This window comes from Cetorhinus maximus, chromosome 27 (assembly GCF_964194155.1).
Source record: "Cetorhinus maximus chromosome 27, sCetMax3.hap1.1, whole genome shotgun sequence".
NCBI classification, from domain to species: Eukaryota; Metazoa; Chordata; class Chondrichthyes; order Lamniformes; family Cetorhinidae; genus Cetorhinus; species Cetorhinus maximus.
In genome coordinates, this window is record NC_135905.1 from 17,396,119 (window position 1) to 18,503,042 (window position 1,106,924).

The window sequence follows — 1,106,924 nt, forward strand, 5'->3', positions numbered from 1 at the left end:
TTGGTGATTGAGTAAAGCAAAAATAAAGGAGCTATGTAGAGCACTGAATGAACTAAGCATGTTTGGGTAGCGTGGGGAGTTTTGGGAAAGGAAGTGGTAACATGAAATGATAGGAGGGCTTCTATCATATTGTTCGTGTCCTTCAATTTACTGTGTGTGTTTTGAGGCTATAAAATAAAACTTTTTGTTCCTTTTATAAATAGTGTTTGAACACTCCAGCAGTCCCAATACGCTACAGTCAAACTTTGAACTAGATCTCAGATCATGTGGCCCACAAGCAGGAAAGTTTGGAGTTTAGGCAAGGGAACAAACATTCTGATCTGGGTTATCAAGTAGCAGATAATTGTACAAAAGAAATGAATCACCCCACGTTGTCTCTGTGGATTTCCCAAACATTCTACAGGAGTTGCTGATCTTCTTTGGATACTTTTGGCACTTACTACATCTCCATAGGAGTAGAAGCAGTGCACTAGACAAAGTGTTTTGACAGCCTCGAGGTAAGAAATGGTAGCATGGCGACGGGACTGAATGTAAGAAAATTCATTTAAAGTGCACTGCAGTCTGCTCTGATTATCATCAGTCCTTTTGCCAGTTAAAAAGCTTTCTCTAGTTAAAATCCCAAGCTGATGCAATAACAACATTGTATGTTTTCACTTTTAAACACATGGTCCTTCAAAGGCACACCAACTAACACCTTCACAAATTACATAACCAGTTGGAAACAATCTTTATAAAAGATCCAGTTGCATTCAGGTTTCTAAGACTGGAGTATGTCAAAAATAACTTAAAGTGTCATACTTTAAACTCTGAGCCAAACTTTGCTTTGTGGTAAAGGAAAATAACAGCAAATGTCTTTCTTGATTAGTCATTTGTTTATCCTAAATCATCTATATCTTGCTACCTTAAGCCCTCTGATGTGGTCTGTGCTTCCTGAGTAATGTAGCCCCAGTTTGAACACATTTCTAGTCGTGCTTGAATTTTATTAAGTCCCATCACTGAAGGGCCCACATCATCTCAGAAATCTTCACACTGTTGACCTCTCCTGGGCTCTGTCAAAAATGTACAGGATTGTAATAGCTTCTCAGTCTTAATACTCAGCAAACGCAAAAATCCTTGAAGTCGGAAGACGCGGATAATGTAATGGTGTCATCCACCCTTGCTTTCTGTCTGGTGCAAGGATTGTTTCACAAACATGCCCCATTATTTTAGAATTTAACATTTTCTGCTGATTTAAAGTGAGGGGGTGTAAATGTTGGGAGGCAGAATGCTTCTCAAAATGTTTTGCGCTCTGACTACACATCAAGCATGTAAAGGTTGAGCAAAGTTTGCGTTAACTTAGGGTAAATCCCTTTCTACTGTACCTTAACCTCCTAACTTCTTATGAGGAACTATTATTATTATTATATAACATAATAGTAATATAATAATATAATACAAGAGCAGTGCGTTATTTCTATTGCTATCACATGTCACCCTTAAACTTCACTCTTTGGCTGCCATTGTTCTTCATTTGCTAGCCCTCTTTGTATTGTAGCATATTAAAATCACTAAAATTTACATAACTCACATTAGCATGCATTCAATAAATTACTCACAGGTCTCAGCCTCTTTTTAAAAAAAACCTAGAGCAGAATTTTCCCGTTGGTGTGCAGGGGCAGGCCCCTCACGTCCACGTGTAAAATAACGCGCGGTGACATCGGGCGAGTATCCCGACATCATCACACGCCATCACGATATTTCGCTGGGTGGGCGCACAATGATGTCCGACACGTGCCCGCCATTAATTACCGGGGCCAAGGCCCTTGACTCACCAATTCAAGCCAATTTTTTGGCGTCCTTGCAATCTTCGGATCGGCGCACGGGCGCAACGGGCAGGCGGGTAGGACACATTTGTATCAACCTCATCCACAGGTGAGATAAAAGGGCTCAGTGGGGTCACGAGTGTGCTCAGTCAAGTATTTATTTTTGAAAGTTTTTGAAACTTGCCTGTGTGATCTGCAATACTTCAAAACACATCCCAGCTGCTTTTTCTGGACACTTAACCCTCAGGTCAGCTCTCTGCAGTGAGGAATCTTTTCCGGGCCTGCAGGTTTCAGGAAGCCTTCCCATAGCCTGGGAATGGGAGCTGAACTCTCCACTGGAGGCAGCTCCTCTGAGGAGGAAGGGAGGGCTAGAAGGGGGAGGAGGCCAGGAGTGCACATTCAGCCTCCAGGGGAGCCACCTTTGGGAGGACAGGCGCAGGCACAAGGGGCGCAGGGCCAACAGGAAGTCCAAGGCGGAAGGACCGCAGAAGACACCACTATCCTGCTGCCAGGGTTTACAGGCGGCGAAGCAGCTACCTCAATATGTCTGAGGTGCAGTGCCGAAGGAGGCTCCGTCTCTCAAGGGAGACAGTCAACTCTATCTGTCAGATGATTTGGCCTGAGATCTCCGCTAACTGTGTGGGTGGACACCCCATGCCAGTGGCTCTAAAGGTCACAGCTGCCCTCAACTTCTATGCCTCTGGCTCCTTCCAGGGCTCGGTGGGTGATCTTTGTGACATCTCCCAATCAGCTGTCCACACTTGTGTCAAGCAGGCTACAGACACTCTATTCAGGTGTGCATTGACAGTGCACTGTCCACTTCCGCTGCAACCAGGCAAGCCAGACACAACGAGCCAGAGGCGTCGCGGCCATTGCTGGCTTCCCCCGTGTCCAGGGTGCTATAGACTGTGCACATGTGGCCATCAAGGCACCAGCAGGTGAGTCCGGTGCCTTCATCAACAGGAAGGGCTTCCACTCCATGAACGTGCAGATAGTGTGTGATCACAGGATGCTGATTCTACAAGTCTGTGCAAGGTACCCAGGCAGCTCCCACGACGCCTCCATCCTCAGACACTCCCAGGTGCCGGGGCTCTTCAGTGCTCCAGCCCAGCTGGATGGATGGCTGCTGGGTGACAAGGGCTATCCCCTCAGAAGGTGGCTCATGACACCTCTCCGACATCCAAGAACAGAAGCTGAGCTGTGCTACAATAGAAGCCTCCACAAGGGCTGTGGTAGAGAGAACCATCAGTCTTCTCAAGATGTGCTTCCGATGCCTGGACCACTCGGGGGGCGCACTCCAGTACCCCCCAGATCGTGTCTCGGTGATAGTGGTTGTATGCTGCACTCTCCACAATCTTGTGCTGGAAAGGGGGGACGCAGTGGATGATGAAGATGTCGACACAGTGGCTGCAGCTGCACACGATGAGCCCAGCAGTGAGTCCGAGGATGAGCATGCACAGGGAAATGCTGAGGGGGTTAGACGCTGACCCGGGCAGACTGCAGGAAGGCTTTAATCCAGCGAACCTTCAGCTAGCACAACACAGATGGATCTCCAGGACAAGCCTGGGCTGTAGGCTCCATACTCGACACCTATATGCCAAATCTTCCAGGTTAGGAACAGTAACTAAGGGCCTTGTTAATAAAGCTGAATGTCCAACAAAGCACACATTACAGTTTTGGAAACCATACACGTGCAGAAGAAAAGAGGCACATTCAGCCACGGTGACATATCTGAATTTAATACATCAAGCAAAGCAACTTATTCCAAAAAAAAACAAGTGTTACAAATCAAAACAAATCATAAGGACCTCATCTCGGGCCAACACAGAAGCACCAGTGATAAACCCGTGGTGTGTCTAAGGTGCCTTATGTTTACGTTTCTGGGAGCTACGTCTTGGTACTGCCCCCTCGCTGGGAGTGGGACCTGTGCCAGCCTGCTGACTCTGCTGTCCTGTTGGCCTCGATGACCTTGGTTGTCCTCTGGCCCGTGGAGCCAGTGCTGGCCCCGCCTGGGAGGGAGCTGCCAGTTCCACAGCTGGCATCTCCCCAGTCACCGCAGCCTCACCGGATGCAATGATCACTGGGAGAGGGGCGAAGGAGCTGTCGCCCTGAGAGGTGCCCGCAGAGATGCCCAGCAGCTGCTGCACTGACGTGAGGTCGCTTAGGGCCTCCCTGCTCACCGTGGATGGATGGGCACCGAGCTGGGAAAATTGATGCCCAAACCATGTCCCACACTGGCACCGACCAGCTGAGATCAATGCTGATTTGAGGGCTTGCTGGTCAGAGCACATCCCCAGGAAGCTCTGAAGGGTCTCCTGGAGGAGCCTCTCCACGAGAGTCGCCACTCTCACCATGGAGGACACATGGCGCTTGGACATGTGGCTTATTTCTTTGGCGGTTGCCCATATAGATGACTCCACCATAGAGACCAAGCCAAGCATAGCCTCATGTATCTCCCCCAGATGCTCCCACACACCCGGCCGCATTTCCTGCCCCTGCTGTGTTGCGGACGACTCCAAGGGCAAATCATCAGGTACCGACTGAGCATCTGCCTGGTCCCCTGCAGTACTCTGACTGCTGGCACCATGGGCACTCTCTGTCTCTGCCAGCTCCTGCAGCGACTATGAAGTGCCCTCACCGCTGTGCCCCGGGACACTAGCCGATGTTCTAATTCCCACCGAGGTGCTAGTATCTGTGCTGGTACCTGCCTGGCAGAGATGGTGTGACGCTGGTGACACTTCAGGGCCCTCAGGTGTGAGATGGGGCCTCTGCTGCTCCTCCTCCCGGCCCTGCTCCACTGATGCTGAAAGGAAGAACAAGGACAGTGGGTCAGTTAAAGTTGAGACAATGTCAAAGTGCATCATTATGCGATCATCCTTCTATAACCAATGGTCAAGCCATGTTGCAAAATTAAATCATTTAACATTCAGCAGTGCTATGGCTGTTGGGAGAACAATACTGACCTCACTGTTGGGCATAAATACCTGGCTGTGGCACCCCAGTCTCACCGACGCCAGTGGACCTGGGTGCATGGCGCCTCTCCAGATCCAGGGCTTCCTGCTCGAAGCGGCTGAGGATGGCGATCTGCGCCTGGCCGCCGCCAGTCCCCACACGCTCTGCCATGTTATGAACATTCTTCTCCTGAAAATGAGAGACGAACATTGATTTGTGCAAATTGTACATGGACTCTCTTCACACACGGCCCACCCCAACCAGAGTGGGACATATCAGGGCTCCAGTGCCTCCTCACCCCGCTGCTGACAAACACTCACACAAAGATGCTGGGCCTGTTCCCCACCCCACCACCCCCCCTACCTTGGCCAAATGCTGCTTACATCACATTAGGCACCACATGGTATATCCTTCCATAGCAAGGAGGCGCAAGCACATGGAGCGCAGAGGGCAGCAGATGATTCATTGCCATGCCACCTTGAAGCTCCCCTCCCAGCATCTCATCACCCTGACTTGGACATGTCCTGGAGTTCAAACACTGTGCCCAGGTGCAGCTCCTCCAGGCTTCCCCCACACCAGTCATGTGGGACTCAGTGTAACACATGCTGCGGGGGCAAAACCCATCTCTTCCTCACCCTCTCAGGCTGACCTTGGCATGGGCAATATCTGCTGGCCCTCCCAGCAAAGGACACACGCCGTCAATAATTCAATGCAGTCACTACACTCGTGGGGGAGGGGGGGGGCAGCAGGGGGGAAAGCTGACCACCTGGGTTACATGACCAATGTCAACATGGTCCTCACCCTTCCTGAGCACAACAAGTCGTTGAAGCGCTTGCGACACTGGATCCAGGTGCGCCGCACCACATCGCGGGAGCTCACAACTCCTCCCAGGCATGTTTTGTCATGTGGGGGGGCCTCCTCCCCCCATCCTGGGGAACTAGCACTTCTTGCCATGTTGCCACCTCTTTGAGGAGGGCAGCAAGGCAGTCATCTGAAAAGCAAGGGGCACACTGGCCCTCCCGCCCTACCTTCCAGCCTGGCTTGTCCCATTGGCCTACCCTCCATCCTAGCCTGCTTCACTGGCCTACCCTCTGGACTGGCCTGCTCTCCAGAAGCCCTCTGGTGAGCCCTTCCACTTGCCATTGTGAGCAGCCTTGCAAAGGCTGCCAGCGCTTCATATAAACAGGCCGCCAGGTCGCTATTGGACCCAGCGGACAGTGCATTCCTGCTGCCGCCTGCCCACTCCCGCTACCCTCCAGAGTCGCGCATTACGCTGGGCGGGCCTTAATTGTGGGTCTGTGCCCACCCGTGCTCACTCCCACTCCGCACCCCCCTGCCAGCCAGAAAATTCAGCCCCTAGAGCTTGAGCTAGTTTTGAGCTAACACTTGCTCCCGCAATTCCTAGCATATTGTAATTTGAGCATGTGAACTGTGGAGAACCTCCCAGAATTCATCAATAACACTGCACAACTGGATAGTTATATTCTGGATCATTAAAGATATATATATATTTGCAGACTGGGAAAGTATCTGATCCAGGTTTTAAGCCGTAGATATAAGCAGACAAGTTAATTTAGACGTAGGCACAGAACTGGGAAATGCAACAAGATCTGGGCTAATTTAGAAGTGTACTTTTCTTCCTCCCAAAGCATTTAGCATATTTATGGGCTGGTAGTTGCTGATGTGCCTATTAACTCCTTCAAAAAGAAATTGGGTCTGGTTGCAATTGGTGGTTACAAAGCTGGTATGGACTTAAATGATCAAGGTCCTTGTGATGTGAAGCCAAGGAGATGATGGTGTCTTGGCAAAATGGAGATGCCTAAATGCTCCTTTATCTTTGATTACTTTTGGTAACGAGGGAACATTAATATGGTGATGACAAAGATAGGTTCAGATGAAGAACACTATTCCCTCCACTTGACCTCATTCCTTCAGAATACTAGAAGATGAAATTGGTATTTTATACACAATTCTTGTAAGCAAGGGGCTTTTGATGGCTATTTTCTCATTGTATCCTAGAAGTTCCTAAGTATTTTTGAAGACAACTGCAAAAGGCTTCTCTGTTTTCTTAGCGGAACTTGGAGGTTCCACCAAATCTTTTAGCTAATGTTTCTAAATTATATAGACTGTATGTTTTTTGCTAAGGTTTGGTTGTGCTGTTTCCTGAAATGAAATGCAAGACAGGCTCTTGTTATTCTTTTCAGACAACCCTCACTTTGACTGTCAAGTTCTACAGAATTCAAATTGATTACACTCAGTGGCAATTTTTCTCAGGTATTAGCAGCAAAATAAAAGTTCTATCTAAATCTTTGCTGAGGCTGCAGTGTGTTGATTTTGACAACATGCCCTTTGGTCCTCCATTCCTGTTTTGATTCAAAGAATTTATCAACTCTAAATTAATCTGCTCCTTTTATCATTTAAAAAACCCAAATGATAATCCTTCTTGTTTTACTGTAAGGAAAGCAACTTAGTGTCCTTAACCTAGGAATCATCATTGTCAAGGTCTGGTGTGCATCTTATTTATACCCATCATGTATTGTTCCAATGCACTTAAAGGAGAGGATTCAAAAATCCCCAAACCATAAACATGGCTAATTGTCTCAAATTTAAATTAATATTTTTGATAAGAAGCACAGCCATTTAATTTCATTTGTTTTATTATTATTCTGTCCCAGACAGAGTAGCAGAAGGTTGTCAATTAACTGACAACTTTTACAGAGAAGATGATTTCTCTTTGGCAAACATAACAAAATGTAACACAATCGTGCTTAAATTCACGGTCAAAATAACACTCCACTAATAAACTGGCTCTAATAGCTTAGAAGGTCAAACAGAGACCAGCGTGTGTTCTGTCAGAAGCAAATAGAAAATACTCCAATATCTTATTAAAGTGCGTGACAAGATCAAAACATATTGGTTAGATGTAGCCTCACAAATAAACCTGTTCACAATGGGACTATTCAATTTATAGCATTTTAATTAATTTTAGTTATTCACCAGGTAAAAATAAACAACTTAATATGCTTGGTGCTTTATATTCCAATATCAAAAGGCAAGATAAGTCCAGATACTAATTAAATCATTTTCATGCCAAAGATTATTAGGGAAATGAACATTTGATTGCACCAACTTGTTTATTTCTTCATGTATAATAAGAACCTGAGTGCCACAGACCCTGCAGCACACTGTTTGACTACACCTTCCCCACCTGGAACAAATAGGTCAGATTTTGTGATCAATGACGCCTGCCATTCTGAAGAAACTGAGTTATTCATGATATTTGTATTTGTCCACATCATAATTTTTTTTTAAGAACGTGTTTTTATCTGCATCATTCGAAATCCTCCTCCTCCAAGAACTCTACGTTCCTCTAATTCTGGCCTCTTGTGCATCGCCTGCTTCCTTCATCCCATTATTGACAGTTGTGCCTTCAGATGTCTGAACCCTAGGCACTGAAATGCCCACCCTTAACCTTGCTACCCCTCTATCGTGCTCTCATCCTTTAGTACATCAATTAAAACTTACCACTTCCCACCAAACTTTTGGTCACTTGTCCTAATATCTCATTATGCAACTTGAGGTCAAATTTTGTGGTAATATACCCATAAAGTGCCTTGGAATGTTTCACAACATTAAAGGTGCTCTTTGAATCCAAGATGTTGTACACACATCCACATTAAGCACAATTCCTCTATCAGTGGCCCAGCCATTGAGCTTTCTCTATTTCCTTTTGAGCATCATGTATACCTGATTCACATTTTGCCACCTTGCTGAGCTGTTCCAGTTTCAATCTCCTTGCGTAGGTGTTTTAGTAAATTATGCTAAGTATTTATGCAAGTAGTGATATCTAGGGATCAGCATTATTCCCTTTCTTCAATATAAACTTATAACTGCTATCCATGTCCTATTGTCAAATTATCCATTTCACAATTTTGGCACTAATTCCATGATCGCTTATTTTTGCTGTCAATCTCTTCTCAGTTACTTTGCCAAATTCCTCTTGCAAGTCAAATTATGTATTTTTGGTTTGCTCCCATCTAAAACCTTAGTCGCATTTCCAAAAAAATGTGCAGTGAATTTTGTTAGGACCGGGTGAGAAGGGTTGAACTGGCTCCCTTCTATTCAACATCCTCGGTTGGTCCCAACAAATGTTTAAGTTCCTTTTTCACGAGGATATGCCTTTTTCAAATCCAAATGTATTTAACTATTTAAGCTGTGAGCAATAAGGAGCCAATCAAACAAGGCTTGAGTCTAAGATCAGCAAATTTATTGACCACTGAACCCAAGGGAAAAAATAATAAAAACTCAACTTCACACACAAACATATCAGAAATAAGGGAGGTTAGCGTCCAATAAAAAAAAGGCCAAAGAATATATTGTTAAATATACTTTGATTCTCCTTGAGACATAGATTTTTAAACATTGCGGCCGATTTGGATTAGCTGGTTTCGTGGATGCGTTCAGATGTAGAAGATGTTGCAATTATTACGAGATCTCGGTTTGCTGGTAGATTTCTAGTAAAGTTGTCTTCTGAACCAGGTAATACATTTGTTCCAAAACACTGAGAGGGAGAGAGCAGCAGCCCTCAGCTTGTGTCCCCTGCTAAAAGCTTTTTTGCAACCTCCCCGCAGTAGCTGTGGCCTGGCCTTGAAGTATTCTACTCATTGTGTATTTCCCAGAGGATAGTGGTTCCGCTATTTAAGGGTTGTAAAGATAAGCCAGGGAACTACAGGCCAGTGAGTCTCACGTCAGTGGTAGGGAAACTATTGGAGAAATTTCTGAAGGAGAGTATCTATCTCCACTTGGAGAGGCATCAGGGATAGTCAGCATGGCATTGTCAGAGGGAAGTCATGCCTAACAAATTTGATTGAATTTTTTGAGGAGGTGACCAGGTGCGTAGATGAGGGTAGTGCAGTTGATGTAGTTTATGTGGATTTCAGCAAAGCCTTTGACAAGGTCCCACTTGGGAGACTTATAAAGAAGGCAAAGGCACATGGGATACAGGGTAATTTGATAAGGCGGATTCAAAATTGTCTTAGTTGTAGGAGGCAGAGGGTGATTACAGAAGGATGCTTTAGTGACTGGAAGCCAGTGTCCAGTGGCGTACCACAGGGATCTGTGCTCGGTCCCCTATTATTTGTCATTTATATAAACGACATAGATGACTATGTGGGGAGTAGGATTAGTAAGTTTGCGGATGACACAAAGATTGGCCGGTGGTTAATAGTGAGGTTGAGTGTCTTGGGCTACAGGGAGATATAGACGGGATAGTCAAATGGGCAGATAAGTGGCAGATGGAATTTAACCCTGAAAAGTGTGAGGTGATACACTTTGGAAGGAGTAATTTGACAAGGAAGCATTCAATGAACGGCATGGCACTAGGAAGTTCTGAGGAACAAAGGGACCTTGGCGTGTGTGTCCATAGATCTCTGAAGGCAGAGGGGCACGTTAGTAGGGTGGTTAAAAAGGCATATGGGACACTTGCCTTTATCAGTCGAGGCATATATTACAAAAGTAGGGAGGTCATGTTGGAGTTGTATAGAACCTTGGTGAGGCCACAGCTGGAGCACTGTGTGCAGTTCTGGTCGCCACATTATAGGAAGGATGTGATTGCACTGGAGGGGGTGCAGAGGAGATTCACCAGGATGTTGCCTTGGATGAAACATTTAAATTATGAAGAGAGGTTGGATAGACTTGGGTTGTTTTTGTTGGAGCAGAGAAGACCGAGGGGCGACCTGATCAAGGTGTACAAGATTATGAGGGGCATGGACAGGGTGGATAGGGAGCAGCTGTTCCCTTTAGTTGAAGAGTCAGTCACAAGGGGACATAAGTTCAAGGTGAGGGGCAGGAGGTTTAGGGGGGATGTGAGGAAAAACGTTTTTACCCAGAGGGTGGTGACGGTCTGGAATGCACTGCCTGGGAGGGTGGTGGAGGCGGATTGCCTCACATCCTTTAAAAAGTACCTGGATGAGCACTTGGCACATCATAACATTCAAGGCTATGGGCCAAGTGTTGGTAAATGGGATTAGGTAGGTAGGTCAGGTGACTTGATGGGCCGAAGGGCCTCTTCTGCACTGTGATTCTGTGATTTGAGTGTGTCTGTCTGTGGCAGCCATTGTTTCAATATCCAGCACTTTGCATTTTAATGTCTCTTCCTTAGACAGTGACGAGTTTTGATGGGTCTTTGAATTATAGGAAATGTCTCTCTCTTCACACTCCCCTGAGGGCGGTTTGTTTGTTTTGCACTTTCACCTTGGAAGGTGACCTTGCATTTTTAAATAGTTTGTTCTGTCCCATTTCAAATTGCAAACTTTCCAGTCAGTTGGAAGTTGAAAAATCACATTTTCAAAAATAAAGGGGCATAGCCTCGAGACAATTTGAACAGTTTAATCTTACAAATATTGACTTTCATTTATCAGATTTTTTTAGGCATTCCTCACAATACTATGTAATGTTTTTTTTTTACTAACATTGTTGATTATTTGCAGGGCTGGTTCTCTTATTTTGTAAAAGGTCATGCAACAATCACAGAGTACTAATGTTTCCTGGAACGGTAACAAGCAGTGTGACACACAACTTTCCAGATTGGCCAGTGGAACCGCTTAGAAATGTACTTTTAACATACCTCATTGGATTGGCTTGCAAGCCTGAGAGGAGATCTCAAATGGTGTCTCTCAATGTGTGGGAAATCAATAACAAAAACAGTAAAGAAGAATAGTGGGATTGTTCTTCAATCCACAAGCAAAATGAGTGGGACATTAGGGATTGTGTAGAGAAGACAATTTTTAAAGAAGATGATGCCACTCGGGGAGTACATTCAGTATGAAGGTTGTTTTATTATTGATTTTTGTCCCATGGGTTTCCTTCATGATCCGTTTGAAAATTATCCTTTATCTGTGACTAGATTCTCATTCGCTCTTTTGAGGCAGATACCTATTATGAACAGAACCAAGACATTTCTTCATATTCTCTTTTAAGTCTATCAAAATTTATTTTTATGATTTCTGGTTTTCTGCCCTAAAGGATATTGTTGTAATCCTCAGCTGGTATTCCTATTTTATTTTAACTTCTTATTTTTATCCACTATATATATATATATATAGTCCACTATATTTCCTTTTACCTCTGTTCTAGTGTAAATCTGGCTGCCTTTTACTTTTGCTTGTCAGTGCTTCTAACATATCATGTAGGCAATATTTACCTGCACATTGAAATGATTCTGCATTGCCTCCAGGCCTACTGTGTCGAAACCGTTTGCTTGTATTTCAGGAGTGTTTCTGCAGCCAGATGAGCTGGAAAATAACTATCCACTGGCATTTGGTTTGGAATTATTAGTTTCATACCATTATCTTTGCCAAGGCCAGTACTGGTAAAACCACTGAAAATCCTGTGGCTGCCTTGATGGCAAGTGTTTGTGATGCAAATAGATTTGCTGCTGGTTGTTTAGGAACAATGTGGAATATCATCTATTTTGAAAGCGCACAGTTTCAAATGGCATCAGCACTGGTGCAGATGGAGCGAACTCCTGTTACAAATGGAATCAACCAACATCGTCTCATGGAACATTAGGTTTTTCCCTTTAGATGCTCTCGTGATCTGCCATTTCCTGCTTCCAAGGTTACCCTCATAAGATTGAAATCTGAACTTCTCCAAGTGTCTTGCAGCCGAATTCAAAATGTAAAATCCGATGTCATATCAACTCTGCTCTACTAACGCATGTATTGTATTAAGATCCTCGGTTATAGTTGTCTAGGTTCTAAGCTGTCAATTTCTTCCCTGAACCTCTCCATCTCTAACCCCCTCCTTTAAGACACTCCTTTAGTGTCTATGTGGCTCCGTGTCAAATTTTGTCTGATAATGCCCATGTGATGCACCATGAGACATTTTACTGTGTTGAATACTACATAAATACAAGTTGGTGTTGTTGCTTCTCAGTGGCCTATGTTCTACTTCACTTTAATACCAGGCAGTTGATGTTGTTCATAATTACAATTGTTCGACTTCTATTTTCCTTTGGCATTTGTTAAGCAGTTCCAGTTCAGCTTGTTTATTTGCTCTGTTATCTAGAACAATTGTGCTGCTCTTGTTGTATTCAGCCCTAATTGATTAGGACATTGCAACTTACAAGGCTACATTTTCCATTTCACTGCCAAGTGTTCCCTGACCAGCAGAGCTTCTCATCCATCTCTCGTTCTAAGCATTTTAAATTATATTAAATATCTTTCACAAATTATGGTAAACTCTTGTATAGATTTTCAGGTCTAGCACTATTGATTTTCCTATGCATCTGGACACAACACCCCCGGTTTTCTCTGGGCGGAATCGTCCTGGATTTGTACCGTGCGGTAGTGGGCGGGAAAAAGAACGTTTTATCCGCAGACTGCAATGGCAGCTAATCACACCGTATCATCCCAATCCTTCCTCATTGATCATGCATTCCCGGGAAACATGCTGTTTCGAAGGCAGTTTGGTGCTCATTCACCTGCCACACTGTCACCTCGCCATCTCATCACGCCAGGCGCTATATTTAAAGTGCAGCCGCGTGCACACCTCTCAGCGCTTCCAGCCCAGGACTGCTGCACAGTAGACATGGCCCTGAAAGGCAAGAAGACTGCAGCCCCCTGGTTCAGTGACGCACCCCTGGAACGCCTTTTGGACGCCATGGAGACCCGCCATGACATCCTCAAACCCCCCCTCTGGCCGCAGGAGGGGCAGCAACCTTACCAACCCAGCATGGCAGGCAGTGGCAGCGGTCGTCAGTGCCAACGTCCTGTATGAGGATAGTCACCCAGTGCCAACAGAGGATGAAAGGTCTCATCCGTTCTGCCAGGGTAAGTCACTCTTCTCATCGTTCTCAGCTCTCACACTCACAAACCCATTACACATCCACAGGGCCTTCACTGTGACTCTGTCACATGAGCTGGGGCATATTATTAATTACATTTTAAATTTTTTGTTTTATTTTTATTTGCTTCAGTAAACCTCATCCCGCCCGTGGATGAGATTTCCTAAAAAGTACAAAGGCCGCTTGGCCTTTTTAACTTTAACTTAATTGATAATTTAATGGCCTTAACAGGCCTTTTAATTGTCGTCTGGTGCGCTGCCGATTCCTGCATGCGCCAGCAACCAAACTATCGCGTGACTGCACGTTGATGTCGGGACGCTTGCCTGACATCAATTCACGTCATTTGACGCTCGAGTGGGTTGGGCACGCGCCCACCTGCCGAGCTAAAGGTTTTGCCCCAGGAATGTCCGGCACATCTGAACCCCCTCTTCCTGTGACTCCAGCTCTGCAGGCCGGGGAAGATGCCATTGCCACACAGCAGGACCCCGAAAGCAGGCTGACGCCCTCCAGGTGTCGGCTCTCCAGAGGATGCCCGCCAAGGTCATCACAGACAGGGCGTCACAGTCAGCGGGCTGCCTTCACCTCTGCTGTGGATGTTGGGGCATCACCAAGACGTAGCAGCAGGGTTAGGAAGGTTAAGAAGACGTAGTTGCACAGCCTGGAGAGGGATGTTAATCACTTGTACGTAATGTTCACTATTGTAAATAAATTCCCAAGAATGTCTCCTTGCCTATGGCTCCTTGGTCTGATGAACAGTATTTGTGTCACTCGGATGTGAAACCTTGGTTCCTGCACAAGATAAAGGCAGGTGTCTCAGTCCAGAGCCTCTTCCCTTTGCAGCCTTCAGACCAAAGCAATGGTCTGGCTTTACACTCACTGGACACTGGACACACAGTGATGCCTGCACCTCGGCAGTGCTGGTCATTGCTGCCAGAATGTCACGGGCAGGTGCCACAGAGTTCTCTCATTCTCTCTGTGTGCTCTCAGCACCTTTAAGGTAGGGCTGGCCCCCATCTCTTCAGCATCTGTGACTGGTGACACTGTGATCCTGAAGGGGTCAGGTGCTGAAGACAGTCAAAGGATCAGATGCTTCTAAAGTTTCATGGCTTGCACCTCTATAATATGACCCTGATCACAGAGCACAAGCAACCTACCCTCGGCCAGACAGAGGCTATGTGAAGATCTATGGAGTATCCTCACTGTATGTCGCCATCATGCTTCTGCAATCGAGCAACTATTAGGGCCTGCGCTGCATCTCTATGACAGAACCCTTATCACAGAGGGGATGTGCGCTGCCATCACCCAGAGTGGAGTCAAGCATTCACAGGTACAATGTGAGGGTCTATGGTGTCTCCTCACTGCATGTCGTCATCATCCTCCACAAATCTAGCAGCTACGAGGGCATCCCAAGCGTGCCATCCTCATCTGGTCAGTGCGATGGCCTCATCACCATCATCCTCGCCTTCGAGGACCTCCTCACCCTCATCCCAGTCAACGTCCTCCTCATTGGAGGAGACACCCAGCTCCTCCATCTCCACCTCAGCCAGCTCCTCTCCCCATTGCAGTGCCAGGTTGTAAAGGGCGCAGCAGATGATGATGATGTGTGACACCCTCTGTGGATTATATCGCAGGGCCCCACCGGACCAGCCCACGCACCGGAACCTCATTTTCAGCATCTCGATGGTTTGCTCCACTAACGTGCAAGTTGCAGCATGAGTCTCATCGTACCTTCATTCTGCTGCAGTCTGAGGCTGCTGCACGGTTGTTATCATCCACATCCTCTGTGGGTAGCCCTTGTCCCTGAGGAGCCATCCCTGCTCTGCTGACCCTGGAAGAGATCAGGGACCTGAGACCGACTGAGAATGTGGACACTCCATGGGAAGTGCGCACAGACCTGCAGGCTGTGTTTTCAGTGGCCACACACCAGCTGAACATTCAGTGAGTGGAAGCCCTTGTAGTTGATATAGTTGACCGCTTGTTGCCATGGATATCTGAGTACCATGTGAGTGCAGTCGATGGCACCCTGCGCCTGTGGAAAACCTGAGATCTGGGCAAATCCCAGCGCTCTTGCGTCTGGTCCCATGTGAATGCACAAATTTGTGTGTCTTTATTATGATGGCGTCCGTGGCCACATGGATGCATTTGTGGGTGGAGGCTTGTGATATCCACAGAGGTCGCCTGTGGAGCCCGGAAAGGAGCCACTGGCATAAAAATTGAGCGTCGCAGTCACTTTCATATCCACGGGCACTGGATGCCCTCCATGGCGCCAAATCCTGCTGCAGGTGGCAGATGTGACCGACCAGTTCCCCGGACATGCGTGGTCTTCGGCGACACTGGTTCCCAGTCATTTGCAGGAATGAAAAGCGGCATCTATAGGCCTGGGTCTAGCTAGGCATTGACAAGCGATGGCTCGCTGTGGATCTTCAGCGATGTGTGTGGGAGCCCCAGCCATGCCTTCTTCCTGAAGGTGCTGCTCCTCCCTCTGCCCAGCCAGGCACCTCCGTTGCTCTCTTCTCCTTTGTCTCCATTCTTTGTATTCCATGAGGCATACAGCTAGGTCACTATGCTCCATGATCCTGATGTTCTCCTCCTGCAGGATGAAAGAGAGAGACGTGTGGGTTAGCTTGGGTGTTCTAAGAACCACTCTTGGTTAAGTCTGAAGGCCCCTTGACGCATCCCAGAGAGTGCTGGCCACCACTTGGATGACCAGAGTTTAGTGTGTTGCATGGCTGCCTGAGACCCCACCCACCTCCATCCCACTCTATCTGACCAATTGGCAGCAGCTTTGCCCATTGGACTGCATGCTGTACTCTCAGCTCAGACACAGGCATTCTCCTAACCCATGCTGCAAGGTTGCACTGTTAGCTTGAACCATGAGGGAGACTGGTCCAAACCAGGATGATGACATTGCAAGCGGCTCTGAGCACCTCCACCAGTGACTGCTCCATGGCCAGCGTTAGCAAGGAGATTGTACAACTTGCCCAGTCATCCAATTGTTCTGCAGTCCACTAAAACGCTCATTAGTTTACAGTTTGTGCCCAAGTGGTGAAAAGCCCTGGAGCACTTGGTGGCACTTTCATGACTCTGTGTTGCTTGAGTGGGCAGATAAGCTAGAAGCCTGACTCCAAGCATATCAATGTGGCTGCGTCTGAACTGCCTGAGTTGCAGAGGAATGGTCACTTTATACAAGGTTTCCCTAATGGGTGGCTGCTTCCCTCTCCCACCCTCCCCCACCCCGCACGTGCTTGTGGGCTACCATCAACCGCAGTGCAACCCTTTCCCCCCACCAAGTCGCCTCAACTGCAGTGCAGCCCTTGGCCAACCCCCTCCTCAAACCACCTCAATCGCAGGGCACCCCTTGCTTCCCATCCCTCCCCAAGTTGCCTCAACTGCAGGGCAGCCCTTGTCCTGGCACCGCACACTGTCAGACAGCCGGGGAAAAGCGACTTGCCTGTGCCCTTGCCTGAATGCTCAGCACCTCAACCTTGAAGTCCAACAGGTGACCCTTGTGAGCATTGCGCAATGTTACCGTGCACTCGCCTCCAAGTTTTCCTCAAAGTACAGCTCACCAGGTGCACAATTGCACGCTGACGTGCTTGGATAATCCAGCATGGGGTGGAGGGGTGGAGGGGTGGAGGCGGGGGGGTGATTCCAGTGAGCTGGGCTTGTAATGATACACAGATGTATTACAATGAAGTTCCCGACATCCGATGTTGGGAAACATGGCCCGCCATTGAAAGGCAGAGCAGGCAATTACAAACTGGTTTCACCACATCATGAAACAAATTTTTGGCCTTCTCGCCATATTGTCCGCTCATACCGCCGAACATGCCCACCGCCAACGGGCATGGAAAATCCCACCCTACATTTATAAATTTAAAATCAAGAACTCTTATAATATCTCACTACCTTCCACAGTTATTTCAACATCTCAGCTTATGATTTTGTTTGTGTCTATCCTACTACTATATCAGCTCACGCCCACAGCTTCTCCAAGTCTGGACTACTGAAAGCTCCCCCACCCCATTCCATTACACTCTTATCAGTGGCACAACTCCTTTGCTGTTATGGTTTGCCCTCCAGAATTCTGTTCCCAAGTCTCTTCAGTGTCTCTCCCTGCCTTCAAAAGCCTCCTGGAAACCTGTTTCTTTAACTGCATGCCAAGCAGGCCAGTAGTATTGAAATCCAATCTGTAAACAAGCACAACAAAATCAAAAGTGATCCCAGAAACACTTTCCAGCCTAAAGCTGCCTGTATTATCAAAGGTAAGGTTTAAAATGTCATTGTTTCATCAGTAACCCAGAATATTACTTCCAAAAGAAAGTTGTCATTTTTTGCACAGCCTCCGATCTTCCACATGAGGTGTGTACAACCTGTGTCCATAAGGCCACATGTGGTGTGTACAACCTGTGTCCATAAGGCCACATGTGGACCCCATGAGCTCTGAATGACCAATCTTCAAACTGGAGCCATCTCAGGCATATTTATATTTAATCTTAATTCAGTATTTATCCTATTTGAAGTTTGTGGGTGTAGAGGTTTGAAAAAGGGCTGTTCTTGGTGCAGTTACTTCATTGGATCAATCCTTGATCAGAACACCCAGATCTTTTAGTATCAACAACTTGAGATATAAACAGGTTAATGGGAGACTCCTTAGGTGCCATGCTATACATCTACATGGCCCACAAAGACAAAGGCTTGGACACCCAGCCCTAAATAATTAAACTAAAGCTCATCCCTTTAAAGACCAAATGCACTCTGATTCCCCTCACTGCCCTGTCAATGCACAGACAGCCACAGCACACCAGAATCTCATCACTCACATGTCTGTTTCGGTCTCTCCTTGAAATCTCTTCTATTGCTGTGCTTCCTCCTTCATTCTGCCATGATTTTGCTTCTTGTCCTCCTCCTGTTGTACCTCCTTTCTTCTCTATCTGATATCAAAATCTCAACCCTATTACTGAAATCTAATGCTATTTAATTCCGACATTGCTTCTTTCAGCCCTCCCAACTACTTCTTATCCTCTGACACACTTTTCTCCCCTTCTTCTCATTTCTCTCTCATTTCCTCTAATGTGCTTTACATTCCCCATTTCTCTGACTATTTTCCCCTCCTCACATTATCGGATCTCAGTCGTGAATCCTCCATTTCTCGTTCATCCTGTCTTTTTATTTAATTCAATGGAATCCCTAAATCCCTACAAATGCAAATTCCTTTCCATTTTAGAAATACACCTTTATAAAGCTACACTTACATGTTAATTACAAAATGATTAAGAATTTATGCATTTTTGGGACTTTATGAATGGATATGAGTTGAATAAACCTTGACAGTAATTTTAAACTGTCCATATTCTAGAATGTAAAAATTATGAATACAAATCAAATGTTATTTCATCACAACACAACTATGCAGTGCACTGCAGCCTTTATAATATCCTAGTCACGTACAATAGAAATATTATTTACAAATACAGATATATGAGCAGTAGGTTATTCCCATTTTCTCTTCCTGTTGGCATTTTGATGGTTAGATTTTCAGGCTTTGATTATATTATCTACTGTATTTCTTGAAAATATCATTCCTCTTTTTCCTTCAAAACCATTCCGCCCCTCAGTTTCCTTCCTCTTAGTCAATTGTGGTTGAGAAAGCCTTCATATTCTTCCATTCAATCCTTCTCCTTACCAAGTAATGTTAGCCACTTCGGCGCAAAGGGTTTTGCTTCCTTGAATGCTCTCAGGTCCAATTTTCTGATTTGCCTTCCAACATTTTGCGTGCTTCTTCTGATAAACTGGACAAAGTGGCAGAGAATGTTATAGTATCAGCTGTGAAGGGCCATTCCTTACAACAGTGTAGCTGATTGAATTAAAATAGAGTGTAAAAACTCTCATCTAATGAACTATGTTCTAAACAATACAGAAGAAAAGGATTAAACCCATGTTGTATTGATAATGTCTTTTGAATTCCAGCATCAAACACATACACTGGCCAGTGATGGATGGGTTTGTATGTGTCTCGCTGTAATTTGATGCTGTCTGACTCATTTCCTGGTTTAACCCAAACCGCGGTTTAAACACTCAGGAGATCAAGTTCAATTCAGATCTTTCGATCTGATCTGAACTGAATTTAATCCCCAGCGTAAATGGGTAACGCATTTACCTCCTCTGCCAGGCTTGTCTTTGTACTACTCCCCTCTGTTCGTTTTGGTAACCCTACACTAAACTTGACTATGACCCTGCCCTCCATTCGTCCCTTGATTAGTTACAGTTTCTGCCTTGAACCCATTGAAGATTCCTTGTCTTAAGCACCAAATTAATGTTGTACAATTCAAACAACGAAGTAACAGAATAAAAGCTTTTTAATTAGTATCCTGCACAATATCATTTTCATTCAGAAATATAACGTGTGAATAACTGGAAGAAAGGGATTTTTATCTTTCTCATTTCAGTTCTATTCAGAATTTGAGAAGCGATACTTGCACAAACAGCACTGTTCTCTGGGGTTTTTATGATTACCCTTCTGTGCGTTACCTGCTTTTTAATAAAAAATGCAAATATTTCTGTACAGATTTAAAACCTATTGAACCTCTTACTGTAACTTTGACATTGTTCTCACACAGTTTTCTAAACAACATCTCCAGCAGTCTGAAAGCCTGAACACACACACATACACATACAAATAATTCTGAAATGAACAGTCATGATTTATCAGTTAGTGATGGCAGTGAGAGGCAATGAAGCTCATTTTGAATGTAGCTCATCCTATAAATCCCACTGCAGTTTTCTTTTAAATAATTGTGCTATTATCAGCTGCTGCAGATGTCTAGTTAAAATAGAGGATTTACATGTTGTGGAGGCTATAAATTTCTTCACTTAATTCAACTCACTGTCTTTCCAACGCTGGGACCCAGCTTTCAATTCCCTCTCAACTGATGAAACAAAAGCCCTTACTCTCTTTCAAACATACAAGTCTCATGTGAAAAGTTTGGGAATGACACAACACAGTTGCTAGTCAGTGAGAGTTCTCAGCAAATACAAAGCATTCATAGTTTTCCTTTTAAGCTGTGTAATGAGAATGAAATGTCTACACCCTCTTCTGTACATTCTGTGGTCCAAGCTGTCAGGTAGTGACTTACCTCGCAGTGTAACCTAAACAAGTTGAAGTCAACTCTCACTGTTACTGGGTACCACAAGGGCACCATTCACTAAGCAGACGTATGGTGATTATTAGGAGAAAGCAGCTTGATGACACTGCTGATTTGTAGCACAGGTGACACATTTGCTGTGCAAGTGATCGATAAATTAAGTTCAGTCAGCTGGAGCTGTTTGATTATGTGTCCTCTTACTCCACACCACATTCATGATTTTACCCACATTCAGGATGTCTCAAAGACCTGGCCAGCATGTCTGCCATGTTGAGCACTGTGCAGCTGCTCCTTGGTCTTCCCGAAGGTTTAGAAGCAGAATTTATCAGAAAGTCAGCTGCTTCTAAGCAAACACCTCTGAACAAGTGAGCCAGGTGAATTGCAAACAGATTATGGTGATCTGAGTCCTTGCAGGTGAGTGCCTCTTTAAATTTGCTTCCAATGTCATTTCATGTAACATTGGGCATTACAGCAGTGCACATCATTTTTGTTTTTTTCATCAGAAGGAGCGGTAATTATAATACCATGATTTTCAGTCTGCCACCACCCCATTCCAACCGGGCAAAGTGACTTAAAATCAGGTCCAGAGGATCAAATACCACTGGAAGCTTGAATGAGTCAAATAGCTTATGCGGTAACATTCCACATTTCTATGATTAACTTCTTTCTAATCCTAAGTAACACTTTGCACATTCCAACTTATGAGCCTTACCAATTAGTCAAGTGATTTAAGTAACCTGCTTACGCTAACATTATCACAGCCTGGATCATGCTCCAGCTTCATCTTTCTTTACCGAAATGAAAAGAAGTCCAGTTCTGTAAGATTCTTCTCATACCTTCTGCATTCCTTCTCACCGGGCTCCTTGACACCCTATTCAATGCATCACTTTTGATGGGCAGGTGCCCAAATTGCAGTAAGTATTCCATTTCTAAGGATTAAAGTAATCTGTTTTCACTTACACTAATACTTTCAAGATGAGCCCCAGTTGACCATGCCTTGGCCATCGAGCCTCATTGGCTGTGAAAATCCAGGTCACTGAAATTGTCAGCTTCAGCCTGCAATTCAAATGGTTCATTGCATGTTTCCAATGTAAAGTACTTAAACAGGCATTTAGAAAAGTCTTGATTTTACATGGCAGGTTGCAGCTAAATAGGGTATTCCAAAACTAGCATGGGTCTACAGGAAAGATTACAGATGGTATGAGATTAAATAAAGGTGATGTTGCTATTTTACAAATTGAAAACGTTTTACAGGGAGCTTAAACTTTGATTAGATTAGAGGAGAGACCAAGGCACAGAGATTGGATTGCCCTGTGCCCATTTTACAGAGGTAAAATGCATGTCCAAGGGCCCAACATGGTGGACAGCATGTGCACAGCCAATCTGTGCTGAAAGTGCATATCCTGCCATATTGGTTAAGGTTCTCTGAGTGGGTCATGAACACATGCTTGAAACGGGCATTAGGCCCTTTACATATGCAAATAAGGAACCCTGCACCTTTTTGAACCCTGCTTTTCAAAATTTGATTGTGTCATGCATAATGTGGCCAGTTTCTGGCAATGAACCAACAGTCTATAAAGGTCCATAAACTCCTCCCAGCTCCACATTTATCCATGGACCACTGCCAACCACTGCTCTCTCACCCCTATCCCCAATCCAGCCCCACCGAAATTGCCTGCCCCACACCTCCTGCACTCCTCTGTGGATTTCATCTCACACCTGATCTTGTTGGCTGCATGGATGTGCCTCTGGGCCATGGCTGGTGCCTGCAAATGAGTCTGACAGACCAACGTGCTGTGATCCTCCCAACAGCCTCGTCAGGCACTCGCATTTTGCACTACACCAGGATTGTACCATAATTCAGGCACGATCCAATTTTTAGGCCAATGTTTCTAAAATCAAGGGAGCTGACGTAATTTCCCGAGCCCTCTGGCGATGGGTGTGATAGGTGATGTGCGTGGAAAATATGGCTGGACCCACTTCAGGGCAGAGTGAAGGCAGGTCGCGATTGTCCACTCAGCCCGCCAACGGCAGGCCGCGTTTCCCGCCGTCGGTCGGCGGGAAGCTAATTGTAATCCATTAGCAGATAATTAAAAGGCCATCCCGCCAGGCTTTTGGAACCCCGCCATATCGTCCGTCCACGTTGGTGGGAAAACACACCGACGTGTTTCACAACAGCGCGCAGGCAACGTGCACCTGGCGGCCTTCACTTTGGGGGAACTGAGGTAAGTGAGCAGCAGCGTTCTCCACAGCTCGCCTGTCGTTTACAGGCCTCAGGGGCACCGGGGGGGGGGGAAGCTGATGCCTGGCCCCGCAGGTGACTGCTGAGGGGTGGGGGGTGTCTGGGGGTAAGTGCTGGCCCGCCCCAGGGGGTGGAGGGGTCAAATGCTGCCCTGGTGCTGCATCCCATGGACAGGCAATCGAGGTGGTGGGGGGGCAGGGTGAGTGAGAGAAGCAGCCACACATTAGGGACACCTGTATAAACTGACCAGGCCTTTACAACTAAGACAGATCAGGCACAGCCACAATGACATGATTGGGGTCAGGCTCCTAGCCTGCCCACCCACGCAAGCAATGCAGAGGCATCAAAGGGCCACCAAGCGCTCCCATCCTTACCTCCCCACCCCGCTCCCCACCTCCCAGCAGAGACTTCGACCCTGCCACCACGTTACTGGACCGCGGAGCAGTTGGACTGCACACGTTGTACAATCTCCTCACCAACACTGGCCATGCAGCAGTCACTGCTGGAGGGCTCACAGCCCCTTGCAATCTCAGCATCCTGGTTTGGACCAGTATCCCCCATGTCGCAGGTTGACAGGGCAGCCATGCAGCAAACTCATCTCTGGCCATCCGAGGGGTGACCAGCACTCTCCAGGAAGCATTAAGGGGCGGTCACGCAGGGCCAGGAAAGGGGCTAAGTACAGCCATGATGGCCACGTCTCTCTCTCTCGTTCATGCTGCAGGAGGACTACGTCAGGATCATGGATCCCGGTGACCTAGCTGTATGCCTGATGGCCTACAGAGACCGTAGGAGACAGAGGAGATAGTGACTGAGGCTCCTGGCCATGCAAAGGCAGGAGCAACAACCTCATGAAGAAGGGGCAGCAGGAATTCCCGCACACGCTGCCCAGGAGTGACAGTGAGCCATGGCTGGTCAGGGCCTGGTGACACCCAAGGTCTATAGAGGCCACGTGCCATTCCTGTGGATGACTGAGAACCAGTGTCACCGACGACTGCGCATGCCTAGGGACCTGGTGGCTCACATCTGCCCCTCACTGCAGGACTTGGCGCCAAGGGGACATGGAGGGCATCCACTGCCAGTGGCTGTGAAAGTGACTGCGGTGCTCAATTTCTATGCCAGTGGCTCCTTTCAGGGCTCCACAGGTGACCTCTGTGGGATTTCACAATCCGCTACCCACAAATGCACCCATGAGGCCACGGATGCCATCTTCTCCATTGCAACAACTTTGTGCATTTTGACCGGGACTGGGACAGCCAGGATGCAAGGGCCATTGGATTCACCCTGATCTCGGGATTCCCACTGGTGCAGGTTGCGATTGACTGTCCTCATGTGGTTCTCAGGTCCCCATCGCTACACTCAGTGGACTTCATCAACCACAAGGGCTTCCACTCACTGAACATGCAGCTGGTATCCGACTACCAGAAACGCATCCTGCAGATATGCGCACAGTTTCCAGGGAGTGTGCATGATCCTACATCCTGAGTCACTAGCAGATCCCTGCAGTCTTCCAGGGTCCACAGAGGCTGCAGGGTTGGCTCCTTGGGGACAGGGGCTACCTTCAGAGGCCATGGCTGATGACTCCTATGCTCCTCAGACACCTCAGACTGCAGCAGAGCGGTGCTATAATGAGGCTCATGCAGCAGCTCACAACGTGGTGGAGCAGACCATTGGGATAATGAAGATGTGGTTCCAGTGCCTGGACCGGCCTGGTGGAGCCCTGCAATACAGCCCACAGCTGGTATCACACATCATCATCGTCTGCTGCGCCCTTTACAAACTGGCGCTCCAATGGGGTGAGGAGCTGGCTGAGGAGGAGATGGAGGAGCTGCACGTCTCATCCCATGAGGAGGACACTGATGAGGGGATGAGGGTGAGGGGGTTCTCGATGGTGACGATGACGGGGTTGAGGCTCTCGCACTGGCTAGACAAGGGATGCGCACTCGGGAGGCCTTCATAGCTGCCAGATTTGTGGAGGATGATGATGACATGCAGTGAGGTATCCCCATATATCCTCACATCGCAGTTCTGAACATTTGACTCCTGTTTGGCTTATCGCAGCACCAATACCCTCTGTGAGAATGCTCCTGTCATGGAGATGCAGTGGAGGCCCTAATAGTCACTCAATTGCAGGAGGATGATGACAACGTGCAGTGAGGACACTCCATAGATCTTGACATAGCCTCTGAGAATGTCTGACTCCTGTCTGGCTGAGGGCAGCTCGCTTGCGCTCTGTGATCAGGGCCATCTCAGAGACGCAGCCATGAAACTTTAGACGTATCTGATGCTGTGTCCGCCTTCAGCACCTGAGCCCTTCAGGAGCTGGTGCACAGCATCACTGGTCACAGATGCTGAAGAGATGGGGGCCAGCCCCACCTTAAAGGTGCTGAGAGCACACAGAGAGAATGGGAGAACTCTGTGCTGCCTGCCCACTATATTCTGACAGTAATGACCAGCACTGCCGAGGTGCAGGCATCAGTAATGTGTCCAGGGAGTGTGCGGCAGGACCATCACTGTGGTCTGAAGGCTGCACAGACACAGGGAAGAGGCCCTGGACTGAGACACCTGCCTTTTATCTTGTGCAGAAAGGTTTCAGATCTGAGTAACAAGAACACTGCTCATCAGAACAAGGAGCCATAGGCAGGGAGACATTCTTGGGAGTTTATTGACAATAGTGAACAGTCTGTACATGTGATTAACACCCATTCCCAGGCTGTACAACTAATTATCCTTAACTTTCTAACCCTGCCGCTATGTCTTGGTGCTCCCTGGATGTCCACAGCAGTGGTGGAGGCAGCCTGCTGACTGTGACGCCCTGTCCGTGATGACTTTGGCGGGCATCCTCTGGAGGGCCAAGACTTGGAGGCCTCGGCCTGCTTTTGGGGTCCTGCTGTGTGGCAGTGGCATCCTCCTTGGCCTGTGAAGTCACAGAAAGATAGGACTCAGATGGTCCAGTCACTCCCAGAGTCACCTGGGTGGATGGCCCCAGAGTGTTCACCTACTACACCTCCTCCCTATGGGTGCCCGAGGGCTTCTGGCTGACTCTGTGAGCAGAAGGGGCAGCTGGAGTGAGGTCGAGCTGCTCAGCACCCCTCTCGCGTACACACTGTTAGAGGCCACTATGGCATCAACGATGGAGTTAAGCCCGTGCAGCAGTGCAGGAGTGACGTCCTGGACCAAGGTCTCCATGGCAGCCGCCATCCTGCCAGTGTTGACCTCAGTGTGTTGCAACACCGGCGCTATCACCTCAGCCTGAAGAAGGATGGACTCCTCCATCGTGCCTTGCAATCTGAGGAGCGCAGCGGACATCTCTTCCTGATGTTCCTGAGCTTGGCCTTTGTGGCTCCAGCAACTGTGACATGACCAAGTCCAGAGGCTCATCATCTGATTCTGACTCAGCAATGTTCTGGCCTCCAGCAATCCTCCGAGTGCCGGGGACTTGGGAAGCCCCTGCCTTCGCCTGCTGTGGATCAGAAAGTGCAATGTGCTCATCAGATTGTGACCCCGAGGCTACTCTAAAACTAAGCTGTGTGTCTCTGCACTGGTGCAGGGTGTGGGCGAGCGCTGTGATGGGACTTCAGGGAGGGTGCCTTCAGATTCCTCTTCAGAGGTTTCGTCGGAACTTGCTTCAAGGCTCTGGGTTGTGGACTCCATCAGCTTCTTCCCAGATGTGCCTGTGAAAGCAAGGAGAGATAATTAGCACATGGCAGTGACCTGTGAAAGAGGACACATCACTCACGGTATGGTTATCTGATGGATGTTGCACTGCTGGATCCTCACTTGGTAGAGCAGCGCCGACCTCACCATCAGCACAGGACCGGTCCCGGTCATCGCCGGCCAGCTGGATGGCTCTGTTTTCGAATTCTGTCAGAACATTGAATTCTGGCATCCCTCCACCTGTCTGTGACCTTTCCCTCCTGTTGTGAGCCAGTTTGTCCTGCATGGATAGAGATGGGGAGAGTGGATCAGGACGCCTGCCGGGCCAGATGATAAGTATGCCTGGCCTGTGTGGGTGGTGAGTGGTCCCATGGATGGGATGAGGACAATGATGGTGTGTGTGGGAGAGTGAATGATGATGTTCCTTTACACTTGCAGTGAGTGAGGGCCCTGTGGATGTGTGATGGGTTTGTGAGCGTGTGAGTTGAGAGTGATGAAGAGTGACTTACCCTGGTGGAACGGAGGAGATCATTCATCCTTTTGTGGCACTGGGTGGTTGTCCTCCTCTGCAGGGCGTTGGCACTGACCACCACTGCCACCGCCTCCCAAGCCGGGTTGGTGACATTGCTGCCCATCCTGCGGCCAGAGCGGGGGTAGAGTACAACCTGGTGGGGCCTCCACGGCATCCAGCAGTCGCTCAGGGGACCCGTCATTGAAGCGGGGGGGCTGCAGTCTCTTTACCTTTGCTGGCCATGTCTCCCGGACAGCGGCGATGAGCTGGTGGCGATGAGCGCTTTGCTGGCGGCTGCTTTTTAAAGATGGCGGCTGGCGTGATGCAACAGCGGGGTGATGGCAAGTGGGCGAATGAGATCCCGGCCGCCATGGAAACGGCGTGTTTCACGGGAGTGAATATATAATGAGACGGGCTGAGAAAGATGCGTAATGAAAACCCGCCATTTTGATCGGCGGGTAGGACTCCATTTTATCCGCCCGTTACAGCACTTTGTGCAATTCTGGGAAAATTCAGCCCAATGTGTCTGCAGAGGTTCTCTCTGCTGAACCATACATAGAACTGAGCAATTTAATTAACTATGAAACGTTGCACTAAATGTGCCATATGGAGCAACGACTTGGCGTTGCTTATTTATGGAATAGATAATCGCCAGGTGCTGTAGCCTTTACCCCATTGATAATATCCCAAAAAAAGATGCATGTAAATACCTGAATTAAGATAGAATAAAGGTGTGGTCTGTCCACTTGCTGTTTATGCACCAAGACAGCAAGGGTGAGTTGGAAAGCTGATGTCACTCCTTTGTTCCACATGCTCTGTCATATCTAACATTCTGCTTTAATTTATCAGCAGCTTTGTGGACAGTAATCATGAATTTAAATTATTTATTTTTATTTTTTGTTTAACTACAGTAATGTCATTAATACTTTCAAAGAAGAAACAAGATCAAAAAATAAATCACTTGTAATGTGATCCTATAAACCGTTAATCAACAAGCCCTAAATGATAAGGTGGCATTTAGTAAAATACTTAAACAACATTTCAATTTTTTTCTCATAAAGACCATCAGTAATGTTTCTGGCAGAAACAAACTTGGATCTTCTCCAGACATGATTATTGCTACTGGTTATTAATTAAATTCCAGTCAGCTAGATGCAATTAAAATAGATTTAAAATCTACAATGGCAAGGGAATTTAATTTTGTTAAATTAATGATTAGGGCTCCTGTAGTGTAGCATAAGCAAAATATTTGCCCTGCATAATAAAGAATGATTTTGCAACGATGGTAATGAAAAATTAGACCAGATGAAAGTATATAAAATACACTTGTCAAAACATGGTTGACGTATCAAACTGACAGTGATGAGTTCTGTTGATGTTTTTATTATAATCTTCATTTAAAGGAAGGTAATCAAAGTAAGCATGTTATTACAGGTCTGCTGTGATAATTAAAACATTCCACTGGCAAGTGACACATTATAAATTGCCATCTTTTTCATCTTGCCATATATATTTTTTTCCAGCATAATTCTGATACCAACAATTGACAGAGATCTTGTGCAATACCTAATATCAGTTAACCTGCAAGGCCTAATGGCAGGAGGATTTACTGGATCCTTGGGCTGTATAGAGTAGAGACACAGGGCTTGGTTCTCTGCATTCTGCTCATCTGCAGCATGTCGTCATTCTCAGCTTGGGAAATGGTCGGATTTCATTGCAACTGCTTTAAAAAACCACAAGCAAGCAAAATTTTGCAAGGTACAAGGTAGCATTCTCCTAGCTCCCAACGATGCATTATCAATGAGGTGCATTTTGAATGCCAGCCTTTTCCTCATAAACAAATCCAAACTTTGCCAATTCATCTGAGCAGCACAAGGTGGTCAATTTATCTGAAATATCCAAACTTCTTTAGGCTCTAAATTGATCATATACTTGTACAAAAATATGTATTTTCCAATGTTTATGGATACTGATGGCTGGTAGTGGATTATTCAATTGAAAGGATTAGGTTAGAATGTTTTTCCTCAGGATTTCAAAGCTACAAAACTCTTTACCTCCCTTGGTCTCTCAATCTCCCCTCATGTCTATGCTTTTAGTACCCAAACTTGGTGTCACCATTTCTTGCTTTGCTTTGACTTCTATCCTTCTCTTTTAAACCTTATTTGCAAGTTTGGTGTCCTATCTGACTCAAGCTGAGCTTCCGAACCCCAACTTTCTCCTCCAGAAAGATTGCCTTCTTCTTTCTCCATAACATCACCAACCTCCATCTCCAACCTCAGCCGACCTTCTGCTGAAGCCCTCATTCATGCCTTTGTCTCCTCCGGTCCAGCCTATTCCAATAGTCTCCCAGCCAGCCCGATATCTTCCATTCTTCAACCTCAAGTTCATCCAAATCGCTGCTACACATATCCTATTATCCCACATGAAATCCAGAATGCCCATTGGCCCTCCTCACTGATGAACATTGATTTCAGATTCCCCACCATCTCAAATTTAAAATTCCTAATCATCTTCCCCTGTGGTGAAGGGACTGGGTTTACCTCTACTTACTACCGTTTCTTGTCATGTTACCAGAGGTCAGGAACTTACTGTATGCTGTGTGATATGTATCAAATGACATTGATAACTGAACACTTAGATGATATTGCGGGAGATGGTGATGTAGTGGTAATGTCACTGGACTAGTAATCTTGAGGCAAAAACAAAAACAGCTGGAAAAACTCAGCAGGTCTGACAGCGTCTGCGGAGAGGAAAACAGTTAACGTTTCGAGTCCGTATGACTCTTCATCAGAACATCATGAGAGCATTGCAGATGCTGTCAGACCTGCTGAGTTTTTCCAGCTATTTTTGTTTTTGCCTCAAGATTTCCAGCATCTGCAGTATTTTGCTTTTATCTTAGTAATCTTGAGGCTCAGGCTAATGCCCTGGGGACATGGATTAAAATCCCACCACAGCAGATGGTGGAATTTAAATTCAGTAAATTAAAAGAAATGAAATCTGGCATTTAAAATAAAATAAATTAAAACAAACTCTGAAAGCTAGTCTGGTGACCATGAAACTATCATCGATTGTAGTAAAAACCCACCCAGTTCATTAATGTCCTTTACGGAAGGAAATTTGCCATCCTTACCCAGTCTGGCCTACATGTGGCTCCAGACCCACAGCTGTGTGGTTTACTCTTAACAGCCCTCTGAAATGGCCGAGCAAGTCACTTAGTTCAAGGGCAAGGGATGGGTAACAAATGCTGGCCTTGCTGGTAATGCTCACATCACAAGAAAGAACCAATAAAACAAATATTGCAGGGCATTGGAATTTAAAAAAAAACCCCTAATGCAAAACCGCCCCTTAACTTGTCACTAGTTGACACTGAATTGATGTTTTCTGTCACAGATGCCAGAGGATGGCTACCATGGGAAATGGAATATTGTTACAATGGTAAAATAGGGGTGCTGTTGCAAAATGGGCATGTCTGGCCTAGGAGTGATCAGTGCTGGAACTGGGTACATAAAATAGGTAAGTGTTCCTTTCTCAGCATTAATGTCCTTTCACCTTTAATAAGGCGATTAAATAAACAAAAGGAATTCACATCAAAATGCTAGCATGTTGTTCTGCAACATCTTCTTTCACTACAAGCTAAGGGTTTAAAGATTCACAAAATACACACTGCTGTCTTGAGCTGAGGAGGGAGGTAAGCTTTAGTTTTTCTGGTCCTGCTGAAGGATATGCAGAATTGCATTCTTTCTCCTTTCATTCTGGCTTTTAAACTGAGAAGAGCCTGATCAATATGCTAGTAAGCCCATGAGACTTCCATCAAGACCCTTTATGTTGCACAGAATCTCATTCGCTATCATGGGATAGTACCATCCATTTACACAATTAGAAAGTCTGATTATCCAAAATGCGTTGTCTAATGAAAAACCTATATTTTATTAAATCTACTTTCAGACGCCCCCTGCTTCAAAATAAGCCTATGTACGTAGAGATTACCGGCTGTCTCATTCTGAATTAATGAACGTGAGCTGACAGTCAAAAGCAGGTCATTCGAAAATGGTGCAGTTTGAAATTAAATTAAGACATGTATAGTATGTGCTACTTACCAAGGAATCTGTGTCTGGAGAGCAGGAAAAAAACAGCTTCCAAAATCTTATGTTCACTTACCACTGTGCTAAACAGCAGCTATTTAGTGATACAGAAAAGATTTCTCTACTGGGAAATGGGATTAGTAGATTGAGTAATTCTCCTTTTCAGTTAATCCTACGGTTCAATACAACATTTTATGATATGGGAAGGAGCAATTGCTGCCAATTTGGCCGCATTACATCCTCATTTTTCCTTTCCCTTATTAGCCTTTGTTACCACATTTATAAAGAGTATTTCAATGAAGGTAGTTAAAGCAACATTATCCCTAGAATTACAAACATGGAGCTTCTGTCTGAGGTGTACGAATTCAAGGAGATAAAGTGTGTGCAGTGGTAAAAATTCAATTTTTCTATGTATTTGCTTATAGTTCAGAAAAGAAACATTTTCAATGTGCATTTGATGAATTGAAATCAGTGCTGTTGGTTATCATGCAAAAGATGAGTTAATACTACCAAGCTGAAAATCAAATAATATAGATGTGAAAAGTACTGTACTAGAAATTTCATTTTTTGTGTGCAGTCAGCATGGATTTTATAAATGTATGCGCATATATCCATTTACTCAGTCTGCATCATTTCCTTTATGTGACAACCAAAGCCATTTGTGATGTTGGAGTAGACTTTTATCTGTTCAGATTCAATTGTCCTGGATTGCTGCATTTTTAAACTTTTTAAGCAATTCACTATTTAACACTTTCTGAAAGCTCAGTGCTCATGTAACAGGGATCAGGTTTCGTTAAGCATTTCTGGATATATTACGTGTGCGTACAAAGACAGAGGGAGATATTTTTGTTAGCTGGCAAGTGTCAAGTTGGGGAGGGTGGGGAAGCTACTGTGCTCAATCATTACTGCAATATCATCCACATATCTTTGTGCTCCCTTAGCAATCCAGTAGCCCTTATTTTAACTGACGGGGTGACGTTTTGGCTGTATGGATAATTTTCTCCTTGAAAGTGGGCGGTGTAATGGGTGGGCCATACCTGTCTGTCCTTTGTACATTTCCCTTACATATGTAAGAGATGTCCCTGTGCTAAAGTTGGATACATTTTGCAGTCAAAGCAAGCATGGATGAAAGTATTGTCAATGAGAAATGCACTGGTATTCACGTTAAAAACATTCCAGTTTATTACATTTTGTGCTGCATTTGTTTTCCTGAATTAATAACACCACAAGACATGCATTTTAAGGAAGGGAATGTGCAAGGAAAACTCGCACAGGAAACATCTCAAAGCATCTTGCATTCAGGAGACAGAAATGTTTGAATTTAGGGAAAGGAAAGAAATAAATGATCAAAGAGAAGACTTTAAGGAGGCCTCAAAAAGCAGAGAGGGAGATGGCACTTACTACTTAGATGCTCAAAGTGGGATTTATTTATCATGCAGGGCCAATAAAATTCAAACGCAATATCATCAGCCATTGAAGGAAATTTTGGACCTGAATGGTCTGGGGTGAATTTTGTTTTTAAAGGAAGAAGATGTCCTTTTAAGCTTTTCCCATTCGTCCAGGCAAGTATAAGTAACAAAGGGGAAAATATTCACTTAGGCCCTTTAGCAAGATTGGGTACTGAGATGTTAGGCCACATCTGGTCCAGTTGAGGTAAGTAGTTTGCATACTACCTTGAGCTGTCTGCCCATCAACATGATTGTTTTGTTATTCATTCTCGGGATGTGGGCTTCGTTGGCTGGGCCAGCATTTATTGCCCATCCCTAGTTGCCCTTGAGAAGGTGGTGGTAAGCTGCCTTGAACCGCTGCAGTCCATGTGGTGTAGGTACACCCACAGTGCTGTTAGGATTGTAGCATGAAGTCCAGCATGAAACACACTACTGGCTGCATGCTCAATATGGGGCTTGCATGGTTAGCATGACCTTCAACTAGCCTCCACTTCTTAAAGGCAGCCTGCCGCTCTTCATGGGGAGCTACATTCAGCTTTCAGCAACTGGTGCAAGTCTCAGAAAGGCTTTGGTGGAGGGAAGAAGACTGGCCAGAGAAAGGGCTCCTAAGTGCTTTAGAGGCTTTAGCCCAGAAGTCAAAAGAAGAGATTTCAGGCTTCCACAGGAGGCCAGGGAGCCCTCAAGTCATATCCTGTGAAGGGAAGGGGAGCAGGTGGCCAGGAAGGAGAAATCCTGTAGTTTGGCTCCAATATCCTGGTTCCAGTGCCAGAAAAGTTTACTGATCTCAAACCAGTGGCTGAAGTTAGTGAATGCATCTTCAAATTACACCCATCCCTCAAACACTTAGCACTGTTGACTACTTCAGATTAACATCTCGCAGCATTTGCATACCTCCAGCTATTCATCTATGGCAGGTACATCACCCAAACACATTGCAACTCACTGACATTTTGTACTATCTCTTGCAGGACAAGATTGCACAAAATTGCAGAGAGCAGCAGAGAACCAGTGGGTAGCAGACATGCCTGCATTCCCTGAGGCATTTGTAGTAGACGGCGCTCTGCATCAGGGAATGGCAGAGGCTGCTGCATCCTATGTCACCAACAACATTCAGGATGGACAGGATGTTTCTGCCTTATGCACCTTCTTAAATCCCACTGGATTTTCATCCTCCTACCTGGCATGAAGTGCAAACTGCAGACGGTGTGATCACGCACCCTTTGGATTCATCCCACCCCAATATTAATCAACTGCATTTATCTTTCAGACACCCAAATGCAGCCTCACCATAAAGAATGCAAGAATGGAAGACATCTGATTCAAGCTATAATGCAGGTACAATTCATGCTTTAGCAGATATACCATGTCAATTCCTGCGGCATATAGTAGTCAGAATTCGTGTTTGATATTGAGTGCTGGAGAATATTCCATGGTGGAGCATTTCAATTCAGTTAAATGTTGTCCTTGCATTTCTAGGATTGGTTATCGGAAAGCAATCAGGAGTGGAAATCTTGGATCACTTTCCCCTCTTACTTCATGAGGACCAAGGCCAGTTGTAGATGAGCTAACTACTCAGTGTAGTCAGGAGCTTGCACGAGTTATTTGGCTCTGGTATTCAAGGAGCCACAGAGGAGACTAGGCACTGACTCTTTATACCAGGAATTTATTATAATGAGTTGGTGGTTAATTTGTTATGGGTTACTGCTGCAAATTGCAATAGCGACCATAGGCACTGCTGAAAGAAAAATTGCTCACAGAATCTTTTTTTAATACAATTAAGGAGGAAAGCAACTGATCCATTTAACATATTAATCTAACATCATGTATTGAGCATTGCTCACAACAGGAACAGAATTTAGAGGGGTTAGTAAGAAATGTAATTACCACTTGGTGTATAAATGGATGGGACAACTAGGATATGTAACCGTAATAAGTGTGGCCTAGACCAGCTGTGAACTTAAATGAACATTAAAATAAGATCTACTATTAATTAAACATTGTAGATGCTAATTAATAGTAGATCATCATTTGCCAAAGTATTTTAAACGTTATCTTTCTCATGTTCAATGAAGTTTACTTTCAACAGATGTCTTGCTTCGGTAAGGTTGTGTCACAGCACAGTATAACTTTATATGTGTCATAAACCACAATTAGGCAATTTAAGCTTATATTTTGTAAATGTTCTCTTCACAGTTTCACAGACGCTGTTCAGTGTATTTTGTCTTGGCATTAATTGTTGTTTTTTAATAAATAGTCTCTGTGGAATGCTTGGTTCATAATCGGAATGAACGGATTGTATGTGTGCTGACTTCACATTCAAGGCGTTTGCTTCACTGGTACATGGAAAATGTTACCAACAGTTTTACTATATCCTGCCTTATGCTGTATGGAGCATAATTCTGTAACGTGTCAGCATTGGTGCCTCTCTTGCCTCTGTAGGCTGTGGGAGTCAAGCCTCACTCCAGGACTTGAGCACAAAAACCAAGGTTGCCATTCTAGTGCAGTACTGAAGGAGTACTGCACTGTTGGAGATGCAATCCTTCGGGGAGTCGTGATACCGAGACCACATCCGCCCTCAGGTGTATGTAAAACATCCCATGGCATTATTAAAGAGATCAGCTGAGGAATTATACCTGGGGCAGAATCTTCTGCCTGTTGGGCGGGCCAATCGGGAACGGGCGCAGGCGGGTGGGGAGCTGATCGCCGTCTGCGAGCTGCCATTTTACGTGGGCGGGTGGCGGGCCCACCCAGCGTGATGAGCACCCGGTAGTGCTCAGCACTACCTGTGCGGTCGGGGGGGGAGGAGTGAGAGTCGGGGCTTGCAGAAACCTCCCTGAGGCACAGAGCTGCCTCAGGGAGATTAAGTTCAAATTGAAAGCTTAAAATAAAGAAAGATTAAAATGATTTAGGCATGTCCCCTCATATGAGATGGGACATGTTTATGAAACATGTAAAAAATATTTATTTATTTAATAAATAATTCAGGAAACCTCAACACGTCTGCGGATGAGGTTTCCTGAAGAACGTGAAGGCTGCTTGGACTCTTTGCCTGCCCACCAACCTTAAGGTTGGACAGGCAGCCCTGTCAATTGTCTCAATTAGTCTCCTAATGGCCTTAACAGGCCTTTGACAGTTCGGCAGGCGCACAGCTGCCTCCAGCCCGCGCCTGCTAAACAAAAGATCAGAATCTGGCCCTAGTGTCCTGGCCAATGTTTATTCCTCAAACTGCACCATAAAAATGATCTAATCATATCACATTGCTGTTTGTGAGAGCTTGCTGTGCACAAATTGGTTCCTGTTTCCTGCATTACAACAATGACTACACTTCAAAAATAATTCATTAACTGTAAAACACTTTGGGACATCCTGTGGTTGTGAAAGGTGCTATATAAATACAATTTTTTTCCCCTAAGGTGCAAGAATCACAACTTTTATCATAACTTAACAGAATCCATACTTTTCATCTGTCCTTTCAGTGTAAACATGCTAATTTTAAAAGTGGTACTATATTATTTTGCCCTCAGTTAAGCTGTAACATATCTATCCCTAACTTACTTTAATAATCCTCAACACTTTCACTGTTTTATATTGCTCCAACTATTCTATCATCTTTTAAGAGAACATTTGAATTCGCTGATCTCAATCATGTCTATTGAGGTTACATTATGATTGACCTTGGCTAAGGAGGATGAAACTCAACCAAGGTTTCAAATTCTGACTGCTATCCAGTGGCTTCAGTTGAAAGATTGGATGGGAAGAGGGTAAAGTCTGATGTGTGGGGGAATAGTCTGCCAACCCTCATTACCTAGGTTCACATCTCAGGGATTGGCTGCTTGGGCAAGCACTGAGGGAATGCTGTTGCCTAAGGAACCATAAGCCAACATTATTCACTGATGTGATTGGAGGAGAGGAGAAGGTTGAGGGTAAAAAGCTGAAATTCCCTTGGAGCTGCTTGCGTGCTGGTGGTGAACAGACTTGTCGGAAACACTTGTGGTGACCTTGCGGCAGCAACTCTGAGGTAAGTCCTGGCAGTGATTCCATTCTACTGAGCATTGCATGGCCAAGATCAATCCTTGACTTTAGAGATAACGTGCTAGTGAATGTTCATCTCCCCTTACCAGTCCCATATCGCCTGTAATCGGATGAAGTAGCACTGCTCTTTTTTTTCACAATTCTTCTGCTGGGAAACAATAGGACGGACCTAACTCTGGAAACTCAGAGATAATAAAACACTCACAGTGGGAAGAATTGATTCTTTAATAACATCAATTAGTTTTTTTGTTGTTGCATTCATTCTTGGCAAGCTTTTCATCCAATAATGACAGTGCAGTGTATGCACTTGCTGTGAGTCTTAGCTTACCAATGATTGGTACCGAGCAAAGATTGTTGAATATTTCACATTCTCTCAAAATAATTGCTTCTTTCTGCTTATACATTTCATATTTTTGCAGGTCGCTTTAGAAATATGTAAAGACTGGGACATTGTTTATTTTAAAATTTGACATTAATTTTACCAACAGCAACAAAATGGCCAACTGCATTAAATGGATATATTAGTGACAGTCCCTGTGTAATGCTGCTTCAATGCTTGCCAGGTTTATATTAGCAGGCACCTGTCTTAAGCAGCCAATTTTAGTCATAGATTTCATTACACAGGGTTTTATGTATACTTCTGGGAGCGGTTAGCTATGTTCTTTGAGTTTTAAGTATAATGATCTATTGTGTTGTGTGGATGTGATGAAGTTGACAAGCTCTCAGCCACCTGCTTAAACCAAGTTGTTGAAAAGCCTGTTCATCATCTTTTGTGCAGTGGAATGTTATATGAACTAATGATGTATCACCTCATGATAGTCTCACAAAATATCAAAATGTGCTTTCTTAAAGGTTACTGTTATTACCCTATAACCTTGAAAAAGAAGAGGGGGAGTTAGTCTTGTGCATAGTGTGTCCATGACAATTAAATGAATAAATAAATGTTACTTTTACATATCTAATTTAAAAAGCACATTGCTTCATTTAGAATAATTGGAGAGATAATTCCCTGGGCCTGCAAAAGGAATCGTAAAATGTTTTATATATATGTTATCATTTTAATACTTGTAAAGCAGTATGTCACTTAAATAGTTTATAAATGTTTTAATATCAAATATATTCTTTAAGTCATATTTACTTATTTTCCTTGAAGTAACAGTCTTTCCCAGCCATACTGTACACTTCTTTCAAAATGCACTGTCAGATTTTAACACTCTTCTCTCCCAAATCATTGACTTTTTTGAGCTTATTAGAGCTCTGTCATTCTGTCAAGCTTCCAGTAAATGAAGATAAGTGAAAGCTGTGTCCTTTATTAGAGGCTGCCAATTACTCTCTCTCCATTCAGAAAGCACTTATCAGTTTCTAATTCTTGCTTATCAGATGCTATGGATTTCATACCTATTACATGGACCACCAACAGTGGCATTAAGGCTAGTACAGGCTCTACATTGTCAACTGCCAGCTGGGCACCATGGGATGCCAGTGACAATACGTCTGCTGGAGTATTCAGGCTGTCTGCACAACACACCAAGGTGCTTTAGGGAAGGAAGATCTGGATACAGAGAGCGTAAGGTAGGGACTTAGCGATACAGCACATCATGAAAGATAATAAAATAATAAGGTTGGGTTAAGAAACATAATAAAATAAAAATATCTAGGATTAAAGAAAGAAAGAAATAGTACATTAAACAATTGTGGCTCTGTGATTTTGTACTTAAATTCTGTTAATCGCCCAAGGTAAAGATTAGCTGCTCTTGTCAATTTAATTCAGCTTCAAGTAAAGCAACAAGGTCACTTTTTCCAGCAACGAGGATTGAGTTGTCATGTAGTTCTAATAGGCAGCACAGGGAATCATTAGTCCACCTCAGCTCAATGACTGATGGGCATTTCACTTCAATCATCTGACCATGCACCAGTGGCCCAGTACTATTGACACCATGTCAGTGCCGAAAGAAGATGCCTTAATCCGCTGAGACACTCGCCGAATTGATTTGACAATCTGCCGTAATGACCTTCTTGTTTTCGTAAAGAATCACTGTTTATCCAGGGCAGTGCTGGTATACTAAATACATTCGATTGTCATGGAAACTCATATCATCACAATCAGAAGCCCTTGAAGTTTCCAGCTGATAATGTAGGTGTCAGACAGTGAATATTGCTGGCATGTTGACAGGTCGCACCAGCAACTAAGTGTGCAAAATCACTAATAGGCTGCATGATGTGCTACTTCTTTCCAAGGTGAGACATAGAGGCAAAGACAACTCCTGGCACTCAGTAACAATAATACAAAAGACAAAGAAAGTGAGATAAGGCTCCTGCTCAGAACTTTGCCTAACTCGTGTATCTACGTAACATGCTGTCAAACAAGATTTCTCAACTTCTGTAAAGCTGGAGATTAAAGAGACAGTATGGCTCTTCTTGGCCTATAAAGGCTGGATTGAAATTTTGCTGAAAAATCAAATTGACACAATGGTTCTTTTTTCTTGCAAACCTTGCCTTAAAATGTGAAGTGCTTTCAATAACATTACTCAACTGAAGGGGCAGTCAAATTTTGGAAGTCAGCTATGGGCTGTTTGGCTCTGTAGAAGGGAGCGACCACATTATCAAATGTTGCGTTATCTGGGCAAGGACCAACAATGTTTATCCCAACTGGAAGCTGGTGGATGTGAGTGGCAGAATTAAAATGAGGACCAGTTTTGGATAGCCAGTGATGCAGTTGTTAAGCTAATTGACTGCCACTTTATTGTACTGTTGAAGGTTAGTCATCGGTAAAAAAAAATGGTGTGAGGAGCTTTGCAGTTGTACCTTTCAATGGGACCAAAAAAAAAGAGCTGTCATTTTTATTCTGTTAGTGGCACTTGTTTAATTACTTGTGAACCAAGTACCTCAGACACACAGGCTTCAGTGGCAGCTGATGTCATCTGACATTTTAAGCAATTGTTCAAAAGTTTCCTCAATGTGTGAAACAGATACAATGAAATATTTATGCAGATTGGAACTTTGAAGCTCAAGCAAGAAATAAAAGTGTGAAGCTTCAGAATCCCAGAGATGTATCTGTCAGTTTAAATTCAGATTCCTAAATATAATACAGATGTCAAGGTTCCTTCTGAACTTGGGCTGAGTTGCATAGGTGATAAGAAAGTAAGAACTTGAGAAATGACAGCAGGAGTAGGCCATCTGGCCTCTTGAGCCTGCACCACCATTCAATACGATCATGACTGATCTGGTTGTGGCCTTAACATCACTTTCCTGTCTGTACCCCATAATCCTTGACTGCCGGGTAGATCAAAAATCTAATGAATGTCAGATGAAGTTCAAGTCGTTGAGTGCTCACCTCAACCAAAATCATGGGCTTGAGCCCATCCACTTAAGTTGGATGAGTTCTATCGATTAATACTTGAAGTTGCATCACAAGAGGTAAAGTATTATATTTTACCATGTTAAAGTTGTGATTTTGATGATGCTCAGCAACCACATGCCAAATAGTACACAACTACAACTTATTCAGAACCCCACATCCTCATAGTCACCCATACTAAGCCTTTCATTCTCAACACCGCTATCTCTGCTACGTTTCATCAGTTTTTCATGAAACAAACAGTTGATGTCAAGATCCTTGTCCACATCTTCCGATTCCTCTATGGTTTTGCCTGAAGGTGACCTCCTTCAGGCTCCCGTGCACACCTTGTGCTTCTGAGACACTGGCTTACTACTCTCAAACTACTATTAGTGTTCTTTCATTCAATATGCCCCAGTCCTCCAGAACTCCCTCCCTAAATTCCTCTGCCTCTCCATCTCACCCCCTACTTTTAATAGCCTAAAGTAACAAAGAAACATAGAAAATAGGAGCAGGAGTAGGCCATTCGGCCCTTCAAGCCTGCTCCGCCATTCATTATGATCATGGCTGATCATCCAACTCAATAACCTGCTCCCGCTTTCTCTCCATATCCTTCGACCCCTTTCACCCCAAGAGCTATATCTAACTCCTTATTGAAAACCTACAATGTTTTGGCCCCAACTACTTTCCGTGGTAGCGAATTCCACAGGCTCACCACTCTCTGGGTGAAGAAATTTCTCCTCATCTCAGTCCTAAATGGTCTACCCCATATCCTCAGACTGTGACCCCTGGTTCTGGACTCCCCCACAATCGGGAACATCCTTCCTGCATCCTTTTGTTCCACTATGCTTTTACCTCCGATCCAGCCTATATGGTCTCCTGCATCCCCATCTTTCTGCTAGGTACCTATTCTTTTATTCTATGCCCTATAAAACATCCTGCAATGTATTTCTGTTTCAAAGAGGTATTATAGAAGTGCAAGTTGTTGTTGCATGTACTATATTCCCAAATGGTTGAGAGGGCTTTCTTATAGTCCTGGGATATTTATATATTGATAATAAATTCCCCAGTTGAAAATGTTCAGGCCAGTTGATCTGAGGTCATGCAACAGCATCTGAGCCATTAGATCCTTTGAGCTCCGCCATTCAATACGATCATGACTGATCTGATTGTGGCTTTAACTTCACTTTCTAGTCTGTACCCCATAACCTTTGACTCCCTTGTAGATCAAAAATCTAATCTATTCTAATCAAAAATCCAACAGCATCAAATGGGTCAAAGTTAGGGAACTGTAACTAACTTACAGCAGATGTGAGCTATGGATCTTGATTATTCAGACTTCCACATCTTATCAGCTAAAAGCGAATTTGGACAGTGAGCAACAACAAAGGGAAAAAAGATGATGAATGTTCAAATGACAATTAATGCAGAGTTCAAAACTGGTTAAAAACTGTTACTGCTTTCACACTTGATCTATCTGCCTCCCATCGATATCTGCTACACACCGAGTGTGTTTCATGATGGAGGAACCAGTGTGTGAAACAAAGGAGCTACTGCTCAATTTTTTAGCATCTTGCACAGGAACAGCAACAAATGCTGTTTCCAGCATAAATGGCATCTTTCTCCTTTACAAACCTGGAATGATGGGACTCATTTTAGTGTCCTATACATATCTTATAAAATAAGCCACGGGAAAAAGGGATAGAGCAAATTTAACAACATGATTAGGTAGTTGAACCATTAAATTGGAAGGACTTTTGCAATGCGTTAACATTATTGGTTCATGGACTTTACTCCATCTATATTGTAGAGCAGAATGAAAGCGATACAGTGTTCATAGCAATCCTAATTTTACGAGGGTCTGGCAGCATCCTGGGTCTTACAGACTGTTTTCACTTATATAACCAACTCGCTCGCTCGACTTTCTGACAGGAAATTTGTGGCCAAAAAGTGAAAATACCTCACAACTGTGCATCTTTCCAACATTTAAATCCCATCATTATAGATTCCTTTGATTCTGCTCCCACTGCCTTTTGAGGAAGAGTTCCAAAGACTCACGACTCCCTGGGAGAAAATTTTTTTCCCCATCTCTCAATCACTTTTTAAAAATTATTCATTCATGGGATGTGGGCGTTGTCAGGTAGGCCAGCATTTATTGCCCATCTCTAATTGACTTTGAGGAGGTGGCAGTGAGCTGCCTTCTTGAACTGCTGCAGCACCCACAGTGCTGTCAGGAAGAGAGTTCCAGGATTTTGACCCAGTGACAGTGAAGGAATGGTGATATATTTCCAAGTCAGGATGGTGAGTGGCTTGGAGCGGAACTTCCAGGCGGTGGTGTTCCCATGTGTCTGCTGCCCTTGTCCTTCTAGATGGTAGCGGTCATGGGTCTGGAAGGTGCTGTCTAAGAAGGCTTGGTGAGTTCCTGCAGTGAATCTTGTAGATGGTACACACTGCTGCTACTGTGTGTCAGTGGTGGAGGGAGTGAGTATTTGTGGACAGGGTGCAGATCAAGCAGGCTGCTTTGTCCTGGATGGTCTCGAGCTTCTTGAGTGTTGTTGGAGCTGCACTCATCCAGGCAAGTGGAGAGTATTCCATCACACTCCTGACTTGTGCCTTGTAGATGGTGGACAGGCTTTGGGGAGTCAGGAGGTGAGTTACTTGCTGCAGGATTCCTAGCCTCTTGTTTTAGTTTACCAAATTCAGTAAGTTTGGTATTTAAAGCCTAAAAAAATATTGTGTTACCTTCAAAAACTGAAGAGAACCAATAACTGAAGTAATCTTAAAAAAATTGTGTTCCCTGCTTATCCTGGGCATACGATGAAACTCAGCTAGTGAAAATACTCCTGAGTATGTAAACACAATGGGCTGAATTGAAACTTAAGAGCCTTAATTGGCCTAGGACCAGGAAGGCTGACCTCACCCATTCCCACGCTGGACTTATTGGGAGAGTTGAGAAAATGCGCATTCTCCACCCCATTAAATGTCCTCACCCTTGCCTCCCAACCCAGTCCTGAGTGGGTATTAGTTTCTGCCCTATGGTTCATTGCTGAGAATAGTTCTAAATACATTTTTCTCCATGCATTCAATAAGTTGGTGGGTTGTCATTCCCACTAATATGATGTTGTTCCCATGGCAACACGAATACCCAATTATTTTTGATTGCTGCTGACCATTGAAGTTGTACCTCGTACATATATTGGTATTCATTTCCTTTATTCTTTCATGGGATGTAGACGTCACTGGCAAGGCCAGCATTTGTTGTCCATTCCTAATTGTTCTTGAACTGAGTAGCTTGTTAGGCCATTTCAGTGGGCAGTTAAGAGTCACCCACATTGCTGTGAGTCTGGAGGCACATGGGAAGGATGGCAGATTCCCTTCCCTAAACAACGTTAGTGAACCAGATGAGTTTTTTTTTAACAATAATTGATGACAGTTGTCATGGTCACCATTACTGAGGCTAGCTTTATTCCAGATTTATTAATTTGAATTTAAATTCCATCAGCTGCCAGAGTGGAATTTGGACCCGTGTCCCCACAGCATTAGCCTGGGGTTCTGGTTTATTGGGGCTGGTACCACTACACCACCATCCCTCCCTAATTTGAGGATTTCAAATGCGTAACCTCATTGAATGTGGATAACATATTTGTCAGCAGATGCAGTTTACTGACCATAGCCATGTTTTGGTTGCAGCTGTCACAACAAGGGACCAGAATAGACCAGCCTCCCATATTCATACCTGTGCACATCAGAGGGAGATCTAACATTACTGAATCGGTTTCACTTGATCAGTTGCCACCAACTTGTGCCATCTGGTACACAATGACTTGCAGAGAACATCTGGATCAGGGACAATTCTTTCAGTAGAATTTGAAGGTTACCACAACGTGGAACTTTCCTGCTACTGGATCATTTCAAGCTCAGGAGACACATTTCACATCACACAGTATTTACACCTATACAAAATAAGCGATGAATGTTATCTTAAGAGGTGCCTCCCCCTCCAAAAGGACATGTCTTTTCCATTGAAAAATAGGCATCAACTGGATAGGATGCTGGATGGCAGGGTTATTTAAATACAAGATGTCCATGTGGCCACCAGGGCTCCCTTATACCTGGTATCCATGAATAATTACTATTCAGATGACACCTGACTACAATAATACCAGTATATACATCATGGCATTGTCCAGGAGGTAATAATGAGACCTTCATTGTGTGGCATTTCATGACTTTGAATTCATAGCTTTGTGAGATTTTCTGAAAATACTAGCACCACTTTGGTTACATTGCGGCACTGATATCTCTGCTGACAAAAATATAGCAAAACGCAAAAATGTCTTGTCCTACATAGGACCAGATATACAGATACATTAAAAGAGCTAAGAACACGGTTCTGTAGTAACAATCGAGCAAGGATGTTGGGCAGTATACAGGATCTGTATTCATAAGCAAGCTGTTTGACAGAAGCTCAGGTGTGCAAAGGCTGGCAGTTCACATTTAAACCTTCTTACCCAATGTCACTGCAGTCAATAATTGCCCCCTTCATGATCATGCAGCAGTACTGATAATGGGTGAAGCTTTCACTACAAAGCCACTGAATAAATAGTGTCTGTCACCACAGTTCTCAGGCATCAGTAGAGTCAAACACCTGAGCAAAGCTGAAAGCTCTTTCAAGCTCATTGTGTATCATATTTACCCCGAGGCCAGTGGTGGAAAGAATCCGCACTTTAAAATAAGTAGGAGATTCTCCAAAGACATTGAATCTCTGATAATTACTGAGGTTTCCTATTATTAATGTGTACCATAATAGCCACTTCATCAATCTTGAGTTTATGTCTGAATATCTTCCATGCTGTACATTTGCAAATCTCGAACATTTTGAATAGGGTTCTATTAAATCTGTTCAGTTAAGGGTGGGGGCGGGGGGAGCATGTGGTGTGGGGCTGGAGAGGAAACAACAATCCTTGTTTAGACATAAATAGGATAAAGGTGGTGCTTTTAACCTGTGCAGTGCTATCTCATAATTCAATGACTTAAATGCACATTTCTTTGACTCAGATGAGGGTGGGGGTCGGGGGGAGATTCTCTAGTTTAACTATTCTGTGACTAATTGCTGTGCGTGGCGTTGGGGTGGAGTTTGGGGGGAGGTGTTTGATGACAATGTTAACCATGCTTTCCATCATCTTCATAATAATGTTTTAGCTGATTTTTTCTTGGAGACGTTTATACTGACTGATGCAGTAGGCCAACACATCATACATTCACCATTCTTTGCCTTGTTTCATGCCCTTAAAGAGGAAATGCATTCTATTCAACTGCAAATTAATCCTAAGGAAGAGTATCTGGACACTCAATGTTTCAGTCACCTTATTGCAGGTGGTCCCAGGCAGTGTGAGAACAGATTTTAGTAAATTTGGAATTCTGCCTAGTGAGATATTTTGAAGTTCTGCTCGAATAATATGATTACTGGCAAGTGAAAGCATTGGGCAGCCAGAATTCCATTCATTCCTGGTCAATAAGTGTAGCAAAATTTAATGATACAATCTGACTTTGATTCACACAGTCATGCTTTATTGGAATCCATTCTGTGTGTCTGTTTCTGAAACTGAACTTCCTAAGGGCCAGACCTCGCTTCCCCACCTTCTTGCAGCTCTCACTTTCTCTCCCCTCAGCCCCCACTTTCTCTCCCCTCAGCCCCATTTTGGAGTCCCCATCATCAAGACCAGTTGCTGCTGCATAATCTGAAGTGGTTGGGCATGGCTGATGCTGGGGGGGGAGGAGGAGGTGGTGGTGGAGTAGTAGCATGGATTGGCGAGTGATAGGGACAGTGCCAGCATGATCTTGGGGAGGGGGGTTGGGTGGTGTGGTACAGGGGGAGTACCAGCATGGCCCGGGGAGGGTGGGGTGGGGTGGGTGGGGTAGTGCAGGGAGTGTGCCAGCATTGACTTGGGGAGAGGGGGGCAGTGCCAGCATGGACTCGGGGCCAGGAGAGTGCTAGCATGGACTGGGGAGGAGAGAGAGAGTGCCAATGTGGTCTTTGGAGTAGCAGATGAACTGGCAGGAAGACATGGGGAATACCATGGGAACGAAGGGGACACGAGAGTGCCTACATAGATGGGAGGACAGGGGGAGTGTTGGATGGGCTGGTGGGTTGGGGGGAGCAGGAAAAAGGGGGGAATACCAGCATGGACTGAGGAGGACAGGGGAATGCGAGCATGGACTGGTGAGGGGAGCACAAGGGAGTGCCAGCATGGATTGAGGAGGGCAGAGGTTGTGCCAGCATTGGCTGGAGAAAGAGGGGGCGGGCACACAGATTTCAATTTACAACCATAAACCTCGGGGGAAAAAGTCCAGTCTGCCATCTTGTATTATAGTTGCACAATAATCTTCTCACATGTTTTCAAGGTACAGCCTGTCATGATGCCCCAGTTTTAAAGCATAAACAGTGGAAGAGGAGATGAATAAGAGATACAAGTAATGATGTATAGCTAGTTCCTTTTGTGACATTTAACTCGACAATTCAATGTAATATTTTAATAGATCAATAGTTCCCCTTTGCTCCTGTCTCATAATTTACTCCATGTTAGTGAAAATTAAAATTAAGCATCCATTTGATTTCCCTCATCTTACTTTACGCACAAAAGCAATTCTATTATAATGTCAATAATGTCTAAATTTAGCATACAGATTCCTTCCTTCTAGCCTGGAAAAGATTGGAATGCTCAATTATTGTAAAGCTCTTGGAAACATTGTAATTACCCCCGGAATATATTTATGAAGAAAGCACTGGTAGTTTCTGCACTGAATGTTTAAAGAAATGCAACAAAACTTCACCGAAGCTGCTTTGGTTACTGAGAAAGTTAAAATGCTTTCCAGGTACTCAGAGTGAAAACAAATGCTATGCCTTTAAAAGGATTGAGATTAGATTTGTAGGCTCTTCACAATATAGCTCCTGTTGTAGTGAGACAGTGACATGTGCACAGTGCTGTCAATAAACCTGCTGCCAGATTAACCAGCTGATCAATCATCTTCAGCTAAATCGATCAGAATTGGTTCTGCCTGCATGCACATCCTGGGGGCCAGTTTATTTTCAATCAATCATTTTTAAACCACCTCACAACTAGGTTTTAAGCAAATGATTGATTTGAATTGATAAGCAACTTTTGTGTGAGCATAGCAAAGTGATTCAGCTTAATTCTTAGAAAAGAACCAAAGGATGAGGTTATAGGAATTCTCTCCATCATAGTCACCACACCATTGGACACTGACGAGTGCAGCATAAAGGCAATCATCGTGCGCAGTTGGAGCATCTTTCTTTTCTGCCCCCAGGGGCAACATCAATTTCTCTGAGCATAGAGCAGGCATAACTTCCCATTCATAGCTCCAATGATAGGCCTCAGACAATGGGAGTGTGCAATCACCTACTTCTACGTCTGTTCCTTGTTTTACCTCTTTAAGCAGATTGTTAATCTCCCAACTAGAGAATTGGCTTGATGCAGTCCAAACTCTTTGGGTTTTCAAGATGCATCAGAAATGCACCATGGCTTCCTTCTGTTAGCTGGCCTGAATTCAAACCTAGATTCCCAGGGAAAACAGAATTACCTGGAAAAACTCAGCAGGTCTGGCAGCATCGGTGGAGAAGAAAAGAGTCGACGTTTCGAGTCCTCACGACCCTTCTGTTGACCTGCTGAGTTTTTCCAGGTAATTCTGTTTTTGTTTTGGATTTCCAGCATCCGCAGTAGTTTTTTGTTTTTATCTAGATTCCCAGGGGTTGTGGGTAATAGCCCAGTAACTGCATCCCATTCAGTCCTCTCTATCCAGTTGTTTTTGAACAGGAGGGTATGATGCATATGTAACAGTGTAATTTCTGTATGTAAGATTGAAAATCATGGGGAACGTTTGCCTTTCCAGGTTTTTCCAGGGTCAGGATTGAAATCTATACTGATAGAACTGAACCTTCCCTCATCAGAAGTTGAACATCTGCAATACTTTGTCATAGATCATTTTACTTTTAAATGGTTTTTAATTTTATTGCAGAGATGTATTTACAGATGGTCCAGCTTCAAAATTAGCCCCGGTACACTGAGAACACTGGTTGGCTAATTTTGAATCCAAGGAACTGACTTGAAATTGCCAATTATAATATGGATGTTCATAAAAGGAGAATCTGATTGGCTAAAAACTGGGCTAAACCCAAGAGAAAAGAATCAATGGTCTCTGCAGAAGAATAAAATTATTTTGTCAATTAAATTTAATTTATAAAGCAACAAACTTCCAGTGACAATTATAATCATAAAGTCTTTCTCACCCGAGTGTCCATTTTAGTAGTGCACATCACTTTATCAAAACTGAAGCCCAGATACTGTTTTAAAATGAAAAGAGTTCAGGCAGAATGTAATCTAGCACTAATTGGTTATCATACTGACAGGGGGCACAGGAATGACTGGCATGGGAGATGAAAATGTAACTCTTTTTTTCCATTATTAAATGAACAGATCTTTACAGTTACATGAGTTGTCATTTTGATGAGGTGAAGAGACTTTTAAAATGATAACCTTTGTGAATAAGCTTTTATGTCATTGGTGCAGGAAGGACTGTTGTTCTTAGATTGGGGTTAAGGTGCTCTATTGGGGCAATGCAATCTTCATCCAACCATGCCACATGTGGCATATCACCAGTAAGTGCTAGAAAGGAAAATGTTCAATTCACTGTGCAGTATCATTGAATACCTCAACAAGACCCAGAAACATGGAAAAATAAACTTACAATTCTTAAATAGCAACCAGGAAATGCAGACTTGAAATCCTCTCGAACTGTGCATTTGATGATGGAAATGGCAAATGATTCAGCAAATCATGATTTACCCAACAATTAACTTTGGACTTTGCCACAGTAGATGTCACTAGGGAAACAGTGTTCTTACTGGATGGTGGGATTAAGCCAAAGAGACAATGCTGCACTGAATTTGTATTTCATATAAATTGGTGGTAAGCTGCACTCACTAGATCTTTTTTTTCTGGTCACTACATTTTGACTGCTGTCATCATTCATAAGAGGGAGAACAGCCTTATAAAGGGAATGAGTTTTACAATAATAGTCACAATTTACATTTACTGCTGCAAAATAAGGATAGTTCGGCATGGGAGTGTGGTACCAGGCTGTAACACATTCAAATGTTTTCACCGATTGCAACAAAGCCTTACAACCTCAAAAGCATTTGAAGTTTTTTTTCTTAACTTGTGCTTTACGAAACCAATTCTATACATTTAGTACTTTCCTTTCTCTACAGTTTTCAGAAACATACAATGATACATTGAGCTCAGGTATTAGTAAAGCTGTGTGTAATAAGAGGACAAATATATTTTGTATAGTGAGCATACTTGGACCTTATGGTGGACAAGAGACCTGTGTTTATGAACAACATAGGAGCAGGAGTAGGCCATTCGGCCCTTCGAACCTGCTCCACCATTCAGTAAGATCGTGGCTGATCGGCTGTGGTCCACTTTCCTGTCTACCTCCCAGCCCTTGTCTGTCTTGCCTAACAAAAATCTGTCTAATTCAACCTTGAATAATTTCAAAGACCCAGCCTCCACTACTTTCTGGGGAAGAGAATTTGACACCAACGACACTTTGGGAGAAAAAGTTTCTCTCATCGCTGTCTTAAAAGGAAGACCTCTCATTTTTAAACCATGTCCCCTAGTTTTAATCTCCCCCACTAGAGGAAACATCCTTTGGGTATCCACTCTATCAAGTCCCTCCAGGATCTGAAATGTTTCTATAAGACCACCTCTCATTCTTCTGAACTCCAATGGGTATAGGCCTAACCTTTTCAACCTTTCTTCATAAAACAACCCCTTCATCCCACAAATGAATCCAGTGAACCTTCTCTGAACTGCTTCTAAAGGGATCATATCTTTTTTTAAATAAGGAGACCAAAATTGCCCACAGTATTCCAGATGTGGCCTCACCAAGGCCCAGTACAGCTGTAGTAAAACCTCCTTACTTTTATATTCCATTCACTTGCAAAAATGCCAACATTCCATTTGCCTCCCTAATCACTTGCTGTACCTGCATACTAACTTTATGTGATTCATGTACCAGGACACCTAGATCCCTCTGCACCACAGATTCTGCAATCATTCTCCATTTAAATAGTACACTACTTTTCTGTTCTTCCTGCCAAAGTAAACAAGTCCACATTTACCCACGTTATACTCCATCTGCCAAACTTTTTTCCCACTCATTTAACCTGTTTATACCCTTTTGCAGACTCCCCACCTCCTTTTGACAATTTACCTTCTTACCTATCTTGGTGTCATCAGCAAATTTAGCTTACATATATTTGCTCCTTTCATCCAAGTCATTGATGTAGACTGTAAATAGTTGAGGATTCAGCACTGATCCCCGTGGCACTCCACTAGTCAATCCAAAAAAGACCCATTTATCCCTACTCTCCACTTTTGTTCTCTCTCCGCTGAAAATTTTCAAATTTTACTTTTCTCATAAATTTTGAGCCCACATGAAGCTGTGGCTCCTCAGAGTTCTCCCTTAATCCAGGTAAGTGATCAGGTTCCTTCATTGATGTGCAGGTTTTTCAAAGCTGGAAAGGCAGCTGGTGCATTCTGTCACCAGCTGGCCTCTTCCTGCGGTTCAATGAAGACCACTTTGTGCTGGGAGAAAGGAAGACTTCATCTCTTTTACTCAGCCATGGGTTTTGAGGGAAGGCTGCCTTCTGAGCAATTGGGAATTTTTTTGGAACTGCTCCTCTTCTATTTTCTGGTCACCTGGACACATGTCAATGGGATTCCTGCTATACTCCAGGGCAACTGTGGTGATGGAGTAGCAGCAGCTCTGAGAAATTGCCCATATTGTCTCTCTCAGAGAGAGGCATCTCAGTGATAATGTGTACAGTTTGGTCATTTTAATCAGTGTATGTATATGTCCTTTCCAATGTCCAAGCTTTTATGCTTTGAATGCAACCATTGAGATTTGTATTTTGAATCATGGCTGCTAACCAGCACCAGCAGGGCAGTTGAGTTTTGTAGCCATGCTTTTGTCACAGTAGGAAGATAGGGTTTGCAAGGTTACTATTTCTGTATTTTAATTTTTATTTCTCCTTTCTCCCTCTGATGAAGGCATTAATGCAATTGGCAAGAAGAGAGTATTTCAATTTTAAAAAATAGCCTCTCCCTTCCTCATTTACACTAGACATAGATATAATGCTATGAACAATTGCAAATTGGCTTGGATTCATTCTATTGAAGCAGCCTTGAGTTGACATTCAACTCCAAAGCCACCATATATATCTCAGTAATGCACTTTTGATCATTAATTATTTCACATTTCATACACTATATATTAGCATGTATTAGGGCCTAATGACATTGCAGTATTGCTGTTTTTTTTCAAGTCCAGTAAAAGAAAGCTGAAATACTCTGTTTATATTGTGGACCCTTATGTCCTAGTAACAACTGAAAATGCTCTTTACATGAGTTTTTAAAACATGGAGATCTGTTATTGCAACATTATCACATGCTATTCACATGTGTGAATTTTTTATTTTTAACATCAGGTTTGTAGTAGTAAAATTACTAATGCCACCTGCACAATAAATATTTTTACTAGATGTGATTTTTTTCAGGATTTGTCACTGGGCTTCCTTAACTTCCATGATAGAGATTCAGTAAGTGATAAATGACTGGTGGTTACATAGCAACAAAAATGCCAAATGAAATCTCTCTAATGCTTTTACTATGATTGTGCATGGTTATCAAATTTAAAGCATTTTCTCAGCTGCAGTAAATGTACAATATTTCGAGGGCTGGTTTCAATATAATAGAAATGAATGAATTGTTGTTTAAAAAAAGGTTACACAAGGAACCAGTTAGTGGCTATATGAGTCAATAAAACATCAGATGAATGACATTAGAATATTCAAACATAAGTTACTATTTACTTTTGATTTATGTCCAGTTCACCAAGGAGTCGCTCAACACTGATAAATAAAACAGGCACCATCAATGCCGTTCTGGAGCTGGGCAGTAGAGGGTGCATTTACCTATTGACTTTCCCACTGCAATTTTTATTCTTTCTCTATATCCCACAGGAAACTTCTTCAATGACTCCATCAGCAGATCAGGGTTGCAATATTCAGACAATCCCAAGCTTAAAACTGAGCCCCATTGCTCCTTTGCACATCTTGTTAATGAGTTGGTATTCAGAAGCATTACCCCATTAGTTAAATTTTGGGGTATTTAGAACTATATATTCTGAACCAAACCAACTTTAGTTAAAAAGCCATGAGTTGTCACTTCTGAGCAAGTAGTTTTCTAGTGAATGGATGCAATTCATAAGATGTATTTATACAGTGGCCTATGCAGAACAGAAAAATCGAAAGGGTTTTGAGACTACATACAGAGAGCATTATTGTAAATATGAATTCGAACTCATTGAGCAGACAGCTGAACATGTTTCCCACCAGTTTAGTACTTATCCTAGTTTATATCTGAAGGTAGGTGATTTGGTTCCTTAGAAATCTCAGATACATTATTGGTGTTACTTTTAAAAGAATTCATTCTTGGGACGTGGACGTTGCCTCACAGTTGATATTAATTGCTCTACTCTTGCTACCTGGGAAAGGTTGTGATGGTTGCTTTTCTTCCTGAATCACTGTTAGCAGTTTTGACACAACTGAGTGGCTCCAGGTCTCTTCAGAGGGTAGTTCTGGAATCACATATAGGCCATTGCGGTAAGAATAGTGGGTTTCCTTCCCTAATGGACTTTAGGAAATTGATTGGGTTCCATCTCTCCTGCCACCATCTCACTCCCAGACCCCACCCTCTCCTTCACATCCACCATCTCTCCTACACCCCCTGCAATCTCTCCCTCTACAACTCACGCTGCCACTATCTATCCTTCACTCACATCCATCTCTTCTTAATCCCCAACATTTCTCCTTCCCCAACATATTTCCTCCAACCCCCACAACCATCTCCTTCCAACTCCCCATCTTCATATCATACCCAACTCTGTCCCTTACCATTTCTCCTTCACCCAACCACCGTCTCTTTCCATCGACAACCATCTAATTCCCCCACAACCTTCCGTCCTCCCCCCACCATCTCCAAACCCACCATCCCCTCCACTTCCACCATCTCCCCTTCCCCCCACCATCTCCGCTTCCCCCCACCACCTCTCCTTCCCCCCACCATCTCCCCTCCATGTGGATCATCCTTCCTCCCCCGTCATCTCTCCTCCCTACCCATCACCACTTCTCCAAACCCCACTCTCCAGCATTTCTCCTCCCCACCCCCCACCATTTCTCCTCAGCACCTCCCAACCCACCAACCCCGGTGTATCTCCTCCCCACACCGCACCATTTTTCATCCCCACCCCCCACCATCTCTTCTCACCACCCCCCACCATCTCGTCTCACCATCCTCACAATCCCTTTACCATCTCTTCTGACCATCCTCACTAATCACGCTCCCATCATCTCTCTTTACCACCACCACTCTCCACCATCTCTCTTCATCACCCCACACCAACTCTCCTTACCACCCCACCCCCACCTCTCCTCACCACCCACGCCCCCACCATCTCTCCTCATCACCCCCCCACCCCCTCTACCATTTCCTCCCATCCCCATTCCCCAACTCATCTTGTTCCTACCTACAGATCAAAAGAAATGTGAAGTGCTGCGACTGGCTTTACAGCTTGGTAATTGGGTTAAGTGGCCAATAGTTCAACTCCTGTTTGTCTGACAATCTGATAAAGCTAATTTATCTGATCATTTGAACTAGAGAATGTGAATTTGTATTACTCAATCTGTATTGAATATTCATCATTTTGGAAATGGAACTCAATTGAATCATCAACTGTTCCATTAGGGAGCTTCAAAGAGTAATTTACCAGAAAGATTGCGGTGGACATCTGATTCACGAACCTTGATATCACAGTTCTACAGCAAAACTCTTTAGTGACATCCATTTACCACTTCACCCTTCCCTCCACTGAATACGCCATTCCTCTGATTTCTGTCTGCTGGGCACCTTCCCTCCCTGTGTCATATTCTGTGCCTCTCCACCTCTCGAGAATGTCTTGAAACCAACTTCAGCTGACCCTTTGGTCACCATACCTTATCACAGTGTTTGCTTTGCTCATATCTATCTCTTAAGTTGCATTAGGAAGGCAAGTGGTGAGGATGACACAAAGAGTCTACAGAGGGATATAGACAGGTTAAGTGAGTGGGTAAAAACTTGGCAGATGGAATATGATGTGGGAAAATGTGAGGTTATATACTTTTGTAGGAAGAATAGAGGAGCTGAATATTAGTTAAATGGAGAAAGACTGCAGAAAGCTGCAGCACAGAGGGATTTGGGAGTCCTTGTGCATGAATCCCAAAAAGCTAACATACAAGTTCAACAGGTAATAGGGAAAGCAAATAGTGTTGGCCTTTATTTCAAAGGGAATGGAATATAAAAATAGGGAAGTCTTGCTAAAACCGTACAAGGCACTAGTTAGACCACACCTAGAATACTGTGAACAACTTTGGTCCGCTTATCTAAGGAAAGATATTCTGGCATTGGAGGCAGTCCAGAGAAGGTTCACTAGGTTGATCCCAGGTATGGAGGGATTTTTTTATGATGAGAGGTTGAGTAGGTTGGGCCTGTACTCATTGGAGTTTAGCAGAATGAGAGGCGACCTTATTGAAACATATAAGATTCTTAGGGGGTTGACAGAGTAGATGCTGAGAGGTTGTTTCCCCTTGTGGGAGAGTCTAGGACCAGAGGGCATAATCTCAGAGTAAGGAGGCACCCATTTAAGAGAGAGATGAGGAGGAATTTCTTCTCTCTGAGGGTAGTGAATCTGTGGAATTCTTAACCGCAGAGGGTTGAAGAGGCTGGGTCGTTAAGTATATTCAAGGCTGAGATAAACAGATTTTTAAGCAGTAAGGGAATCAGGGGTTATGGGGACAAGGCAGGAAAATGAAGTCGAGGATTAGCAGATCAGCCATGATCTCAATGAACGGCAGATAAGACTTGATGGGCCGAATGGCCTACTTCTGCTCCTACGTCTTATGGAAGTTTTTTTTGTTCATTCATGAAACGGGGACAACGCTAGCATTTATTGCTCCTCCCTAATTGTGAACTGAGTGGCATGTTGGCCCATTTCAGAGTCAACCAGATTGCTGTGGGTCTGGAGTCACATGTAGGCCAGACCAGGGAAGGACAGCAGAACCAGATGAGTTTTTACAATAATCGACAATGGTTTCATTGGGCAAAATTTTTACCTCAGTGGGCAGGTGCGCGCCTGACCTGCTCAAGTGTAAAATCACGCCCGTTGAAGTTGGGCGAGCGTCCCTATGTCAACGCACAGTCGCGTGATATTTCAGATGGCGGATGCCACCCCCAACAATTAAAAGGCCTGTTAAGGCCATTAAAGTCTCAGTTAAGTTAAAATTTTTGCTGCCCGTCCAACCTCACAGTTGGCGGGCAGGCGAAGAGGCCAAGTGGCCTTTGCATTTTTTTTGGAAACCTCATCCATGGGCGGGATGAGGTTTCCAGCATCAAATAAAAATAAAATGTTTTAAATTTCACTTTGTCACATGATTAGGGACATGTTTCATAACATTTCTCACACCTTTATTATTTTTCTGAAAACTCTTCATCTCCCTGAGCCTCTGTGCTCTGTGGAGATTCTCAAGCACATTCACGAAGTTCCCGCTCACCCACACAGGCAGCGCTGAGCGCTGCTGCTCACGTTTCACGCTGGGCGGACCTTAATTGGCCCACCAGTGTGAAATCGCCTTCAGGCCTTGATTGCGGGCGGCAGTCAGCTTCCTGATCGCCCCCGCCCAACAAGGGCTAAATTCTGCCCATTGTCATCATTCAACTTTAATTCCAGATTTTTTTTTATACTGAATTCAAGTTTCACCATCTGCCATGGCGGGATTCGATCCCTGGTCCCCAGAGCATTACCCTACGTTTCTGGATTACCATACGCCACCATTTCCCCATTCTCTCTATTAATAATGCTTATATAAATGGGAAGATTTCATTTGTAGTTCAATCAAAAATATTGGAAACCTGGAAAAAATGGACACGGAGATTATTTTGGTTTAATGTCCTACATTAATTTAAAAATTAACAGGTTGGTGAGTTTCTTTCTGAACTGTAGTAACCCTCCTTTAATGATGTAGTTGCCAATTCACTAAGCTAGAATCAGTCAGTCAATGGTGCTTATGTACTTGAACCAATATGAAGTACAATGATCGGCAGGTGAATCGCAGGACTATAATTTAACGTAATAATGAATGATTGTTCAATAGAATTCATATGTAATGTCATTAAACGCTGCTAATTAGTTGACCAATTTCCTACCACTATTTCACTATATGTACACTGGCTGTCCTTTTCAAATTCTTACAGGAATTGAAATAAAACATGACATGAGCTCAAATAATTTGGTTTGAGACTGTAACATTTCCAAATTGCTGCCTCATTCTGCATATCTTCTCCCTCTCCCCCAGAGACCATTCAAGGGGCTATTTTAAGGAGCTAGTAATTCTCTCTATCACCACACTGACAAGTACACAAATAAAAACAAAACCATTGACCTTAAAGGGACACTGTATTTATAGAAAGGTACTTGAAACTCTTATTTTGTATGTGGGAGAAAAAGAGATATGAATCACAAGTGGCCCAATGATTGTGTTTTGACAGGATTTATGTAATTGTGTTGTTTTTGTCAAACAATTCTGTGAAAAGTTTATGCCCCCTTAATGTCATTCCATTAAACCTTCCAGGTGCTAGTGGAGAAAATTGAAACTTCCCCTGTCTTTTGGCTGATGGGTCTGACAATAGACAGGTTAGTTTAAAGTAAAGAACCCCATATTGCCTTTGTGCAAGATCCATTCAGGATTTTAATAGAATTCTTCACTTTTTATACACTGTACGAGTTCGAAATGTCTACTGGTAAACATATTTCTCTTTTTAATAGCTTTGTTCTGGAAGTTCAGAATTGTGTACATGGCATGGATTTTGTGGTCAATGGTGAAGGTGTGATGCTTGCTGATGACCTTGTAAAAAGCTGCCCTCAAAGATTAAGTGGGCTCCAAAGGGTAGATGTCTTAATTTCTGATATCCACTTTTGAATTTGGTCTCACCTATAAGGAATCTGTGGCATCCAACGACAGGGTAAACTGATCAGGCAATCAGATTGAAGAAATCTCACAGACAACAAAGCAAAAAATGAAAAAGCATTCAAAATAATTCACATTCCAATCATTGCATTGGAAGCGAAATTAAGATTAGGACAGGCGCATGGTATTGAGTGAGAAGTTTAAACATCTTAGACAATCTAAAACAATTTTTTAAAAATCTGGAAATTTTTGTATGTTCTTCTTCACACTTGTAAAACTATATTTTCAGGATCGGAGCGGTTATTCAGCAATAATTATAAATTAGTATGAAGTTAAAACTCAGTTGTTCCTGATATATGCAGCTGCCGCTGAATCCAGGCATGTACAGAGGACCTCTAAATCTGCTTGGCGTGTAGGCCTCCCAGCCTGCCTCCAGGAGGCTGCCAACAGACAACTAAATTGTCCCCTGATGCCTGCAGGGTCCTGGAGGCTAACTGGAAAATCCCAGTCGACCTCCGACAATGGGCCTTTAATTAGCTCAATAGGCTCTGTCACAACCATACCCTCCCCCATCCTGCCTCGAGGAAAATGGCCTGGAGGCAGGATGGAGCTGGGAAACTGGCACATGGTGCAAAATTGCACACCCCCCATGCCTGTAATCCCACCCCTAGCAGGGGCTAAAAATCCAGCCCCAGGTATTTGCACCCAGTGGCGGGTAAGTCCACATAAACAACTTCTGATGTGCAGACATGTTATCCACCCATACACCAGTGCAGAGTACAGTCCCATGAAAAGCAAACATAATGTGGCACTGCATTGAAATGCCAGCCTAGTTTAAGCCCTCAAATCTTGGCATGGGATTCCAATGCCCAACCTTCTGACTCAGGCAAGAGGGGTGCCACAGACCTAAGGTGACACTTAGATAGGCAGTGTTTGTATCATTCAATTGGTAAGATTGTGGGTAAATATTTTAGAACACAAAAGTTGCATTGTTTAGATTGTGCTTCCTTGATTAAAACTCAAGTGAAGAACTGCATCTTTCCAATATCTTAGTATTTATGGGAAACATAAATTCAGTAATATTCCCTTTGTGGTTGAAGTTTAGCGCATCTGGTTGTGCTCTGCTCAATTTGAATGAGCTGAAGTTGGCTTAATGATTCCCTGAAGCCCACAAGTTACTATAACTGTTGGAAAAGAACATTAAAACAACATTTTTTTGGATGAAATAACCACAGCAGTTCAAATAAAGTACAATATCTTTAGAATTTCCATTGAGGGATACTAAAAACAAATTTCAGGAAAAAGGCTTTCTAACTTTAATTTCTAGATTGTTTATCCACACAATTATGGGCTTAAAGATAAAATATCTGCCACATCTTCATATTCTAACTCTGACACTTCAAACATCTATTTCATACTTTTTATACAGTTCCATCATAATCTGTCAGCAGTTGCTGGTGAAAGAGACATTCAATATGATAAAACTGAGTATCATGCATGTATGAATGAACAAACTAATGAATGGATAAAATAGTGAAAGCTTTACAGCTTGGAAGGCATTTAACCATGCTACTGTTCCATTTATCATCTTAATTTTTTTAGTGCTGTTCATTTTATCTGACTGGTTAACATCACACTGACATACACAGATATTGGAACATTTGTTGGAGCATCTGAAGCCTACAGTTGACAGTACAGTGAAAGAGTTGTGTGCTTTCTTCTGTTGATAGATTGAGCGCAACCGGGCCTTGATTGTGTAGCAACATTGTGGAATCTAAAGCGTTGGTGAAACCCTGATACTCTGTGTCAGTTCCTGAAACTAGATGCGAGACATTAGCAATCCTAAATTTGCATGATTCAGAAATCTGCCCAGGTTCAAAGAAAGCCCATCACAATGTGTTCACATTCATTCATCAGTCAACTGTCAACTTTCCAAAGTACTTTTCCTTTTACAGGCATTGTTTATAACTTTTCACAGTTCAAGCATAAATGTGAAAACAACATATCAAAGTCATCCTGGTTATTCTAGTTTCCTCCTGTTCTAGAGATATTGACTTTTTTGTAGGTAGCAGTCTCTTGGCTATCTCATCCAAGCAGCCATTGTTCATGCATGAGTCTAGGCAGCAAGTGTTTGAGGGCTATTTGTAAGGACATCAGGGCTGAGGTCAATCCTAACCAAATGACCACATGTGCATCCATCAGACAAAAGCTGTTTGGCTAGCACATTAATATTCTGTTGATATGTTGTTTATGCTTTATTAATTTGTGTCTTCTGATTATAAAAATGACAAATCACTTTGAATGTAAGAATGCATAAATGAGGAAACAAGAAACTGATTAAAATATTGGATGACAGTAATTTTCCACAATCAATTCCCCAATGCTTGTTTATAACAAATGTAGAGTTCTAGCTAACCACAACTTGCATTTATATCGTGCCTTTAGCATAGCAGAACGTTCCAAGACACTTCACAGGGCCACTATCGGATAAAATTTGGCACTGAGTCATGCAAAGAGCTACTAGGACATTGGTCAAAGAGAGATTTTGAAGAACCTCTTAAAGGGGAGAGGCAAAGAGGTTTAGGGAGGGAATTCCAGAGCTTAGAGCCTTGGCAATTGAAGGCATGGCCACCAATGGTGGGGCAAGGGTAATTGGAAATGCACAAGATGCCAGAATTGGAGGAATGCAGATTTATCAGCAGGTTGTAGAGCTGAAGGAGGCTCTGCGTTCAAGTTTACCTTACATCAATTGTTGACCTGCTGTAGATATTGAAATATTTAATGTTATGACAATTCTGGTTTTGTTTAAAACAAATTCAAAAGAAGTCCCAGTTCTGTGCCAGAACAGAGTGGTTTTATTGCATGTCCATCTAGTCACACAATAATAGTGACTGGATCAAAACCTCCAGTAACTCCCATTGTTGTTCTGCTAGGCCAAAATTCCTCTAACCAAAAAATTGTCAGAAATTATTGGGAGAAAGCTGAAATTATCCATATACAAAGTGACTGGTGGGATTAGTATTTAGTCACATCTGTATCACTTATTAAACCACATGGAATATCTTATTCAGCGGAACAATTCCAACATTGTATAAAATTGTAAAATTTAGTTAGGATTTTTCAATAATAGAAATTTTAGTTGGAAATATTTATCTATTTTCTATCATAATTATCTATATATGATGAAAATATATGAAGAACCAATGAAAAGGTTCAGAAGGGATGTGAAAAAGCAAATACGAGAAGCAAAGAGGGATTATGATAAAAGATTGGCAGCTGACATAGAAGGAAATCCCAAGGTATTCTATAAGCTCATCAATAGTAAAGGGTGGTAAAAGGAGGAGTAGGGCTGATTAGTGACAAAAAGGGGATTTACACATAGAGGCAAGAGGCATGGTTGAGGTGTTAAATTAATACTTTGCATCTGTCTTTACCTACGAGGCAGATGCTGCCCAGGCCATGGTGACAGAGGAGGAAACTCAGTCACTAGAAGGGTTTAAAATTGATAAGGAGGAGGTATTGGATACGCTGTCAGTACTTAACATTGATAAGGCACCAGGACCAGATGAGATGCCTTCAAGAATATTGAAGGAAGTGAGAGTGGAAATTGCAGAGGCACTGGCAATAATCTTTCAATGTTCCCTGGATTCGGGGGAGGTGCCAGAGGATTGGAGAATTGCAAACATTACACCCTTGTTCAAAAAAGGTTGTAAAGATCTGCCCTGCAACTACAGACCAGTCAGTTTAACTTCAGTGGTGGGGAAACTTCTAGAAACAATTATTTGGGATAGAATTAATAGTCACATTGAAAAATGTGGGTTGATTCAGAAGAGTCAGCAGGGATTTGTTAAAGGAAAATCATGTCTAACTAACTTTCTGGAGTTTTTTGAAGAGGTAACACAGATGGTGAGGGAAAGGCCATTGATGTGGTGTATATGGACTTCCAAAAGGCGTTCGATACAGTGCCACACAACAGACTTGTAAGGAAAGTTATAGGTCATGGAATAAAAGGAACAGTAGCAACATGGATACAAAATTGGCTCAGGGATAGGAAACAGAGAGTAATGGTTAATGAGTATTTTTCAGGCTAGAAGAAGGTTTGTAGTGGAGTTCCCCAGGGGTCGGTATTGGGACCCTTACTTTTCCTGATGTATAGAAATGATCTAGATCTTGGTGTGTAGGAGACAATTTCAAAGTTTGCGGATTACACAAAGCTTGGGAGAATTGTAAACTGTGAGGACAATGTAGAACTTCAAAAGGACATTGACACATTGGTGGAGTGGGCAGATAGGAGGTAGATGAAGTTCAATATGGAGAAGTGTGAGGTGATACACTTTGGTACAAAGAACATGGAGGGACAGTATAAAATAAAGGATACTATTCTAAAGGGTGTGCAGGAGCAGAGAGACCTGGATGTATATGTACATAAGTCATTACAGGTGGCAGGACAGGTAGAGAGAGCTGTTTCTAAAGCATACAGTATTCCAGGCTTCATTAATAGCAGCATAGAGTATAAGAGCAGGGAGGTTATGATGAACTTATATAAGACACTGGTTGGACCTCAGCTGGAGTATTGTGCACAGTTCTGGGCGCCACACTATAGGAAGGATTTGAACACATTAGAAAGAGTGCAGAAGAGGTTTATGAGAATGGTTCTAGGGATGAGACACAGTTATGAGGAAAGATTGGAGAACTTGGGACTGTTTTCCTTGGAGAGGAGAAGGCTAAGAGGAGACTTGATAGAAGTTTTCAAAATCATGAGGGGTCTGGACAGAGTAGATAGGGAGAAATTGTTCCCGCTCATAAAAGGATCAAGAACAAGAGGTCACAGCTTTAACGTGTTTTGCAAAAGAAGCAAATGTGAGGTGAGAAAAAACTTTTCACACAGCGAGTATTTAGGGTTTGGAATGCACTGCCTGGAAGTGTGGTAGAGGCAGTTTCAATTGAGGCATTCAAGAGGGCATTGGATGATTATTTAAATAGGAACAATGTGCAAGGTTATGAGGAAAAGGCAGGAGATTGGCACTAAGTTAAAATGCCCAGAGAGCCGGTGCAGACATGGGGCAGAATTTTTCGAGTCGGCGAGTGGGGATGGGATTCCAACCCCCCAACACCCTCCCCAACCCACCCCCACTGCACAGGGAGCGCATAGCGTTTCCGTGCGGACGTCACACTGGGCGGGCCTTAATTGGCCCACCCATGTAAAATGGCGCCACCCCCCCCCGATCAGGGGCGCCGATCAGAAGTGCGCCCGTACGCACCCGCCCATCAACCCACCCCCCCCCACAACGGTGGGGAAAATTCAGCCCATGATGGGGCGAATGGCCTCCTTCTGCATTGTAACAATTCTTTGATTCTGTGAAAACTGAACAGCTTTTAATAATTTCAGGTAAACAACAAAGACCCGACTAACGCAAAAACAAGAGCAAAATACTGCGGATGCTGCAAAATGGATATAAAACAGAAAATGCTGAAAATACTCAGCACATCAGGCCATATCTAAGGAGAGAGAAGCAGGATTAATTGGCAGAATGCTTCCGTGGGTATCAGGGCCCCCGATGTTAGGCCCATATGGGGGTCGCGGTCCCGAGCCTGCACTTGACTACAATGTGACTGGCAATCCTCCAGGAGGTGGCCTTCTAATTGGCTGCCCCTGTGCTCACCATCCCATTAAGGATGGCAGCCTGGCTACTGAAGTTGCAGACCCAGTCAGAGAGCCAGCAGTTCTAGAACCTTGGCAGCCCCACTGGGAGAGGCAAGTGCTGCTGAGACAGGTTGGGTTTGCAAGGAGACCTCAACATGGAGGTGCCCTCGCTGGCCTGCACACAATACAGAAAATAAAGACCCTCAAAGCCAATAGGGCAGGAAACACCTTTGCAGGATGAAACGTAGCCATGATTGCAGCCTTTTATTCACTTAGCCCCATCATTGGGGCATGGAGCTTCCTCTTCTGATCACCAATGTCCTCCTTAACCTACTGCAAGGAGACTGCCTCCAATAATCTGGCAACCTCCACATGTGGCAGGGAACTGTTCTGCCACTGGGAGAGTTCTAGTGACACTGCAAAACTGCCCTAATTAGGGTGTTAATCACCCTAGTTGGCTGTCTGCCTCTGTGGAGTGGGAAGCTGACCATGTTACCAACCAGACCCCGGGAAAGTTCCCCGGAGGCAGGAATGTGTTTCAACCTCTTCAGAATGAGCATGTAATCGAGACTGACACTCGGGTAACAATGCTCTACTCTGGGCGGCACGTTAAACTGTCTCCTTTGGTGGTTCAGATGGGTGTTAAAGATCTCATGGCATTGTAAGTGGTCAAGGTGTGGGACTTACTACTGCAGAAAGAAGAGCCTAGGTGCACTTAAGGGAAAGTTAGATTGGCACATGAGGGAGAAAGGAATAGAAGGACATGTTGATGGGCTTCGATGAAGAGGGGTTAGGAGGAGGGTGGAATGGTGCATAAACACTGGCATGAACCTGTTGGGCTGAATGGTCTGTTTCTGTGCTGCAAATACTTGGTAATTATTCACAGAAAATTAGAATTATCCCAGTGTCTTAAACAACATTCCTCCCTCTACATGTACAACTAAAACCAGATTAACTGATCATTGTTCTCAACACTATGTGCATATTTGCCTATATAATAACAGTTATTGAGGGTCAAAGTAGTTCAATGCGTGAAAAGCTGTTGAGGCCTTTCAAAGGATATGATTAAGTGCTGCATAAATGGTTTTCAGTCTCTCCAATCAACAAAAGACTAATACCTTGACTCAAATTAACTGATCCTTGTCAAATTTGATAGTCTTGGCAGCCCTTAAACTTGATCTGATTGAACTTAATCATTCATAAGCTTACTTTTGTTAACTTGGAGGAATTTATGTGAAATAGAGAAACATGTTGCCAGCTGTTGTTCCCAAGAAAAACCTGTATGAAATGAAACTCATTTTTCATACATGTTTTTTAAACTGAAATTGAACGAATAAATGTGATAATCTTTTGTTGCAAAAAATGTCTAATTTCATGATTCATATGTTTTAAGAGTATGACTTTTAGTGGGGCTTGAAGTTTTTAACTGTAAGATAATAGAAGCACCTGGCTGGTAAACTGACCTAATGTAATTGCCATTGTCCAGGTTTACTTAAAGAGGTCAGAGGTGGAAGTATGAAAACACTAAACAATTAGCAAACCCTCTGAGAGTCTTGGTGGAGATGAAATTTCTACAGCTGTCTCCATAAGGGGTTTAAAATATTCATGTGGGTCCCAGATCAAAGAAAGGTTGAAAGCAATGGGCAAGCAAAGGAGGATCTTAAAGTATCCATATACTTTGCAGATCAAAAGACAGGTTTTAAAGTTGGAGGTAATTGATTTAAAGTTCTATTTGGAACATCCCAGGTATACCATGTTGCTGTGGAAATATGTTAGGTGGGGAGGGAGCCTTTTGTTTTGTGCGTTTTCTCACAGAAGCTGTTAGTTGGAGCCAGAAAGCAGCTTTGAAAGGTAGAGAGGTAATTTGCCAGAAACTGTAGACCAGAGCAAAGGACTATCAGAAATCAGGGGTATTTCTGAGTTGGAATCACTAAACAGAGTGCAGTATAAGTGTTTATATGAACATGCAAATGAACATATGAAGTAGGAGCAGAATTAGGCCATTCGGCTCCTCAAGCCTGCTCTGCCATTCATTAAGATGATGGCTGATCTGTTTGTGTTTTAGATTCCATATTCCCATCTATCCTTGATAATCTTTGATTCCTTTGCCTAACAAGAATCCATCTACTTCTGCCTTAAAAATATTCAATAACCCCACCTCCACCATCTTCTGAGGCAGAGAATTCCAAAGTCACACAATCTTCTGAGTGAAAAAATTTCTCCTCATCTCTGTCCTAAAAATACAATGCCTAATTTTAAAACAGTGCCCCCTAGTTCTGGATTCACCCACAAGAGGAAACATGTTCTCCATGTCCACCTTCAATCAAGTCACCCCTCACTCTTCTAAACTCCAGTGGAAACAAGCCCAGTATGTCTAACTTTTCCTCATAAGACAACCCGTTCATTCCAGGTATCAGTCTAGTAATAAAAACAGAAAATGCTGGAAAAACTCAGCAGGCCTGGCAGCATCTGTGGGGAGAGAAACAGAGGTAACATTTCAAGTCCGCATGACTCTTCTTCAGGGCGAAGGAGAAGTAGAAATAACATGGATTTTATACTGTTTAAGAGGAGGTGGAGTAGGTGGAACACGATAGAAGGTCAGGCACCTCAAACCTGTTTGACAATTGCAAAGCCTGAGGCTCCTCCACTACTCAGTCCCATTACCTGTCTCGTGAAGCATAGTATTGTGTTAGTACTGGCTTTGTTTAACTCTTGTATGGTAAAAGCTTTTGATTAAAACATGAAATTTTGTGGCGTAATTTGTTTCATTTAATAACTGGGAGTTTGAATTTCTTTTTAAGAGTTAATGGTTTTCCATGAAATCAGAACGCTTTTTTGGTGGTGATGCCTCGTTAATGAGGGAAAATGTTGCATATTTAGTGGCTTTTGACATGACCCTCTAAATAATGAGTTCCCTCTTATTAACTTTAATGAAATCTTTCAACAACTGAAAAAATCAAAATCAAAAATCAATCATTAAAGTTAGGCAAATTGTCCACTGGTTTGCTCATGATTCAGAAGCAGGACTTCTCATTGAAGCACATAGGCCCAACTTTGTATTGACAGAAATGGAAACAACACTAAATGCAGACTGACCAATCAACCAGCCATTTGATTGAGTTTATTGGTTAAAAACAAAATGGTCAATGGGCATTTTCAGTGGAGTTGTAATGAGTTTAAAAGTGTCCTCGTCAGTTAGATAGAAAATTGTTGAATTTGATTTAATTTCTGCAAGATAAGGAGAATTCCACAGTAATGAAATTTCGCAGGTAAATAATTTTGAAAATTGTATATACACACATACATAGATCAAGGTAATATCGTCTTGGTTTGGAATATTGGGTTGGTGCTGACACTAGGAACACTAATACTGAAACAACTGCGTTTTTAACAGTTAAATTTTAATAGTAGGATTCAACTGTCTTGTTAACTCACTGCTGGCATCAAACAAATTAAAAATGACACTTAAAAAGTTGCAAGGCATGGCCTGTCCTGTAACTTTTAAAACTGGCTCCTGGAGGTAGTCTCAGATTTCTTGCCTAAATCTGAATCTACTCACTTCACTCCAGATTACACTGCACTGTATTGACAAGAAGCTGAAACTACATGACTCAAGCTGTGCCAGGTCTGACCTAGATGTAGGCTTGGTGATTGAAGTTTCTGGACAAATTCTCATATTTGTAATTGTAAACATCATGTTGGAATAATTGTTCCCAGTTTTAAAACAAATCCCTCACACTATGTGCTTACATTGTATCTTATGCAGGTTTTGCACTATAAACTCTAATATTGTGCACTTTTCTTATTGTTAAAGGGAAACTTAGTTGCTATAGAAACTTCGCTAAATATGCTTTATAACATTTTTTATGTATCATGATTTTAGGTGCTTTGAAACATATTGTATTATGTTAAATGATATTATCGAAAGGTAGACTGACATTTCAGTAATGTGCAGTAATTCAAGTGAGAAATGCATTAAGTATGAAGTTGGTCAGGAAGTCCTGGCTAACAGAGATTTCAGTCCATTGGGAAAATGACTTTGGTCAGGGGTTAATACTACTTAAAGAGTTTTGTCGAAAGGGTTCACTCCATTGCATCAAAAATAGTTCTCCTTGATTGACAGCCTGTCAGGCATAATGCGATAGGAGAGTAAAAATGTGTCATGCAACCATGTGTCAAAAGTAGTGTGCTTGTGATGATGGTGATCAATCTAATAGTCCCCTGTGGTATGTGCATCCTACACATATTCACAGATCCTACGTCTGCGGCTGCAAGTCATGTTCACAGTGTTTACAGCAACTATGCCCCCAAGTACTTGAAATACATTCCCAATTCTTGGCCAATGAAGCTGAATTTCAGTGTGACTGAAAAATGTGTCAGTGCAGCTTAGATTTAAATTCCATGTCAATTCCCCATTAAAAGTTTTATGCAGTCTTTTTGTCATTTCAATTCAAATGCAAGCAGCTATTGCAACAACCTTAGTGAGATGGTGCTTATTTTGTATTATTTTCACTACATTTTACAAGCTCCACTTTCTCCTCAACAGAGATCTCTTGCACGGTGCCCTGTAGCTATGGGGTTGGATTGCCAATTGCCATCTGCTATTCTAGCCGGATCAGCGAAATGGTTCACAAGTGAGAAAATGTTTGCTTTTGTTTCCCTCCTGCAGCACAGCCATTCATCAGCACAGGTACAAACTGATGAACCTCACTTTAATAAGATAAGGATTTTCGAATTCTCATTTCTTTTTTCATGTGGACCTTGATGAGATGATGGCTGTGGTAGGGAGAGGCGGAAATTGTCATGACTCCATTTTAGGGATTAAACTTAATACAATATTTTATGTTGGTTGAAGAAAATGCTAACATGATTATAGTATTATATAATCATGGACCTGATTTCATAGTTACTTGCAGTTCTGTGCAGCATAGTAATAGGCCATTTGACCCAACATGGTGAGCACTTGCACATAACATCCCCCTCCCCCATTTAGACTCCTTATACCTGTCTGAGGGATTAAACACAATTTTGTTTCAGTGTGGCCTTCTTTTTGCTCAACGGGAGGTTGATATCCATCATCAACCTAATTGACATACTAGTCCTCAGAGATATGCTGAGTCTCAACTGGCCAATAATTAGTGCTCCCAACCCTCAATATTTGCCTTGTTGAAGCCAGTATTTCAGAAAGGGGCCTCTGCTGTTTTCTGACAGATTCCATCGATTTGCTACTGGAATTATGGCCAGCAGAACACCTTGATTTTCAGAGGCATTGGGCAGAGTTTTGTCAGTGGTGCACTGTTCCGAACAGCGGAACTGGAAGGGTGCATCGTTTCTACCCTCTTGCTTTTTGCAAGTTCCCGCGTGATGACGATTAAAGTTGAAAGTGCCAGCGGCGTGCATGGGAAATGTGTGTGACTCTGCAGTGGGGTATGCTTTACAGTGGTGAAACCATTGTCAGCTGACAATGCTGCAGCTCTGGGTGGACCTGGGTGGACTATAAAAGAGCCTCCTGGTCAAACAGGGAGGTCCTACATCACAGCCCAGACTTCACTGCCCAACTCCACTGCCATTAACATAAGACTGATTAAAAGCACAAAGGTGGCATGAATACTTTTTTCAAATTTAAATTCTGCTTGTAAATAATTCACATGACAATGGTTTCACTTTATTCATGTGTTCATCATCATTATTTGTTGAGACTCAGTCAGAAAGCTAAATGTACTGGCACGCCTCGTGATTAGTGTGCATTGATGGTGAGTGGGGAGAAAGGGACATTTCCTTTATTGTGGAAGAAAGAATGTTGTGATTTTTTTGTTCATTCTTTATTGAATGTTCGTGTTAGTGTCCTTTGCTGAACTCACCACTCTGTGGAACATGGCTGAACTTACAGGCTCAGCTGGCTCTCGCTTCTATGCATTGTAAAGAAAAATTTGTTTGCGATCACTCTCAGTGGGGATAATTGAAATGTTGTAGGTGAGCTCAAAGCCCTGTAAGGACTGCCAGCCCATACCCTGAGATGGACACACATTTGGACAGTACTGACACCACCCTTTGGGCCCCTCATTTTCCTAGCTTGACTGACTGTCCCCACCACACCCAGAATGCCAAGCCCTTCCCGCTTCATTCCATGTCCCAATCCCACCCTCTGCCTCCCATGGATTCCCTCTTCCTCCACGTCCCTGATCCCACTCCACCCCCTACCCCCTCCTCGCACTCCCAACCACCGATTCACCCTTGCCGGTTCCAAGCCTCAATGCAAGCTGCCATTCTCCTGCTCCCCTCCCTTGGTGCCATGGAGTTCAACAATAAAAACTGCTGACCTCCGACGTAGCTGCACAAAGCCGACTGGTGGGTGACCCCTTTAAAAAACATGAACCAGGTGCAACCAGATTCTCATGTGCCGCTGACTTTATCTTGAAGGTATGAGTTTATTGAAAAAAAGTTTTACACTAGTGAGTATTCATGGAATGCAAATGTATTACAATTACAAAATTGCTACAGGCTGGCTGGGGGTCCGACATGCTGCAAACACCCTGCCAACTTTATCTCTGCAACTCAACCTGTTGTCAGGAAATCCCGCCTAATTCAGTCACCCCACACTCCTCAGTTCTTGCTTTTGCAGGCCTCATAATATATCCCCATCCTGTCCACTGAGGTTTCTTATTATGGTTTTGGACAATGTGACAGCAGGGATGGGATCTTTGGCAGGTAGGAGGTTAACTGCAATGCAAGTGAAAACCTTCATGCAGTGAAGAAGCCACCCTGGATTAGGTCTTCTCAGTGACAGTCAGGTGAACAACCTTAGCGGTATTAAAAGGTACTTCAGAAGTCACAGCTTCTCCTGCATCTTGATGCTACTGTTCACTGCCTTCCCTCTCTGGGTGCTCCATATTGAGACCTGCATGGAGAGTGGAATTCCATAGAATGCAGCAGCCAATGAAGGTATGGGAGAGTGGCTGAGCCGCATTGAAAGATGCCCAGATCTACCTAGGTACTTGAATCTCTGTTCAGCACGGTGTGTTTTTGATGCTGACTCTGTGCATGCTGGTCATTTTATCTGTGCTGAACACATGTACACAGCTGCTGTAAAGGTTATCCTGAACTTGGCTGTCTAGCCAATAATGTTGGGGTTTTTTTTCTTAGTCCAAGGTGGGATTTTTAAAAAATTCCTTCACAGGATGTGGACATCACTGGATAGGCCAGCATTTGTTGCCCATCCTTAATTGCCCTTGAGAAGGTGGTAGTGAGCCATTGTCTTGAACCACTGCAGTCCATGTGGTGTACGAACACCCACAGTGCTGTTAGGGAGGGAGTTCTAGGATTTTGACCCAGTGATAGTGAAGGATCTGCGATATAGTCCCGATCCCAAGTCAGGATGGTGTGTGGCTTGGAGGGGAACTTCCAGGTGGTGGTGTTCCTATGCGTCTGCTGCCCTTGTCCTTCTAAGTGGTAGTGGTCGTGGGTTTGGAGGGTGCTGTCTAAGGAGGATTGGTGAGTTCCTGCAGTGAATCTTGTAGATGGTACACACTGCTGCCACTGTGCATCGGTGGTGGAGGGAGTGAATGTTTGTGGGCGGGGTGCCGATCAAGCTGGCTGCTTTGTCCTGGATGGTGTCGAGCTTCTTGAGTGTTGGTAGAGGTTGCAGGTTTGGAAGGTGCTGTCAAAGGAACCTTGGTGAGTAGCTGCAGTGCATCTTGTAGATGGGAAACGGTGTGCACTGCTGCTTGAATCTAAAGGCCCCATGGCTAGGAAGCTGGCAAACACCTGTGCCTTCTGTGAAGGACATCAGAGATGGGCTGCACTGACTGGAATCATTGCCCACCCACAGCCCTGCTCATGTACCCGTCTGCTCACCTGCCTGTCCCACACTCTCCCACCCCACAATCGCCTGCCTACCCCTACTCCCCTACCCACCCTCCAATCATCTGCCCACCCACTCACTTGATCAACTGCCTTCCCAACCAACCAACCAACCCCCACTCATTTAACTGCCTGCCCCCCCACCTTTCGCCCACCACCTACCCACTCACTTGCCAAATTGGTAACCTGCCAAAACATACATTCGGCTGCCCACCCACACACCCACATGCTCTCCTGGCAATCCACATGATCACTTGCCCACCCTCCTGCTTGCCTGGTTGCCCACCCAACCACCCACCTACTCACTTGCCCATCCGCTTGCCTTCCATTCATTCATTCACCCACCCACTCACTTGCCTGCCTACCTGGCCACCCACCCATTCAGCCATCCACTTGTCACTTGCTTGAATGCTCAGTCACTTGCCCGCCCACCCAATCGCCCTCCCCGTCCACTCACTCACCTGCCCACCCATTCATTCACTCGCCTGCACACCCACTCACTTGCTCACTCACCCGCTCGCTCGCCCACCCACCCGCTCACTCGCCTGCACACCCACTCACTTGCTCACTCACCCGCTCGCTCGCCCACCCACCCGCTCACTCGCCATCCCACTCGCCCGCCCACCCACTCTCACACTCACTCATCCAACTGCTCAACCGCTCACTCGCCATTCGCCTGGCCCAACGAAACACCCTCCCACCACTCGTCTACCCTCCCTACCAATCGCTTACCCAACTGCCATTTGCCTGCCTGCTCACACCCATCTACCCACTCACTCACCCACTCATTCACCTCACCCACCCACCCACTCACTTACCCATTGCCTGCCCACCCACTCGCCCATTCACCTCACCGACTCATTCACCTCACCCACTCACTCACCCGCTCCCCCACCCACCCACTCATTCACCTCACCCACTCACTTACCCACTCATTCACCTCACCCACCCACTCCCCCGCCCACCCACCCAACCACTTACTCTACCTCCTGAAAGATTTGAGGCCTTTTAAAACTTACCGGAATATGGCAGCTAATGTTGTGAAAAGGGGGCATGTCCTCTCTTTGCCTGTCCTTTCTAGAGCTCATCGGTCTTCCCCTTGAAAGGCTGCGCTGACTCGATGTTTCAGCAGGAATTGCAAGCCCCGGCTGAAAAATTGCAAAAGCAGTCAGATCGTGTAAATCTTCACAAGCAGCGTCAATGTGCACAGCATCGAAACTGACTGGAAGATCTGGGCCAATGAGTAGGAAAAGAATTGGAAAACGTACTTAAAACTTGCAGACTGTCCCTTTAAACCATTTTGAACACACAGACATAGTATGGCAACATGGACACCAGTTTATATGAATTAAATTACAAAGGGGGGTATGCATTATAAAGGGCAGGAGGAGTCTGTTTAATGCCATCACAGTATCCTATTGTTTTAATTCCAGCAAAGCCTTACATGGGAATTCAACACTTTATGGCTGATGATGCCTGTTTCATGTTTAAGGACAGCGGTACTTCTTCAGTGTGTACTCAGTGAGAACCTTTTTTTGAACTGACCTAAGATGTCTGCCCCCAGAGACAGAGTGCCTCATGGCAGAGGCACATGACTATGGCAAGCCAGTTAGCCAGTGCAGTATTGCATTTCCAAAACCCAAACATTCCCTTTTTCATATTCAAAAAAAGATACAACATCCTCTTTTTTTAACCAGTGACCAAAAGACACATTTGCATGCACAATCCTGTGTGACTAAGAGTTGCCCAAGTTACCCACTATACACCCACTGTTCTTATGCATTGACAACTGTTTGGTCTACTGGTCAGTCTCTGCACATGCATTGCACACATCATCTTTAAACCGTGCAGGGCTCTTAATGGAACACGTGCGCATTGACACTGGCTGTTCCTTGTCCGGAGAGTGTCATTCCCATGGCATATTGCTTTGGTGACTGTTGGTGTTCCATTGCTGTTGTTGGGGACTCAAGGACCTCTGGGATTGAGCGTAGTTTTGTACTCAGTACAGCTGGTGAGATCCCTTCTCCCTGACTGGCTGATTGCGGTAAAGAAACAGCTTTGCACTGTGAGGCAGCAGCTTCACTAGTTGTTCAAATATGCCTACAGTTGTGCCGGTATGTTTGGTCATTCGCTTCCACTGCATACGATCAAGGTGACAATTTTTCTATGCATATGCCAAGTTTCCACGTAGGCTGACTCTTGTTGAGAGCATTGAAGGTTTGCACCTTGACTGGCTCTCCAATACTCAGCTCTGGTAATGGTTTGGCAATCTTGTCAAACTGAAATTTGACTTTCTGTCATTTCACCTTGATCTTTTCACTCATGCCTGTTGCTACTTCTGATTTCAGTGGCTTTTTTGCTTTTGGAAGAGTAGCTTGTGGCATCGTGAGATCAGTCTCTGGACAGGGCTACTTTCCATGCCTTCAGTCGGTGTGATCCACTCAAGGATTGCCTTATATACATCAGTGCTAGATTTGTTCTATTTCTTGACAAGTCCTTTGGCGATTTTTACTGCCACCTCAGCCTTTCCATTCGGCTGTGGATAGTGCGGAGATGATGTGTAGGGCTAAATTTCCCAATCCTTTGTGAATTGGCTGAATTCTTCAATTGTGAACTGAGGGCCATTGTCACTCATCACAATGTCTGGAATGCTGTACCAACTGAAGCGGGCTTTCAGGTATCCTCCTATTTCTCTCATTGCTGAAGTCATCTGGTCTAACTCCCAGTAGTCAAAATAGTAGTTGACAGTGACAAGGTAATCAGTTCCTGCCAAAATAGAAAGTTCATCCAGCTTCATCCGTGGTCTGTCTGGGATGTCATGCGTCATCAATAGCTCTCTAGCTTGACCAGTGTGGTCTTTAATTTCATTGCTCATGTTTGGCCAATAGAGCACATCTCTTGCCTTTCTCAGAGTCAATTCAATTCCTTGATGGTTTGCACGGATATGCTTCAGCATCTCTCCTCTCATTTCCTTAGGGATGACGAATCTATTTCTTTTATACAAGATGCCACCTTGCTCTGTCAATTCATCTCGGTATGCCCAATAGTCTAGTGTGACCATGGGTGTGTCCTTGATGCTGTCAGTCCATCCTTCCTGTAGCACTTGTAAAGTTGCATCTTGTTGGGTAGTTTGTTTGATGTGAATAAGGTACTTGTCTGTCAGATTCAATGCATCTGCTGGGTTGATGGCTTCTAGATCATGTCTTGTTGCTGCTTCACGTTGAATCTGGAAGATTTCGCATTCTGTTGTAGCCTCAACTTTCTTCATGGGGAGCGCTGCTCTCAACAGCATGTCTACAATATACATCTGTTTTCCTTGCATGTATGTCACATCTAGATGATATCTTTGTAAGCGAAGTAACATTCTTTGCAGTCACTTTGGAGCAGATAGTAACGGTTTGCGAAAAATGCTTTGAAGGGGCTTGTGGTCGGACTCCACTGTTACTTTGTCTCTCCCAAGCAGCTACTGATGAAAATGCTCACAGAAAAAGTCAATAGCCAGGCATCTTTCTCAATCTGAGAGTAGCAACACTCTGTTTGCATTAGTGCTCTGGTTGTAAATGTGACTGGTTGTCCTTGCTGCATCAGAGTTACTCCCAGACCCATCTTCCTGGTGTCACACTGCAAGGCGACTTCCTCATGGACAACATAGTACTTCAGCACTGGATTGTCATCACTAGTTGTTTGATTTTAGTGAACACTGCTTCTTGTTCCCAATACCACAGCACCTCCTTGGCAGTGAGCTTGTGTAATGGTTCACACTCCAAAGACAAATTAGGCAAAAATTTTGTTAAATAGTTCACGAATCCAACAAATTGTTGCTCTGTTTTTCGTATCTGTCATCGTTGCATCACTGCTACAGCTCTCACCTTGTCAGGATCCGGGTGAAGATGTTTTGCTGTCAGTACATATGACCTATGTACTTGACTTTAGGCATCTTTCAGTTGCAATTTTTTCCTGTTCAACTTCAGGTTCATCTGGCGAGCTCCCTCTTGCAGTTGTATTAAATTCTGATCATGGTCAGCTATGGTTCTTCCATTGTGTCTCCACATCCGTAGACTAGTAGATCATCCACCATGGCTTCCACTCCGGGAAGATCACTGCCTAGCTCATGCTGCCTGTGTTGATAGTCTTCTGGAGCTGTTGAAATGCCAAATGGCATGCGCAACCATCTGTATCTCCCAACCAGCATCCAGAATATAGTTAGAAAGCTGCTGCTTTCATTCAGCTTCACTTGCCAGTAACCATCCTTCACATCTAGGGCAGTGAATGTTTTTGCCTTGGCAAGTTGCAGCAAAATTCCTTCAATGGTTGGCATGGGGTAGTGAGATCTCGTCAGTGTTTAATTTAGATTCTTTGGGTCTAAGCATATTTGCAGCTTTCCAGGTTGTTTAACTGCTACTACACTGCTAATCCAATCTGTAGGACTTTTTTGATTACTCCCCTCTTTTCCAGCTCTTCTATCTTGTCCTTTAGGCCTGACCTGAAGTCAGCTAGAATTCTTCTCGAGAGATGCTGAATTGGTCTTACATTCTCATCTACTTTTAGATGATATTCACCTGGTAGACATCTCAGCCCTGTAAACACATTTTTGTACTCCGCCAGGAACTGTTTAGCAGTTAATGGTTTTGTGTGCTTTGACACGTTGTAAACCTCTGTTGGCATGTTTAGGGTTACCAGTCCAAACTTTAGAATTGCTTCAGCTGAAATGAATGGTTGTTGTGTCCCATCTATGATCTGAAACTCTAGATCTTCTTTCTTGCCATTGCATTGGGCTTTCAGACTAATTTGGCCTCTCAGTATGAGTATCGTCCTATCATATAGCCTCAACCTTACTTATGAGGGTTCATTCTTGAATCGCCATGTTGAGTTACTTCGCACCGGTCTGTGAAGGTCATTATGTTGCATAACACACCAGTATTTATCTGACATTTCTTCTTCACTTGATACTCTCCTTCTGGGGTCATCATTGTAACAGTCACAAATCATTTGTCGCCGATAGACTTGAGTGAACCAGCCTGTTGTGTCGTGTATAGTTCTCCATCGGACTTGTCTGCTGATATCTCTCCAGTGGCCATCTGCATAGGCTTGTTGTGCTTTTTTCTGGTCAAACACTTGTGTGCAAAATGATTTTGCTCCCTGCAGTTAAAACACTGCTTTCCCCATGCTGGGCAATTCTTCTTCTCCTGTGCATAGTATTTGCATCCTGCCCTTTGTCTGCCAGTGCTTCTGAACTGTGTCTCAGCATAACGTACCTCCTGGTCTGCTCTGCCATACATGTGCTCTAGCTGACGTTTCACAACTTTTGCATTTCGACACATGTCTATTGCTTTCTTTAGCATCAGTTTCTCATCTTTCAGTAGACTTGCTCTCACCGAGGGTTCTCATGCCTAAAACTAATCTATCTTTAATCAGATCATCTTTTAGCTGTCCACATTCACATGATTCTGCTAGCTGCATCACTGCTGTGACATGCCGTTCAATGGTCTCATTTTCACTCTGAACTCTAGTGTTGAATACATAACGTTCATATGTAACATTCACTCGCAGTTCAAAACGTGCATTCAAGGCTTTCAAAATCTCTGTTGTCTTTTTCTTTGCTCATCTGTTAGATTTAGAGTGGTATACACCTTGTAGCAGTCCTTCTCCAGCAGTGTTAACAGTGTGGCTACTCTTATTGGTTCAGGCTTGTTCATTAAGTCTGTTGCAATCTCATAGTTTTGCCATTGTGAGTGGAAAAACTGCCAGTTTTTCATTTTTCAATTATTCTGGAATTGGGATTAGAAAATTTACTGCAGCCATTTTTACTCACTCAGTAATTTACTTGCAGCCAGCCTCTCTGTGTTTCTTTTGTTCTTTTTCTTGGCAGCCAGTTTTCACTTGCAGCCTGTGTGTGCTTTTCCTTTGTCCTTTTCTCTGTAGTCAGTAGGTTAACTTGCAACCTGTGTGTGCTTAACTTTTGTCGTTTCAGCAGATTTTTTTGCAGATTTGTACTTTTCTGTGTTCCTGGGTTTTCCGTGTCTTCTCTGTTCCTTTTGCAGGGTTCAAAAATGTATTTTTTTCTTCACTTCTGACACCATGTTTCATGTGTAAGAACAGCTGTATTTCTTCAGTGTGTACTTTGTGAGATAGTTTATTGAACTGACCTAAGATGTCTGCCCCCAGTTAACCAGTACAGCATTGCATTTCCAAAACCCAAACAATGCCCACATTTATCCTCTGTTACATTTCAATGACATTTATTTTGGGGGGTGAAATCTGCCCATACGAGCTTTTCTGAAATTGTCCTTGTGAAGGGAAAAAAATCCATCACCAACTTAGTATTCTGAGTAAGCTATTCCTATTATGTGCAAATCCAAACATAAAAAAGCATTTGTATCTATTGTTGTTGATCTGACACTTGGTTAGGTTAAAACAGAGACTGAAAGGAACCCACGACATTGCTTCATTGGACACAAATACAACAATTTTAATCTGAGAAAAAATACAAAATGAAACCATGTACAATATATGTACAAACTTTTTTTTTGTATAAGACAAAATATTATCACCAGATATCATATATGACAGAGCCAGGTAGATCAGGTCTGAGCACCATCATATTATCTCCTCTAATTACTGAGCAAAAAAAAATGCAAACCAAAAATAAAAATTGAGAAGGACAGGTGACTCCCTGCAATGACTCTCCATCTTCAAGGTTGATGATGAAGAGGTGGGAGCAAAGAGAACAACAGGGAGTTAAGAAACCAAAATTGATTGAAATAAAAGTGCACAAATGCAGAACAGAAACATGCTAAAAATAATGAAAACGTACATTTTTCAGTAAGTGTAGTAAAGTTAGTTTTTGTTGTTATATAATCATCCACTGAATTCCCAGACTCTGGCATCATGAAAGAGTCGAACTGAATGGAAGGTGCTGAAGCGCAAATCCTTAAAACAGGCTAACAAGATCACCTTGTTAACAATCCAATTAATATTAATATATTTTATTCACAATTGTTTCACTCTACTTCCTACAAAATTTAACAACAAAGTAATCACAATTCAAAAATCACTCCAGAACATAGTGTTGTTGGTTTGCAGTATGGACATGTTCAGTGCTGCAGCCAGAGAACAGACATTAAAGCTGAGATAGTTTTAGCTAAAGTCAGAGCCTATAACTGGTGGAACTGACACAGCAGGGTGTGCAGAAACAATAAGGTTCACTGCCATGTATCTTTTCCTATCCCAGTGATGTGAGTTTGCAGTAGGTCCAGTCTAGCTCGCTTTTGGTATTGCTTGTTTCTCTCTCTTAAGACCATGTGTTGCTGGAAAAAAGTAGATGTCAAGGTGAGGGAGGTGGGGGCCACACCAAGAGTCAAGGATTGAACTTTTTCGATCAATAAGTGTTGCTTGAAACTATATAATAGGCTAAAATGGTGTGCAGGCTTGCTTCAGACAACTCCGCATTAATACTTTCTACCTCATTGAGTTATCATTGATGTCTCTTTATCCTCCCAGGATATACTGCAAATTATGATCTACAGTCTCTGTGATATGTGTTAACTACTTTGTGGTGTCTCAAAATTCTCATTTCAAAACAAGTTTAAGAATGGAGAAAATGAACAGTGTAGAAAAATAGCACTCAGCTTGCAATGTTATCTATCCAAGTAGACTTTGTAGGTTTATATTTCATCAAAGCAAAGAAAAAAAATCTAAAATGGATAACGAAAAAAATGGTGTTATAATGTGGAACAACCTTTAACACAGGACTTGGTCTATGCCCTATCTCAACACAAGGACAGATAACAGCATATATTCTGATAGCGCTCACATGCTAGTCATCAGGCAACAATGGACGCCTCATTTGCCACTGCTAGAAGTATACTGTTTTTATTATTTTGTTGATTCAGGGATTGGGTACATTGAATTAATACTTTTTGTGACCTTCATCCTCCAAGGCGAAACAAAAGAGGAACAAAATAAGAGTCTGGTCACAAACAGAAGGAAAGAGAAGCTACAAAGTAGAAGATGACAAGGTATCGCATTTATAAAATAATTTTTTTTTAAACATAAATGGCCATAATATTCAGTCTGCATCGATTGTCTTCAAGTCATCAGTAAAACCATCCAATAAAACCTGTGATTCCATGCTGGACAAGCAGGTAATTTTCAAGGGCAAGATTATTACTTCTTCTTGGTGATGTAGCATCCATGATTCCTTCACCTGTCTGTAATAGCACAGTAAGATCCATGGAGCATCAAAGCCAGTGTCCTCTTGAAGGAGCTTCACAAAGTCTCTCTCTCAGACTGGAGTTCAAACAGGTATCAACATTCATCTTCTACCTCTCTGATGGGTGGGATCAAACTGCTGGTAGATTTGTACTGATTGATTTGATTAGCCATGTGAGTGCTCATTGGTTTTATCTGAATGTTCCTAGGGAAGGTGTTATCAGTTTCATCTGTAAACCATTTCTTTTCTGCAAACAGCAGGAAGGACCCACCGAAGAGCAAGAGAAAGAGGAGGAAAGAGAGAAACAAACATTGTGGTTAGTTTTGTGGGCTGGAAAAAATGTTAACACTGTTGCATGTTTGACAGATTGTAAAATTGGAATTCATGACATGTTACCTCCTCTACTGTGATACTGACTGATTAAGTGGTTTAAATTATTCCCTGTGACAGAATGATAAAGTTACAATCTGTTCTGACATGATCTACAGGTTGCCAGCATTCTGCAGTGTCCATCCACATTCATCTTCACGTCAAACAGACATTTTTTTGTAGCTGTAATTCAATGGAACTTTTAAAGTAATCAGAACACCTGAATTATTGATACGGTTTTTATGTGCAGGGTTCCCAGTGGACTGGAGTTAGAGAGAGAGAGAGAGAGAAAAACTGCTTTTTTTCTAGGCTTAGAATGCAGTCTCCCCTAAACTGGTTCAATTGCTTTGAAACTATAAGAATATGACTCAGAGGTACTGTAAATGTAAAATAAAATCAAAGCAACAAAAGAATGACTACATTTCACTTTGACAGCTTTTGCAAAAACCAATAACAGCATGATGTCTTGTTTGATATTGTGAGATCGTTCAATTTTACAGGCAAATTTCTTTTCTCCTCATTGTACTTCTTCTTGCCTCTGTGTGTCCTCCTATATAGTAGGCCTAATGGGACAGTGCAGATTTAAATACTTCTCCAGACCAACTGTCAGGGCTGTTTCCATGTCTTGCTCATCAGATTGCACTATTCAGCTAGTGAATGAGACAGTTTACGTCTATGTCAGCTTTTTCCTACCTCAGAGATGGAATACTTTACTATTCCACAGTGTGTCATTTGCTACTCTAGTTAATAGCCTGGCTGAACTCTGATGAGATTCACTCAACTGAGGCAAGCAAGCTGAAGTGACAGGCCACTCTAGTAGTTGGGTGCATGACTTCCTGGCTGGGAGCCAAGTATTCAACCATTTGGGTTGCTGGATGATTGTACACAGACATTTGTAAAACATCCAAGTCTATCACAAATGGAGAATGTTATTCTCGCAGGATTAAACATTCAGATGGGTGTAGACAGATAGTGGAATTCAGGAGCTACCTTGGTAACTTTAACCTAGCTCCCCCACCCAGCAGGAACAAAACAGGTTAGAAGCCTGTTTTATACTAGGCCCAAATATATGCTTCATAGCGGAGAGTTAAAATTGAGTGGGTTGTAAAACAGTTGCCAAACTTGAATCCAGTCGGTTACCATTGGTTTAAATTACCCCATCACTGTGCGGCCACAATGCAGTTAAGTAACTCTTGCACATTTTTTGAGAGAGACATGGTCTCTAAGTAAAATTAAGCCTCACTTGTGATCTTGCAATGGACTTCTCAGCCCTCCGGAGTTTTTCCCTGTCAATCAGATTGACAATTAAAGCCCAGGGGAGGAGCTGGGAGGCCATTTTCTCTGAATGATATGCATTAGCTGTACACACAGGATGAAAAGTCAATAATGGGGAGAGGATAACTCTGCCTCTCATTATGCCACTTCCTTTTTTAATAAAAACAATATTACTGCATTGGAAAATACTGGGCAATTTTTTTTTAAGTGCTCTAACCTGATAGAAATTGCCAATCTATATTAGTTTATGCTGAAAATACATAGCTCATTATATATGTATATATATATATATATATACATACCAAATCTCTTGATTTCTAAAAGTTTGACTCTGGATTTATGAGTTAGTGAGGTTACTGTAGGTAATCAACAGTTTGGATTGGCACGATCCCATTTAATACAGGTACTGTCACAAATATATTTGCCTTTTAAGTATATAGTTTTAAAACAGCTTATCATGTTAAGAGCTGGAGTCAGTTATCTTTGGAACTGAAGATTTCACAAAAGTACTGCTAGATATTGTTGTCTGTAAAGCCGTGTTCGGCTGGACTATGATATTATTAAATTTGACGAGTGAACTTTTTTTCACCTCCAGCTGATGTTGGGATCTCGTGCCCCTTAAAGACTATGTTCTATAACTTAGGTATAGGCCCTTTTGAGAGAAATGAAGCCATCAAATAAAGCAATAGGTTTATGAATCCAAATCCTATGTAAGATTACATTGCCCAGGTATGGAGCACCATGACATTATGTTTATAGCCTCACAGCAAGAGATACCTTCTTGGCTAGCACAGATTGTCAATAATTGATGCAGGATTGATATTCTGCCAATACTTACAAGCAGATTTAATCAATACTGTGTCATTTTCGCAAAGCAGGAAAAAGACAATGGCAGGATGGTGGGGGGATGCAGACTAAAACATTTGTCACCATGTTATTTTTCTTTATAGATTATCAGCTTCCTGGGAATCATGATCCATGAACATCATTCATCTTTAAAATGCTAGGAAGAAAAGCTACGAATCTAGATGTGAATCGTCTATTTTTGACTTAATTTAGAGCTTTATAAGGAACTCTTAGCACTTCCACCATTCCCTCCCCCCCCCCACCCCACCCCACCCCGAGTGGTGGTGTAGGGTTCCAGAAAAATCAGTTAAAGCTGAGGCAACTACCTTCTTTAAAAATGTTCTGATAAGTAGCTGTTTGGGAGCGATTGTAGGTATAGGTGAGATGATCTTAGGCCACAATTTTGTTACTGTCTTATAGGGCAGGTAGTGAAGAGCAAGCTAGGGTTGAAAGTGTAAGGTGGAAGATATTGTGATAACGTTTGGGTATAGGTTTTCAGCCTGGATTGTTGTCAATGGGAATCAGCTGTTGGTACTCTCACCTCTGAGTCAGAGGAATGTGGATTTAAGCCCAAATTGGATACAGCTCTCTAGTTTATTTGCCTCTCCCAGGAGGTGGGGGAAGGAGTTGGAGTGCATGGGTGAAATCAGATGAAAGATAGGCAAATGTGTATGGGCCTGATGACTTGTTCTCGTCCTAGAAACAGAAACATGAATAATAGTGAGGCAGTTCACAGTGCTTCCCAAGAAAATCCAGCCAGTACGCCACCTCAAAGGCCCAATTTAGGGTCAAGTAAAGGCTTCAGAATGGCAGAAGGAATGAATGAATAGCCTAATAACATGTTTTGGCACTGAAGACTTCTGCTGTCTTATTTCTGAGAGGTTCTTCCTTGATTCCTGTGCGGTGTCAGAGCAGTATGGAACTCCTTCAACATCCCAGGGACCTGCCTGGCCAGATGCTACTGATGATCGCGACCTGACTGAGCTAATAAGCCTGCAATTGGGACAGAGTTGGAATCCCTGGAAGTGAGTGGATTTCTGTTGCCTGTGTGGGGCCACTGGGCTTTCAGTCTGTTTAGTTCAGCGAGTCAGCACAGACATGCGCACCAGTGCTTATCTAAATTCACTGTCAGCTGCTGTTTGGAAATAAAATCTACCTTGTCCACTTCAGTTCATTGCAGCAGGCTAGCAGCGTAGGACTGGCACTAAGCACAGAATATAGCAGACCGAGGCACTGATAATCCGCTCTGAATAATGGCAAACACGGGTTTTATGCTTATGAAGTCGCTGACAAGGAACTTCAACAATATTGTATGTGTGTTTAGGTAAGTTTGTGGAAGCTTGAAAAAAAATTATTTGCTTAGTAACTCATATTGTGCAGAGAATTGAGACATGGATATCAGCAGGTGGGATGAGGAGGAGGTTGGCTCCCACTATGGTGACGGGCTGGAAGGAAAATAGCTCAAGTCCCCACGGTTAAATACTTCTGGCTTTATAACTGTGGAAAACATTTCCAAAGATCTCAGACTACACAGCAAGAACTGCATAAAAGTATAAGAATATTTTGAGAGTGTTCATTTTATTAATTTTACTCTAGGTTATCATCATTCAATCAATAAAAACATTGGACTGAACCCCTTCAGGCAGTAAAATAGTGTAAGCGAATCCTCCTAAATGGAAGTGAGTGATGGGTCCAGCCTCATGTTCCAATCAAAGTAGATTCTTTGCTGATTCTCTCAAACTTGGAATTTTTCCCACAATCTAGTTAGAACCAAAGCTCTCACTTTTAGAAGTGGAGAATTCTTTCGCATGCTGTGCATAAAACAGGGAGCTAGTTAGAGATCAGGAAGGGTCTCCATATCCTATACATTCCTAGTGTTCACAGAAAGCTGACTAGGTATTTTGCACAGCATCTGTGAATGTATGAACTCTTATCACTATGGAATGGTTCGTATCAGTATTTCAAAAATGAGTAACAATTCTAATAAGCAGAATCATGGACAGAAATTCTGCTTATGATGTAGTAAGGAGCAAACAAACAGGAGAGCTAGGACTGATCAAGCTGACCATTGTCCACTATGTTGTGGACAGAATTGCATTTACAGAGTGCACACCCAGTTTTTTTTTATCGGCACGATACAGTAAATGGAAAGCAACCAATAAGATCAGTTTACAGGGAGCTCCAGCAAAACAACTTCCTTAGTTTTGTCAGGTAGAATATTTTAGTGTATGATGATGGTTTCACATTTCATCATAGTCCTCCACCTCAGTTACAGACAATAGGAACCACAAGGCTACTTTCAGGCCTCAGTAATCAAGCAGAAAATTATAAACAGATAAATAGGAACCCACAGGGCTCTTAAATAACCTGAGGTTTAATAATTTACCATCGATTGCATAACATTTCCATTTCTTCAGACCATAGCCTTTCACACAAGATGACAAAGTAGAAACAAGCAGGAAACAGTTTACGAGAGACTGTTTTTCCACAACAGTCGTGACAGTAAAATGCTCTTGTAGTATCACTTCCAATCAATAGAGTACATGGATGTGAAGAATTCCATGTAAAATTGGATCATTATGGTTACAATTCTGTAAGGATTTCACAACAATGACTTTGTGTGCCTCTTCTCTGCAAAGAACTGTGAAACTGTTTTTAATAGATTTCAAATGTTGTCCTTATGTTTCTAAGTTGCCTGCAAGTGTTTTTTTTCATTCAGGGTTACCACTATAACCTAAGGGATGATGGTGCTACTGAAAGCCATGGAAGCGTGTGTTTGAGATAATGTAATGCCCCAGGCAATACTTGCCCATCATTGTGTTAAATAAGAGGAACAAGTGGCCAAATTGACAGCTCCACACAACGAATGTACTGTTTCACTTTATAAATAAGAGCATGTATTAAAGGATAGATAAAAATCTTCTGAGAAAAATACATATGCTTTGGGATTATTTGTTTACAGGTTTATGTGCCCTGTTACAATGTGGGTAGAATTGATATGATTACATAGGGTATTACATAGGCATAAAAACAGGCCACTCAGTCCAGCCAGTCCCTGCTACGCTCGAGCTTCCTCTCATCTTTTCTCATCTAAATCTATCATTGTAACACTCTATTCCCTTCTCCCTCATGTGTTTTTCTAACTTCTCCTTAAATGCATCTATGCTATTTGCTTCAACCACTCCCTATAGCAAGTTCAACATTCTTATCACTCCTTGGGTAAGTAGGTTTCTTCTGAATTCTCTTTTGAATTTCTTGGTGACCTCTGGTCATGCCTTTCCCAACAAGAAGAAACATTTTTTTCTGTATCCATGCTGTCAAAACCATTCATAAGTTTAAATGCTTGTATTAGGTCACCCCTCAGCCTTGTTTTTTCAATAGAAAAGAGTAGCTTGTTAATCTTTGTAATTTTTTTCTGCAGTCCCTCCATTTCCATTCAATATGGTGACCAGAGCTGCACACAGCACTCAAGTGTGGTCTAACCAAGATTCAATACAGGTTTAGCATAACTTCACTACTTTTCAATTCTATCCCTTTGCTTATTTTATGGCCTTGCTAACCTGTAGTATGACATTTAAGGATTGGTGTATTAGGATTCCAGATCTTTCTGTTCCTTCAGCTTACCTAGACTTGCACCTTTCAAGTAATAAGTGACATCCCCATTCTTCCTACCAACATGTATTACTTCACATTTATCTGTGTTGAACTTTATTGGCCCATTTTGTAAGTTTATTAATGTCCTTCTCAATATTGACTGTCACCCAATTTGGTGTCAACTGTAAATTTAGAAATATACATTAAATATATGTGAAGTTATTTGAATTTCAAGGCCACTGTACTTTCTGTTATCCATAGAAATAGAGGGTGGAAAGATCCCAAAGCAAAATACCAAAGATGCTGGAAATCGAAATAAAACAGGAAATGTTGGAAATACTCAGCAGGCCTGGTGGAATCTGTGGAGAGAGAAAGAGAGTTACTATTGACCTGAAATGTTAATTATGTTTTCACTCTCCACAGATGTGGCCAGGCCTAAGTATTTTCCAGCATTTCCTGTCTTCATTTATGAAAGATCCCAGTGTTGATTTGTGTGGGCCGTGTCCTGTAAGAATTAAATATTGAGGGACCTCCGGTAAGGCACTTTTCTGATGCTTTAGAAGGAACATTAGATATATTTGAAGATCTTCTCAATGTTATGTTGTGAAAAGTTAAGGAACAAGAACCATAGTGCAGGACACCAAGTTTGAAAAGAGCTGAACATGATATAAAATAAGTAGCAATTAAGTTATGGCAAGCTTTGATTTTATGCCCAGTGGTTAAGGAAGGGAATACTGAAGGAGGTGAGATGGTCCACAGGTTTGAGGTTCTACAAGTAACAAGATAGTGTAGAACATATTGTGAGGACTCTTGATTGCAGTACAGCAAGGAAACAGAGTGAATAGTGTGTAGGCCAGAATATTTGGAAGATAAAAGGAAAATACAGAGGAAGTGTGAGAATATTGGTATTTATAAAATAAAGATAGGAAAAGCTGTATTGGAAAGCAATAGATACTATAACTGAGAGAAAGATTGATAAACCTTTCCTACTTTTATGTCCAGGTTTATGGAAGAGGGCATAGAGGACTCTAGAAAAAATGTGAGCCATTTACAAGTCTTGGATGACTTGTACTTTGCAAATAAGGTGTGGACCATTGATGATAAGTACTGAGAGATGAAAAAACTGTGCCATTGAAGAACTGTACAAAACTGAACATCCTTCAGCGAGTCATCAAAGGCCATGGAGGCAATTAAAACTTTATAATAAAATAAATGGAGGTGATGTACTCTGTGCACATGCAATCAGAAATAAGTTGTTAAATGCAGGAGTATCAGTAAAAGTGCAGAATAGGTACAGTGAAGAGCATAGGAGATCATCAACACAGATAAAACAGAGTCATAAACCTCTGAGCTGATGGAAAAAGTGTTAGAAGATCACTGATGCAACCATTTGACAGGAAGCTAGCAAGCCTAACTTTAGCTGAAGTCTATAAAAATGATAATTGGTTTAGAAGTTGTCAAATGTTTTGACAATATTCCTATACCATTGAAATCCTAGAGACAAATGATTAAAACGACCATGCACGAACCAGACAAGTGTTGTAGAAGAGATGGGAGGATCTTTATTGAGGTTAGACTGAGAGGAGGGAGTGAACCACAGCATAGCACAGAATAGTGCTGTACAATATATCATCCACTAGACACGTGGCTAAATGGGAAGTCAGATGTGGCTTGTTGCAGTTCTGATTAAATACAAAAAGGGAAATTGATTTGTCCTTGGCCATGTGATTTCAATACTTATATTCGGAAATGTGTGTATATGCTGATGAAACGGTAAGATGAAAAATGTATGAGTTCTGTATACTGGTTGATGATTTTAAAAAATTCTTTCATGGGATGTGGACAGATATTACCCATCCCTAATTTCCCTTGAACTTAGTGGCTTCTTAGGATATTTCAGAGAGTAGGTAAGAGTCAACCACGTTGCTGTGAGTCTGGAGTCACATGTAGGCCAGACAAGGTAAGGATGGCAGATTTCCTTCCCTAAAAGGGCATTAGTGAACCAGATGAGTTTTTACAACAGTTGAAGATAGTTTCATGGTCACCATTACCGAGACTAGCTTTATAATTCCAGATTTATTAACTGAATTCAAATTCCACCAGCTGCCATGGTGGGATTTGAATACATGTCCCCAGGACATTACTCTGGGTCTCTGGATTACTAGTCCAGCAACATTACCACTACATCACCATCTCCCCACATTTAAGTACATGTACGTGTAAAGTACATTTACCTGTTGTGTGGGTGTTTTATGGCCTTTTCTACTAATATTATTGCACGTGGCTAAAAAAGTGTCACTGTAGCCACACCCGTAACCAATTTCCATTGGACAACACAGCTCTAGGAAACGTATTCTGTTCTTAGCCTCCAGTCTTCTCCCTGAGGTTGAACCAGAGTGTTTACAACTTTTGTGTTATATTTGACCCTGAGATATACTTCTGGCCACATTTGTGCCATCACTAAGAGCCCCCCTATTTTCATCTCCATAATATTGCCTGATTCCATCCTGCCTCAACTCAGCTGAAAAGCTCATTCATGTCTTAACTGTTATTTCCAAACTTGACTATTCCAACACGTTCCTAGCCGGCCTCTCACATTTTACCCTCTTTAAACTTGAGGTCATCCAAAACTGTATGGCCTTTTCTTTGCCGGTACCAAGTCCCATTTATCCAACCCCCTGATGTTTGTTGACAAACACTGGTTCCCAGGTAAGCAACGCCTCAATTTTAAAATTCTCATCCTTGGATTTCAAATTCCTCCATGACCTTGCTCCTCCCTATCTCTGTAATTTTCTCCAGCTCCACAACCCCAATTTTAACTGCTCTACTTTTCCTGGCTGTGCCTTCAGCTGCTGAGTTCCTAAGCTCTGGAATTCCCGCTCTAAATGTCTTTCCTCCTTTAAAATTATTCTTAAAAAATTACTTAAGCATTTGGCCATCTGCTCTAATGTCACATTGCGTGGCTCGGTGTCAAGTTTTGTTTTATAATACTCCTGTGAAGCACCCTGGGATGTTTTACTACACTAAAGGTTCTATATAAATACAAGATGTTGTTATTGTAGTAGGAGAGCTAGTAACTGAACCATTCACTTAGATCAGAAGAGATAGAAGAGCAAGAAGCTAGCACTTGGTGTTTCTTTTCAAGAAAGTTATGTTTAGCAGCTCTAAGCGTTGGACTTACAGATGAGTTGCAGACTGACCAAGACAGCTGGTTAGGTAGAACCTTTGAGAGACTGCAGAATGGCAGCCACACTTCAACTAAGCTGCAGTGTGGGTCAGGAATGACTAAAATAAGAAAGCTTCCTGCAGAATGAGAATATCATTTTCACCAAAGGAATAAAGTAAATGTAGTATTTAGATCAAGCAAGAACCAAAAGAATGGGGTGTTGCAGTATAGAAACCCTTGCCGACAACAGCAGTTTAGCTAGTCCCACTCCACAGCCCTATCCCTATAACCCTGCAAATGTTTTCCTGTCAGATGCTTAACTGATTCCCATTTGAAAGCCATAACTGACTTATCCTCCATCACCCTTTCAGGTAGTGCACTCCACAACAACCGCACTTCAAAAGTATTCAATTGGCTATAAAGCATTTTGTGATGTCAGATGGCTGTGAAAAATGCTATATTCCTTTCTTTCATTCCATGATCCCATGGGCAGGATCTTCTGTTCGGCCTGTGGGGACGGGCCCTGCACACCGACACGTAAAATGACACGCAGTGACATTGGGCGTGCATCCCGACCTCACCGTGTCATCGGGCGTGCATCCCGACCTCACCGTGTCATCGGGCGTGCATCCCGACCTCACCGGAGTTGGCTGCGCGCCCGCCGAACTGTCAAAGGCCTGTTAAGGCCATTAATAAACTAACTAAGCAATTTGACAGGGCTGCCTGTCCAACCTTAAGGTTGGCGGGGGACAGGCGCACAGCCCAGGCGGCCTTCGCATTTCTCATGAAACCTCATCCATGGGTGAGTTGAGGTTTCATGAAGGGTTTATTAAATTAATAAATATTTATTAAACATTTGATAAACATGTCCCAGCTCACATGAGGGGACATGTGTAAATGATTTTAAACTTCCTTTATTGTGAAGTTTCAAATTCAACTTAATCTCCCTGAGGCAGCTCTGTGCCTCAGGGACATTTCTGTGCTCCATGTAAAATGGCGGCGCACAGCCGATCGTGGGTGGCGACCAGCAAGATGCCTGCCCGACGGGGAGGAAATTCTCCCCCATAGCACTATTCAAGAAGCAATTGGGGTTATCCCTCATGATCAGGCCAACACTTAATTCTCAACCAACATCACATTAACAGATTTTCTGGTCATTATCTTGTTGATGGTTGTGGGAATTTGCTCTGTGCAAATTGGCTGCCTCTTTTGTTAATTTACAAGACTTCACTGTATTCAATTGGCTGGAAATGGCTTTGGGATGGCCTGAAAAGCATGATATAAAAGATCAGAAAAGGCCCAAAGTATGGCAGAGGGATCACAATGCTAAATGAGCCATCCTACACCACCCCTCTAACTCCCCACCCCCTCATCCTTGCCATTTTGGAAGCAAACAGCAATTATACTGTCTCCTCAATGACATGTTGCTAGCAGTAAATGCACGGCTGAGGGGTTCCTCTACTCTCCTTTCACCCTTTCCATTCCTCTTCCCCTCGTCCTTCCCTCCTGCCCCTCCCCTTCCTCCCCCAGAATGGCACTAGGCTGACTTTAAGGCCTGGATCTTCAGGGGCCCGGCTGACACATAAAATGACGCAGGATGACGTCGGGCGGAACTCCCAACGTGATCCCGCGCCATTTCAATTTTCAGGTCGGCGGAGGTGCAGCCGAATCAGCTGTGCACCCACCAACCTGTCAGAGGCAATTGAGATACTTAATGGACCTGCCTGTCCAACCTTAAGGATGGCGGGCAGGCCGGGAGCCTCTGGCAGGCTTCAGAAAAAGCATGAAACCTCATCCACGGGCGGGATGAGGTTTCATGAAGGTTTTAATAAATCTAAGCTTTAAAGTGATGGACATGCCCCAACTCATGTGACATGTCAGGGAAATTTCATTTTATTTTTGCCCCTTCAGCATTTTTAAATTTGGCGCCGATCTCCCTGAGGCAGCACTTAGCCTCAGGGAAATGAGTGCGCTCTTTCGCACACACGCATGAAAGAGCGCACTCTCGGCTGAGGGAATCTCCCCCGTCCACACAGGGAGCGCATAGCGCTTCCTGGCAGACGTCACACTGGGCGGGCCTTAATTGGGGGGGTGCGCCCGCCCGTGCCTGCACTTCCCTCCTAATGGGGCGGGGGGGGGTGGAATTCTTCCCTAAGTATTTATTGTTGGTTACAAAGCCCAGCTGATCTCCCAGCACTTTGTTAAGATGAAAGCTGTCACTCATGTTCAGGCACATACACTATGAGCTGACATACTGGTGTCAAAAACTGAACTCAACCAAACATGTCTTTATTTGCGTTCATCTCTAAGGCAACATTGCTACAACAGCTTAATTTGTCATTATCCCATTGCTATTTGAGGGACCTTCCAGTGTGCCAATTGGCTGTTGTGCTTCCTACATTACAGTATAGTGACTACACTCTAAAAGTCCTTTATCGGTTGTAATAACACTTTCAGATGGCCTTTTTTTTATTGTTGTCAAATAAACATTAGAGTCTCTATGACAGCTCGTTTTAAGATAAACAGATGCTTCTGTTGACATGCATTTCTTACGTCTGTAGTAATTTTACTCCTTATCCCTTTAAAAGGGGTTTAATTTCTTGCATGGAACAAAAATCATTGCAATCATTTAAAAAAACTGATTTTCAGGCTTAGGCAGGAGAGGAATTTTGTATTGTTGAGTGAAGCTGACTGACAGTCTCCATTGAGTTGTGCAGTCTCTTACATGCTTATTGATCATTAATGTCACTCCTCACATTTCCCTGTGAATGTTGACTGCTCTAATACATATACTATGGGCTTGTACTCCAGTTACTAATACAGCAACAAATGGACCATAAGCCTATAACCAAACTCCAAAGAGGTTTTGATGTTACAAACTTAATGGGTGCTGCTTCGCACAAAAAAAGGGCACAAGGCCCATCATAGCAGTATGTTCGACCCATGACAAGAACGCTCAAATAAAGTCGATGAAATGAATTTGCACCAGGCTCATACTCCTACAGGGATATCTCCAACTGTCTCTTTTCTGAATACAAGCAGCTGGGTGTTGGAAATTTGGTGGGGTAGTATGCAGATGGAAACTGTGGCCTCCCCCCTGACAAACCCACAATGGACTTTCAAGGCCAGTCCAATGCAATTTTTAGGTAAATGGGCGTACAACAGAAGCACAAGCTGTAGCGCTGATATACATTCTGAGTTGGAAATGGGCAGAGTATTCCTCGCTATCTGATCAGGCTTTAGGAGCCATCAGTGACAACTAATCAATCAGTTAGAATGCACAATGTTATCAAGCATTTTGGTTGAATGCAGCACAATCAGACATCACTTTCTTCCACTGTTGGTTATACACAAACTTAAGTTGAGCTGATGGCTCCTAGAGCAATAAGTGTGTATATTATTTGTCCTTAAAGCACTGGGTACTTATGTAGTAACACATAGACTTAGGCCTAGATATTCATAGAATCTGCACCAGTTTTACAGGCATAAAACATACATCTAATATGAGATGTACAATTACACTGAACACATTCTGCCCTGGAGGTGCACCACCCATTATTTTGGTGACATCTCTGGTATTGGGGGCCAGGGCCTGAGCCCAAAATAAGTGATAAGCCCTTTGCAAAGTTGGGCAGCTCTGACTGCTGTCAGTGTCCTCTGGTGGTGATGCTTAAAGGGGGCCACCACTAAAAAGGTACATTTTAACTTAACTGAATGTGAAACAGTTGTGCTCCTCCCAGCTCTGCAGCAGTCCCAATCACCTCCCCCATCCCCAGAACCTACTGAAAATGTTGATCTGCTTTGTTGGTGAGCCTCCTGAGGATGAGCAGTTGATGGCCTCACCTCAGTGGATGTAAGCTACTGAGTGGTCTTCAGGTTCTTAGTCCCTGCACCCAATGTGTGCCAAGAAGCAAGCGCTATCCAATGTCACAACCACTACCTCCCTGCCACCCCACTGCCCCTCGGCATCTTCCTGTCCCCCCAGCAGCCTCCACTCCACAAGTTCAAATCCACAATGACAAATAGTGGAATTCAGTTTGATAAATGTGGACTAGAGAGAGGAAAAAAATGACAGTAGTTGCCAGATAGTCATGAAAACCCCATTGGTCATTCACCAAAGGGAATATCCCACCCCTACCTGCACTGGTCTACATGCTGACTCACTCCAGGTTAAAGCTTCCTGAGGTGGCTTAGCAAGCCACTTAGTTTCAACAAGGCTGTCCCCCACCATCACCTGTTCAGGGCAACGAGGGATGGTCAATAAATGCAGTTCTACAAATCTTGCCTATAGCCTGAAAATGAATGAAAAAAACACCATGAAATTACACATGCAAAATGTAAACAGGCTGGCACATCAATGGAAAGCATCAGTTTAAAGTGCTGGATGATTGGCACACATCTGTAAATGAGATGACACCACTGTTGAAGAAGCCATTCAAGAGGCGGCAGTTGTTTCCTCCTCTGGAGGTAAACAGCTGCCGTTTCTATCTGTCTCTGGGTAGGCTTTCACATCACACAAAAAAAATTAAACTGTCAAGAACTGTGCATGAAGAAGGTTATGGATGCGTTTTTTTTTTGGCTATTGGTGCAGTGGAAGCCAGCCTGCAATGTAAATGAGGCAGCCTGTACAGCAGAGTCAGCATTGAGCAAAAACACTTCTCTTTCATTACTCAGTAACTAGAACAGAGGGAGCAAATAACTTCACAAACGTTTCCCCAAAAAAGTAAAATATTCAAAGAAATAATATTATGCACAGGGACATTTTGTCTTCATATTCCTGAATTCCACCATGACTTATTTCTTTAAAGACACAGTCCACACCAGTGTTTGTTTGGCCAAGATTTCTCCAAATTAATTGACGCAGTTCAAATACACAACCCACAGCCCATGCCAAGCTTTGGTGGCATAAAGACAAAGAAAAACTGGGAAGCAAATCATTTGAAGGAAAAGCACAAAAGGAACAACAGAATTTATTTCCTTTGATTAAAGCACCACATTTTTGAGTAACTGCTTCCTGTTATCCTGATGTTGGACAAGGAGAGAGTTATTACCCTGCTGTGATTCTACTGAAGGCAATAAGTGCTCCCAGGTCAGTAACAGAGGCCAGAAGCAATTCTGAGTTCCTGTGCAGTGACCTGAGAATGCAGCCACCTGCTCCATGTCATTCTGACTAGGGAACTGAGCTCCAAATCACACTTTGATCTCGCAATTGTAAAAATTCCAAACATTGGCAGATTATTTTTCTGGGGACGGGCAGAAGGCTGAGGCCTCGGAGTAACTCGAAACAAGGTGGAGATGGTGAGGGCCACTTCGCTGCTGACTCTAGAGCAATATTTGATGAGGGGAGGCCTCCTTGGGTTGAACCACAGTGCAGTTCTCCAGAGTAAGGATCACCACACAAAGGCCAATGCCACAAGAATCAAACTAATTTCCACAACAAAGATCCACCAGATTAAAAGTCAGTATTAAATCAGTATTGCCACTTGTACCTTGCTGTTCGTCATCTATTGTGCCTCAGGATTAATGTTGTCCCTAATGTCAATCTATTAACAGCACCACTGTTAAATATACTTGTTATAGGCACAAAAAAAATGTTATCCTTTGGGTAATGGAAGCCCATGGATTATTAATAGAATTCTGCTCAGACCAGGAAGACTTCAACCTTTGCTATACTTTAGCACTTGAGTCAATGTGACAGTTTTCACATATGCACAGACAAAAATGGTGGAAAACTAGGGAGAAAAGTTGTTAATCTAATCGCACATCCAGGGAGCAAGTGGTGTGAGACCGCACTGAGAATGTGGTCTCAGCAGTGTCAGCTCAGCAAGAGTTACACTGTAACTGCCTGGGAACATTTCAAGTTTTAATGCATGGAGCCGACTGTCCATTCGGACATGAGCGGTATTAATAATATGAACCATTCTCTCCTGCTGGATCAGTATGTGGTTTAACCATACAGACCACCACTATCTCAGGTGCTGTGTTAACAGTGGCAGTAGGGCTGCTACAGTTCTCCTCAACAGCCTTGGGTAGAGAGAAAGCCTGTATCCCCAACTCCTGCGAGTGAGTACATATTTGAACATCAGACAAAAATAGGCTTAATTTCCTGGTGGAATAATTTATTGACTGTCAAGGCTCAAATATTAATTAAAGCCAGTTGGACACCGGGAGGTGACTGATGCCCATGGAACTGTGGTCCAGCAACGAGTCACCATCTTCAGGAGAGGAAGCAAGGGAGGGGAATATAACAGTGACAATATGCTAGCAAATGGTAACATTGAGATCAAGTTTAGCAACCTCCTTAAACTATATCAATATTTGTACGAAGTTCAAAAATTCATTCAACTAAACACAGATTTTCAGGCCAGTTCACATATTTGTTTTTGCCCTAATCTACCATTGACTGAAAAACTGTAAAAAAAGGACTTGCATTTATATTTTACCCTTCATAACCATGTCTTAAGGTGCTTTAGAGCCAATGAAGTATTTTTGAAGTGTAATCACTGTTGAAATGTAGGAAATGCAGAGCAAGCTCCCGCAAACAACATTGTGATCGTTACCAGGTCATCTATTTTGTGGTATTAATTGAGGGATAAGTATTGGTCAGAACATCGGGGATGGCTTCCCTGCTCTTCAAAATAATGCTGAGAGATCTTTTATGTCCACTTGACAGAGCTGGCTGGGTCTCTGATTAACATTTAATCTGAAAAACAGTACCTCCAACAGTGTGGCACTCCCTTAGTACTGTACTTGAGTATTGGCTGAGATCTTTGTGCTCAAGTCCTGGGGTGGGATTTGAATCCACAACTTTCTGACTCAAAGGCAGTGAGCGGAATTTTCCGTGCTCACTGACGTAGGGCACGATCGGATGATACAGCGCAATCGATTTCACCACGGCGTGAAACCAGTTCCCGATCGTCCGCTCAGCCCACTGCGTTTCCTGCCATCGGACGTCGGGAACCTCATTGTCATACATCAGCATATCATTATCAGGCCAGCCTGCCGGAATTGTCCCCCACCACCGCGCCCCCCCAGCCACTGGATCATCCGTCCACATCAACAGGAAAGCACGGCGATGGTGCTTAACAACAGCACATAAGCGACATGCACTTGGTGGCCTGCACTTTGAGGGGATCTCCGGAGTTGAGCACACAGTAACGTTGTACAGCATTCGCCAGGGTCACCTGTTGGACCTCAAGCTTGAGGGGCGCTGGGGGGGTCGGGGTTAAGGGCAGTCCTGCCGTTGAGGCGACTTGTGGAGGGGGAAGGGGAGGGGAGGCCAAGTGCAGCTCTGCTGTTGAGGCAACATGGAGGAAGGGGGCCAAGGGCCTGCTGTTGAATTTGCACACAAGCATTTGGAGTGGGGAGTTAAGGTGGGCGAGAAGAGTGGCCACACATTAGGAAACCTGTATAAAGTGACTCTGCAACTCAGACAGTTCAGGCGCAGCCACATTGATATGGTTGACGTCGGGCTTCTAGTTTATCTGCCCACTCAAGCAATGCAGAGGCATCAAACAGCCATCAAGTGCTCTGAAGCTTTTAAAACCCTCCCCCCCACCTCCCCAAACCCATGGCACAGACAGCAAAGTCATGAGCATTTTAGTGGACTGCAGTACAGTTGGACGGACTGCACATGTTGTACAATCTCCTCGCTAATGCTGGCCATGGAGCAGTCACTGCTCACAGCCCCTTGCAATGTCAGCATCCTGGTTTGAACCAGTCTCTCCCTTGGTTCAAGCTAACAGTGCAGCCTTGCAGGGTGGGTTAGGAGAATGGCTGCGCCTGAGCTGACAGCACAGCTTGCAGTCCAGTGGGCAAAGTTGCCGCCAATTGGTCCGGTGGACTGGGGTGGAAGAGGTGGGGTTTCGGGCAGCCATGCAGTGCACTGATCTCTGGCCATCCAAGTGGTGGCCAGCACTCTCTGAGAATCGTTTAGGGGTCTTCACACTTAACCAGCACAGGTTTTTAATACACCCATTCAAACCATGTGTCTCTCTCTTTCATCCTGCAGGAGTGCAACATCAGGATCATGGAGCCTGGTGAACTAGCTGTATGCCTGATGGTCTACAGAGCACGAAGGTGACACAAGAGAGAGCGACTGAGGCTCCTGGCTGCACAGAGGCAGGAGCAGCAACCTCAGGAAGATGGGGCAGCTGGGGCTCCTGCGCATGACGCCCAAGAGCCACAACGAGTTGTCGCTGGTAGGTGCCTAGCAACACCGAGGGTCTATAGACGCCGCCTTTCATTCCTGCAGGTGACCGAGAACCAGTGTCACCGGACACTGCACATGTCTAGGGAACTGGTTGATCACACCTGCCAGCTACTGCAGGATTTAGCACCACAGGGGCATGGAGGGCATCCACTGCCAGTGGCCATGAAAGTGATGGAGGCGCTCAATTTCTATACCAGTGGCTCCTTTCAGGGCTCCGCAGGTGACCTTTGTGGGATCTCACAAGCCTCCACCAACAAATGTATCCATGAGGTCCCGGATGCCATACTGTGCGAAGTCACACAATTTTGTGCATTTCATCCAGGACCGGAAAGCCAGGATGCTAGAGCGATTGGATTCACCCAGATCTCAGGTTTCCCACAGGCGCAGAGTGCGATTGACTGCACTCGTGGCGTTCAGATCTCCATTGCAACACACGGTGGACTCCATCAGCCGCAAGGGATTCCATTCGCTGAATGTGCAGCTGATGTGCACCAGAAACACATCCTGCGGGTGTGCGCACGGTTTCCAGGGAGTGTGCACAACACATACGTCCTCAGTCAGTCACAGATCCCTGGAGTCTTCCAGGGTCCACAGAAGCTGCAGGGATGGCTCCTTGGGGACAAGGGCTACCCACAGAGACCGTGGCTGATAACACCTGTGTGGTGGCCTCAGACTGCAGCAGAGCGACGGTATAATAAGGCTCATGCAGCAACTCACAACTTGGTGGAGCAGACCATTGGGATGCTGAAGATGAGGTTCCGGTGCCTGGACTGGTCTGGTGGAGCCCTGCAGTACAGCCCACAGAGGGCATCACGCATCATCATCGTCTGCTGCTACAACCTGGCACTCCAACGGGGATAGGAGCTGGCTGAGGTGGAGATGGAGGAGCTGGAGGTCTCCTCCAATGAGGAGGACGTCAACGGGGATGAGGATGAGGAGGTCCTTGGGTACGACGATGATGGGGATAAGGCCCTCGCACTGGCTAGATGAGGCAGGCGTGCCTGGGAGGCCCTCATAACTGCTAGTTTTGTGGAGGATGATGACGACAGTGAGGTGACCCCATAGATCCTCAAATTGCATCTGTGAATGTTTGACTCCAGTCTGGTTTATGGCAGTGTGAATACCCTCTGAGAGAATGCTCCTGTCACGGAGATGCAGTGGAGGCCCTAATAGTCGCTCATTGGAGGGGGATGGTGAAGACATGCAGTGATGACACTCCAAAGATCTTCACATAGCTTCTGAGAATGTCTGACTCCTATCTAGCCAAGGGCAACTTGCTTGCCCTCTGTGATCAAGGTCATATCATAGAGACGCAGCCATGAAACTTTAGAAGTATCTGATCCTTTGTCCGCCTTCAGCACCTGAGCCCTTCAGGAGCACAGCATCAGTGGTCACAGATTTTGAAGAGATGGGGGCCAGCCCCACCTTAAAGGTGCTGAGAGCACACGGAGAGAATGAGAACACTCAGTGGCGCCAGCCCACTACAGTGATATTTCCAGGGAGTGTGAGGCTGGACCATCACTGTGGTCTGAAGGCTGCATAGACACAGGGAAGAGGCCCTGGACTGGGACACCTGCCTTTTATCTTGTGCAGAAAGATTTCACAACTGAGTGACAAGAACACTGCTCATCAGAACAAGCAGCCATGGGCAGGGAGACATTCTTGGGAGTTTATTGATAATAGTGAACAGTCCGTACAAGTGATTAACACCCGTGCCCAGGCTGTGCAAATAACTCTCCTTAATTTTCCTAACCCTGCCTCTACATCTTGGTTCTCCCAGGATATCCACAGCGGAGATGGAGGCAGCCTGCTGACTGCGACGCCCTGTCTGTGATGACCTTGGTGGGCGTCCTCTGGAGGGCCAGGACTTGGTGGGCCACAGCCTGCTTTGTGGCAGTGGGACCCTCCTCGGCCTGTGGAGCTGGAGCTGCTGAGGTCACAGGAAGAGGGGAGTCGGATGGACTGGACACTCTCAGGGTCACGGAAATGGGTGGGCCTGGAGTGTGCACCTGCTGATCCTCCTCCCTATGGGTGCCTGAGGGCCCCAGGCTGATTCCTTGAGGAGCAAGGGAAGCTGGAGTGAAATCGTGCTGCCCAGCACCCCTCTCGCGTGCACAGTCTTGGAGGCCAACTATGGCATCAACGATGGAGTTGAGCCCGCGCCTCAGTGCAGGAGCAAAGTCCTGGACTAAGGCCACCATCCTACCGGTGTTGACCTCGGTGTGTTGGCATGCCAGCGCTACCACCTCAGTTTGAAAGTGGACGGACTCCTCCATTGTGCTTTGCAATCTGAGTGCAGCAGACATCCCATCCTGATGTTCCCGAGCTTGGCCTTTGCAGCTTCAGCAACTGTGACATGACCGAGTCCAGATACTCGTCATCTGACTCGGACTCAGCAAATTTCTGGCCTCAAGCAGTTCTGAGAGTGCTGGATGCCAGGGAGCGCCCTACCGCTGTCTGCTGTGGATCAGACAGTGCAATGTGCTTACCAGATTGTCTTCCCGAGGCTATTCTAAAGCTAGATTCCACCGAAGTGTGTCTCTCTGCACTGGGGCAGGGTGTGGGTGAGCGCTGTGATGGGACTTCAGGGAGGGTGCCTCTAGATTCCTCTTCAGAGGTTTCTTCGGGGCTTGATTAGAGGCCCTGGGTCATGGACTCCACTGGCTGTTTCCCAGATGTGCCTGCGGAAGCAAGTGGAAATAATTACTGCATGGCAGTGGCCTGTGAAACAGGACACATTACTCTCAGCACAGTTGTCTGACGTGTGTTGCACTGCTGGACCCTCACTTGGTAGAGCACTGCCGACCTCACTGTCAGCACAGGAATGATCCAGATCCTCACTGACCAGTTTGATGGCTCTGTTTTCAAAGTCCATGAGGACCTTGATTTTGGGCATTCCTCCACCAGTCAGCAATCTCTCCCTCTTGTTGTGTGCCAGCTTGTCCTGCATGAATAGAGATGGAGAAAGTGTAAGCAGGGCGCCTCGACCAGATGATAAGTATGCCGGGCCTGTGTGGGTGGTGAGTGGTCCCGTGGACGGGATGAGGACAATGATGGTGAGTGTGAGAGAGTAAACGGTGATGTCCCATGAATTGGCAGTGAGTGAGATCGCTGTGGATGTGTGACCGTGAGAGCTGAAAGTGATGAGAAGAATGACTTAACCTGGCAGAATGGAGATCATTCATGCTCTTGCGGCACTGGGTGGCTGTCCTCTTTTTAAGGGTGTTGGCGCTGACCACAGCTGCCACTGCCTCGCAAGCTGGGGTTAGTGCTGTTGCTGCCCATCCTGCGGCCAGAGCAGGATTAGAGGACATTGGCGGGCCTCCACAGCATCCAAACCTGGGGGCCACAGTCTTCTTCAGTTTCAGGGCCATGTCTTCCGTGCAGCAGTGGTGAGCTGGAAGCCCTGAGATATGGCGCCCGGTGTGAGGCAGCGGCAGGGTGATTACGGGCGGGTGAATGAGAGCCTGCTCGCCATGGAAACGGTGTTTCCCAAGAATGCGTAAATAATGTGGCAGGTTTGGGACGATACGGTGTGAAAACCCATCACTGCGGCCAGCGGGTAAAACGTCGTTTCACCTGCCCGCTACCGTGCTTAGTGCAAATCTGGGAAAATTCCACCCAACATTACCAACTGAGAACAGCTGATACGTACTGATAAAATAAATATCCAAATTACCCTCTGAAGTTATATTAACATGAGAACTCTGCTTCCATATTTTGGCTGAGGGTGGTGGGGGATTGTGGGGGAGGTGGCTTTTGTCCTAGTCTTAGTATTTGAGACCCTGCACTGTACATGCTTTGTGTGCTTTCCAATTGAGGCACTCAGTCTCCTAGCAGGCCTGGATTTTACTTGGTGGCACAAACACTATTAAATTGTGTCCGAAGTCACTAACAACATCCAGGGCTGTCCTACTGTGCTTCAAAGTAAGCAATGCCAGTCCTATTAACTACCTTGACCGTAACCAGAGTTATTTTTTACTAGAATCTTGCTCAGCACTTTTTATAAATATTTCAAGGTGAACTCAATTTCACAGTATTCTACTGATGCTGGTTTCCTTAGCACCTCTAGATTAAACAGCATCAATACAAGGACTATTTTAGCATTTCATCACAACTTGTATTTATATAGCACCATTAATGTAGGAAAATATCCCAAGGCACTTCACAGAAATATAATCAGATAAAAATGGTGCCGAGCTTTAGGAGGAGATACTTGGAGGTAGGTTTTCAGGAGAAGGGAGGTAGAGGGGTTTAGGGAGGCAGCAGTACACAAAAAAAAAAAAGAGTCTGAGGAACCTGGAGTCCTGAGGCGAGTATCTGGAGCTGAGGGAGGGCGAGGCCAAGCAGAGATCTAAACGTCAGGATGAAAATTTTAAATTAAAGGGGTGGGGGTGGTCTTGGAGTCAATGTGGGTGGTCTTGGAGTCAATGTGGGTGTGATGAATGAGCAGGACTTGGTGAAGGATTGAATGCCACAGCAGAGTTTCAGATCAGCTGGGCCAGAATTTTGAGGTCCGCAGGCGGGCTCGGTTGGTGGGCCTGGGAGTGCCCGGGAAATGGCCCGTTGCCTGCAATCGGCACCCGATTGCGATTTCATGCTGGCGGGCCAATTAAGGCCCGCCCAGTGTAAAACAAAGCTCCTCCCTGGTCAGGAAGGGGCACACGGGGGCGGGTGCCTGTCAGCTGCCGGGTCCAAAGGCGATCCGGCCAGTTTAAAAACGGCCCAGGCTGCCCCTGGGGGGCTACCATGGAAGAACGTCTACTCTGCATCTTCAACATTCTAGTAATGGAGTCGAGTGCGACTGGACACAGCAGGTGGGAGGGCAGGTCGGGTGGGCACTCGGCCCCCATTTTTTCCGATGAGTGTCTCGCGGTCCTCCTGGAGGAGGTGGCTGCCAGGAGGGATACCCTTGTCCCCAGAGATGGGAGGAGGGGGCCAATGCAACACACAAAGAGGGCATGGGAGGAGGTTGCAGCACTGGTTAGCAGCCATAACGTGGTGCGACCAGCTGAGCTCAGGATGGGCAAGTACCATGTTGCCATGGGACTGTGTGCAGAAGTGTTAAGGTATGACCCTTCCCCCCGTGGACTTCAGGGGCACTAGGGTCTGAGTGCCAACTGTCAGTGAAACTGGAGCTGGCCAAGGGGGTGAGCCCTGGCTGCTTGGGCTGAGTGCCTTGCAGCTCGAGGGCCATGACTCAGATGTGCCCTGTGAGGTGTCCTCAGCTGGAGTTGGCCAGGCTGCAATGGTGCTGCAGGTAGACAGTGGATGAATCAATGCTCCTCTGTTTGTTCAGGAGAAGACAAGCCATAACCAAATGGAGAGCTCATGGACAGGAAGAGGCCGGCCCAATCTGCTGTTGCTCACCAGGTTCGAGTTGGACGCCCTTGAGCTGGAGTGCCGGCACACTCCACGTGCAACAGGGCGTGGAGAGGTAGGAGTGCCAGACGAAGTTAAGAGTGCAGTGCACTGAGGTGACAGTTTCACATTGTGCAACCATTCTAGTGTAGTCTCTTCATTGATGGGAGCCTCAAACCTGGAGTCCCCATTGATCACTGAAAGACAATGGCACCATGATGCAGATCTCCATTGTCTCACCAGGGTGCCTGGCATGCACAGTGACAGTGTGATGACTTTAACTAATGACATGGCCTTGTTCTCCCTTAGATTCACCAGCACACAGTCGCTCTCTGGACCTCGAAGGGCCGCCCCTGATGCTGGAGGACCACCGGTCTTCATTTGTACCTGCATCACACCTGCTCTCTGAACCAGACAGCAGCGCAGATACCAGCATCTCAGTGGGCATTAGATTGGCAGCTAGAATGTTGGTGCGCATTGGTGAGGGCACTTCACACCCGCTTGAGTGCGCCCAGGGCGCCGACAGTTGGAGGACAGCTGGAGACCACGACGATGCTGAGTCAAAGGCAGATGATGAGCCTCTGGAGTCATCCATTAGGCAGCAGATGCTGGATGTCCAGCAAGATGTGCGGGAGGATCTGGCTGAGATCCATGAAGGTCTGTGTGTCATGGTCCCCATTATGGACCACGCGGAGGATGAGCACTGCGTTGACCCTCATGGCCGAGCACACTACCTCCTCCATTGAGAGACTGGCGACTCTCATGAAGAGGCAGCCCCAGGGACAGGATGAGGGGTACCTGGGGTTGCGCTTGGAGCTGCAAGTCCTCACACAGGCAATTACCTCAGGTGGTCAGTGCCAGTGTGGGAGATGAATGAGGCACCCAGAATCCCAGCTAGGTGCCTGTCCATCAATGGTGAGCAGGGAGGTCCAGACTGCTCTCACGTTGGCGCACGAGTTGCTTGTCATCTTGCTTGTCATCTCTGCGGGCTCCTCTCAGGGCACTTTGGATGACGGCAGCAGCTCCTCCACCCCTCCGCCAGTGACCGTCGCATCTGATGAGGCTGCGATGACTGGGGAGATGACAGCTGTGGCACTGGCCGCTCCCTCCCAGCCGGGGCCAGCACAGGCTCCACTGGCCAGAGAGTGACCGCCAAGATCATCAAGACAGCACAGTCAGCAGTAAGTGTCATGGAAGCTGCCAGAGTACCTTGCACAGGCATGCCAAATATACATCCTGTGGTCACACACTGTCTGCACATTCATGGAGTGGAAGCCCTTCCTGTTGACGAAGGCACTGGGCTGATCTACTGGTGCCTTGATGGCCACATGTGTGCAGGCGATGGCACCCTGGATGCGGGGGAAACCAGCAATTGCTGCGAAGCCTCTGGCTCGCTCAGCCTGGCTGGCCTCATCCGTACGGTAAGGAACAAAGGTCAGTACCCACCTTAACAGAGCTTCTGTCACCAGTTTGACTCAACTGTAGACAGCTGATTGGGAGGCTTCACACAGATCCCCCACTGAGCCCTGGAAAGAGCCGGAGTATTAGAAGTTGAGGGTCACTGTGACCTTCAGAGCCACTGGCATGGCGTGTCCACCCACACAGTTGGAGCTGACCTCAGGCCCAATCATCTAACAGATGGGGGTCATGGTCTCCCTTTTGAGGTCTCCTTCGGCACTGCACCTCGGACATATTGAGGTAGCTGCATCACTGCTTTTAAATCCTGGCAGCAGGATAGTGGTGTCTTCTGTGGCACCTTCTGTCTTAAGACTTCCTGCCAGCCCTGCACCCCCTTGTGCCTGTGCCTCTCCTCTCACAGGTCCCTCCCCTCTCACAGGTCCCTCCCCTGGAGGCTGCAATGGGAGATGTGGCCTCCTCTCCCTTCTACCCCTCTCTTCCTCTTCCTCTCCACCAGCGGAGACCACAATCCCCATTACCAGGGTAACGGAAGAATGTTTGATACCTGGAAGGGTCCACACTGTCTGAATCCTCCAGGTGCTTTGCAGATACCAATAAGTCCTGAAACAAAGCCTGGAAATGCTAAAAATGAAGCCCCGAACAGAGATGAAGCCAAGTTCAAACAAGCAACCAGCAGCAAACTATCCACCAAACTCCTCACTACTCACACTGCTGCTGGCCCTTTTTATCCCACCTGTGGATGAGGTTTTTGAAATTGTCGGCTGGCCGCCTGCCCGTTTTGCCCGTGTGACAAGCACGAAATCGCACAGGCAACGAAAAATTGGCATCAGTTGACTTTTTAATGGCCTTAATTGGCCTCTGCGCCCACCGAGTGAAATATCACGTGAGTGCGCAATGATGTTGGGATGTTCACCCAATGTCATCGCGGGCGCTATTTTACACTCGAGCGTGTCGGGCGCGCACCCGCACGCTGAGCAGAAAATTCTGGCCCTGAAGTTTATTGGATGTGGAGGATGGGAACATTGCAATAAGTGCATCTGGAGGCGAGAAAGGCATGGATGAAAATTTCAGCAGGGGTTGGGCAGAGGCAGGCAATGCCATGGCAGTTAAAGTAGGTGATCTCTGTCATTTAAAAGCCACAATTCCTTCTTTAATATCAGTACATGGATTCCAGATTATGAACATTTGTTTCTACTTAAAGAAGAGATGTCTAGAATGACAGTGGAATATTTTCTCTCCAAGTACTCCACCAATCTCTACTGAAAAAGTAATGAAAAATGGATCTATTACCTGCACTGAAGTAACAGGGATTCTGTCATCACAGGGAGACCTGCAATGCTGCATTGCCTTTTATCCAGAGCCACAGGTTATGGGTGTTTCCAATTGACTCTGTTCAAGTCAATAGGGAATGAGTGATTCAGACTGGCCTTGGAGCCAAGTCACAACTTCAGAAATGTTGCCAGTCACTAACTGGTCGTGCTTTATTTGGTTGTTGGGTGGCTCCAGATCAACGGCAAGTTTAACAAAGTAGTATTTCTACATTTAAAAAAAAGTTTGACATTATTGTGCTACTAATGTTAAAGATCACTACTATTCCATAACTGAGTTACTAAAGAGTAGGATTTCACTGTGGACCCACCTTCAACATAAATATATGCACCTGAATAAAATTGTTTTTTTAAGTTAAAATGCCAAACTCACATAACAGCGTCTACTTCTCCTTCGCGGAAAATTAAATTTTCACATTCAGCTGGCACAACTTTTGGTCGGGCAGGGAAGGGATTCAGTTGGTTGGTTACAGTACATTCATCAAAGGTTCCTTAACTTTACCTCATATGTACAAGGTATACAGTAACATGGGATGTCACTACAACTGGGACTTAAACAAGGAAAGCAAAAGACACGCACGCACATACACAAAACATGGGAGTGGTTTGAAGAGGACAGGTGACATCTGAGCAATAGTGTAGGGTAAAAAGCATCATTGGTAATTTGGGCCTGATAATACAGACCGATGCTCAGCCCAGAGCTGCACTATGATGCTTTTATCCATACAATGCTGCTTACTGTTATGGATCCCACAATTACACTCCTTCTTGACAAATTATGTAGAAACGTGTTGAGGGACAGATACACGATACAGAATGACTGTTCACTAAAACATAAATTTCAGCAAACTGAATTTTCAAGGAAGAATGAGAATAGAGGCTCACAAAACCACTGTATGAACAGGATGATTAATTGCTCAGCTGACATCAACACAAAATCAAATGATCCTGTCGGTCTCAGACAGAACAATGAGCTGAATGATGGAATCTGCATACAGTGACAGATTCCAATTGGTCACAGGGCAATCACATGAGCAGCAAGACACCACATGCAAAGGAGCAGGAGAATGATGGACACACAGAGTCACATCTGTCATGGACAAAGCAACAGCGACAGCAGCAGACAGCTCATTTCGGCCAGAAAGCATAAACAAACACAAATTATTTGATTTGTTTAAAAAAAAAGTCTTTTTACTAAATTTTATTTAACAAAGTTTCACAAGGACAAGTATGGAAAGAACCCACGGCAATTGCCATATCATGCAAAACCATTGATAGTCATACCTTGGCTCATTCTAGTCATCCTTGTAGCACTTTAGAGAAAAAGTAAGTAAATATTCTAGGTAAGTTTACAATTTTCTTAAACTATCACATTTTGGACTCAACACTTTCACTGGCACTGTCTGATGGAAAATTAAAATCTCCTGTAAATAAGACGGTGTCAGTGAAAGTCTACTTTGGTTAGTAGTCTTTTAATCATAACACACACCCACTAGCAAGCCCATGCTATGAAATAGTGGTATAGTGTAAACATTGTTTTAGGAAAGCATACTGAATGGGGGAAAAAGTAAAATCATCTTACAAATGTTGGCTTCCTAAAAAAAATACATTCCCACATAACACCAGAAAGCAAATGTCCTGCTTCTATGAAAGATCAATAGCGTGTATATGCCAATTGTATCTATGACAGTCACACAAAAGGGTGCGTTCAACTGTCTTCATGAATACAAACTGCGGTATGAAATGGCTACTGTATAAAAGTGCCTGACATACTATTTTCTTACTTTTTTTTGTTTTTCTGCCAAGATTCACATCATTGAACCATCCCAGGAAAACATGACTGACTTTTTATCTTAGGAAATATAAAAGTTAATTTTAAAAATAGTGCGACATCAATTCTCAGGAAGAAAAAAAAAGTTGACAATGTAACAGTCAAATCAAGGAAAAAAAGAATGTTGTGCATGTCTCGCTAAATTCTATTCATCACTCCCCCCACCTCCCCCACCAAAGCTCTTCCAGCTGTGTCTGTGCTTATAGGAACGTGCTATTGATTCAGTGACAATGCAAAAATGTCATGAATTTAAAATGCTCTGCCCTTATCACCAACGGGACAGTAGTCATTTTTGCTAGGAGTTGCCTGTTTGGATATAAGTAATTTTCAGTTTAAGATAATTATAAAAATCTTACCCTTTTCTGTACCCTAATGCTGTGCATTAAATAATTACTATTATTATGCTCTGTGTAAAGTAACAAACATTAAGTGTTTCAAAAAGAAGTATGTCAGTAGTTACTGCTGATAGTTAACTGGTGTTTGGTAATGATTGGCTTTTAGGTCCATCTGGTTTGTTGCTGTTGTGCTGCAGGAGATGGACGATGAAATCTGTTGACAAGCACATGCATACAGACGAACATGTGCAAACATACGTGATGCAGTCCGTGACAAAGGAAAGCTCTGCGTTGGGGAATGGACAGAGGTGGAAATTCACAAACAGTTTTTCATCAGACAGCAGGGTCAAGCACATACTTCTGCTTTTCCCGAGGATCCCGAATCTTGTTGCGGTTTGGACGGTTGGTGGTAGTTGGGATGGAGTGCACAGACGAGCTTTTCTTACTGGAAGAGTGGGAGGAATGAGATGAGTGCGATAAGCTGCCACGGGATTGGCCAGCGTTGTGGTCAAATTGCATCAGACAGAAGATCACATCCGTTGAGACTAGTTCAAATTCATAATGTGGATTAGCAATCACATATCTGAAAAGGAACAGGAAAATATAAATGAACCATGCAAGCAATCCTAATACTGGAACATTATTATGCATGTAAGGACCACAGTATTGCAAACTCATGTTTAAATTTTGCTTTTGCCTAAAGCTGTAACATGATGACAAAACCTGCATCAAAATGCACTGCCCAGAAATGTCACTGTATTAATTGTGTATGATGTTATCGCAGTTGCAATAAAGGAGGTAATTTTAAGCTAATTCACTGAGCAGGATTCCCAGGGGATTGGTGGAACAATGCTTTTATATCCCACCTGATATTACTCTCAGTTGACTTCAGTGGAGTGCAAAATTGGACATGGTGTAAAACCAGCTTTTCACTAGATCCAGGTAGTTGATCAAATTAGGTCAAAACTTCCCACCAGCACTTCTACAAAATGCTCCAACAAGGAAAGTTGAAATGCACAAGGTCCATTGATTCACTATTGTAGCAGATAACATAAAGTATCAGGAAACTTGGGAATTTATCATTTACCTGTTATGATGACCTTGTACCCAGTATCACTACTATAAGGAAAATTTGTAATTTCTTTAATGTCTGTGGAATATGTAATTTTTTTAAAGAATGTTTGAAAAGGACTTTTAAGAGTTTGCATCAATTGTGCAGGGGATCAGCTGTCATTTTCAGGAATAAGAAACACTGGTCCATATGACCTGGCAACCCTTGACCTGGAAGCAGTATCAGCAGGAAACAAGATATAGAAGCCATGTGGGCAGAGACAAAGAAGAACTGCAGCAGGGGAAGAACATAGAAGACACATTTATAAGGAGTTGTTTGCACAGTTAAAAAGGACAGAAAGCTGATGGCAGGGGGGTTCCACAGAAATCGTGAATTAGACAATTCTACAGCTGTGCTTCAGTTTTGTCAGAGTTCACCAGGCCATTTAACGAGGTTTATTAAAGGTGTCAGCTAATGGAATTGCTAGGGATTCTGTGCTATCATGACTGTCGTGAGCCTAGCTAAGGAGGTTCTGCGCGTATGCCATTTGGGCAACAGTAATCTTTGGGGGCTTGGATGGAGTTGCAGGTAACTTGAGGACCAAATCCATTAAGTGAGAAGATCCTGTATTCCGAAGGCTGAGTTAGAAAGACTTTGAAATTACAATTGGTGCCACATGTGTGTGGGGAGTGATACAAATTTTTGTAATCTCATGAGACAGCCTTTGATGTATCTGCTATTTTATGTGTAATTTATAGTTACTACTGATTTTTTTTTGCTCATTAATTCATGTTTAATTTACGTGGAATGTGTAAAAGTAAAAGCAAAAAACAGTGGAATCCTTTTGGTAATTTCTTCATTTGGGGGGCATTTAGTTACAGTTTCCCCATGGGGATCATTACACTGTGAAGCTACAGTCACATTTCATAAAAGTGCAAATTCAACTTAAGTCAGATATTACCTTGTAAGCAAGGTCTAAGGCTATCTCCTCGCAGCTGAAGTGAACACCCAGTGAACGGTGCTTGAGGAATTCAGAACATGTGGGAAAATAAATAAATGAGGGGACTCAAAACCTCTTCATCATGCATAGAGAATCGTCAAGTGCATAGCTGGAGAATGGGGATCAATATAATGACCTTGGCTGGAACTTTGTTTTGCTTTTTGGAGTAATATGTCTAAAAGGTCATTTTTGAGGAAAGCTTCAATAGGATAATCTAAACTGAAAAAGATTCTGGCATTAAACACAGTGATAATATTAGGCTGCAATGAGATTGACAATACTTGTATTTGTACAGAAGCCTTTCAAATACTAAACTTGGACAGAAACCTTGAGAGCTATGTTGTGAAAGCCTCCAGTAATCAATGTAGTGCTGAGCTCCACCTATCTCCTGGTTTCAGATATCAGCTTGTTGTGCCTTTCCAGTATTTTTAGATTTCTAATAATTGTATTCTATCCTTTTAATCTCAGTGAGATCCCAATGCCATTTAAAGTTGTAGAGGTGCTGCCTATCAGATTAAACACGTTGTCGGGGATGGGTGGATTTTAACCACAAATCTGGTTGGGTAAAGAAGGTAAAAAAAAATTAAATTCTCAAACTCCTCTCTAATCTTACTTCTGGTTTTAATGATGGCAGGTCAATCAAGCCCTCCTGAGGATGCAGATCAGTCACTAAAATCTTGCTCTCATTTTAACTCCATTTTTACTTTAACGCATGAAGACTTGGGAATCCTGACAAGGGAAAGAATGCAAGAAGGGTTTGATCTATGATGTAAATACTTTTATTGCGCCGCTTGTGGGCCAGGACGAACAGGAGTGATTCCATCAAACCCAACATACTAACAAGCAATTGGAACTCCATGATGTTAATCCCCACACCTCACAATGTCTGACCCTCTCGTGATGTCAGACTTACCCCACTATCCACTCCTTGCTGATTTCCAGCCTGAAAGGCAGTCACAGACTGCCATTCCAGCTGAAAAAATACAAGCAGCTTCATCCCGTTAAATTCAGCAGGACTTGGGGGAATCCCTTACCTCTGGGTTTTCGGTCTAGATTTTCTCACCCACCCACATTCTTCACAGCTTCAAGTAACTTTCAGGAGTATCAGACCCATATAATCACTAACTATAACCATGACAGTACTTTTTTTAATATATCTAACAATAGCATGTGATGGCAAAAACAAACTAAAGCCTATTTGCTGGGAATTGTGTCATGACAGCAGGAAACTCTCCATATTTTATCACTTTAGTGTTTGTTTCCACAAGTTAGTTTTGCTTTTGGATTAAAACAAGCATGAACAATCTCTGCTATTCTTAGTCCTTATCGCTTAAATTGGCTTCATTAAACTGACCATGTTCATTAGTAGAGTATGATTAGTGATATTGTTTTAACAGAAGACACAGGCAGCCTGATAGCACCTCTACCAATGGTGCACCGATTATTGGGCCTGATGAGGAAAGCCAGAGCCCAACAAAGAAGGCTTCGCAACAGGTGTGTCCACCAACAGTTTCCCTTTCACTTCAGTAATTTTGCAAATTCATAAGTGAAGAGCAGCAAACAATTAGAAAGTACAATTTTGTTTAGACCACAGGTTCTGTAGAGAAAAGTTGTTATTGGCCAACTATCTAAATCAGAATCAGTATAATCACGCTTGTGTAAACCTCCACCAGTAAATCTTTGCTGTTCACTGCTCCAGAGTTCAACATACTGCCAGTTTCAGATTATCGATACTGTATAATGCATGCTCTGCTTCTGAGAAATCAAATCTACCTGGGAATTTAAGTATTCACCTCACCCGTGCTCATTGAGAGCTACTAAAGAGATCATGGGACTCATTTCACTCAGCCAATGTCGCTTAATAGATGTAGGCATAGCCAATTCCTATTGGCAAGTGCACCATTCAGTAAAATTTTTTTTGCTAAAATTAATGCATGGAGCACAAGACAGGACTTCAAAAGAACATCATTAAGTGATCATGGATTAGCCCCTGTATTTACTGTCATGTCTATGTTAGATGAGTTATTCAAAACCAACAATTTTAGAGCTGTGAACTTAAACATGGCTTCAATTGAGGAAGTGCCTACATGAAAGTTGATCCAGTCCCTACACTGTCAAGTGAGGAAATATAGAAAGTCAGAAAGGTCATGGTTCAATATTGTTTCCTTTGCCACTTGTGTTTATGCTAAAGAAAGTTTTGGTGAAAAAGAAACAAATGTTCTAAACTTTAGACGTGTGAAGATATACAGCATGATAAAGAACATTGTAATACCAAAGTGTGTCTATTCATTGTTTTGGGCTAGAATGATCAGCTGATTGGGATTGATTTCTTGGCAGTGTTTTAATGTTAAATTATGTGTATAATGTCAAATTGTGTTGTTGTACCCTGGGATGCCATTGTTTGTGTTCATGGCATCTGTCACAGCATTTTGTCGTAAACAAGTCAATTTGACTTAATCCAGCTCTGCTGTAAGACAGAAACAAATAAATACCACAGATAAAACTCTCATCTCAAGTGCTCCCAGTCTACAGTGAATGACATACTGCCAGCAATGCAGTTTTGGCCATTTCCCCTTAAAACTGGTGTTGCTCAACTAGAATCCAACTGAACTAATTCTTTCAGCAAACTCTTTTTCTGACAGCAAAAGCCTGCAGACGGAATGTGCTTTCACATTAGTTTTGTGACACTAATGTTATCATTCACATTGTACCAGCAGCAAAATAATTTAGGTTAAAGAGACGCAAACATTATAAATAACAATTAAGGAGCCGTGAGAAGCTTGTGGCACTTACCGCTTAGTACATTGGTTGTGTGCGCGTAAATGTGCATCTCTCAATCGGTATATTCCAAAGCAAAGCATGTTGTATGTTTTTAAGGCCTTGCAGAACAGGTCTCCATAACAACCACCATCCTGAGGCAGAAAGAAGGCAGAAGAGATAATATCAGCAACAGCTTAGCTTCCATGGCAATATTTGCACCCACCCACCACTGCACCCCCAACCTCCCATACCTTCAACTCAAGATGTAGCATTTGGGGAGAAATGAAAATATGTCAAGAGTCATCTGAAATAAAAACACAAAATGCTGAAAAAACTCAGCAGGTCTTGCAGCATCTGTGGAGAGAGAAACAGAGTAAACGTTTTGCGCCTATATTACTCTTTTTCAGAGCCAAAGAGAAGTAGAAATGTGATTGATTTTATACTTTTTAAGAGGGGGTAGAACAGATGGAGCAAAATAGTTCAGGGATAGGTGGGAGCTCAGGAGAAATTTGACAAAGATGTCATGGACACAGGACAAAGGGAATGTTAATGGTAGTGTTAAAGACTAAAGAAGGTGCTGATAGTGGCATAAAGGTAAGGTAGCAGAATGTGTTAATAGCAGAAGAACGATCAGTGTTCTGTGAAAGCAAAACATTAAAACAAGTGACAGATGGCCCTGTCTTGGGTGGGGGGGGGGGGGGGGGGGGGGGGGGGGGAAAGAATGTTTAAAAATGAAAGAAAAAAGATTAAATAAATAAAAATAAAAAACTAAATGGATTAAATACGGGGTAAAGATGGAGGAGAGAGTTCATGGTCTGAAGTTGTTAAGTCCAGAAGGCTGTGAAATGCCTAATTGGAAAATGAGGTGCTGTTCCTCCAGTTTGTGTTGAGCTTCACTGGAACATTGCAGCAGGCCAAGGACAGACATGTGGACATGACAGCAAGACGGTGAGTTGAAGTGGCAAGCGACAGGAAGGTCTAGGTCATGCTTGCAGACTGAGTGAAGGTGTTCCGCAAGGTGCTCAGCCAGTCTGTGTTTAGTCTCCCCAATGTAGAGGAGACCGCATTGGGAGCAGCGAATACAATAGACCAAATTGAAGGTGGTGCAAGTGAAGCATTGCTTCACCTGAAAGGGGTGTTTGGGGCCTTGAACGGTGAGCAGGGAGGAGGTAAAGGGGCAGGTATTGCATGCAAAGGTGCTGTGGGAAGGGAATGAGGAGTTGGGGGTGATGGAGGAGTGGTCCAGGGTGTCACAGAGGGAACAGTCCCTATGGAATGCTGACAGAGGGGGTGAGGGGAAGATGTGTTTGGTGGTGGCATCATGTTGGAGTTGGCGGAAAAAACAGATGATAATTTTTTGAATGCGGAGGCTGTTGCGGTGGGGGGGGTGGGGACTTTGCCATGGTTCTGGGAGGGAGGGGAAGGGGCACTTTACTTGCACCTCCTTCAATTTGGTCCACTGTATTCACTGCTCCCAATGCGGTCTCCTCTACATTGGGGAGACTAAACACAGACTGGGCGACCGCTTTGCGGAACACCTTCACTCAGTCTGCAAGCATGACCCTGACCTTCTTGTCACTTGCCATTTCAACACACCAGCTTGCTCTCATACTTACATGTCTGTCCTTGGCCTGTTGCAACGTTCCAGTTTAGCCCAACTCAAACTGGAGGAACGGCACCTCATCTTCAATTACTCACTTTACAGCCTTCTGGACTTGACATTGAGTTCAATAACTTCAGACCATTAACTCTCGCCTTCATCTGTACCCCTTTTTTAATCCAATTTTTAGAATTTCTGTTTGTTTCTTCGTTTATTTAAAAAATTTTTAAAAATCCTTTTTCACCCACCCCCCCAGAAAGGACATCTGTCACTTGTTTTAATGTTTTGCTTTCACAGAGCGCTAATCCTTGTTCTGTTATTAACACATTCTGCTATCTTACCTTTATGGCATGATCAGCACCTTTAGTCTTTAACACTACCATTAACAATACCCTTTGTCCTGTGTCAATGACATCTTTGTCAAATTTCTTCTTAGCTCCCACCTATCCCTGACCTTCTATTTTACTCCACCTGCTCTACCCCCTCTTAAACAGTATAAAATCCATCACATTTCTACTTCTCTTTAGCTCTGAAGAAGAGTCATTTGGGCTCGAAACGTTAATTCTGTTTCTCTCTCCACCGATGCTGCCAAGCCTACTGAGTTTTTCCAGCACTTTCTGTTTTTATTTCAGGTTTCCAGCATCCACGGTATTTTGCTTCTAACACAAGGCCATCTGTTTTATAAAATGGATGTGAAGAAATACAATTAAGATATTACATGACAAAGCAGCATCTTCTGACTTTATTGGTCTAAAAATAACACAAGTGTGAATATGTCTGAGCCAGTTGTGGAATGCTACAACTCTGCCAACTATGATGAAGCTGATCACACTATTGAGCAGCATCACCATGAGAGATATTTCCCTATTTGCTAACCACTTGTAAGAGTCATCATTCCTAGTTTCAAGCAAACAAATCAATTCGAGCAACACAGACTGTGAATACATTTACATTCCACATTATAAATTATGATGTTGTGCAGATCAAGGCGAGTGGCCCCTCAAAGTGTCTCAAAGAGTCGGCCTCAAATTGTTTCAGTTTTGCAGCAATGTGGATTTCCGAAAATTTTAATTACTTTGGCCAAGAGTTTTTCCTTCAGGTGCAATCCGGGAGCAAACTGCTGAAATTTGAACTAGTTTTGCATGTGGCTGGTCTTGTTGTGGGTCCAGCTTTTAGTGTGATGTTTTTAAATTAGCATAAAAGTTAGCAGAAACTCAATTTGCACTGGACTTCATTCTCTCGTGTAATTCCTCAATCTTTTGCACCAGTTTGGCCAGTTTTGGGAGGAATGTGCTGGAAATACTAACACAAGCTAGCAGAAACTCCAGGCATTTAGCTTTAACAATTTTTAATGTTGGTGAAGAGCAAATTTTCCCATTGGCTCTTCCCTATCATTCAAACTGAACTGATATTGAGGTGCTAATGAGTGCTTAGCCTGGCCAGAGAGCAAGGTGAAACTGACAATGTACTTTTGAGTTTTCATTGCTCTAAGACGGCATCAGCCTCATGCTCAATAACATGCTTAGAGTCAGGTGAACATCTCCAAAGGTATCAATAACCCTTCGTAACATCTTGTCGGGTGAGTAATTCTTATTGAAGTACTGCCTTCAAGGTTTTTTTAATACGTATATTATACAGAACTATTACTCAAAAGAAATAATTTCCGAGAATTAAAGAGAGTATATTGCCATCTGAGTCTCTTAAAGAACATATAACTAGAAATAACCAACTTTTCCCCTTTTTTTCTATTATTATATAAAATATTTTGGTTTCAGTACGAAGCTTTGATTAACACCAACATGAGAAAAGGAGTTATTGCCCATGACACTGAAGGAGCTGAATTAACTCAGTCAGAATGACATGATTGCTAAAGCTCTCTGGGTTAATGACTGTATATCCATTAATGTCAATTCAGAATGCTCTCTTCACTGAAACCTTTGTGATATTCTTTTTCTATGGGATTGAACGATGATTTGATGGCAGTGAAATTAAAAACAGTAATCCACTGTGGTGGATTGGCACTTAAGAGGATCAATTCACAAGGAATATTCTAAAGCGCATTTGCATTCTAATGATATTCTTTACAGAATAGAGAAAATATCAAATAATTGATGGCACATTGCACCCCTACGTTCAGTAGATCTTGTAAACTCAAAAATAATAATTTATTTTAGCTTAAAATAGCCTCATTCTTAGTACATTCAGGTCCACCATTTCCACAAAAAAGACACAAGAGAATTAGCCTCTTGTGAAGCTATTTGCACAGTTGTGACACTTCACGTTCATGAGTTACATGCTCCCTCCCCCCATCACCACCACATGAAGCAACTTTGGTAATACTGCATCAATGGTGTATTATAAGGAAAATACCAATAGAAATAATTTTCAGCAGAAATATTTGTTTTCTCTCCATTCCATTCTTGCATGGGGCTCCTTCCCCCAGGAAGGGTAGACAGATGCCATTGCTGTTATTGGCTCTTCCTCAATACAAGACTGGTCCCATACAGACTATGCATACCTCTTCCCCAACTGAATGAAACGTTCCATTTCAGTGTTCCATTCAGCAGCTTAACTATTGGGCTTCAAACATAGGAACTGCAGCTTGGAAAGTCAGATTCTCAACTGCTGGACTTTCCATGCATTATAGAGGAGTTTGACATTGCCATAATACCAATTTTGCTCCATTTTAGAATAACAAAAAATAGGAGCAAGAGTAGACCATACAACACTCAAACCTGTTCCACCATTCAAAAAAAAATCATGGCTAATCTTCTACATCAACTCCACTTTACCATTCTATTCCCTGTCCCTTGATACCCTTATCGATCTTAATGCCTGAGCATTCACAATCCTCTGGGATAGATAATTCCAAAGATTCTCAACCTTCTGAGTGAAAAGATTTCTCCTCATTTCAGTCCTAAATGGCTCACCTCTTATCCTGAGTTTATGACTCATGGTTCTAATCTTACCTGTCATGCCTACTAAGAATTTTATACATTTCAATACGATTACTTCTCCCGTTTCTAAACTCCAGAGAATATAGGCCCATTCTACTCAATGTCACCTCACAGAACAACCCTCTCACCCCAAGAATCAATCTGGTGAGCCTTTGTTGTACTCCCTCTAAAGTAAGTATATCCTTACTTTAGGTAAGGAGACCAAAATTGTTCACAGTTCTTTGGGTCTGGTCTCACCAAAGACCCAGATAGTGCACATTATAAGGAGAATGTGTTGAACAGAAAGACCATGAGAAGTGGTTTCCAGGGAGGTACTTTAATGACTACATTGAAAAAAAACACAAATATAATGTTATTCTTTCCACTTGGGATGAAGGTTTTATTCAGTTACTGCTGGCTAAAAGAAAGATTGAACTGAACTGGCAGCTACCTAATTCACATCATGCATGCGATGGCTTGTGTTGTGTAGTTCACCAGCAAAATTTTTCTAATACGTAAAATCGGGGTAAGGGAGAAAGTAACAACATCTAAATCAGGGTTACTATGCATGTTTGTGAATGCATGGAGTATAGTAAATAAGATTGAGGAGTTACAGGTGCAGATTGCCATGTGGAAATAAGTTGTTGTGGCGATAACAGAGACCTGACTCAAGGGCAGAACTGGGTGTTAAATATTCCCAGGTACAAGGTGTTCAGAAAAGATAGGAAAGGAAGGAAAGGAGGAGTGGCGGTATTGGTTAAGAGAGCCTTGCAGAGCTGGAGAAAGAGGATGTCCCAGAGGGTTCAAGGACAGAATCAATTTGGCTAAGGAACAAAAAGGGTGCAATTACACTGCTCGATGTAGTCTATAGATCGCCAAATAGTGAGAAGGATGTAGAAGAACAAATTTGCAGGGAAATTACAGAGAGATGTAAGCATTATAGGGTAATTATAATGGGTGACTTTAATTACCTGAATATAGGCTTGGACAGTGGCAGTGAAGAGAGGAAAAAGTTCCTAGATTGTGTCCAGGAGAATTTTCTATAGCAGTATGCGTCCAATCCAACAAGAAAAAATGCACTGTTGGACCTGCTTCTTGGAAATGAGATGGGCCAAGTAGATCAAGTGTCAGTGGGGGAACACGTAGGAGACAGTGATCATTGTATTGTATGTTTTAGGATGATGATAGAAAAGGACAATAGGTAATCCAGGGTAAGAATAATGAACTGGACAAGAGCTGATTTTGATGGGGCAAGAACGGAGCTGGGCCAGATAGACTGGAATGAAAGATTGGCAAGAAAAACTGTAGATGAACAATGGGCTACCTTCAAAAAAAAAAGAACTGCTTCAGGCACAGTCAAGGTATTTCCCATCGAAAGGGAAAGGCAGGGCAAACAAATCCAGAGCTCCCTGGATGAAAAAGAAGATAGAAGTCAAGATAAAGAAGAAAAAGTGCACTTATGACAGGTGTCAGGTAGAAAATACAATTGAGAACCAAGAGGAATACAGAAGGTTCAAAGGGAAGATGAAAAAGCATATTACAGAAGCAAAGAGGGATTATGAAAAAAGACTGGCAGCCAACATAAAAGTCTTCAATAGGCATATAAATAGTAAAAGGGTGGTAAAAGGAGGAGTAGGGCCGATTAGGGACATAAAAGGGAATTTACACATGGACAAAGCGGCCATGGCTGAGGTATTAAATTAATACTTTGCATCCATCATTACCAAGGAGGTAGATGCTACCCAGGCCATGGTGACAAACCAGGAAACTCTGTCACTAGAAGGGTTCAAAATTGATAAGGAGTAAGTGTTGAATAGACTGTCAGTAGTTCGAGATGACAAGGCACTGGGACCGGATGAGATGCATCCAAGGATATTGAAGGAAGTGAGAGTAGAAATTGCAGGGGCACTGGCCATTTTTCAGTCTTCCCCAGACTCAAGGGTGGTGCCAGAGGACTGGAGAATTGCAAACGTTATACCCTTGTTCAAAAAGGTTGTAAGGATAAGCCCAGCAATTACAGACCAGTCAGTTTAATTTCAGTGGTGGCCAAGATTCTAGAAACAATTATTTGGGATAGAATTAGTAGTCATATGGAAAAATATGGGTTGATAAGGAAGAGCCAGTATGGATTTCTAAAGGGGAAACTAACTTGCTGGAGCCTTTTGAAGAGGTAACAGAAAAGGTCGACGAGGATAATGCTGTTGATGTGGTGTACATGGACTTTCAAAAGACATTTAATACAATGCCACACAACGGACTTATGAGAAAAGTTATTGCTCATGGAATAAAAGGGCAACATGGATACAAAATTGGCTGAAAAATAGTTAGTAATGGTCAATGGATATTTTTCAGGATGGAGGAAGGTTTGTAGTGGAGTTCCCCAGGGGTCAGTATTGGGACCCTTGCTTTTCCTGATATATATATATTAATGATCTAGACCTTGGTGTGCAAGAGGCAATTTCAAGATTTGCGAATGATACGAAGCTTAGGGGTGTTGTGAAATATGAGGAGGATGGTATGGAGTTTCAAGAGGACATAGGCAAGTTGGTGGAGTGGGCAGATAGGCGTCAGATTAAGTTCAATGTGGAGAAGTGTGAGATGATACATTTTGGTAAGACAGACAATGTAAAATAAGGGGTAAAATTTTGAAGGGGGTGCAGGAGCAGAAAGACCTGGGTGTATATGTGCATAGATCGTTGAAGGTGGCAGGACAGGTGGAGAGAGCAGTTAATAAAGCATATAGTATCCTGGGCTTTATTAATAGAGGCATAGAGTACAAGAGCAGAGAGGTTATGCTGAATTTATATAAGACACTCATTAGACCTCAGCTGGAGTGTTGTGTACAGTTCTGGGCGCCACACTATAGGAAGGATTTGAACGCATTCGAGAGAGTGCAGAAGAGATTTACGAGAATGCTTCCAGGGATGAGAAATTTCAGCTATGAGGGTAGATTGGAGAGGTTGGGACTGTTCTCCTCGAAGAGGAGGCGGCTAAGTGGAGATTTGATAGAGGTATTCAAAATCATGAGGGGGCTGGACAGAGTAGATAGGGAGAAGCTGTTCCTGCTCATAAAAGGATCAAGAACAAGAGGGCACAGATTTAAAGTGATTTGCAAAAGAAGCAAATGTGATGTGAGAAAATCTTTTTCACACAGCAAGTGGTTCGGGTCTGGAATGCACTGCCTGGAAGTGTGGTGGAGGCAGGTTCAATCGAAGCATCAAAGAGGGCATTAGATAATTATTTGAATAGAAACAATGTGCAAGGGTACAGGGAAAAGGCAAGGGCAACGGCACTAGGTCATAATGCTCATTTGAAGAGCTGGTGCAGACACAATAGGCTGAATGGCCTCCTTCTGTGCCATTAAAATTCTGTGATTGTCAAACAGAATTATAAATATACTCTGACAGAATACAAAAAACTTTGTCCAGTGGGTTATGATGACAGGCACTCAGTGATTTTATTTTATGCCCTTCCAGTGGGGAAAGCACTGTCCAACTATTGCTGTAGCTTTGCTGGTGTATTTGATCTTGAAAGTACAATGTATTGGATAGAAACTGGCTATTATTCATGGAAAATTAACATTTCCTATTTACAATGCATTTTCTATTCAATATTTCAGCTACTGGCACAATCATCAGCAGTATTTTCACATTCCCATAGAGGAAACTTTAAAATGTGCTTTTTGCAATCTTTCCCTCTTCTCTCCTAGCCTTGTTGGACATGATTCCATGGCTGTCAGCTACCCACACATCCATTCTTCAACTGTGGACTCAGTCACTGAGTAGGCTATTCACCAGGAGGACTTTGCAGGCAATTCTCTTCCTGTCCTCACCGATGTCCAAGATGCTTATGATTTCAGCATAGGCTGTGAAACAGGGGTTGGATTGATTTGCTCATCCTTAATCCGGGACCTCCCGGCCTGATTGTCATGCCCTTTGCCATGACGGTATCCTCTTAACTCAGCATATGCTAGGGATCAAACTTGGGACATTACTTAACTGCACAGGTAAACCCCACAGTGACTGTATCAACTGAGCCACTATGGATGCATTTCTGGATCTTGTCTCAATATATTTACTCCCCGTTCTTATTCTCTTTATGCCATGTGCAACTCCATTCTCTGACGGAGAATACACCCTCTCTGGCTGAGAGGGTGGCGAGCCACATGCTCCTAGACCTCTCTCTCAGCCCTTGATGGTTTCTTGAGGTGTCCATAGAGGTAGCTTAGTGAGATCAGTTTGCTGGTTTTCCCTTTCTCACTGGGAGGGCTGCCTAGCCTTGGCACTGCTGGTTCTTTCCCAGAGATTTCCAGATGAAGAGCTCCATTACCAATCCCCATGACACAACATGTTTAAGCACTGGTGGGTCAGTGCAGCCAACCGTCTCATAGTACAAATCCACATAACAAACACCAAATAATTTTTTATAAAGTGTTAAATTACATAGAATTTACTGAACAGAAGCAGGCTATTTGGCCCAACAGGTCAATGCTTGTATATATGTTCCACATGAACTTCCTCTCACCCTACTTATCCAACCTTATCCTCTATTCCTTTCTGCCTCATGTAATTTTCCAGCTTACCCTTAAATATAAAGAAATGGCTGCGCAGGGTAGAAGTGCTGGATGTTTTTCTTTCAGAACTGTCAGGGATAGAGTGACATACTGAGCAAAACAACAGATTCACCTTACCCCAAGGTCTGCAAAAGGGCCATCGTACAGAGCCAATTGTGCGACTCGACACCTGTCTCTGTTTGATAGTGTTTGCGGAGTGCTGTATCCACCTCTCAAGGCATTTTCTTCAGCTAGCATTGATTCCAGCTCTGGCGTGGCTCCCCCTGTTACTAATGTCCGTATCAGAGTCAGGATATTGTCATTGAAGTATGTCTGTGGAGATAAAACAAACTCTTTAAGTGAACACTATTAAAGTCATCACCAAAGAAATTCAAATTACGCTTTCCAAGGACTTTGTGCAGTTAAAACTAACGTGCTGTCACTTCACATATTTTATCTGGGAAGTGAAAAGACAGCAGACTCCAATTACTCTGTTTTAGTTGTATGTCCCATTAGGTCCTTTCACTATATATCTTTTCTTCCACACACAAATTCAGGTCAGTTTTCTTCTAGACAGAAATTGTAATGATTAATTCCCTCTATAATTGCTGTTAGTGGTGATGCAAAGTCTCCCTCTCTCAGCGTTAACTTCACAACCAATATGAGGCTGAGAAAGATACAAAAGTAGAAGACTCTGGACAGGTTTAAAGCCTGTACGAGCTAGAGTGCCTTTTTTCCTCATCATTGATTCAGCTGGGAACAGCCTTTATGCTGAGAATGTCGCTGCACATTACCACATGTATGCTCTCACAGTCCTTTCCTACTAACACATCCTGCAGCTTTACGACATGAGCTGACAGAAATCAGACTTAAGTATGTATCAATTAAACATTTTGATTATATTTTAAATAAATGGATGATGAGGGTAAAGTCCCAGGTGGTCTTGTTTAAAACACTCAAGTGTGCTGGCAAGCACAATTTATTAGGTGCACAGCTACTTCAAGATGACAGCCTGCCAGCATCTATAACCATTCCATCCTGTCAGGTAAACAATCAGTCTTAGAAATATTTACTTAATGTCAATATAATAAATTCAAGCTTCATTAAAGATGATTGTTTTAGTGAAGGAGGCACCGTCCCTTTTCCAGGCCTCCATGGACCAATATTTGATACCTGAATCTGTACAACATCCTCATTACAAAATGCTCTGGCTTTCTCACAAAGTTGCTGGGACTCTCAGAACCATATACTTAAAAAAAAAATACATGCAGGGCCACAGGGCCCAGTTCCACAGGCACCAGCAGCCTTCAGTTGTTTTACGCAAGTCGACCCTTTTCACGTATTTGTTTGGAAAGAATGCTAAAGTGAGATATTTTCCCCATTGGAAGCTGTACAGCCCAATTCTATCTTAACCTGACATCTGAAGATGTATACTCCGCAGTAGGAATTGTTATTTGAATAGTGGATGAAAGGAATTTCCTTTCTAAACAAGGGGCATGCAGATAAACTGTAGTGTCCAAACACTTGTCCTGGTTTATTAGGTAACAACCTTGGGGAGAAAAGAACAATCCTTTAAAAATTGCCTACTTAATTGTTCTTTTTCCAAATATAAAAAAACTATCATATCTCTCATTATTCTGCTGCTAAATTAAAGATATGTCATGTGAAAGTACAAAGTCCAATTGTTGCTAACTAAACAGGTCAGTAATTGCAGTTTGGGTAAGAACTGTGAAAAATGCACAGAAGCAACCGAGCATTAAATGTCTGTTTAAAAACAAAAAGAAAGTCAAAGGCTGTTTTGTATCCGTGGGATGAAAGTGTGATGTCCGGTGTGTAATGGAGTAAACATGTGCATGTTGAGCATGTTAAAGACTACTGGGCTCTGCTTTTGACTAACTTTTTAATTGAGGCTGTGACACGCACTAAAAAGACAGAGCTCTGATTTTAATTTGGGGCACGTTCGTAGCGGGTGGGGAGTGTGGAGAGCAGTACAAGAGGGGAAACCCTGCGGAGAGTGCATTGTTGAGACCAAGGCCATTTTAACTCCTGGCCTCTTATGAATAGTGCAGCAGCAATGACTCCTGCCAAAACCAATGGAAATTATATCACAGACAGCAGGTGGCATTGGGAAATCAGGTAGATCATCTGCGATAATTGGGGATCTAAGGGAACAACTCTTTCTTTAAGGTTAGTGTTGGGAGTTGGGGAAGTGGAGGGGCTGGGGCCTTCAATGCGCTCCCAGTGGTGGGAGGGAAGGGCAACATTTGATGATATACCAGCATCTCAATCTTCTGCAGTAAAAATTAGATAGCAGCGCCAATGACATATCAGACCGTGCCTTTCAAATCTCACGTAAGGCCATCGGCTGCTTGGGACAGACTGCTCTCTCAAGGGGCTCTCTGCTAAGTAAAGCTGGTGTTGGGTAGGAACGTGGGAATGCACTAGTAATGCAATTCAACGACTCCCCCACCCTGCGCTGGTCACCATTTTAACTATCCACCAGCCCAGTTCACCCCAGCTGGGCTTGGTTAAAATTAGGGGAAGAATTTTCCCCCTGTTGGGGACGGGGGGGGGAAAGTGCAGGAGCGGGCGTGTGCAGGCGTGCCTCTAATTGGCGCCCCCAATTAGGGACGCGCCGCCATTTTACGTGGGCGGGCCAATTGAGGCCTGCCCATCGTAACGTCCAGCAGGAAGCGCTATGCACTCCCTGTGCGGGCGGGGGGTATTCCCTTAGCCGGGAGTGCACTCTTTCATGCATGCGCGCGAAAGAGCGCACTCATCTCCCTGAGGCTAAGTGCTGCCTCAGGGAGATCGGTGCCAAATTCAAAAATGGTCAATGCACAAAATTAAAATTTCCCTGACATGTCCCCTCATGTGACACTGTCACATGAGTTGGGACCATGTCCATCACTTTCATTCAAACTTTTATTAAATTTTTAAAAACCCTCATGAAACCTCATCCCGCCCGTGGACGAGGTTTCGTGCTTTTTCTGAAGCCCGCCAGGGCTCCCGGCTTGCCCGCCAACCTTAAGGTTGAACAGGCAGGTCCATTAACCAGCTCAATCACTTTTTAAATGGCCTCAATTGGCCATTGACAGTGGGCACACAGCTGATTCGGCTGCGCACCCGCCGACCTGAAAACTGAAATGACATCGGGATTTCCGCCCAACGTCATCCTGCGTCATTTTACATGTCGGAGAGCGGGTCCCGCCTCCCCCGCTCGCCGACCTCAATATCCTGGCCTAGGAGTTTAACATTGAATGCTGCTAACTCAGTGATCTCTCCAGAGATAGAAAATTCCCCACGTTAGGTTATTAGAAAAGTTTCTATTTTGCAAAAATCAAGTTTCTATTGTGTTTACTTTTGAAGATACTTCAACATTGCTCTTTTTGAAAAAGGGAATCTGGATCGTAAAATCCACTCCCTTTATTTCTATGAGCAAAACACACCCTGTGACACCAATAATGCAGCACTAGTTTTTGACTCCATGACTGATTGAGAAATGGAGTAACTAGCGTTGCAAGAGAGGTGTCACCAAAAGCAATAGCACTGCCATCTCTTGTAAGGAGAGACAGGACCTGTAGAATATTGAGCCATGCTTCATTCATACACATAGCAACACCCTGAAAACAAAATGCATTCAGAGTGGAGGGATTTTGCTGAATCAGACTTGTAGAAACAAGTGGAGCTAATCATGGAAGGAAGCAGTTACCAAACAATTAAAAACTTTGGCTTAACTTATGTAGCAAAAATACAAAGGATTACCAGTTTCCTTTCCCACTATCTAGCTTCAACATTTGCACACACTTTAGCTTTGATTGTAACCCACTTCCATCCCCCACTTCCACCCTTGATGGGCAGGAAAGGATCAGGTGAGAGTCAGGTTAAAACCCTAAAAATTGAGATCCAAGCACCAAGTTCTCAACCACTGAAATAATAATGCTGTTGATTCAAGGCACTGGGTGACAATCCTTCCAAAAGGATGTGGGGCCCACTTAAGATTCAAAGGTCGTGGTACGATGACATAAATTTAAGGTCAGAGATGGGGTGGGGGTCCTGAAACATGACAGGAGGACTAGACGGGCCAGAAGAGACCCAGCCAAGTTACTAAACTGTGCCCATCATTGAACGCCTTGTAGTCCCTCCAGGACCCTCAGTGAGTCCACAGGCTTTCCCAACACCAGTCTCCCCCTCCCCCTGATCCTGTGGTTGCCCCATGAACAGCCTGTTACATTATATTTTTAAAAAATCACCAGCCTCCCTTGGCCATTGCCATTTGAGGGAAACCCATCCAATCAAATCTTCCCACCCACCAGCTAAGTAGACAATCTGGCTTGTGTAGGGCAAGACTCTGCTCAATCTATTTCAATGAGGCCTGGGCATTAAGATCAGCAGGACACCCACATCCCTGACTTTGCTGGATTCATCGCCCTTTCTGTCTCCTCTCCCACCCTCCCCCAATAAAAATGGATATTTTGTATCTGGATGAGGAACTGTCAGTATAAATACTGCAAAGTGCCAGGATATTAAATCTCCAGCACCTGAGGGTTGCAAAGGATAGAGTTAGAAATATTTCAACTTTTCACAGCTGACAGAAGAGAACTTTCTCCTGGTGAGTAGTAAGAATCAAATCTTTGAGACGAATGGGCTGTCTCAACGTGCCTTTTTTCAAAAAAACAGCTTTTTTTGTTAACTTCAATCCAGCTTGGCCACCTTGTGCTAAGGTGCTGGCTGGGACTGCAGCTTTCCTTCAGCTGCCCTCTGGATGTGCTGACCCTGACACCTACCTATTTTAAAAGGTAAGTTCAGCTTTATTTTTGTGTTTTTACTGTATTTTGCTCACCCTTCTTGTGATTTGGCCAGGTGTATGGGCTCTGCCATCACTCAGGTTCTTATCTTCACCTACACAGTGGATTCTTCTTTTTTCAACTTTTTTTTTCTCTTGAACTTTGCTCAGTCTTTTTTTACGATCAGGCCAGGTTCCTTGGCTCTACCTTTTTTTTTTATAATCAGGTCCGGCAATGGACCTCCACATGCTCTGGTGGAGTCCTCCAGCCTCCACGTCTGTAATGGAGCTTTCTATTTAGTCAACCTCCAGCTGTGTCTTCAATTTTGCTGCACTTCTCTCAGGTCAGGCTTCGGTTTCTTTAGTTTTTCGTGCCTTGGGATTTGAGGTCCTTCTCCAGCTGCTTTGTGATTCTGGGTTCATGCATTTAGCTGCCACCATGTTGTAAAGGTTCGTTTGGTGTCTCACTAGGAGGTCTGAAGACTTATATGTTTAAACATAAACTATTTATTGTTAACCCATAACTATGCACATTTCCCAGGTACTGCTATGCATGGGCGTTGCCTCCATGATGGCTCCCTCTAGACTCTACTCCACAGTCTACTATCATGTGACTCTCTACATCATGCCATGGGCAGTACTGTTCTCCAGTACCACCTTAACCCTTGCTCTGCCGAACACCTGCTGCTACCCCTTAAGGGTATATACAACACCTACATTCAGCCCTGCTGTATGCGAAAACCATTGATACCACAGGGTTGTTTCACCAGCAAGATGAAGACAACCACATTGTTGGCAGAGATGAGAGATGGTTGGCACTTGCTGGTCACAGCCCTGTCACAATGCCAGCTGTACTTTGAATGGTATCGTGTATGAAGACTGCTAGCAATGGGATATAAAAAAAGTGAGAAATGTACAAACGCAAAACATTTTCTCATTATACAGGATTTTCCTTGCTTCACTTTGAACAGTGATGGAAGACACAAACAACATAGGTCCCACGGAAATTATTTGACAGAGTCTGCTGGCAGCCATCTTTATCTGCCCCGACCAATGCAAACCTGGAATCATCTGCCACGATCTATAATCAATAAGGACTTCTATAATTAGAAAAGATGGAACAAGTGAGACTCTCCAGAAATTTCTGATGCTTAGAGAAGCAATTGGGAACAAGATCACCTGATTTTATTTTGGGAATGAGCGGAGGGAAATTCAGCTCCCAGTGCTCAGCCAATAAAAACAATGAGCAGCTCCAGGGATTGTATTGTGATTATAAGTGAATTACAGACCCACGGCTCTTAGTGAAGCAAGCTCAGCATTAACATGTGGCAGCTATCTGTGATTTTGACAATGCTGTCAACCAGGATGACAGATGAGAGTTGTCTGTTAATCATCAACACCTTTGTTCAATGTGAAATGTTGCCTGAATGATGTTTTGTTCTAACTGTTTTTCAGAACGAAGAAAGAGGCCAAATTGAGACATCAAACCAGCAGAGTGTTTCAATGCCCAGAAATCCATCTCCTCCTTGCTGGCACCTTTTAGACCACATCAGCCAACAAAAAGCACATTACTCCAGTGCCATACCCACAAGCCCACATAGCTTTCAAGGATTGTTATTTGGGGAACTCGGTGCTGCAGTGACCTTGTTAAGTCATCTAATGTGCTCAGTACAGCTCCATTTGATGGCAATGTATGTGAAAAGTGTGTTGACAGAAACTTCACTTGGCTGATACTGCAGCAAGTCGGACTGTCTGATCAATCTGACAGATTCATTTATAAACTTTCGCCTATTAGTGCAACTTGGATTCAACTAAATTTGCATCTGGTGCCAACACTGGATATATGAATTCTCTTTTTTTGTTGTTATTGCATGGTACGTTACTTCACATTTCTTGCAGCGAATGGTTTAATATTGAATCTCAGCAGCTGTGGAAAAGGCTCTGGAAATAGTGCAGTGTTTTGTTTCAAAGAAAAAAAATCTCCAAAGCACATACACCAAGTTATTTCAATATTTCATGCTCAAGTTCACAAATTAAGGGTCTCTCTGCATTTTGTTTTAAAATCCACATGAATCTGTAGCCCCGGTGCTCATACTCTGCATAAACTAAAGATCATCTTTAATGCCAGAATAATGGGGGCTATACTTCACAAATTGTCAGTTGCATTTAAATTTACGTTAAATGGAAATGAAACCATGTCCGTTCTGCTCAGTGGAGAGCTCCAAACATCCGTGATCTGAGGGTGAAGCAAATATTGAGGAGCAAAGGATGATCCCATCCATTACAGCCAGTTCTTTACTATTCATATTTAGTATTGTGTCCAAAAACTTCTTTCTTTGTCTGACTCTTACTAGTGCATGGTTACTCACACTACGCACTATCTCACCCTATTAGTAATTAAACAACAACAGCATGCAGATATATAGCGCTTTTAAACCAAGATTTAGGGAGGAAATGTCAGAACTTAGGGCATTGACAACTGATGCTATGGCTAGCAATGGCACAGCGATTTAAATTAGGGATGATCTAGAATTAGAGCACAAATATTGGAAGATTGTAGGGCTGGAAGAGATTACAGAAATCGGGAGAGATGAGGCTGTGGAAGGATCTGAAAACAAAGACGAGAATTTTAAAATGGAGGCAATGTGTAATCAGGAGCCAATGTAGATCTGCAAACAGAGGAGTGATGGATTCAAAAGATTTGGTGTGAATAAGGACTCAGGGTAGCAAAGTTTTAGATGACCTCCAGTTTACAGTAGACTGTGGTAGACCAGTTAGGAATATGTAAGAATAGTAAAGTATAGAGGTAGCAAAGGCAAGGATGAGGGCTTCAGAAGCAAATAAACTGAGGCAGGGATGGAGTAGGGTGATGTTTTGGAGGTGGCACAGGTTGGAAACTCATTGCGGGCATATGGCACTAAGGTTATGAACAGTCTGGTTCAGCCTCAGACAGTTGAAGGAAAAGTTTAACAAGATTCTCTTTGGCATTGTGCAATATGTTTCTTGTTTTATATTCTTCATTCACTACCTAAAATCGCTCTACTGACTACTGTCCCTCTAACTCTCTCTCTTCTTTCAAATTGCGCCTTAAAACCTTCCTCTTTGTTCATGCTTCTAGTTACCTGTCCGAATATCTTTCTGTATTAAATTTTGCCTGAAAATGATCCACTGAGGCACCTTGGGACATTTTTAAAGGCACGTATAAATGCAAGTTGTTATTGGTGTTGAGTATCCTGTGTGTGCTGGGAAAGCCTTAAATGGCTGCTGAATGAAATATTTAATGTTCAGCAAACTCAGGCCTTGTCCTGACACAATGAGAGGATGGCTGTCAAAGGTGACTCTGCCAGCCATTACATTTCAACTACATTGGAGCACTTAGCTAACCGAGTTCCATTATTTCAGAAATCCATTCAGTAAAAATCACCAGTTGCCTTAACTGTAGTTGGCTCTTATTATTTTGAAGAGATGCTTTGAAAGCTTTTGATCGTTTTCAAAGTAACCCCAGCTTTCTTATACTCAGTGCTTTATTTTGAGAAAACAAGGGCCGCCCTTAAAAACGCAGGTTTTGTTACAATCAAAGGCCTCAAAGGATTGATCCTGCAGTATATTTAGCAGAGTTCAAAACCACCATAAAACTCTACACTTCAATACTTTTACAACAAACCGTGTTAAACTAACAGACCGGTTACACTCCACAATTTGCATCAATTCTGAAGGAGTTTTGGCTTCAAGTTGATGTGAACTGCAAACTACAACAGTGATGCAAAGTTGTCCAAATTGGACTGAGACCAGCAGTGTGAATGGGCCTTGAGGAGGTGTGCTCTCACACTGCTTCAGCATCCCAGCAGCTGCACCATAACAGCAGCTGGCATGAAGGGAATTCTAAACATTTCCCTGGTGGTTGAACTAACTGCTGGGGAACTTCTAAAAAAAAAACTTTATTTCCACCTTTTAATGTGAGGAACTAACCCGTCGGCTCTTAGTTACCATTAAAATTTAACTGGCGTTTGAATGCCTGTAAGCAGAGCTCAAGTGCTCCAGCTTCCTTGGTCAAGGAACAGTGGGAAGCCAGCTTTACAGCTTGCATTGCTGATCCCGTAACACTTTGACCAGGCGCTACCTGTAATATCACGCTGCACCCATAAAGACAACAACACTGTTATTTTCGTATGAAATAAAAGGACAAGCTATTTTTAAAAATGCTTCTTAATTAATAGAAGGGATGTCTTCATTTCACATATAGTTCTACATTGTTACTTGCAGTTTACTTTGACTGCCTTGAATTGTAGCAGCACACTTATTAAAACACACAGCCTGTGAGATCTTCAAACGTCCAAAGGCTTGACCAAATCCTGCTAAGCTTTGGGTTTAAAAGACCAATGGATCTGTCAATGAGTGATTTATAAGGAAGGGTCTATGTTTAAAAATTGTATATCAGATGGAGCCTCAGAATTCACGTGCAAGCAATGGTAAGAAAAGACTATCATGAAGAAGAAATGCACATTGGCCTGCTTTTACTTACAGCACTCATTAGGGAGTCTAACACACTGACAGCGAATGCTGTCCCACATGCGAATGGCTGTGTCAAATACAACTCAGTATCTGGGTCATCATCATCATCTTGGTCCAAGAATTGAACGTTCGAGTCATTCACTGGAAGGATCAAAAGGAGAGGCAACAAGTTATCAGCGTACACTGAATGGTCAGGGGAGGGACATAAATGCACGATGGAAGCTATTGAACAGTCAACAGCAGCTTTAAGAGATTGGAAATTGTAATCCCTGAACTTTCTGCTCTAATTTATTTAATATTTCAGTGCAAAGTGCAAAGCATAGCAAGCAAAGTAGAAGTTATTCTTTCTTTTGTAACCCCTGAACTCTGTCTTCAGAGTAAATCTAGCAAAAATAAACAGTTTGAAAGAAGGTTTGATTTGAAGTCTTGTTTTGATTTTTTTTCCCTCTTTTCAGACTTTTTGCGAGAGCTGTGGAAAGAACTGTCAATCAATGTGACAGAGGCTGATGAATAGGCTGAAGCTGCAAAAATGAACTGCAAGCAAAATACTATGGAAACAGCTGCAAGTACAGAACAGTGAAGTCAAAGGGCAAGAGATACTCTGTGAAAATAATAATCGTTAAAAATAAATTAGAAGGACACAACTAAGGCAGCCAACTTCAACCATAGCCAGCAAAAAAAAAGACAGACACTGAAGAAATCTCTCAGCCAAAATGAAAAGAAGAACTGATAAGTGAAGAGAAACTGTGGACAAAAGGAGAAAGGGGCTGCTTACCCAACTCAGTTATCATTGGTATGTTGGCTCCAATGTTTTTTTCCTGATTGAATGAAACCAAAGGGAGCAATTTGCCAGGTTTAACTAATAATGAATGAGAAATTGGTAAACAGGAGGGCATAAAGACACAAGAAGTAACATACAGGTAATACTTTCAAGAGGCACCAAAATAGAGAATCATTAAATATTTACCGTCGCAAGAAACAGTTTCTAAGAACAAGTTTTCATTAAAATAAATAACAATGACAATAGATTAACAGATTAAAATAACAGTAAAGGTTTCTGTTTGAACTTTTTAGGAACCACCTTATATATCTGTTAGCCATTAGGAAAGATTACTTTTTAAAATTATCCTTCCAATTTTCTCTTTCCCTTTCTTGAAGGCACAAACTATGGCTCCTTGGCACTGCCCACCTTGCTGTGCCTGACCCAAGTGGTACTTCATTTTTGAGCCCAATAAGTAAAGCAGATTGTTCAATTAGAGGGCTTCACATCCCAAGTCTTCATCAATGACAACATGTGAATATTCCAACAAGAGCCAGGGGTTGCTGGCCAGATGCAGGGATTCTGGCCAACCTTTCCCCTTCCTAATCATGTCAGCTGAAATTAACTGATGACACAAACCAGGAATGCTGCTGGGATCTTTCTGTTCTAGATGAGTCCTTTCCACAGCAGGCAGTGGAATCACCAGGATGTTTTTCCAACACCCTCCCTTCCCTCCCCCACCACACTCAGGAAATACAATAGTTTTACAGAAAGCGCTTGTTGTCCTTGAAAGAAAAACTTCAAAGAAGTTATTATTATGAAAATTACCATTGTCAGCTAGTTTCTGTCAGCAGAAATCACACATCACATATGTATAAACAACCCCTGCCAAAAAGCACAATATTTAATAGTCAGGTGCTCAGTGCCTTGCTTTGCTACTGAGAATACAGATTGTGTGTGTCAATTTATGTGAATTTGAGAAAAATACCATGCATGCATTTACAGAGTGTGAATATTTTGGGTTGGGAGCGTGCTATTTATTGTCCACATAATGGTGACAGCTAAGGGCTCTTGTTGTGGAATGATTAAGTAAAGGTGGCCTGATCACAGGAAAACATGCACAACCCAGGACATTCATCTCTGTTTACCAAAGGAAACTTCCTGTTTTGACAGAGAGATGCTTGGCTCACATATCTGACGAGTAGTGAATTTTATTTCCTCAGTTCAGGTGCCACCTGGCTGAAATTCAACATGGAATAGAGTGCCAACCTGAAATTTATTGGCTGATGCCAGCTGAACTGGTCTCTGTTGAGGCAGTGAAGTTCTCCTTTAAATATACACTTTGGAAAGCCTCTCCAGCAATGGAGGCAAGATTTCTTTATTTGATTACAATATAATGGAAGGAACAGTACAATATCCTATTGTAAGTCAAAATGAAATAATAATTGACAGGCTGTGAACAGTCGCTTCGTAAGTAATATTTATGATTCGAGTAAGATGGCAGTTTCGTTTGATTGGCCACGTTGCTGCTCGTCATAAAGCGTGAATTGTCTCTTTCTCTTTAGATTCAACAGGTTGTTTTCTTCAGAATTCTTTTAGTGGGGAATGAAATATTAAGCTCACTGAACATTGTCGATGTCCTTGAGCGAACACGCAATCCCATTACTCCAACTTGAACATATTTTGTCAAATGTGCAGTTGGCTGCCATGGAAGAAAGGTTGCTTTGTGGCTCTCATTGATTTAGCCATGTGCAACTGACAGTGCATTAATACTGCTGCAGCGCACTCAAATGCAGCAGTGATCAGAGATGAAAAAGTAGCTCCCATTTTAATGTTATCAAACCAGGTGAGAAACCTTTTGCAGCTCACTGGAGTGTGACACCAGCAATTTTATGTCATTTAACATCTCTGCAATTTTTGACAGGTGACAGGACCTGACGTCATCTCCATCATGTAAGGCAGAGATGAGTGTAAGTGCTGAAGCACAAAGGTGAATAGATTTTGTATCAAGTTGTTCCTGCGCACGCAATTACAGCCTATATGCACTGAAGTTTCAGACTTGCGACAAAGCTACCAAAGGATTGTGATTTTAGTACTGTATGACAGTGATACTATCTGATACACAATGCATCATGTAATGTACCCATGTTGTACATGTGACCAGGTCATCAATACGCTACAAGTGATCTGGATTGTAGATACAAAGAACAATAAATCAATTGGAATAAAAAGCACAAGGGGAAAGTTCACACTGGTGGAGATTATAGTAGACACATTTCCTCAGTTGCAGCCAGTCTGTTAGAAGGTGGATATGGAGATATCTGTGCATTATAAAATGGGTCATTGTTAATTCTATCGTATACATAGGATCCAAGTTTTGGTTAATAAGAGATTAATTTTGCTTATAGGCACTGAGGTTCATTGGTGAATACCATATAAATACATTGGCAATGTCACATTTCAGGATTCTTTGTCCATTTTCCCACAGAATGGATCTAGATATGAGTTTTTAAAAAAATATTTAGAGTTAAAGCTTGCTTTAAAAGGGTTAACTTCTCAGGGCAACTCCATGCTGGCATACGAATCTAAAGTCAGATGAAAGGAAGTTAACATGCTAGTCAGAAGCTGTTTTCCCCGGAGTCTAAAACGTTAAGTAAGTCGGTGGTTTGTCTCTGTAACTGATAAATGCTTCACGCCTGTTGTGTTGAAAAGTATTTTTTTGATCTCTTCCAGAAGGTTATTCTGATTTTTATGGGAATGAGATGTTGTATAGGCAAAAGGCTATGAAACACAGGAAACTGGGGAGAAAGTAAGGTCTGGCCCAAGACTGTAGCACAGAAGTAAAGGAGTTATCATGTTAAAGTTGAGTAAAATGGCTCACTAAAGTGAGATGGCATTGGGTGAGTTCATTATTTTAATATGTCATTATACAAAGCTAAGTTGAATCTGCTTTTAACTTATAACTATGTATGTTCACCTCACTGTGAAATAAAGCCGCTTAAAGATTCAAACAATGCTTTGCTTCAATTAGTTTAACTTGGTCTTCCTTTGTACAGAGTAAAGAAACATATGCAAAAGACATGACATCCAGTCCAAATAACAAGGAGGTTTGATTATTATATTGTGGATTAACGTACAAGTAAAAACAGGGGACTGTTAATCAACTCCCATACAGGCTGGACTCCCTGATTGCTTCTGGGAGTGGCTGAAGCCAGTGAACCCAGAAAGTAACTACAGCAGACTGAATTTATGACAAGAAAATAAACTCAATCGTAACACGCCTTCAATGTTTGACGAAGTTTTCACTTCACAAAATTGTCCTCAGGACAGAAGGTCTGACATGAGTCTAGAGATTCTGGATGAGCTGGATATCGAGAGGGTTTGAATAAAAACAAAATAAGTCATGAGCTACTTTCAGTTTAAAGAATAACTTTGCTAGCTGGTTTGTGCCATAGATTGCTACCAAACACAGGAGATGATGTTCCTGTTTAAGTATTCAAAGAGGAATTGGATCGATTACTGATTCAGTGACGAGTAGAGCAATGCAGGATTGGGTCAGGAAATGGCACAAGGAATATTTGTCAGATAAGGTCCCAAAACTGAGCCATAGAGATTGTCTGAATGCACCGGTCTGGTTTCTACATTCTTAAATACTTAACATAGACTGGCAAAGTCAAGCTGCCGTGGTTGATAGACAATGTACAGCTTCATCAAGAATACAGTGCTAAACCTGCAATATTCCAATAAAGGTAAAGTTACTTCTTTATTTTGTGCTTAGTATCCTATTTTTAACTATTTTATTTAAGTCAGCTAAGGAAAATAATTAAGAAGGAAAAGCTGCAACAATTTATAGACATCATTCTGTTAATTAAGAGCACGTTTGACCTAATGACTGATTTTCTGGGAATATGACCTGAGGAATAATATAAATAACTTTTTTTCCGGGGATTCTAAACTAAGCATCTTTTCTCCAAGAATAACCTACTGCTATTCCTTTGATATATATTGTCTAAGGTTGCCTTTCATGTTGTTTCTTAATTAGGTTCAAGCAATCATTCATGTTAACTTGATTTTCACTCTCTAATTTTTTTAATGGCTTTTGTGAGAGGCAGCTGCAGTGAAACTGAAAACGCTTCACTTTCAACATCAAGCACTCCCAGGTCAGATGGAGCACAGGTAATGAGTTAAGATGATGTAAAACTCCCTCTTAATCTACCAACAATGGGAGCTGACTGCCTGTGTGTGCTGTCTCTCGTAAAATCATAAACTCTCATGACTTCACTACATTATTGGAAGGAAAGAACTTCTCCCCACTATCGTCAAAAAAGCGTCATCACCGTTTCAGTACAGGGTTTCTACCTTCTGAACTTTTGCCATCAGGCTGAGATGGTCAGCTGCTATTTAATTATCAGTACTTTTGGGCCCATGTCCACAGGAGGCGGGTGGGGCTGCCTCTAGCAACATTCTCCAATGAAACAGTCTTCTGGAACAATATCGTATTTTGTGATTTTTGGTTTTTTTTTAAAAAGTGATTACAGACAGTAAAATTGGAATCTCAAATGGCTTATGTGTTTTTATTTCCACCGCTGAAGGCTTTATGCTGATTGGTATTTTAAATATAGCAGGGAGGAGAAATGTAGGATATTGGTGGTTCACCTTGGGTCTCTTGCAAGCCAGTAAGATGAAGAGGCTTTCATTTCCTCAGTGTGGGATGGGTTTAGATCATTGATCTAAAGGTGAAATATTGGTCCAGAATTTGTTACGTGCCCCGTGAGTTGGATATTTGTTCTCACTGTTCAGCTCAAATTAGTTTTATGTTGCAAACTGGACATCGAGATGATAGCAATGGGGTACCTGGGACCTTGGTGAATGACAGTGCTAAGGAGGAGATTTTACTGGCCCCCCAGGTGGCAGGCTAGGAGGTGGGGGTGAGGGAGGGGTAGTGTGGTGTGCGTGGAGGTACAATGCCATGGAGCTGCATTAGGAGGGCTCCCCGATGCAGTCCTGTTGCCGGGCATTTTACCAGCGGAGGAAACCACACTGTTTTGGCTATCTGCTGAATGGAGGTCCAATTAAGGATAATTTTCTCTGGAACAGCCTCATGTTGCATAGGCAGGCCACCAGCCGCATGGAGGAAACCTCACACTGGCTTTCCTTGGTTGGGGGGTTACCTGCCTGCCTGGCCCCATCAGAGAATATGATTTTTTACCTCCCCTGCTGAGGCACCCCAAAATGGATGCATCCACTCATTTTCCTTGCAACCTGAGCAGTGGCTGCCTCTCTTGGTGGTGCTGCCAAGGCTGCAGAGCTACTGGTCTTCTGATTGGGTTGGCAGTGTGGAGACCCAGCCCAGCATCCTTAATTGGAAGCTGGGCTTGGTAGTGGCCAATTAAGACGACAGCTCCAGGAAGATTTCTGCCATGGGCCCTGCAGGCTTGAGGCCCATATCTGGTCCCAATGCCAGGACTTAAAAATTTAAAGGTAAAATTTCAGCCTAAATGTTTATTTACACTCAAGGACAGAAAGAAACAACTGAATGATAGAGCAGGAGATCAGGTGAATTAAACACAAGATACAAATTCAAACTAGATACACAAGAGCAATAAAGGGAAAAAGCAAAAAATTGGATTGAGAAAGAAAACACAAAGGAAAATTAATGAAAAAGTGTAACATTCATAATGCCTCTAGGTACAATTTTCCACCTGTGGAAGTGAGACTCCGTAATTTAAACTATTCCCTTTCTGGGTGTCCAAGGTTGAGTTTCACGTCAGGTCCATAAAAACTCCATTCTTATCATGTGAATTAGCAGCCCTAACTTTTTGCAGCAAATCTAATTGCATATACAGCACAATGTCTTGTTGACGAGCTCCCATTTTGTGAGGCTAATGGTGCAAATTGTTCGGCAATTTGTGGCGATTCGCAACTTAAGGATAACTCTTCTCACCACAAATTGCTGGGTTATTTATGCACGAGTAACTGCATACGTTTCATTTTTCCAACAAAGTCTGGACCAATGCTACTCACTATGCTACCCAGGCACCAGATCATTAATGCAAAGACTCCAGAAGCTATTGTACCTTTAAAAGAAAGTCAGAAGGTTACTGTATGTTTTCATCATGATAACCAGGTTCCACATATGAAGGGAAAAAGGATTATTACAATTATAGTAGATTTCATATGACATGTTTAATATATACTAGACAGAGCCTTTATCATAACTAACTACAATTATCTCCTAGTGAACTTGCAGTAATCATGTCACGGTTGTTAACCCCTGGTGTAAATACTGACATAAGTGACTGCACTTCAAAAAAGTAGTTCATTGTCTGAAACACTTAAGAGACATTTCAATGTGCAAAGATTTTAAATGCAAGTCTTATTACTGTTGTGTAGAAATGAATCAAGGATATGAAGCAGTGTTAATGCCAGGATTGTATTCAGAAGAAGAGTATAGAGGTGAAATATTTTGGGATTTCTATTTGATTATAGTAGGATTGCAACATAATTTATTTCAAAATAACAATATTATGTTAGCAATCAGTTTGTAAGTGGTTAAATCGACTAACACAGCTCCAAGCAACACTAATTAGATCTAGATGAACCTGTTGGTGAAGCGTTGCTTTCTGCACACCATTTTAGCTTGAGACAATTTAAGTTCATTTAAACATACCACAAATAAGAGAACAAAGAATCACTTGGCCTGGGAATATCTTGAAGACCTAGGAAGTGAGACAAATTCAAACAGTAGCAGCATTTTACTCAAGGTAGTGCCTATCAGAGGAATCACCGGGCAGAAAAGTTATATTTAGCCCATTAACAGGGACAGTTTTATTATTTTCTATTTTACAAGGAATTTACCGAAAAATAGGTTGTAATTCATTGTAATCATTACACAGTTTGTGTTTGTGAAATGTAGTTCTGCCTATGGCCTCATCTTATTTAAGTGTTCATCAGACCATCTTTCAGAAGATTGAAGAAGTGTGCATGGTGGATTATAGATTCCTGTTCATAAGCCAAGGTGATCCCTGGGTCACATCATCTTATAACTAAATATTGGGCATTAAAGATCAACCTCAGATTGTAAAACTTCTAAGAGCTGCTTATGTGAAAGATTGATAAAATTGAACCTGAGAGATACGTAATATAGACCTAAAATTTGTAACAATCCCATATTGTGAATATCAATTTGGCAGCAAATTTGCAAACATAACTGATAATCTCCCAATCACACCATCAGACATTATCCATTTCCAGCATAAAAATGCAATGATAACTGCTTATTGACCTGGATTTTGCTGTGGTCATGATGGCAGCGTTCACCATCATTACTCCACTGAATCTGATTGAAATGACTAAAGTCTGCAAATGCATAGAATAACATGGAAACCTGTTAATGAGTCTATGCTCCACCTAAGTTCTACCCCTTCTTAAATCCCTATACACACACATACAACACATAAGGCACACAAAAACATGGGTTTTAAGGGTGAGATAAAACTGTTCAGTAGCACCAATTCTGGAGTACAGGGTTCAATAGGTTGATTTTGATCGATGTCTTCCAAATACCTTCCAGTCTTTGATGACACGAGGTGGTCTTCCAGCACTTTCAGTCTTCAGTTCACTGGTTGAGCACTTGTCTTTCAATGTCTCTAACAGTGTTTTTCCCCTTTGCCTCTTGACATGGGTTTTCAGAGAGAGAGCAGGTTATAGAGATATTAGGGAAAAAAATCCAGCTAGGTATTATTGTAGAATTACTGGAATCTTACACACACAGGAGACAGAGGTTTTAGGCCTTGTTTCTTTCAGGCTAGGAGCTATTCTGTGGCACTGCTCTCACACAAACCCTGGTGTACAACTGAAGTTTCCACAGACTGCAATCTCTGTTGCAATTATGAATTGATGTGAAACCTCTAGATTTGACTGTTCCAACACACTCCCGACTGGTCTCCCACATTCTACCCTTCATTAATTTGCATTCATCCAAAACTCTTGCTGCTTGTGTCCTAACAAGCACTAAGTACCATTCACCTATCATACCTGTGCTCACTGACCACTGACTTCTGGTCAAGCAACATTGATTTTAAAATTCACACCCTCGTGTTAAGGACAGAGATTGTGTGGCTCTTTCCAGTCTGTAATCAGGATGATTGTATGCAAGGTGTGTTTATTTCCTTACCCGCAGACTGATTTTTTTTCTCATTTAAAATAAATTCCAGCAGTAGGCTTTTTGTGACATTAAAAGTAAGGAAGGTTGTTTATGATCACTCACTTACCCTGGATGTTTAAAACACAATGGGCAGAATTTTGCCGTAGGCAAGCAGGGGACGGGGCCCGCTCGCCGACGCGTAAAATGACGCAGGATGACATCGGTCAGAACCCCCGACGTCTTCCCGCCCCATTTAAATTTTCAGGAAGGCGGGGGCGTAGCAAAATCAGCTGTGGGCCCGCCGGCCTGTCAATGGCCAATTGAGGCTATTGACAGGATCACTTATACAATTAAAGGACCTGCCTGTCCAACCTTAAGGCTGGCGGGCAGGCCAGGAGCCCCAGCGGCAAATAGATAAAACATGAAACCTCATCCAGCGGCAGGATGAGGTTTCATGCAGGGTTTCAAAAATTTTAATAAAGTTATTAGGTAAATTATGAACATGTCCCATCTCATGTGACATTGTTAGGGAATTTTCATTTTTTATTTTTAATATTTTTCAAAGTGGAAGCGATCTCCCTGAGGCTGCCCTTTGCCTCAGGGAGATGTGTGCTCTTTCGTGCACATGCGCGAAAGAGCGCACTCTCGCTTTTGGGGAATGCCCCCACCTCCCGCAAAAGTGCCGGATATCACGCTGGGTGGGCCTTAATTGGCCCACCCACTTAAAATGGCAGCAGGGCCCACTTCTCCAGCGGAGAGCAGTGCAGCAGAATAGCTCCTAGCCTGAAAGGAACAAGGCCTAAAACCTCTGTCTCCTGTGTGTGACAGATTCCAGCAATTCTACAATAATACCTAGCTAGATATTTTCCCTCATATCTCTATAACCTGCTCTCTCTCTGAAAACCCATGTCAAAAGGCAAAGGGAAAAATCACTGTTAGAGACATTGAAAGGCAAATGCTCAACCAGTGAACTAAAGACTGAAAGTGCTGGAAGACCACCTCGTGCCATCAACAAAGAATTGGAAGGAATTTGGAAGACACAATCAAAATCAACCCATCGAATCCTGTAAGAATTGGTGCGACTGAACAGTTTTATCCCACCCTTTAAATCCATGTTTTTATGCGCCTTATGTGTCTTGTATGTGTGTAAAGAAATTTAAGAAGGGGGTAGAGTTTACGTTATAGAGTTAGAAATTAGCAGTTCATATTTCTTTCTTTTGCCACTGGTTAAAGGCAATTTGTTCAATAAACAGTTATTTACTTATTAGGTTTACTAAGCTGGTGCTTGTAGTCTGTTAACCTAAATTAACCAATTAGGTGGGTTGAACAAAATTTTTCACATTTGTCGCGGCTCGGGGAGCAGTGGGGTTTAATATTGCAGCGCACTATCCCCAGTGAGTGGTGACACTGTGAAGTAAGGAAAAAACACACATTCGTTTTGCACACACATTCTGGCATTCACACAGGAGTCTATCATTGTTACTGTTTTCCCTATAGGTTGAGTCCCCGGCTAGCTTATACTCTGGATAGAACGTAAGCAATGACATTATTCTTTCCAACAATATGTGTAATGTTTAAATTAAAAGGCTGTAAGAGTGAACTCAAATCAAACCAATCTCACATTGGTCATTTTAAATTTCTCCAGGAACTTCAAAGCGTTATGGTCTGTGTATATTAAGGCCCCTCGGAGCCCATTGCTAACACAGGCCTTGAAATGCTGGAAAGCCATCAAGAATGCTTCTTTGTTGACTGTAGAGTACTTTCGTTGATGCTTATTTAGCTTTTTTGAGAAATAGCTAATCAGGTGTATAAGTCCAGGACCATTTCCTGGTGTAGGACAGTTCCCACTCCGACGTCACTGGCATCGATTGCTATTGTAAAAGATTACTGAAATCTGGGGCAGCTAGCAGGGGTTCATTTGGGAGGATGGCTTTTAATTTCTCAAAAACCTTTTGGCATCTCTCTGTTCACAATACCTTGAAGGTTTTCTTCAGCAACTCTGTGAGTAGGGCAGCTAGGGTGCTAAAGTTTGGGACAAACTTTCGTAAAACACACATATGCCCAGAAATCACAGGGTCTTCTCTCTTTCTTTTGGCAATAGGAAAACTGACCAGGTGGTGTATTTTTGCATCCCAGGCTAACACTTGGCCTTGTCCCTAACACGTGCCCTGGGTAATTACCTTTGCCTTAGCAAACTCGCTTTTAACTAAGTCCATTACAAGGTTAGCCTTCGTAGACTCTGGAACCATTGCCTCCAGGTGGTCTAAATGATCCTTCCAGGTTATCACTGTAGATTAACAGGTCATCCAGGTACACTGCACAGTTGGTTAATCCAGCTAGTACCTATTTTGTCAATGTCTGAAAGGTTGCTGCAGTATTTTTAAGGCTGAAGGACATGACTTTACCCAGGTATAGGCCAGCTGGGGTGACAAAAGCCAAGATTTCCCTCACTTTGGGGGTCATGGGAACTTGCCAATACCCTTTAAAGAGGTCTATTTTACTGAGGCAGGCAGAGTGACCTGCCTTATCTATCTAATCTTCAATGTGATGGATTGTATATGAATTGGTCCTGGTCACTGCATTAACCTTCCGATAATCAATACGGAGCTGTTTTGATACATCTGGTTTTAGAACTAATGCAATGATGACATCAAACTGGGTGGGAATATAAAGTTGTGAGGAGGATGCAAGGGGGCTTCAAGAGGACTTGGGCAGGCTAAGTGAATGCGCTAGAACATGGCAGACGGGATATAATGTAAATAAGTGTGAAGTTATTCACTTTGGTAGAAAAACAGAAAGACAGGATATTTCTTAAATGTAAGAGATTGGGAAGTGCGGATGTCCAAAGGGGCCTCGGTGTCCTTGTTTGTGAGTCACTGAAAGTTATCATGCAGGTGCAGCAAGCAATTGGGAAGGCAAACGGTATGTTGGCCTTCATTGCAAGGGGATTTGAGTGCAGGAGGAAAGGTGTCTTGCTGTAATTACATAGAGCTTTGGTGAAACCACATTTAGGGCAGGATTTTTCCTATGGCGGGCGGGCAAGGAACCAATCACCGCCCGCGATCGGCTCTGTACCGCCATTTTACACGGATGGGCCAATTAAGGCCTCCCACAGCGTAATATGCGACCGATAGCGTTCAGCGCTACCTGTACGGGAGGGGGGGGGGGGGGGGGGGCGAGAGTCGGGGCCAGCGCTCTTTCACGCATGCACGCGATAGAGTGCAGCAATCTCCCTGAGGCACAGAGCTGCCTCAGGGAGATCGAATGGGTACTAAAACAATTAAATAAATGATTAGAACTTTATTAAACATGTCCCCTCACGTGACTGTATCACGAGTTGGGACATATTTTTAAATTTATGAAAATTTATTTATTTATTTGATAAAAGCTTCAGGAAACCTCATCCCGCCCGTGGATGAGGTCTCCTGAAAAACGCGAAGGGCTTTTCACCTGCCCCCCGCCAACCTTAAGGTTGGACGGGCAGTGTTCACAAGCACCTTAATTAATTTCTTAATGGCATTAATAGGCCGTTTACACTTTGACAGGCGCACAGCTGACTCCGGCGTGCGCCCGCCGAACAAAATATCACGATGGTGCGCAATGACGTCAGGATGCAAGCCCGACGTCATCGTGCATCATTTTACGCTTCGGCATGTCATGCCCCTTCCACCCCATTCAAACTGATGGAAAAATCCTGCCCCTAGAGTACTGCGTATAGTTTTGGTCCCCTTATCTAAGGAGGAATATACTTGCCATAGAGGGAGTGCAACGGGGGGTTCACTAGGTTAATCCCTGGGTTGGTGGGATTATTTTATGAGGAGAGGTGGAGGAGACTGGGTCTGTATTCCCTAGAGTTTCAAAGAATTAGGAGTGATCTCATTGAAGCTTACACAATTCTTACAGGGCGTGACGGGGTGGATGTAGATAAGATGTTTCCCCTGGCTGGTGAGTTGAAAACCAGGGGACATAACCTCAGAATAAGGGACAGGCCATTTAAGACTAGGGTGAGGAGGAATTTCTTCAGTCAGAGGGTGGTGAATCTTTGGAATGCTATACTCCAGAGGGCTGTGGAAGCTCAATCATTGAGCATATTCAAGACAGAAATCAATATGTTTCTGGGGACTAGTAACATCAAGGGATATGGAGATAGTGCAGGAAGTGGCATTGAGGTAGATCAGGAGTGGGGAACCCTCGGCCTGGGGGCCGGATCTGGCCCGTTGCACTTTTTCACCCGGCCCACAGCGAGGTTTCAAAATCCAGCTCCGCTACCCCCACTGTGCTGCACTCTGAGCCAGACGCCACCACGTTCTGAGACCTGAGCCTCGGCCGCAATTACTAGAGACCCAGGCTATTGGGAGAGAGCAAAGCCAGGGGCAGGAGCGCAGAGCAGGGATGGGGAGCTTCCGACTGCCGATCGGGTGGTGAAGTGTGAGTAACCCGGGGCGGGAGGGAGAAAGGGAGCAGGGCACCCAACTCCATCGACAGCTCACCCCTCCTCCCTTTCCCAACTCTATTGGTGTCCCAGGACAGGGGCTCAGCCTCTGCATACTGAGGAAGGGCTCCAGGTCCAGGTGTAGCCTCAGACTGGGAGTTGGCCAGAGCCTTGGCTTATTGAGTTATTGCCCTGGGCTGGTTTGGGGGTGAGCCACAGTGGGAAAGGAGAGGGAGAGAGAGGGAGTGAGAGGGGGTGAGAGGGGGAGAGAGGGAGGGGGAAAGGAGAGAGAGATACAGACAGACAGAGTGGGAATCGGAGAGAGAGACAGGCAGAATGGGAATTGGAGAGAGAGAAACAGACAGACAGAAAAACAGAGTGGGTAGAGAGAGAGAGACAGAGAAAGAGAAAAGCCAGTTGTGAGGAGGAACATCATCGGTACCAGCAGACATAACAAGGCTCATTAAGGGAAAGCAAACTCAGCCATTACATTGAAGCAGTGGGTGAGCTGAATGTTTCTGTATTCTCTCTAAAAAAGATAAGTGAAGTTGGTTTTTAAGTGTGTGTGGCCTGCGACTGATTTTGCCTATGTGAACGGTCCTTGATAAGAACAAGGCTCCCCACCCGAGGTAGATGATCAGCCATGATCTAACTGAATGATAGAACACGCTCGATGGGCTGAATGGCCTACTCTTGTTCCTATGTTCCTAATGGGGGTTCTCCAGCTGGGCTTGATTATACCATTGTCTAGCATACATTTGATTTCTTGTCTGACCTGAGCCAGCTTGTTGGGGCTCAGTTGGTAGGGATTCTGCATTATCGGTGGGGTGTCTCCTATATCCATATCATGGTTTGTCAGTTGGGTACACCCTTGTTGATCACTACAGATTTCTTGAAAGTCCTTGAGTTTGTTGGCTCTGTCCTTCCTCTGTTCATCTGTCTGGTAAGTTAACAGGGCACTTAAAATTTCTAGAATTTTGGTGTTTGCCAGCCTAATAGTCAGGGGTTTGACCTGGGGGTCCTCTATTCCCTTCTCCTTGTCTGATTTCCTGGCTGTCCTCTGCAAACACTTACATGTTAAATAGGCTCTCGGCTGTGATATTCCTTTAACATATTAAGGTGGCATAATCAGTGTTTCTTCCTCTGGTTAGAAGTTATGGATCAGGTAATTTACCTCATTGATCTTTTTAGCTACCCGATACGGACCACTAAATTTGACCCTTAAAGGATCTTTTTGCAGTGGCCGCAGCATGAAGACCTGTTCTCTCAGCTGGAGAGTTCAGATTTCAGCCTGCCTTTTCATAGAATCATAGAAACTTACAGCACAGAAGGAAGCCATTCGACCCATTGTGCCTGTACTGGCTTTTTAATATTGAGCAGTCATGTTTAAGCCCCACATCCATGCTTTTTGTCCACAACTCAGTAAGGTTCTCACCCTCAAGTACCCGTCCAAGTCCCCTTTAAAAATTATTTACGGAGTCAGATTCCACCACCTTTTCAGCTTTTCGGTTTAATTTTAGTGGAATTCAATCAACCATTGGATAGATTCAGGTAAATATATTCTCAGAAACTGCCAAATTTTCCCAGAATCTCTTGTGATTAGACTGCTGCTGTTCTTTAATGATTAAACAACACTCAGCCCAGGCCATTGCCCTGTTATCAATTGAACAGCTGACCAGACAGACAAGATTCTGCATTATTATTAAGACCATAAGACACAGGAGCAGAAATTAGGCCATTCGGCCCATCGAGTCTGCTCCGCCATTCAATCATGGCTGATAAGTTTCTCAAACCCATTCTCCCGCCTTCTCCCCGTAACCTTTGATCCCCTTACCAATCAAGAACCTATCTATCTTGGTCTTAAATACACTCAATGACCTGGCCTCCACAGCCTTCTGTGGCAATGAATTCCATAGATTCACCACTCTCTGGCTAAAGAAGTTTCTCCTCATCTCTGTTCTAAAAGGACTTCCCTTTACTCTGAGGCTGTGCCCGCGGGTCCTAGTCTCTCCTACCAATGGAAACATCTTCCCCACGTCCACTCTATCCAGGCCTTTCAGTATTCTGTAAGTTTCAATCAGATCCCCCCTCATCCTTCTAAACTCCATCGAGTATAGACCCAGAGTCCTCAAACATTCCTCATATGTTAAGCCTTTCATTCCTGGGATCGTTCTTGTGAACCTCCTCTGGACCCTCTCCAGGGCCAGCACATCCTTCCTGAGATACGGGGCCCAAAATTGCTCACAATATTCTAAATGTGGTCTGACCAGAGCCTTATAAAGCCTCAGCAGCACATCCCTGCTTTTATATTCTAGTCCTCTCGAAATAAATGCCAACATTGCATTTGCCTTCCTAACTACCGACTCAACCTGCAAGTTAACCTTAAGAGAATCCTGGACTAGGACTCCCAAGTCCCTTTGCACTCCAGATTTCTGAATTCTCTCCCCATTTAGAAAATAGTCCATGCCTCTATTCTTCCTACCAAAGTGCATGACCTCACACTTCCCCACGTTGTATTCCATCTGCCACTTCTTTGCCCATTCTCCTAACCTGTCCAAATCCTTCTGCAACCTCCCCGCCTCCTCAATACTACCTGTCCCTCAAGCTATCTTTGTATCATCTGCAAACTTAGCCAGGATGCCCTCAGTTCCTTCATCTAGATCATTAATGTATAAAGTGAAAAGTTGTGGTCCCAACACTGACCCCTGAGGAACTCCACTAGTCACCGGCCGCCAACCTGAGAAGGACCCCCTTATCCCCACTCTCTGCCTCCTGCCAGATAGCCAATCTTCTATCCATGCTAGTACCTTGCCTCTAACACCATGGGCTCTCATCTTACTGAGCAGCCTCCTGTGCGGCACCTTGTCAAAGGCCTTCTGGAAGTCCAAGTAGATAACATCCATTGATTCTCCTTTGTCTAACCTACTCGTTACCTCCTCAAAGAATTCTAACAGATTTGTCAGGCATGACCTCCCCTTGATGAAACCATGCTGACTTGGCCCTATTTTACCATGGACTTCCAAGTATTCTGAAATCTCATCCTTAATAATGGACTCTAAAATCTTACCAACGACCGAGGTCAGGCTAATCGGCCTGTAATTTCCCGTCTTTTGCCTCACTCTCTTCTTAAACAGGGGGGTTACATTAGCGATTTTCCAGTCCTCTGGGACCCTCCCTGACTCCAGTGATTCCTGAAAGATCACCACTAACACCTCCACTATCTCTTCAGCTATCTCCTTCAGAACTCTGGGGTGTAATCCATCTGGTCCAGGTGATTTATCCACCTTCAGACCTTTCAGTTTTCCTAGCACCTTCTCCTTGGTAATGGCCACCATACTCACCTCTGCCCCCCAACTCTCTTGAACTTTGGGGATGTTACTCGTGTCTTTCACCGTGAAGACTGATGCAAAGTACCTATTCAGTTCCTCCGCCATTTCTTTGTTCCCCACTACTACTTCTCCAGCGTCATTTTCCAGTGGTCCAATGTCCACTTCTGCCTCTCTCTTACCCTTTATATACCTAAAAACACTCTTGCAATCTTCTTTTATATTACTGGCTATTATTTTGCTTATTTATTTGCACACACATCCGTGCCATGTCAACAGCCCGGTGTCATTTGCAAACTTGGGTTCCCTAGGAGTAAGCATGACTTGCTGCAAAGCTTTTAAATATTACTTGGCCACAGCACAGGCACTGATGAGTCGTTCCCAGAACGTGGGCACATACTGAAGCAGTGAGGTGTCCTCTCAGCTTTCCTTTTACAGGTTTCAGAGGGCCCTGCACCTCATGTCTGTAAATTAATTCAAATGGACAGAAGCCTCTGGACTCATTAGGGGAGTCCCTTGTGGCAAACTACAAGAAGCCTAAGCCTTTATCCTCGGCACAAGGGTATTCTAAGCACTAGGTCCGAATCATAGTTTTTAGGGTCTGGTGATACCGCTCTAACGGGTTTGAGGGTGGTGGGCTGATGATTTCAGCTGTGTTATTCTTTGGCTGTGAACAACCTCCTGAAACATACAGGGCATTAAATTTGTCCCCTGATCTAACTGGATCTATTTTGGAAGGTTTACCAGGTAAATAACTGGGTCAGTCCTTTGATCATGGCTTTGGGTGTGATCTTTCTGAGGGGAATGGTCTCAGGGAATTGGGTGGCCAGGTCCATTACGGTGAGGAGGTACTCATAGCCTGTCCTGGTTTTAGGGATGGCCCTACATAATCTATCAGGATTCAGTTAAAAGGTTCACCAAATGCTGGTATGGAATTGAGAAAGGCTGGTTTAATGGTGGCCTGAGGTTTCCCTGCAACCTGACAAGTGAGACAGGTTTTGCAATATGCTGCCACATTGGACCAGAGGTGAGGCCAAAAAATGCGCCTGCTTATGTGGGCTAAGGTTTTGCAGGCAACCACATGTCCAGCCAGCAGAATAGCATGGGCAATTCGTAAGATTTCTTTACGATATCCTGGGGGTTCTACAATTTGGTGGAGCACTGTCCATTCCTCATTTGCCAGCCTCCCAAGGGGTCTCCACTTCCACATTGCTACCCTGTCACGCAAGTAATAGTGCTCAGGGATCTGGCGGCTGATCCTCAGAGAAGGCAGTCTGTGCTACGTGCTTTAAATTGAGATCTACCTGTTTTGCTTTAATTAGGGAGCTTCAACTACATGCCTCTCTCCTTCAGACGGGTCTGGTGATACCACTTTAATGTCCCTCAAGTTCAAGAGCGGTAGGCTGACGATTTCAGTTATTTCAGAAGGTTACAGCTAACCAGATCTCTGGCTCATGCAGATGGTTCCGGTGCTGGTTTCTTCTCATTTAAGTTTGCCTATCTGACTTAGGACCGGGTCACTACACAATCAGGAAAATCCCTGGGACTTGCCCCTGTAGTTGTGGTCTCTTCCAGTCCGTAGTCAGGATGTTTATATGTAAGGTGTGTGTATTTCCTTCCCAGCAGAGTAATTTTTCTGATTTTAAAAATAAAGAGGGTTATTTATTATCACACACTTGCTCCGGATATTTAAAATGTGCCGTCTCAATCACTCATCTCATTCACACTGTCACACTTACAAGGATTAGATACAGATGAAGTTAAAGCCGTAAATATAATAATGGAATTATTCGTTAAGTCTCTATGTCAGTTCAGCCCTGGTGTCTTCGTAGTTTAGTTAATACTTTAGATGAAGTAAAAATCTTTTAGAAACAAAGAATTCTCATGAAGCTGTGCAACCTCTTGCAGACAAATAGCCAGGAGATTGGTTTTCAGGAGGACTTGGAAGCGGGGACAAATACAGTATTTTGGCTGCATTAGCAGACTTGGATGGTTCAGTTGTTTCAGGTGTTTCTCTGCCGGATTTGCATTGTTCAGGTATTTTAAATTACAGTCCCTGAAAGTCAGTTTCAGTCACATGACTGCAGGGTTAACACTTCTGGGGTCCAGATGACCACCATACAATGACAGTTGACAATGGTCATTCGCTCTTATGTCTGTCCCAACTTGAGCTCAAATATTCTTCTTTGTTCAAATATGGTAACCGGAGATCAACAATCTAGAGATCCCATATTCCTCAAATGCTGGATCATCCTTAAACAATGAGATGTGTGAACTTCACCGGTGTCTGTGAAGTACCCTTATTCAGGTCCATGTTTAACTAAATATTGGCTGCAGCATCAAATACTGACCACAGTTTAAATGCCTATGGTCACATATTAAGTTGCAGCCATCTTAACAGATTTTGTGGCCTCTTTCACAAATCATGATCTTAAAGTCCATAATATCTAACATCCTCATGTTTGTACTGAGCATGACATTTGGTGTTCCATCCTTCCTTGTGCTTGCCTTACCCTATCTCTGTAACCCCTCCAGCCCCACAACCTTTCGACATATCTGTTCTCATTTAATTCTGGCCTCTTGAACATCCCCTATTTCACTCGCTCCACCATGTGTGGCCATACTTTCAGTTGCCTAGGCCCTAAACCCTGGACTTAAACCTTCTTAAAGCTCCCTGCCCGTTTACCTATTTGAGCAAGAATTTGGTCGTCTGGCTTAATATTTCTTTATGTGGCTCAATGTCATTTTTTAAATAATACTCCTATGAAGCATCTCGGAATGTTTTATCGTGTTAGAAGCATTATATAAATACAAGTTGTTAAAGGCACTATATAAATATAAGTTGTTTTTGCAGTAGAGCGTCCACTTGCACTGTTCAGTCTCTTTAAAAACTCTTGAAAAAATTACACCTTGTTGAAAAGTTACACCTTGCTAAAACCTTACACCTTGTTGAATGAGGTGTAAATAGGCTTTTAGTGGCATACTAACTTCATTATTACTTCTAAACGTCCTCACTGGCCCTGAAAAACGTATTTTATGTGATGAAATGTCACATTTATCCATGACAAAAACGCCATATGTTTTTTAAAACAAAATATTTATCTGTTTTCAAAAATTTGTTTATTTTTATTTTAGCCTCTATCTTGATGCGATCATAATTTATTTCACTATCTGAAAATTTAAATTAGAAGTGAAGAGATTCAGTTGTTTTACCTTCCTGGTTTGTTGTGTGTGAATACGTCAATGTGATTGGTTGTGTATGGTTGGTTATGCTTGTGATTGGCTGGCAACAACTGGCATCAACCGTTGCCAATTGGTTCAATTTCCAACTGGCAACTGGAATCAACTGTTCCAGTTGAACTGATTTCCCCATTCTGCTGCCGCATGTCAAGACATCCCTTTGACTTGAAGCCAGATTTAAATGGTCATCGGAAAAGGGCAAAATCCCACACAGAGGTCACCAGCCCTTTGTTGGCAGCTTTCTTTGAGATCAGCGGCGAGCACCCTTACTTCCCCACTGACCACAAGATGAGGGCCATTGGAATATCAGTAAATAATTTACAGATGCTGTAGTCACACTGACTAAGTTAGAAAGATGACTGTTCTTCAGGTTCAACAAAATCCATTTAATTCACACCATTGAGAGTAGAACTACATTTGGTCAGCACTGCACTTTCCAACCTGATTTGTAAAAGGTAAATGCGTGACAGGTTATTGAGGCGTAGTGACTAAGGATCGGTTGTAGGCCTGTGCTGAATTGGCTAATCCCAGTTTGGGTGGTTGCAGTTGTCCAGATAGCATCCCTTGGCGAGGGGAAGAATAGAAATTGGCAAGAGTCGAACCTGGGACCTTCAAGGTCCAATGACTCAGTACCACTTCCCACATTTACCCACAGGCCATTAGGGGAGAGGAGGCAGTGCTGACTGGGCTGGTTATGTCTTCAATAACGTTCGAAAGTAATATGGATTTCCTTAAGAAGTGAACAGTCGTCTTTTGACCTTTGATCAGTCAGGTTGCAACAATCTGTACATAAACATTACAGCAGAAGCCCTTGAGCACAATGGATCTGAATTCTGTCCATATCATTGAACAATTAGCTAGAATAGTAGTCAGTGGGAATGCCAACCATTGACCAACATGTCTGTGCTGCAGTCCCCAAGGTTTCAGTCTTGCACTTCTATTACATTTGACCCGAGAATCTACAGCCTCCAGCTCTTGTCTTAACTAGAATAGCACTGTATGCTACACTTTTTTATGAAACCGTTGTTATTAGGTTTTAGGAAACATTCTCAACTCAGGCATTAAGAATATTGAGATATAAATAACTACCTTTTTTACAACACATGATTTTAGAGCTACATTGGTAAGTTCTGCTGTGAGGTGAAACTAAAACTTATTACCAGAAAATTAGAATGCCATTTTTTTTAAATCCTTGCTTCCATCAAGCAGGGAACTTCAATTCCAAAAATGTATTCTATTGTCTAATGTCATTTATTGTACCAGGCAGAAGTAAAAATCAAGGATAGATCTTCCTTGCTATTAATCAGCTTTCTTTTAAATCATCCATTTGATGTGGGTGTTGCTGGTAAGGCCAGCATTTATTGCCCAAGGTATCTCTGACAGCACCTTCCAAACCCATGACCTTTACCACCAAAGCTAAGGGCAACAGGAGCATGGAAACCAACAAGAAGTTCCTCTCCAAGTCACACATCATGCTGACTTGGAAATATATCACCATTCCTTCATCGATGCTGGGTCAAAATCCCTAAATGCCCCCGAGAAAGTGATTGTTAACCACCTTCATAAGCTGTTGCAGACTGAGTAGAGAAGGTACACCTAGAGTTCTGTTAAGTAAGGAGTTCCAGGATTTCTACACAGCATCAATGAAGGAATGGCAATATATTTACAAGTCAGAATGTTTAACGAACCTTGTAGAGTTTTTCGAGGAGGTTACCAAGAAAGTAGATGAAGGAAAGGCTGTGGATGTTGTCTACATGGACTTTAGTAAGGCCTTTGACAAGGTCCCACATGGGAGGTTAGTTCAGAAGGTTCAGACACTTGGTATCCATGGAGAGGTTGTAAACTGGATTCGAAATTGGCTGTGTGGGAGAAGACAGAGAGTGGTAGTGGATGATTGCTTCTCAGACTGGAGGTCTGTGACTAGTGGTGTGCCTCAGGGATCTGTACTGGAACCATTGTTGTTTGTTGTCTATATCAATGATTTGGATGACAATGTGGTGAATTGGATCAGCAAGTTTGCTGATGACACTAAGATTGGAGGCGTTGTGGACAGCAAGGAAGGCTTTCAAAGCTTGCAGAGAGATCTGGACCAACTGGGAAAATGGGCCAGAAAATGGCAGATGGAATTTAATGCGGAAAAGTGTGAGGTGTTACATTTTAGAAGGTCAAACCACGGTAGGACATACACAGTAAATGGTAGGGCACTGAGGAGTGCGGAGGAACAAAGGGATCTGGGAGTTCAGATACATAATTCCCTGAAAGTGGCGTCACAGGTAGACAAGGTTGTAAAGAAAGCTTTTGGCATACTGGCCTTCATAAATCAAAGTATTGAGTATAGGAGATGGGATGTTATGGTGAGGTTGTATAAGACATTGGTGAGGTCAACTTTGGAGTATTGTGTGCAGTTCTGGTCGCCTAACTACAGGAAGGATATCAGTAAGATTGAGAGAGTGCAGAGAAGATTTACTAGGATGTTGCTGGGTCTTAAGGAGTTGAGTTACAGGGAAAGATTAAACAGGTTAGGACTTTATTCCTTGGAGCGTAGAAGAATGAGGGGAGATATGATAGAAGTTTACAAAATTATGAGGGGTATAGACAGAGTAAATGCGAGTAGGCTCTTTCCACTTAGATTAGGAGAAATAAACACGAGAGGACATGGCTTTAGGGTGAAAGGGGAAAGATTTAGGGGGAACATTAGGGGGAACTTCTTCACTCAGAGTGGTGAGAGTGTGGAACGAGCTACCATCTGACATGGTAAATGCGGGCTCACTCTTAAGTTTTAAGAATAAATTAGATAGATACATGGATGGGAGAGGTCTGGAGGGTTATGGACTAGGTGCAGGTCAATGGGACTAGCGGAATAATATTTTGACACAGACTAGAAGGGCCGAATGGCCTATTTTCTGTGCTGTAGTGTTCTATGGTTCTAATGATGTGTAACTTGGGAGATGAACTCGTTGCTGGTGGTGTTCCCAAGCACCTATTGCCCTCATCCCAGGTGGTAGAGGTTGCAGGGAAGGTGCCGTCAAAAAAGCCCTGGCGAGTTCCTGCAACGCATCTTATATATGGTGCAGACTGGAACCACACTGCACTGGTGGTGAAAAGAGTAAATGTTTTAAGGTGGCAGATGGGGTGCCAATCATCTATAGACAGGGTATGTGTGTGGCTATGCTGGTGTATTTCCCTTGGGCAGAATTTATGTTTGCAAATACCAGCCAAGGAAGGAGTCCATGAAACCTAATCTTAAACACTTTACTTGAGGCAGCTGTTGTTGGCTTGTGACAAATAGCAAATATGTCAAGTGACTGACACGGCAACATGACTAATACACATCTCATACCTGATTAATGGCTTTAAAAAAACATAGCCAAGAGGAGGAAATTGACCCTCTTACCTAGCTCAGTCATCATTGGGATGTTGGCCCCGGTGGTGACAGAGGTCTGTCGGACTAGACCATGGACTGGACTGTTGTCTGGCGAAGTTCTGTCCATTCCCGGAGGTGTGAATCCTGGGCAGTGAAGAAATAATTAAGTCAGAAAATCTACCTCTAGGACACTTAGCTGCTTTATTTAGAAAAAGAAAAACCAGGTGCATTCTTGCTCGAGAATGTGACCCGAGTCACCTGATCTTCTGATAGTCACTCTGTTGAGGCATTTCAGTGCAGGAAAATCTTCTTTGTTAAGAGAAACTGACCTCTAGTCATGCAAGTTTGATTAAGTAGTACAGGTGAAAATGCAAATTTTTGATTTTTTTTGTAGAAAACCATAATTAAACAGCACATGTATAACGTTAGCTCAGTTGTCAAAATGTAACTTTATCTGCGCTCCATCTACAAAAAGATCAGCTTGAAATTGAGAAACTGAGAAGTAAAATACTATAGCAAGCTCTCATTATAAAGCTCTCTGATGTGCCACAGTTCGTGATACAACATGCGTTGCTGATAAATAAAGTATACACAAACTCCCTGAGTTGCTAGAGTCCCACCACTGAAACATGATATTTGTATGGCTCCCGAAGGGAGCGTTATAGTGAAGGGCTACAGTACAAAGGAAGCTGTCAACATCTTAAGTTCAGAGAAATGACATGTGCTTTAAAGCCAAATAAAACCCCCCCAAAATTGTTAAAAATTCTAATTGAAGTGATAACATCAACTGATCAGACATTCCTCAATTTGGGAATACGTGAAGAACAGTAAAAATCAGCTCCTGTACCTTCTCTTAAAGAGTTCCTCCCCTCCTTTCTAATCTTGGTAGATCAGAAACTCCATGCTGTAAGCTTTTATTCTCAACTCATTTTTGGTTTGGTGCTCACATTAATGTTTCACCAGACAAGCCCACTAGCAGCAACCTGAAATAATTTCATCTATAAAGGTCACTTGATACTTATTTAGTATTTACAGTTTCCCATCATGTTGCAGATATTAATTTTACATGTTCTCCATTTGGGTACTACATAGTGAACATAAAACCCTTTTTATCAGAAATGTTAACATTCAGAATCCTAAACCTCCCCCCTCATAAACATGCCATTTCTTTGAAGTCATGAAACTTGACATTTTTCATCTTCCATGTTGACAAGTCAACACCTAAAGCCAGTAATGCTGTATACATAATACATAGACTTCAGGTTTTTTTTTGAGAGGGCTCCAGGCCATTAGTTAATGCTGACACAATAAAACCCAAGCTGCTGGTTTTTGAATTGTTATCTTTTTAAAAAAAAATCTGAGTTTTAAATAAAACACATTCTTCCAATTGTTTTAAGTAATGCAACCTGAAATTGCTCTTTTCAAATGGAAATCTTCCTTAGATATTAATGACATACTTCATGTTTCCAAAAAGCTTCGGCTTAAAAGAAGAATGATATTCAATGGAATGCTGAGGGTGAAGCTTCTCCAGAGATGATCGGGTTCAGTTAAGTCAATCAAAGTGTTACATTTATTCAAGATTTTGTCTTTTTAAATAACTTGCATTAACAGTTGTTGTTGAAGGGGACCTGTAATGTATCTTTCAGGATTATAATAACAAAAAGAAAGCAAGGGCCTTTATTGTTTCATGCAAATTTCTTGGCTGCAGTTTTGTTCTCTATATGTTAGAGCTCAGTGCCGCTTGAAAAACTCAACGTATACAAATTGCCTGTAACTACAGGAGAATAATACACAAAGGAAGGGTGAGTGAACGAGGAGGTCAAAATACCTGGAAACAAAACAATTTAAATCAACTAAACCAGAACAAAATGAAATGTGATTTTTTTAAAAAGAATCAAATAGCTTGAGCAGATCGAAACTTGATTGCTATTACCTTTCACCCACTGCCTTATTTCAAACAATTGTTCTCTGTTTAATTCCTTTCCTGTCTCAATAAAAAAATGAAGTTACTTTGAGTTCTGAATGCTGACAGATTCACATTAACAAACAAGGGATTTTTAAAGTCTCCAGAAAATCCAGGACTCAATGAAAAAAAAAACACATACATGCTAATGCTTACACAGCTCTTCTGCATCATATCAAAACTAACATTTCACAGTTTGTCCAAAGCACATTTAAAATTCTTGGTGCCGTTAGAATAATTCAGTAGAGCCTCCATGCAGATGTAAAGTGGTACATGTAGTTGTGTTGTTGGAAAGTATGGATGAGTCATGGCACACAGGACTATATTTGTATTATTATTCTTCAGGCCTACTTGAGAGAAGTCTAACCATTTATTATTTTTAACGCTTTAGCCCACAGAGGATTCCTGTAGAAGATGCTGTCTTATACTATGTACTACACTGTTCAGACATTACAACTCCCATGTTGTTTGAGACTTTTAGTTACTGTAGTTGTGCATGAGAGCTAATATGGAAATAATAAAAAAGGAAGCTGACAGTGTGCCTCTATAGGATCGGTGACAGGCATCCCAGATTATCTAAGGATACTTTTACGGGGAACACAGATCAAGATATCAACTGACATATTTTAAGATGGTAATGATTGTATGATGCTCAGCAGATAGTGAACTAAAACAATTGTCAAACTGAAGAACAATCAGTGAACATCATGATAAATAAAACTCAATGACTGGATTAAATACTTGTTAATATCGCATTAGTATCTCTTGCAACATAAATTATGTAAATTTCACACCAAAGCTTATGTGAAAATTATGCAGATTATAACTTGATTAGGCTTTTATCATGAGACCCAATTTGGCTTTTTTATCTATTAAGCTTCAATAAATGAGGCATCTGAATAGCTCCCCTGAGCAGCTGCAGTAATAACTACACCAGCGGTTATTTCAGCTTTTGATGTTAAAGTAGTTCTACATGTACAAAGAATGGGAGGTGTGAGGGGGGGGCGGGGCAAAGGATTTGTCATCTTAATGTACACGTTTATATTTCAGGTAGTATAATCCAAAGTGGTTTTGACAAATCTGGATCATGGAAGATGCTTTAAGGACACCTCAGGTATTGCAGAATATACATGAAATAACTATATATTAATGCTGATTTAAGTAAAGGTGATTGAAATACAGACCAGCAGACTTGCTGCCAGAACAGACTATCAAATGGTAATGTAGCCATTATTCAGCTGAGCGGCTCTATGTTCAGTATGAAGCTCTCTATAATCTATTGGGGACTAGTTTAGCCTTTGTTGATTCCTCACTTCATTAAAGCATCTCACACTCACAAAGACGAAAAGCACCAGCTACTGAAAGGGAGAAGTGTTGTAAAACCAACTAAAAGTATGTTTAACATTTGCATTCACAATAAAAACAATGTTTTCCCCTAATTAAATATTGGCTCAGATCAATTCTTATATGAGGTAAAATCTCTTCAATGAAGAGTTTTTGGCAGAGCTAAGTGAAAAGCCCACTTCAGTCGTGCTGCATAAAAATGTGTTGACGACAACTTCTATGCTATTGTACCTACTTTGTTGAAAGAGTAGAGGGATGAGGATTGAGGTTGGGGATTGACATTGATCAAGTCCCTGTGTGATATGCACCTTGTTCAGCTACATACTCCTTATCTGATTCATTCAGTGGAGGAGCTTTTCCTATTACAACTCTGGTGTCTATGTCTTGGAAATTCCTATGTTTCCTTGATGGCAATCATAGGGAGAAACATGGGACTGGATCTCGTCTGGTTTGTGCCTTTTTGTAACTCCCATTTTAATGTGGAGACGAAGGATATATATGGGTGATGAATTATATACACACACAAAACACTTTGTACTTGTAAAAAGCTATTAAGAACATTTTGATGTTGCAGAACAAAGCAAATTATATTTCACATACCAAGATGCCAAGGCAACAAACTGCTGCAAGGAATTCACATAGCTCCAAACAATCTGTTTTATATCTTCAAAGTCCAAACATGCAGCTCTGCAAATAGTTTCTCTTGAAAACCTTAAAATGGATATTTTGTCTGAGTAACTTTTTAGCATGGAAGCAAGATTTGAAGGAGGAGTAATGTGGAAGAAAACCATTACCACTTTCTTCCCTTGTTTACTTTCAGAAACCTTTCCATTACATTTCACATTAAGAGGCTATTCGCATTGTGCGCTATCTGATGCAAAGTGACCATAAAGTTTGGTGATACAACATAATTCTTCAAATAGTATCATGGAATAGTACCATTGGATCTTTTACATCCTATACAGCAGACAGGGCCTCAATATGATGATTCATCTGAGAGATGGCACCTCCGATGGTGCAGCACTCCCTCTGCACTGAAGTGTCAGCCTGGATTATGTGCTCAAGTTTATGGAATGGACCTTCAACCTAGGACAAGCGAACTGAGAGGCAAGATAGCTTTTACTGAGTCAAGGCTATAGAAACTACTCAATTTTAATTTTCTTTGAAATTAGTGGAAATAAAAATCAGACAGCTTCTATAATGGGTGGCTCATCCACAACAACAGATTGATGCCTTGGCAGAAGATAGAAAATCTAACCCCAAGAGTCTACCACATCATGTAGGTCTGGAGTCACAGGGCAGCCAGGCTGGAAATGGTGGCAGGTTTTATTCACTGAAGGGCATTAGCAAACCAATTAAATCAGGCAGCTTTCATGGTCATTTTCTGGTGCCAGCCCACAATTGGTTGAATTCCATTTCCCAAGGTGATGTGCTGAGATTTTAAACTCTCACCTTCTGGGTTACTAGTCCAATACCGCAGCCACTAGGTTACTGTACCATGTGCTCATTTGAAATAGTTTACAGATTTTGATATAATAAAATGGCAATTAGAAAACAAAATCACAAGAAATATAAATTGTTACTCTACACAGAATTGGCTATTTTTCAACAAGATGAGAATATTTCAGATACTCTATCACACTTGGCAATGTGACTGCAGACCTTTGAACCAACATCTTATGGAAAAACCTGATGGGTCAGTGTGAAATGTTGGGAAAACAGCCAGGAACAAAACAAAAAAATGTTTTTGCAACAACTTCACAATTGTGCCATATCAATTCTAAACTGGGTCAGCAAAGCCATAGGGATTTATTTTTGTCAGCCTGTGTTTGTTACAGAATGCAAGGTAAAGAGGGAAAAGGAGAAATAGGAACAGTGAAAAGAAGTGTGCAAAAGCTAAAGGGAGTGTGAGATAGAGAGGACAAATAGTAAGGTAGAGTAAATCAGCTGAAAAATAGTTACAGGAAGAGGATATTTTGCCATAGGAGACAAACAAGTTATAGGTGGAAAATGACCAGATTCTACCAAAACAAACAGGCACCAAAATGTTAAGATCCCACATGCAAAGGTGGTGAGTGTTGATAATGAAACTATTGCTATTTTCATTAAAATTTGGATCTTCAGTTCAAAAGGAGAATTGAAATGTTCTAAAAAGGAACAACAATAAAAGATCTGAAGAATTAGTTGTTACAATGAACCCAGGTATGTGGATAAAGGTACTAAACATATTATCAGCTCACATGCTTTAATCACCGTAGATACAAGGTGAGTCATTAGCATTTCTGACACAGTATGAATAGAATATTGATCTGATTGTAAGTGTAGCTGAAGAAAAGTGATTTAACTCCTTCACTGACATGCATATTTAAATTATAATGATATATTATTTAATGCAATGGTACTTATGGTCTTCGTGAACCACATGACAGTAGTTTAATATCGATTGCACAATAATGCAGGCAAGCAGGATAGGTTAATAATCCGTGATCAGATGACAACCAAAATGAGCTTTGACGAATATATTTATTCCATACTCTCTATATGTTGGAAATGAATAAAACATTTTTCACATAACTCATTCATTACTGAAACTAGAAAGGTGAGCAAAGCCCTCAAAAGTCCTCCTGTAATGGTGTTGACAGGAAAGGTTATGGAAATCATTTAAAAGATAATCAAAATGTCATGAAAATATATTGAGACGTGCCAATGTCATAGTCAACCAAAAAGGCCCCCCGTTCACAGACTGATATATATAATATATATATCTTGTTTTATTTTGAAACGTTTATTTAGGATGGCGGTTATGACGTGAATGTCAAGTATTTGCCCATTTTCTAAACATTGCAGGGTAAATGGAGAATAAATCAACTAGGGAATTCAGGAGAAACTTCTTTACTTGAAAATGGTTAGAATGTGGAACTCACTTTCACAACGAGTAGTTGAGGTAATTGCAAAGGGGCATTTAAGGGGAAGTTGGATAATGACATGAGGAAGAAATGAATAGAAGGATATGTTTATAGGGTGAGATGAAGAATGATAAGAGGAAGCGCCTGTGGAGCATAAACACTGGTTGGGCCGACAGAACATTTCGCACAGACACAGGCCAATGTAATAAATGGAAATTAAGAAAAAAATGATTTTAAAGTAGGGAGCTAGTAGGGAATTTTCATCATCTTAATACCTCAAATCAAAGTGGTATGATTGGTGATATCCAAAGGAAATTAGTTCTGCCAGATTACCACTAGTTTGGGCCCTGCAGTGAAATTCAGTCAAGACTGGGGTGGGTTTCAGAAGCAGACGGGAGCTTCCTTAATGTACACAAAAAGGGGCAGACCAGGCTATTTTACAACCGACAAATCATGCTAAACGCCAAATCCCAGTATGCCCGGAGACGTCTGGTGGACCTGCTACCAGGAGATCCTTTCAGAGAATTGGCGATTTTAAATGCATGGATTTGACATTTGAAAGGCCTTTCTTGTAACTTTATTTGTTCTTTTCAGTATCCACATCCCCATTTCTGAAAGTTCACCTAGACCGCCATTGTTTGTGGAGTTTCACCCTCCTAAAGGTAGCTGTGCCAGCAGATCCGTGGTGGTATCACAATGGGATGTAAATGCTTCCATGCTTTAGATGGTACTGTGCAAAATGAGCACATGCCAGGGTGATCAGGAGCTGGTAATACCCATTTGGTTGCACTTGCCAAGGTGCCAACCTTATCAGCACTGCAGGTCGTACAAGCATGGTAAAGCCAAATGAGCAAAAGGACTGGAAGCAGGAGATGTTATTACCTCCCTTTTACCGTCCTTTGTTGGGGCAGGGAAACAAGAGTGCTCATTCCCTACCTGGATTCTGCACCCCATCCCCACGCCTCACCATAATCCCCAAGTATTCACAAGCTGGCAACTACTCCTCATTGACAAGCAGTATGTTAATGAGGCTGGGTGATTACATTTGTCATGGTCTCTGCAGCTGAGCAGGTGGAAATCCCACTAAACCTAATAGCGGTTTCAGCTCTGAAGAAGTCATACGGACTCGAAACGTTAACTCGATTTCTCTCTCCACAGATGCTACCAAGACCTGCTGAGCTTTTCCAGCATTTACTGTTTTTATTTCAGATTGCAAGCATCCACAGTATTTTGCTTTTAACTTTCCTGCTGGAAATGTGCACGCAGTTAAAATCAGCCCCATGAAAATTTTAGCAGGAGGGAAAGACTGATGGAGCAGACAGTGCAATGATTGCTGCCTTAAACACAGTGAGGATGCAGGGAGGAGGGGGTAACAAGGAGGACAGTATTTTAGGAGCTGAATGGATATAAGAGAAACAGTGATTCCAATCATATTTGCATCAGTAAAAGAAAGAGACAAAAATAGTTATGACAGAATGCAGTTTAAAGCTGAAGGTGACAGACAGATGGCCCATCAATCATAAGACATTCTATCTAGTTCAGGGAAGTGAAAATGCTACTGCGAGTGTGTCCCCTCTCCCACCCAACCCCACAGCACCAAGCCCACCCCCCCAACACTAAAGTGAGAGCAACCTTCAGTGGATTTAAACTTTATAAAGAGTTGAATTGCTGAGGAGAAAAAAAAATCAGGATTCACTCCTTATACAAAGGTTGTGTGCACTGAATGTGTGCAGTCTGAAAAAAGTGATGAATGTAGAGTGAAATTATTAGCAAAGGTGAGGCTAAAATTTGGTTGTTGTGTTAAATCTGCACCATAGCTTTATGACCACTAAAGGTTTTGTTCTGATTCACAAGGTACAGTAGGGCTAGCATCTATCTGCACAAGTCAAGAAGTTTGAAAAAGGGATTTTATTTTTGCATACCTTACTCTCCCCTCAGCTCCCCCCATCCACCAATTTTCTCTGCTGGTTTTTTTTTGGGGGGTGGGGTGGTACTGTGCTTTTCTAATGAGTCCATTAAGTGGTGATTCCTCACTTGTAATTCAAAACAGTGAGAGTCTGAAGGATATTTGATAACTACACAGGATTATATACAAATTACAGCACCAAAACAGGTCATTAAGCTCAACAAATGTTGCCGATGTCAATGCTCCACATTAGCCTCCTCCCACCCAACTTCATTTAATTCCATCAGCATTAGCTACCATCCCTTGCTCCCTCCAGTATAGTATGGTATAATCCAGCTTCCCCTTAAATGCATCTATGCTAGTCGTCTTAACTACTCCTTGTGGTAGCAAGTCCCACAGTCTGACCACTTTTTGGGTAAAGACGTTTCTCCTGAATTCCCTATTGGATGTATTGGTGACAATAATATATTTATAAACACTGGTTTTTGACTCTCCACAAATGTGGAAATATTGTCTCCACATCTACCCATCAAACTCCTTCATAATTCTAAAGATCCCTATTAGGTCATTCCTCACCCTTCTCTTTTTTACAGAAAAGATAAAGTGGGGGTCCAGGAGGCAGGGAAGAGATTGCAACTGTACCTGATTGTACATAGCCAAACCCTGCTGGGTGTGTGAACATGCCTGAGTGTATATGTGCAAATGAACATTAAATGAGATATGATGGGGTTCAGCAATGATACTCCACCTCCTGCAATTGAACAGCATGATGACTCTCAGGAATCTTGTGAAGCTCCCTCCACCACCGACGCACAGTAGCAGCAGTGTGTACCATTTACAAGATGCGCTGCAGGAATTCACCAAGGCTCCTTAGACAGCACCTTCCAAATCCATGACCACTACCATCTAGGAGGACAAGAACAGCAGATAGATGGGAACACCATCACCTGGAAGTTCCCCTCCAAGTCACTCACTATTCTGACTTAGAAATATATCGCCGTTCCTTCACTGTCACTGGGTCAAAATCCTGGAACTCCCTAACGGCACTGTGGGTGTACCTGCACCACATGGACTGCAGTGGTTCAAGAAGGCAGCTCACCACCACCTTCTCAAGGGCAACTAGGGATGGGCAATAAATGCTGGCACAGCCAGCGAAGCCCACATCCCGTGAATGAATGAAAAAAAATCATAAAATGTGCTGAGTGGGGACACTTAATTGAGTGGGAGGCAAATGTTGGCTTCCTAAAGGTAGGATGAAAGTTGGTGGTGAATTGAGGGTGGATTGCACCTCCCCACAACAAGTGACAGAACCAATCTTTAATCCAATGTATGCCCACTGAAGGACAACTTCGCCAGATTAAATTATACCTTTGGAATTAAGTATACAGCAAACAAGAAACACATGCCTTGAGATTCACGACTGGTTAAAGGTGACATGGAGTAGGCGAGGTTGTCCTCCTGGTAGATTTAGACTGAGCAGGAGCTGCTTTTCTTTATGGGGAGCTTTGTTGAACCAGCGGAGAGGAGGCATTGATGCATTGAGATTGGGTGGCTGCTGCGAAAGGGGTAAGAGGCATGGCTGACCGAGGGAGAGAGGGAGGTGGGTGACAGAAGGAGGAAGCTGCATTACACAGGAAAGGTCAATGTTAACAGACATTAGGTGAAGCATGATTGTGGGGAGATAAAGGGTTATACAGGGAAGGTCAATGGTGAGGTCCTGAGGGCTGAGGGAAATAGAGAGCAGTAAAGGATGATAGAAGGGACAAGGATATTGGATGGCAGTTCCAGTGTGCTGGGAGGGCTGACTGATGGTGATGAGGGGAATCTCTAGGGTAAATGTTAATTGGTCAAGAGTGATGAAAAGTGGGTTGAGGCAGGGCAAGGGTGGTGGAGTGACATGCTAGGCAGGCTGTGACACTCTCATTGCATCAAGATTTCAGCCAGAATGAGGCTCCTGTAAGATCTCTTGATCTCCTCACAAAATGTCACTGTGTAAGTGCCAGCACATCCAGGGATTACAAACTCCTCACAAACAGCCAGGCAGATACTGCTAGATGGCAAGGAGTGAATGCCTGTTCGGGTGCTGTTCAAATATGGCGCCATAACCTTCAGCTCCGTGAGGTAATGACCAGTAACTTCCTACCTGTCTCTGTTGCATGATTGGCCTGGGCCCTCGCTTCTGCATATCTAATTGGTTGGATGCTGCATGATTGCGTGTGACCAGCCGCTCCACCTTGGAGTAGAAGTATCGCCTTTGGGACCCTCGATGTGAGAAGATGATTCCATCCTCAGGTTCACATATTTTATTCTTTCATGTGATGTGGATGTTGCTTGCCAGTATTTGTTGTTCATTCCTAGTTTCCCTTGGACTGATAGGCCATTTCAGAGGACAGGAACTCATGTCCCTGGAGCATTATCCCAGGCCTCTGGATTACCAGTCCAGTGACAATATTACTGTGTCACCGCCTCCCAATAAACACGAACAATGGTCACTTAGGCCTGGCTCTGCAGATCAACCAGCACCAGTGGAACAAGCAAGATGTCAATGTCTTTCGCAGATTAGTCAAGGGGAGAAAGATGGAAAAATAAGCAAATTAATTTGCTCTGAAGTTCTTCTGATGGGACAGTGAGCAGATTCAATGTCTCAGGTGGTATATGGCATACAGAAGGTTCCAGGTTTGGTTTCCAGTGTGTGAACCAGTTGCTCTCAGCTGCATAGCAGCAGGGCCACAAGAATTGCCCCTAGGGACTAAGCATTTGAACTGAGGGGAGGGGACATAGGGAAAGTCTGCCAAATTGTTGCCACTCTTTGTCGGTGTCCAATGGTTTAGCAAAGACCAGAAAAGTGGGTTTATAGAAATTACCGGATTGTGATCTTCCCCACAATTCAATAGACTTCCAAAACTCACTGTTCAACTCACATGAAACTTTCATGACCTCAGAATGTCCCAAAGCTTTACTGCCAATGAAGCACTTTCGAAGCGTAGTCACTGTTGCAATGTTGGAAGCCTGTCAACCAATTTATGCACATCATGTTCCCACAAACAGCAATGTGAAAATGACCACAAAATCTGTTTTTTAAAAAAGTGACAATGATTGAGGGATAAATATTGGCTAGTTCATCGGGGTGAACTCATCAAAATAGTGTTTGGGATCTTTTACGTTCACCTAAGAGAGCAGGCAAGGTTTCGGTTTCATTTGAAAGACAGAACCTCCAGAGTCCAGCACTCCCTCAAACCTGCATTGGACTGTCATCCTAGATTTTTGTGCTCAAGTCTCTGGAGTTGGACGTCAACCTTCTGACTCAGGTGAGTGCCACCAACTGAACCATGTAAGAGTAGCCACAGACGAGGTTCTGCAAGGCTAGCTACGAAGCAGCACCCGAGCAAATAAACCAAAACTTTCAGGACAAGTGAAGGAAGTGGAAAGATTAATTGACAACAACAAAAATTCTTGCAAATGTAAATTTAATCCTTTTTTTTTAATTCGCTCATAAACAGAAAAATATAAATTAAGCGGCAGAAAGTTGCAAATAACTCACAAAAACTAATGAATATGGAACATCTTTAATCATCTACCCACTATAGTTATGCTGCAGCACATGAAATATTTTCATGCTCAGAAAACTCCTGCACAACAGAATTGCTGTCATGTTTGTGAAATTATACCTTATTTATTCATTTAAAAGGTGAAATAGTCAACATTACAAATTATCAACACTCCCTTTATATTCGTAGAACAACTATATTACATAGAAATAAGTTAAACCTGAGTTTCATGTCACACCTGAAAAAAATTAGCATATCTATCATCAACGTGAAATGTTTTGTGTATATCTCGCTATTTCTCAAAACGCATACCGATTCCTTGTTATACATCATTTTGTCCCCTTATTGCTACAGAGCCATTTTCTTGGTGTGTCCAGTTAGTGAAACAGAATGTGTTACAGGTATGTACATCATACCATTTGTACAGCTCTGGGAGCTGACAATAATGATCTTGCAATTTGCATTGAACTCCAATTTAGTTTTAAAAATTAAATCTACATTCACAGTGCCTTCGATACACTTGTCTGAAACAAAACCCGTCTTCTATTTTGGAAATGCCCAGGAATAGCATTGCAAAGTTGAGGCACACGAGAGGCAGTAAAAATCCTGGAACTGAACAGTGACTAGATTCCTATTCTATATCAATCTCTTTCACCTCTATTTATAATGCATTTTCCAATACACTTCAAGACTAAAATAAGTGTTGGATAAATTCAAATACCAAAAGAAGTGTCCTGCTTTTGCTTCAGGGTTCATTTGTGAAATGTGGGAAACATTAGTTCAAAGATGCAGCATGTGAGCTCCAACTAATTTTTCCAGTTCTAATGTGACATAAGCAGTGGTCCCGAAAGGGATCACTGGGGGCCCCTGAATAAATGGTATGAGAAGCTCGTCATTTTATTTCCCCTTTTGTGGAAGTGGAGGAGGAAGAGGAGTGACCCTCTCAACTCCACCGTACGGCTGTGAGGCCCATTCTCAGCCTTTCTCCATCTCATTCGTCCATGTATTGGTGCTTGTGATGTAAAATTAGGGCCTGCAGCTCATTGGCTCAGGGAGAAGCCTGCTTGTCTCTTTGTTCTTCATTCATCCAAAGTTAACAATCCTTCACTACTTAACCAGAGGAAAGTTCCCAGGTTTCATTCATCCATTTATTGGCTGCTCCTCAATCTGCACCATTGCCACTCACCACATAATTGCTGCTCCCTGTTTTATAGGAAATGTTGAGTCCAATGGCCAAGCCACCTTAGTCTCTAGTTCTTCTCCCATTCCACATAAGTTCCAAAGTCCCCAGTCCTCCCCATGTTGCTTGAAACCCAATCAGGCTAAAGGCCCAGTACCTAGTTTTCCTCCACCAGGCTCCCATAATCTGACCTGCATGTCCTCCAAGTCCTCCTCTTCCTCCAAGCCTCCATCGCTGAACCCTGGCCCCCTGTTATTCTCTCTCACTCCTCCAAGCTTTGATCACCTGTCCCCCACCCAAGTCCACCCCCACTATTATTGTTTTGAGAGGCCCTATGATCACAGGCTTCTACATCTAATGCCCTGGGCTTTTAAGTGGAGCCTTTCCTGAACCTGGGCAATTTGGCACGTGAACACTTTTGCATTAGAACTATTTAAATGAGGCCCACATGAGGCTCCTGACCCCTGTCCCCCTTCCCAAATCATCTACTGAGAAAACAGAGGTGCTGACATTCAGGCACGGAAAGTCACATGCTCAATTTTCCGATTGTACTGCTGTCTGAGAGACCAAGCACTGCCAGTGGGGGCCTCAACATCCCTCATTTTAATAAAGTTCGTTCACTTTCTCGGAATGCTGAAGTTAGCTTATTTCCTCTTATTTTAAAAAAAATCCCTTTATTTCCAATCACTGCACAGCAAAAGGACAGCAAGAGGAAATGGGGCTAAATTACAGCCCTGGGCACATCCCACTGCTGGGCAGGACTGGAGTCTCATAAAGACACAAGAACTGCCAAGAGCCACAGGTGAAGGCAAGGCACACCCCAAATGGCGCCAGACTACACTAGGCATATTGCTGATTTGTAGATTATAATAAATAGCACTTGTTGAATAAAAATAAACAGGCCAAACAAGACTAAATCCCCTGAAGGAATCAGCAGCATTTCTAGTCATATGATAATCAACATATGTTGGGTATTAATGTGTTCCTTCTCCATACTAATCTATTTCCTTGCAGTAATTCTGCAGGGCAGAGGGCAAACTTTTAGTAGTTAACATATTTAAATAACCTTTGCTGCAAATTTCCAAACCAAATCATCCCAAAGTTCCAAGTAACGTTCCCATTAACTCTCAATTTCAAGTAATTTACTTCTATTTTTCCACCACCTGTCAAATTTTGATGACATTTTGATTGGAGCAGCGAAGCCAAGTCCTAAATCCACACCAGGGATACCCCAATCAGAAGATCATGCAGAGGAAATGGAATCTTAACTATCCCTTGCACTCAGTTATCATCACTGGGAGATGGCAATTATATCTGAGCACTTTGTATCGGGGAAGAAAGGTTAGAATAACAGCATCTGTCCATTCAGTACAAATATCCCTCAGCAGCAGATTACGAAATGACACCATCAGAAGGTCAGTCCTCATCCTGCCCTACAGCTCAAACAGAAGTACAGGAGAGGAAAATAACTTGCATTTACATAGCATCTTTCACAACTTCAGGTTGTCCCAAGGGCTTTACATCCGATGAAATACTTTTGTGTAGTCATTGTTGGAATGGAGGAAAGTGTGGTAGTCAATGTGTGCAAAAACAAACAGCAAAGATATAAATGACCAGGTAATTTGTTTTGGGGATATTGATTGAGGTAGAAATATTTGTCTGAAAGAACACCAGAGAAAATCCTCCTGCTCCTCTTCAAATAGTGTCACAAGGTCTGTATCCATCAGAAAGTAAGGCCTTGGTTTAACGTCTCATATGAAAGCCTGCAGCTCTGATAGAGCAGCACCCCTTCAGTATTGCATTTCTCTTTCCCCAGCAAGCACAATACCATATGCAGTATCTTTGGAAAAGAGAGGATTTACACAAGATTAGTCTGCCTCCACCACCCTATGTGTTCCCTAATCCAAAATGAAAATGGAATATGATTTAAGATGTGTTAAAGGATGGGAAGGGAAAATTGTAAAAAGGTTGCCATTCATTGAGTTTGGAAAAGAACATTATAACAAAGATATTTAAATAATAAATGAGAACATTTACACTTGCTGTTAACCGTCCCATTTTAAATTCTTATATCCACATTTATAATGAAAATTGCCTGTGTAGACGTCACAGTGTAATTACATCAATCCCCAATGGAGGTACTGTAGCACCACCACTAGAGGGAGAGACTAATAACAGTGTGACAAGTTTACATAGGCTCTTCCCAGGATCAAATTATAATGGTAAACTGGCAGAAGCTGCTACTTGAAAACAGGGTCTGAATTACATCTCCATGTACTAGTCCAGTTATGTCACACAATAACCCCACTCCACCTGATGAGTACATTGGGTCTTAACTCTTCAGGTGCAGTACCTCGAGAGATTGCCTCACATTGGGCATGTAGGTTTGAAATTTGGGGGGCAATTTTGACTCTGCCTGCCCAGTGGGAGCTGCCCAGCTTGATTACCCACTTTGGAGCTGCTTGGAACTAACAATTGTCTACTAGGCTGGTGGCAAGGCCATTCATCCAAGGCCAATGGAATCTTTGTTCACATGTATGTATCAGATCCTGATGATGACTGCAATTTTAACAGGCTGGCCTGAGTGGAAAGCTTGAGTGACTTTGCTGACAAAACAATGACGGTGGGGAAAAGAATCTAGGGCTGGTAAAGGTCTTAAACTGGAGCGGGAATGCTCCTCAGGGCCCAGCAAGGTGACCTGCTGAAGACTCACCCCCTGTGCCCCCTTCCTCACCATTCTCATCACGAACCCCGCAGGACTGTCCCAGCAGCCAAGCTGGCACCTACCTGGGCTGCATGACATTCCCTCACTTTCTATCCAAAATGGATGGAAGATGAGAACGAAGAGTTAAAAATAGCCCAGGCTTGACTTTTGGAATGCTGGGCAAACTTCTAACTTGCAAAGAAAATGATTCACAGTTGAAATTGGGCCTTTGACCATTGCACTCAGCTGCTGTTGTTTGTACTAAGGCAGACAAAGTTAATTCTATTTCTGGAAGTAGCTGACCTGCTTTCCTTCCTGTCAGTTTGTCTGCTCTGCACAAAGCTGCAGCACATGCTGCTGCAAATCTTTGTCTCGCTGCAGTGCCTGGTCTGAGAATCCTCTTGTGTTGTTTCATGTTGAACTGTTTTGCACAAGGACTCAAGTCATCTGATATTCATCGCAATCTCATTTAACTGCATGCTTAGAATCTTAAAAGAAAAGAAAATGGATTTTGCTGTCTGTGATAAACCTGAGGCGACGGAACTTGCCACAGAAATAAATCTGAATCTTATGAGGATTTGTAAAGGTCACTTTTATGAGATCTCGTATCTCTAGTTAACATGCTACATTCCCCAAGTTGCTGGTTTAACATTCTGGTCCAGATGAGTGCCTCTGACTTACACAGCCTGTCCTGAGCTTGTTGATGCGATTACTCACACTGTCCAGGAAGTGGACACTGAGGCAATCAAAAACACACACGAGATGTTTATAACTTTAACAAGCTGTTGATGACTTCATTAGCAGTCACATGACAGCCAGTATAACCCTGCAACCAACAGTGTGACCTGCACTTAGCAGCTGGCCACTTGCCGCCAGATTTATGTGGCACAGCCTGGATGGGAATTCAACCCCCCACTGAGGTCATATGCAGAATACATACACAGTAAATTCATGGTCGACATTATATCAGTGAGTGTAATTAGCCTAGTAAATCCCAGAAAGCTGCCTTTGACAGCTATACTGAATGCTTGCAAAGTTTTATGCTTGTGATGTAGGCTTAATATAAAATCATACCCTCGGCGAGCCACAAGCATTATGTAGCTACCTTTAGGCTCCTTAAGCACTTTAAAAGCTGAATTATGTGAGTTTTTCATTTCTTTCACTTTGATTCACCAACAGGGTGGAAACTTGACGGATGACCATGAATTTGAAACAACCACCAACAGTTGAAAACAGCTCAAGGGGACCTCTGCTGTTTTTTGACTTTCCAATACCATGCCACCACCCCCCAGCATGCCACCAGCCATCCCTCTCCTGAGCAAGCCTCCAATGAATTAATTCACTGCTGGTCACTATTTTATGGATTGACATATTGCACTTGATGGCTTCCCTTTGTTCCGGTTTCAGGGGAACACAGGATTGCAAACTATGCTTGATGTATTCCTGAAGGTTCCACTACATGACCACTCACCTCTAGCTGCCTCGTTCAAACAGGCTTTATGCCATCTCCAAATATTTTTACTACTGATGAATAAAGTGCTCCATAAAAATGAAAAGTGGGCAAACAATTTATATTTTTAAACCACCCCTACAATTTTTCTTCCAATCTTGTTTGCAGCAGTCTCTGGGAGATTAATCTTTAATGCCCTTCCCTAAGGCGAGTTTGGTGGGAGGATGTCAGGTGGGGATCCTTCAGGCTTACCAACTCTACCCCAATTAAATCTGAGCCAGGAAGGCTTGTGGACGGCCTTCCTACCCTGCTGCTAATTGAGGCCTTAAATGGGCAATGAAGGCCCACTTAAGGGGCTCATTCACCCAAAGCAGCAGGTGAGGGAACGTGCCATGCAGGAAGCCTGAAAAGCAAACCTGTTGGGGTTATTTGCGGGCTTCCAGCTGGGAGGGGGGGGGGGGTGGGGGGGCGCAGGGTCCCTTGTTCAAAGGAACTCAGTGCCTGGCTGAAGAATGAGGCATCAGGAAGCAGGGGCCCACTAAGAGCTATCACCACTGCCTTTCTTCTGAACCCCCTCACCACCCCTCCCATGCAACCACCCTCCTGCCATCAATCATCTGCGGCCTGCATCCCTCAATGGTCATGGGCCTTAGGTGGGTGCATTGCTGGCAGCAGCCACTACCTCCGATGGCACTGCTAAGCAATGAACAACTCCTGGCCTCTGATTGGCCAGCAGCTCTCAGGTGACGGAATTTCCATCCCCAGGGTCGCTAATTTTGAGGTAGGCCTGCCGCTGCCCAGTTAAGTGTCTGGTTGGCACTTGGGCTATCCCTAAAGCCGGTGACAAGGGGTTCTCATCAGCTCTCCAGCCAGCAGGTGAAATGTCCATCATCTACGTTAAATTCTGCTCCTAAATTATGGAACAAGATGCACTTGATTTAACAGCAGATTCTCATACCCGCAATTTTAACAATACTTCTGTAATGTTGGCTGCGATTCTCTTAATGTAAAAATACCAAAATCTCAGTTCATCATTTTCCTATCCAGTTCAAGGGATGACATGTCTAAGGCTGCCTCACGTCTGACTGAAATGTCACATTCTAAATGTTGGCCATGGCAGGTTCACTGCAAAGTACAATATTTTGGCTTTGGCTACAAAAAGGTTGAATCTTTTGAACAACAATAGTCTTCCCCACCTGTTAAGAGTATTCAAATATTCCAAAGTGGATTATATGAATCAAAGGTGCCTTTGTTTACTTACATTGAATATTCAGGCAAAAGTGCTTATTCTTTCAGATAAATCTACCCCTTCAGCAAAGTTGCTGCAGTTTCTATCTCCACTTAAACTGGAACAAGTATTTTCATGCTTTGCAGATGCTTGAAAATGTAAGATTCAAGAGCCTAATGGTAGAAGTGCTGTCTTGATTTTCATCTTGATTACCACTTGTGCACTAGCTTTTAGTGAATTGTGTACACTAACATCAAAATCCTATTGCTCCTTCACTGCTCCAATAATCATCATAAAATGACCAGATAATCTGTTTTTCGTGGTACTGATTAAAGAATTGCTGTTGACCAGGGCACTTCCTGCTCTTCTCTACTGGTATCTTTTACATCCACTTGAAAGGATCTATAGGATCTCAGTTTGGATGCCTCATCCAAAAGTCAAGTACCTATGATAATGCAGCACTCCCCTGGTACTGTAATGAAATGTCAGCCTGCATTCTGCCCTCCAGTCTCTGAGTTGGGGCTTGAATCCATGACTACCTAATGCAGAAGTGAAAATGATATCACTGAGCTACACTGTCACATAAATAAGGGCCAGAGACCGATAAAAGAGCTGAATTTTAATAGTTGTTGAAGGTTAACAGATATTTGGTAAAAGTGATGGTAATCAAAAAGGGGATTTGAATTCAAATGTGAGGAAGTGATCCTTCTGTAGTAGAGTCTTGGTCAGAAATTATCTGGAGTAGTGCATTTAGTCTTGGGCGCTAAATATTAGGAGAGATGTACTGCCTTGGAGGGGGTTCAGCATTCAGCGTACATTCACAAGAATGCTACCTGGGTTTAAATAGTTAGGTAATGAGGAGAGGAAGTGGTCCATCCAGGTGTTTAAAAGGATTAATGGATTTGATAGGATAGGTACAAAGGAGCTATCTCCTTTAATGAGGGAATCGAGTACAGGAGGAGAACTCACATCCGAAGACTGCAGATGAAAATTTTAACAACTGGGCCTCATTTGAATCTTACAGTGAAGGATAAAAATTGAGCCACCACCAAAACCAGAAGATGGCCGTCAGCTGCAAGGCAAATCTGGGGTGAGGGCAGGGAGGTGTCTGTAGAGCCTTGGGCTTTCCTTGAGGAATATTACTCGTGTAAGGAAAGGTTTTCTTATACTTACCTTCGCGGACTTTACCAGCTTTTGACAGGGAGGAGTGGGCATCCCACTTAGCGGTCAATTAAAATTCCATTGCCGTGCATGTATGGACATGGGACCCTGATTTGCATTTATCAATGGGACTCTGGCTGGTAGGGGCGGCATCTGCTGCCAAAACAAATGGTGTTAACAACGCAGATTGTTGGAAATAGTGCAGGAAGTGGAGCCACTTCTTTGTAGTATTGGACCCTCTTCATTCCTGCTGATCAGGGAAGAGTTAAAATTAGCCCTAACACATGTGAAAGTTTCACTTCTGGAGGCACAAAGCGCAAGTCTGACAGGAAACTGGTTAAAAAAAAAAACTTCTGTTAAAAATAAATTTAACTCAAGGATATAATAAATATTGATGGCAGTTCAAGAGCTATAATTAGTCAATTACTGCCTTCAGGATACAGATGTAACCTTAAATGTTCAATAGGACTTTCACCTTTGCTCACTATAATGAACTCTCATTGACCCTTTGTCAATAGTTCACTACTGTACCTGGCAACGTCAGTTCATACTTCTATACCACACAAAATCACTGCACCTATTTACATGTAAACCAGTTTAGTTGAATGTCAAAGCATTTCATATCCAAACAACATTCCGCAGAAAGGAATTTCTCCTTGCTCCAGCTCGCAGTCAGAATAACAACTTATATTTACATAGTGCCTTTAACATAATGAAACATTGCAAGGTGCTTTACAGGTTATAAAGCAAAGTTTCACACTAAGTCACATAAGACGATATTGGGGCAGAGCCAAAAACCTGGTCAAAGAGGTAGGTTTTAAGGAGCGTCTTAAAGGAGGAAAGAGAAGTAGAGAGGTTGAGAGGTTTAGGGAGGGAATTCCAGAGTTGAGGGCTTAGGCAGCTGAAGGCCATCAATGATGGAACAATTAAAATTTGGGATGTTCAAAAGACCAGAATGAGAGCAGCACAGAGATCTTGGAGGGCTGTGGGGCTGAATATCTTTTTCCCTATTAATACCATCAAAATCTTAACAAAAATGTCTGTTAAATCTCTTGTTGAATTTTTCTGCTCCAATCTGTTAAGGCTTTATCAAAACTATAGTTTCCCATTAGCGGAAGCAACCTGAGCTTCTGTACGCTATGTCCTTTCGATAATCAGCTGCTGAATACACATAGGACAGAATTTTTAGGTCAGTCGGTGGGCACATGCCCGGCCCAATCGGACGCAAAATCGTGCAAGATGATGTCGGGCGAGCGTCCCGACGTCATCCTGTGCTCACGTGATATTTCAGTTGGCGGGCGAATACGAGCATCGGAAGCCCGCCCGCTGACAATTAAGAAGACAATTGAAGTTGTTAAAGTTCCAATTGTCCCCGATTTTTCGTGGTCCGTCCAACCTTACAGTTGGCGGACGGGCGAATCTGCCAGGCGGGCTTTGCATTTTTGATAAAAACTCATCCAAGGGTGGGACAAGGTTTCCGTTATTAAATTTAAAAAAAACGTATGGACAGAATTTTCATCATGTATACGTTCAGGTGACTGATTGTGATGCATGGATATTTTTTTCCCAGATTTAAAAATCATTCTTTAATTGTTTTTAAGTCTTCAGCTCCCTGAGGCAGCTCTCTGCCTCAGGGGGCTTTCGTTCCACGCTCGCGCTTACATCAGCGCCTGCCCTCCTCCTGCCCCCCACCCCAGCAGCGCTGAGCATTTCGACGTGCACTTCATTCTGGCTGGCCGTTAATTGGCCAGCCAGCAGAAAGTGATCGCGGGTGGCGGTCCATTCCCCAGCTGCTCCTGGGCCCGCCGATTGCGCCCGCAAAATCCTAAAAATCCTGCCCATAGTTCCCCAACTGTGTCCATACTAGTACAAAAGCAAAATACTGCAGATGCAGGAAATCTGAAATAAAAACGGAAGTTGCTGGAGGCATTCAGCAGCTCAGGCAGGATCTGGAGAGGCAAAAAAAAAAAGAGTCAACGTTTCACGTCTGTGACCTCCATCAAAACCCTGTTCTGGCCTTGTTAAAACTTATTACCTTTCGGTCTTTTACTCTTTTGTCCTTGCTTATGAAACCCAAAATGTTACTGGCCTTTTGCTTTGTGACTTCACAATTTGTGCTCACATTTTCAGAAATTCTGCAATGAAACTCTTATCATTGTTGTGGGTCTTAGACAAGTTTGTCCATGGTTAGGATTTATAGATATTGCTGGAGGCAAGGCTGTTGGTAAACTTTACCTTTTATTGAACATTATACTAACTATGTACAGTACGAGGCTCAGCATGAGGCTCTACATAGAACTATCTCTCAGCATACACTGTTGCCATGTGATCTTACATCACTAGTGATATAGGCTATCAATTTACGTATTTAACATTAGCCCTTTCTCCCATTCCCTCGTCCCCAGCACAAGTCTCTGACTCCATTAAATACATTATTTAAATTATCCTAGATCTCCTCCTCAAGTCTCTGTTTTCATCTCTGGTTCATAGAGATAAGTGTTGTGGTCGTTTCATCAATCTCCCCAACCTTGTTCTCAAATCTCTCAGAGGTTGCATAGGATTCAAGTTCTCCATATTCTCTCTTGAATCCTGTAGAATAGTACGTGAATCATCAGAGACTATTTGTTCTCTGTTTAGGTTGTCTTCCTGGTCATATGGGTAGTTTGTCCATTCCATTGTTAGGCGTCATCTATAAGTGCACTTCTATTTCCCCTTACTATTCCATTTTCAGTCTCAACAAGATCGCGGATTTTGTGTTTTTTCCAGTACTTGGCCTTCTTAATTCTGGTCATGAATCCAGACTGATTCACCTGGTTGGAGTTCTGGTAAATCATGCACTCTATACCACTGAAAATAGTTTCTGGCTTGTCTTGCATGATACCATCTACCTTCTCCCTTACTCTCTCTATATCTGTTACTTTGACAGAACGTATAAGTGCATGTGGAACAAAAGGAAGTTGAATATGTAGTCGCCTTCCCATCAAAAGTTCTGACGGAGCCAAACCATGGAGAAGAGGATACCAACAGTGGTTCCCTTCACTCCTGGCAATGGATTGTGGTGATGCATCTCAAAACCATCTCTTGTACTGAGTTTGAGATCCCTGGAATTTCAGTCTCTAGCATGACACTTTGTAATGCCCAGGTGTCCCTGGTGTCGTATGGTTGATGGCTGGATGGAGTCTTGCTTTGGCCACAGTTCTGTGTTTAAAAGAATTGAAACTCTTGCTCCTGTGTCTAATTTGAAGTTTGCTTTATGTCCGTTGACCATAATGTCTGCGCTCCAATAGTTCCCATTTGATCCTGTCATTTCTCCCATTGTCTTCATTGTCTTCTTCATCTTCAATTTCTTGAATGATTTAGGTTGTTTCTCCTTTAATTTTTGGTGTTCGGAGCTATTTTCTGTGGCATACAGATTTAAATTTTCCTAAAAGCAAAATACTATGGAGGCTGGAAATCTGAAACAAAAAAAAAAATAGCTGGAAAAACTCAGCAGGTCTGACAGCATCTGTGGAGAGGAAGACAGAATTAGCGTTTCAAGTCCGTATGACTACGTTCTGATGAAGTCATACGGACTCAAAACATTAACTCTGTCTTCCTCTCCACAGATGCTGTCAGGCCTGCTGAGTTTTTCCAGCTATTTTTGTTTTTGATTTAAATTTTCCTCTCTTCTTACAGGAATGAGACTCTGCATTTTTGGGTGGAGCATTCTTCGGACCGGTGTAGCCTGTTCTCGCCACAGTTAGAACACTGAATAATGGTGACAACCGCACCCTCTTCACTGTTTCCCTGTTTTGGATTAGGTGCGCTTCTACAAACTGCCCTGTATCAACTGTTTTTCTCCACAAGATCTCTTTGGCATCTCTAGTAAATAATGATTTTGCTTTCTCGCTTCTGCCTGCCTTGCTAACTGCACAGCCTTCGATAAGGTCAAATCTGTCCCCGGCTGCTTTACCAACTGAGGATCCTACAGTGCAACATCGATCAGACAATCATGCCATGAGTGATGTGTCCTCTTTCACAGGCCACTGCCAGGCACTAATTATCTCCCCTTGCTTTCGCTGGCACACCTGGGAAGCAGCTGACGGAGTCCATGACCCAGAACCTCCAAGGAAGCTCCGAAGGAATCTCTGAAGAGGAATCTGAAGGCACCCTCCCTGAAGTCCCGTCACAGCGCAAACCCACACCCTCCACCATCGTAGAGACACATACCTCATGGGACCTAGCTATAGAGTAGTCTCAGGATCACAACCTGGTGAGCACATCGCACTTTCTGATCCACAGCAGGTGGAGGCATGGACTTCCTAGGTGTCTGGCACTTGGAGGACTGCTGGAGGCCAGAACGTTGCTGAGTCTGAGTCAGATGATGAGCCTCTGTACTCGGTCAAGTCACAGTTGCTGGAGCTGCAATGGCAAGCTCGGGAACATAAGGAAGGGATGTCTGGTGCACTCCTCAGATTGCAAGGCACGATGGAGGAGTCCGTCCATCTTCAGGCTGCGTTGGCATTGCAACGCACCGAGGTGAACACTGGCAGATTGGCAACTGCCATGGAGACCTTGGTCCAGGACGTCACTCCTGCACGGGCTTAACACCATCGCTGATGCCACAGTTGGCTTCCAACAGTGTGTACGCGAGAGGGGTGCTGGGCAGCTCGATTTCACTCCAGCTACCCCTTCCACTCACAGAGTCAGCCAGGGGACCTCGGGCACCCATAGGGAGGAGGATCAGCAGGTGAATGCTCTGGGGCCATCCACCCAGGTGACTCTGGGAGTGTCCGGCCCATCTGACTCCCCTCTTCCAGGGACCTCCACAGATCCAGCTGCACAGGCCGAGGAGGGTGCCACTGTCACACAGCAGGACCCCGAAAGCAGGCCGGGGCCCTCCAAATCTCAGCCCTCCAGAGGATACCCGCCAAAGTCATCACAGACAGGGCATCACAGTCAGCAGGCTGCCTCCACCTCTGCTGCGGATGTCCGGGGAGCACCAAGGCGTAGCAGCAGGGTTAGGAAAGTTAAGGAGAATTAGTTGCACAGCCTGAGCAAGGGTGTTAATCACTTGTACATAATGTTCACTATTGTCAATAAACTCGAGAATGTCTCCCTGCCTATGGCTCCTTGTTCTGATGAGCAATGTTCTTGTCACTCAGATGTGAAACCTTTCTGCACAAGATAAAGGCAGGTGTCTCAGTCCAGGGCCTCTTCCCTGTGCTCTGTGCGGCCTTCAGACCACAGTGATGGTCCAGCCTCACACTCCCTGGACACATTACTGATGCCTGCACCTCGGCAGTGCTGGTCATTGCTGTCAGAATGTAGTGGGCAGGCAGCACAGAGTTCTCTCATTCTCTCTGTGTGCTCTCAGCACCTTTAAGGTGGGGCTGGCCCCCATCACACCAGCATCTGTGACCAGTGATGCTGTGCACCAGCTCCTGAAGGGCTGAGGTGCTGAAGGTGGACACAGCATCAGATGCGTCTAAAGTTCCATGGCTGCGTCTCTGAGATGGCCCTGATCACGGAGCGCAAGCGAGCTGCCCTCGGCCAGTCAGACGTTCTCAGAGGCTCTGTGAAGATCTATGGAGTGTCCTCACTGCATGTCATCATCATCCTCCTGCGATCAAGTGACTATTAGGGCCTCCACTGCATCTCCATGACAGGAGCATTCTCACAGAGGGTATTGGTGCTGCGATAAGCCAGGCTTGAGTCAAACGTTCACAACTGCGATGGGTGGGCAGGCTAGGAGACTGACCCCAATCATATCACTGTGGCTGTGCCTGATCTGTCTTAGTTGCAGAGGCATGGTCAGTTTATACAGGTGTCCCTAATGTGTGGCTGCTTCCCTCGCTTACCCTGCCCCCCCAGCCTGCACGTGGGATGCAGCGCCAGGGCAGCACTTGACACCCCCCCCCACCTCAGCAGTCGCCTCTGAGACTGGCCAGCACTTGTCCCTGGACACCCCCATCCCTCAGCAGTTGACTGTGGGGGCCAGGCATCAGCTTCCCCCACCCCCTGGCTCCCCTGAGGCCTGTAAATGACAGGCGAGCTGTGGAGAACGCTGCTGCTCACTTACCTCAGTTCCCCCAAAGTGAAGGCCGCCAAGTGCACATTGCCTGCGCGCTGTTGTGAAACACGTCGGTGTGTTTTCCCACCAACGTGGGCGGACGATACGGCGGGGTTCCAAGAGCCTGGCGGGATGGCCTTTTGATTATCTGCCAATGGATTACAATTACCTCCCCGCCGACCGACAGCGGGAAATGCGGCCTGCCGTTGGTGGGCTGAGCAGAAGATCGCGACCTGTCTTCACGCCGTCGTGAAGTGGGTCCCGCCATATTTTCCACGCACACCACCTATCACCCACCGCCAGAGGGCTCAGAAAATTCCACCCTCAGGCTCCCATAACAACGTGATCCCAAATTAATTCGTCTTTCAGGGCTCCATATTCACAATTCTCAGCTCGTCAATATAAATCGTTAGTGAGGGAATCTACATTCTCTCCTGGTCTTTGGGTATGTCTACTGAACTTCGCTCTTTGTATAATGGTGTTTCTTCTAAGGCTCAAATAAGTGTCAAAGGCTTTGATAACCTCTTCGTGTGTTGCCGTTTCTTCGTTTATGCCATCTGACCATTGTCGTTGGCTGCACCACTGCCTTTGGCACACAGTAAGGTACTGAACTGTTCCATGCTAGCTTTCTCTGCTAGTCCTGAACCTGGTAAACTCGCGGTGACAGTTTTGCCACTTCTCAGCTTGTTGCGGACCTTTCGCATGGTCGAAGCACTCTGGGAAACGTAGGATTTAAAGTCTTTAGCAGAGGAAAAAAGCTGAGGGCTGCTTGCTCTCTCCCCCTCTCTCTTTCGGAATATAAGTATTGCCTGGTTCGATAAGCCAACTCTACCAGAAACCTACCAGCGAACCAAGATCTTGTAATAACTACAACATCTTCTACATCTGGCCCCATCCAAGAAACCAGCTAACCTAAATCAGCCAAGTGTTTAAAATCTATGCCCAAGGACAATCAAAGGAGACTTAATTGTGTATTTATTTACATTTTTTTTTACTAGATTTTAACTCTCCTTATTTCTGATACGTGTAGGTGTGTGTGCACGTGTGTGTGTGTGTGCACATGCGTGTGCGCATGCGGTCAGAATTTTGCCCTTGGCGGGCAGGCTTGGCGGGGGTGGTTGGGAAGCCGCCCGCGATTGGGATCGGACTGCGATTTCACGCTGACGTGAAATTAAGGCTCGCCCAGCGTGAAACGTGAGTGGCAGCGCTCAGCGCTGCCTGTGCACGGGGAGTGGGAGGGAGCAGGCCGAGCGCATGAGACAGTGCTTCATATCCTCCCTGAAGCACAGAGCTGGGGGATGAAGCGTTTTAAAAAAAATAAAGAAAGAAAATAGAAACTTCATAAAACATGTACTCTCTTGTGACTCTGTCGCACGAGCAGGGACATGTTATTAATTCATTTTTAAAACTGTTATTTTATTTTTTCATTTGCTTTTGGAAACCTCATCCTGCCCGTGGATGAGGTTTCCAAAAAACTGTAATGGCCATTTGGTCTTTTCACCTGCCCGCCAGGTTGGGCAAGCAGCGAAAAATTTAAGTTGATTGATTATTTAATGGCCTTAACAGGCCTTTTAATTGTTGGCGGGCACGCTGCCAACTTTGGTGCGCGCCCACCGACCGAACCGCTGCGCAATTGCGCCTCGACATTGGAACATCATTTCACGCTCAAGTGGGTCGGGCGCCCGCCGACTGAAAATTTCTGCCCTGTTTGTTTACATGTGTATGTGTGTGTGTTCGTGTGTGTACTCATGTACGTGTACGTGTATGTACGGGAATGTGTGTGTGTACGTGTGTGTATGTACATGCGTGCATGTGTGTGTGTGTGTGTGTGGGTGGGCCCGAATGATTGCATGAGGGCTGAATGCTTGATGTCACATTTTTATTATTTTTTCAGGTTTAGTGGTTAATAAATTTGCTCTTTCTTTGACTCAAGAAAACCTTGGTTAATTGGCTCCTTATTGCTCACAGCTTAAATAGTTAAATACATTCTGATTTGGAAAAGGGCATTTCCTCATAAAAAAATGAAACTTAAAGCTTTATTGTGGCCAACCGAAGAGATTGAATAGAGGCAAGGTAGTTCACCCCTTCTCATCTGGTCATGACACTAATTATAAAAATCTCAGACATGGGGGGTTTGGGGGGTGGGTGGGGAAGGATGTTTGCCAGGCTGTCAAGGGTAATTCAATCAAGTAATGAAGAATCCATTCACATTCTGATTGGCATGGGAGGGTGGTACACCACACAGATGGGTATATTGGCCAACCAATGGTTGAGTGTGGGGGCAGGAGGATGTTATAACAGCTCCGGGAATATGTCCAACCAGAGTTAGCAGTCAATGCTAAGGGAATGTCTACTACTATGTACATATTTTTCCAGTTTCTGGATTGAGAAAAATGGCTGCCTTTAGTTTAACACCTTTTCTAACAACTGAGTTAGCTCTGATTAATAGGGATGGAGGATGATAAAATTGGCTTCAGAATTCGGGAGTTAGGGAGCTAAAAATCAGCCAGGGTATCCCCTCTTGATCACTATATAGACATTAGGCAAGGATGGAGTTCAACTATAATACTCCAGGCAGATGACTTGTTGAATCCAGTCCCTGGACCCACACTTTGAAAGGGATTACTTGTGAAGTCCATGATGTCCACCCTTCGTCCCATGCTCACTGACCTACACTGATTTCTGGTTAAGCAATGCCTCAATTTTTAAAATTCACATCCTGGTTTTCAAATTCCTCCATGACCTCAAATCGCCACCGCCCCCGCCCCCCCCACCCCCCCCTCCCCTCACCCCGACCCCCATCTCTATAATCTCTGCCAGACCCATAACCATCCAACATTTCTGCACTCCTCTAATTCTAGCCTCTTGAGCACCCCTGATTTTAATCATTCTACCATTGGTGGCTATGCCTTCAGCTGGTAAGGCCCCAAAGCACTGGAATTCCCTCCCTAAACCTCTTCGCCTTTCTTCCCCCCTTTAAAACATTCCTTAAAACTTATCTCTTTGACCAAGCATTTGGTCGTCTGTCTTAATATCTCCTTACGTGGCTCAGTGTTAAATTTTATTTGAGCACACTCCTGTGAAATGCCTTGGGTGTTTCACCATGTTAAAGATGCTAAATAAACAGAAGTTGTTGTAGTTGCTCTCTCTCTCTCTCCACAGATGCTGCCAGACCTGCTAAGTATTTCCAGTATTTTCTGTTTTTATTTCAGATTTCCAGCATCTGCGGTATTTTGCATTTGTTTTCCCACCGTTGCCATTGTTTAAGATATTTGGGATCTGCTGGCACTTGGAAGGCTGAACGTAAGAAAACCAGGAGTTTAGGTATGTGTATGAACAAAAATAAATTAGTAATGCTTCAAAATGGGGCTGAATAATGCAGCCCTCACTAAGGCAATAAATAATAGCCTTTACGCTACTTAATATAGGCTCTCTGATAAAATTCCATATTTTAATTTTACAATATAACCTTTATGCGTCTGAGATGATGAACAGTGAAATCGCATTCCAAAGGGATTTCAGTGTTTAAAGGAAGACTGGTAGTATTCTATTTTCAAGTCCAAATGGGTGCAAGTTACTATTTTTATTCACAGTATGTGTAATTGTAGTGTTGAATTGCAGAAAGCAAAATAAAAGTGAAATGCCTCATAAATCAGAACCTGTCACTTTTAACTTGATATAAAGGCTAATTAAAACCTAATTCACTTCATTGCTTGGGCAAGTTTAATGAGAAGTAGTGGTAGCAGCACTGGAATGCATTAGCTTTAGCCTTGCATTGTTCATGACAAGATCATGGTGCAAGCAGAAGAACAGAGGGCAACACACATGTCTACCAAATGTGGACATATTCTATATACTTAACAAAGTTAAGAGGGAAGTTTGTTACTAAACCTGCAATACAGATTCATATGAAGTTCTGGCATGGCATTTTCTGAGTACCATTTCATTTTACAGGCAAAAATGCAAAAGAAATCAGGTAAACCTTCATTAACAGTTTTAACCACCTGTGTTTTTTTTCTAGATTTCCTTCCTCCTTCCCTGACTGCTACTGGGAGGGTAATTCCAGGATGCTGGTCTGAAAACAGGAGTTAGACCCCTGATCTACATAGTTAAATGGCCTAACGTCTGTTTTAGGTGGTCTGAAAAATCACCCTACCAATTTTGGTCAGACCTCTTCCTGGTGCCTTTTGGGGACAAGATGTTGGTTCCTAAAATTGGGCCTTGTTGCCCCCATTTTGCACCTCAGGTGCAACAATGAATTGAATAAATGCTAGTTCTTCTTTCTTTCCTACTTAATAAACATTTGGAATTAACCTTGCAAGCAGGATAATAAAGCCAAAGATATTAGATACTGGACTGAGAGAATTAAATCAAGAGCTTTGATGGGTTGAATGGCTTTTCCTCATACTTGACATTTTCTTATATTTTAATTGTAAAGCCCATATTGCTGTCCAGCTGGGATCAGTGATCTCAGCTCAGACTGGCAATCAAATCTGGAACCTGTAGGGTGTGCAAGGCTCAGTACCACACTACATGATACATTCACTCACAAAACCATCAAGAAACAAATTGGTTATAAAAGTAAAACCACCAACTGGAGAACTGAGTCATGTATTCCCAAGGACGTTCGTGTGGCGACAGTGACAACTTCTGAAGGGACGCTCACTCATTGAGACTAAGCTAGGAGGGGTACACACTTTGTGTGACATAAGCAGGGGAGACAGAGCCAAACTAACATCCACAGTCAAGTTATCTGCAGCACTAGCAGATTTTTAATTGGACCTCTGCATAAAATAACAATTAAATACTCTTGCAAATGAAGATAAAAAGCACATTTTACCAGAACTCACTGCAGGTTTCAAAGCATTTTTTTCACAACTCATGTGATTGAACAGCAAAAGAATGGTTGTCTAGGATGAGTACAGTGAGCAATAAATGTAAATGGCAGGAATTTGGAGGTAATGTCTTTCTGAACTATTCCCTTAAGGCCGAGCTGTAAAAAAAAAAATCCTACATGTAGATACCAGGCTAATGTACTTCAACCTGCAATTAGAACATTACTGGAACCATTACCCACTTAAACAATAGCATCTGATGCAGTCCTTGTAGTCTCATTAGAATTTTAAGGGTTATGTGGTTTACTAGCGTTGTGTTGCTGCTACGAGTTTGCAATTAGTAAATATAAACCAGCAGGGTGGTTAGCCATGTCATGCCAAAGGTGTGTAAAATATTAAAATTAGAATATCTAATTCTTATTTGCGAGTAAGCGGTTTAAATGCCATTCTCCTAGCTATTGCAGCCCTCATTTAATTAAGATTGCTGAGCCACTTAAGAAAACATCAAAGGGCCAAAAGTCATTCTAATAAGGCACCAAACACAATTACTGTAATAATGATAGACCTCTAAATCTATTCCAGAGACTTTTAAAATATACTATATTCACATCAAATGTCTTACTGGCATGAGAGCTTTTCAATCTATTCTGAGGGAAATTAAGGACAGGCATGGAACAACCAGTCCAGCATTAAAGACTCAGAACATTTTAAAAGTCTCAAAGGAGGTATAAAGTGCTTTTATAAATATTTCAGAAGTACAATCATTTAAACGGTGTTATTATCTATTGCTCTGTTAGCTCTCTAATACCACTACTTGAAGTTGGTGAGTGTTATTTAGCAATTGTTGCAAATCGATTTCAGTAATTTTATAAACAGCCTTAAGCAATGGTTGATTTTCTACCTGTTGCCAAGCAACCGCTGTAATGCATAGTCATCTATATAAATCATTACATTCGGTTGGAACAAACATTGATCCACTCGTACATTTTAATTAAATCATAATATTCTTTTCAGATTCAAAAAGGTATGACACAATGTTATACAGAACCCAAGTCAGAATACACTTCAATCAATTCAATGTCTTAAGGCAAACACAGGGATTAAAATATTTATAACAGGGGCTAAGAAACAGTAAATAATTGCCTTCTGCACCTATATGCAGATGTTATCAAGCATATATTTGCTGATTTTAAAGGTCCCATGTCATTTCTCATTTTCAAGAAGGTAGTCAGCTTCAAGCCCCATACGAGAGGAAAACATATCAGCGGTTTCTAATATGTTTACGTCCCTAGATAGTAGTGTGTAAAATATTTCCACAAGAGGTACATTACTGCACAAACAACTGTACAATCTGACAATGAATAGAATCTAAATCTTTTCAAACAAAACGTTTTACGAGGTCAAACTGTTCCCTGCCTCACTCTATCATCAAATAACCCAGCAAGGTTGACGTGCAAGATGTTGAGGCCTTAAACAGAGCCAGCGCTAAAGGGTGATTAGTCATAGCTTGGAAAAGACGCAATGTGCATTTCAATATTTAATCAATAATGGCGTCTTCCTGAGCTAAACAGAAAAGGTAAGGAACGTCCTCCAAAACTCTTTAGGAAACTGCAGAGCTGAAAATATCCCAATAATTCTGCATATGCCTTGACCCTCTGAGCATCAACAAAATGTTTGAGGAAAGCAAAAAAAACAATTGTTGCAAGAGAAATTACCATTTATTTTAAAAAGATATTTCTTTGTCACTTTTCTGCTCTTTTCTCTCAATCAGTCACAAAAATGGCCACCTATAAACCATAAATATGAACCCTTTTAAACACTTAAGTTTAATTATGCCCTGCCTACATTAAGACTCAATCCATTTCAAAATTCTCCATCAATCCAAAAGCTATTCCTTTCGATTGCTGTTTATCTCCGTCCTGTTTAAAACATCATAGCAGTCAGTTGCCCTTATTGTCAAACATACCAATCTGAGACTGTTTGAATTACTGAGTGAGGGATATTCTTCTTGCCAGCTCCTGTCCCCTCCAGGCATAGCAGAGAAGTATTATAGGGCAGTCCTTACCTTGGGAATTAGCCTGCAAGACCCCTATGCTGTCATCAAACTGCATAGATTTGATGTTGAGTGACGCCAAGATGCATTCTTTGTCCTGCAGCGAACAATCGTCGATATTGTTCTGATTGGCTGATAGAATAACACACATGTCGCAGAGGTTGATGTTGACAGCTCTTAAATCAGCTCGACATAATGGCGTACCCTTCAGCGAATAAAAAATAGAAAAACAAATTAAAGATCAAGACTGCAGCTATGGGACAATACTTAACAAGTAGTCTTTTATTCTCCAACATTAAACCAATGTAACTATGTGCTGGGGAATTGGAGATGTGCACTTATCTGAAAGGGTAGATGGTGCTGATGGCAACTCTCCGGTTCATTGTTTATACTCAGTGAAGCCATTAAAAGCAAATAAGAGACAGGCTCATTGCCAGCTTTCCACATCTGAGTCATTGATGCCAAGTCAATAACTGTGAGCAATCTTTTCTAACTGGCAAACACTGGCATTCAGAATGCGTGAACTAAAAACCAGGCTGCTCATCACTGCAACAAAATGTCAAATAGCCACTTGCGGCATTCTGATTTCCAAGAAACTAAGGGTGAAGGAAGTAAAGTAACCTAAACATTCGCAGTTATTTGCAAACACCTGCCCTTGCTATTGTACCTGCGCTACAGATATGCTATATTATCTGAATTGTACTTCTGTTGGGAGTTATAGATGTTTCAAAAGTAAAATCCTCAATTCAAGGAAAACATTTCTGTCATCATGGGAAATGTTTTAAATTGTATTTTGATGAATTTGCACTCATACGCATACTTTTGTGACTATTGTATATTTGATTACCTGGTGCATACAGGAACACCAATATCTTCTTAGTGTGACTGTATTGGAACAACTGTGGGCTTAATGGCTGGACTACTTTGTTATTGGACCCTGGCACCCATTGGGATAAGGAATAAGGGGGACCTGCCTACATGCTGCCTTTTGGTTGTTGTCTTGGGTCCTTGTTGGTCTATGAATGAATCATATGCTGGCCCTACTTAGCATGCATAATCACGAATGCTTATTTCTCTTCTGGTAGTGGCCTGTTTTTTCCTTCTCATTGAGTGCTTTGTCACCGAGAACATTGCACCGAATGGGCCTCAAAGAACTGACCAGATTTTACTTGATGTTTCTCTAGTTTCAACTGATATCTGTTGTTCATTATCCCATAGGTGTTTCGGACACATATTTGCCATGGAGAGGCTGTCAGAACTCTTTTTTGCATGGAGGATAGGGCAAGAGGAATGCACCTTTTTGCAGCCAACAGCAAAAGCTGTGGCTAATCTATTAGGGAGCCCCCTTACTCTCTATGGGACCAACGGTCATTGGTCTGGGCCTTCTGAAATGTTGAGACCAATTGATATGATCTTCTGGACTACTGTTCATAATGACAATGCAGGGGCCTGACCAGGATATTAATAGAAGGGGGTGCCCTACTGGCCATAAGTTCCTTAGCAATAATCAGCCCTACTGCATGGTGACTCCAGGGTATATATAGGTGATGTACTGCAGTAACTTATCAATCTTAGTTTAGCAGCACCGATCAAACCCGTGCCCTCTACCGGTAGATCAGAAATAGCACGGGATATTGTTGTTCCTTCATCATCACTGGGTCAAAATCCTGGAAAGGCCTACTAAATATCATGTGTAGATTATTATGGGCTATAGGAGGTGGAGGCAACTGTGAACTGGGCAGATGTTTTACTAAACTGGCTGGGTAAAAGCACATATGATGAGATTGGAAAATAGGAAACTTGTTTTAGGCATGACAGAAACCTGTTACAGAAGTACAAGAACTCAATGACAGTGGGGTCCTTGTAATAGTGCTCATAAGATCATTCGGAATAGGAGGAGTAGGCCATTCAGCTAATTGAGCCTCCTCTGCCATTCAATACAATCATAACTTATCAAAGTGTGGCCTTAAGGCTGCTTTCTTGCCTGTCTCCCCTTGACTCCCACATCTGTCAAAAATCTGTCTAACTCAGCCTTAAATGCCCTCTGTGGAAGAGAATTCTAAAGACTAATGACCTTCTGCGAAGAGAGATTCCTCCTCGTCTCCTTGGGCGCATATTACTTGGGGCAGACTGCATGACCCCCCGGGAACGCAAGTCGGCCAGAAGCCGACAAGCCCACCCTGCAGCCAAAACAAGCTGGGGGGTGACGGGCTAAATTGGTTGAGAGTGGGGCTTCCGCCTTTCAGTGAAAGTCCTACTCTCGGAAGCTGCTGGCAAATCCGAATGGGCGACAGCTCCAGCAGTCCTGACAGTGCCAAAGTTCAGTACTGGGCACTGCTGGGACTGCAGGAAGGAGGACAAAGATGATCATGGCTGCCCCAGAAAGGTGAGTCCCAGGGTTTTAGGGTGGGGAGGGATCCTGAAGTCTAAGGAGGGGGGAAGCAGTGGGGGGTTGCGGCTGGATTTTGGAGGGCAGGTGGCACAGAAGGCAGGGGTAACATCTTGGGTGGGGGGTGTCCCATTGAGTGCAAGGCATCCCCTGAATGAGGTGCCCTCTTTCCTTCCCACCATTTTTCATGTAGGCCAAAAATAACAACCTGCCCACTTCAGCCCACTTGCCTACGCCAGCCACATAATGACGTGGGCAGTATATTATCCAGGTCAATTGGCTTGCTAACAAGCATAATTTTATTATTTATTTACATACGGTCGGCAGGCTACTGATTTCAGTGTCCCCACTGCTGAAAACACATCGGTCGGCGGGGACACATAAAATCCAGTCCCTTATCTTTAAACTGTGCTCCCTAGTTCTAGATTTCCCCACGAGGGGAAACGAGCATCTACCCCGTCAAGACCCTTCAGAATCTTATATGTTTCAATAAGATCATCTCTCATTATTCTGAGCTCCAATGAGTATAGACCCAACCTTTCTTCATAAGACAACCCCTTCATTCCATGCAGGAATCAGGGACTTTTTTTTTTAACTGTTTTGCCCAGTGTAACCACTCGTGCTTTCACTCAGCGAATTATCAACAAGATGGTGAAATCCACTGCTGAATTAAACAAAAGCCACAACAGAAACACATCCTTCCATGTAATGGAATACAATGCATGTTTGAAGACATAAATTCAAGTGTTTGCATTACCACATGTACTAGGGAGTGACTTCTGAGGCTGAATCAGAGTGACTCAAACTGTTTTAAGGTATTTGTTCCTTTCTTTGCTAGCTCAGTGGTGTCCCAGAGTTTGGAAGTTGGTAGAACTCACCGGCAATATCGATACTTTGGGGAAGTTGTGAAGTGTCTCCCATTCTCTTGTTAGGTATTCCAGTGTCCCAACAAAAACAATGTGCTTCAGTTCGTGATAATGGAAATTGCTGGCTCGTAAAGGCATCACTAAGTTGCGTAAGCCAACCAAAGCAGAGTTCAGATCCCCAAATATACACACGACCACATGCCCACTTAAAACCGTCATGGCAGCTTCACTCCGGGTCTAGGAAATAGAGACCTTTATTAGTGACAAACAGACACGTTCATTCAAGTGTGTAAAAAATAACCACAGAAGAATTAAATAGTATCTGTGCCAGACCTGGGCTTTATTCCATGCAGATGTAAGGGGCTGGTTGTTTTACCTTTACTGTACCCTATATTTTTTGAAAAATAGATGCTCATAATCAAGGATAGCTGCCCTATTTTTCCTTCCAATTTCCCCATTCTGCCCACACAAGTGCTAAGATCTTTGATTAAGTACATAAGGAAACATCATTTCCACTGGCAGGAGGGTTGGTATCCAGAGGACACACATTTAAGGCAATTGGCAAAAGAACCAGAGGTGAGATGAGGACAATTTTTCTCCTAAGTTCTGATGATCTGGAACATGTGGCTTAAAATAGTAGAAGCAGATTCAATGCCAACTTCCAAAAGGGAATACTTGAAGATGAAAAATAGCAGGGGTATGAGGAAAGAGCAGTAGAGTGGAACTAATTGGATAGCTCTTTTACAAGAACTGGCGCAGGCAAGATGGGCCAAATGGATTCCTTTCGTGCTTTAAAATTCTAAGCAACTGAAATTTGAGTAGGTGCCGAGAGGGAAAAATGGATTCATAGCTGCAAAGTCAGTTAAACCCACTGTAAAACAGGACAGTGGCATGATGGGTGCTGCAAAATCTCGGCTTGCACTTCTTCAGAGTGATAAATCTGCTAGCAGTCCTCAAGCTGTTATCCTTATTATTTTACTCTTCACCCTGCTAAGTGTTCTTTATGGACTTTTCCTGTCATATGGCATCTGCAAAGCTGATTTGCTATTAATTTCCAGAGATGAGTGTTATTAAACTAGAGAAATGCACGGAGCTATATTGCCGTTAATTGACAGTGCATTTTGAACAGACTGAAAATTTCTAAATTGAGACAGAAATACCAACAGAGCTACCACAGGGTTAATCAAATCACACAAACCTGATCCAGCCAGCTCCATGTTGTCTAATGAAAATAGTGAAAGTTCTTGATTCTGAAATTAATTATCACTTGTATCTTTCTGACAAATGAAGTTTAATGGTCCAGGTCTACTACTAAGGGTGGGCTTGAGACAGGAGCTGATCCAATCTGAACAGTGTGCTGGAAATGAGCCACAAGCAAGAATGGCTGAATTCAAGCTCGAGTACTTTCAGGTATTTAAACAATGGGAGTTTTGAAAAAGCAGGTTACATAAAAGTTTCCATTCCATTCTGGTATGAAATTCATTACAGGGTGTGAGCAGCAGCACAGACAAAACTAATTCTCCTTCTCCAGCTCTTGCAGCCCATCATCCATGTTCAGCATCACTGGGGACTTATGACTGGTTGCATGAATCTGATGTACCAAAAATTGCCTTATTGACCACACTTCAGTTGTTACTGCATTTGGGAAGACAGGCATTTTTTTTCATTATGTAAGAACATAGGGCTTAGGAGTGGGATTAGGCCATTGGGCCCTTCGAACCTGCTCTGCCATTCGATAAGATCATGGCTAATCTGGCTATGGTCTGAACTCCACTTTCCTGTCTGCCGCCAAAAACCCTTGACTTCCTTGTCTATCAAAAATCTGTCTAACTCAGCCTTAAATAAATTCAATGACCCAGCCTCCACTGCTTTCTGGGGAAGAGAATTCCACATACCATCAACTCTCTGAGAGAAAATAATTCTTCTCATCTCCAACTTAAATGGGAGACCTCTTATTCTTAAACTGTATCCCTTAATTCTAGTCTCCCCGACAAGAAGAAACATCCTCCTGGTCTCCACCCTATCAAGTCCCCTCAGGATCTTATGTTTTTATAAGGTCACCTCTCATTCTTCTAAACTCCAATGGGTATAGGCCCAACCTGTTCAACCTTTCTTCATAAGATAAGCCCTTCATCTCAGGAATGAGTTGAGGGATCATTCAGCATAAATAGAGCCATAGATCTAAATAGTAATAGTCCCTCACAATCTAAATAAGTTAAGGCCTAAAACAACCCTTGGATTTCAGCCTTATGAAAAGGATTTTCAAAACGGTGCCTAATTTAAGGCTCTCTTATCCTGGGATGCCAGCTTCTAGCATCCTGAGCCAACTTTCAGACTGACTGATTACAGCGCAAGCAGAGGTCAACTAAAGGCAAGGTTCCCTCTCCTTCAACCTATACATTCTTTGGTTCCATTATCTTATTGTTCAGTTCTTGTTCCATCTCATTGCTTCGGAAAGAAAAGTACTTTTAACCTGGAACAGCAAGAACATGCAACAATGGTAATAACAGCGAGCATCACATAGAGTCAGAAAGCCTTGGGCCCAGAGCCTTCCAACCTAGGCTGGTTAAAGAAATACCTAGTGGTAGGTAAGCATCAGAACAGTAAGTGAAAATTATGTTTTTGACTCTCTTTGATAAAATTCTTAGAGGGCTTGACAGGATAGGTACTGGGGAACTGTTTCTTCTCGAACTAGGGGCCAAATTCTCAGGATGAGGGGTCAGCGATTAAGGATTGAGATGGGGAAAAATTTCTTCGCTCAAAGGGTTGTGAATCTTTGGACTTCTCTACCTCAGAGGGCTGTGGATACTCAGTCAAGTATGTCCTGAGGGAGATTGATAGATTTTTGGATCGTAATGAAATAGATATAGGGAAAGTGGATTTGAAGTAGAAAATCAGCCATGATAGTATTAAATGGTGCAGTAGGCTCAAGGGGCCATATATGGCTTACCCCTGGTCCCATTTCTTATGTTCTAGGAGCAGTCACTCCAAATCTCAGTGACCAAGGTGCTTTAATTTAAACATAGTTTAACTTAGATTGGGTGAATGTGCAACACATTTGCTAAAATACAAAAAATGTAGCAAAATTGTCTATATTCTGCAGCTTACCTAAGGATTTTGCCTAGTAACCTATGAATAAAATTACCTGCTCTAACTATTCTCTTCTTTTCCCCACTGCACCTAACAACAAGTCGCACATGGGAATCCCAACACTTAAAAAATAATGTTAATATGCAAATCACTGGTGTTAGCCGCAAAAAGTTCACTGACTCCTTCAGCTCATTCCCTTAAGTCCTTTTAATTTGATTGATTGATCAATCCCTAGGACGAAAGCCTCCAATCCTCTGTGTCCAGCTGACAGAGACCAGCAAGTCCAAAGTTCATTTCCTCACCCGGGTTAAGTGAGCTCAGTCATGGAGCAGAGGGTAAAATACAAATTTATGGTTGCATCCTGGGTCAGAGGGAAACATAATTGCCTATTTCAATTTAAATGGGTTAATGCCGCCACTAAAATAGCAGGCAAAATTTTGTCACGAGTGCATTAGCCATTTTTCCATTGGCAATACCGACAGTCATTTGTGGGCCCTGGTTTTTAATCAAAAAATACAGGCATGGAGGCGACACGAGGCCATGATCAGGGTTGTAACAGTCCCCATGATCAAACAGCCTGCTGATATTCATTGTCCAAGCTCAGTGACATAACCGTCTACATCAGTTACTGCAGGTGCTGTGTGATTCACTGACTGCAGCCCAGCAAAAAACCATTGCCTTTGAAGAGAGGGAGAAAAAGGGAAAGAAAGAAAACCACAATCATTTTGAATGACAAGTAATTGTGATAACAAAAGTCCATAGATTGGTACAAATAAAGAACAGAATTGCAAACCTATTCACTACAAAGCTATAATTTCCTTCTTACTTTGTCCTATTTGGCAAAGTATAATCAGAAAATCATTTTTAAAACAATTTGTGATAGATTACATGTTGTACAATGAATAAAAGATCAGCGCTCAAAGGGAAGCAGAAATCCAATAAGGTGATTAATGGTTGGGTATCAACAATACCACTGCAGTGAACAGTTTACTACCATGGTTCAAACTCATGGCACCCATGCCATTCTGTTTACATAAAACTATTTTTAGGCTGCATTACCTTCTATGATGTCACACATCACCTGCATTGGTGAAGTTCCCCTGATATTAATACTTTCATACTGACGTTTTGAAAATTTGAAACTATTTGCCCTTTTGAAACTATTATTCATTTATTCTTCTGTTCACATTCATGATAATGTAACATTGGTGCATCAATGAAAAGCTGATCACTGAACATGACCAACAGTGTCCGTAATGTTTCAATCCTCTATCTATGCATTGATGAAGACCAATAGGTAAGGGCATTCTCTATTGTGGAATTGATCCATTTACACCAAGTTGGTCACATGTACAAATCTCTGGCCCAAGCTGAGTTAGCTACCTCAACAATGGCTGAGATCAAAGAGAGAATTCCCTGTGTGCGTTTAGGATAAAGAAGAGTAAGCTCATCCAGTGGCACCCTGCAGCTAGAAAACATGTGTATCTGGACGTTAAGTGGGACGAGGACTGAATGATTCCCCTTAAGTCTGAATATAGTGCCAATACTTGCTGATGAATGGGCACTTGGGTGAGATGCTAAAAAACTCCCCATGGCCATCAAGGTGTGCACAGTGCAAGTCAGATGATTCGGAGAGGTAGAAAAGAAATTGCTTTAAAAATGATAGCTCAACACATGTGACAGCACAATGTAGCCTGGGGGGGGCGGGGTTGTAACACACCGCAGGTGTGCCTGACCAACTGGGATCTCCCCAACACCAACTCCAAGCGCCCCTGACTGTGCCAACCTCCAGCAGCAGCCTGCCCCTGTGGGAATGCTCCGTGATCACCGTCCCCAACACTGCTGATTTTTCCCAACAATTTATGTGGGGAAAATCCACACCAAGTCTGCAAATCGGAAAATTGTCTACGATGGACAGAAAGTCATCGACTTCCTGAAACATGTGCTAGGGCCGTCCAGAGTGAAAATTTTACGAGTTTTGTGTTGCTTTGGTGTGCTGAATCATGGGGAGAGAAGGGAAAAGAGTGAAACAAATTGTTTCACTGGCATTCCTGTATCAATCTGATTTCAAATATGTCAATGCTAGTCTTATTATTACAAGTTTCTTGTAACAACTTCCAATAACATAACTGTTTTCATTACAGTAAACAATACTAAAAACATTGTTAATGTGGAGATATATAGTGCCTTTTTTCCGTTTTCTCCTATGCGGAGAATCATTCAACTATTCCAGAATAAGGAGAAAGCCATAAGGGGCACTTGGAACAGAGAAGTACTGGAACAGAATGATAACATAGCTGCAAGAATTCATTATTCACAAATGAGAACACATCAGTGCTATAAAGCGTGTCACAGCTGACAGTGAGACTGAATAAAAATCTCCACTTGTGAGGCTGCTCAGAGCTCACTAGTGATTTCACCGCTTGCGAGGTGGATTCACACGTTGAGACATTTATCACATCACATGGCTGGTCTGGATCCCACATATCCGTTCAGATATGCAAGGGGGGGCGAAAGTATGGAGCTTGTTCCGCTACAAATCCTTGTGGGTTGGGTACACCTACTACCCTGTGACTGTTGCTCTTTCTCTGCATCGGGACTGCCTGTCAAACAGGCTCTGAAGCTGGTCTCTGTGAAGAAATCAGATCTCCAGCAGAGACTGCGCAGGTTAGCATGTATTCAAAGCAGGACTGCCACATTACTGCAAATCAGCACAGTGATTTTACAAATGAGAAGTGGCATTTATGCAATCAATGAATGCAGCATCATTTTGAAGACCGGCTGCTGATAGGCAACCAGGCATCTAAATGCAGAAATACACACCTCTGATTGTTGGTCTGATTGCAATTAAATAGAAAATTTACAGTTCTAATTGTATTTGCATGGTTGAAATATTTCAGGGGCTGTCTATAACTAGGTGAGCCCTATTAATATCAGGATAAATGACCCATGCCCAATGCATGTTGTTTCAGTGTCTCAAACTGAGCGCGGTCAGCTTCGTTCGCAAGACGTGGACTTGTTCCTAATGAAGCAGAATCTGATTCATCACACTGATAAGTCAGCTAAAATCAACAAACAATGGGTTTGATCAAGAGACAGTGGATCTTAATGAGGGTCAGGGCTGTTGGTGGCAGTTTGTAAAACATGTCACTTTTGCTCTTACAGGACATTGAAAAGCGCAGCATATATGGTTGTCAGATCCTACTAAACAAAAATGTCGGTTACAAGTAATTGAAGAGCCATGTCCCCTTGCGCCATCCAAGGTTACTGCCAGTTTGTGATACCCACCAGAATGACCTTCTCCATTTCTTTGGCTGGGCACCAGTGAAACATCCCAGTGGAATCATATTTCTTCACACTAGCGTCCATTTCCTCTATCTGATCATTTCCTGGAATTGACAAGGGGTCATGCCTGCAGAGACAAGAGAATCAAGACAAGGAGTTGTCTATCAGCCTGACACCTCACTCAATCTGCTTTGACCAGTTGACAAGTTACTGCTGGCCAGGAACACACTTAGTGAACGCAAGTTGTTTAATTTACAAGCAATCGCATTACTGTAGTACTTACTCCAACCACCACCCCATCCACACCCTCCCTGCCCCCCGCAAAAAACATGATCAAAAGGCAGACATTAACTGCTGCAATGAGGTGAAATAGATAGAGACAGAGCTTCATGCTGGCTGAGTGGCATGAAGATGAAAAGCCAATTACAGGCTTTTACTGCATACAACTTCCGATGCTGTTCTCTGTGCAATAAAAGCTTTAACAGGGTACACTTGATATATTTTAGCAATTTTACCCCCATCATATTTTGCTTTTTTGAAAACTGGAAGCCATTAAAGTTTCAGAGGATGTCAGCTCGGAGCAGATTGATTAATTTACATCTACATTGCGAGCAGATGATTTTTCTCCAGAAGAACACTGAGTATAAAAGTGGTCCTCAGCAGCTGCCACCTGGCCATCAACGCCTGCACTTCTAACATTTCACTGCATTCTGCACATCCATCATTCGCCAGCAGCTGTCATCCCAAGTCTCTGTCTTGAATAGTCAGCAATAGAGCTTTAAAAACCCCTTTTCATCTTGACCTAGCTGAAACTCTACCAGAATCCCCATTACTTCAAATTCCATCACTTACGGGGTAATTACACCTGCGGCATACCTCTTTTTTCAACCTACATAAGTTTCACTTAAGAAATGCTTAGAAAATTTTCAATGTACACAGCAATCCTGCTCAGGCACTTGAAACTCTAAATTATTTCTGAGAAATAAATCACAAATTTTTAAGGAAACTAGATTATTTTCCATCCTAAAGCTGCAAATTTAAAAATTCCAGTACTTTATTTATTAGTAAATGAAACATTGTGCACGATAGAATATTTATTTATGTGTGCAAGCAGACATTAACAATTCTGCCCCTAAAAAAAAAAAGAGGATTCAGTAAATACGAAAAGAACTGACTGCTTAACCCTTTCACCTGGAGAGGCTCACACTGTGAGTCCTTTCTTGACCCGGGAATTGTTGTGTGTAATGTACTGTTTGTACCGCAGGCCTCTCTTGTGTAATGCTTTGTTCAGTGCTGATAGCTCCCCAGTGTAATGCAATGCTTCATGTAGTCTGAGGTGAGCACTGCAGACATTCGAGAACATTTACTACATGGAATTAATTAGACGGTGGGTGAAAGCACCTTTGCAGAAGTACAGGGTCGAGACTGTCTGTCAGGGCTTCAATGGGTTAAAAACTGTAGCTAAGAGTTAAATTTCACTTGCTCTGCAAGGATTTAAATTAACTTTCTTTGAAAGCATTTTGACCGTAACTTACTAATGAATTGTTCTTGCTATGTTTAATTTTTGTACATTTTGACATATATTTTTAGTGCCCCATATTATAAATAGTTCCTTACTAATAAATATGTCACTGGAAATAGTGTCCTGTAGCAAGCCAGGAATGTGTTGTCAAATCTGCTACTGGCAAGGGCCTGTTTGGAACATCGCATCCAACCATGCAGCTCAACGACGAGTAGAAATTGTGGGTAATGTACTATGAGTGCACACTAACCAAGCTGCTTCACAAGCAACAGCCAGAAGCAAAACCACAATCCCATCCAGTAATGTTGCTGGGGATAGATTTTCTGCAGATCCGACAAAATATTGCTTCTCGCTTGGCATTTCAGTCATGCCTGCTCGAAACCTCGCACATTTATTTAATTTCCCCCCTCGTTTTCTGCGTTCTACATTCTCAGTCCTTCACAATCATCATGACAAAACATTTGTCTATTAAAATGTTCGTCGCCTAGATGCATGCAGTCACTGCAGGTGCTAATAACTGCGAAACCATTTAGTGATTTTACACCATGGCTGAATATTTCATGATGCTCTGTGTGTTTCACGATTTAGTCAATGGACCTCTGTCACTTCAATCTTTGCTGACTGCCTTGACTGGCGCAATAAAGCTCCGCCAAGATAGCTATCTTTCACCAACTGTCACTCACTGCAGCCTGTCATTGGCAAACTCTTGTTGAACGCTGCTACTCACAGGGAATAACTACGACATTTGTTACACCGTAATGCTCTGTTCTGATGGATTAGAACAAATGCGTTGTGATTAATAGACCCAACATTCACCGACTACAATTAGAAGCAAGTATCCGATGACCCTCTGAAATCCAACAGAATGGTATTAATTTCATGTAAAGAATGTCAGACTGGCACTCGTTAGAACTTGTTATACTGAAGGCTCAAACAGTTCTGTGCTTGGTGTTCAAGCTGCGTTTAGCAATTCCAATGTGATGCTGACGAGACAGCACTAGCAGGGGATGACTATTCTTGCTCAGTCCCTCTCCACCAGGCAATGAAAGCAGGCTGCTCTTTGAAATTTTCCATTCTCATCATGCAAACTGACAAAGGCATGCTTTTCAAAACCCACTTCCAAACTGTTGATCATTACTTATTTACAAAGGCCTTGAGGCATGTGTGCCTGCAAAAACCATATTTGATACAATACATACCAGTTTATTCACCCTTGTGCAATAAGCACCCCTTAGGCAGACTTAAACCGGCACTTAATATTGCCCATAAAACGTACCTTGTAATTCCAAAATATGTAATATTTAAGGTATAATATTTCTGCAGGAAAAGGATTTCTGAAGGGTTCGGTGACTCTGTGTTCAGTAATTCTATGTTTTGCTGAGGGCTATGAGTTGAAAAAGCTGCACCAAGCATAGACGACCTGTCATTTCACTACCCAAGGGCCACTAATATAAAGGAGTACCCTACAGCAGCAAAACTTCGGCACAGCTTTGAAGCGTATGAGAACAGCAGAACTTGCTCCCTAGAATTATTACTGCATGCAGATCAAAAGAGCTGATGCCTATTTTACATGGTAAACAGGGACCCACTGCTCATCTGCGAAATGTTTGGAGTTTCTGTAAACCTGAAGCAATCTTCATGTAATATTGTTTCATATGCTAAGTGGATGAAGCTGTTTACTTGTCTAACATTGTACGCACTTTAATCCCTGACACAGAAGCGGTACATTTTCCATCACAACCCTCCTTCTACCTTACCCCACCAATTATTAGCTTTTCTTTCCTTCCTCGAAGTCAAAATCAATTAATGCCAAATTAATATAAATGGACAAGATAAAAGGGATATAAAAAAATTTGGGTTCATTTTTCATCGTGCCGCCATATCTCACATATGGCCTAAAGTACAGAAAACAGGACTCGAAGGGCTTCGCGCAAACGGTGAATAGCCTGAGGCAAAGTAACCGTATGAGTCTCTCTGATTGGTTACTGCTGTCATTAGTGCCATTGCTGTTTAAGAAGTACATGCGGACAGGCTGAGGTGACAGCTGAGACTTTAAAGGCTGCGTTTTCTCTAACAGCTTTTCCTACCCTCTTTCATGACAGAAATTTTTCAGCTCTATCATTAACTGCTGACAGGCTGACAGAATAAATACTTCAGCCTTTAAGGATTTCTCTCTTGCTCGCTCACTCTCTCTCTCTCTCTCTCTCTCTTTAGACACAAGAGTTCTTTAAGCTGTCTTACCTCATCAGTTTGGGTGAACTGTTGGGTGAATTTCGCATACCTCCATTTCGCTGCTTTTTTTTGGGTGACAGAGCTGATGGGTTTTCATCTTGAACTGCAAACATATGGAAGATGGGAGATTAGGAGCCATTTTAAGTCTGATATGAAATGAAAATGGAATATTAAAAAATGCATATTAAACAGAAAGTGACTCATTATGAAAGTTAAAGGTCCCCATTACAGGCAACTAACAAGATTTGAGAATAAGAGAGCAACATGGGGAAAAGCATTAACCAAAATGAGTTTAAAACCCTATATATCACATCTAGGGTTATGTATTATTCAGTATTATTCAGACTATGGTGCTATAAGGACAGTAAAACAGATAATTAAAGGAAAATTGAAAGCAATACACATACAAACAAAAAGTAAAGGAAAGCTCTGAGTGGAAGCAGCCTAAATTTGGGTGGTTAGGAATACAAGGCATCACCTGCCACTCCAAAAATACAAGTAAACCACACTCAGTATAGATTTAATATATGTAATGTTCTAAAGTAATTTATTAAAAAATAAATCAAACCACTCAGTTAAAGATGGTGTCATTCTGAGCTTGCAGTTTTCACAAATGGGCTCCTGTGTTCAATCAGCAGTGGCTGATGGAACTACATATGCACAACTTGCAGCACTAGGCAAAGCATACAGGGTGAGGGAAAATACTGCAGGGTGCGTCCCTCTGCCTTTCAAACAATGGCTGTTCAAAAAAAGGTAGACAAAGTTTAACTGAAGTATTTAATCTATTATGAAAACGCTACTAATTTTGTTAGTCCACTCAAACAGTATGTGACCGCTCTGAAAGTGTTAAAACCCACACAACACTGTGCCTGTATATCTTGCTTGTCGTTCTGTTCAAAGGGATTTAAATGCATTTAGGCAAATAACATATTTTCAGTTACTCTAACATCATCTGACACCTTATTTACATATTTATTGAATCACTGGAATTCAGTTGGAATCGTTAAAACAGGTACTGAGTTAAGACGTTACTGTGATCTTTGCAATCTGTAGCTTTAGTTTTGTTAGGGTGAGAACTAATGTTTCATATGCACGTTGGGCTATGGTGTGAATTCAGTGACTCATGCAAGGACTATAACTAGGATTATCGACAGACAATGGAAACCTGCAACTAATTGAGGAATCTTATAGAATGACAGGTCAGTAAAGGGCGGGTGGATCGAAGGTATGGGAAGAGGAGTGAAAAGATAGAGGAACGTAAGAGGTCGTTTCCAATGATTGGAGTAATGGAGTACAGGAAACAAGTGCTGTGGGAAACTGCAGCAAGACATTACAGTTTTGGGGTCTGCTGAATGTGCCTTTCCATTTATCATCTGCTGTATGCCATTAACCCTTTCGGTTTGTGCAGAATTACTGCATTTTATACAGCAGGAGCACACATAGAACCCATGATAAGAATACTCCCCCAGCCTTCAATACTGAACTCAATGACAGCAGCAACAACAAAAGAAGATATTTCTCTCTAAAGTGCACATTGGAATAAATTGAGATATTGCAACTGCTCCAATATTTTTGACACAATTGAAAAAGGCTGCCAGATTCTACAGGAGAGCTCGATTTCACTGTGGCTGTCAGACTATGACGAACACATCAACCAGCATTGAACACCACTGTCTAGAACACAATTAGCAAGAGATTAGATTCTAGTATAATATGCTTCTTAAAATGAAACGCTTGCCAAGGGTTCTGGAGGGCTGCAGCAGTGACGACAGTGTTAGTTGGAAAGAAAATAATTCATGGGCTGTTAAATCAGGGTGGACTGAGATATTGGCTGATTTGAAATGTTAAAGAGCAGGGTTTTGGCTCAGAAATTTTCAAACATTTTCTGGAACATGTTTAGTCAAACTTCAAACTGTTATTACTGGCAACTGATAAGATGACACAGTCCCCCAGACAGTGATCCACAAAGCCTGGAAAAGCACATTCTTTACCTTTAAAGCTGTAATATTACTGAGAAACCACAAAGTGTTTTCATTCCTCATTTGTATGTAATTTTATAACTTATTTGAACATTCATTTCTTTAACATTAAATCAGCACAGGCAGGTGGTTCTGAAAATGTAGATAGGCTTCATCCATTTGTGTTACTTATAAACAGCAACACACACAATAATGGATGTGTACCTGTAGGTGCATACAGCAGTTACTGGGGCTGCACAATATAATCTGTAGCTAATAATAATTCTGCATGATATACTGAAAAATAGGCACAATCCCTGTTAAAGAATTTAAGAGCATACCCTAACAGATGTCTGCTGCATTTATCCATATTATTCTGAAAGTCAGAACATTTCTGCTCATTTCTAACTAAATAAATTCAGTAAATTGTACTTATTCTATCCAAATCTCATAGCCTATCAACACTACAAAACCTGAGTTTTAAACTCTCAAACTCTGCAAATGGCTGTTTTTATTAAGACGAGTCCTTTTTGTGTGTCTGTATGCCCTTGTAGCTTGAAAGTTAATTGTATTTATTTGAGTTTGTTTAAATGCTGCAATGAAATGGAGACTTAGTTCAGATCAGAGAATAAAAGGATCACTTCTGGGTGGACTGTACTCCTGTCACCACTTGGCAGATTTTCTGTCTGTGTGCTCGTTTTTTTTTAAGTAATGTTTGAAAGGAGTAAAAAAGGCACCCCAAACTATACTGTCATGCACAGCTGTCAGCACTGGCTGCAGAATGTGGCCAAGGGCACCTATGGAGGTCATTGAAAGCAGAGCGGATGGGCTGGCATCTGTATTTCATGGGCAAGCTTAGTGCCCGATGCAACTTACACTGGACAACACTTCCCTGTCCCTCACATTCAGCAGACTTAGGCGACTGAGTGAGGGGGTCTCTGAACAAGTAAACGTTCCCTTTGTTCCTGTTAACAAGCAGCATGGATTCTGCCTCTTCTGGAACAGGTGCAGGCTTTGGCAATACCATGTGATCTGTGGAATTGTGGGCTTTAAATGACTCACTTAGTGAACCTGCTTTAGCTTCATCCTTTACTGACAAGTATGAGAGAGGAGATACATTAAAAACAAATTTGAATGTAGCATCTGCATTGTCAGAAATTATTTTTGGTAACATTTTACAACTTCTTTTCCCCTGTTCTATATAAAAAAAATACTTGAATAAAATTTTACTGACAAGTCTAGGCTGACTAAAATATATAATCAGATGTTACAGTGGTACCAGTAGTCACCAGCCAATAGGGATGCAGAACTAATAATCTCCAACGAGGTAACAGTCAAGAAAGCTGTACAATGCACCTGTGCTTGTAGTTCATTATCTGGGATGCTGGCAAGTCACTCAGAAGCAATCTGCGTTAGTACAAATTGTACAGACAACAACACACTCGCTACCTTATGACTGTGTTGCAAGGTTTTAGTGCTTATAATTGAATTGATGGTAACAACTTACACATCTGTTCCTTAAGCAATCTTTAAACAACCTGAACAATATGATGTATTCCAGGAACATAAACGGTGTCAAACTAGACACCAACCAAAGAGCAGATTTCCCAAATTCTGTTTTTAATATAATTGACCGTTTAATGAGAAATCAAATCACGCGTAAAAAGAAACCTATGCATTTTCCCACTCCTCTCACCACTTTGATATTCTCCTATTGTCTGCAAGTTTTTCAGTCTCTCACTCTATGCTCCGATTGAGAGGATGAGTTCTTCAAGGGTCCTAAAAAAGGTGATCTGGATCCATATATTAAGGGACAACCTAGCTGGAAGTTTCAGGACTTTCATGCTATTTTTTTTAAACTTGCTATCCATTTGGGAAGTGCCTAGCCACTATTCACCACCTATATCTCAGCGTGGCTAAGCTAGGGAATGCAGTGTGTGCAAAAAGCCAAGGTCCAGCCCCATTTCCTTCAGTTCTGTGGTGCAGTAGACAGAAGATTAAAGTGATTTGCTACCAGGAAACCAGACCCTTTATCCTTATTTACTCAGCAGTGCAACCTTCTCTCTTGCTAACTTCAGCTCCCATGCTGCATCCTCAACACCAAGGAGTTAACATTGTTACCTGCAAAATGGGCAACTAAGCAGCAGCGAGATTTCCCATTGAAAATGAATCTAGCTACAAGCTCTCTAAGGTTGCAAAATGTTGTCCTCTGGTTTGCTAGTCAGAATTGTATTTAGCAATATCATGCTCTCCACAATGGGCCCCCACCTTGAAAATAATAACCAGTACGGAGTCACAAACTCTGCAGTCTATGCTTTGTGCTGACACTCATCATTACAAGCTCAATTTCTGCACAGCAGCAATGGAATGCACTGATTTAGTGGGAGAAACCCCATTGAAATTAAACTGGGTTAGTGCTCTCCTTTAATACTGGCCAGCGTGGCATACAGACCTAAATCTTGAGCCGAGGTTTCAGTCACATGACCCCCTCGAAGACTCCACCCCCTCTCTATCCTACCTCCCATCAAACACACAAGATAAAAAATGGCCAGTGGCATTGAGAATACTGAATAAAAGTAACTTCTGAAAAGAAAGTGTGCCCGTCCATCAAATAATTTTAGCTGAAATTAATAAATGGTGACGTCAATTACAGTTCGATTGATGCCAAATCTTAAGGTGCCTTTCCTACAATCTCTTGGCAGGATAATAACAGGGCCTAAGTGGAAATAATGTGTGACTCATGCATGCTTCATTAATGTGTGCAGTAATTGTAATAAATAGTGCCCTGTGAACAATAGCAAATTATTTGGGTTAATTTAATATTTGGAAAAGTGCTTGAGAGATCGACAATAATACAAATAAATATTTACAGAAAACATTTTGCCGTATTTAATTATGAGCATCTCCTCATGAATGACTTGTTAAAAATAATTCTATTGCAGTATTTATCATGTTCCACTAATGACTTTGCAAATTCGAAAAGAAGTTGAGCACTGAGGGTTGAAAACTCAGATCAAATCCTTACAACAGACTGGAGTTCTGAACCAAGCATCCAAACCTGAGGAAATGTAACGTGTTTTAGATTTCTCCTGTTACTGGGTAATTATACAGGGTTAATTCATTTCATCTGGTCATTATTACAAATCTTACTGAACTGATTGTCAAGCATCAGAAAATGTCAGAATAACTTATTGAGTTCATTTCACTTTTAATATAAGCCAATGGCTTTTTTGAAAAATATTGCACTTCCACATTAATGAGGACACTTCCTGAAATCTTTGGACAACAGCAGCAAAATCCCCAAACTAGCTTAGAGCAATCCGTAGAGGTTGATTCTAACGTCAGCTGCTGCTTAGATTCAAACCCCCGCACCGATAACTCCTGGATTCATCTGCGTGTTGTCAAACATGTACAGCATTAGTTTGAGAATTCGCAGGGTGGCAGTTTCACTGAGGATCCAGAATGATCCAGACGGCTGCTGTCTATTTACGCACGGTAAGGCAAATGATGTGCTTGCCGTGCATTTTTTCTCAGTTATGCAATGACTGGTTAGCAATTGAAAAGATAACATATGAGAACATATTCCTATTTTTATCAGCAACCATGCTTCCTCGGCCTCATTATTTATATTTCCCAGTTCGTTCAATTTTGGAGTTTAAAAGCCTTTGTCTCATCACTGGTAAAGGGAATGATGTAAAACATTGCTAGAGAATATCTCTCTGGATATGATCAGCTACAATCATTTAGATGTTGTGCTTTATAGGTGTTGTAGATGGACTGTTGCAATTCGCTATATGTGAAATAAGAACTGGTCACACTCTGATGTCCATTCAAATCTGGGGTCCATCAGTTATATTCCTTTGTACAATCTAGAGAGTTAACAATTTTAACATAAAAAGGTTTCAGAAAGGTACATTGAGATCTTTGATACTGTACTTAGGGTCAAATGCTACAGAATGTTCTTGTCACTTGTCCAGAATAAATAGGAGGTAAGGAAATAAGCAGTCTATTTACTCTAATGTCAAAGGGCATATGCCCGTGTGAGAGACTGTGTGTGTGTGTGTGTGTGTGTGTGTGTATATATATAAACACAGGGTTCTCTGATGCCTTATTCCTTAAGTAGTAGCACCACCTGCTGTTTATTACATTCATCTTATACTCTGCCACACTCCACCATCTATTGCTTTAAGTTTAAATGAAAAACAATTACTAGATATGGCGGCAATGGTTACATTTGACACAATGAGGCAGTGCACAACACTATTAAGTGAAACAGTTCCATTTAATTAGTTAATTTTTTAAAAAGCATAATACTAAACTAAAAAGTACAGTGCACTGATTACTTGAACAGCTAATGGCTAAAATACTTAACTATTTAAGTATGGGTGGAATTTTACGGCACCTCCCATGGGCGGGCTTTTCCAGTCCCGCCGAAGTCGATGGGCTTTTGAATGGCTTGCCACATTTTCTGGCCCCACCCCTCCTATGATGGGGCCATAGAAGTCCACCCTTTACTTATTTTCACAAGGATTGTTTCTTTAGTGCGCATCTAATGTCCTATCCCTGGAACATAGCCTTGTGAAATCTAAATGAAGCATTCTAAATGATAGATAATGCATATTAAAAACATTATCCATATTTGGGGTTGCTGAGCAGTCCTCAAACAATACCATAGTCCATGTCATTGCGCTTTTTAGCTCAACCACCACATTGTTGCTCTCACACTACAACAATGCAGAACTGTAAGAAACCACACACAGCTTTTAATGTGGCAATAAAGAGGCACAGGCTATCAAAAAAGCAAATAGACAGGAGAGAGTAAATCCAATCTTTGGTCCCAATAATGTTCATGGAAACATCTGAATGCTGCTCTCCTCATGGTTTTACTGACACCATTAGAAACACTTGCTCTACCTGCAGGATTGTGGCTCTCTCTCAGGTACCCGTGTAACTGTCTGGACTCCATTTCAGCTTCATTCAAAGATCATTTTTAGAACCTTTAAGATTACGCTTCTTGTGTAATATGTTCGGAGAATGAGCAGACTGGAAATCAGGATGGAGTAGTGGAAGTGACAGAGGATGGCTCAGCAGGCATTTCAAATACGTCCAGCAATTATTTTTGATCAATGGGCAGAACAGCACTTGAAGACTAGCCACAAGCGGCAGCTCAAAGGAGCCAGAGCTTTGCTGACGCTGCTGGCATCTGCACTTGAAGATTCGGCAGAAAGGAGCTGCTGATATAGATACTCTTCCTCTGCATGTTTCACTTACAACTTCCCTCCACTGTGCTCCCCAATGCCTCATTACAATTCTCCAGAGAGTAGCTGAAGCATAACTGCTAGGAAGGTCCTGCGTCTGATCCCAAGTCTCTGTCGTGTTAACTTATTTCAGGCATGTGGGCGACCCAAACACTCTGGTTTAGAGAGGCACAAATTGGGTTTCCGTTATTGATAGGGGCACGTGTTTAAATGTTGAGCTGGGGACATTATGTGATTGTTTCCCACATGCATGTTCATACTCCCTGTCAAGATAAATAATAACCACTCGAATAAAACACTGGAGGGTGACCAGCACCTGTGTAACCATACTGTGTTTGGACAGAACCTTAAAGAATTGGGGAGAAAAAAAATCTAATTTAAAGGCCAGTACTTCAGCTAAAGGGCCCAGATATTTGACCTCATTTGTGTCGACTCAGGCACAAGCCAGTGACATAAACGAACAGGCTTAAGATTCAAAGGATCAATATCAGCCATTTCTTCTGAGCGAACCTTGATTATGGCTGATCCTGATATCACTGAAGTCTAATTGACAAAGTGGTTGCAAAAAAAAAACTAAAATAGGTAATCACTGCACTCCAACTAGAAGGATAAATCTAAGGGAATGGAAGCAAACCATAGACGGGCAGGGTAGGTGGGTTAAGGGGAGTACACGGGGAAAAATAAGTCAAACAGGAGGCAAAAGGTACAGGGATAAATTAATTGTTGACAAACCAATGACTTACTTGAGCTGATATATCCGTTATAGCCATATTTTGCTAAAGACAATGCAAAAAAATGACAGTTAAAAGATGCGGAAAACAAGAATCATGTTTCATGAAAGGTCAATGAGAAGCACAGGGAACTTTAAGTTTCAAAAAGTCAGGATAGGTAATACTCTCTGCCCACTGCCCCCCCATATATGTTGTATTGCTTTTTGTGCTTGTCTCCATATACAAATTAGTTCTTAAGCCAAGTGATCACTGATGTATAATGGGCAAAATTCCCAATAATATATTCAACAGTATCACCAAAGGTGTGCTGAAAATGACATGTCGCATATCCTATAGTGAGCATCAGTGGTCCTAGAGCCAATACAAACATTCTTTCACTGGATCGGTGCCATTGAGGAGAAATGCCAAGGTGCGCCAATCTCTATTAAGCTTGTTGTAAAGTATGGCAAGCGTTTCCATGCCCTATCCCTTGCCCCTCGCCACGTTAATACCAACAGGTGGAAAGGGGCTTATGATGCTGGGCAGCAGGCATAGCACCTTCTGAAGTCAAATCAAACTATGTAATTGCACCACAGCATTTCTGTCATTTACAAACTGAACCAGAGAGACTGCTGGGGAAATTCCTTAAAAGTAGAACATAGAACAATGAAGGGGTTGTGAAGAGGAGAAAAATATGTTATTTTATAAAAGGAGTAATCTCTACGGTGAAGCAACAGGTCATCTTTCTTAAAGGCCAAAACTGAAAGAATTCTGATGGAAAATGAGTTCAAACCCAATTATGCTGAAGAAACTTAACGATAGAGAACAGCAGTGCTGAATTGACCAAGTAAAGGGATAAACTAATTGTTTACAAACCAATGACTTACATGAGCTGATACATCTGACAGATAGCACCACATCGTTCCTTTGCAATCTAAGTAGCTTTTGCTTTTCTGTATGGTGTTCCACGCTGGAGCTAATGTTAGCAGAAGAACTGCCTCACTAAAATTATTGAATTCAGTGCTGACAAGTGCGATTGCTGTCTGCATCTAGATAGCCTGGGTGGAACTCTGTTTCTAATGCAGGCTGACTTGAGGGAAGGAACAGGAGCTGAAATTTGCTTTGAGCCTGCTCTGGATGAAGGTTTGTGCTTCTCCATAAAAGCTTTTGTTTTATTCACAAAAGGTCACTCTTTGGACTGAAGGCAGGAATGTGACAGAAATGTTCCTGGGAAACAGTTCTTGTCCTGGCATCTGTCGCTTGGAATAGTCCGGAGTGAAAGGGCTCTGAAAAATAACTGCTGAGCATCTGTCTTGCACAAAAAATGTTGCAAGAAGAATCTGCTGCCTGGTGGTAAGAAACTGTCAGGGTGAGTTTCATGACAACCAGCAGCACTCAGAAAATGAAAACGCAAACATAATTTCCATGTCACCACATATAAACCCTCCACTGAATTCACAGCAGAAGATGCAGACAGCATCATTTCCAGCCTGTCCACATCACAACAAACCACTCGTTGTTTAGTTTCCAGTGACCCTGGTAAGAAACACTGTAGTAACAAGCCCACACTAACAACCGCCTTCAGCAATAGAAATTCCTGACCTCTCTTCTTAAAGCTCCAGTCTCTCTTCCAGTTGGCTTACACAGGTTGTCTCCTTAATGTCATTTTGATGTAATGCTCCCTTTAAAATGTTTGCATGGCATTAAGAAGAGGTTTGCAGCGCATAGAAAGAAAAAGGGCATTATTTCCCATAGTTTAACTGCACCGATACGTCATGTATCTTTTGGATAACAAACAGTACCAAACAGCTTGAAATTGCTTTGATCTATTGTTACACATGAATAGGTGCACATACTAACGCAATCAAAGTTTCCCTCCAAGAAATACTCTATTCTCACTTGGCTATATATGGAATTCCATACTAAACACCATCATTGTGAAGACTAACTCAAGGTGCCCCATCGCCACCTTGTTAGTGTATCTACAGGAAGGGCAACAAATGCGGCCTTGCAAAAGTCACTCACATCCCGAAAACAAACATTACAAGATAGGCTCATACAAACAAAAAGGCACTTGGGGTTAGCAATTTCATCTTTGCAGAATGTCCTCTTCCCATTACAGTGTTTACCTGTTTTTTAACTGAAACCAAAAAGCTGGTCCATCCTCAGCCATAATCCCTGCAACCTATTCCAACTTTGTATAAGAATGAAAAACAGAATACTGTGCATGTTGGAAATCTGAAATAAAAGCAAAATGCTGAAGATGCTCAGCAGGATAGGCAGCAACTGTGAAGAGAAATAGAGTTAACATTTCATACAGGTCTGTGGCCTTCCATCAGAACTGGGAAAAGTTAGAAATGTAATAGGTTTTGAGCAAGGGGAGGGTTGGGCAAAGACAATAGGAAGGTCTGTGTTAGGGTGCCACACAGGAGAGGTTGAATGATAGAAGTTTGTCTTAGGGCCTAAGGGAATGGCCAAAGGGAATAACCTAGCCCTTGCTCAAAACCCATTAAATTTCTAACTTTGTCCAGTTCTGATGAAAGGCCAGAGGCCTGAAATGTTGACCTGAATTTTCGTGCAGATGGAGAATCTCTACATCTTTGTGAAAATGGTACCAGAGGCTCAAATTGGAAGGCCTGCCCCTGAACCTGGTCCTCACCATTTTCGCAGAGGGGGGCAATAGGGGCAGGTCAAACTTTGCACATCCATAGTTCACAGGGGAACTGATTTTCACTAGGAGGGAGTGGGAAATAGGACTTGTGCACGTTATAGCTGGCAGGAAAAGGTCTAAACTTACAGGAATTATTTGGAGAGGCAGGGTACCCTGTTGAATATAGTCCCTGGACACCTTTGCAAGAGATCAGTGCCCTTTGGGAGAGGTAAAGTGCCCTTTGGGATTGTTCAAAGTAGACATGAATGTGTGTAAAAAGTGGATAACTCATTGGAACTGTCAAGTTCATTGGAGCTGTCAAAGGGAGCTGTCAAGGGAACTGTCAAAGCTCATTGGAACTGTCAGGCTGTCAAGAGATTTAAATATCCAAGCCTTGAAATTAAAATAAAAACAGTCTGCAGGTTTAAGGAAAGTCACTGGATGCTATTTCACTCTGTCTGTCAACACAAGCCTGAGGGTTATCATTATTAATTATAGAATTAGTGCTGCATGACTGATTTCACAATCTATCACCACCACAGTGGGGTGCTTGTCAGTTCATAGTTTGATTGACAGCTCCATGTGGTTATAAAGTCTCTGATGTGGGGCTGTGAAAACAAATGCTTGTTGTTATAAGGGATTAAATGGCTGAGGGATTTTAATGTAGTTAATGGTTTTTTTTATCAATGAGCGTGTTTTTTGTAAATAGTGAATTCATCAATAGACACTTAGAACTTTATTTTATTTTCCCAACATGGGTCCTGAGGTCTGCCCATGCTAGATACTGGGTGAGTTGGCACGGTAGAAGGGCAAAGGATGGTGTGTGGGAGGCATGGGTTGGCACTAAGTTGGCATGGGGCTATAATGGGTCATGGGGAGTTGGTAGAGAGGCATAGGTTGGCATGGAAGGCATGAGGGGACAGGGAGTTGTTAGAGAGGCATGGTTTGGAATTGAGGGTATGAGTGACCAAGGGGATGGGTAGGGCATGAGGTGGCATGGGGAATGTGTGGGGGTTGAGGGCTAGAGGGCTGTTATTTGTTTTATTGCTTTGTTTGCAGCTAGGGCAAAGTGCTGGATCACTCAGGCAGCCATTTGCTAGCTCACCTCGGCATCCAGCAGCACCTATGCTATGTCTGAACTGTTTCCAGGTACAGTGGGCCCGACTCCTATATAACCTGGCCACCCCGGAACAAAAGTCCAAACTTTGGGGGCACTTTCTCCCAAGTCGTGTTTGTGGAGCCGGAATTCTCTCGACTTTGCACTCCCAAATCAGGAGCGAAAATTCAGGCCGTTAACTCTGTTTATTCTCTCCACGGATGCTGCAAGTCTGCTGAGTTATACCAGCATTTTCTGATTTTGTACAAGAATGACTTGCTGCCATTTCTCCTAAACAGGTTCCCCACAAACTGGAACCATAACCAAAGCACCTGATGCTTTGACATGTGCATAACATGGAAACATAAGCAGATAAACCCACTCGAACTTCTTGTGTAAGAAAAGCAATTGTTTGGAGTTGAGTTCTTGGGATCATCTTGGGAAATTAGAGCAACAAGCAGAGCTGTTACAGCATTTATTCATCCCCAAATCCTATAAGCATTTCCTGTATCTTATAGGTCACATTGGTACCCCAGATTTAATAAGTAAGGGGTAAGTGAACATATGAACTTAATATTCACATTTGTACAGCATATGCATGTGAACTCTAACCTTTTTATGTATTTATTGCTAAAATGGTAGGACAAAAGCAAAGTGTGCTTTTTTATCACTGTGACTGCTTTACTTCCTTGATTGCTCAATGTCGGTAGATGCTTGTTAAGTAAACACACAGTAGATTCACCTGTATAATGTGAGTGTGTGCAAGGTGTCTTCTACTAAAATCATATGGTGAAACAGTGTTGCTGTAGCCACATCTGTGACTAGTCAGCACTTTTTTATGCTGCTTTAAAAGGTTTAATAAGAGATGATCGGGGGACGAGATGAGGTTTCTGTAGCTAACACTACTGCTGCTGCACCCTGTTGATATGTGCTAGCATGTTGGTATGTTTGTACCTCTGCAATATGATATATTCTGCCACCTGCCAAATATTTTGCACGCTTGACAAAATAATGAGTTGCTCTCTATGGACCAATAACATTTCTACAGTTTAACTTATTCAGAGTTCAACGGCATAATTGTGTTGACGAATACACCTTTAGCTTGTGCTAATGCTAAAGCATTTGCATCAATCATTCCAACAGGAATTACTGTGTAAGTAAAAGACAGAAAGACAATGCTGTGTGACTATGTTCCTGCTCATCCATTTCCCAATAGCCTCCCTCATTTCCAATCTAGTATAAAATAATGAAACGTGAGTCAATTATGATTTTAATCTACTACTAAACTAATCCATATTCATTTGAGGGCAGGATTTGTTAATGTTGTACTGCTACAGCAACAGTACCATTCAACCAAGTCATCTAAATGTCAGTGTGATTAAAAAATTACTGTGGAACTGTGAAAATTGTGAACTGGGTGGAGCAATTAAATAGCCCAGTGCCCTTCCAACCATGGGTCGAAGGATCAAGTCCAACCTAGGCTGCTGGGATAAATGATTTCCCTTCATAGTACTTGTAATCTCAACCAAGTTCTCATTGGGCACGAAAATGGACAATAATTTGGACAACTACTGGCCATCACACCAAGTGTGGGAGATGACAGCTACTATGCAGGTAACTGTGTTCTGCATGCTCAGTGCTGACATCCTTCATCACAATGAGCATAAAGACTCAATATTCTCCCTATACCCTGCACACCGAAAGTGAAAACATTTTTAATGGAAGAACCAAGTCTTGTATGGGTAACATTTATTATACGAAATATAATATTGTGCAAGAACTGGGTGGATATATGAATTATATCTCCGGTGATTTATGGCCTGAAGGCAGTAAGGAAGGAATTGGTTTTGTGGCATGAACAAGCGTGAAGTGGATATCTTAAAACAGAGCCCCGAGCTTCATACCAAATTGGACATTTTGAGCCTCACCTCCATAAAACTGGTGAACTGCAGACGCCAATCGGGCATTGTAACGCAGCTCATCAGTCAGAGAATTCCCAAAATTGTCCCATTATGACAACAAGGGCCTGTGGGTACGTTCTGAAGTGGGGAGGGTGAAGCCAAAAGTATTTCTGTTCCTCCTGGCTCGACATTGAGGCAAGCTTAAAAAAATAAATTTTCCTTTACATTCGCAGCCCCCAGTGGTCACTTTAAGGACCTCTGGCTAGGCTGTATTGCAACTGGAAAACCTGGGCAGACCAAATGTAGTGCACACTCCACGATGTTTTGGACAAATTAGCCAGGGAGATCCTAATATTGGCAATAGGCTCCTTGATCAGCAGAACCAAGAGAAGGAAATCAGCTGCCCTTTCTTGGTCTGGCCTACATTGGACCAGGTCCCCACATTACATGCTTGAACTGCCCTCTGAAATGATCTGGCAAGCAATTCAGTTATATCAAACTGATAGAGGGTATCTCAGTACCACTATCTCAGGGCAAGAAGGGGTGGGCAAAATATTGAGGCCTTACCAGTGACACCCACATCCCAGTGGGAAAAGAAAACAGGATTGATGAATATTGATCAATGCTTGGGACCTTGATGTATTCTGTCCCTAACCCAGGAGCATTGAGAATTAGTAGAGCAATTGTAGTATCCCATTAACTGGCCTGGCTGAGCTCAAGCAACTCCAGCACACTCTGTTTTAAACTCAGAACTGGACCAGGGATCAGAGCAAGATCTCTCTCCTAGCAGTCCCTTGAAGTGAGGAGGATGCTTGCCACAAAGCCTGTGGCATGAGCTTGTGTGAAGAGTCTTTTAACGTGGGGAGGCTGTTTTGCTGCAGCTACCACATGGTTCTGGCTAACCAGGAAACTCTCCCATTTTTACTGCCAGCCATAGACGTTTCGGAAGGATTTGCAGTTAGACAATCAACCTGCTAGGCCACACCACAAATGCACCTTTCATGGCCGTCAAGTCCTGGGGTGGGACTTGAACCCAGAGGTAGGGACACCACCCAATGCACCACAAAACCTCTGTAGAGCAAGATCTACTTGATCCACATAGCTCATTGATTCACTAGGTAAACTGATGAGCCACTAGAGAACTACCCTGAGTGATTTTAAACAGTGGTGCTCGGATGATGGTGCATGTAAGTAGAAGTTTATAGAAAATGTCATATTATTTAATCTCTTTGTAATGTTTGTTCTTTTCAGTTCTTCAAATGCTAACAAAAATGGAATAAAAGTCAGATTGAATAAGATTAAAATAAAACATTGGCAGTTGGTCTAGCATCAAGACTAGCTCACTCCAACTACATGCAGTCCAATCCCAATAAAGACATAACCAATCTGCCAAGTACTGCTCTACTTGGCTCAAGACTGTGCTTCAATCAGGGTTTCCATTTAATAAGAGTGGATAGGAATGGTACTCTGTAATCATCTACTTGGAACAGGATTCCTGAACAACATCAACAAATGGAAATGGTAACCATAAGGGTAAAGGTTCTTATGCAACAACAATGAATGGGACTGACATATTGTAAGGACATACATACAGTAGCTGTGGTTACAGACTGTACACTGTAACTCTGCAGCTGGGCAGGGTCTCGTGTACAATAATGGTAACTGGAAACGGTACACTGCAACTCTGTACCTCAGTCAGTATTCATAAGTAATAGGAATTATAACCTCCAGTTCTGCACTTGGAACAAGGTTTGTACACAACATGAGTGTATTATTGGAAGTTCATTAATGTGTCTTCACTGTTAGTAGCCCACTTTTCTCTGATTAGTTTTCAGCAATTTTATTTTACTATAAATCGGACATAAATTCCCTCTCTATGATCCCATCAGAAAGTTGACTACAGCTTACCAATCCCTTTGGCAACATGTAGATAGGATTAAATATTGTTGTTTCGCTTCAAGAGCCCTTGACAGGAACTATTTATTCACAATGTGTTTTTGGAAACTGATTTTCTTAATTGGCCATGGTTTTACTCTTCTCAAAGCTGCCCACTATTTAACAAACATTCTTGTCCTGCTCTCGCTGAGACAAGAACCATCAGGGCAGAGAGTGTGTATGGTCAACTTGCTCCCAGTCCACTCCGAGTTGCTCATAACCAACCACCAGGAAGTGTCCAAGTGAACTGGTTACAAGATAGAAATGTAAGGAACAGAATTAGGCCATTCAGCCCCTCAAGCCTGCTCTGCCATTCAATGAGATCATGGTTGATTTGTAACTCAACTCCATTTTCCTGCCTTTGCTCTAAATCCCTTGATACCATTATGTTACAAAAATCTATTGGTCCTCCCCGCCCCTGAAGGCAGGAATGAATTTGTGTGTGTGTGGTGGTGTTGGGGGTGGGGGGGTGAAAATGCTGGCACTGCTGTCGTGGCAGTTGCAAGACGTCTTCCCGGCGCTGGACATTTCGCAAGAGCTGAGTTTGGAGCCTGGGAAGGCAGCCCACCCCCATGAGGCGGGTAGGCAATCAGGTGCATTAAGAGCCTCGTTGAAGGTAAGTTTAGGAGGCTGACTGGGATTTTCCAGTCATTTCCTGACGTGACAGATCAACAGCCTGGCAGGCACCCAGTGGCATGCTGGGGTGCCGGTGTCCCTGGCAGGGCTAGAGGCAATGCTGCTGTCTGACTGGGTGGGGTACAGCAAAAGACCACCCTGAGGGACTCCCCGCCCCTCCCTTCCCACAGTGGTGACCTGGCTGTTTTTTTCCCGTTTTTTTTAATTAAAGTTTTGAACACGTGGCTGAAAGTGTACCTTCTTGTTTAAGCGCCCTCTAGGTTATTTACCTTGTATTACAGCTGGGTGCTTCTCTGAAGTCAGAAGGCCGCTAGTTGGCTCTCCAGCTTTGAAATTCATTCCCCCACCCTTCATTGGATAGGAAACCTGTCTCCATATCAATGAGGGGCTCACCCATTTGAAAATCCCATGGGCAGGTTTTTCAGCTCGGTGTGTAGACACACGCCCGACATGCACGAGCGTGAAATAGCACATGATGATGTCGGGCAAGCGTCCCGATGTCATTGCACACTCGTGCGATATTTCAGTGCGCGCGGGAGTCAGCAGCGCGCCCGACAATTATGGGAGCTGTTAAGCCCATTAACCAATTAATTAAAGTGAAATTTTCCCTGCCCGTCCAACCTTACAGTTGGTGGGCAGGTAAGTAGACCGAGCAGCCTTTGCATGTTTTGCGAAACCTCATCCACGGGCAGGATGAGGTTTTGAACAGCGATTTTTAAAAAAAAATAATAATTTTTTAAAACTCATTTCTAACATGTCCCTGCTCATGTGACAGAGTCACATGAGGGGGCACGTCTTCCTTATTTTTGAAATCTTTATCTTTAACATTAAAAATCTTCGGCTCCCTGAGGCAGCTCTGTGCCTTCAGGGAGCTTTCACTGAGCGCATCCACGTGCATGCGCACTCTTCAGTGCTCGCGCTCCTCCTGCCCCCAGCCAGACAGCGCTGAGGTTATCAGCGCACGTCTCCCGCCAGCTGGCCGTTTATTGGCCAGCCAGCATGAAATCGCAGTCAGGGACCGATTGTGGGTGGCAGACCGTTTTGCGGCCGCCCCCAGGCCCACCCACCGTGCCTGCCCGACAAGGGGAAAATCCTCCCCGTGTGTTTCCCCCAGATGATGGATCTGTGACCCGAAAAAACCTAATTCCTGTTTCCCAGAACGAAAAAAAACCAGTAAAAACTGGGCAGTAGGAATGCTGGTCCAAACTGTTGTTTCCTTCTGGGTCCCACCTCTGTGGCAAAAATTCAGCCTTGCTTGTTTCCATTCTGCACTCATGTTTATTGGCGTCATTGTCCTCCAGTCTCTAGGCATTAAATTTGGCATGTTCTAATGTTTACGCTTGCTTCTTTTTAATTTCTAGGTTTGGAGTTATTTTGCTCCCTCTTTTAGCATACTGTCTCAACACAAAAGAGGTGAGTGGAAGATACAGGCTGCTAATCTGCTGCTAGGTCTCTGCCAATGGTGCTGTGTAACCAAGAGTAAAAGAGCAACCTGGACTGACCATTAATCCTCGATCGTTTAGGAAAGAAGCACATTGCCTCTATGCTGTGCTTCACGTGAAGGAGAAAAAGATTAAAGAAAGTGAGGAAAGGGCTGAGAAACAAGATTAGAGGAGTCATCTCTAATAAGTACCAGCACAGGTACGATGGGCTGAGTTGCTTCCCTCTCTGCAGCTTGTCTGTAATATGCTCTCTCCTCACTCTGGAAGCTCAGCTTTGAACACAAACTCATTGTGTGGGGTACAGTAGGTACACCGATGCTCTTACTACCCTAAGGCACAGGATGCCATGTCCCAACTCAGGTGGTACGCAGTACTGGGGAGGACCGGGGAGTGAGTTCTTTGCTGCAGCTGCTAAGAATTAATTATAAACCTCAACAATTAAAAACCATCACAGTGTGCAGGAACATGTGAAAAAATATAATTTTGATTTTAAAAAGGACCTTCCAACAATTTTTGATCTTAAACTTTTTCAGACAGCTATGCAAACAGTTGACTGTCCAATCCAAAACAGGCAGGTAGTAATCCTGAACATTTCCTCAACAACAACTTGCATTTCAATAGTACACTTCACATATAACAAGCTGTCCCAGTCCATTTTAGGCAAAAAAAAATAAAAGCTGAAGGGAAGATAATAATAAAGGACTGAGAATTTATGTTGGGGCAGGGGGAGGGGAGCTCAGCACAGTAGGACAGAATGGCTTTTTGGAGGCATTTGAATGGTTCTGATAGAAAGTTCTAGAAGTGGCAAGGCTAGGAGGTTTAGGTGGAGATTCTCAATAAGGCAGGAATTGATTGAAAGAGCATCTGGTGATAGAAATATGGAAATGCTGTGACAGCAGTAGGCCATTCAGCCTCTCCAGGCCATTCTGCCATTCAATTAAATCATGGCTGATCCCCATTTTAACTCCATCTATCCATCATGGTTCTGTATCTCTTAAACTCCCTGCTAACAAAAATGTATCAATCTCAGTTTTGAAATTTTCAAATTGGCCTATGCTCAACAGCTTTTGGGAAGAGAGAGTTGCAGACTGCTTCTATCCTTTGTGCAGGATAAATAGAGTATGAAGGTAGAGTGAAGAGTGTGTGAAACAAGGAACAAACTGGTATCACAGATCACCTAAGTGGAAGGTGGCAGAGGCAGGGTAGAGGGTGAGGCTACAGAGGGATCTGAAAGTAAGGGTATGGATCTTAAAATCTAATTGTGGTGTGAAGAACCATTGGACCCTGCAAAGGAGTTGGGCGATGGGTGTAGGCATCTGAGATGGTGATGACTGTGTGGGGTTCTGTGGCAGCAAAGGTGTAGACCAGGGCATTCTGAATGTTTGAAAGAACAAACAAGAATTAGGCGTTAAGGAAGAATTAAGCCTCAAAACACTTGACTTTTGCTCAGAATCCTGACTCTAACAATAGGTTTAGGATCTGCAATCTGAGCACTAGAAACAATAGGGTAAGCATGAAACAGGAAAAGACGCTTCAGACTCATGCTGACTTTTCCCCACTCACATCAGCAGCAAGCGTGGGCCCGGAGTAGTTTCCTGTTCACCTGGCATTCTGGCTTCCTTTGCAGAAAAAGTTTACTAGTACAGGCGCAATCTGAAGTGTCGAGGACCTAGATTTCAATATGTGGATCCTATACCCAACAGGATTTTGGCAAACTTAACTTTGGTCTTTATTTAATTAGGTTGAGTTACGCAGAGAAATGTGCACCACAGTTTGAGAAATTAGGTGCAGCTTTTGTTTTCGTATTTCATTTTTCCATGTTTTACTCTCATTCATGCCAACTGCCACTCTGCTTGCTTTCTAGTTGTGTGAATATCAGCTCCCAGCTGCCTCTCCGTATTGTCAACAATCCTGTTTGCAAAACGCCCAAATCCCCTGGACCAAGACTGCAGTGTAAACATGCAAGCTTTTCTTTAAATGTCACTAAGATGTGTGGTTGTATTTGCTGTAAATACAGGGAAGAAGCCCCTCTTGAAACAGATATCAATTTCTACAAGCTAAAATACAGCTCTGCTTGGGGACCACGCCTACTCACTGTTCAGGGAAAAGGAAATGAAAGAAGTCAGAAGTATATCTCAAGCTTTCTAAGTTGTTTGCTTAAATTGCGGCTCTTCCCCATGTGTTTGATGTTCTTAATATGAAAGATTACAACATACAATCGTGGACCTGGAGTAGTTTTTGTTCACCTGGCATTCTGGCTTCCTTTGCAGAAAAAGTTTACTAGTTCAGGCGCAATCCGAAGTGTCGAGGACCTAGATTTCAATATGTGGATCCTCTGACTTCCCTTTGAAATGCAGCATGTACATTGAGGATGGGCCAGGAAACGTCCAAAGTAATTATTGTGTTTGCCAATTTGTGGAACCAGCTATGTGATCTTACTGAAATATCAAAATTATGTTGTAATGAAAGAAAATTATCTTGACAAAACTATGGAGTGTGCTAACGTTACTGGGGTCCATACTGAAACCAAGCCAAGTAATGATATAATGGGCTTTAATGAGTATCTAGGGAAGCAATCTAGTACCACAGTGAAAGACAAAGGGCAAAAAGCATCATAGCTGAACTGACACTAATTCAAGCTGATTGTCAGAGCAGCTGAAGAATGTAAGAAAGGAAATGTGATCTGTACGTTTGACCTCTCTTTGATTCCATCCCCCACTGCTGCCATTTCTAATTGTCAAATAGTCAACATTTCACATCTGCTCATATTAATTTAAAGAAAATCTGAATCTCACCACTCACTGTCCTTTCTTTCCCCCTTGATTTCATGAACTATTTGTAAGCAGGGTCTGGACTAGGCTGTTTATATTGCGTGCATGTGTTTTGTTCCTACTGGATTTACAGTATCCAACAACTGTTTATCAGTCAAGCAATTGGAATCATTCCCACTAAAGCAGGAAATGTTTGCGGTTCATCAATAAATAGGTGTAAACGAAAACAAGTTGCACTGTGCAGTCCAACTAAAACGGAAAGCAAAGTAATAAAGTTCACAACTAATGTCAAGTTAAAAATGACATAGGAGTTTTCATCCTAGATATTTACCCTCAACAGATTATGAAGATCTAAGTACATCAGTTGGAGTATAGGCCACAGTTTGAAAACAGTATCTGTTTAGTGAATTGAGGTTTATGGTTGTTACATGTTTCAAGTGATGTGGATCTGCTTAATGCAGTGCAATTTGAGGTTGGTAACTGCTTAAAAAGTGCTGATTTGCTACCAGTGCTTGCATAGTGGTTTGAGACTGGTTCTTGATTAGAGTGATGCAATTTGGGATTGATACCTGACATCCCATCATCCACTGAAAGGCTCATTCAAGACTTTGTTACCTCCTGACTTGATTTCTTTAATGTTATCTTTGCCAGCCAGCCTGCCAACCTACAAAACTTTCAGCTTATCAATAACTCTGCTGCCCAGTTCCTCACCCACAACAATCCCTGCTCATCCACCAGCTCTGTCTTTCCTTACTATTGCAATATCCATGTGCTAAAATTTAAAATTCTCAACCTTGTATTGAAATCCTCACTTGTCCTGAACTCTGTAATCTCTTCCTGCTCCTCAATTCCCTTCCAAACCATGCATTCCTGCCAGTCCATTCCCCTGTGTATCTTTGTGCTCTCCCCTTACGCTCCAAAATTAGCAGCTGTTCTTTCAGCCAGCTTGCTTCCAATCTCTGGAATTCCCACTTTGAACCCCTCTGTTTCTCCATGTCCCTCTCTCCTACATTAAAACCCTCTAAGAAACACTTCTTTGATGATGCTTTTGGTCACACTCCCTGATATCATCTTCTCTAGTTTCCTCATGCCGCAGTGAATCATCTTGGGACATTTTCTACATTAAAGATGCCATATAAATGTAATCTGCTGTACAGTTGTGCGGTTTGAAATCAGTAGATGTTTAGAGGAATGGAGTTGGAGATTTCTATCTTCTCATAGTGATGCAGAGCTGGCTGATTCAAGTTATATGCCAACCTCCTCATCATCCTCCAGTAAAGGAAAGTGGAGCACTGTACACATTGGTGCAGAGCTGTGTTCAACGGTTTCCAAACATTGGCTATATTTTAATATTCACAAACAGTGTAAAATTAAAAATGTTAAAACCTATATTTAACGAGTACAATGGAGGCCTGATTATGTGATTAACTGGCACCAGTTTCCATTATGGTGCAGCCAACATAAGGTCAAAGGGAAAAATGTGATACAAGTTGATTTCACATCACTTACCTAAATTAAATTTTGGTAACTGACACAGAGTTACACTGCACATCTTTGCATTGTTTCCTGGCATCAATGCAAAACATGCAGGTATAACTGTTGTATTAAACACCAATGTTCAGTTCTGTTCAGACTACATTTGGAATCTGCTCTACAGGTTTCAGAGGCGGCTTGCTCCAGCTCCAAGCTGAAGTAAACATCCTCCCCTTCCAGTAACAGTTTAAAGTTGGTCACAACTCAGTGCATTTGCAGTCTCTCTTTTGTGAGCAGCTAGATTAAGATCTCTGGCAACTTTTTGCCTTGGGTAAAACACCGTGGTGTCAGGCTGGTAATTTCAAACCGTGAACTAACTGCAGGCAGAGCCGAGTGTGATTGCCTAAAGATTTGGCTTAATTCAGAGCAACCTGATTCAATCTAAATGTTACCTCCTGGTGTAAACAGAATATTATGTTGTGAAATAAGCTGACAGAATTACTGCTTCTTAAAGGGGCTCTGCCATTCTGCAACAGAACAGGCTCAAATATTTCAATTCCCAATTTCTGCAGAGTTGCCAAAGTACAGTGTAAAACGAGTTAAACTTCTAGGGTAGGGGATCCAATGGTGGTCTGAAAACTTCAGGATATCTAGCATGGCATTCAAATTCCAATTTTACAGATATTTTACATTCATTTGGCCCACTCATTGCTAAATTATGGACACAGTGTCAGTGTTTGTCAATGGCTTTAAAGGGTTTTACATTCCTTCCCAATTCCCGAATGGTCCTTACGATGTTTTTGATCTTTAGTGGGTTAATTCTAGAGTAATGGTAATTTGGTGTTATATACTGGGAGCGGTTCCATATTTACTAATTCATCACTAATCTGGAAGTTAAGTTCCACTAGTGGTTATTTCACCAATAGGAAACTGGGATGACATTGAATGCTGTGGCTTTTAGCGCTAAGCATATAGAATGGGATGTTCAAGTTTGTTATGCCATGAAGTATTGCACTGCTCTGGGCTCATGTAACTGGGGTATTGTATATTTGTGACAGAAAGAGATAATGAAAGAACATTTATAAAATTAAAACACAGCAATAATTAGAAATAAATCAGCTAAATTCAAGAGAATATTCCTCCCACCCCTCTCCCACTCTAGTCATGTACTTTAACTTTAATGAAGTCACTTCTCCATAGTTTATCCAGAATGACATTTAAAGACATGGAATAACTTCAATACCACACTGTACCAAGAACATCCACATCAAAGCGGCACTGTGGGTCTCCCATGCTAATCCATAGACCCATGTTCTAGCAAAGCACACATAGCCAACTTTGTCACTAGGAAGCTCAAATGAACACGGCAGCAGTGGCAACTAAAGTACAACTTACTGGACCACAGAATACAACACAGAAGGGACCACCCCACATAGGACGGACATGGAACAGCATGGTGTTAAACTTACAGGCACGTAAACTGGTGGAGCAATCATTAACAGAGACAGAAGAAAGTGGGAAGGTTCTCTCAAGGGTGTCCAAGTTACTATGTATACTGTCTGACATGCAAGTGCAGTCACGCTCACAGCGTCCGCAATCAAAACAACATGCGAGTTTCATTCTCTTGTAGATGGACATCTTGGCTATAATCATGTTTTCGATGGAAGGAGAGGAAGAGGAGCAGGTTAATGGCAAGGTTACTCAGTCTGACAGTTGGAAGGAATTAACAAGGGTTCTAATACAGGCCTTAGTAATGTAAGCAGGCTTGACAAGGAAGAAGAGCTAAGACAATTTCATGAAAGTAGCGACAAGAAAATCATCTTTAAAAGTTCAAAAGAAAGAGTTCAGAAGATAACTTTGAGTATACAATTCACGTTCTTAAATATTTTCAAGTTCATGCCGCACGGGACACTATTCAACAGAAACACAAGAAGTTGCTGAAAATTTCAATTGTAGACCTGCTCATCATATCCCTTTTAAAACAATTTAGTCAAAGCAGGCAATTGACAGAAACAGAATTGTATTTTAGTGATTGTTCTTTTCGCTGCTCTCCATTGTTTTTGCACAAGCATGTGGTGCTGGCAAGAATTTGGTATAATTAGTATTTTCCTCATAATTACAACTGTGCTAATGAGCATGTCAAAATTTAGGTAGCACATAAAATACAGGTCCAATTCTTTCAAGCACACATGATGCTGAAATGGTTATTGTGCTAATTGGTTCACTTGTTCAATGAAATTTGTAATATAAATAATATAAAACCATATTATTTGATAATAAACCTAATGTACTGGTAATGAGGAATAATTTAAGTTTCTCATATCAAGTAAAACAAAATCAGCCTTGGATGAACAAGCCATTATGCCACGTGAAGGACATATTTAAAGCTCTCGACTGAGTCAAGCACTGACCTAAGGCCATTTATATCAAAATTACTGGCCAAGCAAGGGTCACGCTATGATCGAGGAAAAAAAGGCTTTGGAGGGTGATGAATGAGAGGCATCTTCAGTAGCATCCCCATTTCTCTGCAATCTTTTCAGCGGTTAGTTTCAAAACATTAATTTTCAGCAGATTTTTTTTTAGGTTATCCGCTAGCTGAGAAAAGAATGATCATATCATGCAGCATTAAGCCTGTTCAATGCACGCAACAAGACTATTCGGTTAGCACTGGTATTTCAATGAAGAAAGTAGCATCAAAGCCTCATAAATGCTGGTGATGCTGGGCAGCATCGGCCTCTTGTCTTCCTTTGAATGATGCCAATCTTTTCAGTGTGACATTAATTGAGTCTGACAAGTCTTTAAAAGGAATGAAATCTTGAGGGAGATGAACCGTTTTTTGATCTTGTTTCTTGAAATGAAACCAAATACTTCAGCCAAATTATTCTTCCCAATCAACGGGGGAATTGTGCAGAAGACATGCGGGTGCCTATTTTTTGTTTTTTTTTTAAAAAAGGAAGACTTGAGGAAACTATTTCTGAGTCCATGCAGAACTACCAAAATAACAGCATGCTGATAAAAATAACAGGCTTCAACCTTGGCAATAATGAATAAAGTAACAAAAAAATTCAATAAAGGTTATTAAGATTGAAGCATCCATAAACATTAACAGTCTAGCTTGTATCTCAAAAAAATCCATGCTGTAATAAATACATTGCATTCATTGTGGAAATAAAACGCAAACAGTAATAGCACTTTCAGACAATGACATGTTGGGAAATGTTAGTTGTTGATGAGATGCATGTAGTTCTACACACGAAGGACGTGTCCACTAACTCGACACACAAACTGCTATATGGACTCCTTGCAAAAACATGTTTATACTGCCATTTTTATTAAAAAAATATATTTTTTGAAAAATCATCGTCAAGGAGGACCCGAAATACCACGCGCTGTTGGAGACCAGAGGAGGAAGAATGAGAAGGTCTCTGACGACATCTAGTGGATGGGCATCACAGAGCACCATGCTCAGCAAAATGTGGAAGCTGTCAGGGTCCAGTCATGGGTAGTGAGTAAAAAAGGGCCCAACTACCAAGAAGAATTGAAATGGTGACAAATTCATTTCAATTCGATATCTGGTGATGATCATATGCATTAAAGAAAAAATGGAATGAGCAGTTGTGGGAATAAAAATATTCTTTTGATCGGTGTTTAGTAAACTTTTTCTACTGATTATAGTTTCTCAATTTGTGGGGCTTCCCATAGAAAATGGTCCATTCAGTGAAAATACAGCAGCAACATTAAACTGAAGATTGAGAGCACTCTCAAAAAAGTGGGAGTACCCCAATTATCTTCATAGTCTTAGGATAAAAAGCCTTACGACAGGTTTGCCGCCTCTATTTTTCTATGATTGGATGAGGGTGTAAGGGCCAGGGCTGCACTTTTGTCACAGAAAGATTAAAAAATGCTTTGTTTCTTTTGCTAACTTGTAAAATGGGCGTTGGATTGGGCAGCTTGATCTAGATTATTGGTGTAGAATCAGTGAGACATATCTCCTTTGTCTGCCTATCCTCGATTTAAACACTCCTCAAAAAGACTGAAAAATAAAAATGCACAAACAAAACATTCCTTCTGGCAGATCTTAACCTTCTTTAAATACCCTAGACAGTTTTCTACAAAAAAATGTTCCTACTTCCTCTCCGGAAGGCTTTTCTTTGTGCAAGGGGTAATTTCAAAGGCGGCGTGGCCCTCACCAACTCACTAATGAGTATTGACAGACTATTCAACTACATGGGCAAGTCTCATATGATGGTTATACATGCACACTTTGTATCAGGGGCTCAAGGATTTTCAGCTATCAGCAGGAACCTTTGACTGTTGTTTGCCCCCTGCCCTTACCCTAACCTGCGGATATCGGTATTGACTGTAGCATTCTAACTATTGTCTTGGGTGAGTTCAACTAACTGAGAAGACCAAATCTAGAACCTGTACCTCTTAATGTAGAGTCTTTACCCAAGTGCTGTGCAATGGAAACTGCTGATCTTTTCGCCCTTGACATCAATGCCATACTCTTGGCAATGCCAATGATCAGATTCTTAGGCTTGCAGTCTAACTGAAATCTTCAGAGGAAGAAGCCAGTTGCCTTTGCCCCACATCTGAGGCCACCTGTCCTGTTCACTTCTCATGTTGCCTAAAGGGAGCTGCAAGGGCATCCTGGTGACAAAAATGACAGCATGGTTGCCATCCTCTTTTGCACCTCTAGTATAAAGAAAAGTTGGAAATGTTGCAAGAAGGTTTTGGAATGAATGCAATGTTCATTTTATCTTTCTTCGCTCTGTTATAGTCAACCATTACCAGGGACACTTGACTCCAGCTCACTGAGCTCCAAAGCTGACTTCCACTCACTTCCTTTGCTTTAACTGAATCACATTTTTATTTATGCTGGTATCTTGCCGTTGGGCTGCTGTATTTTCTACAGATTCAAAGTGATCTGTGGGCAGTGCTGAAGATGATGTGTACGTATGATGTAACTGCTACACATGCAACATAAAAATCTCTTGCTCAAGGTAGACAAGTTGGATCGCACTCTGGGCAACAGGGAACCCGTTTTTACTCACAATAGATCACTACCAGTGTGCAGTTAAATTATAGAGTTTCATGTTCCAGGGCAGCAGGGAGAAAAATAAATTAAAAATACATCAATCATCAAAAGGTACTTGCAATCATTTCATACATGGATTCTCATGTGCCTGAGTTCCACGGAAAAAGGTCTATATGTAACTGTGTTTTGTGCTTTCTCTTTTCCCCATTACATTTTCTACAACAGTGAGACAAACCTAGAAGGGGTGAATGCTTAAGAAATAAGTTCATACATACAGAAGAAATACAGATATAAACCAAACTTTAGCATTTTTTCTAACAAATCATCCCATACAACTCTTCAAAAATCAAAACTGAAATGGCTTTTGCACTTCCTCCCTCCCCGCCTATCTAGGAGAAATTTTCTTTGCAAATTCTGGACCATTCTTTGAATAATTTAGGTTACAATGAAAAAATAATGATACTTTTAAGCTGAATTTTTGTTTTGCTTTCAAGCAGCCAAGGTTTTCTTTTTAAAAAAAGATAAAGCTACTCACTTTAATTATTCTTGACCTCTGTGGATGCACCAAGTTTTTTTTGTTTAAATTATTAATAATGGGCCTAAAAGGTTTGGACAAGTGGCTAAGTAGGTCAGGTATATGTTAACAATGTGACATGACTAATGCCAATATAATGATAAATCTGCTGGAATTTCATTCTAAATGTGACAGCAACTACTAAGATGTGTGCCCTTATCAAAAAAAAACCCCAGCATTTCTGGTACTGTACTCAGGTACTGCATATTGCATGCTCCACCATTAAGGGCTGTGAAATACAATGCATTTGGCAAGGATTTGTCTTTGTTTTTCCAGCTGACTTGGAGCATTACCTCCAGAGTTTTCAAACAGCGGCAGTTTAGTTCTGACAAGCTCTTTCTTCAGCCTCACTAATCATGTCATTTTATTTATACATCTGTTCTACATCACATCATTAATAGACTGAAATTTGGACTCCTCATTTTAGGCACGCCGTTATTCTCCAAGTATATTTTTAATTTTTTGTGCGCAGCTTAATCACATTAATGCTAATTATTTTTCGCTCCCCAATCTGCAGCGTTCATTAATTTTCTCAGATTTCCCATTATGTATTAATGGCATAATGTTAATCTAAACCTGCCTTCCTTTCAGGTAATTAAACTTCCTTTCATATAGTCTGAAAAATATTGCTCTCCATTTAATTTCTCTTGCCTTAGTTATTCGACTAGGTTAATGAGCTGGTGAAGGGCATTGGTGGCACAATCACACTGCCACGGGCAAGTGACCAACAGAGGCCAGGCACTATGCCACTTGGTAAGTAGGAAGCTAAAGTCAAAGAGAGCTATCCCGCAGCTACTCTTCAGCCTATTTGGTTGACCAAGTTCAGGGTTGCATTGGAGCAGGTTATTGGTCTACTCTATAGGCTGTAGCAAGCAAGTGGCATGGAGGAAAACCTTAAAATAGAGTTTCTCCTTTTAAAAATTGAAGTGGAAATCAAGTTCTGTGCGTTCTGATGCAGTTTACAAGTCAAAGCATTCATTATGTTTTTCCTTAAAATGATAATTTGACTGCTTACAGGAGTCTGAATACTACCGTGCTTTTACAGCAAAAAGGGTTGACTTAGAATAATTATGAAGAGTTGAATTTTCAGCACACTGACCTCTGTCCATATCCTATGTCAAAGATTTATATTCTGTAGCCAACTTTATTGCTGTCAAACCAAACTCTGTCAAATAGGGACTACAATTAATGGTGGAGCTGCAATAAAACGTGCACCTGTATATTTGAGAACTGTTTAAAATGAGTGTGTTGCTGCTGGATAGCAAGCATTTATAGTTGTTGTTTATATACAATGTTCATCGGGTGAGTAAATAGAAGTTTAACTACTATACTGTACTCCATTTCTGATCATCACTGGCAAGCTATTAACAGAAAACCTTTGATGTCTGGCAAGCCGTCCACAATACACCGTTGGCGCAAAAACCTCAATATTTTAATGCATTCAAGGTGTACATTTGTTGCAAATTATAATCACTAAAAACAAGGTACTGATGGAAAGATGATGAAATTATTACTTACGTCGTTTACAGCCACATTTCTTAATCCTTTTTGTATCTGTGATGTCATCGTGACAAGCTTTGCAGTAGAAAAATGCCCTGAAGCAATAAAGTACAAGAATGACCATTTAACGGACAGATGCCTTTGCTCAGGCTACAGCGCCACATTTTCTACTAAACGTGGTTTATTCCAATGGAGAAAGACAATGCGCTGTCTTAAACAGCCAACCTTTACACAGCGCGTGTAAATTCAGAGTGACAAAATGGCCAGACTTTAAGTTCCAAATTACTGAGGAAGATATGATATGATTGTTCGGGACTAGTGGGAAAATGGAGGTGAAAATATATTCAAAGATACATAAAAACATAAAAGTCCAGTTGCCTCATCAATCCCACTCCTTTCACAGCCATGCACACTTTCTGCTATTGTGGACTCTACCCAACATATTTAATCTCCTAAGGGAAAGTTGTATGAAATTTCTCCCTGTCCCCCTAAGATAATTGACTGAAACTCCAGAATATAAATCTATCCTAACAAGGCACATTATTCAATCCTGACCAGCTGCCTCCAACCAATGACGTTTCCATGGCGTCGGTGTCACAAGAACCATTGTGTTTCCGAAAGTCATTGATCATCTCTGTCTGCACATATCATTATAATCTTCAGTTCTACCTTTAACTAGATATGTAGCCGCTCCTCTTAAAGGAGTTAATCAGCACAGCCTGAACTGCTTTTGCTAAGAGTCTGTTCCAATATCTACACTACTCTGTGGGGGAAAGAACGTTCTAATCTCTAGTCCTGCCTCAGGCTTGTTAATTCTGTTCTCATTTCCTGTAGTTCTGCACTCACCATCCAAGTTAAATAACCTGCTTACATCCATATTATCCATGGCTATCAGCATTTTAAAGATCTGGATCCTTTCCTGAACTTACTTCTCCAATGACAAATTCAGTTTGGAGAGTCTCTTTTCATAAATCGCAGCCCTAAGGCTCAAATCATTGTTGTTTCTCTTTTTAAATGTTTTTGTTGGTGGAATTTTTCTGCTCATCAGTGTGTGGGTTTCTAAATGCTGGGAATGCTTTTACCTGGCACCCAATGTCAGCATTAAACAGGTCAATTGTGGATGTAGAATGAAGCTCTCTCTTCTCAACCAACAGCCTGCATTTAACTAGCACCTTTAATGTCGTAAAACATTCCAAGGCACTTCCCTGGAGAGTTATCAAGCAAAACTCGACACTGGGCCACATAAGGAGATATCTGAACGGATAATCCAAGGTTTGGTCAAAGAGGTAGGCTTTAATGAGTGACTTGAAGAAGCAGAGAGAGGTGGAAGGGCGGAGAAGTATAAGAAGGGAATTCTAATATTTACGACATAGGCAGCTGAAAGCCTGGACATTAATGGTGGAGCAATTAAAACAGAGGATGCGCAAAATGGCAGGAGTGGAAGAATGCAACCATCTCATAGAGTGAAAGATGATTACAGAGATAGGGGTGGCAAGGCCATTGAGGGATTTGAAAATAAGAATTATTTGATATAAGAACTAATTGGCGTGAATTGGTAGATTCAACTCAGTAAATCTGGGAGATGCTTGTTAGGGTGAAAATTCAAGCTGATGCAATAGGGGGTGCTCTTCTGTGATTAGGACTGAGGAACATGAGAGATATTTTCTACTGTTAGAAACAGATGTGTCAGTCTTGCCTTTTTTTTGTGTAGGAAGATATGCTGTTGAGAAACACAATGCCCATGAATGGAGTGATTCTCATCTGTTTAAATGCAGGTGAGCACAATCCATGAAAATTTGAGACTTAGTAGTAGTTCATAGGATTGGTGCTCAGTCTCTCGTAGAACCTGCACTCCAAATAGCCTTCTCCCACCAACACTGAGCCAGTTTAAAGATTGCAGCAAAATCCACATTGAACAGTATCATTCATGGTGAAAGGGTTCAGTTGCTGCATCAATGAATTAAGTCCAACTCGGTAAGTGAGTGGATTCCTACCAATTTTTTAAATAAAAGATCAATACAACATTAACAGGCATTAATAAGTATTAGCATTTCATGGAAGAAAATCTTGAATGTCATTCCCCTCTTTTGAGGGGTGAAGACAGGGAACACCATGAAATGGCCAGCCTAGAGGTTTCACTTATCTCCAGTTTTTCACTAACTTCAGGGTTCAGTTCTGACTCAATGACATTGAAAACAATTTACATTGTTGGGCTTGAGTAGAGTGAGCTTTGCTCTGTATCTTGACCCTGTTATAAATAACCAAGGGGTCTTAATGCTTCCACTGGGTACGCTGAAGAAGCCTCTCAAAGCTTTCTGATATTATTTGTTGCATGAATGCAACTGTATCCCTTCCTGATTATGCAATTATCTTAATTGCTTTTCTGATATTAATATGTCTTCATTCAGAAGGAAAATTGTTTGGTTTTTAAGATCAACACACACTATCCTTCCTCTGTACAGATTCTGACTGGCACTAATTGCCACACTTCCAATACTAGCCAAGGATGCAGGCGTCTTTGGGCCATGTACTGTACTCCACAACCACAGTTACTGGCACTCTGTGATCAGCTGGCTGGGAACACTTATCATCATATAGGATTATATCTAGCAGTGTGTTTCCCTCCTCCCAAAGCTGACACTCATGGCTGGACAAAGAGAGACTGTGCATGCAGCAAGTCTCATCATATCTCAACATTAAGAACAGACAGTTGAACTTATTGGCTCCCTTGCTTGTATAGGATGATATCTCAACAGGAAAAGTAGAATTCCTCCCTCCCACTCTTCCAAATGAAAGATATAGGAGTGTTTATTATTTGGCATATTTCATCATTAATTAGAAACAGATTATAATTGCATCCATTTTTCATGTATCAAATCAAACAACTACCTTTTCACTTCTTTGGCATCACTTGCAATGAAGAATCCCAATGTGCCTTCATGGATCTTGATGTGGTTCCCAGGATTGATTAATATGCTACTCAGTGAAAACACAAAACACCAAGTTTCTGTTAGCTGCTGCTGGAGAAAAGCATTGTCTTGATGGCACATGAATTAAAGGGGAATGGTGCACCCATCCCCACTGCAAAGAAAATTACTCTCATATGAACTGCACTTATATTTCAGTACCTATAAATATTCCAACAGATGACTGTAAATGACTCAATTAATGACTGAAAGGAGCTTGTTTATTAGAGCCATAATATTAAGATGCATAACAAGCAAAGCACCATCTGCTTAAAAACATACACCCTTAAATAAATTCTCAGTTTACCTAATTTGAAAGCCTTCTGATAACAAAGCAAAGAACAGGCTTTATACTTTTAATCTGGATGATGTAACTCATTGTTAATCACAATCTGAACCAACAACGAAAGTGGAGTTTAAAGGTTTCAGGCTGATTTTTCTTCGAGGGATTACAGTTGCTTCACTTCTACAGGGAGGTGGTGTTTTTTTGGTGCAAACTTACTTGTTCCGATTTGCCATTACTTTTTCTCTTCATTCTATTTTGTTTAGGGTCCCACTCCCTCTTGCTGGTACTAGGATGTGTTTCCCCCAGCTAAGGTGGCCCCGCGGTGCCTTGCTCTCAACCCTCACCCCCAACACTCTTGAATTGGTTAAGAGGACATCTCTGAAGTGAATTCTTCTATAGTTTTTATTCAGTGTTTCCTCTGACAATACAGCTTGTGATGAGGAATTTGCAACCTGAATAACTTCTGACAAAGCAGGATGGATATTGGATGGGGTTTGACAAACAAATTAGTTATATTTGAACCACTAACCAATCTTGCATAGGTAAAATAGATTTTCACAGCACTATTTTGTTGAAGGAACCATGGACAAGATTCTTCACCCATTGACCATACATGGATTGAAAATCTAGCCCTATATCCTTAAAATGAAGCTACTATTCACATATAATTTAATAGGACATTAGCTGCAGTGTCAAACAAACAAGTTTCAGTAGCTTGTACAGTTCCCCTGTGATTGGAAAACAATGTGCGCTCCCATGTAACATCATTAACTGCAACTTATCAATAGTTTAAAGTAACAGTCACAATCCTTTAAAGGTAATACACGTCAAGCGTACAACTACTGCACGGCACAGCTGTATGCTAAATTAGTTAGCTGACCCAAAGGAAAGAGATGGCTGGTACATGTTATCGACAAGAATCCCAATCCCTCTGTTTAAATAGTCTGTTGTCTGAAATCTTCCTTTAGTCCTGATTTTTCCAATAAACATCCAGCTCTTTCCTCTGGGCTCTCTCAAACTACTTGGTTTTATATAGTTCTACTTTCATATCCAAAGGCTTTGATTTCTGGTAGACAAGAACAAAAAAGATAAAAAGGAAAGGTAGCAGTCGAGAAAGTGCACTCAAGGCACATTCACAAATAAAGCACAGCGAGATCTGAATTGCTTCCAGGGATGAACTCCTTGCAGTTGTTGATTTACAAGTGTTATCAGTAGGGCAGCTTCTCTTGGTTTGCTGGGATGATGCCAGCACCACCTCTCCTTAGATACAGCTAAATTCCACGAGGATTATTCAATATCCTGAGGTGATTACCAGACTTTTCTTTCAAACTTTCTTCCTATTCGCTCTGCCTCATTCTTACAATCATTCATCACTTAACTGCTATTCCTTTGATTTACATCATCCTTGCCTCCTACTGTTTTAAACATTTCTTGAGTCCTGTGGAATAGGCCTTGGCCCCTCATTTTGCTTTCTCAATAATAAAAAAAATTCTCAGAAATAAACCTATTGTTGTTTACTGCAAGAACATTTCTAAATAGAATGGTGATTCTGCTTTTAAATCAAAATTCATTCGGCAGAAATATAAAGAAAATCTGAAACAAAGCCGAACAGATCCATGAGCGGCAAAGCTAATGAGTTTTCTGGATATTTTTTGTTTTTATTTTAGATTTACCACATTGACCTTGACTTTTCGGTTTTCCCCATTTTCTTGTGTGCCTTTTTAGCTTCTTAGCTATTTCCATCTTCTTTGAATGTACTTCTACTGCCTCACAAGATTACTTTTTAATTTCATCTAACAATTGCTGATTTTCAATTAAGCAGTTTACAAATCACTTAACCATTAACTTCCTCTCTGTGATTGGAGCTTCTGCCCTTTGTTCAGTGTCTTTTACCCCACTTCCCCCTCAAACTTTAGTAAGCTGCTTATGTGCCAGTTCTCATGCCGTGTATTTCCAACATTTTCCACTTTTGTTAAAAGTTACTGTTTCATTTCCAACATAAAATACATAGAGTTTCCTGCTGCACATATCCTGGATTGTCGGGAAGCTGCTAGTATTATTCTACTTCAAGAAACCGATGGTTTATTTGAAATAGCCTAATTTCACAGCAACTAATAAAAAAAGCAAACTTTCATTTATGTAACACCTTATCACGTCATTGAAAAGTCTCAAAGTGTCTGATGCAATGAACCATACTGAAATACAGGCTTCATTTAGGTAGGCCTCTAACTGGTGGGAAATAGCTAATAATGAACTCGTGTTTCAATTGCCTAGTTCATGAAATGAATTCTAAAGCTTGATTTCAAATATGTTGGGTTGCAGGTATCCAGTTCTTTGTTGGAGCTTTCTAACAGTTTTTTTTAAAGAAAGCTACTTTACAGTTGATGTTTTTGATCAATCAAATATATTCGGGCCTTCCATACAGCACTATTGTTAGACATAGCACTAAGAATGTTACACTAAAAGATGCACTACAAGGTTTTTCAAAGAGGAAAATCTAAACAATGCATTTTATATTAGAAACCATGGTATATCTAAAAACATCAAAGCTAGTTAGGGGAAAATGATATGTACTCCTTGTATATACTATTAAGAGGTTTACTAATAATACCAAGCTATGTATAATATCCATGGTACTAACACACCACTTTTCTGTGTGTTATCGTTTATACAAAGTCCTGGTACCATAATCCAGGCTTAATCTGCATTGTTGGATTGAGTAGAGCTGTTAAATGTATGTGTCTTTACCATTTAGACCACAGCATGTGTACATTGTAAACTGATGTATGTGCCTCTGTATTCACATAAGCTTTTCTTTCTTTATGAATGGAAATCTGAGTTCTGCTGACATCAGATTCAATTTAATATTCAATTGGCAATGTAATTAGAATATAAATTAATAAAAACCAAGTCTCAGTATAGATTTCCATATATCAGAAACTCATACAGTACATGATTGACTTATTAACAGATTAAATTTTAACTAGAAAATCAAGGAGTAATCCCAGGAAGCAAATTTCTGTTGGTAAAGAGTTCAGTTCACTGTGACAATGACATGCTTCCACCACAAACCACACAGAGTAACAATATACAACAAACGACTGCAAAAATAGAGGTACAACCATTGCAAGCCACGTATGATTGCAGTAACTGTTGTTGGATGGCTGAACGGCACTAGAAACTCTCTTATTTTTGTTGTACATATATCACTGCACACAAGCTTGGAGTCAGACAAAGGAAGGAGGTGAGGGACAGACATAAAGCAGGATAGGGGGAAAGAAGGGGCAATTCTTGGGACAAAAAGAGAATAAGCAAATAGCTACTAAGCTAGTTGGGTCAGCGATTAAATGACGCTTGAAAAAATTGAAACAAAAATCATGAAAAAAATTCAAAGATTCAAATTGTTATCTTTGGACTAAAAGGATACTGCCAAAACATTAATTTACATCATGCATTAATATTTCACTCAATGTCAAGCAACAAACAGGGTTTGTGGCGGGGGGGCGCAGATGAGAAGTGGTTGTCTTTAATAGTGGGCTGGGAAAAAATGTGCAACCTCGCTAAACCAAGAAAAACTAAAGAAATGGTAAAAACTGCTTCTGAAATATGTTTTTCTTCCATATTTAGTGAATTGACTGTGTAAGCATGGAATGTGATCAGTTACCATCAGGGCATATTAAAATTATCATTGTAAAAAAAATCATCAAACTCATTAATTAGCTAATGAAATAAATTTGTGACAATTCATTTTTTCCCTTTCTTTTCAATGAATCCACAGACAACATGAAGTACTGCTTAAATGTACAAAAATCTGAAGACAGACAATGTGTAAGACATCAGTTGAAGATTTTGACAAGCAGACAGCATAATAGCACCTTGGCTGACTGACATTTACATTACATCATCATGGGGGATGGGGAGGAATAAAACTTTATGCCAGCAAACGTTTTAATATGGAATGGTTGGAAACACAATCTGTGAGACAGCAAAGAATGAAGGACCATCTAGAAAAATATATGTAAGTATCACTTTTCCCAAAGAAATTAGTGTAAGGACAAGAAGTTTTTTTAAAAAAAAATACTGTAAATGTCATATGTTGACTAAAATGTTATTCTATTTGATGTGTTTTTAGTATTATCCTGCTGACTTGGTGAGAGTAAAAGAATGAACACTCGAGGAAATGAGTTCCAAAGCTGGAAGATGTAAAGAATTGAAGGGAAAGTTGAGATTGGCTGGGAGGTAAATGAAGAGAGCTTTACCGCTTGGCACCTCTGTAAACAACAAGAAAACATTTCAATCAAACGCCATGGTAGGAACAAACAGCTCGCAACAAAAACAAAAGGAAACATTCCAACTTGGCAAACATAAAACAAACAAAATAGTTTTGTTTCTTCAAAAACACGAATGTGGCAAAACGCAAGAAAACGCAAAAAGAAATCTTAGTAACAAGAATACAAAGTCGAACTTTGTTCTATTTTCTCTGTGGTGTGAAACAATTATGAAAATGAAATGCCAATGGATTTTGGACGCTACTCTTGGACATTCACTAGGCTACTTTGCAGCATTTATGTATTTCACCATAAGATGTGTTTGGCCTGTCAGTGTTCATGATAATTGAGAGTTTTAATAAATCTTGCCTTCAAAGAGCTAATTGGGCTTCCCCATCTTCCTTCCACACAACATAAAGATGAATAATTGTTGTGTTTTAAATGTTCCCTATGTGCTCTCAAATTAAACGAGAACTATTATTTTCCTCCATAAACTTTCAGAAAAAATAACTAATGAATTAAAAACAGACGATTCTGGAAACACACAGTAGCTTGATCAGCATCTGGTGTGATGTTTCTCACTAAAACTGCTTGGCTGAAATGAAGGATCCCAACTGAACATTAACGTACCTTGCCTCTTTTAGCTGATTGAGCTGCTGTGCTTCCCCAACATTTTCTTAAATAAAGTGCCTTAAGATGCACTTGTTACCCGATTACTCCAAATTTAGGCTTTACAAAAGTTTCTGTAACATGGAATGTAATCAATCATATTTTTAATGGAAGAGAGTGGACAGGAAATGTATTTTACATTAGGCTGGCATATAACATTGGACACATAATGACAGTGAAAGGCTTATTAGACTTGCTAATTAGTATTGGTTGATACATAGTTCTTCATGTGAGCAGTTCATTATGTCTTACTGGTGTTTGATGTGTGCAATATTGAAGGTTAATATCACATTTAAATGAAATTAAGATCAGTTACCAGTTCAAATGCCAAACAATGCTATCCTAGAAAGTTATCAAGTTCTTCAATTGGATATCTTTGAGATTATCTTTTAATAATAAAGGTTGCGTTCACTTGCGCATTGTGAACCTTTCATTACTGGCAGTGTTAAGTGCATTCATATTCTGTCAGTTCAATGAACAGTTTAAGAACTGTACACTACAGACCCTATTATGACCCTGTTTGCAGAGAATTGGATCTAACATGAACATGAGACACTAATTTGACCTCATCTACTGCCTTTGAAGACCTGATGCCTTGGGAGCAGGAGTTGGTCCTTAGCTGAGAAGACAATACTGAATGGACTGGCCAGATCTAGTCACGTGTTTGCTTCGGTATAGTTTAGCACACTTTAGGTAGTTTTTAACTAGTAACATACAGCTAGCATGATTATTTCAATCAGTTTTACATGATCAGTTGCTGCGCAGGCAATATATCCAATTTGAAGGAGCTATTAGAATGATTGTCTTCAATTTAACACCTAATACATATCCACAGCTGTGAATGGATATGTAATCTTAGTTCTTGAGAATTTACAGTGTATATTACTGCTAATTGGGATTAGCATCGAGTCAATAATGTTTGCTTAATGCAAATAAGTGGATTAAAGAACAGTTTGCTTAACATGAGGCTTCCATTAAGTGGCTTCTACTGTGTTAATGAGTTTAAATCAGCATCATTTATCCCTTTCACATTTAACGGCAACTATATCTGAAATGCATTCACCTTATGAGATATATAATTCCTTGTTTCCATTTCAAATCTAATGTTACGTGGAAATATGCCTGAACTGACTCTGAATGGTGTAAACTGGCACTGGATGGGATGGGTTATGCTCACAGAGTACTTAACTGCTGCCTATGGCCAGTGGCGATTATCCCATTCCAATACTGACTAATGAGCAAGAACTTTCTGATCATGCATCACATAACCTTCAAAGATGTCAATAATGCCTGGACAGCACTTCACCATCAATCAAGGTGCCAGCAGGGACTAAATAAGTATCTGTAGGAAGTAACTTTGAAATGTAGGGGCACTTCTGATAAAAATTGTGGTAAATTTGAAGAATGTTAACATTTGACTTTAAAGAATTAACCTTTCTCAGCTCTGTTATAATAATTTTATTGAAAGACATGTTTTACTAACAGTGTACTGTCAGAAAGGTCATGATATTCTCACTGGAAATAACTGGAATCAGCACCGCCTTGGAACTACATTTTATATTGGTTGCAATGATAAAAGGACACTACTGTCAGCCTTTTAATATTCCTCTTCCCCGAATGCAAATCAGTGGTAGGCAGTTCCCTAATCACCACTGGAGCTCTGACCCATTCTCAGTTCTTTGTAAGTTATTACCTCCTGCAGGAAATCAGATTATTTCAAAACTGATTGAAATAATCATGCTAGCTGTATGTTACTAGTTAAAAACTACCTAAAGTGTGCTAAACTATACTGAAGTAAACACGTGACTAGATCTGGCCAGTCCATTCAGTATTGTCTTCTCAGCTAAGGACCAACTCCTGCTCCCAAGGCATCAGGTCTTCAAAGGCAATAATAAATAATTATTGAATTATTTCATTCGATAATATAAAATAAGCAGAATCCGTCATTGGCGAGCCAGTGACACAGTTGGTGTGACTTCTTTATCTACTTCAGGTTCTTAAGGCACATTTGTCAGGCATTTCAAAAGGTGGAAAAAGACTAATTGTGATATACTTTTGTAAAAATAATGATATGATTTAATATCTGCCTGTTATGTATCAGTTCATACGTGTTGCATCAAATGAGATGGCGTAACAAGTGAACCATGTAGGATGATATTGATACAGCCAACAAATTTGACATTCACTGACTTTTGAAGAAATATTTAGATATTTGATGTCCTTTTAGTTAACATTCCTTGCAGTGCTCATGAGCACAAGTGGGAAGAGCCAATCCCTCAGTGAGGTAAGGAGACACACCAGCAGAGCTATAGATCAGAGTAATTATTTCAATTGTACAGCTTCTTTTTAGTCTTTCTTCAACTCCACCGTTGACTCTGCAACCAACATGGCAATGGAATAAAAGGTATTAACTGGCTTTTAATCAGATTTAAACTGCCAATGTGAAATGGAGTTGGAAGATGCTGAGTTTGTAGGAACAACTGAATGTCTTTGTCAACATTTAGTATTCTCTTGACAGTTTGGTCAATTAGGAAGACTTGTGATGCAATTGATACTCACAATTCACAAGAAAGGCTGTGGTACTCACCTGCTTTCCCTTGTATCCGATTTGTATTCTATGGCTAACAGTAACAGCTTCAGCTTTACAAAACACAGCCTGCGTATGGAAGGCAAAGAACCAGTTACCTCACATGGTTACATCTCTAGCAGGTAAACCATTTCACAAATAAAGTATATTCTCTGTCAGTAGGTCATATTCTCGATATGGGGAATCATTCTGAGCTTAGACAAATTTGTAAAAGTTGTAAAAATAGTTGGAAGAGTATGATCAAAAAAGAACAACCTTAGGAAGCTTCCTGACTCATTGGACAACAGGATTGTAACATGTGGATGCTCAGATTATTCTTCTACTCTCCCTGGAGTTGGTAGAGGATGGATGATGTCATGGATGGGAGGGGGATATGGATCAGGAAGGAGAGTGTGGCATATTCAGGAACTACAAAGCCTTTCTGCTGTCAAATCTCCAAAATGTTTTCTCCAAATTTTCCTTAGTAATGTGGGGAAAGCTTTTCTGAAAACAGGCCCCTGAAGGAAATATACACGTGTCAAGTGAAAGAAGCTCTGCCACATTGTTCAACTCTCCGTTGTAACTGGTCTTGGTACAGATCAATCCAGCTTAAAATGTGATTTTATCCCAGAGCCATATAAAGTAGATCTTGTCAGTATCAATGATTGGACAGTCTAGAGAATCTACCTCAGGGCCAAGCTGCATTATTTGACCATCATGTCCAAACCAGGGCATACCAGAAATTCAGAATTATACTTAATGTTACACCCAATAACAGTTTAATTTGATTTCTTCAAATCCAGACAATTGCAAATCATGTTCACAAAGCAGTCTGTCGTAAGTGCATTTGTATTAACTCTATGCCCAGTAAACCGCAACTATCTTCTTAATAGAGAATGAATCAAAATATAAGAGGATCATCCATATAATTTCTGATTGTGTACAACAACTTACTTATCAATTAACACACATGAAGTGTCAAGTAAGAAAATATTTCCAGCTCTGGTCCTATCATCCATCACTTTGCTCTCCTAATTATAGTACATTTACTTAGAAAAAAGTCTGAAAATCAATTTTTATTAGTTGTACGATCATTATTAATTAAGCAATAAATATTGAACCCAAGTATGAAGAAAAATCAGTGTAAAATTAAATTTATAATACTTTTGTCACTAATATGTTTACAGCTGAACCTACACAAGTATTTATTTTGTGTGGTATAAACTGGACTAAATGGAAATTGAAATAAAGCTCAATGGACAACTAATCATCAACTTAAATTGGAAGTCGATCATAATTATTAATCATTCTGAAATTTTAACAGTCATTGACTGTCTTAAAGTCTTTAAACATGGCTACAGTATTAAGGTACATAGGAACAAGAGCAAGCCATTCAGGTCCTCAAGCTTGTTCCGGCATTAATTATATCATGGCTGATCAGTATCTCAACGCCATTTACCTTGCTTTGACACGTATCCTTTCATACCCTTACCAAATAAAAATCTGTCAATCTCAGTATTGAAGATTTCAATTGACCAAACATCAACAACCTTTTGCAAGAGAATTTTCCATATTTCCACTACTCTTGGTGTGAAAAAGTGCTTTCTGATTTCACCCTTGTATGACCTCTCTGCTTTTAAGATTGTGCCTCCATGTTACGGAATTCCCCTACCCGAAAAAATATCTTCTATCTACACCATTGACTCCTTTTGTCATGTTAAACACCTCAATTAGATAACCCCTTAACCTTCTAAACCTTATAAATCAAATGTATGCACTTGTACTCATAACTTAGTATTTTTAGATCAGGTAATATTAATAAATGTCAGTTTGTCGTTTGGTACTATTATACTTGAGTATTGCTGAAAAAGGAGACATGTACAAGCTTTTTGTTTTGCACTCATCAGGATATTTCGTAAGAATACCAATATAAGGGGAAAACATTGGGTTTAATACAAATATAAATTGTTGTTTCCCCTTATATTGATATTCTTGCGAGTGTCCCGATGAGTGCAAGATGAAAAACTTAGACATGTCGCTTTTTTGAGCAATACTAAATGTCAATTTATTGCTAGTAGATAACAATATGGAATAAAATTCTCTGTCACTACTTGCAACAACCAAACACAATAAGCCAGATCCACAGTCAGAAGCAAAGCACAATGCTCATCGCTGACCTTGAAGAAAGCTCCCCACAAAGATCTAGTGATTACTATGGCACGGATTTCCTCTTTCTCAATGTTCCTTACATTCCAACATCAGTTTGCACCCAGCAACAGTGGGGTGAATTTTACAGAGGGATGTATTTTACATGGGAGCGTAGTTTACATGAGGACGCATTGCTTGCCCACCTGGTAGAAAAGTCAGTTGGCAGCTCAATGACTTTAAAAAGCGCTGTCCCGCAGCAATAATACACTGGGGGCAGTCTTAACCAGATTCCACCCCCTCAGAGACAGGAAGGCCCACCCTTGAGAGCTGCCAGCCAACCAGAGTGGCCACTGCAGGAACTTCAAGGGAGTGCTGCGAAGATGATCATGGAAAGCTTTTTGGTCAGGCAAGAATCGGGGACCCTTACGAGGCGGAGTTGGGTTCGAGAGATCGGTGGGGGGAGGCCCAAAGGGGTGGGGTACTGTTTTGGGGAGATTTCCCTCAATGGGTACAGAGTACCCCCTCAGAGGAGGAACCCCCTCTTCCTTCCTGCCATTTACTCCAAGTTGGGAAAGTAGCGGACAGGCCACTTATCTTTCGCTTATCCCGCCCACTATATAATGGTCGTGGAGGCGGAAACAGGACCTCAAGTGGCCTTTAATTGGCAACTTAAGGGCCTCAATAAACCTAAGGATGGGCAGGCTGGCTGACACCATACACCATAATATAGGGAACATCTTGAGGGTGGACGGGAAGGCTGTGAGTTAGCCACACATTTTATTTTACGTGCACCGCCCCCCCACCCCCTCCCCCACAGCCCCCAGCCTTCATATATGTTAGTTGGGGCTGGAAAATTTTGCCCTAGTGATGTCATCAAGCGAGTTAAGCAGCCATTGAAGAACTCTCCCAGGCAGCAAAATCAGGAAGTTAAAAGCACTGATTATCCTTCACATTTTTATCATTTTACAGAGAGCAAAATAAAGATTGGGACATATAAATGGGGTTACAGTAGAAACTTAAATATCATAAAAGAACTTTAAAAGTTATTCTAAACCTATGGAATTTTTATCATAATGGAGACATTTGATATTCCACAAATATAAAATTAGTTTTTTCAGAGCCAGTGAGATTGTTCATTAGCAATTATGAATTCAGTACACCATTAAAAAACCAGTTGCACCTCACTGAACAAGACATTACTTATCAAGGATTTTTACAGTCAGACCAAGTGTAAAAGTGGAAGCTCACATCAATTCAAGGAATTTCAAAGGATTTTCGTCTGCTGGTATGGGGATGACATATTGGCATAGATAGAAGATTGGCCAGCTAACAGGAAGCAGGGAGTTGGCATAAATGGATCTTTTTCTGGTTGGCAGGATATGACAAGTGATACGCCATAGGGATCAGTGCTGGGGCCTCAACTTTTCACAATTTATATAAATGACTTGGATGAAGGAATGGTTGCTAAATTTGCTGATGACATAAAGATAGGTAGGAAAGTAAATTGTGAAGAGGACATAAGCAGATTACAAAGTGACATAGATTGGCTAAGTGAGTGGGCAAAGATCTGGCAAATAGAGTATAATGAGAGCAAATGTGAAATCGTTCATTTTGGCAGAAGAATAAAAAAGCTTATTATTTAAATGGAGAGAGATTGCAGAGCTCTGAGATTCAGAGGGATGTCTGGGTGTCCTAGTGTATGAATCACAAAAGGCTAGTATGCAGGTACAGCAAGTAATTAGGAAAGCTAATAGAATGTTATCATTATTGTGAGGGAAATTGATTACAAAAGTAGGGAGGTTATGCTTCAGTTGTACAGGGCACTGGTGAGACTACATCTGTATTGTGTACAGTACTGGTCTCCTTATTTAAGAAAAGATGTAAGTACGTTAGAAACAGTTCAGAGAAGGTTTACTAGACTAATACCAGGAATGGGTGGGTTGTCTTATGAGGAAAGGAAAGGTTGGACAGGTTAGGCTCGTATCCCCTGGAGTTTAGAAGAGTAAGAGGCGACTTGATTGAAGTCTTTATGGCCCTGAGGGGTCTTGACAGGGTGGATGTGGAGAGGATGTTTCCTCTTGTGGGAAAATCTAGAACTTGGGGTCACTGTTTAAAAATAAAAGTCGCTGATTTAAGGCAGAGATGAGGAGAAATTGTTTCTCTCAGAGGGTTGAGTGTCTTTGGAATTCTCTTCCTCAAAAGGCGGTGGAAGCAGAGTCTTTGAATATTTTTAAGACAGAGCTACATAGATTCTTGGTTAACAAGGGGGTGAAAGGTTATCGGGCTGGCAGGAATGTGGGGTTGAGGTTACAATCAGATCAGCCACGATCTTATTGAATGGCAGAGCAGGCTCGAGGGACCAAGTGGCCTACTCCTGCTCCTAATTCATATGCTGGAACTTAGCAACAGCACTCCCTGTGGAGAAGCAGGGAATCACTGACTGCAGCTTCTGGAGTTCCGGATTTAACTACGCATGTCTGGGTGCAAGATGTTGCTGTCAGTTTCACAGTTGTAATTACGGTGAATGCTGTAGTTTCACCATCATTACAACTGCAAAATCCAGGCCATTAAGTTTTACAGTAAAAGAATCTGGAAATAACTCCAAGCGGTCCTACAGTTTTAAAGCAAGTTATCCAACCAAATATTTCAGAATGTCCGGCACAGAATCCACATCGTACAATCTCAATGATTCTTCATCCAATGATTTGAAAATAATCAGCTCCAGTGCTTATATTTTAGAACTTTTCATCTGTTTAATGATATCTTGGTCTTTCCTAACATGATTCTATAAAACAGCTGTATTTACAGTAATGTTAACATGGATTAATTTGTGCAACAATATACAAGGGGACATATTGATTATCATAGGGCTTAATTAAAGAGAATTGGATAGCATTATCCATCTAACACTAGCAAGGACATGAGAACGTGAATAATGAGGTCTCTTTAATTTAAACTAGAAAACAGGATAATTGAGTCTCTAGGCAAAACCTATGTGTCAAGTGAAGATTTTTAGGCGATTCCTAAATCTCATTAGAACATCTGCATTCATTGATCATCACTTCCTTGTGGCACTGCATCATTAGTCGACAATAACAACCCCTCCTTGTTTAAATCTCATTAACCCCATGAGAACAGATGATGCGAGTTTTCCAAGCAGCCATTACCATGACAAGGCGACTGTTGTTTGGTATATGAACATGACTCTTGTAATAAAGTAATCTGCTTCTCCCGAGGGGAAATCCAAAATCTGAACTGTAATTACCATACTAAGACATTAACTGCTTTCATACACTCTACTTACATTGGGAAGCCCAATCCAATTCCATTTGTTGAGCTCAATTGAATTTGATTTCTTCTTCACATTCATGGTTATCTTTGCCCTGACCTAGGGCATGCCTTGCACATCACTGAAATACCTACCCATCACTTCTGATGACATATTTGGAAGAATCATCATCAATTAGTCTATTTATACTAGGCACTATACACAGCTGTCTGCTTTGGAACCCAGATTTATTTTAATTGTGCATCTTAACTCTCCACAGCGGGTTGAATGGGGTTTCTTACATTCCTGTTCCAACATTAAATTTCATTAACCTTTCCAAATAGAAAAATAATACCTTATATTAGGTGACAAGTTGATGCTCCATGCTATTTTTGAGGAGGTCAAGAAGATAGCTGTACATTTTTCTTCCAGTAACATTTGGCAGTTACTAGGAGATTCACGAAGGAGGTTGACTCAACCTTACAACCTTTGCAACCCAGTTCAGATTAGGCACATCATACAAAGCACAATGAGACCTATACTTAACAATGTGAGTAGCATATCAGTATACCAACATACCATGCTACTAAACCACAATGTGGAGGATACAAACTACCTCCTATTTTAGAACATTACCCTTTGTGAGTAACTGGGATATGTAGAAATTCTCAGTACTGCTGTGTTCTCCTTATAAATGGTTTTTCACTGCTGTTTTATGAAGGATTACTTCAACATTTTTGAGTGAATCAGTGTAGTTAACTTGACAGATAGTAGTTATTGGAACCAAGCAGGAAAGTGTGATGGATAATTTTTTTGCATCTTGCAAATAGCTCATTCTCAGATTAAATGTATAGGCTGTCACATTTAATGTGTGACTGTTATTCACAGGACTTTTAATTATATGTACTAATGGATACGGAACAGTAATTGCCAGAGAGGAGAAAGTAGTCAGAACAGTACTAGGCAGGAGAGAGAACAGCAAAGGTGGGGAGGGAAGGGGGCTGATGAGCAGTGGAACTGACATTGAGCAGAGAGATAATAGCAAGAGGAGGTAGACATGGGGCAGGATTTTACAGTCCCTCCTGCCCGGTGGGATATTACAGTCCCGCCGAACGGAATGGAGATTTAAATGGCTCGCCGCATCCGCCGGGGGGAGACACAATGTGGCGGGGCCATAAAATCCTGGCCATAGAAGACACAGAGTGGTAAGGGGAGAAGGAGTAGGAGCTTTATTGGGTAAGGAACAGATAATGACAGGACCCAACACCAAGCGGAAGAGAGTGATGGAAGCAGCACTGAGAAATGATGAATCGGGTGGGGGGGGGGGGGGGGGGGGTGGCAAAGTCTTTAGATAAGGATTGAAATGAAGCTAAGAGGGTCTGATATGGAACTTGAAAATTGTCTGGTAGCGCAACCAGGAAACAGGTCTGCCTGACATAAAAATATTGCCCTCTGTCTCTCTTTAACCTAATCATTTTGGTCAATTCTGTTTGTTCTTAACAGGACAATGAATCCAAGAATCGAGAATAGATAATGTTCTCACTTTAGGCATTCTGGGTCAAATAGAGCTTGGTGAGATTCAGAGCTCTAATTTACACCAGCAATATGCCTTAGCCCCATTCTCAGCATAGTGTGACATCTTTATTTCACACATAAGGCATTCTCACAACTTTGGGGTAAGACTGCCAATTTCAAGAAGGCAGCTCACCACCACCTTCTTGATGGCAACTAGGGATGGGCAATAAATGCTGGCCTAGCCAGCGAAGCCCACATCCCATGAATGAATGAATTTTTAAAAATGACAATAGAGAGCATAGTTCTGTGTACACAGTTAAAACTGGGCTGAAACAGTCTAAACTCAATTCACATTCACCTCTCCCAGCCAGCAGACAGAGAAGATTTTAATCCATTTGTCTGAGCAAGCCTTGAATTTGGGTCTCAGTGGTGAAGGATAATGCTTCACTTACTGAACCATCTGATCTCCATATTGCTTATTTTCTCTCATCTACCCAGTTCTACATTAAATGAGCACATAACCTTGTCACTAGAGTACTGAGTGATTCTATAGCACTGTCCCTACTTCTGAATTTGTCCTGACATGTCCAGTCCAAACTTCAAGTTAGGGCAAATCTGGAGATCAAAGTTTCTACATTTCACATTGAATTAACAGGAAAATGTGGAGCTGTGCAGACGTAAGGGTCTGTCTTGAATCAGACAACAGCAGCTTAAATTTTTATTGCGCTCTATATGCAAGGAGGTGTCTTAAACCCCTTTCCAGGGTGATGCATAGCCAGATGTTGAGTGGGAGAAGGTATACATCCAGAGTTGAAGATGAGAGCCATAAGCAAGTGTATGAAGGCAGGTAGGAAGAAGAGATACTGAAACTGCCAGCTCCAACAGCCAGGAGTAAAAAGGCTAAAGTAATGGTTATGGCTGGTGGTCAATGTTGAGACTGTAGGGTATACACAGGGACACAAGTGCTGCTCATGTAAATGAGGCTTGGGAAAAAATCCAAGGTGTGCACAGGAATTCTTGGATCAAATACTTTGCACAACTGAAAAAGTTGATAAGAGTGTTCTGTCAGTCACTGCATTTAGAGGGGTTAGTCAGGGCTTACTAATGAGTTTAAAGCGAGTGTTGGAGATAATTGTCAAAAATGCTCTTATTTACTTACTCACAAACTGCAGGAAATGACAAGCCTATGAAGGCACTGGACAGATACTCTGTGTACATCTCATTTGCTACCCCTTCTAGGTAGTACTTCTGCCAGGTATCCTCCTCAATCTAGAATGGAAAGAGAAATGGAATGTTGACATCTCATTTAAGGAAAATCAAAGTTTGGATTTTACTCAACCATCTCTATACAGGTCAATGCTGTATTTCCAATGGTGACATCTGGGTTTGAATTTTGCTTGGATTGACAAAATGAAAGTTCTACTAAAGAAATTAGATTAAGCAGTCGAGGTTTTCACAAAAGTAGCCATCATGGTGAAGTAACAGGATGCCACAAAAATTAGATTAGGAATGTTACATTGGTCCTGTCGGAGGCATTCATTCTGCCTACATAACAATCACTACCTGCTGAACAGTAAGTCAAGGTGTGAGATATTGGCAGGCGTTTGTGGTACTGTAATAATACACTAGAAAAATGCAGACTGCCCTTTTCTTTCTTAGGTTAAGGTTCAAGCACATTGATAGACAATGCAGCTTCCATCTTCACCACACCAGGACAAATCCATCTTAATGCTCATGTGGAGGGGAACATCCTTACCTTGGCAAGCACAAAATATTCCACAAATGACCTCAAGAAGAATAAACAACATCATAAGCTGACTAGGTTCAAGGGGGGCTATCACTTGTATATTAGATGGCCATCCACTAACACTCATTCCAATTCTACTCCAAATATTAACACCAAAGTTCCTGTGGCTCGGTCACCAGTTTTCTGTCCAAATCGTGTTATTTCTCTTTTGTGTCACTGATAGTACAATGCAGGGTTATTCTGTCAAGTTAATGAAAGCTCAACCAAAGACCCGGTTGTGTTTTGGTCTTGCAGACAAAGCTATTTCCCCTAAATTTTCGTCTGAGACGTGACCACAGCTGGTTTTTTTTGTCCAAAATGGTGGCATTTAATCCAGCCTTTATAAACATGCCCTTCCAGATTAGAACCATTCTCATTTTTCACTCTGTTGCCAAGGCCTCTCTCAACTAAATCTCACTAACGAGTAATTTTAAATTGCAAACTTGTGATTAGGTCATTGAAAATGCATTGTTTCTCATTATTTTATGACAGTAGAAATGGATGAGGGAGAGAAATTACATATTTTATTTTTGAAAGAGATTCAATATTAGAAAATGAAACCTGAACGACTATAACCTTGGCTACCCTCCAAGCCTGCTCAACAGAGACTTTGCTATAAGGAGCCATGGGCTCAAATTTGCGGCACGGGATGTTGGTACAGCAGCTCTCTGCCACTAAGCCTCCTGGAGGCTCTTCCTTCCAAATTTAGTTATCTTTTGAATAGAGCAAGGAGCAGCTGAGAAAGGAGGCAGCATCACATCTCAGGAGTTAAATAATCTCCACAAGCCATATCTCTTTGCTGGGAAAATTTAAAAAAAAGCTAAACATGGATATATTTTGCCAGCTATTTTGTAAGGTCTTTAGATGCTGCTATGACACTCACCATTTCATAATGGATGGGAAGATGATCAGCTCCCAGCTTTCTGCCAACACCTGACGACTTGAGTACTGGGAAGTGTGTGGCATTGTTTCTTATACCAAAGAAAAGTGCCTCTGTTCTATCTAACACCTCTCCATTCCACAAGGCTGAAATCAGACTTTATTATCTGATACTCATGGGGAAGGTGTCTGAAGTAGCGTGCAAGTGAGCCAACAAAATGTATTGCCAACCAACCCCATTTATCTCAGAAAAAGAATTGCTGGGAAAGAAAAATAAGCATATGTCTTCCACTCTCAGTTAATTATAATCATCTGGAAAGTTCCAGAATATTTCATTGTACTAAGTGGAAATAGAATGCCAGCAAGTTCAAATTAGAGCTGGCTTCTGTACAACATGGGAAGGAGGGGGGTGGGGTGTGGGGGTGGGGGAGATGGGAAACTCTTTCGACAAAGTTAGTCACACTCACCAACTGGACGCATGAAGAGAAAAATCACTGGTCCATTGGTCTCCCAGGACACAATTGGAAAACTACATCTGATAAACCAACACAACAGTGGGACTAGGACATGGGTGGTTAAACTGTTCAAACATCGTGGGATCAGAATGTTAATATGGTTCAAAATTTTGGTACAATTTTCAAGACTTTTAAAAAAAAAAAGCATGTCAACTTTTTCTATCTGGTGCTTTTAAATGACACAAATAACACTCATTGTGTTTGATGTCACCCCATGCCTTGTCATACTTCACAAACAATTTTAAACCTGTCGCACATAACTGTGCAGTAAGACCCAGAAGTTACCAATGCCATCACCCAGTGGACTCTGTCTCTGTAGTGCTGACCAACATAATACTGCTCAACAGAGGACCCACCAAAACATATACCAATGGGCAGGTGTGTAATGTGCACAGTTGCTTAAACTCACTGTTTAATTTTCTCTTGTCTCCAATCATCTCATGCAACCTTTCTTACTCGACACCATCTTAGATTACTACTATAGTTAGTGGTCCTGTGAACTTTCCTCACTTGTTCCTTCTCATTTCCAAAGATGCCATCCAACATGCTCTTTCCTCCCTTCCACGTCCTCACTGTGTTGAAACTATGGGCAGAATCGTCCGGTCCCATTGGTGGTGGGCATCATGGCAGTTGTGAGCGGACAATAAGGCTAGAAGGCCAAAAATCGGTTTTACACCATTGTGAAACCACGTTGCGATCGCCCGCTCTACCCGTCAATGGCGGACCCTGTTTCCCACCACCGCACATCGGGAACCTCATTTCAATACTTCAGCATCTCATGATAAGCCCTGCTCGCCAGAATCATCCTCCCCACACTGGATCATCCGGGCACGTCGGTGTGATTGCACGCCGATGTACTTCTCAACTGTACTTAAGTGATGTGCACCAGGTGAGCTGCCCTTCACTCGGGAATTCGAGGTTTGTTTGCCTACTTTGCTTCTGACAGCACTCACGATCATCAGCTCCAGGCTTCGCAGGTAGCACCACATCACTTTTAGGGGGGCTCACGGACAGGTCTCTACCGACCAGATCAGCTGTAAGGTGGGTTTGGCTTTTCAATTGCTGCAGGGCTAGGGCTTACTTGGGGAAGGGGAGAAGTGGCCTCAGGTAAGGGAAGAGGCTGCAGGGCAAGGGGCAAGGGCTGTACTGGGGAAGGGGATATCCCAGGATGTGCGCAGAGGCACATGTTGATCTGTGCACGTGGCCTCAAGGTGGTGAGGGCTGAGGAGGCAGCCTCCAGAGGAGATGAGGCCAGATGGAGATGTGAGGGTGTGTGTGAGAGAGTGAGTGGTGATGTACTTTGAGCTGGCAGTGAGTGAGATGCTAGTGAAGGTGTGATGAGCTTGTGAGTGAGAGAGTTTAGAGTGATTAGATGGTTACTTAACCTGGTGGCAGCTGAGCTCATTCATCCTTTTTCCGCACTGGATGGCTGACCACTTGTATGCAGCGATGGCCCTGACCACCTCTGCCACCTCCTCCGAAGCCGGAGTGGTGAGACTGATGAGCCTCCTGCAGCCAGAGCGGGGGTACAGGACACTGTGGTGGGCCTCCACAGCATCCAGAAGGCATCCCAGGGGTGGGTCACTGAATTGGGGGCTGTACTCTTCTTGGCTTTTGGGGCCATGTCTTCACTGGAGCAGTCCTGGGCTACAAGCATTGAGAATTGTGTGCACGACTGCAGTTTAAATAGGGCACCTGGCCTGAGGAAGCGGTGAGGTAACAGCATGGCGGACAAACTGGAGGCCGCCCGCCAGCGAGATGCTGTCTTTCCTGTGGCTGCATAATTAACGAGGCTGGAAGGGGAGGATACAGCGCGAAAACCCGCCATTGCGGCTGGCAGGTAAAACACCTTTTTTCACACTTGCTACTACACTAGTGCGAATCTGGGACAATTCTGCCCTATGACTCGTTACCTTGTCTCCTACTCCAACTCATCTCAGTTTGAGGTTCTATCAAATAATATGTCTCCTACCTTCATCAATTTTCCTCCTTCCTATATCCTTCAAAATTTTAAAACCTCTCTCAGTTGCAACTTATCCATTGCTGACTTACCTTTTTTTCTCATTTACTCTTCTCAACTTTGGGTGATGTTCTACACTTTGAAGCCTGGCCTTCTCCCTTTTTTTCTTAATTTAAAATTAGAAATTGACTCATGGTTTTGACTGGAATTCAGGATCAAGTTTCTGGGACTATTTCCCATGCTTTCAACCAAAGAAAGAATACATTTGTACAACATCTTTCCTGTCCTCAGATTCTCACAGCCAATTAAATACTTTTCAAATGTAGTCACAATTGTTTTGGATGTAAACAAGGCAAGCCATTTGTGTACAGTAAGTCATGGGAAAGCAAATGAAAAAGAGACAAATTGATCTGTTTTAGTGCTTCAGGTTGTTTTTTAAATGTTGGCTAGGACCCTAGAAGTATTGTGCTTCATTGACAAGTGCTTAAAATGTTCCTGAACAGGCTGGAATACATAATTTGGAAACAATTAAGGAGTTATTTTGGACTTGATTTTTTTTTTTTTAAAACATTCCTCATCAATGGATTAAACCAGAAGAAAGTTGTCACATTAATGAACATTTTGCAGAATGAGGCAGCAATGAAAAGGTCATTATGAATAACTGGCAAGAGTAATGCTAGTGAAAAAATTAATCCAGATGTGCTTAAGAATCTCCGCACGTGAATGATGACGAGCACCCCCAAGTTACATACGCTACCTCGGACACAGCAGCAATAAATGCTTGTTGATGTAGCAGGTCACAGGGATCTTTCCCTAGTAATCAAGTTTGTACGAGCTGCTATGATTATTTATGAGGAGCTAAGTTCTCCAATTTGGAAAAATTAAACTTTGTAGTGATGACGTATATTTTCAGCTTTCAAAATACCATTAATTCGTTCTACAGCCTGCAGAATGAATTTGCAGTGGCTCATGGTGTCTAACTGGCTCCACACTGGAACAGAGACTAGGATTTACCCACTGAGGAATGCGATGAGTTTGGAAGGCAGCTGGTTAGAGGATAATAAAATAGGCATTAATTAGGAATCTGAATTTGACATCTGTACTGAAGTACAGCAAGGGCATTCTCCTGAGCATCCTGGCCAATATGTATCCCTCAACCATAGTACTGAAACAAAATATCTGGTCATTATCACATTGCTGTTTAGGGGACCTTGTTGTGCACAAATTGGCTACCCTGTTTCCCTACCTTGCAACAGTGACTAGACTTCAAAAGTATTTAATGACTGTGAAGTGCTCTGGGATGTCCAGAGGTCTTGAAAGACACCATAAAAATGCAAGTTGCTTCTTTTTTTTCTTTAACACTTCATTATTTTTTTCTGGCGTAATGTTTTGCACTTATTACAGAAATATGACAATTGTTTCTGTCTCTAGGAATTAACAACTTTCAAAGGACAAATGCATTCTAATAAATAATGATATAAATCAAAATGTTGTTAAAAGAAAGTTTTCCCAATCACTCATTATTGGGGGCAGGGGGCAACAAAGAGTGGTATAAAAGTGTGTTCTAAAGTAATAATACAGTACAGAATATATATTACCTTGCAGGCTTCATGGCAGCTGTGCACAAATTGATGGCTCTACATAGCTGGGGGTGGGTACTTGGATGGGTTCAGAGTTGGCAGGCCATGGTGGTCATTCCTAGTCCAGGCGTTCAGGTCACGATGGAAGGTGGAAGGAGCAAAAGAGAAGGGTCTTTTGATAGCATGTGGTCTCTATGGTGGGGGGGGGGGGGGGGGGGGGGGTCAATGGGGTTGGCATCTGTCCAGTCAGGCATCAGCCCAGTAATCTCTTTGGCTAAGGAGGAGCTTGGGATCACTTGATGGTGAGGTGGTGCCCATGCAAAGGAAGTCTATTCCTTGTGGTGCCTATTTCAGCTCCAGGGACAGCTTGTATGTCACTTGAGCTAACTGGAAGATCTCCCACAGTTCAAACTGCTGGCTGGAAACAGCCTGGAGCAAATACAACTGATAGCCATCAACAGTTAGACCACTACATCCTTCCTGTAGCACTAAGTGGCAAGTTATAATTCAGTAAAGCCCACTTCCACTTTAAATCCTCCTGGCAATCTGTCAGCACTCTGTCATGAAGCCGTTTGACAATTAGTGACATCTGATTCACCAATCTAAATCTTTGTTATCCCACTACCCACCAGAGATAAACATTGAACAGCAAGCAGAGGAAAAGGCAGCCAGGGCCTTACAACACTTGTAACGCTCTCCAAATAAATACCTATAAAATATAATCAGACTTCTGGAGCAAATCAAAAAAATCCAAGTGTTTTGCTCTATGGGTGTTTAGTGATACAACCACAGCAATGAGACATGATAATTATCACCAACAGCACTTCTGAATCTGCACTGCAGCAATCTTTTAAAAACTAATGATCGTATATCAGCACAGCTGCTTCTTCCCTCCTGAGAAAGATAATTCATTTGTTTTCACATGTAACAAAACTATGCACTATTACTTTGCCATATCCTGTAACAATCCTCACAGGTTTAGAAACCTCTTTAGCAATTGAGAGTGAATACTTCTTGAAAGTGGGGTTTCATTTATGAATGAACATGGAACTCAGGCAATAATTGTTTTGAAGTGGACTGATTCAGGTGGAAGGTACTGGAGACAGCCGAATTAGGAGCTGGAGAAGGTCTGGGCCTGTACAAATTCACATCCTAAAAGTTTTCTCTAAATGTGGCAGCTATCCGAGTGTAATAGCCGGCTGCTATAAAGCTGGGTGTTGAACGTTCTTCACCTTGTTGGGCAGTGGTTTGGAGCCTTTTCATGATCTAATATAATAGGCTAGCACTTGATGCCTGGTACTCTGGTTGCAGTAGGTGGACACTCAAGTCTTAGGCTATGAGGAACTATGACCAGAATTTTCCAGCCCCGTTGGCATCGGGTGTCATGGTGGGCGAGGGTGAAATAACATTTGGCAAGGCAGCCAAAAATCGGTTTCATGCTGTTGTGAAACCAGTTTGTGATCATCCGCTCTGCCCATCAATGGCAGGCCATGTTTCCTGCCGCTGCATGTTGGGAACCCAATTTCAAAACTTTAGCATCTCATTATAAGCCCTGCTTGCCACAATCATCCCCTCACGCTGAATCATCTGGTGTGATTGCATGCCGCTCTGTTTCACAACTGTACATAAGTGACATGCAACTGGTGAGCTGCACTTTGCTCGAGACTTCGCGAGTTGCTTGCTTTGGACAGCACTAGCAATCATCAGCACCAAACTTTGCATGCAGCACCACATAACTCTTAGTGGGGCTTAAGGGCGGGTCTCTACCTACCTGACCAGCCGTAAGGCAGGGGTGGCTTTTCAATGGGTGCAGGGCTAGGGTTTGCTTGGGGAAGGAGGAGAAGTGGCCTCAGGCAAGGGAAGAGGCTGCTGGGCGAGGGCTGTGCTGGAGAAGGGAGGTATCCCAGGGTGTGTGTGGAGGCACATGTTGACCTGTGCAAGCGGCCTCAAGATGGTGAGGGCTGAGGAGGCAGTCTCCAGAGGAGATGAGGCCAGATGGAGATGTGATGGTGTGTGTGAGAGTGAGTGGTGATGTCCCTTGAGATGCCAGTGAATGTGTGATATCCTTACGATTGCGAGAGTTTAGAGTGATAAGATGATTGCCTCAGCCTGGCGGCATGGATGAGATCATTTATCCGTTTTCTGCACTGGATGGCTGACCTCATGTGCAGCCATTGGTACTGACCACCTCTGTCACTTCCTCCCAAGCCGGAGTGATGAGACTGATGGGCCTCCTGCGGCCAGAGTGGGCAGTAGAGGACATCGCGGCAGGCCTCCATGGTGTCCAGAAGGCGTCCCAGAGGTGTGTCACTAAATGGGGGGGGGGGCTGCACTCTTCTTGGGGCAGAATTTAGCCCTTGTCGGGCAGGTTCAGCAGGGGCGGGTGGGGGCAGTCGGGAAGCCGACCACTGCCCACGATCGGGGCCAGAAGGTGATTTCACACTGACGGGCCAATTAAGGCCCATCCAGCGTGAAACATGAGCAGCAGCGCTCATCGCTGCCTGTGCGGGCGGGGGGAGTGCGAACTTCGCGCACGCGCGCTTGCAAATAATGAAGAATTGAAAAATGTTATAAAACATGTTCCCTCATGTGATTCTGTCACAAGAGCAGGGACATGTTATTAATTAAACTTTAACATTTTTATTTTATTTTTATTTGCTTTTGGAAACCTCATCCTGCGCGTGGACGAGGTTTCCTAAAAAGCACAAAGGCCACTTGGTCTTTTTGCCTGCCTGCCAACCGTAAGGTTGGACGGGCAGCGAAAAATGTAAGTTAACTGAGACTTTAATGGCCTTACCAGGCCTTTTAATTGTCAGCGGGCATGCTGCCGATTCCCTTGCACAACTATTGACCGAAATATCGCGCGACTGCGTGTTGACATCGGGCCACTCGCCAAACGTCAACGTGTGTAATTTTATGCTCGAGCGGGTCGGGTGCGCACCCACCCATTGAGGTAAAAATTTTGCTCTTGGATTTTGGGGGCCATGTCTTCACCAGAGCAGTCCTGGGCAGTGAGGAAGCGGTGAGCTAACAGCATGGTGTGCAAATCAGAGGTCACCCGCCAGTGAGACAGCATGTTTCCTATGGCTGCATAATAAATAAGGCGGGACTGCGATGATACGGTGGGAAAACCCGCCATTGTGGCTGGCGGGTAAAATTAAATTTTGTGCAAATCTGGGACCATTCTGCCCATGTCTCCAAGGTTGTGAGGAAAAGGATTACTTAGAACAAGAACACAAGAAGCTCTGCCCCTCCCAATTGAAACTTAAACTTTATGCTTTCATTGCCTAGATTTCAAAATGTGTAAAGCCAATATCTGAAATTATACAACGACAATTTTGCCATAGTTGAGCTTGCTTGGAACCATTTCAGGGAACTATCTTCACCACGACTCAGACCCGCCTATCATAGAACCACAGAAAAGTTACAGCACAGAAAGAGGACATTCAGCCCATCGTGCCTGCACTGGCCAAACAGAAATTTTTTTTTAAAAACTAGCTGCCCATTTTAATCCCACTTTCCAGCACCTGGTCCGAGGCCTTGCAGGTTACAGCACTTTAGGTGTAGATCCAGGTGCCTTTTAAATGAGTTGAGGGTTTCTGCCTCCACCACCAAACCAGGCAGTGAATTCCAAACACCCACCACTCTCTGGGTGAAGAGGTTTTTCCTCATGTCCCCTCTAATCCTTCTACCAATCAGCTTAAATTTGTGCTGCCTGGCAATTGACCTCTGCCAGAGGAAACAGGGCATCCCTGTCTACTCTTTCTAGCCCCCTTCATAATCTTGTACACCTCAATCAGGTCAGCCATCATCCTTCTCAGTTCCAAGGAAAACAGCCCCAGCCTATCCAATCTTTCCTCATAGTTGCAATTTTCAAGCCCAGGCAACATTCCTGTAAATCTTCTCTGTACTCTCTCCAGTGCAATTATGTCTGTCCTGTAATGTGGCGGCCAGAACTGTACACAAAATTCAGACAATCTAATACAGTTCTACACATTGATACCACCCTTCTTATTACATGCAGTCACATTGGACAAGTAGCGTTAACCATTTCTATTCCCATACAAGTTAAGTACAATGGTGCCTTTTATAAAGGGTTAATAACGCAACCATTTCAAGCAGGAAACTCACAACTGATTGGAAGCTGCAGCCAACACCAATCCATACTTCAGCAACAGCTGAGGTGCAGAGATCACAGCAGTGGTGATTAGCATCATTGTTCATTACACTTGGTGGAAATTTGCATAAGCACCATCACACCTGCCAGAAGTGGTGGCAACTGTACTGGGAAGCTGGTCACGGTATCACATACTTTTGATTAAAGTTTCTATCCCTGCCCCCTTTATTTAATGCAATGTCTACTTTATATTGAAAAGAGTGGGACAAAAGAACACAATCTAAGGGCCTGAAACCCGATGGAACATCCATGAAAGAGTTATGAGTACAGGAGTGTTAACTATCTCACTATTGAAAAGCTGAAGTGCGTGATACAGATTGGTATTTTTTTTGCCAATAAGCCATGAATATTTTTGTGCTGTGACACCTGTGCTAAGACATCAGAGATTTTACAGAGAATGTACAAATCAAACATTAAAAAGATGTGAAGAGTCCAAAACTCAAGTCATGACATCATTGAAGTTTGAATTGCGATTGGAAGGGAGAGAAGAACTTCCATTAAATGGGCATAACAAGTGAAGGAACTGATGAGATGACAGTTACATAAACAGCACTGGGCTTTCAAAATAGCCACTTTGAGTAAAGTTTTTGATTCATATATTGGGCTGTCATTCTCATTCAAATGAAATGACAGGAGTTTACTACATTAGAATGAAATAAAGACAAACTGGGAGCTAATAAATTTGAAGTCCGCGTGTCTTTGTGCGATCATGGATAAAGAAAAGAAACAGCACGTGTGGGGGAGAACTGGTGCCATGGGAATTGTGGCCATTCTGGAAGAGGTGCCAAATTAACTGGAATTTATGATGCTGATTTTTGAAGTTGTGACTGAGGTAATAAATCAATCAGCCATGGAACAGAATCAAAGTCAGAAGTATTTGGTGCAAAGGCAAAAAAAAAAGTGTGCTTCAATTAAAAGTGGTGCACTACAAGAATTCCTGCCATGAACTGAAGGAAAGGCACCTTCTGGCTTCAGGTACATAAGAATTCTCCTCAGACTTGGGTAGATTTATGTGCAGATTAATGTGCTAGGGAAAATGTATTGCTTGAACAATGTCCAAATAAGCTTAATACTGTTTTTAATAATTTGCATGTGTTTTTGGAGTTAGCTTGTACAAGTACTAGCTAAGCAATCCTTTAGACTGGTACTTGACTTTATTTTTAAGCCTGGATTTAATGCAAAATTACTCTGAGAAATGTATGAAAATATTTCAACATGAACACATAATTTAGTGATTTGTCAATGTATTTCTGGCACTTTATCAACTCTGCGTTTAATATGCACCATTTATTTTCAGACTTAATTTTGAAAGATGAAATCAGCACTTGGATTTCGAAATGCTCCATAAACTCCCTTCACACCAAATTCTTGAGTGACAACACAGAACCAAGTGATTGATCATTTTCAGGTTTTCTTAACCCTCGAATGAGATTTTGATTAAAACAAATCATTTTTCATCAACGGATCACCAGGTGATTAGTTATTTCAGCAGAACGTAAGTAAACAAACAGCAGCTGTGATTAATAAAGGCGATGGACAGGATCCAACTTCTTAATTCCCAGACAGGTTCAGTGTTCCTACAGCCAATTGAGGAAGTTTTATTATTCCCCTAATCCCTAAAAGCTTTGGCCTGCACAACTGGTCCTGTTAAAAGCCAAGGCCCTGGAGACTCTGTTATGCCGATTAAAAGCCAGAGGAACAACAGTAAATTATCAAATACACTTTGGAAAAAAATATAAAGTCTATTCTCAACTTGGTGACAGGTATGATGTATGTATGTTTTGAAATGATGTGAAACCTTACCTAAACTAATTACTTCATTCATGTTAACAAAGCACTCCTCAGAGTCTGATAATTAACTAATTCATGCCCAATGCACTGTGGAATGGAACATCAGAAAAAAGTTGCTTTCCCACTAACTAAAAAAAGTTAACATGGCAATTTCTTATATGTACAACACAAATGGCAAGTTTTAATTGCTTATGGCTAAACATGCATACAAAATCTGAGATTTCAAAACAATTCAGGATACGTTGACTGCCGCACCACAATTCATTTTGCACCATATCCAATATCACTGAGAATTTGTCCTTTCATAATGTATAGCAGTTCTAGGAGTTTTAGTGTCCTCTGGGGGCAGAAGATACATTCACCACAGCAGAGCAGATCTGCGCACTTGACCAGTCTCTATTGCATAAATGGGGAGGCAGAACCTCTGGGGTGGTGGCCTATAAGAACCTCCAAACAGCAAGTGGCTTTCATTTTTAACCACCTCCCCAGGACATGAAATGAAAGAATTGTATAACAAACTCTTATGTTCCCTTGAATATATGGACCTTAGCTAATTTAGAAGCTTAAGAGTTTCCAGTAAGTAATTTTACAAGTACCAGTAAAGGAAAGGTTAGTGTCTTAGATTCGGTTTTAGTACAAACAACGGAAAAAAATGAATGTATTCTTTTAAAGTCTATCATCATTTAATTGTTAAGTGGTTGCTTTTCTTTTTCAGGAATGTATACACTGTTACTCTCCACAAATGACAGATATGACCATCTCCAAAGATAGAGCCAACTGCAGCTTGCATACTCTTCTAGCTAGAGCTGGTGGTATCATAGGCTCCCTATGAGCAGCCAAAGTCATTGGTTATACATTTAACTGAGACAATCTCACCAGGGCTTAAAGCTGTGGGCATGGAAAGTGCAAGACACAACTTACCGGTGTATTAAATATTTTTTCAATCATTTATTTTTCTAATTTACAATCTGGCACATACGCAGCATGACTACACTACGCTAGGATAATGTGTTACAAAAAGAAATCATGCCAAAAAAAAAATCATGTTACACAGTTGAGCGTGCAACACATCAGTCATATCAATAATGAGAAACACAAATTTCTTAAAGCAGTTTTGTTGCAGTCGAAAGAAATCATTAATTCTCCCGTTGACTGGCGTTTGGACGTTTTTTTTTTACAAACAGTAAATGGCATCAGAATTATTCAGATAAATAATAGGTTTTTTGTAATTTTTATAGGTCAGTAAAATTTTTACATTCGAGGTGGCAGTCACAATCATTACGAATGAGAGGTGCATGAAGGTCCTTGTACTGACCATTAAAATGAATGCTATCACTTCTGGCCTAATTGCATGACACATAAAAGAGAGCTAATGATCCATCACCATCCACCAAGCCACCCCAAACAACAGAGCTCGACCGCACCCCTTCCCACGCTCCCCCCCCAAAAAAATGGTGAACCAGCAATAACAGTCTACTCTGAAGCCCGTGTCAATGAATTCAAAGTGATTCAATAATTCAATTGTTCAGCATTATATTTCCAATTAACTGTGATACTTAAGTTGCTTGATTTTTATTTGACATTTTGAATTGTTTTAGTAAAAAACATGACTTTGAATTATCAGTATGGTCCAAGAAAAAAGAAAGGCTTGTACTTGTATAGCTCTTTTCATGACCACCGGATATCTCAAAACACTTTACAGCCAAGAAGTACTTTTGAAGTGTAGTTACTGTTCTAATGCAGGAAACGTTGCACTCAGCAAGCTCCCACAAACAGCAATGCAATAATGCCGAGATAATCTGTTTTTTGTGATGTTAACTGAGGGATAAATATTGGCCAGGACACCAGGGATAACTCCCCTGCTTTCCTTCAAAATAGCATCATGGGATCTTTTCCATCCCCCAAGCAGGTGGATGGGGCCTCGGTTTAGCATCTCATTTGGAAGATGGTACCTCCGACAGTGCCATGCTCCCTCGGTTTCTGCACTGGAGTGTCAGTCTTAATTTTTGTGCTCAAGCCCTGGAGTGAGATTTAAACCCAGAATCTTATCATTAAGAGGCAGGTGTGTTACCAACTGAGTTACAGCTGACACTAGGTCATAAAATGGTAAGATATCTCAATGATTATATGTCATCTCAAGCCCTTGATGTGTTATTGCTGTCGTGTATTATGCTCCAGGCTCCATGTTGCCCTCTATTTAATATCATTTCCTGTGCAGTAGAATTCTTTATAAAGAAATTGGGTAAATAAAATTTTTGTGTTACTACTGAAATCTCCAATTGCAGTAAACTGATTTTGTATAATTTGCCTCATTAGACAAAACATATGAATGTTCCACTTCATGTAGAGTTGAAGAACACTGATTCCCAGGTGACTGCATATTTGAGAATTAAAACAATTATTTTGGTTGATGCACTTCTCTATCGGTATAAAGGACTGTGTCCCAGTGCACATAGATGAATGTTAATCTTAGTGACCATGGCCAGCATCTTCTGATTGGTGAGCGGGGGCGGGGCCCACTCGCCGATGTGTAAAATGACGTGGGGTGACATTGAGCATGCGTCCTGACGTCACCCTGCGTCATTTAGATTGTCAGTTCGGCGGGTGCGCATCCGAGTCGGATGGGCACCCGCCGACCTGTCAACGGCCTATTAAGACCATTGAAAAACTAATTAAAATCATTAATGGACCTGCCCATCCAACCTTAAGGTTGGCAGGCAGGCCGGGAGCCCAGGCGGGCTTGTGAAAAAACATGAAACCTCATCCACGGGCGGGATGAGGTTTCATGAGTGATTTAAAAAATGCAGAATATTTTACAATAAAAGTTAAGAACATGTTCCAATTCATGTGACAGTGTCACATGAGGGGACATGGCAGGGATTTTTTTTCTAATCTTTATTGAAAGTTTTAAATTGGAGCCAATCTCCCTGAGGCAGCACCTTGCCTCAAGGAGATCTATGCGCTCTTTTGCGAAAGAGCGCACTCCCAGCTGGGGGAATCCCCCCCCCATCCGCACAAGGAGCGCATAGCGCATCCTGGTGCACGTCACACTGGGAGGGCCTTAATTGGCCCACCCACATAAAATGGTGGCACGCCCCCGACCAAGGGCGCCAATCGGAAGCCCGACCGGTCGCGCCTGCTCCCGCACTTCCTCTTCCCCCACCAAGACGGGGGGGAAAAATGTTGCCCTATGTCCCAATAGCTGGAGAAAACTAGATTTTCAGTGTGTGCAAACACTGCTTTTCTGCAGATGGTTCATGGCACCCCTCTTACGGTCTAGCTGAAATAAGGTTAATTCTCATCTTCTGAGAGGTCCTCATTCAGGTTAGGAAAGGAGATGAGAATGCCTCTTACTATCCCATTAAATAAATTACTGATGATTTGTCCACCAGTCATAGTACAAAGTATTTCAAAGTCCTTGATCTGCAAAGTATCAGGAAGTTCTTAAGAATACATTTTGGGGTGCTCTAAATAGGAACATGGGAAATAGGAGCAGGAGTAGGCCATTAGGCCCTTTGAGCCTGCTCCACCATTCAACTGATCATGGTTGATCATCTACCTCCTCGCCATTTTTACTTACTATCCCCATATCCCTTGATGTCATTAGTATTCAGAAATCTATTGATTTCTGTCTTGAACATGCTCAATGAATGAGCTCCCACAGTCCTCTGGGGTAGAGAATTCCAAAGATTCACCACCCTCTGAGTGAAGAAATTCCTCCTCATCTCAGTCATAAATGGCCTGTCCCTTATTCTGAACCAGTGTCCCCTGGTTCTAGACTCACCAGCCAAGAGAAACATGCTATCTACATCTACTCTGTCAAACCCTGTAAGAATTTTGTAAGTTTCAATGGGATCATCTCTCATTTTTTGAAGCTCTGGAGAATAGAGGTCCAGTCTCCTCAATCTCTCCTCATAGGACAATCCTGCCATCCCAGAGGTTAGCCTGAAGAACCTTCATTGCACTTCCCATATGACAAGTACATCCTTCCTTAGATAAGGGGAGAAAAACTGTACATAATATTCCAGATGTGGTCTTACCAAGGCTCTATACAATTGCAGCAAGACACCTTTACTCACATACTCAAGTCCCCTTGTGATGAAGGCCAACATAATATTCATGTTCCTAATTGCTTGCTGCACCTGCCTGCTAACTTTTAGTGACTCATGAACAAGGACACCCAGGTCCCTCTGCACATCAGCACTTTCCAACCTCTCACCATTTAAGAAATACTCTGTATTTGTTTTTTCTACCAAAGTGGGTAACTTCACATACTTAGCTACATTATATTCCATCTGCCATGTTCTTATCCATTCACTTAGTCTGTCCAAATCCCCTACTTGCATCCTCCTCACAAATTACATGCCCACCTAGTTTTGTGTCAGCAAATTTGGAAATGTTACATTTGGTCCCCATATCCAAATCATTTATATAGACTGAGAACAGCTGTGGCCTGCACTGATCCTTGCGGTATCCCACTAGTCATAGTCAGTCACCTTGGCAATAACCATTTATTCCTTCTCTCTGTTAACCTAATCCTCAATCCATACTAGTATATTGCCCCAAACCCCATGTGCTCTAAATTTGTTTACTAACCTCCTGTGTGGGACCTTATCAAAAGCCTTCTGAAATCAAAATACACCACACCCACTGGTTCTCCTCTATCTGTGCTACAAATAACATCCTCAAAAAACTCCAACAGGTTTGTCAAACATGATTTCCTTTTCATAAACCCATGTTGACTTTGTCTAATCCAGTTGATGTTTTTTAAGTCAACAAGGGTTTATGAAAGGGAAATCATGTTTGACAAATGTCCTGGAGTTTTTTTTTGAGGGTGTAACTGGCAGAATAGATAAGGGAGAACCAGTGGATGTAGTGTATTTGGATTTTCAGAAAGCTTTTGATAAAGTCCCACTTAAGAGGTTAGTGTGAAAAATTAAAGCACATGGGATTGGGGGTAATATATTGGCATGGATTGAGAATTGCTTAACGGGCAGGAAACAAAGAGTATGAATAAGTGGGTCTTTTTCAGAATGGCAGACAGTGACTTGTAGGGTACCACAGGGACCAGTGCTTCAGCCTCAGCTATTCACAATATATATCAATGATTTGGATGAGGGAACCAAATGTAATATTTCCAAGTTTGTTGCCAACATAAAACTAGGTGGGAATGTGAGTGGTAAGGTGGTTTCAGAATGAAATATATCGCTTTCAAACTTAATGTAAAATTCTATCATATTATGCTCACTATTTCCTAAAGGCTCCTTATAGGGTTATTAATTGGCCCTTTCTCATTACACAAAACTAAATCTAAAATAGCCCAATCCCTAGTTGGTTCTTCAACATGCTGCTCCAGGAACCCATCTCGTACACACTCCAGGAATTCATCCTCCACAGCATTAGTGCTGATTAGGTTTACCCCTATATGTAGATTGGAGTCACCCATGATTACTGTATTACCCACATTATATGCAACTCTAATTTCTTGATTTACACCCTACATTACCACTGCTGTTTGGTGGCCTATAAACAACTTCCGCCAATGTTTGCTGCCCCTTACTGCTTTTTAGCTCCACCCAAATGGATTCTACATCTTCATCTTTCGATCTAAAATCCTCTCTCGCTAATGTACTGATTTTATCCCTTACTAACAGTGCAACCCCACCTCCTTGTCCTTTTTGCCTATCCTTCTGAAATGTTGAATATCCCTTAAATATTGAGTTCCCAGCCTTGGTCACCCTGTACCAACATCTCCATCATGCCAATTAAATCATACCCGTTTACTTCTATTTGTGCCTTCAAATCATCTACCTTGTTGCAAACACTGTGTATTTTAGATGGAGTGCCCTTAACTTTGTCTTTTTATCATTCCGTTTTTTGATCCTATTTTGACGCTTGCCTTTGCTTCATTTGCCTTCCAATTTCACTTACTACTTCTCTACTTCCTGTTGCCAGTTTTGCTTCTCTCCAATCTGAGCTCCCTCTCAGGTTCCCATCCCCCTGCCAATCTAGTTTAAACCCTTCCCAACAGCACTAGCAAATCTCCCTGCAAGGATTCTAGTCCCAGTCCAAGGTGCAACCTGTCCATCTTGTATAGTTCCTACCTGCACCACAACTGATCCCAATGCTTCTGAAATCTAATGTCCTCCCTCTTACAGCATTTCTCCAAATATGCGTTCATTCACCCAATCCTCCTATTCCTATGCTTACTAGCATGTGGGACTGGGAGTAATCCTGAGATTACTGCTTTTGATGTCCTGTTTTTAAATTTCTTTCCTAACTCCCTAAAACCTGATTTCAGGGCCTAATCTCTCTTCCTACCTATGTTGTTGGTACCCATGTGCACCACGACCCCTGACTGTCCACCGTCCCCCCAGAAGAATGTTCTGCAGCCGCTCGGTGACCTCCTTGTGACCCTGTAACTAGGGAGGCAACACAACATTCTACAGAAACAGCCGCTTCTGTTCCCCTCACTAATAAATCCCCTATCACTATTGCTCTTCCACTCTTTTTACTTTCCTCCTGTGCAGCTGAAGCACCTGTGGTGCCACGGACTTGGCTCTTGCTACATTCCTTTGAGGAACCATTGCTGTCACCTGTATACAAAATAGAAAACTAGTTAGCAAGCGAGATCAACTCAGAGGACTCCTGCACTACCTGCCTGGTTTTCTAGACTGCCTGGTGGTCACTCATTCCTTCTCTGCTTGCATGCTCCTAGCCTGCAGGATGACCACCTCCCTAAACATGCAATCCACGTAGTTCTCAGCCTCATTGATACACTACAGTGACTCCAGTCACTACTACAGTTCTAATACTCACAGCTCAAACTTCTGCAGCTGGTGACACTTCCTGCAGATGTGTTTGTCTAGGGCACATGGTGTGTACACGACTTCCCATACCCCACAGGATGCAGATTCCACTTGGCTGAGCTACCCTGCCATACAATAAATAGTTTGTAAAGTTAAAGGTAAGTAGAATAACTTACCAGTTACTCACCAATCAGCTTCTTCCCTGTGTCAAAGTAAGTGCCTATGTAAGGATTATTTATTTTAAAATATATACTTTACTGTACCTAAGAATAGATATTTACAGACTACCCCTTATAGAAATATATACAAAAATATGAAAAAACTTACCTTTTAGCCCAATCTCTAAGAGCACATACCCAACAACCAATCAAATCACAGCCTTCCTGTGATGTCACTCACTTTTTTTTAACCTATTTCCAAACTCAGCAACAACAACAATAGCAGCAGGCCGCAACTGTTCTGGGTCCCTCCTAGGTCTGGTCCCAACAGCCTCTCCTCCTCCTGGTAAATTAATAGAAATGAAGACCTGATGTTCACCTAGCAGACACTTATCATTGAACTTGAATGATTTTGCAAGTACCAGGTTGAAATCATACCTAGCACGAAGGATGATTGTTGTGGTTGTTGGAGGTCAATCATCTCAGTCCCAGGACATCGCTTCAGGAGTTCCTCAGGGTGGTGCCCTAGGCCCAACCATTTTCAGCTGCTTCATCAATGACCTTCCTTCCATCATAAGGTCAGAAGTGGGGATGTTTGCTGATGATTGCACAATGTTCAGCACCATCCGTGTCCCTCAGATACATAAGCAGTCCATGCCCATATGCAGCAAAATCTGGACAACATTTAGGCTAAGTGGCAAGTATCATTTGTGCCACACAAGTGGCAGGCAATTATCATCTCCAAAAGGAGAGAATTCAACCAACTCCCTTTGACATTCAATGGCATTACCATTGCAGAATCCCCCACTATCAACATCTTGGAGGTTACCATTGACCAGAAACTGAACTGGTCAGCCATATAAATATTGTGGCTACAAAAGTAGGTCAGAGGCTGGGAATTCCGTGGAGAGTAACTCATCTCCTGACTCCCCAAAGCCTGTCCACCATCTTTGAGGCACAAGTCAGGAGTATGATGGAATATTCTCCACTTGCCTGGATGGGTGCAGCTCCAACAACACACAAGAAGCTCAACACTATCCAGGACAAAGCAGTCCGCTCAATTGGTACCTTCAACATTCACTCCCTTCACCACCGATGCACAGTGGCAGCTGTGTGTACCATTTAAAAGATGCACTGCAGCAACATACCAAGGCTTCTTCAACAGCACCTTCTAAACCTGCAATCCCTACCACTTAGAAGGACAAGGGCAGCCGGTGTATAGGAACGCCACCCACCTGAAAATTCCCCTCCAAGCCACACACCATTCTGACTTGGAACTATATTGCTGTTCCTTCACTGTTGCTGGGTCAAAAGCCTGGAACTCCCTTCCTAACAGCACTGCTGGTGGGCTGTAGTGGTCGAAGGTGGCAGTTTTAAAAATTCATTTATGGGATGTGGGGGTTGCTCGCTAGGCCAGCATTTATTGCCCAACCCTAACTGCCTTTGAGAAAGTGGCAGTGAGCTGCCTTCTTGAACCGTTGCAGTCTCTGTGGTGTTCATCACCACCTTCTTAAGGGCAACTAGGGACGTGAAAGAATAAATTTTTAAAAAGTACTACAAACTTTGGTTTCCTTCAAAAACTCACTACCTGTGAGGACAAAATCAGCCATCATCTTAATCTAGGTGAGAAAACTTATTTTCATTTTGATATTCAACAAGACCTATTTAATGAAGTTTATGGATTTTATGACTCATTCAAAATCTAGAACATACTCTACCCAACTATAAGTGGTAGGTGATGATCCAGTTTCAAATGCAAACAAGTGGCTCAATATAATGTCCCTAGTGACTCTTATTTCTGGATAACAAGTTTGATGGACTCAGCAGCAAACTGTCCATTCTATTAGTTGCCTCCTTAAGAGCTGTCCTTCTCTGGCAACCTAACCAGGCCAGGTCATTATCTTCCTGCCTCTCAGTTTCCTCAGATCCCAAGTCGGTCACCACATGTTTTGTGACTGTAGCAGATAGTGACCATAGTTTTTAACTGTGTCATGTTCTCTAAGTAAAAGGCAGGTAGATTTAAAGATTAGTGTTCGGAGTAGAATAGCTGTTAGGGTTTACAACTCAAGTCGGTTGCTCTGCTGCGCTGTATTAGGATATGGACCAGGGATTTAATGATTTAGGTTATTTTAGCAAGTGATAATATGGAAGGGTATGTATGCAATGTAGAATTAGGTTCAATGGACAGTCCACACTTATCTTCAAGCCAGTTCACTCAGCCCTAATGTTAAAAGCCTAATGGCTAAGTGTCTCCCTCCAGGACTGAGATGTTTAACAAATCCTTGATCAGACAGAAGTTGTCATCTTTGACATTTTTTTCTCCGGGCTAAAGGTATCATTATTTTCAATGGCTAGACAAACTGAGTTATATAGGCAGTGCTACAAAAACCTTAGTCCTCCTTTTCATCCGTTTTTTAAAAAAAATCATATGGAAAAACAAGTTAGGTTGATAAAGTACATACAAGCAATACGTGGGCTACAAATGTCCTTTTGGAGAAGACATTTGTGTTCAAATTTCATCTAATTGTAAATCCAATTTGCTTAACACATGGTACATCAAACACTATTTGAAATGTTTGGAAGAACTGCATTTTAACCCAACAGTTCCTGATTTTAAGATACTTTGGCCCTGAAAAGCAGACAAGAGCATAATTATAATGTCTTTCAGGGGTAAGAGTCTGACAGACAAATTCTACTGAAATTATTAGTCATTGTTTCGTAAAAAGATTTTTTTATTATAAATGTATGCTGAACTTTACAAATATATTAGAAGTCAAATTCTTTTTCATTTCTTGCCAAATGTGAAATAAAAATAAAAGGTTCCATATGAATACTGTAGAAAGTAGAGAAATAAATCAGATGATTCTGGTTTCTGTGTTTGCTTTAAATGAATAATACAGCAGGCAGTCAAAATGAATCATACTGTTTAAGGTCCAACATAATGGGTAAGGTCTGTTATATTTTCCTAAAATTGCAAAACCAAGACCTTGGCTGATGGGAGCTTCAGGCACATTAACCAGTTATGGGAAAGGGAATGCCAAGGTTGGAATGTAAAATTCAGTTAGCGCGAAATCTGGGACGGAATTTTTCAGAGGACCTTCAAAGTCTGTCTGCCAGGGCCAAAAGTGGGAGGTGGTGGCCACTGCTGAGGCTGCAGTGAACATGTCAAAGAGCAAGTAGGTTTTTGTGGGCAAGCCAGAGCCAGGCAGGCAGGCAGGCTTTGGCAATCAGGGGAGGGGAACTGGGTTGCGGTGCAGTGGCACCTTGGGCACAGGGTGAGATGTCCCTTTGTTGGCCATGCAGTGACCATCCAGGAGGTACCAGCTGCCAACAGCCCACTAAGAGGCCTCCAGGGTTTACCTAGAAGTCTCCCCATGAAGCAACAGGCCTTCCCCTTCATTGGGCCAGTAAAGTGGCTCAATTGTTGCACCATTAATGTTCCCGCTGCTGGTGATATGTCATGGTGGCAGAAAGATGTTGGGCTCCCTGCCTGACACCTTCCCATCATATTGCCAGCCCTCCCGCTTCCCTGCCCATTAACTTCCCATTGGTGATGGGCTGGGAAAATTCATCTCCCAGTATATTGGCTGCACTAGTTATGCTTATACAGTCTATCCATAACACCGAATACATTATACCACCAGATAATGAACAGCTGGAGGAAGGTATGATTAATTGCTGAATTTTATAATATTTGATCACAAAAAAACCTGAACTCCAAAACATGAGGGAAAGATTTCCTTTGGGTGCCCTGCAGAATGAAATCATAAATATGTTTTTTATAAACAGGTTTATGGTTTTATTATCCGTGCTGTTGTTACCTCCAGATTCAACCGTTACAATGTGCTTACAATTGGCCCCTGACCCAGGAATGTCTTCAATTGAAAATTCTCATCCTCGCGTTTTCAAATCTCACCCCTCTTCATCTCTGTAACCTCCTCCAGTCCTACAAGCTTCCAAGGTCGCTGTGCTCCTCCCCTTTTGGCCTCTTGCTCATCTGTGATAGCCGCCAATGGTGAAGCGATGGCGGTGTCTTCAATTCTCTTATCCTCAAGTTCTGGAATTCCCTCCCTAAACGTGTCTGTTCTCTTTCAAGATGCTCCTTAAAACTGACCACTTTGATAAAGCTTTTGGTCACCTGTCCTAATACCTCTTTTTGTTTCTAGATGTTACATTTTGTCTGATAGCACTCCTGTGGAGCGTCTTGGGATGTTTTTACTACATTAAAAGTGCTGTATAAATGCAAGTTGCTGTTGTTGTTATGCATAGCACAGGGAGGAAAATTCCCTGCATTATTAGTGTGGATACAGGTTTCAGAATAAATACTTTGCAACTATTAATAACAATGCAGGATTGGCAGGAGTCAAACCAAGTTCGGGCAACATTGAGACCCATTTACGGGTCCAATAGCTCAGCACATCTCTGCACTACATGGAGGAGAAATGAGCCACACCAACCAAGTAAGTCCAAGGGTCTGTGCTGTCTTACCTAATCCAATCACACGAACAGCAGTGTGGAGGAGAGGGGAAGCTTGCTCTGAAATATGCATGCTGACATCAGGTGATGAGAAAGTCAGGCTCATCAATCAGCACAACTGAATAGCTCACAGGCTTTCAATGACGATGCTTATGGATGAAGAATGATTATTTAGACAAGGTACCAGAAGATAATCAGCAGCAGTAGCACCTCACCCAAAACATGAGTCAGTACCTTGGTGACAGGAATGTATCAAGGGAGATTTTCAAAAAGTTTCAAAAAAACAAGTCACTAAAACTGTCAGGAGATACTGTAAGGAGGGAGGGTGTTGGAAATAAGAACTTACTGAACTAACTCCAAGTCAGAACTGACATTAAATGTCCTGTTTTACCTTTAACATCTTAAATATATTAAAAATCTGCAAGTATTTCTTATCCATTTATGGCCTTCCACCAATGGGGGCGGGTGTAGTATCCCCGTTTTGTGTTTGTCAATGCCTTGACCTTTGGAATGCACAGCTTGTCCGGTGGGTGAAGAGGCCAGAGTGATTTTGAGGACCTGGCTCATTCACCTGGAACTAACAAGTTGCCTGCCACAAAAGGACATCCCAATTCAGGCTGCTGCAATATCAGGCAGAGAGCCTGGAACCAGTTGTTGTACTCTGCACAAGGGTATGCAACAACAGTTCAGGAAATATATCTGCCACCGGGGATAGATGCTGGTGCTCTGACATTTCTGGCATTATCCCAGAGCCTAACGGAGGAGGTTATTCATGTGCTTTATTAAAATGTTACATAAAAGCAGCAACACTTCTGCACGTGACTCAGATGTCGTCAGGGGTTCTGGGACCAGCATCCAGATCTTCCATGTTCAAGGTAGCCCCAAATCTGGAGCATCACCTTTTAAAGGATTGTTAAAGTGTCTGGTCCTTCAGACAACTAGCAATTTGTAGATCTGTGAATAAAACAAAGAGATCTTTTTACATCACGTATAAAGGTAAATCATAGATTACCATATGAGTAAACCAGTTTTACCATTTATTTTGACATATATTCCAATAGCAACCAGAAATTCAATATTGCATGGAAGACCTTGCATTTCATCTCCTTTTTACTTGCCTTATTTAAGTACAAATGCTATATTATGAAGATACAGATACAAAGCGTAAGTTGCAATACTGTACCTAAAGGGATTTCTTTTTCTTATTTGTCGCTGCTCTCTTCTTTCTTCGTGCCAGTTTTCCAGTCTCACTTCACGTATAGAACTGAATCCTTCAATATCTTCATTGTTCACTCTCCAAGATACGACTGCAAATTGCTATCATGTTCCATCACTTGTGGTGTCTTAACCTGCAGGAACGGATATCCTTGTATTCATGTAGAGGATATGGCCTGGTCTAAGTGCAAAGTTTAGTGCTAGTGGAGTATGCCTTGCAACTAACTGGAATATTAAGCATAAATTAAATTAAATTGATCTATGCCTTTACTCCAAATATTTGGCTCCAATAGTGCTTTCAGCTCCCACTTTATGAAAGATTGGCCAACATACTCTTGAAATTTATGAAACAACATTAACATGGCTCAAAGTAACTTCAGTCAAGAGAAAGACTTGCATTATATAGCCTTTCATGACCTCAGAATGGCCCAAAGCATTTTACTTGTAATTAAATAGTTGTGAAGTGTAGAAACTGTTGTAACATAGGAAATGTGGCAGTCAATATTTGCACATAATGTCCCACAAACAGCAATGAGATAATGACCAGATCATCTGTTTTTTTAGTGGTGTTGGTTCAGGGATAGGTATTGGTCAGGACACCAGGGAAATCTCCTCTGCTGTTCTTTGAAAATTGTCACACGATCTTTTACGCCCACATAAGAGGGTAGAGCTGGCCTTGGTTTAACATCTTACCCAAGAGCGTACAGTGCTCCATCAGTATTGCCCTTGAGTGTTGGCCTGGTTTACGTGCTCAAGTCTCTAGAGCGGGGCTTGACACTTGAACCCACAATCTTCTGATTCAGAGGTGAAAACGCTATCCACTGAGCCAAGGCTGACACCTTGCTATTTTCCACATGGTATGCAGAAACATTTAACAGTCTGAGTTTCAAGCTCAGAATGACTGCAAACAGGTTGGTATAAACCTGTGAACTTCAACATTAGTTAAGTAATCATGAACAGTGAATGACAAGCCTGGCAAATCACTGCCAGCCTGAAGTGCTGGTACTCTGTACTACAAAGAGTTTATCTGCTTCATATCATGTTTCGGAATGCAAGCACTGTGCGAGTCACAGTGGTGCAATGCACATAGATTAAAGAGCAATAACACATGCAATGATTTTATTAGGGACGCATCAACTTGTATTAAACTAAAACTCCAGCTTTGCTTCCCCAGGACAGTACTTCAAACTGGTGGCCTGAGTTTCACATTGAAAACCTTATAAATTGCCAGCTGAACATCTTGAAAGCTGCATAATAAATGCCCCCAGCAGCATACTGCTGATTGCTAGAGACTGCATACAAAAGAACCATCCTTTATTGATCATAAACGCAGCGGAGTAGCTTATGAATCAAAGGTGCACAAGAATCATTATAAATGCATTATGGTTTACTTAAGTATCACATGTAGCTTAGATTTTTAAAATGCCTGCATATTTATTTATGTTGAATACACTTTCTGTCAAGGCTACAAGATAAGAGTGGTTTGATAAATGTACAGTCCTTCAATGGAACCTGCAATGTAAACAACATCTGCTAAGTCCTAACAACAATTCACAATCAGTGGTCATCCTGTATCATCCTTCTAAACATATATTTTTATAAGCTACTGATTACTTTGGGCAGGATCTGTCAGAGTTTTGAAAGTATTCTAATTGTGTTACATGTTACATTTGACCATAAGACGTAGGAGCAGAAGTAGACTATTCAGCCCATCGAGTCTGCTCCGCCATTCAATGAGATCATGGCCGATCTGATAATCCTCAATTCCACTTTCCTGCCTTGTTCCCATAACCCTTGATTCTCTTACTGATTAAAAATCTGCCTATCTCAACCTTGAATATGCTTAATGACCCAGCCTCGACAGCCCTCTGCGGTAAAGAATTCCACAGATTCACTACCCTCTGAGAGGAGAAATTCCTCCTCATCTCTGTTTTAAATGAGTGCCCCCTTACTCTGAGATTATGCCCTCTGGTCCTAGACTCCCCCACAAGGGAAACAACCTCTCAGCATCTACCCTGTCAAACCCCCCAAGAATCTTATATGTTTCAATAAGGTCGCCTCTCGTTCTTCCAAACTCCAATGAGTACAGGCCCAACCTACTCAATCTCCCCTCGTAAGAAAATCCCTCCATACCTGGGATCAACCTAGTGAACCTTCTCTGGGCTGCCTCCAACGCCAGTATATCTTTCCTTAGATAAGGGGACCAAAATTGTTCACAGTATTCTAGGTGTGGTCTAATTAGTGCCTTGTATAGTTTTAGCAAGATTTCCCTATTTTTATACTCCATTCCATTTGAAATAAAGGCCAATATTCCTTTTGCTTTCCCTATTACCTGCTGAACTTGTATGTTAGCTTTTTGGGATTCATGCACAAGGACTCCCAAATCCCTCTGGGCTGCAGCTTTCTGCAGTCTTTCTCCATTTAAATAATATTCAGCTCTATTCTTCCTACCAGAGTGCATAACCTCACATTTTCCCACATTATATTCCATCTGCCAAGTTTTTGCCCACTCACTTAACCTGTCTATATCCCTCTGTAGACTCCTTGTCATCCTCACCACTTGCCTTCCCACCTATTTTTGTGTCATCTGCAAACTTGGCGATAGTACATTCATTTCCCTCATTTGGTTTTGGGTGTGATTTAACTGATGTAGTTACATTATTGCCCAATCCAGATCTTCAATGAATTTCACAGAATTGCATCAAATTTACTGCATAGAAACAGGACACTCAGCCTAACTGGTCTGTCCCAGTATTTATGCACCACACGAGCCTCTTCCCATTTCATCTAATTCAATCAATATATCCTTCTATTCCAATCTCCTTCATGTACTTATCCATTTTCCCTTTAAATACATCTAATGCTCCTGCAATGAGCTAGTGTTTGACCACAGTGCATGGCACTATCGGGAGAGAAAGCACCAAAGCGAAGCATATGCACAGCAAGGATACTGAAAATATGCCATTGTGTTTAAGGGACTGGAGTGGGTGCTGTCCTGGTAAATCTGCATTTTATTAAGCACATGCACCATAAAGATGCATCCCTCAACAGGAATACAGTAATAAATCTCCTTAAAGGCATCTCAATCTTTTGTCCCTGACAAATATAGACATTGTTGAAATTTGCTCATTACTGGACCATACCAGACTGAACTTCTTAATGACTCCTCCCACAATGGAACAAGCACAAAGGCATGCCAGATTGATTCCAACAAGGCTTTGCAGATTGAAGCACATGCTACCATGTGATACTGTCCACTAGAATACCTTTTCTGTGCAACTGCCAACATAGATGTCAAGCATGATATCAAAATCCTTTAAAACCAGACAAGCTTATATTTATATTGAGCCTTTCATGACTCAGGTCTGAAAATGCTTCACTGTCAACGAGTTATTCTGAAGTGCAGGCAGCTGACTTACAGACAGCAAGGCCTCACAAATTGTGAGCCAACCGACTATTTTGGTGGTTATTGGTTGAAGAATAAACGTTGGCCAGGACACCAGGAGAATACCCCTGCTCTTCTTTGAATAGTGCCACAGGACCTTTCACATCCGCCTGAACAGGCAGACAGAGCCTCAGTTCAACAATCTCATCCAAATGCCAGCAGCAATGCAACACACCTTCAGTGCTGCACTGATGTGTCACACCGCATTATGGAACAAGTTCAGCTCTGATGGGCTGCAAAATGGACAGTAGCAAATTGTCCACCCTTTATACACCCCACCGTATTTTCATTGCTACTGGCTTCAAGATAATTAGACTGCATTTCAAATTAATTCTTTTGCAGTGAAGCATTTTCAGACTTCCCAAGGTCATGGACTCAATATAAATGGAGGCCTGTCCGTTCTTTCTTAAAAGGGTTTTATTTTTAGGCTTGGCATCCATGATAGTCATTGGGATGGTTGAAAGGGAATCCTGGAGGACAGATCACATGGTGGCATGTGCTTCAATCTGCAAAGCCTCAACTGAATCAGTCTGGCATGCCTGTGTGCTTGCTGGCAGACAGTTGGCTACCACCCATTTTCTGCTCCCAGTGAAGTTGCATTTTACCCCTATGCTTCTCAATTTTATAATCCTTCAATACAGTACATGGAGAGTTATTTACCTTTGTGCTGCAAAACGCTCATTGTTAATGATACAATCAGTTTCTAGTCACAACTTTTCAGTGCCAGGCTTTGCAGAAGGCAACACATCACTTTTAGGGGGGCTCATGGGCAGATCTCTACCTACCAGACCAGTTGAAAGGCAGGGGTGGCTTTTCAAGGGCTGCAGGGCTAGGGCTTGCTTGCGGAAGTAGGGGAAGTGGCCTCAGGCTAGGGAAGAAGGCTGCAAGGTGGGGGCTGTAATGGGGAAGGGGGGTATCCCAGGATGTGTATGGGGGTTCATGTTGATCTGTGCAAGAGGCCGCAAGATGGTGAGGACTGAGGAGACAGTCTCCAGAGGAGATGAGGTGAGATGGAGATGTGAGGGTGTGTGAGAGAGAGTGAGTAGTGATGTATTTTAAGCTGGCAGTGAGTGAGATGCCAGTGAATGTGTGATGGGCTTTTGAGTGTGAGAGTTTAGAGTGATGAGATGGTTACTTACCCTGGCGGCATGGGTGAGATCATTCATCCGTTTTCTGCACTGGATGGCTGACCACTTCCTTGTAGTGTTGGCCCTGACCAGCTCTGCCACTGCTTCCCAAGCCGGAGTGGTGAGACGGGCCTCCGGAGGCTAGAGTTGGGGTAGAGGACGTTATGGCGAGCCTCCACAGCGTCCAGAAGGCATCCCAGGAACGCATCACTGAACCGGGGGTCTGCACTCTTAGTTTTTGGGGCAATGTCTTCACCAAAGCAATCCTGGGCTGCAAGCAATGAGAACTGTGTGCGCAACTGCCGTTTAAATATGGCACCCGGCGTGAGGAAGTGGGCAAATCGGAAGTCGCCCGTCAGCGAGACAGTGTGTTTCCTGTGGCTGCATAATTAATGAGGTGGAAAGGGGATGATACGCCGCGAAAACCCGTCATTGCAGCCAGCAGGTAAAGCGTCTTTTTTCTCACCCGCTCCTGCACTTAGTACAAATCTTGGACGATTCCACCCTCTGTTTCAAGGCTGTCATCATGAGCGCTGAGAAAATTTTCACAGACAGAAAGACAGGCTTGCATCAGTACAGTGCCTTTCACAAACTCAGGATGTCCCAAACACTTTACAGCCAATGAAGTACTGTTGAAGAGTAGTCACAGTGTCATGTAGGAACCACGGCAGCCAATTTGTGCACAGCTAGCTCCCACAATCAGCAATATGATAATGAGCAAATAATCTGTTTTAGTGCTGTTTATCAAAGAATAAATGTTGGCTAGGATTTCGGGGATAACTCTCCTGCTCCTCTTTGAAATAATTTACGTCCACCTCAGAGAGCAGACCGAGCCTCAGTTTAATGTCTCAGATGGCACCTCCAACTGTGCAGCATTCCCTCAGTACTGCACTGAAGTGTTGGATTAGATTTTTGTGCTCAAGTCTCTGGAGCGGGAACTGAACCCACAACCTTCTGACTCAGCAGCAGATACAACCTGTTATCTTGTGCCTTTGGCAAAAGTGGATACTACCTTGCATCTTCAATCACCTATGCACCACAGGTTTGTAACTGGTGCAGGGAAATCAGCGAGATGGCCGCATTGCAGATCTGCAGGAAAAGAAGCATAGAAAATAGCCCCTTCTGGGTGCTACGCATTTCAATGGAAACCATAGAGAGATCAATCAGAGATGAGCACAGGGTCTCCTGACAGTTTGACTCTTGTTATTGTGCAGCTTGTGATCTACAAACACATCTGGTTTTCGCCCCTTAACTGCTTATTATTCTATACGCTTAACAGCAAACTTTCTTTAAACACTGCACCAAATATATAACTCGTGAACTGTTCATCTTAACTAAATTAAAGCCCAAGAAAACAACATCAGATTCACACTTCATTTGGATTACTATAGCACTGGCACACATTAAAAGCTGTGGTATGTGAAGGGCACCTGCTGTTAGAAAAAAAAACATGGTAACATCTTCCATCTTTTGCTTTTTCCTTCGAGATATATTCTTTATTCAAAAGAATGACAAGTTGGATGAATGTTTTGTCAGGCTTAATATGAAGAGACAGTACTATACCTTGATAAACGACCTCATGGAGAAGAGGTTGGCCAGCATTGTGGAGAGGCCTGGAGCCAGGCAGCTTTGAGCTATAAAACCCAGCTTCAGTTCAGCTAGGCAGATTGCATCATCCCCTTCCCTCCAATTCCAGCTGGGTATGTTCAGCAGATGGGCCTGATAGCAGAGGAAAGCAGAAATAAAAGAGAAGTTACAAATTCAATTCCACTCGGTCTGCTCCCAAAAAAACATCTTGAAAAATGCACAGTGCTTCATGAGATGTTACAACAAACTGTCTCCTTTATTTTCCCTGGGAACCCCCCACAATAAAGTGGCACCAGAGCGGCATGCAGCAAACACACTGTACTTCAATCTGCATTCACATCTGTTGCCCATTCAGAGCGAGCTCCCCAGGGCCGCTCATACCTTTCCAATATCACTGGTTAAACATTTTGTTTTATTTTTATATTGTTCATACAAGAGTGCCAGTGTAGCATTTCTGTTCTGTAATGAACTACAAAACTACAAGCAGCTGCAGCCCTTCCATGGCATGCTCAGAAGGTAGACTGGATATAAAGCAGCTCCCTTGCTCACCCTGTGCCTGGGCTGTCAGTGCTGCATTTTGCTGCCTGACATTTTACAGGTTTATGAACCCTAGATTTTAAGAGATGTACTTTATGGTCATTTTTAATATATAACATGCAAAAAAAAAATGACAACAACCTTCCAAAGCAAAGAACAGAGCTGGTGAAATCAAATTTCAGCTAAAATCAAATTCACCGATTCATTTTGGGTTTAAGATGTAGGGGAGCCTGTTTGTTTATTTTTCAACCCCTGATTTCTGAGCAACTTCCTTCCCTGTTCTTCAGGGGGCAAAAAAGATTATCTGTAAGTAGGGAATCATGAATGTGTTAACAAAGAACAGATTTACATTCTCATCATCGCGTACCCCCCTGGAGACCACTAGGATAGAATATCTCACTGAATTGGCCCTTCTTCACTCAGACAGCAAACGTCAGTAGGTAATTTATCCACGTTGGTCAAACAAAATTCTGTCATCACCCGACATCCACTTTCTATTGAGGGCACATGGTTGAGGAGGTGGATGGGGAGGAGGGGGTCACTGGATGGTCACCAGGAGTCGGAAGCCTGACTAATTTTTCTCCCCTTTATTGTTTTAGGAATTGCAATTCCCTGAGTGTTGCTTTAGCTAAGTTCAGTTGACCCAGCACAGGGGAAGACAAACTTGGAGCCTCCTGTGCGATTACCTACTAATAAAGTGCTCAGCTCCACAAATCCCTTTGAGGCAGGATGCGCAGGGTAACAAGGGCCAGGGAACAGTTTGGATGCTGTTCTGTGATCCACCAACACAGAATTTAGGAATATCGGCACATAGGACTTAGGGGCAGGGGTAGGCCATTCAGCCCTTTGAGTTGTTCCGCCATTCAATAAGATCATGGCTTATCTGGTTATGGTCTTAATTTAATTTTGCTGTCTCTTCCCATAACCCTTGACTCCCTTGTCTATCAAAAATCTGTCTAACTCTGCCTTGAATAAATTCAATAGCCGAGCCTCCACTGCTTCCTGGGGAAGGGAATTCCACATACTAATGACCCTTTGATAGAGAAAAATTCTTTATTTAATTAATTGATTTTTTAAAATTAAGAAATTAGGGGCAAGTCCCTCAAGCCCATCCCAGGTTGAGAAACCCTTTTTCCCAGATTGTTAGTGATTTCATCTCTTCTGGAGATCTTCCCTCCACAGTCTTCAACCTCATAGGCCGGAACTTTCCAGCCCCTCACGCCGGTGGGATCTTCCATTCCCACCGAGGTGAACGGAGATTTCAATGGCTCGCCAGCCCCGCTGCAGGGGACCCCGCAGTGGTGGTGGTGCTGGGGGTGGGGAGTGGGGCTGGATAGTTCACAGGATGTGGGAGGCACAGTAAGGTCAGCATTTACTGCCCATCCCTAACTTCCCTCGAGAAGTGTTTCTGTTTACAGGAGGCGACTTTGAGCAAGTTAAGAGAGGAGAAGAAAAAATAAAAAGAGGAAAAGAGCCAACAGTAAAGTGATGCACCAGGAGCTGGACAGATTGCTGTTAGTTATAGGAATGGTATCACACTGGTCAAATGTTAATAGCTTTCTCATTGTAACCTATTACCACCCAATGCAATAATCAGTGAATCCACAATATTGTTAGCTGAAGAACCAGAAATAATTTTGAAAAACATTGGGTTGTGCAAACAAGAGGCTTCTTCATTTACATTAATGTGAAATATCATCTCTGGGTATTGTGAAGGGAACAGCACTCATAGGATAAGTTAAAAGTGAAGAAAGAACGTGTATTTATATAGGGCCTTTATGATCTCAGGATGTCCCAATATGCTTTACAGGTAATTAAGTACTTATCTTTTTAAGTGTAGTCACTATTGTAATGCAGGAAATGCATCAGCTAATTTGTACACAGTAACATCCCACAAATAGCAATGAAATAATGGCCAGATCATTTGTTTCAGTGGTGTTGGTTGAAAAATAAATATTAGCAAGGACACCAGAGAAAACTCCCCTGCTCTTCTTCAAAACCATGTCATGGGATCTTTTATGTCCACTCAAGAAGCAGACAGAGCCTCAGTTTAATATCTCATCTGAAAGGTGGTACTTCCGGTAGCGCAGCACTCCCTCAGTCCTGAGCTGCAAGTGTTAGCCTAGATTTTGTGTCCAACTTTCTTTAGTGGATATTAACCATCAATCTTCTAACATATAGGCCAGAGTGTTAATGATTGAATCATGGCTGACTTATGATATTATAAGGAACATATCTTTTTATTTTTGTTGGACTGTTGTAAAGAACATATCTTTTTATTTTCTGTTGGACTATGGACTAAAATTACAATGGCCGCAGTTTGAAAGACATGTCCACTGGAATAGGATAAGAGATATATACAATGTTGCAGTCCTAGAACAGAGTGTGCCATGAAAGACAGGATGGTGCTGGTAAGGAGTCTTGGACCAAGGGAATTGTCCAGCAACAACGTTTTAATTGGCTCCTGACCAGGTGACTAGGTTTTGTGTGAGGGCAATGCAGCTGAATAGCTCCTACCCTGAAAGGAACAAGACATAAAACCTCTTTCTCCTGTGTGTGGAAGATTCCAGTGATTCCACAATAATAGCTAGCTGTTTTTTTCTCTCCTCATATCTCTATAACCTGCTCTCTCTCTCAAAACCCCTATCAAGAGGCAAAAGGGGAAAATCACCGTTAGAGACATTGAAAGGCAAGTGCTCAACCAGTGAACTAAATACTGAAAGTGCTGGAAGACCCCCTCGTGTCATAAACAAAACTAAAAGGAATTTGGAAGACAGCGAGCAAAATCAACCCATCGAATCCTGTACTCCGCAATTGGTGCTACTGAACTGTTTTATCCCACCCTTAAAATCCTTGTTTTTGTGTATCTAATGTGTCTTGTATGTGTGTGTATTGGGATTTAAGAAGGGATAGAGTTTAAGTTATAGTGTTAGAAGTTAGCAATTCATATTTCTTTCTTTTGCCGCTGGTTAAAGACAATTTGTTCAATAAACAGTTATTTACTAATTAAGTTTACAAACCTGGCGCTCATATTCTGTTAACCTAAGTTAAACAGTTAGGTAGAATTGGGGAAATCTGGTGGTTTGGTCAAATTTTTTCACATTTGTCGTGGCTCGGGGAGCAGAGGGGCTTGATATTACAGCGCATTATCCCCAGTGAGTCGTGGCAATATTTACACCACTTAAAGAACTCTACCTATCAAATCAGAGTGGCTGAGTCAGAAATCCACAGAGATGTCTGAATGGATGCTGAATGGTTGAGAACAGCTGGGTGCTTTTTAATAATTTTTTCCTTTTTAAGCTGTTATGATAATATTACTATACAAGGTCAGAAGGATAAAAATTTACAATATCTACCTTATTTTCTAACATTCAGGATGAACATGAGGTAATTGTCAATCAACATTGAACACACCACATTGCACAATAACTGGCAGCTGCAACTAAGATAGATCCCACAAGTTTCTTAGCAACCCACCCAAATGTCAGTGTTCACTGAATTACAGTGCCTCATTAAAACTCTGTCTCCCTTACAAGGAATTGCAAGTCTTCACTCTTTTTCCTTTTGAAGATCCAGCCTTGGAATCCTCTCCAAAAGTTGCTCCAGCTCCGAATGCCTAAAAGATGGCTCACCTCACAGGGTTTCAATCTTGTCTCCCAAGACGCCATTCCCCTGGATTCCCAAATCTGCACTCCAGCACCAACTCAGGAGCACAACTTCAGCTCTTCGGTCGTGCCGAGAAAAACATTACTGCTCCGAGAGGATACATTTGCCCCAACAGCCCTCAGCACGGAATCACCAACCTTCTGCTGCCTTCTCTAATCTCCAGGGCTTCTCCCAAGCCCTCACCACTTAAAGCCTGCCAACTGCAGCACTTATGCTACATGGAGCCTCTTTTCTTGCTCCTCTTCCCAGTGATTCCTACCGAGTATTCTCCTCCTTGGGTGGCTCCTTCCCACGTTCTCTCTCTTTGTCTTCCTGTCTCCTCTCCCTCTCTGGGTCTTCCTTTGGGATCTCTCCCTGACCCCTGCCTCTCCACTTCTCAGTCACCTGAACTAGTTTTTGCACTGATTTTGTTTTACACAGGCGCACTGGGCCTGTGTCCTTGGCCCGAAGAACTACAAATGCCAAGCTGTGCATGCATGGAAACTCCAGAGGGCTGTTGGGACTCGTAGTTCCCGACCTCTGTCCGATGACAAGGTAGGTCGGGATTCTTAACAAAGCCTATTGACTTCTTGCCGAGTCTGGATTTCATGGAGATTATGTGCCCTCAAATCATAACCACTCGGGTGGGATAGTGATATGTGAAGCGTGACTTTTAGACTGTGCAGAATGTCAGAACCAAGTCTGATCTGTGCATTATATAACAGCCACACCGCTCCAGCAGGTTACTGTAGAGTCAGAGGACTGGGGCACTGGCTATTTTCCTTAGCCTAACTTAAGTCACATCAAAGAGTTCAGACTGGGAATTGAATCTAGATGTAAGACACTGGGTTTATTCATTTTAAACGCCAAGGAGGACACATCTGGTGTCCTGTTGTCTTCAGAGGATTTATCTTGGATCATTCTAAAATGAACAACACGGGCTCTTCCCAAAACTAATAAGAGCATCTGATCCACTTCCACTTGGATTAAAAAGTTGGATTCTGAAAAACCACCTCTATCGACCAAGTAAGCATTATCCCATTGAGAAAAGTCATCCATCAACACCAGTGGATGATGAAGCAGGAGCGAAAGATGGTGCAGCACAGTTTAATTGCATTGAATTGCAAAACAGAAAAGGGATTTAGTAGTTATGCCTGTTATTTCTGACACAGTGAACTCTTAAATCCAGTCATGTTGTGAGGAGAAGCCATGAGCAGAGAGCAGAGGAACAGGGTTGGGTCCTTCAGCACCCTGAACCTGTTAAACCATCCAATTAGATCATGGTTTAACCACCTTAACTCTATTTAGCTGTATTAGTACGGGCATTTGAAGGAAATTAATTTCCAGGGCTAGCAGGATCAAACAGGGGAATGGGACTGACTGGAATGCTGTGCAGGGGAGCCAGCATGGACTTGATAGGCTGAATGGCCTCCTTCTGTGCCGTAAATGCCTCCGACTCTATGACTCTAACCCTTAATATGCTTGCCTAACAAAAAATCTATCAATCTTAGCTTTGGAATTTTCAATGGAACCCCCAGCCTCAACATCTAATTTTGGGAGGAGGGTGAGTTCCAGATTCCCACTACCCTTTGTGTGAAGAAATGCTTCTTGACATCACCCCTGAATGATTTACTGACCATTTTAAGCTTATGACGTGCTAGCCTCCCTCTTCCTCAGGAGTTGAGCTCCCAATCCCAGTCGTGATGAAAGGGGATGACAGGAGCAGGTTTAACTGTGCTCTCACGAGGAGAGCAGAAAATCTTCTGGGTTCCTCATAATAAACCTTTAAGCAATAGAGGAGCAATAGACCTCAGTAAAATATTGACAGGAGCAGGAGAGTCTGCTGCCCTCTCAAAGTTGGAGAGAGGAAGGGAACCTAAAAATGGAGAAGGAAATCTCCATCATGGAGTAACTGCTGTAACACGTACTCCTTCTTCAAAAAGTAGCAAGTTACCCTAAGTGAGCAAGGTTTACTCTCTGCAGTTCCAGTAGTGGCCAAAGAGGGGAGCAACTGCTACCTGAGTATTTACAACTTGTACTTCACGCGCAATGAGATTCACATAGAGGCAAGTGGAAGGGTTGAGTTTAAAATGCTAACGGAAACCAAACTGAACATCAAACTCTCCTTAAATTCCACTATGCCTCATGCTTCTTCGGGTCACATTTTAAGTGCAGCGAGAAAATATCTTGTTTTAATTTATTTTTTCTCCATCAGACTGAGGCAATCCAGTGCCAGCAAGAGAGGGAAAATATATTAAAAAAAGAGAGGAGCAGAAACATCTGCTGACAGTCTGCAGCTTGGATGCAAGTCAGGTCATGGTCAGGAAACTATATTGTTGGCAAAGACATATCATATCAAATATCTCCTTGTCTCACTGCCACATGCCATGCTGTCAGTCTTGAGGAGGAAAATGATACTAAACATACATAGAACAAGTAAGTTTCCATCAGACTATTTCATCTCTTTCTCCCTTTCTCTTCTGATTCTGCCTGGGAATCAGTAACCCAGGCAGCAGGAAACCTCCAGTATGCTCCCCCTGCACTCCCCAAAACAGTAGCATTCGCACACATCACAGTCAAGTTTTATTCCGAAGTTTTAACAATCTCAATCCCGAGCAAGGAGGCGGTTGGTTCTTTAAATATTATAATGAGGCTGCTGCCTCACATTTTTACCTGAGCTCCAGGTTTAACAAGGCATCTGAAGGGTTGCTGCATGGAAGAGGTCAGTGCTTTTATAGCTAAAAACAAAAAGCTAAAAGCTACTGCGGATGCTGAAAATCCAAAACAAAAACAGAATTACCTGGAAAAACTCAGCAGGTCTGGCAGCATCGGTGGAGAAGAAATCAGTTAACGTTTCGAGTCTTCATGACCCTGAAGACTCGAAACGTTAACTGATTTCTTCTCCACCGATGCTGCCAGACCTGCTGAGTTTTTCCAGGTAATTCTGTTTTTGTAGTGCTTTTATAGCACTGTTTGTGGGTCAAGAGGAGCTGGAGTCTGTCGTATAAGGGGATAATTCTGTGTGGTATGCTAACGAACACAGTATACATCATCACAGTAAGTGATGTAATGTCTCATGATCCTGCTCTCTCTTGTAAACCTCAGGGCAAGGAAGCCAAAGTAAGTTGTTTCTTAATAAAGTTAACGTTTTCCTTACCTCAGCAGACTGTAAAAATTCTGTTAGCACAACGAGACCAAGATTATTATATGGTGGCTACGAGTGAAAGAACAAGCATGGAAATGTCTCAGCCATTACCAAAAAGCTTCAAGCAGGTCACAGGCCCTAGTCAAGCAGAAGAATGGCTGAAATGGCGCCGAAGATTTACCAGATATCCTACTGCATTGGGCCTCGCTGTGAAGCTGAGCAATGAGCAGGTCAGTACACTATTATACACAAGGGGTGGCGCGTGCGGATGATATCCTAGTCAGGGAAGAGATCAAACACAAAAAAGCCACATATGATGACATAACAATAGCACCTGATGCCTATTTCAATCTGCGAAGAATACCACTGTTGACCGAGCTAAATTTAACAAGCATACCCAACAACAAGGGGAAAGTATTGATACATTTATCAACAATCTGTATAGACTGCAGAAAACTGTGAATATGGCAGATTAAAAGATGAAGTAATTAGGGACAAAATTGTTGCCGGAGTCTTGGATGAAGCATTGCCTGACCACTCCCAGTCGAAAGATGATTTAACCTTAATAAAGGCAATTTAATTGGGCAGGCGAGCTGAGGTCAGGAAGAAATATCAAACTGTGATTCAGGGTGACAGGGAAAATCATATCCCAAGAACAACTGACTCAGTGGAGTATGTTAAACTTGAAAACAAAGAGGTGGCCATGCAAAAGCAGGAGAGGCAGGGAGAGTGTCTATCAACTGCCTCAGCTAACTGTAATCGGTGTACGGGGGGGGTGGGGGGATAACAAAACACAGGTGCAAGTATCAGCCCGAAGAGAGACTGAATGCCAATTTTGCAGCAAGAAGGGTCACTTTCAGGCTGTGTGGTGGAGCAAGAAGCCTGTACAGAAATAGCAAAAAGAAAAACCTTCAATAGATGGCAAGATCCATTAAATAGAAGATATCAATTATATTGAGGTGCCTTTCCTTGGAGAGGTCCAGGGACCAGATGAAAGCTACTGCAGTGCGGATATCCTAGTACAGGAAAACTAGACATGCTTTAAGTTCGACTCAGGTGCAGCAGTTTTGGTTCTCATTGATGCTAAACCAGGGTTGGAGAAAAGCTTTCATCAGCAATCATGCATAAAAACTACACGGGCCAGGAGGTATAGAACTCAAGGTCATAAGACAACTGCATGCATCCTTTCAATTTAGAGGGGGGAGAATCACGAAACTTTACATGCGATCCTGAATCGGAACTATCCACTCCTAAATAGGAAAGCCTGTACCAACTTACATCTGATTTGCAGAGTAGTGGAACTGGAAAGGCGAGAAGATCAGCCTAAAAACGTCAGAGCTGAATTTCCACAGCCGTTCACAGGACTAGGAAAGCTGAAGCCAGCGTACCACACCACTCTACATCCTGAAACAAAGCCACTGTGTCCACTTACACCCAGAAAAGTTCCTCATCCACTCTTGCTAAAGGTGAAGAAGGAAATTGATTTACGTTGAAGGGGTTATTTCACCTGTTACAGAACTAACCAGCTGCTGTTGGGGGATGGTCCCAGTGCCAAAACACAATGTATCTATCAGAATTTGCGTAGATCTTACACAGCTGAATAAAACAGTTGAACGTGTATTTCATCTGTGGACGAGAGTTTAGCAAAGTCGGGAAGAGTTCAATCTTAATGAAGCTAGATGCAAATAGTTGTTTTTGGCAACTACCCCTCGAAGAAAAGTCTATGTTGTTCACAACCTTCATTACAGCTTTTTGGAAAGTTTTATTTCAACAGATTACCCTTTGTCATCACATCAGTACCAGAAATCTTCCAGAGGACAATGTCAAGTACCCTAGAAAGACTGGATGGAGTCATATGTCACATGGGTGATGTCCTGATCCATGGATCCACTCAGACAGCCCTCACCATCCTGAAAATTCAACAATACACTCAACAACAAATGCGAATTCTTGTAGCCAACTGTCAAGTTCCTTGGGCATGTTTTGGATGCATCCGGGTCAGAGCTGATCTACACAAGACAAGAGCAATCAAGAGTTCCCAACTTCTCGCAATGTGACAGACCACCAGAGATTCATGGGTATGGTAAATGAAGTTGACAAGTTCTTGCCCAACCTAGCTGTTTCAATGAGTCACTACATCAGCTGTTACAACAAGACCTGGTGATGAGAGGGAGGACAAGAGGGTTTTGAGAAAATCAAAGAGCTGGTATCACCTGATACTTTAGCTCACCATGACCCTAAGCTACCCACTATCATTGCTGCAGAGGCATCTTCTACAAAATTGGGAGCTGTGCTCTTTCTATCTATCTATATCTGAAAACACAGACCAGTTTGCTACACATCCAGTTCACTGAGAGAGACTGAACAGAGAAATGCAATGATAGAGAAAGAAGCATTAGCTGCTACATGGGCTTGTGAAAATTTCACAAATTATGTTTCCACTTCAAGATACAGACAGACCATGAACCCTTAGTGACAGCATTAAATTCTGTCTAAGGAGTTAGCAATGATTTAAGCCAAGGGTGATGAGGTTTGATGCAAAGACAGAGTACATTCCAGGAAAGCAGCAGGCTACAGCAAATGCTTTGTCCCATAACCCAGTAGCAAGGCCTCAACAACATGATGTAGTTCTTGTCAAAGAGATAGAAACCTTCACATCACCACCAACTACAAATCTACCAGCAACAACTCAGCAACTGAATGAAATCAGAGATGCACAGATATCTGATGCAGAATGTGCTCAGGTCAGAGAGTGCTGCGTCAAAGGACAGCCAGCATTCATGCCACACAATCCTGTTCTCAGACAGTACTATGAACAGACCAGACGTCCCAATATAGTTGATGGTTTACTCATCTATGATGAGAGATTGGTAATTTTAAGAGCTCTATGGTTTGATATATTGTTACGATTGCACCAGGGACATTGAATATCATAAAATGTTGAGCCAGAGCAAGATGTTCTGTTTGGTGGCCAGCTCTCTCTAAATCACTGGAAGAGATGATAGCGAATCATATTACTTGTGCTATTCATCATCAGGAGACAAGATTACTACTCCAGGTGGACATAAGTCAAGCAACTGTGGGGTCACACTTCTGAAGCAGTGATTACATCGCTGAAGGAGATATTTGCAACACATGGAATCCCAGACCTTGTAATCACAGACAATGGACCGCAGTTTGCCAATGAATACTTTAAAGAGTTCACAACATCATATGGATTTGCCCATACTACCAGTTCACCAAGATGCCCTCAAGCTAACCGTGAAGCTGAATGAGGAGTGCTTACTGTGAAGACATTGCTAAAGAAAAATTATGGCATCCAACTTGCACTAAGTTATCATTCAATTCCACTTCAAAATGATTTAGCACCATATAAACTCCTCCTGGGAAGGCGGCTGAGGGCCCAACTTCCTACTGTCCCACACATGCACGTGCCGCAAATACAAGCTGATTACTTGGACAAGGTGAGGGAGAAAGAGGATGAATATTGTTCCAGGCAGATGTGGAACTATGGCAAACATCACAAAGCAAGCAAACTACCAGACTTCAAACCAGGAGAGCCAGTTTGGATCCAAGGCCAAGCTCATTATGGACAAGTGGTTGAAAAGACATCATTTCCACAGTCCTACCTCATTCAATCCAAAAATGGTAGTGAGATGGAACAGATGTGCACCAGCTGCCCCACAGAAGCAACCTCCCCAATTGTATAATGGGGAAGGATCAGAGGCTTAGGGGAGATGTAGTATAAGGAGTTAATTCTAATTGTGTGGTCTGCTAATGGGACACAGCGTACATTATCACAGGAAGTGGTGCAATGTCTCATGCTCTCTCTGGTAGACCTCATGGCATGGAAGCCACAGTAATAATAAATTTATTAATAAAGTTAACGTTATCCTTACCTTTGCAAGCTCGAAATGTTCTGTGTTAGCACGATGGGATCAAGAATATTATAGAGTCCCTTCTCCAAGATAGCCAACCCATCGGCCCAGGATCATTGCCTACATCCCCACCTGCCCTGCCAAGATTTAGACCCGCCCCCAACAATATCTGGGAGGGCAGCGGAAGCAGGTTCACTGGCTTTTGGGAGGGAATTAGATGGGCATTTGAGGTGGAACATTTGTCAGACCTTGCGGGGAGGGGGCAGGGGCATGGAACTGATTGGATGGCTCTTTCAAGGTGCTGACATGGACATGACGGGCTGATGGCCTCTCTGTGCTGTAATGTTCTACGATTCTATAGTGACTCAACAACATGTTATTTCATTTGCTGAATGCTACTGGGAGGACCGCTATAGGTGGCACTGCCCTTTGCAAATTCAAACAGGTTTGGACTCACTGGAGTCTGTCAACATAGACTGTAAATACAGCCCCCTCTCCAACAGCAAAGTTTGTAAACTATTAGTTGGGTCAGGAGAGTAATAAAAGCATCATTGTGAATCAATACCAAAAAAAAGGATTCTGACCTTGTTATGATACTGTAACATCTGTGTTATAATTCTTATCTTTGGATTGTAATTTTTGATGGATATTACCCTGAAAAGAAAAAGGAAAATGTTCATTAGGCAGTGCCTTCTTTGTTACATTCATAGGCTAAACCTTCGAATAATCATGTCATAGACAAATAGAACACAATCCCCTCAACAGTTACAAGACAACTACAAAGTTGTGAAGAAGTTTACAAGGTAGTATTATTCAGTTTTGCATTTGTAGAATTGGGTTTGAATAAAAGTGAAAGGAATCATTCATTTTAAAAATGATTGTGCCCATTTTTGTTTCTTCAGCAACGATTTAGTAATAAGAAAATAAGAAATAGGAGCAGGAATAGGTCGTAGGACCTCTTGAGCCTGCTCAACCATTCAACAACATCATAGCTGACTGTTCCTCGACATCTCAATGGGAACCTATCCTTACCTCTGTGACTATACACACTCTGCTGGTTGTATATGGGATTACACAGCATAATTTAAAAACACACCACTCAACAAAGCAAACCTTGGCTCAAAAGAATGGGGCGAATTTCCTTGAATCTTTTCCCACTGCACTGGCACAAACTCCATTTACATATGAACACATCTGCCAAAGTTACAGAGGTAGAGTGGATGGAGCTCCAAGCAAATTCAACACTAAAAGATTTCCTGCTGTCCAGTTCATCAATAGGAGTTGAATTTCTCCGGTTTTATTTGTGCTGGTAGCCCTCCCTCAGAGCTATGGCATTATTCCTGAACTGACCAGTTATCTCCTCCCCTTCAGTCAGCTATTGCTGCCCTGTAACCATTCACAACTAGGTACAAGAGGACATCTAGGATAACCCGGGCCTCTGATATTCTGCAGGCCACGTCTCTCTACCGACAGGTAGCACACTGCTCGCTTTCATTTTAAGATATACTGCAGATACCACATCATACCTAATGTCACCCAACACTTTTCATTAGGATGCTTGAAATTATATTTATTTTCCAAAGTTGTGCCTATCTGTTACCTCTGGCTTGACAGATCCTGTAGCAAGATAGTAATTTTTCAAAACCCCCGAGTTGAAAAATAGTCTACAAAAGATTTTTGTTCAGGTGCAAGAATTAAAAACTATAAAGTCAATCTTTTCCACACTGCTTTTTAACTGGGAACTGATGGTAATGGTCCCTAGTGATGCCTTAGTCAAGACGACTCTGCACTGATATCACACGCCCGTCACTGCTGTCTGCTGGTGTCACACGCCCGTCACTGCTGTCTGCTGGTGTCACACGCCCGTCACTGCTGTCTGCTGGTGTCACACGCCCGTCACTGCTGTCTGCTGGTGCCACACGCCCGTCACTGCTGTCTGCTGGTGTCACACGCCCGTCACTGCTGTCTGCTGGTGTCACACGCCCGTCACTGCTGTCTGCTGGTGCCACACGCCCGTCACTGCTGTCTGCTGGTGCCACACGCCTGTCACTGCTGTCTGCTGGTGTCACACGCCCGTCACTGCTGTCTGCTGGTGTCACACGCCCGTCACCGCTGTCGCCTGGTGTCACACGCCCGTCACTGCTGTCGCCTGGTGTCACACGCCCGTCACTGCTGTCGCCTGGTGTCACATGCCCATCACTGCTGTCGCCTGGTGTCACACGCCCATCACTGCTGTCTGCTGGTGTCACACGCCCATCACCGCCGTCTGCTGGTGTCACACGCCCGTCACTGTTTTCTGCTGGTGTCACACGCCCGTCACTGCTGTCTGGTCTCATACGCCCGTCACTGCTGTCTGCTGGTGTCACACGCCCGTCACTGCTGTCTGGTGTCACACGCCCGTCACTGCTGTCTGTTGGTGTCACATGCCCATCACCGCTGTCTGTTGGTGTCACACGCCCGTCACTGCTGTCGCCTGGTGTCACATGCCCGTCACTGCTGTCTGGCGTCACATGCCTGTCACTGCTGTCTGCTGGTGTCACACGCCCGTCACTGCTGTCTGCTGGTGTCACACGCCCGTCACTGCTGTCGCCTGATGTCACACGCCCGTCACTGCTGTCTGCTGGTGTCACACGCCCGCCACTGCTGTCTGCTGGTGTCACACGCCCGTCACTGCTGTCGCCTGATGTCACACGCCTGTCACTGCTGTCGCCTGATGTCACACGCCCGTCACTGCTGTCTGCTGGTGTCACACAACCGAGATGAACAAATATCCAGTGTAGTTTTCAGGACAGAAACAGAAATCCTTTCTCGAATGATTCATTTATGATGAGTGCTTTGTGCACCACAACACACTTGGATCCAAACTCGAGAACACTTTGTCATTATACTCCTCAAATAAGCCCACCACAATATAGATGACATTTTAAAATGCAACAGATGAAAGCAGTTAAAAAATATATTTTTTATCAAACCAACCCCACCTTATAAGACCTCTGTTTGTGATAACATTAGACTTGAAAAGAATGTAAAAGAATGTGTAGTTCATTTGAGATAGAAACATAACTAGGATAATTTAATTTTATGGTAAAAAACAGGTGATATCAGATAGATCGCTCTTTATAAACATCTTTAGTTTTTTTTAAGTCTTTCTGCTGATGAAGGTGAAATTATGCTCAATGGTAAGCACTGTCTTGGGAGAAGCTTTAATGAAGAAAACTAATGCACTCCACCTCTGTTTCCTTCGCATCCTCTCTGCTTACTGACAATCTACTTCCTCTTTCCTCCCAATTATTGGAATGTCTCCTCCTACATGTTGAGTCTCTCGCCAGCTGCCTAATGAGCTCAGTCCACTCATTTTTTCATAAAACTACATCGAGTGTACAACCGGCCATTCAGCCAGGCTCCATGCCAATGTTTATCCTCCACGTGAGCCTCCTTGCACTTTATTCATCACCCCATCAACAGATTTTTCTAGTCTTTCCTACTTCATATGCTGATCTAGCTTCTCCTTAAATGCACCAATGTAATTTGCCTCAACTGCCCTTATGGTAGCAAGTTTCACATTCTAACCACTCTTGTGGGTGAAGAAGTTTCTCCTAAATTTCCTATGGATTTACAACAGTTGGAATGGGCTCACTGGTGGACCTTCCTTCTTGTCCTGTGCAGCTGGTTGTATCAGTTGGTTACAATCTCTGGCACTCCAGTGCCCAATGGTCTCTGGGGCTAGAAAGCTTTTGTGTTGGTTGATTTATTGACTACACAGGACAAGCAGGATTACTGGCTAGTAACAAGTTTCCAACAATAAGGCAAAGGCAATCATTTCTGATTAGGAAAACTCTGCAATCCCAATATTACCAGTAGTGGAGCTACAGTTTCAGAATGGGGAAACATTATATTACACACCACCACCCCCCGCCCCCCCCCCCCACACCCTTCCTGCCCCTCTAGTGTTAATATTAGGGATGCAGTTGCTCCTTAGCTCCCCAGGATGGTGCTGCTGACCTCAATACTACTAAAAGATATTACTATCCTTAAAGGCTCAGAAGCGAGCAATAAAGATGATTCTTGAAGTTAAGAATTTGAGAATAGATTCAAGAAATTGGGATTTTCTTTGGAAAAGGGGGCTTTGGTGTGGCCCAACTATAAATTTCAAGGCAATAAAGGGGGCTGGCAAAACTGATCTAAGCAAACTGTCTCCGTGAAGAGGTCAAATATAAGGATGCAACTTCAACATTGGGAAGTTAGGAGGGAGTAGGAAAATCAGATGCAATTTTTCATTCAAAGGCCTATATGAATATTGGAATAAGTTACCTGAGAAAACCACTGTTGAGGGACGATGGGTTTTAGTGGCAACGAGCTACAAAATTGACAGATATGACATGGATAGGTAGAGGCTGTTTATCTATCGAAAAGGGAATGGGGCTGTTGAGCTGAGTGCCATTTTGATGTTTCTAAAACATCCTGCATTTTTACAATCAAACCAGTTACTCATTACCATGAGCACGGCGCACACAATGGGACAACCTGCTCATCATCTCTGAACATAAGCTGGGACCTTATCCCTTTGCAGGAATATGAGGTTGCTCTCAGTAGTAATGTTCCATCCTCCACTCTTACCTCATGATATTGGAGGCATCTTCAGCATCAGGATCAGGACAGTACTTGTTTGCTAGAATTAGACATGCATCTGATGACTCTATCTGAGACACAGGAAAACATGAAAAGCCAATGAAAGGTGTGGATCAGAGGCAAAACCCAACATCAAATTAAAACACAACTTAAAAAACTGATGTTCAAAAGATTAACTAGATTTTAGACATCTGAGTAAATATTAACCCAAGATCAAGTTTAATCACCATCACTCCCTTATTTGTCAAATTTTGTCTTAGAAAGCTGTATAAAAGAAGAAAGTGAAAATAAAATAAAATAATCCTGATCAAATCATTCTAATGACATTTTAAAATGAAATGTCATTCACAAATGCCATATCTCAGGTTTTTCACAGAGGATCATTCATATCCAGAGAAATCCCACTCTTTATTTTAGAAAAGAGAAAACACTTGTCCAGCTTGGCATGCAGCAGTATCTTGCTGCTGCTACTCTTTATTAGACTGCAGCATTGACCAGGATAGCAAATCTCGACCTCTGCTGACCTTCGTTGATAATTTGGCTAATGGTGGGCCAGCAGTTGGTTGACCTAAACGGCAGATTGAAAGCTGGGGTTTAGCTTCACAGTAAATGGAAAAGAATACCTACAGTGGTGCTAGTAGAGGCTGTCATCACTGTCTCACCATGGACACTGACCAATACCTGATGGTTGTAAAAATGAGCTGGCAGCTGTGGATAATCATGTTTGCATGTTACGTAAATGGAGTAATTAAAAGGCAGGATGAAATTCCGACTACCCAAAACACTCAGTGTAGTTTGGCCCAACTAAATACTCATCCATTAAACTTTCATCGTAAGCTCATCAATTCACTGGTCGGAGATGCTGGGTGTGCATTTACTTTAATATTTTCAGTCAGCACTGGTGTTCAGTATTCCCAGGCAAAGTATATCTAAATACAGAGTTGCAATAGAACCCTCTTCTGGCCATTCCTGTGTGTATGGATGTATATAAACCAAACTGGGTTAAACTAGGTTCACTTTTGCACCAGATGCCATGCTGTACACAACAGTGCTTTTGTTCTGCGGAGATATCACCGTCTGGCAATGAGGGTGGGATTGCAGATTCCCTAACTGAACAAATTTGGGCTGGAGAAGCTTCCAGCAAACCAACAGAGGAACTTGTGAGTATTCTTTCTGTGAGAGAAACACTTAAAAATCTGGTCTAGATAGAAATGTGTTGGACGCATAGGTGGACTGACTTTCGAAGATGGTATTATCAGGTGACTCGGGAAGTACAGCCGTGACTGAAAGTCTTTGGTACATGGAGCAGTTAGAGATGTTTTTCACTACTAACAATATCCTTGAAGATCCTGATAATCCAGCTGTCAAGCAGGCAGTGGGGGAAAGGAAAATAGGCAAGATTTTTGACTGAAGTAGGCCCAGAAGTGTATGAAATGCTTAAAAGCCAGCAAAGCCAAAAGACGCCGCTGTTGGACATTTTCAACCCCAGCAGAAAGCTATCAGTTTGGGTCGGGACAAGAAATCGGCTGCCCGGTGAGGACATTGGAGAGTTTATCATGGCCTTGAAAAAGAATCTTTGAATCCAAAGTCTCCAATATCCACCTTAGCTGCAGCCCGAATGCAGAGGTGGACTATGATTTATGCATATAGGTATAGCATTAAGTACAGACAATCAGAAGATTATTATAATGCTGATGTAATGTCTAGATAACCATCACCAGAAGTAGAGTCCAACAGGAAAGATGTATTTTTCTTTTCGCACATAGATGAGTTGCCAGTCACAGCAGATGACATTGGTAGAACAACTCATAGGGACCCCAAATTGGCAAGAGTTTATGGCTATAACACAAATGGGTGGCCAACACAGATAGTGAATGTAGAAATCTGGCCATTTTTTGTGCATAAGAATGAGCTGTCAGTTGATACAGATTGTGTCATGTGGGAAGCCAGAGTTGTAATTACTGAAGAGTACAGATTGCAGTTGCTATGTAATCTACATGATCAACACTTTAGGGGTGAGTTTGACAAACAGTCCATCTTTGGTGGCCAGGGTTAGATAAGGACATAGAAGACAGTGAAACAATATGGAGTATGTTAGACGTTAGAGCTGCAACTGCCATCAGTACCTTTGAAACCATGGAAATGAACAGATAGAGTGTGGCAGAGGTTACACATAGATTTTGCAGAATTTGAAGGACAACAGCTGTTCATTGAGATAGCCATTCAAAATAGGCTGAGGGGTTCCCAATGAATTGAACAACAACTAGTTAACCTCCAGCTAATTTGCATAGTTTGTTTGCTGCTTATGGGTTCCCAGAAGAAATTGTGTATGACAATGGATCTCAGTTTTGTTCAGAAGGGTTTGCACAATTCATGAGGATGAACAGGGTAAAACACACTAGAGTTCTAAATCATCCTGCTTCCAAAGGAGCAGCTGTGTGCACAGTACAAATTGTTAAGTGTGTTCTTCTTAAGTAGATGCTAGGTACAAATCTGAAGAAACATCAGTTTTCACTGGATCACAGGTTGGCAAATTTTCTGTTTATTTATCGCAACACACTTACACTGCTATCAGCAGAACTCGGCTGAATTGTTTCTTAGAAGACCGTCCAGAATGAAGTTTTCATTGCTGAAGCCACATTTAGCAGTCAGTAGAAGAGAAAGAATCAATACAGAAAGAGTCGTGATAGGAGTATGGTAAGAGAAAATAAGTCTGAAATTGAACCAGAAGGTTAAAGTGAAAGATCACTGCCATAAGTGGTTGAAGTGGCTATCAGAAAGAGTCATGAAAATATGTGGTCCCTGCACGTATTTGGTCAAGATGTTTGGTAGTGAAAAGGTTAGATTTTACGTATAACCATGTAACCTTCAGAGGCTCATGAAGGAGTAGGAAATTGGGAAGAATCAAATAAGCTGATAGTCAGATAGTTGGGATACAGGTAGAATACGAACAGTTATTCCAACACAAATCATGCCTGAAATCAGTACAAATCCAAGTCAGAGACAGACAGACAAGTTTGATGAATTGGAAAATTCAATTGAAGGCCAAGGTCAAATCAATCTTTGTTGGAGAAAACGTCTCCTCAGACTCAGGCCAAGGGTCAAGGTTCTTCCCCAGGTTCTGAAAGTTTGGGTCAGGAAAGGAGTATCCTCTTAGGAAAGCAGTGGTTAAGTTTGATATGTAAATAAATGAAAAACCAGAAACATATAAAAGTTGTGTGGAGCTGGAACATTGTGTAACTTTTTCATTAAGGAGGAAGGAGTATTTCGCACCATCTTGTGTATCATTTGTGTATATAAACCAAACTGGATTAAACTCGTTTCATTTTTGTATAAGACTTCATGATGTATACAGAAGTGCTTTTGTTCTACAAAGATATCACAAGAGTATGCTTCTTTTACTCCACATCAACAACATACCTTAAGGGGAAAAGCATTCTCTGCTGCACTAGCAGGACAAGCTCACTCAGCCACCAGTGTGACAGCTCTGAATGAGATCATCAGTTTAGTAGTAATTTCTCCCAAACTCTGGGAAGTTTTGTATTTTGGATCCATGTCCATTAGCAGTGGACTCAAGATGATCTGAAACTCATTTCAGGATCCTTACACCTCTCAGCAGACAAGATTTTGATTTCACTAGCCTGAACTGAATTCTAACACAACTCCCAGACCCTAGACATAGGGTAGACAACATGCAATGGAACAGAACCCAGTCTCACTGCAGCAGAAATCAAGTGGTACAAAATTATCATTGCCAGTTGATGCCTGCCACAACATCCAACTTCCTAGAGTTTATATTGGCCCAGAATTGGCTGTGAAAATAACAAAGAGTTTAATGAAAAACCATTATTAGTGAGTAAATAACCCAGCACTTTGTGGCAGGGAAACAGGTGTGCTCTGAGTTGTGAATCACCACAAATTGCTGGACAATTTGGACGGATCAGTTTTGCAAAAAACAACCTTCCATGGAGTTTCAAGAAATTGCAGCATTTGCCCAGCAGACATGAATTAAATATCCTGCAGGAAGTTAGGGCTGATACAAGGCAATGTAAGGGCTTTTTTAAGGACATGATTTATGTTTCTGCAATGCTGCTCAACTCCTCCAGCCCAGAACGGCTGCAATTGAAACTGTGGAGTCTCATTCCTGCAGGTAGTAAATTGTTGTTAAGAGGCTTTGAAATTTTTTTTTTCTTTATTTCTTTTCTCACACCTAATTTCAAGCTGAAGGGTGAGAGAAATAAATCTAAGTGGGCATGCCGTGATATGCCGCACTCCTGCAAACTCTGGGCCATTGTCTATCATTACGGCCACAACATATATCTGTGTGACTCTGAGGGTTAAGATACATGCCTGAAACATAAGGCAGCCTTGTGTAACCTATTTATAATTACACCCAGATATGATGAACAATGATGGCTAGTCATCTTCAAAACTTTCCACTCCAGATAGCAGACATCAACAGACAATGGCTGTGCTATTGATCCTCATGTTTGCAGTTGCATGTGATCCTGGGTTCTGTTTCAGTGCATTTTACACACTGGGTAGATTTTCTTACACTAAATGAGATGCAGCTTCCTAAAGAAACCAAAACGAAGCGAGAGCACATCTATCGACAGCGGTTTTGAAAAAGTGTTGCGGATGAATCAGAAGCTGCAGCGCCTATTCAGAATTTAAGCAAACTTTACTGCCTTGGCTAGAATACAAAAAATCATATCATAGCACACAAGGCAGTAGAGTCAAAAAAAGGATACAGGATTACCTTGACTCTGGCTAGATCGTGAGGGTTCAAGACAGAACCTTGGAAGAATTCCACCTGAGTGAAATGTCTTTTAAAAAGGGCTTCGAGCTCAAGGTTAGGGGAAATACTGGGGAGATAAAAACAAATTGAGACAGTTAGTCAAAAATTACATGCAACAGTTTAAACAAGAGAAATACAAGCAGTGACAATAGACCCTATGCTGTTGCAATAATATTCTAATACAAAGCAATTTTGGATGAATGCCAACACTGAGTAGAAATGTGACCAAGGGGTCACCCTGCTGATCTAAGCCCCAGCATACTGGGATTGAGAGGTCTGACTCTCACCCTACTTCTAGGAGCGAGACTCATGTTTTTAAGACATTTCTTAAAATCTGCCTCTTTAACCAAGCTTTTATCTACCTGTCCTTTTATCTCCTTACGTGGCTCAGTGTCTTGGGACATTTTACTATGGTAAAGGTGCTATGAAAATGCAAATTTCTTGGACCCAGTGCAGGGCAAAATTTTGAAAGTTGCTTAGCAGTGAAATATAATGTTGGGGTAGTTTTAGTGTTAGGAGTGAGGCCACTTGTCCCCATATTCAAACATCAAACTTTATCTGGGTGAAAAGCAGAATGGTTTTGTCACTAAGCAACTACATCTACTGGCTCCACCTTGCACAGCACAGGTGATAGTTTAATGAATCTTTAATGTAAGCCATGAAGCTGGAGATTTTATAGAACGTAGGATCATACCTGAATGGGCTCTGATGGGAGCATACACTCAAATAACAGAAGGAGCTCACAGCCCTGGCCTGTGCCACCGTTCTGAATGAGCTACCAAGTAATCCTAATTTCTTGTTCTTTCCCCATAACCCTGTAATGTTTACCTTTTTAAGTATGTATCCAACTCCCTTTTGACCTCCTGACGCCTTCGATCCCCCTCCCAATCTCGTCCCCCAACACTTTCGTTCCCCCCTCCTTCCCAACCTCACCCCCGACACCTTCATTTCCCCCTCCCCAACCTCACCCCCCCCCGGTACATCTTCCTCTTCCAAACACAGCTGGACCTTCCTCTCCACACCCTCGACGATCATCCATTGTGAGCAGACCCTCAATGGTGACTTTCCAACTTCCGTGAGCTACTTTGTGTCAGAGCCATGCCCATGACAATCCACCCAGCATGCGATGGACGTTCCCCCAGGATCCCATTGCTGCCGGGCTCCAGCAGCCTCTGCTCCTTGGATGTCTGCGATACTGAGCAAGGCCCTGACAGTAAAGTCCTGACTTCTGCATGTCACACTTGTTCTGCATGTTTCCCCGCCAATGTGGACAGATTATCCGGGAGAGTGGGGGGAGGAGGTGGGTGAGGGGTGATTCCTGCGGGCTGGGTTTATAATGATATGCAGATGTATTGCAATGAGGTTCCTGACATCAGACAGCGGGGAATGTGGCCAACCACTGACAGGCAGAGCAGATGATTGCAAACTGGTTTCACAAAGTCATGAAACCAATTTTTGGCCTTCTTGCCATACTGACCACTCACGTTGCCAACCACACCCAACGCCGGTGGGCACAGAAAATTCCGCCCATTATTTTCCTTTCTACTTTCAACAAAACCTCTCAATCACATCGGATCAGGTTCAGACAACCCACTGCCAGTGTTCGAGAATACTTCAAGTGTTATTCTTAACTACAGATTTTACTACCTTATGTGGAGCAATTTTGTGCTCCTGTGCTTTCAATGTGGAAAACCTGAGTTCAGGGAGTCAAGGTCGGAGAATGGGTTACAACACTCCAGTCCTGATTCTCCAAACCACCCTTCTGGGGAGGATGCATTCTCTATAGAACCTGATGGGATTTTCCACTGCAAAAAATATGACTTAAACAAAAATCTGCTTTTCTAGAACGTGTTTATTTAAGGTGGATTGATTTAATTTTCCCTTGCTCTGGAGTTTTGGTCTGTACACATTGCGCTCAACAATTATCAAAAGTAACATCTCACACAGTCCACTTGACACATTCCCTCAGCTCCTTAAAGCGTTCATGAAGGGCTCTGATTGCCAACTAAGACCAATTACTGGAGATTACACACTCCAATGAAGGCAAGCAGCATCTTTCTAAAGCCTACAGTCTAATTCAACACGAGGCACACGTGTTAGGAATGGATGAAAGAGGTGTCACCAAGATGTAGGATAAAGGTTTGCATGTCAGAGTTCCCTTGTTCACGGCTCCTGATCACAGGTTGGCCGCCTGGTGCCATTGTGGGCTGGAGTCAGTCCTCTCCCCATGGCCCAGAGGTCAGTCGAGTTGCCCTGGGCTGCTTCTTCATCGCATCCTGCCAGTTGCAGGGAGACAAAGAAATGGGTCCCTGAGTCTTCAGCTGGGGAATGGCACAAATAACTAAAGAGAGGGAAACTGGAGGAGGAGGATTTTTTTTTTAATAATTCGTTCTGAATAAGAAAAAGAGGAATATTGCAATTTCTAATTACTCTGACCATTTTCAAATTCAGGTCCAAAGGTTAGTGTCACCTACTGGTTCCATGACAAAATGCAGAGATACAAGTTATTAAATAATGTTGGAAAGAATTGTACTTAATCCTCAATTAGGCTCTGAAAGATTTACTGACTAGACAAGTCCTTTCTATGAAATGAACTCTTTCTAATATTTTCTCTTTTTATGGGCTTGAGGTGAATGTTTGTATTGTGCCAGAAGTCGAGATTTACTAGAACTTGGTAGGATTCAGCATCATCTTCCTGTGGGAAAGCTGAATAACCAGATTTATTCATGGGTTTGCTATTCCCCCCACACCCTACTCCTCGCAGAAAGGCATTGACTTCTGGTTGACATATGGCTCCATTGGTGCCACACACCCAGAGGTATTGCAAATCCAAATAGTTATTATTAACATGCTAGCCCAGACAGAAATTTAGGTACATCACAGCTGAGTCAGGTTCAGTCCCTGTGCAATGTTCACAGGTACAAACTTTCCAACAGTGCCTGAGCTGAATTGCCTCCTACCTAATCCAAGTTGGACTGAGGCCAGGTGTGGGGTCTTGAGCACTGGCCCCAGGGGTGGTCGGCCCTCAGCAGAATGCACTGGGGGTAGGGAGGTGGGGAAGTGGGGGGTGGCTGGGAGGGGAGTTGGCCTGGGCCATTTTCTGGTTTGTGTGGCTCGCTTACTCACTGCCTAGTCTTGCGCAGCCTTTGATGGAGCTCCTGGGATCATTTTATATTATTACGATCCACATCCACAGTTTAGGAAAATCAGCAGCTACAGATGCTGCTCAGATGAAGTGAGTGAATTGCTCAGCTCCCCTGCCGATGTGTTAATCCAGACAACAGAAGACTGGAACCACAGGCAATGAATCAAATCATCACTGCTATCAATAATATAGCTCACAGTGGTCCAGCCAAAGCTCAGTCATGCTAATCTATTTAGCATCATTTCTAAAATGAGATGAAGCAGCGATGTCATTTAAAAAGATGTTTTATTCCAGCACAAATACACAGTTTTAACATTTCCTGTGTCCTTTTCAACAATAACAACTTACACCTTTAACATATTGAAAGATCCCAAGGTATTTCATGTGAGCAATTATCAAACACATTTTGACACTGAGCCACTTAAGAGGATATTAGGACAGATGGCCAAAACCTTGGTCAAAGAGGTAGGTTTAGAGGTGCTAAACCTTAGAGGTCCTAAGGGCGGAGAGGTGGAGAGGTCTGGGAAGTGAATTCCAGATCTTAGGACCCAGGCAACTGAAGACATAGGTGCCAACGGCAGAGAGAAGAAAATTGGGGATGCGTGAGAGGCAGAATTGGAGAAGTGCAGAGATCTCAAAATATTGGTGAGGCTGGAGAAGGCTACAGAGATAGGGAACAAACCTGCTGGAAGTTTTGGTATTTATGGTGTCACATTTGTGGTCACACATATAGGAGCCCTTTACTTCATTGCTTAGAAGAGTATCATATTAACAATGGTTCAGGGATGAGGTCCCAGTGTCTGATCTATTTATATCATGAGTGTCTCCAGTTTGATGACTAGTCTGTGCTAAGTCAGCTGATCTCCACTGAGACAGCAGCAGTGTTACAAATGACCACATCACCTGGATCTAGGAGCAGAATTTTAGACTGAGCACTGTCCAGTGTTCTGGTAGGAACTCTTTATCTTATACACTGATTGAATCTCCTTTCTCATTTTGGCTGTTGTATGTTGCCAGCATTTTCTGTTTTATTCCCTAGGTTGTTCCATGACATTTACTGAGGACACTACATTGGGAAATAGATGAATGGGATTTCAGTGGATGACAGGTTCTCAAAATCTTGTAGATTTTTAGACCACAACCTTTACAAGCCAATAGAATAGTGGTGGAAAATCATAGTTACATTGGTATTTTCTTTGTCTTTCTGATTTTCTCAAAGACTTACCCTGGATGGAAGCAGTGACAAGGAGGTACCTTATCTAAGTGGCCCAAGTGTGAGCCAGGGCAGTAAGGGCATGAAGTGTCTTTCAGCCCATTCCTGCTCTCCCAGAATTACACTTTCCAAGTGGGGTCACAGGATAATAATCAAGCTGACTTGTTTCTACGCCAGCCCAGGGGTAGTGCTCTGACCATTACCACAGCCAAGGTCAGCTGCTGCAACTGGGACCTTCCTTATGCACTGTCTATACTCATGAAACCACCAGGCCAGTTCAAATTGGCCTTCTATTCATTGCTGGGCACAAAAAGTTGCACTTTCCAGGCAAAAGGCTTTTTAAGAAGGATGTAAAGACGTGTGAACACGAAATAAGACCTCATTCCATGCTTGTGTCTGTATCCCTCTTTCTCCCCCATTTCACACGTGACTAATGAAACAGGTTCACAAATGTACAGGCTTTATCTTTTTCAGTATATGGCTTTAGATTGCAGAAAAATCAGGGTGCAACCATGGAACATTTCAATCAATCACTGTGTCTCTACACATTACTGTTCCAATATAAATCAAAACTGTTACTTACTTGTGCAGAAAGACTATTTCTACATTCACATCATCCCTATCCTTGTGCAAGAAGTCCTTTAGAAAATTGGAGACACTCTCTAGTGTGATGTGTCCACACACCACTATATGCCTGTTGAAGTGAAAGTAGACCAGGACAATAATCAGTGCCAGAGCTTAGGTCAAAAGATTCCTACATTAATGTAATCTTATTATTTCACCAGAGACACAAAATCGTGGTGCTGTGACAGAAGGTGATGGATTTCTATCTGTGAAACAGGAAATGCTCATGATCTTTTAGAATCCTGTGTCCATCATACAGAAGAGGGGAATAGAAATTCATTCCATAATTTAAACCCAACAAGATTTCCAAGCAGGCCTGAAAGGCATCTCCCCTCTACCTGAAATGCTCCTGTAGTACAACACTAGTTTTTACTTTACTCTTGATCAAACCCACAAGGTACTGGGAACAAGATATAAAGAAACATCCAATTCATCAAATGCGCAATTTGTCAAATCTCATTCTGGACTACTGGCAATTCTAAGATTGGCAAAAGCAATGCTGTGGAATCCTGTTCTGTTTCCTCTCACTGACTTCAACAACAAAAGCCTTTCCTCTGCCACTTTCACCAGAGCCAGCCAATCACTCTAGGTTTTAACCCTATTTGAAAGCACTGAAAGTCTAGAGATTTTGAAACATTTTACCTTAGAACACCAATTGGTGTTTAGAACCGCAAATGAAAAAGAGGGTATAACAAACAGGCAGAATGAAGCAGAGACACTTACAGCTGGGCTTTTAAACACATCAGTGACTATTCAGTGCTCAGTTTTGACGTCTCTCAAACAATCATGTACCACAGGGAAAGGCCTGAAACCTGGCTTGTTGCTACCTAAATAAACACAATGCTTGGAGTACGGTTCAGAATCAACTGTAAGAAGCAACAAGCAACAGCTACACATAATCCGCAGCAAGGAACGAAGAGCTTACCCAAAATCCAAAGCTGCAGGGCATCCCTTTAATATCTAGTTTCACTGTGTATCAAACACGGATCCAAAAGTGCTCAAACCCCTGGTGAATTTATAGCTTCTTTCGCTATACTGCCTTAAAGAATCACATTGGAAATGACGAGAAAGTATTTGAAATGTGATAAGAATGGAATACATAGATCTGTGAATAGCACAGTAATCAGATTAATCTTAGTGTATTATGGGTGTAGTGCAAGGTTTTCTATCATCTGTTGAGACTGATGAAGGGAAATCAATTGTCAAGTCTGATAAAAGTCTAACAGGATATTGAAGAGTTATTGAGGTGACATGGTAGATTTAGTGCCAGACAGGCAGAGGTATAGATGGATGTGAGGCAATTAGACAGCTCCCAGCACACACAATTTCAAAACAGAGTTGAGGAAATGACTTATCTAGCAAGACATGTTGTACCAGGGCTGATAACCATTTAAATTGACAGACTAAGGGAACTAAAATCAGGTTTGATGAACCCCTTAATATACCCAATACAATAGCTCCAATAAACACCTTCACAAAACATGGACACAAACCAATAAGTCTTTTCGCATACTCCAAAGACCAACCTCAATAAACTCCTTCATAAGCAGCGTACAAACTAATAAACCCCTTCACACAGCCCACAGACCAACCCCAATAAACACCTTCCCAAACCATACTAACAAACCAGTAAGCCCCTTCAAATACCAACCTCAATAAACCCCTTCACATAGTCTACAAACCAACCCCAGTAAACCCCTTCACAAACCTCATCCACCAACCCACAAAAACCTTCTCAAAGAAATTGTAAATATCCAGATTCACATGGTTAGATGAGGTACTGGCAGACTGTCGGTGTCTGTGCATCTACCCTCAGCCGAGGAAGAAAATAAAATTGGGTCAAATAAAAATCTGATTTATTTTCATCTAGAAAAATTGTGAAGTGTTGATAATGTCCATTGAATATAAAAGTTGGGTAACTGCTGTAAATTTTAAGTTGTCTAAGGGATACATAAACAGCGCATAGTCATCCGGGAATCCTGAATTCCACTGTGTGTACGTTAATCCTTTTGTGGGGACAGGGGCATTGTTTTCAGTTGTGGGCTACATAATGCAATTCTACACTAAAATAATACTAATAAACTAAGCAAAACTTAGAAAAACATTGGCAAACGCTTTAACTGCAGTGATTGCCATTGGTAGCTGTGCTGCTCTTCGGGGGCTTTTCTAACTTGCTAAGTAAATAACTAAGTAATTATTGTGGGATTTTAAAACAAAGATGCTATGGACAGTTGGAGAAAATGTGTGAAGTGACTGGTTTGCATTTTTAACATGATAACTCGATCAATTAATTTGTTGTGCTGTGGCTCGGTGGATGGTGCTGCATTCTGAGGTTTACTTGGCACAGATTGGGTCACTGAGTGCACTTATGACCCCAAAGATTGAGAGGCCTCAGTTCCATGACATAACGTATGAAGAGCACTCCATGCAGAAGATGCTCAAAATATGCAGCACATAAGTCAGCATCTGAAAGGGAAAGGCAAGCTAATGGTATAGATTCTCTCAAGTTCCAAGCTCCTTTCCTCTTTCAGATGCTAAATGACCAATATTTATTGTTTTTATTTCAGATCTCCACCATGTGCCAGTTTTTTCCTCATCTAACCTTCTAAAATACTTTCCAAAAGTGCATTCACCATTGTTTGTACATTACAGCAGTAACTGCACTTCAAAAATTACTTCATTGGTTGTAAAGTGCTTTGAAAGTCCTGAGGTTGTGAAAGGCACTGTATAAATGCAGTCTTTCTTTTTCATGCTGTCTGTTAGAATATATTTAGTTTTGGCTTTTAGTGCTAAATTTTACAGATGTTGAGGAAACTGATATGTGGAGTATAATTATGTATGAAAGCAGCCATTTTGCTCTTTCTAAAACACTAGTTAAACCTACCGGTGAAGGACAGATGCTTCTTCCAGACTGCTCTTGGCAAATTTGAAGAACATTATGTGATTAGGATCTCATGGGAGCATTTCAATTTAAAATAAGATTCTTAGCTTGAAAGCGAACTGGAAAGGACAATGTGAAGAGATGCAGATGTTCTTGGAGGAGGTAAAACAAAGAAGTGAAGCAAAAGAGCTAATTTCTCCAAAGAGTCCTTTGTAATTATATAAAAAGAAAGCATGTGTGCGCATGAGTGCATGTGTGTATTTCATGTATCTGTGTGTGTATACATTTGTGTGTTTGTTATGTTTAATTTGTCTCATTTATATCACAGAGCTACTTCAAGTAGGAGTTCCATAATAGACTTGGATGTGGCAATCTGCCGATTTGTTTTGTACAGCAGATTCCAAAGCACCAACAACAAAAGACATACAGCTGTGGTTTGCATGTCCACATTTGTTTGCAGATTGCAATTTGCAACTTGCCTTCCTGACTTTCGTTTTCCAGTAAAGCCCTGAAACCTGGAAACCACATCCCAGCATAATGGCGGCCGACAGAGCAGCTATTTCCAATTCTACTTTGGTACAGCAACATCTGAATGTGGGAGGATCAATCACATCTTCATGTGACTCTTATAGGGGCAGCAGCATTGACTGATTTACCTCACACCCTGTCATTGTTGTGAAGTAATTGTAATATCAGAGCACTTTTACCTAGGCAATGTGCATGAATGGAGTTTTGCCAACAATGTGAACCATACTGTGGCGTGGAAGAGAAGCTGGTAGTATTTTTCCTGTGTGCCTTAATTATTTTAATTTAAATTGTGAGTGTTGCCCATACTTCTGGGCACTTGTTGGGAGAAGTTACTGGGCCTGATTGTACGAGGAAACTGATCTAAGACATAAGGCAACATGTTAGCTGATGTGGCTTTACAGTTATTACATCTTCCTCAGGATTGGATAGAGTAGCTCAGATGGTGTCGACAGCACTCGCTGATTAAATAAAAATATTTATTAAAACAGCTCAGTTAGCTAACCCATAAAGATCAGAAGATCCTAGGTTCAATTCTACTCAGTGCCGAGTGAGCTATTTACAGCAGAACAAGGAGGAACAGAAACAATGGCCAATAATAGAGGGGCATTGAACATCAGAGTCACTTTAAAAGTGAAACAGTCACAAATATCTATCGAGTTTTTGTCATCACCAGCGTTGAAGTTGGGACAATAAATTGGTCCCAAAGGTCCAGGGTTGGGGAAGTGAAAATCAGGCATGGTTTATGTCCCTGATCACAATCTAGTGGAGACAGGGTCTGGCTTGGCAGTGATAACCCCCTACATCAGATCAACTGCTGGCACTCACTATATAGGCTCACCCATGGAGAATGCTGGTTACTTGAGCAAGGTAATGGAGGACTCCTGAGCCTGTAGAACTCCATCAACAGTTGATGTTCTCAGAAAAGAAGAGGATGAAATTGGTAAGAATATTTTTTTTCAATCTGTTTTAAAGACCCAGAACTTCCAATCTCTGGATGGTCATACCCGGGATGTACCCCTAAAAATGCGGTACAGGATCCCTTGGAAGTCATTTAGCACTGACTACTCAGAAATTGCCCAGGAAGTGAGGACTTCTGATGGGCAATTCCCCTGCATCTGGAACCCTCTGAAATAGTCTCCAACGCTTGAGTTAGAGTCGGAGACTTTGGATGCTTCCAACTTCCTCACCTGAATAGTTACCCAGGAAAAGTTAGAAGGTTAAAACCTGTTCTAACTCCTGGGTAACTGTATAACTGACCTCCCCCAACTCCCCACTAGAACCTGGACTACACCCCCACCCCACCATTACCCCCCCCTCAACCCTCTGACTCAACCCTGACCCCCAATTATCACCCCCAACTAACCCCCAACCTGACTAACCCCCTGACTTCCTGACCCAACCATCCCCCTGACCTGACTCACTAACCCCCGACCCCCTCATCCCACTTCCCTGAACACCCCCCTACCCCCTCACCCACTTACCAGCCTCCCTACACCCTCACCCACTTACCTTCTCTGCATTGTTTCTCAAAGTGGCTTTGGGACCTTTAAACGTTCTACTTACTGGATTACAGCATCTTGAGCTGTAGGGTAGGATTGCTACGCTGTGAGAGTTTGGAAGGACCCTCCATCAGAAGACAGGCCCGAAAAATTGTACGAAGGTAAGTAGATAATTTTTTGTCTGATCTGGGTAGTAAACAGAGATTCCAAGCCAGATAGGAAATTCTGGGCCGTTACCATATTAAGAGTCCATCTAATTGTGGCCACTTTTCAGTTCCCAACTTCTGACAATGTCAAAATCTTGCTGAGATATTGTTCAATTAGCATCATGTCCAGGGATATCTCGTGTAAATAGCCATTGCTCATCATCAAGCTCAGTAAATGTCAGTGTGATATTTTGCCAAGGGGACATCACAACTGAGCTTAATCCAACAGCAACATCCACCAGGCACTTTTCTATCAGGAAACATTAGGTAGCAAACAGAAGCAAGAATTTTGGCTGACATTCTCCTTTCTACCTGGGACCAGTTATAGCACTCTGGCCACATGAGATCAACTACGTCATCAAAAATCATAGTTTAGTACAGTGCAGAAGGAGGTCATCTAGCCCAACAAGTCTGTGTCAGCTCTTTTGAAAAGCAGTTAAGTTGGTCCCACTCCCTGGCACTTTCCCCATATCATGGCAAATTTTCTCCTTCTCCCAATTTCCTTTGAAGGCTACTATTGAACCTGCTTTCACCACCCTATTAGGCAATGCATTTCAAATCTTAACCACTTGGGGCATAAAAAAGTTTTCTCTCAGGTCACTTTTTGTTCTTCTGCCAATCACCTTGAATCTATGCCCTTTGGTTCTCAATCCTTCAGACATTGGAAACAGTTTCCTTTTATTTATTCTATCTAAATCCTTTCACGATTTTAAACACCTCTATTAAATTCCCTCTTAGCCTACTCTGCCCTAAGGAAAACAACCTTTCTCCGGTCTATACACGCAACTGTAAAATCTCATTCCTGGAACCATGTCAGTAAATCTCTTCTGCACCCTCTGCACAGTCTTCACATTCTTCCTAGAGTTTGGTGCCAAGAAATGTACACAATACTCCAGCTGGAGATGAACTAGTGTTTTACTTAGGAGACTGGTAAAGAACAAATAATGTTGAATTTAAGCTACTGAAATAACAAATTTGTATTTACAAATATGTGGACACAGAATTCCAATCATATCCCAAAAAGAACCGAATGCTCAATGACCAGGATTGAGTTTAAAATATATAAGGCTTGGACTGTGGCAGGGGCACTGTTGGGATTGGAAGGCAGGAGACAAATTTAATACAACAAAAAAGGAAATGGTCATTAAAGCTTAATATTTGTGTTGAAGCCTGGAAATGAGTTTTCAAGGTGGTACAAATGAATTATTGAGGAATGGGATAGAAGCACCAGCAGTCAATTAAATTTCAAGCAAAACATTTCATCCTTTTATTAATTCAATTCTCTGCGGCTTTAAAAGAGGAGTAATTAGATATGCATAGAATCCAATAACTTTTTTTTACAATTTAACAGAACATTAAGCAACATTAAGTTGTGTGAAGCTGTGTATCTTTGATCAGAAGATGAAAGCACATCTGAAGTAATCTGGTCATTAGATGAGTTCCCAGTAAATGTAATTAATAATTTGGAAAATATTCAACGTAAGTCACCACCATTGTTAAGGGTGTGAAAATATAATCTTACAAAATCACATGGAAACATCTTTTAGGGAAACAACATTTTCCATAACCATTCCCTCAAATATTTGTTCCTGTTGAGTGTATAAATAACATCTGGGTTTTCAGGCTTTAAGCTCCTGTATACACTGCTTCCCCTGGTAGAGAAGAAAAGGCTCAAGTGATGAGTACAGTGGAATGAATACTAAAGGCTAGCTGCTACTTTTGGATTTTATTATTTTCATAATTTTGAATGTCTTTTGATATCCCAAGTGTGAAGTACCATTTCCAGAGTAGCCAAGAATCTTCATCCAGGCCTCTGTGGAATCTGGTAGGAGTCGAATGAGAGGAATTAATTTGTCAAAATAAATATTAATGCTCATTCTGCATCTCCCTCCCACCTACTGCTCTTTTAATACCTGCCTGAGTGGGAGCTTGTCACAAGGGGATTTTGAGCCTGGCAATTCAGTGGTCAATCATGCTAGTACACCAATCACTGTTCTTCATAACTAAATGGAAGAAAGATAGGAAGCTGAAGGCCAGTAGATCTAGGACCCTGTAGTCATCTGCAGGAACTAGTTCCCCGAGGGAGAGGCTGAAAGCTGTTAGCTGTACAACAAAGTTGCACCAACAGCCTTATCCATTAACTTCAGGGTCCCAATGGTTTGGAAAGCTCTACAGAAGTATTGATTCCATACTTGCAGAAGACAGGCAGAGCTGTGTAGATAAATGAAGATTTAGGCCAGTGAGCCTCTTCTGTACTACCAGGGATTTAGACATATACCCACCACCAGACTGCCAGACATCTGATGCATACTCACAAATAGCATGGCAAGATTCAGATATATTCCCACCACCAGACTGCCAGACATCTGATGGATATCTACAAATACCCTGCAAGATTCAGACATGTATCCACCACCAGACAGCTAATGCATACCCAGAAAAGCCTGGCAATATTGAAATACATAACTGGACCGTCAGAGTTCAGCACACGCCTTTAAATTGTCCGACATTGATTGCAAAAGCACATCCAATCAATACAAGACTTTTACACACAAATACATTGCCCCAAACAGTTTGAGAGCGGTTCGGGTTATTATCTGGGACCTCCCTTTCCCCAGACAGCCAACATTTCAAATACAAATCCACCACCACAGGGATAAGAGGGAAAACAGACCCTCAGTCACAAAAATCCACGATTGAGATTCAAATTAAGCAATAAAATACCCTTACCTTAACATGATGGAGAAAAGCATTCGGTGCAATACTGACTGCCACAGGTGAGCATTAATGTCAAATGGATACCATCTAACCTTCCTTCCTCTCTTTTGTAAAGGCGCAGCACCATTTGAATTTTAATTTTTCATTGAATTATATGAAGAGGCTAATTTGGAACAGGTTCCATATTAATATTTGAGCACAGGAAATTAACTTAAAATTAGCTAAAACATCTCAAAATAATTTTGTTGATGTGAATTTTGAAATTAGAATCCTTATTTACACCAGTTCTTTGTGCTCAATAGCATATTGTATGTGGATGGCTAACCAGACATTTAATATTATGAAACAATTCCTTTTACAATGTTAGGTTCTAAGACCACTTAATAGTGCAAAATACACTGGTATTTTTATACTCTTCCATTAAAGCTGCTGCAGGATTTCATCATTCTACATTAATAAAGACAAGGGTACAGCTAGCATAGCATTACTGAGACATGCCGCCGTGCCCTTGATAATCCCAACTCACAGGGAGCTCAGCTGGTCATTGCATGTTGCTACCATTCCTGTCTTCTGATGAGCTACAAAGTACCTTAAATCCTGCACAGGTTAAAAATGTCACCACACTGCAACAGCACACCACTCATGAAATCCAAGTAGATTACTAGGTCCACTGATGGTGAGCTTCTTAATGGCACCAGCTTCAGCTTGTAGGTTGCTGCAAGCGTAAAATAATGATTCAACTCATCCCAAATCTGAAAGATAAGCTAAAAGGGAAGGAGAAAAAATGAGCCATTGGGCCCAATTGTATTTCTGATGTCAGTGAACTTGACCCCGTCTGCTTGGGCTGCAGTATAGACCCAGCAATGATCTTTACTCACTATTGACAATCATGTGTGTCACATCCTGACAGCTCAAAGGCTGACAGCAGTTGGATTAACAGTGCCTTGTAAATAAACTGAGCAAGCAGGAGATAGCACGGTGGTGGTGGAGAACATAATCTGAATTCCTTAAATTCAATCTAGGACATCTGTTCTCGAATGGTAATACTGAAAATTTGAGTGATAGGAAGGAGAGGGAAACCTCCTGGATTTAGATCCGTATTAATTTTCCAGTAGATCAATGTTTCCAGATATCTATAAGTGGGAGAGAAACAGAGACACAACCAATGACTGACAAACATAGGGTGGGGGTATGCATACGCCCTGGTGATATATGTGGCTGATATCTGGCAGTCCATTTATTTATTTTTGTTTGAATGGGGGCAGGGTTTGGGAAGCATCTATGTAACTACACTGACCTGAGTTATCATAGTGCTTCAATTTGACAAATACTTCAATGTTTACATCTCAAGGGGCAAAATCAGGTTAAAACCCTCAGTGGACAACCCGACTGTGCAAAAATATTATTGGAAACAGGCAGCAGTCAAACACAATTAGCATTTACATCAAAGAGGAAAGAAATAAACAACATAACAGAAAGCCCAAAGACGTAACACAAATGGAATAAGCCAAGGTTACAGTGAACTAACGTGCAAATGCAGCCATGCAGCAGAGAACCCAAGGGGCGGACAGGTAAAGAGCAGCTCCAGCATCAGCACCAGACTCAGCCACACCTTCGTCTACTGCTCTAATCCTCGTCTCATTGCGCTAGTGCATTAAAAGCATAACTCCCCTCATAGAAAGTTCTGTTGGCTGTCCTGTGATAAAAGTCTCTTTAAAGAATGCAACAGTTTTAGAAATCTCAGATGTTCGAAGAGGAAACCTGAGTATACTTTGCTACTTGTGTCAGTCTGCTCCAGTGGCTGTCTGCAAGGCTGCACTGGATTCAAGGCGATGCAATTTCATAATCTGATGGCAGGCTTTATTTTTTCTAACCCTCATCACTGAATGCTTATGAATAATGACAGCTAACAAACTGCGAGCTATCCTAATTGGTGTTTGGACATTCTGTGCTGTGCAAAATGAATGTTTATGTTGAGTGCTATGTTGTTACGGTAAAATTAGAAAGTTGGAAAATAAGTTGTTTATAAAATGTCACTTTGCATCAACTTTCTCTTTATTAAAAAAAAGTTGCAATTATATGAAAGACAAGAGCTGCGGCCAGCTATCATGGCTGAGGCCAGAAGCCACACTTGCCAGCTGTGGTTTAAGAAATTGCAAGGCTGGAAATTACTACCACATGGTCTTATCTCCTGGGCAGGGAGTCTGAACGTTCTGACAATTTGTTCTCTGAACATTAGGCTCCAAATGAAAACCAAAATGTTGGCCAAACATAACATATCGTCAATCTTCTTCTGCTAATGGGGAAATGAGACAAAAAACAAAGGATGCTGACTTTCACACAGTGTTTCCCAGCTACATAAGCACTGATGCAAAGTCCAAGTGACTAAAGGTTTTAAAAGCTTTACACCAAACGTAAATTAAGAACTGTTTCACAGAATTTTATCTCCACCAGGCAGTTTGGGTGCTGATGAAAGAGCTGAGTTTCAATTAGGGTGGGATAATTAAGGTGGGATCGAAAATCTGAGGGAATTCACAAAGACAAAAATTAGCAGAAGCAACAAACAATGTCTATCTAAAAGCAAAATGCCCGCTCGGTCAAGCAGGCTGCTGACAGAGATTGTAAAGCAAGCCAAAAGCATTTAGGATCTGAAGGGCTGGGAGTTGAGGCCTTCAGAGTTTGGGGGAGGGGGAAGGGAAGGGAGGGATATGGGGATTTGACTGAAGATCAGGGCCAAGGTTTCAGACCACACAGTATCACAGCACTGAACACTGGCGACAGACGAGCCTCTGGCAAGCTCTCATGAAATGGTTTCCATGGAAGAGTCACATGGATTTTAATGAAACATGGAAAGTACAAAAGCTGCATGCAGGAAATAAAGAAGATGAAAATATCAGAACAATGGAAGAACTGACTACGAGGCCAGAATATTCTTCAAAAATGGAAGCTTTGAAATAAATCATTTTGAGTTGAATAATGTAAATATGAAAATTAAGATAATGATGTTGTGCTTTTTTTTTTGGTGAAAGCCAAAACCAAGGTAGCTGGAATAGTCTGGCTGCCATGCTTTTCTTCAACCTTTTCCATGTGCCGTAGACTAATAAAACAACAGGGATTCTTGTTTGAGGCACTAACAAAAAAAAAAGTTAACAAATGTGACATGTGCCTTATCACAGCCCAGGTCTCCAATGAGAGTGTGACAATCCTAGCAGTAACATCTGACATCACAGCGCAAACAAAATAATAAATCTCTGTGGGTCAGAGGTCACACAAGCACACCTTGTCCGGTTTGACTTACTTTCTGCCTCGAGTCGCATTAAAAGTCCCTCCGTATTTCTTCCGATTAAGGATGAGAGCAGCAATTTCTGGTACGTAGCGAGCAAACATTGCCTACATGCATGAAACAGAAAAAGAAAATGGCATGCAGAGAGTGTTCTACTGCAACAGAGGCAGCAGAGGCCCATGGGATACTTACTTTCTTCCATTAACCGCACTATAGGTACCACCATATTTCTTGCGGTTTCCTATTAATTCTATGATTTCAGGGACGTAGCTCGCAAACATGGCCTAAGAAGAAGATAGGAGACAGAAGAATAGACTAAAAAGAGAGGCCAAAGAGGGGGTGGGATGCTGTGCTCTAAGGTTCAGAAGATGTTCTTAAGATCTGAAACTGTAAAAGAATTAGTCAGATCTGTGAAGAAAATCTCAGCTCTGCTTAAACTAGAACTCACAAAGCAAAAAGGCTTAACTTTCAAGAAGAAAGGGTTCTTTTTCAAGAATCTAAAGAAATTGGAGTTTTTGGAATTATGTTTTGAAAATATTTCATCTACAAGAGATGTTTCTCTAACAGTACAGTAAAGGCAACAAATAAACTATATTTTCTAAAAGAACAAGTGAGGCCAAGGGCTCAGAAGAGCTTGCACCAGTTTAGTTTGTGAGTTTTAGGAAATTTTTCAATGAAAATAATTGGACCAAAATCATGTTTTTGAAGAAAAATAAAAATGTAAAAAAAAAGGTCAGAGCTGATCATGTAACAGCCAAACAAGTCTAAAAAGTCTGCTCAAAAGATTCAACATTAAAGGAAAAAAAATGCAAAAGTAGTCAAGAGAAAATTTCTATCTGCCATGTTTCGTGCAACAAACACTTTGCTTGTGGAAGGTTACATCTGAGAGCTGTGGTCTGGATGAGTTTCTGAATGATTTATGTTGGGATCCACCTAAAGCCACCTCACTGTCACTATGGTTGGTCTATGATAAGCTCCTCTCACTTGTAAACTTAAAATTCAAGCCTTTGTTTTGGACATCCAACATTCGTATTGGCAAGGGAGCTAAGCTGTATGTAAAAGAGGCAGCGAGATCTTCTCAACATACATTGAGTCCTAAAAATGGTGCATTTGTTTCATCTCATGAACAGATTTAGTTAGAAATTATATTTTGAAATGTATTTCCAGCACAAATTAAACTGAAATAATTTTTCTTTAGAAGCAACTGGTTGCTTGTGGGTTGAGTATGGTTGTTACCACCCATCCCATATCCTTCGCTCACCCAGCTCCTGGTCGTTGCTAACTTCTCTGTCAAAATGGGCCTAAAATCACAATTGCTTTGGAGTTTTGAAGCCAAACTACATCCATAATTATGCTTTATCATACAGACAGTGCTGATAACTGCTTAAAATAGCAGAGTTTCACTTAGGTTCCCTCTCCCCTTCTGATGATTCAAGTAGTAAAAGGTCCCTACAGGTGTCCCCATCCACGAGCCTTTACACTGGGTATCAGCAGTCTGTCCCACAATCGGGCATTATGGTCAAGCGTGATTCTGTTCTCAGCTGACATTTTTCCTTTCAATTGGGGTCACTGTATGCTGACCACAGGTGGAAATTCTAGCTGGTTTTTCCCCTCCCTCTCCCAGAGGAATTGAGACTAAGTGAAGCACCATTATTACAGTTCTCGGTCAGCACAGGTCAAACCCATGACCTCCTTTACCTGTACGTTCCACTTGTAGGGTAATTTTACTAATTGGGCCATCGGAGCAGGAAGGGAAACCTAGGTGAAACACTGATATCTTAACAGTTATCCCGACTGTCTGTGTGATAATGCATAATTATGGGCATTAGTTTCCTCTCACGGCCTTTGACAGAAAAGTTAACAATGGCCAGGACTGAGTCAATGAGAAGGCCTCTTCTCTGGACACTGTATCTGTATTTTCAAACCCGAGACTAAGGCCATGGTTTACTGGGCAGCAGTGATCCCTATGCTTCAGAGACTTGGATAACCTACAGGAGACACTTCAAAGCCTGGATAAGTATCACCAGTGGTTCCTTTGCAAGATCCTCCAAATCTGGTGGCAATAAAGGTGGTCCAACAGCAATGTCCTCTCCCAAACATGCCCAGCACTGAGGAGCTAATCATTCAAACCAGCTCCGGTGTGTAGAACATGTCGTTTGTATGCCCGACACCAGGCTCCCAAAACAACTTCTCAACTTGGAGTTCGATCATGGCAGGAGACTCCCAGGAGGACAACAGAAACGCTTTAGTGATCTATTTAAAGCATCCTTGAAGAGAGAATTCAAATATCCCCACCAATCCATGGGAATCCCTGACTTGTGACCAACCAAAGAGGTGAAGGTTCATTCACGAAGGCACAGAACACATTGAGAGGCTTTGATGGGAACAAGCAGAGACGAAGTTGAAACATCGGAGAGGATGCACTAACCTCCCAACACCTGATCTACCTGACCATCCAAGCACCACCTGCCCCACCTGTGGCATAGCCTGCAGATTGCACATTGGACCACCCATCTCAGAACCCCATCGAATCAGAGTAGAAGCAAGTCATCCTCGATCCCAAGGAACTGGTTAGGAAGATTATTTTTATTGAAACATCCATTTAAAAGTGGGCACAATTGGTGAATAAACATGAATTATTTCATGTAAGCAGTGACTGAACTGAATATGTTACAAAGAATGTATGTTTGTTAGGAAATACTATTAAACTAGTATGTTAAGAAGACCTGCATCATCATCATCCAACTGGATTTGAATGCCTCAGTCGTGTAGTTAAAATACATTAAAGTTAAATGAATGAGCCTCTTAGTTGGTCCTTAAAGGTTTTGGATTCCATAGCCTGGACAATGACTGTTGCTTACCCCACTGAGTGAATGCTGACTTTCCTCTCTACTATATTAAAGGTGGTGTCAAAATTGTCTCTGACAAACAGAATGTCAGAGGTGAAAGCGTTCACCCATTTATTTCACCCCTAGCAATTTCTGAGTTCACATCAGTGATGGTTACTAATAAATTTGATTTGCTCTCATCCAGGGGTACAGGCTTTGCAGTGCATCCTATAACCACGTGTTTGTTAGCAGTTGGAGAGGGACACAGAGGGTAGGGCTCCTGAAACCGCACTAAAAAAATCTAAATCATCACTTTATTAAAAGGAACAAATCACATAGAAGGGATTATGGTCACTGGCATATGTAGAAAATTATTACACAAAACACAACAGCTCAAAACACCAACCTGGAACTATCACATAAAGCAAGACAAATGTTATTTTCTACATTATCTACGTCACTGAAACTTTTTCATAGAACTGGTTTTAAAATGAGTAACAGCTAAAATTCCACTAATTTTCACCAGCTCATTTTAAAAACACAAAAGATTAAAAACACATTTTGATCATGTATAATCCCAGTTACAAAAAAAACATTTCTATTTGCATTCCTGAACAATCGAGTCGAAAGGCAACTCTACCCTAGTTAGAAAAACAAAGCAAACGTGTGAGGAACTGCATGTTTCAGTGCGGAAATTAGTTCTGAATCCAGCCCAAAATTGGTGGCTAGAGACTTTTGACCCTCCATCCAAATGAATTTGCCAACTTTACACTATCTGTGGATACTGGCATGCTGAACAAAGCTGCCCATAAATCAATTCAAAAAGGCATCAAAGCCAGCAGCCTCACTTAGATCACAAAGATATCAGTTGTGTGGAAAAAAAAGAGGCATTCCCTGCAGCCTTTTTCAAGCTACGGCATTGTCAAATATATGGTCATCTCAATAATGTAATTTCCATATTTCATGAAAATATAGTCACAATCCAAACCAGACAGCAACATGAGATGAAAATTAGAGACGGTTTTGGATGCTTTCCACAGTGTGTGCATCAATTTAGTGGAAGTCAAATTTACATTTATACCTAACTTTTTACGATTTTTAATTACTTAAAATGAGCAGCACAAGCAGATGATGAGCTGTGGGATATGATCTATATCCCACTCAGCTGGTAACCATAACTCACTTGTAATTGTTAGCTGTGAGTTGTCAGGCCATTCTGCAATAGGAAATAAATCGTATTTCACAGCTCAACACATATCTTTGATTTACGTTACACCTGGCTATACTATAGCCAAGCTTGGAATGCTTAATGACAACCCAGGGTGCTTAAAGTGGAAAATGTTCCATTGCCAGCGCTGATATTCACCCATTTTAATGAACATTAAAATTCACCATTTTCTTTTACACCTAAAGTAGTAAATGTTCATAATTGGCTCTCCGATAAAATCCTCAGTCATCTCTGAGCCTCTTACTGATGGGCTGTGTAGAGATCCAGCTTAATGTTGCAGGCAATAGCATTCCCAAATCTTACAGGTCAGAAAATGTGACGAATTGTGAGAAAGGCTGGGCAGGCCACTGGGTAATACATTTGTAATTGTTTAATCAATCCAAGTTCAGGGAGCAGTAGGATCCATTGATAAAGTATTGCATAAAAATGAATAGAATTGGGTTTCTACTGGGATCTTCTGGGTTGTCTGTCCATCAACACCTCCCCACTCCCACCTGCCCCCGAGACTTGTGTCCTTTCCATCCATAGTGACTGTACAAATGATGGCAAGCTTAAAAGAGGGACTGCAAACTGACTATTTATACAGTCTGCCTGAGAGAGAATGAGTTAGGTAATATGAGGTATAATGAAGATTTCCAGAGGCAGAGAGAGTTTTACTTACAGGAGCAGATTCATTACTGTTGTTTCATAAGAATTTAATACCAATATTACAGTTTGGGGGCAGTAGGAGTACAGCAGTTCCTGAGGCTGATATTTTTAAAATTTAAAATATACCAGTGGATCTCCTATGGTGTTGTTCACAGTTGTCAGAGTTTAAACCTGGATGGGCTTCAACAGCCAGAGGGAGGTCAGAGAGGTACTTTTCCCCATTTGGGCCCTGGGCTTTTTCTGTATTTTTTCTCCCTCTCAAGTGATTACGTGGCCTGGAGGGTGGGTGGGAGAGAAGAGGTGTTTATTCATGATGTTCCAATGGTCATGGTGCTGGGAGGGCTAAAGGGGCAAGCTGGTCTTTCCCTGCCAGTCAATCTTGTATGTTATTTTTATAATGGCAGAAGCATGACACACTATTATTCTGCTGCTAAGCTGGAGCGCGGTGTAATCAGTCTATCTTTTTAAGGCTGCACAGTCTGACTGGCATGCACTCACCCTGAAGCTAATTGGGAGCCAACTGCTCTTGGTGGATCCAGAAATAAATGACAGCATGCTCTTTGGGGCTACAGATATTTTTCCAGAAGTGTACATATAATATCTATATTTTAAACTACAGAATAATATTAAGAAATAAAATATAAAACAATCAACAGGAGTAGCCTGTCTGCCAGTTAGGAAGCCTGTTTCTCTGCTGTGCCGACTGATCTCAACAGTGGGAAGCTTACATGCTTAAACTTTAATACATCCACTCAGCAAAACTGCATGAGAAAGAATTAATGGCATCCCCTGCTGCTGAATAAAATACAGTCTTTCAACATATTGGACTGCTTTACAGTGCAGCTGCACAGAATAGGCTGAGAGGCTTGTTGTTTTGCAGTAAATTATATTAAAAAAAACATTTTTCTAAAAGTCTCCAAGAGGGTAGAGTCGCCTTTGAACTAACTTACTAATGAGTCAACATATTATTTCCCCCTCCACTTCACAATTAACTTGTTTTCTGTGAGACCACGATATTTAAACCTATTGTTTGGAATTACTGTGATGCTTTATTTTATATTTAGATGCTTCACCATGCTTCAGTGGGTCTATCATTATATTAACAAAGCCAATGTCTGTAGCCTGCCATTTTCCAATTCAGAAACAGTAGTACAATCTCAAATAATACTACAGTTTATAAAGTAAAGCATTTTTTGTTCCAGTTTTAAAATTAAATTGCTATTTATTAATAATTATTGAACACAGTAGATTAGTTAATTCTCTAGTTTTGAGACCCTAGTTGCCTTCAATCTTAAAAAGACTATCACAGAATTCCATTGCAAGGGAAATACTTAGAAGAAAATGTCTGATAACATATAGTTTAAACACTAAAAACACCCTGGGGATGAATAGCTCTGGCTGCCTTTGCAGAGTCAACATATGGCAAGGACAGTGGGGTGCGAACATTAATGGTCCTAATCTTCCTCAGTCACAAAACATAATTCAATGAACCCCCACGGTTTTGCCTCTATGTTGCCCAGAAACTGTTTGCAAACCTGCCAATGAATAGGTAAAAATAAAGGCCTCTTCTTTGGTCAAAACAGTGGAAATGTAATCAGCATCAGGAGCACTTGTACCAGTAGTGATTCTTATGGGGTTGATCAAGTGATGGCTGGTGCTGGTAGAGCAGCTGCATTTGGGCGTGGGTGATCTGCATTATTGGGATTGAAACTTGCCACAACTTGCGCAGTCAGAAAGTGCTTGTGGCTCTGAGGGACTGTGCGTCTGGCATTACCAAGCTAAGGAAGCCTCAAATTTCATATAAATTAGCCAATTGTCCAATACTGTCTCTCTCAAGGCATTAACAGCATTGCTATTAAATTATTAAATGGCTGTTGGTTGGTGGGCCCTTCAGCTATTTTGGACCGTATGTTAAAAGGGCATCCTGCTTGATAAATATAGCAAGTAGTTGTAAACAGATCCAATGATTTCTCCACTTTGCTGTTCTCTTTGCTTTGGCTGCTGCAGTTATTCAAACCTTCTTAAAGCTGCACTCCCTCCCCCTTTTGAGGATGTTTCTAAGAGAATTGGCCAGAACCTAAATAGGATCTAAATGTTCAAATGTAAGGTCATCAGCTAGAAACGTTAAATCTGTTTCCCTCTCCACAGATGCTGCCTAGCCTGCTGAGCGCTGCCAGCATGTTCTATTTTAATTTCAGATCTCAGTATTTTGCTTTTGCCAGAATGTATCCCACTGGACACCTTTATTCATCTGCAAGGTTATGGAGATGTGGAAGAAGCATAAAGGGCAGTTGTCTTTACACTTTAGATGCAGAAGACGGGCCTGTTATTATACTGCCACCTGGGTATTACAGTCGAGGCAATATACAAGGCTTGAATACAGGAGAAGATGAAGAATCACTAGTGAGGTAGTGACAGAACTAAGTCATCTCCTTCAGCCAAGCATTGAATCCACTTTGAGGACAGGAGCAAGTTAACAATGGCTGTCAAGTTACCTACTGCCTTCAATGTCTACATCCCTGATCTTTCCAATCAACAGCAGGAGCTACTTGTTCAATCTCACGACCAGCAGTGTATAAATGCATCCCGCAGGTAATAGGTACATTGTTTGCTCAGGCCACAGATTTCAGTAATTTTTCCATGGAACCCAGCCAACATAAAAGAGCACGTTTACCATCTGGCTCGATTCCCCATAGTGCCAAATATTATTGGTGGCACCTGCATGAGCACATGGTCCTTTGCCTCCAATGTCGTTTTGGACAGAAAGGGCCTCTTTTCCATGTCCATGTAGCTAGTTTGTAATTATGGGAATAGGGGAATGCATCTAGTATCTTCTATGACTTCTTTATTTTACAGCAATCCACATTACCACCATTATTTCAAGGGCCTGCAACAACGAATGGATAACTACAGGGAAGCTCTGGCTAACCATAGCAGCAATGGCCATGATCCCATTGAGTACCCCTAGACATGGTGTGGCAAGAGGTGGCTCTCACAGGTATCGAGATTTTGGTGGAGCAGATTGTCAGGATGTTAAAATTGATCAGTGGGTTGGGGGAGGTGAGGTGGTGATAAGGAATCTTTTTAGAAAAGCCTGAAAGCTATCCATCATTTCTGCATTCTGCTGCCCCTTACACAACTCTCTTCTACATAACAGCACTGCCATGGAACAAATTAAGGAAGAAACTAGCACCAAGCAGTGGCAGAAGGATGCCCCAGCTGGGATTGAGGAGGTATTTCTTTCTGCAAATATTCAGCAAGAGTCTTAACAGTCAAAAAGGTTACTGCATTTCTTGTTAAGTACCTGTGCCATCCACTATGCAACAGCCTCTGTACATGTTGCAATACCCAGGCAAAAATCAGGCTTCCTCACCTTTGCCCTGAACCTTGCTTCAAGATCCATGATACAACTGTATTTCTCCACAATTACTTTTAATCCAACCCATCCCAAATGAGCTCTCACAAAACATTAGAACACCAGTTAACAAAAATTATATTCATAATGAATAAGATGCAGGAGTTCTGAGTATTTAACTCCGCAGAGCTTCTCAGAAATGGTGAGCTGAATTTTCACTTCTGGGGTGGGAAACCAGAGTTGGAACTGTGTCTGGGTTTTGCACCTGCCTCCGGGGTGGGGTATGCAGCTGTCACGCTGAGCAGCTTGGAGGGAAGGAGATGGTGGGTGGGGCGGGGGGGAGAAGTTTCCTCCACAGGGCAGTCTTTGGCCGCACCTGCGCCCTGCAGGCAAGAAGGGAGGGCCTGGAGACTTGACTAGAGTGCTGGAACCACAGTTGGCTACTGGATACTTGCCTCCAGGCAGTTAAACAGACCCCATAGCGTTGTAATACTGAGGGCCGGCAAGAAAATCTCGGTCCACCTCATTTAACTGCCCTTCACAAGCCTAAACTTGTGGGCCCTGAACCTTGCCTCGCCTAAATGGCTGGGCTGGACACGTCCTTGGGAAAACGGCACACCAGCCAGCGCCAGTATTTTTGGGTTTCAACTGACACCATTCCTGACCTTGTTGGGGGCGGGAGGCAGAAAATTCTTCCCTGTATCTGAGCTTAGGACTATGTGAAAGAAAGCCATGGATTAGCAAAGATCTCCACAGGTTTCTGCCGCTGAGCCAGGCAATCATGTCACATTGCACCGAGATGTGTTATGGACATTTTCACAGGTGTCCCTAAACCTAGAAGACAGTGCACTCAAATAGCTGCATGAAAAGCGATAGTGAGCCATCAAACTGCATTCCTGACTTCCAGCTTTCTCTCTGGTTAGCTCTTGCACCTCCTTCATTACCACTTCCACGTGTTTCTCCTCACTTGTGTCTAGTTATTTATGCAACTTCCCCTTCTGCAACTCACTAAATGAACAACTTAGAGTGGATGGATCTGTGCTGTTTTTATGTGCAGCCTTCTCCTGCAAGTAAACAGAAAAGAGATATGTGGGAGTGAGGAATGAAAGAGGTGTGTGTCACCCAAGTGGTCAGCTCAGCAGCCACCTCATGTTAATCCTTGAACATTTACCACACATACCTGGACTTGGCAACATGCGTGATCTATATAACTGTCAAGTTTAGTGGGGTGCAGGGCAAAAGCAGGTGTGACAGCAAACCTGGATGCCCTGCCAAAACTTGGCATGCCAGTGCATTTGGAATGTAACTGAGCAGTACCAGAATGTGCTTCATTCTCCCTCTCTGATATTCCACAAAACTTCCGGTGAAGTATTGTTAAGATGCAATGTGGGACAAGTTTAGAAAATTAAATTAAATGTAAAGACATCTACTCTCAAACTTCTTTCTCACATGGGTCCCAGGATCTGGCTAGAGTCAAGACAGCATTGACTCTTTCATCAAATTTCATCTGCGTTGGTTCTGGCACTGCTTTTCCACTGATGGACGTCTCTCTCTACTCCAAAACTAATCAGTCTTCCCTGACACACCATAAAAGCTCCACTCTTATTTATTGACTTGCCCCAGCCATTTCTCCTTCTAGCAAGCCAGCAGTTCTGGGAGGATAGCAGTCGTTTAAGAGCTCCACTCGATAATTTGTCCTTTGGCCCTAATGCACTTCCACTTCCACCATCTCACAATGTTTCCAGTTCACAGTTCATGTGCTGTGAATTGGGAACACTGCGAGATGGTGGAAATTTGTCAACCTCACATTCCGATGCAAGGTCAGCTAAGAACACAGTAGACATGTGAAGCAACTAGTGCATAGAGATCCTAGCCACCATCACAGTACTGCAATCCCAATATCAATTCCACAGTGTATTGGTGCTGCTAATAGGAAATACACCAGACACTAGGATCTCAATGGCGAATCCAGAAAATTAAAACCTAATGCCTGATAACGTACTCGGTGAAAGGGATATTGGTGATGTTACTGGCTCTTTCTGGATGAATATTCAGGTGTTAAATAGATTTAGTCTTCTAGACTATTTACATTTGCATTTGCAGGGTGAATTCTATTTTTTCTATCCACACAATGGGAATCAGATGGATGCACTGCTGTCATCATGCCACACCCTGTTCTTTCTATTGCATTCATTCAGAATAAAATGGTCAACATCTTATTCCAAAAAAGCATAATCCAAGAAATTTAGATTGAAGAAACCAAAGTCTGCAAGTGGCTTCTCATTGTAATCCGTGCCATTGCTTCAGAATGCTATTGTTTAAAGTTTCACCCAACTGAGCTGCCCAATTATAAATATTAACAATTGTTACATGAACTTGACTCAATCCAATTCCAAAGAGGCATTGGCCTAAAGCAGAACACTGCCCAAAACTTGGAGTAAATTCTCCAAAACCCAACAATCCCAGGCATTTTTTAAAAACTCATTGTATTGTCTTTAAAGATCTATGATTTTTCTTGTAAATTTTGCTGAGCTTCCATCCAGTTTAAAATCTTGCAATTAGGGTGTGCTTCCTTTCACAGTTTTTCCCTCCAAAAAGCACTCCCTTTCTCTTTGCACTGAATTGCTTCGGCCATCAATCTACCCAATCTGCTAGATCCTGTAGTCCTGTAATATTCTGAAAAAGTCGTATTCAACTTGAAATGTCGACTCTGTTTCTCTCTCCACAGATGCTGCCAGACCTGCTGAGTATTTTCAGCACTTTTGTTTTTATTTCAGATTTGTAGCATCTGCAGTATTATGCTTTTATCATCCTGTAATCCATTGTGTTCCTCTCACCTTGACACCAATTTGATATCATCAGCAAATCTCACTAGCAGCCCTCTCCTACCTCTGGCCAAAATCATTTTGTTAAGTGGAAAAAAAATCATTAAGGCATTCCATTATCTATATTGTTTCAATCCAAAACATTTATATTTAGCTCTAGTTTGTGCTTTTTGTCCCCCTCTGTCTCTCCATGTGGCTATATTTCCTTTAAAACTTAATGGAGTCACGCCAAACCATGAGCTGAACACATATTATAGAATGGCATAATTTCCCTGACAAGTCTCTTAAGTGGTACATTGTCAAATGCCTTCTGAAAATTCAACAAGCCTAGTGCGGTTTTGTATCTACACATCCTGTGGTTTCTTCTTAGCAATCATTTTAAATGAAAACTATATTTTCAAATGTATTCAGCCTATTCTTGAGTAGCCCAATGCACTATTGTAAAGTAAGCTCATAATTTCACTGGGGTTTTACAGCTAAAATGTTATAAATTAAAAGGGGAACATTGTATTGGAGGGCTAATTTGAATATAACTTGCTGTCCTTTTTAATAAACAAACATTTTCCCAATGTACTTGGACAATTCTCAGTTTTTATCCCCTTACAAAATGTGTCCGTAGATTATCACCAACGCCCCTCAACTGCAAAAGGTGATCATCTGCTCTCAAATAGATAATAGTGCCCAGTCACTCCTACATTTGGAAATACTTCCAGATAAGTAACTCAGATCAGGCACATGGGCCCACCTCAACCCTTAAGTCACCAGTGGCCTGATGCACAATCAATGTCATCTTAGGTTTTTGGGGCTAGTAATGATATTCCTTTTTGATAAGCAGTGTTACCAAATCTTTCTAAACTGAGCTCCATTGCGCCTTCGCAGTTCCTCTAAAATATGTTTGTTGTTGTATCGTAACTTTTTCCAAAAAAAAGTAAATAATAAGAATTTTATTTGTGAACATCTACTTTCTATAGGCAGGATAAAGCAGCTTTACCAAACATTAAATGTTGGCTTGAAGCAGAACCTTATAAGGATATCTTATCAAATACCCCGTGGCTTGCCACACAATGGGCAAGTACGTGAAAAGCACACTCGATATTTATTTGCATGTCTGAGACCGAGGAGCTGGCTCACTCTATGTAATGGATCACTAGGCTTCTCAATAAACAATGACTGGACTGACCTGTAATTGAATGACCCTTCCATCAGGCCCAGACACCTGTCAACATGTCCGTCGATCTGTAAATAGTGGAGGTGACCTTATAGGAGCTGCTGCACTGAGCACATCTTCTGGGATGTAATACACCCAATGAGAGATTTTAGATATTATCTTTTGTGATTCTGGGGCAAAGATGTTAATGCACAACAGGGCCAAAAGATAAAGCTTCTTAAACAAATGAGAGTGACAGGAGCTCATAATTTCTCCAAATCATTTTAACATGTAGGTGGGAAATGCAGCATTTTTCAGTATTTGTACTTTTAACAATAGGAGGTGAGACCAAAATTGAAATTTGGAATGCACTCTCGGCCTTTATTTTACCATTTGAAGCAGGTTTTCGAGATCCCAGGCTGCGGTGATTAATCACAATAAATAGAGATGATATTTTACCAAGCCCCCGAGGATGAAGAAGACCATAAAAAGCCGTCCAAGGGTTGTCCTTGCATAAACATCTCCATAACCAACTGTGGACATTGTGACCATAAGTAAGTAGACACATTCCCAGTAAGTCAGTGGCTGGGAATTTTGGAAGTTTTCCCAAGGATCCCCTGAGTTCTCCACCTATGAGCAGTAAAAGGAAAAGATAATAGTTAAAAATCTTGACGTTGGAAGGAGCTTGACAGACACTGAGCAGTGATATAGCTACAGCACCACCTAGTGTCAATACTAGCACATTTACATCGCATTCAATTGTGAGGAGTGTGATTTACTTGATTTGAAACTATGCAGACACACCAAATATCTTCTCTTTAGTTTATTCCTGTCCATGGAATATTCCGAGCTCCAGAACCATATTTTGTAAAAAGTATGCTCGGTTCAAATTGCACTTTCAAGCTTGTGTTTAAGATCTGCTACAGACACATATGCTGCAGGGGACCAAGGGAAGAAGGGCTGATAAACCTGAAAGTATTCCTTCACCAATTCTCTCCACATTGCTTTGACATAGAATATGTAGGATATGGCACAGAAACAGGCCACTCAGTCCAACCAGTCCATGCCACATTTATGTTCCATTCACGCCTCCTCCCACCTTCCTTCATCTCAATCACCATAACCCTCTTTGTCCTTTCCCCTCGTATGTTTGTTTAGCTTCCCCTTAAATGCATCGATATGATTCACTTCAACCATCCCCTATGGTAGCGAGTTCCACATTCTCACCACTCTTGGGTAAAGTTTCTTCTGAATTCCCTATTTGATTTCTTGGTGACTATCTTATCTTGATGGCCTCTACTTAAGCTCTTCCCCACGAGTCAGGCCTTCTGAAGTCATTGACTCCACTCTCCCAGTGAGTCATTTTACATGTGTAAGTCTAAACAGTGAATATTGGCATCACAGCTCAGGCCTACCTTGCCCATTGGAGCTGTAGCAATCTCTTCAACTGAACAGCCTGCTAACAGATTATGAATTGCCAACTGTATGAAGTACTGAGGACTGATATGAATACCTGGCATCAATTACCATGTTTTGAGAACAGGAAGAGTTAAAATAACAAATACCAGCATGAGAAAATCAGACAGGGGAAAAACAAATGAGGACTCTCAACCCTTTTCAGTATCTTTCATAATCGGGCAGTAATGATTTGTAGCAAACTCCATTTTCCAATCTCCAATGTTAGTATTTATGATGCGAGATATTCCGATGTCAAGGTAGAATTTCTTTTATTTATTTTCTTATTAAATTGGCTGAGGTTATGATGATATCACCTGTAATGGATTTATTTGCATTCTGAAATGAGTGTTTCAACTTTGTTTCATTTGTAGTGTCCCTTTAAATGAATAATTGTATTAATGTATTAAGATCTAGACTGTAAAAAAAAACAATGATGGATACTTTTTGCTGCAATATCGTACAAGGTACTAAACTGTGGACAAAAGAATGCCAGGTGAGAGTATAACTTAAACAGCATGAGTGCTTGGGGGAGAGTCAATGAATGAGACATTTTGGGACCCAGATACATAGGCTGATTATCTGTACCTGGCATGTTGGATAAAAGTAATGAAAGAGTGCCACATTATACATAGCAGTGAACAAGCCTTGTTTGGAATATTGTGCTCAGTTTTAAGAAGCGTTTGCTTGCCTTGGGGAACAGCCCAACAATAAATCACCAGGATGCTACTTGGGGTGTAGGATAGAGTTATTCTGAGACACTGGGTAAATTTGGTCTATATTCCCTGGAGTCAAGGAAGCTGAGGTGTGATTTGAATGAGGCGTTTAAAGCAAAAAGGAGAATAGGTAGAAAACCATCTCCCCTCTTTAAACAAATCCAGGACAAGAGGACAAAATCTGGACCAGTTAAGGGGAAACCGGAAAAGCTCAACATAAAGAGCTTTGCGATTTGGGACACTGTCTCAGAGAGCCACGAATGCAAATTCAACTGAGGCGTTTTGAAGGGGGATAGATGCATATATGGAATTAAGGGTATTGGGGAAAATTAGATTAAAATGATAGGGTTGCCATGATTAACAAAAGTAGTGGAGCTAGTTCCCAGGGCTGAATAGCCTCTTGCTGGTCTTGTGTTCCGACTGATACTTGGATTTATTAATATTTAGCAATGGGTTATAGACAAATGGTGATAACATCATTGCCATTAATGCTTCAACATAGATGTCACTGTGCATCAGTTATAACCGCCCTAACACCAGCAAAACTAGTGCTCCCAATATTCAATAAATTTATCATAGCCCCACAAAATTAACAAAAGAGCATATAGACGCCAATTTCAAAACTATTATCTCACCTCAAGTGTTCAGATGTTGGTTGGATGAACTCTTTATGATATTACTAGAGCCCGACAATAAAACTGTTGCTTTATAAACAGTTGCAGCTAACCATGATCACCAATAAAATCTCATTAGTGAGATTTATTGAGAAATAATTTTGCAGTTGATTTATATTATTTGGCCATAGCTCTGGACTATCCATTTTGATCAATATATGTTAATGTTAAACACTGAGAAAGGTACCAGGTCCCAAGCAACAACCTGGCCAACACAATGCACATTGAGTGTTACTTACTTGGTACATATTGTAATACTGGACTTCAGATAGAACACAATTTTATGCAATATAAAAATTCAAGCATAAAGGGTATAAAGATATTAGCTTTATTAACATTTACTGAAAATTCCCCTCTTGGAGAAGCTGTTGATACAAATGATGTTTGAGTGAACTGCATCAAGTACTTACCAAATGTATGAAACCAGCTCCCGTTAGCCATGTGCTTATAAATATAGACAGTAGATTCACCAACTTGATGGAATTGCTGTCCAAAAGAGAAAAATAAACACTGAATAATACTGTTTGAGAAAACATATCAAGATGAGTGCATGCGCACTTCCGTAGTGACTGGTCACACAGGTTGTCACTGGAAAATCTGAAAGGTATAATTTCAGGGGGAAAGTTGTGAATCATTGGAAATTTAAAAATATAAAACAAAAACAAAGTAGAGGAAATGCAAAGCAGGTCAGTCAACTGTACACCTTTCTCTAACATTTTAGAATATGTTTACAACTGACTAAATCAATTCGATGTAATAGCAATTAACATATCTGTACTTGCCCTGTTGCTTTGCTCAGTCTTATTTAGGGGCTTTCCTGTCTGCCCATTGCCAAGTCCTGATGAAGACTCACAATCCAAAACATTAATGTGTGTTTTTGCTTTCGGACATGGACAGACCTCTGTACTCTTGCAGGGTTTTCAGGGTTAATTAGTATGTTAGGGCACTTATTCCCATTCTCAGGGGATTTTACAAATGTTGTGAACATGTGCTTTCTTTTTAAAAAAAACACTATTTTTAATTCTCCTTTTTCTGCCTGGAGTTAAAAAAAAGCAATTAACTGTAATCCTATTAAGGCGATGGAGGACTGCCAACCAACCAGAATATACAACTTGCAATCCATCCAAGTGGGATGAAAAGGAAACAGACACCCAAAACATTCTGAGGAGTGTGAAAGACACCATCGCCTGTCAGCTTTCACACTACCTTGAAACTCATCAAAAGTTTCTGAGATGAAATATCAAATGCAACAGCAGACACGGTAATTGAATTCCTTTGGAATATGCAGCCAGCAGGACTTTTAAGAACTGTTTACCAAACCAGAGAGATCACAAGGAGAGATCAGAATGATGTACCGAAAAGCTTCAAGGAAGCTGTTTTTCTCTCTCTCTCTCTCGAAAGTATTGTGCCCGAATTTGCAAAGCAACCATCCTGAGAAGAGAAGTCTACTGCAAACTGAGATCTTTTGGGAATAAAATTTGGATATCTGTTCCATTAAATTACACCCAGGAAGACAACTAAACCAAATGGCTGCAATGTGGAATCACTCTATCAAGACCAGTCAAAGGACAGTTAACCATATATTTCTTTGTTTGTTTTATCTTCTTCACAAAGTATAGAAAAACCTTAAGTTATCCTCTTATCCTACCATCTGTACCAGTGTGTATGTGTGGGCCCAGGGAATGTGTGTGACATATGAATAGTGGTTGCAATTTGCCTAGTTTTTAAAAAAATTCGGGACATATGGCCAATAAACTTATCTTGCACTTTGTTTAAACTCAGAAAACCTGTCTGATTAATTCTTTATAATTTGAAAACATACATAGTGGGATACCTGCAGTATTAGCAAAGCATATCCTTACTAAATTCACAGGGAGCCCTGTTACATTCAGACATGGAGTGGCATAATTAGGGATTCATTTTTACCCCTCCTCACGAGGCCATAACACAAAGCTGTATCTGTAAAGGTCTGAGACTAAGTAGTCTAAATCCCTCCCCCAGCCACCTTCCCAAATGGGTAACAGCTGCTTCATGGAGGTGAGAAATAGAAAATTACATGAAGAGAAAATCTCCACACATACCACCAGGTCATTAAAGGGACATTGTCTTCATGAATCAAACTTATATTTTACTTTGAAAAGAAGTCAGGGTAGATTTGCACAATTTTCCTTACAATTACATGTTAGTAACATGCTGGCATTTTTTAATGTCATTGATAGAGATGGTAGCTTATGTTAGCAAGGAGATCAAAAATAGATTCCAAAGTATTTTTTGATTCATAGTATGCTCCTTCTCATCCAATGAAATGAATATATACCACATACACAGAAACATACCTAAACCACCTGTTTAAGAAGGGAGTGAGGCAGAAGACGGGAAATTACAGGCCGATTAGCCTGACCTCGGTCGTTGGTAAGATTTTAGAGTCCATTATTAAGGATGAGATTTCAGAATACTTGGAAGTCCATGGTAAAATAGGGCAAAGTCAGATTGGTTTCATCAAGGGGAGGTCATGCCTGACAAATCTGTTAGAATTCTTTGAGGAGGTAATGAGTAGGTTAGACAAAGGAGAGCCAATGGATGTTATCCACTTGGACTTCCAGAAGGCCTTTGACAAGGTGCCACACAGGAGGCTGCTCAGTAACATAAGAGCCCATGGTGTTAGAGGCAAGGTACTGGCATGGATAGAAGATTGGCTGTCTGGCAGGAGGCAGAGAGTGGGGATAAGGGGGTCCTTCTCAGGATGGTGGCTGGTGACAAGTGGAGTTCCGCAGGGGTCAGTGTTGGGACCACAACTTTTCATTTTATACATTAATGATCTAGATGAAGGAACTGAGGGCATCCTGGCTAAGTTTGCAGATGATACAAAGATAGGTGGAGGGACAGGTAGTATTGAGGAGGCGGGGAGGCTGCAGAAGGATTTGGACAGGTTAGGAGAATGGGCAAAGAAGTGGCAGATGGAATACAACGTGGGGAAGTGTGAGGTCATGCACTTTGATAGGAAGGATAGAGGCATAGACTATTTTCTAAATGGGGAGAGAATTCAGAAATCTGGAGTACAAAGGGACTTGTGAGTCCTAGTCCAGGATTTTCTTAAGGTTAACTTGCAGGTTGAGTCTGTAGTTAGGAAGGCAAATGCAATGCTGGCATTTATTTCGAGAGGACTAGAGTATAAAAGCAGGGATGTGCTGCTGAGGTTTTATAAGGCTCTGGTCAGACCACATTTAGAATATTGTGAGCAATTCTGGGCCCCGTATCTCAGGAAGGATGTTCTGGCCCTGGAGAGGGTCCAGAGGAGGTTCACGAGAATGATCCTAGGAATGAAAGGCTTAACATATGAAGAACATTTGAGGACTCTGGGTCTATACTCAATGGAGTTTAGAAGGATGAGGGGGAATCTGATTGAAACTTACAGAATACCGAAAGGCCTGGATAGAGTGGACGTGGGGAAGATGTTTCCATTAGTAGGAGAGACTAGGACCCGAGGGCACAGCCTCAGAGTAAAGGGAAGACCTATTGGAACGGAGATGAGGAGAAACTTCTTTAGCCAGAGAGTGGTGAATCTGTGCAATTCATTGCCACAGAAGTCTGTGGAGGCCAGGTCATTTAAGAGTGTATTTAAGACCGAGATAGATAGGTTCTTGATTGGTCAGGGGTCAAAGGTTACGGGGAGAGGGCAGAAGAATGGGGTTGAGAAACTTATCAGCCATGATTAAATGGTGGAGCAGACTCGATGGGCCAAATGGCCTAATTTCTGCTCCTATGTCTTATGGTCTTATTACTGGCATGGACATATTAGGTCAAATAGCCTCTTTCTGTGCTGCACATATTATGCAATGCATAAGCACACGCACACTTACGTGTATCCATGTATGTGTGTGTGTATATGTGTGTATTGACATACTAAAAACCTGCTCACTGGCTTCAGAGGAAATGGCTAAGTAAGCAAACAAAGGGGTCGACAAAGGCATAGTTGGATGACGGACATCACAGAATGGTAGAGACAAGCCACAGTGGATGTGTGAGGACAGCGCAAGACAGACGAGTGTTTCATACCATGACAGCAAATCTCCTGGTAGGTGTAGCTACAAGCAGCGGGATATATATATTGTCGTCAAAGGCATAGTTGGATGACGGACATCACAGAATGGTAGAGACAAGCCACAGTGGACGTGTGAGGACGGCACAAAACGGACGAGTGTTTCATACCATGACAGCAAATCTCCTGGTATGAGTAGCTACAAGCAGCGGGATATATATATTATATATATATATAATATAGAAATAATCCATCTGCTCGCACCTCCTGTCTACAAAACCAAAAACAGGCCAAGAGGAAGTAAAAATTTGCAGACAGGAGAGAACACAGACATAAGAATTCTAACGCTTTATGAGTCAAGACAAAATTTATAACTTTAATGGGGGGATTGAATTATGTTCTGATCCAATTACCCTGCCCTCTAACCTTACTCCATTTGATGACTACAGTAGGTTTAATCTCCCCATGTGCTCCACCAGACATGAACTCAAACAGATGTTGTTTATCTGTCTCAGCAACAGCTATCAAATTATAATTTACTTAAGATAGTGCTAAGAATTTACCAGAAATATATTTATTATTTATCTCCAATATGAATAATGATTTGCTCCAGATTTCTTTTTAAAAAACAGCTCAAAGTCAACAGAAAGGAGATTATTATAACTGCTGAGTGTGTATTTAGAAAGGCCAGTGCTACCATCATTTTGAAGTCCTTTTAAGAGGGAGTTGGAATAGAGCCATCATAGATCACCTTCACCATTTAAATCCCTTCCAGGATTACAAAAGCTTTTAACCGCTCAAATTATCAAAATTTACAATCCTACAAGTTCAGAAACATTGCTTTTCAACAGCCAATGGAAGAAAATATTTGTAGATGTTGTGAGATCACAATACAATTACACTGTTAAAATTGGAAATATATATAAAATATCTAAACAAACTATTGTTAATACATTACAATTCTAAATATTAAATGCACTACAGGGTTATGTATGTCAAAACTTTTTTTCAGGTTAAATAAAAATCAAACTAGATTAGAAACAAATTTTTAATTTCATCGCACACTAGGTGTATAATGATTCTTCATATCAATTCTTGTTGATGGGAAGAATGTGTTGAAATGGATTAAGTCTTTTCCATTTTCAATCAGAGCAACTAAATATGTCCCCAGGATTAATCAGAAGCAAGCAACATCTGCGCACAACTAGGATTCAAACAAGGTCTCAAACTGGCATAAAAAATCCCCCAAACTGCACTACACCAAAATATTGTCAGAAGAAAAATAGACCATTTTAAAACACTTTGCAGTATGTTACAATTTTCCTCGTAAGCTGCAATGTAAACTCTTACTCCAACCCAATGAAGTACATGCCAGTTACAGGCATTAATTCCTCCTAACATAGTCTGCAGACCTACTTGAATGGTTGAAGGGATCACTTTCTTGGCACTGGCAGTGTTTCTATTAAGATATTTCCATTACATATATAAAATTTCAACATATTATGTGCAAGGCTTGCAAATGTTAAAACACATTGCACCAGTCCTATTCAGGAAACAGAATGCATCCAATTATCAGCAGCGCTTGTAATGTTGCACCACATGCCGTTAACACAGCTGCCACCAGGCTGAAGATTATTCACGTTGGTGACATTTTAAGTTTATTGTGAATAAATACGGTAATCCATCATGAGAAGGACTCGGTGACTGTTGTGCAATCTCCCTCACTTTAAACAATGTATATGACATGAATGTGATGCTATCGTCCCATGATTTATTCCCTCATACTAAGTCTACTGCATCATATTGACATGCTAAAAACCTGCTCATTGACTTTGGGGAAAATGGCTAAGTTAAGCAAGCATTTCTCTGATGATTTGGTCAAGGTGCACTCTCTGAATGAGTTTGTTCAGCTTATTACTGCCAGTAACTCAACAAGCCCCATCCGAGGGGGTAATTAAATCTGAATGAGGGCACTGAGAGAATCTTTACCAACGTGCTTAACTGAATCATAGCTCATGAACTCCTCAATCCTCCATAGAGTAAGTTGAAGAAAACTTTAACACCATTATGTGTACATCAATGTGTTGGACACACAGTGATCATATTTAAAACTATGAGTGGCATCCCTGGAGTAGAACATCAGCACAAGAGGTCAGCAATCAGATAAAATTGGGCCTGAACACTTAGAGCAACTGGAAAGGGAACAGAGGGAGCATTTGCTTTCCCTGAATAAATGACTATACCAGACTCCAAATTGGGACTGGAGTTGTAAGGAGCACTGCACATGTTAAAAGTACTTCTAATTTTGAATCTCCACAGGCATTCAATTAAATGGTGTCCAATGGCCTCCTAAACAAAGCTGTCAAAGAAATATCGGTCAACATAAACAGCACACATGATTAATGACAAACGGTTGGCTCGCTCACTCAAGCACCATTTGAACTTATTGCAGTTATAATGTGACTCTTTTACTTTAATGATGAATCGATATTTTAAAAACTTGCATATAAGTGTAGTATTATAAATTCAAGCTCTCCACCATAGGTGGAATCATCCACTAAGTGCGGGCAGGAAAAGGGCATTAAACCTGCCGGCCGCAATGGCAGTTTTTTGTGCTATATTGTCCCCTTCCCAGTGCGTCCCACCTCACTAATATTCCCAGGAAGCACACCAGGGCAGCCCCTGATTCGCCCACCTTGCCATCACCCCAGGTCTTCAGTAAACCGGCCGCCATATTTAAAGGGCGCTCCAGCACAAAGCCAGCACTCTTCAAGGGATGGGAACTGATTGCTGCCAAAGTGGGGAAATTTGCTGGCCCCAAATTTAGCAACGCCTCCCTTGAGCGCCTACTGGATGCAGTGGAGGCTGGCCGCGAAATCTTCTGCCTCCGCTCTGGGCAAAGACCAGCAAGCAAGGTCGCCAATCCAGCAGTGGCAGAGCTGGTCAGTGCCAAAGCCCCGCAAAAGAGGACAGCCACCCAGTACCGAAAGTGGATGAGTGATCTCCTCCAGCGTAAGTCACTCTTCTCTTCACTCTCAACTCTCAAACTCAAGCCACAGGGATCTTACTCACTGCCAGTTCCAGGGACATCACCATTCACTCTCTCACACACGCATTCCTCTGCCCTGCGAATCGTGGCCTCATCCCGTCCATGGCACCACTCACCACCCACACTTGTCAGGCAGCCTTCTCATCTGGCCTGGCAGGCATCCTGCTTACACTCCATCCATCTGTATTCATACAGGACAAGCTGGCACACAAGAAAAGGGAGAGGTCGCAGACTGGTGGAGGAATGCCTGGCTTCAACGTCCTCACAAACTTTGAAAATAGGGTCATCCAGCTGGCCGTCGACGATCGGGATCGTTCCTGTGCTGGCGGTGAGGTCGCCGGTGCTCAAGCTCCAACCTCATGTCAGTCTGAAGTGAAACCTTGGTCCCTGCACAAGAGAAAGGCAGGCGTCTCAGTCCAGGGCCTCACCCCCTGTGCTTTGTGCAACCTTTCTAGCACACTGATGGTACGCCTTCACAGGCATGGGCACATCAGTCTTGCCTGCACCTCGATGGGGCTTATTCCCTCATTTTCTCCGTGTGCTCTCAGCACCTTTGAGGTGTGGCTGGGCCCCATCTCACCAGCATCTGTGTCCCGTGACAGTATGGTCATGAAGGGTTCAGTTCACTAAGGATGCCATAGGATCGGGGGAAGTTAAAGTTTCCCCGCTGCATCGCCATGATATGATCCTGTTCACAGAATGCAAGCGAGCTGCCATCAGCCAGACAGGAGTCAAACGTTCACAGATGCAACAAGAGGATCTACGGAGTGTCCTCCTTGCATGTTGTCATCATTCCTCCACGAATCCAGTGGCTATGAGAGCCTCCCGAGTGCTCCAGCCTTGTCTGGACAATGCAATGGCCTCATCGCAATCATCCTCACCTTCGAGGGCCTCCTCAACCTCATCCCCGTCAACGTCCTCCTCTTTGGAGGGGAAGTGCAGCTCCTTCATCTCCTCTTCAGGCAGCTCCTCCTCCTGTTGCAGCGACGGAATGTGAAGGCGCAGCAGACAACGATGATGCGTGACACCCTCTGTGGACTGTATTGCATGGCTCCACCAGACCGGTCCATGCATCGGAACTTCATCTTCAATATCCCAATGGTTTGCTCCACCAAAGTGCAAGTTGCAGCATCAGCCTCATTGTACCTTCTCTCTGCTGCACTCTGAGGCCACCACACCGTCATCAGCCACGTCCTTTGCGGGTAGCTCTTGACCCCAAGGAGCCAACCCTGCAGCCTCTTTGGACCCTGGAAGATGTCAGGGATCTAAGACCTATTGAGAATGTAGGAGTCGTTAACACTCCCAGGGAATGGTGCGCAAACCTGCAGGATGCGTTTGTGGTGGTCACAGACCAGTTGAACATTCAGCGAGTGGAAGCCCTTGCAGCTGACGTAGTTGACTGCTTGTTGTCACAGAGATCTAAGTGCCACATGAGTGCAGTAGACAGCACCCTGCACCTGTGGAAAACCAGAGATCTATGCAAATCCCAGCACTCTTGCTTCTTGGTTTGCCTGATCCCAGGCGAAATGCACAAAGCTGTGTACTTTCGCGAAGATGGCATCCGTGGACTCATGAATTCACTTGTGTGTGGAGGCTTGTGAGATCTCGCAGAGGTCACCTGTGGAGCCCTGGAAGGAGCCACTGGTGTAAAAATTGAGTGCCTTGGTCACTTTCACAGCCACTAGCAGTGGATGCCCTCCAAGTCCCTGTGGTGCCAAATCCTGCAGCACATGGCATATGTGACCGAACAGTTCCTTGAACATGCGCAGTCTTCAGTGACACTGGTTCTCAGTCATCTGCAGGAATGACAAACGCCATCTGTAGACCCTGGGTCTAGCCAGGTACTGACCCATGACAGTTCGCTGTGGGTCTTCAGCGGCATGTGCAGGAGCCCCAGCCACCCCTTCTTCTTAAGGGTGCTGTTCCTCCCTCTGCCCAGCCTGGCGCCTCCATCACTCTCTTCTCCTTTGGCTACCCCCTGTAAGCCATGAGGCATACAGCTAGGTCACCAGGCTCCATGCTCCTGATGTACTCCTCCTGTAGGATGAAAGAGAGAGGCATTAGCATGGGTGTACAAAGAACCTCTCTTGGTTAAGTCTGAAGGCCCCTTATTGCATGCCACAGAGTGCTGACCACCACTTGCATGGCCAGAGTTTAGTGCCCAGAACCCCACCCACCTCCGTCCCACTCCCCTGACCGACTGGCAGCAGCTTCACCCACTGGACGGCATGCTGTGCTGTCGGCTCAGGCATCTTCCTAAACCGCACTGCAAGGCTGTGCTGTTAACTTGAACTATGGGGATGACTGGTTCAAACCTGAATGAAGACATTGCAAGGGGATGTGAGCGCCTCCACCAGTAACTGCTCCATGGCCAGCTATAGCAAGGAGATTGTACAATTAGCCCAGTCATCCAATTGTTTTGCAGCCCCTAAAACGCAAATTAATTTGCAGTCTGCACCCGAGGGATAAGAAGTTCCGGAGCATTTGGTGGCACTTTCATGCCTTTGTGTTGCTTGAGTGGACAGATAAGCTACAGGCCCAACTCCAAGCATGTCAACATAGCAGCTTCTGAACTGTCTGAGCTGCGGAAGAATGCTCACTTAATACAAGGTTTCCCTTATGCATGGCTGCTTCCCTCCTACCGTGCTGCTTTGCTGATACCCCCCCACCCTTCACCCCAACCACAGTGCAGCCCTTAGCCTGACACTGCACTGTAAGCCAGCCAGGAAAAAACAGCTTGCCTATGCCCTCGCCTGAATGCACGGTGCCTCTTCCTTGAAGTTGAATGGGCGATGCTCGTGAGCGCTGCGCAACGCTAGTATGCACCAACCTCCAAGTTCACCTTGAAGTTCAGCTCGTCAGGTGCATGCCTTTTAAATGCTGTCGTGAAACATGTCGGTGTGCCCGGATGATCCAGCATGGGAGGCCGATTCCAGCAGGCAGGCAAAATGATAAGATGCAAACGCATTGAAATTAGGTTCCCGACACTGGAAGACGAGAAAGGTGGCCCGTCATTGACGGGTGGAATGGACGATCGCAAACCGGTTTCACGGCGACGTAAAACCAATTTTTGGCCTACTACCATATTGTCCACGCACACCCGCCATGATGCCCGACGCCAACGGGGCAGAAAATTGCGGCCTGTGTGTTGATCAGGAGCACACATATTGATATTGTTGGTGTGCCCCATATTCCCAATGTGCACATCTGCTGAGTGCTGCTCAATGCTGGAAATGTGACTTCATATGACAACCCCGATAGTGCCCCATTATGTCCTTTAGATATCCAAAAGTACTCCACAACCAATAAATTGTTTTTGAAGGAATGCCACTGTTGTTATGTGGGCAAAAGCAGCAGGAAAATTGCTCAGCCACAAAGATCAAACACAACTAAAGGGATGAATGACCAATTAATCAGTATGCTGGAAGTGCTGAACAAATCAGGCAGCATCTGTGGAGGGAGAAACAGAGTTAACCCTTCAGGTCTGTGACCCGTCATCAGAACTGGGAAATGTTTGAAATGTAATAGGCTTTGAGCTAGTAAATGGGGGAAGGGTGAGAAAAAGAGCAAATAGGGAAGGTCTGTGATAGGATGGAAGGCAAGAGAGATTAAATGAGAAGAGGTTTCATGGTGCAATGCCAACTGAAGTGGTAATGCGCCAAGTAAAGAAACAAAAAAAGGTGTGGATGAAAAGATCATGAATAGTTGCTATCCAAAAGCAAAGGGAAAGAAAAAAGAAATGTGAGCAAAAGAACTGCAAAGAGAAAGGAAACAAAATGGGGGGCAGAGGTTACAATCTAAAATTGTCGAATTCTATGTGGAGTCCAGAAGGCTGTAAAGTGCCCAGTCAAAAGATGAGGTGCTTTGCTGAGCTTCCACTGAGCTTTATTAGAACACTGAAACACGCTAGGTCAGAAAAGTCCTTTTCCTTTGCTCATTTGTTTTTTCTCTCTCGTTTCTTTTTTTTTTGCTTTCATTTGGTAGTTATTCATGATCCTGCCATTCATACCAACTCTAGACACATCTTTTGTTTCTTTACTTGTCCCATCACTATTCCACTGGTCATTTAGTCTCTCTTGCCCTCCACCCATCATAGACCTTCCCTTTCATTTTTTTCTTCTTCAGCCTCCTCCCTTTCACTTGCTCAGACTTGAAACATTTACTCTGTTTCCCTCTCCACAGATGTCACTAGACCTGCCGAGTGTTTTCAGCATTTTCTGTTTTTATTTCAGATTTCCAGCATCTGTACATTGATTAATTAGTACAAAAGCAGTCTCTGGTGGTGTACTTGAGGAAAGAATATTGAACAAGACTTGGGGAAAACTCCGTGCCTTTCTTTGAATGGTGCAGTGGGATTTTATTAGCCACTTCACATGCTCAAAAAAGACAAACAGCACTTACAGAAGACGGGCTGGTTCTCTGAAGTATTTTATTTAGCCTACCTTCATTATTACAGCCCCCTTGGAGATTTGTGTAGATGTGTGTATGAGTTGTTGCTTTGGGCACATGGCTGCCCACAAGACTAACACCATGTTACAAAGGGCAACATGTTTCAGGCTGAAAACCTCCTTGCATCATCCAAACAGTAGATCACTGATTCTTTTAACATATGGCTCTGATAGTTACTGAGGCAGGGCTTCAGGACAGAAAACAGCAGGAATTATGGTCCATAGAGTGCAATACTTTTAAACAATTCCATGCACGAAACTCAGCCTCACTGACATGCTCATTTGTTTGCAGGGTAAGGAGGTTGGTTGGGGGGGGTGGGGGGGGGTTGGTGGTGATGGGGTGAGGGGGGGATGTTTCTCCAGAAGTGGCGAAGCTCCAAAGTTCAATGGTTGTTGAGGTAGAGAATGCTGGGGTATGGTGGGTTGGGCCTGCAGGGAATGCCCCTGCTTGTCCTAACCCACTATAAATGCACTTACTTTATGGATCTGGCCTTTCTCACCTCCTTTTACCTGCCAGGTTTCCAGAGGGTCGGGAGGCCAGTTCAACATGGGTTAAAAATAGAAACCCTATTAAAATGAAAGCATGTAACCTCCTTAAAAGACTTTGATGACTGACCCCACCTCTTCAGAGTGCACTGGTTGGCTATCCTTAATGCCACATCCATATAAATTGGCAAGTTTGAGGCAGGTTATGTTCCAGTTTCAACACTTTTAACATTTAAACTCCCCATCCGACCCAAACCAGCCTGTTCTTGTCATTAAAGTTATCCCCGCGTATGATGATTTAAAAGCACTTCTCTGAAAGTTGATGTAAATATGCTTCAAACAAATAACAGTAATTGCCTTTAGTTGGAACCTTGTCAGTGGCAATGACAGTTCAGTATTTTAATTCCATAAATTAGAATTTGACACTGCAATGAGTCAGCACATTTATTTTTTTTGCCACCAGAACTCACTGCAGGAAATGGGAAAAGGCAAAATTAGTGCAATGGGGATAAATCTCCAAGGCTGAGACAGAGTACAGACATCAAAGTTTTCCATTTGACTTTATGCAAAGATGGATTCACACTAAAATATTTGCTGAATGTAATGTGTCTTTGCGTCAGTGTTGGTGGATACTTATTTTAGATATGCAATAAGCAGGTTATTGCGCTAGATCATATGTCTGCACAAATTAAATAGCCGAGATACAGAAACAGGAAATATTAGAAGGATAGAACAGGTCTATCATCTGCTTAAAATACACAAGGTGAAAGATCCTTCATCAGAACTTGGAATTGCTGATAAACTGTGTTTATCTTCAACACCTAGGGCAAAATCTTCTGTCTGGCGTGCGGGGGCAGCCCTGCATGCCAACGTGTAAAATGACACCCGGTGACACCAGGCCTGTGTCCTGACATCACCGCGCGTCATTCCAACCTTTCAGCTGAGCGTCTGTTGAACTGTCAAAGGCCTGCGAAGGCCATTAATAAACTAATTAAGCAACTTGACAGGGCTTAAGGTTGGCGGGCAGGCAAAGATCCCAGGCACCTTTTGCATTTTTATGGGTTGAGGTTTCATGAAGGGTTTATTAAATTAATAGATATTTATTAAACATTTGATAAACATGTCACATGAGGGGACATGTGTAAATGATTTTTAACTTTTTTTATTTTGAGGTTTGAACTTGAACTTAATCTCCCTGGGGCAGTTCCGTGCGCAAAAGGGGCCCTCCCCCCCCACCCCCCCACCCGCCCACACAGGTAGCGCTGAGTGCTACCGGGCGTGTGTCATGCTTGGCGGGCCTTAATTGGCCCACCCACATAAAATGGCTGAGCACAGCCAATCACGGGCAGCGATTGGCTCCACGCCCGCCCACTCCCAACCGGCCCTGCCGATGGGGAGAAAATTCTCCCCCTAATTTCAAAGTTTGCATACGATATGAAATTTCAAAATGTAGTAAACAACGTGGAAGGTAGTAGACGACTTCAGGAGAAAAGAGACACCTGGTAAAATGGTGAGAGACATGGCAGATGCAATTTAATGCAGAAAAGTGCGATTTGATACATTTTGGTAGGCAGAATGAGGAAAGGTAATATGAGCTAAATGGTACCAATTTCAAGGTGGTGCAGGAAGAGAGGGATCTGGGAGTGCATGTGCACAATCCTTTGAAGATGGCAGAGCAAATGGAGATGTTAGAAAAGCTTATGGGATCCTTGGCTTGATTAATAGGGGAAAATTGTACAAAAGCAAGGAGGTTACACGAAGGCCAGAGTTTTATGGTCCCGTTGACGTCAGACATCATGGCAGGAGGGGAGACAATATGCGAGGCCAAAAATCAGGTTCACGTCATCGTGAAACCAGTTTGGTATCGTCCGCTCTACCCATCAATGGCGAGCTGCATTTCCCGTCGGGAAGGTCATTTTAATACATTTGCATCGAATTATAAGCCCTGCTCGCCGGAATCATCTGCCCACTCTGGATCACCTGGGCATGTAGGTGTGATTGCATGCCAATGTGTTTCACAACTCTACATAACCAATGTACACCTGGCGAGCTGTGCGTCGCTTGAGACTGCAAGGTTTGTTTGCCTAGCTTGCTTCGGGCAGCTTTCGAGGTCATCAGCGCCAGGCTTCGCAGGCAGTACCACATCACTTTTTGGGGGGGTTCTCAGGCAGGTCTCTCCCTACCAGACCAGCCATAAGGCAGGGGCAGCTTTTCAATGGTTGCAGGTCTAGGGCTTGCTTGGGGAAAGGGGCGAAGTGGCCTCAGGCAAGGAACAGGCTGCAGGGCGAAGGCTGTACTGGGTAAGCAGGGTATCATAGGATGTGTGCGGGGGCATGTGTTGATCTGTGAAAATGGCCTCAAGATGGTGAGGGCTGAGGAAGTAGTCTCCAGAGGAGATGAGGCCAGATGGACATGTGAGGATGTGTGTGAGAGAGTGAGTGATGATGTTCCTTGAACTGGTAGTGGGTGAGTTGCCAATGAATGTGTGATTTGAGTGATAAGATGGTTGCCTGGCGGCACGGATGAGATCCTTCATTCGTTGTCTGCACCGGATGGCCAACTTATTTTTTTGCAGCATTGACACTGACCACCTCTGCCACCACCTCCCAAGCCAGAGCGGTGAGACTGATGGGCCTCCTGTGGCAAGAGCAGGGGTAGCAGACATCGCAGCGGATCTCCACAGTGTCCAGAAGGCGTCCCAGGGATGCGTCACTGAATCGGGGTGGGGGGGGGGGGGTTGCGCTCTTCTTGGCTTTTGAAGCCATACCTTGACCGGAGCAGTCCTGGGCTGCAAGCATCGAGAAGTGTGTGTGGCTGCAGTTTAAATATGGTGCCCTGCCTGAGGAAGCAGCAAGGTAACAGTGTGGAGGCCGCCCACCAGCGAGACAGCATGCTTCCTGTGGCTGCATACTTAATTAGGCGGGAATGGGGCAATACGGTGCGACAATCAGCCATTGCGGCCGGTGGGCAAACGACTTTTTTCCCGCTCCCTACCGCACTTTGTGCAGACCTGGGATGATTCCACCCTAAACCTTTTCAAAAAAAAAGTGAGGCTTCAGTTGGATTAATTCTGGGCACCACACATTAGGAAGGACGTCAAGATCTTGAAGAAGGTGACGAAGAAATTTACTGAATGGAATCAGGGATGAAGGACTTCACTTACATGGAGACACTGGGGCTGTTCTCCTTACACAGAGAAGGTTAAGAAGAAATTTGACAGTTGTTCAAAATCATGAATAATTTGCATAGAGTAAATAAAGAGAGGCTGTTTTCAGTGGCAACCAGTCGGTACATAGAATTGAAGCGATAGACAAAAGAACCAGAGGCGACATGAGAAACATTTTTTTTTTTAACAGCAAATTTTTACAGCATAAATGAGGATGAAAAGGAGTTAGAAATTAAGATAAAGAACAAAAAGTGTGCTTATGACAGGTGTCAGGTAGAAAATACAATTGAGAACCAAGAGGAATACAGAAAGTTCAGAGGGGAAATAAAAAAGCATATTAGAGAAGCGAAGAGGGATTATGAGAAATGACTGGCAGCCAACATAAAGGGGAATCACAAAGTCTTCTATAGGCATATACATAGTAAAAGGAGGAGTAGGGCCGATTAGGGCCCTAAAAGGGAATTTACACATGGATGAAGGGGCCATGGTTGAGGTATTAAACGAATACTTTGCATTCGTCTTTACCAAGGAGGTGGGTGCTATCCAGGCCATGGTGACAGACCAGGAAACTCCGTCACTAGAAGGGTTCAAAATTGATAAGGAGGAAGAGTTGAATAGACTATTGGTATTTAAAGTTGACAGGGCACCAGGACCAGATGAGATGCATCCAAGGATACTGAAAGAAATGAAAGTAGAAATTGCAAGGGCACTGGCCATAATTTTTCAGTCTTCCCTACACTCAGGGGAGGTGCTAGAGGACTGGAGAATTGCAAACATTATACCCTTGTTCTAAAAGGTTGTAAGGATAAGCCCAGCAATCACAGACCAGTCAGTTTAATTTCAGTGGTGGGCAAAACTCTAGAAACAATTATTTGGGATAGAATTAGTTGTCATACGGAAAAATATGGGTTGATAAGGAAGAGCCAGCATGGATTTCTAAAGGGGAAATCGAGTTTAACTAACTTGCTGGAGTTATTTGAAGAGGTAACAGAAAAGGTCAATGAAGATAATGCTGTTGATGTGGTGTACATGGACTTTCAAAAGGCATTTGATACACTGCCACACAACAGACTTGTGAGAAAAGTTATTACTCATGGAATAAAAGGGACAGTAGCAACGTGGATACAAAATTGGCTGAAAAATAGGAAGCAGAGAGTAATGGTCAAGGGGTGTTTTTCAGGTTGGATGAACGTTTATAGTGGAGTTCCCCAGCGGTCAGTACTAGGACCCTTGCTTTTCCTGATATATATTAATGATCTAGATCTTGGTGTGCAAGGGACAGTTTCAAAGTTTGCGGATGGTACGAAGCTTTGAAGTGTTGTAAACTGTTAGGAGGACAGTGTAGGACTTCAAAATGATGTAGCCAAGTTAGTGGAGCGGGCAGATAGGTGGCAGATGAAGTCCAATGTGGAGAAGTGTGAGGTGATGCATTTTGGTAGGAAGAACATGGACAGACAATATAAAATAAGGGGTGAAATCTTGAAAGGGGTGCAGGAGCAGAAAGACCTGGGTGTATATGTGCATAGATTATTGAAGGTGGTAGGACAGGTGGAGAGAGCAGTTAATAAAGCATGTAGTATCCTGGATTTTATTAATAGAGGCATAAAGTACAAGAGCAGGGAGGTTATGCTGAATTTTTTTAAGACGCTCGTTAGATCTCAGCTGGAGTATTGTGTACAGTTCTGGGCACCACATTATAGGAAGGATGTGAAAGCATTGGAGAGAGTGCAGAAGAGGTTTACAAGAATGGTTCCAGGGATGAGAAACTTTAGTCATGAAGATAGATTGGGACTGTTCTCCTTGGAGAGAAGAAGGCTAAGAGGCGATTTGAAAAAGATGTTCAAAAACATGAGGGGGCTGGACAGGGTGGATAGGGAGAATCTGTACCCACTCATAAAAGGATCAAGAATGAGAGGGCACAGATTTTAAAGTGATTTGCAAAAGAAGCCAATGTGACTTGAGAAAATAACTTTCTCACACAGTGAGTGGTTCGGGTTTGGAATGCAATGCCTGGAAGTGTGGTGGTGCCAGTTCAATAGAGGCATTCAAGGGGGCAGAAGATGATTATTTGAATAGAAGCAATGTGCAGGGGTACGGGGAAAAGGCAGGGCAATGGCACCAGGTCATAACACTCATTTGGAGAGCTGGTGCAGACACGATGGGCCGAATGGCCTCCTCCTGTGCCATTAAAATTCTGTGATTCTGTGAATTGTGATCTGAAATGCACTGTCTGAAAGGGTGATGGAAGTAGATTCAACAGTAATCTTCAAAAGAGAATTAGATAAATAGAGGAAGGGGAAAAAAATACAGGGCTCTGGGGATGGAGCATGGCAGTGGGATTGATTGGATAGCTCTACCAAAGAGCCAGCACAAGCTCCATGGGCTAAACAGCCTTCTGTGCTGGATCATGCCATGATTCTATGGACTGATGTTGGGAAACGTGTGGACAGCAAATAATAACAACAGGATTGGGCTAAGCTGTACAAATCAGTCCTGTGGCCCTAATGCATTTGCAACTATTTAATGCCTTTAATTCTTAGCCTAAAGGTGCAGAACAATCCAACAGGGTTTCACTGTGTTGTTTGCAGGGTTCTTTAGCTTTGTTCACTGCTAGTAATGTTGGAATGTAAATTCACTGCTCTCCCTCTCCAACTCTTATATTGCTTTGCTAGCAGCAGGAATTACCTTTTCCTTTCCCCTGACAAACCTGTAAACATCAATGAAAATTGTACTTACATTTTAATCCAGTCCTTCTTCAATCTATACATAGCATCTTCAAGTTCTTCCCTAAACCATTTAACTGGATTACTGCAATTCAGCTCAGCCCTCAGTAAAAGCAATAACCTTTCACCCAAACTACTTGTCATTTAAATTAATCTTTTTTTCAAAAAACCCTCTGAGTAGAAAAGAAAACAATCCTCCCCCTTCACCAATGACTCAGTTGGTAAAGGCACTGCGTAGTATGGTACTGAACTACACAGAACAGGAAGATCCCACATTCAATACCCATGTTATGATGATGTTCATCAGAGCATCATTGAGGTGCTACAATTTACTTCAACGATCCTGGACTAAGCAGGATAAGAAATCAAGCAGGGTATTCTGGAATGTGAGGACAGCTGGTAATAACGGAATTAGACTTGGTGGTGATCCCTTTCACCCAGCATAAGTCGGGAAGTGGAGCAGAGAAGAGAAAACGGAAGGCTAAAGGAACAAGCAAAATAAATTGTTTTTAAGTGCATCAATATCATCGAAACCTGTACAGAAGGTATTCGTTGAAAGCTGCATCCAGCTGAGTCTATTTCAAGACCAAACTTATAATGGTTAAAGGAATACTGTCATCTTGGTAGACTCATTCATACTTTAAACAGAAATGCACAATGATCCAGTTAGGAAGGCAATAATGTCACACAACAGGGATTTTGTCTAGCTGAAAATTGTTACACTGAAATTTACAAAATCTCAAATCAACCCAGTTGGCATCGCCCTATTGTCATAAAATTGTTGGATCAACTCCCACTGCACAACTTGAGTAGATAATCCAGACTGACAATTCAGTGCAGCACTGAGGGTATCCAGCATTCTCAGAGAGCTCCAATTGTCTGTTCAGTGACCTCATGATTCTATATGAAGGAGAGCAGTGTCAGTGTCCTGGCCAACACTTCACCTGTAACAAACACCACCATAAAACAACTCTGTCTGGCCATGCATTCATTTGCTGTTTGTGGGCCTTGTTGTGCACCAACAACAATAACTGGCAACAGATTTGCTTATATAACAAGAGTAACTCCACTTAATAAGTAATTCATTGGTTATAAAATGCTCAGGGGCATTAGAGGGCATAATAAGGTGCAAGCTCTTTTTCAAAGTAAAATCCCTGTTGTAATAGTTTGCATTGGAGTATATCCCTCAGCTGCAATGTTTTTAACTTCTGCACCTCCTGGCTGTACTGAGATCTGAGCTTGCTTAAAATACCTATAACATATACTACTTAATTTAACTATATAAAGCTCAACCACATTTTAGCCCTGTGAAGAATTATACAAATTGGCATAAAATCATTTGAAAACATATGAAGAGGGCACTAAGTAGAGAGCATACCTCCATCACACTGTGTCAACTCAACATTACTTCAATTACATGGCTGTCTCATTGAGCTTTTCCCCACCTACTTGATGCTCTGTAATTACAAAGCTGAAAAAATAATTATTTTTATTAAGAACTTCCATCTCTTTGAGGCGGCTTCAGGCCAATCCACATCCAACAACCTGCTCTGAAAACTCTGCTGATATTTTGACAGCTGTGACAAATTCTACCACAGTTGCAAAGACAATCCACAACATTCTAAAATAAAAGTCAATTCACCCTATCTCCCAAATGTAAATGGTTCCTTTTAAAAATTCCAGGATCTGGATCCATATCTTCGGTAAAAACTAATCAGTTCTTCCTTGGGCCATATCCTATCTGTGTACCAAGTTTTGTTGAAATCTGCCCATTAGTTTTTGAGATATATTGTTTACACACAAGCAGGCTAACAAATAGGGGCAAAAAAAAATTACCTCTGCCAGCTTCAGTCTCGCAAATAATAGCATGACTAAGATAGTCCTATGGACTGCTAAATGTCTGATTCATGATTTGTGTTGCTTACCTTGTTTTTAGGATATTCAGAAATTGTAAAATTTCTGAGAACTGTATCAACCTGAGGGCTCTTAAAAATCGTAAGCCTGTAAAAAGAAACAACACATTAACAGCCAATTGACTCTTTCAAGCGCACTTAACAGCCAGTAACATTCAGAACCAGTGCAACCATGAAACCTGACTTTAGAGTTGGAATTAGTTTAAATAGAGAATAAAGGCATGACTTTCTGCTAGACGAGTCTCATCTTCTGGAAGTGCAGATTAGAATTTACGGTTTGCTGTGTATGTAAATGAAAGACATCTTGCAACTCAATAGATACACAGTGCTTCTGTCAAAAATCTTCACCTTAGGTCATAATTAAAACAAGGACATGACCTGCCACACATTTTTAAAAACCACCTGGCCTTGTGAGCATCAGCTTTGAGACAGAAAACACATAACAGAATTATGCAAAGCAAGGAGTCTTTGGAAACCCTGCGCTCTGGTTGATTACAGTATATTGTTGAAATGAAATGTTGTTTGCTTCTCTGCTATTGCAGTGCAATAGTGTGCTATATGAGCAAAATGAAACTTGACATTGTATGAAAGTACCAGGAATTATTCATCACTTGCATACCATGACATGACAAGCCTATAACAGCCCAGTGCACAGTTTAGAATGTCACAGTGCAGCAAGTACCAAACAAGTTCAAACACTAGAATTCCTCCAAACAACACTTAATATTCAGTTACTGCTCGACTAAATATCAAGAATATTTTTGGAGTTTAAGTGTGAAAAGAGCAAGAAATGGAGGGGGAAACCGAGGAAAAGCAGCAGCCTGAAATTACAGTGGATTAAGGCAAACAATAATATAGTTCAGCAATAGAGCTGACTGAGATGCTACACAAATCAAGCAGAAGTAAGGAATACAGGGCTCCAGTTTTCACCTGGCCAGCTGGTTGTCACGGGCTGAGTATTATAGAAGGTAAAGATTTTGTGGGGCACAGAAAACAGGCCCATCCCATGTTCAATATATTAGCTGTCAAGACATAACTTTATATTTAGCACCTTGGTGTATTCATTCAATAATCTGAGATATCTTCTTTCCAGAAATATATTGTGATATCAAAAGAGAAAATAATTTATCGCTTCAGTGAAAGGTTATTTGAGAAGATGCTTCAAAAGGAAATGAGCAACTCAAGTTTGATGATTTCAGCAATAAAAATGCAACCTCTCAGAATACCGGACAAATGATGTTAGAATTGGCTGAGACATTCAGCAGATAAATCACACTTTCTTGCCTTCAAAAATATGATGAGATAAATAATAGGAGCTAACATCCTGCCACGGATCCTCCCTTGCTGATGGGAGCAGGGAGGGGAGGGAACTGTCAATCAGGCATTGAGAACACCACTCAACTTCATGTTCTTCCCCACCTCACCCACCATTCCTGCACCATCTACACAGCCACAATTGTCTGATGACCATAAATTATAACCCAGGTATCAGAATGTCTACATATTGGTTCTGCCAGTTTACCACACCCTACATTTCTGACAGTGCTTCCTCACAAAACTTACCCTATAAGGTAACAGGAAATTTGGGACAAATTAACGTGTACAAGATTATAATCCAAAAGATTATTGAGACCGATCATATTCAAGCATCTTTTGGAATATCCCGAGTACTTTCTGTTTAGGTTGATGTAGTTCACGACATGTCTGGAAACCCTCTTGCCCATTGACACAGGAAGGAAGAAAATAAAAATACTAATCAGTTTAAACTGATGGGAACAGGTGAGAAATCCCCTACTGGGCATGCCAATAATAGAAATCACTTCAATTTTGTAATCATCTTAAGAAATGGTTTTAAATGACAATACTACACAAAAAAATTGAAAATTTCCTTTAAAATGAAACCAAGGAACTGCAAAAGATGTTGGATTATTTAATGACAGGCTAATATAGGGAACTAATCAAGAAAGAATTAGAACAATATGAGATGATGCAAACTTACTCAAACAAAAATTAAGCTTTAAGTTGCTTGTGGCTTACTAGGGCTAGACAATGCACAGCTGGGGAAATAAACTTTTCATAATGCTTTCGTATTTCATCTGTTGATTTACAACTGAGTCTTCAGTAGCTGCTTAAAGCCTAATGACTACTAAATGCCTTCAAATGAAGATTCTTCCGTGAGATGTATGTGTTAAATTACATTAAGCCAGAAAAAGGACCATCTTTAAAAGTGAAATAGATGCTCTAAGGAAATGGTTAATGTAGGACATCTTGGATTAACGAGTTGGATCAAATCAGAGGGACACTGGGATTGTTAGCAACTTGCAGTAACCTGAATTCTGCAATCCAATTAGAAAAGCTATTATCTAAATAAACGGGTTAGGGGCAAGTTCACTTAGGGAGTTCATACAGTCAATTTAAAGAGTTTTTATTGATTATGTTAAGACAGAGATGCAGATTGAGGAGGCCAAATTTGTGCATCTGCTGTTTCTTATGGCCTTAGAAAAGATTAAATACCTACACCACATTACATTCACAGATATTGGCAATATAATCAATTTTGTTCTACTGTACGTGCCTCAAGGAACAGCAGAGTACAACTAAGCAGGTGGGAAAGCCTTAAATTTTTCCGATCTCTCTCTGAGGAAGTCTGGTAAGCCTTTAATTCATGTTTTGCAAGAAAAAGTTAGTTCTTTCATTGCTTTGCTTGGAGTACAAGAATGATCACATAATCTGAAAATTCCACATTGAAGAAACAACTTGGTCATCCCTGACTTAACATTAGCCCATTTTACTTTAGAGGGGAACAGGAGACATTGGGCACAATTTTCTGCTCTCGCTGATGGCGAGCTTGGGGGCGGGAAGGGCATTTACTTAGGTAAGGTGGTGGCATACCTGAACCCTGCTGCCTACACATAATCAGATTCTGGGCATGAAAGCCCATGGTCGACCTTCCTCCCCCGCTGCCAATTGAGGCCCTTAAATGGTCAATTAGTGACCATTTAAGGGCATCATTCTGCTGCCGCTGGGATTAACCCAGGGCAAGTAGACTTGTTGCCGTGTGGCATGCATGATGGGTGAACCTGTGTGTGCCTCTTGTCACCCGGAAGGGTGTGGGTTCCTCGATCAAAGGCAATCGCTGCTTGATTGAGAGACTGGGCATTCGGAAGGCCATCCCCCTGCCTTTGCTTTAAACTCCCTGCATCCCTTTCCCCACGGCCCCCATCCCACAAAGCCCCCCAACCCACCCCACCCCAACATTACTTACCTGTAGCCTGAGTCCTCTGTGATTGTGGGACTCTGGAGGGTGTCGTTCTTGCAGCAGCCACAGCTGCCTCAGTGCACTGCTGAGCACAAGAACTGCCAGCCTCTGATTGGTTGGCAGCATCCGCCCCCAGGTCTTGATTCAAGGGGAAGGTCTGCAGATGGCCTCGCCATTGTCTGATTGGCACCGCGGGTCTCTCGCCAACTATCCAGCCAGCAGGCGAGAGCCCTGATGCCTCAACAAGATTCCACCCATAATTTCTAAATAACGACTTGCAATAAAACAGAGTTCTCTATATATTGTTAGGAATCTATATCTCCAGGAACTATATGCTTTTTTAAAAAAAATGGAAGGACATTGAATTATTTGGAACACTCTCCTGAGTTTTTTTTCTCTAAAAGGTTACAAGTTTACTTTGATCTGTGTGCAAGCTGCTATTTCCAAGAAATCACGTGGCTTCAGCTAAGTGGCCAGCAAGACATCTATGGAGATAAGAGTTATTTAGTTTACTTGAGTTTAAATATAAAAAAAAACTGCTGTTGCCAGGCTGTGGGGTCCTGCTGATTGGCTGAAAAACACCTGGTCTGGGAGAAGTTCTATCTGAACATGTTTTTTGAACTAAGTGTGTGTCTTGGGAGGAAACTGTAAAGGAAGATTGCTCCTCTCTCTCTTTCCCTGTATTGCCTGTAGTCCAAAGTGGGTGTTCACCGTCAGCCAGAAAATCCTAATGTAACTTGTCTATATTTGAAAGCCTACAAGACTGCAACAAGCGAGAGTAAGCAAAAACAGTGTTTGACCGAAGATCCTTTGGAAAGGATTTCCAGACAACTACTGTGACCAGCGCTCCGGCTTCGCATGCAGGAAAACCAACTCAACAGCGTCAAGACGTTTTTGAACTTTACCATTTCTCAAAGTGTACTCTTAAGCCAACCTCTGCAGGGACCTTATTTATCTTGATCTTTGGTGTGTGTGTGTGTGTTGGGATTTTAAAAGCCATAAGTCATTATACTTCCGGGTTACACATTGCATGTTAACCAGTTTTGCAACTTGTTTTAAGAAATAAGTTTTGTTTCATAATAAATTAGTTATTCTGTGTTTATTGAAAGGAGCCTGGTTAAAGTTCTTTTCTATTCTGGGTCTAGCAATATTGAAGGTAAATAATTGGCCATTTTGATGAGTGATTTAAGCATTTACACTTATGGTGTGACCTGTCGAGTAGTGGGGCTAGAGAAACTGTGCACTCCTCCCATCTTAGTCGTAACAGCAAATTCTTCACAAATAGTAATAGGGACATAGATAGGGTTCACTACAGACAATAATAGCAAAACAAGAAGGGAGTATAGTAATAGGGTCTGTACAAGTGAAGCAGCTGCAATCATGCCTACCATCAAGTTGGTGTGCCCAGAGGCTATGTAAAAACTTAGCAGGAGTTTATCAAATAGAAGAATTAAATTAGTGAAAAGGACAATGAACCTTTACCGTGATTTGAATCAATCCTAGAATATTTTAGATTTGTTGGATCAGGATGGAAGATTCCAGCAGTACAGCAATTTGTTGCCAGTCCAATTGCAAATCAATAGTTTGCAACTCAATGTTAAGTTGAAATTGATTTATAGGAAATATTTTTAACAATGAGGGAAATTAGAGAACACACTAAAAACTGGACAGATTTTGTTCATCCTTATAAAATGAAGCAAGTTGTATCTTGGTAGTGGGAGCATAGGAAATTAGGAACAGAAGTGGGCCATTCAGCCCCTCAAGCTTGTTCCACCATTCAATTAGATTGTTCTGTATTTAACTCTATCTACAGCCTTGATTCTGTAACCCTTAATACCCTCGCCTAACAAATATCTACCAATCCCAATTTAAAAATTTTCAATTGACACCCAGCCTCAACAGCTTTGTGGAAGAGAATTCCAGATTTCCACTACACCTTGTGTGAAGAAGTGCCTCCCAATTTCATCCCTGAATGCCTTGACTCTAATATTAAGGGTTATGTCCTGTTCTTTACTATTCCATCAAAGGAATACCTACGTTATCAATTCCTTTTTGCTACCTTGAACACTTCAGTTAGATCACTCTTTAATCTTCTATATTCAAGGGGATACAAGCCTATATCATATAAAGTTCCAATGGTGGCAAGAGATAAGTTCTGATAGAGATCTGGCCTTTCCCATTATCAGGTTTAGCTCAATTCAAAGATGAGAAGTAAACATGCCAACCTTAGGCACAAGAGAAAAGGCCTGGCTACAGTTGTTTAGATCCCTCAAAGACATGGAGACAATTATGGCCCATTGATTCATTTTTAGTTGAATTATATCAAAAGTTCCCTTTCTTGGAAAGAAAGGGGAAAGTAAATGACATTTGTGAATAAAACGGTGAGAATAATTAGTCACCAGATCCTCTTGGGATTCACAAATTCACCAAAAGTTGTGATAAGAAGGGGTTGGAGTTTAATTAATGTGAAAGGGAGGACTGCCTATCATAGATTTGACATAATTCTATGCAATACTCTCAGCCAACAAGCATGATTTTCTTTGCTTCCAGTTCAGAAGTGTGGAAGAAAGATGAGCTTCCCCATGGCTAATTAACAACAAAATGTTTATTCAGTGTGGTAAGGAATGGGAGAACTGGGTAGATTTCAAAGTCGGCCTAAACTTATCCTAAATCACGTCTGGCTTACCCCATGATTACTTGTTTCTCAATGGACATTTTTTGCCCCTTTCCTATCACTTTACAATATTGAAACTTTCCCCTAAGCAGGCTACGTAGATGTCAAATAATAGGCCTGAATTCTATGGGTGGCAGGCTCTTGCTGTCCCCCATCCAAAAGGTTCCCCACTGACTTGGGAGTACCCTACAGCCATTTCACGCTTGAATGAACGATGAGTGGCTGCAGGTGGGGCTTCCACCCCTCACTTGAGAGGACGTTCCACCTTAGAGAGCTGTAAGCTTATCCAGAGCTGCAGTGGACTGAAGAGGAATTGCATGAGGTGCCTGAGAGTAAGTCTGGGCACCGGAGGCCCAGGTAAGTTTAAAGGGTCCCTGGATGGGGAGGGTAGGGAAGGCCAGTGGGGGGGTGTGAAGTGGGTGATCGGGTTCTTGGGAAAGAGGCTAGAGGCCATCAGATATTAAAGTGGTGGAGGGGGTGGTGTGTGCAGTGCCCAACTTCAGAATGGGATTTCTGATGGAGGTGACCCCCCCACCCCCCTCCTCCTTCCCACCCAAGATTCTAAGTCCATTGATTTGTGGGCTTCCCCCACGCAAGGTCAATCCACCCGGCAGCCTAAAAATTGAGGTTGGGTGGGAAAAGGCCCTTATGGGCCCAATAATTGGCCACTTAAGTACCTCAGTTGGGGCAAGGGCAGGCTTCCCACCTGAGGCCTTGCCCACCCAGGGTAAAATCCCTGCACGGTTGGGGCAGACGGGAACCCAGAGGGAATCCCATCCTTCAATTTCACACTCCCCACCCCCACCCACCACCTAAAAATCTGCCAGCAGGAGAGCGTAAAATTCAGGCCTTGGCTTTAGTCAACAGATGCCAATAAATCAAAGGAAAAGGGCAGCATCTTCACACTAAACTTACACAAAAATAATGTGCACTATTTATCAGGCATTCTGTGACATGCTGGTGGCTGAATTGACTTTCCTTACCATGTTTACTGCAAGTTTGTGTTTTCCACTGGGTAAACCACTATTTTCACTGCAAGTAGAAGGCAAATCGCATCAGGTACTTTGATTACCATTATAACCTGAAATCCATCCTTTCCTTCCTCTACAAACATTGTCATTTTCCATCCTGTTTTCGCTCCCAGAAATGAGTGTCCATTCATTGTAAGCAACCAAAGTGCTTCGGCCTGTCCCAGCATAGATACAAATACGTTTATCCTGCTCATTTTCTACACTGTAATGAGATTGCTCCAATAGCACTTTTAAAAGGGTAACTATTTTAAACTGGAACATACAGGTGTTACATAGTATTTACAGCACAGAGCCATTCAGCCCGACAGCTCTACGCTTGTGTTAATGCTCCACACAAGCCTCCTTCCACCCTTCTTTATCTAACTCCATTAACATATCCTTCTAATCTTTTCTCACTCATCTGTTTATCTAGCTTCCCCTTAATTATATCTATACTCATCACCTCAACTACTCATTATGGTAGCGAGTTCCACGTTCGAATCACTCAGGGTGTTTTCCCACCTCACATAAATGCAGCATTTGACTGCCAGCCAGTGGATTTATTGATCACATCAAGCACATTTTGTATTTCCATGGCTGAGGGATAAAACCAGATGATGAGTATGAGTTATAGATTGGCTGGCAGTTGACCCTGTCCAATTCAATTGTGGTTAGTTTTGGGTATCAAAGGGTAAGCCATCTTTTAGAGGTGAGTTCTCTTGATTTAATAGTGAAACCGGGCAATGGGTGGGGGACAACAGAATAATTAGAGGATCGACTCTTAGCGTTCAAACTGCTTGTTATGTCAGGTAATCGGGCAACAACACAGATAGCAGAGGTTTGTGGACTATATTAACCAACTCAACCAGCTGAAGAGAAATGTGTTATCGATTGTAGAGCTTGTGCCATTTCTTTGATTGAGTTACCCAATTAGTTCCACTTCCCTGCTCTTTCTCCTGTAACCCTGTAAATTTTGGCCTTTTCAAGTATTCATCCAACTCCCTTTTAAAACGTTGAATCAGCTTCCACCACCCTTTCAGGCAGTGCATTTCATAGCATAACAACTTGCTACATTAAAAGAATTCTCCTCCCCTCTCCATCTTTTTAAAATTACATTACAGATAACAATGCTGTCTTTCAAAGCTGGGAGGTTTTGACTATTTTACCATATTTGGTGAGTTCCAAACAGAAACACGGTGGCCATGTCTGGTACCAGCCCTTTACAAAGTTCAGTGTCTGTAACTCCAAAGTTGTTACGGAATGAGATGTCCAGTGCAATGAATCATAAATACAGATGTCCATCATGATTCAAATTGGCATTGTTCTGTTGAGCTTTAAGGTACAGGACTTTCAAGGCAGCTGGGAGTGAACCGTCATAGTGCGAAGGACCAAAATCAAACTAAACAATAATTGCGATGAAGGATAGGTTTTACTTAAGCAGTGACGATAGCCAGAATTTATGATGAGCCTATAATTCACAGTTTAAATTCACTGTTTGATAAATTGGCTTTAAGAAATGCAGTGGCCTAAGTATTTTGGATATAATTTTAGGCTTGCAAACCTACAGGGCAGTGGGCTGGCGAAAGGAGACAGAGATGTATAAATAGCCAATGCAATTGGACAACCAGCTGTGTGACAACATGAAGGATGTTAGCCCTTGGAACCGCAATAGATTTTCTGGTCCAATACAGGTCCCTCAGAGTAAATGTAACCTACATATTACATGATATTCTGTGCATGTGCTCATCTCTCCAACTGTGCTCAAAACCAGTGTTTCGTACAGGAAGCAATTCATTTATGCATGATACAGAGATCCTACGCCATGTATTCATAAGGTGAAATAAAGAGCCACAGCAACAGCATTATTAAACAAAATCAGTCAGGAGGGAATAAACTGATCATTAAAACAAAATTAAAATAATCAGAAACCTTAAGTCCTGTGTCTGCCAGGTTGCTTAAACCCAGAAACAAATCCTCTCAAAATTAATTGGAGTTGGTCATCAACTCCTGTATTTTCAACCTTTAATCAAACTAATGGCATACATCAACTGAAAACTGTCAGAAATACAACAGAAAGGAAAGGCAAAGATTTTATTGCATTAACAAGGTTTAAGAAATCAAATTGGGCAAATTGGTTTGCTTTACTGTGGGCCTTGACTGAAATTCAGCACAGTCAATACCCGGAGTTGACAGAGCTCTGATGAAATTGTGTCTAATGTCTACTTTTGGACATGGGCAAACACAGGACCTTAGAAATCAAATAAAATCAGAAATAATGTAACTGCATTATTGGCAGCTTAAAAAACTGAATTGAAAGTTAGGGCAGAGTTAGACGTGGGATGCCCTTTTGGAGGAATGGCCCCAATACCCTTGGCACAGAGGGATCTTACCCCAGTAATACACAACGCGGTAGCAAGAGGCCAGAGGGTGTTGGAAGTTGTCTTGTTCCTCTTTGTCCGAGTTATGGCTGTGACCAGCTCTGACACGGTACCCGTTCTGGAAGAGGTCACCCAGTGATTTCTTGCGTCTCCTGGTGCTTCGCAAGGTCTCTGTCCGTGTGGATCCATTTGGGGCACGATAGACTAGAATCTTACTTGGAATCATGATTCTCAATGTTTTGCCAGTTGATCCCAAAGAAATGCAGTGTGTCTTGTCCCTGCTCCTCTTGTAGATTCCTCAACATTTCAAGTGAGCACACAGTTTCGGAAGTTTACTGGTGCTAATTCACTTCCTTTGTGCTTTCAAATATTTCTTCCACTACTCATTACTAAAATGTGTCCACTTCCATTGAACCTGATAAACAAAAGTCTTCCTAAAGTTGAATTATAAAGCGCCGTTCACAACCTAAAGTGCTTTATCAACCAACAAAGTAATTTCGAAGTGTAGTCACTCTTGTAACATAGGAAACATGATTCCATCCCTCCTGGGACTTGCAATCCTTTTCATCGCTAGGTTATAGAAAACCTAATTTTGGCACTCTGCGCCTACAGAACTGAGAATCCAGATAACACACTTGTTCATCCACAGCACATTTCAGAGACAGCCAGCGATGCTCAGCGAGAAACAAATAGAACAAACACAGGACAATGAAATGCAGGGACCTCCCACAGCTGCAGCTATGATCCTTGATACAGCAAAGCTTTAAAAGCCATTTTCCATCAGGATATTACAACATAAGCTCCTTTTCGATTCACCCAGGAGAATCACCCCTTGACTGTAAAGAACAGACCTGCTGCTTCTGCAACATGCTATTCCCAACTACAGCTGGAGCCTCATACAGAATTTGCACCTTGTTACTCTACACTATTTACACCAAATCTTCAGCAGGTGCTTCATGGCCTATTTTTCATTGTTTACCTGTGGCGACACGAGCGCTACCAGTCCTTATTTACACTGAACTGTGTAAAGAAGGGAGAGCTCTTGCAATCATCCAACCCTACAGGGATTTAGAACAGTCTAAATGAAAAAAATAATCCTAACTTAATCACAACTCCACAGACCTGATGCTGTGCTCTGGTTACTTGGACACCTGCCCTAAAGGCACCTTAGCAGAATGCAGATAATGAAAGACTATTTTCACTAGTCTCTTGCAAACAGCTGTCAGATTTAATTCACAGAGTGACACATTTCTTGTGCAATTACAAATCAGTTACCACTTTAAAAATTAATGAACCCAATATAGATTTTAAATGCTTTCTATCAGTGCAGATATAAAGCGACTAGCAGTGTTTTTAATCTTCAAAATCTGGCTTTTTCAAACATGGCTTCGCACAATTTTAGTGCCAACAGTTTCTCCATAAAATAGTCAACTTGGGTACAAGTGAAATTCTCTCAATGATCAAAGGAAACAGAAAGAGAGGGGTGAGCAATGAAGATAAGCTGACAAGACTCTACAAACAACACTTGGACTGAACAGCATCAAATGCTGTTATCAGAGGGGGAAGCTGACGCAAATTGTGAATGAAAAGACATTGGTTATTTATTGACTATGACTTGTTTGCATTTATTTTGGAATCAATGGTTGTTAGTAAAAGGGGACAGAGTATTGTCCACTTGCAGAAACATTTACATTTTGGAAAATTGCTTTCTGAACCTCCCCCAAGGAAAATTCTGCATGTGGCTAATTCATCAATTGGAGTGAAAGTGCTTCAATCAGCCAATACTGGCTATGGCTTGAATTCTTCTGTGGGTACAGACACTCTGAAAGATATCCAAAAAGTTTGAAATCAAAGTACTGAAAGCACAATTTACAAGTCTAATCACAAATTGATCATGTTGAACTTTGTAATTTAGCACCTTGGGTGAATGAAAGGGCTTCAGATCTTTGGGTTGCCAAACCTCCAGGCTTGTCTTGGAGTCCTTGAGGATTAAAGATTACGACACTGCTCTGAGCAACCCAGGCCAAAAATCAAAAGGACATAAAAAGATATTTTAAAATTTTGCTCTTATTATTCATTGTAAAAGTATTGGAGGCAGGAAAAAAGGCTGTGTAATCAGATAGAGCAGTTGGTGGTAGATGGGGTCATGTGATGAAAGTTCCAGGAATGCATCCAAGCAGAGTAAAACCTGAGATTACACATGTGACATAGTTGGGAGGAGGTGCAGTGGAGGAAACATGACTGGGGTGTATGTCACAAAGCAAGTCATCAGTCTATCCTTTTGTTGGGATAACGCTTTTTCATTTAAAGTTGCTATTCAGAAGATTTTTAGCGTGACAGTTACTATTGAAAATCAATTGGTGTGTCAGTGCCTTTTTGTTGCGCAAATGCACCCTAAAATGTACTTCCGAAGCAGTGAAGGTGGGGCTTCCCAGTGTCACATGTGGGGAAGGTAATGGGATAGCGAGAGGGAGAGAGAGATAGACAGAAGCCAGAAAATTCCCAAGTTTGAACCATTGGAGGGAAATGGTTTGGGTTAGGTGGGATGTTAAAATGATAAAACTCTCAAACACAACCTGCCTCAAACATGCCACTTCTGATTTTAATTGAGACGGGACAAAAGGGCAAGCAACCAACCCACTCCTAGGAGGTAGGTGGCTCATGCCTTACATGTTTTTCCCACTTTCGATTTAACCCTGGTCGTCCTGGTTTCTTGGACCTCAGAAAACCGTGGGCTGAAGGGAGGGGAGGACTCCTGGCCTCCAACAGGTAACAGCTTTTCTTCACTGCTTTTGGGCTAGGAGCAGCCCCCGGCCCAACAAACTTACTTGCAAGCCATTCCACAGATATTAGTTCCTTGCATCCCTCTCAGGAGTGCCTCTACTAACCCCAAGCCACGACCACCTGCCTTTCCAGCCTTTCAGATCTACCCCCTACCACTACAGATCTTTCTAGCTACTCTCTCCTCTGCATTCCCCGGCTGTGGCCTCCAATCTTCCTCCTGGCCCTTCCAGTCTCCCTCCAGTCTCTCAATCTGACTAGTAGCAGCCAGGAAATGGAGCTAACAACTGCTAATCAGCCGTTAAATCCAGCAGGATTGAATAGAAACCCATGTTTTTGACTTCCCGAATGCAAAACAGTACCCCTGCTCTCAGAAATATCAGGGTCGTAGCCTGTGAGGGAGTCATAGATTTCAGTGAAGGCTGCAGGAAGAGATGTCAGAAATAGCTTCAGAATTTTTGATTGCTGTCCAGCGAGGCTTACTGAAAACAGACACCAGATGAGAGGAGGATTAAGAAGAAATGCTGAGGATCTCGGGAGATGCTATTCTTCATGTCTGGTCAAACTTATGAGACACTGTGATGTGACATGGAGAGATTTTTAATCAAGTTTATACAATCTAGTTCTTACCGTTGCATGAAGAGGAAATGGCTGAGTCACTTAAACGAACATGATTCTTCTTAAAATTCCTTCAATGTTTACGAAACGTTGAAATCTGTGGGACTCCACATGTCACCTGGGCTTCACACACCAAACACCAAGGCATAAGGGCTCCAATCTTGAGACTTTGGTGAAAAGAGTGTATCCAGTGACACTTGAATCTGATTAAAATCTACAAATTGCTTTCTTCTGCATAATGTTTGGAATTGATTCCCTTATTGGGAGCAATCTTCAATGGATTTCCAGCCTAAGTAAATGTTTGCCTTACAAAAATGGGTTTAAAATCTGCAGCTCTGCAATCCCAAATTTGAAGTTATGTAAAACTGGACTAGATAATGTGATGCAAATCAGATCTGCAGCTAATGTTCAGACAGTTTTGATGTTCCGAACGTTAACAACCCACATGGTTGTGCTGTGAAAATGGTCCACAAACCAAGCATTTAAAAGCAGCTCCAAGTCAGAATCAAATACAAAGTATTTCTGAAATACTTGATTTGTAACTCAAGGCGATAAGGTGTGGAAAGGGTTTTTGGAGCAGCAGAGGGCTGAAATTACTGAAGTAAACTGCCAGATTGCCATTAAACCATCACTAATGCTCACTGCCATGGATTCCTTAACTTGAGGGCTGGGTTATTTCAACTTCTAAACCTCATTTGAATAGTCCAGCTTCTCTCCAACCATAGACTGGTGCATGTAACTTCATGGCCAGCGGGCGGGAGTGAGGCCTGGAGCTGAACCCTGCTGGTGATCGAAGAAAATGGTAAATAATGCTTACCCTGGGGCCTTTCACACCGATCTTGCTTGCCATGGTTCGGAGACAGCGCGCCGCATTGCAGAGTAAAAGCAAAACTGCTCTATGCACATCTTTCGTTACTTGGTTTCTTTTCTTGCCCCTTCACCATTCCTTTTGGCCCTGGAAGATGAACTCTCTTGCCATTAAATCTCTCCTGGCTTTCACCCTATCACAGACCTTCCTATTGTCCTTGTCCCACCCAGCTCTTGCTCAAAACCTGTTACATCACTAAATTTCCACAGTTCTGATAAAAGGTCACAGGTTTCTCCCTCCACAGATGATGCCTGACCTGCTACATATTTGCAGCTTTTTCTGTTTATATTTATAATGTGGAAGTTCCTCTGGGTAATATGGCAAGCTCAGTTTTTCTCATTGCAAGTCATTTGCACATTGTGTTATTCAGCATCACTGACATTGGTGAAGGTTAGATATGGAACTACAGAATTTCACTGCACTTTTCATTAATTTAGACAAGCACAAGTACAGCAATGTGGTTGCCTCTTAAATGTCCTCTAAAATGGCCTAGCAAGCCACTCAGTTGTATCAAACCACTACGAAGTCTAAAAGAAATGAAACCCAATGGACCGTCTGGCATCCACCGAGGCAGTGGAAACAACATTGCAGGGTCGACAGGCCTGGGTTTGCCAAAGTCCTCCTTACTAACATATAGGGACTTGTGCTAAAATTGGGAGAGCTGTCTCACAGGCTAAAGCAACAGCCTGAAATAGTCATGCTCACCGAATTATACGTTACGATGTCCCAGACGACGCTATAAACATCCCTGAGTATGTGAGGTGCCATACCAGGATGTATCCACCAGAGGTGGCAGCACAGTGGTATACAGTCAGGAGGGAGTTGTCCTTGGAGCTCTCAACATCGACTATGGACCCTATGAAGTCTCATGGCATCAAGTCAAACATGTGCAAGGAAACCTGCTGGTTACCACCTATCACCCTCCCACCTACCTCAGCTGATGAAATCAATACTCCTCCATGTTGAACACCAATTGGAAGAAGAACTGAGGGTGGCAAGGGCCACCTACAGCATTTTCTCTGGAGACGAAGTCCCACCTTCATACTAAGGATACCCTCCATCGTGTTGTATGGCACAACCACCGTGCTAAATGGGATAGATTTTAATCAGATCTAGCAACTCAAAACTGGACATCCACGAGGTGCTGTGGGCCATCAGCAGCAACAGAATTACATTCAACCACAATCTGTAACCTCATGGCCCAGCGTGCCCCCATTCTACCATCATCAGCAAGCCTGGAGAATCAACCCTGGTTCAATGGAGTGTGTGTGAGGGCATGCCAGGAGCAGCAACAGGCAGACTTAAAAATGAGGTATTAGCTTGGTGAAGCTACAGTACAGGACTACTTGCGTGCCAAACAGCATAAGCAGCATATACTACACGGAGCTAAGCAATCCCACAACCAACGGATCAGATCTAAGCTCTGAAGACCTGCCACATCCAGTCATGAATTATGGTGCACAATTGAACAACTAACCAGAGGAAGCGGCTCCAGAAATATCCCCATCCTCAATGATGGGGGAGCCCAGCACAACAGAGCAAAAGACAAGGCTGAAGTATTTGCAACCATTTAGCCACAAGTGTCAAATGGATGATTCATTTTGGCCTCCTCCTGAGGCCTCCAGCATCACAAATGCCAGTTTTCCGCCAATTTGATTTACTCCATGTGATATCAAGAAACATCTAAAGGCACGGGATACTGCAAAGGCTATGGTCTCTGATAACCTTCCAGCAGTAGTCCTGAATAATCCCCAAGCCAAGCTGTTCCAGTCCAGCTATAACACTGACATCTACCTGGCAATGTGGAACTCTGCCCAGGCATGTCCTGTCCACAAAAAGTAGCACAAATTCAATCTAGCCAATAACCGCCCCAGTCTACACCTGATCATCAGCAAAGTGGTATAAGGGGTTGTCAATAATGCTATCAGGTGGCACTTAATCAGCAATAACCTGCTCACTGATGCTCAGTTTGGGTTCCACCAGGGCCACTCAGTTCATTACTATTACAGCCTTGGTCCAAACATGGACTAAAGAGCTGAACACAAGACGTGAGGTGAGAGTGACTGCCCTTGACATCAAAGCAGCATTTGACTGTGGCATCAAGGAGCCCTAGCAAAATTGAAGTCAATGAGAATCAGGGGAAAACTCTCCACTGGTTGGAGTCATGCCTAGCACAAAGGAAGATGGTTGTGGTTGTTGGAGGTCAATCATTTCAGTCCCAGGACATCGCTTCAGGAGTTCCTGAGGATGGCGTCCTAGGTCCAACCATCTTCAGCTGTTTCATTAATGATCTTCCCTCCATAAGGTCAGAAGTGAGGATATTTGCTGATGATTACTCAATGTTCAGCACCATTCGTGACTCTTTAGTTACTGAAGCAGTCCGTGTCCATATGCAACAAGACCTGGACAACATTCAGGCTTGGGCTGATAAGTGGCAAGTAACATTCACCCACACAAGTGCCAGGCGATGACCATCTCCAACAAGTGAGAATCTAACCATCTCCCCATGACATTCAATGGCATTACTATCGCTGAATCCTCCACTATCAACATCCAGAGGGGGTTACCATTGACCAGAAACTGAACTAGACCAGCCATATAAATACTGTGGCTACAAGAGCAGGTCAGAGGCTGGGAATTCTGCAATGAGTAACTCACCTCCTAACTCCCCACAGCCTGTCCACCATCTACAAAGCACAAGCCAGGAGTGTGATGGAATACTCTCCAATTGCCTGCACAAGTGCAGCTCCAACAACCCTCAAGAATCTCGACACCATCCAGAACAAAGCAGTCCACTTGATTGGCATCCCACCCACCACCTGAAACATTCACCCCATCCATCACGGATGCACTGTGGCAGTAGTGTATACCATCTACAAGATGCACTGTGGCAGCGCACCAAGGCTGCTTAGACTGCACCTTCCAAACCCACGAAATCTGCTACCTCGAAGGACAAGGGCAGCAGATACACGGGAACACCACCACCTGCAAATGCCTCTCCAAGCCACACACCATCCTGATTTGGAACTATAAATCTGTTCCTTCACTTGCACTGGGTCAGGACCCTGTAACTCCCTCCCTAAAAGCACTGTGGGTGTATCTACACCACATGGACTGTAGTGGTCAAGAAGACGGCTCACCACCAGCTTCTCGAGGGCAATTTGGGATGGGCAATAAATGCTGGCCAAACCAGCAATGCCCACATCCCGTGAACAAATACATTTTTAAAAATTTATGTGTTAGCCACCCATTACCATGCAAAATAGAGGCATAACATATGGCTTAATAAAGGGGAGATGGGCCTTGAGATTCAAGATGGCCTCAGCATCTGGTTGTATAGCACCAACGACAGTGGCCCAGGAGCATTTTCTCTGACTGCCCTAATCTGGCTGGTTTTGAATTGGATGGTACAGATATTTTTATAATGGAAACTGGACAAATAGGGACAGGTTTGAGTGTGCGCATAAAAGACTGAAGCAGACACTGTGATTTTCACACACTGACTTCATTGATCCAGCCCAACATTGAAGGCCGTGAGCTCCTGCTGGGTGCAATGCAAGACTTCACAACTTTGTTGCGGGGGGGTGGGGGGGGTTGGGGTCCAGTGAGTTGTGAATGCTGCGAGGTCTTAACAGTTCAGCAAAAATAGTTTTACTCCTGGAATTTTGTGTTTGTCAAAGTGATGGCTGACAGATTTACAGTAGGGAAAGGAATATTTTTCTGTGTTTTCAGCCATCACTTGGTCAGTTCTAGTTCTGGGGATTAGGTCCAGCTCCCTCTTCTCCACCCTCAGCAGTGGAGGCTGGGTCATTGGATTTATTCAAGACTGAGTCAGGCAGATTCTTCATAGACAAGGGAGTCGAGGGTTATGGGGGCAGACAGGAAAGTAGAGTTGAGGCCACGATCAAAGCAGCCATGATCTTACTGAATTGCAGGGCAGGCACAAAGGGCTGAATGGCCTACTCCTCCTCCTAAATTTTATGTTCCTATGTTCCTATCCCAAACGTGCACCTTTAACCAAAACCTCTGAAAAGCATCTGTTGGTGCAGAGCAACATTTCCCTTTCTGTTCTCCACAGTAGCCATCCTTGCAGCTCCTCTATGTAAGATTGGCAATTAGTGGGGATGTTGTGTGTGTCTGAATCACTCAATGACAGATCTCCTTTGATTTCAGTGAATGAGAGGGTAGGTTCTAAGGTTAGGTATATGCCTCACTGCCCAGGGACAGACTTGGCATGGAAACGGGATGACAACCGTTGATAAATAACTTTTGATCGAAAATATGTCATGGGATAGAGAGGCTTTTAATTTAAATAGTGAGCACTCAAGGATAAGCTCATTTTTAGCTTGTATCTTTGTTCTTTTCAATTCATTCATAGAATGTTGCACTGGAGAATTAGGCTTTAACTTTCAGTCAGAAAATCAGTCAGTATTCCAATCACATAATGAATGTGAAAGGGACGCTAATTGATTATCATCTCAGACAACCTCTATAAAGGACAACACATCTCATCATTTTAGCACTCTGGAGACTGTACTAATCTTACTGCTTCAAAATAAATAATAAACAGAAAGAGATTACCAATCGCTCATTCACTTCTAGAATGCTAAGCATTATTGAGCATTCTGCAATCCCAATTAATTTCCTAGAATTAAAAAAAATCATCCAGACTATGGCTTGATGTTTTGGGTCCCTGGAAAAGAAACAACAACATATAAATAATTGGGGGATTGCGGGGAGGTGGTGGTGAGGTAGGGGGGCAGGTGAGTGAAGACATTTCGCCTGAAATTTCAACCAGAGGGAAGAGTGATAAAATTCATGTTTTAAAAAAAAATCTGACATGGATTCATCTATTGGGTTCCTGCAAGGCAACCAAAGGTAGTAAAAGCACTATCCAGTTTCTGGAACATTTTGCACAATTATGACTCCCATAATCCAAAATTGACTCAATGAAGCACAAAATGGAATTAAAAATGACAAATGCAATCAATTATAATCGTGGCAGGGGCGAAGCCGTAAAATGCGGTGAGACAGCCTGAAGTCCATTGACTTCAGCGAGATAGTAAAATCCCGCCAGCGTAACATTCCATAAGACAGCAGGTTAAATATTTTTAAAATGCTGTATATTCTGATATGTTAAATTTTACCCCATCAAACATATGAGTCACAATTGAACTAGGTATTATTTAAATAATTTTTGGCCCTCCAGATGTGTATGATGTTGGCAGAGGCAAATCTATTGCTCATTTTGGTCGACCTGCAGTTGTTTTTAGCGCTGACTGGCTTTTGAGCCACTGAAATGGTTTCTCTTTCCACAGATGCTGCCAGACCTGCTGAGCTTTTCCAGCATTTTCTGTTTTTGTTCACTTTGGGATGTTTTGTGATGTTAAAAGCAGTATATACAGTTTTATTGTTGTTATTTTACATTTAAGGCTCTTAAATGCCCTCTGAACAAGGACAATTAGGGATGGCCAATAAATGCTGGCCTTGCCAGGGACACCCACATCCCATGAATGACTAAATTTCTCATGGAGACTTTTTTGAGCAAGGATAATTTAACTTTTTAACAGTTTCATGATCTGGGGAGAAAAAAATCTGTCTTGATTCCAAAACCATTGTTCAAACGATTTTAGACACAATTGCACAACAGACAGTTCAGTAAAGTATGTATTCCTAAGTGAAGTCTATTGTCCAACTACGTGTCAGCTATGGTTCAATCGGTAGCACTCTCACCACTGAGTCAGAAGGTTATGGGTTCATGAGCACATGACACTCCAGAGCACTACTGAGGGAGTGTCAGAGGTGCTGTCTTTCAGATAAGACATTAAACTGAGGTCCTGTCTGCTCTCTAAAATGGGCATAAAGGATGCCATGGGACCATTTTGAAGAAGAGCAGGGGAGTTATTCCCAGTACCGTGGCCGGCATTCATTCCTCAACCAGTACCACAAAAACAGATTATCTGGTTATTGTCACTTTGCTGTTTATGGGCATTTGCTGTGCGCAAATTCGCTGCCACATTTCCTACATTACAACAGCGACTATTCTTCAAACGTATTTCACTGGCTGCAAAGCACTTTAGGGCATCCTGAGGTTATGAATGGCACTATCGAAATGCAGGTCTTTCTTGCTTTAACTTTTCCTGCTACTGAAAAAATTAAACATTTCAATCTGTGTAAGGTACTATCTCATTAAGAGATACGGTTTCAATATCCAATTCCATGTATTAACTTTATGCTGACATATGTTACAGAAGAATGTTAGGCGTATATGACTGCACTAAAGGTTTTGTTGATACTGCTATGTTAAGGAACTCTATCTGATAGCCATGTTCAAATTGCAGTATAATGTTGGAGTTCCAGCCTGACCTGACACTTAAGCAAAGTACTGTGACACCCCCTGAAGGAATCGGTCTCACACTGTTTGGGCTTAACACCATGCAATGTGTTATAACTCCACTGCTGTGTCTGTTGGATTTCCTAAGCACATTTTTAAACTTAGCATTGATCTAAATGTTAAGAGAATGTACCCTCCTGTTCCACTCTTAAGAATATAAGAGCAGAAAGGGGAGCACTATATAAGCCTTTAGCACACAGTTCTGTCTTGCACCTGACAATTTCATTCAAAGCCAATCAATATAAAATAGGTACTAACTGGCTGGGTCAATCTCAGGCCAGTACCTGCAATATAAATGCACCTATCTAATGCCAGAAAAACTCTCAACAGCTTGAGGATCCAGGTATCTAATAAGAGATTTCATGGAAATCTCAATGGGTCTCCCCGCTCTGATCGCCTGTCTGTTAGCTGTGCGTTATTGTTTATACAACACATCTGGCCAATAGAACAGTGGTTTGTGACTCCAACAAATGACAAACAGAAAAATTGTTTTGTGATGCACTAGCATGGAGGTACCACCAAAAGCATCAGTCTCCTAGTCAACAACTCGTGCGGTTTACATGAATTTATTGTAAGAACTATGTTGGGCATCATCAGTGTCTGTCTCTCTGCGTGGAACCATACTAACTTTCCTGTTAATAGCTAGAAAATTAGATTCCGAGCACAATGCCATGCATGATCACTGACCAACTTTGAGGTCCACTAATAGCTTTAACAACATTGAATTGTGGAGCTTTCAGCTTTGGCCTCTCAAGCAGAATCCTTAGGCAAGAGGATTCTAATAGTTGGAACAGCTGAATGGATAATTGAGCCCTGAATTCAGTACATGAATGAAATTCTGCCAGTTTGAAGCTGAAGTTAGTGGGACAATCTCAGAGCTGAAGCTGTACACATAAAATTACACAGAATGTACAGCACATTTGGTCCAACTAGTCTATGATCGTGTTCATGCTCCACACAAGTCTCTTCCCTCTCTTCTTTATCTAACCTCATCAACATATCCTATTCATCTCTCCATTTGTTTATCCAACTTCTGTTTAAATGCATCTATGCTATTTGTATCAACTACTTCTTGTGGTAGCGAGCTCCACATTGTACCCAGTCTCTGGGTGAAGAAATTTCTCCTGAGTTCCTTATTGGATTTATTAGTGACTATCTTATATTTATGACCCCTAGTTCTGGACTCCCCCACAACTGTGTTTACCCTGTCCACCCTATCAAACCCTTTCATAGTCTTAAAAAACCTCTGTCAGGTCTTCCCTCAGCCTTCTCTTTTCTAGGAAAAAAAGCCCCTGGCTATTCAGTCTTTCCCAATAGGCAAAACCTCTATGTTCTGGTATCCCCCTCATGATAATCTTTAAACAATTAAACAGCCTGAGTTTGAAAAAATGCTCAAGGGTTACCTAGAAAATCAATTCCTCATCAGTGAGCTAATGTTGTCAGACAGGAGGGATCAGCAGGAAGAAACCAGGTAATAAATAATTCCACTCATATTAGAGTTCAACTTGATTGGAAACACATTTCTGTCCACATAATTGTACCTTAAAGGGGCACTATCTTAATGAATAAATGTTTGGAAAATCTTCTTTCTCCAATCTTTTTCTGAACATACTATCTTCTTTCTCCAATCTTTTTCTGAACATACTATCTTGTAAATTAAGCCTGATGTATCATGTGAGTTGCCGGTATGACCACTGAGACAAAAATTATATCCAGACTCATGGCTCCTTTCCTTACCAAATAACTAAAAATTGTCATTCATCTTTTATCGTGGAGTGGCACTTTAAGGCTTAATCACAATTGCCCTTGACATTCTGGCATTGAGTGCTGCTGGAAGTAAAGATGAGTGACAGGTTTGTTTTTTTTAGGCACCAGGTAATGATAGATGTCAGGGCTGTAAGGGCTTATGCAAGGAAGTGACAAGTTGATGTGGTCTGTTAATTTGTTTTAATTTCCTTCCAAATCCCAGCAATTCTCCTAAATTGTGACCTGCAGCCAAGGTGGTTAGGCAACTAGCCTCCTGTCAGGTCTCAGCTTGGGCCTGACAGACCCGTCAGATATCCCCTCCCTTGCTGGAAGTGCCATTTGCTTCTCTAAAGCAGCAAGGCTGAATTCAGAGAGAACTCTGAACAGCTCGCTCTGGAGCAATGCACAGGGAGGTTGAGATAAGGGAAGAATAGGGGACAAGGGAGAATCAAGTTCACCGCAAAAACAAATTGGGGCAAATCTTTAAATAACTGAGCAGCCTGAAGTAGAAGAAATGCTCGAGGCTTATCTGGGAAAATAATTCCTTCGTCTGTAAGCTAATGTTGTCAGGCACTAGGGATCAGCAGGAAAAAAAACCCTAGTCTCAGAACCAGCCAATGAAAGTAGTTATTTTTAATCCATATGCTTTCGATCTTAGCCCAATGTATCAATCCACAATTAGAAAAACGGCATCAAAATAAACAGCAGCGAATCCACAAAGCCTTTGGCTGAAGCAATCTGCACTCTTCCTGACTGGCAATTGATGTGCATCAAACTAAAAAGGACCACAGGTTTGTCAAGATATCAGATCTTGGAAATAAATGTTTAAGCATGGTTTTTCAATATAACGCAATCGTACAAGATGTATAACCAAAAACATAGCACTGATTTTAAAATGAGATTACCTCTGTATAGCTGGACTAATGAAATGAAATGCTATAGAGCTGATTTTCCTGCCCCATGTACCTGAGGAACATCAGTTCCTTGGGCTTAAGGTCAGCAAAAGGAGAGTGAGGCTTAGCCTTGGCCTGCTTTCAGCACAGACCTGACTGTACCATTTAAAGAAAGAAGGACTTTCATTTATATAGCACCTTTTACAACCGAAGAACATCCCAAAGTGTTTTACAGCTAATGAAGGGCTTGTCTGAATTGTAGTTGCTATTGTAATGTAGGAAACATGTCAGCCAATTTGTACACAGTAAGCTCTCAGGAACAGCAATGAGATAATGGCTAGATAATTTGTTTAGTGATGTTAGTTGAGGGATAAATAATGGCCAGGACACCGAAGCAACCTCCTCTTCTCTTCTTCGAAATAGTGCCATGGGATCTTTAATGTCTACCTGAGGGGGTGGGCAGGGCCTCAGTTTAGCATCTCATGCAAAAGATGACACCTTCAACAGTGCAGCACTCCCTCAGCATTGCACTGAAGTGTCAGCCTAGATTTTGCGCTCAATTTTTAGGAGTGGGGCTTGAACCCACAACCTTCTGACACAAAGGCAAGAGCTCACTAAGCCAAAGCAGACACATTTAAATGAGGTGGAAGGAGTATTCCTAGTCTCCATAAATATTATATTAAAAAACTATACACATGCCTTTTGAGAGACCTGGTTGGCCTGTGACAACTATATCACAAAAATAAGACCAAATGGGGATTAACTGCAGGTATGCTTTCCTGATTCTTTTCTGCTAACCATCTTGTGCCAAGGCTTTGCTGCCCATTCCCCTACATCCAGCCAAAACTTCCAACTTTCCCTGTCCTACATACAGAACCTGGACACCAACTCCAAACTTATTTTTTACCTTGCTCCAGAATTTAGGTGCCCAGAGCTTTACAGTGGGTATGCCAGTTCCCGGGCGGAGAACTAATCTGCAGGTTTCCTGGTCAAGGTGGTGGCCTACTGTTTTCTGCTAAACTTTTTGCCAGGTCTATCAATTTCAGCATCAAACCCGCCAAACTATCTATAGATCCTGATGTTCTGAGTAATGGGAATACCACTGCTGCAACAACAATTTAAAAATATAGGAACATAGGACTTAGGAGCAGGAGTAGGCCATTCAGCCCTTCGAGCCTGCTCTGCTGTTCAATGACATCTTGGCTGATCTGGTTGTGGTCTCAACTCCACTTTCCTGTCTGCCCCCATAACCAATGACTCCCTTGTCTATCAAAAATCTGTTTAACTCAGCCTTGAATAAATTCAATGACCCAGCCTCCACTACTTTCTGGGGAAGAGAATTCCACAGACTAACAACCCTCAGTGAAAATATTTCTCCTCGGCTCAGTATTAAAAGGGAGGCTTCTTATTCTTAAATTGTGTCCCCCTAGTTCCAGTCTCCCCCACAAAAGGAAACATCCTCCCAGTATCCCCTTATCAAGTCCTCTCAGAAGCTTATATGTTTTACCTATTATTCTTCTAAATTCCAGTGGGTGTAGGCCCAACCTGTTCAACCTTTCTTCATAAGATAAGCTCTTCATCCCAGGAATGAGTCAAATGAACCTTCTCTGAACTGGCTCTAGCGCAATAATATCATTTTTCAAATAAAGAGCCCAAAACTGTAAATAAGTAATGAATTTTCTATTAGTTTCAACATATGGAGTTAGAAACATAGTTTGTACTGTAGGACTGCTGAATAATAAGAACCATAATTAAATATAAGTAGGGTTAAGTAGGGAATGGAGGGAGATGAAAGAGGAGAGACTTGCTGAAACGGAGACAAAAAGAATGAGAGTTAGATGCTAAGGGCTATAATGGCTTCAATGAAAGCTTGCGAGAGCAATAGAGAGGCAGATTAAAAGCAAAGAAAGGAAAAAGTAAGAATTAGCGATGGGGTGACAAGTAGACAGACAGTGACATGATCAAAGAAACCAGATATGCATTCAAAATCTTGCCTGTGAACTATGCCATGGACGATCAGCTAGTAAGTGAAACAACCAAGATTGTTGAATTAAATTATTTAAATTATAAAACACTGCTTTTTGATTTTTCACCTGGATTCTGATTAATATGAATTGATACAGATAGCACTGACCGTCAGAGCAAATGATGTGCTGCAGTCACCGACATCAATGACCATGACTTCAGTTGCCTTGTGTCAGGAAGATATAATAATTCTCATAATGTTATTAGAATTTATTGTAAAATAGGGGTGTGTGTGTGTGTGTGTGTGCGCGTGTGTGTGTGAGAGACTTAATTGGATTAAAGGCAGCTGGTCTGAAGACTTTGATGCGGTACAGATGAGCTAGGTTTGAAATGTTAAGCAGGTAAACATAGGTGTCAAGGGAACATTTGCATTTTTAAATAAACCAGACTACATGTTTTCAAAAGAGGGAGTGAAATGTGTCACCTAGCCAGGTGAAGTTTAGAAACAGTATGCTTATTTTCCCCAAAGATTACTGGTGAATCTTAGTGCAATGAGATATTTTTATTATCAGAAAGGTAAAGTCCAAAGACAGTGAAACAATGGAAATTTGCATTCAAAGGGGAAAATACGTATAAAGGCTGTGTGTAAGGGTAGGTATTTTAGGATTTTAACAAGTGTGAAAAGCCTTCAGCATCTATGCCTCAAGCTGCTGTCTACAAAGTGCTGAAGTTAAGAAGACTCACTTTGAATTGGATCGTCAGGGTATCATGTTTCTTTGCCTGGGTCTTTTAAAATCTATGCGTCTTACTGTTACTTTCACAAAAGTGTAACTGAGAGTCAGATCAATTACAGGGTTTAGAAGTTACTATAGTAGTAATTTGTAGACATACGTATGTGCTTTAAAATCATTTCCCTTATTAAAAAATGTTTAATCTAGCTTTGTAAAAACCTATTAGACTTGGTGGTCTTATTACTACTGAATTCAAGGCACGCATCTCGAAATTTATACAAATTGCAAAACAAGTTGTAGCACTTGTTTCAAGTTTCCCTTTGGGATTTGAACAACTCAGCATTTACCATTGGCAGCGCCACAACACCTTGTCTATAGCACATGAAGTTGTGTGGTGACAAATTTGTTGCCACCACTTTGGCAACTATTTGGGATATTTTAAAATAAGTTGGATCATTTATGTATGATGACCGTGAGCTATTAAGTCAATTAGCAGGGTAAGGGAATTTTAGGAGCTATGTATCATTAGCTTTCAAAACGAGTTCATGAAGTCATTGGCCAGGATTTTTCATTGGTTGGTCGGGCTCACTGGGAGCGGTCGCGGAGCCAATTAAGGCCCACCCAGCGTGGAACGCGACCGGTAGTGCTGAGCGCTGCCTGTGTGGGCGGGGGGAGGGGGGGAGAGTCGGGTCCAGCGCTCTTTCGCGCGCATGCATGTGAAAGAGCGCTTCAATCTCCCTGAGGCATGGAGCTGTTAAAAAAAAAATGTGAAAACATTAAAAATTTAATGAAACATATCCCCTCATGTGACTGTGTCACATGAGATGGGACATGTTTTTACTTTGAAAGTAAAAGTTTTATTTAATTAGTTTTAGTTTAAGGAAGCCTCATCCCGCTCGTGGATGAGGTTTCCTATAAAACATAAAGGCCGCTTGGCCTTTTCGCCTGCCCGCCAACCGTAAGTGTAAACTTGAAATTAATTACTTCGTTCATGGCCTTAATAGGCCTTTCAATTATCGGCGGGCGCGCAGCTGACTCTGGCATGCGCCCACCAAACAAAATATCGCAAGACAGCATGATGACGTTGGCACGCACGCCCAACGTCATCGCGCGTCATTTTACATTCCGGCGTGTCGGGCCTGGCCCCACTCACCAAAAGTAAAGCTCTGGTCATGGTTCAGAATCTGTCAAGAGAAAAACGACTGATGTGACAGTAACAACTGATGTTGGAGATTGGGAAGAAAATTGAGGTTACAGTAAAGGAAGATTGAAACAAAAAGAGTGAAAAGAAAGTTTAATTAAAAGGGGGAGTCAGAAGAAAATATGGCAGGGTGGGCTGATAAAGTCCACAGCCAGAATCAGCACTTTCTGGAAAAAAAGAAAAGGCAGAGGTTTCCAATTTGAAAAGTGACAAAAGCTAAAAGTAAAGCCATGAGGAGAAAAACAAAAGATGGTTTCCATATTCTGGGATTGCATCCCCACTGGCCATGGAACAAAAATGAAAAAGGAAAAGTGACAAGGGCTAGGAAAAACATGTATTACAGCATGAAAACATAATTAAAGAACAGGGCTTATGAGGAATTACTAGTCTTATGAAACAAGATAGCGAAAGACATAGGATGACTTTCTAGGCAAATTTAATCATGTTATTGTGAAATATGTACATTTTTCTATTTTTATATTGGAAACTTTATTCTGAATCCTGAGTATTTAAGTTTTTAAGAGCAGAAGAACATTGAAAACAAAATGGCCAAGCAGCTGACTTGTGGCATTCAAATGAGGATGGGAATTAAAATCTGTCAAGTCTCTGGCAGACAATTGCACAGGGTTGCTGTCAATTCCCACTAGCTTCCCTTCAGGAGTTAAAATCAGCCTTCGTTGGTCAGTTTGGAATTCCCAAGATTATAACTCAAAATAAAGCCCACTCTTGCAGTTAAAAAAAAACAGAAAATGCTGAAGAACACAACAGGTTAAACTGATACCCAAGAAACATTATCACATTGCGTGAGATGCTTCAAAGAGGCATTTTTGACTTTGAATTGTTTGTGAAATTAGAATGACTGAATTGTGTTTATTTGAAGCTGTCTCACAGTTTACTGTACTGTATCTGCTTCCACACAAGAAACACTAGAGGGTGCTGATAGATCACTTCAATACGACAGTGCAGTTTTCATGCAAAGTCTGCACACACCAGCATTCGATAGAGGCACTTGCTGATGAGCAGTCTATTGAAGTTGAGATTTCATGCCATTATTTTCACCTAGCCACACACCATCTGTTTTTATAGACTGGCCTTTTGAAACTGCGCTGAAAGCAGGCTTTTGCCATCTCCACTCACGGTAAATGAACTTGACTGGCCAAACAAATTTTTTGGGAATTGAGTCATGCAGAGAATGCTGAAATGGAATCACTTTCAACAGATTGATCAGCTGCAAAAACATCTCAATTTTCAGTCATGCTGGCTAGATAATTAAAATGTCTTCATATTCAATTATGAATCTGTCAAAACAATATCCTTTGTTTAATTTTCCATCCTTTTAGCAAGGACATTGTGCTGAAAACTATCGAAGATTGAATTTCCACATGGGAATTTAATCATTACACAGGTCAGGATCGGGCAATCCTGCACAGAATTTATTCCACTTCTCCCCTTTTGAAATGGAAATGAAACCATAGTAAATACGTCTGTCACATTTATTACAAAACAGTACAAAAAATGGTCATGGGTGAATTTAAAGTCACACAAATTCATCATTAGGCTTGATCTTATCAAAATGTAATCTCTAGAAAAATTATCCACTATACAGTAAACAATGAACAGGCTTTCCTTATTTGCATTGAAATTCAGTCTAGGTCCTAACCAAAGCTGCAACACAGGTAATTGAGCATCTGATGCACTGCAATATTAAGTTTCAAACATATGAAGCCAACACCTGCTTACAAGGGCTGAAAGTAACATTTAGTTTTGGATAGGCACCAAAGAGAAGGGCCTAACACTCCCGCATCAACAGCAAATCTGCTGCCATTCTCCTTCATTAGATTTAATTACGTCTTGTGTGACATATAGAGAGTAACGCACGTGGAACCAACATGGCGTTTACCCCATAATGCAGGCTGTATTGGCCAGTCCACATTCTATCTGTAAAACAGAAGCAAGGGTGGGCTGATTTTCTTGTTGGAAATATCCCATACTTGAGTTTCTAAGAATGCAAAGGAATTTCATCCCTCAAGTGATCTTCAAATGTTTTGGGAGGGAGGAAAGCAAATCGAGAAAGGCATTTTCACTCTCTCTCATATCAACTCTCATCAACACACACACACATACATGCACATTCATACAGACTAGCACATGTGACATTGCTCATGACAGATCAAATGTTCTAACAATGGGGTTGTTACGCCATGTAGCACACAATACATTATAAAGCCCACTGGTTTATAGTGACTGAGTATGTCAGATTCCATCCTGCAAAATTAACTGTGTGAGAGAGGGAACATGTTACAAGAGTAAGTGATATTTATAGAATGTGTGCATGTGTGTAACAGTTGACGGGAATGGGTGTTTGCTGCAGAATGTCGTCAATGAATCTTCTTGGTTCCCTCCAACAATAAGAATCCTTAATAGAAAAGTTACTGTGAAAACGTAAATGTCTCAGGCATCCATGTGTAAGGACTAATCCTCAGTTTTATGATGGATTACTCAAATCCATTTTATATTGCGCAGAGTGATTTTCAGACCTTTAACTCCACAAACCATCTGTTCATGTGTTTCAGCCCGTAGTCCTTTCAAATAGAAAGACCTTTCTGTGGCCCAAGAATAGGTGAAGCAAACAGCTGTGACTTTTTATTTTGCCCCCCCGGTACTGTGTAATGTTCTGTTCCCCATCACCTAGAATGCCTAAATCAGTTAAGGTGTGGTACAGTTCATTTTAGAAATGGTCAAGATCATTACGTTAGGCCGAGGTTACTTCAGGTCAAAGCCAGAAGTATGGGTTTGAGAGGTTAAGTTGATAGTAGCAAAACCGCTCCATGTAACTAGTCCGCAAATGTTTTCTTGTCTTAGTTCAGTGTCAGTGTCAATTAAAGCTACAAGAAGCGGAAAGTGCTGCGAATCACAATGGAACACAATTGTTTGTTAATTAATGGTGGTTGAGGAAAGAAAAGGCAGCTCTGACTAACTGCATCCTGCTTCCTTGAATAATTGCATACATTCACTTGCAATAGTTCTTTACATTTGTCAAATGTTTTATTTAAAACAGTAATACTTCTAACATCGGCTGACAGCCAAGAACTTTAACTGTTTTTTTTTTCTGAAACATACATTACAATGTGTAGAAACTAACGTTCATCTCCTTCTTGGTTTCCTTTTCATCTCTGCATAAAAATTGAGAAAATGGAGGAAGTTGAAGTGAAAAACAAACAAAATCCCAATTCCTCAGACCCATTCCCTCAAGTCTTACGATTTAATGCTTAGATATATAGAAATGATGCAATTTTTAATGAAGAGAAGCGAAATCTGGAACTCACTTCCCAAAAAGCTGTGGAGTCTGAAACCGGACAGAGCACCCAACATTGACCTAGGCACCGGAAGCAACAACGGCAAACTCAGCCCTGTCGATCCTGCAAAGTCCTCCTTACTAACATCTGGGGGCTAGTGCCAAAATTGGGAGAGCTGTCTCAGACTAGTCAAGCCACAGCCTGACATAGTCATCCTCACGGAATCACATCTTACAGAAAATGTCCCAGACACCACCATCAACATCCCTGGGTATGTGCTGTCCCACTGGCAGGACAGACCCAGTAGAGGTGGCAGCACAGCGGTACACGGTTAGGAGGGAGTTGCCCTCAACATTGACTCCAGACCCCATGAAGTCTCATGGCATCAGGTCAAACATGGGCAGGGAAACCTCCTGCTGATTACCACATACCACCCTCCCTCAGCTGATGAATCAGTGCTCCTCCATGTCGAACGCCACTTGGAGGAGGCACTAAGGGTGGCAAAGATGTAGAATGTACTTTGAATGGAGGACTTCACCAAATGTGACTCAATAGCACCACTACTGACCGAGCTGGCCGATTCTTAAAGGACATAGCTGCTAGACTGGGTCTGCGGCAGGTGGTGTGGGAACCAACAAGAGGGAAAAACATACTTGACCTCATCCTCACCAAACTGCCTCCCACAGATGCATCTGCCCATGACAGTATTGCTAGGAGTGACCACTGCACAGTCGTTGTGGAGACAAAGTCCCGCCTTCACATTGAGGATGCCCTACATTGTGTTGTGTAGCACTACCACCGTGCTAAATGGGATAGAATTCACACAGCTCTAGCAACTCAAGACTGGGAATCCATGAAACACTGTGGGCTATCAGCAGCAGCAGAATTGTACCCAACCACAATCTGTAACCTTGTGGCCCGGCATATCCCCCACTCTACCATTACTATCAAACCAGGGGATCAACCCTGGTTCAATGAAGAGTGCAGGAGGGCATGCCAGGAGCAGCAACAGGCATACTTAAAAAATGGGGTGTCAACCTGGTGAAGATATCACAAAGAACTATTTGCGTGCCAAACAGCATAAGCAGCAAGTGATAGGCGGAGCTAAGCAATCCCACAGCCAACAGATCAGGTCTAAGCTCTGCAGTCCTGCCACATCCAGTTGTGAATGGTGGTGGACAATTAAACAACTCACTGGAGGAGGAGGCTCCACAAATATCCCGATCCTCAATGATGGGGGAGCCCAGCACATCAGTGCAAAAGATAAGGCCAAAGCATTTGCAACAATCTTCAGCCAGAAGTGCCAAGTGGATGATCCATCTTGGCCTCCTCCGGAGGTCCCCAGCATCACCGATGCTAGTCTCTAGCCAATTCGATTCACTCCACGTGATATAAAAAAACGGCTGAAGGCACTGGTTACTGCAAAGGCCATGGGCCCTGACAATATTCCGATAATAGTACTGAAGACTTGTGTTCCAGAACATGGCGCACTCCTAGCCAAGCTGTTCCAATATAGCTACAACACTGGCATCGATCCGTCTATGTGGAAAATTGCCCAAGCATGTCCTGCACACAAAAAGCAGGACAAAGCCAACCAAGCCAATTACCACCCCATCAGTCAAGTAATGGAAGGGGTGATCAACTTCCTTAGCAATAACCTGCTCACTGACGCCCAGTTTGGGTTCCGCCAGGGCTACTCAGCTCCTGGCTTCATTACAGCCTTGGTTCAAACATGGACAAAAGAGCTGAACTCCAGAGCTGAGGTGAGCCCTTGACATCAAGGCAGCATTTGACCCAGTGTGGCATCAAGGAGCCCTAGCAAAACTGGAGTCAATGGGAATCACAGGGAAAACTCTCCACTGGTTGGAGTCATACCTAGTACAAAGGAAGCTGGTTGTGATTGTTGAAGTCAGTCATCTCAGCTCCAGAACATCACTGCAGGAGTTCCTCAGGGTAGTGTCCTAGGCCCAACCATCTTCAGCTGCTTCATCAATGACCTTCCTTCCATCCTAAGGTCAGAAGTGGAGATGTTCGCCGATGATTGCACAATGTTCAGCACCATTTGCGACTCCTCAGATACTGAAGTGGTCCATGTTCAAATGCAGCACAACCTGGACAATATCCAGGCTTGGGCTGACAAGTGGCAAGTAACATTCGCACCACACAAGTGCCAGGCAAAGGCCATCTCCAACAAGAGAGAATCTAACCATCGCTCCTTGACGTTCAGTGACATTAACATCACTGAATTCCCCACTATCAACATCCTGGGGGTTACCGTTGACCAGAAACTGAACTGGACTAGCCATTAAAATACTGTGGCTACAAGAGCGGGTCAAGATTAGGAATCCTGTGATAAGTAACTCACCTCCTGACTCCCCAACGCCTGTCCACCATCTACAAGATACAAGTCAGGAATGTGATGGAATACTCCCCACTTGCCTGGATGACTGCAGCTCCCACAACACTCAGGAAGCTTGACACCGTCCAGGACAAACCATCCACTTGATTGTCACCACATCCACAAACATTCACTCCTTCCACCAACGAGGCACAGTAGCGGCAGTGTGTACCATCTATAAGATGCACTGTAGGAATTCAACAAGGCTCCTTAGGCAGCACCTTCCAAACCCACAACCACTACCAACTAGAAGGACAAGGGCAGCAGGTAGACGGGAACACCACCGCCTGGAAGTTCCCCTCCAAGTCACTCACCATCCTGACTCGGAGATATATCACCATTCCTTCATTGTCGCTGGGTCAAAATCCTGGAACACCCTCCCTAACAGCACTGTGGGTGTACCTACACCACATGGACTGCAGCAGTTCAAGGGGGCAGCTCACCACCACCTTCTCAAGGACAACTAGGGATGGACAATAAATGCTGGCCCAGCCAGCGATGCCCACATCATGTGAATGAATAAAAAAAAGTGAAATTTTCAAGACTGAAATCAACAGAGCATTGCTGGGTAAGGGTATTAAGAGATATGGAACAAAGATGGATAAGTGGAGTTGAGGTATGGATCAGCCACGATCTAACCAAATGCCAGATCAGGCTGGAATGGTTGAGTGGCCTAAGCTTGTTCCTGTGACCTTGATCCTAAGGATCATCTAACAGGAAAAGATAAAATATTTGCCTGCGACCCTTCTCTTGAACTTATATTATGGGGAGGAGAGGGAAGAACAGTTGGAGGTCATAGGGTAAATTCGATGCTGTCATATCTCAAAGCAAGCAGGAATCAGAGGTGGGGATACCAGTTAGACGTCACTGGTTAAAATTCAGTGATGCCACATCTCAGTGGCAGCCTGCATCCAAGCTAGGCACACTTTTGCAGCAGCTCTCTGGCCTGCACTTCCTACTGCGAATGCTGAATAAACCCTCGAGGGTATAGATATTCTAATTCCAAAGAGGCAGTTAAAAGGTTTGCTCACTTACAAGCCTAAAGGCCTGCAACAGGGTCAACCTGTGTTGCTTTTACGGTGAAAAAGTGCAGCTAATGGCAAGTGTACAGTTCTGCCATCACCACCTACACTTGAAAATATTGCGAATACTGCCAGCTCAACATATCGACTTGTTCCTTGACATCGGACGCTAACATTGTGATGTAAAGCAGCATTTAATTTCAATGCCCATTGCTGTTGTGTTGTGAAAAAAATGTGTTTAATCATGTCTAGCAGGTAATAGGGAAGGCAAATGGAATGTTGGTCTTTATTTCAAAAGGAATGGAGTATAAAAATACGGAAGTCTTGCTAAAACTAAACAAGGCACTAGTTAGACAACACTTAGAATACCGTGACCAGCTTTGGTCCCCTTAAAGATAGACTGGCATTGGAGGCAGTCCAGAGAAGGTTCACTAGGTTGATCCCGGGTATGGAGGGATTTTCTTATGAAGAGAGGTTGAGTAGGTTGGGTGTGTACTCACTGGAGTTTAGAAGAATGAGAGGCAACCTTATTGAAACATATAAGATTCTTTGGGGGCTTGACAGGGTAGATGCTGAGAGGTTGTTTCCCCTTGTCGGAGAGTCAAGAATCGGAGGGCATAATCTCATTGTAAAGGGCGGCCCATTTAAGGCAGAGCTGAGGAGGAATTTTTTTCTCTCAAAGGGTAGTGAATCTGTGGAATTCTTTACCGCAGAGGGCTGTAGAGGCTGGGTCATTAAGTATATTCAAGGCTGAGATAGACAGATTTTTAATCAGTAAGGGAATCAAGGGTTATGGGGAAAAGGCAAGAAAGTGGAGTTGAGGATTATCAGATCAGCCATGATCTAATTGAATGGCAGAGCAGACTCATTGGGCCAAATGGCCTACTTCTGCTCCTTTGTCTTATGGTCCAGTTGAGTGGGCTCTACAGGGGCTCACTGCAGGAGATGGGTGAGATTTGTGGGGAGCGGGGGTGGAGTCATAGTGCTAGCACCAGGTTAAGTGATATCCATTGCAGTCCAGCAAAGTGTCACATAGTCACAAACATCCTCTCTCTGGCAGTGTCGGCTGTGGCTCAGTGATAATACTCTTGCCTCTGGTTACACCGAGGGGCTGGAAATGGAGTTAAACTACTTGGGCTGCATGTTTGACATTTCATGAATATTGTAAATATTAACTGTAATTGTAAATGGAGTAATCTACAGTATTTTAGGAACCTGTTTTGGTTTGTACCTTATGTAATGTCAACTTTGAACAGTCATGTAATGTACTTTTATAAATTTTATAAGGTATATTTTTAGAAAAAAAAAACACTTGTCTCTGAGCCAGAAGGTTATAGGTTAAAGTTCCACTCCAGAGACTTGATCACAAGATCAAGTTTGGCATTCATATGCAGTATTGAGGGAGTCCTGCAATTTTGGAGGTGACGTCTTTCCGGTGAGACATTAAACCAAGGCCCTACCTGAAGATGATGTAAAAGATTGCCCTACTTATCGTCTCAATAATCAGGCTCAACCACAGGCATATTTTCCACTTCCCACACCAGCTATCCTGTCACCTCTCTAACTCAGGTTACGAACATAAACCATTTCAAAACGTTTTCTTTCCATTCCCTTCCTCTCAGCCCACACTTATTGTTTTACGTTGAACTAATGCATGCTTTAGTGTTGGAGGCAGGTTCAACTGAGGCATTCAAGAGGGCATTAGGTGATTATTTGAATGGAAACAATGTGCAGGGGTATGGGGAAAAGGCAGGGTAACGGCACTAGATCATAATGCTCATTTGGAGAGCCAGTGCAAACACGATGTGCCGAATGGCCTCCTTCTATGCCATTAAAGTTCTGTGATTCTGTGATTATTCAGCATAGGCAAGGTTCAACTTGCACTGATGTGCATAGTTAACCAGTGTATTTATTCAACACTTGCATATTCCGCTCAATATTCATATTTATGTCTTCCAAAAAAGGTCTGGGAGGTTTATTGTGTGTAATGTTTACCTCTTAAATGGTGAATTGTTTTTCCAGTCTGAGTACTCCACTTCTCTTCAGCAAGTCATGCCTGATCTGATGATGTGAATCATTCTTTAAAAACATTGATCAGCTGCAGGGTTTCTCACTGTGGGCATCCACAATCAAGATATTAAGAGCTTTTTTACCTGTGAATTATTGGGAGTAACGTCAATTGCTGTTTATTCCAAGAGGTTCTGTCCAAAGATGCAACAAAACCTCATGGGCCAACGGCAAGGAAGCAATTTGAGGAGTTCTCTACTGATGGAATGCTGTAACCAAACCAATGTTAAGGTCGAGAGTAACACAAAGGGCCACTGACAGTCACAGCCAGCTGCCCCAGATGTGCTCATAGTCCTTACGGTTCAAATAAAGCATCAGATAAGAATACAGTTGCACAATATCCTGCCTCATCCATCTTGTCCAACTTTGGAGATTATGCAGTCCATTTACACCTTCCTGTCTTAGTATTCAAATAAAAAGATGTCCATAACAAGGAATGTATTGTCAGCATAACAACGACTTATAAGGGACCTTTAACGTAATAAATCATCACAAGGCGCTTCAGAGGAGCACTATAAAACACAGCCACACAAGGAGATATTAGGTCAGTTGATCAAAAACGATCAAAGTGATAGGTTTAAAGGAGTGTCTTAAAAGAGAAAATCGAGGAAGAGAGGCAGAGAGATGTACAAAGTGTATTCCAGAGTTTGGGGCCTAGGCAACTGAACGTGCGGCCACCAATGGTTTAAAATTGGGATTGCCCAAGAGAGCAAATGAACATCTTGAGCTTATATTGCACCTTTAACATAGTAAACTATGCCAAGGTGCTTCACTGGAGCACTTTTCAAACAAAATTTGACACTGAGCCCCATGTTATGAGATACTGGGACAGGTGGTCAAGATCTTGGTCCCAAAGATAGGCTTTAAGGAGTATCTAAAAAGAGGAGAGAGATGTAAGGAGGCTGAGGCACAGGCAGAGTTAGGGAGGAGATTCTAGAGCTTACAGCTTTTGCGACTGAAGGCACAGCTGTCAATGGCACAGCAATTAAAAACAGGGATGTGCAAGAGGCCAGAACGGGAGGCAAATAAATTTCACTTTCTCCCAGTAAATGGGAAGATAATGAAAAGTTCTATTTATGCATAAGGGGCTTACAGTGCTCATTCAAAATGTTAACATTTAACACACTCCAAGTGAGCAGGGTGCAAATCTAAGACAGTAAAAACACAGCATGTATTAATGGTGGCTTTCTGATCTCCAGCAGGAAGATGTGCCAAGTCTCAGCGCGTTTCCACAGGGAGTAAGGATTTTCCTTTTGTGCAAGATGATAAAAATCTCTCCTTCTAAGTTATTTTTTTTCCTTTCCACTTTGTGTCTGCACCAGGCACCAGCTGTGGCCCAGAGTGCAGCTGTGCAATCTCCACAGGAGTACTGAGGTTGACAGGTTTAATAATACTGTTCCTGGGACAGGCTGGCTTATATAGTGTTCTCTTCCTCTCCAGTAAAAATATATTGCTGAGGATTATCAACAACAACTTGCATTTATATAATACCTGTAACAGAAAAAACAAACACGAAGCTCTTTACAGAAGCATAATCAGGCAAAAGTAAGTGCCAAACGAAAGAAGGAGCTGTTAGTAAAGATGATTGAAAGCTTGGTCAGCATTTTGGGTTTAATGGAGGATCTTTAAAGGCAAAAAAGGCGGTGAGGTTTAGGAAGGGAATTCCAGGGCTTAAGGCCGAAAAGGTCAAAGGCACAGCTGTTGGTTGGGAAGAAAAGAGGTTAAGTGCACACAGGCCAGGGTCAGCAGAAAACATGGTTAGAGGTGGGGATGGGGATGAGGAATGCAAATTGCAGAGTTGGAATTAAGAACTTAAGCATAAGCATATTGAATTTAATACATTGGATCACTGTGTGCCAATGTATGATAGTGAGTAACAAGAATGGGTAAGTGGGGTTTGATGTAGTCTAGGATGTGTGCAGGTAAGTTTGGATCACTTGAAGTTTATGCACTGAAGTTGGAAGCACTGGCACATTCCAATACGTATATGAGGAAAATATTCTGAGGTGAGACAGCACCACCTTACCACTTCCAATTTTTTTTTAAGGAAAATTGCCACATCCCCTTCCAACAGGTGATTCAGTCCTAGACTGCTTTCCAAAATGTTTTGTAGCCAATTGCACGAGATGGTTCACTCTCACATTTCCTCTCCCTTGCCTCCTCGTGATTGGCTGGAATTTGTAAACCAATCACTGGCACCACCCAGCTGCCATTGATTCCTTTCTCTCAATGGTAAGGTGCCATTTGTTGTATTAATTTAACTGCAGTCACTGACTAACAGACAAAATTTTTTTTTTTTTTTTGTAAAAATATACTTTATTCATAAAAATCTTCAAGCACATTCAAAACTGACTAACAGACAAAATGGGCTCACTACAAATATCGTGAATAATGAGTTTGTTTTTTGGTTTACTTTAGAAGCATCTCATGGCTCAAGCTTAATCCTCGTTTAATGAGGGCAGTTCCTGGAAATTTTGCCATATGTTTTTTTTTGTTACGCAAGTGTATTAATGAGTACAGAACCAAAGAAAATGAATGGAGCTAAGATACAGATCAGCCATTGTATGCAGAATGGGCTTGAGGCACTGAATAATCTACTCCTGTTCTGTTATTCTCCCTGTGTCTCTTGGGTTCAATTGTGATGATTCCCCTTCAGCAAAATCACATAAAACTGCCGATGGAAATTTAACCATAACTAGATGACCACAGAGTTCAAGTGCATGGCAATAAAACTCCTGGTCCTTCTCAGTGACTTGAATAATAAAAATATTTTTCTATCAAAATTGTCTTGAGCATTTATTTGAGCCTTTTTCACTCTTGTTTTGTTTTGTAATGGAAAATGCTTTGCTGCAGGCTGCTGTGAGCCAGAATCTCTTGTATCTACTAAGGAAAGGGGAAATAAGCTCTAGAAGCAGAGGACGATATAGGGTCAATTGAAAGCAAAATACTGCGGATACCGGAAATCTAAAACCAGGAATCTTGTGGAGGTGACAGAGGTCTCAGCCACCAGCTGGAGAGCCAGTGAGACCCCTGCGTTGTCTCTTTCCGAGGAGGCCCGCTGCATCTTGTGCCACTCGGGCTCTTGACAGGCCAGCGGTGGGCCTTCCCCTGGGATCAAGGACCCCAGGGGCAGAAGACCCACTTGCCAAGAGTTGCCAGCCAATCAGAGACTGGCAGCTCTTCTGTATTCGGCAGTGCCAGTGGGGAGGCAGCAGTTGCTACCTGTCCTACATCCACCCGGGGCTTCAGATTGAGGAAAGGCACAGGCAAGTAGTAGCAGAAAGGGGATCAGCAACAAGGGCAAGGGTGTGGCTTTCAACGCTCCACCCCTCCCCTCCTGCCCTTACTGAGCTGGGTCCCTCAATCAGGCACTGAATGGCAAGCAATCACTCCAGGGTCTGCTTGTCGTGCTCCCTGCAAGGCAAGTCCCTCGCCCACTGCTGGTTAATGCCAGCAATGTCAGGATGAGGTCCGTAAGTGGGCATTAATTGTCCACATAAAGGTCTCAATTGGTGGTGAGGTGGGAAGGCTATCTACAGGCCTTCCCACCATGGACTTCATCGAGGTGGAGACAGGAAGGTGGTGGGGTCCCCACCCACCACCTTCCCACTTGTCCCCATTAAATGGAGAGGGCATAAGATTTCACCCAGCATCTGCAGAGAGAAAGGGCAGTTAGTTTGTGTTAAAAGTGCAGGTCCTTCTTTCTAACTGAGCTTTCAAGAAGGACCTGAATCCAAAAGGTACAGTGCAAGAGGAAGAGACAGAAGGAGGTTAGATTAGTTCCAGGTACTAGCAAAGTGCTGGCACAGGAATGATGTGCTGAATGACCTTCTTCAACACTGTTAATTCTCTGAGATTCCCTACTTTCCGGGTGCTGACTCACTTGCCCTCATGAACCTAGAGTATGAATATTTGGACTCTGCTTTGAACCACACATGCGCTGTGTGAATGTATATTACGTACATCAATCATAGCCAAACCCCATGCTTCCTTCACCACCTCCCTCCTCCCCAATGAACATGCAGATACACTTACTAACAGGAATCGGGGATGCTAGCCAAGATGAATATTTTCCCTTCCCTAACCCAAGGACAGTGACAACCCCTAACACCATTTTCAACTGATATCAGCTAACAGAACAAACCAGGGATTGAAGCTCAGATGCTCTTGGTCTGACTAGCTCAGTGCATTCAATTGGAACCATCGGAAAGGTTGCTCTTATCTTTTGCAAGGCGCAATATCCCATTCAAGCCCCATGTGGTGTTGTCAAATGCTTTCCACTAGCCTAACAGAGGATGTCCATGTAATCAATTATGGTAAATCCACCAGTTAGTACACAAGAATAACCATGTAATTAATGAGTAACAATTTAAGATGTTCACCCTAAGTTACAGTGTTACTTTTACAAAATGAGAACATCTGACATCCAACTTTCCTTGCCAGTAGCTTTTAGAAAAATAAATAAAAAGGAATGTTCTATATATACTAAAATATTAACAGTGGAGCTTCTGTAATGAACCAGTTTAAGATTAAGTTAATAGAGGAGTAACAACATTTCAGAAGTTCTTCTTAACCTGTCCCAAAGCACATCACAATCAAAGCCAATGAAAGGCATATTATCATTTATATTGCTTGGACTCCTAGGTTATACGAACATATGGATTAGGAGCAGTTGTAGGTCACTCGGCCCCTTGAGTCTGCTCCGCCATTCAATAAGATCATGGCTGATCTGAATGTAATCTCAGCTTCATATTTACATCTAACCCTAATAACCATTCACCACCACCCCCCCCCCCCCACCTTGCTTACCAAGAATCAATCTAGCTCTGCCTTAAAACTATTCAAAACCTCTGCTTCCATCACCTTTTGTGGAAGATACTTCCAAAGACTCACAACCCTCAGAAAAAAATTCTTCTCATCTTTGTCCTAAATGGGCAACCCCTCATTTTTAAACCGTGACCTCTAATTCTAGATTTGCCCACAAGAGGGAACATCCTTTCCACATCCACCCTGTCAAGACCCCTCAGGATCTTATATGTTTCAATCAAGTCACCTCTTACTCTTCTAATCTCCAGTGGATACAAGCCTAGCCTGTCCAACCTCTCCTTGTAAGACAATGCTCTCACTGCAGGGGTTAGTCTAGTAAACCTTCTCTGAATTGCTTCCAATGCATTTACATCCTTCCTTAAATAAGGAAACCAATATTGTACACAGTACCGCAGGTGTGGTCTCACCAATGCCCTTTATAACTGAAGCATAACCTCTCTACTTTTGTATTCAATTCCCCTCACAATAAACGATAACATTATATTAGCTTTCCCAATTACTTGCTGTACCTGCATACTAACCTTTTGTGATACATGCACAAGGACACCCAGATCCCTCTGCATCTCAGGGCTTTACAATCTCTCACCATTTAGATAATATGCTTCTTTTTCATTCTTCTTGCCAGAATGAACAATTTCACATTTTCCCACCTTACACTCCATTTGCCAGATATTTGCCCACTCACTTAACACATCTATAACCATTTGTGGCCTCTATATTTCCTCTTCACAACTTACTTTCCTACCTATCTTTGTGTCATCAGCAAATGTAGCAACCATATCTTTGGACCCTTAATTCAAGTCTTTTATATAGATTGCAAAAAGTTGAGGCCCCAGCACTGATCCCAATGCCACACCACTCATTATATCTTGCCAACCAGAAAATGACCCATTTATGCCTCCTCTCTGTTTCATGTTAGTTAGCCAATCTTTTATGCATGCCAATATGTAACCCCTACAGCGTTAGCTTTTATTTTCTGCAATAATCGTTGATCTGGCATCTTATCAAATGCCTTCTGGAAATCTAAGTACAATGCATCCACCGGTTCCCTTTATTCACAGCAAATGTGACTTCTTTAAAGAACTCCAATAAATTGGTTAAACATGATTTCTCTCTCACAAAACCATGTTGACTCTGCATGATTACCTTGAATTTATCTAAGTGCCCTGCTATAACGTCTTTAATAATAGCTTCCAATATTTTCCCTATGACAGATGTTAAGCTCGCCCACCTTTAGTTTCCAGCTTTCTATTTCCCTTCCTTTTCGAATAAGCATTCTCTATTTTCCAATCTAATGATACCTTCCCCAAATATGGGGGAATTTTGGAAAATTAAAACCAACGCATCAACTATCTTACTAGCCGCTTCTTTAAGACCCTAGGATGAAGTCCATCAGGACCCAGGAACTTTTCAGCCCAGAGCTCCAACAATTTGCTCAATACCACTTCCCTGGTAACTGTAATTTTCCTGAGTTCTTCCATCCCTTCTATTTCCTGATTTACACTATTTCTGGAATGTTACTTGTATCCTCTATGGTGAAGACTAATGCAAAATACGTGTTCAATTCATCTGCCATCTCTTCATTTTCAATTATTAATTCCCCAGACTCACTTTCTATAGGGCTAGCGATCACTTTGTTAACTCTTTTCTTTTTTAAATATCTATGGAAACTCTTACTATCCGTTTGTATATTTCTGGCTAGCTTTCTCTCATAATCTAATTTTGCCTTCCGTATTAATCTTTTAGTCATTCTTTGCTGTTTTTTATATTCTGTCCAATCTTCTGACCTGTCAAGGGTGTGCAATTATATACTTTTTATTTAAGTTTGATGGTATCTTTAACGGTTTCAGTTAACCATGGATGGTGGGTCCTCCCATGGAATTTTTCTTACTCGTTGGAATGTATCTATTCTGTGTATTCTGAAATATCCTTTTAAATGTCTGCCACTGCATCACTATTGACCTATTCTTTAACCGAACTTGCCAGTTCACTTAAGCTAGCTCTGCTTTCAACGCTCATAACTGCCCTTATTTACATTTAAAATATTAGTCATGGACTCACTCTCCTCTCCCTCAAACTGAATGTAAAATTCAATCATATTATGATCACTGCTACCAAGGGGTATCTTCACGATAAGGTCATTAATGAATCCTTTCTCGCTGCACAATGCCAGGTCTAGTATAGCCTGCTCTCTGGCTGGCTCTAGAATGTGCTATTCTAAGAAACTATCCTGAAAACGTTCTACAAACTCCTCATCTAGGCTACATAGATCTACATACATCTATGTAGATTAAAAGCCCCATGATTATTGCTGTACCTTTTTGACAAGCTCCCATTATTTCTTCTTTTATACTCCAACCTACCATTTGGACACTGTTATGGGGCCTGTACACCACTACCACAAGTGACTTCTTGCCTTTATCATGTCTCATCTCACCCAAAACCATTTCAACATCCTGGTTTCCTGAACTCAGGTCATCCCTCTCTATTGTACAAATACCATTGTTAATGAACAGAACCACCCCTCCACCTTTTCGTAGCTTCCTGTCCTTCCTATATGTCATGTACACTTCAATATTCAGGCATCTGAACCTGGCATCCTGCAGCCATGTCTCTGCAATGGCTATCAGATCGGAAGGGTCGTGAGGACTCGAAACGTTAACTGATTTCTTCTCCACCGATGCTGCCAGACCTGCTGAGTTTTTCCAGGTAATTCTGTTTTTATTTATTTCTATTTGAGCTATCAGCTCATCTGTTTCACTTCAAATGCTATGTGCATTCAGATACAGAGCATTTAGTTTTGTCCTTTTATTATTTTTGTAACCTCTAGCCTTATCTGCTGATTTGCAATTAGATTTATACTCTCTGTCCCTTTCTGTCATGGCCTGTTTATCATTCCCCATATTAGCACCTTTCTCTCTTGCCTTGTCTCTACTCTTTGATGACACAACACATCAGATTTCAACTCTATAGCTTAAAAAATAGTTTGCTGGCACACTTCACAAAGCTAAAATAATATTGGCCATTTTGCAAAGCTCTGGTCCTCATGTGGAGCCTCACAAGGTGGGAGAAATGTATGGGTCGCAGAACTAGACTTTGAGGATTAGACCGTCTGCAATTCGTGCTCTCATCTCCTGAAGCTCCTTTGCCTGACGTTCTGCTCTATGCTTTAAAGTGAAATATTAAGAGGTAAAACCATCGGAAACTGAGGTTTTATATTTGTACGTGGGTATGCCCATTTTCTACATTTTAATACATTACTTTGCGGAGTGGTACTAGGTATTGGGAATGTATGTAAGAAAATTTCAATGTACTCAAGTGCGAATTTGCTTTAATTCTGCCAGAGTTATCAGGCAAAGGGAAATCAATCAGAATCAAATGAAATCAAAGGGAAATATGATTGCCAGTTTCAGCACGTCAGACAGATAAGGCCACAGGGAGCATCATCAGAACAAAGACCATTTCCTCCCGAATTGGTTTCCAGCACAGGGTGAATGTTGTTTCTTGCTAAATATTTTGCCAATTTAAGAAACATGCACAGCAGCACCACAATTATTTGAGTTCTGATTTAATTTTATTGGAGATGCAAAATCTTTCCAAGCAAACTGCTTCCCTTTGACCTGCAATAGCTGAATATAAGTATTACTGAAAAACAGAGACAGTTTTTGTCAAAGCTTTTCGTCTTGCACTCATCAGTACAACTTGCAAGAAAATGCTAATGTCAAGGGCAACAACAAATGTATACTGTATGAGAAGAGAGTGCTGGTTGGTTGGAATCAGGGTCCACTTGCCAAGCAATCAGCACTGGCATTTTCTTGCAAATTATCCTGATCAGTGCAAGATGGAAAGCTTCAATAAAAAATGTCTCTTTTTTTCAGCAATACTCAAGTTCTACACCAGCAAGTGAACTTAAGTAGTAATATTGGCTGAAAGGAATGTGGACTCGAGCCAGCACACCTTCTCCCATGATATGCTGCAAGTCCAGTAGTGAGCTGCCTTCTTGAACCACTGCAGTCCATGTGGTATACATACTGTTAGGGAGGGAGCTCCAGGAATTTGACCCAGTGACAGTGAAGGAACAGTGATATAGTTCCAAGTCAGGATGGGGAATGGCTTGGAGGGGAACTTTCAGGTGGTGTGTTCCCATGTGCCTACTGCCTTTGTCCTCCGAGATGGTAGTGGTTGTGGGTTTGGAAGGTGCTGTCTAAGGAGTCTTGGTGAGCTCCTGCAGTGCATCTTGTCTATGTGTCAATGGTGGAGGGAGTGAATGTTTGTGGATGGGGTGCCAATCAAGCTGGATGTTTTGTCCTGGATGTTTTTTCTTTCATTCACAGGATGTGGGTATCACTAGCTAAACCAGCATTTATTGCCCATCCTTAATTGCCCTTGTTCATATGTAGGCCAGACCAGGTAAGGATGGCAGATTTCCTACCCTGAAGGGCACTAGTGAACCAGATGGGTTTTTACAACAATTAACAATGATTTCATGGTCACCATGAGACTTTTAATTCCTGATTTTTATTGGAATTCAAATGTCACCTTCTGCCATAGTGGGATTCGAACCCGAGTCCCCCAAACCTTAATTTGGGTCTCTGGATTATCAGTCCAGTGACAATACCACTACACCACCACCTTTCAATTTCAGATTTTTTTAATTTAAACGTCACTGCAACTAGATAATATGGGGACCATTAAAAGATGATGTGGAACATTTTGTCTTTTGTAAGTAGCTTTGATAAACAGTAAGGTGAAATTGGGAAGGGTTGTAATGCAAGATGAAAAAATGTGTTGCCAAGCTGTTTGTAGAGTAACTACAGCACGAACATTTCCATGTTCCAGACCCACATCAGCAGAAAAAACAGAAGATACATGAGAATGTTTCATTCAATGCTGAACAGCAATTAAAAAAAAATTAAATCTTGTGACTAACAAATAGGACAGCAACCTTCAGAGGCTCAGTAATGGTGTTAGGATTTGTGGAAGGAGAAACGATAGTTAAATTACCATCTTTTTTTTCCCTCTATGACCAAAGTGAACGCCCTGACATAAATAAATAGTCTAATAGGGAAGAGAATGTAAAGGTTTGCATCGCATAGCAACTTTTACAACCTTGGGATGGCCCAAAGCACTTTATATTTAAGAACTACTTTTTGAAGTGCAGTCACAGTGCTATTATATGGAATGTTGTGATTACTCTGGTGAAATTGTCCGTTTAATTTGGTTGGTTATCACTCTGTCACAGCTGAAGGGATTTTATCGTCACTATGACACCATTGATCGTTAGCAAGCCTCAGTGTTCTTTCTGTAACGATGCTCATTTCTCAAGGTTAATTCTCTTTGCTAAGATTGGTCTCAAGGCTTGAAGGTGTAACTGATCTCTTACATCCAAAATGTCAATGGGATCCTCAGCCCCAAAAGTTGTCAAGGCACAGGATCCTGAACAAGGAAGGGACACAACAGCAGCAGAGATTAATTCCTGTTTTTAATATTTAAAGCTGGGGGCTAGAATATAAAGGGGAGGAAGTTTTGCTAAAGCTATACAAAACCTTGGATAGAACAGGTTTGGAGGACCGTATGCAGTCGTGGGAACCACACGTTAGAAAAGAAATCTTAGCCTTGGAAGAGGCGCAGCACAGAGGCACCGAAATGTTACACGGTTTATATTTAGGAGTGATTGCAAACTAGATGTTTTCACCTTGAAATATAGAAGGTTAAGGGGTGATTTCATTGAGGTTTTGAGGGATAGATAGAGAAACCTTTTTCACTGGTTGGGGAGTCTAGGATAAAGGCACATCACCTTAAAGCCAGAGCAGTCATTCTGGAGAGAAGTTAGGAAACATTTCTTCATGCAACAAGTGGTAGAAGTATGCAACTCTCTTCTACAGAAAGCAATAGATGGTAGCTCAATTCATCATTTTAAATCTGACATCAATTGATTTTTGCTAGTCAAGGGTATAAAAGGTTGGAGCCAAAGCAGGTGAATGCAGTTAAGATACAGATCAGCCATGATCTAACTGAATGGCCAAATTGGCTTTAAGGGCTGAATAGCCTACTCCTATTCCTAGCTTTTGACAGCAATGACAGTTAAGGTGAGGAGTATTGCAAATGAATTTCTTGCTCATTTCACTGAAGTCTATACAGTCTAGACTATTCCTTTCTTGAGGACAGAATGTAGTGCATTTCAGTGCTCTAGATCTTGTAGATACTTCACTGTTTATGCGCTAAGCGAGCAAGTGACGGGAGAGAGAGTCCAGAGCAGGAGAAGGCCAAAACTATTACAAAGCTTGTATGACTAATGGGAAACAAAGCAGCAGGTTAGCATGTGGGGGGCTGGATTCAACTTCATGGAAAATTCTGAAAAAACTGAAAAGAAAGGAGAGCCCAGGAGAGACTATTAAAGTCTCCAGAACACAAAATAGGATAGAGTGTTTGGAAAGGGCTAGGAATCTAACTTCAAGCACATCGGATAAAGGGACGACAATGAGAAAGGGGACGGGAAATACAGGACTGAAGGTGTTGTATCTGAATGCATGCAGTATACGAAATAAGGTAAACGAGCTTGTGGCACAGATTGAAATTGGCAGGTATGATGTGGTGGGCATCACGGAGACATGGCTGCAAGGGGATCAGGACTGGGAGCTAAATATCCAAGGATATACATCCTATCGAAAAGATAGGCAGGTTGGCATAGGGGGTGTGGTTGCTTTGTTAGTGAGAAATGAAATTAAATCGATAGCAAGAAATGACGTAGGGTCAGATGATGTAGAAGCTGTGTGGGTAGAGTTGAGGAACCGCAAAGGTAAAAAAACCATAATGGGAGTTATGTACAGGCCTCCGAAGAGTAGTCAGGATGTGGGGCACAAGATACACCAGGAGATAGAAAAGGCGTGTAAGAAAGGCAAGGTTACAGTGATCATGGGGGATTTCAATATGCAAGTAGACTGGGAAAATCAGGTTGGTAGTGGATCCCAAGAAAAGGAATTTGTCGAATGTCTACGAGATGGCTTTTTGGAGCAGCTTGTGGTGGAGCCCGCTAGGGAGCAGGCAATTTTAGATTTAGTGATGTGTAATGAGGCAGATTTGATAAGGGAGCTTAAGGTGAAGGAACCCTTAGGAGGAAGTGACCATAATATGATAGAATTTACCCTGCAATTTGAGAGGAAAAAGCTGAAATCAAATGTAACGGTATTACAGTTGAATAAAGGCAACTACAGAGGCATGAGGGAGGGGCTGACCAGAATTGACTGGGAGATGAGCCTAGCAGGAAAGACAGTGGAACAGCAATGGCAGGAGTTTCTGGGAGTAATTTGGGAGACACAGCAAAAATTCATCCCTAGGAAGAAGAAGCATACTAAAGGGAGGATGAGGCAACCATGGCTGACAAGGGAAGTCAGGGACAATATAAAAGCTAAAGAGAAAGCATACAATGTGGCGAAGAGCAGTGGGAAACCAGGGGATTGGGAAGCCTACAAAGACCAACAGAGGACAACTAAAAAAGAAATAAGGAGGGAGAAGATTAAATATGAGGGTAAACTAGCCAGTAATATAAAAGAAGATTGCAAGAGTTTTTTTTAGATATATAAAGGGTAAGAGAGAGGCAAAAGTGGACATTGGGCCGCTGGAAAATGACGCTGGAGAAGTAGTAGTGGGGAACAAAGAAATGGCGGAGGAACTGAATAGGTACTTTGCATCAGTCTTCACGGTGGAAGACACGAGTAACATCCCCAAAGTTCAAGAGAGTCGGGGGGCAGAGGTGAGTATGGTGGCCATTACCAAGGAGAAGGTGCTAGGAAAACTGAAATGTCTGAAGGTGGATAAATCACCTGGACCAGATGGATTACACCCCAGAGTTCTGAAGGAGATAGCTGAAGAGATAGTGGAGGCGTTAGTGGTGATCTTTCAGGAATCACTCGAGTCAGGGAGGGTCCCAGGGAACTGGAAAATCATTAATGTAACCCCCCCCTGTTCAAGAAGGGAATGAAGCAAAAGACGGGAAATTACAAGCCGATTAGCCTGACCTCAATCGTTGGTAAGATTTTAGAGTCCATTATTAAGGATGAGATTTCAGAATACTTGGAAGTGCATGGTAAAATAGGGCAAAGTCAGCATGGTTTCATCAAGGGGAAGTCATGCCTGACAAATCTGTTAGAATTCTTTGAGGAGGTAACGAGTAGGTTAGACAAAGGAGAGCCAATGCATGTTATCTACTTGGACTTCCAGAAGGCCTTTGACAAGGTGCTGCACAGGAGGCTGCTCAGTAAGATAAGGGCCCATGGTGTTAGAGGCAAGGTACTAGCATGGATAGAAGATTGGCTGCCTGGCAGGAGGCAGAGAGTGGGGATAAGGGGGTCCTTCTCAGGATGGCGGCCGGTGACTAATGGAGTTCCACAGGGGTCAGTGTTGGGACCACAACTTTTCACTTTATACATTAATGATCTAGATGAAGGAACTGAGGGCACCCTGGCTAAGTTTGCAGATGATACAAAGATAGGTGGAGGGACAGGTAGTATTGAAGAGGCGGGGAGGCTACAGAAGGATTTGGACAGGTTAAAAGAATGGGCAAAGAAGTGGCAGATGGAATATAACGTGGGGAAGTGTGAGGTCATGCACTTTGGTAGGAAGAATAGAGGCATTGACTATTTTCTAAATGGGGAGAGAATTCAGAAATCTGGAGTGCAAAGGGGCTTGGGAGTCCTAGTCCAGGATGAGGCTTTATAAGGCTCTGGTCAGACCACATTTAGAATATTGTGAGCAATTTTGGGCCCCGTATCTCAGGAAGGATGTTCTGGCCCTGGAGAGGGTCCAGAGGAGGTTCACGAGAACGATCCCAGGAATGAAAGGCTTAACATATGAGGTACGTTTGAGGACTCTGGGTCTATACTCGATGGAGTTTAGAAGGATGGGGGGGGATCTGATTGAAACTTACAGAATACTGAAAGGCCTGGATAGAGTGGACGTGGGGAAGATATTTCCATTAGTAGGAGAGACTAGGACCCGAGGGCACAGCCTCTGTGTAAAGGGAAGACCTTTTAGAACAGAGATGAGGAGACACTTCTTTAGCCAGAGAGTGGTGAATCTATGGAATTCATTGCCACAGAAGGCTGTGGAGGCCAGGTCATTGAGTGTATTTAAGACCGAGTTAGATAGGTTCTTGATTGGTAAGGGGATCAAAGGTTATGGGAAGAAGGCGGGAGAATGGGTTGAGAAACTTATCAGCCATGATTGAATGGCGGAGCAGACTAGATGGGCCGAATGGCCTAATTTCTGCTCCTATGTCTTATGGTCTTATGGACCACTGCTCCTTTTCCTGGTCCACAAAAGAGCGCTAAAAACATTTGGAGACCCTTTTCAGCTTTCTGACCTTCTCTACCTGGAGGGAAAAACTCGAGCTGAAGTGGAACTTTCTCTCTAGACCCGATGACATAATTGGACCAGAATTAGCACGTGAATTAGGACCCTGGCAGCATTCGGTGAGCAACATAGCCTCCCATCCAGAAGCCTCTCAAAATTAACTTGCTGCTGGGTAAGTAACCCAAGGAATTTTAACTGTCTGCCCACCCTTTTCTGCGAGGGTCAAATTCCACTCCCCCCCACCCACTATGATTTTTTATTTAAAAAGCCTTCTGATTTGGCCATGCCTGTTACCTTGTTATTGATGTTACAGTCAAAACTGGGACCCCATCAAAACCGCCACTGTAATCTTTTGGAACAAAGTAGTCCCCAAAATTACCAAAAGCCGTTCTAGGTAAACCTGTCTTTGACTTTTTCTCTCCCCTCATGGGAGAGAATGAATAGCTTGTGCTGGCATCAATACCGAACTGGACAACCAAGATTAAGAACGTGAGCTACTGCAGGGAAAAACCCTGCAGTGCTAATCCACGCAATAACTGCCTACTATATAATCAACCTATGCTGCCCACTTTAAAAGGACGCACAAAAATAAGCAGTAACTCCCAAAGCAGAGGTCAGATAATCCCAACTGATGTCACAATATGAATTGGACAGGGTGAATCTAAAGGCGATTTTCAGGGCTTCTAATTTGCTCCACTGAATAAATGAATGTGCAAATATTCAGGAAGCTGCTGCTTGTGCAGTAAATGAGCACAAGATGTTTCTGTTTGTTTTTCATCACTGCTGATAAAATGGCACATCAGTTTACTGATGCAAAACAGGCCGAGGGGTGTGAGGAAATTGCCTTGCAGCTTTCAATAATTATCTCAATAGATTATGCAAACTGCAAAAATATGCTTGATAGATTAGCTGTGACCTCACTCACTGTGATAATACCAGTTCAATTTTTAAAAAATTTATTCTTTCATGGGATTTGGGTATCACTGACAAGGCCAGCATTTGTCGCCCACTTCTAATTGCCCAGATTCCTAGGCCATTTCAGAGGGCAGTTAAGAGCCAATCACATTACTGTGGGTCTGGAGTTACATGTAGGCCAGACCAGGTAAGGATGGCAGATTTCCTTTAGTGAGCCAGATGGGTTTTTAAATTAGTTAACCAGATGGGTTTCTACAACAATGACAGTTGTCATGGTCACCAATACTGAGCTTTATATTCCAGCTGTTATGGTGGGATTTAAACCTGTGTCCCCAGAGCATGAGGCTGAGCCTCTGGATTACTAGTCCAGTGACATTACCACCATGCCAACATCTCCCCAATACTGTTAGTTGGTGCCCACCTTCAATGTATTTGGCACTGCCCTAAATGAAACTGCAACCTGATCCCAAAGAGATTTTGCCTTTGTCAGCTGTGGGAATTCTTCCACCTCTGAATCAGAACGTTGTTGGATCACGTTCCACTCCAGAGACTTGAGCACAAAATCCAGGGCAGCGCTTCAGTGCAATTAAATGGATGTGCTGCACTGTCGGAGATGTCGTCTCCTAAATGAGACGTTAAACTGAGTTCCCATCTGCGCTCTCAGATAGCCGTATGAGATTTCATGGCAATATTTTGAAGAATAGCAGTGGAGTTGCCCTGATGTCCTGGCAACTAACACCATTAAAAACAGCTTATCTGACTGTGATTGCTGTTTGTGGGACCTTGCTGTGCACAAATTGGTTGCCAAGTTGCCAAAATTACAACAGTGAAATTTGGTTACAAAGCGCTTTCGGATATCCTGAGGTTGTGAAAGGTACCATATTACCGTGTTTTTCTTTTTTCTTGTAGGGTCTCAAAGCTGGATTCATCAAATTCAGGCATCAACTTCAGTCACTGAGTCCAACATGTCCACAGATGCTCAATGTAAATCTTGATTATGGATTTGCTTATATGAAAGAACTGTCTCCATCAGGCCATGGTTCAAATGTATCCAATTGGCATCTCACCAAATACTGAAGTGTAAAATAATTCAGTCCCATTTTGGTGAGTGGGAGATATACAATTATTTCTCTCATAATATTGTTTCCAGCACAAATGGATCACACATCTGCAACGCTGGAGTAGTTGTCATAGCAATAAAGTCACACCATCTGAAAATCTACACTGGTCACTTTGAGAAGGATTAAACATACTAATTTAGATTTCCTGAAACCATATACACAATGATCCTGACAAAAATGCAACAGTAAAGCATCTTCCCAAGACTGACTAAAGTAGCAGCTGAAAGTTGTAGTTTCAAGCCACTCTTTTCTTCCCCCATTATACATATTTCAAGCTTTCCTACCATCTGGTGACAGGTTTGACAGCAGCAATTATTGTCTGGGAGGTTCCAAACCAACTAATTAGATTTTTAAGTGGAAATGCTGGATGTTTTTGAGGAAATCACTGCACCCCCCCCACCGACAAAAGGAAATCCCTCAAGTGTCAGTAGTCATTGCCAGTGTGTACACTACACCAGGCTTTTATTTCAGGAAAAAACTCAAGCAAACAAACGTGCATGTGATCCTGCTAGAATTTCCACTGTGCACAATCAACGAGCAGATTGAACACTGGAACCTGCAGCATAACCTAAGCAGGAAATTGAGGCTTTTTGCACCTCGTCCAGATTGAACACTGGCTGCCCTCTCTAAATGGAAACTTAAAACTCATTGAGGAACGGGGCTAGAAAACTCAGGCCACAACCGTGAGCAAAGGATGAAGGTGGATGGGAACATCATGAACTTAGTCAAATACTTCTGGCCATGCAAGGGGGTTACTGACAATGGAGAAAATAAAGCCTGCATCCTCCACGGACAAGTGAGGCCATCATGCCACAGGGAGAGGGCATCAGCAGGTGAACCCAGTAGATAACTCCCAGCCAGCTTGGGGTAAACATTAGTTAGTGCCTGGTTTTGGGTCAAGCGTAATGGTGTGGCCTCATGGGAGGACTGCGATTGATTCGAAGTTGGACTTGGACTTCATTAACACTAATTGGATGACCCTGTCATTGCTGCCACAGGCACCTCGTTCATTTAAAGAAAATGAGCATCAGGCTGCTTGCCTCGCCATCAGTAGCCGAAGGTGAGCAGCAGCGGCAGCGAGCAGGATGGTGGGTGGCAATCAGAACAGTGTGGAGGCTGAGGATCACACCTGTTCCACAGTAAAGTCTTTTTAAATTTGGGAACAACTTATTTTCTATTGGCAGTAGCCGAACAATTTAAAGCGGAGCAAGGTCAGCACCAGCTTCACTCTGCAACATCTAATTTCTGGCATTAGGTTCCCTCATTTATGCCTGTAAGGAGCTCAATGCCTTTACTTACGCAGCCACTTCTGAAAAATGGTCCAGTAGCTCAATATTGGATCTATCAGGTAACTTTTGGATGCAAACATTGGTCACCAAAAATTGTCTGTCTGTGCCCATTTTACACCCATAAATTTCTGTAATGTGGTCTACTTTCATCATCAGGATTTGACATACTTATGTAAAGAAGGCGCTGTCCTCAGCAGAGGTTAAAATTCAGAACAGTGAGTTCCTGTCAACTTTCCAGCAGGTAAGTAACCTGGGCAATTCTAACTGTCCTCTCGCCTGGTTGTTGCTGGGCAGTGGAGAGGGTGGGCGGCAGGTATAAGGTTAAAATCACTCCCCCTGCCCTCCCTAGTTTCAGACAGCAGATAAGCAAGAGGCTTTTGCACCAATCCAATATACAGCAGTCTCAGGAAATTGCTATTTTAAGCATCAAAATACATTCAGATAATATAACCTGAGATTGTTAATTTTATCGAGATTCTTGACAGGTTGAGTGATGGCAAATTACAAAGCTCACAGTTGCAGAAGCTGTAATATTAAAGCCCAATAAAGATCTTGCAAATACTGCAGCTTTAGGATCCACTTTAGTTTTGTTTAGATTATATTGTTCCAATTGCTTATTTAATGATTCTGTAAGGCTAATGCTCTTAATTTAATTCTCTTCTTAGTTATTTTTGCCTCTTAATGACATTATAAATAGATATTAAATATAAATGTTAAATCTGCCAAAGTACATTTTGCAAATTGAATCGATTTTAATCTTTACCATCTGACAGCTGCAAGTCTTCGCTGCCACATCATCTTACTTTTGTAACAGCCTTTGATTGTACTGATAGAACTATCTAATGTGCCAATGCAGTCTATTTTATTACGAGCTCATTGTTATAGAAACTGAATGCAGATATGCATAAAAGTGGCCAAAATTCAATGTATTTCAGCACAGAAAATAAAGGCATCAGAAGGCATTCCATTTAAGCCACTTAAATTCTGAATGCTCGTTGCTACGTAAAACATGCTAGAGGTTTCCAAGTCATACATTCTGCAATCTCCAAAGTTCAGAAGACCAAGAAAAAGATGAAAAGAGATGTAACCTACCCCAACTGTGCTGTGTTGCCATTCTTCAACTGCAGCTTGCCATCTAAAGCAATGCAGCACTAATACAGTTAACATAACTTGCGTCAATATAGCTTCAGCAACCTGGAGCTGTGTCTCTCAAAATATGTGCAAAGGCAGCTCTAGCATTTTAAATCTCCCTTCTAAAGAAGATTACTGGAATTTCCAAACAGAATTATTCCTCTTGTTTCCGTTGAGTCAATAGATATGAAAGGATAGTCTTTGTAACCATTGACATTGTAGCAGGAAACAATGACAGGCTTTCAACTAATCTACCTGTTACAAAACCTTAAAGTTAGACAACTAAAACCCAAAATGTGTCAGGCCAAGGGACCAGAGCAAGAAGCCCAAAATAACATTTCAACACAAGACTCCTTTAAAATAATTAAGCCGACACTTTGAACATGGTTCTGAGGCAGTGCCACATTTTTGGAAGTCTTTGCATTGATACATAAACAGAAGCTCCTGGCATCTGCCTGATCAGGTGGATGACAAAGATCCCATGGTACTATTTGAAGAAGATCGACTAATATTTAACCCTCAAATGTCACCATGAGAAACACATTTATTGGTCATCAGTTTGTTGAATACAGATTAGCTGCTGTACTTACATGAGAAGATTGAATGCATTTCATGAAGGCAGCTCATAGCCTGTGAGGCACTTTAGGACTTCCTGAGGATGTGAACGATATAGTATAAATTAAAATCCTTCTCTTCCCCATTCTATTTCATGTACTGAATTTTGTCCTGGACAATCATGTTTCTGAGTAGTGTGTCTGATACTTTTCAAGATAAAAATGTCCACTTTTCCAATTTACTTCTGGGGCTCATAATGTTGAGGCGTTTATTACCAAGGTGAAATAATTAAAGGCATGGCTGTGAGGGATGAGACCTCACTAGGCAGTGGAGACCTTTGTGCTGAGAGTAAGGGTCTACTATGGATTAGTAAATAATCTTGCTGTCATGCTCCAATATATTCTGAATTTCAAATTAATTTTTATTTTAAAATAACCACAAAAGGCTGAAAAAGATGGCTGCCTGAGGGTTACCTGGCTTCTTTTATGGAGTGAAACCACTCCCCTGTCTCAAGAGGACTCAAAAGGAATATTTCAGGCTGATGTTGAATCAATTCCTTTTCCTGAATTCAAAAGGGCATTATCAATTGAAAGGGTTATTCAAACACATTTGGCTATCTCAAATCTCAAGGTGCCAAACAACAACATAGGATAATTGAAAACAACATACAACATCATTGTTTGGAAAAAGGACTTTGAACTCGTGGAAGTCCCATGATAAGGGAACCATTTTGTTATCTGCTTATAAATCAGCAAGAAGCTTTTTTGCAGACAGAGGGTTCAACCAGAAACCATCAAATTAGCTGCAAGCAGCCAAGGCAATAAACAGCAATGCCTTGAAAGTAGAAGGTCCTACCTGAGAGAAAGATTCCCAACTTGTTCTGGTTAAAATTCACCTGAGAACCAACCGCTAAGAAATTTGACGACAAGAGACTTCACAACCTGCTGATAATTCTTTGCTTTACAAGGCCTTCACTTCAACTATAAAACATCAACTGCATCTAAGAAACTTTCGGCCTACCACAAGAGAGACTGAGATAATTATGAGCTGTAACAATATATTACCTTCATGTGTATCTAATCTTTGGGTGTGTGAGATGAGTGAGTGAAATGCTGCATCATTTTGGGGCAAGTGTGTGATAATAAATAACCTTCTTTATTTTTAAAACTCACCAAAAGCTTGCTGCTGAAATTATTTAATTGGGACACTCACTCTGAGGGTAAGAAAACACTCACCTCTTACATACAAACATACTGATTATGGGCAGTAAAAGGAAACAGAAATTCTGATGATGACAATTAACTTTACTCCTATAGTCCTAATCTACTCCACATGATCGTAACAATTTTAATGGATTTTCATCAGCAGTAAATACAAACCATGTCCAATCTCCACTCTCTTCCCTATGTAGTTATAGTCCTGGCATAAAATTCCAATCCAATTAAGCAAAGGCCTAGCAGACATGGACAGAAACAAGTGACTCAACTTCTAATTGCACAAGAAAACAATTTTCACTAATGTCCTCAAAAAGCACAGCTCCTATCGTGGCACTCTTGTTCTATTGAAGATCTAAAGTGAAAGAACACTGCTCAGTTTGGGCTATCAAATTCTGATTTGATATTCTAAGAGTTCATCAAAGTATGTGTGAGAGAGTTGGAACTCCCGCAGCATTATTAAACCAATCCACTCTAAGGCTTTATCTGAATTATGCTGTATTAGAAAGACCGGCTGCTATGTCCTGTGGAAAATGCAACTTACCTGAGCTACCAAGCACTTAGATCAATGAGTAATAAAATCATTAAGAATTGCCAATCCACAGAAGGTACAATGCAGCAGGATTCAAATCATAGATCATTAAATCATTAATTTATACAGAAGTGCCTTAGCAGACTGTTGAATAGACCAGCACTCTTAATTGCTGGCAACAGTTTTAAGGGACTTTGGTTTGGTAATGATTTTGCATGAATCGTCATCTAGTGTGGTATTGCACCAACTTGTCGTAAAATGTGCAGGGCACATGAAGCTGGAATTTCAGCTTTGTGCCATCCACACTAACTGGGCTACCCTGTAGGACTGTAACAATGGGGAGGTGGTGGCATAGTGGAACTGTCACTGGACTAGTAATCCAGAGATCCAGGGTAATTCTCTGGGGACCTGTGTTCAAATCCCACCATGGCAAATGGTGAAATTTGAATTCAATAAAAAATCTGGAATTAAAAGTCTAATGACGACCACAAAACCATTGCCAATTGTCATAGAAACCCATCTGGTTCACTAATGCACTTTAGGGAGGTGTCAGCTGTGGCTCAGTTCATAGCACCCTCGCCTTTGAATCAGAGGGTTGTGGGTTCATGTCCCACTCCCGGAAACCAAGAACTGTGATTGTACTCGAAAGAGTTGCAATCTGTGACTGTTGATAACTCGAAAGAATGCCCTTTAGGGAAGGAAATCTGCCATCCTCACTTGGTCTGGTCTACATGTGACTCCAGGCCCACAGCAATGTAGTTGACTCTTAAATGAACTCTCAACGAGGGAAATTAGGGATGGGCAATAAATGCTCACATCCCATTAACGAATAAAAAATCCTCGCTTTTAACAAAAGCCCCCAGTTTTCACCTTCATTACCCCATAGGTGCTGACTTGTGCTTGGATGTGGACTGACAGACACTGACCATTCTCTGGTATCTCACCCACATGGCTATTCTCCACATTGGAACTTAACATCAGGCCACTCAACCCGGCAGGGGATCACAGCTAGCCTTCACCCAATCCACCCTTTCCAGCAGGAATCAATGTGTGGCTGAAAACAGGAACTCGGGCTGCTTTAACTCCACCCCATTCCAGAGGAGCTGAAACTAACCTGAGCGTCAGAGATGGTGAGTGAATTCAAAATTTTCCTAGTCTACAGGGAATTAGCATGTGTTCACTTACTAACTGAACATACAGAGGAGAATTTTCACCCGTTGGGGGAGTTGTGCGGGGGCAAGTGTGGACCCGATCGGCGCCCCCATTTTACGTGGATGGGCCAATTAAGGCCCGCCCAGTGTGACGTGTGCCCAGAAGCGCTGAGCGCTCCCTGTGCGGGCGGCGGGATTCCCTGAGTCGGGGCCTGCACTCTTTTGTGCATGTGCGTGAAAGAGCACAGAGATTAGTTTAAGTTCCCAAAATTTTAATAAAGAAAGGAAAAAATTTTAAGACATGCCCCCTCATGTGACAGTGTCACATGAGCTGGGACATGTCAATGAACATTAATGAAAAAATTTATTGAATTAATAAACCCTTCATGAAACCTCATCCTGCCCGTGGTTGAGGTTCCATGGAAAATGCGAAGACCGCCTGGGCTCTTTGCCTGCCCCCCGCCAACCTTAAGGTTGGACGGGCAGCTCAGTTTATTAGTTTAATTGATATTTAAATGGCCTTAATAGGCCTTCGACAGTTCAGTGGGCATGCAGCCAACTCGGCTGCTCGCCCACAGAACTGAAAATCTAAGTGACGCGCGGTGACGTTGGGACGCCCGCCCGACATCACCCCGTGTCATTTTACACCTCGGCGAGCGGACCCCGCCTCTGCTCGCTGAGCCGAAGATTCAGGCCATACAAACGGTATATTAAGTTTGTTGCATTCTCATTAACTCAGGGAAGAGTAACAGTTGGGAGGTAATTCTCATGTTTTCTTTCATGAAGCCCAAAACAATTAACTGAAGATCAGCTTTGCCACATGGCATTTAACAATCAAAACATCAGGGAAGTTCAGCACTGAAAGGGCTATTAACATGACTCATCCACATTTAGCAACATGAGCTACGTCAGTGAGAGCAAACTGAGAATCTCTCCATAGTGCCACTGACTTATGACACTTCTTTACGAGGATGGAAAAAGACCCATAACTCTGACACAAGTGAATTATGATGGTACTTTGCACAAACATCACAAGTGCAGCACCAGTGTTAGGATCCTGTGCCTATTTCATGGCCTCTGACTTTCGGCACGGTGTTAGGAATTTTCTGTGGTTTTGGGACAGGATATATTATTGTCTGTTGTTAGTTCATGTGTGAGAGTTATGATTTTAGATTTTCATCAGTGTAAACTGCTCACTGCTGTAGGCAGCAAGCTGATCATTGCATTCCATTAGAGTGAAGCAAGGTCTATCAGTTAGAGAGTCAGGTTGATGAGCATCATTACCTTTCCGTTATTTAAAATGGATTGTTTTATACTCCAGAGACAGTGGCCTCAAAATTTGATTGTTTAATCCTATTGCCCCACTCCTACCTTGACTTTCTAGTGCCCTTTGTTGGAGGGTTTGCTATTAATCGTATGAAACACTAATCTTACGTGCACAAGCCCATTGCTGTTTTCACAGGAGCAGGTTACATGTTATCTGTCTGTCCCTCTGTGGAGAGGTGGACCACTTCTTCAACATATTTAAATCAGTCCCCCAAAGGGCACTTAGGAGCCTGGTTTAAACTGCTGCAGTGTGGCTTTCCCAGAGGTAGGGCAGCTCAGCTGTGAAAGGGAGGTGGGAGCTGCCGGCTCCCCATTTCAGCATTCCTCGTGAGCCAGGAAGAACAGGAGTGTTTCCCCAGCCCCTCACCAAAGCCTTCAGCCTCCTCTCCACCTTTCCCTCTCCCAAGTGCCAAGCTTCCTATCTTTAGCCCTGCCCCCACCACAAACTCCACAATGTTTCATCTTCCCCTTCCCAATTGCCTGGGACTGTCCCCAAGCATTCCTGGCTACAACCATCTGATGCTGGTCTTCTCTCCCAGCCTGTCAATTTGGCCAGCTGCTAGATGGGGAGCAGATGCAAAAAATTATAATGAGATTTCACTTTTAAGTTCAGCAGAATTTCTGTGTTGCCGGTTTAGCCAGGTTCTCATCTGTTTTCTGCCTCTCCAATTAAATATTGGGGCCAGTGGCTCTAGAGCTTTTGATGGCAATGGCCAGTTTTGCTTTGGGCAAAGCCCTCAGCCCCTACAGTTTCTGATCACTGACCTAATGGTAATGCAATGGCTGGAAATTTTTCTGCAAATATACCAGTTTCACACAGATGTTTGCCTGTGACAACTGTTGCTGTCAAACCCAACTCTGCCAATCCTAGCTCCTTCATAATGTAAATAAGGTGGACTCCATATGGCACCAGGAGTGTGGATTATAGAACTGCTTCTACTTGAAGGAGTTCTGTTAAAGAAGTACAACATATGGGGAACTCATCTTCTGAGTCTCCATCCTCACCTGTGGGTAGTTCATCGGCACTATTCTTGTATTTTAATCTAGACTACATTACTGCTGTACTGAATATGTGCACATCCCCATTACTGCTGTACTGAATATGTGCACATCCCCAGTCTATTATATAGGGTGATATCAGCCAATAGATCAAAACCAATATAACCCCAGGACTAGAGTCAAGACCTTGTTGGTACTCTGCATTGGTATAACGAGCTGAACCATGCAGTGGATCTGAGCTGGCCTGTCAAGGGGGAAGCTGAGCAAGTTCAAGATACTAGTTGTCTCTCACACTCCTGCAGGCAGCTCAACAGCATTATTGGCAAAAGGCTGTGGATGGGCCACCTGCACACTTTCACAATATAGGGATTGCTCTGTGGCACTGGTAGGCCCAAAGGAAAAAGTGAGCTAAAAAGAAGCAAACTCTAGAAAGGAACTAATCTGCCTTCAAACAGATGAGTTCTGAAGAATGACATAGATCTGAGTCTATAACTCTCCTTTTCTTCATATACTGCTTTGTATTTCCAGTATTTTCCATTTTCTTAGTCTTCCCACAGCTCTGTAGCTGAAAGCATTGCTTGATACAAGAAAGAGCTCGCATTTATATAGCAACTTTCAGTATGCCTCGAAGCATTTCACAGCCAATGATTTACTTTAGAAGTGCAGTTACTGTTATTATTTGGAAAATAAGGAAGCCAATTTGCTCACAGCACAGTTCTGAAATAAATGCCAGTTAATTTGTTTTAGTGATGTAAATTGAAGGAAAAATATTGGCTTGAGTACGATTAGAATATTCTTGTTCCCCTTCAAATAATGCCACGTGATTCTAGAAACACCTGAGCAGGCAGACAGAGTGTAATGTCTTATCCAAAAGACAAGACCTCTGGTCTAGCACACCTTAATTACTACACTGCAGTGAGCACTTATAATGAGGATTGAGCCTACAACCTCCTGACTAAAGATGGTAGTGCTACCAATGAACCAAGTTGGGTGCTTCACTTTCCAGACTAAGAAGGTTCATTGCTTGGATTGGACTGACCTAGCTGATTTTAGGCATGGAAGTAGCAATTATGCTATAACCAAGCCTTAATTCCACAAGAAAGGGAGGGGAACTATCAGTAGGAAATTGTTTTGATGGCATGAGTTAAAGGAAAAAATATTTTCCAAGACATGCTGGATGGAACAGCATGCGAGTACACACAGCAAGTGAGGACAGGATTGGGTGAACATAGGTTCAGACGTGACTGCATGGCTGCAAAGCCTGGTCAAATGCCCTGCTGTCAACTTACTAACTCGTAGGCTCACACACATAAAAGGCCAGTTTAGCAAGGTACCTGAGCATTTCTGGCACCTACGAAATCATTGTACAACAATATTTAGCACCTTCAGAAAGGGGAAAGATGTGGGGGTGAATTATCACAGGGCTATTCATCTCACATTACAATTATGGGTATTAAAAATCTAAGTATCATCACACAACATCACAACTGCATTTTTAATTTTTTCTGTCAAAATGACTCATGAGCAATCTTGTCCTATAATTTAAATCCATTAGAGAAAGCTTAAACAAGCTTGAGTAAGGTTTGGCCAAATGCTGAAAATGAATTTACCATAAGAGTGAGACACTAAGAAAGGTACCTTTCAAGGTAAAGACTTAATGAAATAAATCCTGAGGGGGATATTTTGTCAGGGCCGTTACTGCCCTGTACATGCAGATGAAAACCGTTCCTGGGTGCATCAGAAAACACTATAAATTCAGTCATTTTATGTTTTGGCTATGTTTGAATGCTTACAGGCTCATCTACAACCCTACTTAATGTTTCATCTAGACATTAATACAAATCATAAAATCTAGATTAAACTCGCAAATCACGTTCACACTTTGAACAGTATTCTGTGATAATTTACAGTGGTTCAGTCAGATCACAGCTTCTACTGTTAGATAGTATTTCATTCAATGACAGGTATCACTCACTGCCACATCCCAGTGTGAATAAGCACTAGTTAAGTTTAGGTGGTGTGGAACTTCAAGAGGACATAGACAGGTTGGTGGAGTGGGCAGAAAGGTGGCAGATGAGGTTCAATGTGGAGAAGTGTGAGGTGATGCATTTTGTTGGAAGAAAAAGGACAGACAATATAAAATAAGGGATGAAATTTTGAAGTGGGTGCAGGAGCAGAAAGACCTGGGTGTACATGTGCATAGATCATTGAAGGTGGCAGGACAGGCAGAGAGAACAGTTAATAAAGCATATAGTATCCTGGGCTTTATTAATAGGGGCATAGAGTACAAGAGCAAGGAGGTTATGCTGAATTTATATGACACCCGCTAGACCTCAGCTGGAATATTGTGTACCGTTCTGGGCTCCATATTGTAGGGAGGATGTGAACACATTGGAGAGAGTGCAGAAGAGGTTTACAAGAATGGTTCCAGGGATGAGAAACTTCGGCCATGAGAATAGATTGGAAAGGTTGGGGTTGTTCTCCTTGTAGAGAAGGTAGCCAGGAGGAGATTTGATAGAGATGTTCAAAATCATGAGGGAGCTGGAGAGAGTAGATAGGGAGAAGCTGTACCCACTTGTAAAAGGATCAAGAACGAGAGGGCACAGATTTAAAGTGATTTGCAAAAGAAGCAAGTGTGACATGAGAAAAAAATGTTTTCACACAGAGTGGTTCTGGTCTAGAATGCACTGCCTGGAAGTGTGGTGGAGGCAGGTTCAATTGAGGCATTCAAGAGGACATTAGATGATTATTTGAACAGAAACAACGTGCAAGGGTATGGGGAAAAAGCAGGGCAATGGCACTAGGTCATAATGCTCATTTGGAGAGCCGGTGCAAGCATGATGGGCTGAATGGCCTCCTGTGCCATTAAGATTCTGTGAATTCATATCTTACTACCTTTTCATAAGATCATCAATCATCCTCTGCCTCTTTGATATTGTTGAGCAAGTCACAAGCCAACATTTAGTAAAGTTCCTTTCCAAAGCTTTGGAAATTAGTGACAAAACTTGAGTATAGATAAGAAACTGTCTATATGGCAGAAAGCAATGGATACTGATAAAGGAGCTATATCATTCCAGAGACTTAAGCACAAAAATCCAGGCTGATGCTCCAGTGCAGTAATGAGGGAATGCTGTTTCGTTAGGGGTGCCATGTTTTGGATGAGACATTAAGCCAACACCCCATCTGATCTCTCAGGCAGACTCAAAGTCCCATGGTGCTATTGTGAAGAGGAGCAGGGGAGTTATTTCTGGTGTCCTGGTCCCAAACAACATCACTAAAAACAGATTATCTAGTTATTAACATATTACTGTTGTGGGAGCTTGTTGTGCCCAATTTGGCTGCCACGTTCCCTATATATACACAAAGTAACTACACTTCAAAAAGTATTCCATTGATCAGAAATTGCTTTAGGATGCTCGGAGATTGTGAAAGGCACCATATAGGTGTGAGTATTTATTTTTAGGGCTCAGCTTCACTAAGTGAATTGTGCTAAGGCTCTGTGTTAGAACCACTAATGTTTTCAGGTCACATCAATAATTGGATTCAGAAACTCAATGCATACTGGTTAAATTAGAAGCTGAAACTAAACTAGGAAGGGGGTAGTGGAATCAAAGGAGGCAACTCAAAGTACAGAGTGAATTAACCAAAATATTTACACGGTCCAAATAGAGGCAAATGAAATTTAATGAAGACAAGTGCCAAATTCTGAAGAAGTGATCCTGGAAAATACAGAGCATTTTCTGTATCTTGGGGGCCTCCTCTTGACACAGACGACAAAATTCAATATTGTCTCCAATGTATCAGTTCAGCCTTCACCTGACTGAGGTAAGAAGAGTATTTGAGGACAAGGATCTCAAATCCAAGACTAAGATCAAGGTTTACCAGGCAACAGTGATCCCCCTGCTTCTATATGCTACAGAGACTTGGACAACCTACCGCAAGCACCTAAAAACACAGGAGAAGTAACATAATTGGTGCCTTTAGAAAATAATCCAAATCCAGTGGCAAGAAAGGCGGTCCAACAGTAGCGTCCTCCCCCAAGCCAACATGCCCAGCATTGAGATGCTAATCATTCAATACCAGATCTGCTGGGCAGGACATGTTGTTTACATGCCTGACACCAGGTTCCCAAAGCAACTGTTCTACTCGGAACTCAGATGTGGCAGGAGGCTCCCAGGAGGACAGCTGAAATGCTTCAGTGATATCTTCAAAGCATTTCTGAAGAGATCAAACATCCTGGCCAACCCATGGGAGTCCCTGGTCTGTGACTGACCAAAATGGAGAAGGTTTATTCAGGAAGGGAAGGAACACATCAAGAGATTTCATCAGGAGTGTGCAGAGGCAAAGTCAAGATGTCAGAGAGAGCACACAAACCTCCAAACACCTCATCTTCCCCACCCTTCAAGCACCACCTGACTCACATGCGACAGAGTCTGTAGATCATGCATTGGACTATCAGCCATCTCAGAACCCATGAACTAGAGTGGAAACAAGTCATCTTTGTTCCTCAGGGACTGCCCAAGAGGAGGAGGAAGAAATAAGGAACCAGGGACAACATGCATCATTTGTGAATAGTGATGAGTTAGCCCAGGATAAAACTGACAAAGATCTAGGAGTTTCAGTAGACTCACTGCTACAGCATTTCTAACCAGTGAAGAGCAACAATTGAGTAAGCCAACTGAATGTTCACCTACATTGCCAAAAGAGCAGGAGACAAGTGGGGGGAAGTTGTGATCCAACTTTAATGTTCCCAGACTGACTGCACCCCAAGTATTGTGTCCCATTCTGATCAATGAGAAATAAGGGAGACATTCACGTGTCCAGAAAGAGGCTTGAGCTTTACAGCCTGGAAAGGAGACATCTGACAGGTGATCTTCTGTGATGTGGAAGCTCTTAAATGGTGTGGAAAAGGTTAATCCAGAATAGTACTATCAATTAAACAGGAGTGGGAAAAGGTGACATTGGTTGGAACCACTAGAAATTAACTTTTGAACAGATACCAGGAGGTTGTTCTTCTCACAGTGAATACCAACATTTGGAATGCGCTTCTGGGCAAAATTGCAGAGGCAAAAATTCTGGAATTATTTAACAAATAATAGACAGAACACTGGGGGGGCAGAGGAGGAAGGGAGTGGCAGGTGGGGTTGCCCTGGATGGATGAATTAAGATGAGTCCAATGATTTTCCATATCTGTTATGCAACTGGTTAGTTTGATCCTTCATGACAGGTCTATCAAAAAGGCCCAGGTTTGCTGGGGTTAATGATTCTTTTTTAAGTATTTCTCCATTGTTGTAAACATGCACCAACTGCCTATTTCTCCTTGTCCAGTCCAACATTTGATTCAAACTGCTGTCGAATGCTGGATCATTTTGCTCCCAAGATCCTGTTTATGAAAGGTCACAGTTATCGGATATCTCAGCGACAGGCTGTGAATCCAGCTGAATTCTGTATGAGTCACAATACGAAGAATACACTGGTTTCCACCAGTTCTTAAAACCACCACAATACAGAGCATCTTAATTCTTACAGTCCAGAAAGGACATTATTTCAAGAGAGCTCATGCAAGAAAAAGCCAACTGAAAATTAATCGATGGATGTTGTGAACTTCTGGAAATGTCATCTTTGTTTTCAGTGATCATTTTCATCCATAATGCGTCAGAACAGAAAAGGTTAGGTACAGAACAAGCTATGAAGAGAGGGTGAAATTATGGGCCACTGGCTGAGAAAAGGGTTGAAGGGCAAAGTTATCTGAAGATCAAGGCTTAATAGAAGCAAAGGCTGAAAGATTGTAAGCTTTGCAAGTTTATTTTTTCTGCACCAGCCTTCTAAGCCTGTGCCAGACCTGAGCTTTCTATACTCCAGAATCTGCTGTATTGGTGCCTATTCCTTTTCTTAAGCTGCTCACATATTATTTTTGCCTTGTTCTCAATTGTAACATCCCTCATGGTGAGGGATAAGAGAATGAGAGTTGGAGAATGTAAACAATGAGCATCATCAACACACATCACTAATAACAAATGACTGCATTCACTGCTTTAAACAGTAACACCAATGTAAAAGACCTAACCATGACACATCAGTATGACTCGACTCAAGATAAGGCACCTGTTTATTCTTTTCTGTTCCCTGACTCTCCTTGTCTATTAACGCTTTCTCTCAATAGAGACTCCTAGCACTTGCTGCTGTGAGTGTGATAAAAAATGATAAGCACATTGCCGCGTTGGTGCAGGATGTATCTGGTTGTGAAAATGTATTGGGAATTATCTGCTCAGTACTGACTTTATTGGATTGTTTCAGAATTATTCCTTTGTAAAACCTCCAATTGGGAATTAAAATTTACCCAAAACACAATAAAGAAAAATGAATAATAAATATATTTTCAAATGTGGTATATCTGCTGGTTTATACCTGTGTTCATGTACTAATATTTTAACTCATAAAACCTAAGAATAACATTTCAAATCTCTTTTGAAGGTTCTCCAAATACACTGATAACATGTGAAAGCATCCATCAATCTTTCATCTCCCCCTTATTTGCACTTCAGTTTTGACCTACTTTACCTCACGCTACCAAGTTGTTTCTCATGTTAACAGTCTAATTCTAAAGGGCCATTGCCTTCCAAATCTCAGAATAACTGTCTTACAAAACAAGCTTGCCAAACTTCTCATTTACTTCCAAACAATAATGGAAAGCATGCCAAAACACACACTTCCGTGTCACTTGCTTATGTCACTGTGACCATCACAGGCACATCTTTCCATAAAGAACAACAGTTTCTTGTAAACATTTGCTTTATATATTTTAAGTAAAGCAGCTCTAATCACTTTAGCTTCACTTCAGTTCCATACAGTTTGGCCAAGTCAACATCCCTCCCTTAAACACTGACAAGATTAACTGAAGGTTCATCTCATTTCTATCTATTTGGGATATGCTGGATGTATAAGCAGCTGTCATATTTGCCTACATAACAGTCATAGTAATTTAGTACATGTAAAGATATCAGAGATTTTTCAGAGAAATATGATAAGGAGCTTTATAAACGCAAATCCTTTTTTTTAACCTGCTCATCTGGCAAGGTAGTAAGGCCTTTGTTATCATTGTAAGCTTCAAAATTTCATTGGCAGGGCCCTGCAAAATGCATTATGCCATCCAGGGCCTCTGCTTCCTCTGATTTAAGGGAGACACAAGCAGCAGTCATGCACATCAGTGCAAAATTGGTACCAACAGGTATAAAGAGAAGGTCAAATGACCCAAAGGACTCACAAGATCTCTTCACAGACACATGGTGTTACTTGTTCAGAATATAGTTTCAATACACATAGAATGTGCGCGTACAGTTTAGATCTAATTATATCTCCAGGCTATTTGTAAATACTACTATAAGTTTCGGCTTCAGGCCCAGTGTTTAAAATAAACAGCACTGTTTTATACTTATGGTAAAATGCCCAATATGGGATCTGTGCATAAGGCACTTAATAGCTAGATCAGCAAATAACTGTCCCCAAAAGAGCAGCCAAACATTATAACTGGATTTTATACTGAAAACAGTCCACATTTTGACAGTCAAGAGCCAATTTACTAATTCCCAGTAAAGCAATGAAAGTAACACTTTTTATTAATAGCAACTGATATGTGACGAGTGAATGGGGAATGTAATTGGGACATTGAAAAGAGAGAAGCAGCAACAGTCCAAAAATGGTCATTTGTTAAAAAACAACTTTATAGATTTCTAATCGCATGGGGGAGTGAGAGGTGGGGGTCACCTGAAGCAGTGTGAGACCATTCAAGTTAATAGGGTTTAAATTGTTCCTTGGCAGCGGCACAAAACAGATGCTAACAGATCAACAATCAGTTTCACATCCCATCTGATTTTCTTTGCTATTTCTCGCTATTACTAAAGCCTTTTTCACCCCCAGTGGTTTTCCCCGCAGCATTTATTTGTGATCTGTACTGTTTAAGTGCTGTGTAGGAGTTGGATGATTTCTCTGGTCAGTCTTTGTGCCAACAGCAACAATCAGTCCATACATGGCCAAAAGTATAAACTTATATACCAGGCACTGTTAAAATCCATGGTTTCCAAAGATAATTGTTATGTTAAAATAAAGGTTGAGCTGTGGGAGCACAAAATAATTGTTGGCTTCGCTAACATCTCACTTGTCTTAGAGTGCTGTCTGTGAAAGAAGCTTTGTAACAGATTCTTTTTCTCTAGATATACTAAGACCCACCATCAGGGATTGGGTTACCCAAGGCACTTTGCCTCTGGAGAAAATCATAAATTGCTGTTATTTTTTCTGAGCATATGTGGCTGTACTGTCAGTGAATAGGGCAAATTTGACATTGCAAACCTGCACAGGAGGTCTCCTGACATCAGGAAAATTGCATCACAAACCCTCTAGTCCTAGGCACGAAACTTGAACAACAGCAGAGACAGAGTTATTTCAGTCCTGTTGCAAGTTCTGTGAACCTGCCTTGTGATGGAAATGGGGCAAATTCAAAGGCACAAGTGTGCTCAGTGCATGGCAGAAGCATTTCCGTCAAGATTAGGTCAGCCCTTGAAATATGATGGAAAGTCTGTTGCTCAAACAATGGACCAGGGACCATGTGCCTAGTTCACTTCCACTGTCATAATACATTCCTGGAACATAGCATCAAATTCATACAGTTAGCTGATGACAACTTGTGAGGGAGAGTGAAGAGAACTTATTCATGTGTGCTAAATTACACTTAATAAATTCTTAAAAAGTACAATACTGTAGGGATGCTAAAATAAGAGCAGAAAATGCTGGAAACACTTAGTTAACGTTGCAGAACAATGACTTTAATTCCATTTCTCCCTCAATAGATACTGCCTGACCTGCTGAGGGTTTCCAGCATTTTCTGTCTTTGTTTTAATTAATTCTCAAGATCGTTGCTTAGTTATGGGGCACTGCTACTGGATTTGATGCTTTGTGCTGTTATTCTTTATTCTTGGGCTGTAAAGCTTTAAGGTGCATAACTAAGTAACCCTTAAAAGTAAAAATCTGGGTATACTTGCCATAAAAGGCCCAAATACTTCCAAATGCATTCACCCTTTCCATCTGACACTGCAACAAATACAGGTGCTCAGGCCTCCACAAGTGCAATTGTTTCAAAAATAATGAAAGGAAATAGACTGTGGGCACAGTGTTAGAACTGACAGTATTTGCAGACCATGCAACCATTACTGTTCAAAGGTTGCTTTCCATCAAATCTCCTGCTCATCAACTCCAGATTATTTATCAATGAAGCTGCAGTAATGACGTCTGAGATACTAATGCTCTTGTGTGAAAGTCATCGCACAGCAAGGGCAGAGAGTGTCCTGACAGTAGGCATTCACGGTGACAGCTGCTGTCAACACAAAGGCTGATTTAAATAGTCTCACATTAAAATGAAGCAGTACCGACTAAAAATAAAGGAAAGATGTTACCTCAGAACAGTTGATTTTCTTTGTTTTTTTTTTCCTTTTCTTCAAATGTGGAACTTGCTACCAGATGGAGTAGTTGAGGCTAATTGCATAGATGCCTTTAGGGGGAAGTGCATGGCGGAGAAATGAATAAAAGGATATGCTTGTAGAGTTAGATAAAATAAGGTGGAAGGAGGCTCATTTGCAGCATAGACACTGGCGCATTCCACTTGGGCTAAGTGTTCTGTTTCTGTGCTGTAAATTATATCTAAGCACTGACTCTTGCTGAGGTCTGGTTCCATGGGCATCAATCAACTTCTGGTATCCTATGCACATGATTCTTCTTCATATGCAAACATAGGCAATGAGTTTTAACAGGCTAATAGAAAGAACATCACAACCTGACCCTATCGGTACCTGATCTCCATGCATATATACTCTGGAAAAGGAGTCACTGGGTAGCAATTAGAAGCAGGGACGCAGAGCCTAATTGTGGGTTCCTAAGCTCTGGAATTCCACCCCCCACCCCTTAACTTCTCCACCTCCCTCCTCCCTTAAGACACTCTTTAAAACCAACTTGCTTTTGGTCACCTACCCTAATATCTCTTTATGTGGTTTGGTGTCAAATTTTGTTTGATAGCTCTTCTATGAAGTGCTTTGGGATGCTTTATTATGTTAAAGGCACTACATAAATGCAAGTTATTGTTCTAGTTTAGTTTTGATACTCAGTGCATGGTAATATGAAATGGCATTGCAGTGTGGTTTGGATAATCAAATCTCATAGCGTATGACTTAATCGGTTAGGTTTTGGCCAAAGGGACATTGCATGCTGATTAACAGGACACAGCCTTGATGAGAGTTGTGATTTTAATTTATTGTTAGCTTGGTTCATTGGTAGCATTCTCACGAGAGCCAGAAAATCATGAGTTCAAACTCCACTACAGGGTGCCAGGCAAAATCTAGACTATTGTCTGGAGTACTAAGAGAGTGTTGCATTGCTGAAGATGCTGTCTTTCGGATGAGATATAAAAACGAGGACCTTCATGACTATTTAGGTGAATATAGAAGATCCCAAGAAAAGCAGGAATGTTCTCTTGGTGTCCTGACTAACAATTATTCCCCAAACAGTACCACTAAAATAGGTTAACAGGTCACCAATCTCATTATTTATGTGAATTGGCTGTAACAAGAAATTTACACTTCAGAGCCTGAATTTTCCCACGTCGGGCAGGTTCGGCGGGACTGGGCAGGAGTGGTCACGGAGCCGACTGCCGCCCACGATCGGCTCCACACCACTATTTTACCCGGACTGGTCAATTAAGGCCCGCCCAACGTAATACGCAAGTGGTAGCGCTCACTACCTGTGCGGGCGGTGGGGGGTGGGGGGGTCGGGTCCAGTGCTCTTTTGCACATGTGCGCGAAAGGGCGCTTCAATCTCCCGGAGGCACAGAGCTGCGTCGGGGAGCTTGAAGCACTTTTTTAAAAAAATAAATGCAATAAAAATTTAATGAAACATCCCCTTGTGTAACTGTGTCACATGAGATGGGACATGTTTTTATTTTTCAGAAAAAGTTTTTATTTAATTCGTAAAAGCTTTAGGAAACCTCATCCCACTCATGGATGAGGTTTCCTAAAAAACGTAAAGGCCGTTTGACCTCTTCGCCTTTTCGCGTAAAATTCATGTTAATTACCTGTTTAATGGCCTTTACAGGCCTATCAATTATTGGCGGGCACGCAGCCAACTCCGGTACGCGCCCACCGAACGAAACATTGCGAGACAGCGTGATGATGTCGGGACACTCGCCCGAATTCATCGCGCGTCATTTTATGCGCCGGCATATCGGGCCCACCCCGCCACCGAATGTAAAATCCTGGCCCAAAAGTAATTTATTGGCTGGGAAGCACTTTGAGGAGATGAAAGGTGCTTATACCAATGGAAGTTCTTTCTTTTATTTTAATCTGTGGTGTTTATACATGTTTTTATTTGGGTTGGGCCTGTAACAGTAATTGTCTGTAGTAGTGTTGGCAAAGGAGTTGACACAGTTGCATTGTTTTATCATGTCAGTACATTTATTTTGTAATTGTCACTGGCATAGAAGAAAAGTAGTTCTGGTCAAATAGTTCATTCAATAACCATCCACATGGAGAAAAAGGACTCCACACTGCTGGATCAGCGACATACATTGTATGATATTTGGTAGGGAGTGACCACAGGATGAATTCCTAGCAACAGGTCTTGACAAAGTTATACATCAGCTCAGGGTTCTTTATGTGTTCGGAACTTGGATTAGATTCGCACCCATGAAATTAAAAATAAATATCTCATCATAAACCATATTAAGATACAATTAGCAACATTGCACCTCTGATGAGACAACAAAGGTCTGCATTATTTCCCTGCAAAGCCTTGATTATTGCCAGACATGGAGAAAAGACCTCTAAGCAAATATTCGTTTAAATAGGGGAACTACTGCACACATGAATTAGAGAAGAGTTAAGAACAATTATACTTATCCCCAGGCAGTTACAAGAAAAGAATCACTTGTCCCAATTAGAGTGTACATGCCCCATTTGCAAGTGAAATTGTGCCAGACTCACAAGCACAGAACACCTTCACTACGAGGCAGGCACTGCCTAGAGGAATACATTGGACTGATCGAGTTTGGGTGGGGAAGGAAATGGTGATTGACAATCAGCAATGTGACTAAGCTAAACAACATAGCTTGAAAAACAGGAAAAGGCCAGTTTCCAAACAACAATCAGTTCAATGTTAGAAGGTTACCAAAGCCCCTCTAAACACTCCACAATCAAAAGTGTGGTGCCTTGATGGCACTGCACGTTAAATTACACTTACTGTGGGTTCATGACTCTGGCTGCAGCCTTAAGTCTTAGAGTTACTATCCTGCAACTACAGCTGAATTCCTGAAAGCAGCTAGAATACAAAGGGAAACGGATAAGGGAAGCCCAAGGCTTTGAGATAAGGGACGTTATCATCCTGTACTGTTATTGCTACTTCTCCGCAACCAGTTATGGAGCAGCAGTGGGTAATAGGAATGGTCTGAAGACAGGTAAGGCAACTGCATTTTCAGGCTGGGCATGATTGTGCCATGGAAATAAAAGGAAGAAGGGAAGGAGCAGGAGAATGTGTTTAAAAGAAATGAGAAAAATAAAGTGGCGAGGGTTAATAGTGAGAAATGCTGTTCAAACTATAGAAAACTGATCTGAGGGACAAATAGCCAGACCCTTACAAAAGCAAAATACTGCAGATGCTAGAAATCTGAAATAAAAACAAAATGCTGGAAATACTCAAAAGGTCAGGCAGCAAGAGAAGCAGAATTAACATTCCAGGTCAATGACCTTTCATCAGAACTGAAATGGATTGGTAATGCATTTTGTTTTAGAAAACGTACTTAGAAATTATTTTAATCACTGCTTAGAAGATGCCATCTCAGTACAAATTGTCAGTTTGAATTGTGGGTGTGTGCTGAGTTAATGGGCACTAGTTGAGGCAATGATAGGAACAGTAGAATTGGCCTCACTCCATGGAATATAAGCCAGGACTTATGCTGTACATAGCATTAACTCTGGTGAGGAACTGTGAACAGGTATTGAGGGAAGAAAACCTGAGGCAGACATGTGACATTGGCTCAACCAGAGGAAAGGGAAATGGAGGGACATGTGCTTCTTCTTTGCATTGGTTTTATTTCCTCTTCCCTGCTTTAAATTCTAGAAATACTGCGACATTAGCCCCCAACCCAACACCCTTATTGCATTTCTGGGCCCAATAACCTGATAAAACTCAGTGCCTAGGATAACACAAGAACAATGGGCAGGATAATAGAATTGGCTAGCATCTGGGAGGAAGTTGAGATGGAAATAATTCGATTGCAATAATCATTGAATAATCAATGTAGGTCAAGATTTAAAAAGGACAAAATCAATACATACAAATGTAGTACCTAACTCAATGATGCACACAAGGGACACCACTGGTGTAAGGTGTTGATACTTATGTAGTTCAACACATGTGATGAAAGGACAGGGGCATAGTCACGAATCTAGACCAGAAATATAGACCCAAATCTGAACACCATCTGCTGAGGAGAAATTAAATGAATGAGGGGGAAAGCCAGAACCCAATGTCATCATTTTTATTTTTGTCAGGGATAGAAAACTGGCTGCTCATTTTATATCCAATCAATTTTACTCTCTAGTACTTCAATGGAAAGGTAACCCACCAACTTAACTGGCACCTCACAGTTGGTGGGTACAGAGCAGCAGCAGCAGCAACTCTGGGAGCAGAGTGACTCAGTACAACTACCCAAATATCCTGCAAAATCTTCTGGCTTATCTGTACACTGATGTACTGATCACTGCTACTCGAGCATGGTGAGGTACTGAGCTATGAGCTCGAGCCTCCCCTTGGGGATGGATGACAGGAAGAGTTAGGAGCTGAGTTGTCTCAAGTCATTCTGACATAACTCGCTAATGGCCTGTATGCTGTTCAGCTGCATGACCTATCAGCAGGGAACAGCTGACAGACCAGGTAGGAAATGATGCAGGGGATCAAAGAGGAATAGAATCAGTGAAAAGGGGGCATAGAAAAATCTCTATGCAGAAATCAGATCTTCTTTGTCAATAATCATTGTGTAGAGAGGAGCCGTAACAAAGGTTTGAAAGATCTGGAAAGACGAAGATTATCAGGTTACTAACAAGAGTACTAGTTGTTAAAATCTAACATTATTAGAAATTAGTATCTAACCTTGTAGTTTACTAGCACTTGACTTTATTAGACACTCTTCTTTGTAGAACAGTAAAGTGGAAAAAACTTAGAAGTAGTGCAGAGTATAGAACAGATGCCAAGGTAGAGAGATTCTGGGAGTTTGTGTCAAGTTTTAAAAGAACGCATTCGCAGCAAAGGGAGGAGAACTTGAACACTGTCTGTGAAATACTGCAGGTCTGAGAATGGAACGTAGGTTTCTTTCTCGACCAGATAAGGAACCACAGCATGTAAAAACTTTACATTCAAAGGGCATTACTCACGTAAATATGTAGGGTTAGTAACAGTCACATAAATTATTCCTGGTTGGTCAAGGAAAGTGTCCTCACACAAAGGGCTGAAGGGGATTGGGGTGAGGGGGGGGCTTCCTTGGTTAACAGCCAGAAAAAAGAATGTCCTGAGTTTGCCGTCTTCATGGTGGAGAGAAAGACCATCCGAGACAAGAACAAAACAAGAGACAAGGGAGGGACAGAGGAAGGCTGCTAGGCCAAAAGACCAGAGCTGTGAAAGAAACTATTTTGTGCTCTGCCATCCAGATCTTGACAAAGTAAAATATTCTACATTAAACTATAAATCACCGCCCAAGTTTGTTGACATAGTTTGTCTGAGAACTTAATAAACTTGTCCTGACTTTGTTTCAATAAAGTCAATTCACATCGAAGCTTTACTGCCAAGTCCATTCTTGCCTTAACAGGGTGCAAATACACCCAAAACCTCACAACTGTGTAGCAGAAGTCTTTGCCTCCAAGAAAACCCGAGAGAAGTTTCATTGTCCACACTCCAGTTCCATCAGCTCATGCACAGAACTCAGCGTCAGCTTGGGATCTAAACGGGTGGAACAGGATCGAGGAGCTTTCTTTTTGTGTGTTCATGTCTGTGATACTCTCATGCCCAGTGAAAAATGGATATTAAACCGGGCAAGCCTGCAAAAAAGTGAGTGGGATTTGGGCTGGTAAGGCGAATCCGGAAAGGATTTTTGGGGTTACAGAAGTTAATTACCGTACTGGAGCAACTCACTGCTACAATTATTACTGGGGCTTCTCATCACAAAATACAATAAACAAACATAGAATCAGAGGATTAGGATAGTACAGAACAGAAGGGGGCCATCAAGTCTGTGCTGGCTGTTACAAACAGACATCCAGTTAGTTCCAATCCCCTACTCTTTTCCCATTCTCCCAGCAATATTTTCTCCATCAAGTATTTATCCAATTCCCCTTTGAAGGTTACTAGTGAATCTGTATCCAATGCTCTATTTGGTACTGCATTCCAAATCCTAAACATTCCTGGCTCAAAAAAAAATTACATGGTTAAAAAGGTTACAATGAGGGTGGGAACAGCTGAATAAACACAGGCAAAATAAAATTCACAGCTTTATTAGTTCTTTGGGCCATAACTCTTTCCTGAAGTTTTCATATCTTGTGTGCAAAGATTCATATCGATTTTTATAGCTGAATATTACAAAGTCTGTTGTCTCAAACTTTTATTCCAATACTGCAGTTTAATCAGTCACAAGTCCCCAATTGCTCTTTATTCTTTTTAATGTAGTGCTGGGCTGGCACTCACACACTATTCTCACCAACTCAGCCCTTATATCTTCTGGGAGATCTCTCTCAGTTAATATGATGAAAACTCTTCCATTGTTTCTCCAAACCCATTATGACAAAATGTTCCATGCTCAGCAATAATTTAAGCTGCGGAAGGAAAATTAGGGTATAATGGTTAAATGGACAGAAGTGGTCAAGGAGAGGTGGGGCAGTGACTCAGTACAACTGCCCAAATGTCCTGCAGATTGCACCTCCTGCTGGTAAATCTGTACACTGATGTATTGATCACTGCTACTCGAGCATGGTGAGGTACTGAGCTATGAGCTTGAGCCTCTCCTTGGGGATGGATGGCAGGGAGAGCTGGGAGCTGAGTTGTCTCAAGTCATTCTGACATAATTCACTAATGGCCTGTACGCTGTTCAGTTGCATGACCTATCAGCTGGGAACAGTTGACAGACCAGGCAGGATCCAGTCAGGTTAAAAATCAATACTTAAAATGAAAAAAAGTTATTCACAACTGCAGTTTAAACAATAAGAGCTCGGTACACATTTTCGAACTGGAAAAATTACAGTAGCACTGTGCCTATTATCTTTATCTTTGGAATTCCCTAACCCAGAGGATTGTGGTTGCTCACTTGTTAACTATATTAAGTATAAGACTGAGATCTCTCTATTTTTGGGCACACGGGAAATGAAGGGATATGGGGATAGGACAGGAAAGCGAGTTAAGTAGAAGGTCAGCCATGATTTTCCTGAATGGCAGAGAAGGTTCGAGGGGCCATATAGTATACTCATGCACTCCTATTTCTAATAAAAGATTTTTGTCTTTTGTTTAAAGCCATATCACAAAATTAACACTAGATGGTGCCAACATTGCATAGAAGCCACTCTCAGCAGTCATATGACTTATGATGTTGAAACTAGAATCAAGGTTGGAAATGTCCCAGATTTAACATTTCCATTGTTTCAATTTGGAAAGACATTTGCTCAACTCTTATATTGTTGTTTCTAAAAAATCATCACAACAGCTACTCAAAAAGACAGCCTTGTTCTGATGCTAAATTTAAATGCACCATATTACTCTTGAAAGACTGCAGTGTACCTGAAGCCTGATCTGCTTTGCATTCGCACGTTCTTATAAAATACATCTCATTAATGTTTTTGTAAAAGTAATATGCTTCATGTTAGCATATATTAGGGTTACTTTGGCAATGACTGAACAAAATAGCTCTGATGAGCTGCATTGTTCTTGAAATTGGTAAGTTTGTATAAAATAACAACCCAAGCAGAATCATGATCCAATCCTACAATATCTTGGCAAACTAGTAAGATTCAATTGTGTGCCAAGAATGAAAAGTCAAATATGATGCAAGTAGTAAGTTTAATGGCACTTTTGTTGTAACTGACTGTCTCATCCATTGATTATCAACACAATAACTCTGAACATTTATCTTCAATGACCTGACCTTGCCCTCCACCTATCCTGCCAAGCTTATCAACATTATGGTTGGGCTTCCCACCAACCCCTCAGCATAGTTCTTACCTTATGAACTTATACTGATCAATTCCATTCTATAAGTTCACAATTAAAGAATGATTTCATTTGTATTAATAATTTTTGTGAACTACTGCTGATTGGGAATCCAAATCACAGCTTAAGGTGGAGTCTTGACTCAGTGGTAGCACTCTTGCCTCTGAGCCAGAAAGTCGTGCGTTCAAGTCCCACTCAGTGGGGTAATTTTAACTCCCAAAAATGGGCAGGCTTGGATCGGGTCAAATGCGAACCCAACACACTTCAAGCCTGTCAACTTCCAGTTTTCATGGAGGCGGAATGGAAGGGGGCAACCAACCTCCTGCCAGGAGGAAGGTCCCTTATTTGAATATTTTAATGAGACTGCGTGCCTTAGATTTTCTCTCACCTCCAAATGTAAAGCTGGCCAACCAGATTTTAGGAGCCACTGGAAACCCAATAGCTAAAGGGAGTTGAGGATAGCTGTGGGCCAGGAGCAGCAGCTATGCTTACCCCCAGCCATCTCAACCAAAATAATTGGTTGCCATGTTTCTTACTTTATAACAGTGCCTACATTTCAAAAATGTCTTCAGTGGCTGTGAAGTGCCTGGGAACTCCCTGAAGTTGTGAAAGGCATTATAGTAAATGCCTGCTCCCTTTTGTGTATAAATGCAGCTTTGATGACATACAGCCACCTTCACCAATTTAACGCCCCACTGATATTAAGGTAAGAGAATGCAGCAATGGAGTTTCTGAACCAGAGATATGGTCAGTTTACCATTTTGCAGAGCTACATGTCAACCACAATCTCTCTCTCTCTCTGCAGGACTCTCAGTCTGTACCAGTCCAGTTTATTATAGGGTCACGGTTCCCTTCTCATCCCATTACAAGGAATCAGGTATCACCACCAAAATTCATCCACACGCTCCTCACCCTTACAGTACCGAGGATCAAAACAAAAATGATTCTTTGTTCCTGAATACAAATTCTGCAGGAGCCTCGAGCTGTTGGGCATCCCACTGAGTTGCAAGGAATCACACAGGAAAGAACTGATTTAAAAAAAACAATTCTAATGTTAATATGAGAATCACAGACTAGCACTCCTCACCAATCATGGCAATGAGATGGGGAATGCCAACACTTTTTAAAGCAGCAGATCAACTCCAATCCAAAGGCCTAGCAATTGTGATTGTGGGTGGTGGGAGGAGTGGGGGGCACATGCAGGGATTGGTCTCTGTGCCTCAATGATAAGGCTCCAGGGACAGGAGTGAATGACGATTGGGCCACTCCTGTCTCTTATGGGGTGCGGGGAGCAGGGAGTTAATCAGGGTGGGAGGAGAGAGTGGGGTTTGCATTCTTTGAAGTTGAGAGCGTTGGAAGGAGTACATCTGCTCTTCCAGGCTCCACATTCAACTAGGTATATTTTCAAAACTTACTTTGTTGGTTTTGGCCTGGATTTCTTGCTTGGAGTCTGCTTCCAATCTTGCAGTGATGGCTTCACATAGGCTGTATAGTCCCCATGTTTGTGCACATAAAGGACCTAAAGGCTATTTCAGGCATGGGCATTGCACAATGAATTTTTTCCGCCTTTACCAATAAGGCAGGCATTGGACATCTGACTCGCAATTAGCAGGTACTTCCTGCCCAGTCGCCAAGTCAAAATTCAGCACTGCATTCATTTCAAACCCAAGAAAATACAAGATTTGTATTTTTGTTGTACATTAAGCACTTTACAGCCATTGAAGTGTTTTTGAAGTGTAGTCACCATTGATATTATAGGAAATTCAGCAGCCTAATTGCATATAGCAAAATCCCACAAACAGTAGTGTAATAACGATCAGATAATCTGTTTTTAGTGATGCTGATTGAGGGATAAATTTTGGGCAGGACACTGGGTGAAACTTACCTGTTCTGCTCTGAAATAGTGCCATGAGATCTTTAACCTCTACCAGAGAGGGTAGATACTGCCATAGTTTAATATCTGGAAGACGACAGCGCTGTAATCTCTGAAGCACAAGCCTAGATTCTTCTATTACACTGGGCAACATACCTTTTGCTCTGAAAATTTTCACTTGTTCATCGATGTTAATGCTGGGGACTAGAACCCTTTCCCATTTCAAGTGCCCTCTATCAATATCAAGTATTCCCAAGTCTTGTACACCAAAGCCAGCTCCCTCTATGCTACACTAAGGATATGCCTCAGCCCCACAACTGGCGGACCAATGTGATATTTTCATTTCCCATCAATCAGCCTCTCTACGGCTCCTTAGCAATTGCCAAATTAGATTTGCTGTGTGCTGAGGGCATACACATACTAAGAGCTGATACTGTGCATAGGATTCTTCAGGCCAGCACAGAAAGAGGACCATCATCCTGACTGAAAACTGGGTATATTTGTAGGTCCCATAGCCTAAAAGGATTGTTTATTATCCCAGGATTTCACCCAGGCCCTGCTTCATAGATTTTAAGGACAAAAAACAGAAAATATGACTGCAGATCAGAGAATGTTAAGTATTATGTATTGAGTGCTGAGCTTCCTCATGAGGTGGATACCTGTTGACATTACCAAGTGGATAGATGTCTCACTTTGAGATTTGAGTTGCAGCAACCACAGCAGGATTCAATGGTTTATCTTATCCAGGTTCTTCATCTACTTACCACAGATACAAGACAGTGGATATGTTATTCCTCACTGTAAAAGGAAATCTTGTTGAATCCCTCTACTGGTCACAAAGTAACAAATGTATTCCATTAATCTGAACGATGGTAAACTTGCCCTGAAAGTGGTCACCTTTCCCACAAGCCCAAGGCCTGTTAATAGCTTTGCGGTGACAGATCACTAGCAGCTTCCAGACACGAACACAATGCTTTGTTTGCATCAAAAGGAAAATTAGGCAGGAGGGTGTTAAAAGGCTAAAGAATCTCAGATTCAGATGAGTTCCATAAGCTGAAACTTAAACTTATTGATTGCCATCTGAACTCTCAAATCTGTCACAATAGCACTAGAACCAGATTTATTAACACTTAATACATTGTTGATGCACAATAGGGATCAGCCCTTCATAACTTGCAGTGGTTCCTGGCACACTGCCTGTTCCTGCACCCTCTGCGATATTTCACAAGGCTACTAAACATCCTCAAACTCCCTCCTACCAACAACTCAAAGAGATGAGGAGTAGGATTTCAGGAGCAATTCCAGGACCTGGAAATGGGGGAAGAGGGAAACATTATACGTTCCAGAGAGCTATGAGGAGGGTTGAGGAGAGAGGAGTATCAGACTCCCTTCACATCCCCTCATCAAGTGGTTATGCCTATGCCTCTACCTATCATTTACTGCAGCTGCCAACTAAAAATTGGAGAGTGCAAAACTGCAAATGAACAATTGCAACATGCAGCATCTGGCTAAACAGTACAACTTCAAAGGGAGTTACCAAGGTCAGTTAAGGCTGATTAGCAGACCAGCAATAAAACAAATCATTCACAGCTCATCATGATCTTTCATTAAAGTCCTAATTATACCAGCTTGCAAATGAGAAATATAGAAGAGATGCATTTTAAGTGAACATTTTTGCAGTAATTATTTTAGCAACAGGTTTGGCTTGAAGTATTTTCATGCTCTGCTGGTGGTGACAAAAGCTATAATATTTGAACCCTTTCTGCTTGAATACATTTCTGTTATCACAGCTTTTCAGTCTTTGCTTGGTGCACACAAGGTCAGGCTCTACTTCTCAAATCCCGCACTATATACAACTCATACCTACCCAATTTTTACACATAGTATTAAAGCCGATCCTCACACCTTCCCAGAGGAATGAGAATATCAGCTACACACCAATTATTGAGACATTGGGTGCATTCACACTTCATCGACAATGTGGGCGCAAAAGTGTTTTGCATTAACAGTGCAGCTGCAGTTAGGCAAAAGTAACCTGATTCTGGAGTTGAAGCCCAATCTGATGCCTCAACCAAGTTGACTAAGGCTCTCTGGAGCACATGGTCTCACTCTCAAGTCAGGCTCGAGACCAAATTTATGCTCCAAGGTTAGTGTCAATGCACACTAAGTCTTAATGTATGAATATCTTATTCATTATATGGAATCACCAGCACAAACAAACATTTTTGACACAGCTAGTCTTATAACAATTACTGTTTGTGAGTTTACATGGATAAAGAATGTCCAACTTACCCAGCCAGCTTCTGCTCAAATACACAGACACAAAGACAGGAGGAACGGTGAAGAAATCTACCACAGAATTCACTTCCAGCCAGAACCACAGTTTATCGTTTGCCGCAATAAACTGGAAAAGAAATGAGAGTATCATCATTTCAATATCCCCTCTCGTGACAGGGTTCATTCAGTTTTACCAGAGATTTGTCAAAATATGAAGACCCTTTACATTTTTAAGTTTTTACAGTTAGACATTTTCATAATATTTGGATCAATATAATATGATGAGTTGCCAATTGCTAGGCCTCTGGGGATAGCATTGCAGATGCGAAAATTCTTCAAGGTCTTAACTGCCTAAACACAGAAGATGGAACTTCTCAATGTGAGATCTTGAGAACAGAATTCACACACAGCCAGAACAGATCCCCAGCTGCCTTTTGAAAAGGTGGATGTCAGAATCCTCCTTGGATTTATGTCCATGCCGTCTGACACACTTTTCTTTCGCTCATTTTGAATTGAGTATTTTGGCCAAGAATCAGCAACTTCCAATCAAGTGGAAACATTAGTGCGACAGTCTATGGGTAGTGCATGGCAGTACTGGGCTGCTGTCATTTAATTGAGACAGAAGATTTTCTTTAAAAGTAACCCAGCTTTATTTTAACTTGTTGAGCTCATTAGCCTACAGAAATATGAATCTGTGATTTTGCATTTACTTCAAAAGAAATCCCAGCTGCGATCTTTCACTCAACAAAGATGAAAAGGGCTGACAAGTGGCAAGTAACATCCGCGCCACACAAGTACCAGGTGATGACCATCTCCAATAACAGAGAACCTAATCATCGCCCCGTGACATTCAATGGCATTATCATCGCTGAATCCCCCATTATCAACAGAAACTGAATTGGACCAGCCACATAAATACGTGTCTTCAAAAGCAGGTCAGAAGCTAGGAATCCTGCAGCGGGTAACTCACCTCCTCACTCCCCAAAGCCTGTCCACTATCTACAAGGCACAAGTCAGGAGTGTAATGGAATATTCTCCACTTGCTTGGATAAGCATCCAGGACAAAGCAGCCACTTGGTTGGCACCACATCCACAAACATTCACTCCCTCCACCACTGACACACAGTGGCAGCAGTATGTACCATCTACAAGATACACTGCCGGAACTCACCGAGGCGGCTCAGACAGCAGCTTCCAAACCCATGACCATTACCAACTAGAAGGATAAGGGCAGCAGATACATGGGAACACCACTACCCTAAGTTCTTCTCCAAGCCACTCATCATCCTGACCTGGAAATGTATCACCGTTCCTTCACTGTTGCTGGGTCAAAATTCTGGAACACCCTCCCTAACAGCATTGTGGGTGTACCTACACCACAGGGAGCAGTTCAAGAAGGCAGCTCATTACCAACTTCTCAAGGGCAATTAGGGATGGGCAATAAATGCTGGCCTAGCCAGCAACGTCCATGTCCCATGAATGAGTCAAAAAAGAGGTATGGAAGATCAATGCAATCCCAGGAAAGGCGGCCAGCCTGAAAGTTTATGCAGTAATTTCACAAAACAATTCCCACATTGTACTGTCCTGTGACAACTGTGCCGAAGGGTTTTCCAGTGAACCTCAATAGACTCCATACAGAATCAGAATATCTCACAAAGCTCTGTTTAGTACTCAGATTTGCCTCACCCAATACTCCAGTACAGGAGGCACATGCTTCACTCTGCAATGATACCTCTCTCCATAATAAATATATTTAAGGGCGTTGTCATTTTATATTCTATGATCTTTTCAACATTATGCATTGTCTGTACACAATGGAATATAAGTCTCTTCTGCTTCCTTGTATTCCTTCCTAACATGCTTACCATTCCTGAGAATAGCAATGGATAAATTATTAGGCAAGAATATGAAGGGTTAAAGGTGACAGAGCCAAGGCTGATAGGAGTTAAGGAACAGATCAGTCATGATCTAACTGAATGGCAGAACAAGCTCAAGGGCTGAATGGCCTACTCCTGTTCCTATGTTCCCTGGTGCATTTTTTAGAGTTCTTCACTCATTTCACATGTAACTGCAAGGGAGGCGGAGGAAGTATTAATCCTTGACAGAGCACTTCCAGAATTGTGGTCAAATGGTTGTGTGTGCTTGTTTTTGATATTAAATCTAATTTTGTAACTGAGTAACTTTACAAAAGTCATTCCCAAGAAGATCGCTTATTAATTAGACTGCTATTGCATTCTTTTAATAGCAGCCTTGACATTTTCTTTAGCTTGACTAAAAAAACAGGTCGGCATTTCCTGTTGAGCATTTACCGAATAACGTTTCTGCCTTTCTTTCCTTCAGTGCTGAGCAGTCAAAGTAAAACTTTTTTATATCAAATAGATATAATCTCTCAGGAGTCATCCTAGTTGTATCCATACACATCAGTTTTAAAAAAAAGCCAGACAGCTGTTTATCACCAATGCATGCACACATACATCATGTGTAGCTTGGGAAGTTGATGCATGTTTTGCTGTTATAGCCACCACAGAGCCTCCAAGCACATAGTTGAACACAGAGTTGTCTGCAGCCGACAAAATAAAACCAGCAAAGGGAAAGGTGCACCTTGTCAGGTACTCCTTGGCTGTAAAGAGTTAATCCACTGAGCAACTTGCTGGATGGAACTCATCCGCACTAGGCTGACTCAAACACCTAGCAGGCCTCTTGACTCCACCCACTCCACAGCATCTAACCATTGTTTTAATGGGAGTGAAGCATAATCTTTTATTAGAATGTTATTTTTGAGTAGAAAACAAAAAGGGGCATGAGAATAACACTGTGTCTGCCCTAAAGATAGCAAATGTTAACACGCAAATTCAGCTCAGATCAAACCTGAAGTTTCTTCTGTGCAAGGCTTGTAACAAGATTCTCTACACATGCAGACAATGTACAAGGTCATCCTTTATTTATGAACCGAACCATATTAAAATTCTGAAAGGGTTATGAAGCAAGGAAGGGTTTGATGTCATGGCATGGACATTACACAGTTCATTTAGGAAAGAAATATGTGACAAGGCATAATTTTGAATTTTAAATTGGGATTTTTTTAATCCATTTATAAAATAAAATCCTAAGTAATTATGCATTTCCAATTTAAACCAAAAGTGAAGCAGAGACAGACCACAGATGACCTGATTCTATTAATAGCACAGATTGTGAGGATTGCACCACAGAGATCACATTAAAAGAATGTCTTGAATATTCTAACACAATGCTGTAAAATCAACAGTGATTCTGATACAAGATACCACAAGAACCTGATGCATACTCTCATCATTCTGCCTCAACTCTCTCGTGCTGCATTTTGATTCCATTTCTCTTTTGGTCTGTTGTAAGACAAATACTTATATTGCAGATTAGCTGGGTTCCTTGGCTCTGCTTGTAAAGGATTCAACTCCCAGTCATAATAACTAACTTTGAAGTTGATTGCTCTCACTGGGCTTCAAAAGGTCTGAACAAGGCCCTAAATTAGGGCTTGCAGCAGTAACAAAATATTCCATCTCAATAGGCTTGGAAAATTATCCCAGCACACTGCTTCTATTATCCAAATATCAGTTGCCCACTGGTGGTGGCAATGGAGGAGATGGAGCCACAATATCCCAATCCCAACCCCACCCCCCCCACCCCAGGTTGGGTGGAAAGAATGGGGTTTCTCTCAAAGGAAAATGAGGGCAAATCCTGCAGGTTTAGCTCAAACTGAGTCATACTGTCATGTATTGCATTAAGGCGAACATATGCTCAACTGCAAGCAGCCATTACTGAATGACTTTATTTACACTCTCCAACAGAGGGGGCAGCAGAAAGGGCAGTATAACAAATGCTCAGGTCTTACAACATACTACACTCCCTCCCTACGTTAAAAAAAAACTTATACATTAAAATATAAAATGGTACATGTTATCACAATATGACGAAGTCAACACCTTCAATATCTGAAAATTTAACAGGTTGGGTTGCATATTGTTTTTACTGTATCACAGCCAAAACATACATGACCAATATGACCAGAGGAATTTACATCTAAAGATTTTATTTTCCTTAACTCCAGTATGTGTTTAACCAAAATTTCATGATTTGACAATACGTAATGACGTGAACTTACTTTTTCTTCCTTCCTACACACTTTCAATTAACCTAACTAACTACTTTCTCTTTCTGTCTGAGTATCTCCTTCCAGTTCCATTAGGTTGACTCTGCTCTCTTAACATCTCTGACTGTGTTGAACCTGAACTTTGACTACCAACTCCACATAATGGTTGGGACTGTGACATTGACTGATTTTTGTTAATCAAGTCCCTGATTCCCTTTGCTCTACCATTAGATTCTGTGATGCTGGCAGACTTTCGGTATCTTCGGGATTTTCACTTGGGGCTGTAGGAGGAATTTGGACTATAGGAGGTTTCTCATGCCCTCCCTTTGTCAGGTTTCCTCTTTCAAGCAAATGATCTGCATGACACTGACAGACTCTCTCTCCAGTCCTCACTAGATATGCAAATGCCCCTAGTCTCTTTACAACAACTCCAATCACATACTTTTCCTTATCATCTTGGTAGATTTGCAACATGATCTTCTGAACAGCCCTGAACTCTCTAAGTTTCATGCCTCATGTATCATGACTCATCTTCATTTTGTCATGCTTTTATCTTATTTTGCTATTGGCCTCAGGCTTAAGCAAATTAAACCTTGTCCTAGGAGCATATTTAAATATTAACTCGTAAGGTGAGCAGCCTGTTGGAGACTGCAGGGTTATTCTGTAAGAGAGCCAAAAATTGCCTATCCTGAGTCGAAGAGAAACATGGAAATTATACTGCCTAGCTTGTCACCTAGAAAACAGCTCTGCAAAGACCTCTTCACCATCTGTACACTTCTTTCTGCAGCACCATTTGATGCTGGGTCATAAGGTGGTACTTGAGTGTGTTTGACTCCATTCTTGCTCAAACATATTTCAAACTTTTCTTGCATAAACTGTGGACCATTATCTGACACCAACACCTTTGGCAACCATAAATTACAAACCAACTTCTCAAAATCTCAATAGTTTTAGCACTTGTGGCGTTGGGTATACAATCAACATTTACCCATCTGCTAGAGCTATCGACCAGAACAAGGTACTTTTCCCCTTCCATTTCAAAGAAATCAAGATGTATCCATTCCCATCATTTTCTTGTGCTTGGCTATGGAATGAAAGGAACCTTGGTTGGATCATTTCTTATTCTGATGCACACTTCACAACTTTTCACCAATTCTTCAACATCTCTATCTACCTTGGATACCAAAAATAGCTTCTTGCTACTGATTTAATATGTACTAACCCTGTGTGCTCTAGATGAAATTCCGCTAATAAGCTCTTTCTAAACCTTGGGGGGATAATGACTCTTAAACCCCATAGAAGACAGTCTTGATCTACACGGAGTTCCACATGTGAAATACTCCTCCAATTTCTCATCATCATATTCTTTAGGCCAGCCATTCATGACATAAATAAGTGCTATACTGAGTACCACATCCTCATGAGTTTCTTCAATAACTTCTCTGGCAAACACTGGCATGTCATTTATGTATGTAAAGTAATTAGCAGGTAACTCAGTAACTAAAAATGAATCAGTCTTCACCGCCATGAAGCAACACTTGTGCTTTTTAGCTTTGAAGCTCTTGAAGCTGATCTAGGACTTTGTTCAATCTTATGATGTGCTCTTTCTCTGTCTTACAGCTAATTAGTATGTCATTTAAGAAGTAATACAATCCTTTCATCCCACTTAGTACCTGATCCACGATGCTCTGGAATATTGCAGGAGCAGTATACACCTCAAATATTAATCTTTCATATTGATACAACCCTTTGTGTATATGAATGGTAAGCAGTTCCTTAATTTCTCAAACAAAATGTAAAAAAAAATCTATCCCCTCCTCATCGCAATCTAAGGCATAAGACTAACACGTGCTCAGCTGCAGGCAGCCATAATTGAATAGCTTTATTTATATCTCCCCAACAGAGAAGGCAGTATAACAAAATACTCACTTCTTACAATAAACTAACATATGCCATCATACAACACCAGAAAGAAGCTTTCAGCCAATTGTGCTTGTGCTCTTTGGAAGACATTGCCAAGTAGTCCTACTCACACTGCTTTTTCCCCATAACCCTGAAATACTTTCCCACTTCCAAATGTTTATCCAATTTGATATAGCTAGCAGGCACAAAACAACTAGTGTGTTATTCCTAGCAATTCCAATGGGAGACAAGGTGAGAAAGTGATGGCTTGGTGGTGTGGGAGAATTCAGGAATGGTTGCAATAACAAACAAAAAAGTTCAAACGTTTGCAGACTATAATTCTGTTAAAATGTTACACTGAACTGTTTGAAACAATCCACCTCTGACTCCTTAGCTCTTCATACTCACCTTGAGCTCCATGGTTTGGATAGGAGGACAGTCACCATTTATGCCATGCCCCATTCAGTGACATGTGTAAGTAGGGGCCTCTGAGCCAAATTTCCCTCCCTCACAGAACCAGCTGTTAACATGATGCCTTCTCAAGGAATGAAGGCCACTGATAGCCAGTCCAGACCAGGATTACAACAAACAACCATTCCTCCGTGGTCCTGTACACACCAGGTCAGAGAACTGGCTCTACAAACACCAGTGTTATGCCATACTACGCACAATATATTCTGCCGTTAAGGAGAATCTGTGGGTAACCTGGCCCTTCACTTCAAGGCAATAACATCATAACAATGAACTTAAGCACAACCTGAGACCAGCTAGAAGCTAATTGGAAGGTATTTCCTGTAATTGGAGGAGTGTTACTAAATCAAAGAGGATATAATTCTTTTCAGAGCATGCTACAGAGATTTGCATGTACATTTAATAAAAATTGTTAATTTCCTATGCCCTTGGCCATGGTTAGATGGAGGAACTAGTTTGTATTTTAGATGTGTTTTTGCAATAGATCAAAATGATGGGCAAATCTAGGCAACTCGCACCGCATTAACCACCCCTCCAACCCAGTGCTTGGAAGGTTGAACAACAACATTACCTGTTAGATTATACAAAGCATGTGTTAGTTATACTTCAGGTGATAACTCATTGTCACAAGTCTTACCAAATCATGAGGCAGGAAAAAGGCATGACAAACAGAGAGCCTCAAGAATTTTACTGTAGAATATATATTGATATTTTATACATAAATATCCAACTATACACCTCATTGTGTAAAAAGGCTAGATGAAGCTGACAACCAGTTGGATACGTTGGAAACAAAATGCTACTTAATTGCTGCGTTCAAAGCTAAGAACCTGCTTAGACTTCATTCATGCGATTACATTCTAAATACAACTTAAGTCAATTAAATTGGTTCTCACCCGGAGTCCAAAGTAGAGTAGGAAGAATACGTTGAACGCCATGTCAATCTGCAACGTGAAATCATCGTAGAAATTCTGACAGGATTCTATTGGGCTAGTAAAACACAGGAAAGGAACGTTTATGAAGAATCAGAACAAAAAAATACACAGAAAATATAAACCACAATGAAACATTTTCAGTCCTCATTATACTCCTAAATAGCAACAGTCTTTTTCCCTGTAATTTTCCAGGTAAACTGTTTTAATATTACACATACAGGAGGAGAGAGCATCCGATATCAGGGAATACCAAAAATGCATCAGGAATATATGGGATTTGCTGTAAAAGAAGGAACATGCAAAAACAAAGCAGATATCAATCATAATTTTGTTGGTCCCTGATTAACCTTTAAAGGACTGAATACATAAAACTCATTTTAAAAAATACAAAAATACATTGAATCTATTCCTTAAACATGAAATAAACAGTGCACCCTTAACATGTGGTGCATCAAAACACAAATATACTATACCTTCACATAAATAGTATGTGCAATAGCAGTGCTTTAAGGGTTACTAAATTCATGCAGGATTGTTTTTCTCTATATGAGAAGCAGCCATAGCAAGTGCTAAGATATCGAATCTCTTCAAGTGTATCAGTATCAGGCACCAGTTATTGACAAAATGTGTATTTTGAGACATGCAATTTATATATAACAAATTATAATGACAACACTCTGAAACCTTCCTCTCCAGAAACATTTACATCTGCCCATCTGTACATGAGTTGCAAGCCAGTAAATTATATATTAAAAGGCTCTGCAAACTAATGCAAAGGTTTATAAGTATTCAACTCAAAGCGCACATGCAAACCTGCAAAGTCACTTAAATGCATTTCCAAGTTGATGTCAGAACAAAAAATATTGTTTTAACTGAATAGAATTATAAAAATATTTTATCAAATTCTAAAAATGTATGATATTTTCTGTGTTTCATTTGCTTTCTGGGATTACGCTCAAATTATACTTATTTTAGGAATACATAACAGATTTATCTGGGAAGACAAGAGTTAAACACCAAAGCTGGGTATAGGAAGAAATGGATAATGTTGGAAATACCTAGCAATGCACAGCTGTCATGAAGGACTCAACCAAAACATTACCTGGCCTTTTCTCTTTCTCAGTGCTGCTCAACCTGCTTTATATTTCCTTTATTTTTGAATTTTTAGTTCAGATTTTCAATTTAAATCACTTCTTTTTTTCCTATCTATCCCCTGAACCCATCTCACTTCCTCCTCATTTGAGAGTTTTGTCTACACTGTTGGAACTCCCATGATGTTGCACTTAATAAGTCGGTTCAGAGACTGTCTTAAAACGAATGGATTATATCAATAGACAATTCACGTTAATCTATTACTAAGGTGGATCTGTATTTAACCTGACCTTATTTGTAGGCCAGCTAAGTCTAATTGTTCTAAAAGCATATATAATTTGAGGTCACTCAGAAATTAGTTGATGTTTGGTTTGGGACCTTGACACATTGGAATGCTGTAACCAATTTCAGTTTGAGGCTGAGCAGCACCCAGCATTTTAAGATTGTTTTGCAATTGTAACAAAATGTGACATTTGCAACACCTTATCCTTAATGTACTTTTAAATAATTTACTAGCAAACTGCCGTACTATTGCTCTTGAAGTCAGCCGATAATGCAAACATTAGTATTAGGGGGAGATGACAGCATAGTAGTAATGTCACCGGACTAATAATCCAGAGGCCCAGGCTAATGTTCTGGGGACATGGGTGTTCAAACCCCACCACAGCAGCTGGTGGAATTTAAATTCAATTAATAAAATCTGGAATATAAAGCTAGTCTCAGTAAAAGAGTCATACGGACTCGAAATTTTAACTGTATTCCTCTCCGCAGATGCTGTCAGACCTGCTGAGTTTTTCCTGCTATTTTTGTTTTTATTTCAGTAATCATCGATTGTTGTAAAAACCCATCTGGTTCACTAATATCCTTTAGGGAAGGAAATCTGCCATCCTTATCCGGTCTGGGTAAGGATGGCAGATTTCTCCTGTAGTATCCAGACTCCAGACCCCCAACAATGTGGGTGACACTTAAACTGCCCTCTGAAATGGCCTAGCACACTCATTTCAAGGGCAATTAGGGATGGGCAACAAATGCTGGCTTTGCTAGCAACGCCCACATCCCATGAAAAAAATTTAAACATTAGTCCCTATAATTGTCAAACTAGTATTCACCCATAATGGAGCATTATCCCTTTAAGATAACAAAATATCATTACTGTTCATAGCTTAGTTGTTATTTGGTCATGGAACTTTGCAGATTGCTTTGGCTGCAGTTCAGAAGCACACAACATTTGAAGATTGTTTTGCACCCATAATAAAGTGTGATGACTAGAGAGTAATTTCTACCTCCACTGAAGTCCTATTTTCATATATCATTGCCAATAATGTTTTCTAGATAATGACACCATGTGAAGTGTCAAAGGGTGGAGTGGAGCTCAATAATCACGCAGAATAATAAGAGTTCCACGAAGCTGCTTTAGTCTGGGGCAAGATATCAAGAAAGGAAGGCTGTAATTGGCAGAGGAGGGTGCTGCTATATAGGAACAAGAATGAGAAAGTCACTGAAGTTATGATAATTTTGTGGATGGAAGCTTTTATCAAGATGGAGGGGAAAAGGAGAGAAAGAAAAAAGCATGGCAAGAAGAAAAACTGGTTGTGCAAAACAGCCTGGTTTTAACTAGAGAAAGTATACATTCTATTCAATATTGCTGAAAAGAGAGACATGTTGCCAAAGCTTTTTATACTCTTTCGAGTTATCAACAGTCACAGATTGCAACTCTTTGAGTACAATCACAGTTCTTGGTTTTCCGGGAGTGGGACATGAACCCACAACCCTCTGATTCAAAGGCGAGGGTGCTATGAACTGAGCCACAGCTGATCTTGCACTCATCAGGACAAACACAAGAATGCCAAATTTCAAACAACACAACAATTTATACTACAGGAGAAAAAGCTGCTAATTGGTTGGCAAGTCGACTAATTGGCCGAGGTGTTGCCATGGAGAAAGCAATGGGGAACAATCGGCTCCTCAACAGTAATTCAAAAAAGGTGCAAGGTGTGAACATATTCTTTTTGTTTGCACAGAACATGTCACTGAGTGTAAATGTATGCCACTTCTTGCAAGTGAGAGTGAATTGCATTATGAGCTCACTGGTTATCTTCAATCGGTTGTTCGTGCAGCTATTAGCATGCTCAGGATGGTTCAGCAAGTGCTGTCCAATTGCAGAATCACATCTAACAGCAGACGTCTTGTTTTGGGCTTTGCAAGTGCGGGCTGGTTGAATATGGTCTGTATTGTGCCTATTATAAACAACCTAAGAAACATGCTCTTCGATTCAGTCAGTCAATCGTTGGCTTTAAATTGTCATAACTTGTATAAATTGTTGTGAGTGTTCAAAATTTGGCATTCTTGGATTTGACCTCGAGTGCAAGATGAAAAGCTTCAGTAACAGGTCTCTCTTTTCAGCAACATTCTATTCAGTTGCTTCCAGTTACTGTTGATAATTTAATGATGTCCATCATTTCAGAGTCTATCGTGTAAGAAGGAAAGTGGAAAGGAAAAGGAGAGGCAGCCTACACAATCCTCGGAGGGGGTGTTTGATTTTGGAGCTGTGGATTCTGTGTACAAAAGTTCAATAACAGTCTGGTACTAATATTGTGAGCCTCTTCCAAAGTGTAAGTACAATATAAAAATAATTACATCCATGGGCTAGAGTGGCAATATGTAATCTAATAACCTATCCTTATAAAGAACAGAAGCTGCTATCCAGCAGAGGGATAATCTGAGCGCACGCACTTGTATCAATTGACTATTTTCAACAAGCCAACTCATAAAGCTGCAAAGTCTCACATGTTGAATTATGTGGCTTTGAGGTGCAAAATACAATTATTTAAAATCACTAAAAATGATTGACATTTTCAAAGCATGACTGTTTACAACTGAATACAAATGCTGCAATATTCAACCCTGCTAATAAGACAGCCAGGGAATAGTACAGTACCTCAAAAGCTGTCTATTGCAAACTGTAACTATCAGGTTCTCACATGATTTCAATCTAAACATAGCATAACTAACTTCTCTGAGCCCTTTAATTCCATCAATAACACATCTGCACAGGCACTTTAGAAAAATAACTCCTTTAAAGTCTCTTTGAAGCAAGCTTTGTTAAAAAAAAATGTTAAATCAGTCATATATTTTTAATTCTGAAAAGTGGTTGTGTTCCATTATGGGTTCTAAAAGCTCAATGGCACTCCTGAGAACCGTAGCAAAAGAGACTGAGTTGTGTGAATTTACTTACAGGAGTCTACTATTACTAGCGTTAAGATTATACAATGCAACAGGAGAACATGTTGAAGCAGAGCACTGGTAAATTTAGTAAGGGCACAGAAGTTAAATACAATTACTGTTCTTTTGAGCCTGTACCATATGACTCCATCATATCAATGCAAACAGCTGGCAGCACAGTGGGAATAATCAAATCAGTAACTTGGTATCATGATTCATCAGGAAATAACTTTCTGCATTGTGAAGATAAAAGCATTAGGAATGTCCAACATATTGCATGTGAATCCACCCTGCAGCCTGTTTCTCAGATGTAACAGGGCAATCTAGAATCCATTTATTTCCCTTTAATAATTTCTATTGTCATAAGTATCTAAGCTTTGTTCTTCTATTGGTTCAGTTACAGGATTGATGAGACCTAAGTCAAAGTTAAACCAAGATACATGTTTCTGTGCATTTTTAATCATTTTAGATAAAACTTCATGTATAATATCAAAAGGTACATAGCCAGGCACCAACATAATAAAAATCAACAGGATTTTAACGTAACCATGGTCGAACACAAGGAAGTTTCTCTGGAAGCCTTTTGCTGTAATCAAATGTAGCTGCAGATTGTTATGACGGTGGAAGTAAACAGCTGAGACCTAAAGTTAGGGGCTGACAGTGAAAGATTTGTATTTTCTTCAAAGTAAAGGTGAAATAGGTTCCAAAAAAAAAGCTATCCAAATGGTTCGGACATTCAGGTAGACTGAGCAACCAGCAAAAATAATGCTTTGAAAAACCAGTTGCAAGAGGCTTATTCTAATGTGTCCCAATTTGCTTGGTAAGAAAATAAGTTTAAAAGTACCAGCCCCTCTCTTATTTTACTCGCTACTTACAAGTACTTGCCCCATATGTGGAACATAAGAATAAAGAAACAGAAGTAGGCCATTCAGCCTTTGACATCTATTCCGGCATTCAGTTAGATCATGACTGGTCTGTATCTCGGCCCCATATGACCACGTTTGCTTCATATCCATTATTGCCCTGACCTAATAGAATCTATAAATCACAGTCTTGAAAGTTTCAATTGAACCAGCATCCACAGCCTTTTGGGAGTCAGAGTTCCAGGTTTCTACCAACCCTTGCATGAAGAAGTGCTTCATAATTGCACTTGAGAACACACTGGCTCTATTTTTAATAATGTGCCCCAGCTTCTGGATTCCGCCATTGGAAGAAATAGTTTCTACTTTTACCAACCCTATCAAATTCCTTTATTATTTAAACACTTAATTATCACCCCTAAATCTCTGTATTTAAGGGAATACAAATTAATTTTAAGCAACCTGTCACTTCATAATTTATCCCAGGGTGAGGAACTTACAGCCTATGGGCTGGAACCAGCCCATTGCTCAATTTCATCCAGCCTGCAGCAAAATTTCTAAAAATATAGACTTATGACAGTAATGCCTTCAAAATTGCATTTAATCATCATAGTTATGAATTAGCTTTGGATAAAAGCATCAGCCAAATTACTGTAGTAATATTTAACAATATAATATTCAAATTTAGCCAATGCATTAAAATAGCAGGTGAGTTGAATGCTTCTGTATTCTCTTTAAAAAAACTAAGTTGATTTTTGTGTGTGTGAATGGCCAGTGATAAGAAAAAGGCTCCCCACCCTGATTTAACCCTTTTAGCCCAAGTACCTTTCTGCTGAATCTGCGCTGCAACCATTCCAAAGGGTCTTTATATTCACCTGAAGCTGATTTTCAGAGCGAGAAAACACTCAAAAGTGATCGAGGATGATATGGTGATGTTGAAAACTGTATCTACACTCTCCTGCTTCCCTCACAGTAAAACTGAATCAATCACTAACCCTGAAATATACTATCACTCTAAAAATCTCGTCCTTCCATCAGGCAGCCTTTCTAAGCTCCTTGGGGACATGCAAGTATAAACTTCTTCTATCTGCTGGTTACTTTCCTCCTCTTCTTTGCAGTACCTGACCTTCAAAAGGTTGGTGGCACAACAGCACACACCCAAGCCTTAATCCAAATTAAGTAACACAAGGTCACAAACATAGGAAGTGCAGGTCCCCCTATGGATCCACATGTTTATCCTGGGAATAACTGAGCCATACAAAACAGGAAGGTGCCTGGCTAGAATTCCACGCAAGCTGAGACAGGTGAGGGCCTTCATACAGGTATTACAATTAGCTTCATTGTTCCAGGATTGGGGCGAGAAAGAAATTGCCCAGGGCTCCCACTGCTGATTTTTATTCAGCAACCCTGCTGGGTAACAGTGTATGTGGCCATTGGGTGAGGTCATTATCAGGGATGGCTGCAAGATCAGCTATCCCTGCTGGAAAGTCTACTGCCACAAACTGCCAAGGGGAGGTGTGAAAAAGTGCTGTCAAATAAAGACAGTGGATGCTTCCTCAAGATTCAAGTAAACAGCATATGTAAATGCCTTTAATGAGATAAGAACATGAGGGAGAACAGAAGTAGGTAGATTTGCTGATAGATGAAGTAAGGTGGGAAAATGTTCATGTGGAGCAGAAAAATTGCCATAGACGAGTTGAGCCAAATGGCCTGTTTATGTGCTATAAATTCTGTAAAATATCCCAGTTTGCTGAATTGTAGGAAAAACACCAGTGAAAGATCTAGGTCATCGCATAACAGGGGATGCAGCAATGATGTTGCAGGTCAGAGAGATAAAAGTTGGACATTATATTATGTTACTTCTTTACTTTCCCTTTATTTCGACAAGGCCGTAAGGTTGAGAGGTGAACTTGCTCCCAAGGTTGCTGTCAGAGTCTTTCTTGGGTCCTTGGGATGATCTTCCCCCACTCAATTCCTGCGGGAATGCAGCTGGTCTGGATGAATTCATGTGGTACCTGGTATCATTCCATGAAACTCCTAGTTGACAATATTTAAATCAGCAAACTCCTTCATCTCAGGGAGCAGATAACAAAGATATGAAAGTAAAGCACAAGAAGAGAGATACCAGCTAACTTTAAGGGGAAGTGAGCTCTTATAAAAGGGAGTGGCAAAGACAAAAGATAAGCCACAGGATGCTAAAAGCTCTGGTAGATCTGCCACAAATTGATGAATTTATACTTAGACCACTATGACTATTTTTTTAAATGCGTCATCCATGCAATTTGGATTACAGGCAGCTTCAGTGTGAGTTCACAGTGCCTAATGCCGATCTCAAAATAAAGAATAGGTGCTTTCAAAAGTTCAAAATGCTTCAAATTAACTGAATGTTGAAAAGAAGGAAGATAGCCAAGCTGGCTTAAACCAACATAATGTGGCTGTTGGTATTTTTCAACAAGGTGGTGATGTTGGGAGGGAGATTTAGTGGCGCAGTGGTGGTATCCCTACTTCTGAGCCAGAAGTTCCGGGTTAGAGTCTGTTGCGAATATCTAGTTCATGGTTCATAGTAATGTTTTAGAGGTAATTTTTAGATCTGGGAAGATTAAAGTTTAACTGTAGCAAATGGGATAAATACAACTAAATCAGTTTGGAGTCTACTACACTTAAAAGGATTGGGGCCATGTTGACATCAGGGGTTAACAGCTAGAAAGGTAAGATCCTAAAACAGCAGGTGGGCTTCCTTGGCTGGAGATGCAATGTCGACACTGCTTGCAAAGAAGTGCAGTCCAGAGAGATTCCAAACTGATTTACTTGCATTTATCCCATTTTCTACAGTTAAACTTTAATCTTCCCAGAACTAAAAATTACCTCTAAAATATTACTACGAACCATGGACTAGATATTTGCAACAGACTCTAACCCAGAACTGCTGTAAGCAGGCTCTAGGCAGTTACGGCTCAGAAAAGTCCTGGGAGGTGTTTGGTGCAACTGAGAGTTGCAGTTTGGACCTCGTGTGTTTTGCTTCTCACAGGGAAGACCTGGGAACCAATCAGTGCAATTAGGGCTCAGGTGAAGTCCTGAGAAGGCAGCGGAAGGTTGCTGGCGCTGTGCTGGAGACAGTCGGGGCTCAAAGAAACCGAAGGGCAGTACCAGCTTTGGTTTGGGAAAGAGTTGGAATTGTGCTGGTAATTAGAGGCAGGAGTGCAGCTTTGTGAATCCTGTGGAACACAATCTGGTGAGCAGTCGTTGAGGCAGTCCGAGTTGAGCGGCTTTTGAGGGAATTCTTAGGCTAGATCTTCGAAAGTGAGGAGTTGAAATTCCTCATGAGGGAGAGGGTATTTTAATAAGATTTTGTGACTCACAGTGGTCATTGACATCTGGGTGGGTTGCTGAGAAATCCATGGGATCTGTCTTGATTGAACCTGCCATTTAATGTGCAGTGTAGTGTGCTCAACCATAGTTTGCCTGTCAATTCATCTTTATCCCCGTGTTAATTCTGAATGTTAGAGTATAAGATAGATATTGTAGATTGTTTTGCATTTTTGACTTTGCATAGTAAAGTTTATTTCTGTTTGTTTAAAACTGTGGAATCTTGTGGCTTTGTTCTCCTAGTAGGTAACTGGGATTTCATACCTTGTCTACTTTAAACAAAAAGTTACTGGTCCCTAACCGCATTGTAACAAATTCTTGGAGAGTGAGGCATGTTGGGACATAAAACCAAAACCAAAGGAAATCAGCTGACTATGCAACATGTGATCAAAAGGTCAGTAATCTGATGGGCAGTTTCACCTCAATACATACGTATAAACCAGTGTTGTAAAGCAATTACCCATGAGTGCCATTAATGAGCACCAGGGATACAAGAAACATGTAGGTTATTCAAGAATTTAATGAAGTACCTAACAGAGTAATATTTAATGTAGAATGGTTGCTTTGCAATATCTGTACCAATGGTAAACACTTCTCAGAATATTGGATTCTTCAGAGAAAGGAGCAGCCATTTAAACTCTTGTTGTAATTGTAGAGGCAGACTGACACAGTGTGATTAAACCTCTTCTCCCTGAACATATCAAAGGAGTAAAATTAGCAGTAAGCTGACTGCTTATGTAACAGAATAACTTTATGTAGCCTAAACTGTAGCAGAGAGGAATGCAAACTGAAAGCTGAGCATCTTTGTTCACTGCCTTGCTGTGTCATGGGGAAATGAGCAGCGTCATTGTGACAGAGTTATCAGAACCCTGAGCCTCAAGGTTAATTACAATCCCACATGAGGGCATAGCTGCACAGCAGCACTTGATGCTTCAGAAAAAGCAAGTAAAACCACAGCACACCTGTCAAATGGTCGTGGTGATGAGATTACATCATGTGATAACATTCCTTGAAAATACAAAAGTGCAAACTCCCACAGCATTACAAAGTCCTCTCCAATAAAGCAGTAGAAGCCTGAACTTTTTAAGTAAGGAACTTCTTAAACCAGTTTTAACATTGTGAGGTCAGAAGCATGGCTATTTATTTATCTATAACAAAACATTTATAATTTTAATAAATAATTGGGTGCATATTTTTAAATCTGAATATAACATAGAAAATAGGAGCATGAGTAGGCCATTCGGCCCTTCGAGCCTGCTCCGCCATTCATTATGATCAGGGCTGATCATCCAATTCAAAAGCCTGCTCCCACTTTCTCCCCATATCCTTTGATCCCTTTCGCCCCAAGAGCTATATCTAACTCCTTCTTGAAAACATGCAATGTTTTGGCCTCAACTACTTTCTGTGGTAGTGAATTCCACAGGCTCACCACTCTCTGGGTGAAGAAATTTCTCCTCATCTCAGTCCTAAATGGTCTACCCCGTACCCTCAGACTGTGACCCCTGGTTCTGGACTCCCCCACCATCGGGAACATCCTTTCTGCGTCTACCCTGTCTAGTCCTGTTAGAATTTTATAGGTTTCTATGAGATCCCCCCTCATTCTTCTGAATTCCAGCGAATATAATCCTAGCCGACTCAATCTCTCCTCATATGTCAGTCCCACCATCGCAGGAATCAGTCGGGTAAACCTTCACTGCACTCCCTCTATAGCAAGAACATCCTTCCTCAGATCAGGAGACCAAAACTGCACATAATATTCCAAGTGTGGTCTCACCAAGGCCCTGTATAACTGCAGCAAGTCATCCCTGTTCCTGTACTCGAATCCTCTGGCTATGAAGGCCAACATACCATTTGCCTTCTTTACCGCCTGCTGCACCTGCATGCTTGTCTTCAACGACTGGTGTATGAGGACCCCCAGGTCTCGTTGCACATCCCCCTCTCTCAAATTATAGCCATTCAGATAATAGTCTGCCTCCGTTTTTGCTACCAAAGTGGATAACCTCACATTAATCCACATTATATTGAATCTGCCAAGCATTTGCCCACCCAGTTAACCTTTCCAAATCACCCTGAAGCATCTCTGCATCCTCCTCACAGCTCACCCTCCCACCCAGCTGCAAATTTGGAGATTTTACATTTAGCTCCCTCATCTAAATCATTAATATATATTGTGAATAGCTGGGGTCCCAGCACCGATCCCTGCGGTACCCCACTAGTCACTGCCTGCCATTCGGAAAAAGACCCATTTATTCCTATTCTTTGTTTCCTGTCTGCCAACCAGTTTTCTATCCATTTCAATACACTACCCCCAATCCCATGTGCTTTAATTTTACACACTAATCTCTTATGTGGGACTTTGTTGAAAGCCTTCTGAAAGTCCAAATAAACCACATCCACTGGCTCCCCCTCATCAACTCTACTAGTTACATTCTCGAAAAATTCCAGTAGATTTGTCAAGCATGATTTCCCTTTCATAAATCCATGCTGACTCTGTCCGATTCTGCCACTGTTTTCCAAGTGCTCAGCTATTAAATCTTTCTAATGGACTCTAGAATTTTCCCCACTACCGACGTCAGGCTGACTGGTCTATAATTCCCTGTTTTCTCTCTACCTCCCTTTTTAAATAGTGGGGTTACATTAGCTACCCTCCAATCGGTAGGAACTGTTCCAGAGTCTATAGAATCTCAGAAGATGACCACCAATGCATCCACTATTTCTAGGGCCACTTCCTTAAGTACTCTGGGATGTAGATTATCAGGCCCTGGGGATTTAATGGCCTTCAATCCCATCAATTTCTCCAACACCATTTCCCTACTAATACTGATTTCTTTCAGTTCCTCCCTCTCACTAAACCCTGTGTTCCTTAACATTTCTGGTATGTTATTTGTGTCCTCCTTTGTGAAGACAGAACCAAAGTATGTATTTAGTTGGTCAGCCATTTCTTTGTTCCCCATTATAAATTCCCCTGTTTCAGACTGTAAGGGACCTACATTTGTCTTCACCAATCTTTTTCTCTTCACATACCTATAGAAACGTTTACAGTCAGTTTTTATGTTCCCCGCAAGCTTACTCTCATACCCTATTTTCCCCTTCTTAATCAAACCTTTGGTCCTCTTTTGCTGAATTCTAAAGTGCTCCCAATCCTCAGGTCTGTTGTTTTTTCTGGCCAATTTGTATGCCTCTTCCTTGGATCTAATACTATCTCTAAGTTCCCTTGTAAGCCATGGTTTGGCCACCTTTCCTATTTTACTTTTGCGCCAGACAGGAACAAACAATTGTTGCAGTTCACCCATGCGCTCTTTGAACGTTTGCCATTGCCTATCCACCGTCATCCCTTTAAGTAACGTTTCCCAATCCATCATAGCCAACTCGTGTCTCATACCATCGTAGTTTCCTTTATTAAGATTCAGGACCCTAGTCTCAGAATCAACTACGTCACTCTCCATCTTGATGAAGAATTCTATCATATTATGGTCGCTCATCCCCAAGGGACCTCGCACAACTAGATTGCCAATTATTCCTCTCTCATTACACAATACCCAGTCTAGGATGGCCTGCTCTCTAGTTGGTTCCTCAACGTATTGGTCCAGAAAACCATTCCGTATGCACTCCAGGAATTCCTCCTCCACGGTATTGTTATTAATTTGATTTGCCCAATCTATATGCAAATTAAAGTCACCCATAATTTTAACGGGATTACTCAAGGTAGTTATAATTCTTTAAACTCAAAAAATGTTCAAGAAACAGACATTGAGGATTTTCAAAATTATGGGCTGAATTTTGCCGTCGGCGAGCAGGGGGCGGGGCCCGCTCGCCAACGCGCAAAATGACACGGGATGACGTCTGGGGGAACCCCCAACATCATCCCGCCCCATTTAAATTTTCAGGAAGGCGGGGGCACAGCCAAATCAGCTGTGCGCCCGCCAACCTGTCAATGGACAATTGAGGCCATTGACAGGATAATTAAAACAATCAAAGGACCTGCCGTCCAACCTTAAGGTTGGTGGGCAGGCCAGGAGCCCTGGTGGGCTTCTGAAAAAACATGAGACCTCATCCACCGGTGGGATGAGGTTTCATGTAGGGTTTAAAAAACTTTAATAAAGTTTGAGTGAAATTTATTAACATGTCCCATCTCGTGTGACATTGCCCCATGAGGGGGACATGTTAAGGATTTTTTTATTTTCCTATTTTTAATGTGTGTACAAGTGTAAGCGATCTCCCTGAGGCAGCACTTAGCCTCAGCGAGATGTGCGCTCTTTTCGTGCGCATGCTCGAAAGAGCGCACTCTCGCATTTGAGGAATCCCCTCCGCCCACACAAGTGCATAGCGGGACCCGTTTCTCTGGCGGGGATTGGCTCTCCGCCCGCCGGAGATTGGGTCGGCCTGCCCGCCCGGTGGGCAGAAAATTCTGCCCTATAATTATTATGAATAGGTCCACAATATCAGGGTCAAAAAAGACCATCATAGTCAGAAATATCTGCACATTTGCCCAAATGACCACCCCTGGCTGAAGTTGAAAGGGTCCAGTGAAAGCCTTTTGACAACTGCATCTCAGAATGTAGAGGATTCTCAGTTGTTGAGTCAGTGAGGATCACATCATTTTATAACAGGTGGAGATTTCGGTGCCACATCAATTGGCCCCATTCCCCGTCCCAAGAAGAACAACTCAGTTAGAACAGTTATAAATTTGTCTGAGTTTTTCTTTAACTTTTGCAGGTTCTTTGTTGGTTAGTGCAGCTATTATTGAAAGAAGCTCTGACTGAGGGGAAAAAAAGCATTGGGTGAATCAACAATTAATGTTCAATGCTTTATTTGGAATGTGTGCACATAGTTTAGCTAATTGGAAAGCTAATTTCAAAATGTTTTGGTAAAAAGATTTTACAGTTAAGGGTTTTCCCAACTTTGAAATATAGCCAAAACATCTATCTATATCATTGGGATAGCACAGGAAATTTCATCAGGAAGGTTGCAGTCTTCAACATTGCAATGTAAGGAATTCCACAACAAAGGAATCTGAGTAGACAAGATAGAGGGAACTGGCATAAAGAGTTCAGTCACTTTTGGGTCAATCCTTATGTTATGATGTCTCTTTTCAAATAAAATCCTGTAGAAATCTCACCAGAACACAATTTTGTGGGTCAACTATTAATCTAATTATTCACAGCTCCAGCTGCAGAGAACATTCAAGTGGCTGGACCGGAAAAAATTGCATGTAGATAATATTAAAAGAGATTTGAATAACTGAAGCTTATGACAGTATAGGGGGAAAATCCCTACTGCCTTTGCAAAGGCTCAAAAGGTACCACAATGTATTGACAGCCTTTGACAAGGTTGGAGGGGGTACGGCTAAGAAGTGACAGGCAAGAGTGACAAATCTACAGGCAAGTGACAGAAAGGCTCAGCATCCCCCCATACTCCCTGTTGGACGGCTGCTGCAGCAGACATGAAGTTGCATGAGAAGGTTGTGAAGAGGATAGCCTTGTTTGCCGATATACAGCACTATGCTTACAGATCAACCCTGCCACATGCCTAGGAGGAGGTAGAGGCAAGTTGAAAGCTGCAGCTGCTCATTACTGTCACTGGCTGTGCCCATTCTATGCTGCCTATTGGTTGCAGGTGTCCATATAGGATGGCACAGCCCAGCATCTGGGATCTCGGCTGACCCTCAGCCTGTGAAACCACTTCCCCAGGTCATTTCCAAGTTGGCCTGACGTACTCCTACTATGGCTGGTAGCATCTTACCTGATGCAGTCAGCCAGGCTCTGCTGGCAGATATCACCCTGACATGCCTTCTTTTGTCCAGTACCATTGAAAAAGATGACACACAGTATACAAATCCATCCAGAATTATAGGTAGTCAGGCTTTCACTAATTGTCTCTGTGTCACTGAACCTGCTGCCACAACCATACTTTGACGAATTGGATATCTTTTTCAAAATGTCAGCATAGGCACAATGGACCGAATGATTGGATCATTCTACAATTCTATGAGAGTTGGAGCTTCTGTAGACACCAATCTTCTGTTAAAGGAAGGTATGTACACCTCTATCCATAGATATATTTATGAGTGTACTGGTGCAGATACCTTTTAGCAAGTCAGTGCTGCCTTTCCTTAATTAATCCACATTTGTCCAAGTGGCTGTTAGTTTTGTCGCAGATTATCATTCCTAAATGCTTTCACAACCACTGAGGCTAAACTGACTGGACTTAACCTTCCACCCTTTTTTTGAACAAGGATGTAACATTTGCAATTCTTCAGTTCTCTGACATCACCATGCATTGCAGGTGGACTGGAAGATTCACCAATACCTCTGCTTTTCCCCTAATTTCCCTCAGTGTCCTTGGATGCACCTCATCTGATCCTGGTGACTTAACAACTTTAAATATAGCCAGATTTTCTAAAGCCTCATCATTATAAATTGTTAGCCCATCCAGTGTTTCAACTGCTTCTTCTTTCATTATGTCTTTGGCAGCATTCTTTTTTTCACTGGTAAAGACAAATTGTTCCATTACAGTTTTGCCTGCTAATCTTTAATTACAGTTTACCTGGGCCAGATCCATTCTCATCCCACTGATATTGGCCCTTTGCTAAATAATTATTTTTACTTTGGATTGCACCTTGTCTTCTTCCATAGCTAATCTAAACCTATGATACTACGATGCAGAGGCAGGTAGCTAAATGACAACTATCGATGTTCCAAAAGATGGGAGCAGTTTGCACAGAAGAATGGTAATAACAACAAAGTAATAAAGGGCACCTGATAGCAGCTGATCACTAGCTCAATGTGAAGCATCTCTCCAAAGATGCTACCACAGGCCTGCTGAGCATTTCCAGCACTTTCTGTACTTCAGATTTTCAGTATGTGCAGAATTTAGCCTTAGGAATCCAAGGTATTGTACTTCATTATCATGGTAGATTTCAACATCTCTGATGTAAAGTGGACAGGTTAGGAATAAACAAAATATTGTAGTGGAAGTAGAAAGAACTTCACACAAATAATAAATGACTTAACATGACATGTAAACAGGGAATGAGGCAGATGCTACATTGAATTTAGTATTTAGCTATGAATTTTGCAGGACAGATGATTAATAACCTGAAAATAAATGAACAGAAGTTTGAGTTTTCATTGAATTTTCAGAAAACGTTGACATTTACGGAGCTTTTAAAGAAGATTAAGGTTGATTGAATTAATGCAATTTATAACAGATGGGATGAAAGCTGGATTGGCAAATAGCACAAAATGGTGATAAATGAAAAAGCTTGATCTGAAGGTCAGCAATGAGTAAAGCTCCGCAAGGGACAATTACAGCGTTTAAACAGGCTAAAAAAAAATGATGTTTTGGGGAACAGCATACATTTCCAGAGGAAAATCTAAGGTAATACACCTCTGAACAGCAATCAGATGAATGAACCTTACATTACAACTGTCCAATAGCTAAGCCGAGAAAGGAAAGGATTGTGGTTTGATTATTGCCATTCAATTTTAATATTTAGCTGACATGAAATTATTTTCACCAAGGCTAATCGAGATGTGGGAGACACCTTCAAAGAGATTTGTATCAAAGAAGTCCATTTGCAAATTCCAACTAAATTCGAACAGAACAAGTCAGCTAAACAACCACACCTAACCTAACAGAAGCTGAAATTCATTTCTTTCCCTTGACTTCCTTTTTGGACCTCGGACATTTTCAGGAATCCATGGGTTGGATTGGGCTGTGAGCAAAACATCTTAGTGATCGTGAAGCCTTCTATTTGTAAGTTTTCTTTTTGGAACATTCTGCTGGTGGCAACATTTGTGCAGACTTGTTTTCCGAATAAATAACTTTGTAACACAATAGAAAAACAACCTGTGCAGCGCCATCAATCAGTTGGATTGATCAGTCTCCTAAACTTGCAACATTAGACTTGTGCTGTTAAACATGATCAACTTTTATGCCTCTATAAACTTAATTTAAGAAAGTGTCTTCCCTATCAGCAAATGCTTTCCTCCAGCTTATGATGACTACCAAACACTGACAACTCAATGTCAAAGAAGAAAAAGCCAACCTGGTAAAAAGTCAGGACTCAGACACACTCCAGTAAATATGGACTGCGACTCAGCAGCCAACAACATACCTGACCAAGTGGAGAGTGCAATGAAGCCAATAGAGAGTTACTAGAGAGTGTGGTAGCTCTCCCAAATCAGTACCTTATATAATACTCACCCTCTGTGCTGAAACTAGTACTATCTGAATGACAATTTGCAACGTCCAGACCTTCATGTCAATTGTTGCCACAGACTCAAAGAAAGAATCCGATTGTTCTGTGACAGGTTCTCAACACATACTGCAGTTAGACTTAAGAGGCTCTACCAAGGAATTGGGCACCTGGTGAGTTTTTTTTTAAAAACGAAAATATGTATCTTTCAGGTGTGACTCCCAAGCAGTTTTCAAGTAATTCACTTATTTGAAGTTAAGACTGTTCCTTACTATTTTCTCTCATACACTTGCAGTATGAAGCTCACCAAATATGGTAACCATGTCAAGCCAGGATAATGCCAATTGCAATTGTACAGAATGTGCTTTTAAATGTACTATTTAAGTGCCCTTACATTTTATGGAGTTTTATTTTGAATACAAGTCTTGTTTCTGGGATAACTAGCCAAATGGACATTATTCATGTATGACTGTTATTGGTTCCTCCATGGGAGGACATCCCAGCTTAGCCTAATCCTGTTCTCACCCGATATCCACACACTAAATCACTTGCAGTATGGGTCACTAGATCATGATTGGAGCAGCAAACCTCCCAATTTTTCCCTCCCAAAACAAGTGACGCTGAAACAAAGTATAATGCCTGGCTGAGACCATCTTATTTGCACAAACTCAGAAGAGAACTAGGGACTTGAAGATGAATGGATGGTAAGAGAACAATGGCATCATTAGTGGGACAGGGGAAGCTCTATCGCAGAGACAAGCTCCGCCTGAACCGGGCTGACACAAGTATTCCAGCGGCAAGGATAAATAGAGTTTCATATATGAAAATAGGCATCTCTCAGTTATGTGACTCCCAAGTAGTTTTCAAGTAATTCACCTATTGGAAGTTAAGACTATTCCTTACTATTTTCTTCCATGTACTTGCAGTATAAATAGGGCTGTCGACAGGACTATAGAACCTAACCCTAGTAAGCAGGGACAGATGGGTTGGTGGGAGGGCTTGCTGCTGTGGAGGAAAATGTTGAAAATAACGTAAATCTGAAGATAAAAGAAACCGGAGGCGAGAGTAAAGGTCAGACCACGGGAAGTTTCAAGGGTAACAGAAATAGTCAAGGAATAAATCTAGTTATAAAATAAGTAGAAAAGGGAATATAAAAGCACGCTAAGAACAAGTTAAAAGATACAACCACTGAAGATGAATTAAACTGCCTACAACAATATACACAGCATTCAAAATAAAACAGGGGAACTGGAAGCAATAATCCATAGCAAAGAAGCAGATATAGTAGGAATAACTGAAACATGGCTACATTAAGAGCAGGGCCATCAACTAAATATTGCAGGTTATAGCATAATCATAAAGGAGAGTGAAGAAAGGGGGATGTGATTGTAGTAGCTGTACTAATTAGAGGTAATGTAATAGTAGGAAAAAGGATGTAACTAACAGAAGGTTAGAAATAGAATCCATATGAAATAAAATATAAAGGATTGATCACATTTATGCTGACAATGGTACAGACCACCAGATAACGGAAAGGAGGCGGAGGAAGAAATTTGTAAGTAAATATATGAAATGAGTAAAGGACATAAAATAATAATGTAGAGATCTTAACTACCCCAAATAAACTAATAAGAGGAAGCAAAAGGTGTATAGGAAATAGAGATTTTATAATCTATGCAGGACTCCTTCCTTACCTAGTTAAGAGAAGTAGGGGAACATCTAGGCAATAGAGATCACAACTTAAGGGTTAAGATAAAGATTGAGAAGGATACAAGTAATACAAAGTCCAAAAAAATAAACTGAATAAAAGCTGATTTTAAAGGGATAAGAATGGAACTAGCAAAATATCAAAATATTTACTGACAAAGAAATGGAACAGAAGTGAGAAGCATTTAAAATGGTGATCAGTTGAGTCTGGGAGAAATATATCCCACTAAAAAGCAAAAAAAAAACCAAGCTGGCTAACAATGGCACACCATGGTTGAATCAAGAAATAATGGCAAAATTGAAGCTAAAGAAAAAGACATGCACCAAGTACATAAGATAAAAAAGCAGAGGATGACAAAAAGAAGTTGGAAAAGATTAGGAGAAAAGTTAAAAGAAGGAAGGCAAAGAGAAATTACAATGTTGAATTATCAAGAAATATAAAAAGAAATATTATTCTATAGACACAAATAACAAACGAAAGTAATTTGGACACTAGAAACTAAAAATATAATGGAGTCATCAGTTTGGATTTCAAAACGGAAACGTTTGACTAAGCTTAGTGAATTTTTGAAGAAGTAACATACAGGGTAGATAAGTGTAATGTAGTAGATGTAATATATTTAGATTTCCAAAAGGTCTTTAAGAAGCTACCGCATAATAGATTCATGACTGAGATTAGAACATATGGAGTCAAGGGAAAGTAGCAGGATGGACAGCAAGCTGGCTATAAAACAAAAAGCAGAGAGGGGTTAAAGGTAATTATTCAGCCTGCCAAAAGTTGGGAAGTGGCATTCCACAAGCATTGGTGCTGGGATAACTGCTAGTCACTGTCTGCATAAATGCTTTGGACCTGGGATTCAGAAGTTCAATTTCAAAATTTGAGAGTGACCCAAACCCGAAAATAGTGGGGGCGGAATGGGTGGTGTATTTTATACAGAGGAGGGCTATGACAAAATAAAGGAAGACATTTAATTGGCAAATGAATCTCAATATAGCTAAGTATGAGGTGTTGCTTTCAATACCAACATCAGTATAGGCCTGGGTGAAGATTCCTGTGATGGGTGCATCAAAAGAAATGCCTTATAATCCTGATGTTCCTGGACTATTTTCTCTTATGACAGTGGGCATGGGAAAAGATCCATTTGATGGCCTTCGTGCTGAGTCACAAAGGAAGAGAATGCATGTTGGATAAGATATTTTTCTTGAACTGCTCTTACAAACATATGCATGATTTGAGGCAGGGTGAACTAGAAGGCACCAAACATGACTTCAGTGTCACTGGTGCTGTGTTTATAGCCAACAGTAGCCTATAATTAAATATTCAGAAACTTCATCAAGTTAAACTTGAAAGCTGCTCCCTGAAATTAGTTTTTTTTAAGCTTTGAATTATTAAGTGCTTGTCTAAAAGAAATGCCTCCTTCTCCTTAATATTCCTTATACAAATAACAGAAGAGGAAGAAGTTAAGGTCATCAACATGTTGTTACACATTAATCCTACAAAGAGAATGCCCATGGCTCTTGATTCCCTTTGTGCGATTTACTTTTATCGCACTTGATTGTTCCTACAATATTATAGAACTGTTTATATTTATGCAAGGAAACTCAAGGCCTGAGCATGCATATATTTGCAAAATACTTAAATGTGCAAGAGGTCTGAGGTATTTGCAGTGAAATGATTTTTACAGGTCAGGCCATGAAAATTAAAAATATAAACAGTTCTACAGTACATGGAATATAAGCGATAAAGAAAAGCAAGAACGTTAGACTGAAACAGTTCAAAACTTTGTACTTTCTGCATTAATTTTGATTTCAAAGTGAAGCATATCAGTTCTGGATCATTTCTAGAGCTGGTTGAGCTTGATGAACAACAAAGCTCCCTCTCCACTGCCTCAAGAGTCACCCTCTCATTTTCCCATCCTCTCTTCTATTTTTTTCCTGAATTGTAGATAGCATATGGGCTATGGCTGTAACTGTTTAAATGATTTCCCAATATGTTCCTTACATCCACAAAAGCAGTGAGACTTTCATACCATAATTTTGAACTAGCCTTGAACTAGGATGGAAGAGAAAGAAAAGACAATGGGCTAACCCCTCGTGATGCGCAGTATTGTGCCTGCACTTCTGATATTACTTATGTTTGCATATTGTATAAAATGTTATTTAGCAGTCATCGTGAGTTTCTCTGAAGCTAAAAAGTGGATAACGTTTTTCTAGTTTTAATTAATAATACAAATTCATATCATTTATTTTGCCAGTCCCAACAATGTGTCAAATCAAATTAATGTTTTTGCTTAAATCCTCCTTTTCTTTTCCTTTATTTTCTACTACATACAAAACTGAAGTTTGTGATCATTTAGCTTTTTAAAATCAATACTTACTGTCTATATTTCATGTCAATGGTTTTAAAATCAATCTGATCGCCGTGTTTACCAATCAGACAATGATGAATGCATATCACATTAATGTGTACTCCAGGGATCCAAACTGTTTTACGACTAGTGTTCCATACAAGTTGAAAATAACCCAGTCTTTCCAACAGCTTGAAGTTCTTCAGTACAGTATATGAACGCTCTTCTATCCATTTTGCTTTTTATATATACTGATATATTTCAATAAGATATGACATATTCAACAGTTAAATAGAAATTCCTAGATCAAGAAATTGCTGTGAACTGAAATGAGTTCCTTAAATACAACTTGTACTTGAATTTGTATTCAACATTCTAGTACCACGGCTTAACATACAAAATCATTCATGCACATGTACTCCAAGACCAGCCAACAAAATAATAGATGTTAACAAGCCAAATAAGAAGCAACACTTCAACATTGTTAAAATTACTATTCCACAGTACATCTAGGCAGTATTTTGATGATATTGAGATTAACAAAGTATTTCAGCAGCTAGAACATTAGTTTATGGTTCACTACAGTCCTTCGCCACTGTGATTTTGTAATCCTAATTTGAATTTGATCAGTGATAAGAATGAATCCAGCATCATGGCACCTGGGCCGTCAATGGAATATGTTTTTTCTATTTTTCTACTGGCTTGTCTTAGAGTTTTATATCTCTAACTATGAGGATTAGCAGTTAAGTTTCAAAATTACCTGGCAAGTATGAAATTGCACAATATAATATATCGACACATTCAGAAAGGAATCATATGTGTGATTAATTATAAAAATTCTGTACATTCAGTTAACAAGTCACCAGGCTGGTTATGTTGCATGCACAGGCAGCATAGGCTTTAGCTATGGTTGGTCAGGGAAGCAAAGGTTAGTACCATCATGCAGTTAGTGCATGGCTTTAATGCCATGCAATAAACCTACACCAATGAGCCTGGAGTGCGTCTCCTTGGTAAGACATGACATGAAGCCGGGTTTGGTTAGTACAGCAGCAACAGATCTAGGGCAAAATGCTGTTGCTGTTAAAAAAATGATTTTAGCAGCACCATATTAATTTTATAAATATTTCCACATCAAACGTACAATAAATATTTTGTTGTTCTCTTTGATAGCAAGTGAAACTGGACCAATTTTATTCTAGAAGCATGCTTGCCATTTTAAGCAGCCCTATAATTATCTTCACTATCAGCAAGTCATTAGTCCTTATCATATCCAAACGCATCATGTAGTATCAACCATAGAATCTAGTTTCATTACATACTCACCATACACAGCCTAATGTCTTTATTCTCAAAGTCAGATATGTTCAAACAAGCTAGATGCATTTGCCTCCAAAATGGCTACCTGCGTTGTGGTTCCACAATGAACATGTATTTATTTTAAAGTGACAACCCAATAGTTTTCCCCTTCAACAAGTATTGTTCATCCTCCTCCTCTTGCAATTGACTGCACTTGGTTCCTACGTTCAGGTTTCTTTTTCGGGTAAAATTGTTAAAGAAAGCAGAAGTCCTTTTGTTGGCCCACAAAGTCTATGATTAATAGCAACTAAACGGAATAATATTTGTCAAACAGCACACATTTGTGCCATCTTGAATTTTAGAGATAAAAGCCTATATAGACCAACAGAAGGTAGAAAGAAGTAACTAGGGATGAGAATGGGTATTTATTGCAGGTTGTAGTGCATCATTGATAGCGTTGGCATTAGATGAAGCCATGTCCATGTACTAACTACACAGCATCCCATAATAAACACACTAATTTTAAAATCATCCTTGCCATTAGATTAAGAGTTTTACCACTTTTAGCATTCATGTTTTATTTGTTCAATGTGTAGGAAACACTGATTTTAAAATGTTACATAATTAAACCAGTTTTCAAACAACAGAATTCTCCATTCTGAAGAGCCATGATCTAATGCCTCTCTAAAGCATGAATTATCCAATGAAAAGGCATTTCATTAGGGCAAATGAAGTCAATTTCTACTTTCTTGAGCCAGTCCACATGGATGCTTCACATTTCTAAAAGTTCAAAGCATATGTTTGATTAAACCATTGGCTTGTGTGTATTGGATTTCCATCACAAAAATAACTAATCATATTTTTTTCAATGTATAATTCATAGATTAAAACATTTGCAATCGGGTACTAGTATTCTGACATTTAGCTCTATCCAAAACCGATCCTTACAAAAGGCTCAAGAACACAGGAATTAATTTGCATTAACCATAATGATGCAAAATAATTGGCATCTTAGCAACATTGGAAAAATACCGAATTATCTAATTTTTCATGCACCATTAATTCCAAATAGAAATGTGACCAGGATGGGCATATCTGGTAACGAATCAGCGTGTTCTAGAGCAGGTCACATTTTAGTACAATTTATATTAGTATTAATTGTATTAAGCTCATCTTTCCACAAGATTGATTTAATAGTTTGCATTTTACAAAAAGACAATTCTTATCCCCAAATTGGAACAATCTTGCAACTACATTGGCTCTGTACTGCCACCATAATGTTTGTGGGGCAAACATCATCCATTTTCCATTGGAGAAAATCAACACATTTTCCAGGAACTATCTGGCCAAGTAGGAAAGAGTAAAGAAGCAAATACCCAATTATCTCCTCGGATATTCCACCAACCAAAAAAAAAGTGTTGTAGAAAACATGAAAATAAAATAAAACTACTGGAGATGCTGGATATCTGCAATGAAAAATTAAAATGATGAAAATACTCAGCAGGTCAGGCCACATCTGAGAAGGCAGAATCAGAGCTAACCCTTCTGGTTGATGATCTTTCAACTGTTCAACTAGTTTTGATGAAAGGTTACTGACCTGAAATATTAACTTTGCCCTTCTTGCCACAACCTGATCCACTGAGCATTTCCAGCACACAGTATTCTGTTTTTCATTTGACCCGTGACTTTCAGTACAAACAGATGGAAGAAAATCCCTGAACCAGGTCTGGATCACGATTCCAGAATTGTAAATTCAATTGTGGATTGTAAACATACAAAAGCATTAAGTAGCCAAATTTCTGTTTGGCCTTGCAAAAAGAGTTCCATTACCCAGCAACAAAAGATCTCTGTGAAAAACATAGGGAAGATTACGCACAGCAATGAGCCAGACCTTGTTAATTAGTTCTGTGACAGATCTCTGAAGAGTTTTGTAAACACTGCATCAATTATAATACAATGCACTTTGCAGTCTTTATTAATTATCAATATGTGGCAGATGCCCAATCGTGAATGTATTATACAGATTAGCATTTCTTATGTAAGGTTTATTTGTACCAAGACACCTTTCAGGCACGGAGAGAGTGGCATAATCAATATCATCTTACTGTGTTTTGTACTTAAGGGTAATCACCTCTTCATTGGGCTAGCCATTTTTATCATCAATCAAGTTTGTTTTGCATCACACAGATGGCATCCTATTCCAGTCTAAAGTCAGTGCTAGGTGCATTCCAATTCATCGTATCTATCCTAAATTTAAATTGTATGTTCCTGTAGAGTATTGATGAGTACAATTATTCCACATCACTTATCCACATATCACAGTGTGACAGGGACAGTGTTTATGTGTTCAATGCTCTGTTGCACAGAGTACAAGTACATTTGCAATTAATAGGTTAAGCGAGTGGGCAAAACTGTGGCAGCTGGAGATCAATGAGGAATTGTGATGCAAGAATCCAAGAAGGGCAAAGTGGAATATTTTCTTCACGATTAGGGACTAGAAATTGGGGAGGAATAAAATTATTTGAGCGTCCAGATATAAATTCACTAAGAAGGTACTGCACTGGTACAAAACACATCAAAAAATACTACTTAAACATTGGCGTTTATCTCAAGAGGGTTGGAATACAAGGGGGAGGAAATTATGCTCAAGTCACTTAAAGCCTTAAACTCCCATTTGGGATTCTGGGTTCAGTTTTGGGCACTGTACCTCAGGAAGTATAATACTGGCCTTGGATGGGGACAGTGTATGTTTACCAAAATTATACCCGAGTTTAAAGGGTTAAATTATCAGGACAGATTGTATAAAAGTGTATTCTTTTGAGTTTAGAAGTTTGAGGGGCGATCTAATCAGGGTGTTTAAAATGATAAAGGGATTCGATAAGAATAGATAAAGAGAACCTACTGCTTCTGGTGGGAAATACAAAACAAGGGGGAACAATATAAAAATTAGAGTGAAGCCATCAGGGCTGAATTGTGGAAGTATTTCTTCACACGGTGCATAGTGAAATGTGGAATCCTCTCCCCTAAAAGGCTGTAGACGTTGGATGAATTGAAATTTTCAAGACAGAGATTGATAGATTTTTGTTATGTAAGGGTATCAAGGGATCAGGATCAAAGATGGATAAATAAATTTAAGTCGCAGATCAGCCACGATCTAACTGAATGGTGGAACAGGCTCAAGGAACTAAATGGTCTACTGTTCCTATGTTCCTAATTAAATATCAAATTCATAATGAGAAATTAATAGTGACAATGACTGACTGTCCCAATGACTCGAAGATTAAATGCGCCACATTGAGTGATATGGAGTCTTATAGTCGATGAAGGACTGAGGTTCAGTTACTAGTTTATGCAAGTTAAGTGACCTCAGCTGTATGTACAATGAGGGCATTGCAATTGACTTCAACGTTCTTCCATTAGGAAAGGGAAACATTGCTTGCTATGCACTGAGCCCTACTTGGAATGTTGCAGAAGTAGATATAAGGTGGAGGCTGCATTAGGTTCAACTGATCAAGATCATCCTGCCTCATTAATAAATAGTCAACTACAGGGCTGAAAAGCTCTCACACGGCTACAAGGGTTTATATCTGAGGTTATTGTAAGGTATGGAACTTGTACTCGAGCACCCTCAAGGAGGAAGGAAAGGTGAAGGAAAGTAATGAATTTAATTTAATTCCAGCAATGCTAATTTATATAGATCCTATACTTCAAATTATTATGGTATAATGGCTTTTCCTGCTCAACGTCCATGTGCTCACTGTACCCTTTGCGAAGCGGCACAGAACTTTGTGCCTATTGATTATAAGGGACCTACTTTAAGAGATGTCATGGCAGGCAATGGCGTAATGATATTATCGCTAGACGAGTAATCCAGAGACCCAGGGTGATGCTCTGGGGACCCGGGTTCGAATGGGGTTCAAATCCTGCCACAGCAAATGGTGGAATTTGATTTCAATAAAAATCTGGAATTAAAAGTCTAATGATGACCATGGAACCATTGTTGATTATTGTAAAAACCCATCTGGTTCACTAATGCCCTTTAGGGTCATCCTGCACGTGACCCCAGACCCACAACAATGTGGTTGATTCTTAAATGCCCTCTGAAATGGCCTAGCAAGCCACTCAGTTGTAAAAAAACTGCTACATAGTCACAAAAAAGGAATGAAACCAGGCCACCTGCCATCAACCTAGGCACCGGCAATGGCAACTGCAATCACAATCCTGTCAACACTGCAAAGTCCTCCTTACTAACATCTGGGGGCAAGTGCCAAAATTGGGAGACATGTCTCACAGACTTGTCAGGCAACAGCCTGACATAGTCATCTTCAAAAAATCATACCTTACAGGTAATGTCCCATGCACCACCATCACCATCCCTGGTTATGTCCTGTCCCACTGGCAGGACAGGGCCACCAGAGGTGGCGGCAATGATATACAGTCGGGAGGTAGTTGCCCTGGGAGTCCTCAACATCGACTCTGGACCCCATGAAGTCTCATGGCATCAGGTCAAACATGGACAAGGAAACCTCTTGCTGATGGCGAAGTACACCCCTCCCTCAGCTGATGAATCAGTGCTCCTCCATGTTGAACACTGCTTGGAAGAAGCACTGGGTGGCAAGGGCGCAGAATGTATTCTGGGTGGGGGACTTCAACGCCCATCACCAAGAGTGGCTCGGTAGCACCAGTACTGGCCGAGCCCTAGATGACATAGTTGGTAGACTGGGAACCAAAAAGAGGGAAAAAGATACTTGACCTCATCCTCATCAACCTGCCTGCTGCAGATGCATCTGTCCATGACAGTATCAGTAGGAGTGACCGCCGCACAGTCATTGTGGAGACGAAGTCCCGCCTTCACATTGAGGATACCCTCCATCGTGGCACTACCACCGTGCTAAATGGGATAGATTTCAAACAGATCTAGCAACTCAAAACTGGGCATCCATGAGGCGCTGTGGGCCATCAGCAGCATCAGAATTGTACTCGAACACAATCTGTAATCTCATGGCCCAGCACATCCCCCACTCTACCATTACCATCAAGCCAGGGGATCAATCCTGGTTCAATGAAGAGTTCAGGAGGGCATGCCAGGAACAGCAACAGGCACACCTAAAAATGAGGTGTCAACCTGATGAAGCTATAACACAGGACTACTTGCGTGCCAAACAGCATAAGCAGCAAGTGATAGACAGGGCTAATGCGATCCCACAACCGACGGATTAGATCTAAGCTCTGCAGTCCTGCCAAATCCAGTCATGAATGGTGGTGGACAATTAAACAACTGACTGGAGGAGGAGGCTCCAGAAATATCCCCACCCTCAATGATGGAGGAGCCCAGCATATCAGTGCAAAAGATAAGGCTGAAGCATTTACTACAATCTTCAGCCAGAAGTGCCGAGTGGATGATCCATCTCGGCCTCCACCGGAGGTCCCCAGCATCATAGATGCCAATCTTCAGCCAATTCGATTCATTCCACGTGATATCAAGAAACAGCTGAAGGGACTGGATATTACAAAGGCTAGGGGCCCTGAACAATATTCCAGCAATAGTACTGAAGACTTGTGCTCCAGAACTTGCCGCACCCCTGGCCAAGCTGTTCCAGTACAGCTACAACACTGGCGTCTACCTGGCTATGTGGAAAATTGCCCAGGTATGTTCTGTACACAAAAAGCAGGACCAACCCAGCCAATTACCGCCCCATCAGTCTACTCTCCATCGTCAGTAATGTAATGGAAGAGGTCATCAACAGTGCTATCAAGTGGCACTTGCTTGGCAATAACCTGCTCACTGACACCCAGTTAGAGTTCTGCCAAGGCCACTCAGCTCCTGATGTCATTACAGCCTTGGTTCAAATATGGACAAAAGAGCTGAACTCCAGAGGTGAGGTGAGGGTGACTGCCCTTGACATCAAGGCAGTATTTGACAGAGTGTGGCATCAAGGAGACCTAGCAAAACTGGAATCAATGGGAATCAGGGGAAAAACTCTCCACTGGTTGGAGTCATACCTAGCACAAAGGAAGATGGTTGTGGTTGTTGGAGGTCAGTCATCTCAGATCCAGGACATCACCGCAGGAGTTCCTCAAGGTAGTGTCCTTGGCCCAACCATCTTCAGCTGCTTCATCAATGACCTTCCTTCCATCATAAGGGGATGTTTGCTGATGATTGCATGCTGTTCAGCACCACTCAAGACTCCTCAAATACTGAAGCAGTCCATGTCCAAATGCAGCAAGACCTGGGCAATATACAGGCTTGGGCTAACAAGTGGCAAGTAACATTCGCACCACACAAGCACCAGGCAATGACCATCTCCAACAAGAGAGAATCCAACAATCGCCCCTTGATGTTCAATGGCATTACCATCATTGAATCCCCCACTATCAACATCCTAGGGGTTACCATTGATCAGAAAGTGAACTGGACTAGCCATATAAATACTGTGACTACAAGAGCAGGTCAGAGTAGCCCAACTCCCAACTCCCCACCATCAACAAGGCACAAGTCAGGAGTGTGATGGAATGCTCCCTACTTGCCTGGATGGGTGCAGCTCCCACAACACTCAAGAAGCTTGACACCATCCAGGGCAAAGCAGTCTGCTTGATTGGCACCACATCCACAAACATTCAGTCCCCACACCACCGAGCCACAGGAGCACCAGTGTGTACCATCCACAAGATGCACGGCAGGAATTCACCAAGGCTCCTTCGACAGCACCTTCCAAACCCACGACCACTACCATCTAGAAGGACAAGGGCAGCAGATAGATGGGAACACCACCTGAAAGCTCCCCTCCAAGTCACTCACCATCCTGACTTGGAAATATATCGCCGTTCCTTCACTGTCGCTGGATCAAAATCCTGGAACTCCCTTCTTAACAGCGGGTGTACCTACACCACAAGGACTGCAGTGGTTCAAGAAAGAAGCTCACCACCACCTTCTCAAGGACAACTAGGGGTGGGCAATAAATGCTGGCCCAGCCAGCGAAGCCCACATCCCATGAATGAATTTTTAAAAATGTAACACTGTATCTGTTTATTGACAAGCTTGGGGTAAAGGCTATAAATGCAGGACAATACCAGGTTAAAAATAACAAATTAATGGATGATGGTTGATTAATAGCATTTTGGATTACTGGAGAAAGAAAGACATTCAATCAGGTCTAACATTTAATAATGCATATTCATATATTAAGTCCAACATGTGGTTTACACTGAAGTATTTCTGCTTTAATCTGTGCAACACTAACACTTCAATAATTATTGGAGGAAATTATTTCTGGCTTTTCATTTGCACTTCTGAGTTCCCAACTAAATTGCTATACATGTGCACAAATTGGCAACTGGGTTAATAAATCTAGGTCACACATACACTATATTTCTATTACAATCTTAACCCCATACAATTGATTTGGATTTACTCAATTTTGAGTCAATTCTTCACAGTGCAATTCAGTTTGAATGTTCAAAGCAGCTCAACTTTCCACAGGAAGCCAGAGGAGTTTAACGTAACCATGACAGCAGACAACACTTGCTTCTGGCAATTGAAGAGTGCTATGTAAGTGGATAAGAATACAAACAATGTCGCTGCAAACATTTTCCAGATTAGTTGTGCCCCTCAACCACCTTACCATTTGCAGAAATTAATTGAAGACACATCCCATTTTTGGACTGCTATCAACATTTTTAAGAGCAAGTAGACCCACAGAATCAATTTTAAATAAGCTCTCCGGCAAATTTACTTCATGCATCAGTAATAAATTTCTCTTCTTTCAGCTTATATTCCTTAACGACAGAAAACTGCAATATTGTTTTGCTCTATTTCTGGGTTCTGTTTCAGATCATTGAAGAAAGAAGAAAAATGAATGATATATCTATACAACACCTATTGGCCCTGATAATTATGGGGAGTGTGCAGGGTAGCATAGGGAAAACCCGGCAAGACCAAGGACATGGAGGTCATAGAGTCATAACTTCCTCCTTGTTGTAACATTATTATATATTTTTTCAGCTTCCTGTGGCTCGCCTCTCAATGCAGGGACCTTTGAACTGAAGGAGGGTGGGTGGTAGGGGGCTGGTGAGGTCAGTTCTTGGGGGTGCAGGAGGTGGTCAGCCATGATTGTGCATGCAGAAACAGCCATTGAAACATGGAAGAGGGGTGGTGGAAGTCTGCTTTATCAGTGGAGATAGAGGCTGCCATCAGCAGAGTACAGGCCAAAGGCATCCTTGAAGAGAGAACACTGCCACTTCTTGTGGCCCACAAAAAGCGCTGAAAAAAGCACTTATCTTCGTGAACCAACAGTGCTGGTCTCCCTTTAACTACCGGTTATTAAATTCAGATCAGGCTTCCAATTCCAATAATTGTGGCATTCCAGGTGATGTGGTAACATAAATACCATGGATACCAATTATTAATGCAAAAGAGGTCTGTTTCTCCAAGAATTCAGCCATGGGCTTCAAACTATTGTTGAGAGAAGTCTCAAAGATTGTACTATTTTGTTGCATCTACAAGTACAAGCAATCATTCCTCTTCAAAAGAGAAACCAAATGTTTAAGTAGTACTTTCTTGCCACAGTCCATAAAGTCAGTAATAATCTCCATTTTTCATCAATAAAGGAGAATTCTGGGAGGGGGATCCTCTATTAATTCAAAGCACTTCCAGTTAGAACATGCAGGCAGGCAAATGATTGCTCTCAAGCTTCTGCTAGTACTACTCTGAGCCACTCACTCAAAGACCCTAGCAACTAAGGATGGCATCCCTCTGATTCTCTTTCCTTGCAATGGGAAGATAACTAGCTTTTGCTACGCATTTTGTATGGCCATGAGCAGGAACACAACCTTCTGAGTGTTTTTGAGCTTCTGATGTGTACACCACTCAAGTGTCCAGATTCCCCTTCCAATACTAATGAAAAACAACATGGGAATGAGATATAGATATACAGAAGTACCTGTCACTTTAATGTTTTGCCAACATTTGTTGAAGATTCATGTTTATCTCTTTAAAGTTCAATACATTTATGAAATTACTAAATTAGATGTCATCAAATTTGCCATCCAGCATTTCTGACCATCCTCCATATGAACATCTATTGTATTAAATGACTACTAAATATCATTTTTTGTAAAATTCCCAAAGGCCAAAAGAATAAAACAAGTTGGAAACTGGCTTATACAAAGTGTTTGTGAATTTGATCTTTCCTACAAATTTCACCTTAAACTCATCAAGTTTATTGTCGATTGGATTACTCAAAGTAGCTTCAAATATTCTTTGACTGCTATTTCACAACCAAATACAGCTGCTAAACTCATCTTTACTTTCTTTTAATTGAGCCAAGTATCGAAATAAAAATCAGGCAGCCAACGCTACTCTCAATATTGACCTGAACTGGCACTTCTTGACTTATATTTTTCAGCAACAACACAAAGTTCAAGAGTTATTCTAAAGGGCAGCTGCAGTTATTCTGTATTACAAGAATCATTTTCTGTGCGACTAGATATTATGAGCAGTAATGAGATGAACCACAGTTAATCTGTTTTTTCAGTGATGCATTCATTAAAGAATGTTACCTGGGGCGTTGAATAATGCAATGGAATCTTGAGCAATCTCAAAAGGACAGCACCTCTGATTAACATCTGAGTGATGTATTTGAGTGTCAACCATGATTACCTGCTCAAATTCCAGAGTGGGGCTTGAATGCACAACTTTCACATCAGGTTGGGAATGCGTTACCAAGTGAGCCATCATGGCTCACTTGGTAATGCGCTCCCTGCTCTGAAGAAGAGTCATATGGACTCAAAATGTTAACTCTGTTTTTTCTCTCCACAGGTGCTGTTCGACCTGCTGAGATTTTCCAGCATTTTCTGTTTTTGTTTCAGATTTAGGTATAGGATTTACAATATAGGTAGAACAAGGAAAGAGGTTCTGCCGAGGGAATCATTGTTCTCACTAGAGCGACGGAGATTGAGGGGCGACTTGATAGAAGTTTACAAAATTATGAGTGGCATGGACAGAGCAGATAGTCAGAAGCTTTTTCCCAGGGTGGAAGAGTCAATTACTAAGGGATATAGATTTAAGGTGAGAGAAGAAAACTATAGAGGAGATGTGCAGGGCAAGTTTTTTACGCAGAGGGTAGTGAGTGTCTGGAATTCGCTGCCAAAGGAAGAAGCAGGTACGATAGTGGTGTTTAAGAGGCAGCTTGAGAAATACATAAATAGGATGGGAATAGAGGGATACGGACCCCGGAAGTGCAAAATGTTTTAGTTGACGGGCAATATGATCTGCACAGGCTTGGAGGGCCAAAGGGCCTGTTCCTGTGCTGTACTTTTCTTTGTTCTTTGGAATACAAGCAGCTAGGGGCTAAATTAAAAAGCAGAACAAAAAAGGTAGTAATCTCCGGATTACTACCTGAGCCACGAGCTAATTGGCACAGGGTCAATAAGATTAAAGAGGTAAATGCGGAGCTCAAAGATTGATGTGGGAGAAATGGGTTCGAATTCATGGGGCATTGGCACCTGTACTGGGGAAAGAGGGAGCTATTCCATTTGGACGGGCTCCACTTGAATCATGCTGGGACCAGTGTCCTGGCGAATCGCGTAACTAGGGTTGTAGATAGGGCTTTAAACTAAATAGTGGGGGGGGGGGGTGGGGGGGGGTGGGGGTTCAGTTGCATGGAAATATAAAAAATCAAAGTTTAAGGAGAGGGTAAGATTGCAGGTTAGTGACAAGGCTGATTGTTACCAAAAAGTGAAAGGAATGGACAGAGAGTGTGAACGCCAGATTGCACCAAAGAATCACATAAGAGTAGGGGAAAATGACAATAGGGCAAACTTAAAGGCTTTGTATCTGAATGCGCATAGCATTCGGAATAAAACTGATGAGTTAACAGCGCAAATAGAGATAAATAATAGAGATAAAGGTGTGATTTGGTGGCAATTACTGAGGCGTAGTTACAGGGAGAACTACCTCGACTAGAGCTCCTCACACCCCGCTTCCTGTAAGGACTCCATCCATTCTCTCAGTTTCAAGTGAAGCAACATTTCACTTGCACTTCCCTCAATTTAGTCTACTGCATTCGTTGCTCCCAATGCGGTTTCCTCTACATTGGAGAGACCAAACGCAGACTGGGTGACCGCTTTGCGGAACACCTTCGGTCTGTCCGCAAGCATTACCCAGACCTCCCTGTTGCTTGCCATTTCAACACTCCACCCTGCTCTCATGCCCACATGTCCGTCCTTGGCCTACTGCATTGTACCAGTGAAGCTCAATGCAAACTGGAGGAACAGCACCTCATCTTCCGACTAGGCACTTTACAGCCTTCCGGACTGAATATTGAGTTCAACAAATTTAGATCATGAACTCTCTCCTCCATCCCCACCCCCTTTCCGATCCCCCCTTTTTTTTCCAATAATTTATATAGGTTTTTCTTTTCCCACCTATTTCCGTTATTTTTAAATGTATTTCCATCCATTGTTTTATCTCTACCTTTTTCGATTCCTTCCCCCCACCCCGCCCCCACTAGGGCTATCTGTACCTTGCTAGTCCTGCTTTCTACCATTAATTAGCACATTCCTTAGATAATATCACCACCTTCAACATCTCTTTGTCCTTTTGTCTGTGACATCTTTTGGCAATCTCCACCTATCACTGGCCCTTTATCCAGCTCTACCTGTCCCACCCCCCCTTAAACCAGCTTATATTTCACCTCTCTTCGATTTTTACTTAGTTCTGTTGAAGAGTCATTCGGACTCGAAACGTTAACTGTGTTCCTCTCCGCAGATGCTGCCAGACCTGCTGAGTTTTTCCAGGTATTTTTATTTTTGTTTTAGAACAGGTTTGGGAGTTGAATATCCAAGGGTGCTCAGTGTTTCAGAAGGATAGGCAGAAAGGAAAAGGAGATGGTGTATCTTTGTTAGTAAAGTGCTATAGTGAGGAATGATGTAGGCACTGGAGAGCAAGATATAGAGTCAGTCTGCGTAGAAATAAGAAATAGCAAGGGAAAGAAGTCCCTGCTGGGAGTAATCTATAGGTCCCCAAACAGTAGTTCAGCAGTGTGGCACAGTATAAACCAGGAAATACTGGGAGCATGTAAGAAAGGCACGGCAATAATCATGGGTGATTTTAATATGCATTTCGACTGGACTAATCAAATTAGCAAGGATAGCCTCGAGGGAGAGTTTATAGAGTGTCTTAGAGATTGTTTCTTGGAGCAATATGTTGTGGAACAAACCAAGGAGCAGGCTATTCTGGATTTGGTTTTGTGTAATGAGATGGGATTAATTAATGATTTCATAGTAAAGGATCCTCTAGGGAAGAGTGATCACAGCATGCTAGAATTTCCAAGTTCAGTTTGAGAGTGAGAAACTTGAGTCCCACACTAGTGTTCTGGAGTTAAACAAAAGTAACTACATAGGCATGAGGGCAGATTTGGCCCTAGTGGACTGGACAGGAAGACTACAAGGTAGGACAGTTGATGAACAGTGGCAGATATTGAAGGAGATATTCAATTCTTCCCAAGTAAAACATATTCCAAAGAGGAAGAAAGATGGCAAGAGGGGGAAAAAGCATCCATGGCTAAGCAAGGAAGTTAAAGATAACATAAAGGCAAAAACTAAGGCACACCAAATTGCAAAGGTCAGTAGCAGGCTGGAAGATTGGGAAACTTTTAAAGATCAACAAAGGGTTACTGAAAAAATAATAAAAAGAACAAAGGTAAATTATGAAAGAAAACTAGCGCAAAATGTAAAAACTGATTGCAAAAGCTTCTACAAATATATAAAAGGAAAGAAAGTAGCTAAAGTGAATGTTGGTCCCTTGGAGGATGAGACTAGGGAGTTAATAGTAGGGAACACAGAAACCCTTAATCAATATTTTGCCTCAGTTTTCACAGTGGAGGATACTAGTACCACCCCAATAGTAACAGGTAGTGCAGAGGATATAGAGAAAGAGGAACTTAGAACAATCACCATCACTAGAGAAAATGCACTGAGAAAATCACTGGGATTAAAGGGTGACAAATCCCCAGGATCTGATAGCCTACATCCCAGGGTCTTAAAGGAAGTGGCAGCGGAGATAGTGGGTGCATTGACTGTAATATTCCAAAATTCCCTGGATTCTGGAAAGGTTCCAGCGGATTGGAAAAATGCGAATATAACGTCCTTATTCAAAAAGGTAGGAAACCATAGACCAGTTAGTTTAACGGCTGTTGTTGGAAAATTGTTGGAATCCATTATTAATGAAGTAGTAATGGGGCCTTTGGAAAGTCAAAATGCAATCCATCAGAGTCAGCATGGTTTTATGAAGAGTAAATCGTGTTTGACTAATTTGCTAAAGTTATTTGAAGATGTAACAAGCAAAGAGAATAATGGAGATCCTGTAGATGTAGTATATCTGGACTTCCAGAAGGCCTTTGATAAGGTTATCAAAAGATTACTACACAAGATAAGATCACACGGAGTTGGGGGTAATATATTAGCTTGGATAGAGGATTGGCTAACCAACAGAAAGCAGAGAATCGGGATAAATGGGTCTTTTTCTGGATGGCAAGCTGTAGCTAGTGGGGTGCCACAGGGTTCGGTCCTTGGGCCCCAACTATTTACAACCTATATTAATGACGGATTCAGGGATAGAAGGTACTATAGCTAAAATTGCAGATGGCACCAAAATAGGTGGGAAAGTAAGTTACAATGAAGAAATAAGAAGTTTACAAATGGATATGGACAGGTTAGGTGAATGGGCCAAAATTTGGCAGATGGAATTTAACGTGGATAAGTGTGAGGTTATCCATTTTGGTCGCAAGAATAAAAAGCTGACTTATTTAAATGGAGGGAAACTTCAGAATGCTTCAGTGCAGAGGGATCTGGGTGTCCTCATGCATGAATCACTGAAAGCTAGTATGCAGGTACAGCAGGTAATAAGGAAGGCAAATGGATTGGCATTTATTACTAAAGGAAAAGAGTATAAAAATAGGGAAGTGTTGTTGCAGCTGTACAAGGTGTTGGTGAGACCGCAGCTGGAGTACTGTGCACAGTTTTGGTCCCCTTACTTGGGGAAGGATGTAGTTGCATTGGAGGCGGTTCAGAGGAGGTTCACTAGATTGATTCCAGAGATGCGGGGCTTGTCTTATGAGGAGAGATTGAGCAGTTTAGGCCTATACTCGCTAGAGTTTAGAAGGATGAGAGGAGATGTAATTGAGGTATATAAGGTGCTAAAGAGGATAGACAAAGTAGACGTGGAGCAGATGTTTCCCCTTGCGGGGCATTCTAGAATGAGAGGCCATAGTTTTAAGCTATGGGGTGGTAGATTTAAATCAGAGATGAGGAGGAATTACTTTTCTCAAAGTGGCAGTGGATGCCGGGACGCTGAATACATTTAAGGAGGAGATAGGCAGATTTTTAATTAGAAACGGGTTGAAAGGTTATGGGGAGAGGGCGGGAAATTGGAGTTGAGGGCAAAATGAGTTCAGCCATGATCATATTGAATGGTGGGGCAGGCTGGGGGCGCTGAATTGCCTACTCCTGCTCCTAGTTCTTATGTTCTTATTTCCAGATTCAGCAGTATTTTGCTTTTATATTATAGGTCTACTCACTTGGTCAATTGAGATTGCCCCAGTAAGGACATTCCTTGAAAATGAATTCTATCACATTTAAGCATACTTTAAAGATTTATTACAAAATTACTAATTTTGCTGGAAATATGCTGCTCTAATAGGGAACTAACAGAAACTTTGGATCTAGGTACCTGGAATACTGCTACAGGAGTGGAAGATCTGGCTATTCACAGTCTAATTATGAAATCAATAATGACCGGGGGGTTCTGGGGATGAGGGAATATTCCTTTAGCGTTTGTTTTCCAGCATTAAAGAATAAACTTGAGAAGAAACTAATCAGCGCACTGAACTACAATCTTATGATGATGCGGGTGAGAACACCAGTCTGGCCGTGCAAGATGCATAGTCTGCCAGACTTTAAACAGATTAATCACCCTTCCCAAATCCAGCAATATTGTCTGGGATTTCAATGTGCAAGCAAGATTTTGATAATACTACTAGTTTTGAGGGTTCTATATCAGCTTGAAGAGAGGTAGCATCCCTAACTCTCGGCCAAAATGTCCAAAGTACCACATTAAGACTTGATGCCCATGGAAGGTGTGGTTATAACATGGCCAAAGGAGTCAGTTATCAGCCTGTAGATCCTTCCAATATGCATGATGGCAGGCAATAAGAGTGGGAGTGTTGGCTGGTCAGCCATTCTGCAGAAGGCAAAGGCAAACCACTGCATAATCATGGACCAGTCCAATGCAAGTCCATGGTCACCTACACCTTCTTTGGGCATGGTACCTAAAGAAGGAGGAGGAGGATATCAACTTGAACTAACATGTGAGGATTTTGCCTTAGCCATCTTTTTAACTAGTCTTGTTTGAATTTCTGCCTGCTGAGTGGGACAATTGAACAGTTAAACAGCAGGACTTAAAGTTGCAATAGCTCAAATTGCTAGTCTTGCAAGATGAGTATAGTGAGAAGGGCTTGGTGTTTGCTAACCTGAGAAGTTACAGCATTCCCTCTGGTCTCTCTGTCAGCTTTAAAGGAATAAGCAAAAATTTTGAACTCAACAGCTTGAACTCAACATGGCTTCTTTATCTTGATATTTATTAAAAAGGACCATGTCTTTGAATTAGACATAGGTTTGCTAATGCCTTGATCTATTAACCGTATCTATAGCATGGGGATACCTATATTTCTTGAGGACATCATGTATTTGATCTGCATGAATGGCTTGGTTTGTCAATGTGAATCATTGTAATGGTTCATATTAAGGGATGTAACACTGGTTGTATAACTGCAATCTGTATCTACAAGGATCTACAAATACTCATGTATTTCTCACAATTGAATGTAACCTCTGGGGGCCTATGGAAAAATGAGATTTGTCTCAACCTATATGACTCCAGTTACAGAGGTGAGGTGACACCAGGTGTCCCTCACTCAGATAGCAGTAGAAAAGATCTGACATAGGTGTTAACAAGTCATGTCCGAAAAACGATACTGCCAGTTGCAAAATAATTGCAGTGTTAGCAGCCCTGGGTATCATTCGGGATCCACAAAATTAGAAAACGCTAGAGAAATTAGAATAATCTGGGCTGTTAAGTAACCTGACAGAATGATGAATTTTAGCATTTTGGCCATTTATTCATTAAAATATGTATTATACTTTTGCACCCAAGCACGGACACACCTGCTATGAGGAGTCCATCACTTAAGCTGGATTGTATCCTCTAGCTGAAGGAGCAGGAAATAATCGTGGGATCTGAAGGAGAACGTTGCAAAATGGTGAACACCATGGGCATTTGATCAGATGGACTCTGGTTCTTTTGAAAGTACTTGTGCACAATTTATTGCTTATCTATTTTTTCCAATTTTGATATCGCAAGGCAAACTTGAAGTAAGCCTATGTAGAGTAAACAATGGGATGTTATAATTGTTCGTACTGCATCTAGTGACTAAGTAATATCTACTTCCTGCAGGTTAATGGGCTGGGGTTTGTCTATCCTCTGTGAAACGCTATTGCTCCTTTTAATTGTCCATGGAACAAAAGACTGCTTCCAAAGCCAAAGCTACTGCAAAGTGTCAAGCCTCATCATACATATTGGTCAGATAGTCACAAAAGAGTTACTGTCATCATTAATAGCGCTGTGGATAAAAGAACCCGAAGACTGAAAAACAGTTTTACAGCATTTTTGGCTACTTTTGGTCTTCTGTTGGCACTATAGATGATATTAAAATGGATGAGTTTCTGAACCTCATGAATGAGAGAGTTGGATTATAATCAAAAAAGACAATATTTAACCTAGTATCTCTTCAGCTCTCACACCAGACTCCTCCAGTGCTGTCATTAGGATTTTAGTAAAGTATTACAGTGGGTGCACACTTTATACATTTCAGTAAAAGACAGTGGGTGTTATGATTTTCTTTTGAATTATACGCCCATTTGGACCATGAAAAAAATTGGACAAATAAAGGTCTGCCCTTTGAAACTTAGATACCGATCATTCACTTAAGTTGTGATTTAAATTGTTAACCAGGGTGAAGCACTGATAGCCACAGGTCCGTCACTTGTAGTTTCAATGCGTAGAGCAATTTGAGGTGACGAACAAAGTTCCATACTAGAAACACTTTAATTCATGAAAGGTCAATGTAGGACTTTTCCAAATAATAACAGCATATTCCCAAGTAGTTCTCCCAGTGGTGCCCTTACTACTCACTTTATAAATATATGGTTAAATCAACTTGAAAGAAAATAATTATATCAGCTAATATTGCTGATCTTAATTTTTATAATATACTTTTTGATGCAATCCATTTTTGTTATGATAAATGCTGCCAAGTATGTAAGATTTTTTTATCACGAGTGTTCTATCAACAATTACTTCCTGATACAAGTGGCCGACTGCAACCTAAATTTATTTGAATCATTTAATGACTCTTAACTGTTGACATTTCCAAATAGATCAATGACTTGGGTTCCAGTCGGCCTATATGTTTGGGCGCTAGGTACTCTGGAAATTATAGTTCCAAAGATCATTATTACGCCTGATCCAATGCACAGGATGACACACTTGATGGTATCCATGTCTGGTACAATTTATAATTGCTCCAAGTCAGCTTGTGATACTGTGAAAAACAACTCTCGAGTAGTAATTCTAATTTTGAGAGCACTATTGTTAGAATATATTTTATTGGCTGTGCAATACAGTTGTAAATGATATGCTGATGTGTATAAGCATCTAGAAAGCTAATGAATGTTCTTTTCTGTCTATTTTTTGGCTTTAAGTGTGCTAATTAATTTTTACTTTATCACCACTCTGCTTCAGTCAGCAGTCTTAATCTGCATGTCTCTTGTAATGCTGAAACACACATTATTACTGCTCAATCAATAGCCTTATTCTTTAATTAAGCTATATTTCAGGAAGAAAGAAGCTTGTAGTAATTTGTCTTCAAAGACCCAAGTGAGATCTCTAGAAAAGCCAGTCCTTTCCTGCCTAAATCCCCACTCAAGTCTGCCTCACATTAATGATAAATAACAAGGATTTGCTGAGCTAAAAACTGACCGTCCACAGCATACCAACTCACCCAATCCAAAGTACAAAATAAAAGGACGCTTTCTCTTTTTTTAAATCCATGCAACTTCTCAGTAATAAATGTCTTCAAACAATACAGAGCCACCGTCTGATTCGGTATAATTCATCTATACTCACTACAAATTGTCCAGCTTTTGCCGGCAGACATTGAGTGAGGAATAGAAGCTTAAGTAATCGCAAGGCATTTTGCCTACAATGAGTCTAGCATGTCAAAAAGAAATTACATGGCATGAAACAGAGCTTTGCAAAAGAGGCAATTTTGCCTTTTGCAATAATTGGAATCGCATTTCCTGTCAGTATAAAAGCAAACTATTTTCACATCTTTCTGTATTATGCTTGTGAATATACTATCAACCATATCAAAGCAATATTAGCAGAAATGCATCCAGCCTGGTCTTTATTTAAACAAAAGGATCGATTGCAAATAAATGGAAGTTTCTTCCCTGACAGGATCTCAATGCTTCCTGTGTCTGAAGACCCTGATCTTTGTATTATGCAGATAAAACCATTTTATCCACAAAAATCTAATTTTGGGTTTATCTGAATCCTAGTGATTTGCTGCTATTTCGAGGCCTTGTTCAGAGACAGCCAAGCAGAAGGGTGATTTTGTTGGACAAATGGAAGAACAGCACACATGCTGGGACGTAATAAAACAAAAACACTTTCTCATAATGATTTAGAAGGTAGATAAAGAAAACAAAAAATCATCCTAGTCATTAATTCTAATATCAGCCTGGCACTCAGACCTGCAATACATGTTGACATGATAATGCTAACCCTCAAATTTTCAAATGCCATTAGCATTTCACAATGCATAATTAATGGTAAAATGCATATTATATTTGCACAATTCATCCTACGGTCATCAAATAATTAAAGTGAATTCAATACTGGGAGTGCATTACCTCGAATTGTTATTCTTCTGTCATTCTGTTCCCTTGCTCTGTTGGAAGTTGGTGATGTATTTGGCTAAGGCCGGAAGCTGTGAAATTGCCTGAGGCACCGTGCTGGAAAACCATGAACCTGAGGCTAAAGGTTTTGAAAATCTAGGCCGAAGCAACTGAAAGTTTCTGAAGCACAGCTCTGGAGCAAAACAATATAGGCATGAGTCTGTGACGAGTCACTACAAAACCAGGCTACAGGGTCCCATGAAAGCTGCCAAATCATGGGCCTAATCCAACTATACAGAACTGATAAAAACAAAAAGCTAAAAGCTACTGCGGATGCTGGAAATCCAAAACAAAACAAAAACAGAATTACCTGGAAAAACTCAGCAAGTCTGGCAGCATCGGCGGAGAAGAAATCAGTTAACGTTTTGAGCCTTCATGGCCCTTCGGCAGAACTGCAGCCATTTCTGCCGAAGGGCCATGAAGGCTCGAAACGTTAACTGATTTTTTTTCCGCCGATGCTGCCAGACTTGCTGAGTTTTTCCAGGTAATTCTGTTTTTGTTTTGTTATACAGAACTGAGCTTTGGAGCCTAAAAGCTGTATTCCCCGTCATGAGGCTGCAGACTTATAGGCAACAGATGTGAAGAAATCAGACCTGCTGATCTAGGGGCCTGAGGCACCAGTTCTTACACCAGAGGTCTAAAGACAGGACCTGTAGAATTATTTACACTTTTCATCCACTGATGCACCATAACTGAGACTTTGGAAGAAGAGGGCAATTAAAACTCTTACAGATAGATTTTATAAATCAAAGCCCATAGATCTGACCAGACTCCTAGCCTAGCACCCAATTATACATAGCTTCAATTTGAGTTTTTGAAGTATTTGCCCCTTTTTTTGCTTTCTCCCATGCAATAATCAAAGGCCCTTGCTGCCTCTGAAGCCAGAAACAGGTCTGGCGCAATAAGCTCCCAGAAATCAATTTAGCAAAAAAAAAACACATCAGATTCCTATCTAGGCTACTTATCCTCATATTTCTGTTGATGGTACACTTAAGAGACTTCCAGAACATTGTTATGTAACTCAACAAATACACTGTTCATTCTTTCTCCCAATACTTTGCCAGTACTTTTTTTTTTAAATTTGCATGCTTCGTTTCTCTTCAGCATGTGGGCACACAATTTGTTACTTATTTCAGGAGGGATGTAATACTAAGCTTGACATTCCTCTTAACTGGTCCCCAACCTATTGATAGTGAGGAAGAGCTTCCGCCTCTACTCTGCACCTTGTGCCAGGTCTTAAATTTATTATTTGGGGATTGTGGGTGGACAGCCATGCTCTTGTTGATTAATGGAGCGGCATGCTGATGCATTTTCAGAGATTTATTAGCGCTAAACTAAAGTTAAAAATAGCTTTCACTATCCAAAGAAAAGCAATCCAAATTGAGTGGGTGGCCATGGTGATCGACAGAAGAAATTAAGGAAGGTCAGAGGAGAGAGGACAAAGGAGTTGAGATGGAAGTTGGAATCACTGTAGATGAGAAGTTGCTTAAAAGAGAGGCAAGAGCCGTTGGATCAAGGCGAGGCATTCAGAGGGGGGAGTAGTTGCACAGATCGGTGAGATTTGATGATAATGGCCACACTGCTAACAACACAGTTTAGCTGTAGTGGTTGGTGAAAGGGAAAGTTAGGCAGGTCCAAGATATCATCACCCATGAACAAAGTTTGCGTCAAAGCCATGGTGTCAATGCAATCATGCACAATAAGGTCATGATTGCGAAGGCCCTTGCTCACAGTTAAATGGGCACTCTACAGGAAGATGGGAAAAGAGCTGTGAATGTTCTTCTGCTGATAAAATCCTTGTGGTTAGCAGTTGGAGGGGTGAGTTGCATGTGTCAGCAAGATCAGCTCCCCGAGGGCACTCTGGATGGGAATGATGGCAAGAGAGGAGAATGGAATATCTGGGATTGCTGACTGCATTAGAAGTAGTGACTAATGCTTTGATGATCCCTCGTAGAATGCAGAGAGTGGCTCTGGGTTTATCCATGATGGAGTCAAGTCTGGAACAACAGTAGAAAAGTAGGAATATAGTGGAATAGCAATAGGCTGGGTAGGAATTTGGTGGAGCAAAGTACCTAAGAGGGGGAGAAATGAAAAGAGGCATGAGTGGCAACATAAAGAGATCGAGACAGGGGAGAAAAGCCCAAATGAGCAGAGAAGGAAAAATGGAGTAGAAATAATGTGCTTGGGTCTGGAATGACAGCCAAAATGGGCATATGAAAGGACACAGAGAAAATTTAAGTTGCACAGGCATGGCAAAGATTAGTTCTGAAGAGGACTCGAAACGTTAACTCTGTCTTCCTTTCCCCAGATGCTGTCAGACCTGCTGAGGTTTTTCCAGCAATTTTTGTTTTTGTTATGGCAAAGATTAGGATAGATATGTCCAGGTTATGGAAGGGAGAACAGGGAGGAGACAGTACGAGGTCAAAATCGAATATGAGGTCCCATGGTGGAATGAACTGGCTTTTGAATAGAATGAAGTCAGCTTGGAGATCGACAGGAGAAATTAAGGAAGGTCAGGCAGCCAGTGATCTCAGAGTAGAAAGGACGATGTGAACTGAGATGGGAGTTGGAATCATTGCGGATGAGACGTTCGCAGTCCTTGTGGGGTAAGAGGAAACACTCCTGGCCTACAAGGGCTGCTAACTGCCAGGCTTCCTGAGGGCCCTGGAAATCAGGCCATCCAGGTTAAAACCTGCAAAGCAGGTTAAACCCGAGGCTTCTAGCTGTAATATTGCATTTAAAATGTCAACAATCTTCAGGGAGTAGATTGGCTGCACCGCCCCCCCCCACCCCCCTGCCGTTCTGACTCAGTAAAACTCAGAAGCTGGGGTTGGGGTCGGGGATTGGAATCTGCTTCTCCACGCTCTCTGAATTTTTGCCCATTTAACCCTCCACCAATACCCAGTCCCATCATCTCACTAATGTTAAAATTCCCCCCAGTGAATCAGATCAGCAGCCCTCCCATTTGAAACAGCTCTGGAATCATAGCTTAAGAGCCTGTTGACTAAACTGAAGTGACAAAATAACAGCTAAGTTACAGAAACAAATGGTAAACCATAGAAAAGTTACAGCACAGAAAGAGACCATTCAGCTTATCATGTCTGTGCCGGCCAAAAAAGAGAAAAAAAAGAAACTAGCTGCTCATTTTAATCCCACTTTCCAGCACCTGGTCCGTTGCCTTGCAAGTGACAACATTTCAGATGCAGATCCAGATACCTTTCAAATGAGCTGAGTGTTTCAGCCTCAACCACCAATTCAGGCAGTGAATTCTAGATGCCCACCACCCTCTGGGTGAAAAAGATTTTCCTCATGTTTCCCTCTAATGCTTCTATCAATCAACTTAAATCCAAGCCCCCTGGTAATTGACCCCTCAGCTAGAGGAAACAGGTCTTTCCTGTCTACCCTATCTAGGCCCTTCATAATTTTGTACAGCTCAACTAAGTCACCCTGCAACATCCTCTGTTCTAAGGAAAACAACCCTACCATGTCCAATCTTTCCTCATAGCCGCAATTTTCAAGCACAGGCAACATTCTTGTAAATCTCCTCTGCACTCACTCCAGAGCAATTATGTCCTTCCTGTAATGTGAGAACCAGAAATGTACACAAAATTCCAGCTGTGGCTTAACCAGCATTTTATACGGCTCCAGCATTACATCCCTGCTTTTGTATTCAATATCTCGTCGAATAAAGGAAAGCATTGCATTTGCTTTCTTTACCACCTTATCCACCTGTCCTGCCACCTTCAGGGACCTATGAACATGCACTCCAAGGTCTTTCACTTCCTCAGCCCCTCTCAATATCCTCCTGTTTTTTGAGCATTCCCTTGCTTTGTTTGCCCTCTCCAAATGCATTACCTCATATTTTTCAGATTGAATTCCATTTGCCACTTTTCCACCAACTCAACCAAACCATTGATATCATTCTGGGGACAACAGCTATCCTCTTCACTTTAAACTACACGGCCAATTTTCCTATCATCCCCAAATTTCCTGATCACATTAATTCCAAATTATTAATATATACAACAAACAGCTAGGGCCCCAGCACTGTACCCCATGGAACACCACTGGAAAATGCTTTCCATCCGCAAAAAACATCCATTGATCATTACCCTTTGTTTCCTGTTGCTGGGCCAAATTTAGATCCAACTCACCACCTTCCCATGTATCCCATGGGATCTCGCTTTTCTGACCAGTCTGCCATGTGGGACCTTGTCAAATGCCTTACTAAAATCCATGTAGACAACATCCACTGCACTACCCTCATCAATCCTTCCCTATTTCCTCAAAAAATTTGATTAAGTTAATAAGACATGATCTTTCCCTAATAAAACCATGCTGACTATCCCTGATCAATCCATGTCTTTCTAATTGACAGTTTATCCTGTGTCTCAGGATTGATTCCAATAATTTGCCCACCACCGAAGTCAGACTGACAGGTCTATAATTTTGTGTCCTATCCTTTGTACCCTTTTTAAATAATGGTACAATGTTCACAGATCTCTAAACCTCTGATACCTTGCCTGTATCTAGTAAGGGTTGGAAAATGATCCTCAGAACATCCGCTATTTTCTCCCTGGCCTCCTTTAACAGGCTGGGATACAATCCATCTGGATTTATCCACCTTCAAGGATGCCAGTCCCTCCAGTACGTCCTCTCTCACTATGCTTACTGTATCTAATATTTCACACTCCTTCTCTTTAACTAGGATGTCTGCATCATCCCTCTCCTTAGTGAAGGCAAAGTACCCATTGAGAACCCTGCCCACATCTTCAGCATCAATGCATAAAAGCCATGATAGTTTTACAGATGGTTGCACGTGTGACAAGTTGCGAAGGAGCAAAAGTGTCCAAGGTTTTCATCCCATAGTAGATATCAGGCAACAGTAGGACCGTGGGCCGATCCACACACACACACACAGATTCCGCCAAAATGGACTAGCTTGTCCAAACTCGGAAGGCAGGATTTTCTGGACCTGTTGTGGTGGGACCCGCCGCAGGAGATTCAGCGGCCCAGCCAAAAGTCCATTGACTTTCGGCGGGACCGGACGATCCCGACGGTGGGCAGGGCTGGACAATCCCTCCAAGCTTAGGCTCTGCTATGTAAGAGAACTTGCAGAATAGGTGAAGCCATCACCTTCAGGGCAGGAAGGGCGAGACAAAATTTGTGCTATCACCCTAAAGACAAATTTCACCCACTTTACCTTTGCAATAACTGAATGCTGTATTTTGTTTAATCAGTTAAGTACTCCCCAGATATGAAGTCCATGCTCCCCAACCCTGGGATCCAGAATCACTTTTCCACACAATTAAATTCCTTGCGCCTCAAAATTGTTATTCAATAATTGTTACTAAATGATGTGTCACAAGCTGCTGTTTATGGCGGGTGTAAAAAATAACTTTTGTTAAAAATTGTTTAGTCTTTTTTACTTCAGTTACAGAATATTCTAGCTATTTATATTCCAGGCTTTTATTCAATGTGACTCATACATATAATTGGTTATATGATAGAACATTCCCCCCCCCACCCCCCACCCAAACACTTACATGACTCACAAAATTAATTGTTTGTGGGATGGAACGAATTTTCCCTTGTGAATTGTGAAGTAACCCTTGTCAGCATGATTGTTTATGACTGCAAGTGATACTCAATTGATTGCAATTGGACTAAATGCTGAAAGGTTTCTTCAGTAGATTACATACAACCTGCTGTAATCAGCCCAGTATCCTCATCTTAGAAAGGAAATAGAGAAAGTTGACAGTAGTATTGAGGCTGTAATTAACGCACTGAACCATGAGAATTGAAAGGTCCACCACAAAGGCAGGCAGTTTGTAAAGCTCTGAAGTCCCAGAGTAGATTCATATTTTTTTTGTTTATCCCCTAAATTAACCCTGCAATGGTACAATGTAAGTATCTTAAAATGTTTAATAAATAGTCATTTGGTAGTGCAGAACTTGAGTATTGCTGAAAAAATAAACAAGTTGTCGAAGCTTTTCATCTTGCAGTCATCAGGACAGTTTGCAAGAATACCAATAGTAAAGGAAAAAAATCATTTACACTGCATGAGAAGAGAGTGCTGATTGGTTGGCACATGGACTCCGATTGGTAGAAGTGTTGCCATGCAAAATGTACCAGGGAACAGTTAACTACCGAGTTTTTGTTCAAATTCAAGATGACAAAAGCGTGGGCATGCTCATTCTGTCTGCAAAGGATCGAGCCCCATGTGTAAATATACGTAGCTTCTAGCATGCTTAAGTGAACCACACCGTGAGCCCAACTGATAATCTTAAGTGGTTTTCAGTGTAATTCTTAGTGCAATCAGAATTGTTTAGCAAGTGTTGTCCAATCGCAGAATCACATCTAATGTTGGAAGTTATTATTTGAGTTTTGCAAACACTGGCTGGCTGGGTACGGTCAGTATTTTTCCTGTTGCAAACAGCCGAAGGGACATGCTGTTTGATACAATCAGCCAGTTATTGGGATGTACAGCCTACATACCTGGCACCACACTGGCGCTAAAGTTCATATAACACATTACTCATCTGTGTGATAGGCAACTAAACAAAAGCTTGGGGAAAAGCTATTCCCTAGTTCATTACCCATGGCAATGCCTTGACCAATCAGGGTCGACCTGCCTGGTTTGAATTTGAACAAAAACTTGGAAGTCAAGTGTTCCCTGGTGCATTCTCTATGGCAACGCCTCTACCAGTCAGAGTCCACTTGACAACCCATCAGCACTCTCATCTCATGCAGTATAAATTGTTGTTCCCTTTACTACTGGCATTCTTGTGAAATGTCCTGATGAGTGCAAGATGAAAAACTTCAACAGCGTGTCTTTTTTTCCAGCAGTACTAAATATTTAATATTCACAGGGATGCTGCTTTAAACTGACAAGCTATTATTTGATACCTAATGTAGGTTCTCTTCTCTTTGTTGAGTATCATAATCTTTTCCAGATGCATAATAGAATGGAATTCCTTTATATAAAATGAATAATTTTCATGTTTGAGGGATTAATCTTTTGTCACAGCATATTTTTGGACAGAGATAACACCCAAGGGGTACTCTCTTCATGAAGAAGTACATGTTGAACAGATGGGTTACCAGGAGACAATAATTTGGGTCTCAGTCCAGCTGCATTGGGCCATCTGGGGACAGTGGACACTGCAAAATTGCACAGGTTGGAGCACATACCTAAAAGAGCCCATTTAATTTATCATCTACAGACTGAGGAAAATTCCACTTATAGTCACCACTTGTACATGACATACGCTTTGAAAATGCCCAGCTTTTCAGTCCATTCTGCTTCAAACAACCAAAAACTAAAAATGTCAGTTAGACATTTGTATGGAAGAATGAGCCTTTTTAATGGCCACATTCTTTTCTGATGCCTCCTTCAACCTTCAGTCTGTATTTGGCTTTTGTAATAAGGACCTTCATTTTTATTTTAAAATGCGCAGTTCACCTTCCCCCAAGTATGAGTTGATTTTCTACCACAACTTCTCTACTGTAGATATGACACTTTGACTCCACTCTCATTCTGGCAAGTTAAGACTTAATTATCTAAATTGCTCCCTGTTTCAAGTGGATTGGGGTCAATTCTGACACGTTTTGTTGAAGGTAACAGGGTAGTGGGTTGGCGTTGGAGGGGGGGGGGTTGGTTAAGTGCTTCAAAGCAGGTTTGGTAACCCAACTGCTGCATTAATAATGAAAGGGACCACTGCCAGGCCCAGATCTGATGAAAGGTCATTAACCTGAAATGTTAACTGTTACTCTCTGTATAGATGCCTGCCGAGTATCTTCAACATTTTCTGCTTTTATTTCAGAATTACATTTATGGGGCCATGGGATGGATCTTCCTCCAGGTCCTTCAGAAGTAACATGGGTCACTAATGCCCCAGAACAATCACCTGAGCTTGCCTTGCTGATGACCAGGACAAACTCAATATTGGTAGATATTACGATCTCCGTAGAGACCGATAACTTTTAAAAAGAAATTCAAATTCTCAGTGGCCAACTTAAATGATTACAGAACAAGAGTTCAAGTTTTACAACTTTTACTGTAACAAACTAAAAGCAACACTAACTAAACCCTATTTTTGAAGGCAACATACTTTAAACTACAGAACAGAACTTTCCCCCTTTGATATTTAAAGCAACCAACAAATCTCCCTGTCCAGTTATATTTTACACTGTCCCTTAAGTAGACATTCAATTCTCCCAGAACCCTCCAAAGTGATTCTTAGCACCCAAGGGTTTATTTCTGTCCTTTTCCTTTTCCAGACTGGTAACCTTTAATCCCAGAAGTGTCTTTCACCGTGAGGATTTTCCTCGAGATTCACCCTCTAGCTCAAGCAAGGCGAATATTCCAGCCTCATTTTAAATCCTCATGAATTTGGTCTTATCAATCCAAGCACAAGCTCCCATTCCTGCATGGAGAACCACAGAGACTTTGCTGTCTCTTTATGCTCCCTCTCGACTTCCAGAAGACTGGCTTTGTCTATGAGGTTCAGTGATATTTTTGAGAGAAAAAAACCCTCTAAGTCGATACTACAATGGTTTCCTATGCACTATTCATTCCTAAAGCATGGCAATGTGATTCACATGGGCCTTATATCCAGGCAGAAGTGCTAATTATCTTTAGTCCCGCAACTTCATTCTATCTTCAAAGTAAATAGACAGTTAAAGTATAGTCATTCACAGAGCCTGACATTCTTAACATCTTCCTAGGACTTTGGAAACTATCACTATCCACAGTGAGATCAGATGCTTCTACTATTATGTACAAGTGTGAACATCTTTGCACCTGCTTCCCAGTGAAATAACCTGCCCCCACCCCCCACAACCTTTAATCTTTATCAAGCCAGCTAGGTTTGCCATCAGCAGAATTCAGAACAGGTCACATGACCCCCTTTATTCCTCCATTTTACCCTAAATTAAAAACATAGTCCAAAAAACTTAACAATCTTATAAATCTCACACTTGTAACATAGGCCAGGATATTTTGGATGGCAGGATTTCCCATCCCGCCATCTAATCTGAAGAATCAGTGGGGAACACATCCCTGCCAACACTGCCTGCCCCACGGCCATTTCACGCTCCAATCAATGTTAATTGGCTGCTGGTGGGACTTCCGCCCCTCAATCGGGAGGAAGTCCTGCTTCAGATTGGCCGGCAGTTCTCCGGAAAGTAAAGTATGTTGTGAAGAGGACATGAGGAGGTTGCAGGTGGATATAGATAGGTTGAGTGAGTGGGCAAAGATCTGGCAAATGGAGTTTAAAGTGGGAAAATGTGAAGTTGTTCACCTTGGCAGGAAGAACAAAAAAGCAGAGTACTACTAAAATGGAGAACAGCTGCATAATTCTGAAGTGCAGAGGGATCTAGGTATTCTAGTACATGAGTCATAAAAAGTTAGTATGCAGGTACAGCAAGTAATTAAGGCGGCTAATGGAATGCTAAAAACAAAAAGCTAAAAGCTACTGCGGATGCTGGAAATCCTGCCACCTTATCTCTATGGAATGCTACCCTTTATTATGAGAGGAATTGAACATAAAAGTAAGGGTGTTATGCTTCAGTTATACAGGGCATTGGTGAGAGCGCACCTCGAATATTGTGTGCAGTTTTGGGCTCCTTATTTAAGGAAGGATGTGAATGCATTGGAGGTGGTTCAAAGGAGGTTTACTAGATTGATACCTGGAATGAGTGGGCTGTCTTATTATGAGGAAAGATTGAACAGACTGGGCTTTAGAAGAGTGAGAGGTGATTTGATTGAAGAATACAAGATTCTGAACGACCTTGACAAGTTGGATGTTGAAAAGATGTTTCCTCTTGTGGGTGAGTCCAGAACTAGGGGGCACTGTTTTAAAATCAGGGGACACCCTTTTAGGACAGAGATGAGGAGAAATTTCTTCTCTGAAGGTTGTGCAACTTTGGAATTCTCCACCTCAGAAGGTGATGGAGGCGGGGTCATTAAATATTTTTAAGGCAGAAGTAGATAGATTCTTGTTAGGCAAGGGAATCAAAGGTTATCGAGGTTAAATGGGAATGTGGAAATCGAAACACAAGAAGATCAGCCCTGATCTTATTGAATGGCGGAGCAGGCTGGAGGGGCCGAATGGTCTACTCCTGTTCCTATTTCTTATATTCTTATGACTGGCAGCAGCTCTCAAGTCTCTGCACCAACAGAAGCTGCAGCAGACAGAAATGGCAGTTCATGAGCTAACGGGGCCTAAGTCCCAGGAATGCACGGAAAAGGTTTTTCAGGGTCTCAAGGCAGGGAGGGTAGGGAAGGCTTAGGGATATCGATAGTGGAGGATTGGTGTTTGGGGGGTGGTGGGAAAGGTACAGCAGTCACCGGACCTTAAGGGCAGATGCCCGAAATTAGAAGGGGGTTTTTGATGGAGGCCCCCCCACAACTTCCTGCCCAAAGCCTAAACCCAATCATTTTCCGGCTCTCCCCACACCCGGAAATCCTCCCACCAGCCTAAAAATTGAGGCTGGACAGGAAACAGCCCTTAAGTGGTCAATAATAGGACACTTAAGGGCCTCAACTGGGGCAAGGGCAGTAAGCCCGTCTGAAGCCTCTTCCACCTCAGTGTAAAATTGCTGAGAAGTCTGGGCGGCGGGATCCCAGCGGGAAGCCCATCATCCTATTTTATGCTCCCTCCACCTAAAAACCTGCCAGCTGGGGAGCGTGAAATTCAGGCCATAGGCTACAATTCTGGACACTCATTTAACAATCCACAGCTTGCTGGCTGATGTGAATGACACCAGAGACTCAGAATGGTGTTGCCCAAAGTCAAAGCCAAACCTGTGATCTATTAAATTTGCATTTGCTTTATCAACAGATGCCTAATTGGGCCATTTCCAAGTTCAATATTTTCCCACTGAATGATTACACATTTTCAATATATGCTTAATAAAGACAAAATGCAAGGTGAAATCTTCATTTTTGTTTTTATTATGTTGTATAAAGGGACATGCTATGTGCACCAGGTTACTCTTGACTGTGTGTGGTGCTGGACAATGCATGCTGTTATACAAGTTCTGGAGGCTCTGGACTCCACCTTTTAAATCATGATTAATCTATTTGAAAAGCAAAGGAAACCATCACACTGGTTAAAGGGGGAAATTCTGCTGCAGCTCGTTTTATGACCAGAAGCAATGTTACTTAACAAAAACCATAGAAAATCAATATTTAGGAATGTTAAGCTATATCTTTTAATATTTATAGTACTGCAGTATTAACTTCATGTCTTGCCTCTATCAATCAAGAATTTTAAAAGGAAAGCAAATGTAAAAATTCCTGAATAAGAATATACAAGCTGAAACTCACTGGAGTCTCATAACTTTTCATCAATAAGTTGCAAAAGTTTTGCATTTGTGATCCCCATATTGATCAGATGATTAATGAATCATCGTCAATACAACAGAAACACTGCACACAAGAATGGACTCATGTCTGCTTCAGCATCTAAAACAGCTAATAATAGGCAACTAATCACTGATAAAGTAGAAAATCTCTCAATAACTAGGTGAAGAGAGAAGACCTCGTGCCCCGGTTATTTGCCAGAAGAGATTTTTAAAAATCAAGGCAGACAATTATAATACCCAACGTTTACATTTCCTGTGATCATTTGCCCTACAAAATAATTCAAACAAAAACATCGCACCAAAACTGAAGTTGTGTCAAAAACATTGTGATATGTTTTTTTCAAAAAATTAAATAGTTCTACTAAAATAAATGCGAATAATGGCGGCCATTTCTAGTTCATGCATTGCTATTTGCTATCTACAGAAAGCATTCCCAAATCAGCAAATCTCTCCACTAACATAGTTGTATAACAGAAAGGACTAACTGAAGAGAAAGGCAGTGCTAATAAGTTCAACAGGGCTGTCCAAAAGTAAGTGGGTGAGGGACTGCATGCTTCTGTATTTGAACAGCAGTTCTACTCAATACTACGTCTCTAACGTGTCTACATTCCTCAGCAATGCAAATGTGTCTAATACAATTGAGAGAGTAAAACAAGAGCATGCACATCTTACCTTGATGAACTAATAATTTGATATTTTTAAGAGGAAATGAATGGGAGAAAGAGCTGGTATTAGATCAAGTTATTTTGATGGCAGATTCCATTAGTAAAATGTTTCTCAGGAAAAAAAACTTGTAATCTCTAGCTTTCCAGCCAGTAAGCACCAGATAGCTTTTAACAAACTTGCTGCCGCCACCAAAGCTGTGCAAAGCAGCTAATGAGAAAAGTATTTCGGATGTTTTGTCTTCCCTTCAGCAGGCTGGGATGAATGATATCAGGGTTTTGTGTTGCACGGAAACAAAAAAGTCAAATGAAATAGCACCAATGAGATTTGTGCACTCTCCTCTTCCCAAACATCTATAACCAATGTGATTCATAAGATGATCAGTCCCAAGGCCACCTTAGTTGAGTACAATACCCAGTGCACTTTCTGTTTCCAAAATGGTAACACTTAAGATTTTGAAAGTAGACTTTTATTCCCTTTTCCCTTGTTCTATTCAATCGACCAATAAAGGACTGAAACATTTCATCTACAATATGGTGTAAATGTTCCCCAGATCCCATTGGTTCTATGGATCGTCTGATCCCATTGGTTCCGACTATGGATCGTCTGCCATCAATTTCATTGGGTAGGTGACTTACAACAAAAAAAAGTTGCAAAAAATGTCATTATTTCAAATTTTTAGTATATTAATGTAAAACCATTGATACTTTTAATTTCACTGGAAAATTAGTGACAAGATTAAGAGCTGGGTGGTTGATGTACATCGAAGATTCCATTGCATTCCTTATTTCACTGAACTGCTGAAGCATGAGACAGAGCTAATAAAAGATATAGGTTCCTCTCTGATGCCCAATGTTATAGGTGAGTTTTTTTTTAAAAAACAAACTGTTGAAAATTAAATTTAAAGAGTCAATGAATTCTGTTTCTTATAGCAATATTTTCTAAAAGAGTTTAGAGCCAATGGTGGCAACTTGTCATATGCCAGCTGAGCATTTAAGGTTGTCAGTTATGTCACACCATCCAATTTGCAGTTTTATTTGATCAATGTTACACTGTGTTGAGAAAGTTGTAAAATTCTCTCTTATCTGGTAGAAAATTTTCTCCGACAGCAGGGTCTGGTAATGGTCCTGTGATTGCCATTTACATCCCCTCTGGATGTATCTTTTGTTTCTTTATTGTCCATTAACACCCTCCTTTTCCCTTGCACCATCATCCCTTTTGTCATTTAATTATTTCTGGCCTCTGCCCTACAAAGACCTCCCCTTTCGTTCTTTCAATTTCCCTGACCCCTCGCCTTTTTTTCTTGGTGGACCTGCTTATAAACTGTTAAATCTATAATTTCTTTCAGTTCTGATGAAAGATCATCAACCTGAAATATTACCTTGGTATCTCTCTCCACAGATGCTGCTTGACCTGCTTGAAGGCTTCCAGCATTTTGTCAAGTATTTGGCAGCCCTGCTTAAAGGTATAATCATGCCTGCTCTTGGAAAGAACTATCCAATTAGTCCTACTCTCCCTGCTGTTTACCTAAAGCCTTGCAAAATTTTCCTTTTCAGGTGTATATCCCACTATTGAATCTGCTTCCACCACCAGTTCAGGCAGTGCATTACAGATCATCACAGCTCACTGGAAAAAAAATTCTCATTTTCCCTCAGGTTCTTTTGCCAATCCTCTAGTTATCAAGCATATATTGGTGTTCAAAAAATACTTCCATTTGTAATGCTGACAACGTTAAGAAGCATATGCTTATTATAAATAAAAGTGATCCTCTAATTGACAAATGTGAGAAAACAAGTTATTTCCTCTAGACTGCAATCCCAATGTAAAACAAAAGTATCCTTGAGAAAGGAGCCATCAACTGACTGTTAAGAAAAAGGTAAGGAGAACACATTAAAATGCTCCCAAAATTATGGATTTCATACTTATAAATCATTTAAAAATTGCAAAATATAGAATATCAGAAAAATAATTTATATGCTGGAAACATTTATTAACATGAGTATTAGTTCACAAGTTACCCCAAAAGTGTATACAAAACTATAAATAGAAATAATCTGCATTTTTGCCTATACTCAATTGGAAAATCAAAGTTAAAAAGTATTGTGGTACTTACTCTGAAGAATCTATGAAGTATATTACAAGTGCACCAATGCTGAGAGCAAAGACCAAGACCACCTGAAAAAGTGAGTAAGAAACAGCTATTAAGATAGAGGACTAAAGAGGAGGTTTTAACAAAAGTAAAGTGAACTACAATACAGTCAGCAAGAAATTTATACATTTCATACAATACATTTATTACTGTTGACTTCTAATCAATTTTAACTTTATCTACACAAAGATGCCAGCCAAATTAAATGTGTCAGTGTTTTGCTGAGACAAGTTGCTGTGTGCCTTTGCTATAAATAACATTTTTTTCTCCTTATGCTTCACCTATTAATAAATTCCTCACGTTCTGGGCTCTGAGTTCAATGTTCCACCTCAGTAACAGTCACTTATGCAACACAGTAAAGTCCTGCAATTCACGGTTAGTTCTTTTGCGAATTTGTTAACCCACGCAAAAGTCCTTGTACACATGATCGCCCATAGCAGCCCCAAATCTTCGCCTATCTGTGATTTAAACAGCAAAAGTTTAGACCTGACCATATACTGGTCCTGAAATAAAGAAAAACCGGCATTTAGAAGATAGAAAAACCAAGGTTTCCACGGTGTATTTCTCCCAGTAGGAAGTGCATGCGTCGTTTGTAGCTGCACGTTGGTTGCTGTGATTTTCAGGATACAGTAACTCCTGCCCAGTATTTTGCAGTACAGGTACAGTACAGCACTTTACTAAAATTGAGTGAGTCAGAGCCAAGCAGAAAACGTCCCAGGAAAGTGATGACGCACAAAAAGTCACAATCTTAGACTGAAAAGTGGTACAAGTGCTACCATGTTGGCCTGGGAATACAGTGTCAATGAATCCATAATCAGGCAGTCTGAAGGAAAAATAAGGGCCAGTGTTCATGTTTGTGGTAGCTGTACTGCCAGGTTAACTTTTGTAAGTAGGAGAGATTCACACTTGGAGGAAATGGAGAAGTTACTAAATGTGTGGATAGAGCACTGTCAACCAAGGGTAATAGTCAGTTAATGGTCCAATCATTAGAAATAAGGCATTTGAATTATACCAGTACATAAAACGTAGTAAAGAGGGTAGTGTTAGTGTCATCAGTGATAATAGTGATGATGAACGTGGCGCAGAAGGTGCCTCTCCTTTGCTTTCCAAAGGATTCTCAGCCAGTGCAGGATGGCTTGATCGCTTTAAGTGTTTTGGGCTGCATAATGTGAAGTTGGTGAGGGAGGCTGCTTCACCTGACCATGCAGCTGCAGGAGAGTTTCCCAAGGTGCTGCAGGAATACATTGAGGAGAGAGGCTACCAAGCAGAGCAGGTCTTTAACGCAGACAAAACTGGCCCATTCTGGAAGAAAATGCCATATAGGACTTACATGTCCAAAGAAGAAAGGTCAGCTCCTAGTTTTAAAGCTGCAAAGGGCAGGCTAACACTCCTACAATGTGCCAAAGTGGCTGGTTTTAAAAGTAAACCAATGCTGGTTTATAGGTCAGAAAACTGTCGAGCTCAAAGGGAAAAATAAATCTCATCTGCCAGTCTTTTGGAAGGCTCACAGCAATAGCATTTGAAGACTGACTAGGGAATTGCTTTCTGCCAGAGGTCAGGACTTATCTGAGAGAAAAGAACCTGTCTTTCAAGGTCCTACTTATCCTCAATAATGCACCTGGGCATCCACGCTCTCTTGCAGAGAGCCATCCAGATGTTCACATTTTGTTTTTGCCCCCAAATACGACCTCACTTATCCAGCCAATGGACCAGGGAGTCATTGCCTCATTCAAGGCTTACTACACTCGATGAAGTTTCAGTCACATCCTTCATCTTCTGGAAGAAGGGCCTTCAACCACAGTCCGTGATTGCTGGAAGGAATTCAACATCCTCCTAACAGTAGGCGTAATTAAGGACTCATGGGATGAGGTCAGAGCTTCAGCCACAAATGCCTGAGTTCGGCCTGAGGCTCTGATTTCACAGCCTTCCCCAATGCAGATGCTGAAGTGGCCAGGATTATTGACTTGGCAAAACAAGTTGGAATGGAGGGATTTGAAGACCTGACCACAGGTGAAGTAGAGGTGTTGCTTCAGTCTCATCAAGGGGAACTATCTGAAAAATTTGTTGAACTGATGAAGTTAAATGGAATTAAAAAGGAACAGGAAGAAGAGCCTAAGAAGGCTCATTTTACAACCAAGATAATGGCAGATCTCATAAGGTCAACTGAAGATTTGAAAAAACAGGCCACAAACCATGATGCAAACATGGAAGGAAGCATTGCCTTTTGTAGAGCGATTGACACAGCTATTGCTCCTTACCAAGAACTTTACAAAATTAAAAAGCAAAAGGCGAAGCAGTCAACAACAGCATCATTCTTTTCATCCACATCAACATCCACATCAGCCACTTCACCCACTCCCTCCATCTCTACTCTCAAATAAAGTAATTTGTATTGCAAGTGTGACAAATTTTACATTGTTCTTGTTTTCTTGCTTTGTTTAACAATTTCTCCAGTAAAATTGTCTTGAATTTACTCAAAAACATAGTTTTTATTGCCTCTATTCCTTTAGAAAAAATTAAATTTTGGGATAGCTGGAACCTGTCTAATTCACTCCCATCATAAAGTAGGTTCGCCATTCACGGCTTCGTCGTTTGTGAGAATTTGCAGGAACATAACCCCACCCCCGCGAAAAGCAGGATTTTGCTGTAGAATTAACTTGTGGTCAGGTATTTAGGCTGATTATTTGATGAGACTGTCAAATTTGATCTAAAATTAATTATACAGTAATTATAAAACATTTTGTTAGATTTGTTACTTGACTTAGTTTGAGAAATAACCTAAATAATCAATGTTATAACTTATTGGCACTATGACAATCAATGCAAGTTCAATAGTACATGGTCATCAGACTAAAGCCAAGGGATATTATCTTTCCATTCAACTGAACAGTTCTGATGAAGGGTCTATACTCAAAAAGTAAATCTACCTTCTCTTTTCAAACACTGACTGTGTATTTGTGGACCTGTTGTGATTATTTTTATTAATCATACAATCATACAACACAGAAGGAAGCCATCATGCCTGTGCAGGGCCTTAAAAGAGTTATCCAATTAGTTCAATTTCCCTGTCCTTTCTCATAGCCATGCAAATTTTCCCTTTTCTAGTATATACAAAATTCTCTTTTCTGCTTCCACCATCCTTTAAAGCTGTGCATTCCAGAACATAACTCCATGTGTAAAAAACCTCTAATTTCAACCTCTGGATTTTTTTTTTGCCAATTATCTTAAATCTTTGTCTTTTCGATACCAATCCTCCTGCCAGTGGAAATAATTTCTCGCTACCTACTCTATAAACCCCTTATCATTTTGAATTTCAATTTTAAATCTTAAATCTGCCCTTAACCCCCTCTGCTCAAAGGAGAACAAGCCCAAAATCCCCAGTCTCCTCACCACAATTCTGTGATTCACTCAAGTCCCTTGATCAGCCATTCTTGTAAATCTCCTCTCCACCGTCTCAAAGGTCTTGACATCTCAAATTGATGACTAATGTGACTATGTTATGAGGGGAGATTTACTCAACTCGGCATTTCACTGGAGAAAAACTTGGGAAGGTAGCATGATTCAGGTCTTTAACATGCAGAGTTATGTAAATGCATGCAGGCTATGTAACTCAGAATGTGAATGCGAGGCTAAAGAATGTAGGTTTAAAATAGGAACATTAGGAGCAGGAGTAGGCAATTCAGCCCCTTAAGCCTGCCCCGCCATTCAATACGATCATGGCTGATCTCATTTCGGCCTCAACTCCAATTTCCCGCCCTCTCCCCATAACCTTTCAACCCCTTACTAATTAAAAATCTGTCTATCTCCTCCTTAAATTTATTCGGCGTCCCGGCATCCACTGCACTCTGAGGTAGTGAATTCCACAGATTCACGACCCTTTGAGAAAAGTAATTCCTCCTCATCTCTGATTTAAATCTACCACCTCATAGCCTAAAACTATGGCCTCTCACTCTAGAATGCCCCAGAAGGGGAAACATCCACTCCACATCTACTTTGTCTACCCCTTTAGCATCTTATATACCTCAATTAGATCTCCTCTCATCCTTCTAAACTCTAGTGAGTATAGGCCTAAACTGCTCAATCTCTCCTCATAAGACAAGCCCCGTATCTCTGGAATCAATCTAGTGAACCTCCTCTGAACCGCCTCCAATGCAACTTCATCCTTCCCCAAGTAAAGGGACCAAAACTATGCACAGTACTCCAGGTGTGGTCTCACCAGTGCCTTGTACAGTTGCAACAACACTTCCCTATTTTTATACTCTATTCCTTTAGCAATAAATGCCAAAATTCCATTTGCTTTCCTTATTACCTGCTGTACCCGCATACAAGCTTTCAGCGATTCATGCACGAGGACACCCAGATCCCTCTGCACTGAAGCATTCTGAAGTTTCTTTCCATTTGAATAATAAATCGCCTTTTTATTCTTCCGACCAAAATGGATAACCTCACATTTATCCAGGTTAAACTCTATGTGTCAAATTTTGGCCCATTCACCTTAACCTGTCCATATCCATTTGTAAATTTCTTATTTCTTCATTGCAACTTACTTTCCCACCTATTTTGGTGTCATCTGCAAATTTAGCTGTAGTACTCTCTATCCCTGAATCCAAGTCATTAATATAGATTGTAAATAGTTGGGGCCCAAGGACCGAACCCTGTGGCACCCCACTAGTTACAGCTTGCCATCCAGAAAAAGACCCATTTATCCCGATTCTCTGCTTTCTGTTGGTTAGCCAATCCTCTATCCAAGCTAATATATTACCCCTTACTCCAACAATTTTCCAATGACAGGCGTTAAACTAATTGGTCTATGGTTTCCTACTTTCTGCCTCCCCCCTTTTTTGAATAAGGGCGTTATATTCGCATTTTTCCAATCCGCTGGAACCTTTCCAGAATCCAGGGAATTTTGGAATATTACAGCTAATATTCTGTAATTATACAGAATATTATAATTCTATCTCCGCTGCCACTTCCTTTAAGATCCTGGGATGTGGGCCATCAGGTCCTGGGGACTTGTCACCCTTTAATCCCAATAGTTTGCTCAGTACTTTTTCTCTCATGATGGTGATTGTTCTAAAATTAAAAGCCTGAAGTGAGTCTCGGAATTTGAATGTTTTGTCATTGTATCTGCAGACACCAATAGATGCTAGGGGCAGATAGTTCCTTACACACTTAGATCAACAGCCACTCAACTCCAAGGAAAAGCAGACATGCCGTGTATAGCTAGGTAAAAACATCAGCTGTTGTAACCCAACATCAAACACTTCAAAGAGAGTACAATTACAAATAAAAACAAAATAATTTATCAGCTACTTATCAGTCATTCTATTTCAGCTGCTAACAACAGAAGTCTGTGAAAAATTGTGTGTGTTTTTGCTGCATGAACAAAATGGTGATTAGCATGATCAGAAATGACACATTTTTGATGCACATATCCTGCATCGTTTTCGCAAAAGGAGTCTCAATCCAAGGGAATCAAGCTGGATTTTCATCCCTTAAATTAGCCCAAAATTCAGGCACTGCATTTAGATCAGAGCTTATGGTTATTTAGGGCTGTCTGCATCATTACAAAATCTCATTCATCTTCACAAAGACAAAAAAACAATGTGCAGCCTGTTTCACAATAACTAGCATCTCCACTTCTTCCACTCTTTCACTGCCACCCACAATAGTAAAAGAATAATTCCTTACCCAAACGAATTAATATTTAAATCACTCCATTATTTATTACCTCACTTTTGAATTCATTTTCATATCCCTTTCCCCCAGCTAGAAGATGGCTGGTTGGCTACCTAGCAGCCTTGAGCAATGATGGTCTTGAGCTAGTCGCTGTGACAACACAGGTAAGAGCAAGAATAGGAGCAAACTCTCAACCTACAGGTAAATTAAAACAGTCAGTCTCGTGATGGTGATTGTTCTAAAATTATAAGCATGAAGTGAGTCTCGGCATTTGAATGTTTTGTCATTGTATCTGCAGACACCAATAGATGCTAGGGGCAGATAGTTCCTTACACACTTAGATCAACAGCCACTCAACTCCAAGGAAAAGCAGACATGCCGTGTATAGCTAGGTAAAAATACCAGCTGTTGTAACTCAACATCAAACACTTCAAAGAGAGTACAATTAGAATTCTGAGGCTTTGTTTTTCCAACTGAACCTAAATTTGGAAGTATGATTACAACAATATGTAGTCACTCATTTTATATATGCACAGGTGTATACATACACATGTACGCGTATATGTACTATAAATATATGCATATTAATTATACGTGTGTACATCTTTGTACACATATACATACAAAAGTGTGACTTCTTATTCTGTATTCTATTTGAACCTGTATTTGTCTGCTGGGTACATATTGTTGTCATTCTAATCTAAAGGATTAGTAACTATCTGACACATTAAAAAATAGACTTATAGGGGATATATAAGGTATAACATTCAGCAGAGCTGGTAACTTTTGCTCTCTTTACTTATACTCTTATTGACAATGGGGCAGAGGCAAACATGTTATTTTGTTCAAAATGTAGTTTGCATCCCCAATATTGTTTGAAAAAAAAGATTTCCATTTGTTGCAAAACATTGATATTTCGTAAATATATATACACACACATTCTTCTTCTTAGGCAGTCCCTCAGGATCAAGGATGACTTGCTTCCACTCCGATTTGTTGGGTTCTGAAATGGCTGGTAAGTCCATAACATGAATTTATATACACAATATATATGACATGTGAGTGTGCCTGCAAATTCTGACAGAACACACACTGTCATAACCAAAAAAAAGCTTCAAAATGGTTCAAGATTTCAGCACAGCACTACAGGGACTACATGGAGCTTGTGTCCAAGAAAATAAGGGCTCCATCTCTGTATGAGGTTATTTTATTGGCTAACCACAAGCTCGGATTCCACAGATACTGGCATGGTTTTCTATTAGAGTAGTCAGTGGATTTGAGCACAACCATGAAAAGGTGTAATAAAGAGGTCATCAGTCTTACTGCTCCTCTTTATAACAAATAGCTAGTACATTCTAGAAGCCTAATTGACTTATTTTCAACAGTAAAAGAACATACGCTAAAATTAAAATTCATTTTAAGGCTGCTAAATATAAACAGAAATCTTAAACATATTAGAGGGCCAAGCGACTGCCATGGGCAAGCGATAAATTGTGGTGTGATGCAAATTACTTTTTCCACACAAACAGTTTTTGGTAAATATTCAAATGATGTTATCATTATACATATAATCACAATGAACATTGAAACATAAACCAAAATGTACTCAGAAAGAAACACTGAAATCTGAAATATCAATGTTTTGCAACAAATGGAAATCTCAGTTTTTCAAACAATATTGAGGATACAAACTACATTTTGAGCAAAATAACATGCCTGTCCCTGCCCCATTGTCAGTAAAGGTGTAAGTAAAGAGAGCAAAAGTTACCAGTTTAGCTGAATGTTATGCCTTACAGATTTGCATAAAAGTATTTTTTAACGTGTCAAATGGTTACTCATCCTTCAGAAGAACAACAATATGTACCCCGCAGAAAAAATGAAAAGCAGAATAAGAAGTTATGCATGCAAGTGGAACCATAAATAGATAATAGCATGAAGCAAATGTCAAAGGGTACAAAAGCATTGCATATGAAAGTACACTCAAGGCAATATGCTGTCATTTGCAGATCTAAACTTCAGTATCTAGAGGCTACTATCTAATGCTCACTGGTACAATGGTAAAACATTTCTTGTGTAACCGACTGAACAACAACTTAACTATCACTATTCACATGAAAGAACAGTCTCAGGATGCTTTACAATCCAAGGGCACTAACTGGAAAGGCAAGTGTAACAGAAAATGCCCTTAGTGCACAGGTAAAGATCAAACAGCAAAAACTAGAGCATTCAGGATATTGCCTGCTGTCTGAACCCTGCCCCTGCTTAAAGGGGTGATTTTGTTAGCGGTTTGTAAAATCATTTGACATGACTGAACCTGCCTGGAAACATCACCATAAAATGAAACTTGTTTTTGTTCATAACAAACACTCAGAACATTTTGCAAACTGGATCTTACATGTATTAAAAGTTCAAACACCAACAATGCAGGAGCTAACTATTTTGAAGCTGTTTGTGCAATGAAGTGACTGATCTCCTGTGTCATTTACCACCAATATACCACTTGATTTAATTTCAGAAAAAGTAATTGAATGATCACAATTAGATCAGCAAATTCCATGGCCTTAATATGGACATAATTAGGTCATGGCTGTAAGTGCTCACTAATGACTTGTCTAAGGAACTGGTTTTATTGCAAAGCAGGTTAAAGATTTCTGTACTATCTTTTCAAAGTTTACCATGTACAAAATTTCAGAGAGATATATAGCAGCTTTTTTTAGTCAAGGTCGTGGACTGTCAGAATGCAGTTAAAACATCTCTCCCATTGTGTGATCCTGGCGAGCCCATTTTCAAATTATATGCACAATAACATTTAAAAACTCTCCATCATTAGTCTCCATGAAAATATGCATAAAATAACATCTGCACCATAACAATAAACTATCTGCTTTCCATAATCAACATCAGAAAGTGAGAGGGACAGGAAAAGTGGAGAACAGTCCAGATTTAGCACGAGCAGGGTCATGTCCTCCCACACTCTTGAGTACTTTGAACAGGAGGACAGGAAGACAGAAATGGAAACTTACAAGTGGAGTTTGACAGATTTTAATAGGAAGTGTAAAAGACTGTGTTCAGGGTCACAAACAGCCACAACAACTTGCACGTTTGTATCATCTTTGATGGAGTAAAACATCCTAAGGACTTTGACAAAAAGGGACAGGGTCACAATTGAACAGAAATTAAGAGAAAGAAGAGTTGGGGTGATCAAAGCCATAGGTTTGGAGAAGTCTGGTGATCCTAAGAATAGATGCAATGAGCCAAAGGGTGATTCCAGAGTGTAGACCCATGGCAGAGCAGAGTGGTGAGGGAGGTGGGTGCGGGTACAGAGCAGACCAGAGTTGGAAGAGGTGGTGTGAACTGGGACACAATGATAGCGCAGGCTGCACAGGTCGAGTGGGGTGAGACGAGGGTGAGTGTTCTCCTGAGTGACTTGTTCACAGTTTTCACCTGCTCTCGATGATCAAAAACTACAGTAAAAACCACAAAAGTTAGCTCTGAATTCAGCAGGCCTGGCCTGAATAAATATGGAAACATGAAAATATTGGCCCCCTTGCAGCTGTTAGGGCAAAAATGGGGCTCTTAGAAATGCTGTTAAGCGGCAAGTCTAATACTTAAACACGGCTCCATTAGTTGGAGAGGCACTTATGTGGTTCCCCTTAAAAAAACAAATTCTCACGAGAAAATAGATCTCTTACACCTGTGCATATTGTACTTGGATATTCATCCAGGTAGCATGCAACGAGATGAGAATATCAGGATGTAATTAGCCTCAATCAGATGCATATTTAAAGAGTTAAGACATGTTATTAACTTTTTATTACACTTGCTTTTATGTATATAAGGGATTAGTACAAGAATGATCAGCATAAGCTCATTTGTCATTGTGAATGGACAATGTACAGTATTTAAAATAAAGCACTAGGATGTTCAATCCACTAGGTGCAGTTTTCCTTTGATGAATTTGTGTCAAAAAAATTCAATTAGAGTAAATTCTCTAACATTATGAGGGGTTTTGATAAAGTAGGATAGGAAGAAGTTGTTTCCGATGGCAGGAGGATCAGTAACCCGAGGAAGCTGATTTAGCATAATTGGCAAAATATCCAGTCGGGAGATGGGCAGAATTTTTTTTCTCTTACACAGCAAATTGGGAATGCACTGCCCAAAAGGATGGTGGAAATAGATTCAATGGTCACTTTCAAAAGGGAATTGGATAAATACTTAAAAAGGAAAAAATAAATTGCAGGCTACTGAGAAAGAGCATGGGAGTGGGACTAATTGAATAGCTCTTTCCAAGGGGCAGCAGAGGCATGGTGGGCTGAATGGCCTCCTGTACTTTTGTTTTTTTTTAATTCATTCTTGAGATGCAAGAAGGTGGTAGCGAGTCACCTTCTTGAACCATTGTAGAGCCACAGTGCTTTTTTCTGTAGCAGTTTGATACTACTGAGTGGCTTGTTAGGCCACTTCCGAAGACAGTCAAGAGTCAACCACATTGCTGTGGATCTAGAGTTATGTGTAGACCAGACGGGTAAGGATGACAGATTTCCTCCCCTGAAGGACATTAGTGAACCAAATGAATTTTTATGACAATCCGGCATTATTATTAATGATTATCATTCTCATTAATGAGGCGAGCATTTTAATTTCAAATTTATAAATTGAATTTAAATTCCCTCAGCTGCCAAGGTAGGATTTAAACTCACGTTTCCAGAGCATTAGTCCAGACCTCTGGATTACTAGCCCAGTTAACAATACCACCATGCTCCCCTTTAATATTCAATATTAATTCAATATATATGTACTCTGTACACAATTTAGAAACAGAGGCCAGAGATGCCTTTAGCAATAGTTTACAATGTAGCAGTATGCATCTCATCAGAACCAACAATTAAATACAGTCACACTTGTGCAAGGTGCACAAACAGTGTTTGCTGTTTATCCAAAATAGTTATCCACTTTTCCACAGTCACAAATCCATCCAAACTTTGTTAACCAAGATTAACATAACTAGTAGAACACAGGTTTTTTTGATGAAGATGATCAGCTTAACTCGAGTTAGTAGTACTCTTGCCTCCTAGTCAGAAGGTTGTGGATGTAAATCCCGCTCTAGCACTTAGCATTTAAGCTAGACTCACACTCTGATGTAGTACTGAGGAACTACTGGATTGTAAGAGGTGCTGTCCTTCATTTGAGAGATTAAAGCAAGGCCACATCTATTATTCAGATGGTAGCTAAAATCCCATGGTACTATTTGACAAGGAGCAAATAGCTTTCTTCTTGTATTAGCAACATTCCTTTAATGGTAATGACCTTCAAATCATCAACATATTCATTACTTGATACACATCATATTCATGAATCCATTAACGTGGATGTTAATACACAACAATTACTAGGATTACCTTAATGATTGATATTTTTGTAACTCCTACTGTCAGTCCAAAGAGTAGTAGCAAAGATTGGAGATAGAATACGTTTGTGCAGGTGGAGTAAAATAATAGATAAATGCAAGTGTTTTTAGGACTGTATTGTAGGGAAGTCCATATTTAATAATTTTAATAGCTCTGGTTTAGTTATGTTCAATTATCAAGGGGTCAAAGTGTATTAATCAATTAACTCAATACGGTATCATACAATTAGAGTCTCTCTCTTTAGGTGCATTCCTACTTGACAAGTGATGTGTGCCATATTGCGGTAAGGCAAACTTTATGGTTTTACCACAGGACAAATATTGAAGAGAATCACCGTTACATTTTATGGCTTGATTAGAGGATGTGAAATCTCTTGTAGTTTAATTGTGAAAGCAAATGCTGCAGAAATGCTGTAGAGATTAGGCTTTGGGAAGTGGTTTGACACTTCTGCTGTATTTCTCTTAACAGTCTGTAGCTTGGTGCGCAACGCAACACGAAGAAAGAAGAAAGACAACAGACTTTGGTCAACAGAACAAGGGACAGCGCCACGGTTGACCAGAATTAGAGAGCTGGTGTTCCAGAGTGAATGCACTGATCCATTGCCTTGTTAAGTATTGTAAATTTGTACTTATTACAATTAACTTAATAAATTCTGTGAAACTTGTGACAACATACTTGTACCTGGAGTGGTCTGTAACTCATCAGGAACCACAGGTTCCTTTTAGATAACTTTCCCAACTCATTCTGACAATTGTAACTGACTTGAGTATTGAGATTAGAGTGAACCCTACAACGTCATCATCCTGGGATTCAGGTGGCAGTTTGTTAACTGCATAAACTTTAACCACCCATAATGGCACCAGAACTTCATATGAGATTACTGCCTTGCAGTTACCAGAGTTAGCTTTTCTCCATTGAGAACATGTGGCATGAATAAGGTCATCCTTTGTTACAAGATAAATGTTTGAATGTTAATTAAAAGTAGAAAAGGAAGATGATGTGGGGTGGGTTCTGATCTACATCTCAAACCACATAGGAATTATCAAGTAGAACGTTAAGGAGTGGTGCCACAAGTACGAAGACCAAGGGTGTGGGAATAATTCTGTATAACAGAATAACTGAATAGTTCTGGTCTCCATTATTCCTGCAAAATAACAGTGGTTTATTAGAATGAATATAGAGAGCAAATAACCCTCCAGCTAGGTTATTATGACATAGCAATTAATAGAAGAATTGAAAGTAGATCCTGTACAATGGGGTGTGAAATTGTGATTAATCACATGACCAGCTGCAGAAATGTGGAATCTGAATGCAAGAATGTGACACTCTAGTGCAACATCAAAACCACAGTTTTTTTTTAAACTAATGATTAGATAAATCAAACCCTGGTCCTCAGTGAAATGCACTTGGTCGGTTTTAATCCAGCATCTAGCAGTTGCAAGTCTTTAGCATCAACTGGCTTAAAACTGGCAGTTTCACAAACACATGTTGTAGGGAATAAGTGATGAGGAAACTGGAAAGGTCATAAAGTAATACCATGCTGGGATTGAAGTGGCGGTTTATAAACTGCGCAAACTTTGCTTGAGCCATTCATAATGGCCTCAGAACCCCTTGGTGAGGTTACTGCCTTATAGTCATTCTCTGGTGTTAGCTGCTCTCTATTTAAAACACCCAGTTTGAAAAAGATTAACTTGTGTTCCAAAGTAATTGATAGGCCCTTAATTAAAGTCAAAAAAGGATGAGGATTTGGGGGTGGCTTTGCAAAATTCATTTATGGTGAGTTGTAGACCAAATAGATGCTAAGGAGTGGCAATCGACACTCAAGTTTGTTTCTGCTAAGTTTAGCTATTTTTATTTATGATATCAAATATATTCACTGATTTGGAAAAAAGAGGGTTCCTCTACTGAGGTTTGAGGCTTAGCACTAGGCCAGGGTAGAAGGATCTTTACATGCTTCATCTGAACCTTGGGTGTAAAAATACAAAGGCATGTGTTTCTCAGCACTACCATCTGTGATGGAGGCAAAATATATTTCTCTCCCCTTTAAGTAGAAACCAAAACATGATTCAAATTGAATTGTCCTTACAGGAATACAAACTTCATCTCATTTAACAGTGAAGTTTAAAGGGGAGGTCGACAGTTTGGAGGAGGATCAAGTTTCAGGAGGCTATCACTGATGAATGATACTCATTGTTTCTCTTCTAAACATTAATTTTGCTTTTTTTTTGGTATAAAATATTTTCACTGTTTAGTTTGGAGAAAAAGAAAATGAAAAATTACTTCTTAAAAAATAACCTTGTATAGCATCTTGAGGATTTAAATTTATTTACTGGCAGCAATTTAAGGAATATGCTTTGACTGGTAATCATACTCTGTGTCCTTTAAGACCACAGGTGAAGCAAATCTACATACAAATGAGCCCCATTACTAATCTGAATCTAAGAAAATAATACCTTTAAAGGAAAGAGGAGTTCAATTAAAATGGCAAATAGAAGCAGCATTGCAGAGGCTGAGATAATAGACCCATGATTCAACACTTAAGAAAATATTCTGCATCAGGAAAGTGGCTGAACCTTCTTGCCAGAGGATGTTTTACTATTAACCTCTGTTAAATCCCTTTAATTCCATTATGCCACTCTCCCCACCCACCCCCATGGCCTTGCATCTCACATATTTATTCAATGTTCCTTCAAAAGATGCAATGATTTCTGCCTCCAGCACTTCCCATGACAAAGTACTCCATGTTCCAACATTGTGGGCGAAGAAATGCCTTCAAATATCCCTCCTTACTTTTGTTGTGCCAATTTTAAATTGGCAATCTTTTGTCACTGATTTCCCAGCCAAAGGGAATAGTTGTTCACTACCAGCACCCTTAGAGGTGTCAGCTGTGGCTCAGTTCATAGCACCCTCGCCTTTGAATCAGAGGGTTGTGGGTTCATGTCCCACTCCTGGAAACCAAGAACTGTGATTGTACTCAAAAGAGTTGCAATCTGTGACGGTTGATAACTTGAAAGAGTATCAGCACCCTTCATAATTTTTAAAGTCTCTATTAAGTCTCCTCGTTGCCTCCTCTGCTTCAGTCGCCATCCAATCTTTCCTCACAACTTTAGTTTCTCATTGCTGGAATTATCTTGGTGACTCTACTCTGTGCACTTTTTAATGTGTATTGGTGCAAGCTCAGCATTTCTTTCAGAGAGAGAGAGACAGTGCACTGGTTGAACTTGCACTAAGTGTTTGGGCTTTAGAGCTGGCCAATTTTACTTGGTGTCAAATCCTGTTAAGCAAGCAACAATTTTGCCAAGAAGTGTTATAATCCAGTCAGGGCTGTGCTTTGATCAGAATTCCTGTTCACATCTTTGTACCAGGGCCCAAGTAAATTAAGTCACAATGCAATCAAAACAAAAGCAGAAAACATGCCATAATCTATCCATGTCCTCCACATAACTGATCAGAATCTTAATTATGCTGCTGTGTCTCAGGCTGAAATTGCACTGCAGATCAATTAAGTTTAGAACTTAAAAGTGAATAATTTAAAAACTGCTTAGACTAACTTGGTAATCAAGTGCTGTGCTCAGCTAAAGAATTTACCAGGAGCCAGTCTGGTATATTGGGAGTCCCTGTTTGGAGGTGACCTTAATATAAAAGGCTTCTTCATTCAAAATTTGCAATTCTAAAAGCATATGTTTATTCTCAGATAGACAATCAACAAGTTGGGCGGAATTGTGCCAGATTTGCACTAAGTGCGGTAGCGGACAGGAAAAAGGACGATTTACAATGGTGGCTTTTTCATGCCGTATCATCCCAATTCTGCCTCATTAATAATGCAGTCCCGGGAAACGTGCAATTTCAATGGTGGGCGGACTCTCATTCGCCTGCCATGCCTTCACCTCTTCAGCACACTGGGCGCCATATTTAAAGTGCAGCCACACGAACACCTCTCAGTGCTTCCAGACAAGGACTGCTACAAAGAAGGCATGATCCTGAAAGGCAAGGCGGCTGCAGCACCCCCACCCCAGTTTAATGACGTGTCCCTTGAGCACCTTTTGGAAGCAACGGAGGCCCACAGTGGTGCCCTCTACCCCCCCCCCCGCTCTGGCCGCAGGAAGGGCAGCAACATCACCAATCCAGCTTGGGAGATAGTGGCAGCGATGGTCAGTGCCAACGCTCTGCAAAAGAAGACAGCCACTCAGCGCCGCAGGAGGATGAATGATCTCCTCTGTTCCACCGGGGTAAGTCACTCTTCTCATCACTCTCAACTCATGCACTCACAAACCCCCATCACACATTCACAGGGACCTCACACCTCAAGGGCCAACACCACTAACTCTCACACACATCCTCACATCTCCCTCAGGCTCATATCCTCTCGAGCTCGTGTCCTCATCCCGTCCATGGCTCTGCTCACCACACAAACATTCCACACAGTGCCATGTGTCTAGCTCACACTCTCTCCGTCTGTTTTCATGCAGAAGAAGCTGGCTCACAACTGCAGGGAGAGGCCCACATTAGGTCCCTCATTCACATTGAGGAGCATGCCATCTTGCTGACTGGTGAGGACGTGGACCGTGCCTGTGGTGACAGTGAGGTTGGCGACGAACACCCATCTGACGATCCTTCACCGCGTCATCCTTCTCACAATGCAAATGTGAGTATGCTCTCTCCTGCTTTTGAATTTGCTGACAAAAATGCTGCCTGTTGGGGTTCACTTTCAGTTGACCATCTGAGCTGACCTATATCTCCAACCACCTGCTGATCACATTCCCATGCAGCAGCTGATCTTGCCCACCATGATTCTTGTTTCACTTTCGATTTAGCAAGCACGGTAGTGTTACAGTTTTTCTTGCGCCACCCGCTCCCCGTCCTTTCCCTTCCCCCAGTCACCAATTTCCTTTCCTCCATCACTGTCAACCCCCTTGACATCACCTTTCAGCTCCCCACAGTCACCTACCAGCCACAGCCTTTTTCCTTCAGGATTGTCCAGCTGAACATGCACATTCCCTTCCTTCCTGAAAATCCACCCCCCAACCACATTAATCTCCCTGACCTCCTCCTTCCCACCCCCAGGGTCCATGTCTGCCTCCGAGTAACCACCGACCATCCTCGCTGTTCCTTGTACTGATACCATCACACCCTCACCCTCCCACCCTACTGCCTCATTCTGCCCTTGGTCATTCTCACCATTCCCTCCTCCCGTCAATTTGCTCCCAGGTAGGCAGTTATGGACTCCACAGAGCCCTCCCTTGCACATTCACCTGGACATTCCCCGCCTCTTGGAACTCTTTCCCCTCCTGGAACTCCTCTCCCCCCTCCACAGACTCCACTTCCCCCTTCCTCCACCCGCTATCCGGAATCCTTCCCACCCCCGGACTCCTCCCTCCCCCTGGACTCCTTTCCTTACCCTTCTTCTCCCTACCTCCCCAGTTGCTGTCTTCTCCACCGCTACCCCCTCTGCCCCCAACCTCACCCCCCCGACATCTTTGTTCTCCCCTTCCAACTTCACCCCACCCCAACACACCTTCCTCTCTCAGTCGAACCTAGACCTTTCTCTCCCACCCCCAGATACATTTTCCTCTCCCAAACATAGCTGGACCTTCCTCGCCACTCCCTCAATGATCATCCATTGTGAGCAGACCCTCAATGATGACTTTCCATCTTCCGTGAGCTGCTTCGTGGGAGAGCCACATCCATGAGAATCCACCCAGCAAGCGATGTACATTGCTCCAGGGTCCCGTTGCTGTCGGACTCCAGCATATTCTGCTCCTCAGATGTTTGCAATGTCAGCAAGGCCCTGACGGTAAGTGGCGACTTCTGCACATCACACTTGTCAAGACTTGTTCTGCACTGATGTGTTTTCCCGCCAATGTGCTTGGATGATCCAGCGTCTGGGAATGATTCTGATGAGCTGGGCTTATAATGATATGCAGATGTATTACAATGAGGTTCCCAACGTTGGACAGCACAAAACATGGCCCACCACCGACAGGAAGAGCGGACAATTGCAAACTGGTTTCACAACCGATTTTTGGCCTTCTCGTCACATTCCCCGCTCACACTGCCAAATACGGCCAACGCCAGCGGGAACGTAAAATTCCACCCATTATCTTCATTGAGAATGAGCTGATCCCAAGAACCACTTCTACTGTAATGACAAGTAGATTTAAATGCCATTTGCTCTTTAAAAGGAATTCCTAATTAAAATCAGGGAAGGTATTTGGTAAGTCAGAACATTTTCCACTGTCAAATAAATATTGCTACATTCTTGTAGTTGAATTAACCACAAATTTCAAAACACTGAATTTTCATTTACCTAAAATGTTTCTCAGCAAAGGTAACTTTAAGTTCAAGTGCTTGTGCAATTTCCCAATTTGCACAAACTCATTGTCCCATATAGTGTATAGACCAGAGGGTGTTATAAAACTGTGACAGATTACATGGCTCAAATGGCATAATAAGTCATGACTATCAAGCTTCAGCAATTTACTAATGTTTCCAGAACTTGGGGATGTCGTATCCTTGCAACATAATCCAACCCATGCCGCTCTGTACAATGCATTCAGATTTCATAATGCCAATGTATTTCACTCTCCAGGAAAAAATCTTACGATTTCAACTGATGAAACCTACTTTTATTTTACAAGGGGGTAGAGTCTACCTAACATACTTAAATTAATATAAATCTTGCCCACCCATCACACCTAAAGCATCGTACTTGGAAAAACATCAACCATAAATTTAATTCAAATAGCCATTAAAAATAGGCCAACATTTACCAGAAGAAAGTAGCAATCTGGAAAATCAATAAACAAAATCCAAGGACAGTTTAAAAAATCTTTTGATCAATATTCTTTTTTTACTAAGCTGAAAAACAGAGTGCCCAAAATAAGGTTTCAACATAATAAAGACATAAAATATATAAGAAAATTTATAAACTTACTAATATAATAATATTTTGTTAAATGTTACTATTTTCTTCTGGAGCCCTGTGCCCCCTTTCTTTGAGTAGCCTAAGGTTAGAACCCATTAAACTTCTCATTGATATAACTCTCAGCTGAAAAAAATCAACAAGCTAGCAAATCACAGCTTTCAGTAAGGATTTATGCCTGCAATGCCAAGGATTTTTAGATGACTGATAGCAAGATAGGTCATTTACATTCACTATTGTGGGACTTGCTGCTTGAAAACCTGTCGCATCCCCCCCCTGTTCCACTGGTATAAAAAAAAATGCTGGGGTAAAATTCAAAGGAAAGCCTTTAATAGAAGCAATAAAAGGAACTGGAAACTTACAGATAGAAGCATAGTTTAGTGACCTGAATGTCCATAGCCTGTTAATCTTGACCCAAGTGCTAGGAAACTGCCTGCTGCTAACTTCCACTGCTGACCCTACCAAACTGTGAAATGGGGGAGGTTCTCTACTTTCAACATTCCTGGTGGGAACCTGCACCATTTTGGGTGCATTTCAATCACTCGTGATACGTAGGACTTAAGGAGCAGGGGTAGGCCAGTCAGCCCACCTGGGGAGGTTTTGTGAGAGAATCTCAGCAGGAATAAGTCCTGACAGCCCAATCCCAGAAATCATTTGCGGGGGGCTACACTGGGAAGGGTCCACAGGGTCTGGTCATTAGTTTTTTTTTTAAAGTTACCGTCTGGCACCTGTGTTGTGGGAAAAGGCCAGATGAGACTTCATTTCTGTATCCAATAAAATATGTGGATCATTAATGTAGATAAATTAAGTTTATAACTGTCTACTTTAGAGAAAATCATAAGTGTGCCCTAGTTTGAAACAGGATTTATTTTTTCTGTGTATTTTCTTATCCTCGGATAGCAACGAGGTGGCCAGTGATTGAACTGCCTCCAGAGAAGGTAGACAGTATACTTTCATTCCTTTAAAAAAACTGACTGGAATGCATACAGTGACAGAGCCTCATGAGTGTAAACATTTATCTGTGTACTGAGAGAAATGAGTGAAGCTGGAGAATAAAATGTTACTGAAAGTAAAAAAAATTATAAACCCTCACAACTCAAAAGGCTGTGCTTAATGTTCCTGGGGTATGTCATACAATGATAGAATGAGGGTTCCATGTCGGAAAATCTGAAAGGTAAAGAGTTTTGTTTCTTCGACTCTGTCGATCCAGCTGCATCACACTCAGCTTCTAAAAAGGTGGAAAGATAATTGGTCTCTGAGCTGTTGCTGTTTTTCAGCCTGGCACTCTGATGCTTGAAGTCTGTTGGTCTATCCTCTTTTATCTGTACCCAATATGGAACAACCTTTTCTGAAAGCATGATTGATACCAGGAACTCACTCAGTGGTTAATATCGATGTGACCTCCAATTGCAAATATGTACTCCCGCAGAAACAGGTTTGTCAGAGGTGTTTGACTTAGCAAGGGAAGTTAATCTTTAAGTGAGAAAATAGTCATGGCAAAATGTACAAATCAGGACTTATGGAACAAATTTACGAACGTACGAACATATGAACATGTGAATTTGGGCTAGAAGTAGGTTATTCGGCCACTCAAGCCTGCTCCGCCATTTGATAAGATCATGACTGCTCCGATTGTGGCCTTAACTCTACTTCCATGCCTGTGAACAACAGAAACAAGGGTATCACATTGTGTGATGGATCTAGGATGTTAATGTGAATGTACTAGTGTGGTGCATTCAGATAGACTGAAAGATACGTTCCCTATTTGACTCTTATGGTAAAATTATTTTTCTACCATAAACTATGGCCATTTTGACTACTGCCTCATTACTTGGCACTGTGGGCTAATCATATTCACTTCCATGAAGAATGTAACTTCAAGTAAATCAGCAAAAAAATGACAAAAAAAACAGCAGCTTTCATTTGGTGACTCTACCAGCAGCTGGTGGAGACAAAGTGCCCAAAATCCAGTGTGTGTCTGTCACATTTAGATATTTCTTGTCGTATGCCATTGAATTCTAGTGCTGAAATTAAAGTGCTGGGTGTTAGAATCAGATCTCTCAAGACTTAAGTTTTATTTTACAAAATGGAAGGACGTGCATGATCTGGATGCTAACCTGGGATTTTTTTTTAAAAGGTCATAAATTCATCTTGGAACTGTCAACAAGCAGGCCTCTTCGAAGAAATGACCTGACCTATATGCTACTTGAAAAGGAGTTGATTGTTTGTGTTGAACTGCAGAACGCTTTAATTAACAAAAAGCTGGGAGACAGAAAGTCAATCACATGGCAGAGGATAAAAACTTAAGTTGTGAACCTGTTTGTTTTGGAAGGCAGTCTTGTTGGAGAGCAGGCTGAGGAAGGAAGGCTAACTTGGCTGACTCCTTCTCTCCAACTTGCCTAAAATTGTGTGTGGCTATCAACCTGTAGCCAGAGAACCCTCATCTAAGTTTAATGGTCGACATTTGGACCTGTAAAGCTGAGAGTTGGTGAGAACTCCACTGGGACCAGCAGCCCTTCTTCACATGCGAGAACTCCAGGTCGACAGCGTCGAGACCCTGCGGGCTTTATCCTTTATTTTATAATGCCCATCCTCCAAAGCCCATCTCTGCAGACAGACTCTATCTGTTCGACGTTTGTTTGTCTGTGTGCACACTGGGGGATTCTTTAGGAAAAGATAGATAGTTATACTTCCAGATTACAACTGTGTGTTAGTAAAAGTTTTGTTTTAAATAAATTAATCATTCTGGGTTTTTGAAAGAAGTCTGATCAGAGTCTCTTTTCTTCTGGGTACTAGAGGTATAAGGTACACAATTGGCCATTTTGGTGAGAAAATTAAAAATTTAAATTAATGGTACGACCTGCATGTAGTGTAGCTTGATAATTCACACACTCTTCCCATCCCGTTTGTAAAACTGGGGAATGTATTAACTAAGAAGTTGCAACAAATTTGGGAGGGTGGAGTGGTCTGATGGTACCATAAATGATCATCAGTGTGAAGTTTATCAAAACCAAGAAACTGTAGTATAGTCGTGAGCATACTTAATGCATAACTACCCCATCTCACTCCCACCATAGTTGCCCATTCAGGTTCAAATCTCTTCCACTACTACTGTATTCCCCCATTTCCATTAAAATCTCCCCTGACAAAGAAACTTTCCATTCACATTATCTTTATTTCTCCCTCTTGCTTTTTGAACTTTCTGATGAGGCTTGAGGCTGACTCAAAGATTGCAACAAAGGTAAGTAGCATAACAGCAGGCTACTTTTTATTGTGCTTTGTTATATTTGTCATTAGGCTGTAAATATTCTAATTTTACTTTCTTCCAATGTATGGCTAACAGTACAGGCTACAGGACACCATGACACCATGTTAAGCTGTATGACGATGTTAATACTATTTGTATGCTACAAGCTACAAAGTCACATATTCCTGATGCGCACTGTAACATATAGAATCTGTGCTGTGTGTACAGCACAGGAGGCCACCATTCACTCCATCATTCCTGCGCCAGCTCTTTGACATCAGTAACTTCATTAGCTAGTTTCCAGCAGACTAGACTTTGAAGTGGCCCTTTTAATGAACTGCCCTGATCAATGAGGCCAACAGACAGAATGTTGTTTTATAAAGGTTGTTTAGGGAGAGAGCACTAGCCTACAGGACCTGGAGATGGTTGAAGGAGCTGATTCCTCAGAGCTCAGTTGGTATTGTAATGGGATGATTAGCAAGCTTGTTGGCCAGGGCATCAGAAGAACTTCTAGCCAGTCTTCAACTGTTGCCATAGGATCCTTAACATCGACCTAAGTCACCAAAACATGCCAATAGGATTGTAGACTAATGTCTCATGGACAGCATGAATGCAACATGAGGGGAGGTGGTGGTGAGTGCTAGTAATCCAGGGGCCAGGCTAATGCCCTGGGGACACAGGTTCAAATCCCACCATTTTATTCAATAAATAAAATCCAAAATTAAAAGCTGCTCTCAGTGATGACTCATAAAAACCAACCTGGTTCACTTGGCATCTTAGGGAAGGAAATTTACTGTCCTTACCTGGTCTGGCCTATATGTGACTCCAGACCCACAGCAATGTGGTTGACACTTAAATGCCCTCTGGAATGGCCGAGCAAACTGCTACAAAGCCAAAAAGGAATGAAACTGGATGGACCACCTGGCAATCATGTGGGCACTGGAAATAACAATGGTACACCCAATCCTGTCAACTTGCAAAGTTCCTCAGGATAGTATCCTAGGCCCAACCATCTTCAGCTGCTTCATCAAAGACCTTCCCTCCACATAAGTTCAGAAATGGGGATGTTTGCTGATGACTGCATAATATTCAGCACCATTCGCGACGTCTCAGGTACTAAAGCAATCTGCATTCATATGCAGCAAGACCTGGACAACATTCAGCTGATAAGTGGCAAGTTACGTTCACACCACACAAGTTCCAGGCAATCACCATCTCCAAAAAGAGAGAAAACACCCATTGGCATTCAATGGTATTACCATCGCTGGATCTTCCACAATCGACATCCTAGGGTTACCATTGACCAGAAACTGACTGGACCAGCCATATATATGCTATGGCTACAAGAGTAATTCAGAGACTGGAAATTCTGCGGCAAGTAACGCACCTTCTGACTCCCCAAAGCCTGTCCACCATCTATAAGGCACAAGTCAGGGGTGTGATGGAAAACTCCCCACTTGCCTGGATGAGTGCAGCTCCAACAACACTCCAGAAGCTCGACACCATCCAGGACAAACCAACTGCTTGAAAGGCATCCCATCCACCACATTCAATATTCAATTCCTCCAACACCGATGCACAGTGGCAGCAGTATGTACAACATACAAGTTGCACAGCAGCAACTCACCAAACCTCCTTCGACAGCATCTTCCAAACCTGCGACCACCAAGAAGGACAAGGGTAGCAGATGAATGGAAACACCACCACCTGCAAGCTCCCCTCCAAGCCACACACCATCCTGACTTGGAACTATATCATTGTTCCTTCACTGTTGCTGGGTCAAAATCCTGGACCTCCCTTCCTAACAGCACCATAGGTGTACTTACAAAAGATGGACTGTAGCAGTTCAAGAAGGCAACTCACTATCATCTTCTTAAGGGCAATTTGGGATGGACAATAAATTCTGACCTAGCCAGCGATGCCTACATCCTGTGAAAGAAAAAAAAAGTAGTCCTTCTGTCTAACATCTGGGAGCTTGTGCCAAAATTTAGACAGCTGTCTCAAAGACTAGTCAAGGAACAACCTGACATGGTCATACTCAACAAATCCTACCTTAAAATGTCCCAGACACCACCATCACCATCTCTGGGTATGTCCTGTCCCACCAACAGGACAAACCCACCAGAGGTAGTGGCACAGTGGTACAAAATCAGGAGGGAGTTTCCTGGGAATGTTCAACATTAACTCTGGATCCCATGAAGTCTCATGGCATCAGGTCAAACACAGACAAAACAACCTCCTGCAGAATACCACCTACTGCCACCCACCCTCAGCTGATGAATCAGTACTCTTCCATGTTAAACACCATTGGAGGAAGCACTGAAGGTGGAAAGGGGACAGAATGTACTCTAGGTGAGTGACTTCAATATCCACCACCAAGAATGGCTCAGTTGTAGCACCACTAGTGCTACTAGTAGCACAGTCCTAAAGGACATAGATGCTAGACTGGGTCTGGACACAATGTGCAGTCCATTGTAGTTGATTTTGAAGGAGAATTGCCTGATTGAAGGTGGAGTTGGCTTCAAGAACAACATTAGCGTTTGTTTATGGTCCTCCCATTGAACCTGAAGGATGCGACGGAGGCATTGCTGGCGGAATTTCTCGTATGCTCTTATGTGTCGCTGATACACAGTCCAGGTCTCACTGTAGTACAGGAGCATGGTAACGACCACTGCTCTGTACACTGGGGTGTTTGTTAACTTGCGGAGTTATCAAAGACTTGCTGCCATAGTTTGTAGAAGGCTGAGCTGGCACAGCTGATCGGGTGCTGGATCTCCTTGTCCATAGGGACATTTTGAGGGAGCTGGCTGCCAAGATATGGGAAATGCTCAACACATTCCAGGATGGAGATGGAAGTGAATTATTTCAAACGTGGCTATCAAACCTGTGCTGAAACAACAGCACAGTACTTGTCCATGGTACTGAAATGGCAATGATATATTTCAAGCCTGAGCATGCAAGGAATCACTTTCTAGGATTGGCAATCTTGCAGTTTTCAAGTAGTTGTGGATGTCCCATGGCGTTGTGCGTGGGTAGTCTGGAATCTAAAGCAAAGTCTATCAGATTACAGCTATTGCTCAAATACGACCGGCGCAAATCCAAGTAATTGTATTTGCTTTTATATTCCAAAGGCCAATTACAGGGCAGTAAATTACGTGCTAATTTCAGGCTCCAGAATAATATGTCTGGTCATGATTCTCTCTTCTTGTGTTATTTATATTGCATCAGTAATAAAATGCAATTTCTAAAAGGAGACAAATGTGCACTTGAAACAAGGTGTTTTTATTTTTTTTTTAAATAAAAGTCACTCAGATTCATAGCTGGAATGCAAACTTACAACCTAAGTCTTTAAGGTAAGGAAAGGGTTTGATAAGGTAGAAGTCGAGAAACATTGGCACTTGTAGAGGAGTCCTAAACTAGACATCATAGAAATAGTCACTAATAAATCCAATAAGAAATTCAGAAGTGTATTTAAATAGAGTGGTTAGACTATGGAATGCACTCCCAAAAGGAGTTGTTGAGGCAAATAGCATAGTTGCTATTTTTTCATTCGTTCAGAGGATGTGGGCGTCACTGGCTTGGGCAGCATTTATTGCCCATCCCGAACTGCCCTTAAACACATGAGAGAGAAAAGAATAGGAGGATTCATTGTTAGGGTTAGATGAAGGAAGAGTTGAAGGAGGCTCATGGGGAGCATAAATGCTGACATAGACCAGTTAGACTGACTGACCTGTTTCTGTGTGTAGAGACGATGTAACTTGTGTGCAAAACTAAAATGAATCACTATGGAAACAACAAAGTCTTTAGCCTGAGCAGAAATACTGCTCATTTAAGACATAAATATCACAGCATATTGGAAGCCTCTTGTGTCATTAAATGAAAATATAACTAACCATTCATTCATGCTATACACATATACAGGTTAGGTATGCTTGCCTAGTATTCTGTTGCTACAAAAGCAGAGGTTTGGTATTCTCTGCTGAGTAACTCACCTCCTGACTCCCCAAAGTCTTTCCATCTTCTACAAGGCAGCAGTGTGTACTATCTACACTATGCACTGCAGGAATTTGCCAAGGCTTCTTTGATAATGCCTCCCAAACCCATGACCTCTACCAGGATAAGGGCAGTAAGTACCTGGGAACATCACAACTTGCAGGTTCCCCTCCAAGTCACCACATCCTGACTTGGAAATTTGTCATGATTCCTTCTTAATCATCGCTGGGTCAAAATCCTGGAATTTGCTACCTAACAACATTGTGGAAGTAACTTCGCCATATAAGCAAAGCAGTTCAGGAAGATGGTTCAGTACCACCTGCTCAAGGACAATTAGAAGTGGAAAACAAAAACGATGGTCTTGCCAGCAATAGCTACATCTCATAAATTAATAAAAAAAATTAAGTGTGTCACCAGCTAAAAGGGTTTATTTAGATCCTTTTGTTTTAAACTGATTCCTACAGATTCATGAGGTGTCAGATGCAGCAAGATATCAGCAAGAGGTGTTTTATGGAGGTTTGTGCTGGAGAGCAAGGTGTAGCATAACATCCATCCTGAAATTTCAAATGGTGCCTGGTCATATGATTTAATGCTAATGACACTGACAATTAGAACTACAGCTTATATTCATATAGCACCTTTAAGAGGGTTAAAGGTCTCAAGGCACATTATGTAACAAAATTTGACACCAAGCTACATAAGAAAATGTTAGGATAAATAATTAAAGAGGTAGGTTTTAAAGAGCATCTTAAAGGAGGAGAGAGAGGTGAAGGGGTAGGGAGGGAATTCCAGAATTTAGGGCATAGGCAGCTGAAGGCACTGTTAACAGTGATGAAAATCAGGGATATGCAGGAGGCAAGAGGAGCGCAGACATCGGAAAGCTGTAGAACTGGAAGAGGTTACAGAGATAGAGAGAGGCAAGGTGTTGGGAGGAGTTGAAACAAGGATGTGAATTTTTTTAAATTGAGGCATTGGTGGACCTGAGCCAATGTCTGATAACAAGCACTCTAAACCTATTACCAAGAACTCACTGAACCATAAAGGGCACCTTTAACCACAGACCACCTTAAGTACATAAAGGAATTGAGCTTGACAGCAGCCAGAAGGAACAAAGTTTTTTAAAGTATTATTAGTGTTTGGAAATGGGCCAAATATTTAATTTGAAATGAAGATGATTTCACAAGTGTGTAATGAATGCCAAACTGATATATTATTTGCTGTCCAAACAGATAGAAACAGAAAGCTCATTGTCATATCAAGCCCTCAGAGTCCACCCTTGTAGTTAGAACAGCTGTACTGTTCATCATTAACCCACATCACATGGGCAAAAACACATTTCCAATTTTCATCCCTGATCACAGAATCATTAAATGATACAGCACAGAGGAGGCCGTTAGCGCATCATACCTGTGGTAGCTTACTAAGGTATTCCTTTTGCGAGTCATTGTTGGCTACATCTGCGATGTCTGATATTATTGAGCAATAAAGTATGGCAGCAGGAAGTGTCTCCACTCTCTCTCCCAGTGACTGAGCTCCCACATCTATAACCGTAGTTTGAAGAGACAGGGAGTGAAGGTCAGGCACTTCCTAACAGAGTGTCAGGAGGAAGCGATAAGAAATCTACAAATGAGCATCTCCCCTCATTCTACTAACCAGTTTTGATCAAGGAAAAGATGAGTTCAACTAAAATAAGAATTACTATCCTGACAAATATCTATGTTCCAGATGTGAGAAAATGTAATGAGTATGATTGTAACCTTGCACCCAAAACCAGCTCAGGCAGATGTTGGTTCTTTGTTTTAGGTACTGAGTGAACCAAGCTGGCATGAATCCAGAAACCTCACTGAGCAAGAACAAGAAGATAGAAAGTACAGGAATAATATCAGATTAGTGCAGTAGGGAGCATACTTTGGAAGTTGGGGTTCAAACAGATCGTCAGGCTCAAGGGAACGGAGCTGTAGCATTGAATCTAAGGCATCTTACTCCTGACTCAGTATTGTTCAACCTGAGTGCATGAAAAACAAAAGTAATGTTCAACTGGCTGGCATTGTGTCATTATCTAGCTTAATGTGCACAATGACATACACTTAGGCATAATAAATTAGATTAAAATGCATCCAAGAGTATTATGTGCCGCAGGGATCATTACATTGTAAATTCAAAATAAGTACTAAACAAGACCTGCTCAAAATCCCTTCACCATAAAACACAGTTATGACCTCCATATGTTCCTACTTTCTAGTAAACACTTGCTATCTTGTTGCTATACTGTTAGACAAATATCCTTGCTAACACATATGTCACCTGTGGTATCAGATCTACAGATTCCAATCTCCAACCAACAGCACAAAGAGAGCGGAAGGCAATTGTGGTACCAGGAAAGGCAGATTTGGATATATACAGTGCTTTCATGACCTCAGGGCATCCCAGTGAAGTACTTTTGAAGTGTTGCAGTGTTGGAACCAAGGCAGCCAAATTGTGTACAGTATGCTCCCACAAACAGCAAATGAGATAACATGGTTTTTTTTGTTTCGTGATGTTCATTGAGGGGTAAATATTGATCAGGACACCAGGGAGAGCCACAATATCTGAAAGAGGAGAATGTGAATGAGATCTTTCACGTCTACAGGCTCAGTTTAACATCACGTCCATAAGACAGTACCTCTGAGAATGTTGTACTCCCTCAGTGTCACAGTTATGTGTCAGCCTAGATTTTGTGCTCAAGTCTTTGGAGTGGGGCTTGAACCTTTTGACTTAGAGGTGAAAGTGCTACCACAGCTGACAAAGCAATAGACTCTCCTTACTTTGTCAGATGGAACGCAATCTCCAGCTTCTTGTACTAATTACTTGCCACTACCTAGTCCAGCAACATTGCTCAGCAAGGTAAATTAAATCCTTTGCACTAGGATTTATGAGATAATAAAAAATGTATACATTTACAGTGATCCAGTACTATACCATTTTAAATGTTACATGATGCTTTAGTGTATCTAGTGGAAGTCTCTACACATGAAGAAATGGAATCAGCCAATAACAAGAATCAAGAAACTCTGCTCTAAAACTCATGAGTCATGCAGGCCTGTTTCAATCATGCAATAAACACCATACTAGGCAATTATATTACACATCTGATTTTTTTCAAATTTCTTGTTGTTACTGTATTGTTGCTGTATTGAAGTTTTTGAGAGAATTATTTAGCTTTGTGCACTGAAACGTTAACATTCAGCATGGCTTCATGGGAATCTACAGGTTCAATCCTGTCCTTCATTAAGATTCTAGTCTGAACGGCTCCAGTTGGAAACTGTGGCATCTTGTGGGTTATGTTTCCTGGAAGATACTTGTTCCTCTCAGTTGCAAGGTTTGCCTGGCATGTTAATTTTGTCGTATTCTTCAATATGTGCTGAACATTATTTGACCACTCCAATTTAGAACATTTGCAAATCGTAGTACACATTATTTATAAATGCAAAAAGCTAGCTTTTGCTCAAAAAAAAGTGTCAGGTTTGAATGATTGTTGGCACTATTAATAGAAGCTTAATTAATTTGTAAGACATTTCTTGTTATATTATCATTGCCATTAACCTGTTAAAAATGAATAAGACCAACACCCTTATAAAAACAGCAGAGTCACACAAGGTACAAAATGCTTTCCCACTAACATGAACAACAATCCTTAATAACCTTTCATCTTACAATTGCAAAGTGTCTACTGATGCCAGTTAGCCAATGAGTTGAAGGAGGGGGTACTTACAGCAGGACAGCAAGTCGGGGGGAGGGGCTGCCCAAGCCCTGAGGTGTTGTGAAGAGTTTATTTTAGGTCAAATACATTTTGAATTGTGATAGTGTCAATCTGTTTACCAATTTTTATATCATGCTGGGGTGTTATGACCCTGGCTTACCTAGCTACACACAAGTCCACACCAGCTGAAGATTTTTTTCTTTAATGATCTTTCATCATAAATTACAAGTACCAGAAAAATAATCTATAGCCCAGTGTCAGGGTTTAGGTTGCATTATAAACCACCAGAATATTATTCTAACTATACAATGATATCTGATCTTGACCAGTTTACAGACATGCATCACACCTTCCTAATTTTTAATCTGGTTTACATACATGCATTACACCTTCTGAATTTTTAATCTAGAATTAAATACAGTACAGGAGGCTTCACATTATGACATTAAAGGCAAACAATGTATACCACTACCATCTATGTTGATAAGTCGTCAGTCGTTCCTTCAACTATCTAGGTCCTCCTCTCTGAAAATCCCTCTTAAATCTGTCCATTTCTTCACCTTTAAGACCATTCTTAAAATCTACCTCTTTAATTGAGTGTTTGGTCACTGCTCCCAATCTTTCCATTGACCCACCATCCATTTCTCCTTTAAGCCTCTATGAAACACCTTTAGATGTTTCTGTGTATTAAAGTCACTGCATTAAGTATTTGTTACTGATCGCTAGTTCCTCATACAAAAGCATTACAACTTCTCATATTTAAGAAAGAGCCCAGTGCCAATAATCCAATGGATTGGATTTACACAGTGATAGCTAAATGGTTTCAACAATTTTTTTTCCATTCTTTACCCAGTCTGGGTTTACTATTCTTGAGGTGTTCTAACTATTATATAATATTAAACAGTATTTACAGCACAGAAAAGGGTCATTCGACCCAACAGGTCCATGCCAGTCTGAGCCTCCTTCCTTTCTTCTTCATTTAATCCTATCAACATATCTGTCTATACCAAGGTGCCTTTTTATCTAGAATCCCCTGAAATGCATTTAGGCTATGTCATTAATCTCAACTACCCCTTGGGTTAGCAAGTTCCACAATTCTCACCACAATGAAAAACTATGAAATGCAGAGCTTCCCCCATGTTTTATAATGTAGAATCTAAATATCACCTTAAGACAAAATGAAAGCCCTGTATATTAATATTAAATCTTCAATATTAATAAGATATTAATATCTCCAAGAGATAGGGGTGGCTTGTTTTCCAGAATAAGTCAATGAATACTGTTGCAAGAATGAATAACTGGTGATGAAGGGGGTTGCAGCAGCTCTCTCAGATGTTAGTATACAAACCAGAATCACTTCATGCATTATGAATGGTCACAAGTGGGATTACTTTTTCCACAATCTGTTCAGTTTTGTTGAGTGTCATATGTCAACTATGTTGTGTTAAATTTTTCATGGTATCGAATATTTTTGCAACACCAATTCAATGGTTCTCATTTATTGCAACATCCCCTGAGTGAATGTGACTGTATATTTATGTGAACATGTCAAGAGGAAAGAGGAGTGTACCAGAATGTTCCATTTCCAGAATATTTCACCTGCTGTTCAGTGAGGTTTTTGTGTGCTCTGGAAACATATGCTAAGTAGCTATGTAGCAGAGTGTTATGCAATATACTCTTGAGGATACTTTGGCAGGAGCTCTTTGCTTCATAAGTCAAGTTCTAATTTCAGCGTCTCTAGGACAAAAGTGAATGCCTGGGAAGCAATGCACTATACTTCAGTGCTTGCCTAGAATGAACGAAAGCATGCTCACAAACTAAACATTCAGTGAAGCCCCTTGCAGCAGGTTTACAGTAATTCAAGCTTCTCAAAGGAGCCCAGTCAGGTTAAAGGAAATTCCTGATCTAAACTTGAAGGAATATTTGCATCAAAACTTTATTTAATGTCTTTCAGTCAACTTTAAATCTACCAGTTGATGAAATAGCAATTATAAATAAAGTGCCAGAGTTGAGCGCTTCAGGGAGTTAAGCGGAGGAAGGGACAGAGGTGTTTGGTTGCTTTTGCCTAAACTTTTTCAGCCTCCAGGGATTGATTCTTGCTCTGCTACAAGAGAAGAAGCTGGTTAATTGGTGAGTATCTGGGAAGTGATGAAGGTTTATTCTATTCCTAAGGCTCAAAATAGTATATTTTGAGCGAGAGGTGAGCGGGAGAGGGTAAAAGGCACAGGTCGAGGGGCCTACCTGCAGTGAGACAAGAGGTGGAGTGACGTCACGAACCACGAGTGCAGGGAAAGCAGCTGATTGGCGAGTAGGATTGGTGACTATTTCTAGTCTTTAAAGTAAAAGTAAGGTCTTTAGTTTGTATTTAGGTCTCTAGCCTTTTTTTCTCTTTTTCTTAAAAATAGCTCATTGAGTATAAGATCGATAGTGGCATTAAAAAAATTAATTACAATAAAGTGTAAAGAGCAGGGGATTCTTCAAGTATAAAGAGCAGGGGTACTAGAGTAATTAATCAATAAATTAAATAAAATACGATAGTGACGGCAGGATGTGTTGCTGCGGCAGCATGTGGGAGCTGCTGGGCACCAAGGTGATCCAGAGCAAACACATCTGTATTAAGTGTTTGCAGCTCGAGGAACTTCGGATCTGAGTTGAGGAGCTGGAGTCTGAGCTACAGACATTGCGCCACATCGGGGAGGGGGAAAGTTACCTGGACACTTTGCTCCAGGAGGCGGTCACACCCCTCAGATTAGGTCATTCAAATTTGGTCTGTGATCAGGGACAGGAAGGTGTGACTGCAGGTGAGGCAGGTGTGGGGACGCAGGGGGTAGTGTTCAAGGAGCCTCGGCCCCTGTAATCGTCCAACCGTTACAAGGTTCTTGCAAGCTGTGCGAGTGAGAGCAGGGACTGCAGGAAGGATGAGCAAATGGACCACGGCACCTTGGTATAGGGAACCATTCAAGAGGGGGGAGGAAACAGGAACGTACTTGTGGTAGGGGGCTGTATAATTAGGGGGATAGATGTTGTTCTCTGCAGCCATGAGTACGAGTTCCGAAGGCTGTGTTGCCTACCTGGTTGGTGCCAGGATTAAGGGTGTCTCCTCAGGGTTGGAGAGGGACTTGGAGTGGAAGGGGAGGGATCCAGTTGTCATCATCTACATTGGTACCAACAACATCGATAGGACTAGAAAGGAGGTTCTGCTGAAAGGATTTGAACTGTTCGGAGCTAAATTAAAAAACAGAACCTCCAAGGTAATAATCTCGGGATTACTACCTGAGCCACGGGCAAACTGGCATAGGGTAAATAAAGTCAAGGAGTTAAATGTGTGGCTCAGAGATTGGTGTGGGGGGAATGGGTTTAGGTTCATGGGGCACTGGCACCAGTACTGGGGTAGAAGGGAGCTGTTCCGATGGGACGAGCTTCACTTGAACCGTGCTGGGACCAGTGTCCTGGTGAATTAAATAACTAGGGCTATAGAGAGGGCTTTAAACTAAATAGAGCTTCGGGAGGGGGGCGGGGGGGTTGGTTTCTGGAGAGGGGATACGTAGGCTTACAAAGCAAAAGGATATGGCAGCATTACAGGGCAGCTATTTAGGTAATGATACCCAGAGTGTGACAGGTAGGGACAGAGTGTACAAACATTAAAAAAAAAGCAGCAAATAGGGTCAAATGGGAAAAAAATGGTAAAGAGGCAAAATTAATGGCTCTTTACTTAAATGCACATAGTATTCAGAACAAAATAAATGAATTAACAACACAAATAGACGTTAATGGATATGACCCTATAGCCATTATGGAGACATAGTTACAAGGGGATCAAAGCTGGGATCTAAATATTCAGGGGTATGTGACTTTTCGAAAGCACAGGCAGGAAGGAAAGGGTAGTGGGGTAGCTTTGCTAGTACGAGATGGAATAAGTATGATAGCAAGAAATTATCTTGGATCGGAAAGTTTAGAATTCATATGGGTGGAGGTAAGAAATAACAAAGGGAAGAAGACACTGGTGAGAGTAGTCTATGGGCCCCTTAACAGTAGCTATACTGTAGGACAGAGAATAAATCAGGAGATAATGACGGCATTTAAAAAAGGCAGTACATCAATCATGGGTGACTTTAAACTTCTTGTAGATAGAGAAATCAAATTGGCAGAGGTAGCCTCGAGTAAAAATTCATAGAGTGCATTCGGAGCAGTTTCCTAGAACAGCATGTTGTGGATCCAACTAGGGATCAGGCTATTTTGGATCTGGTAATGTGTAATGAGGCAGGTTTAATAAACGACCTGAGAGTAAAAACTCCCATAGGAAACAGTGACCATAACATGGTAGAATTTGGTATTCAGTTTGAGAGTGAGAAACCTGGGTGGGAAACAACTGTGCTAAACTTAAATAAGGGTAATTACAAAGGAACGAGGGCAGAACTGGCTGGAGTGGACTGGGAAAGGAGTTTAGCAGAAAAGACAGTTGATGAACAATGGCAGACATTTAAGAAAATAGTACATGACTCTCAACAAAGATGTGTCCCAGTGAGGAAGAAGGATTCTAGGAAGGGGATAAACCAACCATGGCTAACCAAGGAAGTTAGGGATAATATCAAATTGAAATTAAAAACAAACAATGTGGCAAAGATCAAAATATTACCAAGCCAGAGGATTGGTAATGTTTTAGAAACCAACAAAAGATGACCAAAAAAAAAAATGAGGAAGAAAATAAACTCTTGATGATAACCTAGCAAGTAATATAAAAACGGACAATAAGAGCTTCTTTCAATATATAAAAAGGAAAAGAAAGGCCAAAATGAACATAGGCCGCTTAGCGAATGAGGCTGGGGAAATAATAATGGGGAATCAGGAAATGACAGAGGAGTTAAATAAAGACTTTGCATCAGTCTTCACAGTAGAAGACTCTAATAGCATTCCAAAAATACTAAGTATTCAAGGGGAAAAAGTTGGGGGGGAGGGAGCGAGAGGAAATAAACACAATAACTATCACTAGAGAAAAAGTACTAGGAAAACTAATGGGGCTAAATGCTGATAAGTCTCCTGGACCTGATGGGTTGCATCCTAGGATATTAAAAGAAGTAGCTACAGAGATGGTGGATGCGCTGGTAGTATTCTTCCAAGAATCCTTAGATTCTGGAAAAGTCCCAGAGGATTCAAAATTTGCCAAAATTATTCAAAAAGGGAGGGAGGCAAAAAACAGGTAACTATAGGCCAGTTAGCTTAACATGTGTCATTGGGAAAATGTTAGAGTCCATTATAAAGGATGTAATAGCAGAGCATTTAGAAATACATAATATAATCAAGCAGAGTCAGCATAGCTTCATGAAGGAGAAATCACGCCTAACAAATTTATTAGAATTCTTTGAGGAAGTAACAAGCAGGATAGATAAAGGGAACCAGTAGATGTAATATATTTGGATTTCGAAAAGACGTTCGATAAGATATGGCACATATGGCTACTTAATAAAATAAGAGCCCATGGTGTAGGGGGTTAGCATGGATAGAGGATTGGCTAACTAATAGAAGACAGAGAGTTGGGATAAGGGGGACATTTTCAGGGTTGCAACCTGTAACTAGTGGAGTACCACATGGATCAGTGCTGGGGCCACAATAATATACAATATATATTTATGATTTGGATGAGGGAACTGAATGTACTATCACCAAGCTTGCAGATGACACAAAAATAGGTGGGAAGGCAAATGGTGAGGATGACACAGGGTCTACAGAGGCATATGGACAGGTTAAGTGAATGGTCAAAAACTTGGCAGATGGAATATAATGTAGGAAAATGTGAGGTTATGCACTTTGGTAGGAAGAATAGAGGAGCTGAATATTATTTAAATGGAGAAAGACTGCAGAAAGCTGCAGCACAGAGGGATTTGGGGGTCCTCGTGCATGAATCACAAAAAGCTAGCATATAAATTCAACCGGTAATAAGGAAGGCAAATGGATTGTTGGTCTTTATTTCAAAGGGAATGGAGTACAAGAATAGGGAAGTCTTGCTAAAACTATACAAGGCACTAGTTAGACCACACCTAGAATACTGTGAACAGTTTTGGAAAGATATACTGGCATTGGAGGCAGTCCAGAGAAGGTTCACTGGGTTGATCCTGGGTATGGAGGGATTTTCTTATGAGGAGAGGTTGAGTGGGTTGGGCCTGTACTTATTGGAGTTTAGAAGAGTGAGGGGTGACCTTATTGAAACATATAAGATTCTTAGAGTGCTTGACAGGGTAGATGCTGAGAGGTTGTTTCCCCTTGTGGGAGAGTCTAGGACCAAGGGGCATAATCTCAGAGTAAAGTGCCACCCATTTAAAACAGAGATGAGGAGGAATTTCTTCTCCCAGAGAGTAGTGAAACTGTGGAACTCTTTACCACAGGGCGTTGTAGAGGCTGGGTCGTTAAGTATGTTAAAGGCTGAGATAGACAGGTTTTTAATCAGTAAGGGAATCAAGGATTATGGGGAAAAGGCAGGAAAGTGGAATTGAGGATTATCAGATCAGCCATGATCTCATTGAATTGCATTGCAGACTTGATGGGCCGAATGGCCAACTTCTGCTCCTACGTCTTATGTTCTAAGTTAAAAGAGTTATAGAGTTTGCATGTATCTGGGCAATGTGTGCAGCAGTGCTTTTTTAAAAATTTGCATTTATAACGCTAAGTGTGCAAATTAGGCACAGTTCACTTCGGATTGTTTGATTCTATCAATGAATACAGTTGGATGTTATCATGGTGGTTATGTAACCAGCCCCATTGCCATTGGAAATGACATGCAAGTTAACTTCCTCCATTAGATATCACTATACCGTTATAAACCTGTTAGAACTGATTAATTCATTTGTTTCTTCCAATTTTCTCCCCTGCCCTTCTAAAGGCAACAACTCTGTGTTGGAGTACATTTTAATGAGCCTCATTGGCAATGCGCCCATGATGCTGATCTTAACTATCAGCAGGCTATTGATCCATGAAGTCATCACAGTTGGGCCCAATACAATCATTGCACCATGTAAATGCGTACACACTGCAAGGATTACTGGATGGTAATGAGGAACAGGAACTACTGGCTAGTTGTTCCTTCTTAAATAAAGAGTGTGGAAATTTTCACTATGGCTCAGAAAAATAAAGCATGAAAGAAAGCAAGAAAAAGAAAGCAAGAAAGAAAGCAGGAAAAAGAAAGCAAGAAAGAATAAGAAAGCAAGAAAGAAGAAAGATAGCAAGAAAGCAAAAAAGACAGAAAGGCAGACAGACGTCTAGAAACCTTTACCTCTGAGGAAGTCATACAGGCTCAAAACGTCAACTCTGTTTCTCTCTCCACAGATGCTATCAGACCTACTGAGTTTTTCCAGCGTTTCTGTTTTTGTTTCAGATTTCTAGCATCCGCAGTATTTTGCTTCTATTTTATTATAATGGAGAGAATAGAATTGGTCACCAAGGATATGGTAAAAGGAAATGTTTTGCAATGGTTTTTTGAATACACTGAGGAAGATAGGAAGGTGGAGAGAATTGAATAGAGAATTCTGGATATCCTAAGTGTCTCAAATGACTAACCACCAATGGTGGAGAAGAGGAATCGAGGATCAAGACACCCACCATTAGAAGAGTGTGCACTGTATTCTAGGGGCGTGAGGAGGGTCACAAATGTAGGGTGGAGTAAGGCGATGCAGAGATTTGAAAATAGGGATAAGAATTTTGAAAGTGACACACATGGGCAGGGAGAAACTGTTGGGGCTTTGAGAGGAGGGAAGCAATTGGATGTACAATGTGGTATTACTCTCAGAATTTTGCATTCAATTGGGTACTGGATGTAGTTTGTCAGATCTACAGAACTAGTGCACATAAAGGAGTGTGCAGTTACTTAATTAACAACCACCAAGGTGAACACATCTATAATCATCTTTAGTATTGTGAAACTCACGATGTGAAGACAGTTGGTGTATTATCTATAGCCACCAGAGGGGGCAATGATTCTATAAACCTTGTAAAGCTAATCTTCTGGCGCTCAGCATCATCTTTACAAGGCAGGACAGCCACCAAGAATCGAGTTCCTGGCACTCACTTCCAATCATTGCATCCGTAGCAAGGAGGCATTTTCCATTCGCCTGACAGCCACCACTAACTGTTCTGAAGAGATGGTTAGGACTCTTTGAGGCTAGATGCCACTAGGAGGAGGAAATAACAAAAAATAACTCCCTTCTTTGCAGAATTCCCTACAGACTTTTTTGGCTATTTCAAAGGTGGGATGAGGAAGCACTAACTCTTCCCTACGTCTCTGCTTTTAAGAAGCTGTTCTGCCTTGCTGCGTGGATGGAATGGATTTTTAAAAACAGGCCTTTGCACATTGTATTGTCAGCACAGTAAATCTACAGAAATACGCCAAAAGAATTAGGAGGTTAAAACGCTTTTACCACGCCAAAAGGTTTGATAAGTAAGATATAGCATAAAGCAACCGAGAATGAAAATAGATTTCAGATTCTAACCAGTTTATTAATCTGGAGGAAATGATCAAATTTGGAATTCCCAGAGCAGAGTTGTGTGTTCGTATCACAAACCTGGTGTGCACCTTAATATCCGATGTGCATCTTTGACAACAAACAGAACTCTGTAGCAGCAATACTCGCTAGAAAGATTGTGTGTTTGACTAGGTTTGTGGCTGTGTATGAGGGAAACCCGGAATATTGTGGCAAAGCTCATAGTGTTGGACCAGCAAATTTGAAAAGAGCAGGAGTTCAGACCAAATAAGAGCAAATTTGAAAAGAGCAGGAGTTAAGACCGAATAAGAGCAAATTTGAAAAGAGCAGGAGTTAAGACCAAATAAGAGTAAGTAGTGAGTGGTTAGGTAACACCATGTTTAGGATATTAAAAGCCTGCAGATTGTGGGAGGGAGGGAAGGCAGATACGTGGAATGCTTTATAGTTTTGATCCCGGTTGGCAGGCAGGCAATCAAGACTTTATTGTGTTTTCACGTGGACACTGACAGCGGAGTAATATGAAGATAAAGATATCTTGAGGAATAAGTCTCAGGAAGTTCTTAGTTGTCACATTTACTCATAGATTGAAAATGCTACTGTTAACTCTGTCCTAACACACCATAAATCCGCTTTTAAGATTTTTAGTTACTAGCAATAAGCCTCTCTGACCCACTGCATTGTAAAAGCCACATTACCCCATATGCAAAGTACTGAGCCACACAGACAATGGAAATCCCATCTTTGATCCCAGGACGATGCAGAGTTAGCCCATTCCATCATGCTACATTGAACTTAGTGTCTCAGCTTTGGGAAAGTTGCATTCTTGATCTACTGCTGGAATAAATACCTGTGCACATTATCAGAAGATAGGGTCGGGCTCAGTACTGATGGCTCTCTAACGGTCATTTGACCCGCTCATATTTGTTATCTAGGCTTACATGCGAGGAATGGTCTCTTGGATGAAATAACAAGGACAACCATGGCCTGTAGGGTCACAATCAAGTGTGAATCGCTAGCTTCAGGAGAGGATGGAAGAAGAGGATGGCATCTCTCTAGATCCCTTCATAAGTATGTCACAACTTTTAAATGATTTACAAGCCTGAACCTATGCATCTTGCAATATAGTCAGCTCGTAGAATATCTTCCCAGCTTACTTTTAAATACACCTTGCGCTATATATCTGAAGCACAAGCCAAATAAACACTCATCTATAAAGGAGTCAACTTTAATTTGACCTGCAGTCACAAGCATTACCTATAAGGGATTAGATTAAACAACTAATCAAGATTCATGCTGAGGTACTACTTTCAAAGAATACTGATGTGATCACCTTTCATAGCTGCCAACCATTGAAACAGGTTGTTGGGTTCCAACAAAAGGAGGTTGCAATCTTTAAAACAGTGCTTATCAGCATGTTTTAAGATGTAAGACGTTGTGTTGATTAAATTTGGACAGATTTTGAAATCCATTCTGTGAAGATCAGCAATGATATGGGGTGGTTCTCTTCAAGAGTACTACAACCCCAAACTGAGACTAAAATATCAGGAAAGAACACAAGCAAGTTCAGTGCTCCCAGACTATAGTCACATACATCACAATGTCCCTTTTCCTAGTTTTCAAGTTGCTTCCCCTGTAATTTACACCTAGTTATCATGTGCTTGCCTTATCAGATGAAAAACAAAAGATTCCTTGGTACTATTCACGACATGACGGGCTGAATGACCTCCTTCATTGCTTTCTATGATTCCATTCAAAACAAATGAAGAGGACACTCGATAGAGGACGCACCTCTGCCATGCTGTGTTAACTCAATGTTATTACAACAACACAGCTCTTGCTTGAGGCTTTTCTTTGCCTGGTAGATGCTGTGTAACTACAAATCTGAAAAAAAAATCCTTTTACTAAGAGCTTACCTCTCACTGAGGCAGCTTCAGGCCAATCCACAGCCAACAACCTGCTCTGAAAACTTTTTGACAGCTCACATTTTGACAGCTGTGGCAAATTCCACCACAGCAGTCGAAACAATCCACAACATTGAAAAACAACCCACAACATTCTTTAAAAAAAGTCAATTTGCCCCATCTCCCAATGTTAACGAGTCCCTTAAAAAATTCCAGGATCCAATTCCACATCCTCGCCAAAAACAGATTAGTTCTTCCTTGAGCCATACCATGTGTACCAAGTTTTGTTGAAATTCATCCTTTACATTTTGAATATGTTGTTTACAGACAGACAGACCAATGGACTAACATTACCTCTGCCTGCCTTTAGGAGGTTAAAAATAAGAGCAGGGAATTCTCTCAGTGCCCTAGCCAGAATTCTTACCTCAACCAACAGCATAAAGAACAGGTAATCTGGTCATTCCTTCATTTTCGGTTTGACACCTTTTTTGCAGCATGCAAACTCATTGCCACATTTGCCTACAAAACATGACTACACTTCAAAAGTCATCGATTGGCTGTAAAATGTTTTAGGGCATCCACATTTGTGGCTGTGGTTGATTTGTGGTTGGTTATTATATCAATTCAAATTCTTTCTTGCTTCATTATATATGAATTATAAAAAGAAACTAGTGAAAAACTTGTTCCTGTACATATTGGTAAACTAACCATATTACATTTTCCTATCAATAGAAACTTAGGTTTTCTCATGTTGCATTTTTCCTCATTCTTTGAGATTTGTTAACCACTGCTTTTGTTCTTCATGTTTTTCCACTTCTCCCCCTGTTCTCTGCAGTAATTTGATGAGATCTCTGGGTGAGCTGGAAATTCTGCCCATCTCCATTCTGTGGGTGGAAATCCCAATGAGCACAAAATCCTTGAAGAGACAGAATAATTTGTAGAAAGAAGTGAGAGACATGCCAAATGTGTATTAAAGAGCTCTCCGCAGTCACCACAAGCCCTCTGTGCATGCAGATAATTGGAAATTATTTAATGAGACTTGATGCCTTTCCCCGCAGGTTTACATTGCACTTGGGATTCCTTAAGACTGGAGACAGAAAGGAGTCAATTGGCTCCTAAATAAGTTTCATCTACAAATGCGAAATTACTAAATGCCAGTGTGTGTTTTAAGAGTTCTGGCATATTGCTGAGACACTGCTGAACAAATTCCACCCATAGAAAGGCAGATTTAGCTTCTTCAGCATCAATAATAACAATTTGCATTCATATAAAACCTTTAATGTAGTAAAAGGTTCCCATGTGCTTCACAGGAACATTATCAGACAAAGTTTGACACCAAGCCACACAGAGATATTAGGACAGGCAACCAAAAAGCTTGGTCAAAGGGGTAGTTTTAAAGACCAACTTCAAGGAAAGAATTCCAGAGCTGCAGCAACTAAAGGCAGGGCTTCCAATGGTGAAGCAAAGAAAATTGGGGGTGTGCAAAAAGACAGAAGTGGAGGAGCGTCGAGATCTCGAAGGATTGTAGGACTGGAGAAGACAGTAATAGGGAAAGTGAGGCCATGGAGAAATTGGAACACAAAGGTTGAGAATGTTAAAATCATGGCAGTGCTGGACTGAGAGCCAATCATTAAGTGAGAAAAGAAGTGCTACTGACCATTTCAGGCCAGAAACGGTCAGCGATATGTTCAGGTTGAATTAAAAAGTGTTCCTTCTGATTTCCATTCTTAACCTATAGTCAACAGGAACTACACATGGCCATACGACATCACCTCATATTTGCAAAGAGAATTTGATAAGGTGCCAAACAAAAACCAACAATCATTGTGTGGTTCAGCCCAACCATGAACAAAGCTTAACCTTGCGAGTTTCCCGCAACCACTCCATATCCTCAGTACACTAGATGTGCAGCAATAGGATCCTGAGGTGTTTTTACCTACCCTTCATCCCATGACACATTGCACAACACCACAAAATGATAGCTGATCCACAGACCACCTTACAAAAGGTATTACAAAGTATTTAAAACACAGGAATAATTTATTTGGCCCAACAGGTTCACGTTTATGTTCCACACAAACCTTCAAATCCTCTTCATCGAACTCCAACAACAATTTTTCTACTCCTTCCTCCCTCATGAGTTTATCCAGCTTCCTCTTGAACGCATCTTACTGTTCCCTCAAATACTCCTTGTAGTAGCAATTTCAACATGATAATCACTTCCTGGATAAATAAGTTTTTCCTGAATTCCCCATTGGATCTATTAGAGACCATTGTACGTTTATGGTCCCTAGCTAATGCCTTGCCCGCAAGTGGAAACATCTTCTTGACATCTATCCTATTAAGCCTTTTTATAATCTTGAAGACCTCTATCAGAACACCCCTCAGTCTTCTTTTTGGAGTAAAAACTCCTAGCTTGTTCAATCATTCCTGTTAGATATTGTGTTGCACTATACTGTGCTCTGTCTCTATCCAAAATGGCACAATGTGTAAACTGTATACCAGGTACACTGTACCTGCAAAACAGCTGCAAAGCAGCAAGCAAGCCTGCCCTGATGACCTGTTTGGTAAATTATTGTACAGCCAAGCCATGTAGGCCCTCAGATAGTGGGTTCAAATTTCTTGCACACAAGAACTGTGGTGAACTGGAATGTAGGGTTAATTTTGTTATATGACATAGGTAGCTGAATTGAATAACAGATCGTGCCAGAGGCAAGCAGCTGCTCCAGATCAAACAAAGGAAAGTCTTTGTCTTCTGTAAAAACTTGCCTCAAATTTCCTTGTGCTCTCAGCTCTCTGCTACTTATCAGTCTTCCCTTTGCTCCATCCATTGACAAACATTGCACAACCATCAGTTTACAACCTGGCAAGGTCAACTTTTAATGCCTAATTACCCATGAGGATGTGGTGAGCCACCTTATTGAACTGTTGCAATCAGTTGTAGTGGTTTTGATAAAACGGAGACTTGCTAAGCCATTTCAGAGGACAGTTAAGAGTGAAGCACATGTCTGTAGATCTGGAGTCACAGATAGAGCAGACCAGGTAAGGACAGCAGATTTCCCTCCCTAAAAACATTAGTGAACCAGTTAGGTTTTTATGATAATCCAATAGTTTCATGGGCATCATTTCTTCTACTAACATTTTATTCCAGATTTAAACAATTGAATTTAAATTCCCCAACTGCCATGGTGTGATTTGAACTCGTCTTCTGATTAGTCCAGAAACATAACCACTGTGCTACCACACCCTGATTTTTAACCATATAGAGGTGGTTAAATAAAGGAGTCGTTAATAGTAAAGCTGTGACCTGCTCAGTCTCCAGAAGTAAAAGCTATATCATACATTAGCCAGTATTGCACTGCAGTTCTGCTGATAACAGAACAGTAACTTAGGCATGGGTTAATAAAATCAATTTACTTAAGACAATTCAAAGTGAGCCAAATCAGACATTATAGATAAAACTTTAATATAAATAATAAATACTTGCTTATTAATGACAGTTAATGACAAAGGAGTTAGCTTGGGCTGAGATCCTCCCATTAATGTCTGCCACGTATTGAGAGTTTCAGTCTGCATTCCAATCTACCAGTTTATGCTCAAATTTCCCAGTTGATGTGGTGGCTTTAGTTACCATGGATTGGTTTGGGGGTAAATGGGTAAATCATTAAATATTTCTCCTTCTGAGCACTGTCCACTGACCCCTGCTGGACAACAGGAATGTGTATATTGGAAGAGGTCAGGTTTGGATCCACCTCCTCACAGCTGAAAGCCTGTCAGAGTTCAGTATTGAGATTCGTAAATGAAGAAATACTACTTGGATCAACTGGTGCATATAAAATAATATCACGTCACAAGCTGGCACTTTCAAAAGAGGAGAGAAGAGGAGAGCAGGGAGCAAACTGACAGAAACCTACAAAAAGAAATCACTGCAGAATCTAAAACAGCTGAATCAAAAGCAAGTTAATCCCAGAATGATTGGGATTGCCGCCAACAGTGTGTAGCTCAATCAGTTTAATACATCAACAGGCACTTCTAACACTACATCATGAACATCAAACTTTCCAGGTCACTGATGATAATGTTTTGAATGTCTTGACATTTGCCAATAGGCAAGCGAAGCGTTTTCATGGCCAACTGGAATTACACTACTTAGAATAAGGTCTAAAACTGTGCAGGAAGAACAGCAGTAAGGACACTGTAAAGTTAATATGATTTAATGCTTAAGTGCTATTCTGGAAGGTGACAACTGATGATGTAAAAGGAGCTTCACAAGTACATTATTCAGCTTCTCATCTAACAGAGAAATGCAAAACAGGGGCTGTTGCACTTCTCAGACACAGCAACGTGTCAGCTAACTGAAAGAGCATACTAAGAATATAAATAATACCAAGCAAAGCCTCCGAGGCTGCAATAAGACACAGCAAGAGTGGTACAAGCTCTTCTTCACACCAGAGAAATATCTGTAATCACAGTGCTGAGCTGATTCGAGTGGCAAAGCATTGACTTTCCTACCTTGAGTAACAGCCCTGCTGTCAGGGGATACTTCAACCCCAGTAACAGGTCCATTCCCACCCCAGCAAACTGAACCCCACTACAGTGCCCTTCGGCAAATCCTCCCAGCAAAGAAATCTCCCTCTAAAAATAAACTCTAACATTTCACTGAAGACAAGAAAGAAATATTAGCACTTATGGAACATCTTATTTAGCTGTCAAAATGTCGCAAAGCATTTCATATGAATTTCTTAATGCAGTAAAGACAAATCTTAGGTCCAGGGAGACTTTGTTCTAAAATAAAAGCACCAAGGGGGATGAGTTATTTTGCAATATTGCCCTTACACCTGTGTATAACACAGTGCTGGCCTATAGCTCATGAATGTAGGCTTTGAATCACATCGTAACTGACATTCAAGCACTGTTATTCTTAACAAACATGGGCTGGTGTTTCACAGGGAATCCTTCGAAAAGAATGCTTCATAGTGATGGATCATTTCAGAGATTGAGTAATAAGCTGATCCAATAAAAGCATCTCCGATGGATGGCGATAGAGCAACAATCATTGAATCCAAAGTTGTTGGCACACTCCACACAAATGATATACGTTAGTAGCATGGATGACACGCATTGTGTGAAAATAATTCTCAGAGAGAATCCTGTCCAGTTTTTCAGTTCCTCGTGAAATATTGGGAAGACTGGAGCCAATATCTTCAATTCTCACCACAAAATCAGTTCCCTAACCACTGACTCTAACCTTCTTCCTGGCAACTCTCTGTAGCTGAAAGAGATTGTTCACAACCTTGGTATCAGATTTGAGATGAGATGAAAGCAAAAAACTGCGGATGCTGGAAATCCAAAACAAAAACAAAAATACCTGGAAAAACTCAGCAGGTCTGGCAGCACCTGCGGAGAGGGACACAGTTAACGTTTCGAGTGCTTGGGTCATTCGGACTCGAAATGACTAAACGTTAACTGTGTCCCTCTCCGCAGATGCTGCCAGACCTGCTGAGTTTTTCAAGGTATTTTTGTTTTTTTTTTGAGATGAGATGAGATGAGATGAGCTTCCAACCACATATTCTGAGATGTGCTTCCAACAACATAGTGACGTCATCACTAAGACCGTCATTTCCACTTCTGTAATATCACCAGAGTCTGCCCCTGCATCAGTTCATCCATGCCTTTATTACCTTTAGACTTGACTGTTCCTTGACAGCCTCCCACATTCTACCCTCCTTTAATCCGAGGACATTCAAAACTCTGCTGCCGTATCTTAATTCGCATCATTCCATTTCTCATGTCTGTGCTCACTGAAATATAGTAGCTCCTGGTTAAGCAATCCCTTGTTTGTAAACTTCTTGTTTTCAAATCCTCCCTTCATCCCTTCCTATCTCTGTAATCTCCTCCTGCTCTATAACCCTCTGAGAAATCTTCACTCCTCCAATTCTGGTCTCTTGAGCATCTCCAATTTATAATCACTCCACCATTGGTGTCTATGCCCACACTGCCAAGGTCCTAAACTCTGGAATTCCTTCCATAAACCTCTTCACTTTTCTAACTCTCTTTCCTTCTTTAACACGGCTTAGAGCTGGCAGAGGGAGGCTCATTATCAAGGTGCTGTTAAGTGCATGTTAAAAGGTTGGCTGCAAAGTGATTTGGTGAAACTGGGTTGAACGGCAGGATATGAATGGTCTACTGCCCTCTGTATGTAAGGATCAGATGCATTGCACACCTTTAGAGTAGGAAGGCGGCCAAAAATAGGGCTACTTTACAGAATATAGCATCCATCATGTTCCAGAATTGTTACAGCACAAGTGTAAATGTTGACAAAGAATGAGAATAGACATAGTTGTGTCATCAGTGGCACAGTTGGTAGCACTTTTGCCTCTGAATCACAAAGTTCTTGGTTCAAGTCCCATTCCAGGCTTGAGCACAAAATTGAAGGCTGACGCTCCAATGCAGTGCTGAGGGAGTGCTTCATAGTCAGAGGTGTTGCCTTTTGGATGAAACATTAAACCGAGGCCTTTTCTGCCCACTTGGGTGGGTGTAAAAGATTCCATGGCCAATATTTATCCCTCAATCAACTTCATAAATCCACATTATCTGATCATTGCCAGCTGTTTGTGGGAGTTTGCTGCACGTATATTGGTTGCCATATATCCTACAACAGTGGCTACACTTCAAAAGTGCTTCATTGGTTATAAAGTCTTTTGAGAAGTCCAAAAGTTGGGAAAAATCAAGTCTTTTTCCTTTCTTTTTACATAATGGACTGAACGGTCTACATCTGTACTCTGAACTTCCACGGTTCTGTGTAAATACAATTGCTTCAATTAGGAAGTTGACCTAGAACTGTTCAGTCACTCAGGGCTTCTTACACCAAACAATACGTACCTTCAGTCAGCCAGCAAACGTACAAGAACCCCAGGGTCGTGAATCAATTCAGCGCTAGAAAATGCTTTCAATAGAGGCCTCCGCAAACTTTCACATATAGGAACTGCAGACTAAAAGTCAATTTACTTTTGTGGTACATAGAAAGGTGTTACAAAGATAAATCAAAAGTGCCATTGTCACAGACGCCTTCAGCAGAAACTGTACTTGAGCAATTTCAATGTTATAAATCAGACAATTAGAGCATTGACTAATTAGTGCTTTTGGGAAGGTAATTTTAAACAGAAAAAAATGATCCCATTTCATTTTTAGGTATTTCTTTTGCAATGAAGCCAAACCTGATTCGAGATGTCAAACAAACTGGGACCAAACTCTTCCTTCCTCCATTTAATTATATTATAACTCTTTGCAAAGTCAGGATTTCACAGCTGGATAGCAGTATTTATGAGTTCTAACTTTTGTAGAATGAATGCACCTGCCAGCACTGAACAAGCAGAAGTAGGATAAGATATTGGATAGAGATCAAAATGCAAAACAAGAGCATACTTAAGATTTTAAGCAGTTAATTGCTATTTTGATTTTCGGTGGATTACACAATGTCAACATTACAGCACACCACAAACTATAATGGTAGCATGTGCTAGCAGATCAAAAGAACATTAAAAATAGGAGCTGGGCTAGGCTATTTGGCCCTTCGTGCCTGCTCCACCATTCAACAAGATCATGACTGATCTTCCAGCTCAACTCCACCTTCCCACACTATCACTACAACCCTTAAACCCCTCAGTACCCAAAAGTCTTGTCAACCTCTAATCTTGAATATACTCAATGGCTGAATATCCACAGCTCTCTTGGGTAGTAGGGTGATTCCCAAAGCAACAAAAGGCTTCTGATTTCCTTCGGAATTGATACCAGGAACATATTGATACAAGGGCAGAGGAAGCAGCCCGTCATAGTTCCTGCATGTGCATCTATGCTGGGCTCCAACATGTCCAGACAAGACCAATAAAACCAATATCAACTGCAGAGAAGGTAGGTTCAATAGATCAAACACCAACTATATGTGTAACGCCCTCAGAAATGTGTACTGATCAACCCAGGAGCATGTCCTGTCTGTCCAGTTTAGAGTAGCAGTGGCTTTCTAATCCTCTTTATGGTACAATCCTGTGTAGCGCCTTGAGCACCAGAGCTAGAGTTAAGAAACCTACCAAGTTCAGACAGACTTCTTTGCTGACTTTTTTTTTTGTTTTTCTTTTCTTTCTCATGGTAGAAATCTAGGCTTTTAGCCTTCCTTTCCTTGTGTACTAATTTTAATTACATAACACATCCACACAAATATAAATGACAATAGGTGAACATTAAAAAGCTAATAGTTCTATTGGTCAGCTTTCACAATTTATTAACTTATGTCCCCACCGTTAACAACTGTACAAAATCACACTATGCTAAACTGTATTGCCTAAACAGTTGATTTTGTAGTTTCATTAATGATCAAGAAGTTTTAAGTTTTCAAGTGTTACTTCCTGTTAATAGCCTCACAAAAACTATTTGCAATTTTAATGTGAGGACCTGCAACATTTGTTCAACTTGTAAAAATAAGTTCTGACTAGACAAAAGGTAGTACGTGTTTAGGTAATGTATATAGCTGGAAAAACTCAATTACTTCACTGAACAAAGGCAAGTAATTGCAGCTATAATAAATTATTCTAAATGCATAAATTACTGTATTGAGTTATCAAATCTTTGCAAGTAACACGTAACAGAATTTGTTGCGACTCTCTGGGATACTTTCTCCTATTTTGTGATCTACATTTCTTTTTAATTGCACACTGCCCAAGCAATTTGCTAAAATGTTACAAATGCAAACTACTGTAATGTTGGAAATCTGAAATAACAACAGGAAATGCAGTAATACTCAGCAGGTCAGGCAGCATCTGTGCAAAGAAAAACAGAGTTAACATTTCAGGTGAATGAAAGTTCAATGACCTGAAATATTAACTAACTCTATTTCTCTCTCCACAGATACTGCCTGACCTGCGAAGTACTGTATTTCCAGCATTTTCTGTTTTTATTATCCCAAAAATGGTGATTGGCTTTGAATGTTGAAAAATAAAGTTAGGAGAGTGAAAAGGAATGTGGCAGTTATAGAGGATTACATAGCCAGGGGACTAGATACTGCTCTCTGCAGCCAAGACTGGGAGTTCCAAATGTTGATTTTCCTGCTGGTGTCAGAGTTCGGGACACCTCGTAGCCAGAGAAGAACTTGGAATGGGAGAGAAAAGATCTGGTTGTCATGGTCTAACAACATAGGTGGAACTGAGAACAAGGTTCTGCAGGAGTTTGAGAAATTGTGTTCTCAATTAATAAGCAGAGCCTCAAGGCCAATAATCACTGGATTACTACCTGATCCACACGCAAATTGGCATAGGGTCAAGCAGATTAATTCTCTAATCAGAGGATTGTAGGAAGAAGGGGTTTAAATTCATGGACACTGACAGCAGTGCTAGGGGCGGGCTCCACTTAAACTCAGTTGCTTGGCAAATCATATAATCAGAGCTGCAGAGAGGGAAAATTTAGAAATTCAGGGAATCTTATCCTACTTCTGCTTGTTCAGTGCTGGCAGGTGCATTCATTCTACAAAAGTTAGAACTCATAAATACTGCTATCCAGCTGTGAAATCCTGACTTTGCAAAGAGTTATAATGGGTGGCGAAGTGGATTTGAGACAGAAGAGCAACTATGATCATACTGAATGGTACAGCAGACTTGAGGGGCCATGTAATGTACTCCAGGGAATTACAGACCAGTCAGTTTAACTTCGGTGGTGGGGAAACTTCTAGAAACAATTATTTGGGATGGAATTAATGGACACATGGAAAAATTTGGATTGATTCAGAAGAGGCAGCATGGATTTGTTAAAGGGAAACCGTGTCTGGCTAATTTGCTGGAGTTTTTTGAAGAGGTAACAGAGATGGCTGATGAGGGCAAGGCCATTGATATAGTGTATATGGACTTCCAAAAGGCGTTCGATACAGTGCCACACAACAGACTTGTGAGGAAAATTGTAGGTAATGGAATAAAAGGGACAGTAGCAACATGGATACAAAATTAGCTGAGGGATAGGAAACAGAGAGTAATGGTTAATGGATATTTTTCGGGCTGGAAGAAGGTTTGTAGTGGAGTTCCCCAAGGGTTGGTATTGGGACCCTTGCTCTTCCTGATATATATAGATATATAAATTATCTAGATTTTGGTGTGCAGGGGGCAATTTCAAAGTTTGCGGATGACACAAAACTTGGGAGAATTGTAAACTGTGAGGATGACAGTGTAAAACTTCAAAAGGACATTGACACATTGATGGAATGGGCAGATAGGCGGCAGATAAAGTTCAATGCGGAGAATTGTGAGGTGATACACTTTGGCACAAAGAACATGGAGAGACAGTATAAAATAAAGGATACTATTCTAAAGGGTGGGCAGGAGCAGAGAGACCTGGGTGTGGAATGCACACAAGTCATTAGATGTGGCAGGACAGGTAGAGAGAACTGCTCCTAAAGCATACAGTATTCTAGGCTTCATTAATAGGGGCATAGAGTACAAACGCAGGGAGGTTATGAACAACTTATCTAAGGCACTGGTTAGACCTCAGCTGGAGTATTGTGCACAGTTCTGGGCGCCACACTATAGGATGTGAACACTTTGGAGAGAGTGCAGAAGAGGTTTACGAGAATGGTTCCAGGGATGAGACACTTCAGTTATGAGGAAAGATTGGAGAAGTTGGGACTGTTTTCCTTGGAGAAGATAAGGCTGAGAGGGGACTTGATAGAAGTTTTCAAAATAATGAGGGGCCTGGACAGAGTAGATAGGGAGAAACTGTTCCCACTCGTAAAAGGATCAAGAACCAGAGGGCACAGTTTTAAGTGTTTTGCAAAAGAAGCAAATGCGAGGTGAGAAAAAAACTTTTTCACACAGCGAGTAGTTAGGATTTGGAATGCACTGACTGGAAGTGTGGTGGAGGTAGGTTCAATTGAGGCACTCAAGAGGGCATTGGACGATTATCTAAATAGAAACAATGTACAGGGTTACGGGGAAAAGGCAGGAGATTGGTACTAAGTTAAAATGCTCATAGAGCTGGTGCAGACACGATGGGCCGAATGGCCCCCTTCTACACTGTAACAATTCTGTGATCCTTGGAACAGGAAAGGTTTTTCAGATGATGAGGGGAAAGGTCTTTCAGATGATGAGGGGAAAGGTCTAGCAGTGTGACGAGGACAAAGTTGGCAGGACCTGCAATATTCTACCTAAAAGGTGGTGTAAGTTGATTCCATAAATAATTTTAAAAAGGAGTTGGACAGGCTGGACAGGCACTTTAAGATGGGGAACTTATAGGGCCATCATCAAAAAGCAGGGATGCGGAACTATACAAGATTGCTCTTTCAAAGAGCAAACACAGGCACAATGAGCTGAACGGCCTCCTTCTGTCCTGTAAGTTTCTATTCCCCAAGACTTCCTAACTCCAATAGCCATTTGCAATATTTCTATAACTAATTAAAAATTGTTCAGAGAAAATGGAAAAAAAAATGTTTTATTATTTTTCCTCTCGGGTTTCTTGCAGCAGTATCCAGGAGATTAATCTTCAATTCCTGGAGACTCCATGCCAATCCTTGAGAGTTGGAAGCCCTAACCTCTGGCCAAACTATAATGAATACATCAGCCTTCCTCATCGTTGATGCAAAACACCCAAAACAAAAGCCCTAAGGACTAAACTATGTTATTCAGATGTTTCCCTTCTTCTCTGCTGGTCATCTAAAGCCACTGACAGTTAAAACAATGACCTTGGAGAAGAAAAAGAAGAAACACTGACAAATGTGCAAGAAAATCATCAAATGTGGTAACTGCAGCCACATCAATCTTCACATCTTCGGCTTTCAGCAAGCTAGTAACACTGGGAGCCTCCTAAATCTAGCCCAGTGATCATTTTTTCCCAAACAGAGTCTGAGGGGTTTTCATCAGGCTTGGAACACACTTCTCAAACAAAGCAAATCCCCTTTTTAAACAAGTGGCTTCACCTTCAAAGTGGAAGCTCAGAGGCAGAATGTACAAGGAAAAAGGTAATTACAAGGTTTGAAACTCAGTGTTGCAGGGAATAAACACAGAAGCACTAGTAGAGTACAGAAAACAAAAAGAAATGGAGTGAGTTAAAAAAGATTTTTTCCATGAAAATTAGGCTGCTAGTGTTTAACATAGATCAGGGAAGCTGAAGTATTTTTTTTAAATGTTGGAAAAAGAAGACAGGATTTTCTTTAGAGCCACAAGTTCCAGGTTCTGTAGGCACAATATACACTATCATTAACATATAAATTAGTTACCAATTATCTTCAATCTTCTTTCCGATGTGTTATTTTGAAGTGAAAGAATAATGGAATTATCTTCACTGCATGCAACCAATCTAATTTTCATGAAAAAGCACCGAGCGGAATTTCAGTTTAACGCTATGCATTATTTATCGACTCTGTTCTTTGGCAAATTGGTGAGTCTTCAACAACTTCGGGAGATCTGATAAAAGAAAGACTGTCAGTCAGAAATACCCCATGTTTTCTGCTGTGTTGTAGACTAATTATCTGCTATCCAAGTCGGCTTATAAGACAGTTCCACCCTAATTATAATTGAAAGGTCATTTACAACGATAATGACCACTGTACAGATCTACTTGAATAAAACCACTGGAGTCCATAACCACAGCTAGCACAGCTGGGCTTTTATTATATGTTTTTATGTCCTACTGCAGGCTGTTACCCTCCGTTTTAATAGGGTATTCTCAAGGCTCCTTCCCATGATCTGCAAATGTGAGTTTTCTATACGCTGAGCAACAACAAAAGCAAAATACTGTGGATGCTGGAAATCTGAAATAAAAACAGACAATGCTGGAAATACTCAGCAGGTCTGGCAGCATTTGTGAAGATAGAAACAGAATTAACACTTCAGTTTGATGACATTTCATCAGTTGACCCCATCTAAAATTATAATTGTCTAAAAATTGCTGAAATTCACCACAAAGGATGAAAGTTCTTCAGTCCAAGAATGGGAATTTGAACATGAAGGCTGCAGCAATTTCTGGGGCAGAAGATCACTAGTGAACACCTAACAAAGTTTACAGATAACACTCTGTTTACATACTAATGATATAACACTGAAAGTTATATCTTGAAGCCTTCTTTGTCAAAAAATTAAAATATCCCAAATTCATGAAAAGGAGGGAAGTTAATGTCAGCACACAGTGGTATCAAAAGCAGCACTGGGCTTAAAGCTGTGTCTCACACTTAAAAGTGAGCTCTGCATTCGGAACAAAAGGTCACAAAATAGACAGAGATGAGGGAGGCCATCAAACTCACCTTAACTCATTCCCTCATTAAAGACCTTGCCATTCCCCCATCCCCGCATGAAATCTACCAAATTGTTTGGGGCATTTCGCTACATTAAGGAATTACTTAAGTACAAAAGTAGCTGTTTTTAAATATAGTAATGACTACTACTGCTAACAAAATGACAGTTTTAAGTTATTATTAATAGGATTATATATACACATTATAGAAACAAGGTCGTGCCAGGCCAACTGGTCTATGCCAGTGTTTATGCTCCATTTTAGTCGTCTTCCCATTGACTTCATCTAACTATATCAGGATACTACTTCCCCCATCATATACTTATATAGCTTCCCCTTGACTGCATCAAGGGATGAATTGATATTCAGGGGAGGACATAGAACTGGCCACATACATGAGTGGAAAGAGCACTAGAAAGGTTTATAAACAGAGGCGCGCCCAAGATTCCTGCACCTTTATTAACCAAATACTATCGATATAAAAAAATCCTTTTTAGACAATTTGTTTGCAGCAGACATTTTACTTGTCTGTTGCCCCTGGCTGCTGCCAATTAGATAGCCAGGCAGTAAGAATGAACAACAGAGATTAGGGCCATTTGTGAATACATTTAACTTGCTAAAATCTTCACGAATAATTACATTTGAAAATGTGCTTTGTATGTTTTAGTCTGAATGTTAAACTTTGCAAATAAAAACAGCTGTAAGTAGGCCCTACATTTACATTTCAATTTTTCAATGACTCTTAATTATTGCATTCAAAGGAATATCAGCAGCTCAATAATTGGTTTCCTACCAGCAGAAAGTGGCTTAAAGAAAATCATTCCGAGTCAAAGCTCCTTGCCAGGATTTGCCCAAATGTATATAAAAATAAACAGTAATTTCACAAGTTCCATTAATAATTCCTTTGAGAGCTGGCTGGTCTGTGTTGCCCGTCTGTAGGCGATATTCCCAATGGAATTTTTCATTATTGGAAACATTTATTTTTGGATTGCATTCAGTGACAATTTTATTTTGGGAACTCGGTATCCCTTTAAAGCTGCCAGCGTCCCTTGTTATATTACAGAGGCCTCAGAGTCATCCCCAGTCCTGTCAACCATTTGGCCAACAGTTGTGTCTGTGTAATTCAGAAGGGCAATGTATTTGTACTCTCGAAAATGTAGGTCAACACGCACATTCTATTAATATAACATTCCATTAGTTATTGGCAACTTAACCCAGAATTACAGCACCTAGCAGCACTGACAAAGCAGCAAACTTTGTGGAGATTGGTTCCATGGGCACTGGCCACATTCCAATGTCTCACCTATTCTTTCTATGTGGGCTGTGATGGTAAGTGTTGACAGGTCAATTCCTATCACAACTGAGTCTGATTACACCCTCACTGATATCCATACGCACATTCACACCATAAAACAGTTACTGGGTAACAATGAGGAACGGGGACCCCAGCTGGCTGTTCCTCACAATGTGCTGAGGGCGACTATCTACCTGATCAGCTAACAATACAGAACAAGACTTGAATATCTTGTCTTGGGTCTTCACTCAATTTCACACTGCTATGTGTTTCTGTCAGCTGAGCCTCCATGGGCAGAATTTTCCCAATAGCGTGCAGGGGCGGGTCCCGCATGTAAAATGACGCGCGGTGACATCAGGCGAGCGTCCCAATGTCACTGCACGCCATTGCGATATTTTGGTGTGCGGGCACGCGATGATCTCTGATGTATGCCTGCCATTAATTAACGAGCCACTTAAGACCCTTGAGGTACCAATTGACGGTGATTTTTCGGGGCCTGTGCAATCTTCAGGTCATCACACGGACGAAACGGGCAGGCGGGTAGGACACATTTGTATAAACCTCATCCACGGGCGGGATAGGAGGGGTCAGTGGGATTGCGAATGTGCTCAGTCAGATATTTAATTTGGACAGTTACTGATACTTGCCTGTATGAGCAGAAATACTTCTAAACACATACCAGCTGCTTGGACAGGACTCTCAACATTCAGGTCAGCACTCTACAGTGACGATCCTTTTTCGGGCCTGCAGGTTTCAGAAAGCCTTCCCTTAGCCTGGGAATGGGAGTTGTGCTCTCCACTGGAGGCACCTCCTCTGAGGAGGAAGGGAGGGCCAGAAGGGGGTGGAGGCTAGGAGTGCACATTCAGCCTCCAGGGAAGCCACCTTTGGGAGAAGGGGCACAGGCACAAGGGGCGCAGGGCCAACAGGAAGTCCAAGGCGGAAGGGGCCGCAGAAGGTGCCACTATCCTGCTGCCAGGGTATACAGGCGGCGAAGCGGCTACCTCAATATGTCCGAGGTGCAGTATCAAAGGAGGCTCCCACAATGCCTACATTCTCAGGCACTCCCAAGTGCCAGTGCTCTTCAGTGCTCCAGCGCGGCTGGATGGATGGCTGCTGGGTTTCAAGGGCCATTCCCCTCAGAAGGTGACTCATGGCGCCTCTCCGCCATCCAAGAACAGAAGCTGAGCAGCAGTACAATAGGAGCCACCTCTCCACAAGGGCTGTGGTGGAGAAAACCATCAGTCTTTTCAAAATGCGCTTCCGATGCCTGGACCGTTCAGGAAGCGCACTCCAGTACCCCCCAGATCACGTGTCGCTGATAGTGATTGCATGCTGCGCTCTCCACAGTCTTGCACTGGAAAGGGGCAACGCTATGATGAAGAAGATGTAGGTGCAGTTGCTGCAGCTGCAGATGATGAGTCCAGCGAGTCCAAGGATGAGCACGCACAGTGAAATACTGAGAGGGTAGACACTGACCCGGGCATACTCCAGGGAGGCAGGGACACCCGGGAGGCTCTAGTCCAATGAACCTTCAGCTGGAACACCACACGTGGGCCTCCAACAAAAGCCTGTGCTGCAGGCTCCATACTCGATACCTGAGTGCTAAATCTGCCTGGATAGGAACATTAGCTAAGGGCCGTGTCAATAAAGCTCAATGTGACACAACTCACTCATAACATCATGGGTAACCATCCACCTGAAGAGGAAAAGAGGCACCCTTAGCCATGGTCACACGTCTAAATTTAATGATATAACGAAATAAACTTAAGGAAACAAAATGACAAAGGTGTTAAACACCACAGCAACTAATCATGACCTCATTGTGGGGCAACACAAAAGCATCAGTGAGAAGCTCATGGTGTGCCTAAGGTGCCTCAAATTTACACTTTCAGGTGCTACGTCTAGGTGCTGTCCCCTCACTGGCACTGCCATCTGAGACAGCCTGCTCACTGTGCTGTCCTGTTGGCCTCGATGACCTTGGCTGCCATCCTCTGGCCCGTGGAGCCTGTGCTGGCCCCGCCTGGGAGGGATCTGCCAGTTCCACAGCTGGCATCTCCCCAGTCTTTGCAGCCTTATCGGATGTAACCATCACTGGCAGGGGGGCGGAGGAGCTGCTGCCCTTATCCAGAGTGCCCTGAGAGGTGCCTGCAGAGACGACAGGCAGCTGCTGCGCCAATATGAGGTCGCTTTGGACCTCCCTGCTCACCGTAGATGGATGGGCACCGAGCTGGGAAACGTAATGCTCAGACTGTCTCCCACACTGGCACTGACCAGCTGAGGTCAATGCCGATGGGAGGGCTTGCTGGTCAGAGTGCATCCCCAGGAAGCCCTTATTGTTCTCCTGGAAGAGCATCTCCATGAGAGTCGCTACTCTTTCCATGGAGGAAGCATGGCGCTTGGCCATGAGGCTCACTGCATTGGCGATGGTCCTCCACCATGGAGGCCAAGCCAAGCATGGCCTCATGTATCTCTGCCAGATCCTCCCACACACCCTGCTGGACATTCATGGACGACTCCAGAGGCCCATCATCAGCCACCGACTAAGCATGTGCCTGGTCCCCTGCAGTCCTCCGACTGCCGGCGCCATGGCCATTCTGTCTCCGCCAGTGCCTCCAGCAACTGTGAAGTGCCCTCACCTCTGTGCCCCAGGGTACTAGCCGATGTTCTAATTCCCACAGCGGTGCCAGTATCTGTGCTGGTGCCTGCCCGGCAGAGATGGTGTGGTACTGGTGGGTCAGAGACCTTAGGGCCCTCAGGTGTGAGACGGGGCCCCTGTGCCTCCTCCTCCCAGCCCTGCTCTGCTGATGCTGAAAAGGAGAACAAGGACATTTGATTAGTTAACGTGGAGACAATGTCAATGTGCATCCCTGTCCCCCGGATCATTATGCACTCATCCTTCCATAAGCAATGGTCACGCCATGTTGCAAACTTCAATCACTGAACATTCAGCAGTGCCATGGCTGTTGGGACACTAATGGTGATCTCAGTGCTGGGCAAACATGCCTGCCCGTAGCACCCCAGCCTCACTGACACTGTTGGGCCTGGCCTCTCCAGATCGAGAGCCTCCTGCTCGAACCTGGTAATGATGGCCAACTGGGCTGGCCCTCCGCCAGTCCTCAACCGCTTGGTGACATTATGAACATTCTTCTCCTGAAAAGGAGAGAAGAGCATTGATTAGTGCAACTTGTACCCGGAATCTCTTCGCTGCCATCCCACCCCAACCAGAGTGGCACATTGCAGGGCTCCAGTGCCTCCTCACCTCGGAGCTGCCGCACACTCACACAAAGATGCCAGGCCTGTCCCCACCTTTGGCTAAATGCTGCCTACATCACATTTGGCACCACACAGTCCAACCTTGCAAGGTAAGGAGGCGCAAGCAAGGGGAATGCAAAGGGCAGCAGATGGATTGGTGCCCAGCCACCTGGAAGCTCCCCTCCCAGCATGTCAGCACCCTGACTTTGACATGTTTTGCAGTTCCAGCACTGCGCCCAGGTGCAGATCCTCCAAATTGCCCTCAAACAGTAATATGAGTGTCACTGTACCACATGCTGTGGGTGCAGAACCCATCTAATCACCACCCTCTCAGGGTGACCTCAGCATGGGCAATATCTGCTGGCCCACCCAGTGAAGGTCACATGCCATCAATGATTCAATGCAGGAACTGCACTCAGAGTTGGGGGGGGTGGGGGGGGAGAGAACAGCCAGGGGGAAAGCCTACCTGCTGGGTTAAGTGATAAATGCCAACATGGTACTCGCCCTTCCTGAGCGCACAAGGCTGTTGAAACGCTTGCGGCACTGGATCCAGGTGCATTGCATCACGTCACAGGAGCTCACTATCTCCACCACCTCCTCCCAGGCACGTATGGTTGTGTGGGGTGGGGAGGGGCCTCCTCCTCCCATCCTGGGGTACGAGCACCTACCGCCGTGCCACCACCTCCTCGAGGAGGGCAGCAAGGCAATCGTCTGAGAAACGAGGGGCAGAGTGCCCCCCTGCCCTACCCTCCTGCCTGGCCTGCTCACCAGGCTCTGGGGAGCCTTTCTGCTGGCCATGTTTGACAGCCTTTGCAAGGTTGCAGGAGCTCTTTTAAACAGGCCGCCGGGTCGCCATTGGGCCCGGCAGTCATAGCAGATCCGCCGCCAACCACCCGCTCCCGCTGTCCTCGAGGGCTGCGTTTCACGCTGGGTGGGCCTTAATTGGTTCAACAAGCAAAAGCTCTTTTTTCATCTCTTTCAATCAATAAGGAAAGCATTTAATTGTCACTTAAAACCATTTGTACTGTTACTCCAAGGACCTTCTAAGATTAGTTATTTCACAGATCATTAAGCTTTACAGAAATGTTCTATCCAACTTCTTAATTCCAATTTTCTTTAACTTGTGCTGCCAAGTACTCAAACCCTTTGGCCCAGGTTTTTCGGTCCCATCATCATGGCGGGACCCACCGCGGGGGGGGATGCAGTGGCCCAGCCAAAAGCCCATTTACTTTCGGTGGGACCGGAAAATCTCACCCTTTGTCACCATGAGCAAATTGCTCAGATCTTGTCAATCACCTTCATATCCTTGAAAACTTCAACAACTGTTGACTCAGTTAAATGTAATGGCTTGCTCTGATGGACTTTAGGAAGGTAGGGACATCTGTTAATCTCTATATCATACTAGAAACCATAACCTGCCATTCTGAGAGGAAGCAACTTTTAGACATGCTATTTTAGAAAATATTTTCTCATTAGTTCTGTGCATCTGACATTCCAGTTGATGCAAATCCATAACCAAGCTCTGCAAGCCCATACAAATTCTCCTGCAATATCTCCCGTGAGCCTATATGTAAATTCTGACAGTCCTAATTAAAATATCAATCCATTGTTGGGACCTTAGGTTCTGTTTGCTGGTCAGATTCTTGGGGATATAGTTCAATAAACATCTCAAATATTCATCTCTTTCCTTCTTCCACCAGTAATGGACAGGACTGCTAAACTTTCAAAGGGTGAATTCATGAATTATTCACACAAAAGACCAGAGTATTATATTGGGCCAATGGGATTTCTATAAGGACCGCAGCTGCCTCAGTCTAAAATCGCTGGGCAAACTGATCAGTTCTTGGTGCAGTTTGCTGTACCTGCTGTACAGCAGGCTTTGCAGCACATTTAATATTATTAGTATAAAGCTGAAGAAAATCAAGGAGGCATGCATTTTGTTCAAAGTACCCTCCCGCTTGTACTTTAGAAATTATAATATGTATATACTTAGGAAAATATTTGATATTAAAAAAAATGTTACACCAGCAGTTTCCTGCCATGTTAGGTCTTTTTTTATTCTATAGCAAACCTGGTGTCATTGGCGGAGAGTGGCTGTGTGGAGCCTTCAGCAGTCCCTGAGGTGACTGGCTTAGAAGCTGAGCCTGAGCGATCTTCATACCACCGAAAATGCAGAATAGCCAATCATTAACATTCCCCAGGTCGCTGCAGACCACCTTGCTCTAGATTCACATTGCTCAATACAGACAATAAAGTTGTTCCAACGAGGTCGTCGGTGTGTCATGAGCAACGAGGACTTGAAAATTCCCAATGTAAACAAGAAGAAAATGAATTGCTTTAAAATGAGGACTGGATGCTGGGACTGCTTAAAAAATAGGAAAGTTGACAGGAAGCTTGCACAGGAGGTCTCATTTCACCATTGAACTCCAGACATCAATCAAGCAAATTTCTGTTTCAGAAGATTTCTTTTAAAAAGAACAAAGCTCATGATTTTGTGCTTGTTTTAGAAAATTTTCTTCAGCAACAAAAATGCCCCATCATTGCCCTCAGGTTTGCACCAATAAAATATTGTGACCTGAAAATTCACTGTATATACTGTCTTTTTACATGGTATAACACCCCTGTTCCTGTAAAAGAGCACATTCTTCAACTTGGCATGAGCAATGTCACAGGGGATCTGCTAGTTCTGTCTTACTGTTACTGTACTCTATACTACCATGGTCAGTATCAAGGACTCCAATGGCACATACACCACAGGCAAGTTTACAGGTGGAGGCTTCTTTGACTTTTCCTCGTCAACATATATTAGCTTTTCTGAAATTTGTTACATTAACAATGGGGCAAGGTACTTCTGATAAAATGTACTCACCGCAGACTTAAACCTTCCCCATTAAAAGCAAATGGAAGCAGGCAAGGCAGTCACACACATTTGTTCTTAGATCAGTAACATGTTTTGCACAGCATGTTACAAAGTGGCAGTGGCCTTTTCAAATGTCTACAGCATATTAACATTCCAAAGGTTCTTTAGTTTTAAACACAAGACTGTCATCAAGGTTTAGGATCAGCACTGGTTGGTAGGAATAGAACTTGCTCAGTCGTTTTAATGGCAAGTTATTTCTTTTAAATACATTAATACCGTAACTGGCTGTCAACTGAGCTACGGTTTGATGGACGATCTGGTCACTTTACAATAATATCTCCAACAGAAAAGAATCACACTTGCTGCTTTCCCCAGTCACTTCAAATGATGCACATTTCTTCCTCTCACTGGCCAGATCAATTTCTAACCTCAGCAAGGGGTAACTTAACAGGCTGGAACATTACCTTCAACTTTCCTTGTACTCTTTTCATCTAAGGACTCCACTGATCAATTCGCTGGGAGTACGGCATGCACCCCCAAGTACAGGTTGTACTTCACATTTACACTGTGAAACACCAGCAGCGTTAAGTAATGAAATTAACAGTTATTGATAAGCAAAAGAGTTAGACAAAATAGTCACTCATACAGCTAAAAACATAAGAAATGGGAGGAGTAGGCCACACAGCCCATTGAGCCTGCTCCACCATTCAATTAGGTCATGGTGATCTTCTACTTCAGCTCCACTATCCTGCCTTATCCCAATATCTCTTGATTCTCTTAATGTCCAAAACTAAATCTTAGGAGCTATTTACAATTTGATTTACAAATTGTGATGTCTCATCAACATTGTGGGGGGTGGGGGGTGGCTTGCTGTAATTCTCTCACTTCCACTTTAAAATTACAACTTATTTCCTTTAGTCTGCTCTCAACTGTGTGCTTTCTTTGCAACTCTAAAGAGTGAGCACAAAGGCCACTGCCAGTTTTATACCAATGGGAACACAGGAATTGTCAGATGAAAATTTTCCATAGTCCATCTAGTTTACCTTCTGCCATCCTGGTAGTCGCTTATACAATAATAATGGAGTAACCACGTCAATCAATCTCCATTAATTGCTCTACAACAGTCCAAGAAATAACAAGAGAAAAGCCCCAGTGGTGGGGAGCTTTGGGAACCAGAGACCCAAAGTTACTGTCCTCCTCGCAAACATGTTACACTTTAGGGGTACAATAGCGTAGTGGCCATGTTAATGAACTAGCAATCCAGAGGCCCAGACTAATGGCTCAGAGTCATGACTTCAAATCCCACCACAGCAGCTGGGGAATTTAAATTAATTTGCATACACATCATGGGCCGGAATTTTCTGGCCCCGTTGGTGTCGGGCGTCCGTAGCCCTACAGCTACAGGACCCTGGAAGAACACGTGCATTGCATGCTGGGTGGATTCTAATGGTCATGGCACCACTGCAAAGCAGTTTTCAAAAGGTGGGGGGGTCTCCATTGATGTCTCAGGTCTCCTTTGGAACATCACAGTCTTGGCCATGGACAGCTGTGGATAATCAGCAAGAGGAAGGTCTAGTTGTGAGTAGGAGAGGGAGGTGTACCAGACGGAGGGGCGGGAAGTGAGTGGGGGAGGGGAGGAGGGGGCAAAGGTGTCAAGGGATTCGGGAAGTGCGGGAAGTGAGTGGGGTTCGGGGGAGTACAGGAGGAGGGGGGCTTTTTTCATTCATTCATGGGATGTTGGCTTCGCTGGCCGGAACAACAGAACCAGGGCTTGAAGGGGGGCAAATTCAAAACTAATCTCCAGAAACATTTTAGTGAGCAAGTAGGTTGGTCTATGGAACAGGCTCCCTAGTGAGACAGCAGAAGCTGTTAGTATTGATTCATTTAAGTGGATATCTTTCAGGAAGCAACATTTTATGATACAATAAATGAGTAAGGTGTCACATGCCAAGTTATTTTTAATTCATTCATGGAATATGAGCATAACTGGGAATACAAGCATTGAGTGGCTTTCTTGGCCATTTCAGAAGGTCGTAAACTCCATAGTGGTGGTTCTGAAGTCACACATGGGCCAGACTGGGTAAAGCTAACAGATTTCATTCCCAAAAGACATTAGTGAACCAAATAAGTTTTTAACGACTATCCGGTAGTTTCATGGCCACCATTACTGGTACTAGCTTTTTACAATTCCAAATTTATTTAGGTAAATGTATTTAAATTCCTGAGGAAAACCTGTTTGTCTCTGAGATGGCATCAATTAGTGGCAACCATTATAGTCAATGCACAAATTCGCCCCTGTTTCACCAAGTAGGAAATATGTGGTAATGGGCTTGCAAACTGGAATGGATCAAGATCGGAAAGTAGTGAAACATTTACCACAACTGAGCATCACTGTTAACAGCTGAGAAAAAAATCATCGGTATCAGGTTATCAAAACCCAAATCAGACTTTGATTAGTAAAAATGTAAATTAAACACTTTTACAACTGTTATATAATCTTTTATTGCTCTAATAAATGCAAAATGGAGAAGAATTACACTTTAGATCAACAACACATTTTCAAAATTCCTTTGAATTAAACAAGTAATCCAATTGTCCATTTAAATTGAATCTGTGTCTGTATTGTCGGCTGTGAATGAAAAATGACATTCTAATGAGTAAATTAAACAGGGGAGTAGCCAGGATTTAATGAACTCGTTCCACTGAAAAAGGAATTAACAGCACTCTGATGGCTCCCACGGTACATCCAACACCCAATGTGCAACTGAGCCACATATACCAGCAAGATCTGAGTTTGTTAGCTGCTTGCAACCATGGGAAAGATGCCTAAGGTACTGCAATTTGCCTTAGGCCCTTTGGGAAAGGGAACAAAGTGATAATCGGCAGGGTTTTCACTCCTGAGCATCATGGTGACTCTTGCTAAAATATGCACATACAAACCTTGGGGTTGGCAGTGATAGCGCCCTCAGTTTTCATAGAACTCAGAATTTTGTTTTTTGGATGACTGATCACATTTGATTCTCAATTTCTGCTACTTCAGAATAAGCTTCACATAGATAAAGATGCAACTTTTTTTTTTAAATACAAATGTCACTCGTTCCTATATTTATACAGATACATTAATTGATCCTAGTCTCTTAAGTCCGGGGTGACAGTGGAAGGTGGAAAGCCACATGTTTCCATACTGAAGAACCACCAAATATTTCCTTTTAAAAAAATGTAATAATGACGCTTCATTGTTGGCAGGCAACAAAATGAATCACTGTACTTGCACCACTAAACTGCTACCATGATTTTTATGCATCCATATGAATGCTGTGTGGCCTTCAGCAGAAAGGCAATGGAACTGATGAAAGACAAAACCCAGCAATTATTCAAAAGTACAACACTTCCTATGACTACCCAACAGAATAATTATCTAAGACCACGCAGAATATATTGGAGAGTTTGAGCTTACAAGATAGCTCGTACGCCAAGGTACTTAATGCATTCAAATGGAATTGAACTGTGTGCCGCGAGGATTCCTCAAGAGGCTCTTTTATTGAGTGGATACCGGAATCAATTCCCATGTCACGAAGATATAAGAAAACCGAAGTCTCTTTGCTATTAGTCTTGGTCACAAACAACGTGCATCTTCCAACCCCTATAGCTACAAAATTAGATGGGTCTGAAGTATTTTTTTTTCATTGAGCTATTTTTATAAACCATTAATTCAGTCAAAAAGCCCCAAATTTATCAATTAAGAGTGCCATAATGCTACAAGTAGTGACTCACGTCTGCTATCTGCTTAATGCAATGAGCCACCGGAAGTTTAATGTTATACAATATTGTCATTACTGCACTGGAAATGCAGGCTTGCAGATGCCAGTACAATATCAAAGGAAAGGAGTAGATGGGTCAACATTAACAAGCTCAAAGTGAAGTTAACAAAGTTTCCTGGTGCTCCAGTGACTTCTCACATCCGGCACAGATGCAAAATCAAGACTTCATTTCAGCACAATGACGCAGGAGAGATTAGACCTGGGATTGATTCCAAAATACATGAGTATTCTAATCATTTGTGAACCCTTCCTGAAAAAGCGCAAGCTTTTAACTCACTTTTCATTGAGGCTTTCTGCCCACATAATTCTAGCAATATATTTTGGGTCTTCCTCTGCTAATGACTGGTGCAACACTCACTCACCCCTTCATTTTCACTGGAATCCTTACTTAATTTAGGGCTATACCTTATTCAAGCCACGTGGAAGAGCCTTATAAGTTTCTACAACAAGCCTTAGAGATAGAGATAATAAGATAAATTTTTCAGCCTGATTAATTTTATAAGCCTTGGGGAAAATCAAATGGGTTCATGAGTTTTGCTTTTTGCAAAATAACAAATATAGGCTAATTCGCTCACTTATCTGCCCTGACCGACTGACTTACTTAGGCACAAGTATTTTAACCTATTTTATACTTTGATTCAGACTAACTAGTGGTATCCATCATCACATAAATATATTTTTACTTACAAACCATTATCCATGCCACCTCATTTAAGAAGCCAGTGGGCATTCCACTGGGTCTGGGGGGAGTATGAGAAAATGGTCATGTTGCAAGAATACAGGCACAACATCGTTTAACAGCTGATGAAGAAAAAACTCAGCAAGGAACATGTCACAAGCCTAGTACAGAGATTTACAGAGATTGGTGTGAGTAATTATACTGTGAATACACATAGATAAATGAATAACTTGGTGTGAGTTGGAACTGTAATTAATTGAGAAGTTTTATGTTACATCAAACTACAAGCAGTTCAAAGCTGCATTTAATATTAAAAGGAGTATGGGACTTTATTTTAAATACAATTTTCTTGTATCTACTAGCCCTAAATACTCCAACAGTACAAATGTGACCATTTTAAGAGTAGCAGGTAAGGAGTCCAGGGTTTCATTTAGTCATACTCTCACCTGCATACTCACAGCATTGCTCATAGCTAACCCAACATCAGTTGGAAGAACAACTGAAGAAAACTGAAGCTGAATATATATAGTTCTATATAATATACATATGTATTATATATGTGTATATGTTATATAAATAAATAAATAAATAAATAAATATAGTACTCAGAAATACAAAGATTTCTATGTCAGTGTGTACAAGCCCAGTCATGTGTCATGGGTTCTTTTCAAATTCATTCTATTTTTAAAATTTCCTTCAGCTAGTCTCCTACACTGCATAAGATTTTGTTGTTTAAGGTTATGTTGTGGAATGTTTGCTGCATGGGGCTCTGAGAAGCAGGTGATAACATTTGAATCTACAGCGCAAAGTGCAGAGCAACCTTCAAATCAATCCAATGTTATTCTTGCACCAATTTATCTCCTGTGGTGTTGCTCGTGGTAGATCAGATGACACGTTGCTCTGTAAGGTCAGGAGCACTATGAGGCATAATGGACAACCTGTTGCTGCTGTGTGTGTCATGTAGTACCTCCTTTCGCAGTCACAAGATGTAACTGCTGTGCTTGCTTTAAGCCAATTTGAGGCTGGCTGATCTTAGTAGAGCATCAAGTCAATTAGAAGCCAATCTGGCTTTTTTTTAATGCTTCTTAAATATGCAAAAATACAATATATATTATTGGAAAAGCAGATACTTAAGATGAAAAGTCACAGATCTGAAATGTTAACTCGGTTTCTCTCTCCACAGATGCTACCTGACCTGCTGAATATTTTCACCATTTTCTTTTTTACTTCAGATTTCCAGCATCCACAGCACTTTGCTTGTGTATTTTGTGTCGTTTTACAGGAGATTGAAAAGCTTGGGGCTCTTTGCTCTAGAAAAGAGGAGACTAAGGGGTGACATGATAGAGATCTTCAAGATTATGGGAAGGTTAGAAACAATAGACAGAGGACATCTTTCCCCTTGCGGATAAGACCGAAACTAGGGCCCATACAAATCGTCACTAATAAAGCCAATAGAGAACTCAGGAATTGAATCTTCCGGTTGGCATGTGGGGGCAGGCTTGACACACCAACGCGTAAAATGATGCGCGATGATGTCGGGCGTGTATCCCAACGTCATCTTGACATTTAGTTCAGCGGGCACGCGCCAGAGGCGGCTGTGCGCCCGCCGAATTGTCAATGGCCTATTAAGGCCATTAAAAAAGTAATTAAACTTGTTAAGAACGCTGCCTGTCCAACCTTAAGGGTGGTGGGCAGGCGACGAGCCCAAGCGGCCTTCGCATTTTTCAGGAAAACTCATCCATGGATGGGATGAGGTTTCCTGAAGCTTTTATAAAATAAACAAATACATTTTCCTAACTTCACAAACATGTCCCAGCTCATGTGACACTGTCGCATGAGGGGACATATTTAAATAAATTTTTACTTTATTAATTAAAATTTTTCTAATCCATTCAATCTCCCAGGGAGATTGCTGCGTTCTTTTGCGCACATGCATGAAAGAGCGCAGGCCCCGACTCTCCCTCCTCCCCCCGCCCGCACAGGTAGCGCTGAGCACTACTGGCTGTGCGTTATGCCGGGCGGGCCTTAATTGGCCCTTCTGCGTAAAATGGTAGCATGCAGCCGATTGCAGCCCACTCCCACCCGCTCCCGCCCAGCCCACCTGCCGTAGGAAAAATTCTACAGCAGGAGAAACTTTTTTTTTTACCTGGAATGGTTAGAATGTGGAACGCACTACTATGTGAGTTGTAAGTTGCAGTGAATAGCATAGGTGCTTTCATAGGGAAGTTAGATAATCACACGAGGGAGAAAGGAATAGAAGGATGTCCTGATGGAATTAGATGAAGAAGGGTGGGAGGAGGCTAGTGTGGAGAATAAATATTGGTATGGGCCTGTTAGGCTGAATGGTCTGTTTGTATGCTGTAAACACTTTGTATAAACTCAGTTTCCAATTGCAGGCAGTTGATTGGGGAGAGGGTAGTCATTGAGTGATGTGAATAGTTCACTAGGTTTATTTTCCGCTTTCTATGAAGTTTGCATATATGTGAGGGGTAGGGGGTTAGGTGTATTTAAAGGGTAGGCTATGGCATAGTGGTATTGTCACTGGACTAGTAATCCAGAGATCCAGAGTAATGCTCTGGGGACCCAGGTTCGAATCACACCATGACAGATGGTGGAATTTCAATTCAATAAAAATCTGGAATTAATAGTCTAATAGTAACCATGAAACCATTGTCGATTGTTGTAAAGGCCCATCTGGTTCACAAATGTCCTGGCCTATATGTGACCCCAGGCCCATAACAATGTGGTTGACTCTTAAATGCCCTCTGAAATGGCCTAGCAAGCCACTCAGCTGTATCAAACTGCTACAAAGTCTCAAAAAGGAATGAAACCGGATAGACCACCCTGAAAGTCAGCCCTGTCGACACTGCAAAATCCTCCTTGCTAACACCTGGGGGCTAGTGCCAAAATTGGGAGAGCTGACAGATTTGTCAAGCAACAGTCTGACATAGTCATCTTCACTGAATCATACCTTACAGAGAATGTCCCAGACACCACAATCACCATCCCTGGGTATGTTCTTTCCCACCGGCAGGACAGACCCAGCAGAGGTGGTGGCACAGTGGTATACAGTCGGGAGGGAGTTGCCCTGGGAGTCCTCAACATTGAAGCCGGACCAAATGAAGTCTCATGGCATCAGGACAAACATGGGCAAGGAAGCCTCCTGCTGATTACCACGTACTGCGCTCCCTCAGCTGATGAATTAGTGCTCCTCTACACTGAACACCACTTGGAGGAAGCACCGAGGATGGCAAGGGCGCAGAATGTACTCTGGGAGGGGGACTTCAATGTCCATCACCAAGAGTGGCTCGGTAACACCATTACTGAACGGGCTGGCAAAGTCCTATAGGACATAGCTGCTAGACTGGGTCTGTGGGAGGTGGTGAGGGAACCAACAAGAGGGAAAAACATACTTGATCTCATCCTCACCAACCTGCCTGCCGCAGATGCATCTGTCCACGACAGTATCGGTAGGAGTGACCATCGCACAGTCACTGTAGACACGAAGTCCTGCGCTCACATTGAGGATACTCTCCATCATGTTGTGTGGCATTACCACCGTGTGAAATGAGATAGATTTCGAACAGATCTAGCAACTCAAGACTGGACATCCATGAGGCACTGTGGGCAGCAGAACTGTAACCTCATGGCCCAGCATATCCCCCACTCTACCATTACCATCAAGCCAAGGGATCAATCCTGGTTCAATGAAGAGTGCAGGAGGGCACGCCAGGAGCAGCACCAGGCATGTCTAAAAATGAGGCATCAACCTGGTGAAGCTATAACACAGGACTACTTGTGTGCCAAACAGCATAAGCAGCAAGTGATAGACTGGGCTAAGCGATCCCACAACCGACGGATCAGATCTAAGCTCTGCAGTCCTGCCACATCCAGTCATGAATGGTGGTCGACAATTAAACAGCTCACTGGAGGAGGCGGCGCCACAAATATTCCCATCCTCAATGATGGGGGAACCCAGCACATCAGTGCGAAAGATAAGGCTGAAGCATTTGCTACAATCTTCAGCCAGAAGTGCCGAGTGGATGATCCATCTTGGCCTCCTCCGGAGGTCCCCAGCATCACTGAAGCCAGTCTTCAGCCAATTCGATTCATTCGACGTGATAGCAAGAAATGGCTGAAGGCACTGGATACTGCAAATGTTATGAGCCCTAACAATATTCCAGCAATAGTACTGAAGGCATGCTCCATAACTTGCCCCCTAGCCAAGCTGTTCCGGTACAACTACAACTCTGGAATCTACCTGGCTATGTGGAAAATTGCCCAGGTATGTCCTATACACAAAAAGCAAGACAAATCCGACCTGGCCAATTACTGCCCCATCAGTCCACTCTCGATTATCAATAAAGTAATGGAAACCGTCATCAACAGTGCTATCAAGTGGCACTTGCTTAGCAATAACCTGCTCAATGACGCCCAATTTGGGTGCCTCCAATGCCACTCAACTCCTGACCTCAATACAGCCTTGGTTCAAGCATGGACAAAAGAGCTTAACTCCAGAGGTGAGATGGCAGTGGCTGCCCTTGACATCAAGGCCGCATTTGAGCCGGTGTGGCATCAAGGAGGCCTAGCAAAACTGGAGTCAATGGGAATCAGAGGGAAAACTTCCACAGGTTGGATTCATACCTAGCACAAAGGGAGATGGTTGTGGTTGTTGGACGTCAGTCATCTCAGCTCCAGGACATCACTGCAGGAGTTTTTCAAGGTAGTGTCCTCGACCCAACCATCTTCAGCTGCTTCATCAGTGACCTTTCTTCCATCATAAGGTCAGAAGTGGGGATGTTCGCCGATGATTGCACAATATTCAGCACTATTCGCGACTCCTTAGATACTGAAGCAGCCCATGTTCAAATGCAGCAAGGTCTGGACAATATCCAGGCTTGGGCTGACAAGTGGCAAGTAACATTCACGCCATACACCATCTCCAATGACCTTCTCCAATAAGAGAGAATCTGACCATTGCCCCTTGATGTTCAATGACATTACCATGGATAACCCACCATCAACATCCTGAGGTTACCATTGACCAAAAACTGAACTGGACTAGCCATATAAATGCTGTGACTACAATAGCAGGTCAGAGGCTAGGAATACTGCGATGAGTAACTCATCTCCTGACCAACCAAAGCATGTCCACCAGTTACAAGGCACAAGTCAGGAGTGTGACGGAATATTCCCCACTTGCCTGGATGAGTGCAGCTCCCACAACACTCAAGAAGCTTGACAACATCCAGGACAAAGCAGCCTGCTTGATTGGCACCACATCAACAAACATTTTCTCCCTCCACCACCGACGCACAGTGTGTACCATCTACAAATTGCACTGCAGGAATTCACCAAGACTCCTTAGACAGCACCTTTCAAACCCACGACCACTATCAAATAGAAGGGCAAGGGCAGCAGATAGCTGGGAACACCACCACCTGGAAGTTCCCCTCCAAGTCACTCACCATCCTGGCTCGGAAATATATCGCTATTCCTTCACTGCCGCTGCGTCAAAATCCTGGAACTCCCTTCCTAACAGCACTGTGGGTGTGCCTACACCACATGGACTGCAGCAGTTCAAGAAGGTAGCTCACCACCAGCTTCTCAAGGGCAACTAGGGATGGGCAATAAATGCTGGCCCAGCCAGCGAAGCCCACAACCCGTGAATGAATATTTTTTTAAAATTCCATCGAAGACATGTTTCTCATGGAACCCAACAAAGATGCTTGGAAGAGCTGGACCTAGAGCGGCTCCCATGGCAACTTTATTTGGGCATACATGGTATCATTAAAACTGAACTCAACTGCGCGAGTTGCCAAGTTCATAAGTTCAACAAATACTGATTCACGCAATGGTGACCGGTCTAGATCGCCATGATATAGTGCTACAATGCAAATAACTATGATTTCTTTCAGTGGAACATTGGTGAACAAGCTAGTAATGTCAAATGAGCATATGAACACAGCATTGCTATTAATATGCAAGTCCTTTATGGCCTTCGCAAATGTGAAGGAACCCTCACCATGTATGTGGAAGAACAACACTTCTATAATACTGAAATAAAAATCTTATTTCATTAAAACATTGGAAACAAGGTTGAAGTAATTATATCTGACAAAAATATTATTGCCCATAAATTGGTTTAGACTGCATTTGTTATTTATGTCATAGTGTCCTGAGTATAAGCCTGTCATAAATTATTAGCCTGTCATATTTTGCTACTCAGCTGAACTATTGCACACACAATCAACAATACAAAATCCATACTTATGTAACAGTGCATGAGGCTGAAGTAACTTCCAGACCCAAACAACTATCCTAATTGTGAGTATATAGATGTACAGCCTTGCTTGTTTCTATTGATATTAACTAAATCAAAAAGTTAATTCATCTCTGGCTTCTGAACCTATATAATTTGCATTAATCTACTCAATTAATCTAACAATTTCTCTCTTTTTTTCTCCTTTATGCATAATTATTCTTTTTTCATTATTCTTGCATTTCCTTTCTTGCTTTGTGTGTTTCCATAGTTAATACCAACAACCTCAAATCCCAATGAAGCAGTTCATTTTTCCTGTGAAACACTTCCAAGCTGATGCATGGGTTCAAATCCGAATTGGTTGGCAAATATTTAGCTTAGCTCCTGCTATTTCTTTAATTAGTTCCCACTGTCACAGAAATAATCAAGCAACACTACTACTAGAATGTGGGTGCTATTCCAGCAATGTTACAGTGTTAGCCTGAGTTTATGATCTAACGTGAGAGTAACTGGTCTTAAGAGTGGCAAAGGCTGGAATAATGCACTAATCTATGCATCAGTCTCCACTGGCACTTTGACGAGAGTGGAGGAAAAAAATTAGATCTGGTAGACCTCAGGCCCATGGAGTAAATTTTTATGTGACCCCTTCCATCAGGCAGAGGGTGGGCAGAGAGCCAGTTGCACACCCAGTGGAAGCAGTCTAATACCCAAAGCATCTCCCCAGTAGTAACTTGTTAGCTCTCCATCAGCGAGCTGCTCGTACATTTGGAGAAGTTCAGTGATCAAAAGGTGTGGGAAGTCTTGAAGCTTCATTGCAGAGCCCATCAATTGCACAGGACTAAGGAGCAGGGGAGAGGTAGTCCTGGGCAATGGGAAATGAAGAAAAGAAAGGTAAAAATGTTGAAAGAGAGAGAGCAGAGAATGATGGAAATCAAAAGGAAACAGCCAAGGAGATGCAAACATAATAAAAGGACAGCAGGTGAAGCAGAGAAACAGCACAAGAGGAAGAAACAGGTGAGAAGAGTTTTAAAAAATCAAGAGAAGCACAGACCAAGAGAGAAGCTTCATGAGGGTAAACTAAGCTATAAATAGATAAAACAAAGAGAAATATAAACTTGAATGAAGAAAGTTTTACCTACTCATAAGGTTGACTGGGATATTGAGGCATGGGATAGATGGGAAGTAGCTCACACTCATGGGGATTATCATTGGCCACAATAAAATTAAAACTAATTATTGGAAAAAATATTTCAGAAAGCAACTTTGCCACTTATGAGTCACCCAACCCATGAAATTATTCCACTGTCATTCTTTATCTTCTATTCATGTGATATTACAAATGAAGTAGAGGAAAGCAATGTGTGATTTCTTGAACCCATACCAAAGGCCATTTTTATGTTCTACTTAATCCTGTTAAATTAAACCTCAGACTTTTTGGACTTGTATATACAAGGGCAGAATTCAGTTACGATGGAGGAGGGGGAGGCAGTAATAAAAGTTTACCTCAAAAGAATGTTACATTTTTGTTTAAGTCATTGGGAGAAAGCCAGAGTCGAGGCAGTGTGTTTTATCTTGTTTAAGAGGGGGGGTAGTTGGCTCTTCTACTTTCCTTTGCCCTTCTTGGCTCAGTCTATACATTTTGTAAGTAGGCCAGAGGCTATTTAAGTTCACAATTCTTACATCTGTATTACCTCTATAACAGTGCATGAGTCACAGCCTCGCTAGGGTTATCTAAACTACACAACAATACTATGTTGGTGCATTCCCAATAATTGAAAGATTTACAGACTGAGTATGCGTCTGTTTTGAACTATTGTTGCCAATGGATAAGTTGCACAGCTCATGTTGTGGACATGAATGTTTCTCATTTTAAACCCTTATCATAAGGTGTATGGACAAATAGGCATGAAAATTGGACCACCTGGTATCTATTTTCAAATGCTATTCAGCCTACTAAATGGCAGACAGGAAGTGTATGTGCACTGCAGCCACTCCCGGTCCTCTCGCCACTGCAGCCACTCCCGATCCTCACCCCATTGCAGCCACTCCCGATCCTCACCCCATTGCAGCCACTCCCGATCCTCACCCCATTGCAGCCACTCCCGATCCTCTCGCCATTGCAGCCACACCCGATCCTCTTGCCATTGCAACCACTCGATGGTGGGTTGCAGCGCCACAGAAAATCTATGACAGTGAGGTCACTAATTTTGACGATGCAAGCATTATGCTGGCATTTTTTTTTTTACTTTGAAATTTAGGTGGCATGCCAAGATTAGAAAAAGTGGAGGAGGAGAAAAAGTAAAGCAAAACCCTTGCAGCAGCATACTTTGCGATTAAGAATGACAGCACTATGCTCAATGGAACACTGCACATGGTAGCATGGATCAAATATCCAAGCACAGATGGGTTGTTAAGGGAGATGCCGAGCAAAGACCAGACTATTCTCAACAGAATCAGACTCTACAGTCTCTGGCGCATCTCCCACATGCTAACTGCACAGCAACCTTAGCTAAAGGCTAAGAGCAGGGCCGACCATCTTCACACTGAAGAATGACAAAAGACAAAGAAAATGACTAAGAAGAAAATGAAAATCTCTGTAAAAACTCGCACTCTTGGATTTTCTTAACCATTCAATTAATCAGTTAAGGGAGTTCAAACTCACAATAAGCCAGATACACAAAGCATCAAAAGCGTGCCACATACTCATACCATTTAAATATTTAATCGCACACCTTAAGTGTAATGTATAACAAACATGCACTGATTTGTCAGCAATATTCATCAAGTAAGTCATAAATAATATACTGCAAAAAATGCATCTGCACATCTATTCATCTGTCATGGTGATGTGCTAGAACTGAACAGAACAGCAGTGTATGTGGTGGCTCCATTTAATAAAGTGGGAACTTATTTAATGCAAGTTGCTTCAGTGTTTCACCAAGGAGAAAAGACTTGCATTCATACAACACTTCTTCACAAAGAATGGCTGACTTTGAAATGCAGTGACTGTTGTTATGTGGGCAAACATGGCAGCCATTTTACACTACAAATTGCAGCAAGGACAACAATCTGGCTTTGCTACTGTTGATCGAGGGGGTAGTGTTGCCAGGACAATGGAAGAACACCCTGCTGTGCTTTCAACCTTCAATGGAATTTTTAATATGTTCCAATGTGTTCCTAAACTACTGGAACGGAGAGACGTTTCAGTTTAATGCCTCATGCACAGGTTAGCATCTTTGAACATAGGGTATTAAAGGCCCAAAACTTGGAGTGCTGCAGGTCATGGTGAATACTGTATATTGGATTTTTTTTAACCATAGCTATCAGGTCATATTTTTGTGATGCAATTTGCTAGAAATGTGAGCTGATAACAACATGGCGAGGTCAATGGGTCATCTAGATTAGTAAATAATGGGATTAACAGTCTATCTCATTAACCAATAAGATTTAAAGATAAAGAAAAACGGAGCGAAGGAAGAAACAGATGAGGAATGAGGTTGAATTAATCAAATTAGAAACAAAGAGAAACAGGAGAGAAAGAATGATTAGATTAAGAAAGAGAAGGAAGGAAAAGTCAGAATATTTTTAATACAAATTAATATCAAATTCATAAAATCTCTCAGGAACAATTTACTACCTGTGGGAAAGAGACAGTTTCAGTGATTCCTTTCTAGGCCTTCAAGGATTAGGCTTCATGTCAGGAGCGTAAATTACATCATTAACAGGGTTTTTGAATTACAGCTTTAAATGGCGGTGTAAGATTCATTCCTATTTATGGTGCAAAGGGAGGAATTTCATAAAACTCATGGGGAGGTTGATGTTGAGCCCATTTTTTTGGCTAACCAAGGGGTAGAGCAAATTGTTCAGCAATTTGTGGCAAATTATAACTCTCACCAAATTGCTGGGCATTTTATGAACTAATAATAAATTTACACACTAAAAATGGTGGGATACCATGAATGCACTGTTTTTTTCAGCAATTTCTGGACCACTATTGCAGTGCCGCATTGGACTGTCAGCCTAGAATTGTGTGCGAGATGCTTAAAAATTCCGAGGCATGGTTTAAGGCTTTTAAATGATTAGAGTTTCCTGCACATTATTTAAACTTAAATTAATGTTTCTGTCTGAGTGTCTTTATAAAACTATGTACTTGTTAAATGCACAGTGATATATTTGTGTGCCTTAAACAATTTCCAACTGCTATCTTTGTTATTGAGACACTCAGCATTCTGAGACCTCTGACAATGTCACCTTTGGCAGCAACTGAGAACAACAGAAACCCTCGATATCCAGCCAGGGCATCTCATTTTCGCTGCCCTTTTGAGGAAGCATCATAATTTGCATGCAAACTTGGTGCTGCTTAGATAGTGAACTGTGCAGAATGGGGAGTCAAACCTTTGTTCCTACTCTCTATCGCACAGAGTGTTGCTATTCCAGTTCTATACTTCATTCACATATGCAGTGCACCAGTTGTCATTGGTATACCAACATGCCTCAGAGTGATAGGGCACAGGTTGCCAGTACATGGTCCACAACCAGTAAACTTTAAGTCTTAGCAAGTTATAGAACCATAAAGATACATTTTCACTGTTCATCGAATGGCTGGTTGGCCAGAGCAATCGCACTACATGTCCACAGAAGCTTGCTCAATTACTTTAAGGGTAAGATCCCCACGAGATTAAAATTGGTAAGGTACCAGTGCTGAACTAGCACTGATGGGCAATTTGCTGTGGGAAAGTGGGAGATGGGGGTGGGGTAGGAAATCTGGCAGCTCCTTCATGGATTGGAGCCAAGCTTTCATGATCCTCCGGGTCCAACAAAAAACGTTAGATAAAAGCACTTCCGCACTTTTGAAGCAGCCTTCAGCAATTCCTATAAGGATGACTGGTTAATACTTAGCTCCACTCCGTTCAGTAGAAGAGCAAAATTGTACTAAAGGTTCTACATTGGGACCCTGATTTAAATGCTTTTCACTGAGGTTTTCATCTGATTTTGAGAGCACACTGGCCATTTCAAGGTCTGTTTGAAAATCGAATTGAGCAGACATCGAGAAATATGGCCTAGTGTGCATTGTTTTTCAAATGCACACTGAAAACAAGGTAGCAGGCAGCTGAAAATCACCCCCACAGCATCATACAATTTTATAAGACAAAAGGACCCCAACATGGCCCATCGTGCTTCTGCTGACTCTCGGAAAGAGCCATCCATCATTAGTTCTGTCCCTTACCTTACTTAATTCTTTCTTCAAGAAGAGGAATATCTTTAGGGTAGGAAGGGGAAAAGAAAATTGGATAACAAGTTGGCCCAGGATTGCAGATGGGCACTTTTGAAATAGTGGCATTCATGACTGTTTGGGTGTATGGCCTACTCCTGCTCCTATTTCTCATGTTCAACAAGGTGTTGTCACCCAACGCCTACTGTCTCACCATCAGAGAATGTTGCAAGTTAACAGCCACATAAAGTAAGGCGAGGAAAAGTAGCAAATGATAATGTTGAGAAGAAATTCCATAATAATTAAGCCATGTCTCATTTGCCAACCTAAAATGGAAATTAGTAATTAATATATAGGATCCATGAATAAAACAAAGTGTACTTTCAGGTTCTTGAAGTTTAATGGAATTAGCTTGTTGCATTCATTAATGGTTTTCATCTTCAGCACCATCAATAAATGTTGGGGCATCAAACTTATAAAAGAACTTAAATTTAAACCCAAAATGCTGCGAATACTTAGCAGGTCAGGCAGTAATCCGTGGAGAGGGAAACAGAGTTGATATTTCAGGTCAGTGATGTTCCAGTTCTGGTGAAAGGTCACCGGCCTGAAACATTAACTGTTTCTCTCACCACAGACGCTGCCAGACCTGCTGCATATTCGCAGCATTTTTTACTTATATTTCAGATTTTCAGAATCTGCCATCTTTTGCCTTTATATCAAAAAAGAGCTTAGCATTTACTTCTGCCTTTTTCTCTTGAATTTGATGGTGCCTAGATTGCACAGGGATGGATCTCTTTAGGGCTTGGGTTACCAACATATGCACGATTTAGATAAGCCAGTTAAAATCATTCCAAGTCAATCAAGTGGCCTTGAATGAATAAAGAACAGGTTTGCAGTTATAAAGCACCATTCACGACTGCAAAACATCCAAAAATGCTATAAGCAAACAGAGGCTGATTTCTCATTGTGCAATTAGCCCAAGTTCAACACGTTATTACATAGAATTACATAAAACGTACAGCACAGAACCTACAGCCATTTAGCCCTTCATACCAGTGTTTATGCTCCACATGAGTCTGTGCTCCAGTATTGTTTTACCAATTACAATGAAGGAACACCTCAGGATTTACAGGGAGTGGAAGTCTGCTGAACTAGGAACCATTTTTACTTTTTCAATTCATTGTTTCACTAGAGAGTGTTGAAGATCCATTGTAAAGGGGTGGCAATAGGAAGTTTTGGGTGAACTAAATGATGAATTTATTAAGCAGACTCAAAGAACCTCACATGTTTTTTTCATTTTTTAAATGGCACTTAGGAGTAAAAATTCCACTGTGCCCCTCCTTAGGCACGCTGGAAGCGCAGGTTGGGAAATTCCACATTAACCCCGTGATTTTGCATTCATTCATTTTCCCTGGGCCAAGTGTCTAACATATAATGGCAGAAAACTGTAAAGAATCTGCTGAAATAAACAGGTCAGTCAAGCAATCAGACTAAATCTGCTGGGATTGAGAGAGAAAGTTTGAATATTCATACTGCTACTCACAGGAAACTTAGGAACCTAAATATCAATGCTTCAGACAGAAATTTGCCTTGGGAAAATATTACAAAATGCTAATAATCTCAAACTTAAAGAAAGCACTTGCATTTTGTTACAAATGTGAAGTTTGTAAGATTGTTATGTTTAGTACTGTCTCTTTGATTTAGGATAAAATAGAGGGATGAAGGGGATCATGTGGCTTGTTTTGAATTTTGCCTAACAAGCCTGGGTGGCTTTGTTGTTAAAGGTCAAAGGCAGCCCAGGTTGTCTTACTGGGAAGAAGGTGCAAGATATTCACACCTGTAACAATCACCAGGGCAGCTGTGCTGATGGTGGATAGACTGTTAGTCTCCAAGTCACAGGGAGGTGTTCAGAATGTCAGATTTTGTAAACAGTTATACTTTAAACTGTATATTTAATTTAAAGACGGAATGGGGTTGGGGGTTTAAAAGATAGTTAATCAGCATTTCTACCTGGATACAAGGCCCATGTGATTCACAGTGCCCTGGAGATGGGTTTTGAGAGGGGAACAGGCCATGGAAAGCCATTATAATATCATCTTTTCTTAATATCCCTGAACCTCTCAGACAGCTTAGTCTGAAGAATTGGAGAGACAGGGAGAGGGCGAGAGAGACAGGGAGAGGGCGAGAGAGACAGGGAGAGGGCGAGAGAGACAGGGAGAGGGCGAGAGAGACAGGGAGAGGGCGAGAGAGACAGGGAGAGGGCGAGAGAGACAGGGAGAGGGCGAGAGAGACAGGGAGAGGGCGAGAGAGACAGGGAGAGGGCGAGAGAGACAGGGAGAGGGCGAGAGAGACAGGGAGAGGGCGAGAGAGACAGGGAGAGGGCGAGAGAGACAGGGAGAGGGCGAGAGAGACAGGGAGAGGGCGAGAGAGACAGGGAGAGGGCGAGAGAGACAGGGAGAGGGCGAGAGAGACAGGGAGAGGGCGAGAGAGACAGGGAGAGGGCGAGAGAGACAGGGAGAGGGCGAGAGAGACAGGGAGAGGGCGAGAGAGACAGGGAGAGGGCGAGAGAGACAGGGAGAGGGCGAGAGAGACAGGGAGAGGGCGAGAGAGACAGGGAGAGGGCGAGAGAGACAGGGAGAGGGCGAGAGAGACAGGGAGAGGGCGAGAGAGACAGGGAGAGGGCGAGAGAGACAGGGAGAGGGCGAGAGAGACAGGGAGAGGGCGAGAGAGACAGGGAGAGGGCGAGAGAGACAGGGAGAGGGCGAGAGAGACAGGGAGAGGGCGAGAGAGACAGGGAGAGGGCGAGAGAGACAGGGAGAGGGCGAGAGAGACAGGGAGAGGGCGAGAGAGACAGGGAGAGAGCGAGAGAGACAGGGAGAGAGCGAGAGATAGAGTCTATATTTTTCACCATGCAGAATGCAGGTGGGAGCTCACACTCGAAATGAAGAGACCAAATTCATGAAGAAGTAAACGAGGCTTGAAGATTCACCTAGCTCTGGCTAGAGGGAATGATCTCTAGGATAACCCTCACCCATGAAAGTCAGTTCAGGGATTAGAAGCTATCCACCTGGAAAAGGAAAAAAGAAGCAAGCCATCAGGAGCTGGGAATAGCTTTGAACTGGTTCCTGGAGAATGAAGTGTTCACTAAAGGGACAGAGTAAAGTATAATCTTGGAGGGGGATTTTTGGCCATTTTAAAAGCTGAATGGTGGATCTTTTATAGTTTAGAGTATAAGTTGCCTGTGGAACAGTGGTTAGACAAAGTTGCTTTTAGTCTGTTTATTACAGTAAAAGACTAATGACTTGAATTCTTGTCATATGCTCTTTTTAGTCAGTAACTGGAATTCAACTACCTTTTGAAAGTTATCAGTCTTTACAGAAATCAAATTTATATAGCATCTTATCATATACTTATGATGCCACAAAATGCTTTACGACCAACTAACTTTCAGGAGAGCAGTCAAAAATGCCATGTCATGTCATCAAATGTGTCAGCCAATTTGCATGCAGCAGCAAATGAAACAAATAACAGGTTAATGGTGGAATTGGTTGAGACAGCAATGTTGGCCAGTAGACAGCTCTTCTTTGAAGTTTCATGGGATCTGTTACATCCAGTTCAACAAGCATATGGGGCCTCAAGATCCTACTATACTCTGACTCAGACAGAAGTGCTGCCACTGAGTCAAGTTGCCTCTTAAATGATGCAGTGTGGAAGTAAAGTGTTAAAAAATACACCCCCAATTTGATATTGCAGCATGTCGAAGTCCTCTGAATCCAACATGAGATTATAAATAGGCCCACATAATTGAGGTAGAATCCATTGAGGGATAGAAATGCTGTAGCAACATTCCAAGATAAAGGATGAAAATGTGGCTAATTTTAACTAATCTATCCATAAAAAGCCCATTGTAACATCCAAACATTTTCTAAATGGTTCCAGTGATTCCTACTTCCACCAATACATTTCAAATCAAATCTCAGTGTTGAATTTTGTTTGCCTTCTCTAGAATGAATCTGGGTCTCTAGTTCTTCTTCAATTTAATTTTAAATAATATCTTGGGTTCACTTCTATAGCTTTATCAATCTTACATACCTCTATAGGATGACTGCTATACCACCTCTTTCCCAGGCTAAAAAGCACAGGTTTCTACAGTCTTTCCCCATCACTGAAATCTCTGAACATAGGGATCAACCATGTGGTCTTGTCTGCATGGCCTTCATCTCCTTACTGCTTCTCTCATTGCCTGGCAACTGGGACTGGATGCAGAATTCAAAGTGCAATATGACTAGAACACCATAAAGTTTCATCACCACGTCCTTGACTTTTATTCTATACTTGTGACTCTTTAGTTCAACATCCTGTTATTTTTGTTGCTTGCTGCTCCACATTGGTTGGATATGTTTAACATTGAATGTTCTATGACTCATTGGTCTACTTCTACATCACAGGCCCGTAGCCATTTCAACACCATTCGAGGAGTATAGGAATTGACTTGCAACACAGCAAGAAGGTCATGCAAAGTGAAAGAATTAAACAAAGTGAAGAACATGAAAAGCTTGCACAAGGCAGAAAAGGCCTAGAGTTACATCCCTGGCCTTTGCTACATTAGTGGCATCTTAGTTGGCATGATGGTAGGAGCATTACTATGGATCCTGTTGCCCATTTACAGGAAACAGTAAAATTAATTTCTAGCCATTGGCTCTAGCTAGAAGTGCACAGATGGACTTGGGATAATACCAGAATTAGATGCAACTGAAGTGATACCAGTGAATGTTGACTAGTTTATCAACGCTGATCATGGGGAGATTTTCAGCCCGCCATAGGAGAGTAGTGCCCTAAAATGGAGCATGACGTACCACCTGGCTCCGTCAACAGTGTAGTTGATGTTACCTTCTCAGGTTAGGCAGGTGAAGGTCTTGCCCTAGTCAGACAGTAGGTCCATTTAGTATGCAAATCAGAACCCTATGATGAACACTTTGACTGTGATTTTAGGACTCAACTGGGCACCATGAAAACTCTGTCCCGCTGACAGCCAAGCTTGGTAGTTAACTACTAATATATTTCTGTGAGGCCTAGAGGAGCAGAAACCTTCCTCAAAACTCTGTAAAAAATACCTGGTCCACTGCCACATAAGCAGTCCTGCCATGAGAATGGATCCCCCCTCCCCCACCAATTCATGGGTCACCTTTTCACCAGGACTGGACTCAGGCTACCTTGGGGGCACTTGGCTTTACGCCCACAGCTCACCAGCCCAGTGTTACTGAGGGCTGGCCCTCAAAATGAACCAAAAACCCCTGTCTCTTGAAAATTACACAATGGGTAAATGTATTCCATTGTTTGGGCTCATATTCAAAGAATGGCCCACTTGGCGAGGGCACTGGAGGGCTACTGACATTCACAGAACCAGAGTCTGGCATAGGCTAGCACCTTCAGGACTAAAAAGGAGAAAATTGAGGTAAGGAGTTGGCAGGGAGGGGGAAAAACACTAGCCAACAGAAATTAACCATACCCTTGAATTTACACTGGCAAATTTCCTACCAGACAACACTCCCTTCTCTTGCAGCCTGCTACTGTCAGTCTGCAATCTGCAATAACGGATGAACTTGTCCTCAAATGGTACTCTCACATTCTGTCACATCCTAATGACATTTTTCCAGCAGCTGCTTTTGTTTCATTTCAAATTTTGAGAACCTTTATTTAATCTCATGAGCCACACCAATCTGAGCATCTCCACAGTTCCTAATGCCTTTTGTGGAACAGGTAACAGATTAGAGATTTATTTAACCCAGTTCTACCTGACACATATTATATTAGAAGTAAATTTACCTTCTTCTCAAGTCATAATTCAATACAAAATTCGCTGGTTCCCATTATAATGTTCATTATAAATTTAGTATGTGCTGAAAATTAATGAGAATTCTGAGTAGGAATGAAGTTTTATCCCATTCAGATCGAATGCTTTAAACAATGAAAAATGATAGTGTGGCTTCATCAATGTTATATTGCAAGATGCAGTCACAAGTATGGTCAACAGTACTCTATTTACAAATTTCTTCACAATAAGTCATTCATCATTGGCATAAAATCGAATAATTTGTCAAGAGAGTAAGGAGGATCTTCAGCTCCCCTCAATCAGGGTCCTATAATGTGCATAAAACTACAATGGCATTTTAACTTGTTCCTGTAGTAGTGAACCTGCTGGGTAAATCTGTTTGGAAGTTGGTCAGACCATTCAAAGAAGTGAAAACAGGCCATGATCATGAGGAATGGTCTTTCTATTCCTATCAGGAAAATCTAGACTTCTGCAAACCAGGGTGCAGTTAGCCTAGTGGTTACATTACTGGACTAGTAATACAGGCTGTCATGTCAACAGCAACTCACCTAGTCCCACTACAGAAACATATGCAGGATGACAAAGACTGGGACCTGAATATGCAAGGGTACATAACACTTAGGAAAGGCAGCAAGCTAGGAAAATGTGGAGGGGTAACTCTGTTAATTAAGGGTGACATTGGTACATGAGAAAGAGATGGCCTTAGTTCTGAAGATCAAGATGTAGAATCAGTTTGGGTAGAGATGAGAAATAATAAAAGGTAAGAAGTCACTTGTGGTTTATAAACTGCCTAACAGTAAGCACACTGTAAGATGGGGTATACGGGTAGAAATAAAAGGGGGCTTGTGAGAAAGGTATGGCGATAATCATGGCTGATTTTAATCTACATATAGATTTGATGAATCAGATTGACAAAGTTAGCCTGGATTATGACTTCGTACAGTGTTTTCAGGACAGTTTCTTACAGTAGCACATTCTAGAGCCAACCAGAAACCAGGCTATTCTGGATCTGGTGATGTGCAATGAGACAAGATTGATTAATGACCTCATAGTGAAACTCTTTCGAGTTATCAACAGTCACAGATTGCAACTCTTTCGAGTACAATCACAGTTCTTGGTTTCCGCGAGTGGGACATGAACCCACAACCCTCCGATTCAAAGGCGAGGGTGCTATGAACTGAGCCACAGCTGACACCTCCCTCACCTCATAGTGAAACTCTTTCGAGTTATCAACAGTCACAGATTGCAACTCTTTCGAGTACATTCACAATTCTTGGTTTCCGGGAGTGGGACATGAACCCACAACCCTCTGATTCAAAGGCAAGGGTGCTATGAACTGAGCCATAGTTCACCTCATAGTGAAACTCTTTCGAGTTATCAACAGTCACAGATTGCAACTCTTTCGAGTACAATCACAGTTCTTGGTTTCCGGGAGTGGGACATTAACCCACAACCCTCTGATTCAAAGGTGAGGGTGCTATGGACTGAGCCACAGCTGACACCTCATGGAATGAATAGCATATTGTTAGAAGAGATAAGGGACAATCAAGAAACTGTATGGGTAAACAAAATCAATTAGCTAACATAGATATAATTATAAGAGAATAAAGAAGGGCAAGTTAATAAGATCATTCAAGTTAATAAGATCACTCAAGTTAATAGGATCACTGTGTGAATATGCTGGAATGTGTGTAACTTGGGCAATATCAGCTCCTGTCAAGAACTTAAACTCAAGCAGATAACTCATTAAAATATGAACATACCACTTGTGAACTGTAAACAACCAGGATTATGATACCAGCCAATTCGCCTTCCTGCCTCACCATGGGTGTTAGACAAATATGAAATGAGTTCCATCAACCTTTCATTGTATTGTGATGGCCCCCCATCTCAAAACACTCAAAGTGTGAAAGGCCACAACACAGGATGGGTATCGGCCCAACCCACTACCTTATTTGGGAAAGATCTTTGGACTTGTATAGGTCACATGGTTAAAACAGCCATGTTTGTACCTGCTTTTAAAAGTTACAGCAGAAGCTATTCTGACCAGAGAAACACCATGAGAGGTTCCAGCTGAGAGACAACCTGAAAAGCCATTGAATCAGCTGCAAGGCAACACAGCCAAGGTAAAACAGGTATACCCAACCCTTCCTGGCATTTCAACTACAAAAAACCTCATGGCTTACTGAGAATCCTCTGCACTTATCCGACCTCCACTCCAGCTACAGAATCAATTCAGCTAAGAAATTACAGGCTTGCTACGAAAGAGGCTGAAATAATTTCAACTTGTAATTATATTGTTTTTTTCCTAATCTGTATCTGTTCTGTGTGTGTGTGACAGTATGTGTGAAGCATTACATTAAAATCCTCTGAGGCAAGAGTGTGATAGTAAATAATCATCTTTATTTTTAAATTCACAAAGCTTGCTGCTGGAAGTTATTTAAATTGGGACAAACTATTCTGAGGGTAAGAGCACGCACTATGCTCACACACACAAAACTTTAATCATGGAACAAGAATAAACACAGAGTCAAAGAAAGTGTCTATCTACACTATCCGGATCCCTCATGATTTTGAACACCTCCATCAACCGTTTCCTTCACCTTCTCTTCTCCAAGGAGCACATGCCCAGCTTCTCCAATATATCCAAGTAACTGAAGCTGCTCATCCTTAGAACTATTCTTGCGAATCTCTTCAGTACCATTTTTAATGCTCTCACATCCTTCTGAAGGTGTGCTGCTCAGAACTGGAAGTAATGCTCCAGTTGAGGCCAAACCAATGTTTTATACAGGTTTATCATAGCTTCCTTATGCATCCTTATGTCCCTACTTTTAAAACCGAGAACTCATTGAATTGCAACCTTTATTTTATATTATCTCTCCTCCTTCTTCTTACCAAAGTGATTCACTTCCCACTTCTAATTAAATGAGGAGCTTCATATATTTTACTCAAATAATTTTGCTATTAAAGGGGTACCAGCTTCATGAATAAAATAACAGCAAACCATTTTTGTTTGAGTGGGAGGAAAGTACTGTGTCATTTGTTAGGATTAATGTCACAAGTAAATACATGGTTCACATAAATCATATTGTATTTCAGTACTATGCCCTTTAAGTACCCCAGCCTCCAACATTTTTTCAGTCAGTCTCTGCTCCTTTTGGGAAACACAAATTGCCTTGATAAATTATTAATATCCATCCATTTTATGACATGGCTGTACAGCTATTCAGGCCAACACTCAATTACTGACCTGATCAATCAAAGCTACTAATCTCCTGAATTTGATGAGATAAGTCTGTTATTTCACATATAGCATTCTCAGGGTCAACAAGTCCAATACATTCTCTGGCATTAGACACATATATAATCTGTTAATGCAAATTTACAGGTCCATTATAGAACACAGCATCAATGCAATCTCAAGGGTGAAACTTGTCTAATCAAATGCAGGTATGTGGTGTTTTAGGTCCTAAATGAAGCTGCCGCTTCTCACTTTCCTGTCAGTACTTTACATTAGTTCCATTCCCTGCACCAGAGTAAATGCAGCTGAGTTGCTAATTTAATTAAATACATTTTGATGATTCCACGACCTCCAGCAACTTTCTTAAACTATACCAGACTGTGTAAAACCTTACTGTTCCATCCAACCCCAAGTTGAGTTTTAACCCTTATATCCTATTCAGCCCCAACTATCTATTTCACCTCTTGACTCTGACCTCCAAGCTCCCATCCTCCAGCCTCCACAAACAAAAATGTCAAAATGCAGCTACCCCGTCCTGGGTCAACTTCTATTTGCCCATCATCACTGTGCTTGCTGACCAGTGTTAGCTCCCTGTCCTCCTAAACTGCACTTCTTCAGCTGAAAATCCCTACATAGCCTTGCCCCATCTTATCTCTGGAAGCTCCTCCAAGCCCCTTCAGTCTTATATCCTTCTCTCTCACACCCTTTGGCCTTCTGATTCTGGCTTTTGCATGCCATACCCTTCTCTTCACTCCACCAGCAGAACTGTCAGCATCCTCAGCCCTACTCTGTGGAACTTACGCCTTAAAGCCTTCTATTTTACTCCTTAAAAATGCTACCCGAAACCTATCTTTCTGACCAAACTTTCACCCCTCCAATTCCTCCCATCTCTAGCTCTACAGCCACCTTCCCTGTCAATTTGTGTGTGGATCTTTTAACCTTAAAGGTGCTGCATAAATGCAAATACAAAATGTCTGTACTTTTATCAGATTTGTTTTGCCAATATTTGTGCTTTGGAGAAATTTGTTCCTACTGAATATTTACAACATTTATTTTAGAAGCAATTGTTACCTTAGCCTTTTCCAATCATACACAGGATTGTTTGGGGTAGCATCTTTAATTAAATGTTTACTCTGCAAAGAGACTAAATTATTCCTCCGAAAATTCATTTCGAATCAGGGAATGAACATATTTGAAATCAGCCAGTCAATTTTCTGTAGTTCGTGACACACTATTTATAAACCATTGAAAGGAGAAACTTTTGGGGTTACATAAGAAATGATGTGCTTAAATTAACGAAGCTCACTTCCATTATATGTAATGGTGCAAAAAGTGAGCTGAACCATGAAATGTGACAGTTACAGAGCTGTGAAGCAATCCAAATTCAACAGTAGCCACTTCCGATCAGTTACGTTTCACGATAATAATATTGTAAGAAAAAACACAAACTGCATACTGAGCTCTCTACAGGGCAGCAGCAGAACCTGTTTCAGCTTGGCTTTAAAATAAACTGGAAACCAATCCAATTCTCAGAAATAAGACAACTGGCACCCCAACGACTTCAATCCTCTGAAAACCTAACCTCTCATTGTCAAACCCATCAGTTTACTTATTGAACCTGAGCCGCTGTTAGTGCCATTTCTACTGATATATCGCATTACCCCAACAACATATACAACCTGCCCAATCTTGACCTGAGCTTCAAACCTCACATCCAGTCCACCGAGTTGACCTACTTGCACTTACAAAAGATTAGCTGCCTCTGTCACTGCCTCTTGTCCACCACTGCAGCAACTCTCATCCATCATTGACATCCTTATCCATGCTAATGCCACCTATTTCTCCAGACAGACCTACAGCTATCACCCTTAACTATGGTCTAATTCGTGTTTACTGTCCAAAACTCCCTTTTATGAAGTACCCTGGGATATTTCACTGGCCAAAAAGGCACTAGAATAAATACAAGTTCTTCTTGAGGATCAGAACATCAGGACAGCTTCATATATTTCTTTAGGCTGATTTGAGAACAAGATGCTTAGGTAGATACAGACAAAAGTGTCCTACTGCCTCTGCCTGTCACAGAAAACTCTGAACATTGAAAATATACTTCCTGAACTGAGACCAAACCATAAACCACTCTTTCAGATGATAATTGACACATTGCACATTTCCAGCACTGTGTTTAAGACATGCCCATGTCTGGCCTCTATGGTCTCTTGGGTAAAGATATAAAAGGCAATATTATAACAAGGCGGCACTCCATAAAATCTTACAGCTCAGAAGGAGGCCATTCAGCATATCAGTCCTGTGTCAGCTCTTTGGTAAAGCTCTTTCCCATTAGCCCTACAACTTTTTCCTTTGAATCCATCTTAAAGAACTCCATGAAATCTGAAGGAAGAACTTGATTTTTTTGTAACCCAAGTAGCCAAGGGTAGTTGGTGATATATTACATCATGAAAGCAGGCGCCAAATAATATAAAGGAATAGAAACCACACTATTTAATGCCTTTGTCTCTTCCAAGTCATGGAATGTATTAAAATATCAGCAAAATACTGTGGATGCTGGAGATCTGAAATTAAAACAGTAATTGCTGGAAAAACTCAGCAGGCCTGGCAGCATCTGTGGAGAGAGAAACAGAGTTAATATTTCGAGTCCAATATGACTCTTCCTTGGTTCCAAAGAAGTCTTATTGGGCTCAGAACGTTAACTCTGTTTCTCTCTCCACAGATGCTAACAGACTTGCTGAGTTTTTCTAGCACTTTGTTTTTATCAAAATAGAAGTTGCCAGCTCCTGTCCCAACTCTCACTTATAGTTATTTTGAAACCACAATGCCTGGCAGCCCTGAATGAACACCAGCTGGTGAGAATCTAGATTGAGTTGACAAATACACAGGAAAGAGATGATTTATACGCTTTGCCTCTGTATTCCAATATCTGTATTTGCATTACCAAGTTTACTTCTGACTAAGTGTGGTGTAAAGAGAGCTACTTGCTTTCTCAGTATTCTTCATCTCTATGACAGCTTGGGAAATTGCATTTATGCTACAGTTTAGATGCTTTCAAAAGGAAACTAGACGAGTACATGAGAGAAAAATGATTAGAAAGAGATGCTCAAAGGCTGAGATGAGATAGGTAGAATGGGAGGAGACTTGTGTGGAGTCCAAACACCAGCACAGATTACTTGGGGCAAATGGCCAGGTTCAGTGCTGTATATTCTATGTAATTCGAGAAAATCTGCATTACTATTGACAATACAGGGCTACTGTGTTTCTTCATCTTTTCACTACATTCTTGATAAATCACTGTAAAATACATGGGTGCTAGAGAATAGGTGCAGTGATTCCCAAAGGCCAAACAAGTAGTCCCCCAACAGAATCACCCTTTCTTAAACGGCAGAATAATAGATTAAAATGGATAACACAAAAACAAGTCTTTAACTGTGTCAGACAGAAAGAAGAAACAGTTCAAAATTGTCAAAAACCAGTACCACTGTCCCAAGTACTACTGGACTCAGTTCAGGTATGCAAGACCAGTTTGACCAGTCATTTCCAAGTTTTAAAAACAAAAAGCAAAGCCGAAGGGTCATGAAGACTCGAAACGTTAACTGATTTCTTCTCCACCGATGCTGCCAGACCTGCTGAGTTTTTCCAGGTAATTCTGTTTTTGTTTTGGATTTCCAAGTTTTACTGTTTTTCTCTTCTGAAATGGCCTCAACTCCACAAGCTTACTTTCAGTTCGCTTTCTAGTTTTAAGTCTCCATGGTTTACGGAAGTAATCATGATTCTGCTGTAAATCGTTCATGTCTCCTCATCACATGACTCTCCACAGCCCCAGCCAATTACTGATTTATGTAAATGTAACTTTTGAGTGCACTTTCTCAACAGAACAGGCATGGCCAGCAAGAAGCAGAAGGGTGTGAGGTATTATTAGAGTTCAATGATTACAGACAAATACAAGAGGTATGAACACATTACAGAGCTAAATACATACTTGGATAACATTATTTACCATAACCTTCACATTGCAATATCATCATGATGAGAGGGAGCACACTGGTGTACCAAAGGCGAATGTTGCTGGAGGAGTATTCCAATTGCTGGTGTGGAAAATGGAACACAATATGACATGTTTTAATGAGTGGACAATATGTAACATTTCTCATACAAATAAAAAATGGTTGCACCAAATTGTAATTCAATATATAAGGTCAAGCCTGCACAGAGAGAACCCTAACCTCATCAGCCAGCTGGTACAATGACTTGGCTTGAAGGTTCAAAATACATAATCAGCCAATGTTTTATAAATTCAAATAGGGTGAATATAGAAAGGACATGGAGGTTTCTAGTGCATTAAGCAACACATTACCTCAGTTCCCCAAAATGATCTTAATTTAGATTTATAAATGTCATAGAGAAAACAAGTGTTTAAAATGAAACAAAATTATTTTCTGACGAAATGGAAATGGGACTTAAAACAACGTTGCAAAATACATTACTATTGACCCAAGGTAATTAAAGATCCAAATTTATTCAAAAATTAAAAAGATGTGAATCTTGATAAAACAATTCTTGCTTTAATCATAAAATGAAACCCTTATTTTATACATGTAATACTGCAGGAACATCAAACTAATAAAGCCAGGACAGAGAAGATTTCTTAATTTAAAGTATTCTGTCACCTGAGTTAATTTAAAAATCCTCCTACCAAGTTAGGAAATTATTTCACATGATTTGAATCCCACTGATCATTATTATTTGTTTTAATGATTACATGTACCATATCGTAGGTGACGGAATCAGCTAGTTCTCAGCCTCCTAATCAGACTGTGGAGTTGCTCAATGACAATCCTAGAGTTGGCACCATGTAAATAACATAAGAAATGGGGACAGGAGTAGACCATTCGGGCCTTTGAACCTGCTCCGCCATTCAAAAAGATCATGCCTGATGATCTTGTGTTTCGATTTTTACATTCCCATCTAACCCTGATAACCTTTGATTCCCTTGCCTAACAAGAATCTATCTACCTCTGTCTTAAAAATATTCAATGACCCCCACCTCCACCACCTTCTGAGGCAGAGCATTCCAAAGTCGCACAACCCTCACTCCTCATCTCTGTCCTAAAAGAGCAACCCCCAATTTTAAAACAGTGCCCCCTAGTTCTGGACTCACCTACAAGAGGAAATGTCCTTTCGACATCCACCTTGTCGAGGCCATTCAGGATCTTGTATACTTCAATCAAATCACCCCTCACCCTTCTAAACTCCAGTGGAAGCAAGCCCAACCTGTCCACCTTTCCTCATAAGACAACCCATTCATTCTGGGTATCAATCTAGTAAACATCCTTTGAGCCGCCTCCAATGCATTTACATCCTTCCTTAAATAAGGAGACCGAGACTGCACACAGTATTTGAGGTGCGGTCTCACCAATGCCCTGTATAACTGAAGCATAGCATCCTTACTTTTATATTCAATCCCTTTCGCAATAAAGGATAGCATTCCATTAGCCTTCTTAATTACTTGCTGTACCTGCATACTAACGTTTTGTGATTCATGTACTAGAACACCTAGATCCCTCTGCACCTCAGAATCATGTAGCCATTCTCCATTTAAGTATTCTCCATTTAAGTATTACTCCGCTTTTTTGTTCTTCCTGCCAAAGTGAACAACTTCACATTTTCCCACATTAAACTCCATTTGCCAGATCTTTGCCCACTCACTCAACCTATCTATATCCATATGCAACCTCCTCATTTCCTCTTGACAACATATTTTCCTGCCTATCTTTGTGTCATCTGCAAATTTAGCTACCATGTCTTCACTCCCCTCATATAAGTCATTGATGTAAATCGTAAAAAGTTGAGGCCCCAGTACAGACCCCTGTGGGATGCCACTCGTCACATCCTGCCAATCAGAAAAAGACCCATTTGTGCATACTCTCTGCTTTCTGCCAGCCAGTCAATCTTCTACCCATGCTATTATGTTACCCACTATACATGTGCTTTTATTTTCCGTAATAATCTTTGTTGTGGCACCTTATCAAATGCCTTCTGGAAATCCAAGTACAGTATGTCTGCAGGGTCCCTTTTGTCCACTGCACATGTTACTCCTTCAAAGAACTCCAATAAATTGGTTAAACATGATTTTCTTTTCACAAGACCATGCTGACTTTTCCCAATTGCTTTGAGTTCTTCTAAGTGCCTAGCTATAAACTCCTTAATGATAGATTCTACTAACTTCCCCACAACAGACGTCAAACTAACTGGTCTTTAGTTTCCTGTTTTCTGCATTACTCTGTACATTCTCTCTACATTACTCTCCATATTACCCTGAAATGTCCAGAATTATCTCTTGGATGATGACATTCAGAAAAGCTCAACCTAGAAGTCCCTCATCCTCTCAGATTCTTTGTTTGGTGTGCATCTGCTCTAGACTTAATTTTCTAACAGTGCAAATGCCCTGTGGCTGGTGCTCAAAGTAGCCCTGATATTGCATTCCAAGCAAATCATGAGGGCTTCGTGTTCAAAAATATAAACAGCATTAGCATGAAATCCAATGAACACCAGGCTCTTGTAAGGATTAAACTTCAAGAGCACTAAACAAGAAATTATTCGAGCTTGTAACAAAGATAATGTGACAGTTGTGGGGGATTTCAATCTTCATTTAGAATGTTTTTGTGACAGTTTATTGGGACAATATGTTGTGGAACTGACTCGGCATAATGTTATCTTAGAGCTAGTATTGTGCAATGAAGCAGGGTTAATTAGTAATGTTGTAGTAAAACATCTACTGGAAAATAGTGATCATAATATCATTGAATTCCATGTTAAATTTGAAAGCAACATTCTCCAATCATAAACAAGAATCTTAAACAAAGCCAATTACATAGGTATGAGGAGAGAGCTGACTAAGATTAATTTGGTAAGTAGACTAAAAAGTATGACAGTAAATGAATATTGGGAGACATTTAAAGAAACAATTCAAAACGTTCAACAAAAATTCATTTCATTGAAAAATAAAACTCATCCACGGCTCACTCGAGAAGCTAAGGATAGTATTAGATTGAAAGGCTTACAATTTTGCAACAAAAAAAAAGCAAGTCTGAGGACTGGAGGTGTTTTAGAAACCAGCAAAGGGCCACTAAAAATTTGATAAAAAGGGCAAAAAATAGAATGAGAGTAAACTAGCTAGAAATATAAAACAGATTGTAAGGGCTTTTAATACCTTAATAAAACAGTGAGGTCAAACTAGTGGTGTTCCACTGGGTAGGATGAAACAAATAGACTTTTTTAACAATGCTTTCTAACCCTTCATGTACCACAAACCATCCATGTTCGAGCCTTAAAAATAGAAACATTCATATCATAGTGGAAACCGGGGTATAGTTCAAAGTCCTAGAATGCTAGACCAGTGATTAGCAAAGCAGGGGAAGAAATATGGCAATATAACATGGACCTGCAGAAGATGATATTATGGAACCCCAATGCACATTGGTTAAGAAGATACACTCTCATGCATAAGTAAAAGGAATGGCAAACAACAGGGAGTTTCAGCGAGGCAAAATGGTAGCAGATTTGTTGGGACAGAAACAAGTACAGAAAGGACTTGGATTTGTGCACTATACCAGAAGGAAATACACCATCACTGAATGGTCTAGTGAATCTCAGGATAATTGGGTGATAAGTTTTGAAAGTTATTGAATAATTCCAAATATATCAAACTTAAGTAATATTATAAATATTCATATAAATAGTCATTTAATTTCCTTCCTTCATACATCTTTATTCATCATTTCATTCCTGTCTACAAATATTTCATGATGTCATCTGGAATTATGGATCTGAATCACCAATGTGTCACATGCCAGTTAGCCAGGTCACGAGTTTCCTTGATGATGTAGCTTGTCCAATTTACATTGTATTGGAACAGCTCAAACCACAAAAAAAACATGCTGTTACAGATAGCAAGCTATACAATGGGGGCTATAAGATGAGATAATTGTTTTAGGTGACATGATGGAACTCATTAACTGCATTTATAATGGGCTATTTGTACACTTGAAGTCAGAGGACAAGGTAGCTGAGCAGGATCTAACCTTTCAATAATTCCTGTCTTGCCGACGGGCATTGTCTGATAGTTCACTTGCTTTAGGATCTACTGAGTAATGCAATGAGGCAGCCAATGGAGAGGCAGAGTGAAAATCCTGCTTTAAAAATCTCAGGAATGCAATTATACTGCCACTTTTGTGTTGATGGGAACTGGTGCAAAAGTTGTACCATAACTTCAGAATCTATCCCAACTCTAACTTTTTTTAAATGTTAAGCAACCAGACACCCTCAGCTCCATTCAAAACTTTTAAACACAGCTCTACATGTGAGCGGAGGTACACACATGCAGCAGAGGCATAGCCAATGGGGGTCGCGGTCATGACCCCTCCCACATATTTTAACATGTGTCAGGGAATCTCCTCTATTTGGCTCCCAGGACCCTCTGTTGCCTGCCTTTGGCCGACAGGTCTGTGTACTTCCCGACTTGGTTTTCATTTTAGGTATTTTGGTATTCCTCCATTCCAAGCTCATCCCCATTGCCAACATCCAAATCTCGAGTTCAAACCCTTTGCCCGAACCCCTCCCAGTTGGCCAAATCTAGCCTTGTCATTAACATATGGAACATTACCCCTGGCAGGTAGAATATAGCTTGCAGCCCAAAATACAACTAGCTGTGCTGCACGCTTTACAGAAACTGGTCTCAGACTGGGTAATGAAACATATCTGCAGCCCAAGCTATTGTACCATGCATGGTTTCGGAATACATAATTATTCAAAGTATATCATTTTCACACCCGATTATACACTGAGCTGCACAATACAAGCAGGCTGCTCAAGCCAAGGCTTGAAGTGGTTATCTCAGCAGGCCATCAGTCAAAAGCAAATTAAAAGACTGTTTTGGAATGGTCTCCCACAGACCATAAGACGTAAGAGCAGAAGTAGGCCATGCAGCCTATCGTGTCTGCTCCACCATTCAATGAGAACATGGCTGATCTCATAGTCCTCAACTCCACTTTCCTGCCTTTTCCCCATAACCCTTCATTCCCTTACTGATTAAAAATCTGTCTATCTCAGCCTTAAATATACTTAACAACCCAACCTTTACAGCCTTCTGCACAGATTCACTGCCCTCTTAGAGAAGAAATTCCTCCTCATCTCAGTCTTAAATGGGTGACCCCTTATTCTGAGATTATGTGCTCTGATCCTAGACTCTCTGACAAGGGGAGACAACCTCTCTGCATCTATCCTGTCAAGCCCCCTTTGAATCTTATATGTTTCAATAAGGTCACCTCTCATTCTTCTAAACTCCAATGAGTACAGGTGAATACAGCAGCATTAGAAGTCCAATGTAGGCATGTCAACATCGAGATATGACCTCGCAAGATAGCATACAACAACTGCTCGACATTAAACAAATATTTTGTATCTGTCTTCAGAGTAAAAGACTCAAAAAACATACCAAAAACAGTGGGGGACTGAGGGGCTATGAGAGTGAGGAACTTAAAGTAATTAACATCAATAGAGGAAAAGTACTGAAGAAATTAATGGGACTAAAAGCCTACAAATACCCTGGCCCTGATGGCCTACATCCTAGGGTTCTAAAAGTGTTGGCTGTAGAGATAGTGGCTGCCTTGATTGTGACCTTTTAAAATTCCCTAGATTTGGAACACTCCCAGTGGACTGGAAGGTAGAAAATGCCACACCGCTATTCATGAAAGGAGGCAGATAGAAAACAGGAAACCATAGGCCAGTGAGCCTGACATAAGGAGGTTTAACAAGGCGCCAAGAAAATCATAGCTTAATCAACATGGTGTTATGGAAGAGAAATTGGAACTGACAAATTTATTGGAGCTTTTTGTGAAGGTAACTAAATGGGTAGATAAAGGGGAACCAGTGGATACGTTATAAATAGATTTCCAAAAGTCATTTGCCAAGGTACCACATAAAAGGTTATTACACACAAGGGAAGAGATCCTGGCCATGGGGATAATGGATTAGCATGGATAAAGGATGGGTAAACAGGCAAAGAGAGTAGGGATAAATGGGGCATTTTCAAATTGGCAGGCTGTAATTAGTGGGATCAGCCAAGATCAGTGCTGGGGTCTCAGCTATTTACCAATTTGGTACAAGATTCTGAAGAGGCCCAACAGGGTAGATGCTGAGAGGTATTCTCCCTTGGCTGGAGAGTCTAAAACTAGGGGGTATAATCTCTGGATAAGGGGCTAATCGTTTAAAAAATAAGGAGGAAATTATTCACCCATAGGGTTGCAAATCTTTGGAATTCTCTAACCAGATGGCTGTGGATGCTCAGTAATTGAGTATACTCAAAGCTGAGATAGTTAGATATTTGGACTTTAGGGGAGTCAATGGATACAAGTTTCAGACAGGGAAGAGAAATTGATGTCAATGATAAACTCCTATTTCTTATGTTCTTAATGAGGCTTCTGTTCAGAGTTTAGAAGCAAAAGAGATACAGTGAAGTGGGTCCTTGGCAAGCCAGCCCAACAGCAGCTCAGATTTGCCACCCAAGATCACATACTTGACAAAGCTGATTTTGTGTGTGGCATACTCATTGAAGCAACGAGATGCTTATTCTTGAACATTGCTATAATGAAATACCCTGCATCTCCATTAAAAATCAAGTCTCATAAAACAAGTATAGATGATGTGAGTAAAGTGCAAAATCATCACTGTCACCCTGACTGATTTGGAACTAGCCATTTAATGCACAATTTGATACCGTTTTGAACTCTTGCCCTAAGCTTTTAAAGCAGGAGGAAGCATTAGATGTAACAGAATCAGTAGCCAAGCCCATGAGTGAAACTCGTTTCTTGTTGCATTCATAGAATTCTATTAATATTCCTGTAAATCTCCAGGGTATTATCACATGGATCCAGCAGCAAAGGGTATACGTTACTCTCATGTGTTGTGATCTGATGTCTACATTAAAACATTCTAATGTGCAACAGTCACAGTGTACTGAGGTCAGCACTTTGACATATATTCCATAGAGCTGGGAATAAGAAATCAAAGTGGCTATTATGACGGGGAGTGAGGCTGCTTCATCATCACCCTGAATGCTGTGTTGAATATAATGCTACAAAATGCACTTTCATATTCTGCTCAAACACCAACACAGCTTTCATCAGGTACTTGATGTTCTATAAATTTCTTCAGTTTTACTGTTTTGTACATGCTAAAATCTTAAAATCCATTTCCAACAAATATTGATTCAAAAAAAAATGTAAATAAATTATATATCTGAACAAGTTTGTGGATCTGGGCGTGTGATATTTGTTTGTCTTTTTATTTCAGATCTCTCACTCACGAAAGTAGTCTCCATCCCAGTTTCTTCTTCACTGTACCTGGGAATTCTGCTTTCCTCGGGCTAAGCAAAGAGAAAAACCAACGCCAGGGTGCCTCAGCTTCAGCCTCAGAAAGCCATCCCTACTAAACTGGAAAACTTCATGCTAGGATACACAGTTGCCATTCTTATGGTTTCCAGGTGAGGTGCCCAAGTTAATATCTGTATCAAGTTGAATGTCTAGCCCACACCTCGACCAGAAGCTACTGTCAAAATCTGTCACACTTAAGCTTGTAGGCAGGGTAGAGCTGAAACTCCTACTCATTGAACGTGGAGTGAATTTGAAACCAAATTCTAGTTGTGAAAGGGTTATGTATTCATAGCACTAACTTAGCATTGGGTGTACTGGTTTGTCATGCTCTCCAATATAATTTTCAGGCCTGAATGAAGCATCATATTCCCTTTCCATACCCTTTGTTTTCTTTCCTTTTCCAGATGGCACAGCTCAAAATTGCTAACCTGTCATGAATAATGAGAAAACAGTACAAAACCATGTTGCGTCTGTCCGTTGAATGATGCATTATTGCAATAATCTGCATCACGCTCACACAGGCTCACTGCCCTTCAATTTCAATCCATACTTTTAAACACAGTATTATAATCATCTGGTGTTTGACCTGGTTGGTCATATATTTCTCAATATGTTTTTTGCTTACCATCAACTTTTTTTGACCAGCAAATTGAAGGTATGTACTGGGCAACATAAAATAGAAAAGCAATGTAAGTGGCCATACAAGCCACTTCACATTTTTTTTGTCAGAAACCCACCTAGTAACTTAGGCATTGACAGAAAAAAAACAACCAACTGGCAGTTGGAGTCAGGTCAAAGAAGTGAAATGGTGCAACAAGATTTTCCAGAGGCAGTAACTCCCTCCTACAGCAGAGTTATAATTGGCCAGAAAGAGAGGTCAGAGTTTCCTGGATTTACCACTGGCAACAACACACTCATTAAAAATTCAAACTAACCCTGTCATCTTCTCCTTCAGTGTTAAGAAAGCGGGCACTCTCACACTATTTAAGCACAGAGCTAAAGGTTGGACAACATTTCAATTGGCCTCTTGTTACCAGAATTAATCAGGATGTTCTATATTCTACTGTGATCTGATAAAGCATTGAAATAAATGGAACAGAACATCGATGCACAATCCTTTCATGAGCTTTTAATGCCTTGCCTTGACAAATGTAACTCAGATCATTCACAGCAGTTTCATATACAATGCTTAATGTCTACCAGACAGCAGGTGATTACCTGTATAGCATAAATAGGCATTCATAGAAATTGTGCTGAGAAACAATGAAGCTAGACTGGATGATAAATAATTCATTTCAGAGATCTGCTTGCATGTCATTTTGCATTGTTTGTCATACTTTAAGCAATTCTGGCACGTATTAGTACAACATCTGGAGACTGCAGTCATTTTTTTTAAGGTACCTGTCGTCTCACAAAGCAATGTGGATATTAATGGGAGGGCAGAAATGCAGTGAAGTAAAATTTATATAAAAACTAAGAACATCTTGTGATATAATGTTCTGAGTTTGACCACAAATTAAAAAATTCAGTTCAAATCAGTGTACACTGTGTGCACATTGTACTTCAAACATTGAAATCTCAAGGCAAAAGCAAAATCCTTTGGATGCTGGAAATCTGAAATAAAAATAGAAAACGCTGGAAATACTCAACAGGCCTGGCAGCACCTGTGAACAGAGAAGCAAGAGTTAATGTTTCAGGTCAATGATCATTATGTAGAGCATGTTGGTCAGACTGCATGTGTTTGGGTAACAATATGTAAAAGTAGGGTAGAGGCTAGCTAAGCAGTAATATATTGTGGATAGGCCAAGTTGACATTTTTTTATCAAGTAATAGATACATGGTCAGAAAAGGTAACAAACGATAAAGTGCTGAGAAAGTGAACAAACAGAAATTTGCTAAATGCAATTGGGAAAAGACAGGGAGACTGGGCAGAGCACGTTTTAAGAGGGAACAGACTAATGAGAGGCTTTATGGAGGAAAGATTTCATGGAAAAAGAGGAAGAGAAAGAAAGAGAACATCAATTCTGGATGGCTTGAAAATTGAACAAATTTATTGTCAAATAAAAAGACTGGCACAGGATGAGAAAAATAAAGACCTGCCTTTGGGCAGAGCACACATGATGATGAAGTACACTGAGATTTAAGAATTTTTACATTTGCATGCGAATGCATTAGATTAATTCTCACATTAAAATAAAATGCTGGCTCTGGGGAGCTTCTAACATGATAAAAAATTACCCTCAAAAATTTTCAAATAGCTGCAACACTTCTGGCGCCCAATGTCATATTCCAGCATTGGGATATTTGGTACAGATCTGGCACATCAAGTACATGCCATCACCCCCATCACCACCCACCCCCCACCCCCCCTCCCAACCCCAGTAACAAGTCTGCAGGCAGGGGGGTGGGGGGGAATTAAAAAGGTGGCAGGGTGCACGGTGGGTGAGACCCCCATCGCCAACATGAAATTTCGTCTATGGAATGTAAGGACCTCTCCTGTTCATCTCAACAATGCCCCTTAGCCCAAGCTGAGTACCATCTCCTCATACGGTACAGTACCATAAATGTCGGCATTGCCCATAACAGTAAATCTTATGGCCTTTCTAAGTAAGATTGTTGGTTTAATAGTGAATTGCGATGAGCGGGTCTGTACCCCCAAGGGCCCAAGTGAGACAAAGCAAATCCATTTCATTTAGGAATCTTAACAGCTAACAGACACTGGCAACTTTCAGCGCATAACTCAGGTTGGATTTGCATCCAAATGGCAGTGAAATAAAATTTAATGGGTCTTTAGTAACACACACTATAAGACTTTGAACATTGCAGGAGAAAAATATGTCTCCTGATTAAGCTTAGGGACAAAATAGGCTTGGAGCACAATCAATAAATGTTCGCCTAAACTTGAAAGGTATTGTGATTGAATTGTGTATCACAAGAGAATACTGCAGTCAAGCTATGCTGCAGTACAACTTTCTGAACAATATTACATTAAACATTTTTACATATGCGCAATATTGCCTGTTCCTAACATCACTTACATAGCTGGCTAGTCACAGGAGACTATAGACAATAGCAGTCAATTGGATTCTGGCAACGTTTGGATCAGATTTCCTAAACGAGCTGTTTCGTCTTGCTTACTGCTATGGAAACAATCTTATCACAATGCACTTTCATCAATGGTAAGCATTCACTGTAGGCGAGAAGCCAGCCAGCTAAATGCAAGAAAGAGAGCACTGACTGATGCAAGTACAGGTTTGCTCAAGGCCTCACAGGTTTGATAGCATAGAGCAGGTGCTGGAATATACATTGTACAAAGATGGTTGCATTTGAAAAAATGATAAAAGGCATGGGCCAGTTATTTCTAAAATCCAATGAGACAAACCCTATTTTTATATGGAGAAGTGACATTCTATCTCCAAGAACTATCATTCCCAGTGGATAAATTAACCTTTAAGGCATGTTGAAATGAACACTAAGGCTATGGAGAGGGATGGCGTATTACTTTCCCATCAGCTTGGTTACAAATAATTCTAAAATATTCTATGCACTTCACAACTGTAGTCAATAAGCCAAGCAACTTTGGGTCATTTACATGTAGTTTACTCTAAAATAAGAGTCGGTCATCTCCCTGCCCCTTTTGCATAACTATCTCCCGGCTTTATATCCATTCTTCTGTATATCTACTAATATATATATGCCTCACTCAGTTTCTGTTTCTCACTCTTCTTTTTGCTATTTGTCTGATACTCTATGTCTCTCACACATTTATATGTCTCATAGTCTTTCTTTCCTTTTCCTTTCATCTGACTTCAACCTAGATGTGTATTCAGGGATCTTAGGTGAACGCTGCTGACAAATTTCTCTCCTTGTTGAGAATATGGGGTGCATGTCATGTAATTGTGTTTAGAGTCCAGTGAGTATTGGGAGTAGGCAGGGAGCTGGAGCCTACAGATGGAATGGGCCGTGAATGGGTGGGATGGAGTTTTGGGATGCTGCTCTCTGTATTACTAATATTCAGAACTTTGTTGCTGTCTGTGTTTATTACTTTTGAGTCAGATGTGTTGTAGATTTTAGAATACACACACACACACACATGATTTTGAATTGCATCTGTCACACAATACGTATCAAAAAGAACAGTAATTTATAGTTAGTTTCAGAGTTTCCCATCAGCAAAACATACCCTCTGGCCGCACCATGTCCCAGAGGGCAATTAGCCTCCAAGTAACTGTGAATATGTTTACTGACATTGGTAATATTTTGTGTCCTTAAAAAGATAATGCAAGAAAATACCTATTTCCCTCTCGCAGAAAATTTTGCAAATTGCGCAGCAAATCTCCATTGTGCATCACATCTGTTTCAATGATTTGGATGAAGGGGCTGAAGGTATAGTAGCTAAATTTGCTGATGGCACAAAGATAGGTAGGAAAATAATTGTCAAGAGGACATAAAGCATCTACAGAGTGATTGGGATAAATTAAGTGAATGGACAAAAATTTGGCCGATGGGATATAATGTGGGAAAAAGTGAAATTGTCCACTTGAGCAGAAAGAATAAAAAAGCAGTACACTATTTAAATGGGAAGAGACTGAAAAACTCTACGGTGTAGAGGGATCTGGATGTTCTGGTACATGAATCACAAAAATTTGGTATGCAGGTACCGTAAGTGATTAAGAAGGCAAATGGAATGTGGGCATTTATTGCAAGGGGAATAGAATATAAAAGCAGGGAAGTTATGCTACAGTTGTACAGGGAGTTGCTGTGACCACATCTGGAGTACTGTGTACAGTTTTGGTCTGTTTACTTAAAAAAGGATGTAATTGCATTGGAAGCAGTTCAGAAAAGGTTCATTCGACTGATTCCTGGGATGGAGTATGAGGAAAGGTTGAGCAGGTTGGCCCTATTACCCATTGAAGTTTAGAAGAATGAGAGGTGATCCTATTGAAACCTATAAGATCCTGAGGGGACTTGATAGGGTCAATGCTGAGGGGGTTAGGGGTCTCCCATTTAAGACTGAGAAAAAGAGCACTTTTTTTCTCACAAAGGATCATTAGACTGTGGAATTCTTCCTGAGAGCAACAGAGGCTGGGTCATTGAATATGTTCAAGGCTGAGTTAAATAGTTTTTGATCAGCAAGGGAGTCAAGGGTTATGGGGGAGGGGGTGCAGACAGGAAAGTGGAGTTGTGGGCACAGTCAGGTCAGCCATGATCTTATTGAATGGCGGAGTTGGCTCGAGGGGCTGAACTGCCTACTTTTGCTCCTAATTCTTGTGTTCACATGGTGCAGCACTGTTGTTCTTACAATAAATTGTACCCTCCAATATACCTTGAACAATGTTACATCCGTTAGTTATTGAGTATTTTTAACTGTGCTGTGTGTCATAACGCTCAATACTTCAAAGGCAAGTATATCATGAGCCAGATGCAGACAAACCTCAATATTCTCTTGTTGGCCCTTTATTTTCAGTCAGCATTTTTCTAAACCCACAGAAATAATTAATGTGAATAAGGGAGGCTTTAGAGTATTGGTGCTTTAATTTCCCTTTTGCTATTTTAGTACTCTGGTCAATGGTTTCATATTATTTCATGACTTTGCTGTTTCAACACAGTCATCAACTTATTTATTTTGAATATGTTTAACCTTGCGTTAAAATAGTACAATAAAGATTTTAATGCAACCTCATTAATCACTAAACTAATATTGCACACAGAAGAATTCTCATGATGGGACTAGATGCTATAAGAGAGCTGCACAAGTTTTTTTTTGTTTTGGTTCATGGGATGTGGGCGTCACTGGCAAGGTTAATATTCATTGCCTATCCTTAATTATCCTCAAGGTGATAGTTAACTGTCTTCTTCTACCACTGTAGTCCTTGTGGTGAACATACTCCCACAAAGCTGTTAAATAGGGAGCTCCAGGCTTTTGGCCCAGCGACAATGAAGGAACAGCAGGATGATGCCTGACCTGGAGAGGAACATGGGAGTAGCTGTGTTCCCATGCGTCTGCTGCCCTTCTAGGTGGCAGAGGTTGCAGGTTTGGAAGCTGCCATTGAAGAAGCATTAGAAAGTTCCTGCAGTGCATCTTGTAGATGGCAGACACTGATGCCACTGTGCACCAGTGGTGGAGGGAGTGAATGTTTAAGGTGGTGCCCATCAAGTAACCTGCTTTTGGCCTGGATGGTGCAAACTTCTTGAGTGCTGCAGGAGCTGCATTCCTCCAGGCATGTTTGCCTGGCCAAACAAACGCTGTGTCAGACACAATGGACCACATCCTCAGCAGAAGGGCAGGTTTCCCCATTATTGTGCTTGTACTAAGCGCACTGAGAAAAATTGAGTGAAGGGGGCCGCATGCTGTAATGGTGCCAGCCCGATTTTCCATCCATTAATTAATTGCTTGTTTGTGAAGTGCAATCTTTCATGCCCAATTCTCCTCTAAGTGTTTGCTCTGAGGCATTTCAATACATCCATGCAGAGTGACAGGAAAATCTGCCTTGAAGTCTTTACAATATTTTCAAATATCCCTCCCTATCTTTGATTCAAGCTCCATCTGTTAAATGAAAACAAGCCAATGAATTGCCAACACACTGGGAGGTGCTGTAACAAATGGCAATCTTACATAACAAAACTGAAATGGTCTGAATACAGCCTTTTAGATTTAGATATGTCTGATGCTTTGTCATATTATTTTCAAGCTACAAACAAATCCTTAATCTGTGATGTTCCACCAAATGTTTTTTCTATGGGGGGGTCAAGGGTTTTTTGACAGGATCTACAACTGTGAATCCAGATGCTGCCATTTTTTTTTATTCATTCATGCCCATCCCTAGTTGCCCTTGAGAAGCTGGTGGTGAGCTGCCTTCTTGAACCGCTGCAGTCCATGTGATGTAGGTACACCCACCATGCTGTTAGGGAGTTCCAGGATTTTGACCCAGCGACAGTGAAGGAACGGTGGTATATTTCCAAGTCAGGATGGTGAGTGGCTTGGAGGGAAACTTCCAGGTGATGGTGTTCCCATCTATCTGCTGCCCTTGTCCTTCTAGATGGTAGTCGTTGTGGGTTTGGAAGGTGCTATCGAAGAAGCCTTGTTGAATTCCTGCAGTGCATCTTGTAGATGGTACACAATGTTGCTACTGTGTGTTAGTGGTGGAGGGAATGAATGTTTGTGGATGTGGTGCCAATCAAGCAGACTGCTTTGTCCTGGACGATGTCCAGCTTCTTGAGTGTTGTGGGAGCTGCACTCATCCAGGCAAGTGGGGAGTATTACATTACACTCCTGATTTGTGCCTTGTAGATGGTGGACAGGCTTTGGGGAGTCAGGAGGTGAGTTACTCATTGCAGGATTCCTAGCCTCTGACCTATATATATATATATATAGTTAATCCAGTTCAATTTCTAGTCAATGGTAACCCCCAGGATGTTGATAGTGGGGGATTCAGTGATGGTAATGCCATCAAGGGGCAATGGTTGCATTCTCTCTTGTTGGGGATGGTCATTGCCTGGCACTTGTGTGGCGCAAATGTTACTTGGCACTTGTGTGGCGCAAATGTTACTTGCCACTTGTCAGCCCAAGCCTGGCACCATCCTGACTTGGAACTATATTGGCATTCTTCCACTGTCGTTGGGTCAAAACCCTGGAACTTCCTTCCTAACAGAACTGCGGGTGTTCCTATGCTACATGGACTGCAGCAGTTCAAGAAGGCAGTTCACCACCAACTTCTCAAGGGCAATTAGGGAAGGGCAATAAATACTGGCATTTCCACAAAAACCCACATCCCGTGAAAGAATATATTAAAAAAAGATAGGGTATGACATCTTCATGGTATAACAGCCTCAGAACTGTTGTGTTCTAATAGGAAAGTGTACATCTAATTTCTTTTCTTTACTGATTTTTATACTTATTTTGAATTAGTAATAATGTATTGGTGAATTATACTTTTTTAAAATCATTTTTGACATGTGAACATCATGAGGAAGGCTGAAACAAAAACAAAAATACCTGGAAAAACTCAGCAGGTCTGACTCTTCGCCAGAACTATGGAAAAATAGAAAAGAAGTGAAATATAAGCTGGTTTAAGGGGGATGGGACAGGTAGAGGTGGATAGAGGGCCAGTGATAGGTGGAGATAGCCAAAAGATGTCATAGACAAAAGGACAACCATTGTTCATTATCCGTCAGTAGTTGACTCAAGAAGGTGATGAGCCTTCTTCTCAAACTGTTGCAGTCCATGTGGTGGAGGGAGTCCTGCAGTGTGCTTATATAAAGAGTTACAGGATTTAGAACAAGTGACAATGAAAAAACAACGATATATGTCCAAGTCGGAATGGTGTGTGACATGGAGTGAAACTTGGATGTGGTGATCCCATTCACCTGTTTCCTGGTGCTTCCAGATTTGGGAAATGCCTTGGCAACTTGGTGCAGTGCATCCTTTAGACACTGCAAACTGCAGCCACAGTGAACCAGTGGTGGAGGAAGTTTAACATGGTGGACAGCCTGCCAATCAAGCAGACTGCTATGTCCTAGATGGTGGCAAACATTGAGTGTTGTTGCAGCTGCACCCACTCAGACAAATTGAAAATACTCCTGACATGTGCATTTTGGATGGTGGGGAGGTTGTGGGAAGTCATTGGTGGGTCACACACTGCAGAATACCAAATCTTGGATCCAACTCTAATAGCCATGTCATACAAGTGGCTGGGCCAGTTGAGATTCTAGCTAACAGTCTCCTCCAAGACGTTGCTGGTAGGGAATTCGATGACTGTAATGTCACAAAGTCAAGGGGAGGTGATTAGACTCTGTTGTTGCAAATGAACATTGCCTAGCATTTGCATGGTGCAAATGTTGTTTATTGATGCCTGATACATTCTGGAAGAAGATTGAAATGGGAGATGGTTGGTTCTTCTAGTAGTTACTTGAAGTAGGCTATGTCACTCCAAATTTACAGCAAAGGATACAAAAATAGCCACTCGTTGCTGGTAATCCATTGTCCCATGGTGCCAAGACTTCAATTCTCTTATCCAAAAATAGCTTCTGAAAAGATTATTTTGTCTTTTGTGTCAAGTAATTACAAAAAAATCATTAAGGATTTCAGGGTTTGGAAGTTAACACATATCACCAATTCACAAGCATGTGATTTAGGACTGCATGAAGATTTTATTTTGGAATTCCAAACACTTATGCCTCCAATTCTTTAGTTTAAGCTAATTTATCTTTTTGGAGATTGGATTATTCAACTGCATGATGATAGCATTAAGAAAAAGGTTAAACAAAGTTGCTTTATTATGATAGCTGACACAATGCAGCCATGTTTCTTATTACTGCGTTAAGATTTGTTCAAGGAGCCCCCCGGTTTATGAAAAGAAGCTGCAAAGCCAATTCACCTGCAATAGTGAGGCTTCAACTCATTGGGCAGAATCTTCTGGCTGGCATGTGGGTGGCGGAGCCCGCACGCCAACGCGTTGACATCGTACGAGCGTCCCAACGTCAGTGCGCGGCATCGCGATATTTCGGTCAGCGGGCGCGCTATGCAGCGGGACGCGCACCCGCCATTAATTAAAGGCCTCGTTAAGGCCCTTAACTTGCCAATCGTCAACGATTTTGAGGGGCCCATGCGAACTTCGGCCCAACTGATCAAACTGTTGTTGCAGCTTTTACAATCCATTAAAAAGTATTCAATGCAACATTCTGGCTGTTTCAAAAGATCCACATTATTTCCAATGAAATAAAAATGAAATTTCTAGGTCTTAATTATATTTTCAAGATATTAAAGATATCAAGGGATATATATTGCAGGTAAATGGTGTTGAAGAATAGAGGCAAGCAGCCAGAGCAACAGTCTCCCAATGTTCGTGTCCAACCTGGACCTGTGAATGACCATCTTGGCCAGGCCCAGAGGTGGTTTTCCTACTTGCTCCTCTGTAACCAGCATCCCACCACCCCCCAACTCCCCCTGCATGGGTTGGCCAAAGACCAGGAGCGTGGGATTGATGTGCAGCGAGAAACTGAGTAGCCTTTGAGAAATCAATTTAGGAACTAGCTGCTGCTGGGTGTGATTCCAAATGACATGAGTTATAAGCAGTAATTAGCACTAAATGGACAGTCTATCACAGGGTAGTTCCAGGAATGGCTGCTGTAGGAAATGGAAATTGGACAGTCTGGGTGCTCCTGTGAGGGTAGTTTAAGATGCTAAAGTTGGATTTTACTCAGAAATAAGCAACAAAGTTACTGCCAAATTTTGGAGATTTTATTTTGTGGCTTCATTGACTGCTGGCATGTGTCAGATCTTCACCCATCTCAAATGGCAGTAATAGCTAGGAGGGAAGAGCACTGGAGCTGCATATCCAATAGGTTGGGGGAAAATTACTCACCAGTTATATGGCTTTTTAGCTTGATGATGAAGAAAGTGATAACGCCAGTGAGTTTAACTGGGTAAAGGGCATAGATAAGGTCATGCCCAGAGTGGAGAAGAATATGAGGTACATGATGAATGGCAACATGAAATCAGTCTGTTACCCCCAGAAGGATACAAGAAGAATAAAAATGCAGGCAATGGATTGAATGTGGAAGGTAACCCACTCTCAGAAATCTACGGTACAATCCAGGGCGATTGCTGGCTGATCTAATTGAAGTTATATCTGAGACAGTTCCTGACATGCTTGCCTGATAGGCTTGTTACAACACTATTGTCTTCAGAACAAAGAATGGTCATTATTCATTTTAACTTACTTATCAAATCCTCCCAAACAGATTTTGGGCCGAAAACCAGGAAGGTTCAAGCCAGCTTGTAACTGGGAATTAGGCCTTATTAATATTGCTGAGGTAGCCTACTGGCACCTCTTGCACCTCCACTGGCTCTGATTATTTTATAGAAAGGGATTTTGGGCCATTTGCCGCATTGGCAATGGTTTGAAGATAGGTCAGGGGTGGGGTCAAGGTGTACAGTTTAATCTGAAAAAAGGGTGAATGGGCTTGTGCATAGAGTGGAATCAGGGAGTGCGCCTGCTTCTCCTGGTTTCACAAACGTGTAATTTACAACTTTTTAAACTATGATACCGGCCACAGCTGAGGTCACTTTTGAATTTCATAATGCAGGCTCAGCTAGGTCCAATTTCTACTCCATGGCCATCGAACATTCTGACTACCAATACAATAAATGTGCTCTGAAAGTAATCACATTTCTCACGTACTATGGCCAAAGCAGCAAAATTTCCCTGGCAACTGTCTTGTTCAACTGATTATTCACCTGTAACTGAGACAGTTCTGAGGATACACTTAGGAAGGAAATGGGGGTGAGGAGAGTTGGCAGGAAAGGTTGTAGCAGAACTCCTGAATGATTGAAGAATTCTAGGCAATAATTTCAAATCCTACCTCCTTTCAAATCGGATCCCAAATGCAAAGAACACTTTCAATAAATGCCTCTCTGGCATTTCCAAAATAAAGTTACAATCATCACAAATAGACCATACCATTCCTGCCTCAATGTCTTTATTAAACATGTGTGTAGTTCTCGAAGATAAGCTCTTAACTCAAAACAGAAATTACATTATTTTTATTTTTTGTTCTCTCAAGTTAAGTGCTGAAAAAATACAATTAAATACAATATCAAATTATCAAAACTCACTGTAATGGAAAGTCCTATTAAAAACAATACTAAACATTGGTCAAAACAAACTAACCTCTTAGGCAGCGATTTCAATCAGGGGAGGAAATTGCTGTCAGTAGTGGGCTGTGTTAGCAAGAAAATATCCTGTACAAATTCTGGTGGATAATTGAGGAAACACTATAGGAGTGTGGATAATGGACATGTTAGCTCAAAATGCTCTCTTCAAGCATGATCTAAGGACAAAATTATTAATTGTATTCCTGTGTGACTTTGGCATTTTTTCACAGCTTAACTGGGCATTGTATAAAAATTTCAGATAGTCAACATTATGGCCCAAACCAACACAAAAAGAAGTAGCTAACAATTAGCTTACTATTTCCTGAAACTTTAAGAGCCTAGGGATTCCTGCAGTGTGACAGAGCTTCTAGCCACCCTTCCATCATGACCTTTAATCTCAGGGGACAGGTCATTACTTAATTAAAGGCAGGTACCCATGCTATTAGTAAAATTCTAGGCTGAATCTCAGAATGTCTCCGCACCACTCCAAGGAGCAATCACAGGCCACAGTCAAGCAGAAACTTTAAAAGCTTTGTTCACTCATCCTCCATCAATCCCAACATGATAGGTCTCAGCATCAAATGGCAATTGATTCCCTTGAGATTGATTGCCACTTCAGTATTATGGGCCCTCGTGCTTCTTAAAATGGCATCTATACATGCTTTCTGCTATCAATTCTCCCAAGTAGGGGAGACCTGGCAGACATCTGCCCCAACATCCAGTCTCAGCCCTTATTACACCTGATGCTCAATCGAAGGAGAAGCTGAAATTTTCTGTCTTTTCCCCCTCATACATATTTGTTCCTTTCAACGTACTTTCTCTAAAATATTGGTACATTTGTCTCAATTTATTTACCTGCATAATTTTAAACCTTTTGCCACTTTTTGTTGCATTCTGATTTTTTTCATCTCTCTATGTGCTTTCCTTGTTTTATAATTTTTCCTTTCTCCATGGGACTTAGAAAAAGACATGGGGATTAAATGAAAGGACTGAAATACGAAAACTGGAAAGAGTTAATCAATGAAAATACTGGCAGAGAGATAAAAAAAAGTTAAAATGGGGTTCAACAGCAAAGAATAAGTGACAAAATAAAAGCGAGCATGAGGTAGAAGAAGTTAATCTACTAGAGACAGCAGGATAATAAATTCACAAGTCCTGAAAATGAATAGAGATCGCAGAGAATGTGCACTGTCAGAGATGAAAAGCAGATGCAGGAATCATTTGAGAAAAACCTTAGTTTCTTCCTGTGCAACCATCAGTCAGTGAGAGTAAATATGAAGTGTCACTATCAGTCCCTTTAGATAGAATCCCAATTTTTAAAATGGATTACATTAACAGCAATCAATGGACCCGAGTCTGAACATAAGCTTAATTGTGAAGGCTCAGCACAGGAATTGATCAACATGAGACTCCTTTGGCTTTTGCAGCTGCCAATAGGAGCAGCCTCTCAGGGAAATGATGTGTGTCATCAAGTATATATTGCTTCAGATAGTAAATGTATTCAGAGTCTCCTGCAGCAATCAATGTGAGGGCCAAAATTACAGTGGTGGTAATTTTCAGAGTATGGGAACTCACCACATAGCACCTCATGGAGAGTATAGTCATTATGCTGCTCCCGAATGCTCAAGATAGTGTGCTCTGATTTGCAATGGGCTGTGAATGCATTCCTCACTTCATTAAATCTATTGCTAACACTTTCAAAAAGATTCAAGAAGTATGACTGCACAGCAATGCAATGCAATGACTGCATCCTAAATTCCTAGGAGGCTTGCGCAATTAAAACAGAATTCAAATCCACAAACATTTGAATTGAGATATGCTGCTGTGGTTGGAAAATATAATTATGACTACACAAACACTTAGCTCTCATATTTGACATGTATCTTTAGTATTAACGTTATTACATTTCTCCAAATCCTGCTATTAACCCATCATTATATTGGTATGCTTATGGGGTAGATATTGTTTATCAACGGTATAACATTACTTAGCCTTAGAATTTGCCAGTGTAAGATAGACATCACTATGGATATTGTTCTAAGGTCTTTCTGCTCATATGTCTACAGGGCCTGTGATTTGTCTGACAAGGATGGCATGACAACATTCAAAATGCTCCAGGGGTGTACAAATAAACCTTCTGTCAATGAACAATTCTGTCAATTGCTGTGCAATTGTTATCAATATTAAGGCTTCTCTGCTCTGATATATGTGCCTCATTCAAAATGGAATTAATTTTCACTCAAGAAATGGGTTTTAATTCCACAGAGCAACCCTGGGACAGACTGCAGGTATTTTCCATCTCTCTTCTGGGAAAACAAGTGAGATATGGGGCCTCTCTTGAAATTCTAACAAGAACAGGGACTTTATTAAGTTACAGATTTCAGAAAGTAATTTTACTTGAAAATCTGCTTTTAGGTTGAAAATAATTATTTGTGAATTCCATACTGTATATTCCTGCTACAGGTACACACATTAAAATGGAATTTTTTTTTGAACCAGAGTAAAATCAGTTTTCTTTGAGATGGAAGAAAAGCTTACTGAGAAATAATTACATTATTGAATTTCAATTCATTTGACTACGGACCAAAATTACCTTATTGTAAATTAAACCGAAACAAAGCACTGTAGTTTTAAGGTGAACAATACCAAGAGATGGGTATTCCTGTTTTATCTCAAACTTTAAGATATTGAACAAGGAGTAAAAAGGAACATCCATGGTGTAAGTTCTTATAGTAAACTAATTGTATTGATGCTGGGGGTAGTGGGTGAGGGGGCAGGAAATTTGCCCTTGTGTGAATGAAATCTTTCTAACCCCACCTGTGAAGGTCTGAACTTGCATTCATTTAACACATTTTGCATCCTCAGGATGTCCCACAGCACATTCCACCCAATGAATTACTGATAAAACATAGTCCTTGCTGTGTTGAAGGCAGATGCAGCAGCCAATTTGTGCAAAGAAAGATCCCACAAACAGCACCAATAAGGCTATTTTGCAGGAATAATGAAAAGAGAAAACATTGGGCTGTAGGAATAAATTGGACAGCTCTTCAATAAGTTGAATGGCCTTTTACTTTGCTGTACGATTCAATGAATGACCAGCTCATTTGTTTTTGATGGTAACGGCTGAGAGATAAATGATTGCCAAGGACACCTGGAGAATACCCCCGTTTTAATGTTTCTATGGGATCTTAGAGGGTAGATGAGGCTTCGGTTTAAAGCCTCATCCAAAAGATGGCAGCTCCAAGAGAGCAGCACTCCCTCAGTACTGCACTGATGTGTCAGTCTGGATTAGGTGCTCAAGTTTTCAGAATTGGGCTTGAAACCATGACCTTCAGGGTGACAAGTGAAAGTGTTGCCACACAGAGCCAAGGGTGGCACTATAGCTTTTCATATCCATTCCAGTGTTGGCTCTGGGAAGCTGCTGCCATGGGGCAAGAGATATGCCCATCTACACTGGTGATGGGACAATGGAAACCAATTGACAAACTACACTTATTTTTGGGTACAGAAACCGTGACAAATAGAAGCAGGGGTACAGTTGGGCTTATGCTGCTCTCACATTTTAGAAAAACAATGCACAGGCTGGATGCCTCCTTTTGCCATCACAAAGGCCTTCATTCAGTTTAAGAAGTGAGGAAAAGGTACTGTTAACTACATGCATGATATAAGAAGTCTGAAACTGGAAGCTTTTACAAGGCATATTCTATTTGTAACTGAGCAATTTACAACAAGAATTTAAACTTAGAGTGAAAAAAATGTCAATTGCTTATGATCAGTTCAGGTAGCAAATTTATAGAAATTCAAGCTATAATAAAATGTGTTAATGCAAGTTGGTAGCCATTCCCTAAAATGGCATTTTTTACTGAGCACCTGAAAAGTTTAACATCTAAAGATGCACAATATAACATGTTTTACTATGAAGTGCAGTGACTAATGTTACTTAGATAAATATAAGCTTCTGGATAGAATTATTCTATCTGATTGGATAACCTATATAAATAAATGGGCTTACTCTCTCAGCAGGAGCAAGCCTAGGGGGAGACCAAGAAGCCCAGGCAGGTTAATAAGGGTGCCACACAGCTTTGACTGATGTGTCCCTTGAACTTTGTCACTTTCTGGGGACCAGCCGAGTCAGGGAAAACTGTGCCCACCAACATGTAGGCAGATGCATGTTAACAGCATACAAATGCTGAAACGTAGCCCCGACTTTGTTCCCCGCCTTTTGCCTTCTTGGAACACTGGACATAGAGCATGCCTTTTAGGCCCTAGTGTTTAGTGTTCAGAGATCGATGAAAGAGGAAGAGCAAAAGTTGGAGTGTGACAATGGCAGCATGCATTCCCCATTATTGAAATGATTTTTTAATATAAGTAGGCAGCTCACTAGTCACCTTGATCTTTCATTGCAACAAGTAGCCAAGGACCAATATAACAAGTCTCCACCTCATATGAATATATGAACATACAAGTTAGGAGCAGTAGTAGGCCACACGGCCCCTCAAAACTGCTCCACCATTCAATAAGATCATGACTGATCTCATTTTAATCCCAACTTTACATTCCTGCCTACCCCCAATAACCTTTCACTCCCTTACTTATCAAAAATCTATTTACCTCTGCCTTAAAGATATTCAAAGACTCTGCCTCAACCACATTTTGTGGGAGAGAATTCCAAAGCCTCTCAACCCTCAGCAAAAAATTTTTTTCCTCATTTCTGTATTAAATTATTATTTAATTATTTTTAAACAGTGACCCCTAGTTCTCGATTCTCCCACAATGGGAAACATCCTTTCCATATCCATCCTGTCAAGTCCTCTCAGGACCTTAGATGTCTCAGTCAAGTTGCCTCTTACTCTTCTAAACTCCAGTGGACACAAGCCTTGCCTCTCCAGCCTTTCCTCATAAGACAAATCTCTCATTCCAGGTATTAATCTAGTAAACCTTCTCTGAACTTCTCCCAATGTATTTGCATCTTTCCTTAAATAAGGAGACCAATACTGTGCACAGTACTCCAGACGTGGCCTCACCAATTCCCTGTATAACTGAAGCATAACCTCCCTGCTCTTGTATCCAATTCCCTTGTAATAAACAATAGCATTCTATTGGCTTTGCAAATTACTTGCTCACCTGCATACCAACCTCCTGTGATTCATGCACTAGGACACCCAGAGTCCTCTGCATCATGGAGCTCTGCAATCTCTCACCATTTAGATAACATGCTTCTTTTTTATTCTTCTTGCCAATACGGACCTTCACATTTCCCAACATTATACTCCATTTGCCAGGTCTTTGCCCACTCACCTAACCTATTTATATCCTTTTGTTGCCTCATGTTCTTTTCACAGCTTACTTTCCTACCTTCCTTTGTGTCATCAGCAAATATACCATCAGTCCCTTCATCCAAATGATTTATAGAAATTGTAATGAGTTGAGGCCCCAGCACTGATCCCTGTGGCACACCACTTGTCACATGCTGCCAACAGGAAAATGACCCATTTATGCCTACTCTCTGCTTCCTGTTAGCTAGCCAATCTTCTATCCATGTCAATACGTCACCCCCCTATACCATGGGCTTTTATTTCCTGCAAAAACCTTTGATGTGGCACCTTTCAAATGCCTTCTGAAAATCTAAGTACGATTAAGTCTAAATCTAAGTACAGCCCAAAGCACAGGTTACTTCTTCAAAGAACTCCAATAAACTGGTTAAACATGATTTCCCTTTCACAAAACCATGTTGACTCTGCCTGATTACCTTGAATCTGGAACACTGGCACAATTCCCGGTGGAAGTCAAGGATCCGATCTCCCTTATGGAAATAATCCTGGGAATATAGCTAAGGTCAAAAGAACATCTCTGTGACAAATGGAAATTCTGCTGAAGATCTGTTCCAGTCGAAAGTGTGGAGCAACTGAGACAATAACACTTGCATGTGTTAAGGCCATATACCCATTCGACAGGGAGTAGGCCCTATAGAGTTTTTCCAAAATGATTAAGTAATGACATATTTTCTGAGGATTGATCTGGAAAACAATATCCTCACAATTAGTGCAGAGCAATCTTCCCTAATTTATGTGTATTGTTAAATCCCTTCTGTGCAGGACTTGCTTTTATTACTTAGCTGAAAGCTGTGCATAACAATGTCAGAAACGATAGATGAATCCACGAGCATAAAAATCAGTCTAATAATCCTTTGGCATTTATAGACATGGAATCTGGATAAAGGCTACAAAAGCCTGTAGCTTTTAATAATTTATAGCTGAGCAGGCTTCATCTTTACTGAGAGGCTGATAGTTGGTGTGCTGTAAAAACTGATGCATTAAGGGAAATGAGGTATACAGGTACTGTTTGTGAGGTGTTTATTAAAATGGTAGCCAAAACACTCTTGGGCTGAATTCTATAGTGTATACTTATGGGCTGAATTCTGTGGTATATATTTATAAACTGTGTTGATGGACCAGATTCCATATTATAGATTTATGGACTATCGTTATGGGTTAGATTCTAAAGGACATACTTACGGATTAAATTAATTAGAATTGCATAGAATGCACAGTACTGAAACAAGTCATTCAGACCAACAAATCCATGCCAGTATTTATGATCCACATGAACCTCCTCCTACCCCAATTCAGCTAACACTATGAGCATAGTGTTCCATTCCTTTTGCCCTTATGTTGACCTAGCTTCCCTTCAAATGCATCTATGCCATTTTTGAGATCAATGGTATATATCATTTGGAAGTAAAATATTTAGCCTTACTTCTGCTTCACTGCTTTCCCATTACTTTCTTTATTCAATAAACAATGTTGAGCTCAGCATACCTTCAAGTGATGCAGCAGAGAATACTGAATTTGTTGCATTCTCCACTCATGCGGGAAATATGTGCTTGGCTAAAGATCGAAGGCGAGGACACATCTGAGATAGCATGGACGCTTTATGTTTCACGTTTTTATCAGTTAGTAATACAACTATAAAATCACACAGGTAGCAACTAACTTGAGCAGAATCAATTCTTAAAGTGATTTTCATAAATAACATCTGTTTCCGTTATAATTCCAAGATGGAGTGATCATATCTCCCAACAATGGAATGTAGGCTAATAGTTTCAATAGAGAACATTGATTCTAGACTACGGAAGAAAAATTCTTAATATCGGCCCCAAAATTACATTTTCCCTTTTTGAACTTATGCCCTGTGGTCCTATTTCCACACTGATTTTAAGTAGCACTTTGGGTTTTCATTTACATCCCTTTAACTATGTTTTGCAGCTGCAAAAGATCAGTTCTCAAGTCACCTCCTTTGAGACTGTAAAACCCAAATGTCACCAGCCTTTCCTCATAACTCAGGCCCCTGGCACAGGGTATCAATCTTGTGGCTCTATTATGGAGTGTTCAGCACTTGAACGCCTGGATGACAGCAGCTCCAACAACACTCAAAAGCTCAACACCATCCAGGACAAAGCAGGCCACTTGATCGGCACTCCATCCACCACCTTAAATATTTCTCCCCCCACCACCAGCACACAATGGCAGCAGTGTGTACCATATACAAGATGCACTGCAGCAACTCACCAAGGCTCCTTCAATAATATCATCCAAAACCACGACCTCTACCACCCGTAAGGACAAGGCCAGTAGACACCTGAGAACACCATAATTTGCAAGCCCCCCTCCAAATCAACACCATCCTGACTTGGAAATATATCGCTTGGTCAAAATCCTGGAACTCCCTTCCTCCCTAACAACACTATGGGCGTACCTATACGACATGGAGTTCTGCGGTTCAAGAAGGCGGCACACCATCACCTTCTCAAGGACATTAGGGGATGGCAATACACCAACACTCCATGAACAGATGAAAAAAAAATGCACACAGTACCCAAATGGATCTGATCAGAACACTAGAAATTTGATCAGTACCTCCCCTTGGCTTATATAATGTTGATCACAAGGTTCAACACCCTACTGGCTTTGTTGACTGCTGCTCTATGAAGATCAGACATAATTAATATGATTCAAAGTTGACATGGTAGGAAATGCAACAGCTTGTTATGTTTAAGCTGCATCTTGCCACGTCAATGTACAAGTTGAAGTGTGTAAGGTGTTTTTCCAATTAAATTCCACTAAACCCATACCCACCTCCCTCTACCCTTGAACAACATTTAGTCCATAACTTTATCCCAGCTGGATAAACTTGCTGTGACTGGAGAGAAAATAGTACCAATGTTGTCAAAAGAAACTGAAAGGAAATTGCCTTGTCTCTGTAATGGGAGTGTGTTATCAACAGCTTTTTAAAGCAGCCTGTTCAAACTATGGTCTTGATTGTTGTTTGCACAGGCTGACAAGTCAATTTTTTCACAAGGAGCATGCAAACTTTCCATATGGAGGATGTGTGCACTGATATGATCAGCAAGTTGCTTAAAATAAATCACAAGTCCAACAGCATGCACTGCATTGCAAACTCAAACACATAATGGCTCCATGATTAAAAACCCAGAGCATTCCCATCATTTCCCATCTGTAAAATCGTGCATATACAGTTATTGCAAGTTACTAAGATAAAACTCTGAACAAGGCTGATGGTAAGGCATGATGTCAGGTGTGAAGGAGCTCTCCATTTCTCTGAATGCTTTGAGACAATCTCCTGTCAATTCCATCTCTTTGTACCTGGTGAAGAAAGGCAGGAAGATAGCAAAGGCCATGGCTCCAATAGGAATTTTAAAATGTCAATCCATGATTGATGAAATGATTGATAGCTTTAAGTCTGAATTTCATCTGGTGGGTACAACTGCAGCACTTGCTCTCCTTGGCTTCAATGATTCCCTATCCAGCATTAGACAATCTCAGGATACAAGAGAATATCGAAATAAAAGGTCAACCAGTAAATCCAGGATGAATCCAGATACTTCATTCATGATAGATGCACTGTTGTTCACATCGTCCCAAAATAAAAAATATTCCTAGCATCTATTAATCGTCACCACTGCAAATTAGCAGAGATCAATTCGATCAAAATACAACCCAAAATGAATTAGAAAAACTGGAACGTTAAAAAAAACTAAAACTAAATCTGAGTACTGTGTTCAGTTTTGGTTTCTTTATTTAAGAAAGGACATAACTGCATTAGAAACAGTTTGGAGGAGGCCTACTTGACTGATTCCTGGGATGGGGGGGGGTTATCTTATGAGGAAAGGTTGGATAGGTTGGGCTGTATCCATTGGAGTTTAGAAGATTGAGAGGTGATCTTAATGAAACATAGGCAGCTTGACAAAGTGGATGCTGAAAGGTTGTTTTCCATTTTGGGACAGACTAGAACTAGGGGACACAGTTTAAAAATAAGGAGTTTCCCATTTAAGACAGAGATGAGGAGAAATGTGAACTTATTGAACGCCCCAGGGAGTGATAGAGGCAGGGTCACTTAATATTTTTAAGGCAGAGGTAGGTAGATTCTTGACTAACAAGGGAGTCAAAGGGTATCGGGGGTAGGCAGGATTGTGGCATTGAGGCCACAATCAGATCAACCATGATCTTATTGAATGGCGGAGCAGGCTTGAGAGGCTGAATGGCCTATTACTGCTCCTAATTCGTAAGTTCACATTTTATTAAAACCTTGTTTCTATGATGTTGGCTGTTGAAATTCCAAGCCACTGGTTTAAGGAGATATGAGATAAACATAGGACACACTTTGCATATTGAAATTGAGAAAAGAGGAAATTGTAAGATTCTGGAATCCACTGTTGTTTTTATGAGCTTGGCTCAATATTGAGGACATGAATTCATATGTAAGATCAAAAGATCTCGTGAAGTTTAGTGGTGGCCATCTCTATCAATAATGTACTTTTTAAAAATTATTAGTTAATTGCAAATATCAATGGATTATAAGATGTCTTTTTGGCCAGCAGTTGATAAGTGGGCAGATTTAGATCCAAGTGGGATTTAAATTAGATCTAGAAGGAACTTAAATTTAAATCTAGGAGGGATGAGAGCAGAAAAGAGGAGGAACACAGCGTTTTCAATGGATCAAGGTTGAGAGTTCACTTGTTTTTTAGACTGACAGATATATAATCATGTGAAATAACAGTGGCCTGTGGCACACCTGGAAAAAGGTCAGATTTATTTGAGTGATGATTCAAGACCTTAAAATTTGACAATGAGAAGAAACTTAGTTAGATTTCAACACAAACTAAATTAAATTGTGAATATAAAAGTGATTTGGCCTTTAAGTTAAATCTCACCGCCAAACTTCACTATCCAGGCCTCCGATACCTATCCTGTTGCTTCTGCCAGACATCAAAAGCACACAACAGGTCCCACTATTTAACCAATGGATTATTGTTTTGATAATTACAAATTATCGTAGCAGCCCGTGCAATACATACCTATGGTAAATATGTCAAAGATTAAATCCTTAATTTTACTCTCCACCGTCTCAAGACTGTTATATGCAAGATACCCAATATTTGGATTAACTATGTCTGAATTTTTAAAAAATCTAATGTTACAAAGTGGAGTTTGAAAGCCATGGAAATTTTGCAGCAGTCATATACTGAGTAATTGTGACACAAGGGCTAGATTAGTTGAATGGATGTCAAGGTAGATAGAGGACCTTCAAATACAGACGCATCACACTTAGGTATCTGGCTAATCATTTCATGTTTTTTTTCCCCAGATCAGATATGCAGAATATAAATAATTCAGCTTCCTCCAACTGGAAACAGGGAAAGCTAGTATGTGTTTTTCACATGTCCTGGCATGTGAGTTGTCCTCTTCTGGAGATAGATCCTGGGGTTTGTGCTTGAATTATGTGTCTAAAACTATTTGCTCATCTTTGGCCTTAGTCAAAAAATAAATGCACTGAGATAATTCAACTTCTCTGCTCAAACAACGCTACATCAACCATGAATGACTGGCCTATATAAAAATATATATTCCAAAGCATTTGACTGAGATCAGTAGATGAGAAAAAAAAACTGTACCTGGTAAGTCCTAGTGGATTAGTACACAGATGAAATTCTAATAACTGGCAACAAACCAGTCAGACAGTTCGGCAACTTTTAAACTCCTTTACCTCAAGCACATAAAGACCAGGTTGGCACATGCAAGTTTATGCCTTTGTGACAAATATTCAACCATATGACAATATGGGAAACCTAGTCCCTGTGTTAATTAGCGTAGTCAGCCGCAATCACTGAAAATGGTGGATGGCTATGGCATACAAAGTAAAGCTGGCAACACCTGAATTACAGTGTGGACTGTAAATCATGCTAAACCTGTCAAACAGTGAGCATTGTGCATAATATGGTGCTCACATTCAGAGTTCCACTCCTCCACTGCTACTTTTTAATATTAGAAAAGAGCAGGTGACACAGTTAGCTTTCTCACAACATTGAGATGACTTTACAGTAGAGTGGCATGGAAATGCAAAAGCTTCCAGAAGAGGGATTTACAATTCCAGGCTGTGTAGTGTGCTTTGGGTTGCTAAGAGACCTGGAGAGGTTCCCCCATTCATTGAATAGTGCCACTGGAGCTTTTATGTCAAACAGGTATGAACTCAAGTCTCTGGAATGGAGCATGAATTAATAACCTTAAGAAGAATATAGGATGCCTACAATGGATTGAAATTGAGAGTCCACCCAGTTTGTACCGACAAATATCCTATCAGTATGTGAAATACCAATGACATGAAGCATATGGGGGTTGGGCAGAAAAGTAGAGTTGACGTCGAGGATCAGCCATGATCTTATTAAATGGTAGAGCAGACTTGGGGGGGCGGGGGAGTGGGGATCAAAGGAGCAGCATATGGCCTATTCCTAGGCCTATTTCTTATTGTTTACCCTGGAGATGGGTCAGGCTTATGCAGGTGGTCATTCAGAACTCAAAACTTTGGCATTTTAAGAAACTTGAAGTATTCCACACAAATTAAGTTAAATTGGCTACTATAAATGGAACACATGGATTTTTAAATTGAGAGCAAAGAGACAAGGCCTTACATTAACATCTTAGAGAAAACTTGGGAATGGAGCTTGAACCAAGCTAACAAAAAAATTTAAAATGATGATGATACATGGTAATGTTAGCTGTAAAAGAATAATAGCCTGGATTTCGCTATTGGGAAGAAGGAAAAATTGACAGCGATTTCTGACACCCACACATGCATAGTTAAATATGGAAACCCTGTGGAAATGCTCCTCCACAGGGTGGATTATTGAAGTCCTTGCAAACGAAAATTAAAAATTACTGAACTGATGTGAACTTTCACTTGTTAATGCTTGTATCCTCGGTGTAAAAACCCTTGAAAAAGTTGTGTCTTGTTTTAAGAGGTGTAATTAGGTTTTTAAATAGCATATGAGTCATAATTATTGCTAAACAACCTCTCTGGCCCTGAAACTGATTTCAATACTTGTGGAATGTCACATTTCCCTATTAAGGCCTATGATGTTTCAACTTCTACCTTAATCCCATGTGTATGTTTCAATCTTTATTCTGCTTTCTGTAAAAGTACAAAAAAGTGAATGATAAAATCTGCTTGTTACTTCCTGGTTTGCTGTCTGAGAGAATTCTTCAATGTGATTGGCTGTTTAATCTTCTTAATGAAATCACTATTATTCAATGCCAAAGATCCTCTATAGCTGGTGCCAGAATGAAATTAATACCGGGAGAGGTGAACCTTTGCTTCAGAGCTCACTAGATCTTTGTGAGCAGCTTTCTTGAGGTCAGTGATGAGTATAATCACTTTGCCAGTGACTGCAAAATCCAGGCCATTGTTAATGAATAGTGTAGAATAATTTTAATCTAAAATGACAGTATTCTCTCACTATTTTTAATGTTATGGCATTGATTGGCAATTATGCAGTGTTATTATCCATGAACTACCATTAGCAGCTACATATCTCAACATTCTTTCTCCATACTATCCTATAAAAGCTGCTCAATCTCAAAAATGGAAACAAGGCCCTCATGTTGTGAGAAATCAATTTTTTTCTTACATTTTTGGGGAATTGTGTGTTATTCTGGGGAAAAGGTGGTGTAAGTGTATGAGTTAATTAAGCTGGGCAGAAATTAATAGATGCCAGGTTGTCTGGGGGGTGTAAAACATGAAAAGAATAGGTGTTAGGTTTGAGGTGCAGGTGAATAGGTTAGAGTTAACATTTGCATTTTTAGATAAGCGGAGAGTTTGCTTGAATATCAAAGGGGAGACAGAGGTACCAAGAGACCTCTGTTTGCATCTTCCAGGGGTTCCACAGATAAATAGGAAGGGGGTATTGTATTTTATTGACCTGAAAGTGAAGATGGAAACATGAAAGATCTTATATTTGGAAGGATTTGAGTTTCAAAGAGATGTGAAAACAATGGAACCTAAGATGAAAGGAAAAATGGTATTTTAGAGTTACAGTGGGGAACTTAGGAAGATGGTAGATGTTTGAGGCATTGGGCTGCTGAGATGTGAGATGTAGCAGCTGGAGCTATAACTGGAGCTGTGGCTGAGAGAGGATGCAGTTTGAGTCAACAATCAATTCAAGCCAGGAAAGTCTTGAGCTGCAAAAAGCAGTTTTATTCTGGAGTTCGGATTTTCACAGCTAAGTGGAAGAGAGTTACAGGTCATGTGGTATGCCCTTATTGAAGCTACAGCAGTTTGCCTTGGGTAATATTACTAGATTTTTTAAAGTTAAACATTTATAAGGTGCCTACAAGGTGTTTACTTGTGGGTCTGACCAAGTAGAGAGTCTTTTTGGAGGAATGTTTTGTAAGACTAAGTTTAACTGTATAATTGTAATCTTGTGTGCTTAAGTTTTCTTTTATTCTTGTTAATAAAAATTTTAAAATCCCAAAAGTGTTACTGGATTTCTTGCTGCTGAGATCAATATGACTTCTTCTCATTTACAGAATACAAAAAAAAGGTTATGGCTCATGAGCCATGTTTCCCTCTGGGATTTGGTTTGTGCAGCAATGAGCAGCGGCTATGGTCATAACAATATGTTTCAAGCCTCAGTACATTTCACAGCACACCTTTGCCACACTGATGATGATGAGGGTCTGGCAGTACAGTGTTTTAGAAAGAGGGAGGATCTGATTTGGATAAAACTGCATGAGTATCACAGCTCATGTACAAAGGAAGTAACAGAATTGAATAGAGCAAACAGTTACATAACATGAAGACTTGAGGATATAATCTAGATAACACTCCAGTGCAGTACTGAGGGAGTGCTGGAGTGTTGGAGGTGCTGTCTTTCCTAGGTCTACGTTCTGATTGTCCCCTCAAGTGGTCTCAAAAAATCCCATTGCACTATTTCGGATAAGAGCAGGGGATTTCTCCCAGCGTCCAACACATATTTAACCAGTAATCAGCATTAATAAAAGAGATATAAAAGCAAATTGCTGTGGACACTGGAAATCTGAAATAAAAACAGAATATGTTCAGCATCTGCGGGGAGAGAATCAGAATTAATATTTCAGGTCAACGACCTTTCATCTGAACTCTATTCTGTTCTATCACTTAAATGCACTAAGGATGAAGTACTGTTCATCAATACAAAATTTTCACTGGGGGTGGGGGGGAAGAATTTTACTGTGCTGTACTGTGGTTAATTGTACCCAAATGTTTTCTAAAATGACAATCAGCAGTTAATTTCAGGATACACAATATTTTGTGTGTGCATCCCCAAAGAAATTCAATGGCATTTTACCTTAAGGTTCCAAGCCTGAGGCTGATTGCTTCCTGCAGCTAAACTGAAAGGAACACTTTTGACCGGAATGATTTATTTATTTAGTGTTCAGGCTGACATCAAGTACTTCACAGTTGAATGCGCCTATAGCTTCTTTGAAACACGCTTAAATTTACTTCGTAATTAATCAGTGGAAGATCAGTGGTTAAATTTTCCATATCACAGCAATAACTTCTAAAGCAGGGATATTATCCTTCAATTCAACGTAAATAATCAAACGCTGGCATTCTGGTTGCTTCAGGGTAATGGACCTGTATTAACATGGCAGGAGAACTATGCCCAAGTTAGAATAGTGTCAGTCATAACCCAACCTCCTTGTGCCACTCAACAGAATCACTGACCTTTCAAAAAAGGGCAAATTACAAACTTTCCCCCACTTGGCAGCAAGTTGCATCTCCAGCACATGGCAGGCAGGATCTTTCCTATCCCAGTTCCTCAAGGCATGAGGTATGAATCGTAGAAACATTCTCGATGAAGCAGAATCTTCAAGCAAGATTCAAGAAGTTCAATGTAAGATGAAACCTGTACTAGGAAAACAAGATCCCCAATGCAAAGTTTTAGTGATGGTGTCATCAACAAATTCATTTGGAGCCGGCCTGTTCGTGACTATGCAAAATGAACCGAGACTCTTGGTCAGCAGACCTGGCACAGCCAGTTGCGGGAAAAGCAGAGCAGCTGGGAACATAAGAGTTCAATTCTTTTTGATTTTCACGCGGGTGTCTCATTGCAACTAGTGACATACAGGCTGCAATGGTTTGCAGATGTCGTTCAGTAATTTCAGAGATGAAGATGGGGTTGATTTTACTTGCCAATAGTATCTAAACATCACATGCAAACTCTTGTGTGGTAAAAAGTGTGCATATTTGTCACTCTCTTTGGTCTTTCATGATTTCTAACTAGAATGGTGTAGAGTTGTTAAAGTACTGTTACTGATGTACTGATACTTGTAACTTTACGAAACATGCAGCATCAAGTTAATACCAAGTCATTTGTCTTTTCAGTTTGTTTGCACTCATAAGTTGTTGCAACGTAACCTTTGTGTTGAATTGTGATCTAACCCTGCCCATGGGTCCTTATCAATCACAGAACAGCTTGGAAGGGGATGATAAATGAAACCCTTACTTAAAAGAAGCCTTGTGATCGACAATATTCTTGAACTTTCACGCTGAAAATAGAACAACAAATATAAAAGTAATTTAGGAACAAGGGTGGGCATTTTAGCCCATAAAATTTGTTCATGTTGTGCATCATGCTCTGTGCATCACAAGCAAGTGTTTATCCAATCTTGTCATTTTTAGAAATAAGTGAAATATTCACAAGTACAAATCTTCACATTTTAGGCTTTGGGTGACTTTTTCTGGGGGAGTGGCTCAGATACATAATTCAGAGAGGTTTTAGCTCCCTTATGAGTTCATCCAGCTGCATTGTTTTAAGTCTGGACTGCAAATGTAGTTATGTTATTGTATTAAAGTCCATCTGTCGGATCCAGGTTATTCTCAGTTACTGGAAGGCTTGTGTTACATTTCTGAATAATGTTAAATGAGAGTTTTTACAGAGCTGAAATACTTTACAACTACTATATAAAGGGTTCACATAATACTAACAGATACTTTCCCAATGATTTGTGGTAGTACAGTAATAACTGCAAGGCTGTCAACCCTTGCCATTATTACTGGGGAAAACTGACAGCAACCTTTGACATCTACACACGCATAGTTAAATGCAGAAATCTAGAAAGTGCTGTCAGAGATACCCTGCTCCTCCACAGGGTGAGCTGTTGCAGTCTTAGCTGATGGAATCAACAAAAAAATCACTGCTTGGTGTGAATTTAATTAACATTATTCTCACTGTACAGGCAATGAAAATTTAAGCCTTGTTCAATCAGCTGTAACTGAGTTTTTAATGAACTAGTTAAGTCATAGGAACTGAACAACTTCTTTGGTCCTAAAAAGTTAATTTTTAAGTGTCTAGTCTCATTCCCTCAGAAGAAAACTTAAATATTGCAGATTTTTTTTGAAGTTTTTGATTTGCTATTTAAAGTTCTTCATTAATGACAAGTGTATGGCTCAATCTTTCTGTACAATGATTTAAATGTAATTTATAATTCCTGGATTTTACTTCCTGCTTTGCCGTCCATGAAAATTCTTTAATCTGATTGGTAGATCAATCTCCCTGCTGGCTGCCCTGATCCAACAAATCCCCTGTAAAAGGTGCCAAATTCAAACTAACATTGGAATTGAAGAGGTTTGTGGTCCAGAACCCACTAAAATTTTACGGGAAGCCTATTTTCAAACTGAAAGGCAAGTAGCAATCCTTCACCCTGACTACAAGACCTGGGCCCATGTTGCTGTTGTGCTGAATTAATAAAGGCTTGAAGTGGACATTGAGCCATGGTCCACAGAAGAGTAAACATTACAAAAATAAATATGGCACATGATAAGTCACGTCAGAGCAATTAGTATAAACACCTCTAAAACTTAAATTTTCATTTTTGTTTATAATTTCTCTAGTTCCTTCATGTGTTTTTTTAATTTAGGAGTTTATTTTTGTTTAGGAAGTTTAATTTGTATATAATTGTGTTTTACCTGAATCTTTGACATTGCATACCGGCCCCAAATGATAATTGTGTTCCCACAAAAAATGTTCCCTCTATACTATCTTTTCTATGATCTTTTCTGCTTTCCTCCTAAGAACATTATTCATGTAACAAAGAGGAGGATTCTGACCAAACTCATCCAAACTTACAAACTGGAGATAAATGCAAGTTACAGCATGAACAAGACTATCTTAAAATCCTTCAGAACCTGCACAAACATAATTTGTTACTGTTTCTATTTTGATATCTTTCAGAAATTTGGACAACTGAACGGACTCCAGTTTCTAGGTCATCCACAAACAATGCTGCTGCCAATGCAGATCCCTATGGCTAATCATTAATAACCACTTTTCAGCCAAATGTCTCACAGCTGGTTTCCTTCCTCCAGCTATTCATAAATAGAATCCCTCCTTATTTGAACTAAAAGTTAACAAGACAAGACTCGTAAAACTTACCGGCTTGCACAGCTAAGTTACTTGTTATTAATCAATGGGGAAACATCTAATAATGTCCAAACTATTTGCTGAAATCCTTTAGGAAAATCCTTTTAGGGACTGGGTGGCTAACCATTTGCCATGAAAGGAATTTGTTTTTAATGGCTAGGGACAGTGCCTTTAAAAATAGAGTTGGAGATGCTCAAAAGTGCTACAAGTACAAGATTATCTATGGGCAGTTACTACCTATAAGTTACAGCAGTTAGCTAATAACCATAGAAGGACAGGTTCTTATTCCTAATAGCTCAATATTTGCCAGACTCAGTTTCAAAAGCCCTGGAGGAAAACACTGTCAATTATGTGGCTCTTAATTCCTTCTTAAGACGAATAAAGAACGTGAAGTAGAAATACCTGGAAAAACTCAGCAGGTCTGGCAGCATCGGTTTTGGATTTCCAGCATCCGCAGTTCTTTGCTTTTATCTAAAGAACGTGAAGTTCCTGGATTAAAGTAGTTAACAGAAAATTCACTAAAAACCAAATATGCATCGAGTTGGACGAGCATTTATGGGAAGCAAATAGGGTAGTTGAGACAAGAATCAGAGATGGCAAAACAGGGATGCAATAGGGCTATCCATAAAGCCAAAACAAAAACAAAATATTCAGAAGATCCAGGCTGTGATAATGGAGTTTAAAGCATCGGCAGTGAAAATAAAGAACACCATCATTTAGTTTTGTAGATTCTTATATAAAGCAGGAAGGTTGTATGCAGCACATCCACAGGCATTTGAACATACAAACATACAAATTAGGAGCAGGAGGAGGCCACTTGGCCCCTTGAGCCTGCTCTGCCATTCAATAAGATCGTGGCTGATCTGATTGTAACCTCAACCCCACATTCCCGCCTACCCCCGATAACCTTTCACCTCCCCGTTTATCAAGAAGCTATCTACCTCTGCCTTAAAAATAATCAAAGACTCTGTTTCCACCACTTTTAGAGAAAGGGGGTTCCAAAGACCCACTGCCCTCAGAAAAAAATTCTCCTTGTCTTGGTCTTAAACTGGCGACCCCTTATTTTTAAACAGTGACCCCCTGGTTCTAGATTCTCCCATAAGAGGAAACATCCTTTCCACATCCGCCCTGCCAAGATCCCTCGGGATCTTAAAGGTTTCAATCAAGTCACCTCTTACTGTTCTAAGCTCCAGTGAATACAAGCCTAGCCTGTCCAGGTATTAGTCTTCTAAACCTTCACTAAACTGCATCTGGTTTGGAGCCATTTCCCTGCAAACTGATCCCCAAGGTGGTTTGAGCTGCTATTTTTAGGGTGCTGTTTGGACCTTGGGTGAGCGCCTCCTGCCCTATTTCCATCTGAACAATTCTTTCCCAGTGGAGCTGTCAGCCAGCCCTCCCTTCGGGCAATCCGATTGGCACTGCTACGTCCTAATCGGGTGGTGAACACAGAGATGGGCTCTAATTGGTTGCCTCCTGTAAAATTAAGCTGGTGTACGTATTACCAAAAAGCAATGGCCCTAACATCAGGTTCCTGAAATTCTTAGGAAAGTGCAACCTGAAGTGTCAAGAACTTATGGGAACATCAATGGCAAGAGTTTTAAGAATGCCATGGACAAGACAAACATAAAACGTGAGCACTGTGAAGGTGACAATATTCAACACCCTGGAAAGACCATTGGGATACATTGTTACTAGAAAAGAAAGGATTCCAGAGTATCTCCATGACTACAACCAATATGTCTGCAGGCTGACTGTTGATGTTGGGGGTGCTTAAACTGTAATCAAGTTGTCAACATTTGATGAGCTACGTTATGGGTCAAGCAGCAGATTTGCTGTTTGCTTCATGCAATATTTTGCCAATGTACCAAGTAAATCTATTTGTCTGAACACTTGCTACTTAAATTTCACGCTTTCAATAATTCCACCACCGACAGTCATTGGGATTGACTTTCTATCATTCTGATTTACAAATATTGCTCAGTTCACCGCACAAGAATACATTTCATCACCCTACAATAAATTACACTTTGCAATTACAGTCTGTGACTGGGTAACGTGTTCCTAAAATAATCCTATGTCCATTTTTTTTTTGAAAGAATGGGGTGTTAAACAGTCTCTTTTAAATGGATTAATGCTCTGTTAAAACAGCAGGGAATGGAATATCTTATGAACTCATGCTCACACACCAATAACAAAAATATATATATTAAAAAAAAATCGCACATTTCATGACCTCAGGACATCCCAAAGCACTTCACAGCCAATGAAGTACTTCACAGAATCGCAGAATCACAGTGCAGAAGAGGCCCTTCGGCCCATCGAGTCTGCACCGACATGTGAGAAATACCTGACCTACCTACCTAATCCCAATTACCTGCACTTGGCCCATAGCCTTGAATGTTGTGATGTGCCAAGTGCTTATGAAGTACAGTCACTGTTATAAGGTAGATAAAGATACGGGTACAATGAGGTAATAACAGTACAACCTTACTAGTGCTGCCCTTCACAGTTAAATAGCTTGCAGGCACTAATGTTGGAAATTGGCAGCCTATTTCTGCACAGCAAGGTCTCACAAACAGTAATAAGAATCAGATAATGTTTTGGTGGCATTTGTTGAGAGATAAATATTGGCCAGGGTGCTGGAGAGAGCTCCACTGATCTTCACAAATAGTGCCATGGGGTCTTTTACGCCCAGCTGAGTTGGCAGGCAGGGCCTTGGGTCCACATTTCATTTCAAAGGCGGCACCTCCAATGGTGTAACACTCCTTCAGTACTGCAATGAAGTGTCAGCCTAGATTATGCACTCAAGTCTCTAGAGTGGGACTTGAAACCACAACCTTCTGACACAAACCAAAACATTACCACTGAGGCGATAACATAATCGGTCATTTCTAGCCTCGTATATTAAAATTATTTGCAATCTGAATCATTCTTACCAATTAGAAATGTCACTCACAACATTGACAGACTTGATATTATTGGCCTTTTAAATCAGCTTTGATTTTTTAATTAATTGAATGGTAGTTGAAACACACAAAGGAACTCTTCACATCAATGCAGACTGATTCATTGAAATCCAAACCGATTGCTTGTTGTTCTGAGTAAGTGTTCTGAGTAACTGATAAATTAATTATAGTATCTGCATCTTCAGCTGTGTATTTGAAGTGCTTTTTATACTTCCTATAAGGCAAACTCGCTTGTTAATTAATTGCCCACATGGTTTTGTGCAGCTGTAGGCTTGAATTGCTGAGATTAGATGGAAATAGAAAAGCACATTTTCCTCTCCAAAGCCTGGTACGTACCAGCTTGGCAGGGATGGAAAAAGTCAACAAAGATCTGGTCATATGCAGCCCACAATATTTCTTCCATTAAAATGCATGGACAGAAAATTTGAGATGAGCTTGTGACCAAATTTTGCAATAATTGCTTCTTCCCTACCAAGCTCTTGCATCTGGGTGTTGAAGAGGAAAAATTGCTTCCGTATACTCTAACTTGAGGATTATATTTCCCGTGTACACACCTCTTGGACCAAACCTCTCCTAATATCTCCTTCTTTGACTTAGCAACAATTTTAGCCTGACTATGTTTCAGTCAAACCCGGGACGTATATAAATGTAAGTCGTTGTAACAGAATTTTTTTTAAAGAAGTATCTATTAGGTAATTCAATCAATAATTCTACTTCTCTCGCATCCTTCCAGATGAACAGCCTCAAATCCTTGGAACTGCTTCATTCTTGACTAGGTGAACTTTGATGAAGTAGAATTGATGCTGTTCACTCTGAAGGGTGGGGGAGGGGGAAAATCGTGGATCCATAATATGACAGGTGACTTTCCTGTGGGAAGAACAGTTAGCAGATGTAGGTTGAGGTGGGGCTTCTGCAGCTGGAGCAATTCTGGCTTGATTCTAACCTATTTTCCTGAGTCAGGTCGATAACGTCTGCAGGGAAAACATCCTGCAAAGCACAGGGTGCTGTACTGAAATTGGGTGGAAACAATATTCAAGAGGGCAGAAGAAACCTGATACTAAAATGTACTGGCATGAAATTTAGAATGTGCCCTGAATCAGATAAAGCTTAGGCAAATGGAAGGGTTGAGAGAGCGGGGGAAAGAGGGGTGGCCACTTCCTATTTTGCAGCCCGTTCTCCTGCCTCCCACCATCTAACACCCACTGCTACTACCTTTCCCACATATGCATCACCAATGGAGGGGAATAAATTCCAAACCATAGCCCTTGCCATCATTTACAAGCAATGAGATGGGCAACTGATAGGTTGTTGTATGGGTGGGTGGTTGGGGGCACGGGGATATCCAGCTTTAGTCTCAGGGATTTGGTAGAAGATCTCCAAACTCAATTTTCCTCAAGTCTCCACCCTGTTTTCAGGCAGCAATGCAAAGGAAAGTCCTTCCCAAATTCCCTAAAACGAAGGAAAAATGTGGACACTTTCTAATAAATTTCACAACTAGCCAGGAACCATTGATCCTTTTGTTAGTTCAGACTCATTAATGAATTAACTTACATGAGTAAAGACAGTAGCTATCAAAAATTAAAAGTTTAAACAAAATTGCATCGAGTTACATTGACTCTGCAGCACAGCAAAAGGCCATTCAGTCAAAGGTTAATGCCAGCATTAACACAAGCTTCCTCCCATTCCTCTTCATCTAACTTTATTAGCCTATCCATCTATTCTTTCTTCCTCGTGTTTATCTAGCTTTTCCTTAAATGCACCAATGCGATTGGCCTCAACTTCTCCTTGTGGTAGCAGGTTCCTTTTTCTTACCAATCTGAGGAACGAAGTTTCTCCTGAATTGCCTATAGGATTTACTAGTGATGATATATATATTTATAGACCCCACTTTGTGAATTTTCTACAAGTGGGAACATCTTCTCTATGATGACCCTGTTTAACCCCTTCATCATTTTAAACAACTCTGTCAAGTCACCTCTCAGACTTCTTTTTCCTAGAGAAGTGAGTTCCAGCCTGTCTGTCTTACCTGTCAGTTCTTTTATTTGACCTGGCAGATTCAGACCCAGTAAGGGAATTACAGATATGATTATGATGCTGAGACAGATCCAGAAATAGAGAGAACAAAAAGATGGGCCTGAACACTACTTTTGCAGATCTCACCAAGGTATTTGATACAGTTAACCAGGACAGAACTTAGAAAACCAGAAGATATTCTTTAGATTCTAGAATGCCAAAAACTGTGCTTTATGGTGAATTAAGCTCCGGTAAGTGAGAGTGAGGTACTTTGAAGGCCAGCTGAAAAGACAACTGTCTTTGGCAAACATTGACCTACAGGTGTGGAAGTAGCAGGCTGCCAACAGAGACACCTGCACATAACAACTAGGTAAGCAACTTACAAGATTGAAACAAACAGATGTGAGGCTGATGAAGAAAGCACAGACAACAGAAAGAGTCTGCTCACACCAGAACCCCTCCAAACCTGGAGTTTCTGTGCCCCAACTGCTCAAGTGCCTGCAGGTCAAGAATTAGCCTCTTCAGCCAGCAACGATCATGTCAGCTACTACAGAGATAAGCCTTCCCATGATCTTCACCTGTGAGGAATCTGCCATCGTCATGTTACCTTCTCAGTCTTTTCTTTCCTAAAGAGGATTCCAGACTTTTTTCAGTCTTTCATAGGATTTAGGAGTAGACGTAAGCCATTCGACCCTTCAAGCCAGTTCAGCTATTTGATAAGCTCATGGCTGATCTGATTGTGGTCTCAACCATGTTCTTTCCTGTCTGCCCCACATAACCCTTGACTCCTTTTTCAATAAAAAATCCATTCAATTCGGCCTTGAATAAATTCAATAACGCCGCCTCCATGATCTCTGGGGGAGAGAATTCCACAGACTAACAACCCTTGGAGAAAATATTTCTCCTCTTCGCTGTCTTAAACAGGGGACCTCTTATTCTTAAACGGCGTCCCCTAGTTCTAGTCTCCCCCACAAGAGGAAACATCCTCCCAGTATCCACCCTATTAAGTCCCTTCAGGATCTTGTATCTTTCAATAAGATCACCTACTCTTCTAAACTCCAATGGGTATAGGCCCAACCTGTTCAACCTTTCTTCACAAGATGAGCCATTCGTCTCAGGAATGAGTGCGGTGAACCTTCTCAGAACTGCTTCTAACGCAATTAGATCCTTTTTCAAATAAGGAGACTAAAACTGTACACCACTCAAGATGTGGTCTCACCAAGGTCCTTTACAGCATAGTAAAACTTCCCTACTTTTATATATTTTTAAAATTCATTCATGGGATGTGCGCTTCGCTGGCTGGGCCAGCATTTATTGCTCATCCCTAGTTGCCCTTGAGAAGGTGGTGGTGAGCTGCCTTCTTGAACTGCTGCAGTCCATGTGGTGTAGGTACACCCACAGTGCTGTTAGGAAGGGAGTTCCAGGATTTTGACCAGCAACAGTGAAGGAACGGCAATATAGTTCCAAGTCAGGATGGTGAGTGACTTGGAGGGGAGCTTGCAGGTGGTGGTGTTCCCATCTATCTGCTGCCCTTGTCCTTCTAGATGGTAGTGGTCATGGGTTTGGAAGTTGCTGTCTAAGGAGCCTTGGTGAATTTCTGCAGTGCATCTTAGATGGTAAACACTGCTGCTACTGTGCATTGGTGGTGAAGGGGTGAATGTTTATGGATGTGGTGCCAATCAAGCAAGCCGCTTTGTCCTGGGTGGTGTCAAGCTTCTTGAGTGTTGTGGGAACTGCACTCATCCAGGCAAGTGGGGAGTATTCCATCACACTCCTGACTTGTGTCTTGTAGATGGTGGACATTTTTTGGAGAGTCAGGTGGTGAGTTACTCATCACAGGATTCCCAGCCACAGTATTTATATGGCTAGTCCAGTTCAGTTTATGGTCAATGGTAACCCCCAGGACTTTGATAGTGGGGCTTTCAGTGATGGTAATGCCATTGAACATCGAGGGGCGATGGTTAGATGCTCTCTTGTTAGAGATGGTCATTGCCTGGCACTTGTGTGGCACGACTGTTACTTGCTACTTGTCAGCCCAAGCCTGAATATTGCCCAGGTCTTGCAGTATTTGGACATGGACAGCTTCAGTATTTGAGGAGTCTTGAGTGGTGCTGAACAGCATGCAATCATCAGCAAACATCCCCTTATGATAGAAGGAATGTAATTGATGAAGCAGCTGAAGATGGTTGGGATGAGGACACTACCCTGAGGAACTCCTGCAGTGACGTCCTAGAGCTGAGATGACTGACCTCCAACAACTACAACCATCTTCCTTTGCATTAGGTATGACTCCATTATATTCCATTCCCCTTGCAATAAACACCAACATTCCATTTGCCTTCCTGATCACTTGTACACTAACTGTCTGTTCTTTTATTTGGCAGTTGAAAGAGGACTTGGGAATAACGAGCACAGAAATTAAAATCTCACTTGTGCAAACAAAGAAGAATCTAGCTAGAATTCCACTGAAAAGGGAGAATTTATAAATTAAAAGCTTAATTCAACTGTGAAATTGTAGGTCTGGAGTTTCATCAAAAAAGAGGGTTTAACAAATTTTCCGTATCAGTATTTGTTCTGAATTTGATTTTTAAAAAGATACAACATTTCGAAAGTACAGTAGTCAAAAATTGCGACCAGCTGTCCTGAACTTATTAATGTTTTCCCCTACGTGCACAGTTTGCAGTGTCTGCTGGCTGGTTTAAAAACAGTTACTTTGATGAATTTAACAGAATCACAATGTGTAATGTGCATCTAGATGTAAGACTGAGAAATGAGGCAGAGAATAGAATGTGACGTGGACCTGAATTTGTGATTAGGAATCCGTGCAACTTGAAAGTTGGGAATGATCACAAATTATACAAGTGGAATAGGTGAGTTGAAAGAAGTTAACATAGTTAAGGTAGAGTGTTTTGTGTGTTTCATAATGCTCCTGTGAAATGCCTTGGGACCTTTTACTACATTAAAGGCACTATATAAAAGCAAGTTGTTGTTGATGCTGTTCTGCACAGGTCTGTACTTAAACTGAATCTTTGAAGATGCCTTTACCATCAATTTGCATAGTTTAACTCCCATGTCCATGTCCCAACCCATCGAAATATGTCAATCTGGTGTTATCAAAATGCAGTATAGATTGAGCCCCATTAAGAATGTCTCTCTCACAACTGTCCAGCATCAATCTAAAATTAAATTAAAATGGCAATACTTTAATTATATTCAAATGTGTGCCATAAAAATTACTGGCTTATTCACCTATATATATTGACTCATCTGAGAAAAATCCAGCCACAGAACATATATATATATATTTGATATGTATTCAAACCAAGGTTGGAAAATGGCCTATCACATTAATGTGTCACCCCTAACCCAGCAACAACTAAAAAGGTATAAGAGACAACCTCAGCATAAGCAGAACACCAAGAGCCCTGTCTGTTCAAAACAGTTATTGTCCAGTTACCAATTTCACACAAGATGTTACTGACAGCCCAGTAAATGTGCCAGGTAAACACATGGTGTAATAGTAGCAGCTGTGATTTATTCTGTGGGGGAATTCTCCAAGAGAATTATTTAATCAATGTTTTCATCTACTTTGTAATTATGTTTCAAATAAAAATACGCAAGTCATTATTGGACTGCCATTATAGAAAGTTGATAGATGAATCAGTTAACCAATCCATACTTAAAATGGTAATGATGCACAGTACAGAATCATTGTAGTAACATGCAGTTAATGTAGATTGCAATAATTAACTGCTTTTGCATATGCCATAATCTTAAACTGACTAGATGAAATATTTAACCAATATAGCAATATAGTGGAGGGTAAACAGAACTGACAATTAGCCAGCAAGTAATAGTGGGCCAAATATTGTGGGAAAAATAATGGAATTTGAACGATGCACAAATCAAACAGAAAATTTATGGGATTAAGAGATATACCATGATTTGAAAATCTCCAGGGCTTGTTGATTGATTTTTGCCATTTTGCTGTTTGCTTCATACGAATGGCATCTCATCCTTAGCAACTGTTATCTTAAAGAATTTGCTGGATTTGCGCATTAATTGCCCATTAACCTCATTGCAGAAAGAAAAGGCTGCAACTTAAGTGAAAGTAGCTTTATAATGATGTGATAATTGTTAATGCGATACTAGTTAACTTTTTTCCTGGGAAGAACTTAAGCTTTTCAACCTCATTCTTTCAAATCGTAAATTGTTAGAGGTTTTAAAAAAGTCACAATTATTAATTTTAAAATACTTTTTTTCTTTTCCTCTCTCTTTCTCTTTGACCCCATATCCAAGCCAATCATCACATCTCATTGCTTGCACCAACTGAGCTGGAAAGAGTCTGAAGCACATTGCCATATAAAGGTTGAAAAAGTGCATCGGACATATAGTGCCTTTGTAAAGAGTGGAGACTTCAAGAAGGCTTCAACTTTTAAAATGGAAACTAAGGGTATGTTTATGCAGCAAGTTCTGCATAGCAAGGCAGCAATTTTTCCATTACGCTCTGACACTAAATTTGGTAGGTAATTAATGTGAAGCTAACAATCTTAGAGAGGATTATACTAGAACTGCCAACAACTTCCATTTATATAGCACCATGAACATCTCAAAGTGTTTACAGCTTGACAGGCAGAAACAGGAGCTGAGCCAGGAAGGGAAAGATCAAGAGTGTGATTGTGTGATTGAAACTTGTCAAATAGGGGGTGGGAGGTGGAGGGGAGGGAGGTTCTTCTGAGTTGGACCGTCTGACTGGTTCAGTATTCCAAAGATGAAGGTCTTGGATGTTGAAGGATTAACCGCCAGTGGTGAGATAAAGAATACAGCGGATGCAGAAAAAAATCAGAGTCGGCAGCACTGTGTTCAGGTGTGGGGCGAGAGAATTAATAGGTTATTGGAAGAGATTCCAGAGATGGAGTGGTGAGAAAACTTGGAGCAGTTTAAAAACAAGGATGAGGATTTCAAATTTAATTTGTTGGAGGATGGGGAGCCAATGTACTTTAGTGAGATTTGGTTGGGGTTTGTGGGGGGAGAGAGAGGTCAGCATTGACTCAGAGCAGGACAGGATATGTAGTAAGGCAGAGTTGGGCTTGTTGGAGGGTACAAGACAGAAGACCATCAAGGATAGCTTTAGAGTACTTGAGTCTGGAAGTGACAAAGGCAGGTATGAGAGTTTCAGCTTTGTAGAAGTAGAAACACAACTGGGTACAAATGCAAAGGTGAAAGCACACTGTTGTGGTGATAGTGGCAGAATTGAGGCTCTTTGCCCTGGGAGATGAGGGAGGGGTAGAATTATGGATCTAATTACATCAGGAGCTCACAATATGGCAGGAGATTTTCACTCAGAGCTGAACTACTGCTGCAAATAAGTTGAGGTGGTATTTCTTCCTCACTGGTTCAATCGCGCCATGACTGTGTCCTGTGTTGGGTCAATAAGTATGCAAGGTAGAGACCTAATCAGGCTGTACATTGATGAGTAAGAAGAGGGCCTCAGAATACATCCCTGAAAAATTCTATATTTCTGAAAAATATCACAATCTACAGAAAAGAGCTGTTATTGCTGCAGAGGTTTCAAATTGAAGCTTCTCAGGAACTGCTGGTTTTGGACCTGAAGTGCAAGCCCCAGGCTGCAGTGTGCACACGGCCCCCAGACTGTAATGTACAAACCATCCACAGGCCCTCAGGTATCAATGTTATTTGACATGAATGTTTTACTCCACTCAAATACATTCACAGAGAAAGGCTCTGCAGATAGATTATGATTATGCAAAAATAGCCTTAAAACGTGAGCCATCACTGCAGACAACCTGGTTTTGGACCCAGAGTTTACAGCAGTCAAATGATGGCTATCTATTGCACAAAACTCAATAAACCAGTGAACATACATTTTCAACAAAGGAACTCTCGCAAATCCTCCAACACCTCTAGTTTCTTTTCTCTCTCTGGTTTGTGCTCATTGTAGCAGAAAAATGCCTTCAAAGAATTGCAATCAATCTAATGGTCATAATACACCTCATTAACTCACCGTATTTATATTTTTTCAATGTGGAGATGTTGAAGAGGAAGATAATATGGAGACACATAACTGTGTCTTCACTGACATAAATATTTAAATCAAGGAGTGTAGTGAGGGATTATTTAACTGCTGACAGCATTTTTCCAAATTAAGTTTCTATCATCCTTCACCTGTAAACCAGCAAACTGCTTCAGTGTTTTCACTTGCAATTAACCTACAAATGCAGTCATTGATGAAATTATTGCTGCCAGCATTTCCAGCTTTTGAAGAGTAGAAAGATGCTTCAGTAAATCAGGTGCAAAACTTTTGTTGTTCTTAAAAATGTTGCAAACACAGAACATACTTCTCAAACCTTTCCTCACGGACCCTTGTTGGCATGGTGCATCCTGTCGTGGAATGTTTTATTGTGGGGTATTTGGTTCTGCGCAGATATTACTATTTACAAATTGTCAGGGTTTCTTGGAGTGTTTTTTTTAAAAAGGAATTAAAATTTATTTTCATTTTATGAGGAAATGCAGGTCCAAAATATCAATTTCATAAAAAAATTGATGATCACATTGTGGAACGAACAAGGTTTTTAGTAATGGTCGCTTACTTTGAAAAGCAAAGTTAATTCACTGGTATAACAAAATGCTGCAGCTTCTCTCTCTAATCTTATGGCTGATTTAGGAAAGATTATCCAGTTTCTCAATATTCCTAGACACACAGTAGATGCTTAAGTAATAATAGTATTTCACATACATTGAATTCTTTGGGAGCTTTCATTTTTGCTAATAATCTCTTGTGGAAACTTATAGAATGCATTCTGAAAGTCCATATAGATAAGATCCATAGACACCATCCTTATCTACCTTATTTGTGACCTACCTAAAAAGTTCTGCATTAGTCAGACATGACTTACATTTGACAAAAAGCCACACTGACTCTTTTTGATCAGCTCAACTTTGTTCAAGTGTTCAGTCACACTATTCCGATAGGCAAAGTCTGGTAGCTTTCTCAAAACTGATAATAAACTGGCAGCCCTGTAGTTACCAGGTGCCTTTTACCCACCTGTCTTAAATAATGGAGTGACAAAAGCAAATTTCCAACTATCAGCACAATTCACTAATCAAGAGAGCTTTGAAAAATTATGACCAACCCTTGAGCAATTTCCTTACCAACTTGTTTTCATCCCCAGTTTAGCATGTTCACTTTATGTTTCAATCCTTCTAGGTTGGACTTAATTAATTAGACTAGATTTAAAATCTTAGTGTTTGTGCAACCAATATACTTCGATTTAAACTCTTGTCATATTATGGTCACTGTTTGCTAAATGCTCCTTTACTGTCAAATTAATTAATTCTGGCTTATTAATCATACTGGATCTAGTATAGTCTATTTCCTTGTCAGATCTAAAAAGGTATAGGTCCAGATTTTGCAGTCAGCAGCAAAGGATGCCATTCAATACATTCACAGCTGCCCACAGACTTTTAATGGACTTTTGAGTGGCAACTTATGGTTACTTGAGATCCATTTCAGCACATCGCCGTTGTTGGCATCTGCAAGCAGGGCAACCATCAGCATGTCACCTCAATCAATGAGATTGTAGCATCCTCACTATGACATGCAGAGTCTAAACCAGGAAGTATAAATTAGAACAAAAGAAAAATAATTTTTTTTAAAATCTCCAACATTAATTAAATTCTTAAGGATTGAGACATTAAATTTTCAATGCCAGAGAGGGCATTTGGCAGTAATCAAGACTTATCGCATGGTTAAAAATTCACGCACACCTGAATGAGTCAGCTCTAACTTTTTCTGCTGGGTGTTTAGTGGACCATTCAAGTTTCTAATGCCAAATCTTTCTGGGCTGGTGTAGTAAGGTTTGAGGAGGAGCAGGGTATCTCCGATAGAAACTTCCCAATTTTCACATTTAAATGCACGTGTGCAGCTGCCAGAAGTTGTTGTCCGATTTACTTCATGAAGAAGAAAAGCATTGATAGCCCCACTGTTATTTCAATCGCAAAACCTTGGCCATTATTTCAGAAATCCGTTGTGGATAATTCTAGAAATTGCAACTTGAGCCATTTGCCATTTCACAATCTACATGAGAATTAAAATCTCTCATTCTGACCACCTTACTGTTTCAAAGGCTGTGCTGCAAGCCAGTGGTATCAGTTTTTCCTCTATTACCCATTCCCTTTTGGTCCTACACCTTAAATGGCATTCTTGCCAAGACTGAAGAAAGTTGTGCCCAGCAGTGAGAAGTGAGCTCAAGCAATAAACAAGCTTTGACCTTCCAGTCAGATGAACGCACAAAGCCAGTCCCTCTGTTGGGCCACCAGGAGACTGTTTCAACAAAGATGGGTTTGTTTTCATTTCAAATTATTAGTTTTTTGTAACTTTATAGATTTATTTAATTTGACTGGACCACACTTAATTCTGTCCACATTGTCCCAAAAACGTCGACATTGTCTATTTAACTGACTTTCTTCCATCTTTAGCAAAACCAATAGACTTCATCACAAAACCATGAAAAGTTGTTTCATTTTGACTTTTTATAAAAGTTGGAAAAATCATATTGTATTTCAAAACCCTGGTTTGCATTATTTAGAGTTAAATGTGATGAATGAATCACCATTATATAATATTTATACAAATTACAACATACAAATGTTTATGCTTCAATATGACATGTTGAACAAAGTGGTAGCTGTTTTAATAGGTAGCAAGTTTAACGCTTTGGAACAAATAATGGAAACTGCAGAACAATTTCCAGCTCTAATATGGTCAAATACAGGGACTGACTGTAGTAGTGATAACTCAATTGCTACTCTCAGTGAGACAACAATTTATAGCCATCTCCGATTGTGCAACATATCTGGCATACATGAATAATACTATACTGAAGCAAAGCATTCCCTTAGAAAATTTAAGGAACATCTTTCAACGTGAATAAGAAACACACAATAATACACAAGACATCAGAAATAAAAACACAAAGTTCTGGGAAATATTTAACAGGTTCATCAGCAGCTGTAGGGAGAAAACATTGGTTAAATTCTCAGGTCCATTCTCTTCTTCAGAGCTCTGAATCCATGTTGTTACTCTTTCCAATCTTCCAACATTTATACTTACAAAGAAAAAAATTAATGTGCTTACACATTTAGCAACACTGCGTACACTAATCAAGATTGAAGAACCAGAACAGGCTATGCAGATGTAACAGATGCCAGTAGGGCTTGTGAGACCCGGATTGGCAGTGGCTAAGGTCAGACACTGTTTTATAGATAAACTGCAATTATTTCCTCAGTATAATTCAACCTGAAGCAGAAAATAGTGCTACATCTTTTGAGTGTTTCTAATTAAATAGGCAGAGTTGATTTTGCAATGTGTGTTGTTCTCATTGTTATGGACATTCTGAGAGGTTAACCCTATTGTTTCGCTGTTTCGACAGATGCAGCCTGACCTGCTGTGCATTTCCAACATTTTCTGTTTTGGGGGGAGTGCTCATGTGATGCAAAAAGATCAAAGCTGCCTTTTAAAAAGAAATCAGATTAATACAGCTAAAGAGTAAAGAAAAAAAGAAATAGCTTGCATTTCTATTGTTCCTTTCATGCTCTCAAAGTACATCATAGCCAATTATTTTTGAATTGCAGCCACTGCTGTAATGTGGGTAAAAGATCAACCAATTTTCACCCAAATTAGACAAATGACTAGACAATCTATTTTGGGTGTTGGTTGAGGGATGCATGCCGGTCAAGACACCAGAAGAGAAACTCTCTGTTCTTCTCCGAATAGTACCATGATATCGTTTACATCCACCTGAATTGGCAGGCAGGGCCTCAGTCTAATGTCTGATGCAAAAGAAAAAATTTCCAACAATACAACACTCCCTCAGAACAGCACTTGAAGTCCCAGATGAGATACAGCACTCACATCATGCAGTAGGACTCAGGGGGTAAGGGTGTAACCGCTGAATGCAGCTGGCATTTTAATGAAATGAAACAAATCCTGGGTATAATGTAAGACAAATATCAATTACATTTGTTGGTGATTGCATACGTCCATCACTTGGCTTTGTACATTTTGTCCCACATTTTGGTCATGTCTGTCACCCTGGAAGCAACAGTTTCATTGTGAAAGTACTCACTTGTGTGTTTTTTCTTCAGTAGTTCCTATTAAAATACATTACCTGCCATTTTTGCCATCCCTCTTCAAATAAGTGACAAAAGGATTGAATAGATGTAGTGTAAAAATAATTCTGTTCTTCATTTGCAAAAGATTTATCTGTTGGCTTAGTCAGAAATACTAGCCAGAAGAGATTAAAATTTGCTTGCAAACACAATGAATCCTTTTATCACCAAAGTAGATTGTGATTTATGGGAAAACGCAATTAATTTCACAATAATCTTAGCACAATGGCATATGGAGAATCTGGAACAGTACTTTGACTACATTGTGACTTTCGCAAGTACAGGTTGTCGAGAAGCACTTTATAACCAATGAAGTCCAAATTTAAAGTTCAGTCAGTAGAAAATGTGGCAGTCAATTTGGGTGCAGCAAGCTCCCATAAACAGCAATGTGATAATCACCAGATAACTGTTTTTGTAGTGATGTCGATTGAGGGATAAACATTGGTCAAGAAACTCGAGAACAACCCCTGCTCTTCATTAAAATAGTGCCATGGGATCTTTTACATTCACTTGTGAGGGCTGACAGCGCCTTGAGATAACATCTCATCTGAAAGAGGGGACCTTCAACTGTGCAGCGTGCCCTCAGTACTGCACTGGAGTGTCAGTGTGGATTTTGTCTTCAAGTCTCTGGTTTAGCAGCTAAAAGTTACTTGGCTGAATGGGCCAGTGATTGATATAGGCATGGGGCCACTGGCAGGTTGCTGATATATGGAAACAAATAATTACAGCAGATAACTGAGTGTTCAGTGGGTGGTGAGTGTTTACAAGAGAATATACAGAAGAATTAGGAGCAGGAGTAGGCCAATTGACCCCTCGGGCCTGCTCTGCCATTCAATAAGATCCGATTGTGGCCTCAACTCCACATTCTCACCCACCCGCAATATCCTTTCCCTCCTTTGTTAGTCAAGAATCTATCTAGTTTAGTGGGTGGAAGGTTGTCTTTCATAGCACACTACTGATATATTTGACAAGTCCATATCTCTCATTAATGTTTCATTTAAGACAACATTAGCTTTTGTATTCAGACCTTTCAAGGCTAGATATTTTGAAAAGAATGCCATTTTCCTGGAGAAACTTTGTTTATTTCTTTATATTTCTCACCTCACACACCACTCGCTTCCCACAGTACTTATTTAATGCTAAGCACTCTGGTCACACACTAGGGGGGGGAAGAACTAGAAGCCAGATTAATTAGGGGTTTTGGGAGTTATTATAGTAGTAATTTGTAGACCTTTGTATGCGCTTGAAATCTTTTCTTTTGTTAATAAATGTTTAATTTAGTTTTCTAAAAATCTCTGAAATCTGGGACTTAACACGACTGAATTCAGGGCACGCATCATGAAATAAATACAAATTGCAAAACCGTTGAGACCGCCTGATCATGATTCCTTCGTGGATTTGATCTGCCTGGCACACATCATCTGCCGCATCATAACATCCCCCACCGGATGTTGATAGTGTGGGATTTAGTGATGGTAATGCCACTGAATGTCATGAGGAGGTTGTTCGGCTCCTGCTCGCTGCAGATAATTAACGCCGAGCAATTGCATGGAGCACATGCCATTTGTTATTTATCAATCTGAGTATGGATATGGCTCAGGATTGCTGTATCCAGACATATATTTTAGCGGAGTTGTTGACTTTTTCAAATTTAATCGTCTGTGTTGTATTAGAAAATATTAAATATTAGTACATTAAACAGTCCTCTTCTATTATCAGCAAGAGTAATTTCCATGCTAGAATGTGGCAGGTACAGCCCAAGAGGTGAAGCTTCAACTTACATTGATAATTTCAGGCTTACACACGCTGCCTGGCACATGAAGGAACTAATAGGGCTGCCAACTCTCTTTATATTTTAGAATTGGGAGGAAGAGGATCCTGAAGGAAAATACAGGTGTTTTTTTTATGGGAAAGTTTCACAGAACTAACATTAGGTGTAGTTTCTAAATGCCTTGATGTTGCTGGAAGGACATTAGGATAGAGTGTTTTAGGCAATGAGAATATAAAGAGCACTGTTACTCACATTTACTGCTCATATCAAGTTAGTCATTTTGCAGTTTGGTATTTTAATTCCAAAATTAAACTATATTGCAGAAACAGGAGAATGCAAGTCAAAGGAAGCTGTGATCGATCTGTACAGTTCACTTGTCAGAGTTCTCTCATACCTTGAGCGTTGTGCCTAGTTCTGATCACAGTGAAAAAAGATATTCGTGTGCTGGAGTCAGTACAGAGAACCACCAGTTTGATTTTTAATGACAGGTGTGTGGGTTATCATGAAGGACTGGAGAAACTTCAGCTTTTAAACCTGGAAGGAGGGTGTACGACAGGTGATCTTTTAGAGATACACGTGGTAGTAATTGGTATAGAAACTGCTAATTTAGAATATCACTAAGTTAACCTGTGGGTTCAGACAAGGAGACACAGTTGGAACTAATAAAAGGCAACTTCAGAACTGATATCAGATGGTTCATATCTTCATGCAGAAGGTGGTGAACAGTTGGAAGGGATTTCTGGGCAGAGTGCTAAAGACAAAAACCCTGCAAACATTCAAGAATTTAGATACAGCAATAGGGAAACAGAGTTGTTCTGGATGGATGAATTAAGATAGCCAAATGGCCTTCCTCATCCATAAGTACCTTGTGTGAAGATGCTTCTGAAAATCCAAATCACAAACAGAAGAAGCAAATTCAGCACCATGAAAATTAGAAGTAAGTGGATTGGGATAGGAGGTTCAAAGTTAATGGTTATTATTCACTCTGTCCTTTAAACAGTTCACCAATTTAAAAGCCCATCCACTTCCTAATTATTCTGCCAAATAGTGTCTGTCTAAAGACAAACTCCAACTGGGAGAACATGTAACTTCTTTACTCAGTCAACGTTGCTCATAAAATCAATTCATCTTATGTCCACCTTTCAGGTCAAGGCGCATGAAAAGGTAGTGTAATATAAATTGATGGACAGATTCTTCACCAAATTAATGCACAACTATCACTCTCGTGTCACCATTTGAGCATGTGTAACTTTCTTTTTTGCTTCTAATTCTGTCTGTGGGTTTGTCCCATTGAGAACTGTAAATAGGACACCTCTGCTGAATCAGATGTCCCAATCTCAAATAAGCCTTGGAAGTATGAAGTACATAGGTACAAAATTAGCAATGAGTCTCTCCAATCTGGCAGAGATGGACACCTTAGAGAAGTCAAACTATATTTTGGAACACCCAAATTGAAATTTCTGCTCCTTGCTAAATGCAGAGCCCCAGAAGCCAGGTGAATTTTAATTTCAAGTTTAAAAAAAGGAACCCATTTGCTTCTTATAAACAGTGTGGACTGACATGAATTAACTTCCGAAAATTATTTTTATTTTTCACCTAATACTGACTGAAGTTTATTCATTCTTGAAGCCAAGTAGTGAATAAATGTTCACCCTTGCTAGAAAGGCTCATACTAACTATTGAAATTTACAATCCATGATTTTGAGGCATGCACTGTGAAGTCTAGCAGGAGTCCTTGGGACCTTTGTTCAAGTAGATTTAAGTTTTGCTGCCTACCCCTTCCTCTGGAAAGGTACTTGGAGCATCAATACAGGGCAGGTCCACGTGCATAACGTCACATGTTGCATGTATGTGTTTTTACATAAATAGTGGCATTCAGAGTACTGGGGGAAATTGGAGCACAGCTGGCTGGGATTGATCCATCTCTACCAGCCCAAGTGACGAGGGATTGTTCAAATCACTTTGTTTATGTCAATGTCCTTAATATAAGAATATAATTGCTGACTATATTATGGATAAAGTAGTCTCATCAGATTACCTGATACAAAAATCCACCTGGCAAAGGGTTTTCCACAGTGCCTCTGACTGCTGACACAGATGGTAAGGGGATCACATCCTCCATCCTGGAGGTGCCATTAGATTGTTGATTTCTCAGTCTGTCTGAATGAGATAGCAATTTGCTTTGATACTAGGAAAATGTTTTACTCAGATTCATAGTTACATACATGATCTTGCGCTTATGAAGGTGAGAGATTCAAGCCTGTACAGCTGCTCTCAAGTTTGTGATTTCACAGCACTGTGCATGCAGAGTATAAATGGATGAGATTTGATGAGAATCATATAAATTGGATATAACAAATTATAATCACAGCACTGGAGGGCATGAGGTCAGTGTATAAAATGAATAGTCTTCAAAAGCAGGATTAATTCCCTTCTAAAGGTACCTGATTAAGAACAGGATTAAAGATTTTCAGAATAAACACAGACATAGATAATTAAGTCCTCTCAGGTACACGTCGGCTGTATAAGGTTGGGAGCTTCGCAATGTCATCTGCAGAACGCAATTACTTTAAGTTAAATAATGTAGACTAGCAGACTAGAATAATATTCAGCAGTTACTAGGTTACTTCTGGTGATTAGGAAACAACTTAAATTGTCTAGTCTTTTTCTAGTAAGCTTTACACAAATTTGGTTACCTCTGTCATGTTAATACTTTGATTGATTGTGCAAATTTTGTATAACGTGTTTGGTAGACTGCCCTCATACTTTCTCGCAGTTCAACACCACACATCATGACATTAATACCGACGTGCTGTTTAATACATAGTTCACATAAGGTTTGTGATGCAAGAAAGAACACAGCAAAAGCTAAACTTATATTCTACCTCATACTGTAAATTCTGAGCTCTGAGATCAGCACAGCATGAAGGAACACAGCCCTAGAGGCAATATTTAAACTGAAATTAATTTGTAATTTGAAGCCAGTACAATGTTAACTGGCTATAAGTTCCAGTGCAAGGTCAGTTTTTTCACTGGAGGCAGCTATGGACATGCAGCACTCCAAGAGCTCACTTCATTCAAATTAGACCATTGCACTCAATTGAGGTAAGGCACTGGATCAAAAGAAATCAATTTTAAAAAGTTTTTAAAATATGTAAAAGTTCAGCTATTCAATAAAACTCTTTCAAATATCAGCCTAGCTCAGTAATTGCACTCTTACCTTTGAGTAAGAAACTCAAGGGTTTATATCCGACTTCAGTGCATAATCTAGGCTTATGTGCTGCATTGCTGTAAGTACTGGTCTTTGGGGGTTGAGATGCTAAACAGCACAGCAGGGTGGACATCTGCCTTATCAGCCTAGGCCAGAAAGTCTTTGATAGAAATCACACACCTACATGATGGATATGCTCTCCAAAAGGGAGTTTGGGGAAGGAATCCACAATTGGATCCAACTGTTCTACACAAACATCAGTAGCCCAGTTTCAATCAATGCGCAGGAATTGGAAAGCTTTCCAATTAAACCTGGAGTAAGGCAGGCCCTGTTTGTGTGTTGCATAGAACCCTTTGCTGAGTCCATCAGGAAGGTTTCAGGGATAAGAGGAGTGATGAGGCAGTGGAGGCACTCGATCAAAGCTTCCTGTGCATGGACGACGTAACCATCTATTTTTCGGATCCACTGTCGGTGCACAGACTGATGAGCATCTGTGACCAGTTTGAACTGGCCTCAGAAGCAGAGATAAATCATGGCAAGAATGAGGCCATGTTCTTTGGGAACTGGGCTGACTAATCCTTTGTCCCATTCACCATCAGGTCAGACTGTCTGAGGGCACTGGGGATATAGTTTGGAGGAACCGGGAAATGCGCTAGAAACTGGAAGGAGCAAGTTGCCATGGATAAACAAAAACTGGGCATGTGGGAGTGACGCTCCCTCTCCATTGCGGGTAAGAACCTGGACATCTGGTGTGAGGCACTCTTGGTTTTGGTGTACGTGGCACATGTCTGGCCAATTCCTCGCTCCAGCCCCAAGCCGCCATCTGCTTTATCTGGAGGTAGAAAATGGACTGGGTTCGCAGGGGCACAATGTACAAACCTCTAGATAAAAGGGGGAAAAAACATGCCTAACATCAAAAGGAATGCTCCAAGCAGTTGGACCATGTTGTAACACCAACCCTCATGGAAAAGTTTATGCAGAAAAACACCTTCGACCACAAGTCCATCAGGCATTGGTCTGCATGTAATGTCCTAGAGACCCTGCGGGAAAAGGGGATGGTAGATCCTGTCGGATGGTTCCCTGAGCTGACTGTCAAAAATCATTTGGCAGAATGCTTCATCACCAGAACTTTCAAACAAGCACCAAGAAATAAGTTGGCTGGTGGTGAGAAATGCCCTCCCTGTCCCATCCTCCCTACACACCCAGAGTCTCAGCCTCTCTGCACATTGCCCTAAAGGGGGCTATGGTGGGGAAGAAACCTGTGTTCATCTCCTTCTGGAATGTGCCTTTGCAAATAAGGTCTGGAGAAAGATGCAGCGGTTTCTGTCGAGGTTCATCCTGAGCAGCTCTGTGATGCAGGACTCTGTGCTCTACAGGCTGTTCCCAGGGACATACACCAAAAAAAAACATCAACTGCGACTGGAGGACTATCAACTGGGTGAAAGATGCTCTTTGGTGTGCCCGAAATTTGCTGGTCTTACAGTGCAAAGAGTTGTCCTAGACCAAATGTTACAGACTAGCTCATTCCAAGGTCTAGGACTATGTGCTGAGGAATGCACTAAAGCTTGGGGCAGCCACTGCAGAGGTGCAATAGGGAAAGGCTGCTGTCTAAGGCCTTTCAGCCACAGTACACTGAGGGGCTGGAAAATTTATAGCACGCCTCAGGCTGTATGACTGACAATGAATGTACTTTGTGAATATCAAGATTATTGAAATTGTATGAGGCTTGTCAGAGAGGAACATGCTGCATGAAAGAAAGTTGCTCTCTGTTGCGCTTTCTGTAATTATTCAATTTGAAATGTTTTACCACAGGTTGTATGCCTGACATGGAATATATGTTGCAAATATCAAGATAATTACAATTGTATAGAGGCACCCAGGAGTAGAACATACTGTATGGAGATGAGTCGAATTTTATGGTACTTTCTGTAATTGTCAAGTTGAAATGCTTTGTAATGTAATTTTACAAATTTTATGAATAAAGTATATTTTTGGGGGGAAAAAAGTTGAGGTTTTAAACGTCTCATGGCACTATCCAAAGAAGAAGTTCTCCCAACATGCTGTCCAATAATCATTCCCTCAACTAATGCCACTGATAAGCCAAACTAAAACGGAAAATGCTGGACACACAAAGTCTGTAAAGAAAGGAAATATGTCAATATTTCAAATGCGGCCCTTCATCAGAATTGCAAAATATTATAGATGAACTGCTTAAAGGAAGTAACAGAGTGAAGAATTGGGAGGGGAAGAAGATGAGCTGTAAAGTGATTAGGTAGAGAATGAAAGATGGTTAACTGGCAGAGGAAATAATGGAATAAGATAAAAGGCAACATGATAGGAGAAACGAGAGAAATAAAAAGGCATATACAACATCCAGAGAACAGTTGAATAATTAAGGCAGGTTAGCTAAACTGGAGAAATGGAGCAAGAAAACCTGGTACATTGGGGCCACTAAAAAATGACTGCATATCTGCATTTACTGACACAACAGAAATAACTAAACTTTAAGAAAAAAGGATTGCTTGGCTGTGAGGCACTTTGGGATGTGGGGACATGGAAGGCACTGTACACATCTAAATTCTTTCTTGTAGTTTCTGTATAGCAATACCACTGCATAAGCAATGCTGCTCTGAAGGCTTATTGGAAATCTACTCCATCCTACAGAAGTTGTACATACAGCCCTTCATTTCTGGTGATTGGGAATACAAGTTCTCTATTTCTTGGGTGTCAAACATATGCTCCACAGGTGAAGAATTATAGTGCAATCAATATATTCCACATGCTAACACATGTGAACTCGCCTTGAGCCAATTTTGTAACCATGTTGCCACCTTTAATCAGATGAGCTTCAGTTTAAAATTAGTCAGTCAGATCTGGATGGAAAGAGCATGGGAAATTCTTTCTGCTCCATTTTACACTCCCCAGAACCAATGGGTTCCCACCAGATCTGGGGGAGTTAAAATCTAAGCCAATCATTCAAGGAGTCAGAATTTATAGCGCCACATTTTCTTAGACTCTGAAGTGGAAATAAATTAGATATTGGAAAGTGGGTCAAACTATTGTTCCAACTTAAATCAGTGATATTTTAAAAGAAAACACAACAATGTTGAGTTATAATAAATTTTAGGCATAGGACAGGTTCCAACTGAATCAGCACATCTCCCAGTTGTTTATCTCCGCTGTGTCATATCAACCCCCTTTGATGGACTTAATGAAAACATGATAATGGCCTGCATCTCATGACAATATATTTTATGAATATCCACAAAATTAAAGGGATAGGTGGCAGCATTGTTGTGAAAACGTTTCAACCTGTGCCTGCATAGCTCTCTGCTTTGGACATAAGATCAATAAATTTATCCTATATAGTTTGCATATTGTATGCTGAGCTTTCATTATTGTTTGGTTAACCTTTCAAGTACTGAGTTTGTTTTGCAGCATTTCACAGTACATGTTATTTGTGCCCTATAGAATCTGAAAACATGTTTGGTTCTGCCACTGAATGACATGAAGTAATCCCCTGCTGGCACTGCTCATCACAATGGCAGAACAAAGCAGACATCTGATTGCCATCACCTCAATTCATACTGTAAATAGTCCCAAATTCCCTGTTCCAAGTGCATTCTGCAGAATGAAACATATCTTTAAGGCAAACTTCCAGTCAAAACACATTTGAAATTGTTCTGATGAAAAAATGTCACGATGGCCCACAGAATAGATACCCCCTGTGCTTTTTAGTCAGAAGGTTATGGGCTCAAGCCCCAGCTCATGCTGATATTACAGTGTGGTACTGAGGGAGCACTGCCTTATTGTTGAAACCAACAAGAATAATAACTTGCATTTATACAGGTGCTCAAGGTGCTTCACAAGAACATTAACAAACAAAATTTGACACCAAAGTTCCATCTATCAAAACAGATAGGTGTAAATAAAAACCATGCTGGTATTTGAAGAGTAGAATGTTTACCCTCAGTCTGGATAACATTTCTCCCTCAACTGGCACCACTGAAAAAAATGAATGATTCATCTCATTTGCTATTTACAAAATCCTTTTGTGTGAAACTGTTTGCCATATTTGCCTACATAATCAAATTACTATACTTCAAAGGTCATTCATTGTGCAGTGCCTTGAGAGATATCTTGTGCATGCAGTGTTTCAATTCCACAACTAGTTTTGTGTCACTGACATTTGAGAAGTGAAGCTGATGACTTAGGTCTAATGGTCAATAATCTTTCAACAAGTATTCACCTTGGTACAATTATACATCTGGCCTGAGAATGAAGTCAATGCTTGACCTGCCCTTGATCTATGAGGGAGACACGAGCATCTTCTCCTTCCTCATCCTCACCCTCCCCCAAGGACTATCCTGTTTTAGTCATATGTCTGCTCCCTACTACCACCAAATGACATTAACATTTGCCCTGCAAGGACTGAAGTGACCAACCTCCACCACAATTTTACTTTTAAACTAAACAAAATCCTGTTTTTACTATTATAACTGCAGACAGAGACAGCAGTTTGATCATGAAAACCTAAGAATTTGAATCAAAAATGGCAGAATGGTTCATTTGGAGTCCATTTAGCCTCCTAGGAACGCTGGCCGTTTGTTAAGTTGGTGGTGCAGCTAGGAACTGTTTCCAATGGCAACATCATCTTCCTGGAGCTGCCCACACCACTGATAGAAACACAATGTAATATTTAATCTCATGCAAATTCCATTTTTGTATAGGCGTATGAGAGCTTCAAAATGATTTAATGTATCACCTGTCAAAATTAATCAGCAGGAATCGCAATTAAAATTTAGTTAACTCACCTGCATCGCTCAGTTTATAATTTTCAGGATTTGTCCTCTCACAACTGTTATAGTTATCATGTAGAGCTCTCCAACAACGAATAAGAATAGAGCGCCAAGATCAGCAAAAATGTTACAATTTAGTTTAGGATTGGCATGGCATAGTAGGAAAGAACAAAGCAAAATGTGTTGTTTTCTGAACTGCTTCAGGATAATTTTGAGATGTAATAAGACATATTACAAATATGTCTTTCTTTTTACATAAACATCAACAACTGCATCACTCCACTCATTCCTTGCTGTCACACTATAATACTTCCAAAAATAATCTCAAATTGAGACAAGGAGAATTAGTTTCTGGTTCCTCCTTGCTGCTTGGACACAGTAATGTAGAGCTGGTTGAAGTTGTTTACCTTCGCAGTTTTCAGTCAACTATGAGGGCATGGCTTTATTATTCCAGAATGTTTACCGTGCACTTCTGCTCATGGCGACATAAACACCTCAAAATCCCTTTATAAAGCTACCAAAATCAAACTCCCTCGCCCACCCAACTGCATTAAAACTACCAAGACCCTCAAAGGGTTCATCTCATGTTCAATCAGCATTCAGTCTAAACCTAGAGGCCCATAATTTCATTTCAAAACAACAACTTGTTTTTAGATATTATTTTTATTCATTCACAAGACGTGGGCATCACTGGAAAGGCTAGCATTTATTACCGATCCCCAATTGCCCTCAAAAAGGTGCCAGTGAATACAACTGAGTGGCTTTTTAGGCCATTTCAGAGGAAAATTAAGAATCAACGACATTGCTGTGGGTCTGGAATCATACACATTGGCCCAGGCTAATCCTTTGGGGATCACAGGTTCAAATCCCACCACGGCAGCTGGTGAAATTTGAAATCAATTAATAAAACATGGAATTGAAAACCAGTCTTAGTAATGATGGCCATGAAACTATCATCGATTGTTGTAAAAATCCATCTGGTTCACTGGTGTCCTTTAAGGAAAGAAATCTGTCACCCTTACCTGGTCTAGCCTACATGTGACTCCAGACATACAGCAATGTGGTTGACTCTGGAGGGTTAGGGTGTTCAGCAGAGTAAGGGTTAATGTGGGACTGGAACACAGTACTGCCCACAGTATGATGTTGAAAGTCTCATGACAGTAGGCAGTCTGAGGAGAAGAGTCTGGAAGAAACCATCAGGGAGACAGCACCCATGCATGGCAGTACCTTGGATATGTACACAGTTATGGGTTACCAATAAATGATTTATGTTTAACCACACAAGCCTCTAGGCCTCTGTGTGAAATGCCAAACAATCTTTACAACAGATTCTTAAAAGCCCGAGCAAGCCACTCAGTTCAATGGCAATTTGGAATGGGCAACAAATGCTGGCCTTTCCAGTGATGAAAGAATAAAAAAGGCCATACCAGGTAAGGACAACAGGTTTCCTTCCCTAAAAGACATTTGTGAACCAGATGGGTTTTTACTTTCAATTCATCAATTTCATGGTCATCATTATTTTTTAATTCCACATTTGATTTAACTTAATTTAATTTCCCCAGCTTTCCAGGTGGGATTTGAACTCATGTCTCTGGGTCATTAGTTCAGGCCTCTGTCCAGTAACATACCACTACGCTACCATACCCCTCTATTTGTATGGCACCTTTAACATAATAAAGTGTCCCAGGGCATTTCACAGAAGTATTCTAAAGCAAAATTTGAAACTGAGCCACACGCAATATTTGGGCAGATAGCCAAAAAGGCTGATATAAAGAAGCATCTTAAAGGAGGAAAGAGAGATAGATAGAGAGGCAGAGAAATTTAAGGAAGGAATTCCATGGCTTACAGCTCAGGCATCTAAAGACATTGCCACCAATGGAGGAGAAGTTAAAACCAGGGATGCTCAAGAGATCAGAATTAGGGGAGCACAGGTATTTTGGGAGTTGTAGGGCTGAAGGAGATTACAGAGATAGGTAGATGAAAGGACATGTAGGAATCTCAAAGCAAGGATGAGAATTTTGAAATCAAGTTGTGACTTAACAGAGAGCCAACACAGGTCAGTGAGCACAGGGCGGATGGATGAATAGAACTTGTGAGAGTAAGGACACAGGCAACAGTTTTGGATGACTTCATGTTTATGGAGGATAAAATATAGGGGGCCAGCCAAGAGCACATCCACATAGTCAAGTCTAGTCTAAATATCTAGACAAAGACATGGGTGAAGGTTTCAGCAGCATATAAGCTAAGGCAGTGAAGTAGGGTGATGTTACAAAAGTGAAAATAGGCGATCTTAGTTACAGTGTGCATATGTGGTTGGAAGTTCATCTTGGGGTCAGATATGACACCAAAGTTGTGAACAGTTTGGTTCAGCCTTAGATAATACGATATATTAATACTATTAACTAATACAGTTACACAATAAAAAAATACTTTGGTCAGACACATCTGTATGGGTTTCAGGGTGTAGATTGGACTACGGCAATTTTCATGTTTAATTCTCCTGCTGACATAGTGTGACACTTGATTTGCTCAACTCTGCTGGTGGGAACACTAACCTACCATTGCTGGCGGTAAAAGCAAGTGAGCTCCATTAATGCTGTCCCCAATTGCAAGCACTACAGAGAACCACTGTTACAGCAGTTAATATAAGAAAAGTCAATGCATACGAACAGTTAAAGTAGTTTCAATACCCGGTTAAAAATCAGGAGGAGGCTGTGAACAACATAATTGCAAAACCAAGTGTGTTTGACACTTAAAACTTTGTTTTGAAACTGAAAATGATATTAATGAGGATTGCAGATGTTCGTGTTGTAGCATCTGCCACAGACTTGGCTTTGAGATGCAATCTTATCCTTCTGGTTAATATCTTAGGTTTTTAGCTGAGTTTTCAGAAAAAACTATTCCTGTTGTTCCAACAGTCTGGCCTGCATTAAAAAAAATCATTGGATGTTCGAGATGAGAAGCCAGCCAGTACAGTTTTCTTGGTTTCTTTTATAGAGGTCAAAAACTATCTTTGTTATGGGCTTTCTGATGACTGATAGCATTTGAGTGTCACGGGGTTAGGAATTCTGAGTGCAAGCCAGTGATCAGTTCTGCACTACAGCAAAGACTGATGGCATTTAATCAAATCTGATTCTGGCATTAGGCCCAAGCCTAACTTCCTTTCACGAGGAGGATTGCTTTACATTTCACATCTTTGGGATCTGGTGGTTTTGATAAATATCATAATTGCTGAGTAATTGGATCATTCTCCTGATACCCAGTGCAATGTTGCAAAGCAACATTTCATAAGGTTTCAATAGTATAGGAAAATTAGGCTCATTCCAATGCTGACCTTTTGCGTCACATCAAATGATATGCAAGGGATGTCAACATTGGGTGCAAGTGGGGAATCATTTACCATACACAGCCTTTGTACAGTGTTTGCTGAAGGAAGTTTACTTGATTGTATTCCACTTCCCTCTTCATCAATAACCATTTGGATATCAAAAGTGATGGGAGTTTTCTTTGCTGATGGGGCTGTCCTTTGAAAAGTGACTAATTCCCCATCTGAAAGACAAGTGGTGACCAAATCACAGTGGGCAGGTGCAGATGACTTTGGCCAGAAAGTGGATAAGTAATGTGTCATCAGCAGTAAGACGACCAAGTCAAATATCTGTTAATTAAAAAAAATTCCCTGCTCAAGAAAGATGGTGGACCTTTTTCAATTATAAGCATTCTTGGTTTGGTATTCAAGTCTGATATACACTGAACAACCAAGAGGTAATGTTGGCCAAAAGGACTAGGAAAAGAAAGGGAATCTTTAAGAAATAGCCCTACTGACAGAAGCTACATCATTCAACAGACTTTGAAATGAGAGAATATTAAGGGTCATTTTAGCAGCACGGAGAGAAACCAGGTCTCTTGTTTTAGAGTTCAGTACAGACAAAAGACTTGAAGACCTTGATGGGAATAGTATGCAATGCCAATTTTTACTTTCTCCAAGATTGCAGATATGACCATCAATCCTGTACAAGATGGCCACTGGAGCAGCACAAGGGTTCCTCTGGTCTGGAACCAGATCGCCAGGCTTATAAATCTTAACACTTTGCTTTCCTTGTCTGTGGAATTCATTCATATCAATACAATGATCTCAAGCTCTTGAGCAACCTGCAATAAACTTCTGTGCCCCTGGTTAAAGGGGAGCATAGTTAAAAGTGACCCTAACCATTAAGTAATGATCCACAGTTCCTGCACAGTTCATTGGATTATGAAAGGTCCGTGATTCATAGCCCTGAACAATTCCCCAAATCTTTCTACACTTCCAGCAATCCGACATGTTTAAATTCATGATAAATCTGACCTTGACATAATAAGACTTCAGCTGTACACTGATAGCATGCTACTGATATATAAAAAAAACTTGCAAGCCTGTAGCACACTTCAGGTGCTAAAGCTAGGAGGGCGAAACAGTGGTGAGCAGGAGGGAACAAATGGAAGAATATAGAGGCTTGGGGGGTGGCATGGTCAATTAGAAATTCAGCCAAGAGGGTAACGGTTGAATTGTTCGTCAAAAGCAAAGTGCAGGACAAGGAGAAGGATTGAAAAGATGCACAGGAGGATGTAAGAGAGGAGATCACTAAATTATGATGGAACAAAGCCTTGAAAGAATTTAAAAGTGAGCATAAGAATCACTGAAGTCAATTTGTTGGGGTAGAAACAGTTACTGGATCTTAGAAAGGTTGGGCGTGATGAATGTGTGCTACATGTACAAATGGGACGTGGTCAGCAGCAATTTGTACAAGTTGAACCTCATGGAGGACTGAATATTTAGTTAAGCACTGAAGAACTCAAGTCTTAGGGTGATAAAGGCATGGAGGAGCCCTCAGTGGCCCTTATAATTCTATTTTCTGGTGGGAAAACTGCACAACGTCCTACGGATAGAATTAAACTAAGTCCTGACAGACATTTCTGAAACATCAAAACACACAGGCTGCGCATTCATCACCTCCAGTTGCCTGTAAGTTTACAGCAAATAATTTGGTCTTAATTTTAGCAATTTTCAATACCAACTTTCCAAAAAAATTACACTTTGGTGTTCTAGGCAGCCTTGTGGTTAATGCACCATAGGCTGTGCTCAGCCATAAAGAATAAAAGGGTCCAAATTAAATCTCCGCTCAGTCAGACAAACCCAAGCCTGGGCAGCAGCTGGGATGCTGCATTTTGCTTTCACACACCTGAGCTTGGGGGAAGAAAAATCAACTCAGTCCCCGTCCCCCATTCCTGATTGCAATCCGGTGACTACTGCTGGAACTGCTCAAGACATAAAGTGGGGGCAGGATTGTGTTCGACTAGGATGCAATGCAACATTCATTCCTAGACATGCACAACCGTGGTCATTTTGACTGATGTGCCAGAGAACGATGGACACCCATGGAATCAAACCTCATTAGGAGTCAGTGCCTTCAGGAGGTGAGGGGAGGAAATTAGAGGGATAATACTGGATGTAACAGTTCACCACATACACATGATATAAATGCCCAGCCTCTATATAAATGTTTATTATGCACATACAGCAGGCTGTTATGGTGATGGGTCCTACCTGCCTAAAAATAGCAAGCAAATTCTAAGGACTGTTCTAAGGAGAATTTCTAAGGAAATTCTAAGGAGTTTCCGTGCCCACCTGTGTAGGTGTGTTCGGTGGTCTGAGCGGACAATATGGCGCGATCAGTTTCACAACGGTGTGAAACCAGTTTGTGCTCTGCCGCTCAGCCCAACGATGGTGGGCTGCATTTCCCGTCATTGGACGTTGGAACCTCATTGTAATACATCTCCATATCATTATTAGGCCAGCCCGCCAGAATTACTGCCCCCCTCGCTGGATCATCCACCCAAGTTGGCGGGAAAACACGCCGACATGTTTCGCAACAGCGTATAAGCAACATGCACCTGGTGGGCTGCGCTTCATTCGGGACTCCAAGGTTTGTTTGGGGACCTTGCTTCGGTCAGCACCTGCAGTCATCAGCGCCAGGCTTCACAGACAGCACATCATCACTTTTAAGGGGGTTCGCGGCAGGTCTCTACCTACCAAATCAGCCGTATGTGGGGTGGCATTTCAATGGCTGCAGGGCTGGGGCTTGCTTGGCAAAGGGGGAGAATTGGCCTCAGGCAAGGGAAGAGGCTGCAGGATGAGGGCTGTACTGGGGAAGGAGGGTAACCCAGGGTTTGTGTGGGGGCACATGTTGATCTGTGCAAGTGGCCTCAAGATGGCGAGGACTGAGAAAGCAGCCTCCAGAGGGAATGGGACCAGTTGAACATGTAAGGGTGAGAATGGGTGGTGATGTCCCTTGAGCTAGCAGTGAGTGAGATGCCAAGGAATGTGTGATGGGCTTGAGTATGAGATTTTAGAGTGATGAGATGGTTGCCATACCTTGGCTGCACAGATGAGATCATTCATCCTCTATCTGCATTGGATGGCCAACCTCTTCTGTGCAGCATTGACACTGATCATCACTGCCACCGCCTCCCAAGCCTGGTTGGTCAAGCAACTGCCCATCCTGCGACCAGAGTGGGGTCAGAGGGCATCACAGCAGACCTCCACAGCGTCCAAAAGGCGTTCCTGTGACACGTCACTAAACCTGGGGGCTGTAGTTTCTTGCCTTTCGTGGACATCTTTCCTGCAGTAGTGCTGGGAGCACTGAGATGTGTGCATAGATCTGGACTTTAAATATGGCGCCTGACATGATGAAGCGGCAAGGTGATAGTGTGGCGGGCGAATGAGAGCCCACCTGCCATCGAAACGTCATGTTTCCCAGGAATGCGTAACTAATGCGGTGGATTTGGGATGATACGGCCTGAAAACCCGCCATTGTTTTACCCGCCCACTACCGCACTTAGTGCGAATTTGGGAAGATTTCACCCTAAAAATCACAAATGGAAAATATAGATGATAAAGAAAATATAATGCAAGAAAAACTATTGTCATTTCACATCACATCATTCTGAGAATTATCATGATACACTGAGCAGCATCAGCATGTGTTTCATAACCAGATGGTCATAAATTCAAGACCGAGGGCTGCCTGTCACATGAATCCACGGGCCACATTTCTGATGAGTGTTGTCTGTTCTCAGCTGGGCCTCTAGCTGGAGCGCCTCAGGCAGACAGAGAAGCCAACACTGCTTGCATTGCCTCACTACATGTGCCTCTGTTGCTACCTAACGACAGGAATATTATTTTCCCAAAGGGCATTAGGGTGCTTACTTTACACTGCAGACCACCCTCTTTTCTCTAGAAAACATAAGCTTGCTTTTCATTATTGCTCATTCTTCCAATTTCTGACACATAAAAGCTACAGCGTCTTTAAGACCACCATGCTGAAAACAGTGACCATCTTTGGAGAGGTCTCTGAATCATGTTTACAAGTAAAGGCCGCAAAAATTGAATGTTACAAGTAACATTGGGCTCAGACTTCATACCAAAATACATATGTTGCTCTGCAGTCACTAAAAGCCCTTTTGTGTACACTTGGCTGTATGCGCTTAAAATGCATTCTTTCCGTTTTTCTTCTGTTCTCTGTGTTGGGAATGATAAATTGGGAGTGCTTTTGTAATCTGAACTAATGCACATTCTGGAATGAGACCATCAACAACAACATTACTAATAAGTCTTAACAAAGCTTGTGGCAGGGATCAGAATTCACATCCCACCCCACCACCCCCTTAAATATATCCTTATACAAGAACATAGACCATGAAGTGAGCTTTCCTATTTTACCTTCAAAATATCAGCCAAACACAGCTGACTCTGACTCACATAAACTCTGATTTTGCTCATCACCTTCAAGGTCTTATTATACCAATGAAATATTTATGACACAGATACTGCACAAATGAATTGGCAATGATAAAAAAATTAAAAACAAGGTTTGGCTGTACAGCAGCTTGACAAACAATGCACTGTCTGGTGTCAGTTGTGGGGATGAGCTCTACATGATTAACAGATATTTAATGAAGATATAGGGCAGTCTCTGGCAGGCGAAATGCTCAAATCATGGGCGCAGGTCACATCTCCTTCAACAGGCTGCACCATAACCATTAGTAGCTAGATTGCTCCCAGGGCTACTTTCAAATTCAAACAGCATCCTCAGAATGCGAAACCCAATGTGAATTAATGTTCGTTGCTAATCTAATCAGAATGCATAAGAGGCATATTCTAACTAAAATGTATTATCTCTTTCGTAATGAAAATAACGGTCACTACTAGTTATGTAACTTTCCTTGGGTCAGTTACAGTTGATTAAAAACATTGCCAAATATATTAATCAAAACCGCCACAGAACATGACTGAATTTCTCTCCCTCCCATCCTCTGAATATTTGCACAATTAAGATGACAATCAGAAAGCTAGCATATGCCAATTTGGTGACTCCTGAAAGAAGGGATAACAAACATTTACATAGGTATGATATGGCATGGCGTGGTACAGTCTGGTGAATGACATGAGCATATATTCATGGAAGTTAGGTTTCGCTGAACATGTTTACTGGAGTTCAAGATCAGCCATGATCTTATTGAATGGTGGAGCAGGATTCAGGGGCCAAATGGCCTAATCCTGTTCCTAATTCTTACATTCTTATGTTCTTATGAAACAATAGGCCTTGTTGGCAACAGAACTTATGTGGATGTGATGTACTTTGATTTCAGCAAGGTGTTCAGCACTGTGCCATACAAGTGCTACGTTTGCAATGTGGCAAGGTGTGGACTAGGAAACAAGCTTCTGAGCTGCTTGGGGAAGTAGTGAAACCAGAGAAATCAAAGGTTAGTTGGCATTCTCTTGCCATGGCAAGGAGTCACTAACAAGGAGCCAACAAAGATCAATGTTGGGGCCATTGCTGTGTACATGTATGAATTGGATATGGGCACAGAAACAAGCTTAAACTTGCACATGGTACCAATTTGGAAGTGGAGGTTTCAAACAATAGGAAAGAGAACAAGCAAATATAAAGGGATCCAGCAAACTTGGGAAGGTGGGGTGTTAATGGGAAATTGCTTTTGTTGGGAGAAAATGAAAGCAATGAGAGAACAACAGAGAAATAAACATAGGAATATGAACTAAGTGCTCTTGACTGGAGAAGACAACACAAGAAAAGAATCCAAAGGCACAGGTACATGACAGGGCAGTGTGTTTAAACAGTAAAGAAAGCTAATCAATCTTGGTAAGTACAGCCAGGGGAATAAAAGACAAATAGTATGAGTTGTTAAGTGTTTGTACAATGTAATGGGACAACCATACCTAGAGCACTGTGGATAATTCTGGTTGGTATACAACATGGATATTCAGGCATTGAAGTCAGGGCATAGAAAGGGCAGACAGACTGACATATAACTGGAGTTAAAACAAAAATTGCTGGAAAAACTCAGCAGGTCTGACAGCATCTGTGGAGAGGAAGACAAAGTTAACGTTTCAAGTCCGTATGATTCTTCATCAGAACTAAAGAGAAATAGAAACACGGTGAAATATAAGCAGTTTAAGGGGGGTTGGACAGGTGAGGCTGGATAGAGGGCCAGTGATAGGTGGAGGCAAAGGAGAGATTGCCAAAGATGTCATAAACAAAAGGTCAAAGGAGTTTTGACGGTGGTGATATTAGCTAAAGGATGTGCTAATGGGGACATTAAGGGTAGAAAGCAGGATGAGCAAGTGACAGATGGCACCTTCCCAAGCAACCGCAGAAGGTGCAACACCTGCCCCTTTACTTCCCCCCTCCTCACCATCCAAGGGCCCAAACACTCCTTTCAAGTGAAGCAGCACTTCACTTGCACTTCCCTCAATTTAGTCTACTGCATTCGCTGCTCCCAATGCGGTCTCCTCTACATTGGAGACCAAACATAGACTGGGTGACCGCTTTGCGGAACACCTTTGGTCTGTTCACAAGCATGACCCAGACCTTCCTGTCCATTGCCATTTCAAAACACCACCCTGCTCTCATGCCCACATGTCCGTCCTTGGCCTGCTGCAATGCCCCAGTGAAGCTCAAAGCAAACTGGAGGAACAGCACCTCATCTTCCAATTAGGCACTTTACAACATTCCAGACTTAACATTGAGTTCAACAACTTCAGATCATGAACTCTCTCCTCCATTCTCACCCTTTTTTATCCCCTTTTTTCTAACAATTATTATATATAATTTTTTTATATATATATATTTTTCTTTTCCCACCTATTTCTATTATTATTTTTGCAATTTATTTCCATCCATTGTTTTATCTCCACCTTTTAGCCTATTTCGATTCCCCCCCCCCCCCAACCCAAACAGCTTATATTTCACCACATTTCTATTTCTCTTTAGTTCTGATGAAGTGTCATACGGGCTCGAAACATTAACTCTGTCTTCGCTCCACAGATGCTGTCAGACCTGCTGAGTTTTTCCAGCAATTTTTGTTTTTGTTTCAGATTTCCAGCATCTGCAGTATTTTGCTTTTATATAACTGGAGTTATCTGAGTTAAGAACAAAGGGACTGTTTACTCTGAGCCAGAGAAGGCTCAAGGGAGATATACAACCTTCAACATTCTTAAGGGAATAGGTACATTGAACCAATAATGTGGTTGAGATTAGCACAAACTATAGAATCTGGCAACCCAACTCAATCTTAAAAGGAAGGTACACAGAGTGTTTAGGTTTAACTATTTTATGCAAAAGGGTGGGGAACAACAATCTGTCCAGGGAGCCAAACTGGGAACTGGATGGATATGAGGCATAGAAAATTGAGAAACATTAGTCCGTGAGACTAGACAAATGGAATGCAGAATTTTTATCAGCTCTCTACAATACGTTCCTACTTTCTCCACAATTTAAAAAAATAACAATTTCAAAATTTGCAGCTGATATGAAACTTGTGAGGAGCATGTGAACCATGAGGAGGATGGCGTAGAACTTCAAAAGGACAGAGACAAGTTGGTAGAATGGGCAGAGAAGTGGCAGATGATGCTCAATGTGAAGTGATTCATTTTCATATAAGATACTAGTTCGGCCTCAACTGAAGTATTGTGTCCAGTTCTGGGAACTTTAGGAAAGATGGGAAGGGATTGGAGAGAGTGCAGAAAAGATTCACAAGAATGGTTCCAGGGATGAGGGATGATAGATTACGATGATAGATTGGAGAAGTTGGGACTTTTTTCCTTGGAGAATAGAAGGTTGAAAGGAAATTTGTTGGGCCTATTCAAAATCACGGGGGGCCGGGACAGAGTAGATGGAGAGAAACTGTTTCCCTCGTGAAAGAATATAGAACAAGAGGTCATAAATTTAAAATAATTGGCAACAAAAGCAAAGGGGACATGAGGAAAAACTTTTTTACGCAGCCAGTGGTTAAGATCTGCAATGCGCTGCTTGAGAGTGTGGTGGAGGCAGGTTTAATTGAATTAGATTGTTTTGTGGGAATTAGATTGTTATCTGAAAAGGGAGGGAGGAATTTTCTGTGCTTGCTGGCGGTGAGCGTGATAGGTGGCGTGAGTGGACAACGCGGCGCGATCAGTTCCATGACGGCAGGAAGGTAGGTCACGATTGTCCGCTTAGCCTGCTGGCAGCGGGCTGCGTTTCCCGCTATCAGTTGTTGGGCACTTCATTGCAATACATCAGCATATCATTATCAGGCCATCCCAGCAGGCTCTTGCACCCCCGCTGGATCATCCGTCCACATTGGCAGGAAAGCACGCCGACGTGTTTCACAACAGCACAGAAGCGTCGTGCATTTGGCGGCCTGCACTTTCGGATGAACTGGAGGCGAGTGCACAGCAACGCTCTGCAGCGCTCGCCAGGGTTGCCTGTTGCTTTGCAGGCTTGAGGGGCGCTGGGGAGTGTCAGGGTTAAGTGCTGCCCTACCTCAGAGGTGACTTTTGAGGGTGAGGAGAAGCGGGGGGCAGGTGCAGCCCTGCTGTTGGGGCAAATTATGAGGTGGGGGAGGGGGGAGGCAAATGCAGCCTTGCCGTTAATGTGACTGGTGGTGGGGGGGTGGTGGGGGTCGAGGTCAGCCCTGCCATTGAATATGACGCACAAGCATTCAGGGTGTGGTGGGGGGGGAGGGTAGGGTGGGTGAGGGAAGCGGCCGCGCATTCGGGAAACCTGTAGAAAGTGACCTTTCCCCTGCAACCGAGACAGTTCAGGCGCAGCCACATTGATATGACTGGGGTCGAGCTCAGAGCTTATCTGCCCACTCAAGCAACGCAGAGGCATCAAAGTGCCACCAAGTTCTTCAGAGCTCCCCCCTCCAACCCTGCAGGCACGCTCGGGAGGCCCTCATGGCTGTTGGATTTGTGGAAGATAATGACGACATGCAGTGAGGAGACTCCATACTTCCTCACATCGCTGTTGTGAATGTTTGACTCCAATCTGGTTTATGGTAGCACGAATACCTTCTGAGAATGCCACTGTCATGGAGACGCAGTGGAGGCCCTAATAGTCGCTCGATTGCAGGAGGATGATGACAACATACATTGAGGACACTTCATAAATCTTCACATAGCCTCTGAGAATGTCTGACTCCTGCCTGGCCAAGGGCAGCGTGCTTGCGCTCCCTGATCAGGGTTATATAGAGACGCTGCCGTCAAACTTTAGAAGCATCTGAAGCTTTGTCCGCCTTCAGCACCTGAGCCCTTCAGGAGCTGGAGCACAGCATCAGTGGTCACAGATGCTGAAGAGATGGGGGCCAGCCCCACCTTAAAGGTACTGAGAGCACACACAAAAAGAATGAGAGAACTCTGGCACCTACACACTACATCCTGACAGGAATGACCAGCACCGCCAAGGTGCAGGCATCAGTAATGTCTCCAGAGAGTGTGCGGCAAGACCATCGCTTTGGTCTGAAGGCTGCACAGAGCACAGGGAAGAGGCCCTGGACTGAGACACCTGCCTTTATCTTGTGCAGAAAGGTTTCAGATCTGAGTAACAAGAACACTGCTCATCAGAACAAGGAGCCACAGGCAGGGAGACATTCTTGGGAGTTTATTGATAATAGTGAACAGTCTGTATAAATGATTAACACCTGTGCTCAGGCTGTGCAACTAATTCTCCTTAACTTAGGAGGTGTCAGCTGTGGCTCAGTTCATAGCACCCTCGACTTTGAATCAGAGGGTTGTGGGTTCATGTCCCACTCCCGGAAACCAAGAACTGTGATTGTACTCGAAAAGAGTTGCAATCTGTGACTGTTGATAACTCGAAAGAGTAATTCTCCTTAACTTTCCTAGCCCTGCTGCTATGTCTTGGTTCTCCCCAGACATCCACAGCAGAGGCAGCCTGCTGACTGCAATGCCCTGTCTGTGATGACCTTGGTGGGCATCCTTTGGAGATCCGAGGTTCAGAGGGCTTCGGCCTGCTTTCAGGGTCCTGCTGTGTGGCAATGGCACCCTCCTCGGCCTGTACAGCTTGAGCTGCTAACGTCACAGAAAGGAGTCGTCGGATGGGCCAAAGACACTCTTGGAGTCACCTGGATGGATGGGTCCGGAGAGTGCACCTGCAGATCCTCGTCTCTCTGGGTGCCCGGGGGCCCCAGGCTGACTCCTTGAGGAGCAGGGGTAGCTGGAGTGAGATCGAGCTGCCCATCATCCCTCTCACGTACACACTGTTGGAGGCCAACTATGGCCTCAGCAATGGAGTTGAGCCCACACAGCAGTGCGGGGGCAAAGCCCTGGACCAAGGTTTTCGTGGCAGCCGCCATCCTACCAGTGTTGACCTCAGTGCATTGACATGCCAGCGCTATCACCTCAGACTGAAGGCAGGCAGACTCCTCCATTGTGCCTTGCAATCTGAGGAGTGCAGCGGACATCCCTTCCTGATGTTCCTAAGCTTGCCTTTGCAGGTCCAGCAACTGTGACATTACAGGTCCAGAGGCTCGTCATCTGACTCGGACTCAGCAAATTTCTGGCCTCAAACAGTCCTTCGGTGCCGGACACCTGGGATGTCCCTACTTCCACCTGCAGTGGATCAGACAGTGCAATGTGCTCACCAGTTTGTGATCTCGGGGCTACTCTAAAGCCAAGTCCCAGGCGGGCTTGTGTCTCTCCGCTGGTGGAGGGTGTGGGTGAGCGCTGTGATGGGACTTCAGGGAGGATGCCTCCAGATTCCTCTTCAGAGGTTTCTTCAGGGCTTGACTGGCAGCCCTGGGTCATGGACTCTGTCGGCTGTTTGGCAGATGCGTCACCGAAAGCAAGGAGAGATAATTAGTGCCTGGCAGTGGCCTGTGAAAGAGGACATATCACTCATGGCATGGTTGTCTGATGGATGTTGCACTGCGGGGTCCTCGCTTGGTAGAGCAGCGCCGACCTCACAGTCAGCACAGGAACGGTCTGGATCCTTGCCGGCCAGCTGGATGGCTCTGTTTTCAAAGTCCATGAGGAGCTTGATTTCTGGCATTCCTCCCCCAGTCTGCGACCTCTCTCCCTCTTGTTGTGTGCCAGTTTATTCTGCAATGATAGAGATGGAGAAAGTGTAAGCAGGGCGCCTGCCAGGCCAGATGATAAATGTGCCTGGCCTGTGCGGACAGTGAGTGGCCCCATGGATGGGATGAGGACAATGACAGAGAGAGTGAATATTGATTTCCCTTGAATTAGCAGTGAGTGGGGGCCCTGTGGATGTGTGCTGGGTTTCTGAGTGAGAGTTGAGAGTGATGAAAAGAGTGGACTTACCCTGGCAGAACTGAGGGGATCATTCATCTTCCTGCGGCACTGAATGGCTATCCTCTTCTGAAGGGCGTTGGCGCTGGCCTCCGCTGCCACCGCCTCCGAAGCCAGGTTGGTCATGTTGTTGCCCATCCCGTGGCCAGAGCAGGACATCCCGGCGGGCCTCCATGGCATCCAGCAGTTGCTCGGGGGACAGGTCATTAAACCAGGGGGCCGCAGTCTTCTTGCCTTTGAGAGCCATGTCTCCCGGGCAGCAGTGGGGAACTGGAAGCAATGAGCACTGTGCTTGCGGCTAGCCTTTAAACATGGCACCCAGCGTAATGCAATGGTGGGGTGATGGTGGGCAGGCGAATGAGCAGCCCGCCCGCCATGGAAACGGCGTGTTTCCCAGGAGTGCATAAATAATGAGGCGGGCTCGGGACAATAAGGCGTGAAAACCAGCCATCGCCATCGGTGACAGCCCGCCGCTTTACCTACCCGCTACCGCACAGAGCAAATTTGGGAAAATTCCGCCCAAAGAATGTGTAGTTACGGGGAGAAGGCAGAGAAATAGCGACTCGATGAGAAGCTCGTTCGGCGAGCCAGTGCAGACACAACAGGCCAAATGGCCTCCTCCTGCACTGTAACAATTCTGTGATATAGATCATCTGTTAAAGGAAACCAGGATAGGAAGCAGTATCCATTATTGATGTTCTACGTTAAATCGTCAAATATTTCTTTCCACCTCAGTTGGCCACACATCGTCATCCTCATTTAGATTTAGAATTTATGTTAATTTAATGAAATGAAATCTGAAACTAAATTCCATCTATTGTAAATGTTGATTTAATTTTAATAAGCCTGCAAACTCCTCCGGTACCTTTTCTCAATGCTCTATTTATATCTCAAAAAAAATCCTGAGGCTATAATTTATGTTAAAGCCACATTAATAAATGCAACTTGCTGTTCTTATGCATAAAAACATGTATCCAAAAACCTCTTGTACTTGTTTATAATGAAACACCATACCAATTTCCTGTACCAATGCTAAACAAGGGCAGTGCATTCAATGTTTTCAGTTCCTGAACAGGCTCAAGGGCACATCATGTTTTTTAATCCTGGATTTTTATATAGCCTGGGCACACTGCAGTGAAGACTAAGGGCATAACATGGGTAGGAAAGTGACAGACAGCTGCAGGGCTTAGCTACACGTTGGATCTTCGTCAATGGGGCCTTGTGGCTACCACAAGCTCCTGGTGGACTGCAGTGTCCTTGTGGGGGGTGGTTGAGGGAATGGAAGGGTTATGTCCTATCATTAAAAAAAATCCTGCCTGCATTTCTTAATCTGCCTCTGAGCCCGACAGACTTTCCAGTCAGTGGCTTATGTGATGCATGTGCTTTGGGGGCTCTTGTGTTGTAGCACAAAGTCAATGGCCAAACAGGAAAATAAGGTGGGAGGCTGGGAATGCCCCTTTCCAGCTGATTTGAAGGGAGATAGAGTTCAAGCTGTAACCCTCATGCCCTGTCCCCAACCAAAACAACAATTTGCATTTATACAGTAGATGGTCTCAAAGTGTTTCACAGGATCACTGCCAATCATAGAAAGTTAACGCCAAGCAACCCGAGATATTAGGGCCTATGAGCACAAGTTTGGTCAAAGAGGTAGGTTTTAATGAGTGTGTTAGAGGAGGAGAGAGGGGGGTACAGGGATTTAGGGAGAACCATCAATGATGTAGCGATGAAAATCTGGGGTGTGCATGATGCCAGAAAAGGAGGAGTGTAGAAATCTCAGAGGGTTTTGGGGCTGGAGCAGGTTACAGAGATAGGAAAGGGTGACGGATCTGAAAACATGATAATTTTAAAATTGAGGCTTTGCCAGACCAAGGCTCCTTCAACAGCACCTTCCAAACTCGCAGTCTCTACTACCTAGAAAGGGCAGCAGACACATGGGAACACCATCACATCACCTCCAAGCCACACACCATCCTACTTGGAACAATATTACTGTTCCTTCACTGTCGCTGGGTCAAAATCCTGGAACTCCCTCCCTAACAGCACTGTGGGTGTACCTACACCACATCGACTCAGCATTTCAAGGCGGCGGCTCACCACCACCTTCTCAAGGGCATTTAGGGATGAGCAATAAATGTTGGCCAACCAGCAACACCCACATCCCATGATGAATAAATAAAAAAGAACTTATGTAGGTCAGTGACAAAAGGGATAGGATGGGTGAACAGAACTTGGTGAGAGTCTGGTTGGGAAGGAGCCCCTTTTCTCCCCTGAACCTTTTGCTGCGCATGTTCATCAGTTTGCAGATAAAATGACAAATGATAGAACATGTCATCAGCACATTATGAAGAAGCAATGTTATCCTGCTTGAGCAAGTGGAAGGTTCTGGATAAACAACAAATCATTTTCATCACAGCATCATAAAATCCTCGTGACGCATTTCAATATGATTTGCATCATTACACAGAGAGTCAAACATGCTTTTGAGAGAGTGGAGTCACTTAAGGAAAGAAGGAAAAGAAAGAGATTAAAGCATTTTATCACAACAGAGCAGTACATGGAAAACCAGTACCAGGGATCCCATTACCATTCACAAGCCTGTGTGACAGCAACTTGCTGTTGTTAAGGTGTTTAATGGTTGTTTATGTTGTATGCCTGCTATCAGCTTAATCTTGTAATATTTCCTTTTTTAAAGGTATATAACTTGTCTTAATTTTTTTATCCTCCTAGCTAAATTGTTCGATGGTTAAATTCATTTTTATATCCGAAGAGTTTCTATCTGTTGTTTAAAGGATAAAATTAAATGTAAGAAAAGGAATTACAACTTGTAGTTACCAAGCAATAATTTTAATATATTTGGCAGCAACAGCTACAAATAATGGGCCCATGGTTTGTCAGTTAGAAGTCTACATCAGGGCCACTGCAATTCTAGCCTGAACTGTCAGTCTAAGATCTGGTCCTTCTTTTGTCATTTTTGCTATTTGTATTTGTCAACACACTGTCAATCAGTAACTAAACGCATACAAATGCATTGCCTTACACACACCATCTTCTCTCTGCAACTTCAATATTAATTTATAACGTATGAAAACTCAATTTCTTCCCCTTACAGCATAAAATCTGCAGAGTGCCTTATGTCACCTTATTTTTTTGTTTCCGAAAGGTTTTCAAAACCACTCAATGGTGCAGCCTCACCTAATCACCTAATCACTAATCCTTCATTTACCATGCTTACCTTTAGACCTACATGGTAGGTCTTGGCTCTTCATCCTGGGTTCCTCAGCTGAAAAATAAGTCACCAACTGCATGTTTAAAAAGTGCCAGAGGAAAGCATGTGTCAGAAGGTTCCAGTCTTTGCAATGGGACATTCTGGCAAATTTTGGGATCCATCTGTTCTACACTCAGAAAAACTACATTTTGACAGAATGCACAGGACAGAATCCAATGGATCAAAACTATTGATGGGATCTCTTTCCTCTTAGAAATCTCAGCACCAAGCAATAAGGCCCTCACATTTGGAAACTGTTTTTGATTCTAGGTAATAATTCCACAGTACTTTATGACAGCATTAAAAAAGGCCACACAGAATTCCATTTTTGTTTTGAAGTGTAAAATAAAGGTCATTAAGATTTAAAATGTTCTGGTAAAAACACATCTCTACAATGTTGAAAGTTCATGAGTAGGGCAGAAATCGTCAAGTAGAAGCAGATCTACAGTACAGTCCTGCATTAAGAGGCACCACCAAGCACAAAAATGGGACTTTAAGTCCGACAATCAATGTTTGCTTTCTCTTAAGTGTTCCTTTTCACAGTGTGCAATGTGTGCGTGGAACAAAGTAAGACAGAGAGTAAAGGCAAGCGGCCCAATTGCATAGCATTTTGATCAGCAGTGTGTGGCACCTAGTTGATTGATGTCTGGCTTGCTCTCTATAGCGAATAGGTAAGTTGACATGATGGCCCATGGCTTTCTATATTTACTTTGTGTAGCACAATTTCCTGCCCAAGTATATGGGCTTGCATACAAATGGCAGATGCAAAAATTCTCAGGAACAAAAAATAAAATCACTGGTTGCAACAAATCACTTGTCCAAAGTTAGTCACCTATCTCAACAACGCCATCAGGGAGAGGCACAAGGGGCAAATGGGAGAGGAGGAATAATCAGCGCTTTTATCACCATATACAACTGTCATACACCTCCTAGATAACACCAGCACAGATCTGAGTAAGCAGTCTATTGGCAGCCTTTTCTGCAAGCAAGAGGATATTAAAAAAAAGCAAATAAAAAACAGAAAATGCTGCAAATACTCAGTAGGTCTGGCCCTTCATTGCATTTGTTCTGACGAAGCATAGTTGGCCTGAAACTATTTCCTGTTCCATAGATGCTACTTGAACTGAGATTTTTTTTTATATTTTTTGTTTTTAGTTTAGATTTTGCCTTTTTAAAAGTGAATTATTCCAAACTCCCCAGTAGCCCAGCATGTCTATTCAGTGATGAGCTGAGCCATGCAGAGCAGCTTGATGCCAGGCTCAATGTCTGCCTGAGCTTAATGAGCTGCTATCAGCCAAGGTTGCAGCAAGGGGGCTACAATCCTTTGCATGGACAACAGTTGAAGACAGAGTCAAGCCCAGCTACAAGACCCTTCCCCCGCACTCCCCAACACAGGATTATTGATTAGCCTATTTACACACTACAATTAGGGTTTAAACATGAATAGACCATTGAGCAGGGTACAGAGAAAGCCTGCATCTGTATAATAAAGCAACTAAGGAAAGAAAGGAAGAAAATCTGATGAAAAAATAATTAAATAAACCAGTATAAAGGACAAAGTGAAGTGAGTATTATAATCAACAGAATCAAAATGTTCCCATGACATTATAATCATTGCTTGGAAAGAGTTCAGGTTAGGCCAATTTTCCTCCTTTTTTCTTAACCTTAATGGCAGTGTTCCAGCATCTCTTTATTACCTGCTGCAGTCACGGGAGGGAACTAACCATTTCTGTCACACCACTATTGTGGAATACATGACTTATTCCAGCTGGGATTATAGGCAAACTATATGCACTTTCTGCATTTCAAAACCTTTTTAAAAACTAGAATAGCCTCAGTAAGCACATCGCACTGTCTGATTCCCAGCAGGCGGCAGCAGGGATTTCCCAGGTTTCCAGCAGTTCGAGGGCTGCTGGAGGTCAGAAATTGGAGGCTAAATCAGATGAGGAGCCTCTGGACTCGGTGACGTCACAGTTGCTGGAACTGCAAAGGCAAGCTCGGGAACATCAGGAAGGGATGTCCGCTGCAGTCCTCAGATTGCAAGACACGATGGAGGAGTCCATCTGGGGTGATAGCGCTGGCATGCCAACGCACCAAGGTCAGCACTAGTGGGTTGGCGGCTGCCATGGAGACCTCGGACTAGGACACCGGTCCTGCACTGCTGCACGGGCTGAATTCCATTGCTGACGCCATAGTTGGCCTCTAACAGTATCAACGCGCGAGGGGTGCAAGGCAGCTCAATCTCATTCCGGCTTCAGCTTCTCCTCAAAAGGTCAGGCATCCATAGGGAGGAGGATCAGCAGGTGCGCACCCCAGGGCCATCCACCCAGGTGACTCCAGCAGTATCCGGCCCAACCAAATCCCCTCCTCCTGTAACACCAGCAGCTCCAGCTCCACAGGCCAAGGAGGGTGCCACTGCCACACAGTAGGACAACGGAAGCAGGCCGGGGCCCTCCAAGTCTCGACCCACCAGAGAACACCTGTCAAGGTCATCACAGAAAAGGCATAGCAGTCAGCAGGCTACCTCCCACCTCCACTGTGGATGTCGGGGGAGCACCAAGACGTAGCGGCAGGGTTAGAAGGGTTAAGAAAATGTAGTTGCACAGTTGGGCACGGGTGTTAATCACTTGTGCATAATGTTCACTATTGTAAATAAACTCCCAAGAATGTCTCCTTGCCTATGGCTTCTTGTTCTGATGAACAGTGTTTGTGTCACTCAGATGTGAAACCTTGGTTCCTGCACATGATCAGGGCAGGTATCTCAGTCCAGAGCCTCTTCCCTGTGCAGTGTGTAACTTTCAGACCAAAGTGATGGTCCGGGTTCACATTCACTGGACACATTAGTGATGCCTGCACCTCGATGGTGCTTATCATTGCTGCCAGAATGTTGTGGGCAGGCATTACATGGTTCCATCATTCCCTTTGTGTGCTCTCAGCACCTTTGAGGTTGCGCTGGACCCCAACACTCTAGCATCTGTGACCGGTGATGTTATGCTCCTGAAAGGGTCAGGTGCTAAAGGCTGACAAAGGATCAAGTGCATTTAAAGTTTCACGGCTGCGTCTTGGAGTGCAAGCAGGCTGCCCTCAGCCAGACATTCAGAGAGGCAATGTGAAGATCTATGGAATGTCCTCACTGCATGTCGTCATCATCCTCCCTGCGAATGCATGGTGCCTCTTCCTTGATGTCCTATGGCCGATGTTCACGAGCACTGCACAAGGTTGTGTGCACTCACCTCCGAGTTCCCCTTGAAGTTCAGGTCACCAGGTGCACGCCTTTTAAAGGTTGTCGTGAAGCCGTTCTGAAGTCACACCGATTTTAAGGTGGTAAATTTGATGTAGGGGGATGATTCCGGGAAGCAGGGCTCATAATTAGATGCAAATGTATTAAAATTATGTTCCCGACATGTGGCAGCGGGAAACGTGGCCTGCCATTGATGGGTGGAACCGACGATCACAAGCTCGTTTCATGATGGCGTAAAACCAATTTTTGGCCTTCTTGCCATATTTCCCCCTGCCCCCTGCCCTGCCCACCGTGACGCCTGACGCAAATGGGGCCAGAAAATTCTGGCATTGGTTTTTTTGTCATTTTCTTTGAACATTTCTCGTTACCAAATATAAGAATATTGAAAATAGTGGGGGGGAAAGGCTGTTTGGCTCATAGTTAAGCATCACCCAATTGAGTAATGAGTCTTCTCACTTTTGAAAAGATGCATATGTTACCCAACTAATGACAAGAGTGTGGGTCAAGTCATGTGATGAGACCTCTATGAATACATTTAATCATTGTTGGCAACCCTATTCCTTAATAATAGCAATTCAGATTAAAATAAAATATCTCTTAGCTTGAAATAGGAGGCCACTTTGTCAACAAAGTTGTTAACACTCTAGGATTTTTCCAAAGTCCCCAGGAAGGAGGGAAGAAGTTTTTTTTTAAAACACAGCGAATAGTAACATCCTAGAATTCACTACCTACAAGGATGATGGAAACGGAGGTGGTCAATGGTTTTAAAAGCAAATTGGATGAGCACTTGAGGGAAATAAATTTGCAAGGCTACAATGGGACTGACTGGACTGCTCTACTGAGAGCTGGCAGGGCTCAATCGGCTGGATCATTATGACCTTATGACTCTGTGACCCTAAGGGTTCCAGCATTTTCCTGACAACTGATGTCAAGCTAACTGGGCTGCAGTTCCCTGTTTCTTCTCTCCCTCCTTTCTTGAATAGTAGTGTTATCTTGCTATCTTTCAATTTACAGGGACCATTCCAAAACCTAGAGAATTTTGGAAGATCACAAGAAATACATCCAAAATCTCTGCAGCCACCTCTTTTAGAACCCTAGGATGTAGGCTGTCAGATCCAAGTGATTTGTTGGCATTTAGACCCATTAATTTCCTCAGTACTTTCTCTTTATTAATATTAATTACTTCAAGAATCTCATTGGATCCTTGGTTCCCACTACTTTTTTTTGTGTCTTCTACTGTGAAAACAGACGCTATAATGTCTCTTCCATTCCCTTATTCTCCATTATAATTCCTAAGAGACTAACATTTACGTTTGCTACTTCATTCCTTTTTATATGCTTATAGAAGCTCTCATAACTTGTTTTTATATTTCCTACTAGTTTACTCATTCTATTTTCTCCCTTTATCAATTTTTTGGTCATCTTTTGCTAGTTTTTATTCCTTTCTCAATCTTCAGGCTTACTGCTCTTCTTAGCAATATTATAAGCCTTTTCTTTTAATCTAATTCTCATTTTTATCCTCTTTATATGGACATGGATGACCCACTTTTCTTGTGAATTTTTTTTTACTGGTTGAGAACAATGAAATATTTCTTTAAACGTTTGCCATTGTTCATCTACCACCATACTTTTTCATTTAATGTCCCAATCTACCTTATCCAACCACAATGCAAGCCAGAGGTGATTGAACCCCAAAGTTTTTGTGCTCAGTCTTGGATATATTCTGTTTAGATCTGGCTACTAGGGCCAACCAACAACTGAACCATTATCCATTATGCCTGCAATCAGGGTCGTACATGAAAAACGGTGTGCAAAATCTACTGCGTTACGCAGTAAATGCAACACAGGCTAGGATTCATACCTTACACCTCAACCATTCACTGCCTTAACCTGCAGAGCCATCAGGTAGCATATAGGTGAGCTCTTAATGTGGGAAGGGACCATGAACACATAGTACATTGGGGCTTAATGGAAGTTTGGGGTTTTTTTTTTTGGTGGGTGGGTGGGTGTGTGTGTGGCGGTGGCCGGGGTGGGGGGGGTGTGGCAAGGACAAACTTAAATATAAAAGAAACCTTAAAAGAGTCAGAGGATGATTAAAATTGTTTGACTAACATACATGGAATCAATTCCCACCAATGAGATCCATTAAATGAAAGAAATGGTTAAATACAGGACTGAAGAGCTTAAGTATAGACTGAGCTGATCAAATGCTGTCTATAACGCCTAGGGTTCAGTACGGCCAAGATCATGATAATGTCATCTGTGGAATGCAAGTAGTCAGTGTGGAATAACATGGGATGTAACGTTAGACTGGCATCCTAGAGTTTCAGTGGATTCTTTTATAGAGTCAGGAAATAGTTTCAAAGAGCTCTATCTATATTCATCTTCATAGGTGACCCTTGATAAAATAAACCGCATGTGATTTGTGACAGGAAAAGGCTTGGTGGGCTAAATGGCTGATCCCACACCCTCAGTGGGGAGTTGTGTACCAGAAGACTGCTACCTTCAGTGAAAGGAGCGATACCATTGTATCAGTGATTCTCTAACCAAAATCCTTTTGATGGCAGCTCCCTGCTAAGATTGAGAGATCAGTGAATTCACTGATGTTTTTATTATTTGCTTGGGGCGGGGCACAGGCAACTAAGGGGTTTTTATTGCCCTTCACTATTTCCCTAAGAGTCAGTCACAAGGTGTGGGACTGGAATCACATGTAGGCAGGCATTTTTATATTGATCCAGCAGCTTTCATTGAATGATAACTAGGCAGGAGGCCATTTGGCCCATCACATCTGTGCTGCCTCTTTGGCAAAGCTATTTAATTAATCCCACTCCCTTGTGCTTTCGCCGTATCCTTTTTTTTTACTGTTACTGTTTGCTTCCAACACCCTTTCAGGCAGTGAACCCCTTCAACTCACCACGATGAGATTTGAGGATTCACAAGATCGGGGTTGTTTGTTCAAAGCCTTAACAAATACCCTGATAAATTCCTAAGTTTAAAAGAGCACTCAAAGGCATTGGCTGAATTTAAGCCTTGAAATTATTTTCTGGAGTCAGGAAACTGTGCAAATGATCACTGTACTTTACTGAATTGTAAAATAGTAGTGTGTGTGAGAGAGAGAGAGAGAGAGAGAGAGAGAGAGCGTGTGAGTGAGTGAAGAGACTTAATTGGATCAAAGTAAGCTGGTCTGAAGGCTTTGACGAAAACATGGGGGATGTTTAGAATGTAAGATGTAAAAGGACATTTGCATTTTTAAATAAACCAGACGAGATTGTTTTCGAAGGAGGGTGAAATGTGTCACCTAGCCAGGTGAAGTTTAGAAACTGTGTGTTTATTTTTCCCTAAGATTATTGGTTAAAACTTAGTACTATGAGAGATTATCAAAAAGATAAAGTCCAAAGACATAGTGAAGCAATGGGAATTTGCATTCAAAAGGGAAAACATATAAAGGAGCGAAGGGTGTGTGTAAAGATATGCATTTTTAAGATCTAACAAGTGTGACAAGCCTTCAGCATCTATGCCTCAAGCTGCTGTCTTCAAAGAGCTGAATTTAAAAAACTCACTTTGAATTTGGCTGGTTCACGGTATTGTCTCACTTTGTCTGGATTTTTTCAAATCTGTGTGCCTTACTGTTGACCTAACGAAAATGTAACTGGGAGTCAGATTAAGTAGAGGATTTAGAAGTTATCATAGTTTTAATTTGTAGATCTATGTATGTGTTAAAATCATTTCGCTTGTTAATAAATGTTTAATAGTCTAGTTTTATAAACACCTATAAGACTTGGTGGTCTTATTACTACTGAATTCAAGGCACGCATCTCGAAATTTATACAAATTGCAAAACAAGTTGTGGCAGTTGTTTCAAGTTTCCCTTTGGGATTTAAACAACTCAGCACTTACCATCGGCTGTGCCATAATAGCAATGGAGCCACATTCATCCTCCATTTGCTCAGTGAAGTAGATAAGCTTTAGTGTGTATTCAATGGGATCCGTTCCAGGATGCATCAGGAAAGACTGAAATTCAGGAGATGGTCTTTGACAAATAATCAGCATTAAAAAGACACCCAATATCCATTTTCTATCACTTAAACACCTTTGAGGGAAGTATTTCAAGTTAAGAAAAAGTCGCTCATGTATTTGCTTAATTCGATTCAAGGGATTACATATAATTAAAGGGCCTCTCTCAGAAGTAGTTCAATTTCTCTTTTTAAAAAAAATCTTGAATTAGAATGTCATTAAAGGAAATCGGGATATTGTCACCATCCTTTTAACTTGTAAAATAATCGCAATATAGCTTGGATTGCTTCAAGTTTCGTAAACAACAGATCAATCTTAAATTCATGGGGGCTGATTTTTATGCATGGTATAAGTCAGTTCTAATTGATTTGCAGAGAGATCTGCAAATCTCACCAGATTGGTCATGTGCTAACAGCACTCCATTTTCCAAGCTCAGATGATTTACATAATTATATAGAGCTCCAAAGTTCAGACAGGAACAGGTGCGGGAAAGGAGCCGAACGTTGGTGTGTACATTGGTTTCAGCTGTATGCAACAGCAGGCATCATTAAGATGTTTACTGCCTTGGAGGCTGCACGGACACTGATTTCTGTACAATAATTGTGGTTGCTTTTTCAGCACTCTTATTTTCTGCACCAGCGAACAAAGGTACTATTTTACAGGGACTCTGGTGGCCTGGATCTGCCGAAGCTCCACTTAATGCCAATCATCCGTCGTCATTGAGGCCTTGCATGTTACTGCCCCAGGGAATGCAACAAAACTTGTGAAAACAATGTAATTAATTTAATGGAAAACAGACTTAAATGTCTCTGCACCTGTATAAAACAAACTATTATATGCTAAATTTAGTTAAATGATTGTGCAGGCCTTCTATATTCGTGGATTCATTCCAAGGAAGCCGAGGCAGGCTTCCATTTTGCTCTGAGCCAAGACAATTCTTTCAGGACTTTGTATTGTACGAACAACAATAAATAGATGCTTGCTTGTGCAAGCAAATATATGTGTGAAGGATAGAGAGGGGACATGCCAATCAATAAACCTCAGAAAAGCTGCCAATCAGCTTTTTTTGTGATGCATCCCACAATTGCCAACAGCTCAGGAAAGGAATATACCACTGAGAAACAGGCCAATATAAAAATCTCTGAATACCAAATGATATTTTTGTACTGTTTTGGGATTGCATGCCACAATTCAGTTTGTTTATCTATGAAAACTGAAACCTTACATGAAAATTTCTACAAACTGTAATGAGGTAAATGACCAGATAATCTGCTTTTTAACATTAAATTGAGAGATAAATGTTGGCCAGGGCACTGGGAGACATCTCCAGCCCTGCTTCGAATAGTGCCAGGGAGCTCATTACATCAACCAAAGACAACAAACAGGGCGTCAGTTCAACATCTCATTTCAAAAGACAGCACCTCCGACAGTCATTCCCTCAGCACTCAAACCTCTGCAGTAGGGCTTGAACCCATGACCATCTGACTCAAAGGTGAGAGGACTACAACCATGGCCTGGGAGAGGGGTGTGCAGATGGTGCTGATTACCGCTGCTTTCAGGGGGGCCTGGGCTCAGACAGCATCACCCTTCTCTCAAGTAGCTGCCTCACGTCCCGGGGTAGTGAGCGAGTGCCACGTGTCCTCAGGTGCTCTGGGCTCAATTTGCATCTTTTGCTACTGGCAGCATGCACCTCTCGCAGGCAGCAGATGGCCATATCCACAGGCTGCACTGAACGTCCCAACTCTGAAACCTGGCTGCCGTTGTCCCGAAGTCAATGGATCTCCTGGACACAGCATCTTAATTGGGAGATCTGCCCAAAAGGCACACCAGTGAGAGTGCATTCCTTCTTCCAGGCCTTGCACCCAATTCCTGGTTCTCCGACTCCTACTGAATTTTCAACACATGGTTCCAACTCGCTGGTGTCACTGGCCAGAGGGTAGAGGTGTGGATTTGGGATGCAGTTTGGCAAGAAACTTATGTCACTGATCCTTGGGCTATTGGAGAGAGTGCACGGGGAGGAACCCCTCAATTCTGGGGAATTCTGGGTCATTCCAGGAGGGTTGGGAGCCCCAGTCCATCAGTTTATGAAAGGCTGAACTTCAATCCAAGTCACTGTTGCCCACCAGAGCAGATGATGGTGTGAGTTTTCCATATACAGAGAAAAGCAGCCAATGGCCCGAACATGAGCAGCAGGCTGGCCCAGCAGGAAAATGGGCTGCAAGGAAATGAACTGAGGAAAGCAAGAGCGCGAGAGGATGGGGAGAGGATGTTAGTATTTGAGCACCCTCAAATGGAAAGGATACCAAAGTTATAGAAAAGGGGCATTGTAGGTTCACCAGGGTACTATGAAGGGCAAGGAGAGAGAGTTGGAAAGAAAAGCTTGAGAGATTTGGGCTTTTCCAGTAAGGCTGCAAGGAGTGAGCGTGTGAGAGTGCGAGCGAGCGTGCATGTGAGAGCATGAGCAAGCGTGCATGTGAGAGCATGAGCAAGCGAGCGAGCGTGCACGTGAGCGCGTGCACATGGGAAAGCGAGCGGCCAGGGAAGAACGAGCATGTGAGAGAGCGAGCGAGTGTGTCTGTGCGGGAGAGAGAGAGAACTCAGACTCAGAGTGTGCCACGCACACATGTGCATACACACACATAACTGCTTGGTGAGTGGACACATACACACGTGCCTCCAGAGACTGATAAAACTCCTGCTCCACACACAAAATGAGCCATGATAGGAAAAAAAAGTGTTACCCAGGATCAGAAACACAAAATCAGCAGAAACTGGATAAAACTCTTGTATGCCATATACACTTACACCCCACCGCACCAACAAAGGTTGAATGAGGTCGAATGAAGCAGTCTACAGGTGCAAAACTGAGATCAAAATGGTAGAATACCACTGTTACAGCCTTAATTATTTGTTGCAGTGGCTACAAGCTTTATTAGCAGCTATAACAGTGGGAGATATTTATAGGACAAAAAACAGTGTGCAAGAGGCCATGAGAATTTTTTCATAAATAGGGAGTAATCAGGATTCTAATATGATCCAAATTAGGCCAGAATCAGATGTCGACACTTGATGCGACAACACCTGCCTATTATTTAATGATTCCATTGCATATATAAGACCATTTCTTTCTTCTCTCTGTATGTGTCCCATTAATATTTATCTGTCCTCTAGGCTTCCAGCTTTACTAATACTCACACTGTGAAGTTGCAACTTTAAAACTTTGCCTAAAATGTTTTAGAGGCCCCATTAAGTGAGCATTTCCAGCATTCACACCGGGTAATGGGGTATGATGTGTCTACATTAAATGCACTATGGTTCAGCATGTACAGAGAAGAGATAAGATGCAATGGATTACAAGGCTATCTTGCATATGGTAAAATATGCACATATTAGAGACTGCGTAGATGTAACATGAGCAAAGGTCAGAACTGCTGACTGCTCATTTACAAAGCAGCCAATTGACATTACTGACAGACTGACACTGAGTAAAAGAGAGGTAAGAGGGAGAAAAAGGGAGAGAAGAAGTCAGAGAATGAGTGGAAGGAGTAAAAGACTGAATGAGGAGGAAGAAAGAAAGACTGAGATGGATTGAAAGGATCACAGAGATACTGTAAGGAAGCACAAGAGAGAAAAAATTACTGGGTGTGGGAGAGGTGAGCAAGAAAGGGAGGGAGAGAAAGAACGGTCTTGACATTTTCCTCTATGTGTAGGGATAGTGTGGCCATGTCAATGCCCTGTATGGCTTACACTGTGGCCTTAGTTTTACAGTTTACTGTCTGAGCAAAACTGCCAAAGATCCCACTGTCTTTATCATGTGATTTGTGAATTTGAATAAGTTAGCATCAATGACACCCCGTTTCCTAAGATGCCGATGTTACTAACGCATGCCTGGATTTCCCTCAGATACAAAAGCACTACACTGCACTTATCCACTGAAAGGTTATCTGCTGCATAAAGGCTCATTAATCTAATTTATCTAAATCAGCCAGTAACCTATATATTTGCTCCACATTCCTTATTCCTGTCCATATTTTTGTGTCAGTCACTAATATGTGGATGGTTCCATTAATAATCTGACCCAAATCATTACTGATAATGATGAACATCAATGGTCCCAAAAGACAATGCTGCAAAACATCGCTCATAACCTGGCCATGTGCGTACACTGAGGCAACGATCTACTTGTGAGTTTGAGCATAGTACCTCGCTGTCAATCCCAAATGTACCTTTTTTTATTAAAAAAGCTGAAGCTGGAAGTGTAGAGCTTGACTGGCTGGTAGCCTGGGTTACACAATCAGACATCCAGCTAAATCTCCAACTCTTTTGGTGGGGTAAAATGCAGGTGTTTTGCACAGGGTTGCCAACTCTCTAGGAGTGCCCTGGACTTTCCAAGAATCCAAGAATAATCCACAAGGACACTGTTGTTAACTAGGCAGGATAACAAAATCATAGGGAATGTTAACTTCCATATGCTGAAGTGCTGTCAACTCCTTACTAATTTATTTATGCATCTGTCTGTGAACTTTATTCCCTTTCAAATACTTTATTTTTAACACACTTCTTTGCACATGTGACTACTGAAGAGGTTGATTCTCTACTACAAGTAATGTCAATTGGCTGCTTTGTAAATGAGCAGTCAGCAGTTCTGACCTTTGCTCATGTTACATCTACGCAGTCTCCAATAAGTGCATATTTTACCATATAAAAGATAGCCTTGTAATCCATTGCATCTTATCTCTTCTCTGTACATGCTGAACCATAGCGCATTTAAGGTAGACACATCATACCCCATTACCCGGTGTGAATGCTGGAAATGCTCACTTAATGGGGCCTCTAAAACATTCTAGGCAAAGTTTTAAAGTTGCAATTCACAGTGTGAGTATTAGTAAAGCTGGAAGCCTAGAGGACAGATAAATATTAATGGGACACATACAGAGAGAAGAAAGAAATGGTCTTATATATACAATGGAATCATTAAATAATAGGCAGGTGTTGGTCAACTTTGGTTAACCGCGTTTCTGTGCTCTGGAAGGGGCTGGATTGGAAGGATTCAAACATGAGGTTGTGGGTGCAATGGGCAAGGATCTGAGATAGGACAACAGATACTGCTTTATCTGAATTTTTATTGGTGCATATGTCTCATTTGCAGTTTCAATCTGATCTATTGCATTGAAGGTACATTTCCAACTCCATTTTGGGGAGGTGGTGGTGGCATAGTGGAAATGTCACTGGACTAATAATCCAGAGGCCCAAATTAATGCTCTGGGGACATGGGCTCAAATTCCACCACGGCAGCTGGTGGAATTTTAATTCAATTGATAAAATCTGGAATTGAAAGCTAGTCTCAGTATGGTGACCATGAAACTATCAATTGTTGTAAAAACCCATCTGGCTCACTAATGTCCTTTAGGGAAGGAACTCCATCATCTGTACCTGTTCTGCCTAAATTTGACTCCCGACCCACAGTAATGTGGTTGACTCTTAACTGCCCTCTGCAATGGCATAGCAAGCCACTCTGTTCAAGGGAAATTAGGGATGGGCAACAAATGCTGGCTTTGCCAGCGATGCCCACGTTCCTTGAAAGAATCAAAAAACACAGCCATCCCACTTTTAGCTGCTATTTCTTTTGTAGCGATGGAAATGGGCACGACGCAAATTTATTTATGGTTCTTTTTGGCACTTCTGGATTTTGAGGAGAAAAGACAGTTCTAGGAAGTAGTAACTACCCCACATATTATATGCGCATCTGTCCTAATCCCAGGACTCATATTTATTGACTCAGTCTTATTTGGATACGTCAGAACAAACCTGTCTTCAGCACTGGTCATTGTCACATAGCTATGCCATCTCTTAGAGACTGGCCCACGAACACAAGATCCACCCATGCTAAACTTTTACTTGGAGGTCGTCAGTGGCGATGGCAAGAACGCTTCTTCACACAAAAGGTAGTGAAAATCCAAAACACTCCTGAAAAATGCTGTTGAGGCTACTTCAATTGAAAATATCAAAACTGAGATGGACAGGTTTTTGTTGGCAAATGTATTCTTCTCTCTTGAAAAAAGACTGAGGGGTTACCTAATCAAGGCCTTTAAAATTAAGAAAGGGTTTGATAGCAGACACAGAGAGATGTTTCTTCTTGTGGGAGAGAGCCTAACCAGAGGCCATCAATGAGATAGTGACAAGGAAATGCAATAGAAAATTCAGAAGAAATTTCTTCACCCAAAGATTGATAAGAATGTGGAACTCACTACCACAGGGAGTGGCTAATGCGAGTAGTGTAGATGCATTTAAGAGGAAGCTAGACAAGTATTTGAGCAAGAAGTAAGTAAATGGCTATGATGGTAGATTTAGATGCGAAAAGATGGGAGGAGTCTTGGGTGAAACGTAAATGCCAGCATGGACTGGTTGAACTGAATGACCATTTCCTTGCCATATAGCCTTTGTAATCTTACAAAATCCTATTAAGGACTATGGAACGAAGGTGGTTTAAGAAACAGACCAAACATGGTTTAATTGAATGCCTGAATAGGCTCAAAGGAGTGAATGTCCTACTGCTTCCTATGTTCCTACTCCACTTCATCTATCCAAGCCACCACCGGCGATATCAAGTTGGCCAGTAGGCTGTCCACGTGACAAAAGATCTTTTGCTCGCAAGAGACAAGTTCATCACTTTCACTGTAGAAAGAAGACATCAGCTCAATAAGACTGAAAACATTTTCTGGGAGTGGTCAGGTTCCCAAGAATGCAGGCTGTAACAAATGTACCGCCACCCCGGTGCACATACCATCTCTTTACAGACAAGGTATACTGCTGTCCGCTGGCTTGCCAATGTAGGAAGTACTCCTCACACCCACGTAGTGCAACGAGCGGAATGCCCATTTATCCAGTTTTGAGCAGGTGGACTGGCTGCTGCACTGCCCCATCACTTCCCCACAGACTTAATTTTGCACCTGCACATTGACTTTTCACTCACTTCACCTTTGCCTGACTGTTCTCCAACCTGCCTAGCCTTGGCAAGAACAGAAATATTTAAAATTGAATTTGAAGCTTTGTAAAAGCTGTTGTGATAATGTCTCCCATATGCAACAACTTAGTATATACAGTTCACTTAAGTATCAGCTGCTGGCCAAATTGTGTCCCTGCCCTATTAAGCTAACTGTTAACTCGAGGCCAAAGCTACACTGAGAGCTTATTTAAAGAAGCTGAGTCCAAAAGGTTGGGCACACTTATCTCAGTGTAGAGTGCACCAGCATGGGTCACACAGGAAACATTCCCAGGGTGGATTTTGCTGGTCTGGCAAAATTGGGGCTATTAAGTACATGGTTCAGAGTGACTAAAGGCCATGAGTGAAATATTTCTTATATTTTTACTGACAGGCGGAGATCGATACCGTAATGGATTGAAAGGGATAATATAACACCCGTTCGTGATTTACAGTGGTTTATAATTTTTATGCCAGTTATCAAGAATTATCTTTAACCAAGCTTTAACCCACATCAGTTATGTAGAAATAATATGAGATATTGGAAGCAGAAATTACTGATTTTATTCACATTTTATTAGCCCATCACTGCTTTCTCACAGGTTGCATTCCAGCCCTTATGGCATGGAAAATTACAGCAGGGAGAGTTCATCTGATCGTCTAGGCAATTTAATTGTGGTGGATTTAAAAGCTGCCAGGTTTTTTATTTCTTTTCTAAACTATCATTGCATGACTGCACCTCATATTACTTCAAGTCAGCCCTGCACTTGTCAAGGGAGCCAGGCTTTACGCAGCAAATGTGTCCTGAACAGGCAGATGTTGATCTATGAACATGTGGTTCTAAAATGGTTACTGGGCAATAACAAACAAACTGAAGGCTAGACCTGTGGAGAGTTACTGCCATCTGTACTACGGGCAACACACAATGATTGACTTCCTCTGTTGGAGTTTGTAATTATATTGTACAATTTACAAGTCCTTATATTTAAGATTTATAACAAATGTTTTTTATGGGAACATGTGTTTATACCATATTGGGAAGTTAAAGTATTACTGTAATCAGTACTCTAGGCACAATTTGCATAAAAGTCACATCATACCAACATTATGCTTTGCATTTTTCTTTAGTCTGTTAACTGGAATCGGATTCAGGACATTTATAGGTTAATCTTTTCCAGCCTCAAGGATAGTTAACATTTGGGAGTGTGTCTGGAAACACAGAGCATAAGACATTGAACACCATCTGCCTCTTGATCTGTATCTTATCAATGTGAAGCAACAACTGGGACTACACAGCTCCAGGGCAGGTCAGAGAAGCTCACAACAATATTGTGGTTAGCCAGACGGAGTCAAGCAGTTTAAGAAAAAACTGCACCAAGGAACCCAGTGAGTTTTAACTTCTACCATTCCTCTATTCATTCCTCTAACATCATTTAATAGCAGCAAGTAGAAATAGCTTCATTGGCTTATTCCTGTTTGACCTCTATGACACTGGTCCCATCCCCATTTATGCCCTTTCACTTTAAATAGCTCTCTTTATCTGGTGTTCTCCTAGCTTAGACTTGCGATTAGCTCTTCTGAGCAGTTATGGGGCTGCACCATGATTAACTTTCCAGAAAAATGCTTAGGGCAAGCAAAACAGAACAGATGTGTGCCAATCAGAATCAAAAGAAAACAGAATGACACAAAAAGTTACCAATACAGAGCTGAGAAGCAATTGTAAGCAACAAAGTGATAGCACCCACTACTGACCTCAAAGAAAACTGCCCACAAAGATTGATCTCTGTGGAGTGAATTTCACCTTTCCTGACCTTAATTTGATTTTGGCATCAGTTCAAGCGGATTGCTGGTATCTGGTAACAGTGATGGCATCAAGCAGGCTAAGCAGCCAATCACATTGATGAATGCTCACAGACAGCAAATCAGGAAGTAAAAAAGCACTGAATATCATTCACCCCTTAATTATTCAGATGTTCTCAGAGGGTTGAGATAGAAGCTGAAGTTTTATAAACTTGAAAATTATTATAAAAATCTATGGACTTTTAAAAAATCATAATGGGGAAATATGACATTCCATAAATGGAAAATTAGTTTTCATGGCCTGAGAGATTGTTCAACAGTAATTATGAACTTAGCACACCTCATTTAACAAGGCGTTATTTATTCAAGGGCTTTTAAATCAGGACTAATAATGTAAAAGTACAAATTCATGTCAATTGAAGCAATTTCCATCTGCGGGGACATCAGATACCTGGAGAGGAGCAGGGAATCACTGATAGGAATTTCTGGATTTCTGCAGTTAACTGCATATGTGCACATGCCAGAAGTTGCTGTCAGTTGGTGAATGATGAACAATGATGGTGAACACTGACAATTTCATTATTATTACAACCACAAAATGCGGGCCATTTTTTAAACATAACTGCCAAGCCCAAATGGTTTATAAAGTTGTCAACCCATCACGATTGGCCTGAGAGTCTCCAGAAATTGAAGACTAATCCACAGGATGCTGCTGTGGCAACGCTACAGTAAAATGACAGAAGTCATTTTCTGATGGTCAAGAATTATCTAACTCGGTAACTAAGAGCTTTTTTGCTTTCCAATTGGTGTGGAAAGTCTGTGCATCCTGAGCATGGATGTTTTGGGCAACCAATGGTGGGAGTGTGTGGGGTGCGACATTGGAGGTATGAGGTCATGTGATGAAACCTCTAGGAATCCATTCAACCAGAGTTGGAAACCCTTTGGTTGATTAACATATAAACTCTAATAGGATGGCTCATTTCACTATTCCCCTCTCCCAAGCACTTTCTATTCTAGGACACTTGATTTATTCTATGTTTTGCAAATATCACCATGGTTGTAGGTTCTTCTGAGATTTTATCAGGGCCTCAAAGGCCAATTCAAGCTAAGAAAAGCTGGAGTTCCTCAATGGTTCAATGAATAAATGCATCAATGGAGTATTAAGCCATATAAAATAAGTTTATACAAAAGCAAAAATAGCTGGAAAAACTCAGCAGGTCTGACAGCATCTGCGGAGAGGAACACAGTTAACGTTTCAAGTCCGTATGACTCTTCATTAGAACTAAAGAAATATAGAAATGTGGTGAAATATAAGCTGGCTGAGGGAGGTGGGACAGGTAGAGCTGGATAGAAGGCCAGTGATAGGTGGAGGCAAAGAAGAGGTTGCCAAAGATGTCATAGACAAAAGGACAAAGGGGTGTTGACGGTGGTGATATTATCTAAGGAATGTGCTAATGGTGACATTAAGGGTGGAAAGCAGGACAAGCAAGTGACAGATGGCTCTAGTGGGGGTGGGGTGGGGGGCAAGGGTTTAAATGGGCTAAAAGATGGAGATAAAATGATAGATAATAAATTTAAAAATAGGTGGGAAAAGAAAAATATATTTAAAAAATTATAAATTATTGGAAAATTTTCTATGACATCTTTGGCAATCTCTTCTTTGCCTCCACCTATCACTGGCCTTCTATCCAGCTCTACTCGTCCCACCCCCCTCAACCAGTTTATATTTCACCATATTTCTATATTTCTTTAGTTCTGATGAAGAGTCATACGGACTTGAAATGTTAACTGTGTTCCTCTCCGCAGATGCTGTCAGACCTGCTGAGTTTTTCCAGCTATTTTTGTTTTTGTTTCAGATTCCCAGCAGCCGCAGCATTTTGCTTTTATCTTAAAATAAGTTTATGTTGAGTTGGCTGATCACCCCTAAGATGGTTGTTTGGTAACTCCAGGTTAAGAAAGGAAAAAAAATGAACAGCCAAAATTCTTGCACTTGATTGCTATCTGCAAAGAGTCCTACTTAATTTCTTATACCAGTAGAATTTTGCAAACATGCTAGTTCAGCTCCATGGTTACTGACACTTATTATGGAACTCCATAGCTACTAACACTCATCATGGTGGAGCTCCACAGATTCTGTCATTTTAAAGGACATGAGCTCCACAGGCACTGGTGTTCACCCTGGATGAAACTCTATACTTAGGATTCTGCAACCACATTCTGCCAAGCAAGTGAACTTGCATAATCTCAATAATGCAAACATGAACTGTCCCAAATCACTAGTTGTGGCTGTTTTTTTTCAGTTATAACCAGAAGACCTGACTTTATCATATTTGCATGACATCCCTCCATCTGCTATTTTAACGGTGATGTGAAATAAAATACCATAATAACATCATACAAAACCATTAACCTTTTGGAGGTTAATGCTACCTTACCAAAGCTTTATGATTGAAGAAAACAGTAAAATTGAAAATCTCACTTGATTTGCTGCTTTGGTGGTTGTGATTTTTTAACAAAACATAAAGCATGATATTGTTTCCTAATAAGTGAAACAATTAAAGTACAAAGAGAGAGCAGTTGGAAGGGTAATGTAATTTTTACAACTCAAGAAAACATTTGTCATGATTTTAACAAAAGTATCTTTTCCCACCTTTCATTCCCCTTGATGCAGAACATTGCTTTTGAGAGACAGCAAGAAAGTCTCAATGGTAAATTAAACTAATTTGTACTGATTGCCATTTTCCCCATCTTTCAAATTAAAACACCACATGCTGTTTTGTATGTTCTTCATCTAGATAATTAGTAGATGTGCTGCTTTGCCAAAATATGCAGTTTCAGGGCTGCTTTGCACTTCTTATGCCCCATAATGTGCTTGTATTTCAATGGCATTAAAGATTGGCATTTGGCATTCCTTTAGTAAGCAAAAATAAGCATTTTCTTAAGTCAGATGCATAAGCCCAGCTTCATCTGCCACAATTAGGATTACTAGAGAGCAAATTGATCCTAATTAAGCTGGAATTTGAAACACCTCAAAAGAAATATTCCAAAATGAATATGAACAAATAACGTTATCCTATAGATTGTAATGCTATGAGATAACAGTTGACATATGTATTTGATCTTTAATTACCATAGGTTTTAAAATGAAGATTAGTGTACTTGCATTTCAGAAAAAACTTGGCACTGAGTATTGGCACTTGGACATTAGCTACAGTTCAATTTTGCTATTAATAATTTCTCAGTCAGATGATCAGCCTCAGCTATCTACTCTAATTAGAGAAATTACTCGTACACAGGCTGGCTCCTGGTCAGGCAAGAATTAGCAGCAAATTATGCAATGTTCCAAAATTAATGCTATAAATGTCTCAATCCATGGACTGAAAGATTCCAAGATTACAGTTCATACATCCAATTAATATCTGACTCAAGATTTTTCCCCCACAAAGTTTGATTTAATTAAAATTCTTTCAACAACATTTTTTGATTTCTGAAATAAGTAACAAAAAATTTTGAAAATATTCAGCTGACCTGTCAGCATCTGTGGAGAGAGAAACAGGGATAATGTTTCAGGTCAAAGTCCCTTTTCAACCTATGGTACTTCTATTTTAAATTGGTGGGGCTGTTCTTGGTGCATTAGTCAACCTGGGAATGTCCAGGTCCACTTCTGTTACCGCCTCCTATTTTAAATTCCAGACCTGATTCAATTCTTGATGGGGAACAGGATGGGAAGAAAAATGAGGGGGAAAGTCATTCTTTTCCATTGTCACTGATCTGCAACCAGTTACAACAGCACAAGTTTAGGGGTGGTGGTTGCGTGTCTTGAAGCAACCTTCTCATCTCACATTGGGTCTTTGACTGTCCCACTTAATTATCAGGTGTCAGGGTGAGACAGAGGACTAAATTTCATCAGCTGATAGGATAGTAAACATATAAGGAATAATTTGTCTACACCACAATACCAGAGGTAGAGCCACAACATTATACTGATAAGCCATAGACTAGTGCTCCTTTTAAGCAAAGCTTCTCATTGGAATCAGTGCAATGATCCTACTGAACATTGATATGGGCAAGGGGGGCAGGTTTTTAAAAAGAGGTGCAGAGTAAGAAAGAAATGCATGAGGTTTATAAATGCCATCTGAATCCAGAGTGCAACTGGGATCAAGCAGTACAATGTAGGACAAAGGCTATTGTACAGCAATTGCAACACTGTTCCTGGAGGATAACAGCTTCTGTCAAATATTATAGCTTGACACAGAACAGTAGGCACAATTACACATCAAATTATTCCTAATGAGATAATTAAAGATCTTTTGAAGATAACACTTCAAGAGCAAACATGAAGCAAGTTATAACTGTCTCTTGAAACCAAAAGTGCTACAGTGTTGAAATTCATTACTTTCTTCAATAATATATGTGGCCTTAACTTTATATGAAGGGCTCATTAAATTTTGGGTCTGTATTTGTGCTGGCTGTCTCTCAGTAGAGCTACCAAGTGTTGGACTCTGTCATTAACATTCACACCTGACAACCATTGATAGTAAGAACATTTCCATGTTGAGAGCATTTCCATGTATTAATTCTAAGAATAATCAGTGGTTTAGATACGGAGAAACACTTTATCCAATTTATATTACAAAAGCTAACATCCAGAAATTTACATATTGCAGAGTGAATAAATATATCATTCACAACAAAAAAACTAATAAAACATGGAATAATCAACAGAATCTCTCAAAAATTGAACAATTGACTACTAAATATTTTTGCACTAACTGTGGGTGGCATGAGCTTCAGGGGAACTTGCTTAGATTTTGATCAATTTTGGGTGGGACTCAGGTCTTCATGCCGGTGGTTAAAGGCCCAAAAACAAGCTATAACCAATTTTTACCCCGAACTGGGGTATAGCAACAGCCAACACAATGCCTTGAGATTATGCTACACTAAATCAATAGTTTTTGTTGAAAGAGAGATATCAAGTTGCCAATATCTGTTTTGCAGCAGTTTCTGATTATTGGTAATTCAATAACTGTTCAGCCTAATTTTACAAGATAAATAAAAGAGGAATTCTTCACACTCACAATGGAAAGAAAGTAATTTAATCGATACATATATTGTTAATAATCTATCATAAAAACGCAACCAATTGTCCTGATATTTTGAGTAAGGCTGAGATCAGGACATTTCTACCTCTCAGAGATAGGCCTAGAAATTCAATGAGGCATGACATATTTTACAGGTGTAAAGGTGAAGCAGCAGCTGAAGATGATTGGGCTGAGGACACTACCCTGAGGGACTCCTGCAGTGATGTCCTGAAGCTGAGATGACTGACCTCCAACAACCACAACCAACTTCCTTTGTGCTAGGTATGACTCGAACCAGTGGATAGTTTTCCCCCTGATTCCACTTTTGCTAGGGCTCCTTGATGCCACACTCAATCAAATGCAGCCTTGATGTCAAGGGCAGTCACTCAACTCACCTCAAGAGTTCAGCTCTTTTATCCATGTTTGAACCAAGGCTGCAATGAGGTCAGGAGCTGAGTGGCCCTGGCGGAACCCAAATTGACATCAGTTAGCAGGTTATTGTTAAGTAAGTGCCGCTTTATAGCACTGTTGGTGACTCCTTCCATTACTTTACTGATGATCAAGAATAGGCTGATGGGGTGCTAATTGGCCAGTTTGGATTTGTCCTGCTTTTTGTGTACAAGACATACCTGGACAATTTTCCACATAGCTGGGTAGATGCCAGTGTTTTGGCTGTAGTGGAACAGGTTAACTAGGGGCACGGCAAGTTCTGGAGCACAAGTCTTCAGTACTATTGCCGGAATATTGTCAGGGCTCATAACCTTTGCAGTATACAGTGCCTTCATTTCTTGATATCACGTGGAGTGAATCGAATTGGCTGAAGACTGGCATCTGTGATGCTGGGGACCTCCAAAGGAGGCCGAGATTGATCATTCACTTGGCACTTCTGGCTGAAGATTGTAGACTGAAGAAATGCTTCAGCCTTACCTTTTGCACTGATGTGCTGGGCTCCCCCACCATTGAGGATGGGGATATTTGTGGAACCTCCTCTTCCAGTAAGTTGTTTAATTGTCCACCACCATTCACGCCTGGGTATGGCAGGACTACAGAACTTAGATCTGATCCGTTGGCTCTGGGATTGCTTAGCTCTGTCTATCAATTACTGCTTATGCTCTTTGTCATACTTGTAGTTCTGTGTTATAGCGTCACCAGGTTGACACCTCGTTTTTAGGTATGCCTGGTGCTGCTCCTAACATGCCGTCCTGCACTCCAGAACCAGGGTTGATCCCCTGGCTTGATGGTAATGGTAGATTGGGGGATATGCTGGGCCATGAGGTTACAGATTGTGTTCGAATTCAATTCTGCTGCTGCTGATGGCTCACCGCACCTCATGGATGCCCAGTCTTGAGCTGCTAGATCTGTTCAAAATCTATCCCATTTAGCACAATGGTAGTGCCACACAACACGATGGAGGGTATCCTCAATGTGACGGCGGGACTTTGTCTCCACAATGACTGCGATGGGCACTCCTGCCGATACTGTCATGGACAGATGCATCTGCAGGTTGGTGACGATGAGGTCAAGTATATCATTCCTCTTCTTGGTTCCCTCACCACCTGCCGCAGACCCAGTCTAGCAGCTATGTCCTTTAGGACTCGGCCAGCTCGGTCAGTAGTGGTGCTACCGAGCTACTCTTGGTGATGGACATTGAAGTCCCCCCGCCCAGAATACATTCTGCACCCTTGCCACCCTCAGTGCTTCCTCCAAGTGATGTTCAGCTTGGAGGAGCACTGATTCATCAGTTGAGGGTGGGCAGTATGTGGTAATCATCAGGGGGTTTCCTTGCCCATGTTTGGCCTGATGCCATGAGATTCATGGGGTCCGGAGTCAATGTTGAGGACTCCCAGGGTAACACATTCCTGACTGGATACAACTGTGTCGCCATCTTTCCAGGGGTGGTGATGGTGGTGTCTGGGACATTATCTGTAAAGTATGATTCCGTGAGGATGACAATGTCAGGCTGTTGCTTGACTAGTCTGAGAGACTTTGCAGGGTCAACAGGGCTGAGTTTGTTGTCGTTTCTGGTGCATAGGTCGATGTCAGGTGGTCTGTCCAGTTTCATTCCTTTTTTGAGAATTTGTAGCGATTTGATACAATTGAGTAGCTTGCTAGGCCATTTCAGAAGGCATTTAAGCCAAACTAGGTAAGGATGGCAGATTTCCTTCCCTAAAGGACATTAGTGAACCAGATGGGTTTTTATGACAATCGACAATGGTTTCAAGGTCATCATTAGGCTTTTAATTCCAGATTTTTATTCAATTCAAATTCCACCACCTGCCATGGAGGGATTCGAACCTGGGTCCTCAGAGCATTAATCTGGCTCTCTGGATTACTAGTCCAGTGACAAAACCATAACACCTTCCACATGCATTAAATGCAGATAAATTTGCTGGTGTGTTACTAACCATCTCCAAACATCTTTTAGTTTCCCCAATTACAGCAAACCAACTTCGCCCTTATCTTACATCTTGTTTATTGCATGAGTAATGTATGACTGCTTTTAGATATCAACTTGGCAAACACTGGCAAGAACCACTTGAGAAAGGTTCATCAGGATCCTGGTCAGGAATCTTTAGTAACAGGTACAAAACAGTTCACTTTTTGTTCATCTTATAACCTGTGCTTTTGAATGCAGCAAAAAAAGCACAAAATGATATCCAAATTACTCTACAATGATCGGATTCCCTCTGCTTGGCTTTCATTTTTATTACATGATCATAGATTTTACTGCCAACCAATTTAATAGATTTTAGCTCCAGTAGTAAATAACACAGGTACTACCCAGTGTCAGCACAACAAACTCAGCTGAATCTCATATACTGCTACTGTGAGAAGAGTGAAGGTAAAGTTAATACTCACAAGAACTCGGCCAGTGAGAGTTTGGGCAGATATCATGACCCCTGCCCAGTCTTTTACAGAAGTCATCCAGCCCACCTCCCCTTGTGGTATTTCTTCCTTTTCGTCCAGGTCTTGGAGGGCATCATCTGGCTGGTTAGCTGCGCCGACACCGATTTTCTGCGCATCCTGAAAGAAACAAGCAGGAAAGTATAGTCTTAGTTTCCGCCAGCAAGATGACAGGATGGAGGATACATTTATAAAGAATGCAAATTTTTCTTGCTGTAATGCTCATATTAATAGTAATCAAAAGGGAATGTAACTAAAAATCAAGACAGATCCTCATCTCATACAAGTGCTTTGCTAAAGCTTAGATCTGCCTTCATATATCTCAGTAAACCAAAAAAGCAACAGCAAAGACAGCAGCCTGCAGCACAAACCAGGTGTGGTTAGGGTGGCAGAATTCAGATTGATGCTTAATCTTCATACAATGAATTCCAGGACCTCAACAATGGTGTCAGTGAGCGGAACAGTTATCAGGTTATTTCCTCACTGTTAATGCAAGTTTCCCAAGTGCTACACGATCCCATCCACTACCATACCTGGGAAGCCCCAAGTCACAGGAAGTAATTTTAGCTCTATCTGCTTAGCAGAAAGTGAACAGTTGGGGAACAACAATTGCCCAGATTACATGCCTGGTTTCCAGAGATGGAAGAAAGGGCACCTGCTCAATTCCAGTGGGGTCTTGTATATATGCACATTGGGTCCTGGTGATATTAACTCAAGACTTGAGCTGGAAATCCACTGCCACCTTCCTGCCAGGCTGAACCAGGCTGGAAGAGGATTAGCCCCGAAAGGGGTTGAAAAAGAATAAGTTTTTCTTCATTCTTTTGTGGGGCCAGGAAATTAGACCTCTTCTGCCTTGGGCTGCTCCTTTTTACCTTAACAAAAAACTCCCACCACGCAATGCCCCTGTCATTCAATCCCACCAACCATGTGCCCATGACCGGTCTCTGGGCATCATAATTTTCTGCCACTTCCCAATGTCTTCCAACCTGTTCCAGACCAGAAATTGCCCAACAAGATTTAAATGAGCTGGGAGTTAAAATAGCCCAGCCATCACCACCCATACAACCAAGGTTAAAATTGGGGCTATAGTTTCTAAGCCAAAAGAAATGATGAGGTCCACAGTCATGATCTAAGACAGAATTCATAAAACCCTCCAGTTTATACTAGTGAGCTTCTGCACTAAGAACTCAAAATATGTCAAAAATATCTGCATGCACGCATACATGCTATGTGCTCACAGTTGCACACGAACAGATTTATTTTGGCACCCCCATGGCGATAGACAGCAGGAGAGGAGACAGGACAAACTGGGGACAGTAGAAGGAATTCATCAGTCAGCGTGCATGGTCAGCAAGCTTACACTGGCAGACATCCAGATCCGGGTGACATGTGGCCTATTCCTGGCACAGGCATTGTTGTGATTCGCAACTTGGAAAGTTAATGTTGCAAAATGGAAGATGGGTCTCTGGGATGAACTCAAACCTTTTCCTGTCGCTATGAACAGTATGAAAAGGTCTCCTAAACCTTTATTTTGTTGTTAGTTTCAGCCTGTGTTTTTAAGTCGGCTTAATATAAGCCTGCCAAAAATAGACTCCTATTTACAGAATTGCTTCATCAACAATATAGCACACAGTCTTCTTACAGTTAATTCTCTTCAATCCTACTTCCTGATAAACTTCCCCCTTTTGGTTATAAAAGCCCCATGAATTGACAATCTTCCTGGATGCCAACTGATCCTAAGTGACAAAATGAGTCTACTTATCAAAAGTTACTACTTAAAAAGTATGTGGAAAGGAAACTACAGTTCAGGCATCTGGCTTGGAGTTAGTTGTTAATGTTTTGCTACAGGGATCAGTGTTGGGGCCATTTCTGTTTCTAATATTTAAGTGACTTAGATAGTAAGTCAGTTCAATAATACCTAAAAGGAGAGGGAGAAGGGAGAGGATGGCAGAGCAAGCAGCAGAGAGAAAGTTGGGACATGGGAGGGAAAAGAAAGAGACGAAGGCTTGAAAATCTATGGTGTTAGCCATCAACATTTTGCACAGGTTAAAATCTTATAGTAACTACACTTCAAATGTACTTCATTGTATGTAAAGTGCTATGGGACGTCTTGAGGTTATGAAAGGTACTATATAGTTATCACTCTTCCTTTAGTTGACCAAACTGTCAGTTGCTCATCACACCATTTTCCTTGCCCATTCTTGGTTCTAATACATTTTATCAAGTAAACTGATTTGAAAACCACTATTTCATTTTGTCATACGAGCTTACAGAAAATTCAACCAATCTAAAGCTCTTAACATTTCTCAATACTTGTCACATTTTGAAGACTACAATTTTGCTGGAGTAGCATATTCTAAATCAGCAAAGTGGTGGATCACTCCCAATAGATCACATAACCTCAGCCAATGTTAATGGAAAAATGCATATAGCCTAACGCTAATGTTTCTATACCTTATACAACCAAGGAGTACTATCATGGTGAAACCTGAGAGATACAAGCAGTTCAGTGATGACTAAATATGCTACAAATAATGAAACAAACAGGGTATCTCTGGGGAGCCCCACAGAAATCTGATTTTCTCTTGAGGAATGGAGCTCTGTACCATTCATGTAAATAAATCAAAATTTTACCCAATGGCTTTCTCCCAAACAGTTAGCCTCATGGGACGTGTTATTCAATTGCTCACAGCAATGAGAACAACAGATTATACTTTCAGCCTTTGAAATTTGCCCCCCGCCCCAACCTTATCCAGTAATTTTCCCACTAGTACCTTACTGGTCTTCAGGATATATTATTATGCCCAAAACTGTCCCCACATCACTTCCCTGAATAAACAAATATACACTCGTTAAACAGCCAGCAGTTCGTCGTGAGCTGCTACATAAATGCTTTGACTAATCAGAAAGCAAAAACTGGTGCAGTGTTAGAAGCCAACCACTCATTAAGAATTTAGTGCTGACAACATTCAGTCACTTTAACAAAGCAAAGAGTTATCGAAGGAAAATAATTTAAATGCAGATACAGGAAGGGGTTTATTAAAGATTTCCAGCCCGAGACCTAAGGAGTACAGGGATTCATTTTATATTCTACAAGATCTTTCTATCATTACCAATTTCCAAATCATTTCTGCACTTTCAACCTCTCAACTGGCACAATCCACTTGCCTCATAAACATGCAACAGTCAATCTGCTCAACCAGTCTCTCTTGTCTAGCTTTTATGCCCCTGCCCACCATCAAAGCTTCACTCTCTCCCACCTTTCCCATGGTGTGGCCCACATCTTCACTCCCTCAAATCAAATGTCTGCAAATTTCAAAACATCTGGAGCACAACTGGTTTTGCCATCCATCCATAGACCATATCCAGCTCTATTGCACACCACCCCTGACCCCACCTCAGCTCTGCCAAACTGCTCCCTGCTCCAAGATGGCCTTTATTATGGCTCGAGTTTCAATGCAGGGGGATGCGATATTGTTCCACCTGAAGTCAGGATCGAGCATTCATAGATTAGGCATAATGAGTGAAATATAAACTAAAGCTCTCTTTACTCACCCACCAATAACCCCTGCCACCCCACCTCCCCCCCACCCTACCTGAGTGAGTGGTTTGCCAGCACTCTCAAATTCGGTAATCGTGACTATTAATTTATTGGGTTGGAACCCTGTTCCAATTCAAGTGTCATACCACAGTGCAGCACATTGAGAACACAATTCACTACGTTAAAGGACTGTCCCATGGTAGCTTTTAAAACAATGATCCTCAAATGAATATTGACAGAGGCCTATAAATACACTTTTAACATTTATCTTTCATAACATTTAATATTTACATTGGGACAAATTTCACATTATGCTTCGCATTTCACAATATTAGTGTTTTATAAAAATTGTTTTTCTCTTCATGAAAGATTCTTCAGCAAATTCAAGCTTCTTAACTAATGTATTACCTACTCAGCTTGGCTAATTCATGCATCAGGCACTTTAAGAGACTGAATATCTATTGGGAATGTTATGCTCTGGTAGTCTGAGTATAAATTTTATAAGAGCAGGAACATTATAACATGCAATGCTCAAAACCTTATTCTGCTGCTCTGGTGCAACTATGTGTGACTAAGTCACAAGCTCTAATTAGGCTTGCAGAGATCTATTAGAGGTCAGTCCCTCTTGGGCACATACTAAGCTTCATTAGAAGATGGAGAACAATTGTCTCTGAAGATCAGCAACAGAAGGAAATGACCAGCATTTTTTAAAAAGATTATTTTACGGCCAGTGAGTCAGTGATTATGTTATTGGAAAGCAGGATGCTGTTGAAGATATGGGAGTGTGGAAGGACTATACAACTCCAGTGAAAAACTTTAGAAAGATGTTTGAGAGAGATCTGGTCATAGACAGCAGAGCAAACACTGGGAAAATAACCGAATGTCATTATTCACTGCAAGTTTATATCAAGGTTGTTTCCTATGCATACAGCAACTAGGTAGATGAATCTGTGCATGACTCACATGGAAAATGAATGATTCTCTACCGAAGGATGTCAATTAGGCATTCTACAATCTGGGTAGAATTGTAGAATGATAATGAGGGCCAAGAAACATAACATTTAAAGAAAAGACTAAACTAATGTGCATCTTTTTTAAAAATTCAACCACCTCTGCTATAGTGCCCAACTGAAACCAAGGGTGCTGCTTGAATCAACATATTTAAATTCACAACTTTTATTCAGCATTTTCCTCCCACTAGTCATCTGCCCTAACATCTGACTAGATGTCATATTTTGTTTTATATTGCCTATTGTGAAATGTTATTGCATTAAAGGTGCTAAATAAATATAAGAATCTGAAATGCAGTTCAGGCTCCTAAGTTTAGGAAGGACATGACCGCTTCGAGAGGGTATAGAGAGATTTACTAGAATGGTTCCAGGGATGGGGGATTACCATTACATGGATAGTCTGGAGAAGCTGGGGAAGCGAAGTGCTCCTTAGAACATTGAAAGCCAAGAGAAGTTTTGCTAGAGGTATTTAAAAGCGTGGAAGATTTAGATAGGGTAAATAAAGAGAAGCTTTTCAATAATAAAAACAGAAAATGCTGGTAAAACTCAGTAGGTCTGGCAGAATCTGTGGAGAGAGAAACAGAGTTATGCTTCGCGTCCATATGACTCAATTAAGGTGATTGGCTAAAGGAACAGAGGCAGTTGAGGAAAAGCTTTTTATCTGTAAAGAGGGATTAGGATTTGAAATGGAAAGCACTTCCTGATAGGATGGTGGAAACAGATTCAATATTAGCCTTCAAAGCGGAAATGAGTAAGTATTTGAAGGAAAAGAAATTGCAGGAATGTGGAGGAAAGAGCCAGGGAGTCAGATTAACTGGATTGCTCTTTGAAAGCGTCGGTGCAGCCTCAATGGGCCAGATGGCCTTCTTCTGCCCTGTACTATTCTATGGTTCAAAAATACCAGAATGCAGATCTAAGGTTCTCACTCTGCATTCCAATGACATTTAGGATTTAAATTAATTGTATGAAGTGTGTCAGAATACTACAATACCTCATCAGTGACAAAGAACTGAATGGGTTAGAAACAAGATAATTAATTTAGTTGCCTTTTTCAGTGATTCCCCAATGCATGGAAAGACCACTCTGAACTATGAGCATAATATAGTGGAAGATGCGTTTGTTAATTGCTGTTTCATATAAAGGGAGTGCTTGGGGCATTTGAAATTGATTGGTTGCTTATCTATACTTTAGAAATTCTGATTGAGTTGTATAAATTAAACAAATAAGTCTGGAAGGCAAGTACAATTAAGTTGCACCAATCCATTTATGTGCACGCACTCAAGGATCCACTTGACTGCTTTGCTGAAGAGCTCCAATCTATTCACAAGTATGATTCACATCTTCCCGCAGCTCATCACTTTAGTTCCCCTTCCCATTCTGCCCCTTCCACCTTTTGCCTCCTAAATGTTACAACCAAGCTCAATGCAAACTGCAAGAACAGTAATTCACCTTTCAACTGCGGCATTCCATAGCCTCTAATCTGTGTATTAACTTATGTTGTTTCCCTCACTCTCTTGGTTGTCTATCCAATTCATCTTCCACTTCATTCCCCTCCAGTTTTAAGCATTTAAAAAAAAAATCAAATCCTACCACAGCCTTCCTTAGCTGATTTCAGAGGTGTTTGGCAAATCAGTCACCAAATTAGTGTTTGCTGTCCTAATGGATTTAAAAAGCAGTGTGGGGGAGGGGTAAGGTGTGCTTGTGTCACAAGAATTGTTAAATATAATTTCTAACCTCAGCTGGTACAATCTAAAGCAGTCCTCACCATAAGCCCTGGAGAATCACCTTCTTTCTGATCTAATTGAATGCAAACTGTATAGTGTGCATTCTAGGGAATAATTTGCAAAACTCTGCCCCTAACTTCAAACCTTGCTAGGCAAAAGTGCAGGCCCTAGACAGAACTGTAATACTAGATATGTGGCCTGTGCTCCTGTCTAGCAAAGCCCCACACTAGAGGCAGAGCCTTGCAAAATCACCAGGTGTCTAGATGGCTACGCTCAATCAACTTTGATAGAAACTACGCTGGTCATATTTAACTTAGCATTGAAATGTTTAAAGAAGATTAGGTCTGAGCATCACAAATGCTTTAAAAAAAGCAGTTCTGTATTCTCCACCAACATATTAATCTGTCTCAACACCTTATAAGACATTTTAATATGAACTTCAATCAGAGGCTGTGCAATGCTTACAGAAGTTTACTTACAATTTTCTGACAGTAATTAAAGGTATGTACAAAAGTCCTTCTCCTAGCACTGACATTTAAACATTCAGAGATCCATGCTCTTGAAATAATAAACAGGAACATCTTGTGCTTATATAATGTATTTAATGTAAAAAAAAATGTCAACAGGTTCTACATAGCTGAGAAATTGAGTAACTGCATAGCTTTTATAGGATTAGGAAATATGACTAAACTCTTCCACCATTAGTATTTTAGAAGATTTCAGAATTCCAGCATCCACAGTGTTTTGCTTTTGTCTTCTCCTGGTAGGTTTAATAAATTCCCAAGAGATTGCAAGAACCTTCAGAATATTTCTTGAACCTGTGTTGACACCGCACTGGAATTATACTCCATTTGACACTGAACCCAAACAGTGAAACACCAATTTTACCAGGGACTTCTTCATCAATACTCTGGAATTAAGCGCCACACTGACTCTGGAGCTATACTGCAAGCTAAACCAGTTTCCAAGTGGAAAAGCAAAATACTGCAGGTGCTGGAAACTGAATTGAATTCAGAAAATGCTAGAACAAAAGGAAAAACCTGTCCTACGGTGGAAGGCAGGGGATATTAAATGACAAAAGGAGTAATGATGCAAGATAAAAGGGTGATGATCAAGGGACAGAAAACAAAAGATGGGTCAAGAGGAGGTTGTCAAGGAGATATAATAATGTTCTTGGAAATTATTTTAAAATAGAGTTCTAGAGGGGTCTGTGTATGTCTTAATTGGATTAATGCCAGCTAGTCTGGGTGCTTTGATGTATAGTAGTTTTGAGATGTTAATTAATAAATGTAAGGAGGGCAGAAGGTAAAGTGTAAATTTGCATTTGTTAAAAGAAACCATTCAAGACTGGGGGTGAAATCTTACTCCTGGCTAGAAGACGCCAAGCAATGTGTTGTTTTTTTCAGCTTACTAATAAAATTGGTGGGATGAAAGGAGGTTAATGTTAGAAGAGGTGAAGTTAAAAGCCTAGTAATACAATGGAATATTTACATTCAAAGAGAAAGATATGTATGAGGAATAAAGGAGATTGTGTGTAAAGGAGAGGCATTTTAAGATTCAACAAGTGTGAGAAGCCTCCAGCCTGTAAGCCTCAAGTCTGTATTCAAGGACCCAGAGCTGAAAGAAACTCATTTTAAATGCAACTGTCCAGTGTGTGCTTTGCCAGAGGTCTGTTAAATCTATGAGTTTTACTGTTGCCTTACCAGGGATGCAATTGAGAGTCAGATTAATTAGGGGATTTTTTGTAGTTATTATAGTAGTAATTTTGCAGACATACGTATGTGTTCACAATCTTTCTTGTATTAATAAATGTTTAAGTTAGTTTTATAAAAAGCCTCTTGAGACTCGGTGGACTTATTACTGCTGAATTCAAAGCCTGCATCTCGAAATGTACAAACTGCAAATATGGATTATGACAGTTGTTTGAAGTTTCCCTCTGGGATTTGAACACCTCAGCCTTTACCATTGGCTGTGTCATAATAAGGTGTTTATGGGAATAGCGGAATCATTACCAACAAATGCTGCCGAAAAAATGTTTGAATTTATTGATGTACGTACAACACATATTGGAGTCTGTAAATCAGAAAATGGAACAAAAGGATTTGAGAAGAGGAATTTTTTTTTACTTCAGGTTATTTATTGTTTGCACTGCTTGTGAATCTGTTGCTGATAAAATAAATATGACTTTTAACTAGAAGTGGATCCTGTCCTTCAGATAACCATTGCTGGCTCTTAAATCACACTAATGAAATGGCATCACTATGGTAACTGGGTATTCACAGCACATGTTCACATATGGGATATCATGACAAGAATAACTTGTGTGATCTTATGATCTAGATGAAGATTGGATTCATGTAGTGACTGTTTTCATTACTTGTAAAAGAGAGCAAATTGATTCACATTAGAAATGTCATTATTAGTGCTGCTTTTTAAAAAATAAATGGATCACACAAGCAGACATAGGCTGTGGGAGCAGAAGGAGGTCCTAAATTAACCCAGCTAGCCCACCAGTGGGAGCTAATGAGGTATTAACAACACATCATCTGACTGGTGCAAGGCTGAGTTACCCTGCAAGCATAAAACATTAAGTATATACTTTCAGTACATAAGTTAAGAAAGCTAGAAGATTGAGTTCATTTCTGCATTACACCAAGACCACAAAGCCACATATTGTATCTGTGTACAAAGAATCAAACAAAATGACTCGACTCAATTATCCCCAATTACTTTGGCATCAATATAAGGTCTCTATGAAAACTTATGGAATAAGATAGGGGGAGTCCATCAACTGAGTGAAGTGGTTCGATTTACAGATGCTATTCCTTCCCTTAAAGACGTGCACGGATGGTTTAGTAAAAGAAGTTTTGTGCATTAAAGGCAATTTTCTTAATCTTTCACTGGTTTAATTACAATGCAATGATATCTATCTCATTATTATTGTGACATCCCGGTCCAAGACCATGAAGGCAGAATGACTTTACGCCTCTGCATTCTTAATCTCAAGCCACTATGTGAAACTATAGGGAAGCAGAGAGAGAGAGAGAGAGAGAGAGAGACAGACAGCAAGTCATACGTCAGCCATTCACACAAGTATTTCAGGAAAGGCTTGGAAATCTATTACCCACACAACATATTTATCATGGTTGTTGTGGCTAGAGAAAGAGGAGAGTCTAGGCATCAAGTCCAGAAAAGGTCTTAAACACATCCTTGGAGAGGTAAGCAACATCACTTAAAAATAAAAAGATCTCTTCATTATCACATTGCTGTTTATGGGATCTTGCTGTAAACAAATTGGCAGCCACATTTCCTACATTACAACAGTGACTACATTTCAAAAAGCATATAATTGGCCATAATCCATTTTGGGATGTCCTGAGGTGGTGAAGGGTGTTATATAAAGGCAAGGCTTTCTTTCTTTACAAGGCCACTTAGTTTTGTGTTTAATCACTATCAATTTAAGAAAAATGGCTTCATCAGTTTTGTTGCTTCCTTAATGTAAAATCAGAAATTGCACAAGCATATGCAATTTCAATGTCTTCAAATAAAATGTGACATACATGTCACTGAAAATCTTTAAAGCTAAACCCCTTATTGATTTAGAAAAATAAAACTACCAGTACACCTCTGTGCCAGACAATGCACAGCAGACCTGTCAGAGTGGTAATTTAATAAATCATCGACCCAAGCAGCTAAACAACAGGCAACACGCAGTCACTATTTTGAGCAAGTATGTGGATTGCACTGTGCAGTGCACAGCAATAACACTACTATGCGTCACAATATTGCCAAACATGAGCATCCTAAAAATGAACTGCCAGTCACCTGCGGAGCTCATTGAAGTTATATATTACTGTAAAGGGTTGGGAGTTTTTAAAACAGCAAAGCCACCTTCAGACTATGGTTATGGTCCTCAGTCTGGAATAACTCACCCTGACAGCACAGCCCCTTTCAAATAAAAATAACTAATCACACAAAGTAATTCTCACTCTCACTGTTAGGCCATTAGAATGGCAATTGGACCATTAGAATTGCAGCCATCCAATGAAACAGGCATGTTGCATTAATACAGAATACAGGATTCAAATCTTATGAATATTACTTTTTGTCACCATAAAGAGTGCAATATTCCCAAAGAAAATTTGGTATATATCCTGATATAGATTACTTAAGTGGTAGAAATGCAACTAAAATTTTTTTTAAAGCTTCAAAAATTATTCTTGAACATGAAAAAAATTACATTTATTCATTTTGAAAAAATACTGAACTTTACTCGTCAAGATAGTTGTTTAGATCATACAAGCTTCATTCCTCTACAATCTATCTGCACTCAGTCCAGCTATGCTCTCCTTTCTGTTGAGAGGCTTTTATTCTGCCTACAATGGTGCAAGCATTGCCGCTCACATGAGAGCACTTGTGCTATGAACAATATCAGAGTATCTGCATATTTATTTTTTAACTTTGGGGCACTGTTCATAATTATACAGGACCTCAAATGATATTTGGGGAATGGAGCAGCATTACGTTTATAGGCATTTCATAAGCATTTTGAGCAGGATTTTGCAGTCAGCAGCAAATCAACAGTGCTCACCATTCACCTCAATAAAGCTTCCCATGATAGAAACATAGAAAATAGGAATAGGAGGTCATTTGGTCCTTCGAGCCTACTGCCTGCGCCATTCAATATGATCATGGCTGATCCTCTATCTCAACACCATACTCCCACTCTCTCCCCCTACCCCTTGTCGCCTTTAGAGTCCAGAAATCTATTTCCTTCTTAAATATATTCAGTGACTTGGTCTCCACAGCCTTCTGCGGTAGAGAATTCCATAGGTTCACCACCCTCTGAGTGAAGAAGTTTTTCCTCATCACAGTATTAAATGGCCTACCCCATTTCCTGAGACTGTGGCCCTTTGTTCTAGACCCCCCCCAGCCAAAGGAAACATCATCCCTGCATCCAGTCAGTCCATCCCTGTCAGGATTTTATACGTTTCAACGAGATCCCCTCCCATTCTTCTAATATCCACTGAATACAGGCCTAGTCGGCCCAACCTCTCCTCATACAACAATCCTGCCATCCCAGGAATCAGTCTGGTGAATATTCACTTAACTCCTTCTTTGGCAAGTATATCCTTTCTTGGTTAAGGAGGCCAAAACTGCACACAATACTCCAGATGTGGTCTCACCAAGGTCCTGTACTGCTGTAGTGAGACATTCTTGCTCCTGTACTCAAGTCCTCTTGCAATGAAGGCCAACATACCATTTGCCTTCTTAATTCCTTGCTGCACCTGCATGCTTGCTTTCAGTGACTGGTGTATAAGGACTCCCAGGTCCCTTTGTACATCAACAATTCCCAATCTATCACCATTTAAATAATACGCTACCATTCTGATTTTCCTACTAAAGTGGAAAACTTCACACTTCTCCACGTTATACTGCATCTGCCTTGTATTTGCCCACTCTCAACTTGTCTAAATTGCCTTGAAGCCTCATAACACCTTCCTCATTGCTCACATTCCCATCAAGCTTTGTGTCGTCAGCAAACTTGGAAATATTACATTTGGTTCCCTTATCCAAATCATTGATGTGTATATATTGTGAATAGCTGGGGCCTAAGCACTAATCCCTGCAGTACCCCACTAGTCACTGCTTGCCACTCTGTAAAAGACCCGTTTACTCCTACTCTGTTTCCTGCCTGCTAACCAATTCTCAATCTATGCAAATATATTACCCCCCAGTCCCATGCACTTGAATTTTGCAAACTAATCTCTTGGCCAGGATTTTCCCGTCGGCGATTTGGGGGCGGGACCCGCTCGCCGACAGGAAAATGACGCAGGATGACGTCGGGAGGAACCCCCGACATCATCCTGGTCCCTTTAAATTTTCAGGAAGGCGGGCGGACAGCGAAATCAGCTGTCTGCCCACCAACCAGTCGATGGCCAATTAAGGCCATTGACAGGCTAATTAAGATTGTTAAAGACCTGCCTGTCCAACCTTAAGGCTGGCGGGCAGGCCAGGAGCCCCAGCGGGCTTCTGATAAAGCATGAAACCTCATCCACTGGCGGGATGAGGTTTCATGTCCGTTTTTAAAAAGTGTCATAAAGTTAATGTGCTTCTTATTAACATGTCCCATCTCGTGTAACATTGTCACATGAGGGGGACATGTTAATAATTTTAATATTTTTCTAGTTTTGGTGTTTTTTTTACCTGTCACTGATCTCCCTGAGACAGCACTTGGTCTCAGGGAGCAGTGCGCTCTTTCACATGCATGAGCGAAAGAGCGCACTTTGACAGCCGGGGAATCCCTCCCACCCCCCCCCACCCCAAGCACAGGAAGCGCACAGCGCTTCCCGTCGGGCAGGCCGCTGGGTGGGCCTTAATTGGCCCGCCCACTCAAAATGGCGGCGGGCCCTGTTTCGGTGGCGGGGGTCGGCTGTCTGCCCGCCGCCGAGCCGGTGGAGCCCGCACACCCACCAAGGGCAAAATTCTGCCCCTTATGTGGGACTTTATCAAAAGCTTTCTGAAAATCCAAATACACCACATCCACTGGTTCTCCCTCATCTGTGATCTAGCAATCTCTGTACTGTGGATTTCCCCTTTCCCGGCAGCAATTTAAATCTGGTGCCAAGTCAAGGGAAGCAATGATATCAGTTAGCAGGGTAAGCAACCAGTCACATGAAGGATTCTCATTGGCAGCAACACAGGAAGTTAAAAGCACTTATTATACTTTGCTTGGAATTTAAATTTTCAGGTAACAAAATAGATAATTATGATTGGATTAAGATAGAAGCTAAAATAGACAACCATTAAAAAAAAAGTTTTTTAAAAATCATACTTTGATATTCAACAAATATAAAAATTTTCTTTCAGGGTTAGTGAGTTAATAATCATTATTATTAATTAGTAATAATTACAAACTTAGTAGGTTGTTAAAAAGACTGTTACACCTTATACAACACGGTGCAATTTTTTCAAGGGTTTTTACAGAGAGAACAAAAGTATGAAAGTGGAAGATTTCATCAATTCACAGGTTGCTTAGGGACGGCACTCTGGGGAAGACCTCAACAGCGTACGTTCTGGAGGATTGAGAATCACTGACTGCAACTTTTGGATTTCCACATTATACTCCTGAAGTTGTTCTCAGTTTTGTTGGAATAATGACAGTGAACGCCGATAGTTTCACTGTTATTACCAGTGCAAAACCAGGCCGGTGTCCATATACTTTATTTCATATACTTTATTTTATTATTGCAACAACTAAATGCCAGGAACAAACAAAATTCAAAATTTTCCCAGTGGGAGACAGAGAAGGTATTTCAAACTGCAACAATCTCAAAAGCCATTAAGTATTTTCACAGCTTGCAACAGCAAATTCATACTTAGATGAAGCCATGTACAATCAGTAGACATTGTTATTGCACAGCAATGTGTGAAACATTTAAATTTTAAATTAGTACAATAAACAGCTTTATCCAACACACACACACACACACACACACACACACACACAAAGCAGCCTAGTACACATGTTCACTATGCTGGAAAAGCAAAAGTTAAAGTTTAAAATCAGGGGCTTACTTGGAATCTAAGCTAAAAAGCACTTGATCATGTAATGGATGGAATGCTAGCTCTAAACTCACACTGGCTCTCTTGGCTGGTATCCCATCTGCCACTCTCCATAAATGTGAGCTCATTGAAATCTCTGCTGCCCATATCTAACTTCCACCAAGTCCCATTCATCCATCACCCGTGTGCTCAGTGACCTGCACTGGCTCTAGCAATGCCTCAACTTGAAAATTCTCATTCTGGTTTTCAAATCCATCCACGGCCTCACCCTCCCTATCTCTGCACCATCCTACAACCAGCCAACCCCACGTACTCCCCAAAATCTCTGCACTCCTCCAATTTTGACCTCTTGAGCATCCCCAATTTTAATTGCTCCACCACTGGTGGCCATAACGTCAGCTGCCTAGGTCTTAAAACTCTAGAAATTTCCTCCTTAAACCTCTCAGCCTCACTACCTCTCCTTCCTCTTAAATTCAAAGCTCTAAACAAATGCAAGTTGTTTTTAGAAAACTTTTGATGTCTTGACTATAATAATAAATAAACCTCATTGTTCTGGCAAGGAAAGGGACCATACATTTTTTAGATGCTAAATTCTGCTTAATAAAACTCTTTTTTCTTTACATGCACACAGAGCACAGCCATCATACAGTACATTTAGCATCAGAGAGAGAGAAATCTTAACAAATAAGTTTGAAACTGAAGATTTTGAGGAATCTTTGAAATCACAAGACCTGCTACAAGCATGACCATGCTTCAAGCGGATTATTCAAAGTGAGCCCTGACATTAACTGAGTGATATTTCAGTCAGTAGGAAAAAACATCTGGCATTAGTACCTCCCACTATCCAATGAGGAATACGTAAAAGAAAAATAAAATCCTGCTTTCTCTCCACTCCAACATATCCCCTCAATAAAATCAAGGTTTTTTTTGTCTCAAGTACGTACATTTCATGAGCAGATCACTGACATGGGTTTTTGCAGGAAACAAACACTCTCAATCTAAACTGTCTGCCTTTTGCAGACAAGAAAATTTGAAACCATTCATATCCCTTGATATCATGAGTACAGTTATGTGAAAGAACAAGTGTTCAGTTTATACTGATCACAACAGCTCAGTGAAGGGGGAAAATCATTGCCATGTTTAACAACAGCTTCAGCTGGGAGGGCTAAGTTGAGAAAGTATTGGCAACATGGAGCGTTCAGTACTTTACAAGAGAGCCATGTGGCAACACATACATATCATGTTGCACAAAGTCATTTGATATCTATTGTGCTTCTAACATAAAGAGTTCACTACCTCTACCTTCAGAGAACAGAAGTGAATCAATGACAGGCAGCATGACTCCCACTGTGACAGAATCTATGCAGCATTTTGTGAACCAGTCAATAATTCAGAGTCCTAAATCAGCGCAGTGCTTTCTTTCCTCAGCCTGAGAAATAACAAATAAAATTAAACAAAGGACGTGACAGTCATGTATAGAGTTACAATGGAATCTTGTGGTATAATTTACATAATTAATTAATCCTGATCCCATGCACTAAGCAGATACAGCCCAATGTTAGATCAAGTCATCAAACCATATTCTGCAAACTTGCTATGTTGTTACAAGGTGCTGCCGATAGCTGGCAGCACTAAACTTCTAGTTTATAGGTGTGGGTTCAAGACACAATCCAAAGACTCCATCACATAATCTAGGCAGTACTGAGGGAGTACTGCACTGTCAGGGGCTCCATTTTTCAGACAAAACTTATAGCGAAGGCCTCATCTGCCCTCTCAGGTGGATATAAAAGATCACATGAAACCATCAGAAGGGGGACAGCAAGGTGTTCTCCTGGCCAACATTTATTCCTTAACTGGCGTTGCTAAAATAGATTAATTGGTCATTTATCTCATGTTGTTTGTGGGACCTTGTTGTGCACAAAATGGCTGCAATAGGAGCCTTTACAGGAGTGACTTTAAAAGTACTTCATCGTGTCTGAAATCGCTTGACAGCCAATGAAAAATGCGAACCAAAGGCATGTTATTTTTTTCTTTCTTTAAGCCAACTCTTCAAAGGGACACCATCTTTCTGAAAAGATATTGGTCAAAACTATCATTGTAAGCAAGCATATAACACAATAATATGAATTATGCTGAAAAGTATCCTTATGATACTTCTTACAGCAAAAACAAAAATTAGGTCTCTTAAAGAACAAAAGGTTTCTTTCCTAAGAGCATAGATTTCAAGACAGTATGCATTTGTGAAAATGCTCCAAATGTTTGACCTTTTACTCTGTGACAACCAGCTGAGGTTTTAAGATAATAGTAATTTCTTTCCCTACACAGTCCAACCAACAATTTAATTGGACTAACATTCAATGGAACATGATGGTTTCTGTGATGATGGGGTATTGAAAATATAATCTGTGGAAAGCAACCAAGTGTTGTTAAACATGAAGGTCTAAGGATAAATGAACTCCTAAGGTCCATTATTGGCTCAGAAGGTTAACTAGGGGCTTAACAGAACTTTCCCTCATGGTATAAAAATTTAGGATGGAGTAAATAACAAGGTCAAGGGTTTTGTATTCCCCATCATTGAATTCCAAATGAACTGGTGTCAGTAGAACTAGTTTTTGATTATTTTGAATTGGTCTGAATTGAATTTTCCTCCCCTTATAAAAAGCTTGCAAAAAATGCACTCCAATTGACTTAATATAATAGTATTCACACACAGCACCACATCTGGGAATACATCATCTTTCTTATCCCATTAAACCACTACACTTGCCCCAACAAATACCAAAATCAAGACCAATATTGTAAGCAATAAGTAAATGTTCAAAAATATATAATTCGCCTTCCCCTCTTTCAAATTTCTGCATCATGAAAAACATTTCCCACAGGGTTCTTATTTTATCCAAGTTAGACTACAGCTGCATGATAGAATACCGGTCTGTCAAGGTTTCACATTAGGCATCAATCCATGCAAACTTATACCGAGCAGTGTAAACCATGTCGTAATTTTTTTTGCACATTATAACTGGGAGCTTGTGGTCCTTGAGAAAGACAGTAAGTGAATTCCCTTCTATAACATGCTCACAATCAATCAAAAAGAGCTACTGCAAATTTCAGTGTCTGTTACAATTTCATATAAATCACTACAGGAGCTTTAAAACATTTCTGTTCTATGCCTGTCACTTACTTAACATGACTGACAGAGCTTAGAAGCAGTGGCGCTAAGGAATTAGTTACCTACTAACTGGCGGATCATGCTACTAGGGTGCAGTTATTAACTAAAGAGGAAATTGGAAAAGAAAGAGATCATGAAATGGAAAGTGCAGCCACTACCTCCATACATATTTAATTAACCAATAATAAACCAAAATAATAGACTGATAAAGTGAGAATATCACAGCATCAATAGATAGAACATCATGGAAAACACCCTTGGTTTCCTGTTATGGGTGAGGCACTGCACTAGATGCATCTATCTGTAGGGACCTATCTCTCAGGTATTGCCCAGAGGAACAGAAGGAGGTCTTAGTGGTTATCATGAGAATATCACAAAGCATCTTCTGGAATATCAACCCCAACATCTTCCCATTACAACTTTACTTTATATTACATTCATCTAAACAGCAGACAGGAATCCATTTAATATCTTATCCAGAAGAAGACAATGCAGCAATCTCCAGGTACTGCACTGAGCAACCAACCACAATTATGCACTCAAGCTGAGATGGGAAAGCTTGAATGTTGAGATGAAATGGAAGTCTTAAGAAAGAAGCAATAAGATTCTGGGAAAAAGTTTGGAAGTTGGGAGGCGCAGAAACAGAAATGCATTAAAAATGAAAGCTTATTTTGAGGAAAAGACACACGAAAGATTGAACGCAATAAAGAAAAGTGAGGGTTGAAATGGACAACAGAGGGATTGTAAGAGATTGTGAAGAGCAAGTGGGGAAGAGAAATGCAACAGAAAGGGAAAGAAAGAGCAGGAAATACAAGGAGCAGGTGAGACTGAGAGATGGTGGTGTAATGAAAACAGAGATCATTTCTGGTTTCAAACCAAAAATAATTATATATTTTCCAAATAAAATTTTAGACAGGCCACTATATTGTGCACTTAAAGCAGCACTGTTAAGTTGCATCTGAAAACAATTCCTGCCTGGGTGCCCAAGGTAAGACATATCTAGCATAAATTTTTGGGGGACTATCTAGTAAAGCCAAACAACTGGAGGGAAATCATTACATGTTAATCACATGAAAAATTCTGTCAAGTTTTGCAACTCTTGATTCACACAAAGCTTGCTGGTCACTAATGGGCACTAAGGATTAAACTCAAGATCAAGCTATTTAACATCAGTCAGATGTTAGAAGTAAAACAAAGTCCATCTAATTGCTGGAAGTTCACATTCAATTTGCCAAAAATGATAAAAATAATTAAGGCAAATCCATAGGCCTAATGTGAAAGGACTGCTTTGATCTGAGATGTCATAAACTAGATTGCAGTCGTACAAGTCCAATGTTGTCCATTTTGCAGCTCCCTTGCTTTAACCAGTTATTTCGACAACCTTGTAGTGGTGATGGGGGACAGCATGTCCACCATTGGGTCATTAAAGGTTTAGTTAAAAGAAAAGTAACTTCAAGGGCTTGGGTACTGTTTTCATTATGATTTTAAGTATTGTTCAGGTTAAGGACTGTATTTCTGTTTGTCTTTCCCTTTAATCACAAACCTGGAAAATAAATTTGACTATTACTTTTGGGCTGAATAATATAATTTGACAGTATTCAGCCTCTGCCTTTTGGAGTGGCTATCAGTGAACTGTGGGCCATCCATTCAAATTCTGCAGCAGAATATCATGGAAAAAGTCATCCTGGTATGCTACTCCCACTCATGGCATGCTTGAGGGTGTAAGTCTTAGAACTTAGGAGGCATGGGTCTGAACATTTTCTTGTGCACATGTAGAAAGTAATTGGCAAAATCTAAATTGTAACAGGTAGCCAGTGAAAGAACAAACTGTTGGTAAGACAGCAACAACTGAGAAAGACTGGCATTTACAGAACACATGATCACATCTCTCACATACGTCTCAAAGCACATCATATACAAGAAATTGCTTTGAGGTACAGTGACTGTAGTTAATAGAACAAGGTATAGGGGGACCAAGCATGAAACAGTGTGAAAGTTTACAGGCCTGCGCTGGAAAACTTACAACTGTTTAAAAATTACCACAGAATTAATTTAGATTAACCAAAGATCTAACTGGAACTCTCCATACTGTCTTATGATTCACTCCTTACTTTCCTCCTGCAAGTAGCATTATTTCTTACCATTTCTCTCCCCCTAGTTAGATACCATCCCATAATAAAAATTTAACAGATATTAGAAAACCAACAACTAACAATATTAAGCAGCCCTTTGATCATGTACACGTTGAATAGTAATGGATATGATTGTTGGAAAATTTTCAAATGTAAAAAATAGTCCCACACATATCTAACAAAGATAGTTCTGCTCCCGCTCCAAACTCCCAAAGGGTGTCTTTGTACAGTTGAACACACCAATAAAGCAGAATCAATATGCAATGAAGTAACATGCAGCTTGCATCATACTCTCCCAAGCCATTATGGAATCAGCTCTCTTAAAAATGACTTACTCACTCTAAAGCAGCACCTAGAGGGAAGGAAACCTGACAGGTACACAGCTGCTGTGCTTGGTGTAATGTAAGACACTGTATCACATCTCTATACACAGGAGGCAACAACAAACTGATCAACAGTGCAAACATATTGACCGTTATATCTGACACCAGAATTTACATGAGTATTTTGAAACATGTTTAAGGACAAATGGCATGAATGCAACTGCAATAAATTTTTCATGGGACACTTAAAGCTAACCAAAAAGGTATAGTAGGATCTGCAAGGTCAAGTGCTCAAGGTCAAATCAAGTCAAGTAAATTCAAACACCAGGTTACTCACTTGTAACCTTCAGTGCAAATGATGGAAAATGGCTCAAGAAATTTTCCACTGAACCATTTTCTAGCTGAAAAGCCATGGCTGGCCAGCAAACAGCTTGAATGAAACTTTAATTCAAGCTTGTACTGCCCAGACATTTCCTACATGCATCTAAACCTTGAAAGTCAATGAACAAAAGTCAAGCCAAGACTTATTCCTTTCCATTACTTCATGAAGTTTGCTTCTAAATTTAGTGAAGCATTATATAGTTAATCAGCTAAGGTGAAGCTTTTCAGTAATTTTCTCTTTCTCCCCTGATTTTCAGTTCATGGTACATCATTCCTTTCATGCTTAGTACCCTAGTGAACTCCTGTAAATGAGCCTACCAACCCTTGTGAACTGAAGCGTGATCTATGCGCAATATCCGATGTTGTACTGTTGCAGATTAGGCAGATCATCCTGGCTTTTGACATCTCTTCACTGGAGTCATTACAAAACCACTTGGAATGAAATCTAGTCTTTGTATAATGGCATAATAATGACCCTTTTATACTGCATGACTTAAGCTATAAACTATGGATCAAGTTAGTATAAACAGGAGCAAAGTTGGAACAGCAGCTATTAACTCATAACTCCTTGGATCTCAAAATAATAAAACTACAATACTTCAACAATTCTCCAAATATAAATGGGCATTAACCAGCAACTGCAATGAAAAACTTATACATGAGGTTCAGTCCAGCTGATGTAGCCTTCATCTGTATGCTTCCACACTGACAGAACAAAGGAGGACTGCTGAAGGGCCCCCAAGACACTGAACATATTTCTTTGCTTGTACATGGGGCTGAACTCAACATCTGCATCCCTCATCCTCCAGAAGCAACTATGGGCCATTCGAGAAGCTGGTTTAAGTTCAGATTTCACTGACACTGATCATCATTCTTCGATGAGAAGATACAATGGCATACAGCTGACTTTTTTTTTCAGAACAAACCTAGTTCCAATAGCCCAGCTATTAGGAATGAAGATGTACATCAGCCATATCCAGGCCTGGTAGCATCCAGTCATAGACCTGCGGTGATTGAATAAATAACCAAAACAGTGGAAATGAAAGCTTGCAGGCGCCAATCGTAACAAAATGCAGACTGGACTTAAATGTTGTTGCAGGCCACATATATGAATGTAGATTCCTTTACAATACAGAGAAAACAAGTCTGCAGTTGACATGGCATCTGAAAAAGTCTTAAATATCTACAAATGTAACAAAGTTTTAGTTTAAATAGCAAAAGGACAGTTATTATATACTATTGGGATTATTTCTCTCCTCCAATTGAATTTACTCATCTAGTTAAGCCATCTAATTGAATGGCGGAACAGGCCCAAGGGGCTGAATGACCTTCTCCTATTCCTATGTTCTAAACCCAGTCACTGAAGAAGTAATAGACATCTATTTGGCACCTTATCCTGAAACCCTGGCTCGGATCAACAGTTCGTCATGAGGGGATCATGGTTCAAGCTCAATCGCCTTGAGTCAATCACAGGAAATGTTGCAGCTTTAGGGATTTCTTCAGCTTACCCCTGTAGCTACAACTGCCTATAACCAATACCCACATGGAATGTCTTCATCGAGTTTGAAGCAAGGTTCCTTGTTTAGAAGGAATAATTGCTGTCACTGAACCTTTCCCAATCCAATTATATTGGGCCAAGGAGTGCCATTGATATCCTCTCTTTGTACAGCAGTGAGCTTCTTTAACAAGGTGAACAGTTTCGATATGAGATTGGAGGAATTTGAGTGAAAGAGCATTTAGTGAACTGAATACCCTGTGGCAAAATCAATAGCAATACTGTGGTTTAGATAAATAACTATCACTTGCATTTTGTAATGGAAGCAATTTGAAAAAATACAATAGATGAGTGTCCTCACATCAATCAGGACCATTATTTAGCTTTACAATTACTATTTCTCTAATACAATTATCCATGCCAAATTAATTTCTAAACTTATTTTAGCTTGGTGGAAAGCAAATCCTTATCCGGTAGTGCTCTATTGGCTACAAATTAGAACAGATCTTTTTTAGTCTTTAGGCGCGATAGTTTTGTTCCAGAAGATCCGCTTTAAGCAACGGATCATTGTGTTATTATCTATATACTGAGCTTACATGGTAAAGTGGAATGCATCTCTATATCCTACAAGCATTGCACTTGATGAGAATGTACATTTCAATAAATTCTTGATACAGAATACGAACTATCTTCATTGAACAAAATTTGGAGTAGAATTTTCCAGATGCCAGAATCAATACTGTGCAACATTCCAATGTGGTTATCTAGATTGTGATAAAGCTATCCTACATTTAGTATCCTGTTTGGTAGTAACCACTACACACACACACAAACATACATCTTAAACAAATCTAAGCAATTTGACTAGCATTACTTATGATCATCTCTATCTGCCCGATATTACCTTCGGGTACACACTAGTAGCCCTAACTCCTCTTCCCAGTGTCTTCAAATCGAGGAAAAGCTACAACAGTTCCCTGGCTAAGGCCAGCAGTTAAAACTGCAGTCTAGTCCTAATGATATCATCAGGATTTGATATATTTGTGTAAGGAGGACGCTGCTGGCTTTGGTTAGGTGTCCTTGTCATCCGCTCAGTAAAGCAGGTTAAAATTCAGAACGGCGCATGTTGTGGGACAAAAGCTACTTGGAGTCTAGAGCTGGTCAGGGAAAAGTATTCTTTATTACAAGCAAGCAGGGGAAAGATTCATGCTACAGAATCTCTCAAAATAACAGTTACAATAACATACATTTGTACACAGTTCAGCTTCAGTTGGCCCCATCACCGAGCGTGTTTGTCTGCTTGTGGTCCCATTTGTCCCTCGCAAACATGTACTATCATATGCACACAGACAAGCAGGCTAGCAGCAAAGTACAGAATGTAAGGAAAACTGAAAACAGCTCGGGCTTATCAGCTACAGTAACTTCATCTCTATATACATAGAAAAACAACAGATATGTAGGTCAAGGGCTGTGGTGGAAAAATGCAGCAAGAGGGGCAGCTTTCATGAATATAACTCACTTCATAACTCATTTTAATCATATTAACATTTTATTCCCCACATAGACACATTCCTGGTAGCTTTCCAGATGTTGAGCAGCCTAAGTGATGTTAACCATCTACCTTCCCAGTTAGCATTCTAGGTCAATAGATTTAAATCAACTCCTCCTTTCAAACTTTCCACCTTCCTTTCCCTCTTCTGAACAACTATGCATTTCTGAACCTTGTCCACAGCCACTTGAGTCAGTCCGCTGATTGGCTGAAGACTGGTTTAAGGAGAAAACTATGAAGCCAATCAGGAGAAGGATTATTTAAGATTGTTCTGAGTAATTTAGGTAACAGGTCAAATTATTTGCTTGATTTTCAAGCAAACCAGTGAACGGAAAATCATTAAAAAAGATAGCTCGCTAGCTACTCAAACAGAGGCAATTCACCAAAGCAACGTATATTTGCTGACAATTATCCCAGCATCAACAGTTGTTAAAGCAGAATAGAGCATTCTTTAGCATCACACTGTACAGCAAAATATTTTTCCACAATTTCATGAACAAATAGGTTGGTGGGGAGAGTGCATTCTGAATTTTTTTAAAATCCAGTCAGTACATTGGTGCTGGGCCAGGTTTTTGTGTCATCCTAAATTCCAGTATGTCAGTGCATACTGCAGGCTTTCAAATATCTGAAGGCAACTGAAGTTCAATTAAATTATGAAAAGCAGTTTAGTACCCTATTTACAAGGCTGCTATGGGAACTGGAACTAATTTTTTCCTATAGCAAACCTGCTCAGGGGAGAATTCCACCACATTTTTTTTCTCCAAAATGGCTAACTTAAAACCATTTTTACTGTCAAAACATTATAAATCAACTTGCACTGTTATTGTGATAAAATATACATTTAAAACATCTCAGTTCAAGTTTGATGAACATACATTCTCGGCTTGACCTGAAATAGCTGCAAGTGTTTATAAATGCCTTCTGACTTAAAATGGACCATTTTTGTGTGTAATTTACTTTAATTGATATAATAATTATAGCGGCTTTCAATATTTTCTTAACGTATTTTTGAAGTATCTTGCCTGTTTGTTGAAAGATTAAATTACACACCCTGAAAGCTAATGGAAAAGCATAATTTGACAGGTAACCCTCCAAATGGACCAGAATACATTGAAGCTTTCCTCACTATGTGAAGCACATGGTACATGTTTGATCAGAAGATCTACATACCCTGAATGCCTGCCCTTGGAGTAGATTAAACTCCTTAAGCTTATTAATGTCATTAATTTTGAGACATTATTGTTAAATTGAATCTTTACCACAGTAATATGCATCAATTTGTAGCATTATTCCCTCCCCCTAAAATATTTTCAGTACAGAAATTACATGCAGCAATATTCCCAAATCAACACTTAAACACAGTTGTACCAAATCATTTCTATGCTATTTTAATACAGACATTAACATATACTGGTAGGTTGCCTGTCAGGAAATTTGAATTTCCACTCTCATACCTTTTCAGCTTACCCAAAATAACATTTCCACCACTGCCATCTATTAAAAACCAGAAAATTAACTGTTTAAAAGGTTTATAAATAATTACTATTAATTCTAAATTCATAATCTTCCCACTGAGTCATTCATGGAAGGTCAGAGAATGCACAGTTTTATAATGACCAGAGCCTGAGATATGGAATGCATTCTTTTGTTAATAAGATGCAGCTGCATTTAACCTGACCACAGCTGAAGTTCTAAAATGGAAATCCTGAGATCAAGTAGAAGATATTTACTGATGGGGAGGGATGTTTGAAGATTGGCAGTGTAAATTTTCAGCTCCAGGTCAGAAAAAACAAAGCATGATGAGAAAGCCTTTTTTTCACTATTTTTGAAGATACATTTTGACACTTAGGAGTGTAATACCTGAAATGCGACATATTCAAAATTTGCATACATACATGTGCTATAGTAAAAAGACCAAAATCTGTATTACCAATACCAGTAATTGGAGAAGAGTTTGCTTATTCATTGTGGATGTGGAAATCTGCTTTATTGTAAAACAATTTCTTCTTCACATTTTGAATCCAATCATGCAAGTGAGCATAATAAATGGGAAAATGGTAGCATCCCCAATCAATGTCCAGCTAACGTGGCACAGATCAGAGGTTGATCCCAAGATACGGCTGGGGTGCATAGATCAGTGTCACAGAGATTGTCATCCTCTGGCTCATCATCTGCAATGTTATTGTTCGTACAAAATTTAAAAATGCACCAAAGGCAGGAGCAGAAACTGATAATTTTGTACTTAGCACATAGTTATGAAAAACACAACAGTAACTGTTGCTTCTTTTTCCACTCACTTGCTCCATGTCAGTCAAAGGCCCAAACTAAAGCAAAGGAAAAGCCAACCATTGCCCTATGGTTCTAAACTCCAGAAACTGCTGGGCATTGAAAAAGAGCATTGATAGACAATTCCATCTCATGCTTGATTTCTTCATGAGGTATTGGGATTAGGGAAGTCCCACATTGTACTTCAATACTCAGGGACAAAGAATAGGTGCAGCTGGAAAAATGTTTAAATCAAGGAAAGTACAGTGGCTTGCTTTGAATCTGTTGGTCTCGTTACTCATGTGGGCAGAATTAATACACTTGTCACGCTATTACTATTCTTTCAACCCACACAAATTTCAGCCAGTGAGAATAACGCCATGGGCATCCTGCTGAATGTTACTGAGTTGTATTTTCCTTTGGTTGATAATACTACTAGCCTATTTTACATCAGGTATACCTGACTTTCAACAGGTAATGTCTTGCCTCTTAACAATAGGTCACAACCCAGGCCTTCTTCATCTGAACCTTGGAACACTTTGATCTCAGCTGTCCAAAATATGACCCTGCTTTCCCATTACATCATCTGGGGCCAGGATTGCATAATTATTTCTCACTTCCAACAGTATTGCTTTTAAAAATGTGATTTGAAAAGACACCCACAGCCTTATCACAGCTTCAATTTACAGGCTGTTTACCCAACTGGGCACTTTCAAGCCGATCAAGGATGAGTCGCCAAATTCATTTCATCTTCCTCATATTTGAATAAGGGCTTGGACTTGGCACCTAATGCTTTTCACACGAATGTTCCAAATAAGATTAACTACTTTGAAACAGAGCAACCAAGCATGGCATTCATTATGAACATAGATACAAATGAGATTAATTTGTTATAGAGGTGTTGACTGAGAAAGGAATTTTGCAGGATACCATGAGACTCAGCTTTTCTTCAACCTGTTCCATAGGATAATTTTTTGCTCACCTGAACAGGTAGAAGGGGCTTCAGTTTAATGTCCTTCCAAAAGAGAGTGTCCTCTGACAACGCAACACTCCTTCAGTACTATATTAAACAGTCAAGTCCAGCTCAAGTCCTGACATATCACATTACAATAAGGAGCTGATTATGTACAAGTGAACTTTTCCAAATTATTTTAACATTATGTAGCACTCAATACATTAAATGAACAAACTCACATTTATTTGGTCAACGAATGACCTCAGGATGTCCTAAAGCTGTGTCCTACAACTGTGGCTACATCTTCAAAAGTGCATGTGATGTAGGAAACTTGGCTGCCAGCAAAATCCTACAAACAGCAATGAGATAAATGGCCAGATAATCTGTTTTAGTGATGTTGATTGGAGGATACTGTTTCATCTCCACCTTTTAGCCCATTTTGATCCCTTCCCCCACCCCAACCCCACTAGGGCCATCTGCCGCTAGCTTGTCCTGCTTGCTACCCTTAATGTCCCCATCAGCACGTCCTTTAGATAATGTCACCACCGTCAACACCCCTTTGTCCTTTTGTCTATGACATCTTTGGCAGTCTCTTCTTGGCCTCCACCTATCACTGGCCTCCTATCGTGCTCTACCTGTCTCACCCCCCTCTACCAGCTTATATTTCATCTCATTTCTATATTTTTTAGTTCTGATGAAGGGTCATACAGACTCGAAACGTCAACTGTATCCCTCTCCGCAGATGCTGTCAGGCCTGCTGAGTTTTTCCAGGTATTTTTGTTTTTGTTCTAGATTTCCAGCATCCGTAGTGTTTTGCTTTTATTTAAATTTGCTCGACTGTCTTTGAGACTGCACCCCTGGCTGAGACCATCAATACAGGCTACATCAAAGCCAGGGCTTTCTTGTTGGTATGATGCACAGCACAAACCCACTGAACACCAGAGAACGACAGCACACAGTGCCTTACGTAGTAATTTTGGTCTCATCATGAAAAAAAAGGCATCTAATTAAGAAGTCCATCTCATTGATACAAAGCAGGCACCAAGGCGTGAAAATCTGAGATGCATGGCCCTGAGAATGCCAAAATTAATTTGCTTTCCTTTTAATATGGCACCTGCTTTTGTGCATCTGCGCTATGGCCTTGGCTCCAAGCCAGCTTATTAACTAACTAACATGAATTATTATTTATGTAACTACTTAAAAGACAGTAAAATGAAATGGAATGCATTTCCAATCTTAATTCCCAAAGTACAAAACTGGCGCCAGGCTGAATTGGATCAGGTTCATTAGAACTTGGAGGGGATCACGACATTCAGAAGCTACTTTTCTCAGATAGATAAGGTAGTCTTAGCTTCTTTATCGAAGCACTTTTGGTTTTTACTTTCGATAATTTTATTTTGATTTTTCCTGAATGCAATGGAAGTTGTGAATTTTGTTCTAATGTCAACCAAAAAGCAAAAGAATAATGATTCAGATTAGCAAAATAGTACATAATTTTTATCTCTTGTTTTCCTAATTACTAAAGAGTGTGCAAGAGAGTGCAGTTGAAGCAGAAGCTCGGGAATAATCATAAAGAATGGCAGAGGAGGCACGAGGGGGTCATATGGCCTTCTTCTGCTCGTACTTTTTATGTTGTTATGCTCTTAATACTTAGAACATAAGAAATAGGAGGAGATCATACAAGCCCCCTCAAGTCTGCTCTGCCATTCAATAGGATCATGACTGATCTTCTGCCTCAAATCCACTTTCTTTCCCACTCACCATATCCTTTGATTCTCTGAGACACCAAAAATCTGTCTATTTCAGGCTTAAATATACTCAGCAACAGGGCATTCACAACCCTCTGGGTAGGCTATTTCAAAGGTTCATAATCCTTTGAATGAAGAAATTTCTTACCCCAGTCCTAAGTGATCAACCCCTTATTCTGAGACTGTGCCTGTGTGTTCTAGATTCCCCAGAAGTGGGAAAAGAAATTTCTCAGTGTCTGCCCTGTCAAACCCCTTCAAAATCTTGTATGTTTCAATAAGATCACCTCTTATTCTTCTAAATTCCAGAGGCCCAATTTATTCAGCCTCTCATCACAGAACAACTTTCTCATCCCAGGGACTAGTCTAGTGATCCTTCACTGTACCACTTCCAATGCAAGCATAGCCTTCCTTAAATGTGGAGATCAAAATTTCACATAGTCCTCCAGGTGTGGTCTCACCAAAGTCTTATACAATTGTAATGCAACTTCATTATTCTTGTAGTCCAATCTCCTTGCGATAATGGCCAACATTTTGTTGCCTTTCTAATTGCTTGCTGTGTACCTGCATGCTAACTTCATGTTCTTTGTATGAGTACACCAAGTCCAAATATCAACATTTAAAAGTTTTGTGCCATTTAAAAAATATTCTGCTTTTCAATTCTTACCACCTAAATGAATAACCTCTCACTTCTCCACATTATATTCCATCCCCAACATTGTTTGCAGCCTCCTTGTGGCCTCCTCATAGCTTACATTCCCAGCACATTACAGTCAATATTAATGACTTAATGAAAAGGCTATGTGTAAATAACAGAAGCCCCAATACAGTTCGTTGCAACACTCCACTAGTTACAGCCTGCCAACTTGAAAATGCCCTGTTTATCCCTACTCTTTGCATCCTGTCCATTAACCAATTCTATACAGTATCAATGTTAACGTATTACCCCCAACTCCATGAGCCCTTACCTTGAGTCTTAGCCTCTTGTGTGGCACCTTGTCACATGCTTTTCAGAAATCGAAGAATACTACATCTACTGGCTTCCCTTTATCTACCCTACTAGTTGTGATCCTCAAAAAATTCTTCATAAATTTTTCAAATTTCACTTTCATAAAACCATGTAGGCTCGGTCTAATCTCATGGGGTATTGAAACTCAAACAGGCTTCAATGGTTACTGGAATGAAATACACTTAGTTCAAAACTTATCTTTCTGAATATAAGTTAGGAGCACGGGGGATAAGCAATCACCTGAATGCCATTTGTCCAAAGTGATTATCTGAGCTATCTAGTTTATATTGTATTTTAATCATGTTGATATATTTGGTGAAGATTTCCAGTTGTTTTGTTTAACTTGACAGCTGAAGGACTGGGTGGCTGAGAGTAGATTATGAGACAAGAATCCAATCAAGGAGTTCAGATAAACACTCACTATGAAGGCTAAGGAAGGCCTGAATGTTGTGACTGTATTATAACTTGCCATCCCTCTGCTACACATCCAGTTTATTTGAAAAATTCTATTCTGGCTGCACAGTTGCACACCGGGTAATGACACTGAATTACAGAGAATCAAACAAGGCTACACCAAAGATCAGGTCAGGGCAAAGGAATATGCAGGATCTCTTTCAGATCGTGAATTTCTAGTGGGTTCATCAGCATCCATATAACAAATTTCATATATTTACTCTAATTCAGTAGCAGGAAGAGAAATATTTCCTTCAGTAGGTTGTGAAGTGTAAGCCTCTGGAATACATTATAACTATTGTGGTGGGTGCCGACTCTCTGCCTGTCTTCAACAGGGAGCTGGGCCAATTCCTGACTGGGATAGAGGTAGCAGGCAGGCATCCTTACAAATAATACCTGGTCCATGTGATCTCCCAAACTGGTTTCAATCACCTGAGGGAGTCGGGGAAAATTTTTTAGAGTATTTTTCTCCTTATTGGCCCAGAATTTTTTCTTGTTTTTTTTTTTCCCAGGAGGATAATTTGCTGTGGGGGTGGGCAGGCGAGATATGGGAAGCATTGTTAGTAATAATTTCTGGCCATCAGGGCATGGGACAGGTTTGTCAATTTTATGTTGGGAAATCAAGTTTGCTGGATATTGAAGGCTTCCAGAGAAGGACTTAACATTTTATATGAACATAAGAAATAGAAGCAGAAGTAGGCCATTCGGCCCCTCGAGCCTGCTCTGCCATTCAATAAGATCATGGCTGATCTATTTGTGTTTCAAGTTCCACATTCCCATCTATCCCTGACAAATTTTCATTCCCTTGCCTAAGGAGAATCTATCTCTGCCTTAAAGATATTCAGTGACCCCACTTCGACCACCTTCTGAGGCAGAGTGTACCAAATTTGCACAACCCTCAGAAAAAAATTCTCCTCATCTCTGTGCTAAAAGGGCGACCCCTAATTTTAAAACAGTGCCCCCTAGTTCTGGACACACCTACAAGAGGAAACATCTTTTCCATATCCACCTTGTCAAGGCCATTCAAGATCGTATATACTTCAATCAAGTCACCTCTCACCAGTGGAAACAAGCTCAGCCTGTACAACCTTTCCTCATAAGACAACCCGCTCATTCCAGGTATCAATCTCGTAAACCTCCTCTGAACCACTTCCAATGCATTTTCATCCTTCCTTAAATAAGGAGACCAAAACTGCACACACTATTCGAGATGTGGTCTCACCAACGCCCTGTATAATAGAAGCATAACATCTTTACTTTTATGTTCAATACCTCTTGTAATAAAGGATAGCATTGCATTAGCCTTCTTGATTACATGCTGTACCTGCATAGTAACTTTTGTAACTCATGCACGAGAACATCTAGATCCCTCTGCACCTCAGAATTCTGCAGTCATTCTCAGTTTAAGTAATACCCTTTTTATTTTTCCTGCCAAAGTGAACAGCTTCACATTTTCACACATTATATTCCAATTGCCTGATATTTGCCCACTCACTCAACCTATCTATATCCATCTGCAGACTTCTTCTTCACAACATACTTTCCTTCCTACCTTCATGTCATCTACAAATTTAGCTACCATGCCTTCGATCCCCTCATCTAAGTCACTGATGCAAATTGTAAAAAGTTGAGGCCCCAGCACAGACCTCTGTGGGACTCCATTCGTCACATTCTGCCAATCAGACAAAGACCCATTTATGCATACTCTATTTCTGCCAGCCAGTTGATCTTCTATTCAGGCTAGTATGTTAACCCCTACACCATGAGCTTTAATTTTCCGCAATAACTTTTGATGCGGCACCTTATCAAATGCTTTCTGGATATCTAAGGACAGCACATCTAAAGGCTCCCCTCTATCCACAGTGCATGTTACTCCTTCAAAGAGCTCTAATAAATTGGTTAAACATGATTTCCCTTTCATAAAACCAGACTCACTCTTCCCAAGTACCTTGAGTTTTTCTAAGTGCCCAGCTATAACCTCTTTAATGATCGATTCTAACACCTTCCCCACGACAGACGTCAAGCTAACTGATCTATGGTTTCCTGTTTTCTGCCTCTCTCCCTTCTTGAATAGAGGGGTTATATTTGTTATTTTCCAGTCTGATGGAACCTTTCCAGAATTAGGGAATTTAGGAAAATTAACACCAATGTATCTGCTACCTCATTAGCCACCTCTTTTAAGACTCTAAGATGAAGTCCATCAGGACCCGGAGGCTTGTCAGCCCATAGCTCCATCAGTTTGCTCAGTACCACTTGCTCAGTGATTGTAATCTCACCAATTTCCTCTCCTTTCTCTGCCTCCCGATTTACAGCAATTACCAGAATTTTTTTGTATCCTCTATAGTACAGAGAGAAGCAAAATATTTATTCATTTCATCTTCCATTTCCTTATTATCTACTATTAACTCCCATTCTGATTCTCTGGAGGACCAACACTCACTTTACTTACTCTTTTCCTTTTTAAATATCTGCAGAAAAGCTTGCTGTCCCTTTTTACATTTCTAGCCAGTTTCCTCTCATACTCTAATTTCTTTCTCCTGATTAACCTCTTAGACATACTCTATCGTTCTTTATATTCTGACTTATCATCTGACCTCCCACTCATCATTGATCAGTTATATGCTTTTTCCTCAAGTTTACTGCTTTCCCTAACTTCTTTAGATAACTATGGATGGTGGGTCCTCCCTTTAGAGTTTTTCTTTATAATAGGAATGTACTTATTCTGAATACTCTGAAATATCCCCTTAAATGTCTGCTTCTCTATTGATCTATCCTCTAGCCTAGTTTCCCAGTTCATATACTTATTCTGAGCATTTCGATCATTTCACCTAACTGTATAACGTGCTAAATCAATTCTTAGGCAGTCCCTCGGGATCAAAGACTATTTGCTTCCACTCTGGTTCGATGGTTTGAGATAGCTGATGAGTCCAATGCATGATGTGCAGACTCTGCCACATGCGAGACAGGTGATGCATAAAAAGTCGGGTAACTGAGATTTTGAAGGTTTGTGCGTTCTTCCCAATGCCTCAATTTCGCCTCCGCATGCTCCCGACAAAGCCTCATGATGTGTTTGATGCCTTTCCTAATAAGCCTTCTCGACCTTGGTCAGTCACAAGCCAGGGACTCCCACGAGTTGGCAGGGATGTTTGATCTCTTCAGGGATGCTTTGAGGACATCCCTAACGTGTTTCCACTGTCTTCTTGGGGAGTCTTATAAATTGCTTGCATATAGCTGTCTTTCAAACATGTACAGTATTTTGCCAGGGCTATTGGACATTCCACGCTCAAGAGGCTTGCTTAGCCTGGAGTTGGATATACATGCAAATTAGCCAGCGTTGTAAATCACACCACCTGGCTGTGTTTGTATTAGCATATCAGCTCCAATCCAGTCATTTTATGAGATACTTGTGTGATTACATTTAGTAATCCTATAAAGTAAAGCAATTTCATACGTGCTGCCAATAATATACAACCCACTAAAAGTTGTACTGACACTGAAGAATAGTTTTCTTAGATCCAAAGTTTTCACAAATAACTGGATCGTTAAAAACGAAAATAATAACTTATTTACATAATAGTTTTCACATCCTTAAGAAACCTCAAAGCACTTCACAGTCAATGAATTACATTTTAAAATCTAACTACTTTTCTTTTGTTGACAAACATGACAGTCAACTTCTGCATGACAAGGGCCTACAAATCATAATTATATGATGCTACACAAGAATACAAGAGCAGGAATAGCTCTTTGAGCCTGTTCTGCCATTTAATTAGATTATGGCTGATTTGTATCTTAACTCCATTTATCCGCCTTGATTCCGATGTTGATCGAGGGATGAATATTGATGAGGATACCCTTGTTCAAAGAGCAGATAGGATCTTTTACTCTGACCTGAGCCAGCAAATGACATCACGGGTTTAGTGTCTCATCCCAAAGATGTCACCTCCAACATGCAGCGTCAGTTCTCGTGTCAGCAGAGATTATATATGTATGGCTTGAACACACAACTTTCTGATTCAAAGACAGAGTATTGCCAATTAAGTCAACATGACACGTAGTTTGAAAAACTGGCTGGATAAATAAACTGAACAATTCAAGCAGATGATCAACTTTCCAGACATCTTCACTTGATGTAAGTTACAGGAACTTGCAAGACTATCCAAGGCTTTGTAACAGCATGGTTAAGCAGCAATGAGGTATTCAACATTAAAATAATTCATTTGGAAACAAATAACGCTCACCATCAGCACAATAACATGTACAAGACACTTTCTTTGTATCACACTAGTACCACCAGTGAAGTGGAAAGTACAGTAGCCTCCACTTGTCTTGTACCATTACCATGAGGAGGACTTTCAACAGATGGTAAATGGAAAGCAAGGGTTACAGCAAAACAAAAGCACTCACTGGTGGTGAGGTGGTAACGGAAGATTAAAAACTAAGCTACAGAATTCAAAGAGGAAATCTGAACAGCAAAATTTAATGCAACAGCCAAAGGCTGCCAAATGGCAAATCTCACCAGCTAAAGTGAAAAATTTAAACTGGAAAGCTACCCAGCTTTAATTCAAGCATGTTATCATATTACTGCGTAGTAATAATAGGGGCATTGAAATATCAACTGTGCTAGACAACAGGAAGGTGTGAAGCCATTCCCCAAATGGGGTCTTCTGCATAGGTGTGAAAAGTAGTGTCAGACCACTCTATGCTCCTTCTCGTAGCCCAAAATCAGAGCAGCAATGGTGGAGGCTGAGGGCAGGTTATCCAGGACTACAAACAGTGAGTGGAGATCAAACAACAATAAGAAAAAAACATTCTGATGGAAGGGCATTGACCTGAAATATCAACACTGACTCTCCAGATGCTGCGGGCAGCATACTTTTGGTGCTGAATGTGTATGCACAGTGCCCATTTCATGCCTGTAAAATCAACATGATGCCAACGTATGTTTAGACCATCACGTCAACTGAGTAACTGGAGATCGATTTCCTTGGCTTTCCCACAGAGCGAGTATTCATCACAACCTCAGAAACAAGGCTCAGACTAAAGTATCCCGGAGGAGGTCACTACTTTCCCGAACTGCCTTCAAACAAAATGCTATCAAGAACGGACAGCTACGAGGCGCTCAAAGGAGCTGTGCCCTTTGACTGACATTGCGTGCATTTGCTTCGATAATATTTTAATTCCACTGCTAAACTGATTGTCAATCAATAAAAACTCAAAATAAATGAACAAATGCACCTGCAATCTGACACATTTCAGAGAAAGTACAACAACATTGTCACCTAAGCAGACAGCAGGCAGGGAAAGATAAGATTTTGTCTTAATTGGTCAGCTGGCTCACTGATAAAATTTAAGTATCAAGAGACTGTGTCATCACCATTCCAAAAAGCATGCAGGAAAACTCCAATTGCAGCTCAGAGCCTGGTTCTTATAAACCAAAAGCAGAAATTGCTGGATACACTTTGCATCTGTGGAGAGCACAGACAATTGAATGGTTCAGGTGTATAACCCTCCATGAAAACAGGAATAAAATGTAGATGAACAAGCTCTCTCTTGCTCAGTTTCTACTTGTGCATTGGTTGTAATGAAGAATCGACATCCTGTTTTTTTCTCTCTGTCTGATCTGCTGAGTGTATCTAGCTTGACATAACATGAATACATACACCTTACTTTTAAATCAGCAGTTGGAGGTCAGGGCTTAGGGCCTTCTATACACGCGCTGGCCAGGAAATGGCCACACGTGTGCAGTTAGCGGTTTTACCTTCATCAGGTTGGGAACTGGACCTGCGCAGAAGGAACAGGAGCAAAGAAGTGAAACTGCGTGAAATTGCAGACAGGTGACCTGAACCAGAGCGCCATTTCAGAGAAGGTGTCCCAGGGAGCAGGACACAGGGAGGGGGACAGGGAGTCCCAGAAGAAGGTCCTAGGCAGGGGTCATAAACAGGTCCCAGATAAAGGGACAAGGACAGAGATCAGAAACAGATCCTGTTAAGTAAAGTTGGGAGAAAGAAGCAGAGAAATAGGATCTGAATTAAAGAGAGAGAGCTACGGAGAGTACACTTGAAGCAAAGTGGGCTCGAGAGAAGCCCAAAGATTCAGGAGGGCAGCCATGTTGTGAGCCATGCAGCAAAGGTACCCCTTTGGAGCAGTGGTGTCCTGCTTGGCATTGCTGAAGATCTCAAATTGTGCTTGGAAGTTGAAGCTTGAGTGTGCTCGGAGATTCAGGGGAAAGGAATTTCGGAAGGTGAGATTGAAACCCTGGAGGTGGATCCTTGTTGAAGCTGTCCAAGTGGGAATGGTGTTTGAAGAGAATTCCAAAGCAAGTTCTTCAAATGTGGAGATTGGAAACCCCCATGAGAAAGACAAAGTTTCCATGATGTGACAAGCATCTGGTGGGTTACTGAGAAATTCATGGAATCTGTTTTGGTCGCATTTGGTCATTTACTTGAGTGCGGTGCGTCTGACCACAGTTTGCCTGTTAATTCACATGTATCTCATACTTAACCTGAATATTAGAGTATAAGATATATATTCCAAATTATTTTACTTTTCTGAATTTGTACATGTCTGTAAAGATATTGCTGGGATAAAAGGAATAATGTGAGTTGAATAGTTTTCGTGTGTTTGTATTGAGATCTTTCCAAGCTTTGTCTGGTGTAATATGGTTCATTTTTCTTTTTTAATAAATGTTTTATTCCTTGTGTTAAAAGTTCATCAGCAGGCTCCTGTGAATTTGTTCAGTAACTTTCCTGCACAGTTTCTAAAAAAATAAAGTTAGCATTTATCAAGCCAGATTTCACTCTGGGATCTGAATTGTCCAGTATCAACATCAGCTTTTATTTTTGTTTCATTTCTAACATGAACAATTTTTTTTTGCATTTCACTGGGATGCTGATGGAGAAACGTATGACGTATGGCAAGTTTAAATGTCAAGTCTTTGAATGCTAGTGAATAGATGAGTGAATAGGTACAGTGGTAGGGTGACTGAGGTGGCAGAGTGGGTAGGTGTCTGAATGGATGAGGTGGGTAGGTATCTGACTGGGGGGGGGGGGCAAGTGAAGTGTCTAAGTGCGTAGGTGGGTAGCTGGTTCTGTAGGGGTAGTCAGGTTGGGGGCTAGTTGGGTCAGGTTGGGGGGGGATGGTCAGGTTGGATTGTGGGGCAGTCAGGTGGTGGGGGTGGAGGGTTAGTCAGGCAGGGTCGGAGGGGAGGGGGGTTAGTTGGATGGTCGGGAGGGTAGTTGGGGGATCAGTGCGAGTGATTGGGGAGGTCAGTTCTGGAGTTACCCAGAAGTTAGACTCGGATTTAATCTGCCTAACATTTCCTGGGTAACTATTCAGGTAAGTACATTGGAACTGTCCCAAGTTTCTGACCATAGCTCAGAGCCAGTGACATTTGCCAATGGTCCCCAGGACCAAGGGAATTGCACATCGGAAATTGGAGCTTTCCAGGCAATTCCCACGTAGGTCAGCACATCAGGACTTCAGCAGGCTCCCAATGCGCATCTTCGGTCGTACATTGGGTCTCTGATGATCCAAACACTGGAAGATTTGGCCCTATGTAACACTAACCCAATCCATGAATCCTCACACTTTGTACCTCTGTGGCAAATGTTAATACTCATCTCACTGCACAATCCATCTCCAGACTTTGGCAGAAGGTTTTAATAACACTTCTAATTAAAACACACTCATTCTGCAAAGAAAAAGGCTTGTTTAAACCTACTGATAACTTATAATTAAAATATAGCTTGAAACACAATCATAATATTTCATAAATAAATATGTTTGAGTTGTAGCCTCTCACTTCTTCACCAACCTAACAGTTAATAATTTCTAAGGTCAATTTCCTCAGCCATAAATCAACTATTCCTGTTTGCTGTCCTGTTTGCGTTTGAAAGGATGTGCACGATAACACATTTGCAACAAAAAAAATGTTGTTTATTACATAAATCTGAGATATCAATATCCATTAAGCATGTCTGTCACCAACTTGGAGACTTCTTCACAAATCATCTACTCAGATATAAAATTTCTCAATATTGTTTGGCAACTCACTTGAATAGGTGTGTCCCATAATAGACGTGGAGAGAAAACAATCTGATTTCTTTTTGAAGAGGTTCCCACAAAGGAAAAGCTGATGTTTCGTTCTGAATAGGAGCAATATCATTCTTTGCTAAGTAGCTGGAGCTTATTAGAATGATTACATCACAATGTAAGTAAAGAGAGTAAATAAGGAGAAATGGTTTCCACTGGCAGAAGGATAGGTAACCAGAGGACATGGATTCATGATACTTGGTAAAAGTTAACACAGGGAAATGAGGATTTAGTTTACACTGAAATTTGCGATCTAGAATACACTGGCTGGAAGAGTGGTAGAAGCAGATTTTTAATAACTTCTAAAAAATAAAGGAGTTGGATATATACTTGAAAAAGCAAAAATTGCAAGGTTATGGGAAAACAGTGGGTGTATAGGGCCAGCTGGATAGCTCTTTCAAAGAGCCAGCACAGGCACAATGGTCCAAGTGGCCTCCTTCTATAAGGTTCAGTGATCCTACCACCTTGAAAAGCAGCCAAATCATTCCAGTCATTGTGAAGCCAGATGCAACATCAATTTAATAATTTTAGAAATTGAAACTGGGCAACCAAGTCACAATTCTCATATTCAAAAACTTCAGCGTTATATAATGGTCAACATAGTTAGAGTATTGATTTCTTCGCATTACTACAGCCATCTCCAGGAAAAGAATACTTTGTCTTTAATGCTGCTTTGCTAAAACAATCCTTCCTAGCAAAGCTAGGATTGTCTTTAACTGTGAACTATATGCATTTTACATACTAGAGGTAGAGTCTGAAGCATCTCTCATCTGAATGGTAAGCTGTTTATTTCAGTCCCTGCAGGCTTTCAGGCACTCAATTCAGATACAGAGATTGATACACAGCTTTCAATGTCACACAAAGGACACCAATCTGGGCCAGGTGTTGTATCTACACAATCATATTAGCCCGCAGGTCTCTTTTGATTTTAAGTTAAACTATTTTCGGTGCTACTAGTCCAAAGAATTAAATGATTTGTGCTACTGGGAAGAGATATCATCAACAGTATCCTTGTGTCATAACACTTCATTTAAAATGGACATGGCAGTGAAATCAATCAAGTGATGTTGACAAATCTGATATTGTTTGAATTATAGATTGTTGAATTATAGATAGCATCACATCTCCTTGGATAGTATAATCGATTACAATTTATTTTATTTCCTCCTCTTTTCAAAGTCCTCCTCTGCACAACTGTGCCCAGTGCTATTCTGATGCTGGGCATAGCAATGTAACAGTTTAGACGGAGTCATCTTTGTTTCTTTCTATTCCAGAACAAAATGGCTTTATATTGTTCTGTTGCTGGTCTAGTCAAGTCCAAGTCCAAGTCCAACAAACAGGGAAGCTACCTCCCACTATTCCTTGGCACCACTGAGTTGGAACAAAACCTGCCTTACAACCCACGGTTTGATCCAAGGTTACGGGATGATTAACACATATGGAGTTGATTGCGTGACATTACTTGATGACATTATCTTGGACGCTAACATGCCATCTACATGCAAATTTCAACTGGACCTCTCAAGCTCAATTGAGAAACAAGTTAAGCAAAAATGCCATTAGATCTGCCTATTCTGCACAAATTTTACAATTGTGCATGTGTAGTATTCAGCATATACTACATAAATTTCAATGTTATTTTCATTAGATATTTAGGTACTCCAACTCATGAGCAGTCACAGGAGTGACTGAACTGAACAGACCAACACAAAAAAAACATTGCTGTATGTGAAATTTAGCTTCCCTTACACTGAAGCAGTATTTTAAATATTTTAATAGGTTTTTTTTTCCCAAGTGACCACAATTCCTGCATAAAATAATTCCAAAATAAAGACTGAAGAAAGAGTGTTGAAGTCCAAGGAATAATTGGACCAGAGCACACATGCATAATTCAGCCTCCATTTTAAAATGATACATCCCTATTTTCAATTATAAATTCAAGTGTTCACATTTATAATGGAAACAGAAGTGTACCCATTTGGGGAAGGGTAGCACTGCAGCACAATAAATTTCCATAAAGAATTTCCAACATAAATATGAAGATAGTGTCATTGCCCAGTACAGGCATGAAATATTACAAATCTTTACAATTATATTTTAAAAGAAATTAAACACAAGGAGGCTGCAAAATGATGGCTGCCCATGGATCACCTGATTTCTTATGTGGATTGAAACACAATCCACAAAATGAGGACAAAGGACCTGTCTATAATGTTGTTGACGCAATGCCTTTTCCTGAAAAGGCAGGGCAAATGGGGTCATTCAATTACAGAACCATAGCTGTCTCAAAAACTCTCGAAGTGTGAGGGGTTATATCATGGATATGTATCAGCCCAACCCATCACCTTTTTCTGGAAGGACAACTTTGGATTCATCACAGCTTACATGGTTAAGACAGCCAGGTTTGTTACCTGTTCTTTTTTAAAAATAACAGAAGCTGTTCAGATTTGAAAAAATCATAAACACACAGGTGTCATCTGAAACACCATCTGAAAAGCCATCTAAGAAGCTACAGGTCTGCTATAAAAGAGACTAAAATAATTACTACTTCTAATTCAGGAATTCACCAAGGCTGCTTAGGCAGCACCTTCCAAATCCATGACCACTACCACCGAAAAGGACAAGGGCAGCAGGTAGATTGGAACACCACCACCTGGAGGTTCCCCTCCAAGTCACTCACCATCCTGACTTGGAAATATATCGCCGTTCTTTCATTGTTGCTGGGTCAAAATCCTGGAACTCCCTTCCTAACAGCACTGTGGGTGTACCTACACCACATGGACTGCAGCAATTTAAGAAGGCAGCTCACCATCACCTTCTCAAGGGCAACTAAGGATGGGCAATAAATGCTGGCCCAGCCAGCAAAGCCCACGTCCCATGAATTAAAAAAATGTTTTTTTTTTTCTTCTTCTGTATCTAATTGTTTTTGAGAGAGACTTTGGGAGGTCAGAAGCCATTATCTGGCCGCAAAGGCGCAATGGGGAAAGGTCACTGTCTAAGACCTTTCTGCCATAGTGCACTGAGGGGCTGGGAATTGTATAGATCCCTCGGGCTGTATGACTCAGAATGAATGTGTGCAGTGAACACTAAATGTATCATAATTGTATTGAAGCACCTCAGAGTGCAACATGATGTATGCAGATAACTCCAATACCATTGCGCTGTCTGACTGTCTATAATGACCATATTGAAATTACTGTAATATTCATTGACTGTATTGAAGAACCTCGTGATCCATGTTGAACTTGATTGCACTATTTGTGATGGCCATTTTGAAATGTTTTGTAATGTTCTTTCAGATATTTTATGAATAAAGTACATTTAAAAAAAACATACGTCAAGTCCTTCCTGTCCTCTATCACAGAGGTCTTAGGCGACAGTACAAGGGAGAGTGTGGACAAACCGCTAACTCCTGACGATCTGACTAAGGTCCTGGAGTCCTTTGAGAAGAGTAAAACTCCCGGAAGCGAAGGCTTACCGGCTGAGTTGTATTCGGCTCTGTAGGACTGGATCGGCCTAGACCTGCTACAAGTGTATGAGAGTATGCTCCTGGCCGGCAGCATGTCAGAATCTATGAGGAAAGGCATCATCATCCTCATCTACAAGCAGAAGGGGGAAAGGGAGGAAATTAGAAATTGGCGACCCATTTCACTGTTGAATGTGGACCATAAGATTCTGTCCAAGGTCTTCGCCAATCGGATCAAGTCTGCTCTGGAGTTGGTGATCCACCCTGACCAGACCTGTGCTGTGCCCAGCAAGAAGATCTCTGACAGCCTTGCAGTACTCAGGAATACAATTGCCTAATTGCCTATGTGCAGGACTGGAGTGTAGACACCTGCCTCATCAGCCTGGATCAGGAGAAGGCCTTTGACAGAATATCGCACACCTACATAGTGGATGTGCTCTCCAAAATGGGGTTTGGGGAGGGAATCTGCAATTGGATCCAACTGCTCTACACTAACATCAGTAGCACAGTCTCAATCAATGGGTGGGAATCAGAAAGCTTTCTAATTAAATCTGGAGTCAGGCAGGGCTGCCCTCTCTCCCATGTCCTGTTTGTGTGTTGCATCAAACCCTTTGCTGAGTCCATCAGGAAGGATCCAGGCATAAGAGGAGTAATGATCCCAGGCAGTGGAGGCACTCAGGTCATAGCCTCCCTGTACATGGATGATGTTACCGTCTTCTGCTCAGATCCACTGTCGGTGTGCAGACTGATCCACATCTGGGACCAGTTCGAACTGGCCTTGGGAGCCAAGGTATATCTTGGCAAGAGCGAGGCCATGTTCTTTGGGAACTGGACTGACCGATCCTTTGTCCCCTTCACCGTCACGTCAGACGGCCTGTAGGTGCTGGGGATATGGTTCGGAGAGACCGGGACATGCGTTAAAAACTGGAAGGGGCGAGTGGCTATGGTGGAAAGAAAACATGGCATGTGGGAGCGACGCTCCCTCTCCATTGCGGGTAAGAACCTGGTCATCAGGTGTGAGGCATTCTCGCTGTTGATGTACGTGGCACAGGTCTGGCCCATTCCTCACTCCCACATGATGGCGATCACCCGAGTCATCTTTCACTTTATCTGGAGGTCGAAAATGGATCGTGTTCTCAGGGACGACATGTACAAGCCTCTAGGTAAAGGGGGAAAAAACGTGCCCAACATCGCCCTCATCCTGATGGGCACCTTTGTGTGTGGCTGCATCAAGCTGTGTGTAGACCCCCGGTATACAAACATCAAGTGTCACTACGTGCTGAGGTTCTACCTGTCCCCGGTGTTGCGAAGGATGGGTCCGGCCACACTGCTGCAGAACGCTCCAAGTAGTTGGACCGTGCCGTACCACCTGTCCCTCGTGGAAAAATTTATGCAGAGAAACACCTTCGACCACAAGTCCATCAGGCAGTGGTCGGCAAGTAACATCTTAGAGGCCGAGGGAAAAGGAGATGGTGGATCCTGTCGGATGGTTCCCCGAGCAGACTAGCAAAGTCATTTGGCAGAATGCCTCATCGCCAGAACTTTCCAACAAGCACCAAGATGTAGCTTGGCTGGTGTTGAGGAAGGCCCTCCCCGTCAGATCCTTCCAACACGCCAGGAGTCTCACCCACTCTGCACGTTGCCCTCGAGGTGGCTGTGGTGGGGAAGAGACCATTGTTCACCTCCTTGTGGAATGTGCCTTTGCAAAGAAGACCTGGAGAGAGATACAGTGGTTTTTGATGAGGTTCATCCCGAGCAGTTCTGTGACACAGGACTCTGTGCTCTACAGGCTGTTCCCAGGGACACACACCGAGACAAACATCAACTGCAGCTGGAGGATCATCAACTTGGTGAAAGACGCTCTTTGGTCTGCCCGAAATTTGTTGGTCTTCCAGTGCAAAGAGTTGTCCCCAACCGAATGTTGCAGACTGGCACATTCCAAGGTCCAGGACTACATGCTGAGGGACGCACTAACGCTTGGGGCAGCTGCCGCAAAGGGGAAGGGTCGCTGTCTAAGACCTCTCTGCCATAGTGCACTTAGGGGCTGGGAATTGTATAGACCCCTCGGGCTGTACGACGCACAAAGATTGTATGTAGTGAACACTAAAAGTATCATAATTGTATTGGAGCACCTCAGAGTGCAACATGATGTATGTTGATAACTCCAATCCCATTACACTGTCTGACTATCTGTAATGAACATATTGAGATGAATATAATATTCATTGATTGTACTGAAGCACCTCGTGATCCATGTGTAAAAGTTGAATATCATTGCACTATTTATGATGGCCATTTAGAAATGTTTTGTAATCTTCTTCAGATATCTTATGAAGTATATTTTTCAAAAAAAAACATGTCAGCAAGCAGGTAAGCAGTTAATCACAATGGAATGTTCACATAAAGCAAATCAGTAGGTTAAAGCACTTATAATTTAAATTTTCAGATAGTGAAATAAATGGTGATTAGATTAAGATACAAGGTAAAATAAAGAAAGCAATCTTTTAAGAAATAATTTTTTTAAAATGGATTTCAATAATGGAGAAATTTGACATTCCGCAAATATAAGATTAGCTTTTCAGGGCCAGTGAGAGTGTTTAGCAGTAATTATGAAGTTAGTACACAGTTAAAAATACAATTACACCTCATTCAACAAGGTATAACTTTTTCAAGGATGTTTACAAGGTGAACTATGTTTAGAGTGGAAGTTCTTGTCAATTCAATTGATTTCCACGGATAGCAATCTGGGGGTGCCTCAACAGCACACCCTCTGGATAAGTTTGGAATCAGCAACAGCAACTTCTGGATTTTATAGAATCACGGAATGGTTACAGCAAAGAAGGAGGTTATCATTCGGCCCATTGTGTCTATGCTGACTCTCTGAAGGAGCAATTCACCCAGTGCCTCTTCCCCACCTTCTCCCCATAGTCCTGCACATCTTTCCATTTCAGATAATAATCCAATTTGATTGCCTTGATTGAAATGCCTCCACCACACATTCAGACAGTGCATTCCAGATCCTAACCACTCCCTGCGTCCATGTTATTCTGCTCATATGCGGGCTTCAGAATTTGCTGCCAGTTTTAGTAGTGTCACAACAGTGAATGCTGACAGTTTTGCAGTCATTAGCATCACAAAATTCAGGCATAGCTGTACTACTGGAGTGAGAAACTTACTTCAAGTGGGTAAATTCATTAATAATAATCATCAGATTGCATCCATCAATCTTGCCACATACTGCTACCTTTTGTGTTTTCTGCCCTTAAGCTTTTCAACTAACTTGATCTCACCTAATTAGCAAACTCACCAAGGGGAGCTCATCATCCAACGGCAACTTGCCAAGGCTCCTTCAGCAGCACCTTCCAAATCCACGTCCTCTTCATCTAAAAGGAAGGGCAGCAGGTGCATGGGAACACTACCTGCAAGTTCCCCTCCAAACTACACACCATCCTAACTTGGAACCGTATAGCCATTACTTCACTGTCACGGAGTCAAAATCCTGGAATTCCCTCCCTAACAGCATTGTGGGTGTACGAACTCAACATGGATTGCAGCGGTTCAAGAAGGCAGCTCAGCACCACCTTCTCTGGGTAATTAGGGATGGGCAATAAATGCTGGCCTAGCCAACGATGCCCAGATCCCATGAACAAATAAAAAACTTACTTCACATAATCAAAGAATAAGTATAGTGTCATTTGAGCTGATGAAACAGGAAAGAAGTATTTAAAAAGATACAAGAGGGTTAGAGCAATAAATGTTACAGAATGTGATAAAAACACAAATGCACTGTGTTTACGCTCACTGGGCACTAGTAGGCACTAGTGAGCTCAGATGTCTAGCGTGTGGTTCAGAATAATGACAACAGCACAGGTTTGATTCTCGTTCCAATTGAGGGAGACTTGGGTTTGCCTCCTCACCCTGCACCTAGGAGTGGAAGGCAATGGCAAACCACCATTGACAAAAACTGCCAAGAAAACAGCTCAGGGTGAAGTAGCAGCAGACAATAAGCCTAGGACTTGCCTTCAGGCAGAGCACCCAAGGAATGCTTGATGTTATGCTAATTAGTCTAAAAGTGAAAAGGTTGATGACGGTGAAAAGATTTCTAAATTGTGTGAGTTTACTCTATAATAGAGGCAGAATTGCAGTTTTTGTTGGTTTATTTGCACAGAGTGATGGGAATAGGCATTTCTCACTGTATTCTGTTCATTCATGCATTCTATGTAAAATAACCCAGTTAATTACTTTACAATTGGTCTAGAATGCTTTTCAATATGCTTTCTTAAAATGCTACAAAAATTCACAATTACAACACATCGTAATAGCCAGCACATGCTGCAACGAGTCTATTGTTTTGACTCCCAGGTCATGTTATCTTTAACCAGATATTGAGCAGTAAAATTATACTCAAGAGCAAAGTTATGTAAAGATTGCTCATGGAAGTAATTGCTGAGAGAATATCTAGTGAGAGTTTATAGCAAGGAATCCATTTAAATGCTAGAGGAAGCTGGTTAGCTGAGGTGTTGCTATTACCTTTGTTTTACACTATAGCTAATAATTCAGGTGATTTAAAATTCCCTTGCTCAATTATAAATATGTTAGCATTAGATTCATAGGCAGTTCTTGAATTCCCCTTGAGCACAGGATTACATTTTGGCCGAACAGTTAAAACATAAATTCTTCACACACAATGGCTGCACTGACATGCATATCTACTTCTGCTTCAGTGTCAACATCACCATTCAGTGCATAACATGAAAATATCAACATATTGAAATGATTTTATCAAGCAACAATTTGTGTCTATTCAAATGATAGGCACTGACGACTGTCAATTCTGCTCATTCAATTGCTGGGCTGACCTTAGTGATTCACCACTGTTATGACAGCTGGGGTACAAGTTAACGAAATTGCTTGTGTGTAAAAACAAGCAGGGGATATCCCATTATCCAGTGGCCCCTCACTCACGTCAATTTAAATATAAAATATTTATAAATGCAGCCTGTTTTCAAATGATGCATCATTTGATGTCATAATCTTTCACAAACAAATAACTTAACTAAATCAAGGTATAGTGAATGATACAAAAGTCCATATATCTGATGTGCAAAAGTCTGAAGTTATCCTAGATTCTGCAGCAGTCTTTGTTGTGCCAAAATTTTGGTACTCTCTTGTAGTCTGGTGCTCATTTTAAAAGTGCTCTCTGCATGTTTGCGCCTCAACCTAGAATTTCTGAGCAACCTTGATTGACTCTTGTGCGCAACTGTGTTGCATGAATTAGAACCACCAAGCTGCCAATCAATCATAGTTCCACCTTGAATGAATCCTCTCCTTCTGCACCATCACTGCCTGCCCCCACCACCCCCACACACCACCAAAGTTCACAGCACCTGCACTGTCCAGTTAATTCTCCCTGCTAGGCATACCGAATGGAAACCCTTTCTAGCATTGATGTAAACTAGGCTCTAAGATGTTTAATGACTTCCTATTGTCTCAATGCTAAAGGTTATGATGGCTATTAGGACAGGGACATCTGGCATTCATCTCAATCTAAACAACATTCTAAAGGGACTTGTCTATCCTTGGATGTTAACCCTTTGTAAGCTCCATCTCATTTCATAGCAACAACAAATTAAAAATCCCTTCTAAATTAAATGTGTACAATCCAAAAATAATACAACTCTTCAATTTAATTTTTTTTTAACACTTTGGATTTTTAAATTGTATATCTAATCAAATTCTTCAAATCATAAATGTATAGGAACACAAGCAGGTCAGTAGGCTCCTTAAGCCTGCTCTGCCATTCACGAAGAACATGGCTGAATACTTACATTAACTCCACTTTCCTGCCCTACCCCACAATGCCTTTACTACCTAAAAATCTAGTGATCTCAGTCTTAAACATACTCAATGACTGAGCATCCTCAGCCTTCTGGGGTAAAGGATTCTGAAGACTCACAACCCGCTGAATGAAGAAAATTTATCTTCGTCCCTGTCCCATGGCCACCCCCTATCCTGAGACTGTGGCCGCTTGTTTGGGGTTTTCCAACATTTAACCTGTCATTCCCACTAAGAATTTTATACGATGTTTCAATGGGATCACCCCTCATTATTCTAGACTCCTCAGAATGTAGGTCCATCCACGCAATGTCATAGGGTAGCCATTTATTTAGTTGCATTCAAAGATCAGATTTCTGAGAAGAATTTGATTTTTCAGACCACTTTCATATATCTGAGCACCAAAGGATATTTATATTCTGAGGCGTCTCTTATCAAAGTGGGAATTGGGAATTAAACTATGATGTGTACCAAACACTACTCATCAAAAGAAGAGTTGATGTACCAATGTCTGAGATTCACAGTCGTGCAATCCCCTGGTGCTTCTCCAAACAACATTTGGAGAAAATTGATCTAGGTCAAGATTGAAGTTTGTATTCAAGATGTCTAGTTTGTTATTGCGGATCATGGTTACATTGGTTTTCAAAGTTAAACTTCGTCAATGTTTTGCTTTTTGTCCAATAGGAATTATTTTCTCTCATTAAATGCTTGGAAAAGATAATTGCTCAGATAGCTAAAAGATTGCTTAAACAGCAATATTGTGTTTGAGCAATATTAGGTTGACAATTTTGTCCAGTTTTTGGAGCCAAAGTTGTTTTGACCTTTACACAATGCCAAGCACCAAGTATTGTTATTGACAATTACTGATAGTTACAGAAAGGTTTGTTCAAACTCAAACTTTAGATCCAGAATTTAACATATATTTAAAATTTCTGCTAAAAATCAGCTGGACAAATTCATTCTTCTTCCCTCAGCATAAAGACAGATATGGTACTGCACGCAGAGATTCTTCTTTCTCTATGTTGGCAAAACAGATGTCAATACTGTAGGGATATGGACATAACATTGGTGTTAAAGCAGCAGAGTTTCCATGAGCTAAAACTTGGTGTGCTATGAATGAGATAGCTCCACTGGACTAACAATTCAACCTTTCTCAGGATATGATCCACCAGAGATCATATCTATGATGTCAACTATGATCTCTGCCAACTCCAAAACATGATAAATATCACACTGTCAGGCCATTGCATTCAGGCTAAAATAAGTCAAATATATTTAGAAGTAAAATAATTCCACAGAAACAGAAAAACATAACAAGGTACTGATGATGCAATTTTCAAAGAAAACAACGAAATGTCAACAAAGAATCACTCCACAAGAGCCTTAATATTTTCTTTGGAACAAATTTCTTACACAGTCTGATTTGCCTGACTCTTATGGAAACCATTCTCTTGTAGACTTCCCTGCATGATATTTAGCTCTAGTTGAAGCTATATTTCTGTCCATGAATGGAGTCAGGATACTAACTAAATAGATAACGTGGGAAGCTTGTCTTGAACACTCAACTGAATTTGAGAAGCAATGGCAATATCTTAATGTCAAAAGACTTTTTTTGTGTGTGTGATGCAGGTGTTAAACATGACACATTAACAATCTTCCTTTCAAGGTGACCACTGTTGGGTCAAATTAGAAATGATGAATTTGTCTAATCTGCCAATCTGCAAAGTTGCATACATTAACACCTTAAAAATTACAGACCCAGACACCAAATAATCTTTCTGACACAATTAATTTCAGAGCACAGGCAACAATGGCAATGAGGAAAATTATCTAAGACAGGTGATTTTTAATGAAATGCAAATGGGTCTAAGTTTGGTGCACTTACTACTCTTCTAACATCGAACCAAAGAAACTTTGACAATATACAACTGAAGCCAAACTTTAACTCACTTGTTTAATGATTTAAACCCACTAAAAACCTTTCTCTACATGCCAAAGCTCTGTTTTCAACACAATCAGTGGGAAAGGTGAAAGATGCCATGATGAGAGAGACTGAAAATTTCTGACATAAGCTTCATTGGATTTGTATATTTCAAGTTGAACAGAACTTAAAAACATTATAGCTGACAAATTGTTCATAGCTGATATAATCCTCAATACATTCTGATCGATCCTGCAGCTATGTTCTTTCTCTGATCTCAAGAAGATATCTAATATTGTGAACAGCTCTTGGGAAAGGAATTACATTTTTCTGGTCTTCATGATACCTCGTACCATTAACATTGTTAATTTAGTAGCGAAACATGTTGAAATTTGAAAATATGCACCTCAAGACTTTCTTCCCATGCTTGCTTGACAGAAATGACTTCTCCAGGTGCATGAATCCATGGGCATCAACAGCCCTCCACTACATCAATTAAGTGGTCCCTCTTTACTTGTAAACCTAAGACAGACTGACTATGGAGGATACATCACAACCAATTCCAATAGAGGGCCCAGCTAACATACACAATTGCACACATGGCAGAAGGGTTCACGGGGTAACATTCTGCAATGTATTCATCGATTTTAGAAACACGTGAATAATTTCTACAAAATAATTTCTAACAATTTATGTTTTTTGCACTACAATCACTACATGGTCTTTTTCCAAGAGAAAATTCCTTGTTCCCCATTCTGATGTCCATACAAAGATAATACATTCTTCCTTTCATTCAAGGTGGACTATCAGCATAGAAGTCATTTTCCTCTTTAGCTCTGCCAACACACATCAGACATCACACTGTACAGGAACTGCAGTAGAGGGAGGAATAAACCAAAATTTCTTGGCCTAACCCATTTCCATAGCCTGACTACCCTCCCAAAGAATCATCCCCCACCTTAGAGCCTCATACTGGGATTAGGAAGGAGTGGGGAATGTAACCAGAAACACAACTGGAGATACCTGTAATTGCCCTTCACAGGATAGCCTCATAGCCCCAGTCAACCAGCATAAAGATAAACATGATTAAATGATTATTTGCACATATTTAAATTTGATTTTGCCAGTCTGATGTCACAATGCTTGCACACCATAAAGAAATTGTGAAGAAAGTTGAGGTTGAGAAACTTGTTGAAAATATTCAGAATTCTTGAATTGTTCAGCCTGAGCTTCAACAGATATATATTTGTATTTAAACTAATTTGTGTAATCCTAATATTCTTTATAGTTACATTCGAGTGAGATAGTGAAGAGAAAAAAAATTACAAAACAGTCGAAGGGAGTCATGAAGATAATTTACAGAAAACATTGAAACCCTGTAGCTAATTTTATTCTATAAACCATCTCATGGGATTAGCCTCAAAAAGTGTCAGAAATTTAGAATGAAACAACAGCAGTTGCCTGGGGAAAAAAAACAGCACTCCATGGTAACTGTCACAAAAAAAAATGTTATTTGAATAAAATTCCCTTTTTGACAGGAAATAAGTCTGTAAATGGAACTCTGTGCAAAAATTGTGCACAAAAATGCCAACAATTTTTTTTCACACACCCACACACAAGAAGAAACCTGAGAGTTGGAGGGAGCACAGCACACCACAGCAGTAAATTGCTACAGGAGCAGATGGTTTTAAAGCTCAATCTAAAGGGACAGCCGACAGAATCAATGAGAACATGAGCCTTTCACCTCTTGGGCCTGGGTTCAAAGCCAGTCTGAGAATGAATGCTTCCTTCAATCTATTGGCTGCTAGACATTGTCAATCTCTAGCAGTTCCTGGTTGCTATCGGTGCACAAAGCCACTCAAGATTGTCTTAAATTCTTAATCCGGAGAGGTCAAAAGTACGGCTAACATGGAAAATGGCCATGTCATATAGTTACAGTGGGAACTGCAGTCAAAGTGTATAACTGTGTCTGATCTAGAATTATTGTTATTGGCATTGGGTGCTAAAAGCAGATTTGTGTTCTAGAATCAAATACTTTTTGAAGCATATTTGTTGGATTTATCCACCCATCTACCATTGGAGAGATTTCATAAATGAATGTAATTTTCCATTACACTGATTACACGGCTGGGAAAGGGGATAATACATTTTTAATGAGAGAATCATGAAAGCCCAGTCAGTTCTCCATAAGATTATGGAGTAAATTAGTGTTAGCTCAAAACTGATAGTATATCTGAACTAGCCATTTTAAATGTGAGCAATTTTCCCTCACATTTCACCTAATTGGCACCACACTGTGGTCTACTCTGCAGTGGTTTCAAACACCTCTTTTAAAAAAGGTTTGGTGTGACTTTTTTCTTCATATAAATATTTAAACAATGTGAAGTTCAAAGCTGAATGTCTTACAGTGAGCACAGGATAAAGTCAGAACAGACTTACCATTTAATTACTGTAGGTCAGCCATAGAGGCATGTGGTAAGATCAGACTCCTTCAAAACAATAAGGTTTGCTATTGGAAAAGACCAAACAAATCCCATACCAAGCACAAGTATCCAACTCGATCAGCTATCCCGTTTTCAACCACATTTCCAATAGAAAAAATAATAATGATTAAAGGCAAGTGAGTGAAAAACTCTCCTGAGAAAACATAAAAGAAATCCACCAATTTTTGTGTATTCTAATTATCTTGCCTCATGCTGGTTGCTTTCCTTTGGACTTGTAGAAGGATTTTTTTGGACTTACTACTTATAAAACACTTATAGTAAGTGTTCCACATCAAGCTCATCAATTTTGTTATATACAATTTTATAAATTCTAGTTCAATTAACACGTCAGATGTATCCAATGCAACAAGGAAAGGTGCTAAAAACGCAGGTTATCGCTTGACTCCATGACTAAACAAAGCTTTCTTCAATGCAATTCAAATGGGACTATATGAAGAAATATATCTAGAGTTCTTTGTCTCTAAATTTTGCTGGGCACCAATGTGTCTGAATGATCAACACCCAACTCAAACAATAATGCAAGTCCACAGAATCAATGCCACATTAATATGATTCTACTTCAGAATCCTAAATGAAAGTTGTGGTAACATTCAACGATCATATGATCCCAGTTTCCACATGTAAAGTTTGTTCCCCATAATGTCTTAATGAATTAATTGAGCCCACAGCTAAGTTATATAGAGCAGGAAGGTTCAAGGGCATATACTTGATCTTTGTTGAGTTAGCTTATTAAGCTAGGACACTACAATTGACCTGTTCATAGCTCACCAGAGGCTCCTGCTGGGAATACATGTGGGTAGATTGGTTGAGGGCATGTCAGGCTCAGCTGTGGTTCTTCTAGTGATTGAATATTCATCGTCAAAGCTCAGGTGTGAACGACAGCCACTTGAGCAAAGTACCAGCAGGCCCTCATGTCCATGGAACCACAGCCAAGAAGCCAATGCCTTGAGAAGAGGAGAAAACATTGGCAGGAAGTTGTTCTGACCTGAGCTCTTGCCCGCATTTTATTCATTAGCAAAGCTTTTTACCTCCTTCTCCAATGCTCCTGAGGCTCTGGCAATAAAGTTGTTGCACAACACTGATTGTCTTCAATTTGAGAGAAATTATGTTGTTCAGTCCCATCTTTTTTTGTTACATCCAGGCTCAATTTTTAAAATTCACTCACCGCTGTCCTCCCAAAGCGAACCCTACAGCACATCCGAACTAAACCCATCACATCCTATCCTGCACTGAAGTCCTGTTTGCTCATCATCTCTGTTCTTGTTACCCTTCACTGACTCAAGAAATTGAACTCAAACCACTGTTTGGGTCAATCCACCCTATGTATGCAACCTCCTCTAGACCTACATTCCTGTTTTCTTTTTTTCCTGACTCTGGCTCTTGCGCATCCACTCCACTTCCCTTCAGCATCAGGGGAAAAGTCTTCAGCAACTTGGCCCAAAGTTCTGGAACACTTTCCATTCGTCTTTCTGCTTTGCTATCTCTCTCGCTGTCTTCAAAACTCTTCTCAAAATCCATCCAGTTGACCATGCATTCGGCTATCTCTCCCGCTGTCCTGTTACCTCTCAGTGGCGGGTTCTTTTCTGTAAAGCATCTTGAGACATTTACTAATCATTTCATAAATGCAAGTTGGTTTTGGGAGAGAGAAATGTGAACACCTTGAAAAATAACTGAACAGCTTCATTTTCCTTAGAAATTAAAAGTCATCATACTAGGCAAAGCATTTATGATAAACTGGATTTAAGAAATGCTACTGCAAATATGCAGACGCTAAGTTGCAATACAATCATTGGGTTTTGAAGCCTGCTTTCAAGCACCAGTTGCTGAAGGTCTAGAAGAGGTCACTTTCCCTTGTCCCCTTGGTGCTTGAATTGAGACCACCAAAGGAAAAAAACATAAGTTGTTTATGTTGAAATGTAAAATAGACAGTGGATTCTGTGGCTTAAATCTACAATTCCAGCCATGGAGAATATTCCAGCGTTCTTAATGGAGTTCTGCTTTTAGTTCACGAATGAATTACAAAGGTGCAGTTGAGGAGCAGAGTAAATTTCATTCTGTTCAAAATCTGTTTATATTATTTGCACGAACAGAAGGTAAGTACCTTATTTTTAATGCTACATGGAGCTTAAACTAAATAAAGCACTTGTACAGGAGGGGGATGTAGCAATACCCTCATGACACAATATACACTATTTCTTACATTACGTAAGGTGCATTTATTGTACCTCCTACAATGATACCTCTGTAAATTGCACAGCATAATGTCCAAACATGTATATACTTCTTCTGTAATTTTGTGTCTGATATTATAACTGCAATTGCAGCAATTAAAAATCTACAAGCCTATTGCTTTGCATTGCCTCTTCAGCCTGTGCATTTCACTTCACTTTGCTGGATCTCCATCTTCAACCAAGGAATTACAACCAGGTATGGGTTTGCTGATTCATTTTAATTTTGTTTAAGTATTTGTGGGCTGACCCAGACTGAGTGAGGATCATAGATACGACTGTAATTCATAACAAACCATCTGTTCCTTTGCATTTCATGAAGATAATATAATTCGTGGCAGTTACAAGCTCTCACCAGTCGCACTAGTCTACAGCAACTCTAAACTTGGCAGTACTATTAGGGGATAGATTGCCCTTAACTTTTGGCAAAGCTCAAACTCTGTAGGGAGTTAAGTATCCACTTGCCTGGATGAGTGCAGCTCCTACAACACTCATGCAGCTCGACACCATCCAGGACAAAGCAGCCAGTTTGATTGGCACCACATCCACAAACATTCACTCCCTCCACCAGTGATGCACAGTGGCAGCAGTGTGTACCATCTACAAGATGCACTGCAGGAATTCATGAAGGCTGCTTATACAGTACCTTCCAAACCCGTGGCTGCTACCATCTAGAAGGACAAGGGCAGCAGATCCATGGGAACACCACCACATGCAACCTCCCCTCCAAGCCACACACCATCCTGACTTGGAAACATATCGCCATTCCTACACGTCCCTGGGTCAAAATCCTGGAACTCCCTCCCTAACAGCACTGTGGGTGTACCTACACATGGAGTGCAGTGGTTCAAGAAGGCAGCTTACCATCACATTCTCAAGGGCTTAGGGATGGGCAATAAATGCTGGCCTAGCCAACGACACCCACATCCCAGGAATGAATAAAAAAAGATAAACAACAAAAACTAGGATTTCATTCCCTGAAATTTAGAAGACTAAGGAGTAGTTAATCAAAGTTTTTAGAATATTTAGGGAATTAAAGGGTAGATACTATTTCTGCTGGTTAGGGACTCTAGAACTAGAGGCATAGCCTAAAAATTAGAACCAAGTCTTTCGGGAATGATTTTAGGAAACACTTCCATATGCAAAGGCCGGTAGAAGTTTGAAACTCTTTTATATAAACAGCGTTTGTTAATTTTAAATCTGAGATTGACTGATCTGTTATCCAAAGATATTAAGGGTTATGGGGCAAAGGCAGGTATATTAAATTAGTTTGTAGATCAGCCATGACCTCACTGACTGGCAGAACAGGCTCAATGGCCTAAATGGCTTACTCCTGTCCTGTGTGCCTATAAAAAGTTAATCTGTTTATGGTGGCGTTGACTGAGGGACAAATGCGGACCAGGAGTTGGGAAAACTGCCCTGCAATACTCAAATTACACCAGAAAATCTTTCACCTCCAGCTAAAGAGACAGATAGGGCCTCAGTTGATGATGGACATGGTATTTCAAAAGCTAAATCAGTAATTTCAGTATCCCACACAGGAGTGGCTTTGTAACTGTGTGGCCTCACAAAAATATGGTGCATTGTTTGATGTCCTGAACCACATTGCTCCCTGCTCTGGTCAGAAGTGATTCTCCACTTCTGACCAGGCCTGCTCCACTCAGTTCATAGATTCCAAAAACCACCTTACTGATCTTCTTACTGTCAGTCCCAGCCACAGCTTCTATCTGATGTGGCTCCTTCATTGTGGGAGCAGGCTCTGTGCTGTGCCTGGTAATTCATGATCTATCACACCAGTAATTTTCCACTGACAGCCTCAGCACTGAGACTACGCCTAGAATGCAGTAGCAGAATCAAGTGTCCACTGCAGATGCAACCAACAGCATCAAGCAGCAGAATGACAGCAATCTCCTAGACAGGTCTGCTGGGGCAGTAAATAATATGTTGTGGATCTCCAACAGCTGGTGTGCAATAAAAAAAGTTCACATTTACTCCCATGAATGTAAGAGATCAATTATAGAAAAGGGGGGTTTGCAGGCAAAGAGTTGAGATCACACTGTGCTGCACTAAAATTCACCAGTAGGTAGCTTTATCAGCTCTCTCACCAATGAGAAATCATGACTACCTACACCACCACCATCATTCACCACATACATGCAGCAACCCAGCTATTTCATCGTGAGCACTCGCCCATATCACAAACACACATGTCCATGTCACAAACACAAGTAAAGTCCAAATCTGATCCGATGGCCGTATTTGACTGTAGGTTCAGTCTGCATAATTCTAAGGGTTTTGCACTGCTATTGTCAGCCAAGGTTTTGGCCCAAAGCCTTCATCACAGATACAGTTATCGCTTACAAGCATCATCAGAATGCATCAATTGCAGTCAGTTATGAATCATGTGTTGGCCAATGGAATTTTTAATTCATCGTTATTATTACCTTTATGTTTAAGGAGTGGAATCACCTGTGGTTGTTGTAGACCCCAGAATGTGCCCATATCTCAGCAAATGCTCCATTGAGCACCTTTGTAGACTCTGTAGTAGCTCTTAATGAATTTATAGCTGTTCTACATTTATGCAGAAATGAATGAAGCATGAAGAACATATCACAAAAGTGTCAATCATATCCTAAATACAATTGGACATTGCTCCCTGAACAATGCCAGTTTAATCTCCACCAGTAACTTGCACAAACCCTGTGGCAAGACAATTCAAGACAGCTATGACTTTTGCTTTCGCAGTGAGTGTGATTGAATTTAAGGAGACTGTGCACCCGCATGAAGCGATTAACTCTCAAATACATAACTTTCATGCTCACGCTGAATCTCCTCCAACGCAATGTTTCAAATACCACAACACTTGCAATAATAGAGAGCCTTTAACATAAGTAAAATGCCCCAAGCACTTTCAGAGAAGTGTTAAACAAATTTGATATTAAGCCAGGTAAGGAGATATATGGTCAGATGACCAAATGCTTGATCAAAGAGCTAGGTTTTAAGGAGCACCTTAAAGGAGGAAAGAGAGATAGGGAGACAGAGAGGTTTAGCGAGGATGTTCCAGAGCTTAAGGCCTTCCTGCTTTTTCCTCCGACTGATGAACTTAAATTGATTGGCAGCATAATTCTTGGCACAGTAAAGGATTATTTAGCAAATGTTGTCCAATCACAATCACATCTGATGTTGGACACTGTTTTGGGTTTTGCAAACACAGGCTGATTGGGTACTGCCTGTCCTTGTCGGGCTTGCAGTGTAGAGTATTTGCATGTACTAGAAGCTACATATATTAATTCACAGGGCCCTGTTCTTTGCAAACAGAAAGAACATGTACACATGTTGCACCTGTTTCAACTCAACAAAAGTGACAGCCATTCTCTGGTTCATTGCCCTGGGCAGTGTCTTGACCAGAGTCAAGCCGCCTGGTTTAAATTTCAAACAATGCTTGGCAGTTAGCTGTCAGTCACCATCAATTGGTGCATTCTCCTTGGCAACGCCTCTACCAGAGTTCACTTGCCAACTAATCAGCACTCTCACCTCATACAGTACAAATTTGTTGTTTCCCCTTATATTGGCATTTTCTTACGAATTGTCCTGATGAGTGCAAGACAAAAAGCTTCAACAAAAAGTCTCCTTTTTTCAGCAACACTCAAGTTCTGTACTACCAAACAACTATCAATAAAATGGTGTCTCAAACATAACAAGGCAATACAACATTGTGACCATTTAGCAATTGTTTTTTATTTCCACTCTACCAATTTGAACCCATAACACCTCATTATTCTTTTCAGTGAGAACTGCCAGAGAAATCTCAAATCAAATGCACATTCCAAAATCACAATACATCAAGTTGTTCCATGTAGTTTTCAAACTTATCCACAGCAGACGTAATTCTCCATGGTCTGGGATGTTAATTTAATTTTAATCTGGCTGACAATTATTGGTGGATATTGCCCCTAAGATAAACAAAGTTCGAGTCAATTCAGGCTGGCAGAAATTCAGTAAAATTCCTCTTTCCTATTTACTTTCCAATTTCCCCATCTGGTGGAAAAATAATGAAGAATTTACAAATACCTGAAAGACAGGTCATTCTTAAAAGCATGGCTACATTGCACAGATATTCGCCCAAAAAATGGAAAATGAGCTGCATGGAAACCACTGGCTCAAAGCATCTGGTTAATGCAAAGTAGTTAAAAATAACAAATTAATTGCTGTGGATGCAACTTGAGGGCATTTGATTATAAATCAAAACTGGTAATTGCAATCTTACACAGATTGCTGGTTAGGTGAAATTTGGAACACTGGTGTGCTGTTTTGAGCATCTAGCTTGGAAAGGACATTGGCCACAGGACAGATAGCAGAATGATGACTTCAGCACCTGAGGCACAGAACTAAAATCATTTTCATAGAAAAAAAATGTTGAGACACAACTTGAAATGATCTTTAAAATGGTGAGGGACCTGGGTAAATCATTGAGATGAGATTGCGATCATAGAACTAGGCGGCAGGAGTACAAAATCAACAAGCCTCAAGCAAAGCCAGAATTTAAAAAGGCTTTTTTATTGCCACAAAGTATTTTGGATTTCCAGGAAAAGCAGTTCATTCTATGCCAATTAATTTTATTAAAAGGAGATGGTAAGTGTCTGTCTATGAATGAAATTGAAAACTAGAAGGGCAGACACATGTGTGTCAATATTATATAGCTGCCTTGGACAGTACCACAGGGGTGGATTAGAATCTTACCAGTCTAAAGGGCTTCAATTAGAAGCAGCCCCATACTTTAAGTCCTCAAGGGATTTAACAAGTACATCCCTCCTTGCAGCACAGAGGCTAGTTCCTCAGCCATAAGCGTTGATCACTTTTTACAGAAAGAACAACCTCCCAAACGTTGGTTCTAAATCAGACTTTCACTAATTTGAACCTGTACCTTTTTGACAGTATACCTATCTTTAAATCTTAGAAAGAGCTGTACAATGCTTGCTCGAAGTTGACTCCTTTGAAGAATGAATAGCACAAACATCTCCAGTCTTCCCTCACATGGAAGGATCAGTCTCTTGGTTCTTTGCTCCATGGCTGCATATGCTCCATTTACGATTCAGTGATTAAAACATAACAATTTTCCAAAAAAAAACATTCTGACCAAAGCACCACAGTTTCAGCATGACATCCACTGGTTTACAGTCTACTGAGTTAGCAGTATAATGCAAGAGCGTATTGCTTTAACAGTTGCAGTATTATTAGTTTGATTTTTCACTGGAATTCTGTCCAAATTCAGATGGATCTGCTTGTAGGCAAAGGACAGAAACTTGTGCAGGGCACAGTTTCCCCACCAATCACCATCACCACCATAATTTTCCACCAGAGTAACAGCTGTTGAATGTCTGCTGGAATATGGACAGTGCATTCAAATAGCATGGTAATTGTGAAGTGACGAGGATAGTTCATATTTTCCATTACTGTCATAGCAACACGGGATGTAAGGAATGTCAGCATGTTCCTTGTGTGTAGATGATGAGTTAAATGTTAAATGGCCCTGGTAAGGAGTGAAAGTGTGCAATCAATCGCGGGGAGATCATCAGCAGTCACAACCCTGTGATTTATGAATTTTTAAATGAAAATTGGCTCTCCCTTTCAGCCTCTTCTGCGGCTGCAAGCAGCTCAGTGCCTCCAGCAGTAATTAGTTCCCTCAACTATGAAGCCTTCCTAGTGTAGGTGAGAATCCCAGCAAATCTATTTAAAATCAACATGAGCCCTAAAAATTTGCTGGGGGCAGTGGCAGCGAAGTCAGCTGGGTGCAAAGTCTGTGCAATCAGTGCCATGCTAGGCTTCGTAAAGTAAAATTTCCTGGTCAAGGGCAGAGTTTGCTCGTACCCTTGAACCTATTCTAACCTCATCTTTACAGTGCAATATAAGAAATCTTTCAACATCATCCTTAGCTAATTCCATCTTAGAATCTCTCAATGTCATCTGGAACAATTTGAATATCAGAGATCTAACTAAGGTGGTTCAACGTGAATGTGAAAACATTGCTATTAGATTTTTTTAATGAATTGAAACTATATTCACTGCACATTTCACATATTGAAATTTCCAACCATTCCCCATTATTTCAAGAAAACATTCAAATTTGGATATGTTTGTTCTGCGCTGGTCAATAGTCAGTTGATCATACTGTGAGATTGAGAGTTATTGTCTTCAGAGTACCTATTCCCTGTGTGCTGAAAATTTATGGTATAATTTTTAAAATTACAACTGCACAATGGACCATTTCAAAATAATAAAGAATAATAGCTTAATCGCGGGAACATATGAACTTGCAGCACTCACTAGCCTGATTACAGGTCAGAGTTGGACATTTAGGTGTTAAGTTGCTTACTTTCCAGTATATAGATAAAGAGAAATCCCTCATCTAGTTGTGGGATTAAGGAACCAAATGTGACCTCCATTGTTTGAATTACCACAAATTTCCCTCAGACTAACAACTTTATTACAAGCCCTGACCTGACAGTTGCGTTGACAACTTGCAGGACAACTTATGCAGTGTAATTAGAATGGAGATTTCAAAAGCTCATATTTCTTTCTCTACCCTTCTAGCTTTGACTAAATCATGAAAAAATATTTAACAGGTTTAGTGATGTGCATCTTCTGTAACAAGTGATCTGCCTGCCAGCAACTTAAAATGTCACTGGCAGAAAACAAACGTTCATTGCTGCCTTGTATAACATTATGTAAAGTGAAGCCTGCTTAAAACAGGCATAATTATGTGAACTATAAAGTATGAATCCACCATGCCATCTGCTCTTGCTGCACTGCTTATCTTCCTGCTGAGTGTTTGAGTCTATCTTGATTAAAAAAAACCAATGATAGCCCATTTCATTTCCAATAAAATAGATTTAAAAATGTAAAGTATAAAGGATGGTAACAAAAGTGAATGTGGTACCAGTAAAACTAATAAGAATATTGCTATGAGCATCACTGGGAAGACCAGCGATTACTGCCCATCCTTACTTGTCCCGAGAAAGTGATGGTTAGCCATCTACCTGAACCGCTGCAGTCCATCTGGTGTGGTTAAATACACAGTGCTGTTAAGGAATCCCAAGATTTTGACCCAACAACAGTACAGGAATGTCAATATTAGTTCCAGGTCAGGAATGATGCGATTTAGAAGGGAACTTGCAGGTGGTGGTGTTCCCATGTGTCAGCTACCCTTATTCTTATTCTAGGTGGTACAGATCGCAGATTTGGAATGTGCTGTCAAAGGAGGCTTGTTGAGTTGCAGCAGAGCATCATGTAGATGGTACCCACTTCTGCCACTGTGTGCCAGTGGAGAAGGGATTGAATGTTTAAGGTGGTTGGTGGGCTGCTTTGGCTTGGATGTTATCGAGCTTCGAGTGTTGTCGGAGCTTCACTCATCCAGGCAAGTGGAGAACATTCCATTCCACTCCTGACTTGTGCTTTGTAGATGGTGGACAGGCTTTGGGGAGTCAGGAGATAACTTACTTGCCACAGAATTTCCTAGCCTCTGACCTGCCCTTGTAGCCACAGTATTTATATGGCTGGTGTAGTTATGTTTCTGGTCAATGATAAACCCCCATGATGTTGATGGTGAAGGATTCAGTAATGGTAATGCTGTTGAATGTCAAGGGGAGATAGATTCTCTCTTGTTGGAGCATTATGATCACATGACAAAATGGTGGGGGAAGAGGAGGTGAAAGTTAATATCACCATTTTGGCTTTTTCACAACACTTCTACCTTGTGGTCATGACAAAAAGCAGTGCAACTCTCCTATGATCTGCAGCTATGGTGTAGTATAGCAGGATGAAAAAAATTCCACTCATTCCATATAGTACAGTGACGATCATGTGGAATTGCCCAATGCATGCTCCCATCTTCTCCAAAAGAGAGAAAATGTCATGCCTTTAGGCCAATTTACATGTTTAAACTGGGTTAGATTTATTTATAGGTTGAATAAAAATAACAGTGGAAACAGCAAGATACAAAGGGCACACCACTGTAAAATAATTAAAATAGAATGCATTCAACAAAGGCCAATGCATCTTTTTTGGGAATATAATTCTCATACAATTGGAAGTGAACACCAATGAGTTGATGAAATAATATAGTAATTCCTGAAAACATTGTGAGGTGCCTAAATTCCAACCCAAGAATAGCAGCTCCTGCTATACATCTCCTCCCTGGGGGCCAAATATTATACTGACATGAGTTTTCTATTTGTTACAGACAGGGGTGGAGAGTAACTGAAACACTCAATTCCTTTCCTGTCTATCCATAATCAGTTTGGTTTATGTTTGAAAAAGGTAGATGTGTGTTTTCTAAAACCCTTGTTAGTGGGTACTCAAGTTAAAAAAAGGTACCAGCAGCAAACCTCCATGAGCTTAAAAAAATTTATTTACATACACACCCCGAAAGACCTAAATGCTATGTCAGTCACACACCACACACTCAAGAAAGATACAATTAAAGAAAGTAGTGCACGTCTACAAGTTTCAAACCAAAGGAATAACAGCTGACGTGTCTTTGAGAGTCCAATGCAAAAGGAAGCTTTTTCCCATTCTTGACATCTATTTTGGATAACTTCAGATAGCTGGGATAGGATATCCCAGATTAAATGTAGGGTTCCTTCAAAGAGAAGACTGTTCAGCAGGTCATGTAGTCAGGTGCTTGTGCCCGTGTATCAGGAGGCCCAATTTCTTTACAGGTGAGCTCAGAGCTTTGGAAACAGGCTGAGTAGCTTTTTAAAAAAAACTTTTGAGCCTCTCTATTCTTAAAAGGCAAAGGCGGCACAGCCTTTCTCTGCAGCTGTTGTCTAGTCGATGTTATTCTGCAGACTGCCCTAGGTCTCTTCTGAGTTCTGAGATAAAAGGATTTCAGTATCAGAGAACTACTTTCAGTCACATGGTCAAAGGTCACTGATGTTCAAGATAAATGGTTGTCTATCACACTTAACATGTAGAAAACTGGTCTTGTCAGCTTTCCTTTATGTTGCAAACCTGGGAACAGAATCTAGGAATCCATTGACTTTGTGCTTTGGGATAAGTTTCAAGAAGAGCAGGCATGAAATCCACAAAGGAGTGCTGTTTAGGCATGTCCATTCACAGGCGAGACCCCCACCATTATAATTAAATTCAGAATTTCTGGAAACTTGATAGTCTGTGTTGAAGTTGCAAAGACCACCTGACTCCTTTGGCAGCCATCTTAACAGTTCATCAGCGTCCCTTTTTAAATAAATAAAAGTAGTTCCAAAAGCTTCCATACAAGCAGAGTCCATGTTTAATATTATGAATATGATATGCCTTTTGCTGGACATGACATATTTCAGCATAACCGGTTCTTGAAACACAGTTGTGAGGTTGAATAACAAGCATCATTTGTGTCTGATCTGAAGTGACTTTTGTTCTATGGGTTCCTGTTAATGGGAGCTCAGTTGAAATAGTTCATTTTATCTAGATCCTCAGAAGTCAGCAGACTCTTAGTTAATGTAGACTGGATATTAAATAGAAACAAGGCTTAGATTTTCATAAGCTACAGCATTCTTCTCCTCAATTCCAAATGCATGAAATGGATATTGTATTAAACTGGTTCAATAAATAAATTTATATTTACCCCACAGTATATAAATTGAGTATTGCCAGAGCCAATATTAGAATTTTACAATTTGTGCAATTATTACAACATAGCCAAGATGGATATGATTAAGTATGCATTGCTCAGATAGACCAGAGTTGTCCCTCCACTGCACTCAAGTTATTGCTCCCTTTTCTGGACATATCAGAAAGTTGAGGTGATATATTTATAAGATTATGATTTTGCTGATCTGTTTCTGACAGTTTATTGAGAAACCTAAGCAAAGGGCCAAAGTTCATGGTTCAGGATTTGAGGTAAATCAGAAGTATTAGTTACAGCATGTCCAATGTGAGTTAGAAAAACTCTAGATTAATCCATACAGCATATACCAAAACATGATGCAAAGTGGAATGAACAAAAGGGACAGTTTTCTGGAATACCGCCAAAGAAAATACCCTTCCTATTATGGGCTTTGCTCGGAGGGCTCTTGATGTCATGATGTGTCTGGCACTCTGTTCCATACCCGACATTCAGCCTCCACCTACAGGAGGGTTGCTCTACCCTGGCTATAGTTCAATTAACAGTTTAACCACTGGTAAATTCAACTGATGTTGATATTAAGTAGAATTGGACAGTATCCAAAAATGTCTGTTCTGATAGAACTGTATTAACTCGGTCGTCCTGTGTCAAGACAGGAAAAGAACAACTTCTTAGACCAAACTGTTCCATTTAGCGACAGCCCTACAACCTCTATTAACCAGTGGATGTGCCACACCCAAGACATCTGGTAGGTCACATCATATTTCTAAATGAATACTTTGTGTCGGTGTTCACAAGTGAGAGGGACGACATGGGTATGGAAATCAGGCAGGACAGTGATAAATTTAAAGAAATTAGCATAGAAAAGGAGGAGGTTCTAAGTGGTCTGGCAGGCTTAAAAGTAAATAAACCTCCAGGCCTGGATGAAATGTATCCCAGGCTGTTGAGTGAGGCAAGGAAGGAGACAGCAGGCGCACTGGCAATAATTTTCAATACCTCTCTGGCCACAGGAGAGGTGCCAGAGGACTGGAGGACAGGCAATGTGGTATCGTTATTCAAGAAGGGAGGAAGGGATAAATCAGGGAACTACAGGCCAGTCAGTCTAACCCCAGTGGTGGGGAAACTATTGGAAGCAATTCTGAGGGACAGAATTAATCTACACTTGGAGAGGCAGGGATTAATCAAGGGCAGTCAGCATGGTTTTGTTAAGGGGAGGTCGTGTATGACCAATTTGATTAAATTTTTCGAAGAGATGACCAGGTGTGTAGATGAGGGCAATGCATTTGACGCAGTCTACTTGGACTTCAGCAAGGCTTTTGATAAGGTCCCACATGGGAGACTGATAACGAAGGTAAGAGCCTATGGGATCCAAGGCAATTTGGCAAATTAGATCCAGAATTGGCTGAGTGGCAGGAAGCAGAGGTGATAGTCGAGGGATGTTTTTGTGACTGGATGCCTGTGTCCAGTGGAGTTCCACAGGGATCAGTGTTGGGTCCCTTGCTGTTTGTGGTATATATAAACGATTTAGATTTGAATGTAGGAAGGTTGATCAGTAAGTTCACAGATGACACGAAAATTGGTGGGGTGATAAATATCGAGGAGGATAGCCTTAGATTAGGAGGATATAAATGGGCTGGTCAGATGGGCTGGTCAGTGGCAACTGGAATTTAATCTGGATAAGTGTGAGGTGGTACACTTGGGTAGGACAAATAAGGCATGGGAATACACGATGAATGGTAGGACCCTGGGAAGTACCAAGGATCAGAGGGACCTTGGTGTACATGTCCATCAGTCCCTTAAGGTAACGGGATAGGTAGATAAGGTGGTTAAGAAGGCATATGGGATACTTGCTTTTATTAGCCGAGGCGTTGAATATAAGAGTAGGGAGGTTATGCTGGAACTGTATAAAACGCTGGTTAGGCCACAGCTAGAGTATTGCATGCAGTTCTGGAATCCGCATTATAGGGTGTCATTGCACTAGAGAAAGTGCAGAGGAGATTTACCAGGATGTTGCCTGGGCTGGAGAGTTTTAGTTATGAGGTGAGATTGGATAGACTGGAGTTATTTTCCCTGGAGCAGAAGAGATTGAGGGGGGACATGATTGAGGTGTATAAAATTATGAGGGGGCATAGATAGAGCAGACAGGAAGGAACTTTTCCCCTTGGTGGAAGGTTCAATAACCGGGGGCATAGATTTAAAGTAAGGGACAGGAAGTTTAGAGGGGATGTGAGGAAGAATTTTTTCACCCAGAGGGTGGTGGGAATCTGGAACTCACTGCCGGAAAGGGTGGTAGAGGCAGAAACCCTCATAACACTTAAGAAGTATTTGAATGTGCACTTGCAATGCCATGCCATACAAGGCTATGGGCCTAGTGCTGGAAAATGGGATTAGAATAGTTAGGTACTTGTTTGACTGGCACAGACTCAATGGGCTGAAGGGCCTTTTTCTGTGCTGTGGACCTCTATGACTCGTACTGCACCTGTCCAAATAGTCTCGTATTGTTGTCTATTCCTGTGTTTGGCAGCTCATGGTTCCTTCTGGCATGGTGTGCCTCTATCAACCTGCATCCCATCTGGTGCAGTATGCCCTCACGAACCAGCTATTTTTTTTTGTGAAGCACCTGAATTCTACTTTCTATACTAAACTCAAAAGGAACTGATCAGCCATCATGTGTGAAACCATGAAAGAGAAAAGACCATACAGCACTACATATCTGCACTGATTCTTTCCCATGGACATTTCAGTTCCCCAACATCTAAATTTTGAACTCCCTTGCTGGTGTCCAGTAAACAAATGTTAAATTAACCTGCATGCTTCTCAGCAAAATGACAAGTCATCTGGGTATCTGAGTGAAGGCATTGTCCTGTCAATAAACAAAACTTTATATATAAATACTGAGAACAAGTCACTCATCAGCCACCTGAAAGTGGAGTTTGTAGTTTGACATTATGAATTTTCATTCATATAAAATGCTCCCAGGCATGAGTTTTTCAGCTTTCAAAGTTACAAAAATTTATTTCAACAGAAAAGACCACAAAACTCAGCATTTGCGGAGAGCGAAACAGTTTACGTTTCAGGCCTGTGATCTTTCATCCTACAAGTTCTGATTCTCCTGGTTCCTCTCTACAGCAATGAGTAAAATGGCCACCCAAAAAAAACTTGTTAACCTTAGAATCTATAACTAGGAATGTGATTCAAGGTTTTTCTTTGCCCATTTAAAAAGGCTCAAATTCCGACTAAAGACATGGATTCTTCTGGCTGCTACAATATCTCAGATGAGGGGTGCAATTTCAAGGATAGGTTTACTGAAGGAAAATGGTAAGGAATTGCTTTTGAATGCAATTTATCTCTTCCACCTATAAACTAGAGGTTTTTTTAAACCCATGTTGGACATGCTATAACTAATATTTCTTATTTACCGCAAATCCTGAACCATGAACTTTGGCCATTCCCTTGAGTTTCTCAATAAACTGTGTCAGAAACAGATCAGCAAAAGCGTAATACCACCACCAGCAAAACATTAAATCCCACAGTTCAACTTACCAGCAGTTAAGGTTCAAATTTCAAACAGCTAGGCAATCTAATCTACCAATGATTTGTCAAATAAAAATTATCAGCATGGGTCAGATTCAAACCCAAGTCTCTGGGGTGAAAAGATATTTGTACTAACCCACTGTGTCAAGCAGTGGGAATTTTCCCATTTTCGAAAGCAGTCATGCCTACCTATCAGTGCAACTGCAAACGAAACTATGGTCAGCTTTTCACCATCTGCCCACATCCATGAGGAACTGGGCTCAAACGCCCCAAATTAATTTGCATAGGGTGCTTAAAATTACAGCAGAAGAAACTTCAACGGAATGTGATTGTATTATAGTTCATGGTTCGTAGTAATATTTCAGAGGTCATTTTAAGTTCTGGGAAGATGAGATTAAATTTAACTGTTGAAAATGAGATGAATGCAACTAAAACAGCTTGAAGACTTAAAAGGTTGGGGCCATGTTGACTTAAGGGGTTTTAAAGCTAGAAAGGCTTACTTAGCTGGAGAATTGGAGACGAGTTGTCCACACTGTTTGCAAAGAAATGCAGTCCAGAGAGTTATGTTTTCGGAATTAAAGATACAATTAATTTAAAAGCATTCAGTGAGCGCTGGAAGGCTATCTTGTTATGGAGATGTGTGGAGCTTGAGAAAGTTCTAGGGTTTAAATTTATCTGTGTGTTTGCTGGGGGAGTGAGTGTTCTGCAGGAGGGGAAAAAGGCCATGTCGAAAAGGTGTTACTGTTAGCAGGTTCCTGGAAGCAAAGGTGTTGCTGTTAGCTGGCTCTGTGTAGTTGGGGCTCAGAAGTCGACCCAGGAGCCATTTGATAGCTCTGTGCAGTTAGGGCTCAGGAGAAGTGCTGGAGAGCTGAGAAGGTGACAGGTCACTGGCTCAGTGCTGGAAAGGATTCGGGCTCAGAAACAGCCCTGGGAGCCATTTGATAGCTTGGTGTAGTTGGGGAGGTTGGAGCTTGGTGAAATCCAAGGGCAATGCCAGCCCAGTGACGCCAGCTGGCTATTAAGGAGCCTAAATTAAGGAGTACCAGTAAGCAGAGGCTGGGAAATCCAGGGGAAAGGTGTCTCAGGGGACGAGATTGAAATGCTGCGAGGTGTGCAGTTGTCGTGAGAGAGACAGAATTTCAATGAGATTGGTTGGCTTTCATGTTGTTTTTAACCAATATCTGGGTGGGTTGCTGAGAAATCCACAGGACCTGTCTTGTTCGCATTTGGTTTTTATTGTACAGTGTGGTATGTTCAACCACACTTGTCTGTTAATTCACATGTACCTCATGTTAATCCTGATGTTAGAAGATAAGATAGATATTGTAAATTGCTTCATCTTTTTGACCTTGTATAGTAAAGTTTTTTTTTGTTCAAAACCCGTGGAAGTCATGTGGCTTTATTCCCTTAGCAAGTGTCTTGAATCTCAAATTTTGTCTATTTTGAACAAAACATTATTGGTCCTTAACCAGATAACAACTGAAGTGCATATATATCAACAATGTTGAATTAAAATGAATGCTTCCTCATCTTTTCGATCAAGTTCAACCACAAGGAATAACTCGGGACAGATGAGTTTGGTCTGGTACTATGATGTGATGCACATACAGGACCAAGTGCTTTACATGGAAGCGCTTCACTCCAACACTAAAGTGTCCTTTTCAATATCACATTCTTCTGCCACATTTCTCATTTACATAACATTTAATTCAACTGAAGTTGGTACCTTGGGATCGATTGTTATTTGTTTACATCCCTCAAAGTTGATCGGAAAAACCCACTTCCAGTCAGATAATAATCTAATAAGTGATTAGAATGAGACATTGAAAGGTTCAAAATACAATATAACTAGTTATACTGTACGGTGGTGTCTTTGTTTAACAACTATCAAATTGATATTTTAAAGAGGCCCTGGGTGTTTTCTTTGCAATATTTAGGCTAACACATTTTCTACAATTCTGATTCATTTGCTGAGTAGACCAATAAAAAGAGCTACTGCCTTATGCATATTCAATTAATGTTTCTTTTTTAATGGCAATTTCATCACTGGCTTTGAGAGAATGGAATTATTACTGGAATACATGAATATTTGGATATTCATAATTTGAACCACATTGACTCTATCCAATAATACTTGAGAGTAGAAACGAGAGAAGCTGTGACACAATGTTTTGTGCAGCTCTTTGAATACAAGCATGGTATTTGACCGGCGATTAGATAATAAATCCAGAAGAAACTGCATTGTCTTTAAATGGCCAGCTCAGTCTGATCTTGATGATTATGAGCCTCTTCATTTGCTACTTAATATCAGAAAAATATAAGCATATTAAGAGAGAGGATCATTTATAGAACTTCTGATACAACAAATATTCCAGCCCAATAAGCCAAGAAAGACAATAACTCAAATAATTATAGTCACTCTTTTGAGAAGTTAGTAGTATTGGTGTCCTGTATTAGGCAAGTTCTTGGCCTACATTCAAACCCAAATTTCTGGGGTGAACAAGTGCCTTCTAACCTATGTATCAACCAGTATGAATATTCCCATATTCCAAACCAGTCATGTTGTATCTTCTCTGAGTAATTTAATTCAAGTAAGTCTTTCTGGGAGATGTGATAAGTGAGAGATAAATAAAAGTATTTCCTTCAGTGGAATTCTGAGACCTGAGGTTTTCATATTGAAGGAACAAGGTTATATTCCAGCAGTTGAGAGATCAAACATAGTGTTAAGGGATGCGTGAGGGTAGATTTTCACCTCAAGTAGATGTAGGGCATCCAGCTGAGAGTATGCCAGATAGCCACATGATAGCCCTGGCAGGAGACTTGCATTATTGGGAGCTTAGCCAGTGCCTGAGCAGAAGATTGATATGTCTTATGGGAAGATGGGGGTGGGAGGGGAGGGAGAGGCCAGGGTATCAATTTACCTGTCAGCTACATTTCCATCAGCTAATACTGGGTTCAGTACACAGCACTGATCTAAAACAGCGACCAGGGTTCTTTGCATTATAAACAAGCCTATGGTCTGACTCAGGCAGGAGCTCCAGTCACCCAGAGGCAGGCCGGAAGGGGAGGGGAGGGGAATGGTGGCTGCCACAAAAACGCCGGGGGGCTGTTACTCACCATTTTCAGGATGCTACCAATCTGATTCCAGGGGTTAAATTTTGAGCTTTCCCAACTGGTGAAAACAAAGTTGAAAGAAAAAAGATCGAGATCACACAAGCATTAGTGAGATGACATGTGTGGCACTTGATCTGTTATAATCATGGTATTTGTGCACAGAGTCAATGGCAAGAATTTAAAAGTAAACATTAAGAATGGTTACGTGTTTTTGGATCACCAACCTAAGCAAGCAGCAAAAGGGAGTTAATGGTTATCCCTCTTGTGGGAAATGAGGTGCAAGAAGGACAAGAACATTCTTTTATGGAAAGTTCAGGGATTAGACAAAGTTGAAACCTGGCCTGATCAAGGAACTGGATGCTGGAGAGCACAACCTTTTATATTCAACCACCCCATAAACAAAAAGCAGTTCAGACCAGTTCAAGATTGAACTGGCCTGAATTTGTCGGGTTTGGTTTTGTTCTGGTCTCAGCTATCTTTTACTAAAGATGACCTGGTAATTCTACTGGACTCATCAGAAACCAAGTAGGGATTCCCAGTTGCTGCGTAGGTACTAGTAATTTTCAGCTGACTTCAGCTTGAACCATGGCTCCTGTTGTCAATTTTGCTGGGGTCAGAGAGGGACTCAGTGCCACTACTGGGGCATAAACCCTTGGTCAGTGGGTTATGGGGTCTGAGAGATTGAAGAGGGAAATAAACCCCTATCCCACAGCCCATCAGCAGGTGAGTCACCCCACACAGCTATCCCGGAGCCCGTCAGTGGGTGGGTTATCACAGATCTCCCTCCGTCAGTCTGTGACTGGGTCCGAGTCTCAGACAATCACTGAAAGTATGACTGGGTTTTATATATGGGTCCATGCCTTCACGTGTATCTGTGTGGGGTTGGTGTTTTGGAGTTCATGCTCTGATAACTTTCACTTTGGGGTTGATGCTCTGTTGTCCCCCTGTTGATTGCAGCAACTCATCCCCAGCTTCACCCCTCTGCTTGCAGCAACTGCAGGGGAGGCGATGGTGTACTGGTATTGTCGCTGGACCAGTAATCCAGAGACCCAGGGTAATGCTCTGGGGACCAGGGTTCAAATCATGCTATGGCAAGTGGTGAAATTTCAGCTCAATAAAAATATGGAATTAAAAGTCTAGTTATGAACCTGGAGCCATTGTCAATTGTTAAAAACCCATCTGGCTCACTAATCCCCTTTAGGAAAGGAAATCTGGTGTCCTTACCTGGTCTGGCCAACATGTGGTTGACTCTTAAACTCCCTCTGAAATGGGTAACAAACTGCAACAAAGTCACTAAAAAGGACCACCCAGCATCGACCTAGGCACCGGAAATGACAACGGCAATCTCAGCCCTATCGACCCTGCAAAGTCCTCTTTACTAACAAAATTGGGAGATCTGTCTCATAGACTAATCAAGCAACAGCCTGACATAGTCATCCTCGTGGAATCATACCTTACAGATAATGGCCCAGACACCACCATCACTGGGTATGTCCTGCTCACCGGCAGGACTGGACCTGCAGTGGTGGCGGCACAGTGGTATACAGTCGGGAGGGAGTTGCCCTGGGAGTCCGTAACATCAACTCCAGACCCCATGAAGTCTCATGGCATCAGGTCAAACATGGGCTAGGAAACCTCCTACTGATTGCCACGTACCACCCTCTCTCAGCTGATGAATCAATACTCCTCCATGAAGAAGCACTGAGGGTGGCAAGGATGCAGAATGTATTCCCGCCTTCACATTGAGAATACCCTCCATCGTGTTGTGTGACACTACCACCATGTTAAATGGGATAGATTTCAAACAGATATAGCAACTGGGCATCCATGAGGTGCTGTGGGCCATCAGCAGCAGCAGAATTGTACTTGAACACAATCTGTAACCTCATGGCCCGGCATATCACCTAACTCTGCCATTACCATCAAACCAGGGGGTCAACCCTGGTTCAAAGAAGAGTGGAGGGCATGCTAGGAACAGCAACAGGCATACCAAAAAATGAGGCGTCAACCTGGTGAAGCTGTAACACAGGGTTACTTGCGTGCCAAACAGCATGAGCAGCAAGTGATTTTTAAGGCTAAGCGATCCCAAAACCAACGGATCAGATCTAAGCACTGCAGTACTGCCAGTCATGAATGGTGGTGGACAATTAAACAACTGACTGGAGGAGGAGGCTCCACAAATATCCCCATCCTCAACGATGGAGGAGCCCAGCACATAAGTGCTAAAGATAAAGCTGGAGCATTTCTTCAGTCAACAATCTTCAGCCAGAAGTGCTGAGTGGATGATCCATCTCGTCCTCCTCCTCCTGAGGTCCCCAGCATCACAGATGCCAGTCTTCAGCCAATTCGATTCACTACTCATGATAAAGAAATGGCTGAAGGCACTGGATACTACAAAGACTTTGGGCTTTGACAATATTCCGGAAATAGTACTGAAGGCTTGTGCTCCTGAACTTGCCGCGCCACTAGCCAAGCTACTCCAGTACAGCTACAACACTGACATCTACTCAGCTATGTGGAAAATTGCCCAGGTATGTCCCGTACACAAAAAGCAGGACAAATCCAACACGGCCAATTGCCAACCCATCAGTCTACTCTCGATCAGTAGAGTAATGGAAGGGGTCATCAACAGTGCTATCAAGCAGCACTTGCTTAGCAATAACCTGCTCACTGATGCCCAGTTTGGATTCCGCCAGGGCCACTCAGCTCCTAACCTCATTACAACCTTGGTTCAAACATGGACAAAAGAGCTGAACTCCCAAGGCGAGGTGAGAGTGACTACCCTTGACACCAAGGCAGCATTTGAGAGTGTGGCATCAAGGAGCCCTAGCAAAGTGGGAGTCAATAGGAATCGGGGGCAAACTCTCCACTGGTAGGAGTCATACCTAGCATAAAGGAAGATGGCTGTGGTAATTGGAGGTCAGTCATCTCAGCTCCAGGAAATCACTGCAGGAGTTCCTCAGGGTAGTGTCCTCAGCCCAACCATCTTTAACTGCTTCATCAATGATCTTTATTCCATCATAAGATCAGAAGTGGGGATGTTTGCTGATGGTTGCACAAACTTCAGCACCATTCACAGCTCCTCAGATACTGAAGCAGTCCATGTCCAAATACAGCAAGATCTGGACAATATCCAGGCTTGGGTTGACAAGTGGCAAGTAACATTCGCACCACACAAGTGTCAGGCAATGACCATCTCCAACATGAGAGAATCGAACCATCGCCCCATCGTTCAATGGCATTGCCATCACTGAATCCCCGACTATCATATTTCCTGGGGGTCACCATTGACCAGAAACTGAACTGGACCAGCCATATAAGTATTGTGGCTTCAAGGGCAGGTCAGAGGCTAGGAATCCTGCGATGAGTAACTCACCTCCTGACTCCCCAAAGCCTGTCCACCATCTACAAGGCACAAGTCAGGAGTGTGATGGAATATTCCCCACTTGCCTGGATGAGTGCAACTCCCACAACACTCCAAGAAGCTTGACAGTTCAGGACAAAACAGCCCGCTTGATTTGCTTGATCACATCCACAAACATTCGCTCCCTCCACCACCGACGCATAGTAGCAGCAGTGTGTACCATCTACAAGATGCACTAAGGCACCTTCCAAACCCACAACCACTGCCATCTAGAAGGGCTAGGGTAGCAGATAGATGGGAACACTACCACCTGGAAGTTCCCCTCCAAGTAACTTACCATCCTGACTTGGAAATATATCGCCACTCCTTCAATGTTGTTGGGTCAAAATCCTGGAACTCCCTTCCTAACTGCACTGTGGGTGTACCACTGCATGGACTGCAGTGGTTCAAGAAGGCAGCTCACCACCACCTTCTCAAGGGCAACTAGGGATAGGCAATCAAGGCTGGCCCAGCCAGCGAAGCCACACCCCGTGAATGAATTTAAAACATTTTTTTAAAATTCCACCCTGCTGTTTGCAACAATACCACCACCCCCCACTCCCCCCCTGCCACCCACCAGCGGGTTATGGGGTCTGAGAGGTTCAGGGGTGAACTAGACCCCTATCCCACAGGCTGTCAGTGGGTGGGTCACCCCACACAGCCTCCCTCAGCTTCCACCTCCCCACCACCCCCAACTTGCAGCAATTTCTCCCACCCCTCCACCACACCCCCTTCCTTGCAGGCCCATGCAAGTATTTTTCCAACATGCCTGAGGGGAGGAGACAATGGATCCAGGCCAGCATGAGGATTGGGTGGTTGTGACTCCCGGCAACACAAGGAGAGAATTGGAGATGGGAATGCGTGAACCACAGACCTCACTGCCAGTCTCACCAGCACGGTCACCCCCACGTCTCTGGTGAGGCATCCCTCACTGTTTAGCCAGAGTACATCACCCTGGTAGAACAGCAGCAAAGGAGAGGAAATGGCGGCAGAGGTGGCAACAGCAGAGGAGGAGATGGTGGCAGACACAATAGCTGTGGCAGCAGAGGAGGAGACAGAAACATTGGTGGAGGTGGCAGCAACAGAGGTGTAGGCACAAAAATGAAGGCTACAACTACGTTTCGGGGAAGGTAAACCTGAAAAAGGACATGTATTTTATAAAGCACATATCCTTTCACTTGCAGGTAAATGTTAATTAAAAGTCTGACAATTTGCGCTCTTGGCCCTTACAACTTGTGTCTGTGAGGTATTTTGATGTTTTCTTTCTCTGTCTGCAGAGTCCTGCAAAGGCATTAGGGAGCAGATGGCATTATTGCGCCTCTGAATCCCAAAAGATCAGGACACAGCAGTGCTGCTAACATTCCCCTCAAGCATTCAAGCGAAAAGGGTATTGCAAGATGCTACTGCAGCCAGGGTACGTGTTCTGCAGCAGTGACTCATCGGGCATTCCTAGTCCTGCCTGCCGCTGGGATCGTCCGGCACTGCCGAAAGTCAATGGGCTTTTGTCTGAGCCACTAAATCTCCAGCAGTGGGTCCTGCCACGACGGGGCTGGAAAATCCCAACCACTGATTTTCATTGTGTTGGTTAATATCGCATTCTCACAGACCTGCAGGAACAATTATGTACCGAGAAACAAATAGTGCATGGGACTTGTATGCTTGCTCACGTTGAAAATGCCAACAACCTTGTTAACATCTAATTTCTTTTTCCTGACAGGGGGATAAGATTGCCTGAACATATGCTGCCCAATGCAAGGGGCTGAGGAGCAGGATGCACCAGTGGCTAGCGGTGCTAAACTAAAGCTAGCACTTCCCGGGCCACAGTGCAGCTGGAAGCTGTCGCAAAACCCAACAAGTGCCAGGAGCTGCTGACCAGTCAGAGGCTGGAGGCAGGGGAGCCGCCCCCCCTGCTCCCAGCCAAGGCTGGAGAAGGTTTCTGTGATTAATTAACACCTCCAGAAGAATTTGGAGGAGATATCGAGGCTCAATTGCAGACTCCAGGATCAATTTCTCACCACTTTCATGCAGAGTAATATGTTTTTATATAAGTGTAACGCTTACGTTACATGCCACAGCTATCTTAGTGCTGACGAATTATGTAAGATTAACTATTTTTCTTGCTTTCTGTTGCAGCACAAAGTCCACTGCAGCCTCATGTGGAGATGTTGCAGCTCAGGACCATGCCCTTCGTAGCAACAACCCCACCCAGACAGCAGCCCATCCTGCATCGATTTTCACAGTTGGGAAGGCAAGTGCACATATAAACGTACTTTACGCTACATTGGGTGGGAAGGTAATGATTCTGACAGTGCTGTACTTAAAATCATTGCCCCTTCACACAGTAAGCACCTTTAAAAGTGATGGACAGGCAGTGATATATATCTGATTTATCCAGTGTCTACATGTATAGTGATTTAGTCTGTATTCACAGATTTTGCTGCTTGCTACTGATATGTTCTGTGTTTTTCCCTACAGATCGAATTGCAGGGCAGCTTGGTGATCACTGAGTGGCACTGGGCAAAGGTCACATTATTTGTTAAGCCCCTGGCTGCTGCAGTATAGGGGTTGGATGTGCTCAGGGACAGTACGTGTATGGTCGCATGAGTCCACACTTCATAAACAGTGGCATACATGACACAGCAAAATCCCCGCTGTCACCATAGAAGATGAGCATTTTCAAAGGTAATCTTCCACAAGCGCTGCTTTTCTTAGATTGCATTCACTGCAGATATCCATCTGTTTTAATGTCTCATTTCTCCCTGTGATAGATGTCACTGAAACTATTAAATTCACAATTGAAAGCAATGAGTCGATGTTCATGTTTTTCCTCTACCCTCCCCATCTGCAGCACGTTTCACCCATCAATTGAAGACGAAGGGGTTGAGTGAGGGGGGCTGTTTGGCCGGGGGGGGGGGAAGAGAGATCTTGAAGGAGCTAAGCAGACTAGCCAATTACATCACGGTGACGATCATGGATCTTAACAGAAAATCAAAATCAGCCAGAAATCAGTCAGCAGTTTAGTGTAGTAATAATTGCAGTTATTTGCATTTGCTCCCTTTTTTCCAGCAACAAAACTGATACAGCTTCTAATGAAATCTTTATTCTGAGTTTTGTTTCTCTGGGGTCAATTCTGTATTTTAATTATGTATAGTGGCCATTTTCTCCACAATAAAATTTGTACAGCTTTTACACAAACTTTTATCCTGAATGTTTATTGAGACATGACCTCCAAATCTGCAGAATCAGGCTTATTAACCTTGAGATAAAAGCAAAATACTGCGGATGCTGGAAATCTGAAACAAAAACAAAAATAGCTGGAAAAACTCAGCAGGTCTGACAGCATCTGCGGAAAGGGATACAGTTAATGGTTCGAGTCCGTATGACTCTTCATCAGAACTAAGGAAATATAGAAATGTGGTGAAATATAAACTGGTAGAAGGGGGTGGGACAGGTAGAGCTGGATAGAAGGCCAGTGATAGGTGGAGGCAAAGAAGAGGTTGCCAAAGATGTCATAGACAAAAGGACAAAGGGGTGTTGACAGTGGTGATATTATCTAAGGAATGTGCTAATGGTGACATTAAGGGTAGAAAACAGGACAAGCAAGTGACAGATGGCCCTAGTGGGGGTGGAGATTGAAATGGGCTAAAAGGTGGAGATAAAATGATAGATCGAAATAAATTTAAAAATAGGTGGGAAAAGAAAAATATATTTTAAAAATTATAAATTATTGGAAAAAGGGGGATCGGAAAGGGGGTGGGGATGGAGGAGAGAGTTCATGATCTGAAGTTGAACTCAATGTTAACTCCAGAAAGCTATAGAGTGCCTAGTCAGAAGATGAGGTGCTGTTCCTCCAGTTTGCATTGAGCTTCACTGGAACATTGCAGCAGGCCAAGGACAGACATGTGGGCATGAGAGCAGGGTGGAGTGTTGAAATGGCAAGCGACAGGGAGGTCTGGGTCATGCTTGCGGACAGACCAAAGGTGTTCCACAAAGCAGTCACCCAGTCTGCGTTTGGTCTCTCCAATGTAGAGGAAACTGCATTGGGAGCAGCGAATGCAGTAGACTAAATTGAGGGAAATGCAAGTGAAATGCTGCTTCACTTGAAAGGAGTGTTTGGGCCCTTGGACGGTGAGGAGGGAGGAAGTAAAGGGGCAGGTGTTACACCTTCTGCAGTTGCATGGGAAGGTGCCGTGGGAGGGGGTTGAGATGCAGGGGGTGATGGAGGAGTGGACCAGGGTGTCCCGGAGGGGATGATCCCTGCGGACTGCTGCCAGGTGTGTGTGTGTGTGTGTGTGTGTGAGTGAGAAGGGAAGATGTGTTTGGTGGTGGCATCATGCTGGAGTTTGAGGAAATGGCGGAGGATGATCCTTTGAATGCGGAGGCTGGAGTAGGAGCAGGCTGACACAATCGGTCTGCCGGGACAGTCCTGTGGATTTTGGGTAGGAGGTTGAAGCGGGCCGTCCAGGGTTGGGAGACTATGAGGTTGGAAGCTGTGGAGGGAAGATCTCCAGAGGAGATGAGGTCAGTGACAGTCCTTGAAACAATGGCTTGATGTTCAGTGGTGGGGTCATGGTCCAGAGGGAGGTAGGAGGAAGTGTCTGCGAGTTGACGCCCAGCCTCTGCGAGGTAGAAGTCAGTGCGCCAGACAACAACAGCACCACCCTTGTCAGCAGGTTTGATGACAAAGTCAGGGTTGGACCTGAGAGAACGGAGTGCAGCAAGTTCAGAAAGAGACAGGTTAGAGTGGGTGAGAGGCGCAGAGAAATTGAGACTACTGATGTCACGCCGACAGTTCTCAATGAAAAGATCAAGAGCAGTTAAGAATCCAGAGGGAGGGGTCCAGGTGGAGGGAGAATATTGGAGGCGGGTAAAAGAATCTGTTGAACGGGGAGGGGGCTCCTGCCCAAAGAAGTGAGCACGGAGACGAAGAATAGTTCAGCATCGTGCCGAGCCCGAAATTCATTGAGGTGAGGGTGTAAGGGAATGAAACTGAGTCCTTTGCTGAGCACTGAATGGTGATAGACTGTCCACCAATATTCATTACAAGCCTACCGACTCCCACAGCTACCTCGACTACAGCTCCTCACACCCCGCTTCCTGTAAGGACTCCATCCCATTCTCCCAGTTCACCTCCGTCGCATCTGTTCTGATGATGCCACTTTCCAAAACAGTTCCTCTGACATGTCTTCCTTCTTCCTTAACCGAGGTTTTCCACCCACAGTGGTTGACAGGACCCTCAACCGTGTCCGGCCCATCTCCTGCACATCCGCCCTCACTCCTTCCTCTCCCTCCCAGAACTATGATAGGGTCCCCCTTGTCCTCACTTATCACCCCACCAGCCTCCACACTCAAAGGATCATCCTCCGCCATTTCCGCCAACTCCAGCATGATTTCACCACCAAACACATCTTCCCTTCACCCGCGCCCCCCGCAGCATTCCGGAGAGGTCGTCCCTTCCGGGTCCACTCCTCCATCACCCCCTGCATCTCAACCCCCTCCCACGGCACCTTCCCATGCAACTGCAGAAGGTGTAACACCTGCCCCTTTACTTCCTCCCTCCTCACCGTCCAAGGGCCCAAACAATCCTTTCAAATGAAGCAGCATTTCACTTGCACTTCCCTCAATTTAGTCTACTGCATTCGCTGCTCCCAATGCGGCCTCCTCTACATTGGAGACCAAACACAGGCTTGGTGACCGCTTTGCAGAACACCTTCGGTCTGTCCGCAAGCACGACCCAGACCTCCCTGTCACTTGCCATTTCAACACACCACCCTGCTCTCATGCCCACATGTCTGTCCTTGGCCTGCTGCAATGTTCCAGTGAAGCTCAACGCAAACTGGAGGAACAGCACCTCATCTTCCAACTAGGCACTTTACAGCCTTCCGGACTTAACATTGAGTTCAACAACTTCAGATCATGAACTCTCTCCTCCATCCCCACCCCTTTTCTGAACCCCCTTTTTCCAATAACTTATAATTTTTTAAATATATTTTTCTTTTCCCACCTATTTTTAAATTTATTTCGATCTATCATTTTATCTCCATCTTTTAGCCCATTTCGATCCCTTCCCCCCCACCCCCACTAGGGCCATCTGTCACTTGCTTGTCCTGTTTTCTACCCTTAATGTCACCTTTAGCACATTCCTTAGATAATATCACCACCGTCAACACCCCTTTGTCCTTTTGTCTATGACATCTTTGGCAATCTCTTCTTTGCCTCCACCTATCACTGGCCCTCTATGCAGCTCTCCCTGTCCCACCCTCCTCTACCAGCTTATATTTCACCACATTTCTATATTTCCTTAGTTCTGATGAAGAGTCATACGGACTCGAAACATTAACTGTATCCCTTTCCGCAGATGCTGTCAGACCTGTTGAGTTTTTCCAGCTATTTTTGTTGTTGTTATTAATCTTGAGCATCTTCATCCGCACAAATATACATTGGAAAGGGACTACATACTTCCAGTTCTTTTTAGCATCTGTTGGTACTCAGTCAAAGTGCACCAGCAATAAAGACCACCAGGTAAACTGGGAAAATAACCAGTTTGGACCAGTATTGGTAATATCACCAGTATTATTGGCAGTTCCTACTAGCGCCTCCACCAGCATCACTGGCACTTTCTATTGGAACAACAGTTCTGAACCGTTCTTATTTCCCCGCTCAAAACTGGAACTAGATGGTGCCTGTATCACTGGAACTTCCATCCTATTATACTTCAGTTTACATTAGTTTAAGCAAGTTTAAGATCAGTTTCCTTTAAAGGTTACAGTACTATTGTGGGCTTTGGCTATAGTTTCTTCCATTCTTTTTAATCATTCATCAACTATCTTATGTCCAGGGATTTTACACTTTAACATTCAAATGAGTGAGTTGGATCTGGGCTCCTGTTGTATATCAAGGAGATAAGTGAGGCAGTGATCTAAAATATTGTAAAAGAACTGCAGGTCAAACAAAGTACAGCAGTGCATCTTTCAACTGTTATTCATCCTTATACAGGGATGAGGGTGGTACACTGCAGTTTGACACTACATCAGCATGTACGTGGGCAAGGTAAGACTGGCCATGGTTCAATACCTCAAATTAAATTCATTAACGCAGCAAGTGGAGAGATGCGGCTAGATAGTGTTAATTAAGCAGAGCACTTTACTTTCTGGGGCCAACAAAATCTGTTGAAAACCATAGGGCTATTCATCTCAGGCTACAGTGTTAATTAAAAGTCCTAGAAACCAATAACTGATGCACTAATCTTCTGTCTGCACACTCAGCCATTTCATCTTGCTCCTCTTCTGCTGTCAGGCATCAAGATGACCCTCATGATCCTCCTCCTGCTTGGTGCTCTTCTCCATGGGTTGCAAAATTATGCAGTTTGGAGCATATGATGATTTGCATACTTTGCACGGAGCTAGAGAGAAGAGCGCTGCTTTAATGCGTAATGAAAGTGGTTTCCTGGCAAACGAGGCTCTGTCATTTGTTCCGTGGAGCAGAGAAAAATTATTCATGCAACAATCCTCACCGTTAGCGGCTAGGTAGGACCTGGTCGCAAAATATTTCATGTTGTTGTGACCTTCGCAGTCCACGATAGATCTTGTCTGCAGGGCCAACATGAGCAGATGGCCCAATACAAGACAGCCTCCCTCATGAACCATAAATAGCAATCTCAGTTCTCTTTAAATCTAGACTACTTGAGAACCAAAGATCTGGTTTCTGGGCTATTGGAAAATGCACAATTCTTATATTGAACATCATGGTTAATATTAACAGGGCTGAGTGGATTAAGACAGTTGCAAAAGGCATTCAACAATGCAAAAAATGAAGCAGATAAGAAGCAAGAAAGACTTGCAGTTTACAACCTCAGGATGTTCCAAAGTGCTCTGCAGATATGTCTGAAGTGTAGTCACTGTTGTAGAAAATACAGAAGTTAAGCACAGCAAGCTTCCATAATCAGCAATGCAACAAATGATCAAATAATCTTTTTTTTTTAATGATGTCAACATCCTGGGGGTTACCATTGACCAGAAACTGAACTGGACTAGCCATATAAATCCCGTGGCTACAAGAGCAGGTCAGAGGCTAGGAATTGTGCAATGTGTAACTCACCTCCTGACTCCCCAAAGTCTGTCCACCATCTACAAGGCACAAGTCAGGAGTGTGATGGAATACTCCCCACTTGCCTGGATAAGTGCAGCTCCCACAACACTCAAGAAGCTGGACAACACCCAGGGCAAAGTAGTCCGCTTGATTGGCACCTCATCCACAAACATTCACTCCCTCCACCACTGACATAAGGCAGCAGCAGTGTGTACCATCTATAAGATGCATTGCGGGAATTCACCAAGGCTCCTTGGACAGCACCATCCAAATCCACAACCACTACCACCTAGAAGGACAAGGGCAGCAGATAGATGGGAAGACCACCACCTAGAAGTTGCCCTCCAAGTCACTCACCATCCTGACTTGGAAATATATTGCCGTTCCTTTACTGTTGCTGGGTCAAAATCCTGGAACTCCCTTCCTAACAGCACTGTGGGTGTACCTACACCACATGGACTGCAGCAGTTCAAGAAGGCAGCTCACCACCTTCTCAAGGGCAACTAGGGATGGGCAATAAATGCTGGCCTAGCGAAGTCCACATTCCGCAAATGAATTTTAAAAACATTGAAGAGTAAATATTGGCTTGCACATTGGGAATAACACCCCACCCCCTTCTCTTCAAAATAGCATCCTGGGATATTTTATGCCCCCAAGAGAACAGACAAGACCTTGATTTAGCATCTCATTCAAAACACAGCACTTCTGACAATGCAGCACTCTCTCAAACAGCTTTGGAATGTCAGCCTAGATCTTTGTGCTCAATACATTAGAGTAGAACTTGAACTCAAAATCTTCTGTCTCTGAGGTAAGAGTGCTACCAATTGAGCCATTGCTGACACTCACGGCCAAAAACATCAGACAAAACAGCTGTATCAACAAAGAAAGGATTGCTTTAACACAACAGTAAATTATCACTCTCAGCTCAAAGAATCAAAATCTCGGTAAGTTTGAAATCTCAACTGTGCCCATTTTAAACAGGCAATCGGATCACTGGTTTCAGCATGGGACCAACTTGCACCAAATTGCCAACTGAAGTACGAGGCTAATGCACACTCCATAGAGTCTCCAATAAATTAGAGAAAAACTTAACGTCACTGAATTTGTCACCTCATGAATTAAGTGCCTGACCTCTTAACTTGTCTAATTCCACCAGGTGTGCTCTCGGGTTGCAAGGTTGTACTGACAAAGTGTATTATGCAAACTTGGCCCTCATATCTAATACAATGGATCAAATTCTCCACAGGGATAAATTCTCCTCCAGTCATACTTGAGGTTTTCCAATTACTCTGCACAACAGTACAAGGTCGCAGATAATTGAGTGAAGATAATGAGATGCAATGGGTTTACTATGTTCTCCTTTCACCTCTAGGTTGGATTGATGGCATGAAATATTCCCCTCTCTATTAGTTGTAATTCCTTTTTAACCCAATCCACTGCATAAAAAATCCCATAAACTAGCTTAAAACAATGAAACTTAATATTCCCCACATTATTTTGGACAGGTATTTTAATCTTATGACATTCTTGATTTTTGAGAGAGGACAGACGCTGGAAATCCATCCAATTCACCAAAAGCAAATCACTATTTTTCTAAATAATGAGCCAACTTCAATGGTCCTATCTCTGCAGAATGATAAATCTTCAATCTGCTGCAGCAGATTTAACAACATTGACCTGCAAACACAAGTGTACGTGAACATGTGAACTCTGAACATGTGCAACTTGAATCATGCGCATATGTGAAAGAAATGGATTGAGAACATATCCCAAGAACAGTTCAGCTTCAAAAACTGTGCTTATAATTATATTGTGTACAAAACATGTAAATCTGCTAGTAAAACAGACTGCTCTCTATATCGAACCCAGTTGAATATTTACATCAAATAAATCGTTCCAATGCTGGAATCAAATTCTTTTCAACGTGCTTTACTTTGAACCACAACATAATCAAAGTGCGTAACATATACCTCACTTAAAATATCAAACCAAATTTCCTGTCTGACAAACATTTACCACAAATTCAGGCACTAACATTAATTACTTGGAATTTATGGAAAAGCTGTGTGTAGAAAATTATAAGCAATTGTGTCCAAATGTGAGATAAGGTCTTCCTTCCACCTCACCAAGTTCTTGGTGGTAGACTCTTCGTCGTTTATATCCAAGCTGTTAGTGATTTCATTGTCTCCTGTGGATTCTCTCCTAACTGAAGAATCCAATGTGGGTTCAGCATGGACAGCCACAGAACTGGCAGTTCATGTTGTTGTTGGTGCTTGGGGCAAGTTTTGCAGCTGTGCCACCTCTGGCTTCTTCAGAGTTTGGTGCAGATGATCCTCAAAGTTTCAGTGCTTGCCTCCACATGGGTAAATTAGCTGCAGTGTTTCCCAAGAGCAGTGGGTTGCAATTCAGAGGTTTGTAAGACTCTTTTTTAGGGCGTCCTTTTATCATTTGTACTCACTGCCTCGATATCATTTGTCCTGAGGCAGTTCCACATAGAAAATCTGTTTGGAGATTCTGTAGTAATCCATGCAGGAGACATGGACTGCCTATCCAAGTTGAATTTTCTGGAGGGTGTTCTCCATACTGCTGAACCCAGCATGATTAAAGGCCTGATTCTACCCTGCCAATAAATTCGCCTGATGGACCTCAGGTGTCTTTGGTGTAAATGTCCAGAGCTTTGATGTGGTGCCTATAACACACCCTGGATTCTGTACCAAACAGCAGGGTGGTAAGGACAACAGCTAGTAGAGTTTGATTTTAGTCTAACCGAGTGCTTAGATCTGCCTGAAGTGGAAATTCCAGAGAATGCAGGTCAGAAAATGGCAAGTCCTTAGCTTCCAATTGTCTACCTATTAATTTAAAAAGGAGAGGATCAGCAGTTTAGGACCAATAAAGAAGCTCTCCAGAAGTGCTTCTCCATGCCGCAAGTACCCAAACAAGGTTTCAGCCCTTAAAAACTTTGAAATGTATCCCAGATATTCATTATTCAGAACAATCAAAAAACATGTGGCACATTTACCAGTAATCCACAACCAGAAACTTATAGCCCTCTAGTACAACTCACATAATGAGACACCCCTTCATGACACGAGCCACGATTAGCTTTTCGCGACTACACACACCATTGTGCGAGAAACAGAAAATGAAACCAATAGCCATCAGCAGAGTCTCGTGATTAAATTGCTGCCTTATTGGCATTCACAAATTGCTTAAATGTTACTCTTGCGGTTTATGATCTCATCAGAGCTGTTCAAATGAATTATGGCTGCCTTACCATTCACTGTCTGCTAACTAATATCTTTGGTGCAATTTGACAGCAACATTAGGCAAGTATAGTTTTGAGATTAAACTGATGTTTTGCACAATACCAAATAAATCAGCAGTGAAACAAAACAAAACCACAGAACCAGTCTTCAAAAAAAATAAACTACTCATGACTTTACAGAAATAGTCAAAGGATTTGCTACATTTTATAAGTTGTTTTACTTAGTACAAATCAATTATGACCATCCTTTTGCATACCTGCTAATGGCAGTGTTAGCTAAAGCCAAAGATGAAGTTGTATCCAATTCTTTTCACCCACTGATTTCTTGAATTTAATCATCAGAATTGCTGCTTGCATTCTCCATCCTCACACTCAAAACATCCACCATGCCCATCTCAAGTTCATCAATAAACTCAATCAAATTACAGACTCACTACAAAAAGGAATGTCAACTTCTTATGCAATTCCATTCATCCTTACGGAGATTTGGACCCATCTGTTAACTAGCCTAGTGTGCAATAATGAAAATTAAAATAGTAAAAACTGAAACTTGTACAGCAAACATAGCGTACCGCCAACTTGATCCCCCTACATGTACGCAGAAAAGGTCCAAAGAGTGCATTACTCCCTGAAAGATCAGTGCTGGAGAGGCTGTAGCCAGACAGGCATTCCTTTGGGCACATTCTGCCCTTTCCTCACAAATACAACCATTCTTTACAATGGCCTATGATACTACAGGGGCCATAAATGCTCCAATCAGACCAATTCTCTTCTCTGCTGCATTGCCCCTAGCTTCTCTGCCTCATCTCTGGGAGAACTACGGGCACCCTCCCACAGTAGTAGCTCAGGCGAACAACTCAGTTAGTAACTCGCCATCCATCCCATTGTGGGTATCAATAAGCAGTCTAGGCTCGAAGCAAGTAGCAGAGTTATCTAATGCAACTGTATTTAAATATCCTGCTACAAACGTTAAGTAAAATTTCTAGCCTTTCAATTCCTTTAAACACCTCAACTAGATAACCATTTAATTGTCTAAATTCAAGGCATACTGATGATATGATAGGCTGCAGAGGATCCATATAGATGTACTTTTACCTTAATATAATTTAAGGTGGTCTTTTAATTAAATTGTAGCCACGCCATCCACAATACTGTATTATTTTCTATTCATTTTATGCAAGGTTACAAATGGGAGGAAATTTTTTTTAAAAGTTGAAACTTGTTATCACATTTGCATTTGAGGCAAATACTATGGGTGCCTTCAAGGGGAAGCTAGATAAACACCTGAGAGAGAAAGGACTAGAACGAAGATAAAAGCAAAATACTGCGGATGCTGGAAATCTGAAACAAAAACAAAAATAGCTGGAACAACTCAGCAGGTCTGACAGCATCCGCGGAGAGGAATACAGTTAACGTTTCGAGTCCGTATGACTCTTCATCAGAACAATATTGGGTTAGATGTGAGAGGATGAGAGGAGACGTGAATACACCAGTTGGTCTGAGTGGTCTGTTCCTGTGCATATTTACAGTGGGTTGTCATTGAAATGGCCAAAAATGAGATTCGCAAGGCCATTCTCCAACCGATGGGAGTTCCAGGTTTTTGACCCAGCGTCAGTGAAGGAACAGCGATATAGTTCCAAGTCAGGAAGGCTAGTGGCTTGAGTGGATATTTACTGTAATAGATGGGGTGCCAATCAAGTAGGCTGCTTTGGCCTGAATGGCATTGAGCTTGTGTTGTTGGAACCGCACTCATCCAGGCAAGTGGAGAGTATTCCATCACACTCCTGACTTGTGCCTTGTTGATGGTGAACAGGATTTGGGGAATCAGAAGGTGAATTACTCTCCACAGAATTCCCAGCCTCTGACCTGCTCTTGTAGCCACAGTATTTACATGGCTGGTCCAGTTCAGTTTCTGGTCAATAGTGAACCCCAGGGTGTCGATAGCAGGGGATTCAGCGATGGTAATGTCATTGAATGACAAGGAACAATGGTTAGATTCTCTCTTGTTAGAGATGGTCATTGCCTGGCAAGTGTGGCATGAATGATGCTTGCTACTTATCAGCCTAAGCTTGAATATTGTCCGGGTCTTGCTGTATGTAGACATGGGCAGCTTCAGAATCTGAGTCTTCACGAATGGTGCAATCATCAGCGAACATTCCCTCTTCTGACCTTATGATGGAAGGAATGGCATTAATGAAACAGCTGAATTGGTTGGGCCTAGGACGCTACCCTGAGGAAATTGTGCAGCGATGTCCCAGGACTGAGATGATTGACCTCCAATGACCACAACCATCTTCCTTCGTGTTAGATATGACTCCAGCCAGTGGAGAGCTTTCCCCTGAATTCCCATTGACTTCAATTTTGCTAGGGCTCCATGATGCCACAGTCAGACAAATGCTGTCTTGATGTGAAGGGCAGTCACACTCACCTCTGGAGTTCAGCTTTTATTTTCATGTTTGGACCAAGGCTGTAATGCGGTCAGGAGCTGAGTGACCCTGGCGGAACCCAAACTGAGCGTCAATGAGTAGGTTATTACTGAAAAAGTGCCATTTGATAGCATTATTCTTTCCATCACTTTCCATCACTTTGCTGATATCGAGAGCAGACTAATGGGGCTGGGTCAGATTTCGCCTGCCTTTTGTGGACAGAACATACTTGGGCAATTTTCCACATTTCTGGGTAGATGCTAATGTTTTAGCTGTATTGGAACAGCTTGGCTAGGGGCATGGCAAGTTCTGGAGTGCAAGTCTTCAGTACTATTGCCGGAATATTGCCAGGGTCCATAGCCTTTGCAGTATCCAGTGCCTTCAACCGTTTCTTGATATCACGTGGAGTGTATCGAATTGGCTGAAGACTGGCATCTTTCAAGGGTATTGTAGGGCCTTGGGTGGATGCTCCCTTTGCATAATGTATAAGCCACATCTGCTGTTCAAGCTCTCAACTTTTCAGTAGCAATTTTGTATTGGATACACCAAGCAACATTCTCCCCTTAACAGTTCTGTATGGTCTATGCAACAAAATACAACTATCATCTCTGCAGCAAAGGGACAAACAGGGTAGGCCCAATATTCTCTTCTACACAACAATAAATATGTAGCAACCCATGTAGTCATCTCCTGTTTATCAAAGGGTGTACTTAGAAGGTTGTCTTTAATTTTTTGGAGATAGACATGCGATGATCCAAAAGATAGACAGTATTAAAGAGGTTAAGCTTATATAGAACAGTTTCTTCATTTAAATAGGATTTAAATTATAACTTACATAAGTTAACAAACTGGATTGCTGCCAGTTCACTGTGTTACTATGGCATCAGCAGTCACTTATTTAAGGGAAAAGCTTAAGCATCGTAACACTTGTGTTACTTAAATCCCATCGACATGGCTGAATGTATTCAGGGCAACATGAGTTTATCTTACTTTAATGACTCAAAATTTGAATGGTGTAAAACCTCCTGAGGATGCTTCTAGTGATCCAAAACTACATCAAACTGAGTGAAAAAGGTCACTATTCCCTTTTGTTTTCAGGATCTATTAGCCACACATTCACATGGGCAGAGGCAATCAGCAATTCTAAGCTAAGAATATAGCTACCAAGGAGCTACAGGACAATGATTCAGTTTACCAGCATTGATGACTACAGGAGTTTCCACTGGTGATGACATAAACCTCCATACAATGTTCAACTCTTGACTCTGAATCGTCTACCCTACTCTGCTAAATCGGTGAGGTGAACATTAATTTACTGCAGGCAACAGTGGCTTGTTCAATATTGCAAGGTCTACCTCATCGTCAAAATGCTAAGTCATGAACTCCATCGAAGCTTCCTCAATAGTAACATCACTCATCCACTTGCACTGTCCAAGGGTAAAAGGCTGCCATCTGTGGAAAGAAGCTCCTGAGCTTTCTGATCACATTCAATCTACACTGGGCTAAGCAAATGGTGCAGACAGCTGGAAGAGCTTGAAGGAGATCCTCAGGAAAAGTTAGCTATCAAAAACTGTTCAACTGAGTTACTGCTTTGGAGCTCCCTGCCAGCCATCTTATAATCTTACTAGTTATTAATACAATGCCTTGAATACAACAATAGTTATGTCCATTTTACCAAGTAGGGAACAGAGTAGCCTTTTTACTTGAAGAGCGAGCTCTTTCTCCCACACTGCGTGCCCCTCAAAGCCATGCAAAGACAGCTTACTTCTCGGCACAGCTCATGCCCATCAACATGAGGAGGTCATGACTGGAGCAGCACTGCTTTAGTTTCTGGACCATTGCCAGATCTACATCTCTATAGGACGAACAAAAGAACCACTGCAGCTGGATCAGAGAATCAAAGTGGTGCAACACATAGTTCTGCCAAGGAGCTGCCGGCACAGGTGTAATCAGATAAGCCCATGCTATTTCCAAGAAGGGAAATTGCAGGTGGCAGCTTGGAGAATTCTTCTAACAGTGATGTCAACTGGATGACAGTCTACTACAGAAAGACTTGGCAAAAGCTGTCTATGCTCTCAGAAAACACCAGTGTCAAACTTGTGATACATCTGATCTCACTGTAATTGCAAACAGTATTACCATCCAGGATTTAACCACTGTTTTATACTTATCATTGGCTATTTGCCATTCTTTATAAAACATTAATTTATAATATAGCTTTTTAAGTAATGTTCTGGACTTTTCTTCCCATTATGCCAAGGGGCTGAACTTTATGCACGTAAAATATTTGGTACATTCTACCATTATCCAAACGAGCTGATAGGAAGAAAGTTTTTTGAACAAAAACTCAAAAGACTAAAAAAAAATATACCCTTCAGAAATCGAGCAGCATGTTAGAAAGTGGTGTTGGGTTTGTCTGTATCTGTTACAATGATTGTGTATTCACAATGTTTATACTTCTCTAAAAGGGAGCAGCCTCTGTCAAACAGCACCTGGTAAGGTCTTATCTGATCGTGGATGATTTAAGTGATCAAGATTTGTAGATGGAAAGAGTTGAAATAGGAACCTCTAAAATATTAATAGCTGTTTGAGTACACAAAGATCAGCTGAACAGATAAGTGCAAGATAGGACTGCCAACCCTTCAGGACTGCCCTGGAGTCTCCAAGATCTAAAGACAAATCTCTAGGGAACAGCTGTGAGCAACCCAGGAGAAAAATCACAGGGCTATGAAAAGGCTGCATTTAAATTTTTTTTGAACACTTTTGTTTATTAGTTGGTCGATTGGATGATCCTTCACTACCTATATATTAGGCAGGGGGAGACAGTGACGTGGGGTAATGTCACTGGGCTAGTAAGCCAGAGGCCCACGCTAAGGCTCTCGGGACATGGGGTCAAATCTCATCACGGCAGCTGAATTTAAATTCAATCAACAAATTCTGGAATTTAAATCTGGCTTCTGTAATGGGGACTATGAAATGATCAAAAAAAAACATCTTAGTTCACCAACGTCCTCAAGAAGAAACCTGACATTCGTTTTATAGTACAGAACTTGAGTGTTGCTGAAAAAAGAGATTGTTTTTCTCGAGGCTTTTCGTCTTGCACTCATCGGGGCCATAAGACCATTAGACATAGGGGCAGAAGTAGGCCATTCGGCCCATCGAGTCTGCTCCCCCATTCAATGAGATCATAGGTGATCTGATAATCCTCAACTCCACTTTCCTGCCTTTTCCCCATAACCCTTGATTCACTTATTTATTAAAAATCTGTCTATCTCAGCCTTGATTATACTTAACGCCCCAGCCCTACAGCCCTCTGAAGTAAAGAATTCCACAGATTCACTACCCTCTGAGAGAAGAAATTCCTCCTCATCTCTGATTTAAATGGGTGACCCCTTACTCTGAGAATATGCCCCCTGGTCCTAGACCACCCCACAAGGGGAAACAACCTCTCAGCATCTACCCTGTCCATCCCCCTAAGAATCTTATATGTTTCAATAAGGTTGCCTCTCATTCTTCTAAACTCCAATGAGTACAGGCCCAACCTACTCAACCTCCCTAAGAAAATCCCTCCATACCCAGAATCAACCTAGTGAACCTTCTCTGGACTACCTCCAATGCCAGTATATCTTTCCTTAGATAAGGGGGCCAAAACTGTTCACAGTATTCTAGATGTGGTCTAACTAGTGCCTTGTATAGCAAAATTTCCCTATTTTTATACTCCATTCCCTTTAAGATAAAGGCCAACGTTCCATTTGCCTTCTCTATTACCTGCAATTCTCAAGTAAATGTCAATGTCAGGGGAAGCAACAGTGTGCTGAGTGTGAGCTTATACACATTGCGCCTGTTTCAACTAAACAAAATAAGTGACAGCCATTCACTGGTTTATTCCCCAGGGCAATGTCTTGACCAGATTCAAGCTGCATGGTTTAAATTCCAAACATTGCTTAGCAGTTAACTGTAAGTCACCATCAACTGGTGCATTCTCCATGGCAACACCTCCGTCAGAGTCCACTTGCCAACAAATTGGTATTTTCTTGCGAATTGTCCTGATGAGTGCAGGGTGAAAAGCTTTGACTAAAGAAATTTCTCTTTTTATAGCAAATCTGATATTTTTATCTGGTCTGGCCTACATGCAATTCCAAATTCACAGTAAAGTAGTTGACTTTTAACTGCCCTCTGAAAGCAAGTCACTCAGTTCAAGGGCAATTAGGATTGGGGAACAAATGCTGGCCTGCCCAGCAATGCCCACATCCCATCAAAGCATACATTTTTTTAAAAAGGTACTGAAGTGTCTATTTTCTGACTGGAGTAGGATGGCATGACACAGCAACGATGAATGAGTTGGGTGCCAATGGCAAGAGTGTGTGGATAGGACAGTTGCAGGCAGGAAGCCATGTGATGTTACCTCCAGGAATACATCTAGAGTTTGCAACCCCAGTGGGAGAGGGAGGGGAAAGTGGGGGATACAGAATCAGGGAAAATGATCCATGTTCTAACTCGATGGAGATCAAAAGCAATGTTCTCTTTAATTGCCTTTTGCTGCATGCTGTCCATTTGTTGCACTGCATGGTTCCCTTTAAGACTGCCACGTGGTCACATGTGAAAATATTAAAAGGGGCCGTTTCTTGTGTGCAACCTGTTTTCCCCCTTCACGATCAATTCTGAATTGCTGCAAGGCTGTGCACCTTAGGGCAAATGTTGGTTAAAAGCCTGTCCATAGGTTTGCTACTAGGAAATAAAGCTATTTGCATTAAGTGGTGCAACTTTCTGCGACCAACTTCTAATCTTCAAACACGCGGATAAACCAAATAGCCATGTGTTTTTTTAAAATCAATACTTAAATGTCAAGATGAGTTAGAAAATGAAAATGGACGAATTTAAGGAGTAGCCTACTAAACCAGGGCAGTGAGCAAGCATCAAGTGAAAGAGACAGTGGTAAAGACATGAATGGGGTATTTATACACTAGAGATGACAAAAAAGTGTTCCATCCAATGTAGACATACAAATATGGGCCTGAAGCTTCCAGTCTTGCTTGGTAAGCGTAATCTGCACCTATCTGGGCAGGGGAGGAATGTGATGCAGTCACCAATTCAATCCCTTTCTGCCCACTGACAAATTTCAATGGAGAGAAGCAGCAAGTTCGGTTCCCCTCCCCCATTGTGACATCACCTGTGGAAGGAGGACAGGCAAGATGTTAAGCTTCCACAGAAAGCTCGCCATTTCCACCCCGTGGAGCAGTAAGGACACTGCATTAAGAGTCCCTTCCATCGACATAGCCCAGTGACAATCAGTCCCTTGGTGTCTCCCTCAATCTTCTTAGGCAGTACCTCGGGTTTAGGATGACTTGCTTCAACTCTGGTTTAATGGGTTCTGAGATGGACGATAAGACCAATACATGATCATTGACTCTGCCACATGTGGGACAGTTAGAAGAGTTGTTTGGGGACCTGTGCACTCTCTCTAATGCCTCGACTTCACCGCTGCATGTTCCTGATGAAGTACCTCAATGTGGTACCTTCCCGAATGAACCTTCTCCATTTTGATCAGTCACAAGCTAGGGATTCCCTTGAGTTGGCAAGGATGTTTGACCTCTTCAGAGATGCTTTGAGGACATCCCTAAAGCATTTCCACTGTTCTCCTGGGAGTCTCCTGCCGCAAATCGAGTTGTGAGTAAAGTGGTTGCTTCGGCAGTCTGGTTGCAGATATGCGAATGACATGACCTACCCAGCAGAATTGGTTTTGCATCACTGACAACACAATACAGGGCAGGTTAGCTTGGGAAACGACACTGCTGTTGGACTGGCTTTCTTGTCACTGGATTTGGAGCATCTTACAAGGGCACTGCTAGTTGTACTTCTCCAGGGCTTTGGGAGGCCTGCTGCAGGTTGTCTAAGTTGCCGACGCATATAGGAGTGGGGAGATTGCTGCTGCCAGGTAAACTATTACCCTAGTCTCAGGTTCGAGATCTTGGTCCTCAATTACTCTGTAACTGGTTCAAACATGGACAAAAGAGTTAAACTCTAGAAGTGAGGTGAGAGTGACTGCCCTTGACACCAAGGTAGCATTTGACCCAGTGTGGCAACAAGGAGCTCTAGCAAAAATGGAGTCAATGGGAATAAGGGGGAAAACTCTCCTCTGGTTGGAGTCATACCTAGCACAAAGGAAGATGGTTGTGGTTGCTGGAGGTCAATCATCTCAGTTCCAGGTCATCACTGCAAGAGTTCCGCAGGGTAGTGTCCAAGGCCCAACCATCTTCAGCTGCTTCAATTACCTTCCTTCCATCATAAAGTCAGAAGTGGGGATGTTAGCTGTTGATTGCACAATGTTCAGCACCATTCGCATCTCCTCATACACTGAAGCAGTCCATGTGCAAATGCATCAAGACCTGGACAATATCCAGGCTTGGGCTGACAAGTGGCAAGCAGCATTCACACGACACAAGTGACATGCAATGACCATTTCCAATGAGAGAGAATCTAACCATCGCCCCTTGACGTTATTACAACTCTAAATGTGCAAATGTCATGCAAGGCATTACCATGACTGAATCTCCCAATATCAACATCCTGGGGGCTACCATTGACCAGAAACTGAACTAGGCTAGCCATATAAATGCTTTGGCTACAAGAGCAGGTCAGGAGATTAGGAATCCTGCAGTGAATAACTCACCTCCTGACTACCCAAAGCCTGTCCACCATCTACGAGGCACAAGTCAGGAGTGTGATGGAATACTCCCCAATTGCCTGGATAAGTGCAGCCAACAACACTCAAGAAGCCTGACACCATCCAGGAAAGAGCAGCCCACTCGATTGGCACCCCTTCCACAATCATTCACTCCCTCCATCACCGATGCACAGTAGCAGCAGCATGTACGATCTACAAGATGCAATTCAAAAACTCACCAAGGCTCTTGAGACAGCACCTTCCAAACCCACGACTGCTACCATCTCGAAGGACAAGGGTAGCAAATACATGGGAACACCACCGCCTGGAAGTTCCCCTCCAAGCCACTCACCATCCTCACTTGGAAACATATCACCGCTCCTTCAATGCCGTTGGGTCAAAATCCCGGAACTCCCTCCCTAACGGCACTGTGGGTGTACCTACATCACATGAGCTGCATCGGTTCAAGAAGGCAGCTCACCACCACCTTCTCAAGGGCTAATAGGGATGAGCAACAAATGCTGGTCTAGCCAGTGATGCCTACATCCCATGAATGAATAAAATAAAATTTTACCAACCCTCTTCCCTTGCTGCAATACTGCACCTCACCTCCAGCAAGCTACCACAGGTGTGGGGATAATTTAAAGAACAGAAAGGAAACTGTTCAACCCCGTACTCCTCCTTCAATCCAAAACTAAAGTCAATCCAACCTCAGTCACTGAACTCCAGTACGCAGATGCACTTGTGCGCACTCACTCAGAAACTGAGCACCAGGTCACTGTTGACTCCTTCTCTGAAGCATATGAGAAAATGGGTCTTTTGCTAAACACCCAGAAAACTAAAGTCCTCTTCCAACCAGTTCCCACAGCACGCCTTTCCCACCCCGCCATTGATTAAGATCAATGATGAGATCCTGGAAAATGTGGACCATTTTGCACATCTCCTCAGTCTCCTCCCAGTGAAGGCAGATATAGATGATGAAATTCTTCATCACCTCCAATGTGCCAGTTCAGGTTTCAAGGAAAAGAGCGTGTGTCCCAACAGTGCTGTGAAAGTAGCACAGTTAACTGCTTTTAATGTTTAAATATCCCAGTCCCTGGATTTTGGGATATAGTCAGGCCCAGGTTAAATGGAAGTCAGGTCTTGCCCCTCCGGCAGAACTTTCTAACTATGCTTTAAATACGAAACACTTCAAATTAACTCCAAGTAGAAATAGCATTCTTAAAAATTAACTTTTGAAATATGTGATCTGGTTTCTTTTTCGCTTGAAAAACTGTGCAAATCATCACTGTGTGAAATTGTCACTGAAGACCACCAAGCCTCTACCGGAATAAAGACTTTGTGATGTTACAATATCTGGAAATGAACTGAAATACTATTAACATTACATCTGTAAAATCAAACTGAAGTTGCGACGGAGAATATACACAAGGGTTTGACATAGATTTAGTCATAATTTACTACTTAGGTGTAATAAGCATCTCACAAAAATTACTGAAATGGGAATTTCATTTGAGTTTAGAATTTGTCAACATGAGCAAATGAACGTAAAGCATTCATACGACACCCCTGTATGAAAACAGTGCACAAGAGAATGTCCTGCAGATGACAAAAGCAATAAGAATTTTGAGATAAAAGCAGAAAGCACTGGAAATACTTAGCAAGTCCAGCAGCATCTGCAGAGAGAAAAACAGAGTTAACGTTCCCAGTCAAATATGACTCTTCTTCAGGTTGAGATTTTACTAAACGGATCCAGAAATTATCCCATCAATTTATCCTGCGGAATGTAAGCTAAGTATCAATACCTGGAATCTAGCGTATCAACTCAAAAATCTTTGATCTCATTTTCAAATCATTCTTCCTTTGCCTCCCCCTGAATAATTTTCTAAAAACCTTTATTTCAGCGGGTTAATTATTGAACAGTGGGTTTTTGGTTTTTCATTCTGGATGGCTGGGTGTGGATGATCCAAATGGTAAGTATAATAATAAGGGCTAATTTTCTGACTTCATTCTCCTGCCTGGGAGTCGCATCCACTGAGAATGCAGATTGAAAATCTGGGCACATGCTGGGCATGACTTCTTGACCACTGAAATTAATGGCTTGAACGTTTCGCGCAGCATGTTTTTTTTATATTCATTCATGGCTATCATTTATTGCCCATCCCTAGTTCAGAGGGCATTTAAGAGTCAACCACATTGTTGTGGGCCTGGAGTCACGTGTAGGCCAGAACAGCTAAGGACAGCCAGTTTCCTTCTTTAAAAGGACATTAGTGAACAAGGTGGGTTTTTACAACAATCAACAATGGTTTCATGGTCATCAGTAGACTTTTGGTTCCAGATTTTTAGTGAATACAAATTCCACCATCTGCCGAGGTGGGATTCAAACCCTGGTCACCAGAGCATTACCCTGGGTCGCTGGATTACTAGTCTTAACAACAATACCACTACGCCATTGCCATCACAAATTTCCAATACGCAGGGTCCCCATCTGGGATACAAATAGGCAAAATGACTCCTCTAATATTATGGTCTTGTAACAGGATGAGAACAGCAACTTTGTTTTCAATGACTGTAATAAGCATCTAATTCAATAGCGACACAGCTCACCAGGAAGAAAACACTTCCTCAAGCACCCCACTTATAATTATTGATTTGTTTCTTACTTCCACTGGTAATGCAATTATGGGCATGCTCATTGCCAGCATCAGTGAAGAGCAGAACAGCATCAGTCACTGGTGGTAATCATGACAGAGAAAGGAACAAACACACAAGGATAAAAGAAATCTAATTGGAGCTTCATTGTGAGATCTTCAGGATCATTGTATCTAATGTGTCTATCAATTCCTGATCATTTAAATCAATGTTCACTTCAATCCTTTAACCCAAGCAGAAAAATGAGAGAGAGAGAGAGAGAGAGAGAGAGGTCAAAATTACATTTAATAATACAAATTTTGAAGCGGTCTTTGAAATTAATAGAGAGGTAGCAAAGCAGAGAATATTTTAAACAATGAACTTCAGAATACCAGTGAGGCTGAAGGTTCTACCCCCAATGGTGGATGCTGGGGCTTAGGTTTGGAGAAAATTGGAAAGGAGAGAAAGGGTTAAAAAAAGGATTTTAAATGTAGTGTTCTTTTGATTGTATTGAAGCACCTCAGGGTGCAACATGACCTATGTAGAAAACTTGAATATTAGTAGCAACTGAAGGTACAGCCTCTCCTGCCGTCTATCAGGGGTCACATGATGTTCTTGGAGACTCCGACCAATGAGCCCTAAGCGCAGGCAATCCGGGGGGGTGGGGCTTTCCGATGAGTGACCTGATCGAGCAGCACCTTAAATCTCTCTGTAATAAAGTTCAGACATTTCTTGTTGAAACCGGTCTGCTCCATCAAATCATTACATTTGGCGACGAGGGTAAAATAGCTCTGATGCTGTACCTCACCTTGTTAACATGAGTATATCGAATCTTAAGAAAAAGAAAAGACTACTCACCAGTCATGACACCCTTTAGCAGAATTAATCTTTACGATGCGACTATGGAAGATGAGTCAGTATGTGGAGCGTCTTGGTTTATATTTCGTAGCGAATGAAATTACCACGGAGGAAAAGCAGAAAGCTATCCTTTTGCGTGCATGCGGTAGCAAGACATACTATGTCTCATTTACAGCCCGACAGCCCCGAACACGCACAATTCTAAGTCCTTTAATGAATTAGCGGACCTCGTGAAAACAAATTTCCAGCCAAAGCCGTTTTAAATTGAATTCCAGAGTTAGGGCCCCCGGAGAGTCCATCGCAACCTAGGTAAGTGAACCTGAAGCAGTTGACAGAACACTGCAACTTCAGGGGCACATTAAATGATACGCTGCGGGACCGATTAGTTTGTGGAGTTCAGGATGACGCCATTCAGCGCTGTTTCGGCTTCGCCCTGCATTGCTTTACTACGTGACCATTCTTATGGTAGTAATGGCATGCTGCCTCCTTAAATTTACAGGTGTCTAGTTCATGGTCATCCCCACATCTATAACAAATTAACCTTGGAGTTGTTACTGAAGTGTTCCTACTAGGCCTTTTCATATTTCTAACAGCAGACATTGCCTCCTGCTTTGATCAACTTGAAGTGCACCCTAGAAATCTCCCTCATCATGGAAAGTGCTGCGAGTGACTTGCAGGCTTTGCAACACATACAACATTGTGCTGTTCTTCACGTGGGGCGGGAATAGACTGCCAGGTGTAGAGCAAAAATCGGACGCACAATATCGAAGCGAGAGGCAATATCTGCTCTTATAAATATAAAAAGGCCTAGTCTTTTCAATATTTCAATAGCAACTCCAAGGTGAATTTGTTATAGATGTGGGGGTGACCATGAACCAGACACCTGTAAATTCAAGGAGGCAGAATGCCATTACTGCCTTAAGAAAGGTCATGTAGTAAGGTAATGCAGGGCGAAGTCTAAACAGCCCGTAAAGCAGCAAACCAACTTGGCTGAATTTAAAAATACGGCAGAACCTGAAGCTGCCGACACTGACATTTATTCCCGGTATAATGTAACCGGTGTAAAAACCAAACCCATCACTGTCACAATCCAAGTCAATGGGGAGCCACTAATAATGGAGGTGGATGGAGGAGTCTCAACTACAGTGGTGGGATAGCACACATTTAAATACTATAATAAAAAGGTACCCAGCCACTAAACCTGGAGCAGACAACCACTAAATTAAAGACATACTGGAGAACCTATTCAGTTAAAGGGCATTGCCACAGTACCAGTGTCTCAGGCAACAGACAGCCCAGCTGCCAGTGATAATAGTGAAAGGAGAAAGACCTAGCCTTTTAGGTCAAGACTAGTTACAGAAAATCAAGCTTAATTCATCCGAGATATTTCACCTGAAAACAGGAGTTGTTCCTGAACTGCTAAGGAAAAACAACAGCATATTTCAGGACGAATTAGGGAAGTTATATGTGGATCCTCAAGCAACACCACATTTCTGTAAGGCCAAACCTGTGCCGTATGCATTGAAGGAGAAGGTGGATGCAGAACTGTGATGGTTAGAAAAACTGGGCATCATCCAACCTGTCCAATTCTCGGAAAGGGCAGCACCCATAGTTCCAGTGGTTAAATCTGACCAAACCACATGCATTTGTGTAGACTATAAATTGACCGTAAAGAAGGCAGCAAAACTAGATAAAGTACCCCATTGCCAGGATAGAGGACGTATATGCAAAGCTGGCGGGAGGCGAATCCGATACAACATTGATTATGAGCCTTGCCTACCGATAATTGGAACTGGGTAGCGCACAGAATATACATGACTATTAACACAGACACAGACACAGACACAGACACAGACACACCTTTATCAGTAAACTCGCCTACCCGTTGGAATATTGTCTGCATGCGCTATCTTCCAAAGAACAATGGAGAGTCTTTTGCAAGGACTTCCCCGAATGGTAGTTTACCTAGATGATGTTTTGATCACAGGGTCAACCGAGACTGAACACTTGGCAAATCTGGAGGTATTGTTAAGATGGCTCATGGAAGCCGGCGCATGATTTAAGAAGGAAAAATGCACATTTCAAGCGCCAGAAGTTACTTATCTGGGTCAGATGGGGAGGACGCCATGGGTTTGCATCCGGTAGAAGAGAAAATTTGAGCAATAAAATATGCACCCTCCCTGTCCAACGTAACTGAACTCAAGTCCTTTCTGGGTATGATCAACTACTATAGCCACTTCTTGCCTAACTTATCAACTGTGTTGACATCATTGCACTTGTTGTTAAAAAAGAATCACCATTGGTCATGGAATTCACAACAGGAAGAAGCCTTTGTGGGAGTAAAGAAACTGTTGCATTCATCATGTTTATAGGAGTTGTGTTATCTCACAGAATGGAAAATGGATCAGAGAGGCCCATTGGCTATGTCTCGAGAACCCTCTCCACAGCTGAAAACGGTTATGCCCAGCTAGAAAAGGAAGGTTTATCAGTGGTATTTGGAGTGAAGAAATTTCACCATTGTATCAGACCATAAGCCACTAATGGGTTTATGCATTGAGGATAAGGCCATTGCACCAATAGTATCAGCAAGAATACAACGTTGGGTTTTGATATTTTCTGCGTACAAGTATACTTTTATGTACCGCCTGACTTGCATATTGCAAATGTGGACTCTCAGTCATCTCCTGTTACCAGATAGCATTGCACGTGCTCCTGTGCCACAAGAAGTTGTGCTATTTCCTGGATTCTTCACCTGTGTGCAAAGCAAATTAGAAATTGGACAAACAGAGATCCAATATCGTCGAAAGTCAGAAACCTTGCTTTGCAAGGATGGTCAAATTCGCCTGTATCAGAAGGGTTGAGACCATTCCATTCCAGAAAAACTGAGTTAAGCTATCAAGATGGAATTTTGTTGTGGGGATCAAGAGCTGTCAACCCTTCAAAAAGAAGAGAACCACTCTTGACAGAGCTTCACAGTGAGCATCGAAGGCACATCAAAGATGAAAATGCTTGCACAAAGCTATGTCTGGTGGCCAGGCATTGACAGTGACAATGAAAGAATGGTCAAGCACTGTCTCCATTATCAGTAACAACAGAAGTTGCCCATTTCAGCTCCACTGCATCCATGGGAGTGGCCTGGTCGACCCTGGGTTAGACTACATATCGATTATGTAGGACTATTCTTAGGAACCATATTCTTGCTGATCGTAGATGCACATTCTAAATGGATGGATATATACGAAGTCAAGTTTCCAATGTTGAGTGCAACTAACGAGAAGCTGCGTCACTGTTTCAGCATACGTGGCCGACCAAAAATCGTTGTTTCTGAAAACAGTACAGTTTTTACCAGTACAGAGTTTCAGAGGTTCAGAAATCAGAATGGAATCAGGCATATCAAAACAGCCCCTTCCCATCCTCATCAAATGGTTTAGCCGAGATCACTACAAATTTTCAAGTCTGGTATGAAGAGGTTATCAGAAGGTACTCGAGGAACTCAGCTTTTCCTCTTCATTATCGTACAACGCCAAATTCGACTACAGGTTCAACACCGTCTGAATTATTGATGAAACGCCACCTACGTACAAGGTTAAGTTCGGTGTTTAACAAATTTAGAGGGGAAGGTAGAGCGGAATCATGTAATCAAAAATTGAATCACGATATCCACAGCAAAGCTCGCAGTAGGTGACGATATTCGTGCAAAATTTCGGAAGTGGACCTGGTCAGGTTCCTGGATCTCATTGTCTCAGAGACGGGTCCCTTACCCTTCCAAGTGCAAGTGGAAGATAGAATTGCTCATAAACACATGGACTATATTAATTATACGGAGACATTTCAACAACCAACTATTCCACCTGTGATTAACATTGAACTATCCATTCCTGAGGTGACAGATCGACCTAGAATAGACATGCCCCATGTCTCTGTAGAGTTTCCAAACCCTGAACTGCCACTTTCCAATGATGTTTCTCATATGCTGCAGTTCCTGATCATGTCAATCCTGTTGAGGAACCTCAAGTGGTAGAGCTATGCCACTCTAGCCGTTTAAGGAGAGCAGCTCAGAGACTTATCTTTAATCACCTGAAGTTGTATATGTGTATCTGTTGTTGGATATTCAAATGTTCCCTGTAAACATAAACTGAAAAAAAACTAAAGGGGGAGGAAATGTAGTAACTTTGGATATAGCCTCTCCTGCTGTCTATCAGGGGTCACGTGATGTTCTTGGAGGCTCCGACCAATAAGCCCTAAGCATGGGCAATCTGCTTAGATTGGGGCTTCCTGACGAGAGTCCCGATCGAGCATGTAGTACCTGAAAAGCTCTTTGTAATAGAGTTTATATGTTTCTTGTTGAAACCTGTCTGCTCCGCCAAGTCATTACATTAATGCACCTTTTGTGATGGTAATTTTGAAATGTTTTATAATGTTCTCTCAGGTATTTTATGAACATTAAAGTAATTTTTGCAAAAAAAAGATGATTTTAAAATCATCTGATTCACTGGCTCTGTACTTGCTTATAAACTGGTAAATTTACAACTTCTTCCAGTTTTGACCGGAAACGTTAAGTCTGTTTCTCTCTTCTTAAATGCTGCCTGACCTGTGGCATATTTCCCTAATTTCTTCAGATTTCCAACGTCTGCAATATTTTGCTTTTGTTTAAAATTCAATGTGCCTTGCTTGGAAATGTCCACACAGTGAGTTACTGATTTATCTTCAAAGTAGGAAGAAGTGAGAGAGCAAAGCAGCTTTCCCACAAGGAAGAAAATCAGGAGTGCCATCTCACGTCATCGTCATTCAGTGACAGAGTAGAGGCAGAAGGCTGGAAGTAGGCAACTTTGTATGGGCAGGGTGCAAGAATTGGAAAAGTTAAAGCATTTACAAGAAAATTCTGTACAAATTGGGAGTGAAATTAAGTAAGTACCGTGAAACACTGCAATTCTTTTTATTATTCATCCATGGGATATGGGCTTCGCTGGCTGGACCAGCATTTATTGCCCATCCCTAGCTGCCCTTGAGAAGGTGGTGGTGAGCTACTTTCTTGAACTGCTGCAGTCCATGTGGTGTAGGTTCACCCACAATGCTGATAGGGAGGGAGTTCCAGGATTTTGACCCAGCAATAGTGAAGAAACGGCGATATATTTCCAAGCCAGGATAGTGAGTGACTTGGAGGGGAACTTCGAGGTGGTGGTGTTCCCATCTATCTGCTTCCCTAGTCCTTCTAGTTGGTAGTGGTCATGGGTTTGGAAGGTGCTGTCTAAGGAGCCTTGGTGAATTCCCGCAGTGCACCTTGTAGATGGTACACAATGCTGATACTGTGCGTCGATAGTGGACAGAGTGAATATTTTTGTGGATGTGGTGCCACTCAAGCAGGCTGTTTTGTCCTGGACGGTGTCAAGCTTCTTGAGTGTTGTGGGAGCTGCACTCATCCAGGCAAATGAGGAGTATTCCATCACACTCCTGACTTGTGCCTTGTAGATGGTGGACACACTGAGGAGTCAGGAGGCGGGTTACTCATCGTACAATTCCTAGGCTCTGACCTACTATTGTAGCCACAGTATTTATATGGCTAGTCCAGTTCAGTTTCTGGTCAATGGTAACTCCTAGGATGTTGATAGTGGGAGGTTCAGTGATGGTAATGCCATTGAACATCAAGGGGTGATGGCTGGATTCTCTCTTGCTGGAGATGGTCATTGCCTGACACTTGTGCGATGCAAATGTTACTTGCCACTTGTCAGCCCAAGCCTGGATATTGTCCAGGTTGTGCTGCAATTGGACATGGATTGCTTCAGTATCTGAAGAGTCACGAATGGTGAACATTGTGCAATCATCAGCGAACATCCCCACTTCTGACCTTATGATGAAAGGAAGGTCATTGATGAAGCAGCTGAAGATGGTTGGGTTGAGGACACTACCCCAAGGAACTCCTGCAGTGATGTCCTGGAGCTGAAATGACTGACCTCCAACAACCACAAACATCTTCCTCTGTACTAGGTATGACTCCAACCGGTGGAGTGTTTTCCCCGATTCCCATTGACTCCAGTTTTGCTAGGGCTCCTTGATGCCACACTTGGACAAATGCTGCATTGATGTCAAGGGCAGTCACTCTCACCTCACCTCGGGAGTTCAGTTCTTTTGTCCATGTCTGTAATGAGACCAGGAGCTGAGTGGACTTGGCGGAACCCAAACTGGGTGTCAGTGACCAGGTTATTGCTAAGCAAGTGCCACTTGATAGCACTGTTGATGACCCCTTCCATTACTTTACTGATGATAGAGAATAGACTGATCGAGCGGTAATTGGCCAGGTTGGATTTGTCCTGCTGTGTGTACAGGACATACCTGGGCAATTTTCCACATAGCCAGGTAGATGCCAGTGTTGTAGCTGTATTGGAACAGCTTGGCTAGGGGAACGCCAACTTCTGGAGCACAGGTCTTCAGTACCATTGCCAGAATATTGTCAGGGCCCATTGCCTTTGCAGTGTCCAGTGCTTTCAGCCATTTCTTGCTCTCACATGGAGTGAATCGAATTGGCTGAAGACTGGCATCTGTGATGCTGGGGACCTCCGGAGGAGGCAGAGATGGATCATCCACTCAGCACCTCTGGCTGAAGATTGTAGCGAATGCTTCAGCCTTATCTTTTGCACTGATGTGCGGGGCTCCTCCATCACTGAGGATAGGGATATTTGTGGTGCCTCCTCCTCCAGTGAGTTGTTTAATTGTTCACCACCATTCACGACTGGATGTGGCAGGACTGCAGAGCTTAGACCTGATCTGTTGGCTGTGGGATTGCTTAGCCCTGTCTATCACTTGCTGCCTATGCTGTTTGGCACACAAGTAGTCCTGTGTTATAGCTTCACCAGGTTGACACACCATTTTTAGGTATGCCTGGTGCTGCTCCTGGCATGCCCTCCTTCACTCTTCATTGAGCCAGAGTTGATCCCATGGCTTGATGATAATGGTAGAGTATTAATGTAGAAACTTACGTTGTAAATAAAGCTGACTAATTTGTTTGATCATAATGCGGGAGAGAGGCAGCTATCAGAGATTTATAGTCAGCAACAGGAGATCAGCCCTGTATTGTAGACTGAACAAGGAGTTGGAACCGCACTACAATGTTAAAAAGAAAAGACATACTATGTGGCAAAACGACACCAATCGTAACTATTTCAGCTGTGATATTAGCACGAACAGCCTGTTCCCCCTTACCTGAGACACCAGAATGTGAACAATGAGTTGATCGGTTTGTAACAAAATGATTAAAATCTTCCAATTGTTTTCTCAAAATGGTAACTGAACATTAGTTTCATCAAGTAACTGTGAATGTAAAGACTCAACCAAAATGCATCTTACATTTGTATTATATAATACACAGGTGGATGGTAAATACATAAATTTAGATTGCCTTTGAAAGGGGTAAATTGATGGCAGTTTAACTGCTTTGTGATGCAGCCATCATTGGCTGTACATATATGCAGGTTAAAATGACTGTATCACTTTCATTGCACAGTTGGCAATGTAACAACTGAACACAGAGACATGGCCTGCAAGTGCACCTTGCATACATTTTCACACTATACCGAGGTAGGTATGGAATGGCAAGGGGGAGTCAGCATGGATTTATGGGAGGAAGGTTTGACAAAACAAATTTACTAGAAATCTTAGGGGAAATGACAGACCTTGTTGACAATAGAAATACTGTGATATATTTAGATTTTAAGCAAGATTCCTGATCTCATCCACAAAAGAAAATAGTCTACAAGGTAGGAGGCATGAAAATTAAGGCAGTCTGAAATGGAATGAAATTAGCGAAAGGGGGAAAAGCAAAGGGTATCAGAGAATGGACTAAGCGTTATTAGTGGGGTGCCATGGTGATCAGTGTTAGGATTGTTGTACGATGGTTAGTATAGTTAAGGAATGATTACTGCACTTCTACTTAAGACACAATTCCTGATTCTGTAGAATATACAATGTTTCCAACATCATCTTTCCCTTCTACTGGAATGTTGCCTGTAACTTTCGCTTGATTTTTAGTTCGATTCCTCCTGGACTGTATAACTGAGTTCAGGCAATGCACTGGTAACCACAGTTTGTGGTTGACAAAAAACTATTACACCTGTTCCAGCATCTAGTTTAAAGTTTACATGTGTGTTCTAGAATGCATGATTGGGATCATTGATCTCACCCAGGAAATATACTTGTTCCTCTTCAGGCAGAAATTCGTCAGCTTCATTAATAGCCTTGTGTAAAGACCTTTTCTTTGAAACTTGTGAAGTTAGAAGTTTTATTTCAGCGCATCTTCCCGAAATGGCCAATTCTTCTGCAGAGAAAGGAGTCTGCAATGCTTGCAAGACACTGATTGGCGCCAAAAAGACAAAGGTACACGGTGCTGGTAGGCTTTTATGGCATCTTGTACTTTCCCTCCAACTTGTACCTTCTTTTCTGATGCTTCTTTTACATTCCTGGGCTTAAGAAACTTTATGGTCACTGGAGGGTTCCTGTGCAAAGCTGCTTCCTCACCTCTCAATATTGCCCTGTTCTGCTTATGAACTTCTGTTTGTCTCACCAACTGTATTGCTTTTCGTAAGGTGAGGTCTTCCTTAGATTGCAATAAGTCTGATAGGGATTCATTGGTAACACTGACTACAATAAAGGTGTTATGCTACTTCTCCATACTCGTATCCTTCAACCAGCCTGTAAAGGTCATTAATGAAAGCACCTATTGGCTCACCTGGTTTCTGGACTTTGTTGAATTTGGCCCTTCCCCCTCGACACTTCATCTTGTGTTCTCTTACATCATCATTATGGGAAGTGCTATTTACACAGTCCCACAAATTAACCCTTACAAACTCAAATGCTACAGGGATCACTGGTGTTTAGAATTATTGCTCCTCAGGTTGAAATACTTATTGAAGGCTTTTAAGGCTTCTTCAGATTTATCAGAGGTCTCATTGATGCCGTCTTGCAATATCATCTGCTACTGTTCCTATGGAGTAAAGCAATGTGTTGACCTGTTCACTCTCCAATCCTGGAGCAATGCAGAATCTCAAGAATCTTTTTCTCCAACATGCCCGTTTTTGAGTTGATTTCCATATGTCCAAACCTCTCAGGTAGCATAAATTTAAGAACAATGGCTTTTCTAAGCTTTATGTGGTTTACCCAAAGTCTTACATTTTTCTTCCAGTATCTGAAGCTTTCCCATGCTATTCAGCCTCTCACTGTGTCCCACTGTGGTCTCTCTAGAGGATCTCTTATTTTTTAAAAGCTGTAAAGCCAAGCCTTTCAATAATCACCTTGCTCCCTTCCCCTCCGACATCGAATATTTGTAGCTGCTTCTTTTTGTTTGTGCTGCCTCACAGGCACCAAGTAGAATGGTGCCGGCCTCTGACTCAGACTGCAGGGCTTACTATAACACTCCCTTGCTAAAGATCTGGTTTTCCCAGTGCTGTTTGCCCAGTGTGTAAGGGTTGCTCACCAGTTCCTCAATCTTTATTTGGTTCTCCACCTCGACGCCTAAAATCGCTGTATCGGCCACCATGTGACGTGGTGCAGCCTTGAAAAGTTGATTTTCCTGACTATTTCTGCCTCCACTTTGTTTATAGAGCAGCTTTGGAGTTCTTCAACGGTGTCTTGTGTTCTGCATTTTTGGCACCACTTTTACAAGTCTGACATTTAACCTTCTTTAAATTTAAATTTTCAACATTTTGGGGTCCACCACTCCTGCCACCATGTTGTATGTTGGTTAGTCTAGCTGAGGAACTGAAACATTGGTATGTCCAAATAGTAACTGATTTATTATATACAACTGAACTATGTACAGCTACTCATGACTAGGTGTTACACTGCTGAAGCCATTCTCCCCCTCGACACTTCATCTTGTGTTCTCTTACATCATCATTATGGTAAGTGCTATTTACACAGTCCCACAAATTAACCCTTACAAACTCAAATGCTACAGGGATCACTGCTGTTTAGAATGCATGTAAATTATTTGGAGCTGGAAACAAAGCTGTTTATAGTTACTTTTGCAAATTATGCCAAATTTTGCAGTGACAAGTGTGGGCTCAAACATATGAAAGAGATAAAGAGATCCGGAGAGGTTGAGAGGATAGACTGATGAGTGATAAATGATGTTTAATGTGAGTAAGTACAACACTGGGTAAGGTGTAGAACGTAAATGGCAACCAGAAGAACTGCACCCTTGATTCCAACCAGCATATGATCATAATAGCATGACCATTTCTGATTTTACACTATCATTTCACAAATACGATCCAATTACTCATTTGCCTTTTTTCTCATTTAGCCACGCCTTTTGCTGATAGCTTCCTACCCGAAACAGAGAGCAGTGGTTAACACTTGTTTTTCAGACTGGAGGAAGGTTTATAGTGGAGTTCCCCAGGGGTCAGTGATAGGACCCCCTACTCTTCCTGATATATATTAATGACCTAGACCTTGGTGCACAGAGCACAAATGTCAAATGCAGAAGAAACAAAACTTGGAAATATTGTGAACTGTGAGGGGGATGGTGTAGAACTTCAAATGAATATAGACAGGTTAGTGGAATTGGTGAACAAGCAGCAGGTGAAATTTGATGCAGAGAAGTGTGAAGTGATTCATTTTTGTTGGAAGAATGCAGAGACACAATATAAAATAAAAGCTACAATTCTAAAGTGGGTGCTGGAGCAGAGGTGCCTAGCTGTCTATGTGTGTAAATCATTGAAGGTGGTAGGACAGGTTGAGAGCTCAGTAAATGAAGCATATAGTATCCTAGGCTTTATTAATAGAAGCACAGAATGCAAAAAGGAAGCTATGTTAAACTTGAATAAAACGCTGGTTCAGTCTCAACTGGAGTACGGTATTGCACGCAATTCTGGGCACCATACTTTACGAAGGATGTGAAGACATTAGAGACGAGGCAGAAAAGAGTCACGAGAATTAAGTTCCTAATCCCCAAAACCAATTACATAGATAAATTGCGGAAGTTGGGACTGTTCGCCTTGGAGAAGAGGAGGTTGAAAGGAGGTTTGATAGAGGTATTCAAAATCATAAGCGATTTGGGTGTAGATAGAGAGAAACCATCTCCATTGATGGAAGGATCAAGAACCAGAAAGCACAAATTTAAGGCAGCTGGCAAAAGAAGCAAAGGCGACATGAAGGCTTTTTCACACAGCGAGCGGTTGGAAGCTGGAATACACTGCCTGAGAACGTGGTGGAGGCAGTTTCAATTGAGGCATTGAAGAGAGAATTGGATTATTATCCAAAAAGGAAGACTTGGCAGGGTTACGAGAAGGCGGGACCTGGCTTGAAGTGAATTGTTTCTTCAGACAGCCAGCACAAACAAATGGGCCAAATGGCCTTCTTCTGTGCTGTAACCATTCTATGATTCTTCTACATTCCAATTATAGCATGAACAGCCTAATAACTGATTAGATAAAGGTGTGCTTGGAATTAATAAAATTCAGTCAAGTAACAGAAGAGAAAGCACAAAATGAGAAGGGCAAATCGGCTTGAAGTTAAGAGAGCTGAAAAGCTTTTCGGACTAAGGTGGGTTACAGGAAAGGCAAAGCAGTGAAAATATTTAGAGACTATCAAATGGAGGCAGTCATCATGACCAAAATAAAGTTACAGATTATCTAAGTGTACCACTATGACCAAAGAATTGGTGTAAAGCAGTTCAAAGGTCACGGTGAGTGCACAGAATGATTCAAAGCAACAGTTGGCATTAACAGTCACATCATGTAGGTCTGTTTAACAACTTTTGAAATTTGCGAAAAAGAGGGTATTAAAGGAGCACAAAAAAATTAATATTCAGATATGTAAAAGACCTGCTTGTGACTGGGGAGATAACAATGATATTGATATGCTAAAGAACAAGTGGAGCTCAATGCCCAGAGAGCTCCAGAGTCTTGTGGAATGATAAAAAAAGAAAATAAAGTGGTGAAAATATTTAGACTAGTGTCTCTTAACACTTTGAGCTTGAAACAGTGCATAAAATTGTTGAATCTCAATTATTTAACTTAAGCGCATAAGAAATAGGAGGCGGCGGCGATACAACGCTTTAAGCCTACTTCTCCACTTAAATATCATGGCTGAACTTCTACATCAACTACATTTTCCTGCCTTTTATCCTCATCCTCTATCTCCTTTGTACCCAAACATTTATTGATTGAATACATTCAATGAGTGAGCATCGACAGCCCTCTGGGTAGAGAATTCCAAAGATTCACAGTACGCAGTGAAGAAATTTCTTCTCATCTCAGTCCTAAATGGCCGACCCCTTATCCTGAGATTATGGCCCATAGTTCTAAACTCTCCTGCCAGAAACAGCCTCTCCGCAAATACCGTGACAAGCCCTCTGTGAAGTTTATATGTTTCAATTAGATAACCTCTCACTTTTCTGAACTTGAGAATATAGGCCCATACTACTCAATCTCCTCTCATAGGGCAGCCCCACCATCCCAGGAATCAATACAATTAATTATTGTTGCACTCCCTCTCAGGCAAGTATATCATCCTTAGGTAAGGGGAGCAAAACTGCACACAATAGCAGCTTTATGAAAATTACCTAATTAAAATCAAGAGGATTAAGGTGGAAATTACTTCCATAAGCAATGGAAAGCATAGAAGAACAATAAGTCTACCCAGAAAGTCAATGCTGTTAAGTCATTATTCCAAACTAATATATGAGCCATTCCAACAAAACAAAGTGGCTTCTATCTCTTCTGATAGAAATACTTTTGGTGCATACGGAACATGATCAAGTAGATATACTGCCACTAATAATCAAACATCGCTGAGCCAGCAAAGCTCAAGTTCAAAATAAAGCTTTTCTACTCTGTCTCAGAAGTGTACCTTAGCCTTAAGCTCCAGAAGAGAACCCACTACATTCTAGAGGTGAATTTGCTTAGCTTCCACATTTGCAGCTTTATGCCCTCTTGAAATGAGATCATTGCGGATATATGCCAAATAATCTTCCTGGGATCAGATTACCAAACGTATTTCACATTAACATCCAGGCAGCTAACATACCCTTTCAGTCTATACCAGTATAAAAACCAGATCTCAGAGGTGAAGTTTCAGCTTGGTCATAAAAGTGGATTGCTCAATTTCCCACTTCTATGGATTTAGTAAATCAGATTATAGAATGTCTACAGCAGCAAGTGTAAAGTCACTGAATGAACATAATTCTTTTGTTTTGAACCACGTCACAATACTGTTAGCCCAAAAAGGTAGGAGCACATGATTCAATAGCACAACCAAAGCAGGAAATTCTACTGTCAATAAACCATCCCATTAATTATGTAGGTCCATGGTGTTCTGTCCGGATATGCAATAGCTGAATCACTTATGAATTATTTAACATTGGTCTCAGGTTTTATGGATTTGATAAGTTATTCCTATGTAACAATCTCTGCTTTGTCCAAGATAACACAAAGGATTCCCTAAAAGGATGAGCTCACTATAACAGCTCATAATTTCTAACAGCTCTTGAACCGCATCAATAAAACTGCACCACAGACTTTTTAATTAAAATTAGTCTAGTTATTGTATCAAACCCATCAAAACTTCACTGGAATAGTTTAATAAAATTATAAAATGTATCTAAAAAGAGAAATCTATCAGGTTCTAAGCTAAATAACAACCAGACTTTCATATAAAGTTTCACCATTAGTAACAACAACAACTACTGCTTCTATCTATATAGTGCCTCTAATGTAATAAAACATCCCAAGATGCTTCACAGGAACATTATAAGACAAAATATGAAGCCAAACCACATAAGTGGAAATATTAGGTCAGATGACCAAAAGCTTGGTTAAAGCGGGAGGTTCCAAGTAGAGTCCGAAAGGAGGAAAGCAAGGTAGAGGTGGAGAGAGGTAGGGAGGGAATTCCAGAGCTTAGGTCCTAGGCAACTAAAGGTAAGGCCACCAATAATGGAGCGACTGACATCAAGGATGCCCAAGAGGACCAAATTTGATGAACACAAATACGTGAAAAGAACTTGGTACGAGTTAAAGCACAGGAAGCAAAAGTTTTGGATGAACAAGTTTTCACCAGGTAGAATGTGGAGACCAACCAGATTTGGAATAGTCAAGTCTAGAGGTAACAAAGGCATGATGAGTGCCCAAACAGTTTCATTGGGAGAAATTCTTCCTATAAGCCAAGCGAGTGTCTTCGCTAGTGCATACTAACAATGTGAAATATAGTGAATTCTACTTCCATTGCAAGAGAGTTGCATTTTCACAGTAAACCCATAACCTGCAAGTTGTTTTTCTTCCAACTAACATTTTGAAAAGATGATTTTCCTTTAAACTGTGAACCTTTAAAATTGTTTGAGAATTTTCCAGATATATAGCAGCATATTAGGTCCATGAAACATGTAATCGTTTTAATAGCAGTTTAACATTTTCGGTAAAGCAGCATTTCCGAATATTGCAGAAAAATTGTTTCTAATCCTTTGGGTCAACTCCTTTCAGTTTCCTTCTGCTCCTTTAAGCTCACTTCCAAGAATGTGGTTCGCTATGTTTGGCAGGACAGCACCTGTGAAGTTAGTTCTGGTCTGATGAGTACTTAGGTTGATGACACTGATCAACTCACTTCAAAATTCCTCATTTTATAAAAATCAGAGATGAATTTTGATCAGGGTTAAACTGGAAAAATTCTGAATTGATAACATTTATTCCAATACAATTGTCATGAAGTTATTATTAATATTCCTAAAATATTGCTCTGATCTCTTCCCGCAAGAACACGAGTGCAGTGATTCTAGATCAAGCAAATAGTGTTTCAAACAACATCAAGAAGCTAATAATTAATCATTTTAGAAAATGGCAATTGATTATTAAGGTTTGAACAATTCATGAATCATTAAATATTAGGCTTTTTTTAAACAATACATACAGTAGTATTTTACAGTCAGTACACAAGGTCCAACAAAGTGACTATTTTTAAGCTACTATCTAGCTGCCTAATAGCTAGAAGTTCAATAATTATAATATCCTTCATTGTTTTGTAACATATTGATAGCAATCTCTAGGAGAGTAGGGCTCAACTGAAAACAAATCAATCTTCTGTCAATTCAAACTGAATTGACCAACCAATTTGAACACGTTAGCGGTTGATAGAGGTCTAACTACAACTGTGGAGGTATTTATAACTAGAGATACCCAACAGCAAGAAATATCAAATAATTCAGATGGAGCAGGTTTTAACAATAGCTATCCATACAAAGCAAATACACTTAGCAATACTCAAGGAGCATTGCCTCCAGTAGCATACACCATGTAGTGTGGAAAACAGTCAGTCAGTCAGTCATACAACTAACAAAGGAATGAATGAAATTCCTTTTCTGTCCAACAAAACAGTTCTAAAGATTCATTTTTCAAGTTGCCTCCATTAGCAGCTACAAGGCTTTGATGCAATAAACAAAAAAATTACAAGTCATTAATAATTTGAGATGTAACAGTACAACGGAGAACCACACTGCCAGCCAATGATCTTAATTTAATATTTCATTGCCTTTGGCCTCTAGAGAAGTGAATATTTATGGCCTAGAAGATCCATGTATTAGATTATAACTAATCCTCTAATTCAAATGAATGCCAATCAGAACAAGTTTCAGACAGAGGCTTAAAAGTATGACAGTACCAACTGCTGTGATGTCATTTTGGCAAAGAAATAAACGATGATAAACATGGTTCAACCACCTTTCAAAGGTGATAAAAGCAGCCCAAAAAATCAGCAGCATCTCTAAGAAGTGCCAATTTGACAATAAGCCAACTATGAAGATAGATTCTGCACCAACACAAATTAGGTTCTGCATTTGTACTGAATAGTATAACTTAACTGGACCATTTGAACTGACAAGTTTACTGGATTTTGCAGTCAGAAGAAAATGTAGTTCGAGGAGAACAGGAGCCATATATTACGTATAAGTAGTGCTTTGACGCAATTTTGGTAAAGGTTTGAGAGCCTGTGAAAGAAACTGATTTGGTACATACATTTCTACAAAGATGAAATGTGCTTGGTCCTTATTTCACCACCTCACCCCCTTCCCCCCAACCACTGCTAAACTCTTCACACATACCTTCAGAACCTTGTGGTTCTCCTCACCAACATCCCAGTTGCATCCTATTCAAACTCTGGTTCATCCAAAGCTTCACCACATACATCCCATCCTCTCCTATCCACACGTCCTGTTCATCTGACCTCACTAACATCCTCTAGCATATTGCACCCACTCCCACCCACCTTGATCTTAACATTCAACTCTTGGTTTGCTAATTGCTCTTTGGTTCATCTCACCCTGTCTCAACAATGTTTTCCAGTTTTCTATCTCAGCTTACATCCTCCAATCTCCCAACTTCTATGTACCATGTTTCCCCATTCTATATAGTCTGGAATTACTGTATCTTCAAAGTGCTCTGAAATTCCCACCAAAATTCTCAGCTAAGGTCCACCTCTCCCTGCCATCAAGCGTCTCAACAATTTGTCCAATCCCTTTTAAGATCTCTTATAGATTCTGCTTCTGCCATTCTTTCTAGTACAGTATTAATGGTCTAACAATCCTCCCTCACTCCACAGCCCCACTCTCTAATCTTTCGACAGATCAGGACAAGCAAAGGTGCAAAACAATTGGGGATGCTCTTTGCTGCAACCTCACTTTGCATTTTTCATGAGTCAATCCCATCAGGGAAAACTGCACTGATTAATATATTGGTATGTGATTAAAAAAACATTTTAAAAAAACACCAGGACTGAAAATATAGTGGGGCTAGACACCCACTCCACTGGTGATGCATCTCAAATAAGAGAGCACAAAGTCATGGTTACTTTTTTTGAAGGCTGTGCCTTTCCAATTTCTCCGGATGAGCTAAAAATCAACTTGTCAAGCTATGCCGATCCTGAAGATGATTCCTAAAAGTAGGGAAAATACTAAAGTGTAGAGCCATTTATGTGTAAAGTGTTGTGAAACCAGTATCCTGTTGAAATATACAGGTCATTTTAAAGAATATTTTCAGAAGGTATATATCGTAGATGCCCTTTGGTTAAACAACAAGAGTACATCAGTTTATCCTTCAAAATGTTTTCTCACAGAAAGAGGGGGCTACACGTTAGGTGCTATTTCTCCCTATGCAGAACATAAGCAATTTGAAAAGTTGATCCAGATCAGGCCCTGCAGGGAATCCAAATGCAATAAATCTCATCGTGAAAACAACTGGATGAAACTGTTTTGCCGAAATAATAAATGAGATTATATAATAGCAGGTTGAAGAAAGCAAAACTTCAAACTTGTCTCAGAGATGCAGAGAGAGGACAAGAGATTAGAGATCAGGTTTGTCCTCAAGTCATATAATTTAGCTTTTACTGTCCGTCAAATTTTACTGAACATCACAATATGACTAATCTCACCGAGTCTGTTAAATGTTATGAAGCGATGAGGATGAAATGAATTTTCAAAAGAATTCTGTAGAATGATATAAAGGGAACAAGTCCAGGCAAAAGGATTCTGACAAATTGGATTTTGAAAGTGTTTCAACGCCGCAGCACTGTAAGCAATAAAGGAGCAAACAGAAGTTTTATAAACTTAGCCAAGATTGTTCAGTTTAGGGGGGGCAAAAAAAGCAGCCAAGAATATATTCTAAAAATATCAATTCATTTTCACAGGGAATTCTTAGGTGCAAAAAAATTATCTTCCGCAACATGCTACGTCTTGCAATATGTTATCCAATATAGTGGCAGTGCAGTACTTATATAATTGTTAAATTGAGAACAAATTTACATTTCTCCTTATTAAAGTCATGCATATTAACAGCTTAGAAACCAAACTGATCACTGCACAACTCTTGATAAGTTCAGACCTTTTGCAGTACAACCAAAACATTTCTCCATTGCATTAGAAATCTTGTACTGATCAGAAAATTAAAAGGCCATTTTCTAATATATGCTGCCTCAGTGCTCAACATTCTTGAAAAAGGAGCTGCAATACATCTGCTTCCAAATTAATGATTCATGCAGGGGAGTTAAATTCAGGAGCCGACTGCTAAACAAATTCGAATGTCACAGTTGCCACCCGAAGAAAAGGTCGCCCGTTAATGAGATACCAAGCTCCAAAAGAAGCCCTTTTGTCTCTGAATTATAAGTGTTTCCTTTAATCATCGTGTCAATGGATCATCGTGTCCTTGCAACTGCTTATGATTTTTTTGCACGGGGGACATCCTGTTTGGCCATTTGTAAAGCAGCAAAAGATTACATGTGATGCATACATACACACAACTGCTCCTATTTCTTATGTGCTCACAGTTTCACAGGGTAATCTGAAGGCTTGACTGCAACATTTATATGCATACCCGAATTTAGGTTATTCTTCATCATGAAGTATTTGGGCATGACATGCATTGTTACACAAGATTTAACATTTACACGGGATTGTAGGTTTCTGTTCACTTTTTAATTTTTGTACTTATGCCATATCACATACAGGTAACACTTCAAAGATGCTAATTTAGTCCTGTCACTTAATGATCTACAGTCCTGTATAATGCATACATGATATGTATATGATGCAGACAGCTACCAGTATGGTATAGTACTGTAACTGCACTGTTTAAAAATGCAGTGTACAGTGCAGTCTCTTAATAGGAACATCTCCATAGCAACCAAAACGTTATCCAATTGGTCCTATTAAGAAAAGGCTGTAGGCCACCTAGAAAATAAATTTGTGTTGAAACAATTCTTTCTCCTTTTGAAGATATTTTCCCATTAAACAGGTCTCTGTCGCATTGGAAAAGGTAACCATGTTCATTTCTACAGACTCCTTCAAGCAGAATGGTTTCATTTTCAAGGCAAACATTGCAAAAAGAGCATCACATTTCCCTTGCCATTGACGTTAGATTACAGAAGTACGTTTTAGTATTTTGATGACAAACAAAATTTCACATTAGGGAAAACTCAAGATCATATCAATTCACTGCAAGATGATCTTCTGGAATTGCAAAAAATGGCAGGACCAATGAAAGATAGCATTCAATGCCGAAAATGCTGTGTCATGCGCATTACCAACAAAAAGAATCCAGCTTCAAGTTCTGTAATCAAATTCTCCAACAGGTAGATGCATAACCATGCCTGGGGGTTCATCTTAAAAAAAAACCTTCAATGGGGTTTCCACATTCAGCAGGTAACATCCAAAGCAAATAGAGCGCTTGGATTTATAAGGGAGGAATCTTTGGTATTGCAACAAAAATATCAGAGCTATAGTTTACCAAATGTCTGGTTGTTCAGTCCTGGAGTGTGGGGTCCTTATATAGTGAGAGATATAAATAAGACTGAAGCCACCCAAAGACAGGCTGCATAAATCAGTATGGGAAATAGACCACTGTCACACCCTTGATCAAATATTTGGAATGAGAACCACTACAGCAAAGGAGGGAGAAAAATAGACCCACCATGTTCTATAAAATGCGGAAAGGACTGAAGGGAATTGACAGAAGCAGGTACCTGGAGCCCTCTGACAATGAGGAAACATAAGATTGCTATCCACACAAACTACAAAGACCATTTGTTTCCAAGACAGTGTATAAACAATCTTTCTTCCCAAGGACAAAACCAAAATGGAACAAGCTGCGAAAGGAATTAGTCACAGGCCCATCACTTGAACTCTTCAAGACCCATCTTTAAATTATTTCCATTTAGAAGTTCTCATGATCAGGACATTTCAGCAGGTCATGACTGGATTAGCTAGCACTACCAATATAAATGTTGGCGAAGTACAGATATTAGTCTGTGATGCCAACACAACTAGAACAGAAGCAGAAACACTTATTTAAATAAGTTGTTAAGCCAAGGTCCCATTTGCCTGCTTGGTCGATGCAGAAGATCCCATGGCAAGAATAACCATAGTAACATGGTGCTAAGTCATAAATACTGTACACCGCAGGTTAATGCAGGTGGAGCAAATAACCAACCAAGCTTGTAATCTCAATCTCTTCACTTTTGGGATGGGTCAGATGTATCATCATCCCAGTTACAGTTTGTGTCTCTGGGCGTACACCATCAAATTACAATGTACTATAGTGATGTACAATGAGATTTACAAAGATTAAGCCAAACAATGGTGTTAGAAATGAAGAGTTACACTTGTAATATTCACATGTTCTTGCCGCTAATCAATGTTTCTTTATAACCCAGACTCTAACTAAATCTTATGGTGGACACAGTGATCCATAATTCTTATTATAAAATGGAAATATTATGATGGTAATTTCATTTGAGTTTGAGATATCGGTAGTAACTTGAAAAATCAGTGCCCATAAAATTTCAAATGACATTTTAACTAGGTCAATGTCTTGAGGTATTTAAAACAGGCTTTGGTCAATAATTCCTAGGCAAGGGATATTTATTCTTCAAATAAGAAAGCAGGTGATCTAATATGCACTCTGTGCCCTGTAAAACTTTGTTCACTTAAGCATCCTTCGCAAAAAAATGTTTCACTTTGGTAATGCCATTTGGCAACTTTGATGTGTCAGCCATGGCTCAGTTGGTACTATTCCCAACTCTGAGCCAGAGGTTTGAGCGCAACAATCCCAGCTGACACTCTAATGCAGTACTGAGGGAGTATTGCACTGCTAGGGTTGCCATCTTTTGTACGATATGTTAAACTGAGACCCCGTCTGCCGTCTGAGGGGGATGTAAAAGATCCCATAACACTATTGTGAGGAAAAGCAGACAAGTTATCCATGGTGCCTTGGACAATATTTATCCCTCAATTAACATCACAAAAACAGACTTTCTAGTCATTATCATATTGCTGTTTGTGGGACCTTGCTGTGTGCAAATTAGCTGCCATGTTTCCTACATCACAAGAGTGACTACACTTCAAAAGTACTTCATTGACTGTAATGCACTTTAGGATGTCCTGCCATCGTGAAAGGCAGTATATAAATGCAAGACTTTCTTTTTTCCCTTTTAATTGTCAGACAGATTTTAAACAATGCAAGTTAGCAGGTATGAGCTAATTGTTTGCAATTGCTGGCCCATCAGGGGTCTCTGTTGCTCACAGGTGGCCAATATCTCTAATCAATGGAGCGTCATAGGTACAATTTGTTTTACTAAGGTTTATGTAGGTGCCTACTGTGTCCTTGAATCTGATTTAACAGTTGCTCAGGGGCATCCTAGATAAATAGTTCAGCCTTTGGCTAGTTTGATTCAATCATTTAGCTCCACATTGCGTGCAACCAATCATTCAGAATGGTGACATATTGTCCATCGAGCTGCATTACGCTTTGAGTCACAAAGTCTTAAAGAGAAGGCAGAGAAGGAAAAAGGAAAGCAAATCCTGCACTCCAGATCACACTACCTCATTGGGCTTCCTGCTCCATGCACCCAAAGATACGTGGAACGAGAATTGGCCTGTTTAGTCACATGAAGACCCATGGCAGAAACTCGCAACCCTAAGTACACATCTTCCTCAAACGGAGGGAGGGACAGCTGATGACAATGACAACTGCGCATCAGAATTCCTTGGGTCTTAAAAGTTATATATAGTTTCCAACATTAAAGGATTTTAGTAAGGGAATTCCAAGAATCTTGAAATTATTTCTTACAACTGACTCAGAACAAATTAATGTAGCTGAAAAAGTTGAATAATGCCTTGTCACCTAATGCACCGAGTTACTGCAATTTCTGTATAACTTTGCTTTGGTAATTTAACCTGAATTTTTATTTATTTATATATATACACATATATATATATATATATATATATATATATATTCGTTCATGGGATGTAGGCGTCACTGGCTCAGCCAGCATTTATTACACAATCAACATGGTATTTTTCTCCTCAATCTGCGAGATCAGCATTACAACTTTGAGAATCTATGCTATTTCCAGTACAGATCTGAATGGAAGTGTTACTTGCTCACTTTGTGACCCTTTTTCCAAATTTTCATGCACAAGCTAAATTTTTGATCCATAGGTAGTGCAGGGTTGCTGATGGAATCTGATTTTTCAGTGAACATGTATAAAACTAATGCAAAGATCCATTACGTCCTCACCAACCTCATTAGTATTCTGGGCCATCGAATTACTTCAAACAACTTTCACCATAGAACTTCATCAGCATGCATCAATCTCAACACTGCACTGAAATGGACATTCCAAAATAGTTACTAGAGTGATAATAATTACTGGCGATTACCATCTTTGTGACAATTGTCAAAAAATCCAGGGGGAAAAAATGAGGTTATTTTTAAAATGTAGTTGGGTTATGATGATCTGGTATACACTGCCTGAAAGGGTGATGGAAGCAGATTCAGTAGTAACTTCCAAAAGGAACTTGAATAAATCCTTGAAGGGGAGAAAGTTTGCATGGGCAGGTGGATACTAATTTGATAGCTCTTTCAAAGAGCAAGCACAGATACAATGGGCCAAATGGCCTCCTTCTGTGCTTAACAATTCTTTGATTTAAGGATTATTTTAATGTTAATCAGGAATTGTGTTTGAAGGAAGTTCAGTTACTGAACCAGTCAAGGACTGCATGCCACAAGAGGTCTGCAACCATAAAACTGCTTAGGCCACTGCAAATCATTCCGCATATGCTGAACTTCTCCAAATCAATTTGGAGAAATCCAGGTGAAAAATATAATACATTTGGCTCTGCTGTACCATTGATACAGTATCTTGGAAGCAACGTATCATGACAACACGCTCCTTTAAGGAAGTTCATTGTGTTTATTATAACAGTTTGCAAACTTTGATTTGCAGGGTAAGGAAACAAAAGGGAGTCCATGCATTATTTCCAACAGAGCAAGCCCACACATGAATGACCCAAGACTTATCAGAACAGGGTTTCTAAATTTTTTTTTTGGAAGAAAGCATCCCTTTACCATTTCTATTTCTTCCTTAAAAGGTTAAAACACAATAATATGAATGTTAGAAAAGATAGTATCAGTTGTAATGTCACCTTTGATTCTTTTGCCAATCACCCCAAATCTATAGCCTCTGGTTCTTGACCCTTCTCCAATGGGAAGTTTCTCTCTATCTACTCTAGATTCCCCCATGATTTTGAACACCTCTATTCATCTGCACTCAACCTTTTCTTCTTCAAAGAGGACAATCCCAGCTCTCCAAATCGATCAAAGTCCAAATGGTGCATTGAATAATCTGTCTCATTACAATTTATAGGTGAATCTCTAATAGGCTATAGTCAGGAAACTTGCCATCTGATGTTACTAACTTCAACTTGAGTATCAAAACTACTGAACTGAAATCTAACATGTTGAATTCATTTTCCAGCATATTATGCTAGGTGTGTTCTGTAGGGCTCTTGAGTTTGTTGTGCTTTAATTGCAAAGACAAAGCTACGTTCCATTTTAAAATGAAGTGCACTGGGGTTTGAAAGCCTGTATTTTAAGGGCTGTACCCCAAATTGGAACATGTTTGCAATTTCTAAGTTTATTACTGTGGGAGTCACTTTATAAGTAAACCAGCACATGTACATGGCAGGGCATACCTTTGCAGAAGATGGCTAGCAAAATAAATTACAATAGCTAAATAACTAGCTCCTTCTAATTGCAGGAGTTATCACCTTAGTTATGTAGCAAATAATCTGGTCTTTTGATATGTCATGTGCTCTGTTTACACGCTTTATGGGACCTTGCTGTGTGCAAATTGGCTGCACATTCCTACCTTACAACAAAAGTGATTACACTTCAAAGGGGCTTAGCTATGTGTTTTGGAACGTCCGGAGGTCATGAGAAGCACTGTATAAATGCAAGTCTTCCTTTATTAGAATTTCTTAATTTTGTTAGAGATAATAGGCAGAAATTCTATTCAAGTTCACATACAAATGCTTAGTTTGCACCTGTGTAAACAGGTTAACGCTTATAAAAAAAAAATAGCAAACACAGTGGGCTGAATTTCCCTGACCTTGTGGAGATAGGGTTGGAGGCAAAGAAGTGGAGGTCTGTGAAAATAGGGGGGAGCTGTGATGGGACAACTCCTTGATGTATTCTTGCCTCCAGGGAACTTTGAGAGGCTGATTGGGAACTGAGTTGGTTGCCCACTCCACAGGGACAGGCAGCCTAGTAATCCAATTAGGCCATTTTGCAAACGCCCTATGGAGGGATTTCCTCTCCAACTGAATGGCCCTACCAGCTTTGGACCTCTAATTCATAACTTCAACCCCATGGCCAAGGGCACCTCCATGTTGAAGTGGCCTTGCGTGCTCGTGCCTGCTACTGCAGCACCCACCTCTTCCTGATCTGGCCTGGAGCATTCGGAGCCCATGCAAAAGTGGGCAATTAGGGGGTTGGCTCCTGGGCACCTTGGCGACACAAGTGGACTCAGGCCCTCAAATGGGTCTGATGGCAAGATCCCAATACCTACCAGAAAATCCAGCCCAATAATGTGGTACAAGTGCATTAAGCATTCTTATGCACATTACTTCAGTTGAAATTACCTTAATGGATGGGGAAGGATGCTTCCTGTCTGTATTTCTTAAGAGGCAACAGAACAGCACTGTTTTGTTTGAGGTATAAACCACTCTGTAGTGCGATACAGATTACACAAGCCTTTGTTTGTATCGGAGATCTTCCTGCTTAACATAGCAGTAGGGGATGCGAGTGAACTTGAGGCTTATAATTAATCCCTATAACTTTGCAACAGCTTCAAGTGGCAGACAGGAAACAGCTTCTTCAAGTAGGAAATAGGAAACAGCAAGTATCATAATCCAAAGCTTTCATATTCTAATTACTTAGAATACGGCAGCATTTTACAGTAGCATGTAATTCTTGGTGGCAAAATCATATATAAATTACAGCATAGAAATAGATCATTTGGCCCAAATGGTCCATGATGGTGTTTATGCTCCACACGAACCTCTTCCCATACCTCACCTAATCCTACCAGCATAACCTTCTAGAGAAGGCAAAATACTGGAAATCTGAATATAAACAAAAATGTCAATAATACTCAGCTCAGGCCTGATCCACTGGGTATTTCCTGCCTATTCTGTTTATATTTCAGCTGTAGCTTCCATTCCTTTCTATCTCAGGCATGTATCTGGTTTCCCCTTAAATGCAGTTGGGCAGGTTATTTATAGTTTACGAGGCAGTGTGTCTGAAGCTGACTGTGAACATGGTGGACCACGACAAAGCACAGGTTTCAAAAAAAGGGGGCCAAGAAAGCGCGGAAAAAGTTGCCCATGAAGGGCGGCAAGGAGAGGAAAAGATCCAGGAAAGAAAGTCGCTCCATCTACATCTAAAAAGGTCTGACATCTGACACCGGCATCTCCTCCAAGGCCATGGGCATCATGAACACGTTCGTAAGCGATATTTTCGAGCACATCGCAGGTAAGGCTTCCCGCCTGGCCCATTGCAACAAGCACAGCACCATCAGCTCCCGGGAGATCCAGACTACCGTGCGCCTGCTGCTGCCCAGGGAACTGGCCAAACGCCGTGTCAGAAGGGACAAAGGCAGTGACCAAGTACACCAGCTCCGCAATGGACTGAAAAACACATCAGCCAACAACCTAATTCCTATCACTTAAGAAGGAAGTAAAGGTTATTAAAAGACAAGAATCCTCCCAGCTGGAAGATGTATTCAGTCTGGTTTCCTGTTGATTGTTAAAATTCATATCAGATGAATCAGCTGTGACTCGTGAGCACCTCCAGAATAACTTCAACCCAGTAAATCTCAATGCGGCAGATACATAACCCTATTATCATTCAAGCATTCAGGTGGGTACCAGAATGTGGTGTGCTACCAATCCCTTAGGTTATTCTCTCAAGTTTAATTAACTCACATCCCAAAGCATTCTACTGGCAGGCTGGAAAACAGTTGAAGTCTACCCTGAACTGCCAGCCAATGGTGAACACTCACATCCCCTTCTCTCAAATATGAAAAATTGTAGACGATGAGTTTATCAATAGTGTCAGTTAGGTATCCAGCTGCTGCTTAAATTCACTATGTTTCGGTACCATTAAACCAAAATTGCAAAACTTTACATCCATGACTTGGAACTGCCTGCTTCCTGTATCTTGCTTAAAAAACAGGCAGTTGAATATCAGGTTAGACCTTGTGCAGCCATTTGCATTAACTTACAGGCCTTCATATAGGCCCCCTGCCTAAAATAGACTTGAGGTTGGTTACGTGTGCAAATCAGGCTGTTACAATTGTTATAGGACCCCAATTGCGGCCTGAGGAGAAATGGGTGAAGCATGCCAGTCCAATTTACTCCAGGTGCTGAGAGACCGAAGTGGAGAAACCCAAGTAGTGATTATTAAAGGGACCCCAGGAAACTTTTTCCAAAAGATAAGTTTCCTTTCACCTGCTCAAGGGTAATTAGGGATGGCTTTTAAATGCTGGCCTAGCCAGCAAAGCCCACATTCCATGAATGAATAAAAAAACAGTAGCATGAATGTTCCACCAATCCTCACAAAAATATTCAGGTCCATTCACCATAATCAACCCAGGCGCAGGACTTATATTATGCCCATTGCAAAAATCTCAATGGCCTTAGCAATCATAAAAAAAAATTATTGTCTTTATCAATAACCATCTGTTCTGCCTCAGAACTGTGTGTATTACTTCAAGCCAGTATCTGTTGGGCTCTCTCAGGACAATACTAATCCAGATTGTGTCCTATTTAAATAATCTCTAGAAAATTTATTCCAGAACTGAAATAAGAACATAAGAAATAGGAACAGGAGACGACCATCCGGCCCCTCAAGCCTGCTCCGCCATTCAATAAGATCATGGCTGATCATCTTGTGTTTCAATTTCCACATTCCCATCCAACCCCGATAACCTTTGATTCCCTTGCCGGACAAGAGTCTATCTAAAACAAAAACAGAATTACCTGGAAAAACTCAGCAGGTCTGGCAGCATTGGCGGAGAAGAAATCAGTTAACGTTTCGAGCCTTCATGGCCCTTCGGCAGAACTGAAGCACAGTTAGAAGAAGGGAGAAATATAAATTGGTTTAAGGTGGGTCGGGGGGGGGGGGCGGGGAGAGACACATTGAGGGTGTGGTGATTGTGGAGATGAGCAGATGATCAAAAGATGTCACAGACAAAAGGGTCAAAGAGGTGTCGAAGGTGGTGACATTTGTCTGAGAAAAGTGCTAATTAAGAATGGAAGACAGGATATTCAAAGTACAGCTCTAGTGGGGGTGGGGTGGAAAGGCTAACAAGGTTTTAGTTTAGATTTAAAAATAATGGAAATAGGTGGGGAAAGAAGAATCTATATAAATTATTGAAAAAAAAGTGGGGGGGGGGGGAAGAAACGGGGTGGGGATGGGGGGAGGGGGAGTTTAAGATCTAAAGTTGTTGAATTCAATATTCAGCCCGGAAGGCTGTAAAGTGCCTAGTCGGAAGATGAGGTGCTGTTCCTCCAGTTTGCGTTGGGCTTCACTGGAACAATGCAGCAAGCCAAGGACAGACATGTGGGCAAGAGAACAGGCTGGAGTGTTAAAATGGCAAGCGACAGGGAGGTTTGGGTCTTTCTTGCGGACAGACCGCAGGTGTTCCGCAAAACGGTCGCCCAGTTTGCGTTTGGTCTCTCCAATGTAGAGGAGACCGCATTGGGAGCAACGAATGCAGTAGACTAAGTTAGGGGAAATGCAAGTGAAATGCTGCTTCACTTGAAAGGAGTGTTTGGGCCCTTGGACGGTGAGGAGAGAGGAAGTGAAGGGGCAGGTGTTGCATCTTCTGCGTGGGCATGGGGAGGTGCCATAAGTGGGGGTTGAGGAGTAGGGGGTGATGGAGGAGTGGACCAGGGTGTCCCGGAGGGAACGATCCCTACGGAATGCCGTCAGGGGGGGTGAAGGGAAGATGTGTTTGGTGGTGGCATCATGCTGGAGTCGGCGGAAATGGCGGAGGATGATCCTTTGAATGCGGAGGCTGGTGGGGTGATAAGTGAGGACAAGGGGGACCCCTATCATGTTTCTGGGAAGGAGGAGAAGGCGTGAGGGAGGATGCGCGGGATATGGGCCGGACACGGTTGAGGACCCTGTCAACGACCGTGGACGGAAAACCTCGGTTAAGGAAGAAGGAGGACATGTCAGAGGAGCTGTTTTTGAAGGTAGCGTCATCAGAACAGATGCGACGGAGGCGAAGGAACTGAGAGAATGGGATGGAGTCTTTACAAGAAGCGGGGTGTGAGGAGCTGTAGTCGAGGTAGCTGTGGGAGTCGGTAGGCTTGTAATGGATATTGGTGGACAGTCTATCATCAGAAATTGAGAGGTCAAGGAAGGGAAGAGAAGTGTCAGAGATGGACCATGTGAAGATGATGGAGGGGTGGAGATTGGAAGCAAAATTAATAAATTTTTCCAGGTCCCGACGAGAGCATGAAGCAGCACCGAAGTAATCATCGATGTACCGGAGAAAGAGTTGTGGGCGGGGGCCGGAGTAGGACTGGAACAAGGAATGTTCCACATACCCCATAAAGAGACAGGCATAGCTGGGGCCCATGCGGGTACCCATAGCCACACCTTTTATTTGGAGGAAGTGAGAGGAGTTAAAGGAGAAATTGTTCAGTGTGAGAACAAGTTCAGCCAGACGGAGGAGAGTAGTAGTGGATGGGGATTGTTGGGGCCTCTGTTCAAGGAAGAAGCTAAGGGCCCTCAGACCATCCTGGTGGGGGATGGAGGTGTAGAGGGATTGGACATCCATGGTGAAGAGGAAGCGGTTGGGGCCAGGGAACTGGAAATTGTTGATGTGACGTAAGGTGTCAGAGGAATCACGGATGTAGGTGGGAAGGGACTGGACAAGGGGAGAGAGAAGGGAGTCAAGATAACGAGAAATGAGTTCCGTGGGGCAGGAACAGGCTGACACGATCGGTCTGCCAGGACAGTTCTGTTTGTGGATTTTGGGTAGGAGGTAGAAGCGGGCCGTCCGAGGTTGGGCGACTATCAAGTTGGAAGCTGTGGGAGTCTATCTACCTCTGCCTTAAAAATATTCAATGACCCTGCCTACACCATCTTCTGAGGCAGGGAATTCCAAAGTCGCACAGCCCTCAGAGAGAAAAAATTCTCATCTGTCCTAAATGGATGACCCCTAATTTTAAAACAGTGCCCCCTAGTTCTGGACTCACCCACAAGAGGAAACATCCTTGATGTCCACCTTGTCAAGGCCATTCAGGATCTTTGTATACTTCAATCAAATCACTCCTCACTCTTCTAAACTCCAGTGGAAACAAGTCCAGTCTATCCAACCTTTCCTCATAAGACAATCCTCTCATTCCAGGTATCAATCTAGTAAACCTCCTCTGAACCGCCTCCAAGGCATTTACATTCTCCCCTAAATAAGGGGACCAAAACTGCACACTGTTCGAGGTGCGCTCTCACCGATGCCCTGTATAACTGAAGCATAACATCCTTACTTTTATGTTCAATCCCTCTCATAACAAAGGATAGCATTCCATTAGCCTTCTTAATTGCTTGCTGTACCTGCATACTAACTTTTTGTGACTCATGTGCTAGAACACTTAGATCCCTCTGCACTTCAGCATTATGCAGCTGTTCTCCATTTAAGTAATACTCGCTTTTTTGTTCTTCCTGCCAAAGTGAACAACTTCACATTTTCCCACATTAAACTCCATTTGCCAGATCTTTGCCCGCTCACTCAACCTATATTCTTCTGCATCCTCATGGCCTATTCACAACATACTTTCCACCTATCTTTGTGTCATCTGCAAATTTAGCTACCATGTTTTCACTCCCTTCATCCAAGTCATTGATGTAAATCTTAAAATGTTGAGGTCCCAGTGCAGACAGGTGGGATTCCACACGTCACATCCTGCCAATCAGAAAAAGACCCATTTATGCATACTTTCTGCCAGCCAGCCAATCCTCTATCCATGCTACTATGTTACCCACTACGTCATGCGCTTTTATTTTCCATAATAATCTTTGATTATGGCACCTTATCAAATGCCTTCTGGAAATCCAAGTACAGTACGTCTACAGGCTCCCCTTTATCCAACTCGCATGCTACTCCTTCAATAAACTCCAATAAGTTGGTTAAACATGATTTTCCTTTCACAAAACCCTGCTGACTCTTCCCGATTGCCTTGGGTTCTTCTTCTATAACCTCCTTAATGATCAATTCTAATAACTTCCCCACAACAGACATCAAGCTAACCGGCCTATAGTTTTTTTGCTACTTTCCGATCTGACGGAACATTTCCAGAATCTAGCAAATTTTGGAACATTAACACCAATGCATCAACTACCCCATTAGCCATCTCTTTTAAGACCTGACAATGTAGTCCATCAGGACCCAGAGACCTGCCAGCCTGCAGCTCCATCAATCTGCTCAGTAACGTTTCCCTGGTGATTTGAATTTCACCAAGTTCCTTTCTCTTGTTCACCTCCTGATTTGTAGCTATTACTGGAATGTTTTTTGTATCCTCTATAGTGAACACAGAAGCAAAATATTTGTTCATTTCTTCTGCCATTTCCTTATTATCTACTATTAACTCCCCACTGTCACTCTCGAGAGGACTCCCCACTGTCACTCTCTAGAGGACCAACACTCACTTTACTTATTATTTTCCTTTTTAAATACCTGTAGAAACTCTTGCTATCCGTTTTTACATTTCTAGCTAGCTTCCTCTCATACTCTGATTTCTTTCTCCTAACCTTTTAGTCATTCTCTGCTGTTCTTTATATTCTGTCCTATCATCTGTCCTGCCACTCATCTTTGCGGAGTTGTATGCTTTTTCCTTATGTTTGATGCTTTCCTTAACTTCTTTAGTTAACCACGGATGGTGGGTCCTCCCCTTAGAATTTTTCTTTATAGTAGGTTTATAGTATCTGAATACTCTGAAATATCTCCTTAAATGTCTGCCACTGTTTCTCTATTGATCTATCCTCTAGCTCAGTTTCCCAGTTCACTTCAGCTGGCTCAGCTTTCATCCCCACACCTCCCCATGCCCACGCAGAAGATGCAACTCCTGCCCCTTCACTTCTTCTCTCCTCACCGTCCAAGGGCCCAAACACTCCTTTCAAGTGAAGCAGCATTTCACTTGCATTTCCCCTAACTTAGTCTACTGCATTCGTTGCTCCCAATGTGGTCTCCTCTACATTGGAGACACCAAACGCAAACTGGGCGTCCGCTTTGCAGAACATCTGCGGTCTGTCCGCAAGAAAGACCCAAACCTCCCTGTCGCTTGCCATTTTAACACTCCAGCCTGTTCTCTTGCCCACATGTCTGTCCTTGGCTTGCTGCATTGTTCCAGTGAAGCCCAACGCAAACTGGAGGAACAGCACCTCATCTTCCGACTAGGCACTTTACAGCCTTCCGGGCTGAATATTGAATTCAACAACTTTAGATCTTAAACTCCCCCTCCCCCCATCCCCACCCCGTTTCTTCCCCCTCCCCTTTTTTTTCAATAATTTATATAGATTCTTCTTTTCCCACCTATTTCCATTATTTTTAAATCTAAAACTAAAACTTTGTTAGTCTTTCCACCCCCACTAGAGCTGTACCATCCATTCTTAATTAGCACTTTTCTTAGATAATATCACCACCTTCAACACCTCTTTGATCCTTTTGTCTGTGACATCTTTTGATTATCTGCTCCTATCACTGCTTGCTTATCCCTACAACCACCCCACCCTCAACTTCTCTCTCCCCCCGCCCCCCACCTTAGACCAGCTTATATTTCACCTCTCTCCTAACTATACTTCAGTTCTGCCGAAGGGTCATGAGGACTCGAAACATCAACTGTTTTCTTCTCCACCGATGCTGCCAGACCTGCTGAGTTTTTCCAGGTAATTCTGTTTTTTGTTTTTCATCCCCACATAGTTGTCCTTATTTAAGTTTAAGACACTAGTCTTAGACTTGCTCTTCTCCCTTTCAAGGTGGATGTAAAATTCAATCATATTGTGGTAGATGCTACCTAGGGGTGCCTTTACTCCGAGGTCATTAATTAATCCTGTCACGTTACACAATGCTAAGTCTAATATAACCTGCTCTCTGGTTGATTGCAGAATATGTTACTCCAGGAAACTCTCTTGAAAGCATTCTAAGAACTCCTCATCCAGGCTACTACTGCCAATCTGATTTTCCAGTTTGTGTGTAGATTAAAATCACCCGTGTTTATTGCTGTCCTTTTATCACAAGCACACAATATTTTCTCTTGAATACTTTGTCCTACACTCTGGCTACTGTTAGGGGGCCTGTAGGTCACTCCTACTAATGACATTTTCCCTCCCACTATTCCTCATCTCCACCCAAACCAATTCTACATCCTGAACCAAGGTCATCTCTAACTATTGCACCAATGCCCTCTTTGATTAACAGTGCTACCCCTCCACCTTTACCAAGCTTCCTATTCTTCTTGAATGTTATGTACCCTTCAATATTAAGGACCCAATCTTTGTCATCCTGCAGGCACATCGCCGTAATTGCTATCAGATCATATCTGTTTACTTCAAGGCTGGGCCATCAATTCGTTTACTTTGTTCTGAATGCTACGCACATTCAGATAGAGCACCTCAGTTTTGTCTTTTTGTTACCTTTGTAACATCTAGTCTTGACTGTTGACGTATTCTTAGGTTTTTTTCTCTGTCCCTTCCTGCCATTCTTACCCTCATTTCTCATATTACTATCTTGCTCTCCTATCTTGACTCTACACCTTGAATTGCTATCTCTACCCAACCTTGTTCCCTCACCCCTCCTGTTAGGTTAAAGCCCTCTCTACTTCCCCAGTTATGTGATTTGCAAGGACACTCATTGCATCATGGTTCAGGTGTAAATCGTCCCAATGGTACAGCCCCCACTTTCCCCACTACTGATACAAACTGGAATCCACTTCTCCCACACCAGTCTTTGAGCCAAGCATTCGTCTTTCTAATCTTATTTGCCCTATGCCAATTTACATGCGGCTCAGGTAATAATCCAGAGATTATCTTTGAGGTTCTGCTTCGTAATTTGGTACCTAGCTCCCCATACTGACTTTGCTGAACCTCTTTCCTAGTTCTACCTATGTCATTGTTACCTATATGGACCACGACAACTGGATTCTCCCCCTCTCACTGCAAGTTCCTCTCCAGCCCTGAGCAGGTGTCCCGAACCCTGGCACCGGGCAGGCAACACAGCCATCTGGACTCTCGCTCTTTGCTGCAGAGAACAGTGTCAATCTCCCTCACTATACTGTCCCTTACTACCACTATATTCCTTTTTGCTCCCCTCGCTTGAATAGCTTCCTGTACCAGTGCCATGGCCAGCCAGCTCATCCACCTTGCAAACTTTGCTTTCATCCACACAGGTTATGAGCACCTCAAACTTGTTTGATAATTGCAATGTCTGAGGCTCTTCCACTACTGTCTGCTCAGCCCCATTACCTGCCTCACTGACAGTCACATCCTCCTGTCCCTCACTGCTGACCAAAACAGATGACCCTATTTTAAGAGGTGTGACTGTCTTCTGGAACAAAGTATCCATGTACTTCTCCCCCTCCCTTATGCTGCGCAGTGTCTGCATTTCGGCTTCCAGGTCAATAATCCTTATCCAGAATTCCTCAAGCCACTTACACTTTCTGCAGATGTATTTGTCATGGATCACCTTGGCATCCAAAAGCTTCCACATCCCACAGCTGCAACATAACACCTGTCCCGCCGTTCAAACTTGTTATTTAATTTACTTTAATTACTTTCTTCCTATGTATGCTATAATTTACTGTGTTTATTGAATGCTAGTAGCACTGACAACTGAGGTTATATGCTTAACTACAAAGGTATGTCTTCGTGCTCTTTTATCCTGTGTCTCTGCCGCTCTCCTCACGCTCTTTTATTCTGTAATTTTGCCACTTTTCTCATGCTCTTTAAACCTCTTTTAAATCTAAGTACACAAATTGTTCACTGATGCATCTATTGTGCCAATGTCCTTGAGAGATTACTCTAATGAGAATTCAGAGGGTTTGTAGATTCTCTCAAATTTAACACCATGGGGACGTCTGAGACTTTCAGATTAATTGTTTCCCCATAACATAAATTGATTGTGGTTCAGTAAGACCTATAGAATTCATCACCTCTCAATACTGAAAAACCCTAGTTCTAGGCAGGTCAGGAGCAAAAGAAGCCAGGTGCAAAGTTTTCACCTACAGTGCAATAGATTTAAGGGTGTTACAAAACTATAATAATTTTCATAATATTATTGTGGGTTATTGTAAAGTAGGTTCATGGGTGTAAGTGTAGATGGCTCTGTGTGATTTAGTTGAATTACAGTCAGCTTGAAATTATCAAAAGGAGTTATGTGTAGAAGGGTACTTGAAATGCTAATGAGTAAACATGGATGAGGTCTTAGCATTTAAGGTGTGAAGGGGGAATTTGCATTTTTAGATAAGTGAAGGAGTTGTTTAGGTTTCAAAGGGAGGGTAGGATGTTTACAACTGGCAAGATAAGCAAGGCCAAGCAGTTTGTGTTTGTTTTTCCCAAAAGGAAAGAGGTCATATTGGTAACATGAAAGATTTTTTTATTATGGGAAAAGTAAATTTGCAAAGACATATGGAACAATGGTATTTACAGATAAAAAAGAGAAACATATATAAAAAGAGGAATGAAAAGCTATGCTGGGGGGGCATGTAAGAGCTAATAGGAGTGTGAAACAGCCATTTTACAAAAGTTTGCTGTGTCCAGTAGCTAAAGTTGGAGAAAAGTCTTTAGAATTCCACTATCGAGTGGGTGCTATGGTAACTTGCTGGCTTGCTTTTTAAATTTAAAATCTATTTTGGACTGTTACCTTAAAAGGGGGTGTGTAGTTGGGAGTCAGTTTAATTAAGAATTTTGGGATTAGTTATAGCATTAAGTAACTGCAATCTTATGTATGTACCTGAAATCATTTCTTTTGGTTAGTAAATGTTTTAATTTAGTTCTTAAAATCTCTAAAGGTGTGGGTGGACATTACTTCTGAATTCAGTGCCCAAATCTTCTAGTAATAAATACAAATTGCAAAACCACTGTGATAGCGTGGCCAAGTTTCCCTTATAGATTTGGTCCACCTGGCACACATCACCTGCCATGTCATAACAAGGAATAACAAAGACCAAGTGTAGTTAACCCCATCATAGACTCCATCTAATCCGCTCAACATCCCGAGGGAATCATCCAGCCAGAACTATACCAACAAGATGGTAAACCTTTTACAAATTTCTCCAATTTCTCCTGAGGTAACACAGCTAAACCCAGGACACTAAAGCAGCTGGACAAGCCGTATAATTCCAATTTGACCTGTGTCACTCTGGGAATTGAAACCATGAGAAAATGAAAGGATCACTAGCAAAAGAATAATCATGTGCCCAGGAATATTTGATTATTAGGTATAATTCTTTTGTTTGTATCTTGCAATTCTATTCTTAAACACATATTTGCCCAACTCTTTTCCCAATCGAATTAACTGATGAAGCAACTTGGGGATATTTTCCAACCTGCACTAGCATTAGTGAAAATTCAGCCCTCGTATAAAGTGGTCTTCCCCATTTACCTTGCCTTGCAAATAGCAGTGAACAAACATAAATCTATGCCCTCATCTTTCTCCTACCTTAATATCCTTTGAATTTTGGACAAATTTAGGATCTGCTTTGCCAGTACATTAACAAAGGGTAGGAGTAACCTTGCATAAGCTGTAATCAAATGGTCTCAAAGTGCATGATTATCCATTAATAACTGGGCTGAATTTTGCAGCCATCAGTGAAAAAATGGTGCCTAACCATGGCCTTGAAGAAAGCTGCCTGCAAGGATGTAACAATCTCTGTTCAGTGTTATATTGAGATTTATAAGTTGATGTTTTGTACCGTTTCTTTAAATTTAGGCTAAACTGACAGGGTCATGTGAATATCCTGAATCCTGTCTGACAGCAAGCCTGGCTATGTCAAGGGATCTGCTGAGCAAGGTGTGAGGTTCTCACACCTGGGAACAAAAGGCAAGGGCAGCTGTGCTAACGGTAAGTAGACTTGGCGGCTCCAAACTTTTGGACAGAATATAGAAGATAGGGGGAGGGAGGAATAGGACAGCAGTTGGTGTGGTCAGTAGAAGAATCCGCAGGTTCTTTGTGAGCTACCAAAGCCAGATGTAGGAGGGAGATGGTCTTCAGTCAAAAGAAATTCCACAGCCATCTAAGGAACCCGGGAAATTTGTCCTGACGTGGCCAAGGTGTCAGGAGGATCATCGGAGTATGCTTTACTGCTGATAGTGAATTTAGGAAACTCTCTGGAAAATGAGGGAAGCTCCTGGAGCTGCTCAGTCAAAGTTATTCCTCGGTGAAACTGTGAAACAGGAAAACGTGAACCCACTGGATGCAACTGTGGACTGTTTGATATAGGGCTGTAATTCTGTAGATAGTGCAACATTTAATAAGTATGAATGGGGAACATTCCTTTCTGCAGTTTAAAGTATAAATTGCTTGCAAAAGCAGTGTTTAGTTAATAGTGCTTTTAGTCATTTTTTTACAGCAAAAATCTCATAACATGAAATCTCATTGTGTCGTCCTTTTCAGCTATTAGCTGGAAGTTCAAATTTCTTTATAAACGTTATTGGTTTCTGCGGGAATTGTAGCAAGTGGCTTACTCCTTCCTAAAAGCCATTTCAATCTGGCACGAAGTCTACAGGATCTCCAGGCAACAGCAGGAGTGATGTCAGAAAGCAGGGTAAGCAGGAATCGCACTGTATTCCTCAGCCAGCAAACCAGGAACTTTTAAGTTAAGTATTTCAGCTAGCAAAATTGCAAAATTCAAATAGTGATTGATTGGATTAAGATAAAAACTAGAAACTAAAATATAAACAAAGTTTTAAAACATTTTAAAAATGTGGAAACTTTATATAATTAAGAAACCTGACATTTCGAGTTAGCTTTTCAGAGCTAGTGAGGGTGTTTAGCAGTAATTATGAATTTAGTACGCAGTTTAAAAACAGTTATAATTCATTCAACAAGCTGTAACTTTTTCAAGGACTTTTAACAGCAAAACTAGGAGCATAAGAGGAGGCGCTTATCGCAGGTCAGCGATTTTCAATTAATTGCAGACAGGGGAACTTCAACAGCTGACCTTATGGAGGAACGTAGATATGCTGAGAGCGATTTCTGGATTTCAACATTATTCTGTGCATGTGTGGACTCCCAAAGTTGCTGTCAGTTTCAGAGAATTAATAATGGCAAACGCTGTTTTGCCATCATTACCACTGCAATATGCAAGTCATTGTTTCTTACTTTGTCACATCCTGATGCTATTCCTTTTCTGGCTTTTCTGATGTGCTGTGCATGCATTTTTACTTCTTCAGCTCCAACATGTGTTATTTAGCTACATGAAAATCTATTTGCCATTCTGCAACCCATCTGCTTAATTCATCGAGAACACTTAGAATTCTATAAATCTCCCCTTTATTAGTCCCTAGGACTCTCAGCTCGGTGTCATCAAGTGTTATATTATAGTAGCAGTCTCCTCCATGTTGTTTAGCAATATGTTAACACCAGGATGCCCAGAAGGCACTGCCATAGACCTCCATTTGTCACTGATCTCCAGGCAGGGCTTCATTCATCACCTTCAGTTTCTTACTGCCAAGACAAGTTTTTAATCTAAGTACCTTATTTCTCATCAATTCCAGTGTGCTGAGAATATCAAGAAACTAGTAGGGCACTAACCCCAAGTCACTGCACGTCGGAAATTGATTCCATACTATCTCAATACACTTAAACAATATCAATTTAAATTATATTAGCTTTTATGTCCAAACATTTTTATTCTGTAGACTTTTAATTGCAAATGCTGAAACAGAAATATACATTTTGAACCATGGCAGCTGTGGCTAAATAACTTGCAAAAAATAATCTGAATAGATTTAGGAATATACTATTTGCAAGTAGCGCCAATTGATGAGGTTTGCAAGGAATGAATTATTCCATCTTAGAAGTTGTATGTTTGTAAGACTGTAGTGCTGTAGACCTATATATGTAGCCAGTAGATATGTGGTAGTGCCACCAGAGTTCCCAATTGGTGAATATAGATCAGAAATCTTAAAGGCTTAAGCAGCAGCAGACAGTGACCCAACTCATTACTACAGCCTTTGAAGGGAATTAGTAAAATTAATTTTGGATAACTAATGACTCAATGAGCTTTTTCCGAATACTACACAATCTTATGAATAATATTAGATAAATCAACATACATTTGGACATGAAGCATTTCTCTCAACTTCACTCCATCAGCACTAAGCTCCATTTACACATTGCCATGTCTATACCAGGGACACACAAAAGATGTATTATTTGGGATTATTTACCTCCCATTGGAGAATATATAGTTGGGTCGAATCCACACCAATGAAGATTGGACAGTCAAAAGGAATTTAAATGGACCAAAGGGCAATTTATTATTCCATATATTTGACAGTTCTGGTATCTCGATGTAACAGCACAAATGGGCAGGTTCACAATTTAAAACCAGAGATACTGTCAGTAGATATTTCTTGTCCTGTCACAGTAAGGCTGCATGTCTTCATCAGCATGCAAGGGAATAGGCTATGGAAACAGCTGCCATTATTATCCTTGCAGGGGATATTTCATATCAGTGGAAATTAAGATATCAAACAAACTGAAAATCACATGCTGCAACTACATATTCCTATGCCACTTTTAGCTCAGCTCGGTACTGCCCATCTGTGACTTTGAGCTCAAATTCTTACTGCACATCATCAAGCTTTATAGGCTTTAGAACTATAAACCAGGGTGACAGATAAAAACAGAAGGAAAAACGAGGAAGAAGAAATAAGTTTAGACGCTTGAATGGTTTTTCGACAGAATAATGCATTAAGAATTATTAATGCACTCAGCCTTCTAATTGACCCACAGGGGAGTCATTAAGCATTGTTTGGTTCACTTCAGCTTTCTTTATACATTTGGGAACAATGGAAAACCACAAGAAATCATCTGAAGCCAAGGTAATTGTAGTCTTTTATGCAATAATAAATAATTGAGAATCAAAATACAGTCCAAAACATCCTCTCAACTTCAACAAATCATCAGCAATTTCAGGTTGAACCCATTAACAACAGTGAAAAAAATGTTCAGTTGCAAGTGCCACATCAAACAAATTACTCTGTAATGGGATTAGTCAGGGTCAGTGTTTACTCATTCTTACCTGTAACTGAACTAAAATAATCAATTGTACATTTGGAAAGTCAACCAAATGAAATGAGATTGAAGAATGTTTTCCAAATAATTCATGAACTCATTCTTTAGTTACAAATGTAAAATAAAAACTTATGTGCATTATCTAGCTTCTTTAGATCAAGGAAACTCTTAAAACAATTTGTTCATGGGATGTGGGCATCACTGGCAAAGCCAGCATTTTGTGCCCACCCCAAGTGGTAGGAAGCCACCTTTTTGAACTGTTGCAGCCTGTGAGGTGTAGGAGGGAGTGAATATTTAAGGTAAAAAAAGTGTATTCTTTTGGAAAACTTCATTATTTGCTCCCTCTCTGTCATTCTCTTCCCTCTGGCTACAATTTGAGGTCGCTGTACAATATCGATCTGTTAGGCATTCGCTATTTTCTAGCTTCCACCTGCTTCCCTCATTCTACGGGTCCAAGTAGAGAGGCCTCGTTCACTCAGTATCTAAAAGAGTCCATGTCCAATTTAGAAGCCTTTGAACACCATAACATTTGGTTCACCTGGCGTCAGCTGTGGCTCAGTTCATAGCACCCTCGCCTTTGAATCAGAGGGTTGTGGGTTCATGTCCCACTCCCGGAAACCAAGAACTGTGATTGTACTCGAAAGAGTTGCAATCTGTGACTGTTGATAACTCGAAAGAGTTTCCAGGTGAACTATCGCTCTCTTAGGTGAAGCTTACACACACACACACACACACACACACAAGAATTCAATTCATTTGGATTTTTAGTGCATAGATTTCATTTTTTGCCCCAGCCACAATCAGAGTGTAAAGTGAGTGCAGTGATTCCCATTACCTAAAAAAAATAAGCTTGTCATAAGTTAGCTGCATTTGGGAACAATTTGCAGTCATTTTTATTACAGGAAAACAACTGTTCCATGCAAAAGTGCAGTTGCAGTAGTTGTGGATTTCAAATGATGAAAGATGATGCGAGCCCTTAGAACTCATGTTTACTTAATCTTTCTTTGGTACGTTTTCCAGTATTTTGGAGCCTTCCAAGCCAAACCAACTACTCCTGAAAGAATTACCAAGAATATAAATATGAAAATAAAATCAGCTGTAGAGATTCCAATTCAACTCTACTGGGTTTCCTAATGAAAGGAACTAGGCCTTTTAGAGTCGTATTGAAGTCCCTATGACTATTTAGTTTTCATATTTAACCCAGATACGTTGTTGTAACATTTTATAGTTCATGAGATAACAATCACCAACTTGCTGTGCATTCAATATTCATAAGAAAAAATAATAATGAAATTATTGCTTTATTCAATAATTATGCTTTATTCAATTTACTTTTGGAAATCTTCTTTTCCTCCACTGATTTTCTATCTCTTTATAAATCAATTTGTTCCATTAACTTTGTAAATTAACTCGTCTATGTTTACTTTAACTGTTAATGTAAGAAACTGTCTGTGCCCTAAAGAGGGAAGCAAGAAACATGTCGCACCACCCTAGCAAAAGGAAAGAGGCTGAATAAGCCAAGATTTTGGTTGCAGTCCTGCTTGCAAGAGGCAGAGATCACAATCAGGAACAGCAGATTGTTAATTTATAATGTGATTGCATTGGGAAGGAGAGGAGATGCAGGCTGGGACAGCAGGGGGGGTCGAGGCTAGGATCTTCAATACTTTCAGATGAAAGAATATATTCAGCAGCAGAGTAACTGAGTAAATGAGGATCTCAACACTCGGATGGGGTGAGGTCTGGTCCAGATAGACCAGAGATTATCTGGACTTAGTCACACAGCAAAAACATTATCCTAAAAAGTGAGGAACATAAATATAATTTTAACATAAAAATCTAAAAATAAGTGTAATGGTAATTCATTTAAGCCAGGGATAAAAAAATCTTTTTTTTCCCCCAAGAAGGTTGCATTGTCAGCGATGTGATTTGTCCATGCTGACCAATGGTCAGTATTCACCAATCAGGAACTCTGGAGGCACTCCCTCATATCTACTCGTTACATATATAGGTCTACAGCACTACAGTCTTAAAACATACAACTTCTAAGATGGAATCATTCATTCCTTACATACCTGGCACCATTTATAATCAAGAGGCTTACTATTGCTTTTGCAAATAGTATATTCCTGAATCTATTCAGGTTATTTTTTGCAAGTTATTTAACCACAGCTGCCATGGTTCAAAATGTATATTATCCAATGCACTTGCAATTAAAATTCTATGGAATAAAAATGTTTGGACTTAAAAGTTAATATAATTCATATTGCTTGTGTTATTGCAGAAAGGAGAGTTGTAAAAATAGCATGAAATTTTGAAATGAATTAAAATTCAAGGAAAAAGGAGCTCAGGACAATTTTACATATACACTGTTGAGAGTGCTCCTCTAAATCTAATATATGCATGGTAGGAGGCAATAGCTGTTCAATGTTTTCGTCCAGTTTAATTTATACACTCACTAAACGTCTATTTCAAATAAGAGATGAAATGTATTAAATATACTTTCCGTATAGAATTCACTGAACCCCGCCCAAAATGTGGTTGTATAGCTCAGCTGAAAGATTCAAGACCTAAATCTTGAGCGCATATTACTCCTGTTGATGATTACTCCCAATGATGATTAAGAGGGTAAATCCAATGGTGTGGCACTGATACATAAACAACAGGTGTGTCTCAGATTCAACCCTGATCTGTTGTCCTCCAGCTACGTCATGACCAATTGAGCAAATATTTACTTAGTGAGCTAAAGGCACAAAAAGTGAAAACAGGTCAATTTGTTGTGCAATTTTAACAGAGCAAAACTTCAGCATCTGTCTCAGGTGCGCCTGGCTATAAGACAGTCAAGTCAAGAGATGCTGTGTGTAACAGGGCGATTTCTGATTCAGCGCACAAACAACTCTGCTCAGCTGGCTTCCCTTTATTCATGCAGCTGATGTAATTGTGCCTGCCTGTATGTGAGCCAGAAAAAGCTCAACCAATTAAACCATAAATAAAAATGAGCTGCACTTTGTTGTTCTAACACTCTAATAGCTGCATGCTTGAAAAGACTCTTCATTTTTTCTCTCCACAGTGCTGGTTGCATAATGCACTAGATAGAAAACATTAAACTTATGGGGTCAGACAGCATTAAACAGCCACTTACACAACATTTTAACATTTTCTAGGATTAAGTAAGCACTTTTTAAAGAAACTCTCATACTTCAGTGCATAGTAGAAATCAAGACAAGGAAATGTAAATGCAGCAAAGTTATTTCCAAATACAAGCTTAATGATTTAAATATCATGTTGGTGCACACTGAAGTTATCTTTATACAAGAGGGACAAATTGGGAACAGCTTAGACATTTAGACCTGGAAGGAGACTGGTAGGGTTAGATGAAATAAGGCAGGAAGAGGGTTCTGTGGAGCATAAAGCAGATCAGCACAGAGCAGATGAGCCAAATGGCCTGTTGTTTGCTGTAACTTCTATCCAATTCAATGTAAATAGGGGTTTTGTCAGATAACAAGAGGAGCAAAACCACTTAACTATACCAAAATTTCTACATCTGATTTCATGGAGACAATGGGGCATAAACTCATCATAGGCATGAATACAGAATGGGCGCTAACAAATCTGCAGCTTACTTTACATTCACAGAATCACACAGTGCAGAAGAGGCCCTTTGGCCCATCAAGTCTGCACCAACACGTGAGAAACACCTGACCTACCTACCTAATCCCATTTACCAACACTTGGCCCATAGCCTTGAATGTTATGACATGCCAAGTGCTCATCCAGGTACTTTTTAAAAGGATGTGAGGCAACCCGCCTCCACCACCCTCCCAGGCAGTGCATTCCAGACTGTCACCACCCTCTGGGTAAAAAAGTTTTCCCTCACATCCCCCCTAAACCTCCTGCCCCTCACCTTGAACTTATGTCCCCTTGTGACTGACCCTTCAACTAAAGGGAACAGCTGCTCCCTATCAACCCTGTCCATGCCCCTCATAATTGTGTACATCTCGATCAGGTCGCCCCTCAGTCTTCTCTGCTCCAACGAAAACAACCCAAGTCTATCCAACCTCTCTTCATAACTTAAATGTTTCATCCCAAGCAACATCCTGGTGAATCTCCTCTGCACCCCCTCCAGTGTAATCACATCCTTCTTATAAAGTGACGACCAGAACTGCACACAATGCTCCAGCTATGGCCTCACCAAGGTTCTATACAACTCCAACATGACCTCCCTATTTTTGTAATCTATGCCTCGATTGATAAAGGCAAGTGTCCCATATGCCTTTTTCACCACCCCATTAACATGCCCCTCCGCCTTCAGAGATCTATGGACAGACACGCCAAGGTCCCTTTGTTCCTCAGAACTTCCTAGTGTTAATTCCATTTGATTTCCTTTTCATTGAAGATATAAAACTAACACCCCTTGTTAATTCATTCTAAAGCCAGATGGTGAAGTAGGAAACCAAATGTCAAGCTTTGATTTCTTACTAGATTTATTTACAGAATGCAACATTACATATGAACGCCTCCTCCCTTACCAACACCCAGTGTCCCATTAGAGTCTCTTTATATGTGCTCAAGGTACTTAATTAATCAACGCCCTTCACCCGAGTATCGTGAACCTAAATAATACAATTAATGTACCATTAACACTCCCTTTGCAGGTTTAAATAAAACTACATATGCCTCATGTTTTCTTATTAAAATCACTGGCTCAAAGATTAGATTACTCATAAGTTGGACAGACTATTTCCTGATATGTGCCCACTACAAGTGAAACCTTGCAGAATTTAACTAGTGAGAATCCAAGAAGGGGGGCCAAATTTTCACCTAGGTGCAGAGGCATGTTTTGGTGCATGAATGGCCACACTTTGATTTTTAATAGGAGTAAATCTGATTTTCTTTCGTATTCCTGACCCACGCCATTTTCCTCTGGCATTTTTGCAGGTCGGGGATGTTGAGTGTGCAAAATGCACACCCTCCCCAGCCGAGGTTGGGTTCTCCATTATAAATGGGGGCAAAAATCTGATTTCCTCCTGCATATCATTTTCATCTGGTGGTGCGGGGTTTTAGAAGCCCATTAAAAGCATGCCAAGTTTGAGAGTTTCTTAAGAAAATGAAAAACCTGCTGAGGAGTCAGGAACGTTCTGAAAGTTAAGTATAAAATATTCTCAGATCTTCAAATGTCACTATTAGGTTCCAAATTGTAATGTAGACGTGTTTTTAATACAGTGATGCATCATAGGAGATCTGTTCTACAAAGGTAAGTTGACCTTTATATTGACCAGTATTGTGTAATTGTTCATATGCATTACAGTGCTTCTTCCAATGGAGAAAGTACCATAAAGTATTACAAAATGTAAAAAAAAGTCCTCGCCATTTTCTTAATGGTCTGATTTAATTGGACTGGTTTATCGAGCCATTTTAAAAATAGACTTTATTTCTGAAGATAGAAAAAATGGTCTGCACCTGCTCCCCCTCCATTGATCGACAGATATTCTACTTTGAAATGGAGATAGCTATCTGTTCTGTCTTTGGAGCTGAAAGTTTTTGTAATATCAGCTGTCCATTATGAATTCCTGGCTGGGTTTCAAAACCTTAAGCTCAGCAGGTGGTCCTACTGACCTAACTATTGAAACTTTTACACGCCTATAGTCAGTATGTTGTTGATGCGGTTTCTTCTTTTGTCTATAAACTTAATAGGCACTTAAAGGATGACAGCTTTTCCTCCCTTGGGTTTCTTGGTCCAATAGAGAATTCAGAGTTTTCTTAGATTGTTAGAGGCTTAATGGCTTTCCAATTATTTTAAAATAATTCTCATTGCTATTGCATGGTTCTTGAGAACTGTACATAGTGGATAATGGGTGAATGGCTATGGAGGATAAATGGGAGGCATAGAGCTGGCATCAGCCATGTGAGGTGGCAATGGGGTGAGCAGGGAATGGGGGGGGGGGGGAAAATGAGGATATGAGGGGTGACATTTAGAGAGCTTTTAAACAACGTTGGGAGCTGGGCTGCATTGGAGAACTGAGGGGAGGGCCTTCTAACTGACCCACCTCTGCACCCACACTCCTCACGCAGTCTATCATGGATCCTAAAATGCACTGCAAACAGGACCCATGTGAAAAGACAAAAATCCCTTGTAAAGTCATACATGGGATCGATGTGCATTCTACAAGCTATAAAAATGCGGTCAGGATTTCCCAAGCCCAGATGAAGATTCTGCCCTAGAAGTCAATTTTTAAAAACGTCAAGAGACTCAGTGAAGTGAGTGTGAATAGCGAGACAGCCAATGGTGACTTTATTGGCACATTACAGCAGACTGGGGAGTCAGTTAGAATGAAAAGGGTACGAGAGATGATCTAAACCTCAAGTTGCAACTTGTGCCTTTGAATATATACTCGAAAAGGAAAAATTTGCAAGGCTCTGGAGAAAGAGCAGAATGGTGGGACTAATTGAATAGTTCTTTAAAGAGCTGGCACAGTCATGATAAGCCAAATAGAATCATACAGCATGGAAAGAGGTTATGAGTGAGAGCATGCGAATCAATAGCAATGATTTTTCCTGCTTACTAATTGAGATGTTACTTACTCAGGTCTAAAAACTGACTGGGTGAAAACAACCAAGGTTTATAGAAATAACTAGCTGAAAAGTTAGACCCACAAAAATCCAGTAAGCTGTTCGATGTTAAGTGTTTTTACTTTTCTAAGAGAAGAGTAAACTCATTTGTAGTGTTTGGACAGCATACTTTACTTTGGAACAGCTGCAAGTTTGGATAAGAGCCAAAATCACAGCAACATTCAGGAGACAATCCTGTCAATGACGTTATGCTACTTACACCATGGGAGAAAGAGATCATGCTCCTGGCAAAAAATTAAATAATCTCAAATAACCACATACCTTCCTCTATGCGGCACTTTCACTTCTGTTGCAGTGCTAGTCAAGTGATTCCAATGACAACTACTTGACATCTTATATCTTTAGGTGCTACTTAGAACAGATAAGGAAAAGCCAAAAATGTTTTATAAACACATAAAGAGATAACTAAGGAAAGGATAGGGCCAATGGGAGACCAAAAAAGGTAACTTGTGGTGGAAGCGGAAGACATAGACATGGCATTTAATGAATAATTTGCATCTCTTTTCACAAAAGAGGGGGATGAAGCAGACATTGTAGTTAAAGAGGAAGAGTGTGAAATATTGGGTGGGGTAAGCATAATGAGGGGGAAAATATTGAAGTGTTTTGTATTCTTGAAAGTGGATAAATCACCAGGCCCTGATGAAATGTGTCCAAGGCTGCTAAGGAAGGCAAAAGCAGAAACAACAGAATCTCTGACCAACATTTTCCAATCCTCTCTGGCTAAAGTTGTACTGCCTAAGTAATTGCAGGTCAGTCAGCCTAACCTAGATGGTGGGAAAATTAATGGAAATAATTCTGAGAGACAGTATAAATCAGAATTATTTTGATGGATTAATCAAGAATAGTCAATGACAGTCAGCACGGATTGTTAAGGGAAGGTTGGAGTGCATGCCTACAGATCCCTGAAGATAGCAGGACAAGTAGGTAAGATGGTCACAATGGCAAATGGAGTACGTCCCTTTATTGGCTGAGGCTGAGAATACTACAGCAGGGAGGTTATGCTAGAATGGTATAAAACACTAGTTAGACCCTAGCAACCATACTTCACACAGTACTAGTCACTGTATTACATGAAGAATGTGATCATACTAGGGAGGGTATAGTGGATAGGAAGGACCCTATTTCTGAAAGCAGAGAGATCAATAACCAGGGGCATAGATTTAAAGTAATGATAGAAGTATTAGAGGGGAGTTGAGGAGTAATTCCTTTCACCCAGAGGGTTGCAAAGCTCTGAAACTCACTGGTTGAAAAAGATGGCAGAGGTTGAAACCCCCACTGTGTTTAAAAAAATCAATCACCTGTATATGCACTTGAAGTCCTATAACCTACAAGGCTACAAACCTAGAACTCGAAGGTGGGATTAAACTAGGTATTGCTTTTTCAAATGGCATGGACACGGCAGACTGAATGGCCTCCCTCCGTGCCATAAATCTATGTTTCTATGCTTAAGAATCACAGAATATGAAAAAAAATTAAAATTCCTCCTGTCAACATAAAGCTGTACTGGTGATCATACAGTTTTGTAGGCCTCCCTCCCCAAATAATGGCTTCCTTTGAGAAACAACATGCAAGTTTGTTGAAGCTGAATCAAGTGCAGCAAGGTTTGAAGTATGCCGTAAAAGGCTGGCAGATGGTTATATTAATTCACTGCAATGTGTTGGTGTACGAAGTCTGCCAACATCTTTAATGAAGGGAACTCTGTATTTACAAAATTCAGAATAGAACAAAGTCTAGGCAAAAGGGCCAAGCTCCGCTGTTCCAAGTTCACTCAGTTGATAACATTTTGTAGTGACTGAAAATGCGAGGTGAATCGCCCACTCATTCCAGCCAGTTTATCCACTCTTTGCCACTACAAATGAGGCAAATAGATTCAATATACATTAGAGAGCCAGCGGCTCCACCATATGTATCTGAGATTTTGATGAGAAACTTAGGTTCACTGGGTATGAGAGAAACCATCTCAATGCTGGTTTATTAGAATCACCAAATGTAAAAGTACAGAAACATGTCATTTGTCTCATCAGCCTATACATTTTTCTTCATTTCAATCAACTATCTAATTCAAAAGAGTAAACTTACTTCATTCCAACAATAGATTTTGGCAGAGGATTCCACATTCTAACCACACACTTGTGCAAAGATTATTATTATTATTTTTTAAAAACCCTTATCTTTAAATTTATCCCCTTTTAACAAACAGTGAAATAATCTCATAATTCTATCAGAATCCTTCACAAACTCAAAGGTCTGCAGCAGCGAACCCCTTAACATTCTCAGGCAGGTTTAAAAGCCCTTAGCTTCTTAATTCTCTCTTCATCATTGGCATCAGTCCTCTCTGGTAACAACTTGTATTTATATAGCGCCTTTAATGCAGTAAGATAACCCAATGCATTACACAGGAGCATTATACAACAAAATTTGGCATCATGCCCCACAAGGAGATGACCAAAAGCTTAGTCAAAGTAAGTTTTAAGGAGCATCTTTAAGGGGGAGAAAGAGAGAGAGAGAGAGAGAGAGAGAGAGAGAGAGAGAGAGAGAGAGAGAGAGTGAGAGTCAGAGGGAAATTCCAGGGCTCAGGGTCCAGGCAGCTGAAGGCCTGGCGGCCAACAGTGGAGCGATTAAAATTGGGGATGCTCAAGAGGCCAGAATTGGAGGAGCTCAGATATCAGAGAGTCATAGGGCTCAACAAAATTACTGGAGGTACGGAATGATGGAGGAACTTGAAAATTAATTTATTTCAAAAAAGGTGTTTCCAGACTTGGAGCCAGTGTAGGTCTTAGAGTACAGAAGTGATGGGTGAACAGGACTTGACACGAGTTAGGACACATTCTGGAGAATCCGCATTGCATCTTTTTTGCCTAATTTTCACATACCTCAGTGCCCAAAGATCTCCAACTGTGATTTAATTAAAAGTCTTGAACATTCAACATTACCTCCTTGATTTTCTATTCTCTACCTCTAGATTTAAAAAATGGCTTTATTACCTTATTCACTTGATGTTACCTTTAATGATGTGTATCTGCACGCATACCAAGGTCCCTTTGCTTCCCTACTCCATTTATGATGTATTTACTATTCCTACACCCAAAACATCTTACTTCACATTTCCCTACACTGCATCTGCTCATCCTGCTATTCTATATCCTCATGCTGCCTTTCACAATTCGACATATCCCAACTCCTCAATTTTGTCAGTCAATTTTGATATTGTTCCCTTCATGGTCAGTCCAGATCATTTATATGGTAAACAAAAGCAGCCCAAAACACGATTTCCTTATCTTTTTATAGCCCAAAAAACTGCACTTCATCTCTCCCCTTTATTTTCTGCCCCCCAATTACTTCTCAAACATGTGTATAGATTTCCCTTAATTCCATATGCTGTTATATTCCTCATAAATGCTTTGCATGGTAAAATGCTAGTGCTACTTTATCAAATATTTTTGAAAATCCATATAAACCATATCCACTCCATTTCCTCTCTGTTATTCCAATTATTCCTCTGAACCTTTCAATAAACTTGTTCAATTATAATTTATCTTTTAAAAATCTATGCTTCCTGACTAATGCTCCCCTTAAGCAGTGCAACTGTGCAGGTACCCGAAAGTCCCCAAACAGGTTTTGCACAAGTTGGCCCCTAAGTTACCACACGTGCATGGCTGCACAAGAAAAATGTAAGAGCCTGCACACGTTAAGAAAAAAGATTGAGGGTACATTGATCCTGATTAGCTGATGCTTCCCTAATTGCCCAGTGATTTCATCCCTTATTATAAATGGTTATGATTTACCACCTTGAAAGGGTATTTTACCAGCAATTTGTCTTCAGAGTCTCTTTAGGGGCTTGAGTGACACTTTCCACGCTCCAGTCCTCCATAAATTTCCTAAGCGTCTGTGCAAATGAAAGTAAGAGTCAGAGAGGCTTTGCTATTCTTGTTTCCTCAAAATATTCAATGATTTGTCTTCCTTCAGCTTAAGTTACTTTGTGGGTATTGATTAGTTTTTAAAATTCACTTAATAGCCTCCACCATCAGTACCACACCCACTTGTGGTTCTACAGTATCCAGCTGTCTGTGAAAACTGAGGTAAAGTGTTATTTTCTTTGCATTCATAGGATTGATCAGATGTACTTGGTTTCAAATGCTCACTGAGCAATATGCCGCTGCAAACAAGTATATACAAAATTAAGTATTCACAATTGACAATTATAAGGCTAAACTAGATAAGCACATGAAGGAGAAAGGAATAGAAGGATACGTTGTGTTAGATGAAGAGTGGAAGGAGATTTGTACATAAATGCCAGCATGCACCTGTTAGGCCAAATTTTTTTTTTTAAATTTTATTCATTCACGGGATGTGGGCTTCGCTGGCTGGGCCAGCAGTTATTGCCCCTCCCTAGTTGCCTTTGAGAAGGTGGTGGTGAGCGGCCTTCTTGAACCACTTTCTCAAGGGCAACTAGGAATGGGCAATAACTGCTGGCCCAGCCAGCGAAGCCCACATCCCATTAATGAATAAAAATTTTTTTTTTTTTAAATTTGGCCTACAGGTGCATGCTGGCATTTATGCATAAATCTCCTTCCACTCTTCACCTAACCCCATCAACATATCCTTCTATTCTTTTCTCTCTCACGTGCTTTTCTAGTTTATCCTTAAATTGTCGATTGTGAATTCTTAATTTTGTATACACTTGTTTGCAGCGGCATATTGCTCAGTGAGCATTTGAAACCAAGTACATCTGATCAATCCTATCAATGAAAAAGAAAATAATACTTTACCTCAGTTTTCACAGACAGCTGGGTACTGTAGAAAATGGCCTGTTTCTATGCTGTGATTACTTTATAATACTTTGCTAATCATGTGATGATGTCCCAGTATCAGACACTGGAACATTAGCTGGAGGACAAAATTGTAAAAAGGTGTCAGGTCCACTTCAATCTCCAATCAGCAGGGTAGAGAGGGTGTTAGATCAAATGAATTTATTCAGCTGAATGAACACTGGATTTATTCACTTGACTGAATATTTAAATAATGTTGTTAGATGTTAATTTGTTCTGCCCTACATTCAATGAAACACATTAATGGAATAATGGAGTCAGTTTGATGGTACATTGCAACCGTGGCTTTACCTCAAAAAGTACGTCATTAATTGTAAAGCGCTTCACAACGTCTGGGGGTTCTGAAAAGTGCTACAGATATTTAAGTTCTTGATTTCTTGCTTTTTAACCAACTGTGTGTATGAAACAATTGGGCTTCCCTCCCTTCAGCTAGAAGGGCAGTCTCAGGTAGTGGGAATGTGAAGAAGGAAAGGTGAAAGCCAACAGCAACAATTCAGATCAGCATGTTTCAACAATTACTTTTACGTGCTATTAGAAAAATTGAATGCACTGAGTAAAATTCTTCCAATCTATCAAGTTAAATTTAATTCACCAAATCCACATCAAGTGGTGACCTGAAATCACATATGAGAAATGTGCAGTGTCCACAGTTGTACAGCCAGGCAGATTTTAATTAGCCTAATTGGAGTCTTCAGTCTGTTTCACAGACAGCAGCACTACGTGGACTTTCAGCCTCTGTAGACAAACTGCAACAAAAGCAAAGTTTACCCCTTCTCCTGTTTCCTCCTCCCTGGAAGGGACATTTTGATGAACCCTTTCAGAGACACCATCACAGGCACTCTGATTCGCCTGACAAAAGCAGAGTGATACAAGGAGGGATTGCATCCACAAGCTGAACAAAACTGGAAAACCTGACTCAAAGTAACAGTCTGAAGGTGAGGGAGGGCCTAAACTTGGAACTGAGTTCAGAGGATAAGAGGCCAGCACTGTAATTATTGTATGTGCCTTTTCATTGAGCATTTAAATTCAGAACCATTGCAAAGACAGTACAAAAGTGTCATGACGTTTGTAGGAATAAGGATATAACTTTCCAATTCCTTATCATCCAGGGACCATTAATACCAACAATGAACCATCAAATTATATATGTCCCTGTGACACATGCTGTCTACATTTTTTTTTTAAAAAGTGAGCATTTTGTGGTCTTTTCTCTTTGTTTCATCATTTATTATTTCTCCTCTTTAAGCCTCCCCATAGTGGGACGAGGTCTAATGTGGGCGACTCCGAGGCTTCTAATTCTAACCTCCTTTGTCAGTGTCTGGAGTGTTCAGGATTAGCTCAGTGTGACTCAATGGAGAAAGTGCACTGATTCCAACTCTACACCTTCATACTCGAAATGGGAACTTACCACTGTGGCTTGCTCAATTTCTTGGGAATTATGCTCGAACAGAAATAAGTGGCCTGCATCTTAAAAGCGATGGATGCTCACTAATGAGCTCAACCCCACAAATGGCCTGGTGTATAAACAAATGCATTGCAGATATGTGGGAGAGTCACACAGATCCTGGGCTTAATGTGTAGTGCAGAATCACAGCAGATGCATTACATTCGGCCTCAGTACCCAAAGATAGGGAAGGGAAAATCTGCCATAGTTCCTATTCTTGACTGAAATCCAGTGTCCCTGCTGGAAAGCACAGTTGTAGTTTGTTGTGGACAAAAAACAAACTATAGTTTTGTACCCCTACTCTGGTTGATTAGCCATCCAACATTCATTTTGTAGGCTCCCACAGATTTTGGGCAGCAGCTATCTACAGAGCTGTACCACAATTAAAAGTTGATGCCTTCAGGAGAAAGAGGTGAAAAATTGAAACAGACACTTAAATATTTTATAATTAAATATAAAATTAAAATAATTAAAAACCATCAGATTTTGTTTTTGGGAAGAGGGATCGTGATGTTCATACAAGCTGCTCGGAAGTCTTTGCATCTGCTGGAAGCTGAACAAGCAAAGGATGCAAATTTCCTTGGTGACAGTGTCTATCTATTGAAGGATAGCCTGTTTGCTTCAGCTGTTGGGAGGAAATCTGGGCTTGTGAATCAGAGCAATGCTTTTCCTTCAGTGCAGAAGCTAATGAAATGTAGCCAAGTTGTTCTAATGGCACCTGTTATTATAATTATAGGGAAGGCAGAGTGTCAAGAAAACCAAGTGCCACTGTTGTCACAGTGAGGTTGGGCAGAGACGACCTGCTGACGTATTTAAACTCAACTGACATCACCACATTAGATATTCGCTGTCCCAGCATGAGGGGAAGCCAGAGTTTATTTCTTGGTGAAGGCGATGCCACTTTAAAACCATGAAATTACATGCTAGCATATTCAAAGTAAGTCAGCCATAGCTAAATGCATGAATAGCACTTAGTGCCTTTTCTTTCCACTGTCCTTCAATATGACAAAGTATTCACAACAAACAACTTGTAGTTAAGTAATATGGTACACTATATAATAAGCAGCTTATCAAGAATCATTTACTAGGAATTTGTAGAAGAATTATGGGTATAACAAAGGAGTGCTTTCACTTTCTTAATTAAAAATGGAAATGCCCACATGTTGAATTGACTATAATTGGGTGAACTAACGACACATAAAGCCACTACTTATTTAATTTGTGCCTTTAATTCTACAACACCACAAATGATCTTGAATCGAATGCCGCTCCTTTTTTATTTAAGCTGATGTGCTTCACAGTTTGAGAACGGTGTTGAGCTGATTCATCTGTCAATTAACCCTTTCATTTGGTCAAACCCAGCAGCATTGCTGATCTCTAAATAACAATAGTGACATTAATTATAACCCTCAAAACAATAAGTCAATTGATAGAACATGTGAAGGTGTGGTGGATAGAAAACCCTGGCTAGTTCCTACTCACAGGGCTGGAACTTTTCAGATATGTGGTTAATTAAAGACTAAATAAGGGAAGGTGAGAATCAAAGTCACCAATTATATCTTGCATAACTGGGACCATGCCTCACCATCTCTCCTTGTACTCCACAGCCGCCATGCCACTTATCAACATTGGAGATCACTTTATTCTCCTCCAATGTGTACCCTCCATTTCCATCTCTATGGCACTGCTCTCTCCTGGTTTGAATCGTACTTGCTTCAATATAGTCACAAAATCTCTGCAAATAGTTCCCCTTGCTCTCCTTAAAACATTTCTCAGTGAGTGTGGCTTTCATTTTCATGCCCAAAAGCCTTCTGCATTTTCCTCACAGGATTCACCTCTATACCAAGAAAATCTACTCTCACAATGTAACTATGGTGAACTTCAGGTTGGTAACTACATGATTAAAATATAAATAAAACATTGGCGAACTATACAGAGCTTATCAGCATGTTGTCCTACCTTTGGGGACTTGGGTTCAAATCTAGCCTGCACTAAGGGGATGATAAAGGTCTTCCCATGATGAGCAGTAAAACTCGTAGGTAAAAATCTGTTTGGACTGCCTCAACACAACTACAACTGGAAACAAGAAGACGACACTGGTGTGTGATGTTGTATGTGCCTGCATGTTATTGTAATGTAAAGGGGCTCGACAGAGCAAGTATTAGCATGGAACTGGAGAATAGCACTGCTCAAGGTATGCTGTATAGAGTCACATGGTAATAGACAGAACAGTCTAGAAAGAACACTCTGGAACCAGCTTCATGGAGGTAACAGCACCTTGCATAACAGTAACCTGGGATCTGTAAATAGTTAAAAGTTAACAATGAAGGGTTCATCTATAGGCATACAAGTACAAGATCTCAAAGATATCTAAAGAGCCCATAATACAACAGACACGAAACTACTCAAAATGTGGCATAGATTGGTGTGGTTAAGGGAGAACAACTAGGAATAACTAATAAAATTCTCACAGTAGTGGGTGTGTTCTAAGATTGAGAATTAGGCATGTTAATAGGCAGGGTGGAGGGAGTCTTAGATTGTATTGATGTCTTCACCTTGAAATGCACATTTGAACAGAAATAAAATGCAGATGGTAAAACAAGATGTGTTTTGAATAAATCACTGTCGCTGCAATGGGAAGGTTGCATATTTTATTTTGCTGTGTAATCTTTCTATCCTACAAAATAAAGCCTAACATCAATACTGGCCAGAGAGAAAAAAGCAACAGTCACACTAGGGGACACAAATCGAGCTGGCATAACACATATGGAAAAAAAAAATCAGAAAGAGTAAAAGAAAACTGAGGAAGACTACATCAATTAGTACCCAGGTCTATTGAATGGAATTCAAACCTCCCATGGGATCTGTTCAGTGCTGCAAGGTTTCCACACACAGATTGTTAAAATGGAAACATTCAGGTTGTGTGTGTGCACAGGATGTCACAGATACTATACTGGCACGGTCCTGAAACAGAATCCATAATGATTTATTGGAATGGAGCTCGTGAACAAACTTGATTGAGACACTAAACAAGAAAGTGCAAGGTTAATAGTGGCGAAAGCATGTGTGCGAAAAAAAAGTGACAGCAAAAGAACATAAAAAATGGGAGGAGTAGGCCCTTTGATCCTTCAAGCCGGCTTTATCATTCAATAAAAACATGGCTGATCTCATTATGGCCTTAACTCCACTTTCCTGCCTGTCCTCATAACTCTCAACTCCCTTGTCAATCAAAAATTTGTCTCACTCAGCCTTGGACCCAACCTCCACCGCTCTCTGGGGTAGAGAATTCCAACAATACACAACCCAGAGAATAAATTCCTCCTCAGCTCAGCTTTAAATCAGACAACCCTTATTTTGAAACTTTGCTCCCTAGTTCTAGATTGGGGGAATCGGAGGAAGCGTCCTCTCAGCATCTACCCTGTTAAGCCCCCTCAGAATCTTATGTGTGTCATTAAGATCACCTCATCCTTATAAACCCCAAAACCCCTAACCTGCTCAACCTTTCCTCAAAGCAACTCCTTCATCCCAGGAATCGGCTTGGTGAACCTTCTCTAAACCTGCTTCCAATGCAAGTATATCCCTCCTTAAAGTAAGGTGACTAAAACTGCACATAGGGTAATAATCACTAAGAAATATATATTTAACCTTTTACTTGTAAACTAAGTAATAAAAATTGTGTTTTCTCTTAAGCCAAAAGTCAACATGAACAGAAATACTAACTCATTAATCAGTAATTAAAATGTTTCCAGATAAAAATTAAAACAAGTACTTCAAAGAAGTAAATGAATGTGGGTAATAGTTCAGTTGTGAGGAGAAAGACAAACACACAGTCCCCAAACTGTTTAAAATTACAGAACACTGGATAGCTACTCAAGACCAATCAAGATGAATGCAGTAATCATTTTAAGCACGGACTAGAATCTGATTTGCAAAATGACAAGTTTAGAAAAAATAAATCTGAACACTCAGTCCCGAGCCCACTCAGGATTCCAGACTCTTACATAGTCCAAAGTAAAAAAAGTACGGCAATGGGAACAGATCTGAGAAAATTCCCAGTGTAGGTCACAATGTTTAACATTTTCGTATATCCAGACAATACCACTTTTAAATTTGTACAGACACAAAAGTGCTATTTTGTTCCGCAACACATCCACATTCTTAATAACACTTTATTCAATATACATAGCCTTCCTATCAAATATGCATTTTTCAAAGTACATATGCAGATACTGGCAATTATAGATCAGCCATGACATCCACTGTTTGAAAAGAATGGCCATTAACACAACAGGAGTCATTTTCAACTTCGCTGCCTAATTATGGTGGCAAAGATGGAGCATCTCCAACAAATGTTTGGCTCTGGAGTTCCAGTGGCTTTTATTTTCAATCACATTTTATTTAAAATCACAACTATCTGCAGATTGGAAAAGGCACTTCACCTGGAACAGGGCTGTATGAGAGAGTGGGAGTGGGAGGGAGAGAGACAGACAGGACACACATGCACGCATACGTGAGACTACTCTTCACCAGCCTCCACTGGTAGGGTGTTGAAGGCAGGTCAAAGACTCACCTTCACAGCTAGGAACATGTGAAACAGGAAGAATGTGAGACAGCGCGAGAGAGCGAGGTGCATTCATCCAGAGGCACAAGGACCAAATCAGGAAAAAAAATTCTGAATACAATCTGACCTTGAATCTTCAAATGCCAGTTTTGACAGTGAATATCATATAATGGAATGAGAACAGGCTGTGACTCACTGAGCTTTCCCTTCTCCAAGATATTGTAGTTATGAATTCTTAATGTACTTAGTCCTCTGAAGATGAATAATGAAAGATAAACATTCAAGAGAATTGAAACATTCTGCTTGAACCTCAACAGAAAATCTAGGATGTTGATGTAACAACACAGCCTAATGTTTTGAGTATATATTGTTGAGATTACTGTTGGGAACAAAATCATTTATTCTTTTAATTCTGAGTTCAGCAAGCAATTACATGTGTGAGAATTAAAAAAAAGTATTACGAAAGTAGAGTGTTAGATTTTGCTGCTTTTACAAGGCCTGAAACTACTTACACAAATCTTTGGCACAAGTGCAACTGAGATGTGTCTAAACAAAGAGTCATATTAATGGTGACTCACTCCAATATGCATTGGGAATACAAATGAGATGAGATGATCCAAGGTGCCAGAATTTTCCATGAAACTGTGTTTTGTACCACAAGAGGCCCCAAAACACCCAAAATTTAAATCGCAATAAGTAGCTAGCGTTTAATGGGACTCTTCCTGTTTAGGATCATAGGTACGGTTAATATCATAATTAAAGGGCATAAAGCATGCTTTTACTAATGTATTATGGCGAAGGATGATTACCTGGAGTTGCATCACTGCAAGTTTAATTCAGTGATAACTCTCAGTTGATTACCAGGAGCTAGCACTTTCAATATACACTGCATCTTTATACTACGGTATTTCCTACTTCCAGCCTATTAATGGACTTACCTAAACATGCAGATAAATAGGAATGTTAATTTTCTATTCACCAAAAATTAATTAGGCCTTGGGTGTGCAAATTATCTTAATGTCACAACAATTATGCCCTCCATTCCTAGAATTGTCATTTTTCAAGTTGTAGGGAAAATTAATTTCTAAATAATATTTCAGCTGCATACTCAGTTAAATTAATATAGATAGTGTTATTCTGAAATAACATGATGATCATAGTCTCCAATTTCCATAAAGACAGGGATTACATTGCAGGAGGAAACATGTTTTCTTATTAGCCTAATTTGCATCTGGCTAAACCCAGTGCAAAATAAATGCAATCTGCATTAATCATCAATGCCACAACAAGTATAAACCGTAAGATTTACCACCAACCTTTTATTGTTCTCACACCGAGCCACGCAAGATATTAAAGGCAGCTGGCTGAAAGCGTGTTCAAAGAGTTAAGTTTTAAGAAGTGTCTTAAAGGAGGAGAAGGAGGTACAGGGAAGAGGCTTAGGAGGGAATTCCAGAATTTAGGTCCCTGGTGGCTGAAGGCACAGCCACCAATGATGGAGTGATTAAAATTGGGGATGCACAAGATGTTAGAATTAGAAACGGCCATGGGCGAATTTGAAAAGAAAGACAAGAATTTTAAAACCAAGGTGCTGCTCAACCAAAAGCTAATGTAGGTCAACAAGCCCAGGGATGTTGGGTGGACAGGGCTTGGTTCATGTTATGATACAGGCAGTAAAGTTTAGGATGAGCTTAAGTTTATGGAGAGTGGAAAATGGGAGGCCAGCCTGCAATGTATTGTAATTGTCAAGTCAAAAGGCATGGATGCAGTTTGAGAATTTACTCTTTTTTAAATCAACACAAAGGCATTCATATAACACCTTTCACAACACCTCAGGGCATTCCAAGGTACTTTACAGCCAATCACATGTGCAAAGAAGGGCAAACACTGAAACGCAGTTTTCTTGCTCAGCATACAACATCTCAGTGAATGTACTGAAAGCAGCTAAGGATTGTTCCTCACTAATATCTACCCAAAATGGTCAGCACCATTTTCCTTGCTCTAAGCTTAAGCTGCTGTTAATCAGGTAGTTTTGTAACAGCTGGCGTCCAGAACAAGGACACCAGAAAGTGTATGCAACACTATTTGAAAGCATGTGCCCCTAATATTTGGAAACGTTTCTTGTAGAAATAGAAGCAATGCTAGTTTCCTGGTGCAAATGGTTTAAACACCACAGGTCTCCATTGTGTATCATTGTACTTACCAACTTGAGTAGATAATCTTCCAGATAACTTCGATACCTGCATTTCCTCATCATTGCAAATTATAAAACAGGTACTTGCTTCTCAGTACATAAATGTACATAAGATGAGTACTCCTGTTGCTTCTGGTAGATAGGGTATTCCTGTTTTGTAGCTGTCGTTAAATGGATGTAAATACAATAACTTGGAGTTGATCTTTCACTGACTGTGTTCCTAATGTCCCATAACAGATGGACTTGTGACATTTAACTTTTGCTTCTGAGGTGAACCTGAGATTTATAAATGGAATCCCAGTGCCAATGTTTAGAACTATATAATAAATGACAATAGGACAATAATGATGCATATTTTATGGTGCTTTGCAAGCAAAAGGCTTTCCACTGAATTACAGCTTGCATTTACATGCCACCATGAAAAAGAATGAAGCACTTTAGGATGTCAATCAGGCCAAGAGAAAAAACAGACACTGAGCCAATAAAGGGATGGCCAAATGTTAGGCAGAGATGAGTTTAAGAAAGGTCTTAAGGAAGGAGGGCGGTGTAGAAGTTTAGTGAGGGAATTCTAGAATAATGATAAAAAGCATGAAAACTTCCAAGAGCTGCTGGGTCTGCAACATAATATTGTGTTCCAGATTACAGGCTTCGACAGCACCTCCCAAATCGACCACCCAGAAGGACATGGGCAACAGGCAGACGGGAACACTATTTGAGTATTGACACCATCAATACGGTCACTGGGTCAAAAACCTGGAACTCCCTTCCTAACAGCACTGTAGGAGTGCCTTCACTAACAACTGCAGCAGTTCCAAAAAGTGACACTCTACCTTCTCAAAGGCAATGGTGCTCACAATCCATGAATTAATAATTTAAAAAATCATGCTATTATTTCCATTAAACTGCTTATCGATTTTTGTTTCGTTTTAGTTTCTCAACTTACTATCAGTATATCACGTTATTTAATCTCGTTAAGGAGTTTACTTTCCAGAAACAGGAAAATGCCATAAGGCCCAACAAGTCCACGATTACTTACTTAGACCTCCACTTCACCTACTACCTCCTCACCATATTGTCCAATATCTTTCCTTGACAAACCCACCTAACTGCCTCATCAACGCATTGATATTTCTACTTCGATGGCTTTCTCTGCTAACTTATTCCATTTACCCTTTTCTTATGCCGAACTTCTCTTCCTCCTGACCCCAGGTTTTTAAATATATGGGAAGGGGGTCAGAATTGCAATCATGATGAATTAACTGATCTCACCCTAGGGGTGAGAGGTGGTAAGGACATTCAGTGCCCTAGCCTTGAAAAGGGATTACTGGTCACAGTTCCCAATTCTCATTGCCGTATAAAGACCTGTGCTAGAGAACAGGAGCAACAACTCATCGACACCAACACCCATCCAGGATAATATCACCACCTTCAACACCTCTTTGTCCTTTTGTCTGTGACATCTTTTGGTTATCTCCACCTATCACTGGCCCTCTATCCAGCTCTACTTGTCCCACCGCCCCCCTTAAACGAGCTTAGATTTCACCTCTCTTCTATTTTTACTTAGTTCTGTTGAAGGGTCATTCGGACTCGAAACGTTAACTGTGTTCCTCTCCGCAGATGCTGCCAGACCTGCTGAGTTTTTCGAGGTATTTTTGTTTTCGTTTTGTATTTTCAGCATCCGCAGTTTTTTGCTTTTAATTTAGGCTTAAATATGGTCCTTCATCATTTGAACAGTCTGCTAATACTCACTAACAGGCCTCACGTGTTAATAATCCCACGATGTTCCCAGAGTGTGACTGGTGCCTGCAAAATCCCAGCATGGAGTGAACCTCATCCCCATAAAGCCATTCTCGGCACGAGGCCATTCAACCCATTGAGTCCATGCCGTATCTCCACGGCACAATCCAATCAGTCCCACTCCCCCATTCAATCCCCAATTTCAGAGAGGAAAAAAAGGAACATTTTGGAAATAGCCATTAAATGCTGGGTGCCATTATTATACAATTCCAAATGCTTAGTGTTTCCCTCAAACTGTGAAAGTTAGTAACGATTTCAAGGTCATGCCTTTCCTATGACAGAGGTATAAATATTGCTGGCGCAAGGGTGACTACATTACAATGCATACACAAACATGGATGAGAAGTTAAAACAAGACACTGTCTTAGTTGGGCGTAAAAGATCCCATAACACTATTCAAAGAGTTCCCCATAGTTCTGGTGAACATTCATCCCTCAATCACCAGTACTGAAAAGCAAATTATCTGGCCAGATATCTCATTGCCGTTTGTCGGGCCTTGCTGTGCACAAATTGACTACTGCATGTCTCTACATTGCAACAGTGAGAGTATTTAAGTACTTCATTGGCTGTAAACTGCTTTAGGTCATCCGGAGGTTGTGGAAAGGTGCCATATGAATGTAAATCCCTTCCTTTTCTTTATATCATCCGTGACAATTATTGGACCAAAGAACGAACAGTCAGGGGATAATACAATGACTTCCTTGAAAATGGCTTTTTGCTGATTGATGGAAGGAATGTTTTAAATGTAGTGTGTTAATTCTGGTTAGACAAGGGTATTAAGCCAACTGGTTCAGAGCAAGCTTCTCATAGGTTCCAGTGTGAAAACACAAATTTTCCATCACTTAACAGTAATCTGGAATGCCTACTGCAGCAGAACAGACCTGACACATGGTCATAGATAAGAATCAATAGCAGATTTTAAATTTGAACAGTTTGCAGCCACTACAACCACAAAGCCCATGGTAACACTGACCTAAATTTTTTTTTTTTTTTTTTAAAAAGGAGCGCCATTTTAAAACCAGAAATAACAGATTGCCCTCTATCCAGTAATGGTGGTCATTAACCATTGTGGGAGTTCTAGTTCAACAGCCAATGAAAAAGGAGCTGGCAAATCGCTTGGGTGAGTCAAAGGCTGACTGGGCAGCCTCTGAAACCAGGCAAGAATCAGTGACTTCGGGAGAGAAAACTGGCAAAAAAAAGGAAGATTTATGAATATTAGATGACAGTCCAGGAAAAGGAATGTCTAATTATTTGTGGTAGATTTTCCTCAAATAAAATTTGTGGGTTTGGGGTGGGGGGAGAGAGAGAGAGAGAGAGAGAGAGAGAGAGGCAGAAACCTTTTTCACAAAATCAGGTACAAGCTGCTCAGGATTTTCTATCCATTCATAAAGATCAGTCTCGACCAGTTGGGTCTTATCCATGCTGGACATTCTGTGTAATTCTGAGAGATTCACAGGATGGAAAATCAAGAGTAAGTTAACATGATTTTGCAATAAGTGCTTCCGCTCCTTCAAGCTCCTTATGCCCTGACACTGAAAAATACAATCTACCCCACTAAATATATAATCTAGACACCAATTAAGCCGTTTCCAAGAGCATTTTAAACTGGTCAATTTAGTGACATTCGCAAAAAGTAATATCCAAGTACATTTAGTGACCATTCCACAGACAACAACCTATGCCATCATCTGTTATGCATTTAGAAACAAAGACAAAGAGGAAGAATCTAACAAATCTCACTATTTATAACGTAAAACTTTGTTTAGTATTAAACCCTGTACATGTCTTCTTTACTTTGCTGTTTGCTAACCCAGTGTTGCATAAAGAAGAAGCCTGGCATTTATAAAACAGTTCATTGCCTCTCAAAAATGTTTTAGAACACTGCACACAGCGAGTTATTGTTTAGTGAAGTTTATGCTCTGGCATATATAAAGCAAGATCCCACATACAAGCAGCAACAAGGTATGAAAAAAGCTATATGTATGAGATATAGGAGTTTGATCTATTTATGGTGGCATCAGAGCAAAATATATTGGATGCTGGAAATCTGAAATAAAAGCAGAAAATGCTGGAAATACTGAGCATGTCTGGCAGCATCTGTGGAGAGAAAGGGTACAATTTTCCCTGCAGGCTTCTGAACCCCACTGTCAGGCTCAAATGGGTGCCAATAGCCTGCAAAATGTGGGGAACAGTCATTCACTTGTGACTTTCCCCGGAGCAGCCACTTAATAGCCAAAGGGCAGGCTTGCTGTCCAATTAAGGTCAGATCAGCTGGGCTCTCGAAGTTGAAGGACCAGAAGGAGGCCCTACAGCTCGAAATCAGCAGCTTGATACCATGGTAGGTAGTAAGGGAGAGGGCGCCCCGACATGGATGCGCATACCCTCCAACTTTTTCAAACTGATACAAAGAGACAGATTCAGTAGCCAGGCCTGTGGCTGCAGCTGAAGCCAAGCAGGGAGGAGAGGCTTCTAAGCCTGGCTGGAGCACTGGCCCCCAGTCAGTCTCTGGTAGGCTACCGCCAAGCAACTGTCTCCCACTGCTAGCGGGGATTTGGAGGCTGACTAGAAAATCCATTAAGTGGTCATTAGGTGAACTAGCAACCTGCAACCCCTACCCCTGCCGCCCCCCGCCCCCCCTCCCCCTCTACCCCTGCTGCCCCCCGCCCCCCCCCCCCTCCCCCTCTACCCCTGCCGCCCCCCGCCCCCAATGCTCCATGCCACCTCTGGGTAAACAGCCTGGATCCAGGGAACTGGCAGGAGGCAGGGTGCAATTCCCCACCTGCCCATCTTCGATCCCAGCAGGGGCTAAAAAAAACAAGCCCAAGGTTTCAGGTCAGAGTCGTTTTGTCAGAACTGGTAGTTCTTTGAGAAGTGACAATTTTTCAGCAAGGCAAGGAAAGAACAAACAGGAAGGCCTGTGATAGGGTGGAAGGCAGGAGACAGCAAATGACAAAAGACAGGTTTTTTACTTCTTGTCTGTTACCATCACTCTTTACACTGCATTTCATCCCTTTTACCATAGAGTCGAAAATGAGGCAAATAAAGTAAATGATAACACTATTAAAACCGAAACAAACCCTGCCCCCCCAAAAATAAACATAAACAATAAAAGTTCAATCAACAGCATTGAGACATCCAAATTGGGGTATATGTCTGATTGGCATGCCTAAATATAGCGCGTGCGAAATGTAGTTTAGGTGCATTAAGTCTTTGTGCAAGAAGTTTGCTGATTTGAGATTTACTTTCCACTCTAATAATTCTTCAGTTAAAATGGTGCATTACAATGATAAATTATATGGTTAAACTTCGATATCACAGCATTCAAAATGAATCAAAGCAAAAGGTGTTACAGTGCAAATTTTTTTGAAGAGGTACACAAGTCCTTTCTGAATCACCAGGGGCTTCCGATTCAAAAAAAATCGGTTTCTGAATAAACACAGGCTAAACAGTTGCCGAACCCATCATGCACGCTATTCTGCTGGTACATTAGATTTTTTTTACTTTTAGCATTTAGTTGTGCCGCTGCACCCTGAATTAACAGTTCTCATTTTGAGTGCTGAAGAGCCACAGCTCACTGGCCGTGAATGATTCGTGAATCAGATTTCAAAGGCAATAAACACTGCAAGCATCTCAAAATGTCACTTTCTGGTAATTCAAGATGACTTTTAGGAGCAATAAAAAAACATGAACCATGTTTAAGTATTATTACTCCACTTATTATACACAGGGATGGTGTGAATCAGATTTAACCAATTTGCAAAAGCAGGTACCCCAATAAATGCTTCCTAGATTATATGTTTTCTTTCTATTTTGTATTCAGTAATAAACATCCTTACCAATTTGTCTTACAATAGCATTTGCCAGCAGCTTGATTTTGAATAGCATTTTGCTGGTCACTCACAAATCATATGCGGTTGAGAAATTAGATCAAATGGAGGGGTTGTTAAGGTGAGATGGTCATTTTTCTAATATTGATCATATATCAAGTGTCACATGTATAGCAGACATTTCTTGCAACACTTTGCTGTCCTGCTATTTTTATCAGGTTGTATCTGCTGCACTTATTGATCACCCTTGAAATCACGTTTAAAACTTTTTTCTTGGGTACACATCTAAATGACTCATTCTTGACAGAAGATTCTTCTTCCACCCACCCCTTCCAGTTGCCTACCCCTGATTTGCTCACTTGGTCACCTAATGGACACGCAATGCTGGTCATTCCTTCTCTTTGATGTCGAGTTTCATTAGAAGCTATTCAGCATCTAAGCAGCCACATGTCTACCTAAATGTGTCTCCAATAATAGCACTTCATTACTGTTCAAACACTAAATGCTGTCCAAAAACTCAACCCTCAAATTTTGTTTCTTATTTTCAGGCCAAAGCTCAACAACAGTCATTCCCACTAAAATTAAAAAAATGATTACGCCTTAAACGCCTTACCATACGTATGATAAAGCTTGTTATCCAAGGACAGGCTCCACAGCAAAGCTATTGTCCTTCCTCCCACCTCAACAGAGCTACGTGAGGGAAATGAGGGCTTTGAAAGAAAAGCTATCTTTTTTGCAACTTTGAGGGCACTGAGATGCTCGAAGATAGACAGAGCTCTGAAGAGTCATGCAGACTCGAAATGTTAACTCTGTTTCTCCCTCCACATATGCTGCCATGCCTGCTGGGTTTTTTCAGCATTTTCCATTTTTAATCCACTAGAGACACCCTTTATAAATATTCTGATTCCCAAAATTAAAATTCTTAAATGTTCATCCTTCCTTGCGTCTCAGCTTTGATTCCCCAAACACATTGCCACCACAACAACCCCATGCCACAGTGACCCCTGGTTCTTCAAGAATTTGATTTCAGTTTAGCCACAATTAGATTTTAGTCTATATTAGTCCTGGGTCTAACTTGAATCAGTTCATTTTCAGTTCATCTGGGACAGCTTTTCAAAACTTTTATTATGGCCACAGAAAACAATTGACTGAAAGCAACAAGTATGCAGGTAAAGTATCTGCAGGGCATTGCTGATGATACAAATTAGATAATTAAAAATTACGGGCCTGCTGTCCAAGAAACTAACATTTGGTATTGATCAATGCTGAAAAATGTTGTGACATCTTTTGGACTTTGGAGCAGCCAAGTGCAGTTCAGTAGTACCAACAAGGAATGTCTTGATCCTAACTTCAAACCTACAAGGAGTGAACAACACCCTGAAACTCCTGGAAATTTACAGACCTGGCCAGCAATGGGTTCCCCCGATTGCCATTTTGACCCAAGGAGGCTGATCTGATCTGTACCTCAGCCCCATTTATTCACCTTTGCTATATAAATCTATCAATCTCAGAATTCAAAGTTTCAAACTGACCCCCAGTGTCCACAGTCTATTGGAGGTACAGTGTTCCAGGCTTCTAACCACAGTGTGAAAAGGTGTTTCTTGATTTCATGCCTGAACAGCCCAGCCCTATTTTTATTATACCCACAGGTTCAGGATTCCCTGACCAGAAAAATCTCTGTATCTTGTTAATTATTTATGAATTGTGTTTAATTATATGCAGGTGGAGGGCATTAATTAGGGTTTCACTTGAGCGCATATAAAAAGACATTTACTGAAACTGTGGGCATTGAGTTAGGAGGTATATGCTTGTAATATTTCATGCTGTAAATAAATGCAAGGCTGAGTAAAGATTGGCTCCAGTATCATCCTTTGCCAACTGTGTTCTGGAGTTTAACATATCTATTCTATTGAATTGCTTTACTATATTAAACAGCTCGATTATATGGCAAACCAATCTTTTGTACTCAAAGGAATACAAGCCAAATTTATGGTGCCTCCCCTCATGACTTACCCTTTAAGCCCTGGTATCATTCTATCCTGTATTCCTCCAATCCCAATATACCTTTTTTTGATGTGAAGTGCATAGAACTAAACGCTTCAGATGGGATCTGAACTGAAACATAGCTTTCTTCCCTTGATATTCCAGCCTGCTTGAGATAAAAGGGCAATATTTACATTAGCCTTTTCCATTATTTTTGTATCTTTCTCCACATTTTCTCATTTCCAATACAAAAGCAAGAGAGGGCATACAGGCAAGCAGTGCGATACTTGCACGGGGCCAGACACTCACCAACCAATTGTTGATAAACCAGGTTAGTGGGTGGGGAATGCCAGGCACTTGGGGTGCAAGGTTCAAGAGGATCGCCATTTGGCATGAAGGCTGTAGTGGAATGGATTTAATTAAATGGGAGATTATAACATTTAGAATTACTGTACAATTAGAACTAGTATTCACACACTTGGACATAATATAGAATTATCAAATATTTATTACATATCCCAGAGGCTTGATCAGTACAGATACACTTATTAAATATACCTTTGCACCTCCCTCATGTCTCTTTAGTTCAATCCTCCCCCACCCTGGTTTATCAGCAATTGGTTAGTGAGTGTCTGGCCCAGTGTAAGTATCCCACTCCCAAGAGTGGCTTTGTTCCCTTTCTCTCATGTTTTTCCAATTGAAACTGATTTGTTTAAGCAAAAACAATTAAAATGTTACTGTTTAATTTGAAAACAAAACATCAGAACAAAAGCTCTTATACCCACTTAAATTATGTATCTTTTTTCAACTGGTTCTTCCTCATCTATCCAAATAAAACTATTAGTATAGTTACACAAAACTTTTAAAATGTTATTTGTTAATTAAATAAACATCTCCATTAACAGCAGATATAGCATCCCAGACATGGATGTTAATCAGGATTGCTGCATTGGATGAAAATGAGCAAGAGCTGAAACAGTTATTGAAAGAAGGTGATGCAGAAACCGCTTTAACAAAGAGGGCTAAAATCACCACAGCAGGAATCTCACATGAAATCATGAGACACAAATCTAGGGTACAGATTGCCAGTGCTTCCAAGGAACAACACACACCATAATCAAACGCCTCCAAAAACAGTTAACGTACAATCTGAATTGGAGTTGTAGCAAAGTTTCAAACAATTTTGACAAATTTCTATAATAGCACTCACACAAGCACCAAGAAAAGAAATTACACACAATGGCTGTGATCAGCACTACCTCACTTATATTCATGTCACAGGCTTTTTGAATTGTGTTTAAACTTTAAATCTCCCAGCGTGACTATAAATGGATACTAGAAAAAGATTTACATGCATATAATTTTGTTGCAACATTCAGATAACAAGATAAACTGAAAATGTGAGATTCAAACGGTCTATGATTTGTCTATTACAAATCCATCAAAGCCTTGATTCATTCCCTGACACCTGCTTATTTTTTTTTTAAATGGCAGAAGTAAGAGCTTGCATTCTAAAAGTTTACTTTTCACATTCGCAGAACATCCCACATTTCCTCATAGCCAAGGAATTATTTTGGATGTGTTTTTATTGTTGCGATGTAGGAAACATGGCAGCCAAATTGCACACAGCAAGATCCCACAAACATTAATGTGATAATGGCCAGACAATCTAGCTTTGGAGTGATAAATGTTGACCAGGAAACCAGGAGGACTCCCCTGTTCCTCTTCCAAACATATCATAGGACCTGCAATGCCATGCAAATGAAACACTAGTTTAATGTCTCGCCCGACAGATGGCACCTCCAACAGTGCAGCACTGTAATGTCAACCAAGAAAAAGACTTTACTGGTTACATTGGCGTAATCAGTTTCTTAGTCATTTTAAAAATGTTTAAAAGGTTTTAGAAAGTGCCTATTAACACACTAGTATCTAAAAAAGCAGCTTAATTTTAAGAGCCTCTTCGAAGACCGTGGATGGATAGAATTAGCGGAAATGCGCACTGGTGATTAATTCGATATGGGCATGTAGCCAGCTCCCAGTATGACGTTTTATAAACTAGCACAAAATATCATGGAAACATGATTTGTGCTGGACATGTTTTCACTTAAAATTCCATTCTTTTCTGTTGGTTTGGTTGAATTGTGATGGAAACACTAGTGCAACCTGACAGAAACTCCAGGCTCACGTGTCCAAGTCTTGAAATTGGACTTGAACCCACGACCTTTTGACTCAGGCTAGAGTGCTACCATCAAGTCACGGCTGACAAAGTGTTTATTGTTGGGATCGTGTGCAAAAAGGTAGCCTGTTTATATGCTAGCAGAGTCCGTCAACGCTACCAGTATGCCCAATGTCATCGATTTATGGGCCTTCACAGTATCCAGTATCTTTATAGTGCAGAAAGACGCCATTCGGCCCAGCAAGTCTGCACTGGCTCTTTGAAAGAGCCTAGTCCCACTCCCCTGCCTTATCCCCATCACCTTGCACTCTCTCTTTTCAGATAGCAATCCAATTGCCTTCTGAATACCTCGATCGAACCTGCCTCCACCATCCTTTCAGGAAGCTTGTTCCAGGCTCCAACCACCCTCTGGGCGAAAAAAATTTCCTCGCATCCCATTTACTCCTTCTGCACATTATTTTGAATCTGTACCCTCTAGTTCTTGATGTTCTCTTGAGTCAGAACAGTTTCTCACTATTTAGCCAGTCCATACCGCTCAGGATCTTAAATACCTCCATCAAGTGTTCTTTTCTCAGCCTTCTTTTCTCCAAGGGAAAAAGAGTCCCAGCCTCTCCAATCTATCATCATAGTTACAGTTCTTCATCCCGGGAATCAATCTTGTGAATCTCCTCTGTACTCTCTCCAATGCCTTCACATCTTTCCTCAAGTATTGTGCCCAGAACTAGATGGAGTACTCCAGATGAGGCCTAACTAGTGTCATACAAGTTCAACATGACCTCCTTACTCTTATACTCACAGCCCCTATTAATAAGGCCCAAGATACTATCTGCTTTATTTACTGATCTGTCAACATGCCCTGCCATCTTCAATGACCTATGTACATATACACAGAGGTCCCTCTGTTCCTGCACCTCCTTTAGAGGCTCTCCCTTTATTTTATACTGTCTCACCATATCCATCCTGCCAAAATGAATCACCTCACACTTCTCTGAATTGAACTTCATCTGCCATTTGTCTGCTCAATCCACCAACATGTCTATGTCCTTTTGAAGTTCAAGACTATCCCCATCACAGTCTTCACACAAAGGCACAAGCACATTATGGTATCTTTAGGGCTGGTTGATACTAACCGGCTGTTGATTCACAGTGAACTCTATGCTCCACGGACAGTGAACAAATCAAACAATCCAACTGCATCAAAAGAAGTGCAGTGTGTGTGTGTGAAAACATCATGATGCAATTTTTCTGCATTCTTCTTAAGCAGCCATTCTTTGATGTTCAAAGCAATAAATTTGAATAGATAGAATGCTGTCAGAGTGATCTAAATGAATTTGCTAACAGATACATGCATGCATGTCACACAACCTCCTCTTTCAGTAGGTGTACAGCAGGACAGAGTTCTGCACTGCTCTTGGGCACTGAGCACCATTTTTTGAAATCCACACAAGAACCAGAAATATAAGTACAAGCAACAGAGCAAAGATATGAAACATTAGGGCACTATAATGAGCCAGGCAACTGAGTCACTCTTGGTTCTCAACCACCAGAAAATCCCAACTACCTATAGTCTTCACTACATGTATTTGGTGCCTTATATCAAAACTGCTTGCAGGAAATTCACTTTCAAAGGGGCCTTCTTTAGAACTTGTATGTAAAGATTTATGTTTTAGTATCATACTCAAACAAAATAATTGTTCCATAAACTTGACAAGCAAAATATAAAATTTAATGGGCCAGGTCCAGATCTTCATCTTACTGGCACCTCGAGAGCTTTTTCCCCTTAAGGTATGGATTAATTCCAAGATACAGTTTCATGGGTGGCAGCAGTTGTCTGGTGCCTCACTTCAGCGTGTGAGCCTGCAGAACAACAGTAGGACTTTCCTCACCAGTGCACTGGCAGCTGAAGTATGGAGGGGTGGTAGACTATAGCCACCTCGTGAATTTCCCTTGATCAAGCCCATTCATATTTTCACCAGATTTCCAACAGTATTACCATCTGTGCTCGAGAGCTCAGCACTGAAGCGAGGATCATGACGACTACATCAGCTTAAAGGGTCAATCAGCATCCCAACTTACAAGTAAATCTGCTGGAGAATATTAATTAAGCAGGTGAAAGTCTTTGTTGATATTTACACCACCCATTCAGTTTCCTGGTTACACAAAGATTACAAAGACATAGAGGGGCAAGGTTAACACACCATCTTTTCATCTCTAAGATCTGGTGCGGCTTCCCAAGCTGTTTTAAAACTGCGTCTTCTTCCTAATGGTAGTTAAGCACCAAAGCAAGGTGAACTTGAGTCGCAACCCAACTCTGCAATGGTCAGGCCCCAAGGTACAAAGCTGGCACCAACTCTACATTAATCCACAGAGGCAGGACACAACCATGACTGGAGTGATAAATGGAAATGTTACACTAAGTTAGCAGAGGATGTGAGTAAAGCATATTATTGAGGTGGTGAAGGGAGAGTTTTATGCTCCATTTGACCAGAGATAGATTTACCCAGACAATTCAATGGTGATATTGGTTACCAGTGTGGAAAAAACTACCTTCTTCCTCAGTAGCTGCAAACCTCCTCTTTAAGGATAGAAAATAATCTTTTCAAGCTACATTTCTTCCATGGCCAGGAGCTTGGATAAGTAGGTAGTCCACTTCAAAAGCTCCACCAACAATACGTTAAATTTAACCAGATATTGACTTCATGGGTTAATTACTTCTTGTAATTATGCTTCTTGATGAACTCCAGCAAAAATCACAGGAGCCTTAAAGACTTGTATTTATATAACAGTTCTGAGCTTTTCACTGGAGTAAAGATATGAAATATTAGGGCACTGGAAAAGGCAATCCCTGTTGGTATGTAGATAAATGCAGCAACCAAATTGACACATAAGGCCCCATAGACAGCAATGAGATGAACCAGTTACAGGAGTATGATTTTAGTGGTGATACCAAAGGAAAGAAGATTGAGAGAACTCCTGGCTCTTCCACAAACACTAACATTTGATGTCACCTAAAACCACTGGAGCAGGCAGCCAGGGTTTCACTTTAACATTTTAAAAGCACAGTGTCTCTAATTTTCAACACCACCATCACAATACTACGCTAAAAGATCAGTCAAGAGAATAAACTCAAGTCTTGGAGTGGGGCTCAAATTGACAACCTACTGGTGAGAGTACTGCCACTGAACTAAGCTGGAGTAACCTCACAATCAATCTTGCACAGTTAATTTGCACGTTAATTTCGAGATCAACTTTGATGCCATGCATTGTTTTGTTTTTGAAGTGTAACATACTGAGTGGCTTTTTGATGTTATATAATGTGTTTCACTTTCAAAACAAAATGAGGGGCTTTTGCGATGCCATACATTGGTTTGTTTTTAAAGTGAAAAATGCAATGAGGCTACAAGAAATGTTATAAACATGAACTGCAGCAAGAATAAATGAAGCGCAAAATCCATTTCTCCAGTATACAAGCACACTCAGCCTAAAAAACTAACTGTACTTTGACTGTCACTAATAGTCAAGTCTCTGTTGCTTTGGCTGCCAGATTATTCCCACTACATGTCTCTGTTTGCAGGAAGAGGCACCATCTCGTATCCATTCCAAGTTTATTTTTCACTAGTCTATTTTTAATGGGCTGCGATACAGTTGACAGGCTAGGCTCCAAATGGGACCTTTCAAATATGGAGATGCTAACTTCTGCTGTATTTCAATGCATGCTTATAAGTTTAAATTCATAACACCAGGAGGAACTCTCCCAATTTTCAGTGAAGGCTGGGCAGTCTTGACAGAAAGTCATCGACCTGAAATGTCAACTCTTATTTTCTCTCCAGAGATGCTGCCTGACTTGCTGAGTATTTCCAGCATTTTCTGTTTTTATTTCATATTCCCAGCAGCTGCAGTATTTTGTTTGGGCAGGATTGAATTGCATATACAGCTGCTCCATTCCATTCCCTACCTGTGCCAAGCAGTGAATGTCTCAGACACTGACTCAATGAGCTCACTGCCTCCTACTCATCATTCTACCTGGTACTGGCTACACCAGTAGGACTTAAAAATGCAGTTTATGCTTTACAAAATTGTACAAATTTACTCTCTATGTGGCTGAGGTCAGGTTTTGATAGCCTCCATTGAAAGCAAGGCAGGTTTATACTGAATTGCAATGACTACTGGAAAAAGCTTTGCACCGGCATAAAATGCTACAAATGAATGGTTACATTCTTTGGGGTGCAAGCTCCAAATAAAAGAATTAAATTTGGCTCAAAGCTCACAGAGTGACGCAGGAAACTACGCTCATCCACAAGAGCATGCTTATTGCTGAAGGGGTTGGCAAACTAGGAGAGTGGCCCTCCTGTAATTAAACCTGGCATTCTGTCACCTGCAGCACCAAAGCTGCACTGCACAAATTGCATTTGATATCACTTCATGGCTGGCTGCCTTGATATTCTCAGCAGGAGGGCATTGATGGCTCCCAGCAATGCTTATTGGTTGCAGTTTGGCAGCGTGGTCATATTCGCCCAGAGAGAAAAATTGAGGGTCACCATTGCCATTGAAAGGGTGCAGTGTTTTACAAGGGGAGTCTATATTAGGAATTCACACCGATCACCTCTGAGACCTTCCACCTAGCATCTCTTCAGAGTGGGAAAGAGGAGGGCATAGAGACTGTTGAGAATCGGGATGAGTATCCAAAGTCCAGCTTTCTTCCTTAAATCTATTCGCCATTAAATGACTACCAATGCATTGATCAGGTCCTGCCAACCCTCAGCATCAGCACACTGATAGCAAAGACCAAAAGTGGTTATTGCAGCACCAATGGCATCTTATTAAAATCCAAACCAAGTCTGTTGATCATGTAGTAATTTTAAATTACTGCACAAGACTTTAAAATTACATATGCAGCAATTTAGCAATATGAATATATTGTGCAGGAAAGTAGCCCTCCAAATAAGCACCAGTACCAACGCTGGCTTTATTCACGACTCCTAGTGGATAACAGGAGCATTTTTTAACGTCTATTTCGCCCTCAGAAACTATCCAGTATATTGGGAGAGGAATAAGACAAGTGCAACCTGTTCAATGCAGAGAGAGGGAGACACAGGGAAGACTCCCCCGGCAGAATTTAAAACATTTGCAGCTAACGAAGTGCAAGAGTTTTAAATGAGATGACGTTATTGCGAAGTGAGAGGGTGTGAGGAGCAGCACCCCCCACCCCCTCAACCTCACCCACCCCCCACCCCACACATACCCCCTCACCCACCCATCACACACACCCCCAACCCCCTCACACCCCCCACCCATCACACACCCCCTCACCCCACACATACCCCCACTCAACACACACACCCCCACCCATCACACACACCCCCTCACCCAACCCCCACCCCACACATACCCCCACCCATCACACACCCCCTCACCCATCACACACCCCCACATCCCCACACACCCCCCCCCCCACCTCACACATACCCCCAGCCCCCACCCCTCACACCCCCCAACCCTTTACCTTGTTCTTGAGGCCGCAGTGGCAGCAGACAGCCCACAGGTAATGGACGGTCCTCCACAGGAGGATGATGAAGAGGCCGCCGAAGAAGGTGACCATGGAGGAGGCCAGGAAGGCCCACCACATGCGCTGGTCATTGCTGTCGCAGATCGCCTCGGCGTCGATGGGGATGATGACGGGATCCATCTTCAGCAGGGCCGCGGAGTGCCGGCGGGTGGAGGTGATGGTGGAGGAGGAGGAGGAGGAGGAAGAGGAGAAGGAGGAGGAGGCGTTTCCCCGGGCCATGGTTTAGCAGCGGGGGGAGAGAGAGAGGCGGCGGCGGAGGAGGAGGCCCTCCGCCAGGCCCGGAGCCGCCATGGCAACCGGCAGCAGAATGACTGTCAGAGCGGGAGAGAGAGAGAGGGAGAGGGGGAGAGAGAGAGGGAGAGGGGGGAGAGAGAGAGGGAGAGGGGGGAGAGAGAAGCTTCCCCTCAACTCACTCACTCTCCTCACAATCTCCACAACAACTGACGCACGGATCAATTAATAATCCCCACAGCAAATTCCCTTCAGTCAGGTTTATAATCCTGAGGACTGGCCCCCCTTTCTCCCCAAGCCGTGTGCTTGGGGGAAAAAAAAAATAATTATTTATAGACAGGAGTTGCTGGATCTTCTTTCTTTCCCTTCTCTGTCAGATGGAACAATAATGTGGCCGGGCGCCTCTGATCTCCCGCTTTCCTTTGATGATCTGCAGCTGCAGCAACAGGAATTCCAGCCCCTCTCACACACACAACAAAATAAATCTCAGGTGGATTTCTAATTATCTCTTTTTCAAAAGAGGGAACGATATTACTGAGGGGGAGAAAAAGAAAACGTCCTTCCAACAGCCAGAAGATGGACAGACACCACTGCTGCTGCTGCTGCTGGGTTTGGTCCAACCGCTCCCTCTCCCAGACCTGCTCACACTGGCTGCTGCTCGCTCTCGCTCTCACTGACTGACTGACTGGTGCAGCCTCAGCCTCAGCCCCAGCTCCAGCTCCAGCCCCTGAGCACTCTCTGCTGATTGCATTAATCAGCTCCTTATCCCCAGCCCCCTTTTATTTATCCAATTCTATTCCCTCAACGTCTCCCAGCTAATCACCATCATTTCATTTTTGTTTTTAAAAAAAAAATACCCCACCCCGCCCGTCACATTGCCGGATTGTTTCTGCTTTTCAACTCTTTATCATCTATTTAATTCTATTCCCTCAACTAAGTAACTATCACCCCTCCCACCCACCACCCCCAGCATTGGCAGAGCCGCGACTCCTTTTTAATTCTATATATGATCATATGTTTGATTTTATTTGCTCAACGTCTCCCAATTGAATAATTATAACACAAAAAAAATACCCGCCCCAGTAACATGGCCAGAGCCGATTCTGCTTTTCTAATTCTATATATGATCATATTTGCAAATGCAGATTTCATCCTTTAGCTTGGAAAGCACACTTTGCGCCAATATCTCTTCCTCGCCCATATCGCAGCTGATCTCTCCCGCAAATTGAGGGATGTCACCTCATTTCTACCGCAGGTAGATTTTTTTTTCCTGCTGTTACAGATTCTTATGAGATCTTTAAAAAAAAGGGGAAGTGAGTGAATTGGACAATGCGTTGAGAGAGAAGCTGAACCCAGTTGCGCGCTGTTGTTTTCCTATCGATTTCTTAATGGGTGGTGATCAAAGGTGGTTATGATAAAGATCTATTCATCGTTGCAGGACAAATCAGTTTTGCAATGTTTGACAGCTCGCTGACATCCAGCGAAACAGGCAGAGCCCGGTGCTTCACGATTCAATACAAGACTATCATTGTACTTGCATAAACATAATTCAGTGGCTCGCGGGTGAGGGGAATAAAATCTCAGTTAATTGCAGATGTCTTTCCGCGTCATGATATCAACGGCTATGTGTGAGAGGTGGAGGCGATGCTTATCTGGAAGATTCTGCCACTTATTGTGTATGTTCAGCACCATATCGCGGGCTGACAGCAGGATTGTTGCAATCAATAATCCACATCATCACCGTCTCGCAACATGAATCTGCACGGTAGCACCAGAAATGGTTGGATTTTGACCTTTTCCAGGGACTGTTCATTTCCCTTATTTTGATTTTATTCTTCGGCCCGAGAAATAACCTGGGTTCCAGACCCAGCAACACAGCAATTTGAGAATGCTTCGAGTGAACAGCTTTAGCCCCACAAACAATGTTCAAAAAGGTTGCACCTAGGAATCACATCAGTCTTTCCTCCTACACTAAATATCCCTAAAAATGTCAGTGCCTCCTTTTCAACGATATCCAATTGTGCATCTTTTACATCAGCCAGTCTCCCCGCAAACATGGAAAGAACCCTGGTTTTGCTTGTTTGGACAACGATTTATTTTGAAAATGTTTTGTTCACATCGCCTGGATCAATAAACACAACAAAAGTTGGTTAGGTTCCATGGACATAATACCTAAAACATTAAATAACGACGAACTAAATACTGGAGCCTGGAAAAGGGACCACCACAAATTGTTGACGCATTATTACATTGAGTCAAAGTTGAGTAATAAACAGTTACTGAAAACTCCGTCACCCAAAAAATTACCAATGCGCTCAGGTACAACACTCTGAAACCAGAGTCTATTACACAATACTAAATGATTTCACAAATAGCGTTTAGGTCAGTTAATTCTACCTCAGCATTGAATTATGTTTAAATTAAATTGCCAATTGTGCTTTGGACATCTCAACAATGTGAAGAAAACGAAGAACTTGCAACTTGCTAACGAGCATAAGTACATCTGTCGCCATCTGGTGGCTATGCTGCATCTCACTGCCTTTGGTGAAGGAAAAGGTTCACACGTGAAACATTAACTGGTTCGTGTCCTCAACAGGTGCCTGACCTGCAGAGAGTTTCCAAAGTTTTTTTTTAACGAAGCATTGTCCACTTCTCACAAACCAAGACGAACAATGTACTTAAATAAAAGCAAAATACTACGGATGCTGGAATTCTGAAATAAAAACAGAAAATGCTGGAAAAACTCAGCAGGTCTGACAGCATCTGTGGAGAGAAACAGGGTTCAACGCTACGGGTCAACGTATCTCGTTATGGTAACGGGGTCAGAATGCAAAGCCGGGGAAAAGATTTCAAGGTCTAATTTTCTCCCTTTCAGGAGAAATCAAGTCCAAAAGACGAACATCATAAGTGGCACTGACACATTATAATAAGTATAATAGGAACAGAAAATACTGGAGATGCACAGCAGGTTGGTCAGCATCTCGAAGATGATAGATTAACATTTCAGATGTGACTCTTCAGCAGAATATTCAGAAAGTTAAACCAGTAGTTGTGTGAGATGGTGACTGATCTAGTGTGTATTTCCATGTTTTATTGACAATTTCCAGCATTCACAACCATTTGCTGTCTCCTCATACAATGTATGTGTAAGACCAGCATACATTCAAATGCATGTATGCCAAACATAACAGCATAAGAAATAAGAGGAGGAATAGGCCACATGGGCTGATCACCCACTTCAGCTCCACTTTCCCACCTGACCCTCAAACCTCTCGATTTCCTTCATGTCCAAAAATCAGTCATTCTCAGACTTGAGCATTCTTATTGACTGCGCATTCACAGCCCTCTGGGGCAGAGAATTCCAAAGATTACAATTCATATAAGTGAAAGAATTTCTCCTCATCTCAGTCCTAAATAGCTGACCCTTTGCTTGAGACTGTGATCTCTAGTCTTGGACTTTCATGGGGAAACAGCCTCTCGGTAAAACCCCTCAGGATCTTATATATTTCAATGAGATCACATCTCGTTCTTCTAAACTCCATCTCCTCATGGGACAACCCTCTCATCCCAGGAATCCAGAAAACACAAGGAGAAAGACGAAATGTGAGCACCAAGTAAGTGTGTACACACAGCATAGAAAGCTACACACCAAATACAAATCAGAATTATATATTTTTGTCACTGCATTATACTTAACATTTCTCCAACATATCTTAAAAACTCCTTAACAACCTACACAAAGGGAAAACTCATAGCTCCATAATTTGGTGCCACTTAAAAAGCACTTAAATCTATAAGGAACTGAAAAGGATCTGGATGGTGTTTCTCCAAAAAATATATATCACAGAAAGAGTGGAACATTTGACATGCCCGCCACAAGTGTTAGGCTAGGGAAAAAAATTCCTTCGCTCTTTGGATTCTGCTCTAAGTGTGCAGTTAGTGAGCTCATAGATCTTTTGTACTATTGTTGTTGGAGGATATTAGCCTTCCATTTATTGTACAGCCTTGGAGCTTTGCAACATTTACAAACGTAGCCATTTTGGGTCAGCACAACAGGTGCGGTTTGTTTGAACCAGTAGAACCAAGCACCTATGATAAAAGCAAAATACTGCGGATGCAGGAAATCTGAAACAAAAACAGAAAATGCTGGAAAAACTCAGCAGGTCTAACAACATCTGTAGAGAAAAAAAACAGAGTTAACGTTTCGAGTCCTTATGACTCTTAGAAGAGTCATAAGGACTCGAAACGTTAACTCTTTTTTTTCTCCATAGATGCGGTTAGACCTATGACAGTATGTTTGATAGTATGCACATACCTATTCACAACCACTATAGCAAATCAGCATGATAAAAGAATCAGTTCAAATACATATCTGTAAGGCTTGAAATTTCCTGACTGAAATAACAGGAAGAAGCAAAGCTGAAATTCAAACCACCTGCAGACAAAATGCTCTGCACTTACTGTTTCTACTGCATGCTTAGCTACTGGTTCCCTTGGTTGGCGTTAGCTCACATTTACTCCAATTTACATCATAATGAGGGCAGTTGGTCCCCTCCACTTGTTTGAAATGCAGCTGTTTTGACAGGTGGTGATCTGGCAAGGCATGATCTTGAGCCACACATGCTCTCCCTTGCATGGTCGCTAGTGGTCATTTCCATAAAACTTTCATGTTTGTTGCAGCATAAGTAACCTACCTGAAAGTTTACAACGAGTTATCCTGATGATACTGAGTTAGAGGTCATACAATGTCTCCTAGGGTCAAGAGTCAGTTGGCGATTAACATGTCGTACAATCCCCACAAAAATGAAAACTGTGAATTGTTTGTGTCTCTTAGTACAACCAGCAAAGCAATAGAGAAAGAGGTCACTTCAGGCAATCTGGAACCACCACCCCATTCAATACATCTTCTGGTGCAACCACCTAATATGGCAAATGTTAGCATTTTGTTATGAGATCCAAACAGAAACAAAAATACAATGGACACAAGGGAGGTACTAAGTTACAGGAAATTTCTAATGCCATTATTGTCTGCAAAATACAAATAACATACCCTGAAAATATTGGAGGGATGTAGTATGCTGAAAATATTACACATCAAATTGGCTTGACTAAATTTTAAGTGTATTTAATTTTAAGAGTTTTCCAATTGGTGACATTCCAGGCGCAAATGTTTGCATATAGAATACCTCATCATGTTGTCAAACTATGAGTATCTCTAACAACCAATGACATTCCAGGTGCAAATGCTTAAAAGCTACCAATAACAATCGATGGAGAAATATAGCACAAGAACGTGAAACATTCAGTTGGAAACTTTTGAATCAATTCCAAGTGAATAGTAGTGACAGATTGGCTTTTTAACTGTATGACACATTGGGTCCAATTTTAACTTGCTCAAAAAAACCCATTCACTTATACAAAAGTAAAATCAGGCCTATTATGTTGGCTGGCACACCACTGTATGAAAGAATTTCTGTTGTTTTGAGGCTGTGCCATTAAATGACGAAACACAAATTAAAATTCAAGTTCAGTGGCCATAATCCAGCTCTTTCAACACATATTCCAAGATTACTATCTTCCAGAATATGAGAACAATAATTTGTGGATGCGTTGCAAAGTTCCTGAGGGTCCAACTCACTTAGGTCTGAATTACAAACCTACATAAAATGTTCTCTGATTAAAATGTATTCCTTTGTAAAGATATACATGGACTTTTATTGAAACAAATGAATAAGCCACTTACTTGAAGTGAGAATGTTTATATTAAAGTATTAGGTATTGGTGTTTAAGATGGTAATTAATACCAAAAGATGATCAACAAGGTATGTCAATAGTCAGTTCCCAAAGATGTCCCATAGCTAAAAGTTACTCACACCAGCTTTCTTCTTTCATGCCAATTTTCACAATTCCCCATAACCCCACTCTGTCCGTATCTCAAATCCTGCTCCAAGATTTGGGAGAGGAGGGCATTCCTAATTCCTCTCATTAGTTATTTAATTGACCACCACCATTCACAACTGGATGTGGCAGGACTGCAGTACTCGGATCTGGTCCGTTGCGACCACTCAGCACTATCCATAGCATGCTAATTCTGCTCTTTAGCATGCCTATAGTCCCATGTTGTAACGTCACTAGATTGGCACATTCTTTTTAAAAGCCTTTCAAAGACTTAATACTGTACCTGACTTCAGATGTGTCACACCCACTAAATGCATCACAAGTTCCCAAGACAAAAGAGTCAGATTGAAGGCCAAAGATCTAACTGATTGAATGTACATAAATCAAATGCAGCAAATCCTACCATTGAGGAACAGAAGAAAAACCAGTAAACACCACAAAATCAATCAGATTCCTTGGATAATTTCTGAAAATTGCTTGACTGCCTAGTTCCTATTTGACTTAGGTCAGTGAGTGAAGACATCTAGAAAATTAATAGAACATCTCTCAAAATATTTGGTTTATATGGCTACGAATACCCTTCTGTTTTGAGACTAGGGCCAAGGATCAAAAATCTCCCAAGCCCTTTGCTGTTTTGAGATTTCCAGCTGCTGTGGTGAAATTGTACGTGAGTGCATGATCTTAATCGGGTCATAATCTGAGACAGTAACACACACAAACATGCAGCTGAAGTGTATGCCACAAGGTTAAAATTAAGAAATGCAGAATATGGGGATCATTTCTGTTCTATATGATAGGCTGTCAGACTGCAAGACAAAAGATCCAATGCACCATCATCAGGTTCTAAGATCACCTAGTGTGGTAAAAGACAAGCAATGAACAGCACACTTCAGGGTTAGCACAAGATAGAAAACTCTGAAAAGGGAAAAAAAAATCACTTAAACGGGTAGCAACGGGGTCATTTAGCTATAGGAACAATTGGTTAATGCAAGCCAAATTTCTATAGGTAGATGAAACAAAGTTTGGCAGCGAGGTGACATTAATTCTTCTTCCATTTTCTTCACTATTCCCATTAATAGAGTTGTTTGCAGATGATACAATATCACGGTCTCTTTTTGTAAATATTAGTTCTTAAGATGCGGGTAACGCTGGAAAGTCTACATTTATTGCACATTCCTAGCTGCCCTGAAGTGGTGCTGGGCCTTCTTGAAGCACTCATGCTCCAACCCAGTGACATGCTGGGCCACTTGACAAGAATATTATGAGTCAGCCACACAGTAAGTGTCTGGAGTAACATGTAGACAAGACTGGATAGGAGCAACATGATCCCTTTCCTGGAGAACATTGTGATATCACACAAAGAATGTAATGGATAAAAAGGTTAGACCTTTCTCATAGGTAGTCAGCTATCATAATAGCACAATGGGAGAATGTACAACCCTGTGTAAAATTTAGCTACAAAGACTAGAAAGATACCAACATGCTTCACAGATTTGTATGTCTTTGTATTGTTTCTAGTGTTAGTATATGCACTCCCATAGTTGGGTTTGCAGTAATTAGGGTCAATCTTCAGACTTGAGCTATGTTAAACCAAGCACAACAAGAGAATAACAATGCACATGTCAGTTCTTACTACACTTAGTCTGCTTCGGGGAACGAACAGTCATCAAACCATTCACACAAGGAAAAAAATTTGAACTGTAAAACTGTGCTGTCTTCGTAATTAAGCTAAACTTGCCTGATAATTGCAGTCGCTATTCCCTAAGGTGATCAGTTCTAACAACTTTTGTTGGCTTCTCGTTATCTTGGCTAGGTAATGAAATTTGTCAGGCCTGTTGGTCTAAAAAAAGGAGCTGCTGGGGTATTGTAAAAGTTACAATCAATCAAAAAGAGAAAAACAAACAAAGCACAGAACATTATTTGATTTTACTTTTCCATCTTTTGATACATTGGAAGAAGTTACTACAGCAGGAAGAATGTCAGACGATAAGAAGATAAACAGATATACCTCGTTTGGTGAGGAAAAGACTCCCTGTAACACATTACAAGAGAAAAGCAATATTGCCACAGCATACTTTGCTAACAGGTCCCACAATTAAAGGGAAAGACAGCTGTAACATGAGACTTGCTAAATTGTTTGATTAAATCTTGAAACATGTGACTGTGGTTTTAACAAGCCATATTTAGAGAATTAGAATTATATATATGAAAGTAGCACGCAGCCCATGAGGATCTGTGCAGTATGATTAGTATCCATGAGCAGGCTTCTCTGATAAAGGTCAATGTCAGCAGTAGAATATAGATCACATCCCACATTGAAACAAAAATGGAACTAAAAATGTTCCAATTCCAAGTGGGAATGGTCTTGTCACACTGTTTTAAATTCGTCCCATATAGATCACGTCGCACAGAGCTCCTTTATTCATTAATGCAATCGGGTTTCAGCATATATTAGCTAATTAAAATGATAATGGAGAAAGGTAAATTTTCAATGTTGAAGTGAATTAAATTAATATGTAGGTTGCAATGTAATTCCATTGATAGCGCAGGGGAGTTTCACATGGTTTTATTTGTTCTCCATTGTGACACCCCGGAGATACCAAGGGTGAAAAAATTGGGCATTAGCATGGGCAGGATTAGGAACACAAAACAGTCAAATGTCGAACCTTATTGAGCATTCCCAATAACCTGTTTTATTGAAGTCAATGGAGCTTAGCAGGTAAGAGATTACATTGCATCCCCATGCCCATGTCCAATTTCACCCCCATCATTGGTAGATGACAACAAATAGATTAAAGACGAGTTACTTTCCTCAAAGAACTGTTATAAACAAAGCAATAACCTTGATAAGGAGGAAAGAGAATTGGTTCAAAGAAAAAACAGAATACAATGGATGCTGGATATCTGAAATAAAACAGAAAATGCTGGAAATACTCTGCAGGTCAGGCAGCATCTGTGGAGAGAGAAACAGAGCTAATGGCCAGAATTTTTAGCTCATTGGCCGGGTGTGCATCCGACCCAAACGAGCATAAAATGACATGCGATGATGCTGGGCAAGCGTCTCAATGTCATTGTGCACTTGCATGGTATTTCACTCGGTGGGCATGCGCAGGAATTGGCAACGCACCCGCCGACAATTAACAGGCCTATTAAGGTCATTAAAGTAATAATTTCAATAAATTTTTTGCTGCCCATCCAACCTTACGAGGGCAAAATCCTGGCCACTGTTTCAGGTGGATGATCTTTCATCAAAACTGGGGAAATTTAGAGATGTAATAGGTTTTAAGCAAAGGTAAGTGGTACGAGGACAAAAAAGGTCTGTGATAAGGGTGGAAGACAGGAGAGATCGAATGAGCTGAGAGTTAGTCTTACAGGGCCAAAGGGAATGGGGGTAGAAAGAAACAAAAGATATGGCTAGAGCAGGCGTCCTACTGTTTGAAAGCAAAAATACAGGAAAAACTCTTTGCTTTGCATGTTTCTTTTTTCTCTTATTTTAGCTTGTTGTCAATCTGGTTGTGTGCACCAACTTCAATATATTTTGGATTTTCTATATCATTGCTCATCAATTACAGTATTGGAGAATGAAGTTTTTAATTACAATAATTAATGCAGCATCCCTGCCGTTGACCTCCTTTACACTGATATTAAGGGTGAACAGGAATATACTGTTCTGCCAACAGAAGCCAGCCATTAATTTTAACTCAAATTGGAAGAGGCAGTCCTACAAAATATCACCTCTACAATGTCATGATATTTCAGTTTATTTGACATTTGTGAGATACATCAAGGGTTAAACTGAACTGGTAGCAATTTTTATTGGGTGGACTCTTCTCCATAAACTTGGTTTACAAGCTGACAGAAATCAATTTCCTGGAGACCTGTGAAGAGCTGTCACTGCAAGGTGACTGCTGCTCTTATCATTATATCCCAAGTCCAGACTTTAAGTCATGGCTTATTTACACCAGCAATTTGATAAATATATTTTAATAGGCATTGTCATTCATTTTTGAAAGGGTCACCACTGCAAATACTCTTGCTTTGAAAGCTAGCACAATTGGACCATACTCAAGCCTTGATGGCAATTGTACCATGCTTATATTTTGCTGTATAGAATTGAAACACCAAGAATGGAGATTTGTATTCATTGTGCAACAGAATCTGAGAGCACAATAGGAAGCCATTCAGCATGCTGCACCTGTGCAGGCTCTTTAAAATAATTATTTTTTTGCACCATTCTCCTGCCTATAAATATTAGATTTTCATGACATGGTTCAATCCAAGGTTTTGAAATGCAGAGACATCTGGGGCTGAAGTAGTGCGGTGATTTTTAGTACTTCATCTCAGTCTATAGGATTTTCAAGATGGTGGTCAACTGCAACTTGAGAAGTTGCTTTTCAACACAAAACAACCAAACCAAATGCCTATGTCACATAAAAAGTACAAACAAGTGGGAACAGTACAATCATCATTTTATTCCATTCTGAAGAAAGATCCCCAGAACACATGAATCATTAGGTCTTCTCAACCATTCATGCACCAAGCTATTACCCTGCCCTTTTCCATTGTGTCCCCCATTTATACAATTCAAGATATCACTTGCATTTCATTGAAATAATAAAAGTGGAAACGGTTTCCTCCATCTAAATTTTCCCTCTTAATCCCTGCTCTGACCTAAAGAAATCAGAAAATAAGTGTTTACGACATTATTTTTTTAAAAATTGACAGAACATAGCTAAATTTGGATTCAAATAATTAATTTACAATGAAATTGGGAGAACATAAGAATGGCAATGCTTAACAAACAAAGCTGAGTTTTCAGAAAAATATTGCTGACGGTGCATAAATGGAGATGATAATACAGAAGAACAAATGGTATGAAACTAACAAAGTGCCAATAAATTTGTAATGAATAGGCCATCATTTGTTTCATTATTATGTGGCTATTATTGAGGTAATTATGTCTGCCAGAACTATTTTAAAGACAATTTTTGAAGAAGATCTCACTTTTGTTTAAAAGAGTCTCTTTTAGCAAATAATGGAACAATTTCAAGCGAATGAGTCAGACTTATTGCTTTAGAAAAGTCAATCTGAAACAGCCACAAAGAAGAGAGTTGAATCTTTCAAGCTGAACTGAAAGAACAGGCAGATTAAAAATGCCAGACCTATTCCAATAAGTTAATTTATAGTACAAATCAATAATCAACATCATCTGAAGTAAAGTTTGTGAGAAAGGAAATGCAGTCAATATGGCAGAAATAGATTTGATTATTCAATCTTAAAAATTAACCCTGACAGGTCTCAAGAGTTTTATGCAAAGGCAGGGAACAGTTTAATTTCTGAAACCACAAATCATTTGATAGCTCAGGGATGAATGATTTCTTTTAAAAAGGGATATTTCCCTGTATGAGACAGATTAAAATCCACGCAGAAATATTTCCCAAAGAAGTTTTTCCTCACTGTTGAGGAAAAACTCCAGTCTCCAGTGGGAACAGACATCAGGTCTGCCTGATGTGTCCGACCCATCTCCCCTGCCTCTGCCCTCACAGCTTCCTCTCCCTCAAGAACCATGAGAGGGTCCCCCTTGTCCTCACTTTTCACCCCACCAGTCTCCGTATTCAAACGATCATCCTCCGCCATTTCCACCAACTCCAGCATGATGCCACCACCAAACACATCTTTCCCTTCTCCCCCGCTGTCGGCATTCCATAGGGACTGTTCCCTCCGGGACATCTTGATCCACTCCTCCACCACCCGCAACACCTCAACCCCCTCCCACGGCACCTTCCCATGCAATCGCAAAAGGTGCAACACCTGCCCCTTTACTTCCCCCCTCCTCACCATCCAAGGACCCAAACACTCCTTTCAAATGAAGCAGCATTTCACTTGCACTTCCCTCAATTTGGTCTACTGCATTCACTGCTCCCAATGCGGTCTCCTCTACATTGGAGAGACCAAACACAGACTGGGTGACCACTTTGTGGATCACCTTTGGTCTGTCCACAAGCATGACCCAGACCTTCCTGTCCATTGCCATTTTAACACACTACCCTGCTCTCATGCCCACATGTCCGTCCTTGGCCTGCTGCAATGTTCCAGTGAAGCTCAACGCAAACTGGAGGAACAGCACTTCATCTGCCGATTAGACACTTTACAGCCTTCTGAACTTAACATTGAGTTCAACAACTTCAGATCATGAACTCTCTCCTTCATCCTCACCCCTTTTTACAAATATTTATTTTTCAATTTTTATATATATATTTCCCACCTATTTCTATTACTATTTATTTTTAATTTATTTCCATTCATTGTTTTATCCCCACCTTTTAGCCTATTTCGATCTTTTCCCCTACACCCCCCCCCACCCCACCCCCACTTGGGCCATCTGTCACTTGCTGCTCATTCTGCTTTCTACTCTTAATGTCACCATTAGCACCTCCTTTAGCCAGTATCACCACCATCAACACCCCTTCGACCTTTTGTTTATGACATCTTTTGCAATCTCTCCTTTGCCTCCACCTATCACTGGCCTTCTATCCAGCTTCACCTGTCCCACCTTCCTTAAACAGTATATATTTCACCACATTTTTACTTCTTTAGTTCTGAAGAAGAGTCATATGGACTCAAAATGTTAACTCTGTCTTTCTCTCCACAGATGCTGTCAGACCTGCCGAGTTTTTCCAGCAATTTTTGTTTTTGTATCAGGTCTGCCTGACTGACTCTAGATACAGTGAGAGCTAAGAATCAGAGCAATTCTTAAACACTTCCTTCAGTTAGAATATGGAATTCTTTGCCATAAATCTTTGAAGCAGTGTGTGACTTGGTGGGGAACTTGCAAGTGGTGGTATTCCTGTGAGTCCACTGCCCTTGTTAGGTAGTAGTGGCCACAGTTTTGGCGGGGTTTTAATTAACTCAGTGGTCACTTTGTCCGCACAAGGTACTAATTGTTATGAACACATATTTGATGCCATAACTTAGGCAATATCTTAGGCAACTATTTCAAAATTGTGTGATTTGTGGCTTCAGATGTGTTCCTCTGCCATTAAAGCCATTGCAAAATGCCAATTTGGCAATTAGCAAGCAAAGTAAAACATATTGTCCAAAAGGTTTCTTATTTTCAAGTTGATCTTAACAAATTCCTGCATTGAAAATAAACATTTTCCATGGAAAGGGATGATCATAATACAAACTTGACACCCACACAGCATTTACTTCATGTAACCATTGGTTTAAAGAATGGTCAATGGAGCTTGATACAATTTAAGCAAAAATAGTTGCTATCCAATTTTATGGACACCATCTATCAATGACAAGAACACCTCAACAGCAGATCTAACAACCTTCCTACAGTTTAAGGCCACTTGATGCCTGCTCTTGTGTATCCTTTCACTCTTAGCCTTTTACTTCTTATACAGCAGCAGGAGATCATGAGGTGGTTTCCCAATGATCTGCAACAAGAGCAAGACATTGATTTCCGTTGCTGAGTGATGAAAAATGCATTCAGGTTCAAACTCATCTGCATGTAGTATCAATCTAAGTACACTTAATTTCTGAATGCTTACTTTGGTCCAAACTCTGAGACACACTCAGCTGACTTTTCATGCAACATAATTATGTCTTCCTGATATTCCCCCACCAAACAATGGAATCAGTGAACAGCCACATTCAAACACAGATACCACTTCAAAAACCAGTGAAAGGTTACATCCAGCCACCAACATTTTTACAGCAAGCTAGTTTGTAAATCAAACCAGTCCAGTCAGTATTTGCAAAGAAAAACAAATCCCAGCTGATAGCTGACTAGGCAAAAATTACAATTTAGTACTGATCCACTCATTCCATTTCAGACCAACCCCATGAACTCATTCAACTGCTTTTTCAGGCAATTAGGCCATGGCAATATGATTAATTTCACGAGCATCCAATTAAGTATTTGTTGATATGCTAAAAGAAGAGCTCCAATGCAAGGTCATCAACCTGAAATCCAAAACAAAAACAGAATTACCTGGAAAAACTCAGCAGGTCTGGCAGCATCGGTGGAGAAGAAATCAGTTAACGTTTTGAGCCTTCACGGCCCTTCGGCAGAACTGAAGCATAGTTAGGAGAGGGGTGAAATATAAGCTGGTTTAAGGTGGGGGGGGGGGGGGGGGGGGGGGGGGGGGGGTGGGTGGGGGGTGGCGGGGGGTTGGAGAGAGAAGTTGAGGGTGTGGTGATTGTGGAGATAAGCAAGCAGTGATAGGAGCAGATAATCAAAAGATCTTTTGACATCTTTTGATTATCTGCTCCTATCACTGCTTGCTTATCTCCACAATCACCACACCCTCAACTTCTCTCACCCCTCCCCGCCCCCCCCACCCCACCTTAAACCAGCTTATATTTCACCCCTCTCCTAACTATGCTTCAGTTCTGCCGAAGGGCCGTGAAGGCTCGAAACGTTAACTGATTTCTTCTCCACCGATGCTGCCAGACCTGCTGAGTTTTTCCAGGTAATTCTGTTTTTGTTTTGGATTTCCAGCATCTGCAGTAGCTTTTAGCTTTTTGTTTTTATCATCAACCTGAAATGTTGGCTCTGTTTCTCTCTCCACAAATGCTGCCTGACTTGCTGAGTATTTTCCAGCATTTTCGGTTTTATTGCATATTTTCAGCATAGGCAACATTTTGCTTTTATTTAAGATTTGACAGTCCTGTCTGATCCGGTTGGAATAGACTGGAACAGGAAATTAATCCCTTGGACTGAATCTAATCTGACATGTTTTCAGTGAGCTTCCAGTTTCTTAATGCAATGGGAGTGAAAGGGGCTGGGGGAATGATCCATTGCCTGGAGGTGGGGTGCAGCCAAAGGCCAACCCTTCACCTCCACCCACCCCCTGCAACACACACGGTGGTGGCCGAGCTGCCTTTTGTGTTTTTTTTTGTTTTAAAAAAAGTGGCTTAGGGGGCACCTTCTTGTCGAGACACCCTCCTACCCAGAAGGGAAAAGCGGTTAAACTTGGGGAACGGCTGGTGCTGGTCCAAACTGGTCTTGCATACCCTAAAAGGGAACTCCAGTTTGGACCAGTATCAGTTATTTCCCAGGTTTTACTGGTTTTTCCTTCGCAGACAGATGCTTCTCCAAAGCTGAGCTCTCCAGCTTGAAGAGCCCACCTGCCTCCCTCAGTTGGAAAGAGAACCTGTCTCCACGCCAATTAAGGGTTCAGCCACGTGAAATCTTAATTTTAATCAGTTTCTTACCAGAGGCGGAATTGGGACCTGAGAAAAAAGTCCTGATTCTTGTTTCCCACGTCCATGGGGAAAATTCTGCCCATTGGTGAAACTAAACTTTGAAAATATTACCAATGACAGTGAGCACCATCTACAACTTCAAACTATCAACTGTCAGGGCAGGTGATGGTATAGTGGTATTGTCGCTGGACTAGTAATCCAGAGACCCAGCATAATACTCTGGGGACCTGGGTTCAAATCCCACCATGGTGGGAAAAAAAATCTGGAATTAAAACCATGTTGATTGTTGTAAAAACCCATCAGATTCACTCATGCCCTTTACCTGGTCTGGCCCCATTCAGGGGAAGATTTCAGAGACTCAATTTTGCAACAACGGAATGACAAAGTGGTTGGGGAAGGAAAAAATGTTTGTACTGTGACCAAATAAACGCCAGCCAGTGGTGTTTGGTAAGGAATTTTATGTCATGAGACCACTCTCATCTGCACCACCGGGGAAACAGCAGAAGCTGGATGCTTCCCTTAAAGAAAGGAGGGAATAAAATCATGGCACGTCAAGCCATGCTGTCTCCATGGACTATGTAGGTGTTGGTTACAAGTGACACTGGCAGAAGGTTGTCCCTTATTGGTGTGGAGGAACTGAAAAGACACAAAAAAAAGTAAGAGAGGAAGCAGATAATTGATAGAGATTTGACAACATGAAGCAGGAACAGGTCCTATTGTTGAACATTGAAGCTCTCAGCAGTACTTTATAACAGGAGTGTCCTGCGGAAACAGTTAATACTGCAATAGTCAAAGTTGTTGGGGGGTGGGGGTGCGGGGAGTGCACTTGAAAGAGCTGGGTAAATGTCAAATCAAACTTCGCCATTAAATATTTATCCTTTTCTAAAATAATGAGAGGAGTCCTAAGGCCAATCAGCACAAACAGCCCTTCAAAGAAAAATCATTCCTGATCCATCTCATTAATGCAACATGAGTGGGATTTCAATAAGTTTAAAACACACGAGGGCAGTTTAATTGACTCCTAGATGTAAGTTCTGGGATCACAGAGTTCAAGGTATCCTTCATAATAAACAGTGAGAGAGTGCGCTACAGATCATGTGTCAAAGTGTAACTGTGTGGAACACCACAGCCAATGATTTACAGCAACCAAAACAGTGTGAGTGGAGATCAGGGGGTGAATTTTATGGGGGCATGGTTTACCCGTGCCTCCTGACAGAAAAGTCCATCGGCACCGCACTGCCAGAAACCCAGCTGCCTGCACCGATATTACGCTGGGGGCAGTCTTAATTGGGCCAGAGTGGGACTTCTGACCCCATCTGGGAGGAAGTCCCACCTTAGAGACCTGCTGGTCAATCAGATTGGATGTCTTGTTTTATTTTGTGAAGCCCCCCAGCTTCAAATAAACCAGCGGGTGTATTCATCCCCCAGGTCTGCTCCAAAAACTGAAATAAGAGTATGATCACAATATTAACATTCCATACACATTCTGTATTCTCCAAGGGGCAAGATAAATCTGCTTTTTGATTTGCCTTTCCTCTGATAGGCATGTTAATGTTTTCTCTTCTATTCTTATATTCTTGTATTAGTAAAATGGTTCTCTGTGAAACATATTAGCCAAACGATTTGGTTCGCAGCAGACGTCATTATCTTAGAGAAGTAATTTCAACGGCATCTCTGACATGAAGACGATTCAGAAGTAAAAAAATGTTACCTGCGTGGTGGTTGTACATGTAAAACCGCTCCATAGTATGTTATTACTGGCAAATTTATGAATCTTTGGCCAGGGTTTTATAGTCCTGCTGCAGCGTGTCTACCCCAACCCCCAGCGGATGCAGCGAGCCATTTTAATCTCCATTCAGTTTGGTGGGACTATAATATCCCGTCGGGTGGGAAGGACTGTAAAATCCTGGCCTTTCAGATTAAAACATGCATTAAAAACTTTAAGGGTGGTTTGTGAGTGTAATGCTCGTCCAACGTAATAAAAATAGCATGCACATTAGATTAAATCACTATGAAACAAATATACAAAGAATCAGTATTAGAAACACTTGCCTGACATTCTGTTTAGTCGAGGCCAGAAGATATTGGACAAATATGTAGTGAAAATGGATTACAAGAAGGAAATAGAACAATGTTGCTTTAAAAAAGATGTCCGGTGGCTATTGCATTTAAGGGATACATATGGCTAATAGTTGCAGTTATAACCTGCCAAAGGATGCAAGGATAGGGTTGTCCCTTTACTAATAATCACACAACGGTTTAAAATGTTAACACAGTTAGCAGACAGCTGGGGGTCTTGGTTGGCCCATTTTCCTTGTGTTTCAATCTTGGCTAAATTCTCAAGATCATCTACCCTTGCTATATATACAATTATAAAAACAATAACAGATTAAAGCAGGCTGAGGAACAAATGTATTTTAACAAAATAAGAGGAACATAATGCACATTGCCACAAGAGTTCCACAGGATGGTGGCCTAGAACCAACCATCTTCAGCTGCTTCATCAATGACCTTCCTTCCATCAGAAGGTCAGAAGTAGAGATGTTCGCTGATTATTGCACAATACTCAGTTCCATTTTAATTCTTTAGATAATGAAGTGGTCCATACCTGCATGCAGCAAGACCTGGATAACATCCAAGCTTGGATTGATAAGTGACAAGTAACATTTATGCCACACAAGTGTCAGGTAATAACCATCTCCAACAGGAGAGAGTCTAACCAATTCCCACTTACTTTCGAGGGCATTACCATCATTGAATTCCTCCACCATCAACATCCTGTGGGCCACCATTGACCAGAAGCTTAATTGGACCAGCCATATAAATGCTGTAATTACAAGAGCTGGTCAGAGGCTAGGAATTCTGTGGTGAGCGACTCACCAAAGCCTGTCCACCTACAAGGCACGTCAGCAATCTAATGGAATATCCTCCACTTCCATAAAGGTATATGCCTTCAATAACACTCAAGAAACTCAACACCATCCAGGACAAAGTAGTCCGCTTGATTAGCACTTCATCCCCCATCTTAAATATTCACTCCTCCACCACTGGCACAATGCGATTGCAGCGTGTACTATCAACAAGACCCAATTCAATATCTCGCAAGGTTTCTTTGACAGAAGCTCCCAAAACCACGACCCCTACCATTTAAAAAGACAAGGGCAGCAGGCACATGGGATCGCCACCATCTCCAAGTTCCCCTCTAAGCCACAAGCCATCCAGACTTGGAAATATATTGCCATTCCTTCAAAGTTGCTGTGCCAAAACCCTGCAATTCGCTACTCAATAATATTGTGAGAGTACCTTCACCACACGAACTACAACAGTTAAAGAAGGCAGCTTGCCACCACCTTCAAAGGTAGTTAGGAATGAGCAATTGACATTGGCCTGGCCAGCAACATCCACATCTTGGAAATTAAGTGTAATTTGTAATGCCTAATGCACATTTTTAGGCTTTCAGCTAGCTTTGTCTATAATTCCTACTTACCAGTTATGTTTTGCCCAAATCTACAAACATACTTGCAACTTGTCAGTTTGCAAAATTGATTATTGGCGTTCAGAGAGATAATGGTTATGTGAATGCAAAAATTGATTTCTCTAATATAAAATGCTATGAGGAAAACCTGCCCACTTCTTTGGTTATGCTCTGGTTGCAATCAATTTTGTGCATGTTGCCACTAGTTGTGCAAAGATGGCACATCAGAAGATCGTTTGTGTTATGGATAGAAGAGGGATTAATTTAAACAGCACTAATTTCTCCTCTTGCTACTCATCCATAAACAGAAAGGCGTTTATGATTTGCTTCTCCCTTTATAATTGGTGGCGTGTTTCCCAACTCCTCAGTTTTGGTGTGACCCAATTTTCGATTAATAACCCAAGATAGGATGGACTCAAAGGGTTAGTTTATTTGCATACACTCAAACATAGTAGAAGGGTAGCAACATTGTCCCCTTTTCATTCATACTGTAAAAAGGGGATGGAGAAAAGAGAGATTTATAGTGCAGAGACCACAGAGAAAATAAATATTTTTTCATGTGGGTCCAGAGTCCAGAATCAAACTCCAATCTGATATCCCTTCACAGAGTCCGGCGGGCTGAAAATTCATGATGTATAATTCCCTTTTCAGGTGGTGTTGACTTCACATGATGAGATAGGGATGCAGAGATGAATCAGTCATGTAGGTGATGGTATAGAAGTTCCAGTAGAAACAGTGTAATGGGGCCAGGTATTCAATCTGGACAGAGCCCCTTTTCTGTGATGCTGCTAGTTGTTTGGAAAAATGGCAGACTGAGTTTGCAGTACAGCAAGGCTGGTTCCACCAGCTAGATGTTCATGTCACATGACTCCCACCTCTCCACATTGTCTTTGACAAGGGATGTATATCCCTCTTCTGGGTTCCCAAGATGGTTAAATGTTCCAACCATTAAGAATTGAAAAGAATGATGTGGGGCTCTTTATCCTCGCAGATGAATAGACTCCGGTTGGCCAATCTGGGTTAGGAGATGCAGGTGGCCTTTGTATAGTTCTCTTTGAATTTAGTCTGTGCAGCCCACAGGGGTGTTGTTAGTATCTCTTCAGAGAAAAGAGGAGCAAGTTTCCCTGATACTGCCAGAAAGCTCCTTTTGTTCGAGGGTCACAGATAGACATAGCTTCAGCCATTTTAAAAAATCGTTGGCTAGTTTTTAAAATTTCAGAAATAGTGATGAGAAGATCTGTATCTATTTTATGAAAATATACAGAGTGAGGTTGTTTGCTTTGTCACGCCTGCCACTTGAGGTGCAAGCAAAGATAATTATAAATTAACAAGGTTATAAACAAGTGCAATATATGCACTCCCATGTGGATACAGAATGCATTTATCTCCCATGGGTGCTGCCAGCTGAAATCATTTTTTATATACTTATCCAACGTTACAAAAGTAAGGATATTTGTGAGTAAGTAGTAAGACAATATTAGCTTTTAAAAGGGAATTGGATAAATAACTGGGGGGAGAAAATTGCCAGAATATGCTACATGGCGCAAGTGTTATCAGATTGGGATTAACTGAATTAGTCTTTCAGTTTCCACAGATTTGATGGGCTGAATAGTTGCAAACTGTGCAACACTATTCTATGATTCTAATTTATTCTGGGGATTCAGGGAGAAGTGAATTTCATGTAGTTTATCTCAATCCCAAACTGAAAACAAACAGCTTTCCACTATTTCTTCATCAAATTAATTCAAATATTATAAGAGCAAATTATTTCGAATCTAATGATATTGAAAGGAAAGCCTGGAACTTGCATTGTGATAGATTATTATAGAACAACAAAGGGTTTTGGCCCAATTTGTCTGTGCTGGTTTCTTGATAGGCAAATTCCAGTGTCATATTCCTCATTTGAAGGAGTTGGAACGAATTGAAAAGACATTAAGATTTCTTCAGAGATAGTGAAATAAGATTTTTTGGAAGGTAAATGAATAACATTTTCATTCCCTTTGTAGGTGATAAAAGGAAGGTCCCTGCAGAAGTCATTGTTAGATTAATATATATAGACATTTGCTTGCAACACAGGAGTAAAATTTCTTTAACTTTACTGCCAATTTGTACAGGTTGAGGATTAAAGATTGAACTAAAATATTAAGTTTATATATATTGTCATGCCCAGTAAAGGCATGTGTCATGAAAATATAATAATTTTCATAATATTATTGTAATTTATTGTAAAGGTAGGTTAATAGTGGGGTTTGGATTAGTTTCTGTGTGTAGGTGTGTGTGTGTGGGTTTTAATTGAACTACAGACAGCTGGTCTGGGTGCTCTGATGTATCAAAAGAGAAGCTAGGTTTGAAATGCTAAATATGTAAACATGGCTGAAGTTTTAGAATGTGAGGTGTGAAGAACATTTGCATTTTTAGAAAAACCAGTGTTGTGAATTTCAAAGAGATAGTAAGGTGTTACACCTATTTTTCCCAAAGATTACTGATAATATGAGTGGCAGGAAAGATTTATATTATGGAAAAAGTAAAGTTGCAAAGACATATTGGGACAATGGAATTTACATTAAAAAGGAAGAAAGATGTATAAAGGAGATGAGATTGTGTGTTGGAAAGAAGGCATTCTAAGATTTAACAAGTGTGAAAAGCCTCCAGCCTCAATGTACCAAGCTGCTGCCTTCAGGAACCGAAGCTAAGAGAATTCATTTTGAATATCACTTTCCAGGGTATTATGTGCTTTGTCTGGGTCTGTTGAAATCTATTTTGTTTTACTGTTGCCTTAACGGAGGTGTAACTGGGAGCTAGATTAGTTAGGGGATTTAGGAGTTATCATAGTAGTAATTTGTAGACCTTTGCATGTACTTAAAATAATTTATTTTATTAAAAAATGTTTAATTTAGTTTTGTAAAAGCACCTTTAAGACTTGGTGGGCTTATTACTACTGAATTCAAGGCACGCATCTCGAAATGAAAATACAAATTGCGAAACAGTTGTGGCAGCTGTTTCAAGTTTCCCCCTGGGATTTGAGCAGCTCAGCATTTACCTTCCGCTGTGTCATAACAAAATTAGGGGCTCTTTGTGGGATATATTTGAAATTCCTTGATTGGTTTAGAGTTGGTGAATCTTAAGGTTACGAGTGTGAGAAACACTTTAAAAATGCCTCACACCAACTCCTGAATTCAAAGTGGTGAGACTGCAAAAATGGCTGTATCGATGGCTTAAACTTTTTTGGAAGTAGAAGATATAACTCTAATTGGGTTACAAAAAGTATCTAAGGGTAAGTTAACAGAGTTGGTGGATAAGTTGCAGTTGAGGTTACCTATAAGGGCAAAGGAAGCAGACATAGTTCATGCAATAGCACAGCATTTAAAGTTTGAAGTGATACCTGACATTAGTGAGTCACAGCTGGAGGTAGTGAGACTTCAGTTAGAAATGAAGAGGTTTAAATTTGAACAAGCAAAGGAGCTGAAAAAGCTCGAATTGGAGGCAAACGAAAAGGAAAAAGAATTGGAAATAAAAAAACTGGAACTAGAGACAGCAGAAAAAGATAGGGAGATAGAGAGATTTTTTCAAAAAGAAATGGAAATGTGAAAACTTGATCTCCAGAGGGAAAAGTTAGCAATGGAAGAGAGAATGAAGGAAAGAGACAGAGAGTGTCGGCTTAAAAAGCTGGATTTTGAAATGGCGACATCAGATGCTGAGGAAAGTTCTGATGATGAGAAAAACTTTAACCTAAAACCCAGTGGGGAGATGTTTAAATACGTACAAGTTCTTCCAAAGTTTGAGGAAAGAGATGTTGAAGCATTCTTTATTTTAGTTGAGAAGATAGCTAAACAGATGAAATGGCCACAGGAAAACTGAACATTGTTGTGACAATCCAGGTTGGTGGGTAGAGCACACGAGGTTTTGCTTCACTGCCCGAAGAAATGTCAGTGAACTATGATGTGATTAAAAAAAGGCTATTTTGAGTGCATATGAGATGGTTCCTGAAGCATACAGGCAGAAGTTTAGGAATATGAGAGAACAACCCTGGGCAAACTTATATCAAGTTTGAGAGAGTAAAACAAAGTAATTTTGACCAGTGGATATGGGCATTAAAGATAGAGATGACATATACACCTCTTAGAGAAGTAATTCTTTTGGAAGAATTGAGAGATTCAATTCCTTCGGTAGTGAGAACTCATGTGGAGGAACAGAAGGTTAAAACGGTAAGACGAGCAGCAGAGATAGCTGATGATAATGTGTTAGTTCATAGAGCCAAACCTTATTTTGGTCACCCTTTTAAATCAGAGAAGGATAGAAAGTGGGAAGGTGAAAGGAAAGTGGGTAGTCAGGGAAGAGGAGTAGGTGGAAATTCCCAGGAAGTTTTTTCTCAGAATCAAAAGGAAGGTGCTGAGGGTAGAAGTGACACTTGAAAATTGATGTGTTTTCATTGTAATAAAGTTGGACACACAAATTCAGTGTGTTGGAAAGTACAGGGAAAATCTGTTGGGATTATTGGAGGCAGAAAAGTTCTGGAAGTAAAAGTATTGTGGGTTCTGAGGTTCAGGCACAGGAAAACCAATGGTTTTTGTACAGGTAAAACAGGAAGAATCAGTGATAGGTAAAAATGTGAGAATGTGTTCACAATTTACCCAAAGGAGTTATGAGGAGCAGGTTGCAGAAAGGTTTAAAGATTTTGTATGTGAAGGGAAAGTCTTTCCATGTGTATAGAGTGGAGTAGGTAATGATGTTAAAATTTTAAGAGACACAGGGGCTAGTCAATCCTTAATGTTGTGGGATAGTGACATTTGTTGTTCAGAGGGAGTATTGCGGGAGCAGGTGATAATAAGTGGGGTTCATGGAGATGCTAAACCTATTCCATTGTGGAAGGTAAATTTAAGGAGTAAGTGGAAAACAGGCGAAGTGGTTGTTGGAATAGTGCAAAAATTGCACATTGCAGGGGTTCAATTTATTTTAGGTAATGATATAGCTGGGTCACACATGTGGGTGATGCCTATTGTAGTTGAGCAGCCTATAGAGGTATCTTCAACTGAAGTGTTGCAGAGAGAGCATCCTGGATTGTTATCAGATTGTGTGATATCAAGATCACAGGTTGCAACATCAAGAACAGGAAGTTAAAAGGCAGGGAGAAGGTGTGGAAGTCCAATTAGCTGACACTGTGTTGGTAAGATTGTTCAGGAAGAAAGAATGGAGAACGGAACTTTGGTATTTAGCTCAAGGCAGTTGGTGGAGTTACAGAAAAATGATATGCAAATAAGACAGTTATATCAAACAGCTTACTCAGAAACAGAGGCAGAACATATTCCAGACTGTTATTATCTTAAGGCTAATGTTTTAATGAGAAAATGGCAGCCTTATCATGCTTCAGCAAATGAAAGCTGGAGGGAAGTGCATCAGATTGTTGTACCATTATGATGGTTTGTTTTCCAGTAAGGAGGGGGGTGTCATGAAAATATAATAATTTTCATAATATTATTGTAAAGGTAGATTAATAGTGGGGTCTGGATTAGTTTCTATGTGTAGGTGTGTGGGTTTTTTTTGATTGAATTACAGACAGTTGGTCTGGGTGCTTTGATATCTCAGAAGAGAAGCTAGGAAGCTAAGAAAATTCATTTTAAATATCATTACTTAGGGTATTGTGTGCTTTGTCTGAGTCTATTGAAATCTATGTTGTTTTATTATTGCCTTAATGGAGGTGTAACTGGGAGCTAGATTAATTAGGGGATTTAGGACTTATCACAGCAGTAATTTGTAGACTTATGTATGTGCTTAGAATAATTTATTTTATTAATAAATGTTTAATTTAGTTTTGTAAAAACCTCTAAGACTCAGTGGACTTGTTACTACTGAATTCAAGGCATGCATTTTGAAATAAAAATACAAATTGCAAAACAGTTGTGGCAGCTGTTTCAAGTTTCCCTCTGTAATTTGAGTAGCTCAGCATTTACCATCCACTGTGCCACAACACACCATATTCATAACTTTAAACGTGGTCTGTGCTTGTATGGAAGCTTCTGGAACTGTCTTTTATTTGTTTAAAATGAACACAGATGAACTATTAAGATGCCTACCAAAGAATCAGGTGATCTTTGCTTATTCAGCACTGACTATCAATCTTCTGGAAAGTTCTAATTGAATCACCCTTGCTACAGGACCATCCCTTGGAACGGACATAGCAAAATCAATGTTAGCTGTAGAATTCATCTGCCATTGTTCAAATTTTACTCAAAACACAGAATCAATGGACTCCAAGTTTGTAATTCAACAAAAGAAAGCTGATGAGACTAGTTACCCACAAGTTAAGCATGAAAGACCATCCCCTATATCCTATTTTGTACTGATGGTTTTGTACTTGTGATCAAATTGCTCATATGATCAAAACTGGTTTGAGATAACGAGTTTATATAAAGAGCCAGAAAGAAGCTGAGCAGTCAGCATAAAAACATAAAGACAACTGTACAAAAGGCAGTGTCATTTTTGCCTTTTAAGAACCGGGAGGATGTAAAGTCTTTTAAAAAGACTCTCAGCCTGATTCCAAAACTCCAAGTCCATCTGTAAAGAACTTAGTCCTCCTGATAAGGAAGCCACAAGGAACCGACTTCATGATATGCTGAGAAGCCATCTCTTCAAGGAAATCGTGAAAATTCTTGCTATTAAACTCCAGCTATTTGAGCTCATCTAAATTACAATTCAAGAGTGTAAAAAGACTCCTTTACCAGGCCCGCACCAACTGATCTCCTACAACAAACTAAACACGCAAACTCTTAACTATCCTTTTGGTTTAACATTTGAAGAAGTGCACTATCTATTGACTATATGCTAAAGGGGGGCTTAGAAACACATACCTTTCAAAAACAACCTCACTGATTGTGGACACTAAAGGAAGGGAATTGGGGGTTTCAGTTTATTTCTCCTTGCCATCTGTAACAATATTTCATATATATTAACATATTTTTCTTCAAATATCATAGCAATAGTATTTGACTTTGCTAAAAGGTCCTAGTTACATAGCTGTTTTTCATAACAGGGCCAGTGGTTGGAATCACCCTCCAAACTTGAATAATGCTAGAGTCTTTTTAGAGTTGCTGTTGGATAATTACATTTTTCCTGGTCATTTGAGTTCAAAGACAAAAGAAATGCAGATTTACTTATTACAAAATACAGGGGTTAAAATTCCTGTTGTATTTTAGTGAAAATTATACAAATGCTATCACTAACTGAATTTGCATAGCTACTTCTATTTAATTTGGTACAAACAATTATCTATTCTATACAAGCTCCGTGAAGTTCATTGACTGAGAAATGTTCTTAACTGGAGTTCACATGGTAGTAATTTAAAATGGTTTCCACCAATCAACTACTTAAATGATTATAGTCTTGCCTGTTTTATAACCACCTGCCGTCTACAAACGTATTGTGCCTCCTTACTGAAGGTCTAGTTAATTGTTTTAACTCTACAAGAGTTACTGAAGGTCATCTCCAAACTGGGACATGCAGCTTTGCATTCCTTTGTTTAAGTCATGGTGAGAAGCTAAGACCTCATTACAGATCCCTAGGGTACAGATACTTGAGGATCATCACTTGTCACTTTCTAGATATCACAAGGTTCCCTTAACCACCCCCCCACTCTGCTATTTTATCTTCTGATTTAATTTGCTTATGTATCTTTCTCTTATTGTAAACAATTTTGAGTTTGGTCAGAAATATTTGAACCTTCAGCATGGTGGTTTTCCTTCTACTACAAAGACCAAGAATGCACAATAGGCCTTCCATACAATTTCTGATATCACCCTGCAGTAGGTTATTAGCTCAGAGACATGCTACATGCGAATCATTACACACGCACAATAAAACTTTGGTATGGGGCATGTGTAAGGAAGCTGCTTTTTGTGGCGAGCACAAGCAAAAAGATGTGGAAGGCAGTCAGAACTGCAGTTAGGCATCTTTGTATTCATTTTCAGCAGACAGTAATCACTTTGGGAGACCCTTGCAGTGCTGTACCATCTTATTGTCAAGGCTTCTGAAGTGCTGCTTGAAGAGGCCTGTCATCTGTTCCACACTGATCCTAATAACTGCAAGAGCTTCACTGTAGTGAGCTCTACTTTTATTGATAGCAGAAGATAACCTTAAATATCAAGAAGTCGTCCATCCAATCTGCTTCTGCCATCAAATAAGCCTGAGACAGATAACTGGTTTAAAACAAAAGCAATGTGATCACAAGCTGGAAAGCAAGTAACACATTCACGTGACATGATTTTGGTGATTATTCACAAATGGCATGTTGAGCAATGGTCCTTTTTGCTCAGTCAGGTCATGGCTCTGGGCTAGAAGTTCACATAGCCACATGGTACTATCATCGATTCCATGTACTTTGTAAAATCTAGCAGTGCAGGTGAAATTAGGTAGCTCAGGCATGTTTCTGTCACTGCTCAACGGGAAAGCACATGGAAGTATTGGCTCTGCCAAATAATGCGTCAGTCACTGGTTTAACATTTCTGTGGCTAGCAAATTGACTCACATATCCCGCACGGCAGCCTGAAAGCAGCCAGCCTACACCATAAAGTTGGATGTAGGTTGATAGATTTTGCTGGTTGCTACTCATACTTGTTTTATTCTTTTGATGCATCCTTAGTGGTTTGCATTGGTAATTTTGATACACAGCTTCGTTATCTTTGAACCATACACAAAATTTGACACTCACACATTCCTGGTGAGGAAATTGAACATGAACATAAGAAATAGGAACAGTAGACCATTTGGCCCTTTGAACCTGCTCTGTCATTCAATAAGATCATGGCTAATCTTCTTGGTGTTTCAATTTTCACATTTCCATCTACCTCTGATAATCTTTGATTCCCTTGCCTAATAAGAATCTATCTACCTCTGCTGTAAGATGTTCAATGACCCCCACCTACACCACCTTCTGAGGCAGAGTTCCAAAGTCGCACAACCCTCGGAGAAAAAATTTCTCCTCATCTCTGCCCTAAAAGGGTGACCCCTAATTTTAAAACAGTGCCCCCTAGTTCTGGATTCACCCACAAGAGGAAGCATCCTTTCGACGTCCACCTTGTCAAGGCCATTCAGGATCTTGTATACTTCAACCAAATCACCCCTCACTCTTCTAAACTCCAGTAGAAAGAAGCCCTGTCAGTCTAACCTTTCCTCATAAGACAATCCCCTCATTCCATCTCATTACTCACCTAGCAAACCTCCTCTGAATTGCCTCCAATGCATATACATCCTTCCTTAAATAAGGAGACCAGAACTGCACAAAGTATTTGAGGTGCGGTCTCACCACTGCGCTGTATAACTGAAGCATAACATCCTTACTTTTATGTTCAATCCCTCTTGTACTAAACAATAGCATTCCATTAGCCTTCTTAATTACTTACTGTACCTGCATACTAAGTTTTTGTGACTCATACTAGAACGCCTAGCTCCCTCTGCACCTCAGAATTATGCGACTGTTCTCCATTTAAGTTATACTCTGCTTTTTTGTTCTTCCTGCCAAAGTGAACAACTTCACATTTTCCCACATTAAACTCCATTTTCCAGATCTTTGCCCGCTCACTCACCCTATCTATATCCATCTGCAACCTCATATCCTCTTCACAACATACTTTCCACCTATATTTGTGTCATCTGCAAATTTAGCTACCATGGTCTTTGCTCCCCTCATCTAAGTCATTGATGTAAACCGTAAAACGTTGAGGCCCCAGGACAGACCCCTGTGGGACTCCACTTGTCGCATCCTGCCAATCAGAAAATGACCCATTTATGCATACTTTCTACTTTCTGCCAGCCAGTCAATCTTCTATCCTTGCTAATACCATGCGCTTTTATTTTCCATAATAACCTTTGATGTGGTACCTTATCAAATGCCTTCTGGAAATCCAAGTACAGTACATCTACAGGCTCCCCTTTATCCACCGCGCATGTTACTCCTTCAAAAGAGTCCAACAAGTTGGGGTTAAACATGATTTTCCTTTTACAAAACCATGCTGACTCTTCCCGATTGCCTTGAGCTCTTCTAAGTACCTCCTTAATGATTGATTCTAACAACTTCCCCACAATAGACGTCAAGCTAACTGGTCTGTAGTTTCCTGTTTTCTGCCTCCCTCCCTTCTTGAATAGAGGGGCTATATTTCCTACTTTCCAGACTGATGAAGCTGTTCCAGAATCTAGTGAATTTTGGAAAATTAAAACCAGTGTATCAACTACCTCATTAGCCACCTCTTTTAAGACCCTAGGATGTAGTCCATCGGGACCCGGAGACATGCCAGCCTGCAGCTCCATCAATTTGCTCAGTACCATTTCCCTTTCACCTCCTGATTTGCAGCTATTATTGGAATGTTTTTTGTATCCTCCATAATGAACACAGGAGCAAAATATTTGTTCATTTCTTCTGCCATTTCCTTATTATCTACTATTAACTCCCCACTGTCACTCTCTAGAGGACCAACACTCACTTTACTTACTCTTTTCCTTTTTAAATACCTGTAGAAACTCTTGCTATCCGTTTTTACAATTCTAGATAGCTTCCTCTCATACTCTAATTTCTTTCTCCTGGATAATTTTTTAGACATTTTCTGTGTTGTTTATATTTTGACAATCATCTGTCCTGCCACTCATCTTTGAGGAGTTGTATGCTTTTTCCTCAAGTTTGATGCTTTCCTTAACTTCTTTAGTTAACCGATGGTGAGTCCTCCCCTTAGAATTTTTCTTTATAATAGGAATGTACTTATTCTGAATACTCTGAAATATCCCCTTAAATGTCTGCTTCTCTACTGATCTATCCTCTAGCCTAGTTTCCCAGTTCACTTCAGCTAGCTCAGCTTTCATCCCCACATAGTTGCCCTTATTTAAGTTTAAGATACTAGTCTTAGACCCACTCTTCTCCCTTTCAAACGGGATGTAAAATTCAATCATATTGTGGTCACTGCTGCCTAGGGGTGCCTTTATTTTGAGGTCATTAATTAATCCTGTCACATCACACAACATCAAGTCTAATATAACCATACATGAAGAGCATATAAGTTAGAACATTCTTGTCCCAATTCTCTGATCAATGCTTTCTGTGGCTGCAGTGCTCCATGAGGAATACAGAATCACTTCCGAATTTTTGCTGTTGAAGAAATACAAAATTCTGAGACAATTCTTTGCACAAAGCTTTCATATGTACACAGGCTTTACATGCTCCTGAAGAATGGCAGAATAAGTCAAATATGATAAGTATAAATTCTAGACAGAAGAATATATATTAAAAGTTTTTTGCCCCCTAAACAGAAATCCTTAGTGTGTAAATGTATCGTACATTAAAATTTCAATCTGTGCTGATGAAAATAAGACTTGCATTTATATAACATTTTTCATGGTCACTGGATGTCTCAAAGCTCTTTACAGCCAATGAAGTACTTTTTGAAGCATAGTCACTGATGTGATGTAGGAAATGCAGCAGCCAATTTGTGCTCAGCAAACTCCCATAAATGACCAGATAATCTGCTTTTTGTGATGTTGATTGAGAGATAAATATTGGCCAGGACACTGGGGATAATCCTTTGCTCTTCCTTGAAATAGTGTCTTGGAATCTTTTACATCCACCCGAGCAGGCAGATGGGGCTTTGTTTTAATACCTCATCCAAAAAACAGCACCTCCAACAGTGCAATGCTCCCACAATACTGCACTGGAGTGTCAGCCTAGATTTTTGTGCTTAAGTCCTAGAGTGGGATTTGAACCCCAAGGTTTGTGATTCAGAGTCAAGTATACTACCAACTGAGCCAGGGCTGACGTTCAAATTTCAACCTGGGTGGTACCAGGCCTGGGGTTCTACAATTGACCTTAATGCCAGGAAGGATCAAAGTAAGACAAGGTTTCAGTTTTGGATTTATCCAATGACCTCTGATAGAAAATATACATGTGGATGTCAGATACAGATAATTGGGCTCAGCTGTAATATAACCCTCTCTCCTGTCTAATGGCCTGTATTAATCCTTAGGCACTTTCACTCCCTGGTTCCCTAAGCACAGGTAGCAAGTGAGCCAAGAATGAGACTACCATCACTCATTAAAAACACACCTGTTTGGCAGCAGGTCTTGGGAGAGTCCTTTTGCACTTTCAATTTTGGTTGCAGTTAACTTACACCAGGTCCTTGCTTGGGGAATATAATGGCATGCAACGTAGACAAATATTTAAGGCTTGTACATGAATTTGACAGTACAGAAGACAGACCATTCACATCGACATTGGTTATCCATGTCATAAGTTGTTAAAAAGATTCATTATAGATTTTCTTCCAAATCTGAAATCTCCCGGGTCAACTCTGACACCTCCTAATGGTCAAGCACATAATTAGCAGGTGCCTGGTCTCACGGGGCCAATGCGATCAGATTGGAGATGCTGTATTGTGGGAAACTGCCTTAAAGAACACAAAAAAATTATTTTTAATTTAGTATGGAGAAGCTGATAATCCACTATGGTGTAGCCTTAGCCTTGTGAGTCATCAGAAAACAGACTCCCTTAATCGCTCTTGCAATTTCTCCCCTTCAGAAGTTTATTTCAATATTTTATTTATTGCTAGTCAGTCAACCTGTTACGACATGGCTATATTCCTTATACTGTACATACAAGGCAATGTGTTATGAGAGAGTTGATGCCAGCATTAAACCTATAAATCTCAACCTTTCTTCTGAGATTTAGGTCAATAACATTTCTAAAATACTATCTCTGCCTTGGAATAATGATATATATTGATGCTTCAACATTTGATTCAGAGTTTGACAGAATGAGCACAGAGTTCTGTAAATAGACTTACTTGAATTTAAGTAAGTAAATCACCATTTTTACAATATGGCTAGAAGGTGAATCAGTTTATACATCTTCAGGTAAGCAACTTTTCTACCAACCACAGAACATGTAGTTTATAAAAAACACAATTTTGTATGAACAGCTCAAGGGGCCCTTAGTGTAAAAATCACATTGTAAAGCTTTGAATAATATTCTGGTAAATTTTATGCCAACAATGATGAGTGATGTTTCATCGGGGAATGAAGCGCCTACTCATATTGGACACTCCGCATCAGTATTAAGTACTGCCAGGTCAGTTATACCACATCATATATCTCTTCTCAGTTATACCAATAATGTACCTCAACTATTAACTTAAACAAACAACCTTAACTATAAAAGGTTGACTTTTCCATTTCAAGAACACAAGTATTAGAAGGAGTAGGCCATTTGGCCCCTCGAGCCTGCTCCGCCATTCATTAAGATCATCACTGATCTGATTGAAGCCACAACTCCACTTGCCTGTCCATCCCCCATCAATATATATATCATTATTCTAGGGCAGGGATAATATTTTAGAAATGTTTTTGGCCTAAATCTCAGAAGAAAGGTTGAGACTTATAAGTATAATGTTGGCATCAACTTTCCCATAACACATTGCCTCATATGTACAAAACAAGGAATACAGCTAAGTCATAACAGATTTACTGACTAGCAATGAATAAAATATTGAAATAAATTTCTGAAGGGGAGAAATTGCATGAGTGATTAAAAGAGGCTGTTTTCTGATGACTCACAAGGCTAAGGCTACACCATTGTGGATTATCAGCTCCTCCAGACTAATATTAGAAGAATTTTTTTGGAACCCACCCTTGATTGCCTTGTCAATCAAGAACACAAGGATTAATTTCAAACATCAATTTCAATTCCTCTGTGGGAAACTGATCCATAGGTCAAAACAATCTGTTATTTGATTAAAAGTTCTAGTGTTCAGAGCTGAGACTATCCAACTATCCTGTAAACAATTCTTATAGGCAGAAAAAGTGGTTATCCTGCTCTCTGGGGTGGAATAACCTTGAATGAACATTTTCAAAAACCTATCAACCAAGATGTCAGTTTTCAGTCTGCTCTGAAGAGTCAAACGGACTTGAAACGTTAACTCTGTCTTTCTCTCCACAGATGCGGTTAGATCTGCTGAGATTTTCCAGCATTTTCTGTTTTTGTTTAAGATGTCAGTTTGGTTCACTTTATAGTGTTCTGGCCTTAGAATCAGAAAGCAGTAAGTTCAACTCTTACTCTATGACTTTAATACCTAAGTTAAACTGTGGCCACTTTATAGTACTCAGGAGTTGCTGACCTTTGGCTGAAGCTTTGGTTAAATGGTTACCCAGTGGTTCAGGTGGATGTTAAGGATTCCGTGCCAGCAGCAGTGAGTTCTCCCATCTCCCAGTTTCTGGCCAATATTCTCTCAACTAACACTTCTAAAATAGATTAGTGATTATAGCCATCTGTGGGATTTTAATGTCCTCAAAGTTGCTGTCGCTTTTGCCTATCAAACAGTCTCTACACACCAAAAATTGTCTGAAGCATTTGGAAACATAATCTGAAACATGTGGCATACTGGAACATAAATCCTAATATTTTAGAGGGATAATCTACATAAAATAGCATTTGCCACGATTTCCGAGGGCTCAAAGATCTTAAGGTTGCTCAGATATATGAACGGCAATGTGAGAGGTACACATTCCTTTGTGGTTTCAACTTCAGCCTGTCTCACATCTACGACACAGGGTGAGTTTCTATCTGGATGATCACTGGTCATGAGACTGAAAATGTTTGGATTCTGCATTAATGGGTTGCTAATTTATGGTTTTAATAACAAATACATAGGAATGTATATCTGAGGACTCAGTGCTACAATAGGATTTGTTTAGGATTGCCAATACTGCTGATATGAGCAAGATAGCAGTTGGCAAGCCACTGATCATTTTTTGCTTAACCTTTTTTGTCTGCAAACATCTTTATTTCTTTTAACTTTGCTTCCAATATTTTTTGCCGTTTAACCATCTCCTGTTTCACTACTTAAGGTGTATGTGCCCATGTATGCATTGAGCTTAGGTGAGAGCTGCCAGCTCAGGAATGCAGTGGCTCTTCTTGTGGGCCAGGAGCAACTGTGCTTTCTAAAGGGCCCTCAAGGAAGCCTTTGGCCTCCCCAAGCCATCCTGAGCACAGAGCACTGCCCCCTCTCCACCAACCTGAAGGCTGGGGACCAACCTCAGGACCCCAGTTGTCGCCTCCTCCCGCTCATGTTCACACCACTCACCAACCAGGTTGTCCATTTGATTGGCTGCCAGGGAGATCTACAAGGCATTAACAAGGCCCTGTCATTAAGGCTAGCAGGGCCTCCCTTTTTTCAAGTTCTTTGGCTATTTTTGGTCTCCCCATTAATATTGGGGCCATGTTCTGAGCTGAAAACATGAATTAAATCCCAAGAGAGAAGATTAATATACCATGACCAGGAGAGGTTTTCCAACTATGCAAATAGTGACAAGTTCACATCAGGCTGGTGGGAATCCCACTGGGTCAGGGCAGGTATTGCACCCACCAATTTCTCAGAGCTGTTAGCCCAGGGATTTTCCAGCACTAGACTCATTTACATTTCTGTGATGTGTTCTGGATGGTATTTGCATGGAGCCAAACACATCAGCTGTGACAGTCAAAAGGTTTGTCTGAAGGGTTGCCAAGACCAATCAATTCTTTTTAAAGATACCATCCACCCATTAGCTTAGCAACACTGAACATTCAAAAAGGAATCTAATGCCAAATATATGGAATGACATTCAGTTATTCTTACCCTTTCAAATATATCCTCATGTAGGAACACAAAATGGTCTGGTGAGTTACCATTTGCCACTTTAGACCCATCCCATCATTATCCAAAAGTGAACAGTGGAGGTGCGAAAAAAACCATGCTCCATTTTGCAAATGGCTTAATCCAGAAACCTTCCAAATTACTCTCAGCCAGAAGAGAATGGTTACTCCAGTCCAGTGCACTGAGCCTTGGCTGGAGGTGGGGGGAGGGGGTTGAGTGCAGTCAGGCTTCACATGAATCTGATCATCGAAAGATATTTATGGATGACAAAGGATATCAGACCACCTCAGTTCATCCATTCAGAATGTTCTTGATGTTTTGCCTCCCACACCCCACTCTACAATTGCAGCATCCAACTGTTTTTTTTTAGTAATTACACAGTATCCTTTCCATGTGTTCATCACTGTGTGAAGAATTATTTCCTGGAAGTCTTCTTTCATAATGGTGGTCTCTAACAGTGCAGATCCAGTCTCAACTAACTGAAATTTCAACATTACCCACTAATTAACCGAAGGGCAAATTAGTCTCTAATTGTCTTTTAGGAAGTGCCCATTTGCAGCAATTAAGTCTTGTGACCTGAAAAGAGGCATGCTCGTTATAAACAGCTGCATCTTAATCACTGAAGTATTGCCTGTGTACAGTTAATGATCCTTTCCTCATTAAGCAACACTGTTAAAAATCTGTGCATTATAAAAAAATATTAATACCTTAGAGAGTTAAAGCAAAAGGCTGTAATAAGAGTTTAAGTAAGTAAGCAAAAAAAAAGAGACCATCTTGGCTGCTCCTTAACAGACCATTGTATCATGGTCCTAGTTTTTGGGGTTTTTACACTAATGTTTTCATCAGCTTCAGCACCACAGGTCACACTGGTGAGCCCCCATGCAGTGTGCCTTTATCTGCCCAATATCTAGGTAAATTAGCGAGTCCAAGGATTGAACAGAGAACCATCGTGATTGTATTTCCAGTGTACCATGTAGTCTCACAGTTTTAGTATTTTGGTACGCAAAAGAATAAAAAACTTCACAAAAACGTGGCTTGGGCTATTAACTAATAATCACATTTATTTAACACAGATAAATGGAGTATTAAATGTAAACAGTAGATTTATTGTAATGACAGATTTCACTATTCTTGAAATATCAGAACTAAAGGAGGGAATTATCCGGTGCCAACTGTCAATATAAATAGAACCTTAAAATGCATTCTATGATGGTGCCTTACTACCACAAAGTCTTTGATTTGCCCTGCTCCCTGATGGCTTCAGGCTGACAGAATATTGGACATAGATATGCCATTCAAAATCCTTTGAAAATAAATCAGAACAAAAAAGGTTATTAAAATTTTATCTCACAACTACATCAGATGGCAAACCATTCATGGTGAATATGTAAATATAGCTGCTAATCCAATATATAGTTCAAAGAGATCTACAGCATACTGGTCTTTGGATGGGAGTCAAGCCATTCAATTCAATTGATCCTGCCCCAAATGACTGCTGCCATAACAATCTGATGGTTACCTGCTTCGATCAGCATCTTGAAGCACAGTGGACTTGGTAAAAATCAACCGCAGAATTATAAATGCATGTGTTGTTCATACCCAGATGGCCAACCCCCTCTAGGTCCTGCTTTATTGCGTGCTTAATAGGGTGGTCATTTTCTGTAATTAAACCTGGATTTTTACCCCACAGCAAGACAGAAGTCAATAACATACTTCACCTTGACCAAAAACGCTCTATTTGTTTTCACAGTCTCAGCTCCACACATTTACACTCGAGAGAACAGTGCTCAGTTTCTTCCTAATACCCAAAAGGTAATGAGTAAAACATATTATTTATTCAATCCTTGTACATTGACTGTTTAACCCTGGTTACATGGTTCTCAGCAGCACAGGTACTTGTGTAAGCAATGGATTACTTGCTTCTTTCCACATTGATTCCTATAACCTTCAATTACATTCTAAAGCAGCAATCTATCCAGTTCTTCCATGAAATGCATACCTTATTGCCAATTGCAAATTTCAGCCCAATTATCCACAATTCTTTACATTAGTATTGTTACCCATTTGGCACAGGCTGACAGTTAGGCAACACAGCTGTGATATTTGGCAAAGACAATAGGGTCTCATCATTCAAGCTGCAGTTGCTTGCTTCAAAAAAATGCCATAAATTAGAAAAATTAATGCAAATTACTTTTACATAATTAATTCATTAAAAAGTTAGAAGTCAAAAATTTTCAGTCAGTGGTCAGGGCTTTGCATTTATTCTCAAGTAAGTTAATTGCCGAAATGTTATATAAAGCTATGTTGGAATTGAACTCATTAGCCAGAATGAAATTCCAGAAATCAAGTCTGCTTGAGAATTAGAAGCATCTCAAAACTCAAGTCCTTGGTACTTTTATTGTAGGGGTTTTTCTGAAGTACAGCTTATGCTAAGTTTCGAAAGCCAGCTTATTTTTTAAAATTCATTTTACAGTATGTGGGCATCGCTGGCTAGGCCAGCATTTATTGCCCACACCTGATTGCCCTTGAGAAGGTGGTGAGCTTCCTTCTTGAACTGCTGCAGTTCCTATGGTGTAATGCTGTCAGGGAGGGAGTTCCGAGATTTTGACCCAGTGACAGTGAAGGTACAGCGATATATTTCCAAGTGACCCAGCGACATTGAAGGTACAGCGATATATTTCCAAGTCAGGATGGTGAGTGGCTTGGAGGGGAACTTCCAAGTAGTGGTGTTCCCATGTACCTGTTGCCCTTCTCCTTCTGGATGGTAGTGGTCATGGGTTTGGAAGGTGATGCCTAAGGAACCTTGGTGAGTTTCTGCAGTGCACCTTGTAGATGGTACACACTGCTGCCACTATTCGTCAGTGTTGGAGGGAGTGAATGTTTGTGGAAGGGGTGCCAATCAAGCGGGCTGCTTTGTCCTAGATGGTGTCAAGTTTCTTGAGTGTTGTTGGAGCTGCACTCATCCAGGCAAGTGGAGAGTATTCCATCACACTCCTGACTTGTGCAAGAATCTTACCATTTTTTAGATGCTTTGTTGTCAGTTTACTAGCTTTACATATGTTAATACAAACTTTCATTATTGTTTTTGGTTCTTGTAAAAATTTCTTCTTGTACCATTCTGTCTACTAAATTTTACCTCCAATTAGATTTTCTTCTATAGCTCCTTTACATGTTTTAGATCGAAAGATACACTACATAATATTCACAATTTTTCCAACAAGACATTGATTTCTGTTGTACAAAATGTAGAATTTGTGAGGTTATTTCCTTTCTTGCCATCAGTTCTGGTCATACCATCCCTTCAATTCTGCATCAATTTTTGGTTAGCAAGATTCAAGGGACACATACAAGCAATAGAGGCAGTGTAAAGGAGAGCAGTGATGTTGATCCTCAATGTCAAATGTTTGAGTTGAGTGAGGAGTTTGGAGAAATATGGGCTTTCCAACAATGCGAAGCAGTCTTCTGATCGGTGATGTTATGAATATAAAATCATTAAGGAATTGGATAAATGTTAATCCAGAATATTACTTTAATTTAAATTGCAATTAGAATAAGGGAATACTGGCTCTAGCTAGTAAAGCTCAGAAATTAAATCATGAATTTTTTTCAATCTGTGAAGAACACAGGATAGACTTCCAGATAAATGGAACTGAAACCCTTTGAATTGCTCTAACAATTGGATAACTTTAGGATTTTTCTGGATGGAAGCCAAGTGGCTTTCCCTATATGTACTTACTCTGCAATAGTGATTATTTGCTTGTCTCTGCATATTTGTCTTCATCTTTCAATTTCATTCTTGATCAGATGTTTATCCAGTTCTTTTATGGAAGGTTCGTCCACAGTTCACTGTTTTTGCTGGTATTCTGGTTTCACGCGTTCACTTTTAAAGCTTCTATTTGTATAGGGACTACATATGCAAGGCTAAGATGCAGCAATGCTTGTGGTATCAAATTGTATAATCCATAAGTACCACAGACAGCAACAACACACGCAGTATCCAGAGAGCTCAATTTTCCAATTACACTACAGTTTCATTTTACAAAGATAATGCAAATTCTAAATACTAGGTATTCAATTTCTTTATCATTCTGCTTTAGAAGTGAAAAATAACTCCCACAGATTCCACAGATCCCACAGATTAGTTATAATGAATGTCAATAGCCTTACAGTCTTCAATCACTAACCAGCATTACTTATAACTACTGTATCATTACTGCTTTTATTTTACTGACACTAGTTCAGGTAATGTAAGTTGAATGTAAAACTGTAACTTAAGGCATCAAAATGGTATTAGCTAAGTATTGATATTTGACACCATGGCTTAATATACGAGTTCAAGTGCCACCAGTCTGAAATATCATTTTGGCCTATTTGATGCAGGGCCACTGTGCAATATCTGGTAATAAGGCTGTAAAATTTGATAGCGAATACCTTGTGTTTTACCAGCATGTGGAGCTTGTACAGTTCAGAAATCATGGTTTGAACAGAGACAATACCCTGCGCTAAGGACTTAATAGGAATTGTCTCCCATCAGCTCAGGCTACTGATGGATACATCTTATTTTTGAAAGATTTTTATTCATTAGTACTTCTGCAATCAGATCTGCAAATCAAGATTTGGCTTAACTAGCAGTCGTTTGGCAGTACAGTACTTGAGTATTGCTGGAAAAAGAGACTTTTTTTGTCAAAGCTTTTCGTCTTGCAATCATCAGGACAATTTGCAAGAAAATACCAATATCAGGGGAAACAACATATTTATACTGTAAGAGAAGAGAGTGCAAATGGGTTGGCAAGTGTGCTCTGATTGGTAGAGGTGTTGCTGTGTCGTGTACTGGAAACTACATATATTAATACACAGGGCCCTGTTCTTTGCAGACAGAAAGAACATGTACACACATTGTGTCTGTTTCAGCTAAACAAAATAAGCGACAGCTATTCACTGGTTCATTCCCCAGGGCAATGTCTTGACCAGAGTCAAGCTGCCTGGTTTAAATTTCAAACAGTGCTTGGCAGTTAACTGTCAGTCACCAAAAACTGGTTCATTCGCCATGGCAACATCACCACCAATCAGAGTCCACTTGCCAACCAATCCGCACTCTCTTATATAGTATAAATATGTTGTTTTGCCTGACATTGGTATTTTCTTGTGAATTGTCCTGATGAGTGCAGGAGGAAAAGCTTCGCCAAAAAAATCTATTTTTTCAGCAATTTGGCTATATGAGATGACACCGTCCTAGATAAGGTCTCCTAGCTGAACACTCATCCATCTAAACAAATGGGAGAATCCATCATCACTACTTCTGTAAGCATATCATGTACAATTTATTACAAAAGAAATGAAAGCTTATTAACTTTTTCATACACTCTAATTTCCCCCAGCCCAACAACCATCCACCCACTCCACAATAACCTTGAAAGCAGTGACCCATGTTCAAGTATGTTCTACAATGATCATGGTTCCCTAATCTCATCTTTGGGGTCGTGCAGGTTTTCAACCCTGGGAGAGCTGGAACCCAATTCAGTACTTATCCGAACACCCACATATCCTTAATTTCAGCAGGATCTGGTAGATAATAATGTGGAATTTTATTTTCCTTCCCTGAAACAAAACACTCAACTTGTGAGGTAGTAATTCATTCATAGCAGTATATAGAAGAAAGTAAAACATAGCTAATATTCAAACTAAAAAACATTCCAACCCATGTTAAGAGTATTTTATGAATAATGTTAACTTGTTAAAAAGACTACTTCTGCTGTTGCTAGCTGGTGGTGGCTACTTTTTTACTTTTGTAGGTTTAAAAGAACAGAGTGGTACCACAGCCAGACTCTGAGAAAGCCAGCTCCTCACAACATCCTGCATCACTTGCCATTTTCAGCAAGTACCAGTGCACATGAACTGGACAATGTGGTACGACCAGGTGAGTACTGTATGAGTGAAGAACAAATATCTGCTGCTCAAGTCCAGCATGGCTGTTGTATTTGTAACTCCATGTAGGGGTTCTGGTCTGTAAGGGCTACCACATATGAAGATTTTTTGGTACATACTTTTCAATTTATACTGTTATCATATTTCTCCCATTAGTTTTATCTCCTGGTATGACTGAGCATGTTAACCTTCTATTAATGGCTATCATGAATCAACACAGGATGATTTAAAGGTTATGAGGATGCATTTTGTGACCTCTACTTGTGACATGTACTTGTTATTTCAAACTGTACTTTCGCTTTACCTCAGACTATTGTTACTTGTACAAGGATGCTGGATGTGGTATTGCAGTGAGGATAGGAGTTTCAACTGTGCTCCTTAAAGGCACACCACACTTACTGGGCAGTCCCTGAGCATATCTATTGATCTTCATAGGAGGAGAACTTTGGATAATAAGGAAGGCTGTAAATACATCCCTCAAAGCATTCTCCATCTGATCACCCAGTGTGATGTCTGTCAGGTTTCTTGTAGGTGAGCCCAAAGCACCTACAGTGTAACACTCAGCCTTGGTGAGATGCTCCCACTGTGCTCAGCACATATGCTACTGAAGACTTCAGTGTTGATATACCCATTAATTGACGTGCACTCAAAGCACACTGCAGTGCAGCCAACAACTCATTCACGAGTGTGAGCTATTGAACACCTCTGATCCTCACCCTTGCAGGGCGTTGTGCATAATCACAGATACCTCAAATGAATAAATCTGCTTAGGAAGCAATCTTCATATGTGCCCTTGCAGACCAGAACCCCTACATGGTGTTGCAAATACAGGAGCCATGCTGGACTTCAGCAGCAGATATTTGTTCTTCACTCATACACTCATACTCACCTGGTAGTACTACATTTCATCTACATTGTCCAGTGCATGTGCACTGGTACTTGCTGAAAATGGCAAGTGATGCAGAATATTGTGAGGAGCTGGCTTGCTCAGAGGCTGGCTGTGGTGCCACTTAGTTCTTTTAAACCTACATGTGCAGACATAGGTCAAGGTGTTAAAGCAAATAAAAGCCTTCACTCAATTATTTCACTGCGTTACTGTCAGATGTGCCAGTGACTGAACAGGAGACAAGATATTAAACATCAGAACGCATGGTAGTACTTGTCCAGAGTTTGGAGGAGGCCTCCAGCTTCACCATCTCTCTCAATATTTTCATACCTATAACACCCAGGGTAATTTCCTCAGAAGGAGTCTCTCTCGCCCTCTTATTGTGCAAAGATTAGCTTTGAAATTAGGTAAATTTAGCAACTGAGAGATTGAAATCAACTGCTCCCCACCCCACCCTGAAACAAAATGACAATGCAATTATAAAGCTTATGAAGATTTCTTCTATTAAGGCCCTAAGATTTTTGGGTGCATACTTTTCAATTTATATTGTTATCATATCTCTCCCATTAGTTTTTTTCTCCTGGTACTAATGAGCATGTTAACCTTCTATTAATGACTATCACGAATCAACACAGGATGATTTAAAGGTTATGAGGATGCATCTTGTGACCTTTCTACTTGTGACATGTACTTGTCATTTCAAACTGTACTTTAGCTTTATCTCAGCAGCTTGTGGAAGTCTATCATTTTCCTCATTGCATTCAGGTCTACAGACAGTGTCTGCTATTCTTCTCATCTGATGCACTTCTTAAATGCTTTGGTTCTTACAGAGCAAGCCATGACTTCCTGAATCAGCATTCCCAGCAGCTGAAACAATTCTCGCAATGCATCTTACAAAGAATAATGCTGACGAAACACTATCCTCTTTTCTCCAACCAATAAAATATAGTTCTTTAGCTATCTTCTTCATGCTGTTAAGCAATGCAATCACAATTTTTAAGCTAGAGAGGGGGACACAAAGAATTACTGGATGGTAGATGAAACAATCAGAGTGGCACCATTATTTAGTATGTGAATAATGCCAAAGAGTAAGGTTTTAAGTCTATAACAATTCAAAGTGTCACACTCTAATACAGATTAAAACAATTTGAAAAGGATGGCATACATTTCTTGCTGCATTCATTTACAGGGAAATGATCACTTTGTTTTAATATTCATTCATGGGATGTGGGTGTCACTAGCAAAACTGGTATTTAGTGCCCGTCCCTAATTGCCCTTGAGAAGATGGTGGTGAGCCTCTTTCCTGAACTGCTACCATCCATGTGGTGAAGGTACTCCTGCAGTGCAATTAGGTAGAGAATTTCAGGATTTTGACCCAGCGACTATGAAGGAATGGTGATGTATTTCCAAGTCAAGGTGGTTTGTGACTTTGAGGGGGTGATATTCCCATGTGCTTGTTACCCTTGGTATTTATAGATTCTTCTAGGAAGGCTGTAATGTGTTGTAAAGGGTTAATGTTCCACAAATAGATGCTAACTTGTCTGTGATATTTAAGAAAATTATTCTGCTTGTGTTTTACATCTTTAATGAATCACTATTTTCCTTAGCTGTGAAAGCTAAATATTATAGTCAAGGGAATCCAAGTAAAGTTTTTTTTTGTCAGACAGGCATATAAACACATTTATTCTTGAAAGACTCTAAATCAAACAGATTGTAGGTTTAAGTTGCCAAGAGTCAAGATTGAGATCTGACAGAGGTACAATTGGCAAAAGTGGATAAAACACTGATAAGTGTCTCACTTTTATCCTGTTAAGACTATTCTCTCCGCTACACTGCTGTTTTGCATAACAAGAGTGAATTTAACACCTGCTATGAAGACCACCTCTTTCCTTTTGAGGTATTCTAACCAAAGCATTCTTATATTTTTATCAATTATGACCTCTTCATTTTCATCTCCTGCCTCCTAATTTGATGAATATTTAATTCAACTACCTTGATATGAATGTAATGAGATCCCAGTGGAGGTTAAAGCCTTTTCTCATGTTGACAGCAAACTGGCACTTACTGAAAGATAGTCCATCAACAGAGTAGAAAAAAGCTGGATAAGTATTAACAAGTATACGGTGAAGATTTGATGTTTCTTATCGCTGTTGGCTTACCTGTTTGGTTTTCAAGACTTCATGGTGTGATGTTCATGTTGATTTGGGCTGCATTTTGTCCACTATCAGGAAGTCACAAAAGGCAAGTCATTTTTTTATTAGGTTCAATCTGTCTGGGATAACGAGGATCAATCAGCTGTATGTTATGTTTGTATTCAATTAGCTAAACTGTCCAATGTTTACATTGAGATGAATATATGTACTGTCTTAAGTCTTACAATTTACCCTTGGTGTCATTGTCTTTTAAAGACCTACCTTTCATATAGTCGTTTTCATTCTTTCAATGTAGTTTATCTATCCATCTTTGGGTCTATTATTTACCAGGGAAAGGGAGTCAGACACTGCCTCTCAAGGAGTAACATGATTATAACTACCCCAGTGTGTGTGGACACAGATGATTCATCACTTATTTTTAACAGAGTTACTTTGTAGTGCATCTTATGTTTATTCAGTAAAGGAAAACATATTAAAGTTAAATAATAATGTTCCATTACCTCAATTCAGGATTAGAAATAAGGGACAATGTATAAAAAAGCCACAGTCAAAATGACCCAATCTTTATATCCTTATTTCTCCTTCACAAACAATTTGGAATTTTGCTGATTTAATTCTTTAATTGAGGGATGTCCATTAATAAAAACCAACTTGCTGCTGGCCCATGCAAAGCTGCAATCCCCAGAATCACTATCTGTGCCCCAACTACTGGCTGGCTAAGCGTGGGAGTTGAACAGTTACTTGCCTTTCCACAACCAGTCAGCTGCAATGGGCTACCCACTTGATGCTCAAGGATTGCCAGCAACGAGGCCTGAACCGAAAGCAGTCAGCTCTTGCCGCAAGTTAACAACCAAGCCCAGTATTCTAGGTGTCACTTTTGTACTTGAGTCAGCTGGTTGTGGGTTCAAATCCCAGTTCAGTAACTTGAAAACAAAATATAGGTTGACACTCCAGTTTGGAACTGAAGCATTGTTGCAATGTTGGAGGTGCTGTCTTTTAGATGAGATGTTAAACTGTCCGGCCCCTCAAGAAAATATCCCATTGCATTAGCTTGGAAGGGAGCTCATGGTGCTGATCTGGGCAATATTCATCCCTTAACCAACATACTAAAAAAAAAACAGGTTATCCCGTCATTACCACATTGCTGTTTGTGGAACATTGTTACAAGCAATTTAGCTGTCATGTTTCCTACATTACCACAGTGACGACATTTAAAAAAAAACAAGCGTTTAATTAGCTATTAAGTGCTTTGGGATATCCTCCAATGGTAGTGAAAAGTGCTACATAAATGCAATTTTTAAATTTGAAATGAAACCTAACCAAGTTCTTGTACCAGGCTTTATATTAGATCAACCTAAAAGTACATCCTAATCTACTTGTTTTTGCTACAGTCCAACAGCACTGATCATGAACTTTTGTAGACTAATGAACTGTAACATCTAGGTTTCTTTTCTGCTTTCATTCAGAACTCTACAGTTACACATATGCCCATGTATTTAGCACTATCCACAAGCATAAAACCTACATTAAATGAGATGTACCAGACATGAGCCACCTCCAAATCTATCTAGTTATAACCATAGTCCTTTATCTCATCCAAGGTTCTAACAGTAGCAGAAAACCTTTGTATAATTTGTAAGCTTGCATCCAGTTCCCAAAACACCTCTATCCAGATCATTAATACAGATCTTGAGCTTGCATCCCAAAACAGATGTACGTGACTCAACATGTAACTGATCTCCACACAGAACTACTAATATTAATAAAAGCCCTCTGTCTACAAGAATGCAACAAAAAGTTTTATCTACCCTACAGTTTGTATTTCTATCCCATAACATTTTATCTTATAAACAGATTATGTGGCATCTTGTCAAAAAATCTTTTAGAAAATCCAAGTATACGAGTTTGACCCAGCTGCTTCATCCACCAGCCTAGTAACCTCTTCAAAAATTTCAACCTAAATGGTGATAGGTGACCGTCTCTTCCAGATACCACAGTGTCTCTAACAAGCTCTCCTCTGTACAAGAAGCTAAAAATCCAACTGGTTTGCTAATGTCCTTTAGCAAAGGGATTGTGCCATCTTTACCTCACCTCTTCTATATGTGACTCCAGTCCCACACCAGAGCGGTTGATTTGTAACTGCCCTCTGAAGTGGCTGAGCAAGCCATTCAGTTGTATTAAACTTCCACAAAGAAGCATCCCACCCCCACCTCCTCAGAGCAACTAGGGATAGAAAATAAATACTAGCCTTTCTATAGTCATCTACATTCTTAGAATGAATTAAAAGAAACATTATTTTTAACGATCCCTTCAGGGAATTTATTATAATCTGGTCAAACTGATGGCTGATAATTTCTAGTTCTGATTTACTGCCCATTTTGAATTATGTTAGCCTCCATGGGAATAATCCCTGGCTCTAAGAAGCTTTAAATATATAAGCAAAAGACTCACTTGGCTCATCTTCCATTTCTATCAGCATCCTCAGGTGAATGCTTTTGGAATGAGAAGCTGATATGATCTGAAAATCTTCATTCTTCCCAGGATTGCATCTGCATCCATTTTGACAGTTACAAACTTTAGTGTTAACGATATATGGCCACTGAGCATGGTCTGTTGGATGAGAAGCTGCTATTTAAAAGCTGTGCCGCATCCTGCAAGTTATGCTGTCCTACATTGCCCTTTGATTCCTAGCAGAGTGAAACAAGATTTTATTACTGCTATTATAGTTATAAAACCAACTAACTATGGAATTGTGTTGCAGTCACCTAGAAAGCTTTTCTTTTGCATTCCCAAAAAGCTGCAGATCAGCTCAATTAAAAATTTCAAAACCAAGATTGATAATATTTTTGTTAGGTAGGAGTACTGAGAGTTAGAGAGCCAAGGTGGGTAGATGGAGCTAATACAAATGACCCATGATCTAACTAAATGGTGGATCAGGCTCAAGGGGTTTGAATATCTTTCTCCTGTTGCCACCACCTTCTCAAGGGCAATTAGGGATGGGCAATAAATGCTGGCCCAGCTGGCAGCACCCACATCCCATGAATGAATAATTTAAAAAAACAAATATATGGATGCATGAGCAAATTAGGAGAAGGAAAAGCACACTGCTGAATCAAGATAACTCTTCTCTCGCTCTTCAGAACATCAAACCCAAAGCAAAAATGTATTGCGAGCCTCTTCTTGTTCGAAGCCTGCTGCCTTATGAATGAGTCAAACTGCTTACCTAGATTCTAGCCGGTCCATTTCAAACACAATGGGTGGTTGAAAAACACACATGTTGAATATCAGAAATTGACCTTTATTCTTGTACTAATCAATTGCTTTACATTTGATACAAAGTAACATTCTTCTTTCAGCACAGAGAAAAAAAAACATCAGTACCTGTTTGCTCTGTACCATCTCTGTCACACTTTGACTGTGCCCTGCAACAACTTACACTGGCAGTAGGTGTGTAGGGAGCAAGTCAACAGATCAGTGGGTTTGGATTTTCATATTGAGCCAAAACAAAAATTCCAACAGTATGACCGGATACTTTGAATGTAAAAGGGAAGCTTCCTCACTGCCAGTTCAAGCTATTACAGAAATAACCAAATTGTTCTACATGCAGAATGTGAAGTCAAATGAATGACCTGGCCAAATGCTACTTTCGACCTTAATTCTAATTTAACTACAATTTTTTAAAATCGAATTGTTAAAATGTAGAACAATTTTTTGCTCTTTGAAACAGTATGCAAGAAAACATCCCTTTTCATCATAGAATGCAAAAATAAGCAATTTCGTTGAATGTATGAAAGGCTATCATGCACCAGGCAATTAGTGAAATGTAAGGAAATTGTGTGTTTCTTTAATGATTCAGTTGCATTGAAGTGTGTAGGTACAGTAGAGGACTACTTCAAAAACATGACACAAACTGGAGGACCAAAAGCAATCCTGTGTTAGGCACACAGGATTCACAAGTGCAACGTGAAAACAGAGGACATAAATGTTGACAATTTGGCACAATATATGGGGGTGGGGGGAGGGGCAGGGTTTGGTGGTAGGAGAAAAACATAACATAAGCATTGCATTGCAGATTCAATGACCAATTTCCAGACAGTGGCAACACTACAATTATTTACTGTGCCTCATTACTACATTTACTTAGACAAACCTCCAAGCAAGGGAAATCGTTTTTCAAAGTTAAATAAATCTATCTGACTCGCTACACACTCTGAATTTTACTTTTCTTTAAAAAAAAAACTGCTCAACATATACTGCAAAATTGCACCAAGACGAGTTTCTTCAATATTTACAGCTTTTAGAAAGTGTCATATCAGCATGCCAGGCCTAGCTAATAGCTCATTACCCCTTGCTACATATCATTAGGCCCAACAATTAATGTATTAGTTTATACAATATGATCAGATACATTATGTTGTTTAAATATCAAGATCCATGCAGAAAAATATATCTTCGACAGACAAAAAGAAAACAAAAATGCAGTGGTCTGCCCTTTACAGGAGTGCACAAAAAATCAGAATTCACTCCAAACAGTACCAATCACAATACCTTTTCCCAACTACATGATCACTCTACACCAATTTTATTAGGTTTAACCTGCCAGTAGAATCACAGGGCACTATCATGTAACCAGGTAAACAAGTCCGTACACGTGCACAAACTTCACCCCATTCAGAAGAGTTGCTTTATCCAAAAAACAAAGAAAAAGAAATAGGATATAAACATTCAAGTAAACATTTAAAACAAATACTCAGGAAATATTACTTGTAAACGTGTGTTTCTAAGTTTTAGTTGCAGCATCACTTTTTCCAACTTCTATTTTAGGAGGAAGGGGGGAAAGAGAAGGTGGAATAAAATATATATATATTTTAAAATTAGTCCTGAATATATCCAATTTGAAGGGTATTTTTTAACATTGCAGGAGTACAGTAGATGCCAGGACAGTGTGTAGTAGCCTATTTAACAGCGTTTGTCCAACACCATCAGGCTGAAATTTTTTTCGGTTCACTATAAATCTCTTCAGCATACTGCCCATTCCGTCTAATCTGCAGTCTGCAGACTGTTTTAATGTGTACTCAATACAGAAATCATCAGCTTCAGAACCTTTATAGGTGCATTTGTCAGTTTGAGCTGCCCAAGCGGGGTCCTAGAGAGTTCCAGCTGGAATCCACAGGACTTTGTTTTGTTCTTGATCAACAATCGTCATGATCTGGGTGCAAATGTAGGGCAGGCTACCTCCCTGGACAATACCTGTAAAAAGATAGAGGATGATTAATAGTTAGAAAGAGACTGTCCGTTTTGTAGGGTTTTCTTTGATCTAAAAAAGTACAAAGCAATGATACAAGGTTAGAATTTCTAGAGGTGATCACAAGCACAAAACTATTTCAAAATCTTTACTTTCCACTGGGTTATTATAATCCTGCCTATCACTCAACTTTCCTGCAACACATATTTAAACACACGATGAGATCTTCCCCATTCATTATTTATATTTCAAAGGGATGTGACAATAGAAACTAAATGATGCAAGGAAAACATAACATTTTACAAAGCTATCACAATAGGTACATCAATACTACCTTACTTTAAAAGCAAAATAATTATCTAACTTTTTTTAAGCTCCAATGTCCTCCTATTTTTGCCCTCTCCTTCTGAAGGCAATGATTCATCTGAAGCAGCTTGGAAGGTGTCTTACCCGTATGGCCCTTTTGCCATGCAGGAATCAGTTAGTATTTTCAGTCAATTTTACAATGGGAGGCCCGGCTGCTAAGCCTGATTCTGCCCTCATCCGGAACTACACAGAGACACTTTCCAGCAGGTATCGATGGACAGCAAAAGACGCAGAGTTCCTCCTCACTAGCCCAGGATAGCCAAGGTCAATTGTAGTGCCCCAACTGGAATAAGTTAGCTGATAAAAGACCAGGGATTCAACATGGGCCATCCCAGTCTAAATGGTTCAGTGCCTCCCGATACAGATCAATCACTGTGCCATAAGGAAGTCTGACTTTAAATATTTCAACTACTTAATGAATTATGTAAAGAGAGCACGTGATGAAGAATCAAGCAATATTTTAAATACCTCACTTGTAGCACCAGCTATTAAATTACCCTACTTATAGAATATTAGTCATATCTTATCATATGTCCTGCAGTTTAGCATCAATTCTTTTCCCAGAAGAAGCGAAAGGCAAAAAATAAAAACTTATACAAGTGCAAAGAATATGAATTTACTCCACATAATTCTTAGGCTGATCTGTTTTTCTTTTTAATCTGTCCACAATTTCAAGCATCCCATGGGGTAGCCCTGTACCATTTTCGTTCAGCAGATGTGTCAGAAAATCAAGGGCATTTAACTACAAGATCTTCACAATATTGGAAATATAGCGCTTGTATTACTGACAGCATATTTACAGAACTTTCATAGGCCTTTTTCTCTTCTTGCAAAAATAGATTAAATCCATTAAACAAACATTTTCATATGGAGCAAACATATTGTAATGAATGCTCATTGTTACATATGAAAACTTTGAAGACCAGAAAGTGGAAGTATAGTTAAGTAGTGTAGTGTTGTAGTATCAACACATTGTGCTTGAGAACAGATCTAATTCTCTACTTCCTCTCCATGATATTGAACTGCTTATCATAGTTTGGCATAGTAAATCACATCAAGTCTGTCCAGTGTGAAATTACTTTCAACATTACCACATTACATATCTGTGCAGAAAAACTATTAAACAACTTAAGGCTATGCATCCTTGAATTACTACTGTGCCCTTTGTCTGCTTTTATTTCTAACCACCGAAATCAATATGAACCATTATTGGTTGAACATCTGATACCTGCAATCTCAAAGGCAATTTTAGATTCAAAATACATATTCTAAAGCTGTTTAATGTAGTTGGGAATGCACAGCAGTGTGGCATTGGGCACTGCCATCTAGTGTTATCACACTGTTAGTGCACAGAAAAAGCAGTCAGCAAATCAAAAGTGCTCCTGGAACAGCAGCAAAAAAAAAAGGAGAAATGAAACAACAACATTTAATGTTTTAGAACCAACTTCAACCCTTGCATTGGACTATGCCACAAGCAAGAATTAAGCTGGTGCACGGATCTGTGTTGAGTTGTTGCTTAAATAAAGTCTCATACTAAAATGCAGCATGAAACATTTTCCAATAATTCTTCATGTGAGGAGGACAGGATATTTCACTTAGCTTTTTCCCATTTCATTTATAGAAACTACATAACCTCACTGTACTGGAAAAAACAAATGTCCTTATTTTAATAATGTTAGAATACAAAAAACAAGATTAATGGAGATTTTAAAGTCTAAATAATCTGAACCATTCTTGCAAACCAATTATTTCTAGTGAAACCTGTAACTCCATTTTATTTCATTTTTCCTTGAACAATGGTTCACCCTGTGATAATGATCTAATATGGATTTCTATTCATCTTAAGTTACAGATTAAGGATGAACCTGAATATTAGATCTTGTCAAGTATAAAGCATTTTAACTGAATGCTAGAAAAAGGATTCAAATTGTTCAAATGAATGAAGTAATCAGTAGGCAGAATTAAGATCAAGTGTTGTTGGCCATTTAGTAAATAGGGGTCAGGTCACAGTTTCAAACTATGCAATAACTAATCTCCACTTGGGAGTCCTTGAATTTGGGGCATTAACTGGTATTGAATTCTTCATTCCAAAATATTTTGGTATTATTGAATTTTAATGTCATACAGAAGACTTCAACATGCATGGAATTAAATTAGGTTTATATGTGTCCCAACAAGTTTTTGAGCTTTGTCAAACACCATACTGACATGAAGTCTCCTTGAATGAATACCTGATTAGCTACATTAGTGCTTATGATTGCCAGATAAAAATTAACAAACCAGCAGTCTTACATTTAGATAAACCCCTCCCCTTCAATGTAAAGGTTAGAATGCGAGTTATAAGTCTACCTTAACAGTTGCAGTCTAACACAGCAGATCCTTACCTGTGAAAAACTTAGTGTACTCCTGTTCAATTTTCTGAGCAGCCTCAAACTGTTCCTTGGAATGTTTTTTTTGCGTACCTTTATCCCGCAGAAAGATCGGGTCCTTTTGCTCTCTGTAAATGCAATGCAACCATTACAGTTTAATGAAAACAGTAAAATTGAATTCTTAAAAAGGACTAGGACATACACATGTTTTTACAATCAATCAATATTTAAGTTATCAGTGTCTTGTATTAAATCCATCAATATTAATTTGACATACCTTTGTAATTTTCTGTGGTATACTTTACTTACAGAAAACAATAATGAACAGCACAATATACTGTAATATAAACAGAAAATGTTGGAAATGCTCAGCAGGTCAGGCAATAATTGTGGAGAGAGAAACTGAGTTACTATTGGAGTCAATGACCTTTCTTCTGAACTAATGCTGCCTGACCTGCTGTTGTCCAATTTTGCACCGTTTACTCTACAAACAAAAATTTAGGCATAAAACAGCACTGCACTATTTAAAAGAAAAGTAAATTATGCAGAAACTAGAAAATACTGAAGCTGGTTCAACTTCTTTGTCAGAAGGAAATTAGCCACTTACTTCATGGCTTGACCATATCCAAGACATAAACTTGTGTAATGCTGGTATTAGAATATTGCCTTTGGATCCCATTAAATTATCAACTCAAGTGATTCTCTATTTTCCCCCCTCCCCTTTTCTAAGAATTCCATCAACCCTATCTCAGCTGAGAGGGCAGATCAGTAATCTCTGCCCCCAAAGTTTAAATGCTTAATAAATGCAAGTCAACATAACATAGCTGGATAACCCTACAATCTCCGTTTATCTTCTTAGAAGGAGAAGTTTGACTCCTAGATCACATGGTTGGGATAGGGTGCTTATAGTGTGGGAAAATATAACCTCAGGACCTACCATTCTATGCATTTTTATTAGCTTCATCATTAATACATTTTAAGTTACACAACATTTTGCTATTGACAAATTCAAAATTTACTGCCTTGTAATTCACTGTCAATCACCACTGTTACATTACACTATCGCCACAAGTCTGCACTGACCCTTAAGAACAAACCAAACCAAACAGGAGTTGACATGCTTTGTACATCAAGAAGAATGCACATTACTCAACCTCAGAAATGGATACATACATCTCAATTTGGATCTGAACCATGCTTTTTGCTGATTCCGTTTGTTTATAAACTTGTACTTTCTTCAATGAAGAGGTCTTGTAGTGCAGTGGTAGTGTCTCTACTTCTGGGCCAGAGGCTCTGGGTTCAAGTCCCTCTTCACGGCTTGATGGCCATGGAAGGCGTGTGCATAACCTGGCCAAACAGGTTGGTTATCAACCTGTAACTCCTTCCAGTAGCCTGATTGCAGGTGGTAAAGAATGGGACAGTTTCCTGGTCAGCCTAACTGCAGAAGACAATAGCAAACCACAACGAAGCATAACCATGGACCAAACCAATGGAAGTCTATGGTTGCCAATGACCTCTTAGGGCATGGGGGAGGACTTTCTTCAACAGCAACCAATACTGACACTCTTTAAAGTGCAGCTCTGTTTATTCTAGAGTCTTATTAGCGATCTACAAAGAAAAGTTACCTATTCATTATGCTTTAAATAATTTACTCTACTCACTTGATTTGCTTCAAGTTTTTGTACCGTATGAATATGACAATCGGATAGATGTGAATTCGGTGTAGACGCTCAATGGCATGTGGTGCGATATCAAGCAAGCAGTGGCAGTCCTATGAATAAAGTCAAAAACAAATTAAGGAAACCAAACATAATGGTAGACAGTCATATTTTATAATTAGAACTACTATGCATAAGTGTCAGCCTTGGCTCAGTCAGAAAGTCACAGGTTGAAACCTCACTCTACAGACCTGAACACACAATCTAGGTTGACATTTCAGTGCAATACTGAGGGAGTGCTACACCTTCATCTTTCAATTCATTTGTTAAACTGAGGTCCCATCTATCCTTTGAGCTGGATGCAAAGAATTCCAAGGCATTTCTTAAAAAAGAGCAGGGGTGTTCTGCCGGTGACCTGACCAACATTTACACCTCAACTGACACCACTAAAGTAGATAGCTTCTACTGTCGGTCACCCCCAACAGCTCAAACCCTTCCCACAGCACCTTCCCCGGCAATCACAGAAGGTGCAACGCCTGCCCCTTTACTTCCCCCCCTCCTCACCATCCAAGGGCCCAAACACTCCTTTCACCTCAATTTGGTCCACTGCATTCGCTGCTCTCAATGCGGCCTCCTCTATATTGGAGACACCAAACGCATTCTGGCAAGCATGACCCAGACCTTCCTGTCGCTTGCCATTTCAACACACTACCCTGCTCTCATGCCCACATGTCCGTCCTTGGCCTGCTACAATGCCCCAGTGAAGCTCAACGCAAACTGGAGGAACAGCACCTCATCTTCCGATTAGGCACTTTACAGCCTTCGGACTTAACATCAAGTTCAACAACTTTAGATCATGAACTCTCTCCTCCATCTCACCTCTTTTTGATCCTCTTATTTCAAATATTTATTTTATAATTTATATGTATATATTTTTCCCCACCTATTTTTATTATTATTTTTAAAATTTATTTCCATTCATTGTTTTATCCCCACCTTTTAGCCTATTTCGATCCTTTTTCCCACACTGTCCCCTCCCCCAACTAGGGCCATATGTCACTTGCTCATTCTGCTTTCTACTCTTAATGTCACCATTAGCACCTCCTTTAGCCAGTATCACCACCATCAACTTTGACCTTTTGTTTATGACATATTTTGCAATCTCTCCTTTGCCTCCACCTATCACTGGTTTTCTATCCAGCTTCACCTGTCCCACATCCCTTAAACAGTATATATTTCACCACATTTTTACTTCTCCTTAGTTCTGAAGAGTCATATGGACTCGAAACGTTAACTCTGTCTTTCTCTCCACAGATGCTGTCAGACCTGTTGAATTTTTCCAGCAATTTTTGTATTTGTTTTGGATTTTCGCGGTATGTTTCAACATCCGCAGTATTTTGCTTTTACCACTGAAGTAGATTATCTGGTCAATAACCACTGCCGTTTGCAGGACCATCTTTCATGCCACATTTACCTACAATGGTTGTGAAGTGCTTTGGGATATCCTGAGGATGTGAAAGATGCTATATAAATGCACGTTCTTTTTTTCATTTCTTGAGGCAATTTAAATTTTCTTAAATTTTGGAAAAGCTTGGTCACAGATGTTGAACACAGGACAATGCAGAGTTTGGAGTGTACATCAAACTTATTAAAGCACTAAGACATAGAGATGGCTCTGAATTGTTCTTTTTACAGTCGAACATGTTATAGTGAAAAGTTGAGGAACAATGATCTGATCACAAAGAGGTGAAACTGCAGACCAAATAATATATGCAGCAGCCACATCACAACTTCACTACATATTACAAGGAGCCATCATATTTTCACTTGTACACATTGTAATGGTCTTGCAAGACAAGCGTTCCCTATCTAACATATAACTATTGTGTGTGAGCTTTCTGCAGCGTGGAATGTCAGGTCCAAAGCATTATGAGAGTTATCAACTAGCAGTCAAATCTTGCGTGTTTTCAAAGGCCTCATTCCCAATCTTATCAGAGAAGATTTCATTTAAAGAAATAATATAACCTTAAAAAGTTTGCTTTACTCCCCCATTACTATTTGATAGCCGACTGATTTAATTCTGTAGCACACGGAAAGGTGGTGGTTGCCCGATAATTCAAAATTGCACTAGATGTAGGAACTGGGTGCAAACAGTATATTGACTTGAAGTAAAGAGACAGGACTTCCCAAGTGCAGCTATATGTAGCATTGTCACATCAGTTTGGGGGTTTCTCTAAACTTTTGCTCATAACATATGCATTTTTTTTCATGTGCTTATTGCTTTAGGCCAAGAACAATAAAAATTCGGGGCTTGAGAAATACCTGAACCAAAAACTCAAATACAAAGCTTTCATCAAACTTGGTACATAAGCAAATAAACATCTGGAAAACAGGATCTGGGTTTCTTTATTCATTCATGGGGCGTGGGCTTCGCTGGCTGGGCCAGCATTTATTGCCCATCCCTAGTTGCCCATGAAAGGGTGATGGTGAGCTGCCTCCTTGAACCGCTGCAGTCCTTGTGGTGTAGGTACAGTGCTGTTAGGAAGGGAGTTTCAGGATTTTGACCCAGCGACAGTGAAGGAATGGAGATATATTTCCAAGTCAGGATGGTGAGTGACTTGGTGGGGAGCTTCCAGTTGGTAGTATTCCCATCTATCGGCTGTCCTTGTCCTTCCAGATGGAAGTGGTCGTGGGTTTGGAAGCTGCTGTCGAAGGAGCCTTGGTGAATTCCTGCAATGCACTTTGTAGATTACATTGCTGCTACTGTGCACCAGTGGTGGAGGGAGTGAATATTTGTGGATGTGGTGCCAATCAAACGGGCTGCTTTGTCCTGGATGGTGTCAAGCTTCCTGAGTGTTGTGGGAGCTGCACTCATCCAAGCAAGTGGGGAGTATTCCATCACATTCCTGACTTGTGCCTTGTAGATGGTGGACAGGCTTTGGGGAGTCAGGTGGTGAGTTACTCGTCACAGGATTCCTAGCCTCTGACCTGCTCTTATGGCCACAGTATTCATATGGCTAGTCCAGTTCAATTTCTAGTCAATGGTATCCCCCAGGATGTTGATAGTGGGGGATTCAGTGATGGTAATGCCATTGAACGCCAAGTGGCAGTGGTTAGATTCTCTCTTGCTGGAGATGGGAATGGCACTTTTGCGGCGTGAATGTCACTTGCCACTTGTCAGCCCAAGCCTGGATATTGTCCAGGTCTTGCTGCATTTGGACATGGACTGCTTCAGTATCTGAGGAGTCACAAATGATGCTGAATATTGTACAATCAGTGAACATCCCCACTTCTGACCTTATGTTGGAAGGAAGGTCATTGATGAAACAGCTGAAGTTGATTGGGCAGAGGACACTACCCTGAGGAACTCCTGCAGTGATGTACTGGAGCTGAGATCACTAACCTCCAACAACCACAAACATCTTCCTTTGTGCTAGGTATGACTCCTATGTATGAATTGATGCTGTCATTATAGTCCTTCTTTGCTAAATCTTCAGTGGAATAGCATTAAAAAACTGTGAGTGATGACAATTGTTGAAGACATAGCTGAAAAAGATGTGTTCCCCTCCTAGCCAACTGTTCGCCAAGTTACACTTTTATCTTGAACAGGAATTGCTCAGAATATTGAAGATCAAAGTCAAGTCACAATAGGTGGAAGAGAAAGGGGAAACCAAAGTTAACATGAGGTTTAGTAAAATAAAGTTGATGAAAAAGGAGAATTCACTAAATGGAAAGGGTTTATAGAGCCTACAACTAACAACATCTTTTGGATCATGATTCTGGTGCAGCAACGTGATTCAACGCTGCACATCATACCTTGATGTGCCATGTTTTTAGGAACAATTTGCCTTCCATTTATAACAACACTTATGCGCACTCCTAACAAGTGGCTAAGCTTTATCACTGGCTCATGTTCTGCCAGGACAGTGTTTTCAACCTCTTCCGTACGGAGGCCCGCCTGCAAGTACTGTTACACTCCTGGGGACACCCTGCAAGTAATGGTGCCTTCCTGAGGACACCTTGCAAATACTAATAGATATTCAGGAGTCCATTATCATAACTTCCAAAGGCACTGGCGTAATTGTGTAAAACGTTATGAGTAAAGAGCAATATAAATAATGTGCTAATACATCAACCTTTGTGCTCATGAATATCTCAAGGCACACTTCACCTCGGTTTCCTATGCACCTAAGTAAACAGAGGGCTTTTAGCCTCTTAAGGGCATGGGAGCAGGAGTATTAAGGTCTTCATCATAATCCATGATTCAAACACATTTAATCTTGGGATTGGAATCAATCTAGATTGCCATGGCATTTACAACTTTTGAAATGCTATAACTGATGCTGAACTGATAATATACATTGTGACGCCAACCTGAAGTATAAATGATCAAACTAAATCATAGAAATTAATAGAGAGGGGAGAGAGCACCTTCTCGGTTATTTCTTTAATGGAGGCAACAGTTGTGACATCAAAATGGCCACTCCTCCTCTTGTAATCAATGAAGAGATAGTCTGCCACTCCCCGTTCAATGGCCTGCTGAGAAGCCTTCATAACCTCTGAAAAGAAAAATGGAAACGCAAATTAGCATGTGGAGCAGCTCTGTCTTCAAACAGATTTCATTTTATCTGGCTATCTAATAACAAACTGCTCATCATAAAACGTAATCTAGTCTTCAACAAACAACGAGGCTTCACTAACCTCTGAATGCTACCTCTAATGGGACAGCAAAGCTAACAAGCAAAATTCAGGCGTTAAAAAATGTTATTATTCCTTCAAAAGAATACTCCAATTCAAGCAACTGAGAGGGTAAAAAATAAAAACTGAATGTTGAAAAGTTGAAATAAAGAAACAAGTGTGCAAAAAGTCAAGCAATATCTTTTTTTTAAACTTGTGGCAGCCCACAAATTCCCAGAGCAACGTGTCATTTTGGAATTTTAACTCTCAACTTTGGGGTTAATAGTCCAACAGCATAACCACTGTACTATGGTACCAGTTAGTTCTCATGAAAGGTTATCATTGAAATACTAACATAACTTTATTTTTCAAATGCCAGAACCTCCTGTGCATTTCCTGTTTTTAGTCTAAGTTAATATGTACTTTAAACTGCAGACTGACCACTGATTTCATGTGGTAAATGAAATTACAGTAAAATTATATGTTCAAGACTTTTGCAAACAGCAGCCAAATCTGTCGATTTAAAGAAAAACACATTTTGAAATGATTTAAATGCTAGTAGAAAACTGTAGCAATTTGCCAAAGCTTCTTCAACAGCACCTTCCAAACCTGCGACTTCTACCAACTAGAAAGTCAGGGGCAGCAGATGTATGGGAACACCACCAACTCAAAGTTCTCCTTCAAATCTCACACCATCTTGACTTGGAAATACATCCTTGGGTCAAACCCTGGGGCGCCCCACCCCACTAACAGCAGTGTGGCAATACATTCATCACATAGACTGCAGTGGTTCAAGAAGTGGGTCACCATCACACCACTTTCATTTGCAGATTGGTGGTCCGAGTACAAGAACAAAGTAAAAAGACCACTTAAAATTGGAGTAAGATCTATTATGAACAGTAACTGATAAAAAAAGAGTAAATCCAAGTGTATATTCTAACCTCATGGTTAGAGGATAGCACTTCATCTACACCCTTACTGTTTATGAAAACATCTTGAGTCTCCTTTTAATTAGATTAACATCTTGCAATAAATCCCAAGTGTCCACTCATTCTCTATATAACTCCTTTGTGACAATATTTCTACCTGACTAGCCTAACTATGAGCTTTACCTGTACAGTGAAACCTCCAGATATATGAATACTGTAATGTCTCACATGTATTCTTCACTAAAGTAAATAATGAACTATAATGAAGGTCCTTAACGGGACTCTTCAGAGTTTTTAAAAAAAATGAGCCAAACCACGTTGACAAGATAAACTCATTGAAAGGGGCTCTCAACCTCTGGTTTCTGATGCAAGGTTACATCATGAAACGTTAACTCTGTTTCTCTCCTCATAGGTGCTGCAAGACTTGCTGAGCATTTCCCACGTTTCGTTTTTATTTCAACCTCTGGTAATGTCACCATACCTCAACAGTTTTTTCCCCCTCCAATTGCTGCAGAAAAGAGCACATTTTTAATGAAGTAATGCCACCATTTTTTGAAGTATGATTAAGAACTACAAACAGAAACATTTTAATGGCAGATGAGGTACTTAATTGCAGATGATTCTTAATTTTCTCCTACAAGGAGAAACACAGGGAGTAATTATGAAGAATCGCTGATATTCAGATAAATCTCCAAAAAAACCAAAGAACCACAAGTACATATTTGAAATTTAAATCAAATCTGTTGATTTACACTTACCTAGTGGACATCTACAGAACTTTCCAGAGGAATCTTTAACTAACATGTCCTTCACAGCATCCACTAATGGTCCCAAGATAAGCACGGGCCTCGGCGAGATGCATTCTATCTTCTGCACTCTTTGATAAGCCAAACTTCCACAATCTAGCAGTGAAAATAAGTTCCAATATGTACTCAGTTTTAAAACATCTAAAATAGCAGTGATAACTGACAAATCAGAGCTGTATTTAGTAAATGAAGCAGACTGGTGGTCCTAGTACAAGAACAAAGTAAAAAAGACTTCTTAAGATTGAAACAAGATCTATTATGAACAGTAACTTGACCAGAATCCCTTGGCAAATACTGTAATAATCTTACAGCTTTGAAATTCACCTCAGTGCTCTCCATTTAATACATTAGGGTAGCATGGCAACCAACATTTCCTCAGAAGTTGGGCTTTCCCAATCTTCTTTTCGCATTAACCACGGTTAAAGCCTAGGGTTGGTTGTTCAAGTAGAATCATCTCTTGATAAAAATTTAACAAAACAAATACCTTCCAACAAAGGGATAGAATCAGTGCTTATGGCATCAAGGGCCAACATCTCTTTTCCATCTTTTGAATTATTCCTTTTATGTTTTTGCTTTCGTCGAAAGAATGATCTTCGCGCCGCTGCTGACAGAGTCTTCACCGAGCCATTTTCATCCTTGACCTCTGACATACTATGTCTTCTGCAAAATTCCTGATCCATCCTGCCAGAAAACAAATTAGCAGCATGCCACAGTTAAAAAAATAAAACAGCAAAGAAGTGAGTCCGCAGTGGCGCACAACCTAAGAGTTCTTTCTGACATATAATCTCTGCTCCCGTATAGGCAAATGAAGCAGCCAATTTGAGCACAGTAAGGTGTCACAAATCACAATGAGACAAATGACTAGTTAATCTATTGTCATCCTGTCAATGAGGGTAAGAGTAGTTCAGGGTACTACAAAACTTGTCAACTCCTTTTTTAAAAAAAAGTGCCACAAATCTCTCTTGTCCAGCTTGCTGACAAACAGGGCCTCAGTTTAACATCTTATCTGAGACATGGCGCCTTTGACATTGCAACATTAAGTAATTACTGAAATGAACCATCAGCCTAGAGGATGTGCTCAAGTCCTGGATTACAGTTTGAACACAAGACCTACTGATTCAGAGATAAGTGTGCGCTACAAAATGATGCAAGTTTCTATTTAGTTTTGTAGAATGCACAAAAAAGTGACAGTCTATTTCCCTCTGGATCACTAGAATCATATTAATGATCATAACCTTAAAATCAATAATGAACAAAGGTGTAAAAATCCTAAGTGAACTGCTCCGATCATACGCAAAATAACAGCAATTCTGAAAAATTCTGGCATTACAGGTCATCATTACTGAAGTCTTTAACAATAGTGAGATAATCCCTGGCACTGTCTTTCACTCTGAAGAATCATTGGAGAGCAAGACCCTTGCTATAACCTTACTCATCTTTAAATTCTGGATATGGTGCTTATGTAATCTGTACTCAGTTTTGCCAGTAGGAAGCAGTCACCTCCCTATTGGTGCCACTTTCTGTAGTCACAAATCATGTGCCATTAAAGGCAACGCAAAATTTCCATCATAAGCCATTCATCACAATATTCCACTGGAGTTTTACCTCTGGGAAACAACGTGTTTAGGATGTGCACATGAAAAGTCACCATGACGTTGTAGGTTGGTGTTGCTATATGTTCACTCCTGTGTCCTGTTAAACCTCAGGGTCTCTGTATAATATTGTGTCAGTCATTTTTTTTGCCTGATGCTAAACTGAAAATGGCAAGTTGGGAAACATTTGGTACAGCATGCCCACAGACCAAACAATTCATCTTTCTGCAATTCAATCAGTAGAAAAGATACAGGCTTCCCACCATATCCCGGCAAGCTTTCTGAATTAGCAGAAATCGCCATGCAGACGGGCCATGTGACTCAAGCCATAAATGAACTTTGTTCAAAACCAACTATGCAAATAATGCCTAATCATCTCTTTCAACAGGAATTTTAAAGTCCAGACAACATGTGTATTTTTATCATTCTACAAGATGATGAGAACTCTGTTTAGAAATTCAGGTTTCAATCTTTTACCCTATTTGTCGAGTAACAAATTCATACAGAAAGATACAATGCAGAAAATGCTACAAATTGAAACTGACTGGGCCATAGGATCCATTCTACTCAGTTAGGAAACTTTTTTTGTTGGGTGACTCAAAGCAACAGACCTGAAAACATGAGGAATTCAATGTACTGTAGCTAAAGCTTTATTTACTACAATGTCACAACAGCAATGAGACAAATGTTCACACTTTCCATTTTTTGATGTGCTGATTGAGTAAGGAATGTTTCTAAAAAAACTGCAATGGGAGCTCCTATAAATGAACAGACAGAACCTTGGTTTAATTTCTCATTTAAAATACAGCAATTCCAATAGTGCAGCACTCTCTCTGCCTAATTGTCAGTCTAGGCTATAAGATGACTCCTGAAGGAACACTTGAACCTTTCGACATGGAAGCAAAAGTGTTGCCACTGATATTTATATAAAAAAACAGAAGCAAAATGTGGCGAATTTCTCATTTTCTGAGTGCAGTGTTTTTTTTTTACTTATTTATTCACACTCCCTCTCATTCCCTGCCATGCTTACATGTATTTGCTGGGGATTTGCCCTCTTTCCAACTTCTGAGCATTTTCATCCAATTGCCAGGCCATCCAGTAACCAAAATTTCCTTGCGGCAGAGTGTCATCAACGTAAAGAATGTCATCCTTCTTAAAACTCAGATCATGTTCCATTTCTGCAACTCGATCATAAAGTGCTCTGGAAGAACAAGCAGAGGAAAGTTCCATGCAACTCAAACGATTGCTGCCAATCTGTGTTACTCAAACACACTAGGGCTTAGCTTGATGAGTAAAAATTTAAAATGAGCATCAAGTTTTCCAAACAAAGTAAAAAACTGAAGACATAAGACAGCTGAAGATAAAATTAGGGCCAAGTAAAACACCACCACTGACATGTGAGCGTACATTTGTATGATGTCAAGTTTCAGAAAAATAATACACAATTTTTCAACATAAAAAAACTGAAATTAACACTGTTGTCTGTGTAAAATTATTGCATTTGTAAGGAACTAACTCTAAAGAAAAAAAACAGTGACTTAATGACTGCTATTTCTGGGTGTTATTTGACAGTCTTATCACAGAATTACCTGTTACTCAGCCCTAATCATATGTATTCAGTTACCATTTTTGCTTGCCCCTGTATCCTACTGAATTTGACCATGAAGTGCTAATTTTTTCCATGTGATGATTATAAGAAACTTTCAGTTGATGATCTCAAATGATACCTGATATAGAATCCATCTCCGGCTTCATCTCTGACCTTGTTGAATTCCTCTATTCTGTACTGAGCCTTCACAGAGATTGCCTCTGCAGGTTTTAGCATTTCGACATAGGCTTGTTCAGCTGTCACATTTCGCATATCAGTGCCATTGTACTGTAATGAAAATGTAACAAAATTATAACCAAGAATTAACATATACTTCAACTACAATCCAGCAAATAGGGTTATAATAAAACTTCCTGTGTAATTTTAAAAATGGTGCATAATACTTTCATGGTTCTTGAAACTTCTCTGAAGTTGAAGTTTTTCTTCCCTCTCCATTTCTTTTGTTTCCCTGGGTTGCATACTGTTCCCTTGCTAATGCAGTATGGTGGGGAGTGTGGACTGCCAATCAGCTTGAAGGCCTATATTAATGCTGTTCCTGCTCCAAATTGTCTAAACAGTCACAGTAAGTATACTTTGATGAAGTTTTTCAGCAAAAAGCCCAACTTTTGTTTCACTGCGATTTCCAGTTCTATGGTATAATGTTTACTCGGATAACGAGTTAAACCCCAAGCAAGCGGAAACTTATGCTGCAGGAATATTGTTCCCATCCAGTTTCAATGCACTATTCATTGCTACTGAAAAATACCAAAAGAAATTGGTGAGTAATTCTCTTGGCTGCACAGAATTTGAAATTATGCCAGAAAGCTATATTTCCAGTACTGACATGATTTTAAACACATGTAAAATTGTATAGCTGGGTCAGGAAGACAATGGTTAGGAAAACTACAACTGCAATTTGTAAATTGGTGCATAGAATGACTTCAGCAAATGTGATTTTTTTCTCGTCGAAAACTTTGGAAATCAGGAAATCAGATTTTTTCAAGCTATATGGCAAACAGAGGCCAACTATTCTTTCACAGGACATTGCCACAATTACTGCAGTGACCGAAATCAATATATTTGTCATACCTTCTCTAAGGCCTTTATGTTGATCTCACTATAAACAATGACAAACATAAACAAAAGGAAGGTATGAATAGTGCTATAAAAAAAAAGCTTATAATGCACTAATATTGAGCAATGCCATCTCCATAACTTTACAAATTTTTCATCCAGTTAAATAATCACAGAACTGATAAAAAATAAAATATTTAATGCAAAATGAAATTATGACTTTGTTCAGAAATTAATTATCAATGATGATAATAAATCACTAATACGGAAAGCTTTAAATGTGTGAAAGCCAGCAATGTGAAAATTAATCATTCTAAAGTGCTGTCACACTGTAGTATCAAAGAACCATCTGGCCACCCTACTAGGTGCATTCAGAGACAGGTCTAATGTCTGAGTGTAAAGTGAATGAAATAGTTGTCCGATCAGTAGTCAGGAACATAGCTACGCAGTTGATTTTTATTTTTATTTTAGGGAGAGTGAGATCCTACTGCCCTCCTGTGGACTGTACTGTCTGTTGCTTGATTAAGTAGAAGATATTTTAATGCATGAAAGTTGCAGCACATTCTGGGTATCTCATGGAAGGACAAAATCACAAATGTGGCAGTCCTCTTAAAGGTAACACGCCCAAGTATCTTGACACTCAACATGCAGAGGAAACTTCGCTGGCTCAGGCTTGTTCACAGGATGGAAGACAGTCACATACTTAAGGATTTTCTGATTTGCAAGGTAACCAGAGTGGGAGTCAGTAGGATGCCAAAAGCTCCACTTCAAGGAAGCTTGTAAGCATGACATCAAGACCCTAAACATTGATTCTTATGCCTGGAAAATGGCAGCATCGCTTTTGGGCTGGTGTGTACCATCATGACAATTAGGTACCTACAGTAGCAGAGCAACAAGTCAGCACCAAAAACAACAACCCATAATGACACCTGTTAGCCACTTCATATGCAGCACTTATGGTAGAACTTGCCCCTCATGGATTGGTCTCTTCAGCCATTAGACAAAGTGCAGCATATGAAGCTACCCCATTTTCCAACTGATTTCATTTGCTGCATGTCCATCACCTTACACAGATGGAAGGATGACACCGGTGGCGGATTTTAATGCATAAATTAAGTGTTCACACTTAAAAATTCAAGTATCTATTTATTTTCATTCAACATCTTGAGAAGCCCTTCATCTTTTTAGGTGGATGCAGGGACAGGATGTGCTATGATGGTCTGCAAAGTTTGTTACTTCAGAAGTTTTGTATTTACACAGAGTTACATTGGGAATGCAGTGACTTATGTTATGTTGACAAATGTGGCAGCTATACTGTTGCAACCTTTACGGGAATTGCTGTCATTCCAGTTGAGACAATATTCCTTTAAGGAGTTGTTGCTTGGGAACTCAGGTAATCTTCCCCAATCTGTAAGACAGTAAAGCCTCACTGATGTGCAATTAACACTTAATCAGAAAGAGGCAGCAGGGAAACCCCAAGTAAGAAGACTGAAGCACAACAGTAAACAATAATCACGTCCAAGCTGCATCCGGTCAGCGAAAGAAACAAGACAATCCTGAGGGAGTTTTGCTAGTGGAGGTTAAACTTTTTTTAAAAAGTGAAAGAATATCGATGGTTGCAAATCTTATTATCTTTCTCATTCATTCAGCCTCCACTTACAAATAGGGAATATTCGGAAGTATAAAAACTAATGGAGCATTCTGATGACCTGGAGCTCCATGCCAGCTTGGAGGACAATAGCATTGCAGTAGTTGTCTCAAGCAGTCAAGACAATGACTTTTTAGGAAAAGCACATTAACTGTGCCAGGTGCCTGCCTTGCAGATGTCCAATGCAGGAGCCCCCTGCTTAGAATAGAATCATAGAAAGTTTACTGCACAGAAAGAGGTCACTTGGCCCATCATGTCTATTCCAGGTAAGCCCAAGAGTTAAAAACTACACACAGTAAGTTGCAAAAATGTTGCAGTGGGTGAATCCTGCAGCAGAGGGGGATGAATTTTGCTAAGCAATTTACTAATCTCTACTCAGTGATGTGTTTACTTAAAGTCTTGCTCCTAAAGGAAGGAAACCAGAGCAAGGAATATGCAGGGAATCCAAAATAAAGTGCATGAAGAAATAAAGGAACATTCCAGAACAAGATGACTCATCAGATGTTAACTTCTTCACGGGGAAGTGTCACAAACTGACTCCTTATTGCCATGACAGCAAGTTCTATTTGTATCAGATAGTTGAACAAATAACAAAGATACAAACCAATTATATTCTCTTGGAAAATAGACTTCAAATTATGTCTCAAGAGATAGTGCTGTTAAACAAAACACTTGGAATGAGTGAGAGATTGAATTTGTTACTTGATTTCATCAATTAGTTATGTTACTCCTCTGGGTACAAACAACTAGCTAAATATTAATTTTTCTTTTTTTTAATTCTTTCACAGGACGTGGGCGTCACTGGCTAGAGCAGCATTTTTATTGCCCCTTTCTAAGTGTCCTTGAGGTGGTGGTGGTGAGCTGCTTTCTTGATTTGCTGCAGTTCATGTGCTGTAGACATGCCCACAGTGCTATTAGGAAGGGAGTTCCAGGATTTTGACCCAGCAACAGTAAAGGAATAGCAATATAGCTCCAAGTCAAGATGGTGTGTGGCTTGGAGGGGAACTTGCACGCGGTAGTGATCCCACGCACAAATATCCTTGTGCTTCTTGGTGGTAGAGCTGGGTTTGGAAAGTGCTTTGTAGAAGAAGCCTTGATGAGTTGCTGCAGTGTATCTTATAGATGGTACACACTGCTGCTACTGTGCCTCGATGGTGGAGGGGAGTGGATGTTGAAGCTTGTGGATAGGGTGCCAATCAAGCTGGCCGCTTTGTCCTGGGTGGTGTCAAGCTTCTTGAGTGTTGTTGGAGCTGCACTTAAGCAGGCAAGTGGAGAATATACCGTCACACTCCTGACTTGTGCCTTGTAGATGGTGGACAGCCTTTGGGGAATCAGGAGGTGAGTTACTCTCTGCAGAATTCCCAGCCTCTGACTTGCTCTTGTAGCCACAGTATTTATATGGCTGATACAGTTCAGTTTCTGGTCAATGGTAAGGCCCAGGATGTTGATAGGATGTTGTTTTATCATCTCTTCTGGCCTGAATGGGATGCAGATCTCCCAGCTAACCCAAATTTCTGGACAATCATTCATATTTCTAGTATACATATATATCAGCAAACTAAGCAATAAGATTATATTTAGTGCTAAACTGATAGACTGAATTGTTTGTAAGCTACAAAGGTTTCTGGAATCAATGTAATAAACAACCAGATAATCCATTTTGGAGGTACTGATACATCAATCTGTAAACTGCCCTAGATGCAATCTGAGATAACCAATTCCACAAATTTTTCTTGTCTTGCAAGGAAAATAACTGAGCTTTGCACCAGATTTCTTCATGCCAGCACAGCCAAAATTATGGTAAACAGAGTAAACCCACTGTGTTAGCCACTTTTTGATACCTGGTTCTGAAATCTCAGGTAACTTACTTTTCATACAAGTGTTTGCTAGGTAAGGAGGCAAGTGCATTGTCCTGCGAAGCAAGCCAGAATCAGCTCTTCAACAGAACAGTTATGTAACATTGCAGATTATGTGAAAGAATAAGAGCACTGAAAAGGTTCAAAGTAATTTGTCAAATTTTGGGGAAATTGTTTAAAAGTATGCTATGCTATTCAAGAGACAATATGGTGCCTGAGTGCATAACATTTATAAATACAATTTGACACACTGTGGGTTAACAATAACCCCGATGAGAAGAGATAATCTATAGCTTAGCGAGGTCACCTCACTTCATGGCTAGAAACACCATGTACAGCATTTAAATGTGACCACTTACAAAAGGAACCCAGAGTGTGAAAGGCAAAGGGCAATTGTCGCACAGTTACTGAACTAATGTAAACTGTTATGCTAGAAGTTTATGTGCAGTGTTCTCACAATTAATCCATTGATTTACTGAATGTGTAAGTAACCCAAAAAGCCCGTAAGGTCCCATTTTTACTCTATGTAGAGTTAGCTGACATCAGCTGGGTAGAAATTAGCCCCTGCACCCTGAGATGACTGGAAGTTGCATATCTGAAGATAACATTATTTTTGGCTTTAATTTCATCTTTCCCATATGCTGGTGAAATAGCCTATGATTTGCTGATTTTTAAAAAACTGCTTATGTGATTCATGCGGGAGATTTAAATGCAACTTTTAATGTTTGAAGAATCATGGGCATTATCAATATTCTGAAAATCACAGGGCTTCTGAGTGAAATGTTGGTACTGAGTAATGCTGCAAATCTTTCTTTCTTCTTACCTCCAGTAACTTATCCCCAGGTACCAGCCCATCAGGGCTGTTTGCTGGACTGTCATCTTCCACCTTTGCCACAAATACTCCGAACAAATTTCCACCACAAATTTGGATCCCTAATTCCATCTGAGTTTTCTTTAGGAAAAGAAATCTTGGCTCAGGAATTTGATTGGTTGAATCAATTGACTTTCTGTTGAATTAAAAATACGGAGAAGAAAATTAAGGAACATAGTCATCTGTAGGTGAATGTGATACACATACAACTGGCTTATCATGAAATGGGTGAATCAGGACATGATGGTTTTTGAAAATCCTTTTGTCCATTATTCATTTTTTACTTTACATTTATTACCAAATCATTGCAGGTTTCTTAAGTTTTTTAAAGACGACTGTTGCCCTGAAAACCAGCAGCAGCATCACACCAAGGTTAATCCTACATAAATGCTTTTCTTCTTTCCTTGTAAATTTTCTTTCTTGCCCTCTGTTACAAGGCAATGGTTGCTCACTTGGGTTTGTTCAACAGACTTGTCATCAATTTTTCACTGTTAACAGCAATGGTAGCAACACAGTTCAGCACATATTCTATCCTCAATGGATGAATACACACAGTCCAGCAAGGAGTGGTGCAATAGGTCAATAGTGGTCACTCTGGTTGATTTACCCTCCTTTGACTACTGTACTGAGCCCAACTGTACTGTCTTACTATTGCTCTAGCTAAGATGATAAATTCAGCACAGATCTGACATCAAATCTGGGACTTTCTTGGTCTGTGTGGATCAGTTTATTTGCTGGAAAAATTTACCAAGCCATTTTGCCATAACTTCCATGGAACATCAAATTCATTGAAACATCTAGCAGTATGTCTTACTCCTCTTAATTATTACCTCCTTACCCAAATACCATGTCCTGTGATAGGGCGCAATTACTGGCACCGATAGCACTCCAATACCTTAATCAAATGGCAATTCTTAGTGTGATTATAAGGTTCAATCATGGAGGGGACACAGTCAGGCCCTGTCCAGTCATCACCCAACACCCAAATATTCAAAGTTCTTTGAGCATAGTCTCTCCCTCCGGAACAACACTACTAACCAGAAGTTTCCTGCATTTTGGAACAGTCTCATTGATTTTAACAAGACCACAACATTGAGTTGTCCAAGACTGAATCTAGGTGCCTCTAACCAGAGGAGAAAAAGTTACAAGGTATGTAATATAACCGAGATAGATTCTAAACTATAAAAACAAAACCAGGTTTAAAATAGCAAAATATATAGGGCTGCAGAAAATATTTAACTTTCACTTAATTAATGCTGAATGAAATGTAGGCAACATTCTCAGTAATATTTTGAAAATTAATTCTATTCGGAACAATAAAATCATAGAATGGTTACAGCACAGGAGGAAGCCACTCAGCTTGTCATGTCCATGTCAGATCTCTGCAACTCACCTAGCCCCATGCATTGCCTTTTACCTATAGCCCTGCAAATGTTCTCTTCCCAGATAATTATCCAATTCTCTTTTGAAAGCTTCAGTTGAATCTGCCTGCACCACACTGTCAGGCAGTGCATTCCAGTTCCTAACCATTCACTATGCAAAAACCTTTTTCCTTATGCTGCTGTTGCTTCTTTTGCCAATCACCTTAAATCAGTGCCCTCTAGATTTCAATCCTTCCACCAATGGGAACAGTTACTCCCTATCTACTCTATCCAGAAGCCTCATAACTTTGAACACCATAGTGAGCAATGCCCTGTTTTAAACATATTCTTGTTGTTTTTGCTTGCCTAATTCCAAATCTGACCATCCTCTTCAAAGTAGCACAACTATTCTAACACTGCAGGTGGTTCACTGGCCAGGCAACAGAAATAGGTGTGTGGAAGCTCAAAGAAATTCCACTTTGACCAGAGTCAAAATCTTCTGCATTATCCAAATGGAATAAAAAGAACAAAGTTTTATTGCTACCCATACTGAAGATAGTTTAGTCAAAGTGTTGTAGAACAGTTCTGTTTACAACTGACCTGATAGAGTTACGTGGGCTAGTGGTTGGGGTGGTTTGCTTTGATGGTGGGGTTATTGTCCCTTCATCTTGTTCACTCACAGCATCAATTATGGAGTGATTGTCAGGTGTTGTTGCTCCACTGCCTTGGGGAGTCGTATGGTTGCTTATTGGTTCCAGTCGAGAACTAGCAACACAGATCATACAAGCATTAGCTTTCAGTTATTAAAATATCTAGAAGGCTTTCAGAACAGCCAGCATAGAAAACTAACAATGGTTATCATACACATTCACAAGTCCAATATACTCATAGCTATTAATCAACACCTTGGCTGCAATGAGGTGCAAACCCCAGGGACACCACTCTGCAGCAAATTTCTCTCTTTCTCTAATACCCACCGAAAATACTACATGGCGAATGGTCAAAAGATAATTTCTGCCTTGGCCACTTAAAGCTGAAATAAACTGCAGTATCAACTTGGAGACAAAATAAAAAACAACATCCAATGTCAGTACCATAATTAATCCATAGAGGCATTTTTTATAAATTACGATATCATCAATATTCCCATTCAATTTCCTTTATAAGCAGATTTCAAAAGAATATTTTTAAAAATATTCTATAGAAACATAGATGTGCACAATTGATGAATAGCAATCGTTTTTTAAAAATTACATGTAATTGCTCATTTATACCACTAGCCTAACTTCATTGGAAATTTGCACTGATTAAAAGGCACTAAAGTCACATAAAAAGCTCAATGATCCATTTAAAAAGAAAAACTGATTATGCTTCTTTGACTTGGTACTAGCTGAAGATGACCCAAGATGGAAGTACACATTCAAGAAAAGCTTAATATGTCCATTTCTAGTGCAACCATTGGAAGTGATCTGCTGCATTGCTCAAAGAAATCAGTGTCCAAATCTAAGTTCTAATTTGTACGATTGAAGTCTCACCTGGAACGTGAGTGGTTACCCAGTTGATACATATGTGGGTTATATTGTGCCAAGATGGTGATAGTCTCGCATGGCTCTGTCTGTCCAATAATTAATCGGGCCTGTTGCTCAGTGGCATTCCTCAGATTAATGCCATTATACTGTCAAAAGATATTAAAACATCACCTGTACTGCTATTAATGCAACAAAGAATGCTTTCTTAAAACCAAACAGTTGAGAACAGATGACAAAGAGAGAAAAAGAAAGTGAGAAAAAGAACCTGCGTTTTTGCTGCACCCTTCATGTCTCGAAGACATTAGAAAGCACTTCACAGCCAGTTAATTACTATTTCTATGAAGTAGGAGAATTCAGCAGTCTATTTTCACACAATAAAACACAAGCATTTATGAGATAAATTACCCTGAAATCTGTTTTGGTGGGGATGTTTGAAGATAAGTATTGGCCAGAACATGGAAAGCCTCTCTGCACAATATCTGGGATCATTCCATTTAACAGGCGAATGTGACATTAATTCAGTGGTCCTTTAAAAATAGTTTTTAAAACAACACACCTGCTTAGTAAAGCCCAAAGTGTTGGATCTAGGTTATTTGCAGTGGGGCTTGAACTCTCAATCTTTTGACTCAGTGGTAAGAGTGCTACCACCAAGCTAAACTGGCATAATGCTGATAGGAATGCCTTAACACAGAGTATTTGGAGTATCAACCTACCTTGCAATGGCAATCACTTCAAACCGCTGGCCACTAAGCTGTTAGTTTCTGCTGTGCAGCTGTGGGAGATTGGAAGGAGAAATATGTCGAGATGGCTCAACAAGATTGGTGGCGCCAGCCAAAGCTCTTGGCTGTCGGTGGTCTGTAGCCTTGAGAAACTGATTCATACCCTATTTTCTATCAATGGCTTTGGGGAAACTTAGGGAGGTGTAAAATGTTTGGAAAAACAGGAAAATAATTGCACTGTTAAATCAATTTGATCTCTCATAATTTTAGACCTGGTTAAAAGGAGCACCACTACCATACTCTGACAAACCATCAGTACAAATTACTACTTTTTTTTAAAGCTTTGAAAGAATATTGGGTGGACAGGAAACGGGACTGTCATCAGAAAGTACTCATTTTCACGGTAGCAACTTATGAAAACAAAAGCAAGAAGTTGTAGTTCCATGCTATGGTGAAGCTGAATCTGAAACAAACGTAGATAAAGTGCTTTTGGGAATATGCCAATTTGAATAGGTAATGTACAGCTTCTAATTGGGATCAGAAAGCAACTACACAATATGGGTCTCCTTCTTAGAGACACCACTCTCAAGGAACATCACAGTAACCCTAATAAAAGTAAAGATAATTGAAAAATGAATAGCATCCTCTCTCAAAATTCCAAAATGAGTGATGACCCAGGCCAGGAGGACCCACCTGCAAAAATCTGCTCCAATCCCACAAAATGGCATACACACAAGCCCAGAGAAAACATTAAAAGCAAATGCATAAGGTTACCAAAACTGACAACATAATGCAAACTGACTGAACTGAATCGCAGTTGGGCATTGATGTATACTGGGATTCCCCACACATGTAAAATTTGTGCAAAACAACAAAAACTTCAGATATATAAGATTTTCCTCATTATCATCAGCTAATTTTGCTATCACAATTAACTAGTTAGATGCCTTTACCTCAAGTAACTGGTCACCATATTCAAGTCCTGCTTGATGAGCGATGCTTCCACCAATTACTTTGGAAACAAATATCCCTCCATTTTCTCCACTTACTATCGAAATTCCAAGGGGTTCAGTTCCTTTCTGTACTGTCACATGACGGGGTTCTTGTAAATAGGGCCTTTAAAATAAAATCATTTTGGAATTCCATTAAGTGTAACACTCAGTGAAATCTAAGGTTTTTATAGGAAATTAAATTAAGGTAACAGAGCACCTGAAGTTCAGTTCTATTTTTAAACTGAGCAAGAGATGACAAATTGAACTGGTATTCAAAATGGGATTTTAATCTGTACCGGGCAGACATGAGTGCATTACAAACAGAAAACAGAAACGCTAACACGGGAGGCTATTTGACCTATTGTCCCTTTGTTGGTGAGAACATTTGACCTGAGGAAAACTGTACGGGGAGGAATTTGCTCATGTACTGTGGTAACATGGAGATATATGTCAATTTCCCGTGAGTAGGTAGGCAGGCTGCATTCTTCACTGATTTCATTGGAGAATGCCATGAAGGTAGCAGCTCTGCCTGCTCCAGCGAATCGAAGTAAGCCTGCCCTACTTGAGCAAATTTCTCCGCTTACAACTTTTCCAATCCTATCATCCTTAAAATTTAATAAGCAGGAATGTACAGGAGAAAAAGGCAGTTTTGCATAGCCTGTCAATATATTCTATACTTGGTTAGCTTTCTTATGATTTAAGCACAAGATAAATTATACTGCATGGCACAGTGACAATCATGGTTGAAGGAAGCCACGAGAGCAACAAATATCATTGAGGTATCGATGTCCATCCTGACAGCAGCCAACAAGGCAAAGATGTACTGGAAAATTTGTCTTCTACCAGCTTCCAGCAGAACCAATTTTGTACATTATGTGCAAATCAAAGTTGCTGTATTTAGGCTATATTCCACACCAAAATGTATCAAAATATGTAACAGAGTGAGAAAGATAGCTGGTAGTTAATGCATACAATTCCATCCTGTTTCCAGTAACAAAATCCTGAAAAATGTTAACATGTTTGTGGGCTCTTACAAGCTGTGTAACCAGCCTATTTCATTTGCGGTTCTGTATACAGTATTTTATTTGATATGCAAATCTAAATAACCCAATCAGGTAATAAAGTTTTTTGTTTACACATCTACTATCAAGTTAAATTACTAAAAAATACTGATGTCAATAAGCCAAGGTTTTTTAAATAGCATGCACTGCCAAAAGGTTGCTGACCTGAAATGTGAACTCCGTTTCTTCGCCCCACACTGTCTGACCTGCTGAGTATTTCCAATTCCTCCAAGTGTAAATGCAAATTAAATTTTGCTCAATTGCTTCATGCACAGCTAATGTTAAAAGTCTGAATAAATATAGGGTTGAAAATGTAGCCACCAAACAATATTTATGACATCAACACAGCATAGATACTAATTTATTTGGCTATCACTAGGTTGTTCTGCTTCAGTGCATGCTGTTTCTATCCAACATATGAATTATGGGGGCAAACCTCAAGCCCACCTACAAGTCATAGTGAAATGCTTATTTTTTTGTTCTTAGTGTCCTTGCACCTTTTGACATAATGACAGAAATCATTTTTATTCACTTATCTGACATTTAAATGTTCAATTAGCTGCTGTCAGGCAAACAAGAGAGCCTCAAATAAACAGCAACCTTGCATGGGGTTAGAGTTGCCATGCAAGAGCTTCCAAGCAGTCATTGAGAAATGGGAAATGACACATATAAAAAGCAAATCTTCAGAATCACAAGCAGGAAAATAGAAAGCAAGTTAATTTGTAACAGGCCAACCTCAGACTCCGTAGTGATGAGAATCGAGGCCTAGGAGTGAGAGGAATTCTCAGAAAGGACCTATTACGGAATAGGTATCTAAAAAGAAGGGGCAGAATTAAAGAAAAACAGTCGTAGAGAAAGAAGTGTTCAAAGCCTAAAACTTTCATGCTTCAGAAAGCTGAGTAAGAAATAAGAAAAATATAAGAAACAGTGATAAACACAAAATTATTTCTAAATTACAAACTTGTTCAATAAGTTAATCAACTGGTAAGGACATGACTATAAAGTACAGTTTTGGGACCCACTATTTGATGCTGTTTTCCAAGTAATCAAATTAACCTCAAGGAAGTTGCAGATTTTTAAAAAACGCACATCGCTATCCATAATAATTCGGCTTCTGAGAATCATAATTCATATTGAAAATGTGCCCATAGATAGAGGTGTTGCAGCGTTAACAAAATGAATTTATTCAACACCTTAAAATACCAAAGCTCTCAGCCTTTGCTAATAGAACTTTTGTTATTAAGCCAGATTCATTAAAACATCATTGGAAACTAAATTAGAACATTCCAGAATGCTGTAGACATAATACAACCTTTACTTTATGCACTATAAGAATTATACAAAAAGTTTCCTTAATAGTTATAGATTAATCACATAATTCCTGTAATCTAGAAATGCTGCTATTTAGAGAGCACACATTAAAATATTTCTATATTAAGCAACAAGCCTAACAAGAGCACATTTTGACTTGTTTTCTTGTAATTCAAGGAAGTAGTGGTTACTTTGCTTTGCATGGAGCTTGAATAGTAAGGAAGATATTATGTCCTGCCACCATAAAATGACTATAGTCACAAAGCGAAACAATGCTTTTCAAAGACCAACTGCATGGCTTTGCTGCAATGAAAATGGTATTAATGTCATAAACTATAAAAACATTAACAAATCATTTCTGTTGGCTCTGGACAGTATTAAAAAAAACGATTGACTGAAAACACAAAACTTGCATGTTACTTGCATGAAGGAATGTGAAAGTAGGGCTGGGCTCAGAAGTCTGAACCAGGCATTTAAAGCACAATTCCACCACCACAGGTGATGGAAAAAGCATTGGGAAAAGTATTTGAAGATTTGAATTGAATTTTTTTTTAAACCGTCTTCAGGTTATGAAACATGCTGTGAAAACATACGTTATTTACGTTTAGTTCAAACATGTTGTGAAACATACCAGTTGTTTACAACATTTGGTTCAAACGTATGCACCGAAAATCAGAAAGTTCTCACAGCTTAGTTAGAATCACTATTAAAACAAAGAAAGGAAAGCAAGGTACTTTAATTCTGCAATTATACTTTTCTATACTAAGGAAATTATACTTTGCAAAAACATGATGTTTTTCACTGTAGTCTCACTTTGTAACCTGACGTAGGTGAGCAACAGTAATCTACATGTGGTTGTTCAATGTTTGATTTTTTGAGTGGGTATGGAGTCTGATCCTCTCAGTGCCATGATGGCAGATTGGACTGTGAGTAGTACAAAATAAAAAAATGCAACACAAATTAGATAAGTCTCCACTTGTAAATATCAATGTTAGGATTTAATTAAGGACTCAATTATACTCCTACTACAGGATAATTTTGTAAGAAATGTATTTCTTTTATCTGAATTACTCTTCACGTTGAATGGACTGACTTTCCAATCATAACCCGAGTCATAACCTATGCATTTTAATGGATTGCCATTGAAAGGCAAGGCCGTAATCTCTAGTAAAAGTGCATTCATGTCACACACAATCCTGTGCTGACAATGCTCTGTGTATTTCAGTGAGTACTATTAAGTATAACCACAAGTACAATAGGAAGCAAAGCAGGAAGTCATACAATTCTAAATATAAAATGTGCAATAAGGACACACCATTCATACCTGTCTTTCCGGTGTTCTCCTGTCGATACAGGACTGATGGAGATCTTAGTTAGAGAAGAAATTGAACTCTGTGATTGGCTGCTGCCAAATGAAGATGTCTCCAGATTCATTGGTGACTGTGGGGGTGTAATCAAACTGGGGCTGCTACGCTCTGAACCTGATTATAAACACAAGTGGGTTATTTAGAAATCCTCTGTTTAAAACAAAAAAACAAGTTTCTCTATGTTCTCTACAGTAATTTCCGAGGAATATTCAATTTAGTCTCACGTGTATCACATGTACCAACTCAGTTAAACATCTGTGGCAGAAAATTTACTCAGTTTTCAATAATTCAATTCTTCTCTATTTGAAAAGTAGCAGCCCTTCTTTTCAGTCAGCTTTCCTACGTGGGTTAACAGGCTTTTTTGTGAAATAAAAGGGCCACCAAAATCTTAATTCTTGGTTTTCTACAAAAAGTCGCCTGCAGGATCACTTTAAGATATTATGTATTGTAAAATTATTGTAAAAATGTAAAAATTGCATATTCTTTAAAATATTGTGCCATATTGCAAGCCAGAATGTACCAAACAAATAATAAGCAAATGAATCAACATCTAGCATAGCACAACAGGCTCTTCATTATATGTCACATTTATGAAGCGTTTGGCAATCCAAATGCATTGCAGCAAAGCAGATCCACACAATAGTATCCCAGGCAGATGTTTTTTTTCTTGCGCATGCGCCTTACTACTTGCGTATGATAAACATTAGAAATGGTTAACTCATTACTTTGTTGAGACAAGGGGTAAGGTTTTAGGTTGAATAATAGCTTAGAAGCCAAACATTGCCATAGCAACACAAGACAAGGTGAACATAAAAAGGGCAACTGTCATACTGCACCCAATGAGAAAATAACAAGATTGTAAAGTACTAGCAAAGTCATTCCACTCCTTCCACACACTGGCACTTCCACAATTTTAGAATTTGCTTTTGATGCATCAACATTCTGGGGGGGTTACCATTGACCAGAAACTGAACTGGACCTGCCATATAAATACTGTGCTACAAGAGTAGGTCAGTGGCTGGGGATTCTGTGGTCATCTTCTGACTCCCCAAAGCCTGTTCACCATGTACAATGCACCAGTCTCTAATGTGATGGAATAAATACTCTTCATTTGCTTGGATGAATGCAGCTCCAACAACATTCAAGAAGCTCCACACCACCCAGGACAAAGCAGCCTGCTTGACTGACACTTCATCCATCACCTTCAACATTCACTCCCTCCACCATCAGCGCACAGTGGCAGCAGCGTGCACCATTCACAAGATGCACTCTGCAACTCACCAAAGCTCCTTCGACAGCACCTTCCAAGCCCGCGATTTTTACCACCTAGAAGGGCAAGGACAGCAGATTTAAGGGTGCCACCTGCAAGTTCCCCTCTAAGCCACACACCATCCGTTCCTTGTCATTGGGTCAAAATCCTGGAACTCCCTTCCTAACAACACTGTGGGTGTACCTTCACAACGTGGATTGCAGCAGTTCAAGAAGGCAGCTCAACACCACCTTCTCAAGGACAATTAGGGATGGGCAATAAATGCTGACCTAACCAGCGATGGCCACATCCTGTGAAAGAATATTTAAAAATGTAGAAAAATTACGAGTTAAATTGATCTGATTTAAGGAAATGAAAATGCTTTCCCAATTTATCCACACAAAATACTTAAACACAAGTACCTGCATCATCCTTACCCGAGAGGGGCAAATTTAATCATTCTTAATAGATTAGGTTGGCAAGGCTGAAGGCCATTACTAAGTGCCATGACTTGGTGAGCACATCCAACCCCCAGTGGACTGAGCCAACCAAGTAACAAAGGTAAACGAGCAAGCAACTTGATAGAAAAAGATCCTCAAGAACACTTGATTTAACTTGTTATAGTTGATAACAATAGCACACTAGGAAGATTACGAACATCTGGTATAGTCCACACACTAGCTCTATTTATTTGGCAGGTTCCAAGCAAAACCAATCTCTTATTTCGGAAATATGTGCAAATAAAACTATTAAAATCAATTGACCGGAATTTAGTTGAGGGACCCCAAGTTGGAATCCGCCCCTGGAGCGTTGCAGAGATATGAGCTATCTGTCAGCTGTCTGCAGTATCATAACTCAAGCAACATCAAAACAGTTACAAGTCCTTGAAACATTTTTAGTAATGTCTGATTTTTAACCTGAGCATAATTCAAATAGCAAACTTCCTTGCTATGAAACTCAAAGTGCATCAATATAGATCCCTAATTTCCTATTACAAACCCTTTAAGGTTTTAGAAATGATTCTAGATGCTCATTTGCTGTGGTTGGAGAAAATTTCATGACAACCAAAGTCAAATCCATCAACTGACCACACACCAGACATTCACCTGATATGTTCTTTACCTCCTCCTCCCTGCTCTCCAGAGGGAAAATATGGGGGAGCAAAAAGAAGAGAATGCTTGTAACAGTTAAATCATGTGTTGCAGAAGATTACCTCTGTCAGAACCTGTTGTCAATCGGGGATATCGGGTGTTTGAAGGGATTCGAATCCGTCCACTTTTACTCGGAGCAAAAGCCAGGCTGCTTGATGAACCTGCTGAAAAACCAGAAAAGGGTTCAGTGGTCACTCTTTTGCAAATAAATCTGGCAATATTCCAAAAATAAATCAACTGAGCAAGTGAAGAGTTACCGATACGCGCACTGGCAGGCAGAGACTGTGTTCCATGTGGTGTTGTGCTTCTGGGGGACTCAGACAAATCACTCGAGTGTTTGTGATCTGGGCCAGTCAGATCCAAGCTGTGGTGTGCATGATGCTGTGGGCTAGAAAGCAAAATAATTAAGTTTTATTCTATTCTAGTTAAATGTTCTTTTATACCAGCAAGTAAAATTATACAACAAAAGTGCAAATTCAAAACATTGATTTAGAAATGAGAATATTAAATCAGCTTAACCCTCTTACAGTGTGTCCAAAACCAAACGTCATTCTATTTCTTCACCAAGCAGTTCTAATGATCTTCTTATCTAACAGTTACAACCAATTCTGTAGCTTTCGAGTTGCAGGGATGACAACGTCTAGTCCAGAAGATCCGCTTCCCTTGAATCCCTTCCCACTAAACTGATCACCCAACTTCCCTCCCTGGCCCACAAGCTAGCTGACATGTAAACAATTGTCCGGTCTCAAATATTGTCCCTTTTCTCTTGCAGAACTACCATCATCTGCCTCTTCGCTATCAGAAAGCCTGCGTAAATTCATCTCAGTGCACTGTCTGCCTCAGCTGACCTGCTGCTCAAAGTCTTACCCATCCCTTTTCCAGACTCATCTATTCCAATGCTCTCTTTACTGGCCTCCCATCCTCCATTAGATCCAAAAACAATGAAAGAACATAGTTCCAAGTCAAGATGGTGGAGTTTGCAGGGGAACTTGCAAGTAGTAGTGTTCCCATGTCTCTGCTGCCCATGTTCTTCCAGGGGTAGAGGTCACGGGTTTAGAAGGTGCTGTCGAAGGAGGCTTGGCAAGTTGCTTCAATGCATCTTGTAGATGGTACTTACTTCTGCCACTGTACACTAGTGGTGGAGAGAGTAGATGTTTTAAGGTGGTGGATGGGGTGCCAATCAAGCAGGCTGCTTTGTCCTGGGTGTTGTCGAGCTTCCAGGGTATTGTTGGAGCTGCACTCATGCAGGAGCTGCACTCATGCCTTGGACATAGCGTACAGGCTCTGGGTAGTCAGGAGGTGAGTTACCCGCCACAGAATTTCCAGCCTCTGACCTGCTCTTGTAGTCACAGTATTAATAAGGCTGGTCCAATTAAGTTTCAGGTCAATTGTAAACCCTATCACTTCCCCTTCCCCTATTAAGGCCCTCCTTACAACCTGCTTCTTTGACCATGCTTTTGCTCACCTTCCATAAAATCATCTTCAACACTAATTTTGTTTATTATGTCTGCAAAGCAGCACGAGATGTTTTCAAGGTTAAAGTTGCCCTGTAAATCTTAAGTTGTTGTTGCAGCAGTAGCGGTACATTCAATGCTTTGTTATTTTATGGTCTTATTTTAAAGCTGCTTCATACATTGTGGCACTTTAATTTTTTTGATAAGTCTGGTTTAGCCAGACTATACCTATAATAAATGTTTTAAGTATTCTCACCTAAAACTGTCAAAGGCATGCACAGATTCTGGAAAGCAAATTGCACTCTGGGGCCTATGCCGGGTCCGTGGAGAACCATTAAAGCTTTCAGTTGGTGAATGGTTCCTTGTTCTACTTTAAACAGGAGGAAAACAAACTGTAAGTGATTTAAAAAGGTTTTCTGACCCGATGTATAATACTTGAGCCAGAATTTCTCTCCTAAAATAGAAAACTCTAATTTGGTTCTAACGTGGTTTTTGCTGTTGCAGATGTCCTCAAAAAGGTTTGTACAATAAACTTCTCAATTGTATATTATTTGAACATAAGAATGGTTTCAAAATACCTGTTTTAAGCCACTTACATTGAATCAAACCCAAGACTTTGTGCTATAATCAGTATTAAAATACACACATCTTTATCGAGTAAAGTTCAGCATTGCTGCATAGGCAGATAACAGTTTTATTTTTAAAATTTGCATAGAAGTACCCTTGAAGAGTATATGCTCGTTAGGTGTTGAAAGTGCACTATATGAGCATTTTTGTTAAATTTTCTTCTTAAAAATTGTCCAAGAACATGAGGGCTCAGCAGAAATAAGGAATCTGGATTGCTAACCAAATCTATTGGGTGATTAATACCTATGCTGTGGATGGGGGTAGCACATCTGACTAGCCACGGAGGGATAGTTGGCACTGTGGACCATGCGACTGCGAACCGTGAAGAAAGGAACATTTGGATTCCGCAGGACCGCTGTCACAGCTGGACAAGGCACAAAGTTTCTCTGCACATTGCCTGTGTATAAAATGTAGAAATTAAATTTAAATGGTCACACCAACTAAATAAATACCTTCATTTATACATTCTTAAATGAAAAGTATGCGACAAATCGAAGCAGAAGTGAGCAATGCTCACCAGAAAGCCAACAGTTCAGTTCAAGCATCCTGTTACTCAATTTCAAAAATATAATTATAGTACACAGAGGGAGGCATCTAGTGAAAACCTAATACTTGATCCTCCTGCCAATGGAAGAATTTCTCCTTACTCCATAAAAAAATTTCAAGATTTTGAACACCTCTGCCAAATCCTTCTTACTTTTTCCTGCTCTATGGAGTACAATCTTAGCTTTTCTAGTCTCTCCATACAACAGAAGGCACTCGGCCCTGGCACGATTCTGGTTAATCTCATTTGCACCCTATCAAAGGCTATCACATTCATCCTGAAGTGTGTTGCCTAGAATTGCACACAATACTTCAGCTGAATCTAACCAGTGATTTATAAAGACTTAGCTTAACTTGCTTGCTTTTGTGCTCTATGCCACAATTTATAAAGCTGAGAATTCAGTATGCATTTTAACAGCCTTGTCCACTTGTCCTGCCACCTTCAAAGATTTGTGCACGTGAACCACTAGATCCCTCTGTTCCTGCACCCTCTTTCAAATTGTACCAGATTACACAGCCTCTCCTAATTCTTTCTTCCAAAATGCATCTGCAATAAAACTGTAACAAAGACATGAATATTTGAAAGTTTTTTATTTGAACTGAAATCCATAGTTTCAGCCTCCTACATATAAAACACTATAGTTGCAACATGTATATCTGTATCAAAGGTTAGAGACCTACTCTATCCAGTGATATTTAATTTGTTGTGCAACATTTTTCATCTGCACGTAATTATGTTCTAAAAGAGCATCCACTGGTTTAACTGCAGCTTTGGTTTGCCACCATTTAGATTTGACAGAGTAAACAATATAATTTACTGGTCAACAATAACTCTCATATTTAATTCTATATCCAAAAGTGTTGACAACATTTTTTAAATGACATCTCAAGAAAGAAATGAATCAGGAATGTGATTCAAAATGCTAAAATAAAATAAAGAGCAGAATAAGTATGTTTCTTAATATAGCAGCAGATATCCCAAAGATTTCTTCCTCTAAACCAACCTGCTGTTGCTGCGCCATTATAGACTGTTGACATATAGCCACCACTGTGAATATGTGAGCGTTTTGGTGTATACCGGTGCCATTCATGTAGTTCCAAAGACAGGCATTCTTCACTTGTGTTGTATTTGAGAATTGGTGAGCAAGATGCATGACTGTCATACTGTGAATGAGGGTCAATATTTTCCTGTGAATATAAATAACGGCACTCAAATCATCTGTAGTACAACAATTCCTCACCAAAAGACAAAAGAACTTCCAGATTATTTTCTGAACGTGCTTCTTCTATATTGTACAGCACATTTTTATCTTCTCTATATGGCATCTTCATTACTCTTTCGGTGCCACAACATTATCACCCTTTAAAAAGGGAACCCACTCATGCCCTGTGTTTTTGCTTCTCTTCAACCAGCGAGCACAGCCCAGATTGGTTTTACTCAGAATTTCCCTCTTTCAATATTTGGAAGTCTCTGAACTTCCCAGGCATCTTACCACTCTGGAGCTTAGTATATTGGAAATCTATTAGATCCCTCCATCTCCCTCAACATAATTTCCATTACATCTTTGCAACATGAATCCTCTTAGTTTTTAAATGCCCTTTTTAGAGCATTCTTGCCTGTTTCTTGAGCAGGTTTCCACCTGCAACCTTTGCTGCTTCCATGCTGCATTTTTCCAAGTCAATGCAACCAATAACATAACTTCATTTTAATACAAATCTTGCTAGCTATCAGAGTACTTTTAAGTTGTTCTTGTGGGTAATGGGTGAAAAAAAGGGGTAATGAGTGACAAACTTAAAAATCTACCTATTTCTGCTTCTCAATTTCTGTTCAATTTTAAACAATCTTTTATATCAAGTATTGCTGATACCACTGGGCAAGCTAGCTGCACGAATATATGAAATTCAACAAAGCGAAGGGACAAAATTCAAACATAAAGCTGATGTTAACTGTTTTGCTCACGCACTTGAGCTGCGTGTAATCGTGACCATAAAGCTGTGCTTAACACAGCTCCTCTGGCTGTACTTAATATTCCAGTTTCCCAGAAGTGTACCTTTGACTAAAGACATGCCTTCTTAAGACCTCACTCAAAAAAAAGCCAACACCGTGCTTCAACAATTAATTACGTAGAAAAAGATCTGCTTTAAATCACTGTTTGCATATGTGAGAGCAGATACAGCCTCGAAAGGTAGACAAACACACTTGAAAAGGAGTTGCTTTTTTTCCTGTGAGATGGAGTTGCTATTCCAGTAAGGCATTGTATTTATTAACCTCCTACAAAGAAGGGCATTGAATTCGCTTCGGTGCCTTGTTTTTCACTATACAGGGTACCTGTTTGTAGCACACAATTCTGAGTGCAGAAATTGCTTCATGGATGACTGGACACAAATAGATTACATTTGGGATATTTTCAGCTTGAGATGCTCACTTGTGCACAAAATACATTTACTAAATTCTGGTCACACTCATTTCTCTTTTATTGCAAATGGTGAATCCTTAAAAGTACTTCATCACACCACATGGTGGTTATATCCCTGATTCCAGAGCATGAGACAAACTTCGTGAACAGGTTAAGTCGACTTCAACTATTTAATCCTGCATCCCAAAACATGATTGCTCACAATCTGTACTGTTCATTTTATACTCTGCATAAACAGTAAAACTTGTGTGCTCATTTGGAAAAATGTCTATGGCCCTGATATTCTGTGGGGCTCTCCCAAATTCCTGCCACAATTTCAGCAGGAAACAGGCTTTTAGTTTTTCATTCCATTTCTCCAGTTTGTCTGCTGATTTCCTGCCACAGAATTCCAGTGAAGTTCCAGGAGCATAGTTTTCACATTGCTCAGGATGAAGTTTTCCTGATATGGTTCCCATGGTCAAATAACATGCCAAAATTCATTACCGAGACTCACAAATGAATAATGGCCACATGATGAAGTACCAAGGATAAACTGTACCTGTGGAACTGCACCCCAGCAAGGAATCAGCACCTTAAGGAAAGGAGGTAGGGGAGAAATTTGGCAAGAAAGACAAATATTTTGAATCCTGTCAAATAGATTGGCACATTTGTATGTGTTCCTATCTTCTAATATTCTCTTACAACAGCCCTTAAAAAGTTCAAAACTATCCAAGTAACACTATTTACAGTGATCAGAAAGATGTTAGGTTCTATCCCTTGAATGGTGCCACTCCTACTGGCTGCCTTAGTTCCAACACCACCTAACAGTGCGCTGTTGATAAGGCCTTTTCTTGCGTTTGTCACATACCATCAGTCTGGCATTGCCTGCTGTCCTTTTGATGGCTTTAGTCTGAACAGCAACATAAATTTCTATCTCCATCTCCTCCAGTTGTTTCTGCATCTACACTGACCAAACTAAGCCAAACAGGTTAACTGTCCCTCTTTGGGGAAGTCAACTCAAGAGTTGCTCAGATAGATAATAGAATATATTATCTCTCATCACTGATCATCACCAATGCCTTTTCCTAAAAGGAACAAATGCATAGAAGTGGGCCATTTAGCCACATGATCCTATTCCACCATTCAATGAGATCATGGTTGATCTGTGACCTGACTCTATATCAAGAGTCATTCCACTACACAAACTGCCCTAAGAATTGCAAATACTCTCAAATTTTCACCTCACAGTGGCCACGTGGCCTTCCATTAAAAGGTGTTTGTGCAACTGAATCAGTCGACCAAACCTAGATAGGGATGTGTGTACTTCCATTGATTCCAACTTTTAATTTCTCATGTAAACCGTTATTGATCATATTTTATTAACTGGTTAAGATTTCTTAGCCAGTTTTCTTGTTAATTTTCCTCCCCCTAATAAAATAATGCATTGATTATATGGAACTCAATTTTAGTGTAAAGGGCAACTATCATAATTACCTTTCATTATTTGGTAAGTTTTTCACACACATGAAGACTTCACTCTTCTGACCATTCTCATAAGGAAATTGAAAAGTCAGTGCTAGGTTTGGCATGTTTTTTATAGGGAAGCTTGACACTCAACATGCAAGCAGATTCCCAAGAGATGCTTAAAGTCCCTCATCTGGTCAAGGAAGAGTTACTGTTTTGACTGCAGTGGAGATGGTCAACAATTTAGAGGAGTCTCAGCATCAACTCATCTGTTGAATGTCAATTATTACATAAAAAAGTTAAAAAGCCTGATGTCCAATGCATGTCCACCAAAAATATATTGCATAGACATACAGACTTTGCACCAATCCACATCCCCATCATGCTGGTCAGTCATTTCTTGTTTTTTATTTCTGATCATGACAATCAGGCTTCTCTCAAAGAGCTGGAACTTGAGATTTACAAGCAGTTGCCAATCTTCAGAAATCCCACCCACCCGCTCAGGCATTAGTCTCTCATTCAGGACATTCTATATCAGTCTCTATATCAATTATATTTCCACAGGAATTACCTGAATGGCAGCCTTAAAATGATGATTGTGAATATCACATTTTTAACCTCCTCCATGTCTACAAAATTACTACCATTCATGATGGTCTTAAAAAAAAAATAGAAATTTGTCATTTACAGATCAAATGCCATTACGTACCTGAGGGGACAGTCCAGTGATGATCAAGGGAGCAAGTTTGCTCGGTCTCAAAGCAGGAGCAGATTTTGGTCGACGTCGGTTCACAGGCTCTACCTCCTCAACTCTCTGATTACCTTCTGCCTCCTCAGAAGTCCTTGGAGGCATTAAAGTACTTCCCTCTAAGTACTGAGTAGGTTGATAGTGGCCAGCCTTTCTATCATGAGTTTCATGCGTTGTCTCCTGTTTTACTCCAAGGGGAACAGGGGATTGAGGCCCTGTGGGGCTGGTCGGAGGTGACCCAGTAGTTATTGTAGAGTCTGAAGCAGAGCTAGTTTGTTGCTTGTGTTTAAATTTGAATGAATCGCTCCTCTTAGGAGGTGTGGGAGGTGTTGAACCAGATTCACCCTTTGAGGACTGTGAAGAATGTATCTGCTTTTGTGTTGGAGAGAGGTAATCCATCTTTGGAGGAGTTTGTGGCCTTTTGAAGGTATCAGGATCAAAGATGGGCTTCCTTTGTTTTGGCAGTTTGAATATGGAGAGTTTCCCAGGTTCAGAAGGTGAAACATCCACCATTGTTTTTGGCCATGTGCCACCACTGTGTTTAGAATTATGCCCTTTTTCCACATCAGTCTCTACCACCACACAATCCGTAACTGTTGGGTCAAAGGTGAAGCGTCTTTTATTGTGTTCCGCAATCCCATAACCTCGATCAGAAAATATCTCAGGGCTGAAAGGACCAGTTTTGTGGTCTGAATAATTGTGGCGAGTATGTTCAGCTGTCCTATGTGTATTAGGCTGCAAGGGACAGCTTGAAAATTGTTTGTGTTCACAATAAGTGCCATCTTCATGATCAGCTCTATCATTTTTGCTGTCAAGTATGCTTGAGTCTGTACTGAAAATATCAGTCTGTGTTGAACTGTTATGTTTCAAGTTTCGAGTATTAGGAACCTGTACTTCTGACTCATGAACCCTACAGTTACCAGATTTCTCAGACTCCTTTAGTGTTTCAAGTATATTCTGTCCACTCCAAGAGGAACTCTGAGGAACCACCTTCAAAGACGGGGAAAAATAAGTACACATTTTCAGTAATCCACAATACTACTCAACTAGGACCTGTTTTGAATAGCTTGTGTGCCAAAATATTGTCTCAACAATTAAGGAGACTACATCATATGTAATTAGATTAAAAAGTAAATGTGTCAGAATATTTAAATTTCAAAACAGTATGTATTCTTATCTACATGAAACTTACAAAACATTGATACAAAGCATTGCTATGGAGAGAAGGTCTACCAAATGGTAATGTATCTGTCAAGGTAAAAGATTGTAGTTTAATCAGGATTGAAATGTTTATTATTTCTGAATGTTTGGTACAGCCTGCACTGCTATTGGTGTTAACACCATTTGTCCACAATAAATGGTGGACAATATCACTGGTGTTTCTAAGCTTAAATAAAAGGAGATACATAAGCTGGAAAAAAATAACCAAGCAGTAATTTTTAGCAGCTTACCATCATGGCTAGATACAACAAAAACGTTTGCTTTGAAGGAAACGTCATTGAAAGGTTTTATAAGAGCTCTAAACTTAAGACGATAACTATCTATTGTTAGGTTTGTAATACCTCTCCAAAGCAGTTTGAAAGCTCATATCCAAATACAAGTGTAAAATGTATGCACATACTCCGAACCAGAAGAACAAAAGGTTTACCCTGCAGAAGTATTAAAACTAAGTACAGAGGATTAAGGTAATCGCACTTTAGCGATCTGCAAATTTTACTGAAAAGCTCAGTCTCTCCAAAATAACTGTTGTACTACATTATAATTAGAGCTTTTGTAATTGATTTCTATGACGATTCAAAACATTTATTGTTATTTGTTCAATAAAGGTGATAAGCCTGCCATAGAGTGGGCGGGATGAGCAGTGGGGGTGGTACTTTTAAACAATGTTTTTCAAGTACAAAATTCAAATTCCACAAATTTCAACTAAGTTACAATAAGGCAGTTATCAGAATTACAATTACTTTCTTGAAATATTTGGTTTTGATGAGTTATGAACAATTTAACGTAATTCTCTGCAATCGGTCTATATAACCATCCAATATAGCATGATGGCACGTAGAGTCATAGCGTCTACAGCACAGAAAAAGGCCCTTCAGCCCATCGAGTCTGCGCCGGTCAAACAAGTACCTAACTATTCTAATCCCATTTTCCAGCACTAGCCCCATAGCCTTGTATGCCATGGCATCGCAAGTGCACATCCAGATACTTCTTAAATGTTATGAGGGTTTCTGCCTTTACCACCCTTTCAGGCAGAGTTCCAGATTCCCACCACCCTCTGGGTGAAAAAATTCTTCCTCACATCCCCTCTAAACCTCCTGCCCCTTACCTTAAATCTATGTCCCCTGGTTATTGATCTCGCCACCAAGGGGCAAAGTTCCTTCCAATCTACCCTATCTATCTCCCTCATAATTTTATACACCTCAATCATGTCCCCCCACCTCAATCTCCTCTGCTCCAAGGAAAATAACCCCAGTCTATCCAATCTCTCCTCATAACTAAAACTCTCCAGCCCAGGCAACATCCAGGTAAATCTCCTCTGCACTCTCTCTAGTGCAATCACATCCTTCCTATAATGCGGATTCCAGAACCGCACGCTATAATCTAGCTGTGGCCTAACCAGCATTTTATACAGTTCCAGCATAACCTCCTTGCTCTTGTATTCTATGCCTCGGCTAATAAAGGCAAGTATCCCATGTGCCTTCTTAACCACCTTATCTACCTGTCCTCTACCTTAAGGGGCTGATGGACATGCACACCAAGGTCCCTCTGATCTTCGGTACTTCCCAGGGTCCTACCATTCATCGCGTATTCCCGTGCCTTGTTTGTCCTGCCCAAGTGCATCACCTCACACTTATCCAGATTAAATTCCATTTAACACTGATCAGCCCATCTGGCCAGCCCGTCTATGTCCTCCTGTAATCTAAGGCTATCCTCCTCACCATTTACCACCCTACCAATTTTCGTGTCATCGACAAACTTACTGATCAACCCTCCTACATTCAAGTCTAAATCGTTTATATATATCACAAACAGCAAGGGACCCAGCAGCACTGTGCTTCCAATATAATTTGCCATATTGTGATGTGTGCAGGACACATTCAAAGAACAAAGACAACCTTTTAAGGCAGGCAATATATCTTGCATTGATGATCTACATTTTCCACACATCTGGGAGCATATTCAAATATGGTAGATTTAGGATGGGGAGACTCCTGCAAAGCTGCTGTAACACCAGCTGTCAGGATTGATCTGCCAAAGCTTTAGTCACGTGCTATAGTTCACCCGGTGTAGTAATTCTTATCAGTGTTTGAGAACTCCACCATCTACCAGCTTTCATTTCCCATAAACTGGAACAAAATGCCTATTAAGCATGGATTAACCTTTAACACACCTATGATTCTTTGTTATCACTCCTACATAGTAGCCCCTCCCAAATTCACATTTGGATAGCTTCCCTCTAGCATAATGTCTAGTGGATGAGTAAACAGTAGTTAAATAGCTAAATGTGCTCAATTTTCAGCAGAAATTTAAGGGCTCTTGATTGCCCAGAAAGACAAACATCGCTGGATGCCCCTAACTGCTGAAAATGTATTAAACGGTTTCTGTATTAAATGATCTCTGAGTGTGTGGTCCATCCGCAAAGGTGATCTAACCAGTGACAAAGAGGCTTGGTTGCTCTGTTGCTTACCCTTAAAAAATATTAAGCTGAACATGTAATCTAGTGATCTAGCCACCAGAATCCTATGACCTGTTTCCAAAAAGGAAGCAGGGGTGAGTGTTCGCTCCCACAATGGTTAGTGAGTTAGTTACCAACTAGTGAGTTAATTAGAACCAACACTGAGGTGTACTGTGATAGAATTAGGTGTTCCACACCAAGTCTTTCTACACCTACTTATAAATGGGCTAAATGGGTGCTTCTATTTTCATTTTTCTCTGAGCTCACTCTCTCTGTAGAACTATTTTTTTAAATATTCACTCACAGAACGTGGGCATCGCTGGCTAGGCCAGCATTTATTGCCCATCCCTAAACTCACTTGAGGTGGTCGTGAACTGCCTTCTTGAATCGCTGCAGTCCATGTGCTGTAGGTACATCCACATTGTTGTCAGGAAGGGAGTTCCAAGGTTTTGGCCCAGTGACAGTGAAGGAACGTGATATATTTCAAAGTCAGGATGGTGAGTGGCTTGGAGAGGAGCTTCTAGGTGATGTTCCCATGTGTCTGCTGCCCTTGTCCTTCTTGGTGATAGTGGCCGTGGGTTTGGAAGGTTCTGTCTGCGGAGCCTTGGTGAGTTCCTGCAGTGCATCTTGTAGATGGTACACACTGCTGCCACTGTACATCGGTGGTGGAGGGAGTGAATGTTTGTGGGTGGAGTGCCAATCAAGCAGACTGCCTTGGTCTGGATGGTGTCAAGTTTCGAGTGTTGTTGGAGCTGCACTCATCGAGGCAAGTAGAAAGTATTCCATCACACTCCTGATGAGCGCACTCATCGAGGCAAGTAGAAAGTATTCCATCACACGCCTTGGAGATGGTGGACAGGCTTTGGGGAGTTAGGTGGTGAGTTACTTGTTGCATGATTCCTAGCCTCTGAACTGCTCCTGTAGCCACACTATTTATATGGCTAGTCCAGTTGAGTTCCTGGTCAATGGTAACCCCCAGGATGTTGATAGTAGGAGATTCAGTGATTGTAGTGCCATTGAATGCCAAGGGGTGATGGTTAGATTCTCTCTTGTTGGAGATGGCCATAGCCCGGCACTTGTGAGGCATGAATGTTACTTGCCACTTGTCAACCCAAGCCTGATATTGTCCAGGTCTTGCTGCATTTGGACATGGACTACTTCAGTATCTGAGGAATCATAAATGGTGCTGAACATTGTGCAATCATCAGCGAACATCCCACTTCTGACCTTATGTTGGAACGAAGGTCATTGATGAAGCAGCTGAAGATGGTTGGGCCTAGGACACTACCCTGACGAATCTATACTGTAATGGCTGTCAAAGGTTGCACACTGTTCACCTGTAACTACCACAAGGACCTGGCTGAGGTCTGCCACGTCCTCACTCATCTGGAAAGGGAGGTTTTTCATGGGATTATAGGTGTGAGCTAGGCATTCTTAAAAGTATTTGAAATTTAAAGAATTAATACATAATTATTTTAGCTATATCTGAACTGGGTTGATATTTGTTCTGCAGAGGCATGCTATACAAATATAACATGAACAGAGCAACAAAAGTAATTTAAAGGTGGAACTTTTAAAGATAGCAAAGTACATTTTGGACCTGTTCGACATATTACTCACAAAATAATAAAACAAAAATAATAAAATCATGTCATGTGAACCATACCTTCATCAGTGAAAGACTGACAGAATCCCTGCAATTTCGCAACAAAGCTTCACATTCTGTCAGTGACTTGTTTTCTAGTGCAATACCATTTATCTGTGAAAGAAAAATACTAATTAATAAAGCACAAGGTACATTAATATCAACTGCAAGAGTCCACCTTCAGTTTACAAAATCGTAGTGGTTACACTAGCTGATAAATAATGAGAATTAAGTTATGCATTCTGGAATCTATGATAATTAACCTGCTTACTTCCACACCATCCATATCTGTATTATGTCTCCCCTTAGCTTTTTCTCCAATGAAAATATGTTAGTTGTTTAAGTCTTTCTCCACATTTTAATCCTCTAAGGCACAGAATTATCCTGAGTGCTTTTTGCCAATGCCCTTTCTAAAACAGCTATATCCTAGGACACTGTACTCTAAAACTGGTCTCACTACCGTGTGGGTCTACCACTGATCTGTACATTGGCTTCTTAATAATTATCCCACACTGACCAAATGTTTTGAGTATAAGAAATGATCGCTCAAATCCTTTTCAGTTTCTTCCAATGCAGACCTTTCATGTTATGCACATGTTGATGATTACCTGTTGCTATATGCATTAGCCTATATCTCCTATGTCCCTTACCCTAATTTAGAGGGATGACTGACCTTCACTTGCTACCTCCCACAGTAGTATACCTGAGATTGGAAACTTAGTGACATGAGGGAACTGAATCTGTGTCCTATTGCTTCCATGGCACAGCATGTTGCAGCTCCAACAAACTGTTTCGCCAGAGGGAAAAACTGCATATACTTTAGGCACAGTCGTAAATTCAGATTACTAACTGTAATGAGTCTGTCTCCCACTGTTAAGGATCCTTCTCTTGCAGCAGAGCTGCTAGGAGCAACAGTAGCTACATATACTCCAGTCTCCAAGCTGATTCCAATGTCTGCAAAAGACAGAAATGCACAATTAACAGAGTATTAGCTATTCACCCTAAATTCAAACATCAAAAAAAGCCTTTGTACTTTAAAAAGCATCAAATACAGTTAATTTCTCCCATACATCAGAGGTCTCCAAGCTTTCTTTGTCTTCATAGGCCATTAGGCAGATGCTATGGTGATTCATGGGCCTCATAAAATATAACTCAACGTTCCCATTAATTTTCAAAGATCTCAAGTTGTAGATCTAAAGATCTAAGCATATTGATTTAATATTTCTCTAACAATGAGACAATAGCACTAAAACAGCCCTTCTCAACTTTCCAGGCTCAAAATCTTCAAACAGGACAAAGTTGCAGGTAAAAAATAGTAGTGTAAAAAGAACAGAGTTACTAAAGGTTCTAGGACCAGATTGTCAGGGCTCAAGGTGTTAAAAAGTATTAGAGTCCATAATTTTGACACTTCTGCTTCATATTAATATCAAAGTAGTTTCACCTACAAGGTTTTGCCTGTTAGAAGAATGTACTTCAATTATGAATTGTATAGAACTCAACAACTGATTGTTACTATATGTTTAAAATGATTTACTTTTCAATATGGGAACATAATTCACTTTCAATATAGCTGATTCCTTCAAAGGAAAGGATCCATATACTGAGACATGCAAATTAAATGTGCCACTGTACAACCAACTAGTGGGTTGAAGGCCTTAGGTCCCACTTGTAAGATCCATCCTCAATGCAGAAGTTCACCCTCAGATTAACCATGTGCATTTCTCTTCTAATAGAATTGCAGCTGTAAATGAACATACCATTTTTTGGTTTTCCTTATTACTAAATCCAGCCTATTCAACATATCCCAAGGTCAGGGGTGCAAATATGTATCTACATTACCAATGCAAATAACATGCGTAACCCACTGGGCATTGCACAACAGTGGAGATACATTATGCCTGTGAACGAAACACATTCAGTTCAAGTAATTCAACTTGTCGTAAATTTTATTTGCATTTATTCCAAATACATTCTTAAAAGACACATAATGCTCAGTCATTTGGATCAGCAGTTAATTAGCAACTGATGTGAATTGGAGTTTTTTTGGAGTTAGAAGCTGCTTTAGACACAGACACCAAAATTTAAATTACCTTTGTGGCCCACAAGGTTGATATGAACTGGAGTAATAGCTCTACCTCCCAGGGATTTTCTCCTTCGAACTATCATATTAATGACCCCTCCGCCATTTAGTACGGCTTTAATGACATGCTTTCTGTCCTTATTGGTAAGGTCTACATCATTTATCCTGAGCAAGCAATCATTCACCCTAAGATAGAAATAAAAATATGCAGCAAACAAAGCCATGAAAGACAACTTTTGCATCATTTGAAAGAACTCTGTTTTTAGAAAAAAATAATTTTCATTCAAAATGAGATCTTATAGTCACAGGAAATGAGAAATTAGCTCGTCATACCTTAACCTTCCATCTGCAATACTCCCTTTATCTACCTTAATAACAAATATCCCAGAGTCTCCAGGTAGATAAGGTTCATCAACCCCTCCAGCTACGTCAAAACCTAAAGCCTTCAAATCCATGTCATCCTACATCAGAAAAAATAAACAGGTTTATTCTACAGGTTTTTGAGTTTACAACTGTAAGATAAGCAACAGCAGATTCCTCAATACAAAAACATTCATCAGGGCAGGCAGAATATTTCCTTCACAAATTTGTTGTATAGCGTGCATGTCTACAGATAGTGACGGCAGACCCAAGGGACACTGCCAGCTCCCATGTCATGGTGCCATGGAGCCTTGCACATATTTGTTTGCTGCCATGCACAGAGCTCTGCTCATTGATAAATGCTGGTTACAATTTAAATGTTACCTGAGAATGAACAGGAAAAGTAATGCTATGTTAACAGTAAGATGTTGAGAAAATATTTAAAAGCTCCTAAGCAGTTCAATGGACATGACTTTGATGTACTGCATGAAAGTAAAGGCCCAGGGCTCCTGGAAATAGTCTTGCACTTGTTAGCTGTGTTTCAGGTGACGTTGCACCTTAATAACATGACACAGCAAGTTGGCTAAGAGCAGCAGGGATGGGAGATGGTGTCTGTGTTGGGAGGCGGTGAGGAGTTGGGTAAGGCATCAAAGGCAGAATTAAGGGAGCCGTTGAATGCATAAACAGAGGTAGTGGAGCCATGGCAGCTGGAGAGCCAGAACAGAGAGTGTTGGAGAGCTAGTGTGTTAGTGAAATAGCTGTGGAGATGAACAGTTCTTCCCCCAAGCTTGGGACTGAGGTTAGTTGGTAGGAGGTACATGGGAAAGTGTCAATTGTGAGGCAGATAAGGAAGTGGCGAGGGGTGTTCTGTAGTTACATGTAAAGGTATTCAAAATACAGAAATAATTAATTCTAATTTATCATGTAGTTATAAATCACTTGTTACAAATTATACTTTCATTTCTCAGAACTATATTCACATTCAACCCAAAATGAAGGTATGAGAGTTATGCCTTCCAATTGCTGAAAAGGGACTGAACAATCCAAACTCAGCTCCTAAAAGTTCAGTCCACAGCACACAATTAATCATAATTTAGTACAATTTATAAATCTCACCCAAAGGCCATATTGAAAACTGCCGCAGAGAAAAAAATCCACAGAAACAATAAGGACACTTCTCTCAGATATGTTGTTAAAGCAGTTTTACTCTGTTTATACTGCATCTATTCCAGTTCTTGGACTGATTATTTTTGTTGTGGCTAGCAATGAGAGCAAAATCATTACAGCACTAACTATTGAAGTTTATAAACATACCCTGTCCTTTGCAAATTCAACTACTTCAGTCTCCCATTCAAGGGAATCTGTGTCGATAGCAGAATCATGGGAATTATGAGCCATAAGCTGACGAATCCGGGCCTCCTTCTCCAGCTGGTTTTCCATCTTCTCCCTTAAACAAGGGAAGAAAAATGAGAAAATACAACATAATAACAGGTTCCAAATATTTAACAGGCAATTGAGATCACCTCATTATTTAAATAGTGGTCACCCTGGTTCCAAGTATTGTCTAAAATTGTTAATTGGTTTCTGTTTTGTGTTGCAGGTTTGTTGAGCCTGCCTGATTTGCAGCTTTCTTCATTTGAAATTATAAAGTATGTAAAATAACTGAAATTTTTGATGCCAAATGAAATTTACCTAAGTTGGGGCTTGCCACAACAGTACAAAAAAATTAACCTGGAAATGTGGAAATTACATGGAGAGAAGGACCAAGTCCCGCAATATCAAGTACTCTCCTCAAATAGGAGAACACAAAATAAAGCAAGTGATATTTCCTTGTTAGCAATCCGAATAAGAACCAAAATACTAAGGGGATAACTTTAACCTAACCCATCTGGTGGGAACAGGTGTGGATTTTGCAAGAAGCCTGTTTTACAGCCCCTCTGATTTCACTTTCTATTAAAGTCAATAGGTGGAGTGCAAAGCAGGCACCTCAACCTGAACCTGCCAGGTGAGTTAAATTTAAATTTTCCACTAAATCTCAGCAGTGGAAAACTGTCACTTAACGGTCTCTTCCAGTGCTAAATAATGAGATCCACAGTAATATGGGTTGGTATCCCTCTCAATCCTGCATACTGATCTTGGAGCTCCCAGCGATGTAAGAATTGAGCACTAAATTCAGAATTGTTTAGTCCATGTAAATCATAATCCAAATCTAAAATAGAATCCTTTCTTCATTGAGGTTTTTGGTTGGATTGATACAAAGGATCACTATACATCAATGCAAGACCTGCAGCATAATGCAGATGGTGAGTATTCATTTTAAACTTTAAAATCAAAAAATACAACTTTGGTTATCACCTTTTAATGTATAATGATTTAAATCTTTTATGATTTAAATCTTGCCAGCTTTTATTGCTGAAAATTTAACCACCCAATCAGATGTCAGCAAGTGAAACTCCAAACATGTATTTGGATACATGTGCTTGGAATTACTAATTCAGCAGCAGAAATTGACTAGAAATGTAACTGGACCAGCTACATAAATACTGTGTCTACAAAAGCAGGCCAGAGGCTGGATATTTTGTGGCAAATAACTCATCTTTCAACTCTCCAAAGATTTTCCATCATCTACAAGACACAAATCAGGAGTGTAATGGAATACTCTCCACTTGCCTGGATGAGTCCAGCTCCAATATGCTCAAGAAGTTCGACACCATTCAGGTCAAAAGAGCCCGATTGATCAGCACCCCTTAACTTTTACTCTCTCCACCACCAGTGCACTGTGGCTCTGGTGTGTACCATCTACATGATATACTGCAGCAACTTGCCAAGGCTCCTATGGCAGCACCTTCCAAACACAAGACCTCTGCTGCCTAGAAGAACAAGGGTATCAGATGCATGGGAACACTACCACATGCAAGTTCCAATCCAAGTCACACACCATCTTAACTTGGAAATATATTGCTGTTCCTTCATCATTGCTGGGTCAAAATCCTGCAGTGCTCACATCCAGAGTGAATGAAAGAAAATCAGTAGGTGCCTTTCTCTTTGATATGTACTGTGAGGGGCTAAGACCTCACACTGTATATTTTTATAAAATATATATAAATAAGCTCATTTCCATTTCTAAAATTTTAAAACTGAACAAAGACCTTTAAAATGGCTGTAGCTATGTCTGTCTGCGATCCTCCCAACAAAAGAAGCTACTTGGCAGTTTCAGGAAAACGCGCACCTCGTTATCTCTGAAGAGTCATTGATAGCCACCAGTGGAATCTACAGCCCAACTTCAAAGAGAGCTTTATAAAGTTCGTCTGCATTTAATAAGCCAGACTGGCCTGAAGGAGATGTATCGCCTGCTAAGACAAAAGCCCCGCAACCTTCCTTTGAATTTCTAATGGCTGAGAGATGGCTCAGTCTTTGGAATCCAAATGATGGTTACACACCTTTTGTCAAAGACCTGGTGCAGAGGTGGGAGTCATGTGACATGGGCCTCTGGCTTGTGGAGCAAGTAACATTGCCTTGCTGAACTGCATATCTCAGTCTGCTGTTAACCATCTGATTTGCACTCTCATAGGCAAGGAACTCTGCCCAGGTGGAATACCTGGCTGCCATCTACATTGCTTCTCCTGGAACTTCATTACCATCACCTATAAGACTGATTCATCTCTGCATTCCTATCTTATCATGTGAAGTCAACACCACTGGAAAAGCGAATTATCCAGCATCAGTTTTCAACCTGCTGACCTCTGTGAAAGAATACCTCATTGGGCTTTGATTCTGGACTCTGGAACTCATGTGAACCAATATTTACTGTCTCTGTGGTCTCTGTACTGTAAAGCCTTTTCTCTATTCCTCTCTTTACTATCGGAGTTTGAAGGCAAAGTTGTGGCCCTCCTTTCACATTTTGAGTGTGTGCAAGCAAACTAACCCTTTGAATTAATCCTCTCTCGAGTTTGCTGTGGGATTATTAATAGAAAATTGGATCACACAAAAACCGAGAGTTTGGGAAATACACCACCACTTATAAAGAGGTAAACAAATCAAAACTTTCTGTTTATGCTGGTGGAGAGACGAGAAATTAGCGCTATTTAAATTAATCCCCCTTCTGTCCATAACACTACCCAACATTCCACCAACTATTGTAGAATAAATGCAGAAAATAATCCAACAAGATAGTCAGATTACTAGTAACACTAAAACATGCAAGGAATTGAGCCCTTAGTGAGAAAGTGTCAAATCCGATGTGAGCTTTCAAAGTGTTAACTATGAATAAACTGAAATTAATAAATTAACAATTTGCTTACTGAGAATGGAGTTGTTTGTATGGCTTTTTTTTAAGCATGCAAGGTAAACAATCGATTTGATGGGTTGGCTGAACCATTGTTAAATTTTAAATACTGTCTGGTGTATTTATGTATTCTTTTCAGTCTAATTCATATTTGAATCTTTCCACTGAGAAGAGAGGGCATCTATGGTTATTTTTCCAATTTTATTAGATTGTTTAAGACCTTTCACATTCAAAAACAGAATTTCATCTCCGCTTGTTTATAACTCACCACATTCTTCCTGGAAGTGAATCGGAAAGTGGCAGATGTGGAAGTCCTCCTCCTGTTCACAATTTACATGAACAATCTGGACTTTGAATCAAAAATACAATTTCTAAATTTGTGGATGACAACCTTTTGGGTGGGGTGGGGTTGGGAACATAATTAATACTGAGGAGGACTGTAACAAATTATGGGACAACATTAATATACTTGCAAAATGGGTGAATAATTGGCAAAAAAAGTTCAACACAGGTAGTACATTTTGGTAGGGAGAAGAGGGAGGTCACATTACTTGGTAGGTGCAAGTCCAGGTGCACTAGAGAAACAGAGAGATCTCGGAGTATAAATAGACCAATCACTGAAAGTGGCACCACAGGTTAGCATGACTGCAAAAACAGCAAACCAAGCCCATGACTTTAAAGCTGGAGGGACAGATTTGGAAAATAAGGAAGTTACACTAAGCCTGTCTCGAACCTTGAAAGGCTACATTTATAGTAATGTGTGCAGTTCTGGTCACCATATTGATATGGTGATATAAAAAAAGATATAGAGAAAATTTACAAGGATGATATCAGAAAGGTGTGGATACACACATCAAGAAAGGATTGATAGGCTGGGTTCCTTTTCTTTTTACAAAAGGCTGAGGGGTGATCTAATAGAGGTCTCTAAAATTATGAGAGAGTGGTTAGAGAGAGAATGTTTCCTCTTGTGGTGAAGGACATAACCAGAGGCTATCGATATAAGATTGATAAGACCAAGAAATTCAACAGGGAATTCAGAAGAAACTTCTTTACTCAAAGAGTAGTAATAATTTGGAACTCGCTACCACAGGTTGAAGCAAAGTGTATAGATGCATTTAAGGCAATGCTAGACAAACATAATGAGTGAAAATGAAATGGATGGTCGAGATGGTAGATTTAAATCCGAAAAGAGGGGAGGCTTGAATGGAGCATAAACACCGGCATGGACTGATTGGGCCGAATTGCATGTTTCTGTGCTGTATATCCTAACCATTGACTGATGCAGGTTTATGACTGCTCCACAGATTGCTGGGTTATCAGTGAATCCTTTAGAGGGTGCACTTTTCTTATGAAGGAAAATTACAAGATGTGTAGGCAGGAGGATGTGAAACAAAAGCCTGCAGACCTAAATTACAGTTGTTATTTTAAAGAAATGTTTTCAGGCTTGTAAATACAATAGCTCCTTAAATTAAACTCAATTTATTTTTAGGTCACCATCAAGAAATTTATATTGAACACTAAACCAGCAATATTATGAAATACCAAGCATGCAAATAAATGACAATGAGTGTAACTGAAGTCTTAATCCTCCTTTGAGTTCTGCAGAATTACAAGGAAACAATGTGAAGGCTTAAAATACTGATCTTTTATATCCAGCAGGATGTAGCTGTTACTTCAGCTTTTAGGCAACTAAGTTAAAAAAGGCTTATTTCAAATAAATCCCTGCTTAATCCTAATAGAACAGTATAATCTGCAACACGTTGAAAGCTGAATAATGCTTTACCACACAATGTTTTATTTTGGTACACAATAACTGATTCATATAAAATTTTGCTATTGCCAAAAACATAGCATGCAGAATATGAAATTTACTCTAGCGACACTAAATTTCAGGATTTTTTTTAAAACCAGAAATTGAACTATTTCTGAGAGAGATGCTTTATTCATATGTAATCTCTTTAATCGACTAAAGCAAATACATGAGTGACATTTACTTAAGTTGTAAAGAAATACATTTTATTTCCCCGAGTTATAAAGAAATATATTTTATTTCCCTCAAAGGTTTAAGAACAAGTGTCAATTTTTAACTGCTACAAATTGGATATTGGGTGTATTTTTAATGTTGAATATTTGTCGAAGACCATCTCCTGAATTTCACTCTTTCCTGACGGACCTGGAAAGATCGCCTTGCTAACATCACCAAAGCTTATCTGCTTTACTGAGCAAATGGAGGATGAATGGGGCTCTATAGCCTTCAAACTAATCATTTAATAATATTAAAACCTTCTAGATTAGGTACATTTTACCATTGTACCACATCATCATACTAATTTCATCGCCCTCTCCCCAGGCAGTATTCAGTAAACCACTGTGATCATTTGACTCCAGAAAACAATTTCAAGGCTTAAATTTAGCCAGTGTCTTTGAGTGAATCTCTTTAAAACTTTTTGTTATGGCTTTGAACCAACAACCCAGATCTTGTGAATCCTCAAATCCCTTTGTGGTAAGTTAAAGGAGTGCACTGCCTGAAAGGGTGGTGGAAGCAGGTGCAACAGTAACATAAAAAAAAAACTGGATATGGGGAAGAGCAGGGAGTGGGATTAATTGAATAATTTTGCCAAAGAGGCAGCACAGGTATGACGGGTCAAATGGTCTCCTATGCAGTATCATCATATGAACTTATTAGCAATTATGCAGCAGAAGCTTTAGTTAACTATTCCTGAATATATTCTGCATCTATTCTTTCAATTGGTAATTTAAAATGTAATATTTCCCTTTTTGAGGGCTGTGGTGTACTTCCAATGTTTAGCCCGGTTCCAATAATTATTTAAAGCTAAACTCGCATTGCTTTTTGTTAACCCCTTAAAAGAGACACACTCCATCAATCAATTACAGCCAGCTGCAGGGCTAACCTGGAGAGCTGTCAAGTCTTACAGCTAGAGACCTTTTATGTTGATTTAGGTAATGGATCCATCAGCAAATTTAGTATTATTGTAGAAACACAAATCTGCACATTTCCCAGTCTTAGGGTGCCAAACTGAAAAATTATTCAGACATAGTTTGGGACACTTTACAGCCGATTCTCTAGCATTAGGCAAAAAATTTTAAGAAGTTAATTGAAAACCAAAGACGTATATTAGGCAAGGTTTAGAACATTTGTCCCGCCATCCTCTGCCTTCTCTTCAACCAACAGATGAAACTTGAGATTAAGTGCTGCCCTGTTCTGCATCAATAGAACAGACTGGCATCAATTAAACCTGATTTAAAGGTGAAGACATCACTACTTACTTCAGTTCCTTCAGTTCACGTATAGCATCATTCTTCTGTTTCATCATATCATCTAAATCCCGAAGAGCTTCAGCCAGGTCACTCACGGCTCTGTCCCTTTCCCGCCGTAAGTTATCACATAAAGTTCTACACAAAAAATGTTAAATATTCTGGATGAGTTAAACAAAAACTTACAGAATACAAACTTTGTCACAACACAGGTCACAGACAACACTTAGGTGAGAGCAGGATTGAAAACTGAATGACATGGCAAACCATGATAACGACACCTTTATTTTTTACAAACTGATGCCCAAGGCAATTTTTCAACCTGTACATCACTTTAACATAACCCATTCTTCATATACCGGGGAAAATATTATTGTAACACTTTGAGGTGGTAATGATGTAATTAAAATGCAGCAGGATTGTGGACACTGTTGTGAAGCAGCTTCGCCATGGAAGTCCATTGAAGACAGTACAAGTTGGATGATTGTACATGGCAATCAGCAACATCAAATTATGTAAGGTACCTAAGTGTGAGAATGAGAGAGTGTGTGATTGATTGAGAGGAATAAGCAGAGAGAGAGGAAGCAAAGATTATGAGGGGATAAGTGGAGAGAGAAAAATGAGAGAGAGGAAACAGAGTATAAGGAGGAACAGAGTTGGACGGGAAGTGGGATGGGGAGTGAGAAGCGAGTGACAAAAGAATAAAGGAGGAGAGAAAGAGCGAGAAAAATATTAGTACATAATGGCTACAATGTCATGTGAAATCATGGCCAAAAGGCTGAATTGCTTTCATGATACAGATCAAGTTACAAATCTGTTATTTAGTTCACTATATCCATGTCAATGTTTCAGGGGCCAAACAAAAATGTTTTGCAGCAAGATTTATCTCATCTAACAAATTTATCTCACCTAACAAACAAAAAAATACAAGTAAGAAGCTTCGCCCCTCCTAACAATGTGAATAACTGAGACATACAGACCAAAAGATCTTAATTTTAATTCTTAATCTGTGATAATAGCTGGTGGAAGCTGGGGTACCGACACTAAGATTAGTCTCAATAGAGTAGGGCCAGGGGAGGAAAAATTAAATTAGTGTTCAGACACCAGCACCCTACCCAGTAACCCCAGTATGTGAATATTAGATAAGGATAGGATTCTGAAATTGATGGAAACCGACAGCTTCAATTGACAGAAGATGGGTCTTTTTAAAGACTTCATGTCGAAAACTTCAACAATTTCATTTTAAAAAAAAGTCACTCTATTGCTAAAACAGCCAACAGTTTCAAGAGTGTGGCTGAGTTGGTAAAAAGATTGCCTTGGTGGCAACCCCAGGTGCGAAGTGGACTTTGCTGTCATACCCTTCCCTCATCCTCCATATTAAAATATCTGCCAGAAATCATTACCAAAACTCTATTATAATATGATGGCCCAAATCTTCTGATCAGCATCAGAACCGCTGCGGCCAACGCTGATCAGACCAAAAAACTGCTCACTTACCTGGACACGTTTAAAAAGGCCAGGCTTCCAATCCACGACGCAGAAGAACTCTCTCAGCACAGGAATCCACACAGAGAGCAGCAAAGAGAATCAGTGCAGAAGCCATGCTCCCTTTTCTCGGCACTAGCGGCCGTAAGGAAATTGCTCAGTGTGAATGTTAATGAATGATTGAGTGGATGGATGAATGAATGAATTGGTAGGGTAGTAGGGTGTGAGGTAAGTGGGTAGGGTGGGTGAGGCAAGTGGATAAGGTGGCAGATGGGTGAGGTGATAGGTAGGTAGGGTAGTACAGTGCTAGGGTGGTAGGTGGGTATGGTAGCTGATGGATAAGGTGGTAGGGTGGCAGCTGGGTAGGGTGGGTGAATGTGTAGGTGAGTCAAGGGGTGGTTGGGTTGAGAGGGGTCATCAGGTCGGGTCAGCAGGGTAGTCGGCTTGGGTTGGGAGGTTCAAGGTGGGATAATCGGTGGGGGGGAAGGGGGGTGGTAGAGGGGGTCAGTGAGAGTGATTGGAGGGGTCAGTTGCAGAGCTATCCAGGAGTTAGATGAGGATTTTTCTGTCTAACATTTCCTGTGTAACTATCCAGGTAAGGACGTTGGAACTGTCCAAAGTCTTCGACTCTAGCTCAGTGGGAGACATTTTCAGAGGATCGCAGGAAGCTGGGGAATTGCCGGTCGCAAGTTCAAACATCCAGGGCAATTCCCACAGAGTCATCATGCGTGGCTTCCATGGGGTCCTGACCCTGACCTTGGGTTTTACACTCGGTCTCAGATTATCCAGAGACCGGAACATCTGGTGACTTTGATGACTGGCTAGCACGACGGCCTATATTCGGGATGTGTTGCTGCCTTCTCAGTAGAAAAAAGGAAATCGTGAACTATTAGAGGAGAGGCATAAACTGGTAATTAATTTAGAAATGCAAATGGTTCACAGATGCACTCACCGTATGCTTTCTCTTTCGGCAACTATCTTATCTCGTTCTTGGAATGCCCAGTCTCGCCTACGTTTAGCTACTTCTGCCTCCTGTATGCCTTCCTTCAGTTCCTGGGACATTGCCTCACACTGCTTCCGGAGCATCTCGATTTCCTTACTGGCCCTTTCCATATCCAATGTAGCTGAATCTTGCTTCTGTAAATTCAAACACTAAACAATTTGTGCTGCTTTGAAAATTTTAACAGTGATCTAAAATTCTATTATTGTGAACCAATATAGAAACAAATAACTTATAAATAGACTGCATTTGTACAATTGGTCAAAAATAGAAAATAGTTATTCAGTGCCAGATCTGAGGATATGCCAGATGTTCACATATTTTTAAAAATTAAAAAGGAAATCTATTGTGAAAAGCATTCAATTTTGATAAGGGCAAGATATTTTTACTCAGTCACTCTTTGCTCACTAATGTTAATTCTGATGATTGCTACCAATGCCTTTATTATGAAAATGATTGTTAAGTTACATCACTTTCAAAAGTACAATAAGAAACTTTCCAAATGTTAGTTTTGCACAAACCTATGTGATATTTATCCAGGAAACGGAACTAAAACTGACATTTGTAGTGTGCCTTTCACATCTTCAGGACCTCCCAAAGGTCTTTATGCCCAATTAACGTTTTTTGCAGAAAAACTGCTCTAATATGCACACAAGACCCAGAAATATCAAATGAAACAAAATAAGGAAAAATAATTTCAATTGGGTTTGTTTTAGTTTAGCTGAGTTTAGGAAGAACTGTAACACTGGTCAGGCAAAATAAGCACACCCACAACTGTCATATCAAGATTGCCACCTTAAGTACCTAATTGTATGATCATTGTGATCACACAATTAGTAGTTCGTGATCACTTAAAGTATTTATTGTTCTTTTACCATTGCAAGTGATTATTGATTGACCTAAACAACTTTTAAAGTGAATGCAAACAGCATTTGATGAACTCATGCTTACTGAACACTCATAAAAACTGCTCATTTCTTATAAGAGAACAATGCAATTTAAAATAACGGAATACTGTAACTCCAAGTATTTACTTTTGTCTTTAAGGTAAAGGAATTTTTTCATACTGTTGTCACTTGAACATTGGGAGACAATGAGCAAGATATTTTTTTTAAAAAGGCTGCAAATGCAGAAATCTGGAATAAAAATAGAAGATGCCACAGATACACAGCAGGATTCCTCTAAATAGTAGTTCATGGAGGCCTGCCTCCTCGCCTTGCCCTGTGATTGTGGAGTGGTGTCCCTCAAGCTATATATAAACAATTTCTCTCTCTCTCTCTCTCTCTCTAAGGAACAGGGATGCCTATGGTCCTTACTGGACGATGGCTGATACCCACCTTCCTCTGTGAAGCCAGGACAACAGGCTGTCAATACGTGTTCCACACCTTCATCGCCCTTGTTTACTCCCCTCACATATGACAAGAATAATAGAAAAATAAAAGTAATGCTCTTTTAGGCAGATGAACAGGTTTATGTATGATCAACGGCAGAAGGTGGTATATCTTATTTTGGTTTCAAAGTGGCCACCATGCCAGACTAGGAATGGGATGATAGGAAAATAGAGGATGGCCACAGTAAAACTGTCTTGAACGATGTACTGGTCATCAGAAAGCTGTGTACATTTTTCAAAAGGTAAAGCTAGGAATGGCACTTTTCCTGTAGTGCACGCATCAGAGAAAAAGACCATGTTCCTTAATTGACCCATCTTTCAGCAGAAAAACTCAGGAACTCAAAACAACATTGAACAGAGGTGCTGAATTCAGAGGAAGCCCAGGATAAATAGAAAAAGGGCTGCGGTACAAGTTTCCTGCTCTCCTGGAGAAGCTATTATCTAATGGATGTCCATTAAAAGAAAGGCTATCACCAAAGGATTCTTTGGCTGTAATAGTATGAACCTATTGCAGAAAGAGTTACCCATCAAAACACTGCATGCACAGAATCAGTCACATCCAGATGCAAGCACAACAACTAGCATCTTATAATTCTTCCATGTTGCAAGACAAGCTGGACACATTAGCTGTTAATAATGACTGGAAATTGCTCAGCACTGAACATCAAAGATTTCTAGATTTCCTGCAAAATCCAGTCTAATGATTGCATGTTTCCAGAATAGCTGAATCCTGAACTTCTCTCATAAGAGGCATTATTTAATAAAGCAGTGAGTTCCAGCCAAGGCCATCTTCACATGGGGTGTTTGTCCTGCACACCATGCAGATGAATTCCTTCATAGCAGGAATATCGGAAGTACCTTCTTCTTCCCTTAATATAACATCATTCCTGGAGGGTGTTCTGGAGACGGTCAAGAGGAGATATAATCTCTACTATAATCAGCTGCTATAATCACTCTTGCATAGGATGCCAATCTTCTGGTAAAACTCAATGTCACCATATGAAGGACAAAATTGCTCAAGTCATAATCAGCAATTCTTGGAAATAGTCAAGGACCAATATTCAGGCTGGCATCATTAAGAGGGAAACTGAGCCTTCAAGGTCACTAACGTCCACCTATCGAAACAATTGTCAGGATCCATGAGCTAGAAGAAGGTGACCTCAGCAAGTGCCTATTGTCCAAAAATGACCAGGGACATCAGCTAATGAAGATAATGCTGCTGGTGTTCAGGATGAAGCCAACAGTGACGCCAAGGAAGGGGACTTCAGGAAGAGATGTTGTTCTATAGTAGAGGAGTATTGCATTGAAATAATTGCAACAGCAAAATGAACCCACACCCACAAATGTCATCTTTCTCAAGCAGTGACAATGCATGCCAACGCTCAAGTTCAGAGCCTTCTTTTGTGTATAAATTCCACTATTGTAAGTTTCTACAGTAAATTTTTGTCGCATAAGTATTAGTGGAAGATTTGAAATTTTCCTCTTGTACACTATTTCTACATTGAAATACTGTACAGCAAATATTAGAAGCTTTGAGTTTCTCATCTGCCGTAAAATTTCTGAAGCAAACGCCTCCAAACCAAGACTATTTCAGAACTTTGGGGGCTCTTTGGTTCCGAGGTGTCTGTCATGGGTTCCTACTGTATTTGATTTCTTTGTTGCAAAGAAGGACTTGCATTTACTTAGTGCCTTTCTTAACCTCAGTACATCTTAAAACGCTTCACAGACACTGAAGCATTTTTGAAGCATAGCTACTGTTGTAGGAAACACAACAGCCAATTTTCACAGAAGAAGGTCACACAAACAGCAATGTGAGAATGGCCAGATAACCTGTTTTTGGGGGTATATCTCCCTCAGTACTGTACTTGAATGGCAACCTAGATCTTGAACTTAAGCTCCTGGGATGGACTTGGAACCCACAACATCCATCAGTAAACTGTGGATAATGACTGTGGATTCAATTCAGTTGCTATGTATATCCATTTGTTAGAAAATTAATTTTAAACCATTGCGAGAGACTGAATGTTTCCAATCATACTGGGAACATATGAACTACTATGGCTTACTTTCACCAGGTAGGTATTAGTGATAGTGCATTGCCCAAGGAGGACAACAATTTTTAATGATTTTTATATCCAATGGTAGTTACTAAACTGAGCAGCATGTCTGCAGCACCATTAGCTGGTCCCTTTCCCCAAGCACTTGACAGTAAGCAGTTCGCTGATGCTCTTGGCAGAATGAGGTAAAATGAAAAAGACAGTGGTGATTGCCAATATTCTAGTTCTACTTCAGAATTTTCATTTTCTTGAAAGGCAAATTCCAATTCTAAGAAACCAGCAATATTTTATGTCTATTTAATGATTTGTCAGAGTTGAAATTCTCCTTCAAAAAGTTAACATTTGAAACAATCTAGTTTTTACGATGTGTGCAAAAATGCAATGGGGTACTCACAGGATTAAAAGGTATAATAGATACCAATGAATGAAACAACTCCATACAAGGGCAAAATTCACCTGTCGGGCCTGGTAGTACTCCCGCAGCAACTGATCTCTCTGGATGATAGCTTCTGTTCTTTCCTTCCTAGCAACATCTCTCTCTTCTTTCACAGTCTCAATATCCTTACAAGCCTGATCAAGCTCCTTTTGAGCTTCTGCTTTGTCCTTCACTTCATGGCAGTATTTCTCCAGCAGTTCATTCCTTTCACAGATAGCATGATCTCGTTCTACCAACGCAGAATGAAGCTCCTGAAATTTAGTCGCAACACACAAATCACATCACTATTTTCATCCAACACAGTAAAAACACTATCTTGCATGTTGCTCCCATCTTGATCCCAAATACAGTTGTATTTTCAGAAGATGCACTCTGCAAAAGATCTATGACCGTTTTAGTTGGATTTAGTCATTTATGTAAAGGGGAGAATACTTCACATTAAATTTTCTCCCCCTTCTCAAGAGAAACATGGGTCAAAATGTATTATTGAAAGAGTTAAACATCTAACGCCAGCAAACATTTAAAGACACTAGGTCATTAAAATGTTCAACTACTCTGGTAGCTTTGTGAAATACCGACTTGTTTTTCTTCTGTTTCTCTCCTTTTATCCTAATGACCTTGTTTTGCTTTCGGATTTCTTTTCTCTTTCCATTTTATCAACAAATAATCACCTTCAGTTTCACATCCTCCTCTTGAGTGTACTAATCCTGGTTGAGTGGCCAGGTGAGTAATGTGCTCTCAGCTTATGTGCTGTTAGTTAAACTGCTGGTGAATGAACAATGACTGGCCCTTTCCATGGTCATTGAGGGGAATTTCTGGCCCTTGCCTTGACTCTGTAAACATCACAACAGCTAACCCCAGAAACAGGGAAGTTTGTGATCATGTTTCCATTTTTTACTGCTGCAGGGTGTTCAGAGGACTTATCATTGTGCCATCTCGTTTTACTTCAAAACACACTACTTTAATCCTTTGATCAACATGTGATTCTTGCAATTATTCTAGTGCCCAATTTTCTGACCGAGCAGCGCTACATTTCAATATTCAATGTACTGCCATGAAGTGGTTTGAATATAGAAGTATATCAAATGAACAGTTAATTTCATTATTTTGAGGTGGAACTTATTCAAGCCACTTGATGGCTTTATACCGAATAGGGCAATACACTGCAAACCTATCCAGCCATCGTGGCCTAAAGTAGTTACAAAATAACATACTCCTTTGTAACCTCCAGTGAAATAAAACCCATCACTATAGCTTGCATGATGAAATGTAGCCATGCGTGTCTACCATCCACTCTGGTTTGCCACAATATCTACTGCCACCAAAAAATAAAATAAAACTGGAATGAAATCTATTCCATAGCTCCAGCTCATTGGGATGGACCTTGCTGGAAAAACAATGATGTGTTAACGTTGTGTGCAATTATTAATAAGCAAATCGGACACAGAGTTCATGGATTAAGAGGTACACCATGAGTTGTCAATCTCCTGAACTTGCTGATCGATTTATGCCACTCCATTATTTGCTTTGCACAAAAAGCATTTGCCCTTGGCCTCCCTGTTATTTGAAGAACTTGTTGAGTTTGCACATTAATTGTCCATTAAACCTGTCACAGAAATTTAAGGCTGGAATTTAAATAGCATTAAGTTCCTTTATTAACATGATAATTTTTTATGCAACCATTCAACCTCTCTGGCCCAGAAAAGGAACAATTTAAAACATTCAATCTTACTCCTACACATCGTCAATTGTTGTTAGAGATTTTTAAAATGTCAAATTTTAAAATGTTTTCCTACTTTTCCTTTGTTCCTTCCTCTCTCTCTCACAATCCAATTTCTCTTTCTGTCTCTTTATTTTTCTTTCTGTATCTGATCTGATTCTAATTCATCCTTCTTCTCTGTCATTCCTCTGTTACTTCCCCAATTCGTAAATTCCACTGGTTAAGGAGTTACACTGCTGGCCTGCCATTTATTGAGGTGCAGATGGCACATTGCCCTCACCACAATGTTATCAGCTCACACTTCCAGCAAGTCAACAACAAATTTGAGCTGAGGAGTGCAGAAAAATGTCGAATCGACTGTGCCAAGGGATTCCCACTCCAGCAAGATCTAGTTCAATGTATGGTAAAGAGATTACCTCAAATCCCACTGTGTCTTAAAGACTCAAGATACAAGAATGGGTTTGGATGGTGCGGATAACAGATGGAATTTTGAACAATTGCAGCAAAAAAATTGAATTTATCTCATTAGCATTCTGGCATGAAATTCCTCCTGGCTCAGACCAAGTAAGAGTAGATCCTAGACCTCAGAACAGCACTCAAACGTTCCTCCAGATTACAACACAAACAAAAACTCCCTGAATGCAAATTGCAAAATCTCCAAAATATATATGACAAAATGTTTAGGCAGGGGGCAAGGGGTGGGGGTGCCAATGCAAATAAAATTGAGTGATTTTTAGCTTCATTATTTGGGAGCAGACAAAACACACCCAATTTCATCCCACTAATTTCAACTGAAATAAAATCAGGCATCTGCTATGATGGGCTGATGATCTACTCCACTAAGTTACAGCCCAGGTGGCGCAGCTCAAAATAACCCCCAGTGTGTGGACTCCAAGGCTGTGTTAATTTTGGAAGGTGACAAGGGATGGAAGTTATTTGATATTGTTATTAGAAATTTTTGATTCAATTAAGCAGCGGACATTGGCATACACTTCTCCAAACTCCTACTGAATACCTTTCTTGAAAAACCGCAGTAATCATCGTCAATGGAATGAGTCATAACATAATTGAACCACATTTTAATAAAGGCCTTTGCTTGGCTTAGAGTAGCACTCCTAAAATAATGCATTTGTTTTCCGTTAATCATTTCTCTAATATCACAAGGATGAAATTTGTCCTGAGAATTTGGGAACTGTATAAGTGGCTAAAATAATTTCAAACTCCAAATGGCTCTAATCGGATGCTTTTATTGTCTGCTGTGCATTATACACCAATCACAATGAGCTTCAGAATAAGATAAAGCATACTACACAATTTTAAACCATGCTGTAATTGTTAGTTTCAACTGTTCTATCAGACAGCTCTCAACAATACTGAATGGGGTACTCTATTATAACATACTATATATATATATTTTAGAAAGACTCTACTCCACCCAAATTGTAATTGTGGAGGGGCTGAAAAGTCAATATCCTTGGGAATGTAAAATTGCTAATGTCAGAAGCTGTAAATCACTTATTCAGGGATTATGGTTGGAAGGATACCACTTTCCTTCAAAGTTGTCTCCAACAAGCTGCTTTACCTGATTTTCTTTCTTGAGAATATATGAAGCATTTTAATTAAAAAATAACTGTTGGACCATAGCTGCCCACCCCATGGGAAGTGACGAAAAGAGAAACTGGCTACTCTAGGCTATCCAAAAACCTGAGTCAGCTACCATATATTCATTTTTAATCCACCTCTTAATATGTGCAGCATGAATGAGAAGAAGAGCAAATCAGTAAAATATCACAATACATCTTTTATATAGAGAAACCTAGGTGAAGGTTGTGGATAGTAGGAAAAATGAAACATATGGGGAAGTAAAGAATTCCAGTTTAGAGGTACTGGAAAGAAAGCTGGAAAAACATTAAAAGGATATCCTGTTTGGCCTTACCTGTCGTAGAGCTTCAAGTTCTTCACCAGCCACTTTTCTCTCTGATGAGGTGTTCTTCAGATGACCCTGTGCCAATTCCAGTTCAGTCTGTAGCTTGTCAATCTCTTTGTGTACCTGGTCTCTTTCACTCATGACTAGGCGGTATTCATTCAGCACTGTATCCCTCTCTTCCTTGTACTTCTCTGCATCCTTTACTGCTTTCAGCTGTAATGTCTTGTATCGAGTCACCTCAGTTTGTAACCGTTCCATTTCCCTCTGGAGCTCTTTGTTCTGTACCGTTGCTTTACTTAACTCGTGCTGTATTGAATCATACCTTCAGAAACAAAGTCAAAGTAGACAAAGTTCATTGTTTTCCAATTAAAACAATCACAGAAATCATTTTACTATAACAAATATATTTATTCTCTACTTTTTCTTAAGTGTGCCAAACAATATCATTGTTTTTAGAAGGTTCAGCAGAAATACAAAATTTCATAATGGATTCTCATTTAAATATTTCATCTTTTAAATCTTTGCCACCACCTCTTCCATCACTTACACTCCAAACACAATATTTTCTGATTAAACATTTATAGTGAAGAAATTGCCTTTATAGATGAACACTCTCGCAAACACCATTCTTACTGCAATCATATTTGGTGCACCAGGTACAGATGAGTGGTTTTTAAGTTGGTTTTCACAAAGTGCTTGTGATTCTGTTTAAAAAAAACAGAATCAGCTAAGGGGTGAAAAATCCCTGAAATCTGGTTTCCCCAGCCCATACACCAATAGCAGCGTATATTGGAACCTGTACAACTCCCAGCTTGCTCTGAAATTTTCTCTCCTTCACGATGAGCAATAGTGCAAACTTTTGTTCTATCCCTCACTGGAGCAACATACCCAAGACTGAGAACTCAGCTGTTTAAAGCTGAGTGTGAATGTGCATCTCACCACTCCTTGATATCATGTGTACCATTTACCACATCTCAAAATTCTAACTTTCGTTTGGGTTTTACTATATGCACCAAATCTATAGCGATACATTTTGCTATCACTCAATTTGTCTTTTACACTTCTGAAAAATGTTTTTATGTCATCAAATTGAAGAATGCTACTGAAGTAGAAGACTGGTAGGTCAGTTGTATGTGGAATACAGGTGGTTTTGAAAAAAATATTCATGTTCAATAAAAAATATGAAGGGAGAGATATACTGGAAGCTTGAAAGGCCACAATTTAATAAAATCATATGCTGAGAGGGAAGTTGTATGTTTTTCTCCACTGGCCTAAAACTCTTGTTTAGGTTGATAGACATAACAGTTGGGAAAAAAAATGACACAAAATCATCAGACCATCACACTCACCTGTTCCATTACACATTGTAGTCTTTGATACCAGCCTCTCCTCTTAAGAGTTCAGTGTTCCAAAAGTACAATATTAAATATGTCTTAAAAAGCTAGATTGTCAAAAGATTCCTCTTTGTGCCATTTATAATGGATTAATATGCTGCCTTTCTCATGCCACATTTTTTTTTGGGGGGGGGGGTATATACCAGTTTCTTAACATAACTATTGTGTGTCAGGTTAGTCCTTACCTCTTCAATGTAGATAAATACTGTTGCTGAATTGATGTTTTCTCCACAACAGCAGCATCTGTCTGCTTCATTAACATCTCATTCTGTTTCTGAAAACGCCGATTCTCCTCTTCCACCCGCTCTAGACGGCTGAGGTCAGTGTTATGATTGGCAATCTTCTCATTGTACCGTTTTCTTAGTGCATCATAATCTTTCTTTAAGCCTTCTAACTTGTCCATGGCAGTATCGTATAATTTATTTAGAATCTCAGATGAGCCATTTTCCCTCATAACCTGCAAAACAGCCAAAGAAAATTGAATCCATTTATTCTGGCCCAAATCTTAAGAGCTACTATCCTGATGTCTTATTATTTTAAAAGATGTAACAGTGCTGGTGGATATCATCACAGTCTAAAATATCCTGAACAACCCTTTTCAATATATTAGTCGTTTTTATTCTGATACTGATCAGCTGTATCTCAATAAGTTTCTGCTTCTCACTTAGTTTCCTATACAAATCACAAAAGCAGAATTTATACTTTTTAAAAGCAGCTGTTCTTAATGTGAGGCTTTGTTGTTTATATAGAGTGAATGCAATGGAAAATTGATAGTCTTATGTGGCTCTGCTATCCATCATAACATGATTTTCCAGGGAGATGAAGCGTAATATGCACTAAAAATACTCACTCCTCTGCCCTCACCAATTTACCCCTTCTTTTAATAAACAACACTCAACAAACTGCAAACAAATAAAAAATGGGTCTGCAGCTTTAAAAATATATCACTGGTAAACAGAATTAAATTTTTCATTAAATTTAATTAAATGCTACCAAAGGCTAATGTATTGCCCAAAACTAAACCAAAGTCCTCACCTTACAAGGTTTAGTTAGAATTATTCCTCCTGGGTTTCAGTGATAGCTGAAGAGTAAAGACAAAAGCTCTGATCTTCACACACCAAGATCTCAGGTTTGCTCGATGTTGAATTGTCTGATTTCAACCAAAGCAGAGGTAGGGACACCACAAGTGGCTGCAGTGCCCTGGTTAAGACAATGGAACTCAACCAATGTTGACTTCTAGCAGGAGTTGGCATGAGAAATTGTGCACTGTGTAGGAACTAGTTGAGAACAGAATCAGGGACATCTTTGATGTATTCCACAGCACAGCTAAATTGCCTGCTGACACTACCAATATTCACAAACCAGCAACAACCACTTGAGCAAAGGCCTAGAAAATGATATATAGTGTTGTACCCTGGTAAGGAACTCACACTAGAAGCAAAAGGACTGGGAGAAAAACAGAGCAAAACAAACTCCTTTTGAAGCTGGTCTTATAAGAAATATTCCTTCACATTAATGTTATTTTAAGTGGATGCTCATTCTATGGGTCATTGCTAATCAGCTGCAGCATTTTGTCTGATTTGATTCTGACCAGATATCTACATTATACAACCCAGTATTTTTATCCCGCTTAAAACATTTGAAAATGTAAGCAGAACAAACTTTGTTTATCTGCCATTAAGGCTAAATGAATAAGGTTTCACAATGGTTTTATAACAAGGTATCAGCTCTCTAAAGCATATATTTCCAAACTGAAAAATGCCAACTCTGATATCTTTGCAGCATTTCAAATGATAATCACTGAAACATATTGCTTTTTCAATCAGTCTCATCTCTTAACGTTGATCACAAGCTCACTCAGAATCACAGAATCTTCAGTGCAGGAGGAGGCCATTCAGTCCATTGAGTCTGCACTGGCTCTCTGAAAGATCATTCTATCTACTCCCACTCCCCTGCCGTATCCCCATAATTTTGCACATTCTTTCTTTTCAGATGGCAATTTAATTCCCTTTTGAATACCTCGATCAAACCTGCCTCCACCACCCTCTCAGGAAGTTTGTTCCAGACTCCAACCACCCTCAGGGTGAAAATTTTTTCCTCATATTACTATTATTCCTTTTGCCAATTATTTTGAATCTGTGCCCTCTAGTTCTTGATGCTCTCCCGAGTGGGAACAGTTTCTCACTATTTACCTTGTCCATATCCCTCAGTATCTTGAATACCTCTATCAAGTCTCCTCTCAGCCTTCTTTTCTCCAAAGAAAACAGTCCCAGCTTCTCCAATCTATCCTCATAGTTACAGTTCTTTACCCCTGGGATCATTCTTGTGAATCTCCTCAGTACTCTTTCCAATGCCTTCACATCCTTTCTCCTATATGGTGTCCAGAACTGGTCGCAGTACTCCAGATGATGCCTAACTAGTGTCTTATACAAATTCAACATGGTGTCCTTCCTCTTGTACTCAATGCCCCTATTAATAAAGCCTAAAATACTACATGCTTTTTTAACTGCTCTCTCAACATGTCCTGCCATCTTCAGTGGCTTCTGTACATATGCACCGAGGTCCCTCTGTCCCTACATCTCCTTAGAGTTTCTCTCTTTACTTTATACTGTTTCTCCATATTCTTCCAGCCAAAATGAATCACCTCACATTTCTCAGCATTGAACATCATTTGCCACTTGTTTGCCCAATCCACCAATATGTCTATGTCCTTTTGAAGTTCACAACTATCCTCACAGTTGACATTTCCAATCTTTGTATCATCTGAAAATTATTGCCCATTTTCCAAACCAGCCTCTAATGGGTTTACAGGAGGCACATGACAGTATAAAGAATTCTCTGATTTAAAAAAACTCAATTAAATTGTTGCTATGAAAATACATGAAGCCGATCTAACGCAACTCAGCAAATTCAAAAGATCAAGGGAGGGTGGGTCCCAGTGCGATAAAAGTAATAAACAATGACTTTCTGTTGTAGTCAACTGAATAAAGAAAGAAGAAATAATGACTTGCATCTTTCACAACTGCAGGATATCCCAAATGAAGTATTTCTGAAGTGTCATCAGTGTTGTAATGCATGTGTTCACAGCAAGCTCACACAAACAGCTATGTGATAATGGTCAGATAATCTGATTTTAGTGATGTTGATTGAGGGATAAATATTAGCCAGGGCATTGGGGAGGATTACTGTGTTACAAGGATTTAAAGTTTTTAATTGCTACTGTCACTCACTCCAAAAGATCTATGCATCAGCAGCTAACAGTAGTGCACTAATGTAAAAGTGCCCTAATACTGAAATACATTGGATAGAAGAAAAAAAATTTCAGGCAAGAAATTATCTCTACAACCATACAAAAACTTGCAGTTCTCAAAATGGGCATCAGATGGTGCCATACTCAAATCAGTGGAGTAATCAGCTTCCAAGCAATGGAGAGCAACACACAGTATACATCAGAAAAGAAATATAACAGGACCCTCGAAATGTCAAATTTACTGAGCCAAGCTAAACATTCCTTTAACCAGCAGTTTCAACCAAGGGTACAAGTCTGGTGCCAGATCAAATGTGGCCTTTAAAGATGTGATTGTACTGTCTGGGTGCTCAGTAACTGGGAACAGCTCAAAATTAAACTAAAAATTATAAAAAAGAAACAATGAGAACATATTTTCCAACATTTGGATTTATCTGTATCAGCTGCCCTACACACAGAACACTCTTTCAACAAAGGCTCTTCCCAGGTTTCACTTCATGAAGCCCCTTTCTAAAATCAAGTATAATTAATTATTTACAATCTCAACAGTACACAAATCTTGTATTAATTTCTGTTTGTTTTGAACATTTGACACGAGACATTAATTCTCTTATTTGTTCAGCTACAATGAAACTCATGCATTAACAGGCTATACCGTTAAGACAAAAAAGCTTATTCACGTTCTTAATTTCCCGTAAACACATATCTCACTCTGCTTCCCAATCCAAAGGCACCTGCCTCTAAACTTTGATAGGCTCTTGAAAGGTTTTACTCAAACCAAGGATGGAAAAGCTCCAACTCATATTAATTCAACTATCACAATGAGCTGGAGGGCAAACTCACAGACTAAATGCCTGAAAAGCACAAAGTGGTGCTTCCAGGTCTCAGTCAAATTTTTCTATATTTTCCCTTGTGTTTTTCTGTATACATATGCAAGTAAGAATCGGCAAAGTATGGAAACGGTTAAGTTAAGATGTCCGTATAACAAGAAAATTAAGATGTGGTATGCACTAAATGTGTTTATAGCATGTTTTTTTCTGTGGTCTTTAAGAAGGATGTCAGTGCTGGGAAATGGAAGAGGTTTTTTTTGACACTTAGGGTCCAATTTTTACTAATTCAAAATCCACCCACTTGCAGAGAATTAAAATCGGGCCTTTAGTGTCAGAAACAACTAATTTCAGATTTAAATTCCTGCAACTGCACTCCAATAATGTGCTTTAACCTAGCAGAGAATCCAGAACACCACCAGTGTGAACATGTTCAATTCCCATTAAAGGCATCTCCAAGAAGTCCCTATTTTCTGGCAATCTCATGTCATTTACTAACCACCCCTTTGCTCCATCTCCTTGGAGAGGGAAAAGGAAAACCTGCAGTCAATTAGGGCGACCTCTAGCAATAAATCTTCTCCAACCCCTCAAAGACAGCCATGCCCAGGGAAATGGCAACCCGCAATAATTATCCAGGAATAAATTGAGGGAACTGGATGGTGACCTAATCCTCTGTTCAGTTCCTCCAATTTTGTTTTTTTGGCTTTATATCTTTCTCAGTCCTGATTTTCTCTGTTACCTGTGACTTAGATTTCCCTCATTTCACTTTGCTGCAGTGGCTTTCCTTCACTGCCTTGCCTCCCTTTTAGCACCACCCATCTAAATTAAGGATGTTAATTCAGGATCTGCTGAGATGTCAAGGACCAGCTGTTGGGCCACACAAAGAAGCAATAATAATCATGACTGCAGAGTTTTGCCAGACAGGATCTGAACCTAATCATTGTTGGTTTTGTTTACTCTGAAATTCATAATGGTTATTCCTGAAAATCGATTTGATTATTTTACCCAATATTCATGAAATACTGATGGATTTGTAGTTTCCTGGGCCTGTATTATACCCCATTTGGAAAATGGGCCTAGTTCCAGTCTACTAGGGCTTCTTATTGTTAATCAACTCCATCCTAGTTACTTTCAACACTTCACAGACATTATCCATTGTCTCTCAGAATTTAAGGGTAAATATCATCTATTGCTGGGAACTTATTTGCATTCAGCCACACAGTTCATTTGACAGTTTAATCTTAGATAATATTTCATAGTTCTAAATAGATTATCGCTATTTAGGGAAAGCTTGTTGTTCATGTCTTCTCCAGAGAACACATGGAAACAGTTACCATTTAATATATATTATGCTAAAAATTCTATGGCATTTAAGCAAATGAAGGACATTTACCCAGTACCCTAAACCAACAATCCTTCCTCAAATCAATAACACCAAAAACAGATCAACTAATCATTCATTTTCCATTTGAGACATTTGTGTTATGATCCCCAGCTGAGGTTGCCACTGGACAAGCCTAATCCCAGGGTGGAACCCAGCTTGACAGATCCTAATTTTTATTTGTTTGCTTTGATTCGTGGAGAGCGGCTACTGAACAGAATCACCAGAGTCAGCTAATAAACTTTTAACAAAAGCATAAAACATTTATTTAACAAGAAAAGATGAACTATATTAAAATACTCCTTCACCCACAACTATAACTACAGATATATACAGGTTTGTAGGGATAACACAAATTACAAAATCTCTCTTATACAGTAATGTTCACAGTAAGTTCAGTCCATGTAAACCAATTGGCAACCTGTGGTCAGGCACATCACACTATAAAACCAAGTGACAGATGCCCCCCCCCCAACCAGGCAGATGCCATGGATCTCTCCTCAACTCCCCGCAGACGCTTGTCACACTATGAGCCAATCAGTCTCACTGAACTCCGGCTTTCACATGAGGGTTTCCAATCTCAACTTTCCAAGAACCTGCATTGGAATCTTCTCCCAAACCGACGCTTTCCGCAGAGGTTCACCTCCAGGGTTTCGAACTCTCCTTCTGAGGTTCCTCTCCCGTGGGTCACCACATGCATTCAAGCTCTCTTCCACTCACTCGCTCTCATCGATTCAGCTGTCAACAGTACACCACTGCTTCACATGCCCATAGCAAAGAGTTACAGACCTTCAGTTGCTTCTTTGGACCTTATGACTTCCCACAAGCCTTTACATCGCTTTGACTCTGCTTCCTGCAGCTAGGAGCTTTAAGCTTGAAGCCTTTCTCTGCCCCTCATTAAGTTCACTTAACAGGACCTTTTCCAGGTTCCTGTCCTTTCTTTGACTGGAACGTCTGGTTGGGACTTTCTCCTGTTCTACTCCCCTGGATTCTGGGGCTTTTCCTTTAGCTTGGGACTTGCTATCTGTCCCCTTTGCTCCACTCTCTAATAGCAGCTACTTTCAACTAACTTTAGATTGGAACTGGCTATCTGAGCCTTCTAAGCTGCTTCTGCTTGGCAGCTGTCTTCAAAAACAACTGAACTCAAACAGCTTCCAAATCAAATTGCTGTCTCTAGTTTCTTGTATATGTGTGTCTGTGGGAGGGGCCTGCCTCTCTGCACCCTGCTGCTAGGCAGCAGCCCAGTTTTTCCACTCTTGTGTTTGCTTAACTTCTCTTAGTCGTAAACTCTCATTAGAAATGCAGGCACCTTTTAAAGTGAAACTAAAACTCAGCTTGACCTTTTCTCAACAAACAGATACAGAAATACAAATCAAACTTAAACATTAAAGCTATAACTCATTCCTATCACCCACAAATACCAATATAAATTACTTAAACTATCTCTATTTCCTAATATGTGCAAAATGCATACCATTTTGAACAATAAAATAACCGTTTGATGCAACTTACATGAAGCGATTTCTCATGATGCAATGAACTATTATTTAAATGCAAGTTCATTTATTCTTTAGTGAGCAGCATTTACTTAAATCTCAAGATGCGCCTGCCATACTCCTGCTTGTTAAAGGTGCATTAAAATCTACTGGGAATGTCAAGTCCCTACGCCAAAAGTAAAAGAGGAAGCAAGTAGAAGATGCCGAAATCGGGTTGTGGTCAGGTCTGCTCGGCAAATTCTACTGGAACCATAAAATAGAAAAGTAAAATAAAATAAAATTGCAGTCTCTGGGGATTGAGAAGGGAAACTTGTTCACATTTTAATCAGGAAATCTGGTTTATCAGCATAGTGTAACAATGTGCAGATTAGCTCGAAAAGACAACTCTATTTTAAATATCAGTAGTTTAATAAATTGCAACAGTTGAGAATATCTTACATATATTTGATAATAAAAACAGACCCTGTGCTGTAGAAATCAAAACTAAAGTTCTATAGCTTTGAGAGGAAATACACTCGATAGATAGCTATCATATGAGCATTTTTGGTCAATCTATCCTGATATTAACTAACAAGAGAGTGTAATATCTGACTAACACTTAAAAGCCATAAAGCTTCTGCATAGTAGGCTTAGGAGATGTTACAACAGAGAATAAGAACTAGAATTTTAGTCGTGAGGGACTGATTTGTCCGATTAAATAGCCACACCATCAATCTGAAGTTGGATGTAACCAGATGTTAGCACTCATTTTACATTTGGATAGCAGATGCATGCAAATCCCGTAACTGGTTTTGAGGCCCAGGAAATTGTAAGAATACACTTGTTAGTTTATGCAATCCCTTCAACTAAGCCTTTTGGCTCCATGGATTCCCTGAACAGTGCTGAGGCTCAATGTTTTGGCAGAAGCCTTCCAGTGCCACACCAATGGATGTTCATTTTTCAATATGTAGTGGAAGGTCATGGAGGTATTACATGCTGATTCATGCTAGCTAGTCTGTGTATTTACTTTGGACATACACTAGCTATGCAGTGGTATAAATAAGCCAACATTACTTGCAAAGGTAAACTTCAAAAAAAACATTTTGTCCAAGATTAAACACCCAAGGGACTACCCCAACCCCCAGGGGACTCCGTTCCCGCCCCCATCACGGAACTCCCCACAACACTACCACCACCCCTCCAGGCCTGGCCCAGCCTGAACACCACCACCTAGGCTGACTGCCAGTTCCCTACCCGCAGCGACTGGCCCGACATGCCCCCTGCGACTGGCCTGATAGGCCCCCTATGACTGTCTGACATCCCCCTCCCACGAGCGCCTGACACTCCCCTTCCCATGAGTGCCTGACATTCCCTCCCACAAGTGTCCGACAACACCCTTCCCATGAGTGCCCGACACCCCCTCCCACAAGTGTCCGACAACACCCCTCCCACGAGTGTCTGACAACACCCCTCCCCTGGGTGTCCGACAACATCCCTCGCCGACTGTCCGACACTCCCATCTCCCAATGGTCCGATAGCCCGATGACCTGACAACACCCCCTCCCCACCGAACGTCAGTGCCGGAAAAGCGTGGGCATGGCCTCCTTCCATCTGATTCTGCAGCACTCGACTGAAGGCCTCAGAAGCGCACTGCCGCACACAGTTCACACTCAGCCTGACTTGAAACGTTGGGCAAGACAGGATCAAGATGATTTCCAGGTAAGAAAGTAGGAGCAGAGTAATCCGACCTGATTGACTTATTGGGCCTGAACCTCCATGGAATGGCAATGTGGTAAGGTTTGCTTTGCATGGATTCAGATCATGGTGCCAATCTCAAAATAATCCAATGCAAACTAATTAAGGACTAATTAACTAACACATATGGTACAAAGTTTTTGCTTACACTTGTAATTAATGAGTTATTCTTCATGTGCACTGTACAAAGTTGCAGTACAGACTCAAATTTGGTTAGATTTGATTCACATTAAGAACTTGTATTGATAAAAATCTAATTCACGCACATATTAAGCACTGAAAAACATAAATTATCCTCTAACTTCAGAAACTTTCCAAATGAAAAACAAACTCTGGAAGGACAAAACTTCACTTGTGTAGTTCACAGTGGTCTTTGACTTTCACGCCTGTCAAGTGGTTACTCTGTTTGCAAACTCTGATTTTGATTCTGAAAGTTTACTTTTAATTTGGAGTTCAGGAATTGCTTTTCAGTCAAATAAGTCAGCTCCACTCACACTTTTGCTTATTTTGACGCACAGTGGCTGGTTTTACAAACTAAGCTCTTTTCTTGCATCAAATGAACCGCAGACTTAACATTTCCAAGAACCTTTGCCACATCGCTGCTTCAGTTCTTTCTTTCCAAACCATGAACTTTTCTATAAAATCTCCCCCTTGGAGATGTGTCAGCTAAATGTTTATATATAGTTCCAAAATGTTCACTTCATTCAATTTGCAAAGGCTTTCTTTTTCTAATCTGAACTTAAAAAGCATTCATCAAACAAGTAGCATTGTCCTACATGAATAGAAGCTGTGAACCTGAATAAGCAGGCTTTATTCAATCATTCCCTTGGCCTTTAAGTGTTTCAGGCCTGAAGGGAAAAGTCATCTATCCGCAGCTCCTCTAAAAAAAACAAAGCTGATGCATCACTATCAGGAATAAAAACATCACCCTTCACTATCAGTCAACCTTAAAGGCAGTGTTTTTTGCTCTATTTAATGTTATATACATATGTAAGTTTCAACACAAGCCAAGTAACCCTTCCAATTAATTCAGCTCATACGCTACAATATTAGCATTAATGACAATGCCAATAAAGCTTTTAATCACCTGATAGTTTTCAAAGATCACTACATTAATAAAAAATGTAACAGAGAAAAATCATCCTTACATTTCCTTCCCCTCTAATTGAATCAAGGATTCAAGGGGCATGCTTACCAGAATGCATACTTTCCAACAATTGTATTTTCAGAATAATCAGCATCTAGGATTCAGAAAATATCCATTTGTTTCAATGCGGAGTCTTACATGTAATGTGCAAAGAGGAGGAAAATCCAGATCATAGTGTTTTGGTCCTTATCATTTTGGAGTGAAAAATGTTATACTTAGAAGAATCTGATTTTTTGTCAACTGCAGAGAGATCTGCATAGTCATGTCTCCCTCCCTGCTAGGTGCCACTCTGCATCCCCAGTTGGTAGCCACACTTCCATGGTCATATAGGTCTGGATTGACTCCTGGACTAGTGTGAAGCTGTAATCCCCATTGTTCTCAATGGAGAGGTCATGAAGCAGCTGATCATGGAAGGATTTTGGATTTGATTTGTAAAACTGCACTAAATTCAAGGCATACTATGTAAACTGCAGTGAGAGAATTGGACTGGAAGCAAATTCTGCATGCAAATTTCAAATCTATGGACCTCTCCCAGGTAAAATCATAAATAAATCGTATAAAGAAAAAAAAGATTTTGGAATGATTTTTCTGGTGTTCCACTTGGAAATTCCAGTTTAGGAGCATCTGTAATCTCTAGATGCAGCTCATACGCGAACAAACTACTCATGGAATAACTAAGAGGATAGCATAATGATAGAACTCAGGTTCATATTTGTTATTGCCACACAGCGAACTCCTGAATTTAGCCAGCACATATTTGAGAAGAACTAGGAATGCAGGCAGTAAATGGGGAATTATATGCATTTCTTCCCAATTTTGTGTCACCAGCCTCAAGTATCCCCTAGCCTGTGCATTTCCCATGGAGTCCAGAAGCATTTTTTTTATTCGTTCATGGGATGTGGGCATCACTGGCTGGGCCCACATGTATTGCCCATCCCTAGCTGCCCTTGTTCAGAAGGCATTTGAGAGTCAACCACATTGCTGTGGGTCTGGAGTCACATGTAGGCCAGACCAGGTAAGGACAGCAAATTTCCCTCCCTAAAGGAACCAGGTGGTTTTTACAACAACTGACAATGGTTTCATGGTCATCATACGACTTTTCATTCCAGATTTTTATTGAATTCAACTTCCACCATCTGCCATGGTGGGATTCAAACCCGGGTTCCCAGAGCATTACCCTGGGTCTCTGGATTACCAGTTCATTGACAATGCCACTATGCCACCACCCACCTCTCAATGAAAAGGTTTGAATTATCACTTATTTAACAAGTGCATTTTGGATCATTTTAAAACACGTATTTACTTCACACTAAGAAAAGAAAAAAGTGGCATGAGTTTTATGCATACTCAGCATATCAACCAGATTTTCACTTCCCTGTTCTTCACACAAGTTCTCTCATCCCATCATAAATGAGACTTCTCCCTTCGCATTTCCACAATTCACAGAAACACTCTCCACCCCATAACCTGCCTAGTTTCAAGGTATTTTCGCCCTTTGTCAATTTGTAGTGGCACTCTCCCTTCCTCATCTATTAAAAGCCTAAGAATTTCCAGTTTCTCCAAGCAATGGTCTTCTACTGGAGTCAAGTAACAGTGTCGGGTAAGAGCTGCAGAACAGTGTTAACATTGAAGCAGAAGAACATCAAGAAATGGGTTGAAAGCAAAATTCCAGGCAGATAATTTCAGACATCAAATCACCTGTCGCAGTGAGAATTCCTAAATTGCCAAATGTCCATGTTTGCATATAGTGCACACATTCCCCTGAGGTAGAGCCTGGATATATGAGAGAGGGAAAGGAAAAGGTGGGGAGGGGAGCAAAATGAACGAATCACTATGGCTCAATCACACAACTCTCTTCGTAACCAGTTGGAAAACTGTATTAACAGGTGTCCAAATTATTCCTTTAACTGAGGAATAGAGTTATGCACAAGGGCACCATAAAAAGGAAAAAAATAAATTAAAAGCCATTAAAAATAAAAAACAAATTTGTACAGATTGTGAGAAATTTTAGGGTTTTATTAAAACCACTTTAGGTAGAATATTGCTAAAGCTTAAGCACCATTCTCTAATGAATAATTTAAAGGTAATTACAATTTGATAGATCAGACTTCTTAATAGAAGAGTGATTTAAAATTAATGCATTGCCCATTGTGTACAGATCTTCCCTGACACTTTATAGAAAGCAAACCTATTCTTTCTCCCATTATTCAGCCTATACAAAATGGTGCATTGAATTATTCAACTTCTTTCACAAAGAACAGGATTCTACTAAGTCCTAAAGTGGCTACACTTGGCAGTCTCTAGCAGGTACACAACACCACTGAAAAATAAAGCTTTCTTCATAATGCTGGGGAGATAGATCACAACATTTAGCTCTTGAAAAGTACACTTAGGCTGCAGTAGGATGTAAGAATACAAGGAGTTCTCCCATGGCAACGCCCTATGAAATGGAGTGTGGTTTCCTATGGTCATCGCAGTCCCAGTCAATCTAAACACAACTATGGTTCATCCATCATTGTAATACAGCAAACTTAGCAAAGTGACACAAGGTGAAAATATTGCACACTTTACTGATACTGAAAGAGTTGGAACTGCACTAATATTACTATTTACTTATCTCTTTACAAAACTTGCTTCAAATGCAAGTAACAGTTTAATCTTCCCTTCTTAAAAACTCCTTACCTTGTTATCAATATTATATGTGAGATATATGTTTTGTCTTGCCTCCAATGGTGAATTTATTGTTCTTGCAAAGTGAAGAAAGAAAAAGCATTTATTTGGTGCTTTATTGTGCTTTTAAACTTTCACAACAGCGAATTGCTGTATGAAATGCAATGAGAAAATTGGGTGGCCAATTTGCATACAGCAAGGGCTGTTTTTGATGCTGTTGGTCAAGGAAGTAATGTTGATCACGTACAGCAAAAAGAAGACTGGTGGATAGAACGATGAGGAGTGAGGAGGCAAAAGGACAGCAGTTTCAGCTCCTGTGCTTGCATAGGAAAGTGCCATGGGAAGGGGATGGGGTGATTGAGGAGTGGGCTAAGGCATCACAGACTACAAGATCCTTGTAAGATCCAATGGGTGATCCACTGAATGTGGAGGCTTGTGGGGCAGAAGGGGAGAACAGGGGAATCCTACCATGGTTTTAAAAGGGTTATGAGTAGAAACGCGGGAAATGAAACAAACACAGTCAAGAGCCCCGTCAACCATAGACATACGTGTTCTGCAGATGAGGGATGAAGCTGACGGCCACGTTGAAGTACCGCTCACAGATAGAATTTGTTAACATGTTCTAAAATGCTTTACTGTACAGAATAATGACAAAAATTGAAATTTTGTTTTGCTGCTCACTCCTCACTGGTACTTGTAAATTTTCCACTAGTGTGTCACATGCTATGAGTGGTTACGGAAATTTAGTACTCAACAGGAGAGAGAAGAAAATGATGAAAAATTTTTCACACGCACACGCGGGCCCGGGGGCGTGACAGTGCCATCATGTGTGGGAGTGAGAGCAGGCGCGTGCGCGGGAGCGAGAGCAAGAGCGGGCACGCGTGGGAGTGAGAGCGGGCGTGCGCGCGCGTGTGGGAGTGAGAATGTGTGTATGTGAGAGCAAGTGTGTATGCGTATGTGGGAATGAGAGAGCATGTGTTTGTGGGAGTGAGAGAGTGTGTGTGTGTGGGTGTGTGTGTGTGTGGGAGTGAGTGAGTGTGTGTGCATCGGACTGAGAGAGAGTCTGTGTGTGTGTGAGTGAGAGAGTGCGTTTGTGCGGGAGTGAGGGTGTGTGTACGTGTGTGTGTGTGAATGGGAGTGAGGATGTGTGTGCGTGTGAATTGGAGTGAGAGAGTGTGTGCATGTGAATGGAAGTGAGAGAGAGAGTGTGTCTGGCTCACTTCCAGTGTCAGGGTTCTCACTCACTGTCACCACTACGCACCAACACAAATATACACAGCCACTCTCAGTGAGTGAGGATCCTGAGACTGGGAATGAGCCGGACACACACACTGACCCAATACACTCTGGTCATTTTTATTAATTACTCCTTTTTAACTAACAATTTGTTATGACATTGTTTTACTTTTGCTCAGGAATTGTTCCTTAACACTTCAACTTTTTTTTAAAATTCAGTTTATTGTTGAGCCAAACCTTATATTTCCAAAATGTGCTTGTCGGCCCCGTGAGTGACAAAAAAATGCAAATGTGGCCGCCCTGGGCAAAAAGTTTGGACAAACCTGGATTAGAGCATTTGGGGGTTGGACTCAGACTTCTGGACTCAGCCTCAATGAGTGTTCCCAAGCCTCAGACACACACCTTCTATTCACCAATCCCCATCACCATTTTCAGATGGCAAACTGTTCTCAATTTCTTTGTAAGCTTTAACTATTACAGCAGTAACTCATGCAACAACCTCAGGCTGTGCCAGCCCCAATACCCCTTGTTTACTGCTTTCCCAGACCTTCTGTTTTCAATTTCATTTACATGTGTTCCAGCAGCTCCAAGTCTTTTAACCTGTCTGATCCTATACCTACTATTCAGCTAAGTAGGTGTTGTCCATTACCTTTTCTCCCCTACCAGTAAGATTCTCAGGATGCCAGAGATTTCCTTAAAGATGTTATAGTTACAATGGTAGCAGTGTCAATCACCACTTGGTGAAGTCATCCCATGTTTTAAATACAGAAACAAAAACTCTCCCAGATTGTGAGTAAGATTCAGGAAAATAAATTCTCAAAATACCACAACACGCCAACACGCTCAGCACTTTTTAATAGGTAAACCTTGTAGAAAAGTGGACTAGCAAATTATGTTTAACTTCCAAACATGGAAGTGATGAACCTCAAAGCACTTTGGATGCTGTAATGGAAATTGTGTGTAAGAAAGACATTTTTGTTTATTGTTTTGAGGCATGAGTTTGTGTTAACAGTTAATAAGCTATTGAAAGGAAAATCATAAAATGAAATCCAGTACAGCTCAAAGTTTGTTAAAGTTCTGTACTCTACTCATCAGCCTTTCAGTGCTACCTGCCCTTCACCACCTCCCCCCAAAACCACCACCATCATTGCACCCTGTGCAGTACCTTGCTGGCTCAGGATAAAAGCATAATAATCATCATAAAGTTACTCCATAGCCCAGGCCAAATGATCAATAATCTTTCAGTGTTCGAAAAGGAAGTATCTGAAGACTTACTATTGCCTTTTGCCTTATTACTAGGTAACAGTGATTACTGGCAGCATAAGAGCTAAAATTCCATACAAAACTCACGCCCCATCCCTTATTTGCCATTGTGCTGCCCTTTGCCCATTGTTCCAATTCACAGGCATCACATACAGGTGGGGAGAAATTCCAAACAAAATGGATGATGGATGGTCCCAACTGTTCTGAAATATAATTCATTAAAAAAGGTGATAACTGAAAGACAACTTTAATCATACAGTTCAGAAGAACATGCTTCACCATGTGCTCAACACCTACTTGCTGCTGCTGACTGCGTAGGTCAGTGATCTCCTTCTGGTCCTCCTCATGGAGCCTCTTCAGCTCCTCACAGGTCTGTTGGACATGATTGTGTTCCCGTAGCAACTGAGTGTTCTCCCTCTTGATGACCTCCATTTCTTCCTTGAGTTGCGACTGATCATTTCGCAGGCGACTGTGCAATGTGCTGAAGGAGTAAGCAAAGAAGTAATTTGGAAGTACCGGTAAGATTTTCTTGTTGCACCACCAGTCTAACCCATTGTTTAATGGTTAACAAATTTAGAATGCAATCACTGTAAATAATTTACAATTAATTAACAGTATGGCCTCCACTTTTCAAGCTAAATATGGACTTGCTTATTTCAGAAAAATTGACCTCTGTTCTCCTCATACCTCAGTGTAAACAACCAACTTTCCTGGAAGACTGATAAGAACAAATTGTTGGATTACAAGAGAATGGACTTTGTGTTTCAAGTGCTGTACATGTGGAAATTTGGCAAATATACATTTCAGCATCATAAATGATTGAGGTTATATCCATTAGACAACGAGTAGGTCCAAGAAAATGACAATCCTAATGGGTCAAATGGTTTCTTCAGTTTCAGTTCTTGCATTGTCATATTAAAAGAAACACCTTCATAGAAGTAAAGCTGCCAAACTGTCATGGGCATCTTTATTAGTAGATTATTAATTCCATGCTACAAAAATGCACTATGTAAAAAAAACTACAAAGTCAAAGTTAAACACTTGGATTTTGCTCAACCTAACTTTTTCTGCCTTGATATTCTTGACCCTAGATTATCTCATACTTACTTAAATTTTCCTTTTTTGTTCCATCCAATGTAACTTAATCTATTGACTCATACCACTTAAGAATCACTTTTACAGCACAGAACATAACCATTGAGTACACTGTGTCTGCACCAGTTTTCTAAAGAGCTATCCAGTTAAACCCGTTTCTCCTGTTTTTTCTCCATATCCATAATTTTCTTTTTCAATATTTATCCACTTTCCTTTTATTTGCAATCATGGATTCTAATGTTCATTGCTGTTTCTGGTATGGGATTCAACATCCTAACCATACACTGCATAAAGAAAAAGGCTCCTAATTTCTCCCTTCATTCTTTAGGTGAAAATCTTAAAAGTTACCATAAGGTCAAAAATCTAAATTTGTACTTAGCAGGCTATACAAGTATTCAAGTTGATCTGTATTTCCAAATTATTTGAAACAAGCTGGAAATTAATTGTAAAGGCTTTTTGAGTAGAGTTTTGCAGGAAACCTATTTTCTTCAAAGGAATTTCAGGAACTGCGCATGCAAGAGTAGAGAACATACAAACGGGACTTGTACTTAAACATTCTTTTTATTAAAATAAACGAATACATAATTAATTATACAGCCATGTAAGCTAATTCTTTATCATGCTGCAGTGAGTACAAAAGTATTAATTACTAATTTTCAGGAATTAGTCAAAAACACCTTTTTCATTTTCTCCGAGCAGAATTCTTAAAAATATCTTTCTACATTATTTCACACAAGGTGTGCATTATGCCCTACCTCTGCACTGGAATAACAATCTCTAATTCAATCCAATGGGATATCTTCCAACAGTATTCTCAAAACAGAAAAATTAAAATAAATGCCACACGGCCAAGTAAACTTTACAATTTTTTCCACAAAAGCATACACATTTCTTTAGGTGATGTAATTATATACCACAGTAAGGGATTTAAGATAATTAAAGACAGCAGGACTATTAAGGACTATGGCTGTTAAGTGAACACTTTCAGTAACCTTATGGATGATTTTTGTGATTTTGATGAGCAGATTGTACATTTAAAGTCACGTTTAGGTATAATAGAAAATATCAGACTTCCAAACCAAGTACTTGATGGTGATTCTAGGTCTCAAAATAAGAACTTCAGGAATAAAAAAAACGAATGGGGAGGAAAATAGAGCAGACTTAAAACTGCGCGTGTTCTTCTATTTAAATGAGTAAAAACTGTCTCATGTGTATAAAGTAACTCTTTTTGCTATACTCATGGGCAATGTAATTATGCAATCAGCCACAGGAAAATGGTGCGATGCATTTACCCTTCAGTGCTGCTGTTGATGCCTGCAGCACTGGAAACTGAGAGACAAAGCTAAAAAGGTGGTTTTCATAGCAGCAGTATAAACAAGGACAGAGGTAAACATAGTTCCTGGCTGTCTATACATGCTGGCAGTGCATTTTTTTTTTTGCTCACCAGCAACTGCGAACAGTATTACAGTCAAAAACGAACTGTCAAGTTGAAGAGGTTCCGTAGGACAAATAAAGTATTGTAATTTACTTTAGTCCCTTTGCACAGTTGGTTACTCCTGTATGTGTGTTACACACACCAGCAACCAACTGTCTAGTTGGATTAAAGTCAATTTTATTCAGCCCAAAAATGTAAACAATCCTCAAAGGCAAATCAGATTTTGAACAACTTTAACAAAACTAGTACAGAGATATTACAAAATAAGCAAATAGAATCACCTCATTATTTTGAAAATGACCATAGTAAAAACCAGATTCCTTCAATAATCACCTTCAGGGGAAGAAATCTACCACACAACACTCAAAATATACAGGAGTCGTGGGCAAGTTCACCCTCAAAAGCTTCAAAATGGTCATGAAAAATCAAAGACAGGGCATGAAAAATTGAAAATACCGAGAGAAAAGTCACCCCCCCCCCCCCCCCCCCCCACCAACCCCGGTACAAATACAGGAACTGAGCTGCAACTGTGTATGCTCAGTATATTCTTTAAATACTTCCTGCTGCTTTGCTTGCCATCACTATCCCAACTCCCCTCGCTCATTCCCGCCCACTGGCCCTCCCGAACCACTCACCCACCGATCCTTCCGATACCCTCTCGCTTGATGGCGCTCCCAACCCCTCCCACTCACCAGTCCTTTTGTTTATTCTTTCACAGGGTGTGCCGATGCTGGCAAGGCCAGCATTTATTGCCATTCCATAATTTCCCTTGAGAAGGTGGCGGTGAGCTGCCTTCTTGAACTGCTGCAGTCCATGTGGTGTAGGTACGTGCACAGTGCTATTAGGGAGGTTAGTTCCAACATTTTAACCCAGCAACAGCGAAGGAATGGCTATACAATTCTAAGCCAAGATGGTGTGTGACTTGGAGAGGAACTAGCAGATGGTGGTGTTCTTATTCATCTGCTACTCTTGCCCTTCTAGTTGCTAGGTTTGGAAGGTGCTGTTGAAGGAGCCTTGGTGAGTTGCTGCAGTGCATCTTGTAGATAGTATACATTGCTGCCACTGTGCGCTGGTGATGGAAGAAGAATGTTTAAGATGGTAGATGGGGCATTAATCAAACAGGCTGCTTCATCCTGGATGACGCTGAGCTTCTCGAGTGAAAAATATTCCATCACACTCCGACATGTCTTGTAGATAGTGGACATGCTCCCGACCCCCTTGCGTGAGCTGGCTCTCCAGGCCCCCTCCCACTCAGGGCACATTCATCTCCCTTCTCTTTGCCCTTTTCTTAAACTCTAGCTCACAGTGAGGGCTTGGGAGAAAGTCAGCGAGAAGGGTGGCAAGCAGGAAGCAATAAGGGGGTCAGTGAGTGTGAGGGACTGGGAGGGCAAGTAAGTAGGAGGGCCTGCTAGCGGAATATGGTTCAGAAGGACCAGCAAGTGGGAAGCAGCAAGAAGACTGGTGAGTGGAGGCAAGTACTAACAGTAGTAAGTAATAATGATAGAGATCTGGAAGGTTATCGATTGATTATTACTTTTATATTAGTGTGTAATTATACTATTGTACCTAAGTCTTGCTCTCTGGTATCTTATAAACAGTTTGCACAATTATTGTGAACAACTTGAATTTTTCATGAGGAATGCAAGATATGGTATCTTTCCGTTTTGTATTTGTGTCATCTATCCTAAGCAGGAAATCCTAAAAAAAAGTCCAACGTAGATATAGAAGGCAATGTCACCATGTGACTGATTCATGAAATAAAGGAGTTAGCGAAAATGAAAAAGGAGCCCCTGAAAACCAAAAAGTAGCCCTCAAGAAAATTAAGCTAGGCGTTCTTTTTTCTCCTCAAAAAGAGCCCGTGAAAAGAGCCCTGCTACTGCCCTCTGCCTTCATAGCATAATATCTACATGGGCAAGGCGTCATAGGCCCAGAGGAACTGTACCCCAGAATGGAAAGGAAAAGATGAAGAAAATTGAGAAAGGAAAGATAAATACAGTTACTGCACTTATATATTGTTAATGTACTCAGCTCTGCAGCAGTTCCAAATAATTGATTCCAGATCAATATGCAAACAATCATCAATTCCTGTCATACTCAACAAGATAACACTTCGCAACACCACAGAAGTCTATTTGATTACAATTCAATTTGCAACTTTAATATATCGTTGTACAGGAAAAACATGGAGGACTACGAAGAGCAGGGTGTAGGTTTAATTGGATAGCTCTTTCAAAATATGCATGATGGACTGAATGGCGCTGTACATGAGAAACTACTAAAGTTATCAACAGGGTAAGAAAATGTCATGGCTCGTTATTATAGTTCACCGAATGAGAATTTGCTGTACATCAGAATGGATAACTACAGGAAGTTGAAAACATAATTCCGGGGTACCGCATCACAGATTACTGACGGACAGGTAGTCTAGTATAGAATTCTTTTATTTTGTAATTAACATAAGAGAATGGGACTGGACTTGCATTCATCAATGAACAATCTGAATTATTTGTTTATACATAGTACTACATTTAGCCAACCTTTAATTTTGACTTTTGTGTGCCATATTGATTAACTTGAGACCACTATTTTGCAACTATACTTTGTGCTAAAATGACCTGACGACCAGGTGCCTTAAAGTTTTGACATTTTGAGAACTTGCGCTGACAAACTATATTAACAGAGTCTTCCAAAGTTAAAAAAGCATGGATAATTGGGACACATTACAAAGTTGAATGAGGTCTCAAATGGTTTTTAACCATTATCTGGACAAGAGTACAGACACCCCACACAAACAAATCAAAAACAAAGTGCAGGCTCACACAATTGCACAGACATACAGTAATCTCAATCTCTCTGATTTAGTCACACTGCACATAGTAAACAATGTTCCTTTCCCATCCATTTCTGTGTGTTGCGTGTAACTTTGGGATTCCAACAATTTCCATCTAGGGTGCTATGATTACGACAACGTGGATTCAAAATATGAAAATTAACTACTTCATGAAGATATAACCATAACTTGGCAATCCTAGCAAAAATGGAGCTTGCCGCCCATCGACCATGTTGAAGTTTAAGAGAGGAGGCCCTCACTTCAGTTGGAGCCAGATGGGTTATTACGACAATCGACAATAGTTTCATGGTAATCATCAGACATCCAGATTTTTGTTGAATTCAAATTTCACCATCTGCTGTGGTGGGATTTGAACCCAAGTCCCCAGAGCATTACCATGGGTCTCTGGAATGCTAGTCCAGTGACAATACCACTATGCCACCACCTCCCCTAAGTAAGAGTTTCTACAGGTACTTAAAAAGAGAGTAAATAAAGTGAGCATTGGTCCTCTAGAAAGTGAATCTGGGGAATTAATAATGGAAAATATGGAAATGGAAGGTGAAGTGAACAGATATTTTATGCCTATCTTCACTGTAGAGGATACAAATAACATCCCAGAAATAATTATAAATCTAGAAGTGAAAGGGGGCGGAGGGGGGAGCAACTTAAAACAATTACAATCAACTACTGGCAGCATTTCAGAATAACATTTTATGGGTTTACTTAGGATGTCATGTGATTTGTTTTCTGTAGGGAAGGATTAAATTATGTATTCTCCCAAAATTCTGACATAGGTTTCACAAACTCCAGAAACAAGTAGGCACATTAGAGGAATGCAAGAAAAAGCTAAGGACCAGAAAATGCCTTTCAGTCCATCAATACTTACACTTCTAATTAACTCACTAAAAGACTTGCATTAAATTATGTCTTCAATATCCCTAAAGGCTGATTCTTGGTAGATTATGTTAAACGTTGATAACTCTCAAGAATTACTACAAAGAAATTTCTCTAACACTGGATTTAAATGTATTTTTCATTAGTTTAAATTGGTGCCTGTGCCTTTAATCTGGGCCCATTAGCCCAAGTCACCTTGAAGTAATATTCTGGATTCAATTTATGCATACCATTTAATAGTTTGCATACATTGATGAGGTGTCCTTCTTTCTAGACTTTATATTTATTACTACATTTAATTTTCTACGTGTATGCTAAACTTCAAATTTATTATTACATGTAATTTTCTATGTTTGCTCAGTTATACAGCCAATCTAAATCCTCTTTCAAATCATTAGCTGCATTCCTGATTCCCCTTATTTAGGTTTCACAAATTTAATGCAGGCTTGTTTCTGCAGTTAGGTAACTTCCATAAATATAAAAAATCAAGAGGGTGTAAGTTCTAATCCCCATCCACCTGCCCAATGTCATCCAACACTTCATATCCCATGATTATTTACTGTTCAATTTTTTTTTAAACACAATCTCTTTAGTCACATACCTTAGTTTAAATTTTCAGGAATATGCCTTTCTACTGAATTCATCAGAGATTATTTGAAGGTACAAATAAACTACATATAGAGAGGTCAACAGTCCATTTTATTGAGAATATACTTAAAGAAATCAAGGTGGTTTGGGAGACATGCTCATTTTTTTCTAAAGTGATCCTAATTTTTTTTAAATCTTGGCTACACGGATTCTCCTCCAGCCTTTTCCTTTAAATGGTTTCCATTTTTTTAAGTTAATGGAGCTGTCTTTGTTTCCTTTTTTAATATTAAGTTTGATTCCTATTAACCATGTGGAACTTCATTAGTAGCCAAGGCAATTCTTATAACTTTCCTCTACATGAAAAATGTTGTCGGACTGAATGTCCAGGGATCAGGAGTTCAAGTCTCATCACGGCAAGTTGTAAAACTGAATGTGATAAATCTGGTAATTTGTTGGCCAGCACCAGAAAACATTATCATGAAAGCTGTTGTATTGTTATGAAAAGGAACCTAACCAGTCTGGTTTACACATTTTGCACTATGTAGTTGACTCTTAATGCCTCCAGGCAACTAGGAACGGACAATAAATTTTGCCTTGTCAGTATCATTCATATTCCAAGAACAAATTCAAATAAAACATGCTTGCCTTTTCAAATGTATTTCCTTCAGTTGCTGATCACCTAGCAACCCTGGATATGATTTCAACTGAGTGTCAATGAGGCCACAATGACAGAAAATGAGATGTATGAGGTTAGCAAATCATTACCACCTTATTTAAATACGCCCACCCATTTTACAGCAGTAGTTTCCACTGCCTGACAGAAAATAAGGTAAAAAATTGAGCAAGCGATAAAGTGGGCTAAGATGCAGCACACCAGCTTGCCACATTTCTCACTCACTGGAATACCAAACAAATATTATCCTATTTTTAATGTAAACCTAAACCCAGGGATCCGCGTCAATGGCCTCAGGGAGCAGGCTCTCTCTTTGTGGTCTCTCCTCTCTAATGAATATTACTTCATACTCCACAGGAGAGAAGAGTAAGTCTAAGACTAGCGTTTTAAACTTAAATAAGGGAAATTATGAGGGTATGAAGAAAGAGCTGGCTAAAGTGAACTGGAAAATTAGATTAAGGGATCGGTCAGTAGAGATGTGGTGGCAGACATTTAAGGAGGTATTTCAGAATGCTCAGCAAAGATACATTCCAGTGAGAAAGAAAGACTCTAGGGGACACACATTCCGTGGCTAACTAAGGAAGTTGAAGATAGTATCATATTGAAAGAAAAAGCGTACAATACCACAAAGATTAGTGGCAGATCACAAGATTGGACAGAATATGAAAAACTGCAAAGAATGACCAAAAGAATAATGAGGGAGAAATTAAGAGTTTGAGAGAAAGCTAGCTTTTTTTTATTTGGTCATGAGATGTGGGCATCTCTGGCTAGGCCAGCATTTGTTGGCCATCCCTATTTGCCCTTGTCCAGGGGGTATTTAAAAGTCAACGACATTACTCTGGAGTTGCATGTAGGCCAGGCCAGGTCATTAGTGAGCCAATTGGGTTTTTACGACAATCGACAATGGTTTCATGGTCAGCATCAGATATCCAGATTTTTACTGAATTCAAATTTCACCATCTGCTGTGGTGGGATTCGAACCAGAGTCCCCAGACCATTACTCTGGGTCTCTGGAATGCTAGTCCAGTGACAATGCTACTATGCTACTGCCTACGTAAGAGCTTCTACAGGTGCTTAAAAAGAAAAAAAGAGTAAATAAAGCGAGCATTGGTCCTCTAGAAAGTGAATCTGGGGAATTAATAATGGAAAATATGGAAATGGCTGATGAAGTGAACAGATATTTTGTGTCTGTCTTCACTGTAGAGGATACAAGTAACATCCCAGAAATAATCATAAATCTAGAGGTGAAAGGGAGGGAGGAACTTAAAACAATCACAATCACCACAGAAAGGATACTGAGAAAATTATTAGAACTAAAAGCTGACAAGTCCCCGGGTCCTGATGGACTCCATCCTAGGATCTTAAAAGAAGTATAAAAGAAGCTCAGATAGTAGGTGCATTGGTTTTATTTTCCAAAATTGCTTAGATTCTGGAAAGGTATCATCAGATGGAAAATAGTGAATGTAACACCTCCATTCAAGAAAGGAAGGGGACGGATTACAGGCCAGTTAGCTCATCATAGGGAAAGTGCTGGAATCTATTATTAAGGAGGTTATGGTGGAGCATATAAAACATTTCAATGGAATCAGACAGAGTCAACATGGTTATGTGAAAGAGGTGTTTGACTAATTCATTAGAGTTCTTTGAGGAAGTAACAAGCAACGTGGATTAAGGGGGAACCTGTGGATGTGGTGTACTTAGATTTCCAGAAGGCATCTGACAAAGTGCCACATCAAAGGTTACTTCCCAAAATAAAAGCTCATGGTGTAGGGGCTAACGAATTAGCATGAATAGAGGATTGGTTAGCTAACAGGAAACAGATTGGCATAAATGGGTAATTTTTGGATTGGCAAGATATAATGAATGGAGTGCCACAGGGATCAGTGCTGGGGCCTCAACTATTTACAATCTATATCAATGACTTGAATGCAGTAACCAAGTTTATACTTTTGCTAAACTTGCTGATGATACAAAGATAGGTAGGAAATAAGTTGTGAAGGGGACATAAGGAATCTTCCAAGGGATAAAGATAGGCTGAGTGAGTGTGCAATAATTTGGTAGATGGAGTATAATGTGGGAATATGAGATCTTGCCCACTTAGGCAGGAAGAATAGAAAAGCAGTGTACTATTTAAATGGAGAGAGATTGCAGAACTCTGTGGTACAGAGAGATCTGAGTGGCCTGATACGCAAATTACAAGAGGTTAGTACGCAGGTACAGCAAGTGATTAGGAAATCAAATGGAATACTGTTGTTTATTGCAAGGGGAATAGAATACGAAAATAGGGATGTTTTGACAGTTGTACAGGGCATTGGTGAGACCACATCTAGAGAACTGTGTACAGTTTTGGTTTCCTTATTTATAATTGTCTTAGGAGCAATTCAAAGAAGGTTCACTTGACTGATTCCTGGGAAGAGGGGTTTTTCTTATGAGGAAAGGTTGGACAGACTGGGCCTGTATCTGTTGGAGTTTAGAAGAATGAGAGGCAATCTTATTGAAACATAAGAGATCCTGAGGGGACTTGACAGAGTGGATGCTGAGAGGATGTTTCTTCTTGTGGGAGACCAGAACTAAGGGGAACAATTTAAAAATAAGGGGTCTCCCATTTAAAATGGAGATGTGGAGAATTTTTTTTCTCGGGGGTGGCGGGGAGGTGGGTGGTTCTGAATCTGTGAAACTCTCTTGCCCAGAGAGCCATAGAATATTTTTAAAGCAGAAGTAGGTAGATTCTTGACTAACAAGGGAGTGAAAGGGTATTAGGGTAGATAGGAAAGTGGCATTCAGGCCACAATCAGATCAGCCATGATCTTATTGAATGGAAAAGCAGGGTCAAGAGGCCAAATGGCCTACTCCTGCTCCTAATTTGTACGATCGTAGGTCACTGCTTTCCATTGATATATATTTAATGCCACACTCTCCCAAGAACCTTTCTATTCATATTTTATTATCCCATACTGCATAGAGTTTTCTAAGATTTATTTAATTCCATTGACATATTTGATTTTTTTTATTTATTTCTTAATACCCCGCAGAGCTTTTCCACTGAAAGATATTTATTTCTCAGTAATTCAGAGGTTTTACAAGGTCTGCTGTTATATACATTTTATTCTATTAAATCTCTCATTTTTGACGTTATATATATATATATAAAATTTAATTCCTGGCTTAACGCTGAAATTTATTTAATGAATCTATTGAAGGATTACAGCGCTTTAAAATAGATTTTATTTTAATACAATTAATTTTTAAATACATTAATAAAGAATGATTTAATGCATCATGTGCTTACTGCAGGTGCACTGAAGACTCTCAAATGGTTGGGAATACAGTGATGTTAAAATTATTTCAATTAAGACTGCCTGCTCTCTCTCATTAGCTTTGTTGCTCCCTCTTAGGCTCCATATTCAGGCCCCCCCCTGCTCAAACATCTGCCCCTGTCCCAATCACTTTTCTCTCCTACACTGGTTCTAATGAAAAGGCGAGACATACAAATCGCTGCATACTTTTAAATTGGAATTACAAGCTTCCTTGATTGAGACATCAGCAGGAGGTTGAAGCAAAGCCTTGTTGTGGAAAATCTCAGCCAGTGTGGATGCTGTCAGGGTAGTCACCAGACTGTTTGCAGCTTCAGTGCCATATTTGACCCTGAGATGAGCTTTGACCACATGTCTGCACTACAACCACCTATTTCCATCTCCATAACATTGTCCAACTCCACCCATCTCAGCTCATCTGTTACTAAAGCTCTCACCCATGCCTTTGTTACCCCTAACTATTCCAAAATATTCCAGGCCTGCCTCCCACGTTCCACCCTCTTTAGCTCTCAGCATCTCCCATTACCCCATCATCGCTGACCTACAGTGGCTCCTGGTTAAACAATGCCTGTATGATAAAATTCTCATCCTTGTTTTCAAATCCTTCCATGACCTCGCTATTCCCTTTCTCTTAATTTCCTCCAGCCCCAAAACCCTCCGAGATATCTGCACTCCTTTATTCAGGCCTCTTGAATATCCCGATTTTAATCACATCACCATTGCTAGCCGTGCCTTTAACTGCCTAGGTCCTAAGCTCAAGAATACTCTCCCTCTGCCTGTCTGCCTCTCCACCTTGTTTTTCTCCTCCAAGATGCTTTTGGTCACCTGCTCTAATGTCTCTTTGTGTGGCTGAATGTCACATTTTGTTTTGCAGTGCTCCTGTGAAGCTCCTAAGGGCATTTTAATGTTAAAGGCACTATATAAATACAAATTTCTGTTGTACTTACTGATAAAAATCTGCTTCTTTGACTGCCTCCTCACATTTTTTCAGTGTTTTTGTGTGTTGGTTCTGCAGAGACTGCAGGTCTGACATGGCTTTCATGCACTGCATTTTCAGTCTCTCATAGTCATGGCTCGGCTTTGGACTGGGTCTGTTGAGACAAAGAAACAACATATTAGTAACAGCAAAATCAAGGAGTCATTCTATACAAGATTAAGGAACATTATGAACAGGGATAGGTCATTATGCCCCTTGAGCACTTAGATCATGGCATTTCTGCATTTTCCCACCTTGGCTCTATATTCCTGGAAACCCTTTCCCAACAAAAATTAATTGGTCTCAGTACTCAAAGTTCCCATTGATGCCCACTCCACCCCCGCCTATATCCACAGCCTTTCAGGTAGAGACAGTTTCAAATTTCTACCACCCTTGATGTGAATAAGTGCTTCCTGCTTTCACTCTTGAATGGCTCAGTTCTAACTTTATTATGCCCCCTATTGTCTAAAAAGGTAACAGTTGAATAAAATTGGCTCTAAGACAGAAAATCTACCTGTTAAATTTATGTTTGAATTTAAAGTTGACCTTGAGTAAACAACATTAAAAACTGCAGTTTAGTATTCGATATTTCTGTCACCAAGTGTCTTTCATATGTTACACCCCATCAGTGCTGAATACATTCAGTTAGCAAAAATGACATCTCCATGACAAATGTTGAGAAGTCTATTTCTCCCCAGTATTATATCCAATGGAGACTTTAGAGCGCACATCATTTTTTTGCTTTCCAACAAAATTTGACACTCAGAATAGCATTCCAGTAAGTATTACAAATAATATCTACCAGTAACATTAATATTTTTCCACAATTTGGTTCATTAAAGCAATTATCCTGGGGAGGCTCAAATATCGCAATGGAAAGTCTTACCCTTGCCTGGTAGCTGCTAGGGTTCACAAATAATTGAAGAATTTATGTGATCTAGATTGATGTTGTCCAATAGAAATTGCTGGCCAGCTAGAGGCCTTAGCTGTGGAATGAGAGGTGGAATGGAACATGCAAGATCCTGAGGGGACTTGAAAGAGTAGATATGAGGTGGATGCTTCCTCTTGTGGGGCAGACTTGAACTTGGGGGTACAGTTTAAGACAGAGATGAAGAGAAATGTTTTCTCTGAGGTTCATTAGACTGTGGAAATCTCTTCCCTAGAGAGCAGTGGAGGCCGGGTCATTGAATTCAGTCAAGGCTTGGATTTATGATAGTCAAGGGAGTCAAGAATTAGAGGGCGCAGATGGGTGGGCAGAGTTGAGACCACAACCAGATCAGCCACAATCTTATCGAATGGTGAAGCAGACTCAAAGGGCCGAAGGTCCTACTCCTAAGTCCTATGTTTTAGACAAAAACACTAATTTTAATTAAAAATGCCTGACAGGCTAGATAGGCAATTGCACTTCATGTGTATATTTACCAAACAAAGGTCTACCACCATTTGTTTCAGGCATTCTCTTTCACTAAGATTTGAAATTCTGGCATGAGATCAAAGCACACCTTAGTGCAGCTTCTGGTTTTTGTCTAGTAATCGCGATTGTTGCTTTGAATTCATCAGAATGCTTGCTTAGAAGGTTGACTGGCACAGTGAGATGTGCCAGATCCAACCTAACACTCTGCCCAAACAGTTGGGTGCTCTTTACTCTTCACCACATCATGCCCTGTTGGAACTGTTCATTATTGCTTGGGCTTGCATTCTTCAGTATGCCTGTAGTGCTAATTCCAATTGATTGAGCTGATCATGGTGACAACTCTCCTCAGTGTTATGGATCTTTTACGATGATTAGCTAAATGCGATGTTTTCATCCATGTTACATACTATTTTAGCAGATAACCAAGAAGTAAAGTAATCAGACACAACTCTAATGGTCAACTTCTCATCTTCTCAAATATGAACAAATGCACAAAGTTAAGGCGAAGACAAGTTGAAGTATATATGGATGCACTGTGTGAATAATTGGGGAAGAAGGGGTGGAACAGCGTAGCTAAGGGATATGGTCAGTCATGGCTTTGGCTGTATTCGAGACAATGGGAATAGAGAAGCCATACAAGATGGAATGGTCAAGGGGTGGCTGTAAATATGGGTAAGCTGAATACTATTTATGGTGTTTCTTTAGAGGTTCTTTGGATCTTCTCTTAACACAGAAGGTATACTGATAACAGGTGTCACAAGGTTACCAGTGCAATCATTAACAAGGTAGAACTTGCAATTCTCAGTAGCAAGTCTAATATAAGGAAAGCACATGTGAAAGGAATGACTTGTGCTTATTACAAAATGTGTAATTATTTAAAAACATAGATAATTATATGTAGCATCTTCAAAGTTGCTGTTTTAGAGCTTTAAAGCACCTTCATAGAATACGCTGAAGTTTTAAGTCCAAGAATCATACCTGCAATCATCAAATGTAGACCCAGGAGAAGAAAGTGCTAGCTGTTTGCGTAATTCATCCCGTTCACGAGTGACCTGTCGAAGTTGGAACACTATGGCTTCCAACTTCTCACTCATCTGCCTGGTATCCATGAGTATTGGTGGAGGAGAAGCAGCTTTCCCAGATGTGCCTGTACCTATTTAAGAAAAACAGTGGCAACAGATTTGTGTTTATTATTCCTAGAATCAAAATTAATTTAAAATAAATGCAGACAATTTGCTGAAACAACATTTCAGGAGCAATTTTAACCCTGCCCTTGTAGAAAATAGATCACCCATGGGACTCACCTGCTGTGTCTTGCACTGTTCCAGCAGGCTAAAATTTTAACCTGCTCTTGGAATCAGGATCCAGGATCCAATAACATTGTCAGGATCAGACTACTTTTTTTTAAAGCTTAAACAAGGAGTTGTAACTTTCCTACCAAGACCACCGAGGAGGTGGTGAAATCAGGGCCAGAAGCCCAATAAGGCAAGTTTTTTTTTAAAACTTCTTTCAATTTGGCAGAGCAGTCCTCTATGTGCAATAAGAAAAGTTTAAGCCTCTCCTGTCCCAGACATCCACCCCCAACCCCGGGCCCCCGCCCTCAACCCCAATCATGAGGCGCTCCCAATTTTACAGGAGTGCCATTAGCAGTTCCTGGCAGTGGTCTACAGTTGCCCAACATTACCTGTTTCAGATGGGAAAAAGATTGGGCAAATGTAGATGAGGCCTAGACGTTAAGGTCTGAATGCTAACAAGGGTAACTGCTTAGGAAGTTATGAAAAAATCTTGACGTGGTTCAAGGTTAGATATCTTGCTTTAGTCTGCTAGTTCATAAGCATATAATAAGTACACAACTGCTGCAGTTCATGACTATTAAGCCGAATGTCAAGAGGAATTTTAAAATCTGAAACTTCCATGAGGTGAATAATATATTTGGTATATTATCAGGTTAAAGGAAAATATTATCATCCACTCTTGAGGGTACTATTCTGGTGAATATTTTGTGTTCAGTCCTTAATAATTAATGTTTTTCAACCTAGACAGGTAGCATCCGTGAAAATAAAACTTTAACATGTTACTCATTTGTTCATGTATTTTTGCCTAAGAAACACACAAAGAGAAATCCAGTTAGTCTCACTCCTAGTTCTTTCTACATATTTCTAAAATTTGTTCTTCTTCATGTATTTATCCAACTCCCTTTGGCATTGTACATTTACAAACACAAATCAGTATATTTGAAATGTCCATTGATGCAGTTTGGAGTTTAAGCCCCACACGAAGACTTCAGTACATAATCACAGAATCTTTAAATTGCAGGGGGAGGCCATTCGGCCCATTGAGTCTGCACTGACTCTCTGAAAAAAACATTCTACCTAGTCTACTCCCCTGTCCCCTCTCAGGAAGTTGGTTCCAGGCTCCAACCACCCTCTGGGTGAAAAATGTTTTCCTCATATTACTTTTACTCCTTTAGCCATTTTTTTGAATCTGTGCCCTCTAGTTCTTGATGCTATCTTGAGTGGGAACAGTTTCTCACTATTTACCCTGTCCATAACCCTCAGGATCTGAATACCTCTATCAAGTCTCCTCTCAGCCTTCTCTACTCCAAGGAAAACAGTCCAAACCTCTCCAAATTTATCCTCAAAGCTACAATTCTTTATGCCTGGAATCATTCTTGTAAATCTCCTCTGTACTCTCTCTAATCTCGGCTAACATTCCTCCTTCAGCAATCAGATAAATTCATCTTTTTGCTGTTTACAGGAAGTTGTCGGTACAGGATGGGTGCTACCATTCCCAGCGTTACCGTTCTGGAATCCAAAATTTATGTGAAGTGTTTGAGACATGATATGGTGCTGCATAAATACTAGCATTCTTCTGTTTAAGTTCAAAGAAAAGCTATTCTTTTCATTTTGCTTAAGTTACTAGCATCACACAATATTAGTATTTGCAGTCGTAGAAATAAGATATTAACACCAACATTTTTTATACCAAAGCTTTTGTTAACTTTGGAATAAAAGAAGCCCTTTGTCAAATCTTTTAAAAAGAATCAAGATAACCACAACATAGTTTCCCCTCCCATATCCACCCCGTGTAGACATTACAGAAATGAAACTTCAGGGAAAAAATCATATCGCACAGAAGTCCAAAAAGAAAATGAAAACATTTATCACCAACTCTTCCCTTCTTAAGAAGACACGTTATAATATATAACCGTCATGCTGCTCAAAGGCCTTTAGCCCAAAAGATCCTTAACACTTACACAATGCTGCATGCATTCTATTTGATTTACAGTGCAACCTGCTTTTTTCCCAAATCTGTTTCAACCAGTTGGTTTGCACAATTGCCTCAACTTTCAACTGTAGCTGTTTGTTTGAAATAAAATAACCTTTGTGAATTTATTTGGGCCACTATCTTAAGTCATATTTTCCTACTGCAAATTCACGAGGAACAACTTTGGTCTTTATAAAACAAAAAGGCACAAAACAATTGGTATTACAGTTTTCCAACATCTATATACAGACAGTTCAATACATAGATGTTTTATGCATGTAAGTTTATTGAAAATCATTCCAATTCATTTAATAAAGTTACAGTGCACTGAATTTGAAAATAATGAAAAAAGATCACTTATCTCAAAATGCTTTTAAAATATACTGCATGTTTGTTTTTCTATTAAAAAAATTGTCAAAATATTGTGACAAATTCATTGTGGCAGTTCTATCTTTCACCAAATAAAATCACAGAATTTTACATTTTGGTTCACTTGGTTCCAAATCCTAGTCCATTCCCCATACCACTTTTTCTTTTTCAAGTATTTAACTACTTCCTTTTTAAAAAGTATTGATATGGATTCTGCTTCTATCTTTTGGGAAATTTCATGTCTTAATCCTTTGGATAAAAAGAAATTCTCCCTTTGTCTCCCTTCATTTCTGGTGATGATGGAAAATCAATGTCCTCTACTTACACCAAATGCAGTCATTATTGGAAATTTTTATTTTCCAATTTACCTGATCAAAGTCCCTTATAATTTTCAACACCTCTGTTACATCTGCTCTTAATTTCTTTGTTCAGATGAAAAGAGCTCCAGTTTATCTATTCCCCTACCTCATAAATAAAGCTACCTAGCCCTAAGATCATGCTAGTGAATCTCTTCTGCACCATATCCACTGGCCTCAATATCTTTTGCAAAGTAAAGCACCCAAAATTGGACACAGAATTCTAACTGTCATCCAACCTATAATTTGTATAGGTTTAGCATATTGTACTTGATGAAATTTATGAAATTGTTGAACATGGTTTTTTAAATAGATGGATTCAGGCTTCTAAAGTGATTAAATAGAGCTCATAGAATCGTACAGCACAAAGGAGGCCATTCGGCCCATTGTATGAATCAAAGAACAATCCATCCCCCACTCTTTCCCCATATCCCTGCTATTCTTTTCTCCTTCAAGTATTTATGCAATTACCTTGCAAATACTACTATTGAATCTATATCCACTACCCTACCAAGCACTGCATTCCAAATCCCAACTACTTGTTGCGTAAAAGGTTTTTCCTCATGCCTCTGGTTCTTCTGCCAATCACCGCCCCAAATCTGTGCCATCTGACTATTAACCCTTCAACAATTGGAAAAGGTTTCTCTTCATTTACTCTATCTAAACCCATCATGATTTTAAATACCTCTTTCACATCTGTTCTTAGCCTTCTCTGCCCTAAGGAAAATAACCCCAATTTCCTCAGTCTATTCAAACAGCAATCCTTATCCCAAGGACCATTCTAGTAAATCTGTTCTATACCCTCTCCAGAATCTTCAAGTCCTTCCAAATTGTTAGGTTTGATTGGCTATTTTAAATGGATATAGATAATAAGACCAAAGATTATACTGACACTAATCAATAGGCATGGAGTTATGTTAGATGTCAGGAACTACTTATTTTCTCAAAGCTACTGGCTTCGAAAACAAACTTTCCCAACATGCAGTGGGATCACATCAGTCCTTTAAAAGGAGGTTTTATAAGTCTTGAGAGAGGAGCACATTAATCCAATGTAGAAACTTTGGGTGATTGGGTTGTTTAGATTGCGATACATCATGAACAACTATAGTTTCCTGGAGCCATTTTAGAGTTGGAGAGGAATTTCCCACAGCTTGCCCTGGATTGGCCAAGTTTGTTTTTGTTTTTCTGAAGAGCTGCATCATTAAGAGTGCACAGGGTTGCACCGCCTGATGGATGGGTCTTTCTCACCCTTCTTTTCATATGGTCGTATTGGGTTTGCATTTGTCAAAGAATAAGTGACTGAGTAAATGTGCAGAGCCTGGACTATCACAGTGAAAGGGTGAGAACTTACCAATACTGCTGAGGGAGCTGCTACTTTCTGAGTCGGAAGGCATTGTTGACAGCACACTGTAGGTAGATCCTGGAAAAGAAGCATACAACTTCAGACTCAAAATTCTTCCTCCACAATGAGGTAGTTTTGATTTGTAAATGCTGTTGTAATATAAGGCAATGTGGAAGTTAACCAGCATACAGCAAGATCTCACAAACAATACGAATAACTAGATAATCTGTGTTAATGGTGTAATTTCAGGAATAAATGTTGGCCAGAACATAGCAACAGCTTTCCTGCTCTTCTTCTAGTGGTGCCATGGGATCTTTTTTTATGAACCTGAGGAGGGAAGATATGGTCTAGGTTTATTAACTCATTAGAACTGCACCAAAGTGCGAGTCTGCATGCAAGTTAAGACTCTGGAATGGGGCTGAAATTTAGCGCAATGGGACTCAAAGTAGTATTACCAGTGGCGGCTGCACACATTAACACCCCAAGGTGAGCAAAATTAGTCACTCAGCAGAGGTTTTAACACCACACCTATCAGTTGAGTAATCTCATGAACTGCTCAGGGCACAGTATATAGATATTTTAAAGCTGTGAATAAAATAATTGCAGTAGGCGGAAGTGCAATTGTGTAAACAGTGCTTAATAGCACAGCTTTATATCAGCATTGATAAGTTACTAATGTTCTTGCGCATGCTTAGAATGTGTAAACAACAAGAAAACTCAAGCTTACAGGGAAAAACTCATAAGATGCTATATTCTATCCACTTTCCTATATCCTCTGAAACCTGAGCAATAAGTAAAGATCTGTGGAAGAAAATAGAAGCCTTTGAAATGGATGCTTAAAATTCCAAATACAGTCTGAGACAAATAAAGAGGTGCAAAAGGAACTCTAAAAAGTGACATCCGGACAAAAAAAATGTCTGTATTTCAGTCATATGATCTAAAGATCTCATCAAGAGGACAAAGTGGAGGCCAGCAGAAAAAGGGGTCGACCTAGGCGTGGTTGGATGACGGACATTACAGAACAACTGCAGATGAACTAGAGTGGATGTGTGAGGGTGACGCAAGACAGACGAGCGTTACAGAAATGATAGCAGATCTCCTGGGAGTAGCAGCTACAAGCAGCAGCAGACTGGCTAAAATTTGAGCTATAAAGTGTAGCCCAGCTCCATAATAGGTTGTATTTTTGAGTTATGTATTTTTGTTATTGTCATATTTTAATAAGTAGGAATGAAGTCTTTTTATGGGCACCACTTGTCTATATTGCAGCAGTGGAAGCCATGAACCAATAAAGATTTCATTTCAACCAGCTACTGAAATAATAGTGTCCTTTAATTCATGCTCGCAGGTTTCAAAAGCAAGTTAAAGAAATCTTCTGCAAAATATCTGAAGGCATTTAAAGGTATGTTGAGCTTGCAAGTGCCTTCCAAACTTACAACACCCAAGATTAAAGCAAACTTGGCATAATATATAGTATAGTTTCCAGTTCAATTTACAGCAGACATAATTTGAATATTCAACGGCAAAGCATTGATTATGGGATATCTTTCCCTCAAACATGACCTTTGCATTCTATTTCACAACACTTCCAAGTTATTTGCGAAGTTGAGTGTACATTCAGCAGCTTGACATCAGGCATACTATATCCTACAAACATCTATCCCCACCTCTGAAGGAGGCAGATGTGCACAGGTGGCAAAACAAACCTTCCAAGATTTTCTTTTTGTTTATTCATTCATGGCATGTGGGCTTTGCTGTCAAGGACAGCATAGATTGCCCATCCATAATTGTCCATGAGAAGGTGGTAGTGAGCCACCTTCTTGAACCCCTGCAGTCTCTGTAGTGTAAGTACACCCACAGTGCTGTTAGGGAGGGAGTTCCAGGATTTTGACCTAGCAACAGGGAAGGAGCGCAATATGTTTCCAAGTCAGGATGATGTGTGACTTGGAGGGGAACTTGCAGGTGGTGATGTTCCCATGCATCTACTGCCTTTGTCCTTCTAGGTCATAGAGGTTGTGGATTTGGAAGGTGCTGTCGAAGAAGCCTTGATGAGTCGCTGAAGTGCATCTTGTAGATGGTACACACTGCTGCCACTATGCATCGGTGATGGAGGGAGTGAAGGTTTAAGGTGGTGGATGGAGTGTCAATCAAGATGGCTGCTTTGTGCTGGATGGTGTTGAGCTTCTTGAGTGTTATTGGAGTTGCACTCATCCAGGCAAGTGTAGAGTATTCCATCACACTCCTAACTTGTGTCTTGTAAGTGGTGGACAGGCTTTGGGGACTCAGGAGGTGAGTTACTTGTCACGGAATTCCCAGCCTTTGACCTACTCTTGTGACCATGGTATTTTTTATGGCTGGTCCAGTTCAGTTTCTGGTCAATGGTAACCCCCTGGATATTGATAATGGGGGATTCAGTGTTGGTTATGCCATTGAATGTCATGGGGAAATGGTTAGATTCTTTCTTGTTGAAGATAGTCAATGCCTGGCACTTGTGTGGCGCGAATGTTACTTGCCACTTGTCAGCTAAGCAAGTGCCGCTGGATAGCACTGTTGATGACCTCCTCCATTACTTTACTGGTGGAGAATAGACTGATTGGGCGGTAATTGGCCGGTTTGGATTTGTCCTGCTTTTTGTGCACAGGACATAACTGGACAATTTTCCATATTGCCGGGTAGATGTCTCTGTTGTAGCTGTACTGGAACAGCTTGGCTAGGGGCGTGGCACATTCTGGTACACAAGTCTTCAGTACAATTGCCAGAATATTGTCAGGGCCCATAACCTTTGCACTATCCAGTGTCTTTAGCCGTTTCTTGATATCACATGGTGCGAATCGAATTGGTTGAAGACTGGCATCTGTGATTCTGGGGAGATTATCCACTCGGCACTGCTGGCTCAAGATTATTGCAAATGTTTCAGCTTTATCTTTTACACTAATGTGCTGGGCTCCTCCATCATTGAGGATGGGGATAGTTGTGGAGCCTCCTCCTCTGGTGAGTTGTTTAATTGTCCACCACCATTCACGACTGGATGTGGAAAGGCTGCAGGGTTTAGATCTAATCTGTTGGTTGTGGAATTGCTGGTCTTGCTGCTTATGCTGTTTGGCATGCAAGTAATCCTGTGTTGTAGTTTCACCAGGTTGACATCTCATTTTTAGGTATACCTGCTGCTGCTCCTGCCATGCCCACCTGCACTCTTCATTGAACCAGGGTTGATCTCCAGGCTTGGTGGGAATGGTAGAGTGGGGGATATGCTGGGCCATGAGGTTACAGATCGTGGTTGAGCACAATTCTGATGCTGCTGATGGCCCATAGCGCCTCATGGTTGCCCAGTTTTAAGTTGCTATATCTGTTCAAAATCTATCCCATTTAGCACGGTGGTAGTGCCACACAACATGAATGTATCCTCAATGTGAAGATGGGACTTTGTCACCACAAGGATTGTGCCGTGGTCACTCCCACCGATACTGTCATGGACAGATGCATCTGCCGCTGGCAGGTCGGAGAGGATGAGGTCAAGTATGCTTTTCTCTCTTGTTGGTTCCTTCACCACCTGCCACAGACCCAGTCTAACAGCTATTTCCTTTAGGACTTGGCCAACTCGGTCTGTGGTGGTGCTACCAAGGCACTCTTGGTGATGGACATTGAAGTCCCCCACCCAGAGTACATTCTGCACCCTTGCCACCCTCAGTGCTTCCTCCAAGTGGTGTTAAAAATGGAGTACTGATTCATCAGCTGAAGGGGTCAGTAAATGGCAATCAGCAGGAGGTTCCCTTGCCCATGTTTGACCTGATGCCACGAGACTTCATGGGGGCCGGAGTCAATGTTGAGGACTCTCAGGGCAACTCCTTCCTGACTGTGCTGCCACCACTGCTGGGTCTGTCCTGCTTGTGACATGACTTACCCAGGGATGGTGATGGTGGTGTCTGGGACATGATCTGTGAGGTATGATTCCGTGAGTATGACTAGGTCAGGCTGTTTCTTGGCTAGTCTGTGAGAAAGCTCCCCCAACTCTGGCACAGGTTCCCAGATGTTAGTGATGAGGACTTTGTAGGGTCGACAGGGTTGGCTTTACAACTGTCGTTTCTGGTGACTAGGTCGATGTTGGGTGCTCCATCTGGTTTCATTCCTTTTTAGCGGTTTGATACAGTGGAGTGGCTTGCTAGGCCATTTCAGAGGGCAATTAAGAGTCAATCACATTGCTGTGGGTCTGGAGTCACATGCAGGCCAGACCAGGATGGCAGATTTCCTTCCCTAAAGGACATTAGTGAGCCAGATTGGTTTTTATGACAATTGACAATGGTTTCATGGTCATCATTGGACTTATAATTCCATATTTTTATTGAATTGAATTTCCACCATCTGCCGTGATCCACCATTCAAACCTGGATCCCCAGAGCATTACCCTGGGTCTCTGGAATACCAGACCAGTGACAATACCACTATGCCCACACTGCTTGGGGCTGAATCCAAAGCAGTTTTGCATCCCATTTCTGATCTATTGCCAGTGGTAAGTCTATATATCAACAAAATACCCCATGTACGTTTTGACACCAAATATCTGGACGCTCCTGTAGCCCATCCAAAGAATGTCCCTGCAGTTCTGGTGGCATCTCTGAACTTACTAATCATTGGGACTAAGGACAAACACATAGTAGAACTGTTAATACTCCACAGAAGCAGTCTACCACATTATCCATGAATAGTTCACCATTAACTCAATACGCCATATGTATTGAATTTTATATATTGTGATGAAACAACAAGTGAAATTAAAAGAAAAATAGGTAAATATGCCATTTTAATGAATGTCTACACTTCCTGTCTGGGTCAAAAGCTCTCTTTTGCACTTCAAAATTGTAATCTGAACAAAGTTATGAGGAATAAGAACCTTTGATATTATTTTATAACAGGTTTCTTTTTTGTCAATATGAAATGAAGACAGTAGCTGCAAAAATCAGTGAAGAATGCACCAAAACAGGTCTTCATTAAATGAGTGTGGTTCAGCGTAACAAAGCAACACAGTTTAATCCCTACTCTGTTTTCTCTTTTATTCCTCACTCACTCTCCTATGAATATCACAGGTGACAGAAAAACCACAACATGGTAACTGAAGAAAACACTTGTTAAACCACTGCACTATGCATTCAAGATTCAAGCTTTTTGAGAGCATCATGGAATAACTAACCAAGTGCTTCTTAAAGTAGCAATGTGCAAAAGAGTTCGAGGAGTTGAGGACAGGGCACAGTTGTGTATAGTCCTCACTCCTATGTGACAGGTTATAAGATACAGTACAGTCTTTGCCTCAAAAATTGAAGATTGCACATTAAAGCCAATGTAACTTCTTCTTGAATATTGCTGAAAAGAGAGACATGTTGCTGAAGGTTTTTGTCTTGCACTCTTCAGGACAAACACAAGAATGTCCTTGTGAGTGCAAGATGAAAATCTTCAGCAATATGTCTCTCTTTTCAGCAATATAACTTCTTCTGTATTATATAATCAATATAGCTTAACAATAAACTATAACTTCTTGTACAATGTGCAGTGTCGTCATTACAACTTTAAATGCATTAACACACTTTTCAAGGTAACATGCAAGCCTTTTATTATATCAATGTCCCACCTGAAAGAAAAGGAGGAAGCATTTGGCCATGTTTGAACAGGGGAACAGATTTTCCTTCACTGGGTATGTAAGGAAGCATACACATTATTCATTTCTCGATTTCCAAAAGACTTCAAACAGTATCCATCTTCAATAGCGTGGTGTGTATATACACATGTAGATCTGAGATAATGATCTGTCCTTATGTTATCACTACACCTAACATTTTGCAATATTACTTCATGATATACAGATTTAAAAATTACATGGTTTCAGCAAAAATGTGCTCAAACAAATTTAAGACTTCAGTAACCAATTTACTAGCCTCATCTCTGGGATGGATTTTTTAAAAGGGGTGGAGTGAATTAGATCTATCACAATGCCAAACTACTGACCTTAACCGACTGTCCTGTTTACCAAGTGAGGTTAATAAAGATGCGGCTCCTAGTCTTCCATATTTCAACAGTACATATAACAATTATAAACCATAGAATTAGAATCATAGAATGCTTACACCACAAAAGGAGGTCAGTTAGTCTGCTGTTTTCTTGCCAGCTCTCTAAGTTACTCAGCTAGTCCCATTCCCTTGCCTTTCCCCAAAGCCCTGCAATTTTCTTCTTTTTACATAATTATCCAATTCCTTTTTCAAAGCCATGGTTCAACCTGCCACCACCACTCTCAGGCACTGTATTCCAGATCTTGACCATTCTCTGGGTAAAAAGACTTTCCTCATTTTGCCATTGATTCTTATGCCAATCACTTTAAATTGGTGAACTCTGGTTGTCGAACCTTCTGCCAATGGCAAGTTTCTCCCCATCTACCCTGTCTAAACCCCTCATGATTTTGAACAATTCTCGAGCTACTACATTTTTGAGATTGTTTTGATAAAATATTGCCTAGCCAAAGCTTAAAATGTTTAACTGTCTGCACATGAACAATTGATCTTTATGACAGAGGACACAGATATTCCACAATTAATACCAATAGCCTCAGATTTCCATGCTCTTTTAGACAGTAGACTTGTCTACTGAAGGGTAGCAACCTCCTTGGCCCAAAATGGGAACAATTTAAAGTGTTCAATATTATTTCAGCATGTAATTTACTTTTTTCCTTACTCTACTGTCTTTTCTCTCTCTCTCTCTGTCTGTAATCCAGTATTTCTTTCTCTATTATTATTTCTATTATATCTGATTTGACTGTAATTCACTCTCCTTCTCCATTGTTCCTCTATATCTTTCTCAATCCTTAATAGTTGACTAAGAAGTTACACTGTTGGTCCCACCATTCACTAAGGTCCCAGATATCCTAATGCCCACGTTGTACTGTTATCAGCATGCACTTCCAGCAAGTTATGGCGCAAAAATCTTTCAGCTGAAGGGTGCAGAAAAATGTTGAACTGGGTGCCCTGCAAGATGCCTCACCCCAACAAGATTTGACTGATTAAATAATTGTGTTGAAGTCAACATGTAATGACTACATATATATTTAATCACAATACAGGCATTTTAATCCACCCACTGTATATCAGTAGTCTTTCAAGAAAAACTATCACAATAGTTTGACCAACATATGTACAGAAGTAAACAATATCTATATTGTAAGTTGATAACACTGAATTTTTTTTGTTGCCCTTGAATTTCATTTAAGTAGTATATAAAGAGATAGTGTCAGTTTTTGAGGAAATTAATACAAAAGGTACATATTCTTAAATCGCATCTTTTTAAATGGTCACTGAGGAGAATCCTGTTGTCCTTTTTGCAATACAGTGTATTTTTGTTCTTCCATAGGTAACAGCTCTCAGCTTCTCATCTGTCACATAGGTCAGTTGCTGAGGCCTGGTGCTCAAAACCTTAGGTGGCGGACAAACACTTCAGTTTACTGTATGTGGCTATCTACACACTGAATCAGATGTGTTGGCAGCAGTCCAGCTTGCTGTGGGGTACCAGAGTGCTAGACTGAAATTGGAAGAGACCCAGCTTACAAAGTCCTTTTACATTTCACCATTGAAAACAATGTGCCTGAACACTAAAGGCATCAGATGAATTTGCCACACTGAACCTCAGTGGTCGTTCTTTCCCATGGGTCTGTGTGGCCGGGAACTGTCAGAGAGGGCAGACTACACAATAAAACAATTACTTCTTCACTAAGTCACATGATTGAACAGTGTAAATACAAAGAAGGTTAAAACTTACAAGGAACACTTGCAGGTGCAGCAATCTACTGCAGCATTACTTTTACATCATCATGCATAGAAACTCAACAAAGTATTTAGACACCAATTTTCTCCTGGCACGCTTCATGCCTCCAGCATTTCCCTATGAATAACTTGCGTGTCTATCACAAATTCACAGTGGTTACAATTATGTCTTTGCTCCTTTTAAGAAAGGAACATCTTAATTGAGGGAATTAGACAGCAAAACCTCATGGGCATGAAAATTTCCCACTGACTGATTGCCACAGACTAGCTCTTGCTTTAAGCAATCATGCATACGTATGATGCATAAAAAAAAGAGTTGCATTTTAGATTTAAAGGAGGTTAGGAGGGAAACGACAGGGCAAAAATACAAATGGCTGGAGAGACCGGTCGTCATCAAGTGATACAACAGTCCGTCGTCCCTGCACAAATGATAGGACACTTAATTCAGCTGGTTGTGTCCTTACTTCATATGTGCAAGAATAAATTAATGTGGTAAGGATGCACAACTGCCTCTCCATTCGTTCTCAATGGCTTTGACTTTGTTCAATCAGTGTTTTGAAGTCTGAAACCAATGTCTCACTCTCTGCACCCTCTGCTTGCAAAATAAGGTCAGTGGTATATTGGTTCACCCATCTCTCCGTTTACTAACTCCTCCTCAAAATGGGTGGATGTCCAAAGTTTAAAAAATTTTTAAACACATTATATGATTAATTTTGATGTTTGACATTAAATTCAGCAAATGCAAACTGACTGCTCTGTATGAAAGTGGCATTAGACATCAGTGGTCAGTGATCTTCAGTTTAGCTTCAGGTAAAACAAATCATTACTTTGGGATTATCAAAAATCAATTAATCTCAGGTTTAGAAAATACGCACCATGCCTACCTGGTCTCGAACATCATTCACATTAGATATAACCTGTCAGTAGTTCTACTATACAATACACAGCAAGGTTGTTTCCATCAGTTCAAACTCATCACTTCAGTACAGTACTAAAGAGGTGCTGCTCTGTTGGAGATGCTATCTTTTGGATGAAATTAGGTCATGGTCCTGTCCACACAGGTTCAAATTGGGTTTTTCGAAAAGCAGATTAATCCAAAAGTCAGGTGAATGAGTGTCAGGCATATACTCACTGGAACTGAAGCTAAACTTACTGGGCAGATAGGGAGAAACTGCTCCCACTCGTGAAAGGGTCGAGAATGAGAAGGCACAGACAATTAGTAAAAGAAGCAAAGGCAACATGAGGAAAACCTTTTCACGAGAGCAGTTAGGGCCTGGAACACGCTACCTGAGAGTGCGGTGGAGGCAGATTCAATTGAGGCATTCAAAAGGGAATTGGGTCAGTATCTGAAAAGGAAGAATGTGCAGGATTACGGGGAGAAGGTGGTGGAATGGCACTAGGCGAACTGCTCATTCGGAGAACCGGTGCAGATGCAATAGGCCAAATGGCCTCCTTCTGCACTGTTACAATTCTGATCTCAAGCCACTTCCACACTTGTGCTGCTTTAGTTCTGATTCCGAAAGGCCAAAGTTCATGAATAGTTCCTTGCATTTAAACAGCTAAATTCAGCTACAAACTGGATCGACAAGTCAGTGTCGAGTTGAGGCAGCCAGTTCACAGGTGCCAGTCCCTGACAAACCAAACTATAACAGTTCCACGATAAAACAGGTACACATTCCCTCCCCACATTCCCAAGAATACATCCCCCAGGCTGGCATTTTATTCAAATGTAATCTGAAGGGTTGCTAAGGACAAGTGAAGAGGGAAAGACAGCCAAGTATGGACATTGGAAACAAAGGCGAAACAGCCTAGTCCTAGCAACAAGTGAAGGAGAAATTAAGGGTAAAAACGTAAAGGGAAGAAGGAAAATCGGATGGGTGGACAACATTGAGATGTGGACTGAGGGAGGCTTGAAACAAGCCAGAGAAGCTGCCAACAGTCCACTAAGTCAACAGTGAACAAACGAATTAAATTGCATTGTGTTTCCATGTTCATCCAACTTGTTTGTGTGATTAGAAAGTGTGGGGGATACTTCATTTCATACTTTTAAGATCCTTTTCCTATTATAATTTCCTTAACAAATACCCAATACTGTACATCTTTCCTGCCAATTTCATTTCCAGGTTTTACCTTGAACTATTGTTTCAAGCTTATGTCTCAGTCATTTATAGGGAACTTGGTCAAAGACTTCCTTAATATCCAAGCACAACACATGATAAGGTTTTTCTGTGTGCTACACATGCCCACATGCTGTGTCACTTCTAAAAAAGTCAAGATAATTGGTTCAGCGATATTTTTCCTATTTGAAAGGTGCGCTAGCTCTTTAACTTTGCCTTACCTGCTAACCTACCCTTGCAGAAAAGCTCAAGGTGCTGTCCATTTTCAGTTATGACAAAACAGAAGAGAAGCAGAGGACACAATCTTCGCAGAAGCGAATGGGCTGGCCCAGGCCCTGGAGTTTGCAAGGGTGCAAGATTACATGTGGCTCTGCCTTTTTGCAACACTGTAACAATATTTTCACATGTATGCGTAGCCGCTGCTTTACCATCAAGTTCGGCTTTACTCCAGTATATGGAAGATATTCAATGAGATGGCATTTGGTGTTGGCTCCCCTCTCTCCCTTATTACTACTCCTGTTTTGAGTGAACCAAGGAGAGAGAATTAGAACCGGGTGGCGAGACTGGGAACCAATTAGCATGTTTCAGCACCCAGCCCGAGAAACTCTGTTAAGATGTTGACTCCAATCAGGAGCTCAGCCATAAACCCAAGAGCATAAGAAAAAGGAGGAGTGGGCCATCCAGCCCCTCGAGCCTGCTCTGTCATTCAATAAGATCATGGCTGATCTTGGACCTCAATTCCACTTTCCCATCTGATCCCCATACCCCTTTATTTTCCCCTAAGGTTCAAAAATCTACCTATCCCAGCTTTAAATATACTCAAGGACTGTAACAAAATAAATCTCCCCTTACTGGGAAAGGGGAACTTACATTTTTTATTACAAGGGGGAGATGGAGTGTGTGGACACTCAGGGATTGTAGGGCTTTATCAAAGTATGTTAATTTAAACAAATATTTTAATAGTTACGTTGAAGAAATTGAAATGGAAATTAAAGCTATGTCCAAAAGCAGGACAAATCCAACCCGGCTAATTAGTGCCCAATCAGTCTACTCTCAATCATCAGTAAAGTAACGGAAGGGGTCATCAACAGTGCTATCAAGCGGCACTTGCTCAGCAATAACCTGCTCATTGATGCCCAGTTTGGGTTCCGTCAGGGCCACTCAGCTTCTGACCTCGTTACAGCCTTGGTTCAAACATGGACAAAAGAGATGAACTCCTGAGGTGAGGTGAGAGTGAATGCCCTTGACAGCAAGGCCGCATTTGGCCGAGTGTGGTATCTAGGAGCCCTAGCAAAACTGGAGCCAATGGGAATCAGGGGGAAAACTCTACACTGGTTAGAGTCATACATGGCACAAAGAGAGATGGTTGTGGTTATTGGAGGTCATCTCAGCTCCAAGACATTACTGCAAGAGTTCCTCAGGGTAGTGTTCTCAGCCCAACCATCTTCAGCAGCTCTGCTTCATCAACGACCATCCTTCCACCATAAGGTCAGAAGTGGGGATGTTAGCTGATGGTTGCACAATGTTCAACACCATTCGCACTCAGATACTGAAGTAGTCCATGTCCAAATGCAGCAAGACCTAGATAATATCCAGACTTGGGCTGACAAGTGGCAAGTAACATTCACGCTACATAAGTGCCAGGCAATGACCATCTCCAGAGAGAATCTAACCATCTCCCCTTGACATCCAATGGCATTATCATCACTGAATCCCCCACTATCAACATCCTGGGGGTTACCATTGACCAGAAACTGAACTGGATTAGCCATATAAACACTGTGGCGACAAGAACAGATCAGAGGCTAAGAATCCTGCAACGAGTAACTCACCTCCTGACTCCCCAAAGCCTGTTTACCATCTACAAGGCACAAATCAGGAGTGTGATGGAATACTCCCCGCTTCCCTGGATGAGTGCAGTTCACACAACACTCAAGAAGCTTGACACTGTCCAGGACAAAGCAGCCTGCTTGATTGGCATCACATCCACAAACATTCACTCCCTCCACCACTGTCACCCAGTAGCAGCAATGTGTACCATCTACAAGATGCACTGCAGAAATTCACCAAGGCCCCTCAGATAGCACCTTCCAAACCCATGACCACTACCATCTAGAAGGGCAAGGCAGATGCATGGGAACACCACCACCTGGAAGTTCCCCACCAAGTCACACATCATCCTGACTTGTAAATATATCGCCGTTCCTTCACTGTCGATGGGTCAAAATCCCGGAATTCCCTCCCTAACAGCACTGTGGATGTACCTACACCACTTGGACTGCAGGGCTTCAAGAAGGCAGCTCACCACCACCTTCTCATGGGCAACAAGGGATGGGCAATAAATGCTGTGCCAGCCAGCGAAGCCCACATCCCATAAATCAATAAAGAAAAATAGAATGCCAATGACGTAAAACCAGTTATAACTTGGTCCTAATTTCTTTCTGGGTCGCTAGTCTTTTACTGTACAGGCAGACCCTCATGAGGCTGCTCACAGTGAGTCTGAGGATTTAAAAACCATTGGGACATGATCATTTAATTGCTACAGATATTACAAATGCACAAAGTACTGGAAATCAAGGTAAAAGTACTGGGAAAAATAAAAAGGAAAGAACTGCACTGGTGGGAATTTGAAACAAAGGTGAAAGGTGGGCCACCCAGCAGTAGCTCAGCATCTATGGAGAGAACAGACAAGTTGCAACTTCAGTGTGGGCCCTTTGCCAGGACTGGAGCTAGGTACAGACAGACAGCAAGGTAGAAGGGAAAAAAACACAAATGCACATGTGCACGCATGCACGAAGAAGTGGATTGGTCAATCAAGCGGTTGGATGAAGGGCAAGAATGATTGATGGACTGATATTAACATGAGATAATAGGCATATAACAAGAAAAATTGGAGACTTTTCCAATACTGAGAACGTACATTGCTGGAGCATGTGAGGGGGTGAGGCAGGTGGAAGCGGAGATGGGAATGGAGAAGGGCTGGTGAAGTGGAGTGGGCTTTAGTGATCCAAGAGCCTCAGGGAGAAAAAAAGCATTTTGAACACCAAGCACAATAAGTACAAGAGATGCAACACCTGCCCACTCATCACCTCCCACTTTACTTTCCAGGATCCCAAAAAATCCTTAATATAGTGTTAGCCATGGCTCAGTGTCGACACTCAGCTCAAAATCAGAAGGTTGTGGGTTCCAGAAACTTGAGGACAAAATATAGTGCAGCACTGAGGGAATTATGCACTATCAGAGGTGACCTAAAAGATCCATAGCACTATTTCTAAGTAAAGGAGGAAAGTTCACCTCAGTATCTTGCCCAATATGCATTCCGTAACCAACATTACCAAACAAATTATGTAGTCATCATTACTCTACTTGTATTCAACTGTCTGACATGTATCCTGCATTACAATAGTGATTATACTTAAAAAATAAAAACAAAAAACTACTGCGGATGCTGGAAATCCAAAACAAAAACGGAATTACCTGGAAAAACTCAGCAGGTCTGGCAGCATCGGCGGAGAAGAAAAGAGTTGACGTTTCGAGTCCTCATGACCCTTCAGCAGAACTGTTCAGAGTTCTGCTGAAGGGTCATGAGGACTCGAAACGTCAACTCTTTTCTTCTCCGCCGATGCTGCCAGGACCTGCTGAGTTTTTCCAGGTAATTCTGTTTTTGTTTTATACTTAAAAAATACTTCATTAGCTGTAAAGTACCTAGGGACATTCAGAGGTTATGAAAGATGCTATAAAGTCTTCCTTTAAAAGAGGACAATTTAAGGGAACTGTGACATACAGAAAGTGTATACTATATGCAAAGCTTTTAATATATTATAGATAGCTTTTCCCACCCAGTAATTTGGGCTACTATCTATGGAACTCTGAAAACTCTCAGAAAATAATGCCTGAAACTTGAATCTGTCTTGTTCAGATTTTGAGTGACCCTGACTTCTCCAGCACTTTAGTTTCATTATAGTGTTGACTTTCATGGCCTTTTTAACAACAATTGGAATTATAAACATTACAAGGATTCGAATTCACTTATTCAACTGCATTAATACACATGTGCAAAATAACTGGCAATAGAACATTTGCCCCGGATGAAAATTGGTCAGTCTGAAAAGCACAGAAACTCTACTGCAAAAACAATTCAATAAATTGACAAGAAATGAGAAGACAAAGCTAAAAATGTATTTTCAGTGAGGTGAAAGTGGAGTGATCATGGTATCATAAGCACAAATTTATATTAAATAACATTAATTGATTCTTTCCTTAAATGGAAAACAATAAAATCAGTCAGCTCTGTAATATCTCAGTTTTGAATAAGCTGTGGAGAGGACAGATCGATTAATCACTGAAAACCTTGTTTCATCTGCACCAAGTGAAGCATTTTGAACATAGGCCAATGTAACACACACGCAAATTTAGCCAGAAACAGCAAAAACTATTCTCCATGTTCCAGCTGAGTTTAGTAATGGAGGAAAAACAGGGCAAGTAACCACATGTACTGTATGTTCTAACTATAACATGTAGATCATTAACAAGGATTTCCATAATTGTTCAGTTTACTAGTCAGAGCTGACATATATCAAATTGCACGTGGCTCTACATATTGATGCAGAACTGTTGATATTTTGAATAATTTAAAAACTATTGTATCAACTTTGTGTTTCAATATTTTAATTTGAAATATACAAAATTGAAATTCAAGGTTGCAGAGGTAGCTTCATTTTTAACTCCTATAAGTATGAATGTCATTAGCAAGGATTGGTGTGCCATGCAATAGTTCCAGTGATTTGACTGAGAACCATTAAATTTATCAAAAGCATGCAAAGTAGAATATGAATCATGGTTTGGCTTCGAACATGCTGCCTTCTGGCTTGGCAATGAATGTTCTGAAGCTAAAAGTTATTGTGTTCTTTATCAGCGACATTTAACATTTACCCAAAATTGAATAACTGGATTCACTTTGTTCAGACAACAGTATTTTCATTCAAAGGATTTAAAAAAAGTTAAAGTCAGATGTTCCAATATTCATGATGCCACTATGCACCTTGACCCTCAACGACTGCACTGACACACATAGTGATCATTCGACCTACATTAGACTCAGTGCCCAACATAAAAAAAAAACCAATGCCTTCAGTCAATCTTACTATTGTATTAGTAAGCTTCAGATTATTAATTTATACAAAGTTCTCTTCATCAATCCTAATTATGATTCTAAGTGTTTAGAAACAAGTTAATCTGCAATTTTAGTGACACCTTGGAACTTAAGATCACTATTCTGAAGAATATATATCCTGAGTATGAGAGGCAAGCCTTACCTTGCTTTATTTCACATGGGTGATTTGGTATTGTCGAGTACATCAAGATCTAGAGGACATGTCTAAACCAGTACGCTGAGTGCTGATGAACAAATTCAGACAGGCTACAATGCTTCCAACTGCAGAGCCCCTTTTTAGTTTCATTATCTGGACAAATTATTCCAAGAAAATTTCAAAGACAATTGTTGTTTTAACTTTAAAGGCTCCACAAGTTGATTCAAGGTTTCCTAGCCATTATTCTGTCAATAGCATTAAAAATTGAGGTTTTTAAGGTACTTCTCCCATCATTTTAAAATCTGCAAGTCTGGCACTTAGCTAGTTACCAATGTGTGTGTAGGGAAATCTAGCTGGCGTTTCAGTTTAGGATTTTACTATGGTACTTAACCCAGCTCAAGTTGCCTTACACAAACGGAGTCAAATTTAAAAGATCCAGTTCGCCAACTGCAAAAATGCAGAACATTAGCTTACCAAAAAGTCATTAAGGAATAATTTGATATATATTAAAAGCTATTTGATTTCATACCTCCACGTAATCAAGGATAATACAGTTGTGAACAATCGTGAATAATTTGGTTTCAGAATTACAACAGTACATCCAGCACAATATTAAATAACTGTTTCAGCATCAGAGCCTTCCATGTGCGGTTTAGTAAATTATAACTCAATTACAGTAATGCAGTCTTAGTGAACAGTAATGTATAATTTCAAGGATTATGACAGCTACATGTCAAAGTTAGCCTCCTGCAGGTTAGACAGTAATGAGGCATGTAGCACATAAATATTTATGTATGACTGTAAGTTACATTGCATATAATCGCATCAGTTTTCTTCCATAGGTACAAGTTTTTATTGTGGGGTACATCTTCAGTGTGTTGGCTGAGTATGTTTTTCACTAATTTGAAGGCAGATTTTTACTTCCAGGTGTCCCTCACATTTTCGCTTGCTTACACCACTGAGTTAACAGTTGGATTACACCCCATTACACATAAGCATTGCTGCATTCTACATCATCTCCAAATAACTTTGCACTCCTGAATTCAAATTCTGACTGGTTTTTGATCATCAAGAACAGAGGTAACAGAAGTATCTTAACTTAGCAGAGCCAAAGTATGCTATGTGCAGTGTGAGTACTCTTCAGAAAAGTTAGAATTCCAATTAAAATGTTCTCAAACGCATCCATTAATTTTAGTTGTTTGACTAACTTAATCTTTGTAAATTCTTTTTACCCGTATTTCATAAATGGCAGCTGGGGAGTACATTACTGTTGAAGTTGTCCTAAAGATATGGTTACTCCCTCAGTCCATTTTTGTCCAGTACAGGATGAACAGAAAAAGGTTCTTTATTTGCAAATAACCTTTGCTTATCCGTGTCTCTTTTAGGATTAACAGGTCAGATGTATCAGTGTGCTTGGGTACACAAATCTTGTAATGAAGCTAACACATTTTGTTGATTCTTTCTAGATTAGCCTGCACAAGTTCAAAGCAATTAACTATTATGACAAAAGATCAGCAGTGCAGCAATGTTATCAGTAGTGTATGACTATATGTATCTCAGCTTGGGATGAACTGGAGGTCGTTGTTTAAAAATAAGGGTCGCTCATTTAAGACAGAATTGAGGAGAAATTTTTTCTGAGGGCTGAGAGTCTTTGGAACTCTCTTGCTCAAAAGGCAGTGGAAGTCTTTGGATATTTTTAAGGCAGAGCTAGATAGATTCCTGATTAACAAGGGGATGAAAGGTTATTGGGGGTAGGCAGGAATGTGGGGCTTGAGGTTACAATCAGATCAGCCATGATCTTACTGAATAGCAGAGCAGGCTCCAAGGGCCGATTTGCCTACCCCGCTCCTAATTCCTGCGTTCATATGTATGTAAGAAAACTCTCGAGATGGATTCACATTAAAAGCATTTTTTTTTCACTTCAGATCAGTTCTGCAAGAAAACTTTGAACACACTCTCTACTCTTTCACTGTCTTATCAGATCACGAAACTTTTGCCATCCAATATTAAACACAAACCACTTAGAACTGAAATAGCTGTTCTCTGAAAAACAATTTCTCCACAAGAGCAAAGTGGAGGCAACCTTTCAAATTGCACCAAATCATTAAAACACACCACAGTACTAAGAGTTACTTTTTATGTCTTGTGCTGTAGCTTATCAAAGATAGATAGGTGCCCTATGCTTCCTATTGATTTACACAAGTTCAGTTTAAGTCAATTTAAAGTAATTTAACTATCACACTAAAAGTCAACAATTACATTTCAATAGAAGAGTTCAACACAACATCTGGTAATATATTCATCCAGAGCCATCAGGGGGAGTACATATTAACGTTTCAAAGGAATATTAAACATGTCTTAAAAGGAATACATAGTCACTGGCATGCTATGCACAGGATGCAAAAATAAATAAACAATGAAAAACTGAATACCATTAATTTAACAAGGGTTTCACACTCGATTATATACAAACTACATCTGTTAGAAGTTCAGTTAATTTAAAACCCTGTTGCACAAAGCACCTGACTGAACCCAATCCTGCTTTCTATCATGATCTAAGAAATTTTTCTGGCCTCAATGCTGAACATAACATTTATACTGAAAGCACACACAGGAAATTTATATTTAAAACATGGTTGAATAACATCTTTAAGAGCAGAAAATTTGGAACTGGTTAGCCCTTCTGAACTGTGTAAATGTGTTGGGTTAATGCTATTAATGGCCAAACTACAGCAAAAGCATTCAAATCAGAAAGTATGTCTAAACATACATACATAACTGTAAGGCACATCTATCAAGATCTATTTCATTTTCCAACATTAGATATGTTTTAGCAAAAGGTGCAAGCATGTTTGTGAAGCTGTTACATCCCCTGAAGCGAACACTGCCCAAGGGCTGCAAAATCATAACTCACATTATTTGAAGTTTGCATTACAAGATTCAGACGAAGTCTAGCAACATGTAAAACAAATATACCAATATCAAGAGGGTTTTATCTGCATTATTTATACAAAAGAGAAACTTGGCTTAAGACAGCAGATGATTTTTGTCTGCTAAACAGTCTATGGGTAATTTTGATAGCAACGGTAGTGGCAGACAGCACGAGAAATTAAAGTTGATTTTATAATTACTCTGACGCCAATACTTTTTATGTCTATCTTTGATGTCTTTCCCAATGTCTGACTGGAAATGCAATGGTCAGTATTTCTGCAGTTAATGCGACTCTTTAAGAGCCTTAATAGCTCAAAGTAAGATGTATAAACAAAAAAGTACAGCATAAACAACGAAAGTACAAGTACAGTTGAATCTTGGCACAAATTCTATTCACTTACATAATTTCAAATTGTAATATACACAGCCAGTGTCTCATTGTATATGACATTCAATGCATAACAAAGCCAAATAACGAACAATCCCCAATATCCAAATGCATTGGGAAGCCACGTCTGGTTCTCAGATAAGCACAGCATCCTACAATAGTGCACTCCTCTCTATACAATGGTTCTTAAAAGCTTTGAAAAGTGTTATTTTAAAAAATTAAAACATGTTTTAAACTAAGCTTATGTCAGTGCTGTGGAAACAGTAAGCTAAAACTTTAGTACTTCTGGAGTACGCAGTGGCTTAGCATTGTGTATACAGGACTGCAATTATAATGGTAACTGGGAGAACTCCACGTATGATCGAAAGGCATGACTTATGGGAACCATCAGGCCCCCTGTTAATTCAGTTAAATCAGTTATTTTTCCAGTCAGAGTATAAAAATAATGCTGCTTTGGTTAAAAAAAAATCATCAACGTATTGCCCAAACTTAGTTCTGGAGTTTTCAACTCCAAAGGGGATTGTACAATATGCAGTCAACCATTGGTTTTCTATTATGTTGTATTTCAATAATTTTTTTTAAAAATTGCAGCAGAGGCATATAAAACATGAATGAGCAGATTAAACCCCCAATATCTTCAACATCAATTAGCAGAAATCATTGGATAGAGATCGTAAGGGGTAACCTTGCTTATTCCTGTCCCAATCTCTGGAGAATTGAAGCCAACTCTAATGACTCAAGCATTGAGACAATCGAATGGTAATAAATTGTCCAGATTTTGGGATTGGATATTAACAAGGTTATTAAAACTTAGAATCCTACAGCACAGAAAGGAGACCGTCACAACTGGCACAATTCTAACCTCCATGATGACAGTTGACAATAGCCATATTATTCATAAAACTGATGATTCACAACAAAGAATGGGATATAAAATGCTCTGCAGTGTGAAACTATTTTTCTACTTGTTTGTTAATGCGATCAAGAGTTCAGAGCATCATCACATTCCTTACCTGGTCAAAAATCAAAACAATATGCATGTCCACCAAAAATTTATTTGTATATGTGCTCCCTAAACAAAGACAAGGCGGGGGAGGCAATTGAGATTCTGGGTTTTAAATATGAAACACCAAATACATAAGAATAGGAAATAGAAAGAGTAGACCATTCGGCCCCTTGAGCCTGCTCTGCAATTTAGCTAAATCATGGTTGACCTTCTACCTCAACATCATTTTCCAAGGCTATCCCATATTCCTTGATACCTTTAATATCTAAAAATCTATCGATCTCTGCCTTGATTATACTCAATGACTGGGCCTCCACAGCCTGACACACAGAGAATTCCAATGGTTCACCAACCTCTGAGTAAAGAAATTCCTCCTCATCTCAGTCCTAAATGGCCTACCTCTCATTCTGAGACTGTGTCCTCTGGTTCTAGAACCCATTTGGGGGAAGCATCCTTCCTGCATCTACACTATCGAGCCCTGTAAGAATTTTGTATGTTTGAATGAGACCATCTCTCATTCTTCTAAGCTCTAGATAATATAGACCCAGTTTCCTCATTCTGTCCTCACAGGAGAAATGCAAGGAAGCGAAAACGAATCTGGGTAGGCCACAGCTGGAGAATTAAGTGCAGTTTTGGGTACCTCATTATACAAAGATATATGGAAGATTGGACTTGCTGAGATGCCACCAGTAAAAAAAAGACTTACATTTTATATAGTGCCTTTTACGACCACATGACATCCTGAAGCATGTTATATCCAATGAAGTATTTTTGAAGTATAATCACTGTTGTAATGAGAGAAATGCAACAAAGGTATCAAGAAATATGGGATAGTCTTGGAAAATGTTGTTGAGGTAGAAGGTCAGCCATGATTTAGCTAAATGGCAGAGCAGGCTCAAGGGCCGAATGGCCTACTCCTCCTATTTCCTATATTCCTATGTATTTGGTGTTTCATATTTAAAACCCAGAATCCCCCCTTTGTCTTTGCTTAGGGAGCACATATGAATGAAATGTAATGAAAGAAATGCAATAGCCAATTTGTGCACAGCAAGTTCCCACAGTCATATGGTATTGACCAGATAATCTGTTTTGTCCCGTTGATTGAGATATAAATATTGGCCAGGATGCCGGGTCTAACCTTCCTGCTCCTCTTCAAAATACAGCCATGGCATCTTTTACATCCAATTGAGAGGGCAGACTGGACCTCAGCTTAACATCTCATTTGAAAGATGGCACGTTCAATAGTGCAGCGCTCCTTTAGTGGTGCACTAGAGTTTCAGCTTTGATTTTTGAGCGTAAGTCCTGGAGTGGGACTTGAGCCCACAACCTTCTGAGCAGATAAAGTTATAATTGTAATTTTAAAGCTCTGGCATTGTAAAGACTAGCTTTAAATCAAATCATTTGAACCCGTCAAGGCTATAATCCACAGCTACAGTCACCAGGATAGATTTTTGCTTAGAAATTTAAAAATATTTTTAGCATTATTTCCCGTCAACTTCCTCAGCTATGTGAGATACACCTCTCTAATAAGGTGTCTTCATTCTGACTACAGAATTTCTGGCATCAGCCATAAGTATCCAAGATATCAATGGCATGTAGGAGAGGGAACCGAACACAAAATTCTGCTTAATGTATTTAACAAACTCCACGGAAGTAACATTTTCCAAAACATCAAAGATTTAGACAGCTATCTAAACAAAATGAATGAAATTAAATGAAACAAAATAGAAGCATGCCCCTTAAATACAGGCAGCTAGCAGTCATGCAGGGCACCCAGAATCCAAAAGCATGCCTCACTGAATTTGGAAGCTGTGCGCAAGGCATGAATTGAAGCATCATATATTCAAAGATCCTAATTTTCGTCACTTTTTAGTCAATTTTAAGCCAATTGACCTCAAAACAATGTATGCTCTCCTGGCATTTTTAGCAACTAACTGAAGAAAAACAGCAATCCAAGGCTTCCCTACTTTGACTTTAACAACTTAGATTCTTAAAAGATACTAGTGAAAAGCACCTGTCTTTTAAATTGTTCAGACCTTTCTGCATCTTCTTTGGATCATTAATTCCTGCTGCAGCAATTATAGTATTGGCAGGTTCCTTTTGCAGAAACTTTGGCAGCATGGTCATTAGCAGCAGCTGCTTCCTTTCCAGTAACCAGATTGCTAAACCTAGGCATTCCATTGGCATCCCAAATGAAATGCTAGATTTGGGAGATGAAGAGTTCAGGCAGAGGGAATGCCAGCCATGGCACAAGATCCCAGTGGCCATGGTGCACTCTTCCAGTGCTTGGGGTGATTTGCATTGGAATATTCAGCCTATCTAATTTATTTATTCCCAGGTTTTAGGCTAATCCCCAATGATTTAAATTTGACTAGTAACTTTTGAATTGGAACTTCAAGTCTATGTCCTTGACCAAATTTTCAGTCACCCCTCCTATCTCCTTACGTAGCTTGGTGTCAAATTTTATTTGATAATGCACCTGTGAAGCATCTTGGGACATTATACAACATTAAAGATGGTTATAAATGCATGCTGTTGTTGTAGACAAATGCTTTTTTAGAACTCTGGATTCAGCATATTGCAGGGCTTGCCAGAGTTCCACATAAATCACGAGTCTTTCCCTTTCTACATTTTTGCACAGTAGACGTCCAAAACCAAACACAGTGGTCCAAATCTTCTAGAGCGGGTGCGTCCACCATTGACTGTGATTTAATTGCCCACTTACTATTTTATGTTGGAACCTTTGCACCTTCCCATCTTGGCTCCAGTGACAAGCAGAGTCAGGAAGGCAAGCGGCAAGTGAAATCCAGCGAAGCCACACCCTCTTTTTCAACAATCTGAAGTTCGTAAATTTACTGAACTCATTGCTGTTGAATGGGGTCTATTGTCACTTCTTATCGCTGGAGAAGTTCCAAACAAAGCGAAAATATGGTCAAACTTTGGGATGACTGCTTTCGTCAAAGTAGACATTACTACTTCCACGGCTGGAAATCTGCTGCAGTCACCAGTGACAACAGGCAGGTATTCACCGGTGTGCAAATCTGCAAAATCAATGCAAACTTCAATCTATGCTCCTACAGGTAGCTCACACATCTTGAGAGGGTCATGAAGACTTGACGTTGTGATTCCTTGACAAGGCAAACACTAATTTTGTGCTGTACATGCAATCAATTCCTAGGAACCACATTTTTTCCCCTAATGTGTTGTTCAGTTTTGATAATTCCCTGGTGGCCTTCATGTGCTATATCTACAATACATTCCCTCAATGATTGTGGAATGACAATGCAGTTGCCGCGTAAGACGAGATTCCATGTGGTTGTAACAGTGAGCTCATTTGGAACATTGTGAAGACCTTGTAGTGTGTGAGCAATTTCGTTCGTAGACAGTCACGTCTACACATCTTTCAAGTTTCATGATTCCTTAGCTGTCGTGCATGGTTGCAATGCCTCATCTTGTTTGTTGCCGCTTTGATGTCAGCTAGTTTTTGTGACTTTTCCCTGCATTTAGGCTTACATTGTTAAGATGTTATTCGGCAACATTTTCTTCACAACTAGTAGGGCAGACCGTTGGCAATGGATGTCACGAAAGATAGTCCACTGGGTTGAGCTAGCCTGGTTGAAACTCAACATAGAACTCGTACTCTTGTAGTTTGAGTAACCAACACTATTAGAGTAGGTGGTTTACTATGTGGATTGCTGAACAGTGGTCTGTGATCAGTTGGTACTTCAAACTCGCTCTCATACAAGTGGCGATGAAAGCATAAGGCCCCCATGTGATAGAATGCTTCTGTATTTGTGAATAACATTGCTCTATGGGTGTTAGCAATCTGCTTGCCATTGCAACGATTGACGGGTTGCCTGCCTTGCCTTTCTGCACAATAACTGCAACTAAGCCATTCACAGCTAGCTAGGTGATTTTCTTAGGGTTGAAATCGGCATTTGTGCAATTTGCTGACAACCATAGTTTGATCTGGTAAACAGCCTGTTTGTATGATTCAGTCCACTCCCACTTGGTGGTCCTTTTTGTCAAATCGCATAAGGGACGGGGTGGGGTGCAGATTATGCCGCAAGGTCAGGAATGAAGCGACTACAGTAAATGGTGAGTCCAAGCAGACTCTGGATTTGCTGCATGTTTGTTGGATCTGCAGCATTTGCAACGGCTTCAACTTTCCACAGATCAAGTGATATTCCTTCACCATTGAACATGTGACCAAAGAATTCAATTCTGCTTTCATTGAACAAGCTCTCATCTTTGTTCAAGGTGAGGTTACAGTCTCTAAGATGTTGTAGGCATACATGTAGGCGTGTCACAAGTTCATTTTCAGTGTGACTGCCGATGAGAATGACATCACTGATGTTCAGTGTGCCTTCGAGACCTTGAAGTGCAGACTGAATCATGTGCTGAAATACCTCAGCTGCTGAAAAGAATCCAAAGTTGAGCCTCTTGTATCAAAAAACTCCAATGTGAGTGGAGAATACTGTAAGTTATCTCAATTCTTCAGCGAGCTCTGGCATTGAGGTCAAGTTTAGAAAAGTGTTTAGCACCTTTCACTTTCTCTATATCATTGACTGTCAGTGTCAAGTATCTTTCTCGTTGCACGGCTTGGTTTGGTGAACGCATATCAATGCAGATCCTAATCTGGTTCTCGCTCGAGTTTCTTAAAGACTTGTATGGGTGAGATCAAAGGGATACACTCAGCCTCAACTTTCCCAATAATGTCAAGGTCAAGTAAGTGCTGAAATTCATTCTCTATCTGCTTTCTGACATGAAATAATATTTGTTGCCTTGATGCGCAACTAGGGGCACATTATAGTTTACATGCACCTTGCATGTAACACCTTTCAGCTTACCGACACCAGTGAAGTGGTCAGCATGCAATTTGAGAATACTGCTGGTATGCATAGGAATTGCATATGTGACTGCAATCATTTGCAGATCTGTTGCTATGTTGAAACAGATAAGCGTGTCACATTCTCCAGATATGACAAGGGTACAGCATTCTTTCTAGTGTCTTTGAATGAAACTGGCATTTCAAAAGTCCCAAGAGCTTTAAGTGGTTTGTTGCTGTTGTAAGGGAAAATATCTGTATTCTGCAAAGAATAGGTTAGTTCTGAAGCTTATTGAACATTTTGTCTCCCATGATATCCACTTTTGCTCCTGTATCTATGACAGCATCTACTTCCAAAACAGCCAAAGTCATTATCACATGTTAGCTGGCTGCTGTGTCTCAAAGAGAGCAAAGAAATATATTCAGGGTAATCTGCCTCTACACTGGCTACATACTCTTGCCCTTTTGTGGTACGCATACGTACCACCCTTCTGGTGGTATTGGTCTTAGTAGTTGATTTTGCTGATGAGCGACAAACATGAACAAATTTTATGCTGTCAGTAGCAGGACATTCTGTCCAGTGTCGATAAGCACCCTCACAGTGGAAATATTATTTGAACTAGTCGCATCTCTGTTTGTGAGACTGTTGTTGTTTTGCAGGTGGTTTCCTGGCACACGAGCGATGAACAGTATTCACAGGAGTTAAACTTGAAATGTGGTAGTTACTGTTGGCAGCTTCAACTTCAGTACCTCTGGATGCTGAAAGCAATAGTAATCTTACTAACTGCAGCAGCTCTGACAGTTTTCTGTCTTTCTCGAGTGCTTTACAGCATAGTTGTCTAGAGGGAGACAACTTTTGATTTTTGTAATAAAAGCAAAACACTGCGGATGCTGGAGATCTGAAATAAAAACAGTAAGTGCCGGAAAATCTCAGCAGATCTGGCAGCATCTGTGGAGAGACAAACAGAGGTCCAAAGAAGAGTCACACTGGACTTGAAATGTTAACCCTGTTTCTCTCTCCACAGATGTTGCTAGACCTGCTGAGATTTTCCAGCACTTTGTTTTTACTTTGATTATTTGTGCTTTAAGCCAATGATGCCATGCCACAATAAATAATTGTAGGAATAAACTGAATCTACATAAACATGCTTGAAGGGTGAAACAATCAGTAAAATAACCTTACGTGATTTCAAGACTAGTCAATATAAATCACTAACACAGGAAGCAACGCAGGAAGTCTACAGAGATAAACACTTATACTTGGTCAAGTGCTTCTAGTTCATGCGAAATTTGCTTACTGTACACATGAAATGCAGCTATTGATGTTTTTTCCTTCAGGGTTTCATTTGCTCAATCTCCCACCTATGCAGAATACACCCAGTTCCCCAGAAAGGAACTTTTTAAGGGTAAGCATTTAATAGTTTGCACACAGTGGAGAACCAAAAATGTAGGTAATTAGAAAGTTTGAAAAGCTATTTATACTACAGGTTGGATCTTGGGTGAGTGGCCGAACAGCATTGCTCATCTAAATGTAAGTCATGTCGCCAGTCTCTTGTAAAGTAGCTGCCAAGTGTGTTCTAGGAGATGAATGCATCCAGAGCAAATGTGACCAAGTATCCATTCTGTATGTGCAAAGTGACATATCAAAACATCAGGGAGTTACATCTTGACATCAATTTAAAAAAGGCAGATAAGGTTGACATGTACCATAATAATATGCAGGGAATTTGGTTCAAATGCACAAAGATCACACTATCAAATTCAGCAATTCAACTGATTGCTGTTAGACCAGCAATAGACAAGAAGATCAATGATGATTATTAAAGCATTGAATACTTTACCAAAGACAGTAGTTTAGGCAGAGGTCATTTCATCTTTTGAGGGAAAGTGGATAAATGTTTGAAATATTGGGAGATGTTGAGGATAACAATTGGTTTTTGATTGGTGTAGCAAAGAGCTGATCGAGACAAAAATCGGCAAATGACCTCCCTCTGTGTTTCAAGTTTCAAAATTACATGGGTAAAATGGATCTTTTGGGCACCTGTCTAAGAAAATGTAACAATTTTATATTCATCTGGTTGCTGGAGGCTATTCTTGATACACTTTAGGTTGGTACGCCAAACAATCAGACAGACAGGAAGAAGGCATGTATTATATTCAAACTCAGTGACTATGCTTCATGCTGTTATTCAGCCCTGATCTAAATAAAAAGGCATTAGCTGAAAACCATCTTTTATATGCACTTATCCTTAGAGTATGTGGCAGGAACATTGCTTGCTATCAAGAGCTGGAATAACACAGCCACAATATCAGAAAAAAATCTGCCCCAAACTAGCAAGAAGGCATTTCATCCAAATGAATTATGATCTGCTGCAAATATAATACTTTCTATCATTAGTCTTGCATCTTTATCAATACAAAATCACACTTCATTTAATTTGAAGAATTGATATTTTTAGATTGTAATTTTATTTCCAGTTCTTTTTTTCCTGCAAGAGTTACATATTTAATTTCCTTTTTATTCTATTATACAGAAAATGTCAAAATTTCATCCATTCGTTAAGTAAACTTATTTCATGTAAACAAAGCACACAATGAGAAAGGCACAGTCAGTGAATTAATCCCATTCTCTCCAATATGTCACGCACTATTTAGAATGTGAGAATGATACAGCACAGAAGGAGGCCATTCAACTCATCATGCCAGTGCCACTCTTTGGTAGAGCTATCCAATTAATCCCATTCCCTGCTATTCCCCATGGTCCTATAAATTATTCTCCTTCAAGTGTTTATCAAATTCTCTTTTGAATGTTACTATTGAATCTGCTTCCACCATCCTTTCAGCAATGTGTTCCAGATCACAACAACTCACTGTGTAAAATGTCGATCAATCTTCATGTTAAGGACTCGCTGACACTACTCCATACAATTCCAAGCATAAATTGGTTACCATGTTTGCCGTCCAAACCGGGACTATAGGACTTCTGGCAACTAAAACTCATTACAAGTGGATAACTATAACTTCCAAGATGGTGCAAGATAATCAAGTAGAAATTCTAGGATTTCAATCAAAGACAAGAATTCATTGTTTAGCCCTGACCAGTTCTATTATGTTGTCCTAAAGATCTGGGTTTATATTAAACCATTCATTTTATGATCAAAGTTAAAATCTTCATTATATTAAATTCTTGTCATGAAATTCATATTCATCAAGATAAGTAGTAGTATTGTTTGGAAAAGAAATACTTTGCATTTAAAACACCCAGAAGCATGACTAACTAATCACAAGATAAAAGCAAAATACTGCGGATGCTGAAAATCTGTTTTTGTTTCTAATTAATCACAAGCTCTTTTACCCCATAACTATCTTCAGAAAACACATACCTTTACCTACCCACTACACTTCCAATACCAAACTATCATGAATACCAAAGAAATGAGTGGAAAACTTAACATAAGTAGCTTGTGGAGATTATTCACTAACTCTTCAACAGAGAACAAATGAAATATCTTTTAAGGACCAAAGTGGAGCACGCAGGATATATAAATACTGCAAATCAGCAAGCCCCAATGAAACAGTAGAGCAAATGGATTAATAAACCTATCACAGGCAAAATAATTAGAAAAAATGCCCTTTACAGCTCTTAAAAGGAGAACATGAGAGGACTCATTAGGATGAATATCAGAACATGTTAATATGATCAGAAGAGCAAATAGAGAGACAGAGAAAAAAGGACAGACACAAAGTGTAACAATGAGAAATTCTTTCAGTTTCAAGAGGTAACAAGGTAGTCAGAGAAATTATAATAAAACATGTGAATAGGTTCAAAACAGCATAAGCAGAAAAAGTAAACATTCCGAGTAAAGAGGCAAGCAACATGTCCTCTTCAATGCTCTCACAGGAAAAATGAATGAGTGTAGACGAAAGGCACAACTCAGAAAATACAGAACAAGGTGGAGAAAATATATAAATTGCCAGAGCTATGGTAGGTGAATTACTAGAGACAGAAAGACAAATGTAAAGTATCATATATTGGAAGAGAAAAAAGAAAAATGCATATTCTATGAATGGTGCTCCATTGCTTTCAGGTCCGTAGGTCGTCCAGGTGTCCGAAGCATCTAAGAGGTGCGGGCATCACTGCTGCCTGGTAAACCATGACCTCAATCTCGAGTTTCAGATCCTAGTTTTCAAATGCTCATTTCCTCAGTCTGCGATGATGAATTGCATAATCTATGTCTGCCTTCACGAGAAGAGGCTCCCAAGATATGGAAAATGGTCCACATTTACCAGGGTCTCACCACTGATCTTAATCGATGGAGGGGGGGGGGGGGGGGGGGGGGGGCGCGTTGTGCTGTGCGAGCTGGTTGGAAGAGGATCTTAGTTTTCGGGGTGTTTAGTGCAAGGCCCATTTTCTCATATACTTTTGAAGAAGCAGTTGACAATGACCTGGAGCTCAGGTTCTGAGTGAGCGCACACACTAGCGTCATCAGCACACTGGAGCTCAATGGTTGAAGTTAGTTTTAGATTGAAGGTGGCATAGGTTGAAGATTTTCCTATCTGTTCTGTAAATTACCTCCATGCCTATGGGTAATTTGCTGGAGGTGAGAGGAGTATGGCAGTGTAGAAGATAGAAGTGTGTTGAAGATGTGGCGATGACACAACCTTGTTTGACCCCAGGCTGCACTGAGGTAGGGTCTTGGCGGTTCCGCTGGTGAGGATCTTGGCTTGCATGTCATCATGGAGGAGGCAGAGTGACAAATTTCTAAGGGCAGCCAAATTTGAAGAGGATACTCCATGACCCTTCAGGATTAACAGAGTCAAAGACTTTCATGAGGTCAAAAAAGGTCATGTACAGCAGTTGGTGCTGTTCCTTGCATTTTTCTTGGATTTGTCATGCAGTGAAGATCATATCTGTGATGCCTCTTGATGAGCAAGAAACACACTATGACTCTGGAAGCAACTCTTCAGCCACTGGGAGAAGGCAATTGAGGAGGATCCTTGGCAATGATCTTCCATGTGGCAGACAGCAAGGAGACTCCTCTTAGTTACCACAATCAGACTCATCTCCCTTCTAAATACAGTCACCAACACAGCATTCCTGAGACCCCCCAGCAGGCACGCCTTTTCCCAGATGAGGGAGATGAAGTGGTACAGCCTTGTCAGTGTGTTTCAGAATTTCAGCAGGGATTCCACCTGCTCCAGGGGCTTTGCTGTTTTTCAGCTGTCAAACAGCTTTTTCAACTTCACTCCAGATCATGGTGGCACTGAGGCTGAACTGGATGGAGTATTAAGGAATGGAGTTGAGGGCATTCAAGTCAAAGACAGTCTCAGTTGAGGAATTCTTCAAAACGTTCTCTTCAGTGAGCACTGCCTACTTGCCTGTCCTCGATGAGTTCCCCTCTATGCTTGCATGCTTGGCTCTCAGCAGGGTGGGCCCTTGAATACTCAGGTCATGGATAGCGTTGACAGCGCTGAAGAAATCACACTCTCGGACTCTTTCTAACCACCATTTGTTCTTTATGTTGTGGGTTTTACGCTGTACCGTTGCTTTCAGTCCCCTGTAGAACTGCTGTTTTTCTCTTGAGATGTGGTGAAGTTTCCAGTCTGTGAAAGCTTTGTGCTTACACCCAATTAGGTTCTAAATCTCTTGGTCGCTTTCATGACATTTCCTGGTAGAGAGGCCTAGGAGCTCCTCACAGGTGCTTGTTATGGTGGACTATAGAGTCGATCAGGCACTATATGCACATTATAGCTCCTGGTGGCTGGAGGTTGGCAGTGATTCACTGGCTAAGAAGAGCTGTGCAGGGAGCTCTTCGAGGCCTGCGATGTTAATTTTCTTGTGGCATTGCTTCTGTTTCTTCTGTTGTTTGGGCGCGGCTGATGGAGATGGTAGATTTGATAAGGCAGTGATCAGTTCAGCAGTCATTATCAGTACCTGTCATGGCACAGGTGACGTGGACATCTCTGCAGTCCTTTGCTCAAATGATGATGTAGTTGAGCAAGTCTTGTGCTTGTCTCCCTGGCAGAACAGGGTGTTGGTAATGACAAGGTCATGTTTCAGACATTTTGTCAAAAGAAGGACTTTGTTGGAGTTTCTTTCCCTACTCCTTCCTTGCCATCACACCCTTCGAGAGGCTTGCCCCCTTCTAGGCAGTTGTGTTGAAATCTCCAGATTGGGCACAGTGTATGGAAGAACCATAAAAATGATTCCTAATGCTGAGAGCCCTTCAGCCTTGAAAGATGTCTGAGAAGTGGTCCTAGAGGTATTTAAGATTGTCTACAGTATAGAATCAGTAAATTTGGTACATTGATTTAGAATAAAACAAGAGGCAACAGATTTCTAGTAGTTAAATGCAAATTTAGGGGTGATGGCCAGAAGCTTTTCTTTACATAAAAGGATGGGCTGCCAGATAAAGTAGTGAAAACAAAAGCCCTGGAAAAATTCAACAACCAATTGGATCGTATAATATAGATCGTCAGGGTCTTTGATAGGTGAACTGAGATGACCCAAGAGGCCTCCATACTAACTCTGCCAAAAATACATTTCGCAAGACAATCACTGTGAGAAAAACCTCACACATTTTGACCATCTTAAATCAATAGCTATCATACATCCAGTTTGAAAGGGAGAAGAGTGGGTCTAAGACTAGTATCTTAAACAAGGGCAACTATGTGGGGATGAGAGCTGAGCTAGCTGAAGTGAACTGGGAAACTAGGCTAAAGGATAGATCAATAGAGAAGCAGTGGCAGACATTTCAGAGTATTCAGAATAAGTGCATTCCTACTATAAAGAAAAATTCTAAGGGGAGGGCCCACAATCCATGGTTAACTAGAGAGGTTAAGGAAAGCATCAAACTTAAGGAAAAAGCATACAACTCCACAAAGATGAGTGGCAGGACAGATGATTGACAGAATATAAAGAACAGCAGAGAATGGCTAAAAGATTAATCAGGAGAAAGAAATTAGAGGGTGAGAGGAAGCTAGCCAGAAATGTAAAAACGAATAGCATGAGTTTCTACAGGTACTTAAAAAGGAAAAGAGTAAGTAAGCTGAGTGTTGGTCCTCTAGAGAGTGGCGGCAGGGAGTTAATAATAGATAAGGAAATGGCAGAAGAAATGAACAAATATCTTGCTTCAGTGTTCATTATAGAGGATACAAAAAACCTTCCAGTAATAGCTTCAAATCAAGAGGTGAACGGGAGAAAGGAGCTTGGTGAAATTGAAATCACTAGGGAAACGGTACTGAACAAATTAATGGAGCTGCAGGCTGGCAAGTCCCCGGGTCTCGATGGACTACATCCTAGGGTCTTAAAAGCGGTGGCTAATGAGGTAGTCAACACACTGGTGTTTAATTTCCAAAATTCGCTAGATTCTGGAAATGTTCCATCAGATTGGGAAGTAACATGCGTAGTGGATAAAGGGGAGCCTGTAGACATACTGAACTTGGATTTCCAGAAGGCATTTGATAAGGTGCCACATCAAAGATTATTATGGAAAATAAAAATGCATGGTGTAGTTGGTAACATATTAGCATGGATAGAAGGTTGGCTGGCAGAAAGCAGAGAGTATGCATAAATGGGTCTTTTTCTGATTGGCAGGTTGTGACGAGTGGCGTCCCACAGGGGTCTGTACTGGGGCCTCAACTCTTTACGATTTACATCAATGATTTAGATGAGGGGAGTGAAGGCATGGTAGCTGAATTTGCAGATGACACAAAGATAGGTAGGAAAGTATGTTGTCGGACATAAGGAAGTTGCAGATGGAGATAGCTAGGTTGAGAGAGTGGACAAGGATCTAGAAAATGGAGTTCAAGGTGGGAAAATGTGAAGTTGTTCACTTTGGCAGGAAGAACAAAAAAGCAGAGTACTATTTAAATGGAGAATGGCTGCATAATGCTGAGATGCAGAGGTATCTAGGTTTCTCATACATGAGTCACAAAAAGTTAGTATGCAGGTGCAGCAAGTAATTAAGAAGGCTAATGGAGTGCTATCCTTTGTTATGAGAGGGGTTGAACATAAAAGGATGTTGTGCTTCAGCTGTACAGGGCATTGGTGAGACCACCTTGAATATTGTGTGCAGTTTTGGTCTCCTTATTTAAGGAAGGATATAAATGCATTGGAGGCGGTTCAAAGGAGGTTTACTAGATTGATATCTGGAATGAGCAGGTTGTCTCATGGGGAAAGGTTGGACAGACTGGGCTTGTTTCCACTGGAGTTTAGAAGAGTGAGGGGTGATTTGATTGAAGTATACAAGATCCTGAACAGCCTTGACAAGGTGGACGTCAAGGATGTTTCCTCTTGTGGGTGAGTCCAGAACTAGGGGGCACTGTTTTAAAATTAGGGGTCGTCTTTTTAGGACAGAGATGAGGAGAAATATTTTCTCTCAAAGGGTTGTGCGACTTTGGAATTCTCAGCCTCAGGTGGTGGAGGCGGGGGTCATTGAGTATTTTTAAAGCAGAGGTAGATAGACTATTGTTAGGCAAGGGAATCAAAGGTTATTGGCATTAGATGGGAATGTGGAAATCGAAACACAAGATGATCAGCCATGATCTTATTGAATGGCGGACAGGCTTGAGGGGCCGAATGGTTTACTCCCGTTCCTATTTCTTATGTTGCGATACTCACAAATAAAATTGATTTAGAAAAAAACCACCTCCGTCGACATCATTCATCCCATTCATCATTTTGATTCACATCGTCTCTTCATCATCTTCTGTAAATACCAGCTTAGTTTTACAAACTGTTCTTATAATTAGGAGTTTTAAGTTTTAAAATCATCCAAATAATTCTTCACTATAATCTCTCTAATAAATCCATGGCTTTTTCAAATTATAGCCTCAGTGATTAATATAGTGATTTAAAATAAATTCCTTTGATTCGTGATTAAATGCACTAGAGATGCCTGACTTACCTAATTCACAAATCTTTCTCCTCTTCCATTTCGATCAATGGAAACTCATCTGTTATATACACACAATCCTGGTCCCCTGAACCAATATTAATTATTTTAAACTTCTCTACATTAAATACTAGTTGGCATTTGGTTAGCCAGCTTTACAATTTCCCTAGATCTGTTTACTTTCTATTTGCAAATAGCACATCTGATCACATGGCTTGGTGTCGTCAGTAACGTGCAGTTGTATCCAAATATCATGCAAATGTAAAGGTTAGCTCATGTTGTAAACTTTGGATATGTTTACATTACAACTTCAATGTTGGTGAAAACAGCTTCCATTTTGCAATACCACTAAAGATGTGGCCTAAGTCTGGAATTAGAGTACAACATGAATGTCTCCCTGTGACAGCTAGTGTCAAGGATTCTTAAGTTTGACACTGTGTGGAGCATAACTGGAGTAGGTAAACAAGTACCTAATTGGTCCCTTGAAGATCCTGGCTACTTTGTAAATTAAATGTACAGTAAAGTCCCGCCATTCGCAGAGGTTATGTTCCTGCGAAACCTCGCAAACAGTGAAATTGCAAACAACGAACATGCTTTACAATGGGAGTCAAATAGATAGGTTCCGGCAATGGAAGAGCAGCATCGGTTTATGCAGTTACTGTACAACAAATTGTAGTATACGACTGACGGGGGAAGCCTCTGAGCTCAGTGTTGTAACAAAAGAATCCAACTACAGATTCATCTGCTCTTTTAACATCCAAGACATGCATTGAAAATTTTAAGAGGCAATCCTCATTTAAGAAAAACATGAATCACCTCCAAACTGGCAGACAAGCGTAAAACTTAAAAACAGATAATTGTAAAATATTCTCATTTAAAAAATGAAGTAACAATTCTCTTTGGTTCTAGCGATTGCATTAATCCCACTCTCACTCCCAAGTTTTACTGAATCAGATATTGACACATTTACATAAAAAGACATAAATCAATGAACATTTCAAAATTGAACAGAGCCATTATTGCAGCTCTGAACCAAGAGATTTGGACATTTTCAGGTTAAACTTTTCACTTGGGTTGCACTTCAGCTGCAACCATTCTGTCGGAAAGGTGCTTAAAAAAAAGTGAATTAAATGTCCAAATCCAGCCAGGACAAATGGAAGGAAACCGTTTCCAGTGACTTTAACACCATCTCCCTGTTAAAACGTGCCGCGGTCTCTGCTGCTGCTGTCTCCTCAACACCAACCACTGACCGCGGCCACAACCATTCAGAGTAGAATTAATAAAGTGGAATAAATTTCATTTAGAATGAAGTGTCTTTAATGAGAGAGGAGAAAGAGAACTTGGCTAAGCGAACAATTGCTCACGCAATGGGTGATCTGGTGTACAAAGGTTTTAGCGCAGGTAAGCAAACACGTGAACAAGAAAGTCATGAAAGGCGGGATTTTACTGTAAATGCTTAAACAATGCAAATGTTGCCATTTTAACTCTCTGTATGTCTCAATTTTAATTACTGGGGAGAGAGAGTGGTTAAACTCTCCATGAGTGTAGCTAAGTTTAAGTCAGGGCTTCAAACAACCGAGTGGCAGCTACTGAGATAGTGGATGTGCTGGCTATGATTTTCCAAAATGCCCTAGATTCAGGAACAGTCCCAGCAGATTGGTAGTGAGCAATTCAAGAAAGGAGGGAGAGAGGAACAGGCCAGTTGGCCTGACATCAGTCATTGGGAAAATGCTGGAATCTATTAAGGAAATCTTAACAATACTAATCAAACTATGCTTTACTAATTCAATATGGTTTTACGAAAGGGAAATCCTACTTGGCAAATGGGTTGAGCGGGTTCTTTCTGTGCAGTAAAGTTTCCATGATTCTATCAGAGTTTTTTTGAGATTGTAACTAGTAGGGTAGGTAAAGGGGAGCCACTAGATGTAGTATACTTGGATTTCCAAAAGGCATTAAGGTGCCACCCAAAAGGTTAATAAACAAGGTAAGAACTCATGGAGTTGGTGGTGATGTATTAGCATGGATAGAGGACTGGTTAATCGGCAGGAAGCAGAAAATAGGGCATTTTCAAGTTGGCAGGCTGTAACTAGTGGAGTGCTGCAAGCACCAGTGCTGGGGCTAAGCTATTTTCAATCTAAATTAATGACTTGGACAGAGAGACAGAGAGTAACGTATCTAAATTTGCTGGTGAAACATAGCTGGATTGGAATGCAAGCTGTGAAGAGGACACAAAGAGGCTGCAAAGAGATAAAGGTAGGCTAAGTGAGTGGGCAACAGGTGGCAGTTGGAGTATAATGTGGGGAAGCTTGAGGTTATTCATTTTGATTGTAAGACTAGGAAAGCATGAAACTTGTAAACATTAATGTTCAGAGACACTTGGATGCACTCGTACATGGAACACAAAAAGTTAGCATGCCGGTACAGCAAGCAATTGGAAAGGGGACTGGAGTACAAGAATAAAGAAATCTTGCTACAATTGTACTGGGCTTTGGTGAGCCCATGCCTAGAATAGGGTATACCGCACTTCAAAAATAATACATTGGCTGTGAAGTGCTTTGCAACATCCCGAGGATGTGGACGGCACTATATAAGTGCAAGTCTTTGTTCCTCGTTATAGCAGGCCTTCAAGGCACCGCAGTGCACAGTACATTTACCCATAGGTCGCCTTTCTAATTGGCAAACTAGTAATCTTCAAAACATGACTCCATAGGATAAGTTGTACTTGGGCAAAGGGAGAAAGTTGGAACATTGTATGCAATGAAATACATTCAGGCTTGTCCATTGCTTCCCAAACTCTTGTTAATAAGTTACAAATAGTGTGTGAATGAAAGGCACAAACACAAAGGTGATCTATCAGTATTCACCAACTTATTAATCTAATTTACCTACATAATTAAATTCACCCTTATGTATTCAACACAAACTACACTAAACATTTTTTCTAGTGTAAGAGCATCACCAAACCTTTAAATGTTCCATTTGAACTACAGTCGGAACAAGTGGTGCTTCAAGGAACAAAAGTTTTATTTGCTTAGCACACCATGGGGTGGGTACAATGTTTAGTGGTAGCAACATAAGGGTCATGAGTTCAACAGGGAAAGTTGTGTAACTGAATTTAATAAAATTTGGTTAATTGTGGGTTAAACCAGAGAAAATGACAATGCAAGCTTCTCAATGGTCATAAAATCTTAGCTGGTTCCATAGTGTTCCTCAGCGGTGTGAACCTTTGCTCCACACACAGGTTTAGTTCCAAATGATGTGCTTGTATCTTAAGTAGCCTAGCAAGCCACACAGTTGTACAATGAACAAAACTTGTATTTATATAGCACCTTTTAATATAATAAAACATTCCACTGCACTTCACAGGGGTATTATGAAATAAAATCTGACACCAAACCACATAAGGAGATGAGGGCAGAGGACCAAAAGCTTGGTCAAAGAGGTAGGCTTTAAGGAGTGGCTTAAAAGAACAAAGTTAGTAGAGAGATAAACAAGTTTAGTGGAGGAATTCCAGAATTCCAGAGCTTGTGCCCAAGCAACTGAAGGCACAGCCAATAATGGCGGAGTGATTAAAATCAGGGATGCTCAAGATACCAGGATTAGAGGAGTGTAGATATTTGAGAGGGTTAGCGAGTTGGAAGAGATTACAAAGATAGGGAGGGGTGAGTCCATGGAGGAATCTGAAAACACAGTTGAAAATTTTAAAATCGAGCCGCTCAACAACCTTGCCAGTGTTACCCACTTCCTAGGAACAAATAAAAGAACTCCCAACATTGAATTTGGATTGTAACCATCAAAACTGAAATAATATTTATTAAAATATGCCAATATATATACAGAAATGTCAATTATTTTATGCAGCATGAATTGCTAACCTTGCATTATTTAAACATAGCCTTGCATTAAGTAACATGCTGCTTTAAACCTACTGCAGCTGAACTGAATATTCAAAGCATGAACAGCAAATAGGGTACTCACCAACACAATCCTCAGCCATGCTGCTTTTACCGCATTCTGCTTTGGTCTGGGGAGATTCAGGTTGCAATTTTCCAATTTCTTAGTATAACAGTAGTGTCATTCATGCTTCTTTCTGTAACAGAATCAAATACAATGTTATCTAAAAACTGCCTACAAATATATACCAAATCCAAACAAAATGAAACCACTGGATTAGTAAATTACTCTTACAGTTAACAGCAATTTATTAGCAAGTCATCTACAACAAATTGAATTCATAAGAATCAAAGTTTGAAATATGTTATAATGGGGCACGTCACAAGGTGGTGCGTATGTATGGTATTATGGGATTTAGTGTGGTCAAACAGGAAGTGCAACTATTAACAATCAGAATAGGAGTATATCACTGAAATATTATTTAATAAATTGGTTGAAAGAATTTTTGATTGAATAATTGTGATATTTTTTCCAAATGAGGTAACAAAGTCATGGGCTCCTGTAATAATCATCCTGAGCAATTATTGGACACATTCTTATGTGTGCTAAGACAATACCTCTAGAAATGGGCTGGGGCTAGGGCACCTTCTCTGTAGGAAGACTTGAGGAGGAATTAAAAAACAGCTTCTACAAATTATGTTACCCTGGATTGTGGCAAATCGCAGAACATCCTAATTTACGTGGAAGAGAAAAAATGAAGGCCGGTTCAATTCTTCTGATATTAATGGCTCCAATGAGCCACTGAATTGATAAATTATCAAAGTCATTACAGCTGGTGTAACTGAGTAACTTAGGCAAATAAAGCATGTGGAATTTAAATTTATCTACACAATTTGCTTAAATGGGAAAAGTGAATATACAAAAGTTTTATTTCACAATGATCTCCATAATTCAGGTAAATGGCAAGTTCCAAATTCAATATTTGAAATCACAGAACATACAGGTTCTGATTTGAGCTGAAGAAGTGAAACCAATGCTCTAAAAGTCCTTACACCTCAACTGAAAGCATAACAACACAAATACAAAAACTTACTTTCTTTTTACGATTATTTATCTATGAACACAGAAATAATATTTTAACCGGTTCAAGTTCGGTACAATCATGCCCAGTGCTATCAAAGTCCCCATAGCAGCTGTGTTGCTGCCACTGCTTAAGCCTGCTTTTGGCCGTCATTAAAGGCGTGGCTGAAAGCAGTGTAGGCTGAGAACACATCAAATGTCTTCTCAGCAGCAAGTGTTGATACAAGTTCCAACAATGAGAGGAATTTGACAAGTTTTTGGCCAATCTGTAACCTATACATTTGCCATGTGTCTGCCATAACACCCACTGTTACAACCTGGAAATTGCTACACTGAATTTATATATAATTATAAAATAACAGAACACACCAATAATGACGATCTGAAATCTTAGCTCAAAGATGACATAAAAATGGTTCAACTTCCACTTTTACATTTAATATGAATCCCTCTACACGATTACATAAATTTATAAACAAATGCTTGGGAGCAACTACAAATCTTGTACTTTTTTTAATATATGGTTTGTCACATGTTGAAAGAAATTCTATTTAAAGTGCATGAAACGTGCAATATCATAAACTTCTTGTAAAATAACAAAAAAATCTTTCTGCCAATTCTTCATATCTCATCTCATGCCAAAGATCTTCAAAAGTAGTAAGTAAATCTTACTCGATCAGTTCAGATCGTATCTCCCCACAACCTTTATCAGAAGCACTAATGTTAACCACAGGAAAGTATGTGGTGCAGTTTTGTGTGGAAGACATAATTCACCACAATCCATTTTTACAAGAAGAGGGTTATTAGGTACACACAAGGAGACCACAACAACACTGACAAAACTCCAGTTCCTTGTAAAACGGCTAACTAGAAAACACCAACAAATGCCTTGTTTACTTATTTTAATGTAGTTTGCGGATTTCCAAGATAATTGCAACACCATCAAAAGATCAAAGCGATAAATATAAAAAACCCTGCCCCCATAAAGTTATTCATCTTAAAAGGTGTGTCAAAGAAAGGGAGGAATTATATTAAGTACAGTGCTCCGTTTGGTTTCTATTCCAAGTTATTGGTTGCCAATAGTGAATGGCTTCCGCTGTTCGGTTTTCAATGTGTACATTGGACTCTTTTTATTGACCTTCATGCCTTTTCAGTTTCATTATTTGACATCATTTAATTGCAGGTAAAGTGTCTTTCTCATATTGTCCATATTGACCTTAATCCATCATATTACAATGTGGAATACTCAAGGTACACAATTACATTTTAATCTTGAGTAATGCTGAAAAAAGACATTTTGTCAAATCTTTTCATCTTGCACTCATCAGGACAATGGTGGTGACATAGTGGTATTGTCACTGGACTGGTAATCCCACAATAGCAGGTGTTGGAATTTGAATTCAATAAAAATCTGGACAAAGTCGTTGACCATGAAACCATTGTGGATTGTCATAAAAAACCATCTGGTTCACTAATCTCCTTTAGAAAAGGAAATCTGCTGTCCTCACCTGGTCTGGCCTATATATGACTCCAGATCCGCAGTAATGTGTTTGACTCTTAAATGCCCTCTGAATTGGCCAAGCAAGCCATTCAGTTGTACCAAATTGCTAAAAGGTCAATAAAAAGTAATGAAACCAGATGGACCACCCGGCATTGAACTAATCACCGAAACGACAATGGCAAACCCAGCCCTGTTGACGGTGCAAACTCCTCCTTAGTAATATCTGGGGGCTTGTGCCAAAATTGGGAGACTTGTCTCACAGCCTGACAGTCATACTCACGGAATCATACCTTACAGATCATGCCCCAGACACCACCATCACTGGGCATGTCCTGGCCCATCGCAGGACAGACCCATCATAGGTGGCAACACTGGCATACAGTAGGGAGAGAGTTGCCCTGGGAGTCCTCAACATTAACTTCGGCCCCCATGAAGTCCTGTGGCATCAGGTCAAACATAGGCAAGGAAACCTCTTGCTGATTATCACACACCACATCCCCCTCAGCTGATGAATCAGTACTCCTCCATGTTGAACACCACTTGGAGGAAGCACTGAGGGTGGCAAGGGCGCAGAAAGTACTCTGGGTGGGGGGCTTCAATGTCCGTCACCAAGATTGACTCAGAAGCACCATCATAGACCAAGCTCACTGAGTCCTAAAGGACATAGCTGCTAGGCTGGATCTGCAACAGGTGGTGAGGGAATCAAGACAGGAAAACATATTTGGCTTCATCCTCATCAACCTGCCTGCCACAGATGCATCTGTCCATGACAGTATCGGTAGGAGTGACCACCACATGGTCCTTGTGGAGACAAAGTCCCCTCTTCACACTGAGGATATTCTCCACCGTGTTGTGTGGCACTACCACTGTACCAAGTTAGATAGATTTTGAACAGATCTAGCAACTCAAGACTAGGCAACCATGAAGTGTTGTAGGCCACCAGCAGCAGCAGAATTGTACTTGACCACAATCTGTAATCTCATGGCCCGGCACATCCCCCACTCTACCATCACCACCAAGCCAGGGGATCAACCCTGGGGCAACGAAGAGTGCAGGGAGGCATGCCTGGAGCAGCAGCAGGCATACCTAAAAATGAGGTGTTAACCTGGTGAAGCTACAACACAGGTCTACTTGCATACCAAACTGCATAAGCAGCAAGTGATAGACAAAGCTAAGTGATTCCACAACTAATGGATCAGATCTAAGCTCTGCAATCCTGCTACATCCAGTTGTGAATAGTGGTGGACAATTAAACAACTCACTGGAGGAAGCGGCTCCACAAATATCCCCAACCCTCAACGATAAAGAGGCCCAGTGCAAAAGATACGGCTGAAGCACTCGCAGTAATCTTCAGCCAAAAGTGGCGAGTAAATGATCCATCTCGGCCTTCTCCAGAGGTCCCCAGCATCAAAGATTTCAGTCTTTACCCAATTCGATTCACTCCATGTGATAAAGAAATGGCTGAAGTCACTGGATACTACAAAGGTCATTGGTCCTGACAATATTCTGGCAATAGTACTGAAGACTTGTTCTCTAGAACTTGCCACGCCCCTAGCCAAGCTGTTCCGGTACAGCTACAATACTGGCACATACGCAGCAACGTGGAAAATTGCCCAGATATGCCAACCCGCATATCCAACCCGGCCAATTAACGCTCCATCAGTCTATTCCTGATCATCAGTCAAGTGATGGAAGGGGACATCAATAATGTTATCAAGAGGCACTTGCTTAGCAATAACCTGCTCATTGACACTCAGTTTGGGTTCTGCCAGGGTCACTCAACTTCTGGCCTCATTACAGCCTTGGTTCAAACATGGACAAAGGAGCTGAACTCCAGAGTTGAGGTGAGAGTGACTGCCCTTGACATCAAGGCAGCATTTGACCTAGTGTGGCATCAAGGAGCCCTAGCAAAACTGGAGTCAATGGGAATCAGGAGGAAATCTCTCCATTGGTTGGAGTCATTACTAGCACAAAGGAAGACGGTTGTGGCTGTTGGAGGTCAGTCATCTCAACACCAAGGCATCACTGCATGAGTTCCTCAGGGTAGTGTCCTAGGCCCAACCATCTTCAGCGGCTTCATCAATGATCTTCATTCCATCATAAGGTCAGAAGTGGGGGTGTTGGCTGATGATTGCACAATGTTCAGCACCATTCGTGACTCCTCAGATACTGAAGCAGTCAATGTTCAAATGTAGCAAGGCCTGGACAATATCCAGGCTTGTGTTGGCAAGTAACGTTTGCACCACACAGGTGCCAGGCAATGACCGTCTCCAACAAGAGAGAGAATCTAACCATCGCCCTTTGACATTCAATGGCATTACCATTGCTGAATCCCCCACTATCAACATTCTGGGGGTTAGCATTGACCAGAAACTGAACTGGACTAGCCATATAAATACTGCGGCTACAAGAACAGGTCAATGGTTAGGAATATGGCGAGTAACTCACCTCCTGACTCCCCAAAGCCTGTCCACCATTTACAAGGCACAAGTTAGGAATGTGATAGAATACTCTGCACTTGCCTGGATCATTGTCGCTCCAACAACACTCAAGAAGCTTGACACCATCCAGGACAAAACAGCCCGCTTGATTGGCCTCCCTTCCACAAACACTCGCTCGCTCCACCACAGGCACAGTAGCAGCGGTGTGTACCATCTACAAGATGCACTAAAGGAACTCACCAAGGCTCCTCAGGCAGCACCTTCCAAAACCACAACCACTATCATCTAGAAGGACAAAGGCAGCAGGCATATGTGAACTCCACCACCTGCAAGTTCCCTCCAAGCTGCACGCCATCCTGACTTGGAAATATCTCACTGTTCCTTCAGTGTCACTGGGTCAAAATCCTGGAACTCCCTCCCGAACAGCACTGTGGGTGGACCTGCATGACAGAGACTGCAGTTCACCACCACTTTCTCAAGGGCAATTAGGGATGGTCAATAAATGCCGGCCTAGCCAGCGAAGCCCACATCCTGTAAATGATAAACCAATCTCAAGAATACCAATGTCAAGAGAAGCAACAACTTTACACTATATAAGACTCTGTTGATTGGTTGGCATGTGAACTCTGATTGGTACAGCCGCTGCCATGGAGAATGCACCAGTTACTGGTGACTGACAGTTAACTGCCAAGCATTATTTGAACTCTTAAACCAAGCAGTTTGACCCTGATTGGTCAAGACATTGCCCTAAGGAATGATAGCGAATGGCTATCACTTATTTTGTTTAGTTGAAACAGGTGCAATGTGTGCACGTTTTTTCCGTCTGCAAAGAACAGTGCACTCTGTATTAACATATGTAGCTTCCAGTACACGCAAATGCACCACAATGAGAACCGTAGCAACACGAGTGGTATTCGCCACACACAGGATGCTGCCGTCAAGCCAAAAAGACATTCTATCACACAAATGAGTAACGTGTATATGAATTTCAGTGCCAGGGTGATGCAAGATATGTCAGCTGTATGTCCCAAAGACTGGCAGATCATATCAAACAGCATGTCCCTTCCTCTGTTCGCAATGGGCAAGATACAGACTGTACCCAACCAGTCCGTGCTTGCAAAACTCAAAATACAGTGTCCAACATTAGATGTGATCCCACAATTGGACAACATTTGCTAAATAATCCTCAGCTTGCTAAAAATCACGCTAATAACCAATTTAAGATTGTCAGTCAGGCTCGCAGTGTGGCGAATTTGCGTGTACGACTACATTTTAATCACTTGGTTTGGCTGCATTTTTGGTCATGCCAGTGTATATTTTAATTCTCAACACCAAGAGCATTTTTCCAGCTTATTTACTTCCCCACTTTGTTCACACACTTATTATCTTATATAATCTTATTTTGGAAGAAGCTGTTTGTGCTACTCTGGTCAATTATTTTTTGATCCTGCTGGCAACGCACCAACTGTATTGAAACTGCTATTCACTGGAACAGAAGGACAATTCTGCAACAACTTCTGTTGCCCAAATGAGACAAGGAATAAGCTCCTTTATTCTAGTCAAGACAACATGGCTGAAATTGGCAACTGAGTAAAGGTTTGCAAATTTAAGTCTGGTTTTCCCGCTGTCATTCTTGTGATATTGCACGTACAATGGAAATTGTAACGAAGACAAAGCCTAGCTTGACTCTTGCAAGTTTTATTTAGTGGCCTGAAAAGCTTGATGGAGAAGCCAGGTGGCTCTGGAATAAGCAGGTTGTGTAATTTATTCCACGTTATGTGTGACAGTCAGTTGTTTATGAACATGGTCCTAAGTTATTCAAAAGTGAAGGAGCACCAGAAATAGCTTTCAGCCTTATTTAAGGATAAGAGGTTGATGAAATCTGAAAGTCAGCTTGGTGTTAGCAAGAGTCTATGCCTGTATTAGCGCCTGCAGCAGGAAAAAAAAGGAGAAAAACACCATTTATATCTAAGTATTCTCCAAATCACACACCACTATGTTTTAGACACATCACTGTTCCCTTATTGTAATAGCATCACATCCTGGAATTCCCTATCGAATACCATTGTAAGAGAACAATCACCACAAAGAATGCAATAGTTCAAGCAGAAAGACCACCACCACCTTCTGAAGGCAAAAAATGTGGCACTGGCAGCCTCACCCACATCCCTAGAGCAGATCCAGAAAACAATAGGTAAACATTAGGTGGCAACACTTCTGGTTTATTTCCAATGACCTGGGTAAGAATTTTGTAACTATACATGCATACTTACAGCAATGTTGGTTTATTCACTTGCTCATCTTTATAACGACTTGCATTTATACATCATAGAATGTAGAAAATGATTGACGAGACCTTGGAGGAGGATGTGTGGCAGACCATGTCAAAGGCTGCAAAGAAGCGGGGAAGGGCAAAGAGAGATACTGCATCATGGTCATATTTAAAAAGGGTGTCGTTTGTAACTTTGATAAGGTCATTTGGTGCTATGGCAACTGCGTAAAACTGATTGGAGAGATGCAAAAAGAGCTGCTGCAAATAATAGCATGACAGGATTTAAGCCAAAGTACATATCTTTAGGCCTAAAGAAAGTAGTCATTCTGCCACACTTGTAGATGTAAGTGGCCACTTCCAGTTTTTCAGTTTGAAGGTTTCAACAATGAAAAGTGGGTCGCCAGCATTCAACTGAACACTATGCGAACTGGAAAAATAAACAAAATGCAAATTCACATAGAAGATCTATCACAAAATGTTTTAAATTCAGAAGGTTGAGTACTTGGCACAGAATTATTCTTCCTCTCTCTGCTCTCCCCAAGGTATACTTAAAAGTGAAACAATCTTACCTGTTAAAACATTCCTTCCTATCACTATCCACATATTTGCTGCAGAAACATGCCATTCCTATAACTACAGAATGGTGGAGTTCCACAAATTATTAGTTACCACCCATCAAAGCCAGAATTCAAGAGCAACATATTTCTTTGTTCAATACAACAACATAATAGTTAAATCTGCATATAAACAACACCCACTTGACGGGTTGAACATTTGATGCACACAGATGTTTGCTCACAATTTTTGACTGCATTTTCAATCTTCTGCTTAGCTTCTACCATTCTTGACAGTACACCCAACCCCAATAATTCAGTTAGCAAATGGCTGTCTCCAGTGGTACCATTTATCGTGGTCAATATGGAGATGATTGGATAATTCCAACCCCCCGCCCCCCACACCCTATCAATCACGTCTGGAGACCCCACCCAACTCACTGGCTGGCATAGTGGTTTTAATAGACAGAGAAAAATACTGTGCAGTTATTTTAAATAACTCACGAGATTGGGTGATATTATGAAAGTTTTAGGACCTTTGCAGATTTGATCCATTACTCCTCTTGGAAATTGGGACCTAGTGGCTATTTAAGCAATGATGCGACTTATTCTTAAGAGCTTCAAAATTCAAATGCACTGAGGAACTGTGATATCAGTTCAATGTTATGTAAAGGTTTAAACCATAAGGTTTGCAGCCTGAAGTGGCAGCTGGATTCCAATGAAGTAGTTCTGTGGCTGAGTGGAGCTCTTCAGCAACAGCTTGGCCACGTCCCTGTGACAGAGCTCTAGTACTTTGACTAAGCTGTGCTGTGCTTCGAAACAAAGAAACTGGTGCAATAGAACATATGCATTTCAATAAGTGGGATTTTACTTGTTAATTGAGGATCAATTTAAACACTGTAAAATAGATAATTCATTTGTCGACACAACTATCCAAAAGTACCACCAAGTCAAATCCAGCCACAAGCTCTCAAAATGCTGACCCCCACAGCTGGCAGCCACATCTGATGGATTTTTAAATTTCAGTCTGGTAGTGAGGCAGACTATCCATTGAGCCTCCCAGACTGTCAATTATCTTACTGTAATAGGTTAGAGATCTTTTTTACTTCTTGTTTTTTGTCTTTATTTGTTCTTTCACAGGATGTAGGTGTCGCTGGCAAGCCTAGCATCTGTTGCTTATCCCTAATTGCCCTTGATCTGAATGGCTTGCTAGGCCATTTCAGAGGGCAGTTAAGAGTCAACCATATTGCTGTGGTGGAGTTACATGTAGGCCAGGCTTCCTTCCATTAAGGAAATTAGTGAACCAGATGGATTTTTACAACAATTGATGATAGTTGTCATGGTCATCATTACTGAGGCTAGCTTTTTGATTCCAGATTTATTAACTGAATTTAAATTCCACCAGCTGCCATGTGGGATTTGAACCCGTGTCCCCAGAGAATTAGCCTGGGCCTCTGGATTTCTAGGCCAGTGACATTACAACTACACCACCATCTCCCCATCTTGTAGCGATTTTGTAATGTATGGTAATGACATGACTACTCTATGCATGCACAGTGGTCAAAATATTGAGGCTGCCCTGTGTATTTGCAAAATGTTGGGCACCACAATGCAGCTAGTTGATAGGAAGACCAGCAGCATACTAAAAAACCATATATGTGACAGCAACTTAATTAGCTCACTCTACTATGACTAAGCATTAATTGTTTTTCCATCGCTTAATCATGGTAAATATGCCAAGGAAAGCATTCAAGTGAACACGTGAATTTATGCAAAAAGGAGGTAACATTTTTACAAAATGACACTAAATCAAAATCTACTGATTAAATCAAACACTTCACAATATTGATTCTGATATTAAAAAAGCAGAAATGGTAGGACAAGTGAGTATAGCATATAATTAAAACACTTTATACTTTGGAACTTTATCCGAACGTGACTGCTGAGAAAGAATTGTAGAATCATGTAGCACAACACATGACCATTTGGCCGACCGGTAGGAGCTACCACCACCCTGCTCTTTCCTCACAGCCCCTCAAATGTCCCCATTTCAAGCATAAATCCAACTCCCTCTTGAAAGTTACTACTGTATTGACTCTACTTTTGACATTCTGACACCCTTTCATGCAGTGCATTCCAGATCATCATAACATTCTGCATAAAAATGTTCTTCCTCATCTACCCCTGGTCTTTTTGCCTATTATCTTAAATTTGGGTCCTCTGGTTATCAAGCCTCCCCTCCTGCAAGAGGAAACTATTTCTTCCTATTTACTTTAATAAAGCCCCACAATTTTCAACACCTTGAATTAAATCTCTCCTTAACCTTGCTACTCTAAGAACACGTCCAGTTGCTCATGGCTCTCCACAGGTGAAGTTTGTCATTGTGGATACCATTCCAGTAAATCTCCTCTGCACCTTCTACAAGGACATCCTTCACAATGTGTGGTGCCCAAAATTGCAGGCAATATCCTACTCAGTATGTAGAAACAGTACATCCAGAACAACACCAGGCATGCCTGAAAATGAGGTGCCAATCTAGTAAAGCTACAACACAGGACTACGTACATACTGAACAGCAGAAGGAGCATGCTATAGGCAGAGCTAAGCAATCCCACAACCAATGGATCAGATTACTCTGTCGTGGCCTATGTTATTTCCGGTCTGAAGGTGCTTGATGTTGACTCGAGCTGTCCAATCAATAAATGTTCTGTACAGCAATGATACCAGATTTTAATGACAACTACTTTTAAAAAAGAGTCCATTCTCGAGTCAATATTCATTCTGTGCAGTTTCACTATATTTTGTATGCATGTATTTCAAGTGTTGATATTGTACCTTGAATTGTATAGCACTAACTTGTACAGTCAGTTGCCATGGTGACAGGTAAGATGCCGAGGGATATGGAGCCACCATGAGGGTACTCAATTGATATGTTATGTCAGCTGCACTGAACAAGTTTTTATTGTAGTACTAGCACCACAGAAATCACACAGAGTAATTAGACTCAAGTTACTATGGTTACTGCTGCCACTGGATGGTGTAGCAAGCAAGTGCACAAAGGTTTGATTTCTTCTCCCACTTCTGCCAGTGACTCTCAGCAGTGCAATGTCAGTCAAGTTATTATCTCACCCACATGGAATAAAATTTGTATTCCAATTGTATGATAAATAGTTATCACATAACTAGACATGGAAAACATAGAAACTAAGGATACTTTCAGTAAATAAACAGAATATGGAATTTCTATATCAAAAGCACCAATAACAACTATTAATATGGTCACTCAATTTTAAAATCAGTTAACACACGCAAAACAAAAATGACAATTTCCCAATTTTCCCCCCCTCATTAACCATATAGTGATACATTTTCAGGCACTGGGTAATTTGTCGATAGTCCATTTGATCCCTGAGTGCACTTAGGACAGCTAAGTTTAGACAAAGGTCTGTTGTTCCTGGCCAGCTCTTCCATTTCTCCAGTAGTGGAACCTGTTGGCCCACTACTATAGAGCAACCCTGTGAAGCAACAGACACTCACTATGACCTTAGCTAGCAATTAACAAACTGGTGTAGAATTACAACGTTCTGATGGGGCGTGTGAAGCCTGAACTTTTGCACATATAGTTAAGCTCACATTTTATATAGTTTATCATAGTTCAGTGGGGCCACTTAGATGGAGCTCTATGCTAAAAAAAAGTCACAGACCAATTACTCCATCCCCATCCCCCCACCTCACAAATAAACATGACCACAACTAGGCTGGAGGAGTCTGTATTTGAAACTGTCTGGGGCAGATAATAGTTTCAATCCCTCATGTCCACAGCTGAGGCATTGTGCAAGACTAGAAAGTTGCTGAAATTTAAACCGACAACAAACTTTCAATCTATGATAGAAGAGCAGCCAAATTTATGGGCAGACATGAAAGCTGCTGGGAATAGGAATCTTATCAATCTCTGATACTTGTCTGGCTGTTTATACATGAAAAAATACACTCCATTTTAAAACTTAATGACTAATTGACCGATTCTCTATATAGTAATCCCATATAAATCTTGTAATGCAGATACATCTAATAAAAAATTGCATATCAATAAGTTAATAAACATGAAAATATTTCTGTATCAACGTTTTAGCTATTTAGTTTTAGCCCTAGCCCTTAACGAGTTTAGTTTGTGTATTCCCAGTCCAAGATGAGAATGATGATAAACAAGTAAATTAAGTCTACTGCTTTTGTTCCTTTATCATACACCATGAAAGGGAGCAGCAGGTATGGGATGGGGGCAGTGGAGGGGGAGGGGGGGGGGGGGGTGTGTGTGTGTGTGTGTGTGTGTGCGCGCGCTAATTCCATTACATCTTTACCTCTGCATTAAAATTTCAGTTTAGCAGCATAGTCACTTGCTTATTCATACAAAATAATATTATAAATGATTTGCAACTAACTTGCAAGTAGAACAATTCTGACTAACAAAATTCAATACAGACAGGATACTTTTGATAATAAATTATAGCTTAATTTTAAAGTACTCAGGATAGGCAAAAACATTAGTGAAGAATTAAGATACTCAAATACATTTTTAATGCATTGTGAAGTACTGGAACCTCAAAATCCTGCTTTAATAAACTAATACACTCGCATCACCCACAAATCCTCACAATTCATTCAGCTGTTTGTCACCTTTCACATAAAGAATTTATCCTGATGCGTGTCTTACTTTTGCTCTTCACAACTTAACCTGATGCATCGATGAATCTTTTTTTCACAATTACTCTGTATCCCATACAAATCTTGGCAATCCACTCTAAGATATGTTTTCAAAAAGGAAAAGCTCTAGTTTATCATCAATCCTCAAAGCTCCACCCGTCATAATGGACATCAATGATCTTCTCTGCACTATTGGGTACCATATGTAGAGTGAATGAAGAGGGATATTAAAGGCATAAGTTAGATATAAAAGACAGGACTTGGCTCAATTTTGAACTACAGCTATTGCCCATAATAAATTAAAATATAAAATGCTCAAAATAGTCAGCAGGAAAGGCAGCATCAATGTAGAAAAAAACAGAGTTAACATTTCAGTTTGATGACAATTCATCAGAACTGGGATGATGTACAGGTATAATGCATGCAGCCCTTATCTATCTATCTATATATTAACAGTCTTTCCTGCAAGTATCCCACTTTTCTGTTGCATTTGAACTCATCCATTGATTTAAAAAAAACTGGCCCCTCAGAACTGGCTCTTGTAGCCACAGTATTTTTATGGCTAGTCCAGTTCAGTTTCTGGTCAATGGTAACCCCCAAGATGTTGACAGTGGGGGATTCAGTGATGGTAATACCACTGAACATCAAAGGGTAATGGTTGGATACTCTCTTGTCGGAGATGGTCATTGCCTGACATTGCCTGCTTGTGTTGCACGAATGTTACTTCCCACTTGTCATCCCAAGCCTGGGTATTTTCCAGGTCTTGCTGCATTTGCACATCAACTGCTTCAATATCTGAGGAGTTGCGAATGGCGTTGAACATCGTGCAATCATCAGCGAAAATCCCCACTTCTGACCTTATGATGGAAGGAAGGTCATTGATGAAGCAGCTGAAGATGGTTAGGCCAAGGACACAACCCTGAGGAACTCCTGCAGTGATGTCCTAGAGCTGAGATGACTGACCTCCAACAACCACAACCATCTTCCTTTATGCTAGGTATGACTCCAACCAGCAGAGAGTTTTCCCTGATTCCCATTGACTCCCGTTTTGCTAGGGCTCCTTGATGCCACACTGCTAAATGCGGCCTTGATGTCAAGGGCAATCACTCTCACCTCACCTCGGGAGTTCAGCTCTTTTGTCCATGTTTGAACTAAGATTGTAATGAGGTCAGGAGCTTAGTGGTCCTGGCTGAACCCAAACTGGGTGTCAGTGAGCGGGTTATTGCTAAGCAAGTGCCGCTTGATAGCACTGTTGATGACCCCTTCCATTATTTTACTAACGATTGAGAGTGGAGAGATGGGCCAGTAATTGACCAGGTTAGATTTGTCCTGCATTTTGTGTACAGGACATACCTGGGCAATTTTCCACATAGCCGGGTATATGCCAGTGTTGTAGCTGTACTGGAACAGCTTGGCTAGGGGTGCGGCAAGTTCTGGAGCACAAGTCTTCAGTACTATTGTCAGAATATTGTCACGGCCCATAGCCTTTGCACTATCCAGCGCCTTCAGCCGTTTCTTGATATCACATGGAGTGAATCGAGTTGGCTGAAGACTGACATCTGTGATGTCTGGGGACCTCCGGAGGACGCCGAGATGGATCATCCTTGTGTCCTTGGCCTAACTTGGCACTTCTGACTGAAGATTGTAGCAAATGCTTCCGCCTTATCTTTTGCACTGGTATGCTGGGCTCCTCCATTGTTGAGGATTGTTGTGGAGCCGCCTCCTCCAGTGAGTTGTTTAATTGTCCACCATTCGCGACTGGATGTAGCAGGACTGCAGAGCTTAGATCTGACCCATTGGTTGTTGGATCGCTTAGCTCTGTCTATCGCTTGCTGCTTATGCTGCTTGCCATGCAAGTAGTCCTGTATTATAGCTTCACCAGGTTGAAACCTCATTTTTAGGTATGCCTGCTGTTTCCTGGCATGCCCTCCTGCACTCTTCATTGAACCAGGGTTGATCCCCTGGCTTGATGGTAATGGTAGAGTGGAGGGTATGCTGGGCCATAAGGTTACAGGTTGTGTTTGAGTACAATTCTGCTGCCCACAGCACCTCATGGATGCCCAGTCTTGAGTTGCTAGTTCTGTTCGAAATCTATCCCATTTACTTACTAGTGATAAGAGGGGAATGTGGCTCTTACAATTTTTTTTTTAAACAGGCGTAGATCTCCCAAAAGGGCACCACAATATTGAGCAAGGGCAGTCTCTGTTACTTTATCATGCTTTTGAGGAGAAGGATCTACAGATTATCATAAAAGATCAAGATGATCTGGGGGTATTGTACTTAGATGTGGAGCACACACCTAATTACTGTAATCTTTTAGCCCACTTATTTGATGTGTGTGTAACTGAGCACAAATACACAGGAAATTCCAGGCACAGTCGGCTATTACACAGTAAAGGCAAAGTACGTACTTTGAATGAAAGGCTTTCGCAGCTCACTGGTAAGGAAGCCATTTTGTAAAACTTCGAGGAGGCAGGAGGGCCATTAAAGATTCCATTCTCCACTACTGCCTCCCCCAGCCCCCAACATGAAACATCTACCCCATCATCTTCATCTATCTTGACCTTTAAAAAAAAGCTATAAAATTCAGTAATAGGTATATAAATAGAGAATAATTCCCATATATACGTGGGCTAATTAAATAATCTGAACCTTAAAATACAAATAGTCCCATCATGCTTAGTAACTATAATGCAAGTTCAATTAGTAAAATATTATAGATCAGTGTCCCTTGATAATATATTCAATGGTAGATTGGATAAAGCAGCATATCTCTGACTCATCACTTGCAATGCTATTATTCTGTATTAAAAATCTTGCATGTCATTCTTCAGTTTAGTGCTTTCCTATCACTGCAAATTTATTCCAATCTAGGCAAAAAAATTCTACCATAACTGATTACATTATTCTCCCTACAAGACTGATTTGCAATCTTGACTTCCACTTTCCAAAGAGTTGCAGCAGACTACAAGGATGAGTGCAAATAAGCTAACAGAAAGAGTAGGTTGAAGTTAGGTAGGAAGGTTTAAATAAGTCTTATAATTAGGGTAGTTACTGCATGCACTAAGCACTTGCAGATGCTAAAGCAGTGCTTCAGTCTAAAAACATGCAGATTCCACACAATCTTCAATTTAATTGACCTATTAATTAAATAAACGCAGAGTTCTCATCTGCAATCTGATTCATAGGTGAAACCACCAATCATTTCAACATAGCAGAACTAAATAATCTTTCAGCCTTAAAGAAACACATAATTACATTCTATTGCTCCTGTTATATACAACACATCCTCTTACCACAAGCAGCAATGTGGAACATTCACTTGCACAGAGAAAGGTATCTAGCACATATCCATCAAAAACCTGGTAATGATATAGCAACTAGTCAGAAAATAGAACAAAATGGAGTTACGAATCAAGGTAAACACACTGGCAGGTAAGAGTACAAAACACAACTACACATGTCCAAATTTCTTGAAGACTTGAGTCAATTTCTGTTAGAGATTATAGCTAAATAGTGGTATGAAAAATCCTTATAAAAACAGTTTACAAATCACAAATATCAAGGAGGGAATTTATTTGGCTCACCATTGTTCCTTCACCCAACAGAACCTTACAGTTCCAGCTATTGCAGCATCCATTTTTTCTGAAACGATTAATTCTATTACCTCCATTACCCAGTCTAGAAGATGTCTTAAAAATCTGAAAAGGACTTTATAAAAAGTATGGAGATACTAAAACAACATCTTGCATTTATATGGTGCCTTTAACAAAAGTAAATATCCTTCAGCAATCAATCAGATAAAAGTTACCAGCCAAAGGGGATATAGAAGAGAAATAAAACAGAAGGTGCTGGAAAAACTCAGCAAGTCTGGCAACATCTGTGGAGAGAGAAACAGAGTTAATGTTTCAAGTCCAACATAACTCTTCTTCGGAACTTCTCTGCACTCTTCTTTGGATATAGAAAAGCTTGTATTTATTTATTGTCTATCATAACCTCATGACTTTCCATGGCCCTTTAAACCAGGAGCCAATGTAAGCCCACAAACATGGAGGTATCTGGTGAACACTGAAGTAATGGATGAGTATACTTTGGTGCAGATTGGGATACAAGCAGCAGAGTTTTGCATGAGTTCAAGTTTATGGAGGAGGGAAGATGGCAAGCTAACCAGAAGATTTTGGAATAATTGAGTCTAAGTGTAACAAAAGCATAGATGAAGGTTTAACATTAGATTAAGTGATACAAGGAGACAGGTGTTTTTATGGAAGTGGAATGATGCAACCTTTATGATGAAGAGAATGTGTGAGAGGAAGCTCAGCTTACAGTCAAATAGAAATGAGGTTAACTGACATTTCAGTCTGAGACAGCAGCCAGGGAAGGGTTTGGAAGTGGTGGCACGGAAACAGTGTTTGTGGTAGGAGCCAAAATCAATGGTTTGTCTTCCCAAGGTTTAACTGCAAAAAACTGCAGCTCACAGAGGGCTGAATGTCCAACCTGGAGGGATTGAGAGGTGGTGGTGATGAGGTAGAGCTGAGTGTCATCAATGTACATACAAAACTTGATATCATGTCTTCAGATGATGTTGCCAGGGAAAAACATGCAGATGAAAACTGGGAGGTCAAGGGTAGTTATCTTTAGAGTCCCCAAGGATCTACGTGGGAGTGGAAAGAGAAGCCACTGTGGGTAGTCCCTCGGCTACAACTGACTTGGTAACAGTGGGTAATCCACTCAGCTGGACATTGGGAGCGAGGCATTGGAGGAAGATAAAAGCAAAATACTGTGGATGCTGGAAATCGGAAATAAGGTCAGAAAATGCTGAAAAAACTCAGCAGGTCTGGCAGCATCTGTGAAACAGAGGTAACATTTTGAGTCCGTATGAAGCTCTGAAGAAGCGCTGAAGAGTCATACAAACTCGAAACATTAACTCCTTGTCTCTCCACAGGTGCTATCAGACCTGCTCAGTTTTTCCAGCATTTTCTGTTTTTATTGGAGAAAGATAGAGTGGTTTAACAAAAGAGAGGTTGAGAAGTATAAGAAGGGACAATACACCTCAAACACAATTACCAAAGATGTCCTTTGTGACTCCAGTTAGAGCTGTTTCAGTGCTGAGGCATGAGGGTGGGTTCAATAGGTTGCTGTTGGAAAGATGGGCACAAATTTGTGTCATTCAATGAATTCCAAATTACGGCACTCTAATAATAATTCAATGTGTGAAGAGCTTTTTGGGAAGTTGAGATGTAATGAGGCACTGTATAAATGCAGTTATTATAAATTCCTGAAATTCAGATTGGCAAAAGTTGCTGAACTCAAATCAGGGACAAAACACCCTCAGAGTGACATCGTTTACAAAATCTTTTAGGTGTAATCACACCATGTACAACTCCCATGACGAGGAATTGGATTGGGACAACTGCCAAAAGCTGTTTTTCCATTCTTATTGGCTAGTAATTCAAATGCTCCATATATTTAATGATATCAAAACAACGTTGCAAAACTCCCAGAATGACCTAAAACCATGCTGCCTTCAATCTGAGCCCAATTAGATTCGCTGGCAGAGTGTGATGGAATACAAAAATGTAAATGATTTTGAAATAGGTTTAAAAAAAAAGCTGTCTTTCCTCATAAGAGGCTGTAGATGAGAAACAGGCCAGATTGTTTGACCTGCTAATTTATCACTTCAGAACTGGTGATACATTATCCACATTTAGCAATTCTGAGTTATACAGGATCTGGGCGAGGTATGGATCAATGCTCTTCATATGGTGTCATGTCCAAGATGCTGAATGTTGTCTTTAAAATTGGCTCGGCTCACAGCTCCAAGCTTGGAGCTTCATCCGTAAATATGTAAATAGGTCATTTCTTTAACTGAAACTTATTTCCAAGTCACTATGACATTTTCTACATGTGAAATATATTTGTAAGTCTACCTCATCTCAAACTACATATATATCAAATTATATTTAACCTTCATTTTTCTCTGTAGAGGTCTCTAACTATACCATTTCAGACACCAGCAACTTGCTCTCAGGAATCTATCAATTCTGCTTTGTACCCAGCTAGCAGAAAAAGAAAGGTGGTTGAGATGAATAGCCTCTAATGTCCCCTATCTTTCTGGGTTAAATAGAACCTTTTCCCAAACTGAAACCAAAAACTCAGTAATACACAGATCCGCAAGGCAACTGCTTAAAACAGCTATGATAGATATCCATTTAAGATATCCAATTGCCGAGTGCCAGCCTTGGATAAATGATAGGTAGCACTCATGCCCTCGGGTCAGAAGTTTGTGGGTTCAAGCCACACTCCAGCGTCAAGCACATAATCTAGGCCGGCACTTTGGTGTAGTACTTCATCTCAAGAGATGCTGTCTTTTGGATGGGACGTTAAACCAAGGTCTTGCCTGCAATCTCAGATGGACAAAAAAGATCCCATGGCACTATTTGAAGAAAAGCAGATCTCTGATGTCCTAGTCACAGTTATCCCCTAACCAACACCTACTGATTAGTCAATTATTTCATAGCTCTTAGTGGAATCTTCTTGTGTGCAATGGCTGCTGCATTTTCTTCAGAACAACCAGGGCTACATTTCCAGATTGCCTGAAATTGGCTGTAAGGCACTTTGGGATGTCTAGAGGCCCTGAAAGACACCGTATAAATGCATTTTTTTGTTTTTCTTTCAATATCAGGGAACTGACCCATGCACCCCAGAAAGACTTCAATGTAAAAAGTCAGGTAAGGGGAAACTAACTTTTCATCCATCTTTACTGTGGTTTACACAGTTGGATAACTTTGGTCTATGTCCAGCAGCTCAAATGGATTCAACAGGATAGCAAGACAGGTATAAATAAGGTTTCCACCTTTATAACATTAGATATTATGTGATAATTTCATAAGAATATAATTCTCTTAATACTAAATTATGACACACCTAAGAAACTTCTGAAACAAAAAATATCAGACCTGGTTAAAAATATTTATGATTTTTTTAAAAACAATTAAAATTGTAGTAAAGCACATCAATTAAATGTCTCATTGAAGAAATTCTTTGTAATGTGCTTCTCAGGAGACTAAGTGTCTAAGAGCCTGCAGGCAGATGAAAACATAAAACGCAGGTTCATCATTATAAAAAGTGATGTCAGAGAGTATGACATAAATCAAGTGATACCTTGTGTTATAACTTTAGTAGGTGCCAAAGGCATAATAATCATGTTTCAGCTTCCATTGTGACAGACTGAAACACAAAAAAGCAATATGGTAATCCAAGTATTTTTTTAAAAGTTCCCTTAATATCTCCTTGTTCTAAATGAATAATGCAGAACCTTAATAGCAATGCTGCTTACTGACAAGCATCCAGATCAATGACTTGGCTTGTCTGACTGAATCAGAAAGGGCTGGATAAAGCCCTTCAATATATTTTTAAGACAATCGATGTTTTGTTAGTGTACTGTATAGCACCTATGTTTCAGTTCCAAGTTAAAACCACTCAGTACACTTCAGTGGACAATTTGGCATTCATTTCCATTGCATAATTTGTCCATTTGCAATATGCGTCGAGCCTTTAATCAAAGACAAAAGACGAATCCCTGCAGCTTTCTGCAATTAGTTTAGCAGTACTACTCTAAGCTGCAAAGGGGAATTTGAGCCAGTGTAGTTCGCAGTAATAAAAACCTTCTCACCTCACTAAAGTTTTGATCATTTTACCAGCTTCTAACGCAGCATGTATAAAGGATCTATTTAACAAATTAATTTCACAGTATCCCATTTTGTAGAAAATGGTGACATTCTGCAAAACTTAAAAATGAAACAGTAAAGTTCTTCATGTGAACATAGTACATCAACTGGGTTAGTTTGAAACATTAAACAGCGGGATAGAAAGATGAACTTTTTTCCAAAATGCACCCCATTAACCATCGGAGTTCTTCTTGCTTTGTGGAAAGTTTTCAATCACATTCTATCCATAGTCTTTACTGATTGCTAGCCAAGCACTCATTTAAATACAGTATCCCTCTTCGAATCCACATAAGTCCAACTATTCAAGACAAATATACTGCTGCAATTAGTCTTGCTGCAATAAACAGAAGTAATCTTTGGGCTCATCAACTAAAAACATTCCACTGTATTTTTCCCATCAGTATTAAAAATTAATATCAGCACAAAAGAATTCTCCACTTACAATATGATCTGGCAGTAATGAAGGGTAAGCTTTTGTTAAACTCCACAAACAAATTATTTCAAATGGAAGGTGTTCTTGCAGAAAATTACATTTGTTGCTGGAAATGTAAACAGGCAGTGTAAGAATCTGTAAACCTTACTGAGCAGAGCTAGTATAATACACTTTGACTGAAGAACGGCAAGTTATTACCAGGGTAGTATGTTAGTGACAATTTTAGTCAAAATATTCCTTACTTTTTATTTTTAAATGTGTTACCCCCACAAGACCTAATTTCCAGCTCATGACTGTTTATTAGCCTCTATTGGAGAATGATTTATGTCATGCATATAAACCAAAGAATTACAGTCACAAAAAAATTCAAAACCATAAAGTTTGTGCTAATCATTTAAAACCTGTTCATGTGTTGAGAAAAAAAAATCACATTCCTCAGTTATCTCTTACCCCTTCAAAGAAACTGGAAGCGAAAGCCATCAGAAAAAGTGAAAAGTATATCTTTCTCCAGCATGGAGAAGTTTTAGGTCTAAATCCTCCAACAAGTAGCATTGTAATTCTATCTGCCATTATAGTCCCCCAATTGTTGCAACATTTGTGAGACCTTAACCAGGAGATCAGTTTGGGAGGGGGAGAGGAGAAGAAAATGAGGTTCAAAAACTATATAATAGTTACTTTGGGGGAATTTAATTATCCTAATATAAACAGTTGTTTAGTAGTACAGAACTTGAGTATTGCTGAAAGAAGAGACATGTTATTGAAGCTTTTTGTCTTACACTCATCAGGACAGGTTTGCAAGACTATCGATTATAAAGGGAACAAGAATTTATACTGCATGAGAAGAGAGTGCCCATTCTTAATGACAGGTCCAAATTCACATCCACTGGACCTATCATGAAGCCTGACCGGACAGCCCTGCTCAAAAGCTAGTTACAAAACTGCTTGTTGGACTTGTGCAAGAGTAACGAGCTGCCGGGCGGTACAAATGATAAGATTCGTCCTCACGGTTTACTGTATCTGCGTATGTATGGGCTGCCCAAGACACACCATAAGTGATGCCCCTTTACGTCCTATCTTATCCAAGACTGGTTCTGCACAACATGAATTGGCCAAATGGATTAGGCGAGTTGCTATAACTAGCTCTGAGCAAGTTTTCCACATACATGGTGAAGGATTCCTTCACCTTTGCAAAGGCCATACTGGGCTTGCATATCGATAGCAATACCAGGTCTGCGCGCTCGTTCAACATTGCTAGCCTATTCACCAATGTACGGCTCAAGGAAGCCATAGACATTTGCACCGCGTCACTATATCTTGCTGATCTAGACGCATCATCATTGTCTGAATCTGTATTCATTGAACTTATGAACTCAGAAATTCGCGCAGTTGAGTTCAGTTTTAATGATAACATGTATGCCCAAATAGATGGTGTTGCCCTGGGGTCCCCTCTAGGTCCAGCTCTCAAAAACATCTTTGTCGGTTTCCACGAGAAACACATCTTCGATGGAATGGCACCTAACCTTCTACCCCTTGCATATTTTTGATACGTAGATGACATGTTTGCTATATCCAAATCTGCAGCTGCATGTAACAATTTCCTTAACTTAATGAGCTCTATCCTGTGCTCAAATTCGTTGAAATGGAGCAGTCAAATGAGCTCCCTTTCCCCAAAGTGCTAGTTGAGAAATCTGCCAGTGGGTTCTCTGTTACTGTCTACTGCATGCCTCCCTTCATTGGTCAACATACGCACTGGGATTCATACAGTTCCACAGGTTGACCTTATTGGCAACCTCGTAAATAGGCTCACCATGCAAACTTGATGCTGAAATGGGGCTAATCAAAGTCATCCTGCGGGATAATGGCTACCCTGATCAAATCATTGTTCGCGGTATATCGCACAAATTCATTAATGGGTCTACGGCCATCACTTTCAGTCCTAAAAAGTGTCCAGTCTACCTCAGATTACTCTGGAAGGGTAAGGTATCTCAAATATTTGAGCAACAGATGAAGCTAGTCGTTTCACATTGCTATAATGCAGTAGCAACGAGTGGTATTATTCATAAACAGGATGGTGCCTAACACACAAATGAGTAACGTGTTATATGAATTTCAGTGCCAGTATGATGCCAAGTACATTGGCTGTACATCCCAACAACTGACGGATCGAATCAAACAGCGCGTCCCTTCGGCTGTTCACAACAAGCGAAGTACTGACCGTACCCAACAACCAGCCGGTGCTTGCAAAACTCAAAACATAGTTTCCAATATTAGATGTGATTCCACAATTGGGCAGCACTTGTTAAACAATCCTCACTGTGCTAAGAATTACACTGACAACCAATTTAAGATTATCAATCGGGCTCGCAGTGTGCTTCACTTACATGTGCTAGAAGCTACATATATTCACATACAGGACTCTGTCCTTTGCAGACAGAAGAAGCATGTCCTCGCATTGCACCTTCTTCAACTAAACAAAAGCTTGAAGGACAGCCATTCTTTGGTTCAATCCCCATGGCAATACCTTGACCACTCAGAATCAACCTGACTGGTTTGAATTTAAAAAGCTTGACAATTAACTGTTCCCTGGTGCATTCGCCATGACGATGCCTTTACCAATCAGAGACCATATGCTAACCAATCACTACTCTCTTCTCATGCAATATAAATTGTTTTTCCCTTTATAACTGGTATTCTCATGAATCTGCCCTGATGACTGCAAGACAAAAAGCTTTGACAGCATGGCTCTTTCTTCAGCAATATCCTTGGGTATGGTCAGTACTTTGCCTGTTGTGAACAACCGAAGGGATGTGCTATTTGATATAATCCATCAGTTGTTGGGATGTACAGCCTACATACCTGGCACCATATTGAAGTGTGTTCAGAGAATTATGTAGATTAGCATGTTTCCAACCCAACGAGGGAGACAGCATTGCTGGATCTGGATCTGGGGAATGAGGTGGGTCATGTGGATTAACAGTCAGTCAGGGAACATTTAGGGGACAGTGATCATAGCTAATCTGACCCATATGATCCTATGGAAAAGGCCAAGGAGCAATCCAGAGCAAAAATAATTAAATAGGGGAGGGCCAATTTCAATGGGGTGACAATGGAACTAGCCAGGTAAACTGGAATCAAAGACTGGCAGTTAAAACTGTAACAGAATAATGGGCTGCCTTTAAAGGGGAGATAGATTGGGTACAGTCAAGGAAGATTCCCACAAGGGGAAAAGGTAGGACAAACAATGCCAGAGATCCTTGGATGTCAAAAGAAAGAGAGAGTAAGATGAAGCAGAAAAAGGGTGTGTACGACATATGTCAAGACGATAATACAAGCGAGAACCAGGTTAAATATAGAAAGTTCAAGGGGGAAGTGAAAATAAGAGAAATGAAATAAGAGAAGCACAGAGGGTATATGAGAAGAGACTGACAGTTAAAATAAAACAATTGAAGTCTTCCATAGACATATAAATAACAAGAGGTAGTACGAGGAGGGGAGCCGTTTAGAAATCTAAAAGGGGAGTTAGGCCCGGAGGCAAGAGGGAATGTCTGAGATACTAAATGTGTGTTTTGCATCTACCTTTACCAAGAAGATGCTGCCAAAGTCAGAGTAGAAGGAAAGAAAGTTGAGACATTGGATGGGCTAAAAATTGATAAAGAGGAGATATTAGAAAGGTTGACTGTACCAGATCAAATGATGCCAAGCATACTAAAGGAGGTAAAGGTCAAAATTGCAGAAGGACTGATAATAATCTTCCAATCCTCCTTAGATACTGGGATGGTGCCAGAAGACTGGAGAATTGCAAATATTGCACCCTTGTTCAAAAAAAGAGTGCAAGGAAGGATAAGCTCAGCAATAACAGGCCAGTTAGTTTAACCTCAGTACTGGGAAAGCTTTCAGAAATGATAATTCAGGACAAAATTAACAGTCACTGAGACAAATGTGGATTAATTAAGGAAAGAGGGCACAAATTTGTTTCGGGCATGTTGTGTTTAATTAATTTGATTAAGCTTTTTGATAAGGTACCAGAGGTGGTTGATGAGGGAAGCCAGTTGATGTGGTGTACATAGACTTCTGAAAAGCGTTCAATAATGTGACATCATAGACCTGTCAGCAAAGTTAAAGCCCGTGGAATAAAAGGGGCAGAAGGCACGGATAAAAAGTTGGCTGAGTGACAGGAAACGGAAAGTAGTGGGAAACAGTTGTTTGTCAGACTAGAGGATGGTACATAGTGGTGTTCCCAGGGGTTGCTATTAGAACCACTGTTCTTCTTGATCTATATTAATGACCTATGCTTGGGTGTGCAGGGTACAATTTCAAAATCAATGGAGGACACAAAACTTGGAAGTATTGGGAACTATGAAGAGTATTGTGATAGACTTCAGGAGAACAGAGACAGGCATGGGGCGTCTGGCAGATAAAATTTAATGCAGAGCGTGAAGTGATACATTTTGGCAAGAAGAACAAGGAGAGAGTCATGAAGAGATATTAATGTCTATAATGTTATTGGAAATTATTTTTAAAATGGAATTGTAGTGAGGTCTGTGTCTGTGTGTGTCTTAATTGGATTTCAGCCAGCTAGTCTGAGTGCTTTGATGTATAGTAATTTTGAGATGTTAATTAGCTAAACATGAGGAGGATAGAAGGTAAAGTGTAAATTTGCATTTGCTGAATAAAGCATTCAAGAGTGGGAGTAAAATCTTGCACCTAGCTAGAAGACGCCAAACAATGTGTTTATTTTTTCAGCTTATTAATAAAATTGGTGGGATGAAAGGATATTATTGTTAAGATATGTAACGTTAAAAGCCTGGTGATACAATGGAAAATTTACATTCAAAGGAAAAGCTAGGTATAAACAGAAAGGAGTTTGTGTGTGTAAGGCAGGAGCATTTAAGATCTAAGCAGCCTGTAAGCCTACAACTGTGTCTGCAAAGCAACCAAATTGCAAGGAACCTCATTTTGAATTAGTACAGTCAAATGTGCTTTGCCTGGTGTCTGTTTAAAGTCTATGGGTTATTGTTGCCTTGGTGGGGATTTACCAGAGAGTGATTAATTTGGGGATTTGTTTAAAAGCTATTATGGTAGTAATTTGTAGACATGTGTATGTGTTTAATTTGTTCTTAAATTATTAAATTTTTACTTAGTTTTATATAAAAAACCTCTTGAGGCTCGGTGGACTTATTCCTGAATTCAGAGCTGCATCTCAAACATACCAATTGAAAATATAGGTTATGACCGTTGTTCAAGTTTCCATCTGGGGTTTAAACAGCTCAGCTTTTACCAACTGCTGTGTCATAACAAGCGGTAGTATAAAATAAAGGATACATTCTAAAGGAGAAGGACCTTGGAGTACATGTGGACAAATCGTTGGCAGGGCAGGTTGAGGAAGTGATCAATATGGCATACAGGATCCTGTGCCTTATAAATAAAGGCACAGAACACAAAAGCTAGGAAGATATGTTAAACCTGTATAAAACACCTGTTTAGCCTCAATGTGAAGGCATTAGAGAGGGTAAAGAAAAGATTTACAAGAATGGTTTCAGGGATGAGGGACTTCAGTCACATGGACAGATTGGAGAAGCGGGGGCTGTTTTCCAAGAGAACATTTAGAGGGGATCAAAATCGCAAGGGGTCTAGTAAGAGTAGATAGAGAGAAACTGCTCCCATTGGCAGAGGGATCGAGAATCAGAGGACACTGATTTAAGGTGAATGGCAAAAGAATCAAAGGCGACGTGAGAATTTTTTCTCGATACAGCAAGTGGTTAGGGTTTGGAATGCACCACCTTAGTGTGGGATGGGAGCAGATCCAATTGCGGCTTTCAATGGGGAATTAGATAACATCTGAATAGAAAAAATTTGCAGAGCTACAGTCAAAAGGTGAGGGAATGGGACTAGCCGAGTTTTTGCTTTTGCAGAGAGCCGGCATGGACACAACAGTTCAAATGGCTTCCTTCTGTGCTGTAACCATTCTATGATATCAATAATATTTCAGGAATGACTTACTCAATTTGCAAAATACAGTCAAGCTCATGTTTTTTGATTGAGCTCTGATTTCAAAAAATTTAACAAGATGCCTGAACTCCAACAGAATTAACTAGTCAACCAGTGGCATTTCAGTTTCAACTGGAAATACTGATTTTTGCGGAACAGTTATTTGTAAATAGTTCAACCACTGAGCTTTGGGATCCACGTAAAATAACAGTATTCCAGTAGCAATGAAAAACAACAGTTGTTCTGCACATACAGAACATCTAAATTGCTTCAATGTTGACTCAATGGTAGCACTGCTGTTGGAATCAGGAGGTTGAGTGTTACAGACCCACTCCACTGATTTGAGCATATAACCTAGGCTGACACTTCAGTGCAGTACTTAGAGAGTGCCCCACTATAAGAGGTACTGCCTTTCAGATAAGATATTAATCAGAAGTCACAACTGCCCTCTCAGATGAATGTAAAAGATCCCATGGCCCTATTCAAAATGGAAGAGGGAATTCTCTTATGTCCTGGTCAAATTTATCATTCAACCAACACCACTAAAAAAGATTATCTGTTTCATTAGCATGTCTCTACATTCAAACAGTTACTAGCTTCAAAAGTACTTCTTTGGCTCTGGAGCACTTTGGGATGTCTGAGGATGTGAAAGACACTATATATGGTAAATGCAAGTACTTTCTTTAAGTATAACAGAATTTACATACAAAGAAATATAATGCAAAATAGATCCATCATGCCAATTTTTGAGGAAGCTCGTTCTTCACTGGACACAAGTTGACAAATCAGGTATGGCTCCACACATGCAAGTCCCTGTTGCATCACTCGAGTGGACATTCCTGTACACATCAGCCAGTTATTCAATTGTAGATGCCTTCACAAAAGAGCACAATCCTATCTGAACATTTTTACATCGATGTTTGAGGGAGTTTGATGAATGCAAAACTGTCTGCTGCGTTTCCTACATTACAACTGTGTCCACACTTCAAAAGTACTTCATTGGCTGTAAAGTGTTTTGAGATGGCCAGTGATCGTGAAAGGTTTTATATAAATGCAAGTACTACTTTCTTTTCTATCCTTGTCAACTGGCCAGGCAGAGTGGTCCCACTAAATGACACGTAGAAGCGTTTACATTTTTAACCCAGGGGTACTGACCAAATTCTGGAGCCTTGACCATTGCTCTGACTGAGACCATCTCAGCCAAACCCTCTACACTCCTGGCCAATACAGATCAGACATTCATTGTGTTAACTATCTAACCCATTCTGGCTGTGCTTAATCTTGATTATACAAATTCAACAAACTGCTTCTCTAAAGCTCATGTAAATTCTTCCAATCACAATCAGAATTTTCCCATTTACTCCATAGTTCCCTACCTGGCTCCCATCAGCCAAGTATGTCATCATTTTCCTGTACACATTCATATGTGAAACAGGAAAGGTGCAAAACATGAAACTGTTCATACATTACTAATGTCAAATAGATGCAATATATTAATAATTTCATCAATCCCTCAAAAATTTGATGACGCCATTGTAAAGATCCTCGGAACAGAAAAGAGAATGTGACAATGTTTTGTTTTGCTCTTAAATGTGAAATTTAAGCACCGTGAAATATAGAATCCCTGTCAGTTTGGGAAGAATTAAATTAAATTAACATTTACTACTTTGATAAATATTGAATTGTTAAAAATTTAGAATTGGCCAAGTGTAAACTGAAATTACTGTTAATGTGAGATTCTCATGATCTGGTTTAGTTTAGGAAATCTAATGCAGAGCACTGAGTTACAAGCCATACTGGGTTATTTTTTTTAAAAATTGAAGCAGAAACAAAAATAAGGTTGCAATTTCAACTACGAAGCTTATACAGTAAATGCTATCATTGTAATCGCCATTTGAGCTTTTTGTCAAGAAGTTTGTGGCATTTTCAGTTATGAGATTGTCAACATGTAAACTTCTTGCACAGTATTTAGTCTCTTTATCCTTCACGTCCAGGAGCAAATGGGAGCCAAATCACTAGGAATGGGCAGTGGGGGGAGTTGGGATGTGGTGGAAATCACCCAATGATATTGCTCCTGCTTCCCACTAGATCAATTCATTTGGGTAATTTGGAACAAAATATAACTTCACATTCTCAAAACACATAATTTACCATAAAGATCTTGAATTAATGGCAGCAAATAAATGTCTCTTTCCCCTTATTCTTTCTTCTTTTTCCCCGCTTTCAATCTGTATTTTTTTGTCTTTTTTCTTGCTTTTCCTTTTTCTCTCCCACCTTCCTTTTCCCCTGCGCTGCCCTGCCTCCACCCTGATGTTAAGACTCCACTACAATATACCAAATGGCCTGAAGCAGGCAGGGAGTTCTCTGATCTCAGAGCATTAGAAAATTTCACAAGGTAGGCAAACCATATTCTATAACAAAAGGATAAAGATGCCAGATTAAAGACTTTCAATTATATGGTGCATCATCATGTCACTCAGAAACATCCAAAGCACATTAAATGCAAATAAATTACCTTTAAGTGCAGTGACTATTATGTGATAGCAGGGGCACATCAGCAAACGCGGAATGATTTGGCAATAGAATTTACCTATTCCAGCAGAAAACAATAGGACTTTTTTATAAATATATATACAGTAGTGAGGAACAACACATGTATCATTGTGCCCCATGCACTCCAGCAAAACTAGGCTTTGGAAAACTGGAGAGTGATGCAAATGATGTACTATTTTGATACTCGTTGGGGATTCTTTTCCCTTTGTGCAGCTGTGATATAGATAATTTCACAGGCTAATTCAGTAAGGATAGATATGGATATATAAATATGCATCTTTGCCACATGTATAATGTTTCAGCACCAGCATGCGATTGCAGAATGCTCTTTCAAACTCCACCAATGGGTCAATACACTAAGCCTTAGACCACAAGATTTAATCCTCAGTCTTGTTGAGTTAACTGATCTCAGCCTAGATAATAGCAAGGGAGGAGGTCTGTGCCTCTGAGTAAGAAGCTCCAGGTTTAAATCCCACTCTAAAACTTGATGGCACGGAAGTTGCATTCATAATGTGGCCAAACAGGTTTATTACCCTTCTGATATGCCTATGGCAGGCAGTAAGAACATAAGAACTAGGAGCAGGAGTAGGCAATTCAGCCCCTTCAGCCTGCCCCGCCATTCAATACGATCATGGCTGATCTCATTTCGGCCTCAACTCCAATTTCCTGCCCTCTCCCCATAATCTTTCAACCCGTTTATAATTTAAAAATCTGTCTATCTCCTCCTCAAGTTTATTCAGCATCCCGGCATCCACTGCACTCTGAGGTAGTGAATTCCATAGATTTACAACCCTTTGAGAAAAGTAATTCCTCCTCATGTCTGATTTAAATCTACCACTCCTTAGCCTAAAACTATGGCCTCTCGTTCTAGAATGCCCCACAAGGAGAAACATCCTCCCCACGTCTACTTTGTCTATCCACTTTAGCATCTTATATACCTCAGTTAGATCTCCTCTAATCCTTCTAAACTCTAGATAGTATAGATCTAAACTGGTCAATCTCTCCTCATAAGACAAGCCCCGCATCTCTGGAATCAATCTAGTGAACCTCCTCTGAACTGCCTCCAATGCAACTACATCCTTCCTCAAGTAAGGGGACCAAAACTGTGCACAGTACTCCAGTCTCACCAATGCCTTGTACAGTTGCAATAACACTTCCCTATTTTTATACTCTATTCCTTTAGCAATAAATGCCAAAATTCCATTTGCCTCCCTTATTACCTGCTGTACCTGCATACAAGCTTTCAGCGATTCATGTACGAGGACACCCAGATCCTTCTGCACTGAAGCATTCTGAAGTTTCTCTCCATTTAAATAATAAGTCATCTTTTTATTCTTCCTACCAAAATGGATAACCTCACACTTATCCACGTTAAACTCCATCTGCCAAATTTTGGCCCATTCACCTAACCTGTCCATATCCATTTGTAAATTTCTTATTTCTTCACTGCAACTTATTTTTCTACCTATTTTGGTGTCATCTGTAAATTTAGTTATAGTACCTTCTATCCCTGAATCCAAGTCATTTATATAGATTGTAAATAGTTGGGGCCCAAGGACCAAACCCTGTGGCACCCCACTAGTTACAGCTTGCCATCCAGAAAAAGACCCATTTATCCCGACTCTCTGCTTTCTGTCGGTTAGCCAATCCTCTATCCAAGCTAATATATTACCCCTAACTCCGTGTGATCTTATCTTGTATATTAATCTTTTGTGCGGCACCTTATCAAAGGCCTTCTGGAAGTCCAGGTATACTACATCTACAGGATCCCCATTATCTACTTTGCTTGTCACATCTTCAAAGAACTCTAGCAAATTAGCCAAACACGATTTACTCTTCATAAAACCATGCTGACTCTGATGGATTGCATTTTGACTTTCCAAAGGCCCCATTACTACTTCCTTAATAATGGATTCCAACAATTTCCCAACGACAGACATTAAACTAACTGGTCTATAGTTTCCTACTTTCTGCTCTCCTTCCCCCTTTTTGAATAAGGGTTTATATTAGCATTTTTCCAATCCACTGGAACCTTTCCAGAATCCAGGGAATTTTGGAATATTATAGCCAATTCATCCACCGTCTCCGCTGCCACTTCCTTTAAGACCCTGGGTTGTAGGCCATCAGGTCCTGGGGATTTGTCACCCTTTAATCCCAATAGTTTGCTCAGTACTTTTTCTCTAGTGATGGTGATTATTCTAAGTTGCTCCTTCTCTATACCCTCTGCACTACCTGTTACTACTGGGGTGGTACTAGTGTCCTCCACTGTGAAAACTGAGGAAAAAGAGCGGGAGGGTCTCCTGTTCAGCTAGAACACTGCGCAACAGCCTGTCCACTTTAAAAGACTCAACACGCAGGTTCTTGCCTTGGGCTGTCTCTGTGGCAAATGCCCTCCTCGCTTTGTTGGACTACTAGGGAGAGAGAGTAGCATGGATGCGACAATGAGCCTTTGTGCATGGGATTCTACATTTAACCACTGTGTTCCAAGGGTAGACAAAGAAAGAAAAGGCACCATGATTCCTGCTTTCAATTGCTATTGATTCCTGCTGAAAAGTGCACATATGTGGACTTTGGCAAGAACAAAATTCGACTTGGCTGTGATGCCCTGCATGACTGGCTCGCCTGCTGACCTCACAATTGAAGAATGGCCACTTGGCAAAATACGAGAGGGTTGCCAATGAGTGTGGAATTGTAACCAGCACAAGTGAGTAGGTTGAAGAAAAAAAATTCATCCTTGTGGATAAACTCAAAGAATCTTATCAAATTGGCATGGAAAGCTAAATTATTGGCATATGCTTCTCAATGGTAAAACAGAACCATGGAAAATATTAATTTGGAATGACCATTCATGTAAAAAGTGGAAACATTGGTTCATACTTGAAAATATGAAGAGTTACTGATTGGAAATACATACAAAATTATGTCCATTTATTAGTACAACTGGAGAAAAGGAAAGGGTGAACTGATCAGAGAAAATAAATAATTTTTTTAGTTTCTGTTAGTTTGTTTTATTTTAGTATTTATTTTTCCTCATCCTCCCTTTATTAGCTTGTTTCTATTTGGTTGTGTATGTGTGGGGTTTGAATATTATTGAACCTTTCAGTTCTTGAAGTCAATATTTTATATATGTATATTACAAGAGTTAGGCAATTTTGGCTAACATGATTATTTCTATATTTTATTGTTTTTCTAAATAATGTTAATCAACAAAACTAACTGAACAGTATTTTGCTTTTTACAAATATATGCTTTCATTCAAACCAATTTTTCCAAAATTTATTTGTGGATTTCCTTAGGCATCGCTTTTGGGTGGTCGAGGAATTAGATTTGGTGCATCATTTCAGCAACTTGCACCTATATTACACATTTAACATCGAGGTTTTCCATGGTGTGTAACTGTGGGGTTTTGGGAGGAAGCGGGGGCAGAATTAAAAATATTACAATCCCATTGAGCCAAAATGCAGTACCTGCTCTGCCAATGTCGTAATATAGTTAAAAATATTAAATGGCCTAATGACACTGAAATATCAGAGACCTGCTATTTTACACCAGAAATAGCTCAACACTTTTCAGCAAAAATTTATCCCAACTATACAAATGGACACAAACCAGAGCTTGCATTTTCCAAAATATTTCTTTAACTCTTTAAATATATATTTTCTTAAAATCACAATCTCTCCATTGAGGATCCTTGCATCTTTTTCAAAATTTATGAAGTTGCTAAACACAATACTGAACAGAAATTTCATTTGTTCTATGCTCAAAGTACAAATATTGTTCCAAAGAGTAAAACATTCACAAACATGGGGGGGGAAAAACTCTGCCAACCTATGACCTAAAACAATTTTGAATTCTTTGTGCCTGTGGGGGACTACATGATAATATAAAAAAGCCATCTTAAAACATCAATGTTTCCTGCAAGGATGTCAAAATTATGAGAACAGCAGACAATCTGTTGATTTGATATTATGCAAACATAAGTTACATCGCATATTAATTGCTTTTAACTACATTACTTCTTGTGTTAAAACTCTAAAAGATGTGGTATAAAAATAAAATTACACCCCCTTAAGCAAAACACAACTACCATAGATAATTCACTTAGAACTAAAAACATCATTTGTTATGCAACAAATTATTGCAGGTACAAATTAATATGTATTGGCCACTTCCTGATAACAGATGCCCAATAAAACTTACATATAAACATCCTATCACATTTAATCAAACTGAACTGTTTATATCCAAAAAAGGGAAAAGGTCACAAATGGATATCAATGGGCAAAGCATCTTAACTGAAATCAGGTGACCCAGAGATATAAAAAGATACAGCAAGATGGCACATAAGTAAGTATAACTCCAAGAACATTCTTTAAGGCAGGCTGTAAATTCATCCTAAATATATGTATGAAAATTAGAACTCTGACTAGTTTTTGGCAATGTATGGTAATAATACTATCTACATCTAACAAACTGACTTTCTTCACGCTGGTTATTTCAAATGATACAGTTTCATAAGATAATTAATGTTGTCACAGAAGAGAAATCACAAAAGTTCCCAGGAAATTAAGTGAGCAAAGGTAAAGAAAAGTGAACAATATTCCCTATGTTTCATTGTTTGAAAGTCAGTTTCACTGGAAAATATGTTACAACTTTTGATATTAAAATGAAGCAATTTGAGAAACCCAGAGGTGAAGTGTTGGTTTCCCATTTGGAGGATTTGGAATAGCAGTTTAACATGATTATTCCTGGGGGTGCAGGAGGGGAGGAAAGGGAGATTTATACTGTTTCTCACCCAAGCCACAAAATGAACTATCTTATTTATAATAGAGAAAAAAATCTTTACAACCCCCAAACTGTGCCTCACAGCCAAAAGAACCTTCTTTGTACAATCGAAGCAGTGGACATTGATTGGCCTGAGTTTCAGCTAGCCACTTATTAAAATGTCAGCAGTTCTGCTTAAATGAAGCACATCTTAATTCATTGTTATTCTTCATTTTTAAAAGTTCTCTCTCAAAAAGAGTGAAGATATCGCACCATGATGTCATATTCAGCAAACTATGGGTAAAGTTGGGTTCAGAGAAAATGTAAAGAATAAGGAAAGGAGATACAAAAGAAAAACACAGAAGAACATTAAAAAAACATGCATGAGAAGCATTAAGGGACAGAAAAGATTGTTTTAATTGTCCATAAACAGCATGAAAAGTCAATTGGTGTTTTGACTTAAATCACAGAATCGTACAGCACAGAAGGGAGCCATTTGGCTCATCATGCTTCTGTTGTTGCTTTGAAAATGCCACCCTGTCAGTCCTACATTTGTGCTCTTTTTCTCATAGCCCTGCACCTTCTTTCCTTTTCAAGTGCCACAATTACATCCTGAAACAAAAGATGTAATGAGTTCATAGATCTTGAGATCTCAGTCCAGTAACTGGCAAGATTGGCACACACACTCATTGTAAACAGTCAGTTTTAACAGCGTCTACACTTTGAATCCCATCTTTCTCCGATTCCATAAACAAGCTATGCGTGAGCTTCATCAGACCACACACCTGATCATAACATTCAGAATTTTTAACTCTCATGGGCTGCATTATAATAAGAATGACGCCCAGTTTGGATTTTTAATCTGAAATGCTCCAAATACACCATGATCATTTAATGTGGTCAACTTGAATTTAATAAATTCTACCAAACTGGATTTATCACACAATGGTGGCAAAAGTTCCCCATCACATTCTTATATTCCAAAATAACCGAACAATTAGTTTTTGCTTTCATGAGGTTATTTTGTCACACCACCAGCACAGTTTAGGGTACAAGACAATAGGTGCAAAATTGAGACCATGACTTCCAGAATCAGAAATTAATTACTATAATTCTAATAAATTGATCATTTCACAAATTATTCCTAAATTTCAAACCTTCAAATTCCAAAGGCTGCAGGTTTCAACAGAATAAAAAATGTTTGACAAAGTGCAGGCCCCTGTTGGTTTCAATTAAGCATGTGCAAATCTTTTAGAAATTGAAAGTGCCTGAAGAAAAGGCAGTATTTGAAATGTTCCATTCTCAAAAATAATTCCCAGTTCATAGTGGCATTTAGAAAGTAGAGGGCTCTAAATTTCCCAACACAATCCAATTAATAATTGCAAATTAAAGGCCATGATGTGTATTTCCAGACTATGGTAGACGTTTGGTAGGTGCACGGCTCCCAAATTTAGGAAAAACCTGTTAAACGACTGGCTGTTTTCTCTAATCAGGTTTGCAAATCATTTCAATGCTGATTTTCTTTTCCTCCACTATTTTTGCTCTCTACCCTTCTGAAGGAGTTGATTATTTGGTGGGATTTGGTGGGAGCTAGTCACCCTCTGGTACTCCGTCAAACTGCACATTAGTTACAGGTGAGCCTTGACAGCTGTATGTGCCGGCTGTTCAACCATAGGCCAACACCTTTGCTATAATAGTGTATTGAGCAGTTGTTTTGAGTGCCACATTATAGAAACCATATAAAAGATGCAGAGTCAATTCACTTGGAAGGAAGAAAAACTTGCATTTTTATCGCTCCTTTTATGACCTCAGGGCATCCCAAAGAGCCATACAGCCAATTGGAATACTTTTGAAGTGTAGCCACCGGTGTAATGCAGGAAAGGTAGCACTCAAAAACAACATGAGAGGGTTGACGTTTCGAGTCCTCAATACCCTTCAGCAGCTCTGCTGAAGGGTCATGAGGCCTCGAAACGTCGACTCTTTTCTTCTCCGCCGATGCTGCCAGACCTGCTGAGTTTTTCCAGGTAATTCTGTTTTTGTTTTGGATTTCCAGCATCTGCAGTAGTTTTTTGTTTTTAACATGAGAGGGTTGTTGGTTGAGGGTTACATTTTGGCCAAGACACCAAGGGTAACTCCCCTACACATCTCTGAAAATGCACCATGGGATCTTTTATGTCCATCTTAGAAGGTGGATGAGGCTTTGATTTAACGTCGCATCAAAGACAGCCCAGCACTCCCTCAGTACTTCACTGGACTGTCAGCCTAGATTTTGTGCTCAGGTCTCTGTAGTGGGACTGAAACCCACAACCTTCTATCTCAGAGGCAAGAATACTACCCACTGATCTGTGGCTGCCACTGAAATGTTACAAGGATGATGGGTTACAATTATGAAGAAAACTGAGAAGGTGCAACTTTTTTCTTAAAAGTTGTGATGGTAAAGAGATGACCTGAGAGAGTTCTTCACGATTCAGGAGGATTATGGGTAAGATTAGTAACAATAGATTATGCCCAATGGTTGGCAGAGGGTACAAATTTATGGTCACAAAAATGACTAAAAAGGTTTTTAAAAAACGGCTTTACACAGATGCTGTTGAGAATATGGAATTCTCCAACATGTTGTCAAAGCAAATCTTTGACTCTTTGAGTACAAATTGGACTGTTGCTTGACAAAGAGAATAGGGAACAAGCAGAACACAGATTTCAGTGCCTCGTTTGGAGAAAAATACCAGTAAAGGTGTGATGAATCAAATAGACTGTTACAAGACAGAAACAGGCCATGGTTATTTATGCAAGGCGCTAAAATGTATTCAAAACATTATGCCTTTTAGAATTGGATTTTAAAATAAATATCAATAGAAGGAAAATCATTACCAAAATAGCTTGATGTGTGCCTCTTAAGTTAAAACAGTTTGAAGATAATTATTGATTCTGAAGCAATTTATTAAAGCCGTAAACACAGCTGTTATAGACTCACCCATAAAGCACAAAAGAAAAGTATCACATTACATTTTTAAAAATTCAAATGCACACTTACAAGAGTAGACCAGAGTGAGGGACTGTACAGTGCTGCAACAGTCTCACACAGGCTGTGGGTGGAATGTTAACCAGTGTGTTTGCACAAAACCTTCCTCATTAATCTCAGGCTTCCAATAGCAACTAATGTGCTTTAACAGTGTCATTTCACAAGGACTTTATTCCTTACATTGAAACAGCCTTAAGTTCAAAATTTCTGTGCAAAATTAAATTATCCATGGTGATAGTGAATATCCAGATAATAAGGATGTTCTGAAATAGAACAAATGGACATTCATTTATGGGCAGATACAAAGGAGAATTTAGCTTGCCACGAAAGGTGTAAAATACACAACGTTTCTAACCTGTTTCAGAATTCTCTATTTTGATCTGCCAGAATTGCTAAGAGATCAAATGAACCTCAGGAATCCAGGTGGTCTGGTGGCACAGTGGACTCAAGCACCTAGGCACAACGGCCTCTCCCTCCCAGTTCTAACCTGTGGAAGTCCTGAGCCAAGATGTCATGTCTCCTCACACAGGAGAGTGGGGTGGGAAAGGAGAGGGATAGTAACATCTTGACCATACTTTCCACCAACTGAGCCTTGTGCACCATAACAGTTATGAAGGCAAAGTAGCATCATCTCCTGTTATAGTTAGTTTTGGACTTGAGGAAACTAAAGGAAATCAAAGAGAAAGGAGAATTTTGTTTTCTCAACGAATATGAAATGTGAACATAGGTACAGAAGCTGCCTATCCAGCCAGTTCTGGTAGGTTCTACATTTCTTCCATATCCTTTAATATCCTCAATTCCCAAGTAGCTTCCTCTTTTAAACACGTCAATTGATTCTGCATCCACAATTTTCTACAACAATGCATTTCACATTCTTACCACACAACCCTTAGGCATGAAGAATATTTCCCCCAGATATTCTTCTAACTAGCTTAGTTTTCTAATTAGAGAGCCATTCCCTATTCACTCACAATTCTCTTTACTACTTGAAACATCTCAACCAAATCAGCCCTTAACCTTGCAGCACCATGGAAAACCGTTTACTCAATCCCTTATCTTGGGTATCATCCTGTGGATTGTTGCTGGATGTAAAATTTTATGGCCAACACCTTGACAATATTCAAAATGAGATCTGACGAGCTAATCGCATTTACTTGTAACATCCCTTGCAAAGTGCATTGGCACGTGAGTGCACACACAAAAAAGATCAATGTTTGCATTCATATACTGGCAGGAAAACAGGTTCCCTACCTCACTCTCTCACACGCAGCCAAGGATGCAATCTCACTCTCTTCCAAAGGTAGGCAGCTTTATGCACACACGCTCTGGCAGATGCAATCATACCTTTGTAAATAAAAAGAAGCAAATACAAAGATGCACAGTTTCAGACAGGCATACCCAGACATGCAAATTTTCTCTTTCATCCACAGTATCATTCTCACAGGCATGTAAACAAAGGCATGAAGAGTGTCTCACTCCTGCAGTGTCAGGTAGGCATAGACACAGTCGGCAACCCAGTCTCACATTCTGCACGTGGAAACAAGCAAGTGCATGCACACGTGCAGATGTGCAGTATCATTTAGAGACTGACTGGCACATAATCTCTTTCACACAGGCAAGTGTGCAGAAAAGTGCAAAGCTTCCCTTGCGCAAAGACATATGGTGTCTATCATACACAAGCAGGTGCACAACTAACTTTCATGCAGACACACAAGTCAGGAAGGCATGCATAGGAAAAGACAAGCAAAGTGGCACACACAGACACAGCCAGGCCAATTCAGTTACATGGCTCTATACACACAGACTCACATGCATAGAGATGCATAATCACACAGGCAGAAATAGTCTCACTGTTACAAAGTGATCAGCAAAACACTTAATTCTCACACGTGGTGTACACTTCCACTGTCTCATTCAAACCACACAAGCACTCAAAGCTTATTCCACTACCATGTGCAAAATTAGGTACATATCATGCTCAGGCAATCAAGCACAGTAAATTTCATTCTCACAAATGTTAAATCCTTCACATAGGCAAGCAAAATCACAACTGCATTCACTCCCGCATGCAGACAGGTACCTGTTCATACTAACAGGCAAAGATGGTCTCTCATCCTTACATGGATAGAAACAGGCAGACAGTTGCATAAGACACAAACCTTCACAAAACTGTAAACGCACTCTCACAAACATAAGGTACTCAGTCATCCATGATGGGCTGAATTTTTCCAGGCCCTTCAAGGTGGTAATGGGGGAACAAATCTGGACAACAGGCATCAGGCCAGGTTGCCAAAGAGTTCTGCTTTAAAAAGACGCTTTTCCCTGAGGTGGGCTGGGTCCGACGTCAGCGTCTGCCGCAGGATCCCAATTAAGGTTGTTGCATGACTAATTATCAGCAACATTTAAAATATACTGCAATTTTGCTGGTGTCACACAGGCCAACCACCACCCCCACCCCCACCATGTCAGCAATCCAGAAAGTGAAAGGAGGCAGCTGCACAGCAGAAGTCAAGGCTGTGTTAAAGCTGAATGAGATCTAAATGTTTCCAGCAGAAAATGGCAAGCTTGCTGCTTCCCATGTCAAAACCTTACCATTGAGCGTGGAATTTGTGGAGATGGATGTCTCTGATCATCAAGGGCCTAATGAGGTCTCAGCCATTCCTCTGATACTGATGGCAGCTCCTGTGTTTACCTATTGCTTGGGCCTCAGCAGCACACTCATTCATCACATAGTGAGGGCTGCTGGCCTTCCTTACAGTAGGCCCTGCTGTGTGCAGCTCCCGCCTCCAGAGCCTATTTGGTCGGTGAACACTTAGGCAGCTTACTAATTGGCCGGCTCCTGTAAAATTTAGCCAGAAGATGCGCTACCCCCTCAAGTGGATTAATGGCCTGGAAATGACCCTTACGCGTGTGTCAAAATTCAGCCCAATGTGTCTCAAAGTAGATTGTCAAACAGTTCCATTCTCCCTCATAAGCAGTCAACCATCCATCGGTACAGGCGTAGTCACAGTTCTGCTCATGCACTGACAGCTGCATATCTCACTCATGAAGCAAATCACACATGCAACAAAGCACCTCATCACACACAAACAAATCACTCCAGAGACACATAGGGCTGGATTTTCATTGCATGGTAGGTTTAGAGACAGGCATGCTGGTAATTCTGTGCTACCTGTCGACAGCCCGCTATGTCAGCATGTTGCTGCCTCTGGACTACTTTCAAGGAAGCAAATTTTGGGAGGCAACAGCTACCCATCGGCCAGCAGCTGGAAGCTAATTGGGCCAATTGAAGTGCCAATTGTGGGCACTCGTCACGTGGTCTGGACTTTCCAGACAGTAGCTGGGAGCCCCAATGGCTGGAGCCTGTAGGTGGCATGGTGGTAACTTTCCAGTGACAGGCTGGGGCAAAGGCACATCCCGCAAAGCAACCAAGCATGGATCCGTTAGGCTGGCAGGGCTACGGCCTCAGGCCATCCTGTGAAGGGATGCTCCCTCCACTATGATGACATGACAGCTGTGGCCACAGTATATTTTGAAACATTTCCAAGTGTTCTGACGACACTTCCATTTTGAGCTCCCTCTCAGTCTCGCAACTGCAGCAGCAGCGCCCACATCTCCCAATGGGACAAGCAGCCACCCTTAGGGGCTCAGCACTCCCACTGGCACCCCTGCCTGTAGATCCTGCCCACCATCCTTAACCGGACGGGGCTCTTGGAGGCAGCCTGGCAATGGGCTGCTCCTCGGAAAATTCCTCCAAGGACCCACCATGGGCCAATTCCAGGTTCCCAACCAGGAACTCAGCACTGCACAAGGATCAAGACCCCCGGAGCTAAAATTCAGCCCACAGCCTCACATGCAAATGCAGTCTCAAACTCACATGTCTACAGTGGCACAAGCTGTGCTATATCTCACACAAGCACAAAATTTCAGCCAGCAAGCAGTCAGTCTCTCACTCACAGGGTAGCCCTTCCAATTTCATACACACAAGCGGACAAAAAGGTAAAGGACACAGTTTCACAAACCTAAAGACAAGAGTCAGCCAAGGTGCACATTTGTTACACGTGCATGGTCCAAATGCACACATTTTCAAATAGGCAGACTCATAGCCTCACAGGCGAGTGACTGACTGACAGACAGACAGACGCAGAGCATCAGACAGACAGACGCAGAGTCTCAGACACACAAACAAATGGGTGCAGAGTCACAGACAGGCTCAGACACAGAGGCGCAGGCAGAGAGAGAGAGAGACAGGCAGAGGCCGAGCCCGGGGCTCAGGCAGACTCCCTTTCACAACCAGCTGCCGACTCCTAGTTCCTTTCACCAACAGAAACCCCTGGTTACCCAGCAAGAGGCCGCGATCGGGGCTGAGCAACTGCTCTCTGAGCTCGGGGGCGGCGACGCAGCGCCCGCCGTGCCGCATCCCCGGGCTCTCCGGACCAGCTCCGCCGCCTCTTACCTCAGCGGTCCCGGCAAATCGCTCTCACTCCACAAGCCTGGCCTGGCTCGCCCACCCGCTTCTGTTATTTGCCACACGTGGTAAAGTGATGGAGGGGAGCCGGGGATTTTCTGTACCGGTGAGAGAGGCCGCTTTTCGGCCCCATTCCTTCTCCCAAACCGCTCGGTGTTTTTTTTTCCAACACCCCCCCGACGGCCCCCCCTCCTCCTCCTCCTCCTCCTCCTCCTCAACCCCAAGAGGGGCCGTTGCGTGACGCCAACGCCAGGTGCTCAATGCGCAGGCGCCAGGGTGGGAGGGGGGGTGGGGGACAGAGGCGCTCCGAACTGCGCCTGCGCGCCCATGGCGGACCCGGCGCTGGACTGCCTCACTGCGCCTGCGTATGCAGGACCGACCCGCCGCTGGACTGCCTCACTGCGCCGGCGTATGCAGGACAGAGCCGCCGTTGGACTGCCTCACTGCGCCTGCGCGTCCCCTCGAGCTTGAGACAGCCTTTCCAGATGACGCACCATTTGTTATCAAGGAGCAGGTTTTTTCGCCATTTGTTCAGGAAGGAAAAAAATGGACTAAAGCCGAGGGAAGTAAATGAAGGAAGTCTGTAAAATAAACGTGAAGCGAGAGGTGTTATGTGGGTCCTTTATATGTGGCAATCTTCAGACTTGTATATTTAAACATGAACCCTTTATTGTTAATCTTTAACTATTTACAAATTCAAGGTGTGGTCATGCAGGCGGCTGTTGCCTCTATGCAGGCTGGCTCCAGATGTTCTCCAAGAGTCTATTACCATGTGACTCTAAACATCATACCGTGGGAAGCGCTATTCTCCAGTTCTGCATTAACCCTTAGATAAAAGCAAAAAACTGCGGATGCTGGAAATCAAAAACAAAGATACCTGGAAAAACTCAGCAGGTCTGGCAGCATCTGCGGAGAGGAACACAGTTACCGTTTCGAGTCCGAATGACCCTTCAACAGAATTAAGTAAAAATAGAAAAGAGGTGAAATATAAGCTGGTTTAAGCGGGGGGTGGGACAAGTAGAGCTGGATAGAGGGCCAGTGATAGGTGGAGATTGCGAAATGTCAAAGAGGTGTTGAAGGTGGTGATATTATCTAAGGAATGTTCTAATTACGGCTAGAAAGCAGGACAAGCAAGGTACAGAAAGCCCTAGTGGGGGTGGGGTGGGGTGAAGGAATCAAAAAAGGCTAAAAGGTAGAGATAAAACAATGGATGGAAATACATTTAAAAATAATGGAAATAGGTGGGAAAAGAAAAATCTATATAAATTTTCGGGAAAAAAAAGGGGGGGCTGAAATCGGAAAGGGAGTGGGGATGGAGGAGAGAGTTCATGATCTAAAATTGTTGAACTCAATATTCAGACCGGAAGGCTGTAAAGTGCCTAGTCGGAAGATGAGGTGCTGTTCCTCCAGTTTGCGTTGAGCTTCACTGGAACAATGCAGCAGGCCAAGGACGGACATGTGGGCATGAGAACAGGGTGGAGTGTTGAAATGGCAAGCGACAGGGAGGTCTGGGTCATGCTTGCGGACAGACTGAAGGTGTTCTGCAAAGCGGTCACCCAGTCTGTGTTTGGTGTCTCGAATGTAGAGGACACCACTGAACATCAAGCCATTGTTTCCAGGACTATTAATGACCTCATCTCCTCTGGAGATATTCCTTCCATAGCTTCCAACCTGATAGTCTCCCAACATCGGACGGCCCGCTTCTACCTCCTACCCAAAATCCACAAACAGGACTGTCCCAGCAGACAGATTGTGTCAGCCTGTTCTTGCCCCACGGAACACATTTCTTGCTATCTTGACTCCATTCTCTCTCCCCTTGTCCAGTCCTTTCCCACCTACATCCGTGATTCCTCTGACACCCTACATCATATTAACAATTTCCAGTTCCCTGGTCCCAACCGCCTCCTCTTCACCATGGACATCCAATCCCTCTAAGCCTCCATCCCCTGCTGGGATGGTCTGATGGCTCTCCGCTTCTTCCTCGAACAGAGGCCCGAGCAATCCCCATCCACCACTACTCTCCTCCGTCTGGCTGAACTTGTTCGCACACTGAACAATTTCTCCTTAAGCTCCTTTCACTTCCTCCAAATAAAAGGTATGGCTATGGGTACCTGCATGGGACCCAGCTATGCCTGTCTCTTTATCGGGTATGTGGAATATTCCTTGTTCCAGTCCTACTCCGGCCCCCTGCCCCAACTCTTTCTCTGGTACATCAATGATTACTTCGGTGCTGCTTCATGCTCTTGTCTGGACCTGGAAAAATTTATTAATTTTGCTTCCAATTTCCACCCCTCCATCATTTTCAAATGGTCCATCTCTGACACTTGCCTTCCCTTCCTTGACCTCTCTGTCTCAATTTCTGGTGATAGACTATCCACCAATATCCATTACAAGCGTACCGACTCCCACAGCTACCTTGACTACAGCTCCTCACACCCTGCTTCCTGTAAGGACTCCATCCCATTCTCTCAATTCCTTTGCCTCCGTCGCATCTGATGATGCCACTTTCAAAAACAGTTCCTCTGACATGTGTTCCTTCTTCCTTAACCGAGGTTTTCCACCCACGGTGGTTGATAGGGCCCTCAACCATGTCCGGCCCATCTCCCGCACATCCGCCCTCACACCTTCCTCTCCCTCCCAGAAACATGATAGGGTCCTCCTTGTCCTCACTTATCACACCACCAGCCTCCGCATTCAAAGGATCATCCTCCGCCATTTCCGCCAACTCCAGCATGATGCCACCACCAAACACATATTCCCTTCACCCCCCCCCCCCCCCCCCCCCGGCGGCATTCCGCGGGGATCGTTCCCTCCGGAATACCCTGGTCCACTCCTCCATCACCCCCTACACCTCAACCCCCTCCCACGGCACCTTCCCATGCAACCGCAGAAGGTGTAACACCTGCCCCTTCACTTCCCCTCTCCTCACCATCCAAGGGCCCAAACACTCCTTTCAAGTGAAGCAGCATTTCACTTGCACTTCCCTCAATTTAGTCTACTGCATTCGTTGCTCCCAATGCAGTTTCCTCTACATTGGAGAGACCAAACGCAGACTGGGTGACCGCTTTGCAGAACACCTTCGGTCTGTCCGCAAGCATGACCCAGACCTCCCTGTCACTTGCCATTTCAACACTCCACCCTGTTCTCATGCCCACATGTCTGTTCTTGGCCTGCTGCATTGTTCCAGTGAAGTTCAACGCAAACTGGAGGAACAGCACCTCATCTTCCAAGTACGCACTTTACAGCCTTCCGGACTGAATATTGAGTTCAATAATTTTAGATCATGAACTCTCTCCTCCATCCCCACCCCCTTTCCTATTCCACCCCCCCACCTTTTTTTTCCAATAATTTATATAGATTTTTCTTTTCCCACCTATTTCCATTATTTTTAAATGTATTTCCATCCATTGTTTTATCTCTACCTTTTAGCCTTTTTCGATTCCTTCACCCCACTCCACCCCAACTAGGGCTTTCTGTACCTTGCTTGTCCTGCTTTCTAGCCTTAATTAGCACATTCCTTAGCTAATATCACCACCTTCAACACCTCTTTGTCCTTTTGCCTGTGACATCTTCTGGTTATCTCCACCTATCACTGGCCCTCTATCCAGCTCTACTTGTCCCAACCCCCCCGCCCCCTCCCCCGCTTAAACCAGCTTATATTTCACCTCTTTTCTATTTTTACTTAGTTCTGTTGAAGGGTCATTCGGACTCGAAACGTTAACTGTGCTTCTCTCCGCAGATGCTGCCAGACCTGCTGAGTTTTTCCAGGTATTTTTGTTTTTGTTCTGCATTAACCCTTGCTCTGCTGCGCATCTTTACATTATAATGGCATGCAGGCACTTAAAACATCATACAACAAGGGGGGAGAAACAGGGCACACTATGTGTTTTTCAATTCGTTCATGAGGTCTGGGCATCGTTGGCAAGGCCAGCATTTATTACTCATCCTTAATTGAGAGGGCGATGGTGAGTCAATTTCTTGAGTCACTGCAATCCTTCTGGTGCATGTATATCTGCAGTGCTGTTAGGAAGAGAGTTCTAGGATTTTGACCCAGAGAAGGAATGGTGATATGGCATAGGAGTGACAGGAGTAGCAAAGTCTTGCTTCAATTTTATAGAACCTTGTTTAGACCACACCTGGAGAACTGTGTGTAGTTTTGGTCCCCTTAGGAAGGAGATTGTTGCCATGGAGAAAGTGCAATGAAGGTTCACCAGACATGTTCCCGAGATAGTGGGACTGTCATATGCAGAGAGATTGGGGAAACTGGGCCTGTATTCTCTAGAGTTTCGTGAGGGGTGAGCTTATTGAATCCTACAAAATACTTAAAGGGATAGACAGGGTTGATACAGGTAAGATGTTTTCCCTGGTTGGCCAGTCTAGAACCAGAGGGCACCAGTTCAAAATAAGGGGGAAGTCACTTAGGACGGAGATGAGGACAATTTTTTTTAATAGTTATTTGGTAGTACAGAACTTGACTATTGCTGAAAAAAGACATTTTGTCAAAGCTTTTCATCCTGCACTCATCAGGACAATCGCAGGAATACCAATGCCAGGGGAAACAACAACTTTGCACTGTATGAGAAGAGAGTGCTGAATGGTTAGCAAGCACTTGTCAACCAATCAACACTCCTCATACAGTATAAAGTTGTTGCTTCCCTGACATTGGCATTCTCACGATTGTCCTGATGAGTGCAAGATGAAAAGCTTTGACAAAATGCCTTTTTTCAGCAATACAGTACAGTTCCGCCTTTCGCGACTTCCTTCTTCACGTTTTCACTTACCCGCGCTTTGTAGTTTGTACACCGCATCACCCATCGCGTGAGCAATGTTCACTTATCCATGTTTGAAATATCCTAATATCTGCACTGATTCTTTGACAGGAACACATTTTGATCACAGCTTGAGTGTGGGATCGGTTAATTTACTATGAGAGAATAGGAATAGACTAACAGAATATTAGGTAGTATGTCTTTTCTCAGAGAGTAGTGAGGCTCTGGAATACGACACAAGCTGATGTAGGAGGTGCTGACTCTCCGAATACTATCAGCGGGAACTGGGCTAGTTCCTACCAAGGTCACAAATCACATAAGACAGAATGTAAGTGTCTTTATAAATCTTTGGTTCATGCGACCACTTTGGCTGGTTAGTGATCTGAGTGGGGAGAATCGGAGAGGAATTTTCCATGATATATTTTACCCATCGTTGGCCCTGGGTTTTTCTCTTTTTTATTGACCGCGATTTTTAAATGGGTTGGAAATAAAGCTGCCAGTGCTGGCAATTGGAAACAAAAAGCAAAAACATGGAGTATACACAGCAGGTCTAACAGCTTCAGTGAAGAGAAACACAGGTCATTGTAGAGTACTGTAACGGCCCAAACCAAGGCCAACCTTGCATGGCTGGGACCTACGCAATTGAGTCCTGTAACCCACGCGAACAGCGGGACTTTACTCAAGGAATTTTTTTACTCAGAGGGTTGTGAATCTTTGGAATTCTCTACCCCAGAGGGCTGTGGAAATTCAGTCATTGAGTATGTTTAAAGCAGAGATTGACAGATTTCTAAATACCAATGACATGAAGGGATTTGGGGATAGTGTTGAAAAAAGGCATTGAAGGAAATGATAAGCCATGACGTAGCATGGCTCCAGAGAATGGCGGAGCAGGCTCAATCGGCTGAATGGCCTCTTCCTGCTCCTATCTTCCTATGTTTCCTATATAGTTCCAAGTCAGGATGTTGTGTGGCTTGGAAGGAAACTTGTAAGTAGCAGTGCTCCCATGCATCTGCGACTCTTCTAGATGGTAGAGGTCGCAGGTTTGGAAGGTGCTGTTGAAGGAACCTTGGTGAATTGCTGTAGTGCATCTTGTATATGGTACACACTGCTGCCACTGTGCGTCGTTGATGGAGGGAGTGAATGTTGACGGTGGTGGTTGGGGTGTCAATCAATTGGGCTGTGTTGTCCTGGATGGTGTTGAGCTTCTTGAGTGTTGTTGGAGCTGCACTCATCCAGGCCAATGGAGAGTGTTTCATCACAATCCTGACTTTTGCATTGTAGATTATGGGAAACCTTTGGAGAGTCAGGAGGTGAGTTACTCGCAGCAGAATACCCAGCCTCTGACCTTCTCTTGTAGCCACAGTATTTATTTGGCTGTTCCAGTTTGTGCTCAACTGTAACCACCACGATGTTGAACCCAGCAATGGCAAAAGTAATTATGGAAATCCAAGGCTTCTACCTGCAATTATCCTGTTTCTCATTGTTGATCTATGTTGTGTGCATTTCTAATGTATTCTTTTCATAGGCCCTGTACACTGAGAGTCATGACCAAATATAGTCTTCAAGTGAAGCAGGGTTGGAGATCAGGAGATAATTAGACCAGGACAGAGTGATGTAATTTTCAAATCATATATATTCTATCCTTCTAGCACTTCAGTAACCAACAGTGAAACCAGCCCTTCTTTTGATCTGCAGTATCCCACAGCTTTTATCAATCAAAGCCCAAATGGAAAGGTTTTTTTTGGTTTGCTTTGGCTAAAACTAGAGGAATTACCTCAAGTAGATATCTTCATGTTATTTGCTTAACCATTAAATGAAAGCAACATAGTTATAGTAACACGTTATAACTGGGATAGTTACATGTTATTTGTTGCTGATAAATTTGACAATGAGCTACTCTACTTTGGTTTCTAAACCAAACCTGCTGCAATGTTAATTTTATATGGTTTGAGAAGCCAGCAGTCAGTAATTACAATATTTTCCAGATTGGGTAATTGCAGCTTTTTTCATAATTGCCTTATTCACACAGTAGAAACCATAGAAAGAAGAGTGTTACAACCAATGAAATACCTTTTGAAAGATGATAACTATTGTAATGCAGGAAATGCGACAGACAATTTTTGCATAGCAGGGTTTCAATAACAGCAATGAGATAATGGCTAAATGTCATGTTTTAGTGATGTTGATTAAGGGTAGAACCTGACCGGGACAGCTCTTGCTACTCTTCAAGTAGTGCCATGAGATCACCCACCTGGGAGCCATGACGGGGCCTCGATTTAATAGCTCCTCAATAGTGTCAACCCAGATTTTGAGCTCAGGTTTCTGGAGTGGGACTGGAAATCAAATTCTGACACAGCTGACCACTGATCCAACCAGAAGATTGCAAGGCGAGATTTGAGTCAGCGAATTCAAATTGAAGGATTGCCATATGTTACTGTTTCTACTGGCAAACACGAGAAATAAAACAAAGTCTTTTTCATTGTGCTCTGTAATGTAAATCTGTTACAAGCTGATACTAAATAAACATCAGACTTACAATTACAACTCTGCAACAATTGTCTTAGACAATTGGCTGCCATGTTCATGTTTTACAGAGCCAACAGATGTTTGACATTCTGGCTCAGACAGAATGATATTCCACCGAAAATTCAGTAATAGATTAAGTTTGCATTTGCTGTGTGTTTCTGTGAGACACCGATTGAACATTCTAGTTAAAAGGGATCAAGCAAAGGTCATTGAATCCACTCGTATTCAGACAAGGGATTGGCACTATGTTTTTGAAATAAAAATCTCAAGCACGATTAACTTCAGACTAATGGATCTCACATACCACTTATAAGTAGACCTCAAAATTGCTTTGATTTGACAGTAGGAAAATGGCTGCACTGCCACCTGGTGGTTTCTGTGTGGCAAAAGATGCTGACTCATAGCTCAGCAGCAATTGTTGAGAGAATCTAATTTTATGTAACACATTATTCCAAAGGTCGATTGCACTGTCACGGCTAAAACAGCAGGACTTAACTTTCCTTTATCGCTTTACACCTCTCAGGCTCTTTTCTGCTCCTCCAATATAACCAGCAAACTGAGACTTGCTAAAACACTCATGCTGCTGTGACTGTGTGCTGACCTCTGCCCACTCTCTACACTGCCTCAATGCCTTTAAAGTGTACAGTATTAATATTTACATGCAGTTGAATATAGGATCAGCTTACCTTTAATTGGTGTTTGGTATTCAACTTCATGGAAAATTATGAAAAAACTGAAAAGAAAGGCGAGCCCAGGAGAAGCTATTAAAGTCTCCAGAACACAAAATAGGACAGAGTGTTTGGAAAGGGCTATGAATCTAACTTCAAGCACATCAGATAAAGGGACGACAATGAGAAAGGGGACGGGAAATACAGGACTGAAGGTGTTGTATCCGAATGCACGCAGAATACGAAATAAGGTAAATGGGTTTGTGGCGCAGATTGAAATTGGCAGGTATGATGTGGTGGGCATCACGGAGACATGGCTGCAAGGGACTCAGGACTGGGAGCTAAATATCCAAGGATATACATCCTATCGAAAAGATAGGCAGGTTGGCAGAGGGGGTGGGGTTGCTTTGTTAGTAAGAAATGACGTAGGGTCAGATGATGTAGAATCTGTGTGGGTAGAGTTGAGGAACTGCAAAGGTAAAAAAACCATAATGGGTGTTACGTACAGGCCTCCGAACAGTAGTCAGGATGTGGGGCACAAGATACACCAGGAGATAGAAAAGGCGTGTAAGAAAGACAAGGTTACAGTGATCATGGGGGATTTCAATATGCAGGTAGACTGGGAAAATCAGGTTGGTAGTGGATCCCAAGAAAAGGAATTTGTGGAATAACTATGAGATGGCTTTTTGGAGCAACTTGTGGTGGAGCCCACTAGGGAACAGGCAATTCTAGATTTAGTGATGTGTAATGAGGCAGATTTGATAAGGGAGCTTAAGGAGAAGGAACACTTAGGAGGAAGTGACCATAATATGATAGAATTTACCCTGCAATTTGAGAGGAAAAAGCTGGAATCAGATGTAACGGTATTACAGTTGAATAAAGGCAACTACAGAGGCATGAGGGAGGAGCTGGCCAGAATTGACTGGGAGATGAGCGTAGCAGGAAAGACAGTGGAACAGCAATGGCAGGAGTTTCTGGGAGTAATTTGGGAGACACAGAAAAAATTCATCCCTAGGAAGAAGAAGCATACTAAAGGGAGGACGAGGCAACCATGGCTGACAAGGGAAGTCAGGGACAGCATAAAAGCTAAAGAGAAAGTATACAATGTGGCGAAGAGCAGTGGGAAACCAGGGGATTGGGAAGCCTACAAAGACCAACAGAGGACAACTAAAAAAGAAATAAGGATTAAATATGAGGGTAAACTAGCCAGTAATATAAAAGAAGATTGCAAGAGTTCTTTTAGATATATAAAGAGTAAGACAGAGGCAAAAGTGGACATTGGGCCGCTGGAAAATGACGCTGGAGAAGTAGTAGTGGGGAACAAGGAAATGGCGGAGGAACTGAATAGGTACTTTGCGTCAGTCTTCACGGTGGAAGACACGAGTAATATCCCCAAAGTTCAAGAGAGTCGGGGGGCAGAGGTGAGTATGGTGGCCATTACCAAGGAGAAGGTGCTAGGAAAACTGAAAGGTCTGAAGGTGGATAAATCAACTGGACCAGATGGATTACACCCCAGAGTTCTGAAGGAGATAGCTGAAGAGATAGTGGAGGCGTTAGTGGTGATCTTTCAGGAATCACTGGAGTCAGGGACGGTGCCAGAGCACTGGAAAATCGCTAATGTAACCCCCCTGTTTAAGAAGGGAGTGAGGCAAAAGATGAAAAATTACAGGCTGATTAGCCTGACCTTGGTCGTTGGTAAGATTTTAGAGTCCATTATTAAGGATGAGATTTCAGAATACTTAGAAGTGCATGGTAAAATAGGACAAAGTCAGCATGGTTTCATCAAGGGGAGGTCATGCCTGACAATCTGTTAGAATTCTTTGAGGAGGTAACGAGTAAGTTAGACAAAGGAGAGCTAATGGATGTTATCTACTTGGACTTCCAGAAGGCCTTTGACAAGGTGCCGCGCAGGAGGCTGCTGAGTAAGATAAGAGCCCATGGTGTTAGAGGCAAGGATAGAAGATTGGCTGTTTGGCAGGAGGCAGAGAGTGGGGATAAGGGGGTCCTTCTCAGGATGGCGGCTGGTGGCTAGTGGAATTCCGCAGGGGTCACTGTTGGGTCCACAACTTCTCAATTTATACATTAATGATCTAGATGAAGGAACTGAGGGCATCCTGGCTAAGTTTGCAGATGATACAAAGATAGGTGGAGGGACAGGTAGTATTGAGGAGGCGGGGAGGCTGCAGAAGGATTTGGACAGGTTAGGAGAATGGGCAAAGAAGTGGCAGATGGAATACAATGTGGGGAGGTGTGAGGTCATGCACTTTGGTAGGAAGAATAGAGGCATAGACTATTTTCTAAATGGAGAGAGAATTCAGAAATCTGGAGTACAAAGGGACTTGGGAGTCCAAGTCCAGGATTCTCTTAAGGCTAACTTGCAGGTTGAGTCGGTAGTTAGGAAGGCAAATGCAATGTTGGCATTTATTTCGAGAGGACTAGAAACTAAAAGCAGGGATGAGCTGCTGAGGATTTATAAGGCTCTGATCAGACCACATATAGAATATTGTGAGCAATTTTGGGCCCCGTATCTCAGGAAGGATGTGCTGGCCCTGGAGAGGGTCCAGAGGAGGTTCACGAGAACGATCCCAGGAATGAAAGGCTTAACGTATGAGGAACGTTTGAGGACTCTGGGTCTATACTCGATGGAGTTTAGAAGGATGAGGGGGGATCTGATTGAAACTTACAGAATACTGAAAGGCCTGGATAGAGTGGACGTGGGGAAAATGTTTCCATTAGTAGGAGAGACTAGGACCCGAGGGCACAGACTCAGAGTAAAGAGAAAACCTTTTAGAACAGAGATGAGGAGAAACTTCTTTAGCCAGAGAGTGATGAATCTACGGAGTTCATTGCCTCAGAAGGCTGTGGAGGCCAGGTCATTGAGAGTATTTAAGACCGAGATAGATAGGTTCCTGATTGGTAAGGGGATCAAAGGTTACATGGAGAAGGTGGGAGAATGGGGTTGAGAAACTTATCAGCCATGATTGAATGGCGGAGCAGACTCGATGGGCCGAATGGCCTAATTTCTGCTCCTATGTCTTATGGTCTTATGGTCTTATAACAAAAAACAATGAATGCTGGGGTTGTACATGAAAATGGATGATTCTATATAACTTGATTGAGTGCAAAAATATGTACTAAGCCCAAGTGCTGCATATTAGCATATGTTCAATGCACAGAACTTTAATCCTCTAGACGAATATCAGCACAGTGATTTCCCCTGAATAGTCAGTGGATTTATTCTGATTGTTGTGCAGGACTAATACATTTAGAAAAATGGCAAGTGTGCGATTGTTGTCCAACAACTTATCCAGATTCAGAATATCTCCAACTTAAATTGTGAGGGATGCATAAAACATTAATGATGTGGAAAATGTGGAATGGTGACTTTAAGATACTTGTGAAGCTGTATCCATGCATGTAACTAACTGCTGCCACATACAATTTCAAACATTTGAACAGCTAACCAGAGTGTTCCATTGATATTCATAAATTCTGGGAGAGCATTTAGAATAGTCACTGCACCTTCATGTAATTGGACATATAACTTTTCATCAAAGAACTTTCTGGCTTATCAAAGGTTCTCCTCCCAAGTTTAAGTGTCATAGCCCTCCAATAATGAGCAACTAAATGGCACCTTCAGCATAATAAAATCTCTTAAGGTACTTCACAGGAGCATTATGAAACAAAATTTGACACCGAGTCACATATGGTGATATTAGATCAGATGACCAAAAGCTTGGTGAAAGAGGTAGATTTTGAGGAGTGTCTTAAAAGAGGAAAACCAGGTAGAGGGGGAGAGAGGTGTAGGAAGGGAATTCTAGAACTTAGGACCTAGACAGCTAAAGGCGCAGCCACCAATGGTGGAGTGATTAAAATCAGGGTTGCTCAGGGGCTAGAATTAAATGAATGCAGATAGCTCAAAGGGTTGTGGGGCTGGAGGAGGTTACAGAGATAGGGAGGGGTGAAGTCATGGAAGGATTTGAAAACAATTTTGAGAATCTTAAAATCAAGAAATTGCTTGACCGGGAGCCAATGTTAATCAGCAAATATGGGTGATAGGTGCGCAAGACTTGGTGCAATTTGTTGCGAAGCCAAGCTGCATATGAAAAATGACTGGCTGAAAACCACTGATTGAATTTTTAAAAGACTAAAGCAACATTCCAGTGAATTGACATCACAGTTTCTAAGATGGCTGAACATTTGCATCACTATACACGACAAATCCCAAAGCCATTAATTGGCGTCAACCTGTCTGCAGGAACCCATCAAAGATGATCACCTGAGGAGAATGCGAATAAGCCACATCTCCTGAGCCGTTCATAGGACATCTGGACTCAACTGGGTGGGGAACAAGCATTAGACTTAATCACCTCAGCCAAAGGGCCCTGGCTGAGAGAGGAATTCACTCAGCCTCAATCTAATCAAGTGACACCTGGGGCAGAATTTGAAGTCCCACGGGCGGGGGCGCGCACCCAACCTGATGGGCCTAACATAGTGCGCGGTGACGTTGGGCGAGTGTCACGGCGTCATCGTGTACTTACGCAATATTTCAGTCGGCAGGCACATGTGAGAGTCGGCAGGGTGCCTGCCAACAACTAAGAGGCCTCAGATGACCTCTCTGTCTTCAGGGGGCTTTCAGTGTGCGCTCCCCAGCACATGCGCAGACTTTAGCACTTGCCCTCCTCCCGCCCCCATCCCAGGAGCGCTGAGCGTGCATTTCATGCTGGCTGGCTGTTAATTGGCTACCCAGTGTGAAATTGTGGTCAGGGGTGGTGAACCATTTCCCAGCCGCTCCTGGGCCCATCCGTCACGTCCACCTGACAACGCGAAAATCCTGCCCCTGGGATCCACTAGCCATAACCATATTTGGGTGACTGGTCAGTTGGAGAGAGAGGATCATGTAACAAGCCAGCTAACCCCCTTGTGTTTTAAGAAACTGTTTTCTCCGAGCCATAGGTAGAAGCAGAAAAGATGCCAAAATGACAAGCCCCCTTTGTGGACCTGCCCCCTCTCTCTTTCCCCATCCAACTTGCAAGTTTTAGCCCTGTCTATTGCTTGACTAACCACGCACAGCAGCCAGAGATTTTTTAAAAAATCAATCCAGCTGCTGCTGTCTCTGGAATAAAAGATAAATCAACTGCCAACTTCTTTAAAGCGCCTCGATGCCAAATCCTGAGGGACCACATGAGCTCAGCCTGGATCCACCCAAGTCATCAACCTACTAGATCCGTCTACCTTTAACCTTTATTGGACTTTAAAATGTCACTTAATCTATCCTCCCACTTCGTAATCTATTTTTGTGTGTGTGAAACCGTGTGTGTGTGTGTGCAAAAATTGAAGCATTTTTAATTATTTTACCTAGATTGGGTTAAGCACAATAAATGCTATCCTCTTTTCTTTAAAAAAAAACACTCAAGGACACCTTTGTGTGTTTTTTACAGTCACAGCACAGAAAGAGTGAAACACTGAATTGATGAGCATATCCTTCAAAAACAACCTGTTGCAGTCAAATGAGGGATGGGAAAAGAGGGAAGCCATTCCCCCTCCTCACCTCATCATAACAAAGTTAAGAAACGGGCAGGAGAGTTTTGGATGTCCTTAAGCTTACAAATAGAATGTGGGAGATCAGTCAGAGGTGGATTGGAATACTTAAATCTAGAGGTGACAAAGGCATGAATGTGGATTCCAGCAGCAGATAAGCTGAGACGCTACAAAGGTGGAAATAGGCGGTCTTAGCAATGGTGCAAATATGAGGTTGGAATCTCATCTCGAGGTCAGATGTGACAACAAGATTGTGAGCAGACTGACTTAATCTCAGACTGTTGCAATGGAGAGGGATGGAGTCGGTAGCTAGGGAGCGGAGTTTAGTGTAGGGGCTGGAAACAATGGCTTCAGTCTTCCCAATGTTTAATTGGAAGAAGTTTCTGCTCATCCAATACTGGATGTAGGATTAAAAGGGCAAAAGTAAAACTGTAAGTTATTGCATTTCCATCAGCACTGTGGAAAGACAGGTTTCACTTTTCGCAAGCTAATAATACTCAAAATAAAAGTGGAAACTTTAATGACATGCAGCTTCCTTTAGGCTCAGGTGATACCAGGAACTTTTATCTGTCAAAGAGGCTTCCCTTTCCAATTTTCTCTTGCATTTCCCATTACACATGTGTATATATATAAACATATAATGTATTTCCTTAGATGACGATGTGTTCAGTACAAAAAAAACTATTTCAATTGTTTAGTGTATTAAATGCATAACAACCAGTTTTAAAGATGTTTTTGTGAGATTATGTTATTTATCTGTTTTAGATGTTTACGCCTGAATTATTGTCACTATATAAAATATCACTGCGTTAATGATATCTCCTATGAACAGTACACTAGCAGAGTATCAAACTACACAATCAATTGGTGAATATGTGTTTGCACTATGATAGCAAGCACAGCAAAGGCGGAATCTTCTCAGTCTGCGGAAGTGGGCTTGAATGTGGGACCAGGAGGGAATTTTGCCAGCCCAACGCAATTCTGCCTCCAAGTGATCTTGCCAGCAGCGGGTCATCAGCAGCACTGGCTACCTGCCCGGCAGTTCGGGTAGCCAACTTAAACTTTTAAATCCCCACCTTGGGCACTGGGGTTGCCACTGGGTTCACTTAATCACTGAGGGCAAAGTCCGGCATGTGCCTGGAGGTAGCTTGCAAGGCCTCCTATCCCTACGTCCCCACCAGAGCCACCTCTACTACAGGGCTGCAGCTGCAGGCCAGATGGAGGCAGGGCGGGAGGGAGTGGGGGTTCCTCTCCACAATGGTGGCCAGGCAGCTTTGTCCACAATCTTAAGACATCTTGTGTGGATACCTCCATCTTGAGACACCCTCATGTTCCCCTGCCTGCCACAGCAGAGGCCACCTCTCCTGCTGGGGCTGCTGGTAGGACAATACTATCGCCCCTCTCTTTGGGCCAGTCAAGTGCCTGTGAACCTGGAGGCAACCCTTTTATTGCCCGTCAGTAAGACCACACAGGTGGGCGCCCAGGCATCACCAACAGAGTAGAGGCTCACTTTTGGCTCCAACCTCTGAAAATCTTCAAAGGCAGTAAGATTCCATCCCAAGGTCCAAAAAGTAAGTGATGGCAAGGCACTTCTCATAGTCGTAAATCAATTCGTTGTTGGTTTGTGGGCTAGTCACCTCTCTGCCTGTGTCTCAGTTGGTAGCACTCTTGCTTCTGTGTCAGAAAGTTGTGGACTCATGTCCCACTGCAGGACTTGAGCACAAAATCAAGATTGACATGCCAGTGCAGTACAGAGGGAGTGCTGCATTGTCAGAGGTGCCATCTTTCGGGTGAGATATTAAACCTAGGCCCCATCCGCCCTCTCAGCTGGACCTGGCACCATCACGATGAAAAGCAAGGATGTTATCCATGGTGTCTTGGCTAATATTTATCCCTCAACCAACAATAGTACATTATTTGGTTATTATCAAATTGCTGTTTTTGGGAGCTCGCTGTGCACAAATTGGTGGCTGCATTTCCTACATTACAGCAGTGAATGCACTTCAAAAGCCCTTTAAAGTCTGTAAAGTGCTTTGAGACATCCTATGGTTGTGAAAGGTGCAATATCTTTCTTTTCGTTTCTATAGCCATGAATAACAGAAAAGGATAGGGAAGGCACAATCTCAAGATAAGTAAAGAAATAAGGAGATCCGAAAGAAAGAGAAATAAAACATAACGTTCTGTAAATTAGTAGTCTTATTAATGCAATGATTTATAAATAAACCAAAACAATAGGTTTTGACTGCTGCCAGCAGTCAATCATTAATAATGCAGTTAGTGCGCCATCTTGTGGCATCTTTTCAATGTACTATAAAGATTGTGAAGGTGATGGGAAAACCAAAGTGTATAAACTCCTGTCGGTGAACTTGCTTTTGCCAGCAGGGGCCAGACAATCTGCTGTTGCAAATTTGCTGACCTGACTGCCCATTAGTACCACCAGTGCTACACAAGAGCTTCATCGAGCCACTTAATTTAACATACGTTAGACATAATGAGTTAATCATATTTTTGTATTATTCCACAAAAAACTAAATGTGTCTCTTGAAGCCCATCAGGAACAGTTCACTTTTTCTCCCTGCCATTCCACTGCAAAATATAAGGAGTACTGTCTGCATGATTTCATCCAAGTATGATGAAGGGATGTCACCAAGATAAAATGGCATTAGACCCAGAATATCTGCACCAAAGAAATCTACAAGAACAGCTAGGTGCCAATGATTGAAAAGAGCTGCCTCTGCAAGCTTCGGTTGAGCACCAAGGGAGTTGGAGAACTGTGTCTTTTGTAGCAAGGAGACCCACAATCAAAATGTGCAATAAAAGCCAATTTACTTTCCACAGATGTATGAAATGGGTAACTTCTTCATTATTGTGAAGTACCAAGAAACCATTGCTGGAGAGTCTTTGGATACAATTGGATAAGTAAGAGTAGAATCAAGTGAGGAATCAAGTCCCATAGAGCTGAACAACAAAGGAGAGGCATTGTAAGAGGAGGCCTTGTTCAACTGTGTCAAAGGATGTAGATGTCACGGAGGGAAAATGCATCATAGCCACAGGGAATATAATTTTGATTAGAGTCATTTTAGTGCTATGGCAGAGGTGCAAACCTGATTGGAGTAATTCAGAGACAGATTAATGACTATGGCACAGGGGAGCCTGATGGGAGTTTGGGTCTGTGGGTAATGGAAAGTACAAGAAGCAAAAGAAGTAACTTCCCTCAATCTCCATAACAAAGAAATCCACGAGCTCCTTGCACGATTTTGGAGGTCAGAGTGCATAGGGGAGGGCCTGGGAGCTTAAGGAGATGGTCATTGTAGAGAAAAGAAGTAGAGTTGTGTTTGCTCTTCAGGATGATCCTGGAGTCGTGACTAGAGTTGGCGGAAGAAAGTAAGGCCCAGTAGATCTGGATGTAGGTCTAGCAGATCTGGTAATGGATGGGCCCAGATACACTCATCTCTTCCACTTGGACAAAGATGGGAGTCATGCCACGGGGGACCAATACAATGGGAGAGATTTGAGCTGCAGAAGTATCAAAGCAAATAGAAGGCCAAAGGCTGAACATTTGGTCATTCGAAAGTGCAATTGTAATTGACCAGAGGGAGGATTTTTTTCAGAGGTGGGAGCTGAAGGATGTGGAATTTGAAGAGGGAAGAGGGTTGTGGATGTTGAGGAACATCAAGAAGTTGCCACCTTTGACCTTGTTTGCAATTTAAAACCATAAGAGTATAGAGAGGCCAGGTGAGATGGCTGGGTCAAGTAGATGGCTATGATTAATAAAGATAAAGAAGATGTACTGCTGAAAACAGTGGTTCACCCAATCTATGAAACTGTCATTTTCCTCTGTTTTCAGAAATTGAGTTACTATCTTGCTTAATCCTTAATCGTTTTCAATAAGCTACCAACACGGCACTCACGAACATTTTCTATAATGATTCATTTATATTTCATAAAATGAGATGATCACTGTTATCTTAAATTTAAAACATTTATTAAATTCAGAAATCTTTCATGACTGCTTCTTTAAAGATTCCTGGTGGTTTTATTGATGGCAAAATGAACCAAAAAAATTATAACACTGTAGAGAAATGCTGTAAGAATTGTCTTAAACGTGTCCCCAAAACAGAGTTCAGTTCTCAATCTTTAGTTCTTAGTTTATTTGTAGCCCTGTTAAAGTAATACTTTGTCTACTCTATGTAGAATACACTATGGGCAGAATTTGACTGCCCTGTTGCAGCGGGGACAAGGCGGTAAAAATACGGTGAGCCGTTCAAAGGTCCATTGACTTTGGTGGGAACGGAAAATCCCGCTGGCAGGAGGGGCTGTAAAATTCCACCCCACACGTAGTGCTTATTTCCAAAAGGAAAAGAAATGGTGACAGACATTAAGGTCATCTTCCCACCTTAGCCAGATACCTGCAATACAAGTGTGCCATTTAAAATTACAGTTTTTCCCGAGATCAAGGGAGGTGAGATTGAGGAGAGCTGGTCCTCCATAGAAGGTGGATTTACCCATGAGGAAAAAAGGAACAGATAACTCCTCTACAGATAGAGGTTCATCACTTTGGTGTTCCAGAAGACTAATGCCATCCTCCCAGAGGGCAGGCATGGAAACCAGTTCACTTGTGCCATATGTAGACTTTATGCTATTCAACAGACTAGCTATCTAATACTGTTAACTTGTCAGTTATATAATGAGTTTAATCCTAACTTAATCTCACTAATTTATATCAATTTCAACTGTGATCTCAACCATAAATTTATAATCAGCAAGCAGTTAATGCTGAATTACTGTGACATAACTGAACTGCTTTTGTTGCTTGTTATTTATTTTGCCAATCAACCCTGGCTACTAATTATTTGCATACTCAGTGTCCAAATGCTGTTGACTGTGATTCTAACATTAAGAAGCAATTAGTTCATGATTTTGTTGTCTGACTTCTTTGGTAGTCAGCAAGGAAGGATAATTCATTCACTCAACAACTTGTCCTGGCCCCGATTGGAGGATGTTGATGTAAATGGTAATATAATCAGAACTGGTAGATAGAAGACAGCTCAGTAAGCTAAATATGGGCAAAATTTACTCCTAGGCATAATTTTGGTGGTAAAACCTACATGGCTCCTTGAAGATTTGTTTGGGGAAAGAGTTATTGATTAATTTGTTGCCTTTGATAAATATTCTTAAGGTATATATTCTCGTGTTCTTACAACACCGCACATTCTCATTAAACAGGTATATTTGTTTAAAGCAGAAAACGGAAGTGTTAGGTGGTATTTAATGGAGGCAAAGGGGGTCTTGCCAGAGATCCCACCAGAGACTCTTTTTGGAAAGGCCAATTAGGCACTTAACTGGGCATTAGTGGGCCTTCCCTAATATCAAGGACCCCAGGAGCAGAAGTCCCACTTGTTGAGAACTGCCGGCCACTCAGAGGCCAGCAACTCTCTATTGCTCAGCAGCACCACCACCAGAGAGACAGTGGCTACTGCTGGTACTATGCCCACCCAAGGCCCAAGGATCACTGATGGATCCAGGCACAGATGAGTGATGGCAGGAGGGAGGTGGCAGGAATGAGAAGAGGGGTTTCAACAGCAAGGGAAAGGGGGTGGCTCTCAGAATGCCCCCTTCCTCGATCAAGCGCTGAGTGCCTTTGAACAAGGGACCCCCCGACAACCCTCCCGGAAACCCATAGGCAACCCCAATGGGATTAACTTTTCAGACTTCCCACATGGCGAGTCCCCTGCCTGCCATTGGGTGAATACCAGTGACGACAAGATGAGGCCTTTAAGTGGGCATTAATTGCCCATTTAAGGGCCTGTATTGGCAGCAGGGCAGGAAGGCTGTCCACAGGCCTTCATTGGGGCAGAGGTAGGAAGGCCTGTGGATTAAATTATTAAATGCCCCTGTGCCAACAAACCCGCCATGGGTGAGGGCATTAAATTTCATTGACTCTGACACCTAGAGTACTGGATGTGCTACTCAAGAGAAAGAGAGAGATGAGGATGGTGCTGTGAAATAGAAATGAAGTTTACGAAATAATTGATAGAAACCCAAAGATATTTAGCAGTTCTATAGTGGTATATTCATTATTTTGCTGCATATAAATTATCACATCATTTAATTTGGTAAGAATCCCACAGTAGAGAAATATCTTATGTGACACACAAGGTAGCCATTATTTCTCAGGTTACTAGTGTTTTAACATGTATAGCATAGTATTTTATAAATGCTGTGGGATATGGCTTCCAAGGAGTACAATCTGTTCCTAAAGAACAAAAAACTATTTGAAGACAAATCTCTGCTCCACTCTATGTGGTAAAATAAGTTGAAAGGCCTACTTAGATGTATATGTTGAACAAACTCTACAGATTTTATTGCTGAATGGCTGTCAGAACTGGCCAAGGCTGGTTCCTGCACATCTTTCGGACCTGCTCCAAATGGAACCAACCTGAAGATTGACTCAGGATGTTACAACCACCATGAGATCTGCACTTCCTTCACTGATGGACGCTCATAGACAAGCAAACTTTTCACTACAGTGCAAAGCTCCTGCCTGCTACCACAAATCTTGCAAATAGAGAATTAAGACCAACTGGTGTTTGATCTCTGCACAAATTGCCTGATAAATGGAATCCAACATATTGCATCACCGAGATTGATTTTCTTCATTTGCTCAAGATAGCAAATGTCTCTTGGTATAACATGTACTCATATTAACATGTCAGCAGACAGGTATTGAAGCTTTACGAACATTTTTGATATGAAACCCAATGACAATGCAAAATTATATTACTTAAGTGTATGGGAATACACCGGCAGAGCAAAGTCATTTTATGGACAATTATAAATTAATTGCAACCATTAAATCTTTCAAGATCCCAAAAAGATGCAGCATGATACGAGGTTGCTACAGAAAATGAAGGTCGTTCTTAACAAACATAGCAAGCTTCCAAACACTTCCTTTTTAAAAATGAGGACAGGTTTTTTGATGTGAGATCAAAATGTTCATTTGTCTTACAGTGGCTAAACTCAAGACAACATTATAAGGAGCAGTTTTTATTTTTTAACCCTAATGCTTGGGCCATGGAGTAGTAAAGATTTGTTTTGACAGTTGTTCTTGCGTTGCAGTTGACACAGCCAATGCTGCATTTATTGTCGGTCCCCAGTTGTTCTGAGATGGTGATGGCAGCTCTTCCTATTGAAAGGCCCATAGTCCCTGGGCCATAAATGTATGTTCACAAGAAGCACAGCATCACTGTGAAATGGGTTTTATTTTTAAAAGATTTGTAGCTGTGGGACTTCTTGAAACTTTAAAGCATCTGCTACATATAAACAACTTGTCACTTGATAGTACAGAAATTGAATATTGCTGAAAAGAGAGACATGTTGGTGAAACTTTTCATCTTGCATTTTTCAAGACAAACACAAAAGTGCCAAATTTCAAATGATCACAGCAATTTATACTACAGGAGAAAAGGGCACTGAAAAGTCAACTCTGATTGGCTAAGGTGTTGCCATGAAAGAAGCAAAGGGGAACTATAGGCTCCACAAGCTCCCAGGTAATTCAAAAAATGTACAAGGCTTGAACATATTCCTTTTGTTTGCAGAAAATGTATCCCTGCGTACGAATGTATGCTGCTTGTAGCAAGTGCAAATGAGCCACTTTATAGCTCAACTGACTACCTTAAATTGATTGTTTGTTTAGCTATTAGCACACTCAGGATTGTTCAGCAAGTGCTGCCCAATTGCAGAATCACATCTAACAGTAGATGTCTTGGTTTGAGTTTTGCAAGCGTGGACTGAGTATGGTCTGTACTTTGCCTATTACAAACAACCCATGGAACATGCTGTTTTTATACACGACTCCTGAATTTAATAAAATGTAGACACTGTAAATATTGCCATTGAATGAAATGAGATTTAGAATAGAATTGAAAAGATTATGGTCACCATCATTTTAAATGAAAATACAAGTACACTGGACATCAATATGTCTAAAAACTGTACTGACCATTGTCTATTTGAGGACTTACAAATTATGGAGAACTTTTAAATATATGTTTCAATATTCCACCTCACATTACTACGTAATATCGTTCTCACTTGCCTCTAGGTCATAAGGGTGTTGGCTCAAGTCCTACTGCAGAAACTTTAGAGATATACTGAAGGAGTCCTGGAAGTGTTGACTTATGGATGAGACATTAAACCAAGACCCTCCTACCTTCTTAGGTGAATATAAAAGATCTCTCTGTACTATTTGAAGACAAGCAGATGAATATCCAGATGACCGAGCCAATATTTATCCCTTAACCAAGATCTAAGAGAGATTATGTTACTGTGCACAAACTGGCTGTTGCATTGACTAATTTGCAATGGTGGCGGTGGGGGGGGAGTGGGGGGAGGGGTGGGGGGGCATACTTCAAAGTTCTTAATTGGCTCTAAAGTATTTTGAAACATCTTCAGGTTTTGAAAGGTGCTATACGGAGCCAAGTCTTTTTCTTTTTCTATAAAGAATGCATTTGCATATTGTTTAATGGCAGTTTATTTACATTTGCTCTAACCAATTTACAGCTTTGGCCTTATCACAGTCAAATAGTTTGCAGTTTTTTGAGGGGTCTTTTTATCACACTAATCCTGTCGCTAGAGAATAGCTGTACAACTGTGCAACAGCATTCCATACTCTCAAACTCACTGACTGGCCCTCAAGATGCCTGCTGAGTTTTTCCATGTATTTTTGTTTTTGTTCTAGATTTCCAGCGTCCGCAGTATTTTGCTTTTATCTTAGTGTTTAATTTGACTGCCACCTCTCTTCAAGGAATGTCTACCTTAAAGAAGTATTGCTCTTCTCTCCGACAGGATTTCCGCCTATCTCTTTTGCCTTGTTCACCTCCATTGCTTTCCATTTCTCTCCTGGTGTTTGACAAGGTGTTTACTAAAACTCGCTTTCACAGCCATATTTCATTCCTCAGTGACTGTCGCCATCTCCGACTTACCCCATGTGGATTCCAACTGAAGTTGCACCCCTTATGTTTCGAACCCACCCAGGATTACAGGTATCTCCAGGAAATACAACGCTCCTCAGACTGCTGTTCTCAATGCATCCTAAGATCCACACTCAATGTCATGCGCCACCATATGAACACATTCGACCTCTCCCTCCAGCAGCGCCGACGCACCCTATTTCTAAGCTGTCCTTGCCCACAGTTTCATTTTATTCTTCGTCTCATCAGATGCCTCAACAAGAAACTTTATCTCTTTCTTTCAGATGCAAAGGAACACAAGCTCCAATGACTCATCGACACCAATGCCCATCCAGGACCCCTCACCCCTGCCTGTCCCTCTATCCCCAAACCATCTTCCAATCCCAGCCCCGGCCGTGTTTTCACCATACCCTCTGACCCCTCTCTGATGCTGAACATTCAGTGCTCAGCAAAGGGCTCAATTTCATACCCTTACGCCTTCACCTCAATGAATTTCGGGCTCGGCATGATGCTGAACTTTTCTTCCGCCGCCTTCGTCTCCGTGCTCACTTCTTTGGCAGGAGTCCTCTCCCCATTCAACAGATCCTTTTACCCGCCTCCAATATTCTCCCTCCACCTGGACCCCTCCCTCTGGATTTTTACCTGCTCTTGATCTTTACATTCGGAACTGTCGGCGTGACATCAGTAGTCTCAATTTCTCTGCGCCTCTCACCCACTCTAACCCGTCTCTTTCTGAACTTGCTGCACTCCGTTCTCTCAGGTCCAACCCTGACTTTGTCATCAAATCTGCTGACAAGGGTGGTGCTGTTGTTGCCTGGCACATTGACCTCTACCTCGCAGAGGCTGAGCGTCAACTCGCAGACACTTCCTCCTACCTCCCCCTGGACCATGACTCCACCACTGAACATCAAGCCATTGTTTCCAGGACTATCACTGACCTCATCTCCTCTGGAGATCTTCCCTCCACAGCTTCCAACCTCATTGTCTCCCAACATCGGACGGCCCGCTTCTACCTCCTACCCAAAATCCACAAACAGGACTGTCCCGGCAGACCGATCATGTCAGCCTGTTCCTGCCCCACGGAACTAATTTCTTGCTATCTTGACTCCATTCTCTCTCCACTTGTCCAGTCTCTTCCCGCCTACATCCGTGATTCCTCCCACGCCCTACATCATATCAACAATTTCCAGTTCCCTGGCCCCAACCGCCTCCTCCTCACCATGGATGTCCAATCCTTCTACACCTCCATCCCCCACCAGGATGGTCTGAGGGCTCTCCGCTTCTTCCTCGAACAGAGGCCTAAACAATCCCCATCCACCACTACTCTCCTCCGTCTGGCTGAACTTGTTCTCTCACTGAACAATTTCTCCTTGAACTCGTCTCACTTCCTCCAAATAAAAGGTGTGGCTATGGGTACCTGTATGGGCCCCAGTTATGCCTGTCTCTTTATGGGGTATGTGGAACATTCCTTGTTCCAGTCCTACTCAGGCCCCCTCCTACAACTCTTTCTCTGGTACATCAATGACTGCTTCGGTGCTGCTTCATACTCTCGTCTAGATCTGGAAAAATGTTTTAATTTTGCTTCCAATTTCCACCCCTCCATCATTTTCACGTAGTCCATCTCTGACACTTCCCTTCCCTTCCCTTCCTTGATCTCTCAGTCTCAATTTCTGGTGATAGACTGTCCACCAATATTCATTAAAAGCCTACCAACTCCCACAGCTACCTCGACTACAGCTCCTCACACCCCGCTTCCTGTAAGGACTCCATCCCATTCTCTCAGTTCCTTCGCCTCCATCGCATCTGTTCTGATGATGCCACTTTCAAAAACAGTTCCTCTGACATCTCTTCCTTCTTCCTTAACCGTGTCCGGCCCATCTCCCGTGCATCCACCCTCACACCTTCCTCTCCCCCCCTGAACCATGATAGGGTCCCCCTTGTCCTCACTTATCACCCCACCAGCCTCTGCATTCAAAGGATCATCCTCCGCCATTTCCGCCAACTCCAGCATGATGCCACCACCAAACACATCTTCCCTTCACCACCCCCGGCGGCATTTTGCAGGGATCGTTCCCTCTGGGACACCCTGGTCCACTTCATCACCCCCTACACCTCAACCCCCTCCCACGGCACCTTCCCATGCAACCGCAGAAGGAGCAACACCTGCCCCTTTACTTCCCACCTCCTCACCGTCCAAGGGCCCAAACGCTCCTTTCAAGTGAAGCAGCATTTCACTTGCACTTCCCTCAATTTAGTCTACTGCATTCGCTGCTCCCAATGTGGTTTCCTCTACATTGGAGAGACTAAACGCAGACTGGGTGACCGCTTTGCAGAACACCTTCGGTCTGTCCTGTGGGCACAAGCACATTACACATAGGTGTCAGTAATCTGACACTAAATTGTAGATTTTCTCTCCATTGCGGATGAATAGATGGAACCCAGCTCATTGGAAGTCACTAGAGCAAAGCAACCTTTCAAAACTCAAGACACCAAAAGGGAACTGTGTACTAAGTTCTAAATACATACTTACTGACATTGTCACCATAACAATAGGTATGACACACAAAACATTTTGAATCATATACCATCAGTGTTACTTTTGAAAAGCTTCATTTCCAACTTGAAAGCTAGATTATATTCCATTAGAAAAGTTAATCTTTTGTTCTGTTACTCACAAATGCTTCTCTCTCAATACAAGTATTTGTCATTTCCTCTCTACATGATTCTTTCAATCACTTTTTTCTCCATTTTATCTGTGTTTCCCCTTTTCCCATCCCTCATTAACTCTGTCTCTGATTCTCTCTGTTCTTAAAACATTTTCCCTCCTTCTCTATCATTCTGTCTTTCATTCTCAGCCCCTCTTTCCCCTTTATCTCATTCCTTCCAGCGTTTTTCTCTTACGCTTTCCCTCCTGGTCTTTGTCATTCCCTCTTTCCATCCCTCTATCATTCCCTCTCTCTCCCACATCTTTTTTCCTTGCCGACATTCAATTATTGGCAGTGGCTCTGTGTCACATAAATCTGAGTAGGGCCTTCAATTCATATTATACTGTCTAATTATTTTTCTGCTTCAGAGCTGTTATTAAGCAATCCTTACCTTGTGGCACCATCAATGGTGTTGCTCCTCTTTAGCTTCTCTTTTGGCCTCAACCCCAGTTGGTATTAAGGCACTAGCAGGCTATCCACTGGATATACTGC

General features: G+C 41.2%; 2 protein-coding genes and 1 long non-coding RNA gene across 24 annotated transcripts; 1 reads left to right on the forward strand and 2 right to left on the reverse strand.

Moving 5' to 3' along the window:
* Window positions 1-77,141: 77,141 nt before the first annotated feature.
* On the reverse strand, window positions 77,142-856,564 carry kcnma1a (potassium large conductance calcium-activated channel, subfamily M, alpha member 1a). 5 transcript variants are annotated; one of them, XM_078530809.1, is made up of 32 exons: window positions 856,143-856,564; window positions 685,073-685,237; window positions 492,277-492,338; window positions 436,924-437,017; window positions 429,544-429,655; window positions 348,399-348,474; window positions 328,973-329,048; window positions 326,177-326,347; window positions 313,879-313,970; window positions 302,531-302,641; window positions 297,551-297,656; window positions 292,780-292,862; window positions 288,747-288,816; window positions 276,934-277,089; window positions 246,612-246,721; window positions 238,543-238,611; window positions 230,656-230,742; window positions 227,785-227,861; window positions 222,124-222,297; window positions 206,784-206,816; window positions 198,834-198,927; window positions 195,074-195,197; window positions 188,708-188,932; window positions 185,453-185,645; window positions 153,141-153,254; window positions 130,618-130,701; window positions 129,853-129,983; window positions 120,683-120,877; window positions 111,490-111,608; window positions 107,004-107,228; window positions 105,764-105,792; window positions 77,142-79,156 (listed from the first exon to the last, which is right to left on the reverse strand). In XM_078530809.1, exons 1-32 carry the CDS (start codon window positions 856,422-856,424, stop codon window positions 79,005-79,007), a joined length of 3,891 nt encoding a protein of 1,296 aa, XP_078386935.1. In that variant the 5' UTR covers window positions 856,425-856,564; the 3' UTR covers window positions 77,142-79,004. The 5 variants fall into 5 exon arrangements, with proteins under 5 accessions (XP_078386935.1, XP_078386937.1, XP_078386936.1 ...); XM_078530811.1 differs by lacking the exons at window positions 206,784-206,816; window positions 222,124-222,297; XM_078530810.1 differs by lacking the exons at window positions 130,618-130,701; window positions 206,784-206,816.
* LOC144668620 (uncharacterized) lies at window positions 204,082-235,691 on the forward strand. The gene is made up of 3 exons (XR_013573525.1): window positions 204,082-204,277; window positions 234,797-235,036; window positions 235,151-235,691. It is a non-coding gene; the product is annotated as an uncharacterized LOC144668620 (long non-coding RNA).
* A 46,361-nt stretch (window positions 856,565-902,925) lies between the features above and the next one.
* dlg5a (discs, large homolog 5a (Drosophila)) lies at window positions 902,926-1,081,517 on the reverse strand. 18 transcript variants are annotated; one of them, XM_078530818.1, is made up of 36 exons: window positions 1,081,240-1,081,517; window positions 1,039,832-1,039,943; window positions 1,002,594-1,002,662; window positions 998,229-998,403; window positions 995,808-995,951; window positions 984,329-984,512; window positions 969,216-969,487; window positions 967,646-967,958; window positions 964,010-964,240; window positions 960,059-960,243; window positions 957,634-957,759; window positions 951,375-951,507; window positions 950,034-950,161; window positions 949,711-949,886; window positions 948,471-948,574; window positions 947,642-947,734; window positions 942,261-943,289; window positions 938,696-938,879; window positions 937,392-937,545; window positions 936,778-936,891; window positions 935,325-935,455; window positions 935,130-935,231; window positions 932,625-932,781; window positions 930,725-930,802; window positions 928,890-929,052; window positions 927,224-927,363; window positions 926,289-926,453; window positions 924,280-924,463; window positions 919,018-919,166; window positions 918,321-918,491; window positions 916,183-916,379; window positions 915,651-915,794; window positions 913,718-913,845; window positions 909,290-909,399; window positions 907,644-907,756; window positions 902,926-904,898 (listed from the first exon to the last, which is right to left on the reverse strand). In XM_078530818.1, exons 2-36 carry the CDS (start codon window positions 1,039,848-1,039,850, stop codon window positions 904,795-904,797), a joined length of 6,069 nt encoding a protein of 2,022 aa, XP_078386944.1. In that variant the 5' UTR covers window positions 1,039,851-1,039,943; window positions 1,081,240-1,081,517; the 3' UTR covers window positions 902,926-904,794. The 18 variants fall into 18 exon arrangements, with proteins under 18 accessions (XP_078386944.1, XP_078386941.1, XP_078386942.1 ...); XM_078530815.1 differs by having other exon boundaries at window positions 936,778-936,888; window positions 960,059-960,258; XM_078530816.1 differs by having other exon boundaries at window positions 935,130-935,228; window positions 960,059-960,258.
* Window positions 1,081,518-1,106,924: the final 25,407 nt, after the last annotated feature.

What these genes read in the sequence shown, in the direction of transcription:
- dlg5a (XM_078530814.1), bottom strand. An exon ending in CAACCTTGTGGGCCACAAAG is followed by an intron (nt 948,575 to 949,710) that starts GTAATTTAAATT and finishes TGTCTTTTGCAG; the next exon opens with ACATTGGAATCAGCTTGGAG. An exon ending in CATGCCTTTGACAGTTTTAG is followed by an intron (nt 935,456 to 936,777) that starts GTGAGAATACTT and finishes TTTGCTTTCTAG; the next exon opens with CCCACAGCATCATGCACACC.
- kcnma1a (XM_078530809.1), bottom strand. Translation starts at nt 856,424, where the DNA reads ATGGCCCGGGGAAACGCCTCCTCCTCCTTCTCCTCTTCCTCCTCCTCC. An exon ending in GAAATAGTCTTTCTGCACAA is followed by an intron (nt 297,657 to 302,530) that starts GTAAGTAACAGT and finishes TTATCTCCCCAG; the next exon opens with TATTTCCCCTAACCTTGAGC. An exon ending in GAAATGTGGCTGTAAACGAC is followed by an intron (nt 222,298 to 227,784) that starts GTAAGTAATAAT and finishes ACATGATTATAG; the next exon opens with CCAAGATGTCCATCTACAAG.